Genomic DNA, 1153433 nt, shown 5'->3' with positions numbered 1-1153433 from the left:
CATCCTGAACAAAATACATGTTGAAGTGTGTGCATAAGTCCTTTGGTTTAGGCGTGACACTCAATTTGAGTTTTTATTGCTTTAAATGCATTTTCAGCCCGAGCTGAGCACGTTTTGTGAGTTTGAATGTATCTTCATAGGAATGAGTTGTGTGGTCAAATTAATGCTCATTTAGGCGTCAGGTGGTCATCCTGAACAAAATACATGTTGAAGTGTGTGCATAAGTCCTTTGGTTTAGGCGTGACACTCAATTTGAGTTTTTATTGCTTTAAATGCATTTTCAGCCCGAGTTGAGCACGTTTTGTGAGTTTGAATGTATCTTCATAGGAATGAGTTGTGTAGTCAAATTAATGCTCATATGGGCTTCAGGATGTCATCCTGAACTAAATACATGTTGAAGTGTGTGCATAAGTCCTTTGGTTTAGGTGTGACACTAAATTTGAGTTTTTATTGCTTTAAATGCATTTTCAGCCCGAGCTGAGCGCGTTTTGTGAGTTTGAATGTATCTTCATAGGAATGAGTTGTGTGGTCAAATTAATGCTTATTTAGGCTTCAGGAGGACATCCTGAACAAAATACATGTTGAAGTGTGTGCATAAGTCCTTTGGTTTAGGCGTGACACTCAATTTGAGTTTTTATTGCTTTAAATGCATTTTCAGCCCGAGCTGAGCACGTTTTGTGAGTTTGAATGTATCTTCATAGGAATGAGTTGTGTAGTCAAATTAATGCTCATATGGGCTTCAGGAGGTCATCCTGAACAAAATACATGTTGAAGTGTGTGCATAAGTCATTTGGTTTAGGCGTGACACTCAATTTGAGTTTTTATTGCTTTAAATTAAATGCATTTTCAGCCCGAGCTGAGCGCGCTTTCTGACTTTGAATGTATCTTCATAGGAATGAGTTGTGTGGTCAAATTATTGCTGTTTTAGGCTTCAGGAGGTCATCCTGAACAAAATACATGTTGAAGTGTGTGCATAAGTCCTTTGGTTTAGGCGTGACACTCAATTTGAGTTTTTATTGCTTTAAATGCATTTTCAGCCCGAGCTGAGCACGTTTTGTGAGTTTGAATGTATCTTCATAGGAATGAGTTGTGTGGTCAAATTAATGCTCATTTAGGCGTCAGGTGGTCATCCTGAACAAAATACATGTTGAAATGTGTGCATAAGTCCTTTGGTTTAGGCGTGACACTCAATTTGAGTTTTTATTGCTTTAAATGCATTTTCAGGCCGAGCTGAGCACGTTTTGTGAGTTTGAATGTATCTTCATAGGAATGAGTTGTGTGGTCAAATTAATGCTCATTTAGGCTTCAGGTGGTCATCCTGAACAAAATACATGTTGAAGTGTGTGCATAAGTCCTTTGGTTTAGGCGTGACACTCAATTTGAGTTTTTATTGCTTTAAATTAAATGCATTTTCAGCCCGAGCTGAGCACGTTTTGTGAGTTTGAATGTATCTTCATAGGAATGAGTTGTGTGGTCAAATTAATGCTCATTTAGGCTTCAGGTGGTCATCCTGAACTAAATACATGTTGAAGTGTGTGCATAATTCCTTGGGTTTAGGCGTGACACTCAATTTGAGTTTTTATTGCTTTAAATGCATTTTCAGCCCGAGCTGAGCACGTTTTGTGAGTTTGAATGTATCTTCATAGGAATGAGTCGTGTAGTCAAATTAATGCTCATATGGGCTTCAGGAGGTCATCCTGAACAAAATACATGTTGAAGTGTGTGCATAAGTCCTTTGGTTTAGGCGTGACACTCAATTTGAGTTTTTATTGCTTTAAATGCATTTTCAGCCCGAGCTGAGCACGTTTTGTGAGTTTGAATGTATCTTCATAGGAATGAGTTGTGTGGTCAAATTAATGCTCATTTAGGCTTCAGGTGGTCATCCTGAACTAAGTACATGTTGAAGTGTGTGCATAAGTCCTTTGGTTTAGGTGTGACACTAAATTTGAGTTTTTATTGCTTTAAATGCATTTTCAGCCCGAGCTGAGCGCGTTTTGTGAGTTTGAATGTATCTTCATAGGAATGAGTTGTGTGGTCAAATTAAAGCTTATTTAGGCTTCAGGAGGTCATCCTGAACAAAATACATGTTGAAGTGTGTGCATAAGTCCTTTGGTTTAGGTGTGACACTAAATTTGAGTTTTTATTGCTTTAAATGCATTTTCAGCCCGAGCTGAGCGCGTTTTGTGAGTTTGAATGTATCTTCATAGGAATGAGTTGTGTGGTCAAATTAATGCTTATTTAGGCTTCAGGAGGTCATCCTGAACAAAATACATGTTGAAGTGTGTGCATAAGTCCTTTGGTTTAGGCGTGACACTCAATTTGAGTTTTTATTGCTTTAAATGCATTTTCAGCCCGAGCTGAGCACGTTTTGTGAGTTTGAATGTATCTTCATAGGAATGAGTTGTGTAGTCAAATTAATGCTCATATGGGCTTCAGGAGGTCATCCTGAACAAAATACATGTTGAAGTGTGTGCATAAGTCCTTTGGTTTAGGTGTGACACTCAATTTGAGTTTTTATTGCTTTGAATGCATTTTCAGCCCGAGCTGAGCACGTTTTGTGAGTTTGAATGTATCTTCATAGGAATGAGTTGTGTGGTCAAATTAATGCTCATTTAGGCTTCAGGTGGTCATCCTGAACTAAATACATGTTGAAGTGTGTGCATAAGTCCTTTGGTTTAGGCGTGACACTCAATTTGAGTTTTTATTGCTTTAAATGCATTTTCAGCCCGAGCTGAGCACGTTTTGTGAGTTTGAATGTATCTTCATAGGAATGAGTTGTGTAGTCAAATTAATGCTCATATGGGCTTCAGGATGTCATCCTGAACTAAATACATGTTGAAGTGTGTGCATAAGTCCTTTGGTTTAGGCGTGACACTCAATTTGAGTTTTTATTGCTTTAAATGCATTTTCAGCCCGAGCTGAGCGCGCTTTCTGACTTTGAATGTATCTTCATAGGAATGAGTTGTGTGGTCAAATTATTGCTGATTTAGGCTTCAGGAGGTCATCCTGAACAAAATACATGTTGAAGTGTGTGCATAAGTCCTTTGGTTTAGGCGTGACACTCAATTTGAGTTTTTATTGCTTTAAATGCATTTTCAGCCCGAGCTGAGCACGTTTTGTGAGTTTGAATGTATCTTCATAGGAATGAGTTGTGTGGTCAAATTAATGCTCATTTAGGCGTCAGGTGGTCATCCTGAACAAAATACATGTTGAAGTGTGTGCATAAGTCCTTTGGTTTAGGCGTGACACTCAATTTGAGTTTTTATTGCTTTAAATGCATTTTCAGCCCGAGTTGAGCACGTTTTGTGAGTTTGAATGTATCTTCATAGGAATGAGTTGTGTAGTTAAATTAATGCTCATATGGGCTTCAGGATGTCATCCTGAACTAAATACATGTTGAAGTGTGTGCATAAGTCCTTTGGTTTAGGTGTGACACTAAATTTGAGTTTTTATTGCTTTAAATGCATTTTCAGCCCGAGCTGAGCGCGTTTTGTGAGTTTGAATGTATCTTCATAGGAATGAGTTGTGTGGTCAAATTAATGCTTATTTAGGCTTCAGGAGGTCATCCTGAACAAAATACATGTTGAAGTGTGTGCATAAGTCCTTTGGTTTAGGCGTGACACTCAATTTGAGTTTTTATTGCTTTAAATGCATTTTCAGCCCGAGCTGAGCACGTTTTGTGAGTTTGAATGTATCTTCATAGGAATGAGTTGTGTAGTCAAATTAATGCTCATATGGGCTTCAGGAGGTCATCCTGAACAAAATACATGTTGAAGTGTGTGCATAAGTCCTTTGGTTTAGGTGTGACACTCAATTTGAGTTTTTATTGCTTTAAATGCATTTTCAGCCCGAGCTGAGCACGTTTTGTGAGTTTGAATGTATCTTCATAGGAATGAGTTGTGTGGTCAAATTAATGCTCATTTAGGCTTCAGGTGGTCATCCTGAACTAAATACATGTTGAAGTGTGTGCATAAGTCATTTGGTTTAGGCGTGACACTCAATTTGAGTTTTTATTGCTTTAAATTAAATGCATTTTCAGCCCGAGCTGAGCGCGCTTTCTGACTTTGAATGTATCTTCATAGGAATGAGTTTTGTGGTCAAATTATTGCTGTTTTAGGCTTCAGGAGGTCATCCTGAACAAAATACATGTTGAAGTGTGTGCATAAGTCCTTTGGTTTAGGCGTGACACTCAATTTGAGTTTTTATTGCTTTAAATGCATTTTCAGCCCGAGTTGAGCACGTTTTGTGAGTTTGAATGTATCTTCATAGGAATGAGTTGTGTGGTCAAATTAATGCTCATTTAGGCTTCAGGTGGTCATCCTGAACAAAATACATGTTAAAGTGTGTGCATAAGTCCTTTGGTTTAGGCGTGACACTCAATTTGAGTTTTTATTGCTTTAAATTAAATGCATTTTCAGCCCGAGCTGAGCGCGCTTTCTGACTTTGAATGTATCTTCATAGGAATGAGTTGTGTGGTCAAATTAATGCTCATATGGGCTTCAGGAGGTCATCCTGAACAAAATACATGTTGAAGTGTGTGCATAAGTCCTTTGGTTTAGGCGTGACACTCAATTTGAGTTTTTATTGCTTTAAATTAAATGCATTTTCAGCCCGAGCTGAGCGCGCTTTCTGACTTTGAATGTATCTTCATAGGAATGAGTTGTGTGGTCAAATTATTGCTGTTTTAGGCTTCAGGAGGTCATCCTGAACAAAATACATGTTGAAGTGTGTGCATAAGTCCTTTGGTTTAGGTGTGACACTAAATTTGAGTTTTTATTGCTTTAAATGCATTTTCAGCCCGAGCTGAGCGCGTTTTGTGAGTTTGAATGTATCTTCATAGGAATGAGTTGTGTGGTCAAATTAATGCTTATTTAGGCTTCAGGAGGTCATCCTGAACAAAATACATGTTGAAGTGTGTGCATAAGTCCTTTGGTTTAGGCGTGACACTCAATTTGAGTTTTTATTGCTTTAAATGCATTTTCAGCCCGAGCTGAGCACGTTTTGTGAGTTTGAATGTATCTTCATAGGAATGAGTTGTGTAGTCAAATTAATGCTCATATGGGCTTCAGGAGGTCATCCTGAACAAAATACATGTTGAAGTGTGTGCATAAGTCCTTTGGTTTAGGTGTGACACTCAATTTGAGTTTTTATTGCTTTAAATGCATTTTCAGCCTGAGCTGAGCACGTTTTGTGAGTTTGAATGTATCTTCATAGGAATGAGTTGTGTGGTCAAATTAATGCTCATTTAGGCTTCAGGTGGTCATCCTGAACTAAATACATGTTGAAGTGTGTGCATAAGTCATTTGGTTTAGCCGTGACACTCAATTTGAGTTTTTATTGCTTTAAATTAAATGCATTTTCAGCCCGAGCTGAGCGCGCTTTCTGACTTTGAATGTATCTTCATAGGAATGAGTTGTGTGGTCAAATTATTGCTGTTTTAGGCTTCAGGAGGTCATCCTGAACAAAATACATGTTGAAGTGTGTGCATAAGTCCTTTGGTTTAGGCGTGACACTCAATTTGAGTTTTTATTGCTTTAAATGCATTTTCAGCCCGAGTTGAGCACGTTTTGTGAGTTTGAATGTATCTTCATAGGAATGAGTTGTGTAGTCAAATTAATGCTCATATCGGCTTCAGGATGTCATCCTGAACTAAATACATGTTGAAGTGTGTGCATAAGTCCTTTGGTTTAGGTGTGACACTAAATTTGAGTTTTTATTGCTTTAAATGCATTTTCAGCCCGAGCTGAGCACGTTTTGTGAGTTTGAATGTATCTTCATAGGAATGAGTTGTGTGGTCAAATTAATGCTCATTTAGGCTTCAGGTGGTCATCCTGAACTAAATACATGTTGAAGTGTGTGCATAAGTCATTTGGTTTAGGCGTGACACTCAATTTGAGTTTTTATTGCTTTAAATTAAATGCATTTTCAGCCCGAGCTGAGCGCGCTTTCTGACTTTGAATGTATCTTCATAGGAATGAGTTGTGTGGTCAAATTATTGCTGTTTTAGGCTTCAGGAGGTCATCCTGAACAAAATACATGTTGAAGTGTGTGCATAAGTCCTTTGGTTTAGGCGTGACACTCAATTAGAGTTTTTATTGCTTTAAATGCATTTTCAGGCCGAGCTGAGCACGTTTTGTGTGTTTGAATGTATCTTCATAGGAATGAGTTGTGTGGTGAAATTAATGCTCATATGGGCTTCAGGAGGTCATCCTGAACAAAATACATGTTGAAGTGTGTGCATAAGTCCTTTGGTTTAGGCGTGACACTCAATTTGAGTTTTTATTGCTTTAAATGCATTTTCAGCCCGAGTTGAGCACGTTTTGTGAGTTTGAATGTATCTTCATAGGAATGAGTTGTGTGGTCAAATTAATGCTCATTTAGGCTTCAGGATGTCATCCTGAACTAAATACATGTTGAAGTGTGTGCATAAGTCCTTTGGTTTAGGTGTGACACTCAATTTGAGTTTTTATTGCTTTAAATGCATTTTCAGCCCGAGCTGAGCACGTTTTGTGAGTTTGAATGTATCTTCATAGGAATGAGTTGTGTGGTCAAATTAATGCTCATTTAGGCGTCAGGTGGTCATCCTGAACAAAATACATGTTGAAATGTGTGCATAAGTCCTTTGGTTTAGGCGTGACACTCAATTTGAGTTTTTATTGCTTTAAATGCATTTTCAGGCCGAGCTGAGCACGTTTTGTGAGTTTGAATGTATCTTCATAGGAATGAGTTGTGTGGTCAAATTAATGCTCATTTAGGCTTCAGGTGGTCATCCTGAACAAAATACATGTTGAAGTGTGTGCATAAGTCCTTTGGTTTAGGCGTGACACTCAATTTGAGTTTTTATTGCTTTAAATTAAATGCATTTTCAGCCCGAGCTGAGCACGTTTTGTGAGTTTGAATGTATCTTCATAGGAATGAGTCGTGTAGTCAAATTAATGCTCATATGGGCTTCAGGAGGTCATCCTGAACAAAATACATGTTGAAGTGTGTGCATAAGTCCTTTGGTTTAGGCGTGACACTCAATTTGAGTTTTTATTGCTTTAAATGCATTTTCAGCCCGAGCTGAGCACGTTTTGTGAGTTTGAATGTATCTTCATAGGAATGAGTTGTGTGGTCAAATTAATGCTCATTTAGGCTTCAGGTGGTCATCCTGAACTAAGTACATGTTGAAGTGTGTGCATAAGTCCTTTGGTTTAGGTGTGACACTAAATTTGAGTTTTTATTGCTTTAAATGCATTTTCAGCCCGAGCTGAGCGCGTTTTGTGAGTTTGAATGTATCTTCATAGGAATGAGTTGTGTGGTCAAATTAATGCTTATTTAGGCTTCAGGAGGTCATCCTGAACAAAATACATGTTGAAGTGTGTGCATAAGTCCTTTGGTTTAGGTGTGACACTAAATTTGAGTTTTTATTGCTTTAAATGCATTTTCAGCCCGAGCTGAGCGCGTTTTGTGAGTTTGAATGTATCTTCATAGGAATGAGTTGTGAATGTATCTTCATAGGAATGAGTTGTGTGGTCAAATTAATGCTTATTTAGGCTTCAGGAGGTCATCCTGAACAAAATACATGTTGAAGTGTGTGCATAAGTCCTTTGGTTTAGGCGTGACACTCAATTTGAGTTTTTATTGCTTTAAATGCATTTTCAGCCCGAGCTGAGCACGTTTTGTGAGTTTGAATGTATCTTCATAGGAATGAGTTGTGTAGTCAAATTAATGCTCATATGGGCTTCAGGAGGTCATCCTGAACAAAATACATGTTGAAGTGTGTGCATAAGTCCTTTGGTTTAGGTGTGACACTCAATTTGAGTTTTTATTGCTTTAAATGCATTTTCAGCCCGAGCTGAGCACGTTTTGTGAGTTTGAATGTATCTTCATAGGAATGAGTTGTGTGGTCAAATTAATGCTCATTTAGGCTTCAGGTGGTCATCCTGAACTAAATACATGTTGAAGTGTGTGCATAAGTCCTTTGGTTTAGGCGTGACACTCAATTTGAGTTTTTATTGCTTTAAATTAAATGCATTTTCAGCCCGAGCTGAGCGCGCTTTCTGACTTTGAATGTATCTTCATAGGAATGAGTTGTGTGGTCAAATTATTGCTGATTTAGGCTTCAGGAGGTCATCCTGAACAAAATACATGTTGAAGTGTGTGCATAAGTCCTTTGGTTTAGGCGTGACACTCAATTTGAGTTTTTATTGCTTTAAATGCATTTTCAGCCCGAGCTGAGCACGTTTTGTGAGTTTGAATGTATCTTCATAGGAATGAGTTGTGTGGTCAAATTAATGCTCATTTAGGCGTCAGGTGGTCATCCTGAACAAAATACATGTTGAAGTGTGTGCATAAGTCCTTTGGTTTAGGCGTGACACTCAATTTAAGTTTTTATTGCTTTAAATGCATTTTCAGCCCGAGTTGAGCACGTTTTGTGAGTTTGAATGTATCTTCATAGGAATGAGTTGTGTAGTCAAATTAATGCTCATATCGGCTTCAGGATGTCATCCTGAACTAAATACATGTTGAAGTGTGTGCATAAGTCCTTTGGTTTAGGTGTGACACTAAATTTGAGTTTTTATTGCTTTAAATGCATTTTCAGCCCGAGCTGAGCACGTTTTGTGAGTTTGAATGTATCTTCATAGGAATGAGTTGTGTGGTCAAATTAATGCTCATTTAGGCTTCAGGTGGTCATCCTGAACTAAATACATGTTGAAGTGTGTGCATAAGTCATTTGGTTTAGGCGTGACACTCAATTTGAGTTTTTATTGCTTTAAATTAAATGCATTTTCAGCCCGAGCTGAGCGCGCTTTCTGACTTTGAATGTATCTTCATAGGAATGAGTTGTGTGGTCAAATTATTGCTGTTTTAGGCTTCAGGAGGTCATCCTGAACAAAATACATGTTGAAGTGTGTGCATAAGTCCTTTGGTTTAGGCGTGACACTCAATTAGAGTTTTTATTGCTTTAAATGCATTTTCAGGCCGAGCTGAGCACGTTTTGTGTGTTTGAATGTATCTTCATAGGAATGAGTTGTGTGGTGAAATTAATGCTCATATGGGCTTCAGGAGGTCATCCTGAACAAAATACATGTTGAAGTGTGTGCATAAGTCCTTTGGTTTAGGCGTGACACTCAATTTGAGTTTTTATTGCTTTAAATGCATTTTCAGCCCGAGTTGAGCACGTTTTGTGAGTTTGAATGTATCTTCATAGGAATGAGTTGTGTGGTCAAATTAATGCTCATTTAGGCTTCAGGATGTCATCCTGAACTAAATACATGTTGAAGTGTGTGCATAAGTCCTTTGGTTTAGGTGTGACACTAAATTTGAGTTTTTATTGCTTTAAATGCATTTTCAGCCCGAGCTGAGCGCGTTTTGTGAGTTTGAATGTATCTTCATAGGAATGAGTTGTGTGGTCAAATTAATGCTTATTTAGGCTTCAGGAGGTCATCCTGAACAAAATACATGTTGAAGTGTGTGCATAAGTCCTTTGGTTTAGGCGTGACACTCAATTTGAATTTTTATTGCTTTAAATGCATTTTCAGCCCGAGCTGAGCACGTTTTGTGAGTTTGAATGTATCTTCATAGGAATGAGTTGTGTAGTCAAATTAATGCTCATATGGGCTTCAGGAGGTCATCCTGAACAAAATACATGTTGAAGTGTGTGCATAAGTCCTTTGGTTTAGGTGTGACACTCAATTTGAGTTTTTATTGCTTTAAATGCATTTTCAGCCTGAGCTGAGCACGTTTTGTGAGTTTGAATGTATCTTCATAGGAATGAGTTGTGTGGTCAAATTAATGCTCATTTAGGCTTCAGGTGGTCATCCTGAACTAAATACATGTTGAAGTGTGTGCATAAGTCATTTGGTTTAGGCGTGACACTCAATTTGAGTTTTTATTGCTTTAAATTAAATGCATTTTCAGCCCGAGCTGAGCGCGCTTTCTGACTTTGAATGTATCTTCATAGGAATGAGTTGTGTGGTCAAATTATTGCTGTTTTAGGCTTCAGGAGGTCATCCTGAACAAAATACATGTTGAAGTGTGTGCATAAGTCCTTTGGTTTAGGCGTGACACTCAATTTGAGTTTTTATTGCTTTAAATGCATTTTCAGCCCGAGCTGAGCACGTTTTGTGAGTTTGAATGTATCTTCATAGGAATGAGTTGTGTGGTCAAATTAATGCTCATTTAGGCGTCAGGTGGTCATCCTGAACAAAATACATGTTGAAATGTGTGCATAAGTCCTTTGGTTTAGGCGTGACACTCAATTTGAGTTTTTATTGCTTTAAATGCATTTTCAGGCCGAGCTGAGCACGTTTTGTGAGTTTGAATGTATCTTCATAGGAATGAGTTGTGTGGTCAAATTAATGCTCATTTAGGCTTCAGGTGGTCATCCTGAACAAAATACATGTTGAAGTGTGTGCATAAGTCCTTTGGTTTAGGCGTGACACTCAATTTGAGTTTTTATTGCTTTAAATAACTAGATAAGTTTTTTACTTCTTCCTACTCCCTTGAACATAATAACTGTGTTGAATGAAGATTGATTTCTTTCTTTTTACTTTTTTTATCTACCTTATTTTCTGTCAAATTATTACTGTATATATGTTTTATGTTCAATAAACAAACAAACAAACAAACAAACAATAAATTAAATGCATTTTCAGCCCGAGCTGAGCACGTTTTGTGAGTTTGAATGTATCTTCATAGGAATGAGTTGTGTGGTCAAATTAATGCTCATTTAGGCTTCAGGTGGTCATCCTGAACTAAATACATGTTGAAGTGTGTGCATAATTCCTTGGGTTTAGGCGTGACACTCAATTTGAGTTTTTATTGCTTTAAATGCATTTTCAGCCCGAGCTGAGCACGTTTTGTGAGTTTGAATGTATCTTCATAGGAATGAGTCGTGTAGTCAAATTAATGCTCATATGGGCTTCAGGAGGTCATCCTGAACAAAATACATGTTGAAGTGTGTGCATAAGTCCTTTGGTTTAGGCGTGACACTCAATTTGAGTTTTTATTGCTTTAAATGCATTTTCAGCCCGAGCTGAGCACGTTTTGTGAGTTTGAATGTATCTTCATAGGAATGAGTTGTGTGGTCAAATTAATGCTCATTTAGGCTTCAGGTGGTCATCCTGAACTAAGTACACGTTGAAGTGTGTGCATTAGTCCTTTGGTTTGGGCGTGACACTCAATTTGAGTTTTTATTGCTTTAAATGTATTTTCAGCCCGAGCTGAGCACGTTTTGTGAGTTTGAATGTATCTTCATAGGAATGAGTTGTGTGGTCAAATTAATGCTCATTTAGGCTTCAGGTGGTCATCCTGAAGTAAATACATGTTGAAGTGTGTGCATAAGTCCTTTGGTTTAGGCGTGACACTCAATTTGAGTTTTTATTGCTTTAAATGCATTTTCAGCCTGAGCTGAGCGCGCTTTCTGACTTTGAATGTATCTTCATAGGAATGAGTTGTTTGGTCAAATTATTGCTCATTTAGGCTTCAGGAGGTCATCCTGAACAAAATACATGTTGAAGTGTGTGCATAAGTCCTTTGGTTTAGGCGTGACACTCAATTTGAGTTTTTATTGCTTTAAATGCATTTTCAGCCCGAGCTGAGCGCGCTTTCTGACTTTGAATGTATCTTCATAGGAATGAGTTGTGTGGTCAAATTATTGCTGTTTTAGGCTTCAGGAGGTCATCCTGAACAAAATACATGTTGAAGTGTGTGCATAAGTCCTTTGGTTTAGGCGTGACACTCAATTTGAGTTTTTATTGCTTTAAATGCATTTTCAGCCCGAGCTGAGCACGTTTTGTGAGTTTGAATGTATCTTCATAGGAATGAGTTGTGTGGTCAAATTAATGCTCATTTAGGCGTCAGGTGGTCATCCTGAACAAAATACATGTTGAAATGTGTGCATAAGTCCTTTGGTTTAGGCGTGACACTCAATTTGAGTTTTTATTGCTTTAAATGCATTTTCAGGCCGAGCTGAGCACGTTTTGTGAGTTTGAATGTATCTTCATAGGAATGAGTTGTGTGGTCAAATTAATGCTCATTTAGGCTTCAGGTGGTCATCCTGAACAAAATACATGTTGAAGTGTGTGCATAAGTCCTTTGGTTTAGGCGTGACACTCAATTTGAGTTTTTATTGCTTTAAATTAAATGCATTTTCAGCCCGAGCTGAGCACGTTTTGTGAGTTTGAATGTATCTTCATAGGAATGAGTTGTGTGGTCAAATTAATGCTCATTTAGGCTTCAGGTGGTCATCCTGAACTAAATACATGTTGAAGTGTGTGCATAATTCCTTGGGTTTAGGCGTGACACTCAATTTGAGTTTTTATTGCTTTAAATGCATTTTCAGCCCGAGCTGAGCACGTTTTGTGAGTTTGAATGTATCTTCATAGGAATGAGTCGTGTAGTCAAATTAATGCTCATATGGGCTTCAGGAGGTCATCCTGAACAAAATACATGTTGAAGTGTGTGCATAAGTCCTTTGGTTTAGGCGTGACACTCAATTTGAGTTTTTATTGCTTTAAATGCATTTTCAGCCCGAGCTGAGCACGTTTTGTGAGTTTGAATGTATCTTCATAGGAATGAGTTGTGTGGTCAAATTAATGCTCATTTAGGCTTCAGGTGGTCATCCTGAACTAAGTACATGTTGAAGTGTGTGCATTAGTCCTTTGGTTTGGGTGTGACACTCAATTTGAGTTTTTATTGCTTTAAATGTATTTTCAGCCCGAGCTGAGCACGTTTTGTGAGTTTGAATGTATCTTCATAGGAATGAGTTGTGTGGTCAAATTAATGCTCATTTAGGCTTCAGGTGGTCATCCTGAAGTAAATACATGTTGAAGTGTGTGCATAAGTCCTTTGGTTTAGGCGTGACACTCAATTTGAGTTTTTATTGCTTTAAATGCATTTTCAGCCTGAGCTGAGTGCGCTTTCTGACTTTGAATGTATCTTCATAGGAATGAGTTGTTTGGTCAAATTATTGCTCATTTAGGCTTCAGGAGGTCATCCTGAACAAAATACATGTTGAAGTGTGTGCATAAGTCCTTTGGTTTAGGCGTGACACTCAATTTGAGTTTTTATTGCTTTAAATGCATTTTCAGCCCGAGCTGAGCACGTTTTGTGAGTTTGAATGTATCTTCATAGGAATGAGTTGTGTAGTCAAATTAATGCTCATATGGGCTTCAGGGGGTCATCCTGAACAAAATACATGTTGAAGTGTGTGCATAAGTCCTTTGGTTTAGGTGTGACACTCAATTTGAGTTTTTATTGCTTTAAATGCATTTTCAGCCCGAGCTGAGCACGTTTTGTGAGTTTGAATGTATCTTCATAGGAATGAGTTGTGTGGTCAAATTAATGCTCATTTAGGCTTCAGGTGGTCATCCTGAACTAAATACATGTTGAAGTGTGTGCATAAGTCCTTTGGTTTAGGCGTGACACTCAATTTGAGTTTTTATTGCTTTAAATTAAATTTCAGCCCGAGCTGAGCGCGCTTTCTGACTTTGAATGTATCTTCATAGGAATGAGTTGTGTGGTCAAATTAATGCTCATTTAGGCTTCAGGTGGTCATCCTGAACTAAGTACATGTTGAAGTGTGTGCATTAGTCCTTTGGTTTGGGTGTGACACTCAATTTGAGTTTTTATTGCTTTAAATGTATTTTCAGCCCGAGCTGAGCACGTTTTGTGAGTTTGAATGTATCTTCATAGGAATGAGTTGTGTGGTCAAATTAATGCTCATTTAGGCTTCAGGTGGTCATCCTGAAGTAAATACATGTTGAAGTGTGTGCATAAGTCCTTTGGTTTAGGCGTGACACTCAATTTGAGTTTTTATTGCTTTAAATGCATTTTCAGCCTGAGCTGAGCGCGCTTTCTGACTTTGAATGTATCTTCATAGGAATGAGTTGTTTGGTCAAATTATTGCTCATTTAGGCTTCAGGAGGTCATCCTGAACAAAATACATGTTGAAGTGTGTGCATAAGTCCTTTGGTTTAGGCGTGACACTCAATTTGAGTTTTTATTGCTTTAAATGCATTTTCAGCCCGAGCTGAGCACGTTTTGTGAGTTTGAATGTATCTTCATAGGAATGAGTTGTGTAGTCAAATTAATGCTCATATGGGCTTCAGGGGGTCATCCTGAACAAAATACATGTTGAAGTGTGTGCATAAGTCCTTTGGTTTAGGTGTGACACTCAATTTGAGTTTTTATTGCTTTAAATGCATTTTCAGCCCGAGCTGAGCACGTTTTGTGAGTTTGAATGTATCTTCATAGGAATGAGTTGTGTGGTCAAATTAATGCTCATTTAGGCTTCAGGTGGTCATCCTGAACTAAATACATGTTGAAGTGTGTGCATAAGTCCTTTGGTTTAGGCGTGACACTCAATTTGAGTTTTTATTGCTTTAAATTAAATTTCAGCCCGAGCTGAGCGCGCTTTCTGACTTTGAATGTATCTTCATAGGAATGAGTTGTGTGGTCAAATTATTGCTGATTTAGGCTTCAGGAGGTCATCCTGAACAAAATACATGTTGAAGTGTGTGCATAAGTCCTTTGGTTTAGGCGTGACACTCAATTTGAGGTTTTATTCCTTTAAATGCATTTTCAGCCCGAGCTGAGCACGTTTTGTGAGTTTGAATGTATCTTCATAGGAATGAGTTGTGTGGTCAAATTAATGCTTATTTAGGCGTCAGGTGGTCATCCTGAACAAAATACATGTTGAAGTGTGTGCATAAGTCCTTTTGTTTAGGCGTGACACTCAATTTGAGTTTTTATTGCTTTAAATGCATTTTCAGGCCGAGCTGAGCACGTTTTGTGTGTTTGAATGTATCTTCATAGGAATGAGTTGTGTGGTGAAATTAATGCTCATATGGGCTTCAGGAGGTCATCCTGAACAAAATACATGTTGAAGTGTGTGCATAAGTCCTTTGGTTTAGGCGTGACACTCAATTTGAGTTTTTATTGCTTTAAATGCATTTTCAGCCCGAGTTGAGCAAGTTTTGTGAGTTTGAATGTATCTTCATAGGAATGAGTTGTGTGGTCAAATTAATGCTCATTTAGGCTTCAGGTGGTCATCCTGAACAAATTACATGTTGAAGTGTGTGCATAAGTCCTTTGGTTTAGGCGTGACACTCAATTTGAGTTTTTATTGCTTTAAATTAAATGCATTTTCAGCCCGAGCTGAGCGCGCTTTCTGACTTTGAATGTATCTTCATAGGAATGAGTTGTGTGGTCAAATTAATGCTCATTTAGGCGTCAGGTGGTCATCCTGAACAAAATACATGTTGAAGTGTGTGCATAAGTCCTTTGGTTTAGGCGTGACACTCAATTTGAGTTTTTATTGCTTTAAATGCATTTTCAGCCCGAGCTGAGCCCGTTTTGTGAGTTTGAATGTATCTTCATAGGAATGAGTTGTGTAGTCAAATTAATGCTCATATGGGCTTCAGGAGGTCATCCTGAACAAAATACATGTTGAAGTGTGTGCATAAGTCCTTTGGTTTAGGCGTGACACTCAATTTGAGTTTTTATTGCTTTAAATGCATTTTCAGCCCGAGTTGAGCACGTTTTGTGAGTTTGAATGTATCTTCATAGGAATGAGTTGTGTAGTCAAATTAATGCTCATATGGGCTTCAGGATGTCATCCTGAACTAAATACATGTTGAAGTGTGTGCATAAGTCCTTTGGTTTAGGTGTGACACTAAATTTGAGTTTTTATTGCTTTAAATGCATTTTCAGCCCGAGCTGAGCGCGTTTTGTGAGTTTGAATGTATCTTCATAGGAATGAGTTGTGTGGTCAAATTAATGCTTATTTAGGCTTCAGGAGGTCATCCTGAACAAAATACATGTTGAAGTGTGTGCATAAGTCCTTTGGTTTAGGCGTGACACTCAATTTGAGTTTTTATTGCTTTAAATGCATTTTCAGCCCGAGCTGAGCACGTTTTGTGAGTTTGAATGTATCTTCATAGGAATGAGTTGTGTAGTCAAATTAATGCTCATATGGGCTTCAGGAGGTCATCCTGAACAAAATACATGTTGAAGTGTGTGCATAAGTCATTTGGTTTAGGCGTGACACTCAATTTGAGTTTTTATTGCTTTAAATTAAATGCATTTTCAGCCCGAGCTGAGCGCGCTTTCTGACTTTGAATGTATCTTCATAGGAATGAGTTGTGTGGTCAAATTATTGCTGTTTTAGGCTTCAGGAGGTCATCCTGAACAAAATACATGTTGAAGTGTGTGCATAAGTCCTTTGGTTTAGGCGTGACACTCAATTTGAGTTTTTATTGCTTTAAATGCATTTTCAGCCCGAGCTGAGCACGTTTTGTGAGTTTGAATGTATCTTCATAGGAATGAGTTGTGTGGTCAAATTAATGCTCATTTAGGCGTCAGGTGGTCATCCTGAACAAAATACATGTTGAAATGTGTGCATAAGTCCTTTGGTTTAGGTGTGACACTCAATTTGAGTTTTTATTGCTTTAAATGCATTTTCAGCCCGAGCTGAGCCCGTTTTGTGAGTTTGAATGTATCTTCATAGGAATGAGTTGTGTAGTCAAATTAATGCTCATATGGGCTTCAGGAGGTCATCCTGAACAAAATACATGTTGAAGTGTGTGCATAAGTCCTTTGGTTTAGGCCTTACACTCAATTTGAGTTTTTATTGCTTTAAATGCATTTTCAGCCCGAGTTGAGCACGTTTTGTGAGTTTGAATGTATCTTCATAGGAATGAGTTGTGTAGTCAAATTAATGCTCATATGGGCTTCAGGATGTCATCCTGAACTAAATACATGTTGAAGTGTGTGCATAAGTCCTTTGGTTTAGGTGTGACACTAAATTTGAGTTTTTATTGCTTTAAATGCATTTTCAGCCCGAGCTGAGCGCGTTTTGTGAGTTTGAATGTATCTTCATAGGAATGAGTTGTGTGGTCAAATTAATGCTTATTTAGGCTTCAGGAGGTCATCCTGAACAAAATACATGTTGAAGTGTGTGCATAAGTCCTTTGGTTTAGGCGTGACACTCAATTTGAGTTTTTATTGCTTTAAATGCATTTTCAGCCCGAGCTGAGCACGTTTTGTGAGTTTGAATGTATCTTCATAGGAATGAGTTGTGTAGTCAAATTAATGCTCATATGGGCTTCAGGAGGTCATCCTGAACAAAATACATGTTGAAGTGTGTGCATAAGTCCTTTGGTTTAGGTGTGACACTCAATTTGAGTTTTTATTGCTTTAAATGCATTTTCAGCCCGAGCTGAGCACGTTTTGTGAGTTTGAATGTATCTTCATAGGAATGAGTTGTGTGGTCAAATTAATGCTCATTTAGGCTTCAGGTGGTCATCCTGAACTAAATACATGTTGAAGTGTGTGCATAAGTCATTTGGTTTAGGCGTGACACTCAATTTGAGTTTTTATTGCTTTAAATTAAATGCATTTTCAGCCCGAGCTGAGCGCGCTTTCTGACTTTGAATGTATCTTCATAGGAATGAGTTGTGTGGTCAAATTATTGCTGTTTTAGGCTTCAGGAGGTCATCCTGAACAAAATACATGTTGAAGTGTGTGCATAAGTCCTTTGGTTTAGGCGTGACACTCAATTTGAGTTTTTATTGCTTTAAATGCATTTTCAGCCCGAGCTGAGCACGTTTTGTGAGTTTGAATGTATCTTCATAGGAATGAGTTGTGTGGTCAAATTAATGCTCATTTAGGCGTCAGGTGGTCATCCTGAACAAAATACATGTTGAAATGTGTGCATAAGTCCTTTGGTTTAGGTGTGACACTCAATTTGAGTTTTTATTGCTTTAAATGCATTTTCAGGCCGAGCTGAGCACGTTTTGTGAGTTTGAATGTATCTTCATAGGAATGAGTTGTGTGGTCAAATTAATGCTCATTTAGGCTTCAGGTGGTCATCCTGAACAAAATACATGTTGAAGTGTGTGCATAAGTCCTTTGGTTTAGGCGTGACACTCAATTTGAGTTTTTATTACTTTAAATGCATTTTCAGCCCGAGCTGAGCACGTTTTGTGAGTTTGAATGTATCTTCATAGGAATGAGTTGTGTGGTCAAATTAATGCTCATTTAGGCTTCAGGTGGTCATCCTGAACTAAATACATGTTGAAGTGTGTGCATAATTCCTTGGGTTTAGGCGTGACACTCAATTTGAGTTTTTATTGCTTTAAATGCATTTTCAGCCCGAGCTGAGCACGTTTTGTGAGTTTGAATGTATCTTCATAGGAATGAGTTGTGTAGTCAAATTAATGCTCATATGGGCTTCAGGAGGTCATCCTGAACAAAATACATGTTGAAGTGTGTGCATAAGTCCTTTGGTTTAGGCGTGACACTCAATTTGAGTTTTTATTGCTTTAAATGCATTTTCAGCCCGAGCTGAGCACGTTTTGTCAGTTTGAATGTATCTTCATAGGAATGAGTTGTGTGGTCAAATGAATGCTCATTTAGGCTTCAGGTGGTCATCCTGAACTAAGTACATGTTGAAGTGTGTGCATTAGTCCTTTGGTTTGGGCGTGACACTCAATTTGAGTTTTTATTGCTTTAAATGCATTTTCAGCCTGAGCTGAGCGCGCTTTCTGACTTTGAATGTATCTTCATGGGCGGCCCGGTAGTCCAGTGGTTAGCACGTCGGCTTCACAGTGCAGAGGTACCGGGTTCGATTCCAGCTCCGGCCTCCCTGTGTGGAGTTTGCATGTTCTCCCCGGGCCTGCGTGGGTTTTCTCCGGGTGCTCCGGTTTCCTCCCACATTCCAAAAAAAAAAAAAAAAAACATGCATGTCAGGCTGATTGGACGCTCAAAAATTGTCCCTAGGTGTGAGTGTGGGCGTGGATGGTTGTTCGTCTCTGTGTGCCCTGCGATTGGCTGGCAACTGATTCAGGGTGTCCCCCGCCTACTGCCCGAAGACGGCTGGGATAGGCTCCAGCACCCCCCGCGACCCTAGTGAGGATCAAGCGGTTCGGAAAATGGATGGATGTATCTTCATAGGAATGAGTTGTGTGGTCAAATTATTGCTCATTTAGGCTTCAGGAGGTCATCCTGAACAAAATACATGTTGAAGTGTGTGCATAAGTCCTTTGGTTTAGGCGTGACACTCAATTTGAGTTTTTATTGCTTTAAATTAAATGCATTTTCAGCCCGAGCTGAGCGCGCTTTCTGACTTTGAATGTATCTTCATAGAAATGAGTTGTGTGGTCAAATTATTGCTGATTTAGGCTTCAGGAGGTCATCCTGAACAAAATACATGTTGAAGTCTGTGCATAAGTCCTTTGGTTTAGGCGTGACACTCAATTTGAGTTTTTATTGCTTTAAATGCATTTTCAGCCCGAGCTGAGCACGTTTTGTGAGTTTGAATGTATCTTCATAGGAATGAGTTGTGTGGTCAAATTAATGCTCATTTAGGCTTCAGGAGGTCATCCTGAACAAAATACATGTTGAAGTGTGTGCATAAGTCCTTTGGTTTAGGCGTGACACTCAATTTGAGTTTTTATTGCTTTAAATGCATTTTCAGCCCGAGCTGAGCACGTTTTGTGAGTTTGAATGTATCTTCATAGGAATGAGTTGTGTAGTCAAATTAATGCTCATATGGGCTTCAGGAGGTCATCCTGAACAAAATACATGTTGAAGTGTGTGCATAAGTCCTTTGGTTTAGGTGTGACACTCAATTTGAGTTTTTATTGCTTTAAATGCATTTTCAGCCCGAGCTGAGCACGTTTTGTGAGTTTGAATGTATCTTCATAGGAATGAGTTGTGTGGTCAAATTAATGCTCATTTAGGCTTCAGGTGGTCATCCTGAACTAAATACATGTTGAAGTGTGTGCATAAGTCATTTGGTTTAGGCGTGACACTCAATTTGAGTTTTTATTGCTTTAAATTAAATGCATTTTCAGCCCGAGCTGAGCGCGCTTTCTGACTTTGAATGTATCTTCATAGGAATGAGTTGTGTGGTCAAATTATTACTGTTTTAGGCTTCAGGAGGTCATCCTGAACAAAATACATGTTGAAGTGTGTGCATAAGTCCTTTGGTTTAGGCGTGACACTCAATTTGAGTTTTTATTGCTTTAAATGCATTTTCAGCCCGAGCTGAGCACGTTTTGTGAGTTTGAATGTATCTTCATAGGAATGAGTTGTGTGGTCAAATTAATGCTCATTTAGGCGTCAGGTAGTCATCCTGAACAAAATACATGTTGAAGTGTGTGCATAAGTCCTTTGGTTTAGGCGTGACACTCAATTTGAGTTTTTATTGCTTTAAATGCATTTTCAGGCCGAGCTGAGCACGTTTTGTGAGTTTGAATGTATCTTCATAGGAATGAGTTGTGTGGTCAAATTAATGCTCATTTAGGCTTCAGGTGGTCATCCTGAACAAAATACATGTTGAAGTGTGTGCATAAGTCCTTTGGTTTAGGCGTGACACTCAATTTGAGTTTTTATTGCTTTAAATGCATTTTCAGCCCGAGCTGAGCACGTTTTGTGAGTTTGAATGTATCTTCATAGGAATGAGTTGTGTGGTCAAATTAATGCTCATTTAGGCTTCAGGTGGTCATCCTGAACTAAATACATGTTGAAGTGTGTGCATAATTCCTTGGGTTTAGGCGTGACACTCAATTTGAGTTTTTATTGCTTTAAATGCATTTTCAGCCCGAGCTGAGCACGTTTTGTGAGTTTGAATGTATCTTCATAGGAATGAGTTGTGTAGTCAAATTAATGCTCATATGGGCTTCAGGAGGTCATCCTGAACAAAATACATGTTGAAGTGTGTGCATAAGTCCTTTGGTTTAGGCGTGACACTCAATTTGAGTTTTTATTGCTTTAAATGCATTTTCAGCCCGAGCTGAGCACGTTTTGTGAGTTTGAATGTATCTTCATAGGAATGAGTTGTGTGGTCAAATTAATGCTCATTTAGGCTTCAGGTGGTCATCCTGAACTAAGTACATGTTGAAAAGTGTGTGCATTAGTCCTTTGGTTTGGGCGTGACACTCAATTTGAGTTTTTATTGCTTTAAATGTATTTTCAGCCCGACCTGAGCACGTTTTGTGAGTTTGAATGTATCTTCATAGGAATGAGTTGTGTGGTCAAATTAATGCTCATTTAGGCTTCAGGTGGTCATCCTGAACTAAATACATGTTGAAGTGTGTGCATAAGACCTTTGGTTTAGGCGTGACACTCAATTTGAGTTTTTATTGCTTTAAATGCATTTTCAGCCTGAGCTGAGCGCGCTTTCTGACTTTGAATGTATCTTCATAGGAATGAGTTGTGTGGTCAAATTATTGCTCATTTAGGCTTCAGGAGGTCATCCTGAACAAAATACATGTTGAAATGTGTGCATAAGTCCTTTGGTTTAGGCGTGACACTCAATTTGAGTTTTTATTGCTTTAAATGCATTTTCAGCCCGAGCTGAGCACGTTTTGTGAGTTTGAATGTATCTTCATAGGAATGAGTTGTGTGGTCAAATTAATGCTCATTTAGGCTTCGGGTGGTCATCCTGAACAAAATACATGTTGAAGTGTGTGCATAAGTCCTTTGGTTTAGGTGTGACACTCAATTTGAGTTTTTATTGCTTTAAATGCATTTTCAGCCCGAGCTGAGCACGTTTTTTGAGTTTGAATGTATCTTCATAGCAATGAGTTGTGTGGTCAAATTATTGCTCATTTAGGCTTCAGGAGGTCATCCTGAACAAAATACATGTTGAAGTGTGTGCATAAGTCCTTTGGTTTAGGCGTGACACTCAATTTGAGTTTTTATTGCTTTAAATGCATTTTCAGCCCGAGCTGAGCACGTTTTGTGAGTTTGAATGTATCTTCATAGAATGAGTTGTGTGGTCAAATTAATGCTCATTTAGGCTTCAGGTGGTCATCCTGAACAAAATACATGTTGAAGTGTGTGCATAAGTCCTTTGGTTTAGGCGTGACATTCAATTTGAGTTTTTATTGCATTAAATGCATTTTCAGCCCGAGCTGAGCATGTTTTGTGAGTTTGAATGTATCTTCATAGGAATGAGTTGTGTGGTCAAATTAATGCTCATTTAGGCTTCAGGTGGTCATCCTGAACAAAATACATGTTGAAGTGTGTGCATAAGTCCTTTGGTTTAGGTGTGACACTCAATTTGAGTTTTTATTGCTTTAAATGCATTTTCAGCCCGAGCTGAGCGCGTTTTGTGAGTTTGAATGTATCTTCATAGGAATGAGTTGTGTGGTCAAATTAATGCTCATTTAGGCTTCAGGAGGTCATCCTGAACAAAATACATGTTGAAGTGTGTGCATAAGTCCTTTGGTTTAGGCGTGACACTCAATTTGAGTTTTTATTGCTTTAAATGCATTTTCAGCCCGAGTTGAGCACGTTTTGTGAGTTTGAATGTATCTTCATAGGAATGAGTTGTGTAGACAAATTAATGCTCATATGGGCTTCAGGATGTCATCCTGAACTAAATACATGTTGAAGTGTGTGCATAAGTCCTTTGGTTTAGGTGTGACACTAAATTTGAGTTTTTATTGCTTTAAATGCATTTTCAGCCCGAGCTGAGCACGTTTTGTGAGTTTGAATGTATCTTCATAGGAATGAGTTGTGTAGTCAAATTAATGCTCATATGGGCTTCAGGAGGTCATCCTGAACAAAATACATGTTGAAGTGTGTGCATAAGTCCTTTGGTTTAGGCGTGACACTCAATTTGAGTTTTTATTGCTTTAAATGCATTTTCAGCCCGAGCTGAGCACGTTTTGTGAGTTTGAATGTATCTTCATAGGAATGAGTTGTGTGGTCAAATTAATGCTTATTTAGGCTTCAGGAGGTCATCCTGAACAAAATACATGTTGAAGTGTGTGCATAAGTCCTTTGGTTTAGGCGTGACACTCAATTTGAGTTTTTATTGCTTTAAATGCATTTTCAGCCCGAGCTGAGCACGTTTTGTGAGTTTGAATGTATCTTCATAGGAATGAGTTGTGTGGTCAAATTAATGCTCATTTAGGCTTCAGGTGGTCATCGTGAACAAAATACATGTTGAAGTGTGTGCATGAGTCCTTTGGTTTAGGCGTGACACTCAATTTGAGTTTTTATTGCTTTAAATTAAATGCATTTTCAGCCCGAGCTGAGCGCGCTTCCTGACTTTGAATGTATCTTCATAGGAATGAGTTGTGTGGTCAAATTATTGCTGATTTAGGCTTCAGGAGGTCATCCTGAACAAAATACATGTTGAAGTGTGTGCATAAGTCCTTTGGTTTAGGTGTGACACTCAATTTGAGTTTTTATTGCTTTAAATGCATTTTCAGCCCGAGCTGAGCACGTTTTTTGAGTTTGAATGTATCTTCATAGGAATGAGTTGTGTGGTCAAATTATTGCTCATTTAGGCTTCAGGAGGTCATCCTGAACAAAATACATGTTGAAGTGTTTGTATAAGTCCTTTGGTTTAGGCGTGACACTCAATTTGAGTTTTTATTGCTTTAAATGCATTTTCAGCCCGAGCTGAGCACGTTTTGTGAGTTTGAATGTATCTTCATAGGAATGAGTTGTGTAGTCAAATTAATGCTCATATGGGCTTCAGGAGGTCATCCTGAACAAAATACATGTTGAAGTGTGTGCATAAGTCCTTTGGTTTAGGCGTGAGACTCAATTTGAGTTTTTATTGCTTTAAATGCATTTTCAGCCCGAGCTGAGCACGTTTTGTGTGTTTGAATGTATCTTCATAGGAATTAGTTGTGTGGTCAAATTAATGCTCATATGGGCTTCGGGAGGTCATCCTGAACAAAATACATGTTGAAGTGTGTGCATAAGTCCTTTGGTTTAGGTGTGACACTCAATTTGAGTTTTTATTGCTTTAAATGCATTTTCAGCCCGAGCTGAGCACGTTTTTTGAGTTTGAATGTATCTTCATAGGAATGAGTTGTGTGGTCAAATTATTGCTCATTTAGGCTTCAGGAGGTCATCCTGAACAAAATACATGTTGAAGTGTTTGTATAAGTCCTTTGGTTTAGGCGTGACACTCAATTTGAGTTTTTATTGCTTTAAATGCATTTTCAGCCCGAGCTGAGCACGTTTTGTGAGTTTAAATGTATCTTCATAGGAATGAGTTGTGTAGTCAAATTAATGCTCATATGGGCTTCAGGAGGTCATCCTGAAGAAAATACATGTTGAAGTGTGTGCATAAGTCCTTTGGTTTAGGCGTGAGACTCAATTTGAGTTTTTATTGCTTTAAATGCATTTTCAGCCCGAGCTGAGCACGTTTTGTGAGTTTGAATGTATCTTCATAGGAATGAGTTGTGTGGTCAAATTAATGCTCATTTAGGCTTCAGGTGGTCATCCTGAACTAAATACATGTTGAAGTGTGTGCATAAGTCCTTTGGTTTAGGCGTGACACTCAATTTGAGTTTTTATTGCTTTAAATTAAATGCATTTTCAACCTGAGCTGAGCGCACTTTCTGACTTTGAATGTATCTTCATAGGAATGAGTTGTGTGGTCTAATTATTGCTGATTTAGGCTTCAGGAGGTCATCCTGAACAAAATACATGTTGAAGTGTGTGCATAAGTCCTTTGGTTTAGGCGTGACACTCAATTTGAGTTTTTATTGCTTTAAATGCATTTTCAGCCCGAGCTGAGCACGTTTTGTGAGTTTGAATGTATCTTCATAGGAATGAGTTGTGTGGTCAAATTATTGCTCATTTAGGCTTCAGGAGGTCATCCTGAACAAAACACATGTTGAAGTGTGTGCATAAGTCCTTTGGTTTAGGCGTGACACTCAATTTGAGTTTTTATTGCTTTAAATGCATTTTCAGCCCGAGCTGAGCACGTTTTGTGAGTTTGAATGTATCTTCATAGAATGAGTTGTGTGGTCAAATTAATGCTCATTTAGGCTTCAGGTGGTCATCCTGAACAAAATACATGTTGAAGTGTATGCATAAGTCCTTTGGTTTAGGCGTGACATACAATTTGAGTTTTTATTGCTTTAAATGCATTTTCAGCCCGAGCTGAGCATGTTTTGTGAGTTTGAATGTATCTTCATAGGAATGAGTTGTGTGGTCAAATTAATGCTCATTTAGGCTTCAGGTGGTCATCCTGAACTAAATACATGTTGAAGTGTGTGCATAAGTCCTTTGGTTTAGGTGTGACACTCAATTTGAGTTTTTATTGCTTTAAATGCATTTTCAGCCCGAGCTGAGCGCTTTTTGTGAGTTTGAATGTATCTTCATAGGAATGAGTTGTGTGGTCAAATTAATGCTTATTTAGGCTTCAGGAGGTCATCCTGAACAAAATACATGTTGAAGTGTGTGCATAAGTCCTTTGGTTTAGGCGTGACACTCAATTTGAGTTTTTATTGCTTTAAATGCTTTTTCAGCCCGAGCTGAGCGCTTTTTGTGAGTTTGAATGTATCTTCATAGGAATGAGTTGTGTGGTCAAATTAATGCTCATTTAGGCTTCAGGTGGTCATCCTGAACTAAATACATGTTGAAGTGTGTGCATAAGTCCTTTGGTTTAGGCGTGACACTCAATTTGAGTTTTTATTGCTTTAAATTAAATGCATTTTCAGCCCGAGCTGAGCGCACTTTCTGACTTTGAATGTATCTTCATAGGAATGAGTTGTGTGGTCAAATTATTGCTGATTTAGGCTTCAGGAGGTCATCCTGAACAAAATACATGTTGAAGTGTGTGCATAAGTCCTTTGGTTTAGGCGTGACACTCAATTTGAGTTTTTATTGCTTTAAATGCATTTTCAGGCCGAGCTGAGCACGTTTTGTGAGTTTGAATGTATCTTCAGAGGAATGAGTTGTGTAGTCAAATTAATGCTCATATGGGCTTCAGAAGGTCATCCTGAACAAAATACATGTTGAAGTGTGTGCATAAGTCCTTTGGTTTAGGCGTGACACTCAATTTGAGTTTTTATTGCTTTAAATGCATTTTCAGCCCGAGCTGAGCACGTTTTGTGAGTTTGAATGTATCTTCATAGGAATGAGTTGTGTGGTCAAATTAATGCTCATTTAGGCTTCAGGTGGTCATCGTGAACAAAATACATGTTGAAGTGTGTGCATGAGTCCTTTGGTTTAGGCGTGACACTCAATTTGAGTTTTTATTGCTTTAAATGCATTTTCAGCCCGAGCTGAGCGCGCTTCCTGACTTTGAATGTATCTTCATAGGAATGAGTTGTGTGGTCAAATTATTGCTGATTTAGGCTTCAGGAGGTCATCCTGAACAAAATACATGTTGAAGTGTGTGCATAAGTCCTTTGGTTTAGGTGTGACACTCAATTTGAGTTTTTATTGCTTTAAATCCATTTTCAGCCCGAGCTGAGCACGTTTTTTGAGTTTGAATGTATCTTCATAGGAATGAGTTGTGTGGTCAAATTATTGCTCATTTAGGCTTCAGGAGGTCATCCTGAACAAAATACATGTTGAAGTGTTTGTATAAGTCCTTTGGTTTAGGCGTGACACTCAATTTGAGTTTTTATTGCTTTAAATGCATTTTCAGCCCGAGCTGAGCACGTTTTGTGAGTTTGAATGTATCTTCATAGGAATGAGTTGTGTAGTCAAATTAATGCTCATATGGGCTTCAGGAGGTCATCCTGAACAAAATACATGTTGAAGTGTGTGCATAAGTCCTTTGGTTTAGGCGTGAGACTCAATTTGAGTTTTTATTGCTTTAAATGCATTTTCAGCCCGAGCTGAGCACGTTTTTTGAGTTTGAATGTATCTTCATAGGAATGAGTTGTGTGGTCAAATTATTGCTCATTTAGGCTTCAGGAGGTCATCCTGAACAAAATACATGTTGAAGTGTTTGTATAAGTCCTTTGGTTTAGGCGTGACACTCAATTTGAGTTTTTATTGCTTTAAATGCATTTTCAGCCCGAGCTGAGCACGTTTTGTGAGTTTAAATGTATCTTCATAGGAATGAGTTGTGTAGTCAAATTAATGCTCATATGGGCTTCAGGAGGTCATCCTGAACAAAATACATGTTGAAGTGTGTGCATAAGTCCTTTGGTTTAGGCGTGAGACTCAATTTGAGTTTTTATTGCTTTAAATGCATTTTCAGCCCGAGCTGAGCACGTTTTGTGAGTTTGAATGTATCTTCATAGGAATGAGTTGTGTAGTCAAATTAATGCTCATATGGGCTTCAGGAGGTCATCCTGAACAAAATACATGTTGAAGTGTGTGCATAAGTCCTTTGGTTTAGGCGTGAGACTCAATTTGAGTTTTTATTGCTTTAAATGCATTTTCAGCCCGAGCTGAGCACGTTTTGTGTGTTTGAATGTATCTTCATAGGAATTAGTTGTGTGGTCAAATTAATGCTCATATGGGCTTCGGGAGGTCATCCTGAACAAAATACATGTTGAAGTGTGTGCATCAGTCCTTTGGTTTAGGTGTGACACTCAATTTGAGTTTTTATTGCTTTAAATTAAATGCATTTTCAACCTGAGCTGAGCGCACTTTCTGACTTTGAATGTATCTTCATAGGAATGAGTTGTGTGGTCTAATTATTGCTGATTTAGGCTTCAGGAGGTCATCCTGAACAAAATACATGTTGAAGTGTGTGCATAAGTCCTTTGGTTTAGGCGTGACACTCAATTTGAGTTTTTATTGCTTTAAATGCATTTTCAGCCCGAGCTGAGCACGTTTTGTGAGTTTGAATGTATCTTCATAGGAATGAGTTGTGTGGTCAAATTATTGCTCATTTAGGCTTCAGGAGGTCATCCTGAACAAAACACATGTTGAAGTGTGTGCATAAGTCCTTTGGTTTAGGCGTGACACTCAATTTGAGTTTTTATTGCTTTAAATGCATTTTCAGCCCGAGCTGAGCACGTTTTGTGAGTTTGAATGTATCTTCATAGAATGAGTTGTGTGGTCAAATTAATGCTCATGTAGGCTTCAGGTGGTCATCCTGAACAAAATACATGTTGAAGTGTATGCATAAGTCCTTTGGTTTAGGCGTGACATACAATTTGAGTTTTTATTGCTTTAAATGCATTTTCAGCCCGAGCTGAGCATGTTTTGTGAGTTTGAATGTATCTTCATAGGAATGAGTTGTGTGGTCAAATTAATGCTCATTTAGGCTTCAGGTGGTCATCCTGAACTAAATACATGTTGAAGTGTGTGCATAAGTCCTTTGGTTTAGGTGTGACACTCAATTTGAGTTTTTATTGCTTTAAATGCATTTTCAGCCCGAGCTGAGCGCTTTTTGTGAGTTTGAATGTATCTTCATAGGAATGAGTTGTGTGGTCAAATTAATGCTTATTTAGGCTTCAGGAGGTCATCCTGAACAAAATACATGTTGAAGTGTGTGCATAAGTCCTTTGGTTTAGGCGTGACACTCAATTTGAGTTTTTATTGCTTTAAATGCATTTTCAGCCCGAGCTGAGCACGTTTTGTGAGTTTGAATGTATCTTCATAGGAATGAGTTGTGTGGTCAAATTAATGCTCATTTAGGCTTCAGGTGGTCATCCTGAACTAAATACATGTTGAAGTGTGTGCATAAGTCCTTTGGTTTAGGCGTGACACTCAATTTGAGTTTTTATTGCTTTAAATTAAATGCATTTTCAGCCCGAGCTGAGCGCGCTTTCTGACTTTGAATGTATCTTCATAGGAATGAGTTGTGTGGTCAAATTATTGCTGATTTAGGCTTCAGGAGGTCATCCTGAACAAAATACATGTTGAAGTGTGTGCATAAGTCCTTTGGTTTAGGCGTGACACTCAATTTGAGTTTTTATTGCTTTAAATGCATTTTCAGGCCGAGCTGAGCACGTTTTGTGAGTTTGAATGTATCTTCATAGGAATGAGTTGTGTAGTCAAATTAATGCTCATATGGGCTTCAGAAGGTCATCCTGAACAAAATACATGTTGAAGTGTGTGCATAAGTCCTTTGGTTTAGGCGTGACACTCAATTTGAGTTTTTATTGCTTTAAATGCATTTTCAGCCCGAGTTGAGCACGTTTTGTGAGTTTGAATGTATCTTCATAGGAATGAGTTGTGTAGTCAAATTAATGCTCATATGGGCTTCAGGATGTCATCCTGAACTAAATACATGTTGAAGTGTGTGCATAAGTCCTTTGGTTTAGGTGTGACACTAAATTTGAGTTTTTATTGCTTTAAATGCATTTTCAGCCCGAGCTGAGCGCGTTTTGTGAGTTTGAATGTATCTTCATAGGAATGAGTTGTGTGGTCAAATTAATGCTCATTTAGGCTTCAGGTGGTCATCCTGAACTAAATACATGTTGAAGTGTGTGCATAAGTCCTTTGGTTTAGGCATGACACTCAATTTGAGTTTTTATTGCTTTAAATGCATTTTCAGCCCGAGTTGAGCACGTTTTGTGAGTTTGAATGTATCTTCATAGGAATGAGTTGTGTAGTCAAATTAATGCTCATATGGGCTTCAGGAGGTCATCCTGAACAAAATACATGTTGAAGTGTGTGCATAAGTCCTTTGGTTTAGGCGTGACACTCAATTTGAGTTTTTATTGCTTTAAATGCATTTTCAGCCCGAGTTGAGCACGTTTTGTGAGTTTGAATGTATCTTCATAGGAATGAGTTGTGTGGTCAAATTAATGCTCATTTAGGCGTCAGGTGGTCATCCTGAACAAAATACATGTTGAAGTGTGTGCATAAGTCCTTTGGTTTAGGCGTGACACTCAATTTGAGTTTTTATTGCTTTAAATGCATTTTCAGCCCGAGCTGAGCACGTTTTGTGAGTTTGAATGTATCTTCATAGGAATGAGTTGTGTAGTCAAATTAATGCTCATATGGGCTTCAGGAGGTCATCCTGAACAAAATACATGTTGAAGTGTGTGCATAAGTCCTTTGGTTTAGGCGTGACACTCAATTTGAGTTTTTATTGCTTTAAATGCATTTTCAGCCCGAGTTGAGCACGTTTTGTGAGTTTGAATGTATCTTCATAGGACTGAGTTGTGTGGTCAAATTAATGCTCATTTAGGCTTCAGGTGGTCATCCTGAACTAAATACATGTTGAAATGTGTGCATAAGTCCTTTGGTTTAGGCGTGACACTCAATTTGAGTTTTTATTGCTTTAAATGCATTTTCAGCCCGAGCTGAGCACGTTTTGTGAGTTTGAATGTATCTTTATAGGAATGAGTTGTGTAGTCAAATTAATGCTCATATGGGCTTCAGGAGGTCATCCTGAACAAAATACATGTTGAAGTGTGTGCATAAGTCCTTTGGTTTAGGTGTGACACTCAATTTGAGTTTTTATTGCTTTAAATGCATTTTCAGCCCGAGCTGAGCACGTTTTGTGAGTTTGAATGTATCTTCATAGGAATGAGTTGTGTGGTCAAATTAATTCTCATTTAGGCTTCAGGATGTCATCCTGAACAAAATACATGTTGAAGTGTGTGCATAAGTCCTTTGGTTTGGGCGTGACACTCAATTTGAGTTTTTATTGCTTTAAATGCATTTTCAGCCCGAGCTGAGCACGTTTTGTGAGTTTAAATGTATCTTCATAGGAATGAGTTGTGTAGTCAAATTAATGCTCATATGGGCTTCAGGAGGTCATCCTGAACAAAATACATGTTGAAGTGTGTGCATAAGTCCTTTGGTTTAGGCGTGAGACTCAATTTGAGTTTTTATTGCTTTAAATGCATTTTCAGCCCGAGCTGAGCACGTTTTGTGAGTTTGAATGTATCTTCATAGGAATGAGTTGTGTGGTCAAATTAATGCTCATTTAGGCTTCAGGTGGTCATCCTGAACTAAATACATGTTGAAGTGTGTGCATAAGTCCTTTGGTTTAGGCGTGACACTCAATTTGAGTTTTTATTGCTTTAAATTAAATGCATTTTCAACCTGAGCTGAGCGCACTTTCTGACTTTGAATGTATCTTCATAGGAATGAGTTGTGTGGTCTAATTATTGCTGATTTAGGCTTCAGGAGGTCATCCTGAACAAAATACATGTTGAAGTGTGTGCATAAGTCCTTTGGTTTAGGCGTGACACTCAATTTGAGTTTTTATTGCTTTAAATGCATTTTCAGCCCGAGCTGAGCACGTTTTGTGAGTTTGAATGTATCTTCATAGGAATGAGTTGTGTGGTCAAATTATTGCTCATTTAGGCTTCAGGAGGTCATCCTGAACAAAACACATGTTGAAGTGTGTGCATAAGTCCTTTGGTTTAGGCGTGACACTCAATTTGAGTTTTTATTGCTTTAAATGCATTTTCAGCCCGAGCTGAGCACGTTTTGTGAGTTTGAATGTATCTTCATAGAATGAGTTGTGTGGTCAAATTAATGCTCATTTAGGCTTCAGGTGGTCATCCTGAACAAAATACATGTTGAAGTGTATGCATAAGTCCTTTGGTTTAGGCGTGACATACAATTTGAGTTTTTATTGCTTTAAATGCATTTTCAGCCCGAGCTGAGCATGTTTTGTGAGTTTGAATGTATCTTCATAGGAATGAGTTGTGTGGTCAAATTAATGCTCATTTAGGCTTCAGGTGGTCATCCTGAACTAAATACATGTTGAAGTGTGTGCATAAGTCCTTTGGTTTAGGTGTGACACTCAATTTGAGTTTTTATTGCTTTAAATGCATTTTCAGCCCGAGCTGAGCGCTTTTTGTGAGTTTGAATGTATCTTCATAGGAATGAGTTGTGTGGTCAAATTAATGCTTATTTAGGCTTCAGGAGGTCATCCTGAACAAAATACATGTTGAAGTGTGTGCATAAGTCCTTTGGTTTAGGCGTGACACTCAATTTGAGTTTTTATTGCTTTAAATGCATTTTCAGCCCGAGCTGAGCGCTTTTTGTGAGTTTGAATGTATCTTCATAGGAATGAGTTGTGTGGTCAAATTAATGCTCATTTAGGCTTCAGGTGGTCATCCTGAACTAAATACATGTTGAAGTGTGTGCATAAGTCCTTTGGTTTAGGCGTGACACTCAATTTGAGTTTTTATTGCTTTAAATTAAATGCATTTTCAGCCCGAGCTGAGCGCGCTTTCTGACTTTGAATGTATCTTCATAGGAATGAGTTGTGTGGTCAAATTATTGCTGATTTAGGCTTCAGGAGGTCATCCTGAACAAAATACATGTTGAAGTGTGTGCATAAGTCCTTTGGTTTAGGCGTGACACTCAATTTGAGTTTTTATTGCTTTAAATGCATTTTCAGGCCGAGCTGAGCACGTTTTGTGAGTTTGAATGTATCTTCAGAGGAATGAGTTGTGTAGTCAAATTAATGCTCATATGGGCTTCAGAAGGTCATCCTGAACAAAATACATGTTGAAGTGTGTGCATAAGTCCTTTGGTTTAGGCGTGACACTCAATTTGAGTTTTTATTGCTTTAAATGCATTTTCAGCCCGAGCTGAGCACGTTTTGTGAGTTTGAATGTATCTTCATAGGAATGAGTTGTGTGGTCAAATTAATGCTCATTTAGGCTTCAGGTGGTCATCGTGAACAAAATACATGTTGAAGTGTGTGCATGAGTCCTTTGGTTTAGGCGTGACACTCAATTTGAGTTTTTATTGCTTTAAATTAAATGCATTTTCAGCCCGAGGTGAGCGCGCTTCCTGACTTTGAATGTATCTTCATAGGAATGAGTTGTGTGGTCAAATTATTGCTGATTTAGGCTTCAGGAGGTCATCCTGAACAAAATACATGTTGAAGTGTGTGCATAAGTCCTTTGGTTTAGGTGTGACACTCAATTTGAGTTTTTATTGCTTTAAATCCATTTTCAGCCCGAGCTGAGCACGTTTTTTGAGTTTGAATGTATCTTCATAGGAATGAGTTGTGTGGTCAAATTATTGCTCATTTAGGCTTCAGGAGGTCATCCTGAACAAAATACATGTTGAAGTGTTTGTATAAGTCCTTTGGTTTAGGCGTGACACTCAATTTGAGTTTTTATTGCTTTAAATGCATTTTCAGGCCGAGCTGAGCACGTTTTGTGAGTTTGAATGTATCTTCAGAGGAATGAGTTGTGTAGTCAAATTAATGCTCATATGGGCTTCAGAAGGTCATCCTGAACAAAATACATGTTGAAGTGTGTGCATAAGTCCTTTGGTTTAGGCGTGACACTCAATTTGAGTTTTTATTGCTTTAAATGCATTTTCAGCCCGAGCTGAGCACGTTTTGTGAGTTTGAATGTATCTTCATAGGAATGAGTTGTGTGGTCAAATTAATGCTCATTTAGGCTTCAGGTGGTCATCGTGAACAAAATACATGTTGAAGTGTGTGCATGAGTCCTTTGGTTTAGGCGTGACACTCAATTTGAGTTTTTATTGCTTTAAATTAAATGCATTTTCAGCCCGAGGTGAGCGCGCTTCCTGACTTTGAATGTATCTTCATAGGAATGAGTTGTGTGGTCAAATTATTGCTGATTTAGGCTTCAGGAGGTCATCCTGAACAAAATACATGTTGAAGTGTGTGCATAAGTCCTTTGGTTTAGGTGTGACACTCAATTTGAGTTTTTATTGCTTTAAATCCATTTTCAGCCCGAGCTGAGCACGTTTTTTGAGTTTGAATGTATCTTCATAGGAATGAGTTGTGTGGTCAAATTATTGCTCATTTAGGCTTCAGGAGGTCATCCTGAACAAAATACATGTTGAAGTGTTTGTATAAGTCCTTTGGTTTAGGCGTGACACTCAATTTGAGTTTTTATTGCTTTAAATGCATTTTCAGCCCGAGCTGAGCACGTTTTGTGAGTTTGAATGTATCTTCATAGGAATGAGTTGTGTAGTCAAATTAATGCTCATATGGGCTTCAGGAGGTCATCCTGAACAAAATACATGTTGAAGTGTGTGCATAAGTCCTTTGGTTTAGGCGTGAGACTCAATTTGAGTTTTTATTGCTTTAAATGCATTTTCAGCCCGAGCTGAGCACGTTTTGTGTGTTTGAATGTATCTTCATAGGAATTAGTTGTGTGGTCAAATTAATGCTCATATGGGCTTCGGGAGGTCATCCTGAACAAAATACATGTTGAAGTGTGTGCATCAGTCCTTTGGTTTAGGTGTGACACTCAATTTGAGTTTTTATTGCTTTAAATGCATTTTCAGCCCGAGCTGAGCACGTTTTTTGAGTTTGAATGTATCTTCATAGGAATGAGTTGTGTGGTCAAATTATTGCTCATTTAGGCTTCAGGAGGTCATCCTGAACAAAATACATGTTGAAGTGTTTGTATAAGTCCTTTGGTTTAGGCGTGACACTCAATTTGAGTTTTTATTGCTTTAAATGCATTTTCAGCCCGAGCTGAGCACGTTTTGTGAGTTTAAATGTATCTTCATAGGAATGAGTTGTGTAGTCAAATTAATGCTCATATGGGCTTCAGGAGGTCATCCTGAACAAAATACATGTTGAAGTGTGTGCATAAGTCCTTTGGTTTAGGCGTGAGACTCAATTTGAGTTTTTATTGCTTTAAATGCATTTTCAGCCCGAGCTGAGCACGTTTTGTGAGTTTGAATGTATCTTCATAGGAATGAGTTGTGTAGTCAAATTAATGCTCATATGGGCTTCAGGAGGTCATCCTGAACAAAATACATGTTGAAGTGTGTGCATAAGTCCTTTGGTTTAGGCGTGAGACTCAATTTGAGTTTTTATTGCTTTAAATGCATTTTCAGCCCGAGCTGAGCACGTTTTGTGTGTTTGAATGTATCTTCATAGGAATTAGTTGTGTGTTCAAATTAATGCTCATATGGGCTTCGGGAGGTCATCCTGAACAAAATACATGTTGAAGTGTGTGCATCAGTCCTTTGGTTTAGGTGTGACACTCAATTTGAGTTTTTATTGCTTTAAATTAAATGCATTTTCAACCTGAGCTGAGCGCACTTTCTGACTTTGAATGTATCTTCATAGGAATGAGTTGTGTGGTCTAATTATTGCTGATTTAGGCTTCAGGAGGTCATCCTGAACAAAATACATGTTGAAGTGTGTGCATAAGTCCTTTGGTTTAGGCGTGACACTCAATTTGAGTTTTTATTGCTTTAAATGCATTTTCAGCCCGAGCTGAGCACGTTTTGTGAGTTTGAATGTATCTTCATAGGAATGAGTTGTGTGGTCAAATTATTGCTCATTTAGGCTTCAGGAGGTCATCCTGAACAAAACACATGTTGAAGTGTGTGCATAAGTCCTTTGGTTTAGGCGTGACACTCAATTTGAGTTTTTATTGCTTTAAATGCATTTTCAGCCCGAGCTGAGCACGTTTTGTGAGTTTGAATGTATCTTCATAGAATGAGTTGTGTGGTCAAATTAATGCTCATGTAGGCTTCAGGTGGTCATCCTGAACAAAATACATGTTGAAGTGTATGCATAAGTCCTTTGGTTTAGGCGTGACATACAATTTGAGTTTTTATTGCTTTAAATGCATTTTCAGCCCGAGCTGAGCATGTTTTGTGAGTTTGAATGTATCTTCATAGGAATGAGTTGTGTGGTCAAATTAATGCTCATTTAGGCTTCAGGTGGTCATCCTGAACTAAATACATGTTGAAGTGTGTGCATAAGTCCTTTGGTTTAGGTGTGACACTCAATTTGAGTTTTTATTGCTTTAAATGCATTTTCAGCCCGAGCTGAGCGCTTTTTGTGAGTTTGAATGTATCTTCATAGGAATGAGTTGTGTGGTCAAATTAATGCTTATTTAGGCTTCAGGAGGTCATCCTGAACAAAATACATGTTGAAGTGTGTGCATAAGTCCTTTGGTTTAGGCGTGACACTCAATTTGAGTTTTTATTGCTTTAAATGCATTTTCAGCCCGAGCTGAGCACGTTTTGTGAGTTTGAATGTATCTTCATAGGAATGAGTTGTGTGGTCAAATTAATGCTCATTTAGGCTTCAGGTGGTCATCCTGAACTAAATACATGTTGAAGTGTGTGCATAAGTCCTTTGGTTTAGGCGTGACACTCAATTTGAGTTTTTATTGCTTTAAATTAAATGCATTTTCAGCCCGAGCTGAGCGCGCTTTCTGACTTTGAATGTATCTTCATAGGAATGAGTTGTGTGGTCAAATTATTGCTGATTTAGGCTTCAGGAGGTCATCCTGAACAAAATACATGTTGAAGTGTGTGCATAAGTCCTTTGGTTTAGGCGTGACACTCAATTTGAGTTTTTATTGCTTTAAATGCATTTTCAGGCCGAGCTGAGCACGTTTTGTGAGTTTGAATGTATCTTCATAGGAATGAGTTGTGTAGTCAAATTAATGCTCATATGGGCTTCAGAAGGTCATCCTGAACAAAATACATGTTGAAGTGTGTGCATAAGTCCTTTGGTTTAGGCGTGACACTCAATTTGAGTTTTTATTGCTTTAAATGCATTTTCAGCCCGAGTTGAGCACGTTTTGTGAGTTTGAATGTATCTTCATAGGAATGAGTTGTGTAGTCAAATTAATGCTCATATGGGCTTCAGGATGTCATCCTGAACTAAATACATGTTGAAGTGTGTGCATAAGTCCTTTGGTTTAGGTGTGACACTAAATTTGAGTTTTTATTGCTTTAAATGCATTTTCAGCCCGAGCTGAGCGCGTTTTGTGAGTTTGAATGTATCTTCATAGGAATGAGTTGTGTGGTCAAATTAATGCTCATTTAGGCTTCAGGTGGTCATCCTGAACTAAATACATGTTGAAGTGTGTGCATAAGTCCTTTGGTTTAGGCATGACACTCAATTTGAGTTTTTATTGCTTTAAATGCATTTTCAGCCCGAGTTGAGCACGTTTTGTGAGTTTGAATGTATCTTCATAGGAATGAGTTGTGTAGTCAAATTAATGCTCATATGGGCTTCAGGAGGTCATCCTGAACAAAATACATGTTGAAGTGTGTGCATAAGTCCTTTGGTTTAGGCGTGACACTCAATTTGAGTTTTTATTGCTTTAAATGCATTTTCAGCCCGAGTTGAGCACGTTTTGTGAGTTTGAATGTATCTTCATAGGAATGAGTTGTGTGGTCAAATTAATGCTCATTTAGGCGTCAGGTGGTCATCCTGAACAAAATACATGTTGAAGTGTGTGCATAAGTCCTTTGGTTTAGGCGTGACACTCAATTTGAGTTTTTATTGCTTTAAATGCATTTTCAGCCCGAGCTGAGCACGTTTTGTGAGTTTGAATGTATCTTCATAGGAATGAGTTGTGTAGTCAAATTAATGCTCATATGGGCTTCAGGAGGTCATCCTGAACAAAATACATGTTGAAGTGTGTGCATAAGTCCTTTGGTTTAGGCGTGACACTCAATTTGAGTTTTTATTGCTTTAAATGCATTTTCAGCCCGAGTTGAGCACGTTTTGTGAGTTTGAATGTATCTTCATAGGACTGAGTTGTGTGGTCAAATTAATGCTCATTTAGGCTTCAGGTGGTCATCCTGAACTAAATACATGTTGAAATGTGTGCATAAGTCCTTTGGTTTAGGCGTGACACTCAATTTGAGTTTTTATTGCTTTAAATGCATTTTCAGCCCGAGCTGAGCACGTTTTGTGAGTTTGAATGTATCTTTATAGGAATGAGTTGTGTAGTCAAATTAATGCTCATATGGGCTTCAGGAGGTCATCCTGAACAAAATACATGTTGAAGTGTGTGCATAAGTCCTTTGGTTTAGGTGTGACACTCAATTTGAGTTTTTATTGCTTTAAATGCATTTTCAGCCCGAGCTGAGCACGTTTTGTGAGTTTGAATGTATCTTCATAGGAATGAGATGTGTAGTCAAATTAATGCTCATTTAGGCTTCAGGTGGTCATCCTGAACTAAATACATGTTAAAGTGTGAGCATAAGTCCTTTGGTTTAGGCGTGACACTCAATTTGAGTTTTTATTGCTTTAAATGCATTTTCAGCCCGAGTTGAGCACGTTTTGTGAGTTTGAATGTATCTTCATAGGAATGAGTTGTGTGGTCAAATTAATGCTCATTTAGGCTTCAGGTGGTCATCCTGAACTAAATACATGTTGAAATGTGTGCATAAGTCCTTTGGTTTAGGCGTGACACTCAATTTGAGTTTTTATTGCTTTAAATGCATTTTCAGCCCGAGCTGAGCACGTTTTGTGAGTTTGAATGTATCTTTATAGGAATGAGTTGTGTAGTCAAATTAATGCTCATATGGGCTTCAGGAGGTCATCCTGAACAAAATACATGTTGAAGTGTGTGCATAAGTCCTTTGGTTTAGGTGTGACACTCAATTTGAGTTTTTATTGCTTTAAATGCATTTTCAGCCCGAGCTGAGCACGTTTTGTGAGTTTGAATGTATCTTCATAGGAATGAGATGTGTAGTCAAATTAATGCTCATTTAGGCTTCAGGTGGTCATCCTGAACTAAATACATGTTAAAGTGTGAGCATAAGTCCTTTGGTTTAGGCGTGACACTCAATTTGAGTTTTTATTGCTTTAAATGCATTTTCAGCCCGAGTTGAGCACGTTTTGTGAGTTTGAATGTATCTTCATAGGAATGAGTTGTGTGGTCAAATTAATGCTCATTTAGGCGTCAGGTGGTCATCCTGAACAAAATACATGTTGAAGTGTGCGCATAAGTCCTTTGGTTTAGGCGTGACACTCAATTTGAGTTTTTATTAATTTAAATGCATTTTCAGCCCGAGCTGAGCACGTTTTGTGAGTTTGAATGTATCTTCATAGGAATGAGTTGTGTAGTCAAATTAATGCTCATATGGGCTTCAGGAGGTCATCCTGAACAAAATACATGTTGAAGTGTGTGCATAAGTCCTTTGGTTTAGGCGTGACACTCAATTTGAGTTTTTATTGCTTTAAATGCATTTTCAGCCCGAGTTGAGCACGTTTTGTGAGTTTGAATGTATCTTCATAGGAATGAGTTGTGTAGTCAAATTAATGCTCATATGGGCTTCAGGAGGTCATCCTGAACAAAATACATGTTGAAGTGTGTGAATAAGTCCTTTGGTTTAGGTGTGACACTCAATTTGAGTTTTATTGCTTTAAATGCATTTTCAGCCCGAGCTGAGCACGTTTTGTGAGTTTGAATGTATCTTTATAGGAATGAGTTGTGTGGTAAAAATTAATGCTCATTTAGGGTTCAGGTGGTCATCCGGAACTAAATACATGTTGAAGTGTGTGCATAAGTCGTTTGGTTTAGGTGTGACACTCAATTTGAGTTTTTATTGCTTTAAATGCATTTTCAGCCCGAGCTGAGCGCGCTTTCTGACTTTGAATGTATCTTCATAGGAATGAGTTGTGTGGTCAAATTATTGCTGATTTAGGCTTCAGGAGGTTATCCTGAACAAAATACATGTTGAAGTGTGTGCATAAGTCCTTTGGTTTAGGCGTGACACTCAATTTGATTTTTTTATTGCTTTAAATGCATTTTCAGCCCGAGCTGAGCGCGTTTTGTGAGTTTGAATGTATCTTCATAGGAATGAGTTGTGTGGTCAAATTAATGCTTATTTAGGCTTCAGGAGGTCATCCTGAACAAAATACATGTTGAAGTGTGTGCATAAGTCCTTTTGTTTAGGCGTGACACTCAATTTGAGTTTGTATTGCTTTAAATGCATTTTCAGCCCGAGCTGAGCACGTTTTGAGAGTTTGAATGTATCTTCATAGGAATGAGTTGTGTGGTCAAATTAATGCTCATTTAGGCTTCAGGTGGTCATCCTGAACTAAATACATGTTGAAGTGTGTGCATAAGTCCTTTGGTTTAGGCATGACACTCAATTTGAGTTTTTATTGCTTTAAATGCATTTTCAGCCCGAGTTGAGCACGTTTTGTGAGTTTGAATGTATCTTCATAGGAATGAGTTGTGTAGTCAAATTAATGCTCATATGGGCTTCAGGATGTCATCCTGAACTAAATACATGTTGAAGTGTGTGCATAAGTCCTTTGGTTTAGGTGTGACACTAAATTTGAGTTTTTATTGCTTTAAATGCATTTTCAGCCCGAGCTGAGCGCGTTTTGTGAGTTTGAATGTATCTTCATAGGAATGAGTTGTGTGGTCAAATTAATGCTCATTTAGGCTTCAGGTGGTCATCCTGAACTAAATACATGTTGAAGTGTGTGCATAAGTCCTTTGGTTTAGGCATGACACTCAATTTGAGTTTTTATTGCTTTAAATGCATTTTCAGCCCGAGTTGAGCACGTTTTGTGAGTTTGAATGTATCTTCATAGGAATGAGTTGTGTAGTCAAATTAATGCTCATATGGGCTTCAGGAGGTCATCCTGAACAAAATACATGTTGAAGTGTGTGCATAAGTCCTTTGGTTTAGGCGTGACACTCAATTTGAGTTTTTATTGCTTTAAATGCATTTTCAGCCCGAGTTGAGCACGTTTTGTGAGTTTGAATGTATCTTCATAGGAATGAGTTGTGTGGTCAAATTAATGCTCATTTAGGCGTCAGGTGGTCATCCTGAACAAAATACATGTTGAAGTGTGTGCATAAGTCCTTTGGTTTAGGCGTGACACTCAATTTGAGTTTTTATTGCTTTAAATGCATTTTCAGCCCGAGCTGAGCACGTTTTGTGAGTTTGAATGTATCTTCATAGGAATGAGTTGTGTAGTCAAATTAATGCTCATATGGGCTTCAGGAGGTCATCCTGAACAAAATACATGTTGAAGTGTGTGCATAAGTCCTTTGGTTTAGGCGTGACACTCAATTTGAGTTTTTATTGCTTTAAATGCATTTTCAGCCCGAGTTGAGCACGTTTTGTGAGTTTGAATGTATCTTCATAGGACTGAGTTGTGTGGTCAAATTAATGCTCATTTAGGCTTCAGGTGGTCATCCTGAACTAAATACATGTTGAAATGTGTGCATAAGTCCTTTGGTTTAGGCGTGACACTCAATTTGAGTTTTTATTGCTTTAAATGCATTTTCAGCCCGAGCTGAGCACGTTTTGTGAGTTTGAATGTATCTTTATAGGAATGAGTTGTGTAGTCAAATTAATGCTCATATGGGCTTCAGGAGGTCATCCTGAACAAAATACATGTTGAAGTGTGTGCATAAGTCCTTTGGTTTAGGTGTGACACTCAATTTGAGTTTTTATTGCTTTAAATGCATTTTCAGCCCGAGCTGAGCACGTTTTGTGAGTTTGAATGTATCTTCATAGGAATGAGATGTGTAGTCAAATTAATGCTCATTTAGGCTTCAGGTGGTCATCCTGAACTAAATACATGTTAAAGTGTGAGCATAAGTCCTTTGGTTTAGGCGTGACACTCAATTTGAGTTTTTATTGCTTTAAATGCATTTTCAGCCCGAGTTGAGCACGTTTTGTGAGTTTGAATGTATCTTCATAGGAATGAGTTGTGTGGTCAAATTAATGCTCATTTAGGCGTCAGGTGGTCATCCTGAACAAAATACATGTTGAAGTGTGCGCATAAGTCCTTTGGTTTAGGCGTGACACTCAATTTGAGTTTTTATTGCTTTAAATGCATTTTCAGCCCGAGCTGAGCACGTTTTGTGAGTTTGAATGTATCTTCATAGGAATGAGTTGTGTAGTCAAATTAATGCTCATATGGGCTTCAGGAGGTCATCCTGAACAAAATACATGTTGAAGTGTGTGCATAAGTCCTTTGGTTTAGGCGTGACACTCAATTTGAGTTTTTATTGCTTTAAATGCATTTTCAGCCCGAGTTGAGCACGTTTTGTGAGTTTGAATGTATCTTCATAGGAATGAGTTGTGTAGTCAAATTAATGCTCATATGGGCTTCAGGAGGTCATCCTGAACAAAATACATGTTGAAGTGTGTGAATAAGTCCTTTGGTTTAGGTGTGACACTCAATTTGAGTTTTATTGCTTTAAATGCATTTTCAGCCCGAGCTGAGCACGTTTTGTGAGTTTGAATGTATCTTTATAGGAATGAGTTGTGTGGTAAAAATTAATGCTCATTTAGGGTTCAGGTGGTCATCCGGAACTAAATACATGTTGAAGTGTGTGCATAAGTCGTTTGGTTTAGGTGTGACACTCAATTGGAGTTTTTATTGCTTTAAATGCATTTTCAGCCCGAGCTGAGCGCGCTTTCTGACTTTGAATGTATCTTCATAGGAATGAGTTGTGTGGTCAAATTATTGCTGATTTAGGCTTCAGGAGGTTATCCTGAACAAAATACATGTTGAAGTGTGTGCATAAGTCCTTTGGTTTAGGCGTGACACTCAATTTGATTTTTTTATTGCTTTAAATGCATTTTCAGCCCGAGCTGAGCGCGTTTTGTGAGTTTGAATGTATCTTCATAGGAATGAGTTGTGTGGTCAAATTAATGCTTATTTAGGCTTCAGGAGGTCATCCTGAACAAAATACATGTTGAAGTGTGTGCATAAGTCCTTTTGTTTAGGCGTGACACTCAATTTGAGTTTGTATTGCTTTAAATGCATTTTCAGCCCGAGCTGAGCACGTTTTGAGAGTTTGAATGTATCTTCATAGGAATGAGTTGTGTGGTCAAATTAATGCTCATATGGGCTTCAGGAGGTCATCCTGAACTAAATACATGTTGAAGTGTGTGCATAAGTCCTTTGGTTTAGGCGTGACACTCAATTTGAGTTTTTATTGCTTTAAATGCATTTTCACCCCGAGCTGAGCGCGCTTTCTGACTTTGAATGTATCTTCATAGGAATGAGTTGTGTGGTCAAATTATTGCTGATTTAGGCTTCAGGAGGTTATCCTGAACAAAATACATGTTGAAGTGTGTGCATAAGTCCTTTGGTTTAGGCGTGACACTCAATTTGATTTTTTTATTGCTTTAAATGCATTTTCAGCCCGAGCTGAGCGCGTTTTGTGAGTTTGAATGTATCTTCATAGGAATGAGTTGTGTGGTCAAATTAATGCTTATTTAGGCTTCAGGAGGTCATCCTGAACAAAATACATGTTGAAGTGTGTGCATAAGTCCTTTTGTTTAGGCGTGACACTCAATTTGAGTTTGTATTGCTTTAAATGCATTTTCAGCCCGAGCTGAGCGCGCTTTCTGACTTTGAATGTATCTTCATAGGAATGAGTTGTGTGGTCAAATTATTGCTGATTTAGGCTTCAGGAGGTCATCCTGAACAAAATACATGTTGAAGTGTGTGCATAAGTCCTTTGGTTTAGGCGTGACACTCAATTTGAGTTTTTATTGCTTTAAATGCATTTTCACCCCGAGCTGAGCGCGCTTTCTGACTTTGAATGTATCTTAATAGGAATGAGATGTGTGGTCAAATTAATGCTTATTTAGGCTTCAGGAGGTCATCCTGAACAAAATACATGTTGAAGTGTGTGCATAAGTCCTTTTGTTTAGGCGTGACACTCAATTTGCGTTTTTTTTTTTGCTTTAAATGCATTTTCAGCCCGAACTGAGCACGTTTTGTGAGTTTGAATGTATCTTCATAGGAATGAGTTGTATGGTCAAATTAATGCTCATTTAGGCTTCAGGTGGTCATCCTGAACTAAATACATGTTGAAGTGTGTGCATAAGTCCTTTGGTTTAGGCGTGACACTCAATTTGAGTTTTTATTGCTTTAAATGCATTTTCAGCCCGAGCTGAGCGCGCTTTCTGACTTTGAATGTATCTTCATAGGAATGAGTTGTGTATTCAAATTAATGCTCATTTAGGCTTCAGGAGGACATCCTGAACTAAATATATGTTGAAGTGTGTGCATAAGCCCTTTGGTTTAGGCGTGACACTCAATTTGAGTTTTTATTGCGAAATGCATTTTCAGGCCGAACTGAGGGCGTTTTCTGAGTTTGAATGTATCTTCATAGGAATGAGTGTGTGGTCAAATTAATGCTCATTTAGGCTTCAGAAGGTCATCCTGAACAAAATACATGTTGAAGTGTGTGCATAAGTCCTTTGGTTTAGGCGTGACACTCAATTTGAGTTTTTATTGCTTTTAATGCATTTTCAGCCCGAGCTGAGCGCGTTTTGTGAGTTTGAATGTATCTTCATAGGAATGAGTTGTGTGGTCAAATTAATGCTCATTTAGGCTTCAAGGAGGTCATCCTGAACAAAATACATGTTGAAGTGTGTGCATAAGTCCTTTTCTTTAGGCGTGACACTCAATTTGCGTTTTTTTTTTTGCTTTAAATGCATTTTCAGCCCGAACTGAGCACGTTTTGTGAGTTTGAATGTATCTTCATAGGAATGAGTTGTGTGGTCAAATTAATGCTCATATGGGCTTCAGGAGGTCATCCTGAACTAAATACATGTTGAAGTGTGTGCATAAGTCCTTTGGTTTAGGCGTGACACTCAATTTGAGTTTTTATTGCTTTAAATGCATTTTCACCCCGAGCTGAGCGCGCTTTCTGACTTTGAATGTATCTTAATAGGAATGAGATGTGTGGTCAAATTAATGCTTATTTAGGCTTCAGGAGGTCATCCTGAACAAAATACATGTTGAAGTGTGTGCATAAGTCCTTTTGTTTAGGCGTGACACTCAATTTGCGTTTTTTTTTTTGCTTTAAATGCATTTTCAGCCCGAACTGAGCACGTTTTGTGAGTTTGAATGTATCTTCATAGGAATGAGTTGTATGGTCAAATTAATGCTCATTTAGGCTTCAGGTGGTCATCCTGAACTAAATACATGTTGAAGTGTGTGCATAAGTCCTTTGGTTTAGGCGTGACACTCAATTTGAGTTTTTATTGTTTTAAATGCATTTTCAGCCCGAGCTGAGCGCGCTTTCTGACTTTGAATGTATCTTCATAGGAATGAGTTGTGTAGTCAAATTAATGCTCATTTAGGCTTCAGGAGGACATCCTGAACTAAATATATGTTGAAGTGTGTGCATAAGCCCTTTGGTTTAGGCGTGACACTCAATTTGAGTTTTTATTGCGAAATGCATTTTCAGGCCGAACTGAGGGCGTTTTCTGAGTTTGAATGTATCTTCATAGGAATGAGTGTGTGGTCAAATTAATGCTCATTTAGGCTTCAGAAGGTCATCCTGAACAAAATACATGTTGAAGTGTGTGCATAAGTCCTTTGGTTTAGGCGTGACACTCAATTTGAGTTTTTATTGCTTTTAATGCATTTTCAGCCCGAGCTGAGCGCGTTTTGTGAGTTTGAATGTATCTTCATAGGAATGAGTTGTGTAGACAAATTAATGCTCATATGGGCTTCAGGATGTCATCCTGAACTAAATACATGTTGAAGTGTGTGCATAAGTCCTTTGGTTTAGGTGTGACACTCAATTTGAGTTTTTATTTCTTTAAATGCATTTTCAGCCCGAGCTGAGCACGTTTTGTGAGTTTGAATGTATCTTCATAGGAATGAGTTGTGTGGTCAAATTAATGCTTATTTAGGCTTCAGGATGTCATCCTGAACAAAATACATGTTGAAGTGTGTGCATAAGTCCTTTGGTTTAGGCGTGACACTCAATTTGAGTTTTTATTTCTTTAAATGCATTCTCAGCCCGAGCTGAGCACGTTTTGTGAGTTTGAATGTAACTTCATAGGAATGAGTTGTGTGGTCAAAGTAATGCTCATTTAGGCTTCAGGTGGTCATCCTGAACAAAACACACGTTGAAGTGTGTGCATAAGTCCTTTGGTTTAGGCGTGACACTCAATTTGAGTTTTTATTGCTTTAAATGCATTTTCAGCCCGAGCTGAGCACGTTTTGTGAGTTTGAATGTATCTTCATAGGAATGAGTTGTGTAGTCAAATTAATGCTCATATGGGCTTCAGGAGGTCATCCTGAACAAAATACATGTTGAAGTGTGTGCATAAGTCCTTTGGTTTAGGCGTGACACTCAATTTGAGTTTTTATTGCTTTAAATGCATTTTCAGCCCGAGCTGAGCACGTTTTGTGAGTTTGAATGTATCTTCATAGGAATGAGTTGTGTGGTCAAATTAATGCTCATATAGGCTTCAGGAGGTCATCCTGAACAAAATACATGTTGAAGTGTGTGCATAATCCTTTGGTTTAGGTGTGACACTCAATTTGAGTTTTTATCGCTTTAAATGCATTTTCAGCCCGAGCTGAGCACGTTTTGTGAGTTTGAATGTATCTTCATAGGAATGAGTTGTGTGGTCAAATTAATGCTCATTTAGGCTTCAGGTGGTCATCCCGAACAAAATACATGTTGAAGTGTGTGCATAAGTCCTTTGGTTTAGGCGTGACACTCAATTTGAGTTTTTATTGCTTTAAATGCATTCTCAGCCCGAGCTGAGCACGTTTTGTGAGTTTGAATGTATCTTCATAGGAATGAGTTGTGTGGTCAAAGTAATGCTCATTTAGGCTTCAGGTGGTCATCCTGAACAAAACACACGTTGAAGTGTGTGCATAAGTCCTTTGGTTTAGGCGTGACACTTAAATGCATTTTAAGCCCGAGCTGAGCACGTTTTGTGAGTTTGAATGTATCTTCATAGGAATGAGTTGTGTAGTCAAATTAATGCTCATTTAGGCTTCAGGTGGTCATCCTGAACTAAATACATGTTGAAGTGTGTGCATAAGTCCTTTGGTTTAGGCGTGACACTCAATTTGAGTTTTTATTGCTTTAAATGCATTTTCAGCCCGAGCTGAGCGCGCTTTCTGACTTTGAATGTATCTTCATAGGAATGAGTTGTGTGGTCAAATTATTGCTCATTTAGGCTTCAGGAGGTCATCCTGAACAAAATACATGTTCAAGTGTGTGCATAAGTCCTTTGGTTTAGGCGTGACACTCAATTTGAGTTTTTATTGCTTTAAATGCATTTTCAGCCCGAGCTGAGCACGTTTTGTGTGTTTGAATGTATCTTCATAGGAATGAGTTGTGTGGTCAAATTAATGCTCATATGGGCTTCAGGAGGTCATCCTGAACAAAATACATGTTGAAGTGTGTGTATAAGTCCTTTGGTTTAGGCGTGACACTCAATTTGAGTTTTTATTGCTTTAAATGCATTTTCAGCCCGAGCTGAGCACGTTTTGTGAGTTTGAATGTATCTTCATAGGAATGAGTTGTGTGGTCAAATTAATGCTCATTTAGGCTTCAAGGAGGTCATCCTGAACAAAATACATGTTGAAGTGTGTGCATAAGTCCTTTTGTTTAGGCGTGACACTCAATTTGCGTTTTTTTTTTTGCTTTAAATGCATTTTCAGCCCGAACTGAGCACGTTTTGTGAGTTTGAATGTATCTTCATAGGAATGAGTTGTATGGTCAAATTAATGCTCATTTAGGCTTCAGGTGGTCATCCTGAACTAAATACATGTTGAAGTGTGTGCATAAGTCCTTTGGTTTAGGCGTGACACTCAATTTGAGTTTTTATTGCTTTAAATGCATTTTCAGCCCGAGCTGAGCGCGCTTTCTGACTTTGAATGTATCTTCATAGGAATGAGTTGTGTGGTCAAATTAATGCTCATTTAGGCTTCAGGTGGTCATCCTGAACTAAATACATGTTGAAGTGTGTGCATAAGTCCTTTGGTTTAGGCGTGACACTCAATTTAAGTTTTCATTGCTTTAAATGCATTTTAAGCCCGAGCTGAGCACGTTTTGTGAGTTTGAATGTATCTTCATAGGAATGAGTTGTGTGGTCAAATTAATTCTCATTTAGGCTTCAGGATGTCATCCTGAACAAAATACATGTTGAAGTGTGTGCATAAGTCCTTTGGTTTGGGCGCGACACTCAATTTGAGTTTTTATTGCTTTAAATACATTTTCAGGCCGAGCTGAGCACGTTTTGTGACTTTGAATGTATCTTCATTGGAATGAGTTGTGTAGTCAAATTAATGCTCATTTATGCTTCAGGAGGCCATCCTGAACAAAAGACATGTTGAAGTGTGTGCATAAGTCCTTTGGTTTAGGTGTGACACTCAATTTGAGTTTTTATTGCTTTAAATGCATTTTCAGCCCGAGCTGAGCTCGTTTTCTGAGTTTGAATGTATCTTCATAGGAATGAGTTGTGTGGTCAAATTAATGCTTATTTAGGCTTCAGGAGGACATCCTGAACTAAATACATGTTCAAGTGTGTGCATAAGTCCTTTGGTTTAGGCGTGACACTCAATTTGAGTTTTTATTGCTTTAAATGCATTTTCAGCCCGAGCTGAGCACGTTTTGTGTGTTTGAATGTATCTTCATAGGAATGAGTTGTGTGGTCAAATTAATGCTCATATGGGCTTCAGGAGGTCATCCTGAACAAAATACATGTTGAAGTGTGTGTATAAGTCCTTTGGTTTAGGCGTGACACTCAATTTGAGTTTTTATTGCTTTAAATGCATTTTCAGCCCGAGCTGAGCACGTTTTGTGAGTTTGAATGTATCTTCATAGGAATGAGTTGTGTGGTCAAATTAATGCTCATTTAGGCTTCAAGGAGGTCATCCTGAACAAAATACATGTTGAAGTGTGTGCATAAGTCCTTTGGTTTAGGCGTGACACTCAATTTGAGTTTTTATTGCTTTAAATGCATTTTCAGCCCGAGCTGAGCACGTTTTGTGAGTTTGAATGTATCTTGATAGGAATGAGTTGTGTGGTCAAATTAATGCTCATTTAGGCTTCAGGTGGTCATCCTGAACTAAATACATGTTGAAGTGTGTGCATAAGTCCTTTGGTTTAGGCGTGACACTCAATTTAAGTTTTCATTGCTTTAAATGCATTTTAAGCCCGAGCTGAGCACGTTTTGTGAGTTTGAATGTATCTTCATAGGAATGAGTTGTGTGGTCAAATTAATTCTCATTTAGGCTTCAGGATGTCATCCTGAACAAAATACATGTTGAAGTGTGTGCATAAGTCCTTTGGTTTGGGCGCGACACTCAATTTGAGTTTTTATTGCTTTAAATACATTTTCAGGCCGAGCTGAGCACGTTTTGTGACTTTGAATGTATCTTCATTGGAATGAGTTGTGTAGTCAAATTAATGCTCATTTATGCTTCAGGAGGCCATCCTGAACAAAAGACATGTTGAAGTGTGTGCATAAGTCCTTTGGTTTAGGTGTGACACTCAATTTGAGTTTTTATTGCTTTAAATGCATTTTCAGCCCGAGCTGAGCTCGTTTTCTGAGTTTGAATGTATCTTCATAGGAATGAGTTGTGTGGTCAAATTAATGCTTATTTAGGCTTCAGGAGGACATCCTGAACTAAATACATGTTCAAGTGTGTGCATAAGTCCTTTGGTTTGGGCGCGACACTCAATTTGAGTTTTTATTGCTTTAAATGCATTTTCAGGCCGAGCTGAGCACGTTTTGTGACTTTGAATGTATCTTCATTGGAATGAGTTGTGTAGTCAAATTAATGCTCATTTAGGCTTCAGGAGGACATCCTGAACTAAATACATGTTGAAGTGTGTGCATAAGTCCTTTGGTTTAGGCGTGACACTCAATTTGAGTTTTTATTGCTTTAAATGCATTTTCAGCCCGAGCTGAGCACGTTTTGTGAGTTTGAATGTATCTTCATAGGAATATAGGCTTCAGGAGGTCATCCTGAACAAAATACATGTTGAAGTGTGTGCATAAGTCCTTTGGTTTAGGTGTGACACTAAATTTGAGTTTTTATTGCTTTAAATGCATTTTCAGCCCGAGCTGAGCACGTTTTGTGAGTTTGAATGTATCTTCATAGGAATGAGTTGTGTGATCAAAACAATGCTCATTTAGGCTTCAGGAGGACATCCTGAACTCAGTACATGTTGAAGTGTGTGCATAAGTCCTATGGTTTAGGTGTGACACTAAATTTGAGTTTTTATTGCTTTAAATGCATTTTCAGCCCGAGCTGAGCTCGTTTTCTGAGTTTGAATGTATCTTCATAGGAATGAGTTGTGTGGTCAAATTAATGCTTATTTAGGCTTCAGGAGGACATCCTGAACTAAATACATGTTCAAGTGTGTGCATAAGTCCTTTGGTTTGGGCGCGACACTCAATTTGAGTTTTTATTGCTTTAAATGCATTTTCAGGCCGAGCTGAGCACGTTTTGTGACTTTGAATGTATCTTCATTGGAATGAGTTGTGTAGTCAAATTAATGCTCATTTAGGCTTCAGGAGGACATCCTGAACTAAATACATGTTGAAGTGTGTGCATAAGTCCTTTGGTTTAGGCGTGACACTCAATTTGAGTTTTTATTGCTTTAAATGCATTTTCAGCCCGAGCTGAGCACGTTTTGTGAGTTTGAATGTATCTTCATAGGAATATAGGCTTCAGGAGGTCATCCTGAACAAAATACATGTTGAAGTGTGTGCATAAGTCCTTTGGTTTAGGTGTGACACTAAATTTGAGTTTTTATTGCTTTAAATGCATTTTCAGCCCGAGCTGAGCACGTTTTGTGAGTTTGAATGTATCTTCATAGGAATGAGTTGTGTGATCAAAACAATGCTCATTTAGGCTTCAGGAGGACATCCTGAACTCAGTACATGTTGAAGTGTGTGCATAAGTCCTATGGTTTAGGCGTGACACTCAATTTGAGTTTTTATTGCTTTAAATGCATTTTCAGCCCGAGCTGAGCACGTTTTGTGAGTTTGAATGTATCTTCATAGGAACATAGGCTTCAGGAGGTCATCCTGAACAAAATACATGTTGAAGTGTGTGCAGAAGTCCTTTGGTTTAGGTGTGACACTAAATTTGAGTTTTTATTGCTTTGAATGCATTTTCAGCCCGAGCTGAGCGCGCTTTCTGACTTTGAATGTATCTTCATAGGAATGAGTTGTGTGGTCAAATTAATGCTTATTTAGGCTTCAGCAGGACATCCTGAACAAAATACATGTTCAAGTGTGTGCATAAGTCCTTTGGTTTAGGCGTGACACTCAATTTGATTTTTTTTTGCTTTAAATATATTTTCTGCCCAAGCTGAGCACGTTTTTTGAGTTAAATGTATCTTCATAGGAATGAGTTGTGTGGTCAAATTACTGCTCATTTAGGCTTCAGGAGGACATCCTGAACTAAATACATGTTGAAGTGTGTGCATTAGTCCTTTGGTTTAGGCGTGACACTCAATTTGAGTTTTTATTGCTTTAAATGCATTTTCAGCCCGAGCTGAGCACGTTTTGTGAGTTTGAATGTATCTTCATAGGAATGAGTTGTGTGGTCAAATTACTGCTCATTTAGGCTTCAGGAGGACATCCTGAACTAAATACATGTTGAAGTGTGTGCATAAGTCCTTTGGTTTAGGCGTGACACTCAATTTGAGTTTTTATTGCTTTAAATGCATTTTCAGCCCGAGCTGAGCACGTTTTGTGAGTTTGAATGTATCTTCATAGGAATGAGTTGTGTGATCAAAACAATGCTCATTTAGGCTTCAGGAGGACATCCTGAACTCAGTACATGTTGAAGTGTGTGCATAAGTCCTTTGGTTTGGGCGTGACAGTCAATTTGAGTTTTCATTGCTTTAAATGCATTTTCAGGCCGAGCTGAGCACGTTTTGTGAGTTTGAATGTATCTTCATAGGAATGAGTTGTATGGTCAAATTAATGCTCATTTAGGCTTCAGGAGGTCATCCTGAACAAAATCCATGTTGAAGTGTGTGCAGAAGTCCTTTGGTTTAGGTGTGACACTAAATTTGAGTTTTTATTGCTTTGAATGCATTTTCAGCCCGACCTGAGCGCGCTTTCTGACTTTGAATGTATCTTCATAGGAATGAGTTGTGTAGTCAAATTAATGCTCATTTAGGCTTCAGGAGGCCATCCTGAACAAAATACATGTTGAAGTGTGTGCATCAGTCCTTTGGTTTAGGCGTGACACTCAATTTGAGTTTTTATTGCTTTCAATGCATTTTTTGCCGAGCTGAGCACGTTTTTTGAGTTTGAATGTATCTTTATAGGAATGAGTTGTGTAGTCAAATTAATGCTCATTTAGGCTTCAGGAGGACATCCTGAACTAAATACATGTTGAAGTGTGTGCAAACGTCCTTTGTTTTGGGCGTGACACTCAATTTGAGTTTTTATTGCTTTAAATGCATTTTCAGGCCGAGCTGAGCACGTTTTGTGACTTTGAATGTATCTTCATTGGAATGAGTTGTGTAGTCAAATTAATGCTCATTTATGCTTCAGGAGGCCATCCTGAACAAAAGACATGTTGAAGTGTGTGCATAAGTCCTTTGGTTTAGGTGTGACACTCAATTTGAGTTTTTATTGCTTTAAATGCATTTTCAGCCCGAGCTGAGCTCGTTTTCTGAGATTGAATGTATCTTCATAGCAATGAGTTGTGTGGTCAAATTAATGCTTATTTAGGCTTCAGGAGGACATCCTGAACTAAATACATGTTCAAGTGTGTGCATAAGTCCTTTGGTTTAGGCGTGACACTCAATTTGAGTTTTTTTTGCTTTAAATGCATTTTCAGCCCGAGCTGAGCACGTTTTGTGAGTTTGAATGTATCTTTATAGGAATGAGTTGTGTGGTAAAAATTAATGCTCATTTAGGGTTCAGGTGGTCATCCGGAACTAAATACATGTTGAAGTGTGTGCATAAGTCGTTTGGTTTAGGTGTGACACTCAATTTGAGTTTTTATTGCTTTAAATGCATTTTCAGCCCGAGCTGAGCGCGCTTTCTGACTTTGAATGTATCTTCATAGGAATGAGTTGTGTGGTCAAATTATTGCTGATTTAGGCTTCAGGAGGTTATCCTGAACAAAATACATGTTGAAGTGTGTGATTAAGTCCTTTGGTTTAGGCGTGACACTCAATTTGATTTTTTTATTGCTTTAAATGCATTTTCAGCCCGAGCTGAGCGCGTTTTGTGAGTTTGAATGTATCTTCATAGGAATGAGTTGTGTGGTCAAATTAATGCTTATTTAGGCTTCAGGAGGTCATCCTGAACAAAATACATGTTGAAGTGTGTGCATAAGTCCTTTTGTTTAGGCGTGACACTCAATTTGAGTTTGTATTGCTTTAAATGCATTTTCAGCCCGAGCTGAGCACGTTTTGAGAGTTTGAATGTATCTTCATAGGAATGAGTTGTGTGGTCAAATTAATGCTCATATGGGCTTCAGGAGGTCATCCTGAACTAAATACATGTTGAAGTGTGTGCATAAGTCCTTTGGTTTAGGCGTGACACTCAATTTGAGTTTTTATTGCTTTAAATGCATTTTCACCCCGAGCTGAGCGCGCTTTCTGACTTTGAATGTATCTTCATAGGAATGAGTTGTGTGGTCAAATTATTGCTGATTTAGGCTTCAGGAGGTTATCCTGAACAAAATACATGTTGAAGTGTGTGCATAAGTCCTTTGGTTTAGGCGTGACACTCAATTTGATTTTTTTATTGCTTTAAATGCATTTTCAGCCCGAGCTGAGCGCGTTTTGTGAGTTTGAATGTATCTTCATAGGAATGAGTTGTGTGGTCAAATTAATGCTTATTTAGGCTTCAGGAGGTCATCCTGAACAAAATACATGTTGAAGTGTGTGCATAAGTCCTTTTGTTTAGGCGTGACACTCAATTTGAGTTTGTATTGCTTTAAATGCATTTTCAGCCCGAGCTGAGCACGTTTTGAGAGTTTGAATGTATCTTCATAGGAATGAGTTGTGTGGTCAAATTAATGCTCATATGGGCTTCAGGAGGTCATCCTGAACTAAATACATGTTGAAGTGTGTGCATAAGTCCTTTGGTTTAGGCGTGACACTCAATTTGAGTTTTTATTGCTTTAAATGCATTTTCACCCCGAGCTGAGCGCGCTTTCTGACTTTGAATGTATCTTCATAGGAATGAGTTGTGTGGTCAAATTATTGCTGATTTAGGCTTCAGGAGGTTATCCTGAACAAAATACATGTTGAAGTGTGTGCATAAGTCCTTTGGTTTAGGCGTGACACTCAATTTGATTTTTTTATTGCTTTAAATGCATTTTCAGCCCGAGCTGAGCGCGTTTTGTGAGTTTGAATGTATCTTCATAGGAATGAGTTGTGTGGTCAAATTAATGCTTATTTAGGCTTCAGGAGGTCATCCTGAACAAAATACATGTTGAAGTGTGTGCATAAGTCCTTTTGTTTAGGCGTGACACTCAATTTGAGTTTGTATTGCTTTAAATGCATTTTCAGCCCGAGCTGAGCACGTTTTGTGAGTTTGAATGTATCTTCATAGGAATGAGTTGTGTGGTCAAATTAATGCTCATTTAGGCTTCAGGTGGTCATCCTGAACTAAATACATGTTGAAGTGTGTGCATAAGTCCTTTGGTTTAGGCGTGACACTCAATTTGAGTTTTTATTGCTTTAAATGCATTTTCAGCCCGAGCTGAGCGCGCTTTCTGACTTTGAATGTATCTTCATAGGAATGAGTTGTGTAGTCAAATTAATGCTCATTTAGGCTTCAGGAGGACATCCTGAACTAAATATATGTTGAAGTGTGTGCATAAGCCCTTTGGTTTAGGCGTGACACTCAATTTGAGTTTTTATTGCGAAATGCATTTTCAGGCCGAACTGAGGGCGTTTTTTGAGTTTGAATGTATCTTCATAGGAATGAGTGTGTGGTCAAATTAATGCTCATTTAGGCTTCAGAAGGTCATCCTGAACAAAATACATGTTGAAGTGTGTGCATAAGTCCTTTGGTTTAGGCGTGACACTCAATTTGAGTTTTTATTGCTTTTAATGCATTTTCAGCCCGAGCTGAGCGCGTTTTGTGAGTTTGAATGTATCTTCATAGGAATGAGTTGTGTAGACAAATTAATGCTCATATGGGCTTCAGGATGTCATCCTGAACTAAATACATGTTGAAGTGTGTGCATAAGTCCTTTGGTTTAGGTGTGACACTCAATTTGAGTTTTTATTTCTTTAAATGCATTTTCAGCCCGAGCTGAGCACGTTTTGTGAGTTTGAATGTATCTTCATAGGAATGAGTTGTGTGGTCAAATTAATGCTTATTTAGGCTTCAGGATGTCATCCTGAACAAAATACATGTTGAAGTGTGTGCATAAGTCCTTTGGTTTAGGCGTGACACTCAATTTGAGTTTTTATTTCTTTAAATGCATTCTCAGCCCGAGCTGAGCACGTTTTGTGAGTTTGAATGTATCTTCATAGGAATGAGTTGTGTGGTCAAAGTAATGCTCATTTAGGCTTCAGGTGGTCATCCTGAACAAAACACACGTTGAAGTGTGTGCATTAGTCCTTTGGTTTAGGCGTGACACTCAATTTGAGTTTTTATTGCTTTAAATGCATTTTCAGCCCGAGCTGAGCACGTTTTGTGAGTTTGAATGTATCTTCATAGGAATGAGTTGTGTGGTCAAATTAATGCTCATATAGGCTTCAGGAGGTCATCCTGAACAAAATACATGTTGAAGTGTGTGCATAATCCTTTGGTTTAGGTGTGACACTCAATTTGAGTTTTTATCGCTTTAAATGCATTTTCAGCCCGAGCTGAGCACGTTTTGTGAGTTTGAATGTATCTTCATAGGAATGAGTTGTGTGGTCAAATTAATGCTCATTTAGGCTTCAGGTGGTCATCCCGAACAAAATACATGTTGAAGTGTGTGCATAAGTCCTTTGGTTTAGGCGTGACACTCAATTTGAGTTTTTATTGCTTTAAATGCATTCTCAGCCCGAGCTGAGCACGTTTTGTGAGTTTGAATGTATCTTCATAGGAATGAGTTGTGTGGTCAAAGTAATGCTCATTTAGGCTTCAGGTGGTCATCCTGAACAAAACACACGTTGAAGTGTGTGCATAAGTCCTTTGGTTTAGGCGTGACACTCAATTTGAGTTTTTATTGCTTTAAATGCATTTTCAGCCCGAGCTGAGCACGTTTTGTGAGTTTGAATGTATCTTCATAGGAATGAGTTGTGTAGTCAAATTAATGCTCATATGGGCTTCAGGAGGTCATCCTGAACAAAATACATGTTGAAGTGTGTGCATAAGTCCTTTGGTTTAGGCGTGACACTCAATTTGAGTTTTTATTGCTTTAAATGCATTTTCAGCCCGAGCTGAGCACGTTTTGTGAGTTTGAATGTATCTTCATAGGAATGAGTTGTGTGGTCAAATTAATGCTCATATAGGCTTCAGGAGGTCATCCTGAACAAAATACATGTTGAAGTGTGTGCATAATCCTTTGGTTTAGGTGTGACACTCAATTTGAGTTTTTATCGCTTTAAATGCATTTTCAGCCCGAGCTGAGCACGTTTTGTGAGTTTGAATGTATCTTCATAGGAATGAGTTGTGTGGTCAAATTAATGCTCATTTAGGCTTCAGGTGGTCATCCCGAACAAAATACATGTTGAAGTGTGTGCATAAGTCCTTTGGTTTAGGTGTGACACTCAATTTGAGTTTTTATTGCTTTAAATGCATTTTCAGCCCGAGCTGAGCGCGCTTTCTGACTTTGAATGTATCTTCATAGGAATGAGTTGTGTGGTCAAATTATCTCTCATTTAGGCTTCAAGGAGGTCATCCTGAACAAAATACATGTTGAAGTGTGTGCATAAGTCCTTTGGTTTAGGCGTGACACTCAATTTGAGTTTTTATTGCTTTAAATGCATTTTTAGCCCGAGCTGAGCACGTTTTGTGAGTTTGAATGTATCTTCATAGGAATGAGTTGTGTGGTCAAATTAATGCTCATTTAGGCTTCAGGTGGTCATCCTGAACTAAATACATGTTGAAGTGTGTGCATAAGTCCTTTGGTTTAGGCGTGACACTCAATTTAAGTTTTCATTGCTTTAAATGCATTTTGAGCCCAAGCTGAGCACATTTTGTGAGTTTGAATGTATCTTCATAGGAATGAGTTGTGTGGTCAAATTAATGCTCATTTAGGCTTCAGGTGGTCATCCTGAACAAAACACACGTTGAAGTGTGTGCATAAGTCCTTTGGTTTAGGCGTGACACTCAATTTGAGTTTGTATTGCTTTAAATGCATTTTCAGCCCGAGCTGAGCACGTTTTGTGAGTTTGAATGTATCTTCATAGGAATGAGTTGTGTAGTCAAATTAATGCTCATTTAGGCTTCAGGATGTCATCCTGAACAAAATACATGTTGAAGTGTGTGCATAAGTCCTTTGGTTTGGGCGCGACACTCAATTTGAGTTTTTATTGCTTTAAATGCATTTTCAGGCCGAGCTGAGCACGTTTTGTGACTTTGAATGTATCTTCATTGGAATGAGTTGTGTAGTCAAATTAATGCTCATTTATGCTTCAGGAGGCCATCCTGAACAAAAGACATGTTGAAGTGTGTGCATAAGTCCTTTGGTTTAGGCGTGACACTCAATTTGAGTTTTTATTGCTTTAAATGCATTTTCAGCCCGAGCTGAGCACGTTTTGTGAGTTTGAATGTATCTTCATAGGAATGAGTTGTGTGGTCAAATTAATGCTCATTTAGGCTTCAGGTGGTCATCCCGAACAAAATACATGTTGAAGTGTGTGCATAAGTCCTTTGGTTTAGGTCTGACACTCAATTTGAGTTTTTATTGCTTTAAATGCATTTTCAGCCCGAGCTGAGCGCGCTTTCTGACTTTGAATGTATCTTCATAGGAATGAGTTGTGTGGTCAAATTATCGCTCATTTAGGCTTCAAGGAGGTCATCCTGAACAAAATACATGTTGAAGTGTGTGCATAAGTCCTTTGGTTTAGGCGTGACACTCAATTTGAGTTTTTATTGCTTTAAATGCATTTTTAGCCCGAGCTGAGCACGTTTTGTGAGTTTGAATGTATCTTCATAGGAATGAGTTGTGTGGTCAAATTAATGCTCATTTAGGCTTCAGGTGGTCATCCTGAACTAAATACATGTTGAAGTGTGTGCATAAGTCCTTTGGTTTAGGCGTGACACTCAATTTGAGTTTTTATTGCTTTAAATGCATTTTTAGCCCGAGCTGAGCACGTTTTGTGAGTTTGAATGTATCTTCATAGGAATGAGTTGTGTGGTCAAATTAATGCTCATTTAGGCTTCAGGATGTCATCCTGAACAAAATACATGTTGAAGTGTGTGCATAAGTCCTTTGGTTTGGGCGCGACACTCAATTTGAGTTTTTATTGCTTTAAATGCATTTTCAGCCCGAGCTGAGCACGTTTTGTGACTTTGAATGTATCTTCATTGGAATGAGTTGTGTAGTCAAATTAATGCTCATTTATGCTTCAGGAGGCCATCCTGAACAAAAGACATGTTGAAGTGTGTGCATAAGTCCTTTGGTTTAGGCGTGACACTCAATTTGAGTTTTTATTGCTTTCAATGCATTTTCAGCCCGAGCTGAGCACGTTTTGTGAGTTTGGATGTATCTTCATAGGAATGAGTTGTGTGGTCATATTAATGCTCATATGGGCTTCAGGAGGTCATCCTGAACAAAATACATGTTGAAGTGTGCGCATAAGTCCTTTGGTTTAGGTGTGACACTCAATTTGAGTTTTTATTGCTTTAAATGCATTTTCAGCCCGAGCTGAGCACGTTTTGTGAGTTTGAATGTATCTTCATAGGAATGAGTTGTGTGGTCAAATTAATGCTCATTTAGGCTTCAGAGGTCATCCTGAACAAAATACATGTTGAAGTGTGTGCATAAGTCCTTTGGTTTAGGCGTGACACTCAATTTGAGTTTTTATTGCTTTAAATGCATTCTCAGCCCGAGCTGAGCACATTTTGTGAGTTTGAATGTATCTTCATAGGAATGAGTTGTGTGGTCAAATTAATGCTCATTTAGGCTTCAGGTGGTCATCCTGAACAAAATACATGTTGAAGTGTGTGCATAAGTCCTTTGGTTTAGGCGTGACACTCAATTTGAGTTTTTATTGCTTTAAATGCATTTTCAGCCCGAGCTGAGCACGTTTTGTGAGTTTGAATGTATCTTCATAGGAATGAGTTGTGTGGTCAAATTAATGCTCATATGGGTTTCAGGAGGTCATCCTGAACAAAATACATGTTGAAGTGTGTGCATAAGTCCTTTGGTTTAGGTGTGACACTCAATTTGAGTTTTTATTGCTTTAAATGCATTTTCAGCCCGAGCTGAGCACGTTTTGTGAGTTTGAATGTATCTTCATAGGAATGAGTTGTGTGGTCAAATTAATGCTCATTTAGGCTTCAGGTGGTCATCCTGAACCAAATACATGTTGAAGTGTGTGCATACGTCCTTTGTTTTAGGCGTGACACTCAATTTGAGTTTTTATTGCTTTAAATGCTTTTTCAGCCCGAGCTGAGCGCGCTTTCTGACTTTGAATGTATCTTCATAGGAATGAGTTGTGTGGTCAAATTATTGCTCATTTAGGCTTCAGGAGGTCATCCTGAACAAAATACATGTTGAAGTGTGTGTATAAGTCCTTTGGTTTAGGCGTGACACTCAATTTGAGTTTTTATTGCTTTAAATGCATTTTCAGCCCGAGCTGAGCACGTTTTGTGAGTTTGAATGTATCTTCATAGGAATGAGTTGTGTGGTCAAATTAATGCTTATTTAGGCGTCAGGTGGTCATCCTGAACAAAATACATGTTGAAGTGTGTGCATAAGTCCTTTGGTTTAGGCGTGACACTCAATTTGAGTTTTTATTGCTTTAAATGCATTTTAAGCCCGAGCTGAGCACGTTTTGTGAGTTTGAATGTATCTTCATAGGAATGAGTTGTGTAGTCAAATTAATGCTCATTTAGGCTTCAGGTGGTCATCCTGAACTAAATACATGTTGAAGTGTGTGCATAAGTCCTTTGGTTTAGGCGTGACACTCAATTTGAGTTTTTATTGCTTTAAATGCATTTTCAGCCCGAGCTGAGCGCGCTTTCTCACTTTGAATGTATCTTCATAGGAATGAGTTGTGTGGTCAAATTATTGCTCATTTAGGCTTCAGGAGGTCATCCTGAACAAAATACATGTTCAAGTGTGTGCATAAGTCCTTTGGTTTAGGCGTGACACTCAATTTGAGTTTTTATTGCTTTAAATGCATTTTCAGCCCGAGCTGAGCACGTTTTGTGAGTTTGAATGTATCTTCATAGGAATGAGTTGTGTGGTCAAATTAATGCTCTTTTAGGCGTCAGTCGGTCATCCTGAACTAAATACATGTTGAAGTGTGTGCATAAGTCCTTTGGTTTAGGCGTGACACTCAATTTAAGTTTTCATTGCTTTAAATGCATTTTAAGCCCGAGCTGAGCACGTTTTGTGACTTTGAATGTATCTTCATTGGAATGAGTTGTGTAGTCAAATTAATGCTCATTTATGCTTCAGGAGGCCATCCTGAACAAAAGACATGTTGAAGTGTGTGCATAAGTCCTTTGGTTTAGGTGTGACACTCAATTTGAGTTTTTATTGCTTTAAATGCATTTTCAGCCCGAGCTGAGCTCGTTTTCTGAGATTGAATGTATCTTCATAGGAATGAGTTGTGTGGTCAAATTAATGCTTATTTAGGCTTCAGGAGGACATCCTGAACTAAATACATGTTCAAGTGTGTGCATAAGTCCTTTGGTTTGGGCGCGACACTCAATTTGAGTTTTTATTGCTTTAAATGCATTTTCAGGCCGAGCTGAGCACGTTTTGTGACTTTGAATGTGTCTTCATTGGAATGAGTTGTGTAGTCAAATTAATGCTCATTTAGGCTTCAGGAGGACATCCTGAACTAAATACATGTTGAAGTGTGTGCATAAGTCCTTTGGTTTAGGCGTGACACTCAATTTGAGTTTTTATTGCTTTAAATGCATTTTCAGCCCGAGCTGAGCACGTTTTGTGAGTTTGAATGTATCTTCATAGGAATATAGGCTTCAGGAGGTCATCCTGAACAAAATACATGTTGAAGTGTGTGCATAAGTCCTTTGGTTTAGGTGTGACACTAAATTTGAGTTTTTATTGCTTTAAATGCATTTTCAGCCCGAGCTGAGCACGTTTTGTGAGTTTGAATGTATCTTCATAGGAATATAGGCTTCAGGAGGTCATCCTGAACAAAATACATGTTGAAGTGTGTGCAGAAGTCCTTTGGTTTAGGTGTGACACTAAATTTGAGTTTTTATTGCTTTGAATGCATTTTCAGCCCGAGCTGAGCGCGCTTTCTGACTTTGAATGTATCTTCATAGGAATGAGTTGTGTGATCAAAACAATGCTCATTTAGGCTTCAGGAGGACATCCTGAACTCAGTACATGTTGAAGTGTGTGCATAAGTCCTATGGTTTAGGCGTGACACTCAATTTGAGTTTTTATTGCTTTAAATGCATTTTCAGCCCAAGCTGAGCACGTTTTGTGAGTTTGAATGTATCTTCATAGGAATATAGGCTTCAGGAGGTCATCCTGAACAAAATACATGTTGAAGTGTGTGCAGAAGTCCTTTGGTTTAGGTGTGACACTAAATTTGAGTTTTTATTGCTTTGAATGCATTTTCAGCCCGAGCTGAGCGCGATTTCTGACTTTGAATGTATCTTCATAGGAATGAGTTGTGTGGTCAAATTAATGCTTATTTAGGCTTCAGCAGGACATCCTGAACAAAATACATGTTCAAGTGTGTGCATAAGTCCTTTGGTTTAGGCGTGACACTCAATTTGATTTTTTTTTGCTTTAAATACATTTTCTGCCCAAGCTGAGCACGTTTTTTGAGTTAAATGTATCTTCATAGGAATGAGTTGTGTGGTCAAATTACTGCTCATTTAGGCTTCAGGAGGACATCCTGAACTAAATACATGTTGAAGTGTGTGCATTAGTCCTTTGGTTTAGGCGTGACACTCAATTTGAGTTTTTATTGCTTTAAATGCATTTTCAGCCCGAGCTGAGCACGTTTTGTGAGTTTGAATGTATCTTCATAGGAATGAGTTGTGTGGTCAAATTACTGCTCATTTAGGCTTCAGGAGGACATCCTGAACTAAATACATGTTGAAGTGTGTGCATAAGTCCTTTGGTTTAGGCGTGACAGTCAATTTGAGTTTTTATTGCTTTAAATGCATTTTCAGCCCGAGCTGAGCACGTTCTGTGAGTTTGAATGTATCTTCATAGGAATGAGTTGTGTGATCAAAACAATGCTCATTTAGGCTTCAGGAGGACATCCTGAACTCAGTACATGTTGAAGTGTGTGCATAAGTCCTTTGGTTTGGGCGTGACAGTCAATTTGAGTTTTCATTGCTTTAAATGCATTTTCAGCCCGAGCTGAGCACATTTTGTGAGTTTGAATGTATCTTCATAGGAATGAGTTGTGTGGTCAAATTAATGCTCATTTAGGCTTCAGGTGGTCATCCTGAACAAAATACATGTTGAAGTGTGTGCATAAGTCCTTTGGTTTAGGCGTGACACTCAATTTGAGTTTTTATTGCTTTAAATGCATTTTCAGCCCGAGCTGAGCACGTTTTGTGAGTTTGAATGTATCTTCATAGGAATGAGTTGTGTGGTCAAATTAATGCTCATATGGGTTTCAGGAGGTCATCCTGAACAAAATACATGTTGAAGTGTGTGCATAAGTCCTTTGGTTTAGGTGTGACACTCAATTTGAGTTTTTATTGCTTTAAATGCATTTTCAGCCCGAGCTGAGCACGTTTTGTGAGTTTGAATGTATCTTCATAGGAATGAGTTGTGTGGTCAAATTAATGCTCATTTAGGCTTCAGGTGGTCATCCTGAACTAAATACATGTTGAAGTGTGTGCATACGTCCTTTGTTTTAGGCGTGACACTCAATTTGAGTTTTTATTGCTTTAAATGCTTTTTCAGCCCGAGCTGAGCGCGCTTTCTGACTTTGAATGTATCTTCATAGGAATGAGTTGTGTGGTCAAATTATTGCTCATTTAGGCTTCAGGAGGTCATCCTGAACAAAATACATGTTGAAGTGTGTGTATAAGTCCTTTGGTTTAGGCGTGACACTCAATTTGAGTTTTTATTGCTTTAAATGCATTTTCAGCCCGAGCTGAGCACGTTTTGTGAGTTTGAATGTATCTTCATAGGAATGAGTTGTGTGGTCAAATTAATGCTTATTTAGGCGTCAGGTGGTCATCCTGAACAAAATACATGTTGAAGTGTGTGCATAAGTCCTTTGGTTTAGGCGTGACACTCAATTTGAGTTTTTATTGCTTTAAATGCATTTTAAGCCCGAGCTGAGCACGTTTTGTGAGTTTGAATGTATCTTCATAGGAATGAGTTGTGTGGTCAAATTACTGCTCATTTAGGCTTCAGGAGGACATCCTGAACTAAATACATGTTGAAGTGTGTGCATAAGTCCTTTGGTTTAGGCGTGACAGTCAATTTGAGTTTTTATTGCTTTAAATGCATTGTCAGCCCGAGCTGAGCACGTTTTGTGAGTTTGAATGTATCTTCATAGGAATGAGTTGTGTGATCAAAACAATGCTCATTTAGGCTTCAGGAGGACATCCTGAACTCAGTACATGTTGAAGTGTGTGCATAAGTCCTTTGGTTTGGGCGTGACAGTCAATTTGAGTTTTCATTGCTTTAAATGCATTTTCAGCCCGAGCTGAGCACATTTTGTGAGTTTGAATGTATCTTCATAGGAATGAGTTGTGTGGTCAAATTAATGCTCATTTAGGCTTCAGGTGGTCATCCTGAACAAAATACATGTTGAAGTGTGTGCATAAGTCCTTTGGTTTAGGCGTGACACTCAATTTGAGTTTTTATTGCTTTAAATGCATTTTCAGCCCGAGCTGAGCACGTTTTGTGAGTTTGAATGTATCTTCATAGGAATGAGTTGTGTGGTCAAATTAATGCTCATATGGGTTTCAGGAGGTCATCCTGAACAAAATACATGTTGAAGTGTGTGCATAAGTCCTTTGGTTTAGGTGTGACACTCAATTTGAGTTTTTATTGCTTTAAATGCATTTTCAGCCCGAGCTGAGCACGTTTTGTGAGTTTGAATGTATCTTCATAGGAATGAGTTGTGTGGTCAAATTATTGCTCATTTAGGCTTCAGGAGGTCATCCTGAACAAAATACATGTTGAAGTGTGTGTATAAGTCCTTTGGTTTAGGCGTGACACTCAATTTGAGTTTTTATTGCTTTAAATGCATTTTCAGCCCGAGCTGAGCACGTTTTGTGAGTTTGAATGTATCTTCATAGGAATGAGTTGTGTGGTCAAATTAATGCTTATTTAGGCGTCAGGTGGTCATCCTGAACAAAATACATGTTGAAGTGTGTGCATAAGTCCTTTGGTTTAGGCGTGACACTCAATTTGAGTTTTTATTGCTTTAAATGCATTTTAAGCCCGAGCTGAGCACGTTTTGTGAGTTTGAATGTATCTTCATAGGAATGAGTTGTGTAGTCAAATTAATGCACATTTAGGCTTCAGGTGGTCATCCTGAACTAAATACATGTTGAAGTGTGTGCATAAGTGCTTTGGTTTAGGCGTGACACTCAATTTGAGTTTTTATTGCTTTAAATGCATTTTCAGCCCGAGCTGAGCGCGCTTTCTGACTTTGAATGTATCTTCATAGGAATGAGTTGTGTGGTCAAATTATTGCTCATTTAGGCTTCAGGAGGTCATCCTGAACAAAATACATGTTCAAGTGTGTGCATAAGTCCTTTGGTTTAGGTGTGACACTCAATTTGAGTTTTTATTGCTTTAAATGCATTTTCAGCCCGAGCTGAGCACGTTTTGTGAGTTTGAATGTATCTTCATAGGAATGAGTTGTGTGGTCAAATTATTGCTCATTTAGGCTTCAGGAGGTCATCCTGAACAAAATACATGTTGAAGTGTGTGTATAAGTCCTTTGGTTTAGGCGTGACACTCAATTTGAGTTTTTATTGCTTTAAATGCATTTTCAGCCCGAGCTGAGCACGTTTTGTGAGTTTGAATGTATCTTCATAGGAATGAGTTGTGTGGTCAAATTAATGCTCTTTTAGGCGTCAGTTGGTCATCCTGAACAAAATACATGTTGAAGTGTGTGCATAAGTCCTTTGGTTTAGTCGTGACACTCAATTTGAGTTTTTATTGCTTTAAATGCATTTTCAGCCCGAGCTGAGCACGTTTTGTGTGTTTGAATGTATCTTCATAGGAATGAGTTGTGTGGTCAAATTAATGCTCATATGGGCTTCAGGAGGTCATCCTGAACAAAATACATGTTGAAGTGTGTGTATAAGTCCTTTGGTTTAGGCGTGACACTCAATTTGAGTTTTTATTGCTTTAAATGCATTTTCAGCCCGAGCTGAGCACGTTTTGTGAGTTTGAATGTATCTTCATAGGAATGAGTTGTGTGGTCAAATTAATGCTCATTTAGGCTTCAAGGAGGTCATCCTGAACAAAATACATGTTGAACTGTGTGCATAAGTCCTTTGGTTTAGGCGTGACACTCAATTTGAGTTTTTATTGCTTTAAATTAAATGCATTTTCAGCCCGAGCTGAGCGCGCTTTCTGACTTTGAATGTATCTTCATAGGAATGAGTTGTGTGGTCAAATTATTGCTGATTTAGACTTGAGGAGGTCATCCTGAACAAAATACATGTTGAAGTGTGTGCATAAGTCCTTTGGTTTAGGCGTGACACTCAATTTAAGTTTTCATTGCTTTAAATGCATTTTAAGCCCGAGCTGAGCACGTTTTGTGAGTTTGAATGTATCTTCATAGGAATGAGTTGTGTGGTCAAATTAATTCTCATTTAGGCTTCAGGATGTCATCCTGAACAAAATACATGTTGAAGTGTGTGCATAAGTCCTTTGGTTTGGGCGCGACACTCAATTTGAGTTTTTATTGCTTTAAATACATTTTCAGGCCGAGCTGAGCACGTTTTGTGACTTTGAATGTATCTTCATTGGAATGAGTTGTGTAGTCAAATTAATGCTCATTTATGCTTCAGGAGGCCATCCTGAACAAAAGACATGTTGAAGTGTGTGCATAAGTCCTTTGGTTTAGGTGTGACACTCAATTTGAGTTTTTATTGCTTTAAATGCATTTTCAGCCCGAGCTGAGCTCGTTTTCTGAGTTTGAATGTATCTTCATAGGAATGAGTTGTGTGGTCAAATTAATGCTTATTTAGGCTTCAGGAGGACATCCTGAACTAAATACATGTTCAAGTGTGTGCATAAGTCCTTTGGTTTGGGCGCGACACTCAATTTGAGTTTTTATTGCTTTAAATGCATTTTCAGGCCGAGCTGAGCACGTTTTGTGACTTTGAATGTATCTTCATTGGAATGAGTTGTGTAGTCAAATTAATGCTCATTTAGGCTTCAGGAGGACATCCTGAACTAAATACATGTTGAAGTGTGTGCATAAGTCCTTTGGTTTAGGCGTGACACTCAATTTGAGTTTTTATTGCTTTAAATGCATTTTCAGCCCGAGCTGAGCACGTTTTGTGAGTTTGAATGTATCTTCATAGGAATATAGGCTTCAGGAGGTCATCCTGAACAAAATACATGTTGAAGTGTGTGCATAAGTCCTTTGGTTTAGGTGTGACACTAAATTTGAGTTTTTATTGCTTTAAATGCATTTTCAGCCCGAGCTGAGCACGTTTTGTGAGTTTGAATGTATCTTCATAGGAATGAGTTGTGTGATCAAAACAATGCTCATTTAGGCTTCAGGAGGACATCCTGAACTCAGTACATGTTGAAGTGTGTGCATAAGTCCTATGGTTTAGGCGTGACACTCAATTTGAGTTTTTATTGCTTTAAATGCATTTTCAGCCCGAGCTGAGCACGTTTTGTGAGTTTGAATGTATCTTCATAGGAATATAGGCTTCAGGAGGTCATCCTGAACAAAATACATGTTGAAGTGTGTGCAGAAGTCCTTTGGTTTAGGTGTGACACTAAATTTGAGTTTTTATTGCTTTGAATGCATTTTCAGCCCGAGCTGAGCGCGCTTTCTGACTTTGAATGTATCTTCATAGGAATGAGTTGTGTGGTCAAATTAATGCTTATTTAGGCTTCAGCAGGACATCCTGAACAAAATACATGTTGAAGTGTGTGCATAAGTCCTTTGGTTTAGGCGTGACACTCAATTTGATTTTTTTTTGCTTTAAATACATTTTCTGCCCAAGCTGAGCACGTTTTTTGAGTTAAATGTATCTTCATAGGAATGAGTTGTGTGGTCAAATTACTGCTCATTTAGGCTTCAGGAGGACATCCTGAACTAAATACATGTTGAAGTGTGTGCATTAGTCCTTTGGTTTAGGCGTGACACTCAATTTGAGTTTTTATTGCTTTAAATGCATTTTCAGCCCGAGCTGAGCACGTTTTGTGAGTTTGAATGTATCTTCATAGGAATGAGTTGTGTGGTCAAATTACTGCTCATTTAGGCTTCAGGAGGACATCCTGAACTAAATACATGTTGAAGTGTGTGCATAAGTCCTTTGGTTTAGGCGTGACAGTCAATTTGAGTTTTTATTGCTTTAAATGCATTTTCAGCCCGAGCTGAGCACGTTTTGTGAGTTTGAATGTATCTTCATAGGAATGAGTTGTGTGATCAAAACAATGCTCATTTAGGCTTCAGGAGGACATCCTGAACTCAGTACATGTTGAAGTGTGTGCATAAGTCCTTTGGTTTGGGCGTGACAGTCAATTTGAGTTTTCATTGCTTTAAATGCATTTTCAGGCCGAGCTGAGCACGTTTTGTGAGTTTGAATGTATCTTCATAGGAATGAGTTGTATGGTCAAATTAATGCTCATTTAGGCTTCAGGAGGTCATCCTGAACAAAATCCATGTTGAAGTGTGTGCAGAAGTCCTTTGGTTTAGGTGTGACACTAAATTTGAGTTTTTATTGCTTTGAATGCATTTTCAGCCCGACCTGAGCGCGCTTTCTGACTTTGAATGTATCTTCATAGGAATGAGTTGTGTAGTCAAATTAATGCTCATTTAGGCTTCAGGAGGCCATCCTGAACAAAATACATGTTGAAGTGTGTGCATCAGTCCTTTGGTTTAGGCGTGACACTCAATTTGAGTTTTTATTGCTTTAAATGCATTTTTTGCCGAGCTGAGCATGTTTTTTGAGTTTGAATGTATCTTTATAGGAATGAGTTGTGTAGTCAAATTAATGCTCATTTAGGCTTCAGGAGGACATCCTGAACTAAATACATGTTGAAGTGTGTGCAAACGTCCTTTGTTTTGGGCGTGACACTCAATTTGAGTTTTTATTGCTTTAAATGCATTTTCAGGCCGAGCTGAGCACGTTTTGTGACTTTGAATGTATCTTCATTGGAATGAGTTGTGTAGTCAAATTAATGCTCATTTATGCTTCAGGAGGCCATCCTGAACAAAAGACATGTTGAAGTGTGTGCATAAGTCCTTTGGTTTAGGTGTGACACTCAATTTGAGTTTTTATTGCTTTAAATGCATTTTCAGCCCGAGCTGAGCTCGTTTTCTGAGTTTGAATGTATCTTCATAGCAATGAGTTGTGTGGTCAAATTAATGCTTATTTAGGCTTCAGGAGGACATCCTGAACTAAATACATGTTCAAGTGTGTGCATAAGTCCTTTGGTTTAGGCGTGACACTCAATTTGAGTTTTTATTGCTTTAAATGCATTTTCAGCCCGAGCTGAGCACGTTTTGTGAGTTTGAATGTATCTTCATAGGAATGAGTTGTGTGGTCAAATTACTGCTCATTTAGGCTTCAGGAGGACATCCTGAACTAAATACATGTTGAAGTGTGTGCATAAGTCCTTTGGTTTAGGCGTGACAGTCAATTTGAGTTTTTATTGCTTTAAATGCATTTTCAGCCCGAGCTGAGCACGTTTTGTGAGTTTGAATGTATCTTCATAGGAATGAGTTGTGTGATCAAAACAATGCTCATTTAGGCTTCAGGAGGACATCCTGAACTCAGTACATGTTGAAGTGTGTGCATAAGTCCTTTGGTTTGGGCGTGACACTCAATTTGAGTTTTTATTGCTTTAAATGCATTTTAAGCCCGAGCTGAGCACGTTTTGTGAGTTTGAATGTATCTTCATAGGAATGAGTTGTGTAGTCAAATTAATGCTCATTTAGGCTTCAGGTGGTCATCCTGAACTAAATACATGTTGAAGTGTGTGCATAAGTCCTTTGGTTTAGGCGTGACACTCAATTTGAGTTTTTATTGCTTTAAATGCATTTTCAGCCCGAGCTGAGCGCTCTTTCTGACTTTGAATGTATCTTCATAGGAATGAGTTGTGTGGTCAAATTATTGCTCATTTAGGCTTCAGGAGGTCATCCTGAACAAAATACATGTTCAAGTGTGTGCATAAGTCCTTTGGTTTAGGCGTGACACTCAATTTGAGTTTTTATTGCTTTAAATGCATTTTCAGCCCGAGCTGAGCACGTTTTGTGAGTTTGAATGTATCTTCATAGGAATGAGTTGTGTGGTCAAATTAATGCTCTTTTAGGCGTCAGTCGGTCATCCTGAACAAAATACATGTTGAAGTGTGTGCATAAGTCCTTTGGTTTAGGCGTGACACTCAATTTGAGTTTTTATTGCTTTAAATGCATTTTCAGCCCGAGCTGAGCACGTTTTGTGTGTTTGAATGTATCTTCATAGGAATGAGTTGTGTGGTCAAATTAATGCTCATATGGGCTTCAGGAGGTCATCCTGAACAAAATACATGTTGAAGTGTGTGTATAAGTCCTTTGGTTTAGGCGTGACACTCAATTTGAGTTTGTATTGCTTTAAATGCATTTTCAGCCCGAGCTGAGCACGTTTTGTGAGTTTGAATGTATCTTCATAGGAATGAGTTGTGTGGTCAAATTAATGCTCATTTAGGCTTCAAGGAGGTCATCCTGAACAAAATACATGTTGAAGTGTGTGCATAAGTCCTTTGGTTTAGGCGTGACACTCAATTTGAGTTTTTATTGCTTTAAATTAAATGCATTTTCAGCCCGAGCTGAGCGCGCTTTCTGACTTTGAATGTATCTTCATAGGAATGAGTTGTGTGGTCAAATTATTGCTGATTTAGACTTGAGGAGGTCATCCTGAACAAAATACATGTTGAAGTGTGTGCATAAGTCCTTTGGTTTAGGCGTGACACTCAATTTAAGTTTTCATTGCTTTAAATGCATTTTAAGCCCGAGCTGAGCACGTTTTGTGAGTTTGAATGTATCTTCATAGGAATGAGTTGTGTGGTCAAATTAATTCTCATTTAGGCTTCAGGATGTCATCCTGAACAAAATACATGTTGAAGTGTGTGCATAAGTCCTTTGGTTTGGGCGCGACACTCAATTTGAGTTTTTATTGCTTTAAATACATTTTCAGGCCGAGCTGAGCACGTTTTGTGACTTTGAATGTATCTTCATTGGAATGAGTTGTGTAGTCAAATTAATGCTCATTTATGCTTCAGGAGGCCATCCTGAACAAAAGACATGTTGAAGTGTGTGCATAAGTCCTTTGGTTTAGGTGTGGCACTCAATTTGAGTTTTTATTGCTTTAAATGCATTTTCAGCCCGAGCTGAGCTCGTTTTCTGAGTTTGAATGTATCTTCATAGGAATGAGTTGTGTGGTCAAATTAATGCTTATTTAGGCTTCAGGAGGACATCCTGAACTAAATACATGTTCAAGTGTGTGCATAAGTCCTTTGGTTTGGGCGCGACACTCAATTTGAGTTTTTATTGCTTTAAATGCATTTTCAGGCCGAGCTGAGCACGTTTTGTGACTTTGAATGTATCTTCATTGGAATGAGTTGTGTAGTCAAATTAATGCTCATTTAGGCTTCAGGAGGACATCCTGAACTAAATACATGTTGAAGTGTGTGCATAAGTCCTTTGGTTTAGGCGTGACACTCAATTTGAGTTTTTATTGCTTTAAATGCATTTTCAGCCCGAGCTGAGCACGTTTTGTGAGTTTGAATGTATCTTCATAGGAATATAGGCTTCAGGAGGTCATCCTGAACAAAATACATGTTGAAGTGTGTGCATAAGTCCTTTGGTTTAGGTGTGACACTAAATTTGAGTTTTTATTGCTTTAAATGCATTTTCAGCCCGAGCTGAGCACGTTTTGTGAGTTTGAATGTATCTTCATAGGAATGAGTTGTGTGATCAAAACAATGCTCATTTAGGCTTCAGGAGGACATCCTGAACTCAGTACATGTTGAAGTGTGTGCATAAGTCCTATGGTTTAGGCGTGACACTCAATTTGAGTTTTTATTGCTTTAAATGCATTTTCAGCCCGAGCTGAGCACGTTTTGTGAGTTTGAATGTATCTTCATAGGAATATAGGCTTCAGGAGGTCATCCTGAACAAAATACATGTTGAAGTGTGTGCAGAAGTCCTTTGGTTTAGGTGTGACACTAAATTTGAGTTTTTAATGCTTTGAATGCATTTTCAGCCCGAGCTGAGCGCGCTTTCTGACTTTGAATGTATCTTCATAGGAATGAGTTGTGTGGTCAAATTAATGCTTATTTAGGCTTCAGGAGGTCATCCTGAACAAAATACATGTTGAAGTGTGTGCATAAGTCCTTTTGTTTAGGCGTGACACTCAATTTGAGTTTGTATTGCTTTAAATGCATTTTCAGCCCGAGCTGAGCACGTTTTGAGAGTTTGAATGTATCTTCATAGGAATGAGTTGTGTGGTCAAATTAATGCTCATATGGGCTTCAGGAGGTCATCCTGAACTAAATACATGTTGAAGTGTGTGCATAAGTCCTTTGGTTTAGGCGTGACACTCAATTTGAGTTTTTATTGCTTTAAATGCATTTTCACCCCGAGCTGAGCGCGCTTTCTGACTTTGAATGTATCTTCATAGGAATGAGTTGTGTGGTCAAATTATTGCTGATTTAGGCTTCAGGAGGTTATCCTGAACAAAATACATGTTGAAGTGTGTGCATAAGTCCTTTGGTTTAGGCGTGACACTCAATTTGATTTTTTTATTGCTTTAAATGCATTTTCAGCCCGAGCTGAGCGCGTTTTGTGAGTTTGAATGTATCTTCATAGGAATGAGTTGTGTGGTCAAATTAATGCTTATTTAGGCTTCAGGAGGTCATCCTGAACAAAATACATGTTGAAGTGTGTGCATAAGTCCTTTTGTTTAGGCGTGACACTCAATTTGAGTTTGTATTGCTTTAAATGCATTTTCAGCCCGAGCTGAGCACGTTTTGAGAGTTTGAATGTATCTTCATAGGAATGAGTTGTGTGGTCAAATTAATGCTCATATGGGCTTCAGGAGGTCATCCTGAACTAAATACATGTTGAAGTGTGTGCATAAGTCCTTTGGTTTAGGCGTGACACTCAATTTGAGTTTTTATTGCTTTAAATGCATTTTCACCCCGAGCTGAGCGCGCTTTCTGACTTTGAATGTATCTTCATAGGAATGAGTTGTGTGGTCAAATTATTGCTGATTTAGGCTTCAGGAGGTTATCCTGAACAAAATACATGTTGAAGTGTGTGCATAAGTCCTTTGGTTTAGGCGTGACACTCAATTTGATTTTTTTATTGCTTTAAATGCATTTTCAGCCCGAGCTGAGCGCGTTTTGTGAGTTTGAATGTATCTTCATAGGAATGAGTTGTGTGGTCAAATTAATGCTTATTTAGGCTTCAGGAGGTCATCCTGAACAAAATACATGTTGAAGTGTGTGCATAAGTCCTTTTGTTTAGGCGTGACACTCAATTTGAGTTTGTATTGCTTTAAATGCATTTTCAGCCCGAGCTGAGCACGTTTTGTGAGTTTGAATGTATCTTCATAGGAATGAGTTGTGTGGTCAAATTAATGCTCATATGGGCTTCAGGAGGTCATCCTGAACTAAATACATGTTGAAGTGTGTGCATAAGTCCTTTGGTTTAGGCGTGACACTCAATTTGAGTTTTTATTGCTTTAAATGCATTTTCACCCCGAGCTGAGCGCGCTTTCTGACTTTGAATGTATCTTAATAGGAATGAGATGTGTGGTCAAATTAATGCTTATTTAGGCTTCAGGAGGTCATCCTGAACAAAATACATGTTGAAGTGTGTGCATAAGTCCTTTTGTTTAGGCGTGACACTCAATTTGCGTTTTTTTTTTTTGCTTTAAATGCATTTTCAGCCCGAACTGAGCACGTTTTGTGAGTTTGAATGTATCTTCATAGGAATGAGTTGTATGGTCAAATTAATGCTCATTTAGGCTTCAGGTGGTCATCCTGAACTAAATACATGTTGAAGTGTGTGCATAAGTCCTTTGGTTTAGGCGTGACACTCAATTTGAGTTTTTATTGCTTTAAATGCATTTTCAGCCCGAGCTGAGCGCGCTTTCTGACTTTGAATGTATCTTCATAGGAATGAGTTGTGTAGTCAAATTAATGCTCATTTAGGCTTCAGGAGGACATCCTGAACTAAATATATGTTGAAGTGTGTGCATAAGCCCTTTGGTTTAGGCGTGACACTCAATTTGAGTTTTTATTGCGAAATGCATTTTCAGGCCGAACTGAGGGCGTTTTTTGAGTTTGAATGTATCTTCATAGGAATGAGTGTGTGGTCAAATTAATGCTCATTTAGGCTTCAGAAGGTCATCCTGAACAAAATACATGTTGAAGTGTGTGCATAAGTCCTTTGGTTTAGGCGTGACACTCAATTTGAGTTTTTATTGCTTTTAATGCATTTTCAGCCCGAGCTGAGCGCGTTTTGTGAGTTTGAATGTATCTTCATAGGAATGAGTTGTGTAGACAAATTAATGCTCATATGGGCTTCAGGATGTCATCCTGAACTAAATACATGTTGAAGTGTGTGCATAAGTCCTTTGGTTTAGGTGTGACACTCAATTTGAGTTTTTATTTCTTTAAATGCATTTTCAGCCCGAGCTGAGCACGTTTTGTGAGTTTGAATGTATCTTCATAGGAATGAGTTGTGTGGTCAAATTAATGCTTATTTAGGCTTCAGGATGTCATCCTGAACAAAATACATGTTGAAGTGTGTGCATAAGTCCTTTGGTTTAGGCGTGACACTCAATTTGAGTTTTTATTTCTTTAAATGCATTCTCAGCCCGAGCTGAGCACGTTTTGTGAGTTTGAATGTATCTTCATAGGAATGAGTTGTGTGGTCAAAGTAATGCTCATTTAGGCTTCAGGTGGTCATCCTGAACAAAACACACGTTGAAGTGTGTGCATTAGTCCTTTGGTTTAGGCGTGACACTCAATTTGAGTTTTTATTGCTTTAAATGCATTTTCAGCCCGAGCTGAGCACGTTTTGTGAGTTTGAATGTATCTTCATAGGAATGAGTTGTGTGGTCAAATTAATGCTCATATAGGCTTCAGGAGGTCATCCTGAACAAAATACATGTTGAAGTGTGTGCATAATCCTTTGGTTTAGGTGTGACACTCAATTTGAGTTTTTATCGCTTTAAATGCATTTTCAGCCCGAGCTGAGCACGTTTTGTGAGTTTGAATGTATCTTCATAGGAATGAGTTGTGTGGTCAAATTAATGCTCATTTAGGCTTCAGGTGGTCATCCCGAACAAAATACATGTTGAAGTGTGTGCATAAGTCCTTTGGTTTAGGCGTGACACTCAATTTGAGTTTTTATTGCTTTAAATGCATTCTCAGCCCGAGCTGAGCACGTTTTGTGAGTTTGAATGTATCTTCATAGGAATGAGTTGTGTGGTCAAAGTAATGCTCATTTAGGCTTCAGGTGGTCATCCTGAACAAAACACACGTTGAAGTGTGTGCATAAGTCCTTTGGTTTAGGCGTGACACTCAATTTGAGTTTTTATTGCTTTAAATGCATTTTCAGCCCGAGCTGAGCACGTTTTGTGAGTTTGAATGTATCTTCATAGGAATGAGTTGTGTAGTCAAATTAATGCTCATATGGGCTTCAGGAGGTCATCCTGAACAAAATACATGTTGAAGTGTGTGCATAAGTCCTTTGGTTTAGGCGTGACACTCAATTTGAGTTTTTATTGCTTTAAATGCATTTTCAGCCCGAGCTGAGCACGTTTTGTGAGTTTGAATGTATCTTCATAGGAATGAGTTGTGTGGTCAAATTAATGCTCATATAGGCTTCAGGAGGTCATCCTGAACAAAATACATGTTGAAGTGTGTGCATAATCCTTTGGTTTAGGTGTGACACTCAATTTGAGTTTTTATCGCTTTAAATGCATTTTCAGCCCGAGCTGAGCACGTTTTGTGAGTTTGAATGTATCTTCATAGGAATGAGTTGTGTGGTCAAATTAATGCTCATTTAGGCTTCAGGTGGTCATCCCGAACAAAATACATGTTGAAGTGTGTGCATAAGTCCTTTGGTTTAGGTGTGACACTCAATTTGAGTTTTTATTGCTTTAAATGCATTTTCAGCCCGAGCTGAGCGCGCTTTCTGACTTTGAATGTATCTTCATAGGAATGAGTTGTGTGGTCAAATTATCTCTCATTTAGGCTTCAAGGAGGTCATCCTGAACAAAATACATGTTGAAGTGTGTGCATAAGTCCTTTGGTTTAGGCGTGACACTCAATTTGAGTTTTTATTGCTTTAAATGCATTTTTAGCCCGAGCTGAGCACGTTTTGTGAGTTTGAATGTATCTTCATAGGAATGAGTTGTGTGGTCAAATTAATGCTCATTTAGGCTTCAGGTGGTCATCCTGAACTAAATACATGTTGAAGTGTGTGCATAAGTCCTTTGGTTTAGGCGTGACACTCAATTTAAGTTTTCATTGCTTTAAATGCATTTTGAGCCCAAGCTGAGCACATTTTGTGAGTTTGAATGTATCTTCATAGGAATGAGTTGTGTGGTCAAATTAATGCTCATTTAGGCTTCAGGTGGTCATCCTGAACAAAACACACGTTGAAGTGTGTGCATAAGTCCTTTGGTTTAGGCGTGACACTCAATTTGAGTTTGTATTGCTTTAAATGCATTTTCAGCCCGAGCTGAGCACGTTTTGTGAGTTTGAATGTATCTTCATAGGAATGAGTTGTGTAGTCAAATTAATGCTCATTTAGGCTTCAGGATGTCATCCTGAACAAAATACATGTTGAAGTGTGTGCATAAGTCCTTTGGTTTGGGCGCGACACTCAATTTGAGTTTTTATTGCTTTAAATGCATTTTCAGGCCGAGCTGAGCACGTTTTGTGACTTTGAATGTATCTTCATTGGAATGAGTTGTGTAGTCAAATTAATGCTCATTTATGCTTCAGGAGGCCATCCTGAACAAAAGACATGTTGAAGTGTGTGCATAAGTCCTTTGGTTTAGGCGTGACACTCAATTTGAGTTTTTATTGCTTTAAATGCATTTTCAGCCCGAGCTGAGCACGTTTTGTGAGTTTGAATGTATCTTCATAGGAATGAGTTGTGTGGTCAAATTAATGCTCATTTAGGCTTCAGGTGGTCATCCCGAACAAAATACATGTTGAAGTGTGTGCATAAGTCCTTTGGTTTAGGTCTGACACTCAATTTGAGTTTTTATTGCTTTAAATGCATTTTCAGCCCGAGCTGAGCGCGCTTTCTGACTTTGAATGTATCTTCATAGGAATGAGTTGTGTGGTCAAATTATCGCTCATTTAGGCTTCAAGGAGGTCATCCTGAACAAAATACATGTTGAAGTGTGTGCATAAGTCCTTTGGTTTAGGCGTGACACTCAATTTGAGTTTTTATTGCTTTAAATGCATTTTTAGCCCGAGCTGAGCACGTTTTGTGAGTTTGAATGTATCTTCATAGGAATGAGTTGTGTGGTCAAATTAATGCTCATTTAGGCTTCAGGTGGTCATCCTGAACTAAATACATGTTGAAGTGTGTGCATAAGTCCTTTGGTTTAGGCGTGACACTCAATTTGAGTTTTTATTGCTTTAAATGCATTTTTAGCCCGAGCTGAGCACGTTTTGTGAGTTTGAATGTATCTTCATAGGAATGAGTTGTGTGGTCAAATTAATGCTCATTTAGGCTTCAGGATGTCATCCTGAACAAAATACATGTTGAAGTGTGTGCATAAGTCCTTTGGTTTGGGCGCGACACTCAATTTGAGTTTTTATTGCTTTAAATGCATTTTCAGCCCGAGCTGAGCACGTTTTGTGACTTTGAATGTATCTTCATTGGAATGAGTTGTGTAGTCAAATTAATGCTCATTTATGCTTCAGGAGGCCATCCTGAACAAAAGACATGTTGAAGTGTGTGCATAAGTCCTTTGGTTTAGGCGTGACACTCAATTTGAGTTTTTATTGCTTTCAATGCATTTTCAGCCCGAGCTGAGCACGTTTTGTGAGTTTGGATGTATCTTCATAGGAATGAGTTGTGTGGTCATATTAATGCTCATATGGGCTTCAGGAGGTCATCCTGAACAAAATACATGTTGAAGTGTGCGCATAAGTCCTTTGGTTTAGGTGTGACACTCAATTTGAGTTTTTATTGCTTTAAATGCATTTTCAGCCCGAGCTGAGCACGTTTTGTGAGTTTGAATGTATCTTCATAGGAATGAGTTGTGTGGTCAAATTAATGCTCATTTAGGCTTCAGAGGTCATCCTGAACAAAATACATGTTGAAGTGTGTGCATAAGTCCTTTGGTTTAGGCGTGACACTCAATTTGAGTTTTTATTGCTTTAAATGCATTCTCAGCCCGAGCTGAGCACATTTTGTGAGTTTGAATGTATCTTCATAGGAATGAGTTGTGTGGTCAAATTAATGCTCATTTAGGCTTCAGGTGGTCATCCTGAACAAAATACATGTTGAAGTGTGTGCATAAGTCCTTTGGTTTAGGCGTGACACTCAATTTGAGTTTTTATTGCTTTAAATGCATTTTCAGCCCGAGCTGAGCACGTTTTGTGAGTTTGAATGTATCTTCATAGGAATGAGTTGTGTGGTCAAATTAATGCTCATATGGGTTTCAGGAGGTCATCCTGAACAAAATACATGTTGAAGTGTGTGCATAAGTCCTTTGGTTTAGGTGTGACACTCAATTTGAGTTTTTATTGCTTTAAATGCATTTTCAGCCCGAGCTGAGCACGTTTTGTGAGTTTGAATGTATCTTCATAGGAATGAGTTGTGTGGTCAAATTAATGCTCATTTAGGCTTCAGGTGGTCATCTTGAACCAAATACATGTTGAAGTGTGTGCATACGTCCTTTGTTTTAGGCGTGACACTCAATTTGAGTTTTTATTGCTTTAAATGCTTTTTCAGCCCGAGCTGAGCGCGCTTTCTGACTTTGAATGTATCTTCATAGGAATGAGTTGTGTGGTCAAATTATTGCTCATTTAGGCTTCAGGAGGTCATCCTGAACAAAATACATGTTGAAGTGTGTGTATAAGTCCTTTGGTTTAGGCGTGACACTCAATTTGAGTTTTTATTGCTTTAAATGCATTTTCAGCCCGAGCTGAGCACGTTTTGTGAGTTTGAATGTATCTTCATAGGAATGAGTTGTGTGGTCAAATTAATGCTTATTTAGGCGTCAGGTGGTCATCCTGAACAAAATACATGTTGAAGTGTGTGCATAAGTCCTTTGGTTTAGGCGTGACACTCAATTTGAGTTTTTATTGCTTTAAATGCATTTTAAGCCCGAGCTGAGCACGTTTTGTGAGTTTGAATGTATCTTCATAGGAATGAGTTGTGTAGTCAAATTAATGCTCATTTAGGCTTCAGGTGGTCATCCTGAACTAAATACATGTTGAAGTGTGTGCATAAGTCCTTTGGTTTAGGCGTGACACTCAATTTGAGTTTTTATTGCTTTAAATGCATTTTCAGCCCGAGCTGAGCGCGCTTTCTCACTTTGAATGTATCTTCATAGGAATGAGTTGTGTGGTCAAATTATTGCTCATTTAGGCTTCAGGAGGTCATCCTGAACAAAATACATGTTCAAGTGTGTGCATAAGTCCTTTGGTTTAGGCGTGACACTCAATTTGAGTTTTTATTGCTTTAAATGCATTTTCAGCCCGAGCTGAGCACGTTTTGTGAGTTTGAATGTATCTTCATAGGAATGAGTTGTGTGGTCAAATTAATGCTCTTTTAGGCGTCAGTCGGTCATCCTGAACTAAATACATGTTGAAGTGTGTGCATAAGTCCTTTGGTTTAGGCGTGACACTCAATTTAAGTTTTCATTGCTTTAAATGCATTTTAAGCCCGAGCTGAGCACGTTTTGTGACTTTGAATGTATCTTCATTGGAATGAGTTGTGTAGTCAAATTAATGCTCATTTATGCTTCAGGAGGCCATCCTGAACAAAAGACATGTTGAAGTGTGTGCATAAGTCCTTTGGTTTAGGTGTGACACTCAATTTGAGTTTTTATTGCTTTAAATGCATTTTCAGCCCGAGCTGAGCTCGTTTTCTGAGATTGAATGTATCTTCATAGGAATGAGTTGTGTGGTCAAATTAATGCTTATTTAGGCTTCAGGAGGACATCCTGAACTAAATACATGTTCAAGTGTGTGCATAAGTCCTTTGGTTTGGGCGCGACACTCAATTTGAGTTTTTATTGCTTTAAATGCATTTTCAGGCCGAGCTGAGCACGTTTTGTGACTTTGAATGTGTCTTCATTGGAATGAGTTGTGTAGTCAAATTAATGCTCATTTAGGCTTCAGGAGGACATCCTGAACTAAATACATGTTGAAGTGTGTGCATAAGTCCTTTGGTTTAGGCGTGACACTCAATTTGAGTTTTTATTGCTTTAAATGCATTTTCAGCCCGAGCTGAGCACGTTTTGTGAGTTTGAATGTATCTTCATAGGAATATAGGCTTCAGGAGGTCATCCTGAACAAAATACATGTTGAAGTGTGTGCATAAGTCCTTTGGTTTAGGTGTGACACTAAATTTGAGTTTTTATTGCTTTAAATGCATTTTCAGCCCGAGCTGAGCACGTTTTGTGAGTTTGAATGTATCTTCATAGGAATATAGGCTTCAGGAGGTCATCCTGAACAAAATACATGTTGAAGTGTGTGCAGAAGTCCTTTGGTTTAGGTGTGACACTAAATTTGAGTTTTTATTGCTTTGAATGCATTTTCAGCCCGAGCTGAGCGCGCTTTCTGACTTTGAATGTATCTTCATAGGAATGAGTTGTGTGATCAAAACAATGCTCATTTAGGCTTCAGGAGGACATCCTGAACTCAGTACATGTTGAAGTGTGTGCATAAGTCCTATGGTTTAGGCGTGACACTCAATTTGAGTTTTTATTGCTTTAAATGCATTTTCAGCCCAAGCTGAGCACGTTTTGTGAGTTTGAATGTATCTTCATAGGAATATAGGCTTCAGGAGGTCATCCTGAACAAAATACATGTTGAAGTGTGTGCAGAAGTCCTTTGGTTTAGGTGTGACACTAAATTTGAGTTTTTATTGCTTTGAATGCATTTTCAGCCCGAGCTGAGCGCGCTTTCTGACTTTGAATGTATCTTCATAGGAATGAGTTGTGTGGTCAAATTAATGCTTATTTAGGCTTCAGCAGGACATCCTGAACAAAATACATGTTCAAGTGTGTGCATAAGTCCTTTGGTTTAGGCGTGACACTCAATTTGATTTTTTTTTGCTTTAAATACATTTTCTGCCCAAGCTGAGCACGTTTTTTGAGTTAAATGTATCTTCATAGGAATGAGTTGTGTGGTCAAATTACTGCTCATTTAGGCTTCAGGAGGACATCCTGAACTAAATACATGTTGAAGTGTGTGCATTAGTCCTTTGGTTTAGGCGTGACACTCAATTTGAGTTTTTATTGCTTTAAATTTATTTTCAGCCCGAGCTGAGCACGTTTTGTGAGTTTGAATGTATCTTCATAGGAATGAGTTGTGTGGTCAAATTACTGCTCATTTAGGCTTCAGGAGGACATCCTGAACTAAATACGTGTTGAAGTGTGTGCATAAGTCCTTTGGTTTAGGCGTGACAGTCAATTTGAGTTTTTATTGCTTTAAATGCATTTTCAGCCCGAGCTGAGCACGTTCTGTGAGTTTGAATGTATCTTCATAGGAATGAGTTGTGTGATCAAAACAATGCTCATTTAGGCTTCAGGAGGACATCCTGAACTCAGTACATGTTGAAGTGTGTGCATAAGTCCTTTGGTTTGGGCGTGACAGTCAATTTGAGTTTTCATTGCTTTAAATGCATTTTCAGCCCGAGCTGAGCACATTTTGTGAGTTTGAATGTATCTTCATAGGAATGAGTTGTGTGGTCAAATTAATGCTCATTTAGGCTTCAGGTGGTCATCCTGAACAAAATACATGTTGAAGTGTGTGCATAAGTCCTTTGGTTTAGGCGTGACACTCAATTTGAGTTTTTATTGCTTTAAATGCATTTTCAGCCCGAGCTGAGCACGTTTTGTGAGTTTGAATGTATCTTCATAGGAATGAGTTGTGTGGTCAAATTAATGCTCATATGGGTTTCAGGAGGTCATCCTGAACAAAATACATGTTGAAGTGTGTGCATAAGTCCTTTGGTTTAGGTGTGACACTCAATTTGAGTTTTTATTGCTTTAAATGCATTTTCAGCCCGAGCTGAGCACGTTTTGTGAGTTTGAATGTATCTTCATAGGAATGAGTTGTGTGGTCAAATTAATGCTCATTTAGGCTTCAGGTGGTCATCCTGAACTAAATACATGTTGAAGTGTGTGCATACGTCCTTTGTTTTAGGCGTGACACTCAATTTGAGTTTTTATTGCTTTAAATGCTTTTTCAGCCCGAGCTGAGCGCGCTTTCTGACTTTGAATGTATCTTCATAGGAATGAGTTGTGTGGTCAAATTATTGCTCATTTAGGCTTCAGGAGGTCATCCTGAACAAAATACATGTTGAAGTGTGTGTATAAGTCCTTTGGTTTAGGCGTGACACTCAATTTGAGTTTTTATTGCTTTAAATGCATTTTCAGCCCGAGCTGAGCACGTTTTGTGAGTTTGAATGTATCTTCATAGGAATGAGTTGTGTGGTCAAATTAATGCTTATTTAGGCGTCAGGTGGTCATCCTGAACAAAATACATGTTGAAGTGTGTGCATAAGTCCTTTGGTTTAGGCGTGACACTCAATTTGAGTTTTTATTGCTTTAAATGCATTTTAAGCCCGAGCTGAGCACGTTTTGTGAGTTTGAATGTATCTTCATAGGAATGAGTTGTGTGGTCAAATTACTGCTCATTTAGGCTTCAGGAGGACATCCTGAACTAAATACATGTTGAAGTGTGTGCATAAGTCCTTTGGTTTAGGCGTGACAGTCAATTTGAGTTTTTATTGCTTTAAATGCATTGTCAGCCCGAGCTGAGCACGTTTTGTGAGTTTGAATGTATCTTCATAGGAATGAGTTGTGTGATCAAAACAATGCTCATTTAGGCTTCAGGAGGACATCCTGAACTCAGTACATGTTGAAGTGTGTGCATAAGTCCTTTGGTTTGGGCGTGACAGTCAATTTGAGTTTTCATTGCTTTAAATGCATTTTCAGCCCGAGCTGAGCACATTTTGTGAGTTTGAATGTATCTTCATAGGAATGAGTTGTGTGGTCAAATTAATGCTCATTTAGGCTTCAGGTGGTCATCCTGAACAAAATACATGTTGAAGTGTGTGCATAAGTCCTTTGGTTTAGGCGTGACACTCAATTTGAGTTTTTATTGCTTTAAATGCATTTTCAGCCCGAGCTGAGCACGTTTTGTGAGTTTGAATGTATCTTCATAGGAATGAGTTGTGTGGTCAAATTAATGCTCATATGGGTTTCAGGAGGTCATCCTGAACAAAATACATGTTGAAGTGTGTGCATAAGTCCTTTGGTTTAGGTGTGACACTCAATTTGAGTTTTTATTGCTTTAAATGCATTTTCAGCCCGAGCTGAGCACGTTTTGTGAGTTTGAATGTATCTTCATAGGAATGAGTTGTGTGGTCAAATTATTGCTCATTTAGGCTTCAGGAGGTCATCCTGAACAAAATACATGTTGAAGTGTGTGTATAAGTCCTTTGGTTTAGGCGTGACACTCAATTTGAGTTTTTATTGCTTTAAATGCATTTTCAGCCCGAGCTGAGCACGTTTTGTGAGTTTGAATGTATCTTCATAGGAATGAGTTGTGTGGTCAAATTAATGCTTATTTAGGCGTCAGGTGGTCATCCTGAACAAAATACATGTTGAAGTGTGTGCATAAGTCCTTTGGTTTAGGCGTGACACTCAATTTGAGTTTTTATTGCTTTAAATGCATTTTAAGCCCGAGCTGAGCACGTTTTGTGAGTTTGAATGTATCTTCATAGGAATGAGTTGTGTAGTCAAATTAATGCACATTTAGGCTTCAGGTGGTCATCCTGAACTAAATACATGTTGAAGTGTGTGCATAAGTGCTTTGGTTTAGGCGTGACACTCAATTTGAGTTTTTATTGCTTTAAATGCATTTTCAGCCCGAGCTGAGCGCGCTTTCTGACTTTGAATGTATCTTCATAGGAATGAGTTGTGTGGTCAAATTATTGCTCATTTAGGCTTCAGGAGGTCATCCTGAACAAAATACATGTTCAAGTGTGTGCATAAGTCCTTTGGTTTAGGCGTGACACTCAATTTGAGTTTTTATTGCTTTAAATGCATTTTCAGCCCGAGCTGAGCACGTTTTGTGAGTTTGAATGTATCTTCATAGGAATGAGTTGTGTGGTCAAATTAATGCTCTTTTAGGCGTCAGTTGGTCATCCTGAACAAAATACATGTTGAAGTGTGTGCATAAGTCCTTTGGTTTAGTCGTGACACTCAATTTGAGTTTTTATTGCTTTAAATGCATTTTCAGCCCGAGCTGAGCACGTTTTGTGTGTTTGAATGTATCTTCATAGGAATGAGTTGTGTGGTCAAATTAATGCTCATATGGGCTTCAGGAGGTCATCCTGAACAAAATACATGTTGAAGTGTGTGTATAAGTCCTTTGGTTTAGGCGTGACACTCAATTTGAGTTTTTATTGCTTTAAATGCATTTTCAGCCCGAGCTGAGCACGTTTTGTGAGTTTGAATGTATCTTCATAGGAATGAGTTGTGTGGTCAAATTAATGCTCATTTAGGCTTCAAGGAGGTCATCCTGAACAAAATACATGTTGAACTGTGTGCATAAGTCCTTTGGTTTAGGCGTGACACTCAATTTGAGTTTTTATTGCTTTAAATTAAATGCATTTTCAGCCCGAGCTGAGCGCGCTTTCTGACTTTGAATGTATCTTCATAGGAATGAGTTGTGTGGTCAAATTATTGCTGATTTAGACTTGAGGAGGTCATCCTGAACAAAATACATGTTGAAGTGTGTGCATAAGTCCTTTGGTTTAGGCGTGACACTCAATTTAAGTTTTCATTGCTTTAAATGCATTTTAAGCCCGAGCTGAGCACGTTTTGTGAGTTTGAATGTATCTTCATAGGAATGAGTTGTGTGGTCAAATTAATTCTCATTTAGGCTTCAGGATGTCATCCTGAACAAAATACATGTTGAAGTGTGTGCATAAGTCCTTTGGTTTGGGCGCGACACTCAATTTGAGTTTTTATTGCTTTAAATACATTTTCAGGCCGAGCTGAGCACGTTTTGTGACTTTGAATGTATCTTCATTGGAATGAGTTGTGTAGTCAAATTAATGCTCATTTATGCTTCAGGAGGCCATCCTGAACAAAAGACATGTTGAAGTGTGTGCATAAGTCCTTTGGTTTAGGTGTGACACTCAATTTGAGTTTTTATTGCTTTAAATGCATTTTCAGCCCGAGCTGAGCTCGTTTTCTGAGTTTGAATGTATCTTCATAGGAATGAGTTGTGTGGTCAAATTAATGCTTATTTAGGCTTCAGGAGGACATCCTGAACTAAATACATGTTCAAGTGTGTGCATAAGTCCTTTGGTTTGGGCGCGACACTCAATTTGAGTTTTTATTGCTTTAAATGCATTTTCAGGCCGAGCTGAGCACGTTTTGTGACTTTGAATGTATCTTCATTGGAATGAGTTGTGTAGTCAAATTAATGCTCATTTAGGCTTCAGGAGGACATCCTGAACTAAATACATGTTGAAGTGTGTGCATAAGTCCTTTGGTTTAGGCGTGACACTCAATTTGAGTTTTTATTGCTTTAAATGCATTTTCAGCCCGAGCTGAGCACGTTTTGTGAGTTTGAATGTATCTTCATAGGAATATAGGCTTCAGGAGGTCATCCTGAACAAAATACATGTTGAAGTGTGTGCATAAGTCCTTTGGTTTAGGTGTGACACTAAATTTGAGTTTTTATTGCTTTAAATGCATTTTCAGCCCGAGCTGAGCACGTTTTGTGAGTTTGAATGTATCTTCATAGGAATGAGTTGTGTGATCAAAACAATGCTCATTTAGGCTTCAGGAGGACATCCTGAACTCAGTACATGTTGAAGTGTGTGCATAAGTCCTATGGTTTAGGCGTGACACTCAATTTGAGTTTTTATTGCTTTAAATGCATTTTCAGCCCGAGCTGAGCACGTTTTGTGAGTTTGAATGTATCTTCATAGGAATATAGGCTTCAGGAGGTCATCCTGAACAAAATACATGTTGAAGTGTGTGCAGAAGTCCTTTGGTTTAGGTGTGACACTAAATTTGAGTTTTTATTGCTTTGAATGCATTTTCAGCCCGAGCTGAGCGCGCTTTCTGACTTTGAATGTATCTTCATAGGAATGAGTTGTGTGGTCAAATTAATGCTTATTTAGGCTTCAGCAGGACATCCTGAACAAAATACATGTTGAAGTGTGTGCATAAGTCCTTTGGTTTAGGCGTGACACTCAATTTGATTTTTTTTTGCTTTAAATACATTTTCTGCCCAAGCTGAGCACGTTTTTTGAGTTAAATGTATCTTCATAGGAATGAGTTGTGTGGTCAAATTACTGCTCATTTAGGCTTCAGGAGGACATCCTGAACTAAATACATGTTGAAGTGTGTGCATTAGTCCTTTGGTTTAGGCGTGACACTCAATTTGAGTTTTTATTGCTTTAAATGCATTTTCAGCCCGAGCTGAGCACGTTTTGTGAGTTTGAATGTATCTTCATAGGAATGAGTTGTGTGGTCAAATTACTGCTCATTTAGGCTTCAGGAGGACATCCTGAACTAAATACATGTTGAAGTGTGTGCATAAGTCCTTTGGTTTAGGCGTGACAGTCAATTTGAGTTTTTATTGCTTTAAATGCATTTTCAGCCCGAGCTGAGCACGTTTTGTGAGTTTGAATGTATCTTCATAGGAATGAGTTGTGTGATCAAAACAATGCTCATTTAGGCTTCAGGAGGACATCCTGAACTCAGTACATGTTGAAGTGTGTGCATAAGTCCTTTGGTTTGGGCGTGACAGTCAATTTGAGTTTTCATTGCTTTAAATGCATTTTCAGGCCGAGCTGAGCACGTTTTGTGAGTTTGAATGTATCTTCATAGGAATGAGTTGTATGGTCAAATTAATGCTCATTTAGGCTTCAGGAGGTCATCCTGAACAAAATCCATGTTGAAGTGTGTGCAGAAGTCCTTTGGTTTAGGTGTGACACTAAATTTGAGTTTTTATTGCTTTGAATGCATTTTCAGCCCGACCTGAGCGCGCTTTCTGACTTTGAATGTATCTTCATAGGAATGAGTTGTGTAGTCAAATTAATGCTCATTTAGGCTTCAGGAGGCCATCCTGAACAAAATACATGTTGAAGTGTGTGCATCAGTCCTTTGGTTTAGGCGTGACACTCAATTTGAGTTTTTATTGCTTTAAATGCATTTTTTGCCGAGCTGAGCATGTTTTTTGAGTTTGAATGTATCTTTATAGGAATGAGTTGTGTAGTCAAATTAATGCTCATTTAGGCTTCAGGAGGACATCCTGAACTAAATACATGTTGAAGTGTGTGCAAACGTCCTTTGTTTTGGGCGTGACACTCAATTTGAGTTTTTATTGCTTTAAATGCATTTTCAGGCCGAGCTGAGCACGTTTTGTGACTTTGAATGTATCTTCATTGGAATGAGTTGTGTAGTCAAATTAATGCTCATTTATGCTTCAGGAGGCCATCCTGAACAAAAGACATGTTGAAGTGTGTGCATAAGTCCTTTGGTTTAGGTGTGACACTCAATTTGAGTTTTTATTGCTTTAAATGCATTTTCAGCCCGAGCTGAGCTCGTTTTCTGAGTTTGAATGTATCTTCATAGCAATGAGTTGTGTGGTCAAATTAATGCTTATTTAGGCTTCAGGAGGACATCCTGAACTAAATACATGTTCAAGTGTGTGCATAAGTCCTTTGGTTTAGGCGTGACACTCAATTTGAGTTTTTATTGCTTTAAATGCATTTTCAGCCCGAGCTGAGCACGTTTTGTGAGTTTGAATGTATCTTCATAGGAATGAGTTGTGTGGTCAAATTACTGCTCATTTAGGCTTCAGGAGGACATCCTGAACTAAATACATGTTGAAGTGTGTGCATAAGTCCTTTGGTTTAGGCGTGACAGTCAATTTGAGTTTTTATTGCTTTAAATGCATTTTCAGCCCGAGCTGAGCACGTTTTGTGAGTTTGAATGTATCTTCATAGGAATGAGTTGTGTGATCAAAACAATGCTCATTTAGGCTTCAGGAGGACATCCTGAACTCAGTACATGTTGAAGTGTGTGCATAAGTCCTTTGGTTTGGGCGTGACACTCAATTTGAGTTTTTATTGCTTTAAATGCATTTTAAGCCCGAGCTGAGCACGTTTTGTGAGTTTGAATGTATCTTCATAGGAATGAGTTGTGTAGTCAAATTAATGCTCATTTAGGCTTCAGGTGGTCATCCTGAACTAAATACATGTTGAAGTGTGTGCATAAGTCCTTTGGTTTAGGCGTGACACTCAATTTGAGTTTTTATTGCTTTAAATGCATTTTCAGCCCGAGCTGAGCGCTCTTTCTGACTTTGAATGTATCTTCATAGGAATGAGTTGTGTGGTCAAATTATTGCTCATTTAGGCTTCAGGAGGTCATCCTGAACAAAATACATGTTCAAGTGTGTGCATAAGTCCTTTGGTTTAGGCGTGACACTCAATTTGAGTTTTTATTGCTTTAAATGCATTTTCAGCCCGAGCTGAGCACGTTTTGTGAGTTTGAATGTATCTTCATAGGAATGAGTTGTGTGGTCAAATTAATGCTCTTTTAGGCGTCAGTCGGTCATCCTGAACAAAATACATGTTGAAGTGTGTGCATAAGTCCTTTGGTTTAGGCGTGACACTCAATTTGAGTTTTTATTGCTTTAAATGCATTTTCAGCCCGAGCTGAGCACGTTTTGTGTGTTTGAATGTATCTTCATAGGAATGAGTTGTGTGGTCAAATTAATGCTCATATGGGCTTCAGGAGGTCATCCTGAACAAAATACATGTTGAAGTGTGTGTATAAGTCCTTTGGTTTAGGCGTGACACTCAATTTGAGTTTGTATTGCTTTAAATGCATTTTCAGCCCGAGCTGAGCACGTTTTGTGAGTTTGAATGTATCTTCATAGGAATGAGTTGTGTGGTCAAATTAATGCTCATTTAGGCTTCAAGGAGGTCATCCTGAACAAAATACATGTTGAAGTGTGTGCATAAGTCCTTTGGTTTAGGCGTGACACTCAATTTGAGTTTTTATTGCTTTAAATTAAATGCATTTTCAGCCCGAGCTGAGCGCGCTTTCTGACTTTGAATGTATCTTCATAGGAATGAGTTGTGTGGTCAAATTATTGCTGATTTAGACTTGAGGAGGTCATCCTGAACAAAATACATGTTGAAGTGTGTGCATAAGTCCTTTGGTTTAGGCGTGACACTCAATTTAAGTTTTCATTGCTTTAAATGCATTTTAAGCCCGAGCTGAGCACGTTTTGTGAGTTTGAATGTATCTTCATAGGAATGAGTTGTGTGGTCAAATTAATTCTCATTTAGGCTTCAGGATGTCATCCTGAACAAAATACATGTTGAAGTGTGTGCATAAGTCCTTTGGTTTGGGCGCGACACTCAATTTGAGTTTTTATTGCTTTAAATACATTTTCAGGCCGAGCTGAGCACGTTTTGTGACTTTGAATGTATCTTCATTGGAATGAGTTGTGTAGTCAAATTAATGCTCATTTATGCTTCAGGAGGCCATCCTGAACAAAAGACATGTTGAAGTGTGTGCATAAGTCCTTTGGTTTAGGTGTGGCACTCAATTTGAGTTTTTATTGCTTTAAATGCATTTTCAGCCCGAGCTGAGCTCGTTTTCTGAGTTTGAATGTATCTTCATAGGAATGAGTTGTGTGGTCAAATTAATGCTTATTTAGGCTTCAGGAGGACATCCTGAACTAAATACATGTTCAAGTGTGTGCATAAGTCCTTTGGTTTGGGCGCGACACTCAATTTGAGTTTTTATTGCTTTAAATGCATTTTCAGGCCGAGCTGAGCACGTTTTGTGACTTTGAATGTATCTTCATTGGAATGAGTTGTGTAGTCAAATTAATGCTCATTTAGGCTTCAGGAGGACATCCTGAACTAAATACATGTTGAAGTGTGTGCATAAGTCCTTTGGTTTAGGCGTGACACTCAATTTGAGTTTTTATTGCTTTAAATGCATTTTCAGCCCGAGCTGAGCACGTTTTGTGAGTTTGAATGTATCTTCATAGGAATATAGGCTTCAGGAGGTCATCCTGAACAAAATACATGTTGAAGTGTGTGCATAAGTCCTTTGGTTTAGGTGTGACACTAAATTTGAGTTTTTATTGCTTTAAATGCATTTTCAGCCCGAGCTGAGCACGTTTTGTGAGTTTGAATGTATCTTCATAGGAATGAGTTGTGTGATCAAAACAATGCTCATTTAGGCTTCAGGAGGACATCCTGAACTCAGTACATGTTGAAGTGTGTGCATAAGTCCTATGGTTTAGGCGTGACACTCAATTTGAGTTTTTATTGCTTTAAATGCATTTTCAGCCCGAGCTGAGCACGTTTTGTGAGTTTGAATGTATCTTCATAGGAATATAGGCTTCAGGAGGTCATCCTGAACAAAATACATGTTGAAGTGTGTGCAGAAGTCCTTTGGTTTAGGTGTGACACTAAATTTGAGTTTTTAATGCTTTGAATGCATTTTCAGCCCGAGCTGAGCGCGCTTTCTGACTTTGAATGTATCTTCATAGGAATGAGTTGTGTGGTCAAATTAATGCTTATTTAGGCTTCAGCAGGACATCCTGAACAAAATACATGTTCAAGTGTGTGCATAAGTCCTTTGGTTTAGGCGTGACACTCAATTTGATTTTTTTTTGCTTTAAATACATTTTCTGCCCAAGCTGAGCACGTTTTTTGAGTTAAATGTATCTTCATAGGAATGAGTTGTGTGGTCAAATTACTGCTCATTTAGGCTTCAGGAGGACATCCTGAACTAAATACATGTTGAAGTGTGTGCATTAGTCCTTTGGTTTAGGCGTGACACTCAATTTGAGTTTTTATTGCTTTAAATGCATTTTCAGCCCGAGCTGAGCACGTTTTGTGAGTTTGAATGTATCTTCATAGGAATGAGTTGTGTGGTCAAATTACTGCTCATTTAGGCTTCAGGAGGACATCCTGAACTAAATACATGTTGAAGTGTGTGCATAAGTCCTTTGGTTTAGGCGTGACAGTCAATTTGAGTTTTTATTGCTTTAAATGCATTTTCAGCCCGAGCTGAGCACGTTTTGTGAGTTTGAATGTATCTTCATAGGAATGAGTTGTGTGATCAAAACAATGCTCATTTAGGCTTCAGGAGGACATCCTGAACTCAGTACATGTTGAAGTGTGTGCATAAGTCCTTTGGTTTGGGCGTGACAGTCAATTTGAGTTTTCATTGCTTTAAATGCATTTTCAGGCCGAGCTGAGCACGTTTTGTGAGTTTGAATGTATCTTCATAGGAATGAGTTGTATGGTCAAATTAATGCTCATTTAGGCTTCAGGAGGTCATCCTGAACAAAATCCATGTTGAAGTGTGTGCAGAAGTCCTTTGGTTTAGGTGTGACACTAAATTTGAGTTTTTATTGCTTTGAATGCATTTTCAGCCCGACCTGAGCGCGCTTTCTGACTTTGAATGTATCTTCATAGGAATGAGTTGTGTAGTCAAATTAATGCTCATTTAGGCTTCAGGAGGCCATCCTGAACAAAATACATGTTGAAGTGTGTGCATCAGTCCTTTGGTTTAGGCGTGACACTCAATTTGAGTTTTTATTGCTTTAAATGCATTTTTTGCCGAGCTGAGCACGTTTTTTGAGTTTGAATGTATCTTTATAGGAATGAGTTGTGTAGTCAAATTAATGCTCATTTAGGCTTCAGGAGGACATCCTGAACTAAATACATGTTGAAGTGTGTGCAAACGTCCTTTGTTTTGGGCGTGACACTCAATTTGAGTTTTTATTGCTTTAAATGCATTTTCAGGCCGAGCTGAGCACGTTTTGTGACTTTGAATGTATCTTCATTGGAATGAGTTGTGTAGTCAAATTAATGCTCATTTATGCTTCAGGAGGCCATCCTGAACAAAAGACATGTTGAAGTGTGTGCATAAGTCCTTTGGTTTAGGTGTGACACTCAATTTGAGTTTTTATTGCTTTAAATGCATTTTCAGCCCGAGCTGAGCTCGTTTTCTGAGTTTGAATGTATCTTCATAGCAATGAGTTGTGTGGTCAAATTAATGCTTATTTAGGCTTCAGGAGGACATCCTGAACTAAATACATGTTCAAGTGTGTGCATAAGTCCTTTGGTTTAGGCGTGACACTCAATTTGAGTTTTTTTTTGCTTTAAATACATTTTCTGCCCAAGCTGAGCACGTTTTTTGAGTTAAATGTATCTTCATAGGAATGAGTTGTGTGGTCAAATTACTGCTCATTTAGGCTTCAGGAGGACATCCTGAACTAAATACATGTTGAAGTGTGTGCATAAGTCCTTTGGTTTAGGCGTGACACTCAATTTGAGTTTTTATTGCTTTAAATGCATTTTCAGCCCGAGCTGAGCACGTTTTGTGAGTTTGAATGTATCTTCATAGGAATGAGTTGTGTGGTCAAATTACTGCTCATTTAGGCTTCAGGAGGACATCCTGAACTAAATACATGTTGAAGTGTGTGCATAAGTCCTTTGGTTTAGGCGTGACAGTCAATTTGAGTTTTTATTGCTTTAAATGCATTTTCAGCCCGAGCTGAGCACGTTTTGTGAGTTTGAATGTATCTTCATAGGAATGAGTTGTGTGATCAAAACAATGCTCATTTAGGCTTCAGGAGGACATCCTGAACTCAGTACATGTTGAAGTGTGTGCATAAGTCCTTTGGTTTGGGCGTGACAGTCAATTTGAGTTTTTATTGCTTTAAATGCATTTTCAGGCTGAGCTGAGCACGTTTTGTGAGTTTGAATGTATCTTCATAGGAATGAGTTGTATGGTCAAATTAATGCTCATTTGGGCTTCAGGAGGTCATCCTGAACAAAATCCATGTTGAAGTGTGTGCAGAAGTCCTTTGGTTTAAGTGTGACACTAAATTTGAGTTTTTATTGCTTTGAATGCATTTTCAGCCCGACCTGAGCGCGCTTTCTGACTTTGAATGTATCTTCATAGGAATGAGTTGTGTAGTCAAATTAATGCTCATTTAGGCTTCAGGAGGCCATCCTGAACAAAATACATGTTGAAGTGTGTGCATCAGTCCTTTGGTTTAGGCGTGACACTCAATTTGAGTTTTTATTGCTTTAAATGGATTTTTTGCCGAGCTGAGCACGTTTTTTGAGTTTGAATGTATCTTTATAGGAATGAGTTGTGTAGTCAAATTAATGCTCATTTAGGCTTCAGGAGGACATCCTGAACTAAATACATGTTGAAGTGTGTGCAAACGTCCTTTGTTTTGGGCGTGACACTCAATTTGAGTTTTTATTGCTTTAAATGCATTTTCAGGCCGAGCTGAGCACGTTTTGTGACTTTGAATGTATCTTCATTGGAATGAGTTGTGTAGTCAAATTAATGCTCATTTATGCTTCAGGAGGCCATCCTGAACAAAAGACATGTTGAAGTGTGTGCATAAGTCCTTTGGTTTAGGTGTGACACTCAATTTGAATTTTTATTGCTTTAAATGCATTTTCAGCCCGAGCTGAGCTCGTTTTCTGAGTTTGAATGTATCTTCATAGCAATGAGTTGTGTGGTCAAATTAATGCTTATTTAGGCTTCAGGAGGACATCCTGAACTAAATACATGTTCAAGTGTGTGCATAAGTCCTTTGGTTTAGGCGTGACACTCAATTTGAGTTTTCTTTGCTTTAAATACATTTTCTGCCCAAGCTGAGCACGTTTTTTGAGTTAAATGTATCTTCATAGGAATGAGTTGTGTGGTCAAATTACTGCTCATTTAGGCTTCAGGAGGACATCCTGAACTAAATACATGTTGAAGTGTGTGCATAAGTCCTTTGGTTTAGGCGTGACACTCAATTTGAGTTTTTATTGCTTTAAATGCATTTTCAGCCCGAGCTGAGCACGTTTTGTGAGTTTGAATGTATCTTCATAGGAATATAGGCTTCAGGAGGTCATCCTGAACAAAATACATGTTGAAGTGTGTGCATAAGTCCTTTGGTTTAGGCGTGACACTCAATTTGAGTTTTTATTGCTTTAAATGCATTTTCAGCCCGAACTGAGCGCGTTTTCTGAGTTTGAATGTATCTTCATAGGAATGAGTTGTGTGGTCAAATTAATGCTCATTTAGGCTTCAGGAGGTCATCCTGAACAAAATACATGTTGAAGTGTGTGCATAAGTCCTTTGGTTTAGGCGTGACACTCAATTTGAGTTTTTATTGCTTTTAATGCATTTTCAGCCCGAGCTGAGCGTGCTTTCTGACTTTGAATGTATCTTCATAGGAATGAGTTGTGTGGTCAAATTATTGCTCATTTAGGCTTCAGAGGTCATCCTGAACAAAATACATGTTGAAGTGTGTGCATAAGTCCTTTGGTTTAGGCGTGACACTCAATTTGAGTTTTTATTGCTTTAAATGCATTTTCAGCCTGAGCTGAGCACGTTTTTTGTGTTTGAATGTATCTTCATAGGAATGAGTTGTGTGGTCAAATTAATGCTCATATGGGCTTCAGGAGGTCATCCTGAACAAAATACATGTTGAAGTGTGTGCATAAGTCCTTTGGTTTAGGCGTGACACTCAATTTGAGTTTTTATTGCTTTAAATGCATTTTCAGCCCGAGCTGAGCACGTTTTGTGAGTTTGAATGTATCTTCATAGGAATGAGTTGTGTGGTCAAATTAATGCTCATATGGGCTTCAGGAGGTCATCCTGAACAAAATACATGTTGAAGTGTGTATAAGTCCTTTGGTTTAGGCGTTACACTCAATTTGAGTTTTTATTGCTTTAAATGCATTTTCAGCCCGAGCTGAGCACGTTTTGTGAGTTTGAATGTATCTTCATAGAATGAGTTGTGTGGTCAAATTAATGCTCATTTAGGCTTCAGGTGGTCATCCTGAACTAAATACATGTTGAAGTGTGTGCATAAGTCCTTTGGTTTAGGCGTGACACTCAATTTGAGTTTTTATTGCTTTAAATGCTTTTTCAGCCCGAGCTGAGCGCGCTTTCTGACTTTGAATGTATCTTCATAGGAATGAGTTGTATGGTCAAATTAATGCTCATATGGGCTTCAGGAGGTCATCCTGAACAAAATACATGTTGAAGTGTGTATAAGTCCTTTGGTTTAGGCGTTACACTCAATTTGAGTTTTTATTGCTTTAAATGCATTTTCAGCCCGAGCTGAGCACGTTTTGTGAGTTTGAATGTATCTTCATAGAATGAGTTGTGTGGTCAAATTAATGCTCATTTAGGCTTCAGGTGGTCATCCTGAACAAAATACATGTTGAAGTGTGTGCATAAGCCCTTTGGTTTAGGCGTGACACCCAATTTGAGTTTTTATTGCGAAATGCATTTTCAGGCCGAACTGAGCGCGTTTTCTGAGTTTGAATGTATCTTCATAGGAATGAGTTGTGTAGTCAAATTAATGCTCATTTAGGCTTCAGGAGGACATCCTGAACTAAATACATGTTGAAGTGTGTGCATAAGCCCTTTGGTTTAGGCGTGACACTCAATTTGAGTTTTTATTGCGAAATGCATTTTCAGGCCGAACTGAGCGCGTTTTCTGAGTTTGAATGTATCTTCATAGGAATGAGTTGTGTGGTCAAATTAATGCTCATTTAGGCTTCAGGAGGTCATCCTGAACAAAATACATGTTGAAGTGTGTGCATAAGTCCTTTGGTTTAGGCGTGACACTCAATTTGAGTTTTTATTGCTTTTAATGCATTTTCAGCCTGAGCTGAGCGCGCTTTCTGACCTTGAATGTATCTTCATAGGAATGAGTTGTGTGGTCAAATTATTGCTCATTTAGGCTTCAGAGGTCATCCTGAACAAAATACATGTTGAAGTGTGTGCATAAGTCCTTTGGTTTAGGCGTGACACTCAATTTGAGTTTTTATTGCTTTAAATGCATTTTCAGCCCGAGCTGAGCACGTTTTGTGTGTTTGAATGTATCTTCATAGGAATGAGTTGTGTGGTCAAATTAATGCTCATATGGGCTTCAGGAGGTCATCCTGAACAAAATACATGTTGAAGTGTGTGCATAAGTCCTTTGGTTTAGGCGTGACACTCAATTTGAGTTTTTATTGCTTTAAATGCATTTTCAGCCCGAGCTGAGCACGTTTTGTGAGTTTGAATGTATCTTCATAGGAATGAGTTGTGTAGTCAAATTAATGCTCATATGGGCTTCAGGAGGTCATCCTGAACAAAATACATGTTGAAGTGTGTGCATAAGTCCTTTGGTTTAGGCGTGACACTCAATTTGAGTTTTTATTGCTTTAAATGCATTTTCAGCCCGAGCTGAGCACGTTTTGTGAGTTTGAATGTATCTTCATAGGAATGAGTTGTGTAGTCAAATTAATGCTCATATGGGCTTCAGGAGGTCATCCTGAACAAAATACATGTTGAAGTGTGTGCATAAGTCCTTTGGTTTAGGTGTGACACTCAATTTGAGTTTTTATTGCTTTAAATGCATTTTCAGCCCGAGCTGAGCGCGCTTTCTGACTTTGAATGTATCTTCATAGGAATGAGTTGTGTGGTCAAATTAATGCTCATATGGGCTTCAGGAGGTCATCCTGAACAAAATACATGTTGAAGTGTGTATAAGTCCTTTGGTTTAGGCGTTACACTCAATTTGAGTTTTTATTGCTTTAAATGCATTTTCAGCCCGAGCTGAGCACGTTTTGTGAGTTTGAATGTATCTTCATAGAATGAGTTGTGTGGTCAAATTAATGCTCATTTAGGCTTCAGGTGGTCATCCTGAACTAAATACATGTTGAAGTGTGTGCATAAGTCCTTTGGTTTAGGCGTGACACTCAATTTGAGTTTTTATTGCTTTAAATGCTTTTTCAGCCCGAGCTGAGCGCGCTTTCTGACTTTGAATGTATCTTCATAGGAATGAGTTGTGTGGTCAAATTAATGCTCATATGGGCTTCAGGAGGTCATCCTGAACAAAATACATGTTGAAGTGTGTATAAGTCCTTTGGTTTAGGCGTTACACTCAATTTGAGTTTTTATTGCTTTAAATGCATTTTCAGCCCGAGCTGAGCACGTTTTGTGAGTTTGAATGTATCTTCATAGAATGAGTTGTGTGGTCAAATTAATGCTCATTTAGGCTTCAGGTGGTCATCCTGAACAAAATACATGTTGAAGTGTGTGCATAAGTCCTTTGGTTTAGGCGTGACACTCAATTTGAGTTTTTATTGCTTTAAATGCATTTTCAGCCCGAGCTGAGCACGTTTTGTGAGTTTGAATGTATCTTCATAGGAATGAGTTGTGTGGTCAAATTAATGCTCATTTAGGCTTCAGGTGGTCATCCTGAACTAAATACATGTTGAAGTGTGTGCATAAGTCCTTTGGTTTAGGCGTGACACTCAATTTGAGTTTTTATTGCTTTAAATGCATTTTCAGCCCGAGCTGAGCACGTTTTGTGAGTTTGAATGTATCTTCATAGGAATGAGTTGTGTAGTCAAATTAATGCTCATATGGGTTTCAGGAGGTCATCCTGAACAAAATACATGTTGAAGTGTGTGCATAAGTCCTTTGGTTTAGGCGTGACACTCAATTTGAGTTTTTATTGCTTTAAATGCATTTTCAGCCCGAGCTGAGCACGTTTTGTGAGTTTGAATGTATCTTCATAGGAATGAGTTGTGTGGTCAAATTAATGCTCATTTAGGCTTCAGGTGGTCATCCTGAACTAAATACATGTTGAAGTGTGTGCATATGTCCTTTGGTTTAGGCGTGACACTCAATTTGAGTTTTTATTGCTTTAAATGCATTTTCAGCCCGAACTGAGCGCGTTTTCTGAGTTTGAATGTATCTTCATAGGAATGAGTTGTGTGGTCAAATTAATGCTCATTTAGGCTTCAGGAGGTCATCCTGAACAAAATACATGTTGAAGTGTGTGCATAAGTCCTTTGGTTTAGGCGTGACACTCAATTTGAGTTTTTATTGCTTTTAATGCATTTTCAGCCCGAGCTGAGCGTGCTTTCTGACTTTGAATGTATCTTCATAGGAATGAGTTGTGTGGTCAAATTAATGCTCATATGGGCTTCAGGAGGTCATCCTGAACAAAATACATGTTGAAGTGTGTATAAGTCCTTTGGTTTAGGCGTTACACTCAATTTGAGTTTTTATTGCTTTAAATGCATTTTCAGCCCGAGCTGAGCACGTTTTGTGAGTTTGAATGTATCTTCATAGAATGAGTTGTGTGGTCAAATTAATGCTCATTTAGGCTTCAGGTGGTCATCCTGAACTAAATACATGTTGAAGTGTGTGCATAAGTCCTTTGGTTTAGGCGTGACACTCAATTTGAGTTTTTATTGCTTTAAATGCTTTTTCAGCCCGAGCTGAGCGCGCTTTCTGACTTTGAATGTATCTTCATAGGAATGAGTTGTGTGGTCAAATTAATGCTCATATGGGCTTCAGGAGGTCATCCTGAACAAAATACATGTTGAAGTGTGTATAAGTCCTTTGGTTTAGGCGTTACACTCAATTTGAGTTTTTATTGCTTTAAATGCATTTTCAGCCCGAGCTGAGCACGTTTTGTGAGTTTGAATGTATCTTCATAGAATGAGTTGTGTGGTCAAATTAATGCTCATTTAGGCTTCAGGTGGTCATCCTGAACAAAATACATGTTGAAGTGTGTGCATAAGTCCTTTGGTTTAGGCGTGACACTCAATTTGAGTTTTTATTGCTTTAAATACATTTTCAGCCCGAGCTGAGCACGTTTTGTGAGTTTGAATGTATCTTCATAGGAATGAGTTGTGTGGTCAAATTAATGCTCATTTAGGCTTCAGGTGGTCATCCTGAACTAAATACATGTTGAAGTGTGTGCATAAGTCCTTTGGTTTAGGCGTGACACTCAATTTGAGTTTTTATTGCTTTAAATGCATTTTCAGCCCGAGCTGAGCACGTGTTCTGAGTTTGAATGTATCTTCATAGGAATGAGATGTGTGATCATATTAATGCTCATTTAGGCTTCAGGAGGACATCTTGAACAAAATACATGTTGAAGTGTTCGCATAAGTCCTTTGGTTTGGGCGTGACACTCATTTTGAGTTTTTATTGCTTTAAATGCATTTTCAGGCCAAGCTGAGCACGTTTTGTGAGTTAGAATGTATCTTCATAGGAATGAGTTGTGTGGTCAAATTAATGGTCATTTAGGCTTCAGGTGGTCATCCTGAACTAAATACATGTTGAAGTGTGTGCATAAGTCCTTTGGTTTAGGCGTGACACTCAATTTGAGTTTTTATTGCTTTAAATGCATTTTCAGCCCGAGCTGAGCGCGCTTTCTGACTTTGAATGTATCTTCATAGGAATGAGTTGTGTGGTCATATTATTGCTCATTTAGGCTTCAGGAGGTCATCCTGAACAGAATACATTATGAAGTGTGTACATAAGTCCTTTGGTTTAGGCGTGACACTCAATTTGAGTTTTTATTGCTTTAAATGCATTTTCAGCCCGAGCTGAGCACGCTTTCTGACTTTGAATGTATCTTCATAGAAATGAGTTGTGTGGTCAAATTTTTGCTCATTTAGGCTTCAGGAGGTCATCCTGAACAAAATACATGTTGAAGTGTTCGCATAAGTCCTTTGGTTTAGGCGTGACACTCAATTTGAGTTTTTATTGCTTTAAATGCATTTTCAGCCCGAGCTGAGCATGTTTTTTTGAGTTTGAACATATCTTCATAGGAATGAGTTGTGTGGTCAAATTAATGCTCATTTGGGCTTCAGGTGGTCATCCTGAACTAAATACATGTTGAAGTGTGTGCATAAGTCCTTTGGTTTAGGCGTGACACTCAATTTGAGTTTTTATTGCTTTAAATGCATTTTCAGCCCGAGCTGAGCGCGCTTTCTGACTTTGAATGTATCTTCATAGGAATGAGTTGTGTGGTCAAATTAATGCTTATATGGGCTTCAGGAGGTCATCCTGAACAAAATACATGTTGAAGTGTCTGCATAAGTCCTTTGGTTTAGGTGTGACACTCAATTTGAGTTTTTATTGCTTTAAATGCATTTTCAGGCCGAGCTGAGCACGTTTTGTGAGTTTGAATGTATCTTCATAGGAATGAGTTGTGTGGTCAAATTAATGCTCATTTAGGCTTTAGGTGGTCATCCTGAACTAAATACATGTTGAAGTGTGTGCATAAGTCCTTTGGTTTAGGCGTGACACTCAATTTGAGTTTTTATTGCTTTAAATGCATTTTCAGCCCGAGCTGAGCACGTTTTGTGAGTTTGAATGTATCTTCATAGGAATCAGTTGTGTGGTCAAATTAATGCTCATTTAGGCTTCAGGTGGTCATCCTGAACAAAATACGTGTTGAAGTGTGTGCATAAGTCCTTTGGTTTAGGCGTGACACTCAATTTGAGTTTTTATTGCTTTAAATGCATTTTCAGCCCGAGCTGAGCACGTTTTGTGAGTTTGAATGTAGCTTCATAGGAATTAGTTGTGTGGTCAAATTAATGCTCATTTAGGCTCCAGGTGGTCATCCTGAACTAAATAAATGTTGAAGTGTGTGCATAAGTCCTTTGGTTTGGGCGTGACACTCAATTTGAGTTTTTATTGCTTTAAATGCATTTTCAGCCCGAGCTGAGCACTTTTTGTGAGTTTGAATGTATCTTCATAGTAATGAGTTGTGTGGTCAAATTAATGCTCATTTAGGCTTCAGGAGGACATCCTGAACTAAATACATGTTGAAGTGTGTGCATAAGTCCTTTGGTTTAGGCGTGACACTCAATTTGAGTTTTTATTGCTTTAAATGCATTTTCAGCCCGAGTTGAGCACGTTTTGTGAGTTTGAATGTATCTTCATAGGAATGAGTTGTGTGGTCAAATTAATGCTCATTTAGGCTTCAGGTGGTCATCCTGAACAAAATACATGTTGAAGTGTGTGCATAAGTCCTTTGGTTTAGGCGTGACACTCAATTTGAGTTTTTATTGCTTTAAATGCATTTTCACCCGAGCTGAGCACGTTTTGTGAGTTTGAATGTAGCTTCATAGGAATTAGTTGTGTGGTCAAATTAATGCTCATTTAGGCTTCAGGTGGTCATCCTGAACTAAATAAATGTTGAAGTGTGTGCATAAGTCCTTTGGTTTGGGCGTGACACTCGATTTGAGTTTTTATTGCTTTAAATGCATTTCAGCCCGAGCTGAGCGCTTTTTGTGAGTTTGAATGTATCTTCATAGGAATGAGTTGTGTGGTCAAATTAATGCTCATTTAGGCTTCAGGAGGACATCCTGAACTAAATACATGTTGAAGTGTGTGCATAAGTCCTTTGGTTTAGGCGTGACACTCAATTTGAGTTTTTATTGCTTTAAATGCATTTTCAGCCCGAGTTGAGCACGTTTTGTGAGTTTGAATGTATCTTCATAGGAATGAGTTGTGTGGTCAAATTAATGCTCATTTAGGCTTCAGGTGGTCATCCTGAACAAAATACATGTTGAAGTGTGTGCATAAGTCCTTTGGTTGAGGCGTGACACTCAATTTGAATTTTTATTGCTTTAAATGCATTTTCAGCCCGAGCTGAGCATGTTTTGTGAGTTTGAATGTATCTTCATAAGAATGAGTTGTGTGGTCAAATTAATGCTCATTTAGGCTTCAGGTGGTCATCCTGAACTAAATACATGTTGAAGTGTGTGCATAAGTCCTTTGGTTTAGGCGTGACACTCCATTTGAGTTTTTATTGCTTTAAATGCATTTTCAGTCCGAGCTGAGCGCGCTTTCTGACTTTGAATGTATCTTCATAGGAATGAGTTGTGTGGTCAAATTATTGCTCATTTAGGCTTCAGGAGGTCATCCTGAACAAAATACATCTTGAAGTGTGTGCATAAGTCCTTCGGTTTAGGCGTGACACTCAATTTGAGTTTTTATTGCTTTAAATGCATTTACAGCCCGAGCTGAGCACGTTTTGTGAGTTTGAATGAATCTTCATAGGAATGAGTTGTGTGGTCAAATTAATGCTCATTTAGGCTTCAGGTGGTCATCCTGAACAAAATACATGTTAAAGTGTGTGCATAAGTCCTTTGGTTTAGGCGTGACACTCAATTTGAGTTTTTATTGCTTTAAATGCATTTTCAGCCCGAGCTGAGCACGTTTTGTGAGTTTGAATGTAGCTTCATAGGAATTAGTTGTGTGGTCAAATTAATGCTCATTTAGGCTTCAGGTGGTCATCCTGAACTAAATACATGTTGAAGTGTGTGCATAAGTCCTTTGGTTTAGGCGTGACACTCAATTTGCGTTTTTATTGCTTTAAATGCATTTTCAGCCCGAGCTGAGCACGTTTTGTGAGTTTGACTGTATCTTCATAGGAATGAGTTGTGAATTCAAATTACTGCTCATTTAGGCTTCAGGAGGCCATCCTGAACAAAATAAATACATGAAGTGTGTGCATCAGTCCTTTGGTGTAGGCGTGACACTCAATTTGAGTTTTTATTGCTTTAAATGCATTTCCAGCCCGAGCTGAGCACGTTTTGTGAGTTTGAATGTATCTTCATAGGAATGAGTTGTGTGGTCAAATTAATGCTCATATGGGCTTCAGGAGGTCATCCTGAACAAAATACATGTTGAAGTGTGTGCATAAGTCCTTTGGTTTAGGCGTGACACTCCATCCATCCATCCATCCATCTTCTACCGCTTATCCGGGGCCGGGTCGCGGGGGCAACAGCTTTAGCAGGGAAGCCCAGACTTCCCTCTCCCTAGCTACTTCTTCCAGCTCTCCCCGGGGGATCCCGAGGCGTTCCCAGGCCAGCTGGGTGACATAGTCACTCCAGCGTGTCCTGGGTCTTCCTCGGGGTCTCCTCCCGGTGGGACATGCCCGGAACACCTCACCAGGGAGGCGTTCAGGAGGCATCCGAATCAGATGCCCAAGCCACCTCATCTGGCTCCTCTCGATGTGGAGGAGAAGCGGCTCGACTCTGAGCCCCTCCCGGATGACCGAGCTTCTCACCTTATCTCTAAGGGAGAGCCCGGACACCCTGCGGAGAAAACTCATTTCGGCCGCTTGTATCCGGGATCTCGTTCTTTCGGTCACGACCCATAGCTCGTGACCATAGATGAGGGTTGGAACGTAGATCGACCGGTAAATTGAGAGCTTCGCCCTTTGGCTCAGCTCCTTCTTCACCACGACAGACCGATACAACGTCCGCATCACAGCAGACGCTGCACCGATCCGCCTGTCGATCTCTCGCTCCCTCCTGCCCTCACTCGTGAACAAGACCCCAAGATACTTAAACTCCTCCACTTGGGGCAAGATCTCTCCCCCGACCCGGAGGGGGCACTCCACCCTTTTCCGACTGAGGACCATGGTTTCAGATTTGGAGGTGCTGATTTTCATCCCAACCGCTTCACACTCAGCTGCGAAACGCTCCAGTGAGAGTTGGAGAGCCCCGTTTGAAGGAGCCAACAGCACCACATCATCTGCAAAAAGCAGGGATGCAATACTGAGGCCACCAAAACGGACGCCCTCAACGCTTCGGCTGCGCCTAGAAATTCTGTCCATAAAGATTATGAACAGAATCGGCGACAAAGGGCAGCCTTGGCGGAGTCCTACCCTCACTGGAAACGATTCCGACTTACTGCCGGCAATGCGAACCAAACTCTGACATCGGTGGTATAGTGACCGAATAGCCCGTATCAGGGGGTTCGGTACCCCATACCCACGAAGCACCCCCCACAGAACTCCCCGAGGGACACGGTCAAACGCCTTCTCCAAGTCCACAAAACACATGTAGACTGGTTGGGCGAATTCCCACATACCCTCGAGGACCCTGCTAAGGGTGTAGAGCTGGTCCACTGTTCCACGGCCGGGACGAAAACCACACTGCTCCTCCTCAATCTGAGGCTCGACTTCCTGACGGACCCTCCTCTCCAGCACCCCTGAATAGACCTTACCAGGGAGGCTGAGGAGTGTGATCCCTCTGTAGTTGGAACACACCCTCCGGTCCCCCTTTTTAAAAAGAGGGACTACCACCCCGGTCTGCCAATCCAGAGGCACTCTCCCCGTTGACCACGCGATGTTGCAGAGGCGTGTCAACCAGGACAGCCCCACAACATCCAGAGCCTTGAGGAACTCCGGGCGGATCTCATCCACCCCTGGGGCCCTGCCACCGAGGAGCTTTTTAACCACATCGGTGACTTCAACCACAGAGATAGGAGAGCCCACCTCAGGGTCCTCAGACTCTGCTTCCTCCAAGGAAGACGTGTTGGTGGAGTTGAGGAGGTCTTCGAAGTACTCTGCCCACCGGTTCACAACGTCCCGAGTCGAAGTCAGCAGTGCCCCATCCCCACTGTACACAGTGTTAGTGGTGCACTGCTTCCCCCTCCTGAGACGTCGGATGGTGGACCAGAATTTCCTCGAAGCCGTCCGGAAGTCGGCTTCCATGGCCTCACCGAACTCTTCCCACGCTCGGGTTTTTGCCTCGGCGACCACCGAAGCTGCGTTCCGCTTGGCCAGTCGATACCCGTCAGCTGCCTCTGGGGTCCCACAGGCCATAAAGGCTCGATAGGACTCCTTCTTCAGCTTGACGGCATCCCTTACTGCTGGTGTCCACCAGCGAGTACGAGGGTTGCCGCCACGACAGGCACCAACCACCTTACGGCCACAACTCAGATTGGCCGCCTCAACAATAGAGGCACGGAACATGGTCCACTCGGACTCAATGTCCCCCGTCTCCCCCGGAACATGGGAAAAGCTCTGTCGGAGGTGGGAGTTGAAACTCCTTCTGACAGGGGATTCTGCCAGACGCTCCCAACAAACCCTCACAATACGTTTGGGTCTGCCAGGACGGACCGGCATCTTCCCCCACCATCGGAGCCTACTCACCACCAGGTGGTGATCAGTTGACAGCTCCGCCCCTCTCTTCACCCGAGTGTCCAAAACATGCGGCCGCAAATCCGATGATACAACCACAAGGTCGATCATCGAACTACGGCCTAGGGTGTCCTGGTGCCAAGTGCACATATGGACACCCTTATGTTTGAACAAGGTGTTCGTTATGGACAATCCGTGGCGAGCACAGAAGTCCAATAACAAAACACCACTCGAGTTCTGATCGGGGGGGCCGTTCCTCCCAATCACGCCCCTCCAGGTCTCACTGTCATTGCCCACGTGAGCATTGAAGTCCCCCAGCAGAACAAGGGAGTCCCCAGCAGGAGTACTCTCCAGCACACCCTCCAAGGACTCCAAAAAGGGTGGGTATGCTGAGCTGCCGTTTGGTGCATATGCACAAACAACAGTCAGGACCCGTCCCCCCACCCGAAGGCGGAGGGAAGCAACCCTCTCGTCTACCGGTGTGAACCCCAATGTACAGGCACTGAGCCGGGGGGCAATGAGTATGCCCACACCTGCTCTGCGCCTCTCACCATGAGCAACTCCAGAGTGGAAGAGAGTCCAACCCCTCTCGAGAGAACTAGTACCAGAACCCAGGCTGTGTGTGGAGGCAAGTCCGACTATATCCAGTCGGAGCTTCTCTACCTCACACACCAGCTCGGGCTCCTTCCCTGCCAGAGAGGTGACATTCCATGTCCCAAGAGCTAGATTCTGCAGCCGAGGATCGGACCGCCAGGGTCCCCGCCTTTGGCTGCCGCCCAGCTCGCATTGCACCCGACCCCTTTGACCCCTCCCACGGGTGGTGAGACCATGAGAAGGGGGACCCACGTTGCCTCTTCGGGCTGAGCCCGGCCGGGCCCCATGGGTGTAGGCCCGGCCACCAGGCGCTCGCCAACGAGCCCCACCTCCAGGCCTGGCTCCAGAGGGGGGCCCCGGTGACCCGCGTCCGGGCAAGGGAAACTGAGATCCTTTAATTTTTTTTATCATAAGGGGTCTTGGAGCCGTGCTTTGTCTGGTCCCTCACCTAGAACCTGTTTGCCATGGGTGACCCTGCCAGGGGCATAAAGCCCCAGACAACTTAGCTCCTAGGATCATTGGGACACACAAACCCCTCCACCACGGTAAGGTGACGGCTCACGGAGAGGGGCGTGACACTCAATTTGAGTTTTTATTGCTTTAAATGCATTTTCAGCCCAAGCTGAGCGCGCTTTCTGACTTTGAATGTATCTTCATAGGAATGAGTTGTGTGGTCAAATTATTGCTCATTTAGGCTTCAGGAGGTCATCCTGAACAGAATACATGAAGTGTGTGCATCAGTCCTTTGGTTTAGGCGTGACACTCAATTTGAGTTTTTATTGCTTAAAATGCATTTTCAGCCCGAGCTGAGCACGTTTTGTGAGTTTGAATGTATCTTCATAGGAATGAGTTGTGTGGTCAAATTAATGCTCATTTAGGCTTCAGGTGGTCATCCTGAACTAAATACATGTTGAAGTGTGTGCATAAGTCCTTTGGTTTGGGCGTAACACTCAATTTGGGTTTTTATTGCTTTAAATGCATTTTCAGCCCGAGCTGAGCACGTTTTGTGAGTTTGAATGTATCTTCATAGAAATGAGTTGTGTGGTCAAATTAATGCTCATTTAGGCTTCAGGTGGTCATCCTGAACAAAATACATGTTGAAGTGTGTGCATAAGTCCTTTGGTTTAGGCGTGACACTCAATTTGGGTTTTTATTGCTTTAAATGCATTTTCAGCCCGAGCTGAGCGCGCTTTCTGACTTTGAATGTATCTTCATAGGAATGAGTTGTGTGGTCAATTTATTGCTCATTTAGGCTTCAGGAGGACATCCTGAACTAAGTACATGTTGAAGTGTGTGCATAAGTCCTTTGGTTTGGGCGTGACACTCAATTTGAGTTTTTATTGCTTTAAATGCATTTTCAGCCCGAGCTGAGCACGTTTTGTGAGTTTGAATGTATCTTCATAGGAATGAGTTGTGTGGTCAAATTAATTCTCATATGGGCTTCAGGAGGTCATCCTGAACAAAATACATGTCGAAGTGTGTGCATAAGTCCTTTGGTTTAGGTGTGACACTCAATTTGAGTTTTATTGCTTTAAATGCATTTTCAGCCCGAGCTGAGCACGTTTTGTGAGTTTGAATGTATCTTCATAGGAATGAGTTGTGTGGTCAAATTAATGCTCATTTAGGCTTCAGGTGGTCATCCTGAACTAAATACATGTTGAAGTGTGTGCATAAGTCCTTTGGTTTTAGGCGTGACACTCAATTTGAGTTTTTATTGCTTTAAATGCATTTTCAGCCCGAGCAGAGCGCGCTTTCTGACTTTGAATGTATCTTCATAGGAATGAGTTGTGTGGTCAAATTATTGCTCATTTAGGCTTCAGGAGGTCATCCTGAACAAAATACATGTTGAAGTGTGTGCATAGGTCCTTTGGTTTAGGCGTGACACTCAATTTGAGTTTTTATTGCTTTAAATGCATTTTCAGCCCGAGCTGAGCACGTTTTGTGAGTTTGAATGTATCCTCATAGGAATGAGTTGTGTGGTCAAATTAATGCTCATTTAGGCTTCAGGTGGTCATCCTGAACAAAATACATGTTGAAGTGTGTGCATAAGTCCTTTGGTTTAGGCGTGACACTCAATTTGAGTTTTTATTGCTTTAAATGCATTTTCAGCCCGAGCTGAGCATGTTTTGTGAGTTTGAATGTATCTTCATAGGAATGAGTTGTGTGGTCAAATTAATGCTCATATGGGCTTCAGGAGGTCATCCTGAACAAAATACATGTTGAAGTGTGTGAATAAGTCCTTTGGTTTAGGTGTGACACTCAATTTGAGTTTTATTGCTTTAAATGCATTTTCAGCCCGAGCTGAGCACGTTTTGTGAGTTTGAATGTATCTTCATAGGAATGAGTTGTGTGGTCAAATTAATGCTCATTTAGGCTTCAGGTGGTCATCCGGAACTAAATACATGTAGAAGTGTTTGCATAAATCCTTTGGTTTAGGCGTGACACTCAATTTGAGTTTTTATTGCTTTAAATGCCTTTTCAGCCCGAGCTGAGCGCACTTTCTGACTTTGAATGTATCTTCATAGGAATGAGTTGTGTGGTCAAAATATTGCTGATTTAGGCTTCAGGAGGTCATCCTGAACAAAATAGATGTTGAAGTGTGTGCATAAGTCCTTTGGTTTAGGCGTGACACTCAATTTGAGTTTTTATTGCTTTAAATGCATTTTCAGCCCGAGCTGAGCACGTTTTGTGAGTTTGAATGTATCTTCATAGGAATGAGTTGTGTATTCAAATTAATGCTCATATGGGCTTCAGGAGGTCATCCTGAACAAAATACATGTTGAAGTGTGTGCATAAGTCCTTTGGTTTAGGTGTGACACTCAATTTGAGTTTTTATTGCTTTAAATGCATTTTCAGCCCGAGCTGAGCACGTTTTCAGAGTTTGAATGTATCTTCATAAGAATGAGTTGTGTGGTCAAATTAATGCTCATTTAGGCATCAGGAGGACATCCTGAACTAAATACATGTTGAAGAGTGTGCATAAGCCCTTTGGTTTAGGCGTGACACTCAATTTGAGTTTTTATTGCGAAATGCATTTTCAGGCCGAGCTGAGCACGTTTTGTGAGTTTGAATGTATCTTCATAGGAATGAGTTGTGTGGTCAAATTAATGCTTATTTAGGCTTCAGGAGGTCATCCTGAACAAAATACATGTTGAAGTGTGTGCATAAGTCCTTGGGTTTAGGCGTGACACTCAATTTGAGTTTTTATTGCTTTAAATGCATTTTCAGCCCGAGCTGAGCACGTTTTGTGAGTTTGAATGTATCTTCATAGGAATGAGTTGGGTTGTCAAATTAAAGCTCATTTAGGCTTCAGGTGGTCATCCTGAACAAAATACATGTTGAAGTGTGTTCATAAGTCCTTTGGTTTAGGTGTGACACTCAATTTGAGTTTTTATTGCTTTAAATGCATTTTCAGCCCGAGCAGAGCGCGCTTTCTGACTTTGAATGTATCGTCATAGGAATGAGTTGTGTGGTCAAATTATTGCTCATTTAGGCTTCAGGTGGTCATCCTGAACAAAATACATGTTGAAGTGTGTGCATAAGTTCTTTGGTTTAGGCGTGACACTCAATTTGAATTTTTATTGCTTTAAATGCATTTTCAGCCCGAGCTGAGCGCGCTTTCTGACTTTGAATGTATCTTCATAGGAATGAGTTGTGTGGTCAAATTATTGCTCATTTAGGCTTCAGGAGGTCATCCTGAACAAAATACATGTTGAAGTGTGTGCATAAGTCCTTTGGTTTAGGCGTGACACTCAATTTGAGTTTTTATTGTTTTAAATGCATTTTCAGCCCGAGCCGAGCACGTTTTGTGAGTTTGAATGTATCTTCATAGGAATGAGTTGTGTAGTCAAATTAATGCTCATATGGGCTTCAGGAGGTCATCCTGAACAAAATACATGTTGAAGTGTGTGCATAAGTCCTTTGGTTAAGTCGTGACACTCAATTTGAGTTTTTATTGCTTTAAATGCATTTTCAGCCCGAGCTGAGCACGTTTCGTGAGTTTGAATGTATCTTCATAGGAATGAGTTGTGTGGTCAAATTAATGCTCATTTAGGCTTCAGGTGGTCATCCTGAACTAAATACATGTTGAAGTGTGTGCATAAGTCCTTTGGTTTAGGCGTGACACTCAATTTGAGTTTTTATTGCTTTAAATGCATTTTCAGCCCGAGCTGAACACGTTTTGTGAGTTTGAATGTATCTTCAGAGGAATGAGTTGTGTAGTCAAATTAATGCTCATTTAGGCTTCAGGAGGACATCCTGAACTAAATACATTGAAGTGTGTGCAAAAGTCCTTTGGTTTGCGAGTGACACTCAATTTGAGTTATTATTGCTTTAAATGCATTTTCAGGCCGAGTGGAACAAGTTTTCAAAATGTGTCTTGAATCATGTTATGGTCTATGTTGCCCTCTACTGACCAAAGTCCGTTATTGTCTCCGAGGCCTGAAACCATTTTACATTTATATGACTGTATAACTGTACTCTTGAGCCAATTATTCAATTTTTCTTTGTTCTTGAACTAATTATAACTCAACGCGGGTACCATGACTATACTCAATTTCAGTTTTTATTGCTTTAAGTGCAGTTTCGGGCCGAGCTGAGCACGTGTTCTGAGTTTGAATGTATCTTCATAGGAATGAGATGTGTGATCATATTAATGCTCATTTAGGCTTCAGGAGGACATCTTGAACAAAATACATGTTGAAGTGTGTGCATAAGTCCTTTGGTTTGGGCGTGACACTCAATTTGAGTTTTTATTGCTTTCAATGCATTTTCAGGCCGAGCTGAGCATTTTTTGTGAGTTAGAATGTATCTTCATAGGAATGAGTTGTGTCGTCAAATGAATGCTCATTTAGGCTTCAGGAGGTCATCTTGAACAAAATACATGTTGAAGTGTGTGCATAAGTCCTTTGGTTTAGGCGTGACACTCAATTTGAGTTTTTATTGCTTTAAATGCATTTTCAGCCCGAGCTGAGCGCGCTTTCTGACTTTGAATGTATCTTCATAGGAATGAGTTGTGTAGTCAAATTAATGCTCATTTGGGCTTCAGGGTGTCATCCTGAACAAAATACATGTTGAAGTGTGTGCATAATCCTTTGGTTTAGGTGTGACACTCAATTTGAGTTTTTATTGCTTTAAATGCATTTTCAGCCCGAGCTGAGCGCGCTTTCTGACTTTGAATGTATCTTCATAGGAATGAGTTGTGTGGTCAAATTATTGTTCATTTAGGCTTCAGGAGGTCATCCTGAACAAAATACATGTTGAAGTGTGTGCATAAGTCCTTTGGTTTAGGTGTGGCACTCAATTTGAGTTTTTATTGCCTTAAATGCATTTTCAGCCCGAGCTGAGCGCGCTTTCTAACTTTGAATGTATCTTCATAGGAATGAGTTGTGTAGTCAAATTAATGCTCATTTAGGCTTCAGGAGGTCATCCTGAACAAAATACATGTTGAAGTGTGTGCATAAGTCCTTTGGTTTAGGCGTGACACTCAATTTGAGTTTTTATTGCTTTAAATGCATTTTCAGCCCAAGCTAAACACGTTTTGTGAGTTTGAATGTATCTTCATAGGAATGAGTTGTGTGGTCAAATTAATGCTCATTTAGGCTTCAGGTGGTCATCCTGAACAAAATACATGTTGAAGTGTGTGCATAAGTCCTTTGGTTTAGGCGTGACACTCAATTTGAGTTTTTATTACTTTAAATGCATTTTCAGCCCGAGTTGAGCACGTTTTGTGAGTTTGAATGTATCTTCATAGGAATGAGTTGTGTGGTCAAATTAATGCTCATTTAGGCTTCAGGTGGTCATCCTGAACAAAATACATGTTGAAGTGTGTGCATAAGTCCTTTGGTTTAGGCGTGACACTCAATTTGAATTTTTATTGCTTTAAATGCATTTTCAGCCCGAGCTGAGCATGTTTTGTGAGTTTGAATGTATCTTCATAAGAATGAGTTGTGTGGTCAAATTAATGCTCATTTAGGCTTCAGGTGGTCATCCTGAACTAAATACATGTTGAAGTGTGTGCATAAGTCCTTTGGTTTAGGCGTGACACTCCATTTGAGTTTTTATTGCTTTAAATGCATTTTCAGTCCGAGCTGAGCGCGCTTTCTGACTTTGAATGTATCTTCATAGGAATGAGTTGTGTGGTCAAATTATTGCTCATTTAGGCTTCAGGAGGTCATCCTGAACAAAATACATCTTGAAGTGTGTGCATAAGTCCTTCGGTTTAGGCGTGACACTCAATTTGAGTTTTTATTGCTTTAAATGCATTTTCAGCCCGAGCTGAGCACGTTTTGTGAGTTTGAATGTATCTTCATAGGAATGAGTTGTGTGGTCAAATTAAAGCTCATATAGGCTTCAGGAGGTCATCCTGAACAAAATACATGTTGAATGTGTGCATAAGTCCTTTGGTTTAGGTGTGACACTCAATTTGAGTTTTTATTGCTTTAAATGCATTTTCAGCCCGAGCTTGAGCGCGCTTTCTGACTTTGAATGTATCTTAATAGGAATGAGTTGTGTAGTCAAATTAATGCTCATTTAGGCTTCAGGAGGACATCCTGAACAAAATACATGTTGAAGTGTGTGCATAAATCCTCTGGTTTAGGCGTGACACTCAATTTGAGTTTTTATTGCTTTAAATGCATTTTCAGCCCGAGCTGAGCGTGCTTTCTGACTTTGAATGTATCTTCATAGGAATGAGTTGTGTAGTCAAATTAATGCTCTTTTAGGCTTCAGGAGGCCATCCTGAACAAAATACATGTTGAAGTGTGTGCATAAGTCCTTTGGTTTAGGTGTGACACTCAATTTGAGTTTTTATTGCTTTAAATGCATTTTCAGCCCGAGCTGAGCACGTTTTGTGAGTTTGAATGCATCTTCATAGGCATGAATTTTGTGATCAAATTAATGCTCATTTAGGCTTCAGGTGGTCCTTCTGAACAAAATACATGTTGAAGTGTGTGCATAAGTCCTTTGGTTTAGGTGTGACACTCAATTTGAGTTTAATTGCTTTCAATGCATTTTCAGCCCGAGCTTGAGCGCGCTTTCTGACTTTGAATGTATCTTCATAGGAATGAGTTGTGTAGTCAAATTAATGCTCTTTTAGGCTTCAGGAGGCCATCCTGAACAAAATACATGTTGAAGTGTGTGCATAAGTCCTTTGGTTTAGGTGTGACACTCAACTTGAGTTTTTATTGCTTTAAATGCATTTTCAGCCCGAGCTGAGCACGTTTTGTGAGTTTGAATGCATCTTCATAGGCATGAATTGTGTGATCAAATTAATGCTCATTTAGGCTTCAGGTGGTCCTTCTGAACAAAATAAATGTTAAAGTGTGTGCATAAATCCTTTGGTTTAGGCGTGACACTCAATTTGAGTTTTTATTGCTTTAAATGCATTTTCAGCCCGAGCTGAGCACGTTTTGTGAGTTTGAATGTATCTTCATAGGAATGAGTTGTGTGGTCAAATTAAAGCTCATATAGGCTTCAGGAGGTCATCCTGAACAAAATACATGTTGAAAGTGTGCATAAGTCCTTTGGTTTAGGTGTGACACTCAATTTGAGTTTTTATTGCTTTAAATGCATTTTCAGCCGGAGCTTGAGCGCGCTTTCTGACTTTGAATGTATCTTCATAGGAATGAGTTGTGTAGTCAAATTAATGCTCATTTAGGCTTCAGGAGGACATCCTGAACAAAATACATGTTGAAGTGTGTGCATAAATCCTCTGGTTTAGGCGTGACACTCAATTTGAGTTTTTATTGCTTTAAATGCATTTGTAGCCTGAGCTGAGCACGCTTTCTGACTTTGAATGTATCTTCATAGGAATGAGTTGTGTGGTCAAATGAATGCTCATTTAGGCTTCAGGTGGTCATCCTGAACAAAATACATGTTGAAGTGTGTGCATAAGTCCTTTGGTTTAGGTGTGACACTCAATTTGAGTTTTTATTGCTTTAAATGCATTTTCAGCCCGAGCTGAGCACGTTTTGTGAGTTTGAATGTATCTTCATAGGCATGAGTTGTGTGATCAAATTAATGCTCATTTAGGCTTCAGGAGGTCATCCTGAACAAAATACACGTTGAAGTGTGTGCATAAGTCCTTTGGTTTAGGCGTGACACTCAATTTGAGTTTTTATTGCTTTAAATGCATTTTCAGCCCGAGCTGAGCACGTTTTGTGAGTTTGAATGCATCTTCATGGGCATGAATTGTGTGATCAAATTAATGCTCATTTAGGCTTCAGGTGGTCCTTCTGAACAAAATACATGTTAAAGTGTGTGCATAAATCCTTTGGTTTAGGCGTGACACTCAATTTGAGTTTTTATTGCTTTAAATGCATTTTCAGCCCGAGCTGAGCACGTTTTGTGAGTTTGAATGTATCTTCATAGGAATCAGTTGTGTGGTCAAATTAATGCTCATTTAGGCTTCAGGTGGTCATCCTGAACAAAATACATGTTGAAGTGTGTGCATAAGTCCTTTGGTTTAGGCGTGACACTCAATTTGAGTTTTTATTGCTTTAAATGCATTTTCAGCCCGAGCTGAGCACGTTTTGTGAGTTTGAATGTAGCTTCATAGGAATTAGTTGTGTGGTCAAATTAATGCTCATTTAGGCTTCAGGTGGTCATCCTGAACAAAATACATGTTGAAGTGTGTGCATAAGTCCTTTGGTTTAGGCCTTACACTCAATTTGAGTTTTGATTGCTTTAAATGCATTTTCAGCCCGAGCTGAGCACGTTTTGTGAGTTTGAATGTATCTTCATAGGAATGAGTTGTGTGGTCAAATTAATGCTCATTTAGGCTTCAGGTGGTCATCCTGAACAAAATACATGTTGAAGTGTGTTCATAAGTCCTTTGGTTTAGGTGTGACACTCAATTTGAGTTTTTATTGCTTTAAATGCATTTTCAGCCCGAGCTGAGCACGTTTTGTGAGTTTGAATGTATCTTCATAGGAATGAGTTGTGTGGTCAAATTAATGCTCATTTAGGCTTCAGGTGGTCATCCTGAACAAAATACATGTTGAAGTGTGTGCATAAGTCCTTTGGTTTAGGCGTGACACTCAATTTGAGTTTTTATTGCTTTAAATGCATTTTCAGCCCGAGCTGAGCACGTTTTGTGAGTTTGAATGTATCTTCATAGGAATCAGTTGTGTGGTCAAATTAATGCTCATTTAGGCTTCAGGTGGTCATCCTGAACAAAATACATGTTGAAGTGTGTGCATAAGTCCTTTGGTTTAGGCGTGACACTCAATTTGAGTTTTTATTGCTTTAAATGCATTTTCAGCCCGAGCTGAGCACGTTTTGTGAGTTTGAATGTATCTTCATAGGAATGAGTTGTGTGGTCAAATTAATTCTCATATGGGCTTCAGGAGGTCATCCTGAACAAAATACATGTTGAAGTGTGTGCATAAGTCCTTTGGTTTAGGCCTTACACTCAATTTGAGTTTTGATTGCTTTAAATGCATTTTCAGCCCGAGCTGAGCACGTTTTGTGAGTTTGAATGTATCTTCATAGGAATGAGTTGTGTGGTCAAATTAATGCTCATTTAGGCTTCAGGTGGTCATCCTGAACAAAATACATGTTGAAGTGTGTGCATAAGTCCTTTGGTTTAGGCGTGACACTCAATTTGAGTTTTTATTGCTTTAAATGCATTTTCAGCCCGAGCTGAGCACGTTTTGTGAGTTTGAATGTAGCTTCATAGGAATTAGTTGTGTGGTCAAACTATTGCTCATTTAGGCTTCAGGAGGTCATCCTGAACAAAATACATGTTGAAGTGTGTGCATAAGTCCTTTGGTTGAGGCGTGACACTCAATTTGAGTTTTTATTGCTTTAAATGCATTTTCAGCCCGAGTTGAGCACGTTTTGTGAGTTTGAATGTAGCTTCATAGGAATTAGTTGTGTGGTCAAATTAAAGCTCATATAGGCTTCAGGAGGTCATCCTGAACAAAATACATGTTGAATGTGTGCATAAGTCCTTTGGTTTAGGTGTGACACTCAATTTGAGTTTTTATTGCTTTAAATGCATTTTCAGCCCGAGCTTGAGCGCGCTTTCTGACTTTGAATGTATCTTCATAGGAATGAGTTGTGTAGTCAAATTAATGCTCATTTAGGCTTCAGGAGGACATCCTGAACAAAATACATGTTGAAGTGTGTGCATAAGTCCTTTGGTTTAGGCGTGACACTCAATTTGAGTTTTTATTGCTTTAAATGCATTTTCAGCCCGAGCTGAGCACGTTTTGTGAGTTTGAATGTATCTTCATAGGAATGAGTTGTGTGGTCAAATTAATTCTCATATGGGCTTCAGGAGGTCATCCTGAACAAAATACATGTTGAAGTGTGTGCATAAGTCCTTTGGTTTAGGCCTTACACTCAATTTGAGTTTTGATTGCTTTAAATGCATTTTCAGCCCGAGCTGAGCACGTTTTGTGAGTTTGAATGTATCTTCATAGGAATGAGTTGTGTGGTCAAATTAATGCTCATTTAGGCTTCAGGTGGTCATCCTGAACAAAATACATGTTGAAGTGTATGCATAAGTCCTTTGGTTTAGGCGTGACACTCAATTTGAGTTTTTATTGCTTTAAATGCATTTTCATTCCGAGCTGAGCGCGCTTTCTGACTTTGAATGTATCTTCATAGGAATGATTTGTTTAGTCAAATTAATGCTCTTTTAGGCTTCAGGAGGCCATCCTGAACAAAATACATGATGAAGTGTGTGCATAAGTCCTTTGGTTTAGGTGTGACACTCAATTTGAGTTTTAATTGCTTTAAATGCATTTTCAGCCCGAGCTGAGCACGTTTTGTGAGTTTGAATGCATCTTCATAGGCATGAATTGTGTGATCAAATTAATGCTCATTTAGGCTTCAGGTGGTCCTTCTGAACAAAATACATGTTAAAGTGTGTGCATAAATCCTTTGGTTTAGGCGTGACACTCAATTTGAGTTTTTATTGCTTTAAATGCATTTTCAGCCCGAGCTGAGCACGTTTTGTGAGTTTGAATGTATCTTCATAGGAATGAGTTGTGTGGTCAAATTAATTCTCATATGGGCTTCAGGAGGTCATCCTGAACAAAATACATGTTGAAGTGTGTGCATAAGTCCTTTGGTTTAGGCGTGACACTCAATTTGAGTTTTTATTGCTTTAAATGCATTTTCAGCCCGAGCTGAGCACGTTTTGTGAGTTTGAATTTAGCTTCATAGGAATTAGTTGTGTGGTCAAACTATTGCTCATTTAGGCTTCAGGAGGTCATCCTGAACAAAATACATGTTGAAGTGTGTGCATAAGTCCTTTGGTTGAGGCGTGACACTCAATTTGAGTTTTTATTGCTTTAAATGCATTTTCAGCCCGAGTTGAGCACGTTTTGTGAGTTTGAATGTAGCTTCATAGGAATTAGTTGTGTGGTCAAATTAAAGCTCATATAGGCTTCAGGAGGTCATCCTGAACAAAATACATGTTGAATGTGTGCATAAGTCCTTTGGTTTAGGTGTGACACTCAATTTGAGTTTTTATTGCTTTAAATGCATTTTCAGCCCGAGCTTGAGCGCGCTTTCTGACTTTGAATGTATCTTCATAGGAATGAGTTGTGTAGTCAAATTAATGCTCATTTAGGCTTCAGGAGGACATCCTGAACAAAATACATGTTGAAGTGTGTGCATAAGTCCTTTGGTTTAGGCGTGACACTCAATTTGAGTTTTTATTGCTTTAAATGCATTTTCAGCCCGAGCTGAGCACGTTTTGTGAGTTTGAATGTATCTTCATAGGAATGAGTTGTGTGGTCAAATTAATTCTCATATGGGCTTCAGGAGGTCATCCTGAACAAAATACATGTTGAAGTGTGTGCATAAGTCCTTTGGTTTAGGCCTTACACTCAATTTGAGTTTTGATTGCTTTAAATGCATTTTCAGCCCGAGCTGAGCACGTTTTGTGAGTTTGAATGTATCTTCATAGGAATGAGTTGTGTGGTCAAATTAATGCTCATTTAGGCTTCAGGTGGTCATCCTGAACAAAATACATGTTGAAGTGTATGCATAAGTCCTTTGGTTTAGGCGTGACACTCAATTTGAGTTTTTATTGCTTTAAATGCATTTTCAGCCCGAGTTGAGCACGTTTTGTGAGTTTGAATGTATCTTCATAGGAATGAGTTGTGTGGTCAAATTAATGCTCATTTAGGCTTCAGGTGGTCATCCTGAACAAAATACATGTTGAAGTGTGTGCATAAGTCCTTTGGTTTAGGCGTGACACTCAATTTGAGTTTTTATTGCTTTAAATGCATTTTTTCAGCCCGAGCTGAGCATGTTTTGTGAGTTTGAATGTATCTTCATAAGAATGAGTTGTGTGGTCAAATTAATGCTCATTTCGGCTTCAGGTGGTCATCCTGAACTAAATACATGTTGAAGTGTGTGCATAAGTCCTTTGGTTTAGGCGTGACACTCCATTTGAGTTTTTATTGCTTTAAATGCATTTTCAGCCCGAGCTGAGCACGTTTTGTGAGTTTGAATGCATCTTCATAGGCATGAATTGTGTGATCAAATTAATGCTCATTTAGGCTTCAGGTGGTCCTTCTGAACAAAATACATGTTAAAGTGTGTGCATAAATCCTTTGGTTTAGGCGTGACACTCAATTTGAGTTTTTATTGCTTTAAATGCATTTTCAGCCCGAGCTGAGCACGTTTTGTGAGTTTGAATGTATCTTCATAGGAATGAGTTGTGTGGTCAAATTAAAGCTCATATAGGCTTCAGGAGGTCATCCTGAACAAAATACATGTTGAATGTGTGCATAAGTCCTTTGGTTTAGGTGTGACACTCAATTTGAGTTTTTATTGCTTTAAATGCATTTTCAGCCCGAGCTTGAGCGCGCTTTCTGACTTTGAATGTATCTTCATAGGAATGAGTTGTGTAGTCAAATTAATGCTCATTTAGGCTTCAGGAGGACATCCTGAACAAAATACATGTTGAAGTGTGTGCATAAATCCTCTGGTTTAGGCGTGACACTCAATTTGAGTTTTTATTGCTTTAAATGCATTTGTAGCCTGAGCTGAGCGCGCTTTCTGACTTTGAATGTATCTTCATAGGAATGAGTTGTGTGGTCAAATGAATGCTCATTTAGGCTTCAGGTGGTCATCCTGAACAAAATACATGTTGAAGTGTGTCCATAAGTCCTTTGGTTTAGGTGTGACACTCAATTTGAGTTTTTATTGCTTTAAATGCATTTTCAGCCCGAGCTGAGCACGTTTTGTGAGTTTGAATGTATCTTCATAGGCATGAGTTGTGTGATCAAATTAATGCTCATTTAGGCTTCAGGAGGTCATCCTGAACAAAATACAAGTTGAAGTGTGTGCATAAGTCCTTTGGTAATCAAACAGCACGAAGGTCCGGGACCGAACGGATGCCACCCGCTTGGCCCCGCCGGAGCAGAAGTAAGATCGGGCGGCCCGAGCCCGAGCCCGAGCCCTACCCCTACCCGAACCCGACCGCCCTAAAATGTCCCTCATTGCTTCGGGTTCGGGGCGCACGGCACCCGTACGGCGGAGAGTATCCAGGGTTACCAGTGAAGCGGAGGAACATCTCACGCCCACCCGCGCGAAATGTCGTACCGAGTTGTTTATGCCCACGGCACCGCCGATGCTGCACCGTTTCGGCGCGAGGGACGCTCCAAACGAGGAGTTTGGGTCGAATGTGAATTAAAGTGTTAGGTTTCGTGAGAGATCAATACAAGAACCACACACAGACACCAAAAACGAAGAGGGGTTTTATTGCCAGAAAGTTGGTCAGGTCGAGGTGTAAACAACTGAAAGCTAGTCAAAATGATCACGTTGAGGAGTGCAGAAATGCTGGAGCGTAACGGCGTGGCAGCAGCTAGCTCGGCAGGAAGGATCGCTGACGAACTGGCAACGGGTGGCTGTTCACGCTGTCTTTTATGGTGCAAGTGGCAGATGAGATGAAGACTCGCACGTGTGTAGGGGAGGCAGGTGCACTGATTCGAGAGGCGCCCAGCCCACACTGAAAAAGAGACAAAAAAAGGGAGGGGCGGCACCGTGGACACACAATGGTTTCGAACGCAAAGGGCAGAAAACGTCGGCTTCCAGCCGCGTGACGTTCCGCGAACGAATACTGAATCGTATTGAGACACGTTATCCGTGGCATCATAAACTCCGCGAATTTAAGTCAACATCTCTCTGCTCCCAAATAAAACAATCATCCCTATTCAGTCAACTGTAAACGAAGAAGTCAAGTCTGGGATTTTTTTTATGACCCTCTAAAAATAAGCAACAACATAAAATGTCCGCCCTGTGAACATGAGCTGAAATCGAATCTCAAACCAAATACATGTGAAAGCAAAAAAAATCGAAATATATCAATTTAGAATTCAAAGAACGTCGTGTCCCCATCACACTTTTTAATTGTCTTTTTTCTTTTTTCTTTTTTTTTTGCATCGACACGCCTCAAAATCCTTCTGATGTGAGCGTTTTTAAAAAATCTTGGCTCTTTTGACTTTTTTGGGGGGTTCTTGGGACGGAAAAAATTGACGATGAATTGACAATATTTGCTGCTCAGAGCTGATGCCACGTTGTGTCACTCTTGTGCTTTCTGAAATGCGAGAGCCCTATTTGTCCATGCACGGCCAGCACTTTACGATAGCCTCTGCTGGTGAGAGTTGGCCATTGCAGCCTTCCATATGATTTCCTGTGACCCTCTAAAAATAATGAGATAAAATGTGCGTTGTGTGGACATGAGCTGCGCTTGAAACTACACCCAAATACAAGGAAAAGCAAAAAACAAAAATCTAAACGCACCAATTCAAAAGATAAATGAATGCCACGCCACCATCACACTTTTTCATGATTATTATTACAATTATTATTAATATCACTGCATAGGCAAGGCTCAAAATCCGCCTCATGTGAGCGTTTTTTCAAAAGATTTACTTAATCTTGCTACTTCGGACTGGGCTTTTTTTTTTGGATATTGGGACAGAGAAACTTTATTATGTATTGACAGTGTTTGCTCTTCATCTCTTTTTCAACCTGGTGGACGCCCTCTCTTTGGCCGAGCATGACCTGATTTGTAGTCAGACGCCTCATGCATTGCGCCACGAACTCCACGAAATCAAACCACTATTTCTCTGTTCTCCTGTGGGGGAATTTGCCGCTCCCAAAAAGTTATTGTTACCTTTTTCAGTGTGGGATGGGCGCTTCTCTAATCAGTGCACCTGCCTCCCCGACACACCTGCGAGTCATTATCTCATCTGCCACTTGCAGCATAAAAGCCAGCCTGAAGAGCCACCCATTGTCACTTCGTCAGAGATCCTTCCTGCCGTGTCGACGACGCCGTACCGCTCCAGGATTCCTGCACTCCTCGAATTGATCATTTTGACTACCTTTCAGTTGTGACCACCTCGGCCTGTCTCGCTTACTGGCAATAAAACCCTTCTGTGCTTTTTGTGTCTGCGCGTGGTTCCTCTCTTCATCTCTCACGAAGCCGAACACTTTGCTTAACACCCGCGGTTCTCCCAGCGCTCCGCCCCAACATCCTCGTCGGAACAGCCTGAGCGCCGCAGCGGAGCAACTCCGGCTCGGCCGTGGGCAAAAACGGCTCTGTCCGAAATTTCTCACGGGCGGGCGCGAGCTGTTCCTCCGCTTCGCTTATCACACACACCACTCTCGGCCCTACCTGCCCCGCGCAACTCCGGCAGGGCCAAGCGGGTGGCATCGGTTCGGTCCCGGACCTTCGCGCGGTTTGATTCCCAAGTTTTTCTTCCCTTTGATTGCACACCGCGCCCCCTGTCCCTCAAAGCGAGGTGCATCTCTGGCGGAGCCGAGCGGGCAGCAGCTTTGCTCCCGGCAGGTCGTGTTGGTGTGCGCGAGGTCTTCCACCTCTTCGCTTGCAACACTCGCCTTTGCCGGCCCGCCAGGCACGGCGCAGCTCTGGCGGGGCCAAGCGACAGCGTCGGTTAGGTCCCGGGCGCAAAATCAAAAGGGAGGGTCGACACTGTGGACAAACAATGGACCCTAACACAAAGGGCAGAAAACTTCGACGCACACCCGCGCGACATTCTGTGAAGGAAAATACGCCACCCGCCTGACCTCGCCGGAGTTTCGCCGCGCCCGTCGGTCCAACGTGGCCCGGGTTGCAAGCGAAGTGGGTGAAAAGCTCACGGCCATCCTCGCGAAATATCGTACAATGCCGCTGCAAAACACGGCCCGGGCGCGGCTGCTCCTAGCGGATCGCAATGCAGCTCTGATCAGGGGGATCTTGCGGGAAGCCGGGAGGGGCGCGGGTGTCAAGCAACGGGCTAATAAACCTCGTCGAATACGCCCGCGACGGGCCGGTATAGAAGCGATGCCGCCAGTTTGTCCCCGCCGGAGCTCCTCCAAGCCAGGCAGGCCGAAAGTGGCGCGGGTTGACAACACAGGGTCCAAAACTTCAACGCACAACCAAGCGATCGTCCAGCTTTATGCAGCCTTGTACAAATTGTGTTTTCAAATTGTTCGCCCGAAACAGTTTTGTCACTCCCACAAGACAAACAAGCTATTTTTTTTCAGATGGCAGTGGAACTGATGAAGGCCTTCCCCAGACATTCCGTGCATCAATTTTAGAACATTATGTGGCGATGGAAAATAAGAGAACAAGACAATCGTCAGAAATACTGACCACAGCAGGTTTATTGGATGATGATCACCCATGCAAAAAATGTTTAATTGTGGCATCCAGAAATGATGCCAAAGATATATTTTGTTTCAAACTACTTCATGAAGAGGAAGTGTTGATACCAGGGATGAATTCTGAAAGCTTATGAGAAAGTCATTTTTTATGACTTGTACCACAACGAAAAATCTCGTGTTATTCACTGCTCCGATGAAAATAAAATGTCAAGATAAAATTTCAATCCCATATTTACACACTGTGAATTTTAAGTTTAATGTTCACTGATATTCCGTCATGTTGTCGTATTTGTTCTCGCCATGCACTGTGGCATGCTCTAAATGGCAAAACCACCTGGAAAAGGTCCTCTGACAAAACGAGTGATTTTTACAATGGAAGAACACACAATTTATCTTGCATCGACATTGTCTTCATGATGCTTTGCATGCATCATTGAAATTGGGTTGGTTCAAGTAAAAGAAAAAATTTGAATTTTAAAAGCAACTTAGAGTTATCCTGATTGAAATTTCCGAACATATAATCTTGCGATGTTAGGGTTCTCTCCCCCCGGCCCCCTTTTGACGAGACCCAGTGCGAAAGGTGGTACCATGAGCAGTGTCTTGAGAAGAATTTGCATGAATTGAGCGGCCGAAGACTGGTATTGCTGCTGTGAGTGCACATCACAATGTTGGAAGTCATGTAGACCTATATCTAATTTTGTGAGTGTTGTTCTGGAAAAAAATTAATTCTCACAAGAAAATGACAGACATGTCAGCTGCTCAACCCGTATTGTTTTGTGTTTTTTGTTATTGTAAAGTGTCCTTGGGTGTCTTGAAAGGCGCTTATCAATAAAATGTATTATTAGTATTATTATTATTATTAAGTTGCCTACACTGGTAAAGTTTTTTAAAATTTGAGTTTTTATTGCTTTAAATGCATTTTCAGCCCGAGTTGAGCACGTTTTGTGAGTTTGAATGTATCTTCATAGGAATGAGTTGTGTGGTCAAATTAATGCTCATTTAGGCTTCAGGTAGTCATCCTGAACAAAATACATGTTGAAGTGTGTGCATAAGTTCTTTGGTTTGGGCGTGACACTCAATTTGAGTTTTTATTGCTTTAAATGCATTTTCAGCCCGAGCTGAGCACGTTTTGTGAGTTTGAATGTATCTTCATAGGAATGAGTTGTGTGGTCAAATTAATTCTCATATGGGCTTCAGGAGGTCATCCTGAACAAAATACATGTTGAAGTGTGTGCATAAGTCCTTTGGTTTAGGCCTTACACTCAATTTGAGTTTTTATTGCTTTAAATGCATTTTCAGCCCGAGCTGAGCACTTTTTGTGAGTTTGAATGTAGCTTCATAGGAATTAGTTGTGTGGTCAAATTAATGCTCATTTAGGCTTCAGGTGGTCATCCTGAACTAAATAAATATTGAAGTGTGTGCATAAGTTCTTTGGTTTGGGCGTGACACTCAATTTGAGTTTTTATTGCTTTAAATGCATTTTCAGCCCGAGCTGAGCACTTTTTGTGAGTTTGAATGTATCTTCATAGGAATGAGTTGTGTGGTCAAATTAATGCTCATTTAGGCTTCAGGAGGACATCCTGAACTAAATACATGTTGAAGTGTGTGCATAAGTCCTTTGGTTTAGGCGTGACACTCAATTTGAGTTTTTATTGCTTTAAATGCATTTTCAGCCCGAGTTGAGCACGTTTTGTGAGTTTGAATGTATCTTCATAGGAATGAGTTGTGTGGTCAAATTAATGCTCATTTAGGCTTCAGGTGGTCATCCTGAACAAAATACATGTTGAAGTGTGTGCATAAGTCCTTTGGTTTAGGCGTGACACTCAATTTGAGTTTTTATTGCTTTAAATGCATTTTCAGCCCGAGCTGAGCATGTTTTGTGAGTTTGAATGTATCTTCATAAGAATGAATTGTGTGGTCAAATTAATGCTCATTTCGGCTTCAGGTGGTCATCCTGAACTAAATACATGTTGAAGTGTGTGCATAAGTCCTTTGGTTTAGGCGTGACACTCCATTTGAGTTTTTATTGCTTTAAATGCATTTTCAGTCCGAGCTGAGCGCGCTTTCTGACTTTGAATGTATCTTCATAGGAATGAGTTGTGTGGTCAAATTATTGCTCATTTAGGCTTCAGGAGGTCATCCTGAACAAAATACATCTTGAAGTGTGTGCATAAGTCCTTCGGTTTAGGCGTGACACTCAATTTGAGTTTTTATTGCTTTAAATGCATTTTCAGCCCGAGCTGAGCACGTTTTGTGAGTTTGAATGTATCTTCATAGGAATGAGTTGTGTGGTCAAATTAATGCTCATTTAGGCTTCAGGTGGTCATCCTGAACAAAATACATGTTGAAGTGTGTGCATAAGTCCTTTGGTTTAGGCGTGACACTCAATTTGAGTTTTTATTGCTTTAAATGCATTTTCAGCCCGAGCTGAGCACGTTTTGTGAGTTTGAATGTAGCTTCATAGGAATTAGTTGTGTGGTCAAACTATTGCTCATTTAGGCTTCAGGAGGTCATCCTGAACAAAATACACGTTGAAGTGTGTGCATAAGTCCTTTGGTTGAGGCGTGACACTCAATTTGAGTTTTTATTGCTTTAAATGCATTTTCAGCCCGAGTTGAGCACGTTTTGTGAGTTTGAATGTATCTTCATAGGAATGAGTTGTGTGGTCAAATTAATTCTCATATGGGCTTCAGGAGGTCATCCTGAACAAAATACATGTTGAAGTGTGTGCATAAGTCCTTTGGTTTAGGCCTTACACTCAATTTGAGTTTTGATTGCTTTAAATGCATTTTCAGCCCGAGCTGAGCACGTTTTGTGAGTTTGAATATATCTTCATAGGAATGAGTTGTGTGGTCAAATTAATGCTCATTTAGGCTTCAGGTGGTCATCCTGAACAAAATACATGTTGAAGTGTATGCATAAGTCCTTTGGTTTAGGCGTGACACTCAATTTGAGTTTTTATTGCTTTAAATGCATTTTCAGCCCGAGTTGAGCACGTTTTGTGAGTTTGAATGTATCTTCATAGGAATGAGTTGTGTGGTCAAATTAATGCTCATTTAGGCTTCAGGTGGTCATCCTGAACAAAATACATGTTGAAGTGTGTGCATAAGTCCTTTGGTTTAGGCGTGACACTCAATTTGAGTTTTTATTGCTTTAAATGCATTTTCAGCCCGAGCTGAGCACGTTTTGTGAGTTTGAATGTATCTTCATAGGAATGAGTTGTGTGGTCAAATTAATTCTCATATGGGCTTCAGGAGGTCATCCTGAACAAAATACATGTTGAAGTGTGTGCATAAGTCCTTTGGTTTAGGCCTTACACTCAATTTGAGTTTTGATTGCTTTAAATGCATTTTCAGCCCGAGCTGAGCACGTTTTGTGAGTTTGAATGTATCTTCATAGGAATGAGTTGTGTGGTCAAATTAATGCTCATTTAGGCTTCAGGTGGTCATCCTGAACAAAATACATGTTGAAGTGTATGCATAAGTCCTTTGGTTTAGGCGTGACACTCAATTTGAGTTTTTATTGCTTTAAATGCATTTTCAGCCCGAGTTGAGCACGTTTTGTGAGTTTGAATGTATCTTCATAGGAATGAGTTGTGTGGTCAAATTAATGCTCATATAGGCTTCAGGAGGCCATCCTGAACAAAATACATGTTGAAGTGTGTGCATAATCCTTTGGTTTAGGCGTGACACTCAATTTGAGTTTTTATTGCTTTAAATGCATTTTCAGCCCGAGCTGAGCATGTTTTGTGAGTTTGAATGTATCTTCATAGGAATGATTTGTTTAGTCAAATTAATGCTCTTTTAGGCTTCAGGAGGCCATCCTGAACAAAATACATGATGAAGTGTGTGCATAAGTCCTTTGGTTTAGGTGTGACACTCAATTTGAGTTTTTATTGCTTTAAATGCATTTTCAGCCCGAGCTGAGCACGTTTTGTGAGTTTGAATGCATCTTCATAGGCATGAATTGTGTGATCAAATTAATGCTCATTTAGGCTTCAGGTGGTCCTTCTGAACAAAATACATGTTAAAGTGTGTGCATAAATCCTTTGGTTTAGGCGTGACACTCAATTTGAGTTTTTATTGCTTTAAATGCATTTTCAGCCCGAGCTGAGCACGTTTTGTGAGTTTGAATGTATCTTCATAGGAATGAGTTGTGTGGTCAAATTAAAGCTCATATAGGCTTCAGGAGGTCATCCTGAACAAAATACATGTTGAATGTGTGCATAAGTCCTTTGGTTTAGGTGTGACACTCAATTTGAGTTTTTATTGCTTTAAATGCATTTTCAGCCCGAGCTTGAGCGCGCTTTCTGACTTTGAATGTATCTTCATAGGAATGAGTTGTGTAGTCAAATTAATGCTCATTTAGGCTTCAGGAGGACATCCTGAACAAAATACATGTTGAAGTGTGTGCATAAATCCTCTGGTTTAGGCGTGACACTCAATTTGAGTTTTTATTGCTTTAAATGCATTTGTAGCCTGAGCTGAGCGCGCTTTCTGACTTTGAATGTATCTTCATAGGAATGAGTTGTGTGGTCAAATGAATGCTCATTTAGGCTTCCGGTGGTCATCCTGAACAAAATACATGTTGAAGTGTGTGCATAAGTCCTTTGGTTTAGGTGTGACACTCAATTTGAGTTTTTATTGCTTTAAATGCATTTTCAGCCCGAGCTGAGCACGTTTTGTGAGTTTGAATGTATCTTCATAGGCATGAGTTGTGTGATCAAATTAATGCTCATTTAGGCTTCAGGAGGTCATCCTGAACAAAATACAAGTTGAAGTGTGTGCATAAGTCCTTTGGTAATCAAACAGCACGAAGGTCCGGGACCGAACGGATGCCACCCGCTTGGCCCCGCCGGAGCAGAAGTAAGATCGGGCGGCCCGAGCCCGAGCCCGAGCCCTACCCCTACCCGAACCCGACCGCCCTAAAATGTCCCTCATTGCTTCGGGTTCGGGGCGCACGGCACCCGTACGGCGGAGAGTATCCAGGGTTACCAGTGAAGCGGAGGAACATCTCACGCCCACCCGCGCGAAATGTCTTACCGAGTTGTTTATGCCCACGGCACCGCCGATGCTGCACCGTTTCGGCGCGAGGGACGCTCCAAACGAGGAGTTTGGGTCGAATGTGAATTAAAGTGTTAGGTTTCGTGAGAGATCAATACAAGAACCACACACAGACACCAAAAACGAAGAGGGGTTTTATTGCCAGAAAGTTGGTCAGGTCGAGGTGTAAACAACTGAAAGCTAGTCAAAATGATCACGTTGAGGAGTGCAGAAATGCTGGAGCGTAACGGCGTGGCAGCAGCTAGCTCGGCAGGAAGGATCGCTGACGAACTGGCAACGGGTGGCTGTTCACGCTGTCTTTTATGGTGCAAGTGGCAGATGAGATGAAGACTCGCACGTGTGTAGGGGAGGCAGGTGCACTGATTCGAGAGGCGCCCAGCCCACACTGAAAAAGAGACAAAAAAAGGGAGGGGCGGCACCGTGGACACACAATGGTTTCGAACGCAAAGGGCAGAAAACGTCGGCTTCCAGCCGCGCGACGTTCCGCGAACGAATACTGAATCGTATTGAGACACGTTATCCGTGGCATCATAAACTCCGCGAATTTAAGTCAACATCTCTCTGCTCCCAAATAAAACAATCATCCCTATTCAGTCAACTGTAAACGAAGAAGTCAAGTCTGGGATTTTTTTTATGACCCTCTAAAAATAAGCAACAACATAAAATGTCCGCCCTGTGAACATGAGCTGAAATCGAATCTCAAACCAAATACATGTGAAAGCAAAAAAAATCGAAATATATCAATTTAGAATTCAAAGAACGTCGTGTCCCCATCACACTTTTTAATTGTCTTTTTTCTTTTTTCTTTTTTTTTTGCATCGACACGCCTCAAAATCCTTCTGATGTGAGCGTTTTTAAAAAATCTTGGCTCTTTTGACTTTTTTGGGGGGTTCTTGGGACGGAAAAAATTGACGATGAATTGACAATATTTGCTGCTCAGAGCTGATGCCACGTTGTGTCACTCTTGTGCTTTCTGAAATGCGAGAGCCCTATTTGTCCATGCACGGCCAGCACTTTACGATAGCCTCTGCTGGTGAGAGTTGGCCATTGCAGCCTTCCATATGATTTCCTGTGACCCTCTAAAAATAATGAGATAAAATGTGCGTTGTGTGGACATGAGCTGCGCTTGAAACTACACCCAAATACAAGGAAAAGCAAAAAACAAAAATCTAAACGCACCAATTCAAAAGATAAATGAATGCCACGCCACCATCACACTTTTTCATGATTATTATTACAATTATTATTAATATCACTGCATAGGCAAGGCTCAAAATCCGCCTCATGTGAGCGTTTTTTCAAAAGATTTTCTTAATCTTGCTACTTCGGACTGGGCTTTTTTTTTTGGATATTGGGACAGAGAAACTTTATTATGTATTGACAGTGTTTGCTCTTCATCTCTTTTTCAACCTGGTGGACGCCCTCTCTTTGGCCGAGCATGACCTGATTTGTAGTCAGACGCCTCATGCATTGCGCCACGAACTCCACGAAATCAAACCACTATTTCTCTGTTCTCCTGTGGGGGAATTTGCCGCTCCCAAAAAGTTATTGTTACCTTTTTCAGTGTGGGATGGGCGCTTCTCTAATCAGTGCACCTGCCTCCCCGACACACCTGCGAGTCATTATCTCATCTGCCACTTGCAGCATAAAAGCCAGCCTGAAGAGCCACCCATTGTCACTTCGTCAGAGATCCTTCCTGCCGTGTCGACGACGCCGTACCGCTCCAGGATTCCTGCACTCCTCGAATTGATCATTTTGACTACCTTTCAGTTGTGACCACCTCGGCCTGTCTCGCTTACTGGCAATAAAACCCTTCTGTGCTTTTTGTGTCTGCGCGTGGTTCCTCTCTTCATCTCTCACGAAGCCGAACACTTTGCTTAACACCCGCGGTTCTCCCAGCGCTCCGCCCCAACATCCTCGTCGGAACAGCCTGAGCGCCGCAGCGGAGCAACTCCGGCTCGGCCGTGGGCAAAAACGGCTCTGTCCGAAATTTCTCACGGGCGGGCGCGAGCTGTTCCTCCGCTTCGCTTATCACACACACCACTCTCGGCCCTACCTGCCCCGCGCAACTCCGGCAGGGCCAAGCGGGTGGCATCGGTTCGGTCCCGGACCTTCGCGCGGTTTGATTCCCAAGTTTTTCTTCCCTTTGATTGCACACCGCGCCCCCTGTCCCTCAAAGCGAGGTGCATCTCTGGCGGAGCCGAGCGGGCAGCAGCTTTGCTCCCGGCAGGTCGTGTTGGTGTGCGCGAGGTCTTCCACCTCTTCGCTTGCAACACTCGCCTTTGCCGGCCCGCCAGGCACGGCGCAGCTCTGGCGGGGCCAAGCGACAGCGTCGGTTAGGTCCCGGGCGCAAAATCAAAAGGGAGGGTCGACACTGTGGACAAACAATGGACCCTAACACAAAGGGCAGAAAACTTCGACGCACACCCGCGCGACATTCTGTGAAGGAAAATACGCCACCCGCCTGACCTCGCCGGAGTTTCGCCGCGCCCGTCGGTCCAACGTGGCCCGGGTTGCAAGCGAAGTGGGTGAAAAGCTCACGGCCATCCTCGCGAAATATCGTACAATGCCGCTGCAAAACACGGCCCGGGCGCGGCTGCTCCTAGCGGATCGCAATGCAGCTCTGATCAGGGGGATCTTGCGGGAAGCCGGGAGGGGCGCGGGTGTCAAGCAACGGGCTAATAAACCTCGTCGAATACGCCCGCGACGGGCCGGTATAGAAGCGATGCCGCCAGTTTGTCCCCGCCGGAGCTCCTCCAAGCCAGGCAGGCCGAAAGTGGCGCGGGTTGACAACACAGGGTCCAAAACTTCAACGCACAACCAAGCGATCGTCCAGCTTTATGCAGCCTTGTACAAATTGTGTTTTCAAATTGTTCGCCCGAAACAGTTTTGTCACTCCCACAAGACAAACAAGCTATTTTTTTTCAGATGGCAGTGGAACTGATGAAGGCCTTCCCCAGACATTCCGTGCATCAATTTTAGAACATTATGTGGCGATGGAAAATAAGAGAACAAGACAATCGTCAGAAATACTGACCACAGCAGGTTTATTGGATGATGATCACCCATGCAAAAAATGTTTAATTGTGGCATCCAGAAATGATGCCAAAGATATATTTTGTTTCAAACTACTTCATGAAGAGGAAGTGTTGATACCAGGGATGAATTCTGAAAGCTTATGAGAAAGTCATTTTTTATGACTTGTACCACAACGAAAAATCTCGTGTTATTCACTGCTCCGATGAAAATAAAATGTCAAGATAAAATTTCAATCCCATATTTACACACTGTGAATTTTAAGTTTAATGTTCACTGATATTCCGTCATGTTGTCGTATTTGTTCTCGCCATGCACTGTGGCATGCTCTAAATGGCAAAACCACCTGGAAAAGGTCCTCTGACAAAACGAGTGATTTTTACAATGGAAGAACACACAATTTATCTTGCATCGACATTGTCTTCATGATGCTTTGCATGCATCATTGAAATTGGGTTGGTTCAAGTAAAAGAAAAAATTTGAATTTTAAAAGCAACTTAGAGTTATCCTGATTGAAATTTCCGAACATATAATCTTGCGATGTTAGGGTTCTCTCCCCCCGGCCCCCTTTTGACGAGACCCAGTGCGAAAGGTGGTACCATGAGCAGTGTCTTGAGAAGAATTTGCATGAATTGAGCGGCCGAAGACTGGTATTGCTGCTGTGAGTGCACATCACAATGTTGGAAGTCATGTAGACCTATATCTAATTTTGTGAGTGTTGTTCTGGAAAAAAATTAATTCTCACAAGAAAATGACAGACATGTCAGCTGCTCAACCCGTATTGTTTTGTGTTTTTTGTTATTGTAAAGTGTCCTTGGGTGTCTTGAAAGGCGCTTATCAATAAAATGTATTATTAGTATTATTATTATTATTAAGTTGCCTACACTGGTAAAGTTTTTTAAAATTTGAGTTTTTATTGCTTTAAATGCATTTTCAGCCCGAGTTGAGCACGTTTTGTGAGTTTGAATGTATCTTCATAGGAATGAGTTGTGTGGTCAAATTAATGCTCATTTAGGCTTCAGGTGGTCATCCTGAACAAAATACATGTTGAAGTGTGTGCATAAGTCCTTTGGTTTAGGCGTGACACTCAATTTGAGTTTTTATTGCTTTAAATGCATTTTCAGCCCGAGCTGAGCACGTTTTGTGAGTTTGAATGTAGCTTCATAGGAATTAGTTGTGTGGTCAAATTAATGCTCATTTAGGCTTCAGGTGGTCATCCTGAACTAAATAAATATTGAAGGTTGTGCATAAGTTCTTTGGTTTGGGCGTGACACTCAATTTGAGTTTTTATTGCTTTAAATGCATTTTCAGCCCGAGCTGAGCACTTTTTGTGAGTTTGAATGTATCTTCAGAGGAATGAGTTGTGTGGTCAAATTAATGCTCATTTAGGCTTCAGGAGGACATCCTGAACTAAATACATGTTGAAGTGTGTGCATAAGTCCTTTGGTTTAGGCGTGACACTCAATTTGAGTTTTTATTGCTTTAAATGCATTTTCAGCCCGAGCTGAGCACGTTTTGTGAGTTTGAATGTATCTTCATAGGAATCAGTTGTGTGGTCAAATTAATGCTCATTTAGGCTTCAGGTGGTCATCCTGAACAAAATACATGTTGAAGTGTGTGCATAAGTCCTTTGGTTTAGGCGTGACACTCAATTTGAGTTTTTATTGCTTTAAATGCATTTTCAGCCCGAGCTGAGCACGTTTTGTGAGTTTGAATGTAGCTTCATAGGAATTAGTTGTGTGGTCAAATTAATGCTCATTTAGGCTTCAGGTGGTCATCCTGAACAAAATACATGTTGAAGTGTGTGCATAAGTCCTTTGGTTTAGGCGTGACACTCAATTTGAGTTTTTATTGCTTTAAATGCATTTTCAGCCCGAGCTGAGCATGTTTTGTGAGTTTGAATGTATCTTCATAAGAATGAGTTGTGTGGTCAAATTAATGCTCATTTCGGCTTCAGGTGGTCATCCTGAACTAAATACATGTTGAAGTGTGTGCATAAGTCCTTTGGTTTAGGCGTGACACTCCATTTGAGTTTTTATTGCTTTAAATGCATTTTCAGTCCGAGCTGAGCGCGCTTTCTGACTTTGAATGTATCTTCATAGGAATGAGTTGTGTGGTCAAATTATTGCTCATTTAGGCTTCAGGAGGTCATCCTGAACAAAATACATCTTGAAGTGTGTGCATAAGTCCTTCGGTTTAGGCGTGACACTCAATTTGAGTTTTTATTGCTTTAAATGCATTTTCAGCCCGAGCTGAGCACGTTTTGTGAGTTTGAATGTATCTTCATAGGAATGAGTTGTGTGGTCAAATTAATGCTCATTTAGGCTTCAGGAGATCATCCTGAACAAAATACATGTTGAAGTGTGTGCATAAGTCCTTTGGTTGAGGCGTGACACTCAATTTGAGTTTTTATTGCTTTAAATGCATTTTCAGCCCGAGCTGAGCACGTTTTGTGAGTTTGAATGTATCTTCATAGGAATGAGTTGTGTGGTCAAATTAATGCTCATTTAGGCTTCAGGAGGTCATCCTGAACAAAATACATGTTGAAGTGTGTGCATAAGTCCTTTGGTTTAGGCCTTACACTCAATTTGAGTTTTGATTGCTTTAAATGCATTTTCAGCCCGAGCTGAGCACGTTTTGTGAGTTTGAATGTATCTTCATAGGAATGAGTTGTGTGGTCAAATTAATGCTCATTTAGGCTTCAGGTGGTCATCCTGAACAAAATACATGTTGAAGTGTGTTCATAAGTCCTTTGGTTTAGGTGTGACACTCAATTTGAGTTTTTATTGCTTTAAATGCATTTTCAGCCCGAGCTGAGCACGTTTTGTGAGTTTGAATGTATCTTCATAGGAATGAGTTGTGTGGTCAAATTAATGCTCATTTAGGCTTCAGGTGGTCATCCTGAACAAAATACATGTTGAAGTGTGTGCATAAGTCCTTTGGTTTAGGCGTGACACTCAATTTGAGTTTTTATTGCTTTAAATGCATTTTCAGCCCGAGCTGAGCACGTTTTGTGAGTTTGAATGTAGCTTCATAGGAATTAGTTGTGTGGTCAAATTAATGCTCATTTAGGCTTCAGGTGGTCATCCTGAACTAAATAAATATTGAAGTGTGTGCATAAGTTCTTTGGTTTGGGCGTGACACTCAATTTGAGTTTTTATTGCTTTAAATGCATTTTCAGCCCGAGCTGAGCACTTTTTGTGAGTTTGAATGTATCTTCATAGGAATGAGTTGTGTGGTCAAATTAATGCTCATTTAGGCTTCAGGTGGTCATCCTGAACAAAATACATGTTGAAGTGTGTGCATAAGTCCTATGGTTTAGGCGTGACACTCAATTTGAGTTTTTATTGCTTTAAATGCATTTTCAGCCCGAGCTGAGCACGTTTTGTGAGTTTGAATGTAGCTTCATAGGAATTAGTTGTGTGGTCAAATTAATGCTCATTTAGGCTTCAGGTGGTCATCCTGAACTAAATAAATATTGAAGGTTGTGCATAAGTTCTTTGGTTTGGGCGTGACACTCAATTTGAGTTTTTATTGCTTTAAATGCATTTTCAGCCCGAGCTGAGCACTTTTTGTGAGTTTGAATGTATCTTCAGAGGAATGAGTTGTGTGGTCAAATTAATGCTCATTTAGGCTTCAGGAGGACATCCTGAACTAAATACATGTTGAAGTGTGTGCATAAGTCCTTTGGTTTAGGCGTGACACTCAATTTGAGTTTTTATTGCTTTAAATGCATTTTCAGCCCGAGCTGAGCACGTTTTGTGAGTTTGAATGTATCTTCATAGGAATCAGTTGTGTGGTCAAATTAATGCTCATTTAGGCTTCAGGTGGTCATCCTGAACAAAATACATGTTGAAGTGTGTGCATAAGTCCTTTGGTTTAGGCGTGACACTCAATTTGAGTTTTTATTGCTTTAAATGCATTTTCAGCCCGAGCTGAGCACGTTTTGTGAGTTTGAATGTAGCTTCATAGGAATTAGTTGTGTGGTCAAATTAATGCTCATTTAGGCTTCAGGTGGTCATCCTGAACAAAATACATGTTGAAGTGTGTGCATAAGTCCTTTGGTTTAGGCGTGACACTCAATTTGAGTTTTTATTGCTTTAAATGCATTTTCAGCCCGAGCTGAGCATGTTTTGTGAGTTTGAATGTATCTTCATAAGAATGAGTTGTGTGGTCAAATTAATGCTCATTTCGGCTTCAGGTGGTCATCCTGAACTAAATACATGTTGAAGTGTGTGCATAAGTCCTTTGGTTTAGGCGTGACACTCCATTTGAGTTTTTATTGCTTTAAATGCATTTTCAGTCCGAGCTGAGCGCGCTTTCTGACTTTGAATGTATCTTCATAGGAATGAGTTGTGTGGTCAAATTATTGCTCATTTAGGCTTCAGGAGGTCATCCTGAACAAAATACATCTTGAAGTGTGTGCATAAGTCCTTCGGTTTAGGCGTGACACTCAATTTGAGTTTTTATTGCTTTAAATGCATTTTCAGCCCGAGCTGAGCACGTTTTGTGAGTTTGAATGTATCTTCATAGGAATGAGTTGTGTGGTCAAATTAATGCTCATTTAGGCTTCAGGAGATCATCCTGAACAAAATACATGTTGAAGTGTGTGCATAAGTCCTTTGGTTGAGGCGTGACACTCAATTTGAGTTTTTATTGCTTTAAATGCATTTTCAGCCCGAGCTGAGCACGTTTTGTGAGTTTGAATGTATCTTCATAGGAATGAGTTGTGTGGTCAAATTAATGCTCATTTAGGCTTCAGGAGGTCATCCTGAACAAAATACATGTTGAAGTGTGTGCATAAGTCCTTTGGTTTAGGCCTTACACTCAATTTGAGTTTTGATTGCTTTAAATGCATTTTCAGCCCGAGCTGAGCACGTTTTGTGAGTTTGAATGTATCTTCATAGGAATGAGTTGTGTGGTCAAATTAATGCTCATTTAGGCTTCAGGTGGTCATCCTGAACAAAATACATGTTGAAGTGTGTTCATAAGTCCTTTGGTTTAGGTGTGACACTCAATTTGAGTTTTTATTGCTTTAAATGCATTTTCAGCCCGAGCTGAGCACGTTTTGTGAGTTTGAATGTATCTTCATAGGAATGAGTTGTCTGGTCAAATTAATGCTCATTTAGGCTTCAGGTGGTCATCCTGAACAAAATACATGTTGAAGTGTGTGCATAAGTCCTTTGGTTTAGGCGTGACACTCAATTTGAGTTTTTATTGCTTTAAATGCATTTTCAGCCCGAGCTGAGCACGTTTTGTGAGTTTGAATGTAGCTTCATAGGAATTAGTTGTGTGGTCAAATTAATGCTCATTTAGGCTTCAGGTGGTCATCCTGAACTAAATAAATATTGAAGTGTGTGCATAAGTTCTTTGGTTTGGGCGTGACACTCAATTTGAGTTTTTATTGCTTTAAATGCATTTTCAGCCCGAGCTGAGCACGTTTTGTGAGTTTGAATGTAGCTTCATAGGAATTAGTTGTGTGGTCAAATTAATGCTCATTTAGGCTTCAGGTGGTCATCCTGAACAAAATACATGTTGAAGTGTGTGCATAAGTCCTTTGGTTTAGGCGTGACACTCAATTTGAGTTTTTATTGCTTTAAATGCATTTTCAGCCCGAGCTGAGCACGTTTTGTGAGTTTGAATGTAGCTTCATAGGAATTAGTTGTGTGGTCAAATTAATGCTCATTTAGGCTTCAGGTGGTCATCCTGAACAAAATACATGTTGAAGTGTGTGCATAAGTCCTTTGGTTTAGGCGTGACACTCAATTTGAGTTTTTATTGCTTTAAATGCATTTTCAGCCCGAGCTGAGCATGTTTTGTGAGTTTGAATGTATCTTCATAAGAATGAGTTGTGTGGTCAAATTAATGCTCATTTCGGCTTCAGGTGGTCATCCTGAACTAAATACATGTTGAAGTGTGTGCATAAGTCCTTTGGTTTAGGCGTGACACTCCATTTGAGTTTTTATTGCTTTAAATGCATTTTCAGTCCGAGCTGAGCGCGCTTTCTGACTTTGAATGTATCTTCATAGGAATGAGTTGTGTGGTCAAATTATTGCTCATTTAGGCTTCAGGAGGTCATCCTGAACAAAATACATCTTGAAGTGTGTGCATAAGTCCTTCGGTTTAGGCGTGACACTCAATTTGAGTTTTTATTGCTTTAAATGCATTTTCAGCCCGAGCTGAGCACGTTTTGTGAGTTTGAATGTATCTTCATAGGAATGAGTTGTGTGGTCAAATTAATGCTCATTTAGGCTTCAGGAGATCATCCTGAACAAAATACATGTTGAAGTGTGTGCATAAGTCCTTTGGTTGAGGCGTGACACTCAATTTGAGTTTTTATTGCTTTAAATGCATTTTCAGCCCGAGCTGAGCACGTTTTGTGAGTTTGAATGTATCTTCATAGGAATGAGTTGTGTGGTCAAATTAATGCTCATTTAGGCTTCAGGAGGTCATCCTGAACAAAATACATGTTGAAGTGTGTGCATAAGTCCTTTGGTTTAGGCCTTACACTCAATTTGAGTTTTGATTGCTTTAAATGCATTTTCAGCCCGAGCTGAGCACGTTTTGTGAGTTTGAATGTATCTTCATAGGAATGAGTTGTGTGGTCAAATTAATGCTCATTTAGGCTTCAGGTGGTCATCCTGAACAAAATACATGTTGAAGTGTGTTCATAAGTCCTTTGGTTTAGGTGTGACACTCAATTTGAGTTTTTATTGCTTTAAATGCATTTTCAGCCCGAGCTGAGCACGTTTTGTGAGTTTGAATGTATCTTCATAGGAATGAGTTGTGTGGTCAAATTAATGCTCATTTAGGCTTCAGGTGGTCATCCTGAACAAAATACATGTTGAAGTGTGTGCATAAGTCCTTTGGTTTAGGCGTGACACTCAATTTGAGTTTTTATTGCTTTAAATGCATTTTCAGCCCGAGCTGAGCACGTTTTGTGAGTTTGAATGTAGCTTCATAGGAATTAGTTGTGTGGTCAAATTAATGCTCATTTAGGCTTCAGGTGGTCATCCTGAACTAAATAAATATTGAAGTGTGTGCATAAGTTCTTTGGTTTGGGCGTGACACTCAATTTGAGTTTTTATTGCTTTAAATGCATTTTCAGCCCGAGCTGAGCACGTTTTGTGAGTTTGAATGTAGCTTCATAGGAATTAGTTGTGTGGTCAAATTAATGCTCATTTAGGCTTCAGGTGGTCATCCTGAACAAAATACATGTTGAAGTGTGTGCATAAGTCCTTTGGTTTAGGCGTGACACTCAATTTGAGTTTTTATTGCTTTAAATGCATTTTCAGCCCGAGCTGAGCACGTTTTGTGAGTTTGAATGTAGCTTCATAGGAATTAGTTGTGTGGTCAAATTAATGCTCATTTAGGCTTCAGGTGGTCATCCTGAACAAAATACATGTTGAAGTGTGTGCATAAGTCCTTTGGTTTAGGCGTGACACTCAATTTGAGTTTTTATTGCTTTAAATGCATTTTCAGCCCGAGCTGAGCATGTTTTGTGAGTTTGAATGTATCTTCATAAGAATGAGTTGTGTGGTCAAATTAATGCTCATTTCGGCTTCAGGTGGTCATCCTGAACTAAATACATGTTGAAGTGTGTGCATAAGTCCTTTGGTTTAGGCGTGACACTCCATTTGAGTTTTTATTGCTTTAAATGCATTTTCAGTCCGAGCTGAGCGCGCTTTCTGACTTTGAATGTATCTTCATAGGAATGAGTTGTGTGGTCAAATTATTGCTCATTTAGGCTTCAGGAGGTCATCCTGAACAAAATACATCTTGAAGTGTGTGCATAAGTCCTTCGGTTTAGGCGTGACACTCAATTTGAGTTTTTATTGCTTTAAATGCATTTTCAGCCCGAGCTGAGCACGTTTTGTGAGTTTGAATGTATCTTCATAGGAATGAGTTGTGTGGTCAAATTAATGCTCATTTAGGCTTCAGGAGATCATCCTGAACAAAATACATGTTGAAGTGTGTGCATAAGTCCTTTGGTTGAGGCGTGACACTCAATTTGAGTTTTTATTGCTTTAAATGCATTTTCAGCCCGAGCTGAGCACGTTTTGTGAGTTTGAATGTATCTTCATAGGAATGAGTTGTGTGGTCAAATTAATGCTCATTTAGGCTTCAGGAGGTCATCCTGAACAAAATACATGTTGAAGTGTGTGCGTAAGTCCTTTGGTTTAGGCCTTACACTCAATTTGAGTTTTGATTGCTTTAAATGCATTTTCAGCCCGAGCTGAGCACGTTTTGTGAGTTTGAATGTATCTTCATAGGAATGAGTTGTGTGGTCAAATTAATGCTCATTTAGGCTTCAGGTGGTCATCCTGAACAAAATACATGTTGAAGTGTGTTCATAAGTCCTTTGGTTTAGGTGTGACACTCAATTTGAGTTTTTATTGCTTTAAATGCATTTTCAGCCCGAGCTGAGCACGTTTTGTGAGTTTGAATGTATCTTCATAGGAATGAGTTGTGTGGTCAAATTAATGCTCATTTAGGCTTCAGGAGGTCATCCTGAACAAAATACATGTTGAAGTGTGTGCATAAGTCCTTTGGTTTAGGCCTTACACTCAATTTGAGTTTTGATTGCTTTAAATGCATTTTCAGCCCGAGCTGAGCACGTTTTGTGAGTTTGAATGTATCTTCATAGGAATGAGTTGTGTGGTCAAATTAATGCTCATTTAGGCTTCAGGTGGTCATCCTGAACAAAATACATGTTGAAGTGTGTTCATAAGTCCTTTGGTTTAGGTGTGACACTCAATTTGAGTTTTTATTGCTTTAAATGCATTTTCAGCCCGAGCTGAGCACGTTTTGTGAGTTTGAATGTATCTTCATAGGAATGAGTTGTGTGGTCAAATTAATGCTCATTTAGGCTTCAGGTGGTCATCCTGAACAAAATACATGTTAAAGTGTGTGCATAAATCCTTTGGTTTAGGCGTGACACTCAATTTGAGTTTTTATTGCTTTAAATGCATTTTCAGCCCGAGCTGAGCACGTTTTGTGAGTTTGAATGTATCTTCATAGGAATGAGTTGTGTGGTCAAATTAAAGCTCATATAGGCTTCAGGAGGTCATCCTGAACAAAATACATGTTGAATGTGTGCATAAGTCCTTTGGTTTAGGTGTGACACTCAATTTGCGTTTTTATTGCTTTAAATGCATTTTCAGCCCGAGCTTGAGCGCGCTTTCTGACTTTGAATGTATCTTCATAGGAATGAGTTGTGTAGTCAAATTAATGCTCATTTAGGCTTCAGGAGGACATCCTGAACAAAATACATGTTGAAGTGTGTGCATAAATCCTCTGGTTTAGGCGTGACACTCAATTTGAGTTTTTATTGCTTTAAATGCTTTTGTAGCCTGAGCTGAGCGCGCTTTCTGACTTTGAATGTATCTTCATAGGAATGAGTTGTGTGGTCAAATGAATGCTCATTTAGGCTTTAGGTGGTCATCCTGAAAAAAATACATGTTGAAGTGTGTCCATAAGTCCTTTGGTTTAGGTGTGACACTCAATTTGAGTTTTTATTGCTTTAAATGCATTTTCAGCCCGAGCTGAGCACGTTTTGTGAGTTTGAATGTATCTTCATAGGCATGAGTTGTGTGATCAAATTAATGCTCATTTAGGCTTCAGGAGGTCATCCTGAACAAAATACAAGTTGAAGTGTGTGCATAAGTCCTTTGGTAATCAAACAGCACGAAGGTCCGGGACCGAACGGATGCCACCCGCTTGGCCCCGCCGGAGCAGAAGTAAGATCGGGCGGCCCGAGCCCGAGCCCGAGCCCTACCCCTACCCGAACCCGACCGCCCTAAAATGTCCCTCATTGCTTCGGGTTCGGGGCGCACGGCACCCGTACGGCGGAGAGTATCCAGGGTTACCAGTGAAGCGGAGGAACATCTCACGCCCACCCGCGCGAAATGTCGTACCGAGTTGTTTATGCCCACGGCACCGCCGATGCTGCACCGTTTCGGCGCGAGGGACGCTCCAAACGAGGAGTTTGGGTCGAATGTGAATTAAAGTGTTAGGTTTCGTGAGAGATCAATACAAGAACCACACACAGACACCAAAAACGAAGAGGGGTTTTATTGCCAGAAAGTTGGTCAGGTCGAGGTGTAAACAACTGAAAGCTAGTCAAAATGATCACGTTGAGGAGTGCAGAAATGCTGGAGCGTAACGGCGTGGCAGCAGCTAGCTCGGCAGGAAGGATCGCTGACGAACTGGCAACGGGTGGCTGTTCACGCTGTCTTTTATGGTGCAAGTGGCAGATGAGATGAAGACTCGCACGTGTGTAGGGGAGGCAGGTGCACTGATTCGAGAGGCGCCCAGCCCACACTGAAAAAGAGACAAAAAAAGGGAGGGGCGGCACCGTGGACACACAATGGTTTCGAACGCAAAGGGCAGAAAACGTCGGCTTCCAGCCGCGCGACGTTCCGCGAACGAATACTGAATCGTATTGAGACACGTTATCCGTGGCATCATAAACTCCGCGAATTTAAGTCAACATCTCTCTGCTCCCAAATAAAACAATCATCCCTATTCAGTCAACTGTAAACGAAGAAGTCAAGTCTGGGATTTTTTTTATGACCCTCTAAAAATAAGCAACAACATAAAATGTCCGCCCTGTGAACATGAGCTGAAATCGAATCTCAAACCAAATACATGTGAAAGCAAAAAAAATCGAAATATATCAATTTAGAATTCAAAGAACGTCGTGTCCCCATCACACTTTTTAATTGTCTTTTTTCTTTTTTCTTTTTTTTTTGCATCGACACGCCTCAAAATCCTTCTGATGTGAGCGTTTTTAAAAAATCTTGGCTCTTTTGACTTTTTTGGGGGGTTCTTGGGACGGAAAAAATTGACGATGAATTGACAATATTTGCTGCTCAGAGCTGATGCCACGTTGTGTCACTCTTGTGCTTTCTGAAATGCGAGAGCCCTATTTGTCCATGCACGGCCAGCACTTTACGATAGCCTCTGCTGGTGAGAGTTGGCCATTGCAGCCTTCCATATGATTTCCTGTGACCCTCTAAAAATAATGAGATAAAATGTGCGTTGTGTGAACATGAGCTGCGCTTGAAACTACACCCAAATACAAGGAAAAGCAAAAAACAAAAATCTAAACGCACCAATTCAAAAGATAAATGAATGCCACGCCACCATCACACTTTTTCATGATTATTATTACAATTATTATTAATATCACTGCATAGGCAAGGCTCAAAATCCGCCTCATGTGAGCGTTTTTTCAAAAGATTTTCTTAATCTTGCTACTTCGGACTGGGCTTTTTTTTTGGGATATTGGGACAGAGAAACTTTATTATGTATTGACAGTGTTTGCTCTTCATCTCTTTTTCAACCTGGTGGACGCCCTCTCTTTGGCCGAGCATGACCTGATTTGTAGTCAGACGCCTCATGCATTGCGCCACGAACTCCACGAAATCAAACCACTATTTCTCTGTTCTCCTGTGGGGGAATTTGCCGCTCCCAAAAAGTTATTGTTACCTTTTTCAGTGTGGGATGGGCGCTTCTCTAATCAGTGCACCTGCCTCCCCGACACACCTGCGAGTCATTATCTCATCTGCCACTTGCAGCATAAAAGCCAGCCTGAAGAGCCACCCATTGTCACTTCGTCAGAGATCCTTCCTGCCGTGTCGACGACGCCGTACCGCTCCAGGATTCCTGCACTCCTCGAATTGATCATTTTGACTACCTTTCAGTTGTGACCACCTCGGCCTGTCTCGCTTACTGGCAATAAAACCCTTCTGTGCTTTTTGTGTCTGCGCGTGGTTCCTCTCTTCATCTCTCACGAAGCCGAACACTTTGCTTAACACCCGCGGTTCTCCCAGCGCTCCGCCCCAACATCCTCGTCGGAACAGCCTGAGCGCCGCAGCGGAGCAACTCCGGCTCGGCCGTGGGCAAAAACGGCTCTGTCCGAAATTTCTCACGGGCGGGCGTGAGCTGTTCCTCCGCTTCGCTTATCACACACACCACTCTCGGCCCTACCTGCCCCGCGCAACTCCGGCAGGGCCAAGCGGGTGGCATCGGTTCGGTCCCGGACCTTCGCGCGGTTTGATTCCCAAGTTTTTCTTCCCTTTGATTGCACACCGCGCCCCCTGTCCCTCAAAGCGAGGTGCATCTCTGGCGGAGCCGAGCGGGCAGCAGCTTTGCTCCCGGCAGGTCGTGTTGGTGTGCGCGAGGTCTTCCACCTCTTCGCTTGCAACACTTGCCTTTGCCGGCCCGCCAGGCACGGCGCAGCTCTGGCGGGGCCAAGCGACAGCGTCGGTTAGGTCCCGGGCGCAAAATCAAAAGGGAGGGTCGACACTGTGGACAAACAATGGACCCTAACACAAAGGGCAGAAAACTTCGACGCACACCCGCGCGACATTCTGTGAAGGAAAATACGCCACCCGCCTGACCTCGCCGGAGTTCCGCCGCGCCCGTCGGTCCAACGTGGCCCGGGTTGCAAGCGAAGTGGGTGAAAAGCTCACGGCCATCCTCGCGAAATATCGTACAATGCCGCTGCAAAACACGGCCCGGGCGCGGCTGCTCCTAGCGGATCGCAATGCAGCTCTGATCAGGGGGATCTTGCGGGAAGCCGGGAGGGGCGCGGGTGTCAAGCAACGGGCTAATAAACCTCGTCGAATACGCCCGCGACGGGCCGGTATAGAAGCGATGCCGCCAGTTTGTCCCCGCCGGAGCTCCTCCAAGCCAGGCAGGCCGAAAGTGGCGCGGGTTGACAACACAGGGTCCAAAACTTCAACGCACAACCAAGCGATCGTCCAGCTTTATGCAGCCTTGTACAAATTGTGTTTTCAAATTGTTCGCCCGAAACAGTTTTGTCACTCCCACAAGACAAACAAGCTATTTTTTTTCAGATGGCAGTGGAACTGATGAAGGCCTTCCCCAGACATTCCGTGCATCAATTTTAGAACATTATGTGGCGATGGAAAATAAGAGAACAAGACAATCGTCAGAAATACTGACCAGAGCAGGTTTATTGGATGATGATCACCCATGCAAAAAATGTTTAATTGTGGCATCCAGAAATGATGCCAAAGATATATTTTGTTTCAAACTACTTCATGAAGAGGAAGTGTTGATACCAGGGATGAATTCTGAAAGCTTATGAGAAAGTCATTTTTTATGACTTGTACCACAACGAAAAATCTCGTGTTATTCACTGCTCCGATGAAAATAAAATGTCAAGATAAAATTTCAATCCCATATTTACACACTGTGAATTTTAAGTTTAATGTTCACTGATATTCCGTCATGTTGTCGTATTTGTTCTCGCCATGCACTGTGGCATGCTCTAAATGGCAAAACCACCTGGAAAAGGTCCTCTGACAAAACGAGTGATTTTTACAATGGAAGAACACACAATTTATCTTGCATCGACATTGTCTTCATGATGCTTTGCATGCATCATTGAAATTGGGTTGGTTCAAGTAAAAGAAAAAATTTGAATTTTAAAAGCAACTTAGAGTTATCCTGATTGAAATTTCCGAACATATAATCTTGCGATGTTAGGGTTCTCTCCCCCCGGCCCCCTTTTGACGAGACCCAGTGCGAAAGGTGGTACCATGAGCAGTGTCTTGAGAAGAATTTGCATGAATTGAGCGGCCGAAGACTGGTATTGCTGCTGTGAGTGCACATCACAATGTTGGAAGTCATGTAGACCTATATCTAATTTTGTGAGTGTTGTTCTGGAAAAAAATTAATTCTCACAAGAAAATGACAGACATGTCAGCTGCTCAACCCGTATTGTTTTGTGTTTTTTGTTATTGTAAAGTGTCCTTGGGTGTCTTGAAAGGCGCTTATCAATAAAATGTATTATTAGTATTATTATTATTATTATTAAGTTGCCTACACTGGTAAAGTTTTTTAAAATTTGAGTTTTTATTGCTTTAAATGCATTTTCAGCCCGAGTTGAGCACGTTTTGTGAGTTTGAATGTATCTTCATAGGAATGAGTTGTGTGGTCAAATTAATGCACATTTAGGCTTCAGGTGGTCATCCTGAACAAAATACATGTTGAAGTGTGTGCATAAGTCCTTTGGTTTGGGCGTGACACTCAATTTGAGTTTTTATTGCTTTAAATGCATTTTCAGCCCGAGCTGAGCACTTTTTGTGAGTTTGAATGTATCTTCAGAGGAATGAGTTGTGTGGTCAAATTAATGCTCATTTAGGCTTCAGGAGGACATCCTGAACTAAATACATGTTGAAGTGTGTGCATAAGTCCTTTGGTTTAGGCGTGACACTCAATTTGAGTTTTTATTGCTTTAAATGCATTTTCAGCCCGAGCTGAGCACGTTTTGTGAGTTTGAATGTAGCTTCATAGGAATTAGTTGTGTGGTCAAATTAATGCTCATTTAGGCTTCAGGTGGTCATCCTGAACAAAATACATGTTGAAGTGTGTGCATAAGTCCTTTGGTTTAGGCGTGACACTCAATTTGAGTTTTTATTGCTTTAAATGCATTTTCAGCCCGAGCTGAGCATGTTTTGTGAGTTTGAATGTATCTTCATAAGAATGAGTTGTGTGGTCAAATTAATGCTCATTTCGGCTTCAGGTGGTCATCCTGAACTAAATACATGTTGAAGTGTGTGCATAAGTCCTTTGGTTTAGGCGTGACACTCCATTTGAGTTTTTATTGCTTTAAATGCATTTTCAGTCCGAGCTGAGCGCGCTTTCTGACTTTGAATGTATCTTCATAGGAATGAGTTGTGTGGTCAAATTATTGCTCATTTAGGCTTCAGGAGGTCATCCTGAACAAAATACATCTTGAAGTGTGTGCATAAGTCCTTCGGTTTAGGCGTGACACTCAATTTGAGTTTTTATTGCTTTAAATGCATTTTCAGCCCGAGCTGAGCACGTTTTGTGAGTTTGAATGTATCTTCATAGGAATGAGTTGTGTGGTCAAATTAATGCTCATTTAGGCTTCAGGAGATCATCCTGAACAAAATACATGTTGAAGTGTGTGCATAAGTCCTTTGGTTGAGGCGTGACACTCAATTTGAGTTTTTATTGCTTTAAATGCATTTTCAGCCCGAGCTGAGCACGTTTTGTGAGTTTGAATGTATCTTCATAGGAATGAGTTGTGTGGTCAAATTAATGCTCATTTAGGCTTCAGGAGGTCATCCTGAACAAAATACATGTTGAAGTGTGTGCATAAGTCCTTTGGTTTAGGCCTTACACTCAATTTGAGTTTTGATTGCTTTAAATGCATTTTCAGCCCGAGCTGAGCACGTTTTGTGAGTTTGAATGTATCTTCATAGGAATGAGTTGTGTGGTCAAATTAATGCTCATTTAGGCTTCAGGTGGTCATCCTGAACAAAATACATGTTGAAGTGTGTTCATAAGTCCTTTGGTTTAGGTGTGACACTCAATTTGAGTTTTTATTGCTTTAAATGCATTTTCAGCCCGAGCTGAGCACGTTTTGTGAGTTTGAATGTATCTTCATAGGAATGAGTTGTGTGGTCAAATTAATGCTCATTTAGGCTTCAGGTGGTCATCCTGAACAAAATACATGTTGAAGTGTGTGCATAAGTCCTTTGGTTTAGGCGTGACACTCAATTTGAGTTTTTATTGCTTTAAATGCATTTTCAGCCCGAGCTGAGCACGTTTTGTGAGTTTGAATGTAGCTTCATAGGAATTAGTTGTGTGGTCAAATTAATGCTCATTTAGGCTTCAGGTGGTCATCCTGAACTAAATAAATATTGAAGTGTGTGCATAAGTTCTTTGGTTTGGGCGTGACACTCAATTTGAGTTTTTATTGCTTTAAATGCATTTTCAGCCCGAGCTGAGCACTTTTTGTGAGTTTGAATGTATCTTCATAGGAATGAGTTGTGTGGTCAAATTAATGCTCATTTAGGCTTCAGGTGGTCATCCTGAACAAAATACATGTTGAAGTGTGTGCATAAGTCCTTTGGTTTAGGCGTGACACTCAATTCTAGTTTTTATTGCTTTAAATGCATTTTCAGCCCGAGCTGAGCATGTTTTGTGAGTTTGAATGTATCTTCATAAGAATGAGTTGTGTGGTCAAATTAATGCTCATTTCGGCTTCAGGTGGTCATCCTGAACTAAATACATGTTGAAGTGTGTGCATAAGTCCTTTGGTTTAGGCGTGACACTCCATTTGAGTTTTTATTGCTTTAAATGCATTTTCAGCCCGAGCTGAGCACGTTTTGTGAGTTTGAATGCATCTTCATAGGCATGAATTGTGTGATCAAATTAATGCTCATTTAGGCTTCAGGTGGTCCTTCTGAACAAAATACATGTTAAAGTGTGTGCATAAATCCTTTGGTTTAGGCGTGACACTCAATTTGAGTTTTTATTGCTTTAAATGCATTTTCAGCCCGAGCTGAGCACGTTTTGTGAGTTTGAATGTATCTTCATAGGAATGAGTTGTGTGGTCAAATTAAAGCTCATATAGGCTTCAGGAGGTCATCCTGAACAAAATACATGTTGAATGTGTGCATAAGTCCTTTGGTTTAGGTGTGACACTCAATTTGAGTTTTTATTGCTTTAAATGCATTTTCAGCCCGAGCTTGAGCGCGCTTTCTGACTTTGAATGTATCTTCATAGGAATGAGTTGTGTAGTCAAATTAATGCTCATTTAGGCTTCAGGAGGACATCCTGAACAAAATACATGTTGAAGTGTGTGCATAAATCCTCTGGTTTAGGCGTGACACTCAATTTGAGTTTTTATTGCTTTAAATGCTTTTGTAGCCTGAGCTGAGCGCGCTTTCTGACTTTGAATGTATCTTCATAGGAATGAGTTGTGTGGTCAAATGAATGCTCATTTAGGCTTTAGGTGGTCATCCTGAAAAAAAATACATGTTGAAGTGTGTCCATAAGTCCTTTGGTTTAGGTGTGACACTCAATTTGAGTTTTTATTGCTTTAAATGCATTTTCAGCCCGAGCTGAGCACGTTTTGTGAGTTTGAATGTATCTTCATAGGCATGAGTTGTGTGATCAAATTAATGCTCATTTAGGCTTCAGGAGGTCATCCTGAACAAAATACAAGTTGAAGTGTGTGCATAAGTCCTTTGGTAATCAAACAGCACGAAGGTCCGGGACCGAACGGATGCCACCCGCTTGGCCCCGCCGGAGCAGAAGTAAGATCGGGCGGCCCGAGCCCGAGCCCGAGCCCTACCCCTACCCCTACCCGACCGCCCTAAAATGTCCCTCATTGCTTCGGGTTCGGGGCGCACGGCACCCGTACGGCGGAGAGTATCCAGGGTTACCAGTGAAGCGGAGGAACATCTCACGCCCACCCGCGCGAAATGTCGTACCGAGTTGTTTATGCCCACGGCACCGCCGATGCTGCACCGTTTCGGCGCGAGGGACGCTCCAAACGAGGAGTTTGGGTCGAATGTGAATTAAAGTGTTAGGTTTCGTGAGAGATCAATACAAGAACCACACACAGACACCAAAAACGAAGAGGGGTTTTATTGCCAGAAAGTTGGTCAGGTCGAGGTGTAAACAACTGAAAGCTAGTCAAAATGATCACGTTGAGGAGTGCAGAAATGCTGGAGCGTAACGGCGTGGCAGCAGCTAGCTCGGCAGGAAGGATCGCTGACGAACTGGCAACGGGTGGCTGTTCACGCTGTCTTTTATGGTGCAAGTGGCAGATGAGATGAAGACTCGCACGTGTGTAGGGGAGGCAGGTGCACTGATTCGAGAGGCGCCCAGCCCACACTGAAAAAGAGACAAAAAAAGGGAGGGGCGGCACCGTGGACACACAATGGTTTCGAACGCAAAGGGCAGAAAACGTCGGCTTCCAGCCGCGCGACGTTCCGCGAACGAATACTGAATCGTATTGAGACACGTTATCCGTGGCATCATAAACTCCGCGAATTTAAGTCAACATCTCTCTGCTCCCAAATAAAACAATCATCCCTATTCAGTCAACTGTAAACGAAGAAGTCAAGTCTGGGATTTTTTTTATGACCCTCTAAAAATAAGCAACAACATAAAATGTCCGCCCTGTGAACATGAGCTGAAATCGAATCTCAAACCAAATACATGTGAAAGCAAAAAAAATCGAAATATATCAATTTAGAATTCAAAGAACGTCGTGTCCCCATCACACTTTTTAATTGTCTTTTTTCTTTTTTCTTTTTTTTTTGCATCGACACGCCTCAAAATCCTTCTGATGTGAGCGTTTTTAAAAAATCTTGGCTCTTTTGACTTTTTTGGGGGGTTCTTGGGACGGAAAAAATTGACGATGAATTGACAATATTTGCTGCTCAGAGCTGATGCCACGTTGTGTCACTCTTGTGCTTTCTGAAATGCGAGAGCCCTATTTGTCCATGCACGGCCAGCACTTTACGATAGCCTCTGCTGGTGAGAGTTGGCCATTGCAGCCTTCCATATGATTTCCTGTGACCCTCTAAAAATAATGAGATAAAATGTGCGTTGTGTGAACATGAGCTGCGCTTGAAACTACACCCAAATACAAGGAAAAGCAAAAAACAAAAATCTAAACGCACCAATTCAAAAGATAAATGAATGCCACGCCACCATCACACTTTTTCATGATTATTATTACAATTATTATTAATATCACTGCATAGGCAAGGCTCAAAATCCGCCTCATGTGAGCGTTTTTTCAAAAGATTTTCTTAATCTTGCTACTTCGGACTGGGCTTTTTTTTTGGGATATTGGGACAGAGAAACTTTATTATGTATTGACAGTGTTTGCTCTTCATCTCTTTTTCAACCTGGTGGACGCCCTCTCTTTGGCCGAGCATGACCTGATTTGTAGTCAGACGCCTCATGCATTGCGCCACGAACTCCACGAAATCAAACCACTATTTCTCTGTTCTCCTGTGGGGGAATTTGCCGCTCCCAAAAAGTTATTGTTACCTTTTTCAGTGTGGGATGGGCGCTTCTCTAATCAGTGCACCTGCCTCCCCGACACACCTGCGAGTCATTATCTCATCTGCCACTTGCAGCATAAAAGCCAGCCTGAAGAGCCACCCATTGTCACTTCGTCAGAGATCCTTCCTGCCGTGTCGACGACGCCGTACCGCTCCAGGATTCCTGCACTCCTCGAATTGATCATTTTGACTACCTTTCAGTTGTGACCACCTCGGCCTGTCTCGCTTACTGGCAATAAAACCCTTCTGTGCTTTTTGTGTCTGCGCGTGGTTCCTCTCTTCATCTCTCACGAAGCCGAACACTTTGCTTAACACCCGCGGTTCTCCCAGCGCTCCGCCCCAACATCCTCGTCGGAACAGCCTGAGCGCCGCAGCGGAGCAACTCCGGCTCGGCCGTGGGCAAAAACGGCTCTGTCCGAAATTTCTCACGGGCGGGCGTGAGCTGTTCCTCTGCTTCGCTTATCACACACACCACTCTCGGCCCTACCTGCCCCGCGCAACTCCGGCAGGGCCAAGCGGGTGGCATCGGTTCGGTCCCGGACCTTCGCGCGGTTTGATTCCCAAGTTTTTCTTCCCTTTGATTGCACACCGCGCCCCCTGTCCCTCAAAGCGAGGTGCATCTCTGGCGGAGCCGAGCGGGCAGCAGCTTTGCTCCCGGCAGGTCGTGTTGGTGTGCGCGAGGTCTTCCACCTCTTCGCTTGCAACACTCGCCTTTGCCGGCCCGCCAGGCACGGCGCAGCTCTGGCGGGGCCAAGCGACAGCGTCGGTTAGGTCCCGGGCGCAAAATCAAAAGGGAGGGTCGACACTGTGGACAAACAATGGACCCTAACACAAAGGGCAGAAAACTTCGACGCACACCCGCGCGACATTCTGTGAAGGAAAATACGCCACCCGCCTGACCTCGCCGGAGTTCCGCCGCGCCCGTCGGTCCAACGTGGCCCGGGTTGCAAGCGAAGTGGGTGAAAAGCTCACGGCCATCCTCGCGAAATATCGTACAATGCCGCTGCAAAACACGGCCCGGGCGCGGCTGCTCCTAGCGGATCGCAATGCAGCTCTGATCAGGGGGATCTTGCGGGAAGCCGGGAGGGGCGCGGGTGTCAAGCAACGGGCTAATAAACCTCGTCGAATACGCCCGCGACGGGCCGGTATAGAAGCGATGCCGCCAGTTTGTCCCCGCCGGAGCTCCTCCAAGCCAGGCAGGCCGAAAGTGGCGCGGGTTGACAACACAGGGTCCAAAACTTCAACGCACAACCAAGCGATCGTCCAGCTTTATGCAGCCTTGTACAAATTGTGTTTTCAAATTGTTCGCCCGAAACAGTTTTGTCACTCCCACAAGACAAACAAGCTATTTTTTTTCAGATGGCAGTGGAACTGATGAAGGCCTTCCCCAGACATTCCGTGCATCAATTTTAGAACATTATGTGGCGATGGAAAATAAGAGAACAAGACAATCGTCAGAAATACTGACCACAGCAGGTTTATTGGATGATGATCACCCATGCAAAAAATGTTTAATTGTGGCATCCAGAAATGATGCCAAAGATATATTTTGTTTCAAACTACTTCATGAAGAGGAAGTGTTGATACCAGGGATGAATTCTGAAAGCTTATGAGAAAGTCATTTTTTATGACTTGTACCACAACGAAAAATCTCGTGTTATTCACTGCTCCGATGAAAATAAAATGTCAAGATAAAATTTCAATCCCATATTTACACACTGTGAATTTTAAGTTTAATGTTCACTGATATTCCGTCATGTTGTCGTATTTGTTCTCGCCATGCACTGTGGCATGCTCTAAATGGCAAAACCACCTGGAAAAGGTCCTCTGACAAAACGAGTGATTTTTACAATGGAAGAACACACAATTTATCTTGCATCGACATTGTCTTCATGATGCTTTGCATGCATCATTGAAATTGGGTTGGTTCAAGTAAAAGAAAAAATTTGAATTTTAAAAGCAACTTAGAGTTATCCTGATTGAAATTTCCGAACATATAATCTTGCGATGTTAGGGTTCTCTCCCCCCGGCCCCCTTTTGACGAGACCCAGTGCGAAAGGTGGTACCATGAGCAGTGTCTTGAGAAGAATTTGCATGAATTGAGCGGCCGAAGACTGGTATTGCTGCTGTGAGTGCACATCACAATGTTGGAAGTCATGTAGACCTATATCTAATTTTGTGAGTGTTGTTCTGGAAAAAAATTAATTCTCACAAGAAAATGACAGACATGTCAGCTGCTCAACCCGTATTGTTTTGTGTTTTTTGTTATTGTAAAGTGTCCTTGGGTGTCTTGAAAGGCGCTTATCAATAAAATGTATTATTAGTATTATTATTATTATTAAGTTGCCTACACTGGTAAAGTTTTTTAAAATTTGAGTTTTTATTGCTTTAAATGCATTTTCAGCCCGAGTTGAGCACGTTTTGTGAGTTTGAATGTATCTTCATAGGAATGAGTTGTGTGGTCAAATTAATGCTCATTTAGGCTTCAGGTGGTCATCCTGAACAAAATACATGTTGAAGTGTGTGCATAAGTCCTTTGGTTTAGGCGTGACACTCAATTTGAGTTTTTATTGCTTTAAATGCATTTTCAGCCCGAGCTGAGCACGTTTTGTGAGTTTGAATGTAGCTTCATAGGAATTAGTTGTGTGGTCAAATTAATGCTCATTTAGGCTTCAGGTGGTCATCCTGAACTAAATAAATATTGAAGGTTGTGCATAAGTTCTTTGGTTTGGGCGTGACACTCAATTTGAGTTTTTATTGCTTTAAATGCATTTTCAGCCCGAGCTGAGCACTTTTTGTGAGTTTGAATGTATCTTCAGAGGAATGAGTTGTGTGGTCAAATTAATGCTCATTTAGGCTTCAGGAGGACATCCTGAACTAAATACATGTTGAAGTGTGTGCATAAGTCCTTTGGTTTAGGCGTGACACTCAATTTGAGTTTTTATTGCTTTAAATGCATTTTCAGCCCGAGCTGAGCACGTTTTGTGAGTTTGAATGTATCTTCATAGGAATCAGTTGTGTGGTCAAATTAATGCTCATTTAGGCTTCAGGTGGTCATCCTGAACAAAATACATGTTGAAGTGTGTGCATAAGTCCTTTGGTTTAGGCGTGACAGTCAATTTGAGTTTTTATTGCTTTAAATGCATTTTCAGCCCGAGCTGAGCACGTTTTGTGAGTTTGAATGTAGCTTCATAGGAATTAGTTGTGTGGTCAAATTAATGCTCATTTAGGCTTCAGGTGGTCATCCTGAACAAAATACATGTTGAAGTGTGTGCATAAGTCCTTTGGTTTAGGCGTGACACTCAATTTGAGTTTTTATTGCTTTAAATGCATTTTCAGCCCGAGCTGAGCATGTTTTGTGAGTTTGAATGTATCTTCATAAGAATGAGTTGTGTGGTCAAATTAATGCTCATTTCGGCTTCAGGTGGTCATCCTGAACTAAATACATGTTGAAGTGTGTGCATAAGTCCTTTGGTTTAGGCGTGACACTCCATTTGAGTTTTTATTGCTTTAAATGCATTTTCAGTCCGAGCTGAGCGCGCTTTCTGACTTTGAATGTATCTTCATAGGAATGAGTTGTGTGGTCAAATTATTGCTCATTTAGGCTTCAGGAGGTCATCCTGAACAAAATACATCTTGAAGTGTGTGCATAAGTCCTTCGGTTTAGGCGTGACACTCAATTTGAGTTTTTATTGCTTTAAATGCATTTTCAGCCCGAGCTGAGCACGTTTTGTGAGTTTGAATGTATCTTCATAGGAATGAGTTGTGTGGTCAAATTAATGCTCATTTAGGCTTCAGGAGATCATCCTGAACAAAATACATGTTGAAGTGTGTGCATAAGTCCTTTGGTTGAGGCGTGACACTCAATTTGAGTTTTTATTGCTTTAAATGCATTTTCAGCCCGAGCTGAGCACGTTTTGTGAGTTTGAATGTATCTTCATAGGAATGAGTTGTGTGGTCAAATTAATGCTCATTTAGGCTTCAGGAGGTCATCCTGAACAAAATACATGTTGAAGTGTGTGCATAAGTCCTTTGGTTTAGGCCTTACACTCAATTTGAGTTTTGATTGCTTTAAATGCATTTTCAGCCCGAGCTGAGCACGTTTTGTGAGTTTGAATGTATCTTCATAGGAATGAGTTGTGTGGTCAAATTAATGCTCATTTAGGCTTCAGGTGGTCATCCTGAACAAAATACATGTTGAAGTGTGTTCATAAGTCCTTTGGTTTAGGTGTGACACTCAATTTGAGTTTTTATTGCTTTAAATGCATTTTCAGCCCGAGCTGAGCACGTTTTGTGAGTTTGAATGTATCTTCATAGGAATGAGTTGTGTGGTCAAATTAATGCTCATTTAGGCTTCAGGTGGTCATCCTGAACAAAATACATGTTGAAGTGTGTGCATAAGTCCTATGGTTTAGGCGTGACACTCAATTTGAGTTTTTATTGCTTTAAATGCATTTTCAGCCCGAGCTGAGCACGTTTTGTGAGTTTGAATGTAGCTTCATAGGAATTAGTTGTGTGGTCAAATTAATGCTCATTTAGGCTTCAGGTGGTCATCCTGAACTAAATAAATATTGAAGGTTGTGCATAAGTTCTTTGGTTTGGGCGTGACACTCAATTTGAGTTTTTATTTCTTTAAATGCATTTTCAGCCCGAGCTGAGCACTTTTTGTGAGTTTGAATGTATCTTCAGAGGAATGAGTTGTGTGGTCAAATTAATGCTCATTTAGGCTTCAGGAGGACATCCTGAACTAAATACATGTTGAAGTGTGTGCATAAGTCCTTTGGTTTAGGCGTGACACTCAATTTGAGTTTTTATTGCTTTAAATGCATTTTCAGCCCGAGCTGAGCACGTTTTGTGAGTTTGAATGTATCTTCATAGGAATCAGTTGTGTGGTCAAATTAATGCTCATTTAGGCTTCAGGTGGTCATCCTGAACAAAATACATGTTGAAGTGTGTGCATAAGTCCTTTGGTTTAGGCGTGACACTCAATTTGAGTTTTTATTGCTTTAAATGCATTTTCAGCCCGAGCTGAGCACGTTTTGTGAGTTTGAATGTAGCTTCATAGGAATTAGTTGTGTGGTCAAATTAATGCTCATTTAGGCTTCAGGTGGTCATCCTGAACAAAATACATGTTGAAGTGTGTGCATAAGTCCTTTGGTTTAGGCGTGACACTCAATTTGAGTTTTTATTGCTTTAAATGCATTTTCAGCCCGAGCTGAGCATGTTTTGTGAGTTTGAATGTATCTTCATAAGAATGAGTTGTGTGGTCATATTAATGCTCATTTCGGCTTCAGGTGGTCATCCTGAACTAAATACATGTTGAAGTGTGTGCATAAGTCCTTTGGTTTAGGCGTGACACTCCATTTGAGTTTTTATTGCTTTAAATGCATTTTCAGTCCGAGCTGAGCGCGCTTTCTGACTTTGAATGTATCTTCACAGGAATGAGTTGTGTGGTCAAATTATTGCTCATTTAGGCTTCAGGAGGTCATCCTGAAATAAATACATCTTGAAGTGTGTGCATAAGTCCTTCGGTTTAGGCGTGACACTCAATTTGAGTTTTTATTGCTTTAAATGCATTTTCAGCCCGAGCTGAGCACGTTTTGTGAGTTTGAATGTATCTTCATAGGAATGAGTTGTGTGGTCAAATTAATGCTCATTTAGGCTTCAGGAGATCATCCTGAACAAAATACATGTTGAAGTGTGTGCATAAGTCCTTTGGTTGAGGCGTGACACTCAATTTGAGTTTTTATTGCTTTAAATGCATTTTCAGCCCGAGCTGAGCACGTTTTGTGAGTTTGAATGTATCTTCATAGGAATGAGTTGTGTGGTCAAATTAATGCTCATTTAGGCTTCAGGAGGTCATCCTGAACAAAATACATGTTGAAGTGTGTGCATAAGTCCTTTGGTTTAGGCCTTACACTCAATTTGAGTTTTGATTGCTTTAAATGCATTTTCAGCCCGAGCTGAGCACGTTTTGTGAGTTTGAATGTATCTTCATAGGAATGAGTTGTGTGGTCAAATTAATGCTCATTTAGGCTTCAGGTGGTCATCCTGAACAAAATACATGTTGAAGTGTGTTCATAAGTCCTTTGGTTTAGGTGTGACACTCAATTTGAGTTTTTATTGCTTTAAATGCATTTTCAGCCCGAGCTGAGCAGGTTTTGTGAGTTTGAATGTATCTTCATAGGAATGAGTTGTGTGGTCAAATTAATGCTCATTTAGGCTTCAGGTGGTCATCCTGAACAAAATACATGTTGAAGTGTGTGCATAAGTCCTTTGGTTTAGGCGTGACACTCAATTTGAGTTTTTATTGCTTTAAATGCATTTTCAGCCCGAGCTGAGCACGTTTTGTGAGTTTGAATGTAGCTTCATAGGAATTAGTTGTGTGGTCAAATTAATGCTCATTTAGGCTTCAGGTGGTCATCCTGAACTAAATAAATATTGAAGTGTGTGCATAAGTTCTTTGGTTTGGGCGTGACACTCAATTTGAGTTTTTATTGCTTTAAATGCATTTTCAGCCCGAGCTGAGCACTTTTTGTGAGTTTGAATGTATCTTCATAGGAATGAGTTGTGTGGTCAAATTAATGCTCATTTAGGCTTCAGGTGGTCATCCTGAACAAAATACATGTTGAAGTGTGTGCATAAGTCCTTTGGTTTAGGCGTGACACTCAATTCTAGTTTTTATTGCTTTAAATGCATTTTCAGCCCGAGCTGAGCATGTTTTGTGAGTTTGAATGTATCTTCATAAGAATGAGTTGTGTGGTCAAATTAATGCTCATTTCGGCTTCAGGTGGTCATCCTGAACTAAATACATGTTGAAGTGTGTGCATAAGTCCTTTGGTTTAGGCGTGACACTCCATTTGAGTTTTTATTGCTTTAAATGCATTTTCAGCCCGAGCTGAGCACGTTTTGTGAGTTTGAATGCATCTTCATAGGCATGAATTGTGTGATCAAATTAATGCTCATTTAGGCTTCAGGTGGTCCTTCTGAACAAAATACATGTTAAAGTGTGTGCATAAATCCTTTGGTTTAGGCGTGACACTCAATTTGAGTTTTTATTGCTTTAAATGCATTTTCAGCCCGAGCTGAGCACGTTTTGTGAGTTTGAATGTATCTTCATAGGAATGAGTTGTGTGGTCAAATTAAAGCTCATATAGGCTTCAGGAGGTCATCCTGAACAAAATACATGTTGAATGTGTGCATAAGTCCTTTGGTTTAGGTGTGACACTCAATTTGAGTTTTTATTGCTTTAAATGCATTTTCAGCCCGAGCTTGAGCGCGCTTTCTGACTTTGAATGTATCTTCATAGGAATGAGTTGTGTAGTCAAATTAATGCTCATTTAGGCTTCAGGAGGACATCCTGAACAAAATACATGTTGAAGTGTGTGCATAAATCCTCTGGTTTAGGCGTGACACTCAATTTGAGTTTTTATTGCTTTAAATGCTTTTGTAGCCTGAGCTGAGCGCGCTTTCTGACTTTGAATGTATCTTCATAGGAATGAGTTGTGTGGTCAAATGAATGCTCATTTAGGCTTTAGGTGGTCATCCTGAAAAAAATACATGTTGAAGTGTGTCCATAAGTCCTTTGGTTTAGGTGTGACACTCAATTTGAGTTTTTATTGCTTTAAATGCATTTTCAGCCCGAGCTGAGCACGTTTTGTGAGTTTGAATGTATCTTCATAGGCATGAGTTGTGTGATCAAATTAATGCTCATTTAGGCTTCAGGAGGTCATCCTGAACAAAATACAAGTTGAAGTGTGTGCATAAGTCCTTTGGTAATCAAACAGCACGAAGGTCCGGGACCGAACGGATGCCACCCGCTTGGCCCCGCCGGAGCAGAAGTAAGATCGGGCGGCCCGAGCCCGAGCCCGAGCCCTACCCCTACCCGACCGCCCTAAAATGTCCCTCATTGCTTCGGGTTCGGGGCGCACGGCACCCGTACGGCGGAGAGTATCCAGGGTTACCAGTGAAGCGGAGGAACATCTCACGCCCACCCGCGCGAAATGTCGTACCGAGTTGTTTATGCCCACGGCACCGCCGATGCTGCACCGTTTCGGCGCGAGGGACGCTCCAAACGAGGAGTTTGGGTCGAATGTGAATTAAAGTGTTAGGTTTCGTGAGAGATCAATACAAGAACCACACACAGACACCAAAAACGAAGAGGGGTTTTATTGCCAGAAAGTTGGTCAGGTCGAGGTGTAAACAACTGAAAGCTAGTCAAAATGATCACGTTGAGGAGTGCAGAAATGCTGGAGCGTAACGGCGTGGCAGCAGCTAGCTCGGCAGGAAGGATCGCTGACGAACTGGCAACGGGTGGCTGTTCACGCTGTCTTTTATGGTGCAAGTGGCAGATGAGATGAAGACTCGCACGTGTGTAGGGGAGGCAGGTGCACTGATTCGAGAGGCGCCCAGCCCACACTGAAAAAGAGACAAAAAAAGGGAGGGGCGGCACCGTGGACACACAATGGTTTCGAACGCAAAGGGCAGAAAACGTCGGCTTCCAGCCGCGCGACGTTCCGCGAACGAATACTGAATCGTATTGAGACACGTTATCCGTGGCATCATAAACTCCGCGAATTTAAGTCAACATCTCTCTGCTCCCAAATAAAACAATCATCCCTATTCAGTCAACTGTAAACGAAGAAGTCAAGTCTGGGATTTTTTTTATGACCCTCTAAAAATAAGCAACAACATAAAATGTCCGCCCTGTGAACATGAGCTGAAATCGAATCTCAAACCAAATACATGTGAAAGCAAAAAAAATCGAAATATATCAATTTAGAATTCAAAGAACGTCGTGTCCCCATCACACTTTTTAATTGTCTTTTTTCTTTTTTCTTTTTTTTTTGCATCGACACGCCTCAAAATCCTTCTGATGTGAGCGTTTTTAAAAAATCTTGGCTCTTTTGACTTTTTTGGGGGGTTCTTGGGATGGAAAAAATTGACGATGAATTGACAATATTTGCTGCTCAGAGCTGATGCCACGTTGTGTCACTCTTGTGCTTTCTGAAATGCGAGAGCCCTATTTGTCCATGCACGGCCAGCACTTTACGATAGCCTCTGCTGGTGAGAGTTGGCCATTGCAGCCTTCCATATGATTTCCTGTGACCCTCTAAAAATAATGAGATAAAATGTGCGTTGTGTGAACATGAGCTGCGCTTGAAACTACACCCAAATACAAGGAAAAGCAAAAAACAAAAATCTAAACGCACCAATTCAAAAGATAAATGAATGCCACGCCACCATCACACTTTTTCATGATTATTATTACAATTATTATTAATATCACTGCATAGGCAAGGCTCAAAATCCGCCTCATGTGAGCGTTTTTTCAAAAGATTTTCTTAATCTTGCTACTTCGGACTGGGCTTTTTTTTTGGGATATTGGGACAGAGAAACTTTATTATGTATTGACAGTGTTTGCTCTTCATCTCTTTTTCAACCTGGTGGACGCCCTCTCTTTGGCCGAGCATGACCTGATTTGTAGTCAGACGCCTCATGCATTGCGCCACGAACTCCACGAAATCAAACCACTATTTCTCTGTTCTCCTGTGGGGGAATTTGCCGCTCCCAAAAAGTTATTGTTACCTTTTTCAGTGTGGGATGGGCGCTTCTCTAATCAGTGCACCTGCCTCCCCGACACACCTGCGAGTCATTATCTCATCTGCCACTTGCAGCATAAAAGCCAGCCTGAAGAGCCACCCATTGTCACTTCGTCAGAGATCCTTCCTGCCGTGTCGACGACGCCGTACCGCTCCAGGATTCCTGCACTCCTCGAATTGATCATTTTGACTACCTTTCAGTTGTGACCACCTCGGCCTGTCTCGCTTACTGGCAATAAAACCCTTCTGTGCTTTTTGTGTCTGCGCGTGGTTCCTCTCTTCATCTCTCACGAAGCCGAACACTTTGCTTAACACCCGCGGTTCTCCCAGCGCTCCGCCCCAACATCCTCGTCGGAACAGCCTGAGCGCCGCAGCGGAGCAACTCCGGCTCGGCCGTGGGCAAAAACGGCTCTGTCCGAAATTTCTCACGGGCGGGCGTGAGCTGTTCCTCCGCTTCGCTTATCACACACACCACTCTCGGCCCTACCTGCCCCGCGCAACTCCGGCAGGGCCAAGCGGGTGGCATCGGTTCGGTCCCGGACCTTCGCGCGGTTTGATTCCCAAGTTTTTCTTCCCTTTGATTGCACACCGCGCCCCCTGTCCCTCAAAGCGAGGTGCATCTCTGGCGGAGCCGAGCGGGCAGCAGCTTTGCTCCCGGCAGGTCGTGTTGGTGTGCGCGAGGTCTTCCACCTCTTCGCTTGCAACACTCGCCTTTGCCGGCCCGCCAGGCACGGCGCAGCTCTGGCGGGGCCAAGCGACAGCGTCGGTTAGGTCCCGGGCACAAAATCAAAAGGGAGGGTCGACACTGTGGACAAACAATGGACCCTAACACAAAGGGCAGAAAACTTCGACGCACACCCGCGCGACATTCTGTGAAGGAAAATACGCCACCCGCCTGACCTCGCCGGAGTTTCGCCGCGCCCGTCGGTCCAACGTGGCCCGGGTTGCAAGCGAAGTGGGTGAAAAGCTCACGGCCATCCTCGCGAAATATCGTACAATGCCGCTGCAAAACACGGCCCGGGCGCGGCTGCTCCTAGCGGATCGCAATGCAGCTCTGATCAGGGGGATCTTGCGGGAAGCCGGGAGGGGCGCGGGTGTCAAGCAACGGGCTAATAAACCTCGTCGAATACGCCCGCGACGGGCCGGTATAGAAGCGATGCCGCCAGTTTGTCCCCGCCGGAGCTCCTCCAAGCCAGGCAGGCCGAAAGTGGCGCGGGTTGACAACACAGGGTCCAAAACTTCAACGCACAACCAAGCGATCGTCCAGCTTTATGCAGCCTTGTACAAATTGTGTTTTCAAATTGTTCGCCCGAAACAGTTTTGTCACTCCCACAAGACAAACAAGCTATTTTTTTTCAGATGGCAGTGGAACTGATGAAGGCCTTCCCCAGACATTCCGTGCATCAATTTTAGAACATTATGTGGCGATGGAAAATAAGAGAACAAGACAATCGTCAGAAATACTGACCACAGCAGGTTTATTGGATGATGATCACCCATGCAAAAAATGTTTAATTGTGGCATCCAGAAATGATGCCAAAGATATATTTTGTTTCAAACTACTTCATGAAGAGGAAGTGTTGATACCAGGGATGAATTCTGAAAGCTTATGAGAAAGTCATTTTTTATGACTTGTACCACAACGAAAAATCTCGTGTTATTCACTGCTCCGATGAAAATAAAATGTCAAGATAAAATTTCAATCCCATATTTACACACTGTGAATTTTAAGTTTAATGTTCACTGATATTCCGTCATGTTGTCGTATTTGTTCTCGCCATGCACTGTGGCATGCTCTAAATGGCAAAACCACCTGGAAAAGGTCCTCTGACAAAACGAGTGATTTTTACAATGGAAGAACACACAATTTATCTTGCATCGACATTGTCTTCATGATGCTTTGCATGCATCATTGAAATTGGGTTGGTTCAAGTAAAAGAAAAAATTTGAATTTTAAAAGCAACTTAGAGTTATCCTGATTGAAATTTCCGAACATATAATCTTGCGATGTTAGGGTTCTCTCCCCCCGGCCCCCTTTTGACGAGACCCAGTGCGAAAGGTGGTACCATGAGCAGTGTCTTGAGAAGAATTTGCATGAATTGAGCGGCCGAAGACTGGTATTGCTGCTGTGAGTGCACATCACAATGTTGGAAGTCATGTAGACCTATATCTAATTTTGTGAGTGTTGTTCTGGAAAAAAATTAATTCTCACAAGAAAATGACAGACATGTCAGCTGCTCAACCCGTATTGTTTTGTGTTTTTTGTTATTGTAAAGTGTCCTTGGGTGTCTTGAAAGGCGCTTATCAATAAAATGTATTATTAGTATTATTATTATTATTAAGTTGCCTACACTGGTAAAGTTTTTTAAAATTTGAGTTTTTATTGCTTTAAATGCATTTTCAGCCCGAGTTGAGCACGTTTTGTGAGTTTGAATGTATCTTCATAGGAATGAGTTGTGTGGTCAAATTAATGCTCATTTAGGCTTCAGGTAGTCATCCTGAACAAAATACATGTTGAAGTGTGTGCATAAGTTCTTTGGTTTGGGCGTGACACTCAATTTGAGTTTTTATTGCTTTAAATGCATTTTCAGCCCGAGCTGAGCACGTTTTGTGAGTTTGAATGTATCTTCATAGGAATGAGTTGTGTGGTCAAATTAATTCTCATATGGGCTTCAGGAGGTCATCCTGAACAAAATACATGTTGAAGTGTGTGCATAAGTCCTTTGGTTTAGGCCTTACACTCAATTTGAGTTTTTATTGCTTTAAATGCATTTTCAGCCCGAGCTGAGCACTTTTTGTGAGTTTGAATGTAGCTTCATAGGAATTAGTTGTGTGGTCAAATTAATGCTCATTTAGGCTTCAGGTGGTCATCCTGAACTAAATAAATATTGAAGTGTGTGCATAAGTTCTTTGGTTTGGGCGTGACACTCAATTTGAGTTTTTATTGCTTTAAATGCATTTTCAGCCCGAGCTGAGCACTTTTTGTGAGTTTGAATGTATCTTCATAGGAATGAGTTGTGTGGTCAAATTAATGCTCATTTAGGCTTCAGGAGGACATCCTGAACTAAATACATGTTGAAGTGTGTGCATAAGTCCTTTGGTTTAGGCGTGACACTCAATTTGAGTTTTTATTGCTTTAAATGCATTTTCAGCCCGAGTTGAGCACGTTTTGTGAGTTTGAATGTATCTTCATAGGAATGAGTTGTGTGGTCAAATTAATGCTCATTTAGGCTTCAGGTGGTCATCCTGAACAAAATACATGTTGAAGTGTGTGCATAAGTCCTTTGGTTTAGGCGTGACACTCAATTTGAGTTTTTATTGCTTTAAATGCATTTTCAGCCCGAGCTGAGCATGTTTTGTGAGTTTGAATGTATCTTCATAAGAATGAATTGTGTGGTCAAATTAATGCTCATTTCGGCTTCAGGTGGTCATCCTGAACTAAATACATGTTGAAGTGTGTGCATAAGTCCTTTGGTTTAGGCGTGACACTCCATTTGAGTTTTTATTGCTTTAAATGCATTTTCAGTCCGAGCTGAGCGCGCTTTCTGACTTTGAATGTATCTTCATAGGAATGAGTTGTGTGGTCAAATTATTGCTCATTTAGGCTTCAGGAGGTCATCCTGAACAAAATACATCTTGAAGTGTGTGCATAAGTCCTTCGGTTTAGGCGTGACACTCAATTTGAGTTTTTATTGCTTTAAATGCATTTTCAGCCCGAGCTGAGCACGTTTTGTGAGTTTGAATGTATCTTCATAGGAATGAGTTGTGTGGTCAAATTAATGCTCATTTAGGCTTCAGGTGGTCATCCTGAACAAAATACATGTTGAAGTGTGTGCATAAGTCCTTTGGTTTAGGCGTGACACTCAATTTGAGTTTTTATTGCTTTAAATGCATTTTCAGCCCGAGCTGAGCACGTTTTGTGAGTTTGAATGTAGCTTCATAGGAATTAGTTGTGTGGTCAAACTATTGCTCATTTAGGCTTCAGGAGGTCATCCTGAACAAAATACACGTTGAAGTGTGTGCATAAGTCCTTTGGTTGAGGCGTGACACTCAATTTGAGTTTTTATTGCTTTAAATGCATTTTCAGCCCGAGTTGAGCACGTTTTGTGAGTTTGAATGTATCTTCATAGGAATGAGTTGTGTGGTCAAATTAATTCTCATATGGGCTTCAGGAGGTCATCCTGAACAAAATACATGTTGAAGTGTGTGCATAAGTCCTTTGGTTTAGGCCTTACACTCAATTTGAGTTTTGATTGCTTTAAATGCATTTTCAGCCCGAGCTGAGCACGTTTTGTGAGTTTGAATATATCTTCATAGGAATGAGTTGTGTGGTCAAATTAATGCTCATTTAGGCTTCAGGTGGTCATCCTGAACAAAATACATGTTGAAGTGTATGCATAAGTCCTTTGGTTTAGGCGTGACACTCAATTTGAGTTTTTATTGCTTTAAATGCATTTTCAGCCCGAGTTGAGCACGTTTTGTGAGTTTGAATGTATCTTCATAGGAATGAGTTGTGTGGTCAAATTAATGCTCATTTAGGCTTCAGGTGGTCATCCTGAACAAAATACATGTTGAAGTGTGTGCATAAGTCCTTTGGTTTAGGCGTGACACTCAATTTGAGTTTTTATTGCTTTAAATGCATTTTCAGCCCGAGCTGAGCACGTTTTGTGAGTTTGAATGTATCTTCATAGGAATGAGTTGTGTGGTCAAATTAATTCTCATATGGGCTTCAGGAGGTCATCCTGAACAAAATACATGTTGAAGTGTGTGCATAAGTCCTTTGGTTTAGGCCTTACACTCAATTTGAGTTTTGATTGCTTTAAATGCATTTTCAGCCCGAGCTGAGCACGTTTTGTGAGTTTGAATGTATCTTCATAGGAATGAGTTGTGTGGTCAAATTAATGCTCATTTAGGCTTCAGGTGGTCATCCTGAACTAAATACATGTTGAAGTGTGTGCATAAGTCCTTTGGTTTAGGCGTGAGACTCAATTTGAGTTTTTATTGCTTTAAATGCATTTTCAGCCCGAGCTGAGCACGTTTTGTGAGTTTGAATGTATCTTCATAGGAATGAGTTGTGTGGTCAAATTAATGCTCATTTAGGCTTCAGGTGGTCATCCTGAACAAAATACATGTTGAAGTGTGTGCATAAGTCCTTTGGTTTAGGCGTGACACTCAATTTGAGTTTTTATTGCTTTAAATGCATTTTCAGCCCGAGCTGAGCACGTTTTGTGAGTTTGAATGTAGCTTCATAGGAATTAGTTGTGTGGTCAAATTAATGCTCATTTAGGCTTCAGGTGGTCATCCTGAACTAAATAAATATTGAAGGTTGTGCATAAGTTCTTTGGTTTGGGCGTGACACTCAATTTGAGTTTTTATTGCTTTAAATGCATTTTCAGCCCGAGCTGAGCACTTTTTGTGAGTTTTAATGTATCTTCAGAGGAATGAGTTGTGTGGTCAAATTAATGCTCATTTAGGCTTCAGGAGGACATCCTGAACTAAATACATGTTGAAGTGTGTGCATAAGTCCTTTGGTTTAGGCGTGACACTCAATTTGAGTTTTTATTGCTTTAAATGCATTTTCAGCCCGAGCTGAGCACGTTTTGTGAGTTTGAATGTATCTTCATAGGAATCAGTTGTGTGGTCAAATTAATGCTCATTTAGGCTTCAGGTGGTCATCCTGAACAAAATACATGTTGAAGTGTGTGCATAAGTCCTTTGGTTTAGGCGTGACACTCAATTTGAGTTTTTATTGCTTTAAATGCATTTTCAGCCCGAGCTGAGCATGTTTTGTGAGTTTGAATGTATCTTCATAAGAATGAGTTGTGTGGTCAAATTAATGCTCATTTCGGCTTCAGGTGGTCATCCTGAACTAAATACATGTTGAAGTGTGTGCATAAGTCCTTTGGTTTAGGCGTGACACTCCATTTGAGTTTTTATTGCTTTAAATGCATTTTCAGTCCGAGCTGAGCGCGCTTTCTGACTTTGAATGTATCTTCATAGGAATGAGTTGTGTGGTCAAATTATTGCTCATTTAGGCTTCAGGAGGTCATCCTGAACAAAATACATCTTGAAGTGTGTGCATAAGTCCTTCGGTTTAGGCGTGACACTCAATTTGAGTTTTTATTGCTTTAAATGCATTTTCAGCCCGAGCTGAGCACGTTTTGTGAGTTTGAATGTATCTTCATAGGAATGAGTTGTGTGGTCAAATTAATGCTCATTTAGGCTTCAGGAGATCATCCTGAACAAAATACATGTTGAAGTGTGTGCATAAGTCCTTTGGTTGAGGCGTGACACTCAATTTGAGTTTTTATTGCTTTAAATGCATTTTCAGCCCGAGCTGAGCACGTTTTGTGAGTTTGAATGTATCTTCATAGGAATGAGTTGTGTGGTCAAATTAATGCTCATTTAGGCTTCAGGAGGTCATCCTGAACAAAATACATGTTGAAGTGTGTGCATAAGTCCTTTGGTTTAGGCCTTACACTCAATTTGAGTTTTGATTGCTTTAAATGCATTTTCAGCCCGAGCTGAGCACGTTTTGTGAGTTTGAATGTATCTTCATAGGAATGAGTTGTGTGGTCAAATTAATGCTCATTTAGGCTTCAGGTGGTCATCCTGAACAAAATACATGTTGAAGTGTGTTCATAAGTCCTTTGGTTTAGGTGTGACACTCAATTTGAGTTTTTATTGCTTTAAATGCATTTTCAGCCCGAGCTGAGCACGTTTTGTGAGTTTGAATGTATCTTCATAGGAATGAGTTGTGTGGTCAAATTAATGCTCATTTAGGCTTCAGGTGGTCATCCTGAACAAAATACATGTTGAAGTGTGTGCATAAGTCCTTTGGTTTAGGCGTGACACTCAATTTGAGTTTTTATTGCTTTAAATGCATTTTCAGCCCGAGCTGAGCACGTTTTGTGAGTTTGAATGTAGCTTCATAGGAATTAGTTGTGTGGTCAAATTAATGCTCATTTAGGCTTCAGGTGGTCATCCTGAACTAAATAAATATTGAAGTGTGTGCATAAGTTCTTTGGTTTGGGCGTGACACTCAATTTGAGTTTTTATTGCTTTAAATGCATTTTCAGCCCGAGCTGAGCACTTTTTGTGAGTTTGAATGTATCTTCATAGGAATGAGTTGTGTGGTCAAATTAATGCTCATTTAGGCTTCAGGTGGTCATCCTGAACAAAATACATGTTGAAGTGTGTGCATAAGTCCTATGGTTTAGGCGTGACACTCAATTTGAGTTTTTATTGCTTTAAATGCATTTTCAGCCCGAGCTGAGCACGTTTTGTGAGTTTGAATGTAGCTTCATAGGAATTAGTTGTGTGGTCAAATTAATGCTCATTTAGGCTTCAGGTGGTCATCCTGAACTAAATAAATATTGAAGGTTGTGCATAAGTTCTTTGGTTTGGGCGTGACACTCAATTTGAGTTTTTATTGCTTTAAATGCATTTTCAGCCCGAGCTGAGCACTTTTTGTGAGTTTGAATGTATCTTCAGAGGAATGAGTTGTGTGGTCAAATTAATGCTCATTTAGGCTTCAGGAGGACATCCTGAACTAAATACATGTTGAAGTGTGTGCATAAGTCCTTTGGTTTAGGCGTGACACTCAATTTGAGTTTTTATTGCTTTAAATGCATTTTCAGCCCGAGCTGAGCACGTTTTGTGAGTTTGAATGTATCTTCATAGGAATCAGTTGTGTGGTCAAATTAATGCTCATTTAGGCTTCAGGTGGTCATCCTGAACAAAATACATGTTGAAGTGTGTGCATAAGTCCTTTGGTTTAGGCGTGACACTCAATTTGAGTTTTTATTGCTTTAAATGCATTTTCAGCCCGAGCTGAGCATGTTTTGTGAGTTTGAATGTATCTTCATAAGAATGAGTTGTGTGGTCAAATTAATGCTCATTTCGGCTTCAGGTGGTCATCCTGAACTAAATACATGTTGAAGTGTGTGCATAAGTCCTTTGGTTTAGGCGTGACACTCCATTTGAGTTTTTATTGCTTTAAATGCATTTTCAGTCCGAGCTGAGCGCGCTTTCTGACTTTGAATGTATCTTCATAGGAATGAGTTGTGTGGTCAAATTATTGCTCATTTAGGCTTCAGGAGGTCATCCTGAACAAAATACATCTTGAAGTGTGTGCATAAGTCCTTCGGTTTAGGCGTGACACTCAATTTGAGTTTTTATTGCTTTAAATGCATTTTCAGCCCGAGCTGAGCACGTTTTGTGAGTTTGAATGTATCTTCATAGGAATGAGTTGTGTGGTCAAATTAATGCTCATTTAGGCTTCAGGAGATCATCCTGAACAAAATACATGTTGAAGTGTGTGCATAAGTCCTTTGGTTGAGGCGTGACACTCAATTTGAGTTTTTATTGCTTTAAATGCATTTTCAGCCCGAGCTGAGCACGTTTTGTGAGTTTGAATGTATCTTCATAGGAATGAGTTGTGTGGTCAAATTAATGCTCATTTAGGCTTCAGGAGGTCATCCTGAACAAAATACATGTTGAAGTGTGTGCATAAGTCCTTTGGTTTAGGCCTTACACTCAATTTGAGTTTTGATTGCTTTAAATGCATTTTCAGCCCGAGCTGAGCACGTTTTGTGAGTTTGAATGTATCTTCATAGGAATGAGTTGTGTGGTCAAATTAATGCTCATTTAGGCTTCAGGTGGTCATCCTGAACAAAATACATGTTGAAGTGTGTTCATAAGTCCTTTGGTTTAGGTGTGACACTCAATTTGAGTTTTTATTGCTTTAAATGCATTTTCAGCCCGAGCTGAGCAGGTTTTGTGAGTTTGAATGTATCTTCATAGGAATGAGTTGTGTGGTCAAATTAATGCTCATTTAGGCTTCAGGTGGTCATCCTGAACAAAATACATGTTGAAGTGTGTGCATAAGTCCTTTGGTTTAGGCGTGACACTCAATTTGAGTTTTTATTGCTTTAAATGCATTTTCAGCCCGAGCTGAGCACGTTTTGTGAGTTTGAATGTAGCTTAATAGGAATTAGTTGTGTGGTCAAATTAATGCTCATTTAGGCTTCAGGTGGTCATCCTGAACTAAATAAATATTGAAGTGTGTGCATAAGTTCTTTGGTTTGGGCGTGACACTCAATTTGAGTTTTTATTGCTTTAAATGCATTTTCAGCCCGAGCTGAGCACTTTTTGTGAGTTTGAATGTATCTTCATAGGAATGAGTTGTGTGGTCAAATTAATGCTCATTTAGGCTTCAGGTGGTCATCCTGAACAAAATACATGTTGAAGTGTGTGCATAAGTCCTTTGGTTTAGGCGTGACACTCAATTCTAGTTTTTATTGCTTTAAATGCATTTTCAGCCCGAGCTGAGCATGTTTTGTGAGTTTGAATGTATCTTCATAAGAATGAGTTGTGTGGTCAAATTAATGCTCATTTCGGCTTCAGGTGGTCATCCTGAACTAAATACATGTTGAAGTGTGTGCATAAGTCCTTTGGTTTAGGCGTGACACTCCATTTGAGTTTTTATTGCTTTAAATGCATTTTCAGCCCGAGCTGAGCACGTTTTGTGAGTTTGAATGCATCTTCATAGGCATGAATTGTGTGATCAAATTAATGCTCATTTAGGCTTCAGGTGGTCCTTCTGAACAAAATACATGTTAAAGTGTGTGCATAAATCCTTTGGTTTAGGCGTGACACTCAATTTGAGTTTTTATTGCTTTAAATGCATTTTCAGCCCAAGCTGAGCACGTTTTGTGAGTTTGAATGTATCTTCATAGGAATGAGTTGTGTGGTCAAATTAAAGCTCATATAGGCTTCAGGAGGTCATCCTGAACAAAATACATGTTGAATGTGTGCATAAGTCCTTTGGTTTAGGTGTGACACTCAATTTGAGTTTTTATTGCTTTAAATGCATTTTCAGCCCGAGCTTGAGCGCGCTTTCTGACTTTGAATGTATCTTCATAGGAATGAGTTGTGTAGTCAAATTAATGCTCATTTAGGCTTCAGGAGGACATCCTGAACAAAATACATGTTGAAGTGTGTGCATAAATCCTCTGGTTTAGGCGTGACACTCAATTTGAGTTTTTATTGCTTTAAATGCTTTTGTAGCCTGAGCTGAGCGCGCTTTCTGACTTTGAATGTATCTTCATAGGAATGAGTTGTGTGGTCAAATGAATGCTCATTTAGGCTTTAGGTGGTCATCCTGAAAAAAATACATGTTGAAGTGTGTCCATAAGTCCTTTGGTTTAGGTGTGACACTCAATTTGAGTTTTTATTGCTTTAAATGCATTTTCAGCCCGAGCTGAGCACGTTTTGTGAGTTTGAATGTATCTTCATAGGCATGAGTTGTGTGATCAAATTAATGCTCATTTAGGCTTCAGGAGGTCATCCTGAACAAAATACAAGTTGAAGTGTGTGCATAAGTCCTTTGGTAATCAAACAGCACGAAGGTCCGGGACCGAACGGATGCCACCCGCTTGGCCCCGCCGGAGCAGAAGTAAGATCGGGCGGCCCGAGCCCGAGCCCGAGCCCTACCCCTACCCGACCGCCCTAAAATGTCCCTCATTGCTTCGGGTTCGGGGCGCACGGCACCCGTACGGCGGAGAGTATCCAGGGTTACCAGTGAAGCGGAGGAACATCTCACGCCCACCCGCGCGAAATGTCGTACCGAGTTGTTTATGCCCACGGCACCGCCGATGCTGCACCGTTTCGGCGCGAGGGACGCTCCAAACGAGGAGTTTGGGTCGAATGTGAATTAAAGTGTTAGGTTTCGTGAGAGATCAATACAAGAACCACACACAGACACCAAAAACGAAGAGGGGTTTTATTGCCAGAAAGTTGGTCAGGTCGAGGTGTAAACAACTGAAAGCTAGTCAAAATGATCACGTTGAGGAGTGCAGAAATGCTGGAGCGTAACGGCGTGGCAGCAGCTAGCTCGGCAGGAAGGATCGCTGACGAACTGGCAACGGGTGGCTGTTCACGCTGTCTTTTATGGTGCAAGTGGCAGATGAGATGAAGACTCGCACGTGTGTAGGGGAGGCAGGTGCACTGATTCGAGAGGCGCCCACACTGAAAAAGAGACAAAAAAAGGGAGGGGCGGCACCGTGGACACACAATGGTTTCGAACGCAAAGGGCAGAAAACGTCGGCTTCCAGCCGCGCGACGTTCCGCGAACGAATACTGAATCGTATTGAGACACGTTATCCGTGGCATCATAAACTCCGCGAATTTAAGTCAACATCTCTCTGCTCCCAAATAAAACAATCATCCCTATTCAGTCAACTGTAAACGAAGAAGTCAAGTCTGGGATTTTTTTTATGACCCTCTAAAAATAAGCAACAACATAAAATGTCCGCCGTGTGAACATGAGCTGAAATCGAATCTCAAACCAAATACATGTGAAAGCAAAAAAAATCGAAATATATCAATTTAGAATTCAAAGAACGTCGTGTCCCCATCACACTTTTTAATTGTCTTTTTTCTTTTTTCTTTTTTTTTTGCATCGACACGCCTCAAAATCCTTCTGATGTGAGCGTTTTTAAAAAATCTTGGCTCTTTTGACTTTTTTGGGGGGTTCTTGGGACGGAAAAAATTGACGATGAATTGACAATATTTGCTGCTCAGAGCTGATGCCACGTTGTGTCACTCTTGTGCTTTCTGAAATGCGAGAGCCCTATTTGTCCATGCACGGCCAGCACTTTACGATAGCCTCTGCTGGTGAGAGTTGGCCATTGCAGCCTTCCATATGATTTCCTGTGACCCTCTAAAAATAATGAGATAAAATGTGCGTTGTGTGAACATGAGCTGCGCTTGAAACTACACCCAAATACAAGGAAAAGCAAAAAACAAAAATCTAAACGCACCAATTCAAAAGATAAATGAATGCCACGCCACCATCACACTTTTTCATGATTATTATTACAATTATTATTAATATCACTGCATAGGCAAGGCTCAAAATCCGCCTCATGTGAGCGTTTTTTCAAAAGATTTTCTTAATCTTGCTACTTCGGACTGGGCTTTTTTTTTTGGGATATTGGGACAGAGAAACTTTATTATGTATTGACAGTGTTTGCTCTTCATCTCTTTTTCAACCTGGTGGACGCCCTCTCTTTGGCCGAGCATGACCTGATTTGTAGTCAGACGCCTCATGCATTGCGCCACGAACTCCACGAAATCAAACCACTATTTCTCTGTTCTCCTGTGGGGGAATTTGCCGCTCCCAAAAAGTTATTGTTACCTTTTTCAGTGTGGGATGGGCGCTTCTCTAATCAGTGCACCTGCCTCCCCGACACACCTGCGAGTCATTATCTCATCTGCCACTTGCAGCATAAAAGCCAGCCTGAAGAGCCACCCATTGTCACTTCGTCAGAGATCCTTCCTGCCGTGTCGACGACGCCGTACCGCTCCAGGATTCCTGCACTCCTCGAATTGATCATTTTGACTACCTTTCAGTTGTGACCACCTCGGCCTGTCTCGCTTACTGGCAATAAAACCCTTCTGTGCTTTTTGTGTCTGCGCGTGGTTCCTCTCTTCATCTCTCACGAAGCCGAACACTTTGCTTAACACCCGCGGTTCTCCCAGCGCTCCGCCCCAACATCCTCGTCGGAACAGCCTGAGCGCCGCAGCGGAGCAACTCCGGCTCGGCCGTGGGCAAAAACGGCTCTGTCCGAAATTTCTCACGGGCGGGCGTGAGCTGTTCCTCCGCTTCGCTTATCACACACACCACTCTCGGCCCTACCTGCCCCGCGCAACTCCGGCAGGGCCAAGCGGGTGGCATCGGTTCGGTCCCGGACCTTCGCGCGGTTTGATTCCCAAGTTTTTCTTCCCTTTGATTGCACACCGCGCCCCCTGTCCCTCAAAGCGAGGTGCATCTCTGGCGGAGCCGAGCGGGCAGCAGCTTTGCTCCCGGCAGGTCGTGTTGGTGTGCGCGAGGTCTTCCACCTCTTCGCTTGCAACACTCGCCTTTGCCGGCCCGCCAGGCACGGCGCAGCTCTGGCGGGGCCAAGCGACAGCGTCGGTTAGGTCCCGGGCGCAAAATCAAAAGGGAGGGTCGACACTGTGGACAAACAATGGACCCTAACACAAAGGGCAGAAAACTTCGACGCACACCAGCGCGACATTCTGTGAAGGAAAATACGCCACCCGCCTGACCTCGCCGGAGTTCCGCCGCGCCCGTCGGTCCAACGTGGCCCGGGTTGCAAGCGAAGTGGGTGAAAAGCTCACGGCCATCCTCGCGAAATATCGTACAATGCCGCTGCAAAACACGGCCCGGGCGCGGCTGCTCCTAGCGGATCGCAATGCAGCTCTGATCAGGGGGATCTTGCGGGAAGCCGGGAGGGGCGCGGGTGTCAAGCAACGGGCTAATAAACCTCGTCGAATACGCCCGCGACGGGCCGGTATAGAAGCGATGCCGCCAGTTTGTCCCCGCCGGAGCTCCTCCAAGCCAGGCAGGCCGAAAGTGGCGCGGGTTGACAACACAGGGTCCAAAACTTCAACGCACAACCAAGCGATCGTCCAGCTTTATGCAGCCTTGTACAAATTGTGTTTTCAAATTGTTCGCCCGAAACAGTTTTGTCACTCCCACAAGACAAACAAGCTATTTTTTTTCAGATGGCAGTGGAACTGATGAAGGCCTTCCCCAGACATTCCGTGCATCAATTTTAGAACATTATGTGGCGATGGAAAATAAGAGAACAAGACAATCGTCAGAAATACTGACCACAGCAGGTTTATTGGATGATGATCACCCATGCAAAAAATGTTTAATTGTGGCGTCCAGAAATGATGCCAAAGATATATTTTGTTTCAAACTACTTCATGAAGAGGAAGTGTTGATACCAGGGATGAATTCTGAAAGCTTATGAGAAAGTCATTTTTTATGACTTGTACCACAACGAAAAATCTCGTGTTATTCACTGCTCCGATGAAAATAAAATGTCAAAATAAAATTTCAATCCCATATTTACACACTGTGAATTTTAAGTTTAATGTTCACTGATATTCCGTCATGTTGTCGTATTTGTTCTCGCCATGCACTGTGGCATGCTCTAAATGGCAAAACCACCTGGAAAAGGTCCTCTGACAAAACGAGTGATTTTTACAATGGAAGAACACACAATTTATCTTGCATCGACATTGTCTTCATGATGCTTTGCATGCATCATTGAAATTGGGTTGGTTCAAGTAAAAGAAAAAATTTGAATTTTAAAAGCAACTTAGAGTTATCCTGATTGAAATTTCCGAACATATAATCTTGCGATGTTAGGGTTCTCTCCCCCCGGCCCCCTTTTGACGAGACCCAGTGCGAAAGGTGGTACCATGAGCAGTGTCTTGAGAAGAATTTGCATGAATTGAGCGGCCGAAGACTGGTATTGCTGCTGTGAGTGCACATCACAATGTTGGAAGTCATGTAGACCTATATCTAATTTTGTGAGTGTTGTTCTGGAAAAAAATTAATTCTCACAAGAAAATGACAGACATGTCAGCTGCTCAACCCGTATTGTTTTGTGTTTTTTGTTATTGTAAAGTGTCCTTGGGTGTCTTGAAAGGCGCTTATCAATAAAATGTATTATTAGTATTATTATTATTATTATTAAGTTGCCTACACTGGTAAAGTTTTTTAAAATTTGAGTTTTTATTGCTTTAAATGCATTTTCAGCCCGAGTTGAGCACGTTTTGTGAGTTTGAATGTATCTTCATAGGAATGAGTTGTGTGGTCAAATTAATGCTCATTTAGGCTTCAGGTGGTCATCCTGAACAAAATACATGTTGAAGTGTGTGCATAAGTCCTTTGGTTTAGGCGTGACACTCAATTTGAGTTTTTATTGCTTTAAATGCATTTTCAGCCCGAGCTGAGCACGTTTTGTGAGTTTGAATGTATCTTCATAGGAATCAGTTGTGTGGTCAAATTAATGCTCATTTAGGCTTCAGGTGGTCATCCTGAACAAAATACATGTTGAAGTGTGTGCATAAGTCCTTTGGTTTAGGCGTGACACTCAATTTGAGTTTTTATTGCTTTAAATGCATTTTCAGCCCGAGCTGAGCACGTTTTGTGAGTTTGAATGTAGCTTCATAGGAATTAGTTGTGTGGTCAAATTAATGCTCATTTAGGCTTCAGGTGGTCATCCTGAACTAAATAAATATTGAAGTGTGTGCATAAGTTCTTTGGTTTGGGCGTGACACTCAATTTGAGTTTTTATTGCTTTAAATGCATTTTCAGCCCGAGCTGAGCACTTTTTGTGAGTTTGAATGTATCTTCATAGGAATGAGTTGTGTGGTCAAATTAATGCTCATTTAGGCTTCAGGAGGACATCCTGAACTAAATACATGTTGAAGTGTGTGCATAAGTCCTTTGGTTTAGGCGTGACACTCAATTTGAGTTTTTATTGCTTTAAATGCATTTTCAGCCCGAGTTGAGCACGTTTTGTGAGTTTGAATGTATCTTCATAGGAATGAGTTGTGTGGTCAAATTAATGCTCATTTAGGCTTCAGGTGGTCATCCTGAACAAAATACATGTTGAAGTGTGTGCATAAGTCCTTTGGTTTAGGCGTGACACTCAATTTGAGTTTTTATTGCTTTAAATGCATTTTCAGCCCGAGCTGAGCATGTTTTGTGAGTTTGAATGTATCTTCATAAGAATGAATTGTGTGGTCAAATTAATGCTCATTTCGGCTTCAGGTGGTCATCCTGAACTAAATACATGTTGAAGTGTGTGCATAAGTCCTTTGGTTTAGGCGTGACACTCCATTTGAGTTTTTATTGCTTTAAATGCATTTTCAGTCCGAGCTGAGCGCGCTTTCTGACTTTGAATGTATCTTCATAGGAATGAGTTGTGTGGTCAAATTAATGCTCATTTAGGCTTCAGGTGGTCATCCTGAACAAAATACATGTTGAAGTGTGTGCATAAGTCCTTTGGTTTAGGCGTGACACTCAATTTGAGTTTTTATTGCTTTAAATGCATTTTCAGCCCGAGCTGAGCATGTTTTGTGAGTTTGAATGTATCTTCATAGGAATGAGTTGTGTGGTCAAATTAATTCTCATATGGGCTTCAGGTGGTCATCCTGAACAAAATACATGTTGAAGTGTGTGCATAAGTCCTTTGGTTTAGGCGTGACACTCAATTTGAGTTTTTATTGCTTTAAATGCATTTTCAGCCCGAGTTGAGCACGTTTTGTGAGTTTGAATGTATCTTCATAGGAATGAGTTGTGTGGTCAAATTAATGCTCATTTAGGCTTCAGGTGGTCATCCTGAACAAAATACATGTTGAAGTGTGTGCATAAGTCCTTTGGTTTAGGCGTGACACTCAATTTGAGTTTTATTGCTTTAAATGCATTTTCAGCCCGAGCTGAGCATGTTTTGTGAGTTTGAATGTATCTTCATAGGAATGAGTTGTGTGGTCAAATTAATTCTCATATGGGCTTCAGGTGGTCATCCTGAACAAAATACATGTTGAAGTGTGTGCATAATCCTTTGGTTTAGGTGTGACACTCAATTTGAGTTTTTATTGCTTTAAATGCATTTTCATTCCGAGCTGAGCGCGCTTTCTGACTTTGAATGTATCTTCATAGGAATGATTTGTTTAGTCAAATTAATGCTCTTTTAGGCTTCAGGAGGCCATCCTGAACAAAATACATGATGAAGTGTGTGCATAAGTCCTTTGGTTTAGGTGTGACACTCAATTTGAGTTTTTATTGCTTTAAATGCATTTTCAGCCCGAGCTGAGCACGTTTTGTGAGTTTGAATGCATCTTCATAGGCATGAATTGTGTGATCAAATTAATGCTCATTTAGGCTTCAGGTGGTCCTTCTGAACAAAATACATGTTAAAGTGTGTGCATAAATCCTTTGGTTTAGGCGTGACACTCAATTTGAGTTTTTATTGCTTTAAATGCATTTTCAGCCCGAGCTGAGCACGTTTTGTGAGTTTGAATGTATCTTCATAGGAATGAGTTGTGTGGTCAAATTAAAGCTCATACAGGCTTCAGGAGGTCATCCTGAACAAAATACATGTTGAATGTGTGCATAAGTCCTTTGGTTTAGGTGTGACACTCAATTTGAGTTTTTATTGCTTTAAATGCATTTTCAGCCCGAGCTTGAGCGCGCTTTCTGACTTTGAATGTATCTTCATAGGAATGAGTTGTGTAGTCAAATTAATGCTCATTTAGGCTTCAGGAGGACATCCTGAACAAAATACATGTTGAAGTGTGTGCATAAATCCTCTGGTTTAGGCGTGACACTCAATTTGAGTTTTTATTGCTTTAAATGCATTTGTAGCCTGAGCTGAGCGCGCTTTCTGACTTTGAATGTATCTTCATAGGAATGAGTTGTGTGGTCAAATGAATGCTCATTTAGGCTTCAGGTGGTCATCCTGAACAAAATACATGTTGAAGTGTGTCCATAAGTCCTTTGGTTTAGGTGTGACACTCAATTTGAGTTTTTATTGCTTTAAATGCATTTTCAGCCCGAGCTGAGCACGTTTTGTGAGTTTGAATGTATCTTCATAGGCATGAGTTGTGTGATCAAATTAATGCTCATTTAGGCTTCAGGAGGTCATCCTGAACAAAATACAAGTTGAAGTGTGTGCATAAGTCCTTTGGTAATCAAACAGCACGAAGGTCCGGGACCGAACGGATGCCACCCGCTTGGCCCCGCCGGAGCAGAAGTAAGATCGGGCGGCCCGAGCCCGAGCCCGAGCCCTACCCCTACCCGAACCCGACCGCCCTAAAATGTCCCTCATTGCTTCGGGTTCGGGGCGCACGGCACCCGTACGGCGGAGAGTATCCAGGGTTACCAGTGAAGCGGAGGAACATCTCACGCCCACCCGCGCGAAATGTCGTACCGAGTTGTTTATGCCCACGGCACCGCCGATGCTGCACCGTTTCGGCGCGAGGGACGCTCCAAACGAGGAGTTTGGGTCGAATGTGAATTAAAGTGTTAGGTTTCGTGAGAGATCAATACAAGAACCACACACAGACACCAAAAACGAAGAGGGGTTTTATTGCCAGAAAGTTGGTCAGGTCGAGGTGTAAACAACTGAAAGCTAGTCAAAATGATCACGTTGAGGAGTGCAGAAATGCTGGAGCGTAACGGCGTGGCAGCAGCTAGCTCGGCAGGAAGGATCGCTGACGAACTGGCAACGGGTGGCTGTTCACGCTGTCTTTTATGGTGCAAGTGGCAGATGAGATGAAGACTCGCACGTGTGTAGGGGAGGCAGGTGCACTGATTCGAGAGGCGCCCAGCCCACACTGAAAAAGAGACAAAAAAAGGGAGGGGCGGCACCGTGGACACACAATGGTTTCGAACGCAAAGGGCAGAAAACGTCGGCTTCCAGCCGCGCGACGTTCCGCGAACGAATACTGAATCGTATTGAGACACGTTATCCGTGGCATCATAAACTCCGCGAATTTAAGTCAACATCTCTCTGCTCCCAAATAAAACAATCATCCCTATTCAGTCAACTGTAAACGAAGAAGTCAAGTCTGGGATTTTTTTTATGACCCTCTAAAAATAAGCAACAACATAAAATGTCCGCCCTGTGAACATGAGCTGAAATCGAATCTCAAACCAAATACATGTGAAAGCAAAAAAAATCGAAATATATCAATTTAGAATTCAAAGAACGTCGTGTCCCCATCACACTTTTTAATTGTCTTTTTTCTTTTTTCTTTTTTTTTTGCATCGACACGCCTCAAAATCCTTCTGATGTGAGCGTTTTTAAAAAATCTTGGCTCTTTTGACTTTTTTGGGGGGTTCTTGGGACGGAAAAAATTGACGATGAATTGACAATATTTGCTGCTCAGAGCTGATGCCACGTTGTGTCACTCTTGTGCTTTCTGAAATGCGAGAGCCCTATTTGTCCATGCACGGCCAGCACTTTACGATAGCCTCTGCTGGTGAGAGTTGGCCATTGCAGCCTTCCATATGATTTCCTGTGACCCTCTAAAAATAATGAGATAAAATGTGCGTTGTGTGAACATGAGCTGCGCTTGAAACTACACCCAAATACAAGGAAAAGCAAAAAACAAAAATCTAAACGCACCAATTCAAAAGATAAATGAATGCCACGCCACCATCACACTTTTTCATGATTATTATTACAATTATTATTAATATCACTGCATAGGCAAGGCTCAAAATCCGCCTCATGTGAGCGTTTTTTCAAAAGATTTTCTTAATCTTGCTACTTCGGACTGGGCTTTTTTTTTGGGATATTGGGACAGAGTAACTTTATTATGTATTGACAGTGTTTGCTCTTCATCTCTTTTTCAACCTGGTGGACGCCCTCTCTTTGGCCGAGCATGACCTGATTTGTAGTCAGACGCCTCATGCATTGCGCCACGAACTCCACGAAATCAAACCACTATTTCTCTGTTCTCCTGTGGGGGAATTTGCCGCTCCCAAAAAGTTATTGTTACCTTTTTCAGTGTGGGATGGGCGCTTCTCTAATCAGTGCACCTGCCTCCCCGACACACCTGCGAGTCATTATCTCATCTGCCACTTGCAGCATAAAAGCCAGCCTGAAGAGCCACCCATTGTCACTTCGTCAGAGATCCTTCCTGCCGTGTCGACGACGCCGTACCGCTCCAGGATTCCTGCACTCCTCGAATTGATCATTTTGACTACCTTTCAGTTGTGACCACCTCGGCCTGTCTCGCTTACTGGCAATAAAACCCTTCTGTGCTTTTTGTGTCTGCGCGTGGTTCCTCTCTTCATCTCTCACGAAGCCGAACACTTTGCTTAACACCCGCGGTTCTCCCAGCGCTCCGCCCCAAAATCCTCGTCGGAACAGCCTGAGCGCCGCAGCGGAGCAACTCCGGCTCGGCCGTGGGCAAAAACGGCTCTGTCCGAAATTTCTCACGGGCGGGCGTGAGCTGTTCCTCCGCTTCGCTTATCACACACACCACTCTCGGCCCTACCTGCCCCGCGCAACTCCGGCAGGGCCAAGCGGGTGGCATCGGTTCGGTCCCGGACCTTCGCGCGGTTTGATTCCCAAGTTTTTCTTCCCTTTGATTGCACACCGCGCCCCCTGTCCCTCAAAGCGAGGTGCATCTCTGGCGGAGCCGAGCGGGCAGCAGCTTTGCTCCCGGCAGGTCGTGTTGGTGTGCGCGAGGTCTTCCACCTCTTCGCTTGCAACACTCGCCTTTGCCGGCCCGCCAGGCACGGCGCAGCTCTGGCGGGGCCAAGCGACAGCGTCGGTTAGGTCCCGGGCGCAAAATCAAAAGGGAGGGTCGACACTGTGGACAAACAATGGACCCTAACACAAAGGGCAGAAAACTTCGACGCACACCCGCGCGACATTCTGTGAAGGAAAATACGCCACCCGCCTGACCTCGCCGGAGTTTCGCCGCGCCCGTCGGTCCAACGTGGCCCGGGTTGCAAGCGAAGTGGGTGAAAAGCTCACGGCCATCCTCGCGAAATATCGTACAATGCCGCTGCAAAACACGGCCCGGGCGCGGCTGCTCCTAGCGGATCGCAATGCAGCTCTGATCAGGGGGATCTTGCGGGAAGCCGGGAGGGGCGCGGGTGTCAAGCAACGGGCTAATAAACCTCGTCGAATACGCCCGCGACGGGCCGGTATAGAAGCGATGCCGCCAGTTTGTCCCCGCCGGAGCTCCTCCAAGCCAGGCAGGCCGAAAGTGGCGCGGGTTGACAACACAGGGTCCAAAACTTCAACGCACAACCAAGCGATCGTCCAGCTTTATGCAGCCTTGTACAAATTGTGTTTTCAAATTGTTCGCCCGAAACAGTTTTGTCACTCCCACAAGACAAACAAGCTATTTTTTTTCAGATGGCAGTGGAACTGATGAAGGCCTTCCCCAGACATTCCGTGCATCAATTTTAGAACATTATGTGGCGATGGAAAATAAGAGAACAAGACAATCGTCAGAAATACTGACCACAGCAGGTTTATTGGATGATGATCACCCATGCAAAAAATGTTTAATTGTGGCATCCAGAAATGATGCCAAAGATATATTTTGTTTCAAACTACTTCATGAAGAGGAAGTGTTGATACCAGGGATGAATTCTGAAAGCTTATGAGAAAGTCATTTTTTATGACTTGTACCACAACGAAAAATCTCGTGTTATTCACTGCTCCGATGAAAATAAAATGTCAAGATAAAATTTCAATCCCATATTTACACACTGTGAATTTTAAGTTTAATGTTCACTGATATTCCGTCATGTTGTCGTATTTGTTCTCGCCATGCACTGTGGCATGCTCTAAATGGCAAAACCACCTGGAAAAGGTCCTCTGACAAAACGAGTGATTTTTACAATGGAAGAACACACAATTTATCTTGCATCGACATTGTCTTCATGATGCTTTGCATGCATCATTGAAATTGGGTTGGTTCAAGTAAAAGAAAAAATTTGAATTTTAAAAGCAACTTAGAGTTATCCTGATTGAAATTTCCGAACATATAATCTTGCGATGTTAGGGTTCTCTCCCCCCGGCCCCCTTTTGACGAGACCCAGTGCGAAAGGTGGTACCATGAGCAGTGTCTTGAGAAGAATTTGCATGAATTGAGCGGCCGAAGACTGGTATTGCTGCTGTGAGTGCACATCACAATGTTGGAAGTCATGTAGACCTATATCTAATTTTGTGAGTGTTGTTCTGGAAAAAAATTAATTCTCACAAGAAAATGACAGACATGTCAGCTGCTCAACCCGTATTGTTTTGTGTTTTTTGTTATTGTAAAATGTCCTTGGGTGTCTTGAAAGGCGCTTATCAATAAAATGTATTATTAGTATTATTATTATTATTAAGTTGCCTACACTGGTAAAGTTTTTTAAAATTTGAGTTTTTATTGCTTTAAATGCATTTTCAGCCCGAGTTGAGCACGTTTTGTGAGTTTGAATGTATCTTCATAGGAATGAGTTGTGTGGTCAAATTAATGCTCATTTAGGCTTCAGGTGGTCATCCTGAACAAAATACATGTTGAAGTGTGTGCATAAGTCCTTTGGTTTAGGCGTGAACATCTATTTGAGTTTTTATTGCTTTAAATGCATTTTCAGCCCGAGCTGAGCACGTTTTGTGAGTTTGAATGTAGCTTCATAGGAATTAGTTGTGTGGTCAAATTAATGCTCATTTAGGCTTCAGGTGGTCATCCTGAACTAAATAAATATTGAAGGTTGTGCATAAGTTCTTTGGTTTGGGCGTGACACTCAATTTGAGTTTTTATTGCTTTAAATGCATTTTCAGCCCGAGCTGAGCACTTTTTGTGAGTTTGAATGTATCTTCAGAGGAATGAGTTGTGTGGTCAAATTAATGCTCATTTAGGCTTCAGGAGGACATCCTGAACTAAATACATGTTGAAGTGTGTGCATAAGTCCTTTGGTTTAGGCGTGACACTCAATTTGAGTTTTTATTGCTTTAAATGCATTTTCAGCCCGAGCTGAGCACGTTTTGTGAGTTTGAATGTATCTTCATAGGAATCAGTTGTGTGGTCAAATTAATGCTCATTTAGGCTTCAGGTGGTCATCCTGAACAAAATACATGTTGAAGTGTGTGCATAAGTCCTTTGGTTTAGGCGTGACACTCAATTTGAGTTTTTATTGCTTTAAATGCATTTTCAGCCCGAGCTGAGCATGTTTTGTGAGTTTGAATGTATCTTCATAAGAATGAGTTGTGTGGTCAAATTAATGCTCATTTCGGCTTCAGGTGGTCATCCTGAACTAAATACATGTTGAAGTGTGTGCATAAGTCCTTTGGTTTAGGCGTGACACTCCATTTGAGTTTTTATTGCTTTAAATGCATTTTCAGTCCGAGCTGAGCGCGCTTTCTGACTTTGAATGTATCTTCATAGGAATGAGTTGTGTGGTCAAATTATTGCTCATTTAGGCTTCAGGAGGTCATCCTGAACAAAATACATCTTGAAGTGTGTGCATAAGTCCTTCGGTTTAGGCGTGACACTCAATTTGAGTTTTTATTGCTTTAAATGCATTTTCAGCCCGAGCTGAGCACGTTTTGTGAGTTTGAATGTATCTTCATAGGAATGAGTTGTGTGGTCAAATTAATGCTCATTTAGGCTTCAGGAGATCATCCTGAACAAAATACATGTTGAAGTGTGTGCATAAGTCCTTTGGTTGAGGCGTGACACTCAATTTGAGTTTTTATTGCTTTAAATGCATTTTCAGCCCGAGCTGAGCACGTTTTGTGAGTTTGAATGTATCTTCATAGGAATGAGTTGTGTGGTCAAATTAATGCTCATTTAGGCTTCAGGAGGTCATCCTGAACAAAATACATGTTGAAGTGTGTGCATAAGTCCTTTGGTTTAGGCCTTACACTCAATTTGAGTTTTGATTGCTTTAAATGCATTTTCAGCCCAAGCTGAGCACGTTTTGTGAGTTTGAATGTATCTTCATAGGAATGAGTTGTGTGGTCAAATTAATGCTCATTTAGGCTTCAGGTGGTCATCCTGAACAAAATACATGTTGAAGTGTGTTCATAAGTCCTTTGGTTTAGGTGTGACACTCAATTTGAGTTTTTATTGCTTTAAATGCATTTTCAGCCCGAGCTGAGCACGTTTTGTGAGTTTGAATGTATCTTCATAGGAATGAGTTGTGTGGTCAAATTAATGCTCATTTAGGCTTCAGGTGGTCATCCTGAACAAAATACATGTTGAAGTGTGTGCATAAGTCCTTTGGTTTAGGCGTGACACTCAATTTGAGTTTTTATTGCTTTAAATGCATTTTCAGCCCGAGCTGAGCACGTTTTGTGAGTTTGAATGTAGCTTCATAGGAATTAGTTGTGTGGTCAAATTAATGCTCATTTAGGCTTCAGGTGGTCATCCTGAACTAAATAAATATTGAAGTGTGTGCATAAGTTCTTTGGTTTGGGCGTGACACTCAATTTGAGTTTTTATTGCTTTAAATGCATTTTCAGCCCGAGCTGAGCACTTTTTGTGAGTTTGAATGTATCTTCATAGGAATGAGTTGTGTGGTCAAATTAATGCTCATTTAGGCTTCAGGTGGTCATCCTGAACAAAATACATGTTGAAGTGTGTGCATAAGTCCTATGGTTTAGGCGTGACACTCAATTTGAGTTTTTATTGCTTTAAATGCATTTTCAGCCCGAGCTGAGCACGTTTTGTGAGTTTGAATGTAGCTTCATAGGAATTAGTTGTGTGGTCAAATTAATGCTCATTTAGGCTTCAGGTGGTCATCCTGAACTAAATAAATATTGAAGGTTGTGCATAAGTTCTTTGGTTTGGGCGTGACACTCAATTTGAGTTTTTATTGCTTTAAATGCATTTTCAGCCCGAGCTGAGCACTTTTTGTGAGTTTGAATGTATCTTCAGAGGAATGAGTTGTGTGGTCAAATTAATGCTCATTTAGGCTTCAGGAGGACATCCTGAACTAAATACATGTTGAAGTGTGTGCATAAGTCCTTTGGTTTAGGCGTGACACTCAATTTGAGTTTTTATTGCTTTAAATGCATTTTCAGCCCGAGCTGAGCACGTTTTGTGAGTTTGAATGTATCTTCATAGGAATCAGTTGTGTGGTCAAATTAATGCTCATTTAGGCTTCAGGTGGTCATCCTGAACAAAATACATGTTGAAGTGTGTGCATAAGTCCTTTGGTTTAGGCGTGACACTCAATTTGAGTTTTTATTGCTTTAAATGCATTTTCAGCCCGAGCTGAGCACGTTTTGTGAGTTTGAATGTAGCTTCATAGGAATTAGTTGTGTGGTCAAATTAATGCTCATTTAGGCTTCAGGTGGTCATCCTGAACAAAATACATGTTGAAGTGTGTGCATAAGTCCTTTGGTTTAGGCGTGACACTCAATTTGAGTTTTTATTGCTTTAAATGCATTTTCAGCCCGAGCTGAGCATGTTTTGTGAGTTTGAATGTATCTTCATAAGAATGAGTTGTGTGGTCAAATTAATGCTCATTTCGGCTTCAGGTGGTCATCCTGAACTAAATACATGTTGAAGTGTGTGCATAAGTCCTTTGGTTTAGGCGTGACACTCCATTTGAGTTTTTATTGCTTTAAATGCATTTTCAGTCCGAGCTGAGCGCGCTTTCTGACTTTGAATGTATCTTCATAGGAATGAGTTGTGTGGTCAAATTATTGCTCATTTAGGCTTCAGGAGGTCATCCTGAACAAAATACATCTTGAAGTGTGTGCATAAGTCCTTCGGTTTAGGCGTGACACTCAATTTGAGTTTTTATTGCTTTAAATGCATTTTCAGCCCGAGCTGAGCACGTTTTGTGAGTTTGAATGTATCTTCATAGGAATGAGTTGTGTGGTCAAATTAATGCTCATTTAGGCTTCAGGAGATCATCCTGAACAAAATACATGTTGAAGTGTGTGCATAAGTCCTTTGGTTGAGGCGTGACACTCAATTTGAGTTTTTATTGCTTTAAATGCATTTTCAGCCCGAGCTGAGCACGTTTTGTGAGTTTGAATGTATCTTCATAGGAATGAGTTGTGTGGTCAAATTAATGCTCATTTAGGCTTCAGGAGGTCATCCTGAACAAAATACATGTTGAAGTGTGTGCATAAGTCCTTTGGTTTAGGCCTTACACTCAATTTGAGTTTTGATTGCTTTAAATGCATTTTCAGCCCGAGCTGAGCACGTTTTGTGAGTTTGAATGTATCTTCATAGGAATGAGTTGTGTGGTCAAATTAATGCTCATTTAGGCTTCAGGTGGTCATCCTGAACAAAATACATGTTGAAGTGTGTTCATAAGTCCTTTGGTTTAGGTGTGACACTCAATTTGAGTTTTTATTGCTTTAAATGCATTTTCAGCCCGAGCTGAGCACGTTTTGTGAGTTTGAATGTATCTTCATAGGAATGAGTTGTGTGGTCAAATTAATGCTCATTTAGGCTTCAGGTGGTCATCCTGAACAAAATACATGTTGAAGTGTGTGCATAAGTCCTTTGGTTTAGGCGTGACACTCAATTTGAGTTTTTATTGCTTTAAATGCATTTTCAGCCCGAGCTGAGCACGTTTTGTGAGTTTGAATGTAGCTTCATAGGAATTAGTTGTGTGGTCAAATTAATGCTCATTTAGGCTTCAGGTGGTCATCCTGAACTAAATAAATATTGAAGTGTGTGCATAAGTTCTTTGGTTTGGGCGTGACACTCAATTTGAGTTTTTATTGCTTTAAATGCATTTTCAGCCCGAGCTGAGCACTTTTTGTGAGTTTGAATGTATCTTCATAGGAATGAGTTGTGTGGTCAAATTAATGCTCATTTAGGCTTCAGGTGGTCATCCTGAACAAAATACATGTTGAAGTGTGTGCATAAGTCCTTTGGTTTAGGCGTGACACTCAATTCTAGTTTTTATTGCTTTAAATGCATTTTCAGCCCGAGCTGAGCATGTTTTGTGAGTTTGAATGTATCTTCATAAGAATGAGTTGTGTGGTCAAATTAATGCTCATTTCGGCTTCAGGTGGTCATCCTGAACTAAATACATGTTGAAGTGTGTGCATAAGTCCTTTGGTTTAGGCGTGACACTCCATTTGAGTTTTTATTGCTTTAAATGCATTTTCAGCCCGAGCTGAGCACGTTTTGTGAGTTTGAATGCATCTTCATAGGCATGAATTGTGTGATCAAATTAATGCTCATTTAGGCTTCAGGTGGTCCTTCTGAACAAAATACATGTTAAAGTGTGTGCATAAATCCTTTGGTTTAGGCGTGACACTCAATTTGAGTTTTTATTGCTTTAAATGCATTTTCAGCCCGAGCTGAGCACGTTTTGTGAGTTTGAATGTATCTTCATAGGAATGAGTTGTGTGGTCAAATTAAAGCTCATATAGGCTTCAGGAGGTCATCCTGAACAAAATACATGTTGAATGTGTGCATAAGTCCTTTGGTTTAGGTGTGACACTCAATTTGAGTTTTTATTGCTTTAAATGCATTTTCAGCCCGAGCTTGAGCGCGCTTTCTGACTTTGAATGTATCTTCATAGGAATGAGTTGTGTAGTCAAATTAATGCTCATTTAGGCTTCAGGAGGACATCCTGAACAAAATACATGTTGAAGTGTGTGCATAAATCCTCTGGTTTAGGCGTGACACTCAATTTGAGTTTTTATTGCTTTAAATGCTTTTGTAGCCTGAGCTGAGCGCGCTTTCTGACTTTGAATGTATCTTCATAGGAATGAGTTGTGTGGTCAAATGAATGCTCATTTAGGCTTTAGGTGGTCATCCTGAACAAAATACATGTTGAAGTGTGTCCATAAGTCCTTTGGTTTAGGTGTGACACTCAATTTGAGTTTTTATTGCTTTAAATGCATTTTCAGCCCGAGCTGAGCACGTTTTGTGAGTTTGAATGTATCTTCATAGGCATGAGTTGTGTGATCAAATTAATGCTCATTTAGGCTTCAGGAGGTCATCCTGAACAAAATACAAGTTGAAGTGTGTGCATAAGTCCTTTGGTAATCAAACAGCACGAAGGTCCGGGACCGAACGGATGCCACCCGCTTGGCCCCGCCGGAGCAGAAGTAAGATCGGGCGGCCCGAGCCCGAGCCCGAGCCCTACCCCTACCCGAACCCGACCGCCCTAAAATGTCCCTCATTGCTTCGGGTTCGGGGCGCACGGCACCCGTACGGCGGAGAGTATCCAGGGTTACCAGTGAAGCGGAGGAACATCTCACGCCCACCCGCGCGAAATGTCGTACCGAGTTGTTTATGCCCACGGCACCGCCGATGCTGCACCGTTTCGGCGCGAGGGACGCTCCAAACGAGGAGTTTGGGTCGAATGTGAATTAAAGTGTTAGGTTTCGTGAGTTTTGAACCACACACAGACACCAAAAACGAAGAGGGGTTTTATTGCCAGAAAGTTGGTCAGGTCGAGGTGTAAACAACTGAAAGCTAGTCAAAATGATCACGTTGAGGAGTGCAGAAATGCTGGAGCGTAACGGCGTGGCAGCAGCTAGCTCGGCAGGAAGGATCGCTGACGAACTGGCAACGGGTGGCTGTTCACGCTGTCTTTTATGGTGCAAGTGGCAGATGAGATGAAGACTCGCACGTGTGTAGGGGAGGCAGGTGCACTGATTCGAGAGGCGCCCAGCCCACACTGAAAAAGAGACAAAAAAAGGGAGGGGCGGCACCGTGGACACACAATGGTTTCGAACGCAAAGGGCAGAAAACGTCGGCTTCCAGCCGCGCGACGTTCCGCGAACGAATACTGAATCGTATTGAGACACGTTATCCGTGGCATCATAAACTCCGCGAATTTAAGTCAACATCTCTCTGCTCCCAAATAAAACAATCATCCCTATTCAGTCAACTGTAAACGAAGAAGTCAAGTCTGGGATTTTTTTTATGACCCTCTAAAAATAAGCAACAACATAAAATGTCCGCCCTGTGAACATGAGCTGAAATCGAATCTCAAACCAAATACATGTGAAAGCAAAAAAAATCGAAATATATCAATTTAGAATTCAAAGAACGTCGTGTCCCCATCACACTTTTTAATTGTCTTTTTTCTTTTTTCTTTTTTTTTTGCATCGACACGCCTCAAAATCCTTCTGATGTGAGCGTTTTTAAAAAATCTTGGCTCTTTTGACTTTTTTGGGGGGTTCTTGGGACGGAAAAAATTGACGATGAATTGACAATATTTGCTGCTCAGAGCTGATGCCACGTTGTGTCACTCTTGTGCTTTCTGAAATGCGAGAGCCCTATTTGTCCATGCACGGCCAGCACTTTACGATAGCCTCTGCTGGTGAGAGTTGGCCATTGCAGCCTTCCATATGATTTCCTGTGACCCTCTAAAAATAATGAGATAAAATGTGCGTTGTGTGAACATGAGCTGCGCTTGAAACTACACCCAAATACAAGGAAAAGCAAAAAACAAAAATCTAAACGCACCAATTCAAAAGATAAATGAATGCCACGCCACCATCACACTTTTTCATGATTATTATTACAATTATTATTAATATCACTGCATAGGCAAGGCTCAAAATCCGCCTCATGTGAGCGTTTTTTCAAAAGATTTTCTTAATCTTGCTACTTCGGACTGGGCTTTTTTTTTGGGACATTGGGACAGAGAAACTTTATTATGTATTGACAGTGTTTGCTCTTCATCTCTTTTTCAACCTGGTGGACGCCCTCTCTTTGGCCGAGCATGACCTGATTTGTAGTCAGACGCCTCATGCATTGCGCCACGAACTCCACGAAATCAAACCACTATTTCTCTGTTCTCCTGTGGGGGAATTTGCCGCTCCCAAAAAGTTATTGTTACCTTTTTCAGTGTGGGATGGGCGCTTCTCTAATCAGTGCACCTGCCTCCCCGACACACCTGCGAGTCATTATCTCATCTGCCACTTGCAGCATAAAAGCCAGCCTGAAGAGCCACCCATTGTCACTTCGTCAGAGATCCTTCCTGCCGTGTCGACGACGCCGTACCGCTCCAGGATTCCTGCACTCCTCGAATTGATCATTTTGACTACCTTTCAGTTGTGACCACCTCGGCCTGTCTCGCTTACTGGCAATAAAACCCTTCTGTGCTTTTTGTGTCTGCGCGTGGTTCCTCTCTTCATCTCTCACGAAGCCGAACACTTTGCTTAACACCCGCGGTTCTCCCAGCGCTCCGCCCCAACATCCTCGTCGGAACAGCCTGAGCGCCGCAGCGGAGCAACTCCGGCTCGGCCGTGGGCAAAAACGGCTCTGTCCGAAATTTCTCACGGGCGGGCGTGAGCTGTTCCTCCGCTTCGCTTATCACACACACCACTCTCGGCCCTACCTGCCCCGCGCAACTCCGGCAGGGCCAAGCGGGTGGCATCGGTTCGGTCCCGGACCTTCGCGCGGTTTGATTCCCAAGTTTTTCTTCCCTTTGATTGCACACCGCGCCCCCTGTCCCTCAAAGCGAGGTGCATCTCTGGCGGAGCCGAGCGGGCAGCAGCTTTGCTCCCGGCAGGTCGTGTTGGTGTGCGCGAGGTCTTCCACCTCTTCGCTTGCAACACTCGCCTTTGCCGGCCCGCCAGGCACGGCGCAGCTCTGGCGGGGCCAAGCGACAGCGTCGGTTAGGTCCCGGGCGCAAAATCAAAAGGGAGGGTCGACACTGTGGACAAACAATGGACCCTAACACAAAGGGCAGAAAACTTCGACGCACACCCGCGCGACATTCTGTGAAGGAAAATACGCCACCCGCCTGACCTCGCCGGAGTTTCGCCGCGCCCGTCGGTCCAACGTGGCCCGGGTTGCAAGCGAAGTGGGTGAAAAGCTCACGGCCATCCTCGCGAAATATCGTACAATGCCGCTGCAAAACACGGCCCGGGCGCGGCTGCTCCTAGCGGATCGCAATGCAGCTCTGATCAGGGGGATCTTGCGGGAAGCCGGGAGGGGCGCGGGTGTCAAGCAACGGGCTAATAAACCTCGTCGAATACGCCCGCGACGGGCCGGTATAGAAGCGATGCCGCCAGTTTGTCCCCGCCGGAGCTCCTCCAAGCCAGGCAGGCCGAAAGTGGCGCGGGTTGACAACACAGGGTCCAAAACTTCAACGCACAACCAAGCGATCGTCCAGCTTTATGCAGCCTTGTACAAATTGTGTTTTCAAATTGTTCGCCCGAAACAGTTTTGTCACTCCCACAAGACAAACAAGCTATTTTTTTTCAGATGGCAGTGGAACTGATGAAGGCCTTCCCCAGACATTCCGTGCATCAATTTTAGAACATTATGTGGCGATGGAAAATAAGAGAACAAGACAATCGTCAGAAATACTGACCACAGCAGGTTTATTGGATGATGATCACCCATGCAAAAAATGTTTAATTGTGGCATCCAGAAATGATGCCAAAGATATATTTTGTTTCAAACTACTTCATGAAGAGGAAGTGTTGATACCAGGGATGAATTCTGAAAGCTTATGAGAAAGTCATTTTTTATGACTTGTACCACAACGAAAAATCTCGTGTTATTCACTGCTCCGATGAAAATAAAATGTCAAGATAAAATTTCAATCCCATATTTACACACTGTGAATTTTAAGTTTAATGTTCACTGATATTCCGTCATGTTGTCGTATTTGTTCTCACTGTGGCATGCTCTAAATGGCAAAACCACCTGGAAAAGGTCCTCTGACAAAACGAGTGATTTTTACAATGGAAGAACACACAATTTATCTTGCATCGACATTGTCTTCATGATGCTTTGCATGCATCATTGAAATTGGGTTGGTTCAAGTAAAAGAAAAAATTTGAATTTTAAAAGCAACTTAGAGTTATCCTGATTGAAATTTCCGAACATATAATCTTGCGATGTTAGGGTTCTCTCCCCCCGGCCCCCTTTTGACGAGACCCAGTGCGAAAGGTGGTACCATGAGCAGTGTCTTGAGAAGAATTTGCATGAATTGAGCGGCCGAAGACTGGTATTGCTGCTGTGAGTGCACATCACAATGTTGGAAGTCATGTAGACCTATATCTAATTTTGTGAGTGTTGTTCTGGAAAAAAATTAATTCTCACAAGAAAATGACAGACATGTCAGCTGCTCAACCCGTATTGTTTTGTGTTTTTTGTTATTGTAAAGTGTCCTTGGGTGTCTTGAAAGGCGCTTATCAATAAAATGTATTATTAGTATTATTATTATTATTTAGTTGCCTACACTGGTAAAGTTTTTTAAAATTTGAGTTTTTATTGCTTTAAATGCATTTTCAGCCCGAGTTGAGCACATTTTGTGAGTTTGAATGTATCTTCATAGGAATGAGTTGTGTGGTCAAATTAATGCTCATTTAGGCTTCAGGTGGTCATCCTGAACAAAATACATGTTGAAGTGTGTGCATAAGTCCTTTGGTTTAGGCGTGACACTCAATTTGAGTTTTTATTGCTTTAAATGCATTTTCAGCCCGAGCTGAGCACGTTTTGTGAGTTTGAATGTAGCTTCATAGGAATTAGTTGTGTGGTCAAATTAATGTTCATTTAGGCTTCAGGTGGTCATCCTGAACAAAGTACATGTTGAAGTGTGTGCATAAGTCCTTTGAAACGCGTGACACTCAATTTGAGTTTTTATTGCTTTAAATGCATTTTCAGCCCGAGCTGAGCACTTTTTGTGAGTTTGAATGTATCTTCAGAGGAATGAGTTGTGTGGTCAAATTAATGCTCATTTAGGCTTCAGGAGGACATCCTGAACTAAATACATGTTGAAGTGTGTGCATAAGTCCTTTGGTTTAGGCGTGACACTCAATTTGAGTTTTTATTGCTTTAAATGCATTTTCAGCCCGAGTTGAGCACGTTTTGTGAGTTTGAATGTATCTTCATAGGCATGAATTGTGTGATCAAATTAATGCTCATTTAGGCTTCAGGTGGTCCTTCTGAACAAAATACATGTTAAAGTGTGTGCATAAATCCTTTGGTTTAGGCGTGACACTCAATTTGAGTTTTTATTGCTTTAAATGCATTTTCAGCCCGAGCTGAGCACGTTTTGTGAGTTTGAATGTATCTTCATAGGAATGAGTTGTGTGGTCAAATGAATGCTCATTTAGGCTTCAGGTGGTCATCCTGAACAAAATACATGTTGAAGTGTGTCCATAAGTCCTTTGGTTTAGGTGTGACACTCAATTTGAGTTTTTATTGCTTTAAATGCATTTTCAGCCCGAGCTGAGCACGTTTTGTGAGTTTGAATGTATCTTCATAGGCATGAGTTGTGTGATCAAATTAATGCTCATTTAGGCTTCAGGAGGTCATCCTGAACAAAATACAAGTTGAAGTGTGTGCATAAGTCCTTTGGTAATCAAACAGCACGAAGGTCCGGGACCGAACGGATGCCACCCGCTTGGCCCCGCCGGAGCAGAAGTAAGATCGGGCGGCCCGAGCCCGAGCCCGAGCCCTACCCCTACCCGAACCCGACCGCCCTAAAATGTCCCTCATTGCTTCGGGTTCGGGGCGCACGGCACCCGTACGGCGGAGAGTATCCAGGGTTACCAGTGAAGCGGAGGAACATCTCACGCCCACCCGCGCGAAATGTCGTACCGAGTTGTTTATGCCCACGGCACCGCCGATGCTGCACCGTTTCGGCGCGAGGGACGCTCCAAACGAGGAGTTTGGGTCGAATGTGAATTAAAGTGTTAGGTTTCGTGAGAGATCAATACAAGAACCACACACAGACACCAAAAACGAAGAGGGGTTTTATTGCCAGAAAGTTGGTCAGGTCGAGGTGTAAACAACTGAAAGCTAGTCAAAATGATCACGTTGAGGAGTGCAGAAATGCTGGAGCGTAACGGCGTGGCAGCAGCTAGCTCGGCAGGAAGGATCGCTGACGAACTGGCAACGGGTGGCTGTTCACGCTGTCTTTTATGGTGCAAGTGGCAGATGAGATGAAGACTCGCACGTGTGTAGGGGAGGCAGGTGCACTGATTCGAGAGGCGCCCAGCCCACACTGAAAAAGAGACAAAAAAAGGGAGGGGCGGCACCGTGGACACACAATGGTTTCGAACGCAAAGGGCAGAAAACGTCGGCTTCCAGCCGCGCGACGTTCCGCGAACGAATACTGAATCGTATTGAGACACGTTATCCGTGGCATCATAAACTCCGCGAATTTAAGTCAACATCTCTCTGCTCCCAAATAAAACAATCATCCCTATTCAGTCAACTGTAAACGAAGAAGTCAAGTCTGGGATTTTTTTTATGACCCTCTAAAAATAAGCAACAACATAAAATGTCCGCCCTGTGAACATGAGCTGAAATCGAATCTCAAACCAAATACATGTGAAAGCAAAAAAAATCGAAATATATCAATTTAGAATTCAAAGAACGTCGTGTCCCCATCACACTTTTTAATTGTCTTTTTTCTTTTTTCTTTTTTTTTTGCATCGACACGCCTCAAAATCCTTCTGATGTGAGCGTTTTTAAAAAATCTTGGCTCTTTTGACTTTTTTGGGGGGTTCTTGGGACGGAAAAAATTGACGATGAATTGACAATATTTGCTGCTCAGAGCTGATGCCACGTTGTGTCACTCTTGTGCTTTCTGAAATGCGAGAGCCCTATTTGTCCATGCACGGCCAGCACTTTACGATAGCCTCTGCTGGTGAGAGTTGGCCATTGCAGCCTTCCATATGATTTCCTGTGACCCTCTAAAAATAATGAGATAAAATGTGCGTTGTGTGAACATGAGCTGCGCTTGAAACTACACCCAAATACAAGGAAAAGCAAAAAACAAAAATCTAAACGCACCAATTCAAAAGATAAATGAATGCCACGCCACCATCACACTTTTTCATGATTATTATTACAATTATTATTAATATCACTGCATAGGCAAGGCTCAAAATCCGCCTCATGTGAGCGTTTTTTCAAAAGATTTTCTTAATCTTGCTACTTCGGACTGGGCTTTTTTTTTGGGATATTGGGACAGAGTAACTTTATTATGTATTGACAGTGTTTGCTCTTCATCTCTTTTTCAACCTGGTGGACGCCCTCTCTTTGGCCGAGCATGACCTGATTTGTAGTCAGACGCCTCATGCATTGCGCCACGAACTCCACGAAATCAAACCACTATTTCTCTGTTCTCCTGTGGGGGAATTTGCCGCTCCCAAAAAGTTATTGTTACCTTTTTCAGTGTGGGATGGGCGCTTCTCTAATCAGTGCACCTGCCTCCCCGACACACCTGCGAGTCATTATCTCATCTGCCACTTGCAGCATAAAAGCCAGCCTGAAGAGCCACCCATTGTCACTTCGTCAGAGATCCTTCCTGCCGTGTCGACGACGCCGTACCGCTCCAGGATTCCTGCACTCCTCGAATTGATCATTTTGACTACCTTTCAGTTGTGACCACCTCGGCCTGTCTCGCTTACTGGCAATAAAACCCTTCTGTGCTTTTTGTGTCTGCGCGTGGTTCCTCTCTTCATCTCTCACGAAGCCGAACACTTTGCTTAACACCCGCGGTTCTCCCAGCGCTCCGCCCCAAAATCCTCGTCGGAACAGCCTGAGCGCCGCAGCGGAGCAACTCCGGCTCGGCCGTGGGCAAAAACGGCTCTGTCCGAAATTTCTCACGGGCGGGCGTGAGCTGTTCCTCCGCTTCGCTTATCACACACACCACTCTCGGCCCTACCTGCCCCGCGCAACTCCGGCAGGGCCAAGCGGGTGGCATCGGTTCGGTCCCGGACCTTCGCGCGGTTTGATTCCCAAGTTTTTCTTCCCTTTGATTGCACACCGCGCCCCCTGTCCCTCAAAGCGAGGTGCATCTCTGGCGGAGCCGAGCGGGCAGCAGCTTTGCTCCCGGCAGGTCGTGTTGGTGTGCGCGAGGTCTTCCACCTCTTCGCTTGCAACACTCGCCTTTGCCGGCCCGCCAGGCACGGCGCAGCTCTGGCGGGGCCAAGCGACAGCGTCGGTTAGGTCCCGGGCGCAAAATCAAAAGGGAGGGTCGACACTGTGGACAAACAATGGACCCTAACACAAAGGGCAGAAAACTTCGACGCACACCCGCGCGACATTCTGTGAAGGAAAATACGCCACCCGCCTGACCTCGCCGGAGTTTCGCCGCGCCCGTCGGTCCAACGTGGCCCGGGTTGCAAGCGAAGTGGGTGAAAAGCTCACGGCCATCCTCGCGAAATATCGTACAATGCCGCTGCAAAACACGGCCCGGGCGCGGCTGCTCCTAGCGGATCGCAATGCAGCTCTGATCAGGGGGATCTTGCGGGAAGCCGGGAGGGGCGCGGGTGTCAAGCAACGGGCTAATAAACCTCGTCGAATACGCCCGCGACGGGCCGGTATAGAAGCGATGCCGCCAGTTTGTCCCCGCCGGAGCTCCTCCAAGCCAGGCAGGCCGAAAGTGGCGCGGGTTGACAACACAGGGTCCAAAACTTCAACGCACAACCAAGCGATCGTCCAGCTTTATGCAGCCTTGTACAAATTGTGTTTTCAAATTGTTCGCCCGAAACAGTTTTGTCACTCCCACAAGACAAACAAGCTATTTTTTTTCAGATGGCAGTGGAACTGATGAAGGCCTTCCCCAGACATTCCGTGCATCAATTTTAGAACATTATGTGGCGATGGAAAATAAGAGAACAAGACAATCGTCAGAAATACTGACCACAGCAGGTTTATTGGATGATGATCACCCATGCAAAAAATGTTTAATTGTGGCATCCAGAAATGATGCCAAAGATATATTTTGTTTCAAACTACTTCATGAAGAGGAAGTGTTGATACCAGGGATGAATTCTGAAAGCTTATGAGAAAGTCATTTTTTATGACTTGTACCACAACGAAAAATCTCGTGTTATTCACTGCTCCGATGAAAATAAAATGTCAAGATAAAATTTCAATCCCATATTTACACACTGTGAATTTTAAGTTTAATGTTCACTGATATTCCGTCATGTTGTCGTATTTGTTCTCACTGTGGCATGCTCTAAATGGCAAAACCACCTGGAAAAGGTCCTCTGACAAAACGAGTGATTTTTACAATGGAAGAACACACAATTTATCTTGCATCGACATTGTCTTCATGATGCTTTGCATGCATCATTGAAATTGGGTTGGTTCAAGTAAAAGAAAAAATTTGAATTTTAAAAGCAACTTAGAGTTATCCTGATTGAAATTTCCGAACATATAATCTTGCGATGTTAGGGTTCTCTCCCCCCGGCCCCCTTTTGACGAGACCCAGTGCGAAAGGTGGTACCATGAGCAGTGTCTTGAGAAGAATTTGCATGAATTGAGCGGCCGAAGACTGGTATTGCTGCTGTGAGTGCACATCACAATGTTGGAAGTCATGTAGACCTATATCTAATTTTGTGAGTGTTGTTCTGGAAAAAAATTAATTCTCACAAGAAAATGACAGACATGTCAGCTGCTCAACCCGTATTGTTTTGTGTTTTTTGTTATTGTAAAGTGTCCTTGGGTGTCTTGAAAGGCGCTTATCAATAAAATGTATTATTAGTATTATTATTATTATTAAGTTGCCTACACTGGTAAAGTTTTTTAAAATTTGAGTTTTTATTGCTTTAAATGCATTTTCAGCCCGAGTTGAGCACGTTTTGTGAGTTTGAATGTATCTTCATAGGAATGAGTTGTGTGGTCAAATTAATGCTCATTTAGGCTTCAGGTGGTCATCCTGAACAAAATACATGTTGAAGTGTGTGCATAAGTCCTTTGGTTTAGGCGTGACACTCAATTTGAGTTTTTATTGCTTTAAATGCATTTTCAGCCCGAGCTGAGCACGTTTTGTGAGTTTGAATGTATCTTCATAGGAATCAGTTGTGTGGTCAAATTAATGCTCATTTAGGCTTCAGGTGGTCATCCTGAACAAAATACATGTTGAAGTGTGTGCATAAGTCCTTTGGTTTAGGCGTGACACTCAATTTGAGTTTTTATTGCTTTAAATGCATTTTCAGCCCGAGCTGAGCACGTTTTGTGAGTTTGAATGTAGCTTCATAGGAATTAGTTGTGTGGTCAAATTAATGCTCATTTAGGCTTCAGGTGGTCATCCTGAACTAAATAAATATTGAAGGTTGTGCATAAGTTCTTTGGTTTGGGCGTGACACTCAATTTGAGTTTTTATTGCTTTAAATGCATTTTCAGCCCGAGCTGACCACTTTTTGTGAGTTTGAATGTATCTTCAGAGGAATGAGTTGTGTGGTCAAATTAATGCTCATTTAGGCTTCAGGAGGACATCCTGAACTAAATACATGTTGAAGTGTGTGCATAAGTCCTTTGGTTTAGGCGTGACACTCAATTTGAGTTTTTATTGCTTTAAATGCATTTTCAGCCCGAGTTGAGCACATTTTGTGAGTTTGAATGTATCTTCATAGGAATGAGTTGTGTGGTCAAATTAATGCTCATTTAGGCTTCAGGTGGTCATCCTGAACAAAATACATGTTGAAGTGTGTGCATAAGTCCTTTGGTTTAGGCGTGACACTCAATTTGAGTTTTTATTGCTTTAAATGCATTTTCAGCCCGAGCTGAGCACGTTTTGTGAGTTTGAATGTAGCTTCATAGGAATTAGTTGTGTGGTCAAATTAATGTTCATTTAGGCTTCAGGTGGTCATCCTGAACAAAGTACATGTTGAAGTGTGTGCATAAGTCCTTTGAAACGCGTGACACTCAATTTGAGTTTTTATTGCTTTAAATGCATTTTCAGCCCGAGCTGAGCACTTTTTGTGAGTTTGAATGTATCTTCAGAGGAATGAGTTGTGTGGTCAAATTAATGCTCATTTAGGCTTCAGGAGGACATCCTGAACTAAATACATGTTGAAGTGTGTGCATAAGTCCTTTGGTTTAGGCGTGACACTCAATTTGAGTTTTTATTGCTTTAAATGCATTTTCAGCCCGAGTTGAGCACGTTTTGTGAGTTTGAATGTATCTTCATAGGCATGAATTGTGTGATCAAATTAATGCTCATTTAGGCTTCAGGTGGTCCTTCTGAACAAAATACATGTTAAAGTGTGTGCATAAATCCTTTGGTTTAGGCGTGACACTCAATTTGAGTTTTTATTGCTTTAAATGCATTTTCAGCCCGAGCTGAGCACGTTTTGTGAGTTTGAATGTATCTTCATAGGAATGAGTTGTGTGGTCAAATTATTGCTCATATAGGCTTCAGGAGGTCATCCTGAACAAAATACATGTTGAATGTGTGCATAAGTCCTTTGGTTTAGGTGTGACACTCAATTTGAGTTTTTATTGCTTTAAATGCATTTTCAGCCCGAGCTTGAGCGCGCTTTCTGACTTTGAATGTATCTTCATAGGAATGAGTTGTGTAGTCAAATTAATGCTCATTTAGGCTTCAGGAGGACATCCTGAACAAAATACATGTTGAAGTGTGTGCATAAATCCTCTGGTTTAGGCGTGACACTCAATTTGAGTTTTTATTGCTTTAAATGCATTTGTAGCCTGAGCTGAGCGCGCTTTCTGACTTTGAATGTATCTTCATAGGAATGAGTTGTGTGGTCAAATGAATGCTCATTTAGGCTTCAGGTGGTCATCCTCAACAAAATACATGTTGAAGTGTGTGCATAAGTCCTTTGGTTGAGGCGTGACACTCAATTTGAGTTTTTATTGCTTTAAATGCATTTTCAGCCCGAGTTGAGCACGTTTTGTGAGTTTGAATGTATCTTCATAGGAATGAGTTGTGTGGTCAAATTAATGCTCATTTAGGCTTCAGGAGGACATCCTGAACTAAATACATGTTGAAGTGTATGCATAAGTCCTTTGGTTTAGGCGTGACACTCAATTTGAGTTTTTATTGCTTTAAATGCATTTTCAGCCCGAGCTGAGCATGTTTTGTGAGTTTGAATGTATCTTCATAGGAATGAGTTGTGTGGTCAAATTAATGCTCATTTAGGCTTCAGGAGGACATCCTGAACTAAATACATGTTGAAGTGTATGCATAAGTCCTTTGGTTTAGGCGTGACACTCAATTTGAGTTTTTATTGCTTTAAATGCATTTTCAGCCCGAGCTGAGCATGTTTTGTGAGTTTGAATGTATCTTCATAAGAATGAGTTGTGTGGTCAAATTAATGCTCATTTCGGCTTCAGGTGGTCATCCTGAACTAAATACATGTTGAAGTGTGTGCATAAGTCCTTTGGTTTAGGCGTGACACTCCATTTGAGTTTTTATTGCTTTAAATGCATTTTCAGTCCGAGCTGAGCGCGCTTTCTGACTTTGAATGTATCTTCATAGGAATGAGTTGTGTGGTCAAATTATTGCTCATTTAGGCTTCAGGAGGTCATCCTGAACAAAATACATCTTGAAGTGTGTGCATAAGTCCTTCGGTTTAGGCGTGACACTCAATTTGAGTTTTTATTGCTTTAAATGCATTTTCAGCCCGAGCTGAGCGCGCTTTCTGACTTTGAATGTATCTTCATAGGAATGATTTGTTTAGTCAAATTAATGCTCTTTTAGGCTTCAGGAGGCCATCCTGAACAAAATACATGATGAAGTGTGTGCATAAGTCCTTTGGTTTAGGTGTGACACTCAATTTGAGTTTTTATTGCTTTAAATGCATTTTCAGCCCGAGCTGAGCACGTTTTGTGAGTTTGAATGCATCTTCATAGGCATGAATTGTGTGATCAAATTAATGCTCATTTAGGCTTCAGGTGGTCCTTCTGAACAAAATACATGTTAAAGTGTGTGCATAAATCCTTTGGTTTAGGCGTGACACTCAATTTGAGTTTTTATTGCTTTAAATGCATTTTCAGCCCGAGCTGAGCACGTTTTGTGAGTTTGAATGTATCTTCATAGGCATGAGTTGTGTGATCAAATTAATGCTCATTTAGGCTTCAGGAGGTCATCCTGAACAAAATACAAGTTGAAGTGTGTGCATAAGTCCTTTGGTAATCAAACAGCACGAAGGTCCGGGACCGAACGGATGCCACCCGCTTGGCCCCGCCGGAGCAGAAGTAAGATCGGGCGGCCCGAGCCCGAGCCCTACCCCTACCCGAACCCGACCGCCCTAAAATGTCCCTCATTGCTTCGGGTTCGGGGCGCACGGCACCCGTACGGCGGAGAGTATCCAGGGTTACCAGTGAAGCGGAGGAACATCTCACGCCCACCCGCGCGAAATGTCGTACCGAGTTGTTTATGCCCACGGCACCGCCGATGCTGCACCGTTTCGGCGCGAGGGACGCTCCAAACGAGGAGTTTGGGTCGAATGTGAATTAAAGTGTTAGGTTTCGTGAGAGATCAATACAAGAACCACACACAGACACCAAAAACGAAGAGGGGTTTTATTGCCAGAAAGTTGGTCAGGTCGAGGTGTAAACAACTGAAAGCTAGTCAAAATGATCACGTTGAGGAGTGCAGAAATGCTGGAGCGTAACGGCGTGGCAGCAGCTAGCTCGGCAGGAAGGATCGCTGACGAACTGGCAACGGGTGGCTGTTCACGCTGTCTTTTATGGTGCAAGTGGCAGATGAGATGAAGACTCGCACGTGTGTAGGGGAGGCAGGTGCACTGATTCGAGAGGCGCCCAGCCCACACTGAAAAAGAGACAAAAAAAGGGAGGGGCGGCACCGTGGACACACAATGGTTTCGAACGCAAAGGGCAGAAAACGTCGGCTTCCAGCCGCGCGACGTTCCGCGAACGAATACTGAATCGTATTGAGACACGTTATCCGTGGCATCATAAACTCCGCGAATTTAAGTCAACATCTCTCTGCTCCCAAATAAAACAATCATCCCTATTCAGTCAACTGTAAACGAAGAAGTCAAGTCTGGGATTTTTTTTATGACCCTCTAAAAATAAGCAACAACATAAAATGTCCGCCCTGTGAACATGAGCTGAAATCGAATCTCAAACCAAATACATGTGAAAGCAAAAAAAATCGAAATATATCAATTTAGAATTCAAAGAACGTCGTGTCCCCATCACACTTTTTAATTGTCTTTTTTCTTTTTTCTTTTTTTTTTGCATCGACACGCCTCAAAATCCTTCTGATGTGAGCGTTTTTAAAAAATCTTGGCTCTTTTGACTTTTTTGGGGGGTTCTTGGGACGGAAAAAATTGACGATGAATTGACAATATTTGCTGCTCAGAGCTGATGCCACGTTGTGTCACTCTTGTGCTTTCTGAAATGCGAGAGCCCTATTTGTCCATGCACGGCCAGCACTTTACGATAGCCTCTGCTGGTGAGAGTTGGCCATTGCAGCCTTCCATATGATTTCCTGTGACCCTCTAAAAATAATGAGATAAAATGTGCGTTGTGTGAACATGAGCTGCGCTTGAAACTACACCCAAATACAAGGAAAAGCAAAAAACAAAAATCTAAACGCACCAATTCAAAAGATAAATGAATGCCACGCCACCATCACACTTTTTCATGATTATTATTACAATTATTATTAATATCACTGCATAGGCAAGGCTCAAAATCCGCCTCATGTGAGCGTTTTTTCAAAAGATTTTCTTAATCTTGCTACTTCGGACTGGGCTTTTTTTTGGGATATTGGGACAGAGAAACTTTATTATGTATTGACAGTGTTTGCTCTTCATCTCTTTTTCAACCTGGTGGACGCCCTCTCTTTGGCCGAGCATGACCTGATTTGTAGTCAGACGCCTCATGCATTGCGCCACGAACTCCACGAAATCAAACCACTATTTCTCTGTTCTCCTGTGGGGGAATTTGCCGCTCCCAAAAAGTTATTGTTACCTTTTTCAGTGTGGGATGGGCGCTTCTCTAATCAGTGCACCTGCCTCCCCGACACACCTGCGAGTCATTATCTCATCTGCCACTTGCAGCATAAAAGCCAGCCTGAAGAGCCACCCATTGTCACTTCGTCAGAGATCCTTCCTGCCGTGTCGACGACGCCGTACCGCTCCAGGATTCCTGCACTCCTCGAATTGATCATTTTGACTACCTTTCAGTTGTGACCACCTCGGCCTGTCTCGCTTACTGGCAATAAAACCCTTCTGTGCTTTTTGTGTCTGCGCGTGGTTCCTCTCTTCATCTCTCACGAAGCCGAACACTTTGCTTAACACCCGCGGTTCTCCCAGCGCTCCGCCCCAACATCCTCGTCGGAACAGCCTGAGCGCCGCAGCGGAGCAACTCCGGCTCGGCCGTGGGCAAAAACGGCTCTGTCCGAAATTTCTCACGGGCGGGCGTGAGCTGTTCCTCCGCTTCGCTTATCACACACACCACTCTCGGCCCTACCTGCCCCGCGCAACTCCGGCAGGGCCAAGCGGGTGGCATCGGTTCGGTCCCGGACCTTCGCGCGGTTTGATTCCCAAGTTTTTCTTCCCTTTGATTGCACACCGCGCCCCCTGTCCCTCAAAGCGAGGTGCATCTCTGGCGGAGCCGAGCGGGCAGCAGCTTTGCTCCCGGCAGGTCGTGTTGGTGTGCGCGAGGTCTTCCACCTCTTCGCTTGCAACACTCGCCTTTGCCGGCCCGCCAGGCACGGCGCAGCTCTGGCGGGGCCAAGCGACAGCGTCGGTTAGGTCCCGGGCGCAAAATCAAAAGGGAGGGTCGACACTGTGGACAAACAATGGACCCTAACACAAAGGGCAGAAAACTTCGACGCACACCCGCGCGACATTCTGTGAAGGAAAATACGCCACCCGCCTGACCTCGCCGGAGTTCCGCCGCGCCCGTCGGTCCAACGTGGCCCGGGTTGCAAGCGAAGTGGGTGAAAAGCTCACGGCCATCCTCGCGAAATATCGTACAATGCCGCTGCAAAACACGGCCCGGGCGCGGCTGCTCCTAGCGGATCGCAATGCAGCTCTGATCAGGGGGATCTTGCGGGAAGCCGGGAGGGGCGCGGGTGTCAAGCAACGGGCTAATAAACCTCGTCGAATACGCCCGCGACGGGCCGGTATAGAAGCGATGCCGCCAGTTTGTCCCCGCCGGAGCTCCTCCAAGCCAGGCAGGCCGAAAGTGGCGCGGGTTGACAACACAGGGTCCAAAACTTCAACGCACAACCAAGCGATCGTCCAGCTTTATGCAGCCTTGTACAAATTGTGTTTTCAAATTGTTCGCCCGAAACAGTTTTGTCACTCCCACAAGACAAACAAGCTATTTTTTTTCAGATGGCAGTGGAACTGATGAAGGCCTTCCCCAGACATTCCGTGCATCAATTTTAGAACATTATGTGGCGATGGAAAATAAGAGAACAAGACAATCGTCAGAAATACTGACCACAGCAGGTTTATTGGATGATGATCACCCATGCAAAAAATGTTTAATTGTGGCGTCCAGAAATGATGCCAAAGATATATTTTGTTTCAAACTACTTCATGAAGAGGAAGTGTTGATACCAGGGATGAATTCTGAAAGCTTATGAGAAAGTCATTTTTTATGACTTGTACCACAACGAAAAATCTCGTGTTATTCACTGCTCCGATGAAAATAAAATGTCAAAATAAAATTTCAATCCCATATTTACACACTGTGAATTTTAAGTTTAATGTTCACTGATATTCCGTCATGTTGTCGTATTTGTTCTCGCCATGCACTGTGGCATGCTCTAAATGGCAAAACCACCTGGAAAAGGTCCTCTGACAAAACGAGTGATTTTTACAATGGAAGAACACACAATTTATCTTGCATCGACATTGTCTTCATGATGCTTTGCATGCATCATTGAAATTGGGTTGGTTCAAGTAAAAGAAAAAATTTGAATTTTAAAAGCAACTTAGAGTTATCCTGATTGAAATTTCCGAACATATAATCTTGCGATGTTAGGGTTCTCTCCCCCCGGCCCCCTTTTGACGAGACCCAGTGCGAAAGGTGGTACCATGAGCAGTGTCTTGAGAAGAATTTGCATGAATTGAGCGGCCGAAGACTGGTATTGCTGCTGTGAGTGCACATCACAATGTTGGAAGTCATGTAGACCTATATCTAATTTTGTGAGTGTTGTTCTGGAAAAAAATTAATTCTCACAAGAAAATGACAGACATGTCAGCTGCTCAACCCGTATTGTTTTGTGTTTTTTGTTATTGTAAAGTGTCCTTGGGTGTCTTGAAAGGCGCTTATCAATAAAATGTATTATTAGTATTATTATTATTATTAAGTTGCCTACACTGGTAAAGTTTTTTAAAATTTGAGTTTTTATTGCTTTAAATGCATTTTCAGCCCGAGTTGAGCACGTTTTGTGAGTTTGAATGTATCTTCATAGGAATGAGTTGTGTGGTCAAATTAATGCTCATTTAGGCTTCAGGTGGTCATCCTGAACAAAATACATGTTGAAGTGTGTGCATAAGTCCTTTGGTTTAGGCGTGACACTCAATTTGAGTTTTTATTGCTTTAAATGCATTTTCAGCCCGAGCTGAGCACGTTTTGTGAGTTTGAATGTATCTTCATAGGAATCAGTTGTGTGGTCAAATTAATGCTCATTTAGGCTTCAGGTGGTCATCCTGAACAAAATACATGTTGAAGTGTGTGCATAAGTCCTTTGGTTTAGGCGTGACACTCAATTTGAGTTTTTATTGCTTTAAATGCATTTTCAGCCCGAGCTGAGCACGTTTTGTGAGTTTGAATGTAGCTTCATAGGAATTAGTTGTGTGGTCAAATTAATGCTCATTTAGGCTTCAGGTGGTCATCCTGAACTAAATAAATATTGAAGTGTGTGCATAAGTTCTTTGGTTTGGGCGTGACACTCAATTTGAGTTTTTATTGCTTTAAATGCATTTTCAGCCCGAGCTGAGCACTTTTTGTGAGTTTGAATGTATCTTCATAGGAATGAGTTGTGTGGTCAAATTAATGCTCATTTAGGCTTCAGGAGGACATCCTGAACTAAATACATGTTGAAGTGTGTGCATAAGTCCTTTGGTTTAGGCGTGACACTCAATTTGAGTTTTTATTGCTTTAAATGCATTTTCAGCCCGAGTTGAGCACGTTTTGTGAGTTTGAATGTATCTTCATAGGAATGAGTTGTGTGGTCAAATTAATGCTCATTTAGGCTTCAGGTGGTCATCCTGAACAAAATACATGTTGAAGTGTGTGCATAAGTCCTTTGGTTTAGGCGTGACACTCAATTTGAGTTTTTATTGCTTTAAATGCATTTTCAGCCCGAGCTGAGCATGTTTTGTGAGTTTGAATGTATCTTCATAAGAATGAATTGTGTGGTCAAATTAATGCTCATTTCGGCTTCAGGTGGTCATCCTGAACTAAATACATGTTGAAGTGTGTGCATAAGTCCTTTGGTTTAGGCGTGACACTCCATTTGAGTTTTTATTGCTTTAAATGCATTTTCAGTCCGAGCTGAGCGCGCTTTCTGACTTTGAATGTATCTTCATAGGAATGAGTTGTGTGGTCAAATTAATGCTCATTTAGGCTTCAGGTGGTCATCCTGAACAAAATACATGTTGAAGTGTGTGCATAAGTCCTTTGGTTTAGGCGTGACACTCAATTTGAGTTTTTATTGCTTTAAATGCATTTTCAGCCCGAGCTGAGCATGTTTTGTGAGTTTGAATGTATCTTCATAGGAATGAGTTGTGTGGTCAAATTAATTCTCATATGGGCTTCAGGTGGTCATCCTGAACAAAATACATGTTGAAGTGTGTGCATAAGTCCTTTGGTTTAGGCGTGACACTCAATTTGAGTTTTTATTGCTTTAAATGCATTTTCAGCCCGAGTTGAGCACGTTTTGTGAGTTTGAATGTATCTTCATAGGAATGAGTTGTGTGGTCAAATTAATGCTCATTTAGGCTTCAGGTGGTCATCCTGAACAAAATACATGTTGAAGTGTGTGCATAAGTCCTTTGGTTTAGGCGTGACACTCAATTTGAGTTTTATTGCTTTAAATGCATTTTCAGCCCGAGCTGAGCATGTTTTGTGAGTTTGAATGTATCTTCATAGGAATGAGTTGTGTGGTCAAATTAATTCTCATATGGGCTTCAGGTGGTCATCCTGAACAAAATACATGTTGAAGTGTGTGCATAATCCTTTGGTTTAGGTGTGACACTCAATTTGAGTTTTTATTGCTTTAAATGCATTTTCATTCCGAGCTGAGCGCGCTTTCTGACTTTGAATGTATCTTCATAGGAATGATTTGTTTAGTCAAATTAATGCTCTTTTAGGCTTCAGGAGGCCATCCTGAACAAAATACATGATGAAGTGTGTGCATAAGTCCTTTGGTTTAGGTGTGACACTCAATTTGAGTTTTTATTGCTTTAAATGCATTTTCAGCCCGAGCTGAGCACGTTTTGTGAGTTTGAATGCATCTTCATAGGCATGAATTGTGTGATCAAATTAATGCTCATTTAGGCTTCAGGTGGTCCTTCTGAACAAAATACATGTTAAAGTGTGTGCATAAATCCTTTGGTTTAGGCGTGACACTCAATTTGAGTTTTTATTGCTTTAAATGCATTTTCAGCCCGAGCTGAGCACGTTTTGTGAGTTTGAATGTATCTTCATAGGAATGAGTTGTGTGGTCAAATTAAAGCTCATACAGGCTTCAGGAGGTCATCCTGAACAAAATACATGTTGAATGTGTGCATAAGTCCTTTGGTTTAGGTGTGACACTCAATTTGAGTTTTTATTGCTTTAAATGCATTTTCAGCCCGAGCTTGAGCGCGCTTTCTGACTTTGAATGTATCTTCATAGGAATGAGTTGTGTAGTCAAATTAATGCTCATTTAGGCTTCAGGAGGACATCCTGAACAAAATACATGTTGAAGTGTGTGCATAAATCCTCTGGTTTAGGCGTGACACTCAATTTGAGTTTTTATTGCTTTAAATGCATTTGTAGCCTGAGCTGAGCGCGCTTTCTGACTTTGAATGTATCTTCATAGGAATGAGTTGTGTGGTCAAATGAATGCTCATTTAGGCTTCAGGTGGTCATCCTGAACAAAATACATGTTGAAGTGTGTCCATAAGTCCTTTGGTTTAGGTGTGACACTCAATTTGAGTTTTTATTGCTTTAAATGCATTTTCAGCCCGAGCTGAGCACGTTTTGTGAGTTTGAATGTATCTTCATAGGCATGAGTTGTGTGATCAAATTAATGCTCATTTAGGCTTCAGGAGGTCATCCTGAACAAAATACAAGTTGAAGTGTGTGCATAAGTCCTTTGGTAATCAAACAGCACGAAGGTCCGGGACCGAACGGATGCCACCCGCTTGGCCCCGCCGGAGCAGAAGTAAGATCGGGCGGCCCGAGCCCGAGCCCGAGCCCTACCCCTACCCGAACCCGACCGCCCTAAAATGTCCCTCATTGCTTCGGGTTCGGGGCGCACGGCACCCGTACGGCGGAGAGTATCCAGGGTTACCAGTGAAGCGGAGGAACATCTCACGCCCACCCGCGCGAAATGTCGTACCGAGTTGTTTATGCCCACGGCACCGCCGATGCTGCACCGTTTCGGCGCGAGGGACGCTCCAAACGAGGAGTTTGGGTCGAATGTGAATTAAAGTGTTAGGTTTCGTGAGAGATCAATACAAGAACCACACACAGACACCAAAAACGAAGAGGGGTTTTATTGCCAGAAAGTTGGTCAGGTCGAGGTGTAAACAACTGAAAGCTAGTCAAAATGATCACGTTGAGGAGTGCAGAAATGCTGGAGCGTAACGGCGTGGCAGCAGCTAGCTCGGCAGGAAGGATCGCTGACGAACTGGCAACGGGTGGCTGTTCACGCTGTCTTTTATGGTGCAAGTGGCAGATGAGATGAAGACTCGCACGTGTGTAGGGGAGGCAGGTGCACTGATTCGAGAGGCGCCCAGCCCACACTGAAAAAGAGACAAAAAAAGGGAGGGGCGGCACCGTGGACACACAATGGTTTCGAACGCAAAGGGCAGAAAACGTCGGCTTCCAGCCGCGCGACGTTCCGCGAACGAATACTGAATCGTATTGAGACACGTTATCCGTGGCATCATAAACTCCGCGAATTTAAGTCAACATCTCTCTGCTCCCAAATAAAACAATCATCCCTATTCAGTCAACTGTAAACGAAGAAGTCAAGTCTGGGATTTTTTTTATGACCCTCTAAAAATAAGCAACAACATAAAATGTCCGCCCTGTGAACATGAGCTGAAATCGAATCTCAAACCAAATACATGTGAAAGCAAAAAAAATCGAAATATATCAATTTAGAATTCAAAGAACGTCGTGTCCCCATCACACTTTTTAATTGTCTTTTTTCTTTTTTCTTTTTTTTTTGCATCGACACGCCTCAAAATCCTTCTGATGTGAGCGTTTTTAAAAAATCTTGGCTCTTTTGACTTTTTTGGGGGGTTCTTGGGACGGAAAAAATTGACGATGAATTGACAATATTTGCTGCTCAGAGCTGATGCCACGTTGTGTCACTCTTGTGCTTTCTGAAATGCGAGAGCCCTATTTGTCCATGCACGGCCAGCACTTTACGATAGCCTCTGCTGGTGAGAGTTGGCCATTGCAGCCTTCCATATGATTTCCTGTGACCCTCTAAAAATAATGAGATAAAATGTGCGTTGTGTGAACATGAGCTGCGCTTGAAACTACACCCAAATACAAGGAAAAGCAAAAAACAAAAATCTAAACGCACCAATTCAAAAGATAAATGAATGCCACGCCACCATCACACTTTTTCATGATTATTATTACAATTATTATTAATATCACTGCATAGGCAAGGCTCAAAATCCGCCTCATGTGAGCGTTTTTTCAAAAGATTTTCTTAATCTTGCTACCTCGGACTGGGCTTTTTTTTTGGGATATTGGGACAGAGAAACTTTATTATGTATTGACAGTGTTTGCTCTTCATCTCTTTTTCAACCTGGTGGACGCCCTCTCTTTGGCCGAGCATGACCTGATTTGTAGTCAGACGCCTCATGCATTGCGCCACGAACTCCACGAAATCAAACCACTATTTCTCTGTTCTCCTGTGGGGGAATTTGCCGCTCCCAAAAAGTTATTGTTACCTTTTTCAGTGTGGGATGGGCGCTTCTCTAATCAGTGCACCTGCCTCCCCGACACACCTGCGAGTCATTATCTCATCTGCCACTTGCAGCATAAAAGCCAGCCTGAAGAGCCACCCATTGTCACTTCGTCAGAGATCCTTCCTGCCGTGTCGACGACGCCGTACCGCTCCAGGATTCCTGCACTCCTCGAATTGATCATTTTGACTACCTTTCAGTTGTGACCACCTCGGCCTGTCTCGCTTACTGGCAATAAAACCCTTCTGTGCTTTTTGTGTCTGCGCGTGGTTCCTCTCTTCATCTCTCACGAAGCCGAACACTTTGCTTAACACCCGCGGTTCTCCCAGCGCTCCGCCCCAACATCCTCGTCGGAACAGCCTGAGCGCCGCAGCGGAGCAACTCCGGCTCGGCCGTGGGCAAAAACGGCTCTGTCCGAAATTTCTCACGGGCGGGCGTGAGCTGTTCCTCCGCTTCGCTTATCACACACACCACTCTCGGCCCTACCTGCCCCGCGCAACTCCGGCAGGGCCAAGCGGGTGGCATCGGTTCGGTCCCGGACCTTCGCGCGGTTTGATTCCCAAGTTTTTCTTCCCTTTGATTGCACACCGCGCCCCCTGTCCCTCAAAGCGAGGTGCATCTCTGGCGGAGCCGAGCGGGCAGCAGCTTTGCTCCCGGCAGGTCGTGTTGGTGTGCGCGAGGTCTTCCACCTCTTCGCTTGCAACACTCGCCTTTGCCGGCCCGCCAGGCACGGCGCAGCTCTGGCGGGGCCAAGCGACAGCGTCGGTTAGGTCCCGGGCGCAAAATCAAAAGGGAGGGTCGACACTGTGGACAAACAATGGACCCTAACACAAAGGGCAGAAAACTTCGACGCACACCCGCGCGACATTCTGTGAAGGAAAATACGCCACCCGCCTGACCTCGCCGGAGTTTCGCCGCGCCCGTCGGTCCAACGTGGCCCGGGTTGCAAGCGAAGTGGGTGAAAAGCTCACGGCCATCCTCGCGAAATATCGTACAATGCCGCTGCAAAACACGGCCCGGGCGCGGCTGCTCCTAGCGGATCGCAATGCAGCTCTGATCAGGGGGATCTTGCGGGAAGCCGGGAGGGGCGCGGGTGTCAAGCAACGGGCTAATAAACCTCGTCGAATACGCCCGCGACGGGCCGGTATAGAAGCGATGCCGCCAGTTTGTCCCCGCCGGAGCTCCTCCAAGCCAGGCAGGCCGAAAGTGGCGCGGGTTGACAACACAGGGTCCAAAACTTCAACGCACAACCAAGCGATCGTCCAGCTTTATGCAGCCTTGTACAAATTGTGTTTTCAAATTGTTCGCCCGAAACAGTTTTGTCACTCCCACAAGACAAACAAGCTATTTTTTTTCAGATGGCAGTGGAACTGATGAAGGCCTTCCCCAGACATTCCGTGCATCAATTTTAGAACATTATGTGGCGATGGAAAATAAGAGAACAAGACAATCGTCAGAAATACTGACCACAGCAGGTTTATTGGATGATGATCACCCATGCAAAAAATGTTTAATTGTGGCGTCCAGAAATGATGCCAAAGATATATTTTGTTTCAAACTACTTCATGAAGAGGAAGTGTTGATACCAGGGATGAATTCTGAAAGCTTATGAGAAAGTCATTTTTTATGACTTGTACCACAACGAAAAATCTCGTGTTATTCACTGCTCCGATGAAAATAAAATGTCAAAATAAAATTTCAATCCCATATTTACACACTGTGAATTTTAAGTTTAATGTTCACTGATATTCCGTCATGTTGTCGTATTTGTTCTCGCCATGCACTGTGGCATGCTCTAAATGGCAAAACCACCTGGAAAAGGTCCTCTGACAAAACGAGTGATTTTTACAATGGAAGAACACACAATTTATCTTGCATCGACATTGTCTTCATGATGCTTTGCATGCATCATTGAAATTGGGTTGGTTCAAGTAAAAGAAAAAATTTGAATTTTAAAAGCAACTTAGAGTTATCCTGATTGAAATTTCCGAACATATAATCTTGCGATGTTAGGGTTCTCTCCCCCCGGCCCCCTTTTGACGAGACCCAGTGCGAAAGGTGGTACCATGAGCAGTGTCTTGAGAAGAATTTGCATGAATTGAGCGGCCGAAGACTGGTATTGCTGCTGTGAGTGCACATCACAATGTTGGAAGTCATGTAGACCTATATCTAATTTTGTGAGTGTTGTTCTGGAAAAAAATTAATTCTCACAAGAAAATGACAGACATGTCAGCTGCTCAACCCGTATTGTTTTGTGTTTTTTGTTATTGTAAAGTGTCCTTGGGTGTCTTGAAAGGCGCTTATCAATAAAATGTATTATTAGTATTATTATTATTATTAAGTTGCCTACACTGGTAAAGTTTTTTAAAATTTGAGTTTTTATTGCTTTAAATGCATTTTCAGCCCGAGTTGAGCACGTTTTGTGAGTTTGAATGTATCTTCATAGGAATGAGTTGTGTGGTCAAATTAATGCTCATTTAGGCTTCAGGTGGTCATCCTGAACAAAATACATGTTGAAGTGTGTGCATAAGTCCTTTGGTTTAGGCGTGACACTCAATTTGAGTTTTTATTGCTTTAAATGCATTTTCAGCCCGAGCTGAGCACGTTTTGTGAGTTTGAATGTATCTTCATAGGAATCAGTTGTGTGGTCAAATTAATGCTCATTTAGGCTTCAGGTGGTCATCCTGAACAAAATACATGTTGAAGTGTGTGCATAAGTCCTTTGGTTTAGGCGTGACACTCAATTTGAGTTTTTATTGCTTTAAATGCATTTTCAGCCCGAGCTGAGCACGTTTTGTGAGTTTGAATGTAGCTTCATAGGAATTAGTTGTGTGGTCAAATTAATGCTCATTTAGGCTTCAGGTGGTCATCCTGAACTAAATAAATATTGAAGTGTGTGCATAAGTTCTTTGGTTTGGGCGTGACACTCAATTTGAGTTTTTATTGCTTTAAATGCATTTTCAGCCCGAGCTGAGCACTTTTTGTGAGTTTGAATGTATCTTCATAGGAATGAGTTGTGTGGTCAAATTAATGCTCATTTAGGCTTCAGGAGGACATCCTGAACTAAATACATGTTGAAGTGTGTGCATAAGTCCTTTGGTTTAGGCGTGACACTCAATTTGAGTTTTTATTGCTTTAAATGCATTTTCAGCCCGAGTTGAGCACGTTTTGTGAGTTTGAATGTATCTTCATAGGAATGAGTTGTGTGGTCAAATTAATGCTCATTTAGGCTTCAGGTGGTCATCCTGAACAAAATACATGTTGAAGTGTGTGCATAAGTCCTTTGGTTTAGGCGTGACACTCAATTTGAGTTTTTATTGCTTTAAATGCATTTTCAGCCCGAGCTGAGCATGTTTTGTGAGTTTGAATGTATCTTCATAAGAATGAATTGTGTGGTCAAATTAATGCTCATTTCGGCTTCAGGTGGTCATCCTGAACTAAATACATGTTGAAGTGTGTGCATAAGTCCTTTGGTTTAGGCGTGACACTCCATTTGAGTTTTTATTGCTTTAAATGCATTTTCAGTCCGAGCTGAGCGCGCTTTCTGACTTTGAATGTATCTTCATAGGAATGAGTTGTGTGGTCAAATTAATGCTCATTTAGGCTTCAGGTGGTCATCCTGAACAAAATACATGTTGAAGTGTGTGCATAAGTCCTTTGGTTTAGGCGTGACACTCAATTTGAGTTTTTATTGCTTTAAATGCATTTTCAGCCCGAGCTGAGCATGTTTTGTGAGTTTGAATGTATCTTCATAGGAATGAGTTGTGTGGTCAAATTAATTCTCATATGGGCTTCAGGTGGTCATCCTGAACAAAATACATGTTGAAGTGTGTGCATAAGTCCTTTGGTTTAGGCGTGACACTCAATTTGAGTTTTTATTGCTTTAAATGCATTTTCAGCCCGAGTTGAGCACGTTTTGTGAGTTTGAATGTATCTTCATAGGAATGAGTTGTGTGGTCAAATTAATGCTCATTTAGGCTTCAGGTGGTCATCCTGAACAAAATACATGTTGAAGTGTGTGCATAAGTCCTTTGGTTTAGGCGTGACACTCAATTTGAGTTTTATTGCTTTAAATGCATTTTCAGCCCGAGCTGAGCATGTTTTGTGAGTTTGAATGTATCTTCATAGGAATGAGTTGTGTGGTCAAATTAATTCTCATATGGGCTTCAGGTGGTCATCCTGAACAAAATACATGTTGAAGTGTGTGCATAATCCTTTGGTTTAGGTGTGACACTCAATTTGAGTTTTTATTGCTTTAAATGCATTTTCATTCCGAGCTGAGCGCGCTTTCTGACTTTGAATGTATCTTCATAGGAATGATTTGTTTAGTCAAATTAATGCTCTTTTAGGCTTCAGGAGGCCATCCTGAACAAAATACATGATGAAGTGTGTGCATAAGTCCTTTGGTTTAGGTGTGACACTCAATTTGAGTTTTTATTGCTTTAAATGCATTTTCAGCCCGAGCTGAGCACGTTTTGTGAGTTTGAATGCATCTTCATAGGCATGAATTGTGTGATCAAATTAATGCTCATTTAGGCTTCAGGTGGTCCTTCTGAACAAAATACATGTTAAAGTGTGTGCATAAATCCTTTGGTTTAGGCGTGACACTCAATTTGAGTTTTTATTGCTTTAAATGCATTTTCAGCCCGAGCTGAGCACGTTTTGTGAGTTTGAATGTATCTTCATAGGAATGAGTTGTGTGGTCAAATTAAAGCTCATATAGGCTTCAGGAGGTCATCCTGAACAAAATACATGTTGAATGTGTGCATAAGTCCTTTGGTTTAGGTGTGACACTCAATTTGAGTTTTTATTGCTTTAAATGCATTTTCAGCCCGAGCTTGAGCGCGCTTTCTGACTTTGAATGTATCTTCATAGGAATGAGTTGTGTAGTCAAATTAATGCTCATTTAGGCTTCAGGAGGACATCCTGAACAAAATACATGTTGAAGTGTGTGCATAAATCCTCTGGTTTAGGCGTGACACTCAATTTGAGTTTTTATTGCTTTAAATGCATTTGTAGCCTGAGCTGAGCGCGCTTTCTGACTTTGAATGTATCTTCATAGGAATGAGTTGTGTGGTCAAATGAATGCTCATTTAGGCTTCAGGTGGTCATCCTGAACAAAATACATGTTGAAGTGTGTCCATAAGTCCTTTGGTTTAGGTGTGACACTCAATTTGAGTTTTTATTGCTTTAAATGCATTTTCAGCCCGAGCTGAGCACGTTTTGTGAGTTTGAATGTATCTTCATAGGCATGAGTTGTGTGATCAAATTAATGCTCATTTAGGCTTCAGGAGGTCATCCTGAACAAAATACAAGTTGAAGTGTGTGCATAAGTCCTTTGGTAATCAAACAGCACGAAGGTCCGGGACCGAACGGATGCCACCCGCTTGGCCCCGCCGGAGCAGAAGTAAGATCGGGCGGCCCCAGCCCGAGCCCGAGCCCTACCCCTACCCCTACCCGACCGCCCTAAAATGTCCCTCATTGCTTCGGGTTCGGGGCGCACGGCACCCGTACGGCGGAGAGTATCCAGGGTTACCAGTGAAGCGGAGGAACATCTCACGCCCACCCGCGCGAAATGTCGTACCGAGTTGTTTATGCCCACGGCACCGCCGATGCTGCACCGTTTCGGCGCGAGGGACGCTCCAAACGAGGAGTTTGGGTCGAATGTGAATTAAAGTGTTAGGTTTCGTGAGAGATCAATACAAGAACCACACACAGACACCAAAAACGAAGAGGGGTTTTATTGCCAGAAAGTTGGTCAGGTCGAGGTGTAAACAACTGAAACCTAGTCAAAATGATCACGTTGAGGAGTGCAGAAATGCTGGAGCGTAACGGCGTGGCAGCAGCTAGCTCGGCAGGAAGGATCGCTGACGAACTGGCAACGGGTGGCTGTTCACGCTGTCTTTTATGGTGCAAGTGGCAGATGAGATGAAGACTCGCACGTGTGTAGGGGAGGCAGGTGCACTGATTCGAGAGGCGCCCAGCCCACACTGAAAAAGAGACAAAAAAAGGGAGGGGCGGCACCGTGGACACACAATGGTTTCGAACGCAAAGGGCAGAAAACGTCGGCTTCCAGCCGCGCGACGTTCCGCGAACGAATACTGAATCGTATTGAGACACGTTATCCGTGGCATCATAAACTCCGCGAATTTAAGTCAACATCTCTCTGCTCCCAAATAAAACAATCATCCCTATTCAGTCAACTGTAAACGAAGAAGTCAAGTCTGGGATTTTTTTTATGACCCTCTAAAAATAAGCAACAACATAAAATGTCCGCCCTGTGAACATGAGCTGAAATCGAATCTCAAACCAAATACATGTGAAAGCAAAAAAAATCGAAATATATCAATTTAGAATTCAAAGAACGTCGTGTCCCCATCACACTTTTTAATTGTCTTTTTTCTTTTTTCTTTTTTCTTTTTTTTTTGCATCGACACGCCTCAAAATCCTTCTGATGTGAGCGTTTTTAAAAAATCTTGGCTCTTTTGACTTTTTTGGGGGGTTCTTGGGACGGAAAAAATTGACGATGAATTGACAATATTTGCTGCTCAGAGCTGATGCCACGTTGTGTCACTCTTGTGCTTTCTGAAATGCGAGAGCCCTATTTGTCCATGCACGGCCAGCACTTTACGATAGCCTCTGCTGGTGAGAGTTGGCCATTGTGACCCTCTAAAAATAATGAGATAAAATGTGCGTTGTGTGAACATGAGCTGCGCTTGAAACTACACCCAAATACAAGGAAAAGCAAAAAACAAAAATCTAAACGCACCAATTCAAAAGATAAATGAATGCCACGCCACCATCACACTTTTTCATGATTATTATTACAATTATTATTAATATCACTGCATAGGCAAGGCTCAAAATCCGCCTCATGTGAGCGTTTTTTCAAAAGATTTTCTTAATCTTGCTACTTCGGACTGGGCTTTTTTTTTGGGATATTGGGACAGAGAAACTTTATTATGTATTGACAGTGTTTGCTCTTCATCTCTTTTTCAACCTGGTGGACGCCCTCTCTTTGGCCGAGCATGACCTGATTTGTAGTCAGACGCCTCATGCATTGCGCCACGAACTCCACGAAATCAAACCACTATTTCTCTGTTCTCCTGTGGGGGAATTTGCCGCTCCCAAAAAGTTATTGTTACCTTTTTCAGTGTGGGATGGGCGCTTCTCTAATCAGTGCACCTGCCTCCCCGACACACCTGCGAGTCATTATCTCATCTGCCACTTGCAGCATAAAAGCCAGCCTGAAGAGCCACCCATTGTCACTTCGTCAGAGATCCTTCCTGCCGTGTCGACGACGCCGTACCGCTCCAGGATTCCTGCACTCCTCGAATTGATCATTTTGACTACCTTTCAGTTGTGACCACCTCGGCCTGTCTCGCTTACTGGCAATAAAACCCTTCTGTGCTTTTTGTGTCTGCGCGTGGTTCCTCTCTTCATCTCTCACGAAGCCGAACACTTTGCTTAACACCCGCGGTTCTCCCAGCGCTCCGCCCCAACATCCTCGTCGGAACAGCCTGAGCGCCGCAGCGGAGCAACTCCGGCTCGGCCGTGGGCAAAAACGGCTCTGTCCGAAATTTCTCACGGGCGGGCGTGAGCTGTTCCTCCGCTTCGCTTATCACACACACCACTCTCGGCCCTACCTGCCCCGCGCAACTCCGGCAGGGCCAAGCGGGTGGCATCGGTTCGGTCCCGGACCTTCGCGCGGTTTGATTCCCAAGTTTTTCTTCCCTTTGATTGCACACCGCGCCCCCTGTCCCTCAAAGCGAGGTGCATCTCTGGCGGAGCCGAGCGGGCAGCAGCTTTGCTCCCGGCAGGTCGTGTTGGTGTGCGCGAGGTCTTCCACCTCTTCGCTTGCAACACTCGCCTTTGCCGGCCCGCCAGGCACGGCGCAGCTCTGGCGGGGCCAAGCGACAGCGTCGGTTAGGTCCCGGGCGCAAAATCAAAAGGGAGGGTCGACACTGTGGACAAACAATGGACCCTAACACAAAGGGCAGAAAACTTCGACGCACACCCGCGCGACATTCTGTGAAGGAAAATACGCCACCCGCCTGACCTCGCCGGAGTTTCGCCGCGCCCGTCGGTCCAACGTGGCCCGGGTTGCAAGCGAAGTGGGTGAAAAGCTCACGGCCATCCTCGCGAAATATCGTACAATGCCGCTGCAAAACACGGCCCGGGCGCGGCTGCTCCTAGCGGATCGCAATGCAGCTCTGATCAGGGGGATCTTGCGGGAAGCCGGGAGGGGCGCGGGTGTCAAGCAACGGGCTAATAAACCTCGTCGAATACGCCCGCGACGGGCCGGTATAGAAGCGATGCCGCCAGTTTGTCCCCGCCGGAGCTCCTCCAAGCCAGGCAGGCCGAAAGTGGCGCGGGTTGACAACACAGGGTCCAAAACTTCAACGCACAACCAAGCGATCGTCCAGCTTTATGCAGCCTTGTACAAATTGTGTTTTCAAATTGTTCGCCCGAAACAGTTTTGTCACTCCCACAAGACAAACAAGCTATTTTTTTTCAGATGGCAGTGGAACTGATGAAGGCCTTCCCCAGACATTCCGTGCATCAATTTTAGAACATTATGTGGCGATGGAAAATAAGAGAACAAGACAATCGTCAGAAATACTGACCACAGCAGGTTTATTGGATGATGATCACCCATGCAAAAAATGTTTAATTGTGGCATCCAGAAATGATGCCAAAGATATATTTTGTTTCAAACTACTTCATGAAGAGGAAGTGTTGATACCAGGGATGAATTCTGAAAGCTTATGAGAAAGTCATTTTTTATGACTTGTACCACAACGAAAAATCTCGTGTTATTCACTGCTCCGATGAAAATAAAATGTCAAGATAAAATTTCAATCCCATATTTACACACTGTGAATTTTAAGTTTAATGTTCACTGATATTCCGTCATGTTGTCGTATTTGTTCTCGCCATGCACTGTGGCATGCTCTAAATGGCAAAACCACCTGGAAAAGGTCCTCTGACAAAACGAGTGATTTTTACAATGGAAGAACACACAATTTATCTTGCATCGACATTGTCTTCATGATGCTTTGCATGCATCATTGAAATTGGGTTGGTTCAAGTAAAAGAAAAAATTTGAATTTTAAAAGCAACTTAGAGTTATCCTGATTGAAATTTCCGAACATATAATCTTGCGATGTTAGGGTTCTCTCCCCCCGGCCCCCTTTTGACGAGACCCAGTGCGAAAGGTGGTACCATGAGCAGTGTCTTGAGAAGAATTTGCATGAATTGAGCGGCCGAAGACTGGTATTGCTGCTGTGAGTGCACATCACAATGTTGGAAGTCATGTAGACCTATATCTAATTTTGTGAGTGTTGTTCTGGAAAAAAATTAATTCTCACAAGAAAATGACAGACATGTCAGCTGCTCAACCCGTATTGTTTTGTGTTTTTTGTTATTGTAAAGTGTCCTTGGGTGTCTTGAAAGGCGCTTATCAATAAAATGTATTATTAGTATTATTATTATTATTAAGTTGCCTACACTGGTAAAGTTTTTTAAAATTTGAGTTTTTATTGCTTTAAATGCATTTTCAGCCCGAGTTGAGCACGTTTTGTGAGTTTGAATGTATCTTCATAGGAATGAGTTGTGTGGTCAAATTAATGCTCATTTAGGCTTCAGGTGGTCATCCTGAACAAAATACATGTTGAAGTGTGTGCATAAGTCCTTTGGTTTAGGCGTGACACTCAATTTGAGTTTTTATTGCTTTAAATGCATTTTCAGCCCGAGCTGAGCACGTTTTGTGAGTTTGAATGTAGCTTCATAGGAATTAGTTGTGTGGTCAAATTAATGCTCATTTAGGCTTCAGGTGGTCATCCTGAACTAAATAAATATTGAAGGTTGTGCATAAGTTCTTTGGTTTGGGCGTGACACTCAATTTGAGTTTTTATTGCTTTAAATGCATTTTCAGCCCGAGCTGAGCACTTTTTGTGAGTTTGAATGTATCTTCAGAGGAATGAGTTGTGTGGTCAAATTAATGCTCATTTAGGCTTCAGGAGGACATCCTGAACTAAATACATGTTGAAGTGTGTGCATAAGTCCTTTGGTTTAGGCGTGACACTCAATTTGAGTTTTTATTGCTTTAAATGCATTTTCAGCCCGAGCTGAGCACGTTTTGTGAGTTTGAATGTATCTTCATAGGAATCAGTTGTGTGGTCAAATTAATGCTCATTTAGGCTTCAGGTGGTCATCCTGAACAAAATACATGTTGAAGTGTGTGCATAAGTCCTTTGGTTTAGGCGTGACACTCAATTTGAGTTTTTATTGCTTTAAATGCATTTTCAGCCCGAGCTGAGCACGTTTTGTGAGTTTGAATGTAGCTTCATAGGAATTAGTTGTGTGGTCAAATTAATGCTCATTTAGGCTTCAGGTGGTCATCCTGAACAAAATACATGTTGAAGTGTGTGCATAAGTCCTTTGGTTTAGGCGTGACACTCAATTTGAGTTTTTATTGCTTTAAATGCATTTTCAGCCCGAGCTGAGCATGTTTTGTGAGTTTGAATGTATCTTCATAAGAATGAGTTGTGTGGTCAAATTAATGCTCATTTCGGCTTCAGGTGGTCATCCTGAACTAAATACATGTTGAAGTGTGTGCATAAGTCCTTTGGTTTAGGCGTGACACTCCATTTGAGTTTTTATTGCTTTAAATGCATTTTCAGTCCGAGCTGAGCGCGCTTTCTGACTTTGAATGTATCTTCATAGGAATGAGTTGTGTGGTCAAATTATTGCTCATTTAGGCTTCAGGAGGTCATCCTGAACAAAATACATCTTGAAGTGTGTGCATAAGTCCTTCGGTTTAGGCGTGACACTCAATTTGAGTTTTTATTGCTTTAAATGCATTTTCAGCCCGAGCTGAGCACGTTTTGTGAGTTTGAATGTATCTTCATAGGAATGAGTTGTGTGGTCAAATTAATGCTCATTTAGGCTTCAGGAGATCATCCTGAACAAAATACATGTTGAAGTGTGTGCATAAGTCCTTTGGTTGAGGCGTGACACTCAATTTGAGTTTTTATTGCTTTAAATGCATTTTCAGCCCGAGCTGAGCACGTTTTGTGAGTTTGAATGTATCTTCATAGGAATGAGTTGTGTGGTCAAATTAATGCTCATTTAGGCTTCAGGAGGTCATCCTGAACAAAATACATGTTGAAGTGTGTGCATAAGTCCTTTGGTTTAGGCCTTACACTCAATTTGAGTTTTTATTGCTTTAAATGCATTTTCAGCCCGAGCTGAGCACGTTTTGTGAGTTTGAATGTATCTTCATAGGAATCAGTTGTGTGGTCAAATTAATGCTCATTTAGGCTTCAGGTGGTCATCCTGAACAAAATACATGTTGAAGTGTGTGCATAAGTCCTTTGGTTTAGGCGTGACACTCAATTTGAGTTTTTATTGCTTTAAATGCATTTTCAGCCCGAGCTGAGCACGTTTTGTGAGTTTGAATGTAGCTTCATAGGAATTAGTTGTGTGGTCAAATTAATGCTCATTTAGGCTTCAGGTGGTCATCCTGAACAAAATACATGTTGAAGTGTGTGCATAAGTCCTTTGGTTTAGGCGTGACACTCAATTTGAGTTTTTATTGCTTTAAATGCATTTTCAGCCCGAGCTGAGCATGTTTTGTGAGTTTGAATGTATCTTCATAAGAATGAGTTGTGTGGTCAAATTAATGCTCATTTCGGCTTCAGGTGGTCATCCTGAACTAAATACATGTTGAAGTGTGTGCATAAGTCCTTTGGTTTAGGCGTGACACTCCATTTGAGTTTTTATTGCTTTAAATGCATTTTCAGTCCGAGCTGAGCGCGCTTTCTGACTTTGAATGTATCTTCATAGGAATGAGTTGTGTGGTCAAATTATTGCTCATTTAGGCTTCAGGAGGTCATCCTGAACAAAATACATCTTGAAGTGTGTGCATAAGTCCTTCGGTTTAGGCGTGACACTCAATTTGAGTTTTTATTGCTTTAAATGCATTTTCAGCCCGAGCTGAGCACGTTTTGTGAGTTTGAATGTATCTTCATAGGAATGAGTTGTGTGGTCAAATTAATGCTCATTTAGGCTTCAGGAGATCATCCTGAACAAAATACATGTTGAAGTGTGTGCATAAGTCCTTTGGTTGAGGCGTGACACTCAATTTGAGTTTTTATTGCTTTAAATGCATTTTCAGCCCGAGCTGAGCACGTTTTGTGAGTTTGAATGTATCTTCATAGGAATGAGTTGTGTGGTCAAATTAATGCTCATTTAGGCTTCAGGAGGTCATCCTGAACAAAATACATGTTGAAGTGTGTGCATAAGTCCTTTGGTTTAGGCCTTACACTCAATTTGAGTTTTGATTGCTTTAAATGCATTTTCAGCCCGAGCTGAGCACGTTTTGTGAGTTTGAATGTATCTTCATAGGAATGAGTTGTGTGGTCAAATTAATGCTCATTTAGGCTTCAGGTGGTCATCCTGAACAAAATACATGTTGAAGTGTGTTCATAAGTCCTTTGGTTTAGGTGTGACACTCAATTTGAGTTTTTATTGCTTTAAATGCATTTTCAGCCCGAGCTGAGCACGTTTTGTGAGTTTGAATGTATCTTCATAGGAATGAGTTGTGTGGTCAAATTAATGCTCATTTAGGCTTCAGGTGGTCATCCTGAACAAAATACATGTTGAAGTGTGTGCATAAGTCCTTTGGTTTAGGCGTGACACTCAATTTGAGTTTTTATTGCTTTAAATGCATTTTCAGCCCGAGCTGAGCACGTTTTGTGAGTTTGAATGTAGCTTCATAGGAATTAGTTGTGTGGTCAAATTAATGCTCATTTAGGCTTCAGGTGGTCATCCTGAACTAAATAAATATTGAAGTGTGTGCATAAGTTCTTTGGTTTGGGCGTGACACTCAATTTGAGTTTTTATTGCTTTAAATGCATTTTCAGCCCGAGCTGAGCACTTTTTGTGAGTTTGAATGTATCTTCATAGGAATGAGTTGTGTGGTCAAATTAATGCTCATTTAGGCTTCAGGTGGTCATCCTGAACAAAATACATGTTGAAGTGTGTGCATAAGTCCTTTGGTTTAGGCGTGACACTCAATTCTAGTTTTTATTGCTTTAAATGCATTTTCAGCCCGAGCTGAGCATGTTTTGTGAGTTTGAATGTATCTTCATAAGAATGAGTTGTGTGGTCAAATTAATGCTCATTTCGGCTTCAGGTGGTCATCCTGAACTAAATACATGTTGAAGTGTGTGCATAAGTCCTTTGGTTTAGGCGTGACACTCCATTTGAGTTTTTATTGCTTTAAATGCATTTTCAGCCCGAGCTGAGCACGTTTTGTGAGTTTGAATGCATCTTCATAGGCATGAATTGTGTGATCAAATTAATGCTCATTTAGGCTTCAGGTGGTCCTTCTGAACAAAATACATGTTAAAGTGTGTGCATAAATCCTTTGGTTTAGGCGTGACACTCAATTTGAGTTTTTATTGCTTTAAATGCATTTTCAGCCCGAGCTGAGCACGTTTTGTGAGTTTGAATGTAGCTTCATAGGAATTAGTTGTGTGGTCAAATTAATGCTCATTTAGGCTTCAGGTGGTCATCCTGAACTAAATAAATATTGAAGGTTGTGCATAAGTTCTTTGGTTTGGGCGTGACACTCAATTTGAGTTTTTATTGCTTTAAATGCATTTTCAGCCCGAGCTGAGCACTTTTTGTGAGTTTGAATGTATCTTCATAGGAATTAGTTGTGTGGTCAAATTAATGCTCATTTAGGCTTCAGGTGGTCATCCTGAACTAAATACATGTTGAATGTGTGCATAAGTCCTTTGGTTTAGGTGTGACACTCAATTTGAGTTTTTATTGCTTTAAATGCTTTTGTAGCCTGAGCTGAGCGCGCTTTCTGACTTTGAATGTATCTTCATAGGAATGAGTTGTGTGGTCAAATGAATGCTCATTTAGGCTTTAGGTGGTCATCCTGAAAAAAATACATGTTGAAGTGTGTCCATAAGTCCTTTGGTTTAGGTGTGACACTCAATTTGAGTTTTTATTGCTTTAAATGCATTTTCAGCCCGAGCTGAGCACGTTTTGTGAGTTTGAATGTATCTTCATAGGCATGAGTTGTGTGATCAAATTAATGCTCATTTAGGCTTCAGGAGGTCATCCTGAACAAAATACAAGTTGAAGTGTGTGCATAAGTCCTTTGGTAATCAAACAGCACGAAGGTCCGGGACCGAACGGATGCCACCCGCTTGGCCCCGCCGGAGCAGAAGTAAGATCGGGCGGCCCGAGCCCGAGCCCGAGCCCTACCCCTACCCCTACCCGACCGCCCTAAAATGTCCCTCATTGCTTCGGGTTCGGGGCGCACGGCACCCGTACGGCGGAGAGTATCCAGGGTTACCAGTGAAGCGGAGGAACATCTCACGCCCACCCGCGCGAAATGTCGTACCGAGTTGTTTATGCCCACGGCACCGCCGATGCTGCACCGTTTCGGCGCGAGGGACGCTCCAAACGAGGAGTTTGGGTCGAATGTGAATTAAAGTGTTAGGTTTCGTGAGAGATCAATACAAGAACCACACACAGACACCAAAAACGAAGAGGGGTTTTATTGCCAGAAAGTTGGTCAGGTCGAGGTGTAAACAACTGAAACCTAGTCAAAATGATCACGTTGAGGAGTGCAGAAATGCTGGAGCGTAACGGCGTGGCAGCAGCTAGCTCGGCAGGAAGGATCGCTGACGAACTGGCAACGGGTGGCTGTTCACGCTGTCTTTTATGGTGCAAGTGGCAGATGAGATGAAGACTCGCACGTGTGTAGGGGAGGCAGGTGCACTGATTCGAGAGGCGCCCAGCCCACACTGAAAAAGAGACAAAAAAAGGGAGGGGCGGCACCGTGGACACACAATGGTTTCGAACGCAAAGGGCAGAAAACGTCGGCTTCCAGCCGCGCGACGTTCCGCGAACGAATACTGAATCGTATTGAGACACGTTATCCGTGGCATCATAAACTCCGCGAATTTAAGTCAACATCTCTCTGCTCCCAAATAAAACAATCATCCCTATTCAGTCAACTGTAAACGAAGAAGTCAAGTCTGGGATTTTTTTTATGACCCTCTAAAAATAAGCAACAACATAAAATGTCCGCCCTGTGAACATGAGCTGAAATCGAATCTCAAACCAAATACATGTGAAAGCAAAAAAAATCGAAATATATCAATTTAGAATTCAAAGAACGTCGTGTCCCCATCACACTTTTTAATTGTCTTTTTTCTTTTTTCTTTTTTTTTTGCATCGACACGCCTCAAAATCCTTCTGATGTGAGCGTTTTTAAAAAATCTTGGCTCTTTTGACTTTTTTGGGGGGTTCTTGGGACGGAAAAAATTGACGATGAATTGACAATATTTGCTGCTCAGAGCTGATGCCACGTTGTGTCACTCTTGTGCTTTCTGAAATGCGAGAGCCCTATTTGTCCATGCACGGCCAGCACTTTACGATAGCCTCTGCTGGTGAGAGTTGGCCATTGCAGCCTTCCATATGATTTCCTGTGACCCTCTAAAAATAATGAGATAAAATGTGCGTTGTGTGAACATGAGCTGCGCTTGAAACTACACCCAAATACAAGGAAAAGCAAAAAACAAAAATCTAAACGCACCAATTCAAAAGATAAATGAATGCCACGCCACCATCACACTTTTTCATGATTATTATTACAATTATTATTAATATCACTGCATAGGCAAGGCTCAAAATCCGCCTCATGTGAGCGTTTTTTCAAAAGATTTTCTTAATCTTGCTACTTCGGACTGGGCTTTTTTTTTGGGATATTGGGACAGAGTAACTTTATTATGTATTGACAGTGTTTGCTCTTCATCTCTTTTTCAACCTGGTGGACGCCCTCTCTTTGGCCGAGCATGACCTGATTTGTAGTCAGACGCCTCATGCATTGCGCCACGAACTCCACGAAATCAAACCACTATTTCTCTGTTCTCCTGTGGGGGAATTTGCCGCTCCCAAAAAGTTATTGTTACCTTTTTCAGTGTGGGATGGGCGCTTCTCTAATCAGTGCACCTGCCTCCCCGACACACCTGCGAGTCATTATCTCATCTGCCACTTGCAGCATAAAAGCCAGCCTGAAGAGCCACCCATTGTCACTTCGTCAGAGATCCTTCCTGCCGTGTCGACGACGCCGTACCGCTCCAGGATTCCTGCACTCCTCGAATTGATCATTTTGACTACCTTTCAGTTGTGACCACCTCGGCCTGTCTCGCTTACTGGCAATAAAACCCTTCTGTGCTTTTTGTGTCTGCGCGTGGTTCCTCTCTTCATCTCTCACGAAGCCGAACACTTTGCTTAACACCCGCGGTTCTCCCAGCGCTCCGCCCCAACATCCTCGTCGGAACAGCCTGAGCGCCGCAGCGGAGCAACTCCGGCTCGGCCGTGGGCAAAAACGGCTCTGTCCGAAATTTCTCACGGGCGGGCGTGAGCTGTTCCTCCGCTTCGCTTATCACACACACCACTCTCGGCCCTACCTGCCCCGCGCAACTCCGGCAGGGCCAAGCGGGTGGCATCGGTTCGGTCCCGGACCTTCGCGCGGTTTGATTCCCAAGTTTTTCTTCCCTTTGATTGCACACCGCGCCCCCTGTCCCTCAAAGCGAGGTGCATCTCTGGCGGAGCCGAGCGGGCAGCAGCTTTGCTCCCGGCAGGTCGTGTTGGTGTGCGCGAGGTCTTCCACCTCTTCGCTTGCAACACTCGCCTTTGCCGGCCCGCCAGGCACGGCGCAGCTCTGGCGGGGCCAAGCGACAGCGTCGGTTAGGTCCCGGGCGCAAAATCAAAAGGGAGGGTCGACACTGTGGACAAACAATGGACCCTAACACAAAGGGCAGAAAACTTCGACGCACACCCGCGCGACATTCTGTGAAGGAAAATACGCCACCCGCCTGACCTCGCCGGAGTTTCGCCGCGCCCGTCGGTCCAACGTGGCCCGGGTTGCAAGCGAAGTGGGTGAAAAGCTCACGGCCATCCTCGCGAAATATCGTACAATGCCGCTGCAAAACACGGCCCGGGCGCGGCTGCTCCTAGCGGATCGCAATGCAGCTCTGATCAGGGGGATCTTGCGGGAAGCCGGGAGGGGCGCGGGTGTCAAGCAACGGGCTAATAAACCTCGTCGAATACGCCCGCGACGGGCCGGTATAGAAGCGATGCCGCCAGTTTGTCCCCGCCGGAGCTCCTCCAAGCCAGGCAGGCCGAAAGTGGCGCGGGTTGACAACACAGGGTCCAAAACTTCAACGCACAACCAAGCGATCGTCCAGCTTTATGCAGCCTTGTACAAATTGTGTTTTCAAATTGTTCGCCCGAAACAGTTTTGTCACTCCCACAAGACAAACAAGCTATTTTTTTTCAGATGGCAGTGGAACTGATGAAGGCCTTCCCCAGACATTCCGTGCATCAATTTTAGAACATTATGTGGCGATGGAAAATAAGAGAACAAGACAATCGTCAGAAATACTGACCACAGCAGGTTTATTGGATGATGATCACCCATGCAAAAAATGTTTAATTGTGGCATCCAGAAATGATGCCAAAGATATATTTTGTTTCAAACTACTTCATGAAGAGGAAGTGTTGATACCAGGGATGAATTCTGAAAGCTTATGAGAAAGTCATTTTTTATGACTTGTACCACAACGAAAAATCTCGTGTTATTCACTGCTCCGATGAAAATAAAATGTCAAGATAAAATTTCAATCCCATATTTACACACTGTGAATTTTAAGTTTAATGTTCACTGATATTCCGTCATGTTGTCGTATTTGTTCTCGCCATGCACTGTGGCATGCTCTAAATGGCAAAACCACCTGGAAAAGGTCCTCTGACAAAACGAGTGATTTTTACAATGGAAGAACACACAATTTATCTTGCATCGACATTGTCTTCATGATGCTTTGCATGCATCATTGAAATTGGGTTGGTTCAAGTAAAAGAAAAAATTTGAATTTTAAAAGCAACTTAGAGTTATCCTGATTGAAATTTCCGAACATATAATCTTGCGATGTTAGGGTTCTCTCCCCCCGGCCCCCTTTTGACGAGACCCAGTGCGAAAGGTGGTACCATGAGCAGTGTCTTGAGAAGAATTTGCATGAATTGAGCGGCCGAAGACTGGTATTGCTGCTGTGAGTGCACATCACAATGTTGGAAGTCATGTAGACCTATATCTAATTTTGTGAGTGTTGTTCTGGAAAAAAATTAATTCTCACAAGAAAATGACAGACATGTCAGCTGCTCAACCCGTATTGTTTTGTGTTTTTTGTTATTGTAAAGTGTCCTTGGGTGTCTTGAAAGGCGCTTATCAATAAAATGTATTATTAGTATTATTATTATTATTAAGTTGCCTACACTGGTAAAGTTTTTTAAAATTTGAGTTTTTATTGCTTTAAATGCATTTTCAGCCCGAGTTGAGCACGTTTTGTGAGTTTGAATGTATCTTCATAGGAATGAGTTGTGTGGTCAAATTAATGCTCATTTAGGCTTCAGGTGGTCATCCTGAACAAAATACATGTTGAAGTGTGTGCATAAGTCCTTTGGTTTAGGCGTGACACTCAATTTGAGTTTTTATTGCTTTAAATGCATTTTCAGCCCGAGCTGAGCACGTTTTGTGAGTTTGAATGTATCTTCATAGGAATCAGTTGTGTGGTCAAATTAATGCTCATTTAGGCTTCAGGTGGTCATCCTGAACAAAATACATGTTGAAGTGTGTGCATAAGTCCTTTGGTTTAGGCGTGACACTCAATTTGAGTTTTTATTGCTTTAAATGCATTTTCAGCCCGAGCTGAGCACGTTTTGTGAGTTTGAATGTAGCTTCATAGGAATTAGTTGTGTGGTCAAATTAATGCTCATTTAGGCTTCAGGTGGTCATCCTGAACAAAATACATGTTGAAGTGTGTGCATAAGTCCTTTGGTTTAGGCGTGACACTCAATTTGAGTTTTTATTGCTTTAAATGCATTTTCAGCCCGAGCTGAGCATGTTTTGTGAGTTTGAATGTATCTTCATAAGAATGAGTTGTGTGGTCAAATTAATGCTCATTTCGGCTTCAGGTGGTCATCCTGAACTAAATACATGTTGAAGTGTGTGCATAAGTCCTTTGGTTTAGGCGTGACACTCCATTTGAGTTTTTATTGCTTTAAATGCATTTTCAGCCCGAGCTGAGCACGTTTTGTGAGTTTGAATGCATCTTCATAGGCATGAATTGTGTGATCAAATTAATGCTCATTTAGGCTTCAGGTGGTCCTTCTGAACAAAATACATGTTAAAGTGTGTGCATAAATCCTTTGGTTTAGGCGTGACACTCAATTTGAGTTTTTATTGCTTTAAATGCATTTTCAGCCCGAGCTTGAGCGCGCTTTCTGACTTTGAATGTATCTTCATAGGAATGAGTTGTGTAGTCAAATTAATGCTCATTTAGGCTTCAGGAGGACATCCTGAACAAAATACATGTTGAAGTGTGTGCATAAATCCTCTGGTTTAGGCGTGACACTCAATTTGAGTTTTTATTGCTTTAAATGCTTTTGTAGCCTGAGCTGAGCGCGCTTTCTGACTTTGAATGTATCTTCATAGGAATGAGTTGTGTGGTCAAATGAATGCTCATTTAGGCTTCAGGTGGTCATCCTGAACAAAATACATGTTGAAGTGTGTCCATAAGTCCTTTGGTTTAGGTGTGACACTCAATTTGAGTTTTTATTGCTTTAAATGCATTTTCAGCCCGAGCTGAGCACGTTTTGTGAGTTTGAATGTATCTTCATAGGCATGAGTTGTGTGATCAAATTAATGCTCATTTAGGCTTCAGGAGGTCATCCTGAACAAAATACAAGTTGAAGTGTGTGCATAAGTCCTTTGGTAATCAAACAGCACGAAGGTCCGGGACCGAACGGATGCCACCCGCTTGGCCCCGCCGGAGCAGAAGTAAGATCGGGCGGCCCGAGCCCGAGCCCGAGCCCTACCCCTACCCGAACCCGACCGCCCTAAAATGTCCCTCATTGCTTCGGGTTCGGGGCGCACGGCACCCGTACGGCGGAGAGTATCCAGGGTTACCAGTGAAGCGGAGGAACATCTCACGCCCACCCGCGCGAAATGTCGTACCGAGTTGTTTATGCCCACGGCACCGCCGATGCTGCACCGTTTCGGCGCGAGGGACGCTCCAAACGAGGAGTTTGGGTCGAATGTGAATTAAAGTGTTAGGTTTCGTGAGAGATCAATACAAGAACCACACACAGACACCAAAAACGAAGAGGGGTTTTATTGCCAGAAAGTTGGTCAGGTCGAGGTGTAAACAACTGAAAGCTAGTCAAAATGATCACGTTGAGGAGTGCAGAAATCCTGGAGCGTAACGGCGTGGCAGCAGCTAGCTCGGCAGGAAGGATCGCTGACGAACTGGCAACGGGTGGCTGTTCACGCTGTCTTTTATGGTGCAAGTGGCAGATGAGATGAAGACTCGCACGTGTGTAGGGGAGGCAGGTGCACTGATTCGAGAGGCGCCCAGCCCACACTGAAAAAGAGACAAAAAAAGGGAGGGGCGGCACCGTGGACACACAATGGTTTCGAACGCAAAGGGCAGAAAACGTCGGCTTCCAGCCGCGCGACGTTCCGCGAACGAATACTGAATCGTATTGAGACACGTTATCCGTGGCATCATAAACTCCGCGAATTTAAGTCAACATCTCTCTGCTCCCAAATAAAACAATCATCCCTATTCAGTCAACTGTAAACGAAGAAGTCAAGTCTGGGATTTTTTTTATGACCCTCTAAAAATAAGCAACAACATAAAATGTCCGCCCTGTGAACATGAGCTGAAATCGAATCTCAAACCAAATACATGTGAAAGCAAAAAAAATCGAAATATATCAATTTAGAATTCAAAGAACGTCGTGTCCCCATCACACTTTTTAATTGTCTTTTTTTCTTTTTTCTTTTTTTTTTTGCATCGACACGCCTCAAAATCCTTCTGATGTGAGCGTTTTTAAAAAATCTTGGCTCTTTTGACTTTTTTGGGGGGTTCTTGGGACGGAAAAAATTGACGATGAATTGACAATATTTGCTGCTCAGAGCTGATGCCACGTTGTGTCACTCTTGTGCTTTCTGAAATGCGAGAGCCCTATTTGTCCATGCACGGCCAGCACTTTACGATAGCCTCTGCTGGTGAGAGTTGGCCATTGCAGCCTTCCATATGATTTCCTGTGACCCTCTAAAAATAATGAGATAAAATGTGCGTTGTGTGAACATGAGCTGCGCTTGAAACTACACCCAAATACAAGGAAAAGCAAAAAACAAAAATCTAAACGCACCAATTCAAAAGATAAATGAATGCCACGCCACCATCACACTTTTTCATGATTATTATTACAATTATTATTAATATCACTGCATAGGCAAGGCTCAAAATCCGCCTCATGTGAGCGTTTTTTCAAAAGATTTTCTTAATCTTGCTACTTCGGACTGGGCTTTTTTTTTGGGATATTGGGACAGAGAAACTTTATTATGTATTGACAGTGTTTGCTCTTCATCTCTTTTTCAACCTGGTGGACGCCCTCTCTTTGGCCGAGCATGACCTGATTTGTAGTCAGACGCCTCATGCATTGCGCCACGAACTCCACGAAATCAAACCACTATTTCTCTGTTCTCCTGTGGGGGAATTTGCCGCTCCCAAAAAGTTATTGTTACCTTTTTCAGTGTGGGATGGGCGCTTCTCTAATCAGTGCACCTGCCTCCCCGACACACCTGCGAGTCATTATCTCATCTGCCACTTGCAGCATAAAAGCCAGCCTGAAGAGCCACCCATTGTCACTTCGTCAGAGATCCTTCCTGCCGTGTCGACGACGCCGTACCGCTCCAGGATTCCTGCACTCCTCGAATTGATCATTTTGACTACCTTTCAGTTGTGACCACCTCGGCCTGTCTCGCTTACTGGCAATAAAACCCTTCTGTGCTTTTTGTGTCTGCGCGTGGTTCCTCTCTTCATCTCTCACGAAGCCGAACACTTTGCTTAACACCCGCGGTTCTCCCAGCGCTCCGCCCCAACATCCTCGTCGGAACAGCCTGAGCGCCGCAGCGGAGCAACTCCGGCTCGGCCGTGGGCAAAAACGGCTCTGTCCGAAATTTCTCACGGGCGGGCGTGAGCTGTTCCTCCGCTTCGCTTATCACACACACCACTCTCGGCCCTACCTGCCCCGCGCAACTCCGGCAGGGCCAAGCGGGTGGCATCGGTTCGGTCCCGGACCTTCGCGCGGTTTGATTCCCAAGTTTTTCTTCCCTTTGATTGCACACCGCGCCCCCTGTCCCTCAAAGCGAGGTGCATCTCTGGCGGAGCCGAGCGGGCAGCAGCTTTGCTCCCGGCAGGTCGTGTTGGTGTGCGCGAGGTCTTCCACCTCTTCGCTTGCAACACTCGCCTTTGCCGGCCCGCCAGGCACGGCGCAGCTCTGGCGGGGCCAAGCGACAGCGTCGGTTAGGTCCCGGGCGCAAAATCAAAAGGGAGGGTCGACACTGTGGACAAACAATGGACCCTAACACAAAGGGCAGAAAACTTCGACGCACACCCGCGCGACATTCTGTGAAGGAAAATACGCCACCCGCCTGACCTCGCCGGAGTTTCGCCGCGCCCGTCGGTCCAACGTGGCCCGGGTTGCAAGCGAAGTGGGTGAAAAGCTCACGGCCATCCTCGCGAAATATCGTACAATGCCGCTGCAAAACACGGCCCGGGCGCGGCTGCTCCTAGCGGATCGCAATGCAGCTCTGATCAGGGGGATCTTGCGGGAAGCCGGGAGGGGCGCGGGTGTCAAGCAACGGGCTAATAAACCTCGTCGAATACGCCCGCGACGGGCCGGTATAGAAGCGATGCCGCCAGTTTGTCCCCGCCGGAGCTCCTCCAAGCCAGGCAGGCCGAAAGTGGCGCGGGTTGACAACACAGGGTCCAAAACTTCAACGCACAACCAAGCGATCGTCCAGCTTTATGCAGCCTTGTACAAATTGTGTTTTCAAATTGTTCGCCCGAAACAGTTTTGTCACTCCCACAAGACAAACAAGCTATTTTTTTTCAGATGGCAGTGGAACTGATGAAGGCCTTCCCCAGACATTCCGTGCATCAATTTTAGAACATTATGTGGCGATGGAAAATAAGAGAACAAGACAATCGTCAGAAATACTGACCACAGCAGGTTTATTGGATGATGATCACCCATGCAAAAAATGTTTAATTGTGGCATCCAGAAATGATGCCAAAGATATATTTTGTTTCAAACTACTTCATGAAGAGGAAGTGTTGATACCAGGGATGAATTCTGAAAGCTTATGAGAAAGTCATTTTTTATGACTTGTACCACAACGAAAAATCTCGTGTTATTCACTGCTCCGATGAAAATAAAATGTCAAGATAAAATTTCAATCCCATATTTACACACTGTGAATTTTAAGTTTAATGTTCACTGATATTCCGTCATGTTGTCGTATTTGTTCTCGCCATGCACTGTGGCATGCTCTAAATGGCAAAACCACCTGGAAAAGGTCCTCTGACAAAACGAGTGATTTTTACAATGGAAGAACACACAATTTATCTTGCATCGACATTGTCTTCATGATGCTTTGCATGCATCATTGAAATTGGGTTGGTTCAAGTAAAAGAAAAAATTTGAATTTTAAAAGCAACTTAGAGTTATCCTGATTGAAATTTCCGAACATATAATCTTGCGATGTTAGGGTTCTCTCCCCCCGGCCCCCTTTTGACGAGACCCAGTGCGAAAGGTGGTACCATGAGCAGTGTCTTGAGAAGAATTTGCATGAATTGAGCGGCCGAAGACTGGTATTGCTGCTGTGAGTGCACATCACAATGTTGGAAGTCATGTAGACCTATATCTAATTTTGTGAGTGTTGTTCTGGAAAAAAATTAATTCTCACAAGAAAATGACAGACATGTCAGCTGCTCAACCCGTATTGTTTTGTGTTTTTTGTTATTGTAAAGTGTCCTTGGGTGTCTTGAAAGGCGCTTATCAATAAAATGTATTATTAGTATTATTATTATTATTAAGTTGCCTACACTGGTAAAGTTTTTTAAAATTTGAGTTTTTATTGCTTTAAATGCATTTTCAGCCCGAGTTGAGCACGTTTTGTGAGTTTGAATGTATCTTCATAGGAATGAGTTGTGTGGTCAAATTAATGCTCATTTAGGCTTCAGGTGGTCATCCTGAACAAAATACATGTTGAAGTGTGTGCATAAGTCCTTTGGTTTAGGCGTGACACTCAATTTGAGTTTTTATTGCTTTAAATGCATTTTCAGCCCGAGCTGAGCACGTTTTGTGAGTTTGAATGTATCTTCATAGGAATCAGTTGTGTGGTCAAATTAATGCTCATTTAGGCTTCAGGTGGTCATCCTGAACAAAATACATGTTGAAGTGTGTGCATAAGTCCTTTGGTTTAGGCGTGACACTCAATTTGAGTTTTTATTGCTTTAAATGCATTTTCAGCCCGAGCTGAGCACGTTTTGTGAGTTTGAATGTAGCTTCATAGGAATTAGTTGTGTGGTCAAATTAATGCTCATTTAGGCTTCAGGTGGTCATCCTGAACTAAATAAATATTGAAGTGTGTGCATAAGTTCTTTGGTTTGGGCGTGACACTCAATTTGAGTTTTTATTGCTTTAAATGCATTTTCAGCCCGAGCTGAGCACTTTTTGTGAGTTTGAATGTATCTTCATAGGAATGAGTTGTGTGGTCAAATTAATGCTCATTTAGGCTTCAGGAGGACATCCTGAACTAAATACATGTTGAAGTGTGTGCATAAGTCCTTTGGTTTAGGCGTGACACTCAATTTGAGTTTTTATTGCTTTAAATGCATTTTCAGCCCGAGTTGAGCACGTTTTGTGAGTTTGAATGTATCTTCATAGGAATGAGTTGTGTGGTCAAATTAATGCTCATTTAGGCTTCAGGTGGTCATCCTGAACAAAATACATGTTGAAGTGTGTGCATAAGTCCTTTGGTTTAGGCGTGACACTCAATTTGAGTTTTTATTGCTTTAAATGCATTTTCAGCCCGAGCTGAGCATGTTTTGTGAGTTTGAATGTATCTTCATAAGAATGAATTGTGTGGTCAAATTAATGCTCATTTCGGCTTCAGGTGGTCATCCTGAACTAAATACATGTTGAAGTGTGTGCATAAGTCCTTTGGTTTAGGCGTGACACTCCATTTGAGTTTTTATTGCTTTAAATGCATTTTCAGTCCGAGCTGAGCGCGCTTTCTGACTTTGAATGTATCTTCATAGGAATGAGTTGTGTGGTCAAATTAATGCTCATTTAGGCTTCAGGTGGTCATCCTGAACAAAATACATGTTGAAGTGTGTGCATAAGTCCTTTGGTTTAGGCGTGACACTCAATTTGAGTTTTTATTGCTTTAAATGCATTTTCAGCCCGAGCTGAGCATGTTTTGTGAGTTTGAATGTATCTTCATAGGAATGAGTTGTGTGGTCAAATTAATTCTCATATGGGCTTCAGGTGGTCATCCTGAACAAAATACATGTTGAAGTGTGTGCATAAGTCCTTTGGTTTAGGCGTGACACTCAATTTGAGTTTTTATTGCTTTAAATGCATTTTCAGCCCGAGTTGAGCACGTTTTGTGAGTTTGAATGTATCTTCATAGGAATGAGTTGTGTGGTCAAATTAATGCTCATTTAGGCTTCAGGTGGTCATCCTGAACAAAATACATGTTGAAGTGTGTGCATAAGTCCTTTGGTTTAGGCGTGACACTCAATTTGAGTTTTATTGCTTTAAATGCATTTTCAGCCCGAGCTGAGCATGTTTTGTGAGTTTGAATGTATCTTCATAGGAATGAGTTGTGTGGTCAAATTAATTCTCATATGGGCTTCAGGTGGTCATCCTGAACAAAATACATGTTGAAGTGTGTGCATAATCCTTTGGTTTAGGTGTGACACTCAATTTGAGTTTTTATTGCTTTAAATGCATTTTCATTCCGAGCTGAGCGCGCTTTCTGACTTTGAATGTATCTTCATAGGAATGATTTGTTTAGTCAAATTAATGCTCTTTTAGGCTTCAGGAGGCCATCCTGAACAAAATACATGATGAAGTGTGTGCATAAGTCCTTTGGTTTAGGTGTGACACTCAATTTGAGTTTTTATTGCTTTAAATGCATTTTCAGCCCGAGCTGAGCACGTTTTGTGAGTTTGAATGCATCTTCATAGGCATGAATTGTGTGATCAAATTAATGCTCATTTAGGCTTCAGGTGGTCCTTCTGAACAAAATACATGTTAAAGTGTGTGCATAAATCCTTTGGTTTAGGCGTGACACTCAATTTGAGTTTTTATTGCTTTAAATGCATTTTCAGCCCGAGCTGAGCACGTTTTGTGAGTTTGAATGTATCTTCATAGGAATGAGTTGTGTGGTCAAATTAAAGCTCATATAGGCTTCAGGAGGTCATCCTGAACAAAATACATGTTGAATGTGTGCATAAGTCCTTTGGTTTAGGTGTGACACTCAATTTGAGTTTTTATTGCTTTAAATGCATTTTCAGCCCGAGCTTGAGCGCGCTTTCTGACTTTGAATGTATCTTCATAGGAATGAGTTGTGTAGTCAAATTAATGCTCATTTAGGCTTCAGGAGGACATCCTGAACAAAATACATGTTGAAGTGTGTGCATAAATCCTCTGGTTTAGGCGTGACACTCAATTTGAGTTTTTATTGCTTTAAATGCATTTGTAGCCTGAGCTGAGCGCGCTTTCTGACTTTGAATGTATCTTCATAGGAATGAGTTGTGTGGTCAAATGAATGCTCATTTAGGCTTCAGGTGGTCATCCTGAACAAAATACATGTTGAAGTGTGTCCATAAGTCCTTTGGTTTAGGTGTGACACTCAATTTGAGTTTTTATTGCTTTAAATGCATTTTCAGCCCGAGCTGAGCACGTTTTGTGAGTTTGAATGTATCTTCATAGGCATGAGTTGTGTGATCAAATTAATGCTCATTTAGGCTTCAGGAGGTCATCCTGAACAAAATACAAGTTGAAGTGTGTGCATAAGTCCTTTGGTAATCAAACAGCACGAAGGTCCGGGACCGAACGGATGCCACCCGCTTGGCCCCGCCGGAGCAGAAGTAAGATCGGGCGGCCCGAGCCCGAGCCCGAGCCCTACCCCTACCCGAACCCGACCGCCCTAAAATGTCCCTCATTGCTTCGGGTTCGGGGCGCACGGCACCCGTACGGCGGAGAGTATCCAGGGTTACCAGTGAAGCGGAGGAACATCTCACGCCCACCCGCGCGAAATGTCGTACCGAGTTGTTTATGCCCACGGCACCGCCGATGCTGCACCGTTTCGGCGCGAGGGACGCTCCAAACGAGGAGTTTGGGTCGAATGTGAATTAAAGTGTTAGGTTTCGTGAGAGATCAATACAAGAACCACACACAGACACCAAAAACGAAGAGGGGTTTTATTGCCAGAAAGTTGGTCAGGTCGAGGTGTAAACAACTGAAAGCTAGTCAAAATGATCACGTTGAGGAGTGCAGAAATGCTGGAGCGTAACGGCGTGGCAGCAGCTAGCTCGGCAGGAAGGATCGCTGACGAACTGGCAACGGGTGGCTGTTCACGCTGTCTTTTATGGTGCAAGTGGCAGATGAGATGAAGACTCGCACGTGTGTAGGGGAGGCAGGTGCACTGATTCGAGAGGCGCCCAGCCCACACTGAAAAAGAGACAAAAAAAGGGAGGGGCGGCACCGTGGACACACAATGGTTTCGAACGCAAAGGGCAGAAAACGTCGGCTTCCAGCCGCGCGACGTTCCGCGAACGAATACTGAATCGTATTGAGACACGTTATCCGTGGCATCATAAACTCCGCGAATTTAAGTCAACATCTCTCTGCTCCCAAATAAAACAATCATCCCTATTCAGTCAACTGTAAACGAAGAAGTCAAGTCTGGGATTTTTTTTATGACCCTCTAAAAATAAGCAACAACATAAAATGTCCGCCCTGTGAACATGAGCTGAAATCGAATCTCAAACCAAATACATGTGAAAGCAAAAAAAATCGAAATATATCAATTTAGAATTCAAAGAACGTCGTGTCCCCATCACACTTTTTAATTGTCTTTTTTCTTTTTTCTTTTTTTTTTGCATCGACACGCCTCAAAATCCTTCTGATGTGAGCGTTTTTAAAAAATCTTGGCTCTTTTGACTTTTTTGGGGGGTTCTTGGGACGGAAAAAATTGACGATGAATTGACAATATTTGCTGCTCAGAGCTGATGCCACGTTGTGTCACTCTTGTGCTTTCTGAAATGCGAGAGCCCTATTTGTCCATGCACGGCCAGCACTTTACGATAGCCTCTGCTGGTGAGAGTTGGCCATTGCAGCCTTCCATATGATTTCCTGTGACCCTCTAAAAATAATGAGATAAAATGTGCGTTGTGTGAACATGAGCTGCGCTTGAAACTACACCCAAATACAAGGAAAAGCAAAAAACAAAAATCTAAACGCACCAATTCAAAAGATAAATGAATGCCACGCCACCATCACACTTTTTCATGATTATTATTACAATTATTATTAATATCACTGCATAGGCAAGGCTCAAAATCCGCCTCATGTGAGCGTTTTTTCAAAAGATTTTCTTAATCTTGCTACTTCGGACTGGGCTTTTTTTTTGGGATATTGGGACAGAGAAACTTTATTATGTATTGACAGTGTTTGCTCTTCATCTCTTTTTCAACCTGGTGGACGCCCTCTCTTTGGCCGAGCATGACCTGATTTGTAGTCAGACGCCTCATGCATTGCGCCACGAACTCCACGAAATCAAACCACTATTTCTCTGTTCTCCTGTGGGGGAATTTGCCGCTCCCAAAAAGTTATTGTTACCTTTTTCAGTGTGGGATGGGCGCTTCTCTAATCAGTGCACCTGCCTCCCCGACACACCTGCGAGTCATTATCTCATCTGCCACTTGCAGCATAAAAGCCAGCCTGAAGAGCCACCCATTGTCACTTCGTCAGAGATCCTTCCTGCCGTGTCGACGACGCCGTACCGCTCCAGGATTCCTGCACTCCTCGAATTGATCATTTTGACTACCTTTCAGTTGTGACCACCTCGGCCTGTCTCGCTTACTGGCAATAAAACCCTTCTGTGCTTTTTGTGTCTGCGCGTGGTTCCTCTCTTCATCTCTCACGAAGCCGAACACTTTGCTTAACACCCGCGGTTCTCCCAGCGCTCCGCCCCAACATCCTCGTCGGAACAGCCTGAGCGCCGCAGCGGAGCAACTCCGGCTCGGCCGTGGGCAAAAACGGCTCTGTCCGAAATTTCTCACGGGCGGGCGTGAGCTGTTCCTCCGCTTCGCTTATCACACACACCACTCTCGGCCCTACCTGCCCCGCGCAACTCCGGCAGGGCCAAGCGGGTGGCATCGGTTCGGTCCCGGACCTTCGCGCGGTTTGATTCCCAAGTTTTTCTTCCCTTTGATTGCACACCGCGCCCCCTGTCCCTCAAAGCGAGGTGCATCTCTGGCGGAGCCGAGCGGGCAGCAGCTTTGCTCCCGGCAGGTCGTGTTGGTGTGCGCGAGGTCTTCCACCTCTTCGCTTGCAACACTCGCCTTTGCCGGCCCGCCAGGCACGGCGCAGCTCTGGCGGGGCCAAGCGACAGCGTCGGTTAGGTCCCGGGCGCAAAATCAAAAGGGAGGGTCGACACTGTGGACAAACAATGGACCCTAACACAAAGGGCAGAAAACTTCGACGCACACCCGCGCGACATTCTGTGAAGGAAAATACGCCACCCGCCTGACCTCGCCGGAGTTTCGCCGCGCCCGTCGGTCCAACGTGGCCCGGGTTGCAAGCGAAGTGGGTGAAAAGCTCACGGCCATCCTCGCGAAATATCGTACAATGCCGCTGCAAAACACGGCCCGGGCGCGGCTGCTCCTAGCGGATCGCAATGCAGCTCTGATCAGGGGGATCTTGCGGGAAGCCGGGAGGGGCGCGGGTGTCAAGCAACGGGCTAATAAACCTCGTCGAATACGCCCGCGACGGGCCGGTATAGAAGCGATGCCGCCAGTTTGTCCCCGCCGGAGCTCCTCCAAGCCAGGCAGGCCGAAAGTGGCGCGGGTTGACAACACAGGGTCCAAAACTTCAACGCACAACCAAGCGATCGTCCAGCTTTATGCAGCCTTGTACAAATTGTGTTTTCAAATTGTTCGCCCGAAACAGTTTTGTCACTCCCACAAGACAAACAAGCTATTTTTTTTCAGATGGCAGTGGAACTGATGAAGGCCTTCCCCAGACATTCCGTGCATCAATTTTAGAACATTATGTGGCGATGGAAAATAAGAGAACAAGACAATCGTCAGAAATACTGACCACAGCAGGTTTATTGGATGATGATCACCCATGCAAAAAATGTTTAATTGTGGCATCCAGAAATGATGCCAAAGATATATTTTGTTTCAAACTACTTCATGAAGAGGAAGTGTTGATACCAGGGATGAATTCTGAAAGCTTATGAGAAAGTCATTTTTTATGACTTGTACCACAACGAAAAATCTCGTGTTATTCACTGCTCCGATGAAAATAAAATGTCAAGATAAAATTTCAATCCCATATTTACACACTGTGAATTTTAAGTTTAATGTTCACTGATATTCCGTCATGTTGTCGTATTTGTTCTCGCCATGCACTGTGGCATGCTCTAAATGGCAAAACCACCTGGAAAAGGTCCTCTGACAAAACGAGTGATTTTTACAATGGAAGAACACACAATTTATCTTGCATCGACATTGTCTTCATGATGCTTTGCATGCATCATTGAAATTGGGTTGGTTCAAGTAAAAGAAAAAATTTGAATTTTAAAAGCAACTTAGAGTTATCCTGATTGAAATTTCCGAACATATAATCTTGCGATGTTAGGGTTCTCTCCCCCCGGCCCCCTTTTGACGAGACCCAGTGCGAAAGGTGGTACCATGAGCAGTGTCTTGAGAAGAATTTGCATGAATTGAGCGGCCGAAGACTGGTATTGCTGCTGTGAGTGCACATCACAATGTTGGAAGTCATGTAGACCTATATCTAATTTTGTGAGTGTTGTTCTGGAAAAAAATTAATTCTCACAAGAAAATGACAGACATGTCAGCTGCTCAACCCGTATTGTTTTGTGTTTTTTGTTATTGTAAAGTGTCCTTGGGTGTCTTGAAAGGCGCTTATCAATAAAATGTATTATTAGTATTATTATTATTATTAAGTTGCCTACACTGGTAAAGTTTTTTAAAATTTGAGTTTTTATTGCTTTAAATGCATTTTCAGCCCGAGTTGAGCACGTTTTGTGAGTTTGAATGTATCTTCATAGGAATGAGTTGTGTGGTCAAATTAATGCTCATTTAGGCTTCAGGTGGTCATCCTGAACAAAATACATGTTGAAGTGTGTGCATAAGTCCTTTGGTTTAGGCGTGACACTCAATTTGAGTTTTTATTGCTTTAAATGCATTTTCAGCCCGAGCTGAGCACGTTTTGTGAGTTTGAATGTAGCTTCATAGGAATTAGTTGTGTGGTCAAATTAATGCTCATTTAGGCTTCAGGTGGTCATCCTGAACTAAATAAATATTGTAGGTTGTGCATAAGTTCTTTGGTTTGGGCGTGACACTCAATTTGAGTTTTTATTGCTTTAAATGCATTTTCAGCCCGAGCTGAGCACTTTTTGTGAGTTTGAATGTATCTTCAGAGGAATGAGTTGTGTGGTCAAATTAATGCTCATTTAGGCTTCAGGAGGACATCCTGAACTAAATACATGTTGAAGTGTGTGCATAAGTCCTTTGGTTTAGGCGTGACACTCAATTTGAGTTTTTATTGCTTTAAATGCATTTTCAGCCCGAGCTGAGCACGTTTTGTGAGTTTGAATGTATCTTCATAGGAATCAGTTGTGTGGTCAAATTAATGCTCATTTAGGCTTCAGGTGGTCATCCTGAACAAAATACATGTTGAAGTGTGTGCATAAGTCCTTTGGTTTAGGCGTGACACTCAATTTGAGTTTTTATTGCTTTAAATGCATTTTCAGCCCGAGCTGAGCACGTTTTGTGAGTTTGAATGTAGCTTCATAGGAATTAGTTGTGTGGTCAAATTAATGCTCATTTAGGCTTCAGGTGGTCATCCTGAACAAAATACATGTTGAAGTGTGTGCATAAGTCCTTTGGTTTAGGCGTGACACTCAATTTGAGTTTTTATTGCTTTAAATGCATTTTCAGCCCGAGCTGAGCACGTTTTGTGAGTTTGAATGTAGCTTCATAGGAATTAGTTGTGTGGTCAAATTAATGCTCATTTAGGCTTCAGGTGGTCATCCTGAACAAAATACATGTTGAAGTGTGTCCATAAGTCCTTTGGTTTAGGCGTGACACTCAATTTGAGTTTTTATTGCTTTAAATGCATTTTCAGCCCGAGCTGAGCATGTTTTGTGAGTTTGAATGTATCTTCATAAGAATGAGTTGTGTGGTCAAATTAATGCTCATTTCGGCTTCAGGTGGTCATCCTGAACTAAATACATGTTGAAGTGTGTGCATAAGTCCTTTGGTTTAGGCGTGACACTCCATTTGAGTTTTTATTGCTTTAAATGCATTTTCAGTCCGAGCTGAGCGCGCTTTCTGACTTTGAATGTATCTTCATAGGAATGAGTTGTGTGGTCAAATTATTGCTCATTTAGGCTTCAGGAGGTCATCCTGAACAAAATACATCTTGAAGTGTGTGCATAAGTCCTTTGGTTTAGGCCTTACACTCAATTTGAGTTTTGATTGCTTTAAATGCATTTTCAGCCCGAGCTGAGCACGTTTTGTGAGTTTGAATGTATCTTCATAGGAATGAGTTGTGTGGTCAAATTAATGCTCATTTAGGCTTCAGGTGGTCATCCTGAAAAAAATACATGTTGAAGTGTGTTCATAAGTCCTTTGGTTTAGGTGTGACACTCAATTTGAGTTTTTATTGCTTTAAATGCATTTTCAGCCCGAGCTGAGCACGTTTTGTGAGTTTGAATGTATCTTCATAGGAATCAGTTGTGTGGTCAAATTAATGCTCATTTAGGCTTCAGGTGGTCATCCTGAACAAAATACATGTTGAAGTGTGTGCATAAGTCCTTTGGTTTAGGCGTGACACTCAATTTGAGTTTTTATTGCTTTAAATGCATTTTCAGCCCGAGCTGAGCACGTTTTGTGAGTTTGAATGTAGCTTCATAGGAATTAGTTGTGTGGTCAAATTAATGCTCATTTAGGCTTCAGGTGGTCATCCTGAACTAAATAAATATTGAAGTGTGTGCATAAGTTCTTTGGTTTGGGCGTGACACTCAATTTGAGTTTTTATTGCTTTAAATGCATTTTCAGCCCGAGCTGAGCACTTTTTGTGAGTTTGAATGTATCTTCATAGGAATGAGTTGTGCGGTCAAATTAATGCTCATTTAGGCTTCAGGAGGACATCCTGAACTAAATACATGTTGAAGTGTGTGCATAAGTCCTTTGGTTTAGGCGTGACACTCAATTTGAGTTTTTATTGCTTTAAATGCATTTTCAGCCCGAGTTGAGCACGTTTTGTGAGTTTGAATGTATCTTCATAGGAATGAGTTGTGTGGTCAAATTAATGCTCATTTAGGCTTCAGGTGGTCATCCTGAACAAAATACATGTTGAAGTGTGTGCATAAGTCCTTTGGTTTAGGCGTGACACTCAATTTGAGTTTTTATTGCTTTAAATGCATTTTCAGCCCGAGCTGAGCATGTTTTGTGAGTTTGAATGTATCTTCATAAGAATGAGTTGTGTGGTCAAATTAATGCTCATTTCGGCTTCAGGTGGTCATCCTGAACTAAATACATGTTGAAGTGTGTGCATAAGTCCTTTGGTTTAGGCGTGACACTCCATTTGAGTTTTTATTGCTTTAAATGCATTTTCAGCCCGAGCTGAGCACGTTTTGTGAGTTTGAATGCATCTTCATAGGCATGAATTGTGTGATCAAATTAATGCTCATTTAGGCTTCAGGTGGTCCTTCTGAACAAAATACATGTTAAAGTGTGTGCATAAATCCTTTGGTTTAGGCGTGACACTCAATTTGAGTTTTTATTGCTTTAAATGCATTTTCAGCCCGAGCTGAGCACGTTTTGTGAGTTTGAATGTATCTTCATAGGAATGAGTTGTGTGGTCAAATTAAAGCTCATATAGGCTTCAGGAGGTCATCCTGAACAAAATACATGTTGAATGTGTGCATAAGTCCTTTGGTTTAGGTGTGACACTCAATTTGAGTTTTTATTGCTTTAAATGCATTTTCAGCCCGAGCTTGAGCGCGCTTTCTGACTTTGAATGTATCTTCATAGGAATGAGTTGTGTAGTCAAATTAATGCTCATTTAGGCTTCAGGAGGACATCCTGAACAAAATACATGTTGAAGTGTGTGCATAAATCCTCTGGTTTAGGCGTGACACTCAATTTGAGTTTTTATTGCTTTAAATGCTTTTGTAGCCTGAGCTGAGCGCGCTTTCTGACTTTGAATGTATCTTCATAGGAATGAGTTGTGTGGTCAAATGAATGCTCATTTAGGCTTCAGGTGGTCATCCTGAACAAAATACATGTTGAAGTGTGTCCATAAGTCCTTTGGTTTAGGTGTGACACTCAATTTGAGTTTTTATTGCTTTAAATGCATTTTCAGCCCGAGCTGAGCACGTTTTGTGAGTTTGAATGTATCTTCATAGGCATGAGTTGTGTGATCAAATTAATGCTCATTTAGGCTTCAGGAGGTCATCCTGAACAAAATACAAGTTGAAGTGTGTGCATAAGTCCTTTGGTAATCAAACAGCACGAAGGTCCGGGACCGAACGGATGCCACCCGCTTGGCCCCGCCGGAGCAGAAGTAAGATCGGGCGGCCCGAGCCCGAGCCCGAGCCCTACCCCTACCCGAACCCGACCGCCCTAAAATGTCCCTCATTGCTTCGGGTTCGGGGCGCACGGCACCCGTACGGCGGAGAGTATCCAGGGTTACCAGTGAAGCGGAGGAACATCTCACGCCCACCCGCGCGAAATGTCGTACCGAGTTGTTTATGCCCACGGCACCGCCGATGCTGCACCGTTTCGGCGCGAGGGACGCTCCAAACGAGGAGTTTGGGTCGAATGTGAATTAAAGTGTTAGGTTTCGTGAGAGATCAATACAAGAACCACACACAGACACCAAAAACGAAGAGGGGTTTTATTGCCAGAAAGTTGGTCAGGTCGAGGTGTAAACAACTGAAAGCTAGTCAAAATGATCACGTTGAGGAGTGCAGAAATGCTGGAGCGTAACGGCGTGGCAGCAGCTAGCTCGGCAGGAAGGATCGCTGACGAACTGGCAACGGGTGGCTGTTCACGCTGTCTTTTATGGTGCAAGTGGCAGATGAGATGAAGACTCGCACGTGTGTAGGGGAGGCAGGTGCACTGATTCGAGAGGCGCCCAGCCCACACTGAAAAAGAGACAAAAAAAGGGAGGGGCGGCACCGTGGACACACAATGGTTTCGAACGCAAAGGGCAGAAAACGTCGGCTTCCAGCCGCGCGACGTTCCGCGAACGAATACTGAATCGTATTGAGACACGTTATCCGTGGCATCATAAACTCCGCGAATTTAAGTCAACATCTCTCTGCTCCCAAATAAAACAATCATCCCTATTCAGTCAACTGTAAACGAAGAAGTCAAGTCTGGGATTTTTTTTATGACCCTCTAAAAATAAGCAACAACATAAAATGTCCGCCCTGTGAACATGAGCTGAAATCGAATCTCAAACCAAATACATGTGAAAGCAAAAAAAATCGAAATATATCAATTTAGAATTCAAAGAACGTCGTGTCCCCATCACACTTTTTAATTGTCTTTTTTTCTTTTTTCTTTTTTTTTTGCATCGACACGCCTCAAAATCCTTCTGATGTGAGCGTTTTTAAAAAATCTTGGCTCTTTTGACTTTTTTGGGGGGTTCTTGGGACGGAAAAAATTGACGATGAATTGACAATATTTGCTGCTCAGAGCTGATGCCACGTTGTGTCACTCTTGTGCTTTCTGAAATGCGAGAGCCCTATTTGTCCATGCACGGCCAGCACTTTACGATAGCCTCTGCTGGTGAGAGTTGGCCATTGCAGCCTTCCATATGATTTCCTGTGACCCTCTAAAAATAATGAGATAAAATGTGCGTTGTGTGAACATGAGCTGCGCTTGAAACTACACCCAAATACAAGGAAAAGCAAAAAACAAAAATCTAAACGCACCAATTCAAAAGATAAATGAATGCCACGCCACCATCACACTTTTTCATGATTATTATTACAATTATTATTAATATCACTGCATAGGCAAGGCTCAAAATCCGCCTCATGTGAGCGTTTTTTCAAAAGATTTTCTTAATCTTGCTACTTCGGACTGGGCTTTTTTTTTGGGATATTGGGACAGAGTAACTTTATTATGTATTGACAGTGTTTGCTCTTCATCTCTTTTTCAACCTGGTGGACGCCCTCTCTTTGGCCGAGCATGACCTGATTTGTAGTCAGACGCCTCATGCATTGCGCCACGAACTCCACGAAATCAAACCACTATTTCTCTGTTCTCCTGTGGGGGAATTTGCCGCTCCCAAAAAGTTATTGTTACCTTTTTCAGTGTGGGATGGGCGCTTCTCTAATCAGTGCACCTGCCTCCCCGACACACCTGCGAGTCATTATCTCATCTGCCACTTGCAGCATAAAAGCCAGCCTGAAGAGCCACCCATTGTCACTTCGTCAGAGATCCTTCCTGCCGTGTCGACGACGCCGTACCGCTCCAGGATTCCTGCACTCCTCGAATTGATCATTTTGACTACCTTTCAGTTGTGACCACCTCGGCCTGTCTCGCTTACTGGCAATAAAACCCTTCTGTGCTTTTTGTGTCTGCGCGTGGTTCCTCTCTTCATCTCTCACGAAGCCGAACACTTTGCTTAACACCCGCGGTTCTCCCAGCGCTCCGCCCCAACATCCTCGTCGGAACAGCCTGAGCGCCGCAGCGGAGCAACTCCGGCTCGTCCGTGGGCAAAAACGGCTCTGTCCGAAATTTCTCACGGGCGGGCGTGAGCTGTTCCTCCGCTTCGCTTATCACACACACCACTCTCGGCCCTACCTGCCCCGCGCAACTCCGGCAGGGCCAAGCGGGTGGCATCGGTTCGGTCCCGGACCTTCGCGCGGTTTGATTCCCAAGTTTTTCTTCCCTTTGATTGCACACCGCGCCCCCTGTCCCTCAAAGCGAGGTGCATCTCTGGCGGAGCCGAGCGGGCAGCAGCTTTGCTCCCGGCAGGTCGTGTTGGTGTGCGCGAGGTCTTCCACCTCTTCGCTTGCAACACTCGCCTTTGCCGGCCCGCCAGGCACGGCGCAGCTCTGGCGGGGCCAAGCGACAGCGTCGGTTAGGTCCCGGGCGCAAAATCAAAAGGGAGGGTCGACACTGTGGACAAACAATGGACCCTAACACAAAGGGCAGAAAACTTCGACGCACACCCGCGCGACATTCTGTGAAGGAAAATACGCCACCCGCCTGACCTCGCCGGAGTTTCGCCGCGCCCGTCGGTCCAACGTGGCCCGGGTTGCAAGCGAAGTGGGTGAAAAGCTCACGGCCATCCTCGCGAAATATCGTACAATGCCGCTGCAAAACACGGCCCGGGCGCGGCTGCTCCTAGCGGATCGCAATGCAGCTCTGATCAGGGGGATCTTGCGGGAAGCCGGGAGGGGCGCGGGTGTCAAGCAACGGGCTAATAAACCTCGTCGAATACGCCCGCGACGGGCCGGTATAGAAGCGATGCCGCCAGTTTGTCCCCGCCGGAGCTCCTCCAAGCCAGGCAGGCCGAAAGTGGCGCGGGTTGACAACACAGGGTCCAAAACTTCAACGCACAACCAAGCGATCGTCCAGCTTTATGCAGCCTTGTACAAATTGTGTTTTCAAATTGTTCGCCCGAAACAGTTTTGTCACTCCCACAAGACAAACAAGCTATTTTTTTTCAGATGGCAGTGGAACTGATGAAGGCCTTCCCCAGACATTCCGTGCATCAATTTTAGAACATTATGTGGCGATGGAAAATAAGAGAACAAGACAATCGTCAGAAATACTGACCACAGCAGGTTTATTGGATGATGATCACCCATGCAAAAAATGTTTAATTGTGGCATCCAGAAATGATGCCAAAGATATATTTTGTTTCAAACTACTTCATGAAGAGGAAGTGTTGATACCAGGGATGAATTCTGAAAGCTTATGAGAAAGTCATTTTTTATGACTTGTACCACAACGAAAAATCTCGTGTTATTCACTGCTCCGATGAAAATAAAATGTCAAGATAAAATTTCAATCCCATATTTACACACTGTGAATTTTAAGTTTAATGTTCACTGATATTCCGTCATGTTGTCGTATTTGTTCTCGCCATGCACTGTGGCATGCTCTAAATGGCAAAACCACCTGGAAAAGGTCCTCTGACAAAACGAGTGATATTTACAATGGAAGAACACACAATTTATCTTGCATCGACATTGTCTTCATGATGCTTTGCATGCATCATTGAAATTGGGTTGGTTCAAGTAAAAGAAAAAATTTGAATTTTAAAAGCAACTTAGAGTTATCCTGATTGAAATTTCCGAACATATAATCTTGCGATGTTAGGGTTCTCTCCCCCCGGCCCCCTTTTGACGAGACCCAGTGCGAAAGGTGGTACCATGAGCAGTGTCTTGAGAAGAATTTGCATGAATTGAGCGGCCGAAGACTGGTATTGCTGCTGTGAGTGCACATCACAATGTTGGAAGTCATGTAGACCTATATCTAATTTTGTGAGTGTTGTTCTGGAAAAAAATTAATTCTCACAAGAAAATGACAGACATGTCAGCTGCTCAACCCGTATTGTTTTGTGTTTTTTGTTATTGTAAAGTGTCCTTGGGTGTCTTGAAAGGCGCTTATCAATAAAATGTATTATTAGTATTATTATTATTATTAAGTTGCCTACACTGGTAAAGTTTTTTAAAATTTGAGTTTTTATTGCTTTAAATGCATTTTCAGCCCGAGTTGAGCACGTTTTGTGAGTTTGAATGTATCTTCATAGGAATGAGTTGTGTGGTCAAATTAATGCTCATTTAGGCTTCAGGTGGTCATCCTGAACAAAATACATGTTGAAGTGTGTGCATAAGTCCTTTGGTTTAGGCGTGACACTCAATTTGAGTTTTTATTGCTTTAAATGCATTTTCAGCCCGAGCTGAGCACGTTTTGTGAGTTTGAATGTATCTTCATAGGAATCAGTTGTGTGGTCAAATTAATGCTCATTTAGGCTTCAGGTGGTCATCCTGAACAAAATACATGTTGAAGTGTGTGCATAAGTCCTTTGGTTTAGGCGTGACACTCAATTTGAGTTTTTATTGCTTTAAATGCATTTTCAGCCCGAGCTGAGCACGTTTTGTGAGTTTGAATGTAGCTTCATAGGAATTAGTTGTGTGGTCAAATTAATGCTCATTTAGGCTTCAGGTGGTCATCCTGAACTAAATAAATATTGAAGTGTGTGCATAAGTTCTTTGGTTTGGGCGTGACACTCAATTTGAGTTTTTATTGCTTTAAATGCATTTTCAGCCCGAGCTGAGCACTTTTTGTGAGTTTGAATGTATCTTCATAGGAATGAGTTGTGTGGTCAAATTAATGCTCATTTAGGCTTCAGGAGGACATCCTGAACTAAATACATGTTGAAGTGTGTGCATAAGTCCTTTGGTTTAGGCGTGACACTCAATTTGAGTTTTTATTGCTTTAAATGCATTTTCAGCCCGAGTTGAGCACGTTTTGTGAGTTTGAATGTATCTTCATAGGAATGAGTTGTGTGGTCAAATTAATGCTCATTTAGGCTTCAGGTGGTCATCCTGAACAAAATACATGTTGAAGTGTGTGCATAAGTCCTTTGGTTTAGGCGTGACACTCAATTTGAGTTTTTATTGCTTTAAATGCATTTTCAGCCCGAGCTGAGCATGTTTTGTGAGTTTGAATGTATCTTCATAAGAATGAATTGTGTGGTCAAATTAATGCTCATTTCGGCTTCAGGTGGTCATCCTGAACTAAATACATGTTGAAGTGTGTGCATAAGTCCTTTGGTTTAGGCGTGACACTCCATTTGAGTTTTTATTGCTTTAAATGCATTTTCAGTCCGAGCTGAGCGCGCTTTCTGACTTTGAATGTATCTTCATAGGAATGAGTTGTGTGGTCAAATTAATGCTCATTTAGGCTTCAGGTGGTCATCCTGAACAAAATACATGTTGAAGTGTGTGCATAAGTCCTTTGGTTTAGGCGTGACACTCAATTTGAGTTTTTATTGCTTTAAATGCATTTTCAGCCCGAGCTGAGCATGTTTTGTGAGTTTGAATGTATCTTCATAGGAATGAGTTGTGTGGTCAAATTAATTCTCATATGGGCTTCAGGTGGTCATCCTGAACAAAATACATGTTGAAGTGTGTGCATAAGTCCTTTGGTTTAGGCGTGACACTCAATTTGAGTTTTTATTGCTTTAAATGCATTTTCAGCCCGAGTTGAGCACGTTTTGTGAGTTTGAATGTATCTTCATAGGAATGAGTTGTGTGGTCAAATTAATGCTCATTTAGGCTTCAGGTGGTCATCCTGAACAAAATACATGTTGAAGTGTGTGCATAAGTCCTTTGGTTTAGGCGTGACACTCAATTTGAGTTTTATTGCTTTAAATGCATTTTCAGCCCGAGCTGAGCATGTTTTGTGAGTTTGAATGTATCTTCATAGGAATGAGTTGTGTGGTCAAATTAATTCTCATATGGGCTTCAGGTGGTCATCCTGAACAAAATACATGTTGAAGTGTGTGCATAATCCTTTGGTTTAGGTGTGACACTCAATTTGAGTTTTTATTGCTTTAAATGCATTTTCATTCCGAGCTGAGCGCGCTTTCTGACTTTGAATGTATCTTCATAGGAATGATTTGTTTAGTCAAATTAATGCTCTTTTAGGCTTCAGGAGGCCATCCTGAACAAAATACATGATGAAGTGTGTGCATAAGTCCTTTGGTTTAGGTGTGACACTCAATTTGAGTTTTTATTGCTTTAAATGCATTTTCAGCCCGAGCTGAGCACGTTTTGTGAGTTTGAATGCATCTTCATAGGCATGAATTGTGTGATCAAATTAATGCTCATTTAGGCTTCAGGTGGTCCTTCTGAACAAAATACATGTTAAAGTGTGTGCATAAATCCTTTGGTTTAGGCGTGACACTCAATTTGAGTTTTTATTGCTTTAAATGCATTTTCAGCCCGAGCTGAGCACGTTTTGTGAGTTTGAATGTATCTTCATAGGAATGAGTTGTGTGGTCAAATTAAAGCTCATATAGGCTTCAGGAGGTCATCCTGAACAAAATACATGTTGAATGTGTGCATAAGTCCTTTGGTTTAGGTGTGACACTCAATTTGAGTTTTTATTGCTTTAAATGCATTTTCAGCCCGAGCTTGAGCGCGCTTTCTGACTTTGAATGTATCTTCATAGGAATGAGTTGTGTAGTCAAATTAATGCTCATTTAGGCTTCAGGAGGACATCCTGAACAAAATACATGTTGAAGTGTGTGCATAAATCCTCTGGTTTAGGCGTGACACTCAATTTGAGTTTTTATTGCTTTAAATGCATTTGTAGCCTGAGCTGAGCGCGCTTTCTGACTTTGAATGTATCTTCATAGGAATGAGTTGTGTGGTCAAATGAATGCTCATTTAGGCTTCAGGTGGTCATCCTGAACAAAATACATGTTGAAGTGTGTCCATAAGTCCTTTGGTTTAGGTGTGACACTCAATTTGAGTTTTTATTGCTTTAAATGCATTTTCAGCCCGAGCTGAGCACGTTTTGTGAGTTTGAATGTATCTTCATAGGCATGAGTTGTGTGATCAAATTAATGCTCATTTAGGCTTCAGGAGGTCATCCTGAACAAAATACAAGTTGAAGTGTGTGCATAAGTCCTTTGGTAATCAAACAGCACGAAGGTCCGGGACCGAACGGATGCCACCCGCTTGGCCCCGCCGGAGCAGAAGTAAGATCGGGCGGCCCGAGCCCGAGCCCGAGCCCTACCCCTACCCGAACCCGACCGCCCTAAAATGTCCCTCATTGCTTCGGGTTCGGGGCGCACGGCACCCGTACGGCGGAGAGTATCCAGGGTTACCAGTGAAGCGGAGGAACATCTCACGCCCACCCGCGCGAAATGTCGTACCGAGTTGTTTATGCCCACGGCACCGCCGATGCTGCACCGTTTCGGCGCGAGGGACGCTCCAAACGAGGAGTTTGGGTCGAATGTGAATTAAAGTGTTAGGTTTCGTGAGAGATCAATACAAGAACCACACACAGACACCAAAAACGAAGAGGGGTTTTATTGCCAGAAAGTTGGTCAGGTCGAGGTGTAAACAACTGAAAGCTAGTCAAAATGATCACGTTGAGGAGTGCAGAAATGCTGGAGCGTAACGGCGTGGCAGCAGCTAGCTCGGCAGGAAGGATCGCTGACGAACTGGCAACGGGTGGCTGTTCACGCTGTCTTTTATGGTGCAAGTGGCAGATGAGATGAAGACTCGCACGTGTGTAGGGGAGGCAGGTGCACTGATTCGAGAGGCGCCCAGCCCACACTGAAAAAGAGACAAAAAAAGGGAGGGGCGGCACCGTGGACACACAATGGTTTCGAACGCAAAGGGCAGAAAACGTCGGCTTCCAGCCGCGCGACGTTCCGCGAACGAATACTGAATCGTATTGAGACACGTTATCCGTGGCATCATAAACTCCGCGAATTTAAGTCAACATCTCTCTGCTCCCAAATAAAACAATCATCCCTATTCAGTCAACTGTAAACGAAGAAGTCAAGTCTGGGATTTTTTTTATGACCCTCTAAAAATAAGCAACAACATAAAATGTCCGCCCTGTGAACATGAGCTGAAATCGAATCTCAAACCAAATACATGTGAAAGCAAAAAAAATCGAAATATATCAATTTAGAATTCAAAGAACGTCGTGTCCCCATCACACTTTTTAATTGTCTTTTTTCTTTTTTCTTTTTTTTTTGCATCGACACGCCTCAAAATCCTTCTGATGTGAGCGTTTTTAAAAAATCTTGGCTCTTTTGACTTTTTTGGGGGGTTCTTGGGACGGAAAAAATTGACGATGAATTGACAATATTTGCTGCTCAGAGCTGATGCCACGTTGTGTCACTCTTGTGCTTTCTGAAATGCGAGAGCCCTATTTGTCCATGCACGGCCAGCACTTTACGATAGCCTCTGCTGGTGAGAGTTGGCCATTGCAGCCTTCCATATGATTTCCTGTGACCCTCTAAAAATAATGAGATAAAATGTGCGTTGTGTGAACATGAGCTGCGCTTGAAACTACACCCAAATACAAGGAAAAGCAAAAAACAAAAATCTAAACGCACCAATTCAAAAGATAAATGAATGCCACGCCACCATCACACTTTTTCATGATTATTATTACAATTATTATTAATATCACTGCATAGGCAAGGCTCAAAATCCGCCTCATGTGAGCGTTTTTTCAAAAGATTTTCTTAATCTTGCTACTTCGGACTGGGCTTTTTTTTTGGGATATTGGGACAGAGAAACTTTATTATGTATTGACAGTGTTTGCTCTTCATCTCTTTTTCAACCTGGTGGACGCCCTCTCTTTGGCCGAGCATGACCTGATTTGTAGTCAGACGCCTCATGCATTGCGCCACGAACTCCACGAAATCAAACCACTATTTCTCTGTTCTCCTGTGGGGGAATTTGCCGCTCCCAAAAAGTTATTGTTACCTTTTTCAGTGTGGGATGGGCGCTTCTCTAATCAGTGCACCTGCCTCCCCGACACACCTGCGAGTCATTATCTCATCTGCCACTTGCAGCATAAAAGCCAGCCTGAAGAGCCACCCATTGTCACTTCGTCAGAGATCCTTCCTGCCGTGTCGACGACGCCGTACCGCTCCAGGATTCCTGCACTCCTCGAATTGATCATTTTGACTACCTTTCAGTTGTGACCACCTCGGCCTGTCTCGCTTACTGGCAATAAAACCCTTCTGTGCTTTTTGTGTCTGCGCGTGGTTCCTCTCTTCATCTCTCACGAAGCCGAACACTTTGCTTAACACCCGCGGTTCTCCCAGCGCTCCGCCCCAACATCCTCGTCGGAACAGCCTGAGCGCCGCAGCGGAGCAACTCCGGCTCGGCCGTGGGCAAAAACGGCTCTGTCCGAAATTTCTCACGGGCGGGCGTGAGCTGTTCCTCCGCTTCGCTTATCACACACACCACTCTCGGCCCTACCTGCCCCGCGCAACTCCGGCAGGGCCAAGCGGGTGGCATCGGTTCGGTCCCGGACCTTCGCGCGGTTTGATTCCCAAGTTTTTCTTCCCTTTGATTGCACACCGCGCCCCCTGTCCCTCAAAGCGAGGTGCATCTCTGGCGGAGCCGAGCGGGCAGCAGCTTTGCTCCCGGCAGGTCGTGTTGGTGTGCGCGAGGTCTTCCACCTCTTCGCTTGCAACACTCGCCTTTGCCGGCCCGCCAGGCACGGCGCAGCTCTGGCGGGGCCAAGCGACAGCGTCGGTTAGGTCCCGGGCGCAAAATCAAAAGGGAGGGTCGACACTGTGGACAAACAATGGACCCTAACACAAAGGGCAGAAAACTTCGACGCACACCCGCGCGACATTCTGTGAAGGAAAATACGCCACCCGCCTGACCTCGCCGGAGTTCCGCCGCGCCCGTCGGTCCAACGTGGCCCGGGTTGCAAGCGAAGTGGGTGAAAAGCTCACGGCCATCCTCGCGAAATATCGTACAATGCCGCTGCAAAACACGGCCCGGGCGCGGCTGCTCCTAGCGGATCGCAATGCAGCTCTGATCAGGGGGATCTTGCGGGAAGCCGGGAGGGGCGCGGGTGTCAAGCAACGGGCTAATAAACCTCGTCGAATACGCCCGCGACGGGCCGGTATAGAAGCGATGCCGCCAGTTTGTCCCCGCCGGAGCTCCTCCAAGCCAGGCAGGCCGAAAGTGGCGCGGGTTGACAACACAGGGTCCAAAACTTCAACGCACAACCAAGCGATCGTCCAGCTTTATGCAGCCTTGTACAAATTGTGTTTTCAAATTGTTCGCCCGAAACAGTTTTGTCACTCCCACAAGACAAACAAGCTATTTTTTTTCAGATGGCAGTGGAACTGATGAAGGCCTTCCCCAGACATTCCGTGCATCAATTTTAGAACATTATGTGGCGATGGAAAATAAGAGAACAAGACAATCGTCAGAAATACTGACCACAGCAGGTTTATTGGATGATGATCACCCATGCAAAAAATGTTTAATTGTGGCATCCAGAAATGATGCCAAAGATATATTTTGTTTCAAACTACTTCATGAAGAGGAAGTGTTGATACCAGGGATGAATTCTGAAAGCTTATGAGAAAGTCATTTTTTATGACTTGTACCACAACGAAAAATCTCGTGTTATTCACTGCTCCGATGAAAATAAAATGTCAAGATAAAATTTCAATCCCATATTTACACACTGTGAATTTTAAGTTTAATGTTCACTGATATTCCGTCATGTTGTCGTATTTGTTCTCGCCATGCACTGTGGCATGCTCTAAATGGCAAAACCACCTGGAAAAGGTCCTCTGACAAAACGAGTGATTTTTACAATGGAAGAACACACAATTTATCTTGCATCGACATTGTCTTCATGATGCTTTGCATGCATCATTGAAATTGGGTTGGTTCAAGTAAAAGAAAAAATTTGAATTTTAAAAGCAACTTAGAGTTATCCTGATTGAAATTTCCGAACATATAATCTTGCGATGTTAGGGTTCTCTCCCCCCGGCCCCCTTTTGACGAGACCCAGTGCGAAAGGTGGTACCATGAGCAGTGTCTTGAGAAGAATTTGCATGAATTGAGCGGCCGAAGACTGGTATTGCTGCTGTGAGTGCACATCACAATGTTGGAAGTCATGTAGACCTATATCTAATTTTGTGAGTGTTGTTCTGGAAAAAAATTAATTCTCACAAGAAAATGACAGACATGTCAGCTGCTCAACCCGTATTGTTTTGTGTTTTTTGTTATTGTAAAGTGTCCTTGGGTGTCTTGAAAGGCGCTTATCAATAAAATGTATTATTAGTATTATTATTATTAAGTTGCCTACACTGGTAAAGTTTTTTAAAATTTGAGTTTTTATTGCTTTAAATGCATTTTCAGCCCGAGTTGAGCACGTTTTGTGAGTTTGAATGTATCTTCATAGGAATGAGTTGTGTGGTCAAATGAATGCTCATTTAGGCTTCAGGTGGTCATCCTGAACTAAATAAATATTGAAGTGTGTGCAAAAGTTCTTTGGTTTGGGCGTGACACTCAATTTGAGTTTTTATTGCTTTAAATGCATTTTCAGCCCGAGCTGAGCACTTTTTGTGAGTTTGAATGTATCTTCATAGGAATGAGTTGTGTGGTCAAATTAATGCTCATTTAGGCTTCAGGAGGACATCCTGAACTAAATACATGTTGAAGTGTGTGCATAAGTCCTTTGGTTTAGGCGTGACACTCAATTTGAGTTTTTATTGCTTTAAATGCATTTTCAGCCCGAGCTGAGCATGTTTTGTGAGTTTGAATGTATCTTCATAAGAATGAGTTGTGTGGTCAAATTAATGCTCATTTCGGCTTCAGGTGGTCATCCTGAACTAAATACATGTTGAAGTGTGTGCATAAGTCTTTTGGTTTAGGCGTGACACTCAATTTGAGTTTTTATTGCTTTAAATGCATTTTCAGCCCGAGCTGAGCACGTTTTGTGAGTTTGAATGTATCTTCATAGGAATGAGTTGTGTGGTCAAATTAATGCTCATTTAGGCTTCAGGTGGTCATCCTGAACAAAATACATGTTGAAGTGTGTGCATAAGTCCTTTGGTTTAGGCGTGACACTCAATTTGAGTTTTTATTGCTTTAAATGCATTTTCAGCCCGAGCTGAGCACGTTTTGTGAGTTTGAATGTATCTTCATAGGAATCAGTTGTGTGGTCAAATTAATGCTCATTTAGGCTTCAGGTGGTCATCCTGAACAAAATACATGTTGAAGTGTGTGCATAAGTCCTTTGGTTTAGGCGTGACACTCAATTTGAGTTTTTATTGCTTTAAATGCATTTTCAGCCCGAGCTGAGCATGTTTTGTGAGTTTGAATGTATCTTCATAAGAATGAGTTGTGTGGTCAAATTAATGCTCATTTCGGCTTCAGGTGGTCATCCTGAACTAAATACATGTTGAAGTGTGTGCATAAGTCCTTTGGTTTAGGCGTGACACTCCATTTGAGTTTTTATTGCTTTAAATGCATTTTCAGCCCGAGCTGAGCACGTTTTGTGAGTTTGAATGTATCTTCATAGGAATGAGTTGTGTGGTCAAATTAATGCTCATTTAGGCTTCAGGAGGTCATCCTGAACAAAATACATGTTGAAGTGTGTGCATAAGTCCTTTGGTTGAGGCGTGACACTCAATTTGAGTTTTTATTGCTTTAAATGCATTTTCAGCCCGAGTTGAGCACGTTTTGTGAGTTTGAATGTATCTTCATAGGAATGAGTTGTGTGGTCAAATTAATGCTCATTTAGGCTTCAGGTGGTCATCCTGAACAAAATACATGTTGAAGTGTGTGCATAAGTCCTTTGGTTTAGGCGTGACACTCAATTTGAGTTTTTATTGCTTTAAATGCATTTTCAGCCCGAGCTGAGCACGTTTTGTGAGTTTGAATGTATCTTCATAGGAATGAGTTGTGTGGTCAAATTAATTCTCATATGGGCTTCAGGAGGTCATCCTGAACAAAATACATGTTGAAGTGTGTGCATAAGTCCTTTGGTTTAGGCCTTACACTCAATTTGAGTTTTGATTGCTTTAAATGCATTTTCAGCCCGAGCTGAGCTCGTTTTGTGAGTTTGAATGTATCTTCATAGGAATGAGTTGTGTGGTCAAATTAATGCTCATTTAGGCTTCAGGTGGTCATCCTGAACAAAATACATGTTGAAGTGTGTTCATAAGTCCTTTGGTTTAGGTGTGACACTCAATTTGAGTTTTTATTGCTTTAAATGCATTTTCAGCCCGAGCTGAGCACGTTTTGTGAGTTTGAATGTATCTTCATAGGAATGAGTTGTGTAGTCAAATTAATGCTCATTTAGGCTTCAGGAGATCATCCTGAACAAAATACATGTTGAAGTGTGTGCATAAGTCCTTTGGTTGAGGCGTGACACTCAATTTGAGTTTTTATTGCTTTAAATGCATTTTCAGCCCGAGTTGAGCACGTTTTGTGAGTTTGAATGTATCTTCATAGGAATGAGTTGTGTCGTCAAATTAATGCTCATTTAGGCTTCAGGAGATCATCCTGAACAAAATACATGTTGAAGTGTGTGCATAAGTCCTTTGGTTGAGGCGTGACACTCAATTTGAGTTTTTATTGCTTTAAATGCATTTTCAGCCCGAGTTGAGCACGTTTTGTGAGTTTGAATGTATCTTCATAGGAATGAGTTGTGTGGTCAAATTAATGCTCATTTAGGCTTCAGGTGGTCATCCTGAACAAAATACATGTTGAAGTGTGTGCATAAGTCCTTTGGTTTAGGCGTGACACTCAATTTGAGTTTTTATTGCTTTAAATGCATTTTCAGCCCGAGCTGAGCACGTTTTGTGAGTTTGAATGTATCTTCATAGGAATGAGTTGTGTGGTCAAATTAATTCTCATATGGGCTTCAGGAGGTCATCCTGAACAAAATACATGTTGAAGTGTGTGCATAAGTCCTTTGGTTTAGGCCTTACACTCAATTTGAGTTTTGATTGCTTTAAATGCATTTTCAGCCCGAGCTGAGCACGTTTTGTGAGTTTGAATGTATCTTCATAGGAATGAGTTGTGTGGTCAAATTAATGCTCATTTAGGCTTCAGGTGGTCATCCTGAACAAAATACATGTTGAAGTGTGTTCATAAGTCCTTTGGTTTAGGTGTGACACTCAATTTGAGTTTTTATTGCTTTAAATGCATTTTCAGCCCGAGCTGAGCACGTTTTGTGAGTTTGAATGTATCTTCATAGGAATGAGTTGTGTGGTCAAATTAATGCTCATTTAGGCTTCAGGTGGTCATCCTGAACTAAATAAATATTGAAGTGTGTGCATAAGTTCTTTGGTTTGGGCGTGACACTCAATTTGAGTTTTTATTGCTTTAAATGCATTTTCAGCCCGAGCTGAGCACTTTTTGTGAGTTTGAATGTATCTTCATAGGAATGAGTTGTGTGGTCAAATTAATGCTCATTTAGGCTTCAGGTGGTCATCCTGAACAAAATACATGTTGAAGTGTGTGCATAAGTCCTTTGGTTTAGGCGTGACACTCAATTTGAGTTTTTATTGCTTTAAATGCATTTTCAGCCCGAGCTGAGCATGTTTTGTGAGTTTGAATGTATCTTCATAAGAATGAGTTGTGTGGTCAAATTAATGCTCATTTCGGCTTCAGGTGGTCATCCTGAACTAAATACATGTTGAAGTGTGTGCATAAGTCCTTTGGTTTAGGCGTGACACTCCATTTGAGTTTTTATTGCTTTAAATGCATTTTCAGCCCGAGCTGAGCACGTTTTGTGAGTTTGAATGCATCTTCATAGGCATGAATTGTGTGATCAAATTAATGCTCATTTAGGCTTCAGGTGGTCCTTCTGAACAAAATACATGTTAAAGTGTGTGCATAAATCCTTTGGTTTAGGCGTGACACTCAATTTGAGTTTTTATTGCTTTAAATGCATTTTCAGCCCGAGCTTGAGCGCGCTTTCTGACTTTGAATGTATCTTCATAGGAATGAGTTGTGTAGTCAAATTAATGCTCATTTAGGCTTCAGGAGGACATCCTGAACAAAATACATGTTGAAGTGTGTGCATAAATCCTCTGGTTTAGGCGTGACACTCAATTTGAGTTTTTATTGCTTTAAATGCATTTGTATCCTGAGCTGAGCGCGCTTTCTGACTTTGAATGTATCTTCATAGGAATGAGTTGTGTGGTCAAATGAATGCTCATTTAGGCTTCAGGTGGTCATCCTGAACAAAATACATGTTGAAGTGTGTCCATAAGTCCTTTGGTTTAGGTGTGACACTCAATTTGAGTTTTTATTGCTTTAAATGCATTTTCAGCCCGAGCTGAGCACGTTTTGTGAGTTTGAATGTATCTTCATAGGCATGAGTTGTGTGATCAAATTAATGCTCATTTAGGCTTCAGGTGGTCATCCTGAACAAAATACATGTTGAAGTGTGTGCATAAGTCCTTTGGTTTAGGCGTGACACTCAATTTGAGTTTTTATTGCTTTAAATGAATTTTCAGCCCGAGCTGAGCACGTTTTGTGAGTTTGAATGTATCTTCATAGGAATGAGTTGTGTGGTCAAATTAATGCTCATTTAGGCTTCAGGTGGTCATCCTGAACAAAATACATGTTGAAGTGTGTGCATAAGTCCTTTGGTTTAGGCGTGACACTCAATTTGAGTTTTTATTGCTTTAAATGCATTTTCAGCCCGAGCTGAGCACGTTTTGTGAGTTTGAATGTATCTTCATAGGAATGAGTTGTGTGGTCAAATTAATTCTCATATGGGCTTCAGGAGGTCATCCTGAACAAAATACATGTTGAAGTGTGTGCATAAGTCCTTTGGTTTAGGCCTTACACTCAATTTGAGTTTTGATTGCTTTAAATGCATTTTCAGCCCGAGCTGAGCACGTTTTGTGAGTTTGAATGTATCTTCATAGGAATGAGTTGTGTGGTCAAATTAATGCTCATTTAGGCTTCAGGTGGTCATCCTGAACAAAATACATGTTGAAGTGTGTTCATAAGTCCTTTGGTTTAGGTGTGACACTCAATTTGAGTTTTTATTGCTTTAAATGCATTTTCAGCCCGAGCTGAGCACGTTTTGTGAGTTTGAATGTATCTTCATAGGAATGAGTTGTGTGGTCAAATTAATGCTCATTTAGGCTTCAGGTGGTCATCCTGAACAAAATACATGTTGAATTGTGTGCATAAGTCCTTTGGTTTAGGCGTGACACTCAATTTGAGTTTTTATTGCTTTAAATGCATTTTCAGCCCGAGCTGAGCACGTTTTGTGAGTTTGAATGTAGCTTCATAGGAATTAGTTGTGTGGTCAAATTAATGCTCATTTAGGCTTCAGGTGGTCATCCTGAACTAAATAAATATTGAAGTGTGTGCATAAGTTCTTTGGTTTGGGCGTGACACTCAATTTGAGTTTTTATTGCTTTAAATGCATTTTCAGCCCGAGCTGAGCACTTTTTGTGAGTTTGAATGTATCTTCATAGGAATGAGTTGTGTGGTCAAATTAATGCTCATTTAGGCTTCAGGTGGTCATCCTGAACAAAATACATGTTGAAGTGTGTGCATAAGTCCTTTGGTTTAGGCGTGACACTCAATTTGAGTTTTTATTGCTTTAAATGCATTTTCAGCCCGAGCTGAGCATGTTTTGTGAGTTTGAATGTATCTTCATAAGAATGAGTTGTGTGGTCAAATTAATGCTCATTTCGGCTTCAGGTGGTCATCCTGAACTAAATACATGTTGAAGTGTGTGCATAAGTCCTTTGGTTTAGGCGTGACACTCCATTTGAGTTTTTATTGCTTTAAATGCATTTTCAGCCCGAGCTGAGCACGTTTTGTGAGTTTGAATGCATCTTCATAGGCATGAATTGTGTGATCAAATTAATGCTCATTTAGGCTTCAGGTGGTCCTTCTGAACAAAATACATGTTAAAGTGTGTGCATAAATCCTTTGGTTTAGGCGTGACACTCAATTTGAGTTTTTATTGCTTTAAATGCATTTTCAGCCCGAGCTTGAGCGCGCTTTCTGACTTTGAATGTATCTTCATAGGAATGAGTTGTGTAGTCAAATTAATGCTCATTTAGGCTTCAGGAGGACATCCTGAACAAAATACATGTTGAAGTGTGTGCATAAATCCTCTGGTTTAGGCGTGACACTCAATTTGAGTTTTTATTGCTTTAAATGCATTTGTAGCCTGAGCTGAGCGCGCTTTCTGACTTTGAATGTATCTTCATAGGAATGAGTTGTGTGGTCAAATGAATGCTCATTTAGGCTTCAGGTGGTCATCCTGAACAAAATACATGTTGAAGTGTGTCCATAAGTCCTTTGGTTTAGGTGTGACACTCAATTTGAGTTTTTATTGCTTTAAATGCATTTTCAGCCCGAGCTGAGCACGTTTTGTGAGTTTGAATGTATCTTCATAGGCATGAGTTGTGTGATCAAATTAATGCTCATTTAGGCTTCAGGTGGTCATCCTGAACAAAATACATGTTGAAGTGTGTGCATAAGTCCTTTGGTTTAGGCGTGACACTCAATTTGAGTTTTTATTGCTTTAAATGAATTTTCAGCCCGAGCTGAGCACGTTTTGTGAGTTTGAATGTATCTTCATAGGAATGAGTTGTGTGGTCAAATTAATTCTCATATGGGCTTCAGGAGGTCATCCTGAACAAAATACATGTTGAAGTGTGTGCATAAGTCCTTTGGTTTAGGCCTTACACTCAATTTGAGTTTTGATTGCTTTAAATGCATTTTCAGCCCGAGCTGAGCACGTTTTGTGAGTTTGAATGTATCTTCATAGGAATGAGTTGTGTGGTCAAATTAATGCTCATTTAGGCTTCAGGTGGTCATCCTGAACAAAATACATGTTGAAGTGTATGCATAAGTCCTTTGGTTTAGGCGTGACACTCAATTTGAGTTTTTATTGCTTTAAATGCATTTTCAGCCCGAGTTGAGCACGTTTTGTGAGTTTGAATGTATCTTCATAGGAATGAGTTGTGTGGTCAAATTAATGCTCATTTAGGCTTCAGGTGGTCATCCTGAACAAAATACATGTTGAAGTGTGTGCATAAGTCCTTTGGTTTAGGCGTGACACTCAATTTGAGTTTTTATTGCTTTAAATGCATTTTCAGCCCGAGCTGAGCACGTTTTGTGAGTTTGAATGTATCTTCATAGGAATGAGTTGTGTGGTCAAATTAATTCTCATATGGGCTTCAGGAGGTCATCCTGAACAAAATACATGTTGAAGTGTGTGCATAAGTCCTTTGGTTTAGGCCTTACACTCAATTTGAGTTTTGATTGCTTTAAATGCATTTTCAGCCCGAGCTGAGCACGTTTTGTGAGTTTGAATGTATCTTCATAGGAATGAGTTGTGTGGTCAAATTAATGCTCATTTAGGCTTCAGGTGGTCATCCTGAACAAAATACATGTTGAAGTGTATGCATAAGTCCTTTGGTTTAGGCGTGACACTCAATTTGAGTTTTTATTGCTTTAAATGCATTTTCAGCCCGAGTTGAGCACGTTTTGTGAGTTTGAATGTATCTTCATAGGAATGAGTTGTGTGGTCAAATTAATGCTCATTTAGGCTTCAGGTGGTCATCCTGAACAAAATACATGTTGAAGTGTGTGCATAAGTCCTTTGGTTTAGGCGTGACACTCAATTTGAGTTTTTATTGCTTTAAATGCATTTTCAGCCCGAGCTGAGCATGTTTTGTGAGTTTGAATGTATCTTCATAGGAATGAGTTGTGTGGTCAAATTAATGCTCATATAGGCTTCAGGAGGCCATCCTGAACAAAATACATGTTGAAGTGTGTGCATAATCCTTTGGTTTAGGTGTGACACTCAATTTGAGTTTTTATTGCTTTAAATGCATTTTCATTCCGAGCTGAGCGCGCTTTCTGACTTTGAATGTATCTTCATAGGAATGATTTGTTTAGTCAAATTAATGCTCTTTTAGGCTTCAGGAGGCCATCCTGAACAAAATACATGATGAAGTGTGTGCATAAATCCTTTGGTTTAGGTGTGACACTCAATTTGAGTTTTTATTGCTTTAAATGCATTTTCAGCCCGAGCTGAGCACGTTTTGTGAGTTTGAATGCATCTTCATAGGCATGAATTGTGTGATCAAATTAATGCTCATTTAGGCTTCAGGTGGTCCTTCTGAACAAAATACATGTTAAAGTGTGTGCATAAATCCTTTGGTTTAGGCGTGACACTCAATTTGAGTTTTTATTGCTTTAAATGCATTTTCAGCCCGAGCTGAGCACGTTTTGTGAGTTTGAATGTATCTTCATAGGAATGAGTTGTGTGGTCAAATTAAAGCTCATATAGGCTTCAGGAGGTCATCCTGAACAAAATACATGTTGAATGTGTGCATAAGTCCTTTGGTTTAGGTGTGACACTCAATTTGAGTTTTTATTGCTTTAAATGCATTTTCAGCCCGAGCTTGAGCGCGCTTTCTGACTTTGAATGTATCTTCATAGGAATGAGTTGTGTAGTCAAATTAATGCTCATTTAGGCTTCAGGAGGACATCCTGAACAAAATACATGTTGAAGTGTGTGCATAAATCCTCTGGTTTAGGTGTGACACTCAATTTGAGTTTTTATTGCTTTAAATGCATTTGTAGCCTGAGCTGAGCGCGCTTTCTGACTTTGAATGTATCTTCATAGGAATGAGTTGTGTGGTCAAATGAATGCTCATTTAGGCTTCAGGTGGTCATCCTGAACAAAATACATGTTGAAGTGTGTCCATAAGTCCTTTGGTTTAGGTGTGACACTCAATTTGAGTTTTTATTGCTTTAAATGCATTTTCAGCCCGAGCTGAGCACGTTTTGTGAGTTTGAATGTATCTTCATAGGCATGAGTTGTGTGATCAAATTAATGCTCATTTAGGCTTCAGGAGGTCATCCTGAACAAAATACAAGTTGAAGTGTGTGCATAAGTCCTTTGGTAATCAAACAGCACGAAGGTCCGGGACCGAACGGATGCCACCCGCTTGGCCCCGCCGGAGCAGAAGTAAGATCGGGCGGCCCGAGCCCGAGCCCGAGCCCTACCCCTACCCGAACCCGACCGCCCTAAAATGTCCCTCATTGCTTCGGGTTCGGGGCGCACGGCACCCGTACGGCGGAGAGTATCCAGGGTTACCAGTGAAGCGGAGGAACATCTCACGCCCACCCGCGCGAAATGTCGTACCGAGTTGTTTATGCCCACGGCACCGCCGATGCTGCACCGTTTCGGCGCGAGGGACGCTCCAAACGAGGAGTTTGGGTCGAATGTGAATTAAAGTGTTAGGTTTCGTGAGAGATCAATACAAGAACCACACACAGACACCAAAAACGAAGAGGGGTTTTATTGCCAGAAAGTTGGTCAGGTCGAGGTGTAAACAACTGAAAGCTAGTCAAAATGATCACGTTGAGGAGTGCAGAAATGCTGGAGCGTAACGGCGTGGCAGCAGCTAGCTCGGCAGGAAGGATCGCTGACGAACTGGCAACGGGTGGCTGTTCACGCTGTCTTTTATGGTGCAAGTGGCAGATGAGATGAAGACTCGCACGTGTGTAGGGGAGGCAGGTGCACTGATTCGAGAGGCGCCCAGCCCACACTGAAAAAGAGACAAAAAAAGGGAGGGGCGGCACCGTGGACACACAATGGTTTCGAACGCAAAGGGCAGAAAACGTCGGCTTCCAGCCGCGCGACGTTCCGCGAACGAATACTGAATCGTATTGAGACACGTTATCCGTGGCATCATAAACTCCGCGAATTTAAGTCAACATCTCTCTGCTCCCAAATAAAACAATCATCCCTATTCAGTCAACTGTAAACGAAGAAGTCAAGTCTGGGATTTTTTTTATGACCCTCTAAAAATAAGCAACAACATAAAATGTCCGCCCTGTGAACATGAGCTGAAATCGAATCTCAAACCAAATACATGTGAAAGCAAAAAAAATCGAAATATATCAATTTAGAATTCAAAGAACGTCGTGTCCCCATCACACTTTTTAATTGTCTTTTTTCTTTTTTCTTTTTTTTTTTGCATCGACACGCCTCAAAATCCTTCTGATGTGAGCGTTTTTAAAAAAATCTTGGCTCTTTTGACTTTTTTGGGGGGTTCTTGGGACGGAAAAAATTGACGATGAATTGACAATATTTGCTGCTCAGAGCTGATGCCACGTTGTGTCACTCTTGTGCTTTCTGAAATGCGAGAGCCCTATTTGTCCATGCACGGCCAGCACTTTACGATAGCCTCTGCTGGTGAGAGTTGGCCATTGCAGCCTTCCATATGATTTCCTGTGACCCTCTAAAAATAATGAGATAAAATGTGCGTTGTGTGAACATGAGCTGCGCTTGAAACTACACCCAAATACAAGGAAAAGCAAAAAACAAAAATCTAAACGCACCAATTCAAAAGATAAATGAATGCCACGCCACCATCACACTTTTTCATGATTATTATTACAATTATTATTAATATCACTGCATAGGCAAGGCTCAAAATCCGCCTCATGTGAGCGTTTTTTCAAAAGATTTTCTTAATCTTGCTACTTCGGACTGGGCTTTTTTTTGGGGATATTGGGACAGAGAAACTTTATTATGTATTGACAGTGTTTGCTCTTCATCTCTTTTTCAACCTGGTGGACGCCCTCTCTTTGGCCGAGCATGACCTGATTTGTAGTCAGACGCCTCATGCATTGCGCCACGAACTCCACGAAATCAAACCACTATTTCTCTGTTCTCCTGTGGGGGAATTTGCCGCTCCCAAAAAGTTATTGTTACCTTTTTCAGTGTGGGATGGGCGCTTCTCTAATCAGTGCACCTGCCTCCCCGACACACCTGCGAGTCATTATCTCATCTGCCACTTGCAGCATAAAAGCCAGCCTGAAGAGCCACCCGTTGTCACTTCGTCAGAGATCCTTCCTGCCGTGTCGACGACGCCGTACCGCTCCAGGATTCCTGCACTCCTCGAATTGATCATTTTGACTACCTTTCAGTTGTGACCACCTCGGCCTGTCTCGCTTACTGGCAATAAAACCCTTCTGTGCTTTTTGTGTCTGCGCGTGGTTCCTCTCTTCATCTCTCACGAAGCCGAACACTTTGCTTAACACCCGCGGTTCTCCCAGCGCTCCGCCCCAAAATCCTCGTCGGAACAGCCTGAGCGCCGCAGCGGAGCAACTCCGGCTCGGCCGTGGGCAAAAACGGCTCTGTCCGAAATTTCTCACGGGCGGGCGTGAGCTGTTCCTCCGCTTCGCTTATCACACACACCACTCTCGGCCCTACCTGCCCCGCGCAACTCCGGCAGGGCCAAGCGGGTGGCATCGGTTCGGTCCCGGACCTTCGCGCGGTTTGATTCCCAAGTTTTTCTTCCCTTTGATTGCACACCGCGCCCCCTGTCCCTCAAAGCGAGGTGCATCTCTGGCGGAGCCGAGCGGGCAGCAGCTTTGCTCCCGGCAGGTCGTGTTGGTGTGCGCGAGGTCTTCCACCTCTTCGCTTGCAACACTCGCCTTTGCCGGCCCGCCAGGCACGGCGCAGCTCTGGCGGGGCCAAGCGACAGCGTCGGTTAGGTCCCGGGCGCAAAATCAAAAGGGAGGGTCGACACTGTGGACAAACAATGGACCCTAACACAAAGGGCAGAAAACTTCGACGCACACCCGCGCGACATTCTGTGAAGGAAAATACGCCACCCGCCTGACCTCGCCGGAGTTCCGCCGCGCCCGTCGGTCCAACGTGGCCCGGGTTGCAAGCGAAGTGGGTGAAAAGCTCACGGCCATCCTCGCGAAATATCGTACAATGCCGCTGCAAAACACGGCCCGGGCGCGGCTGCTCCTAGCGGATCGCAATGCAGCTCTGATCAGGGGGATCTTGCGGGAAGCCGGGAGGGGCGCGGGTGTCAAGCAACGGGCTAATAAACCTCGTCGAATACGCCCGCGACGGGCCGGTATAGAAGCGATGCCGCCAGTTTGTCCCCGCCGGAGCTCCTCCAAGCCAGGCAGGCCGAAAGTGGCGCGGGTTGACAACACAGGGTCCAAAACTTCAACGCACAACCAAGCGATCGTCCAGCTTTATGCAGCCTTGTACAAATTGTGTTTTCAAATTGTTCGCCCGAAACAGTTTTGTCACTCCCACAAGACAAACGAGCTATTTTTTTTCAGATGGCAGTGGAACTGATGAAGGCCTTCCCCAGACATTCCGTGCATCAATTTTAGAACATTATGTGGCGATGGAAAATAAGAGAACAAGACAATCGTCAGAAATACTGACCACAGCAGGTTTATTGGATGATGATCACCCATGCAAAAAATGTTTAATTGTGGCATCCAGAAATGATGCCAAAGATATATTTTGTTTCAAACTACTTCATGAAGAGGAAGTGTTGATACCAGGGATGAATTCTGAAAGCTTATGAGAAAGTCATTTTTTATGACTTGTACCACAACGAAAAATCTCGTGTTATTCACTGCTCCGATGAAAATAAAATGTCAAGATAAAATTTCAATCCCATATTTACACACTGTGAATTTTAAGTTTAATGTTCACTGATATTCCGTCATGTTGTCGTATTTGTTCTCGCCATGCACTGTGGCATGCTCTAAATGGCAAAACCACCTGGAAAAGGTCCTCTGACAAAACGAGTGATTTTTACAATGGAAGAACACACAATTTATCTTGCATCGACATTGTCTTCATGATGCTTTGCATGCATCATTGAAATTGGGTTGGTTCAAGTAAAAGAAAAAATTTGAATTTTAAAAGCAACTTAGAGTTATCCTGATTGAAATTTCCGAACATATAATCTTGCGATGTTAGGGTTCTCTCCCCCCGGCCCCCTTTTGACGAGACCCAGTGCGAAAGGTGGTACCATGAGCAGTGTCTTGAGAAGAATTTGCATGAATTGAGCGGCCGAAGACTGGTATTGCTGCTGTGAGTGCACATCACAATGTTGGAAGTCATGTAGACCTATATCTAATTTTGTGAGTGTTGTTCTGGAAAAAAATTAATTCTCACAAGAAAATGACAGACATGTCAGCTGCTCAACCCGTATTGTTTTGTGTTTTTTGTTATTGTAAAGTGTCCTTGGGTGTCTTGAAAGGCGCTTATCAATAAAATGTATTATTAGTATTATTATTATTATTAAGTTGCCTACACTGGTAAAGTTTTTTAAAATTTGAGTTTTTATTGCTTTAAATGCATTTTCAGCCCGAGTTGAGCACGTTTTGTGAGTTTGAATGTATCTTCATAGGAATGAGTTGTGTGGTCAAATGAATGCTCATTTAGGCTTCAGGTGGTCATCCTGAACAAAATACATGTTGAAGTGTGTGCATAAGTCCTTTGGTTTAGGCGTGACACTCAATTTGAGTTTTTATTGCTTTAAATGCATTTTCAGCCCGAGCTGAGCACGTTTTGTGAGTTTGAATGTAGCTTCATAGGAATTAGTTGTGTGGTCAAATTAATGCTCATTTAGGCTTCAGGTGGTCATCCTGAACTAAATAAATATTGAAGTGTGTGCATAAGTTCTTTGGTTTGGGTGTGACACTCAATTTGAGTTTTTATTGCTTTAAATGCATTTTCAGCCCGAGCTGAGCACTTTTTGTGAGTTTGAATGTATCTTCATAGGAATGAGTTGTGTGGTCAAATTAATGCTCATTTAGGCTTCAGGAGGACATCCTGAACTAAATACATGTTGAAGTGTGTGCATAAGTCCTTTGGTTTAGGCGTGACACTCAATTTGAGTTTTTATTGCTTTAAATGCATTTTCAGCCCGAGCTGAGCACGTTTTGTGAGTTTGAATGTAGCTTCATAGGAATTAGTTGTGTGGTCAAATTAATGCTCATTTAGGCTTCAGGTGGTCATCCTGAACTAAATAAATATTGAAGGTTGTGCATAAGTTCTTTGGTTTGGGCGTGACACTCAATTTGAGTTTTTATTGCTTTAAATGCATTTTCAGCCCGAGCTGAGCACTTTTTGTGAGTTTGAATGTATCTTCAGAGGAATGAGTTGTGTGGTCAAATTAATGCTCATTTAGGCTTCAGGAGGACATCCTGAACTAAATACATGTTGAAGTGTGTGCATAAGTCCTTTGGTTTAGGCGTGACACTCAATTTGAGTTTTTATTGCTTTAAATGCATTTTCAGCCCGAGCTGAGCACGTTTTGTGAGTTTGAATGTATCTTCATAGGAATCAGTTGTGTGGTCAAATTAATGCTCATTTAGGCTTCAGGTGGTCATCCTGAACAAAATACATGTTGAAGTGTGTGCATAAGTCCTTTGGTTTAGGCGTGACACTCAATTTGAGTTTTTATTGCTTTAAATGCATTTTCAGCCCGAGCTGAGCACGTTTTGTGAGTTTGAATGTAGCTTCATAGGAATTAGTTGTGTGGTCAAATTAATGCTCATTTAGGCTTCAGGTGGTCATCCTGAACAAAATACATGTTGAAGTGTGTGCATAAGTCCTTTGGTTTAGGCGTGACACTCAATTTGAGTTTTTATTGCTTTAAATGCATTTTCAGCCCGAGCTGAGCATGTTTTGTGAGTTTAAATGTATCTTCATAAGAATGAGTTGTGTGGTCAAATTAATGCTGATTTCGGCTTCAGGTGGTCATCCTGAACTAAATACATGTTGAAGTGTGTGCATAAGTCCTTTGGTTTAGGCGTGACACTCCATTTGAGTTTTTATTGCTTTAAATGCATTTTCAGTCCGAGCTGAGCGCGCTTTCTGACTTTGAATGTATCTTCATAGGAATGAGTTGTGTGGTCAAATTATTGCTCATTTAGGCTTCAGGAGGTCATCCTGAACAAAATACATCTTGAAGTGTGTGCATAAGTCCTTCGGTTTAGGCGTGACACTCAATTTGAGTTTTTATTGCTTTAAATGCATTTTCAGCCCGAGCTGAGCACGTTTTGTGAGTTTGAATGTATCTTCATAGGAATGAGTTGTGTGGTCAAATTAATGCTCATTTAGGCTTCAGGAGATCATCCTGAACAAAATACATGTTGAAGTGTGTGCATAAGTCCTTTGGTTGAGGCGTGACACTCAATTTGAGTTTTTATTGCTTTAAATGCATTTTCAGCCCGAGCTGAGCACGTTTTGTGAGTTTGAATGTATCTTCATAGGAATGAGTTGTGTGGTCAAATTAATGCTCATTTAGGCTTCAGGAGGTCATCCTGAACAAAATACATGTTGAAGTGTGTGCATAAGTCCTTTGGTTTAGGCCTTACACTCAATTTGAGTTTTGATTGCTTTAAATGCATTTTCAGCCCGAGCTGAGCACGTTTTGTGAGTTTGAATGTATCTTCATAGGAATGAGTTGTGTGGTCAAATTAATGCTCATTTAGGCTTCAGGTGGTCATCCTGAACTAAATAAATATTGAAGTGTGTGCATAAGTTCTTTGGTTTGGGCGTGACACTCAATTTGAGTTTTTATTGCTTTAAATGCATTTTCAGCCCGAGCTGAGCACTTTTTGTGAGTTTGAATGTATCTTCATAGGAATGAGTTGTGTGGTCAAATTAATGCTCATTTAGGCTTCAGGTGGTCATCCTGAACAAAATACATGTTGAAGTGTGTGCATAAGTCCTTTGGTTTAGGCGTGACACTCAATTTGAGTTTTTATTGCTTTAAATGCATTTTCAGCCCGAGCTGAGCATGTTTTGTGAGTTTGAATGTATCTTCATAAGAATGAGTTGTGTGGTCAAATTAATGCTCATTTCGGCTTCAGGTGGTCATCCTGAACTAAATACATGTTGAAGTGTGTGCATAAGTCCTTTGGTTTAGGCGTGACACTCCATTTGAGTTTTTATTGCTTTAAATGCATTTTCAGCCCGAGCTGAGCACGTTTTGTGAGTTTGAATGCATCTTCATAGGCATGAATTGTGTGATCAAATTAATGCTCATTTAGGCTTCAGGTGGTCCTTCTGAACAAAATACATGTTAAAGTGTGTGCATAAATCCTTTGGTTTAGGCGTGACACTCAATTTGAGTTTTTATTGCTTTAAATGCATTTTCAGCCCGAGCTGAGCACGTTTTGTGAGTTTGAATGTATCTTCATAGGAATGAGTTGTGTGGTCAAATTAAAGCTCATATAGGCTTCAGGAGGTCATCCTGAACAAAATACATGTTGAAGTGTGTGCATAAATCCTCTGGTTTAGGCGTGACACTCAATTTGAGTTTTTATTGCTTTAAATGCTTTTGTAGCCTGAGCTGAGCGCGCTTTCTGACTTTGAATGTATCTTCATAGGAATGAGTTGTGTAGTCAAATTAATGCTCATTTAGGCTTCAGGAGGACATCCTGAACAAAATACATGTTGAAGTGTGTGCATAAATCCTCTGGTTTAGGCGTGACACTCAATTTGAGTTTTTATTGCTTTAAATGCTTTTGTAGCCTGAGCTGAGCGCGCTTTCTGACTTTGAATGTATCTTCATAGGAATGAGTTGTGTGGTCAAATGAATGCTCATTTAGGCTTTAGGTGGTCATCCTGAACAAAATACATGTTGAAGTGTGTCCATAAGTCCTTTGGTTTAGGTGTGACACTCAATTTGAGTTTTTATTGCTTTAAATGCATTTTCAGCCCGAGCTGAGCACGTTTTGTGAGTTTGAATGTATCTTCATAGGCATGAGTTGTGTGATCAAATTAATGCTCATTTAGGCTTCAGGAGGTCATCCTGAACAAAATACAAGTTGAAGTGTGTGCATAAGTCCTTTGGTAATCAAACAGCACGAAGGTCCGGGACCGAACGGATGCCACCCGCTTGGCCCCGCCGGAGCAGAAGTAAGATCGGGCGGCCCGAGCCCGAGCCCGAGCCCTACCCCTACCCGACCGCCCTAAAATGTCCCTCATTGCTTCGGGTTCGGGGCGCACGGCACCCGTACGGCGGAGAGTATCCAGGGTTACCAGTGAAGCGGAGGAACATCTCACGCCCACCCGCGCGAAATGTCGTACCGAGTTGTTTATGCCCACGGCACCGCCGATGCTGCACCGTTTCGGCGCGAGGGACGCTCCAAACGAGGAGTTTGGGTCGAATGTGAATTAAAGTGTTAGGTTTCGTGAGAGATCAATACAAGAACCACACACAGACACCAAAAACGAAGAGGGGTTTTATTGCCAGAAAGTTGGTCAGGTCGAGGTGTAAACAACTGAAAGCTAGTCAAAATGATCACGTTGAGGAGTGCAGAAATGCTGGAGCGTAACGGCGTGGCAGCAGCTAGCTCGGCAGGAAGGATCGCTGACGAACTGGCAACGGGTGGCTGTTCACGCTGTCTTTTATGGTGCAAGTGGCAGATGAGATGAAGACTCGCACGTGTGTAGGGGAGGCAGGTGCACTGATTCGAGAGGCGCCCAGCCCACACTGAAAAAGAGACAAAAAAAGGGAGGGGCGGCACCGTGGACACACAATGGTTTCGAACGCAAAGGGCAGAAAACGTCGGCTTCCAGCCGCGCGACGTTCCGCGAACGAATACTGAATCGTATTGAGACACGTTATCCGTGGCATCATAAACTCCGCGAATTTAAGTCAACATCTCTCTGCTCCCAAATAAAACAATCATCCCTATTCAGTCAACTGTAAACGAAGAAGTCAAGTCTGGGATTTTTTTTATGACCCTCTAAAAATAAGCAACAACATAAAATGTCCGCCCTGTGAACATGAGCTGAAATCGAATCTCAAACCAAATACATGTGAAAGCAAAAAAAATCGAAATATATCAATTTAGAATTCAAAGAACGTCGTGTCCCCATCACACTTTTTAATTGTCTTTTTTCTTTTTTCTTTTTTTTTTTGCATCGACACGCCTCAAAATCCTTCTGATGTGAGCGTTTTTAAAAAATCTTGGCTCTTTTGACTTTTTTGGGGGGTTCTTGGGACGGAAAAAATTGACGATGAATTGACAATATTTGCTGCTCAGAGCTGATGCCACGTTGTGTCACTCTTGTGCTTTCTGAAATGCGAGAGCCCTATTTGTCCATGCACGGCCAGCACTTTACGATAGCCTCTGCTGGTGAGAGTTGGCCATTGCAGCCTTCCATATGATTTCCTGTGACCCTCTAAAAATAATGAGATAAAATGTGCGTTGTGTGAACATGAGCTGCGCTTGAAACTACACCCAAATACAAGGAAAAGCAAAAAACAAAAATCTAAACGCACCAATTCAAAAGATAAATGAATGCCACGCCACCATCACACTTTTTCATGATTATTATTACAATTATTATTAATATCACTGCATAGGCAAGGCTCAAAATCCGCCTCATGTGAGCGTTTTTTCAAAAGATTTTCTTAATCTTGCTACTTCGGACTGGGCTTTTTTTTTGGGATATTGGGACAGAGAAACTTTATTATGTATTGACAGTGTTTGCTCTTCATCTCTTTTTCAACCTGGTGGACGCCCTCTCTTTGGCCGAGCATGACCTGATTTGTAGTCAGACGCCTCATGCATTGCGCCACGAACTCCACGAAATCAAACCACTATTTCTCTGTTCTCCTGTGGGGGAATTTGCCGCTCCCAAAAAGTTATTGTTACCTTTTTCAGTGTGGGATGGGCGCTTCTCTAATCAGTGCACCTGCCTCCCCGACACACCTGCGAGTCATTATCTCATCTGCCACTTGCAGCATAAAAGCCAGCCTGAAGAGCCACCCGTTGTCACTTCGTCAGAGATCCTTCCTGCCGTGTCGACGACGCCGTACCGCTCCAGGATTCCTGCACTCCTCGAATTGATCATTTTGACTACCTTTCAGTTGTGACCACCTCGGCCTGTCTCGCTTACTGGCAATAAAACCCTTCTGTGCTTTTTGTGTCTGCGCGTGGTTCCTCTCTTCATCTCTCACGAAGCCGAACACTTTGCTTAACACCCGCGGTTCTCCCAGCGCTCCGCCCCAAAATCCTCGTCGGAACAGCCTGAGCGCCGCAGCGGAGCAACTCCGGCTCGGCCGTGGGCAAAAACGGCTCTGTCCGAAATTTCTCACGGGCGGGCGTGAGCTGTTCCTCCGCTTCGCTTATCACACACACCACTCTCGGCCCTACCTGCCCCGCGCAACTCCGGCAGGGCCAAGCGGGTGGCATCGGTTCGGTCCCGGACCTTCGCGCGGTTTGATTCCCAAGTTTTTCTTCCCTTTGATTGCACACCGCGCCCCCTGTCCCTCAAAGCGAGGTGCATCTCTGGCGGAGCCGAGCGGGCAGCAGCTTTGCTCCCGGCAGGTCGTGTTGGTGTGCGCGAGGTCTTCCACCTCTTCGCTTGCAACACTCGCCTTTGCCGGCCCGCCAGGCACGGCGCAGCTCTGGCGGGGCCAAGCGACAGCGTCGGTTAGGTCCCGGGCGCAAAATCAAAAGGGAGGGTCGACACTGTGGACAAACAATGGACCCTAACACAAAGGGCAGAAAACTTCGACGCACACCCGCGCGACATTCTGTGAAGGAAAATACGCCACCCGCCTGACCTCGCCGGAGTTTCGCCGCGCCCGTCGGTCCAACGTGGCCCGGGTTGCAAGCGAAGTGGGTGAAAAGCTCACGGCCATCCTCGCGAAATATCGTACAATGCCGCTGCAAAACACGGCCCGGGCGCGGCTGCTCCTAGCGGATCGCAATGCAGCTCTGATCAGGGGGATCTTGCGGGAAGCCGGGAGGGGCGCGGGTGTCAAGCAACGGGCTAATAAACCTCGTCGAATACGCCCGCGACGGGCCGGTATAGAAGCGATGCCGCCAGTTTGTCCCCGCCGGAGCTCCTCCAAGCCAGGCAGGCCGAAAGTGGCGCGGGTTGACAACACAGGGTCCAAAACTTCAACGCACAACCAAGCGATCGTCCAGCTTTATGCAGCCTTGTACAAATTGTGTTTTCAAATTGTTCGCCCGAAACAGTTTTGTCACTCCCACAAGACAAACAAGCTATTTTTTTTCAGATGGCAGTGGAACTGATGAAGGCCTTCCCCAGACATTCCGTGCATCAATTTTAGAACATTATGTGGCGATGGAAAATAAGAGAACAAGACAATCGTCAGAAATACTGACCACAGCAGGTTTATTGGATGATGATCACCCATGCAAAAAATGTTTAATTGTGGCATCCAGAAATGATGCCAAAGATATATTTTGTTTCAAACTACTTCATGAAGAGGAAGTGTTGATACCAGGGATGAATTCTGAAAGCTTATGAGAAAGTCATTTTTTATGACTTGTACCACAACGAAAAATCTCGTGTTATTCACTGCTCCGATGAAAATAAAATGTCAAGATAAAATTTCAATCCCATATTTACACACTGTGAATTTTAAGTTTAATGTTCACTGATATTCCGTCATGTTGTCGTATTTGTTCTCGCCATGCACTGTGGCATGCTCTAAATGGCAAAACCACCTGGAAAAGGTCCTCTGACAAAACGAGTGATTTTTACAATGGAAGAACACACAATTTATCTTGCATCGACATTGTCTTCATGATGCTTTGCATGCATCATTGAAATTGGGTTGGTTCAAGTAAAAGAAAAAATTTGAATTTTAAAAGCAACTTAGAGTTATCCTGATTGAAATTTCCGAACATATAATCTTGCGATGTTAGGGTTCTCTCCCCCCGGCCCCCTTTTGACGAGACCCAGTGCGAAAGGTGGTACCATGAGCAGTGTCTTGAGAAGAATTTGCATGAATTGAGCGGCCGAAGACTGGTATTGCTGCTGTGAGTGCACATCACAATGTTGGAAGTCATGTAGACCTATATCTAATTTTGTGAGTGTTGTTCTGGAAAAAAATTAATTCTCACAAGAAAATGACAGACATGTCAGCTGCTCAACCCGTATTGTTTTGTGTTTTTTGTTATTGTAAAGTGTCCTTGGGTGTCTTGAAAGGCGCTTATCAATAAAATGTATTATTAGTATTATTATTATTATTAAGTTGCCTACACTGGTAAAGTTTTTTAAAATTTGAGTTTTTATTGCTTTAAATGCATTTTCAGCCCGAGTTGAGCACGTTTTGTGAGTTTGAATGTATCTTCAGAGGAATGAGTTGTGTGGTCAAATTAATGCTCATTTAGGCTTCAGGAGGACATCCTGAACTAAATACATGTTGAAGTGTGTGCATAAGTCCTTTGGTTTAGGCGTGACACTCAATTTGAGTTTTTATTGCTTTAAATGCATTTTCAGCCCGAGTTGAGCACGTATTGTGAGTTTGAATGTATCTTCATAGGAATGAGTTGTGTGGTCAAATTAATGCTCATTTAGGCTTCAGGTGGTCATCCTGAACAAAATACATGTTGAAGTGTGTGCATAAGTCCTTTGGTTTAGGCGTGACACTCAATTTGAGTTTTTATTGCTTTAAATGCATTTTCAGCCCGAGCTGAGCACGTATTGTGAGTTTGAATGTATCTTCATAGGAATGAGTTGTGTGGTCAAATTAAAGCTCATATAGGCTTCAGGAGGACATCCTGAACTAAATACATGTTGAAGTGTGTGCTAAAGTCCTTTGGTTTAGGCGTGACACTCAATTTGAGTTTTTATTGCTTTAAATGCATTTTCAGCCCGAGCTGAGCATGTTTTGTGAGTTTGAATGTATCTTCATAAGAATGAGTTGTGTGGTCAAATTAATGCTCATTTCGGCTTCAGGTGGTCATCCTGAACTAAATACATGTTGAAGTGTGTCCATAAGTCCTTTGGTTTAGGTGTGACACTCCATTTGAGTTTTTATTGCTTTAAATGCATTTTCAGTCCGAGCTGAGCGCGCTTTCTGACTTTGAATGTATCTTCATAGGAATGAGTTGTGTGGTCAAATTATTGCTCATTTAGGCTTCAGGAGGTCATCCTGAACAAAATACATCTTGAAGTGTGTGCATAAGTCCTTCGGTTTAGGCGTGACACTCAATTTGAGTTTTTATTGCTTTAAATGCATTTTCAGCCCGAGCTGAGCACCTTTTGTGAGTTTGAATGTATCTTCATAGGAATGAGTTGTGTGGTCAAATTAATGCTCATATAGGCTTCAGGAGGCCATCCTGAACAAAATACATGTTGAAGTGTGTGCATAATCCTTTGGTTTAGGTGTGACACTCAATTTGAGTTTTTATTGCTTTAAATGCATTTTCAGCCCGAGCTGAGCGCGCTTTCTGACTTTGAATGTATCTTCATAGGAATGATTTGTTTAGTCAAATTAATGCTCTTTTAGGCTTCAGGAGGCCATCCTGAACAAAATACATGATGAAGTGTGTGCATAAGTCCTTTGGTTTAGGTGTGACACTCAATTTGAGTTTTTATTGCTTTAAATGCATTTTCAGCCCGAGCTGAGCACGTTTTGTGAGTTTGAATGCATCTTCATAGGCATGAATTGTGTGATCAAATTAATGCTCATTTAGGCTTCAGGTGGTCCTTCTGAACAAAATACATGTTAAAGTGTGTGCATAAATCCTTTGGTTTAGGCGTGACACTCAATTTGAGTTTTTATTGCTTTAAATGCATTTTCAGCCCGAGCTGAGCACGTTTTGTGAGTTTGAATGTATCTTCATAGGAATGAGTTGTGTGGTCAAATTAAAGCTCATATAGGCTTCAGGAGGTCATCCTGAACAAAATACATGTTGAATGTGTGCATAAGTCCTTTGGTTTAGGTGTGACACTCAATTTGAGTTTTTATTGCTTTAAATGCATTTTCAGCCCGAGCTTGAGCGCGCTTTCTGACTTTGAATGTATCTTCATAGGAATGAGTTGTGTAGTCAAATTAATGCTCATTTAGGCTTCAGGAGGACATCCTGAACAAAATACATGTTGAAGTGTGTGCATAAATCCTCTGGTTTAGGCGTGACACTCAATTTGAGTTTTTATTGCTTTAAATGCATTTGTAGCCTGAGCTGAGCGCGCTTTCTGACTTTGAATGTATCTTCATAGGAATGAGTTGTGTGGTCAAATGAATGCTCATTTAGGCTTCAGGTGGTCATCCTGAACAAAATACATGTTGAAGTGTGTGCATAAGTCCTTTGGTTTAGGTGTGACACTCAATTTGAGTTTTTATTGCTTTAAATGCATTTTCAGCCCGAGCTGAGCACGTTTTGTGAGTTTGAATGTATCTTCATAGGCATGAGTTGTGTGATCAAATTAATGCTCATTTAGGCTTCAGGAGGTCATCCTGAACAAAATACAAGTTGAAGTGTGTGCATAAGTCCTTTGGTAATCAAACAGCACGAAGGTCCGGGACCGAACGGATGCCACCCGCTTGGCCCCGCCGGAGCAGAAGTAAGATCGGGCGGCCCGAGCCCGAGCCCTACCCCTACCCGACCGCCCTAAAATGTCCCTCATTGCTTCGGGTTCGGGGCGCACGGCACCCGTACGGCGGAGAGTATCCAGGGTTACCAGTGAAGCGGAGGAACATCTCACGCCCACCCGCGCGAAATGTCGTACCGAGTTGTTTATGCCCACGGCACCGCCGATGCTGCACCGTTTCGGCGCGAGGGACGCTCCAAACGAGGAGTTTGGGTCGAATGTGAATTAAAGTGTTAGGTTTCGTGAGAGATCAATACAAGAACCACACACAGACACCAAAAACGAAGAGGGGTTTTATTGCCAGAAAGTTGGTCAGGTCGAGGTGTAAACAACTGAAAGCTAGTCAAAATGATCACGTTGAGGAGTGCAGAAATGCTGGAGCGTAACGGCGTGGCAGCAGCTAGCTCGGCAGGAAGGATCGCTGACGAACTGGCAACGGGTGGCTGTTCACGCTGTCTTTTATGGTGCAAGTGGCAGATGAGATGAAGACTCGCACGTGTGTAGGGGAGGCAGGTGCACTGATTCGAGAGGCGCCCAGCCCACACTGAAAAAGAGACAAAAAAAGGGAGGGGCGGCACCGTGGACACACAATGGTTTCGAACGCAAAGGGCAGAAAACGTCGGCTTCCAGCCGCGCGACGTTCCGCGAACGAATACTGAATCGTATTGAGACACGTTATCCGTGGCATCATAAACTCCGCGAATTTAAGTCAACATCTCTCTGCTCCCAAATAAAACAATCATCCCTATTCAGTCAACTGTAAACGAAGAAGTCAAGTCTGGGATTTTTTTTATGACCCTCTAAAAATAAGCAACAACATAAAATGTCCGCCCTGTGAACATGAGCTGAAATCGAATCTCAAACCAAATACATGTGAAAGCAAAACAAATCGAAATATATCAATTTAGAATTCAAAGAACGTCGTGTCCCCATCACACTTTTTAATTGTCTTTTTTCTTTTTTCTTTTTTTTTTGCATCGACACGCCTCAAAATCCTTCTGATGTGAGCGTTTTTAAAAAATCTTGGCTCTTTTGACTTTTTTGGGGGGTTCTTGGGACGGAAAAAATTGACGATGAATTGACAATATTTGCTGCTCAGAGCTGATGCCACGTTGTGTCACTCTTGTGCTTTCTGAAATGCGAGAGCCCTATTTGTCCATGCACGGCCAGCACTTTACGATAGCCTCTGCTGGTGAGAGTTGGCCATTGCAGCCTTCCATATGATTTCCTGTGACCCTCTAAAAATAATGAGATAAAATGTGCGTTGTGTGAACATGAGCTGCGCTTGAAACTACACCCAAATACAAGGAAAAGCAAAAAACAAAAATCTAAACGCACCAATTCAAAAGATAAATGAATGCCACGCCACCATCACACTTTTTCATGATTATTATTACAATTATTATTAATATCACTGCATAGGCAAGGCTCAAAATCCGCCTCATGTGAGCGTTTTTTCAAAAGATTTTCTTAATCTTGCTACTTCGGACTGGGCTTTTTTTTTTGGGATATTGGGACAGAGAAACTTTATTATGTATTGACAGTGTTTGCTCTTCATCTCTTTTTCAACCTGGTGGACGCCCTCTCTTTGGCCGAGCATGACCTGATTTGTAGTCAGACGCCTCATGCATTGCGCCACGAACTCCACGAAATCAAACCACTATTTCTCTGTTCTCCTGTGGGGGAATTTGCCGCTCCCAAAAAGTTATTGTTACCTTTTTCAGTGTGGGATGGGCGCTTCTCTAATCAGTGCACCTGCCTCCCCGACACACCTGCGAGTCATTATCTCATCTGCCACTTGCAGCATAAAAGCCAGCCTGAAGAGCCACCCATTGTCACTTCGTCAGAGATCCTTCCTGCCGTGTCGACGACGCCGTACCGCTCCAGGATTCCTGCACTCCTCGAATTGATCATTTTGACTACCTTTCAGTTGTGACCACCTCGGCCTGTCTCGCTTACTGGCAATAAAACCCTTCTGTGCTTTTTGTGTCTGCGCGTGGTTCCTCTCTTCATCTCTCACGAAGCCGAACACTTTGCTTAACACCCGCGGTTCTCCCAGCGCTCCGCCCCAACATCCTCGTCGGAACAGCCTGAGCGCCGCAGCGGAGCAACTCCGGCTCGGCCGTGGGCAAAAACGGCTCTGTCCGAAATTTCTCACGGGCGGGCGTGAGCTGTTCCTCCGCTTCGCTTATCACACACACCACTCTCGGCCCTACCTGCCCCGCGCAACTCCGGCAGGGCCAAGCGGGTGGCATCGGTTCGGTCCCGGACCTTCGCGCGGTTTGATTCCCAAGTTTTTCTTCCCTTTGATTGCACACCGCGCCCCCTGTCCCTCAAAGCGAGGTGCATCTCTGGCGGAGCCGAGCGGGCAGCAGCTTTGCTCCCGGCAGGTCGTGTTGGTGTGCGCGAGGTCTTCCACCTCTTCGCTTGCAACACTCGCCTTTGCCGGCCCGCCAGGCACGGCGCAGCTCTGGCGGGGCCAAGCGACAGCGTCGGTTAGGTCCCGGGCGCAAAATCAAAAGGGAGGGTCGACACTGTGGACAAACAATGGACCCTAACACAAAGGGCAGAAAACTTCGACGCACACCCGCGCGACATTCTGTGAAGGAAAATACGCCACCCGCCTGACCTCGCCGGAGTTTCGCCGCGCCCGTCGGTCCAACGTGGCCCGGGTTGCAAGCGAAGTGGGTGAAAAGCTCACGGCCATCCTCGCGAAATATCGTACAATGCCGCTGCAAAACACGGCCCGGGCGCGGCTGCTCCTAGCGGATCGCAATGCAGCTCTGATCAGGGGGATCTTGCGGGAAGCCGGGAGGGGCGCGGGTGTCAAGCAACGGGCTAATAAACCTCGTCGAATACGCCCGCGACGGGCCGGTATAGAAGCGATGCCGCCAGTTTGTCCCCGCCGGAGCTCCTCCAAGCCAGGCAGGCCGAAAGTGGCGCGGGTTGACAACACAGGGTCCAAAACTTCAACGCACAACCAAGCGATCGTCCAGCTTTATGCAGCCTTGTACAAATTGTGTTTTCAAATTGTTCGCCCGAAACAGTTTTGTCACTCCCACAAGACAAACAAGCTATTTTTTTTCAGATGGCAGTGGAACTGATGAAGGCCTTCCCCAGACATTCCGTGCATCAATTTTAGAACATTATGTGGCGATGGAAAATAAGAGAACAAGACAATCGTCAGAAATACTGACCACAGCAGGTTTATTGGATGATGATCACCCATGCAAAAAATGTTTAATTGTGGCATCCAGAAATGATGCCAAAGATATATTTTGTTTCAAACTACTTCATGAAGAGGAAGTGTTGATACCAGGGATGAATTCTGAAAGCTTATGAGAAAGTCATTTTTTATGACTTGTACCACAACGAAAAATCTCGTGTTATTCACTGCTCCGATGAAAATAAAATGTCAAGATAAAATTTCAATCCCATATTTACACACTGTGAATTTTAAGTTTAATGTTCACTGATATTCCGTCATGTTGTCGTATTTGTTCTCGCCATGCACTGTGGCATGCTCTAAATGGCAAAACCACCTGGAAAAGGTCCTCTGACAAAACGAGTGATTTTTACAATGGAAGAACACACAATTTATCTTGCATCGACATTGTCTTCATGATGCTTTGCATGCATCATTGAAATTGGGTTGGTTCAAGTAAAAGAAAAAATTTGAATTTTAAAAGCAACTTAGAGTTATCCTGATTGAAATTTCCGAACATATAATCTTGCGATGTTAGGGTTCTCTCCCCCCGGCCCCCTTTTGACGAGACCCAGTGCGAAAGGTGGTACCATGAGCAGTGTCTTGAGAAGAATTTGCATGAATTGAGCGGCCGAAGACTGGTATTGCTGCTGTGAGTGCACATCACAATGTTGGAAGTCATGTAGACCTATATCTAATTTTGTGAGTGTTGTTCTGGAAAAAAATTAATTCTCACAAGAAAATGACAGACATGTCAGCTGCTCAACCCGTATTGTTTTGTGTTTTTTGTTATTGTAAAGTGTCCTTGGGTGTCTTGAAAGGCGCTTATCAATAAAATGTATTATTAGTATTATTATTATTATTAAGTTGCCTACACTGGTAAAGTTTTTTAAAACTTGAGTTTTTATTGCTTTAAATGCATTTTCAGCCCGAGTTGAGCACGTTTTGTGAGTTTGAATGTATCTTCAGAGGAATGAGTTGTGTGGTCAAATTAATGCTCATTTAGGCTTCAGGAGGACATCCTGAACTAAATACATGTTGAAGTGTGTGCATAAGTCCTTTGGTTTAGGCGTGACACTCAATTTGAGTTTTTATTGCTTTAAATGCATTTTCAGCCCGAGTTGAGCACGTATTGTGAGTTTGAATGTATCTTCATAGGAATGAGTTGTGTGGTCAAATTAATGCTCATTTAGGCTTCAGGTGGTCATCCTGAACAAAATACATGTTGAAGTGTGTGCATAAGTCCTTTGGTTTAGGCGTGACACTCAATTTGAGTTTTTATTGCTTTAAATGCATTTTCAGCCCGAGCTGAGCACGTATTGTGAGTTTGAATGTATCTTCATAGGAATGAGTTGTGTGGTCAAATTAATGCTCATATAGGCTTCAGGAGGCCATCCTGAACAAAATACATGTTGAAGTGTGTGCATAAGTCCTTTGGTTTAGGCGTGACACTCAATTTGAGTTTTTATTGCTTTAAATGCATTTTCAGCCCGAGCTGAGCATGTTTTGTGAGTTTGAATGTATCTTCATAAGAATGAGTTGTGTGGTCAAATTAATGCTCATTTCGGCTTCAGGTGGTCATCCTGAACTAAATACATGTTGAAGTGTGTCCATAAGTCCTTTGGTTTAGGTGTGACACTCCATTTGAGTTTTTATTGCTTTAAATGCATTTTCAGTCCGAGCTGAGCGCGCTTTCTGACTTTGAATGTATCTTCATAGGAATGAGTTGTGTGGTCAAATTATTGCTCATTTAGGCTTCAGGAGGTCATCCTGAACAAAATACATCTTGAAGTGTGTGCATAAGTCCTTCGGTTTAGGCGTGACACTCAATTTGAGTTTTTATTGCTTTAAATGCATTTTCAGCCCGAGCTGAGCACCTTTTGTGAGTTTGATTGTATCTTCATAGGAATGAGTTGTGTGGTCAAATTAATGCTCATATAGGCTTCAGGAGGCCATCCTGAACAAAATACATGTTGAAGTGTGTGCATAATCCTTTGGTTTAGGTGTGACACTCAATTTGAGTTTTTATTGCTTTAAATGCATTTTCAGCCCGAGCTGAGCGCGCTTTCTGACTTTGAATGTATCTTCATAGGAATGATTTGTTTAGTCAAATTAATGCTCTTTTAGGCTTCAGGAGGCCATCCTGAACAAAATACATGATGAAGTGTGTGCATAAGTCCTTTGGTTTAGGTGTGACACTCAATTTGAGTTTTTATTGCTTTAAATGCATTTTCAGCCCGAGCTGAGCACGTTTTGTGAGTTTGAATGCATCTTCATAGGCATGAATTGTGTGATCAAATTAATGCTCATTTAGGCTTCAGGTGGTCCTTCTGAACAAAATACATGTTGAAGTGTGTGCATAAATCCTTTGGTTTAGGCGTGACACTCAATTTGAGTTTTTATTGCTTTAAATGCATTTTCAGCCCGAGCTGAGCACGTTTTGTGAGTTTGAATGTATCTTCATAGGAATGAGTTGTGTGGTCAAATTAAAGCTCATATAGGCTTCAGGAGGTCATCCTGAACAAAATACATGTTGAATGTGTGCATAAGTCCTTTGGTTTAGGTGTGACACTCAATTTGAGTTTTTATTGCTTTAAATGCATTTTCAGCCCGAGCTTGAGCGCGCTTTCTGACTTTGAATGTATCTTCATAGGAATGAGTTGTGTAGTCAAATTAATGCTCATTTAGGCTTCAGGAGGACATCCTGAACAAAATACATGTTGAAGTGTGTGCATAAATCCTCTGGTTTAGGCGTGACACTCAATTTGAGTTTTTATTGCTTTAAATGCATTTGTAGCCTGAGCTGAGCGCGCTTTCTGACTTTGAATGTATCTTCATAGGAATGAGTTGTGTGGTCAAATGAATGCTCATTTAGGCTTCAGGTGGTCATCCTGAACAAAATACATGTTGAAGTGTGTCCATAAGTCCTTTGGTTTAGGTGTGACACTCAATTTGAGTTTTTATTGCTTTAAATGCATTTTCAGCCCGAGCTGAGCACGTTTTGTGAGTTTGAATGTATCTTCATAGGCATGAGTTGTGTGATCAAATTAATGCTCATTTAGGCTTCAGGAGGTCATCCTGAACAAAATACAAGTTGAAGTGTGTGCATAAGTCCTTTGGTAATCAAACAGCACGAAGGTCCGGGACCGAACGGATGCCACCCGCTTGGCCCCGCCGGAGCAGAAGTAAGATCGGGCGGCCCGAGCCCGAGCCCGAGCCCTACCCCTACCCGAACCCGACCGCCTTAAAATGTCCCTCATTGTTTCGGGTTCGGGGCGCACGGCACCCGTACGGCGGAGAGTATCCAGGGTTACCAGTGAAGCGGAGGAACATCTCACGCCCACCCGCGCGAAATGTCGTACCGAGTTGTTTATGCCCACGGCACCGCCGATGCTGCACCGTTTCGGCGCGAGGGACGCTCCAAACGAGGAGTTTGGGTCGAATGTGAATTAAAGTGTTAGGTTTCGTGAGAGATCAATACAAGAACCACACACAGACACCAAAAACGAAGAGGGGTTTTATTGCCAGAAAGTTGGTCAGGTCGAGGTGTAAACAACTGAAAGCTAGTCAAAATGATCACGTTGAGGAGTGCAGAAATGCTGGAGCGTAACGGCGTGGCAGCAGCTAGCTCGGCAGGAAGGATCGCTGACGAACTGGCAACGGGTGGCTGTTCACGCTGTCTTTTATGGTGCAAGTGGCAGATGAGATGAAGACTCGCACGTGTGTAGGGGAGGCAGGTGCACTGATTCGAGAGGCGCCCAGCCCACACTGAAAAAGAGACAAAAAAAGGGAGGGGCGGCACCGTGGACACACAATGGTTTCGAACGCAAAGGGCAGAAAACGTCGGCTTCCAGCCGCGCGACGTTCCGCGAACGAATACTGAATCGTATTGAGACACGTTATCCGTGGCATCATAAACTCCGCGAATTTAAGTCAACATCTCTCTGCTCCCAAATAAAACAATCATCCCTATTCAGTCAACTGTAAACGAAGAAGTCAAGTCTGGGATTTTTTTTATGACCCTCTAAAAATAAGCAACAACATAAAATGTCCGCCCTGTGAACATGAGCTGAAATCGAATCTCAAACCAAATACATGTGAAAGCAAAAAAAATCGAAATATATCAATTTAGAATTCAAAGAACGTCGTGTCCCCATCACACTTTTTAATTGTCTTTTTTCTTTTTTCTTTTTTTTTTGCATCGACACGCCTCAAAATCCTTCTGATGTGAGCGTTTTTAAAAAATCTTGGCTCTTTTGACTTTTTTGGGGGGTTCTTGGGACGGAAAAAATTGACGATGAATTGACAATATTTGCTGCTCAGAGCTGATGCCACGTTGTGTCACTCTTGTGCTTTCTGAAATGCGAGAGCCCTATTTGTCCATGCACGGCCAGCACTTTACGATAGCCTCTGCTGGTGAGAGTTGGCCATTGCAGCCTTCCATATGATTTCCTGTGACCCTCTAAAAATAATGAGATAAAATGTGCGTTGTGTGAACATGAGCTGCGCTTGAAACTACACCCAAATACAAGGAAAAGCAAAAAACAAAAATCTAAACGCACCAATTCAAAAGATAAATGAATGCCACGCCACCATCACACTTTTTCATGATTATTATTACAATTATTATTAATATCACTGCATAGGCAAGGCTCAAAATCCGCCTCATGTGAGCGTTTTTTCAAAAGATTTTCTTAATCTTGCTACTTCGGACTGGGCTTTTTTTTTGGGATATTGGGACAGAGAAACTTTATTATGTATTGACAGTGTTTGCTCTTCATCTCTTTTTCAACCTGGTGGACGCCCTCTCTTTGGCCGAGCATGACCTGATTTGTAGTCAGACGCCTCATGCATTGCGCCACGAACTCCACGAAATCAAACCACTATTTCTCTGTTCTCCTGTGGGGGAATTTGCCGCTCCCAAAAAGTTATTGTTACCTTTTTCAGTGTGGGATGGGCGCTTCTCTAATCAGTGCACCTGCCTCCCCGACACACCTGCGAGTCATTATCTCATCTGCCACTTGCAGCATAAAAGCCAGCCTGAAGAGCCACCCATTGTCACTTCGTCAGAGATCCTTCCTGCCGTGTCGACGACGCCGTACCGCTCCAGGATTCCTGCACTCCTCGAATTGATCATTTTGACTACCTTTCAGTTGTGACCACCTCGGCCTGTCTCGCTTACTGGCAATAAAACCCTTCTGTGCTTTTTGTGTCTGCGCGTGGTTCCTCTCTTCATCTCTCACGAAGCCGAACACTTTGCTTAACACCCGCGGTTCTCCCAGCGCTCCGCCCCAACATCCTCGTCGGAACAGCCTGAGCGCCGCAGCGGAGCAACTCCGGCTCGGCCGTGGGCAAAAACGGCTCTGTCCGAAATTTCTCACGGGCGGGCGTGAGCTGTTCCTCCGCTTCGCTTATCACACACACCACTCTCGGCCCTACCTGCCCCGCGCAACTCCGGCAGGGCCAAGCGGGTGGCATCGGTTCGGTCCCGGACCATCGCGCGGTTTGATTCCCAAGTTTTTCTTCCCTTTGATTGCACACCGCGCCCCCTGTCCCTCAAAGCGAGGTGCATCTCTGGCGGAGCCGAGCGGGCAGCAGCTTTGCTCCCGGCAGGTCGTGTTGGTGTGCGCGAGGTCTTCCACCTCTTCGCTTGCAACACTCGCCTTTGCCGGCCCGCCAGGCACGGCGCAGCTCTGGCGGGGCCAAGCGACAGCGTCGGTTAGGTCCCGGGCGCAAAATCAAAAGGGAGGGTCGACACTGTGGACAAACAATGGACCCTAACACAAAGGGCAGAAAACTTCGACGCACACCCGCGCGACATTCTGTGAAGGAAAATACGCCACCCGCCTGACCTCGCCGGAGTTTCGCCGCGCCCGTCGGTCCAACGTGGCCCGGGTTGCAAGCGAAGTGGGTGAAAAGCTCACGGCCATCCTCGCGAAATATCGTACAATGCCGCTGCAAAACACGGCCCGGGCGCGGCTGCTCCTAGCGGATCGCAATGCAGCTCTGATCAGGGGGATCTTGCGGGAAGCCGGGAGGGGCGCGGGTGTCAAGCAACGGGCTAATAAACCTCGTCGAATACGCCCGCGACGGGCCGGTATAGAAGCGATGCCGCCAGTTTGTCCCCGCCGGAGCTCCTCCAAGCCAGGCAGGCCGAAAGTGGCGCGGGTTGACAACACAGGGTCCAAAACTTCAACGCACAACCAAGCGATCGTCCAGCTTTATGCAGCCTTGTACAAATTGTGTTTTCAAATTGTTCGCCCGAAACAGTTTTGTCACTCCCACAAGACAAACAAGCTATTTTTTTTCAGATGGCAGTGGAACTGATGAAGGCCTTCCCCAGACATTCCGTGCATCAATTTTAGAACATTATGTGGCGATGGAAAATAAGAGAACAAGACAATCGTCAGAAATACTGACTTTAAGTTTAATGTTCACTGATATTCCGTCATGTTGTCGTATTTGTTCTCGCCATGCACTGTGGCATGCTCTAAATGGCAAAACCACCTGGAAAAGGTCCTCTGACAAAACGAGTGATTTTTACAATGGAAGAACACACAATTTATCTTGCATCGACATTGTCTTCATGATGCTTTGCATGCATCATTGAAATTGGGTTGGTTCAAGTAAAAGAAAAAATTTGAATTTTAAAAGCAACTTAGAGTTATCCTGATTGAAATTTCCGAACATATAATCTTGCGATGTTAGGGTTCTCTCCCCCCGGCCCCCTTTTGACGAGACCCAGTGCGAAAGGTGGTACCATGAGCAGTGTCTTGAGAAGAATTTGCATGAATTGAGCGGCCGAAGACTGGTATTGCTGCTGTGAGTGCACATCACAATGTTGGAAGTCATGTAGACCTATATCTAATTTTGTGAGTGTTGTTCTGGAAAAAAATTAATTCTCACAAGAAAATGACAGACATGTCAGCTGCTCAACCCGTATTGTTTTGTGTTTTTTGTTATTGTAAAGTGTCCTTGGGTGTCTTGAAAGGCGCTTATCAATAAAATGTATTATTAGTATTATTATTATTATTAAGTTGCCTACACTGGTAAAGTTTTTTAAAATTTGAGTTTTTATTGCTTTAAATGCATTTTCAGCCCGAGTTGAGCACGTTTTGTGAGTTTGAATGTATCTTCAGAGGAATGAGTTGTGTGGTCAAATTAATGCTCATTTAGGCTTCAGGAGGACATCCTGAACTAAATACATGTTGAAGTGTGTGCATAAGTCCTTTGGTTTAGGCGTGACACTCAATTTGAGTTTTTATTGCTTTAAATGCATTTTCAGCCCGAGTTGAGCACGTATTGTGAGTTTGAATGTATCTTCATAGGAATGAGTTGTGTGGTCAAATTAAAGCTCATATAGGCTTCAGGAGGACATCCTGAACTAAATACATGTTGAAGTGTGTGCTAAAGTCCTTTGGTTTAGGCGTGACACTCAATTTGAGTTTTTATTGCTTTAAATGCATTTTCAGCCCGAGCTGAGCATGTTTTGTGAGTTTGAATGTATCTTCATAAGAATGAGTTGTGTGGTCAAATTAATGCTCATTTCGGCTTCAGGTGGTCATCCTGAACTAAATACATGTTGAAGTGTGTCCATAAGTCCTTTGGTTTAGGTGTGACACTCCATTTGAGTTTTTATTGCTTTAAATGCATTTTCAGTCCGAGCTGAGCGCGCTTTCTGACTTTGAATGTATCTTCATAGGAATGAGTTGTGTGGTCAAATTATTGCTCATTTAGGCTTCAGGAGGTCATCCTGAACAAAATACATCTTGAAGTGTGTGCATAAGTCCTTCGGTTTAGGCGTGACACTCAATTTGAGTTTTTATTGCTTTAAATGCATTTTCAGCCCGAGCTGAGCACCTTTTGTGAGTTTGAATGTATCTTCATAGGAATGAGTTGTGTGGTCAAATTAATGCTCATATAGGCTTCAGGAGGCCATCCTGAACAAAATACATGTTGAAGTGTGTGCATAATCCTTTGGTTTAGGTGTGACACTCAATTTGAGTTTTTATTGCTTTAAATGCATTTTCAGCCCGAGCTGAGCGCGCTTTCTGACTTTGAATGTATCTTCATAGGAATGATTTGTTTAGTCAAATTAATGCTCTTTTAGGCTTCAGGAGGCCATCCTGAACAAAATACATGATGAAGTGTGTGCATAAGTCCTTTGGTTTAGGTGTGACACTCAATTTGAGTTTTTATTGCTTTAAATGCATTTTCAGCCCGAGCTGAGCACGTTTTGTGAGTTTGAATGCATCTTCATAGGCATGAATTGTGTGATCAAATTAATGCTCATTTAGGCTTCAGGTGGTCCTTCTGAACAAAATACATGTTAAAGTGTGTGCATAAATCCTTTGGTTTAGGCGTGACACTCAATTTGAGTTTTTATTGCTTTAAATGCATTTTCAGCCCGAGCTGAGCACGTTTTGTGAGTTTGAATGTAGCTTCATAGGAATTAGTTGTGTGGTCAAATTAATGCTCATTTAGGCTTCAGGTGGTCATCCTGAACTAAATAAATATTGAAGTGTGTGCATAAGTTCTTTGGTTTGGGCGTGACACTCAATTTGAGTTTTTATTGCTTTAAATGCATTTTCAGCCCGAGCTGAGCACTTTTTGTGAGTTTGAATGTATCTTCATAGGAATGAGTTGTGTGGTCAAATTAATGCTCATTTAGGCTTCAGGAGGACATCCTGAACTAAATACATGTTGAAGTGTGTGCATAAGTCCTTTGGTTTAGGCGTGACACTCAATTTGAGTTTTTATTGCTTTAAATGCATTTTCAGCCCGAGTTGAGCACGTTTTGTGAGTTTGAATGTATCTTCATAGGAATGAGTTGTGTGGTCAAATTAATGCTCATTTAGGCTTCAGGTGGTCATCCTGAACAAAATACATGTTGAAGTGTGTGCATAAGTCCTTTGGTTTAGGCGTGACACTCAATTTGAGTTTTTATTGCTTTAAATGCATTTTCAGCCCGAGCTGAGCATGTTTTGTGAGTTTGAATGTATCTTCATAAGAATGAATTGTGTGGTCAAATTAATGCTCATTTCGGCTTCAGGTGGTCATCCTGAACTAAATACATGTTGAAGTGTGTGCATAAGTCCTTTGGTTTAGGCGTGACACTCCATTTGAGTTTTTATTGCTTTAAATGCATTTTCAGTCCGAGCTGAGCGCGCTTTCTGACTTTGAATGTATCTTCATAGGAATGAGTTGTGTGGTCAAATTAATGCTCATTTAGGCTTCAGGTGGTCATCCTGAACAAAATACATGTTGAAGTGTGTGCATAAGTCCTTTGGTTTAGGCGTGACACTCAATTTGAGTTTTTATTGCTTTAAATGCATTTTCAGCCCGAGCTGAGCATGTTTTGTGAGTTTGAATGTATCTTCATAGGAATGAGTTGTGTGGTCAAATTAATTCTCATATGGGCTTCAGGTGGTCATCCTGAACAAAATACATGTTGAAGTGTGTGCATAAGTCCTTTGGTTTAGGCGTGACACTCAATTTGAGTTTTTATTGCTTTAAATGCATTTTCAGCCCGAGTTGAGCACGTTTTGTGAGTTTGAATGTATCTTCATAGGAATGAGTTGTGTGGTCAAATTAATGCTCATTTAGGCTTCAGGTGGTCATCCTGAACAAAATACATGTTGAAGTGTGTGCATAAGTCCTTTGGTTTAGGCGTGACACTCAATTTGAGTTTTATTGCTTTAAATGCATTTTCAGCCCGAGCTGAGCATGTTTTGTGAGTTTGAATGTATCTTCATAGGAATGAGTTGTGTGGTCAAATTAATTCTCATATGGGCTTCAGGTGGTCATCCTGAACAAAATACATGTTGAAGTGTGTGCATAATCCTTTGGTTTAGGTGTGACACTCAATTTGAGTTTTTATTGCTTTAAATGCATTTGTAGCCTGAGCTGAGCGCGCTTTCTGACTTTGAATGTATCTTCATAGGAATGAGTTGTGTGGTCAAATGAATGCTCATTTAGGCTTCAGGTGGTCATCCTGAACAAAATACATGTTGAAGTGTGTCCATAAGTCCTTTGGTTTAGGTGTGACACTCAATTTGAGTTTTTATTGCTTTAAATGCATTTTCAGCCCGAGCTGAGCACGTTTTGTGAGTTTGAATGTATCTTCATAGGCATGAGTTGTGTGATCAAATTAATGCTCATTTAGGCTTCAGGAGGTCATCCTGAACAAAATACAAGTTGAAGTGTGTGCATAAGTCCTTTGGTAATCAAACAGCACGAAGGTCCGGGACCGAACGGATGCCACCCGCTTGGCCCCGCCGGAGCAGAAGTAAGATCGGGCGGCCCGAGCCCGAGCCCGAGCCCTACCCCTACCCGAACCCGACCGCCCTAAAATGTCCCTCATTGCTTCGGGTTCGGGGCGCACGGCACCCGTACGGCGGAGAGTATCCAGGGTTACCAGTGAAGCGGAGGAACATCTCACGCCCACCCGCGCGAAATGTCGTACCGAGTTGTTTATGCCCACGGCACCGCCGATGCTGCACCGTTTCGGCGCGAGGGACGCTCCAAACGAGGAGTTTGGGTCGAATGTGAATTAAAGTGTTAGGTTTCGTGAGAGATCAATACAAGAACCACACACAGACACCAAAAACGAAGAGGGGTTTTATTGCCAGAAAGTTGGTCAGGTCGAGGTGTAAACAACTGAAAGCTAGTCAAAATGATCACGTTGAGGAGTGCAGAAATGCTGGAGCGTAACGGCGTGGCAGCAGCTAGCTCGGCAGGAAGGATCGCTGACGAACTGGCAACGGGTGGCTGTTCACGCTGTCTTTTATGGTGCAAGTGGCAGATGAGATGAAGACTCGCACGTGTGTAGGGGAGGCAGGTGCACTGATTCGAGAGGCGCCCAGCCCACACTGAAAAAGAGACAAAAAAAGGGAGGGGCGGCACCGTGGACACACAATGGTTTCGAACGCAAAGGGCAGAAAACGTCGGCTTCCAGCCGCGCGACGTTCCGCGAACGAATACTGAATCGTATTGAGACACGTTATCCGTGGCATCATAAACTCCGCGAATTTAAGTCAACATCTCTCTGCTCCCAAATAAAACAATCATCCCTATTCAGTCAACTGTAAACGAAGAAGTCAAGTCTGGGATTTTTTTTATGACCCTCTAAAAATAAGCAACAACATAAAATGTCCGCCCTGTGAACATGAGCTGAAATCGAATCTCAAACCAAATACATGTGAAAGCAAAAAAAATCGAAATATATCAATTTAGAATTCAAAGAACGTCGTGTCCCCATCACACTTTTTAATTGTCTTTTTTCTTTTTTCTTTTTTTTTTGCATCGACACGCCTCAAAATCCTTCTGATGTGAGCGTTTTTAAAAAATCTTGGCTCTTTTGACTTTTTTGGGGGGTTCTTGGGACGGAAAAAATTGACGATGAATTGACAATATTTGCTGCTCAGAGCTGATGCCACGTTGTGTCACTCTTGTGCTTTCTGAAATGCGAGAGCCCTATTTGTCCATGCACGGCCAGCACTTTACGATAGCCTCTGCTGGTGAGAGTTGGCCATTGCAGCCTTCCATATGATTTCCTGTGACCCTCTAAAAATAATGAGATAAAATGTGCGTTGTGTGAACATGAGCTGCGCTTGAAACTACACCCAAATACAAGGAAAAGCAAAAAACAAAAATCTAAACGCACCAATTCAAAAGATAAATGAATGCCACGCCACCATCACACTTTTTCATGATTATTATTACAATTATTATTAATATCACTGCATAGGCAAGGCTCAAAATCCGCCTCATGTGAGCGTTTTTTCAAAAGATTTTCTTAATCTTGCTACTTCGGACTGGGCTTTTTTTTTGGGATATTGGGACAGAGTAACTTTATTATGTATTGACAGTGTTTGCTCTTCATCTCTTTTTCAACCTGGTGGACGCCCTCTCTTTGGCCGAGCATGACCTGATTTGTAGTCAGACGCCTCATGCATTGCGCCACGAACTCCACGAAATCAAACCACTATTTCTCTGTTCTCCTGTGGGGGAATTTGCCGCTCCCAAAAAGTTATTGTTACCTTTTTCAGTGTGGGATGGGCGCTTCTCTAATCAGTGCACCTGCCTCCCCGACACACCTGCGAGTCATTATCTCATCTGCCACTTGCAGCATAAAAGCCAGCCTGAAGAGCCACCCATTGTCACTTCGTCAGAGATCCTTCCTGCCGTGTCGACGACGCCGTACCGCTCCAGGATTCCTGCACTCCTCGAATTGATCATTTTGACTACCTTTCAGTTGTGACCACCTCGGCCTGTCTCGCTTACTGGCAATAAAACCCTTCTGTGCTTTTTGTGTCTGCGCGTGGTTCCTCTCTTCATCTCTCACGAAGCCGAACACTTTGCTTAACACCCGCGGTTCTCCCAGCGCTCCGCCCCAACATCCTCGTCGGAACAGCCTGAGCGCCGCAGCGGAGCAACTCCGGCTCGGCCGTGGGCAAAAACGGCTCTGTCCGAAATTTCTCACGGGCGGGCGTGAGCTGTTCCTCCGCTTCGCTTATCACACACACCACTCTCGGCCCTACCTGCCCCGCGCAACTCCGGCAGGGCCAAGCGGGTGGCATCGGTTCGGTCCCGGACCTTCGCGCGGTTTGATTCCCAAGTTTTTCTTCCCTTTGATTGCACACCGCGCCCCCTGTCCCTCAAAGCGAGGTGCATCTCTGGCGGAGCCGAGCGGGCAGCAGCTTTGCTCCCGGCAGGTCGTGTTGGTGTGCGCGAGGTCTTCCACCTCTTCGCTTGCAACACTCGCCTTTGCCGGCCCGCCAGGCACGGCGCAGCTCTGGCGGGGCCAAGCGACAGCGTCGGTTAGGTCCCGGGCGCAAAATCAAAAGGGAGGGTCGACACTGTGGACAAACAATGGACCCTAACACAAAGGGCAGAAAACTTCGACGCACACCCGCGCGACATTCTGTGAAGGAAAATACGCCACCCGCCTGACCTCGCCGGAGTTCCGCCGCGCCCGTCGGTCCAACGTGGCCCGGGTTGCAAGCGAAGTGGGTGAAAAGCTCACGGCCATCCTCGCGAAATATCGTACAATGCCGCTGCAAAACACGGCCCGGGCGCGGCTGCTCCTAGCGGATCGCAATGCAGCTCTGATCAGGGGGATCTTGCGGGAAGCCGGGAGGGGCGCGGGTGTCAAGCAACGGGCTAATAAACCTCGTCGAATACGCCCGCGACGGGCCGGTATAGAAGCGATGCCGCCAGTTTGTCCCCGCCGGAGCTCCTCCAAGCCAGGCAGGCCGAAAGTGGCGCGGGTTGACAACACAGGGTCCAAAACTTCAACGCACAACCAAGCGATCGTCCAGCTTTATGCAGCCTTGTACAAATTGTGTTTTCAAATTGTTCGCCCGAAACAGTTTTGTCACTCCCACAAGACAAACAAGCTATTTTTTTTCAGATGGCAGTGGAACTGATGAAGGCCTTCCCCAGACATTCCGTGCATCAATTTTAGAACATTATGTGGCGATGGAAAATAAGAGAACAAGACAATCGTCAGAAATACTGACCACAGCAGGTTTATTGGATGATGATCACCCATGCAAAAAATGTTTAATTGTGGCATCCAGAAATGATGCCAAAGATATATTTTGTTTCAAACTACTTCATGAAGAGGAAGTGTTGATACCAGGGATGAATTCTGAAAGCTTATGAGAAAGTCATTTTTTATGACTTGTACCACAACGAAAAATCTCGTGTTATTCACTGCTCCGATGAAAATAAAATGTCAAGATAAAATTTCAATCCCATATTTACACACTGTGAATTTTAAGTTTAATGTTCACTGATATTCCGTCATGTTGTCGTATTTGTTCTCGCCATGCACTGTGGCATGCTCTAAATGGCAAAACCACCTGGAAAAGGTCCTCTGACAAAACGAGTGATTTTTACAATGGAAGAACACACAATTTATCTTGCATCGACATTGTCTTCATGATGCTTTGCATGCATCATTGAAATTGGGTTGGTTCAAGTAAAAGAAAAAATTTGAATTTTAAAAGCAACTTAGAGTTATCCTGATTGAAATTTCCGAACATATAATCTTGCGATGTTAGGGTTCTCTCCCCCCGGCCCCCTTTTGACGAGACCCAGTGCGAAAGGTGGTACCATGAGCAGTGTCTTGAGAAGAATTTGCATGAATTGAGCGGCCGAAGACTGGTATTGCTGCTGTGAGTGCACATCACAATGTTGGAAGTCATGTAGACCTATATCTAATTTTGTGAGTGTTGTTCTGGAAAAAAATTAATTCTCACAAGAAAATGACAGACATGTCAGCTGCTCAACCCGTATTGTTTTGTGTTTTTTGTTATTGTAAAGTGTCCTTGGGTGTCTTGAAAGGCGCTTATCAATAAAATGTATTATTAGTATTATTATTATTATTAAGTTGCCTACACTGGTAAAGTTTTTTAAAATTTGAGTTTTTATTGCTTTAAATGCATTTTCAGCCCGAGTTGAGCACGTTTTGTGAGTTTGAATGTAGCTTCATAGGAATTAGTTGTGTGGTCAAATTAATGCTCATTTAGGCTTCAGGTGGTCATCCTGAACTAAATAAATATTGTAGGTTGTGCATAAGTTCTTTGGTTTGGGCGTGACACTCAATTTGAGTTTTTATTGCTTTAAATGCATTTTCAGCCCGAGCTGAGCACTTTTTGTGAGTTTGAATGTATCTTCAGAGGAATGAGTTGTGTGGTCAAATTAATGCTCATTTAGGCTTCAGGAGGACATCCTGAACTAAATACATGTTGAAGTGTGTGCATAAGTCCTTTGGTTTAGGCGTGACACTCAATTTGAGTTTTTATTGCTTTAAATGCATTTTCAGCCCGAGCTGAGCACGTTTTGTGAGTTTGAATGTATCTTCATAGGAATCAGTTGTGTGGTCAAATTAATGCTCATTTAGGCTTCAGGTGGTCATCCTGAACAAAATACATGTTGAAGTGTGTGCATAAGTCCTTTGGTTTAGGCGTGACACTCAATTTGAGTTTTTATTGCTTTAAATGCATTTTCAGCCCGAGCTGAGCACGTTTTGTGAGTTTGAATGTAGCTTCATAGGAATTAGTTGTGTGGTCAAATTAATGCTCATTTAGGCTTCAGGTGGTCATCCTGAACAAAATACATGTTGAAGTGTGTGCATAAGTCCTTTGGTTTAGGCGTGACACTCAATTTGAGTTTTTATTGCTTTAAATGCATTTTCAGCCCGAGCTGAGCACGTTTTGTGAGTTTGAATGTAGCTTCATAGGAATTAGTTGTGTGGTCAAATTAATGCTCATTTAGGCTTCAGGTGGTCATCCTGAACAAAATACATGTTGAAGTGTGTGCATAAGTCCTTTGGTTTAGGCGTGACACTCAATTTGAGTTTTTATTGCTTTAAATGCATTTTCAGCCCGAGCTGAGCATGTTTTGTGAGTTTGAATGTATCTTCATAAGAATGAGTTGTGTGGTCAAATTAATGCTCATTTCGGCTTCAGGTGGTCATCCTGAACTAAATACATGTTGAAGTGTGTGCATAAGTCCTTTGGTTTAGGCGTGACACTCCATTTGAGTTTTTATTGCTTTAAATGCATTTTCAGTCCGAGCTGAGCGCGCTTTCTGACTTTGAATGTATCTTCATAGGAATGAGTTGTGTGGTCAAATTATTGCTCATTTAGGCTTCAGGAGGTCATCCTGAACAAAATACATCTTGAAGTGTGTGCATAAGTCCTTTGGTTTAGGCCTTACACTCAATTTGAGTTTTGATTGCTTTAAATGCATTTTCAGCCCGAGCTGAGCACGTTTTGTGAGTTTGAATGTATCTTCATAGGAATGAGTTGTGTGGTCAAATTAATGCTCATTTAGGCTTCAGGTGGTCATCCTGAAAAAAATACATGTTGAAGTGTGTTCATAAGTCCTTTGGTTTAGGTGTGACACTCAATTTGAGTTTTTATTGCTTTAAATGCATTTTCAGCCCGAGCTGAGCACGTTTTGTGAGTTTGAATGTATCTTCATAGGAATCAGTTGTGTGGTCAAATTAATGCTCATTTAGGCTTCAGGTGGTCATCCTGAACAAAATACATGTTGAAGTGTGTGCATAAGTCCTTTGGTTTAGGCGTGACACTCAATTTGAGTTTTTATTGCTTTAAATGCATTTTCAGCCCGAGCTGAGCACGTTTTGTGAGTTTGAATGTAGCTTCATAGGAATTAGTTGTGTGGTCAAATTAATGCTCATTTAGGCTTCAGGTGGTCATCCTGAACTAAATAAATATTGAAGTGTGTGCATAAGTTCTTTGGTTTGGGCGTGACACTCAATTTGAGTTTTTATTGCTTTAAATGCATTTTCAGCCCGAGCTGAGCACTTTTTGTGAGTTTGAATGTATCTTCATAGGAATGAGTTGTGCGGTCAAATTAATGCTCATTTAGGCTTCAGGAGGACATCCTGAACTAAATACATGTTGAAGTGTGTGCATAAGTCCTTTGGTTTAGGCGTGACACTCAATTTGAGTTTTTATTGCTTTAAATGCATTTTCAGCCCGAGTTGAGCACGTTTTGTGAGTTTGAATGTATCTTCATAGGAATGAGTTGTGTGGTCAAATTAATGCTCATTTAGGCTTCAGGTGGTCATCCTGAACAAAATACATGTTGAAGTGTGTGCATAAGTCCTTTGGTTTAGGCGTGACACTCAATTTGAGTTTTTATTGCTTTAAATGCATTTTCAGCCCGAGCTGAGCATGTTTTGTGAGTTTGAATGTATCTTCATAAGAATGAGTTGTGTGGTCAAATTAATGCTCATTTCGGCTTCAGGTGGTCATCCTGAACTAAATACATGTTGAAGTGTGTGCATAAGTCCTTTGGTTTAGGCGTGACACTCCATTTGAGTTTTTATTGCTTTAAATGCATTTTCAGCCCGAGCTGAGCACGTTTTGTGAGTTTGAATGCATCTTCATAGGCATGAATTGTGTGATCAAATTAATGCTCATTTAGGCTTCAGGTGGTCCTTCTGAACAAAATACATGTTAAAGTGTGTGCATAAATCCTTTGGTTTAGGCGTGACACTCAATTTGAGTTTTTATTGCTTTAAATGCATTTTCAGCCCGAGCTGAGCACGTTTTGTGAGTTTGAATGTATCTTCATAGGAATGAGTTGTGTGGTCAAATTAAAGCTCATATAGGCTTCAGGAGGTCATCCTGAACAAAATACATGTTGAATGTGTGCATAAGTCCTTTGGTTTAGGTGTGACACTCAATTTGAGTTTTTATTGCTTTAAATGCATTTTCAGCCCGAGCTTGAGCGCGCTTTCTGACTTTGAATGTATCTTCATAGGAATGAGTTGTGTAGTCAAATTAATGCTCATTTAGGCTTCAGGAGGACATCCTGAACAAAATACATGTTGAAGTGTGTGCATAAATCCTCTGGTTTAGGCGTGACACTCAATTTGAGTTTTTATTGCTTTAAATGCTTTTGTAGCCTGAGCTGAGCGCGCTTTCTGACTTTGAATGTATCTTCATAGGAATGAGTTGTGTGGTCAAATGAATGCTCATTTAGGCTTCAGGTGGTCATCCTGAACAAAATACATGTTGAAGTGTGTCCATAAGTCCTTTGGTTTAGGTGTGACACTCAATTTGAGTTTTTATTGCTTTAAATGCATTTTCAGCCCGAGCTGAGCACGTTTTGTGAGTTTGAATGTATCTTCATAGGCATGAGTTGTGTGATCAAATTAATGCTCATTTAGGCTTCAGGAGGTCATCCTGAACAAAATACAAGTTGAAGTGTGTGCATAAGTCCTTTGGTAATCAAACAGCACGAAGGTCCGGGACCGAACGGATGCCACCCGCTTGGCCCCGCCGGAGCAGAAGTAAGATCGGGCGGCCCGAGCCCGAGCCCGAGCCCTACCCCTACCCGACCGCCCTAAAATGTCCCTCATTGCTTCGGGTTCGGGGCGCACGGCACCCGTACGGCGGAGAGTATCCAGGGTTACCAGTGAAGCGGAGGAACATCTCACGCCCACCCGCGCGAAATGTCGTACCGAGTTGTTTATGCCCACGGCACCGCCGATGCTGCACCGTTTCGGCGCGAGGGACGCTCCAAACGAGGAGTTTGGGTCGAATGTGAATTAAAGTGTTAGGTTTCGTGAGAGATCAATACAAGAACCACACACAGACACCAAAAACGAAGAGGGGTTTTATTGCCAGAAAGTTGGTCAGGTCGAGGTGTAAACAACTGAAAGCTAGTCAAAATGATCACGTTGAGGAGTGCAGAAATGCTGGAGCGTAACGGCGTGGCAGCAGCTAGCTCGGCAGGAAGGATCGCTGACGAACTGGCAACGGGTGGCTGTTCACGCTGTCTTTTATGGTGCAAGTGGCAGATGAGATGAAGACTCGCACGTGTGTAGGGGAGGCAGGTGCACTGATTCGAGAGGCGCCCAGCCCACACTGAAAAAGAGACAAAAAAAGGGAGGGGCGGCACCGTGGACACACAATGGTTTCGAACGCAAAGGGCAGAAAACGTCGGCTTCCAGCCGCGCGACGTTCCGCGAACGAATACTGAATCGTATTGAGACACGTTATCCGTGGCATCATAAACTCCGCGAATTTAAGTCAACATCTCTCTGCTCCCAAATAAAACAATCATCCCTATTCAGTCAACTGTAAACGAAGAAGTCAAGTCTGGGATTTTTTTTATGACCCTCTAAAAATAAGCAACAACATAAAATGTCCGCCCTGTGAACATGAGCTGAAATCGAATCTCAAACCAAATACATGTGAAAGCAAAAAAAATCGAAATATATCAATTTAGAATTCAAAGAACGTCGTGTCCCCATCACACTTTTTAATTGTCTTTTTTTCTTTTTTCTTTTTTTTTTGCATCGACACGCCTCAAAATCCTTCTGATGTGAGCGTTTTTAAAAAATCTTGGCTCTTTTGACTTTTTTGGGGGGTTCTTGGGACGGAAAAAATTGACGATGAATTGACAATATTTGCTGCTCAGAGCTGATGCCACGTTGTGTCACTCTTGTGCTTTCTGAAATGCGAGAGCCCTATTTGTCCATGCACGGCCAGCACTTTACGATAGCCTCTGCTGGTGAGAGTTGGCCATTGCAGCCTTCCATATGATTTCCTGTGACCCTCTAAAAATAATGAGATAAAATGTGCGTTGTGTGAACATGAGCTGCGCTTGAAACTACACCCAAATACAAGGAAAAGCAAAAAACAAAAATCTAAACGCACCAATTCAAAAGATAAATGAATGCCACGCCACCATCACACTTTTTCATGATTATTATTACAATTATTATTAATATCACTGCATAGGCAAGGCTCAAAATCCGCCTCATGTGAGCGTTTTTTCAAAAGATTTTCTTAATCTTGCTACTTCGGACTGGGCTTTTTTTTTGGGATATTGGGACAGAGAAACTTTATTATGTATTGACAGTGTTTGCTCTTCATCTCTTTTTCAACCTGGTGGACGCCCTCTCTTTGGCCGAGCATGACCTGATTTGTAGTCAGACGCCTCATGCATTGCGCCACGAACTCCACGAAATCAAACCACTATTTCTCTGTTCTCCTGTGGGGGAATTTGCCGCTCCCAAAAAGTTATTGTTACCTTTTTCAGTGTGGGATGGGCGCTTCTCTAATCAGTGCACCTGCCTCCCCGACACACCTGCGAGTCATTATCTCATCTGCCACTTGCAGCATAAAAGCCAGCCTGAAGAGCCACCCATTGTCACTTCGTCAGAGATCCTTCCTGCCGTGTCGACGACGCCGTACCGCTCCAGGATTCCTGCACTCCTCGAATTGATCATTTTGACTACCTTTCAGTTGTGACCACCTCGGCCTGTCTCGCTTACTGGCAATAAAACCCTTCTGTGCTTTTTGTGTCTGCGCGTGGTTCCTCTCTTCATCTCTCACGAAGCCGAACACTTTGCTTAACACCCGCGGTTCTCCCAGCGCTCCGCCCCAACATCCTCGTCGGAACAGCCTGAGCGCCGCAGCGGAGCAACTCCGGCTCGGCCGTGGGCAAAAACGGCTCTGTCCGAAATTTCTCACGGGCGGGCGTGAGCTGTTCCTCCGCTTCGCTTATCACACACACCACTCTCGGCCCTACCTGCCCCGCGCAACTCCGGCAGGGCCAAGCGGGTGGCATCGGTTCGGTCCCGGACCTTCGCGCGGTTTGATTCCCAAGTTTTTCTTCCCTTTGATTGCACACCGCGCCCCCTGTCCCTCAAAGCGAGGTGCATCTCTGGCGGAGCCGAGCGGGCAGCAGCTTTGCTCCCGGCAGGTCGTGTTGGTGTGCGCGAGGTCTTCCACCTCTTCGCTTGCAACACTCGCCTTTGCCGGCCCGCCAGGCACGGCGCAGCTCTGGCGGGGCCAAGCGACAGCGTCGGTTAGGTCCCGGGCGCAAAATCAAAAGGGAGGGTCGACACTGTGGACAAACAATGGACCCTAACACAAAGGGCAGAAAACTTCGACGCACACCCGCGCGACATTCTGTGAAGGAAAATACGCCACCCGCCTGACCTCGCCGGAGTTTCGCCGCGCCCGTCGGTCCAACGTGGCCCGGGTTGCAAGCGAAGTGGGTGAAAAGCTCACGGCCATCCTCGCGAAATATCGTACAATGCCGCTGCAAAACACGGCCCGGGCGCGGCTGCTCCTAGCGGATCGCAATGCAGCTCTGATCAGGGGGATCTTGCGGGAAGCCGGGAGGGGCGCGGGTGTCAAGCAACGGGCTAATAAACCTCGTCGAATACGCCCGCGACGGGCCGGTATAGAAGCGATGCCGCCAGTTTGTCCCCGCCGGAGCTCCTCCAAGCCAGGCAGGCCGAAAGTGGCGCGGGTTGACAACACAGGGTCCAAAACTTCAACGCACAACCAAGCGATCGTCCAGCTTTATGCAGCCTTGTACAAATTGTGTTTTCAAATTGTTCGCCCGAAACAGTTTTGTCACTCCCACAAGACAAACAAGCTATTTTTTTTCAGATGGCAGTGGAACTGATGAAGGCCTTCCCCAGACATTCCGTGCATCAATTTTAGAACATTATGTGGCGATGGAAAATAAGAGAACAAGACAATCGTCAGAAATACTGACCACAGCAGGTTTATTGGATGATGATCACCCATGCAAAAAATGTTTAATTGTGGCATCCAGAAATGATGCCAAAGATATATTTTGTTTCAAACTACTTCATGAAGAGGAAGTGTTGATACCAGGGATGAATTCTGAAAGCTTATGAGAAAGTCATTTTTTATGACTTGTACCACAACGAAAAATCTCGTGTTATTCACTGCTCCGATGAAAATAAAATGTCAAGATAAAATTTCAATCCCATATTTACACACTGTGAATTTTAAGTTTAATGTTCACTGATATTCCGTCATGTTGTCGTATTTGTTCTCGCCATGCACTGTGGCATGCTCTAAATGGCAAAACCACCTGGAAAAGGTCCTCTGACAAAACGAGTGATTTTTACAATGGAAGAACACACAATTTATCTTGCATCGACATTGTCTTCATGATGCTTTGCATGCATCATTGAAATTGGGTTGGTTCAAGTAAAAGAAAAAATTTGAATTTTAAAAGCAACTTAGAGTTATCCTGATTGAAATTTCCGAACATATAATCTTGCGATGTTAGGGTTCTCTCCCCCCGGCCCCCTTTTGACGAGACCCAGTGCGAAAGGTGGTACCATGAGCAGTGTCTTGAGAAGAATTTGCATGAATTGAGCGGCCGAAGACTGGTATTGCTGCTGTGAGTGCACATCACAATGTTGGAAGTCATGTAGACCTATATCTAATTTTGTGAGTGTTGTTCTGGAAAAAAATTAATTCTCACAAGAAAATGACAGACATGTCAGCTGCTCAACCCGTATTGTTTTGTGTTTTTTGTTATTGTAAAGTGTCCTTGGGTGTCTTGAAAGGCGCTTATCAATAAAATGTATTATTAGTATTATTATTATTATTAAGTTGCCTACACTGGTAAAGTTTTTTAAAATTTGAGTTTTTATTGCTTTAAATGCATTTTCAGCCCGAGTTGAGCACGTTTTGTGAGTTTGAATGTATCTTCATAGGAATGAGTTGTGTGGTCAAATTAATGCTCATTTAGGCTTCAGGTGGTCATCCTGAACAAAATACATGTTGAAGTGTGTGCATAAGTCCTTTGGTTTAGGCGTGACACTCAATTTGAGTTTTTATTGCTTTAAATGCATTTTCAGCCCGAGCTGAGCATGTTTTGTGAGTTTGAATGTATCTTCATAAGAATGAATTGTGTGGTCAAATTAATGCTCATTTCGGCTTCAGGTGGTCATCCTGAACTAAATACATGTTGAAGTGTGTGCATAAGTCCTTTGGTTTAGGCGTGACACTCCATTTGAGTTTTTATTGCTTTAAATGCATTTTCAGTCCGAGCTGAGCGCGCTTTCTGACTTTGAATGTATCTTCATAGGAATGAGTTGTGTGGTCAAATTAATGCTCATTTAGGCTTCAGGTGGTCATCCTGAACAAAATACATGTTGAAGTGTGTGCATAAGTCCTTTGGTTTAGGCGTGACACTCAATTTGAGTTTTTATTGCTTTAAATGCATTTTCAGCCCGAGCTGAGCATGTTTTGTGAGTTTGAATGTATCTTCATAAGAATGAATTGTGTGGTCAAATTAATGCTCATTTCGGCTTCAGGTGGTCATCCTGAACTAAATACATGTTGAAGTGTGTGCATAAGTCCTTTGGTTTAGGCGTGACACTCCATTTGAGTTTTTATTGCTTTAAATGCATTTTCAGTCCGAGCTGAGCGCGCTTTCTGACTTTGAATGTATCTTCATAGGAATGAGTTGTGTGGTCAAATTAATGCTCATTTAGGCTTCAGGTGGTCATCCTGAACAAAATACATGTTGAAGTTTGTGCATAAGTCCTTTGGTTTAGGCGTGACACTCAATTTGAGTTTTTATTGCTTTAAATGCATTTTCAGCCCGAGTTGAGCACGTTTTGTGAGTTTGAATGTATCTTCATAGGAATGAGTTGTGTGGTCAAATTAATGCTCATTTAGGCTTCAGGTGGTCATCCTGAACAAAATACATGTTGAAGTGTGTGCATAAGTCCTTTGGTTTAGGCGTGACACTCAATTTGAGTTTTATTGCTTTAAATGCATTTTCAGCCCGAGCTGAGCATGTTTTGTGAGTTTGAATGTATCTTCATAGGAATGAGTTGTGTGGTCAAATTAATTCTCATATGGGCTTCAGGTGGTCATCCTGAACAAAATACATGTTGAAGTGTGTGCATAATCCTTTGGTTTAGGTGTGACACTCAATTTGAGTTTTTATTGCTTTAAATGCATTTTCATTCCGAGCTGAGCGCGCTTTCTGACTTTGAATGTATCTTCATAGGAATGATTTGTTTAGTCAAATTAATGCTCTTTTAGGCTTCAGGAGGCCATCCTGAACAAAATACATGATGAAGTGTGTGCATAAGTCCTTTGGTTTAGGTGTGACACTCAATTTGAGTTTTTATTGCTTTAAATGCATTTTCAGCCCGAGCTGAGCACGTTTTGTGAGTTTGAATGCATCTTCATAGGCATGAATTGTGTGATCAAATTAATGCTCATTTAGGCTTCAGGTGGTCCTTCTGAACAAAATACATGTTAAAGTGTGTGCATAAATCCTTTGGTTTAGGCGTGACACTCAATTTGAGTTTTTATTGCTTTAAATGCATTTTCAGCCCGAGCTGAGCACGTTTTGTGAGTTTGAATGTATCTTCATAGGAATGAGTTGTGTGGTCAAATTAAAGCTCATACAGGCTTCAGGAGGTCATCCTGAACAAAATACATGTTGAATGTGTGCATAAGTCCTTTGGTTTAGGTGTGACACTCAATTTGAGTTTTTATTGCTTTAAATGCATTTTCAGCCCGAGCTTGAGCGCGCTTTCTGACTTTGAATGTATCTTCATAGGAATGAGTTGTGTAGTCAAATTAATGCTCATTTAGGCTTCAGGAGGACATCCTGAACAAAATACATGTTGAAGTGTGTGCATAAATCCTCTGGTTTAGGCGTGACACTCAATTTGAGTTTTTATTGCTTTAAATGCATTTGTAGCCTGAGCTGAGCGCGCTTTCTGACTTTGAATGTATCTTCATAGGAATGAGTTGTGTGGTCAAATGAATGCTCATTTAGGCTTCAGGTGGTCATCCTGAACAAAATACATGTTGAAGTGTGTCCATAAGTCCTTTGGTTTAGGTGTGACACTCAATTTGAGTTTTTATTGCTTTAAATGCATTTTCAGCCCGAGCTGAGCACGTTTTGTGAGTTTGAATGTATCTTCATAGGCATGAGTTGTGTGATCAAATTAATGCTCATTTAGGCTTCAGGAGGTCATCCTGAACAAAATACAAGTTGAAGTGTGTGCATAAGTCCTTTGGTAATCAAACAGCACGAAGGTCCGGGACCGAACGGATGCCACCCGCTTGGCCCCGCCGGAGCAGAAGTAAGATCGGGCGGCCCGAGCCCGAGCCCGAGCCCTACCCCTACCCGAACCCGACCGCCCTAAAATGTCCCTCATTGCTTCGGGTTCGGGGCGCACGGCACCCGTACGGCGGAGAGTATCCAGGGTTACCAGTGAAGCGGAGGAACATCTCACGCCCACCCGCGCGAAATGTCGTACCGAGTTGTTTATGCCCACGGCACCGCCGATGCTGCACCGTTTCGGCGCGAGGGACGCTAGAAACGAGGAGTTTGGGTCGAATGTGAATTAAAGTGTTAGGTTTCGTGAGAGATCAATACAAGAACCACACACAGACACCAAAAACGAAGAGGGGTTTTATTGCCAGAAAGTTGGTCAGGTCGAGGTGTAAACAACTGAAAGCTAGTCAAAATGATCACGTTGAGGAGTGCAGAAATGCTGGAGCGTAACGGCGTGGCAGCAGCTAGCTCGGCAGGAAGGATCGCTGACGAACTGGCAACGGGTGGCTGTTCACGCTGTCTTTTATGGTGCAAGTGGCAGATGAGATGAAGACTCGCACGTGTGTAGGGGAGGCAGGTGCACTGATTCGAGAGGCGCCCAGCCCACACTGAAAAAGAGACAAAAAAAGGGAGGGGCGGCACCGTGGACACACAATGGTTTCGAACGCAAAGGGCAGAAAACGTCGGCTTCCAGCCGCGCGACGTTCCGCGAACGAATACTGAATCGTATTGAGACACGTTATCCGTGGCATCATAAACTCCGCGAATTTAAGTCAACATCTCTCTGCTCCCAAATAAAACAATCATCCCTATTCAGTCAACTGTAAACGAAGAAGTCAAGTCTGGGATTTTTTTTATGACCCTCTAAAAATAAGCAACAACATAAAATGTCCGCCCTGTGAACATGAGCTGAAATCGAATCTCAAACCAAATACATGTGAAAGCAAAAAAAATCGAAATATATCAATTTAGAATTCAAAGAACGTCGTGTCCCCATCACACTTTTTAATTGTCTTTTTTCTTTTTTCTTTTTTTTTTTCATCGACACGCCTCAAAATCCTTCTGATGTGAGCGTTTTTAAAAAATCTTGGCTCTTTTGACTTTTTTGGGGGGTTCTTGGGACGGAAAAAATTGACGATGAATTGACAATATTTGCTGCTCAGAGCTGATGCCACGTTGTGTCACTCTTGTGCTTTCTGAAATGCGAGAGCCCTATTTGTCCATGCACGGCCAGCACTTTACGATAGCCTCTGCTGGTGAGAGTTGGCCATTGCAGCCTTCCATATGATTTCCTGTGACCCTCTAAAAATAATGAGATAAAATGTGCGTTGTGTGAACATGAGCTGCGCTTGAAACTACACCCAAATACAAGGAAAAGCAAAAAACAAAAATCTAAACGCACCAATTCAAAAGATAAATGAATGCCACGCCACCATCACACTTTTTCATGATTATTATTACAATTATTATTAATATCACTGCATAGGCAAGGCTCAAAATCCGCCTCATGTGAGCGTTTTTTCAAAAGATTTTCTTAATCTTGCTACTTCGGACTGGGCTTTTTTTTTGGGATATTGGGACAGAGTAACTTTATTATGTATTGACAGTGTTTGCTCTTCATCTCTTTTTCAACCTGGTGGACGCCCTCTCTTTGGCCGAGCATGACCTGATTTGTAGTCAGACGCCTCATGCATTGCGCCACGAACTCCACGAAATCAAACCACTATTTCTCTGTTCTCCTGTGGGGGAATTTGCCGCTCCCAAAAAGTTATTGTTACCTTTTTCAGTGTGGGATGGGCGCTTCTCTAATCAGTGCACCTGCCTCCCCGACACACCTGCGAGTCATTATCTCATCTGCCACTTGCAGCATAAAAGCCAGCCTGAAGAGCCACCCATTGTCACTTCGTCAGAGATCCTTCCTGCCGTGTCGACGACGCCGTACCGCTCCAGGATTCCTGCACTCCTCGAATTGATCATTTTGACTACCTTTCAGTTGTGACCACCTCGGCCTGTCTCGCTTACTGGCAATAAAACCCTTCTGTGCTTTTTGTGTCTGCGCGTGGTTCCTCTCTTCATCTCTCACGAAGCCGAACACTTTGCTTAACACCCGCGGTTCTCCCAGCGCTCCGCCCCAACATCCTCGTCGGAACAGCCTGAGCGCCGCAGCGGAGCAACTCCGGCTCGGCCGTGGGCAAAAACGGCTCTGTCCGAAATTTCTCACGGGCGGGCGTGAGCTGTTCCTCCGCTTCGCTTATCACACACACCACTCTCGGCCCTACCTGCCCCGCGCAACTCCGGCAGGGCCAAGCGGGTGGCATCGGTTCGGTCCCGGACCTTCGCGCGGTTTGATTCCCAAGTTTTTCTTCCCTTTGATTGCACACCGCGCCCCCTGTCCCTCAAAGCGAGGTGCATCTCTGGCGGAGCCGAGCGGGCAGCAGCTTTGCTCCCGGCAGGTCGTGTTGGTGTGCGCGAGGTCTTCCACCTCTTCGCTTGCAACACTCGCCTTTGCCGGCCCGCCAGGCACGGCGCAGCTCTGGCGGGGCCAAGCGACAGCGTCGGTTAGGTCCCGGGCGCAAAATCAAAAGGGAGGGTCGACACTGTGGACAAACAATGGACCCTAACACAAAGGGCAGAAAACTTCGACGCACACCCGCGCGACATTCTGTGAAGGAAAATACGCCACCCGCCTGACCTCGCCGGAGTTTCGCCGCGCCCGTCGGTCCAACGTGGCCCGGGTTGCAAGCGAAGTGGGTGAAAAGCTCACGGCCATCCTCGCGAAATATCGTACAATGCCGCTGCAAAACACGGCCCGGGCGCGGCTGCTCCTAGCGGATCGCAATGCAGCTCTGATCAGGGGGATCTTGCGGGAAGCCGGGAGGGGCGCGGGTGTCAAGCAACGGGCTAATAAACCTCGTCGAATACGCCCGCGACGGGCCGGTATAGAAGCGATGCCGCCAGTTTGTCCCCGCCGGAGCTCCTCCAAGCCAGGCAGGCCGAAAGTGGCGCGGGTTGACAACACAGGGTCCAAAACTTCAACGCACAACCAAGCGATCGTCCAGCTTTATGCAGCCTTGTACAAATTGTGTTTTCAAATTGTTCGCCCGAAACAGTTTTGTCACTCCCACAAGACAAACAAGCTATTTTTTTTCAGATGGCAGTGGAACTGATGAAGGCCTTCCCCAGACATTCCGTGCATCAATTTTAGAACATTATGTGGCGATGGAAAATAAGAGAACAAGACAATCGTCAGAAATACTGACCACAGCAGGTTTATTGGATGATGATCACCCATGCAAAAAATGTTTAATTGTGGCATCCAGAAATGATGCCAAAGATATATTTTGTTTCAAACTACTTCATGAAGAGGAAGTGTTGATACCAGGGATGAATTCTGAAAGCTTATGAGAAAGTCATTTTTTATGACTTGTACCACAACGAAAAATCTCGTGTTATTCACTGCTCCGATGAAAATAAAATGTCAAGATAAAATTTCAATCCCATATTTACACACTGTGAATTTTAAGTTTAATGTTCACTGATATTCCGTCATGTTGTCGTATTTGTTCTCGCCATGCACTGTGGCATGCTCTAAATGGCAAAACCACCTGGAAAAGGTCCTCTGACAAAACGAGTGATTTTTACAATGGAAGAACACACAATTTATCTTGCATCGACATTGTCTTCATGATGCTTTGCATGCATCATTGAAATTGGGTTGGTTCAAGTAAAAGAAAAAATTTGAATTTTAAAAGCAACTTAGAGTTATCCTGATTGAAATTTCCGAACATATAATCTTGCGATGTTAGGGTTCTCTCCCCCCGGCCCCCTTTTGACGAGACCCAGTGCGAAAGGTGGTACCATGAGCAGTGTCTTGAGAAGAATTTGCATGAATTGAGCGGCCGAAGACTGGTATTGCTGCTGTGAGTGCACATCACAATGTTGGAAGTCATGTAGACCTATATCTAATTTTGTGAGTGTTGTTCTGGAAAAAAATTAATTCTCACAAGAAAATGACAGACATGTCAGCTGCTCAACCCGTATTGTTTTGTGTTTTTTGTTATTGTAAAGTGTCCTTGGGTGTCTTGAAAGGCGCTTATCAATAAAATGTATTATTAGTATTATTATTATTATTAAGTTGCCTACACTGGTAAAGTTTTTTAAAATTTGAGTTTTTATTGCTTTAAATGCATTTTCAGCCCGAGTTGAGCACGTTTTGTGAGTTTGAATGTATCTTCATAGGAATGAGTTGTGTGGTCAAATTAATGCTCATTTAGGCTTCAGGTGGTCATCCTGAACAAAATACATGTTGAAGTGTGTGCATTAGTCCTTTGGTTTAGGCGTGACACTCAATTTGAGTTTTTATTGCTTTAAATGCATTTTCAGCCCGAGCTGAGCACGTTTTGTGAGTTTGAATGTAGCTTCATAGGAATTAGTTGTGTGGTCAAATTAATGCTCATTTAGGCTTCAGGTGGTCATCCTGAACTAAATAAATATTGTAGGTTGTGCATAAGTTCTTTGGTTTGGGCGTGACACTCAATTTGAGTTTTTATTGCTTTAAATGCATTTTCAGCCCGAGCTGAGCACGTTTTGTGAGTTTGAATGTAGCTTCATAGGAATTAGTTGTGTGGTCAAATTAATGCTCATTTAGGCTTCAGGTGGTCATCCTGAACAAAATACATGTTGAAGTGTGTGCATAAGTCCTTTGGTTTAGGCGTGACACTCAATTTGAGTTTTTATTGCTTTAAATGCATTTTCAGCCCGAGCTGAGCATGTTTTGTGAGTTTGAATGTATCTTCATAAGAATGAGTTGTGTGGTCAAATTAATGCTCATTTCGGCTTCAGGTGGTCATCCTGAACTAAATACATGTTGAAGTGTGTGCATAAGTCCTTTGGTTTAGGCGTGACACTCCATTTGAGTTTTTATTGCTTTAAATGCATTTTCAGTCCGAGCTGAGCGCGCTTTCTGACTTTGAATGTATCTTCATAGGAATGAGTTGTGTGGTCAAATTATTGCTCATTTAGGCTTCAGGAGGTCATCCTGAACAAAATACATCTTGAAGTGTGTGCATAAGTCCTTTGGTTTAGGCCTTACACTCAATTTGAGTTTTGATTGCTTTAAATGCATTTTCAGCCCGAGCTGAGCACGTTTTGTGAGTTTGAATGTATCTTCATAGGAATGAGTTGTGTGGTCAAATTAATGCTCATTTAGGCTTCAGGTGGTCATCCTGAAAAAAATACATGTTGAAGTGTGTTCATAAGTCCTTTGGTTTAGGTGTGACACTCAATTTGAGTTTTTATTGCTTTAAATGCATTTTCAGCCCGAGCTGAGCACGTTTTGTGAGTTTGAATGTATCTTCATAGGAATCAGTTGTGTGGTCAAATTAATGCTCATTTAGGCTTCAGGTGGTCATCCTGAACAAAATACATGTTGAAGTGTGTGCATAAGTCCTTTGGTTTAGGCGTGACACTCAATTTGAGTTTTTATTGCTTTAAATGCATTTTCAGCCCGAGCTGAGCACGTTTTGTGAGTTTGAATGTAGCTTCATAGGAATTAGTTGTGTGGTCAAATTAATGCTCATTTAGGCTTCAGGTGGTCATCCTGAACTAAATAAATATTGAAGTGTGTGCATAAGTTCTTTGGTTTGGGCGTGACACTCAATTTGAGTTTTTATTGCTTTAAATGCATTTTCAGCCCGAGCTGAGCACTTTTTGTGAGTTTGAATGTATCTTCATAGGAATGAGTTGTGCGGTCAAATTAATGCTCATTTAGGCTTCAGGAGGACATCCTGAACTAAATACATGTTGAAGTGTGTGCATAAGTCCTTTGGTTTAGGCGTGACACTCAATTTGAGTTTTTATTGCTTTAAATGCATTTTCAGCCCGAGCTGAGCATGTTTTGTGAGTTTGAATGTATCTTCATAAGAATGAGTTGTGTGGTCAAATTAATGCTCATTTCGGCTTCAGGTGGTCATCCTGAACTAAATACATGTTGAAGTGTGTGCATAAGTCCTTTGGTTTAGGCGTGACACTCAATTTGAGTTTTTATTGCTTTAAATGCATTTTCAGCCCGAGCTGAGCACGTTTTGTGAGTTTGAATGTAGCTTCATAGGAATTAGTTGTGTGGTCAAATTAATGCTCATTTAGGCTTCAGGTGGTCCTTCTGAACAAAATACATGTTAAAGTGTGTGCATAAATCCTTTGGTTTAGGCGTGACACTCAATTTGAGTTTTTATTGCTTTAAATGCATTTTCAGCCCGAGCTGAGCACGTTTTGTGAGTTTGAATGTATCTTCATAGGAATGAGTTGTGTGGTCAAATTAAAGCTCATATAGGCTTCAGGAGGTCATCCTGAACAAAATACATGTTGAATGTGTGCATAAGTCCTTTGGTTTAGGTGTGACACTCAATTTGAGTTTTTATTGCTTTAAATGCATTTTCAGCCCGAGCTTGAGCGCGCTTTCTGACTTTGAATGTATCTTCATAGGAATGAGTTGTGTAGTCAAATTAATGCTCATTTAGGCTTCAGGAGGACATCCTGAACAAAATACATGTTGAAGTGTGTGCATAAATCCTCTGGTTTAGGCGTGACACTCAATTTGAGTTTTTATTGCTTTAAATGCTTTTGTAGCCTGAGCTGAGCGCGCTTTCTGACTTTGAATGTATCTTCATAGGAATGAGTTGTGTGGTCAAATTAATGCTCATATAGGCTTCAGGAGGCCATCCTGAACAAAATACATGTTGAAGTGTGTGCATAATCCTTTGGTTTAGGTGTGACACTCAATTTGAGTTTTTATTGCTTTAAATGCATTTTCAGCCCGAGCTGAGCGCGCTTTCTGACTTTGAATGTATCTTCATAGGAATGATTTGTTTAGTCAAATTAATGCTCTTTTAGGCTTCAGGAGGCCATCCTGAACAAAATACATGATGAAGTGTGTGCATAAGTCCTTTGGTTTAGGTGTGACACTCAATTTGAGTTTTTATTGCTTTAAATGCATTTTCAGCCCGAGCTGAGCACGTTTTGTGAGTTTGAATGCATCTTCATAGGCATGAATTGTGTGATCAAATTAATGCTCATTTAGGCTTCAGGTGGTCCTTCTGAACAAAATACATGTTAAAGTGTGTGCATAAATCCTTTGGTTTAGGCGTGACACTCAATTTGAGTTTTTATTGCTTTAAATGCATTTTCAGCCCGAGCTGAGCACGTTTTGTGAGTTTGAATGTATCTTCATAGGCATGAGTTGTGTGATCAAATTAATGCTCATTTAGGCTTCAGGAGGTCATCCTGAACAAAATACAAGTTGAAGTGTGTGCATAAGTCCTTTGGTAATCAAACAGCACGAAGGTCCGGGACCGAACGGATGCCACCCGCTTGGCCCCGCCGGAGCAGAAGTAAGATCGGGCGGCCCGAGCCCGAGCCCTACCCCTACCCGAACCCGACCGCCCTAAAATGTCCCTCATTGCTTCGGGTTCGGGGCGCACGGCACCCGTACGGCGGAGAGTATCCAGGGTTACCAGTGAAGCGGAGGAACATCTCACGCCCACCCGCGCGAAATGTCGTACCGAGTTGTTTATGCCCACGGCACCGCCGATGCTGCACCGTTTCGGCGCGAGGGACGCTCCAAACGAGGAGTTTGGGTCGAATGTGAATTAAAGTGTTAGGTTTCGTGAGAGATCAATACAAGAACCACACACAGACACCAAAAACGAAGAGGGGTTTTATTGCCAGAAAGTTGGTCAGGTCGAGGTGTAAACAACTGAAACCTAGTCAAAATGATCACGTTGAGGAGTGCAGAAATGCTGGAGCGTAACGGCGTGGCAGCAGCTAGCTCGGCAGGAAGGATCGCTGACGAACTGGCAACGGGTGGCTGTTCACGCTGTCTTTTATGGTGCAAGTGGCAGATGAGATGAAGACTCGCACGTGTGTAGGGGAGGCAGGTGCACTGATTCGAGAGGCGCCCAGCCCACACTGAAAAAGAGACAAAAAAAGGGAGGGGCGGCACCGTGGACACACAATGGTTTCGAACGCAAAGGGCAGAAAACGTCGGCTTCCAGCCGCGCGACGTTCCGCGAACGAATACTGAATCGTATTGAGACACGTTATCCGTGGCATCATAAACTCCGCGAATTTAAGTCAACATCTCTCTGCTCCCAAATAAAACAATCATCCCTATTCAGTCAACTGTAAACGAAGAAGTCAAGTCTGGGATTTTTTTTATGACCCTCTAAAAATAAGCAACAACATAAAATGTCCGCCCTGTGAACATGAGCTGAAATCGAATCTCAAACCAAATACATGTGAAAGCAAAAAAAATCGAAATATATCAATTTAGAATTCAAAGAACGTCGTGTCCCCATCACACTTTTTAATTGTCTTTTTTCTTTTTTCTTTTTTTTTTGCATCGACACGCCTCAAAATCCTTCTGATGTGAGCGTTTTTAAAAAATCTTGGCTCTTTTGACTTTTTTGGGGGGTTCTTGGGACGGAAAAAATTGACGATGAATTGACAATATTTGCTGCTCAGAGCTGATGCCACGTTGTGTCACTCTTGTGCTTTCTGAAATGCGAGAGCCCTATTTGTCCATGCACGGCCAGCACTTTACGATAGCCTCTGCTGGTGAGAGTTGGCCATTGCAGCCTTCCATATGATTTCCTGTGACCCTCTAAAAATAATGAGATAAAATGTGCGTTGTGTGAACATGAGCTGCGCTTGAAACTACACCCAAATACAAGGAAAAGCAAAAAACAAAAATCTAAACGCACCAATTCAAAAGATAAATGAATGCCACGCCACCATCACACTTTTTCATGATTATTATTACAATTATTATTAATATCACTGCATAGGCAAGGCTCAAAATCCGCCTCATGTGAGCGTTTTTTCAAAAGATTTTCTTAATCTTGCTACTTCGGACTGGGCTTTTTTTTTGGGATATTGGGACAGAGTAACTTTATTATGTATTGACAGTGTTTGCTCTTCATCTCTTTTTCAACCTGGTGGACGCCCTCTCTTTGGCCGAGCATGACCTGATTTGTAGTCAGACGCCTCATGCATTGCGCCACGAACTCCACGAAATCAAACCACTATTTCTCTGTTCTCCTGTGGGGGAATTTGCCGCTCCCAAAAAGTTATTGTTACCTTTTTCAGTGTGGGATGGGCGCTTCTCTAATCAGTGCACCTGCCTCCCCGACACACCTGCGAGTCATTATCTCATCTGCCACTTGCAGCATAAAAGCCAGCCTGAAGAGCCACCCATTGTCACTTCGTCAGAGATCCTTCCTGCCGTGTCGACGACGCCGTACCGCTCCAGGATTCCTGCACTCCTCGAATTGATCATTTTGACTACCTTTCAGTTGTGACCACCTCGGCCTGTCTCGCTTACTGGCAATAAAACCCTTCTGTGCTTTTTGTGTCTGCGCGTGGTTCCTCTCTTCATCTCTCACGAAGCCGAACACTTTGCTTAACACCCGCGGTTCTCCCAGCGCTCCGCCCCAACATCCTCGTCGGAACAGCCTGAGCGCCGCAGCGGAGCAACTCCGGCTCGGCCGTGGGCAAAAACGGCTCTGTCCGAAATTTCTCACGGGCGGGCGTGAGCTGTTCCTCCGCTTCGCTTATCACACACACCACTCTCGGCCCTACCTGCCCCGCGCAACTCCGGCAGGGCCAAGCGGGTGGCATCGGTTCGGTCCCGGACCTTCGCGCGGTTTGATTCCCAAGTTTTTCTTCCCTTTGATTGCACACCGCGCCCCCTGTCCCTCAAAGCGAGGTGCATCTCTGGCGGAGCCGAGCGGGCAGCAGCTTTGCTCCCGGCAGGTCGTGTTGGTGTGCGCGAGGTCTTCCACCTCTTCGCTTGCAACACTCGCCTTTGCCGGCCCGCCAGGCACGGCGCAGCTCTGGCGGGGCCAAGCGACAGCGTCGGTTAGGTCCCGGGCGCAAAATCAAAAGGGAGGGTCGACACTGTGGACAAACAATGGACCCTAACACAAAGGGCAGAAAACTTCGACGCACACCCGCGCGACATTCTGTGAAGGAAAATACGCCACCCGCCTGACCTCGCCGGAGTTTCGCCGCGCCCGTCGGTCCAACGTGGCCCGGGTTGCAAGCGAAGTGGGTGAAAAGCTCACGGCCATCCTCGCGAAATATCGTACAATGCCGCTGCAAAACACGGCCCGGGCGCGGCTGCTCCTAGCGGATCGCAATGCAGCTCTGATCAGGGGGATCTTGCGGGAAGCCGGGAGGGGCGCGGGTGTCAAGCAACGGGCTAATAAACCTCGTCGAATACGCCCGCGACGGGCCGGTATAGAAGCGATGCCGCCAGTTTGTCCCCGCCGGAGCTCCTCCAAGCCAGGCAGGCCGAAAGTGGCGCGGGTTGACAACACAGGGTCCAAAACTTCAACGCACAACCAAGCGATCGTCCAGCTTTATGCAGCCTTGTACAAATTGTGTTTTCAAATTGTTCGCCCGAAACAGTTTTGTCACTCCCACAAGACAAACAAGCTATTTTTTTTCAGATGGCAGTGGAACTGATGAAGGCCTTCCCCAGACATTCCGTGCATCAATTTTAGAACATTATGTGGCGATGGAAAATAAGAGAACAAGACAATCGTCAGAAATACTGACCACAGCAGGTTTATTGGATGATGATCACCCATGCAAAAAATGTTTAATTGTGGCATCCAGAAATGATGCCAAAGATATATTTTGTTTCAAACTACTTCATGAAGAGGAAGTGTTGATACCAGGGATGAATTCTGAAAGCTTATGAGAAAGTCATTTTTTATGACTTGTACCACAACGAAAAATCTCGTGTTATTCACTGCTCCGATGAAAATAAAATGTCAAGATAAAATTTCAATCCCATATTTACACACTGTGAATTTTAAGTTTAATGTTCACTGATATTCCGTCATGTTGTCGTATTTGTTCTCGCCATGCACTGTGGCATGCTCTAAATGGCAAAACCACCTGGAAAAGGTCCTCTGACAAAACGAGTGATTTTTACAATGGAAGAACACACAATTTATCTTGCATCGACATTGTCTTCATGATGCTTTGCATGCATCATTGAAATTGGGTTGGTTCAAGTAAAAGAAAAAATTTGAATTTTAAAAGCAACTTAGAGTTATCCTGATTGAAATTTCCGAACATATAATCTTGCGATGTTAGGGTTCTCTCCCCCCGGCCCCCTTTTGACGAGACCCAGTGCGAAAGGTGGTACCATGAGCAGTGTCTTGAGAAGAATTTGCATGAATTGAGCGGCCGAAGACTGGTATTGCTGCTGTGAGTGCACATCACAATGTTGGAAGTCATGTAGACCTATATCTAATTTTGTGAGTGTTGTTCTGGAAAAAAATTAATTCTCACAAGAAAATGACAGACATGTCAGCTGCTCAACCCGTATTGTTTTGTGTTTTTTGTTATTGTAAAGTGTCCTTGGGTGTCTTGAAAGGCGCTTATCAATAAAATGTATTATTAGTATTATTATTATTATTAAGTTGCCTACACTGGTAAAGTTTTTTAAAATTTGAGTTTTTATTGCTTTAAATGCATTTTCAGCCCGAGTTGAGCACGTTTTGTGAGTTTGAATGTATCTTCATAGGAATGAGTTGTGTGGTCAAATTAATGCTCATTTAGGCTTCAGGTGGTCATCCTGAACAAAATACATGTTGAAGTGTGTGCATAAGTCCTTTGGTTTAGGCGTGACACTCAATTTGAGTTTTTATTGCTTTAAATGCATTTTCAGCCCGAGCTGAGCACGTTTTGTGAGTTTGAATGTAGCTTCATAGGAATTAGTTGTGTGGTCAAATTAATGCTCATTTAGGCTTCAGGTGGTCATCCTGAACTAAATAAATATTGTAGGTTGTGCATAAGTTCTTTGGTTTGGGCGTGACACTCAATTTGAGTTTTTATTGCTTTAAATGCATTTTCAGCCCGAGCTGAGCACGTTTTGTGAGTTTGAATGTAGCTTCATAGGAATTAGTTGTGTGGTCAAATTAATGCTCATTTAGGCTTCAGGTGGTCATCCTGAACAAAATACATGTTGAAGTGTGTGCATAAGTCCTTTGGTTTAGGCGTGACACTCAATTTGAGTTTTTATTGCTTTAAATGCATTTTCAGCCCGAGCTGAGCACGTTTTGTGAGTTTGAATGTAGCTTCATAGGAATTAGTTGTGTGGTCAAATTAATGCTCATTTAGGCTTCAGGTGGTCATCCTGAACAAAATACATGTTGAAGTGTGTGCATAAGTCCTTTGGTTTAGGCGTGACACTCAATTTGAGTTTTTATTGCTTTAAATGCATTTTCAGCCCGAGCTGAGCACGTTTTGTGAGTTTGAATGTAGCTTCATAGGAATTAGTTGTGTGGTCAAATTAATGCTCATTTAGGCTTCAGGTGGTCATCCTGAACAAAATACATGTTGAAGTGTGTGCATAAGTCCTTTGGTTTAGGCGTGACACTCAATTTGAGTTTTTATTGCTTTAAATGCATTTTCAGCCCGAGCTGAGCATGTTTTGTGAGTTTGAATGTATCTTCATAAGAATGAGTTGTGTGGTCAAATTAATGCTCATTTCGGCTTCAGGTGGTCATCCTGAACTAAATACATGTTGAAGTGTGTGCATAAGTCCTTTGGTTTAGGCGTGACACTCCATTTGAGTTTTTATTGCTTTAAATGCATTTTCAGTCCGAGCTGAGCGCGCTTTCTGACTTTGAATGTATCTTCATAGGAATGAGTTGTGTGGTCAAATTATTGCTCATTTAGGCTTCAGGAGGTCATCCTGAACAAAATACATCTTGAAGTGTGTGCATAAGTCCTTTGGTTTAGGCCTTACACTCAATTTGAGTTTTGATTGCTTTAAATGCATTTTCAGCCCGAGCTGAGCACGTTTTGTGAGTTTGAATGTATCTTCATAGGAATGAGTTGTGTGGTCAAATTAATGCTCATTTAGGCTTCAGGTGGTCATCCTGAAAAAAATACATGTTGAAGTGTGTTCATAAGTCCTTTGGTTTAGGTGTGACACTCAATTTGAGTTTTTATTGCTTTAAATGCATTTTCAGCCCGAGCTGAGCACGTTTTGTGAGTTTGAATGTATCTTCATAGGAATCAGTTGTGTGGTCAAATTAATGCTCATTTAGGCTTCAGGTGGTCATCCTGAACAAAATACATGTTGAAGTGTGTGCATAAGTCCTTTGGTTTAGGCGTGACACTCAATTTGAGTTTTTATTGCTTTAAATGCATTTTCAGCCCGAGCTGAGCACGTTTTGTGAGTTTGAATGTAGCTTCATAGGAATTAGTTGTGTGGTCAAATTAATGCTCATTTAGGCTTCAGGTGGTCATCCTGAACTAAATAAATATTGAAGTGTGTGCATAAGTTCTTTGGTTTGGGCGTGACACTCAATTTGAGTTTTTATTGCTTTAAATGCATTTTCAGCCCGAGCTGAGCACTTTTTGTGAGTTTGAATGTATCTTCATAGGAATGAGTTGTGCGGTCAAATTAATGCTCATTTAGGCTTCAGGAGGACATCCTGAACTAAATACATGTTGAAGTGTGTGCATAAGTCCTTTGGTTTAGGCGTGACACTCAATTTGAGTTTTTATTGCTTTAAATGCATTTTCAGCCCGAGTTGAGCACGTTTTGTGAGTTTGAATGTATCTTCATAGGAATGAGTTGTGTGGTCAAATTAATGCTCATTTAGGCTTCAGGTGGTCATCCTGAACAAAATAAATATTGTAGGTTGTGCATAAGTTCTTTGGTTTGGGCGTGACACTCAATTTGAGTTTTTATTGCTTTAAATGCATTTTCAGCCCGAGCTGAGCACGTTTTGTGAGTTTGAATGTAGCTTCATAGGAATTAGTTGTGTGGTCAAATTAATGCTCATTTAGGCTTCAGGTGGTCATCCTGAACAAAATACATGTTGAAGTGTGTGCATAAGTCCTTTGGTTTAGGCGTGACACTCAATTTGAGTTTTTATTGCTTTAAATGCATTTTCAGCCCGAGCTGAGCACGTTTTGTGAGTTTGAATGTAGCTTCATAGGAATTAGTTGTGTGGTCAAATTAATGCTCATTTAGGCTTCAGGTGGTCATCCTGAACTAAATAAATATTGAAGTGTGTGCATAAGTTCTTTGGTTTGGGCGTGACACTCAATTTGAGTTTTTATTGCTTTAAATGCATTTTCAGCCCGAGCTGAGCACTTTTTGTGAGTTTGAATGTATCTTCATAGGAATGAGTTGTGCGGTCAAATTAATGCTCATTTAGGCTTCAGGAGGACATCCTGAACTAAATACATGTTGAAGTGTGTGCATAAGTCCTTTGGTTTAGGCGTGACACTCAATTTGAGTTTTTATTGCTTTAAATGCATTTTCAGCCCGAGTTGAGCACGTTTTGTGAGTTTGAATGTATCTTCATAGGAATGAGTTGTGTGGTCAAATTAATGCTCATTTAGGCTTCAGGTGGTCATCCTGAACTAAATAAATATTGTAGGTTGTGCATAAGTTCTTTGGTTTGGGCGTGACACTCAATTTGAGTTTTTATTGCTTTAAATGCATTTTCAGCCCGAGCTGAGCACGTTTTGTGAGTTTGAATGTAGCTTCATAGGAATTAGTTGTGTGGTCAAATTAATGCTCATTTAGGCTTCAGGTGGTCATCCTGAACAAAATACATGTTGAAGTGTGTGCATAAGTCCTTTGGTTTAGGCGTGACACTCAATTTGAGTTTTTATTGCTTTAAATGCATTTTCAGCCCGAGCTGAGCATGTTTTGTGAGTTTGAATGTATCTTCATAAGAATGAGTTGTGTGGTCAAATTAATGCTCATTTCGGCTTCAGGTGGTCATCCTGAACTAAATACATGTTGAAGTGTGTGCATAAGTCCTTTGGTTTAGGCGTGACACTCCATTTGAGTTTTTATTGCTTTAAATGCATTTTCAGTCCGAGCTGAGCGCGCTTTCTGACTTTGAATGTATCTTCATAGGAATGAGTTGTGTGGTCAAATTATTGCTCATTTAGGCTTCAGGAGGTCATCCTGAACAAAATACATCTTGAAGTGTGTGCATAAGTCTTTTGGTTTAGGCCTTACACTCAATTTGAGTTTTTATTGCTTTAAATGCATTTTCAGCCCGAGCTGAGCACGTTTTGTGAGTTTGAATGTAGCTTCATAGGAATTAGTTGTGTGGTCAAATTAATGCTCATTTAGGCTTCAGGTGGTCATCCTGAACAAAATACATGTTGAAGTGTGTGCATAAGTCCTTTGGTTTAGGCGTGACACTCAATTTGAGTTTTTATTGCTTTAAATGCATTTTCAGCCCGAGCTGAGCATGTTTTGTGAGTTTGAATGTATCTTCATAAGAATGAGTTGTGTGGTCAAATTAATGCTCATTTCGGCTTCAGGTGGTCATCCTGAACTAAATACATGTTGAAGTGTGTGCATAAGTCCTTTGGTTTAGGCGTGACACTCCATTTGAGTTTTTATTGCTTTAAATGCATTTTCAGTCCGAGCTGAGCGCGCTTTCTGACTTTGAATGTATCTTCATAGGAATGAGTTGTGTGGTCAAATTATTGCTCATTTAGGCTTCAGGAGGTCATCCTGAACAAAATACATCTTGAAGTGTGTGCATAAGTCCTTTGGTTTAGGCCTTACACTCAATTTGAGTTTTGATTGCTTTAAATGCATTTTCAGCCCGAGCTGAGCACGTTTTGTGAGTTTGAATGTATCTTCATAGGAATGAGTTGTGTGGTCAAATTAATGCTCATTTAGGCTTCAGGTGGTCATCCTGAAAAAAATACATGTTGAAGTGTGTTCATAAGTCCTTTGGTTTAGGTGTGACACTCAATTTGAGTTTTTATTGCTTTAAATGCATTTTCAGCCCGAGCTGAGCACGTTTTGTGAGTTTGAATGTATCTTCATAGGAATCAGTTGTGTGGTCAAATTAATGCTCATTTAGGCTTCAGGTGGTCATCCTGAACAAAATACATGTTGAAGTGTGTGCATAAGTCCTTTGGTTTAGGCGTGACACTCAATTTGAGTTTTTATTGCTTTAAATGCATTTTCAGCCCGAGCTGAGCACGTTTTGTGAGTTTGAATGTAGCTTCATAGGAATTAGTTGTGTGGTCAAATTAATGCTCATTTAGGCTTCAGGTGGTCATCCTGAACTAAATAAATATTGAAGTGTGTGCATAAGTTCTTTGGTTTGGGCGTGACACTCAATTTGAGTTTTTATTGCTTTAAATGCATTTTCAGCCCGAGCTGAGCACTTTTTGTGAGTTTGAATGTATCTTCATAGGAATGAGTTGTGCGGTCAAATTAATGCTCATTTAGGCTTCAGGAGGACATCCTGAACTAAATACATGTTGAAGTGTGTGCATAAGTCCTTTGGTTTAGGCGTGACACTCAATTTGAGTTTTTATTGCTTTAAATGCATTTTCAGCCCGAGTTGAGCACGTTTTGTGAGTTTGAATGTATCTTCATAGGAATGAGTTGTGTGGTCAAATTAATGCTCATTTAGGCTTCAGGTGGTCATCCTGAACAAAATACATGTTGAAGTGTGTGCATAAGTCCTTTGGTTTAGGCGTGACACTCAATTTGAGTTTTTATTGCTTTAAATGCATTTTCAGCCCGAGCTGAGCATGTTTTGTGAGTTTGAATGTATCTTCATAAGAATGAGTTGTGTGGTCAAATTAATGCTCATTTCGGCTTCAGGTGGTCATCCTGAACTAAATACATGTTGAAGTGTGTGCATAAGTCCTTTGGTTTAGGCGTGACACTCAATTTGAGTTTTTATTGCTTTAAATGCATTTTCAGCCCGAGCTGAGCACGTTTTGTGAGTTTGAATGTAGCTTCATAGGAATTAGTTGTGTGGTCAAATTAATGCTCATTTAGGCTTCAGGTGGTCCTTCTGAACAAAATACATGTTAAAGTGTGTGCATAAATCCTTTGGTTTAGGCGTGACACTCAATTTGAGTTTTTATTGCTTTAAATGCATTTTCAGCCCGAGCTGAGCACGTTTTGTGAGTTTGAATGTATCTTCATAGGAATGAGTTGTGTGGTCAAATTAAAGCTCATATAGGCTTCAGGAGGTCATCCTGAACAAAATACATGTTGAATGTGTGCATAAGTCCTTTGGTTTAGGTGTGACACTCAATTTGAGTTTTTATTGCTTTAAATGCATTTTCAGCCCGAGCTTGAGCGCGCTTTCTGACTTTGAATGTATCTTCATAGGAATGAGTTGTGTAGTCAAATTAATGCTCATTTAGGCTTCAGGAGGACATCCTGAACAAAATACATGTTGAAGTGTGTGCATAAATCCTCTGGTTTAGGCGTGACACTCAATTTGAGTTTTTATTGCTTTAAATGCTTTTGTAGCCTGAGCTGAGCGCGCTTTCTGACTTTGAATGTATCTTCATAGGAATGAGTTGTGTGGTCAAATTAATGCTCATATAGGCTTCAGGAGGCCATCCTGAACAAAATACATGTTGAAGTGTGTGCATAATCCTTTGGTTTAGGTGTGACACTCAATTTGAGTTTTTATTGCTTTAAATGCATTTTCAGCCCGAGCTGAGCGCGCTTTCTGACTTTGAATGTATCTTCATAGGAATGATTTGTTTAGTCAAATTAATGCTCTTTTAGGCTTCAGGAGGCCATCCTGAACAAAATACATGATGAAGTGTGTGCATAAGTCCTTTGGTTTAGGTGTGACACTCAATTTGAGTTTTTATTGCTTTAAATGCATTTTCAGCCCGAGCTGAGCGCGCTTTCTGACTTTGAATGTATCTTCATAGGAATGAGTTGTGTGGTCAAATGAATGCTCATTTAGGCTTCAGGTGGTCATCCTGAACAAAATACATGTTGAAGTGTGTCCATAAGTCCTTTGGTTTAGGTGTGACACTCAATTTGAGTTTTTATTGCTTTAAATGCATTTTCAGCCCGAGCTGAGCACGTTTTGTGAGTTTGAATGTATCTTCATAGGCATGAGTTGTGTGATCAAATTAATGCTCATTTAGGCTTCAGGAGGTCATCCTGAACAAAATACAAGTTGAAGTGTGTGCATAAGTCCTTTGGTAATCAAACAGCACGAAGGTCCGGGACCGAACGGATGCCACCCGCTTGGCCCCGCCGGAGCAGAAGTAAGATCGGGCGGCCCGAGCCCGAGCCCGAGCCCTACCCCTACCCGAACCCGACCGCCCTAAAATGTCCCTCATTGCTTCGGGTTCGGGGCGCACGGCACCCGTACGGCGGAGAGTATCCAGGGTTACCAGTGAAGCGGAGGAACATCTCACGCCCACCCGCGCGAAATGTCGTACCGAGTTGTTTATGCCCACGGCACCGCCGATGCTGCACCGTTTCGGCGCGAGGGACGCTCCAAACGAGGAGTTTGGGTCGAATGTGAATTAAAGTGTTAGGTTTCGTGAGAGATCAATACAAGAACCACACACAGACACCAAAAACGAAGAGGGGTTTTATTGCCAGAAAGTTGGTCAGGTCGAGGTGTAAACAACTGAAAGCTAGTCAAAATGATCACGTTGAGGAGTGCAGAAATGCTGGAGCGTAACGGCGTGGCAGCAGCTAGCTCGGCAGGAAGGATCGCTGACGAACTGGCAACGGGTGGCTGTTCACGCTGTCTTTTATGGTGCAAGTGGCAGATGAGATGAAGACTCGCACGTGTGTAGGGGAGGCAGGTGCACTGATTCGAGAGGCGCCCAGCCCACACTGAAAAAGAGACAAAAAAAGGGAGGGGCGGCACCGTGGACACACAATGGTTTCGAACGCAAAGGGCAGAAAACGTCGGCTTCCAGCCGCGCGACGTTCCGCGAACGAATACTGAATCGTATTGAGACACGTTATCCGTGGCATCATAAACTCCGCGAATTTAAGTCAACATCTCTCTGCTCCCAAATAAAACAATCATCCCTATTCAGTCAACTGTAAACGAAGAAGTCAAGTCTGGGATTTTTTTTATGACCCTCTAAAAATAAGCAACAACATAAAATGTCCGCCCTGTGAACATGAGCTGAAATCGAATCTCAAACCAAATACATGTGAAAGCAAAAAAAATCGAAATATATCAATTTAGAATTCAAAGAACGTCGTGTCCCCATCACACTTTTTAATTGTCTTTTTTCTTTTTTCTTTTTTTTTTGCATCGACACGCCTCAAAATCCTTCTGATGTGAGCGTTTTTAAAAAATCTTGGCTCTTTTGACTTTTTTGGGGGGTTCTTGGGACGGAAAAAATTGACGATGAATTGACAATATTTGCTGCTCAGAGCTGATGCCACGTTGTGTCACTCTTGTGCTTTCTGAAATGCGAGAGCCCTATTTGTCCATGCACGGCCAGCACTTTACGATAGCCTCTGCTGGTGAGAGTTGGCCATTGCAGCCTTCCATATGATTTCCTGTGACCCTCTAAAAATAATGAGATAAAATGTGCGTTGTGTGAACATGAGCTGCGCTTGAAACTACACCCAAATACAAGGAAAAGCAAAAAACAAAAATCTAAACGCACCAATTCAAAAGATAAATGAATGCCACGCCACCATCACACTTTTTCATGATTATTATTACAATTATTATTAATATCACTGCATAGGCAAGGCTCAAAATCCGCCTCATGTGAGCGTTTTTTCAAAAGATTTTCTTAATCTTGCTACTTCGGACTGGGCTTTTTTTTTGGGATATTGGGACAGAGTAACTTTATTATGTATTGACAGTGTTTGCTCTTCATCTCTTTTTCAACCTGGTGGACGCCCTCTCTTTGGCCGAGCATGACCTGATTTGTAGTCAGACGCCTCATGCATTGCGCCACGAACTCCACGAAATCAAACCACTATTTCTCTGTTCTCCTGTGGGGGAATTTGCCGCTCCCAAAAAGTTATTGTTACCTTTTTCAGTGTGGGATGGGCGCTTCTCTAATCAGTGCACCTGCCTCCCCGACACACCTGCGAGTCATTATCTCATCTGCCACTTGCAGCATAAAAGCCAGCCTGAAGAGCCACCCATTGTCACTTCGTCAGAGATCCTTCCTGCCGTGTCGACGACGCCGTACCGCTCCAGGATTCCTGCACTCCTCGAATTGATCATTTTGACTACCTTTCAGTTGTGACCACCTCGGCCTGTCTCGCTTACTGGCAATAAAACCCTTCTGTGCTTTTTGTGTCTGCGCGTGGTTCCTCTCTTCATCTCTCACGAAGCCGAACACTTTGCTTAACACCCGCGGTTCTCCCAGCGCTCCGCCCCAACATCCTCGTCGGAACAGCCTGAGCGCCGCAGCGGAGCAACTCCGGCTCGGCCGTGGGCAAAAACGGCTCTGTCCGAAATTTCTCACGGGCGGGCGTGAGCTGTTCCTCCGCTTCGCTTATCACACACACCACTCTCGGCCCTACCTGCCCCGCGCAACTCCGGCAGGGCCAAGCGGGTGGCATCGGTTCGGTCCCGGACCTTCGCGCGGTTTGATTCCCAAGTTTTTCTTCCCTTTGATTGCACACCGCGCCCCCTGTCCCTCAAAGCGAGGTGCATCTCTGGCGGAGCCGAGCGGGCAGCAGCTTTGCTCCCGGCAGGTCGTGTTGGTGTGCGCGAGGTCTTCCACCTCTTCGCTTGCAACACTCGCCTTTGCCGGCCCGCCAGGCACGGCGCAGCTCTGGCGGGGCCAAGCGACAGCGTCGGTTAGGTCCCGGGCGCAAAATCAAAAGGGAGGGTCGACACTGTGGACAAACAATGGACCCTAACACAAAGGGCAGAAAACTTCGACGCACACCCGCGCGACATTCTGTGAAGGAAAATACGCCACCCGCCTGACCTCGCCGGAGTTTCGCCGCGCCCGTCGGTCCAACGTGGCCCGGGTTGCAAGCGAAGTGGGTGAAAAGCTCACGGCCATCCTCGCGAAATATCGTACAATGCCGCTGCAAAACACGGCCCGGGCGCGGCTGCTCCTAGCGGATCGCAATGCAGCTCTGATCAGGGGGATCTTGCGGGAAGCCGGGAGGGGCGCGGGTGTCAAGCAACGGGCTAATAAACCTCGTCGAATACGCCCGCGACGGGCCGGTATAGAAGCGATGCCGCCAGTTTGTCCCTGCCGGAGCTCCTCCAAGCCAGGCAGGCCGAAAGTGGCGCGGGTTGACAACACAGGGTCCAAAACTTCAACGCACAACCAAGCGATCGTCCAGCTTTATGCAGCCTTGTACAAATTGTGTTTTCAAATTGTTCGCCCGAAACAGTTTTGTCACTCCCACAAGACAAACAAGCTATTTTTTTTCAGATGGCAGTGGAACTGATGAAGGCCTTCCCCAGACATTCCGTGCATCAATTTTAGAACATTATGTGGCGATGGAAAATAAGAGAACAAGACAATCGTCAGAAATACTGACCACAGCAGGTTTATTGGATGATGATCACCCATGCAAAAAATGTTTAATTGTGGCATCCAGAAATGATGCCAAAGATATATTTTGTTTCAAACTACTTCATGAAGAGGAAGTGTTGATACCAGGGATGAATTCTGAAAGCTTATGAGAAAGTCATTTTTTATGACTTGTACCACAACGAAAAATCTCGTGTTATTCACTGCTCCGATGAAAATAAAATGTCAAGATAAAATTTCAATCCCATATTTACACACTGTGAATTTTAAGTTTAATGTTCACTGATATTCCGTCATGTTGTCGTATTTGTTCTCGCCATGCACTGTGGCATGCTCTAAATGGCAAAACCACCTGGAAAAGGTCCTCTGACAAAACGAGTGATTTTTACAATGGAAGAACACACAATTTATCTTGCATCGACATTGTCTTCATGATGCTTTGCATGCATCATTGAAATTGGGTTGGTTCAAGTAAAAGAAAAAATTTGAATTTTAAAAGCAACTTAGAGTTATCCTGATTGAAATTTCCGAACATATAATCTTGCGATGTTAGGGTTCTCTCCCCCCGGCCCCCTTTTGACGAGACCCAGTGCGAAAGGTGGTACCATGAGCAGTGTCTTGAGAAGAATTTGCATGAATTGAGCGGCCGAAGACTGGTATTGCTGCTGTGAGTGCACATCACAATGTTGGAAGTCATGTAGACCTATATCTAATTTTGTGAGTGTTGTTCTGGAAAAAAATTAATTCTCACAAGAAAATGACAGACATGTCAGCTGCTCAACCCGTATTGTTTTGTGTTTTTTGTTATTGTAAAGTGTCCTTGGGTGTCTTGAAAGGCGCTTATCAATAAAATGTATTATTAGTATTATTATTATTATTAAGTTGCCTACACTGGTAAAGTTTTTTAAAATTTGAGTTTTTATTGCTTTAAATGCATTTTCAGCCCGAGTTGAGCACGTTTTGTGAGTTTGAATGTATCTTCATAGGAATGAGTTGTGTGGTCAAATGAATGCTCATTTAGGCTTCAGGTGGTCATCCTGAACAAAATACATGTTGAAGTGTGTGCATAAGTCCTTTGGTTTAGGCGTGACACTCAATTTGAGTTTTTATTGCTTTAAATGCATTTTCAGCCCGAGCTGAGCACGTTTTGTGAGTTTGAATGTAGCTTCATAGGAATTAGTTGTGTGGTCAAATTAATGCTCATTTAGGCTTCAGGTGGTCATCCTGAACTAAATAAATATTGAAGTGTGTGCATAAGTTCTTTGGTTTGGGTGTGACACTCAATTTGAGTTTTTATTGCTTTAAATGCATTTTCAGCCCGAGCTGAGCACTTTTTGTGAGTTTGAATGTATCTTCATAGGAATGAGTTGTGTGGTCAAATTAATGCTCATTTAGGCTTCAGGAGGACATCCTGAACTAAATACATGTTGAAGTGTGTGCATAAGTCCTTTGGTTTAGGCGTGACACTCAATTTGAGTTTTTATTGCTTTAAATGCATTTTCAGCCCGAGCTGAGCACCTTTTGTGAGTTTGAATGTATCTTCATAGGAATGAGTTGTGTGGTCAAATTAATGCTCATTTAGGCTTCAGGAGGACATCCTGAACAAAATACATGTTGAAGTGTGTGCATAAGTCCTTTGGTTTAGGCGTGACACTCAATTTGAGTTTTTATTGCTTTAAATGCATTTTCAGCCCGAGCTGAGCACGTTTTGTGAGTTTGAATGTAGCTTCATAGGAATTAGTTGTGTGGTCAAATTAATGCTCATTTAGGCTTCAGGTGGTCATCCTGAACTAAATAAATATTGAAGGTTGTGCATAAGTTCTTTGGTTTGGGCGTGACACTCAATTTGAGTTTTTATTGCTTTAAATGCATTTTCAGCCCGAGCTGAGCACTTTTTGTGAGTTTGAATGTATCTTCATAGGAATGAGTTGTGTGGTCAAATTATTGCTCATTTAGGCTTCAGGAGGTCATCCTGAACAAAATACATCTTGAAGTGTGTGCATAAGTCCTTCGGTTTAGGCGTGACACTCAATTTGAGTTTTTATTGCTTTAAATGCATTTTCAGCCCGAGTTGAGCACGTTTTGTGAGTTTGAATGTATCTTCATAGGAATGAGTTGTGTGGTCAAATTAATTCTCATATGGGCTTCAGGAGGTCATCCTGAACAAAATACATGTTGAAGTGTGTGCATAAGTCCTTTGGTTTAGGCCTTACACTCAATTTGAGTTTTGATTGCTTTAAATGCATTTTCAGCCCGAGCTGAGCACGTTTTGTGAGTTTGAATGTATCTTCATAGGAATGAGTTGTGTGGTCAAATGAATGCTCATTTAGGCTTTAGGTGGTCATCCTGAACAAAATACATGTTGAAGTGTGTCCATAAGTCCTTTGGTTTAGGCGTGACACTCAATTTGAGTTTTTATTGCTTTAAATGCATTTTCAGCCCGAGCTGAGCATGTTTTGTGAGTTTGAATGTATCTTCATAAGAATGAATTGTGTGGTCAAATTAATGCTCATTTCGGCTTCAGGTGGTCATCCTGAACTAAATACATGTTGAAGTGTGTGCATAAGTCCTTTGGTTTAGGCGTGACACTCCATTTGAGTTTTTATTGCTTTAAATGCATTTTCAGTCCGAGCTGAGCGCGCTTTCTGACTTTGAATGTATCTTCATAGGAATGAGTTGTGTGGTCAAATTATTGCTCATTTAGGCTTCAGGAGGTCATCCTGAACAAAATACATCTTGAAGTGTGTGCATAAGTCCTTCGGTTTAGGCGTGACACTCAATTTGAGTTTTTATTGCTTTAAATGCATTTTCAGCCCGAGCTGAGCACGTTTTGTGAGTTTGAATGTATCTTCATAGGAATGAGTTGTGTGGTCAAATTAATGCTCATTTAGGCTTCAGGTGGTCATCCTGAACAAAATACATGTTGAAGTGTGTGCATAAGTCCTTTGGTTTAGGCGTGACACTCAATTTGAGTTTTTATTGCTTTAAATGCATTTTCAGCCCGAGCTGAGCACGTTTTGTGAGTTTGAATGTAGCTTCATAGGAATTAGTTGTGTGGTCAAACTATTGCTCATTTAGGCTTCAGGAGGTCATCCTGAACAAAATACACGTTGAAGTGTGTGCATAAGTCCTTTGGTTGAGGCGTGACACTCAATTTGAGTTTTTATTGCTTTAAATGCATTTTCAGCCCGAGTTGAGCACGTTTTGTGAGTTTGAATGTATCTTCATAGGAATGAGTTGTGTGGTCAAATTAATTCTCATATGGGCTTCAGGAGGTCATCCTGAACAAAATACATGTTGAAGTGTGTGCATAAGTCCTTTGGTTTAGGCCTTACACTCAATTTGAGTTTTGATTGCTTTAAATGCATTTTCAGCCCGAGCTGAGCACGTTTTGTGAGTTTGAATATATCTTCATAGGAATGAGTTGTGTGGTCAAATTAATGCTCATTTAGGCTTCAGGTGGTCATCCTGAACAAAATACATGTTGAAGTGTATGCATAAGTCCTTTGGTTTAGGCGTGACACTCAATTTGAGTTTTTATTGCTTTAAATGCATTTTCAGCCCGAGTTGAGCACGTTTTGTGAGTTTGAATGTATCTTCATAGGAATGAGTTGTGTGGTCAAATTAATGCTCATTTAGGCTTCAGGTGGTCATCCTGAACAAAATACATGTTGAAGTGTGTGCATAAGTCCTTTGGTTTAGGCGTGACACTCAATTTGAGTTTTTATTGCTTTAAATGCATTTTCAGCCCGAGCTGAGCACGTTTTGTGAGTTTGAATGTAGCTTCATAGGAATTAGTTGTGTGGTCAAACTATTGCTCATTTAGGCTTCAGGAGGTCATCCTGAACAAAATACACGTTGAAGTGTGTGCATAAGTCCTTTGGTTGAGGCGTGACACTCAATTTGAGTTTTTATTGCTTTAAATGCATTTTCAGCCCGAGTTGAGCACGTTTTGTGAGTTTGAATGTATCTTCATAGGAATGAGTTGTGTGGTCAAATTATTGCTCATTTAGGCTTCAGGTGGTCATCCTGAACAAAATACATGTTGAAGTGTGTGCATAAGTCCTTTGGTTTAGGCGTGACACTCAATTTGAGTTTTTATTGCTTTAAATGAATTTTCAGCCCGAGCTGAGCACGTTTTGTGAGTTTGAATGTATCTTCATAGGAATGAGTTGTGTGGTCAAATTAATTCTCATATGGGCTTCAGGAGGTCATCCTGAACAAAATACATGAAGTGTGTGCATAAGTCCTTTGGTTTAGGCCTTACACTCAATTTGAGTTTTGATTGCTTTAAATGCATTTTCAGCCCGAGCTGAGCACGTTTTGTGAGTTTGAATGTATCTTCATAGGAATGAGTTGTGTGGTCAAATTAATGCTCATTTAGGCTTCAGGTGGTCATCCTGAACAAAATACATGTTGAAGTGCATGCATAAGTCCTTTGGTTTAGGCGTGACACTCAATTTGAGTTTTTATTGCTTTAAATGCATTTTCAGCCCGAGTTGAGCACGTTTTGTGAGTTTGAATGTATCTTCATAGGAATGAGTTGTGTGGTCAAATTAATGCTCATTTAGGCTTCAGGTGGTCATCCTGAACAAAATACATGTTGAAGTGTGTGCATAAGTCCTTTGGTTTTGGCGTGACACTCAATTTGAGTTTTTATTGCTTTAAATGCATTTTCAGCCCGAGCTGAGCACGTTTTGTGAGTTTGAATGTATCTTCATAGGAATGAGTTGTGTGGTCAAATTAATGCTCATTTAGGCTTCAGGTGGTCATCCTGAACAAAATACATGTTGAGGTGTATGCATAAGTCCTTTGGTTTAGGCGTGACACTCAATTTGAGTTTTTATTGCTTTAAATGCATTTTCAGCCCGAGCTGAGCACGTTTTGTGAGTTTGAATGTATCTTCATAGGAATGAGTTGTGTGGTCAAATTAATGCTCATTTAGGCTTCAGGTGGTCATCCTGAACAAAATACATGTTGAAGTGCATGCATAAGTCCTTTGGTTTAGGCGTGACACTCAATTTGAGTTTTTATTGCTTTAAATGCATTTTCAGCCCGAGTTGAGCACGTTTTGTGAGTTTGAATGTATCTTCATAGGAATGAGTTGTGTGGTCAAATTAATGCTCATTTAGGCTTCAGGTGGTCATCCTGAACAAAATACATGTTGAAGTGTGTGCATAAGTCCTTTGGTTTTGGCGTGACACTCAATTTGAGTTTTTATTGCTTTAAATGCATTTTCAGCCCGAGCTGAGCACGTTTTGTGAGTTTGAATGTATCTTCATAGGAATGAGTTGTGTGGTCAAATTAATGCTCATTTAGGCTTCAGGTGGTCATCCTGAACAAAATACATGTTGAGGTGTATGCATAAGTCCTTTGGTTTAGGCGTGACACTCAATTTGAGTTTTTATTGCTTTAAATGCATTTTCAGCCCGAGTTGAGCACGTTTTGTGAGTTTGAATGTATCTTCATAGGAATGAGTTGTGTGGTCAAATTAATGCTCATTTAGGCTTCAGGTGGTCATCCTGAACAAAATACATGTTGAAGTGTGTGCATAAGTCCTTTGGTTTAGGCGTGACACTCCATTTGAGTTTTTATTGCTTTAAATGCATTTTCAGCCCGAGTTGAGCACGTTTTGTGAGTTTGAATGTATCTTCATAGGAATGAGTTGTGTGGTCAAATTAATGCTCATTTAGGCTTCAGGTGGTCATCCTGAACAAAATACATGTTGAAGTGTGTGCATAAGTCCTTTGGTTTAGGCGTGACACTCAATTTGAGTTTTATTGCTTTAAATGCATTTTCAGCCCGAGCTGAGCATGTTTTGTGAGTTTGAATGTATCTTCATAGGAATGAGTTGTGTGTTCAAATTAATGCTCATATAGGCTTCAGGAGGCCATCCTGAACAAAATACATGTTGAAGTGTGTGCATAATCCTTTGGTTTAGGTGTGACACTCAATTTGAGTTTTTATTGCTTTAAATGCATTTTCATTCCGAGCTGAGCGCGCTTTCTGACTTTGAATGTATCTTCATAGGAATGATTTGTTTAGTCAAATTAATGCTCATTTAGGCTTCAGGTGGTCATCCTGAACAAAATACATGTTGAAGTGTGTGCATAAGTCCTTTGGTTTAGGCGTGACACTCCATTTGAGTTTTTATTGCTTTAAATGAATTTTCAGCCCGAGCTGAGCACGTTTTGTGAGTTTGAATGTATCTTCATAGGAATGAGTTGTGTGGTCAAATTAATTCTCATATGGGCTTCAGGAGGTCATCCTGAACAAAATACATGTTGAAGTGTGTGCATAAGTCCTTTGGTTTAGGCCTTACACTCAATTTGAGTTTTGATTGCTTTAAATGCATTTTCAGCCCGAGCTGAGCATGTTTTGTGAGTTTGAATGTATCTTCATAAGACTGAATTGTGTGGTCAAATTAATGCTCATTTCGGCTTCAGGTGGTCATCCTGAACTAAATACATCTTGAAGTGTGTGCATAAGTCCTTTGGTTGAGGCGTGACACTCAATTTGAGTTTTTATTGCTTTAAATGCATTTTCAGCCCGAGTTGAGCACGTTTTGTGAGTTTGAATGTATCTTCATAGGAATGAGTTGTGTGGTCAAATTAATGCTCATTTAGGCTTCAGGTGGTCATCCTGAACAAAATACATGTTGAAGTGTGTGCATAAGTCCTTTGGTTTAGGCGTGACACTCAATTTGAGTTTTTATTGCTTTAAATGCATTTTCAGCCCGAGTTGAGCACGTTTTGTGAGTTTGAATGTATCTTCATAGGAATGAGTTGTGTGGTCAAATTAATGCTCATTTAGGCTTCAGGTGGTCATCCTGAACAAAATACATGTTGAAGTGTGTGCATAAGTCCTTTGGTTTTGGCGTGACACTCAATTTGAGTTTTTATTGCTTTAAATGCATTTTCAGCCCGAGCTGAGCACGTTTTGTGAGTTTGAATGTATCTTCATAGGAATGAGTTGTGTGGTCAAATTAATTCTCATATGGGCTTCAGGAGGTCATCCTGAACAAAATACATGTTGAAGTGTGTGCATAAGTCCTTTGGTTTAGGCGTGACACTCAATTTGAGTTTTTATTGCTTTAAATGCATTTTCAGCCCGAGCTGAGCACGTTTTGTGAGTTTGAATGTATCTTCATAGGAATGAGTTGTGTGGTCAAATTAATGCTCATTTAGGCTTCAGGTGGTCATCCTGAACAAAATACATGTTGAAGTGTGTGCATAAGTCCTTTGGTTTAGGCGTGACACTCAATTTGAGTTTTATTGCTTTAAATGCATTTTCAGCCCGAGCTGAGCATGTTTTGTGAGTTTGAATGTATCTTCATAGGAATGAGTTGTGTGGTCAAATTAATGCTCATATAGGCTTCAGGAGGCCATCCTGAACAAAATACATGTTGAAGTGGGTGCATAATCCTTTGGTTTAGGTGTGACACTCAATTTGAGTTTTTATTGCTTTAAATGCATTTTCATTCCGAGCTGAGCGCGCTTTCTGACTTTGAATGTATCTTCATAGGAATGATTTGTTTAGTCAAATTAATGCTCTTTTAGGCTTCAGGAGGCCATCCTGAACAAAATACATGATGAAGTGTGTGCATAAGTCCTTTGGTTTAGGTGTGACACTCAATTTGAGTTTTTATTGCTTTAAATGCATTTTCAGCCCGAGCTGAGCACGTTTTGTGAGTTTGAATGCATCTTTATAGGCATGAATTGTGTGATCAAATTAATGCTCATTTAGGCTTCAGGTGGTCCTTCTGAACAAAATACATGTTAAAGTGTGTGCATAAATCCTTTGGTTTAGGCGTGACACTCAATTTGAGTTTTTATTGCTTTAAATGCATTTTCAGCCCGAGCTGAGCACGTTTTGTGAGTTTGAATGTATCTTCATAGGAATGAGTTGTGTGGTCAAATTAATGCTCATTTAGGCTTCAGGTGGTCATCCTGAACAAAATACATGTTGAAGTGCATGCATAAGTCCTTTGGTTTAGGCGTGACACTCAATTTGAGTTTTTATTGCTTTAAATGCATTTTCAGCCCGAGTTGAGCACGTTTTGTGAGTTTGAATGTATCTTCATAGGAATGAGTTGTGTGGTCAAATTAATGCTCATTTAGGCTTCAGGTGGTCATCCTGAACAAAATACATGTTGAAGTGTGTGCATAAGTCCTTTGGTTTTGGCGTGACACTCAATTTGAGTTTTTATTGCTTTAAATGCATTTTCAGCCCGAGCTGAGCACGTTTTGTGAGTTTGAATGTATCTTCATAGGAATGAGTTGTGTGGTCAAATTAATTCTCATATGGGCTTCAGGAGGTCATCCTGAACAAAATACATGTTGAAGTGTGTGCATAAGTCCTTTGGTTTAGGCCTTACACTCAATTTGAGTTTTGATCGCTTTAAATGCATTTTCAGCCCGAGCTGAGCACGTTTTGTGAGTTTGAATGTATCTTCATAGGAATGAGTTGTGTGGTCAAATTAATGCTCATTTAGGCTTCAGGTGGTCATCCTGAACAAAATACATGTTGAAGTGTATGCATAAGTCCTTTGGTTTAGGCGTGACACTCAATTTGAGTTTTTATTGCTTTAAATGCATTTTCAGCCCGAGTTGAGCACGTTTTGTGAGTTTGAATGTATCTTCATAGGAATGAGTTGTGTGGTCAAATTAATGCTCATTTAGGCTTCAGGTGGTCATCCTGAACAAAATACATGTTGAAGTGTGTGCATAAGTCCTTTGGTTTAGGCGTGACACTCAATTTGAGTTTTATTGCTTTAAATGCATTTTCAGCCCGAGCTGAGCATGTTTTGTGAGTTTGAATGTATCTTCATAGGAATGAGTTGTGTGGTCAAATTAATGCTCATATAGGCTTCAGGAGGCCATCCTGAACAAAATACATGTTGAAGTGTGTGCATAATCCTTTGGTTTAGGTGTGACACTCAATTTGAGTTTTTATTGCTTTAAATGCATTTTCATTCCGAGCTGAGCGCGCTTTCTGACTTTGAATGTATCTTCATAGGAATGATTTGTTTACTCAAATTAATGCTCTTTTAGGCTTCAGGAGGCCATCCTGAACAAAATACATGATGAAGTGTGTGCATAAGTCCTTTGGTTTAGGTGTGACACTCAATTTGAGTTTTTATTGCTTTAAATGCATTTTCAGCCCGAGTTGAGCACGTTTTGTGAGTTTGAATGTATCTTCATAGGAATGAGTTGTGTGGTCAAATTAATGCTCATTTAGGCTTCAGGTGGTCATCCTGAACAAAATACATGTTGAAGTGTGTGCATAAGTCCTTTGGTTTAGGCGTGACACTCAATTTGAGTTTTTATTGCTTTAAATGCATTTTCAGCCCGAGCTGAGCATGTTTTGTGAGTTTGAATGTATCTTCATAAGAATGAGTTGTGTGGTCAAATTAATGCTCATTTCGGCTTCAGGTGGTCATCCTGAACTAAATACATGTTGAAGTGTGTGCATAAGTCCTTTGGTTTAGGCGTGACACTCCATTTGAGTTTTTATTGCTTTAAATGCATTTTCAGCCCGAGCTGAGCACGTTTTGTGAGTTTGAATGCATCTTCATAGGCATGAATTGTGTGATCAAATTAATGCTCATTTAGGCTTCAGGTGGTCCTTCTGAACAAAATACATGTTGAAGTGTGTGCATAAGTCCTTTGGTTTAGGCGTGACACTCAATTTGAGTTTTATTGCTTTAAATGCATTTTCAGCCCGAGCTGAGCATGTTTTGTGAGTTTGAATGTATCTTCATAGGAATGAGTTGTGTGGTCAAATTAATTCTCATATGGGCTTCAGGTGGTCATCCTGAACAAAATACATGTTGAAGTGTGTGCATAATCCTTTGGTTTAGGTGTGACACTCAATTTGAGTTTTTATTGCTTTAAATGCATTTTCATTCCGAGCTGAGCGCGCTTTCTGACTTTGAATGTATCTTCATAGGAATGATTTGTTTAGTCAAATTAATGCTCTTTTAGGCTTCAGGAGGCCATCCTGAACAAAATACATGATGAAGTGTGTGCATAAGTCCTTTGGTTTAGGTGTGACACTCAATTTGAGTTTTTATTGCTTTAAATGCATTTTCAGCCCGAGCTGAGCACGTTTTGTGAGTTTGAATGCATCTTCATAGGCATGAATTGTGTGATCAAATTAATGCTCATTTAGGCTTCAGGTGGTCCTTCTGAACAAAATACATGTTAAAGTGTGTGCATAAATCCTTTGGTTTAGGCGTGACACTCAATTTGAGTTTTTATTGCTTTAAATGCATTTTCAGCCCGAGCTGAGCACGTTTTGTGAGTTTGAATGTATCTTCATAGGAATGAGTTGTGTGGTCAAATTAAAGCTCATACAGGCTTCAGGAGGTCATCCTGAACAAAATACATGTTGAATGTGTGCATAAGTCCTTTGGTTTAGGTGTGACACTCAATTTGAGTTTTTATTGCTTTAAATGCATTTTCAGCCCGAGCTTGAGCGCGCTTTCTGACTTTGAATGTATCTTCATAGGAATGAGTTGTGTAGTCAAATTAATGCTCATTTAGGCTTCAGGAGGACATCCTGAACAAAATACATGTTGAAGTGTGTGCATAAATCCTCTGGTTTAGGCGTGACACTCAATTTGAGTTTTTATTGCTTTAAATGCATTTGTAGCCTGAGCTGAGCGCGCTTTCTGACTTTGAATGTATCTTCATAGGAATGAGTTGTGTGGTCAAATGAATGCTCATTTAGGCTTCAGGTGGTCATCCTGAACAAAATACATGTTGAAGTGTGTGCATAAGTCCTTTGGTTTAGGTGTGACACTCAATTTGAGTTTTTATTGCTTTAAATGCATTTTCAGCCCGAGCTGAGCACGTTTTGTGAGTTTGAATGTATCTTCATAGGCATGAGTTGTGTGATCAAATTAATGCTCATTTAGGCTTCAGGAGGTCATCCTGAACAAAATACAAGTTGAAGTGTGTGCATAAGTCCTTTGGTAATCAAACAGCACGAAGGTCCGGGACCGAACGGATGCCACCCGCTTGGCCCCGCCGGAGCAGAAGTAAGATCGGGCGGCCCGAGCCCGAGCCCGAGCCCTACCCCTACCCGAACCCGACCGCCCTAAAATGTCCCTCATTGCTTCGGGTTCGGGGCGCACGGCACCCGTACGGCGGAGAGTATCCAGGGTTACCAGTGAAGCGGAGGAACATCTCACGCCCACCCGCGCGAAATGTCGTACCGAGTTGTTTATGCCCACGGCACCGCCGATGCTGCACCGTTTCGGCGCGAGGGACGCTCCAAACGAGGAGTTTGGGTCGAATGTGAATTAAAGTGTTAGGTTTCGTGAGTTTTGAACCACACACAGACACCAAAAACGAAGAGGGGTTTTATTGCCAGAAAGTTGGTCAGGTCGAGGTGTAAACAACTGAAAGCTAGTCAAAATGATCACGTTGAGGAGTGCAGAAATGCTGGAGCGTAACGGCGTGGCAGCAGCTAGCTCGGCAGGAAGGATCGCTGACGAACTGGCAACGGGTGGCTGTTCACGCTGTCTTTTATGGTGCAAGTGGCAGATGAGATGAAGACTCGCACGTGTGTAGGGGAGGCAGGTGCACTGATTCGAGAGGCGCCCAGCCCACACTGAAAAAGAGACAAAAAAAGGGAGGGGCGGCACCGTGGACACACAATGGTTTCGAACGCAAAGGGCAGAAAACGTCGGCTTCCAGCCGCGCGACGTTCCGCGAACGAATACTGAATCGTATTGAGACACGTTATCCGTGGCATCATAAACTCCGCGAATTTAAGTCAACATCTCTCTGCTCCCAAATAAAACAATCATCCCTATTCAGTCAACTGTAAACGAAGAAGTCAAGTCTGGGATTTTTTTTATGACCCTCTAAAAATAAGCAACAACATAAAATGTCCGCCCTGTGAACATGAGCTGAAATCGAATCTCAAACCAAATACATGTGAAAGCAAAAAAAATCGAAATATATCAATTTAGAATTCAAAGAACGTCGTGTCCCCATCACACTTTTTAATTGTCTTTTTTCTTTTTTCTTTTTTTTTTTGCATCGACACGCCTCAAAATCCTTCTGATGTGAGCGTTTTTAAAAAATCTTGGCTCTTTTGACTTTTTTGGGGGGTTCTTGGGACGGAAAAACTTGACGATGAATTGACAATATTTGCTGCTCAGAGCTGATGCCACGTTGTGTCACTCTTGTGCTTTCTGAAATGCGAGAGCCCTATTTGTCCATGCACGGCCAGCACTTTACGATAGCCTCTGCTGGTGAGAGTTGGCCATTGCAGCCTTCCATATGATTTCCTGTGACCCTCTAAAAATAATGAGATAAAATGTGCGTTGTGTGAACATGAGCTGCGCTTGAAACTACACCCAAATACAAGGAAAAGCAAAAAACAAAAATCTAAACGCACCAATTCAAAAGATAAATGAATGCCACGCCACCATCACACTTTTTCATGATTATTATTACAATTATTATTAATATCACTGCATAGGCAAGGCTCAAAATCCGCCTCATGTGAGCGTTTTTTCAAAAGATTTTCTTAATCTTGCTACTTCGGACTGGGCTTTTTTTTTGGGATATTGGGACAGAGAAACTTTATTATGTATTGACAGTGTTTGCTCTTCATCTCTTTTTCAACCTGGTGGACGCCCTCTCTTTGGCCGAGCATGACCTGATTTGTAGTCAGACGCCTCATGCATTGCGCCACGAACTCCACGAAATCAAACCACTATTTCTCTGTTCTCCTGTGGGGGAATTTGCCGCTCCCAAAAAGTTATTGTTACCTTTTTCAGTGTGGGATGGGCGCTTCTCTAATCAGTGCACCTGCCTCCCCGACACACCTGCGAGTCATTATCTCATCTGCCACTTGCAGCATAAAAGCCAGCCTGAAGAGCCACCCATTGTCACTTCGTCAGAGATCCTTCCTGCCGTGTCGACGACGCCGTACCGCTCCAGGATTCCTGCACTCCTCGAATTGATCATTTTGACTACCTTTCAGTTGTGACCACCTCGGCCTGTCTCGCTTACTGGCAATAAAACCCTTCTGTGCTTTTTGTGTCTGCGCGTGGTTCCTCTCTTCATCTCTCACGAAGCCGAACACTTTGCTTAACACCCGCGGTTCTCCCAGCGCTCCGCCCCAACATCCTCGTCGGAACAGCCTGAGCGCCGCAGCGGAGCAACTCCGGCTCGGCCGTGGGCAAAAACGGCTCTGTCCGAAATTTCTCACGGGCGGGCGTGAGCTGTTCCTCCGCTTCGCTTATCACACACACCACTCTCGGCCCTACCTGCCCCGCGCAACTCCGGCAGGGCCAAGCGGGTGGCATCGGTTCGGTCCCGGACCTTCGCGCGGTTTGATTCCCAAGTTTTTCTTCCCTTTGATTGCACACCGCGCCCCCTGTCCCTCAAAGCGAGGTGCATCTCTGGCGGAGCCGAGCGGGCAGCAGCTTTGCTCCCGGCAGGTCGTGTTGGTGTGCGCGAGGTCTTCCACCTCTTCGCTTGCAACACTCGCCTTTGCCGGCCCGCCAGGCACGGCGCAGCTCTGGCGGGGCCAAGCGACAGCGTCGGTTAGGTCCCGGGCGCAAAATCAAAAGGGAGGGTCGACACTGTGGACAAACAATGGACCCTAACACAAAGGGCAGAAAACTTCGACGCACACCCGCGCGACATTCTGTGAAGGAAAATACGCCACCCGCCTGACCTCGCCGGAGTTTCGCCGCGCCCGTCGGTCCAACGTGGCCCGGGTTGCAAGCGAAGTGGGTGAAAAGCTCACGGCCATCCTCGCGAAATATCGTACAATGCCGCTGCAAAACACGGCCCGGGCGCGGCTGCTCCTAGCGGATCGCAATGCAGCTCTGATCAGGGGGATCTTGCGGGAAGCCGGGAGGGGCGCGGGTGTCAAGCAACGGGCTAATAAACCTCGTCGAATACGCCCGCGACGATGCCGCCAGTTTGTCCCCGCCGGAGCTCCTCCAAGCCAGGCAGGCCGAAAGTGGCGCGGGTTGACAACACAGGGTCCAAAACTTCAACGCACAACCAAGCGATCGTCCAGCTTTATGCAGCCTTGTACAAATTGTGTTTTCAAATTGTTCGCCCGAAACAGTTTTGTCACTCCCACAAGACAAACAAGCTATTTTTTTTCAGATGGCAGTGGAACTGATGAAGGCCTTCCCCAGACATTCCGTGCATCAATTTTAGAACATTATGTGGCGATGGAAAATAAGAGAACAAGACAATCGTCAGAAATACTGACCACAGCAGGTTTATTGGATGATGATCACCCATGCAAAAAATGTTTAATTGTGGCATCCAGAAATGATGCCAAAGATATATTTTGTTTCAAACTACTTCATGAAGAGGAAGTGTTGATACCAGGGATGAATTCTGAAAGCTTATGAGAAAGTCATTTTTTATGACTTGTACCACAACGAAAAATCTCGTGTTATTCACTGCTCCGATGAAAATAAAATGTCAAGATAAAATTTCAATCCCATATTTACACACTGTGAATTTTAAGTTTAATGTTCACTGATATTCCGTCATGTTGTCGTATTTGTTCTCGCCATGCACTGTGGCATGCTCTAAATGGCAAAACCACCTGGAAAAGGTCCTCTGACAAAACGAGTGATTTTTACAATGGAAGAACACACAATTTATCTTGCATCGACATTGTCTTCATGATGCTTTGCATGCATCATTGAAATTGGGTTGGTTCAAGTAAAAGAAAAAATTTGAATTTTAAAAGCAACTTAGAGTTATCCTGATTGAAATTTCCGAACATATAATCTTGCGATGTTAGGGTTCTCTCCCCCCGGCCCCCTTTTGACGAGACCCAGTGCGAAAGGTGGTACCATGAGCAGTGTCTTGAGAAGAATTTGCATGAATTGAGCGGCCGAAGACTGGTATTGCTGCTGTGAGTGCACATCACAATGTTGGAAGTCATGTAGACCTATATCTAATTTTGTGAGTGTTGTTCTGGAAAAAAATTAATTCTCACAAGAAAATGACAGACATGTCAGCTGCTCAACCCGTATTGTTTTGTGTTTTTTGTTATTGTAAAGTGTCCTTGGGTGTCTTGAAAGGCGCTTATCAATAAAATGTATTATTAGTATTATTATTATTATTAAGTTGCCTACACTGGTAAAGTTTTTTAAAATTTGAGTTTTTATTGCTTTAAATGCATTTTCAGCCCGAGTTGAGCACGTTTTGTGAGTTTGAATGTATCTTCATAGGAATGAGTTGTGTGGTCAAATGAATGCTCATTTAGGCTTCAGGTGGTCATCCTGAACAAAATACATGTTGAAGTGTGTGCATAAGTCCTTTGGTTTAGGCGTGACACTCAATTTGAGTTTTTATTGCTTTAAATGCATTTTCAGCCCGAGCTGAGCACGTTTTGTGAGTTTGAATGTATCTTCATAGGAATCAGTTGTGTGGTCAAATTAATTCTCATATGGGCTTCAGGAGGTCATCCTGAACAAAATACATGTTGAAGTGTGTGCATAAGTCCTTTGGTTTAGGCCTTACACTCAATTTGAGTTTTGATTGCTTTAAATGCATTTTCAGCCCGAGCTGAGCACGTTTTGTGAGTTTGAATGTATCTTCATAGGAATGAGTTGTGTGGTCAAATTAATGCTCATTTAGGCTTCAGGTGGTCATCCTGAACAAAATACATGTTGAGGTGTATGCATAAGTCCTTTGGTTTAGGCGTGACACTCAATTTGAGTTTTTATTGCTTTAAATGCATTTTCAGCCCGAGTTGAGCACGTTTTGTGAGTTTGAATGTATCTTCATAGGAATGAGTTGTGTGGTCAAATTAATGCTCATATAGGCTTCAGGAGGCCATCCTGAACAAAATACATGTTGAAGTGTGTGCATAATCCTTTGGTTTAGGCGTGACACTCAATTTGAGTTTTTATTGCTTTAAATGCATTTTCAGCCCGAGCTGAGCACGTTTTGTGAGTTTGAATGTATCTTCATAGGAATGAGTTGTGTGGTCAAATTAAAGCTCATATAGGCTTCAGGAGGTCATCCTGAACAAAATACATGTTGAATGTGTGCATAAGTCCTTTGGTTTAGGTGTGACACTCAATTTGAGTTTTTATTGCTTTAAATGCATTTTCAGCCCGAGCTGAGCACGTTTTGTGAGTTTGAATGTATCTTCATAGGAATGAGTTGTGTGGTCAAATTAATGCTCATTTAGGCTTCAGGAGGACATCCTGAACTAAATACATGTTGAAGTGTGTGCATAAGTCCTTTGGTTTAGGCGTGACACTCAATTTGAGTTTTTATTGCTTTAAATGCATTTTCAGCCCGAGTTGAGCACGTTTTGTGAGTTTGAATGTATCTTCATAGGAATGAGTTGTGTGGTCAAATTAATGCTCATTTAGGCTTCAGGTGGTCATCCTGAACAAAATACATGTTGAAGTGTGTGCATAAGTCCTTTGGTTTAGGCGTGACACTCAATTTGAGTTTTTATTGCTTTAAATGCATTTTCAGCCCGAGCTGAGCATGTTTTGTGAGTTTGAATGTATCTTCATAAGAATGAATTGTGTGGTCAAATTAATGCTCATTTCGGCTTCAGGTGGTCATCCTGAACTAAATACATGTTGAAGTGTGTGCATAAGTCCTTTGGTTTAGGCCTTACACTCAATTTGAGTTTTGATCGCTTTAAATGCATTTTCAGCCCGAGCTGAGCACGTTTTGTGAGTTTGAATGTATCTTCATAGGAATGAGTTGTGTGGTCAAATTAATGCTCATTTAGGCTTCAGGTGGTCATCCTGAACAAAATACATGTTGAAGTGTATGCATAAGTCCTTTGGTTTCGGCGTGACACTCAATTTGAGTTTTTATTGCTTTAAATGCATTTTCAGCCCGAGTTGAGCACGTTTTGTGAGTTTGAATGTATCTTCATCGGAATGAGTTGTGTGGTCAAATTAATGCTCATTTAGGCTTCAGGTGGTCATCCTGAACAAAATACATGTTGAAGTGTGTGCATAAGTCCTTTGGTTTAGGCGTGACACTCAATTTGAGTTTTATTGCTTTAAATGCATTTTCAGCCCGAGCTGAGCATGTTTTGTGAGTTTGAATGTATCTTCATAGGAATGAGTTGTGTGGTCAAATTAATGCTCATTTAGGCTTCAGGAGGACATCCTGAACTAAATACATGTTGAAGTGTGTGCATAAGTCCTTTGGTTTAGGCGTGACACTCAATTTGAGTTTTTATTGCTTTAAATGCATTTTCAGCCCGAGTTGAGCACGTTTTGTGAGTTTGAATGTATCTTCATAGGAATGAGTTGTGTGGTCAAATTAATGCTCATTTAGGCTTCAGGTGGTCATCCTGAACAAAATACATGTTGAAGTGTGTGCATAAGTCCTTTGGTTTAGGCGTGACACTCAATTTGAGTTTTTATTGCTTTAAATGCATTTTCAGCCCGAGCTGAGCATGTTTTGTGAGTTTGAATGTATCTTCATAAGAATGAATTGTGTGGTCAAATTAATGCTCATTTCGGCTTCAGGTGGTCATCCTGAACTAAATACATGTTGAAGTGTGTGCATAAGTCCTTTGGTTTAGGCGTGACACTCCATTTGAGTTTTTATTGCTTTAAATGCATTTTCAGTCCGAGCTGAGCGCGCTTTCTGACTTTGAATGTATCTTCATAGGAATGAGTTGTGTGGTCAAATTATTGCTCATTTAGGCTTCAGGAGGTCATCCTGAACAAAATACATCTTGAAGTGTGTGCATAAGTCCTTCGGTTTAGGCGTGACACTCAATTTGAGTTTTTATTGCTTTAAATGCATTTTCAGCCCGAGCTGAGCACGTTTTGTGAGTTTGAATGTATCTTCATAGGAATGAGTTGTGTGGTCAAATTAATGCTCATTTAGGCTTCAGGTGGTCATCCTGAACAAAATACATGTTGAAGTGTGTGCATAAGTCCTTTGGTTTAGGCGTGACACTCAATTTGAGTTTTTATTGCTTTAAATGAATTTTCAGCCCGAGCTGAGCACGTTTTGTGAGTTTGAATGTATCTTCATAGGAATGAGTTGTGTGGTCAAATTAATTCTCATATGGGCTTCAGGAGGTCATCCTGAACAAAATACATGTTGAAGTGTGTGCATAAGTCCTTTGGTTTAGGCCTTACACTCAATTTGAGTTTTGATTGCTTTAAATGCATTTTCAGCCCGAGCTGAGCACGTTTTGTGAGTTTGAATGTATCTTCATAGGAATGAGTTGTGTGGTCAAATTAATGCTCATTTAGGCTTCAGGTGGTCATCCTGAACAAAATACATGTTGAAGTGCATGCATAAGTCCTTTGGTTTAGGCGTGACACTCAATTTGAGTTTTTATTGCTTTAAATGCATTTTCAGCCCGAGTTGAGCACGTTTTGTGAGTTTGAATGTATCTTCATAGGAATGAGTTGTGTGGTCAAATTAATGCTCATTTAGGCTTCAGGTGGTCATCCTGAACAAAATACATGTTGAAGTGTGTGCATAAGTCCTTTGGTTTTGGCGTGACACTCAATTTGAGTTTTTATTGCTTTAAATGCATTTTCAGCCCGAGCTGAGCACGTTTTGTGAGTTTGAATGTATCTTCATAGGAATGAGTTGTGTGGTCAAATTAATTCTCATATGGGCTTCAGGAGGTCATCCTGAACAAAATACATGTTGAAGTGTGTGCATAAGTCCTTTGGTTTAGGCCTTACACTCAATTTGAGTTTTGATCGCTTTAAATGCATTTTCAGCCCGAGCTGAGCACGTTTTGTGAGTTTGAATGTATCTTCATAGGAATGAGTTGTGTGGTCAAATTAATGCTCATTTAGGCTTCAGGTGGTCATCCTGAACAAAATACATGTTGAGGTGTATGCATAAGTCCTTTGGTTTCGGCGTGACACTCAATTTGAGTTTTTATTGCTTTAAATGCATTTTCAGCCCGAGTTGAGCACGTTTTGTGAGTTTGAATGTATCTTCATCGGAATGAGTTGTGTGGTCAAATTAATGCTCATTTAGGCTTCAGGTGGTCATCCTGAACAAAATACATGTTGAAGTGTGTGCATAAGTCCTTTGGTTTAGGCGTGACACTCAATTTGAGTTTTATTGCTTTAAATGCATTTTCAGCCCGAGCTGAGCATGTTTTGTGAGTTTGAATGTATCTTCATAGGAATGAGTTGTGTGGTCAAATTAATGCTCATATAGGCTTCAGGAGGCCATCCTGAACAAAATACATGTTGAAGTGTGTGCATAATCCTTTGGTTTAGGTGTGACACTCAATTTGAGTTTTTATTGCTTTAAATGCATTTTCATTCCGAGCTGAGCGCGCTTTCTGACTTTGAATGTATCTTCATAGGAATGATTTGTTTAGTCAAATTAATGCTCTTTTAGGCTTCAGGAGGCCATCCTGAACAAAATACATGATGAAGTGTGTGCATAAGTCCTTTGGTTTAGGTGTGACACTCAATTTGAGTTTTTATTGCTTTAAATGCATTTTCAGCCCGAGCTGAGCACGTTTTGTGAGTTTGAATGCATCTTTATAGGCATGAATTGTGTGATCAAATTAATGCTCATTTAGGCTTCAGGTGGTCCTTCTGAACAAAATACATGTTAAAGTGTGTGCATAAATCCTTTGGTTTAGGCGTGACACTCAATTTGAGTTTTTATTGCTTTAAATGCATTTTCAGCCCGAGCTGAGCACGTTTTGTGAGTTTGAATGTATCTTCATAGGAATGAGTTGTGTGGTCAAATTAAAGCTCATATAGGCTTCAGGAGGTCATCCTGAACAAAATACATGTTGAATGTGTGCATAAGTCCATTGGTTTAGGTGTGACACTCAATTTGAGTTTTTATTGCTTTAAATGCATTTTCAGCCCGAGCTGAGCACGTTTTGTGAGTTTGAATGTATCTTCATAGGAATGAGTTGTGTGGTCAAATTAATGCTCATTTAGGCTTCAGGAGGACATCCTGAACTAAATACATGTTGAAGTGTGTGCATAAGTCCTTTGGTTTAGGCGTGACACTCCATTTGAGTTTTTATTGCTTTAAATGCATTTTCAGCCCGAGTTGAGCACGTTTTGTGAGTTTGAATGTATCTTCATAGGAATGAGTTGTGTGGTCAAATTAATGCTCATTTAGGCTTCAGGTGGTCATCCTGAACAAAATACATGTTGAAGTGTGTGCATAAGTCCTTTGGTTTAGGCGTGACACTCAATTTGAGTTTTATTGCTTTAAATGCATTTTCAGCCCGAGCTGAGCATGTTTTGTGAGTTTGAATGTATCTTCATAGGAATGAGTTGTGTGGTCAAATTAATGCTCATATAGGCTTCAGGAGGCCATCCTGAACAAAATACATGTTGAAGTGTGTGCATAATCCTTTGGTTTAGGTGTGACACTCAATTTGAGTTTTTATTGCTTTAAATGCATTTTCATTCCGAGCTGAGCGCGCTTTCTGACTTTGAATGTATCTTCATAGGAATGATTTGTTTAGTCAAATTAATGCTCTTTTAGGCTTCAGGAGGCCATCCTGAACAAAATACATGATGAAGTGTGTGCATAAGTCCTTTGGTTTAGGTGTGACACTCAATTTGAGTTTTTATTGCTTTAAATGCATTTTCAGCCCGAGCTGAGCACGTTTTGTGAGTTTGAATGCATCTTTATAGGCATGAATTGTGTGATCAAATTAATGCTCATTTAGGCTTCAGGTGGTCCTTCTGAACAAAATACATGTTAAAGTGTGTGCATAAATCCTTTGGTTTAGGCGTGACACTCAATTTGAGTTTTTATTGCTTTAAATGCATTTTCAGCCCGAGCTGAGCATGTTTTGTGAGTTTGAATGTATCTTCATAAGAATGAATTGTGTGGTCAAATTAATGCTCATTTCGGCTTCAGGTGGTCATCCTGAACTAAATACATGTTGAAGTGTGTGCATAAGTCCTTTGGTTTAGGCGTGACACTCCATTTGAGTTTTTATTGCTTTAAATGCATTTTCAGTCCGAGCTGAGCGCGCTTTCTGACTTTGAATGTATCTTCATAGGAATGAGTTGTGTGGTCAAATTATTGCTCATTTAGGCTTCAGGAGGTCATCCTGAACAAAATACATCTTGAAGTGTGTGCATAAGTCCTTTGGTTTAGGCGTGACACTCAATTTGAGTTTTTATTGCTTTAAATGCATTTTCAGCCCGAGCTGAGCACGTTTTGTGAGTTTGAATGTATCTTCATAGGAATGAGTTGTGTGGTCAAATTAATGCTCATTTAGGCTTCAGGTGGTCATCCTGAACAAAATACATGTTGAAGTGTGTGCATAAGTCCTTTGGTTTAGGCGTGACACTCAATTTGAGTTTTTATTGCTTTAAATGCATTTTCAGCCCGAGCTGAGCACGTTTTGTGAGTTTGAATGTAGCTTCATAGGAATTAGTTGTGTGGTCAAACTATTGCTCATTTAGGCTTCAGGAGGTCCTCCTGAACAAAATACACGTTGAAGTGTGTGCATAAGTCCTTTGGTTGAGGCGTGACACTCAATTTGAGTTTTTATTGCTTTAAATGCATTTTCAGCCCGAGTTGAGCACGTTTTGTGAGTTTGAATGTATCTTCATAGGAATGAGTTGTGTGGTCAAATTAATGCTCATTTAGGCTTCAGGTGGTCATCCTGAACAAAATACATGTTGAAGTGTGTGCATAAGTCCTTTGGTTTAGGCGTGACACTCAATTTGAGTTTTTATTGCTTTAAATGAATTTTCAGCCCGAGCTGAGCACGTTTTGTGAGTTTGAATGTATCTTCATAGGAATGAGTTGTGTGGTCAAATTAATTCTCATATGGGCTTCAGGAGGTCATCCTGAACAAAATACATGTTGAAGTGTGTGCATAAGTCCTTTGGTTTAGGCCTTACACTCAATTTGAGTTTTGATTGCTTTAAATGCATTTTCAGCCCGAGCTGAGCACGTTTTGTGAGTTTGAATGTATCTTCATAGGAATGAGTTGTGTGGTCAAATTAATGCTCATTTAGGCTTCAGGTGGTCATCCTGAACAAAATACATGTTGAAGTGCATGCATAAGTCCTTTGGTTTAGGCGTGACACTCAATTTGAGTTTTTATTGCTTTAAATGCATTTTCAGCCCGAGTTGAGCACGTTTTGTGAGTTTGAATGTATCTTCATAGGAATGAGTTGTGTGGTCAAATTAATGCTCATTTAGGCTTCAGGTGGTCATCCTGAACAAAATACATGTTGAAGTGTGTGCATAAGTCCTTTGGTTTTGGCGTGACACTCAATTTGAGTTTTTATTGCTTTAAATGCATTTTCAGCCCGAGCTGAGCACGTTTTGTGAGTTTGAATGTATCTTCATAGGAATGAGTTGTGTGGTCAAATTAATTCTCATATGGGCTTCAGGAGGTCATCCTGAACAAAATACATGTTGAAGTGTGTGCATAAGTCCTTTGGTTTAGGCCTTACACTCAATTTGAGTTTTGATCGCTTTAAATGCATTTTCAGCCCGAGCTGAGCACGTTTTGTGAGTTTGAATGTATCTTCATAGGAATGAGTTGTGTGGTCAAATTAATGCTCATTTAGGCTTCAGGTGGTCATCCTGAACAAAATACATGTTGAAGTGTATGCATAAGTCCTTTGGTTTAGGCGTGACACTCAATTTGAGTTTTTATTGCTTTAAATGCATTTTCAGCCCGAGTTGAGCACGTTTTGTGAGTTTGAATGTATCTTCATAGGAATGAGTTGTGTGGTCAAATTAATGCTCATTTAGGCTTCAGGTGGTCATCCTGAACAAAATACATGTTGAAGTGTATGCATAAGTCCTTTGGTTTAGGCGTGACACTCAATTTGAGTTTTTATTGCTTTAAATGCATTTTCAGCCCGAGTTGAGCACGTTTTGTGAGTTTGAATGTATCTTCATAGGAATGAGTTGTGTGGTCAAATTAATGCTCATATAGGCTTCAGGAGGCCATCCTGAACAAAATACATGTTGAAGTGTGTGCATAATCCTTTGGTTTAGGTGTGGCACTCAATTTGAGTTTTTATTGCTTTAAATGCATTTTCATTCCGAGCTGAGCGCGCTTTCTGACTTTGAATGTATCTTCATAGGAATGATTTGTTTAGTCAAATTAATGCTCTTTTAGGCTTCAGGAGGCCATCCTGAACAAAATACATGATGAAGTGTGTGCATAAGTCCTTTGGTTTAGGTGTGACACTCAATTTGAGTTTTTATTGCTTTAAATGCATTTTCAGCCCGAGTTGAGCACGTTTTGTGAGTTTGAATGTATCTTCATAGGAATGAGTTGTGTGGTCAAATTAATGCTCATTTAGGCTTCAGGTGGTCATCCTGAACAAAATACATGTTGAAGTGTGTGCATAAGTCCTTTGGTTTAGGCGTGACACTCAATTTGAGTTTTTATTGCTTTAAATGCATTTTCAGCCCGAGCTGAGCATGTTTTGTGAGTTTGAATGTATCTTCATAAGAATGAGTTGTGTGGTCAAATTAATGCTCATTTCGGCTTCAGGTGGTCATCCTGAACTAAATACATGTTGAAGTGTGTGCATAAGTCCTTTGGTTTAGGCGTGACACTCCATTTGAGTTTTTATTGCTTTAAATGCATTTTCAGCCCGAGCTGAGCACGTTTTGTGAGTTTGAATGCATCTTCATAGGCATGAATTGTGTGATCAAATTAATGCTCATTTAGGCTTCAGGTGGTCCTTCTGAACAAAATACATGTTAAAGTGTGTGCATAAATCCTTTGGTTTAGGCGTGACACTCAATTTGAGTTTTTATTGCTTTAAATGCATTTTCAGCCCGAGCTGAGCACGTTTTGTGAGTTTGAATGTATCTTCATAGGAATGAGTTGTGTGGTCAAATTAAAGCTCATATAGGCTTCAGGAGGTCATCCTGAACAAAATACATGTTGAATGTGTGCATAAGTCCTTTGGTTTAGGTGTGACACTCAATTTGAGTTTTTATTGCTTTAAATGCATTTTCAGCCCGAGCTTGAGCGCGCTTTCTGACTTTGAATGTATCTTCATAGGAATGAGTTGTGTAGTCAAATTAATGCTCATTTAGGCTTCAGGAGGACATCCTGAACAAAATACATGTTGAAGTGTGTGCATAAATCCTCTGGTTTAGGCGTGACACTCAATTTGAGTTTTTATTGCTTTAAATGCATTTGTAGCCTGAGCTGAGCGCGCTTTCTGACTTTGAATGTATCTTCATAGGAATGAGTTGTGTGGTCAAATGAATGCTCATTTAGGCTTCAGGTGGTCATCCTGAACAAAATACATGTTGAAGTGTGTGCATAAGTCCTTTGGTTTAGGTGTGACACTCAATTTGAGTTTTTATTGCTTTAAATGCATTTTCAGCCCGAGCTGAGCACGTTTTGTGAGTTTGAATGTATCTTCATAGGCATGAGTTGTGTGATCAAATTAATGCTCATTTAGGCTTCAGGTGGTCATCCTGAACAAAATACATGTTGAAGTGTGTGCATAAGTCCTTTGGTTTAGGTGTGACACTCAATTTGAGTTTTTATTGCTTTAAATGCATTTTCAGCCCGAGCTGAGCACGTTTTGTGAGTTTGAATGTATCTTCATAGGAATGAGTTGTGTGGTCAAATTAATGCTCATATAGGCTTCAGGAGGCCATCCTGAACAAAATACATGTTGAAGTGTGTGCATAATCCTTTGGTTTAGGTGTGACACTCAATTTGAGTTTTTATTGCTTTAAATGCATTTTCATTCCGAGCTGAGCGCGCTTTCTGACTTTGAATGTATCTTCATAGGAATGATTTGTTTAGTCAAATTAATGCTCTTTTAGGCTTCAGGAGGCCATCCTGAACAAAATACATGATGAAGTGTGTGCATAAGTCCTTTGGTTTAGGTGTGACACTCAATTTGAGTTTTTATTGCTTTAAATGCATTTTCAGCCCGAGTTGAGCACGTTTTGTGAGTTTGAATGTATCTTCATAGGAATGAGTTGTGTGGTCAAATTAATGCTCATTTAGGCTTCAGGTGGTCATCCTGAACAAAATACATGTTGAAGTGTGTGCATAAGTCCTTTGGTTTAGGCGTGACACTCAATTTGAGTTTTTATTGCTTTAAATGCATTTTCAGCCCGAGCTGAGCATGTTTTGTGAGTTTGAATGTATCTTCATAAGAATGAGTTGTGTGGTCAAATTAATGCTCATTTCGGCTTCAGGTGGTCATCCTGAACTAAATACATGTTGAAGTGTGTGCATAAGTCCTTTGGTTTAGGCGTGACACTCCATTTGAGTTTTTATTGCTTTAAATGCATTTTCAGCCCGAGCTGAGCACGTTTTGTGAGTTTGAATGCATCTTCATAGGCATGAATTGTGTGATCAAATTAATGCTCATTTAGGCTTCAGGTGGTCCTTCTGAACAAAATACATGTTAAAGTGTGTGCATAAATCCTTTGGTTTAGGCGTGACACTCAATTTGAGTTTTTATTGCTTTAAATGCATTTTCAGCCCGAGCTGAGCACGTTTTGTGAGTTTGAATGTATCTTCATAGGAATGAGTTGTGTGGTCAAATTAAAGCTCATATAGGCTTCAGGAGGTCATCCTGAACAAAATACATGTTGAATGTGTGCATAAGTCCTTTGGTTTAGGTGTGACACTCAATTTGAGTTTTTATTGCTTTAAATGCATTTTCAGCCCGAGCTTGAGCGCGCTTTCTGACTTTGAATGTATCTTCATAGGAATGAGTTGTGTAGTCAAATTAATGCTCATTTAGGCTTCAGGAGGACATCCTGAACAAAATACATGTTGAAGTGTGTGCATAAATCCTCTGGTTTAGGCGTGACACTCAATTTGAGTTTTTATTGCTTTAAATGCATTTGTAGCCTGAGCTGAGCGCGCTTTCTGACTTTGAATGTATCTTCATAGGAATGAGTTGTGTGGTCAAATGAATGCTCATTTAGGCTTCAGGTGGTCATCCTGAACAAAATACATGTTGAAGTGTGTGCATAAGTCCTTTGGTTTAGGTGTGACACTCAATTTGAGTTTTTATTGCTTTAAATGCATTTTCAGCCCGAGCTGAGCACGTTTTGTGAGTTTGAATGTATCTTCATAGGCATGAGTTGTGTGATCAAATTAATGCTCATTTAGGCTTCAGGAGGTCATCCTGAACAAAATACAAGTTGAAGTGTGTGCATAAGTCCTTTGGTAATCAAACAGCACGAAGGTCCGGGACCGAACGGATGCCACCCGCTTGGCCCCGCCGGAGCAGAAGTAAGATCGGGCGGCCCGAGCCCGAGCCCGAGCCCTACCCCTACCCGAACCCGACCGCCCTAAAATGTCCCTCATTGCTTCGGGTTCGGGGCGCACGGCACCCGTACGGCGGAGAGTATCCAGGGTTACCAGTGAAGCGGAGGAACATCTCACGCCCACCCGCGCGAAATGTCTTACCGAGTTGTTTATGCCCACGGCACCGCCGATGCTGCACCGTTTCGGCGCGAGGGACGCTCCAAACGAGGAGTTTGGGTCGAATGTGAATTAAAGTGTTAGGTTTCGTGAGTTTTGAACCACACACAGACACCAAAAACGAAGAGGGGTTTTATTGCCAGAAAGTTGGTCAGGTCGAGGTGTAAACAACTGAAAGCTAGTCAAAATGATCACGTTGAGGAGTGCAGAAATGCTGGAGCGTAACGGCGTGGCAGCAGCTAGCTCGGCAGGAAGGATCGCTGACGAACTGGCAACGGGTGGCTGTTCACGCTGTCTTTTATGGTGCAAGTGGCAGATGAGATGAAGACTCGCACGTGTGTAGGGGAGGCAGGTGCACTGATTCGAGAGGCGCCCAGCCCACACTGAAAAAGAGACAAAAAAAGGGAGGGGCGGCACCGTGGACACACAATGGTTTCGAACGCAAAGGGCAGAAAACGTCGGCTTCCAGCCGCGCGACGTTCCGCGAACGAATACTGAATCGTATTGAGACACGTTATCCGTGGCATCATAAACTCCGCGAATTTAAGTCAACATCTCTCTGCTCCCAAATAAAACAATCATCCCTATTCAGTCAACTGTAAACGAAGAAGTCAAGTCTGGGATTTTTTTTATGACCCTCTAAAAATAAGCAACAACATAAAATGTCCGCCCTGTGAACATGAGCTGAAATCGAATCTCAAACCAAATACATGTGAAAGCAAAAAAAATCGAAATATATCAATTTAGAATTCAAAGAACGTCGTGTCCCCATCACACTTTTTAATTGTCTTTTTTCTTTTTTCTTTTTTTTTTTGCATCGACACGCCTCAAAATCCTTCTGATGTGAGCGTTTTTAAAAAATCTTGGCTCTTTTGACTTTTTTGGGGGGTTCTTGGGACGGAAAAAATTGACGATGAATTGACAATATTTGCTGCTCAGAGCTGATGCCACGTTGTGTCACTCTTGTGCTTTCTGAAATGCGAGAGCCCTATTTGTCCATGCACGGCCAGCACTTTACGATAGCCTCTGCTGGTGAGAGTTGGCCATTGCAGCCTTCCATATGATTTCCTGTGACCCTCTAAAAATAATGAGATAAAATGTGCGTTGTGTGAACATGAGCTGCGCTTGAAACTACACCCAAATACAAGGAAAAGCAAAAAACAAAAATCTAAACGCACCAATTCAAAAGATAAATGAATGCCACGCCACCATCACACTTTTTCATGATTATTATTACAATTATTATTAATATCACTGCATAGGCAAGGCTCAAAATCCGCCTCATGTGAGCGTTTTTTCAAAAGATTTTCTTAATCTTGCTACTTCGGACTGGGCTTTTTTTTTGGGATATTGGGACAGAGAAACTTTATTATGTATTGACAGTGTTTGCTCTTCATCTCTTTTTCAACCTGGTGGACGCCCTCTCTTTGGCCGAGCATGACCTGATTTGTAGTCAGACGCCTCATGCATTGCGCCACGAACTCCACGAAATCAAACCACTATTTCTCTGTTCTCCTGTGGGGGAATTTGCCGCTCCCAAAAAGTTATTGTTACCTTTTTCAGTGTGGGATGGGCGCTTCTCTAATCAGTGCACCTGCCTCCCCGACACACCTGCGAGTCATTATCTCATCTGCCACTTGCAGCATAAAAGCCAGCCTGAAGAGCCACCCATTGTCACTTCGTCAGAGATCCTTCCTGCCGTGTCGACGACGCCGTACCGCTCCAGGATTCCTGCACTCCTCGAATTGATCATTTTGACTACCTTTCAGTTGTGACCACCTCGGCCTGTCTCGCTTACTGGCAATAAAACCCTTCTGTGCCTTTTGTGTCTGCGCGTGGTTCCTCTCTTCATCTCTCACGAAGCCGAACACTTTGCTTAACACCCGCGGTTCTCCCAGCGCTCCGCCCCAACATCCTCGTCGGAACAGCCTGAGCGCCGCAGCGGAGCAACTCCGGCTCGGCCGTGGGCAAAAACGGCTCTGTCCGAAATTTCTCACGGGCGGGCGTGAGCTGTTCCTCCGCTTCGCTTATCACACACACCACTCTCGGCCCTACCTGCCCCGCGCAACTCCGGCAGGGCCAAGCGGGTGGCATCGGTTCGGTCCCGGACCTTCGCGCGGTTTGATTCCCAAGTTTTTCTTCCCTTTGATTGCACACCGCGCCCCCTGTCCCTCAAAGCGAGGTGCATCTCTGGCGGAGCCGAGCGGGCAGCAGCTTTGCTCCCGGCAGGTCGTGTTGGTGTGCGCGAGGTCTTCCACCTCTTCGCTTGCAACACTCGCCTTTGCCGGCCCGCCAGGCACGGCGCAGCTCTGGCGGGGCCAAGCGACAGCGTCGGTTAGGTCCCGGGCGCAAAATCAAAAGGGAGGGTCGACACTGTGGACAAACAATGGACCCTAACACAAAGGGCAGAAAACTTCGACGCACACCCGCGCGACATTCTGTGAAGGAAAATACGCCACCCGCCTGACCTCGCCGGAGTTCCGCCGCGCCCGTCGGTCCAACGTGGCCCGGGTTGCAAGCGAAGTGGGTGAAAAGCTCACGGCCATCCTCGCGAAATATCGTACAATGCCGCTGCAAAACACGGCCCGGGCGCGGCTGCTCCTAGCGGATCGCAATGCAGCTCTGATCAGGGGGATCTTGCGGGAAGCCGGGAGGGGCGCGGGTGTCAAGCAACGGGCTAATAAACCTCGTCGAATACGCCCGCGACGGGCCGGTATAGAAGCGATGCCGCCAGTTTGTCCCCGCCGGAGCTCCTCCAAGCCAGGCAGGCCGAAAGTGGCGCGGGTTGACAACACAGGGTCCAAAACTTCAACGCACAACCAAGCGATCGTCCAGCTTTATGCAGCCTTGTACAAATTGTGTTTTCAAATTGTTCGCCCGAAACAGTTTTGTCACTCCCACAAGACAAACAAGCTATTTTTTTTCAGATGGCAGTGGAACTGATGAAGGCCTTCCCCAGACATTCCGTGCATCAATTTTAGAACATTATGTGGCGATGGAAAATAAGAGAACAAGACAATCGTCAGAAATACTGACCACAGCAGGTTTATTGGATGATGATCACCCATGCAAAAAATGTTTAATTGTGGCATCCAGAAATGATGCCAAAGATATATTTTGTTTCAAACTACTTCATGAAGAGGAAGTGTTGATACCAGGGATGAATTCTGAAAGCTTATGAGAAAGTCATTTTTTATGACTTGTACCACAACGAAAAATCTCGTGTTATTCACTGCTCCGATGAAAATAAAATGTCAAGATAAAATTTCAATCCCATATTTACACACTGTGAATTTTAAGTTTAATGTTCACTGATATTCCGTCATGTTGTCGTATTTGTTCTCGCCATGCACTGTGGCATGCTCTAAATGGCAAAACCACCTGGAAAAGGTCCTCTGACAAAACGAGTGATTTTTACAATGGAAGAACACACAATTTATCTTGCATCGACATTGTCTTCATGATGCTTTGCATGCATCATTGAAATTGGGTTGGTTCAAGTAAAAGAAAAAATTTGAATTTTAAAAGCAACTTAGAGTTATCCTGATTGAAATTTCCGAACATATAATCTTGCGATGTTAGGGTTCTCTCCCCCCGGCCCCCTTTTGACGAGACCCAGTGCGAAAGGTGGTACCATGAGCAGTGTCTTGAGAAGAATTTGCATGAATTGAGCGGCCGAAGACTGGTATTGCTGCTGTGAGTGCACATCACAATGTTGGAAGTCATGTAGACCTATATCTAATTTTGTGAGTGTTGTTCTGGAAAAAAATTAATTCTCACAAGAAAATGACAGACATGTCAGCTGCTCAACCCGTATTGTTTTGTGTTTTTTGTTATTGTAAAGTGTCCTTGGGTGTCTTGAAAGGCGCTTATCAATAAAATGTATTATTAGTATTATTATTATTATTAAGTTGCCTACACTGGTAAAGTTTTTTAAAATTTGAGTTTTTATTGCTTTAAATGCATTTTCAGCCCGAGTTGAGCACGTTTTGTGAGTTTGAATGTATCTTCATAGGAATGAGTTGTGTGGTCAAATTAATGCTCATTTAGGCTTCAGGTGGTCATCCTGAACAAAATACATGTTGAAGTGTGTGCATAAGTCCTTTGGTTTAGGCGTGACACTCAATTTGAGTTTTTATTGCTTTAAATGCATTTTCAGCCCGAGCTGAGCACGTTTTGTGAGTTTGAATGTAGCTTCATAGGAATTAGTTGTGTGGTCAAATTAATGCTCATTTAGGCTTCAGGTGGTCATCCTGAACTAAATAAATATTGAAGGTTGTGCATAAGTTCTTTGGTTTGGGCGTGACACTCAATTTGAGTTTTTATTGCTTTAAATGCATTTTCAGCCCGAGCTGAGCACTTTTTGTGAGTTTGAATGTATCTTCAGAGGAATGAGTTGTGTGGTCAAATTAATGCTCATTTAGGCTTCAGGAGGACATCCTGAACTAAATACATGTTGAAGTGTGTGCATAAGTCCTTTGGTTTAGGCGTGACACTCAATTTGAGTTTTTATTGCTTTAAATGCATTTTCAGCCCGAGCTGAGCACGTTTTGTGAGTTTGAATGTATCTTCATAGGAATCAGTTGTGTGGTCAAATTAATGCTCATTTAGGCTTCAGGTGGTCATCCTGAACAAAATACATGTTGAAGTGTGTGCATAAGTCCTTTGGTTTAGGCGTGACACTCAATTTGAGTTTTTATTGCTTTAAATGCATTTTCAGCCCGAGCTGAGCACGTTTTGTGAGTTTGAATGTAGCTTCATAGGAATTAGTTGTGTGGTCAAATTAATGCTCATTTAGGCTTCAGGTGGTCATCCTGAACAAAATACATGTTGAAGTGTGTGCATAAGTCCTTTGGTTTAGGCGTGACACTCAATTTGAGTTTTTATTGCTTTAAATGCATTTTCAGCCCGAGCTGAGCATGTTTTGTGAGTTTGAATGTATCTTCATAAGAATGAGTTGTGTGGTCAAATTAATGCTCATTTCGGCTTCAGGTGGTCATCCTGAACTAAATACATGTTGAAGTGTGTGCATAAGTCCTTTGGTTTAGGCGTGACACTCCATTTGAGTTTTTATTGCTTTAAATGCATTTTCAGTCCGAGCTGAGCACGTTTTGTAAGTTTGAATGTATCTTCATAGAAATGAGTTGTGTAGTCAAATTAATGCTCATATGGGCTTCAGGAGGTCATCCTGAACAAAATACATGTTGAAGTGTGTGCATAAGTCCTTTGGTTTAGGCGTGACACTCCATTTGAGTTTTTATTGCTTTAAATGCATTTTCAGTCCGAGCTGAGCGCGCTTTGTGAGTTTGAATGTATCTTCATAGGAATGAGTTGTGTGGTCAAATTAATGCTCATTTAGGCTTCAGGAGGACATCCTGAACTAAATACATGTTGAAGTGTGTGCATAAGTCCTTTGGTTTAGGCGTGACACTCAATTTGAGTTTTTATTGCTTTAAATGCATTTTCAGCCCGAGTTGAGCACGTTTTGTGAGTTTGAATGTATCTTCATAGGAATGAGTTGTGTGGTCAAATTAATGCTCATTTAGGCTTCAGGAGGACATCCTGAACTAAATACATGTTGAAGTGTGTGCATAAGTCCTTTGGTTTAGGCGTGACACTCAATTTGAGTTTTTATTGCTTTAAATGCATTTTCAGCCCGAGTTGAGCACGTTTTGTGAGTTTGAATGTATCTTCATAGGAATGAGTTGTGTGGTCAAATTAATGCTCATTTAGGCTTCAGGTGGTCATCCTGAACAAAATACATGTTGAAGTGTGTGCATAAGTCCTTTGGTTTAGGCGTGACACTCAATTTGAGTTTTTATTGCTTTAAATGCATTTTCAGCCCGAGCTGAGCATGTTTTGTGAGTTTGAATGTATCTTCATAAGAATGAATTGTGTGGTCAAATTAATGCTCATTTCGGCTTCAGGTGGTCATCCTGAACTAAATACATGTTGAAGTGTGTGCATAAGTCCTTTGGTTTAGGCGTGACACTCCATTTGAGTTTTTATTGCTTTAAATGCATTTTCAGTCCGAGCTGAGCGCGCTTTCTGACTTTGAATGTATCTTCATAGGAATGAGTTGTGTGGTCAAATTAATGCTCATTTAGGCTTCAGGTGGTCATCCTGAACAAAATACATGTTGAAGTGTGTGCATAAGTCCTTTGGTTTAGGCGTGACACTCAATTTGAGTTTTTATTGCTTTAAATGCATTTTCAGCCCGAGCTGAGCATGTTTTGTGAGTTTGAATGTATCTTCATAGGAATGAGTTGTGTGGTCAAATTAATTCTCATATGGGCTTCAGGTGGTCATCCTGAACAAAATACATGTTGAAGTGTGTGCATAAGTCCTTTGGTTTAGGCGTGACACTCAATTTGAGTTTTTATTGCTTTAAATGCATTTTCAGCCCGAGTTGAGCACGTTTTGTGAGTTTGAATGTATCTTCATAGGAATGAGTTGTGTGGTCAAATTAATGCTCATTTAGGCTTCAGGTGGTCATCCTGAACAAAATACATGTTGAAGTGTGTGCATAAGTCCTTTGGTTTAGGCGTGACACTCAATTTGAGTTTTATTGCTTTAAATGCATTTTCAGCCCGAGCTGAGCATGTTTTGTGAGTTTGAATGTATCTTCATAGGAATGAGTTGTGTGGTCAAATTAATTCTCATATGGGCTTCAGGTGGTCATCCTGAACAAAATACATGTTGAAGTGTGTGCATAATCCTTTGGTTTAGGTGTGACACTCAATTTGAGTTTTTATTGCTTTAAATGCATTTTCATTCCGAGCTGAGCGCGCTTTCTGACTTTGAATGTATCTTCATAGGAATGATTTGTTTAGTCAAATTAATGCTCTTTTAGGCTTCAGGAGGCCATCCTGAACAAAATACATGATGAAGTGTGTGCATAAGTCCTTTGGTTTAGGTGTGACACTCAATTTGAGTTTTTATTGCTTTAAATGCATTTTCAGCCCGAGCTGAGCACGTTTTGTGAGTTTGAATGCATCTTCATAGGCATGAATTGTGTGATCAAATTAATGCTCATTTAGGCTTCAGGTGGTCCTTCTGAACAAAATACATGTTAAAGTGTGTGCATAAATCCTTTGGTTTAGGCGTGACACTCAATTTGAGTTTTTATTGCTTTAAATGCATTTTCAGCCCGAGCTGAGCACGTTTTGTGAGTTTGAATGTATCTTCATAGGAATGAGTTGTGTGGTCAAATTAAAGCTCATACAGGCTTCAGGAGGTCATCCTGAACAAAATACATGTTGAATGTGTGCATAAGTCCTTTGGTTTAGGTGTGACACTCAATTTGAGTTTTTATTGCTTTAAATGCATTTTCAGCCCGAGCTTGAGCGCGCTTTCTGACTTTGAATGTATCTTCATAGGAATGAGTTGTGTAGTCAAATTAATGCTCATTTAGGCTTCAGGAGGACATCCTGAACAAAATACATGTTGAAGTGTGTGCATAAATCCTCTGGTTTAGGCGTGACACTCAATTTGAGTTTTTATTGCTTTAAATGCATTTGTAGCCTGAGCTGAGCGCGCTTTCTGACTTTGAATGTATCTTCATAGGAATGAGTTGTGTGGTCAAATGAATGCTCATTTAGGCTTCAGGTGGTCATCCTGAACAAAATACATGTTGAAGTGTGTCCATAAGTCCTTTGGTTTAGGTGTGACACTCAATTTGAGTTTTTATTGCTTTAAATGCATTTTCAGCCCGAGCTGAGCACGTTTTGTGAGTTTGAATGTATCTTCATAGGCATGAGTTGTGTGATCAAATTAATGCTCATTTAGGCTTCAGGAGGTCATCCTGAACAAAATACAAGTTGAAGTGTGTGCATAAGTCCTTTGGTAATCAAACAGCACGAAGGTCCGGGACCGAACGGATGCCACCCGCTTGGCCCCGCCGGAGCAGAAGTAAGATCGGGCGGCCCGAGCCCGAGCCCGAGCCCTACCCCTACCCGAACCCGACCGCCCTAAAATGTCCCTCATTGCTTCGGGTTCGGGGCGCACGGCACCCGTACGGCGGAGAGTATCCAGGGTTACCAGTGAAGCGGAGGAACATCTCACGCCCACCCGCGCGAAATGTCGTACCGAGTTGTTTATGCCCACGGCACCGCCGATGCTGCACCGTTTCGGCGCGAGGGACGCTCCAAACGAGGAGTTTGGGTCGAATGTGAATTAAAGTGTTAGGTTTCGTGAGAGATCAATACAAGAACCACACACAGACACCAAAAACGAAGAGGGGTTTTATTGCCAGAAAGTTGGTCAGGTCGAGGTGTAAACAACTGAAAGCTAGTCAAAATGATCACGTTGAGGAGTGCAGAAATGCTGGAGCGTAACGGCGTGGCAGCAGCTAGCTCGGCAGGAAGGATCGCTGACGAACTGGCAACGGGTGGCTGTTCACGCTGTCTTTTATGGTGCAAGTGGCAGATGAGATGAAGACTCGCACGTGTGTAGGGGAGGCAGGTGCACTGATTCGAGAGGCGCCCAGCCCACACTGAAAAAGAGACAAAAAAAGGGAGGGGCGGCACCGTGGACACACAATGGTTTCGAACGCAAAGGGCAGAAAACGTCGGCTTCCAGCCGCGCGACGTTCCGCGAACGAATACTGAATCGTATTGAGACACGTTATCCGTGGCATCATAAACTCCGCGAATTTAAGTCAACATCTCTCTGCTCCCAAATAAAACAATCATCCCTATTCAGTCAACTGTAAACGAAGAAGTCAAGTCTGGGATTTTTTTTATGACCCTCTAAAAATAAGCAACAACATAAAATGTCCGCCCTGTGAACATGAGCTGAAATCGAATCTCAAACCAAATACATGTGAAAGCAAAAAAAATCGAAATATATCAATTTAGAATTCAAAGAACGTCGTGTCCCCATCACACTTTTTAATTGTCTTTTTTCTTTTTTCTTTTTTTTTTGCATCGACACGCCTCAAAATCCTTCTGATGTGAGCGTTTTTAAAAAATCTTGGCTCTTTTGACTTTTTTGGGGGGTTCTTGGGACGGAAAAAATTGACGATGAATTGACAATATTTGCTGCTCAGAGCTGATGCCACGTTGTGTCACTCTTGTGCTTTCTGAAATGCGAGAGCCCTATTTGTCCATGCACGGCCAGCACTTTACGATAGCCTCTGCTGGTGAGAGTTGGCCATTGCAGCCTTCCATATGATTTCCTGTGACCCTCTAAAAATAATGAGATAAAATGTGCGTTGTGTGAACATGAGCTGCGCTTGAAACTACACCCAAATACAAGGAAAAGCAAAAAACAAAAATCTAAACGCACCAATTCAAAAGATAAATGAATGCCACGCCACCATCACACTTTTTCATGATTATTATTACAATTATTATTAATATCACTGCATAGGCAAGGCTCAAAATCCGCCTCATGTGAGCGTTTTTTCAAAAGATTTTCTTAATCTTGCTACTTCGGACTGGGCTTTTTTTTTGGGATATTGGGACAGAGAAACTTTATTATGTATTGACAGTGTTTGCTCTTCATCTCTTTTTCAACCTGGTGGACGCCCTCTCTTTGGCCGAGCATGACCTGATTTGTAGTCAGACGCCTCATGCATTGCGCCACGAACTCCACGAAATCAAACCACTATTTCTCTGTTCTCCTGTGGGGGAATTTGCCGCTCCCAAAAAGTTATTGTTACCTTTTTCAGTGTGGGATGGGCGCTTCTCTAATCAGTGCACCTGCCTCCCCGACACACCTGCGAGTCATTATCTCATCTGCCACTTGCAGCATAAAAGCCAGCCTGAAGAGCCACCCATTGTCACTTCGTCAGAGATCCTTCCTGCCGTGTCGACGACGCCGTACCGCTCCAGGATTCCTGCACTCCTCGAATTGATCATTTTGACTACCTTTCAGTTGTGACCACCTCGGCGTGTCTCGCTTACTGGCAATAAAACCCTTCTGTGCTTTTTGTGTCTGCGCGTGGTTCCTCTCTTCATCTCTCACGAAGCCGAACACTTTGCTTAACACCCGCGGTTCTCCCAGCGCTCCGCCCCAACATCCTCGTCGGAACAGCCTGAGCGCCGCAGCGGAGCAACTCCGGCTCGGCCGTGGGCAAAAACGGCTCTGTCCGAAATTTCTCACGGGCGGGCGTGAGCTGTTCCTCCGCTTCGCTTATCACACACACCACTCTCGGCCCTACCTGCCCCGCGCAACTCCGGCAGGGCCAAGCGGGTGGCATCGGTTCGGTCCCGGACCTTCGCGCGGTTTGATTCCCAAGTTTTTCTTCCCTTTGATTGCACACCGCGCCCCCTGTCCCTCAAAGCGAGGTGCATCTCTGGCGGAGCCGAGCGGGCAGCAGCTTTGCTCCCGGCAGGTCGTGTTGGTGTGCGCGAGGTCTTCCACCTCTTCGCTTGCAACACTCGCCTTTGCCGGCCCGCCAGGCACGGCGCAGCTCTGGCGGGGCCAAGCGACAGCGTCGGTTAGGTCCCGGGCGCAAAATCAAAAGGGAGGGTCGACACTGTGGACAAACAATGGACCCTAACACAAAGGGCAGAAAACTTCGACGCACACCCGCGCGACATTCTGTGAAGGAAAATACGCCACCCGCCTGACCTCGCCGGAGTTTCGCCGCGCCCGTCGGTCCAACGTGGCCCGGGTTGCAAGCGAAGTGGGTGAAAAGCTCACGGCCATCCTCGCGAAATATCGTACAATGCCGCTGCAAAACACGGCCCGGGCGCGGCTGCTCCTAGCGGATCGCAATGCAGCTCTGATCAGGGGGATCTTGCGGGAAGCCGGGAGGGGCGCGGGTGTCAAGCAACGGGCTAATAAACCTCGTCGAATACGCCCGCGACGGGCCGGTATAGAAGCGATGCCGCCAGTTTGTCCCCGCCGGAGCTCCTCCAAGCCAGGCAGGCCGAAAGTGGCGCGGGTTGACAACACAGGGTCCAAAACTTCAACGCACAACCAAGCGATCGTCCAGCTTTATGCAGCCTTGTACAAATTGTGTTTTCAAATTGTTCGCCCGAAACAGTTTTGTCACTCCCACAAGACAAACAAGCTATTTTTTTTCAGATGGCAGTGGAACTGATGAAGGCCTTCCCCAGACATTCCGTGCATCAATTTTAGAACATTATGTGGCGATGGAAAATAAGAGAACAAGACAATCGTCAGAAATACTGACCACAGCAGGTTTATTGGATGATGATCACCCATGCAAAAAATGTTTAATTGTGGCATCCAGAAATGATGCCAAAGATATATTTTGTTTCAAACTACTTCATGAAGAGGAAGTGTTGATACCAGGGATGAATTCTGAAAGCTTATGAGAAAGTCATTTTTTATGACTTGTACCACAACGAAAAATCTCGTGTTATTCACTGCTCCGATGAAAATAAAATGTCAAGATAAAATTTCAATCCCATATTTACACACTGTGAATTTTAAGTTTAATGTTCACTGATATTCCGTCATGTTGTCGTATTTGTTCTCGCCATGCACTGTGGCATGCTCTAAATGGCAAAACCACCTGGAAAAGGTCCTCTGACAAAACGAGTGATTTTTACAATGGAAGAACACACAATTTATCTTGCATCGACATTGTCTTCATGATGCTTTGCATGCATCATTGAAATTGGGTTGGTTCAAGTAAAAGAAAAAATTTGAATTTTAAAAGCAACTTAGAGTTATCCTGATTGAAATTTCCGAACATATAATCTTGCGATGTTAGGGTTCTCTCCCCCCGGCCCCCTTTTGACGAGACCCAGTGCGAAAGGTGGTACCATGAGCAGTGTCTTGAGAAGAATTTGCATGAATTGAGCGGCCGAAGACTGGTATTGCTGCTGTGAGTGCACATCACAATGTTGGAAGTCATGTAGACCTATATCTAATTTTGTGAGTGTTGTTCTGGAAAAAAATTAATTCTCACAAGAAAATGACAGACATGTCAGCTGCTCAACCCGTATTGTTTTGTGTTTTTTGTTATTGTAAAGTGTCCTTGGGTGTCTTGAAAGGCGCTTATCAATAAAATGTATTATTAGTATTATTATTATTATTAAGTTGCCTACACTGGTAAAGTTTTTTAAAATTTGAGTTTTTATTGCTTTAAATGCATTTTCAGCCCGAGTTGAGCACGTTTTGTGAGTTTGAATGTATCTTCATAGGAATGAGTTGTGTGGTCAAATTAATGCTCATTTAGGCTTCAGGTGGTCATCCTGAACAAAATACATGTTGAAGTGTGTGCATAAGTCCTTTGGTTTAGGCGTGACACTCAATTTGAGTTTTTATTGCTTTAAATGCATTTTCAGCCCGAGCTGAGCACGTTTTGTGAGTTTGAATGTATCTTCATAGGAATCAGTTGTGTGGTCAAATTAATGCTCATTTAGGCTTCAGGTGGTCATCCTGAACAAAATACATGTTGAAGTGTGTGCATAAGTCCTTTGGTTTAGGCGTGACACTCAATTTGAGTTTTTATTGCTTTAAATGCATTTTCAGCCCGAGCTGAGCACGTTTTGTGAGTTTGAATGTAGCTTCATAGGAATTAGTTGTGTGGTCAAATTAATGCTCATTTAGGCTTCAGGTGGTCATCCTGAACTAAATAAATATTGAAGGTTGTGCATAAGTTCTTTGGTTTGGGCGTGACACTCAATTTGAGTTTTTATTGCTTTAAATGCATTTTCAGCCCGAGCTGAGCACTTTTTGTGAGTTTGAATGTATCTTCAGAGGAATGAGTTGTGTGGTCAAATTAATGCTCATTTAGGCTTCAGGAGGACATCCTGAACTAAATACATGTTGAAGTGTGTGCATAAGTCCTTTGGTTTAGGCGTGACACTCAATTTGAGTTTTTATTGCTTTAAATGCATTTTCAGCCCGAGTTGAGCACATTTTGTGAGTTTGAATGTATCTTCATAGGAATGAGTTGTGTGGTCAAATTAATGCTCATTTAGGCTTCAGGTGGTCATCCTGAACAAAATACATGTTGAAGTGTGTGCATAAGTCCTTTGGTTTAGGCGTGACACTCAATTTGAGTTTTTATTGCTTAAAATCATTTTCAGCCCGAGCTGAGCACGTTTTGTGAGTTTGAATGTAGCTTCATAGGAATTAGTTGTGTGGTCAAATTAATGCTCATTTAGGCTTCAGGTGGTCATCCTGAACAAAATACATGTTGAAGTGTGTGCATAAGTCCTTTGGTTTAGGCGTGACACTCAATTTGAGTTTTTATTGCTTAAAATCATTTTCAGCCCGAGCTGAGCACGTTTTGTGAGTTTGAATGTAGCTTCATAGGCATGAATTGTGTGATCAAATTAATGCTCATTTAGGCTTCAGGTGGTCCTTCTGAACAAAATACATGTTAAAGTGTGTGCATAAATCCTTTGGTTTAGGCGTGACACTCAATTTGAGTTTTTATTGCTTTAAATGCATTTTCAGCCCGAGCTGAGCACGTTTTGTGAGTTTGAATGTATCTTCATAGGAATGAGTTGTGTGGTCAAATTATTGCTCATTTAGGCTTCAGGAGGTCATCCTGAACAAAATACATCTTGAAGTGTGTGCATAAGTCCTTCGGTTTAGGCGTGACACTCAATTTGAGTTTTTATTGCTTTAAATGCATTTTCAGCCCGAGCTGAGCACCTTTTGTGAGTTTGAATGTATCTTCATAGGAATGAGTTGTGTGGTCAAATTAATGCTCATATAGGCTTCAGGAGGCCATCCTGAACAAAATACATGTTGAAGTGTGTGCATAATCCTTTGGTTTAGGTGTGACACTCAATTTGAGTTTTTATTGCTTTAAATGCATTTTCAGCCCGAGCTGAGCGCGCTTTCTGACTTTGAATGTATCTTCATAGGAATGATTTGTTTAGTCAAATTAATGCTCTTTTAGGCTTCAGGAGGCCATCCTGAACAAAATACATGATGAAGTGTGTGCATAAGTCCTTTGGTTTAGGTGTGACACTCAATTTGAGTTTTTATTGCTTTAAATGCATTTTCAGCCCGAGCTGAGCACGTTTTGTGAGTTTGAATGCATCTTCATAGGCATGAATTGTGTGATCAAATTAATGCTCATTTAGGCTTCAGGTGGTCCTTCTGAACAAAATACATGTTAAAGTGTGTGCATAAATCCTTTGGTTTAGGCGTGACACTCAATTTGAGTTTTTATTGCTTTAAATGCATTTTCAGCCCGAGCTGAGCACGTTTTGTGAGTTTGAATGTATCTTCATAGGAATGAGTTGTGTGGTCAAATTAAAGCTCATATAGGCTTCAGGAGGTCATCCTGAACAAAATACATGTTGAATGTGTGCATAAGTCCTTTGGTTTAGGTGTGACACTCAATTTGAGTTTTTATTGCTTTAAATGCATTTTCAGCCCGAGCTTGAGCGCGCTTTCTGACTTTGAATGTATCTTCATAGGAATGAGTTGTGTAGTCAAATTAATGCTCATTTAGGCTTCAGGAGGACATCCTGAACAAAATACATGTTGAAGTGTGTGCATAAATCCTCTGGTTTAGGCGTGACACTCAATTTGAGTTTTTATTGCTTTAAATACATTTGTAGCCTGAGCTGAGCGCGCTTTCTGACTTTGAATGTATCTTCATAGGAATGATTTGTTTAGTCAAATTAATGCTCTTTTAGGCTTCAGGTGGTCATCCTGAACAAAATACATGTTGAAGTGTGTCCATAAGTCCTTTGGTTTAGGTGTGACACTCAATTTGAGTTTTTATTGCTTTAAATGCATTTTCAGCCCGAGCTGAGCACGTTTTGTGAGTTTGAATGTATCTTCATAGGCATGAGTTGTGTGATCAAATTAATGCTCATTTAGGCTTCAGGAGGTCATCCTGAACAAAATACAAGTTGAAGTGTGTGCATAAGTCCTTTGGTAATCAAACAGCACGAAGGTCCGGGACCGAACGGATGCCACCCGCTTGGCCCCGCCGGAGCAGAAGTAAGATCGGGCGGCCCGAGCCCGAGCCCGAGCCCTACCCCTACCCGAACCCGACCGCCCTAAAATGTCCCTCATTGCTTCGGGTTCGGGGCGCACGGCACCCGTACGGCGGAGAGTATCCAGGGTTACCAGTGAAGCGGAGGAACATCTCACGCCCACCCGCGCGAAATGTCGTACCGAGTTGTTTATGCCCACGGCACCGCCGATGCTGCACCGTTTCGGCGCGAGGGACGCTCCAAACGAGGAGTTTGGGTCGAATGTGAATTAAAGTGTTAGGTTTCGTGAGAGATCAATACAAGAACCACACACAGACACCAAAAACGAAGAGGGGTTTTATTGCCAGAAAGTTGGTCAGGTCGAGGTGTAAACAACTGAAAGCTAGTCAAAATGATCACGTTGAGGAGTGCAGAAATGCTGGAGCGTAACGGCGTGGCAGCAGCTAGCTCGGCAGGAAGGATCGCTGACGAACTGGCAACGGGTGGCTGTTCACGCTGTCTTTTATGGTGCAAGTGGCAGATGAGATGAAGACTCGCACGTGTGTAGGGGAGGCAGGTGCACTGATTCGAGAGGCGCCCAGCCCACACTGAAAAAGAGACAAAAAAAGGGAGGGGCGGCACCGTGGACACACAATGGTTTCGAACGCAAAGGGCAGAAAACGTCGGCTTCCAGCCGCGCGACGTTCCGCGAACGAATACTGAATCGTATTGAGACACGTTATCCGTGGCATCATAAACTCCGCGAATTTAAGTCAACATCTCTCTGCTCCCAAATAAAACAATCATCCCTATTCAGTCAACTGTAAACGAAGAAGTCAAGTCTGGGATTTTTTTTATGACCCTCTAAAAATAAGCAACAACATAAAATGTCCGCCCTGTGAACATGAGCTGAAATCGAATCTCAAACCAAATACATGTGAAAGCAAAAAAAATCGAAATATATCAATTTAGAATTCAAAGAACGTCGTGTCCCCATCACACTTTTTAATTGTCTTTTTTCTTTTTTCTTTTTTTTTTTGCATCGACACGCCTCGAAATCCTTCTGATGTGAGCGTTTTTAAAAAATCTTGGCTCTTTTGACTTTTTTGGGGGGTTCTTGGGACGGAAAAAATTGACGATGAATTGACAATATTTGCTGCTCAGAGCTGATGCCACGTTGTGTCACTCTTGTGCTTTCTGAAATGCGAGAGCCCTATTTGTCCATGCACGGCCAGCACTTTACGATAGCCTCTGCTGGTGAGAGTTGGCCATTGCAGCCTTCCATATGATTTCCTGTGACCCTCTAAAAATAATGAGATAAAATGTGCGTTGTGTGAACATGAGCTGCGCTTGAAACTACACCCAAATACAAGGAAAAGCAAAAAACAAAAATCTAAACGCACCAATTCAAAAGATAAATGAATGCCACGCCACCATCACACTTTTTCATGATTATTATTACAATTATTATTAATATCACTGCATAGGCAAGGCTCAAAATCCGCCTCATGTGAGCGTTTTTTCAAAAGATTTTCTTAATCTTGCTACTTCGGACTGGGCTTTTTTTTTGGGATATTGGGACAGAGTAACTTTATTATGTATTGACAGTGTTTGCTCTTCATCTCTTTTTCAACCTGGTGGACGCCCTCTCTTTGGCCGAGCATGACCTGATTTGTAGTCAGACGCCTCATGCATTGCGCCACGAACTCCACGAAATCAAACCACTATTTCTCTGTTCTCCTGTGGGGGAATTTGCCGCTCCCAAAAAGTTATTGTTACCTTTTTCAGTGTGGGATGGGCGCTTCTCTAATCAGTGCACCTGCCTCCCCGACACACCTGCGAGTCATTATCTCATCTGCCACTTGCAGCATAAAAGCCAGCCTGAAGAGCCACCCATTGTCACTTCGTCAGAGATCCTTCCTGCCGTGTCGACGACGCCGTACCGCTCCAGGATTCCTGCACTCCTCGAATTGATCATTTTGACTACCTTTCAGTTGTGACCACCTCGGCGTGTCTCGCTTACTGGCAATAAAACCCTTCTGTGCTTTTTGTGTCTGCGCGTGGTTCCTCTCTTCATCTCTCACGAAGCCGAACACTTTGCTTAACACCCGCGGTTCTCCCAGCGCTCCGCCCCAACATCCTCGTCGGAACAGCCTGAGCGCCGCAGCGGAGCAACTCCGGCTCGGCCGTGGGCAAAAACGGCTCTGTCCGAAATTTCTCACGGGCGGGCGTGAGCTGTTCCTCCGCTTCGCTTATCACACACACCACTCTCGGCCCTACCTGCCCCGCGCAACTCCGGCAGGGCCAAGCGGGTGGCATCGGTTCGTTCCCGGACCTTCGCGCGGTTTGATTCCCAAGTTTTTCTTCCCTTTGATTGCACACCGCGCCCCCTGTCCCTCAAAGCGAGGTGCATCTCTGGCGGAGCCGAGCGGGCAGCAGCTTTGCTCCCGGCAGGTCGTGTTGGTGTGCGCGAGGTCTTCCACCTCTTCGCTTGCAACACTCGCCTTTGCCGGCCCGCCAGGCACGGCGCAGCTCTGGCGGGGCCAAGCGACAGCGTCGGTTAGGTCCCGGGCGCAAAATCAAAAGGGAGGGTCGACACTGTGGACAAACAATGGACCCTAACACAAAGGGCAGAAAACTTCGACGCACACCCGCGCGACATTCTGTGAAGGAAAATACGCCACCCGCCTGACCTCGCCGGAGTTTCGCCGCGCCCGTCGGTCCAACGTGGCCCGGGTTGCAAGCGAAGTGGGTGAAAAGCTCACGGCCATCCTCGCGAAATATCGTACAATGCCGCTGCAAAACACGGCCCGGGCGCGGCTGCTCCTAGCGGATCGCAATGCAGCTCTGATCAGGGGGATCTTGCGGGAAGCCGGGAGGGGCGCGGGTGTCAAGCAACGGGCTAATAAACCTCGTCGAATACGCCCGCGACGGGCCGGTATAGAAGCGATGCCGCCAGTTTGTCCCCGCCGGAGCTCCTCCAAGCCAGGCAGGCCGAAAGTGGCGCGGGTTGACAACACAGGGTCCAAAACTTCAACGCACAACCAAGCGATCGTCCAGCTTTATGCAGCCTTGTACAAATTGTGTTTTCAAATTGTTCGCCCGAAACAGTTTTGTCACTCCCACAAGACAAACAAGCTATTTTTTTTCAGATGGCAGTGGAACTGATGAAGGCCTTCCCCAGACATTCCGTGCATCAATTTTAGAACATTATGTGGCGATGGAAAATAAGAGAACAAGACAATCGTCAGAAATACTGACCACAGCAGGTTTATTGGATGATGATCACCCATGCAAAAAATGTTTAATTGTGGCATCCAGAAATGATGCCAAAGATATATTTTGTTTCAAACTACTTCATGAAGAGGAAGTGTTGATACCAGGGATGAATTCTGAAAGCTTATGAGAAAGTCATTTTTTATGACTTGTACCACAACGAAAAATCTCGTGTTATTCACTGCTCCGATGAAAATAAAATGTCAAGATAAAATTTCAATCCCATATTTACACACTGTGAATTTTAAGTTTAATGTTCACTGATATTCCGTCATGTTGTCGTATTTGTTCTCGCCATGCACTGTGGCATGCTCTAAATGGCAAAACCACCTGGAAAAGGTCCTCTGACAAAACGAGTGATTTTTACAATGGAAGAACACACAATTTATCTTGCATCGACATTGTCTTCATGATGCTTTGCATGCATCATTGAAATTGGGTTGGTTCAAGTAAAAGAAAAAATTTGAATTTTAAAAGCAACTTAGAGTTATCCTGATTGAAATTTCCGAACATATAATCTTGCGATGTTAGGGTTCTCTCCCCCCGGCCCCCTTTTGACGAGACCCAGTGCGAAAGGTGGTACCATGAGCAGTGTCTTGAGAAGAATTTGCATGAATTGAGCGGCCGAAGACTGGTATTGCTGCTGTGAGTGCACATCACAATGTTGGAAGTCATGTAGACCTATATCTAATTTTGTGAGTGTTGTTCTGGAAAAAAATTAATTCTCACAAGAAAATGACAGACATGTCAGCTGCTCAACCCGTATTGTTTTGTGTTTTTTGTTATTGTAAAGTGTCCTTGGGTGTCTTGAAAGGCGCTTATCAATAAAATGTATTATTAGTATTATTATTATTATTAAGTTGCCTACACTGGTAAAGTTTTTTAAAATTTGAGTTTTTATTGCTTTAAATGCATTTTCAGCCCGAGTTGAGCACGTTTTGTGAGTTTGAATGTATCTTCATAGGAATGAGTTGTGTGGTCAAATGAATGCTCATTTAGGCTTCAGGTGGTCATCCTGAACAAAATACATGTTGAAGTGTGTGCATAAGTCCTTTGGTTTAGGCGTGACACTCAATTTGAGTTTTTATTGCTTTAAATGCATTTTCAGCCCGAGCTGAGCACGTTTTGTGAGTTTGAATGTAGCTTCATAGGAATTAGTTGTGTGGTCAAATTAATGCTCATTTAGGCTTCAGGTGGTCATCCTGAACTAAATAAATATTGAAGGTTGTGCATAAGTTCTTTGGTTTGGGCGTGACACTCAATTTGAGTTTTTATTGCTTTAAATGCATTTTCAGCCCGAGCTGAGCACTTTTTGTGAGTTTGAATGTAGCTTCATAGGAATTAGTTGTGTGGTCAAATTAATGCTCATTTAGGCTTCAGGAGGACATCCTGAACTAAATACATGTTGAAGTGTGTGCATAAGTCCTTTGGTTTAGGCGTGACACTCAATTTGAGTTTTTATTGCTTTAAATGCATTTTCAGCCCGAGCTGAGCACGTTTTGTGAGTTTGAATGTATCTTCATAGGAATCAGTTGTGTGGTCAAATTAATGCTCATTTAGGCTTCAGGTGGTCATCCTGAACAAAATACATGTTGAAGTGTGTGCATAAGTCCTTTGGTTTAGGCGTGACACTCAATTTGAGTTTTTATTGCTTTAAATGCATTTTCAGCCCGAGCTGAGCACGTTTTGTGAGTTTGAATGTAGCTTCATAGGAATTAGTTGTGTGGTCAAATTAATGCTCATTTAGGCTTCAGGTGGTCATCCTGAACAAAATACATGTTGAAGTGTGTGCATAAGTCCTTTGGTTTAGGCGTGACACTCAATTTGAGTTTTTATTGCTTTAAATGCATTTTCAGCCCGAGCTGAGCATGTTTTGTGAGTTTGAATGTATCTTCATAAGAATGAGTTGTGTGGTCAAATTAATGCTCATTTCGGCTTCAGGTGGTCATCCTGAACTAAATACATGTTGAAGTGTGTGCATAAGTCCTTTGGTTTAGGCGTGACACTCCATTTGAGTTTTTATTGCTTTAAATGCATTTTCAGTCCGAGCTGAGCGCGCTTTCTGACTTTGAATGTATCTTCATAGGAATGAGTTGTGTGGTCAAATTATTGCTCATTTAGGCTTCAGGAGGTCATCCTGAACAAAATACATCTTGAAGTGTGTGCATAAGTCCTTCGGTTTAGGCGTGACACTCAATTTGAGTTTTTATTGCTTTAAATGCATTTTCAGCCCGAGCTGAGCACGTTTTGTGAGTTTGAATGTAGCTTCATAGGAATTAGTTGTGTGGTCAAATTAATGCTCATTTAGGCTTCAGGTGGTCATCCTGAACAAAATACATGTTGAAGTGTGTGCATAAGTCCTTTGGTTTAGGCGTGACACTCAATTTGAGTTTTTATTGCTTTAAATGCATTTTCAGCCCGAGCTGAGCATGTTTTGTGAGTTTGAATGTATCTTCATAGGAATGAGTTGTGTGGTCAAATTAATGCTCATTTAGGCTTCAGGAGGACATCCTGAACAAAATACATGTTGAAGTGTGTGCATAAATCCTCTGGTTTAGGCGTGACACTCAATTTGAGTTTTTATTGCTTTAAATGCATTTGTAGCCTGAGCTGAGCGCGCTTTCTGACTTTGAATGTATCTTCATAGGAATGAGTTGTGTGGTCAAATGAATGCTCATTTAGGCTTCAGGTGGTCATCCTGAACAAAATACATGTTGAAGTGTGTCCATAAGTCCTTTGGTTTAGGTGTGACACTCAATTTGAGTTTTTATTGCTTTAAATGCATTTTCAGCCCGAGCTGAGCACGTTTTGTGAGTTTGAATGTATCTTCATAGGCATGAGTTGTGTGATCAAATTAATGCTCATTTAGGCTTCAGGAGGTCATCCTGAACAAAATACAAGTTGAAGTGTGTGCATAAGTCCTTTGGTAATCAAACAGCACGAAGGTCCGGGACCGAACGGATGCCACCCGCTTGGCCCCGCCGGAGCAGAAGTAAGATCGGGCGGCCCGAGCCCGAGCCCTACCCCTACCCGAACCCGACCGCCCTAAAATGTCCCTCATTGCTTCGGGTTCGGGGCGCACGGCACCCGTACGGCGGAGAGTATCCAGGGTTACCAGTGAAGCGGAGGAACATCTCACGCCCACCCGCGCGAAATGTCGTACCGAGTTGTTTATGCCCACGGCACCGCCGATGCTGCACCGTTTCGGCGCGAGGGACGCTCCAAACGAGGAGTTTGGGTCGAATGTGAATTAAAGTGTTAGGTTTCGTGAGAGATCAATACAAGAACCACACACAGACACCAAAAACGAAGAGGGGTTTTATTGCCAGAAAGTTGGTCAGGTCGAGGTGTAAACAACTGAAAGCTAGTCAAAATGATCACGTTGAGGAGTGCAGAAATGCTGGAGCGTAACGGCGTGGCAGCAGCTAGCTCGGCAGGAAGGATCGCTGACGAACTGGCAACGGGTGGCTGTTCACGCTGTCTTTTATGGTGCAAGTGGCAGATGAGATGAAGACTCGCACGTGTGTAGGGGAGGCAGGTGCACTGATTCGAGAGGCGCCCAGCCCACACTGAAAAAGAGACAAAAAAAGGGAGGGGCGGCACCGTGGACACACAATGGTTTCGAACGCAAAGGGCAGAAAACGTCGGCTTCCAGCCGCGCGACGTTCCGCGAACGAATACTGAATCGTATTGAGACACGTTATCCGTGGCATCATAAACTCCGCGAATTTAAGTCAACATCTCTCTGCTCCCAAATAAAACAATCATCCCTATTCAGTCAACTGTAAACGAAGAAGTCAAGTCTGGGATTTTTTTTATGACCCTCTAAAAATAAGCAACAACATAAAATGTCCGCCCTGTGAACATGAGCTGAAATCGAATCTCAAACCAAATACATGTGAAAGCAAAAAAAATCGAAATATATCAATTTAGAATTCAAAGAACGTCGTGTCCCCATCACACTTTTTAATTGTCTTTTTTCTTTTTTCTTTTTTTTTTTGCATCGACACGCCTCAAAATCCTTCTGATGTGAGCGTTTTTAAAAAATCTTGGCTCTTTTGACTTTTTTGGGGGGTTCTTGGGACGGAAAAAATTGACGATGAATTGACAATATTTGCTGCTCAGAGCTGATGCCACGTTGTGTCACTCTTGTGCTTTCTGAAATGCGAGAGCCCTATTTGTCCATGCACGGCCAGCACTTTACGATAGCCTCTGCTGGTGAGAGTTGGCCATTGCAGCCTTCCATATGATTTCCTGTGACCCTCTAAAAATAATGAGATAAAATGTGCGTTGTGTGAACATGAGCTGCGCTTGAAACTACACCCAAATACAAGGAAAAGCAAAAAACAAAAATCTAAACGCACCAATTCAAAAGATAAATGAATGCCACGCCACCATCACACTTTTTCATGATTATTATTACAATTATTATTAATATCACTGCATAGGCAAGGCTCAAAATCCGCCTCATGTGAGCGTTTTTTCAAAAGATTTTCTTAATCTTGCTACTTCGGACTGGGCTTTTTTTTTGGGATATTGGGACAGAGAAACTTTATTATGTATTGACAGTGTTTGCTCTTCATCTCTTTTTCAACCTGGTGGACGCCCTCTCTTTGGCCGAGCATGACCTGATTTGTAGTCAGACGCCTCATGCATTGCGCCACGAACTCCACGAAATCAAACCACTATTTCTCTGTTCTCCTGTGGGGGAATTTGCCGCTCCCAAAAAGTTATTGTTACCTTTTTCAGTGTGGGATGGGCGCTTCTCTAATCAGTGCACCTGCCTCCCCGACACACCTGCGAGTCATTATCTCATCTGCCACTTGCAGCATAAAAGCCAGCCTGAAGAGCCACCCATTGTCACTTCGTCAGAGATCCTTCCTGCCGTGTCGACGACGCCGTACCGCTCCAGGATTCCTGCACTCCTCGAATTGATCATTTTGACTACCTTTCAGTTGTGACCACCTCGGCCTGTCTCGCTTACTGGCAATAAAACCCTTCTGTGCTTTTTGTGTCTGCGCGTGGTTCCTCTCTTCATCTCTCACGAAGCCGAACACTTTGCTTAACACCCGCGGTTCTCCCAGCGCTCCGCCCCAACATCCTCGTCGGAACAGCCTGAGCGCCGCAGCGGAGCAACTCCGGCTCGGCCGTGGGCAAAAACGGCTCTGTCCGAAATTTCTCACGGGCGGGCGTGAGCTGTTCCTCCGCTTCGCTTATCACACACACCACTCTCGGCCCTACCTGCCCCGCGCAACTCCGGCAGGGCCAAGCGGGTGGCATCGGTTCGGTCCCGGACCTTCGCGCGGTTTGATTCCCAAGTTTTTCTTCCCTTTGATTGCACACCGCGCCCCCTGTCCCTCAAAGCGAGGTGCATCTCTGGCGGAGCCGAGCGGGCAGCAGCTTTGCTCCCGGCAGGTCGTGTTGGTGTGCGCGAGGTCTTCCACCTCTTCGCTTGCAACACTCGCCTTTGCCGGCCCGCCAGGCACGGCGCAGCTCTGGCGGGGCCAAGCGACAGCGTCGGTTAGGTCCCGGGCGCAAAATCAAAAGGGAGGGTCGACACTGTGGACAAACAATGGACCCTAACACAAAGGGCAGAAAACTTCGACGCACACCCGCGCGACATTCTGTGAAGGAAAATACGCCACCCGCCTGACCTCGCCGGAGTTTCGCCGCGCCCGTCGGTCCAACGTGGCCCGGGTTGCAAGCGAAGTGGGTGAAAAGCTCACGGCCATCCTCGCGAAATATCGTACAATGCCGCTGCAAAACACGGCCCGGGCGCGGCTGCTCCTAGCGGATCGCAATGCAGCTCTGATCAGGGGGATCTTGCGGGAAGCCGGGAGGGGCGCGGGTGTCAAGCAACGGGCTAATAAACCTCGTCGAATACGCCCGCGACGGGCCGGTATAGAAGCGATGCCGCCAGTTTGTCCCCGCCGGAGCTCCTCCAAGCCAGGCAGGCCGAAAGTGGCGCGGGTTGACAACACAGGGTCCAAAACTTCAACGCACAACCAAGCGATCGTCCAGCTTTATGCAGCCTTGTACAAATTGTGTTTTCAAATTGTTCGCCCGAAACAGTTTTGTCACTCCCACAAGACAAACAAGCTATTTTTTTTCAGATGGCAGTGGAACTGATGAAGGCCTTCCCCAGACATTCCGTGCATCAATTTTAGAACATTATGTGGCGATGGAAAATAAGAGAACAAGACAATCGTCAGAAATACTGACCACAGCAGGTTTATTGGATGATGATCAGCCATGCAAAAAATGTTTAATTGTGGCATCCAGAAATGATGCCAAAGATATATTTTGTTTCAAACTACTTCATGAAGAGGAAGTGTTGATACCAGGGATGAATTCTGAAAGCTTATGAGAAAGTCATTTTTTATGACTTGTACCACAACGAAAAATCTCGTGTTATTCACTGCTCCGATGAAAATAAAATGTCAAGATAAAATTTCAATCCCATATTTACACACTGTGAATTTTAAGTTTAATGTTCACTGATATTCCGTCATGTTGTCGTATTTGTTCTCGCCATGCACTGTGGCATGCTCTAAATGGCAAAACCACCTGGAAAAGGTCCTCTGACAAAACGAGTGATTTTTACAATGGAAGAACACACAATTTATCTTGCATCGACATTGTCTTCATGATGCTTTGCATGCATCATTGAAATTGGGTTGGTTCAAGTAAAAGAAAAAATTTGAATTTTAAAAGCAACTTAGAGTTATCCTGATTGAAATTTCCGAACATATAATCTTGCGATGTTAGGGTTCTCTCCCCCCGGCCCCCTTTTGACGAGACCCAGTGCGAAAGGTGGTACCATGAGCAGTGTCTTGAGAAGAATTTGCATGAATTGAGCGGCCGAAGACTGGTATTGCTGCTGTGAGTGCACATCACAATGTTGGAAGTCATGTAGACCTATATCTAATTTTGTGAGTGTTGTTCTGGAAAAAAATTAATTCTCACAAGAAAATGACAGACATGTCAGCTGCTCAACCCGTATTGTTTTGTGTTTTTTGTTATTGTAAAGTGTCCTTGGGTGTCTTGAAAGGCGCTTATCAATAAAATGTATTATTAGTATTATTATTATTATTAAGTTGCCTACACTGGTAAAGTTTTTTAAAATTTGAGTTTTTATTGCTTTAAATGCATTTTCAGCCCGAGTTGAGCACGTTTTGTGAGTTTGAATGTATCTTCATAGGAATGAGTTGTGTGGTCAAATTAATGCTCATTTAGGCTTCAGGAGGACATCCTGAACTAAATACATGTTGAAGTGTGTGCATAAGTCCTTTGGTTTAGGCGTGACACTCAATTTGAGTTTTTATTGCTTTAAATGCATTTTCAGCCCGAGCTGAGCACCTTTTGTGAGTTTGAATGTATCTTCATAGGAATGAGTTGTGTGGTCAAATTAATGCTCATTTAGGCTTCAGGAGGACATCCTGAACAAAATACATGTTGAAGTGTGTGCATAAGTCCTTTGGTTTAGGCGTGACACTCAATTTGAGTTTTTATTGCTTTAAATGCATTTTCAGCCCGAGCTGAGCACGTTTTGTGAGTTTGAATGTAGCTTCATAGGAATTAGTTGTGTGGTCAAATTAATGCTCATTTAGGCTTCAGGTGGTCATCCTGAACTAAATAAATATTGAAGGTTGTGCATAAGTTCTTTGGTTTGGGCGTGACACTCAATTTGAGTTTTTATTGCTTTAAATGCATTTTCAGCCCGAGCTGAGCACTTTTTGTGAGTTTGAATGTATCTTCAGAGGAATGAGTTGTGTGGTCAAATTAATGCTCATTTAGGCTTCAGGAGGACATCCTGAACTAAATACATGTTGAAGTGTGTGCATAAGTCCTTTGGTTTAGGCGTGACACTCAATTTGAGTTTTTATTGCTTTAAATGCATTTTCAGCCCGAGCTGAGCACGTTTTGTGAGTTTGAATGTATCTTCATAGGAATCAGTTGTGTGGTCAAATTAATGCTCATTTAGGCTTCAGGTGGTCATCCTGAACAAAATACATGTTGAAGTGTGTGCATAAGTCCTTTGGTTTAGGCGTGACACTCAATTTGAGTTTTTATTGCTTTAAATGCATTTTCAGCCCGAGCTGAGCACGTTTTGTGAGTTTGAATGTATCTTCATAAGAATGAGTTGTGTGGTCAAATTAATGCTCATTTCGGCTTCAGGTGGTCATCCTGAACTAAATACATGTTGAAGTGTGTGCATAAGTCCTTTGGTTTAGGCGTGACACTCCATTTGAGTTTTTATTGCTTTAAATGCATTTTCAGTCCGAGCTGAGCGCGCTTTCTGACTTTGAATGTATCTTCATAGGAATGAGTTGTGTGGTCAAATTATTGCTCATTTAGGCTTCAGGAGGTCATCCTGAACAAAATACATCTTGAAGTGTGTGCATAAGTCCTTCGGTTTAGGCGTGACACTCAATTTGAGTTTTTATTGCTTTAAATGCATTTTCAGCCCGAGCTGAGCACGTTTTGTGAGTTTGAATGTATCTTCATAGGAATGAGTTGTGTGGTCAAATTAATGCTCATTTAGGCTTCAGGAGATCATCCTGAACAAAATACATGTTGAAGTGTGTGCATAAGTCCTTTGGTTTAGGCCTTACACTCAATTTGAGTTTTGATTGCTTTAAATGCATTTTCAGCCCGAGCTGAGCACGTTTTGTGAGTTTGAATGTATCTTCATAGGAATGAGTTGTGTGGTCAAATTAATGCTCATTTAGGCTTCAGGAGGTCATCCTGAACAAAATACATGTTGAAGTGTGTGCATAAGTCCTTTGGTTTAGGCCTTACACTCAATTTGAGTTTTGATTGCTTTAAATGCATTTTCAGCCCGAGCTGAGCACGTTTTGTGAGTTTGAATGTATCTTCATAGGAATGAGTTGTGTGGTCAAATTAATGCTCATTTAGGCTTCAGGTGGTCATCCTGAACAAAATACATGTTGAAGTGTGTGCATAAGTCCTTTGGTTTAGGCGTGACACTCAATTTGAGTTTTTATTGCTTTAAATGCATTTTCAGCCCGAGCTGAGCACGTTTTGTGAGTTTGAATGTAGCTTCATAGGAATTAGTTGTGTGGTCAAATTAATGCTCATTTAGGCTTCAGGTGGTCATCCTGAACTAAATAAATATTGAAGTGTGTGCATAAGTTCTTTGGTTTGGGCGTGACACTCAATTTGAGTTTTTATTGCTTTAAATGCATTTTCAGCCCGAGCTGAGCACTTTTTGTGAGTTTGAATGTATCTTCATAGGAATGAGTTGTGTGGTCAAATTAATGCTCATTTAGGCTTCAGGTGGTCATCCTGAACAAAATACATGTTGAAGTGTGTGCATAAGTCCTTTGGTTTAGGCGTGACACTCAATTTGAGTTTTTATTGCTTTAAATGCATTTTCAGCCCGAGCTGAGCATGTTTTGTGAGTTTGAATGTATCTTCATAAGAATGAGTTGTGTGGTCAAATTAATGCTCATTTCGGCTTCAGGTGGTCATCCTGAACTAAATACATGTTGAAGTGTGTGCATAAGTCCTTTGGTTTAGGCGTGACACTCCATTTGAGTTTTTATTGCTTTAAATGCATTTTCAGCCCGAGCTGAGCACGTTTTGTGAGTTTGAATGCATCTTCATAGGCATGAATTGTGTGATCAAATTAATGCTCATTTAGGCTTCAGGTGGTCCTTCTGAACAAAATACATGTTAAAGTGTGTGCATAAATCCTTTGGTTTAGGCGTGACACTCAATTTGAGTTTTTATTGCTTTAAATGCATTTTCAGCCCGAGCTGAGCACGTTTTGTGAGTTTGAATGTATCTTCATAGGAATGAGTTGTGTGGTCAAATTAAAGCTCATATAGGCTTCAGGAGGTCATCCTGAACAAAATACATGTTGAATGTGTGCATAAGTCCTTTGGTTTAGGTGTGACACTCAATTTGAGTTTTTATTGCTTTAAATGCATTTTCAGCCCGAGCTTGAGCGCGCTTTCTGACTTTGAATGTATCTTCATAGGAATGAGTTGTGTAGTCAAATTAATGCTCATTTAGGCTTCAGGAGGACATCCTGAACAAAATACATGTTGAAGTGTGTGCATAAATCCTCTGGTTTAGGCGTGACACTCAATTTGAGTTTTTATTGCTTTAAATGCATTTGTAGCCTGAGCTGAGCGCGCTTTCTGACTTTGAATGTATCTTCATAGGAATGAGTTGTGTGGTCAAATGAATGCTCATTTAGGCTTCAGGTGGTCATCCTGAACAAAATACATGTTGAAGTGTGTCCATAAGTCCTTTGGTTTAGGTGTGACACTCAATTTGAGTTTTTATTGCTTTAAATGCATTTTCAGCCCGAGCTGAGCACGTTTTGTGAGTTTGAATGTATCTTCATAGGCATGAGTTGTGTGATCAAATTAATGCTCATTTAGGCTTCAGGAGGTCATCCTGAACAAAATACAAGTTGAAGTGTGTGCATAAGTCCTTTGGTAATCAAACAGCACGAAGGTCCGGGACCGAACGGATGCCACCCGCTTGGCCCCGCCGGAGCAGAAGTAAGATCGGGCGGCCCGAGCCCGAGCCCTACCCCTACCCGAACCCGACCGCCCTAAAATGTCCCTCATTGCTTCGGGTTCGGGGCGCACGGCACCCGTACGGCGGAGAGTATCCAGGGTTACCAGTGAAGCGGAGGAACATCTCACGCCCACCCGCGCGAAATGTCGTACCGAGTTGTTTATGCCCACGGCACCGCCGATGCTGCACCGTTTCGGCGCGAGGGACGCTCCAAACGAGGAGTTTGGGTCGAATGTGAATTAAAGTGTTAGGTTTCGTGAGAGATCAATACAAGAACCACACACAGACACCAAAAACGAAGAGGGGTTTTATTGCCAGAAAGTTGGTCAGGTCGAGGTGTAAACAACTGAAAGCTAGTCAAAATGATCACGTTGAGGAGTGCAGAAATGCTGGAGCGTAACGGCGTGGCAGCAGCTAGCTCGGCAGGAAGGATCGCTGACGAACTGGCAACGGGTGGCTGTTCACGCTGTCTTTTATGGTGCAAGTGGCAGATGAGATGAAGACTCGCACGTGTGTAGGGGAGGCAGGTGCACTGATTCGAGAGGCGCCCAGCCCACACTGAAAAAGAGACAAAAAAAGGGAGGGGCGGCACCGTGGACACACAATGGTTTCGAACGCAAAGGGCAGAAAACGTCGGCTTCCAGCCGCGCGACGTTCCGCGAACGAATACTGAATCGTATTGAGACACGTTATCCGTGGCATCATAAACTCCGCGAATTTAAGTCAACATCTCTCTGCTCCCAAATAAAACAATCATCCCTATTCAGTCAACTGTAAACGAAGAAGTCAAGTCTGGGATTTTTTTTATGACCCTCTAAAAATAAGCAACAACATAAAATGTCCGCCCTGTGAACATGAGCTGAAATCGAATCTCAAACCAAATACATGTGAAAGCAAAAAAAATCGAAATATATCAATTTAGAATTCAAAGAACGTCGTGTCCCCATCACACTTTTTAATTGTCTTTTTTCTTTTTTCTTTTTTTTTTGCATCGACACGCCTCAAAATCCTTCTGATGTGAGCGTTTTTAAAAAATCTTGGCTCTTTTGACTTTTTTGGGGGGTTCTTGGGACGGAAAAAATTGACGATGAATTGACAATATTTGCTGCTCAGAGCTGATGCCACGTTGTGTCACTCTTGTGCTTTCTGAAATGCGAGAGCCCTATTTGTCCATGCACGGCCAGCACTTTACGATAGCCTCTGCTGGTGAGAGTTGGCCATTGCAGCCTTCCATATGATTTCCTGTGACCCTCTAAAAATAATGAGATAAAATGTGCGTTGTGTGAACATGAGCTGCGCTTGAAACTACACCCAAATACAAGGAAAAGCAAAAAACAAAAATCTAAACGCACCAATTCAAAAGATAAATGAATGCCACGCCACCATCACACTTTTTCATGATTATTATTACAATTATTATTAATATCACTGCATAGGCAAGGCTCAAAATCCGCCTCATGTGAGCGTTTTTTCAAAAGATTTTCTTAATCTTGCTACTTCGGACTGGGCTTTTTTTTTTGGATATTGGGACAGAGAAACTTTATTATGTATTGACAGTGTTTGCTCTTCATCTCTTTTTCAACCTGGTGGACGCCCTCTCTTTGGCCGAGCATGACCTGATTTGTAGTCAGACGCCTCATGCATTGCGCCACGAACTCCACGAAATCAAACCACTATTTCTCTGTTCTCCTGTGGGGGAATTTGCCGCTCCCAAAAAGTTATTGTTACCTTTTTCAGTGTGGGATGGGCGCTTCTCTAATCAGTGCACCTGCCTCCCCGACACACCTGCGAGTCATTATCTCATCTGCCACTTGCAGCATAAAAGCCAGCCTGAAGAGCCACCCATTGTCACTTGGTCAGAGATCCTTCCTGCCGTGTCGACGACGCCGTACCGCTCCAGGATTCCTGCACTCCTCGAATTGATCATTTTGACTACCTTTCAGTTGTGACCACCTCGGCCTGTCTCGCTTACTGGCAATAAAACCCTTCTGTGCTTTTTGTGTCTGCGCGTGGTTCCTCTCTTCATCTCTCACGAAGCCGAACACTTTGCTTAACACCCGCGGTTCTCCCAGCGCTCCGCCCCAACATCCTCGTCGGAACAGCCTGAGCGCCGCAGCGGAGCAACGTCGTGGGCAAAAACGGCTCGGTCCGAAATTTCTCACGGGCGGGCGTGAGCTGTTCCTCCGCTTCGCTTGTCACACACACCACTCTCGGCCCTACCTGCCCCGCGCAACTCCGGCAGGGCCAAGCGGGTGGCATCTGTTCGGTCCCGGACCTTCGCGCGATTTGATTCCGAAGTTTTTCTTCCCTTTGATTGCACACCGCGCCCCCTGTCCCTCAAAGCGAGGTGCATCTCTGGCGGAGCCGAGCGGGCAGGAGCTTTGGTCCCGGCAGGTCGTGTTGGTGTTCGCGAGGTCCTCCACCTCTTCGCTTGCAACACTCGCCTTTGCCGGCCCGCCAGGCAGGGCGCAGCTCTGGCCGGGCAAGCGCGCAGCTCCGGTTCGAAACCAATTTTTTGGGGTGTAATTTTTTCACATCATAGGGCCACTGAGACCAATACACAACCAGTGGCCAAAAAAAACTCTTTACCAGTGTCGGTAACTTAATCTGACATGTCAGTTATTTTTTAGTGAGACTTTATTTTTTTCCAGCACAACACTCACAAAATTAGATGTAGGTCTCCATGACTTCCAACATTCTGATGTGCACTCACAGCAGCAATACCAGTTTTGGGCCTCTCATTTCATGCAAATTCTTCTCAAGACACTGCTCATGGTACCACCTTTCGCACTGGGTCCCGTCACAAGGGGGGCGGGGGGAGAGAACCCTAACATCGCAAGATTATATGTTAGGAAATTTCAATCAGGATAACTCTAAGTTGCTTTTAAAATTCAATTTTTTTTTCTTACTTGAACCAACCCAATTTCAATGATGCATGCAAAGCATCATGTAGATAATCTCGATGCAAGATACATTGTGTGTTCTTCCATTGTAAAAATCACTCGTTTTGTCAGAGGACCTTTTCCAGGTGGTTTTGCCATTGAGCACATGCCACAGTGCATGGCGAGAACAAATACTACAACATAACGGAATATCAGTGAACATTAAACTTAAAATTCACAGTGTGTAAATATGGGATTGAAATTTTATATTGATATTTTCTTTCATCAGAGCAGTGAATAAGAGAGAGAGATTTTTACGTTGTGCTACAATGCATAAAAATGAATTTTAAACGCTTTCAGAATTCATCCCTGGTATCAACACTTCATTTTCATGAAGTATTTTGAAACAAAATATTTTGTGTCATCATTTCTGGATGCCACAATTTAACATTTTTTGCATGGGTGATCATCATCCAATAAACCTGCTGTGGTCAGTATTTCTGAAGATTGTCTTGTTCTCTTATTTTCCATCGCCACATAATGTTCAAAAATTGATGCACGGAATGTCTGGGGAAGGCCTTCATCAGTTCCACTGCCATCTGAAAAAAATTGCTTGTTTGTCTTGTGGGAGTGACAAAACTGTTTCGGGCGAACAATTTGAAAACACAGTTTGTACAAAGCTACATAAAGCCGGACGATCGCTTGGTTGTGCGTTGAAGTTTTGGACCCTGTGTTGTCAACCCGCGCCACTTTGGGCCTGCCTGGCTTGGAGGAGCTCCGGCGGGGACAAACTGGCCGCATCGCTTCCGTACCGGCCCGTCGCGGGTGTATTCGACGAGGTTTATTAGCCCGTTGCTTGACACCCGCGCCCCTCCCGACTTCCCGCAAGATCCCCCTGATCAGAGCTGCATTGCGATCCGCGCGGAGCAGCCGCGCCCGGGCCGTGTTTTGCAGCGGGATTGTACAACATTTCGCGAGGATGGGCGTGAGCTTTTCACCCACTTCGCTTGCAACCCGGGCCACGTTCGACCGACGGGAGCGGCGAAACTGCGGCGAGGTCAGGCGGGTGGCATATTTTCGTTCACAGAATGTCGCGCGGGTGTGCGTCGACGTTTTCTGCCCTTTGTGTTAGGGTCCATTGTTTGTCCACAGTGTCGACCCTCCCTTTTAATTTTGCGCCCAGGACCTAACCGATGCTGTCGCTTGGCCCCGCCAGAGCTGCGCCGTGCCTGGCGGGCCGGCAAAGGCGAGTGTTGCAAGCGAAGAGGTGGAAGACCTCGCGCACACCAACACGACCTGCCGGGACCAAAGCTGCTGCCCGCTCGGCTCCGCCAGAGATGCACCTCGCTTTGAGGGACAGGGGGCACGGTGTGCAATCAAAGGGAAGAAAAACTTCGGAATCGAACCGCGCGAAGGTCCGGGACCGAACCGATGTCTCCCGCTTGGCCGTGCCGGAGTTGCGCGGGGCAGGTAGGGCCGAGAGTGGTGTGTGTGACAAGCGAAGCGGAGGAACAGCTCACTCCCGCCCGTGAGAAATTTCGGACCGAGCCGTTTTTGCCCACGACGAGCCGGAGTTGCTCCGCTGCTGTTCCGACGAGGATGTTGGGGCGGAGCGCTGGGAGAACCGCGGGTGTTAAGCAAAGTGTTCGGCTTCGTGAGAGATGAAGAGAGGAACCACGCGCAGACACAAAAAGCACAGAAGGGTTTTATTGCCAGTAAGCGAGACAGGCCGAGGTGGTCACAACTGAAAGGTAGTCAAAATGATCAATTCGAGGAGTGCAGGAATCCTGGAGCGGTACGGCGTCGTCGACACGGCAGGAAGGATCTCTGACGAAGTGACAATGGGTGGCTCTTCAGGCTGGCTTTTATGCTGCAAGTGGCAGATGAGATAACGACTCGCAGGTGTGTCGGGGAGGCAGGTGCACTGATTAGAGAAGCGCCCATCCCACACTGAAAAAGGTAACAATAACTTTTTGGGAGCGGCAAATTCCCCCACAGGAGAACAGAGAAATAGTGGTTTGATTTCATGGAGTTCGTGGCGCAATGCATGAGGCGTCTGACTACAAATCAGGTCATGCTCGGCCAAAGAGAGGGCGCCCACCAGGTTCAAAAAGAGATGAAGAGCAAACAATGTCAGTACATAATAAAGTTTCTCTGTCCCAATAACCAAAAAAAAAACAGTCAAAAGTATTTCGTGCTGTTTGATTACCAAGTTTTTCTTCCCTTTGATCGCACACCGCGACCCCCTGGTCCTCAAAGCGATTTCCATCTCTGGTGGGGACGTCGGCACGGCGCAGCTCCGGCGGGGCCAAGCGGGCAGCATCGGTTCAAAACCAATTTTTTGGGGTGTGATTTTTGTACATCATTTAGCCACTGAGACCAATACACAACCAGTGGCCAAAAAAACCCCCCTCTTTACCAGTGTAGGTAACTTAATCTGACATGTCTGTCATTTTTTAGTGAGACTTTATTTTTTTCCAGAACAACACTCACAAAAGTAGATATAGGTCTCCAGACTTCCAACATTCTGATGTGCACTCACAGCAGCAATACCAGTTTTCGGCCTCTCAATTCATGCAAATTCTTCTCTAGACACTGCTCATGGTCCCACCATTCGCACTGGGTCTCGTCAAAAGAGGGAAGGGGGGAGAGAACCCTAACACTGCAAGCTTATATGTTGGGAAATTTCAATCAGGATAACTCTTAAGTTGCGTAAAAAATTCAAATTTTTTTTCTTACTTGAACCAACCCAATTTCAATGATGCATGCAAAATATCATGAAAACAATGTCGATGCAAGATAAATTGTGTGTTCTTCCATTGTAAAAATCACTCGTTTTGTCAGAGCACCTGTTCCAGGTGGTTTTGCCAATGAGCACATGCCACAGTGCATGGCAAGAACAAATAATACAACATAACGATATTAAACATGATTTAATATCAGTGAACATTAAACTTAAAATTCACAGTGTGTACATATGGGATTGAAATTTTATCTTGACATTTTCTTTCATCAGAGCAGTCCTCCATTAAGCCCCTTCAGCTGTTCCAGAATGCCGCTGCTCGCCTTTTGATTGGTACTTGTAAGAGGGAGCACATAACTCCTACTCTGGCATCCCTTCACTGGCTCACCATACATTTTAGAGTTACTTTCAAGATCCTCTTATTTGTTTTCAAATCTCTGAATAATCTCGCGCCACTTTACCTCTCTGAGCTCATTGGCCCTACACACCTGCCCGGCGCCTCAGGTCTGCTGACCAGACATTATTAGAAGTACCAAGAACTAAACTGAGGCTCAGAGGGGATCAAGCCTTTTCTGTTGCTGGTCCCTCTCTCTGGAATGACCTCCCACTGACCACTCAGCAAGCCTCCTCGCTGCCCATCTTCAAAATCCTCCTCAAAACTCACTTGTATTCTTTGGCCGTCTTTATTACCGATTAGTTTTACTGTTTATTGTATATGTTAAATTGCTCCATGTACAGCACTTTGTATGCAACGATAGATGTTTGAAACTGCTCTATAAATACAGTTGAGTTGAGTGTTTTTAAATTGTTCACTCCAAACAATTGTGTTACTTCCACAAGACAAGAAAAACTCTTTGTGTTTCAGATTGCCTCAGAGCTCATGAAAACTTTTCCAAAGATTCCACATGTTAAATTTGATTTGTCAACGAAAGAAATGGCCAATGAGAGAACAAGACTTGGATTGGAAATACTGGCAGCATCAGGTTTGTTATTTTATACTGATCATCATGTTGGAGTATTTGATACCACCATGCCATGTGCTCGTTGGCCAAACCACCTGGAACAGGTCCTCCTTTGATTAACTGGGTGAGTTTTACATTGCAAGAACACACAATTAATTTATCTTCATATTTTGTTATCCCCATTAAAGGAACCTAGAAGTAAATTTGCCGGATTAAACTACTGGTTCCTTTGCATGTTTGTTTATTTTTAAGGATTGTTCACCAACAACAACAACATAAAGTCACCAAGTTTAATTTTCTGACAGCACACACAGGCAGAGCAAAGAGGCAGAGAAGGAAGACCCAGATAATCTTGTTATGAGCTCTCCTATACAGGTCTGGTGTGAAGCAACAGGGTGTTATCGGTATGGTTTTGACTGTCATAGGTGTCGAGCAGGGGGCTCAAACTCATTTCACATTGTGGGCCACATACGGCCTCGGTAGATGTTAAGTGGGCCGGACCATTAAAATTATACCATTTATTTAAAAAAAATAATAATAATCCTCGTCTCACCCCTCGGGTGGTGTCCGTCCCCCATTCAGCTTGGGTCCTCTACCAGAGGCCAGGAAGCTTGAGGGTTCTGTGCAGTATCCTTGCTGTTCCCAGCACTGCGCTTTTCTCGACTGAGATGTCCGATGTTATTCCCGGGATCTGTTGCAACCACTCATCTAGTTTGGGGGTCACTGCCCCGAGTGCTCCGATCACCACAGGCACGACTGTCACCTTTACCTTCCAGGCTCTCTCCTGCTCCTCTCTGAGCCCTTGGTATTTCTATAGTTTCTCGTGTTCCTTCTTTCTGATGTTTCCATCACTTGGGACCGCTACATCCACTGCAACGGCTTTCTTCTGCCCTTTATCTATGATCACGATATCCGGTTGGTTTACCATTACCATCTTGTCAGTCTGTATCTGGAAGTCCCACAGGATCTTGGCTCTGTCATTCTCCACCACCTTCGGAGGGGTTTCCCATTTTGACCTTGGGGTTTCCAGTCCATACTCCGCACAGATGTTTCGGTAGACTATGCCAGCCACCTGGTTATGGCGTTCCATGTAGGCTTTCCTTGCCACCCTGCAGTTATGTGTTGGATCGTCTCAGGTGCCTCTTTGCACAACCTACACCTTGGGTCTTGTCTGGTGTGGTATACCTGGGCCTCAATGGCTCTGGTGCTCAGGGCCTGCTCCTGAGCAGCCAGGATGAGTGCCTCTGTGCTGTCCTTCAGGCCAGCCCTCTCTAGCCACTGATAGGACCTCTTGAGATCAGCAACTTCAGTTATGATCCGTTGGTACATCCCATGTAGGGGCTTGTCCTCCCATGATGGTCCCTCTTCCAGCGCCTCATTCTCTGTTCCCCATTGTCTGAGACATTCTCTGAGTACGTCATCCGTTGGAGCTTTCTCCTTGATGTATTCATGGAGCTTGGATGTTTCATCCTGGACAGTGGCTCTCACACTCACTCGTCCCCGGCCTCCTTCCTTTCGGCTTGCGTACAGTCTCAGGGTGCTGGATTTGGGATGGAACCCTCCATGCATGGTTAGGAGCTTTCGGGTCTTAACGTCCGTGGTCTTAATCTCTTCCTTTGGCCACCTTATTATTCCTGCAGGGTATCCGATCACTGGCAGGGCATAGCTGTTTATTGCCCGGGTCTTATTCTTGCCATTGAGCTGGCTTCTTAGGACTTGCCTAACTCGCTGGAGGTATTTGGCTGTAGCCGCTTTCCTTGTTGCCAGTTTGAGGTTGCCATTGGCTTGTAGTATACCGAGGTACTTGTAGCTTTCCTCAATGTCTGCTATTGTTCCTTCAGGGAGTGAGACCCCTTCAGTGCGGACTACCTTTCCTCTCTTAGTCACCATCCGACTACATTTCTCAAGCCCAAATGACATCCCGATGTCACTGCTGTACATCCTGGTTGTGTGGATCAGGGAGTCTATGTCCCTTTCGCTCTTAGCATACAGCTTTATGTCATCCATGTAGAGGAGGTGACTGATCGTAGCTCCATTTCTGAGGCGGTATCCATAGCCTGTCTTGGTGATTACTTGGCTTAGGGGGTTCAGTCCTATGCAGAACAGCAGTGGGGAGAGTGCATCACCTTGGTATATGCCACATTTGATGGACACTTGGGTAAGTGGCTTGCCATTGGCTTCAAGTATGGTTTTCCACATCCTCATCGAGTTTGCAACGAAGGCTCTTAGGGTCCTGTTCACCTTATACAACTCCAAGCATTCAGTGATCCATGTATGTGGCATCGAGTCATAGGCTTTCTTGTAATCAATCCAGGCTGTGCACTGGTTGGTATGTCGGGACCTGCAGTCTTGTGCGACTGTTCTGTCAACCAAGAGCTGATGTTTGGCTCCTCTGGTATCTCTACCAATGCCCTTCGGTGCTTCGCTCATGTATTGATCCATGTGTCCACTTATCTTAGCCACAATGATGCCTGACATGAGCTTCCATGTTGTGGAGAGACAGGTTATTGGCCGATAGTTGGATGGGATTGCACCCTTTGAGGGATCCTTCATGATCAGGATCGTTCGCCCTTCGGTTAGCCATCCTGGGTGAGTCCCATCCCTCAGCAGCTGGTTCATTTGTGCTGCTAGGCACTCATGGAGTGCTGTGAGTTTCTTTAGCCAGTCGGTGTGGACCATGTCCGGGCCTGGTGCTGTCCAGTTCTTCATATCTGAGACTCTTTCCTGTATGTCTGCCACTGTTATGGTAACTGGCTTCTGTTCAGGGAGGTTGCTGTGCTCCTCTCTCAGGGTCACCAGCCATTGTGCACTGCTGTTATGTGCAACCTCCTTCTCCCATATGCCTTTCCAGTACCTTTCAGTTTCCAGTCTTGGCGGGTCAGCTCTGTTGTTAGGACCCTGCCACTGAGCGTACACTTTCACAGGTTGTGTTGCGAACAGCCTGTTTATTCGTCTGGCCTCATTCTCTTTCGTGTACCGCTTTAGGCGCTGGACAAGGCTTGGAGCCTTTGTTTGGCAGTTTCGAGTGCTTCAGGTATGGTCATCTGGATGTACCTCTTGGGTATCGGCCATTTCATCACACCTCTCTGGGCCTCTATCAATTGACTCACATCTTTCCGAGCCGCCTTGATCTTAGCCTCCAACAGTCTTTTCCATGGTGGGTAACGTATCTCATGGCTTCCATGGTTGCTCTTATAGCCAAGCATCTCTCGGATCACTGATGCTGAAGCGTATATCAGCTCATTGGTTTCCGTGATCGTTACGGTAGGGATCGCCCTCAGTGCTGCATTCACACTTTCCATAAGACTTTCAGGTGGTACTTCACATAGTCGTTGTAATCGGTTTCTAGGTTGCCCAGCTTTCATTCTCGCCATGATCTTAGCTTTCAGGTCAGTTGCTGCCTCGCTCAGCATTTCATTCATTGGGGCTTGCCTCCCAATCTCTGGTATGACCTCCTCCTCTGATCTGGCAGCCTGGGGCCCTTCACCATGGAACCTGCGTTGTACCTAATCAATCTCAAATTGTGACAGCAGTTGCCGTTTGTGGATGTTGGAACACTGAGCTACTAGTTGTTTCGTGGTCAACCGTGACTGTGGGTTTCGAAGTAACCATTTAGCCCACATTCTCTGCATGTAACCCCTCTGACTAGGGTTGCTTGAGTAGTAGCATTCCAACAGAGCCATGTTATCGCATCTCGCTCATCTCCGCTTTGTTCCAGTAGCCCATTTTTCATCAAGGTGCTCTGGTTCCCCAGCACCTGACGCAGTCCTTGTTTGGCCGGGCGACGTCTGATGTCATTCTTTTTATTGTCTCTCATCATTGTATGAGGTAGGCATTAGCGTGAAGGATCCACACTGCCCAAGGACCCACACTGTGATTCTTAATCTGAGACTTCCACGAGAATCAATCACAAACTGAGCAGGAAAAATGTTTCTCACCAGTGTGGGTTCCTGTGTGTCCTCTTAGGTGTGTCTTCTGACGGAATCTTTTGCCACGATCTGAACAGGCAAGATGTTTCTCACCAGTGTGGGTTTCTGGTGCGTCTTTTTAAGGTTCTCTTCTCAGAGAATCTTCGGCCACAATTTGCACAGGCAAAAGGTTTCTCACCAGTGTGTGTTCTGGTGTGTATTTTTAAGGTTCCCTTCTCAGAGAATCTTTGACAACAAATGAAGCAGGCAAAAGGTTTCTCACCAGTGTGGGTTCTCCCGTGTATTTTTAAGCTTGTCTTCCAAGAGAATCTTTGGCCACAAACCAAGCAGGCAAACGGTTTCTCACCAGTGTGTGTTCTTATGTGATCATGTAAATTTTCTTTACGAGAGAGTCTTTGGCCACAAACTAAGCAGGCAAAAGGTTTCTCACCAGTGTGGGTTCTCCCGTGTATTTTTAAGCTTGTCTTACAAGAGAATCTTTGGCCACAAACTAAGCAGGAAAAAGGTTTCTCACCAGTGTGGGTTCTTTTGTGATCATGTAAATTTGCTTTACGAAAGAATCTTTGGCTACAAACTAAGCAGGAAAAAGGTTTCTCACCAGTGTGTGTTCGGGTGTTCCTTTTCAAGGTTCTCTTATCAGAGAATCTGGCCACAACTAAGCAGGCAAAAGGCTTCTCACCAGTGTGGGTTCTTGTGTGACGCTTTAAGTTTCCCTTCTGAGAGAATCTTTGGCCACAAACTAAGCAGGCAAAAGGCTTCTCACCAGTGTGGATTCTCACGTCTTTTCAAAGCACTCTGATAAGTAAACATCTTCCCACACTGAGAACATTTCCAGGGTTTGTTGTCAGTGTGACATGTCAGCTCACCATCAGACTCTTCATCCTCATCATTTGATGATGCGTTATCACCGTTATCACCATCTTTTGTGCAAGGGTAATTTGGCTCCTCTCTTTTTAAGTATCGGACCTGCTGTTCTTCCTATTTGTTCTCCTCTTCCTCTTTAATGTGAAAAGGTTCTGCATCCAGCCGCTCAGGACAAGCATCTTCCCTGATATCTGCAAGACACAAGAAGACAAAAACACCCATGAAATTCTGGTTTATAATTACAATAAAGGTTACTCAGAGAGTTAGATTAGTTCAGATTACAACTCAAAATGTGACATGACCAGCATCACATATTCGTGGTGGATTTTTCTTTGATTATTTTTATCCATGGTGGTGGTTTGTTAATTTTTTTTTAATCCTTGGGTATTTGTGAAAAAGACTTGCACAGAGCGTGATGATTAGTTTCCGGTGCGATGTCGACCAATGACAGCACGAGTGGATTTATCATGTGACCTGATTGGCTGCGTATCTTTGCAGCCCCGCCCAGCGTGACGAGACACTTGGGAAGTTTTGTGTGCGTCACATCATGCTGTTGATTCTCTGGCATACTGTCTCTTATTTGCTTCGTGCGCGGCGGGCAGAGAAAGAGAGTGAGAGAGCGCGAGAAAGAGGGGTGAGAGAGAGAGAGAGAGAGAGTGTGCGACCAGTGCGCTTAGAGGGAACATTGGTGCTGTTGCATCTCCGGTAAACATAAATCTAAATGAAAGATAGCTTTCATTGTATTGTCTCACATCGGAAATTTCGCTTGTCTCGAAGCGTAAGGCAATTTCCTAGCTGCTGCTGCTCCCTACCTGTATGGAAGAGTACTACATGGTTACTCTTCCAGGCGATCGACCGCACAGGCATACATATTGCATGGCACAGGGTTTGAAAAACACTGAATTAGACAATAAAGACCCAATGAGGAGAGGACACACTGGATTCTGGTAACAATCACTCAAAGGGGGAAACGAGGAGAAGCGTGAGGTTTCAGTTCTCTGTACGTCACCCCAAGGATCTCCCCGTTCGCCCTCTAATTTACTTCTCAATGGGAATCTAATACAGGGGTGTATCCAACCTAAAGGGTGAGGACTGTTGAAGACACACTGAACTTGTTAGACTATGGGTGTGTATGTGAGTGAAAATTACGAACACGTGTGCAATCATGACAAAAACACCAAGTTGCAGCTGGCCTTGGCAGCTCCATCCACGTCCGACCTTGCTCTTGTTTTGTCGAAACACTTATCTCTTTCCAACCACTTTCTCAGAAAGGTGGTTGCGTCACTCAACTATCACAAAGTGAATTTATAATTCTTTATTGTAAATATGAACATATCCATATTCAAAGCATAATTATGTCTTTATTAAAAGCATGTGTTCTTCATTGCAGGCATAATCAATTTATGATTGCAGGCATCAGCGTTCTTCATTGCAAGCATAATCGATTTATTATTAATAATATGTAAATGTATGATAACAAAAAACAATCAACCAAACACCGAGCAAACCCTACGTGGGTTTTCACTTATCGCGGCAAGGGCCCAAATCCCCATTAAGATATCATTTATTTGTCCCACACTGGGGAAATTTACAGTCTACAACAGCAAAATTGGGGGGTAGAAAGAAGAGAAACAAAGTGTTTGCATGCACAAAAATAAATGTTTCAGTATAAGTGCAATATAAATATAGATATATACATAGCCAACATAAATATAGATGCAGTAAACATTCCCATCCCTGGAATTCTATGAAAAGGAATTTCCTTCACCCGGAATAAAACCTATACATTAACATTTTGACTACGATATTACATGTTATCGGAACTTACGTAAGCGGAAATTCAACCAGCCGTAACCCGGATGGCCGCGGCAGCTTAAATACATGCAACGCCCACCCGATGCGACAGAAGACACATTTTCACTTCGCCTTTTTCGATCATGAGGTCCGAAATGACGACTTGTAAGAGACTTTTTATTGGCGTGCGTTTTACTCTAATTGCTAAAGATTTTAACTTAATTCACTTATGTCCCGTAAATCGCGGCACGAGCTGAAAAAGCAGTACCCACTCGACACGACGGAAGAAACGGGTTCGCTTCGCCGTTTTCATTCATCAGATCCAAAATGACGAAGTGTAAGTGAGTTTTTATTGGCGTGCGTTTTCTTGTAATTGTGAATGATTTTAACTTTATTCACTTACGTCCCTGTAGATCGCAGCACTAGATTAAAAAGCATCACCCACTCGACACGACAGAAGAAACGTGTTTGCGTCGCCATTTTCATTCATCAGATTCGAAACAAAGACGTGTAATGTGATTTTTTATTGCCGTGCGTTTTACTGTAATTGCGAAAGATTTTAACTTTATTCATTTACGTCGTGTAGATCATTGCATCGAAACGTAGAAGAACTGTAATGACTGGAGCGGAGCGAGTGAAATGCATCCGTTTGAGCGAGGCTGCACACAAAGTTAAAAACATCCAGCAGACACTTGGAGTCGGAAAGACGCAAATCTACGAAACTTTAAAAAACAAGGCATCGATTCAACTCCTGATGACAACCCACCATCCAGCAAGGAAGCAATGCAAATGGCAACAAAAATCCTTCAGTATGCACAAGAATTACCAGACATTGGTGATCAACGGGACAGTTACTTGCAACTCGCAAGAAAACTGTATGACACGCAGGCAAACATTGTCATAAACCAAAGAATGCATCCAACAAAACAATCCAAAATAGACACATTTTTTTCCCAAGACAGAAAAAAATAAACATTAAAATACCGTATTTTCACGACCATTCGACGCACCGTATGGTTGGGCGCAGTCTCATTAATGGGTGCTATTTCTGTATTTTACACATAGACAAAACGCACTGTATTATTGGGCGCAATTTTAAAGTGGTAAAACATACGCCAGCTTAAACATACGGCATGCATGCGCGCACGCTAAAAACACGTTAGCTTGAAGCATACGGTAGCATGCCAAGACATACAGATACAAGCTAAAAACACGTTTTTAAAAAGGCAGCGGAAGCAAAACTGAGTTCCGTTGTATTTTATTTAGCCATCGTACAATGTACTCACGTTTATCGATCAATCATCACCCAGAAATCCATCAAAGTCCTCATCCTCTGTATCAGAATTGAACAATTGTGCAAGTACCGGTAATCCATCAAAAACGCCGTGTTCCCTCTCGTTGTCAGTCACTCTCATTGCCATGTGGCTCCACAGAAATGATGCCGGCTTTGCCAAAAACTCGAACAACAGTGCAAGCAGACACGTTCGTCCAAGCAGCCACAATCCATTTGCAAATTGTGGCGTAACTCACCCGGCGCTGCCTCTCACTCTTTGTAAAGTTGTGTTTGCCATCGATCATTCATTGTTCCCATGCCGTTCGCAACTTTACTTTGAACGCCCGGTTGATGCCGATGTCCAGCGGTTGGAGTTCTTTAGTCAAGGCTCCGGGAATAACGGCAAGCTCAGAGTTCATTTGCTTGACTTGGTTTTTCACCGCTGCTGTGAGATGGGCACGCATGCCAAAAGCATAACCGATGGCTTGAAGTTTGAACTGCGCTTCGTAGGCGTGTCTCTTTGTAGAATTTATTTTCGGGGGTTCTTAGAAACCAAAACCGAAGTTGTTTTGCAACAATGCACATAGCCACACTCTATACAGGTGTTGGTACCTGTTTGTAGCATACCTTTAGCGTCCACTTACACGCCCACCCTTCACTCATTGGCGGACTGCTTCCCTGCATGCCTGTCACTCACGTCTGCCTTTTCGCTCTCTTTCTCTCCATATATGTATATATACACGCCCACCCTTCACTGATTGGCCGACCTCTTTGCCGCATGCCTGTCCACAGTCACTTCCGCCTTTTCTCTATATAAACAGCGTGTCGGCTGTCAGTCAGGTTTTGGAACTCAGCACATAGACAAGACGCTCTGCATCATAAGGCGTCCTGTCCATTTTGGAGAAAATTTAAGACTTTTAATGGCGCCTTATAGTCGTGAAAATACGGTACTGTACTTATTTTACTGTTGTGATTTTTTTGGATATACTGTACCTGTATTGCAGTTTTTGTTATATAAACAGTTTTTGGACAGTATATTTGTTTATTTTGTTGATTGTGGCGTTACACGTGCATTTTGTCAACATACTTGCAGGTTCATAAAGGACATGTACAATGCTCATTTCTCAAATGAGGAATTTCTGTTATCAGGACAAATTGGACAGCGCAAACACGAGTCTGTAATAGAGAATATTTACTGTACACAGCGTTTGTTAATAGAGGGGCACTCTAATCACTGTGTGAGCTCGGCAGGGACCCTCCATGCAGGTCGTAAACCACATGCAAAGGGCAGGGGGTAACACATTCAAGCAATTGCGCAGCCACCACCCAATTCCACTGTGTGTTGAGCTCCCTCAGTATGCCCAAGACAAGTTATCAACAATTGATAATATTCGGAAAAATGCAAAGGAAAGAATGACGAATAAATAAAAATAGTATTTTGGAACTGATGACTGCTACACTACTGTGGGATCAGGGACTGGGGCTTTATGAACTTGATTGGAGGGGATGTGGGCCAGTGCGGAGGTCATTGGGGACCAAGCTGACTCCTCCACTGTGGTGAGATCAGACGGACATTGGAATGCCTGCGCTGCCTGCATCTGCCTGTCTGGCAATCACACTCTGATTTACAAGCTCCGACTCCTCCACAAAGACTGTCCACTGACAAGCCACACCGCCCACACATGGATGAGGCCCAACTGCCACATGGGTACTCTGACGCCCCAACAACGGGGGTCACCACTGGCTTCACTGAAAGACTGTCCGCTGAACTGAACGTGCTGGATCACAACTTGCTCATCAAAGCCAAAAGTCTCCAGACTTGCTGCTCAGATGACTGAAAGTCACACTGCCGAATGAACAATTCTCACCGCCACCACAAAGCTGACTGTTCCTAACGTCAGTAGATGATCCACCACCGAACTCTGTGACCTCCATGGTTCTTCCCGTACTGCCCTACAGTCCCGAATGACCCCATCCCACTGCACAATGCTTTTGACAGACGAGAGAACAAAATTTATCGCACGGCCTGGTTGGTTGAAACACAAGGCAATTTATTTAATGTTCCCTATTCCTCAATTGTCATAGATTCAGAGGAGGGTGTGCCAGCCGGAGTGGACCTGTCAGAGGATCTCATTGACTGGTATCGTGTAGCACGACCCCGACACACATTTTTCTCGCATTGAGTCCTACTCATCTAGCTAAGGAATTGGAACCAATGGTAAAGAGGGTAGGCGCGCTCTCAATTGGAAATTGTTTGAAATTCCTAACGTAATGTGTTTGCCATCTACCGTATTTTCACGACCATTCGGCGCACCGTGTTGTTGGGCGCAGTCTCAGTCGGGGTGCTATTTCTGTATTTGACACATACACAAAACACACTGTATTATTGGGCGCAGCCAGGCATGGTAAAACATGCGCCAGCTTAAACATACGGCATGTATGCACGCACGCTAAAAACACGTTTTCAAAAAGGCAACGGAAGCAAAACGGAGTTCGGTTGTACTTTATTTCGCCATTTTACAATGTACTCACGCGACTGGTACCTGCTAGGTGTGTGCCTTTAGCGTCCTCTTACACGCTCACCCTTCACTCATTGGCGACTGGTACCTGCGAGGGGCGTGCCTTTAGCGTCCTCTTACACGCCCACCCTTCACTCTTTGGCGACTGGTACCTGCTAGGGACGTGCCTTTAGCGTCCTCTTACACGCCCACCCTTCACTCATTGGCGGACTTCCGCATGCCTGTCGTCACTCACTCCGCTTTTTCTCTATATAAACAGCGTGTTGGCCAGAGGTGCTCTCAGTCAGGCTTTGGAACTCGGCGCATACACTAGACGCTCCGCATTATAAGGCGTCCTGTCCATTTTGGAGAAAATTTTAGACTTTTAATGGCGCCTTATAGTCGTGAAAATACGGTACTCAAATGAATGAAAATTGTTTTTCGCATACATTTTTTGAAAATCGTTTTTTGCATACATTTTCCCGTGGTGAATTTGACCAACACATTTTTCCACCTTATGCTTTTTGAATCATATAGGGGTATTTCTCATTCACCCGTGTTGGTGGTCAAACGCTTAATGTGTAAATGGTTAATGTATTTCCTAAAAAAATGTTTTTAGTCAAGTAGCTGCACATCTCTTTCCAACCTCCAAATGGCGTTTTACTCATTCGGTACACTGATGAGCTTCTTGCGACACCTTCGAGGTTTGCTCTTCGGAGGCCACTCGGCGGCTCGTTTGACTTATTTTTGCGGTTTCAAACAGAAAGGTAAAATTACAATGTGCTCGCCGTTATATTTTTGGGAGATTTGCACAGCGATGTCGGCTTTTCTCCTGCGGCCTGATTGCTGCTTTGTTTGGTTATTTTTGATGAAGAAAACTCTATTTCTACTGTTATTTCTCAGGAAAGAGAGGGATGACGGATTTTGACCTACGTCAGCATGCAATTGGACCCATATCAAACACCAGAGATTCAGCATGCGTCAGACGTATGGCAGCATGAGACAAATTTTTACAAAAAGTTGATCACATTGTTTTAGACGGTCCCTTAAATGGTCCCTACTTGTCACAGTGGCTGCATTTGTCTGTTCGAAATTGTTTACAATGTCAGTAGAACGAACTGAGAAATAGATAATAGAATAGAATAAGACCACACATGAACCCGATCTGACATATCAATCAGAAGGGTTCAGTGCGGCAGATGGAATGGTTGAAGGCTAACCTCAACACCTCGCTGCTGAGCTGCCCTTTTCCCCTTTAAAAAACAAACAAAAAAAAAACGGGGGGAATAATCTCAGAGATGGCTAATATGCCACGCGAATATTTAAACCAGATTAAGATATCATTAAGATATCCTTTATTTGTCCCACACTGGGGAAATTTACAGCCTACAGCAGCAAGAATGTGGGTAGAAAGAAGAAAGAAGAAAAAACAAACAAACATCGTTCAATTAAGTGCAATATAAATACAAAATGGATAAATCGCAGTGCTATTTACAATTGTTTTTCACATCATTTAATTATTATTATTATTATTATTGTTATTCAGCGGCCTGACAGCAGTCGGTAGGAACGAGCGTCGGTATCTCTCCTTCTTGCAGCGCGGGTGTAACAGTCTCTGGCTGAAGGAGCTACCTAGTGCTGTCAGGGCGGGCTGGAGGGGGTGGGAGGGACTGTCCATCATAGCTTTTAGCTTAGTTAGCATCCTTCTGTTGCCCACCTCCTCCAGAGTGTCAAGGGAGCAGCCCAGGACAGAACTGGCCTTCCTGACCAGTCGTTCCAGTCTCTTTCTGTCCCGGGCTGAGATGCTGCCTGACCAGCAGACAATGCCATAATGGATGGCCGAGGCCACCACCGAGTTATAGAAAGTCTTAAGGAGCGACCCCTGAACCCCAAAAGACCTCAGTTTCCTGAGTAGGAAGAGTCGGCTCTGTCCTTTCCTAATCAGGGTGTCCGTGTTTGTAGACCAGTCCAGTTTGTTGTTCAGAAGAACACCTAGGTACTTGTAGGAGGTCACCCTCTCTATGTCCATACTCTGGATGTTCATCAGTGCTGGTGAGGACTGTTTCCTGCAGAAATCCACAACTAACTCCTTAGTTTTCCTAGGGTTGATCTGGAGGAGATTCTGCTGGCACCAGTCCACAAAGTCCTTCGTCAGTCCCTTGTACTCCCGATCGTCCCCCTCTGTAATGAGGCCAACAATCGCAGAGTCATCGGAGAACTTCTGAAGGTGGCAGTTTGGAGTGGCGTGCCTGAAGTCCGAGGTGTAGAGGATGAACAGGAATGGAGCCAGAACAGTCCCCTGCGGCGCTCCAGTGCTGCAGAGAAGCCTGTCCGACTCACAGCTCTGCAACCTCACGTACTGCGGCCGATTTGTGAGGTAGTCTATGATCCATGCTGTGAGATGGTGGTCCACTCCGGCGTTCTGCAGTTTGCCTCCCAGTAAGTTGGGCTGGATGGTGTTGAAGGCACTGGAGAAATCAAAGAACATGATTCTCACAGTGCTCCCAGCCTTCTCCAAGTGTGACAGCACATTATAGCGAATTCACAGACAGTTGTCGTTTTAGACATCCAACAGAATCAGAACCATCAGAATCATCTTTATTGGCCAAGTATGTAGAACACACAAGGAATTTGTCTCCGGTATAACACGCTGCATTAGTATCATCGTAAACAACAAATCACTGAACCATTTTAGAGTAACCAGGAGCAGTATTTGTAGTACAAGAAGAGTGACTACGTCAGTGACTGTTTAAGGAGTTAATGGCTAGAGGGAAGAAGCTGTTTAAGTGTCTACTGGATTTGGTGCGCATGGATCTGTAGCGTCTGCCTGAGGGGAGTAGCTGGAAAAGGTGGTGGGCTGGGTGCGGGGGATCCAGGAGGATTTTCCGTGCCCTTGTCTTGATTCTTGCAGTGTGCAAGTCCTCAAGAGTGGGTAGAGCGGTGCCAATGATTTTTTCCGCCGTCCTAACTGTCCGTTGAAGTCGGATTTTGTCCTTTTTTGTGGCGGCCCCAAACCAAACCGTGATGGAAGAACACAGGATTGATTTGATGACTGCCGTGTAGAACTGTCGTAGCACCTCCTGTGGCAGGCCATGCTTCCTCAGCAGCCTCAGGAAGTACATCCTCTGCCGGGCCCTTTTCAGGATGGAGATGGTGTTGACTTCCCACTTCATGTCCTGGGAGACTGTGATTCCCAGGAACTTGAAGGTCTCGACGGTTGACACAGGGCAGTTGGATAGTGTGAGGGGCAACTGTGGAGAAGAATGTTTCCTGAAGTCCACGATCATCTCTACAGTCTTGAGCGTGTTCAGCCCGAGGTTGTGTCGGCTGCACCAGAGCTCCAGCTGCTCCACTTGTTGGCGGTACGCAGACTCGTCGCCGTCTTTGATGAGACCGATGACCGTGGTGTCGTCTGCGAACTTTATGAGTTTGACAGCTGGATCTGTTGAGGTGCAATCGTTTGTGTAGAGAGAGAAGAGCAGTGGAGAGAGGACACATCCCTGTGGGGCTCCAGTGCTGGTGGTGCGTATTGATGATGTTGTTGCTCCCAGTCTCACCTGTTGTGTCCGTCCCGTCAGGAAGCTGAGGATCCACTGGCAGATCGTAGGGGACACACCGAGGTGGAGAAGGTTGGGGGTGAGGAGTTCCGGGATGATGATGTTGAATGCAGAGCTGAAATCCACAAACAGAATCCTTGCGTAGGTCCCTGTGCTGTCAAGGTGCTCGAGGATGTAGTGCAGACCTATGTTGACTGCGTCTTCCACAGACCTGTTTGCCCAGTAGGCAAACTGGAGAGGGTCCAGCAGGGGTCCGGTGACGTTCTTTAGGTGGTTCAGCACAAGGCGTTCAAAGGACTTTATGACCACAGACGTCAGGGCGACAGGCCTATAGTTGTTCAGTTCCGATGTTGACGATTTCTTGGGAACTGGGATGATGGTAGACTGTTTGAAGCAGGATGGGACCTCACACAGCTCCAGGGATCTGTTGAAGATTTGTGTGAAGCCCGGAGCCAGCTGATCAGCGCAGACTTTCAGGCTGGAGGGGGACACTTTGTCGGGCCCCGCAGCTTTCTTGATCTGCTGCTTGAAGAGCCGTCTCACGTCCTGTTCGTGGTGTTCTCCTGTTAGTGGAGAAAAAGAGGGTGGGGGGTTGGTAGAGTGGTTTCTGGTAGAGGTGGGTGTGTGTGGGAAATGGGGGTGACCTTTTCAAATCGGCAGAAAAACATGTTTAGTTCATTAGCAAGACCCTTATTGTTCACTGTTTGGGGGGGGGGGTGGCATTCTATAGTTAGTGATTGCTTTCAGGCCATTCCATACAGATGCAGAGTCGTTAGCAGAGAACTGGTTTTTCAGCCTCTCTGCATAGCTTCTCTTATCGATGTTAATTTCCTTTGTCAATTGGTTTCGGGCGTGTTTGTACAGTGCCCGATCTCCACTACTAAATGCGGCCTCTTTCCCTTTCCTGAGTTGCCTGAGTTTGGGAGTAAACCATGGCTTGTTATTGTTGAAGGAGCGGAAGGACTTCGTTGGTACACACATGTCCTCACAGAAACTGATGTATGATGTTACAGTGTCTGTGTATTCATCCAGTGTGCCCGTTGAAGTTTCAAAGACGCCCCAATCAGTGCAGTCTAAGCATTCTTGTAGAGCTAGCTTTGCTTCATCTGTCCATTTTTTCACAGTCTTAACAACCGGTTTAACACATTTGAGTTTCTGTCTGTATGTAGGTATCAAGTGGATTAAATTGTGGTCAGAAAGACCCAATGCTGCACGGGCGACCGATCGGTATGAATTTTTGATTGTTGTATAGCAGTGGTCTAGAATGTTGCCTTCTCTGGTGAAACAGTCGATGTGCTGCTTATATCTGGGAAGTTCACGGTTAAGATGTGCTCTATTAAAATCGCCCAAAATTATCAGGGGTGACTCTGGGTATTTTAGTTCAAGTTTGTTTACTTGTTCGGCTAGCGTTTGTATCGCCGTGTTAGCGTTAGCTTGTGGCGCAATGTAAATACCGACTAGTAAAAAGGAGGTGAACTCACGTGGCGAGTAGAATGGCTTGCAGTTTAAAGACAGCGACTCCAGGTCCGGGCTGCAGTGTGCGTCGAGCTTCGTGACATCAGTGCACCATTCTTCGTTGATATAGAAGCAAATCCCGCCACCTTTCGATTTCCCTGATAGCTCCGTGTCGCGGTCGGCTCGGAGAAGGCGGAAGCCAGGTAGATGTAGCGCGGAATCCGGGTGGCGGTCACTGAGCCAGGTTTCAGTGAAGCAGAGCGCAGCAGAACGTGCAAAGGTTTTGTTGGTCTTTGTGAGGAGAAGAAGTTCATCCATCTTGTTTGGCAGAGATCGTAGATTAGCAAGATGGATCGGTGGGAGCGGGGTTCGAAATCCGCGCTGCCGGAGCTTGACGAGCACGCCGGCTCTCTTCCCCCTCCTCCAGGGGCGTTTCCATGCTCCGTACAGCGCAGCCGGTCCGCTCGCGATTAGCTCCGGAAAACCTTGTGGATTTTCGTGTGCTGGTGAAAAAAGACCGAGCGTAGACTCCCCAATGCGCAGCAACCTTTCCCTCGTGTAAGTAAGCCGCTCAGGGTCGCCAAAAACTAACGAAAATGACAAAAACAGGGATAATACTAGGGAGCGTGTGACCGAGGCTGCCATACCTGTCGGCGCCCGATGATGAGTTGTGTGGTCAAATTATTGCTCATTTAGGCTTTATGAAAGACTGATTTCAACTCATTTGGAAGTAGTTGACGATGGCCATCCATCTAAACAATTACAGGTCCAAATAACTCGAAAATTAGGAGAAAACAGATAGCCCAGAGCGCTGGTAGCAGTTCTGAGGCATTTGAGAGGGCATAGTGGTTGGAGGTTAACACCTACAATGATTCAGCTGATGTGGTTAGGACATTTTTTTTACGGATTTACAATTTTTAGAGGAAATATGGGAGAATGCATGTTTTCCACCCTAACCACTTTCTTGCAGACCAGGAGAGGGCATATCCTAAGGAGGAGAACTCCTGACGGAGTGGCTAGAAATGAGACTGGTTTGTATCGACTACTAAATTGAACACTCCAATTTGGGAAGCATGGGTTTTTCATCTGCAATTCAAGGTAAGCTCGAACCAACGAATTAGGCTGAGGCTTGAATCGAAATTTTTCTGTTGGTGACCTTGGAAAAATTTAATTTGGATGAGGTGCTGCCAATTGCGCCTCTAACTATGAGGCCCACCGTTAATTCCGCCACGGGTTTCACACCTTTTAAGATGGAACGTGACCAAGAGTTCCCCGCTCCATGACAATCCATGGGCGCTCTTCAACAAATGATTCCCCATTAAGCAGACATAGACTCATTGAATGTTCTCATCCTTCATTTTCAGGAGCAGACTAGACCCTGGTGTGAGCATCCCTGGTGTGCCGGTCATGAAGCCATAGACGTATCCAGAGCAGGCGTATGTGAGGGTCCTAAAGCGGGAGTGGCACCAGCCGAGATGGATGGGACCCAACAAAGTGCCGGAAGGGACCGGTCATGCTGTCCGTCTGAGAGGGAAGCACAGCCCCAGGAGCATCTCCAACTTCAAAGTGAAATTCGGAAAGACGACTGGACGTGAAACCAAGACAACGTTATCAGGGGGCCCAGAACTAATGACATCTTTCTGATTAAACCGGTCATTTTGGTCTCCATTCCTTCACTGATGTAGGGATTGGCGTCAAGCTCGACTGAAACTTTTATCTCCGGTTGTAGTTTGTTAGATAGGTTACACCGAAGACTTTGCAATCACGTAGGAAAATTGAGTATCACTGTAAGAACTATTGGCACCACACTCCGACAGGAACATCTATTTAAACTCGTAAAACATAGACTGAAGTGTGTTGTTTGTAATCGCCCGCTCCCTTGAGTGATTAACAGCGCCCAAGTATGTTCTTTTGCGACCCCCATCATGTCCCCCGAGGAAGGAATTTCTGTCTGGACTTTGCCATCATGCGAAGATCGAATTGCATCAACCTTCCTTTGTTTCAGATTTTTACGTAAGGGGTTGAATTGCCCGCCTTTCGTGGTCGTATTATTCCTATATTAACATGAGATGGTAGTGTTTCTTTCCCCTGACGAAAAAAGAAAAAAAAGGAGGGCGGGGGTGAAATAGGATGTTTTCTGTTCTACTTGTTTGTGAGCAAAGGTTAATAATGTTATGTCTAACCATTATGACTGTCCTAATAGTTGCTCCAGTCCCATGATGAGAATTCAACACTTAAAGATGAGCAGAGCACACATGTGGATTTACATATTTTTCAGAAAAAAAGTTTTTATAGTATGTTATTATTGACGTGTCTTCAAAATGAGTTGAACTGTTCCCAAGTGCCGGTGATGTTTCGGAAACAGTCGTGAAAGCATTATGTGTACGCATAACTCCAACGTTAGGTATTCCGTAATTAGAAGTGACAATGGGAACACATTTTGTGAATGTTTGATGTTTCCGGGTTTATTTTTATTTTTTATTCTTATACATGTATTGGACCGAAAAAATTAGACGATGTATCTTCGTTTCCTATTTTATGCATGGCTATTGCGGGAGAAAGGGTTTCTGTCCTGCATTTTATCCCTATATACACAATATATACTATTATACTACTATATGCTATGCACTCCCTTGGGTTTTCCAGGACAGTTTTCCTTCCTACTCGCGCAATCGCTGTCGTATTGATGTTTGATGTTACTTTAAAACTTGTCAAGAGGACGGAATGTTAGAATAGAAAATACAATGGTGTCATGTTTTAAAGTTTCATCTTGTTACATGCTTGATTGACCTTGAAGTGCTTGTGTTCAGAACATTTTGCACACATTAGAAGCACAGAGAATCAGGGGTCAATTTGAGGTCAAAGGACCTGAGCGCATGGTACATGACCATGCGCTCCTCATCTCAGAGAGAAAGATTTAACCCTCACTTGTAGACACGCCGGCGCCTGTTAACCGACAACTTGGAAAGGAAGATTTGGACGGAAGGGAGTGCTTGTACGCTCCATCATGAGAAAGGGGCACGAGCCAGGTTACGACATATCAATTCAGGCAGACACCGCTCGTTAAAATGTCTATGTTGCTGTTGGTTTATGTATGTTGGTTCTGGTACCAAGAGAATACTTTGTCTGAGGGGCGACCCAATGGGGCCGTCCAGGGGTGCGGCATGTTAATGAAGACGGGAGTGTTTTTCTGATATGTTCCTTGTAATTTGCATATACAGTCAATAAAAGGGCCGGCAGAGGTCGGGTGTCAGTGGGAACCGCACACGGAGTGGCTTCGTAGAAAACTGCACCTCCTGCCGGCAGTGAAAGTCGATCTGTTCCTGCGTCGAGCCTTTGTCAACTGTCCGAGTGAAAATCTCTGACAGATAGTTTGGACATGTCCAGAGGAGAGAGAGTGAATACATTGGGAGAAGGATGCTCAGTCTTGAACTGCCAGGCAGGAGGCAGAGAGGAAGACCAAAGAGGAGGTTTATGGATGTTGTGAAAGAGGACATGAAGGTAGCTGGTGTGAGAGAAGAGGATGCACAAAACAGGGTTAGATGGAGGCAACTGATTCGCTGTGGTGACCCCTGAAGGGAAAAGCCGAAAGGAAAAAAGAATAAGAGTTGACGTTGACTTACACGGTCCGCTTTTATTCCACAAAGGTCCTCCTTGTACTCTGCTGTCCTTCTTGCGCACATTTTCACACAAAAATAAGATAAGAAAACCTTTATTAGTCTCGCAAAGTAGAAATTCCCAATTCACAGCAGCAAAGTTATGAAATTATAACAACACTTTGCGCTTACGATCTCTGCGGAGCGATGTGTTGAGCACAAGCGCCTCTATGTTAGCGGCAAGCCGGCTCAGTTCAGCACTGCGGTCAGACCAGCCTCCACTCGCAAAGTTGACGTTAAGACAGCCGCCACAGCTATTTTTAATACTGAGCATTACGGTCATCTGCTGCCAGCGAGCGGTGTTAGCCACCTTCAAAATCAAAGCTCTCCAACGAATGCATGCACGTCAGTAGTTTGGATTTAAAATAATGTAACAAAATAATTTCTTAGCTGTCAGACAACCATGAGTTCAGCCAGGGAGTATGAAAACTCTCACAATAGCACAAAAGCGTTCTGAAGTTTAGATGAAAAAAGGTCAATGTTAACATTACATCAATGACAAAAATGTCACCTGATTTATAAAAAATAAATCATTAAAATTATACATTTTAGTTATCCAGCAACCAGATCAAGTCTAAGTCATACTGGGCCACCCGAGGTATCCAACCAGACTACTGTCATTAAGATTTGATGTTCCGTTTCAACTCAACTCAACTCAACTGTATTTACAGAGCACTTTCAAAAAGCCATCGGTGCATACAAAGTGCTGTACATGGAGCAATTAACATATACAACAAACAGTAAAGCAAATCGGAAACAAAGATGGTCGAAAGCAATCGAGCCGGGATGTGACAAATGCATGAATTACTGTCTCAAAGTGTTCATGAGAGAGGAGAAGTTTTACTTTGGCCAGCTGTCTAAGGTGAAAGAAGCTGGATTTAACAACGGCACCAATTTGCCGGTCAAGTTTGAAATCACTGTACAGTTTTAAGGCCCAAGTTTGAGACTGTTGACTTAAGATTAGGAGACAGGAGGCCCAAGTCTACAGGATGGGATGTACAAGGGCCACTGGGACCAAAAGGTATCACTTCTGTCTTCTTTTCATTGAAATTCAAGAAGTTTTGTGCCATCCAGGTTTTGATTTCTTCCAGGCAGGATAGAAGTGGCCTTAATGAGAAGGCGTCTTTTCTGCTCAGTGGGACATACTGTAGATCTGACAGTCATCTGCATAGCAGTGGTAGGAAATACCATGTTTCCTGAAGATGGAACCCAATGGGAGCAGATACAGCGAGAACAGCAGAGGCCCCAGAATTGAGCCCTGTGAAACACCACATGACAGGGGAGCAGTACGTAACTCAGAGCAGCCAAGGCTGACACAAAAGGTTATGTCAGCTAAATAGGACATAAACCACTCAAGAGCGCTATCGCCAATGCCCACCAAGTGCTGCAAACGAGTCAGCAGAATACTGTGATCCAATGTATCAAATGCTGCATTAAATCCAGTAAAACTAGACACGTAGTCTCCAGTGTCATTTGCCAGGAAGATGTCATGAGAAACGCGTAACAAGGCTGACTCCGTGCTATGCATCGTCTTGAAACCTGACTGGAAGACCTCCAGGATGTTATGTTCATCCAAGAAAGATTTCAACTGCATGTGCACCACTTTTTCCAGAAATTTTGAAATGAAAGGCAGTTTGGAAATAGGCCTGAAATTTGACAGCACATCTGGATCAAGACCAGGTTTCTTGATCAAGGGTTGGACCACAGCATGTTTAAACTGTTGGGGAACTATACCAGAAGAAGGCTGCTGTTGATGATGTCCAAGACCGATGCACCAACACTCGGGAGAACCTCCTGAATGAAATGCGGGGGAAAAGAGTCACAGGGGGAGCCAGATGGCTTCGTCTGGTGAACTACATTCTCCAAAAGCGTCAAGGAAACAGTTTCAAAATAAAAGACTTCTAAAACAGTGGTTCTTAACCTTGTTAGAGGTACCGAACCCAACCAGTTCATATGCCACAGACATAAGCCACGGACTCAAGGCTGTCTTAAATTCTTGGGCAGCCTGCTACCAAAACAACATCTGCTATCTCGACCTTCCCCTGATGAAAGTATGCACGGAAGCTAGTCCCCCACCATTACCCCCTCCTTCATACACTCCCTTGTATCACCGTCTTCATTGTTTATGTCTTGTGACCTCTTGTAACTGTCATATGCTTGTGCAGGAGTTTTTTGCCTAACTCAAATTACCGTATTTTCACGACCATTCGGCGCACCGTGTTGTTGGGCGCAGTCTCAGTAAGGGGTGCTATTTCTGTATTTGACACATACACAAAACGCACTGTATTATTGGGCGCAGCCAGGCATGGTAAAACATACGGCATGCATGCACGCACGCTAAAAACATGTTTTTAAAAAGGCAACGGAAGCAAAACTGAGTTCGGTTGTACTTTATTTAGCCATTTTACAATGTACTCACGTTTTTCTCTTCACCTCCTACAGTGTCGCCAATAAGTGAAGGGTGAGCGTGTAGGACCTACACGCTCGCCCTTCACTCATTGGCGACAGGTACCTGCTAGGGGCGTGCCTTTAGCGTCCTCTTACACGCCCACCCTTCACTCATTGGCGACTGGTACCTGCTAGGGGCGTGCCTTTAGCGTCCTCTTACACGCCCACCCTTCACTCATTGGTGACTGGTACCTGCTAGGGGCGTGCCTTTAGCGTCCTCTTACACGCCCACCCTTCACTCATTGGCGACTGGTACTTGCTAGGGACGTGCCTTTCGCATCCTTCACTCATTGGCGGACTTCCGCATGCCTGTCGTCACTCACTCTGCCTTTTCTCTATATAAACAGCGTGTCGGCCAGAAGCGCTGTCAGTCATGCTTTGGAACTCGGCTCATACACTAGACACTTCGCATTATAAGGCGTCCTGTCCATTTTGGAGAATTAGACAGGACGCAATTCAAGACTTTTAATGGCGCCTTATAGTCGTGAAAATACGGTATCCTCAAAATGAGGATAGTTCGAGCGTGTTTTTTTTCTCCCCCTCTCCCTCCCTTGTGGTTTCTTTCTGACTTCCAGGTTGAGTGAACGCTGTCGCGTTTGGCTGCCGCTGCTCAAACCGTATTGTTTTGTGTTTTTTGTTATTGTAAAGCGTCCTTGGGTGTCTTGAAAGGCGCTTATAAATAAACTGTATTATTATTATATGCACATTCACCGAACCCTTCATTGGTGAAAATTAAAAAGATATATATTTCTTTTTTTACAAATTCAAGACATAAAAAAACACATTAAAAAGAGAACAAACACCTCCATAAAATTTCAATACATAAGTATAAGCTTTTTAAAATTTGTGCACTAAATTTCTCCATTGTGAGACAATTAAAGTTTTTTTGTCTTATCTTAAACCCTGGAGAACCCACGGGATCAAATTTGGCCCCTATAAAGTCTGCTACTCAAATGCAACCCTTAAATCCCAAAGGGTCAAATTTGGCCCTAATCCTAAATTAGGATTAAAACATTGAATATGTTGGTGTTCAGTGAACATATAGCAGTCATTTAATGGTTAATTCATAATTTTCCAAAAAAGAAAGGGGTTCTTGGGTTCTCCAGGGTTAAAATGAACCAGCCAGTGATGGCCAAGTGGGTGTGTCATAACTAAGTGACACGTTGAGTTGGGTGTGCCTTAAAGCACAGTGAAGCTGCGGGAATGAATGAGAAGAGAGTCACACGCTCAACAAAAGTTGAGCGCGTTGTAGTGCATATTTAGTCAATGACATGTCCACACAATTGTACGTGCACACATATTAGATCACTTAATTTTTGACATTTTCGGGGAAGCTGAGCTTCCCTTGCAGTCTTAGAGCAATCGCCTCTGCATTGCATACATAGTTCAGTATTGTACAATAACTGTAAAAAATAAAGCTGACTACCAAGTACAACTTGATTGTCAAATTTGCTGTATGTTTCAACACATTTGAAATGTCGTCCCTCTCACATTTTTTTGCTTTTTTTTTTTTTTTTTATAAATCCAACTTGACGGATTTCACTTCTCCCTGGTTCTTACGTAACCCCCACGATAAACGAGGGATTACTGGATACTTAAATTATGATATGTAGTGAAGTGATAAGCGCATTTCGATTCAAAATTTCAGGTTGTATTGCCAACATTGGAAGGAAACTCTGTCCAAAATTGAGGCCACCCTGTACAGAGAGTTATGTAATGCACATTTCAGGTTGGATGTGTCTTTTACACGAAGAAAAAACATGAGACAATCATGCATCACAAACATTGTTATTGAGGCATGGGACATCCATCCATTTTCTGATCCGCTTATCCTCACAAGGGTCTTCTTTGGGTTGTTTGTTTATTGAACATCGAAACGGATAACAGAAATTTGGCAGCAAGTCAAGGGAAGTTAAAAAAATAATGAAGAAAGTAATTGGACAATTAGTCATCATTCAACACAATTTACATGTTCAAAGGAAGTAAGAAGTAAAAAAAAAAAAAAAAACCTAAGCAAGTCCCACCCCTTGTTTTTTGTGAGTTTTAACTTGATTTTTATTAAAATAGTCATACATTGTTCATTTAGCATTTCGTCATCTGAAAAGAAAAACTCAATCTACTCTTATACTCAAAATCAATATTCCCTCACATGAGAGCACATATGTCAACGTCAAGGCCCAGGGGCCAGATCTGGCCCGCCAAATTATTTTATGTGGCCCGCGAAAGCAAATCAAGCATGTCAAACTCCATGATGCTTGCTAAAGTCTGAACCAAAATTTCAAATTGTCATTTGTAATCCACAATAACAGTCATGATTCTTGACTTCTAATTTTAAAACGAGTTATTCATCAATTTGTTGTGCGCTGTGTATGCAATATATGGAGGGGATTATTAAACATTTGTTTGTGTTTTCCCAAAATTCATAACGGCCCTCCAAGGGAAACCGTAACGGCAATGCGGCCCGCAACAAAAATGAGTTTGACATCCCTGCATTAGAGCATTTACCGTATTTTCCCGACCATTCGCGCACAGTATTGTTGGGCGCAGTCTCAGTAACGGGTGCTATTTCTGTATTTGACACATACACAAAACGCACTGTATTAGTGGGCGCAGCCAGGCATGGTAAAACAGACGCCATCTTAAACATATGGCATGTTAGGGGTGTGCCTTTAGCGTCCTCTTACACGCTCACCCTTCACTCATTGGCGGCTGGTACCTGCGAGGGGCGTGCCTTTAGTGTCCTCTTTACACGCCCACCCTTCACTCATTGGCGACTGGTACCTGCTAGGGACGTGCCTTTAGCGTCCCCGTACACGCCCACCCTTCACTCATTGGCGACTGGTACCTGCTAGGGACGTGCCTTTAGCGTCCTCGTACACGCCCACCCTTCACTCATTGGCGGACTTCCGCATGCCTGTCGCCTTTTCTCTGTATAAACAGCGTGTCGGCCAGAAGTGCTCTCAGTCAGGCTTTGGAACTCCGCGTCCTGTCCATTATGGAGAAAATTTAAGACTTTTAATGGTGCCTTATAGTCATGAAAATACGGTAAGCAATTTAAATCAGATTTTTATTGTTTAGTTTTTTTCTTGACTTTTATACCTGTTTTTGAACACAACAAGCGATTCAGACAATCTCTGCTGAGCGATGTGTTGGTGAGAAAGGCTTCTCTTTGTTTGAGGCGAGGAAGCTAAGATCAGACTAAACTCGGCCAAGAAGGCCTGACGAGTACCGAGACAACTGTAACTGGACAGTAAGATTGAACACAAACTGTTTTAATTTGGAAACGTAGTCCTGGATGTCCCATATTCGTGCATTTAATACAAATTCAGGGGAATGTAGTGCTGCGGGTGGTTGGGAAAATTAAGTACGACTTGGACACCTATGCTCTAAATCAGGGGTCAAGAACCAATGGCTCTTTTGATGATTGCATCTGGCTCGCAGATAAAACAAAATATTCTCAATTTTTTAATCCAACCATTGATTTTTCACTGCTTATGTCCTGTTCAGGGCTGCACTTGGCAGCAGGAGCCATTTTAATTGGATGATACTGGCCTACTTTGGCCGTTGCTGGGTAAACAGGTAAACGCCCACTTTTGAATCACTCTACTCGGTCATGAGCTCAAAGCTAAACCTTCGACAAAGCAGATGGTGAAAATAAAATAAAAGATGAGTGTGGCACATTTTAGAATGAAGGATTCACCTTCGTGGAGAGAACAGGTTCTGCGGTGTGTCTAATTTGAAATGAAAAAATTCCATTGATGAAACGGTCAAATGTAAAGCGGCACTTTGACACGCGCCGTGTTATGTTCGGATCAAAACACCCTGAAGGAGACAACAGGATGCGTGCAATCTACTGAGCAGGGTGCAAGCTAGCTAGCAGCAACTGCGCATCTGGACCCAGCAAACTGATTATAATCCCACTAGCTTTGCCAGCAATCGTGAGGCACGGAAAAACATTCACATTAATGGTGAAATATTATAAAGCCAAAAAAAAAAGAGTGTGTTTCAGGTAACATGAAATTTAAGCATCGGGTCAGTAGGTAGGTATGTTATGCAAAGTCAACCACCATCTGTCCTTCTGCGTTACTCGTCTGGAGTCCCTATTTTTCCAAGATGGTGCCGCGAGAGTGGCTTCCTACACAGCAGTGCCTATCCCTGTTTCAGTTTTTTTTCGTCATTTTATGTTGATGGTATGTTTATGTTCATCCTTAAGTCCAAGGACGAGGTGTCGTTATAATGGGTAGAGCGCCACGTCAGGCAAAGTGTTGGTACAAAATTAGAAGGTCAGATTGAAATTGGACTAAACCCTGGGAACCATTTCTTGATTTAGACACAAGAGGGTGACGGAGTTCCCCAATTAAAATATAACCGTCAGATTTGCAAATTATTGTTTTTGCATTTTTATTTTTGTTGTATACATATCAGAGTCAATGCCTCTAAAAAGCCTTAATGACAATAATGACAAGAGAGCATGACATGCTCAGGATAAATTTTGTCAATATTACTTTCATTTTCTTTCTTTCTTTCTTGTTATAATGTCGTGATGAAATAACATTATGGTTTTACTCAGTTATGTTGGGATTCTTTTGGAACTGCTCTGTGTAATGAAAACCCTGTTATTTTTAGAGGTGTAAATTTATCGTGTTAATTGCAAATGATTAATTACAGTCATTGTACCGTCTCGGCCAGATTTGGACAGAGCTAAACTCATCTTCTACACCACGACTCTGAAGACATTACTCTTAGTCCACAGGTTTAATCATGTAGAAAAAGGTGAAACTGTAACATACAATGAGGTGAAATTACCTTCAATTCACACCATACACAGATGTTACAATAATGAGTGAATTTGCAGTGTATATAAATTGCTTTTCATTCACAACCAACTAAATTAGCTAACATTACTTCGACCATGAAACTAGCAAGATGTCATCGTGCTAACGCAATTAGCGAGTGCTAGCTCAAATCCTAACATGTTTTATACACATCGCCGAACAGCATTTTTCACATAAAGCATCACAGAACTGTTCACCGATAAAAATACAAACTTGTACATACCCACGATGCTACCAAAGGCGTGATATGTATAGCTGGATTACACTCGACTACCATCACGTTTCTCTCTTGGTAACGATCTATCGCTGTACTTCCTGCTTCCGCACACGCGTCCTCTGCTTTCATGACGCCACGTCCGGTTGTGAACTACGCTGTTTACAATGAAATCAATAAAGTTACGTTGCATAAAGAAATACTCTCAACTATGCATAGAAATATAGACGTTACTTTAGTGTAACTTAAATGCAACATTCAAACTTAGATTAACTGTAAATTGGGGTCATAGTAGTCATAGTTCGCGTGTTATGTTTTTAATCGTGTTCATCTAAATTTTAATCTCTAACTTTATTGTTTCTGTAGGTGGGTTGCCTTTTTATAATATCCCTTTTCATAGTAACAATAATAATAATACATTTTATTTGTAAGCGCCTTACACACCACTCAAGGACACTTTCCAACCAAGAGCAAACAATAAAACCACAGATAAAATTATAAATAAAAGAAGAGATAGATTTAAATTGAATATGCAAGTCTCAATCGGTGGGTTTTGAATATGGGAAGAGAGTCAATATTACGAATATTGGGTGGAAGTGAGTTCCAGATTTTGGGGGCAGAGTGGCTGAAGGCTCTGCACCCCATTGTGCTGAGACAGGTAGGGGGGTACAGAGAGGTGGAGGGAGGATGAGGTGAGTGAGCGAGAGGGAATGGAAATTTGAAGATCTGACAGATGGGGGGGGGCAAGATTATGGATGGCTTTGAATGTATAGAGAAGTATTTTGAAGTTGATTCTAAGTTTGACAGGGAGCCAGTGTAGCTGTCGGAGGATGGGGGTGATGTGATGGAAGGAGGGGGTTCTCGTGATGATCCGGGCTACTGAATTCTGAACAAGTTGAAGTTTATGGAGGAATTTGTGATGGACACCGAAAAGAAGTGAATTGCAATAGTCGATACGGGAGGTGACGAGACTGTGAACAAGGATGGCAGTGGTGTGAGGCGTGAGAGAGAGACGGAGACGGTTGATATTACGGAGGTGGAAATATACAGGGAGGTGGAAATAGAAGAATTCATTGTTAATATGATGTTGGTGAGTTCAGCTATATAGACAGGTGTGAATTCGGAGAGAGGTGGAGTAGTTGGAGTGACGGATGCTGGTAGGAATGGAGGGGGGATAGGTGAGGTGGTGAGTGAACTGTAGATGATGTCGATTTTGGATTGAAAGTCGGATTGGAATGAATTGCATTTGTCGTCGGTAAAAGAGATTGAAATATTGTCACTGGGTTTGAGGAGTTTGTTGACTGTAGAGAAGAGAGCCTTTTGGTTGTTGGAATCGGTGTGGATAAGGCTGGAGTAGTAGCCGGAACGGCTGGAGTTGAGTGCGGTCTTGTATAACTGAAGGTGATCGGTGTAGGCGAGGAGATGAACAGTTAAACCGGAGTTTTTCGAGCTGGCGTTTTTGGGTTATAAGTTTACGGAGTTCTGGGGTGCACCAGGGGGCTGAGCGAGTGAAGGAGACAGATTTGGTTTTGATGGGGGCAACTTGATTGAGACAGGCGGAGAGAGTGCTGTTGTCGTAGTTGGTGAGAACAGTGGGGTCATGGGACAGTGGAGGAGGTAGAAAAGTCAGTTGGGGAAATTGATTTGAGGTTTATGAATGATATGGTGCACTTTACTTTGGGAAGGGGGGTAGGGAGGTGGATGTCCAGAGTTATAGCCAGGTAATCGGAGATTGTTGGATTCACCTGGCACTTTGAGAGGGCCGGGGCTGACACTGACAGGTGACCGTTCGCGCGACGTATAAAAAGCGGCATTGCAGTTTGTTTCATTAGTTAAAACACTCACTTCATCGTGGGCATGGCCCAATGGTGAGTTCCATTTGTGTCCGCTTTTCTTTATCAGACCTGTAAAGTTGTCTTTTAGATTCGATCATGATTGGTTGCTTTGTTTGTCTGCTTGGCGTTGTGTCCGTTGTGCTTTATGTTTGCCGCATCGCAATCAGTCAGTTTCTGTTCGCGATCGTCACTTTACAAAGCGTGGGCAAAAGTCTGCAATCACAGTGGTCTCTCTTTAGTTCTTTTTTGCATAGTTGACATGTTTGTCCGGCTGCACTGTGACGTGTACACGAAGTAAATTGCGTTGCAGCTGGGGTTAATCATGCTTTACTTCCGGGTTTGACCATTGGGACTTGTAGTTGTCACGGTTCTGTTTTCGGCCTGGCCAGCAGGTGGCAGCCTGAGCGGACTTTCTGGTTGCACACCTGCTGCCAATCTATTATCAAGGGACTCTGTATTTAAGGACCCTTCTGCTGTCTCCTGGTTGTCGGAGTATTGCTTTTGCCTTGCTGCTTCCTTGCTCATAGACTATTTTTGCTATAAACCTTGTCGTTGTTTCGCTTTGAACTCTCGGTACGATTGGTTTTGTCAGTATGGTTTTTGTTTGGTGATTTGGCTTTCACTTGCGTGTATTCTATACGTTGGTTTTTGTTTGTCTTCTCGGTTCTTGTTTTCCTCCCTTGCCTTTTGTGCAAGCACCTTTTGTTATTTGTTTTTGTGCTCTCTGGTCCTTGTTTTGACCAGCACTTTATATGTTACTTCTTTGTCGGTGCGATCTTTGTACATTAAAACTTTTTTTTTTTTTTTTTGCTACGGACACCTTGTCTGGTGTCTGCACTTTTGGGATCCAAACTTTATTCGATTCGTCCGAAACGTGGCGGTAGTTGTTTTGTTCGATTCCACTTGATATGTTTGTGTTGTATGGTTTCCTACGTTTAGAAAAATGAATAATGTTGACCTAATAATACATAGTGTGAAATCATTGCCGATTGAATTATTTAGTAAAAGTATTGTTAAAATTAAGGTCTTAAAGTTGATTATATACGTTTACATTTTGATGTATAAAGAGACATTAATTCATATGTATTTTAGGTTATTACCTGCTTCTGCTACTGCTACCTGCTGCTGATTCTGCTTCTGATATTGCTTCTACAACTGCTTCTACTACTTCTGCTTCAATAAGTGATCAAAAAAGTACAGAGCGAGTAATCCTTCCATGCTGACTGACGATCCCTATTCAGAGGGCCGTGAAAAACTGAATTAACTGAACAGAGATGTTGAGGTTGATGCTTGAGAGTTTTTCGACCGTGAGACCAGTAGAACAGACCAAGTCCAGAGTGTGGCCGTGGGTGTGGGTGCGGAAGTTGACATGTTGAGTGAAGTTAAGGCAGTCCAAAAGATCAAGGAATTCAAAGGCATGTTTGCAGTTGGTGTTGTCGTTTTGGAAGTTAAAGTCGCCAAGGAGCAGAGTGAAAGGTGAGATAGGTGAGAGCTGTGTGACAAAATTGGAGAAGTCTGAGAAAAATGATGGGTTGAACTTCGGGGGATGGTAAATGACAGCAATGACCAGGGTGGAGGGACCAGGGAATTTGAAGGTGATATGTTCAAAGGACTCAGTGGGTGAGGTGGATATAGTGCTGATTTTAAACTCTGTTTTATGGACTGAGGCCACCCCACACCTCAGCTGAGGTGGGGCGGCTTGGTTGAATGAGAAGTAGTCCAAGTGTTTGTGCCAGGTGTTGGTGATAAAGAGGAAGTCCAGGTTACTGTCAGTTATGAATTCGTATCAAACGAGTGCTTTGTTGTTGAGTAGTGGGTGTTAAATAGATCCAGGTTGAGGATTTTGTGATGTGTGTGAGACAGTGAGGATTGGGGGAGTGGGCGGAGATTTGGATTAGACATTTTAAAATATTTTCTCGTTTTTGTAGTAGTGAAGGTTTCTAGCTGTGATGATGGATTGAATGGGGTACATGGCAGCAGTACGAGACAGTGACAGCTGGGGCCTGTAGGGGGGACTTTGGCAGGCGGAAGTGCTGTGTGTTGGAAAAGTGGAGGAAGGGGAAGGTGCAGGTGTGCGATTTGTGACGAGTCAACTTGTGGAGTGGTGAACAGCATGCTGGACATTTGCTGCCAGTATTCTGCTGCCTAGCTTGTTGTCGTGAAAACCGTCTCCTTTAAAAGGGATGGACGGCGCCAAAATGTTAAAATTGTCAATGAAGCCTACATTGTGGGTCCTGCAGGCAGTTTGGAGCCAGGTGTGAAGGCTGAGAATGTGGCAGAAAATGCCCATGCCACGGTGCGGAGAGAGTGGGCTGCTCATGAACATTGATTTCCCGGTAGAGTTGAGGAACTGAAGAAGTTTGTTGAAGTGATCTTTGATGATTTCTGACTGCCGGTGGGATGCATCAACGCAGCCAACATGTACAATAATTCTATGGACAGATGGTGGGAGTGGATGTAGCAGGCTGGGGAGTTTTGTGAGCATGATGAGAACAGTGGCTCCGGGAAGCAGTGCGTTGTTGCGTTAAAGAACCGGAGGTTTCCGGTTATGGAGTCACCAACAATCAGGGTCATCGGAGGACACCGGCTTCCATGAATTCCCATCTCCTTACGTCACTGCGTTACCGCAGGTAAGGGTAAAGGGGAATTTCTACCCGTTGAACGGAGAGCCAGTCACGAATTTTTCCGTATTGATACTGCGGGTAAGTGGAATCTGACAACGGGGAATGTAAGATCGCTCCCCAACAAGATGGACGAGCTAGCGGCATTGACCTGGCATCAGAGGGAATACTGCGAGGCTAGCCTGCTGCTATTCACAGAGTCATGGCTAACAGCGGTTACCCCTGACACACACGCCGAGTTGGAAGGTATTCCAACTCGTACGATCAGATAGGGCGACAGAGAGCGGTAAGATGAAAGGAGGGGGACTGGCTGTATTTGTGAATGACAGATGGTGTAACCAATGACATAGCACTATCAGGGACATTGAGCTGCTAGCCATTCACCTCAGGCCACACTACCTCCCGAGGGAATTTTCGCATGTTATCGCAGTGACTGTTTACTGTTTACGTTCCCTCGTCGGCTAATGGCGATCCAGCGTGTGACTGTAGTGAACAGGCTGCAAACACAGAGCCCCAACGCCCTGCTGATTATCTCCGGTGACTTCAACCACATCTCTCTGTCTTCCTCCCTACCAACCTTCACCCAGTATGTAACCTGTGCTACCAGAGACAATAAAATTGTAGACTGCAAATAAAACCTTCGAAGGTACTGTTCATCGTCTCCAGCCTGTATTTGAATAACCAACATCCTCACCATCCGAAATTCAGGGAACATGCAGAGGAAAGAAAGCCACTCTCCTCCAACAGGGACAAAGTCACTGCAGCACGCCGGAGTGGACCACCACCACATATCATGGATTACAGATTACCTCACAAACCGGCCACAGTACGTGAAGGCACAGAGCTTTGAGTCAGACAGGCTTCTCTGCAGCATCGGTGCGCCGCAGGGGAGTTCTCCTGGCTCCATTCCTGTTCACGCTCTACACCTCGGACTTCAGCTGCATCACTCCAACCTGCCACCTTCAAACGTTCTCTGATGACTCCGCGATCATCGGCCTCATTACAGAAGGAGATGTTCAGCAGTATAGGGGACTGATGGAGGACTTCATGAACTGGTGCTTGCAGAATTACCTCCATATCAACCCCGGGAAACAGTCCTCACCTGCACCGATGAACATCCAGGGTACGGACATAGAGAGGGTGACATCCTACAAGTACCTAGGTGTTCTTCTCAACAACAAACTAGACTGGTCTACCAACATGGACACTCTGATCAGAAAGGGACAGAGCAGTTTCTTCCTAGTCAGAAAACTGAGGTCTTTTGGGGTTCAGGGGTCACTACTTAAGACCTTCTCTGACTCTGTGGTGGCTTCAGCCAGCCATTATGGCTTAGTCTGCTGGTCAGGCAACATCTCAGCCCGGGACAGAGAGAGACTGGACCAACTGGTCAGCAGGGCCAGTTTCGTCTTGGGCTGCTCCCTGGACACTCTGTAGGAGGTGGGCAACAGGAGGATGCTAGCTAAGCTAACAGCTATGATGGACAGACCCTCCCACACCCTCCAGGCCACCCTGACAGCACTGGGCAGCTCCGTCATACACCCGCACAGCAAAAAGGAGAGATACTGCCGCTCGTTCCTGCCAACTGCTGTCAGGCTACTGAATAAACACACCTGAAAACCTGGACTCTCCCGCACTCACTCATTGTAAACAGCACAGCCGCCTTATGCAGCATATACACAATTGCATATATGCTTATGTGTTGTATTTTGTATTTTACATGGCATTCTGTACTGTGGACAGTTCACTTTTTATAAAAAAAAAAAAATTGTGCATGTAAATGCTTGTTTTCTACTTTTCCTACTTTCTTCCCTCTGAACTTTGATGCTGTAAATTGTGAATTTCTCCATTGTGAGACAATAAAGGTGTTCTTATCTTATCTTAAACATGTCCATTGAAGTCTGCACCAATTACAACTCTCTCACTTCTATGGATGTTCTGGATGACTTCATCAAGGTCCAACCAAAAATTCTCCTTCTTCTCCAACACAGATCCTACCTGTGGGGCAGACAACATTGAACATCACACCTTCAATTTCTATCTTCAGACTCACAACTCTATCTGACACTCTTCTTACTTCCAGGACATTCCTAACAAACTCATCCTTGAAGATAACTCCGACCCTTCCCATCTACACCATGATAGAACATCTTGAACACCGATCCTAAGCTTCTAACCTTGCTACCTTTCCACCTGGTCTCCCGGACACACAGTATGTCAACCAACTCTCTACCCTTTCCTGTCATATTTCGAACATTCAAAATCCCTACTCTCAGTCTTATACTCTTGGCGTTGTTCTTCTCTCTCTTCCTACGGTCACACCTTCCTCCTCTCCTTCAACCAACATAAGTCCATTTTCCACGGGCATCCGGTAGGTCAACAGCACCGATGGCGGTCATTGTTAACCTGGGCCTCAACCGATCCGGTATGGAATCCAAAGGTTTGATTTGCATGTTTGTTTTGGCCAAAATTTTTACGTCGGACGCCCTTCCTGACACAACCCTCTGTATTTATCTGGACTTGGGACCGAACAATAAGACACTGGCTTGTGCCCCTTGTGACTAGATTCCCTCACCTTCATTATTTGTAGTGTAGTTAAACACCTTCTTCCTGACCACATTCTTCCTCACACTTAATTCCACTGTGTGACCCAAGCATATGATTTCAGAACATCTGGAATCCTTATGGATTTAATTGACAACACCACAGACAAAATATTTTAGAGCTTACATGGCTTCTAGATGGCATTTCTGTGAAGCACAAAGCCATTTAAAAATCTTAGGGAAGTTCACCATTGTGGAAAAACTAAATTTTTGACCTATAATGTATGAGTCAAATGAGACAATCAATAATTTCATTTATTTGTCTGGTAAAGAAATATGTCCTGTCTTAAGTAACATTTTCAAGAGAACAATAAAACACAGTGGTAAAATATCCACGTCCTCAGTTGTGGGTGTTGATCCATTTGTCACTTTTGACAGAAAATAGAATTCGGAACAAGTTTTGTTTTTAAGGCAGAAAAACAAATAGAAAAATAATTTCAGGGCTAACAAAGTAACTGATTTTCAGTACATTTTGTTTAGAATAAAAAAAAAAAATCACCCTAGAAAATAGTCATTGAATCTAAAGTCCAGTCTCAGTCTAGTGAGATAATATCAGTTTTATTGTTGTCAGTTCCTCCTCGACTAGTGCTTCCTCCTCCTGCAGAAACCCGGGATTCATGGATGGAGCCAGCCTTTTTGGAGTTGGTTTCGTAGCGGCTACTGGACGATGAAACCAGGGCGGAGCTCGTGCTTGCAGAAGTGACACTCTGCATGGTACTTGTCAGGTTTTCCAGGAACATCTCAGGCCTGTAATGCTGAGCAAGTATAAGAATAAGAATAAGAAAACCTTTATTCGTCTCACAAAAGAGAAATTCCCAATTTACAGCAGCCGTTATGAAAGGAAGAAAGTAGAACAACAAAAAGTATAGGAGCTGCTGTGAAGGCAGCCAATCTCGCGGCACCATCTTGAAATCATAATAACATAATAAAAAAATAATACAACACAACATGTAAGACACAGACAGTCATTCAATCTTAACAACTTTTCTGCATACTCTTTGTTGTTTGAAGCAGTTATAGATGAAAGAGGACAGGATCAAAGTGTCCTTTCAAGAAGAACAACTTGGAAGTAAAATCTGCAAGCAGCAAAAACAGCCCAAGCAAGAACATGAAACGTTGGGATATGGACGGAGGACTCAATGCGAAAAAATACTTTTTATAATGTTTGTCAACAATGAGCCGCAGGGTACTTCCACGTGCCAAAACTGAGTAAAGCTGACCTGAACTGAAAATAATGACAATAATTTGCGTTTGGCGTTACGACAACAAATAAAAAGGTGGGAACCAAGTTTCCATTATCCGATCCGCGGAGGGAATTTTCTCAAATACGCATATGTACAAGCAAATGTTGAAATGTTTCTTTGGGTAACTGAGCAAACACATCAGATTTAGTTTATGTAGTACTGTCATGATTCAGTTTAGGGACCAACAGGTGCACTGTAGGGCTCCCCCGGCAGCTGCACACCTGTTGGCCATTTGCTAATTAAGGCTTTAAAAGGACTCCCAGCCCGAACACTCAGTGTCGGGTCATTGTTGCTTTTTGCTACTGTCATGTGTGTTGCTTTTGCTACTGTTTGCTCTTAGTTTCTGTCATGTTTAGTTCATTGTTATGTTTTAGCTTTAGTCATGGTTTTTCGTTTGATACTTTGGACTTTGTGTGTTTGGGATTTAGTTTTCTTTGTTTTAATACAATTCTTCAAATACACCCTGCTCCTCCCTCCTGCCTGCTTTTTGGGGTCCACCACCACCTCGCATACATGACAAGTACAAATGCGAGCTAGCATTTCATCTAGGTTATTGGTGTCGTCGTGACCGCCCACTTATCCTTTACGGAGGAACTCAGTCCATATATAATAGACAGACCTGAAAACCTGGACTTACCCCCACTCACCTATTTTTAATATGCTTATATTTATATTTATTTGTATACTTTTGGTTCTTCTACTTCTCCCTTTCATAATTCTGCTGCTGTAAATTGGGAATTTCTCCATTGTTAGACAAATAACTATGACCCTCCCCTCATCATCCGACATCTGCATTTTGCACAATTGCACAATGCACTACCTGACTTTACCCACAATTTTTCTTTTCTGCTTGGCTCTCGACGAAGGCGGACGCTATTCTGCTCAGCTCCTGTCCTTCCCCACCCTCCCTTTGCTCGCCACTCAGTCTACATGCTGTCTGTGTCTAACTTTCCCAGCCTCCTATCGTATTTTCATCCTAAGAAAAAAACATGGAATTGGTTGGCTGGTCTCTCGATGCAATCGACAACATTTTTTCAACGAAAAGAGCAGGCAGTGGGGAGCCCACTTGCCCTTCGGGGACATTTGCTGCCGGATACGCCCTTGATCCATGGAGAAAGTGGAGAATGGTGTGCGTGTCAATACTGTCCGTTGAGGATGTGGAAGACATCTAGATTATCAGCCTTCTGATAACAGGTATGCTGCTTTTTGGTGTTAGCAGTTTCTTGTTCTATCGCAAAATTCAACCGATGGGAGCAGCTTTATTGGAAGTGAAGAAGCTGCCGGTCATTCTCGTTGGTCTAGCGCGAATGTCCAACACTCAAGCGATGACTGAGCTCAACCGCAATATGGATGCAGTTTTGGAGCGTCTCCGTACGATTGGTGAAGTTGGAATTCTCGCTTCGAAAAGGAATTGAGGATTTGGCTGATCGGCGCCAGTGAAGGAATACAGCCACGGACTCAAGGCCACCTGAAATTGTTGGCGGCCGTCCCAAGACAAAACAACGCTATCTGGACCCTTTCCCCTGAAAAGTACGCATGGAAGCTAGTGCCCCCGCCATCACCCCCTCCTTCTCGGCCACGGACTGATAAGCCGGGACTGTCTCCATGAGCAGACCTTGACGAAGCAGCTCCGGCCTCTCCTTATCATCAACGCCTTCATCGTTCCTCCTGGCTTTTCCCCGTGATGTGACTTGATCTGCTGTGCACTAAATGGACTGGCAGCACGCTGGTCGGGCCGCGTCGCCCCCCCCTCCCCCCATCCATCCACCCCCTCATTACATGTTGTGTCTTGTGACTTGTCGTAACTGTCATATGCTTGATGTGCAGGGTATTTTTTTTTCTCCTAGACTTAAATTATCCTGAGAAGAGGATAGTTCGAGCATGTTATTTTTTTTCCCCTCCTTCCCTAGGGTTTACTTTTCTCAACTAAGATCTCGGGGGCGCTGTACATACAGCGAGTACCGACAGGCCCTTCGCACTGTATCCCATGTTCGTCATTGTTTTTCATGTTTCTTGTGCAGAGCGTGCCTGTTAAATCCAAATTACCCCATGGGGATAAATAAAGTTTCCTGAATCTGAATAGCCACAAGTGCCATTGTTTATGCTGTTTACATTGTTTATATTGTCTATACTGTTTATACTGCTCAGATTACATATGTCTTTTATACAGTGTAGCTGCTATTTTGTCTTAGCCGTGTGTGTTTAATGCACAGCATGTTTGCACTGAGGATGGAGAGGAAGAAATTTCATCTATGCTGCATGTCATACATAAGCATATTTGACAATAAAGATGACCTTGACCTTGATAAAGTTTTTCTTATCTTGACATGAAGTACTTGTACCGTCGGGATTTCTGTGATCTTTACATATTTATAACACAAAAGTTTCAGTTCATCAAATCAATTTTAATATCACAACGCAAGGAAATATAAAACACAGTTTCTAAATGTTGATTTCATTTACCAAGGGTGAAAAAAATCAAACCTATCTTTCTCTTTGTGAAAAAGTAATTTCCCCCTTGTTAAATCACAAAATAACTGTGACGAGCAACGGTTTTTGGCAAGCTGAGGTCAATTTCACCGGCCACACCATTACCTGATTACCATCACATTTTTGAAATCACATAAATGTAGTGCTGTGAAAAAGTATCTGCCCACTTCCTGATTCCTGTGTTCTTTGTATATTTATATGCGTGGGTTTTCTCTGGGTACTCCGGTTTCCTCCCACATTACAAAAACATGCATAGCAGGCTGATTGAACACTCAAAATTGTCCCTCGGTGTAAGTGTCAGCACGGATGGTTGTTTGTCTCTCTGTGCCCTGCGGTTGGCTGGCAACTGTTTCATGGTGTTCCCCCGGCTCCTGCCCAAAGAGAGCTGGGATAGGCTTACAGTACTCTCCGCGACCCTTGTGAGCATAGAGCGGATCGGAAAATGGATGGAAGGACAAAGGCCAAATTTGTTTCTTGCTTAACCGGTGGCTGGCGAGATTTTGTAGCGATTTTAGGCACTCCAGTTTGTGGATAATTGGTCCTCTTTTTGGGGCTAAAACAACCTGCTGATGTTGGATGGCCTTTACCCTAACTGGGAAGGTGCCATCACTCTTTCGAGAGACATAGATTAGTGTTTGAGCCTTCCTCCACACTTAGGAAGTTCACACGCAAAGGATACTAAACGTGCCTGGTCCCTGATGAAAAACCTCAACGGCAAGTCCGCCAATGAATCAGGAAAGACCCTCAAACACAAAGGCCGTGAATATGCCAGCAACAAAGCGAAGTCCAATGCCTTCAATGCTGAGTATGCCGCAGTGAGCGGAAGGAAAAGTGACCGGTCGAGCAGGAAGGCTGTACGAGAGCTCTGCAAGGATGTTCGAAGACTACGTATCTCCTCTCGGCTGGCTCAGAGCATGGTGCCCACAGCTGTGGAGAAGTGCTGTCATCCTCCCATTCCACAAAAAGGGTAAAGATCCACAGGTGATCGGCTCATACCGCCCGATAGCCGTCACTTCGACCCTTGGCAAGACCCTAGAAAGAATGATTGCAAACCGCCTGTCACGCTGGCTGGAGGACAACGCCCTCCTCAGCCCCTAGCAGGCGGGATTCAGGAAAGGTCGCTGTACGACGGATCAATGTCTCCGTCTCTCCCAGTTCGTCATAGACGGGTTCCAGTCTAGGCAACGTCAACTCTCAATTGCTACCTTCTTTGACGTATGACTGTGTGTGGCGGACAAGACTGCTCCAAAGAATGATTGATCTAGCCCCCTTGCGGTTCGTGCAATGGGTAAAATCCTGGCTGACCAATAGAATTGCCAGAGTCAAGATCAACTCCACGACTGTCCGGTCCCGCACCTTCAAATAGGGGCTCCCACAAGGCTCAGCCCTTTCCCCGCTCGTCTTCATTATTTACATCAACGATCTCCTTAGCTCAATCGAACCCACTAAGCTTGTCTCTGCCTATGCAGATGATCTGGCACTCGTTTGCAGCGATCAAAATAAGGAGGAAGCAGCGAAGAGACTGCAGTCTGAAGTAGACAAAGTTACAAATTGGAGTGATGATGCCCGTCTCACTGTCAACTCATCTAAGTCGGAGGTAGCCTTCTTCACCATGGATGCAGCAGAATCCTCATGGAAGCCAAAGACCTATCTTGGGGACACCCTTCTCTCTCCAAACCCCTCCCCTACCTTCCTCGGGCTGAAATATGATAGACAGCTTACCTTCAACAAGACTGTACGCTATGTCTCACAGACTATCCAACATCGGACCAACCTCCTCTACAGTTTGTTTTTTTCCAAGATGGCGCCCGAGTAGGCAGCCTTTGGCAAGTGCTCTTCAAGAGCCTTGCTTTTTTGTTCTTTTTTGGTATTTTTGTCTTTTGTTTTGTCACATGTTGTTTGTTGTTTCATCATGTGGACTGTTTTCAGCGCTTTTTGGCCACGACATTCGTCAAAGGAGAAGTATCTGTGCTTGGTGGCTGCACCTTCTCGGCAGCACGCCTGTACCAGCACAAAGATGTTAATTTGGAGGAATGTCGCCGCCATTGACTGTCGGTGCTGGACAGACCTGGGGTGCTTGTGTTTTTTGCGCCTGCAATGGGCAGCATTTTTCACAAACCCGTTTTGTTCAGTGGCTATGTCGGCGCTGTTGGACAGTCGGCGTTGGTGCGGCTGGATGGATGGCTGCTGACGTTGAGGATGAGGAGAGAGGAGCGTTGGCGCAGAGCGCCGGTGCGTATTTGGAACTGAGAGTCGCCGCTTGGAATTGAAATGGATTTCCATGGGACAGGAGAAGTGAACCAATCTCTTTTTTCGTCAATGGATGCTACAGCTTCTTGTTGACTTTGAAACTTAGCTTGTAGCCGACGTGTGCACATTTTGAGCATGACGTCTCTGATTAAAGGACACTTTGATTCTCTCCTCTTTCATCTCAAACTGCTTCAAACAACAAAGCATGTGACGGAAAAGTGGTTAGGACTGCACAACTGTCCGTGTTTTATGTTATGTGTTGTGTTTATTATTTTACTTTGTGTTAACTGTTTTGTGAAGCGCTTTGTTACAGCTGTCGCTGTTGTGAAAGCGCTATATAAATCAGCATGTATTGTATTGTATTGTATTGTACATGCTCTCAGGCTCCTCCTGGGGCTGGCACCCGTCCCATCTCAGGTCTGTGTACATAGCAACCATGAGGAGTGTCGCCGAACATGCTGCCCCAGCATGAACAACCTGGCTCTTGGCAACCAACACCAACAAGCTTGAACGCTGCCAACTGCAAGCAGCCAGAGCCATTACAGGGCAGGTCCGCTCAACTCCGGCTGAAGCTGTCCTCTTCGAAGCCAATCTCCCCCTTCTTACTTCCCGTTTTAAAAACCTATCGCTCCGTAAGGCAGATGACTGGGCCGATCTCGCTACTACCGACGATAGGAGAATTTTATTCCACAAACCCGCCCAAAAGCGCCTGAAACGTTCAGAGTGGCGCAGTCTTACCACCCCCATCTTATCCCAACTCAACCTCTTACCAGGGCCAGACACACAGTGTCCCGCACCGAATTTAAGATAGCCATTCCCCACTCTTCCAACAGTCCTTTTTACTCCTGTCCTGAAATCTGCCCCTCCGCAAGTCCAGTTGGCAGCTGCCCTCAACACCATTCATCTAAATGGCCAATCAGATCTGCACATCTATACAGATGGCTCAAAAGTGTCTGGAACCCGTAACGGGGGTGCCGGAATGGTGATTCGCCGTGACAACACCACACTCCACTGCTGGAATGCGGCAACGGGGACCTTTAGCAGCTCCTTCCACTCGGAGAAAGCTGCCTTTCTCCATGCCATCAGCTGGCTGCAGCAGAATGACGACAGGTCCTCGGCTTCCATCATGACAGAGTGCAGATCCTTGGTGGAGGGCATCTCAAACCTTAGTCCCATGGACCCTGAGATCACCGCAATTCAATCCTCCCTCGCAGAGTCATCGGAGAACTTCTGAAGGTGAAAGCCTACATGGAACGCCATAACCAGGTGGCTGGCATAGTCTACCGAAACATCTGTGCGGAGTATGGACTGGAAACCCCAAGGTCAAAATGGGAAACACCTCCGAAGGTGGTGGAGAATGACAGAGCGAAGATCCTGTGGGACTTCCAGATCCAGACTGACAAGATGGTAATGGCGAACCAACCAGATATCGTGATCATAGATAAAGGGCAGAGGAAAGCCGTTGTAGTGGATGTAGCGGTCCCAAGTGATGGGAACATCAGAAAGAAGGAACACGAGAAACTCGAGAAATACCAAGGGCTCAGAGAGGAGCTGGAGAGAGCCTGGAAGGTAAAGGTGACAGTCGTGCCTGTGGTGGTCGGAGCACTCGGGGCAGTGACCCCCAAACTAGATGAGTGGTTGCAACAGATCCCGGGAACAACATCGGACATCTCAGTCCAGAAATGTGCAGTGCTGGGAACAGCAAGGATACTGCGCAGAACCCTCAAGCTTCCTGGCCTCTGACCCGAGCTGAATGCGGGACAGACACCACCCGAGGGGGGGTGAGACGAGGATTTTTTTTTTAATACTGTATATATATCTATATACATCTATATATATGATATTTGCTCCATGTACAGCACATTTTGTATACAACGATGGGTGTTTTAAAGTGCTCTATAAATCCAGTTGAGTTGAGTACAGTAAATATTTCCATTTATCCATCCATCCATTTTCCGAACCGCTTGATCCTCACTAGGGTCGCGGGGGGTGTTGGAGCCTATCCCAGCCGTCTCCGGGCAGTAGGTGGGGGACACCCTGAATCAGTTGCCAGCCAATCGCAGGGCACACAGAGACGAACAACCATCCACGCCCACACTCACACCTAGGGACAATTTAGAGCGTCCAATCAGCCTGCCATGCATGTTTTTGGAATGTGGGAGGAAACCGGAGCACCCGGAGAAAACCCACGCAGGCCCGGGGAGAACATGCAAACTCCACACAGGGAGGCCGGAGCTGGAATCGAACCCGGTACCTCTGCACTGTGAAGCCGACGTGCTAACCACTGGACTACCGGGCCGCCCATTTCCATCTACGGACTTCTTTCAAATGGAGATTCCCTCACCCGGAATAAAAACATATGCAAAATTTCGACTACGATGTTACATGAACAATTAATTCACAACAACTGAATTTCCACTTCCCGGAACCCGGAAGCCATACAGAAGCACGCATGCAAGTCCCATTCGATACTACGGAATAACTCTGTCCGCGCCGCTATTTACTCTCATTCGAGACAAAACGGCAACATGTAAGTGACTTTATTAGCATGAGTTTTACTGGAAAAGTGAACAATTTTTATTTCGTTCACAGCTCTGAGTTTCTTGAATGCAACATACACATAGCTGCTCTGCCATTGGCTTACCGAGCATCATCCTGGCCTCCCATTGGCCAAGAGGGACCTCACTATCTATGTGTGTAGATAGCTAGATCTGTGGAAGATAGAGTGGAATGCATCCGATTCGCTGCTCAGAGTAAATTGCTTCTGGCTCGACGGACAGTCGAATAAATGAACGTTTCCGGGAATGCTTTACTTGTTATCATGCTAAAAACCTTACGCTAACTGGACTGCAAATTAGAGAGAAGGCGAGTTCCATCGCACTAACTATGGCCATCGAGGACTTCGAAGCGTCCCATGGCTGGCTTTAAAAGTTCATTGCATGACATAGCACTGCGATTTATCCATTTTGTATTTATATTGCACTTAATTCAACGGTGTTTGTTTTTTTCTTCTTTCTTCTTTCTACCCACATTCTTGCTGCTGTAGGCTGTAAATTTCCCCAGTGTGGGACAAATAAAGGATATCTTAATCTTAATTACCTGAGCAACGCTGTCTTGGGTGGCGATCGAGGGGAGGTTGTGTTAGAGACAGTGAGATCGTGGAAAGAAAAGCCACCGGGTCTCTTACTCATTTTAGAGCAAATAGACCTAAGTTTGTTTCCTATTTTTTGTTCATATACCTGTACAGTGTACTGAACTGCAGCTCTTGTGTTATAAACAGTGTTAGGAGCATATATTTTTGCATTTCATTGCTTGTGTTGTTACCAGAGATGTGTTCCTCAAGCCGGTCCTTGGCCTCGAGGACCGGCTCGAGGACCGAGGAGCGGTCCTTGGTCCTCGGCCTTGGCCTCGGAGTCAAGTCCTTGGTCCTTGGCCTTGGCCTTGGCCTCGGATTGCCGGTCCTCGGACACAATGAGGGATTAGAGCCTCGAATCCCTTGTCAAAAGACCGCTAAAATTACGAATGAATCTAATAAATTCCATCGAAGGAAACCCATATTAATGGATTAACTCCGTCGCTTTAAGAGGAGCAGGTCTGCCACTGACGGGTGACAGTTAGCGCAATGTGTAAAGAGCGGCATCACAGTTAGTTTCAATCACGGTTCGTTCCGTTCGCGATCGGTAGTTTAAATAGCGTGTAAAGCCTTTCTGTAACAGTGGTGTCTTTTATTTAGTTATTTTTGCACAGTCGTCACGTTTGTGCGGTCGCACTACAATGTTTGTTTGAATCAAGTAATTTGCGTTACAGCTGGAGTCAATAATGTCGGCACTTCACTTCCGGGTTTGGCCGTTGGGATTTGGAGTCCTTTTGCTCGATTCCAATTATGTTTGCTGAATGCTTTCTCATGTTTGGAATAATGAATATTGATAATACATAGTTGAAAATCATGGTTTATTTAATTAATTTTTATGATTATTGTGAATTTGAAGGTATTAAATTAATTAATGTAGTGTTAGTGTTAGTGGTAATAATAGTAGTACAGTACTCAGAGAATGGTTAGAGATTCAGCCATCTCGTTACCTCTGCATCCCGCGTCCGAGACGCATAATTTTCCCACGGGACGCACAGTTCCAAACAATGTGCGTTTTGGGGACGCAAGGAAATTTCTCAGTCAAAACAAACAAACGAACAAAAAAACTACGGCAAGCCTGAGGATTTCACAGGAACAATCGTTACCGGTAGCGTGTCGTTTCCGTGGCGTCATTTTCACGGTACCGAAAAATAGTTTAATTATAAAAGTCACCGCACTTGAATTGACTTTGTGATCCACGCGATTTCACTGCGCCTGTATGTGTGTTTGTGATGTGGTGTGGTGTGGTGTGTGAGTGTGTTTCTTCTAATTTACTTTCGTTTTGTTTTGTTTTCAGTGTTGGGGGGGGGGCACAACAGATGACGTTATGTGCGCATGCGGGTTGTTATATTAGTTCGCAAACTGAGGAATGGCGCGGATGAAAGTTTGAGATGGTGGCGAAAAAAACTCACCAAGGTCTACTAATTACGATATTTAAGAAATGGGAATGCTTGTCTGATTTTTTGTATGAATCGTCCAAAGGGCGTATCACTAAACTCACCTGTGACGTATGCACAGAACGCGAGAGCGAAATACGACGCGAGGCACGATTACGAGGCAAATTGGTCATTAGATTTGTAGGCTAATCACTGTGAAAAATATTATGAAACAGTAATGGTTATTCTCTAATTTACTGGTTGTAGCATGGTAACTTTATGAATAAAACATTCGTCACAAAGTGTAGTAATGCTAATGTTATGTTGGTAGAAACTAATGATGATGTGTGTTAAATTCTTTCGTCAAATTGATCGTAGATTACACATGCATCGTCTTGGGAAGAGGATGTCAAGCCACATCAATACTTACCTGTATTAATGATTACCAGTCAATTAATCTTTGCAGTGTGAGATTGGAAAAAATACTCTGATGATGCCACATGAGTACACCAGTTTTTGATCCATTTATTTTTTGGAATAAACCTGGAGTACACAGCTGCTGATGTAATGTTCATTGTTAATGCATAGTTTTCAAACATTGACCCTTGAAACATTATACTTTTGAGTTTCGGAATTCTTGATTATCAATATCAGTCAAAATAGAAAAATGGGTTCCCATGATGAACGTTTATGGAACCCAACATTTGTTATTGTGGTCTCCCATTGGGTAATCCGACGGAACCGAAAAACGGTTACCATGAATTTCCGAAATCCTCAGGCCTGCTCCTGAATTATTTAAATTTTTGCAGCATTTGTTTATCATTGTATGTATATGTTGTTGTTTGTGTTATTATCATATGCAATCGAATAAGTAGACCCTTTCAGAATTCGAAAATTGGGACTCTCTCAATCCATAATGGCACTCATACTTTTCTGATCAGCGAGTCCCTGGGACTTTTTACATTTCTTTCATTTTTTGGAAGGTCAGCATCTCACCCTTTTCTATCATCGTACTTATCGCTGTGATACGTTTTCTTTCCCATCTTTCGAAACCATAATCTTTCCCTGGTTGAAAGTCCTCATCGTGTGATAGCCACCTTCGGATTTTCACCTGCTTTTCTAATTTATTTTCTTTTACTATGGTGAACCACGTATTTAAAGTGAATTTTGTTATTTGATCTATCAAGCCCTCCTTTTCCCGAAATAATCTTCTGTCCCCCAGCAGTGTTTGAGTCAGGTATCCCTCGGCCATCACTTCAATTTCGTTCCATTTTGCTCTATACTCTCCGTTACACCAACATGCTACTGCTCTGAGTTGTGCTGCACGGTAGTAATCCTTAAAATTCGGTACCGCCAATCCTCCCTTCTCCTTGGGCAACTGTAGTGTCGTCAGTCTGATCCTCGGTCGCTTACCACCCCCAGATAAATCTTGAGGTCAGTTTATCCCATTCTATAAATTGTTTCTGTGGTATGGGTATAGGTAGCGACTGATAGAGGTATAGCAACCTCGGCAGAATGTTCATTTTGACCATTTCTATTCTAGAGCTTAATTCTAGGACATGTGTTGACCATCTCCCAAGGTCTGCTTTGATGGCTTGATTAATCTTTGTGTAGTTCGTTTCAAACAGTTTGTCCATACTTTTCGTGACGTACACACCTAGGTATTTTACCGTCTCACTGTCCCATTTTACTTTGTATTTTCCCTTCATCAACTTTGATGGTGTGTAGTTAATGTGACAAAAACGCAGTTCCTAGCACTTAAGTCTATATCCTGAGTAACATTCATATTCTTCCAGTTGTTCCATCAGTTTCGGGAAGCTCTCTTCCAGTTGTGTTACGTATGCTATCAGATCATCGGCAAACAGGCTCAATTTGTGTTCTGAGCCTCTCAGCTCCACGCCTTTGATGTTGTGATTCTGTCTGATTGCCTGGGCTAGGGGTTCGATGAAGATATTGAATAGTGTTGGTGAGAGGCAACATCCTTGTCTAGTCGATCTTTCAAGTGTTATTCGGTCCGGTATGCTGCCATTCACTTTCACTCTCGCAGTCGGCCCATTATACAGTGTCTGTACAACTCTAATCGAATCTCTATTGAAGCCAAATTTTTCCATGACTTTATATAGATAGACCCACCGCACACTATCGAATGCCTTTTCTGCATCCATGCTCACCAACACTGCACTCGTTCCTGTCTTCCGAATCGCCTCCACTATGTGTAAAGTTTTCCTTCTATTATCCTGGGGCTGTCTACCTTTGACAAAACCCGTTTGGTCTCTATCTATAATTTCAGGCATGAACGTCTCGAATCTTTTGGATATGATTGAGGTATAGATCTTATAATCGACGTTAAGTATGGATATTGGTCTGTAGCTACAACATAACTCTTTATTTTTGCCCTCTTTGGGGATTATAGAGACGATTGCCTCTTTCCATGATGGTGGAATCTTGCCCTCCTTCATGGTATATCTTAGTGAAGATAGCAAAAGGGGACGTAGTTCCTGTCTAAATATCTTGTAAAACTCTGAGGGGAAGCCATCACTACCCGAAGCTTTACAATTTTTCGTTCCGCTGATTGCGATCTCCAATTCTTCTGCAGTAATTTCAGAGTTCAGGGATTCATTATCTTCTTCCCCTACTGATGGTAATTCCAGACCCTCTAAAAATGTTGTGATACTCTCTTCATCTGCTGCATCCGGTTGTGTATATAAAGTCTTATAATACTGCTGAAATGTTTCCTCTATTTCCTTTGGTTCTTTTAATAATTCATTAGTTCTGGGGCACCTAATCTTATAAATTGTGTTTAACGCTTGTTGTACCCTTAACCTTCGTGCAAGTAATTTACTTGCCCTGGACCCACCTTCATAGTAAACCTGTTTCACAAACCATGCTCTTTTTTCCACCTCCGTTAATAATATTCGATCTACTTCCTTTTTAGTGTCTGTGACCTTCATAAGTATCTCTGTGTTATTTGTTCTTTTATGCTGATCTTCAAGTTCTTTCAGTTGTCTTGTTAAGTTTTTATATGATTCTTGTCTTGTCCTTTTAAGCCATATTGCATGTGCTATAAGTTTTCCTCTTATTACTGTTTTCAGAGCATCCCACACAACATTTGGGTTAACTTCTCCATTGTCATTTTCTTCCCTATATTTGACTCCCTTTATTTCTTGTACCAATTCCTTATTATTCAATAAACCTACATTCAACCTCCAAATTGAAGATTTCCTTTTACTGGTCAATTTCACTGTCATATACACAGCGCTGTGGTCTGACAAATCTGTGACACCAATTCTGCATTCTTCCACCCTGTGTCCATCCTCCATCTTCATGAAAAAGTAGTCTATTCTGCATAGGTTGCATGTGGATGAGAGTAATGTGTGTAGTCTCTATGTAACGTGTGTACATCCCTCCATACATCGATTATCCGTAGTTGTTTTATTTGTGTGTTGATGTACTTGGTTATATGTATCCTAGAGTTCCTTGTGCTTATTGTATCTAAGTAAGGGGTGCCCAAACTTATTGGACCGAAGATCTACTTTTCGATCAACTAACCTCCCGGGATCTACCCCTACCGGCGCGCGCGCGCGCACACGCACACGCACACGCACACACACACACACGATGAGAAACAGCCTGAAACTGAGGCATGCGATGCACTTTTGCAACATGGTAACTATCGGAGCTCACACGCACCATTTTAAAGCGCTTCCCTGGGCCCTCCGAGATTCTTATTCTTTGCCCGTGCCCTCGGTGAATTGTACACGAAGCAAACTGAATGAGAATAATGACGATAAAAGATAGAGCGCAATAGCTCTGATCACCAGCTGCAATTGCAGACTGCTGAGCACTAACAACTTCCGGTGACGTAATCACGCGTTTTTTTTTTTGGTGAAAATGAGACTGATAGGATGATTAGAGTGCAGTGTACATTAACACAAAAAATATATTACGAACATGTACAAAGACACACAAATGGTTGTTTTTTTTTCTCCTTGACACTCCTCGGATCTACTTGGGACCTGTCTTAGATCTACCGGTAGATCAGGATCGACGTAATGGGCACCCCTGATCTAAGTCATGGTTAAGCACCACATTGAAGTCCCCTCCACATATCAAGATCCCATCCATTTCCACAGCCATGACATTGAAAAGGTCTTCAAAAAAGTTCCTTTCACTCTCTGGTGGAGCATATACATTGATTAATGTGACCTTCTTGGCTTCCATCGTCCCCTTGACCACTACATACCGCCTTTCTCTATTTTTTATCTCTTTGTCAATTTCAAATTTCACTGAGTTATTCATTAATACAGCCACCTCTCTCCTATGGCATTCTTTAAATGAACTATAGTATGTATTAGTGTACCCATACCTTTTCAATTTTTCATGTTCTTGTGGCGTCAGGTGTGTTTCTTGTAAAAAAAAAAAAGAAGACCTGTATCTCCTCCTTTCTTAATTTTGTCAACACCTTCCCCCTCTTTACTGGGTTGTTCATGCCATTCACATTTAATGACACCACCTTAATGTCTCTATGTTGAACCATCATTCTTCTAGGAATATCCTGTATTTACCCACATGTCACAGATCACAACATACAGTATACTAAACACTGTAACCGTAAAACATAAAAAAATGTCATCATCAATCAAAAATTGAACTTCCAAAGCATTAAGGGATTCCCTTTTCATATCCCCTTTCCCCTGTTGGTGGGTGGGGTAAAGCCTCTCCTAGTGAGAGGGCCCCCCTAGTGGCAGAGATCATCTCCAGTGCTGATCTCCCAAGCTCACTGCAAAAGTCCAACAATTCAGTTCAAGAGCTCCCGGCCGGAGCTTCGTAAATTTCTAAACATTCTTTAACCTTCTTCAGTGGATTGTTTTGGGAAAAGAAACCCCGCCTATCAATCAAATTACATTGCTCTATATATCCTTCGTTTACACCCGAACATTCAGAACCTGTCAATAGATTTCTAATTATTTCGACTCAGAGTTAATCCCCCCTTCAAAAACTTTTAACAGCATCCCCACATAGAATTTGTTCTTTACTGACCAACCGTAGAACTAGGAAAATTAAAGAAAGTTATGTGGATTCCAAAAGTCCTTTGAGAACAACTGCATTCCTGTCCGAGTTCTTTGTTCCACTGCTTTTGTCCTTCATTCTCCTCGTGTCATCCAAATGTTCTCACATTTATCTCTTGGTCTTCATCCACTTGCGCGCTGCCTCCAGTCTCTGTTGTGTCGTCGGGTTCTCTTATCCAAGGCTCGGCACCTGCCACCCTCTCATCCGCATCGCCTCCGCCGCCTCCTAAGCGCTGCTGTATATTTTCACTCCTTCAGTCCAGTGGACCCTCAGTGTGTCCATCGGGGATTGGAACCTAATTCCCTTCTCCTTTAGAATATTTTTAAGTCCGGCATACTCTCGACGTTTAGCCGTCACTTCTGTCGCGTAGTCGTGGTCAAAGGTCACTCTGTTTCCCTCCACTTGAAGCGGCGTTCGCCAGGCCGTCTTGAGTACGTTTTCTTTGATGTTGAATCTCAGGAAGTCGCTCGTGGTGGTTTGTTCAATAATGGTTTTGGAGCGAGCGCTCTGTGCGCCCTTTGTATCTCCAGTTGAATATCTTCGGAGATTCCCAGCTCTTTATGGATAAGCTTATCAACATAGTCGGTTGTGGAGTCTCCCTCGACCCCCTCTTTCAGTCCCCAAATTCGGATGTTGTTCCTCCTCGACCTTCCTTCCAAGTCGGCCACTTTCTGTTGGAACTTCCTTTGTTATTCGAGTGAGACAGTGAGAATTTCCTGTACCTTTGTACTCCATTCCTCCACTTCACCTGCTCTTTTTTCCAGCATCTCAATATCCTTCCTTTGTACCCGGATGTCAGCGTTCACGGATTCAAGCTTTTTATTAGTTTCCTCCCGCAAGTTTTCAAGTCCTTGTTTCATCTCCTCCATTTGTTTGACGATTCTGTCCAACTTGACGTCTAAATGGTGTTGTCCTGTGTCCACTTTGGCTCTTATTTCTCCGAGTCCGCTCTGTAGATTAGCCTGCAATGCCGACGCCCAGCCAGGTTGATTGTCGATGTCGCGAGCTAATGCTATGTTAGCATTAGCCGCTAACGCCGATCCCCCTTCATCTTCGTTGTGTGTGTTTTCAGTCTGTTTCTCGCTCTTCTTCTTCTTCTCCTTTCCCTTTCCAGACAGAGCTTTGTTCATATCCATCTTATCCTATGTTTGGGTCGCAGCCTCCGTTCTTTTGTTGTTTTTTTTCTCCGTTTTTTGCTCGAATGGTCGGGAGCTCCACGCGTTTGCAGCTTACCCTCTCGCTGTCATACCGGAAGTCTCTCGAGATTCTTTTGCAACATCCTGGATGAGTCGTCGTCACACTCATGCAGTAATTTTCGCTGGTGGACACTCCAGTTTTATTCATTTGGGATAATGGCTCTGACAGTGGTTTGCTATAGTCCCAGAGTCTTGGAAATGGCTTCGTAACCTTTTCCGGGCTGATAGATTTAAATCACTTTTTTTTTCTAATTTCTTCTCAAATTTCTTTGGATCATGGCATGATGCGTTTGTTTCCTGAGGTCTTGTACCCGACTTAACTTTTATTGACAGATTCTGTTCACATGATTTCTTGAGTCAGCAAATGTGGTGTTAGGGCGTTGCCTGTGAAATTGAACTCAGTTTTCCCAAAACTGTTGTTAATCACAGCTACTTTGTGATTTAACAAGGCGGGCCAATTACTTTTTCCACAGACGGCCAGATATTTTTAAATTTATTTTTTTTGTGCGTTAATTATATTGGCATGAAGAAACTGCATTTTATATTTCTTTGGGTCGTCTATTTGTGTTATTAAAATTAGTTTGAGGAATTGAAATCTTTGTATGTGATAAAAATGCTTATTGCAATATAAATCAGTGACGCACGTAATGGTCTCATCCAAAATATACTGGGTTTTGTGTGTTGATTTTGAAACAAAAGTTCTGTAATTTATTTGTGACTATTGCAGTAGACATGTGCCATTAACATACCTGGGGATTCGCTTGAATTAAAGAAAACAAATCCAGGCCTACACAAAAGAGACAAAATAATGAGATTATTTTCGGTTTCACACCACGGACAATGCAAACACCCCAGAAATCATACACTCACTCTGCATTTCTGTGGGGATGGTGGTAAAGGTGGAAGGGTGGAAGGGGACTGCATAATCAGCGAGTGTAGAGGTCAGATATGATGGGTCCAAGGTCTGAACAGGTGACATGTGTCTATTGGAAGGCTGATAGGTCAATACTCTGAGAGGATAGAGACAGAATTTCTTATTTAGTATCAAGAATAAAGAAGGGAATTGAAAAAAGATGAAAATTACAATTACATCGAAATATCATAATTAATATATTTAGAGGTAATATTTCGTGTTGTAACAAACCTCTTTGCATGCATGTCCTCATTTTTTGCAATGTACACACAGTGTTTCTTAAGAGGAGGATCTGTGCTCTCTTTTTCATCATCGTCGGAGGAGGAGCTCTCCAGAGTCAAATCAATAACATCTGCCTTCTTGGATGGGCAAGGCTCAGCAGAATGTGGAACCAGCAAAGATTGTCGCAAAGGAGCTGAACCTAAAAACAACAGCAACCCACGTCAGAATTTTTCTTTCTTCTATGTGCGTCTTTAAAACTTTGACATAGGTGGGACCCAAAAGTGGGGTGGAGTCCCATCTTGGCTGGATTATCAACAGCTCGTTGTAAAAATAAAATACTGTGGCTCCTAGTTCTACAACGGTGCTAAACAGTGCAGAATGAACTCGTCTTTGCAGCAATGTGCAAATATGTTGTCATGCAACACAAGTCAATGACCTGCATACCTAATGTTATTTATTTGTCAGTCAGGAACAGCCATTTACAGTGAAGATACAAAGTCTACATACTTCTGTTTAAATGTCAGCGTGTTTGTGATAGAAACAAAATGTGGACAATTTTATGACTTTTTAACTCATTGAATACCACCCCTTTTCACTGGAGCAACCCCCTCAATCCCTCACATTTTACTGAATTTTGACTGATTTGCAAGGCCCACAGAATTTTCTGTTCTATGGCTAAATATACATGCAACCTGTCAAAGGAAAGGTGAGACTCTCTTGTTTCAACAGAAAAAAAAGTTTGTTTCTAGCTTTCTCCGTTCGTTGGCAATCAGCATTAGAAAACTGCTAAGTTTGATGGAAAAGGCCGATTTTCTGCAGAAATCCAGAGAAAATGAGCTTTTTGTAAAAGCATGCATTTCAAGCATCATTTCAAGTTTTACACTATTATTTGCTTTTGTGGCAGCTCAAATACCTCAATAATGTGTTCCTCCTACAAAAGAACATTACAAATAATGTTTTTGTAGCAAAATAATTTATTTGCACACAACAAAACTATGAACAAAAGTGCAGCTGTGGAGAAGATGGTTTTTGGCTTCCATCCAGTTTGTCACCATCGATTCATCCCACCATGTCCAGATGCACGACCTATAAATTATAGAAACATAAAAAGTTGCAAATATATCTTGCTGCAGAGTGAGGTACAATAATTTTATTTACCTTTCTTTCCACCACCAAAGCGAGGAGTCGTCATCTTTTGCTTCTGGTTGGACAATCTGTAATTTATAGAAGTATGTACAATTACCACTTTTATTTTTCTATTTTTTTATGGTTGCTTTCCACTTAATTTCAACATCTCTCACACACACACATACATGCTCACACACTGCTATTTACACCATCCATTCCACGTTGCTCAGCATCCAATTTGAAATGAAATGGAATATGAATTTAACACTAGTGGTTTTAGGAGAGCTGAGCGGACCAAATGTGTCCTGTTTTTTTTTGTTTTGTTTTTTTAAAACCTATGGCGACATGCAAGTCAGCACATTTACGGCACATATTTTCATCCACATCTACGAGACGCATCAACCGTAACCATAAATGATTAGTGTTACTGGCAACTTCATAGTATAGCGGGGAATGTAGCGGTACATAAAAGTGACTGATGAGGCATAAGAAGTGATGAAGTTTTGAATGGGAACTTGCAAGCTAGTCAGCAGTTACCTCCTCGTTCCAGCGGCTCTGGCGAGGACTCTCAGCTGCTTTCCGTTATGTCCGAAGGCACGTATTCGTCCGACATATCGGGATCCAAATCGCTCTCCAATTCATCGTTTTCGCCGTCGTCATTACGAGACGATTCCAACGAATCGCTGACGTGTGCCCGGTGTCGGCCATGCGAAGCAATGCAGCCTCTTTGCCGTCATCGCTGGAAGTCGCCGGGGAGACGATTTGTGGGCGATGTGGGGCATCGGGAGGCACAAAATGCTCTGCCAAGCGATGATCGCTGACGTGGAGCAAGTTCATCTTCATCAGATGAACTCGAAACTCGGCATGAGCTATGCGGGCTGCGTGTAGCACGCCATGTTTGTGCAGGCCGACGTTCGTTTGACGGGTGCCGCTTTCGATAAATGACCGAAGCATCATTTTCTCTTCCACACAAACACCATCTCCTTTGTTGTTTTGTTTCGAGGACGCTTTTATACCGAAAAAAAATCATTTTTCGTTAGTTATTTCCTTTTCTCCATCGTTGCTAGTTGCTAATGTTCCAATCCACTATCGACATACGCCCCTCCTTCACTGTACGCCCTTTATACTACTTCTGCGGCGTGATCCTGGTTGATTTTTGCACCACTGCCACCCGATGGCCATTTTTTTGCTATTTAACATTGCCGTCAAGCCTAATCCTGTGGTGAGAAGTTGCATCGGACTCTCTTGCACCCTCCCCCATGAAAACACGTGATTGACGTATTAATACGTCATGGGGAGGGAACGGCTATGCGCTAATTGACGTATTTATACGTCAAAGAGTGTAAATGAGTTAATTTAATACACTTGAAATTTTATAGCACAACTGTTACAGTTTTCTTATAATACCACTGATCACTTTAGCTCTGCTTGATACTTTGCACATTGTCTCACGGTTATCACTGGGTGGTGCCACTGCACAACGGTTCACTTACATTACGGAATGTCCTTCCATACTTATTTGTCATGTCCTTGTTTATGATGATACTAGTGCAGCGTGTTCTACCAGAGACAAATTCCTTGTGTGTTCTACATATTTGGCCAATAAAGATGATTCTGATTCTGACTGAGTACAGATGGACCATCTGTGTTGTTTTAGAGCAGGGGTGCCCAACCAGTCGACCGCGGACTGATCCCAGCCGACCTACTATTTTCACCCTGAGTGGGAGCAATATTATTTTTTGTTTATTCTCATTCTAAGCCTGTTTGTTGGATTTGAAATGCAACAGTGGCATTGGTGAAGGAAACGAATCTGGAGCGGCATTTCAAAATGGTACACAGGAGCAATGAGAAGGATTTCCCTGCAAAAACACTTTTATGTGACACAAAAGTGCAGGATTTGAAAGCCCAGCTTGCAGCATGGCAGTCTATCTTCACAAAAACAAAGACGCAGAGTAACTAACTACGAAAAGCTAGCCTCCTCCTCCGAGTGCCAGGTCTCTCACGAAGGTAGGAAGTGATTTCCTTTTTTCAAACAGAGATCTACCTGTTTTGTATCTTGTTTATTTTTCTGTTTGGTTTATTAAGGTGAATTATGGCTGTTTCTCATCCTGCAGATTAGTGTGTGTGTGTGTGGGGGGGGGGGGGGCATGTTGACACTGGACTGTTCAATCTCCGAAAGTCGGCTCCTTGAAAAATAGCCCTTGGGACAAAAAAGGTTGGGCAGGGGATTTCAGAGCATCCCCTCCCAAATATAACTTCTCATTCACAAACAAACCAGACAGAAGAGGAGGGAGTGTGGCAGTTATTTTATCCATTCGTCCATCCATGTTTTAATCCACTTCATCCTTTCAAGGGTCGCGGGCATGCTGGGGCCTATCCCAGCTGTCTTTGGGCAGGAGGTAGGAGACACAATGAACTGGTTACCAGCCGATCACAGGGCTCACATAGACAAACAACCATTCACACTCACAATCACACTTAATGACAATTTTGAGTGTTGCGTTAAGATAAGATAAGATATCCTTTATTAGTCCCACACTGGGGAAATTTACAGCCTCCAGCAGCAAGAATGTAGGCAGAAAGAAGAAGAAAAAACAAACAAACACCGTCCAATTAAGTGCAATATAAATACAAAATGGATAAATCGCAGTGCTATTTACAGTTGTTTTCCACATCATTCAATTATTAAATATTATTGTTGCTATTTTTTATTCAGCAGCCTGACAGCAGTTGGTAGGAACGAGCGTCTGTATCTCTCCTTCTTGCAGCGCGGGTGTAACAGTCTCTGGCTGAAGGAGCTACCTAGTGCTGTCAGGGCGGGCTGGAGAGGGTGGGAGGGACTGTCCATCATAGCTTTTAGCTTAGTTAGCATCCTTCTGTTGCCCACCTCCTCCAGAGTGTCAAGGGAGCAACCCAGGACAGAACTGGCCTTCCTGACCAGTCGCTCCAGTCTCTTTCTGTCCCGGGCTGAGATGCTGCCTGACCAGCAGACAATGCCATAATGGATGGCCGAGGCCACCACCGAGTTATAGAAAGTCTTAAGGAGCGACCCCTGAACCCCAAAAGACCTCAGCCATGTTAACCAGCCATGCATGTTTTTGGAATGTGGGAGGACACCGGAGTACCCGGAGAAAACCAACACAGGCACGGGGATAACATGCAAATTCCACAGAGGAAGGCCGGAGCCAGAATCGAACCCAGCACCTCTACACTGTGAGGCGGACATGCGAACCAGTCGACCACTGTGCAGCCTAGCTATTTTATCATCTATGAATTTTAAAGAAACCCTTTTTGGTTTTTACCCAACATTTGAGTATCACTCTCTTCTTAACAGTTCAATATTTTCCATGTGTTTATATACCTCCCAAATTTAAGTCAGAATCTATCAGATTTTAACAGCTTCCCGCCATCATTCATCGTAAATATAATCAAACAATAACAATTGTATGTGATTTAAACTTACGTGTTGACAATAAATCAGAGTTCTTGAAATCAGATTTTATAAACGGTCTTTTTAAATGAATTTTACCCAACATATTTCACAATTGATCTACTTGAAAGGGCAAACCCTCAACTTAGTTATCACCTCAGGCCTGCCAATTGAAGTTCTTTACAATTACAGACCGGTGACCAATGGGCTATTTTTCAGTTAGACTTTTGTGACAGTCGTTTTAAATCAGTTAAATTATTTTATGACAGGTCATGATATACAATATGTGAAAAATCTATCTGATTTTCGTATAAATCACAGATAAGATAAGATATCCTTTATTTGTCCCGCAATGGGGAAATTAAGATCAGAATTCAGAAAGGAAAAACGCTGGGTAGGGAGAGGGGAAAAAAAACCACACCTCGAACTATCCTCTTCCGAGGATAATTTAAGTCCAGGATAATGGCCCTGATTAAGGTTTTACATTATATCAGAATTAATATGGATAAGAGCGTGCTCCTGATCTTACTGGATCCAAGCATACTATTTGACACAGCAGACCACAAGTAGTTTAAACAGACTGCACAATACGATCGGTCTCTCAGGAACTGTTTTAAGTCCTACTTGACCGGCAAAGAATTTGATGCCACCCTGTGTGAACCCTGCTCTCGGGAAGGACACGGCATGGACCGTGGTGTTGTGCAGGGTTCAACGTGGTGTTGTGTAGGTGTTGTAACCCTAACCCTAACCCTAACCCTAACCCTAAGGATCCTGTTTGTGGATTTCAGCTCTGCATTCAACACCATTATCCCGGAACTCCTCACCCCCAAACTTCTCCACCTCGGTGTGTCCCCTACGATCTACCAGTGGATCCTCAGCTTCCTGACAGGACGGACACAACAGGTGAGATTGTGAGCAACGACATCATCAACACGCACCACAAGCACTGGAGCCCCACAGGGATGTGTCCTCTCTCCACTCCTCTTCTCCCTCTACACAAACGATTGCACCTCAACAAGTCCAGCTGTCAAACTCATAAAGTTCGCAGTCGACACCACGGTCATCGGTCTCATCAAAGACGGCGACGAGTCTGTGTACCGACAACAAGTGGAGCAGCTGGAGCTCTGGTGCAGCGATGGCTGTATGAAAGTGCTCCATAAATACAGTTGAGTTGAATTGAGATGTGTTTTTTTCTTTTTTTGGGGTTGGGGGGGCGGGGAACAGTGCATGGTAACTTGGGTTGATCTTTGTTGTTCAGTTTTATGTATTTTAAGATTACTTTCACGGTCAAGAACTTTGGGTTGCATGCTGCATGATGAAATGATTTGATTTGTGGAATATGGATTAAGCAGCAAAATTCAACCATTTTAAAACAATTTTCCCTCTTGATAAATCATCAACTTACTGTGCCTCATAAAAGTTCAATTGATTTTCACTGACCCCATCTAAGGCCGATTACTTCCAGATCTGTTCAATCAAGAAATCACAAAATTACAGCTGGACTTGTTGAGGTCCAAAAGAATTAAAAAAGATGCAACAAAATGCCTTATTAATCCAAAGAAATTCAAGGCCAGATGAGCAATAAAGTAATCTAGCAGTCTGGAAAAGCTCACAAAATAATTCCTAAAGCCTTATGAGAACAGCAAGTCTCAGTGAGAACCATGAAGCACAAATAGAAAAAGCATGGAACGGTTGGGCATCCGTCCAGGAGCAGGAGCGGCCAGCCTCCAGAAAATTAACTCAACAGCACAGCAAGGACTCATCCAGGAAGTCACAAAGGAACCAGGATGATGTCTGAAGAACTGTTCATATCTCTCAGATCAGTTAAGGTCAAAGTTCAAGACTCAATAACGAGGGAGAGACTGGACAAAAATTACATTCTTTGTGAGGAAATATGGTGATCACTGTGTTTGTTTTTAACCGTTTTTGAAGCCAGACACACGAGAGCACAGCCGCGCTTCCTCCCAATGTTTTCTGAACTTTGTTTACTGCAGGCTTACCTCACTTTGTTTATTTTTGAATGAAAGGTTGGTCACCCCTGCTCTAAATTGCCTCTCGGTGTGATTGTGAGTGCAAATGCTTACGAAATTTATTGGTTCTAGAAGACATTTCTGAACTACAAAATTTTGTAAGAAGGGACGCATTTTCCATGTAAATGCCCTAATTCGTTCCAAGCCCCCCTCCCCACCAAATTGAGACAAATGTTTCCTAAAGCAGAAAAATGCATCAAAATATGGAACAAATATGTGTTACAATTAGATTATTGCACAATAAAAGAGAGTTGTGCATAATATAAAAAACAAAGAATAAAGAATAAAAATTATGGTCGTTTAACTTTTAACTGCGTCGTCATCATGTTTTGCCCTCTTTTGACCATGTTCTCTCTCAGAATGGTGTTCTTGATTATGAATATCAGTCAAAATAGAAAAATGGATTCCCATGATGAACGTTTACGGAACCCAACATTAGTTCCCGTGGTTTCCTATTGGGTAATCCGACGGAACCGAAAAACGGTTACCATGAATTTCCGAAATCCTCAGGCCTGCTACTGAATTATTTAAATTTTTGCAGCATTTGTTTATAATTGTATGTATATGTTGTTGTTTGTGTTATTATCATATGCAATTGAATAAGTAGACCATTTCAGAATTCGAAATTTGGGACTCTCTCAATGCATAATGGGACTCATACTTTTCTGATCAGCGAGTCCCTGCGACTCGCTGCCGGTAAACTGTAAAATTATCACTGCAGAGATTACCGCTTTTTCTGCACTCAGTGATTGACTTCTATGCAAAGTCATTTCTCAACTTGTCTTCCGTGCCACGTCATGCCTATTGAGTGTTGATTTACTTCATATTAAGAAACTACTGCACTAAAACATTCATTCATAAATGTATATCATATGCTTTTATTTTTGTTTTTCTCAGTATAAATAACACGTACCCTGACTGTTCTACTCTTTGAATAAAAACACTTCATTCAATCGTTAGGGAATGCAAGGGGTTATGATGGAGGGTTGTTGCAAATCATGAAGACCTGCCAAGTGGTATCATAGCTTTGTTTTATACATGTCCTCGGCTAGGCCTCAGCTTCAAAATCAGTCCTTGGTCCTTTGCCTTGGCCTCGGAGGCAAGTCCTTGGCCTTGGCCTTGCCTCGGAAAATTTCCAAGTCCTTGGCCTTGGCCTCGGGTTGCCGGTCCTTGGACACAACACTGCTCTGCGTCCCGCGTCCTAGATGCATAATTTTCCCGCGGAACACACAGTTCCAAATAATGTGCGTTTTTGGGATGCAAGGAAATTTCTCAGTCAAAACAAAAAAAAAAAACCTACGACAGGCCAGAGCATTTCACGGTAACGATCGTTACCGGTCGCGTGTCGTTTCCGTGGCGTCATTTTGACGGTACCGAAATATGGTTTCCCATAAAGGTCACCGCACACGAGTTGACTGTACGCGATCGAATCTCTCCTGTGTGATCAACGCGATTTCACTGTGCCTGTATGTGTGTTTGTGTGAGTGTGTTTCTTCTAATTTACTTTTATTTTGTTTTGTTTTCAGTGTTGCGGCGGCGAAACAGAAATTTGTGTGCTGTTTTAGTCCACAAACTGAGAAATCGTGCGGATGACAGTTTGAGATGGCGGCGAAAAAAACCCCAAAGGTCTACTCATAACGACATTTAAGAAATGGGAAAGCCCGTCTGATTTTTCGTATGAATCGTCCGACAGGCGTATCACTAAACTCACCTGTGATGTATGCACAGAACACGAGAGTGAGATACGACGGGAGGCACGATTCCGAGGCAAGTTGGTCATTAGATCTACAGTGTAGGCTAATCGCTATGAACAATATTATGAAACAGTCTTGGTTATTCTATAATTTACTGGTTGTAGCATGGTAACATTATGAATAAAACATTGGTCACAAGGTGTAGTAATGCTAATGTTAACTGTCGGTAAACTAATGATGACGTGTGGTAGATGCTTTCGTCAAATTCATAGTAGATGACACATGCATCGTCATGGGAAGAGAATGTTAAGCCACATCAAAATTTACTTGTATTAGTAATTACCAGTAAATTAATCTTTGCAGTGTGAGATTGGAAAAAATACTCAGACTCAGTGATAACCTTACAGTTTACCCCCAGCGAGTCCCTGGGACTCGCTGATCAGAAAAGTATGAGTCCAATGATGCATTTAGAGAGTCCCAAATTTTGAATTCTGAAGTGGTCTACTTATTCAGTTGCATATGATAATAACACAAACAACAACATATACATACAATTATAAACAAATGATGCAAAATTTTAAATAATTCAGTCGCGGGTCTGAGGATTTCGGAAATTCATGGTAACTGCTTTTCCGTTCCGTCGGATTACCCAATGGGAAACAACGGTAACTAATTTTGGGTTCCATAAACATTCATCATGGGAACCCATTTTTTTATTTTGACTGATATTCATAATCAAGAATTCTGAAACTCCAAAGTATAATGTTTCAAGGGTAAATGTTTGAAAACGATGCATTAACAATGAACATTACATTACATTTTTCACCGCTATCTCAACCTTTTTTTCCTGCAACGATCGCAGTTTGACAATCACCGCCAATGTTGTTTTGATCTAGCGTTAAGTAACCTTGCGTGACAAGATTTCCGTTCTCGCGAGATGAGATTGGAGACGGTTGCCAAGTTGTGTAACGTTAAAACAAGTGTTGCGAACAGGTGTTGTGAAAGTTTATTGCGAAGACATCACAGAGGAAGCAGCTAAAGTTGGATAGTTTTTTTGCGATAAGTTGACTTTGAGAAAGCCTTACATCATTGGAAGCAGAGTAAAGAAAGGAGAATTTATGAACTCAAAAGACTGAACCATGGGATGAAATAAGAACCTATTCCTCAGCAAATCTTGTATGCCTGAATTATTTAATTTTTTGGAGCATTTGTTTATAAGAAATAAACCTATTATCAATGTACAGTATATTGTTGTTGATTGTGTTGTTATCATATGCAATTGAATAAGTAGACCATTTCAGAATTCGAAATTTGGGTTTCTAAATGCATAACAAGATAAGATAAGATATCCTTTATTTGTCCCACACTGGGGAAATTTACAGTCTACAGCAGCAAGCTTGTGGGTCGAAAGAAGAAAGTGTTTGCATTCATAAAATAAAATAAATGGGACTCACACTTTTCTGATCAGCGAGTCCCTGGGACTCGCTAGGGTTAAAGTGTAAAATTATCACTGTTCCTGACCCCTGGGTTCAAGCAACGTTTTTCATGGTGAATCATCAGATTTTGGGGCACTGTAATGCCACGCCCTTTGCCGAAAAGTCAAAATATTTGGCAGGGAGCGTGATCAATGTCTTGATGCTTTTCTGATACATTTTCAGATGGATTAATTTGATGGCATCCGTGTGTACAATAAACGTAAAGAATTTTACATATATGTCTTCAGGATGCGACTATTCATTTACATGCAAGTTTGGGATTTTTTTGAGCAATTGCAGGGGAGTTATTGACCATTTCCTCCTTTACGGCAAAAAATAATAATAAATCGCAAAAGTTGAAGCTCCACCCCATCATATAGTATTTCGAAAACTCAATGTTGTCGTCTCCGGTCTTAAGATGGTAAAGTCAAAGGTTGAAGTCAATTGGACAAATCTTGTAGGACAAGTTTGCAAAAGTATAGCCCCTGTAAATGTGCAAAACGGGTCAAAATTGGACATTTCAAAATTCAGAGCTCACTTCCTGATGTTACACATTTTTCAATTTTCAAACGCCTCGGTCAAATGTACCGGTATTGGATTTTGTTTTTCCACTCTAGTCGGTGCTACAGAGCCATTTGGTTTGCAAAATTTATGATAACTTTGAAAGATCAACTTTGAAAGTGTTCAAAAATTTGGTGAGTTTTGGTGAATGATTTTCTCCGAAAAAATGCAATTTGGCAGAATAATCATTATCATCATCATCATAATAAAAAGAAGAATTCCTACAAAAAAAATTGTGACCTTGCAGGGGTCGCTGCCCGGGCCCTAATAATACAGTGATCCCTCACTTATCATGGTTAGACCCTGGCGCGAAGTAAAAAAAAAACAAAAAAAAAAACGCTAAGTAGAGTTAACCCCACCTCCCTGACCCCTCTAGGAATTTTTGTGGAAGGGGTTGTGGGTACCAGCATGTTTAAAACATGTAAACAGTATTTATACTTTACATATTTGAGACAAAGACTGTAGCGGTACACGTATTTACCGTATTTTCACGACTATAAGGCGCCATTAAAAGTGTTAAATTTTCTCCAAAATGGACAGGACGCCTTATAATGCGGAGCGTCTAGTGTATGTGCCGAGTTCCAAAGCCTGACTGAGAGCACCTCTGGCCGACACGCTGTTTATATAGAAAAAGGCGGAGTGAGTGACGACAGGCATGCGGAAGTCCGCCAATGAGTGAAGGGTGGGCATGTAAGAGGACGCTAAAGGCACGTCCCTAGCAGGTACCAGTCGCCAATGAGGTGAAGGGTGGGCGTGTAAGAGGACGCTAAAGGCACGTCCCTAGCAGGTGCCAGTCGCCAATGAGGTGAAGGGTGGGCGTGTAAGAGGACGCTAAAGGCACGCCCCTAGCAGGTACCAGTCACCAATGAGGTGAAGGGTGGGCGTGTAAGAGGACGCTAAGGCACGCCCCTAGCAGGTACCTGTCGCCAATGAGTGAAGGGTGAGCGTGTAGGAGGTGAAGAGAAAAACGTGAGTACATTGTAAAATGGCTAAATAAAGTACAACCGAACTCAGTTTTGCTTCCGTTGCCTTTTTAAAAACGTGTTTTTAGCGTGCGTGCATGCATGCCATATGTTTAAGCTGGCGTATGTTTTACCATGCCTGGCTGCGCCCAATAATACAGTGCGTTTTGTGTATGTGTCAAATACAGAAATAGCACCCCTGACTGAAACTGCGCCCAACAACACGGTGCGCCGAATGGTCGTGAAAATGCGGTACTTAAATCTTTAATTATAAAACCTTATTCAGTAATTAACAGACTTGTGCTGGTGGCGTAGAAGGCGGCCCTCATTTGACGCTCTGACGATGTAGCCACCGTTAGCCTCCAGCTAGCTCCTGGCCAGCTATCCCCGCGCAGCCGATGAGTTAATGATAAGACAATTAATCGGTATTGATGAGAAGGAGGCAAAGAGAGACGTGCTGCTGCTTTGGGACAGGCCCACACCCGCCCCCTCTCTCTCTCACTCTCTCACTCTGCCGCGCACGTAGAAATAACAGAAGAGACAGTATGCCAGAGAGTCACCAGCGTGGTGAGACTCAAGGTGCTGGGCGGGGCTGCGAAGATGCGCAGCCAATCAGCTGATGAGATTAATCCACTCAGTGCTGTCATTGGTCAATGTCGCAGCAGGAACCAATCATGTACCTTGAATGAGTGCCCGCTGCATATACAGTACAGTCATTCAGCCTTTTTTTTTTTAAATACAGTACTTTGGAAAAATCTACGATGCACTGAAGCCGCAATAACTGAATCGCTAAGTAGCGAGGAATCACTGTAGTTTCTTCAAAATCATTCGGGACCTTGCAGCGTTCACTGCTCGGGCCTAACTAGAGCTGCAAGTAGGTATGAGGGACCCTCTCAACACGGGCCACTTTGGGATACTTGCAGGTTGCTGTACTGGCACATTGGAATTGGAATTTTATGAAAATGGCCTTCTTCGAAAATGTGTTTCGTTTTTGACAAATCTGATGTTTTTGTGCATTTTTGACATTTAAATACAAATATTTGCTTTTTCAAACAGCGCGTAGCGACGGCAGTACCGTTCGATCAAACATCACAAACTGCATTGTTTCAACACAATGAAAGCCTAAATACTCTTCCACAAAAATATCAGGCATATCTGGTTCACCCTAGAACAAAAATACATCAGATTAAAAAGGGATATACAGTTAAATTCAGAATGCTCCAATTGAGTTTTTTAGGTCTTGGGCTGTTACCGCTGCTTCCCAATTTTCATAAACTTTTGCGGAACACAGAACCGAGGTTTCCAACTTTTCGTAGCTCTTGGTGAAAAATACAGATGGGACTCCTACTGATGCATTTTTGGAAATTAATAATTCATAGAATGTTTTAAGGGGAGACAATCACCTTCTTTGGGCATGTTTGGGCTGACAGCCTGGCATGGATTTTGTCCTCATTTAAAATGGCATTTTTCTCATATTTATGGTACGGGTGCTTGATGCCTGTCTGGCCCTCCAGTTGTGCTGATGAAAATTGATGGCAACCTGAATAATTTAAATTGTGAATCCCCTGTGGTTAAATGTTTCTTTAAAACTACATTTTTCTAAATTTTCCTTTTTGGACATGAGAAAAATTCCACACAATCTATTCACATTTAATTGTCTTAGTTATGTAGAAAATGTACTCACACTCAATTTTTGTAATCAACTGAGATGAGACCTTGAACGACTCTTTCTTTGGTCTCATTGGACACCAGGTACCATCCTCCTGGAACTTGATTTCATCCACGTCAGAACAGTCATTCAGGATCTCCAAGAATAAACTACACAAAGAGAAAACATACATTTAAAAGGCCAATAATCTATCCAAACTAAAACTCAATTAAAACGGGGTTTGAAATCCCAGTCACGATTTTCAGTGGGCAGTCCCCACCATGAGCACTTTCATGGTATGTGCAGATGAAAGGCATGTTCAGTGTTTCCATATATCGTCAATGCAGTTCGCACGGTCAAGTGTGGTTGCGTGACCAGCGGTTTGAAGCGTTCAAAGTGGGAATTTTATTTCTTTGCTCATTCCACCCACATAGGATGAAGTGAACTTTGGATCGCGTCACGCCAGCGACAGCCATTGAGTTTGAAAAAATACTACATTACACACACGTGCATGAATAAGCAGGCACACGGCCAAATAAAAACATGCACGCACGCGCACACATGCACACACACACAAACACACGTCAAAACCCATGTGTACTATTTAAAACTATTGAGTTTGTACTTAAACCCCCTGAGCCTACTGGCTCAGAATCTTCACCGGAAATCTGCAAGACTACTCAGGGATGAGAGTGGCTAGTGATGAAAAAAGGGGAAAGGGGCGTGGCCGGGCGTGGCCAAAAAGTGGCTTTAAACATGCTGAAGATTAAGTGTATTCAATTTACATACTATTTGAAACTTTGACAGAAAAAAAATTCCAAGATTGTTCACTATTCTTTCAAGTGAAATTTTGTGCAATTTTGCTTATGCATTCCTGGTGAGCACCAACATGTAACTTCAAATTTGCTGCTCAAAATCAAAACTAAAAAAGGAAACACATTCCCTGCCATATTTAAGATTTGTTCATTACTTGTATTCATAAAGTGTTGTGTAAATGTGATAAAAAAGCTGTTGATTCTTACCTCATACAGTGATAGTGAAGTCCCACACTGTTTACTATACTGTATATGGGTTATGAATGTATTTTATCATATAAAGTGGATGTCTATTTTCAGTATATACAACAATATACAGTTTCATACTAGAATACTGTATTTTCTCTTCCTTTTAAGCTTTTTAGCAAGCGCTAAATGCTTATTGGTCCTCTCCGTCTTTTTCCACTCTCTTTTTAGCCAACTCCTCTTGCGCTTGAGATCGAGTAGTTACTTTTCAGTAGAAATGTCTGTTTTCGGTGTTTCACCGAGGTTGCGTGACTCTGTAAAGCTTTCCATCCTCTCGATCCGTATAGAATGACATCGTCACACACTGTACACAGAGCTTTACCGGCGACATCGAGCTTTTTCACGAAATCCGACACAAGCACAATGGTTCATCTTTACCGTTTCCTACTGGGGACACCGTCAGCTTTCTATCCAACCAGTCCCATCGAAACGTGTTTTTCAGATCCGCATCTATTTGACGCACTTTAGCTTCGTCGCGAGTCTCGATAACATTCGGCATTCGCGAGAAAGGGGTTTAGGAAGGCGAACACGGATTGGTTGTGATTTGCATTTGCAGATATAGCGACCAATCACAACAAATAAGACATTGGTTTTAGCCCATATAGGAAGTAACGACAAACTAACGCTTAGCGATAAAAATGGGATTCAAATGGATGCTTGCAAACGTTACTTGTAAACATTACGAGGTCCATTTTGACTGGAAAAAAAGCGGAATTCCGCCAAAACGCGGAAAAATCTCATCCCTGACTACTTCAGTTTTTCATAGACAAGGTTTCTACAGCTAGGAATCTTGTTTCAAATACTACATTTGACCACACTGTCCATGCTCCATGTTCAGCTATGTTGAATTCTTTTGAAGCTATGTACCTTGACGTAGTGACTCTCTTCCTCCGCATTTCTTGAAGGAGGTTCTCCCAAGTATTGATACATCAGTCTTGGCCATTATCAACAGCAGTCTCTCTTCTGGTATAGTTCCCCAACAACTGAAACATGCTATGGTGCAACCCATCATCAAGAAACCTGGCATTGATCAAGATGTACTGTGCAGTTAAAATCGTTCTTGGAAGAACATAGCATCTTGGAGGTCTTCCAGTCGAGTTTCAAGATGATGATAGCTCTGAGTCAGCCATGTTACGTGTTTCTAATGACATTGTCCTGGCATATTACACTGGAGACTGTGTGTGTCTGGTTTTATTGGATTTAACTGCAGCGTTTGATACAGTGGATCACAGTATTCTGTTGACTCGTTTGCAGCACTTGGTGGGCATTGGCAATATAATCAATAAATAGCAAACAGCAATATAAAACCATAAATAAATGGTTTAGGTCCTATTAACTAAGCTAAAAGCTATGATGGACAGTCCCTCCCACCCTCTCCAGCCCGCCCTGACAGCAATAGGTAGCTCCTTCAGCCAGAGACTGTTACACACGTGCCGCAAGAAGGAGAGATACCGATGCTCGTTCCTACCGACTGCTGTCAGGCTGCTGAATAAAAATAGCAACAATAATATTAATAATAATTAAATGATGTGGAAAACAACTGTAAATAGCACTGTGATTTATCCATTTTGTATTTATATTGCACTTAATTGAACGGTGTTTGTTTGTTTTTTTCTTCTTCTTTCTGCCTACATTCTTGCTGCTGGAGGCTGTAAATTTCCCCAGTGTGGGACAAATAAAGGATACCTTATCTTATCTTATTTAGCTGACAGAACCTTTTGTGCCCGCCTTGGTTGCTCTAAGTCAGGTACTGCTCCACTGCCGTGTGGTGTTCCACAAGACTCAATTCTGAGGCCTCTGCTGTTCTCACTGTGTCTGCTCCCATTGGGTTCCATCTTAAGGAAAAAAAAAAATTCCTTCCATTGCGGACGACTGCCAGATATACAGTATGTCCCACTGGGCAAAAAAGATGCTTTCTCAGGCTATTTTTATCCTGCCTGGAGGATATCAAGACCTGAATGGCACTATTTTTTTTAAATTTCAATGAAAAGAAGACAGATGTAATGGTGTTTGGTCCCAGTGGCCTTTGTACATTCCAATCTGTAGACCTGGGCCCCCTGGCTCCTTATCTTAAGACAGCAGCCTCAGACTTAGGTCTTAAACTGGACAGTGATTTTAAATTGGACCGGCAAATTGGAGCTGTTGATAAATCCAGCTTCTTTCATCTCAGGCAGCTGGCTGAATGAAGTCAAACCTCTTCTTTCTCATGAGCACTTTGAAACAGTAATTCATGCACTCGTTACATCCCGGCTGGATTACTAATGCATTTTACTTTGGAGTCAGCCAATCCTACATTAAATGTCTCCAGTTGGTCCGTAATGCGGCTGCTTGCCCCTTGACTGGTACTCGTAAGAGGGAGCACATCACTCCTACTCTGGCATCCCTTTATATTGTTTAGATTTTTCATATTATGTCTTTTTCTACAGTGTAGTTGCTATCTATATCTTTGGCTGTGTGTGTTTTAATACACAGCATGTTTGCACTGAGGATTGACAGGAAAGAAATTTAATCTGTGCTGCATGTCATATATAAAGCATATTGGACGATAAAGATGACATTGACCTTCACTGGCTCCCTTTACATTTTAAAGTTATTTTTCATATCCTATTATTTGTTTTCAAGTCTTCAAATTGCCTCAGTCCACCTTACTTCTCTGAGCTCTTCCACCCTGACTGCTGACCAGACATTATTAGAGGTACCAAAAACTAAGCAGAGATTCAGAGGGGATCAAACCTTCTCCGTTGCTGGTCCCTCTCTTTGGAATGACCTCCCACTGAACATTCGGGAAGCCCCCCTCGCTGCCCATCTTTAAACTAATTTCTATTCTTTGGCTTTTGACGCAGACATGATTTTTATTTTTACAGTTTTTGTGTTTTCTACTGTCTTTGTTATTAATTTATTGTTTGTAATTGTATATATGATCTTTGCTCCATGTACAACATTTTAATGTAGCCACAAGGGGGCGCAAGCCAGTGTCTTATTGTCCCGGTCCCAAGCCTGGATAAATATAGTATTGGATAATATATAATATTTCACATACAGTACATTTGACAATAAAGTTGAATCCAATCCAATCCAATCCAATTTTCAATGTTGTTAGTGGGTATGCCCCACAGGTCGGATGTGAGTTGGAGGAGAAGGAGAAATTTTGGTTGGACCTTGATGAAGTGATACAGAATAACCCTAGAAGTGAGAGAGTTTTGATTAGTGCAGATTTCAATGTACATGTTGGCGAAACAGGAATGAGGAGGTCATGGGCAGGTCTGGACTCCAGAGGAGGAAGGCAGAACGACAGATGGTGGTTGACTTTGCTAAGAGGATGGAAATGGCTGTACAGTGAAACTCCTTTTCAACAAACCTACATGGGCGAAAATACCCCCAACTGTGAAAAAAATTCATGCATGAAAGCCATTCCCACTTTTCTGCTTCCCCTACAACGAAAAGTCCCCCTGTTCCGTTATACGAAATGTTTTTCTCTGCTCTACAACAAAAACAAGCCTTCCGCAAAAGTCTAATCCAACGTCAGTATGCCACAGCGACCTCTACTGCTTCATTCGGAAATGGCAACAGCAACCACCACACTGGAATACACATGCGCAGTAGTACAGGAAGTAGTAGTAGTAGTAGTAGTAGTAGTAGATTTTATTTATAAGCATTTGTTTCAGACGCAGCACGAACGTTGCATTGCTAAAATGGTGACAAAACAGACCTTTGCATACCAAGGAGTGAAGAAAAGAAAAGCTTTAACGGTTGAAGACAGGATAAAGGTAAAAAAAAAAAGAAAGATGGAGGAATCAAAATAAAACACATGCAAGAAATTGATGCAAGTTAAAGTAAATGCTGATCGTAAATTTCACAATTTATTTCCCTTTTTTTCTTTCTACACTGGCTATATGAAATGTGAAATAAGTGTATGCTTACTTACATACTTATGCACTAATGGAATAAAAATAAAAAGTACACATACCTGTATACATTTTTGTGTATGTTCATGTTTACGTTTTTAAATGACGTGACAGGAAGTCAGTGTTGCCAATTTACCGACTTTGACGCTATATTTAGTGAGTATTGAGACTCTCTCGGGTGACTTTTTTTTCCAAAAAAGTGACAATCTAGTGACTTTTTTCTGGTGTTACTGGAGACTTTTGGAGTCTGTGTGGTGAATGCACATCATTCTCAATGAGCAGCGCCGGGTGCTGTTGTGCCCCCCCCCCTTCCCCCCCCCCCCCTTCCCCCCCAAATGAAGCTGCTGCTGGCTGATCACGCCAGGTTTACAATCTGGGCTGGATGTACAGTACTTTAAGGTATATGTAAAACTTTTCTTTGTCTAAAATAAACTAAAAACACATCAACAAATAAAAATTACAAAAGAAAAAAAGATAAGAGAAAAAAACATCACCCCAAGTAAATCACATGCTGTGATGACATAATTTTGCGACATTTAGGACAGCCAATAGCTAACTTCCTTGCTGATGAGTTGGGAACGCTGCTGGAAGTTGACCACTATTAACAGTAGCGAGCAGCAAGCGATTACAGTGGTTATCACCCCGAAACGTCAACATGGCTGAGAGGAAATGCGCCAAGAACTACCATTTTCACCCTGAGTGGGAGCAAGATTATTATTTTTGTTTATTCTCATTCATAGCCTGTTTGTTTGATTTGCAATGCAACAGAGGCTTTGGTGAAGAAAGCGAATCTGGAGTGGCACTTCACAACAGTACACAGGAGCTATAAGAATTTCGAATTTCCCTGCAAAAGCACTTTTACGTGACACAAAAGTGTGGGATTTGAAAGCACAGCTTGCAGCACGGCAGTCAATCTTCACCAAACCGAAGACCAGGGATGGCAATGGCTAGTGATGAAAAAAGCGGAAAGGGGCATGGCCTGGACGGGGCGACCAATCACGACAAGTAAGACATCATACACGTCCAATCGCGTGTACTGTTGGCCCTTCACAACAGTACACAGGAGCTATAAGATGAATTTCCCTGCAAAAGCACTTTTACGTGACACAAAAGTGTGGGATTTGAAAGCACAGCTTGCAGCACGGCAGTCAATCTTCACCAAACCGAAGACCAGGGATGGCAATGGCTAGTGATGAAAAAAGCGGAAAGGGGCGTGGCCTGGACGGGGTGACCAATCACAACAAGTAAGACATCATACACGTCCAATCGCAGGGCTTTTTACAATTGGAAGATGGAAAGACTGATCGGGAGAGCTCGTGAAAACTCGACGATAAGGTACCTGACCCCCCCCTAAAATGTTCTCAACGGATTTAGACGATTCACAAAAATGATCAATTTAAGAAATAAAATGGTGGATTTCCGCGTATCCGCGGAAAATTGCCATCCCTGAAAGACAGAGTAAGGCTGCAAGTTTTGCTTCCTATCGGGTCAGTCACGTGCTTGCAAAATGTAACAAGCCATTCAAAGACGGCGATATTGTGAAGGAAGCCTTTCTCGAGGCAGCGATAGCCTTTTTGATCACTTTTAAAAATAAAACAGAGAACGTGGACGCCATTAAAGGAGTTCAACTCTCTTGCAATACTGCTACAAGGCGATGTGAGGGAATGACTGTGGATGTGGAGGAACAACTCAAGAAGGATATTGATGCATGTGAGTGCTGTTCCCTCTTATTTGATGAGTCGACTGATATGGTGGATGTGTGTTTTCATCAGGATGGTTTTTCAAGACACAAGCACCAATGAAGAGCTGTCGCGACGCCACTCGAGCAAAGCGCGACTCAGCAGGCAATAGTCCGCTGCTCTCTGTTGTGCGTGCGTCAGCGCGGACATGTACGCACGGGCGCGTCTTTTGGCTTCAACCAATCAGCGGTGACGCAACGGACGTTACACATCAAAGAGTTTTGATCTACGAGAACAGCGAAGCTAGCCTAGCCATGACAAGAGCTAAGTTAGTACAGTAGACCGACGCTCGAGGTCGGACGGACACGTTTTTCTGTCATCTGTATGTTTTTCTCTCTTTTCTGTCCAAATATATATTTTTCTTCAAACAATAGCTGTCTTTTCCACAATGTCTTTTTTCGTTCCACCGGGGTTTAGCTAGTGTATTTATAAAGAGACCAAAATCTCTTTAGTGGCAACCCAGCCCTTTTCCGAGCCATGGACACTCTCTCTCAATTGGCTACCCCTTTGTATTTATTCGCTCATTTCACTCCCCTCCATCTGCAACATGGACAACTTCCAGCAGCTCCTTGTGAAGCAGCACCTCGTGAAGGCCAAACAAGATGCCTACGATGACTTGTATGCTTGGTTGGACAGTTAGGAGGGAGAGACTGATCTATACAGGTTGGCAAAACAGAGAGACAGAGATGGTAAGGACGTGCAGGAGGTTAGGGTGATTTAGGATAGAGATGGAAATGTATTGACAGGTGCCAGTAGTGTGATGGGAAGATGGAAAGAGTACTTTGAAGAGTTGATGAATGTGGAAAATGAGAAAGAACAAAGAGTAGAAGAGGTGACTGTTGTGGACCAGGAAGTAGCAGAGATTAACAAGGATGGAGTGAGGAGGGCATTGACGAGGATGAAGAGTGGAGAGGCACTCGGGCCTGATGATTTACCGATAGAGTTATGGAAGAGTTTTGGAGAGGTAGCAGTGGCGTTTCTGACTGGGCTGTTCAACAAGATCTTAGATGGTGAGAATATGCCTGAGGAATGGAGGAGAATTGTGCTGGTGCCCATTTTTAAGAACAAGGGAGATGTGCAGAGTTGTAGTGACTACAGAGGAATAAAGTTGATGAGCCATACAATGAAACCCTGGGAATGAGTAGTTGAAGATAGACGAAGAGCAGAATTGAGCATTTGTGAGCAACAGTATGGTTTCATACCAAAAAAAAGAGTACGACAGATGTGGTATTTGCTCTAAGGATGTTGATGGAGAAGTACAGAGAAGGTCAGAGGGAACTGTATTGTGTCTTTATAGATCTGGAGAAAGCGTATGATAGGGTGCCCAGAGAAGAACTGTGGTATTGTATGAGGAAGTTTGGGGTGACGGAGAAGTACGTTCCGTTCGAACGTACTTCTCTGTCACCCCAAACTGCAGGACATGTATGATTACTGTAAGACAGGGGTGAGGTGTGCTGTAGGTGTGCCGGAGGAATCAAGGTGGAGGTGGGACTTCACCAGGGGTCAGCTCTGAGCCCCTTCTTATTCGCTATGGTGATGGACAGGCTACACAGACGAGGTTAGACAGGAATCTCCCTGGACTATGATGCTTGCAGATGACATTGTCATCTGTAGTGAGAGCAGGGAACAGGTGGAGAAACTAGGGAGGTGGAGGTTTGCCCTGGAAAGGAGAGGAATGAAGGTCAGTCGCAGCAAGACGGAATACGTGTGTGTGAATGACAAGTCAAGAGTGAGATTCCAGGGAGAAGAGATAAAGAAGGAGGGGGGTTTTAAGTACTTGGGGTCAACTGTCCAGAGCAATGGAGTGTGTGGAAAAGAGGTGAAGAAGCATGTAAAGGCAGGTTGGAACGGCTGGAGAAAAGTGTAAGGTGTGATGTGTGATAGAAGAGTTTCAGCTAAGATGAAAGGAAAGGTATATAAAACTGCGGTGAGACGAGGCATGCTGTTTGGACTAGAGTGCCGCTGAAGAAAAGACAGAAGGCAGAGCTGGTGGTAGCGGAGATGAAGATGTTGAGGTTCTCTTTGGGAGTGACCAGTTTGGATAGGATCAGGAATGAGTACATCAGAGGGACAACTCAGGTTTGAGGTTTTGGAGAGAAAGTCAGAGGGGCCAGACTAAGATGGTTTGGACATGTCCAGAGCAGAGAGGGTGAATATATTGGGAGAAGGATGCTGAGCCTTGAACTGCCAGGCAGCAGTCTGAGACGAAGACCAAAGAGGAGGTTTATTGATGGAATGAAAGAGGACATGAAGATAGCTGGTGTGAGAGAAGAGGATGCACAAAACAGGGTTAGATGGAGGCAACTGATTCGCTGTGGCGACCCCTTGAAGGGAAAAGCCGAAAGGAAAAGAAGAAGCTCCATGAATAGCACTTTGTATACAGCGATGGTTGTTTTAAAGTGCACGGTAGTCTCTTGTGAGTCAAGTGAATTGTTAACAACTGTTTAGCTGTCAACCAAGATAATTTAGTTGCAATTAAGCAGCCAACACAACCACCACCAGTCACCAGATTGACTAGCATTGTGTGATATTTTTTTCCCCCTACTGTCGGAGGAGGCGTGCCCTCCTCTTGTCAAAGCAACCTGCATTGTGTACTCACCCTGGCATACAAACACGCACGACACAAGTGACGTTTAGCGGTAATTCACAATCAGTCTGGATATATTATACAACTATTGATGCATACAAAGTGGAGGAAAAATAGGTCATACAACAAAAAAAGACAGTTGAAACAAATTAATAACAAAGACAGGAAACAATGCTGAGACTCATGCTGAGTCAAAGGCTGTTGAAGAATAATGTGTTTGAAGTTGAGTAATAAAAATAGACAGGGAGCTTGTAATGTATAGTGAAAGCTCATTCCAAAGACAGGGTCTGGCCACGGAAAAAGTTTGATCGAAGCCCTGCCCAACTGCTCCGACTGCGTTGTCTCATGGATCTATTGTGAAGGTGATGAGGGGAGTGGGAGATGGGCGCACGTGCAAAGCTGCAATGGCCAAAGCAACCTTCACAAAGTCGAAAGCTTTATCCATCTTCAGGGACCAGTCCAATGCATTCTTTGGGCCTTTTCCCCAAAAAGCATAGTACGGGGGTCGACAACACGCGGCTCCAGAGCCGCATGAGGCTCTTTAGCGCCATCTAGTGGCTCTCTGGAGCTATTTTTTTGTTTTAAATATAGTTTCTGTCGGAGTAAAAACATAACACAAACATTCTTGATGTCTCCCAATCCTGTAAAAATGTGTACTCAACTCAACAGTATTTATAGAGCACTTTCAAACAGCCATCGCTGAATACAAAGTGCTGTACATGGAGCAATTAAACATACAGTATACAACAAACAATAAAACAAATCGGTAATAAAGACGGTAGAAAGCACCAAACAGTAAAACCAAGAACAAATCTAAGTCATGCTGAGTCGAATGCCACAGAATACAAGTGAATTTTGAGGAGGGTTTTGAAGATGGGTAGCGAGGAGGCTTGCCGAATGTTCAGTGGGAGGTCATTCCAGAGAGAGGGACCAGCAACAGAAAAGACTCGATATCCCCTCTGAGCTTCAGTTTAGTTCTTGGTACTCCTAATAATGTCTGGTCCGCAGACCTGAGGCGCCGGGCAGGTGTGTCGGGGCGGATGAGCTCAGAGAGGTATGGTGGCACGAGATAATTTAGAGCAAACCTGGGCAAATTACGGCCCGCTGGTCTTTTTAATCCAGCCCGCCGATGGTTGGCACAGTACACAATTAAGGTTCGATGTAAATGATTGTATTCATTTCATTTGGACTTGTAATGACAGGCATTTCAACGCCAGGTGGCGCAGTTACTTGAAATTGCAGAGCACAGGGAGGGAGGGGGAGACGATACGGAAGCCCGCAGTAGTAGCGCTAAATCAAGTAACTCCGCTCGATACGACGGAATAAGTGTGTCCGCGCCGCTATTTTCAATCATTGATTCCAAAACGACGACATGCAAGTGACTCTTTATTGCAGTGAGTTTTACTGGAATTGCGAACATTTTTATGTCCTGCAGATCATGGCATCCAAATGAAGAGGAACAGTAAGTGAAGTGCATCTGATTAAACGAAGCGGGTTACAAAGTACGAAACATTCAAGAGACGCTTGGAGTCTGAAAGACTCAAATCTACGAGAATTTGAAAAACAAGGAAGCGATTCTTGCTCAGTCCGATTCTGGGTGTTTCCATGCTCAGGGTGAATTGTATGCGGCTCGACGGACAGTCAAGTTAATAAACATTTCCTGAAATGGTTTGACTGCTATCGTGCTAAAAACTTTCTCAAAACTCGTGAAAGCAAAACAACGAACTCAAACGTGTGTTCGTTCAATGTTGTCAACTAATATCCGAATTAATTTTAGGCAATTCTCCGGAGAAATTTTCATTAAAACTTGAAAATCCGCAATTCCGGGAAAATCCGGAGGACTTCCATCTCTGTGAGTGTGAGATGATTGTCTGCGGACCATTGGTTAACTTTGGCAGCCTCTGACTCTAGTCAAACCGCCACTTCTTCCTAATTACGGCCGCTACAGACCAGCGCCAAGTCGTCAGCGTAGGCAGAGACAAGGGTGGAGGACTCAAAGGAGTTAAGCAGGTCGTTATTGTAAATTGTAAAGAGGAGTGGAGATAAAACCTAGCCTTGGGGGAGGCCTTCTTTGTCAGTTCGGCAGCGTTCAGTGGTCCCGTTCACCCTCACGCGTGCCGTACGGTTAGTGAACCAGGCTATTATCCACTCAACAAACCGAAGAGGTACGATAATCGCCAGCATCTTCTGGAGGAGAGTGGCATGCAACACTTGATCGTACGCCTTGCTGAAGTCGAAGAAATCAGCAATGGAGTGCAGATGTTTGCACTCGAACCCATCCATGATGAATTGGGACAGCCGTAAACATTGATTGGCGGTGCAGCAGCCTTTGCGGAACCCACCTGCCATGGGCTGAGTATTGAGTGCTCCTCTAGGCACCTGGACAAGCGGTTCATGATGAGTCTCTCCAGAGTTTTGCTCATGGTGGAAGTTAGGGCAATTGGGCGGTAGCGCCCGATGAGTTGAGGGTCCTTGCCCTTTTTATGGTACGGGATGATGTCTGCCATGCGCCAGGCTTGGGGGCACCATTGTGTGGTCCAGCTGGTGTTAAGGATCTGGAGGAGGACGGGAAGTGCAGCAGGGGGCAGGTATTTCAGCATCCCTGGGGCAATTCCGTCTGGAACAGCAGCTTTGCCTGGCTTGAGTTGATGGAGGGCTCAGCGGAGTTCGTCAGGTGTGAATGGGCATTCAAGCGATTGCCGAGGGGAACCCTGTAGTCTACAGGTATCTATTCAAAGCCCTCGTGCGATCCACCTGCTCGACTTATCGCTTCTGCGCCCACTCACCCTCACATACTTGATGACAAAGGCCGTCACCTTAGCCATGTCTGAGGCGTACTCGCGGTTATACATGATCGTTTTGCTTGTTTTATGTGATGGTGGTCTGATACAGATTTGACCACGGCCCACGCTTGTTTTGTGTCTTTGGTCTCCAAGATATTTTGGAGATGGAGGTGCCAAGCTGCGCTTTTTGCCTCTGCCGTCTTCTCAGCTACCTCTTGGCATTTTTGCAGGTAACTCTGTCTGGTAGTGCCGTTCAGGTTTCTTTGGAGCCGATTCCTCTCCTTGATGAGTTTCTTCAAGTCTCCGTTCATCCACTGGACGTTGTTTGGGCGGAAGACTTGAGAAGTGGTGTTGGTTCTGCAGACAGACCGATGTTGGGGTGTTCTCAAAAGACAGCTTTTTTGTATTTGTCCCAATCACCTTTCTTGAAGTTTAGGGTGACTCTTCGCCTCTCCGCCTCGATCTTTTGAGGAGAATTTGACTGTCGGGCCACTTGAAGTTAACGAATGGTAACACGGGCCACTGGTACCAATTTCTTGGGACCGACTAATTAATTATCCCATTTTTATTACTTTCACTTTACTTTTACAATATGTTTCATCTGTGCACTTTTAATAGCTGCTCTCATTGGGAACTTAATGGAAAGTACAAACAAAAATGATTTTTCTAGTATTTTTTAGGGGACAGTAGTAATGGGAATTTGACATTTAAAAGTGTTAAAATGTATCTTATAACTAACTGTTTGTACCATTACGTGTGCTGACCATGTTATACAAGACAATTGCCATTTGTTCCAATTGATGTCTTCCTTCTACTGTTATTTTCTGAACTTTCTCCCTTTCTCATCATCTCAACCATGCTGAGTCTTTCTCCTCTGCTTTTATTGTCTCTGTGTGGTCTTTTGCACTCCATTGAGCGATAACCGCCTGAAATGCAGACCTGATTGAGCAAATAATGTCACATGGTGAAGGAATAATTATATTTTGGTTGTCATACATTCGAATATGAATGATGAAGTATGTTTTTGCTTGCTATGTGCAAAGAAGAATACTTGCTCGCGAGGATATACACGCTTGAGATTCACTCCTTTGCACCAGAGTTATATATTATGTGCTCATGAAAAGAGGAACGATGTCTCACAATCTGAACCGAAAATAGTTGCTTGATGATTTAACTGTTGCATATGGTTTCACACATGTAATTAGTAACCTTGCACCCACATACACACATATAGTCAAACAAGTTCAAGTGCTTTCTGACCACAGTTAAACCCCGACTCCTTACATTGGAAACCCCCATGTGATTTCGGGACTTCTGATTAAATAAATAGAGCAGGGGTGGCCAACCCGCGGCTCGAGACCCGCATGCGGCTCTTTGGCTGGTTCAATGCGGCTCCCGGGCTTTCACATGACAAGCATCGAAAATGCCTTGGCGGTGGTGCTGCCATTCAAACAACGGCGCTAAATACACAGAACTAACTATGTCAGCCTATCATCAATCCCATTACTTGATTGACATACAGGTCAACCAATCAGATGACAACTGAATCACCGCTCATGCGCAAACACCGGTGCTCAGCGCTAAGTGCTAATTTAGTCAGCTTTAAAGGTAGGGGTGCCTAATATGTCAATCGCGATCGACCCAGAGCCAGCGGACTGGTCCCAAGTCAAGCGCGAGCGTTGGGAGGAGGCTGTTAATCTCTGAGTGGTTGTCCACCCCGGAAATAGAGGGTGTTCATAGAGATTTGGTGGGTGACGCTGCAAGAGAACCTAACACTTCTCTTCGTTCCCCCTGGCTAGATTGGTACCGGAATCCAGTGTCTCCTCTCCTCATTGTGTCGTTCTTATGAATGTCTAATTGTTGACTATGACATATGGGATGGGTTACCGTGCATGTAATTGATCTCTATGTTCCGTTTTGGCAAGCGACATGGGTCCGAATATAAAACTCAACCTGTCAAAGTGTCAGGTGGGAGTGGCGGAGTCACCCGCCAATCATGACACTTGTGCATGAGTGGCGTGCAAGCCGCTGTTAATTTCAAGCCCTGTACTCTTATCATTAATCGATGACTGTTGATGGGGAGGCAGGTTTGCCTTGTTGAAGAAAGTGAACCAACCCATCAATGATGAGACTTCCATATGTAGCCTTCTTGTCACAGACAGGACATATCCAGGTAGGTTTTTTCTCATTCATCTGTAAGTAGAGGGCAGCATCGAAGCACTGAAGGTGAGAGCAGGTCACCGCTCTGCATGGAACCGTAAGTCGCATCTTACCCAACTGGAGGAAAAATGATTCAAGGTCAGTCAAACTGAAAAATGTAAAATGACTGCATTTTTGGTAAAAGCAGCAAGTGGCTCATATTATTTGACTATAATTATTGTATTTCAACACATTTAGCATACTATATTCATGATAGAAAATCAATAAAAATTAAGATTGGTTTTGAGAGACCCCACAATTTTATTTCACTGATTTTGCACAATCTGGCGTGAACAGTGCCTTGCATAAGTATTAGCTCCCTTGAAGTTTTTGACCTGTTGCCACATTTCAGGTTTCAAATGGTTTCATGTTAAATAGAGTCCACCTGTGTGTAATCTCGTCTCAGTTTGAATGCACCTGCTCTGTCTCAGAGGTCTGTTAAAGGAATATTAGGGAACAAACGGCATCATGCAGACCGAGGAAGACACCAGGCAGCTCTGGGATATTGTGGAGAAGTTAAAAGCAGGATTAGGATATAAAAATCTTTCAAAAGCTTTAAACATCACACAGAGCAGTGTTTGATCAAGCATATTCAAATGGAGAGCGTATCAGACCATTGCAAACCGACCAATATCATCCCTCTAAACCAGTGGTCCCCAAACTTTTTCCTGTGAGGGCCACATAACTTTTCGCTTCTCTTATGGGGGGCCGGGGTCAGTTTGTAACAGCAAAAGTGTGACTGCAAGAGTACCTAGACGTAAAAATGAATCTTTTCCCAGAAACCCACACAAAATCAAATAACTTTTTTTGTTACACTCGCGGTATTAAAGACGTCTTTCTTCTCGGGACACACCACCTCCGCAGCAGCATTCATGCATTTCTTGATAAACTCTCCTTACCGCTGCTTGCTATCAGTTGAGCAAACCGAAAGCTAGCCCGAACAGATGGCTGGTTCAGCTGAGCTTGGCGTACAAATGTATTTTGCTGAGCTAACGTTCCTCTTTTTAGCGTTGACAGTTTGTCTGCTCTCATTTGCCCATGCAAAAAATCGTACTTGTTGTTGTGATGGGATTCATAGTGTCTCCGCAGATTGTATTCTTTGAATACCGCCACCGACAGATGAGACAGACAATCTTTTCTTTGCATTGAAAAAAAAATCGTTTCTCCATTTTGGGTTAAATTCCCTGTATTCTGAATAATTTTTTTTCTCTCACCTCAGCTTTTCGCCATGATTACGTTCTTTTTGAGAGGGACGGGTTTAGGATTTTTTTTTCCTAGGGTTGCCAGATAACGGCACAGACCGCAGAAGGATGGAACAAATGTCACGTTATACTGTATGTGTTTATGAAATTGTTACTAGCTAATAGTTAATCATGAAAATAGTTCATAACTAAGGAATATTTTATTGCAAAAACCAAATTTTATGATAAAATACAAATATACATAGATGAAAAATAAATCAAAAGACTCTCTGGTATTGTTCAGGGGGGCCGGACCAAATGTGGAGGCGGGCCGGCTACGGCCCGCGGGCCGTAGTTTGGTGAACACTGCTCTAAACCTTTTGTCCAAAAAAGGAGAATACTGATCAGAGATGCAGCCAAGATACCTATGATCACTCTGAACTGCAGAGATCCATAGCTAAGGGTGGGTAATTCGCCCATAGGACTATTCGTCACACATTGCTCAAATCTAGCATTTAGGGAAGAGTGGCAAGAAGAAAGACATTTCTCAAAAAGCTACCTGGGAGATGCAACAAACATGGAAGAAGGTGCTCTGGTCAGATGAGATCAAAATGTAACTTTTTGGGCTAAATGCAAAACAAACTGTTTGGCGTAAAATTAACACTGCACATCACACTGAAAATACAAACCCACTGCCAAACGTGGTGGCAGCATCATGGTCTGAGGCTGATTAGAAGAATAGGCATGTCACACGTCACACGTATGCGTTCTTCACCGCCCCCCCCCCCCCAAAAATGCAGTGAATTGCGTTCTGCATCCTGATTGAGTAAGGCACTGACCAATGTGAACAGTCTCCGCACCTGGTCTTTGTACATACTGTACATACCCCACAATGTCGATGAAACATTCTGCACCGGCAAAGGCACCTGAGGTCGCGCTCAAGCAACATTATTTTACAGTACAGTATTTCCAAAAAATATTTTAGTTATTTGTTGAAAATGTTTGGTTTATTGTGCTTGGGCCTGAAAACAGGTTTTTTGGTCTTTGGTTTCATTGTATACATAGTTCAGTTCTGTATAATTACTAAAAAATAAAGCTCACTACTTCACGGATTTCACCCATCACTGGTTCTTTTTGGACCGTAACCCCCACCATAAACGAGGGATTACTGTAGATAAATATATAAGTTTGAAGCCTGAAATGTAGAAAAAGGTCAAAAAGTTCAAGTGGAACAAAACATTTCACAAGGCACTGTATATACAATGCTTTAAGCATTGGGGACATCTCAGGGCACAATAAAAAAAAAAAGCACGAAACAAAACTCCATTGCCAAGATCTTGAGTAATTGTTTTGATTTCCTTCTTTAAAAAGATGTGAGCATTCCATACTGACGTATTTACCGGACACATGAGGGAGACTCGAAGGCTTGTTGTGGCAACTTCGCTGTCAGGATCTGCAGTGAGCTTCTCTTTTACTTGATGAGAGATAATGGAGAAAAAGAATATTTTTTATTTTTTAAAATTGCATATAGAATACTTTGTTTACAACAACTAAGCCAAACTAAGCCAACAAATAACAGACAACAGACCGGGTTTGAGGGTGACCTGGCTCAGTTCAATTAGCTCAGTTCAGTATGAAGTGCCCCACATAGGCTGGTGTGAGCCATTGGATTACTTTTCAAAGGCAGTTTAAAAGATGAAAAAAACTCTGCATCCTTGGATGCTGACAGCATGACACAGTTGCTGATCCTGCTCATCACCTTTTAACAAATCAGGTGCTCATGTGTGCTGTTTAAGCAGGAAAAATGACTACTGTGGTTCTGACGTGAAAATAATATGCTGTTAAGCACTTTTGAAATTTAAGTGTAAAATAAATAAATAAAGTGATTAAAAATATACCCCTCCGTGAGTCGTCACCTTACCGTGGTGGAGGGGTTTGTGTGTCCCAATGATCCTAGGAGCTAAGTTGTCTGGGGCTTTATGCCCCTGGCAGGGTCACCCATGGCAAACAGGTTCTAGGTGAGGGGCCAGACAAAGCACGGCTCAAAGACCCTTATGATGAGAAAAATATATGGACCAAGGTTTCCCCTGCCCGGACGCGGGTCACCGGGGCCCCCCTCTGGAGCCAGGCCTGGATGTGGGGCTCGTTGGCAAGCGCCTGGTGGCCGGGCCTACACCCATGGGGCCCGGCCAGGCACAGCCCGAAGAGGCAACGTGGGTCCCCCTTCCCATGGGCTCACCACCCATGAGAGGGGCCAAAGGGGTCGGGTGCAATGTGAGCTGGGCGGCAGCCAAAGGCGGGGACCCAGGCGGTCCGATCCTCGGCTGCAGAAGCTAGCTCTTGGGACATGGAATGTCACCTCTCTGGCAGGGAAGGAGCCCGAGCTGGTGTGTGAGGCAGAGAATTTCCGACTGGATATAGTCGGACTTGCCTCCACACACAGCCTGGGTTCTGGTACCAGTTCTCTCGAGAGGGGTTGGACTCTCTTCCACTCTGGAGTTGCTCACGGTGAGAGGCGCAGAGCAGGTGTGGGCATACTCATTGCCCCCCGGCTCAGTGCCTGTACATTGGGGTTCACACTGGGAGACGAGAGGGTTGCCTCCCTCCGCCTTCGGGTGGGTGGACGGGTCCTGACTGTTGTTTGTGCATATGCACCAAACAGCAGCTCAGCATACCCACCCTTTTTGGAGTCCTTGGAGGGTGTGCTGGAGAGCACTCCTGCTGGGGACTCCCTTGTTCTGCTGGGGGACTTCAATGCTCACGTGGGCAATGACAGTGAGACCTGGAGGAGCGTGATTGGGAGGAACGGCCGCCCCGATCAGAACTCGAGTGGTGTTTTGTTATTGGACTTCTGTGCTCGCCACGGATTGTCCATAACGAACACCTTGTTCAAACATAAGGGTGTCCATATGTGCACTTGGCACCAGGACACCCTAGGCCGCAGTTCGATGATCGACTTTGTAGTTGTATCATCGGATTTGCGGCCGCATGTTCTGGACACTCGGGTGAAGAGAGTGGCGGAGCTGTCAACTGATCACCACCTGGTGGTGAGTAGGCTCCGATGGTGGGGGAAGATGCCGGTCCGTCCTGGCAGACCCAAACGTATTGTGAGGGTTTGTTGGGAGCGCCTGGCGGAATCCCCTGTCAGAAGGAGTTTCAACTCCCACCTCCGACAGAGCTTTTCCCATGTTCCGGGGGAGGCGGGGGACATTGAGCCCGAGTGGACCATGTTCCGTGCCTCTATTGTTGAGGCGGCCAATCTGAGTTCTGGCCGTAAGGTGGTTGGTGCCTGTCGTGGCGGCAACCCCCGTACTCGCTGGTGGACACCAGCAGTAAGGGATGCCGTCAAGCTGAAGAAGGAGTCCTATCGAGCCTTTATGGCCTGTGGGACCCCAGAGGCAGCTGACGGGTATCGACTGGCCAAGCGGAACGCAGCTTCGGTGGTCGCCGAGGCAAAAACCAGAGCGTCGGAGGAGTTCGGTGAGGCCATGGAAGCCGACTTCCGGACGGCTTCGAGGAAATTCTGGTCCACCATCCGACGTCTCAGGAGGGGGAAGCAGTGCACCACTAACACTGTGTACAGTGGGGATGGGGCGCTGCTGACTTCGACTCGGGACGTTGTGAACCGGTGGGCAGAGTACTTCGAAGACCTCCTCAACTCCACCAACACGCCTTCCTTGGAGGAAGCAGAGCCTGGGGACTCTGAGGTGGGCTCTCCTATCTCTGTGGTTGAAGTCACCGATGTGGTTAAAAAGCTCCTCGGTGGCAAGGCCCCAGGGGTGGATGAGATCCGCCCGGAGTTCCTCAAGGCTCTGGATGTTGTGGGGCTGTCCTGGTTGACACGCCTCTGCAACATCGCGTGGTCAACAGGGAGAGTGCCTCTGGATTGGCAGACCAGGGTGGTAGTCCCTCTTTTTAAAAAGGGGGACCGGAGGGTGTGTTTCAACTACAGAGGGATCACACTCCTCAGCCTCCCTGGTAAGGTCTATTCAGGGGTGCTGGAGAGGAGGGTCCGTCAGGAAGTCGAGCGTCAGATTGAGGACGAGCAGTGTGGTTTTCGTCCCGGCCGTGGAACAGTGGACCAGCTCTACACCCTTAGCAGGGTCCTCGAGGGTATGTGGGAATTCGCCCAACCAGTCTACATGTGTTTTGTGGACTTGGAGAAGGCGTTTGACCGTGTCCCTCGGGGAGTTCTGTGGGGGGTGCTTCGTGGGTATGGGGTACCGAACCCCCTGATACGGGCGGTTCGGTCACTATACCACCGATGTCAGAGTTTGGTTCGCATTGCCGGCAGTAAGTCGGAATCGTTTCCAGTGGGGGTAGGACTCCGCCAATGCTGCCCTTTGTCGCCGATTCTGTTCATAACCTTTATGGACAGAATTTCTAGGCGCAGCCGAAGCGTTGAGGGGGTCCGTTTTGGGGGCCTCAGTATTGCATCCCTGCTTTTTGCGGATGATGTGGTGCTGTTGGCTCCTTCAAACAGGGCTCTCCAACTCTCACTGGAGCGTTTCGCAGCCGAGTGCGAAGCGGTTTGGATGAAGATCAGCACCTCCAAATCTGAAACCATGGTCCTCAGTCGGAAAAGGGTGGAGTGCCCCCTCCGGGTCGGGGAGGAGATGTTGCCCCAAGTGGAGGAGTTCAAGTACCTTGGGGTCTTGTTCACGAGTGGGGGCAGGAGGGAGCTAGAGATCGACAGGCGGATCGGTGCGGCGTCTGCTGTGATGCGGACGTTGTATCGGTCTGTCGTGGTGAAGAAGTAGCTGAGCCAAAGGGCGAAGCTCTCAATTTACCGGTCGATCTATGTTCCAACCCTCACCTATGGTCACGAGCTATGGGTCGTGACCGAAAGAACGAGATCCCGGTTACAAGCGGCCGAAATGAGTTTTTTCCGCAGGGTGTCCGGGCTCTCCCTTAGAGATAAGGTGAGAAGCTCGGTCATCCGGGAGGGGCTCAGAGTCGAGCCGCTTCTCCTCCACATCGAGAGGAGCCAGATGAGGTGGCTTGGGCATCTGATTCGGATGCCTCCTGAGCGCCTCCCTGGTGAGGTGTTCCGGGCATGTCCCATCGGGAGGAGACCCCGAGGAAGACCCAGGACACGCTGGAGAGACTATGTCACCCAGCTGGCCTGGGAACGTCTCGGGATCCCCCGGGGAGAGCTGGAAGAAGTAGCTAGGGAGAGGGAAGTCTGGGCTTCCCTGCTAAAGCTGTTGCCCCCGCGACCCGGCCCTGGATAAGCGGTAGATGATGGATGGATGGATGGATTAAAAATATAATATTAATATAATATTACAATCTGCGATTGGCTGGCAACTGATTCAGGGTGTCCCCCGCCTACTGCCCGAAGACGGCTGGGATACGCTCCAGCACCCCCCGCGACCCTAGTGAGGATCAAGCGGTTCGGAAAATGGATGGATGGATGAATATTACAATGTTTTTTCTTGTGGGGCTGATATTGTGATATTATAATGGCATTTGGATAATGTTATATCCCTCCTTGCTTAGAGGGCTAGCGGGTAGCAGGGAAACTGCTCACACTGAAGCCGCTAACAATGTAGCCGCTGTGTTGGAGCCACTGCTGAACCACTGTCAGGCACCGCATTACACAATGTCAAAGTAATGAAGTCGTTTATCTGCATCTTTAGTCAGCAAATTAACTTCATTTCAGGACAACGTTGTGTTGTTGATTTCTGTGGCTGAAGTTTGTGAAACACCGCAACTACAGTAACTCTAAAAATGGCTCAAGTCAGTCATTATGACAATTTCATTTCATTGTGGTATTAAAGAGACTGTTATAATAGGCAGCGCAGTTACTTAGTGCTCTGGAGTGGTCTGGGTTTCTGGTGCCCTTCATCTTCAGCCTCTGCAGCAGCAGTGGTGATGTTAGCTGCCTCACTAGGTACACAGACATGGAGTAGGTCTGCAAAGATCAGAGGTTTTATCCCAACATCAGGTCCCTGACAATATAAATAAGGAAAATTGCAAATTGAGTACGATTGTTACCTTTCCAATTTCAGGTGCCCATGTCACTGAAATCTGATTGGGTACTGCTGAGGACAGTCGCACCAATGAGGTAATGTTCAGGGGTTTTCCTGGTCTCTTTTGTTCCACGCCATTTTTGGGGGGAGGTGTGTAACCCTAACAAAAACAAATGTTTTGCAAATCAATTCAGACTCTCTGAATATTGCCTTTCAAACAATGCAGCACAAAGTACTTTAGCATATTTGTTCCCTAAAGCAAAACAAAATTCCCTTTTCAATGTCTCTTTCAATTACTCCCATCCACCATACCACATTCACGCACACATTCATTAAAAAACAAAACAAAACCGAGGGACAAAAGAATGGGGGTTTTTTTTCGATAAAAATTGCGATTGCGATGTCACACGTGATTACTTTTTTCAACATCCTTTTCAATTATTTTAAACAAAAAGGCAAGATTAAAATGAATTAAGTATTAACATGAAAGACAGTTTATTTCTGAACTACAGGTACAGGTTTAAACTTACTCAATACTTAAATATGTCATTTTGTAAGGATTCACTGTGGCAATATAATTCTGCCAAACAAGTGTGGCAGAAACAAATGCACTGTATGCACTATACTACTGTGAATCAGTAAGAAAACTAAAGCACACATTCTCACAATAATGCCAACAAATCTGTGGCTTTGTCACTTCAACATATCCACCTTCTCATGTTGCATGAAACGTATGTTAAACAAGTGGACTGCAAACAAATACATTTTACATATCCTGTGTAAAAATAAAACTTAGCCATTACACATGCTTTTGTGTAGGTAAAGTAAGATTGCACCTGCATATATGACCTAAAATGTTCCAATTACAAAAACCAGCAGCACATATTACAAGTAGAGGTAAGATCGAGCGGCCCGAGCCCGAGATAGACCCTAGTCGGGTCGGGCCGAAAATGTCAATCATTGCTTCGGGTTCGGGTCGGACCAGGCTTCTCGCTCGCTGACTTTTTTTTTTTTTCTTAGTTTCTTTTTTCTTAGTTTCGAGGCCGTGAATAGTTTTGGCCACGAGAGACCGTGGTTCGCAAAAACAACAAGTCGCCTCATCACAACACGTACTGTACTAAACTCTTCCAATGACGATTCAAAGAACTCCTTCGTGTCTGTCTACTATCCACCCGTCATTGTTCTTCTTTGTCTCTCTCCTTCTCTCTCTTAAAGTGCCGCGTTAGATTCTTAAGGACGTACTGCTGCTGTGGTTTATGGCCCAGTTTTCAACCCGTCAAAATGACAGACGTCCTTAAACTTTTCCAGTCAACTCTGAAAAAAAAATCCGTCAATGATTAAAATTGTCGGTTAATGTACCCTGTGCAGAAACAGAAATATAAAAGGTGTAAATGTTTATACAGTCTTGTTTAACTTAGATTTCGTGACAAAAGACAGGCTTTACTTTGTTATCAAAAATCACCCCTCCTCCTCCTGAGTCCTCACAAATGAAATATGAAATTTCTGGTTTGCTTCAGGCTCGGGCCTGCAAATCAAGTTAATTGGTCGGGCTCAAGCTGGGTTGGGCTTTAATACCCGTGGGTTGGATCGGGCTGGATTTTTTAGGCCCGATCTTACCTCTAATTACAAGCCCAGACAGCGGCACCACATTAATTAAATGGCAACTACTGACAAGCAATAAACATTTTGCCTGTCTTTATTTTCATTAACGAGATCTTATAACCCAACAACATATGACCACATACAGATGCAATTATCTTCAAAATATATGACATCTGAGCAGGATATTTCCATCTTCAAATCATCTGATGGGAAGATGGGTTTCGATTCGGTCACTGCTCAGTAGCGCCCTGTGCCCAAACATCGTTGAGAGTTCAATCAAAGTCAACATTTATTTTATTTTTTTATCTGTGGCAAACAACAGAATGCATGACAAATCATCTATTCAAACAGAAATTTTATCAGCCACACACTCGCACACGCAGACAGTGCGTGACACAGATAGTTTTTGTTTTTAAAATGAGGTGAAAAATCTCAAACATGTCTCAAACACTTTGAGATCATGCTGATGAAAAGTGGATGACAAATTAAATCTATTATTGTTATGATAATTATGACTTGCCTTAACGTCTCATGAGACAGAAAACAGACCAAAAATTATGTGCATGTATAGCGGCATGCATGAGTTACAGGGATGACATCTCTGCCTGCTTGGCAACCCTCACCCTTTTCTTTCGGTCCTTTTAAATCACAGCTTTTACAATTAGTCATCATGTTTCATCAAATTGGGATTAAATTGCAAATGCAATAAATCATTCAGCCTTTAAAATAATGTACATGCAAGTATACACTCCCAACAACAAGGATGAGCAATGAAAGCACCAGCAAGAATATAATGCACAGTAAATGAAAGAAAACTACATAGGTATACGTTTTTGTTAAATGAATTAGAACATTACAAAAGTTTTTTAATCAATTTCATATTTGGTTAGGCCCCTCCCCCAACACATCCAAAAAAAAAAAAACAACAACACTATTGTCACTAATAAAGCAACCACAACGATATGAGTATCCCTCTCTTAATCAAAGAAAAATAACAACACAAGAAACACACTACAACTAGTAGTAGAACGACAATGACGAATAATAATTGAAAATCAGACAGTGCTTCATTGTGGTTAGAGAATTCTTTTTAGGGATGTACATGGGCATACATCGGGGCATGTTCAACCAAGGTGTGTCCTCTAATTAGCATTGCGGTTGTCTTCAATGTGGTTAGCAGTCAGTCAGCCTATATAAATGGTGCCAAGTAGTCAACGTGCTGCTCAATGGCATGGCGTGTAAACACAATGAATATGGACCAGAGGGAGTGAAGGAGAGAATTGTCTTAGGCCGTTACAAAGAAAACTAGGGCTCAACTATTGGGAAAAGACCATTTGTATTTTGAAATGCAAGTTTCGATATTGTTCATTTTTCTTTTGGACCGATTTTTTTTTGTGTGGATTTATGTTTTGTCTTGTTTTGTTTTTATCTGCATAACAAAAAACAAACTTTGTCAACCGTGAACCACTCAAGCCCTTTCTGTTTTTCTTTTTTGGAAGGGTTATTTAATTAATTGTTAGGATGATGATTATGAGGATTATAAGGATGATGACGATAATGATAACAATATGAATGTTTGTCTGAATGAAAGGATTATTGTTGTGTGTGGAAGTCTGTTGATGTGTGTTTGGGGATGTGTATGTTTTTCTCTTCATGTGATCCGAAGTAGTTTTTAAAAAATGGTACATTGCCATGAGGCCGGAAAAATTTATTAAATATATCTACAGTATCTATATATATATATTACAGCTGTCAGTTTAGCGCGTTATTATCGACATTAATTTAAATGAATTTTAATGTGATTACATTTTTTTCTCGCGAGATTAACGAGGCACACGTCACATATTACTCTATAAATAAACCAGAAACAAAACAACAAGCGCGCTGCACAGGTCCACGCCCATGTCTGTTTTGCCAGCCACAGCAGCGCGAGACACCGAAAACGGATACTTAAAGAGTTTATGAATGGAAAGTTTACGATTAAAAAGTTGCCATATAGTTCCACTGACAAGACCAAGGTTACCTGGATGTTTTGCAGTCGTAAACTGAGCTATCATCAGAGCACGTCGAGTCTGAAATACCACTTAATGACCAAGCACACAGCTGATGTGAGTACTCCGCCCCCTCGTCTAAGACAGACAGCTATGGATAATTTCAAAGAGAAGAAAATGGATAACACGACGAAGAGCAAATTTGCTGAAGCCATAGCTAAATGTATGGCGACTACATGCAAGCCTGTGAACATTGTCCACAGCTTGACTCAAGCTGAAATCATTCGCATTGCATCTAATGACTCCACTACGGATTGCCAGCGAGAGCCTCCATGACAAGCTATGAACAGAAATTGTACGTAGCGGAGAAGGCTAAGGTACACCAAGCGGGAGAAGACACTATTTCGGGAGAGAAATAAGAGACTAGGTTGATGAGCCTCTGGTGAATAAAGAACATTCTGTTGAGTACGATGTATGCCACTGACACGATTGTTACTTGTTTGAAAATATTTTGTGTGGAAGGTTACGGTGTTCCGTGTCCATATAAATAATAGGGGTGGAGCTTCTCTGTGTTCGTCTGACAGCGAAGCACGTCGAGAGTTTAGCAGTGCAGTGGTAGCGACCTCGCGACCACACTGAAAATAAAACGTCTCCAGTGTTGTTATCGAACCAAGTGTAGTCATCTGAAATGATGTCTTCACAAAACCAGAGAGAGACTTCCGCGCAAAAAGGACCAACAGAATCAACATAGACTGACTGCTGTGTTCAAAGCAAACTTGAGAAAAACGAAGTATGCAACCATGGCTTAAATCCACGATAGGTTGAGTACTAGTTTACCTTTGATGTGCCCTTTATAATTTTATATTGCTCTGTTTTGATTCCATAAAAAGAGCTGTTAAAGCAGCTGTTGTGTGACAAAATATTGTGTTCACTGTTGTTGATGGACAGTAATATTGTGTGAGAGATTATAAGATAAGATAAGATAAGATATCCTTTATTTGTCCCGCAATCGGGAAATTACAATCAGAATTCAGAAAGGAAAAAACACTGGGTCGGGAGAGGGAAAAAAACCCACGCTCGAACTATCCTCTTCCGAGGATAATTTAAGTCCAGGATAAAAAAAGACCCTAGCACAGAAATAAGCATATGACAGTTACAACAAGTCACAGGACATAACATGTAATAAGGGGGAGGATGAATGGGAAGGGGGTTGGGGGGGGCGACCGCGACGCGGCCGAGAATGACCAGCTGCACGGATTCACACGAGCGCTCTGCATGTCGAACCACGTCACGGGGGAAAAAGAATCGGAGCGATGAAGACGGTGATAACAAGGATGTGTATGCGCGTGTGGTTGTCCAGTTATGTATGTGTATGCGTGTGCAGGTCATAGCTGCATCGTCGAGGTCTGCTCATCGTGAAGACAGTCCCGGCTTATCAGTCCATGGCCGAGAAGGAGGGGGCGGTGGGGGGCCCTAGACTCCGTGCGTATTTCCATCCAGGGGAAAGGCCAGATAGCGTTGTTTGTTTTGGAGAGACGGCCGCTAACAATTCCAGACAGCCTTGAGTCCTTGGTCTGTATCTCCTCAGTGGCGCCGATCAGTCTGATCCAGAAATTCTTTCCGCAGCGTGGATTCCAACGTCTCCATGGTATTATCGATCGCGCGGAGTCGCTCCAAAATCACAACAATATTGCGATTGAGCTCAGTCACCGCTTGAGTCTGAGTGTTGGACATTCGCGCCAAACCATCCAGAGTGACCGGCAGCTTCTTAACTTCCAATAGAGCCGCTCCCGTCGGTTGAATCTTGCGATAGAACAGCAAGCTGCCAACACCAAACAGCAGCATACCTGTTATCAAAAGGCCAATAATGTAGATGTCTTCCACATCCTCCACGGACAGTACTGTCAGGCACACCGGTCTCCACTTTCTCCATGGATCCAGGGCGTATCCGGCAGCAAGTGTCCCCGGAGGGCAAGCCGGCTCCCCACTGCCCGCTCTTTTCGTCGAAAAAATTTTGTCAATTACATCGAGAGACCAGCCAACTAATTCCATGGTTAGTTCTTCGGATGAAAACACGGTAGGAGGCTAGGGAAAAAAAAAAGTTAGACAAAAGACAGCACAAAAGACTAAGTGGCGAGCAGGGAAAAGAAAAAAGGGGGGGGGGGGGGGCAGGGAGCTGTGCAGAAAGCGTCCGCCTTTGTCGAGAGCCAAGCAGAAAGAGTGTGTGTGAATAACTGCTCCAAGTGAAAAATGTTCATGTAAAATTGAAAATCTAAATTATTTCAGTAAATATTTGCATTTTGCACATAGAAAACTGATTCATGATTCCATGTTGATGAGAGCATTGAAACGGGAAAAAATAGGACAAAAAATATAAAAGGAAACTCAGAAACAATAAAAAAATGTGTGAGTAATCACGATTGAGTTAATTTGGGTTAATTACAACAGTTGAGTTTTTAATTAGATTAAATATTTTAATCGTTTGACAGCTCTATAATATATATATATATACATATATATATATATATATATATATATAAAAGCGGCTGGATAGCTCAGTTGGTAAGGGAGACTGTGGTTCGAATCCCGCTTGGGGCAAAAAATGAGCACATAACACCATCCAGTGTGGGTCCTTGGGCAAGATCCTTCACGCTAATGCCTACCTCATACAATGATGAGAGACAGTAAAATGAATGACATGCCGGCTCAGACGTCGCCCGGCCAAACAAGGTCTGCGTCAGGTGCTGGGGAACCAGAGCACCTTGATGAAAAATGGGCTACTGGAACAAAGCGGAGATGGGCGAGATGCGATAACATGGCGGTTGACCACGGTTGACCACGAAACAACTAGTAGCTCAGTGTTCCAACATCCACAAACGGCAACTGCTGTCACAACTTGAGATTGATGAGGTACAACGCAGGTTCCATGGTGAAGGGCCCCAGGCTGCCAGATTAGAGGAGGAGGTCATACCAGAGATTGGGAGGCAAGCCCCAATGAATGCAGATGATGAGATTGGGAGGCCAGCCCCAATGAATGAAATGCTGAGCGAGCCAGTAACTGACCTGAAAGCTAAAATCATGGCGAGAATGAAAGCTGGGCAACCTAGAAACCGATTACAACGGCTATGTGAAATACCACCTGAAAGTCTCATGGAAAGTGTGAATGCAGCACTGAGGGCGATCCCTACCGTAACGATCACGGAAACCAATGAGCTGATATACGCTTCAGCATCAGTGATCATTGAGATGCTTGGCTATAAGAGCAACCATGGAAGCCATGAGATACGTTACCCACCATGGAGAAGACGGCTGGAGGCTAAGATCAAGGCGGCTCGGAAAGATGTGAGTCAATTGACGGAGGCCCAGAGAGGTGTGATGAAAAGGCCGATACCCGAGAGGTACATCCAGATGTCCATACCTGAAGCACTCGAAACTGCCAAACAAAGGCTCCAAGCCTTGTCCAGCCGCCTAAAGCGGTACACGAAAGAGAATGAGGCCAGACGAATAAACAGGCTGTTCGCAATACAACCTGCAAAAGTGTACGCTTAGTGGCAGGGTCCTAACAACAGAGCTGACCCACCAAGACTGGAAACTGAAAGGTACTGGAAAGGCATATGGGAGAAGGAGGTTGCACATAACAGCAGTGCACAATGGCTGGTGACCCTGAGAGAGGAGCACAGCAACCTCCCTGAACAGAAGCCAGTTACCATAACAGTGGCAGACATACAGGAAAGAGTCTCAGATATGAAGAACTGGACAGCACCAGGCCCGGACATGGTCCACACCTACTGGCTAAAGAAACTCACAGCACTCCATGAGCGCCTAGCAGCACAAATGAACCAGCTGCTGAGGGATGGGACTTACCCAGGATGGCTAACCGAAGGGCGGACGATCCTGATCATGAAGGATCCCTCAAAGGGTGCAGTCCCATCCAACTATCGGCCAATAACCTGTCTCTCCACAACATGGAAGCTCATGTCAGGCATCATTGCGGCTAAGATAAGTGGACACATGGATCAATACATGAGCAAAGCACAGAAGGGCATTGGTAGATATACCAGAGGAGCCAAACATCAGCTCCTGGTTGACAGAACAGTCGCACAAGACTGCAGGTCCCGGCGTACCAACCTGTGCACAGCCTGGATTGATTACAAGAAAGCCTATGACTCGATGCCACATACATGGATCACTGAATGCTTGGAGTTGTATAAGGTGAACAGGACCCTAAGAGCCTTCGTTGCGAACTCGATGAGGATGTGGAAAACCACACTTGAAGCCAATGGCAAGCCACTTACCCAAGTGTCCATCAAATGTGGCATATACCAAGGTGATGCACTCTCCCCACTGCTGTTCTGCATAGGACTGAACCCCCTAAGCCAAGTAATCACCAAGACAGGCTATGGATACAGCCTCAGAAATGGAGCTACAATCAGTCACCTCCTCTACATGGATGACATAAAGCTGTATGCTAAGAGCGAAAGGGACATAGACTCCCTGATCCACACAACCAGGATCTACAGCAGCGACATCGGGATGTCATTCGGGCTTGAGAAATGTAGTCGGATGGTGACTAAGAGAGGAAAGGTCGTCCGCACTGAAGGGGTCTCACTCCCTGAAGGAACAATAGCAGACATTGAGGACAGCTACAAGTACCTCGGTATACCACAAGCCAATGGCAACCTCGAACTGGCAACAAGGAAAGCGGCTATGGCCAAATACCTCGAGCGAGTGAGGCAAGTCCTAAGAAGCCAGCTCAATGGCAAGAATAAGACCCGGGCAATAAACAGCTCTGCCCTGCCAGTGATCAGATACCCTGCAGGAATAATAAGGTGGCCAAAGGAAGAGATTCAGACCACGGACGTTAAAACCCGAAAGCTCCTAACCATGCACGGAAGGTTCCATCCCAAATCCAGCACCCTGAGACTGTACGCAAGCCGAAAGGAAGGAGGCCGGGGACTAGTGAGTGTGAGAGCCACTGTCCAGGATGAAACATCCAAGCTCCATGAATTCATCAAGGAGAAGGCTCCAACGGATGACGTACTCAGAGAATGTCTCAGACAATGGGGAACAGAGAATGAGATGCTGGAAGAGGGACCATCATGGGAGGACAAGCCACTACACGGGATGTACCACCGGACCATAACAGAAGTGGCCGATCACAAGAAGTCCTATCAATGGCGAGAGAGGGCTGGCCTGAAGGACAGCACAGAGGCACTCATCCTGGCTGCTCAGGAGCAGGCCCTGAGCACCAGAGCCATTGAGGCCCAGATATACCACACCAGACAAGACCCAAGGTGTAGGTTGTGCAAAGAGGCACCTGAGACGATCCAACACATAACTGCAGGGTGTAAGATGCTGGCAGGGAAAGCCTACATGGAACGCCATAACCAGGTGGCTGGCATAGTCTACCGAAACATCTGTGCGGAGTATGGACTGGAAACCCCAAGGTCAAAATGGGAAACACCTCCGAAGGTGGTGGAGAATGACAGAGCGAAGATCCTGTGGGACTTCCAGATCCAGACTGACAAGATGGTAATGGCGAACCAACCAGATATCGTGATCATAGATAAAGGGCAGAGGAAAGCCGTTGTAGTGGATGTAGCAGTCCCAAGTGATGGGAACATCAGAAAGAAGGAACACGAGAAACTCGAGAAATACCAAGGGCTCAGAGAGGAGCTGGAGAGAGCCTGGAAGGTAAAGGTGACAGTCGTGCCTGTGGTGGTCGGAGCACTCGGGGCAGTGACCCCCAAACTAGATGAGTGGTTGCAACAGATCCCGGGAACAACATCGGACATCTCAGTCCAGAAATGTGCAGTGCTGGGAACAGCAAGGATACTGCGCAGAACCCTCAAGCTTCCTGGCCTCTGGTAGAGGACCCGAGCTGAATGAGGGACGGACACCCCCCGAGGGGGGGTGAGACGAGGATTTATATCTTTTCTAAATCTTTTCTGCTTGGCTCTCAACGAAGGTGGACGCTTTCTGCACAGCTCCCTGCCCTCCCACCTTTTTTTTTTCCCTGCTCGCCACTTAGTCTTTTGTGCTGTCTTTTGTCTAACTTTTTTTTTCCCCCTAGCCTCCTACCATGTTTTCATCCGAAGAACTAACCATGGAATTAGTTGGCTGGTCTCTGGATGTAATCGACCAAATGTTTTCGACGAAAAGAGCGGGCAGTGGGGAGCCTGCTTGCCCTCCGGGGACACTTGCTGCCGGATACGCCCTGGATCCATGGAGAAAGTGTAGACCGGTGTGCCTGACAGTACTGTCCGTGGAGGATGTGGAAGACATCTACATTATTGGCCTTTTGATAACAGGTATGCTGCTGTTTGGTGTTGGCAGCTTGCTGTTCTATTGCAAAATTCAACCGACGTGAGCGGCTCTATTGGAAGTGAAGAAGCTGCCGGTCACTCTGGATGGCTTGGCGCGAATGTCCAACACTCAGACTCAAGCGGTGACTGAGCTCAATCGCAATATTGTTGTGATTTTGGAGCGACTCCGCACGATCGATAATACCATGGAGACGTTGGAATCCACGCTGCGGAAAGAATTTCTGGATCAGACTGATCGGCGCCACTGAGGAGATACAGACCAAGGACTCAAGGCTGTCTGGAATTGTTAGCGGCCGTCTCTCCAAAACAAACAACGCTATCTGGCCTTTCCCCTGGATGGAAATACGCATGGAGTCTAGGGGCCCCCACCACCAGCCCCCCTCCTTCTCGGCCATGGACTGATAAGCCGGGACTGTCTTCATGATGAGCAGACCTCGACGAAGCAGCTATGACCTGTACACGCATACACATACACAACTGGACAACCACACGCGCATACACATCCTTGTTATCACCGTCTTCATCGCTCCGATTCTTTTTCCCCCGTGACGTGGTTCGACATGCAGAGCGCTCGTGTGAATCCGTGCAGCTGGTCATTCTCGGCCGCGTCACGGTTACCCCTCTCAACCCCCCCCCCCCCCCCTTCCCATTCATCCTCCCCCTTATTACATGTTATGTCTTGTGACTTGTTGTAACTGTCACATGCTTATTTATGTGCTAGGGTCTTTTTTATCCTGGACTTAAATTATCCTCGGAAGAGGATAGTTCGAGCGCGTTTTTTTTTCCCTCTCCCTACCCAGCGTTTTTCCTTTCTGAATTCTGATTGTAATTTCCCCATTGCGGGACAAATAAAGGATATCTTAATCTTAATATATAAATCTATATTACAATACATATATATATATATATATACACACACACACACACACACACACACACACACATTCCTCTCTATCGACTGCATCACTTCACCATTTCTTCCTTGCTTTCTTTCAGTCCGATCATTCTGACATTGTTCCTCAACAAGTGACCACAGTGTCTCCAGACACATTTGTCCCATTTTGTTCTCCTTGCCAGCACTGCCGTCATCCGTGACATGGTAATCGACAGAAAATGTATGGACAAAATACATACTATAATGTAAATTGTTTTCACAATACAGTCCCGAGTTTCGATTTTGACCTTTGAGATTTGCAAAATAAATGGTATCCAAATTACATTGCAGTGGAGCTCAACATTCTTTCATCAATTTCTGTCAGATTTTTTATGCCTCTTTTTTTATATTAATATCTACATTTGTGCACAAATATGTTGACTACTATGCTTCTATTTACATTTCATCATGTTATATACCTGCACTACTGGATTCATTTCTCATTTAATACAGGTCTGTTTCATGTCTTTTTCAAATAAAAAGATAAAACATAAGGTGTCAGTGTGCTGTATACATGTATTTTTTTTATCGAATAATTGAGAATATGTCATGGAATATCAATATTGTTATATAAATTGGCCAATATCATGATAGATTTTTGTTTCCTTTATGTGCAGCTCACAGAGTTATTATATTTCTCCATCTTCCAATCGAATCAGTCTAGGAGTATCGCTTTTTTATCGCTTTTTTCAAACTTGCTGATCAAACCCAAAAGCCTGATCGTGTAAAATCTACTGCAGTGAAACTCCTCTACAACGAAATCATGTTTGCAGCAAGAAATCTTTCACCAAAGGGATTTTTCACTGTTGCAAATTTGATCTCAGATGTAAGCACATACACACCCACACACACACAAACATTTTTACACGCACACATAAACATATGTGTACTCTATTTTTATTCCAATAGTGCATAAGTATGAGCACACACTTATTTGACACTTCATATTGTTCGTGTAGAAAGAAAAAAAGGGAAAGAAATTGCGAACTTTACGATCAGCATTCACTTTCACTTACATCAATTTCTTGGACAATGTCTTTTATTTTGCCTGCTCCGTCTTTCCTTTTGATCACTTTTACCCTCTCTTCCAGCATCAGAGCTCTTCTTGTCTTAGCTGTTTGACATCCAAAGATCCGTTTTGTAGCCATTTTAGCAATGCAACGTCCATCCTCGTCTGAATCTAACAATAACAAATACTTCCTGGCATGCAATGAACTTTTAAGCCAGCCACGGGACGCTTCGTAGTCCTCGATGGCCATAGTTAGCTCTCGAAGGCTAAAAACCTTACGCTAACTGGAGCGCTTCTCTCTCATTAGCACTCTCATTCGCGTAAGGTTTTTAGCCTTTGTTCGGGTGGTCAATTTTCTTGTTGCCCTGCGGCAGTCATAAGGAGCACACACGATTGACTGTAAACACGTCTTTATTCCATGACTGCCAACAAGTGGATCTGAACAATTACAAATTTGCGCCCAAGACATTCACATAAACACGCCCTCTACTGTCTGCCTGCTGGGTGAGAAGCATGGTCCTAGTGTCCGCCACAGCCCGAGCTTTAAATGATCGCCAGTTTAAAACACTGCTGGATGAAGTTGGGAATAATTATCCTGGTCTGCTTCTGCACAGCAACGTGCGTTGGTTGTCAAGGGGGAAGGTGCTCAGCCGTTTTGCGGCTTGTCTGAGCGAAATCTGGACTTTTCTTGGAATGAAAAATGTCGAGCATCCCGAGTTAGCTGACACTGAGTGGCTCCTGAAATTCTACTATCTCGTGGATATGACTGAACATCTAAACCAGCTCAATGTGAAAATGCAAGGCGACATACAATTTTGTCCCTGCAACAAGCAGTGTTTGCATTTGAAAACAAGCTACAACTTTTCATCGCCGACATTGAAACAGGTCGTTTACTACACTTTGAAAAACTGGGAGAGTTTAAAGAGGCATGCACAGCAAGTGACCCTGCTCAACATTTTGATCTTCAGCAACTAGCAGGATTCACATCTAATCTGCAGTCATTCAAATCGCGCTTTGGAGAATTTTGCGAGCGCAGTCGTCTTTTTAAGTTTATCACCCATCCGCACGAGTGTACAGTGGACAGCGCTGACCTGAGTTCCATTCCCGGTGTCTCAGTCAGAGATTTTGAGCTACAAGCTGCTGACCTGAAGGCCTCAGACATGTGGGTGAATAGGTTCAAGTCACTGAATGAAGATTTGGAAAGACTTGAACGACAGCAAGCAGAGTTGGAAAGACAACACAAGTGGGCAGAAATGAAAAAACTTCAACCCGCAGACCAGCTGATTGTCAAAACTTGGAACGCGCTTCCCGTCACATACCACACACTGCAGCGTGTGAGTATTGCTGTACTGACAATATTTGGCTCTACCTATACATGTGAGCAGTCTTTCTCACATCTAAAGAACATTAAAGGCCAAGTGTGAAGTAATTTCATGAAATGCCAAATAGGGTCACAATGAAAGTACTTAAAACATTGTCCACCAAATAAAGCATGAAAAAAATCATTTATATGTTATATTTATATTTATTTGACAAAATAATATATTTTCCGAAGTTCCAGCCTGAAAGGGGCGGAACCCGGAATTGATACGTCACATGGAGAACAGCGATGGCAGAGCTCCATACGGCCACATGCAAAGCATTTGAAACAATGATTCAAACAGCAATACAAGCGGTCGATCAAGCGCTAGTGAGGATATCCACGTTTTTGAGGAGTTGGAGGAAGAAGAGGAGGTTGGAATTTTACATGTTGGACCTTACATGTACGAGCCAGACGCTAATCAGGAGGCAAACAATGTGCCCTGACGACCTGACATGGAATGGAGACAAGACCCATCAAGATTGGTAAGTTATAGGCTGGTATTATTTTTATTATTTGAAGATGCAGGCATGTGCACATAATTTTATGTTTTTGTCTATCTGATGACATTGTTTAAATTTTTTTGATCAGACTTCATGTTCAAGCAGTTAGCCTACTCGGTACTTGAGTATTCTTTTTAGCAAATCATTTTTTGACTTGTACTTGAGAGATTTTTGTAATTACCTTTTTTTAAAACTCAGTATGAAATGCATCTGCCTGGAATTACTTTTTATTTCATAACTTACCATAAGTTGCATCCACGTATCTTTCTCAGAGAATACCCACCACTCTTATATTTGGGATAAACGATACAATAGGAGATTGGCTGGCAACCGATTCAGGGTGTCCCCCGCCTACTGCCCGAGGACTGCTGGGATAGGCTCCAGCACCCTTCGCGACCCTGGTGAGGATGAACCGGTTCGGAAGATGAATGAATGAATGAATGATACAGTAGGAGTGTATTCCTTCCTTTGTCACTTTCTGTGGTCTGCCAGCATTTTCATTATAATGCATAGCAGCAAGAATTATTCTGGAATAGAACAAAAAATGCCTTATTTTTAAAAAAATTGTCAAATTGTGATGAAATAACTTTATATCTCAAAGTTCTACATTTCACTATCGTCTACATTTCATGCATATCAGCTTTCTTCAACACACCTGTGTTTCATTCCTTTGTACGAGAAGTGGTACATCTTTGGGGCAAAGTGATTCACCACACTGTGAAAAGCTTCCACGCCGAGGTGAGACATCTTCATGACATCGTTGACAAACATGGTCTTTGTCAGGAGTTCCACCACTGTGACATTTGACTTCAGGACCTTTAAATGAATTTACAAGGTATGACAATATTTCGATTTTTTAGGGTTAACTAGCAGGCAACATCTCACAAAAAATAAAAAATAAAAATACCTGGTACGCTTTTTCTCTAGTAATTGGAGGATGTAAACAACTATCGTGCACGTTCTGCAGGTGGTCCACACATGCCAGCCACTTCTGCTTCTTTTCCTCCGGTGTCTGGGAGGAAAGTGCAGACCAGTACAAATGGCACTTCAAACTTTGTACCCAATCCTTCAGGATCGTCATGCTCTTCTTTTTGGCCAAGGAGTCCGGTTTCTTGCACATACCTGTATATTTAATATGAGATGAAAACTTGTGAAGTGACGTGCATGATACATAAGACATAATCCCAAAACTAGCGTATTTATAAACATTGAAATGCACTAACCTTTAACAATGTGCCAAAAATCATAATAATGGATGACTTGGGACCAATTCTCCCTGATCCATTTCCCCACCTGGCGATGCCCGTCAGTGACGACAACTTTTACATTGAAGCCTTCCAACTCTGAACGGCATCTTTTCAGGCTCTCCAGTTCCATTCCATAGCTTCCCCCAGTCTCGTTACTCTAAAGGATAAGTTTAATACGCGTCATGAGACTAAAATAATTGGCATGTAATTATGCCGCATATAATCTACAAAGCAGTTCACTGCCTATGGGCTAGTCGCACAGTTTTCCAAGAGGCCGTGTCATGTTCATTCGTCAACAAAGCAGCGCTGCCAGCCAATTGAAATTGAAATGGCTGAGAAATGTACTTCCAGAACAATTTGTCTGACTGCCATTATTACTCATCGCTGATATGAATAGCATCGATCGGGGTTTGCCTCGAGCCGAAAACTAACGTCGCTATCGCTAGCTTCTCCTGTTCAACGTTGCTAGCTTCTCGAGTTAGCTTTGGGCCAACGTTGCTACCTTCTCCTGTTCATTCCACAAGACAGGGATGGCAATGGCTAGTGATGAAAAAAGCAGAAAGAGGCGTGGCCTGGACGGGGCGACCAATCACAACAAGTAAGACATCATACACGTCCAATCGCAGGGCTTTTTACAATTGGAAGATGGAGAGACTGATCGGGAGAGCTCGTGAAAACTCGACGATAAGGTACCTGACCCCCCCCTAAAATTTTCTCAACGGATTTAGACGATTCACAAAAATGATCAATTTAAGAAATAAAACAGCGGATTTCCGCGTATCCCCGGAAAATTGCCATCCCTGACAAGAGTTGGCTCGTTTTCCTCAAGCCGAAAACTAACGTCGCTAGCTTCTGTTCAACGTTGCTAGCTTCTCGAGTTAGCTTTCGGCTAACGTCGCTACCTTCTAATGTTCATTCCACAAGAGTTGGCAGCTATGCAACTGTTCATTCCACAAGAGTTGGCAGCCATGCTTTGACAAAATCATCATCATCTATCCAAAAATCACACTTACTTTTTTGCAAATCCTTGATCATAAGCAGACCGGTTGAGAAAGCAGTCATCTTTGAAGTGGAGATGGCAGAGAACACTCGTCAATGATGGCGTGAAATTCATTCGCTTCGTGCGAATAAAAGATGTCCATTTAAGTGCCCTGCTATCCTTCGGCCACTGGCACAACTTTTTTCTCAATTGCGAACAATACATCGCCACACACCGCCGTGGCATCTTGCCAACAAGCAATGCAACAATGCTGTTCAATGGAAGGACTTCCCTCGCATCTCTCCATGTGACGTAATTTCCGACGATTTCCGAAGATTGCCGAAGAAAAGCATTTTCGTTGTCAAGGGCGTTGCTAAGGGTTAAACAAAGAATCTGGAAGGGTTGCGTTAAAAAAAAAAAAACGGAAATATGCTTATAATTGTTCAGCCATTGATATTACTCAAAAACATGGTTGGCCAACTTTACTTCACACTTGGTCTTTAAGACCAACCTACGGTCACGTTTAATGGATGGAAGTCTCAATGCATGCATGAAGCTTAACCTCACCAAGTATCAACCAGACTACAAAGCCATCAGCAAAACCATGCAGCACCAGAAGTCACATTAATGGTAAGAAATACTCATCATTGATTAGCATCAGCATAACAATGTTGTTCAAAATCATTCAGAGTCCTATTGTACTTTAAAAGTGTTGAAATTACATAAAATGCACACATTACTTGTATTTTTAGTTTTAAACATATTGTATGGCTCTCACAGAATTACTTTTAAAAATATGTGGTGTTTATGGCTCTCTCAGCCAAAAAGGTTCCCGACCCCTGCAATAGATCATAGTATATTATTGAATAAATTAGAGAGATATGGTATCAGAGGCATATAAATGGATTGAAAGTTATTTAGAAAACAGATATCGGTATGTGCAGTTCAACAAAAAATCTAACCTACTGAAGATTACCCATGGAGTTCCTCAGGGATCAGTGCTTGGACCAAAACTATTCATCTTATATATAAATGATATCTGTAGTGTCTCAAAACAATTCAAATGTGTCCTATTCGCCGATGATACAACCTTTTACTGCTCTGGAGAAAATATGAAACAACTCCTGAAAACTGTGGAAAATGAATTAAACAAAATAAAAAACTGGTTCGACAGAAATAAACTATCTCTAAATTTGACAAAATCTTAGTTAATTCTTTTTGGCATGAGACCAATGAAACACCAAGTTAAAATAAAGATAAACTCAATTGAAATAGAACGAGTTTATGAAAATAAGTTTCTTGGACTAGTAATAGATACTAAACTATCCTGGAAGCCACACATAGATAACGTTAAAAGAAAAATATCCAAAACTATAGGGATCCTCCACAAACTAAGGATGTGTTGAATAAGAGTTCTTTGTACACATTATATTACTCATTATTACTCCCGTATATGACCTACTGTGTGGAAATATGGGGGAACGCCGGTAAAACACACACACTCCCTGTCTTAAAACTACAAAAAAAAGCAATCAGAATAATCAATAGGTCTAAATATATAGAACCCACAAATCCAATATTCATCAAATCAAACACAATGAAATTCTATGCCCTGGTTGACTTCAAAATCGCCCAATTAATGTATAAAGCACATAATAATCTCCTTTGCCAAAATATCCAGAAGCTTTTTGAAATTAGAGATAGTTGTTATAATCTAAGGGGAACTAATCAATACAAAAAAATCAAAACAAGAACAAACAAAGGTGTGTATCAGTAATAGGTGTCAATCTGTGGAATAAGTTTGAAACTGACCTGAAAATGAGTAAATCGCTGGATGAGTTCAAAAACAAATTCAAAAGATGAGTACAAAAAAAACTAAACAAATCAGAGTTAAGAAGATAAATTTGATATACTTATAAAATATAGTAATAAAAACAGAATTACATTGATCAACTAATTAAATGTATTGTTTTTATTTTTTTCCTTTTTCTAATTTTTACTTGCCTTTACTTTTGTCAATCTGTTATTGTATTGTATGTTCAATAAAACAATAAACAAACAAACAAAAGTGGCAAAAGTGATAAACCTCGCCTCATCCTTGCTTGTGAGAAAATGAACCTTTCGGGGGTGATTCTTTGATATCCATACCCACCTCTTTCCAATTAGCATGCTGATCTTTGGAAACAAGAGTTGGATATTTGCAAAATAAATAAATAAATAAAAATAAATAAAGGTATTTGAGTGGGAAAATTTTTGTCTTTTTAGCCTATTTGAATGAATGAAAACAACTTGCAAATCATTGTTTTTAATTTCAATGTTTCAACTTCATTGAAATTGCGGTTTGCACTTCTCTCAGTCTCATGTTTGAGAAAATTGGCCTTATTCATTTGTCAAGTCATCACCTAAAATCACAAAATGTAACTTCATTATTATTACCATGTACAGTGTATGACCTATTGTGTGTAAATATGGGGAAATGCCTGCAAAACAAATACACTCCCTATTCTAAAACTACAAAAAAAAAAGCAATTCGAATTATTAATAGATCAAAATATACGGAACCCACAAATCCACTATTTATTAAATTAAATACGATGAAATTTTATGACCTGGTTGACTTTAAAATTGCCCAATTAATGTACAAAGCACACAATAACCTGCTCTGCCAAAACATTCTGAAGTTTTTCGAATTTGGGGAAAGCAGCTATGATTTAAGAGGTACCAACTTATTCAAAAAACTCAAAACAAGAACAAACATCAAGCAAAGAAGTGTATCTGCCAAAGGTGTTAATCTGTGGAATAATTTCGAAACGGACCTGAAAATGAGTAAATCGCTTGCTGGGTTCAAAAACAAATTTTAAAAAATAGTACAAACAACCTACATCAATCAGAGTTAAGGTGATAAATTCTAAACATTAATTAAATATAATAATAAATCAGAACTAAGTTGATAAATAGAGAAAGGTACTGCAATATCCATTATGAATACAAGAGAAAATTGACACAAGAGTGCCAGGGTGTGTATGTATAAAAATCCCGATACAAACTAAAAGTTGTAAAAAATGTCATGGTTAAGGGTAAAGCAAGAGCCTTAATGGAGACTTCTTTCTTCTTACTTTCTTTCTTTTCTGATTGATATAAAAATGATCTATTTATATAAAAACACATAACACGGGGTAGGACTAGATACGTTTTTTACTTCTTCCTACTCCCTTGAACATAATAATTGTGTTGAATGATGACTTATTTCTCATTAGAGAGCGCATATTGTGTCAAGATTTAATGTGAAATTCAAATTATTAAGAATCTTTTGAAATTAAATCAGTCACTCATGGTTTAGTGGTACATTTGCGTGACTTCCATGCAGGCTGTATGGGTTGTGAATTTCAGTGTGAGTATGTGTCTGTCTGCATGTGTCTTGTGATTGACTAACCACCAATCCAATCTACCTTTCACCTGAAATTCGCTTGATACGCTCTAGCTCCCCTCAATCCTGAGCAGGATAAGTAGTAAAGAAAATGTAAGAAATTAAAAGATGTGGATGTCAGAATCACTCCTAGTGTGCCACCATCTTGCTTAATGGTCCAGTAATCCAATTTTATATAATGTACTGTATTTTTAAAACAAATAGCATAAAAGCATTGGGTTGAAAGATTTCCCAGTTACAAGCCTTAGTAAGAACAACAGAAAATAGGTTCAAATAAAATGAAAGAAGTCAACATGACGCTCAAGATAGTGACTCAACTTACTGGTAAAGGAAAAAGTTTTCCATTGACCTTTATACAGAGACTGTTTGGATAATTGTCTTCTTGTGGGCAACTTGTCTCTGACAAGCAAAACCTGAAAAAAGACAAAATCAAATGAACATTATTTGTCATTTTAGTCAAATAAGTTTGATTGAGCCATAAACCAAACAAAAAAAAGCACTTGAAAGCAGAAAAAGCACTGTTGAAGAACCAGTTATGTCAGTTTCATGTTTTTTTTTCAAATGAAATATGAAGATAAGTCCTGAAATTGTGCAAAGAAAGAATATTTGAACTGATTTGCTGAGATATAGCATGACTATGGCTGTGCGATATGGCTACAATTCAATAAATATTTTGGCCTGATATCCTAATAAGTATACCATAATATTATTCTGAGTGCAGTGAAAAAAAAACTACATCAAAAAGGATGTGGAAAGTGTAGGTACTTTTTTAACCAGCTATCAAAAAAAAAGATAAATATACAGTAATTCAGTTCACATTGTATGGCAACTGTGATTTAATGCTAATTTTCATGCTGCAACAAAAGTGTTTGTTTGCATGCATGTGTTAACTGCACGAACGTGTGACTTATGTAATAATATTTTTATATTACCGTAGTAAGGATAAGTGGTTCAGAATATGGATGGACGCATGTTTGCACAGACGATTTAGAGGAAAGAAATTTCATCTGTGCTGTATGTTGTACATAGAGCATATTTGACAATAAAGATGACCTTGACCTTTACATTGATGTCCCAACGATGTGCCTAGATCGTGTTTTGAAGGTCTACATATGATGTTATATTGTATGACTTTTTATGGATCCATAAAAAGATGGAAATACAGGCAGTCAATGAAGATGCGAGTTGCGACCGAAACATGATGCAGCCCACACCTCACTGCTCCATTCGGACATTCTTAGAATTAGCTCGGCTATTTTATCCACTGGTAATTTTGAAATTATAAATATGGTCATGGAATGTTCTCAAAGACAATATATGTGTACCCTCCGGATACAACACAGAAATGTATTTCATCTCTGTGTGCGATGTCAGCAGCATCTGTGTGCGTCCCTCGCTCACTTCATATGTCACTCTTCCCTCTCCTCCAGCCTTCCTGTGTGGGGGTCACTTGCCTGTGTGGGTTTTCTCCGGGCACTCCAGTTTCCTCCCACATTCCCAAAAAAACATGCATGATAGGTTAATGGAACAGTCTAAATTGTCCCGAGGTGTGATTGTGAGCGTGAGTGGTTGTGTGCCCTGTAGCTGGCAACCTACTCCGGATGCACCCCACCTATTGCCCGATGACAGCTGGCATAGGTTGCGACCCTTGTGAGGATAAGCAGATTAGAAAATAGATGGATGAATGGAAAAAATAGGCAGTAGATTTTGTGAAAATTAATACAGGTGTCTACAGCTACACAGACATAGTAGATATCACTGTTGAACAGCTGAGTTTGTGCATCACACAAACATGGGAAAGAATTCAACCTAAAAAGCTTCAACAATAAGGGTCATCAATTCTCAAATGAATGTTGTTAAAAGAAAAGGTAAATTAACATATGAACATGTGAAATAATAATAATAAAAATAATACATTTCATTTATAAGCGCCTTTCAAAACACTCAAGGACACTTTACAATCAAATAAGACCCTGTCCAAGTTTTTCTGCAACATTTCGCAGCCATAAATTACTAAGTTAGCGATTGTTCTAGTTGAGATGGTATAACCCAAAAGGTGCTTTGCTACTGTTACCAGCCATGTCTTGTGTCGTTATTAAACAAACACATGACGGAAGTCCGACAGAGCACGAAAGCAACGCATTCTCGCTGTACGTAATCAACTCTTCTCGAGCATTTGCTCCAGAGCAAATTGTAGAGTTCACACGTGCAAATTTACATCGGTGCTGCTCCGCAAACAAGCATTTGCTCTGGAGCACCTGAGGTGGATCAAATTTGCTCCGGTGTAAGCTGTTTTCCGGGGCTAGGCAGTGGGGAGCAAATTTGCACATGTGACCGCTCCACTGGCGCAGCACCGGAGCAAATGTTGCCGTGTGAACACCCCTTATGTCATTTCGTTAGTTGAATTGTAAATCATTGCATTCTGTTTTTGTTTTGTTTTACACAATGTACCAAATTAATTTGAATTGGGTTCCTACCTACCTACCTTACATTATATATTTATATATATACAGTATATATATATATTATACACACACACACCGTATTTTCCGCACTAAAAGACACACTGGATTATGAGGCGCAGCTACAATGAATTTTATAATTTTTTTTCATACATTCGCATTATAAGGCGCAATCTACAATGTGTCCATTAGAAGGTGCTACGCTGCTTCCATTCAACTCGAGAGGTGTCCGTTCAACTTGAGAGTCGTTCATGACCGCCTCTGAAAAACATAAATTAACTATTACTGTACTTAAATGACACTACGAAAATTGAAAATAAAGCATCAAAGCAGAAAATCAAGCGAGGAAATCACAAAATAAATTCTATATCCCCCATACAGAATTTATTTTGTGATTTCCTCGCTTGATTTTCTTCGTGGCTTCATTGAAGGAATAATCAATTTACGTTTTTCGGAGGCGGCCATGAACGCCTCTCGAGTGGAACGGAAGAGAAGAGACGTACAGTACCTGTGTTTGTTGAGACTGTGAAAACCATTAACTCATTGAATACCACCCCTTTTCACTGGAGCAACCCTCTCAATCCCTCACATTTTACTGAATTTTGACTGATTTGCAAGGCCCAACAGAATTTTCTGTCTATGGCTATATAAACATGCAACCTGTCAAAAGAAAGGTGAGACTCTATTCTTTCAGCAGAAAAAAAGTTTGTTTATATCTTTCTCCGTTCGTTGGCAATCTGCATGAGAAAACTGCTAAGTTTGATGAAAAAGGCCGCTTTTCTGCAGAAATCCAGAGAAAATGAGCTTTTTGTAAAAGCATGCATTTCAAGCATCATTTCAAGTTTTACACTATTTTTTGCTTTTGTGACAGCTCAAATACCTCAATATACATTACAAAATTATTTTATTTATTTATTTTATTTTTTTCTGCTTGGCTCTCGACGAAGGCGGACGCTTTTTTGCCCTGCTCCTGCTCCTGTCCCCCCCCCCCCCCCCTTGCTTGCCACTCAGTCTATGTGCTGTCCTTGTGCTGTCTTTTCCTAGCCTCCGCCGTTTTCATCCTAAAAACAAACCATGGAATTGGTTGGCTGGTCTCTTGATGCAAACGACAAAATTTTCTTGACGACAAGAGCAGGCAGTGGGGAGCCTGCTTGCCCCTCGGGACACTTGCTGCCGGGTACACCCTAGATCCATGGAGGAAGCGGAGAATGGTGCGCCTGTCAATACTGTCCGTTGAGGAGGAGGAAGACATCTACATTATCGGCCTTCTGATAGCAGGTATGCTGCAGTTTGGTGTTAGCAGTTTCCTGTTCTATCGCAAAATCCAACCGATGGGAGCAGCTTTATTGGAAGTGAAGAAGCTGCCGGTCATTCTCGATGGTCTAGCGCGAATGTCCAACACACAGCCATGGACTCAAGGCCACCTGAAATTGTTGGCGGCCGTCCCTCCAAAACAAACAACGCTATTTGGACCCCTTTCCCCTGGATGGAAGGTATGCACGGAAGCTAGTGCCCCCACCATCACAGCCATGGACTGATAAGCCAGGACTGTTGGACCTTGACGAAGCAGCTGCGGCCTGTTCACGCATACACATACACAACCAGACAATCACACGCGCATACACATCCTTATCATCACCGTCTTCATCGCTCCATTCTTTTCCCTCTGCGACGTGGAATGATCTGTAGAGTGACCGTGCAGCTGGTCGGATGAGCCGCGTCGCGGTCGCCCCCCCCAACCCCCTTCCCATTCATCCGCCCTCTCATTACATGTTATGTCTTGTGACTTGTTGTAACTGTCATATGCTTATCTATGTGCTAGGGTCTTTTTTTTTTATCCTGGACTTAAATTATCCTCAGAAGAGGATAGTTCGAGCGGGGGTTTTTTTCCCTCTCCCTACCCAGTGTTTTCCTTTCTGAACTCTGACTGTAAATTTCCCCATTGCGGGACAAATAAAGGATATCGTAAAATCCGGGAAATAGCGACCAATTAACATCCATCCATCCATCCATTTACCAAACCGCTTGATCCTCACTAGGGTCGCGGGGGGTGCTGGAGCCTATCCCAGCCGTCTTCGGGCAGTAGGCGGGGACACCCTGAATCAGTTGCCAGCCAATCGCAGGGCACACAGAGACGAACAACCATTCACGCCCACAATCACACCTAGGGACAATGTAGAGCGTCCAATCAGCCTGCCATGCATGTTTTTGGAATGTGGGAGGAGACCGGAGCACCCGGAGAAAACCCACGCAGGCCCGGGGAGAACATGCAAACTCCACACAGGGAGGCCGGAGCTGGAATTGAACCCGGTACCTCTGCACTGTGAAGCCGACGTGCTAACCACTGGACTACCGGGCCGCCCACCAATTAACATATACAAGTATATTAAAAATAAATTGCCCCACGTGGGCCTTTGCGCTTGAGCAGAGCGCACACACACACACACGCACACACACGCACGCACACACACGCACACAGGCCAGCGATCCCGTGCGCAGCAGGCGTGTTTATGATTGGTCAATTAAGGTTGTTTAGACAATTCAGGATGAAGAGACCTACTTTTGTTCTGATAAGTCTCTCTCTCTATCTCTTTCTCTCAGCAACACACATACACTCACCTGCGAGCCCATGCGTGCAGGCACACACACGTGCCCCACGTGGACCTTCCGCGCTTGAGCAGAGTGCCACACACTAGCACGCATAGTAAACAACACTTAGACACTGATTTTTGCGGACTTCAAAAAAATAATAATAATAAATAACAAACATTTTATGATTGTTTGAAAAAATCTGCGATGCATCAAAGCCGAGATAAAGGAACTGCGAAATAGCGAGGGATCACTGTATCCAGAGAAAACCCACGCAGACAAGGCAAGAACATGCCAATTTCCACACAGGAAGGACAGAGCTGGAATCGAACCGAGCACCTCTGCACTTTGAGGTCGACACACTAACCACTCATCTGACACACACACACACACACACACACACACACACACACACACACACACACACAATAATAAATTTTATTCATAAGCACCTTTCAAAACACTCAAGGACACCTTACAATCAAAAACATATACATACATACATACAGTACATACAGTACATATATACATACATTTTATATATAAATATATACTGTATATGTAAAAAAACAACCTTACCTTAATTGGATTTGAACCATATAGTCCCTTCTGCCACCAGGAAGAAAATCCCTGTAAACAAATACAATTATTTTACTTTTTCAATTACAGAGGGATTTTTTTTCCACTAAGGTCTTGAAAAAAGGTTCACCTGGATATGCATACTTCTCGAACTTGCTGTGGCGTCAAGGCAAAGATAAAATACTTTTCTTGATGGTATCTTTGTGCAGTACTTGCTCCTGAAAACAAATGATGCTTGTCAAGTAAAACTGTGTATTTGAGGAATTCCATTGTCATACTATATACAGCCTCTATTTCTTAACATTAGGCACACGTCTCGGCCAAATGTGACAAAGATCCACATTATCTGACCTGAGATTAAGTACGTATGCCCTCGTATATAAGAAGGCAAACTGTGACCAATGTTCCATGAAACCATTTATGGCAAAACTTCAATTATTTTTGCACTTTAACAAGAATACAACTGAATGCAATGATAAAATATAAAGGGGACCAAAATCTCCATAAATGAAACAATATCAAAACAAATTGGTCGAGTTTATGTGGGAGGCACAACGCTGTCAGCCACAAACAGTGTGAAATTTAACATGCAAGACTGTCTACACACGTTTCTGTTGAAAGCAATTTTGGCTGATGCACAGATGTTACCCGACATTCTATTATCTTAATGAGTCCTAGCCCAAGTGATATGTGCATGGGTAATTCAGACACAGCCATGTCCTGCCACGATTTTTGCCATGCATGATGACGGTTGGACCTCTCGTGGTTTGTTGTTGAACAATTTTCTGCATAGTTTTGACCAACAATTGTTTTCCCTAAAAAAAAAAAAAAAAAACTCACTAAGTACGCGCATTGTGTCTTTTGTGAGGTTATGCCTGCCATCCTAAATTGGAGTGGTTACCCGCAGCGGCTTCTCTCTTTCCCCCTGCAAATAAGTGTTCTTCGTGTTCTTTATGTTCCTTGTTTTCACTGTGTTGCACACAAAGGCGCGCATACCCTCGTGAGTTTCTGCTCGCCATCGGCAGAACTACAAAAACGGACAATAATCCAACAAAGGCGAACAAACTGCTTGACTGCGATCTGCTGCATGACTGCGGTCTGCTGCGGAGGCCAGCTCAATCACCAACCCCCACTTCTGCAACCAGCCCGCAGTGGAAGCACCACGGACGGAATCTAAGGAAGCAGAAGAGGGGGAAGCGCGGAGGTATCCGGGCTAGGCTAGCAGCTAGCCCTCATCGACCGGCTATCCCGACCATCACGCTAGCCAACATAAACTCGCTGGACAACAAACTGGACGATACCAGCTTACTTCGGACATCTTGCAAAACCGTGAGTGGCTGCTGCGTTTTTTGTTTTCGTGGAGACATGGCTCAACGACAGTGTCCCGAACCGGGCTGTTCGGCTAGCCGGGTTAACGTGCTGCCGAGCAGACAGAGAGCTCGTCGAAGGGGGGGGACTCGCGGTGGGGGACTCTGTGTTTACATCAATGTTGCCTGGTGCCGAGATGCCGTTGTGGTTTGCAAGCACTGCTCACCAACCTTGGAGTTTACGATCATCAAATGCCGGCCATTCTACCTGCCGAGGGAATTTAGTGCCATATTGCTGGTAGCAATATACATTCCCCCTGGCTCAACCAACAGCAGGAGTATGGCCCTGTCTGAACTCCATCAGCACATCAGTGAGCAGCAGACAGCCCACCCCGATGCCTTTCTCATCTTGGCTGGAGATTTCAATCATGCAAACCCCAAGAGCGTGCTTCTACACTACAGTCAGAGGATCCTACAAAGCCCTCCCCCTCCCCCACCTTGGTGCCTCAGATCACACCACTGTGATGCTAATGCCAGCAAACAGTGAGGAAGCAAGTACAAGTGTGGCCTAGGGTTCCATAGAAGCACTCCAAGACTGTTTCTTCACCACAGACTGGAGTGTGTTCAAACAGCAACCACTCACCTCAACGAGTACGCGGAGACCGTCACGTCCTACATAAGGAAGTGCACGGATGATGTCACGGTCACCAGAACCATCACCATCGGGGCCAATCAGAAGCCATGGCTGACAGGTGAGGTCCACAGGCTCCTGAGGGCCAGGAACACTGCCAGGGCAGGACTGCCAGGGCCAACCTGTCACGAGGCATCAGACTGGCCAAGAGACAATATTCAAGGAGGATTGCAGACCAGTTCAAGGACAGCAGAGACTCCAGGAACCTGTGGCCGGGGCTATAGACCATCACGGACGACAAGCCCCCTCCGCACACCTGCGACAGCTCCATCTCTCTGCTGAACAACCTGAACGACTTATTCGCCCGTTTTCAGACAGACAACAACACCCAAGCACAGAACACCCCACCCCTTCCTGGCGACCAGGTGCCGCCGCTTTCCCATGATAGTGTGAGGCGTTCCCTCAGGAGAACAAACGTAAGGAAAGCGGCAGGTCCTGACAATATTCCTGGTCGCGTCCTGAGAGACTGTGCTGAGGAGCTCAAAGATGTATTCACAGACATCTTTAACACCTCACTGAGCCAGGCTGTTGTCCCCACTTGTCTCAAGGCCACCACCATCATCCCGGTCCCGAAGAAGTTGTCCCCCTCCAGCTACAATGACTACCGCCCGGTCACACTCACCCCCATCCTCATGAAGTGCTTTGAGTGGTTAGTCATGCAGCACATAAAGTCTGCCCTCCCCCCCCCACCCTGGACCCCTACCAGTTTGCATATCGGCAGAACAGACCGACTGCAGACGCCATCTCCACCACCCTCCACTCAGCCCTCACCCACCTGGAGACCAAGAACTCACACGTCAGAATGCCGTTCATCGACTTCAGCTCAGCATTCAACACCATCATCCCGCAGCAGCTCATCCACAAACTGGACCACCTGGGGCTCAACACCTCCCTGTGCAACTGGCTGTTGGACTTCCTGACAGAGAGACCACAGGCAGTTCGGGTCAGCAGGAACACCTCCAGCACCATCATGATGAACACAGGTGCCCCACAAGGATGTGTGCTGAGCTCCCTCCTCTTCACACTGCTGACCCACAACTGCACTCCTTCATCCAGCTCCAATCTCTTCGTTAAGTTTGCGGATGAAACGACCGTAGTGGGTCTCATCAACAACGACGATGAGACAATCTACAGGAGTGAGGTGAGCAGGCTAGCCTTGTGGTGTAAAGACAACAATCTCCACCTGAATGTGGAGAAGACAAAGGAGATTGTTGTGGACTTCAGAAAGACGCACCCCCAGCTTGCTCCACTGACCATTAATGGTGCCACAGTGGAGAGTGTGAGCAACACCAAGTTCCTGGGAGTGCACATCTCTGAAGACCTGTCCTGGAGCCACAATAACTCATCACTGGCCAAAAAAGCCAACCAGCGCCTGTACTTCCTTCACAAACTGAGGAGAGTAAGAGCCCTGCCCCCCATCATGCAGACATTTTATACAGGCACCATTGAGAGCATCCTGTCCAGCTGCATCACTGTGTGGTATGGTGCTTGCGCTGTGTCCTGCCAAAAGACTCTGCAGCGCACCATGAGAGCAGCTGAGAAGATCATTGGTCTCTCTCCCCCCCACTCGTGGACATTTACTACCATCTGACCCGCCAAGCCATCCGGATCGCAGGTGACCCCACCCACCCATCCAACAGCCTCTTCGGCCTGCTGCCATCGGGAAGGTGATTACCAAAGTCTCCGTGCCAGAACCAGCAGGCTCAAAAACAGTTTCTTCCACCAGGCGGTCAGGAGACTCAACTCCCTCCCTGCTCTGCCCGCACTCCCCGCCCTCTGCCTCTGCCCGATCCCTGCCTCCTGTCACAGACTATGACCCTCCCCTCATTATCTGACATCTGCGTCTTGCACAATGCACTGTCTCACTTTACCCACAAGTGCCATTGTTTATACTGTTTATATTGTTTATATCATCTATACTGTTTGTACTGTTCAGATGACATGTCTTTTTTATACAGTGTAGCTGCAATTTTTTCTTTAGCTGTGTGTGTTTAATGTACAGCATGTTTGCATGCATGTTTGCACAGAGGATTGAGAGGAAGAAATTTCATCTATGCTGCATGTCATACATAAAGCATATTTGACAATAAAGATGACCTTGACCGTGAGTGGGTGTGTGGGGAAGTGTCTGTCTGATGGCTGTCGGATATGTGCAAACAATGAACAAGAAATATGTGGACTTCTATATACCGGTTTCTAATGTTGGACTTATTGACACAAACCAGTGTGTGCGCCGACTTGAGCCATGAGAAATTAAAACGAATTCATGCCATGTAGTCACGAGTTCATATACCATAATTTTCGGCCGATAAACCGCTACTTTAGTGACACGCTTTCAACCCTGCGGCTTATTGAATGATGCGGCCTGTTTAAACATTTTTCCAACGGCCGCCAGGGAGAACTCAAGCAGAAAAGGTCACAGTGAGCAACTGTCATGTTTCACAGTAAAAATAACCAGCCAGGAGAGGGCGCATTTACCTGTGTTTTTTGCTGGACTGCAGTCTGAAAGCTGTGTGGCTGGGTCTATGACAGACTTGACCGAACACAAAATAATTTTTATGAAGGTTTTATTTACAACTGAACTTTGAAAATGTAGAGCATTAATAAAAGACTGAGATATGTAAAATGGGACTGACAAATAGAAAAGTATACAAAAATAGACAACAGTAGCAGCTTGTGACCACTTTCAGGCATGTTGTATGTGCCTGAAACATGTGGAAAACAACTCATCTCCCCTGCGACATGGCTGTCCACAGGACCCACGATGTGACACCTTTCAAATTCCCAAACGACAATATTTTACTCTTAATATCAGCCGGGTTGCAATGGTGATTGCAGACACATCAGGTATGAAAAAGCACAGCTTAACGTTCGTCTCACTTCACTTCGTGGTCCAAGTCTTATGAGATTTCCCACGACATTATCCAGCGCCCTTTTTAAAGTGACAGTGCTCCATTTATTAAATGAGGCAGCATTCACGACAAGAGTCATCTTATTGTTCACCTGGTTACATATGCTAAAAGTAAACCTTCCAAAAGACGTTGTAAAAGTTGACACAAAAGTGTAGATAGTAGAAAGAAAAGAAGGAATGGTTGACTGAGTGTTACGGCAAGCGAGGATTGTTTCATTTTAAAACAAAGCATTACTCGACACGGAACAGTGCCTTTTTTTTCCTTTTTCTTTTTTTTTTTAAACCGGCCATGTGAGTGTTGTTTTACTGCCGCCGTGCTGCTGCGTTATGAGGCACGACAGTCGAACCTCGGTTTTCGTCCATAATCCGTTCCAGAAGACTGTTCGAAAACTGAAATTGTTCGAAAACTGAAACCACGCTCTTTTAAAAAAGAAATGTTTATTGAACACGTCTGCTCACAATGGAAAGCGACACGAGGAAGCGTCACTTCCTCGTCTACCCGAGGAAGCGTCATTTCCTCGTGTAAGGAAGGCGAGAGGAGTCAAATGGTGCACTCAAGTGCGCTCAGTTTGATCGAGAACCGAAATTTGTTTGTCATCTGAGGCATAAAAAACTCGAAATTTTTGGTCGAAAACCGAATTGGTCGAGAACCGAGACGTTCGAAAACCGAGGTTTGACTGTACTTGGAAAGAAAAGTTAAGGTTAAGTTATTAAGCGTTGAAACCTCTTTCTGTGTACCGTCTTTCTTTGTAAATATCTCATGTTAGTTACAATATGGACACCTGTGACTTATAGACAGGTGTGGTTTTTATGTGTTCAAGATGTTTTCTTCCTTTAAAAATGTAGTGGATTCGCCTTCTAATTAGGTGCGCTCTATAGTCCGGAAATTACGGGACTAAGAAAACAATTTTTGACGTATGTTGCATGAATGGACCCAAAGACTATTGAACAGATGTTACTCCACATTTAATGGATGAGATGCCCAAAAATTGGAATGCCTGCTGGTAGTTAGATGTTCTTAGAAGATGTTGCATGATAAGCAAACTTTATCTTACCTTTCCTACTTGTCAGCAAATGAGATGATATTAACTGGAGATTGGTGAGTTTTAATTATTATACATGTATGTTTTATTTACTTCTCATGGGCTCACCACCCATGGGAGGGGCCAAAGGAGTCGGGTGCAGTGTGAGGTGGGCGGCACCCAAAGGCGGGGACCCTGGCGGTCCGATCCTCGGCTGCAGAAGCTAGCTCTAGGGACATGGAATGTCACCTCTCTTGCAGGGAAGGAGCCCGAGCTGGTGTGCGAGGTAGAAAAGTTCAGACTGGATATAGTCTAACTTACCTCCACACACAGCCTGGGTTCTGGTACCAGTTCTCTCGAGAGGGGTTGGACTCGATTCCACTCTGAAGTTGCCCACGGTGAGAGGCGCAGAGCAGGTGTGAGCATACTCATTGCCCCCCGGCTCAGTGCCTGCACATTGGGGTTCACATCGGTAGACGAGAGGGTTGCCTCCCTCCGCCTTCAGGTGGGTGGACGGGTCCTGACTGTTGTTTCTGCATATGCACCCAACAGCAGCTCAGCATACCCACCCTTTTTGGAGTCCTTGGAGGGTGTGCTGGAGACTCCCTTGTTCTGCTGGGCGACTTCAATGCTCACGTGGGCAATGACAGTGAGACCTGGAGGGGCGTGATTGGGAGGAACAGCCCCCCCGATTAGAACTCGAGTGGTGTTTCGTTATTGGACTTCTGTGCTCGTCACAGATTGTCCAAAACGAACACCTTGTTCAAACATAAGGGTGTCCATATGTGCACTTGGCACCAGGACACCCTTGGCCGCAGTTCGATGATTGACTTTGTGGTTGTATCATCGGATTTGCGGCCGTATGTTTTGAACACTCGGGTGAAGAGAGGGGCGGAGCTGTCAACTGATCACTACCTGGTGGTGAGTAGGCTCCGATGGTGGGGGAAGATGCCGGTCCGTCCTGGCAGACCCAAACGTATTGTGAGGGTTTGTTGGGAGCGTCTGGCGGAATCCCCTGTCAGAAGGAGTTTCAACTCCCACCTTTTCCCATGTCCCGGGGGAGGCGGGGGACATTGAGTCCGAGTGGACCATGTTCCGTGTCTCTTTTGTTGAGGCGGCCAATCTGAGTTATGGCCGTAAGGTGGTTGGTGCCTGTCGTGGCGGCAACCCCCGTACTCGCCGGTGGACACCAGCAGGAAGGGATGCCGTCAAGCTGAAGAAGGAGTCCTATCGGGCCTTTATGGCCTGTGGGACCCCAGAGGCAGCTGACGGGTATCGACTGGCCAAGCGGAATGCAGCTTTGGTGGTCACCGAGGCAAAATCTCGGGCGTGGGAGGAGTTCGGTGAGGCCATATCAGACGACTTCCGGACGGCTTCGAGGAAATTCTGGTCCACCATCCAACGTCTCAGGAGGGGGAAACAGTGCACCACTAACACTGTGTACAGTGGGGATGGGACGCGGTTGACCTCGACTCGGGACGTTGTGAGCCGGTGGGCAGAGTACTTCAAAGACTTCCTCAACTCCACCAGCACACCTTCCTTGGAGGAAGCAGAGTCTGGGGACTCTGAGGTGGGCTCTCGTATCTCTGTGGTCGAAGTCACCGATCTGTCAAGTCAAGTCAACAGTATTTATAGAGCACTTTCAAACAGCCATCGCTGCATACAAAGTGCTGTACATGGAGCAATTTAACATGCACAATAAAAAGTAAGACAAATCAGTAATAAAGGCGGTAGAAACCACCAAACAGTAAAACCAAGAACAAATCTAAGTCATGCTGAGTCGAATGCCAAAGAATACAAGTGAGTTTTGAGGAGGGTTTTGAAGATGGGCAGCGAGGAGGCTTGCCGAATGTTCAGTGGGAGGTCATTCCAGAGAGAGGGACCAGCAACAGAAAAGGCTCGATCCCCTCTGAGCCTCAGTTTAGTTCTTGGTACTTCTAATAAAGTCTGGTCCACAGACCTGAGGCGCCGGGCAGGTGTGTAGGGGCGGATGAGCTCAGAGAGGTAAGGTGGCGCTAGATTATTCAGAGATTTGAAAACAAATAAGAGGATCTTGAAAATAACTCTAAAATGAATGGGGAGCCAGTGAAGGGATGCCAGAGTAGGAGTTATGTGCTCCCTCTTATGAGTACCAGTCAAGAGGCGAGCAGCGGCATTCTGGACCAGCTGAAGGTGCTTAATGGAGGACTGGCTGACTCCAAAGTAAAGGGCATTGCAGTAATCGAGCCGGGATGTGACAAAGGCATGAATTACTGTCTCAAAGTGTTCATGTGAGAGGAGAGGTTTTATTTTGGCCAGCTGTCTAAGGTGAAAGAAGCAGGATTTAACAACGGCACCAATTTGCCGATCGAGTTTGAAATCACTGTCCAGTTTAAGGCCCAAGTTTGAGACTGTTGATTTAAGATAAGGAGACAGGGGGCCCAAGTCTACAGGATGGAATGTACAAGGGCCACTGGGACCAAACAATATCACCTCTGTCTTCTTTTCATTGAATCTCAAGAAATTTTGTGCCATGCAGGTTTTGATTTCTTCCAGACAGGATAGGAGTGGCCTTAATGAGAAGGCGTCTTTCTTGCTCAGTGGGACATAGATCTGGCAGTCATCTGCATAGCAGTGGAAGGGAATACCATGTTTCCTTAAGATGGAACCCAATGGGAGCAGATACAGCGAGAACAGCAGAGGCCCCAGAATTGAGCCCTGTGGAACACCACATGACAGGGGAGCAGTGCGTGACTCAGAGCAGCCAAGGCTGACACAAAAGGTTCTGTCAGCTAAATAGGACCTAAACCACTCAAGAGCACTGCCGCCAATGACCACCAAGTGCTGCAAACGAGACAGCAGAATACTGCAGTTAAGTCCAATAAATGCTGCAGTTAAGTCCAATAAAACTAGACACACGTGGTCTCCAGAGTCATTTGCCAGGAGGATGTCATTAGAAACGCGTAACAGGGCTGACTCCGTGCTATGCATCATCTTGAAACCTGACTAGAAGACCTCCAAGATGTTGTATCTCAGATGTGGTTAAAAAGCTCCTAGGTGGCAAGGCCCCAGGGGTGGATGAGATCCGCCCGGAGTTCCTCAAGGCTCTGGATGTTGTGGGGCTGTCCTGGTTGACACGCCTCTGCAACATGGTCAGCGGGGAGAGTGCCTCTGGATTGGCAGACCGGGGTGGTGGTCCCTCTTTTTAAAAAGGGTGACCGGAGGGTGTGTTTCAACAACAGAGGGATCACACTCCTCAGCCTCCCTGGTAAGGTCTATTCAGGGGTGCTGGAGAGGAGGGTCCGTCAGGAAGTCGAGCCTCAGATTGAGGAGGAGCAGTGTGGTTTTCGTCCCGGCCGTGGAACAGTGGACCAGCTCTACACCCTTAGCAGGGTCCTCGAGGGTACGTGGGAATTCGCCCAACCAGTCTACATGTGTTTTGTGGACTTGGAGAAGGCATTTGACCATGTCCCTCGGGGAGTTCTGTGGGGGGTGCTTCGTGAGTATGGGGTACCGAACCCCCTGATACGGGCTGTTCGGTCACTATACCACCGATGTCAGAGTTTGGTTCGCATTGCCGGCAGTAAGTCGGAATCGTTTCCAGGGAGGGTAGGACTCTGCCAAGGCTGCCCTTTGTCGCTGATTCTGTTCATAACCTTTATGGACAGAATTTCTTGGTGCATCCGAAGCGTTGAGGGGGTCCGTTTTGGTGGCCTCAGTATTGCATCCCTGCTTTTTGCAGATGATGTGGTGCTGTTGGCTCCTTCAAACAGGGCTCTCCAACTCTCACTGGAGCGTTTCGCAGCCGAGTGCGAAGCGGTTTGGATGAAAATCAGCACCTCCAAATCTGAAACCATGGTCCTCAGTCGGAAAAGGGTGGAGTGCCCCCTCCGGGTCGGGGGGGAGATCTTGCCCCAAGTGGAGGAGTTTAAGTATCTTGGGGTCTTGTTCACGAGTGAGGGCAGGAGGGAGCGAGAGATTGACAGGCGGATCGGTGCAGCATCTGCTGTGATGCGGACGTTGTATTGGTCTGTCTTGGTGAAGAAGGAGCTGAGCCAAAGCGCGAAGCTCTCAATTTACCGGTCGATCTACGTTCCAACCCTCATCTATGGTCACGAGCTATGGGTCGTGACCGAAAGAACGAGATCCCGGATACAAGCGGCCGAAATGAGTTTTCTCCGCAGGGTGTCCGGGCTCTCCCTTAGAGATAAGGTGAGAAGCTCGGTCATCCGGGAAAGGCTCAGAGTCGAGCCGCTTCTCCTCCACATCGAGGAGCCAGATGAGGTGGCTTGGGCATCTGATTCGGATGCCTCCTGAACGCCTCCCTGGTGATGGCATGTCCCACTGGGAAGAGACCCCGAGGAAGACCCAGGACACGCTGGAGAGACTATGTCACAGCTGGCCTGGGAACGCCTCGGGATCCCCCGGGGAGAGCTGGAAGAAGTAGCTAGGGAGAGGGAAGTCTGGGCTTCCCTGCTAAAGCTGTTGCCCCCGCGACCCAGGCCCGGATAAGCGGTAGAAGATGGATGGATGGATGGATGAATCTAACACATGTCATCATTAGTTCTACCAACAGTTAACATTAGCATTATTACACCTTGTGACGAATGTTTTATTCCTAAAATTACCATGCTACAACCAGTAAATTGTAGAATAACCAAAACTGTTTCATAATATATTTCATAGCGAATAGCCTATAGATCTAATGACCAACTTGCCTCGTAATCGTGCCTCCCACCATATCTTGCTCTCGTGTTCTGTGCATACATCACAGGTGAATTTAGTGATACGCCCTTTGGACGATTCATACGAAAAATCAGACTGGCATTCCCATTTCTTAAATGTCGTAATTAGTAGACCTTTGTGAGTTTTTTTAGCCGCCATCGAAAAAGTTCATCCGCGCGATTCATCAGTTTGCGGACTAAAATAGCAAGCCGCATGCGCAAATAACGTTATCTGTTCGGCCCCCCCCCCCCCGCCCCCAACACTGAAAACAAAACAAAACGAAAGTAAATTAGAAGAAACACACTCACACACCACACCACAAACACACATACAGGCACAGTGAAATCGCGTTGATCACACAGGAGAGATTTGATCGCGTACAGTCAACTAATGTAGGGTAACTTTTATGGTTTAACAATTTTTCGGTCCCGTCAAAATGACGCCATGGAAATGACACGCTAACGGTAACGATAGTTACTGTGAAATCCTCAGGCCTGCAGTAGTTTTTTTTTTGTTTTTCCTTGTGTCCCAAAAACGCACATTATTTGGAACTGTGCGTCCCGCGGGAAAATTATGGGTCTAGGACGCGGGACGCAGAGGTAACGAGATGGCTGCTAGTCTCACAATGGAGAAATTCCCAATTCACAGCAGCAAAGTTATGAAAGGAATAAGTAGAACAAAATATCGGAGCTGCTGGAAAGACAGACACTCTCGCGGCGCCAGCTTGAAGTCAAAATAAGAAAATAATACAACACAACACAAGACAGACCGTCGTGCATTCTAACCACTTTTCTTTGTTGTATGAAGCAGTTATAGATGAAAGAGGAGAGGATCAAACGGTCCTTTCACCAGTGGATCAGGGACGTCATGCTGAAAATGTGCACACGTCTGCTCCAAGCAAAGTTTTGAAAGTACACACGAAGCTGTAGCATCCATTGACGAAAAGAGATTTGCTCACATCGCCTGTCTCACGTAATCCGCTTCAATTCCAAGCTGCGACTCCCAGTTCCACATATGCATTGGCGCTCTGCGCTGACGCTTCTTTCTTCTCATCGTAGGCTCCTCAAGCCATGCATCCATCTTGCCACAGACTGTCCAATAGCACTGACTTCTCTGCTAAACAAAGCGGGGCTGTGAAAAATGGTGCCCATTCCAGGCGCAAAAAAAAAACACAAGCGTCGCGGAGCTGTGCAGCAATGACAGTCAAATGGCACCGACATTCCTCCCAATCAAAGAACAGTGCTGGTGTACCCGTGCTGCCGAGAAGGCGCAACCACCAAGCACCGAGTCTCGTCCTTGATGAATGTCATGGCCAAAAAATGCTGAAAAACAATCCATCTCGTCAAAGTTTGAGAGGCGTTTTACTGACTTTGCATCCATCAAGCCTAAAGTCAGCTACAGTGATCCCTCATTATTTCGCGGTTCATTTATCGGTGCATTGTGGATTTTTTCAAACATTCATAAAAATAAAAAAAGTGAAAACGCAGCGAAAAGTCCGCAAAAGCTCAGTGAGATGCAGTGAAAGTCAGCAAAACAACAGCAAGTCACATAGAGCAACATATACAGTACTGTATGTGTTTACTGTATTTCGTTATTAATACACTAACTTCACCTAACTTATACACATTTAAATATATGAGTATATAGCATTAAGTAATGTTAATTACTACAAACATGCATGTATATCATTAAATTTGGCCTTATAAATTTTATTTATACTCATACAGATCTATTTTCGTTTATCGCAGGTGGTTTCTGTCCCCATTAACCATGATAAACGAGGTGTTACTGTAAATGTGTTCTCCATTTGGTGCAAGTATTGACGGTGACATTGCCGCCAAAGTCAAATTACCTTTCAACTTTGAAAGCTCCACTCTTCAGGATGAGATTATTAAATTGCAAAATGACATTGAGATCAAAGCCAGATCAACATCCGCTCAACCTGGAGAGCATGTAGTGTTCTGGAAACTACTGGTGGCAGAGAAGTATCCCAATATCAGACGATGTGCTTTGCAAGTGACAGCTCTCTTTGGATCAACCTATCTGTGTGAGTCTGCTTTCTCACACATGAACATCATCAAGTCCAAGTACAGATCAACACTGACTGATGGTCACCTTGCAGCCTGCCTACATCTTGAAACCAGCTCCTACACTCCTTGTGCACATTTTGAGCATGACGTCTCTTATCCACTGGTGAAAGGACACTGATTCTCTCCAGTTTCATCTCAAATTGCTTTAAAGAACAAAGCGCATGAGGGAAAAGTGGTTAGGATTGCATGACTGTCTGTGTTTTATGTTATGTGTTGTGTTTATTATTTTACTTTGTGTTAACTGTTTTGTTAAGCGCTTTGTTACAGCTGCAGCTGTTGTGAAAGTGCTATATAAATCAGCATGTATTGTATTGTATTGTACTCCTAACTATAAAAAGCTAGCCTCCTCCTCTGAGTGCCAGGTCTCCCACTAAGGTAAGAAGTGATATCTTTTTTTTCAAAAAGAGATCTACCTGTTTCATAGCTGGGATTTTTTTTTTGGTTTGGTTCACATTAAGGTTATTGCTCATCATGCAGATTAGTGTGTGTGTGTGTGTGTGTGTAAGTGGTGGTGGGGGGTCCGATGTTGACACTGGACCGGTAGATCTCCGGAGGTTGGCTCCTTGAAAAGTAGCCCTTGGGACAAAAAAGGTTGGGCAACCCCTGATTGAGAGTGTTACATTAACCTGCCATGCAGTATAACATGCACACTCCACACAGGAAGGCCGGAGCCAGAATCTATTCCTGCACCTCTGCACTGTGGAGTGGATGTGCTTACCGCCCATCAAGGAGTGTTTATGAATGCCCCACACACACAAGACAACCTACATTTGTGGAGGAAATGGGATTTATGCCTTGCATTTTAAATAATGCCCCCTTTTTTTTCCCCATCTACTCAGGAACCCTCTTTTGGAGTAAACTGCTGGCCTTTTGGATTCTGACAGTGTGATGTAGTATAAAAAAAAAACCAATAGCAAAAAAAAAAAAAAAACCCACAAACAACGGAATGAAATTCTTCGGCTTTGGGAGATTTTAGTGCACAGGACGAGGAATATGAAGACAGCTATCATACGCACACACTTAGACACGGATGTCATGATGAGCAACAGCCTGACGCGGATGCATATGACACACTTTTGCAGCCTGTTAACCCAGAGCTCAGACATACCGTTTTAAAGTGCTTCCCTCGGCCCTCTAGATTCCTATTCTTTGCCCCTGCCTTCGGTGAATTATACACGAAACAAACTCTGAATGAGAATAATGATAATGATAAAAGATACAGCGCAACAGCTCTGATCACAAGCTGCGAATGCAAACTGCTGAGCGCTAACAACGAACGGTGATGCAGGTCACGCACCACTGTAGGTTAAAGATTTACCTGCTTTATTTTTTTTTATACTTTTTGTGACAATCTCTCATGTCAAATACTTAATGTTCCCAGGTTCAACAAAGTTGTTTTCCAACTCATCAGAATCAGAATCATCTTTATTGGCCAAGTATGTAGGACACACAAGGAATTTGTCTCCGGTATAACACGCTGCATTAGTATCATCATGAACAAGGACATGACAAATAGGTATGGAAGGACATTTCGTAATGTAAGTGAACCGTAGTGCGGCGGTACCACCCAGTGACAACTGTGAGACAATGTGCAAAGTATCAAGCAGAGCTTAAGTGATCAGTGGTAGAATACAATACTATGACAGTTTGTACAGTTGGTGCAGAAAATCATTGAACCATTTTAGAGTGACCAGTAGCAGGATTTGTTGTACAAGATGAGTGACTACATCAGTGACTGTTTAGGGAGTTAATGGCTAGAGGGAAGAAGCTGTTTAAGTGTCTGCTGGATTTGGTGCGCATGGATCTGTAGCGCCTGCCTGAGGGGAGTAGCTGGGAAAGGTGGTGGGCAGGGTGCGGGGGATCCAGGAGGATTTTCCGTGCCCTTGTCTTGATTCTTGCAGTGTGCAAGTCCTCAAGAGTGGGTAGGGCAGTGCCAATGATTTTTTCCGCCGTCCTAACTGTCCGTTGAAGTCGGATTTTGTCCTTTTTTGTGGCGGCCCCAAACCAAACCGTGATGGAAGAACACAGGATTGATTCGATGACTGCCGTGTAGAACTGACGTAGCACCTCCTGCTCCATGCTTCCTCAGCAGCCTCTGGAAGTACATCCTCTGCTGGGCCCTTTTCAGGATGGAGATGGTGTTGACTTCCCACTTCATGTCCTGCGAGACTGTGATTCCCAGGAACTTGAAGGTCTCGACGGTTGACACAGGGCAGTTAGATAATGTGAGGAAGGGCAACTGTGGAGAAGGATGTTTCCTGAAGTCCACAATCATCTCTACAGTCTTGAGCGTGTTCAGCCTAAGGTTGTGTCGGCTGCACCAGAGCTCCAGCTGCTCCACTTGTTGTCGGTACGCAGACTCGTCGCCGTCTTTGATGAGACCGATGACCGTGGTGTCGTCTGCGAACTTTATGAGTTTGACAGCTGGACTTGTTGAGGTGCAATCGTTTGTGTAGAGGGAGAAGAGCAGTGGAGAGAGGACATATCCCTGTGGGGCTCCAGTGCTAGTGGTGCGTGTTGATGATGTTGTTGCTCCCAGCCTTACCGGTTGTGTCCATCCCGTCAGGAAGCTGAGGATCCACTGGCAGATCGTAGGGGACACACCGAGGTGGAGAAGTTTGGGGGTGAGGAGTTCTGGGATGATGGTGTTGAACGCAGAGCTGAAATCCACAAACAGGATCCTTGCGTAGGTCCCTGTGCTGTCGAGGTGCTCGAGGATGTAGTGCAGACCTATGTTGACTGCGTCCTCCACAGACCTGTGCCCGGTAGGCAAACTGAAGAGGGTCCAGCAGGGGTCCGGTGACGTTCTTTAGGTGGTTCAGCAGAAGGCGTTCAAAGGACTTCATGACCACAGACGTCAGAGCGACAGGCCTATAGTCGTTCAGTTCGGATGTTGCCGATTTCTTGGGAACTGGGATGACCTCAAACAGCTCCAGGGATCTGTTGAAGATTTGTGTGAAGACCGGAGCCAGCTGGTCAGCGCAGACTTTCAGGCAGGAGGGGGACACTTTGTCGGGCCCCGCAGCTTTCTTGATCTTGTGTTGCTTGAAGAGCCGTCTCACGTCCTGTTCGTGGAGAAAAAGAGGGTGGGGGGGTAGATAGAGTAGTTTCTGGTAGAGGTGTGTGTGTGTGGGAAATGGGGGTGTCCTTTTCAAATCGGCAGAAAAACATGTTGAGTTCATCAGCAAGACCCTTATTGTTCACTGTTTGGGGGCATTCTATAGTTTGAGATTGCTTTCAGGCCATTCCATACAGATGCAGAGTTGTTAGCAGAGAACTGGTTTTTCAGCCTCTCTGATTAGCTTCTCTTCGCGATGTTAATTTCCTATGTCAATTGGTTTCGGGCGTGTTTGTACAGTGCCCGATCTCCACTTCTAAATGCGGCCTCTTTCTCTTTCCTGAGTTGCCTGAGTTTGGGAGTAAACCATGGCTTGTTATTGTTGAAGGAGCGGAAGGACTTCATTGGTACACACATGTCCTCACAGAAACTGATGTATGATGTTGCAGTGTCTGTGTATTCATCCAGTGTGCCCGTTGAAGTTTCAAAGACGCCCCAATCAGTGCAGTCGAAGCATTCTTGTAGAGCTAGCTTTGCGTCATCTGTACATTTTTTCACAGTCTTAACAACCGGTTTAACACATTTGAGTTTCTGTCTGTTTGTAGGTATCAAGTGGATTAAATTGTGGTCAGAAAGATCCAATGCTGCACGGGCAATCGATCGGTATGAATTTTTGATTGTTGTATCGTAGTGGTCTCGAATGTTGCCTTCTCTAGTGAAACAGTCGATGTGCTGCTTATATCTGGGAAGTTCACGGATAAGATGTGCTCTATTAAAATCGCCCAAAATGATCAGGGGTGACTCTAGGTATTTTGGTTCGAGTTTGTTTACTTGTTCAGCTAGCGTTTGTATTGCCGTGTTAGCGTTAGCTTGTGGCGCAATGTAAACACCGACTCGTAAAAAGGAGTTGAACTTACGTGGCGAGTAGAATGGCTTGCAGTTTAAAGACAGCGACTCCAGGTCCGGGCTGCAGTGTGCGTCGAGCTTCGTGACATCAGTGCACCATTCTTCGTTGATATAGAAGCAAATCCCACCACCTTTCGATTTCCCTGATAGCTCCGTGTCGCGGTCGGCTCGGAGAAGGCGGAAGCCGGGTAGATGTAGCGCGGAATCCGGGTGGCGGGCACTGAGCCAGGTTTCAGTGAAGCAGAGCGCAGCAGAACGTGCAAAGGTTTTTTTGGTCTTTGTGAGGAGAAGAAGTTCATCCATCTTGTTTGGCAGAGATCGTAGATTAGCAAGATGGATCGATGAGAGCGGGGTTCGAAATCCACACTGCCGGAGCTCGACGAGCACGCCGGCTCGCTTCCCCCTCCTCCAGCGGCGTTTCCATGCTCCGTACAGCGCAGCTGCTCTGCTCGCGATTAGCTCCGAAAAACCTTGTGGATTTTCGTGTGCTGGTAAAAAAAGACCGAGCGTAGACTCCCCAATGCTAAGCAACTTTTCCCTCGTGTAAGTAAGCCGCTCAGGGTCGCCAAAAACTAACGAAAATGACAAAAACAGGAATAATACTAGGGAGCGTGTAACCGAGGCTGCCAGACCTGTCGGCGCCTGATGACATCTCGATCGAATCAATACTCTCCAAAATAAAAGTCTAAGTTATGAAATAAGCCCCATTCAATGTACATAGAATGATATGTTTGATGCATTACGATTTTAAGTGATATGTAAACTCCCTCGATGCACCAGCATTGAAAAGATAGTCTTGCTGCTACTTGGCTATTGTTAGCGGTGAGAAAAATCATTGCATATGCCTTTGAAGAGACGGGACACATGCGAACCGTTGAAGCAACTCTTTGAAATGGAATTCAAACGCCGTTACAACCGTACGGTATATGTAGGTGTAGAAAGAGGTAACCTAGCAGTTCAAGTGGATGTTGATGACTTGTGCAAACAAACACACAATTTATGGAGTCCCAAAAGAACGACCATGTCCATATTTGCTCATCAAGAAATTAGTAAATAATGATCATAACAGCCCTACAGAAAGAGCATAGAATTTAAGACCCAGATATTAAAACTCAAGACTTTTTTACATATTATTTCCAAATTCATAATTAAAATGCTTTTAAGACTTTTTAAGAACCTGTGGGAATCGTGTTAAAAGTGCAGCTGGCTTTGTGGGTGTCTCAGCCCTGCTGCACATTGTCTATGACCGTCCATCCAGTGGTGCAAAAAAGATTGTGGGCTGCAGCAGTAAAGACCTACGTCAAATCAGCTGATTGTGCAGTCCCATAGGTTATGTGTTTAAGTTAATTCAGCATGGTCGGTGGATTGGCAGAAAAAAAACTGAGCACTAAGCAGCAACCATTCAACTCCCTTTTGACTCCTTTCGGACCAAAATTGCTATGTGCACCCCTGTCTATAATCTGATTTCATGAAAGATTTATGTCTGACACTTTATATTTCACTCGACTAACTTTAGACTAAAACAGAGGTTCTTAACCTTGTTAGAGGTACCGACCCCAACCATTCATATGCATGTTCACCGAACTCTTCATTAGTGAAAAATAAAATTTTGATTTTTTTAGAAACTCAAGAAATTTAAAAAAAGAAAAAAAACAATTTATTAAAAACTGAAAAAAGTCAATAAAATTACATGCCCTAAGTATAGTTTTTTTTTTTAAATTGTATGACTTACTATCACGACAGTCACATGGTGACTACTAAATTTCCTGCAGCACTGATTGGACAAGCAATGTAATGTGATCATCTGCAGCCAGTGATGGCCAAGCAGGCGTGTCGTAACTAATTGACATGTTGAGTCGGGTGTGTCTTAACCTCCATGGTAGAGGTGCCGTCGAACCCCCCCGAGACCGATTAACCAACCCCAAGCGTTCGATCAAACCCAGGTTAATTACCACTGGACTAAAAAAGAAAATCTGACTTTTTTAAATTAAAAAGCAAATAAAACAATTTAGGCAAAAAGCAATGAATAAACTTTTAAAAATGTTAAAATTAACTGTTTACCCCAAAGTTTTTGTGCAAGTTTCTCATGAAGAATTTTGGTTAATCTGCAAACTGTTTCAACAGAATTTGACTTGGGTGGGTTCACATAACACTAAAGAACTTGGTTTGGTGAATTAGGTACAGTAATAGCAAATTCTCTCATCAAGAAACCCTAAATTGATTATTATCCAACAGAGAATAGCAAACATGTTTAATAAACACACAAAGAGACAGACCTAAGCTGGAGGGCTTGATGAGTATATCCAGTACATCATAGAAGGCCAGAGATTTCATCTGCACGTCAGGGTGAACAGGTGGTATTTGGGGTGCAGGGTGCGGGAGATTCATGTTGGTTCTTGTTGAAGGGTTTCTTTATCCGTCAGCAGCTGAAGTCTGTTACAGCAATGATTCCTGCAGAAATATCAGTGGTCATACATCGCTCAAACAAGAGGAACAGTAAAAAGGTTGTCAATTGCTATGATTAAATTGGCAGTAATATTTTACAAATAAACTTGTAAAAAAAAAAAAGGCCAAATTTCCATCAAGTACAGTCACAAAGTTATGTGGAAACGGTGATAGTAATGGAAGCAGGTTTAAAGGTTTGTGTACATGTCTATGATACCGTGGCTAAAATAATGCCTGATTTTGGTTACTGCTTCCAAATACAATGACAGGTCAAGTTACAAACTTGACCCCTTTGATAAATGAAAAAGTTGGTAGATCAAGGTTTACCCATTGAAATGAAAAGAAATGCAATTAATCCGCTCCAGCCCGCAAAATGGATTCACCTTTTATGATTTAATTTGTTTATCTTTTATTTATTTTTGTAACTTGTGTGTGGTTGAAAATAAATATAGTACAATCGACATCGGCACTAATCAAACAAAAGCAGGGCTCAAAAAGATTTTCCGCAGAGCACTTTTGCGAATTAATTACTTAATTTAAGTAGCAATTTTAACTTTGTGGACCATTTCTTTTTTTATTCAAACGCAGGGAACAGGAGGAAGGGGATTTATTAAACCATAAAAAGATGCAAATACAATAATCCCTTGTTTTTCTTGGGTAATGGGAACAAGAACCCCCCCCCGCGAAACCCCTCCGAAATGTGAAAACAAGAATTTTTCCCCTGAAGGAATTTTCGTGTATGCGTATGTGGGAAACCAGCATGTTTAAATTTTTAAATGTTTAAATATTTGAGACAAAGATTACAACAGTACACGGATTTACTTCAATATTTAATTATAAAAGCTGATACAGTAGTTAATATTCATCAACATTGCCTTCCGAGAGAGGCAAAGAGGCCTGGGTTGGTGGCGAAGAAGACGGCTCTCCCTTCACTCGTACAGGCTGTAGGTTCATGCTGAGACTCTTCTGCTGGAGGCGCTGACGGTGTAGCTGGTTATTTTAAATCAGAGAAAAACATGGTGATGGGTCGTGCTGTGGCATTCATTTTTTGATCAGATGATGGTCCTTTTTTTCATGAAGAAATAAACCTCTTACCAAGCTGACAGTTTCAGCTGTCACTTCAGCCTCCGTCTGTGCTGTCACTGCTTTCTTGTGACGTGTCTAAAAAACACCTGATTGGGTTGGGAAACCTTCAAAATAAGGCTCCCTGAACCGATCGAGGCTGCGAACTTTACAACCACACCTCCGAATGGAGTATGTCCACACCTGCTCTCCGGCTCTCACCTGACTAAAAACACCTTTGTAGATTCACAGATGATTATCTGTATCATCTCCTTTCTAAGTATTCTCTTTTCTGAAAAAAATTGAAACCTCTCTTGTACTTGAAAATAACATCAATACGCAAACTTTAAATAAATAGATAACATACTCCCTCCATCCATGAGCCGTCACCTTACCGTGGTGACAGGGTTTGCATATCCCAATGATGCTAAGAACGAAGTTGTCTGGGGCTCGAGGGCCCTGGCAGGGTCACCCATGGAAAACAGGTCCTTGGGGGGGGACCCTTATGACGATTAAGAAAGTTGGATCTTGTTTTCTCTTGCCCGGACATGGGTCATCGAAGCCCCCCTCTGAGCCAGGCCTGGAGTTGGGACTCGCTGGCGAGCACCTATTAGCCAAGCCTACACCCACGGGGCTCGGCCGGGTTCAGCCTGAAAAGGCAACGTGGATCCCATTTTCCATGGGCTCATCATCACCTGTGGGAGGAGCAAAAGGGGTCAGGTGACCTGTGAGCTGGACGGTGGAAAAAGTCAGAGACCTTGGCAGTCCCATCTACAGAAACTAGCGGAAGGAAAATGGGATGCCACCACTTGACAGGGAAGGAGCCTGTGCTGGTGTGCAAGGCAGAGAATATCCAACATAGGAGGATAGTAGGATACATAGGATAGTAGGATGGCTCGCCGCCAGTTCTCTCAAGAGAGAGGTTGGACACATTGAATCTGAGTTTACCATATTTCGTGCTTCCATTGTTATAGGTGCCATAGGTGTCAAACTCAGGTCCTGGAGGGCCGCTGTCCTGCATGTTTTCCAAGTCTCCCTATTGCAACACACCTGATTCAAATGATCAGCTCATCAGCAAGCTCTGTGGAAGCCTGACATTGACCCTGTTCAAGGTGGTCGGTGCCTGCCTTGGCGGCAATTCCCGAACCCACTGGTGGACACTGGCAGAAAGGGATGCTGTCAAACTGAAGAAAGAGTCCTGTCAGGCCTTTTTTCACCAGTAGGATTCTGGAGGCCCATTGACAGGCACTGGCTGGCCAAGCGGAATGCAGTCCCTTAGGCAAAAACTGGGAGGCGTAGGAGGAGTTTGGAGAGGCCATGGAAAACAACTACAGGCTCAACTCAGGACATTATGAGTCGTGGGGAGAATACTTCAAAGACCTCAATTCCACTGGAACACTTTCCATTGAAGAAACAGAGCCTGGAGACTGAGGTAGCTCTCTTATCTCTTGCGCGGAAGTAACCAAGGTGGTCAATAAGCTCCTTGGTGACAAAGCCCTTTTAAACAACTCCCCCAACTCGGGAGGTAGACGAGCGCTGCTTCCTCTTCTACGTCGCTTACGTCAGACTCATCGGCGATTTATCAACACAGGCCAAGAGCGCCCTCTTGTGGTTTAATGTGAAAATAACATGTGAAATGACATAATCATGTGTTAATAATTTCACACATAAATCGCTCCAGAGTATAAATTGCACCCCCGGCCAAACTATGAAAAAAACTGATTTATAGTCCGGAAAATATGGTAATGCATTTTAAGATGAAACAAAATTTATAAAGAACGGAAATTTTAAACCACTTACACGTGCACATCAAATCTAAATGTAATCCCTGCCTACACTTTACAAACTAAAGGGAAAACAGTGATCCCCTAGCGGATAATCCATGAATTGCATCTTCATTTAAAAAATATTCATTCTGTGTCTTTTATGCATTTTTTCACTTTTTTCACGCCGTATATTTGACACCACTGTATGATTAACACACCAAAGCATTGTTTTGTTTTGTATTTTAAATCTAGAGCATTGAAATTTAAAGATCTGGTGGAATATAAAATGGCTCCCATTGTGAAGAAGGCAAACCATATTTTGCTTCAAGTAAGAATTACCGTATTTTCTGCACTAAAGGGCGCACTGGACTATGAGACGCACGTTCAATGAATGGCCTATTTTGTATTGTGTTTCGTATATTGCACGCACTGGACTATAAGGCACAATCTACAATGCATCCACTAGATGGAGCTACAGGTACGTCTTTGTCCGTCTCCGTGCCTTCTCTTCTTCAGTGAGACTCGAGAGGCGTTCATGACCGCCTTCAAAAAACGTAAATTAACGATAAAATTTAAAATACAGTACAATAAATATTCCCATCTATGGAGTTCTTTCAAAAGGAAATTCCTTCACCTGGACAAAAAACCTTTGCATTAAAATTTCGACTATGATGTTACATTCACGATCAATTCACAACAACGGAATTTCCATTCCCCGGAAGCCATACAGAAGCATGCAGTGGCGCAAACACAAGCAAGTCCCACCCAATACGACTGAATAACTCTGTCCGCACCACTATTTACTCTCATTGGAAACAAAACGGTGACATGTAAGTGACTCTATTAGCATGAGTTTTACTGGAATAGTGAACAATTTCTATTTCGTTCACAGCTCCGAGTTTCGTGAATGCACCATTCTAATAGCTGCTCTGCCATTTGCTTACCGAGCATCATCCTGGCCTCTGATTGGCCAAGAGGGACCTCTATGTGTGTAGATACTGCAGCTAGATACGTGGAAGATAGAGTGGAATGCATCCGATTAGCTGCTCAGAATAAATTGCTTGTGGCTCGATGGACAGCTTTACTTGTTATCACGCTAAAAAACGTACGCTAACTGGAGCGCTAATTAGAGAGAAGGCGAGTTCCATCGCGCTAACTATGGCCATCGAGAACTACGAAGCGTCCCGTGGCTGGCTTTAAAAGTTCATTGCATGACATCAGCAACGCTGTCTTGGGTGGCGATCGAGGGGAGGTCGAATTAGAGACAGCGAGATAGTGGAAAGAAAAGCTGTCTGTTACTCGTGTCATTTTTTGAGCAAATAGTCCTGAGTTTGTTACACTGTATTTTGTTCATATGCAAATGTTTGCAGCTTTTGTGTTATAAACAGTGTTGAGAACATAAATTTTTGCATTTCATTGCTTGTGTTTTTACACATGTATTTTGTTCATACTTGCATGTTCATAAAGGACAATGTACCATGCTCATTTCCCACAAAAGGAAATAATTTTAAAAGGAAGGATTGGACAGCGCAAACATGAGTCTGTAATGGAGAATATTTACTGTAATGCATCAAAACAGAAAATCACAAAATAAGTTCTGTAGCCCCCCCCCGACAGAATTTATTTTGGCATTTCCTTGAGCGTAAAAAAAAAACTGAACGATCAGATGTCAGTAAATTCGGGGATACTTGACTGTCTCAGAAGTGTTTATTTATTCCTTTGTTGTGTACTGTATTCACAAACGAAGAATTCACAAAATAAATTCTGTAGTGGCGCTATAGAATTTATTTTGTGATTGCCTCGCTTGATTTTCTATTTTGATGCATTATTTTCAATTTTCGTAGTTTCATTGAAGGAATTGTTAATTTACGTTTTTCCGAGGTGGTCATGAATCAGCCTCTTGAGTCGAACGGAAGCAGAGAAGGCACTGAGACGGACAGACGTACATGTATTTGTTGAGACTGTGAAAACCATTAATCAGAGATGAAAGTGGACTTTGCCGAATATCCCTGGATTTTTTTAAAAAGAATTATATACTGTGTGTATATATATATATATATATATATATATACAATATACTGTATATATTTATATACAGTATATGTATGTATATATATATATATATATATATATGTAACGGAGTGATATATTGCGTTTATTAAATTATGACGGAAGTGACGCAACAGCGCACAGTATGGCACCAGCTTCCCGCCGTAGTTCAGGCAGAGCTACCAGGGAAGTCACAGGGTAAGTCAGGTTTCATTGATGGTCCGGATTCATTTGTAGTTTAATTACAATATGTCACTTTGTTTTTCCTTTTTCTACGGTGCTGTGTATTTAATTAGTTCCCCTGATTTGTTCGGAGTCCACATTGCTTTTTGTGTCGTCATTTAATTTAAGTTTTGTCGAATGAAAGTTTTTATTCATTGAGTTAACAGGTGTTTTTTTTTGTTGCGCAGTTATTTTTGAGACTGAAAAGCCCCGTGACTTCACCTATCCCTCCCACCATACTGTGTTGCAGGCAATAAAAAAAGAGAGAAAAGCCACATCCTAGTGTCTGGTGTTCTTGAGGCGGCAGCGACGGGGAGCTCGAGACCATCATAGTTGTGACCTCGTCACATATATATATATATATATATATATATATATATATAATTTCCTGCAGGGTATCTGATCTAAGGTGGCCAAAGGAAGAGATTCAGACCACGGACGTGAAGACCCGAAAGCTCCTAACCATGCATGGAGGGTTCCATCCCAAATCCAGCACCCTGAGACTGTATGCAAGCCGAAAGAAATGAGGCCGGGGACTAGTGAGTGTGAGAGCCACTGTCCAGGATGAAACATCCAAGCTCCATGAATACATCAAGGAGAAGGCTCCAACGGATGACGTACTCAGAGAATGTCTAGGACAATGGGGAACAGAGGATGAGATGCTGGAAGAGGGACCATCATGGGAGGACAAGCCACTACACGGGATGTACCACCGGACCATAACTGAAGTGGCTGATCTCAAGAAGTCCTATCAGTGGCTAGAGAGGGCTGGCCTGAAGGACAGCACAGAGGCACTCATTCTGGCTGCTCAGGAGCAGGCCCAGATATACCACACCAGACAAGACCCAAGGTGTCGGTTGTGCAAAGAGGCACCTGAGACAATCCAACACATAACTGCAGGGTGTAAGATGCTGGCAGGGAAAGCCTACATGGAACGCCATAACCAGGTGGCTGGCATAGTCTACCGAAACATCTGTGCGGAGTATGGACTGGAAACCCCAAGGTCAAAATGGGAAACACCTCCGAAGGTGGTGGAGAATGACAGAGCCAAGATCCTGTGGGACTTCCAGATCCAGACTGACAAGATGGTAATGGCGAACCAACCAGATATCGTGATCATAGATAAAGGGCAGAGGAAAGCCGTTGTAGTGGATGTAGCGGTCCCAAGTGATGGAAACATCAGAAAGAAGGAACACGAGAAACTCGAGAAATACCAAGGGCTCAGAGAAGAGCTGGAGAGAGCCTGGAAGGTAAAGGTGACAGTCGTGCCTGTGGTGGTCGGAGCACTCGGGGCAGTGGCCCCCAAACTAGATGAGTGGTTGCAACAGATCCCGGGAACAACATCGGACATCTCAGTCCAGAAATGTGCAGTGCTGGGAACAGCAAGGATACTGCGCAGAACCCTCAAGCTTCCTGGCCTCTGGTAGAGGACGAGAGCTGAATGAGGGACGGACACCACCCGAGGGGTGAGACGAGGATTTTTTATTTTTTTTAATTTAATTTCTGGATGGCTGTGGTGCATTCTGGTGATATCTGAACAAAATTCACACAAAAATTGAAAGTAGATTTTCCACCTTTTATTTCTTACTCCTGATAAGAATGGAAACTAATACCTAAAAAATAAATCACTTCTTTCAGTTCTGTGATTTAAACATGTTCTGATTTTTTTGCATTTTTCTTTGAAGATCCACTGCAGTCAGACTCGGCTGTGGTCCTTTCCGTTTGTATTCCTTTGCCTGCTTTGGTATCTCTACCAAACTCCTGTGCAAAATCAATGGGTCGAGGTGTTAAACTCAGTGGCAGTGAGTGTTCTGCGATGAATGACAGTGTCATCGCTTCTAAGTGAGCTTTTCTGTCCAGCATACTGACGTAGGGGCGTGGTGGCTGAACCAGCTCAGAGCAGCTGCTACTGTCAAGTATATTAGGTGCAGCTCCGTATGGCAGACTGGATGAAGCCTTGGAAGTTGTTCCTTCATTCAGGGCTTTGGCTGCACTGAACATTGCAGGAAGGGACTGGTTTGTTTGCATGGATTTCCTCACAGCATTGTGCTTCGCTTTCTTTGAGTGGGTTTTTAAATCCTTCTTCCCTGATGATCCGTACCTAAGGGTATCGTTGCACCAAATGCAGATAGCAAGCCCTGAAAGAATATGATAAGAAGGAATGAAAAATTAATGCATGTTTTATTTCGGAAATGAAAGCACACAGACACATAAAATTAAATATAACTACAATAAGTTTTAAGACTACAGTAAGATAGAGATACGTCTGCACCATGTCATTCATTGTAACTTGTTAGATCTAGAAATACGAATAGTATAATGAGTTGCCTTTAATATATACAGTATATATATACACACACATATAAATGACATGGGCAAAAGCAGTGGCACGGCATCCAATTCTCTGGCAAGAAAGAGCCATAAAAACAGTCCTAATAAACCAGGTGCATAATCAAGACAGATTGGCAGCAGGTGTGCAGTCAGCAGAGATGTGTTCCTCGAGCCGGTCCTTGGCCTCGAGGCCATAGTTTGGGACGCAAGGAAATTTCTCAGTCAAAACAAACAAACAAACAAAAAAACTAGGGTAGCCTGATGATTTCACAGGAAAAAATCGTTACCGGTAGCGTGTCGTTTCCATGGCATCATTTTCACGGTGCCGAAAAATAGTTTAACTATAAAAGTCACCGCACTTGAGTTGACTGTGTGATCAACGCGATTTCACTGCGCCTGTATGTGTGTTTGTGATGTGGTGTGGTGTGTGAGTGTGTTTCTTCTAATTTACTTTCGTTTTGTTTTGTTTTCAGTGTTGGGGGGACACAACAGATAACGTTATGTGCGCATGCGGGTTGTTATTTTAGTCCGCAAACTGAGAAATCGCGCGGATGAAAGTTTGAGATGGCGGCGAAAAAAACTCACCAAGATCTACTGATTACGATATTTAAGAAATGGGAATGCTAGTCTGATTTTTCGTATGAATCGTCCAAAGGGCGTATCACTAAACTCACCTGTGACGTATGCACAGAACGCGAGAGTGAGATACGACGCGAGGCACGATTACGAGGCAAATTGGTCATTAGATTTGTAGGCTAATCGCTGTGAAAAATATTATGAAACAGTATTGGTTATTCTATAATTTACTGGTTGTAGCATGGTAACTTTATGAATAAAACATTCGTCACAACGTGTAGTAATGCTAATGTTCACTGTTGGTAGAACTCATGATGACGTGTGTTAAATTCTTTCGTCAAATTGGTCATAGATTATACATGCATCGTCTTGGGAAGAGGATGTCAAGCCACATCAATACTTACCTGTATTAATGATTACCAGTCAATTAATCTTTGCAGTGTGAGATTGGAAAAAATACTCTGATGATGCCACATGAGTACACCAGTTTTTGATCCATTTATTTTTTGGAATAAACCTGGAGTACACAGCTGCTAATGTAATGTTCATTGTTAATGCATAGTTTTCAAACATTGACCCTTGAAACATTATACTTTTGAGTTTCGGAATTCTTGATTATCAATATCAGTCAAAATAGAAAAATGGGTTCCCATGATGAACGTTTACAGAACCCAACATTTGTTATCGTGGTTTCCCATTGGGTAATCCGACGGAACCGAAAAACAGTTACCATGAATTTCCGAAATCCTCAGGCCTGCTCCTGAATTATTTAAATTTTTGCAGCATTTGTTTATTATTGTATGTATATGTTGTTGTTTGTGTTATTATCATATGCAATTGAATAAGTAGACCCTTTCAGAATTCGAAAATTGGGACTCTCTCAAACCATAATGGCACTCATACTTTTCTGATCAGCGAGTCCCTGGGACTCGCTGCCGGTAAACTGTAAAATTATCATTGAGAGATTACCGCTTTTTCTGCAGTCAGTGATTGACTTCTATGCAGTCATTTCTCAACTTGTCTTCCTTGCCATGTCATGCCTGTTGAGTGTTGATTTACTTCATATTAAGAAACTACTGCACTAAAACATTAATTCATAAATGTATACCATATGATTTTTTTTTCTCAGTATAAATAACACGTACCCTGACTGTTCTACTCTTTGAATAAAAACACTTCATTCAAGCGTTAGGGAGTGCAAAGGGTTATGATGGAGGGGTGTTGCAAATCATGAAGACCTGCCAAGTGGTATGATAGCATTGTTTTATACATGTCCTCGGCTAGGCCTCAGTTTCAAAATCAGTCCTTGGTCCTTGGCCTTGGCCTCGGAAAATTTCTCAAGTCTTGGCCTTGGCCTTGCCCTGGAAAATTTTCCAAGTCCTTGGCCTTGGCCTCGGGTTGCCGGTCCTTGGACACAACACTGGCAGTCAGCAAGAATGCTCAGCCCGCCACCTGCTGCCGAAACCGGAACATGACAACAGAGTAAAATAATGAACACAGCACATTACAAAACACGGACAGTCTTCTCCCTCGTACACTTTGTTGTTTAAAGCCTTTTGAGGTGAAAAGGGGAGAGAATCAAAATGACTTACCGGGTTTGTCGACCTTCCGAATGTAGTCAGGCAAAAAATCTCCGTTCACGTCCTTTTCTTCGAGCCATGACCACTTGAACGTGTTCCTCACACTCGCATCTATCGCACGTAAGTCTGCTTGTCTGTCTACCTGCTTGAACATTACGCACGAATAACTTTACATATCGTGCTCAAATACTCAATATTCAATTATTTATCTGGACTTTGAGGCTTCCGCTGTCGCCAAAATTTCGAAAGTCCAAGGTAGGGGAATGGTAGTCGTCGTCGCTTGCGTTTGCTGTTGTCGGAGCTTCTTCGATATCTGACGTCAGTTGCGTCGGCGCCGATTGGTTGAAACCAAAATGACGCTCGCATGCGTAAATGTTGGCGCGGACGCACGTCAATGTTGTCAACGAATACCCGGATTAATTTTAGGCAATTTAATTTCCCGGAGGAAAATTGCGGACAATTTTAAAAACCCGGAATTCCGGGAAAATCCAGAGGACTTTCATCTCTGATTTACTCATTGAATACCACCCCTTTTCACTGGAGCAACCCCCTCAATCCCTCACATTTTACTGAATTTCGACTGATTTGCAAGGCCCACAGAATTTTCTGATCTATGGCTATATATATCTGTCAAAAGAAAGGTGAGACTCTCTTCTTTCAGCAGAAAAAAAGTTTGTTTCTATCTTTCTCCGTTCGTTGACAATCAGCATTAGAAAACTGCTAAGTTTGATGGAAAAGGCCGATTTTCTGCAGAAATCCAGAGAAAATGAGCTTTTTGTAAAAGCATGCATTTCAAGCATCATTTCAAGTTTTACACTATTTTTTGCTTTTGTGACAGCTCAAATATCTCAATAATGTGTTCCTCCTACAAAAGAACATTACAAATAATGTTTTTGTAGCAAAATAATTTATTTGCACACAACAAAACTATTGAACTATGAACAAAAGTGCAGCTGTGGAGAAGATGGTTTTTGGATTCCATCCAGTTTGTCACCACATCGATTCATCCCACCACGTCCAGATGCACGACCTATAAATTATAGAAACATAAAAAGTTGCAAATATATCTTGCTGCAGAGTGAGGTACAATACTTTTATTTACCTTTCTTTCCACCACCAAAGCAAGGAGTCGTCATCTTTTGCTTCTGGTTGGACAATCTGTAATTTATAGAAGTATATACAATTACCACACTTTAATTTTTCTAGTTTTCTTATTGTTGCTTTCCACTTACATTTCAACATCTCACACACACACACACACACATACATGCTCACACACTGCTATTTACACCATCCATTCCACATTGCTCAGCATCCAATTTGAAATGAAATGGAATATGAATTTAACACTAGTGGTTTTAGCAGAGCTGAGCGGACCAAATGTGTCCTGTTTTTTTTGTTTTGTTTTTTTAAAACCTAGTCAGCACATTTACGGCACATATTTTCATCCACATCTACGAGACGCATCAACCGTAACCATAAATGATTAGTGTTACTGGCAACTTCATAGTATAGCGGGGAATGTAGCGGTACATAAAAGTGACTGATGAGGCATAAGAAGTGATGAAGTTTTGAATGGGAACTTGCAAGCTAGTTAGCAGTTACCTCCTCGTTCCAGCGGCTCTGGCGAGGACTCTCAGCTGCTTTCCGTTATGTCCGAAGGCACGTATTCGTCCGACATATCGGGATCCAAATCGCTCTCCAATTCATCGTTTTCGCCGTCGTCATTACGAGACGATTCCAACGAATCGCTGACGTGTGCCCGGCGTCGGCCATGCGAAGCAATGCAGCCTCTTTGCCGTTATCGCTGGAAGTCGCCGGGGAGACGATTTGTGGGCGATGTGGGGCATCGGGAGGCACAAAATGCTCTGCCAAGCGATGATCGCTGACGTGGAGCAAGTTCATCTTCATCAGATGAACTCAAAACTCGGCGTGAGCTATGCGGGCCGAAGCAACCGAAGCGTCATTTTCTCTTCCACACAAACACCATCTCCTTTGTTGTTTTGTTTCGAGGACTCTTTTATACCGAAAAAAAAATCATTTTTAGTTAGTTATTTCCTTTTCTCCATCGTTGCTCGTTGCTAATGTTCCAATCCACTGTCCACATACGCCCCTCCTCCACTGTACGCCCTTTCTACTACTTCTGCGGCGTGATCCTGGTTGATTTTTGCACCACTGCCACCCAATGGCCATTTTTTTGCTATTTAACATTGCCGTCAAGCCTAATCCTGTGGTGAGAAGTTGCATCGGACTCTCTTGCACCCTTCCCCATGAAAACACGTGATTGACGTATTAATACGTCATGGGGAGGGAACGGCTATGCGCTAATTGACGTATTTATACGTCAAAGGGTGTAAATGAGTTAATAAAGTATGCATTAAATAAATAAATAAATAAAACACCAAAGCTCTCCTTTTTTAGGAGGTGCAACAAAAACGTCTTTAACCCATTTAATCCCACCGGTCACATTTGTGAAGAAGAACAACAATGATTTCATTTACAAGGCTTAAATTTTTTTTACTACTGATTACTTAAAAGGGCGACAAATGACACCTGATTTTGACTTGATGTCTGGGGAAAATTTGGGATTAAATGGGTGAATAAAGCAGCGACACAGTTCACTGAACCAACAGCAAGTTATAACATTGTAAGCATGTCTCTAGCAAGGAGCCATTTTGGGTCGCCATATTACCGTAATGACCATACACAAGGCAGATCGGATTTTAAGGCGCGCTGTGAGCTTTTAGGAAAATAGAAGACTTTGGTGTGCCTTGTAGTGTGCTACGCCGGCGCTGCGCCAGTGGAGTGGTCACACGTGCAAATTTACTCCGGGGTAGCCCTGGAAAACACCTTACACCAGAGCAAATTTGATCCACCTCAGCGAGGTGGTTTAAAAATTTGGTCTGGAGCAAATGCTCGAGAAGAGTTGATTACGTACGGCGAGAATGTGTTGCTTTCGTGCTCTGTCGGACTTCCGTCATGTGTTTGTTTAATAACGACACAAGACTTTGCTGGTAACAGTAGCAAAGCACCTCTTCGGTTATACAGAGATGAAAGTGGACTTTTCTGAAAATCCCGGAAAAATAAATACATGAATAAATACACACACACACACACCTGGCCAATCACGCATGAATCAGTTTACACAAAACGCCATTCAAATTCAAATTTTGTGTGCACACGTGCACCCTTTGTGGCTTCCGTTCTCGACGAAATTTCGAAATCTCTGACAAATGGCGAGGCCATGAGAATGCGAGGCGAGGGTATTACTGTTGTGGCGACGCCACTCAAGCTCAGCGAGCCTCTGGGGTAGATAGTCCGCTGCTCCCTGCTGTGCATGCTTCAGCGTGAACATGTACGCAAGCGCGTCTTTTGATTTCAACCAATCAGCGCCGACGCAACGACGTCACACACAACAACAGCTAAGCTAAACGAGCCGAGACGACACTCCAAGTTGGACGGACACGTTTTTCTGCCAATCTTTCCCTTTTTGTCCAAATATATTTTTTACGACAACTGTCTTGTCCACGGTGTCTTTTATTCGTTTCACTGGGGTTGAGCAAGTGTGTTTATAAAGAGACGAAAATCTCTTTACCGTTACTAGTGTTCGTGTCTCAACATGGCTACACTCGTGAAAGCAAAACAACGAACTCAAACGCGTCTTCGTTCAATGTTGTCAACTCATATCCGGATTAATTTTAGGCAAATTTTGCTCAATTCTCCGGAGAGATTTTCATCAAAATTTGAAAAACCCGGAATTCCGGGAAAATCCGGAGGACTTTCATCTCTGGTTATACCATCTCAACTAGAACAGGGAGGAATAGTCCCCAAACGTCATATTTCCATTTGTAGGAGACTGGACCGTCTCGGAGTTGTTTGTGTAGTTTGTTCCTTTGTTGCGTGTTCACAACCCCCCGCCCCACATAGAATGTATTTTGTGATTTCCTCTCTTGATTTTCTGTTTGGCGCATTCCATTTTTGCTTTTCTGAGTGTCACTGAAGTCATCGTTGATTTACATTTTCGGGGGCGGTCACTCTCGAGCTGAAGGCACGGAGACCGAGAAGGAGAAGGACATGCCTGGAAAGTAGTTGCTTAAGTTGTGTAAAAGTTTTAAAAAGAACCAACACGACAGCTCACACGACTGAAGGCTCTGCACCCAACTGTACAGTACAGAGACAGGCAGAGGGTAGAGAAAGGTGGAGGGAGAATGAGGACCTGAGTGAGCGAGAGGGAATGGAAATTTGAAGAAGATCTGACAGATAGGGGGGCGCAAGGTTATGTATGGCTTTGAATGTATAGAGAAGTAATTTGAAGTTAATTCTAAATTTGACAGGAAGCCATTGGAGCTGTCGGAGGATGGGGGTGATATGATGAAAGGAGGGGGTTCTCATGATGATCCGGGCTGCTGAATTCTGAACAAGTTGAAGTTTATGGAGGAATTTTTGATGGACACCGAAGAGAAGTGAGTTGCGTCGATACAGGAAGTGACGAGACTGTGAACAAGGATAGCAGTGGTGTGAGGAGTGAGTGAGGGACGGAGACGGTTGATATTGCGAAGGTGGAAATGAGCAAAGAACATACACGTAGATGACTGCTGTCTGTTTTGCTTCAACCAGCAAGAATGTCAATCATTAAACTAGCAAAATGCATGTGCGGGGCAAAGTACATACACATGTGGACTGCTGTCTGCTTTGCAATAATTATCATCAGGTTAAAACTACACTCACATGCAATCACACAAAGGCCCAGTAGAGGCCTCTATTATATTTTAAAAATAAAGCCCATTGTGATACCATTATAAATCAGACCCAAGATATGAAGCCGTTTATAGATACCATTAAAATCTAGCTGACAAAGAACGTCACAGCCAATCAGGATTACACAACGCATCATGATACCATTAGAATTGATAAAGAGCGAAGGGCGTCCCTTGGTATCAGCCAATGAAATGAAATGGGTTGGCCCCACCAAGCTCTATAAAACCTGTCTTATCTCTGGAGACTTCAGAGCTCTGATGTGCACATCTGTACCTCTCCGGGTTTTGATTGAATAAAATTCGCTTGTGACCAACCTGCACCTTGGACTCTTGACTAAGTTTATACTTAGTTTTTGATCAACTCCGGCCTCAAACTCAGAGAAACATCTGGTGCGTCCCCTGGTCTGCGGCTCAACGAAGGAACTTCAGTGTCGGCCCTCCTGCACTCTGCTGACCCCCGGGAGAAGGCGAGACGCCTTCGCGCGCCCCTTGTCTCCGGGAGGAGGCGTGGGTCTGGCTAGGGGCCGACACTCAGTTGCCTTGTTTTTGATGGCATTCCCTGCACAACAGCTTCCTCCTCCACATCGCTCTGGATATGTCAAAATTGCATCATCTTCCCAAATCATGGTTGGGTGCCCATCAGCTGCACATTTTGCTGTACGTTTGGTCAATTAATTACAATGACTTTCTGTTTACTGCTTCTTGTTTCATTTATTGGTGGATTCTGTTTATTTCGACTTGCAAACCAATGTTGGAATTAGGGGTCCGTTTGGTGAGAATCACACATATTTCCGCCACGCCTGATGAAGTAAATATGCTCACAGCTCGCAGGTCTGTCTCTGTGCGGCCCAATGATTGAGGACCACTGGTCTTGTGCATTTTGCCTCGTCGGAAGTCATAAATGTCAGAATTCCCACCTTCCCCAAATGCAGCATATGTATGTGGCATTTCAGACTGCACAGCAAGGCAAACACTGGAGATGTGCAATTGTTTTGAAAGGGACCTGTCCTCCACCAGACACACAGAATGTAGCAGATGACCAATCACAGCCACACAAGGCCCAAACTTGCCCTCCCCTTGCAAGCCCAATGGTCCACCAGGCAATACGGGGGGGGGGGGGGGGGTTAGTAACCATTTATTATGCCTATTATCGTATTTGTGGTGACAACTATGTATGCGACTTGATACAGAATGAGAGTTGTAGAAGCAGCAAGCAGAGGTGGGCATTCCATCAATATTGACGGAAGGACTCCATCGCTGACGATTGAAGTTTGGTTTATGCTTGATGAGTCTGCAAGGTCAGCAAGGCTCCATGCGGTGAAATACATCATCATTTCAAAAAATAGGCACGCTCTACATTGATAAGCCCACACGTTACAGACCGTACACCTACAAGAATTTGCAAACTATGGGGATGGTCTGCGTCGGACAAGCAAAGTCTGTTGTAAGGTGTTTTGTACTGTTTTCTTTTACATCATTAACCCATTTAATCCCACCGGTCACATTTGTGAAGGACAACAATGATTTGATTTACAGGGCTCTAAAAAATGTTATTACTCATTACTTAAAAGGGCTAAGAATGACACCTGATTTTGACTTTTTGATGTCTGGGAGAAATTTGGGATTAAATGGGTTAAAAGTCTGCAGACTGTTCAATCTAAATTGAAAAAGAAGAAGGAGAAGAAGAAAAAGAAGAAGTAAAAGTGGTGGACACCCGCATTAGGTCAATACCACACCCTTTTTGAACTTGATCATGGTTATCAGATAAATGGAGCAAGAGAGACACACATTTGTACCTGAGTAGAAGGCAGCTAGACTTCGGAAAATCGGATGAAGCGTTGCGAAGAAAATTCCATTTTTGTGCGTGTGTGTGTGTGGGGGGGGGGGGGGGGGGTTCTTTATGAGGAATGTTTTTGTTTGATATCGCCTTTAGAAAGTTTGGTTTTTTAAAATAAACCTTCAAATTTCAGGAAATTGGTCTAACTTCATTATTTCTCAGCGTTCTCCTCGCTTCTTTCGTTTCAACTTCTACTCAGGGAAACCCCTTTTCGGTCAAATTCACACAATTATTAGTGAGAAAAGCAGTGTGGGTAGTAAAAGACGTCATGTACATATTTCGTCAAATATTTTATTATTATTTGTGTGTGTGTGTGTGTGTGTGTGTGTGTGTGTGTGTGTGTGTAATTTTCTATGGTATGAGAGGTTTCAGTTGAATTTAAAGAGTGCATTTATTCAAAACGGGCCTGATGGAAGGCAATGCATGTATAATTGAGGTATGTACCACAAATACATATCTACACAGACAATGAATACTGTAGTTCAATTATTCGATTTAATGTTACCCCTGCGTTGGCTTCCAACAAGTTCAATGTGCCCCTTGCTGGAATACGCTCGAGCATCAGATGATGGATGGATGGATGGATGGATGGGTGTTTTCAAAATAGAGCGCCCAAGTGTTACATATTGTTTAGCTTGGTACACTTAGATCATAGGCTGGGATCTGTGACATGTTATGGCCAAGCCAATACTGTACTGTTGAAAATCTTCCATAACGACTAAGCATCAGGGCAATGTGAACCAGTACGATGAGACAATCAAGAGACGGCTTGCTAATCATAAACTGTAAGCAGTCAGACTGACAACAAAACGCTTGCCTACATGGAGTAAAAGGCTTATTTCATTATGGTATCCAACTAAAATAGTACGAACTGAGAGAGAATTAAATTCGTTTTTGGAACAGTTGAAAGGTAAACATAATGGAGTCAACGTAAACATTTTTCTTTTCTCCTACCGGATACTCCTCGTCGTACGCCATCTTGCTCACGTTCATCCCTCGAGTGATTACTTCCAGGTCGACAGCAGTGTGCGTGTGCGTGAAATACACGCCCCCCCCCCCCCAAACACACACACACACACACGTACGTCGTCAATTTCTACTTCTTCTTTCTTTTTTTCCTCTCTTCTTCGTCGTCTTCTTCTTCTTCTTCTTCTTCTTCTTCTTCTTCTTCTTCTTCATCTTCTTCTTCTTCTTCTTCTTCTTCTTCTTCTTTTTCTTCGGTAGTTATTCGGCAATTGGCACGCGTTTAGGTACATTTACACCACCTACCGGACCAGAGGGTAGAACAGTAGCAAAGAAAATGGTTTCTCCAGGGGGCACGGTGGCCATTGAGAAACTCTGGAATGAAACACGCCAGCGTTTTTTGTTCTCTTTTACTCAGTCATATGGCGTCAAACAGGGGCAAGCGCGCTGCAAATGACCAAAAGATGAAAACACATGAATGATGCAAACAAAAAAACGAAGACATACACTTAAATTTGTACGGAGCCATTTTTTTGAAAGCCGCACAAAAAAATATTGGCGGGGTGGGGGGAGGTTCTGCTGTGTCTGTCGCCCAGGTTTACAGCCTGAAAAACAGCATTATTTTTCTTTATATAAGTAAAAAGAAAAATGCATCGACACTGCAATTGCGTTCTATGAAGAAAACAGTTTTCACTAACTTTTCATCTTAATGGGACAGCATGTAGAAATTTGGGGATTTTTAAATATTCATTAATTTAAAAAACATGATTAATTTCAATAATATCCCAAAACAAATATGCTCTATCTGATAGAGTCTATCACATCAATGTACATTTTGGAAATATAAACGTAGGTCGAGTAGTCGCGAATATTACATATTAGGTCACCTTACAGGAGGCAAACATGTTTCGCCACCATCCTTCTGCTGTGGATACCGGGGAACAAATAGATGACAAAATTTTTGGATGAATGACCACAGCATATGTGGAACAATTGTAATGGGCTTACTTCATCACTTAAGGAAATACTAAGTCTTATTTTTAATGACAATTTGCTAAAACCTCTGCTGAAGAAATGTGTGTACGCTTGCATGTGGTCTTTCTGTAGCACCGCCGTGCGAATGCTTCAAAATGCAAAATGTCTCAAACTTAGGTCGTTGCATTCTATTTGTTCACCACTAGATAACAGTGAAAAATCCAAAAATTCTACACACCCACTTATTCTCACAAGGGTTGCAGGGCGCGCTGGAGCCTATCCCAGCTATCCCAGCTGCCTTCGGGCAGTAGGCAGTGAACTGAACTGGTTGCCATCCAATCACAGGGCAATTCTACACATAGTCCCATTAAGCAAGTTCAGAGGAAACACCCAAAGTTTGAAGACAATCAGTAAACAAAGGAGAAGTCAGTTAATAATAAAATATGCTTGCTATAAAAGGCCAAAAATGACACCCAATTCCAAAATAAAGTCAAAATCACTTCCTATTGAGTTTAGCATACGACTCCATAAGACTTTTTTTGGGATCAATGGAATTAAAGGGAAGAAAAACCTGACAATGCGAAAACCATTTCACAACCCTACACAAACAAAACATGACATCATCATTTCATGAAAATTACAAAGCGCATGCCAAAACATCCATGTAAACATCCTATACAAATAAATCTACAATTTTCAACATCCAGCTTTGATGAATACATTACTTACCTTATGTGGAAACTTATATATATATAATAGTATAATAGTAATAATAATGCTTTTTTCAATACATTATCGAAAAGGTTTCCAAATATTATCATATTCATCCAGTTTCTTCTGAAGAAAATAAGTGATTCTCTCCGCTGCTATGCAATGTTCCAAAGATTGGATTCATGCACGAGTCGTGGATGGTTTAAATGTGTTCCTATTTTGAGCTATATTCATTTTAGTCGATAAATTTACGACCCGGATACTGTTTGGGTGGAAAGTGGACTTCTTTCCCCCGCATGTTCATTGAATTATAGATGAGGAGAGTGTTGATTCTTCAAATAAAGGCTGGAATCGATGAAGAGTTTCTTCAAAGCTTTTAATAACAAAATATTCCGGGGACACGCAGTTTACAGACAATGGCTGCGTGTCATGAGTGCGAAGCAGGAAGAGATCCATCCATCCATCCATCCATCTTCTACCGCTTATCCGGGGCTGGGTCGCGGGGGCAACAGCTTTAGCAGGGAAGCCCAGACTTCCCTCTCCCTAGCTACTTCTTCCAGCTCTCCCCGGGGGATCCCGAGGCGTTCCCAGGCCAGCTGGGTGACATAGTCTCTCCAGCGTGTCCTGGGTCTTCCTCGGGGTCTCCTCCCGGTGGGAGATGCCCGGAACACCTCACCAGGGAGGCGTTCAGGAGGCATCCGAATCAGATGCCCAAGCCACCTCATCTGGCTCCTCTCGAAGTGGAGGAAAAGCGGCTTGACTCTGAGCCCCTCCCGGATGACCGAGCTTCTCACCTTATCTCTAAGGGAGAACCCGGACACCCTGCGGAGAAAACTCATTTCGGCCGCTTGTATCCGGGATCTCGTTCTTTCGGTCATGATCCATAGCTCGTGACCATAGATGAGGGTTGGAACGTAGATTGACCGGTAAATTGAGAGCTCTGCCCTTTGGCTCAGCTCCTTCTTCACCACGACAGACCGATACAACGTCCGCATCACAGCAGACGCTGCACAGATCCGCCTGTCGATCTCTCGCTCCCTCCTGCCCTCACTCGTGAACAAGACCCCAAGATACTTAAACTCCTCCACTTGGGGCAAGATCCCCCCCCCCCAACCCCCCCCCCCCCCCCCCCCCCCCCCCGCCCCGACCTGGAGGAGGCACTCCACCCTATTCCGACTGAGGACCATGGTTTCAGATTTGGAGGTGCTGATTTTCATCCCAACCGCTTCACACTCTGCTGCGAAACGCTCCAGTGAGAGTTGGAGAGCCCTGCTTGAAGGAGCCAACAGTACCACATCATCTGCAAAAAGCAGGGATGCAATACTGAGGCCACCAAAACGGACCCCCTCAACGCTTCGGCTGCGCCTAGAAATTCTGTCCATAAAGGTTATGAACAGAATCGGCGACAAAGGGCAGCCTTGGCAGAGTCCTACCCTCACTGGAAACGATTCCGACTTACTGCCGGCAATGCGAACCAAAGTCTGACATCGGTGGTATAGTGACCGAACAGCCCGTATCAGGGGGTTCGGTACCCCATACCCACGAAGCACCCCCCACAGAACTCCCCGAGGGACACGGTCAAACGCCTTCTCCAAGTCCACAAAACACATGTAGACTGGTTGGGCGAATTCCCACATACCCTCGAGGACCCTGCTAAGGGTGTAGAGCTGGTCCACTGTTCCACGGCCGAGACGAAAACCACACTGCTCCTCCTCAATCTGAGGCTTGACTTCCTGACGGACCCTCCTCTCCAGCACCCCTGAATAGACCTTACCAAGGAGGCTGAGGAGTGTGATCCCTCTGTAGTTGGAACACACCCTCCGGTCCCCCTTTTTAAAAAGAGGGACTACCACCCCGGTCTGCCAATCCAGAGGCACTCTCCCCATTGACCAGGCGATGTTGCAGAGGCGTGTCAACCAGGACAGCCCCACAACATCCAGAGCCTTGAGGAACTCCGGGCGGATCTCATCCACCCCTGGGGCCTTCCCACCGAGGAGCTTTTTAACCACATCGGTGACTTCAACCACAGAGATAGGAGAGCCCACCTCAGGGTTCTCAGACTCTGCTTCCTCCAAGGAAGACGTGTTGGTGGAGTTGAGGAGGTCTTCGAAGTACTCTGCCCACCGGTTCACAATGTCCCGAGTCGAAGTCAGCAGCGCCCCATCCCCACTGTACACAGTGTTAGTGGTGCACTGCTTCCCCCTCCTGAGACGTCGGATGGTGGACCAGAATTTCCTCAAAGCCGTCCGGAAGTCGGCTTCCATGGCCTCACCAAACTCTTCCCATGCTCGGATTTTTGCCTCGGTGACCACCGAAGCTGCGTTCCGCTTGGCCAGTCGATACCCGTCAGCTGCCTTGGGGTCCCACAGGCCATAAAGGCTCGATAGTACTCCTTCTTCAGCTTGACGACATCCCTTACTGCTGGTGTTCACCAGCGAGTACGGGGGTTGCCGCCACGACAGGCACCAACCACCTTACGGCCACAACTCAGATTGGCCGCCTCAACAATAGAGGCACGGAACATGGTCCACTCGGACTCAATGTCCCCCGCCTCCCCCGGAACATTGGAAAAGCTCTGTCGGAGGTGGGAGTTGAAACTCCTTCTGACAGGGGATTCCGCCAGACGCTCCCAACAAACTCACACAATACGTTTGGGTCTGCCAGGACGGATCGGCATCTTCCCCCACCATCGGAGCCTACTCACCACCAGGTGGTGATCAGTTGACAGCTCCGCCCCTCTCTTCACCCGAGTGTCCAAAACATGCGGCCGCAAATCCGATGATACAACCACAAAGTCGATCATCGAACTACGGCCTAGGGTGTCCTGGTGCCAATATGGACACCCTTCTGTTTGAACAAGGTGTTCGTTATAGACAATCCGTGACGAGCACAGAAGTCCAATAACAAAACACCACTCGAGTTCTGATCAGGGGGGCCGTTACTCCCAATCACGCCCCTCCAGGTCTCACTGTCATTGCCCACGTGAGCATTGAAGTCCCCCAGCAGAACAAGGGAGTCCCCAGCAGGAGTACTCTCCAGAACACCCTCCAAGGACTCCAAAAAGGGTGGGTATGCTGAGCTGCTGTTTGGTGCACATGCACAAACAACAGTCAGGACCCGTCCCCCCACCCGAAGGCGGAGGGAGGCAACCCTCTCGTCTACCGGTGTGAACCCCAATGTACAGGCACTGAGCCGGGGGGCAATGAGCATGCCCACACCTGCTCTGCGCCTCTCACCGTGAGCAACTCCAGAGTGGAAGAGAGTCCAACCCCTCTCGAGAGAACTGGTACCAGAACCCAGGCTGTGTGTGGAGGCAAGTCCGATTAGATCCAGTCGGAACCTCTCTGCCTCACACACCAGCTCGGGCTCCTTCCCTGCCAGAGAGGTGACATTCCATGTCCCAAGAGCTAGCTTCTGCAGCCGAGGATCGGACCGCCAGGGTCCGATCCTGGCGGTCCGATGCGAGGGTCCAATGCGAGCCTTTGGCTGTCGCCCAGCTCGCATTGCACCCGACCCCTTTGACCCCTCCCACGGGTGGTGAGACCATGAGAAGGGGGACCCACGTTGCCTCTTCGGGCTGAGCCCGGCCGGGCCCCATGGGTGTAGGCCATCGTTGGCGACCATTTGCTCGCCAACGAGCCCCACCTCCAGGCCTGGCTCCAGAGCGGGGCCCCAGTGACCCGCGTCCGGGCAAGGGAAACTGAGTGCCATTGATTTTATTTATCATAAGGGCTTTTGAGCCATGTTTTGTCTGGTCCCTCACCTAGGACCTGTTTGCCATGGGTGACCCTGCCAGGGGCATAAAGCCCCAGACAACTTAGCTCCAGGATCATTGGGACACACAAACCCCTCCACCACGGTAAGGTGACGGCTCACGGAGGGGAGGAAGAGATTCACATCATTTTTATATCATCAGAAGGGCGGTACCGAGACATAGGGTGTGACATCATAACTTTCGGTTCTCCTGAACCAGGGGTGTCCAAAGTCTGTCCTGGAGGGCCGCTGTCCTGTCTGTTTTCCAGCTCTCCCAGCTGTAACACACCTGATTCAAATGATCAGCTCATCAACCAGCTCTGGAGCAACCATTAGAACAATCCTGATGATGTGAATCAGGTGTGTTGCTCCTGGGAGAGCTGGAAAACAGGCAGGACAGCGGCCCTCCAGGACCGACTTTGGACACCCCTGTCCTAAACCGATTCTCAGCTTGTACCAACTACCGCATTCCAAAGTTTTTGCATCTCCAGCAGGAAGTATTCCAATTCTAGGTGATGATTGTTACAAGGACGTCAAGGTAGGCTGCGGGCATGGGAAAGTTATACAGCATGACTAAATATGAGCAGAATACACAGACTTCATTACCTTGGTGTAAAAGTTTTGGGATATAAAAGCATTATTTCCAACTTTACATTCAGACGGACTGTCATGAAGAAAAAAGAAATACTCAGTTCATCCTGACAGAATGTCTTCAACATAGCACATTGCCATGCACAGTTCCAAAGGTCCTTTGGGCTTGCCTACATTTGAAGCAAGTATGGAGTATCATTTTACGTATTGAGTTTCAGTGGAGTTTCTTAGGTCTGCAATAAACAATTGTATTGAAATAATTTTGAACTGGCATTTGCTGGCTGTCTCTGGGCATTTAACAGCTTACACTAATCATCAGAAATATCCATCCATCCATCAATTTCTGAAATTATTAAATAAAAAGTTAGTTTGAAAAGTTCGGCTAGTGGTTAGCATGGAGCTAACGCCAACACGGACACATACACATAAAACTTTGTGTATATAATACTGCTAGCTCCGTGTTAGTGTCTTAGCACTCATTTTATCCATTCTTGCACATGTGTAACGAAAGGTCTCATGCTTCTAATACCCGGCTCGATTGACAGCCACACTGGCGTGTCGTTTATCTGTTTAAATGTGTATTCAGCATCAGCAGTGGGTTGTGAAGTCTGTATTCTGCTCATATTCAGTCATGCTGTATAACTTTCCCATGCCTGCAGTGTAGCTTGGCGTTCTTGTAACAATCATCACCTAGAATTGCAATACTCCCTCCTGAAGACACACAAAGTTTGGAATGCGCCAAGCTGAGAATCGGTTTAGGAGAAACGAAAGTTATGATATCACACTTTGCGCCGCCCTTACCTTACCTTACCGCCCTTCTGATGGTATAAAAATGATGTGAGTCTTTTCCTGCTTCGCACTCGTGACGCGCAGCCATTGTATGTAATTCGCGGGTGCCCAGAATATTCCGTTATTAAAAGCGTCGAAGGAACTGTTCATCGACTCCAGCCTTTATTTGGATTACCAACATTCTCCTCGTCCGAAATTCAACGAACACGCGGGAAAGAGGAGGCCGCTCTTCCCCCAACAGTTGTTTACATCCGTGGTTTACACATGTATTCAAGCTGGTGCGGGGCACCATGGGCATGGTCACGTTGCCGCTATCGTGGGGATACTCTGAAGCTGTCGGGCTTCAAATGAGACAGACCTAATTATTTACCATTGAGGTAGTGCTAACACATACAGCATCTACTGTATATCAAACTCTCACGGGCCACACTAACATTAAACTTGCATATCAAGGTGGGGGCCTCAAACTAGCGTCCTACTGGCCGCATTTGGTCCGCGGCCGCAAGTTTGAGAACCCTGGGTTGGAGTATAATATTTTAATTCATTGCAAGAAAAATTTGCCAAATTGAAATCTACTAATAACATCAAGAGATAGCCCCATTGTACCTGATCAAAGGCCTTCTCAGCAAGTGAATGGAGGCCTGTGTCAAGGATGAGATTGATCCTCCAATGTGGCTTTACTTTGAGACCGATACAATTTAGCATCATAATCTCTGAATGCTTCATTTATATCCACGGGATCCACAGCTGTAATGCCACGAATCAACTTCTTCTTTTCCTTTCCGCTTTTCCCTTCAGAGGTCACCACAGAGAATTAGTTAACTCCATCTAACCCTGTTTTGTGCATCCTCCTCTCTCACACCAGCTACCTTCATGTCCTCATTCATTACATCTAAAGAGATTTTCGTCTCTTTATAAACACTTTAGCTAAACCCTGGTGGAATGAAAAAAAGACGCCGTGGACCAGAGAGCTAATGAAGGAGAAAAATATATACTTGGACAGAAAAAATAGGAAAAACACAGATTACCAATGAGAGCGTGTCTGTCCGATCTCGAGCACCGTGTTGTCTGTACTAGCTTAGCTGTCGTCTCGACTAGGCTAGTTTAGCTGTTGTCTGTAGATCAAAGCTCTTTGATCTGTAATGTCCGTTGCGTCAGCGCTGATTGGTTGAAGCCAAAAGACGCGTGTGTGCGTACGTGTTCGCGCTGACACACGCACGTACTGCAGAGAACAGCGGACTATCGACTGCCGAGTCGCTCTTCGCTCGAGTGGCGTCGCTACACATCCATAAACCTCCTTTGGTCTTCCTCCTGTCCTTCTGCCTGGCAGTTCAAGACACAGCATCCTTCTCCCAATATATTCACTCTCTCCCCTCCAAACCATCTCAATCTGGCCTCTCTGACTTTCTCTCCAAAACCTTTGAAAATGAGTTGTCCCTCTGATATACTCATTCCTGACCCGATCCAACCTGGTCACTCCCAAAGAGAACCTCAACATCTTCATCTCTGCTACCTCCATCTCTGCCTCCTGTCTTTACTTCAGTGGCACTGTCTCCAGTCCAACAGCATGGCTGGTCTCACCGCAGTTTTAGACACCTTTCCTTACATCTTAGCTGAAACTCTTCTACAGGGTGACCCAAAAAAAACGGGCCCCAACTCTAATTAGGCCCCGTTTCTTAGTGTTTTGTCCGAATGAAATGAAACTTTGGCCATAACTAGTTTATTATATTCAAAACATCACATCAAAACATTCGGGTCTTTGGCCTTTTTTTCTCCGTTCTACAGCATCTTGACTGCCATAGCCCTCCTCTGCTTCTTGTCTGAGGCTGTAAGGGTCTGCAGCATCTGTATTCTGTATGGGTAAACCCTGATATCATTCACCAGCACTCTCCTGCAAGTCTCACGGGACATACCGAGGGACTGACATCGCTTGTGCACAGAGCGTTTCGGACTCTGCTGGAGAGACTCTCTCACTCTTTCAACCAGCTCGGCTGTTCGCTTCTTGGGACGTCCTGAGTGGCTTGGACGGTTCTCACTGGCAGCGTTGAGGTTCTCCACGGTCCCATACTTCTCGAAGTGGTCCACCCAGTTCTGAATTCTGTTTTTGGATGGAGCCTTTTCACATTTGAACTGACACATGAAACTGTCCTGGGTTTTCTTAAACGAGCCTGTCTTGTAGTAAAATTTAACGCAGTGTATTCTTTGTCCCAGCTCCCACTGGGGTCTTGGTGTACTCACGGTCATTGATTCTGCCATGTCCTGTAAAATAAGGGCAATCGGTGAATAAATAAAGGAGATATCACATAAAGTGTACACGGGGCCCGTTTTTTTTGGGTCACCCTGTATGACACATCACACATTACACTTTTCTACAGCTGTTCCAACCTGCCTTTACACGCTTCTTTGATAAGATAAGATAAGATATCTTTTATTTGTCCCAAACTGGGAAATTTACAGTCTACAGCAGCAAGATTGTGGGTAGTGTTGGAGGCGATCAAGCAGTGGAGGGGTGGGGGAGAGTGTGCTGCTGTGGACACGGCGGGATCCCTTCACTGTCCTCCGCTTCCCCCAGGTCCTCCACGTGTTCGTTTGATTCGGGCTGAGTTGATGTGCGAAAATCAGAGGCTGGAAATGGAGAAGTTCTTGCAAGAGGTTTTATTGAACGGTCAGGGCACAAGTGTGAAACAAACAAAGTGTTATGGTCAAGACACAAATGTGCTAAAAAACAAAGTCCATATATGAGCCGTATATATATATATATATATATATATATATATATATGTGCTACTGGAACAAAGCGGAGATGGGTGAGATGCGATAACATGGCTCTGTTGGAATGCTACTACTCAAGCAACCCTAGTCAGAGGGGTTACATGCAGAGAATGTGGGCTAAATGGTTACTTCGAAACCCACAGTCACAGTTGACCACGAAACAACTACTAGCTCAGTGTTCCAACATCCACAAACGGCAACTGCTGTCACAACTTGAGATTGATGAGGTACAACGCAGGTTCCATGGTGAAGGGCCCCAGGCTGCCAGATCAGAGGAGGAGGTCATACCAGAGATTGGGAGGCAAGCCCCAATGAATGCAGATGATGAGATTGGGAGGCCAGCCCCAATGAATGAAATGCTGAGCGAGGCAGCAACTGACCTGAAAGCTAAGATCATGGCGAGAATGAAAGCTGGGCAACCTAGAAACCGATTACAACGGCTATGTGAAGTACCACCTGAAAGTCTCAATGAAAGTGTGAATGCAGCACTGAGGGCGATCCCTACCGTAACGATCACGGAAACCAATGAGCTGATATACGCTTCAGCATCAGTGATCCTTGAGATGCTTGGCTATAAGAGCAACCATGGAAGCCATGAGATACGTTACCCACCATGGAAAAGACGGTTGGAGGCTAAGATCAAGGCGGCTCGGAAAGATGTGAGTCAATTGACGGAGGCCCAGAGAGGTGTGATGAAAAGGCCGATACCCGAGAGGTGCATCCAGATGACCATACCTGAAGCACTCGAAACTGCCAAACAAAGGCTCCAAGCCTTGTCCAGCCGCCTAAAGCGGTACACGAAAGAGAATGAGGCCAGACGAATAAACAGGCTGTTCGCAACACAACCTGCGAAAGTGTACGCTCAGTGGCAGGGTCCTAACAACAGAGCTGGCCCACCAAGACTGGAAACTGAAAGGTACTGGAAAGGCATATGGGAGAAGGAGGTTGCACATAACAGCAGTACACAATGGCTGGTGACCCTGAGAGAGGAGCACATCAACCTCCCTGAACAGAAGCCAGTTACCATAACAGTGGCAGACCTACAGGAAAGAGTCTCAGATATGAAGAACTGGACAGCACCAGGCCCGGACATGGTCCACACCTACTGGCTAAAGAAACTCACAGCACTCCATGAGCGCCTAGCAGCACAAATGAACCAGCTGCTGAGGGATGGGACTCACCCAGGATGGCTAACCGAAGGGCGGACGATCCTGATCATGAAGGATCCCTCAAAGGGTGCAGTCCCATCCAACTATCGGCCAATAACCTGTCTCTCCACAACATGGAAGCTCATGTCAGGCATCATTGCGGCTAAGATAAGTGTACACATGGATCAATACAGGAGCGAAGCACAGAAGTTGTGTTGATACATGTGACTTTCCATTTGTCAATTGTACATCACCTTTGTACAAGCTTTCAGGTAGTATAGGTTTGCCTACTGGTCATAGATAAATGTTGTTTGTGAGCTTAGCTGCGCTGTTGTTCCAATTTTTTTTTTCCTCAGCGTCTGCAGCTTGCTTGTGCATTATTTTAAGGTGTCGTAAGTGTATTCTTCATTTTGTGCTGCAGCTTTGACTCTTTTGTCTGCAAAGGCATTTCCTTTTAAAATGCCACCTGATTTCCTCGTAAGTGCTGCACGAATAGCTATTTGTTTTGGTAGTTGTAAAAGTTGGAGAGGTTGAGACAGAGCAGTCCCCTTTGCTGTTTTCAGCCTGACTTTTTATGTGGTGCCAATAACATAAATACTCGAGATAACAGTTCCTTTTTGATGTTAAATGAGTTCTCTGGTCCTATTATCTCCAAGAGTCCTTACAAAGGAGGGTGTGATAATAGTGTCACCATACATGTTAAATGTCTTGCTGGTGACGAACTATAACCGCTCTGACCCTGTGTGGCATTGAAGCTGCCACACTGTCTAATTTTGAGGAGTAATAAACTATTGGTTTTAGTTTATTCTCATGTTCTTGTATGACTACCGAAGTCATCTTGTTATATTTGCAATCTACCATTTCGATGAATGGCTTATTATCATCGGGTAATGCCAATGTAGAAGAACAAATTCGCACATTTTTCATTTACAAAACGCATCTTCTAACTCATTTGTCCACTGTAGCAAGATATTGATGTTAATTTGTTCTTGGTACATTAAATCCATTAACGGCTGCATAATTTCTGCATAATTAGGTACCGATGCTCTACAAAAGGATATCATTTGTTTCTTTGTAATTGGTTGGTGTTGAGGAATGGGAGCTGTCAATTTGCTTTCTGCTTTTTGGCCCTCCTTGGACACAGGTTCTTTTATCTCTCTATAATGTGGAAGAAGACCCAACACCACGTCGTCTTTTCTTCAGTTTATCACAATGCAACACGAATCGATTCGGGCTCCTGTGAGTCTCAGATTTCATCAGGAAGCCCCGAACAACCACAGTCACACGTACATATAGGCATAGTATGTTAATTATGCTAATTAGGGGTGGGCAGTCCTTCCCCTTATGTAAAAATCAGAAACAAAGAAAGTCAAGCAAAGTTCGATCTTGACATGATGACAAAGTACAGGCCATATCTGCTGGCCACAAATTTTGAGATTAGGGTTCCTCTTCGAGGGCACTCGACAGCCTTCAGAGACTTTTACGAGGTGGTGGAGGCAAGATAACCCCCGGGGGGCTGTTAATTAACCAAGGGGAAATAGGATCTAAACTTCACACTACATTCTTTGTTTTAAGTACTTCAGCAGATGTTCAGGACAGAGACTAGTATCAATAGTTCTCATAGCAAGGTGAAATTCCTCAACAATGTTCTACTACTATTTCTAGCGGAATAATTCCTTAACATTGGGGTCCCTGTAGAATGGCTTCTTTTCTGTTGGATAAAATTGTTCTTTCCCCTTGATTTAGAGTTGTCTTGAAGATCTTGCCTGTTTTGCAAAACTGTCATTTGTCTTTGTTGACTCGGTGGCCCTCTTCAGCTAAATGCATCAACAGAGCTATTGTGCCTTCTCTGGAGTCTGACTGTTTTTTTTGGGGGGGGGGGGCAATCAATATTTCATCAACATGTAGAAAATTACAGATTGTGAGACCGAGACACCAGTCAGGTGCTATGATGACGATCTGATAACATCTTTCTGACTACTTTTCTTTTACATCAGGTAAATCTTCTCTCATGGTCGTTCTGCATTTGCCCCTGTCACATAAGAATGCCACTGGTGTCATTTACCAAAAATGTGATCATTGGCCTCTTTTTTTCTGTATACAATTTCTTTCAAATTTAACTTAACTTCACCATCTAAATCAACCTTCTCATCTCTTTCTAGACAACCTTGTTCCGTCTCTTTATCGGTGAGTCATGTTGTCTTTTTATTCCTGCAATCGCTTGTAAAATGCCCTTTCTTTTCACATGACCAACATTCATCATCTGCCATTGCCTTCATATTTTTTCTCCTTCCATTGTCTGTCAGCATTTCCTTGAATCTACATATTCCTTGACCTAAGTCCTCACTATAATTTCTACCTTAAAATTAAAATAATTACGAAAAAATAGTTTAAAAAATGATGAAAAAAAACATGGAGGGACACCGTTCACAGATCTGTCAAGGGAACCTCTCCCTCTTCGCATCAAATGAGAGCATTTATCTTTTATCTTGTTGGGAGGTGGTGAAGGTCAGCATTTTGGGCAGCAACACAGAGTGCAGACTTGTGCATGAGCAGGCATCTTTGCTTCCCCACAGAATAACTGGTTAGCATTCAAAGGTATGAACAGTTACTTCCATTTAGCGCTGTTATATGTCAATTTCCCATTACAGTTCCAAGCCAGATGGGCGAAGTGTAGTCAGTCAAGCCATCCTCCAAAGATGCTGATGCTTGAACTTCTGCAATGGAAAAAAATATCCAGACACACTGTGGTGATGTCATCTCTCCCAACTTGTTACAAAATTTACAAACCTTCACCATCAAGAAGGTAGTCTGCCCAGTAGGCCAAAGGTTTGACTCTTTTCAGTTCCGTTACTCCATGTTGGACTGAGGTCAGATTTGAAGAGTCACTCAAGTTCAAAGCTGGTGAATTTCTTTTCAGACTGGCACAGGGCAGAGACCAGTAAAGTTGGAGGTTGTTGTTGTGCACTCAAAAACTGAAGACCTGAAAGACCATCTGTGAATCTTTCAAAGGTCACAAACAATTTGTCACTGCTATTTAGGCTCGGTTGCTGTTGAGTGACGATGTATGCCACTGGCAATATGACTAAATGTTTGGTACTATTTTGTGTGGAGGGATACCGTATTATGGGGTGTATATAAATAAAGGGGGTGGAGCTTCCCTGCAGTTCGCTTCTGGCAGTGACGATGCACTGAGGCACGTCGGGTGTTCAGCGACTCAGTGGTAGCGACCACAGAAAAATAAGAAACGTCTCCAGTCTTGTGCCTCGAACCGAGTGTAGTCACCAGCAATGATGCCTACACATGAACAGCGAGAGACTTCCGCAGCAGAAGGTTCAACAGTTGCATTTAATTGTATTAAAAATAAAAAATTGCTTCTTTCCGACCAAAATCCACCTTTGGGTTAAATGGGCTGTGTCTTGATTGATAAGCACAAAGGTAAGAGTGAAGAGACATCACATCACTTGTATTACACTTACGTCACCTGCAACTCAATAATGGATATTTTTGCATGTCTTGAAGATCTGGTTCATGAGGCTCATTTTTTAAAATGCAATACAAGAAAACACTTCAACGATATATTACCTGTCAATTACAGATGAGTTGCGATCAATAATGTACCATTGGAGGTAGTCTTTGTTTGTTTGTTTTGTTTTGTTTGCTTATTTATTGAACATATAAAACACAATACAACAACAAATTGACAAAAGTGAAGATAAGCAAATATTATAAAAAGGAAAAGAAAAAAAACAGACATCATCACAATTCTATGTTCAAAGGAGTTCAAAGGAAGAAGTAAGAAACTTATCTCGTCCTACCCCTTATTATGTAGCACCATATGAGTTGATCCATTTTCAAACCAAAAATAAAGGAAAAATCAACATATCATCAATGCTTTTATCCTTTTGTGTACTGTACTTATCTATCTATACAGCTCTCGGATTGTATATACATACTCACTCTTGCATATTTTTTTTTCATCAATTTTCTCATATTCAGAATAAATACTACATTTCATTAATACATTTAATAAGTTGATCAATGTAATTCGGATGTATTACTGTATGTTAATGATATATCAAATTTATCAGCTTAACTAATTTGTGTAGTTTTTTTTGTACTAATCTTTTGAATTTGTTTTTGAACTCGACAAGCGATTTACTCATTTTCAGGTCCGTTTCGAAATTATTCCACAGATTGACACCTATTACTGATACACTCCTTTGCTTGACGTTTGTTCTTGTTTTGGATTTTTTGTATTGGTTAGTACTGAAGATATCACCTATATATGTTATATGTTTAGCTTAAAACTTTGTATCATAGACAGGTCGACTTTGACACTAGTCTCTGTCCTGAACATCTGCTGAAGTACTTAAAACAAAGAATGTAGTGTGAAGTTGGGGCCCTATTTCCCCTTGAGTGATTAACAGCCCCAAGTGTTTTCTTTTGCGTCTCCCACCTCGGGAAAGTTCCTGAAGGCTGTCAAGCTCCCTTGAGGAGGAACTCTTATCTCGAGATTTGTGCACAGCAGATGTGGTCTGTACTTTGTCAAAATGCCAAGATCGAACTTTCTTTGTTTCGGATTTTTACATAAGGGGAAGGCTGCCCGCCCCTAATTAATATAATTAACATACTATGCCTATATACACCTTTGACTGTAGTTGCTCGGGGCTTCCTGATGAAATCTGAGATTCACAGGAGCCCGAATCGATTCGTGTTGTGCCCTGAACGTTCAGTAAAACATCTTGCAAGAACTTCTCCATTACCAGCCTCTGACTTTCGCACATCAACTCAGCCCGAATCAAACGAACACGCGGAGGACCTGGGGAAGTGGAGAACGGTGAAGGGATCCCGCCGTGTCGACAACAACATGCTTCCCCTGCTTGATCTCCTCCAACAGTACCCCTTAAATTATAACAACTTTCTCTAATTTCAAAAAACTTCTGGACGTTTTGGCAAAGGAGGTTATTATGTACTTTGTACATTAATTGGGCGATTTTAAAGTCAACCAGGTCATAGAATTTGTCACGTTTCGGTTTTGCGGTCTGGCCAGCAGGTGGCATGAGCGGACTTTCTGCACACCTGCTGCCAATCTGTAATCATTAGACTCAGCATTTAAGGACTCCTCCGCCATTCACCTGTTGTGGGAGTATTGTTCTATGGCATTGCTGTCTTCGCTGTTCTTTGACTTATTGGCTTTTGACCTCGTCGTGATTTCGCGTTATAGTTCTCAGTACCCATTTTTGAGTAAGTACTGTTTTTGTTTAGATGATCTGGCTTTTGTGCGTGTACTGGTGTTACATTGTTTTTCGTTCGTATTTTGCGATCTTTATTTTTCGTCCTTGCTTTTTTGTGCAAGCGCTTTTTGTTACTCGTTTGGATTTGCCTCCTGGTCCTTATTGGGGACCAGCGCTTTATGTTCTCGCCTTATTTTCGGTGCGATTGAGACATTAAATTGTCTTTTTCCCTACGGAGACCTTGTCTTTGTCTACACTTTTTGGATCCTCCCAAACTCGGTTTATCCTAGGCGTAACAGAATACTCCCACCATATGGATCCTGTAGACATAAACAAGATCATGACCGCCTTGACCAGCCAAGGGCAATTAGTGGGCCAGCAGAGACAAGAGCTCACGGAGCTCCGAGAGGTAGTCGCCGTCTTGGCCCAGCGGCTTGAAATGTTGTGTTCCCGAATGGAACCCACAAACCCCCAAGAATCGCCACCCCCAAGGGTCCCTGCGGTTACGACCGAGACTCCCTCTTCCCCGATCGTAGGGCGAGAGCCCAATCTCCCCCACCCCCCTCGTTACGGAGGGGAGCAGGCACTCTGCAAACAGTTTTTACACCAGTGTGCTCTTATATTCGACCAGCAACCTGCTACGTGACAGAATGACCCGACCACCTGGACCCTGCAGGTACTAAGGACTGGTCCCTGTTCCACCATGTGCCTGGCGGAGCGCGTCTGCGGCCGACACCCCTTTCCCCTTTCAGGCAGCGCTGGGGATGCGGCTGTCCTGTTTTCGTCTCGTCAAGCCGCGTCTACGGTGGGCCGAGCCCCATCCGCGTCTACGTTGAGCCGAGGCTCGTCACGTGTCTCTTGGAGCTCAGTCGCATTCACGTCGACGACGAGCCGTGCCACGTCCACGCCCACGTCAGGCCGAGCCCCTGTTCACGTCCGGCTGTTCCATGTCCCCCGTTACGTCGAGCTCCGTCCACGTCAGGCCACGCCCAGCCAAAAGGATTGCCGTCGCTTTTGTTCCTGTTCCCTGGCGAGGTGAAGGTCACCGTCGCTTATAGTTCCTGTATTTCGGTGAGGCGAAGGTCGCCGTCGCGTGTGTTCCTGTTTTGCGGCGAGGCAAGGATTGCCGTCGCTTTTAGTTCCTGTTCCCCGGCGAGGCAAGCTTTTGGACAACTTTGGGACGTCTGGGATCCGTCCCTTGAGGGAGGGGTACTGTCATGATTCGGTTTAGGGACCAACAGGTGGCACTGTAGGGCTCGCCCGGCAGCTGCACACCTGTTGGCCATTTGGTAATTAGTCGTATAAAAGGACTCCTGCCCGAACACTCGGTGTCGGGTCATTGTTGCTTCTTGCTACTGTCATGTTTGTGTGTTGCTGTTTGCTCTTAGTTTCTGTCATGTTTAGTTCATTGTTATGTTTTAGCTTTAGTCATGGTTTTTGTTTGATACTTTGGACTTTGTGTGTTTGGGATTTAGTTTTCTTTGTTTTAAATACAATTCTTCAAATACACCCTGCTCCTCCCTCCTGCCTGCTTTTTGGGGTGCACCATCACCTCGCTACGTGACAGAATTTCATTGTTTGATTTGATGAATAGTGGGTTCTGTATATTTACATCTATTGATTATTCTGATTGGTTTTTTTTTTGTAGTTTTAAAACGGGGAGTGTGTTTGTTTTGCAAGCATTTCCACACAGTAGGTCATATATGGAAGTAATAATGAGTAGTATAATGTGTACAAAGATCTTTTATTTAACACATCCTTAGTTTTGTGGAGGATCCCTATCGTTTTGGATGTTTTTCTTTTAACGTTGTCTGTGTGGCTTCCAGGATAGTTTAGTATCTATTACTAATCCAATAAACTTATTTTCATAAACTCGTTCTATTTCAATTGAGTTTACCTTTATTTTAGCTTGGTGTTTGATTGGTCTCGTGCCAAAAACAATGAACTTAGATTTTTTCAAATTTAGTGATAATTTATTCCTGTCGAACCAGTTTTTAAATTTTTTTAAATTCATTTTCTACAGTTTTCAGAAGTTGTTTCATATTTTCTCCAGAGCAGTAGAAAGTTGTATCATCAGCAAATAGGACACATTTGAATTGTTTTGAGACACTACAGATATCATTTATATATAAGATGAATAGTTTTGGTCCAAGCACAGATCCCTGAGGAACTCCATGGGTAGTCTTCAGTAGGTTCGATTTTTTATTGTTGAACTGCACATACGGATATCTGTTCGAAATAACTTTCAATCCATTTATATGCTATGCCTCTAAGACCATATTTCTCTAATTTCTTCAATAATATACTATGATCTATTGTATCAAAAGCTTTTTTTAGATCTAGAAAAATCCCAACAGTAAATTCTTTATCTATATTAGTGGCTATTGCTTCCACAAGCTCCATTACCGCCATTGAGGGAGTCCGTTTTTCTCTGAAGCCATCTTGATTTGCACTTAATAACACATATTTTTGTATAGTTATCAAATCTGCAACAAAATATTTTTTCCTAATATTTTTGAGAATTGTGTTAGCAGTGATATTGGTATATAATTTGTATATAAAGTGTCTTTCTCCACTTTTAAAAATTGGAATGAGTTTTGCTGTTTTCATTTTTGATGGAAAAATACCAGCTTTAAATGAGAGGTTGCAAATGTATCTAAAAGGTCGCACTACGAGTTCTATAATCTGTTTTAATATTGTCATATCAACATTAAAGCAATCAGTTGACTTTTTATTTTAAAATTTTTTCCATGTATTTATCTATTTCAAAAGAATTTATTGGATCAGGAATTTGTTTTGCTAGGTTACTACCGATATTAACAAAATACTCATTAAATTCATTTGCTATTTCTGCAGTTCTCTCAAAAATTATATTTTCATCTTTCATAAAGTATTCTGCATAATCTGCTTTTTAGAGCTATTTTTAATTACATAATTTAATATTTTCCATTTTTCTTGAGTATTGCTTTTTCTTCTGCTCTGGGTTCTGAGTCTTATTTCTGATATGTGAGTTAGTGATTTAGTTTTTCTTTCAAAATAATTATAAAAGACTGCAAAGACCGGTAGATGGTCACTTATATCAGTTATAAGAAGTCCACTTTCCATTTTATGGTCAATCTTATTTGTAAATATATTATCTATGAATGTGGCCGTATCCACTGTTATTCTACTGGGTTTCAGGATTACTGGGAAAAGACTGTTGCTATACATAGTATTTATGAAGTCTATTGTTTTTTTTTATGTCTATTTGGGTTTAATAAGTCGATGTTAAAGTCGCCACATCTTATTCGTGTTTTCTTATCATTGGAATAACTTAGCATATCTGTCAGTTTTTTATTAAATGTGTCTAGCCAAGATCCTGGGTACGACGTTAAACTGCATCCAACTGGTCCTCCAGGTTGGGGGTTGGGCGTGAGGTTAACAACCTCACCCTGTAAAACAAAAACCTGTTACAGAAACGACGAGAGGAAGCCATTCCGGAAAACCACGGCGAAGAAGAGACGGCACATCCTTGGATGTATCTATGACGGGGCCGGGTGAAATCCAGCAGGAAGCCCGACCCCTGATGACCCCGATCTTTGGAACCAAAACCAACACCAACACCAGACCTGGAATGTGCGCACAATGTTCCAGTCTGGTCGCATGGACCAGGTGCTGAAGAATATGAGGGACTATCGCCTAGACCTCTAAGGCGTTTGTGAAATGAGGTGGACGGGGCAAGGGCCCCTCATGGTTGATGGAGCAACTTTTCTGTACTTTGGGAAGCAAGACCACCATTCCCATGAATTCGGTATCATCCTCTCCAGCAGTGCAGCAAAAGCATTGATTGGATGGAAGCCGGTGAATGAACGGATCATTACAGCAAGGCTCTACACCAGATATGCCAAAGTAACCATCGTACAAGTCTATGCCCCAACCGAAGCTGCCTAAGAGGACGATAAAGACACCTACAACCAGCTCCAGACCGTGCTTGAGGAGATCCCCAGTCATGACATCAAGATACTGATTGGAGACTTCAACGCAAAACTGGATAATGACAGAAGGGGCCTGAATACCACAGTTGGACCACATGGGTCTGCAAGCTCCACTAACGACAATGGGGAGAGACTGTTGATGCTAACCAGTACCAATGGCCTCAGCATTGGCAACATCTTTTTTGAGCACAAACGGATCCACAAAGTAACCTGGGTTTCACCTGGTGGCGGGACCTGGAACGAACTGGACTACATCTGCATCAACACAAGGTGGCGCTCGTCATTGCTCGACGTTCGCTCCCACAGAGGTGCAGATGTGGGTTCAGACCACTTCCTTGTGGTGAATAAAATCAAGCTGAAGGTGAAAAAGGTGCAGCCCAAGAGACCTTACGCAGTGGACAAGCTAACGAATAACATCTCAGAAAGCTTCTGCGAGGAGGTGAGTAGAAAGCTCAAGGTACCACAACACCTTGCAAACATTGAGGAGCAGTGGAGTATGTTCTCTTGTGCCATTGCTAAAACTGCAGAAGCAGTTATAGGCAGAAAGAGGGGTACCAACAAAGAGAGATGGATAACAGACAACACCTGGAAGTTGATTGATGAAAGGAAAGTGGCCAAGATAAAAAGAGAACAAAAGAGGAGGCTCCGGAGCTGGAGGATGGAAGACGAGGAGTACAGGCGCTTGGACAAGGCAGTGAAGAAGAGTTGCAGGAAGGACAAAAGACAGTGGCTAGAAGAGAAAGCAAGAGAGGCACAGGAAGCAGCAGAGAACAACAACATAACGACCCTATACAAGATCGTGCAGGAGCTAACCAACTCCAGGAGCAGCTCTAGCATGCCAATCAGGAACAAGGATTGCAGGACACTCCTACGCGACGAGGAGCAAAAAGCAACCAACCAATGCCTCCCGTGCTCTTCAATTTCGATCAAGAGACACCACCTCCAGCTCTAAACATTACATAGGAAGAGATATCCGAGACTGAGGTTGCCAGAGCAATCAAGGGCCTTAAGAACAACAAGGCACCGGGACTCGATGAGGTAGCTGCCGAGCTTTTGAAACATGGCCATGTTGTGGAGAACCGTACCCACCTGTTCAACCTGATTTGCCATGCTGAAGAGGTTCCTGCCGACTGGAGACGTGGGGTCATTGTCACGCTGTCTAAGAAGGGAAACCTCGCAAACTGCAATAACTGGCGGCGCATTATAATAATACATTACATTTGCAAGCGCCTTTCACAACACTGAAGGGCACTTTACAACCAAGAGCAATTATAAAACCACAGATAAAATAAACAAAGAAAGATTTAAGGTGGATAAGCAAGTCTGAATAGGTGGGTTTTGAGCTGGGTTTTGAATATGGAAAGAGAGTCAATATTACGAATGTTGGAAGGAAGTGAGTTCCAGAGTTTGGGGGCAGAGCGACTGAAGGCTCTGCACCCCATTGTACTGAGATGGGCAGAGGGTAGAAAAAGGTGGAGGGAGGATGAGGACCTGAGTGAGCGAGAGGGAATGGAAATTTGAAGAAGATCTGACAGATAGGGGGGATCCCTATCTGTCAGATCAAGGTTATGGATGGCTTTGAATGTATAGAGAAGTAATTTGAAGTTGATTCTAAATTTGACAGGAAGCCAGTGGAGCTGTCGGAGGATGGGGGTGATATGATGGAAGGAGGGGGTTCTCGTGATGATCCGGGCTGCTGAATTCTGAACAAGTTGAAGTTTATGGAGGAATTTTTGATGGACACCGAAGAGAAGTGAGTTGCAGTAGTTGATACGGGAAGTGACGAGACTGTGAACAAGGATAGCAGTGGTGTGAGGAGTGAGTGAGGGACTGAGGCGGTTTATATTGCAAAGGTGGAAATGAGCGGACCGGGTAATGTTATTGATGTGGGAGTGAAAGGATAGTGAACTGTCAAGGATGACACCCTGGGGGGAAGGAGATATAATGGCATTATCAATTTTGCGGGAAAAACTGTCGGCTTTGTTTAGAGTAGATTTGGTACAGACGAATAGGAGTTCTGTTTTATTGCTGTTTAGCTTGAGGAAATTATGGGTGAACCAAGATTTGATTTCTGAGAGACAGTGAGAGAGGGATGAGGGTGGGAGAGAAGCGTCGGGTTTGCTGGAGAGGTAGAGCTGGGTGTCATCCGCAAAGCAGTGAAAGTGTAAGCCAAATTTGCGAAAAATGTTTCAGAGCGGAAGGAGGTAGATAATGAAAAGGAGCGGACCTAGGACAGAACCCTGGGAAACACCAGAAGAGACGGGGAGGGATTGTGAAATAAAAGAATTAAGTTGAATGAACTGAGAGCGGCCAGTGAGATATGAGTGGAACCAACGTAGAGGGGTGTTGGTGATGCCTATGGTAGAAAGTCTGTTGAGGAGGATGGGGTGAGAGATTGTGTCGAAGGCTGCACTCAGGTCAAGGAGGATGAGGATGGGGATTAGGCCAGAGTCTGCTGCCATGAGAAGATCGTTTGTGATTTTTATGAGGGCTGTTTCAGTACTGTGACGGGGACGGAAGCCGGACTGGAATTGTTCATAAAGATATTGTCGGTGAGGTGGGAATGGAGCTGAGAGGCCACAGTTTTCTCAAGAATTTTAGAAATGTAGGGAAGATGGGAAATGGGGAATAGGTTATTGAAATCATTGGGATCTGAACAGGGTTTTTTCAGGATTGGGGTGACAGCTGCAGTTTTGAAGAGCATAGGAACAATTCCAGTTGACAGAGAGGAATGGATAATGGCTGAGATGAAGGGAAGCAGAGAGGGTAGGCAGGATTTGACCAGAACTGTGGGGAGGGGATCAAGCTGACAGGAGGAAGTCTTGGATTTAATGATGAGGTCTGAAATTAATGAGAGATGGGGGAGTTCAAAAGAAGAGAACAGTTTGCAAGGGGTGAGAAGGTCAGAGGAGGGGAAAGGTACAGAGGAGCCCAGATGCTGGTGGATTTTGTTGATTTTTTCGTTGAAAAAGAGGAGAAGTGCGTTGCAGGTGTCAAGAGAATAAAAGTGAGGTGGTAGGGAGTGAGGGGGTTGAGTGATTCTGTTCCAAAGGGAAAAGAGAGTCTTTGTATTTCCAGCATTGGAGCAGATGAGTCCAGAGTAGTAATGTGATTTTGCTTGAGAGATGGAATCCTTGTAGAAGGATAGTTGAGCTGCATAGATGTCCTTGTGAGCAGTGAGACCGGTTTTCCTATAAAGTCTCTCAAGCTGTTTGGGATTTCAAGGAACGGAGATGAGGGGTGAACTAAGGGGCAGACCGAGTAAAAAGGACAGAGCGGGACTTGACAGGGGTGAGCGTATTGAGGATGCTGATGAGACCAGAGTTAACCAAATCATCAGGAGTGGAATCAATGTCCGGAGTCAGGGTGGTCAGCCATGCAGTGAGAGACTCAATGTTAATATCTTTAATACTACGGTAAACGATGGTCCGGGGTGATTTGGCAATTGAGAGCTGGAGCGTAATGTTGAATGAGATAAGGAAGTGGTCCGTTATTGGAAAGTCGTCAGCAGTACAGTTGGAGGGGGAAAGACCAGAGCAGCAGATCAGATCCAGGGTGTGACCTTTGATGTGTGTGGGAAAATCTACAAATTGATCAAAACCAAAACTGTTAAGTGAAGAAGTGAAGTCAATGGTGAGAGGAAGAGCAGTGTTGTCCATATGTATATTAAAATCTCCCAGAATTATTATATTTGGTGACAGAGAGGAGAGATGGGTGAGGACAGCAGACAGTTCATTTAAGAAGTCACGGTGGGGTTTGGGGGAGCGGTACACTGTGGCAATAATTGTCACGTTGCGGGGTGGTGGTGGACCCCAAAAAGCAGGCAGGAGGGAGGAGCAGGGTGTATTTGAAGAATTGTATTTAAAACAAAGAAAACTAAATCCAAAACAAACAAAGTCCAAAGTATCAAACAAAACCCATGACTAAAGCTAAAATATAACAATGAACTAAACATAACAGAAGCCAAGAGCAAACAGCAACACACATGACAGTAGTAAAAAGCAAACAATGACCCGACACTGAGTGTTCGGGCTGGGAGTCCTTTTAAAGCCTTAATTAGTTATGACCAACATGTGTGCAGCTGCCAGGGGAGCCCTACAGTGCCACCTGTTGGTCCCTAAACCGAATCATGACAGTACCCCTCCCTCAAGGGACGGATCCCAGACGTCCCAAAGTTGCCCAAAAGCTTGCCTCGCCGGGGAACAGGAACTAAAAGCGACGGCAATCCTTGCCTCGCCGCAAAACAGGAACAAACGCGACGGCGACCTTCGCCTCGCCGAAATACAGGAACGATAAGCGACGGTGACCTTCACCTCGCCAGGGAACAGGAACAAAAGCGACGGCAATCCTTTTGGCTGGGCGTGGCCAGACATGGACGGAGCTCGACGTAACGGGGGACATGGAACAGCCGGACGTGAACAGGGGCGTGGACGTGGCACGGCTCGTCGTCGACGTGAATGTGACTCAACTCCATCAGACACGTGACGAGCCTCGGCTCAACGTAGACGCGGCTTGACGAGACGAAACAGGACAGCCGCATCACCAGCGCTGCCTGAAAGGGGAAAGGGGTGTCGGCCGCAGACGTGCTCCGCCAGGCACATGGTGGAACAGGGACCAATCCTTAGTACCTGCGGGGTCCAGGTGGTCGGGTCATTCTGTCACGTTGCGGGGTGGTGGTGGACCCCAAAAAGCAGGCAGGAGGGAGGAGCAGGGTGTATTTGAAGAATTGTATTTAAAACAAAGAAAACTAAATCCAAAACAAACAAAGTCCAAAGTATCAAACAAAACCCATGACTAAAGCTAAAATATAACAATGAACTAAACATAACAGAAGCCAAGAGCAAACAGCAACACACATGACAGTAGCAAAAAGCAAACAATGACCCGACACTGAGTGTTCGGGCTGGGAGTCCTTTTAAAGCCTTAATTAGTTATGACCAACAGGTGTGCAGCTGCCAGGGGAGCCCTACAGTGCCACCTGTTGGTCCCTAAACCGAATCATGACAATAATCATGACCGGAATCGCGGGGCTTGGAAATGTAAACAAATCCCGGGGGAGTGGCATCGTTCAGCTGTGAGAAGTCCCCGGGAGTTTGCCAGGTTTAATTTAAACAGAGAATGTCAAGCTTACGGTCAGTGAGGATATCTTGAATGAGATTACCCTTCCCAGTAAGCGAACGGATGTTAAGTAGCATGTAGTAGTAAGTAAGTAAGTAGTATGTAAGTTGACGGCGGCAGTCTCGCTGCTGCGGGGACCGTTAGCCGACCTAGCCAAGCCGGCTAACGCATGATGGTCGATGGACCGGCCGGCGTTTCTGGATGGCCAACGGGAGGATGACCAGAAGGAGGTGACGCTGTTGGATCGGTTGAGGCAGAAGCCCCGACGAGACCCATGGTAAATGTATTTCCGGGAAGGAAAGCGAACGATGTCCGGGAGCAGGTGTAGAGCAGGAGTAGGGCCCAGCCATTGGAAGCGGAGCCTGAGGAGCTCAGCCACCGAGTACTGGAGCAGACCCTCGACAGGTCGATGGAGGAGCGACAGGATGATCCACAACAGTAGAACCCAGACACAGGCCCTGCCGACCCCCATCACGGGGAACAACAGAGCAGAGATGGCACGGGGCCTGGTCCAAGAGCCGAGCAGGTAGGACGCTGAGACGCCGGGACGAAAACAGTCGAAGATGGTTGAGAGTGTGAAGCAGGCGTGGATGGGGGCTGTAGTGGAATGACTGTGAGATGATGATAGTGATTCCGTGCGAAAACAGTAAAACAATCGAGCGTAAAAACACCGTAAAAACACCGTAAAACACAAAAGTTTGTGGGAGAGCAGCGGCAGCCAAAATGCGCCAGCGTTCACTCAACCCGGAAGCGGCACCTGTCCAATACAAATCAATTAAGATTTACACTGCGGTCAATCCCCAGCAAGGTATTCTGCAGTGTTCTGCTACAGCGCCTTAAAGACGAAGTGGATACAATCTTGAGGGAAGAGCAAGGCGACGTTCTTGTGCCGAACAGATCTTTACTCTTCGAAACATCATAGAGCAGTGCCAAGAACTTCAGATACCACTCATGATCAACTATATCGATTTCAAGCATCCACCAGGAATCACTGTGGCAGATCGTCCAGCTGTATGGTGTACCCCTCAAGTACATTAACATCTTCAGGTCATTGTACCACAACTCAACTTGTCGTGTCAAACCCAACAGTGGCACAACTGATGATTTTGACATTGTCACTGGTGTAAGACAGGGTTGCATTCTGTCACCTCTACTCTTCATCATCATAATTGACTTTGTGATGAGGAAGTCCATCACAGGGGCAAAAGTTGGTATCAAGTGGGGAGGGAGCAGACTCGCTGACCTGGAATTTGCGGATGATTTGGCTCTGTTAAGTCACACCCAGCCCGCACTCCAGGAGTTGACCAACAATCTGCATGAGCACGGAGTTAAGGTCTGTTTACGAATAAACCAACACCTTCAACCACTCACTACACCAACATGACATAGAGTACATTGACAGCTTCACATATCTTGGGAGTAACATCTCAAATACAGGTGGTGTGGAGAAAGACGTCAACAGTAGACTTGGTAAAGTCTACTGGAGTGTTCCAACGCCTCCGCAACATCTCGTCATCGAAAGCCATCACTACGACCACCAAGCTATGCCTCTATATGTCAGTGGTCATCCCAACAGCGATTTACCCCTGCGAGACATGGATGAAGACAGCCAATATTACCAACAAGTTAGATGTCTTCCATCGGCGTTGCCTGAGATCCATCCTGAGGATCTCATGGAGAGACCACATCACCAACGAGGAGGTGATGAGGAGGGCAGGAGTAGCTGAACTGTCAGACATTGTCTCTGAAAGGAGAAGGAGAGAGACCGGCAAGTGTGGCCATGGACTGGATGCCAGAGGGTGGAAAGAGGAAGAGAGGTAGGCCAAAGAAGACGTGGAGACAGACTGCCAAAGAAGACCTCAGTGAGATGGGTGTCAGCTGGCATAGAGCAAGAAGGGTCACCAGTGACCGGAACAAATGGAGGAGACTCGTCGCCCAATGTTCCAAATAGGAACGGGTGGAACTAACTAACTAAGACAAGATCCTGGTGTCCTATAAATGCAGCTTATGATGACATTTGATGCATTTTTAATATGTATTTCAATTGTTAGGCATTCCATTAAATTCTCTGTTGTGTTTGTGAGGCTCTCGATTTTAGTGCATCGTAGAGCGTTGTCTACATATATTGCGACCCCTCCCCTCCTTTTTTGTTTTCCCATTTAGTTGCAAACATTTCATATCCTTCAATTTTCATTTCACTTGTTTTTTCATCGTCAAGCCAAGTTTCTGATATGGCAATTATTTTAAATTTATTGAATTTAGTCAAGTATTCTTGGATTTTTGTGAAGTTTTTAAAGAGACTTCTACTGTTTAAGTGAATCACTGAAAGTGTATTTTTCAGTTCTACATTTGTGTTGAATTCTTCATCTGTATAATACTTGGAGTTTATGATGCTGTGATTATGATTGAAGAAATTATTGTCCGGGTCCAAGTTTTTCTCAGGGTTGAATGTCTTGTGGTCAGCATAATCAAAGGTTTTGAAGTCCAAGTTTTTGTTGTGTATTTCCTATATCAGTAGAGTCAAAGTTTTTTGTTTGGTGGTGATCAGTTCTCAGCATGTGTGTTGAACTCGAGCCTGTTGTATTGGAGTCCTGGTGCGGTGTTGGACAATGAGTTTGTTGTGCCTCACGTAGGCAATTTCCCCTCTTTCACGTGAAGCTTTTAGTTTTGGGAGCAGTTCTTTTGTGATGCACGACATCTGTACAGTCTTCATTAATGTCGATTTTCGTGCCTTTTAAATATTTTGCTCTCTGTAGAATCATTGTTTTGTTCTCATATTTTTCAAATTTTACCACCACTGGCCTCGGTCGAGGTCTTCCCGATTCATGCCTTCCTGTTCGGTGAGCTCTTTCCACCTCGATTGTCTCCTTTATCTGCTGTTGAACCTTGAGGATTTTTTGCACTTTCTGCTCTGTTTCGGTCCACGTTTCTCCTTGTGTTTCCTCAATTACATCAATTATTAAGTTGTTTCTTTTTGATTGTCCCTCTAAGTGGTCCATTTTATCAGTTAATATTAACAGACTGTCACATATTTTATATATTTCAGTCTGCATGTTTTTACCGTGGTCAGTTTCATTCATTTGCTGTTTTTTAATGTCATCTATGTCCTTTTGGGTGAAGTTGATCCTGGTTTTAAGTTCTTGTACTTCCCTAGAAAAACTATCAAGTCGTGTGTTTGTTGTGTCAAATATCATCTTGGCAAATCCTTTAAAGTGATCCTGTTGTTGCTCCATGAGCGCTGTAAAAAGCTCTTTTTGTTGCAGGAGTAATTCATTGACTTGCGTGAGGGTCATCAATTCTTCGTCCTGCTTTGCATCTTGTTTCTGTTTGGGAGGCATCTTACGGACTTTGTTGCTAGCCGGCTGTCAGCTAGTTGTTGACGTGTACAGTGAGCTTGCTGCCAATCAGGATGTTGATGACGTGGCAGTGGGTTTTTTAGCTTCCCTGGGCCGCAGTAGTCGAGTGAATTCTTTGGCTGCTGCTGCCGGGTTCACTGTTCGGCTAGTTGGCTTCAAGTGGTGGCTCCAGATGCTTGTGCCGGGCACGAAAGGGTCGACCGCCGCCGGAGTTCGGAACAAATCCTTTCACTCGCCCACGCTGGTTGGCTCTCGCTCGCTTACGCCGCCTCGGTGGTCGAGCTAGTTCTGCCGCCGCTGCTGCTGCCGTGCTCGCTGATCAGCCGGTTGGCCTTCCAGGGGTGGACTCAGCTGCTCGTGCCGGATCAATGGATCGACCGCCGCCGGTTCCCCAGGGGTAGATTCAGCCGCATGTGCCGGACCAATGGGTCGACCGTCGCTGGAGCTCGCTCGCTCTCGCTGCTCACTCTTTCTTTTCCTCTTCAGTAGCATGTGGTACCATGAGTCCAACTTTTATATTGTAACTGGTTGTTGCTTGATGGATCAATTGTTGCACAGTTGCTTTGCAGTTGCTGTGCGACTTTATAATGTTACCGTGATAATGGCATACAGGCCTGATGTCTTCCAGTCTATACTAACTTGGATTGATATGTTGTCAGTGCATCAAGCTTTCGACCAGTGTCAGCTATTTTCCATGTCTTCTGCATCCAGCTCTGCTCTCTGTAGTTACTTGGTATTATCAGAGGTAAACACTTTTACTTTTCAAGTTCCGTGTCAATTCTGCTTCTGGGTCCTTATTCCGCTACTACTTACTTAAGTATAGTTATTTCTGCTCTGGCTCTCGGCAAAGGTGGACACTTTTTGCAGTTTCCTGATCCATCACAAAAATTCAACTGGTTGCTTCAGCTTCATTGGAAGATCACAACATGGAAGGTGTGGGGCGGGCGATCAACACTCAGACTCGTGCGTTGACGGAACTCAACCGCAAAGTGGATGTGGTGTTGGAGTCCTTTTGCAAAATGGAAAAGATCGGGAGCAGTTGGACCGTCCTGGAAAATTGATTGACTGATTGATCAAGAATTCGGCAGATTGACACCATGGAGAGTCACATGCTAAAAGATATTCAAGGCTGTCTGAAATTGCTGAGGCCTGTATCCAAAACAATTGTTATCTGGACTTCCTTTGGATGGGAAAAACATACGGACGTGAGTCCTATATCCCTATTGTCGTCTCACTCCCCCGAGCCTGTGACTGAAAAGGTCTTGGCTTTACAGCTGCAGGTGCAATGTCAAAATCTTCGCTGTATTCATGTTATGTCTTGAGAATTGTACTGTTTATAAATGTACGCTACATGTGCTGAGGTTATTTTTCCTCTGGCTCAAACCATCCTCCCATTAAGAGGACTCGATTGCATTCCCAATTGTTCTTTTTTTTTTTTGTTTTGTTTTTTTTTGTTTATTGAACATAAAACATATATACAGTAATAATTTGACAGAAAATAAGGTAGATAAAAAAAGTAAAAGGAAAGAAATCAATCTTCATTCAACACAGTTATTATGTTCAAGGGAGTAGGAAGAAGTAAACAACTTATCTAGTCCTACCCCGTTATGTGATTGTATCTAATAAATCATTTTTATATCAATCAGAAAAGAAAAAAGTAAGAAGAAAGAAGTCTCCATTAAGGCTCATACTTTACCCTTAACCGTGATATTTTTACAACTTTTGGTTTGTATCGGGATTATATACTTCCACACCCTGACACTCTTGTGTCAATTTTCTCTTGTATTCATAATGGATATTTAGATACCTTTCTCTATTTATCAACTTAGTTCTGATTTATCATTATATTTAATGTTTTGAATTTATCATTTTAACTCTGATTGATGTAGGTTATTTGTACTATTTTTTTGAATTTGTTTTTGAACTCAGCAAGCGATTTACTCATTTTCAGGTCCGTTTTGAGATTATTCCACAGATTAACACCTTTGATAGATACACTTCTTTGCTTGATGTTTGTTCTTGTTTTGAGTTTTTTGAATAAATTGGTACCTCTTAAATCATAGCTGCTTTCTCGAATTTCGAAAAACTTCTGAATGTTTTGGCAGAGCAGGTTATTGTGTGCTTTGTACATTAATTGGGCGATTTTAAAGTCAACCAGGTCATAAAATTTCATCGTATTTAATTTGATAATTAGTGGATTTGTGGGTTCCGTATATTTTGATCTATTAATAATTCGAATTGCTTTTTTTTGTAGGTTGAGAATAGGGAGTGTGTTTGTTTTGCAGGCATTTCCCCATATTTCCACACAGTAGGTCATATATGGTAATAATAATGAAGTGTATAATGTGTACAAAGATCTCTTATTTAGCACTTCCTTGGTTTTGTAGAGGATCCCTACGTTTTTGGCTATTTTTCTTTTTACGTTATCGATATGTGGCTTCCAACATAGTTTTGAGTCTATTACTAATCCGAGAAACTTGGTTTCATACGCTCTTTCTATCTCAATTGAGTTTACCATAATTTTAGCTTGGTGTTTGATTGGTCTTGTGCCAAAAACAATGAACTTCGATTTTTTCAGGTTAAGTGACAATTTATTTCTGTCGAACCGGTTTTTTAATTTGTTTAATTCGTTTTCTACGGTTGTCAGGAGCTGTTTCAGATTTGTTCCAGAACAGTAGAAAGTTGTATCATCAGCAAATAGGACACATTTAAATTGTTTTGAGACCTTGCAGATATCATTTATATATAAGATGAATAGTTTTGGACCAAGCACTGACCCCTGAGGAACTCCGTGAGTGATTTTCAGTTGATTCGTTTTTTTATTGTTGAGTTGCACGTACTGATATCTGTTTTCTAAATAACTTTTTATCCATTTATAAGCTACACCTCTAATGCCATATCTTTCTAGTTTTTTCAATAATATACTGTGATCTATTGTGTCAAAACCTTTTTTTAGATCTAGGAAAACCCCAACAGTGAATTCTTTGTTGTCTATATTAGTGGCTATTGCTTCCACAAACTCCATAACTGCCATTGAGGTGGTCCGTTTTTCCCTGAAGCCATATTGATTCTCCATTAACAGCGCATGCTTTTGTATAAAGCTATCAAGTCTGCGAGAAAATAGTTTTTCTAATATTTTTGAAAATTGTGGTAGTAGTGATATTGGTCTATAATTTGTAAACCGATGTCTTTCTCCACTTTTATATATATTTCTCTTTCCTTATATAGGATATCGTGGTGCTTAACAGCGACCTGCCAGGTTCCTTGTTCTGTCTCACTCATGTTAGTCTTGTCTATGTTCCTCTGAACGGCTTGAAAGCGGGAACTGAATTCCTTGTGTGTTTCTTGCATACATGGCGAATAAATCTGATTCTGATTCTTCACGTCTTTCATTGACTGTAGAAATGATGTCATTCTGCGTCATGACTTTGACTACCGTATTTTCATGACTATAAGGCGCCATTAAAGTCTTAAATTTTCTCCAAAATGGACAGGGCGCCTTATAATGCGGAGCGTCTAGTGTATGCGCCGAGTTCTAAAGCCTGACTGAGAGCACCTCTGGCCGACACGCTGTTTATATAGAGAAAAGGCGGAGTGAGTGACGACAGGCATGCGGAAGTCCGCCAATGAGTGAAGGGTGGGCGTGTAAGACAGCGTGCATGCATGCCGTATGTTTAAGCTGGCATATGTTTTACCATGCCTGGCTGCGCCCAATAATACAGTGCGTTTTGTGTATGTGTCAAATACAGAAATAGCACCCCTTACTGAGACTGCGCCCGACAACACGGTGCGCCGAATGGTCGTGAAAATACGGTAATCATCTCAGTTTAGATAGGGATATTCCAATGGATCACAATACCCATGTACACAAGAGTAACTGTCTGCTCACGCATGTAAATGGCTTATTCCGAATGTTTCAAAAACCGGAATTTTGAAATTTTTGAAACCTTGATCTGAATATTGCTTGCATGTCAACATAGTCAGAGCGTTTATTCTAAAAGTGAGCAAGGATGCACAATTTGTTCTGCTACAGATCGGGTCGCGGGGGCAACAGCTTTAGCAGGGAAGCCGAGACTCCCTCTCCCCAGCCACTTGTTCCAGCTCTTACCGGGGTATCCCGAGGCATTCCCAGGCCAGCTGGGAGACACAGTCTCTCCAGCGTGTCCTGGGTAGTCCCTGGGGTCTCCTGCCAGTGGGACATGCCCGGAATACCTCACAAGAGAGGCGTCCAGGAGGCATCCTAATCAGATGCCCGAGCCGCCTCATCTGGCTCCTCTTGACGTGAAGGAGAAGCGGCTCGACTCTGAGCCCCTCCCGGATGGCTGAGGTTCTCACCTTATCTCTAAGAGAGAGCTCGGACACCCTGCGGAGAGAACTCATTTCGGGAGCTTGTATCCGGGATCTCGTTCTTTCGGTCACGACCCATAGCTCCTGACCATGGGTGAGGGATGGAACGTAGACCCACTGGTAAAGGTCAGCGCAATCAGCATTTTCAGCAGCTGCACAGAGTACAGATTCGTGCATGTGCAGGCAACTTTGCTTATCCGCAAAATAATTGGTCAGCATTCAGTCGTACGAACAGTTATTTCCGTTTAGCGCTGTTATATGTCAAATTCCCATAACAATGTCAACCAGGACGGCCCCACAACATCCAGAGCCTTGAGGAACTTCGGGCGGATCACATCCACCCCCGGAGCTTTGCAGTGTTGATGATGCACTGCCTCATCCTCCTGAGACGTCAGATGGTGGACCAGAATTTCTTTGAAGCTGTCCAGAAGTCAGCTTCAATGGCCTCCCCGAACTCTTCCCACGCCCGAGTTTTTGCCTCGGCGACCGCTGAAGCTGCCTTCTGCTTCGCCAGGTGATACCCATCAGCTGCCTTTGGAGTCCCACAGGATCTAAAGGCCCGATCGGACTCCTTCTTCACCTTGACGGCATTCCTTACTGCTGGTGTCCACCAGCGAGTTCGGGGGTTGCCACCACGACAGGCACTGACCACCTTTCCGGCCACAACTCAGATTGGCCACCTCAACAATAGAGGCGCGGAACATGGTCCCCTCGGACTCAATGTCCGCCGCCTCCCCCGGGACATTCTGTACAGTGTTAAAGGTAAATCAAAAACAAATTAAAAGAAAAAAAATCACATCAAAAGATTGCAATTTTATTTATTTATCTACTTTTTTTGCATTTGAAAAGATATTGAACATGACATGAATGAATTCAACCTTTTATTCTTTTTTAATTGTTGCACCCTTCATGTTAGGATGGTGACAACAAAGAGGATTGCATGGACACATTAAAATTTCTTCACCACACTTCACAACTTAATAAATTATGCTAAACCTGCAGCTTTGTGTCTTACAGAAAAAAGTACAGATTCACAAAATTTGAACAATTGTGTAGGTTTGAGCAACCTGTTTCCACACTGAGCTCATGTTTGCATTTTAGAAGATGTGCTACACCTGGACTTGATCCCTCAACACCAGCAAAACAGACTGGAGAAAAAAAAATTACCTACATATTGGAGTTATAATTTACGACAGCTTCCACCTTCAACGATTAAATGACAGTTAGAGCAGGGGTCGGGAACCTTTTTGGCTGAGAGAGCCATAAACACCACATATTTTATTAATTCTGTGAGAGCCATACAATATGTTGAAAAACTAAAAACTACAAGTAATGTGTGCATTTTATGTAATTTCAACACTTTTAAAGTACAATAAGACTGAATGATTTTTAACAACGTTGTTATGCTGATGCTCATCAATGATGAGTATTTCTTACCATTAATGTGACTTCTGGTGCTGCATGGTTTTGCTGATGGCTTTGTAGTCTGGTTGATACTTGGTGAGGTTAAGCTTCATGCAGGCATTGAGACTTCCATCCGTTAAACGTGATCGTAGGTTGGTCTTAATGTTCTTTAGATGTGAGAAAGACTGCTCACATGTATAGGTAGAGCCAAACATTGTCAGTACAGCAATACTCACACGCTGCAGTGTGTGGTATGTGACGGGAAGCGCGTTCCAAGATTTGACAATCAGCTGGTCTGCGGATTGAAGTTTTTTCATTTCTGCCCACTTGTGTTGGCTTGCCAACTCTGCTTGCTGTCGTTCAAGTCTTTCCAAATCTTCATTCAATGACTTGAACTTATTCACCCACATGTCTGAGGCCTTCAGGTAAGCAGCTTGTAGCTCAAAATCTTTGACTGAGACACCGCGAATGTAACTCAGGTCAGCGCTGTCCACTGTACACTCCTGCGGATGGGTGATGAACTTAAAAAGATGACTGCGCTCGAGAAATTCTCCAAAGCGCGATTTGAATGACTGCAGGAGATTAGATGTGAATCCTGCTAGCTGCTGAAGATCAAAATGTTGAGCAGGGTCACTTGCTGTGCATGCCTCTTTAAACTCTCCCAGTTTTTCAAAGTGTAGTAAACGACCTGTTTCAATGTCGGCGATGAAAAGTTGTAGCTTGTTTTCAAATGCAAACACTGCTTGTTGCAGGGACAAAATTATATGTCGCCTTGCATTTTCACATTGAGCTGGTTTAGATGTTCAGTCATATCCACGCGGTAGTAGAATTTCAGGAGCCACTCAGTGTCAGCTAACTCGCTTTTCATTCCAAGAAAAGTCCGGATTTCGCTCAGACAAGCCGCAAAACATCTGAGCACCTTCCCCCTTGACAACCAACGCACGTTGCTGTGCAGAAGCAGACCAGGATAATTATTCCCAACTTCATCCAGCAGTGCTTTAAACTGGCGATCATTTAAAGCTCGGGCAACAATAAAATTGACCACCCAAACGACCAGCAACATCACCTCTCCAAGCTGCTCGCCACACATCTGAGCACAAAGCGCCTCCTGATGTAGGATGCAGTGAAAACTTAGGATGTGTCTCTTTTCATGCTCACGAAGAAGTGCCACGAATCCTCTGTGTTTCCCCACCATGCACGGAGCACCGTCAGTGCACACCGAGACAAGTTTATCCATCGGTAGATTTTTTTTTCTTTAGCGAACTCAGTGAAAGACTTGAATAAATCCTTCCGTTTTGTTCCTTTCATCGTCAAAGCTGCAAGACTTTCCTCATATAGTGTGTCACCGATGACATACCTTGCAATCACGCTGAACTGGGATAAATTGCTTACGTCCGTTGATTCATCCAAGGCGAGAGAAAAAACAGGTGCTGCATTTATGTCCTTCACTTGCCTTGCCTCGATTTGATTTGACATCATGACGGTGCGGTCGTGAACAGTTCTTGCCGACAGAGGCATGTCTTTTATCTGTTTGATTATCTTGTCCTTATCCGAAAAGTCATCAAACAGTTCATTGGCAACATCAGGCATGAATGCTTTGGCGTACTCCCCATCCGTGAAGGGCTTTCTGTTTCTCACAATTGCGAACGTGGCAGCAAAGCTAGTCGAATTCCAGTCACCTTGTTGGGTCCAAACACGGAGTTGCTGCTGACTAGCTTGCACTCTTGATAGAAGCTCTTGACATGCTTTCTTCCTGCTGTCCCCCGCAGTATATTTCGATGCAAATGTCGTGTGGCGGGTGTCGAAGTGCCGCTTTATATTGGACCTTTTCATCGATGCAATTTTATCGCCGCATATTAGGCACACTGCGGAAGCTGCTCTCTCCATAAAGGCAAATTCCTCTGTCCATTCCTGCTGAAAAGTGTGATACTCCTCGATCTCACGCACATGCGCACATCGGCCACTATTTTCGACAGCAAATTAGGCAACCCCACTTGAACAGTGTCTCTGCCTCATCTGCTTTGCCAAGGCGATTGATAGATGAATAATTAGACACAATGACATGTACGTTTGCCACTTTCCCGCGAAAATCGGCCCAAACCGGCTTTCTAGACGCCGGTTCGCGCATGCGCAAAGGACTCTCACGATTTTTTTTTTTTCAAAATTAAAGATTTTTCTGCGAGCCATATGCTGCCATCAAAGAGAGCCATATATGGCTCGCGAGCCATAGGTTCCCGATCCCTGGTTTAGAGGCGGAAGATTGTCCCCTGCAGCACTGATTCTCTTTATATAATTTGTATACTAACAAAGCAACATACGGTGTCATTTAACTTTATAACCACTGATCACACCATTACACTACAATATAACAGAAGACAATCACAGGATTTTGCTAAACCACGACAGTACAATCAAATATAAGTATGAGGACATCTTCCTAGTTCATTGTGCTAGTTTTTTTATGTCTATTGACAAGAACATATTTGATTTCAGAGGTCACGAATGTTAGATACAAAAGCCTGGCTTACACTGGCGAGGTTTATCCCAAATGAGTCTTAATGACCTTCTCATGGGCTCACCACCCATGGAAGGGGCCAAAGGGGTCGGGTGCAATGTGAGCTGGGCAGCAGCCAAAGGCGGGGGCCCTGGCGGTCCAATCCTCGGCTGCAGAAGCGAGCTCTAGGGACGTGGAATGTCACCTCTCTTGCAGGGAAGGAGCCCGAGTTGGTGTGCAAGGTAGAGAGGTTCCGACTGGATATAGTCGGACTTGCCTCCACACACAGCCTGGGTTCTGGTACCAGTTCTCTCGAGAGGGGTGGACTCTCTTCCACTCTGGAGTTGCTCACGGTGAGAGGCGCAGAGCAGGTGTGGGCATACTCATTGCCCCCCGGCTTAGTGCCTGTACATTGGGGTTCACACCGGTAGACGAAAGGGTTGCCTCCCTCCGCCTTTGGGTGGGGGGATGGGTCCTGACCGTTGTTTGTGCATATGCACCAAATAGCAGCTCAGCGTACCCACCGTTTTTGGAGTCCTTGGATGGTGTGCTGGAGAGTACTCCTGCTGGGGACTCTCTTGTTCTGCTGGGGGACTTCAATGCCCACGTGGGCAATGACAGTGAGACCTGGAGGGGCGTGATTGGGAGGAACAGCCCCCCTGATCAGAACTCGAGTGCTGTTTTGTTATTGGACTTCTGTGCTTGTCACGGATTGTCCATAACGAACACCTTAGGCCACAGAAGCCGACTTCCGGACGGCTTCGAGGAAATTCTGGTCCACCATCCGACGTCTCGGTAGGGGGAAGCAGTGCACCACTAACACTGTGTACAGTGAGGATGGGGCGCTGCTGACTTCGACTCGGGACATTGTGAACCGGTGGGCAGAATACTTTGAAGACCTCCTCAACTCCAACAACATGGCTTCCTTGGAGGAAGCAGAGTCTGAGGACCCTGAGGTGGGCTCTCCTATCTCTGTGGTTGAAGTCACCAATGTGGCTAAAAAGCTCCTCGGTGTCAAGGCACGAGGGGTGGATGAGATCAAGGCTCTGGATGTTGTGGGGCTATCCTGGTTGACACGCCTCTGCAACATCGCGTGGTCAGCAGGGAGAGTGCCTCTGGATTGGCAGACCGGGGTGGTGGTCCCTCTTTTTAAAAAGGGGGACCGGGGGGTGTGTTCCAACTACAGAGGGATCACACTCCACAGCCTCCCTGGTCAGGTCTATTCAGGGTTGCTGGAGAGGAGGGTCCGTCAGGAAGTCGAGCCTCAGATTGAGGAGGAGCAGTGTGGTTTTCGTCCCGGCCCTGGAACTGTGGACCAGCTCTACGCCCTTAGCAGGGTCCTCGAGCGTACGTGGGAATTCGTCCAACCAGTCTCCATGTGTTTTGTGGACTTGGAGAAGGCGTTTGACCGTGTCCCTCGGGGAGTTCTGTGGGGGGCACTTCGGGAGTATGGGGTACTGAGCCCCCTGATACGGGCTGTTCGGTCCCTATACTGCCAATGTCATAGTTTGGTTCGCATTCCCGGCAATAAGTCGGAATCGTTTCCAGTGCGGGTTGGACTCCGCCAAGGCTGCCCTTTGTCGCCGATTCTGTTCATCACCTTTATGGACAGAATTTCTAGGTGCAGCCAAAGCATTGAGGGGGTCCGTTTTGGTGGCCTCAGTGTTGCATCTCAGCTTTTTGCAGATGATGTGGTACTGTTGGTTCCTTCAAGCAGGGCTCTCCAACTCTCACTGGAGCGTTTCGCAGCTGAGTGTGAAGCGGTTGGGATGAAGATCAGCACCTCCAAATTTGAAACCATGGTCCTCAGTCGGAAAAGGGTGGAGTGCCCTCTCCGGGTCGGGGAGGAGATCTTGCCCCAAGTGGAGGAGTTTAAGTATCTTGGGGTCTTGTTCACAAGTGAGGGCAGGAGGGAACGAGAGATTGACAGGCGGATCGGTGCAGTGTCTGCTGTGATGCAGACGTTGTATCGGTCTGTCGTAAACTTTCAATTTACCGGTCGATCTACGTCCCAACCCTCACCTATGGTCACGAGCTATGGGTCGTGACCGAAAGAATGAGATCCCAGATACAAGCAGCCGAAATAAGTTTTCTGCGCAGGGTGACCGGGCTCTCCCTTAGAGATAAGATGAGAAGCTTGGTCATCCGGGAAGGGCTCAGAGTCGAGCCGCTTCTCTTCCACATCGAGAGGAGCCAGATGAGGTGGCTCGGGCATCTAATTAGGATGCCTCCTGGATGCCTCCCTGGTGAGGTGTTCCGGGCATGTCTCACTGGCAGGAGACCCCGGGGACGACCCAGGACACGCTGGAAAGACTATGTCACCCAGCTGGCCTGGGAACGCCTCGGGATCCACCAGGAAGAGCTCGAAGAAGTGGCTGGGGAGAGAGAAGTCTGGGCTTTCCTCCTAAAGCTGCTGCCCCCGCGTCCCGACCCCGGATTAGCGGTGGAAAATGGATGGTGGAGTCTTAATGACATGTTGTATGACGCACCCCCAAATGAAAGTTTAGAAATCACTAGAGGATTATAACTATTCTGGAAGCCTATGAATACAGACTGTAAACTTAAAAATCGTATCCGAAGAAGCCGTTACATGGACAAGTAAACAGACAAGTGTTGTTAATGTTGTACATCTACCGGTAATGGTATGCTCTTCTGCACATACAGTCATCACACAGTGCAGCGAGCATTTGTTATTCTCCATTATATAAAGTTGTCATCAGCACTTCATCTGTGCATTATTGAACATAATAATGTGGCAATGATGCTTCACGTTTGTTATGTTTATCAGGTGTTGTCAACATCCATCCATCCATTTTCAACACTGTTCATCCTGAAGCGTTGAAGAGGGTTGCAGGAAATGCTGTAGCCTATCCCAGCTGACTTCGGGTGAAAGGCAGAGTAACCCTTCAACTGGTCGCCAGTCAGTCACAGAGCACACACACAGACGAACAACCATACACACCCACATTCACACCATCACAGTGGGAACCGATCCCATGCTACCCGCACACAAGTCAGCTAAGTTTACCATTACACCATCAGTGACTTGTTGTCAACATGACTGCTGAATTTGGCTCAGTCATTGTGCCTGTAATGCACCCCTCGCTCCAGTGATTTAACAGTGACAGCGAGAGACAGATGAATCAACAGATGTCGGAGTGCTTATTCAACTCGTGCCTTATTTCATTCTTCTTCATTCATTTTCTGAAACGCTTTATCCTCACTAGGGTCGTGGGGGGTGCTGGAGCCCATCCCAGTTGTCTCCGGGCAGTAGGCGAGGGACACCCTGAACCGGTTGGCAGCCAATCTCAGGGCACACAGAAACAAACAACCATTTCCGCTCACACTCACACCTAGGGACAATCTGGAGTGTTCAATTAGCCTGCCATGCATGTTTTTGGAACGTGGGAGGAAACCGGAGCACCCAGAGAAAACCCATGCAGACCCGGGGAGAACATGCAAACTCCACACAGGGAGGCCGGAGCTGGAATTGAACCCGGTACCTCTGCACTGTGAGGTCGACGCGCTAAACACTGGACCACCGGGCCACCCTATTCTTCTTCAGTAGAAAACAATTAGCTGTTATGCACTGATATGTATAGCAGCGATCTGGGTTTGCCTCAAGACATTTGTTTTCGCTAATGTTGGAATCATCCATTGGCTAAGTTGTACTCCCTCGCTCGCTTTTGCATGAATTCAAAACATAAGTGACTTGGAGTTGAGTGTGATTTAATAGGCCATTTTGTCCATCCATCCATACCTCCATTTGCTAATCGGCTTATCCTCATGAGGGTCGCGGGTGTGCTGGAGCCTGTCCCAGCTGTTTTCGGGCAGTAAGTAGGGAACACCCTGAACTGGTTGCCAGCCAATTGCAGGGTAGACAGAGACAAACAACCATTCACGCTCACAATCACATCTCGGGAGAATTCAGAGTTTTCAATCAACCTACCATGCATGTTTTTGGAATGTGGGAAGAAACCAGAGTACCTGGAGAAAACCCACGCAGGTACGGGGAGAACATGCAAACTCCACACAGCATGGCTGGAGCCGGAATTGAACGCTGCACCTCTGCACTGTGAGGCCGATGTGCTAACCAGCCGCTCACTGTGCCAGGCCTTTTTTTGGGGGTTGGGGGGGGGGGGGGGGTAAAAAAAAAAAAAACATCCCTAATATCACTACGATTATAAAGGTAAACAGACTTAGTCTGCTGACAAACTGACCGCTGCACACACAAGCCCAAACGATGGATTGGCCATGGGGGGCTTCACAGGAGATGTTCACTTTCCATGTTGATACATTTCTTCTCTCTGTGGGCCCTGCTGCATAATTTTCTTTGAAATGCAAATAAATACATTGATCTTCATCTCTCTTGAAATTGCTATCACACCCAATGATGAAGCAGAAGTGCACCACTTTAAGAGCGCTGAGAAGTGTGTTATGCATTCAAATGGACAGCCGAACACGATCCTACACACCCAAGATAATGAGTGAATAAAATACAAAGCAGAGGTGACGAAAAGTGCAGGTGAACTCCTGAAGCATGAGGTAACAGTGCTTGAATTGTCAGGCTGAATAAGTCGTTGCATGTGCCCATTTCCAGCCAGCTTGGTTTGAGAATACTTACACAAAGTAATCAGCTAAAGGCATTGCTGACTCAACTCACAGATTTGCATATTTATGTTCTCACAATTGCATTTGGTACACAAAAGCAAATATCAAATATATCACATTCGTGACAGTTTAAGTATAATTTCTGGTAAGAGTGATATAAAGCCTTTTTCAGTGCTTCAAACATGGTCTATCTTCAGGACAGGATACAAATATCTGGATAGTTTGCTTTCATGTACATTAATGAGGACTTGTCCTGATTGCATTGACAAATTACACTCTGCTGTGCGTCCCAATGCAAAAAAACAAAAACAAACAAAAAAAAACCTTCGACTCACTATTGTTACATTCAACTCTCAATGAAATGCTTTGTCAGTTCACACAAATACATAGTTATGAAACACCAAGTAAGCTGGTGTACTGTATGTGGGCAGTCTATAGCAAATGAGGTAGATGTGTCAGAAAGTATTTCCGTCTTTGGCATAATCATACAAAATTGAATGAAATGGAATCCAGTGACCAGTCCAAGAAAAAAACAAAACATTTTTCAAACAAGTGTAAATGTGTTAACAATGCAGACTACTATGATTTACACGTATGGATTTACACAAACTGTATATCACTGAGGTAAGATAAGAAAACCTTTACTTGTCTCACAATGGAGAAATTCGCATTCTACAGCAGCAAAATTTGGAGGGAAGAAAGTAGAAAAAAAAATTCAAGATTTTTTTTGTCCTCAAATATTGGAGCTGAGTGCGTCATTTGCGGAATCAAATGTCTACCAATGTGAATTTACCCGTTTTAGTTGCTTGTTGCTGTAATACAAGAGTGGCTCAAAACTGCCAGCAGTCCAAGCCTGTGTCCTGTTAAAAATGTGTATCGAATGATGAAGGGCAAAATATGGCAACGGGGACCCAGGACTGTTCAGCAACTCAAGTTATACATTGAGAACGAATGCGGAAGAATTGCACCGCCAAAACTTCAGTGAATATTTTGTTCAGTTTCCAAACGCTGACCGAAGGTTATTAAAAATTTAAGTAACACTGTGGTTCACAAAAGTTGTCTTTCAGGCATCATATTCAAGCTGAGTGAATATTTGCAAAAGAAAAAGAATCTCAATCAGTTTGAACAATAAGTATCCTGTCCTTATAAGGCATTGAATATATTACGCAGTTGTTTGAAAATGATTTGTGCTGAGTGATTTGCAGATTAAAGTACCTTGATTTCCCCTCACAGGATTAGTTTTGTTGACCTATCTATTTTTATGATTATTTTAAATAAAATGCCCCCTAGTGAGGAATAGTGGTTTGTGACATTAATTAGGGTCTGTAATTAATTGATCTAATGAATCTATGTTTTAATCTCATCGAAAAATGACTGAGAAAACCCTATTTTCATGTTAAATTCATTACATTATTGAAGCAGATCAAAAGATAAAAGAAAATGTGGCATATATCAATCATCCAAACCGCGATTTCTCATATATACTGTATATATCCTCGTCTCACCCCTCGGGTGGGGTCCGTCCCTCATTCAGCTCGGGTCCTCTACCAGAGGCCAGGAAGCTTGAGGGTTCTGCGCAGTATCCTTGTGTGTTGGATCGTCTCAGGTGCCTCTTTGCAGAACCTACACCTTGGGCCTTGTCTGGTGTGGTATATCTGGGCCTCAATGGCTCTGGTGCTCAGGGCCTGCTCCTGAGCAGCCAGGATGAGTGCCTCTGTGCTGTCCTTCAGGCCAGCCCTCTCTAGCCACTGATAGGACTTCTTGAGATCAGCCACTTCAGTTATGGTCCGGTGGTACATCCCATGTAGGGGCTTGTCTTCCCATGATGGTCCCTCTTCCAGCACCTCATCCTCTGTTCCCCATTGTCTGAGACATTCTCTGAGTACGTCATCTGTTGGAGCCTTCTCCTTGATGTATTCATGGATGTTTCATCCTGGACAGTGGCTCTCACACTCACTAGTCCCCGGCCTCCTTCCTTTATTCTCAGGGTGCTGGATTTGGGATGGAACCCTCCATGCATGGTTAGGAGCTTTCGGGCCTTAACGTCCGTGGTCTGAATCTCTTACTTTGGCCACCTGATTTTTCCTGCAGGGTATCTGATCACTGGCAGGGCATGTTTATTGCCCGGGTTTTATTCTTGCCATTGAGCTGGCTTCTTAGGACTTGCCTCACTCGCTGGAGGTATTTGGCCATAGCCGCTTTCCTTGTTGCCAGTTCGAGGTTGCCATTGGCTTGTGGTATACCGAGGTACTTGTAGCTGTCCTCAATGTCTGCTATTGTTCCTTCAGGGAGTGAGACCCCTTCAGTGCGGACTACCTTTCCTCTCTTAGTCACCATCCGACTACATTTCTCAAGCCCGAATGACATCCCGATGTCGCTGCTGTAGATCCTGGTTGTGTGGATCAGGGAGTCTATGTCCCTTTCAGCTTTATGTCATCCATGTAGAGTAGGTGACTGATTGTAGCTCCATTTCTGAGGCGGTATCCATAGCCTGTCTTGGTGATTACATGGCTTACGGGGTTCAGTCCTATGCAGAACAGCAGTGGGGAGAGTGCATACCTTGGTATATGCCACATTTGATGGACACTTGGGTAAGTGGCTTGCCATTGGCTTCAAGTGTGGTTTTCCACATCCTCATCGAGTTCGCAACGAAGGCTCTTAGGGTCCTGTTCACCTTATACAACTCCAAGCATTCAGTGATCCATGTATGTGGCATCGAGTCATATGCTTTCTTGTAATCAATCCAGGCTGTGCACAGGTTGGTATGTCGGGACCTGCAGTCTTGTGCGACTGTTCTGTCAACCAGGAGCGGATGTTTGGCTCCTCTGGTATCTCTACCAATGCCCTTCTGTGCTTCGCTCATGTTACTAAATGGTTACTTCGAAACCCACAGTCACGGTTGTCCACTTATTTTAGTCGCAATGATGACATGAGCTTCCATGTTGTGAAGAGACAGGTTATTGGCCGATAGTTGGATGGGACTGCACCCTTTGAGGGATCCTTCATGATCAGGATCGTTCGCCCTTCGGTTAGCCATCCTGGGTGAATCCGATCCCTCAACAGCTGGTTCATTTGTGCTGCTAGGCGCTCATGGAGTGCTGTGACCATGTCCGGCCTGGTGCTGGCCAGTTCTTCATATCTGAGACTCTTTCCTGTATGTCTGCCACTGTTATGGTAACTGGCTTCTGTTCAGGGAGGTGTCTACACTTTCGCAGGTTGTGTTGTGAACAGCCTGTTTATTCATCTGGCCTCATTCTCTTTCGTGTACCGCTTTAGGCGGCTTGGAGCCTTTGTTTGGCAGTTTCGAGTGCTTCAGGTATAGTCATCTGGATGTACCTCTCGGGTGTCGGCCTTTTCATCACACCTCTCTGGGCCTCCGTCAATTGACTCACATATTTCCGAGCCGCCTTGATCTTAGCCTCCAACCGTCTTTTCCATGGTGGATAACATATCTCATGTTATCTCTCTTATAGCCTGGCATGACTACTGATGCTGAAGCGTATATCAGCTCATTGGTTTCCGTGATCGTTACGGTCGAGATCGTCCTCAGTGCTGCATTCACACTTTCCATGAGACTTTCAGGTGGTACTTCACATAGCCGTTGTAATCGGTTTCTAGGTTGCCCAGCTTTTCATTCTTAGCTCAGTTGCTGCAGAGGTCAGTTGCTGCCTCGCTCAGCATTTCATTCATTGGGGCTGGCCTCCCAATCTCATCATCTGCATTCATTGGGGCTTGCCTCCCAATCTCTGGTATGACCTCCTCCTCTGATCTGGCAGCCTGGGGCCCTTCACCATGGAACCTGCGTTGTACCTCATCAATCTCAAGTTGTGACAGCAGTTGCCGTTTGTGGATGTTGGAACACTGAGCTACTAGTTGTTTCGTGGTCAACCGTGACTGTGGGTTTCGAAGTAACCATTTAGCCCACATTCTCTGCATGTAACCCCTCTGACTAGGGTTGCTTGAGTAGTAGCATTCCAACAGAGCCATGTTATCGCATCTCGCCCATCTCCGCTTTGTTCCAGTAGCCCATTTTTCATCAAGATGCTCTGGTTCCCCAGCACCTTGTTTGGCCGGGCGACGTCTGAGCCGGCATGTCATTCCTTGTATTGTCTCTCATCATTGTATGAGGTAGGCATTCGCGTCAAGGATCTTGCCCAAGGACCCACACTGTGTTATGTGCTCATTTTTTTTTGCCCCAGGCGGGATTCGAACCACCGTCTCCCGTACGCCAAACCGATGTCCTACCAACTGAGCTATCCAGCCGCTCATATATATATGAGCGACATATATATATACTGTATATATACTGTATATATATATAGCGGGCGGCCCGGTAGTCCAGTGGTTAGCACATCGACTTCACAGTGCAGAGATTCCAGCTCCGGCCTCCCTGTGTGGAGTTTGCATGTTCTCCCCGGGCCTGCGTGGGTTTTCTCCGGGTGCTCCGGTTTCCTCCCACGTTCCAAAAACATGCATGGCAGGCTTATTGAACACACTAAATTGTCCCTAGGTGTGATTGTGAGCGCGCATGGTTGTTCGTCTCTGTGTGCCCTGCGTTTGGCTGGCAACCGGTTCAGGGTGTCCCCCGCCTACTGCCCGACGACGGCTGGGATAGGCTCCGGCACTCCCCGCGACCCTAGTGAGGATTCAGCGGTTCGGAAAATGGATGGATGGATGGATGTATATATATATATATATATATATATATTTTTTTTTTTTTTTTAAGTCCGCAAAAAGTCCGCAAACGGTCCGCGAGAAGCAGTGGACATCAGCAAAACAACAGCGAGTCACATCGAGCAACATACAGTACATGTGGGGTGAGGGGGGGGGGTGAGAAGATGGAAAGCCATGTTGAGTGGCTGTATATCTTCTTTCTGTCTTATCACTGGGTTACTCTTTGATCTTTAATCAGTGTCTAAGTGTTGTTTATGGGTGTGCCCGCGTGTCTGTGTGTGTGCGTGTATGTGTGTGTGTGTATGGCTGAGAGAGAGAGAGAGAGAGAGAGGAGGCTTATATGAACAAAAGCACGTCTCTTCCATCCTTAATTGTCCAATCATCCTTATTTAACTCATCATAAACACGTCTGCTGCACGCAGTGGGATCGCTGGTCTTTGTGTGTGTGTGTGTGTGTGTGTGTGTGTGTGTGTGTGTGTGTATGTGCGCGCGTGTTACTGCGCTCTGGTGAAGCGCAAAGCCCCACGTGGGGCATTTTTTTTAAATGTCTATGGTAATTGATCGCTACTTAGCGGATTTTCGTTTACCGTGGGTGGCTTTGGTCCCCATTAACCGCGATAAATGAGGGATTACTGTACATCTATAAAAAGGAAATAAATCCAGATACGCATTAATGAGGGAACATCCTACTACTCACTAAATAACTGATTGCTGACGCAACAACTCTCATCACTTGAAAATGATGTGTCCTCACTGAGTGTAAAGATCATCTTGCAGTGCAAAATTATTCAATCCTCAGAAATAACTGAATGAAACTATTTACCTCATTGTGACAGTCTGTTGCATGTACAGATCATCTCGAAAGAGTGGGAAGAATAGAATAGAGAACAACAGGAAACTTAAGGCAAGGACATCGAATTCCTGTGCTTATAAACTGCAGAAGCAAATGGTGAAGAAGAGGAAGAGCAAGACGGCTGGAACTTTTGCTGAGTTGTACATTGGCTTTGTCTCCCATGATGTCCTATGATCCCTGGTATAGATGCCTGCCTAGCAAATAGGACCCCTAGAAAGCAAACCAAATTAAAATCAGCATTTTATTTGTCATAATCTTTTTTTAGAGACAATAACAGGAATTATTGTTTCTGAAGAGATCATCTTAAAAGATAAAATGAATATGTAACTGGTTTTAGTTTGTCGTTGGGAAATTACATTCTTTGGGCGACCAGATAGCATCATAAAATTTGAAGACAGCCAAATTAAAATCATAACAACAAACAAACAAAAAATGTGAAAACAGATTTTAAAAAACAACAAATAACGGAACAGAGTAAATAAAAAAACACTACAGCAACAAATGAATCGCAGCAACAAATAACTGAACACAACAGCATAACAAAAACACGACAATTTACTCCCGTGTTTAGTAATTTGATGTTGCAGTTTTTGATATGCTGTAACATGTTTAGTTATTTGTTGTTGTGATTAAGACCACATAGTTACTAGTTTTCAGGCCAATGTTTTTCTATGGAAAATTGTTTGACCCCAATCTATTTTTGCATTCACGTGTCATTCAGGGCCAGACGGCAAATAATGTTGAATCTTTTAAAAGGACAGTAGTCATAGTACAGTGAATTATATCAGACTACCTGTGATTTTCGAGTCTGGTAGGTCTACCTTATTACCTTGTCCACCTCCACCAAATGCCTTGCCCCCTCAGTTAACCACTCTTACTGCTGGCAATGAATTTATCAACATCAAATTCAACATTTTATGATAATTGTTCCTTATATTGTATCCATAGTGAGTGGCAAGTTTTAATCAGCAGTTTTGAATTGACTCAGTCACCGACTCTCCCTTTTGAAGAAAATGATTGTTTCCTACGACACCACAAATTTAAGGAAAAATAGTAAAGGGCATTTTATCGTTCCCATCCCAGGCTGATCGCTGCCAGTTGCATATGATATTATTTACAGTCCTCTCCAAAAGTAAATGTGAAATAAAAAAGCTTCGGTAACTTCATGTCACAAAACTGCAATCAGCTGTCACCAAATAGATGTATTCATCTCTACTTGTGCCCACTTCAACCTCTGAAAATATCAGAGCAATTATTTCAAATTTTATGGATGAAGAGTTGTCTATATCAAGTGACAAAAGCTTATTTAGTGAGCAGCTCTATTGAGAGGAAAATGCTTATTGTCCAAAAAAATCAGAAGTACTGGGGAATGTTCTGCTTTCAGAGATAGAAGTGACCATGAACAAACAGTTTTTGAACAGTCAGCCATCTTAAGCTTTTCTACAATGACACATTTAGGACTTTCCCTGACACAGTCTCACTATGTTAAGTGAAGGGGGGACATATTAAGTTGGAATCAGCAACTGAAGAGCCATTTGAACCTGTTTCAAAAAAGAAACAACGGGAGCCACAAATCTTTTTGACATCTAAGATGAAGATTGATTTTCTTTTCTTTTCTTTCTTTCTGTTTCTGCTGCAGACAGCGCCTTCAGCCGGTAGGCCAATGCGAGGCATATGTCAGTGTGTCGGCTATGTTCAAAACAGCCGTTGTATTAGCCATAAAATTGGAAGATTGGATTTGTAAAATCGGGTAAGAATAACCTCACACAATTAGAGGCAATTATTTTGTATTAATTCTGTGGTTTCTTACTTAATGATGTATTTTAAAGGTGCAAGTGAACTAGGCATATTCACAATTTGTTTCACTCTGCTGCATCCAATCCAGCTGTGGCGTCTATGGACTCATATATATATATATATGAACAACATGCATATGTACTGTAAATTTTGTCTATGGTAATACTTGCCAGTGGCGCTAAGGGCGCATTCAAGACTACTGACTAGGGAGCGGCAGTGCTGTGTGAATTAAGTACAGTAGCATCAGAAATATGGAGCAAAGTATGTACTCTCTGTCAGGTATTAATACCAATGACCGGGCCAATTACACCCGACCTCTCACTGTGCATTTATTGTGACACCCGTAAGAATCAGGTCTTGGGATGGGTCTGGGCTGAATCTTTTACATGCCACATTTTTCATTTTTTCGTCAAGGACGTCTGGGGTGGCAGAGAAGTATTAGAGTAGTGCAGGTAGAAGAGATAAAGAAGGTGGAGGATTTTAAGAACTTGGGGGCAACTGTCCACAGAAATGGAGAGTGTGGAAAAGAGGTGAAGAAGTGTGAACGGATGAAGAAAAGTGTCAGGTGTGATGTGTAATAGAAGAATTTCAGCTAAGATGAAAGGAAAGGTGTATAAAACTGCGGTGAGACCAGCCACACTGTTGGACTGGAGACAGTGCCACTGAAGAAAAGGCAGGAGGCAGAGCTGGAGGTAGCAGAGATGAAGATGTTGAGGTTCTCTTTGGGAATGACCAGGTTGGATAGGAATGAGTACATCAGAGGGACAATTCATGTCAGAGGTTTTGGAGAGAAAGTCAGAAAGGCCAGACTGAAATGGTTTGGACATGTCCAGAGGTGAGAGAGTGAATATATTGGGAGATGGATGCTGAGTTTTGAACTGCCAATTAGGAGGCTGAGAGGAAGACCAAAGAGGAGGTTTATGGATGTAGTGAAAGAGGACATGAAGGTAGCTGGTGTGAGAGAAGAAGATGCACAAAACAGGGTTAGATGGAGGTAACTGATTCACTGTGGCGACCCCTGAAGCGAAAAGCTGAAAGGAAAATATGTTTTTCATTTTTTTATTTATAAAAATATTTCAATTAATTGTCCGATCAGGTCATTATGCACAACTCTGTCAGTCAAGCCCACAAAATCCTAGTAAAATATATTGATGTTTGTGGTTATATTATGACACCATTAGAAAACTTCAAGTGGTATAAATGCTTGCAAGCCATTGTAGAGAATTGCAGTGGCGTCACAGTACACGATATCTTCACATAGTACACAGTACAAGGCATGTTTTCTCTTGTGCATTCTAGGATTTTGGATGACATTTGCCTCTTTACATCACATTTCTGCATGTTCACCACTACACTTCTATATTGGGGACAATTACCATAAAAGAGTGTCTGCCTGCCTGCTGTAGCACTCTGAACTGGATGAATTCAATCTATTGCTGCTGAACATTGGCTTCCCAAGAGTGAGCTCATTTATGAAGTGACAACCATCAGGCATATAGTACGTTATCTTTTTCAAAGCAGAGAGGCGATAATTACACCAAGTTGTCTTAGACCCGCACGTGCGCGCGCGCACACACACACACACACACACACACACACACACACATTCATGAACACATTTGTAGATGCACGATAACACACACGTGGATGAACAATAACACACACACACACACACACACATGCAAGCAGGCAAACACACTAAACACACACTTTGACAATAAGTCCCATCGACCTTGAATCTACAGGCAAAGTTTTGAGATATTTAACCTTTTTAATTCTATTGGACTGCCACTTCATTACGCTTGGATTTTATCGCAAAGACATCAAATTGTGCTGAGAACTAAGCACCAGGATGCTGCTATAACTTATTGAATTTCCTGCCTGCAATTACATCAGCAAACGGCCCCTCTATTTACCTGTGTAGACAACTCCATTTATTTCTATTGACATGTTGATGCTGCTAATGCCATTGGTAGACAGGTTCAATGCAGTCTCTTGTCTATCATCTGTCAAGAGAGGAGGCAGAGGAAAACTCAATATAAAGATTTAGAAAGAGCACAGAAGAAGCGAGAGGAGCACTGTAGCGTAGATAATAAAAGAGTGACAGTAGGGGGAGAACTTTAGTAATGACTTCTGGAGGGAAACAATGGGAATGAAAATTTACTGACATTTGAAAAGCTATTTTCTTCAACATTAGAAATAATTTTTTATTGGCATTGTAAAAAACATGCATCCATCCATTCATTTTCTAATCCGCTTACCATCAAGAGGGTCGCGGGCGTGCTGGAGTCTATGCCAGCTATCTTCGGGCAGTAGTTAGGGTACACCCTGAACTGTTTGCCAGCACACATAGACAACCATTCACGCTCACACTCTCACCTAGGGACAATTTAGTGTTCCATGAACCTGCCATGCATGTTTTTGGAATGTGGGAGGAGAAAACTCACGCAGGCACGGAGAGAACATGCAAACTCCACACAGGAAGGCCAGAGCCGGGATCGAACCCATGACCTCTGCACTGTGAGGTCGATGCGCTAACTAGTTGACCGACGTGCTAACCAGTCGACCACCGTGCCGCCGATCGTGAAAGCAATTCTTTAAAATTTTGATTTTAGGAAAGGCGCTTTTCATTCATGTCAGATAAAGATGCAACCTAGCTGAAGCCAATAACGACACACATTTGGAAGACCTTGAATAATTTGGTTCTTCTGAGAAAACAGAGTTGTCCTCAGAAAACTAATTCATGTGCAGATATGATTTTTTTACGAATATTGTAGCAGGTCATGGATTAACAATTGTGGGCGGCCTGAGATTGGTAGTTCTTTGCAGTTTTTTTGTTGTTGTTGTTATTTACATTTTTGTATTAGAAAGTGGCAAAATATTTTCATTCACTCTTTACCTTTGTCATGTCGCTCTAGTTTGCATGTGCAAATACTTTTACTGGAAGTGTTTTGAACATGTCATATTTAACTTCCGGGTTGAGTGAACGCTGGCACGTCTGCCTGCCGCGTCTGCCTGCCGCGTCTGCCTGCCGCTGCTCACCTGCAATTATTCTTTTTTTTAGCGTTTTTTTACGGTTTACTGTCGTTTCTACAGTTTACTCTCGTCATGGGAGAAACCCTACACTCCTGTCGCAATTCGTTGTGGTTTTGGACCGTCGGTCGTCGCACAGTTGTCCTCGGTCGCGCTGTCCCGGCGTCCTGCCTGTTCGGCTGTCAGACGGGGCCCTGTGCCTTCTCCACTCCTCTGCGCTCCGTGATGAGGGCCGACGGGACCTGTGTCTGGGCTATGCTGCTGTGGACCGTCCTGTCGCATATTCATAAAATTGCATATTCAGTTTAAATTAATCTCTCCTTTTATTATTTATAATTTTATCTGTGGTTTTATTGTTCTTGTTTTGATTGTAAAGTGTCCTTGAGTGAAAGGCGCTTATAAATTAAATGTATTATTTTTATTATTTATATTTTTAGAAGACAGGTTGTCATACAATCATCAGCAATTTCCATTTCTGTCACAAATGCCTTGTATGTCAGGAGAACAGCTATTGGCGTACCAACACACTTTCTATTTCTTGCCAAACGGCATTGTAATTCATTGAGCAGAGGCAAAGTAAAAGGTTTAAGATGGCAATCTTAATTGTAATCTTGCATGCATTGGAGTTCCATTCCATGCTTTTCTTTACTTAAATGCAATGTTTTACATTTAATTCTGGCCCCTATGACCCTGCCATAAATACCTTGTCCCATTCGCTAAATTGTTTATGTGGTATTTAGACTTTGAAATGGAGACAATGAAAAGGATAGAGCAACCACAAACTCATCCCAATTGACCATATCTGGGTGCTCAAACTCAAGAGGGGAATGATATTCCATCTCTGTAGATCTGATTTCAAGTTCAATCAGCCAAACTTAAGATCAAACAATTCAGTATTTCGGCAAAGAAACACCGAGGTACTTAACCAACTCCACCTCCGATTTCCAGTTGTACACCTCCTAACCGTGGAGTGTAGACCATAGGTAAACTCAACTCAACTGTATTTATAGTTCACTTTAAAACAACCACCACTGTATACAAAGTGTTGTACATGGAGCATAATTAATACAAACAACAACAAACAATAAAACAAATGTATAAGACAGGGGTGGCCAACCAGTCAGAGACTAAGAGCCAATTTTTTTACTGTGTTACTGCAAAGAGCCACACACACACACACACACATGCGCACACAGATGCACGCACTCACACACACACACACACACACACTTTTCCCCAAAGATCAACTTTTGGAGCGACCAACCTCCCACGATCGACCCGATCCCGCATGTGCAAGCATATGAACACACACACACACACACACACACACACACACACGACCATGCACCCGCGCACATATACTGGACATGCACGCTACGATGAGCAACAGCCTGAGCACCCGAACATAAATGAAACCTAAAGACACAAACACACAAATCTTTTTTTCCCCCCCCATTTCCTCCTCCCACCGCTCGCGGTCGACCTGGGACCCGTCTGCTGGTTCTTGGTCGATTGCGATCGACGTATTGGGCACCCCTGCCTTAAAACCGAGGTAATTCGCTTACTAGCTTAGCACTTAGCGCCGTTGTCTGTACATGGGCAGTGATTCAGTCATCTGATTGGTTGCCCTCTATGTCAATCAAGTAACGGGATTGGTGATAGGCTGACGTCGTACATTCTATGTATTAAGCACCGTTGTTTGAATGGCAGTGCCATCGCAGAGGCGTTTTCGTGTTAAAGCCCGGGAGCCGCATTGAACCAGCCAAAGAGCCTCATGCGGCTCGTGAGCCGTGGGTTGGCCACCCTTGGTATAAGACTTTAGAAAACACAAAAACGGTAATACTAAAACTCAAGCCTCATGCTGAGTCAAATGCTAAAGAACAAAAATTAAGATTAAGATATTCTTTATTTGTCTCACACTGGGGAAATTTAAAGTCAGAGTTCAGAAAGGAAACCACTAGGGAGGGAGAGGGGGGAAAAAAACACGCTCTAACTATACTCATATTAGGATAATTTGAGTACGGGATAAAAAAAAAAGCCCTGCACATTAGAAGCATATGACAGTTAAAACAAATCACAAGACATAACATGTAATGAGGGGGTGGATGGATGGGAAGGGAGCGGGGGGGGGGGGGGGGGGGGGGGAGAACACGCGACGCGGCCCATCCGACCAGCTGCACGGTCCCCGTGCGCTCCGCAGATCGGATCACATCACGGGGGGAAAAAAAACAGGAACAATAAAGGCGGTGATTTCAAGGGTGTGTATGTGCGTGTGATTGTCTGGTTGTGTGTGCGTAGTGATGGGTCCAGCGACACCGATGCGTTGACGCATGCGTCGGGCTCACAGAGCAATCCACGTGTCGGTGCATGTGCTGCTTCATTACATCACGTGATTGACACGTGAACTGCACCGGCGCAATCTAGACTGCATCGGCTGCGTCGACACAGTCCAGGCTGCTTGGCACATTCCAGGCTGCGCCACTCAGTCCAGGGGGCGTCGACTCAGTGCAGGGGGCGTTGACGCAGCAAAAGCCCGCACAGTGTTTATAAGGAAGTGTGTCTGGCGACACGATGCCGACTGCCGAAACATGCCAGACCTCACCCTCGCTCGAATAAAAATATATGTTTGGGCAATACGGAAAACACACTGATTATCAGAAAAAATTTGTCTGTCTGACTTCGAGCGTCGTGTCGGCTGTCATATAATAGGCTATTATTATATGAGAAGTGCTTTATGAACGTTTGTACTGTACGTCATACTCCAGTTGATTGAGAGGTCCCGCCTATAAGGGGGAGTTCCAGAAAGTGACTGCGAGTGAGCACACCGCATGTTTGATGACTCTGCCACGCTGCTTTTAAAAGTCACATAAAAGGTAAACCTTGTCTGCTGACCATCATTACATCGGCTAGGCTAGCTTAGCTGTTGTCGTAGTTCAAAGCTTAATATGTGGCGTGGGTTGGGTCGGTGCCGCGAGTACGTGCTCGCGCTCACATGCGCACAGCATAAAGCAGCGGACTATCGACTGTTGAGACGCGCTTCACTCGAGTGACATTGTTACAGTATGTGCATATTATGGAGCAGCTTCCGGACAAACACAAATTGTCCGCCGTGTAGAGCCATTTTGATCTCCTTTTGGAGAATAAGGTATTTATTAAAATCTCCTTGTCTCACCAAGTGCCTCTCTGATTTTTGACATGTCTTATTCCATTGTGTGTGTGTTCTCCACAACAGGGGAAATAGCATGCATTAAACGCAGCAGACTAAAATTTAAAACACTGGAGCATCTTATTTTTCTAAATCAAAATTTGTGAAGACAAAGCCCACAAGCATCCTCATTCACATGATTTTCACATTATTGAAACACATTGAATGATACAATATGAATGCATGGATGTGAATGATATTGTCAAGGGTCAAGGTCATCTTTATTGTCAAATATGCTTTATGTGTGACATGCAGCATAGATGAAATTTCTTCCTCTCAATCCTCAGTGCATATATGCATTAACACACACAGCTAAGAAAGGATAGCACCTACACTGTATAAAAAAAGGCATGTAATCTGAACAGTATAGACAATATAAACAGCATAAACAACAACATAAAAATGGCGCTTGTGGCTATTGTGGGTAGAGTGAGGTAGTGCATTGGATACACTTCATCATCAAATCAGTCTGTTCAGTCTGTCAAGTGGGTTGGCTGCAGGGATTTTGAAGGTCCAGCAGGTGGCAGTGGTCAGCGACACAGTATCATCACAGTATCAACACAGTGTGTCATTGTGTCGACACGCCTCATGAGGCCTCATGGACCCATCACTATGTGTGCGTATCTGGCCGCAGCTGCTTTGTCAAGGTCTGCTCATGGAGACAGTCCTGGCTTATCAATCCATGGCTGAGAGGAGGGGGTGATGGTGGGGCACTAGCTTCCATGCGTACTTCCTTCCAGGGATAAGGGGTCCAATAGCGCTGTTTTGGGGACGGCCGCCAACAATTCCAGACAGCCTTGAGTCCGTGGCCTGGATCTCTTCACTGGCGCCGATCAGCCAAATCCACAATTTCTTTTTCGAAGCGCGGATTCCAACTTCTCCAAGTTGTTCTCCATCTTGCAAAGACGCCCCAAAACCGCATCCATTTTGCGGTTGAGCTCAGTCACTGCTTGAGTCTGAGTGTTGGACATCTGCGCTGTGCCGTCCAAAAAGAGACCGGCAGCTTCTTCACTTCCAATAAAGCCGCTCCCATCGGTTGAATTTTACGATAGATCAGGAAACTGCTAACACCAAACAGCAGCATACCTGCTATCAGAGGGCCGATAATGTAGATGTCTTCCACATCCTAAACGGACAGTATTGACAGGCATACCATTCTCCACTTCCTCCAGGGATCTAGGGTGTACCCGGCAGCAAATGTCCCTGAGGGGCAAGCAGGCTCCCCGCTGCCTGCTCTTCTCGTCGAGAAAATTTTGTCGATTGCGTCGAGAGACCAGCCAACCAATTCCATGGTTTGTTTTTTAGGATAAAAATACGGCAGGAAACAGCACAAAGACAGCACATAGACTGAGTGGCGAGCAAGGGGGTCGGGGGGGGGGGGCACAGGAGCAGAGCAAAAAAGCATCCACCTTCGTCGAGAGCCAAGCAGAAAAAAAAAGAGTTTTAAGATGAGTCGTGGACTTCAGGAAACATCCTTCTCCACAGTTGCCCCTCACAGTATCCAACTGCCCTGTGTCAACCGTCGAGACCTTCAAGTTCCTGGGAATCACAGTCTCCCAGGACATGAAGTGGGAAGTCAACACCATCTCCATCCTGAAAAGGACCCAGCAGAGGATGTACTTCCTGAGGCTGCTGAGGACGCATGGCCTGCCACAGGAGGTGCTACATCTGTTCTACACGGCAGTCATCGAATCAATCCTGTGTTCTTCCATCACGGTTTGGTTTGGGGCCGACACAAAAAAGGACAAAATCCGACTTCAACGGACAGTTAGGACGGCGGAAAAAATTATTGGCACCGCCCTACCCACTCTTGAGGACGTGCACACTGCAATAATCAAGACAAGGGCACGGAAAATCCTCCTGGATCCCCCGCAAGCTGCCCACCACCTTTTCCAGCTACTCCCCTCAGGCAGGCACTAGAGATCCATGCGCACCAAATCCAGCAGACACTTAAACAGCTTCTTTCCTCTAGCCATTAACTCCCTCAACAGTCACTGTTCTTGTACAACAAATACTGCTACTGGTCACTCTAAAATGGTTCAATGATTTTCTGCACCAACTGTACAAACTCTGCTTGATACTTTGCACATTGTCTCACAGTTGTCACTGAGTGGTACCACCGCACTACGGTTCACTTACATTACGAAATGTCCTTCCATACCTATTTGTCATGTCCTTGTTTATGATGATACTAATGCAGCGTGTTATACCGGAGACAAATTCCTTGTGTGTTCTACATACTTGGCCAATAAAGATGATTCTGATTCTGATTCTGATTTTAGGGATGGGCAGTGAGGGGGCTTGCCAAACGTTCAATGGAAGGTCAGCAGTGGAAAAGGCTCGATCCACTCTGAGCCTACGCTTAGTTCTTGGTACCTCTAATAATGTCTGGTTCGCATACCTGAGGCAACTGGCAGCTGCGTTGGGGCAGAGGGGTAAGGTGGGGCGAGGCCATTTAAGGATTTGAAAGCAAATAATAGAACTCTAAAATGTCTTGGGAGTCAGTGAAGGGATGCCAGAGTAGGAGTTATGTGCTTCCTCTTACAAATACCAGTCAAGAGCCGAGCAGCAGCACTCTGGACCAACTGAAAACATGTAATGGAGGATTGGCTTATTCGAAAGTAAACTGCATGACAGCAATCCAGCCAAGATGTGACGAAGGCATTAATGACTGTTTCAGAGTGTTCTTGAGAAAGGAGAGCCTTGACTTCAGCCAGCTGGCTAAGATGAGCGAAGCTGTATTTCACAATGGCACAAATTTGCCGGTCCAATTTAAAAGCACTGTCAAGTTTAAGACCCAAGTTTGAGACTGTTGGCTTAAGAGAAGGAGCTAGGGGGCCCAGGTCCGCATGATGGGATGTATAAAGGCTACTGGATTCAAAGAACATCACTTCTGTCTTCTTTTCATTGAAATTCAAGACATATAGTGCCATTCAGGTCTTGATATCCTCCAGACAGGTTTAAAGTGGCCTCAATGAGACAGCATCTTTTTTGCTCAGTGGGACTTAGATCTGACCGTCATCTGCATAGCAGTGGAAGGAAATGCCATGTTTCATTGCGATGGAAAACAAGGGGAACAGATACAGAGAGAACGGCAGAGGCCCCAGAATTGAGCCCTGTGGAACACCACACAATAGTGGGGAAGTATGTGACTCAGAGTAGCCAAGGCTAACACAAAAGGTTCTGTCAGCTAAATAGAACCTAAACCACTTATGTGCACTACCAACAATGCCCAGCAGGTGCTGCAAATGAGCTAAACGAGTTATGTGATCCACTCTATCAAATGCTGCAGTCATATTAAAAAAATAAAAATAATAAATAAAATTTAAAAAATTGTGCACATAGTCTGCAGTTTACCAGAGGATGTCACCAAGAACTCATAAGTGTGCTAACTCTGTGCTATGCATCATCTTGAAACCGGACTGGAAGAACTCCCAAGACTTTATGTTCATCCAAGAATGATTTTAACTGCATGTGTACCACTTTTCCCAGATTTTTTTTAAATGAAAGGCAGCTTGGAAATGGGTCTAAAATTTGACAGTACATCTTGATCAAGGCCAGAGTTCTTGAGCCAGGGTTGCACCACAGCATATTTAAACTGCTGGGGAACCACACCAGAAGACAGAATGCTGTTGATAATGACCAAGACCGATGTACCAATACTCGGGAGAACCTCCTTAAAGAAATGCAGAGGAACAGAGTCACAAGGGGCGCCAGATGGCTATGTCTGGAAAACCACATCCTCTAAAAACGTCAAGGACACAGCTTCAAAAGAATTTAACACAGCTGAATATGGAACATGGCACAGGGGTGAAATGTGGTACTGTACTGTATTTGAAACAAGAGTCTTGCTGTAGAAACCTTATAAATGAAAAAGTGAAGGAATTTGTTGCACATTTCGGGTGAAGAGTCTGAGCAAATAGGCTGAGGGGGTACAGAATCAATAGTTTTAAATAGTACACGTTGGTTTTGACGATTAGCCTGAATTAGGTTTGATAAATGTTCTCTTTTGGCTTCTTTGACTGTGATCTGGTAGTTACATCAGCAGTCTTTCCAGATTTAATAAGAGACCTGCAGCTTATCTTTTTTCCACTTAAGTTCGGCTTTACGGCACTCCTGCTTATCTGTGCGAGTTCTGTTATTAAACCAAGCCTCAGGTCTAGGTTTTGACACCACAGCTTTTAAAGGAGCCACGGAATCCAGGAAGTCAGGGCAGGATGAGTTGAACCAAGAGGTGAAGAGTTCCTCTGTTTGAAGAGGACACGCAAAGGTTTGAAGAGGCTGTGCGATATGGCTAAAATTTAATATCTTGATATTTTTCCAGATATTTCAATAACGAAACGCTCACGATAGTAGTATGGGTTCAGTGAAAACTGCATTTTTTCAAATAAAAAACTAACTATCAACCCAAAGGGATGTGGATAGTGTTGTTTTTGGAAATTACTTAGCATCAACATTAACAAAGTCAGCAATCAATTAAAAATAATCAAATTCACATTGTACTGCAACTGTGTACGCACAAGTGGATTTCTTGTGCGTGTGCTCTCTAGGCAGCAGCAGCTGCGTGTGTCGCTTGCTCACTGTGCTGATGTCCATCCCCCTTCTAAGCCTCCGCAATATGATTGCCATCTGCTGGTTTTAACTCTCTATCAACGCCGAACTTAGAGGGCAAACAGTACTTGCTCAATGAGCCAAACTTGATCACTTGAAAAGTGAATAGAAAAGAGAAATACTGTACGGGCATTGGAATAATTAACATAGAAGGTGGATGAAGTGGAATTAGTTAAATTGGAAAAGAAATAAATCAAACTACAAGAGCCATGAGCAGATAATGAAGTTAGCCTAGTAAAGGCTCAGGTTAAAGTTTATAAAAGTTTTCATGTATCTGCGGTTTGTAAAGAAACATCTGAAAATTAGCACATGGACACAGAATATAAAGCTTGACTAAAAACCCACAAGGCACCCCATTTCTGCCAACTAAAACGGCACAAAAACAATTTAACTACATGCTCAGAGAAGCAAGGAAGGGACATAAGGATACAATCGAACAAAACTGTCATACTATGAACTCTAAGAAGCTGTTTGGATACTGAAGATATCACCTATATATGTTATATGTTTAGCTTAAAACTTTGTATCATAGACAGGTCGACTTTGACACTAGTCTCTGTCCTGAACATCTGCTGAAGTACTTAAAACAAAGAATGTAGTGTGAAGTTTAGATTCTATTTTCACTTGATTAATTAATTAACTTCTCCATTTTCAGCCTCTGACTTTCGCACATCAACTCAGCCCGAATCAAACGAACACGCGGAGGACCTGGGGAAGTGGAGAACGGTGAAGGGATCCCGCCGTGTCGACAACAACACGCTTCCCCCTGCTTGATCATCCTCCAACAATTGGTGACCCCGACGTGATTCGAGCTGATTGTCGGTCAACAGGCAGAATTTCGGCGCGCCATAATTGATAAGGTAAGAGGACATTTATCCTCTCGATTGATTTTCTGCCCTGTTGACTGATATGATGTGATGCTTCACGTTTGATTTGAGACCAAATTAGTTTGGGGCTGGTAATGGAGAAAACCTGTTTAAACATATTACTGTGTATTTCGCTCTAATTCTGAGTTCTAGAAATAATAATTCCTCGTTTTACGGTTTAAACCCGTTTAAACGTATTACTGGGTGTACTCTGCTCGAATTATCGAGTTATAGGAGTAATAATTCCTCGTTTTGCGGCTTAAACCAAAGGCCTAAAATAACCGGTAAAGAAGAGAAGTACAAGAGAATAAGAGAATAAGAGAAATACAAGTGAAGTACAAGAGAATAAGAGAATAAGGAAATACAAGTGAATAAGAGGAATGCGCACACAGTGAACTCGTTTTCAGGGAGGTTGTCTCGTTCTGTTAAGAATCCTAGAGACTAGAATTCCTCGAGGAAGATGAGTTCATTTTAAGAGAAAATAGGAACAAGGAACAAGAGATGCGCATACTATGATCTTATTTTAGGAGGGGTTGTTTCGTTCTGTCAAGAATCTTAGAAACAGGAATTCCTCAAATTTAATAAGATCATATAGAGAATACAGGAGAATTCACAAGTATAAAGATTTGCAAATACAGAGGTTCGCGAATAAAGAGGTTCGTGAGTCAGAAGTTTGTGGACAACGAAGTTCACGGATATTAAATACTGCAGTTCGCGAATAAAAGGGGTTCCCGGGAAAAAGAATAAAGGGAGTCACACATTTCAAGTTACAGAAAAAGGAAGGGCGAGATTGATAGGGAAAGAATTGACCTCCATTTGTGTGACGTTAATTAAATAAATAAGGCCGCTAAGAAAATAAAAAGAGGAGGGGAGAAGAGGAGTTTGTAATCTGTGTGTCGTGTCTTTATTTGTAATCTGTGTGTCGTGTCCTTGTTTGTAATTTGTTTTGTGTTGTTAAAGTATAAAGATGGATGGGGAATTCGATAGGGAGTTGGAGTGGTTCGATACCCGTGTTATTCCAAACTATGGCCGTAATGTGCTGCTAAGTGATCAAGTGAGAAGTGCATGTAGTGTGTGTGTGGGCGCTTTGCCAGAGAAAAGTAGAGAAGAAGAAAGGGATGAACTGAGAGAGTGGGTGAGAGAATGTTGTGACAAGGGCTGGTTCCCGCCGATGTCTTCGGCTGCGTGCTTGGTGACTCTGATGAAAGAAGTAGAAAAAGCATGTTTGAATAAAAAGGAAAAATTGGAGGAAGATGTGAAAAGAACAAACAAGTTGTCTCCGAGAGGCAGGAAGGTGAGAGGAAGTCTAAAGAAAGTTGAAAATGGACGAAAAATGCCAGACTGTTGGCAATGGGCTATGCTGTAAAACAGTCAAGAAAAGAAGCTCAGACAGAAAGTGTGGAAGTCAAGCAGCTGCCCTCTGCGCCGCCACCCTATTGTGAGTCTGCCATGGGGCGACAGAGCGTGCCTATTAACCCTTTCACCGACTCACCTTATGCAAACGTGAAACAAATGCTTAACGATACATCTGTACCAGTTTGTCCTATTTTGTCAGTTTATGGAGGCAGCCTACAAGTGCACTGGGATGGAGTTGGCGCTGCGGGTCGACCACCTTCTGATGCCAAGAGACAGACAGCTGCGGACTCGCTGGCTGCAGGAGTCACTGCTTCAATCGACATGATACAAAAAGAATTTGACGAACTAATGAAATACAATTGCTAGACAGAGCTATAAAATTTAAAAGTTTGTTGACAAGACATCAGGAAGTGCCGAGGAATGTTAGTGACAAGCTACTCACACTCTTAAAAGAAGCAGAGGAGAAAGCACATAGACAGGAAGAGGAAGAGATGAAACGCAGCCGTGAGGCTAGAGATGTTATTTTTGAAGAGAGACAGAAGGAGATAGAGGAGGGGGAACGACGAAAGGATATGGCGACTGTGAATACACACCTATACATGTCCCAGCTGCAGAAGGAGATGACTGACATGAAAAGCGAGTTACAGAGCCTTAAAGATACACATCCAGACTCACCACTGAGTACATCGCGACACACTGAAATCGACACCTCGTTACATGCGGATGCTTCACAGAGCCCGCGAGGCATGTACACTCGTTCTATGGGAGGGATTGCTTTCCAAGCTCCCATGATATCCAAGGTGGACCCTGTGTCGGGATGTCAAGCAATGTATTATAAACCATTCACCCCCTCTGACCTCAGTCTGATGTTGCAGAAACTTGCAGAATGGTGGAGAGAGCTGGCTGAAAGCCGTCCAGCGCGCCACAACAGGTTAAATTCTCACAGCAGGTGACGTAAGAGCATTGATGACGCAATCGTGCCCGCTGTCTCAGTTAGAGACTCTTTTGAAACAATCGGGACTTACAGACATTATGGACAACATCGCACTTACTAGCACACAGTTTATGAAAATACTGACAGCATTAGACGCTTTGTTCCCCATACCCGAGGTCGTTATCTCTGACTTGGTGTTTGCTCCAAAGTCCGATGAGAATGCAGCAGTATTTATTGATCGCGCTCAAGTTGATTTTGCGCTAAAAACGGGTCATCAACCCACTGACTCCTCTCTTTATTCCTAAGTATTATATAGAGTGTTGGGATCTGCTATGCAACATATTTTATAATCGATTAAGTTTGCATTACATTGTTTTTTGAATTTTTATATCACTGCCATTTTTGCATGCTGGAATTACACATTAGTATTTTTGACGTTTGCGTTTATAATAATAATAATAATACATTTTATTTGTGGGTGCCTTTCTAGAAACTCAAGGACACCTTACAACAAGCAGTTAAAATCACAAACACAATGTTAAAAACAGCATCAAATAAAATAAGAAAAAATACAACAAAAAAATAAATAAATAAAAATAATGGCTTTATGGTCCGAGTGAGTAGGCTTGTCTAAACAGATGTGTTTTGAGGCTGGATTTGAAATGTGTTAATGAGTCCGTATTACGAAGGTCAGCGGGGAGTGTGTTCCAGAGTTGGGGAGCAGAGCGACTGAAGGCTCTGTTTCCCATGGTGACGAGGCGAGCAGGGGGGACAGAGAGGAGGAGAGAGGAGGAAGAACGAAGAGAGCGGACAGGTGTAGGAATATGGATGAGGTCAGATAGGTATGGAGGGGCTAGGTTATGGATGGATTTGAATGTGAGGAGCAGGATTTTATATTGAATGCGGTGTAAAATGGGGAGCCAGTGGAGATGTTGGAGGACAGGTGTAATATGGTTTATGTATGGTGTGAGTGTGATAATGCGGGCGGCTGAATTTTGGACCAGCTGAAGCTTATGGAGGGTTTTTTGAGGGAGACCGAGCAGGAGGGAATTACAGTAATCGAGTCGCGACGTGACGAGGGTATGAACAAGTATAGCAGTGGACTGAGGAGTGAGAGAAGAGCGGAGCCGGTGGATGTTTCTAAGATGATAATATGCAGAACGAGTGATGTGGTTGATATGTGAGGTGAAGGAGAGGGTGCTATCAAGGATGACACCCAGACTCTTGACCTGAGGAGAGGGGGAGATGGAAGAGCTGTCAAAGGGAATGGAGAAATTGTTTATTTTGTTTAGGGTGGATTTGGTGCCAATGAGGAGGAGTTCAGTTTTATTGCTATTCAATTTGAGGAAGTTTGAGGTGAACCAAGATTTTAATTCCTGCAGGCAGTTGGTTAGGGAGGATGGTGGGAGTATGGTATTAGGTTTGGTAGAGATGTAGAGCTGGGTGTCATCCGCGTAGCAGTGAAAGTGAATGTGATGTTTCCTGAAGATATTACCAAGGGGGAGAAGATAGATTAGAAACAGCAAGGGGCCAAGGACAGAACCCTGAGGAACACCTGAAGTGAGGGGAAAGGGGTGAGATCTAAAACATTTGAGCTGGATAAACTGGGTGCGGTCAGAAAGATAGGAGCAGAACCAGGAGAGGGGGATGCTGGTGATGCCAATGGAGGAGAGTCTGTCGAGGAGGATGGAGTGAGAGATGGTGTCAAAGGCTGCACTGAGGTCAAGCAGGAGGAGGATGGCGAGTGAACCAGAGTCGACAGAGAGAAGAAGGTCATTGCATATTTTGAGGAGGGCAGTTTCGGTACTATGGAGGGGACGGAAGCCAGATTGAAATTGTTCGTAGAGGTTATTGGAGGAAAGATGGGTGTGAAGTTGAGCAGCTACTGTTTTTTCTAGAGGTTTGGAGATGAACGGGAGGTTTGATATGGGACGAAAGTTATTCAAGTCGGAGGGATCAGAGCCAGGTTTCTTCAGTATGGGAGTGACAGCAGCAGTTTTGAGATGGGAGGGTACAATGCCAGTAGAGAGGGAAGTTTGAATAATGTTAGTGATGAGAGGGGAGAGGGCCGGGATAGAAGCTTTGACTAGAACAGTAGGGAGAGGGTCAAGTTGACAAGTAGAGGATTTGGACTTCTGGATTAAGATGGAGATTTGGTGGACAGATGGGGAGGTGAATGCAGAGAACAGGTGTGTAGGAACCGGGGAGAATGGAGAAGGAGGGTTGGGAGCAGATGAAGGGGTGAGCTGCTGGTGGATAAATTGGATTTTGGATGTAAAAAATGAGGCCAGAGTATTACAAAAATCAGTGGAATAGAGATGTGAGGGAAGAGTGTCAGCAGGTTTGGTGAGTTTAGAAATGAGTGAAAAGAGTGATCTGGGGTTACCTTCATTGGAACTGATTAAACCAGAGTAGAAGATTGATTTGGCTTTGGATATTGAGTCCTTGTAATGGAGGAAGTGGGTAGTGTACATTTCTTTATGAATAGTGAGACCAGTTTTTCTGTATAATCTTTCAAGTTGACGGCCTTTTGATTTAAGTTGTCTGAGGGTAGGGGTAAACCAGGGTGCTGTTTGGTTGAAGGAGACAGTTCGGGTTTTGAGTGGGGCCAGGGTATTGAGAATGTTATGGAGGTTTGTATTGTAGTGTGTCAAAAACTCATCTGTTGTAGAAAGACAATCAGTACTGGGGAGGTTGTTGATAAGTGATTCTAAATTGTCCGGGTTAATGTCCTTGATTTTACGGAAATGTATAATGCGTTGTGGGTTGGATTTGACAAAGGACAGGTTAACATTGAATGAAAGCAATAGATGATCTGTGTATGGGAGGAGATCGGTTTTACAGTTTGTTGGTGATAATCCTAGACAGCAGATCAAGTCCAGAATATGTCCTTTACTGTGTGTGGGAACCGCGACCCTAATGAGGATCAAGCGGTTCGGAAAATGGATGGATGGATGGATGTGTGTGGGAAAGTTGACAAACTGTTGAAAACCAAAACTGTCCAGACAGGAGGTAAGGTCTTTGGTGAGTGAGTTATTGATATTGTCCATGTGTATATTAAAATCTCCTAAGAGAATCACATTTGGTGATAGTGTATACAGATGAGTGAGGAGTGTAGTAATGTCAGTGATAAAATGCTTGTTTGGTTTTGGTGGACGGTAAATAGTGGCAATCAGTGTGGGAGTTGATCCAGAGAACTGTATAACTGTAGCTTCAAAAGATAAAAAAGCAGGCACATTTACGGGTGAAAATTTCCACTCCTCGCGCAGAATCATCGCGAGGCCACCTCCCCTCCCAGTCGTGCGAGGCACAGTGTGATAAACAAAGCCCGGTGGAGTAGCTTCATTAAGAGTACCATAATCATATGGTTGCTGCCAGGTCTCAGTCAGACACAGAATGTCAAACTCACGATCTGTCAGGAGGTCGTGGACGAACTGGCCCTTGCTCGTAAGGGAACGGATGTTCAGTAGGCCGACGTTGACAGCAGTGCAGCTGCGAGCGACCGCGATGCTATCCGACCTCGGGACGCGTGTTAACACAGAGGCATCCGCACGGCGTCCGGTGTTCTTCCGTGGGCGGCGAGCGGTGGACCAGAACGACCTGATGGAGCTGGAGTTGTCGTATTGATAGTTTCGACGTGAGCCCCGGTGAGTGCACCTTCGCCGGGGCACGTAAAGGATGTCCGGGTGTTGGAGCAGAGCAGGCGGTGGTGGACCGTGTGGATTAAAATAGGGTTTGAGCTCAGTGGCAGCATACTGGTGAAGCGCTTCCAATGGGTGGTGGAGAACAGACAGGACGAACCAGCAGAAAGCAAGCCACTCACAGCTGATCGACATAGCTGGACTGGAGTAATAAAGTCGGGAAGCAGCGACAGGTAGCAGGTAAGTTAGCCGCTAGCCGCAACTCGACGGCAACTCAACACTCGATGACAGGCAATGACAGTTCGACCGATCGAGTGTGGATTGATCGTTGTTCACTCAGTGACCATAAAAGCAGGTCGACAAAAATATGTCGACTTTAAAAGATCAAAAAATTGACTTAAAAATTGACTTTAAAATCAAAAAAATCACGGGGAGTAGCGGCGTCCAAAAATTCGCCAGCGTTCACTCTGTTCCTTTTGTGACACCAGTTACTAGTTATGTTATTATTATCACATTTCATATCGTTTTGAATTTATCTCACCGATGTATTTGCTGTTGAAACATCGTCTTTACATATTGTTTTCAGATGCATTTAAGGGTTTCGGACTCTTTCGAGTCCGAGAGAGGGATTGAAGATATCACCTATATATGTTATATGTTTAGCTTAAAACTTTGTATCATAGACAGGTCGACTTTGACACTAGTCTCTGTCCTGAACATCTGCTGAAGTACTTAAAACAAAGAATGTAGTGTGAAGTTTAGATTCTATTTTCACTTGATTAATTAACAGCCCCCCGAGGGTTTTCTTGCCTCCTCCACCTCGTAAAAGTCCCTGAAGGCTGTCAAGTGCCTTCGAAGAGGAACCCTAATCTCAAGATTTGTGGACCAGCAGACATGGTCTGTACTTTGTCAAAATGCCAAGATCGAACTACATTGACCTTTCTTTGTTTCTGATTTTTACATAAGGGGAAGGACTGCCCGCCCCTAATTAATATAATTAACATACTATGCCTAAGTATACGTGTGACTGTAGTTGCTCGGGGCTTCCTGATGAAATCTGAGACTCACAGGAGCCCGAATCGATTCGTGTTGTTTCACACTTGTGCCCTGAATGTTCAGTAAAACATCTTGCAAGAACTTCTCCATTTCCAGCCTCTGACTTGCGCACATCAACTCAGCCCGAATCAAACGAACACGCGGAGGACCTGGGGAAGTGGAGAACGGTGAAGGGATCCCACCGTGTCGACAACAACACGCTTCCCCCTGCTTGATCATCCTCCAACAATACTATGAAGGTCATCACCAAAATGACCACAGCCAAGAAATGTCTTCGTACTTCTGACTAGAAAAAAGCTAATAAATTAAATGACTGAGTTCTGAGATTTAAGACCCACGATTTTTCTTCTGAATGTGATAATAGCTTGAAATCTACAGTATATGTGTCAGGACCCAGAGTGCTGAATTGACTCTGATGAGGGCCAGTCATTTTTCAAACATAAATGTCCTAAGAAAGCCACAAGGCCAGATGGCATTTCTGCCTTCTTTGTGCAGAGGAGTTGACACCTGCATTGTGTCCTGTTTTCAAAATTCTGTAGATCAGCACACCCATCCCCACTTGCTGGAAGAAATCAGTTATAATACCGGTACCAAAAAGGAATTGTCCAGAGGAAAATAATGATTGCAGCCACATTTACTGATTGAGAAACTGAAGAATATGTACACTGGTACATGAACTTTCGAAATTAATTGGTTCTGGAATAAATTTCTTAACGAGAATATCTTGTAAGTACAGACGCGTTTTGCACATAAATGCCCTAATCCGTGCCAAGCCCCCACAACCCCCCCCCACCAAAATTCTGACATAAATGTTTTATAAAGCATAAAAATGCATCAATATATGTAACAAATACATGTTAGAATTTGATTATTGCACAATATATGAGAGTTGTGCATAATGTAAAATTCAAAGAATAAAAAATGAAAAAACAACTTTTCATCTTTGTTTTGCCCTTTTTAGTTCATGTTCTCTCTCAGAAGTGGTTTTTGCCTGACCTTTTGCAAATAATTGATCCAAGAACATTTGCTCTTGTTGGCTTTGAATAATCTTTTGAAAATGTCCAAGGCAAACAACAGTATAATGAGCGATCGCCGGACTGGTGAACACTTTTTCTGTGCGATTCACATTTACGTAAAACTATCGACACATATCTACATTTCTACACACAGAGACACATACGGTAGAGGTCCCTCTTAGCCAATGGGATGCCAGGAAGATGCCTGGCAATAGCCAATGGCAGAGCAGCTATAAATATGTTGCATTTAGGAAACTTGGAGCTGCGACTAACAGCCCATACTGAATTTTTACCTTTCGTATTTTTAAATTTCTTTGGTAACAAGAGGCAATATTTTCCTGTTTAGGCGTTTATATCCATAACTTGAAAATTTCGTATGAACAGACGTTCGCAAGTTGAGGTACCACTGTATGTTAAAGCCTTTATTCTGAAATGGTTCATGTCAACCATGTCAACACTATTTATGAGCAATCCAAATGAGACAGGCTCAAAAAATACTGTCTGAACAGTCTCCCATTCTTTACCCAGAGTCCCAGCTTCTTCCTTCTGGCAGGAGATTTGGAGTTCCTTTGAGCAGGCTGAACTGTTCCGGTCATTTTTTTATCTATTATGATCATGAATGCAAATATGTAGGTTAGTGTGTGCTGTACTGAAATTGTTTATTTATTCCAGGACTGGGATTTTTGATCACCCTTGACGTGGGTGTAACCTGTTTCTTGTGTGGTGTGTGTCACCTGGTGTGTATATGATGCTGCCAACTGAAAACGACAGAACTAGCTGAGTGTCCATGACACATTTGTCTTTGGGGACAATATCCATTCATTCATCTATTTTCTACTGCTTATCCGGGGTCGGGTCGGAGGAGCAATAGCTTTAGCAAGGAAGCCCAGACTTCCCTTTCCCCAGCCACTTGTTCCAGCTCTTCCCGGGGTATCCCGAGGCGTTCCCAGGCCAGCTGAGAGACATAGTCTCTCCAGCGTTTCCTGGGTTGTCCCCGGCCGGGGCCTCCTGCCAGTGAGACATGCCCGTAACGCCTCATCAAGGTGGCGTCCTAGAGGGACCTAATCAGATGCCTGAGCCACCTCATCTGGCTCCTCTCGACATGGAGGAGAAGTGGCTCGACTCTGAGTCCCTCCTGGAAGACTAAGCTTCTCACCTTATCTCTAAGGGAGACCCCAGACACCCTGCATAGGAAAGTAATTTTGGCTGCTTGTCTCCGGGATCTCATTCATAGCTCGTGAACGAAAGATTGACCGGTAAATTCTTCACCACGACATACTCGAGATGCTTCCTATGGAGCCACTCCTGAGTTGCCTTGGCTGTGCGTTTCGGGTTGTTGCCATGCGGGAACGCCGCGACCCATCTTCATTGCTCTTTCTGAGGGAAGGAGGTTGTTGGCCAAGATCTCATGATACATGACCCCATCCGTCCTCCCCTCAACACGGTGCAGTAGTCCCGTCCTCTTTGCAGAAAAGTATCCCCAAAGAATGATGTTTCTATGTCCATGCTTCACAGTTAGGATGATGTTGTTGGGGTTTTCTCATCCTTCCTCTTCCTCCAAACACGGTGAGTGGAATTTGGACCAAAAAGTCCCACTTTTGTCTCATCAGACCACATGACCTTCTCCCATTCCTCCTCTGGATCATCCATATGGTCATTGGCAAACTTCAGACGGGCCTTGACATGCGTTGGCTTGGGCAGGAGGACCTTGTGTGCACTGCAGGATTTTAATCCATGACGGCGGAGTGTGTTACTGATGGTTTTCTTTGACACTGTGGTCTCAGCTCTATGTAGGTCATTCACCAGGTCCTGCCCCGTAGTTCTGGGCTCAGTCCTCCCTGTCCTCTGGATCATTGATGCCCCACGAGGAGATCTTGCATGGCACTGCAGACCGAGGGAGATTGATCGTCGTCTTGAACTTCTTCCGTTTTCTGATAATTGCACGAACAGTTGTTGCCTTCACACCAAGCTGCTTGCCTATTGTCCTGTAGTCCATCCCAGCCTTTTGCAGGTCTACAATTTTATCCCTGATATCCTTGCATCGCTCTCTGGTCTTGGCCATTGTGGAGATGTTGGAGTTTGTTTGATTGTGTGGGGACAGGTGTCTTTTACACAGTTATAAGAGTTCAAAGAGATTAAGTTAATACCGGTAATGCATGGAGAACTGGAGGGCTTCTTAAAGAAGAACTTACAGGTCTGTGGGAGCCTAAATTTTGAATGCTTGATTGGGGATCAAATACTTATTTCCTGCAATAAAATGCAAATGAATTATTTAAAAATCATGGACTGTGATTTTCTGGATTTTTGTGTTAGATTCTGTTCCTCATAGTTGAAGAGTATCTTTGATACAAATTACAGACCTCTTCCTGCTTTGGAAGTGGGGAAATTAAAAAATCTGCAGTGTTTCAAAAAGTTGTCCTCCCCACTGTATTTCCAGCTCAATTAAGTGAGAAAAGCAGGCGGGCCGTAACACACACGGCAACTCTTATCAAGCATGGCTCGATAGGCCCAGCTCCGAGGAGTGACATCATCTGGTAGTGTCGCAGGGACAACAACTTTAGCAGGGAAGCTCAGACTTCCCTCTCCCAAGCCTCTTGTTCCAGAGTCTGGGGTCTCTGAGGCAGGCTTTTTTTGTTCGATCTCTGCAGTTGAGGACATTGATGTGGTTAAAATGCAACTCGGTGATGAGGTGGATAAGATTTCCTCAGGCTCTTGATACCGTGGAGCCGCATGGACATCGGGGACAGTGCCTCTAGACTGCCAGACAGGGATGGTTCTCCTTTTTAAGAAGTAGACCAGAGGGTCTGATCCAACTTCAATGGGGTCAAACTACTGAGCCTTCCTGATAAGATCTATTTGGAGGCGCTGGAGAAGAGGGTCCATCAGAGAGTTGAATCTCAGATTCAAGAAGAGCAGTGCGGTTTTTGTCCTTGCCGTGGAACAGTGGACCAGCTCAACACCCTCTTGCAGGGTGCTCCAGGCGAGGTACATGGTAGTTCGCCAAACCAGTCAAGATGTGCCTTGTGGATTTGAAGAAAGTATTTGACTGAGTACACCAGGGGATCTTGTCAGGGTTTTCTGGAAATATGGGCTACCGGACATAGCATGGGCTGCTCGATCTCTGTATTACCGGTGTCAGAGTTTGGTCCGCATTGCTGGCCGTATGTCTCGTGGCTGATTCTGTTCAAAACCTTTACGGAGAGAATTTGTAGGACCAGTCAAGGCATTGAGGGAATCAGATTTGGTAACCACAGTATGACACCTCTTGGTTTTGCAGATGATGTGGTTCTGTTGGCCTCATCGATCTGCCATCCTCAACTCTCACTGGAGCGGTTCACAGCCGAGTGTAAAGTGGTTATGATGAGAATCAGCACCTCCAATTCTGAGACCATGCTACTCGGTCGGAAAAAGGTGGAGTGCCTTCTCCAGGTCGTAGATGAGACCCTGACTCAAGTGGAGGAGTTCAAGTATCTTCGAGGCTTGTTCATGAGTGGGAGAAGGATTGAGCGGGAGATCTACAGGCAGATTGCTGTAGTGTCTGCAGTGATGCCGACTTTGTATCGGTCTGTTGTGGTAAAGAAGGAGCTGAGCCAAAAGGCAAAATTCCTGATTTACTGTTCAATCTACGTTGCTACCCTCACCCATGGTCACGAGCTGTGGGTCGTGACCAAAATAATAAGATCTGGATAGAAGCGGCTGGCATGAATTTCCTCCGCAGGGTGTTTGGGCTCTCCATTAGAAATGAGGTGAGAAGCTTCTCAAAGTTGAGCCGCTGCTCAAGGCATCTTGTGAGGATGCGACCTAGATGCCTCCCTGGAGAAGTGTTCCGGGCATGCCTCACTGAGAGGAGGCCAAGGACAGGCTGGAGAGACGACTCTCCTAGCTCACTTCGGAATGCCTCGGGATCACCCATGAGGAGATGAACAATGGGAAGGGAGAGGGAAGTCTGAGCTCCTCATGAACATGTGTCGACTCGAAATTTCACTGCGCCTACAATAGTTCAACGAAACACAAAATATTACCCTGTTTTAATGGTCGTTTGTGGTTCTGCTTTCTCTCTCTCTCTCACTCTCTCTCTCTCTCTGTAGGATAGCGGCTGGATAGCTCAGTTGGTAAGGCATCGGTTTGGCGTACGGGAGACGGTGGTTCGAATCCCGCTTGGGGCAAAAAATGAGCACATAACAGTGTGGGTCCTTGGGCAAGATCCTTCACGCGAATGCCTACCTCATACAATGATGAGAGACAATAAAATGAATGACATGCCTCAGACGTCGCCCGGCCAAACAAGGTCTGCATTAGGTGCTGGGAAACCAGAGCACCTTGATAAAAAATGGGCTACTGGAACAAAGCGGAGATGGGCGAGATGCGATAACATGGCTCTGTTGGAATGCTACTACTCAAGCAACCCTAGTCAGAGGGGTTACATGCAGAGAATGTGGGCTAAATGGTTACTTCGAAACCCACAGTCACGGTTGACCACGAAACAACTAGTAGCTCAGTGTTCCAACATCCACAAACGGCAACTGCTGTCACAACTTGAGATTGATGAGGTACAACGCAGGTTCCATGGTGAAGGGCCCCAGGCTGCCAGATCAGAGGAGGAGGTCATACCAGAGATTGGGAGGCAAGCCCCAATGAATGCAGATGATGAGATTGGGAGGCCAGCCCCAATGAATGAAATGCTGAGCGAGGCAGCAACTGACCTGAAAGCTAAGATCATGGCGAGAATGAAAGCTGGGCAACCTAGAAACCGAATACAACGGCTATGTGAAGTACCACCTGAAAGTCTCATGGAAAGTGTGAATGCAGCACTGAGGACGATCCCTACCGTAACGATCACGGAAACCAATGAGCTGATATACGCTTCAGCATCAGTGATCCTAGAGATGCTTGGCTATAAGACCAACCATGGAAGCCATGAGATACGTTTTTCACCATGGAAAATACGGTTGGAGGCTAAGATCAAGGCGCCTCGGAAAGATGTGAGTCAATTGACAGAGGCCCAGAGAGGTGTGATGAAAAGGCCGATAACCGAGAGGTACATCCAGATGACCATACCTGAAGCACTCGAAACTGCCAAACAAAGGCTCTCCAAGCCTTGTCCAGCCGCCTAAAGCGGTACACGAAAGAGAATGAGGCCAGACGAATAAACAGGCTGTTCGCAACACAACCTGCGAAAGTGTACGCTCAGTGGCAGGGTCCTAACAACAGAGCTGACCCACCAAGACTGGAAACTGAAAGGTACTGGAAAGGCATATGGGAGAAGGAGGTTGCACATAACAGCAATGCACAATGGCTGGTGACCCTGAGAGAGGAGCACAGCAACCTCCCTGAACAGAAGCCAGTTACCATAACAGTGGCAGACATACAGGAAAGAGTCTCAGATATGAAGAACTGGACAGCACCAGGCCCGGACATGGTCCACACCTACTGGCTAAAGAAACTCACAGCACTCCATGAGCGCCTAGCAGCACAAATGAACCAGCTGCTGAGGGATGGGACTCACCCAGGATGGCTAACTGATGGGCGAACGATCCTGATCATTAAGGATCCCTCAAAGGGTGCAGTCCCATCCAACTATCGGCCAATAACCTGTCTCTCCACAACATGGAAGCTCATGTCAGGCATCATTGCGGCTAAGATAAGTGTACACATGGATCAATACATGAGCGAAGCACAGAAGGGCATTGGTAGAGATACCAGAGGAGCCAAACATCAACTCCTGGTTGACAGAACAGTCGCACAAGACTGCAGGTCCCGACATACCAACCTATGCACAGCCTGGATTGATTACAAGAAACCCTATGACTCGATGCCACATAGATGGATGACTGAATGATTGGAGTTGTATAAGGTGAACAGGACCCTAAGAGCCTTCGTTGCAAACTCGATGAGGATGTGGAAAACCACACTTGAAGCCAATGGCAAGCCACTTACCCAAGTGTCCATCAAATGTGGCATATACCAAGGTGATGCACTCTCCCCACTGCTGTTCTGCATAGGACTGAACCCCCTAAGCCAAGTAATCACCAAGACAGGCTATGGATACCGCCTCAGAAATGGAGCTACGATCAGTCACCTCCTCTACATGGATGACATAAAGCTGTATGCTAAGAGCGAAGGGGACATAGACTCCCTGATCCACACACCCAGGATCTACAGCAGCGACATCGGGATGTCATTCAGGCTTGAGAAATGTAGTCGGATGGTGACTAAGAGAGGAAAGGTAGTCCGCACTGAAGGGGTCTCACTCCCTGAAGGAACAATAGCAGACATTGAGGACAGCTACAAGTACCTCGGTATACCACAAGCCAATGGCAATCTCGAACTGGCAACAAGGAAAGCGGCTACGGCCAAATACCTCCAGCGAGTGAGGCAAGTCCTAAGAAGCCAGCTCAATGGCAAGAATAAGACCCGGGCAATAAACAGCTCTGCCCTGCCAGTGATCAGATACCCTGCAGGAATAATAAGGTGGCCAAAGGAAGAGATTCATACCACGGAAGTTAAGACCCGAAAGCTCCTAACCATGCATGGAGGGTTGCATCCCAAATCCAGCACCCTGAGACTGTACGCAAGCCGAAAGTAAGGAGGCCGGGGACTAGTGAGTGTGAGAGCCACTGTCCAGGATGAAACATCCAAGCTCCATGAATACATCAAGGAGAAGGCTCCAACGGATGACGTACTCAGAGAATGTCTCAGACAATGGGGAACAGAGGATGAGGCGCTGGAAGAGGGACCATCATGGGGGGACAAGCCCCGACACGGGATGTACCATAACCGGACCATAACTGAAGTGGCTGATCTCAAGAAGTCCTATCAGTGGCTAGAGAGGGCTGGCCTGAAGGACAGCACAGAGCCACTCATCCTGGCTGCTCAGGAGCAGGCCCTGAGCACCAGAGCCATTGAGGCCCAGATATACCACACCAGACAAGACCCAAGGTGTAGGTTGTGCAAAGAGGCACCTGAGACGATCCAACACATAACTGCAGGGTGTAAGATGCTGGCAGGGAAAGCCGACATGGAACGCCATAACCAGGTGGCTGGCATGGTCTACCGAAACATCTGTGCGGAGTATGGACTGGAAACCCCAAGGTCAAAATGGGAAACACCTCCGAAGGTGGTGGAGAATGACAGAACAAAGATCCTGTGGGACTTCCAGATCCAGACTGAAAAGATGGTCATGGCGAACCAACCAGATATCGTGATCATAGATAAAGGGCAGAGGAAAGCCGTTGTAGTGGATGTAGCGGTCCCAAGTGATGGAAACATCAGAAAGAAGGAACACGAGAAACTCGAGAAATACCAAGGGCTCAGAGAGGAGCTGGAGAGAGCCTGGAAGGTAAAGGTGACAGTCGTGCCTGTGATGGTCGGAGCACTCGGGGCAGTGACCCCCAAACTCGATGAGTGGTTGCAACAGATCCCGGGAACAACATCGGACATCTCAGTCCAGAAATCTGCAATGCTGGGAACAGCAAGGATACTGAGCAGAACCGTCAAGCTTCCTGGCCTCTGGTAGAGGACCCGAGCTGAATGAGGGACGGACACCACCCGAAGGGGGGTGAGACGAGGATTTTTAAAAAAATTATATATATTTGTGCTGTCAGTTTAGTGCGTTATTTTTGTGGACCAGTTTAGCCATTTTTTAAGGACTTTTTCTCCATTCAGCGGGGGATTCACAGTGGATTTAATGCCCGCTCAGCAATACACGGACTGAACAGAAAGCCACATATCACTGAGCTGGTGTTCAAATCATTGCTGCCAAAGGAAGGGCATATCTTTACTTTTAGGGGCAATCACTTAATCCTTTATTTGACATACTGTATGTCAAATTTTCACTTTGCTACCTGTATGAAAAAAACCTTTTTAATGAATTCTCAAATAAAACACACAAAGAAAAATTTTAATTGAGAAAATATAAAACTTCAATTTATTTTCGAATAAACTTACCTCTAAGAACAGAGCTAATGGTCATATGGGTCACCTGAACAGTTTCGAAACATCTGGTTTCACTAACAGTCGTATTGATTGCCCATCTTAGCAGTATCCAGTATACCTGAACAGCTGAAATGCATGTCACAAGTCTAAATCCCAAATGGTCCAACCCTATTATTTTCCCCCATATCACCTTCAATGATCAGACATGTTTTATCATGACAAATATGAAACTGATATGACAATTAGGGAATAGCAGACAGTGACTTAGTTTTCTCCTCAATCTCTTTTGCAAGTTCTTGGCGATCAATTTTCTTCTGTTTTGCTGTGTGCCTCAATGCATTTGACTTGACCTGGAGGCTATGACAAGTTTTACCTCTCACGGAGATGCCCTTGTTGCACACTCGGCAGTAGGCCAGCAATTTTTCTGACCCAATCACGGAACTCCGGCTTCTCCAGCCACGCCACTTCAAAATAGCATTGTCCCGGAATATTTGTAGCGACGCCACTCGAGCGAAGCACTCCTCAGCAGTCGAAAGTCCGCTGCTCTCTGCTGTGTGTGCGTCCGCGCCAACATGTGCGCACGCACACGTCTTTTGGTTTCAACCAAGCAACCGACGTCACAAATCAAATACGCTTTGATCTACGACAACAAAAAGCTAGCCTAGCCGAAACAACAGCTAAGCTTAGCTGACACACACACAGCAGAGAGCAGCGGACTATCGACTGCTGAGGCGCGCTTCGCTCGAGTGGCGTCGCTACATATTTGTCTTTCACTTGTTGAGGTCGATAAATTCGATGAATAGATTTTTCCAGAAAATACGGTAATTGTTTGCCGAGCCGGCAACCAAACCATCCATTTACTGCCCCAGGATGGCCTCAATATATTGTTGTTTCCCGAAATGACCCGAAGTGATCACGAATCGGAGACGGCAAAAAAGCAGAGCGGGTACCAGGTCCTGCATGTTCCGACAAAACTATGAATTGGAAGGGTGGGGAAAATGACATACACAAAAGAAGTGAACACCACAGGTTAATTTTTATGGATTTTTATGGATTTTAGAAGATTTCCCTGAAAATTATGGACAATTAAGAACATAATTTTACAACTTCTTTTTTTAATTGATTTTTATGAACTGTATGACATACGAACCCGACACGACGAAGACTCCACTACGGATTGCCAGCGAGAGTCTCCATTCCAAGCTATGTACAGAAATTGTATGAAGCGGGAGAAGACATTGTTTCTGGAGAGAAATAAGAGACTAGGTTGGTGAGCCTCTGGTGAATAAAGAGCAGGTAGCCTGTTGAGTACGATGTATGCCACTGACACGATTGTTACTTGTTTGGAACTATTTTGTGTGGAAGGTTACCATGTTCCGTGTCCATATAAATAAAGGGGGTGGAGCTTTTCTGTGTTCGTCTGACAGTGACGGTGCTGAGGCACGTTGAGAGTTCAGCGGTGCAGTGGTAGCGACCATACTGAAAATAAAACGTCTCCAGTGTTGTGCCTCGAACCAAGTGTAGTCATCAGAAATGATGTCTACACAAAACCATAGAGAGACTTCCGCGCAAGAAGGACCAACAGAATCAACATAGCCTGACTGCTATGTTCAAAGCAAACTTGAGAAAAACGAAGTATGCAACCATGGCTTAAATCCACTATCGGCTGAGTACTAGTTTACCTTAGATGTGCACTTTATAATGTTATATTGCTCTGTTTTGATTCCCTAAAAAGAGCTGTTAAAGGAGCTGTTGTGTGACAAAATATTTTTTTCACTGTTGTTGATGGACAGTCATATTGTGTGAGAGATTATGTGTGAATAACTGCTCCAAGTGAAAAATGTTCATGTAAAATTGAAAATCGAAATTGTTGTTTCAGTAAATATTTGTATTTTGCACATAGAAAACTGATCCATGATCCATGTTGATGAGAGCATTAAAACGGGGAAAAATAGGACAAAAAAAAGGAAATTTAGAAACGATAAAAAATGTGTGACTAATCCAGATTAATTTTGAGTTAATTTTGACAGTTGCGTTTTTTTATCACGATTAAATATTTTAACAGCACCAGGCCCGGACATGGTCCACACCTACTGGCTAAAGAAACTCACAGCAATCCATGAGCGCCTAGCAGCACAGTTGCTTAGGAATGGGACTCACCCAGGATGGCTAACCGAAGGGCGAACTAACCTGATCATGAAGGATCCCTCAAAGGCTTCAGTCCCATCCAACTATCGGCCAATAACCTGTCCCTCCACAACATGGAAGCTCATGTCAGGCATCATTGTGGCTAAGCTAAGTGGACACATGGATCAATACATGAGCGAAGCACAGAAGGGCATTGGTCGAGATACCAGAGGAGCCAAACACCTCCAAAACCACCTCCAGAACAGTCGCACAATACATACCAACCTGTGCACAGGCTGGATTGATTACAAGAAAGCCTATGACTCACACATCTTGAAAAATGGTGGAAACAGCCCCGAAATACTCATCACTAATCTGTGCTGTAGAAGTTTGTCTATCAATGGTCTAATGAACACAATGACTGAGACTGAGATCGGAGACTGTCACCTCTGCTGTTGTTGAATTTGATGCTCAGGGGTAGTTGAATCATTGAAGCCAGCATATCATGTTTTGATGTTTGCTGAATGACCCTTTGCTGTTCTTCTTCTCCCATCATCTTCTTCTCTGGGGGTTCGCTGCTTTCCAGTTTGTCTCTTCGCTGCTCCAGAGTAGAAGCCTGAATAGCAGCTGCAGCTTGAGTCACTGCCATCGGCTGAGCCACAGCTGCTGCCTCGGTAGTCACAGATGTAATGTGATGGCCACTAGGAGACAAAGGGAGGACAACCCGACTGGACAGAGAGCTGGCCACCACGGAATCATCTGGAAAAGAGAAGACAGTCTATGTTTGACTTCCTGTAGATTATAATTAATGCAATTTTTATTTTTAGGGCAGCGGGTGCTGTGAGGTATCGATTGCTTCTGACGAAATTATTACAGGGGCATGAGCAGCGACTGCTCAGAGATCCCGATTATTTTTGTGCGTGTGTGCGTGTGTGTGTGGTGTTGGTGGTGGTTGGGGGCGGGGTCCGATGTTGACACTGGACTGGTGAAAAGTAGCCCTTGGGAAGTGTTCTTTTTCCAACTTGTGTGCTTGTGCTGCGCATGTGTATGAGGTGGTATGCTCTTGATGCCGATTGGCTGTCACCAACAGATGCCACCGAAGGTTCAATTCAGCTTATCACAGCGCAATGGGCGAAGGAGCAAAATCTTTGCTTCAAACCATTCTAACTAACTGCCTGGCATGCAACCACGCCTGACCACGATAACTGCATTGCCTCTCTATGGGAAACTGAGCAGCCGTTCACTCTGACTGTAGCATAAGATGCAATCACAAAAATGACAGGAGAAACTTACTCCTGAAGAAGACAAAAAGATATTTGGGGTCAATCAGAAGCACTTTATATGGTGGCAGTTGTATGATGACTCCCATTTAACCTGAGTTTGAATGTGATTGTTTAATTCTGAACACTGGCATATCCTCACTTGTAAGCGGGTGTGAACATGTGTGCAAATACATCTCAGTTTAAGATTTACTCATGCTCTACCATATTGTTTATTTATTTATTTTTACAATTGCTATTTTTTTTAAGTTAAATTTGCAATAGATCATATTCATGGTGGAGAATATTTTGAAATGATTTATGTTGGTCGAAATTTTTAAGAGTAAAAAACATAGGTTATTATGCAAAAGAACAGTATTTATATTTTTATAATATCGCTGACGAACAAGACCCATATTCTGAGGGAGTATTTCCTTTCCAATGACTTGGATTTCCTGTGTCTGACGGAGACTTGGGCAGGTACTGGTGAGTACAACGCTTTGCTTGAATTCTTGCCACCTGACTGTGGTTTCCTTGATACCCCGAGGACATCAGGCCGTGGTGGAGGAACGGTGAGTGTCTTTAAGAACAATTTCAAAGGTAAACGGTGCACATTCGCCACATCGGCCGCCAGCTTTGAAGCAACCTTCTTTGAAGTCGGTCGTGTTGTCCCGGTGCTCTGTGCTGTCATTTACCGTTTCCTTCTAAATACAACAAAGACTTTTTAAGCGACTTTTCAACCTTTCTTGCGGAGATCAGGCTGAGATATGATCATATCCTCCTAATGGGGGATTTTAACTCATTTACACCCTGTGACGTATAAATACTTCAATTAGCGCATAGCCGCTCCCTCCCCATGACGTATTAATACGTCAATCACGTGTTTTCATGGGGGAGGGTGCAAGAGAGTCTGATGCAACTTCTCACCACAGGATTAGGCTTGACGGCAATGTTAAATAGCAAAAAAATGGCCATCGGGTCGCAGTGGTGCAAAAATCAACCAGGATCACGCCATCGAAGTAGACGAAATTCGAGGCGTCCTGCGTCAGCTCAGGAATAATAAAGCCCCAGGTAAAGACGGCATCCCGGCGGAAGTTTACAAAAGCGACATTGACGTCTTCGCAGCGTGGCTTCATCGCGTCTACAACGCCGTGTGGACGTCCGAGACCATCCCGGATGACTGGAGCGAAGCAGTGTTAATACCCCTTTTCAAGAAGGGAGACAAGAAGCTGTGCGCCAACTACAGAGGCATTAGCCTTCTCGATGTGGCTGCAAAAGCATTCGTTTTCCTTCTGCTGAGACGCTTCCAGATGGCCCGTGACCACCGGACTCGCCCAACTCAGGGTGGCTTTCGCCCTGGAACGGGATGTGTAGACCAGATCTTTAGCCTGCGTCGCACCCTGGAGCAACGATGGGCCTACCAACAACCAACAGTCGTGTGCTTCATCGACTTTGCCGCAGCATTTGATTCAGTTGACCGGGGTTTGTTGTGGATGATCATGAAGGCTGACGGGATCCCTGTGAAACTGCTTCGGCTCATCCAGGGATACTACCGGTCAACCCGAGTCCGAGTGCGGGCCTACGGCAGCGAATCAGAAACCTTCGAGGTGCGGTCGGCGTCCGACAAGGCTGCGCGCTCTCGCCAACCTTATTCAACTCTGCCATCGATCACATCCTCAACACTGCTCTCCATGGCTTTGAGGGCGTGAGGGTCGGCCGAGATGTCGCAGTGTCGGACCTGGCATACGCAGATGACATCGCTCTACTTGGAAACACGTTCGAGGAAGTTGAAAACGCGCTGATGAAAATCCATCGAACGGCCCTGACCGTTGGAATGCGCATGCATCAATGCCTCGAAGACCAAGATCATGTCCTCCCTCACCAACCCAGCTGACCAACGGTCACTGTCACTGGAGGGCGTGACCCTGGAAAACGTTGATTCCTTCACATATCTCGGCTGCTCTGTGGTTCCGTCGGGGCAAGGAGAAGCAGAAGTCGTGAACCGCATCGGGGCCGCCAGATCCGCCTTTATGCGCCAACAACGCCATCTGTGGGGTCGGCGCAAGATCTCGGCGGTGACAAAGGGGCGTGTCTACCAGGCAATCGTGCGGACCATCCTGCTTTATGGCTGTGAGACCTGGCCTATGAGAGTGGCTGACCAGCGCGAGCTGGAAGTCTTTGATAACGATTGCGTCCGCCGTATTCTCCGCCGCCGCCGATCGGACCGGGTCCCCACTGCTGACCTTCGTCGCTGCCTGTACCTTCGCCCCTTACCAGCGTGTCTCCTGCAACGCCGACTCCGTTGGTTCGGGCATGCGGCATGCCACCAGGAGGGCGAGTTGATCAGGGACGTTCTCCTTCCTGCTCCTATGCCAGCCTGGCGCAAGCGGCGTGGTGGACAAGTCAAGACCTGGGCCACCACGATGAAAGAAGACCTCGCGTACCTTTCCGGCCCCCAGGTGGTGGGTCTGAGACGGTGGAACCAGGACTGGCTGAAGCTGTCGGTTGACCTGGCACAGGATCGCCGCGCTTGGGCCGCCATGATCAGAGATGTCGTGCGCGCCAAGGAAGAAGCCGTTGCAGGGTGAAGGCCGTTGCAAAGGCCGTGAAGGCCGTTGCAAACAAAAACAAACATCGAAGTAGTAGGAGGGGCGTATGTGGATAGTGGATTGGAACATTAGCAACTAGCAACGATGGAGAAAAAGAAACAACTAACTAAAAATGATTTTTTTTCGGTATAAAAGCGTCCTCGAAACAAAACAACAAAGGAGATGGTGTTTGTGTGGAAGAGAAAATGACGCTTCGGTCACTAATCGAAAGCGGCACCCGTCAAACGAACGTCGGCCTGCACAAACATGGCGTGCTACACACAGCCCGCATAGCTCACGCCGAGTTTCGAGTTCATCTGATGAAGATGAACTTGCTCCACGTCAGCGATCATCGCTTGGCAGAGCATTTTGTGACTCGCGATGCCCCACATCGCCCACAAATCGTCTCCCCGGCGACTTCCAGCGATGACGGCAAAGAGGCTGCATTGCTTCGCATGGCCGACGCCGGGCACACGTCAGCGATTCGTTGGAATCGTCTCGTAATGACGACGGCGAAAACGATGAATTGGAGAGCGATTTGGATCCCGATATGTCGGACGAATACGTGCCTTCGGACATAACGGAAAGCAGCTGAGAGTCCTCGCCAGAGCCGCTGGAACGAGGAGGTAACTGCTGACTAGCTTGCAAGTTCCCATTCAAAACTTCATCACTTCTTATGCCTCATCAGTCACTTTTATGTACTACATTCCCCGCTATACTATGAAGTTGCCAGTAACACTAATCATTTATGGTTACGGTTGATGCGTCTCGTAGATGTGGATGAAAATATGCGCCGTATATGTGCTGACTAGGTTTTAAAAAAACTAAACAAAAAAAACAGGACACATTTGGTCCGCTCAGCTATGCTAAAACCACTAGTGTTAAATTCATATTCCATTTCATTTCAAATTGGATGCTGAGCAATGTGGAATGGATGGTGTAAATAGCAGTGTGTGAGCATGTATGTGTGTGTGTGTGTGTGAGATGTTGAAATGTAAGTGGAAAGCAACAATAAGAAAAATAGAAAAATAAAAGTGTGGTAATTGTACATACTTCTATAAATTACAGATTGTCCAACCAGAAGCCAAAAGATGACGACTCCTCGCTTTGGTGGTGGAAAGAAAGGTAAATAAAAGTATTGTACCTCACTCTGCAGCAAGATATATTTGCAACTTCTTATGTTTCTATAATTTATAGGTCGTGCATCTGGACGTGGTGGGATGAATCGATGTGGTGACAAACTGGATGCAAGCCAAAAACCATCTTCTCCACAGCTGCACTTTTGTTCATAGTTCACTAGTTTTGTTGTGTGCAAATAAATTATTTTGCTACAAAAACATTATTTGTAATGTTCTTTTGTAGGAGGAACACATTATTGAGGTATTTGAGCTGTCACAAAAGCAAAAAATAGTGTAAAACTTGAAATGATGCTTGAAATGCATGCTTTTACAAAAAGCTCATTTTCTCTGGATTTCTGCAGAAAATCGGCCTTTTCCATAAAACTTAGCAGTTTTCTAATGCTGATTGCCAACGAACGGAGAAAGATAGAAACAAACTTTTTTTCTGCTGAAGGAAGAGAGTCTCACCTTTCATTTGACAGGTTGCATGTATATATAGCCATAGAACAGAAAATTCTGTGGGCCTTGCAAATCAGTCAAAATTCAGTAAAATGTGAGGGATTGAGGGGGGTTGCTCCAGTGAAAAGGGGTGGTATTCAATGAGTTAATATCCATGTGTGCTGTCCGGAGAAACCACTAGCAAAGGACTTCTTAAGACTTATCGACTCTTTTAATTTTGTGCAGTATGTGACCAGCCCGAACAATGAACAATGTCATATTTTAGACCTTGTCCTTGCTTATGGTCTACCGGTGTCAAATCTGGAAGTCCTTGAAAATGGGATTTCTGATCACATCTACGTCGGGAGCCAAGTATCTTCTTGCTTGGCTCTCGACGAAGGCGGACGCTTTTGCTTTCTGCTCCTGTCCCCCACCCCCACCCCACCCTTCCCTGCTCGCCACTCAGTCCATGTGCTGTCTTTGTCTGACTTTTCCTAGCCTCCTGTCGTATTTTCATCCTAAAAACAAACATGGAATTGGTTGGCTGGTCTCTCGATGCCATCGACAACATTTTCTCGATGAGAAGAGCAGGCAGTGGGGAGCCTACTTGCCCCTCGGGGACTTTTGCTGCTGGGTACACCCTAGATCCTTGGAGGAAGCGGAGAATGGTGTGCCTGTCAACACTGTCCGTTGAGGATGTGGATGACATCTACATTTTCGGCCTTCCGATAACAGGTATGGTGCTGTTTGGTGTTAGCAGTTTCCTGATCTATCGCAAAATTCAACCGACGGGAGCGGCTCTATTGGAAGTGAAGAGGCTGCCGGTCTAAGGATGGCATAACGCGGATGTCCAACACTCAGACTCAGACTGTGCTCAACCACAAACTGTTGCGGTTTTGGAGCGTCTCTGCAAGATGGTCAAGAACTTGGAGAAACTGGAATCCGTGCTCAAATATTGACTGAAAACACGGATTTGGCTGATCGACGCCACTAAAGAGACATAAGACACGGACTCAAGGCTGTCTTAAATTCTTGGGCAGCCTGCTACCAAAACAACATCTGCTATCTCGACCTTCCCCTGATGAAAGTACGCACGGAAGCTAGTCCCCCACCATCACCCCCTCCCTCATACATTCCCTTGTTTCACCGTCTTCATTGTTTATGTCTTGTGACCTGTTGTAACTGTCATATGCTTGTGCAGGAGTTTTTTGCCTCACTCAAATTATCCTCAAATGAGGGTAGTTCGAGCGTGGGGTTTTTTTCTCCCCCTCTCCCTCCCTTGTGGTTTCTTTCTGACTTTCGGGTTGAGTGAACGCTGGCGCGTTTTGGCTGCCGCTGCTCAACTCGTATTGTTTTGTGTCTTTGTGCCTGATGTCTTTTGTTATTGTAAAGTGTCCTTGGGTGTCTTGAAAGGCGCTTATAAATAAAATGTATTATTATTATTATTATTATTATTATTATTATTACATGGCAGTTTTATTTGACATAGTCTTATCGCATGCTGCTGTGAAATCTGCCGCTATTAGTTGTAAACGCAGAATTTTTAACCCTCGCACTGCTAGTCGTTTCTCTGATGCCTTTAATAACCTTTGCGTACCCTCGTCTAACACGGAAGAACTCACCTCTTGGTGCAACTCATCATGCCGTGCCATCCTGGATTTGGTGGCTCCTTCAAAAACTGTGCTCCCAAAACCTAAACCCGAGCCATGGTTTCACGACATTACCCGAGCAGCTAGGCAGGGGTGTCGCAAAGCCGAACGCAAGTGGAAAAAAGACAAATTGCATGTCTCTTATCAAATTTGGAAAGACTGCTGGCGTAACTACCAGCTCACAGTAAAAGAGGCCAAAAGAGAATATCTGTCGGACCTTATTCAAGCTAACCGTCACAACCCACGCGCACTATTTAAAACGATAGATTCTGTACTCAAACCCCCTCTGCCTACTTGCTCGGATTCTTCACCCGAGATGTGCAACAGATTCCTTCAGTTTTTCATTGATAAGGTCTCTACAGCGAGGACTCCGGTCTCAAATACCGCATCTGACCCCTCTGTCCATGTTCCATGTTCAGCTGTGCTAAATTCTTTTGAAACTGTGTCCTTGACGCTTTTGGAGGAGGTAGTTCGCCAGACGAAGCCATCTGGCTCCCCTTGCGACTCTCTTCCCCCGCACTTCTTTCGGGAGGTTCTCCCGAGTATTGGCGCATCGGTCTTGGATATCATTACAGCAGCCTCTCTTCTGGTATAGTTCCCCAACAGTTTAAACATGCTTTGGTCCAACCCTTGATCAAGAAACCTGGTCTTGATCCAGATGTGCTGTCAAGTTTCAGGCCCATTTCCAAACTGCCTTTCATTTCCAAAATTCTGGAAAAAGTGGTGCACATGCAGTTGAAAATTTTCTTGGATGAACATAACATCTTGGAGGTCTTCCAGTCAGGTTTCAAGACGATGCATAGCACGGAGTCAGCCCTGTTACGCGTTTCTAATGACATCCTCCTGGCAAATGACGCTGGAGACCACGTGTGTCTAGTTTTATTGGACTTAACTGCAGCATTTGATACAGTGGATCACAGTATTCTACTGACTCGTTTGCAGCACTTGGTGGGCATTGGCGGCAGTGCTCTTGAGTGGTTTAGGTCCTATTTAGCTGACAGAACCTTTTGTGTCAGCCTTGGCTGCTCTGAGTCACGCACTGCTCCCCTGTCATGTGGTGTTTCACAGGGCTCAATACTGGGGCCTCTGCTGTTTTCGTTGTATCTGCTCCCATTGGGTTCCATCTTAAGGAAACATGGTATTCCCTTCCACTGCTATGCAGATGACTGCCAGATCTATGTCCCACTGAGCAAGAAAGACGCCTTCTCATTAAGGCCACTCCTATCCTGTCTGGAAGAAATCAAAACCTGGATGGCACAAAATTTCTTGAAATTCAATGAAAAGAAGACAGAGGTGATATTGTTTGGTCCCAGTGGCCCTTGTACATCCCATCCTGTAGACTTGGGCCCCCTGTCTCCTTATCTTAAGTCTACAGTCTCAAACTTGGGCCTTAAACTGGACAGTGATTTTAAACTTGATCGGCAAATTGGTGGCGTTGTTAAATCCAGCTTCTTTCACCTTAGACAGCTGGCCAAAATAAAACCTCTCCTCTCACATGAACACTTTGAGACAGTAATTCATGCTTTTGTCACATCCCGGCTTGATTACTGCAATGCCCTTTACTTTGGAGTCCGCCAGTCCTCCATTAAGCGCCTTCAGCTGGTCCAGAATGCCGCTGCTCGCCTCTTGACTGGTACTCATAAGAGGGAGCACATAACTCCTACTCTGGCATCCCTTCACTGGCTCCCCATTCATTTTAGAGTTATTTTCAAGATCTTCTTATTTGTTTTCAAATCTCTGAATAATCTAGCCCCACCTTACCTCTCTGAGCTCATCCGCCCCTACACACCTGCCCGGCGCCTCAGGTCTGTGGACCAGACATTATTAGAAGTACCAAGAACTAAACTGAGGCTCAGAGGGGATCGAGCCTTTTCTGTTGCTGGTCCCTCTCTCTGGAATGACCTCCCACTGAACATTCGGCAAGCCTCCTCGCTGCCCATCTTCAAAACCCTCCTCAAAACTCACTTGTATTCTTTGGCATTCGACTCAGCATGACTTAGATTTGTTCTTGGTTTTTCTGTTTGGTGCTTTCTACCGCCTTTATTACTGATTTGTCTTACTCTTTATTGTGCATGTTAAATTGCTCCATGTACAGCACTTTGTATGCAGCGATGGCTGTTTGAAAGTGCTCTATAAATACAGTTGACTTGACTTGACTTTTATCAAATTCAGTACAATTGGATTATTTCCCATGGCCCAGCAGTTTATGGCGCATGGCCACAGCACAGTGGTTGGGAATTACTGAATCTTGTTAATTTGCCATCATTGGTGTTCTGTGGGAGCAAAAAAAATTTCAACACATACTGTACGTGGCATTAATCCTCTCAATTAGCGATTTTCAAACAATGTGGCATGCCATCCCCTGAAGGTACATTTGACAACATTTTTGGGTTCAATTTAATTTATAACAAAAATAGGGCCCTTTGTCTAGTTATGTTCTTTTTGAAGCAGCCTTTTTTCTAATCCTCTTATTCTCACTACAGTTGCAGGCGTGCTGGAGCCATCGCAGCAGTAGGCGCGGTACAACCTGAATTGATTGCCAGCCAATTGCAGTACACACAGAGAAAAAAATCATTTACACTCACAATCACACCTGGGGAAGATTTAGAGCGTTCAGTCAACCTAGCATGCATGTTTTTGTAATTTAGGAGGAAACCAGAGTACAGTACCCAGAGAAAACCTATGTTGGCACGGGGAGAATGCAAACCCCACATAGGAAGGCTGAGGCCGGATTCAAACTCACAACCTCTGCACTGTGAGGTGGATGTACAAACCTTGGGGTGTGTTGTCTATTGTGGCGATCTCAGAATATTCAGCCATAACATTAATCCAGTTGTCTCGAACGTCCTATTAAGGCCGCCGTCATTTGCGATCTCCAGCAGTTTTTTTACTAATTTTTTCTTCTTTTTTTTTAGCGTAATCGGTCACGTGACGCAGAAGCGTGGTTTGACGCGTGTCAAGCGTGACACAGACAGATGTGACGGAGAATCCGGTAATTTTTCAAAATAAAACATCTTTCGTATTACGAAATAAATAAAACGGAATTAAGGCAAGTTCTTTCTGTGCGGCCCGGTACCAAATGCCCTGTGGACCGGTAACGGTCCGTGGACCCGCGGTTGGGGACCCCTGTACTAACCAGTCGACCCCTCTCTCTCTCTCTCTCTCTCTCTCTCTCTGTCTCTCTCTCTCTCTCTCTCTCTCTCTCTCTCTCTATATATATATACATCCATTTTCCGAACCGCTTGATCCTCACTAGGGTCGTGGGGGGTGCTGGAGCCTATCCCAGCCGTCTTCGGGCAGTAGGCGGGGGACACCCTGAATCAGTTGCCAGCCAATCACAGGGCACACAGAGACGAACAACCATCCACGCCCACACTTACACCCAGGGACGATTTAGAACGTCCAAACAGCCTGCCATGCATGTTTTTGGAATGTGGGAGGAAACCGGAGCACCCGGAGAAAACCCACACAGGCCCGGGGAGAACATGCAAACTCCACACAGGGAGGCCGGAGCTGGAATCGACCAGCAGTGCAGTGCAGTGCACAGTGCAGACTACCTCTGCACTGTGAAGCCGACGTGCTAACCACTGGTATGTATATATATATATATATACCGCCCGGTCGCCGCCATGTATATATATACACAGTATATATTAGAGCTGTCAAACGATTAAAATATTTAATCAAATTAAAAATGCAACTGTCATAATTAACTCAAATTCGCTAAAAATTAATCGTGATTACTCACGCATTTTTTATCGTTTCTGAATTTCCTTTTATATTTTTGTCCTACTTTCCCCATTTTAATGCTCTCATCAACATAAGATATCCTTTATTTGTCCCACACTGGGGAAATTTACAACATGGAATCCTGAATCAGTTTTCTATGTGCAAAATGCAAATATTTACTGAAATAAGAATTTAGATTTTCAATTTTACATGAACATTTTTCACTTGGAGCAGTGATTCACACATAATCTCTCACACAATATTACTGTCCATCAACAACAGTGAAAAAATATTTTGTCACACAACAGCTGCTTTAACAGCTCTTTTTATGGAATCAAAACAGAGCAATATAACATTATAAAGTGCACATCTAGGGTAAACAAGTACTCAGCCGATAGTGGATTTAAGCCATGGTTGCATCCTTCGTTTTTCTCAAATTTGCTTTGAACACAGCAGTCAAGCTAAGTTGATTCTGTTGGTCCTTCTTGCGTGGAAGTCTCAGGAGAGAAATAAGAGACTAGGTTGATAAGCCCGGTTTTGTGTAGACATCATTTCGGATACTACACTTGGTTCGATGACAACACTGGAGACTTTTTATTTTCAGTGTTCGCTAGGTCACTACCACTGCACCGCTGAACTCTCGACATGCCTCAGGGAACCCGTCACTGTCGGACGAACACAGAGAAGCTCCACCCGCTTTATTTATATGAACATGGAACACTGTAACCTTCCACACAAAATCGTTGCAAACAAGTAACAATCCCATCAGTGGCATACATCGTATTCGACAGGCGACCTGCTCTTTATTCACCAGAGGCTCATCAACGTAGTCTCTTATTTCTCTCCCGAAACAATGTCTTCTCCTGCTTGGTGTACCTGAGCCTTCTCCGTGACGTACGATCTCTGTACACAGCTTGTAATGGAGGCTCTCGCTGCCAATCCGTAGTGGAGTCGTTAGACGCAATGCGAATGATTTCAGCTTGAGTCGAGCTGTGGACAATGTTGACAGGCTTGCATGCAGTAGCTATACATTTAGCTCTGGCTTCAGCAAATTTGTTCTTCATCATGTCATTCATTTTCTTCGCTTTGAAATGATCCATAGCTGTCTGTCTGAGACCAGGGGGCGGAGTACTCACGTCAGCTGTGTGCTTGGCCATTAGGTGGTATTTCAGACTCGACGTGCTATGATGATAGCTCAGTTTACTACTGCAAAACATCCAGGTAACTTTGGTCTTGTCAGTGGAACGATCTGGCAACTTTTTAAAAGTAAACTCTCCATTCATAAACTCTAAGTATCCGTTTTCGGTGTTTCGCGCTGCCGTGGCTGGCAAAACAAACGTGCGTGAACCTATGCAGCGCGCTTGTTGTTTTGTTTCTGGTTTATTTATAGAGCAACGTAACATCCGCTGTGACGTGTGCCGCGTTAATCTCGCAAGAAAAAATTGAATCACGTTAAAATTCATTTAAATTAATGCCAACAAAAACGCGCTAAACTGACAGCTCTAATACATAGAAATTGATATATATATGAATAAAAAATCCTCGTCTCACCCCTCGGGTGGTGTCCGTCCCTCATTCAGCTCGGGTCCTCTACCAGAGGCCATGAAGCTTGAGGGTTCTGCGCAGGATCCTTGCTGTTCCCAGCACTGCACATTTCTGGACTGAGATGTCCAATGTTGTTCCCGGGATCTGTTGCAACCACTCATCGAGTTTGGGGGTCACTGCCCCGAGTGCTCCGACCACCACAGGCACGACTGTCACCTTTACCTTCCAGGCTCTCTCCAGCTCCTCTCTGAGCCCTTGGTATTTCTCGAGTTTCTCGTGTTCCTTCTTTCTGATGTTACCGTCACTTGGGACCGCTACATCCACTACAACGGCTTTCCTCTGTCCTTTATCTATGATCACGATATCTGGTTGGTTCGCCATTACCATCTTGTCAGTCTGGATCTGGAAGTTCCACAGGATCTTTGCTCAGTCATTCTCCACCACCTTCGTAGCTCCATAGCCTGTCTTGGTGATTACTTGGCTTAGGGGGTTCAGTCCTATGCAGAACAGCAGTGGGGAGAGTGCATCACCTTGGTATATGCCACATTTGATTGGACACTTGGGTAAGTGGCTTGCCATTGGCTTCAAGTGTGGTTTTCCACATCCTCATCGAGTTCGCAACGAAGGCTCTTAGGGTCCTGTTCATTTTATACAACTCCAAGCATTCAGTGATCCATGTATGGGGCATCGAGTCATAGGCTTTCTTGTAATCAATCCAGGCTGTGCACAGGTTGGTATCTCGGGACCTGCAGCCTTGTTTGGATTGGATTAGATAAAACTTTATTGTCAAATGTACTGTATGTGTAACATGTAACATGCAGCACAGATGAAATTTCTTCCCTCCAACATAAAACAAGAAGAGCCACTGCGGGTGTCTGCACCGCTATCAAAAGAAAAGTTAACAAAAAATTTTAATTGGATTGGATTGGCCTTTATTGTCATTACACGTTCGTGCAACGAAAATTTCACTTAACAGGCACGCTCTGCACAAGAAACATGAAAAACAATGACGAACATGGGATTCAGTGCAAAGGTCCTGTCGGTACTCCCTATATACAGCGCCCCGAAATCTTCGTTGAGAAAGTAAAACACGAGGGAAGGAGAGGGAAACCGGAGAGCTGCCAGTCCATTTCAGCGCTCAGCAGATCAGTTCTCGTCGCGGAGAAAAAACAGGTACAATGAAGGCGGTGATGACATGGGTGTGTATGCGCGTGTGATTGTCTGGTTGTGTGTCCGTCAGGCCGCAGCTGCTACGTCAAGGTCTTCTCATGGAGACAGTCCTGGCTCACCAGTCTATGGCCGAGAAGGAGGGGGTGATGGTAGGGCACGAGCTTCCATGTGTACGTTCTTCCAGGGGAAAGGTCGAGATAGCAGATGTTTTGGGAACGGCTGTCAACAATTCCAGACAGCCTTGAATCCGTGGTCTGTGTCTCTTCAATGGCGCCGATCAGCCGAATCCACGATTTCTTTTGTGAGCGCGGATCCCAACTTCTCCAAGTTGTTCTCCATCTTGCAAAGACGCTCCAAAACTGCATCCATTTTGTGGTTGAGCTCAGACACCGCTTGGGTCTGAGTGTTGCACATCCGCGCTAAGCCATCCATAAAGACAGGCAGCTTCTTCACTTCCAATAAAGCCGCTCCCGTCGGTTGAATTTTACAATAGATCAGGAAACTGCTAACACCAAACAGCAGCATACCTGTTATCAGAATCCCAATAATGTAGATGTCTTCCACATCCTCAATGAAACAGTATTGACAGGCACACCATTCTCCACTTCCTACAGGGATCTAGGGTGTACCCGGCAGTCAATGTCCTCGAGGGGCAAGCAGGCTCCCCACTGCCTACTCTTCTCGTCGAGAAAATTTTTTCGATTGCATCGAGAGACCAGCCAACCAATTCCATGGTTTGTTTTTAGGATGAAAATACGGCAGGAGGCCCGGATAGTCAGACAAAGACAGCACATAGACTGAGTGGCGAGCAAGGGGAGGGGGGTACAGGAGCAGAGCAAAAAAGCGTCCGCCTTCGTCGAGAGCCAAGCAGAATTTATTTTTTGACAAAATAATACAAAACAACACATGAGACACAGACAATCGTGCAATCTGAACCACTTTCCTGCATACACTTTGTTGTCTGAAGCAGTTATAGATGAAAGAGGAGCGAATCAAAGTGTCCTTTTCACCAGTGGATCAAAGACGTCATGATGCAATGTGCACACGTCTGCTACAAGCTAAACTTGAAAGCAACAAGAAGCTGTAGCATCCATTTACGAAAAAGAAAGATTGGTTGTCTTCTCCTGTCCCATGTAAGTCCGCTTCAATTCCAAGCCGCGACTCCCAGCTCCATATATGCATCGGCGCTCTGCACTGACGCTCCTTTCTTCTCATCGTCGGCTCCTCAATCCATGCATCAATCCAGCCGCAGACTGTCCATCAGCACCGACCTTTTCGCTGAACAAAGAGGGGCTGTGAAAATGCTGCCTACTTCAGGCACAAGACACAAGCGCCCCGGGGATGTCCAGCAAAGACAGTCAAATGGCACCGACATTCCTCCCAATCAGAAATTAGTGCTAGTACCCGTGTGCTGCCGAGAAGGCGCAACCACCAATCACAGTTTCTTCTTCTTTGACGAATGCCATGGCCAAAAATGCTGAAAACAGTCCACATCAGGTCCACACAAAGTAACAACAACACCATGTGACAAAACAAAGACAAAAACAACAAAAAAACAACAAAAAACGCAAGGCTCTTGAAGAGCACTTGCCAATGGCTGCCTATCTTGTAAAAAAAAACAAAAAGGTCTTGTGCGACTGTTCTGTCAACCATGAGCTGATGTTTGGCTCCTCTGGTATCCCTTCCTATGCTCTTCTCTGCTTCATTCATGTTTTGATCCATGTGTCCACTTATCTTAGCCGCAATGATGCCTGACATGAGCTTCCATGTTGCGGAGAGACAGGTTATTGGCTGATAGTTGGATGGGACTGCACCCTTTGAGGGATCCTTCATGATCAGGATCGTTCGCCCTTCGGTTAGCCATCCTGGGTGAGTCCATCCCTCAGCAATGAGTTCATTTGTGCTGCTTAGGCGCTCATGGAGTGCTGTGAGTTTCTTTAGCCAGTAGGTGTGGACCATGTCCGGGCCTGGTGCTCTCTCAGGGTCACCAGCCATTGTGCACTGCTGTTATGTGCCACCTCCTTCTCCCATATGCCTTTCCAGTACCTTTCAGTTTCCAGTCTTGGTGGATCTGCTCTGCTGTTAGAACCCTGCCACTAAGGGTACTTTCGCAGGTTGTGCTGTTTATTCATCTGGCCTCATTCTCTTTCGTGTACCTCTTTAGGCGACTGGACAAGGCTTGGAGCCTTTTTTTTTTTCACAATTCCGAGTGCTTCAGGTATGGTCATCTGGATGTACCTCTCTGATATCTTTTTATATCTCTGATATCATCTGGATGTACCTTTTCATCACACCTCTCTGGGCCTCCGTCAATTGACTCACATCTTTCCGAGTTGCCTTGATCTTAGCCTCCAACCGTCTTTTCCATGGTGGGTAACGTATCTAATGGCTCCCATGGTTGCTCTTATAGCCAAGCATCTCAAGGATCACTGATGCTGGAGCGTATATCAGCTCATTGGTTTCCGTGATCGTTCGCATTCACAGTTTCCATGAGACTTTCAGGTGGGAATTCACATAGCCGTTCTAATTGGTTTCTAGTTTACCCAGCCTTCATTCTTGCCATGATCTTATCTTTCAGGTCAGTCGCTGCCTCACTCAGCATTTCATTCATTGGGGCTTGCCTCCCAATCTCTGGTATAACCTCTGCCTCTGATCTGGCAGCCTGGGGCCCTTCACCATGGAATCAGTGTTGTACCTCATCGATCTCAAGTTGTGATAGCAATTGCTGTTTGTGGATGTTGGAACAGTGAACTACTAGTTGTTTCATGGTCAACCGTGACTGTGGGTTTCGAAGTAACCATTCAGCCCACATTTTCTGCATGTAACCCCTCTGACTAGGGTTGCTTGAGTAGTAGCATTCCAACAGAGCCATGTTATCGCATCTCGCCCATCTCCGCTTTGTTCCAGTAGCCCATTTTTCATCAAGGTGCTCTGGTTCCCCAGCACCTGACGCAGACTTTGTTTGGCCGGGCGACGTCTGAGCTGGCATGTCATTCGTTTTATTGTCTCTCATCATTGCATGAGGTAGGCATTAGCGAGAAGGGTCTTGCCCAAGGACCCACACTGGATGGTGTTATCCGCTCATATTGCCACAAGCGGGATTCGAACCCCCGTCTCCCGTACGCCAAACCGGTGCGCAGCCGCTCTATGTATACTGTATGTATATATATATATATAGATAGATAGATAGATAGATAGATAGATAGATAGATAGATAGATAGATAGATAGATAGATAGATAGATAGATAGATAGATAGATAGATATCCCGCTTGGGGCAAAAAAAATGAGCACATAACACCATCCAGTGTTGGTCCTTGGGCAACACCCTTCAAGCTAATGCCTACTTCATACAATGATGAGAGACAATAAAACAAATGACATGGCTCAGACGTCGCCCGGCCAAACAAGGTCTGCGTCATGTGCTGGGGAGCCAGAGCACCTTGATGAAAAATGGAGTACTGGAACAAAGCGGAGATGGGCGAGATCCGATAACATGGCTCCGTTGAGTGCAACCCTAATCATTGGGGTTACATGCAGAGAATGTGGGCTGAATGGTTTCTTCGAAACCCACAGTGAAAAAGTATCTTAATGTTTGACTTAAAAAATCACCAGATTAAAAAAAAAGTGTATATCTCACCTTTCTTGAACACAGGAAGCTGGGACTTAGTGGATATTGGTAAGTGAGAAAGTTTGACTCTTGGCAAAGACAGCATTGTGGGGTTGCTCACAGCAGAGTAATTGAAGATGGGAGAGCTGTAGCTCTGCCGACGGCCTTCCCGCCGATTGCTGTCAATAGCTGCCTGAAGCTCACCAGGGGAGCTCAGCCCTCGCTTTTCACATTCATACGAGTAGAGGTACTTCATGTACCTGTGAGAAAGAACACATTCTGAGTCAGTGACATTTTAAAAGACCTTTTAACCCAGGGGTCCACAACCACCAGACAATGGCCTTCTATCAGGCCCTGTGGTCCTCTTGTCCACAGAGAAATGAGAAAAAATAAATTCAGTCGAAGTTTGCGCTACATGCAGATGATGGGTCATTTGCCAGCAGGGGACACGCAAGGCCAACTTTATTTCAGGCCATTCCAGTCCATCAGCCTGTGAATTTGTCACTCAGTCATAAATATTTTAGTCACTCTAACTTAATAAATTGCATTTCATAACAGCTCTTTTAGAACTGCCATTAAAAAACTTTTGCAGGGGTAACAACAGAATTTTATTCATCTAGAAACAATTTGGACACACACTCTCTATCTCTCTCTCTCTCTCTTTCTCTCTCTCTCTCTCTCTCCATATATATATAATTAATTCTCGTCTCATCCCTCGGGTGGTGTCCGTCCCTCATTCAGCTCGGGTCCTCTACCAGAGGCCAGGAAGCTTGAGGGTTCTGCGCAGTATCCTTGCTGTTCCCAGCATTGCACATTTCTGGACTGAGATGTCCGATGTTGTTCCCGATCTGTTGCAACCACTCATCTAGTTTGGGGGTCACTGCCCCGAGTGCTCTGACCACCACAGGCACGACTGTCACCTTTACCTTCCAGGCTCTCTCCAGCTCTTCTCTGAGCCCTTGGTATTTCTCGAGTTTCTCGTGTTCCTTCTTTCTGATGTTACCGTCACTTGGGACCGCTACATCCACGACAACGGCTTTCCTCTGCCCTTTATCTATGATCACGATATCTGGTTGGTTCGCCATTACCATCTTGTCAGTCTGGATCTGGAAGTCCCACAGGATCTTCGCTCGGTCATTCTCCACCACCTTCGGAGGTGTTTCCCATTTTGACCTTGGGGTTTCCAGTCCATACTCCGCACAGCTGTTTCAGTAGACTATGCCAGCCACCTGGTTATGGCGTTCCATGTAGGCTTTCCCTGCCAGCATCTTACACCCTGCAGTTATGTGTTGGATCATCTCAGGTGCCTCTTTGCACAACCTACACCTTGGGTCTTGTCTGGTGTGGTATATCTGGGCCTTAATGGCTCTGGTGCTCAGGGCCTCTGTGCTGTCCTTCAGGCCTGCCCTCTCTAGCCACTGATAGGACTTCTTGAGATCAGCTACTTCAGTTATGGTCCGGTGGTACTTCCCGTGTAGGGGCTTGTCCTCCCATGATGGTCCCCCTTCCAGCACCTCATCCTCTCTTCCCCATTGTCTGAGACATTCTCTGAGTATATATATATATATATATCCACACATATACGCGGCTGGATGGCTCAGTTGGTAAGGCATCGGTTTGGTGTACGGGAGACGATGGTTCGAATCCCGCTTGGGGAAAAAATGAGCACATAACACCATCCAGTGTGGGTCCTTGGGCAAGATCCTTCACGCTAATGCCTACCTCATACAATGATGAGAGACAATAAAACGAATGGGCTAAATGGTTACTTCAAAACCCACAGTCACGGTTGACCACGAAACAACTCGAAGCTCAGTGTTCCAACATCCACAAACGGCAACTGCTGTCACAACTTGAGATTGATGAGGTACAACGCAGGTTCCATGGTGAAGGGCCCCAGGCTGTCAGATCAGAGGAGGAGGTCATACCAGAGACTGGGAGGCAAGCCCCAATGAATGCAGATGATGAGATTGGGAGGCCAGCCCCAATGAATGAAATGCTGAGCGAGGCAGCAACTGACCTGAAAGCAAAGATCATGGCGAGAATGAAAGCTGGGCAACCTAGAAACCGATTACAACGGCTATGTGAAGTACCACCTGAAAGTCTCAATGAAAGTGTGAATGCAGCACTGAGGGCGATCCCTACCGTAACGATCACAGAAACCAATGAGGTGATATACGCTTCAGCATCAGTGATCCTAGAGATGCTTGGCTATAAGAGCAACCATGGAAGCCATGAGATACGTTACCCACCATGGAAAAGACGGTTGGAGGCTAAGATCAAGGCGGCTCGGAAAGATGTGAGTCAATTGACGGAGGCCCAGAGAGGTGTGACGAAAAGGCCGATACCCGAGAGGTACATCCAGATGACCATGCCTGAAGCACTCGAAACTGCCAAACAAAGGCTCCAAGCCTTGTCCAGCCGCCTAAAGCGATATACGAAAGAGGCCAGACGAATAAACAGGCTGTTCGCAACACAACCTGCGAAAGTGTACGCTCAATGGCAGGGTCCTAACAAAAGAGCTGAACCACCAAGACTGGAAACTGAAAGGTACTGGAAAGGCATATGGGAGAAGGAGGTTGCACATAACAGCAATGCACAATGGCTGGTGACCCTGAGAGAGGAGCACAGCAACCTCCCTGAACAGAACCCAGTTACCATAACAGTGGCACACACACAGGAAAGAGTCTCAGATATGAAAAAGTGGACAGCACCAGGCCCGGACATGGTCCACACCTACTGGCTAAAGAAACTCACAGCACTCCATGAGCGCCTCGCAGCACAAATGAACCAGCTGCTGAGGGATGGGACTCACCCAGGATGGCTAACCGAAGGGCGAACGATCCTGATCATGAAGGATCCCTCAATGGGTGCAGTCCCATCCAACTATCGGCCAATAACCTGTCTCTCCACAACATGGAAGCTCATGTCAGGCATCATTGCGGCTAAGATAAATGGACACACGGATCAATACATGAGCGAAGCACAGAAGGGCATTGGTAGAGATACCAGAGGAGCCAAACATCAGCTCCTGGTTGACAGAACAGTCGCACAAGACTGCAGATCCCGACATACCTTTGCACAGCCTGGATTGATTACAAGAAAGCCTATGACTCGATGCCACATACATGGATCACTGAATGCTTGGAGTTGTATAAGGTGAACAGGACCCTAAGAGCCTTCGTTGCGAACTCGATGAGGATGTGGAAAACCACACTTGAAGCCAATGGCAAGCCACTTACCCAAGTGTCCATCAAATGTGGCATATACCAAGGTGATGCACTCTCCCCACTGCTGTTCTGCATAGGACTGAACCCCCTAATCACCAAGACAGGCTATGGATACCGCCTCAGAAATGGAGCTACGATCAGTCACCTCCTCTCCATGGATGACAAAGCTGTATGCTAAGAGCGAAAGGGACATAGACTCCCTGATCCACACAATCAGGATCTACAGCAGCGACATAGGGATGTCATTCGGGCTTGAGAAATGTAGTCGGATGGTGACTAAGAGAGGTAAGGTCGTCCGCACTGAAGGGGTCTCACTCCCTGAAGGAACAATGGCAGACATTGAGGACAGCTAAAAGGACCTCGGTATACCACAAGACAATGGCAACCTCGAACTGGCAACAAGGAAAGCCGCTACGGCCAAATACATCCAGCGAGTGAGGCAAGTCCTAAGAAGCCAGCTCAATGGCAAGAATAAAACCCGCGCAATAAACAGCTATGCCCTGCCAGTGATCAGATACCCTGCAGGAATAATAAGATGGCCAAAGGAAGAGATTCAGACCACGGACGTTAAGACCTGAAAGCTCCTAACCATGCATGGGGGGTTCCATCCCAAATCCAGCACCCTGAGACTGTATGCAAGCCGAAAGGAAGGAGGCCGGGGACTAGTGAGTGTGAGAGCCACTGTCCAGGATGAAACATCCAAGCTCCATGAATACATCAAGGAGAAGGCTCCAATGGATGACGTACTCAGAGAATGTCTCAGACAATGGGGAACAGAGGATGAGGTGCTGGAAGAGGAACCATTATGGGAGGACAAGCCCCTACACGGGATGTACCACCATACCATAACTGAAGTGGCTGATCTCAAGAAGTCCTATCAGTGGCTAGAGAGGGCTGGCCTGAAGGATAGCACAGAGGTACTCATCCTGGCTGCTCAGGAGCAAGCCCTGAGCACCAGAGCCATTGAGGCCCAGATATACCACACCAGACAAGACCCAAGGTGGAGGTTGTGCAAAGAGGCACCTGAGACAATCCAACACATAATGCAGGGTGTAAGATGCTGGCAGGGAAAGCCTAAATGGAACGCCATGACCAGGTGGCTGGCATAGTCTACCGAAACATCTGTGCGGAGTATGGACTGGAAACCCCAAGGTCAAAATGGGAAACACCTCCGAAGGTGGTGGAGAATGACAGAACAAAGATCCTGTGGGACTTCCAGATCCAGACTGACAAGATGGTAATGGCGAACCAACCAGATATCGTGATCATAGATAAAGGGCAGAGGAAAGCCGTTGTAGTGGATGTAGCGGTCCCAAGTGATGGAAACATCAGAAAGAAGGAACACGAGAAACTCGAGAAATACCAAGGGCTCAAAGAGGAGCTGGAGAGAGCCTGGAAGGTAAAGGTGACAGTCGTGCCTGTGGTGGTCGGAGCACTCGGGGCAGTGACCCCCAAACTCGATGAGTGGTTGCAACAGATCCCGGGAACAACATCGGACATCTCAGTCCAGAAATGTGCAATGCTGGGAACAGCAAGGATACTGCGCAGAACCCTCAAGCTTCCTGGCCTCTGGTAGAGGACCCGAGCTGAATGAGGGACGGACACCCCCCGAGGGGGGGTGAGACGAGGATTTAATTTTATATATATATATATATATATATATATATATATATATATATATATATATATATATATATTCATTCTGATACAAGATAAGATAAGACAAGAAATTCTTTATTTGTCTCACAATGGAGAAATTCGCAATTTACAGCAGCAAAATTTGGAGGGAAGAAAGTAGAAAAAACGGTGTATTTGCAACAAGTATAAAACAAGTATTTGCATGCACAAACTAAATTTGAAAAATAAACTGGTCACAGGACAGAATGCAATATAAAAATACAAAATTTAAGACAGAAGCAATTATGCAATTGTGTATATGCTGCATAAGGTGGCTGTGCTATTTACAATGAGTGAGTGGGGGAGAGTCCAGGTGCGTTTATTCAGTAACCTGACAGCAGTCAGCAGGAACGAGGGGCAGTACCTCTCCTTCTTGCAGCGCGGGTGTATCAGTCTCTGGCTGAAAGAGCTGCCCAACGCTGTCAGGTTGACCTGGAGGGGTGGGAGGGTCTGTCCATCATAAACATCCTCCTGTTGCCCACCTCCTCCAGAGTGTCCAGGGAGCATCCCCGGACAGAGCTGACCTTCCTGACCAGTCAGTCCAGTCTCTCTCTGTCTCGGGTTGAGATCCTGCCTGACCAGCAGACTATATGTAAATGCCCTTCTATGAAAGTCTATTTTGAAAAATAACAACCATCTTGGATATGTTTGCTAGTGAGAGGCAATTTTGCATTGCCAAGGTGGATCAAGATGATTGTATACCCAAATTGTTGAGCCATGTAAAATGATTACCCTGCAGAGCAGGTGTGGGCATACTCATTGCCCCCTGGCTCAGTGCCTGTACATTGGGGTTCACACCGGTAGACGAGAGGGTTGCCTCCCTCCGCCTTCGGGTGGGGGGACGGGTCCTGACCGTTGTTTGTGCATATGCACCAAACAGCACCTCAGCGGACCCACCCTTTTTGGAGTCCTTGGAGGGTGTGCTGAAAGTATTCCGGCAGGGGACTCCGTTGTTCTGCTGAGGGACTTCAATGCTCACGTGGGCAATGACAGTGAGACCTGGAAGGGCGTGATTGGGAGGAACGGCCCCCCCCGATCAGAACTCGAGTGGTGTTTTGTTGTTGGACATCTGTGCTCGTCACGGATTGTCCATAACAAACACCTTGTTCAAACATAAGCGTGTCCATATGTGCACTTGTCACCAGGACACCCGAAGCTGCAGTTCGATGATTGACTTTGTGGTTGTATCATCGGATTGGCGGCCGCATGTTTTGGACACTCGGGTGAAGAGAGGGGCGGAGCTGTCAACTGATCACCACCTGGTGGTGAGTAGGCTCCGATGGTGGGGAAAATGCCGGTCTGTCCTGACAGACCCAAACGTATTGTGAGGGGTTGTTGGGAGCATCTGGCGGAATCCCCTGTCAGAATGAGTTTCAACTCCCACCTCCGGCAGAGCTTTTCCCATGTCCCGGGGATGCAGGGGACATTGAGTCCGAATGGACCATGTTCCGTGCCTCTATTGTTGAGGCGGCCAATCTGAGTTGTGGCCGTAAGGTGGTCGGTGCCTGTCGTGGCGGCAACCCCCATACTCGCTGGAGGACACCAGCAGTAAGGGATGCCGTCAAGCTGAAGAAGGAGTCATATCGGGCCTTTATGGCCTGTGGGACCCCAGAGGCAGCTGACGGGTATCGACTGACTAAGCGGAACGCAGCTTCGGTGGTCGCCGAGGCAAAAACCCGGGCGTGGGAGGAGTTCGGTGAGGCCATGGAAGCCGATTTCCGGACGGCTTCAAGGAAATTCTGGTCCACCATCTGACGTCTCAGGAGGGGGAAACAGTGCACCACTAACACTGTGTACAGTGGGGATGGGGCACTGCTAACTTCGACTCGGGACGTTGTGAACCGTTGGGCAGAGTACTTCGAAGACCTCCTCAACTCCACCAACAGGCCTTCCTCGGAGGAAGCAGAGTCTGAAGATCCTGAGGGGGGCTCTCCTATCCCTGTGGTTGAAGTCACCGATGTGGTTAAAAAGCTCCTCGGTGCTAAGGCCCCAAGGGTGGATGAGATCCGCCTGGAGTTCCTCAAGGCTCTGGATGCTGTGGGGCTGTCCTGGTTGACACGCCTCTGCAGCATCGCGTGGTCATCTGGGAGCGTGCCTCTGGATTGGCAGACCGGGCTGGTGGTCCCTCTTTTTAAAAAGGGGGACCGGAGGGTGTGTTCCAACTACAGAGGGATCACACTCCTCAGCCTCCTTGGTAAGGTCTATTCAGGGGTGCTGGAGAGGAGGATCCGTAGGGAAGTTGAGCCTCAAATTGAGGAGGAGCAGTGTGGTTTTCGTCCTGGCCGTGGAACTGTGGAACCAGCTCTACACCCTTAGCAGGGTCCTCGAGGGTACGTGGGAACTTGCCTAACCAGTCTACATGTGTTTTGTGTTCTTGGAGAAGGCATTTGACCGTGTCCCTCGGCGAGTTCTGTGGGGGGTGCTTCGGGAGTATGGGGTACCGAGCCCCCTGATACGGGCTGTTCGGTCCCAATACTGCCGATGTCAGAGTTTGGTTCGCATTGCCGGGAATAAGTCGGAATCGTTTCCAGTGAGAGTTGGACTCCGCCAAGGCTGCCCTTTGTCGCCGATTCTGTTAATCACCTTTATGGACAGAATTCCTAGGCGCAGCCGGGGGTCCATTTTGGTGGCCTCAGTATTGCATCTCTGCTTTTTGCAGATGATGTGGTACTGTTGGCTCCTTCAAGCAGGGCTCTCCAACTCTCACTGGAGCGTTTCGCAGCTGAGTGTGAAGCGGTTGGGATGAGGATCAGCACCTCCAAATCTGAAACAATGGTCCTCAGTCGGAAAAGGGTGGAGTGCCCTCTCCGGGTCGGGGAGGACATCTTGCCCCAAGTGGAGGAGTTTAAGTATCTTGGGGTCTTGTTCATGAGTGAGGGCAGGAGGGAGCGAGAGATCGACAGGCGGATCGGTGCAGCGTCTGCTGTGATGCAGACGTTGTATCGGTCTGTCGTGGTAAAGAAGGAGCTGAGCGAAAGGGCGAAGCTCTCAATTTACCGGTTGATCTATGTCCCAACCCTCATCTATGGTCACGAGCTATGGGTCGTGACCGAAAGAACAAGATCCCGGATACAAGCGGCCGAAATGAGTTTTCTCCGCATGGTGTCCGGGCTCTCCCTTAGAGATAAGGTGAGAAGCTCGGTCATCCGGGAGGGGCTCAGAGTAGAGCTGCTTCTCCTCCACATTGAGAGAAGCCAGATGAGGTGGCTCGGGCATCTAATTAGGATGCCTCCCGGACGCCTCCCTGGTGAGATGTTCCGGGCATGTCCCACTGGCAGGAGACCCCGAGGACGACCCAGGACACACTGGAGAGACTATGTCACCCAGCTGGCATGGGAACGCCTCGGGATCTGCCAGGAGGAGTTCGAAGAAGTGGCTGGGGAGAGGGAGGTCTGGGCTTCCCTCCTAAAGCTGCTGCCCCCGCGACGCGACCCCGGATAAGCGGTGGAAAATGGATGGATGGATGGATGGATGGATGGACAACGATCTTGGATATGTTTGCTCGTGAGAGGCAATTTTGCACTGCCAAGGTGGATCAAGATGATTGTCTGCCCAAATTGTTGAGCCATGTAAAATTATTACCCTGCTCCAACAGTCCAAATACCCTCTGGCATTGATGAAAAGTCTTCGTAGAAATTTCAATTGAATTTTTGTAAATGATAATTACAAACACATTATATTATCAGGGCTTCAGGTTTCAGTTCTGAAGATTGAAGTTTTTAATCTCGTAGCCTTTAGCCTTCGCGTGTGATGTTTACATCTTCTCTGATCGCTGTGAGTTTAAGCAGTTAAGAAAATACACACATGGATAATATAACTTCTTTCAATCAATTCATTTAAATTTCGAAAAATAAATAAATATATGGAGTCTTGAGGATGAAATATTTTGGGCTAATACAGCTAACTCCAATTACCATCCATGCATCCATTTTCTGATCCACTGATCATCACAAGGGTCGCGGGGGGTGCTGGAGCCTAACCCAGCTGTCTTTGGGAAGTAGGCGGGGGACACCCTGAACCAGTGCCAGCCAATCGCAGGGCACACAGAGACACACTCACACTCACACCTCGGGACTATTTAGAGTGTTCAATCAGCCTGCTATGCATGTTTTTGTAATGTGGGCGGAAACCAGAGTACCCGGGAAAAACCCACGCAGGCACGGGGACAACATGCAAACTCCACACAGGAAGGACAGAGGATCGAAACCACAACCTCTGCACTGAGAGGTTGACACGCTAACCAGTCGACCACCGGGCCGCCCATCATATACATTTAATAACTTTCAAAACAATTTTTAAATTACCTTCTAAGATGGCCGGCCACTGTGTTCATTAAACACATCAATAGGTAACTGTCATGTTCGTGTCAATGAATGGAATGTGGATCTTGTATTAATAATGGAAGTATGACACCATGGCGTTTATAACCAATGCTATGAAATTAGTCTATCAAGTGAGAATCCACTTTTTATGTGAAAAATGCAATGCCGGATGGTCTTTTGATCGCACAAAATACACTTTGGCAAATGAGTGGATCAGAGAGTGCAGCAGACATGGTGCCGAATCGCTTGCACTAAATAAAGTATGTCCTCAGACATACTTTATATGATGAACAGAGTGCTGCTTTGGACCAGTGTCTCAACACCTTAAGTGACAAGCACAGACTCCACTTGCATATTTCATGACCAGAAAGCCTCTGCCTGCGCCAGGATGGTGAAGGTTTGGAGAGTACGCCCCGTTAAGGTCATCTTCCACCCGTAGCTGGTTAAAAATGCTCGGCCTGGCATTGGTATTTATTGTTACCTTCCGTAATTTCTGGACTATAAACCGCGACTTTTGTCACACGCTTTCAACTCTGCGGTTTATTTAATGAAAGCGGCCTATTTTAAGATTTCCCTATTGGTGGCCGGGGAGCGCTTGAGCATAAAAGGAAAGAGTGAGACAAGTTGATATATACATGTAGAGGAAGATGTTATCATCCCTCACACTGAAAACAACCGGCCATAAGAGGGCGCATTTGACATGTGTTTTGGGCTGCACTGCATCCACCAAAAATTACTTTGAAAAAAGAAAAGAAAACTCCCGAAAGACACTGTCATGAAAGTTGACACGAAAGCGTAGATGGTAGAAAGCCAAATGAAGGAATGGTTGACCGAGTCTTTCAGCATGTGAGGATTTTTTTATTGGAAAAAATAAAAGCATTACTTGGCAGCGAACAGTGACTTTTATGGGGGGGTTTAACCAGCCCTGTAAGTGCTGTTTTACGGCTGTTGTGCTGCCACGTTACAGGCATTATTATAAAAGAAAAGTTAAGGTAAGGTATGTTATTAAAACTTTGAAAACGCTTTCTGTGTACCATCTTTCTTTGTAAATATCTCTCATTAAAATGTGGGCACCTGCAGCTTATAGACAGGTGCGGCTTATGTGTGTACAAAATGTTTTTTCATTTAAAACTCTAGTGGGTGCGGCTTACAATCAGGTGTGCTCTATCGTCCGGAAATTACAGTACATGGCATGTCCCTGTGGTACACGACTCCTCTTCACTGAAATGTTCACTGCACCAGGGGCAGATGCTGTTCTGTCAAAGGAGGGGAAGCTCAATTTCGGGCTACATCGGAAAATGTGTCAGTTTATTTATACGTGAATTCTACTCTCTGCTCCTTTTCAAGAAAATGATCTGTGACCCTGTCATACCAACAAGGTGTCTTTTCCAGGGTCTTAACTGGGGTGATATAAGTCAGTCTGCGAACACAAGCAGCTACAATAAAACACACCAGGTATAAAAGATTAATCTGTTGCTAGTCGTTTTTTACAAAGAGAGTGTCGCTAAGGTGATTAGAAGAAGTCTACAGTTCAACTCAGAACAGAATGAGAATTGAAAAATGCTCCCACGGATGCCGTCACCATAAGATCGGTGATTGGCTCATTTCGCTGTCCATCAAAAAGAGATTCAGCCTCAGACAGATCATCCAATCATCATGCAGAAAAGCTGAGCGTCGGGGACAGCCCATAAACGCCTACTGTCCATCAGTGTTGTGTCCAAGGACCGGCAACCCGAGGCCAAGGCCAAGGACTTGACTCCGAGGCCAAGGCCAAGGCCAAGGACTTGGAAAATTTTCCGGGGCAAGGCCAAGGCCAAGGACTTGAGAAATTTTCCGAGGCCAAGGCCAAGGACCAAGGACTGATTTTGAAACTGAGGCCTAGCCAAGGACATGTATAAAACAATGGTATCATACCACTTGGCAGGTCTTCATGATTTGCAACACCCCTCCATCATAACCCTTTGCACTCCCTAACGCTTGAATGAAGTGTTTTGATTAAGAGTAGAACAGTCAGGGTACGTGTTATTTATACTGAGAAAAATAAATAAAATAATATGGTATACATTTATGAATTAATGTTTTAGTGCAGTAGTTTCTTAAAATGAAGTAAATCAACACTCAACAGGCATGACATGGCACGGAAGACAAGTTGAGAAATGACTTTGCATAGAAGTCAATCACTGACTGCAGAAAAAGCGGTAATCTCTCAATGATAATTTTACAGTTTACCGGCAGCGAGTCCCAGGGACTCGCTGATCAGAAAAGTATGAGTGCCATTATGGATTGAGAGAGTCCCAATTTTCGAATTCTGAAAGGGTCTACTTATTCAATTGATAATAACACAAACAACAACATATACATACAATGATAAACAAATGCTGCAAAAATTTAAATAATTCAGTAGCAGGCCTGAGGATTTCGAAAATTCATGGTAACCGTTTTTCGGTTCCGTCGGATTACCCAATGGGAAACCACAATAACAAATGTTGGGTTCCATAAACGTTCATCATGGGAACCCATTTTTCTATTTTGACTGATATTGATAATCAAGAATTCCGAAACTCAAAAGTATAATGTTTCAAGGGTCAATGTTTGAAAACTATGCATTAACAATGAACATGACATCAGCAGCTGTGTACTCCAGGTTTATTCCAAAAAATAAATGGATCAAAAACTGGTGTACTCATGTGGCATCATCAGAGTATTTTTTCCAATTTCACACTGCAAAGATTAATTGACTGGTAATCATTAATACAGGTAAGTATTGATGTGCCTTGACATCCTCTTCCCAAGACGATGCATGTATAATCTATGACCAATTTGACGAAAGAATTTAACACACGTCATCATTAGTTCTACCAACAGTTAACATTAGCATTACTACACCTTGTGACGAATGTTTTATTCATGAAGTTACCATGCTACAACCAGTAAATTAGAGAATAACCAATACTGTTTCATAATATTTTTCACAGCGATTAGCCTACAAATCTAATGACCAATTTGCCTCGTAATCGTGCCTCGCGTCGTATTTCGCTCTCGCGTTCTGTGCATACATCACAGGTGAGTTTAGTGATACGCCCTTTGGACGATTCATACAAAAAATCAGACACGCATTCCCATTTCTTAAATATCGTAATTAGTAGACCTTGGTGAGTTTTTTTCGCCGCCATCTCAAACTTTCATCCGCGCCATTCCTCAGTTTGCGAACTAAAATAACAACCCGCATGCGCACATAACGTCATCTGTTGTGCCCCCCCAACACTGAAAACAAAACAAAACTAAAGTAAATTAGAAGAAACACACTCACACACCACACCACACCACAAACACACATACAGGCGCAGTGAAATCTCGTGGATCACAAAGTCAATTCAAGTGCGGTGACTTTTATAATTCAACTATTTTTCGGTACCGTGAAAATGACGCCACGGAAACGACACGCTACCGGTAACGATTGTTCCTGTGAAATCCTCAGGCTTGCCGTAGTTTTTTTGTTTGTTTGTTTGTTCTGACTGGGAAATTTCCTTGCGTCCCCAAAACGCACATTGTTTGGAACTGTGCGTCCCGTGGGAAAATTATGCGTCTCGGACGCGGGACGCAGAGGTAACGAGATGGCTGAATCTCTAACCATTCTCTGAGTACTGTACTACTATTATTACCACTACCGTGATTGAAACTAACTGTGATGCCGCTCTTTACACGTTGCGCTAACTGTCACCTGTCAGTGGCAGACCCACCCCTCTTAAAGCGACAGAATTAATCCATTAATATGGGTTTCCTTCGATGGAATTTATTAGATTCATTCGTGATTTTAGCGGTCTTTTGACAAGGGATTCGAGGCTCTAATCCCTCATTGTGTCCGAGGACCGGCAATCCGAGGCCAAGGCCAAGGCCAAGGACTTGACTTCCGAGGCCAAGGCCAAGGACCAAGGACTTGACTCCGAGGCTAAGGCCGAGGACCAAGGACCGGCTCGAGGAGCACATCTCTGCTGTCCATAGACTCCCAGAGACGCTGAGCGTCCGATGGGCGGGACAAAACCAGCATTTATCCAATGACTCGTCTCGTTTCAATGCATTGGGACAACGGGCTCTGAATTCTCAAAACCAGGGGTGGCCAACCCGCAGCTCGCGAGCTCTTTGGCTGGTTCAATGCGGCTCCCGGGCTTTTCACACAACAAGCATCGAAAAGGCACTAAATACACAGAACGTACTACGTCAGCCTATCATCAATCCCGTTACTTGATTGACATAGAGGGCAAGCAACCAATCAGATGACTGCATCACTGCTCATGCGCAGACAACGGCGCTAAATGCTAAGCTAGTCAGCGAATTACCTCTGTGTTAGGCAGGGGTTCCCAATACATCGATTGCAATCGACCCAGAGCCAGCAGACTGGTCTCAAGTGACCGCAAGAAGTGTAAGGAAGAAATGGGGGGGAGGAAAAAAAAGATTTGTGTGTTTGTGTCCTTAGGTTTCATTTATGTTCGGGCGCTCCGGCTGTTGCTCATCGTGGCGTGCATGCGTATGTGCGCGGGTGCATGGTCGTGTGTGTGTGTGTGTGTTCATATGCTTGCACGTGCGCGATCTGGTCGATCATGGGAGGTTGGTTGCTCCAAAAGTCGACCTTTGGGCAAAGAGGTGTGCGTGTGTGTGTGTGTGTGTGTGCACACGCGCGTGCGTGTGTGGCTCTTTGCAGTAACACAGTAAAAAAATTGGCTCTTAGTCTCTGACTGGTTGGCAATCCCTGACATAAAGCACCATAGCAATTGACGATATCAAGGACCCAACCAGTCGCAACGGGTCACAGCATGTTTTTAAAAAAAAAAATCATCAAAAATTTGAGTTTCTATAAATAACTATGATTGTCAGTTAAAGAATTTGAGAGTCGTTTTTAGAACATTCGAAGTTTGAGTGGGATTTATGCAAAAGAGAAGTTTATAATTAAAATGAATCCCTTGTGATTATCCCCTGACTTAAGTGCAGGTTATCAAGCATCTCAAGTGATCACTTCTGCTCATACTCACTGTGTTCGGAGTGTAAAAGCTGCACTGGTAATGGAGGTAGGAAGCTTCAAGCCTTTGGTGATCTCACGCCACATTTTCTTATTGATGACTTCAACTAAGCCGCCTTTTTCAGTGACAAGCTTGTAGAGTGTGTAGAGATCCAACACCTGCTTTGCCATGATAGGAATCCGATTCACTGGGGTCCCTGCAGAAAGCCAACACAATATCAACAATTCATCCCATTAACTTTTGTTCCTCCCATCGATAGGTGTTTGCATCCTGATAAAAACAATTTATCCTAAGCCAGTCAAAGAGCTGATAGCTTTATTCACAGAAAGAAATATGACATAGAAAAAGTTCCACTTCATTTTCTGTGAAGTGAATGGCGATGGCGGCTTTAAATGGTATGGAATGTGTGGAAACCAACAACTTCACAAATATGTTGTGATAGATGTAACTATTGTATCATACAGAAAAAAAAGAAAATGAAAAAAGATGTGATGCTTTTTCGCAAACAAAAGAAACAATAAGTTGGCTTTGCAATTAAATATCAGCCAGTAAGACAGAATTTCCACTCGTTTTAAGATTCCACTGTGATTGACCCTGAGATAATTAACCTGCATCTTGCTGCTACAGGTCCATTGTGCCTGTTAGATTTACCATAATAGGGATCAATAGCTCCAGAAAGTGCAAATGGCAGTGAGACCTATACAGTGAAGTGGAGGAGAGTTTGAAGTATCGCATCAGGTAGCAATAAAACCACATCAATTAAGTTCAGGAATGATGGGTTCATTTTGTGGTCCTGACATGGGAATGAATGAGACTCAATAAAACAGAAGATTGATGACCCCTCTCCTCTATAGACAATGTCATTTATAAGTCTCAGGCTAAAGAACTTGAAACCAGCAGAAGAGGCATGAGTTAGACCAAAAATTTGCATCAGCAGTGAACTTTCATAGATTAAGGAATTGGCCTAATTAATGGGGGTGAAAAAAATGCGTCCAGTTGAAGACAACTGATCCTGTGAAAGTTCTACTGACCCTTTGAAAATAGTAAGTAGCCTATGACTAGAGCCATCCTATAAATGTGTAAGACTATTTATTGCCTTTTAATCCTGTTTAACACGTTCATAAAATCACATGGTTTCACCTCCCTGTAAGGATATATACTATAATCCCTCATATCAAAAGCATTTAGATCAAGAACGCAAAGGACAAGCCTTACAGGACTGCAAACCAGTGGTTATTTAATGTTTAATTGTTTAAAAAAAATAAAAATATATATTCATGGAGTTCAGACAATTATGGAAAACATCCATCCCATTTCGTCCATAATGAATATATATCTCAGTAATCCTGTATTTTGGATTATAGATAGATAGATAGATAGATAGATATCAGTGATGTGTTCCTCGAGCCGGTCCTCGAGGCCAAGGACCGGCTCGAGGACCGAAGGGCGGTCCTTGGTCCTCGGCCTTGGCCTCGGAGTCAAGTCCTTGGTCCTTGGCCTTGACCTCGGAGTCAAGTCAAGGATTTGGAGTCCTTTTGCTCGATTCTAGTTATGTTTGCTGAATGCTTTCTCATGTTTGGAATAATGAATATTGATAATACATAGTTTAAAATAATGGTTGATTTAATTATTTATTATTATTATTGTGAAGTGGAAGGTATTAATTAATGTAGTATTAGTGGTAGTGGTAATAATAGTAGTACTCAGAGAATGTTTAGAGATTCAGCCATCTCGTTACCTCTGCGTCCCGCGTCCTTGACGCATAATTTTCCCACGGGACGCACAGTTCCAAATAATGTGCGTTTTTGGGACGCAAGGACATTTCTCAGTCAAAACAAATAAACAAACAAAAAAAAAACTACGGCAAGCCTGAGGATTTCACGGTAACAATCGTTACCGGTAGTGTGTCGTTTCCGTGGTGTCATTTTCACGGTACCGAAAAATAGTTTAACTATAAAAGTCACCGCACACGAGTTGACTGTGAACAACACGATTTCACTGTGCCTGTATGTGTGCTTGTGGTGTGGTGTGTGAGTGTCTTTCTTCTAATTTCCTTTCGTTTTGTTTTGTTTTCAGTGTTGGGGGTGGGGGGATACAACAGATTTATGTGCGCATGCAGGTTGCTATTTTAGTCAGTTTGAGATGGCGGCGAAAAAAAACTCACAAAGGTCTACTAATTACGACATTTAAGAAATGGGAATGCCAGTCTGATTTTTCGTATGAATCGTCCAAAGGGCGTATCACTAAACTCATCTGGAATGTATGCACAGAACACGAGAGCGAGATACGACGAGAGGCACGATTACGAGGCAAGTTGGTCATTAGATTTGTAGGCTAATCGTTATGAAAAATATTATGAAACAGTATTGGTTATTCTATAATTTAGTGGTTGTAGCATGGTAACTTTATGAATAAAACATTCGTCACAAGGTGTTGTCATGCTCATGTTAACTGTTGGTAGAACTCATGATGACGTGTGTTAAATTCTTTCGTCAAATTGATCGTAGATTACACACGCATCGTCTTGGGAAGAGGATGTCAAGCCACATCAATACTTACCTGTATTAATGATTCACAGTAAATTAATCTTTGCAGTGTGAAATTGGAAAAAATACTCTGATGATGCCACATGAGTACACCAGTTTTTGATCCATTTATTTTTTGGAATAAACCTGGAGTACACAGCTGCTGATGTCATGTTCATTGTTAATGCATAGTTTTCAAACATTTACCCTTGAAACATGATATTTTTGAGTGTCAGAATTCCTCATTATGAATTATCAGTCAAAATAGAAAAATGGGTTCCCATGATGAACGTTTACGGAACCCAAGATTAGTTACCATGGTTTCCCATTGGGTAATCCAACGGAACCGAAAAACGGTTACCATGAATTTCCGAAATCCTCAGGCCTGCTACTGAATTATTTAAAATTTTGCAGCATTTGTTTATCATTGTATGTATATGTTGTTGTTTGTGTTATTTTCACATGCAATTGAATAAGTAGACCATTTCAGAATTCGAAATTTGGGACTCTCTCAATGCATAATGGGACTCATACATTTCTGATTAGCGAGTCCCTAGGACTCGCTGCCGGTAAACTGTAAAATTATCACTGCAGAGATTACCGCTTTTTCTGCACTCAGTGATTGACTTCTATGCAAAGTCATTTCTCAACTTGTCTTCCGTGCCACATCATGCCTGTTGAGTGTTGATTTACTTCATATTAAGAAACTACTGCACTAAAACATTAATTCATGAATGTATATCATATGCTTTTATTTGAGTTTTTCTCAGTATAAATAACACGTACCCTGACTGTTCTACTCTTTGAATAAAAACACTTCATTCAAGCGTTAGGGAGTGCAAGGGGTTATGATGGAGGGGTGTTGCAAATCATCAGACCTGCCAAGTGGTATGATAGCATTGTTTTATACATGTCCTCGGCTAGGCCTCAGCTTCGGTCCTTGGCCTCGGGTTGCCGGTCCTTGGACACAACACTGATAGATAGATAGATGGATAGCTGGATAGATGGATGGATAGATAGATGGATGGATAGATGGATAGATGGATAGATAGATAGATAGATAGATAGATAGATAGATAGATAGATAGATAGATAGATAGATAGATAGATAGATAGATAGATAGATAGATAGATAGATAGATAGATAGATGGTTGGGCTGAGCAAGGTACTTATTTTACACGAGTATCAGTTAATTTGGCTGGTGATATAAAGCCAGTTGGAAAACTGCCCAGACACTGTGATTTTGAGAAAAATAAAAGGCAGACAGATTATTTCCCCGTTTGCCATCAGTTGATGTTTGAATAAATCATCCAGTTCACACAGATCATGGAAAAGAATTAAATAGTCTGAAATTTCATTTGTGCTGTATGTTTCACATACAGTACATTTGACAATAAAGTTTATCCAAATCCAAAATCTTACAGACCGCTGACGCATATACACAGTACACATATAGCACACAAAAGCCTCCCTCTCTTTTTACGAGTGACACAGAAGACAAAAAAAAAAAAAACATAATTCGAGCTGCGAGCAGCAATGAAGGGCCCTTGCAGACTGACCGATTTGTTCGAAAACCGAAACCACGCTCTTTCAAAAAAAAACATCATTATTAAAGACGTCTTCTCACAATAGAATGCTACACGAGAAAGTGTAAGGCGAGAGGAGTCAAGTGGTGAATTCATGTGCGCTCGGCTTGTTCGAGAACCGATTTTCGGTCATAATCCGAGGCGTAAAAAACTCGAAATTTTTGGTCGAAAACCGATTTGGTCGAGAACAGAGACGTTCGAAAACCGAGGTTTGACTGTATTTTCTTTTCACATCTAAGATATCGGGGTGCTTAACAGCTCACCGCAAGGCTTCCCGTTCTGTCTCCCCCTGTTGGTCATTGTTTTGTTTAGTTCCTCTGGACAGGTTGTAACTGGAAAAGTAAATTATTTGTTTGTGTTTTTTTTTACATCCTTGGCCAATGAATCTGATTCATATCCAGATTGAAACTCAGAGGTGGGCAAACTACGGCGCGCGGGTCGGATCCAGCCCGTTGGTCTTTTTAATCCGGCCCGCCGAAGGTTGGTACACAATTAAGGTTCGATGTGAATGATTGCATTCATTTCATTTGGACTTGTAATGACAGGTATTTCAACGCCAGGTGGCGCAGTTACTTGAAGTTGCAGAGCACAGGGAGGGAGGGGGAGACGAAGAGATAGGGAGAGAGATAGAGGGAGAAATCTTATACCACCTGCAGACCTCTTTTTGTTCAATTCTTCAATAAACAACGTCCCGAACCCGGTAAAAAACAAACAAAAAAAAATCGGATGCATTAAACTTTCTATGACTCTATTTATTACATTAACGATCGATTCGTAACAACGCAAGTTCCGGAAGCCATACGGAAGCCCACAGTAGCGCCAACTCCAGCAACTCCCGCTCGATACGACGGAATAAGTGTGTCCGCACCGCTGCTATTTTCTATCATTGGATCCAAAACAGTGATGTGCAAGTGACTCTTGATTGCAGTAAGTTTTACTGGAATTGCGAAAGATTTTAATTTCATTCATTTATTTACGCCCTGTAGACCATGGCATCCAAACGAAGAGGAATAGTAATGATCACGGAAGAGAAAGTGATATGCATCTGATTGTCAGGGTTCTGTTGTTCGGCCTGGCCAGCAGGTGGCAGTCCGAGCTTATTTTCTGGTTGCACACCTGCTGCCAATCTTGTAATTAAGGGACATTGTATATAGGGCCCTTCGGCTGTCAAAGGGTTGTCGGAGTATTGTGTATTGCATTGCTACTTCCACGCTCATTGACCTTTTTCTGTTATCGTTCTCGTCGTGTTTTTCGCTCTAAGCTTCTCGGTACTATCTACCCTGCTCGGCAGACCTTTATTTTATTTTTTGGATTTTTCTCACGTGTTTTTCTATACGTTGTTTTTCTTTTGCATACTCGGTCCTATTTTTGTTCCCTTGCCTTTTGGATGCAAGGGCTTTTTGTTAACCAATATTATTATATACATTAAACTATTTGTTTGTCACGGAGATCTTGTTGACGTCTGCGATTATTGGGATCCAAAACCTTATTCGGCTCGCCCGAAATTGTGACAGAAATACTCAGACCAAGATGGATCCCGTAGACGTGAATAAGATAATGACCGCCTTGACCAGCCAGGGGCAACTAGTGGGCCAGCAGGGACAAGCGCTCGCGGAGCTCCGGGAGGCAGTCACCATGCTGGCTCATCGACTTGATGATTTGAGTTCCCAGATGGAACAAGCAAGCTACTGAGAAACGCCATCCTCGGGAGCAACTAAGGCTATTCCTGCACCATTACCCCCGATTATGGTGCGGGAACCTAATTTTCCTCATCTCGCACGATATGGTGGCGAACCAGGGCTCTGCGGCCAATTTTTGGACCAATGCTCACTCATATTTGACCAGCAGCCTTCAGCGTATGAGAAAGATTCTACCAAGGTGGCATTCGTTACGAGCCTATTGAGTGGTCAGGCGTCATGGGCAGTGGAAATTAGCCATGCTCAACCCGTGATTCGGTCTTCCTTCCCGGATTTTGTCGCCGAGTTTCGTCGTGTGTTCCACCATCCTGTCATGGGAAGAGAGGCCGAAGGACGGCTATTGGCTATTCGGGAAGGGAAACAATCCGTTGCCGAATACTCAATTTCGTTTCGGATCTTGGCCGCCCAGAGTGGTTACGATGACCACGCTCTATGTGGCTTGTTTCAGCGCGGATTAAATGTTTCTTTGAAGGATGAACTGGCAATCCGTGACGACAGCACCACTTTAGAGGACCTTATTAACCTGGCCCTTGTTTTGGACAATCACTTGCCGGAACGTGGAGACGTACGGGAAAACGCTCTTTCCCAGCCCCGTCGTGAGGGTGGTCGGCCGGCTTCCCGCGAGTCCTGGTGACCGTCCAGACCAGAGCATCTCTCCAGTACCCAGACTGTCGATACCGATGAGGAGCCCATGCAGCTGGGAGGTGGACATTTGGGGCTAGAGGAGAGACGGCGCCGGATTCGGGACCAGGCCTGCTTCTCCTGCGGTCAACAGGGACATCAAGTGGCCGACTGTCCCATTACCCCGAGCTGCCTTGCGATGCGCTCTGACAAATGTGAGTTTACATCCAGCACCATCTCACGGGAGCCGAGCAGGGAGAAGTCCATTTGGGGACTTCCTAAGAGACTGGAATTAGAAGGAACTATTTACGGTTCTTCATGGGCTCTTCCGATTCGGGCACTGGTGGACTCCGGTGCGGATGATTATTTTTTAGACCCTATGTTGGCAAACGAACTGGATTGTCAGGTGGAAGAGTTAAAAGACATAAAAAGGGTTCACGATTTGGATGGCCGACTCCTGGCGGAGGTGAAACAGATCACCTGCCCATTAAAGTTAAAGGTATCAGGCAACCACATTGAATACAGGTAGTTTTATCTAATGAGGTCCCGTTCTGTACCGTTCGTTTTGGGATTGCCGTGGTTGAAGACCCATAATCCCGTCATCTCCTGGGAACGTCCCACTATCGAGCATTGGAGTCCGTTTTGTTATGCTCACTGTTTGCAGTCGGCAGCCGACAACAGAAGGCCGGCACGTAACAATCCACCTGAAGCTATATGTTTGGATAATGTCCCGAGTATTTACCATGATTTGCGTCAAGTGTTTCGCAAAGACCGCGCTCAGTCCTTGCCGCTGCACCAACCGTATGATTGTACAATCGAATTAATTAACAACGCCCCTCTTCTGAGTTCACGTCTTTATCAGGTTTCTCACGCGGAACGAGACGCGTTAAGAGAGTACATTGACAGCTCTCTCGCAGCTGGCCTTCTCAGGCCTTCTCGATCCCCTTTGAGGGGCGGGTTTTTTTCTTCATAGAAAAGAAAGACAAGTCATTTGCCCTTGTGTCGACGATCGGGGACTGAATGAGATTACCGTCAAAAGTAAATATCCCCTACCATTGTTAGATTGCCAACTATCTGCCACTATATTTTCCAAATTAGATCTACACAGTGCTTACCATCTGGTCCGTATTCGGGAGGGGGATGAATGGAAGACAACATTCAAGACACCTTTGGGGCATTTTGAATACTTAATACTTAATACCATTCGGGTTAACCAACGCACCGGCCGTATTCCAGAGTCTCATTAATGATGTGTTGAGAGACTTTCTGAATGTATTTTGTTTTGTCTATTTGGACGACATTTTGAGATTTTCGCGTACTCTTCAAGAGCACCAACACCATGTCCGACTTGTTCTACGGCGACTGTTGGAAAACCGGCTATTCGTCAAGGCTGAGAAATGCGAGTTTCATGTTGAGCCCATTTCATTGCCAGGTTTTGTTCTTGAGAAGGGGCGGCTGAGAGCTGACTCTGCCAAAGTTAAGGCGGTGGTAGAGTGGCCTACGCCTACCACTAGGAAGCAGTTGCAACGTTTCTTGGGTTTCGCTAATTTTTATCGCCGGTTTATCCAGAACTACAGCCAGAGAGCCCTACCTCTGACCCGGTTGACCTCAGTCAAGGTTCCCTTTAGGTGGGACACCGACGCCGACAATGCGTTTTTGGAACTGAAGAAGGCCTTCACGAACCCCCCGGTTTTGCAACATCCTAACCCAGGGGTCGGGAACCTTTTTGGCTGAGAGAGCCATAAACACCACATAATTTTTAATGTAATTCTGTGAGAGCCATACAATATGTTTAAAATTAAAAATACAAGTAATGTGTGCATTTGAAGTCAAGTGCTCTCATGAGCCTTGCTTTTTTTTTTTTTTTGTGTTTGTTTTGTCACTGTGTTTGTTGTGTCGTGTGGACCCAATGTGGACTTTTTTCAGCATTTTTTGGCCATGACATTCATCAAGGAGGAGACCCTGTGCTCTGTGGTTGTGCCTTCTCGGCAGCATGGGTATACCAGCACTGTTTTTGACTGGGAGGAATGTCGGCGCCATTTGACTGTCGTTGCTGGACAGTCCCGGGGCGCTTGTGTCTTGCACCTGTAATGGGCAGCATTTTTCACAGCCCCGCTTTGTTCAGCGGAGAGATCGGTGCTGTTGAACGGTCTGCGGCTGGATGGATGTAAGGCTTGAGGAGCCGACGATGAGAAGAAAGGAGCGTTAGCGCGGAGCGCCGATGCGGATTTGGAACTGGGAGTCGCGGCTTGGAATTTGAAGCGGATTAAGTGGGACAGGAGAAGTGAACTAATCTCTTTTCGTCAATGGACGCGACAGCTTCGTGTTTGCTTTCAAAACTTAGCTTGTAGCAGACGTGTGCACATTTTCAGCATGACGTCTCTGACCCACTGGTGAAAGGACACTTTGATCCTCTCCTCTTTCATCTATAACTGCTTCAGACAAGTGTATGCAGAAAAGTGGTGAAGATTGCACGACTGTCTGTGTCCTATGTGTTGTGTTGTGTTGTGTTATTTTTTACTTCAAAATGGCGCCGCGAGAGTGGCTGCCTTTCCAGCAGCTCCTATATTTTGTTGTTCTACTTCTTCCTTTCATAACTTTGCTGCTGTGAATTGGGAATTTCTCCATTGCGAGACTAATAAAGGTTTTCTTATCTTATTTTATGTAATTTCAACACTTTTAAAGTACAATAAGACTCTGAATGATTTTTAACAACATTGTTATGCTGATGCTTATCAATGATGAGTATTTCTTACCATTAATGTGACTTCTGGTGCTGCATGGTTTTGCTGATGGCTTTGTAGGCTGGTTGATACTTGGTGAGGTTAAGCTTTATGCAGGCATTGAGACTTCCATCCGTTAAACGTGATCGTAGGTTGGTCTTAATGTTCTTTAGATGTGAGAAAGACTGCTCACATGTATAGGTAGAGCCAAACATTGTCAGTACAGCATTACTCACACGCTGCAGTGTGTGGTATGTGACGGGAAGCGCGTTCCAAGTTTTGACAATCAGCTGGTCTGCGGGTTGAAGTTTTTTCATTTCTGCCCATTTGTGTTGGCTTGCCAACTCTGCTTGCTGTCGTGCAAGTCTTTCCAAATCTTCATTCAGTGACTTGAACTTATTCACCCACATGTCTGAGGCCTTCAGGTCAGCAGCTTGTAGCTCAAAATCTCTGACTGAGACACCGGGAATGTAACTCAGGTCAGCGCTGTCCACTGTACACTCGTGCAGATGGGTGATGAACTTAAAAAGACGACAGCGCTCACGAAATTCTCCAAAGTGCGATTTGAATGACTGGAGGAGATTAGATGTGAATCCTGCTAGCTGCTGAAGATCAAAATGTTGAGCAGGGTCACTTGATGTGCATGCCTCTTTAAACTCTCCCAGATTTTCAAAGTGTAGTAAACGACCTGATTCAATGTCGGCGATGAAAAGTTGTAGCTTGTTTTCAATTGCAAACACTGCTTGTTGCAGGGATAAAATTGTATTTCCAACGCCTTGCATTTTCACATTGAGCTGGTTTAGATGTTCAGTCAAATCCACGAGACAGTAGAATTTCAGGAGCCACTCAGTGTCAGCTAACTTGGGATGCTCGACATTTTTCATTCCAAGAAAAGTCCGGATTTGGCTCAGACAAGCCGCAAAACGGCTGAGCACCTTCCCCCTTGACAACCAACGCACATTGCTGTGCAGAAGCAGACCAGGATAATTATTCCCAACTTCATCCAGCAGTGTTTTAAACAGGCGATGATTTAAAGCTCGGGCAACAATAAAATTGACCACCCGAACGACCAGCGACATCACCTCTCCAAGCTGCTCGCCACACATCTGAGCACAAAGCGCCTCCTGATTTAGGATGCAGTGAAAACTTACGATGTGTCTCTTTTCATGCTCACGAAGAAGTGCCACGAATCCACTGTTTCCTCACCATGCACGGAACAAGTTTATCCATCGGTAGATTTTTTTCTTTAGCGAACTCAATGAAGGACTTGAATAAATCCTCCCCTATTGTTGTCCCTTTCATCGTCAAAACTGCAAGACTTTCCTCATATAGTGTGTCACCGACGACATACCTTGCAATCACGCTGAACTGGGATAAATTGCTTACGTCCGTTGATTCATCCAAGGCAAGAGAAAAAACAGGTGCTGCATTTATGTCCTTCACTTGCCTTGCCTCGATTTGATTTGACATCATGACGGTGTGGTCGTGAACAGTTCTTGCCGACAGAGGCATGTCTTTTATCCGTTTAATTATCTTGTCCTTATCCGAAAAGTCATCAAACAGTTCATTGGCAACATCAAGCATGAATGCTTTGGCGTACTCCCCATCCGTGAAGGGCTTTCCGTTTCTCACAAAAGCTAGCCGAATTCCAGTCACCTTGTTGGGTCCAAACACGGAGTTGCTGCTGACGAGCTTGCACTCTTGATAGAAGCTCTTGACATGCTTTTTTCCTGCTGTACCCCACAATATATTTCGATGCAAATGTATTTATATTGGACCTTTTCATCGATGCAATTTTATCGCCGCATATTAGGCACACTGCGGAACCTGCTCTCTCCATAAAGGCAAATTCCTCTGTCCATTCCTGCTGAAAAGTACGATACTCGTCTTTTTTCTTTTAGCCATCTTCTCAAAAGGGTCTCTAAAATGAACTGACAGCGCGATTAAAACGAGGGAAGTTTATTTCCTGATCTCACGCACATGCGCACATCGGCCACTATTTTCGACAGCAAATTAGGCAAACGCACTTGAACAGTGTCTCTGCCTCATCTGCGCTGCCAAGGCGATTGATCGATGGATAATTAGACACAATGACATGTATGTTTGCCACTTTCCCGCTAAAATCGCCATGAACCGGCTTTCCAGTCGTCGGTTCGCCCATGCGCAAAGGAGTCTCATGATTTTTTTTTCATAATTAAATCATTTACACCCTTTGACGTATAAATACGTCAATTAGCGCATAGCCGCTCCCTCGCCATGGCCGTATTAATACGTCAATCAAGTTTTTTCATGGGGGAGGGTGCAAGAGAGTCTGATGCAACTTCTCACCAAAGGATTAGTCTTGACGGCAATGTTAAATAGCAAAAAAATGGCCATCGGGTGGCAGTGGTGCCAAAATCCACCAGGATCACGCCGCAGAAGTAGTAGAAAGGGCGTATAGTGGAGGAGGGGCATATGTGGATCGTGGATTGGAACATTAGCAACTAGCATCGATGGAGAAAAGGAAACAACTAACTAAAAAGGATTGGTTTTTTTCGATATAAAAGCGTCCTCGAAACAAAACAACAAAGGAGATGGTGTTTGTGTGGAAGAGAAGATGACGCTTCGGTCACGTAATCGAAAGCAGCACCCGTCAAACGAACATCAGCCTGCGCAAACATGGCGTGCATAGCTCACGCCGAGTTTCGAGTTCATCTGATGAAGATGAACATGCTCCACGTCAGGGACCATCGCTTGGCAGAGCATTTTGTGCCTCCCGATGCCCCACATCGCCCACAAATCATCTCCCCGGCGACTTCCAGCGATGACGGCAAAGAGGCTGCATTGTTCGAATGGCCGACGCCGGGCACACGTCAGTGATTCGTTGGAATCGTCTCGTAATGACGACGGCGAAGACGATGAATTGGAGAGCGATTTGGATCCTGATCTGTCGGACGAATACGTGCCTTCGGACATAACGGAAAGCAGCTGAGAGTTCTCGCCAGAGCCGCTGGAACAAGGAGGTAACTGCTGACTAGCTTGCAAGTTCCCATTCAAAACTTCATCACTTCTTATGCCTCATCAGTCACTTTTATGCACCGCTACATTCCCCGCTATACTATAAAGTTGCCAGTAACACTAATTATTTATGTACGGTTGATGCGTCTCGTAGATGTGGATGAAAATATGCGCCGTAAATGTGCTGACTTGCGTGTCGCCAGAGGTTTAAAAAAAAAAAAAAAAAAAAAAAACAGGACACATTTGGTCCGCTCAGCTCTGCTAAAACCACTCGTGTTAAATTCATATTCCATTTCATTTCAAATTGGATGCTGAGCAACGTGGAATGAATGGTGTAAATAGCAGTGTGCGAGCATGTATGTGCGTGTGAGAGATGTTGAAATGTAAGTGGAAAGCAACAATAAAAAAAATAGAAAAATAAAAGTGTGGTAATTGTACATACCTCTATAAATTACAGATTGTCCAACCAGAAGCCAAAAGATGACGGCTCCTTGCTTTGGTGGTGGAAAGAAAGGTAAATAAAAGTATTCTACCTCACTCTGCAGCAATATACGTATATTTGCAACTTTTTATGTTTCCATAATTTATAGGTCGTGCAGCTGGACGTGGTGGGATGAATTAATGTGGTGACAAACTGGATGGAAGCCAAAAACCATCCTCTCCAGAGCTACACTTTCGTTCATTGTTCAATTTGCACTTTTGTTCATAGTTCAATAGTTTTGTTGTGTGCAAATAAATTATTTTGCTACAAAAACATTATTTGAAATGTTCTTTTGTAGGAGGAACACATTATTGAGGTATTTGAGCTGCCACAAAAGCAAAAAATAGTGTAAAACTTGAAATGATGCTTGAAATGTATGCTTTTACAAAAAGCTCATTTCCTCTGGATTTCTGCAGAAAAGCGGCCTTTTTCATCAAACTTAGCAGTTTTCTAATACTGATTGCCAACGAAGGGAGAAAGATAGAAACAAACTTTTTTTCTGCTGAAAGAAGAGAGTCTCACCTTTCTTTTGACAGGTTGCATGTATATATAGCCATAGAACAGAAAATTCTGTGGGCCTTGCAAATCAGTCAAAATTCAGTAAAATGTGAGGGATTAAGGGGGTTGCTCCAGTGAAAAGGGGTGGTATTCAATGACTTAAATGAAATTCCGAAAATTGAAAAGAATGCATCAAAACAGAAAATCAAGCGAGGAAATCACAAAATAAATTCTATATCCCCCCCTACAGAACTTATTTGGTGATTTCCTCGCTTGATTTCCTTCGTAGTTTCATTGAAGTAAGAATTAATTTACGTTTTTCGTAGGCGGCCATGAACGCCTCTCAAGTGGAACGGAAGAAAGCACGGAGACGGACAAAGACGTACAGTACCTGTACTTGCTGAGACTGTGAAAACCATGAATAAAATCTGCGTTTAAAAAAAATAATAAAACCACAACCACAGTTCTAATTTTTTCAACAAACTCAGGTGTGTCTTTGTCCGTCTCCTTCCCTTCTTTTCTTCCGAACAATGCTCCAGGGAAAAAGGGGTGTTATTCAATGAGTTAAAGATTTTTCTGCGAGCCATATGCAGCCATTAGAAGAGCCATATATGGCTCGCGAGCCATAGGTTCCCGACCCCTGTCCTAACCCATCGTTTCCTTTTGTTGTCGAGGTGGACGCTTCGAATTCAGGGGTGGGGGCGGTACTGTCTCAGCAATCCCCAGTTGACCAGAGACTCCACCCTTGCATCCTCTTCTCACGTCATCTAGGTCCAGCCGAAGCCAACTATGACGTGGAGAATCGAGAACTGCTAGCTGTGCAGGAATGGCGGCACTGCCTTGAGGGGACTGAACCGTTTACTGTGTACACCGACCACAAGAACCTCGCATACATTCGCTTGGCCAAGAGACTCAACTCACATCAAGCCCGGTGGGCGCTTCTTCTGACACGGTTCAACTTCACACTGACTAACTGTCCTGGTTCCAAGAACATACGACCTGATGCTCTCTCCCGGATCCATGACCCCGCGGAGAGAAGCAGCGAACCACAGAACATTCTTCCCGACCATTGTATTTTGGGGGCCCTACGATGGGAGATCGAATGGAGGGTCCAGGAGGCCCAGAGCGGAACCCCAGTCCCGGCTGGGTGTCCCGCAGGGCAACTTTTTGTACCCTTACCTTTGCGCTCTGACGTATTGCAGTGGCGGCACTTGTCTCATGTTGCGTGCCATACTGGGGTGAACTGGACCTTACAACTCGTCTCCCAGCGGTTTTGGTGGCCGGAGCTGCGGAAGGATCTACGGGATTTCGTCCAGGCCTGCCCTGACTGCGCATGCAGTAAATCATCCCGTCAACCACCGGCCGGGTTGCTGCAGCCTCTACCCGTTCCGCCTAGGCCGTGGTCCCACATCTCCATAGACTTTGTCACAGGCCTGCCTCTTTCTCGGGGCAAGTCCGTTATACTCACCATTGTGGATAGATTCTCTAAATCTGCCCATTTTGTCGCCTTGTCCAAACTGCCATCCGCATTGGAGACCGCCGACGTCCTCATCGATCACGTCTTCCGTCTTCATGGGATCCCGGTGGACATTGTGTCTGACCGGGGTCCTCAGTTCGTCTCCCAAGTATGGAAGCGGTTCTGTCGGGCCTTGGGGGCCAATGCTAGCTTGTTTTCTGGATATCACCGGCAGTCCAACGGACAAACAGAACGCGCTAATCAGGACTTGGAAGCAGCGCAGCGCTGTGCGACTCACCTGCCGTGGGTGGAATACGCCCACAACACCCTCGTCTCATCTGCCACCGGTCGGTCTCCGTTTATGTCAGCTTATGGTTATCAGCCTCCTCTGTTTCCTTCCCAGGAGGGTCAGGTGGAACTCCCGTCCATACAGCTCCACCTGAAACGGGCCCATCGCGTGTGGAGAGAGACCAGGGCTGTGCTGTCACGCATGGCCACTAGGAACCGGCAGATTGCTGACCGCCGCCGTCGCCCTGCGCCTAGCTACCAGGTGGGGCAGAAAGTGTGGCTGTCGACGAGGGATGTGCGACTGGCTGGGACATCTCGCAAGTTGGGGCCTCTAAGCTTCTCTGTACTATTTACTCTGCTCGGCAGACCTTTATTTTATTTATTGGATTTTTCTTGTGTGTTTTTCTATACGTTGTTTTACTTTTGCATACTCGGTTCTATTTTTGTTCCCTTGCCTTTTGGATGCGGGCGCTTTTTGTTAACCATTATTATTATATACATTAAACTATTTGTTTGTCACGGAGATCTTGTTGACCTCTGTGATTATTGGGATCCAAAACCTTATTTGGCTCACCCAAAATCGTGACATTGATTAAATGAAGCGGGGTACAATGTACGAAATGTTCAGGAGACGCTTGGAGTCTGACAGACTCAAATCTACGAGACTTTGAAAAACAAGGAAGAGGTTCTTTCTCAGTCCGATTCTGGCAATTTCCCTGCTCGGAGTGAATTGCTTGCGGCTCGACGGACGGTCGAGTCAATGAACGTTTCCTGGACTGGTTTGACTGTTGTCGTGTTAAAAACTTTCCACAAACTGGAGCGCTAAAAAGAGATGAGGCAAGTTCCAAAGCACTAACTATGAGCATCGAAGGCTTCAAAGCGTCCCGTGGCTGGCTTCAAAAGTTCGTTGCACGACATCAGCTGAGCAATGCTGTCATGTGTGGTGATCGGGGGGTAAAGTTCGAGGCAATTAGTGAGTGGAAAGAAAAGTACCAGGGTCTGTTACTTATCTCATTTTGTAGCAAATCGTCCTAACTTTCTTATATATATTTTTTTTATATATACATGTACTGTATGCTGCAGTTTTTGTGTTATAAAGAGTTTTTGGGCAATATATTGTTGCACTTTGTTGCTTGTGTTGTCACACATGTATGTTGTTAACATACTTGGACGTTCATACAGGACATATCCCGGAGTTGTTTCACTGTTCTCATTTTTAAAAAGTCTGTTAATACTGTAATGCTTTTGTTCTGTTGATGTTTGGTATGGGCTGTCAACATATGCCTTTTTTATGTGTACCGTATCTCGTGCTGACCCGGCCCACCTGTCAAATTTAGAAATCAATGTGGCCCCCAAGCCAAAAAGTTTGCCCACCCCTGCTCTGGACCCTCTTATCCATAACCTGGGGTGACCGCAAGATCGCCATGCTGGTGTTCACCGATGATCCACTTGTGGTGAGTGGCTCAAAGGAGGGTATTCTAGTAATGCTAGAAGAATTCTGTCAGCTCACCGGGCTTAGTATTCAGACCAGAATGTGTCAGTTTCTGGATGGACAATGCATGTGAACCCTGCACTCTGTGTGGGTTACCCATCCACATGGTCCATTCCTGGGCAGTCAGGGCATTGTCCCCCCAGACCGACCCAGTGTGATGGAACAGTGGTGAAGGAACATCGAGAACCCCCCCCCCCCCCAAAAAAAAATTGCCTTTACCATTTTGATAAATAATTTTTGGGGTGGGGAAAGTACAATAAGTAACTGATTCAAGTTCATTCTGTATTCACTTGTTGATATGAACACGAATAGTGAATGCTGATTTTGGATTAACTCGGAACGCAAGCAGATAGTTATGAAGATGAAGATGATGATGATGTCCTGCACAACAAATGAGAGCTCGCAGCTCTTCTGTCTTTTGATATCTGTGAAAAACTAGAAAATTACGAGGTAACCCCACAAAAGATAAATTCATGGGCACAAATGAAAAGCCTGCGATAGACTGAAGCTGCAATCACCAAACAGCGAAGTAGTTATGGAATGCTGTAAACAATCATTTATTCAACCATAAGTGTAGGCAAGATTTCTGTCTGACATTGTTTTGGCATCTCAACTTTTACAAAACGTTGATGATAACTTACCACGTTTCTGCATGAAACTGAAGAGATCATCCAGAAATTCTTTACGCTTTCCATCATCATCCAGTTCATACAACTAGACAAAAGGGGAAAAAGCAATCAATTAAAGTTAAATAAAATTTAACTTTTTTTTTCAAGAAAATTGGGCTTGTTATTTTAATGCAAAACTTGTGTGGGGAGATACGTCTTGCTCTCATGTTTTTTTCTCAATGAGCAATTCTATTGGGAAGCATTCATGTCTCTACACTTGGAGGAAACAACAAAGAATAAAACATTTACATTTATTTCCCTTTGCCAGTAGTCGGGATGGGTACCAAGCACTGTGACTCTTTTTTTTAACTGTAAAATAGATTAATTTTGACAATAATTTTTAATTTAATTTTAGTTAAGAGTCTTTAAACTAAAATTTAAGTTTTCGTCATAATTTAGTCATCTGACTGTATTTTAGTTTTAGTCCAATTTTAGCCAAAACAGACAAAAAAAGGACAAAAACGATATTTTTTTCAGCATACATTAAAACTTTCATACAGAAAAGTATGACACAAATTTGTAAGTGCAGTTTAGCACGTAAGACACACATTTAACACAAATGTGTCAAAATTAAAATGTTGAAATGGCAATATTATGTGACGATAAAACTTTGCGGATCTCCTCCCCGACCCGGAGGGGGCACTCCACCCTTTTCCGACTGAGGACCATGGTTTCAGATTTGGAAGTGCTGATCTTCATCCCAACCGCTTCACACTCGGCTGCGAAACGCTCCAGTGAGAGTTGGAGAGCCCTGTTTGAAGGAGCCAACAGCACCACATCATCTGCAAAAAACAGGGATGCAATACTGAGGCCCCCAAAACGGACCCCCTCAACGCTTCGGCTGCGCCTAGAAATTCTGTCCATAAAGGTTATGAACAGAATCGGCGACAAAGGGCAGCCTTGGCGGAGTCCTACCCCCACTGGAAACGATTCCGACTTACTGCCGGCAATGCGAACCAAACTCTGACATCGGTGGTATAGTGACCGAACAGCCCGTATCAGGGGGTTTGGTACCCCATACCCACGAAGCACCCCCCACAGAACTCCCCGAGGGACACGGTCAAACGCCTTCTCCAAGTCCACAAAACACATGTAGACTGGTTGGGCGAATTCCCACATACCCTCGAGGACCCTGCTAAGGGTGTAGAGCTGGTCCACTGTTCCACAGCCGGGACGAAAACCACACTGCTCCTCCTCTATCTGAGGCTCGACTTCCTGACGGACCCTCCTCTCCAGCACCCCTGAATAGACCTTACCAGGGAGGCTGAGGAGTGTGATCCCTCTGTAGTTGGAACACACCCTGCGGTCCCCCTTTTTTAAAAAGAGGGACTACCACCCCGGTCTGCCAATCCAGAGGCACTCTCCCTGTTGACCACGCGATGTTGCAGAGGCGTGTCAACCAGGACAGCCCCACAACATCCAGAGCCTTGAGGAACTCCGGGCGGATCTCATCCACCCCTGGGGCCTTGCCACCGAGGAGCTTTTTAACCACATCGGTGACTTCAACCACAGAGACAGGAGAGCCCACCTCAGGGTCCTCAGACTCTGCTTCCTCCAAGGAAGGCGTGTTGGTGGAGTTGAGGAGGTCTTCAAAGTACTCTGCCCACCGGTTCACAACGTCCAGAGTCGAAGTCAGCAGCGCCCCATCCCCACTGTACACAGTGTTAGTGGTGCACTGCTTCCCCCTCCTGAGACGTCGGATGGTGGAACAGAATTTCCTCGAAGCCGTCCGGAAGTCGGCTTCCATGGCCTCACCGAACTCTTCCCACGCTCGGGTTTTTGCCTCGGCGACCACCGAAGCTGCGATCCGCTTGGCCAGTCGATACCCGTCAGCTGCATCTGGGGTCCCACAGGCCATAAAGGCTCGATAGGACTCCTTCTTCAGCTTGACGGCATCCCTTACTGCTGGTGTCCACCAGCGAGTACGGGGGTTGCCGCCACGACAGGCACCAACCACCTTACGGCCACAACTCAGATTGGCCGCCTCAACAATAGAGGCACGGAACATGGTCCACTCGGGCTCAATGTCCCCCGCCTCTCCCGGAACATGGGAAAAGCTCTGTGGGAGGTGGGAGTTGAAACTCCTTCTGACAGGGGATTCCGCCAGACGCTCCCAACAAACCCTCACAATACGTTTGGGTCTGCCAGGACGGACTGGCATCTTCCCCCACCATCGGAGCCTACTCACCACCAGGTGGTGATCAGTTGACAGCTCCGCCCCTCTCTTCACCCGAGTGTCCAGAACATGCGGCCGCAAATCCGATGATACAACTACAAAGTCGATCATCGAACTGCGGCCTTGGGTGTCCTGGTGCCAAGTGCACATATGGACACCCTTATGCTTGAACAAGGTGTTCGATATGGACAATCCGTGACGAAAACAGAAGTCCAATAACAAGACACCACTCGAGTTCTGATCGGAGGGGCCGTTCCTCCCAATCACGCCCCTCCAGGTCTCACTGTCATTCCCCACGTGAGCATTGAAGTCCCCCAGTAGAACAAGGGAGTCCCCAGCAGGAGTACTCTCCAGAACACCCTCCAAGGACTCCAAAAAGGGTGGATATGCTGAGCTGCTGTTTGGTGCATATGCACAAACAACAGTCAGGACCCGTCCACCCACCCGAAGGCGGAGGGAGGCAACCCTCTCGTCTACCGGTGTGAACCCCAATGTACAGGCACTGAGCCGGGGGGCAATGAGTATGCCCACACCTGCTCTGCGCCTCTCACCGTGAGCAACTCCAGAGTGGAAGAGAGTCCAACCCCTCTCGAGAGAACTGGTACCAGAACCCAGGCTGTGTGTGGAGGCAAGTCCGACTATATCCAGTCGGAAATTCTCTGCCTCACACACCAGCTCGGGCTCCTTCCCTGCCAGAGAGGTGACATTCCATGTCCCAAGAGCTAGCTTCTGCAGCCGAGGATCGGACCGCCAGGGTCCCCGCCTTTGGCTGCCGCCCAGCTCACATTGCACCCGACCCCTTTGGCCCCTCTCATGGGTGGTGAGCCCATGGGAAGGGGGACCCACGTTGCCTCTTCGGGCTGTGCCCGGCCGGGCCCCATGGGTGTAGGCCCGGCCACCAGGCGCTTGCCAACGAGCCCCACCTCCAGGCCTGGCTCCAGACGGGGGCCCCAGTGACCCGCGTCCGGGCAAGGGAAACTTAGATCCATTTATTGTAATCATCATTAGGGGTCTTTGAGCCGTGCTTTGTCTGGCCCCTCACCTAGAACCTGTTTGCCATGGGTGACCCTGCCAGGGGCATAAAGCCCCAGACAACTTAGCTCCTAGGATCATTGGGACACACAAACCCCTCCACCACGGTAAGGTGACGACTCACGGAGGGGCGCTTTCTACCAGTTACGGATATTATCTTCCACTTTAACCATCACATCTTCTTCATCTATACCCCTGATTAAGGTTACATGAACACTACTGCACCTTCAACCTCTCTGATGTCGTTTATAACAACCAATAAAATTATTGTTTGTTGAAAACAAACATGTACAAAAATGGAGGGGAGCCACTTCACGTGACTCCTTCACTGTGCGCAACAGGTACCTGTGACTCCTTGCTGTGTCAGCTGTGATTATATTATGACATGATACGTAGCATTATTTAAAAATGCAATGCATCTATCATGCCATTTACCGCGAAAACTGTACCGTGAATCCCGAACCGTGATTCCCCGAACCGTGAAAACGGAACCGCGAATCCCGAACCATGAAAACTGAATCGCGAATCCCGAACCACGAAAACTTTATAGTTTGCTATTTGATCTGTGGGATTGAAATTTGTTTAACAGTGGTGGCAACTCGGCCATCCCAGACCCACCTACTCGAGATTGGAAGCCATGCCATCACCGTGTCACAGACTTAGGCAGCACAGACCGCAAGGTCAGCGGTTTTGAAGGCTCTGAGTGAGGTTTAATGAGCGTACACTCACACAGCGCAAGCTGGTGTCGTTTACATGGGGTTACTCTAAGCGTGATTAATCAATCTACACTCAATGCAAGTACCATACAAGTTTCGTTATTCTTGGTTTGAGTGGTTATGGAGATGATCTCGTAATGTTGCTGCTCAAAGCAATCAACCATTAAAATAGGGGTGTTCACACGGCAACTTTTACTCCAGGCTACCGTGATTTGTGAGTGAGTTGGACGGCCGCCAAAGGTGGCGACCTTGGTGGTCCGATCCCCGGCTACAAATGTCATGGTTCGAATGAACTGAATAAAGGTTTTGGATCCCAGAATAGTAGACGCCAGACAAAACTCTGTAACAAAATATTTATTAATACAAAAATACACCAACCAAGTAGGAACGAAAAGCGCTGGTCAAATAAGGACCAGGAAGTGACAAACAATACAATAACCAAAAGCGCTTGGTAGTGATGGGTCCAGCAACACCGATGCATCGACGCACGTGTTGAGCTCACAGAGCAACCCTTATGTCGGTGTGTGTACTGCTTCAAGACGATCACGTGACCAGTACATGAACTGCATCGACTCAGCCCAGGCTGCATCAACTCAGTCCAGGCTGCGTCGATGCCGTAAAAGCCCGCCAAACTGTGTTTATAAGGAAGTGCGTCCAGCGACGCGATGGCACCTGCCAAAACAAGCCAGACCTCACCCTTGCTCGAATAAAAATATATATTTGGGCAAAAAGGAAAACACAGATTATCAGAAAAACGTGTCCGTCTGACGTCGAGCGTCGTCTCGGCTAGGCTAGCTTAGCTGTTGTCGTAGTTCAAAGCTTCTTTTATATGTGACGTGGGATGCGTCGGCACCGTGAGTATGTGCTCGCGCTCACGCGCGCACAGCAGAGAGCAGTGGACTATCGACTGCTCAGGCTTCACTTGAGTGGCATTGTTACAGTACGTGCATATTATGGAGCAGCTCCCGGAGAAACGCAATTTGTCCACCGTGTAGCACCATTTTGATCTCCTTTTGGAGAATAAGGTATTTCTTCAAATCTCCTTGTCTCACCAAGTGCCTCTCAGATTTTTGACATGTCTTACTCCATTCTAATTCAAATTAATTTCAAGCTATCTCTTAGTTTACTTTTCACATATTTTATTGCAGGTGAAATGTCGAATTTGCCATACAGAAATATCATATACCAACAAAAGCACCCCTGCAACTACATCTGGTATGTTACTCATTAGTATTAGTTTGTTTTTCAGAAACTGTTCTAAATGACAAATTTGTCAGGTTTGGTTTTTTAGATGACCTGTGGCAACATTTGGATGATGAGGTAGGGAGACTGGGAAGAGGTGCAACAGCAAATGCGATACCTGAGGTCCAGCGATACCTGGAAGAGGGGAAAATTGCACGCAGTCAAGACCCGCTGTTATAATCGAAGGACTAACACACTACTTTTCCCAACCTCTCCCACCTCGCAAAGCAGTTTCTCTGTACGCCAGCATCACCACTGCCATGCGAGTGTGTGTTCTCCACAGCAGGGGAAATAGCATGCAAGAAACGCAACAGACTGAAATTCAAAACACTAGAGCAACTTATTTTCCTGAATAAAAATTTGTGAAGACAAAGCCCACAAGGATCCTCATTTACATAATTTTCACATTATTCAAACATATTGAATAATACAATATGAATGCATAGATGTGAATGATATTGCATACACTTCATCATCAAATCAGTCAGTTCAGTCTGTCAAGTCTGCAGGGATTTTGAAAGTCCAGCAGGTTTCAGTGGTCACCAACACAGTATCAACACAGTGTGTCATTGTGTCAACACGGTTCATGAGCCCTCATGGACCCATCACGAGCGCTTGCAAAAAAGGCAAGGAAGAAATGGCAAGAATCCAATTCACGTAAGCAAGAACAAATAACGAAAACAAAAACTATACTGACAAAAACATAGAACCCAGAGAACAAGAGCAAACACGACGAGAGCGAGAGGTCTCGAAAAATGATCACTTCAGCAACCGCAGTAGCAAGGTCAAACAATACTCCGACACCCAGCAGAAAGTTGGTCCTTTAAAACCTGGCTCACTAATGACAGAATTGGCAGCAGGTGTGCACACAGCAAGTTTGCTCAGTCTGCCACCTGCTGGTTAAACCAAAAACAGGAACATGACAACAGAAGCTAGCTCTACGGACATGGAAGGTAACCTCTCTTTTGTTAGGAAGGAACCTGAGCTGGTGTGCGAGGAAGAGAAGTTTCGACTGGACATAGGCGAACCTGCCTCCACACACAGCCTGGGCTCTGGTACCAGTTCTCTCGAGAGGGGTTGGACTCTCTTCCACTCTGGAGTTACCCACTATGAAAAGCGCAGAGTAGGTGTGGGCATACACAGCATACCCGTAGCTCAATGCCTGTACATTGGGGTCCACACCAGTGGATGAATGGGTAGCCTCCCTCTGCCTTCACGTGGGTGGAAGAGGTCCTGGCTGTTGTTTGTGCCTATGCACCAAACAGCAGCTCAGAGTACACACCCTTGTTAATAAACGTGATTTCACAAGGAAGACTGCCCTCTGAACTGGTCGCCAGTCAGTTGCAGGACACATACAGAGACAGACAATCACCAACCCTCAAATTCACACCGTCACTGAGTGGGAACTGATCCCATTCCGCCTGCAGACAAGTCAGGCGAGTGTACCACTACACCATCAGCGACTTGGGGCCTATCATAAGGGATTAAATTCCACATTATTCTGCCATTAGTTTATTTGTTAGTCATATCAATATGGCATCCGCTGACCAATCAGACACCCGTACGATATTGTGTACTATGACCATTTTCAGCCAATCCCGATGTAGAGGAAGTTCCCCTGATAGAACTTCATCATCGGACAACATCACATGACTGATCTCCGCAAACATTTGTTTACGCAGTCGTGCTTGTGAGATAGGAGCAGTGGCAGACGAAGGTTTTACAATGGACTATTAACGATAATCGCAACTGGAAATGGGGAGGATGACAATGGTGAGTCCTTGCAATCATTTGCTTTGAGTGGGGGCACAGGAGGCGCTCGCTCGCAGCCTCCCTAGCCCTGGAGAGCGACCAGCGGGCTGGAGTAGCCAAATGCTGGTGTTCTGTCTCTCTTTTTGTAGGCTGAAGAATGCTCGTCCCTTATTTCATCCACTCTACTTCTGACACTTTTTACCATAGTGTGGTGCTTTCTCAAATTAGCAGCAAGTTTTCTCCCTTGCCAAAATGGCATTTTTTGCATTTCATGCAGGGCATTATGGAATGCATGTCATCAACACCCAGAGCTCTCTCATGTTTAGTACGTTTTTATATTTTATTCATGAACTCTACTGATTTTTTTTTTTTTTGTAGACCATGATGTCCCGCACCTTTGCTCAAAAGTGAATGCGCTGCTGGTTGCTTTGGAAACCCACGGGTATCATCCCAGTGCCGCAAAAGATTTACATTGCAATGAATAGAGGGGACAGCCAGGTGTTGGACTGGTTACCGCGTCAACCTCACAGTGCAGAAGTCGCGGGTTCGATCCCGGCTCCAGCCTTCCTGTGTGTAGTTTGCATGCTCTCCCCGTGCCTGCATGGGTTTTCTCTGGGTACTCCGGATTCCTCCCACATTCCCACTTCACACTCCCACCTTCGTCTCTGTGTGCCCTGCGATTGGCTGGCAACCGGTTCAGGGTGTCACCCGCCTACTGCCCAAAGACAGGTGAGATAGGCTCCAGCACCCCCTGCGGCCCTTGTGAGCATAACGCGGATCAGAAAATGGATAAATGGATGGATGGATGAATTGAGCTGTTAAATTGATAGTCATGCTCGATGATGGAAAATTTGTCAAAATGCCAGGAATAAATGTTTGAGAACCGTCCAAATGATGGCCCTGGTAGTTCTAGTACTAAAGCCAGCTGGTGTGGTCGTCACAATGCAGCTCTAATGCATTTTATTCAAAATATTGCATGCTGTATTTCATACTTTTTCAGTAAGCTGGTGAATCAGTCAATGGCACACACTTTAATCCAATAGTAAATGCATTGCAGTGTAAACTCATTCTTTAGCATTATCTGGTACTCATTTCCTGCAATTGGCTGGCAACCAGTTTATGGTGTACCCCGCCTACTGTCTGAAGACAGCAGGGATAGGCTCCAGCACACCTGGGACCCTTGTGAGGATAAGCGGATGAGAAAATGAATGGATGGATGGACGGATGCATGGTGCTCATTTCATAACATAAAACTGTTCATTTATCCAGTTTCTCAATGGTCAACAGTGTAATTTATTGAATGTCAGGTTACGGTTGGGGACAGGGGCCAATATTTGATGGTTAGCCCAGGGGGCCGATGAGTAGGTGAAGGGGGCACTGTGTAAGTGCACGTCCGCACATTATTAAGGAGCTTGGTGATTTCAAATAGAACTTTATATGATTTTATATTTTATAAACACACACACACACACACTAGGGCTGCAAAGATTAGTCGATTAATCATGACGACATTGACGACCAAAAGCGTCAACAATTAGTCAGTATTCATTTTTCAGTTGTTTCTCTCAAAACAGCATCTGTGGCTCCGCTGCCCTGTCCTCATTTTCTGTGCTTGAGTAGTGAGAATCAATGGTTCCGAAAATGGATGGATGAATAATAAAAACTAGTTTCAAATGATCATCAATAATAATAACAATATAATACAAATATAATAATACATTTTAAAATAACATCATTTTTACATTTTATTTTTAAAAACACACTCTACATATAGCAAACATTCAGATATTTATTGAAAAAATAGATTTAAAAATACAGTATTTTACTGCAGCACTCAAAATTACAGTATTTTACAGGTGCAGTGATCCAGTACTGTAACCAGTCATCAAAAATACCATTAACTTGATAAAAATTTACCGGTACAGTACTATAGTGGAAATTATAAATGGAGCAGCATACTGTATCATCTTGGAGTATTTTACCACATTGCTGCCCCCAGTAAAATACTGTAATTTTTACTTAAACAGGTTTTGCAGTGTAGTCATTTAAGGATTTTTGTTTGTTAGTTTTTTCAAAATTTCAGCCTACAGACAAACAAATTTTTGATTTTGCACAATTTAATTTCATCAAATGGTTGCATGGAATAAAATAATCTGGATCCATACACATTCTATTAAATACCATACTCGTCTACTTCCCATCACATGCTTGCATGGAATAAAATAATCAAGATCAAAATACATTTTTTAAGTAGCACAGCCTATTTATGAAAATGCATCTGGATCCAGATAATTTTATTTATGCAAGTACTTGATGAAATGAAATTTGAGTAAAATCAACACGCTATTTTGTTTCACTGAACACGTTTTTATTTACAGTATGTAATTGTATTTGGCATTAAATATGTAATATGTAAACTTTTCTTAGTTCTATTGTTATAATATATGTTTAGACCTTTATCAAGTATTTTCAGGTCGACACGACATTGTTTTGAATTTGGTTCATGGAGCATCAAACATCGATTTGTATAAAAACCGAAGTGAAACTGAATGAACAAAGGGGAAAAGTTGTTTTATCCTGCTGTGCTCAGATGCGTAGCCTTCCGCGGATCAGTGATTTCTTACCTGCTTGAACTGCTCTTCGTAGGTCCACTCGTGGTGCTGTGGCTGCGGTGGCCGAGGGGGTGACTCAGGGTGGTATTTCTGGGTCAATGCCCCCGGGGCCCTGTTCATCAGATGCACCGCGGCGCTTTTCTCTAGCAGGCAAGTTTCCTGGAGCAAAGGCTCCCGATTTTCATCGTGCTTCGAGCAGTCTTCCACGTCTCCATCAATTAGCTCCTGCTCTTCCGCGTCTTCCTGCAAGTCTCGAATGTCTTTTTTGTCGCTCCTGTTTCGGGAGGAATTTCTGTCCTCGCCGGCTTCGCAGACCTGCGTTTGACTCAGAGACGCCCCAGGAGAGCAGCTGGCAACTCCAGCGGCCAAGGCGCTGTTCATCGTCGCCTGGTAGTGCCGGAAAGCCAAAGCTTGTTGGTGTATCTGGGATTCAACCACTGAGCGGAGGTCTCGCTCTTTCCCTGCTTGTCGGAGTTTCTCATCCAGAGCCACCCGCGCTGCCTGTTGCCGCTGCAGGTTCTCCATGACAGCCTCGAGCCTCATGCCGCCACTGCCGTGTTGGTGGGCCTTTACGCCAGAGAAGGGAGAGTGGGAGGCGGGAGGTGGTAGGTGGGGCAAGTTGCCGGTGGACGAGAAGCAGCCTTCCTATGTGGGGACAAGAGGACCAGAAGTGCTGAAATTGTCGTTCCTTTTTCACGGTCAGACTTCCAGTCTGCATTTAAAATGAGAAGCTTTGTCACACAGTAACACAACACGCCAAAGGGGAAAAAAGATCAATACGAATTTTGTAAGTGAGCAAAGTTTGTTGGAGTGTAAAACGCATAGAAATAAATCAATCATAAGTCATTGTAATTTTGAAAGTGCTTACCAGAGCAGATTTAGTTCCTAACCTTCTGTCATCAACCATGCTTGTTTTTGTTAGATGTATCACCAGAAAACAAAAAGCCTGTTTGTAAAAGTATCTCAATAAGCAGGCTACCTGACCAATAGTTGTGTTCAATGCAGGAGCCCGAGCAGCTTGTAGCAACAAGTGGCAAATGTAGTCAGAATGACCTCTCAAGCAGAGATCAGTAAATCCTCACCCCCCACTTGTCTGCCAACATCACATCAATATTCCCACAAAGAACGCCTACGCTTGACTGTACCAAATGCTTCTCCTGATACATTACGGTAAATTCATCTTTTTTGTCAGTGTGCATATTTTGGAATAATTCGTTATAAACTTCTTCAACTTTGCCAGGTCAATATTGCAGATGTGATTCTGTTCTCAATTGCCTCACCTCAGTCAGCTGGATAACGCTTAAATAAGTAAATAAATACATTACTGATCTGGTGATGGACTTACTGACCCTTGAGTATGTAGTCAAATTGCCTTTACTTTGGTAATAATTGTGATTCACAATTACCCAAATTTTTTTAGGTGTAAATTTTGAAATTCTAAGATAAAATCTCAAACGCAAAAAAGCATATAAAAATGACAAACCTAATAGGCTCACTTGAACTGAATTGAACTCGTTGGTTCCTTTATCGCAGACAGTTTTTTAAAAACGTTATTTCCCTGACATGTTCCGGCAGAAGTCTTTCGCCTTCTTCAGAGTGTCACATGATGGTGTTTGACACATCTTTATCAGCTGATGGTCAATGAAGGAGTGACTCAGCTGTCAGATCTGACAGGTGACTCACGCCCTCTGCTGTCCGTTCACCCCCCCCCCCCCCCTCTTTCCAGGATGCTGTTGATGCTCCTCGCCCCGCTCCCTTGAGCAGCATCCTGGAGATATGCTTTGCCAAAATTGAATTCCGATGATTTAATAGGGAGTTCCTTCTCTTTCTGAAATGTTTCATCAGTAATTAACTGCCTATTCGAGTTAAACAAATGTTTTAATAAAAAACAAAAATTGTCAATCAAATGTTATAAGTATAAAGACAGGTTCCTTCTAATAGCATGCTAGTTGTCCCATATAGTAGATTTGTGATGCGAGAAAATGTGAGAGAAACAGAATTTCCATACGAAAAAGGTTTGCTGATAAAAATTAGAAAGCTTAAAAGGTAACGTTCTAAAATGATAGACGCATTTTCACAGCCAATCCCAACCCAATGACCTTTCTCAAATAAAATACCATCATGATGGTGCCACTTTAAAGCATTCTCTCAGCCATTTTACTTTGAACATACGATTCAAATGCATGAAAAACAGAAATTCAAGTCCACCTTCTGCTCTTGATCTATAAAGAAGTCCTTTTTTCAAGTGATGATGCTTATTCTTCCACTCAACGTTTGTCAACATGTCATCAATATCTTTAGTCGTCGAGTCTTGCACATTAAGAGACAGCAGGACAAACAAACTGTTGACACCCCTTCAGCTTTGGTCAAAAGCGCTCTACCCAACATCGAAAGATCCTGTTGAAGCCAAAAATCCCTAATAGTCTTTAGATTTTTTTTTTCTTTTTGCGGAAACATTATTATGCGGGCATTCTTTAACATTCTTACAAATATAAATACCAAGATACCTAACTTCCTTCTTTATAGGTGTATTATTTAGACTTGTTTCCTTCGTCTGAGTTTAAGCCATAATTTCACGTCGATTTATTATTATTTTTTTGTAAGCCAGATGCGATGAAAAATGGTTGAATCAAAAACAAAGTGTCTGAGTTGAGTCATCCTCACAAGACATGCTGGAGCCCATCCCAGCCGTCGTCGGGTGGTAGGTGGGAGACACCTTGAACCGGTAAGCAGCCAATCGCAGGGCACACAGAAACAAACAACCATTCGCGCTCACACTCACACTTAGGCACAATTTGGAGTGTTCAATCAGCCTGCCATTCATATTTTTTAGAATGTGGGAGGAAACCAGAGTGCTCGGAGAAAACGCACGCCGCCCCGGGGAGAACATGCAAACTCCACACAGGGAGGCTGGTGCCGGAATCAAACCCACGACCTCTGCACTGTGAAGTTGACGTGCTAACCACTGGTTCACTGGGCCGCCCCTCATTTTAATTTCTTAAACAAAAATAGATATTATGACAAAAGTTGGATGAATCAAAAGAGATGTTTACAATTCACAACAAAAAAAGGAGAAATTGGTTATCCTTGAAAAAGTGGCAGTAAATCTTTTAGTTGTGTTAGACTATAAAATCTCACAGCTATCAATATTTGTATAAAGCATTTGAATAACTGACATGAAATTTTGACCAAAACCAAAAGGATAAAGTGCATCAAAAAACAGTGATGTTCGACAATATCAAGTGCTTTATAAAAGTCTAAAAACAGGCGCTTCTGATTCAAGACATTCAGCGTAATCCATCAGTTCAAGGATTTGATTTATATACAGTGGTAGCTCTAATTTCGAAATTAATTGGTTCTGGAAGAAATTTCTTAACTAGAAAATTTTGTAAGGCGACACGCGTTTTGAATATAAATGCCCTAATTCGTTGCAAGCCCCCCAATATTCAGACATTAATGTTTTCTAAAGCATAAAAAATCATCAAAATATGTAACAAATACATGTTACAATTACATTATTGCACAATAAATGACAGTTGTGCATACTAAAAAAAATAAAGATTAAAAAATTAAAATGATGTTCATTTAACTTTTATCTGCATCCTCATCCTTTTTTGCCCTCTTTAGTTCATGTTGTCTTTTCCGAAGTGGTTTTTGTCTGGCGTTTTGTAAAGAACTGATCCAAGGATGTTTGCTTTTGTTGGCTTTTAACAATCCTTCAAAAATGTCCAATGCAAACATCAGCATAGTGAGGGATCGCCGTACTGTTGAACACTTTTTTTGGGTGTTGCCTCATGTCCCCCAGGGGCGAATGGCGAAGGATGGTGCATCGACACTTACCTATTCGTCTATCTACACGAATCGACACATTGGTAGAGGTCCCTCTTAGCCAATGAGATGTCAGGATGATGCTCGGTAATAGCCAATGGCAGAGCAGCTATAAGTATGTTGCGTTCAGGAAACTTGGAGCTGTGAGTAGTGGGCCGTACTGTATTTTTACCTTTTGTATCTTGAAACTTCTTCGTAACAAGATTCAATATTTTCCTATTGAGGTGTTTCGTAACTTGAAATTTCGTATGTAGAGAGGTTCATAAGTAGAGGTCGCACTGTATGTCGATTAGATATAAAGCCAGTTTGAGTTTCTCCTCTGATGTCACCAAGATTTTTTTTTTAACATTTAGCAAAGCCAAAGATAATACATTTATAATCTGTGTTTGATAATGTAACGGGTCTCCAATTTTCTATTAACAAATGATCTTAATTTGGTTGGGGTATGAAAGTAAATAAACCCTGTTTCATGTTTGTGTACATTTGTCTTCCTTCTATGTATTCTTGAAACATTTCAAAAAACGGGCTTTCAATGGTTCCCCACAAAATTAACATCGTAATACACAAAAATGCCATGCATTCCTGTTGCTCTGCCTCTTCCTTTTGAGTGGACTGCTTCAAAGATCTCAGGGTTTTTTGGGGTTTTTTTTATGGACTCTTCACATCCAAGTTTGAATTGTGCTGACATAGTGAGAATTCGATCTTTAATTGACCCCATTAAATAATTAGAATCTCTTCCGCTACAGTACATACTGGAAAAGGAAACATTTTCCTTGAAATACTGAACGAGTCCAAAGTTACAATGTCATTTATTCTGAGGGAAGTAATAGTTCTTTTGTTATTCAGCTTCTCCAGGACAAAAGCATTTGGCTTTCGACCTTACAAAAGCTCCTTTTGCTAAGTCAATGTATAAATTACCTTTTACCTCTTTTAATCTATGCAATTTTCGTGCATTTCAATTATTGTCTTTGCTCATTAAGATACTCTTCAGAATATGTTGTCTTTTAATAAATTGTTATTAAATTTCCAGTAGCCTCCTAAATTATTGTGCTGTTTATTGCCTACTGTTTGGATGGAAATAAATTGATGATCAGATAAAAAGGGCATAATTGTGCAAGCAATCTGAAAATAGTACTGAGTACTATTAGTTTTCGAAGTAGTAGTTGTTGTCGTGACACTGATGGAGATATGAGACAAAGTTCAATTCTGAATTGAGCAGATCTGTTTGCGCTACACCAGGGAAACGCTTTCGAATCAGGGTACACCTACATACATCTATTGTCAACAATTGCTTATAAATAAATGCAATGTTGTTGAATTTTGAGTATTGATTTGCCCTTGCAGCTATTCTATCCACTAATTCATCAGGGGCATCATTAAAATCACTTCCAATATTTAAATTATGTGTGCTTTATTCTATGAGTTTTTATGACCAGTAAGTTTCATGCCAATACTTGCAAACAGAATTCTTGATTGGGCAATATTGTTTTGACTCCAAACATTACAGTTTATAAAGAAAGAGTTGTCCATTTTAATTACCATAATAATCCACTCACCCTCGTCAGAAAATAAAAGATTCAAGTGTCACTTCAGAATTTATGAAATAAAATACTGACCCCTGCTGTCTGAGATGAGCCATGACTGAAGTCACAATGATCTCACTATTGAGTTTTACGAAATATTAAATCACAACTTTCTGAGTGAGTCTCGAGGAAAATAAAATAAAATAAAAACAAGTGTGAACTCTTCCATCAACAAATCATAAAAAAATATGTATTTTCTTTTTGTATTACCTTGGATACCGCGAACATTGAGAGATATTATTTTCAAAGAATAAATGTTCGAGTTCGTAATTTCTGAAACATTTAAGAAAAAAAAAAGCTGTGGGTGTCTATAATAAGACCTATTACCAAGGGACTAATATAGAAATCACACCACCTTACAAGAGGTAGATACTTATTCTGATCAATCGGTCGGTGAAGGCCCTCGTTATCGAGGAATGCGGCCCCCAGGACAAGGCGACGGCTCCTGCTGCTTGTGTCTCCGATGACTGTAGAGGCCCAGTCTTCCCCGAAAGCCCCGCCCGCAGGATTGACAGAAGTGGGTTGGGGGGCCGGGCGGTTGCCGGGCCCTCTCCTTCCTCCGCGCTCGCCGGTCCTCCTCCGCAGCGACGCGTCGAGTCTCGAGGACCTGGACCCCGCCCCGCACAGCCCCACGCCAGGCCGCCCGATCCGCGGCCAGGTCAGCCCACTGTGCCGGGGGAATCCGGCACCGCTGAAGATGACCCTTTAGCTGGTCTTTGAATCGTCTTTTCGGGCCACCGCGGGGACGGGTGCCCTCCAGCAACTCTGCGTAGAGGAGCTGCTTCGGGAGACGGTCGTCGCTCATCCGCTGCACGTGGCCGGCCCACCGCAGTTGGGCCAGGGTGATTATGGCCTCGATACTCGTGAGGCCAGCCCGGGTGAGGATCTCATTATTAGTCACTCTCTCCTCCCAGGAAACGTTGAGGAGAGATCGGAGTCGTCCTTGGTGGAACCTCTCGAGCCTCTTGATGCTGCTCCGATAGAGGGTCCAACATTCGGCGCCATAGAGAAGGGTCGGGAGGACGACAGACTTATACACCATGATCTTCGTGTTGGTGGAAATGGCGTGATTCCTGAAGACCCGACGACCGAGGCGTCCAAAGGCTGTGTGGGCTGCCTGGATACGGTAAGTGAGGTCCTCCGTGAGGCCGGCGTCCTCCTGGATAATGCTGCCCAGGTAAGGGAACGCCGAGACCTGCTCGATGGGTTCGTCGTCTATGGAGATTTGGGGTGGACGATGGTTCAGGTGGAGGGTCTTTGTCTTTTTGGTGTTGACGGAGAGGCCAAAGGTCCTGTACGCCGCGGCGAAGCCGTCCGCGATGAGCTGGAGGCCCCCGGAGGAGTTGGAGACCGCAGCATTGTCATCAGCGTACTGGAGTTCGCTGACGGTCGTGACCATGGTCCCCCGCCTGCTCCTCAAACGGCTGAGGTTGAAGAGCGACCCTTCAGTTTGGTAGCGTAGAGTGATTCCGTGCTCCTGGACAGGGGTGACGTGGTGGATGAGCGCGGCGATGTAGAGGCAGAACAACGTCGGTGCCACCGTGCAGCCCTGTTTGACTCCGGTCCGAACCGGGAATGGGGGAGTCATTTCGCCCTGAGTCAGGACGCAACCCTTCATGCCGTCGTGAAACATCCGGATGAGGGATATGAATTTGGGGGGGCAGCCTTGACGTTCCAGCACTTTCCAGAGTGCTGCTCGGGGCACAGAATCAAACGCTTTGGCCAGATCATAAAAGATGGCGTGGAACTCCCTCCGCTGCTCCCGGCACTTCTCCAGGAGCTGTCTGGCGCAGAACACCATGTCCGCGGTTCCCCTTCCTGGACGGAAGCCCGCCTGGGACTCCGGAAGAACCCGCTCAGCGAGACAGGTGAGTCGGTCGGCCAGTATACGACAGATGAGTTTTCCAGCAGTTGACAGCAGCGAAATTCCACGATAGTTTCCACAGTCGAGTTTGTCGCCCTTCTTGAATATCGGAGTCCTTCAGTTCCCCAGGCACCGTCTCCTCGATCCAGCATTGAAGGATGAAGGTGTGGAGGCGGGTGAGGAGATGTGCACCCCCAGCTTGTAAAAGTTCTACGGGGATGTCGTCGACTCCAGCAGCTTTGTTCTTCTTCATCCTCCTCAGGGCTCCGGAGATCTCCCGGAGAGTCGGCAGCTCCGTCATCCAGTGTTGCACGGGGAGCTGGGGGACAGGATCGAGGAAGCCGTCTATTGCGCATGTCGGACGGTTCAGGAGCTCCATGAAATGCTCCTTCCATCGCTGGTGAGTATCCTCCTTTTCCTGCAGGATGGTGCCGTCCTTTGCCTTCACAGCCATTGGAGGACTGTGAGCCGGACCGATGATCTTCCTCGTTGCTTCGAAGAAGGAGCTGGTATCGTGACGGTCAGCGGAACTCTGCATTTGGTGGGCAAAGTTGACCCACCATTGATTTTGGATCCTCCGGATCTCTCTCTGTGCTTCACTCTTGGCTGTCCGGTAGGCTTCTTCAAGTCTCTTGGAGGAAACGCAGTTCTGCCATGCAATGCGAGCCTCTCTCTTTCTTGAAATCAGTGGCTCAATTTCTTCCAGGTTTTCGGCAAACCAGTCGGGATTTCTCCTCTTCTGGACACCGAGGACCTCTTCCGCGGATTTGGTGAGCGCAGTTTTCAAGTGCTCCCAGTCTGAGTGGACAGTGGCAGGAAGGGTCCGAGGTTGAGTGTCCAGTTTGTCCGCGAGGGACGTCTGGTACTGTTCGAGGACTTGGGGATTCCTCAGCAGCCCAACATTGAAACGTATCCTCTTGGGGATCTTCTTCCTTCTTTTCGCAGGCGCGATCTTCAGCCTAAGTCTTGAGGCTACCAGCCTGTGATCGGACCATCCGTCATCCATGGAGCGGATGGCCCTCGTGACCATGACGTCGGATCGGTCGCAGATTCGGGTAAGGACGTAATCGATCAGGTGCCAGTGGCCGGATCTTGGATGTTGCCAGGTGGTCTTGTGCTTGTTGGCCATCCGAAACAGTGTGTTGGTTATTACCATCTCCGTCTCTGCGCAGAGACCAAGGAGTAGTTCTCCATTTTCGTTGCAGTTGCCAACGCCTTCCTTCCCCAGAGTCCCTCCCCAAAGCTGATGGTCCCGGCCCACCCGCGCATTGAAATCCCCCAGAACCAAGAGCTTATCCCGGGGGTTGACGCGGAGGATCAGGCCACGCAGCGCGGCATAGAAGGACTCCTTCGCCTCCTCCGAGGCGTCCAGGGTAGGTGCGTAGGCGCTGATGATGACAAGGGATTGGGATTGACACAGAGGTAGGGTGATGGACATGAGTCTCTCAGAAGTTCTTACGGGGATGATGTTGTGATCCCTAACCAGACGTGACTTAACGCAGAACCCTACACCGTGAATTCTTCTCTCCTCCACAGCTCGGTGTACCCGTGCCGAGGCTCCTCGAGCTGCCCGGCACCAGGAAGACGGGTCTCGGAGAGGGCCACAATGTCCAGGCCGAGCTTCTGAATCTCAAGGGCGATGAGGGCAGTCCTGCGCTCCGGTCTCTTTGCTCTTGCATTGTCCATCAGGGTTCGTACATTCCAAGCGCCGATTTCCAGGAAAGCAGTCCGGTTTTTATATTTGTATTTGTTTCGCCCGCATAAAGGATGAATCTGCCGGAGGCGGGTCTCCAGCCGATCGATGGCGGTGATGGGCGTGTTTAGGCCGCCTTTTATTGGCCCTTCCTCGGATTGAGGGGAGCAGCGCTGCGACTAGAGAGTCCTGCTCCGCCACCGTGGTCGCTGCCTCTCCCCTGCACCATCACCAGTTCGCAAGGGGAGCGACCATCGTGCCACGGCCGCCGACGTGTGGTTGTGGAGCTAGGGACGTGGGCCCTCATCTGAGCCTGTCCCCGACACCCCGCGCCATCGCCGCCGGACTTCTTGAGGTTGGGGGATCGGGAGAGGGGGGAAACGGGTTGATGGGGCAGAGGGGAGGGGAAGAGGGGGGGGGGGGGAATCGCCATCCTGGGGGCTATGTAGCGTGAGGGAGGGGGACGGGTCGCAACCCCGCCCCCGCACTTCGACCCCGTGGCCAGGGTCCACGGCAGCGCGGTGGCCGACGGTGGTGGTCCAGGGGGTCTGCAGCACCCGAGGTTGGACCGTGGATGCGCCGGGCCCGGTGTTTTATTTTGAAGGGTGGGCATTCCTTCATAACCCATGGGGATGGTCGGCTTGGGGATCCGGTCCGACACCTTGCTAGGCGCTTAACGCCAGGACTGTGGTGGATTTGTAAACCGCCGGACGCGGTCCCGCGGGATTTTGCTGACCCGAAGGTCATTACCACTTCGCACCAACTCTCCAGTGATGGAAAGTCCCGTCAATTCGGCGTGGAGGCTCCCTTACGGACTTCACTGCGATCCACTAGGAATTGGCGACGGTTTGATCCGCACCTTTGAGCCTAGGGATCGCAGATCTTTTGCGAAACTCTGATCAATCAGTACCTTAATGAGTCTTAGGGCATGTCTATTAACTTGTTGCCAAAAATAAAATAACATAAATAGACTGAAGGAGTCTGCACTGGATAAATTGATGCAATTTCTGGAGAAACTGAATTGGAATTTGTGTAATGCTCTTGCATAATGTGTGATGTTTCATGGTATTGAATGACAATGCAGATATATAATGACCGGGAAAAAGCAAAACGTGTTGAAGTCGGAGTGGTTTGAATCGGTCAAAAAATGTGGAAACTGTAGGTGAATATGTAAAAATTGCTTTTGAAAATGTGACTTTTGTGGATGGGAACAATAACTGAGATGGCTTGAATTAGCAGAACATCTTGCAAATATAATGTTTGAATCAATCAAGAAATGTTGAGCAGGAGTGAAAAAAAAAAGTTCAATACAGTGTGTTTTACTTTGGGAATTTTGGGGGTGAAAAGTTGGTCATTTTTGGTACATGCAAATATGTGAAAAATGATTCACAAAGTAATTCACAAAAAATACATTTTGAATTTCAAATGGGAACATTGTCAAACCTTTTAAATATTAAGTGTCATTGAAAATGAATGGAGTTTTTGTGGGTACGAAAGGCAGAATTCAGGGAAAACCATTAATTTGTGACATAAGAAAAATCATTGGAAGTTGGAACTGTTTCAATTGGGTGAAATATGGCGAAGTGGATGTGTTCCAAAGTTTTGACTAGACTGTGTAATTTCTGGAGGAATTGGGTATGAATGCTGAAATCCTGAACGGCAACAATATTGCAACCCAATTCTCATGATATGAGATAATTAATGTCAAATGTTGGATTGGGTGACAATCAGTTCAGGGTGTCCCCGCCTACTGCCTGAAGGCAACTGGGAGAGGCTCCAGCGCGGCCGCGACCCTCATGACGATAAGTGGATTAGGAATTGATGGATGGATGTTCCATTGAAAATTAATTTTAAAAAACAAAAGTCAAATTTTAAGGGGTGAGAAAACTTAACTAGTATGTAAGCATAAATACAGGAATTTAAAAAAACAATTGTAAAATATTAAAATATGATTTAGGTATATCATAAGATCTTAAAGGATATGAAAACACTATTAAATACAATTGAATAATATTACATGAAAAAGAAGTTAAACTGTTATCTGTCTGACATGCAAATCCCTTGCACTTTTCATTCGCACTAACCACTGAGCTACACTAAGCAGGTGAGAGCTGCAATGTCAAAGCGGAAACAATGTGTTACCCTCATGTGGAATGCCAGTGGAATGGATCATTAAAAGGCACTGATATGAAATTATACCAAATGAATACTGAATTATGTTTCGTCATTGTGGTCAAACCTATCAGCATTTCAAATCCATCCACATTTGCAATAACTGACATCAGAGGTGGAATTCAAACCACCAACCCCTTGATCAATGGGTAAGCGACTCGATCAAATCAGCCAAAGCCAAAAAAACCTCAAGGGTGAAGTAATATTCACTTGTATCGAAGGGTGTTGGAAGCTGAAATTGAAAGTGTGATCCATCCATCCATTTTCTGATCTGCTTTATCCTCACAAGGGTCATGGGGCGTGCTGGAGCCTGCCCCAGCCTTTTTCTGGGTGAATCACATTTACATAAAACTATCGTAACTCCTCACGGTCCGAGGGGCGAATGACTAGGACGCTGTAAAGCAGTGCCCGCGAGCCTGATCGAACCTCCTTGGGGGCCGGTTCTGGCAGGATAATTTAAAAGTGAAACAAATGCATAAAAGACACGGAATGAATATTTTTAATAAGATGCAATTCATCGATAATACGCTAGGGGACACACTGTTTTGATCAGAGTAGAAGACAACATTGTTTTGATCAGAGAAGAAGACAACAGCAGTCTCAGTCTGTCACTGAGACTGTCTCAACACAGCAGACGGTATCAATGTGCCATCTGTTACTTGTTAGGACGTGTTTCTACCCTTGTCCTTACCCCAGTCTCTACCCCTCCCCTACACCCTCATTAGCAAAAATGTCACTATCCAAACGGAGAAAAGTAGATAGGGAGTGTAAAATTTTCAACGAAAATTGGACAACGTCTATTTATTCATAGAAATGCACGGAAAACCTTAGTGCTTGGTGTGTTGACAAAAAGTTTCGGTATGGAAGGAATTTAATATTCAATGCAACTATGAGAATCTTCACAGCAAAAAATATGATGGCTTGCAAGGACAACCCAGAAGAGATAAGATCAACGAATTGCAGGTCTGAGGAAACAGCAGTCAACTTTCATACAGAGCCAACAACTCAGGAAAGCAGCGGTAAAAGCCAGCTACCTAATTGCTAGCGAAATAGCATTGGCATCAAAGCCGTATTCTCCGACGATGTATGTGTGTTTCATGAATGAAGTTTACACATTTACAAGACGTGAATACTTTCTTATTTCCACATTTAATAGCACACTTCTTAGTTTGTAAGGTGTAGGCAGGGATTAAATTTAGATTTCATATGTGTAATGGTTTATAATTTCCTTTCTTTATAAATGTCATTAATCTTAAAGTGCATTACTATATTTTTCAGTACCAATTACTTGTTAAAGTTTGTGCCTTTGTACAATCAGTGAGATCAGTTGCAATGCATATATGTGAATGATAAAAGTACCGTATTTTCACGACGAAAGGCGCCATTAAAAGTCTAAAATTTTCTCCAAAATGGACAGGACGCCTTATGATGCGGAGCGTCTTGTCTATGCGCTGAGTTACAAAACCTGACTGACAGCCGACACGCTGTTTATATAGAGAAAAGGCGGAAGTGACTGTGGACAGGCATGCGGCAAAGAAGTCGGCCAATCAGTGAAGGGTGGGCGTGTATATATACATATATGGAGAGAAAGAGAGAGAAAAGGCAGACGTGAGTGACAGGCATGCGGGGAAGCGGTCCGCCAATGAGTGAAGGGTGGGCGTGTAAGTGGACGCTAAAGGTACGCTACAAGCAGGTACCAACACCTGTAGAGAGTGTGGCTATGTGCATTTTTGCAAAACAACTTCGGTTTTGGTTTCTAAGAACCCCCGAAAATAAATTCTACAAAGAGACACGCCTACGAAGCTCAGTTCAAACTTCAAGCCATCGGTTATGCTTTTGGTATGCGTGCCCATCTCACAGCAGCGGTGAAAAACAAAGTCAAGCAAATGAACTCTGATCTTGCCGTTATTCCCGGAGGCTTGACTAAAGAAGTCCAACCGCTGGACATCGGCATCAACCGGGCGTTCAAAGTAAAGTTGCGAGCGGCATGGGAACAATGAATGATCGATGGCAAACACAACTTTACAAAGAGTGAGAGGCAGTGTTACGCCACAATTTGCGAATGGATTGTGGCTGCTTGGACGAACGTGTCTGCTTGCACTGTTGTTCGACTTTTTGGCAAAGCCGGCATCATTTCTGTGGAGCCACATGGCAATGAGAGTGACTGACAACGAGAGGGAACACGGCGTTTTTGATGGATTACCGGTACTTGCACAATTGTTCAATTCTGGTACAGAGGATGAGGACTTTGATGGATTTCTGGGTGATGATTGATTGAAAAACGTGAGTACATTGTACGATGGCTAAATAAAATACAACGGAACTCAGTTTTGCTTCGTTGCCTTTTTAAAAACGTGTTTTTAGCTTGTATCTGTATGTCTTGGCATGCTACCGTATGCTACAAGCTAACGTGTTTTTAGCGTGCGCGCATGCATGCCGTATGTTTAAGCTGGCGTATGTTTTACCACTTTAAAATTGCGCCCAATAATACAGTGCGTTTTGTCTATGTGTAAAATACAGAAATAGCACCCATTAATGAGACTGCGCCCAACCATACGGTGCGTCGAATGGTCGTGAAAATACGGTAAATTGCACATTTGTCTCAGGAAATCTAAGGTGTTTCATGAAATGTTTTGGAAAAGATATGTTCATTAAATTTCTGCATTTTCCTCATTTTCTTTTGCTTCTTTATACCAAAACAAAGGAAAGACATGATACTGTCGTTATTTATAGCAACGTATGGTATAATTTTAATGCTCCGGCCCACTTGATATCTACCGAGGCCATATTTAGCTCACAATGTGAAATGAGATTTTTGACACCCCTGCTGTAGAAACATACACATTGATATCTATCTATACGAGACACATTCGGTAGAAGTCTTTCTTAGCCAATGGGATGCCAGGATGATACTCAGTAATAGCCAATGGCAGAGCAGCTATGAGCATGTTGCGTTCAGGAAACTCGGAGCTGAGATTTGCGGACCATACTGTATTTATACCTTCCTTGAAATGTCTTTCTTAACAACAGGCAATTGTTTCCTGTTAAGACGTTTCGTAATTTGAAAATTTCATATGAAGAGTCGTTCCTAACTAGAGGTACCACTGTACATTATTGAGGGACCAGATTAGCTAAAAGGGTTTTTCTCTTCTCATACCTTGGCATTAGAGGGCCTCCGTACATTCCGATACTGTTTATACAGTACAGTATAGAGCAAACCTGGGCAAATTACGGCCCGCGGGCCGAATTCGGCCCGCTGGTCTTTTTAATCCAGCCCGCCGATGGTTGGCACAGTACACAATTAAGGTTCGATGTAAATGATTGTATTCATTTCATTTGGACTTGTAATGACAGGCATTTCAACACCAGGTGACGCAGTTACTTGAAGTTGCAGAGCACAGGGAGGGAGGGGGAGACGATACGGAAGTAGTAGCATTAAATTAAGTAACTCCGCTCGATACGACGGAATAAGTGTGTCCGCGCCGCTATTTTCAATCATTGATTCCAAAACGACGACATGCAAGCGACTCTTTATTGCAGTGAGTTTTACTGGAATTGCGAACATTTTTACGTCCTGTAGATCATGGCATCCAAACGAAGAGGAACAGTAGGTGAAGTGCATCTGATTAAACGAAGCGGGTTATAAAGTACGAAACATTCAAGGGACGCTTGGAGTCTGAAAGACTCAAATCTACGAGACTTTGAAAAACAAGGAAGCGATTCTTGCTCAGTCCGATTCTGGGTGTTTCCATGCTCAGGGTGAATTGCATGCGGCTCGACGGACAGTCGAGTAAATAAACGTTTCCTGAAATGGTTTGACTGTTATCGTGCTAAAAACCTTCCGCAAACTGGACCGCTAATAAGCAGTGGGGATTCTGGATCAATTTCACTGAGGGGGCTGGGCTGCAGTGGCCGTTCTGGGGGGGGGCAACGGGGGCCAGTGCCCCTGTAGCACCGATTCTGGCCCCCCCTGTGGCCCCCCTCCGAGCGTAGATTACGCAGTCGTGCCGAGTCGCCGACGCGAAAGTTGGAACCAAAGTGCGTGATTTAACATACTAGTCGGACCCTTTAGTGAGCTGCGCCACTTAAAAATGAGCGGGAAAATGAGCAGCAGTCCGCAGAGAAGGAAATTACCACAACACGAGTGCTATTTGCGTGTGTGTGTGTGTGTGTGTGTATGCGCGCGCGTGTGTGTGTGCGTGTGTGTGTGCGTGTGTTTTACGTGTCTCATTTGGGAGAAAATAGTCCTAATTTTGTTATATTTTGTCATATACCTGTACTATATGATGCAGTTTATGGGCAATATATTGTTGCACTTTGTTGCTTGTGTTGTCACACATGTACTGTATGTTGTTAACATACTTGGACGTTCATCACAGTTGTTTCACTGTTCTCATTTAAAAAAAAAAAGTATGGTAATTAAGTTTGCTGAAGCAAATATGTTACCCCAATGAATACAGATTTACAAATGATGCAGTCAAATGGGGGTGTGAACACGAAGAATCTGCCAGGCAATAGTACATCAAAGATAACTGTAAAAACCACATCAATTTGAAGACACAAAACTGTGGACTGTTCCTGTCATGTTCCGTATTCGGCAGCAGGTGGCACGCGTTCACTTCTGCCGCCTGCACACCTGCTGCCTATTTGCCAGTGATTGCACCTGCTATATCTTGGCGCTCCGGCGGTCGACTCATTGCCGGAGTATTGCCTGCCGTGCCACTGCTGTTGCCCATGATCATAGATATTGTTCGATACCATTTGCTGTTAGTTATATTTTCGTTGTCCCAGGGGAATCATTATATTATCGTGTGTGAACTAGTACTTGTTTTAACTAGTGATGGGTCCATGAGGCCTCATGAGGCGTGTCGACACAATGACACACTGTGTTGATACTGTACTGATACTGTGTCGCTGACCACTGCCACCTGCTGGACCTTCAAAATCCCTGCAGCCAACCCACTTGACAGACTGAACAAACTGATTTGATGATGACGTGTATACAATGCACTACCTCACTCTACCCACAATAGCCACAAGCGCCATTTTTATGTTGTTGTTTATGCTGTTTATATTGTTTATATTGTCTATACTGTTCAGATTACATGTCTTTTTTATACAGGGTAGCTGCTATCCTTTCTTAGCTGTGTGTGTTTAATGCACAGCATGTTTGCATGCATGTATGCACTGAGGATTGAGAGGAAGAAATTTCATCTATGCTGCATGTCATACATAAAGCATATTTGACAATAAAGATGACATTGACCCTTGACAATATCATTCACATCCATGCATTCATATTGTATCATTCAATGTGTTTCAATAATGTGAAAATCATGTGAATGAGGATGCTTATGGGCTTTGTCTTCACAAATTTTGATTTAGAAAAATAAGATGCTCCAGTGTTTTAAATTTCAGTCTGTTGCGTTTAATGCATGCTATTTCCCCTGTTGTGGAGAACACACACACACAATGGAATAAGACATGTCAAAAATCCGAGAGGCACTTGGAGAGACAAGGAGATTTTAATAAATACCTGGCTCTACACGGCGGACAATTTGTATTTGTCCGGAAGCTGCTCCATAATATGCACGTACTGTAGCAACGTCACTCGAGTGAAGCGCGTCTCAGCAGTCGATAGTCTGCTGCTCTCTGCTGTGAGCGCGTGAGCGCGAGCACGTACTCGCGGCGCCGACCCAACCCACGCCACATATTAAGCTTTGAACTACGACAACAGCTAAACTAGCCCAGCCGATGTAATGATGGTCAGCAGACAAGGTTTACGTTTTATGTGACTTTTAATAGCAACGTGGCAGAGTCATCAAACATGCGGTGTGCTCACTCGCAGTCACTTTCTGGAACTCCCCTTATAGGCGGGACCTCTCAATCAACTGGAGTATGACGTACAGTACAAACGTTCATAAAGCACTTCTCATATAATAATAGCCTATTATATGACAGCCGACATGACGCTCGAAGTCAGACGGACACATTTTTTCTGATAATCAGTGTGTTTTCCGTATTGCCCAAACATATATTTTTATTCGAGCGAGGGTGAGGTCTGGCTTGTTTCGGCAATCGGCATCGTGTCGCCAGACGCACTTCCTTAGGATACACTGTGCGGGCTTTTGCTGCGTCAACGCCCCCTGCACTGAGTCGACGCCCCCTGGACTAAGTGCCGCAGCTTGGACTGTGCCAAGCAGCCGATGCAGTCTAAACTGCACAGGTGCAGTTCACGTGTCAATTAGCAGCCTGGACTGTGTCAACGCAGCCGATGTGTCAATTAGCAGCCCGGACTGTGTCAACGCAGCCAATGCAGTCTAAACTGCGCCGGTGCAGTTCACGTGTCAATCACGTGACGTAATGAAGCAGCACATGCACCGACACGTGGTTTGCTCTGTGAGCCCGGCGCATGCGTCAACGCATCGGTGTCGCTGGACCCATCACTAAGTTTTAACATATCTTCCTTGCCATTTTTTGCAAGCGTTTTCTGTTGTCGCGTTTCCTTATTTCCTGGTTCTCGTTTTTACCAGCACTTTCTGTTGTTTATTTGGCGGGGTTTTTGTTTACTAATAAATATTTTTGTTTTGACGAAGTCCTTGTCGGTGTCTGCTTTTTCGGGGATCCACTTATTCTCGTTTGCCCTGTTACGTACGAAGCAGTTCCTTTCCCTGCTTCGTGCGTAACGTGACGGTTCCTAAATCCGAAGTATCTACATTTGGGAGCTTCTCCGGACGGTTTAGTAGAATGTGACTGCTGTGGCAAAGGGTGCTTGGAAGTTAAGTGCCTATATAGTATGCGTGACAAGAAGATCGGGTCTGACAAGGGCTCATGTATGGAGGACACTGATTCAGGACTGAAATTTAAGAGGAATCATGCCTACTACTCCCAAGTACAGACTCAACTTTTCCTTTGTGATGTCAACTATTGTGACTTCATTGTTTGGACACCAAAGGACGACATGTTTGTGGAAAGGATTGAGCCCAATCCTGAGGAGTGGAAGAGGCTGCTTAATCTGTCATCCAAGTTCTTCGCTACTGTGGTCCTGCCGGAACTAGAAGGAAAGTTTTACAGTTCAAGACCAGTTCTTAACCAGACACCACAACCAGTAAAGCCACAAAGTTTGCTAAACCGTCGAAGAAAGCTAAAGAGACCAGACCATCAAAGAAGACAGCTCGGTCATCAAAGCGAGACACAAGCGGACCATCTGCATCTGACACCCCTGATGAAAGTCTTAGTCTCTACTCTATCTGCAATGGGGACAGACACAGAATAATGGTTGCTTGTGACTCAGACGACTGTCCTAACAAACTTTATGAATGGTTCACTTGTCGTGTATGAAATTACGGAAGGAACCGAGTGGCGATTGGTTTTGTCCTGACTGTCTTGAAGGTAACTTTCTTAAAAACATGAAATGCAAGCGATGAACTCTACCATAATTTGGGATTATTGATCTGTTGGGTTATGTGCTTCATAACTCTCATTGCCACCCCATCACCCCCCCCCCCCCCAAAAAAAACACGTCTGCAGTTTTCCATATTTGGAAAGCCATGCTGCACTGATGAGTCCTGGTGGGACGAAACGTGAATGTACTCATGCCTGCAAAGGTATATGATAATGTGATTGAAAAAATAAAGTAATACTTGAATATGAGATTTTGTTTTATTTGCCATTAGTACAAAATTATTTCTTCCAGAATAAATAACAAAAACATATCTGTAATGTTCTTTGTAAAATATACTTTGCCACAGTATATGTATCACAATACCACTGATAGTTACATATTACACATCAAATAGAATAATGTTTATGCCTGCTTCAATCGAAAGGTACAACAGATGGACACATGTTAGTCAAGGCACAACACACAAAGACAATCTTGTCCAGAATTGTACACTCATCACCAGGTTTTGAAGTCAGGTAATCTATTGGAGAAGTAGCACCAAGGATCATGAATTTCTGTCGCACAGTTCCTATTACACGCTCCACATGAATCCTGACATTGGCTATTTTCCTTGTCGATTCAACTTCAGTCGCACTCAGCTGTGTTTTCCCTTTCATGAAAGCTGGATATTTAACTTCTGCTCCCACAAGTACTACCACTTCCTAAATGTCAAATCCTCTGTCTGGTAGTATGAGATCTCCATTTATAAGGTTATTCAAAAATTTACAGTTAATGTCAAGTACTTGTCAGTCACTCTTCCACCCCAGCCTTCTGAGATGAAACTGACACTTCCCTGAGGAGTAATCCCTATTAAGTACTTCGCTGTATTATGATGCTTGTAGTTGGACCAGGTTTGTGCCCTTGCAGTCATGTTGGAAGGTCTGTCGGTGAAAATTTCAAAACGGTCAATAATACAGGTAACACTGCGACCAAAGTATTTACGGAAAGCCACAGGCATTGTGTCCTGAAGTTCATCTCGCTCCGGCCATCGCACTAAAGGTTGCAGCACATAATACATCAGATTCAGTGTATCCATGAATGCTTTAGACACTGTTGTTTTTGAAACTCCAAACCTGTAACTTTGTTTGTTTGTTTGTTTGTTTATTGAACATAAAACATATATACAGTAAGAATTTGACAGAAAATAAGGTAGATAAAAAAAGTAAAAAGAAAGAAATCAATCTTCATTCAACACAGTTATTATGTTCAAGGGAGTAGGAAGAAGTAAAAAACTTATCTAGTCCTACCCCGTTATGTGATTGTATCTAATAAATCATTTTTATATCAATCAGAAAAGAAAAAAGTAAGAAGAAAGAAGTCTCCATTAAGGCTCATACTTTACCCTTAACCGTGATATTTTTACAACTTTTGGTTTGTATCGGGATTATATACTTCCACACCCTGACACTCTTGTGTCAATTTTCTCTTGTATTCATAATGGATATTTATATACCTTTCTCTATTTATCAACTTAGTTCTGATTTATCATTATATTTAATGTTTTGAATTTATCATTTTAACTCTGATTGATGTAGGTTGTTTGTACTATTTTTTTTGAATTTGTTTTTGAACTCAGCAAGCGATTTACTCATTTTCAGGTCCGTTTCGAGATTATTCCACAGATTAACACCTTTGATAGATACACTTCTTTGCTTGATGTTTGTTCTTGTTTTGAGTTTTTTGAATAAGTTGGTACCTCTTAAATCATAGCTGCTTTCTCGAATTTCGAAAAACTTCTGAATGTTTTGGCAGAGCAGGTTATTGTGTGCTTTGTACATTAATTGGGCGATTTTAAAGTCAACCAGGTCATAAAATTTCATCGTATTTAATTTGATAATTAGTGGATTTGTGGGTTCCGTATATTTTGATCTATTAATAATTCGAATTGCTTTTTTTTGTAGGTTGAGAATAGGGAGTGTGTTTGTTTTGCAGGCATTTCCCCATATTTCCACACAGTAGGTCATATATGGTAATAATAATGAAGTGTATAATGTGTACAAAGATCTCTTATTTAGCACTTCCTTGGTTTTGTAGAGGATCCCTATGGTTTTGGCTATTTTTCTTTTTACGTTATCGATATGTGGCTTCCAACATAGTTTTGAGTCTATTACTAATCCGAGAAACTTGGTCTCATACGCTCTTTCTATCTCAATTGAGTTTACCATAATTTTAGCTTGGTGTTTGATTGGTCTTGTGCCAAAAACAATTAACTTTGATTTTTTCAGGTTAAGTGATAATTTATTTCTGTCGAACCAGTTTTTTAATTTGTTTAATTCGTTTTCTACGGTTGTCAGGAGCTGTTTCAGATTTATTCCAGAACAGTAGAAAGTTGTATCATCAGCAAATAGGACACATTTAAATTGTTTTGAGACCTTGCAGATATCATTTATATATAAGATGAATAGTTTTGGACCAAGCACTGACCCCTGAGGAACTCCGTGAGTGATTTTCAGTTGATTCGTTTTTTTATTGTTGAGTTGCACGTACTGATATCTGTTTTCTAAATAACTTTTTATCCATTTATAAGCTACACCTCTAATGCCATATCTTTCTATTTTTTTCAATAATATACTGTGATCTATTGTGTCAAAAGCTTTTTTTAGATCTAGGAAAACCCTAACTGAGATCTATAATTGGCATATTAAGTCTTAATCTCATCAGTGTGATCATGAGTTTTTGAAATGTTTCAAAGTTGAATTTCTATTTTCACTCATTTCAGGAGCCAAAAGATTGAACAGTGCCATTAGTGTCAACAAACTTGGTAACCCGGTGTAATATTTAACTTTATCATTGTCATTTTCAAAGTCCTCTGGCAAGTTTGCCTTCATCTTATGCACTATGCTCTTCAAACACTCATTTTGCTCTGTCAATAGTTGGTTTTCTTTCTTCAGCTGAGAAATTTCTTCATTTGCCAAATCCAGCTTCTCAGCATCAGACAATTCCTCTACCACCTCAGGTACCTCTGGTAATGATTCTTCTGTTTCCACTGGTAAATCAGCTGTACTGTCAGCTTGCAAGTATGTGCTGAGTTCCAAAAGACTCATAGCGGCTTCAGTCTTTTTCCTTGCATCTTTCCTGTTTAGAGGTCTCTCATGTCTCATAGCAGCTTTTGATGGTGATCTTGGAGTTTCATACCCTAATAGTTTGCTTGGTGCCCAATCGGGATCAGTTTTATCATCCAAGTGAGGCTTTCCTGAAATGCAAATATAAATATTAACTATTTATAGCAAGAGGGATTGCTTTAGCTTACTCACAGTGGAATAACATTTAATGAGAATGTATACCTTACACCAGGCTAGTTACATTTTTCTTCTCATGTAGTACATTATATAGTACCAGTGCTAAACTCTAAAAATCATATTAATTTATAAATACACATTTATAATATAAACATAATTTCTACTACTATTATCCATATACCAGTAGATAAGAAATAGGGAAATATGAACTATGCCATGACACGACACAAGGAGAATGACAATGTACACGGTGTACCATGTGCACATTATGCATTTCGATCGAAATACGTGCCATAGGACTCTTTGTTTTTCATGTTAACATTATCTATTATTGCCTGATACATTAACTCTATAACTATGACGAAGTTTTGTTTACATACCCGATATGAAGTGATCAGAACACACACGAAGTTGGTCGTAATTTTCCACATCAGAACGGTTGATACCAGCAAGCCACTGTCTTCTACGTCGCTCACTTTTCTTTTCTGCCGCCTCTCCTTGGCCTTTCGTAACCCTAGGAATGCGATAAAAACTCTTTTTATCCCTCCCACCTCGGTTATGACAGTTGACAATAGCACATGTCAGCGGCATATTCTTGGATGAATGGACATTCACAAGAGACTTCGTGTATGGCTTGGTTATAACAGCCCTCCAATATGGCCGCCGGTAGTGCATTGTGGGTAATTGCGAAAAGGACGGAACCCTCTATTACCACTGCTATGCAGATGACTGCCAGATCTATGTCCCACTGAGCAAAAAAGACGCCTTCTCATTAAGGCCACTTATATCCTGCCTGAAAGAAATCAAAACCTGGTTGCCACAAAATGTTTGTTTGTTTGTTTTGTTTGTTTATTGTTTATTGAGCATATATAGTATACACAGTAACAGGTTGACAAAAGTCAAACAAAAATTATGTAAGGAAAATTAGAAAGTAGATCAAAGAAGAAAACACACATCATCACGGTTGTATGCTCAAGGGAGTAGGAAGAAGTAAGTAATTTATCTGGTCCTACCCCTTATTTTAAAGCAATTTGATTAGATCATTTTTCAAAACAAAGAAGAAAAGACAAATCTACATATCATCAAATACTTTTACCCTTATGTATACTATACTTTCCTATTTATACACCTTTTGGTTTGTATATATATAGTTATTCTTTCTCCTTTTGTATTTCAATTTTCTGATATTCATTACAATTTTCATTTCTTGAATACAATTGATAAGTTGATCAAATCCAAGACAAGAACAAACGGTTGTCTTACTATATTTTATAGTATATCAAATTTATCTTTTTAATTCTGATTCATGTAGTTTTTTTGTACTAATCTTTTGAATTGGTTTTTGAACTCCTCCAACGATTTGCTCATTTTCAGGTCCGTTTCAAGCTTGTTCCACAGGTTGACACCTATTACTGATACACACCTTTGTTTGATGTTTGTTCTTGTTCTGGATTTTTTGTATTGATTTGAACCCCTTAGATGATAACAGCTCTCTCTAATTTCAAAAAGCTGCTGGATATTTTGGCAGAGGAGATTATGTACTTTATACATTAATTGGGTAATCTTGAAGTCAACCAAGTCGTAGAATTTCATTGTGTTTAATCTGATGAATATTGGATTTGTGGGTTCTATATATTTAGACCTATTGATTATTCTGATTGCCTTTTTTGTAGTTTTAAAACAGGGAGTGTGTTTGTTTTACAAGCTTTTCCCCATATTTCTACACAGTAGGTCATATATGGGAGTAATAATGAGTAATATAATGTATACAAGGAGCTCTTGCTCAACATATCCTTCGTTTTGTGGAGTATCCCGATAGTTTTGGATATTTTTTTTATTATGTTATCTATGTGTGGCTTCAGGATAGTTTTGTATCTATTACTAGTCCAAGAAACTTATTTTCATAGACTCGTTCTATTTCAATTGAATTTATCTTTATTTTAACTTGGTCTTTGATTGGTCTCGTGCCAAAGACAACTAACTTAGTTTTTGTTAAATTTAAAGATAGTTTATTTCTGTCGAGCCAGTTTTTTAATTTTGTCAATTCATTTTCCACATTTTTCAGGAGTTGTTTCATATTTTTTCCAGAGCAGTAAAAGGTTGTGTCATCAGCGAATAGGACGGATTTGAGTTGATTTGATACCCTACAGATATCGTTTATATATAAAATGAATAGTTTTGGTCCAATCACTGACCCCTGAGGCACTCCATGGATAATCTTCAGTAGATTGGATTTTTTGTTTTTGAACTGCACATACTGATATCTGTTTTCTAAATAACTTTCAATCCATTTATATGCTGTGCCTCTGATGCCATATCTCTCTAATTTATTCAATAATATAGTATGGTCTATAGTATCAAAAGCTTTTTTTAGATCAAGAAAAATCCCGATCGTGTATTCTTTATTATCTATATTAGTAGCTATTGCTTCCACAAACTCCATTGCTGCCATTAAGGTGGTCCGTTTTTCTCTGAAGCCATATTGATTTTCACTTAATAGCATGTATTTACATATGAAGTTGTCAAGTCTGCGAGAAAATAATTTTTCTAATATTTTTGAAAATTGTGATAACAGTGATCTTGGTCTATAATTTGTAAAGAATTGTCTATCCCCACTTTTAAAAATTGGAATGACTTTGGCTGTTTTCATTTTTGATGGAAAAATACCGTTTTTAAATGACAGGTTGCATATATATGTAAAGGGTCGCACTACAAATTCTATAATCTGTTTTACTATTGACATATCAATATTAAAACAGTCAGTTGACTTTTTACTTTGATATGTTTTTACAATATTTAATATTTCATTTGGAGTCACAGCAGTAAGAAACATTGTGGAAGGATTTATTTCTATGTATTTATCTATTTCAAAAGAATTTATTGGATCAGGAATTTGATTTGCTAAGTTACTGCCGATATTAACAAAATATTCATTAAATTCATTTGCTATTTCTGCAGTTTCCTCAATAATGCTATTTTTGTCTTTCATAAAATACTCCGGATAATCTACTTTATTGGAGTTATTTCTAATTACATGATTTAAGATTTACCATATTTCTTGAGTGTTGCTTTTGTTTTGTTCTAATAATGCGTGAAAATGGTCTCTCTTGCTAGTTCTTATAATGTTTACTAATTTGTTTTTATACGTCTTATATTTTGTTTCAGCTTCTTTAGTTCTGGATTTTAGAAACGATTTGTATAGATTGTTTTTCTTTTTACATGCATTTTCTATGCCTTTTGTTATCCATGGCTTACTTTGTTCATTTGACTTTCTGGTGACTTTAATTACTGGGAAATGTTTTTCGTATAGGGAGGTTATGGTTGACTGAAATGCATCAAACGCAGTATTTGGGTCATCGTTTGTGTAGACTTCAGACCAATTTTGCTTGTCTAGGTCGAGCTTGAAAGCTGAGATGGAATGTTGGGTTCTGAGTCTTATTTCTGATGTGTGGGTAGTTGGTATTGTTTTTCTATCGAAGTAATTGTATAGGACTGCAAAGACCGGTAGATGGTCACTTATATCAGTTATGAGGAGTCCACTTTCCTTTTTATGTTCAATCTTATTTATAAATATATTATCTATCAATGTGGCCGTATCAACTGTTATTCTGCTGGGTCTCAGAATGACTGGGAAAAGACCGTTGCTATACATTGTGTTTATGAATTGTAGTATCACTGTTTTGTCCTTATATTTTTCAAACTTCACCACGACTGGCCTTGGTCGAGGTCTTCCCGATTCGTGTCTCCCCGTGCGGTGGGCTCTTTCCACCTCGATTGTCTCCTTTAATTGCAATTGCTCCTTAAAGATTTTCTGCACTTTTTGCTCCGTTTCGGTCCACGTTTCTCCTTGCATTTCTTCAAACAATTCCATCTATTATCAAGTTATTTCTTTTAGATTGTCCCTCTAAGTAGTCCATCTTGTCCGTTAAAACCAGCATACTGTCACATACTTTATAGATTTCAGTTTGCATGGTTTTGCAATGGTCAGTTCCATTCGTTTGTTGTTTTTTAATGTCATTGACCTCCTTTTGGGTAAAATTAAGACTTGTTTTCAGTTCTTGTACTTCCCTGGAGAAATTGTCAAGTCGTGTGTTTGTTGAGTCCAGAATCATCTTTACAAATCCTTTGAAGTGATCCTGTTGTTGCTGAATGAGTGCTGTGAACAGTTCTTTTTGTTGCGTGAGTAGTTCATTGACTTGCGTAAGGGTCATCAAATCTTCGTCCTGTTTATTATCTTGTCCCCGTTTGGGCGGCATTTTTCGAGTTTTGTTGCTAGCCGGCTGTCAGCTGGTTGATGAGGTGTGCTGTGGTCTTTCTGCCAACCCGGAAGTTGGTGACGTGGCTGTGGGCCTGTGGCCTCCCCTGTCGGCACCGCCGCGATGTTCGAACTTTTCCGCTGCTGCTGCTAGATTAACCGTTCTGCCGGCTGGCCTCAAGTGGTGGTAGCTCCGGCTGCCGGCGCCGCCGCCACTGGAGTCCCGAAGAATCCTCTCGCCCAACCACGCCAGTTGGCTATCGCTTGCTCGCGCTGCCTCGGTGGTCGAGCGTGCCGTGCATCCGCCGCCGCCGCCGTCGCCTGGCTCACCGACCGGTCGGTTGGGTTTTTTTTGGGGTGGACCTCGCTGCCCACGTCCGTCCGATGGGTCGACGGCCGCTGGCCCCCCAGGCGTGAACCGGCGCGGAACCAATGTGTCAGCCGGAGCCCCAAACAATCGGGAGCCCCAGACGACCACTGGCTGTCGCTCGCTCGCTCGCTCCCACTGGCTGTCGCTCGCTCCCACTGGCTGTCTTGAAATTCAATGAAAAGAAGACAGAGGTGATACTGATTGGTCCCAGTGGCCCTTGTACATCCCATCCTGTAGACTTTGGCCCCCTGTCTCCTTATCTTAAGTCAACAGTCTCAAACTTGGGCCTTAAACTGGACAGTGATTTCAAACTTGACCAGCAAATTGGTGCCGTTGTTAAATCCAGCTTCTTTCACCTTAGACAGCTGGCCAAAATAAAACCTCTCCTCTCTCATGAACACTTTGAGACAGTAATTCATGCCTTTGTCACATCCCGGCTCGATTACTGCAATGCCCTTTACTTTGGAGTCAGCCAGTCCTCCATTAAGCGCCTTCAGCCGGTCCAGAATGCCGCTGCTTGCCTCTTGACTGGTACTCGTAAGAGGGAGCACATAACTCCTACTCTGGCATCCCTTCACTGGCTCCCCATATATTTTAGAGTTATTTTCAAGATCTTCTTATTTGTTTTCAAATCGCTAAATGATCTCGCGCCACCTTACCTCTCTGAGCTCATCCGCCCCTACACACCTGCCTCAGGTCTGCAGACCAGACATTATTAGAAGTACCAAGAACTAAACTGAGGCTCAGAGGGGATCGAGCCTTTTCTGTTGCTGGTCCCTCTCTCTGGAATGACCTCCCACTGAACATTCGGCAAGCCTCCTCGCTGCCCATCTTCAAAACCCTCCTCAAAACTCACTTGTATTCTTTGGCATTCGACTCAGCATGACTTAGATTTCCATCCATCCATCCATCATCTACCGCTTATCCGGGGCCGGGTCGCGGGAGCAACACCTTTAGCAGGGAAGTCCAGACTTCCCTCTCCCTAGCTACTTCTTCCAGCTCTCCCCGGGGGATCCCGAGACGTTCCCAGGCCAGCTGGGTGACATAGTCTCTCCAGCGTGTCCTGGGTCTTCCCCGGGGTCTCCTCCCGGTGGGACATGCCCGGAACACCTCACCAGGGAGGCGCTCAGGAGGCATCCGAGTCAGATGCCCAAGCCACCTCATCTGGCTCCTCTCGATGTGGAGGAGAAGCGGCTCGACTCTGAGCCCCTCCCGGATGACCGAGCTTCTCACCTTATCTCTAAGGGAGAGCCCGGACACCCTGCGGAGAAAACTCATTTCGGCCGCTTGTAACCGGGACCTCGTTCTTTCGGTCACGACCCATAGCTCGTGACCATAGATGAGGGTTGGAACGTAGATCGACCGGTAAATTGAGAGCTTCGCCCTTTGGCTCAGCTCCTTCTTCACCACGACAGACCGATACAACGTCCGCATCACAGCAGACGCTGCACCGATCCGCCTGTCGATCTCCCGCTCCCTCCTGCCCCCACTCGTGAACAAGACCCCAAGATACTTGAACTCCTCCACTTGGGGCAAGATCTCCTCCCCGACCCGGAGGGGGCACTCCACCCTTTTCCGACTGAGGACCATGGTTTCAGATTTGGAGGTGCTGATCTTCATCCCAACCGCTTCACACTCGGCTGCGAAACGCTCCAGTGAGAGTTGGAGAGCCCTGTTTGAAGGAGCCAACAGCACCACATCATCCGCAAAAAGCAGGGATGCAATACTGAGGCCCCCAAAACGGACCCCCTCAACGCTTCGGCTGCGCCTAGAAATTCTGTCCATAAAGGTGATGAACAGAATCGGCGACAAAGGGCAGCCTTGGCGGAGTCCAACCCGCACTGGAAACGATTCCGACTTATTGCCGGGAATGCGAACCAAACTATGACATTGGCAGTATAGGGACCGAACAGCCTGTATCAGGGGGTTCGGTACCCCATACCCACGAAGCACCCCCCACAGAACTCCCCGAGGGACACGGTCAAACGCCTTCTCCAAGTCCACAAAACACATGTAGACTGGTTGGGCGAATTCCCACATACCCTCGAGGACCCTGCTAAGGGTGTAGAGCTGGTCCACTGTTCCACGGCCGGGACGAAAACCACACTGCTCCTCCTCAATCTGAGGCTCGACTTCCTGACAGACCCTCCTCTCCAGCACCCCTGAATAGACCTTACCAGGGAGGCTGAGGAGTGTGATCCCTCTGTAGTTGGAACACAACCGCCGGTCCCCCCTTTTAAAAAGAGGGACTACCACCCCGGTCTGCCAATCTAATCCCTGTTGACCACGCGATGTTGCAGAGGCGTGTCAATAGGACAGCCCCACAACATCCAGAGCCTTGAGGAACTCCAGGCGGATCTCATCCACCCCTGGGGCCTTGCCACCGAGAAGCTTTTTAACCACATCGGTGACTTCAACCACAGAGATAGGAGAGCCCACCTCAGAGTCCCAAGGCTCTGCTTCCTCCAAGGAAGGCGTGTTGGTGGAGTTGAGGAGGTCTTCGAAGTACTCTGCCCACCGGTTCACAACGTCCCGAGTCGAAGTCAGCAGCGCCCCATCCCCACTGTACACAGTGTTAGTGGTGCACTGCTTCCCCCTCCTGAGACGTCGGATGGTGGAACAGAATTTCCTCGAAGCCGTCCGGAAGTCGGCTTCCATGGCCTCACCGAACTCTTCCCACGCTCGGGTTTTTGCCTCAGCGACCACCGAAGCTGCGTTCCGCTTGGCCAGTCGATACCCGTCAGCTGCCTCTGGGGTCCCACAGGCCATAAAGGCTCGATAGGACTCCTTCTTCAGCTTGATGGCATCCCTTACTGCTGGTGTCCACCAGCGAATACGGGGGTTGCCGCCACGACAGGCACCAACCACCTTACGGCCACAACTCAGATTGGCCGCCTCAACAATAGAGGCACGGAACATGGTCCACTCGGGCTCAATGTCCCCCGGCTCCCCCGGAACACGGGAAAAGCTCTGTCGGAGGTGGGAGTTGAAACTCCTTCTGACAGGGGATTCCGCGAGACGCTCCCAACAAACCCTCACAATACGTTTGGGTCTGCCAGGACGGACCGGCATCTTCCCCCACCATCGGAGCCTACTCACCACCAGGTGGTGATCAGTTGACAGCTCCGCCCCTCTCTTCACCCGAGTGTCCAGAACATGCGGCCGCAAATCCGATGATACAACTACAAAGTCGATCATCGAACTGCGGCCTAGGGTGTCCTGGTGCCAAGTGCACATATGGACACCCTTATGTTTGAACAAGGTGTTCGTTATGGACAATCCGTGGCGAGCACAGAAGTCCAATAACAAAACACCACTCGAGTTCTGATCGGGGGGGCCGTTCCTCCCAATCACTCCCCTCCAGGTCTCACTGTCATTGCCCACATGAGCATTGAAGTCCCCCAACAGAACAAGGGAGTCCCCAGCAGGAGGAGTACTCTCCAACACGCCCTCCAAGGACTCCAAAAAGGGTGGGTATGCTGAGCTGCTGTTTGGTGCATATGCACAAACCACAGTTTTTTCTTTATTACCGATTTGTTTTACTGTTTATTGTATATGTTAAATTGCTCCATGTACAGCACTTTTATGCAGCGATGGCTGTTTGAAAGTGCTCTATAAATACAGTTGAGTTGAGTTACCAAATATTCAGGTTAGAAAATGAGTAACCCATGAGAGTGTTTTTCAGATTTTTTCAAAACGGAATATGAGTTTACTCGGTATTGAAATGGTTTTTAACTGCATGTATCTACATGTTTAGCGATCTGTGCAATGATAACAATCTGAAAATAGAATAAAGATTAATAACGTTATGAGAGTTTGAAGTTCAATGTTGCATGCAAAGCAACTACTATTTGAAATTTTACGCACAAACCTAATTAAGGGGGGACCCAAGACCCACCAGTCAACTGCGATATGATCCTAAACAAGGATAGTCATTCTCGAAAATGTATGAATGGATGGATGAATAAACATGTAAACGTAATTTTATTACAATGCCATTCCGTGGCAACCAAAGTACAACTAGGTTTTGTCTAGTTGCTTCGGATGTTTACCGGTGCACTATTATAACGTGAGTCGGGTCGTATAAGGCTGATGATAAACAGATATTATTTGAATCGATACACGGTACTTGAGACACAGCCATACTTTTTTTTTTCATCTTTATTGAACAAGTCAGAATACAATTCTCAGCAAACAACAAACAAAACGAACGTGCTACCAATACATACACATTACAAACGTTTAAACAAAAAAGAAGAAAAAAAAGGAAGCCACGGGATTTTTAGACAAAAATTTCAAATAAGGAGCATATAGCCACAGCTTTTTTGTTTTTGGAATCCATAATAGAGCTCAGGTACTGCTTTGTTTCTGCTTCAAAAATTAAGAAAAGAGGTTTTGAATTATTCCATCTGGATTTGTGGATATGGAATTTAGCGAGAATGATTATTAAATTTATAATGGTTTGTTTAGTGTTTTTTTTCCCTTATTTTTGTAGAACCCAAATAGTACATTTTTCCAGTATAGCATAAAGTCAGAGTCAATATGTTCAATCATAAATCTGGATACAACTTTCCAAAATGTGTTGGTATACTGGCATTGCCACAACAAGTGAACCATTGTTTCAGGGTACATTCCACAAAATGAACAATCAACAGAGATGTCTTTCTTGAACCTAAGAAGATAATGCTTGGTGGGATAGTATTTGTGTATCATTTTAAAAGAGATTTCCCTTACTTTATTAGTCAGAGACAGCCATACTTTTTTTTAAAATCTTTATTGAACAAGTCAGAATACAATTCTCAGCAAACAGAGAACAAAACGAACGTGCTACCAATACATACACATTACAAACGTTTAAACAAAAAAGAAGAAAAAAAAGGAAGCCAGGGGATTTTTAGACAAAAATTTCAAATAAGGAGCATATAGCCAGAGTCTTAACAGCTTTTTTGTTTTTGGAATCCATAATAGAGCTCAGGTACTGCTTTGTTTCTGCTTCAAAAATTAAGAAAAGAGGTTTTGAATAATTCCATCTGGATTTGTGGATATGGAACTTAGCGAGAATGAGTATTAAATTTATAATGAAGGTTTGTTTAGTGTTTTTTTCCTTATTTTTGTAGAACCCAAATAGTACATTTTTCCTGTATAGCATAAAGTCAGAGTCAATATGTTCAATGATAAATCTGGATACAACTTTCCAAAATGTGTTGGTATACTGGCATTGCCAGAACAAGTGAACCATTGTTTCAGGGTACATTTCACAAAATGAACAATCAAAAGAGATGTCTTTCTTGAACCTAAGAAGATAATGCTTGGTGGGATAGTATTTGTGTATCATTTTAAAAGAGATTTCCCTTACTTTATTAGTCAGGAGGTATTTGTATGGGAGAGACCAGATTTTTCCCCAGTCTAGATTATCAACAAAGCCAGACCAGTAGGTAATAATGTGTGGGATTGTTGAAATATCTTTTTGGAACAGGGATCATATATTACGGTTGTTATTTCTGATTGATGTTGACGTAAAACAGGATTTGCCGATAGCAGTCATTTTGGGGTCCAGGGTTGGTGTGGAGGTTGTTCTGTCCACCCCTTTCAAGAGGGTCAAGATTCCAGAAGGAATAGCATCCATGACTGTAGCAAATTATTTTGGGGTGACCGGTAGATTAAATTTCTTTAAAAATTCAGAGTAATTTAAAAGGTAACCTTTATTATTGATTAGTTGACTGACCAGGACTATTTTATTGTTGAACCAATTATGGAGAAATAATGATCTGGCCTTTCTGCTTGGCTCTCGACGAAGGCGGACGCTTCTGCTCTGCTCCCTGCCCCCCCCCCCCACTTTTTTTTTTTTTTTCCCCCTGCTCGCCACTTAGTCTTCTTGTGCTGTCTTTTGTCCAACTTTTTTCCCTAGCCTCCTACCGTGTTTTCATCCGAAGAACTAACCATGGAATTAGTTGGCTGGTCTCTCGATGTAATTGACAAAAAAATTTCGACGGAAAGAGCGGGCAGTGGGGAGCCTGCTTGCCCTCCGGGGACACTTGCTGCCGGATACGCCCTGGATCCATGGAGAAAGTGGAGACCGGTGTGCCTGACAGTACTGTCCGTGGAGGACGTGGAAGACATCTACATTATTGGCCTTTTGATAACAGGTATGCTGCTGTTTGGTGTTGGCAGCTTTCTGTTCTATCGCAAAATTCAACCGACGGGAGCAGCTCTATTGGAAGTGAAGAAGCTGCCGGTCACTCTGGATGGCTTGGCGCGAATGTCCAACACTCAGACTCAAGCGGTGACTGAGCTCAACCGCAATATTGTTGCGGTTTGGAGCGACTCCGCGCGATCGATAATACCATGGAGACGTTGGAATTTTCGCTTCGAAAAGGAATTGAGGATTGGCTGATCGGCGCCAGTGAGAGATACAGACCAAGGACTCAAGGCTGTCTGGAATTGTTGGCAGCCGTCTCTCCAAAACAAACAACGCTATCTGGCCTTTCCCCTGGATGGAAATACGCATGGAGTCTAGGGGCCCCCACCACCAGCCCCCCTCCTTCTCGGCCATGGACTGATAAGCCGGGACTGTCTTCATGATGAGCAGACCTCGACGAAGCAGCTATGACCTGTACACGCATACACATACACAACTGGACAACCACACGCGCATACACATCCTTGTTATCACCGTCTTCATCGCTCCGATTCTTTTTCCCCCGTGACGTGGTTCGATGATGCGGAGCGCAACGGTGACCGTGCGGCTGGTCATCGTTAGCCGCGTCGCGGTTACCCTACCCTACCCCCCCCCCCCCCCCCTTCCCATTCACCCCCCCCCCCCCCCCCCCTTATACATGTTATGTCTTGTGACTTGTTGTAACTGTCTAATGCTTATTCATGTGCTAGGTTCTTTTTTATCCTGGACTTAAATTATCCTCGGAAGAGGATAGTTCGAGCGTGTTTTTTTTTCCCTCTCCCTACCCAGCGTTTTTCCTTTCTGAATTCTGATTGTAATTTCCCCATTGCGGGACAAATAAAGGATATCTTGTCTTATCTATTCTTGTATAATATGTAACGATTATTCCAGATAAAGCATTTATGAGGGGAAAAATTATGTTTATATATCAAGGACCAGGCCAAAAGTATTTGTTTGTGGAAATTGGATAAAGCCAAGGGAATTTTTTCTATTTTGTAGTCACATAAAAGTACAAAGTTAAGACCACCAAGTTGAGAAAATATATAGTTAGGTATAAAGTTCAAAATCGATGAGGGATTACCCAAAAATTGTTTGATCCATTTGATTTTAAACGTATTATTGAGGGTAGAGAAGTCCAGGAAGTTCAATCCACCAGTTTCGTAGATATTCATTACAACAGACCTTTTCACATAGCGAGTCTTGTTCCTCCACAAGAAGTCGAAAAGCATCTTATTGATATTCTTACAAATTTTCTCATTCACAGACAAAGAGATTGCTGCGTACGTAAGACGTGACAGTCCTTTGAAGTCAAGATGGCGCCCGAGTAGGCAGCCGTCAGCAAGTGCTCTCATGAGCCTTGCTTTTTTTTGTTGTTTTTGTGTTTGTTTTGTCACTTTGTGTTTGTTGTTACGTCGTGTGGACCTGGTGTGGACTTTTTTCAGCATTTTTTGGCCACGACATTCATCAAGGAGGAGACTCTGTGCTTGGTGGTTGCGCCTTCTCGGCAGCATGGGTATACCAGCACTGTTTTTGACTGGGAGGAATGTCGGCGCCATTTGACTGTCGTTGCTGGACAGTCCCGGGGCGCTTGTGTCTTGCACCTGTAATGGGCAGCATTTTTCACAGCCCCGCTTTGTTCAGCGGAGAGATCGGTGCTGTTGAACGGTCTGCGGCTGGATGGATGTAAGTCTTGAGGAGCCGACGATGAGAAGAAAGGAGCGATAGCGCGGAGCGCCGATGCGGATTTGGATCTGGGAGTCGCGGCTTGGAGTTTGAAGCGGATTACGTGGGACAGGAGAAGTGAACTCATCTCTTTTCGTCAATGGACGCTACAGCTTCGTGTTTGCTTTCAAAACTTAGCTTGTAGCAGGCGTGTGCACATTTTCAGCATGACATCTCTGATCCACTGGTGAAAGGACACTTTGATCCTCTCCTCTTTCATCTAGAACTGCTTCAGACAACAAAGTGTATGCAGAAAAGTGGTGAAGATTGCACGACTGTCTGTGTCCTATGTGTTGTGTTGTGTTATTTTTGTTATTTTGACTTCAAAATGGCGCCGGGAGAGTGGCTGCCTTTCCAGCAGCTCCTATATTTTGTTGTTCTACTTCTTCCTTTCATAACTTTGCTGCTGTGAATTGGGAATTTCTCCATTGCGAGACTAATAAAGGTTTTCTTATCTTATCTTCCGCTTTGGTTTGTAGCGTACGTCCTTTTAAAGAAAGATCTCTACCTAGCCACTGGTTAAGCTTAGCTTGGGTTTTGTTAATAATTGGGTCAAAGTTTGCTGTACATCGCATGGCTTCATTTTTCATAACGGTAATCCCCAGATAGGTAACTTTTTCTTTAATTGGGATGTTGCAGATCGAAATCTCATTCCGGTCATGGATAGGGAACAGTTCGCATTTGTTGAGATTTAGGTGGAGACCAGAGGCCGCTGAGAACTGTTGGACCGTTTTAATCGCAGCAGAGACTTGGCTGGAGTTCTTTAGGAATAAGGAAGTGTCATCCGCAAGCTGACTAATCAGGATTTCTCTGCCCGCTATAGATATCCCTTGGATGGCACTTCTTCTGATATGACAGGTGAGGAGTTGCGTACACAATAGAAAGAGAAATGGAGAGGCCGGACAGCCTTGGCACACTCCTCGATGTAGAGAGAATCTTGGAGAGGTGCCATTTCGCAGTTTGATGGAGCTATTGCCATTGGCATACATAGTCTTAACAATTTTACAAAAGAAATCACCAAATCCGAATTGCTCCATGCAGCGAAAAATGAAGTCATGTTCGACCGTGTCAAATGCCTTATAGAAGTCCAGAAATAGGAGGTAACTATTGTCAGAGCAGAGGAATGAGTAATCAATCAGATCTAGGACGAGCGTGATATTATTAGAAATGTGTCTTTTACTCATAAAACCAGATTGAACCTCATCAATAATTGGGTCGAGTACACCTTTGATTCTCCTAGCTATAATGGAAGCAAACACTTTATAGTCATTATTTAATAGAGAAATGGGTCTCCAGTTTTCAATGAAGGTATGATCTCGTTTCGGTTTTGGTTTCAAAGTAATCAATCCTTGTGTTAAAGAAGGGGGAAGACAACCTTTCTCGATGCTTTCTACAAAAACTTGAAGGAGAAATGGAAGGTTGATGGTCTTTTACGAAGGTTTTATAAAACTGCTGTGAGGCCATCAACTCCGGGTGATTTGTTCGCTTTGAGGTGTTCGATAGCAAAAACTACTTCTTCTAAATTAATATTCCTATCACAGAAGTCTGTCGCTTTGAGTTATCTGTGTGACATTGCTGATAGAATTTAGAAAAGAGGTTGCCGAGTGTTCACAGTATTTGGACTGATAAAGGTTACTATAAAATTTAAAACGGAAATTGACTGTTTTTTGGGTCGTCAGTTATGATGCCATTAACATTAAGTTGCTGTATCAAGTTGATTTTTCGATGGTGTTTTTCTAGATTAAAAAAATACGATGAATTTTGTTCACCTTCCTCGATCCAACTTTTCCTTGATCTTACAAACGCTCCCTTAGCTTTGTTAAGATATACTTCATTTAGTTTAGCCTGTTCTGAGCTTAGTAGTAGTCTGTCTTCATCTGACATGTTATCAGGGTTTTTTTAGGGATCAGAGACAGCCATACTTTGAGCGTTTTGGTTCGACTGGGTGACGTAGAAACCATCACACCGTCATTTGACCCGGAAACGGTAGTGTCTACAACCCAACGTCAATGGTGACCTAAAATGGCGGAGTCGCAGTCAGAGCTGGATATCTTGGTCCAAAGAGTAGTTAAAGATATTACTAATGCATTTAAGAGGAACCCTAACATGTAAGTGTGTCTGTGTGTGACATGTACTGACTGAAATTGCGTCTGCCATGCGCCTATAATACTCCGTCGTCGCTGTTGACCAGCAGTTTATTTGTGTGCCTGGATTTTATTCTGGAATGTGAGCGCAACAAGCAAAGTTTATTGTTTCTCTTTGGCTGCTTATTGGGTCTTCAGTAAGTGTTCTATTCAGTTTAACCATGTAAAAGCAAGAATATGGATGAGGGCATTGATGTTTTGAACGGTGTGATCGCCCGTTGATCGAGAATCGCTGTTGCGCGGACCTGTTAGATTAGTACAGTATTGTATTTTAAACTGTCGTTTTTATTACAGTGCTATTTTAAATAGAAATACGCGTTACAATTTCTAATGCCACCGGAGGTTCTACGGTATCGGTCAATAAGTATGACAGAAATAGTGATGTGCCACAACTGTATAAACTACTCCCCTATATGACAGTTTATACTTTTGTGTACCAGGATAGTGTTTCGGGGTCATAGTCACTCCAATTTTAAGAGGGCCGGCCCAGTATATTCGTGGTCCAATTTAATGTATACTGTATGTGCGTAGGTGTATGTATGTTCAGGGACTATGTAAGTACACATTCTGGCACATTCATATATCACGATACTCTCATACTCATATTAAATATATTCCGTTATATTACAGCATTTAATCAATTTACTAAATGAAATCTGATCTATAGAGGTTTTTTTGTTACTTTTGAAACTGTTTTGGAATACAACAAGTGAGTCACACATTTTCAGGTCAGTTTTAAAATTATTCCACAAATTACCACCTATTACAGAAACACAGCTTTGCTTAATGTTTGTTCTTGTTTTCGATTTTTTTGTGGTGGCTAGTGCCCTTAACTCATAGCAACTCTGTAATTTCAAACAGCTTCTGAATATTGTGGCAGAGCAGGTTATTGTGTGCTTTGTACATTAATTGTGCTATTTTGAAAGTTAACCAAGTCATAATATTTCATCGTTTTTAATTTGATAACTAGTAGATTCTTCGGTTCAGTATATTTTGATCGATTAATAATTCGAAGTGCTCTTTACTGCAGTTTTAAAACATCAATTGTGTTTGTTTTATAGGCATTTCCCCATATGTTCACACAGTAGGTCATGTATAGTAAAAATAATGAACAATATAACGTGTATGACCTCTTCTTCAGCACAACCTTGGTTTTAAACATGATCCTGATGGTTTACATCAGTGGTTCTTAACCTGGGTTCGATCGAACCCTAGTGCTTTGGTGAATCGGTCTCAGGGGTTCGATGGAGCCTCTGCCATGGAGGTTTAGACATACCCGATTCAACATGCGAATTAGTGATGACACGGCCGCTTGGCCATCGCTGGCTGCAGATGATCACATTACGTTGCTTGTCCAATCAGTGCTGTGGGAAATTTAGTTCGCTCGGTCGTCACTGTGTGACTGTTATACAATTTAAAAAAAACTAAACATATGCCATGTAATTTTATTTACTTTTTTCTGTTTTTAATAAATGGGTTTTTTTAATGTCTTGAATTTGTAAAAAAATCTTATTTTTATTTTTCACCAATGAAGGGTTCGGCGAACGTGCAATTGAACTGGTTGGGTTTGGTCCCTCTAACAAGGTTAAGAACCACTGGTTTAGATATTTTTCATTTTGACTTTGGCTTCCAACATAGTTTTGCATCCACTACTTCTCCAAGAAATTAAATTTCAAAAACTTTTTAGGTTTGTCAGGGTTCATTCAAGGTCACAAACAGGTGCCAGACATTTGTCAGATGTTCGCCTGCAATTTTCCTGTTACGAAGGGAATTTTGAAGATGTTCATAGTTTCCTTGCAACAAGAGCCCCCCCCCCCACCCCCCGCTAAAACTGTTGTCCAACGTCTAGCGAAGGAACTTTCGGCGAACATGTAGCAAACATCTGCGACCTTGATTTAACCCTGACGTGAACGCGCATTTCTTTTTCTCGATGTCAAGAGTCATAAATATTTGCTGCCCAGTAGCATAGTGGCTTAAAGGTGTACAGAACATTCACTAGGGGTTTTCACACGGTACACATTTGCTTCGGTGCTGCACCGATATATTTTGTTGCGATATATCTTAGACCTGAGCAAATTTTGTGGAGCGTTCACATGTACAAAGCCGCTGACTAAAGAGAAGCGTCTTAACCACGGTGCAGCCCCACTTGCGTTCACACGGCAGTTTCTGCAGCGGTGCGAAATGATAGAAAACAAAGCGCTGTCATGTTGGTTCTTTTTAAAATATACACAACTCAAGCAACTACTGTACAGTCATGGTCGGTCTCCGTGCCTTCTGCTCGAGAGGCGTTGAATGACCGCCCCCGAAAACGTAAATCAACGATGACTTCAATGACACTCAGAAAAGCAAACATAATGCGCCAAACAGAAAATCAAGAGAGGAAATCACAAAATAAATTCTGTGGGGTTGTGAACGCACAACAGAGGAACAAACTACCGTATTTTCACGACCATTCGGCGCACCGTATGGTTGGGCGCAGTCTCATTAATGGGTGCTATTTCTGTATTTTACACATAGACAAAACGCACTGTATTATTGGGCGCAATTTTAAAGTGGTAAAACATACGCCAGCTTAAACATACGGCATGCATGCGCGCACGCTAAAAACACGTTAGCTTGAAGCATACGGTAGCATGCCAAGACATACAGATACAAGCTAAAAACACGTTTTTAAAAAGGCAGCGGAAGCAAAACTGAGTTCCGTTGTATTTTATTTAGCCATCGTACAATGTACTCACGTTTATCGATCAATCATCACCCAGAAATCCATCAAAGTCCTCATCCTCTGTATCAGAATTGAACAATTGTGCAAGTACCGGTAATCCATCAAAAACGCCGTGTTCCCTCTCGTTGTCAGTCACTCTCATTGCCATGTGGCTCCACAGAAATGATGCCGGCTTTGCCAAAAACTCGAACAACAGTGCAAGCAGACACGTTCGTCCAAGCAGCCACAATCCATTCGCAAATTGTGGCGTAACTCGCCCGGCGCTGCCTCTCACTCTTTGTAAAGTTGTGTTTGCCATCGATCATTCATTGTTCCCATGCCGTTCGCAACTTTACTTTGAACGCCCGGTTGATGCCGATGTCCAGCGGTTGGAGTTCTTTAGTCAAGCCTCCGGGAATAACGGCAAGCTCAGAGTTCATTTGCTTGACTTGGTTTTTCACCGCTGCTGTGAGATGGGCACGCATGCTAAAAGCATAACCGATGGCTTGAAGTTTGAACTGAGCTTCGTAGGCGTGTCTCTTTGTAGAATTTATTTTGGGGGGTTCTTAGAAATCAAAACCGAAGTTGTTTTGCAACAATGCACATAGCCACACTCTATACAGGTGTTGGTACCTGCTTGTGGCGTCCCTTTAGCGTCCACTTACACGCCCACCCTTCACTCATTGGCGGACTTCTTCCCCGCATGCCTGTCCTCACTCACATCTGCCTTTTCTCTCTCTCTCTCTCTCTCTCTCTCTCTCCATATATGTATATTTACACGCCCACCCTTCACTGATTGGCCGACTTCTTTGCCGCATGCCTGTCCACAGTCACTTCCACTTCCGCCTTTTCTCTATATAAACAGCGTGTCGGCTGTCAGTCAGGTTTTGGAACTCAGCACATACACAAGACGCTCCGCATCATAAGGCGTCCTGTCCATTTTGGAGAAAATTTAAGACTTTTAATGGCGCCTTATAGTCGTGAAAATACGGTACACAAACATCTCCGAGACAGTCCGGTCTCCTACAAAAGGAAAGATGACGGAAGTACAACAGAGCACGAAAGCAACGCATTCTAGCCGCATGTAATCAACTCTTCTCATGTGTAGCGAGGCTACTCTCCCCGGAAATGAGCATTTGCTCTGGAGCAAATTTTTAACCCTGTAGCATTCACACGTACCATTTTACATCGGTGCTGCCACACAAACGAGCATTTGCTCCGGAGCAAATTTTTAAACCACCTCCTTGAGCAGGGTTGAATTTGCTCCTGTTTTTAGGGGCTACACCGGTGTAACTATGCATGTGTGAATGCTCTACTTGGGCAGCCGGAGCAAATGTTGCCGTGTGTGAACACCCCTAAAGTCTACAATTCTTACTTGTGTTGTTGTTTTAGCCCTAAATCCATTATCTGTTTCCCCAGTGATGAGATTGGTGTGATTCCATGTCCAGAGGGACGTTACAACCGCAGCCCCATCGTGGTGGTGGAGAACAAGCTGGGAGTAGAGAGCTGGTGTGTCAAGTTTCTGCTGCCATATGTACACCACAAGGTGTTACTCTACCGCCAACGGAAACATTGGCTGGATAAGGAAGGTAAATGACCCCAGTCGACATCCAGACTAGACTAGACTAGACCTTAAACTAATGAGGGGGCAAAAAAAGTCATGAAGCTGCTGCTGTACATACCGCATAAGGGTTAAAGCCAACGCTGATAAATGTTTAAGACAGACCAGTTAATTGTTCAGGACTGTCAGGGTTTGTTCACGCTCATTAGTTCTTTCGACAGTTGAATTCTGTCAAGTCTTTTCGGCCGCAAAACGATGAAATTTTTAATAATTTCCCACGGCACACCTCATGTTCTCTCAAGGCACAATAATGTACCACTGCACACTGGTTAGAATGACTGCACTACTCAACAGAGGTGTGTCTCCGTGAACCTGTGTCATTTGTCATTGCATTCAACTACATGTCCGATTGAAAAGGTCACTATAAAAAAACCTCTCTGTGTCCCCTAAGATATTCCCAATCTTTCCTGCACACACATCTTCTATTTTTAGTCGGTGGCTCAATAACGTCATTTTCTTCTCTATCCATTTATACCTTTTTTAAAAGCGTATTCTAATGTGCCAGGTGTCTGACTTGTCTATCTTTGCTGCACGTGCACACGATGTCATGACAACAACACAAAGTTATTGACAGGAGCCTCTCACCCCAGTCAGCTGTTCAACTATGGGGTGGGTACGGTTGTGCCAACCTGTCAAATAATAGTAATTTGGGTGGGAACAATTAAAACAAAATGGCTCTGTTGCGCCACCGAACAGTGGAGAAAATAAAAAATAATCCCAGTCTGTTTGACCTCAGCCGGCGATAATTAGCAGGCATGTGTAGCATCTTGAGAAAACAAGACAGTCCATTGCAGCCATTTCCAAGGGTCATACTTTTGCACCATTATGCTAGAGTATTCATCCGATTGACGTAAAGAGTTGGGCCATGCCATTTTAAGACCTTCAAAAGCAACAGGAGAAAAGTTTCTAAATAATATATAATGGGGGAGGCGCATAAAATTTTGCATTTCAACTTTCCTTTGCCGCAAAAAAGAGTAAATACCGTATTTTAACGACCATTCGGCGCACCGTATGGTTGGGCGCAGTCTCATTAATGGGTGCTATTTCTGTATTTTACACATAGACAAAACGCACTGTATTATTGGGCGCAGTTTTACAGTGGTAAAACATACGCCAGCTTAAACATACGGCATGCATGCGCGCATGCTAAAAACACGTTAGCTTGTAGCATACGGTAGCATGCTAAGACATACAGATACAAGCTAAAAACACGTTTTTAAAAAGGCAACGGAAGCAAAACTGAATTTCGTTGTATTTTATTTAGCCATCGTACAATGTACTCACGTTTTTCGACCAATCATCACCCAGAAATCCATCAAAGTCCTCATCCTCTGTATCAGAATTGAACAATTGTGCAAGTACCGGTAATCCATCAAAAACGCCATGTTCCCTCTCGTTGTCAGAGTCACTCTCATTGCCATGTGGCTCCACAGAAATGATACCGGCTTTGCCAAAAACTCGAACAAGAGTGCAAGCAGACACGTTCGTCCAAGCAGCCACAATCCATTCGCAAATTGTGGCGTAACTCGCCCAGCGCTGCCTCTCACTCTTTGTAAAGTTGTGTTTGCCATTGATCATCCATCGTTCCCATGCCGCTCGCAACTTTACTTTGAACGCCCGGTCGCAACTTAGCTTTGAACGCCCGATTGATGCCGATGTCCAGCGGTTGGAGTTCTTTAGTCAAGGCTCCGGGAATAACGGCAAGCTCAGAGTTCATTTGCTTGACTTGGTTTTTCACCGCTGCTGTGAGATGGGCACGCATGCCAAAAGCATAACCGATGGCTTGAAGTTTGAACTGAGCTTCGTAGGCGTGTCTCTTTGTAGAATTTATTTTCGGGGGTTCTTAGAAACCAAAACCGAAGTTGTTTTGCAACAATGTACATAGCCACACTCTATACAGGTGTTGGTACCTGCTTGGGGCGTCCCTTTAGCGTCCACTTACACGCCCACCCTTCACTCATTGGCGGACTTCTTCGCCGCATGCCTGTCCTCACTCACGTCTGCCTTTTCTCTCTCTCTCCATATATGTATATATACACGCCCACCCTTCACTGATTGGCCGACTTCTTTGCCGCATGCCTGTCCACAGTCACTTCCGCCTTTTCTCTATATAAACAGCGTGTCGGCTGTCAGTCAGGTTTTGGAACTCGGCGCATACACAAGACTCTCCGCATCATAAGGTGTCCTGTCCATTTTGGAGAAAATTTGAGACTTTTAATGGCGCCTTATAGTCGTGAAAATACGGTACTTTATAATTCCACTGCACATATATCCAAATAATCCCAAACTTCATGCGTGTATATATTGTCATGGCCTGAAGACATCTACATGACAATATTTGGTTATAATTATTGCACCAACTAGTGGTGCAGAGAAAAGTCCTATTTTATATTTTAATGTACTGCATTGAGCCCGTGGAACAAATCCAACTGAAAATTTGTCACTGAAGCCTCAAGACACTGTATATTGTGACTTTTCGGTAAAAGGTGTTGCCCTTACGGTGCTGCAATTTTTGGTGATTCACGATGACATTAAAAGCTGCAAGGCGGCCCGGTAGTCCAGTGGTTAGCATGTCGACTTCACAGTGCAGAGGTACCAGGTTCAATTCCAGCTCCGGCCTCCCTGTGTGGAGTTTGCATGTTCTCCCTGGGCCTGCGTGGTTTTTCTCCGGGTGCTCCGGTTTCCTCCCACATTCCAAAAACATGTATGGCAGGCTGATTGAACACTATGTCCCTAGGTGTGAGTGTGGGCGTGGATGGTTGTTCGTCTCTGTGTGCAATTGGCTGGCAACCAATTCAGGGTGTCCCCTGCCTACTGCCTAGAGACAGCTGGGATGGGCTCCAGCGACCCTGGTGAGGATGAAGCGGTTCGGAAAATGGATGGATGGATAAAAGCTGCAATAAAACTCCGAGCCTAATGAATCAGAATCTGAATCAAATACTTTTCCTAGTTACAACCCATCCAGGGGAACATAAAACAAAAGACCAACAGGGGAAACAGAAGGGAAAGCCTGGCCTGCTGTTCAGCTCCCCAATATGTTAGATGTGAAAAGAAAACAGTCGGGAAAAGAATGGGGAACAACACCCGACAGACTCCAACCATTCTCCTAGTGGGAGCATGGTTTGAGCCAGAGGGAAAAGAGAACCTCAGTACATCAAACGTATATTCAAAAGACGAGGAGCACAAATCTCAAAACTTGGCATGTAGTTAACGTGGCGGATGGAGCACGTGTCACAATCAGACCAGCGAGCAGCTCAGCATGTGAGCACTACAACCAATCAGGTTGGAGCACGTGGGGCTCGAGTGAATGGGAATCCACCGAAGACGTTGATATTGCAGGGCAATATTGTTGTCACGTGTGTGTGTGTGTGTGTGTGTGTGTGTGTCTCTCTCTCTCTCTCTCTCTCTCTCTCTCTCTCTCTCTCTCTCTCTCTCTCTCTCTCTCTCTCTCTCTCTCTCTCTCTCTCTCTCTCTCTCTCTCTCTCTCTCTCTCCATATATACTGTATATATATATAGAGAGAGAGATAGATATACACAAACACAGTCATACCTCGGTTTTCGACCATAATCCATTCCAGAAGGCTGTTCGAAAACCGAAACCACATTCTTTTTATTAAAAAAATCTTTATTGAACACGTCTGCTCACAATGGAAGGCTACACGAGGAAGCGTCACTTCCTCGTCTACCCGAGAAGCGTCACTTCCTCGTGTAAGGAAGGTGAGAGGAGTCAAGTGGCGCATTCAAGTGCGCTCATTTTATTCGAGAACCGATTTTCGGTCGTAATCCGAGGCATAAAAAAAAAGGGAAATTTTTGGTCGAAAACCGATTTCGTCGAGAACAGAGACGTTCGAAAACCGAGGTTTGACTGCATATATACAGTATATATATATATATATATATATATATATATTAGAGCTGTCAAATGATTAAAATATTTAATCTAATTAAAAACGCAACTGTCATAATCAACTCAAATTAATGAATAATTTATCGTGATTACCCACACATTTTTTACTGTTTCTAAATTTCCTTTGATATTTTTTGTCCTATTTTTTTCCCGTTTTAATGCTCTCATCAACATGGAATCATGGATCAGTTTTCTATGTGCAAAATGCAAATATTTACTGAAACAACAATTTCGATTTTCAATTTTACATGAACATTTTTCACTTGGAGCAGTTATTCACACATAATCTCTCACACAATATTACTGTCCATCAACAACAGTGAAAATATATTTTGTCACACAACAGCTCCTTTATCAGCTCTTTTTAGGGAATCAAAACAGAGCAATCTAAATTTATAAAGTGCACATCTAAGGTAAACTAGTACCGTATTTTCCGCACTATAGGGCACACCAAAAAGTCTTCCATTTTCTTAAAAGCTCACCGGGTGCCTTAAAATCCGGTGCGTCTTTTGTCTGGGTCATTACGGTAATACGTCGACTCCAAGATGGCTCCTTCCTGGAGACATGCTTCCAATGTTATAACTTGCTGTTGGTTCAGTGAACTGTGTCGCTGCTTTATGAAATAAGGCGAGCTGTGGTGTTAATTTTTGAAAACAGTCTCAACAAATACAGGTACATCTGTCTCCGTGCCTTCTTCCGTTCGACTCGAGAGGCGTTCATGGGCGCCACCGAAAAACGTAAACTAATGATTACTTAAATGAAACTACAAAAATTGAAAATAATACATCAAAACTGAAAAGCAAGCGAGGATATCACAAAATAAATTCTATTGCCCCACCCCCACAGAATTTATATTGTGATTTCATCATTTGTGAATACACAACAAAGGAATAAATAATTATGACTGACATCTTGTTGTGCTATTTTGACTTCAAGATGGCGCTGCGAGAGTGGCTGATTTTCGAGCAGCTCCTATATATTTTGTTGTTCTTCTTCTTCCTCTCATAACTTTGCTGCTGTGAAGTGGGAATTTCTCCATTGTTAGACTATGAAAGGTTTTCTCATTTTATCTTATCGGATTGTACTCTTGGAGCTACGATAAAGGAAATGCCAATGGGTTTCTCGGAGGCGGTCATGAACGCCTCTCGAGTTGACCGGAAGAATAGAAGGGAAGGAGACGGACAAAGACACACCTGAGTTTGTTGAAAAAATTTGAACTGTGGTTGTGGTTTTATTATTTTTTTTTAAACGTAGACTTTATTCATGGTTTTCACAGTCTCAGCAAGTACAGGTACTGTACGTCTTTGTCCGTCTCCGTGTTTTCTTCCGTTCCACTTGAGAGGCGTTCATGGCCGCCTGCGAAAAACGTAAATTAAATTAATTCTCAATGAAACTACGAAGAAAATCAAGCGAGGAAATCACAAAATAAGTTCTGTAGGGGGGATATAGAATTTATTTTGTGATTTCCTCGCTTGATTTTCTGTTTTGATGCATTCTTTTCAATTTTCGGAGTTTCATTTAAGTCATTGAATACCACCCCTTTTGACTGGAGCAACCCCCTTAATCCCTCACATTTTACTGAATTTTGACTGATTTGCAAGGCCCACAGAATTTTCTGTTCTATGGCTATATATACATGCAACCTGTCAAAAGAAAGGTAAGACTCTCTTCTTTCAGCAGAAAAAAAGTTTGTTTCTATCTTTCTCCGTTCGTTGGCAATCAGCATTAGAAAACTGCTAAGTTTGATGGAAAAGGCCGCTTTTCTGCAGAAATCCAGAGGAAATGAGCTTTTTGTAAAAGCATACATTTCAAGCATCATTTCAAGTTTTACACTATTTTTTGCTTTTGTGACAGCTCAAATACCTCAATAATGTGTTCCTCCTACAAAAGAACATTTCAAATAATGTTTTTGTAGCAAAATAATTTATTTGCACACAACAAAACTATTGAACTATGAACAAAAGTGCAAATTGAACAATGAACGAAAGTGTAGCTGTGGAGAGGATGGTTTTTGGCTTCCATCCAGTTTGTCACCACATCGATTCATCCCACCACGTCCAGATGCACGACCTATAAATTATAGAAACATAAAAAGTTGCAAATATATCTTGCTGCAGAGTGAGGTACAATACTTTTATTTACCTTTCCACCACCAAAGCAATGAGTCGTCATCTTTTGGCTTCTGGTTGGACAATCTGTAATTTATAGAAGTATGTTCAATTACCACACTTTTATTTCTATTATTTTATTGTTGCTTTCCACTTACGTTTCAACATCTCTCACACACACATGCTCGCACACTGCTATTTACACCATTCATTCCACGTTGCTCAGCATCCAATTTGAAATGAAATGGAATATGAATTTAACACAAGTGGTTTTAGCAGAGCTGAGCGGAACAAATGTGTCCTGTTTTTTTTTTTTTTTTTTTTGTTTTGTTTTTTTTTAAAACCTCTGGCGACACGCAAGTCAGCACATTTACGGCGCATATTTTCATCCACATCTACGAGACGCATCAACCGTACATAAATGATTAGTGTTACTGGCAACTTTAAGATATCCTTTATTTGTCCCACACTGGGGAAATTTACAGCCTACAGCAGCAAGAATGTTGGAAGAAAGAAGAAAAAACACACAAACACCGTTCAATTAAATGCAATATAAATACAAAATGGATAAATCGCAGTGCTATTTACAATTGTTTTTCACATCATTTAATTATTATTATTATTATTGTTATTATTTTTATTCAGCAGCCTGACAGCAGTCGGTAGGAACGAGCGTCGGTATCTCTCCTTCTTGCAGCGCGGGTGTAACAGTCTCTGGCTGAAGGAGCTACCAAGTGCTGTCAGGGCAGGCTGGATGGGGTGGGAGGGACTGTCCATCATAGCTTTTAGCTTAGTTAGCATCCTTCTGTTGCCCACCTCCTCCAGAGTGTCAAGGGAGCAGCCCAGGACAGAACTGGCCTTCCTGACCAGTCGCTCCAGTCTCTTTCTGTCCCGGGCCGAGATGATGCCTGACCAGCAGACAATGCCATAATGGATGGCCGAGGCCACCACCGAGTTATAGAAAGTCTTAAGGAGCGACCCCTGAACTCCAAAAGACCTCAGTTTCCTGAGTAGGAATAGTCTTCTCTATATATCCCTTTCCGTCCCTTTCCTAATCAGGGTGTCCAGTTTGTTGTTCAGAATAACACCTAGGTACTTGTAGGAGGTCACCCTCTCTATTTCCATACCCTGGATGTTCATCGGTGCTGGTGAGGACTGTTTCCTGCAGAAATCCACAACCAACTCCTTAGTTTTCCTAGGGTTGATCTGGAGGAGATTCTGCTGGCACCAGTCCATAAAGTCCTTTGTCAGTCCCTCGTACTCCCGATCGTCCCCCTCTGTAATGAGGCCAACAATCGCAGAGTCATCGGAGAACTTCTGAAGGTGGCAGTTTGGAGTGGCGTGTCTGAAGTCCGAGGTGTAGAGGATGAACAGGAATGGAGCCAGAACAGTCCCCTGCGGCGCTCCAGTGCTGCAGAAAAGCCTGTCCGACTCACAGCTCTGCAACCTCACGTACCCGGTTTGTGAGGTAGTCTATGATCCATGCTGTGAGATCATAGACTACCTTTATAGTATAGCGGGGAATGTAGCGGTGCATAAACGTGACTGATGAGGCATAAGAAGTGATGAAGCTTTGAATGGGAACTTGCAAGCTAGTCAGCAGTTAGCTCCTCGTTCCAGCGGCTCTGGCGAGAACTCTCAGCTGCTTTCCGTTATGTCCGAAGGCACGTATTCGTCCGACAGATCCGGATCCAAATCGCTCTCCAATTCATCGTCTTCGCCGTCATCATTACGAGACGATTCCAGCGAATCGCTGACGTGTGCCCGGCATGGACCATGCGAAGAAATTCAGCCTCTTTGCCGCCATCGCTGAAAGTCGCCGGGAGACGATTTGTGGGCGATGTGCGCCACAGGAGGCACAAAATGCTCTGACGTGGAGCATGTTCATTTTCATCAGATGAACTCAAAACTCGGCGTGAGCTATTCGGGCCGCGTGTAGCACGCCATGTTTGCACAGGCTGACGTTCGTTTGACGGGTACTGCTTTCGATTACGTGACCGAAGCGTCATCTTCTTTTTCACACAAACACCATCTCCTTTGTTGTTTTGTTTCGAGGACGCTTTTATACCGAAAAAAACAATCCTTTTTAGTTAGTTGTTTCCTTTTCTGCATCGTTGCTAGTTGCTAATGTTCCAATCGACTATCCACATACGCCCCTTCTCCACTACACTGCCGTCAAGCCTAATCCTTTGGTGAGAAGTTGCATCACTCTTTTGCACCCTCACCCATGAAAAAACATGATTGACGTATTAATACGTCATGGGGAGGCAGCGGCTATGCGCTAATTGACGTATTTATACGTCAAAGGGTGGAAATGAGTTAAGTACAGTAATAGTGAATTTACATTTTTCAGAGGCGGTCATGAATGCCTCTCAAGTTGAATGGACGCCTCTCGAGTTGAATGGAAGGAGCGTAGGACCATCTAGTGGACGTATTGTAGATTGCGCCTTTTCGTGCGAAGCATCAGGGGTGCCCATTACGTCGATCCTGATCTACCGGTAGATCTCAGACAGGTCCCAAGTAGATCCGAGGAGTGTCGAGGAGAAAAAAAACCCCAAATAACCATTTGTGTGTCTTTGAACATGTTAGTAATATATCTTTTTAGTGTTAATGTACGCTGCACCGTAATCATCCTATCGGTCTCGTTTTCACCAAAAAAAAAAAAAAAGCAGGTAAATCTTGAATTTACGGTGGCGTGTGATTACGTCACCGGAGGTTGTTAGCGCTCAGCAGTCTGCAATTGCAGCTCGTGATCATCGTCATGATTCTCATTCAGAGTTTGCTTCGTGTACAATTCACCGAGGGCACGGAAAAAGAATAGGAATCTAGGAGGGCACCGGGAAGCACTTTAAAATGGTAGGTGTGAGCGACGATAGTTAACAGGCTGCAAAAGTGCATCGCATGCCTCAGTTTCAGGCTGTTTCTCATCATGGCGTGCGTGTGTGTGCACGCGTGCCGGGAAGGGTAGATCCTGGGAGGTTAGTTGATCGAAAAGTAGATCTTCGGTCCAAAAAGTTTGGGCACCCCTGCCATAGAGAGACTTTTGCGCAAGAAGGACCAACAGAATCAACATAGCCTGACTGCTGTGTTCAAAGCAAACTTGAGAAAAACGAAGTATGCAACCATGGCTTAAATCCACTATAGGCTGAGTGCTAGTTTACCTCAGATGTGCACTTTAGAATGTTATATTGCTCTGTTTTGATTCCATAAAAAGAGCTGTTAAAGCAGCTGTTGTGTGACAAAATATTTTTTTCACTGTTGTTGATAGACGGTCATATTGTGTGAGAGATTATGTATGAATAACTGCTCCAAGTGAAAAATGTTCATGTTAAATTGAAAATCGAAATTGTTATTTCAGTAAATATTTGCATTTTGCACATAGAAAACTGTTTCATGATTCCATGTTTATGAGAGCATTAAAATGGGGAAAAATAGGACAAAAAATATAAAAGGAAATTCAGAAACGATACAAAATGCGTGAATAATCACAATTTTTAGTGAATTTGAGTTAATTATGACAGTTGCATTTTTAATTAGATTAAATATTTTAATCGTTTGACAGCTCTCATATATATATATGTATAAAAAAAATCCTCGTCTCACCCCCCCTCGGGTGGTGTCCGTCCCTCATTCAGCTCGGGTCCTCTACCAGAGGCCAGGAAGCTTGAGGTTTCTGCGCAGTTTCCTTGCTGTTCCCAGCACTGCACATTTCTGGACTGAGATGTCCGATGTTGTTCCCGGGATCTGTTGCAATCACTCATCTAGTTTGGGGGTCACTGCCCCGAGTGCTCCGACCACCACAGGCACGACTGTCACCTTTACCTTCCAGGCTCTCTCCAGCTCCTCTCTGAGCCCTTGGTATTTCTCGAGATTCTCGTGTTCCTTCTTTCTGATGTTTCCATCACTTGGGACCGCTACATCCACTACAACGGCTTTCCTCTGCCCTTTATCTATGATCACGATATCTGGTTGGTTCGCCATTACCATCTTGTCAGTCTGGATCTGGAAGTCCCACAGGCTCTTAGCTCTGTCATTCTCCACCACCTTCGGAGGTGTTTCCCATTTTGACCTTGGGGTTTCCAGTCCATACTCCGCACAGATGTTTCGGTAGACTATGCCAGCCACCTGGTCATGGCGTTCCATGTAGGCTTTCCCTGCCAGCATCTTACACCCTGCATTATGTGTTGGATTGTCTCAGGTGCCTCTTTGCACAACCTACACCTTGGGTCTTGTCTGGTGTGGTATATCTGGGCCTCAATGGCTCTGGTGCTCAGGGCTTGCTCCTGAGCAGCCAGGATGAGTACCTCTGTGCTATCCTTCAGGCCAGCCCTCTCTAGCCACTGATAGGACTTCTTGAGATCAGCCACTTCAGTTATGGTCCGGTGGTACATCCCGTGTCGGGGCTTGTCCCCCCATTATGGTCCCTCTTCCAGCGCCTCATCCTCTGTTCCCCATTGTCTGAGACATTCTCTGAGTACGTCATCCGTTGGAGCCTGCTCCTTGATGTATTCATGGAGCTTGGATGTTTCATCCTGGACAGTGGCTCTCACACTCACTAGTCCCCGGCCTCCTTCCTTTCGGCTTGCGTACAGTCTCAGGGTGCTGGATTTGGGATGGAACCCTCCATGCATGGTTAGGAGCTTTCGGGTCTTAACGTCCGTGGTCTGAATCTCTTCCTTTGGCCACCTTATTATTCCTGCAGGATATCTGATCACTGGCAGGGCAGAGCTGTTTATTGCCCGGGTCTTATTCTTGCCATTGAGCTGGCTTCTTAGGACTTGCCTCACTCGCTGGAGGTATTTGGCCGTAGCCGCTTTCCTTGTTGCCAGTTCGAGGTTGCCATTGGCTTGTGGTATACCGAGGTACTTGTAGCTGTCCTCAATGTCTGCTATTGTTCCTTCAGGGAGTGAGACCCCTTCAGTGCGGACTACCTTTCCTCTCTTAGTCACCATCCGACTACATTTCGCAAGCCCGAATGACATCCTGATGTCGCTGCTGTAGATCCTGGTTGTGTGGATCAGGGAGTCTATGTCCCTTTCTCTCTTAGCATACAGCTTTATGTCATCCATGTAGAGAATCAGAATCAGAATCATATTTATTGGCCAAGTATGTAGAGGAGGTGACTGATTGTAGCTCCATTTCTGAGGTGGTATCCATAGCCTGTCTTGCTGATTACTTGGCTTAGGGGGTTCAGTCCTATGCAGAACAGCAGTGGGGAGAGTGCATCACCTTGGTATATGCCACATTTGATGGACACTTGGGTAAGTGGCTTGCCATGGCTTCAAGTGTGGTTTTCCACATCCTCATCGAGTTCGCAACGAAGGCTCTTAGGGTCCTGTTCACCTTATACAACTCCAAGCATTCAGTGATCCATGTATGTGGCATCGAGTCATAGGCTTTTTTGTAATCAATGCAGGCTGTGCACAGGTTGGTATGTCGGGACCTGCAGTCTTGTGCGACTGTTCTGTCAACCAGGAGCTGATGTTTGGCTCCTCTGGTATCTCTACCAATGCCCTTCTGTGCTTCGCTCATGTATTGATCCATGTGTCCACTTATCTTAGCCGCAATGATGCCTGACATGAGCTTCCATGTTGTGGAGAGACAGGTTATTGGCCGATAGTTGGATGGGACTGCACCCTTTGAGAGATCCTTCATGATCAGGATCATTCGCCCTTCGGTTAGCCATCCTGGTTGAGTCCCATCCCTCAGCAGCTGGTTCATTTGTGCTGCGAGGCGCTCATGGAGTACTGTGAGTTTCTTTAGCCAGTATGTGTGGACCATGTCCGGGCCTGGTGCTGTTCAGTTCTTCATATCTGAGACTCTTTCCTGTATGTCTGCCACTGTTATGGTAACTGGGTTCTGTTCAGGGAGGTTGCTGTGCTCCTCTCTCAGGGTCACCAGCCATTGTGCACTGCTGTTATGTGCAACCTCCTTCTCCCATATGCCTTTCCAGTACCTTTCAGTTTCCAGTCTTGGTGGGTCAGCTCTGTTGTTAGGACCCTGCCACAGAGCGTACACTTTCGCAGGTTGTGTTGCGAACAGCCTGTTTATTCGTCTGGCCTCATTCTCTTTCGTGTACCGCTTTAGGCGGCTGGACAAGGCTTGGAGCCTTTGTTTGGCAGTTTCGAGTGCTTCAGGTATGGTCATCTGGATGTACCTCTCGGGTATCGGCCTTTTCATCACACCTCTCTGGGTGCTGCATTCACACTTTCCATGAGGCTTTCAGGTGGTACTTCACATAGCCGTTGTAATCGGTTTCTAGGTTGCACAGCTTTCATTCTTGCCATGATCTTAGCTTTCAGGTCAGTTGCTGCCTCGCTCAGCATTTCATTCATTGGGGCTGGCCTCCCAATCTCATCATCTGCATTCATTGGGGCTTGCCTCCCAATCTCATCATCTGCATTCATTGGGGCTTGCCTCCCAATTTCTGGTATGACCTCCTCCTCTGATCTGGCAGCCTGGGGCCCTTCACCATGGAACCTGCGTTGTACCTCATCAATCTCAAGTTGTGACAGCAGTTGCCGTTTGTGGATGTTGGAACACTGAGCTACTAGTTGTTTCGTGGTCAACCGTGACTGTGGGTTTCGAAGTTACCATTTAGCCCACATTCTCTGCATGTAACCCTGCATATATATATATATATATATATATATATATATATATATATCGTAATTTCCGCACGATAGGGCGCACCACAAAGTCTTACATTTTCTTAAAAGCTCACCGAGCGCCTTAAAATCCAGTGCGTCTTGTGTATGGTCATTACGGTAATATGTCAACTCCAAGATGGCTCCTTCTGGATACATGCTTCCAATGTTATAACTTGCCGTTGGTTCAGTGAACTGTGTTGCTGCTTTATTAAAGAAGTTTGTGTTGCAGCTCTGAAAAAAGGAGAGCTGTGGTGTTTTTTCTTAAAACCATCTCAACAAATACAGGTACGTCTTTGTCTGTCTCAATGCCTTCTTCCGTTCAACTCGAGGAGGCGTTCAAGACCGCCTCCGAAAAACGTAAACTAACGATTACATCAATGCAACTTCAAAAATTGAAAATAATACATCAAAACTGAAAAGCAAGCGAGGATATCACAAAATAAATTCTATAACCCCCCCCCCAACAGAATTTATATTGTGATTTCATCATTTGTGAATACACAACAAAGGAATGAATAACTACGACTGACATCTGATTGTACTGTTGGAGCTACGATCAAGGAAATGCCAATGCGTTTTTCGGAGGTGGTCATGAACGCCTCTCGAGTTGTCCGGAAGAAAAGAAGGCACAGAGACGGACAAACATGCACCCGTATTTGTTGAAAAAGGAGAGCTGTGGTTGTGGTTTTATTTATTTATTTTTTTAAAACAAGACTTTATTAATGGTTTTCACGGTCTCAACAAATACTGCACAGGTACGGTACGTCTTTGTCCGTCTCCGTGTCTTCTCTTCTGGTCCACTCGAGAGGCATCCATGGCCGCCTCTGGAAAACGTAAATTAATTCTTACTTCATCCATCCATCCATCCATTTTCCGAACCGCTTGATCCTCACTAGGGTCGCGGGGGGTGCTGGAGCCTATCCCAGCCGGCTTCGGGCAGTAGGCGGGGGACACCCTGAATCGGTTGCCAGCCAATCGCAGGGCACACAGAGACAAACAACCATCCACGCTCACATTCACACCTAGGGACAATTTTAGAGTGTTCAATCAGCTTGCCACGCAAGTTTTTGGAATGTGGGAGGAAACCGGAGTACCCGGAGAAAACCCACGCTGGCCCGGGGAGAACATGCAAACTCCACACAGGGAGGCCGGAGCTGGAATTGAACCCGGTACCTCTGCACTGTGAAGTCGACGAATTCTTACTTACTTACTTCAATGAACCACAAATAAAATCAAGCAAGGAAATCACAAAATAAATTCTGTGTGGGGGATATTGAATTTATTTTGTGATTTCCTCTCTTGATTTTCTGTTTTGATGCATTATTTTGTTTGTGTGAATGTGTGGAACAAAGCAAGTTTGTCCTCGTAATTAGGAGGGAGCTGCTGACACAACGTCGTGCGTGCCATAATAGACAGGCTTTTCCGTTTCATGAATCTATAACACCACGACGGCCCACCTTTAAAAGCTTTGGTTGTCTTTTTACACTGGCTCAGTTCTTCTTGCCGGAGCCTCCACCTTTGCACCATTGACTCGTCTATGCCAAGATTACGGGCAGCAGCTTGATTTCCTTCCTTAACTGCCGAGTGATCGCTTTTAGTTTAAAAGCTGCATCATATGCTTTTCGTCTGGTATTCTACATGTTGATCAGGGTTCGAAGAAAGACTGAAATAAGGAAGTTGTGATTACCGGTAATCATACAATTTCATTGGACCCCTGTGTACTACTCATTCATTTTATTGGTCGACTGTTGCCGGGTAACACATTTTTCCCCTGCTATGGCAAAAAGAGCGGAAGTTGTGATTAGTCATACAATCTCATTGGACCTAAGTGAAAGACTCATTCATTTTATTGGTCTATGTTTTTCCCGCGATGGAAAAAAAAAATTAAAAAGCCGCTTCATATTAGACGCCGCAGTGTTGAAAGTGTGGAAAAAAGTAGCGTCTTGTAATCCGGAATTTACGGTAATTTATGTTTTTCAGAGGCGGTCATGAACGCCTCTTAAATTGAACGGATGCCTCTCGAGTTGAATGGAAGGTGCGTAGCACCATCTAGTGGAGGCATTGTAGATTGCGCCTTGTAATGCGAAGCGTCCCATGTATGAAAAAAAATTACAAAATAGCCATTCATTGAAGGTGCGCCTCATAATCCAGTGCGTCTTTAAGTGCGGAAAATACGGTCGATAGATATGAAGATAGATATAGATGTGTGTGTGTGTGTCTGCCATTAACGTTCATGTTTGTTTTCCCTCAGCTTTAGTGGATATCACGTCCACCCTCTTGCTGCTTAATCCTGATGTCACCACTGCATGGAATGTCAGGTACAGACACAAATCCTCAATGGCAGCTCATTGTCTCTCTATAAAACAGCACACAACATTTATGTGATTGTGTCATTGTCATTAGGGATGGACTAAAAATCGAAAATGGGGAAGCCAAGGCTGAAACTGAAACAGCAAAATAAATTATAATACTTTAAGAAAATGTTTGCTGAATCATTTTCTTCACTTTGCCAAATTTGAAAGTGCAACCTCTCAGGTTCCCCCCAAGGGAATGTGCACGTTTTCACAGCCACCGTTGAGGCAGTCCTCGGTGACCGGGCAACTTTCTCGCCCTGGGCCAATGGCTGACTGCAGTGGAGATTTTTGGCTCATCTACCCGCCATACACCTCCATTCAGTTTCAGCATGCCTTCAGCACCACTGCTGGACCTAGTCTTACTCCGAACTTCAAGGCAGTACCCCGTGTCATCACCACCATTATGGCCAGTTAGCTTGGAATGCTAAACAGTGCAAAACATTGGTCTGCTTGCCTTGTTCTTTCCCTCAGTCTAATCTTACCCGAGCAGTGCCCCACGATGTCTCTGTTGCCACGGCCCCTCATCGCACCCTGTTTTGGCCATGATGTCATGGTAATGAAGATCTTTCGACTGAAAACCCAAAATGTGCTTTTGACCATTGACAGGCCACAATTGTTGATGCAAGGCAAAAGAAAAGTAAAAATACAGTACAACCTCAGTTGACAAATTTGATTCAGTCGAACACTCTCTTTGCAAAAGATATTTGTCCCATTTCCCATTCAAATGCAAGAAAATATAATGAATTCAGTCCAGATCAGAACCAAGTCACCTTCATACACAGCCGATGCCTTTGTGAAAAGATGTTCCCCTGTAATGTCAAAGGTTTTGAGTATTTATGCAGACCTTCATTTTCTCATTTCTTTTTTCTTTTTTTTTTAATCTATCCGCCTGATTATTACGCTTCATGAGCCTTGGAGTGAATTCTGTGCATGACTTCCGTTTTGAACCAAAATCGGCTTTTTATTTACAAAGAAATTGTTTGTAGAGTCCACTTCCTTTGACAGTTACAGAATTTTACAATTTAGGAACTCCAGTTGTTGTATCTTAAAAGAGAAAACAATTCATCTTGTTCTTTCAGTCACGACCCATAGCTCGTGAGCATAGATGAGGCTTAGAACTTAGATCGACGGTAAATTGAGAGCTTCACCCTTTGGCTCAGCTCCTTCTTTACCACGACAGACCGATACAACGTCCGCATCACAGCAGACGCTGCACAGATCCGCCTGTCGATCTCTCACTCCCTCCTGCCCTCCCTCGTGAACAAGACCCCATGATACTTAAACTCCTCCACTTGGGGCAAGGTCTCCTCCCCGACCCGGAGGGGGCAGTCCACCCTTTTCCGACTGAGGACCATTGTTTCAGATTTGGAGGTGCTGATTTTCATCCCAACTGCTTCACACTCTGCTGCGAAACACTCCAGTGAGAGTTGGAGAGCCCTGCTTGAAGGAGCCAACAGTACCACATCATCTGCAAAAAGCAGAGATGCAATACTGAGCCCACCAAAACGGACCCCCTCAACGCTTCGGCTGCGCCTAGAAATTCTGTCCATAAAGGTTATGAACAGAATCGGCGACAAAGGGCAGCCTTGGCGGAGTCCTACCCTCACTGGAAACGATTCCGACTTACTGCCGGCAATGCGAACCAAACTCTGACATCGGTGGTATAGTGACCGAACAGCCCGTATCAGGGGGTTCGGTACCCCATACCCACGAAGCACCCCCCACAGAACTCCCCGAGGGACACGGTCAAACGCCTTCTCCAAGTCCACAAAACATATGTAGACTGGTTGGGCAAATTCCCACATTCTCTCGAGGACCCTGCTAAGGGTGTAGAGCTGGTCCACTGTTTCAAGGCCGGGACGAAAACCACACTGCTCCTCCTCAATCTGAGGCTCGACTTCCTGACAGACCCTCCTCTCCAGCACCCCTGAATAGACCTTACCAGGGAGGCTGAGGAGTGTGATTCCTCTGTAGTTGGAACACACCCTCCGGTCCCCCTTTTTAAAAAGAGGGACCGCCACCCTGGTCTGCCAATCCAGAGGTACTCTCCCCGCTGACCACGCGATGTTTCAGAGGCGTTTCAACCAGGACAGCCCCACAACATCCAGAGTCTTGACTCAAGGCCCTTGAGGGACTCCGGGCGGATCTCATCCACCCCTGGGGCCCTGCCACCGAGGAGCTTTTTAACCACATCGGTGACTTCGACCACAGAGGTAGGAGAGCCCACCTCAGAGTCCCCGGACTCTGCTTCCTCCAAGGAAGGCATGCTGGTGGAGTTGAGGAGGTCTTCGAAGTACTCTGCCCACCGGTTCACAACGTCCCGAGTCGAGGTCAACAGCTCCCCATCCCCACTGTACACAGTGTTAGTGGTGCACTGTTTCCCCCTCCTGAGACGTCGGATGGTGGACCAGAATTTCCTCGAAGCCGTCGGCTTCCATGCCCTCACCGAACTCCTCCCACGCCCGAGTTTTTGCCTCGGCGACCACTGAAGCTGCATTCCGCTTGGCCAGTCGATACCCATCAGCTGCCTCTGGTGTCCCACAGGCCATAAAGGCCCGACAGGACTCCTTCTTCAGCTTGACGGCATCCCTTACTGCTGGTGTCCACCAGCGAGTACGGGGGTTGCCGCCACGACAGGCACCAACCACAACTCAGATTGGCCGCCTCAACGATAGAGGCACGGAACATGGTCCACTCGGACTCAATGTCCCCCGCCTGCCCCGGAACATGGGAAAAGGTGGGAGTTGAAACTCCTTCTGACAGGGGATTCCGCCAGACGCTCCCAACAAACCCTCACAATACGTTTGGGTCTGCCAGGACGGACCGGCATCTTCCCCCACCATCAGAGCCTACTCACCACCAGGTGGTGATCAGTTGACAGCTCCGCCCCTCTCTTCACCCGAGTGTTCAAAATATGCGGCCGCAAATCCGATGATACAACCACAAAGTCAATCATCGAACTGCGGCCAAGGGTGACCTGGTGCCAAGTGCACATATGGACACCCTTATGTTTGAACAAGGTGTTCGTTATGGACAATCCGTGACGAGCACAGAAGTCCAATCACAAAACACCACTCGAGTCCTGATCGGGGGGGCCGTTCCTCCCAATCACGCCCCTCCAGGTCTCACCGTCGTTGCCCACGTGAGCATTGAAGTCCCCCAGCAGAACAAGGGAGTCCCCAGCAGGCGTACTCTCCAGCACACACTCCAAGGACTCCAAAAAGAGTAGGTATGCTGAACTGCTGTTGGGTGCGTATGCACAAACAACAGTCAGGACCCGTCCCTCCACCCGAAGGCGGAGGGAGGCAACCCTCTCGTCTACCGGTGTGAACCCCAATGTGCAGGCACTGAGCGGGGGGCAATGAACACCACTCGAGTTCTGATCGGGGGGGCCGTTCCTCCCAATCACGCCCCTCCAGGTCTCACTGCTCTGCGCCTCTCACCGTGGACAACTCCAGAGTGGAATAGAGTCCAACCCCTCTCGAGAGAACTGGTACCAGAACCCAGGCTGTGTGTGGAGGTAAGTCCGACTATATCCAGTCGGAACTTTTCTACCTTGCACACGAGCTCGGGCTCCTTCCCTGCAAGAGAGGTGACATTCCATGTCCCTAGAGCTCGCTTCTGCAGCCGAGGATCGGACCGCTAGGGCCCTCGCCTTTGGCTGCCGCCCAGCTCACACTGCACTCGACCCCTTTGGCCCCTCCCATGGGTGAGAACTTACAGTTTCATGTTTAACTACTTCCAAACTCTGTTGCTTTAGACATGAGGCCATGATCTATTTCCAAACATCTGAGGCGTACAGGTATATACCTATACAGTAAGAAAGTTGGTCTTGTTTTGTTAAGAGGTTGCAAACAGTTAGCTTAAAGCAGACGTCGGAGCTAGCCAAACCCGCTATTTCCCACTGCATGGCGGTGGCAGCCTAACACCGAATGTAAACGAGTCATTCAGCCTGAAATCACCCCGACAAAAAAAAAACATTTTAACCTGACTAGAATTTGATGAAACATCCCACGTTTTACGGACACTGCCTCAGTGGGTTGGGAGATATGGTCCACTGAATTTTTTAGATTTTGTCAAAAAGGGTTGTGGAGGCAAACCTTTAAACCCCAATATCTTGGAGTTTACTGGGCCCATTTGTTAAAGAGATGTATTGTTGGGAAGTGATTTTAACAGAATTCTAAAGAGAGCATTCTCTTTAGGGTTGGGGAGTGTAGAAGTCACGAGACCTTTTGACCTCAAGTGTTGTTTTCTAGACCTCTTGATCTCATCGGCATTTTTGCTCTCTAGTCCCTCGTTTGTAAGTCTTGTTACTAATTTGTCTTTGACATTGCTCTTGTTTAGTTTCGTTGACTCTTGTCATTTCGTTTATACTTTCGGCTTAACTATTGCCTTGCCTTTCAATCATCATATTCATTCCTCAACTTGTTCGCAAAAACATTTTTTCCAGGGCTAGTTTCCTGGAAAATTGGTGTAAAAAAGGCTCTACCATGTCATTGTTGTTGTAGTGCAAGAGTCTGGCAAGGTCTGGCCGATAATTGGGATGAGGGAGCAGTTAATGCTCTGCACTGTTTTGGCTGCTGCATTTTGGGAACCCAGCGACAGAGGACCTTGGAGTAAGCAAGCTCATCATTAATTATTAGGGCCTGAGTAGAGACTGGTCAAAACGGCAAACTTCCTTGTCGGGTTAGGATATGACTTCAAGAGAGTTTTTGGCCTGTTACATAAGCCTCCAAACTTTCATAGATCTCGATGAAACATACAACAGGAGCTGGTTTCATTTCAAACTTTCCACGGGGCGCTCTGCGCCACCTTTTTAAAAAGCGGGTCCATAGACTAATAAAATATTTTGCCACGTTTGCAGTGATAATTTTACAGTTTGAGCCCTGCGAGTCCAAGTGACTCGCTGATCAGAAAAGTATGAGTCCCATTATGCTTTTAGAGATTCCCAAATTTCGAATTCTGAAATGGTCTACTTATTCAATTGCATATGATAATAACACAAACAACAACCATATTCATTGATAATAGGTTTATGTCTTATAAACAAATGCTGCAAAAATTTAAATAATTCAAGCATACAAGATTTGCTGAGAAATAGGTTCTTATCTCATCCCATGGTTCAGTCTGAGAGTTCATAAATTCTCTTCTCTTTACTCTGCTTCCAATGATGCAAGGCTTTCTCAAAGTCAACTTATTATCGCAAAAAACTATCCAACTTTAGCTGCTTCCTCTTTGATATCTCCGCAATAAACTTTCGCAACACTTGTTCGCAACATTTGTTTTAACGTTACACAACTTGGCAATTGTCTGCTTTCCACAAGGTGAAGGCCAATCTCGTCTCGCGAGAACGGAAATCTCGTCACGCGAGATTACTTTACGCGACAACAATGGCGGTGATTGTCAAACTGCAATCGTTGCTGGAAAAAAGATTTACCGTACGTTATTTTTTATTTATTTATTTATCGACTGAGAAATTTCCTTGCGTCCCAGAAACGCACATTATTTGGAACTGTGGGTCTGGCGGGAAAATTATGTGTCTGGGACGCGGGGCGCAGAGGTAACGAGATGGCTGATTTGGTGTGTGAGCAAAGTTGAATGTTTTCATGAAATTTTAGAGTAGCAAAAACCTCTGTCTTCTTGGCAAAAAGGATGTCCTTATGGTACCATCGTGCGACAAAATAAAAGCTTTGATCTTATATGTCATCTTGAACATTTTGAAACAGTTCGTCCACTAACAGAATGGTGACTGGATCCCGCAAACATAGACACAAACAAAATCCCGAACAAAAATATTTATTTTCTGAAAAAGCGCACCGACAAAATATAAACAGAAATCGATGGTCACAATGACCTAGGAAAAACAATGCAGAAACACAAAGTGCCTGCAAAAGGCAAGACAATATAGTAAAGCCGAAAATATAAACGAAATGACAAGAGTCAACGAAACTAAACAAGAGCAAGGTCAAAGACAAATTAATAACAGGACTTACAAACGAGGGACTAGAGAGCAAAAATGACAATGTGAGATCAAGAGGTCTAGAAAACAACACTTGAGCAGCAAACAAGGTCAATAATCTGACAGAGACTTGGCAATTAGTCTGGTTTGCTGATGAACGTTGACAGCAGGTGTGGACGCTGGAGGGAAGGCCCTCATGACAATTTTTGGCCTTTTTTAGAGGTTACATTTTAAAGAACTCCTAGAGATTTTAGATGAAGGAGGGAGGCAAAATGGATGGAGAGTTGTTGGTGAGGTTTGTGCCTGGGGAGTAAGCTGGATGCCAACGTTAACAAGTCTGTTCATTTGGTAATTGAACTCGGGAGGGAGAGGGAGTGAGTGAGTGAGAGAATCTACTTCCATGTTATTATACACAGCCATAAATTTGTTTGAAAGGTGTACTGTATTGTTATGTTGGTCAACTGTGATGTATGACTTGCAGGAAGGAGTTGATTCAGTCTGGAGTACTTAAAGCAGAAAAGGACCTCTACCTAGGCAAGCTGGCACTCACTAAATTCCCCAAGAGCCCAGAGACGTGGATACATCGGTAAGATCTACCTATCTTGTGTCACGTGATTATTACAAACCAAACACAACTCCAATGAAGTTGGGACATTGTGTTAAACATAAATTAGAACACAGTGATTTTCTAATCATGTTCAAACTATATTTTATTGAAGTACACTTTTATTTAAGTCTTTTTATGGTCAAATGGCTAAACACTTTTTGTTTTTAGCAAATTATAATGTAACTTAGACTTTGATGGCTGCAACATCTTCCAAAAAAGCTGGGACCTGTGAGAAAAAAGGCTGTCAAAGTTGAGGAATGCTCATCAAACACTTATTTGGAACATCCCACAGGTGAACAGGTGAACAAGGAACAGGTGGGTGCCATGACTGGATATAGAAGGAGATACCCCGAATTGCTCAGTGATTCACAGGCAAAGACAGGGCAAGGTTCATCTCGTAGTGAAGAAATGAGTGAGAAGATAGTTTAGGGACATTGTTACTCAATCTATAATTGTGAGGAATTTAATTCCAACATGTACATACCATAATATAATTAAAAGGTTTAGAGAATCTGAAGAAATTATTGCATGTAAGCCGCAAGACCGAAACCAACATTGAATGCCCGTGACCTTCCATCCCTCAGGAGGTGCTGCATCACAAACTGACATCAATGTGTGAAGAATATCACCACATAGGCTCAGCAACAGTTCAGAAAACCACTGTCAACAAATCTGTCAGAGCAACTTCGAACACAAAAGCCATTTATCTACTACATGAAATGCCGCCGGTTTCTTTGGGCCTGAGCTTATCGAAGATGGACTGAAGCAAAGTGGAAAAGTGTTCTGTGGTGTGTCCAAATTGTGGACATTGTTATAGATGCAAAGCTCAAAAAGGATCCATCATCCATTTTCCGACCGCTTTATCCTCACTAAGGTCGTGGGGGGTGCTGGAACCTATCCCAGCTGTCTTCGGGCAGTAAGTGGGGGACACCCTCAACCGGTTGCCAGCCAACTCGCAGATTTCAAAAGGGATGCACGATAAGTGCCCAATATGAGGGAAACAATGATGTCACTTTTATTGGTCCGATACTGCAAAATTAGGCCAATAATTAGGCATTATAGGAAGCCGCATTAAAATACATTAATTTAGAAGCAGCCAAAGTCTCCTCAAATCCAAAAACAATATTTTTAATATTGCCAAAGTCTCCTGAAATCCATCCATTTTCCGATCCGCTTTATACTCCTAAGGGTCGCGGGGGGGTGCTGGAGCCTTTACCAGCTGTCTTCGGGCAGTAGGCGGGTGGACACCCTGAACCGCTTGCCAGCCAATTGCAGGGCACACAGAGACGAACCATCCGCACTCACACTCACACTCACACCTAGGGACAATTTAGAGTGTTCAAGCAGCCTGCCATACATGTTTTTTGAAATGTGGGAGGAAACCCATGCAGGCCCGGGGAGAACATGCAAACTCCACACAGGAAGGCCAGAGCCGGGATCGAACCTGTGAGGTGCGTTCACCACTGGTCACCGTGCCGCCCCTCCTCAAATCCAAAAACAATGTTTTTAATATTGGAACTCGGGGTAAACATTTTCACAAGCACACCGTCCCATTCTTCTGAATGAGGAGCTGCAACCGAGGCTTCCTTCAACAGCCACGGCATCACCTCAGGGTCGGCCTGTTTTAGCGGACGCAGAGAGTGATGATGACCGAGCTGTGCCTTTTCCTTTTTAACTGTACTTTTATCTCAACATCGCGGATGAGATGGCGCACGACCAGCATGACCTCCGTGGATTGTTGTTGGGTTTGGCAGGTGCCGTAATCTGTGGAGGCAACATAAGCAAAAACCGACCAGTCGCGCTTCCCCAAACATTTCAACATTCCAGATGAAATAGCCGACCAGCCGGATCTATGTGGTTGTTGTCAGGTTTGGTCGGCGGCAGAGGCAACATAAAGAAAAGTGAGGCAGCCGAGCTGAGCCATATTGCTCAGCTCAATGCCAATATTAAGGATAAGTGGTTCAGAAAATGTCTGGATGGAAAATGCCATGGAACTGCACCGTGTCCCACTTTACTTGATGCAATACCTTCGGGCAGGGCTCGTTGAAATGCAGCCATGACAAGTGATATTTTCAGATATTTAGGCCCCAAGAATGTCTTCACATATGCATGACACTATACCAACCAATTGTCCGATGAAGAAAAAATTGACACAATCGTTCTATGGACACGATGAAATGTCATTTGCATGCCTGTTTACGATACAATACATCTTTATTCATATAGCACTTTGACAGCAGCTGCACCTGTAACAGCACTTTGGAGAACATTTAACATAAAACAACAAAAATACAACAGAACACATGATTCTGATTCTGATTCTGATTCTGAACATAAAACAATCAAAATCTTTCTTCAGTGGATCAGAGACACAATGATCACAGCATGCATGACATTACACGTCCGCAGCAAACTACGTTTGAAAGGAAACAAGAAATAGTTTAGAGATTGGAACAATTTCATGTCCCATTTAGATCTGCTTCAATTCCAAGCACTGAATCTCAGGCCCAAATACACATCCGCGGTCTGCGCTGACGCTCCTCTCTCCTCAACCTCAGCTCCACCTGCCATCCATCCAGCCGCATCAGGGCAAACTGTCCCAACAGCGCCAACATGAACAAAATGGCACTGTAAAAATGCTGCTAATTACAGGTGAAAAGAACACCACCTTCCCGAGTCTGTCGAGTGGCAACATCAGTTATCATGTCTGTATTGGCCATACGAAAGCAGAAAATCATTGTTTATCGACATAGGTTGAAATTACCGGTACTCATATTGTGCATCAGTATTCAAAATCCATCTGTGATGGTATGGGACTGTGTTAGTGCCAGTGGCATGGGTAACTTACAAATCCGTGAAGGCACCATTAATACTCAAAGGTACATAGAGTTTTGGAGAAACATACTATGCCATCCAAAGAACGTCTTTTTTTATGGACTCCCCTGCTTATTTCAGCAAGACAATGCCAAATTGCATTCTGCATGTGTTTGAACAGCTTGGCTTTGTAGTAAAGGTTTGCAGGTATCAGACTGGCCTGCCTGCAGTCCAGACCTGTCTCCCATTGAAAAAGTGTGGCTCATTATGAAGTATAAAATATGACAATGGAGACTGTTAACAGCAGAAGTTGTACATCAAGGGTGGTAAATAATTCCACCGACAAGGCTTCAACAATTTGTATCCTCAGTTCCCAAATGCTTATTTAATGTTGTTAATAGGTGATGTCGGAGAGTGGTAATCATGATCCTGTCCCAGCTTTTTTGGAACAGCCATGAAATGCTAATCAAGGTTCATGATTAATTTGCTAAAAACAAAGTTTTGTTAGTTTGAACAAAAAACATGATGTCTTTGCAGTGTATTCAATACACACAAATATAGGATTAACATGGTTTGCAAATTATTATATTCTGTTTATATTTAAAACAGCACCCCAACATCATTGGAATTGGGTTTGGACATATACTTTTCGGAATGCAGAACTAAGCAAAATACACCCCGCCGGCCACATTTTTAGCTATCACAGCTCACAATGTTCGTAAAGTCTAAAATGTAAAATACACAATGTTTTATTTTGATGTGCACGCTTGTGGACAGTATAAGCGAGCAAGTGCTCACACTTTTACACTTATGTTGGCTGTGATACCAATTTTGCGATAGATGCCGTGATATTTTGTGACTTTTCCAACTCCTCTAGTCACTGCTTTTCAAAAACAGACTAGTAAACTGAGAACAGTTGTCAAATCATTCTTATTTCCTGCATGTGGGAGGGCCAGGGATATTTTCCTGATAATCGACATCCTAGCAGTTTCACTGACAATGCATATTTGAATTGTGTTGTATCTTCATCATACGTTAACAAAACCATATTTACTTATTATGGGGATTAGATGCAAGTTTCTATGTTACAAAATGAACACGAGTCACAAGTTACCTTTTTTCCTTTACTGCGATTTGCAAACAAAAAAACCCAAATGTCATAAATCTTTCGTTTTCTTTCATCTTTATTCGTCTTCGCTCTTCTCTATACGCGATGTTATTCTTCTTGTCGTCACACATGCACAAATGCACATCAATGTCAAACATTAAACGCTAGCACCACAGTGATAATTTTACAGTTTAACCCCAGCAAGTCCCAGGGACTCGCTGATCAGAAAAGTATGAGTCCCATGATGCATTTAGAGAGTCCAAAATTTCGAATTCTGAAATGGTCTACTTATTCAATTGCACATGATAATAACACAAACAACAACAATATACACTGATAATAGGTTTATGTTTTGATAAACAAAGGCTGCAAAAATTTAATTAATTCAGGGATACAAGATTTGCTGCGAAATAGGTTCTTATTTCATCCCATGGTTCAGTCTGAGAGTTCATAAATTCTCTCTGTACTCTGCTTCCAATGATGCAAGGTTTTCTCAAAGTCAACTTATTATCGCAAAAAACTATCCAACTTTAGCTGCTTCCTCTGTGATATCTCCGCAATAAACTTTCGCAACACTTGTTCACAACACTTGTTTTCACGTTACACAACTTGGCAATCGTCTGCTTTCCGCGAGGTGAAAGCCGATCTCGGCAATCTCGTCTCGTGAGAACGAAAATCTCATCACGCGAGATCAAAACAACAACGGCGGCGATTGTCAAACTGTGATTGTTGCGGGAAAAAAAGATGTACCGTAGCAGGCCTGAGGATTTCGGAAATTCACGGGAACTGTTTTTCGATTCCGTCAGATTACCCAATGGGAAACCACGGTAACTAATTTTGGGTTCCGTAAATGTTCATCATTGGAACCCATTTTTCTATTTTGACTGATATTCATAATCAAGAATTCTGATACTCAAAAGCATAATGTTTCACGGGTAAATGGTTGAAAATTATGCATTAACAATGAACATTTACATCAACAGCTGTGTACTCCACGTTTATTCAACAAAATAAATGGATCAAAATATGGTGTACTCATATGGCATCATGAATACAGCATACCACAAAATCTGAGTACTTTTTTTAAGTCTCACACTCCAAAGATTAATTTACTGATAATCATTAATACAGGTAAGTATTGACATAATGACATCCTCTTCCCAAGACGATGCATGTGTAATCTATCAATTTGACGAAAAAATCTACCACACGTCATCGTCAGTTCTACCGACAGTTAACATAAGCATTACTACACCTTGTGACAAATGTTTTATTCCTTAAGTTACCATGCTACAACCAGTAAATTATAGAAGAACCAGGACTGTTTCAAAATATTTTTCATAGCGATTAGCCTATAGATCTAATGATCAACTTGCCTCGTAATCGTGCCTCGCGTCGTATCCCGCTCTCGTGTTCTGTGCATACGTCACAGGTGAGTTTAGTGATACGCCCTTCGGACGATTCATACTTAAAATCAGACTGGCATTCCAATTTCTTCAATGTCGGAATTAGTAGACCTTTGTGTGTGTTTTTTCGCCGCCATCTCAAACTGTCATCCGTGCGATTTCTCAGTTTGCGGACGAAAATAGCAATCCGCATGCGCACATAACGTTATCTGATCCGCCCCCCAACACTGAAAACAAAACAAAATGAAAGTAACTTACAGAGATGAAAGTTCTCTGCATTTTCCCGAAATTCCAGATTTTTCAAATTGTCCTCAATTTTCCTCCGGGAAATTGCCTAAAATTAATCCGGGTATTCGTTGACAACATTGAATGAACATGCGTTAGAGTTCGTTGTTTTGCTTGTAGCGACACCATTATAGCAAAGCACGCCACAGCACTCGGTTGGTCTCTGCTGTACGTGCGTCAGCGCGAACATGTACGCATGCGAGCGTCGTTTTAGTTTCAAACAATCAGCGCCGACGCAACTAGACGTCAGAAGAAGCTACGACAACAGCAAACAAAAGCAACAGCAACACCACTCCCCTACCTTGAACTTTTGAAATTTTGGCGACAGCGGAAGCCTCAAAGTCCAGATAAATCATTGAATATTGAGTATTTGAGCGCTATATGTAAAGTTATTCGTGCGTAATGTTCAAGCAGGTAGACAGACAAGCAGACTTACGCGCGATAGACGCGAGTGTGAGGAACACGTTCAAGTGGTCATGGCTCGAAGAAAGGGCCTTGAACGGAGATTTTTTTTGTCTGACTACATTCGGAAGGTCGAAAAACCCGGTAAGTCACTTTGATTCTCTCCTCTTTCACCTCAAAAGGCTTGAAACAACAAAGCGTACGAGGGAGAAGTGGTTACGATTGCATGACTGTCCATGTTTTGGAATGTGCTGTGTTCATTATTTTACTTTAACTGTTTTGTTAAGCGCTTTGTGTTATAGTTGCGGCTGTTGTGAAAGTGCTATATAAATCAGATTGTATTGTATATACAGTATATATCAGTGGCGGATGCTGGTCTGTCAAGGAGGGGAAGCTCAATTTCGAGCTACGTAATAAAATGTGTCCATTAATTTATACGGTACGGGAATTCTACTCTCCGTTCATTTTCAAGAAAATGATCTCTGATATGTGAACTACAATAAAACCCACCAGAAAGAAAAGATTAATTTGTCGCTAGTCATTTTCAACAAAGAGAGTGTCGCGAGCTGAGCTTCCCTTGCAGTCTTAGAGTAATCGCCTCTGATATATATACATATATATATAGATATATCTATCTATCCATCCCTCCATTTTCTCTTCTGCTTTATCCACACAAGTGTGGGGGGTGGGGGGGGGTGCTGGAGCCTATCCCAGCCGTCCTCGGGCAGACCCACAAGAGACAACAAGAAGGAAACACGTTATTTCAAAGAAAAATTTACGAAACGTGTGTGTGTGTGTGTGTGTGTGTGTAGATATATAATAATAAGTTTTAAAAAATTCCTCGTCTCACCCCCCCTCGGGCGGTGTCCGTCCCTCATTCAGCTCGGGTCCTCTACCAGAGGCCAGGAAGCTTGAGGGTTCTGCGCAGTATCCTTGCTGTTCCCAGCACTGCACATTTCTGGACTGAGATGTCCAATGTTGTTCCCGGGATCTGTTGCAACCACTCATCTAGTTTGGGGGTCACTGCCCCGAGTGCTCCGACCACCACAGGCACGACTGTCACCTTTATCTTCCAGGCTCTCTCCAGCTCCTCTCTGAGCCCTTGGTATTTCTCGAGTTTCTCGTGTTCCTTCTTTCTGATGTTCCCATCACTTGGGACCGCTACATCCACTACAACGGCTTTCCTCTGCCCTTTATCTATGATCACGATATCTGGTTGGTTCGCCATTACCATCTTGTCAATCTGGATCTGGAAGTCCCACAGGATCTTCGCTCTGTCATTCTCCACCACCTTCGGATGTGTTTCCCATTTTGACCTTGGGGTTTCCAGTCCATACTCCGCACAGATGTTTCGGTAGACCATGCCAGCCACCTGGTTATGGCGTTCCATGTAGGCTTTCCCTGCCAGCATCTTACACCCTGCAGTTATGTGTTGGATTGTCTCAGGTGCCTCTTTGCACAACCTACACCTTGGGTCTTGTCTGGTGTGGTATATCTGGGCCTCAATGGCTCTGATGCTCAGGGCCTGCTTCTGAGCAGCCAGGATGAGTGCCTCTGTGCTGTCCTTCAGGCCAGCCCTCTCTAGCGACTGATAGGACTTCTTGAGATCAGCCACTTCAGTTATGGTCCGGTGGTACATCCCGTGTCGGGGGTTGTCCCCCCATGATGGTCCCTCTTCCAGCGCCTCATCCTCTGTTCCCCATTGTCTGAGACATTCTCTGAGTACGTCATCCGTTGGAGCCTTCTCCTTGATGTATTCATGGAGCTTGGATGTTTCATCCTGGACAGTGGCTCTCACACTCACTAGTCCCCGGCCTCCTTCCTTTCGGCTTGCGTACAGTCTCAGGGTGCTGGATTTGGGATGGAACCCTCCATGCATGGTTAGGAGCTTTCAGGTCTTAACGTCCGTGGTCTGAATCTCTTCCTTTGGCCACCTTATTATTCCTGCAGGGTATCTGATCACTGGCAGGGCAGAGCTGTTTATTGCCCGGGTCTTATTCTTGCCATTAAGCTGGCTTCTTAGGACTTGCCTCACTCGCTGGAGGTATTTGGCCGTAGCCGCTTTCCTTGTTGCCAGTTCGAGGTTGCCATTGGCTTGTGGTATACCGAGGTACTTGTAGCTGTCCTCAATGTCTGCTATTGTTCCTTCAGGGAGTGAGACCCCTTCAGTGCGGACGACCTTACCTCTCTTAGTCACCATCCGACTACATTTCTCAAGCCCGAATGACATCCCTATGTCGCTCCTGTAGATCCTGGTTGTGTGGATCAGGGAGTCTATGTCCCTTTCGCTCTTAGCATACAGCTTTGTCATCCATGGAGAGGAGGTGACTGATCGTAGCTCCATTTCTGAGGCGGTATCCATAGCCTGTCTTGGTGATTAGGGGGTTCAGTCCTATGCAGAACAGCAGTGGGGAGAGTGCATCACCTTGGTATATGCCACATTTGATGGACACTTGGGTAAGTGGCTTGCCATTGGCTTCAAGTGTGGTTTTCCACATCCTCATCGAGTTCGCAACGAAGGCTCTTAGGGTCCTGTTCACCTTATCCAACTCCAAGCATTCAGTGATCCATGTATGTGGCATCGAGTCATAGGCTTTCTTGTAATCAATCCAGGCTGTGCAAAGGTATGTCGGGATCTGCAGTCTTGTGCGACTGTTCTGTCAACCAGGAGCTGATGTTTGGCTCCTCTGGTATCTCTACCAATGCCCTTCTGTGCTTCGCTCATGTATTGATCCGTGTGTCCATTTATCTTAGCCGCAATGATGCCTGACATGAGCTTCCATGTTGTGGAGAGACAGGTTATTGGCCGATAGTTGGATGGGACTGCACCCTTTGAGGGATCCTTCATGATCAGGATCGTTCGCCCTTCGGTTAGCCATCCTGGGTGAGTCCCATCCCTCAGCAGCTGGTTCATTTGTGCTGCTAGGCGCTCATGGAGTGCTGTGAAGGTCTTTAGCCAGTAGGTGTGGACCTGTCCAGTTCTTCATATCTGAGACTCTTTCCTTTATGTCTGCCACTGTTATGGTAACTGGGTTCTGTTCAGGGAGGTTGCTGTGCTCCTCTCTCAGGGTCACCAGCCATTGTGCACTGCTGTTATGTGCAACCTCCTTCTCCCATATCAGTGTTGTGTCCAAGGACCGGCAATCCGAGGCCAAGGCCAAGGACTTGACTCCGAGGCCAAGGCCAAGGACTTGGAAAATTTTCCAGGGCAAGGCCAAGGCCAAGGACTTGAGAAATTTTCCGAGGCCAAGGACCAAGGACTTGCCTCCGAGGCCAAGGCCAAGGACCAAGGACTGATTTTGAAACTGAGGCCTCGTCGAGGACATGTATAAAACAATGCTATCATACCACTTGGCAGGTCTTCATGATTTGCAACACCCCTCCATCGTAACCCTTTGCACTCCCTAACGCTTGAATGAAATGTTTTTATTCAAAGAGTAGAACAGTCAGGGTACGTGTTATTTATCCATCCATCCATCCATTTTCCGAACCGCTTGATCCTCACTAGGGTCGCGGGGGGTGCTGGAGCCTATCCCAGCCATCTCCGGGCAGTAGGCAGGGGACACCCTGAATTAGTCGCCAGCCAATCGCAGGGCACACAGAGACGAACAACCATCCACGCCCACACTCACACCTAGGGACAATTTAGAGCGTCCAATCAGCCTGACATGCATGTTTTTGGAATGTGGGAGGAAACCGGAGCACCCGGAGAAAACCCACGCAGGCCCGGGGAGAACATGCAAACTCCACACAGGGAGGCCGGAGCTGGAATCGAACCCGGTACCTCTGCACTGTGAAGCCGACGTGCTAACCACTGGACTACCGGGCCGCCCCGTGTTATTTATACTGAGAAAAAAAATCATATGGTATACATTTATGGATTAATAAACACTCAACAGGCATGACATGGCACGGAACACAAGTTGAGAAATGACTTTGCATAGAAGTCAATCACTGAGTGCAGAAAAAGCGGTTATCTCTCAGTGATAATTTTACAGTTTACCGGCAGCGAGTCCCAGGGACTCGCTGATCAGGAAAGTTTGAGTGCCATTATGGATTGAGAGAGTCCCAAATTTCGAATTCTGAAAGGGTCTACTTATTCAATTGCATATGATAATAACACAAACAACAACCTATACATTCAATGATAAACAAATGCTGCAAAAATTTAAATAATTCAGGAGCAGGCCTGAGGATTTCGGAAATTCATGGTAACTGTTTTTCGGTTCCGTCGGATTACCCAATGGGAAACCACGATAACAACTGTTGGGTTCCGTAAACGTTCATCATGGGAACCCATTTTTCTGTTTTGACTGATATTCATAATCAAGAATTCTGACACTCAAAAGTATAATGTTTCAAGGGTAAATGTTTGAAAACGATGCATGAACAATGAACATTACATCAGCAGCTGTGTACTCCAGGTTTATTCCAAAAAATAAATGGATCAAAAACTGGTGTACTCATGTGGCATCATCAGAATATTTTTTTCCAATCTCACACTGCAAAGATTAATTGACTGGTAATCATTAATGCAGGTAAATATTGATGTGGCTTGACATCCTCTTCCCAAGACGATGCATGTGTCATCTACGATCAAAAAAGAAAGAATTTAACACACGTCATCATGAGTTCTACCAACAGTTAACATTAGCATTACTACACCTTGTGACAAAGGTTTTATTCATAAAGTTACCATGCTACAACCAGTAAATTATAAAATAACGAATACTGTTTCATAATATTTTTCACAGCGATTAGCCTACTAATCTAATGACCAATTTGCCTCGTAATCGTGCCTCGCGTCGTATTTCGCTCTCGCGTTCTGTGCATACGTCACAGGTGAGTTTCGTGATACGCCCTTTGTACGATTCATACGAAAAATCAGACAAGCATTCCCATTTCTTAAATATCGTAATTAGTAGACCGTGGTGAGTTTTTTTCGCCGCCATCTCAAACTTTCATCCGCGCAATTCCTCAGTTTGCGGACTAAAATAACAACCCGCATGCGCACATAACGTCATCTGTTGTGACCCCCCCCCCCCCCCCCCCCAACACTGAAAACAAAACAAAACTAAAGTAAATTAGAAGAAACACTCTCACACACCACATCACATCACAAACACACGTACAGGCGCAGTGAAATCGCGTGGATCACACAGTCAATTCAATTGCGGTGACTTTTATAATTAAACTATTTTTCGGTACCGTGAAAATGACGCCACGGTAGCGTGTCGTTTCCGTGTCGTTTCACGATTGTTACTGTGAAATCCTCAGGCTTGCCGTAGTTTTTTTGTTTGTTTGTTTGTTTTGCCTGAGAAATTTCCTTGCGTCCCAAAAACGCACATTGTTTGGAACTGTGCGTCCCGTGGGAAAATTATGCGTCTCGGACGCGGGACGCAGAGGTACGAGATGGCTGAATCTCTAACCATTCTCTGAGTACTACTATTATTACCACTACCACTAATACTACATTAATTAATACCTTCAAATTCACAATAATAATAAGTAATTAAATCAACCATGATTTTAAACTCTGTATTTCAATATTCATTATTCCAAACATGAGAAAGCATTCAGCAAACATAACTGGAATCGAGCAAAAGGACTCCAAATCCCAACGGCCAAACCCGGAAATGAAGAGCCGACATTATTGACTCCAGCTGTAACGCAAATGACTTCAAACAAGCATTCTAGTGCGACCGCACAAACGTGACGACTGTGCAAAAATAACTAAATAAAAGACACCACTGTTACAGAAAGGCTTTACACGCTATTTAAACTGCCGATCGCGAACGCAACAAACCGTGATTGAAACTAACTGTGATGCAGCTCTTTAGACGTAGCGCTAACTGTTACCTGTCAGTGGCAGACCCGCCCCTCTTAAAGCGACAGAGTTAATCCATCAATATGGGTTTCCTTCGATGGAATTTATTAGATTCCTTCGTGATTTTTGCGGTCCTTATGCAAGGGATTCGAGGCACTAATCCCTCATTGTGTCCGAGGACCGGCAATCCGAGGCCAAGGCCAAGGACTTGACTCCCAAGGCCAAGGACCAAGGACCGCCCCTTGGTCCTCGAGCCGGTCCTCGAGGCCAAGGACCGGCTCGAGGAACACATCTCTGTACCATATGCCTTTCCAGTACCTTTCAGTTTCCAGTCTTGGTGGGTCAGCTCTTTTGTTAGTACCCTGCCACTGAGCGTACACATTTTCGCAGGTTGTGTTGCGAACAGCCTGTTTATTCGTCTGGCCTCATTCTCTTTCTTGTACCGCTTTAGGCGGCTGAACAAGGCTTGGAGCCTTTGTTTGGCAGTTTCGAGTGCTTCAGGTATGGTCATCTGGATGTACCTTCCGGGTATCGGCCTTTTCATCACACCTCTCTGGGCCTCCGTCAATTGACTCACATCTTTCAGAGCCGCCTTGATCTTAGCCTCCAACCGTCTTTTCCATGGTGGATAACGTATCTCATGGCTTCCATGGTTGCTCTTATATAAATATATATATATATATATATATACTGTATATATACAGTATATATACAGTAAATATTCCCATCCCCGGAATTCTATGGAAAGGAATATCCTTCACCCGGAATAAAAACCTATGCATTCACATTTTGACTACGATATTACGTGTTACTGGAACTTCCGTAAGCGGAAATTCCACTTCCCGTAACCCGGATGGAGGTGTAATGCCGCGGGAGCTTAAATACACGTAACGCCCACCCGATGCGACGGAAAATACACAACGCTGAAACAAGTTTTCACTTCGCGTTTTTCGATCATCAGATTCTAAACGACGACTTGTAAGTGAGTTTTTATTGCCGTGCGTTTTACTGTAATTGTGAATGATTTTAACTTTATTCAATTACGTCATGGAGAACGCGGCACTAGCTTAAAAGCAGCACCCACTCGACACGACCGAAGAAACGTGTTCGCTTCGCCGTTTTCATTCATCAGATTTGAAACGAAGACATGTAAGCGACTTTTTATTGGCGTGCGTTTTACTGTAATTGCGAAAGATTTTAACTTTATTCACTTACGTCGTGTAGATCATCGCATCGAAACCTAGAAGAACTGTAACGACTGGAGCGGAGCGAGTGAAATGCATCCATTTGAGCGAGGCTGGACACAAAGTTAAAAAGATCCAGCAGACACTTGGAGTCGGAAAGACGCAAATCTACGAAACTTTAAAAAACAAGGCATCGATTCAACTCCTGATGACAAGCCACCATCCAGCAAGGAAGCAATGCAAATGGCAACAAAAATCCTTCAGTATGCACAAGAATTACCAGACATCAGTGATCAACGGGACAGTTACTTGCAACTAGCAAGAAAACTGTATGACACGCACGCAAACATTGTCATAAACCAAAGAATACATCCAACAAAACAATCCAAAATACACATTTTTTTCCCAAGACAGAAAAAAACATTAAAATGCTGTATTTTACTGTTGTGATTCTTTTGGGATACACCTGTATTGCAGTTTTTGTTCTATAAACAGTTTTTGGACAGTATATTTTTGTATTTTATTGATTGTGTTGTTACACGTGCATTTTGTCAACAGACTTGCAGGTTCATAAAGGACATGTACCATGCTCATTTCCCAAATGAGGAATTTCTGTTATCAGGACAAATTGGACAGCGCAAGCACGAGTCCGTACTCGAGAATATTTACTGTATATTCGAGCTGTCAGTTTAGCGCGTTTTTGTTGGCATTAATTTAAATGAATTTTAACGGGATTAAATTTTTTCTTGCGAGATTAACGCGGCACACGTCACAGCGGATGTTACGTTGCTCTATAAATAAACCAGAAACAAAACAACAAGCGCGCTGCATAGGTTCACGCACGTTTGTTTTGCCAGCCACGGCAGCGCGAGACACCGAAAACGGATACTTAAAGAGTTTATGAATGGAAAGTTTACTTTTAAAAAGTTGCCAGATTGCTCCACTGACAAGACCAAAGGTACCTGTATCATACAGGTACAGTATACGATGTATGGCACTGACACGATTGTTACTTGTTTGGAACTATTTTGTGTGGAAGGTTGCAGTGTTCCGTGTCCACATAAATAGAGCGGGTGGAGCTTCTCTGTGTTCGTCTGACAGTGACGGTGCGCTGAGGCGGTTACATGACAATGAAAGTTTAGCGGTGCAGTGGTAGCGACCTAGCGAAAATAAAACGTCTCCAGTGTTGTCATCGAACCAAGTGTAGTCATCCGAAATTATGTCTACACAAAACCGTAGAGAGACTTCTGCGCAAGAAGGACCAACAGAATCAACATAGCCTGCCTGACTGCTGTGTTCAAAGCAAACTTGAGAAAAACGAAGTATGCAATCATGCCTTAAATCCACTATAGGCTGAGTACTAGTTTACCTTAGATGTGCACTTTATAATGTTATATTGCTCTGTTTTGATTCCATAAAAAGAGCTGTTAAAGCAGCTGTTCTGTGACAAAATATTTTTTTCACTGTTGTTGATGGACAGTCATATTGTGTGACAGATTATGTGTGAATAACTGCTCCAAGTGAAAAAAGTACATGTAAAATTGAAAATCGAAATTATTTCAGTAAATATTTGCATTTTGCACATAGAAAACTGATTCATGATTCCATGTTGATTAGAGCATTAAAATGGGGAAAAATAGGACAAAAAATATTAAAGGAAATTCATAAACGATCAAAAATGCGTGAGTAATCACGATAATTTTTTTAGTGAATTTGAGTTAATTATAACAGTTGCATTTTTAATTAGATTAAATATTTTAATCGTTTGACAGCTCTAATATATATACCGTATTTTCACGACCATTCGACGCACCGTATGGTTGGGCGCAGTCTCATTAATGGGTGCTATTTCTGTATTTTACACATAGACAAAACGCACTGTATTATTGGGCGCAATTTTAAAGTGGTAAAACATACGCCAGCTTAAACATACGGCATGCATGCGTGCACGCTAAAAACACGTTAGCTTGTAGCATGCCAAGACATACAAATACAAGCTAAAAACACGTTTTTAAAAAGGCAACGGAAAACTGAGTTCCTTTGTATTTTATTTAGCCATCGTACAATGTACTCGCGTTTTTCGATCAATCATCACCCAGAAATCCATCAAAGTCCTCATCCTCTGTATCAGAATTGAACAATTGTGCAAGTACCGGTAATCCATCAAAAACGCCGTGTTCCCTCTCGTTGTCAGTCACTCTCATTGCCATGTGGCTCCACAGAAATGATGCCGGCTTTGCCAAAAACTCGAACAACAGTGCAAGCAGACACGTTCGTCCAAGCAGCCACAATCCATTCGCAAATTGTGGCGTAACTCGCCCGGCGCTGCCTCTCACTCTTTGTAAAGTTGTGTTTGCCATCGATCATTCATTGTTCCCATGCCGTTCGAAACTTTACTTTGAACGCCCGGTTGATGCCGATGTCCAGCGGTTGGAGTTCTTTAGTCAAGGCTCCGGGAATAACGGCAAGCTCAGAGTTCATTTGCTTGACTTTGTTTTTCACCGCTGCTGTGAGATACGCATGCCAAAAGCATAACCGATGGCTTGAAGTTTGAACTGAGCTTCGTAGGCGTGTCTCTTTGTAGAATTTATTTTCGGGGGTTCTTAGAAACCAAAACCGAAGTTGTTTTGCAACAATGCACATAGCCACACTGTATACAGGTGTTGGTACCTGTTTGTAGCGTACCTTTAGCGTCCACTTACACGCCCACCCTTCACTCATTGGCGGACTGCTTCCCCGCATGCCTGTCACTCACGTCTGCCTTTTCGCTCTCTTTCTCTCCATATATGTATATATACACGCCCACCCTTCACTGATTGGCCGACTTCTTTGCCGCATGCCTGTCCACAGTCACTTCCGCCTTTTCTCTATATAAACAGCGTGTCGGCTGTCAGTCAGGTTTTGGAACTCAGCACATAGACAAGACGCTCCGCATCATAAGGCGTCCTGTCCATTTTGGAGAAAATTTTAGACTTTTAATGGCGCCTTATAGTCATGAAAATACGGTATATATAAAATATATGAAAGGCAACTCATTATACTATTCGTATTTCTAGATCTATCAAGTTACAATGAATGATATGGTGCAGACGTATCTCTATTTTACTGTCATCTTAAATCTTATTGTATTTATATTTAATTTTATGTGTCTGTGTGTTTTCATTTCCTAAATAAAATATGCATTAATTTTTCATTCATTCTTATCATATTCTTTCAGGGCTTGCTATCTTTATTTGGTGCAACGATACCCTTAGGTATGGATCATCAGGGAAGAAGGATATAAAAACCACTCAAAGAAAGTGAAGCACATTGCTGTGAGGAAATACATGCAAACAAACCAGTCCCTTCCTCAAAGCCCTGAATGAACAACAACCAAGGCTTTATCCAGTCTGCCATACGGAGCTGCACCTAATATACCTGACAGTAGCAGCTGCTCTGAGCTCGTTCAGCCACCACGTCCCTACGTCAGTATGCTGGACAGAAAAGCTCACTTAGAAGCAATGACACAGTCATTCATCCCAGAACACTCACTGCCAATGAGTTTAACACCTCGACTCATCATGGTTAGAATGAGAATGTATAAATAAATCTATCCCTCCATCCATTTTCCGAACCGCTTAATCCTCACGAGGGGGTGCTGGAGCCTATCCCAGCCGTCTTCGGGCAGTAGGCGGTGGACACCCTGAACCGGTTGCCAGCCAATCGCAGGGCACACAGAGACGAACAACCATGCGTGCTCACACTCACACCGAGGGACAATTTAGTGTGTTCAATCAGCCTGACATGCATGTTTGGGTGGGAGGAAACCGGAGCACCCGGAGAAAACCCACACAGGCCCAAGGAGAACATGCAAACTCCACACAGGGAGGCCGGAGCTGGAATTGAACCTCTGCACTGTAAAGTCGACTATCGGGCCGCCTAATAATAATAATTAAAAAAAATAATAATAATAAAAATAAATAAATAAATCTAAAGTTGTATAATTAGATAAGTATAGTCCACATATGGGTAAAAGCACTTGGTGATATGTATACTTTTTCCTTTTTCTGTATTGAAAAATGATTCATTCACATAGTATATAACAAGGGGTAGGACTGGATAAGTTTTTTACTTCTTCCAACTCCCTTGAACATATAATTTGTGATGACTATTTTCTTTTCCTTTTTATATCTTGCTTGCTTTCACTTTTCACTTTTTGACAACTTGTTGCAGTATTGTATATTTTATATGTTCAATAATTAATAAACGAGCAAACAAAATACATGAGCAAAGCACAGAAGGGCATTGGTAGAGATACCAGAGGAGCCAAACATCAGCTCCTGGTTGACAGAACAGTCGCACAAGACTGCAGGTCCTGACATACCAACCTGTGCACAGCCTGGATTGATTACAAGAAAGCCTATGACTCGATGCCACATACATGGATCACTGAATGCTTGGAGTTGTATAAGGTGAACAGGACCCTAAGAGCCTTCGTTGCAAACTCGATGAGGATGTGGAAAACCACACTTGAAGCCAATGGCAAGCCACTTACCCATCTGAACCCCTGAACCTAATCACCAAGACAGGCTACGGATACCGCCTCATAAATGGAGCTACGATCAGTCACCTTCTCTACATGGATGACATAAAGCTGTATGCTCAGAGCGAAAGGGACATTGACTCCCTGATCCACACAACCAGGATCTACAGCAGTGACATCGGGATGTCATTCATTCTCGAGAAATGTAGTCGGATGGTGACTAAGAGAGGCCACACTGAAGGGGTCTCACTCCCTGAAGGAACAATAGCAGACATTGAGGACAGCTACAAGTACCTCGGTATACCACAAGCCAATGGCAACCTCGAACTGGCAACAAGGAAAGCGGCTCCGGCCAAATACCTCCAGCGGGTGAGGCAAGTCCGAAGAAGCCAGCTCAATGGCAAGAATAAGACCCGGGCAATAAACAGCTATCTCCTGCCAGTGATCAGCTACCCTGCAGGAATAATAAGGTGGCCAAAGGAAGAGATTCAGACCACGGATGTTAAGACCCGAAAGCTCCTAACCATGCATGGAGGGTTCCATCCCTGAGACTGTACGCAAGCCGAAAGGAAGGAGGCCAGGGACGCTCCAAGCTCCATGAATACATCAAGGAGAAGTCTCCAACAGATGACGTACTCAGAGAATGCCTCAGACAATAGGGAACAGAGGATGAGGTGCTGGAAGAGGGACCATCATGGGAGGACAAACCCCTACACAGGATGAACCACCGGACCATAACTGAAGTGGCTGCTCAGGAGCAGGCCCTGAGCACCAGAACCATTGAGGCCCAGATATACCAGACCAGACAAGACCCAAAGTGTAGGTTGTGCAAAGAGGCATCTGAGACGATCCAACACATAACTGCAGGGTGTAAAATGCTGGCAGGGAAAGCCAACATGGAACGCCACAACCAGGTGGCTGGCATAGTCTACCGAAACATCTGTGCGGAGTATGGACTGGAAACCCCAAGGTCAAAATGGGAAACACCTCTTAAGGTGGTGGAGAATGACCGAGCGAAGATCCTGTGGGACTTCCAGATCCAGACTGACAAGATGGTAATGGCGAACCAACCAGATATCGTGATCATAGATAAAGGGCAGAGGAAAGCCGTTGTAGTGGATGTAGCGGTCACAAGTGATGAAAACATCAGAAAGAAGGAACACGAGAAACTCGAGAAATTCCAAGGGCTCAGAGAGGAGCTGGAGAGAGCCTAGAAGTTAAAGGTGACAGTCGTGCCTGTGGTGGTCAGAGCAATCGGGGCAGTGACCCCCAAACTAGATGAGTTTTTGCAACAGATCCCGTGAACAACATCGGACATCTCAGTCCAAAAAATTGCAGTGCTGGGAACAGCAAGGATACTGCGCAGAACCCTCAGGCTCCCTGGCCTCTGGTAGAGGACCCGAGCTAATGAGGGACGGACACCACCCGAGGGGTGAGACGAGGATTTTTTTTTTTAATATACAGTATGTGTATTTGTGTGTGTGTGTACATAAACACACATACACATATGCATTCAAATAACATTTCTCGAATCAACTTGTAACTCGTGGATGGCATTAAACGGTTGGATCATAAAAAAAAAAGTTAACATGAAGTGGGCATTAAATTTCCATTCATTTTGGGTGTTTTGTGTTCGGCTCATGGTCACATTGAGAGTTGAACTCGTATTTAAAGACACCACTGTTTGTGGAGACTAAGCAATTCTCGCCTGGATTTTTGTAACTCCCTCCTTGCTGGTCTGCCAATTAACTCTTGGATGAACTTAAACCGTTTCAGAACTCTGCTGCATGCTTCATGACCAGAACAGGTGAAATGAAACAACGATAATGATTTCTTGCTTTACTGTTGTCTGTTAGTTGCTCCATGTTCAGCACTTTGTGTGCGGCGATGGCTGTTTGAAAGTGCTCTATAAATGCAATTGAATTGAGTTGCGACATTGTCATCCTCCCGTCTCTCCTTAACCATAATTCTCTCCCCATATCCATCACTTTTTGTCCTATATTCTCCTATTTTTCTACAATGCTCCTCATTGTACCTGCAGCCTGTTTCCCTTCTCTTAAGTTCAAAGCATTCAACCGTGCAACCACTCACTGATGGGACCAAATGCCACAATTACACTGTGGTATTGACAGCAAACAACACATCTTTTTCGGTCCGCATTCTTCATGTGACTTGAACATATTTGGTCACTTTTATTTTTATGGGGTTCCTCATGTTGTTGCATTTTATTTGTGTGGTGGAAGGTCAACTTAACTTGTAAGGTTCCTCCTAATCAATCTACATGTTTTTTATTTTGTTAATAATGAATGAGTCAATAGTAGTGTACCAACATCATTACGAACAAATCATGACCATTAAATGATGCCTCGTTGCAGACGCTGGGTGCTGCAACAAATCCTGAGACGGCTCTCAGCTGTGGATTGTGAAGGAAAGCAGCAACAGGGTGAAGCAGAGAGGGCAGCTGTAGAAAGGAGTCAGCAGTTCAGTTACCACCTTGCTCAATTGCTCCACAAAGAACTAAATGTCTGCTCTGATGCTGCATGTAATTATCCCAGCAACTACAATGCATGGTCCCACCGCATCTGGGTGCTTCAACACATGGCCAAAGGCAATGTCAAGGTAGGTCGGGGCTTCTTATCTGTCCAAAATACTTGGAAAAAAAAAAGAGAAAAATGGCAATTACTTGAGCTGTTTTAAATTAATGCTAAGCTCGTTGATATTTGTATAACAATGTCATTCGGCACATGCCATTGCTTTGGAGCTCCAGAAAGTGAGCTCAACAAAGCATTGGGGGCGAAATTGCTTCACAACAAATTTGCAATTGAACCAGAACTGAACTGGCTCTAGAATCCAGCCCAGCAACAACACTGAGGTTGTTTGGAAAATAAATGTTTGTTCCATGGTGCTTGTAGCCACTTTGAATGACAATTTAAAAAGTATACCATCAACTCTGATCTCAAAGTAAATGTCAGTTTTTCATTACCTTGAAGGTTTTCCATGATGAGCTGTCCACAACGCGTCAGTGGGTGTCAATGCATGTGTCTGACCATAGTGGCTTTCACTACCGCCAATTCCTGCTTCGGGAGCTAATTGAGGAGTTTTCTCTGACACCAGCTCCCAGCAAAAACTGCTCACCCCTTCATCAGTCCGTGCCCAGAACCTGCTTCTTACCTTCCATCAGTGTCCTGGCTAATGAAGAGCAATCAGGAATAGAGACAATAGATGAAGATGAGAGGGAGCTTGACTTAACCAAACTGTTTGAGCTCTTCCACCAGGAAATGGAACTATGCTCAGACTTGATCCGGTCTTTCCCTGGACATGAGACCCTGTGGAGTCACAGGTGAGGATCCCAAGTGACCATTACATAAAATCAGGGCTTGACATCAACTATTGCATGTGGTTTCCCAGAGTTCCAAGCCCCTCTGCATTTTTACTTGTCTCAGTTTTGTGTAATAAATGTGCAACCAAGTAACACATTCGGTAAAACAGGTCACAGATACAAGATGAGAGAATCAACAGAATGAATAGAGAAAAACAGTGTTGTTCATTTTCATGTTGTTACATAGCTTCCAGTCAAAGTACAATACACAGATCTGATCATCAGTGAGCTGATTAGTTACAGACTATGCCTTGCATTTGGTGCATCCGCAACAATATGCAAAAATTCATTTGCCACTATGAGAAATATTTTTAGAACATGTGCGCACAATTCTGCATAAAACTAAAGGCCCAGTTGGTTCAGCTGGAATTTGAGGGACATGACACAACCCAAGTGAATAGATTGGCACCACTGTCAACATCATCACAGAAAATAGCCAGTATTCCACCTCAACTCTTGAAATCTAAGCCATGTGTTTCATTTAGCGTGGAACACTTGTTTTATAAGGTTACGGATAGAAGCAGCCAAAATGTGTTTACCCCACAGCTCAAGGCCCAGGCTCAAGTGTGTGTGTGCGCACGGGTGCGCTTGCATGTGTGTGTATACATATATATATGTATGTACTGTATATATGTGTATATGTGTGTGTGTTGTATGTGTTTGTATATAAACTATATTTTACCTTGGTGACCACCAAGGCTGCATTTCACTTGACCATCCGGTACCCATCAGCTCCACTGTCGTCCCACAGGCCCGATACCACTCCTTATTGAGCTTGCCGGCATCCGTCACCACAGGTGTCCACCAGCACAGTTCTGGTTGGCTGCCTTAAAAAATGGAGGCATGGGAACATAGTCCACTTGGACTCAATTTCCACTACCTCCTCCAGGACGTGGGTGAAGTGCTGCCGAAGGCGGGAGTTGAAACTCTTTCTGACAGGGGACATTGCCCGACGTTCCCAGCAAAGTTCACAAGACATTTGGACCTGCCAAGTCACACCGGCCTTTTCTGTCGCCATCGAAGTCAAGACACCACCAGGTGGTCATCAGTGAATAACTCGGCCCCTGTCTTCACCCGAGTGTCCAAAACATGTGGCCGCCAATCCAATGACACAGCCACAAAGTTGATCATAGAACTGTGGCCTTGGGTGTCCTCATGCCACGTGCACATATAGACACACTTATGTTTGAACATGGTGTTCATTATGGACAATTCATGACAATCACAGAGGTCCAGCAACAGAACCGCTCTGGTTCTGATCGGGGGGGGGGGGGGGGGGGGCATTCTTCCCAATCACACGCCTCCAAGTTTGACTGTGATTGCCCCCTTGAGCATTGAAGTCACAGAGGAAAACGATGAAGTCCCCAGAAGAAGCACTTTCCATCACTACTTCCAAGGACTCCAAAAAGGTTAGGCTCAATGAACTAATGTTTCATGCATAAGCACAAACAACACTCAGGACCCGTCCCCCCACCCGAAGGCGGAGTGAGGCTACCCTCTCGTCCACCGGACTGAACTCCAATATACAGGAGCCAAGCTGTTGGGGCAATAAGTATGCCCACACCTGCACTGCGTCTCTCACTGCGTGCAACTTCAGAGTGGAAGGATAGTCTAACCCCTCATCGTGAGGATTGGTGCCAGAGCCCAAGCTATGTGTGGAGGCAAGTCCGATTATACCTAGTTCGAACTTCTCTGGCTTGCATACTGCCACAGGCTCCTTCCATGCCAGAGAGGTGACATTCCACGTCCATCAAGCCAACTTCTGTTGCGGGGGATCGGACCTCCAAATTCCCCACCTTTGGCTGCCGCCCAACTCACTTCTCACCCGACTCCTGAGGCTCCTCCCATCGGTGGTGAGCCCACGTATTCACCTCAGGCTGAGCCCGGCCATACCTCATAGGTGGAGGCTCGCCACCAGATGCTCACTATTGACCACCACCTCCAAACCTGGCTCTAGATGGAGGCTCTGGTAACCAGTGTCCTGGTAAGGGTAAACTGGATCCATTTTTATTATTCATTATAAGGGGTGTCTGAGCCATCCATGGTCTGGTGTCCCACATCTAGGACCTGTTTGCCATTGGTGACCCTGCCAGGGCCATAAATCCCCTAACAATTTAGCTGCTCGGATCATTGAAACACTCAAACCCCTCAACTTCAATAAGGTGACTGCTTGTGGAATATATTTGTGTGTGTGTGTGTGTGTGTGTGTGTGTGTGTGTGTGTGTGTGTGTGTGTGTGTGTGTGCGTGTTAAGCTCGGGCATCCAGGAGGCTGCTCTTTCATATCAAAATTAGCCAGATGAAGTGGCTATGGATTCTAATCAGGGTACCATATTTTCCGCACTAAAAGACGCACTGGATTATGAGGTGCACCTTCAATGAATGGCTATTTTGTCAATTTTTTCATACATTGGACGCTTTGCATTATAATGCGCAATCCACAATGCCTCCATTAGATGGTGCTACGCTCCTTCCATTCAACTCGAGAGGCGTCCATTCAACTTGAAAGGCGTTCATGACCACCTCTGAAAAACGTAAATGACCTATTACTGTACTTAAATGAAAATTGAAAATAATGCATCAAAACAGAAAATCAAGCGAGGAAATCACAAAATAAATTCAATATCCCCCACACAGAATTTATTTTATTTCCTCGCGTGATTTTATTCATGGTTTCATTGAAGTAATAATTAATTTACGTTTTTCGGAGGCGCCCATGAACACCTCTTGAGTGGAACGGAAGAGAAGGACGACAGACAAAGACGTACAGTACCTGTATTTGTTGAGATTGTGAAAACCATTAATAAAGTCTGCGTTTCAAAAAATATATATAAAACCACAACCACAGCTCTCATTTTTTCAACAAATACAAGTGTGTCTTTGTCCGTCTCCGTGCCTTCTTTTTTTTCCGGTCAACTCGAGAGGCGTTCATGACCGCCTCCGAAAAACGCAATGGCATTTCCTTGATCGTAGCTCCAACAGTACGATCAGATGTCAGTCGTCATTATTTATTCCTTTGTTGTGTATTCACACATGATTAAATCACAATTTAAATTCTGTAGGGGGGGGCTATAGAATTTATTTTGTGATATCCTCGCTTGCTTTTCAGTTTTGATGTATTATTTTGAATTTTTGTAGTTTCTTTGAAGTAATTGTTTGTTTACATTTTTCGGAGGTGGTATTGAACGCCTCTCGAGTCGAACGGAAGAAGGCACGAAGACAGACAAACACGTACCAGTATTTGTTGAGACTGTTTTAAAAATTTTCAGCACCGCTCTCCTTTTTTCGGAGCTGCAACACAAACTTATTTAATAAAGCAGCGACACAATTCACTGAACCAACAGCAAGTTATAACATTGGAAGCATGTCTCCAGGAAGGAGCCATCTTGGAGTCGATGTATTACTGTAATGACCATACACAAGACGCAACGGATTTTAAGGCGCTCGGTGAGCTTTTAAGAAAATGGAAGACTTTTTGGTGCGCCCTATCGTGCGGAAAATACGGTACCTTCTGAACGCCTTCCTGGTGAGGCGTTCTTGGCACGTCCCACCTGGAGGAGGCCAACCAAGGAGACGACCCAGGAAATGCTAGCGACTGTTTCCTGGTTGGTATGCCTCTGGATCTCCTTAGATGTACTGGACAAAGTAGCTGAGAAAGGGAAGTCTGGGCTTCCCTGCTAAAGCTGCTGCCCCCATGAACCATCCCTTGATAAGCGGAAGAAAATAGCTAACTTGTTTTATAACACCTTGCCTGCACTGTTGTGTGGCCCATCTAAATGTGCATAAAAATCCAGTTGTCAGTCACAGCACTTCTGCCTGATGCTCTTATTTTGATACTCAAAGCTGTGCCATTTCTGGTGGCACATTGATACTAACTTGAGCATTGCTAAGTAAATTAAACTCTTCAAACAACCTTATGTCATCCATCCATCCATTTTCTCATCCGCTTATCCTCACAAGGGTCACGAGGCGTGCTGGAGCCTAACCCAGCTGACTGGACAGTAGGCGGGGAACACCCTGAACTGGTTGCCAGCCAATCACAGAACCTTATATCAATGCATCCCAAATGAATAAGTGTTTCATGCACACAAACATGCTTAATAGATGACTTGGTGACCTTTTTTGCACTCTCACTGCAGACATTAGATCAACGAAAGCAAGCGCACTGCTTGCTTCATTGCTCCGCTTTGGAGGAGACAGACGTGAGAAATCTTGTCTGGGTTTGATTTGAGGGGGCACGGTGGCTCCAGTGTATATCCGGCTCCTGACATGATGCCTTCATGTGAACACGCCATTACTTTATTTTTCACTTCAAATTTGTGGACTCCATGCATGCCAAACCCTGTGTGGAAAGTAATCGATATGGATCAATTATTCGTTGCACCCACAAAAGTGGCTAGCTAGAATTGCAATGTCACTAACAACAGCTGAAGTGCACCCGCATTTGGCGGATTGGCAGATGTTAATGTCAAGCCCTGCATTTGTTGTCAATTTAGGACTACACGTTTAACAACTATATCATTTTTTTATGGACTATTTAACTTTTAGTTTCTTAAATGTATATGATTAATTAAGCCGATGTGATAGTGAATATGTATATTTCCTTGTACTCCAGGCGGCATGTCTTCTATTTGTGGCACCAGTGGAGGTGGGAACACCAGCTCTATTTCAACTGTAATGAAAGCACTGTCCTCTGTAACATTGGTGACACGGACCAACTGAAGCAAGGTGGTCAAGGGTCTGGTGATTGGGGAGCTGGTACTATGGAAGTAGATGGCATATCCTTGCCTGATTCTCGCGACAGCAAGCGTCTTAAGAGGGGTTTCCGTCTGTCAAACCCCCCCAGCCTGTCCTCAGAGTGCACATTTCTGAGCACTATTCTGGACAGACAATGTAACCCTGAGCAAAGACACTTTGGACTGGCATACAAAAAGTGGTTAGAATCTGTCATTGGTAAGGAGCTTTGAGGAGAAAAAAAAGATTGCTGAACACATTATTTTAAAAAGTACGATTAAATTTAGCTATGACAAAATTGTATTAGTTTGATGCTGTGCTGCTATAAGGAACCAATTGACAAATTTTCTGTCAGATTGCTGTTTCCTGTGTGTGCGTGCTTGCATGCGTATGGGTGACATCATTCCGTATCATCAATTTTAAGCATCTCTCAGTATATTGTGTTTCGTTCCCTTCCTTTCTCCTTTTATTTCAGGGTTTTTATGCAACATGTAAAACACGCTTAACTAAACATATATGAACATTTTATGTTTGCTTCATTCTCTTTGACATTTAACTTCTGACCATACAACATTTAATATGTGTTACCCTATAACATTTAATTATCAGTTGAGACTGTGGAGTTTTTGTGCCGGTGTTAGTGCAGAAGTGTTCACGTTTTCCATGCCTTGCTCAGTACCACAGCTATGAGGTGGAAGGTTGGTCCAAGGTTGGGTCAGTGGTCCAATGCCACATCCTCTCTAAAGTGAACATTTTTTATGCCCATATACTCGTTGCCCCTCCCCACCATCGCTAATGTGTTGTGTGTATCAGTTTGTCGCAAAAATCACTGCTCTCATAGCTTGCAAAAATAATGTAGTTTTATCGTACGATCTTACAGGGTGCTAGCTTGTCATCAGAAATACTGTACTAAATAAACTCATAGCCATAGAATGTTATTATGACTATTTGACCTGTTTAGATGCTCTATGATTGATCAAGAGTCCCCTTCCCCTTTTCTGGTGCTACAAACAACCATTACTACACTCGCTGTTTGAGGTGTGGACTGGGCAACACATGATTTTAACGACACTTAGAAAAAAAATTTTTTTGGAGATACTGCATTTGGACAACAGTGTTGCTCTATTTGTGTGATAATTTGAATGTCCTTTTTTCAAATTAGGGGGGAGGAGAAATTGTCACATTTGTACGGTGTACTTTCATTCCAATAACAACTGGACTCAGAACTCCAGATCACGTGTAACCACACCAAGCCATGACTTCCACATCCAGCATGTTCACATGCAAGATCATCTGAGACCAGCCAGCCGGACAACTGCTGCAACAATCGGTTTACAAAACAAAAGAATTTATGCACAAACTGTCAGACGCCATCTCAGGGAACTCATCTGCACCCTAGTCATCCTCATCTCAAAGTGACTGCAGTTCGTCAATGTTCAGGACTTTAGTGGACAAATGCTCACATTTGATGGCATCTGGCACATATGAGACAGTGTGTAGCGTCATGCGGGTGAGCAGTTTGCTATTGCTCAGGTTGTGGATCAAGTGGCTCATCGTGCCAGTGAGTTTATGGTCAGGTGTATGTTATTGGCAGCGAACATGAATGGCATTTTGAATGCAGAGATATGGTGGTGAGATCCTGAGCATTATTGTGGCATTCATCCACAACTATCATCTCATTTTACAGCATGAAAATGCACAGCCCCGTTTTGCCTGGATCTGTACACAATTCCTGGAAGCTGAAAACATCCCGGTTCTTGCATGGCCAGCATACTCACCGGACATGTCACCTGTCAGTGTATACAACAGCGTGCTCCTGTTCTTTCCAATATGTAGCAACTTCACACAGCCATTGAAGAGGAAGGAGTCAACCAACATTCCATAAGCCACAATCAACAACCTGACCAACTCCATGTGTAGGACGTATTGCACTACTTGAGGCAAAATGGGGTCACACCAGATACAGACCCCCATAATAAAGCAAAACTGCACATTTCAGAGTGGCCTTTTATTGTGGCCAGCCTAAGGCACATGTGTGCAAATAAGCATGGTTTCTAACTAGCATCTTGATATGGCACACATGTAATTTGACGAAGGCCTACTCAGGCAGATTTTGACAGATTTGTGAACAATATTAGGGGTCTTCTGCGTATTTACGGTAGTCAAAGTTTTCGATCTTTGAGTCCTCACCAAAAACGGGAGTAAAAACAAAAGTGTTGCGCCTCTATTTTCGTTTGGTTTATAAATTTGGCTGTTGTCTGGTGGAATTAGTCAAGTTACCGTAAATGACATTATTCCAATTACTCCACTTATCCAAGTATCTGTGACGTGATCAAAACATCACTGTGATTTGAGCCATTCACATGTTTCACGGTGCATACAAGTCTGTGTGTACTCGACCCATGACTCCCTTTCTACGGCGCGACACAAGACTTTTTTCACTGTTCAGCAACAGCTTCACGAGTGGATGTTCATCACAAAGTCATATTGACAACACTTGGTTCCCTTTGGAACACCTCTGTTCATTTCTGGGTTTATTTTTCCCTTTTCATGTTTATGACATCACGGAAAGCTTGAGCATAAAATGAGGACTGTATACGCCGAAGCACTGCAGCAAACTGCTAACGATGTGCCTACATGGCGGTCATATGTCACAGAGGTTAGTTAACCCTGATAGGAAAAATACAGAATACAGTATAACACAATAGGATGAGTGCAACCAAAGGGTGACTTTAAGAGTGAACTCAAAGCTCATTAAAGGAGTCATAATCCCCACGGGCAGTGAGGGCGTGAAGAATTGTGTGGTTGCACTCCAGAGTGGCAGATTTAACAGCAGCACAAGAAAAAACGACCTCAAAGAAAACTGTCATGTGATGTGACCATAAGTATGAACTAGGTCGAAAGTATGTCCTTGTCCATGTGTTGGGCTGGTTACATATTGAAAAATTAAAGGTGAATATGGTGATCCCTCGCTATTTCGCGGCTTTGGTGAATCGCGGATTTTTTCAAACATTCATAAAAAAATATATATATAATATTTTTTTTGGGAAGTCCGCAAAAATCTGTGTCTAAAGGGGTGTTCACACGGCAAGATTTGGTCCGGTGCTACGCCGGGGCTGCCCCAATAGCGCGTTCACATGTGCAAATTAGCTCCGGCGTAGCCCCGGAAAACAGCTTACACCGGACCAAATTTGATCCACCTCAGGGAGGTGGTTTAAAAATTTGCTCCAGAGCAAATGCTCGTTTGCGAAGCAGCACCGATGTAAATTTGCACGTATGAACGCAACTGGGTTAAATTTGCTCCAGAGCAAATGCTTGTGAAGAGTTTACGTACGGCCAGAATGCGTTGCTTTCTCTCTCTGCTCTGTCGGACTTCCATCATGTGTTTGTTTAATAACGACACAAGACTTGGCTGGTAACATCTTTCCTTTTGTAGGAGACTGGACTGTCTCGGAGTTGTTTGTGTAGTTTGTTCCTTTGTTGTGTGTTCACAACCCCCCGCCCCCCATATAATTTATTTTGTGATTTCCTCTCTTGATTTTCTGTTTGGTGCATTACGTGTTTGCTTTTCTGAGTGTATGTGCAGTCGTCGCTTGAGTTGTGTATACGTTTTAAAAAGAACCAACACGACAGCTCATTTGTTTTCTGTCGTTTTGCTCCGCTGCAGAAACTGCCGTGTGAACGCAAGTGGGGCTGCACCGACGCTGTGACATGCTCAGCGGCATTGTATGTTTGAACGCTCCACACAATTTGCTGCGGTGCAAAATATATCGCAACAAAATACATCGGTGCAGCGCCGGAGCAAATGTGTGCCGTGTGAACACCCCTTAAGTGTTGTTTACTATGCGTGCTAGTGTGTGTGTGGCACTCTGCTCAAGCGGAAGGTCCACGTGGGGCACGTGTGTGTGTGTGTGTGTGTGTGTGTGTGTGTGTGTGTGTGTGTGTGTGTGTGTGTGTGTTAGTGCGCTCTGCTCAAGCGCAAAGGCCCACGTGGGGCAATTTGTTTTTTCATATATATGTTAATTGGTCGCTACCTCGCAGATTTTCGTTTATCGCGGGTGGTTTTGGTCCGCATTAACCGCGATAAACGAGGGATTACTGTACATCTTAAAAAGTCCTTTACCAGTTGGTTTTTAGGGCAAGAAACATGAATAATAAAATCCCCCATGAGGAGGATATGATCATACTGGAGCCTGATTTGAAAAGTCATTCAAAAAGTTGTATTTCGGAGGACGGTAAATGACAGCGTTGAGCCTGGGGACAGCATGGCCAACTTCAAAGAAAGTTGCTTCGAAGCTGGTCATTGATGTGGCGAAAATATACCATTTAAATTTTGAATTACCGTATTTTCCGCACGAAAAGACGCACTTGGATTATGAGGTGCACCTTCAATGAATGGCTATTTTGTAATTTTTTTCATACATTAGACGCCTCACACTAAAAAGCGCAATCTACAATGCGTCCACTAGATGGTGCTGCGCTCCTTTCATTCAACTCGAGAAGCGTCCGTTCAACTTGAGAGGCGTTAATACTGCCTCTGAAAAATGTAAATTAACTATTACTGTACTTAAATGAAACTACGAAAATTGAAAATAATGCATCAAATCAGGAAATCACAAAACAAATTCTATATCCCCCTACAGAATTTATTTTGTGATTTCCTCCCTTGATTTTCTTCGTGGTTTCATTAAAGTAAGAATTAATTTACGTTTTTCGTAGGCGGCCATGAACGCCTCTCGAGTGGAACAGAAGAAAGCACGGAGACAGACAAAGACGTACAGTACCTGTACTTGCTGAGACTGTGAAAACCATTAATAAAGTCTGCGTTTAAAATAATAATAAAACTACAACCACAGCTCTCATTTTTTTTCAACAAACTCAGGTGTGTCTTTGTCCGTCTCCTTCCCTTCTTTTCTTCCGGTCAACTCGAGAGGCGTTCATGACCGCCTCCGAGAAACCCATTGGCATTTCCTTTATCGTAGCTCCAAGAGTATGATCAGATAAGATAAAATAAGAAAACCTTTAATAGTCTCACAATGGAGAAATTCCCACTTCACAGCAGCAAAGTTATGAGAGGAAGAAGTAGAAGAACAAAATAAATAGGAGCTACTGGAAAGGCAGCCACTCTCGTGGCGCCATGTTGAAGTCAAAATAACACAACAAGATGTCAGTCGTAGTCAGTGGCATTCTGTCAGAGCCATCAAGGCCTTCTCTGCTGGCCTAAGCATTTGTTATTCACGTTATTCTCAGAAAAGTAAATTTATTAAATTTACTTTTCTGAGAATAACATGTTATTTTATTTTCATAAATATGTAAACAAAATCATTCTCTGTGTTCTTTACGTCATATTATTTCCACTTAGTCGAGTGGCTTTCAATGTTATATAACAATGTTATATAACATTGAAAAGCCACTTGATAAATAACTTATTTATTATGGTAGAATTTTTAACCAATCATATTTCAGCTAGCTTGTGTTGCCAGGTAAATTAAATTTGCTCGGGGCCTTGAGATTAAACAGAGCAGGCCCCTGTGCGCTGTAAGTGAACGGACACAGTCAGGTTTCAATAGCCAATCAGATCACGAGTCTGCGCACCAGGGCCAGCTAGAATGCCTTACATCGAGATTGGACGTGCGCGTTCGGTGATTGGATTAGCGCCTGCTAGAGGGAGCTATCACTGCATTTTAACCCAAAATGGCCGAAGAAGAAGACGTTGATCTGGTTGCAGAAATACTTTCCACACAATTTTCAAGACGGACCTTCCACGAAAAGCTGGATATTGTGCAAAAAGGTTGCCCAACTCCTGCGCAAGATAGCCTGTCCCAGCAAGGAAAAGGATTTGTCCATCATTTTCAGACGAGCAATTATGAATGGTACCCATGGCTCACAGCCTCTGAGAAACGCTGCAAATTGTGCTGCTCGGAATGCCTATTGCTTGCAACGGACCGATTTGGTGTTTGGAGCCACACTGGATTTACCAATTTAAGTTGTTTTACCAAGGCAGCAAGGAAACATCAGAGCACGGCTGGGCACTTACCAAGCTACGGTGCGTTTAAAAACGTTTGGGCACACTCGCGTAGATCTGCAACTCGGTGAACAGGCACGACATTGGTGAGTAAATGAATTTTATTTTCCATTTCTTCTTGTCATTTTATTTCGTTAGTATTAAATTAATGGTAATGAAATAAAATGACAAAGATACAAAAATGTATCAAATAAATCTGCTCACCTGCAATTTATAATGGTGCATTGTAGTCCCCTTCGTGCACGAAAGTTCGTTCAATCTCAGCTGCTCAACATTTTCAGTTATTTGCTGTTGTATAGCCTATTCTCAAAATGCAAATGATCTGTTAACTTGATTTTCAAAGAATAGTTTGTTTTGTTATTGTGTGGTTGGTGTCTTATATGAAACTGCGACATTGCACAATTAATTGGACAGTCTTGTTTAAGATCACATAGTGGAATTTGGGTGGCATTTTATTTTGTATTTTTAAATCATCTTTTTATTTTTGACAATATCTGTAAATTTAGTTTCCTGCTCTTAATCGTGAATGCATACTTGATGTTTTAAATGCTCCTGAAATTAAGTGCTGCTTGACGAGCCTATATTGTGTTAATGTACAGTATGTGACGTCACTGAAGGCCTAAGGTTGAAATGCACGGCCCGCCACTGGTCGTAGTTATTTATTCCTTTGTTGTGTATTCACAAATGATGAAATCACAATATAAATTCTGTAGGGTGGTGGCAATAGAATTAATTTTGTTATATCCTCGCTTGCTTTTCAGTTTTGATGTATTATTTTCAATTTTTCATTAGTTTCATTGAAGTAATCGTTAGTTTACGTTTTTCAGTGGCGGTCGACAGTTATGGCAGCCTCGGTTACATGCTCCATAGTATTATCCCTGTTTTTGTCATTTCCGTTCGTTTTTGGCGACCCTGAGCGGCTTACTTAACGAGGGAAAAGTTGCTTAGCATTGGGGAGGCTACGCTCGGTCTTTTTTCACCAGCACACGAAAATCCACATGGTTTTCCGGAGCTAATCGCGAGCGGAGCGGCTGCGCTGTACGGAGCATGGAAATGCCGCCGGAGGACGGGGAAGCGAGCCGGCATGCTCGTCAAGCTCCGGCAGCGTGGATTTTGAACCCCGCTCCCATCGATCCATCTTGCTAATCTATGATCTCTGCCAAACAAGATGGATGAACTTCTTCTCCTCACAAAGACCAACAAAACCCTTGCACGTTCTGCGCGTGCTCTGCTTCACTGAAACCTGGCTCAGTGACCGCCACCCGGATTCCGCGCTACATCTACCCGGCTTCCGCCTTCTCCGAGCCGACCGCGACACGGAGCTATCAGGGAAATCGAAAGGTGGTGGGATTTGCTTCTATATCAACGAAGAATGGTGCACTGATGTCACGAAGCTCGAGGCCGCATTTAGAAGTGGAGATCGGGCACTGTACAAACACGCCCGAAACCAATTGACAAAGGAAATTAACATCGCTAAGAGAAGCTATGCAGAAAGGCTGAAAAAACAGTTCTCTGCTCACGACTCTTCATCTGTGTGGAAAGGCCTGAAAGCAATCACAAACTATAGAATGTCATCCCCCCAAACAGTGAACAATAAGGGTCTGGCTGATGAACTAAACATGTTTTTCTGCTGATTTGAAAAGGACACCCCCATTTCCCACATACACACACCTCTACCAGAAACTACTCTATCTACCCCCCACCCCTCCACCCTCATTTTCTCCCCTACAGATCCACGAACAGAATGTGAGACGGCTCTTCAAGCAGCAGGAGATCAAGAAAGCTGCGGGGCCCGACAAAGTGTCCGCCTCCTGCCTGAAAGTCTGCGCTGACCAGCTGGCTCCGGTCTTCACACAAATCTTCAACAGATCCCTGGAGCTGTGTGAGGTCCCATTCTGCTTCAAACAGTCTACCATCATCCCAGTTCCCAAGAAATTGGCAACATCGGAACTGAACGACTATAGGCCTGTCGCTCTGACGTCTGTGGTCATGAAGTCCTTTGAACGCCTTGTGCTGAACCACCTAAAGAACGTCACCGGACCCCTGCTGGACCCTCTTCAGTTTGCCTACCGGGCAAACAGGTCTCTGGAGGACGCAGTCAACATAGGTCTGCACTACATCCTCGAGCACCTCGACAGCACAGGGACCTATGCAAGGATCCTGTTTGTGGATTTCAGCTCTGCGTTCAACACCATCCTCCTGGAACTCCTCACCCCCAAACTTCTCCACCTCGGTGTGTCCCCTACGATCTGCCAGTGGATCCTCAGCTTCCTGACGGGACGGACACAACAGGTGAGACTGGGAGCAACAACATCATCAACACGCACCACTAGCACTGGAGCCCCACAGGGATGTGTCCTCTCTCCACTGCTGTTCTCCCTCTACACAAACGATTGCACCTCAACAAGTCCAGCTGTCAAACTCATAAAGTTCGCAGACGACACCACGGTCATCGGTCTCATCAAAGACGGCGACGAGTCTGCGTACCGACAACAAGTGGAGCAGCTGGAGCTCTGGTGCAGCCGACACTACCTCGGGCTGAACACGCTCAAGACTGTAGAGATGATCGTGGACTTCAGGAAACATTCTTCTCCACAGTTGCCCCTCACACTATCCAACTGCCCTGTGTCAACCGTCGAGACCTTCAAGTTCCTGGGAATCACAGTCTCTTAGGACATGAAGTGGGAAGTCAACACCATCTCCATTCTGAAAAGGGCCCAGCAGAGGATAAGATAAGATAAGATAAGATAAGAAAGCCTTTATTAGTCTCGCAATGGAGAAATTCCCAATTCACAGCAGCAAAGTTACGAAAGGAAGAAGTAGAACAACAAAATGATGTACTTCCTAAGGCTGCTGAGGAAGCATGGCCTGCCACAGGAGGTGCTACGTCAGTTCAACACGGCAGTCATTGAATCAATCCTGTGTTCTTCCATCACGGTTTGGGGCCGCCACAAAAAAGGACAAAATCCGACTTCAACGGACAGTTAGGACAGCGGAAAAAATCATTGGCACTGCCCTACCCACTCTTGAGGACTTGCACACTGCAAGAATCAAGACAAGGGCACAGAAAATCCTCCTGGCCCCCGCACCCTGCCCACCACCTTTTCCAGCTACCCCCCTCAGGCAGGCGCTACAGATCCATGCGCACCAAATCCAGCAGACACTTAAACAGCTTCTTCCCTCTCGCCATTAACGCCCTAAACAGTCACTGACATAGTCACTCTTCTTGTACAACAAATGCTGGTACTGGTCACTCTAAAATGGTTCAATGATTTTCTGCACCAACTGTACAAACTGTCATCATATTGTATTCTACCACTGATCACTTTAGCTCTGCTTGATACTTTGCACATTGTCTAACAGTTACACTTACTACATCACTTACATTATGAAATGTCCTTCCATACCTATTTGTCATGTCCTTGTTTATGATGATACTCATGCAGCGTGCTATAGCGGAGACAAATTCCTTGTGTGGAAAGCACGGAGATAGACAAAGACGTACCTGTATTTGTTGAGACTGTTTTAAAAAATTAACACCACAGCTCTCCTTTGTTCAGAGCTGCAACACATACTTATTTAATAAAGCAGTGACACAGTTCACTGAACCAACAGCAAGATATAACATTGAAAACATGTCTCCAGGAAGGAGCCATCTTTGAGTCGACGTTCTACCATAATGACCATACAAAAGACACACCGGATTTTAAGGCGCTCGGTGAGCTTTTAAGAAAATGGAAGACTTTTCGGTGCGCCCAATAAGATTAAGATATCCTTTATTTGTCCCGCAATGGGGAAATTACAATCAGAATTCAGAAAGGAAAACGCTGGGTAGGGAGAGGGGAAAAAAAAAACACGCTCGAACTATCCTCTTCAGAGGATAATTTAAGTCCAGGATAAAAAAAAAAGACCCTAGCACATAAATAAGTATATGACAGTTACAACAAGTCACAAGACATAACATGTAAGGGGGAGGATGAATGGGAAGGGGGGGAGGGAGGAGAGGGGTGACCGCGACGCGGCCGAAATGGCCAGCTGCACGGACACACGAGGGCTCTGCATGTCGAACCACGTCACGGGGGGGAAAAAGAATCGGAGCGATGAAGACGGTGATAACAAGGATGTTTATGCACGTGTGGTTGTTCAGTTGTGTAGGTGTATGCGTGTACAGGTCATAGCTGCTTCGTCGAGGTCTGCTCATCATGAAGACAGTCCCGGCTTATTAGTCCATGGCCGAGAAGGAGGGGGGTGATGGTGGGGGGCCCTAGATTCCATGCGTACTTCCATCCAGGGGAAAGGGCCAGATAGCGTTGTTTGTTTTGGAGGGACGGCCGCCAACAATTTCAGACAGCCTTGATGCATGGTCCGTGGTCTGTATCTCTTCACTGGCGCCGATCAGCCGAATCCGAAAACTCTTTCCGCAGCGCGGATTCCAACTTCTCCATGTTGTTGTCGATCGCGCGGAGTTGCTCCAAAACCGCATCAATATTGCGGTTGAGCTCAGTCCCCGCTTGAGTCTGAGTGTTGGACATTCGCGCCAAACCATCCAGAATGACCGGCAGCTTCTTCACTTCCAATAAAGCCGCTCCCGTCGGTTGAATTTTGCGATAGAACAGAAAGCTGCCAACACCAAACAGCAGCATACCTGTTATCAAAAGGCCAATAATGTAGATGTCTTCCACATCCTCCACGGATTATTGCCAGGCACACCGGTCTCCACTTTCTCCATGGATCCAGGGCGTATCCGGCAGCAAATGTCCCCGGAGGGCAAGCAGGCTCCCCACTGCCTGCTCTTTCCGTCGAAAAAATTTTGTCGATTGCATCGAGAGACCAGCCAACTAATTCCATGGTTAGTTCTTCGGATGAAAATACGGTAGGAGGCTAGGAAAAAGTTAGACAAAGACAGCACAAAGACTAAGTGGCGAGCAAGGAGAGGGCGGGGGTGAGGGCAGGAGCTGGGCAAAAAGCGTCCGCCTTCGTCGAGAGCCAAGCAGAAAATAGTGCGGAAAATACAGTATATTAAAAAATATTCAACACTCCTCCACCACGGGGAGTCCAAGAAGGCATAGTCAGGTGACAACAATTCAATTATAGCGTTATACTCACCAGTGCCTGTCCATGTTTTTTTCAGACAGAAGAAATCCAAGTCATTGGAAAGGAAAGAACTTCGTCAGGATATAGGTTGACTTAGTCAACGACCAGGCGCGCAATCCTTGTGGGGCCAACAACAGGAGTATTTACCTCAACGGTCCCGTGAAAAATAATTAAAGCCGGACATTTTGATGAATTGTATCCTCTGACATTTGACTCGGCACAACTCAGACTTGATCTTAGTTTTACTGTTTTGTGCTTTCTACTGTCTTCATTTTTAATTTATTGTTTTATTTTGAAGATATCACCTATATATGTTATATGTTTAGCTTAAAACTTTATCATAGACAGGTCGACTTTGACACTAGTCTCTGTGCTGAACATCTGCTGAAGTACTTGAAACAAAGAATGTAGTGTGAAGTTTAGATTCTATTTTCACTTGGTTAATTAACAGCCCCCCGAGGGTTTTCTTGCCTCCTCCACCTCGTAAAAGTCCCTGAAGGCTGTCAAGTGCCTTCGAAGAGGAACCCTAATCTCAAGATTTGTGGACCAGCAGATATGGTCTGTACTTTGTCAAAATGCCAAGATCGAACTGCATTGACCTTTCTTTGTTTCAGATTTTTACATGAGGGGAAGGACTGCCCGCCCCTAATTAATATAATTAACATACTATGCCTATATGTACGTGTGACTGTAGTTGCTCGGGGCTTCCTGATGAAATCTGAGACTCACAGGAGCCCGAATCGATTCGTGTTGTGCCCTGAACGTTCAGTAAAACATCTTGCAAGAACTTCTCCATTTCCAGCCTCTGACTTTTGCACATCAACTCAGCCCGAATCAAACGAACACGCGAGGACCTGGGGAAGTGGAGAACGGTCAAGGGATCCAGCCGTGTCGACAACAACACGCTTCCCCCTGTTTGATCATCCTCCAACAATTTATGTTGTGTATATGATATTTTCTCCATGTACAGCACTTTGTGTACAGTGATGGCTGTTTTAAAGTTGAGTGAATAATTTATTCATTATAAAGTAAAAAAAAAAAGTGGACGTTTGGACATCCTACGTTGCCCTTTTGAGCTGTATGTCTACCGTAATACTCAGCTAGGAGGGTGTATAATCAGCAGCTGATTTTGTGAGGAAGACAGTAAAACCAATCTTTTATCACATGTAGAACAAGGGTTGACAAAAAGGTAAACCTCAAGAAAATTTATTCTCATAAGAGTAAGTTATGACTATTACAATGTACAGGCAGAATACTAAAAATGGCAACTAAAAGCCAGACTCAAGCCTTGGTTTAACGCAGTGCTTCTCAAATAGTGGGGCACGCTCTGCCAAGGGAGGCCGTGTGACTCTGGGGAACTTGCTTTTTTTCCCCCTCGTACTCGAATATAGTGTAATTTCACATCCACCACAGCAGATGGCAGTGGCACCCTCATTGTCAGAGAGTGCGCAGGGTGGAATGCCTCTATGCTGCAGTTTTGGGGTTTTTATTATGCACGGAGTAGTAATTGGAAAATAAAGCAAACAACCCCTCAAGCGACAACATGGAAACATTTCTAACAGGGATGAAAAGAAAGACGGAGGGAAACGACAATAACGAGACAAAAGAAAGTCACCCGAAAGCGAAGGCAAGAGGACATGACGAAGCTTGGCTTCACTGTGACGACAGTGGGAGACGAGGAGTGACCAGTATTTTTACTGTGCTTTAAAATTCGGACATCGGACAGCATGAAACTGAATAAAATAAGGAGCCACTTAAGAACATTACAACCCAACCACGCTGTTAAACCGCGGGAGTTTTTTCAACAAAAACATGCTGAATATTGCCAGCATCATCCCGCTTTGTGAATGCTAATTCAGTAAGTTAGTAAGCACTGTTAGCATCATATAAGGTAGCATCCTTTTACTGTTTCAACAAGGATGGTTTTTTTTGTTGTTTTTGTTTTTCGAGTAAATGGATGCACTTAAAATAGTTTCTGTTACAAACTAAAAAGCTGTTAATAAATGTGAATAAAGTTCTTCTTTGCTGTAAGTTGGACTATATATATTTTCTTTTCTTTAATGTTAAGGTTTAAATATAATGCAGAGGTGCATTGATTTGCATTGCAATTTTAAAGACAAATGATATTTATAGTGGCTGCAGATTGGGGGGTTGAATTCTTCTTGCTGGGGGGCTGGGGCGCAACAGAAAATAATTGAGAAGCACTCTGTTAAATCAATTGTCTTCATGGTTTTGTCTTTTATTTGTTTTGTGATGCCACTTGTTTTGTATGGTTCATGTTCGTGTGACCAGTTCTCACTGGTTGCCAGGAATTAAACCCTATATTTTCATTTGGATTTCGTGTTGTCATTCATGTCGCACCCTCGAGGGGGCTACGTTAAATATTATATTCATGTATGGCGTCTTTGAGTAAACTTTGAGTATCATTTCATTGAACTTTAAGTGTCCACTTTTCGGAAATTAAAATATGGTCACCCTCGGGCAGGGGTTGGGAACCTATGGCTTGTGAGCCAGGTGTGGCTCTTTTGATGATTGCATCTGGCTCGCAGATAAAACAAAATATTCTCGCTTGTTTAATCCATCCATCGATTTTTCACTGCTCATGTCCTATTCAGGGCTGCAGTTGCAGGAGCAATTTTAATTGGATGATACTGGCCTACGTAAGCCGTTGCTGTGGAAACAGGTAAACACCCCCTTTTGAATCAGCCTGTTCGGCCAGAGCTCAAAGCTAATCCTTCGATGAATCAGATGGTGAAAAGAAAAAAGATGACGAGTATGGTACACTTCAGGATGAATGGACCGAAGGATTCGCCTTTGTGGAAAGAACAGGTTCTGTGGTGTGTCTAATTTACAATGACAAAATACCATCGATGAAACGGTTGAATGTGAAGTGGCACTCTCCCATGCGCCATGCTATGTTCGCAAATACCCTGTGGGAAACAGCAGAAAGGAAGCATGCCAAGCTACTGATCAGGGTGCTAGCTAGCCAGCAGCAACTCCGAGTATGGACCCGGCAAGGTGACTATAATTCCACTAGCTTTGATCTCTAGCAATAGTAAGGAATGGAAAACCATTCACATTCATGATATTATAACAGAATTATTTAATAGACTAAATTCAGAGGCTTATTATGCTGACATTTTGTTGAATTCGCTTTTAAAATACAGCACAGTTACATTATATGGCTCTCACTGACATACATTTCCAATTATTTTGCTTTCATGGCTCTCTTAGGTTCCCGACCCCTGCATTAAAGCAGTCAATTGCATGTAGTAAGCATTGAACGAATGACGGAATGATTGTACTTTTAACATTTCCGCTGTTCCAAAAGTCTTGGTTGTTGCGATGCAGCAGGATAGGACGAATAAATCTGGATTTTGTCAATTCTGAATCTCAACCATCCATCCATTTTCCAGTGTTGTGTCCAAGGACCGGCAACCCAAGGCCAAGGCCAAGGACTTGACTCCGAGGCCAAGGCCAAGGCCAAGGACTTGGAAAATTTTCCGAGACAAGGCCAAGGACTTGAGAAATTTTCCGAGGCCAAGGCCAAGGACCAAGGACTTGCCTCCGAGGCCAAGGCCAAGGACCAAGGACTGATGTATAAAATAATGCTATCATACCACTTGGCAGGTCCTCATGATTTGCAACACCCCTCCATCATAACCTTTGCACTCCCTAACGCTTGAATGAAGTGTTTTTATTCAAAGAGTAGAACAGTCAGGGTACGTGTTAATTATACTGGGAAAAAAAATAAAATCACATGGTATACATTTATGAATTAATGTTTTAGTGCAGTAGTTTCTTAATATGAAGTAAATCAACACTCAACAGGCATGACATGGCACGGAAGACAAGTTGAGAAATGACTTTGCATAGAAGTCAATCACTGACTGCAGAAAAAAGCGGTAATCTCTCAGTGATAATTTTACAGTTTACCGGCAGCGAGTCCCAGGGACTCGCTGATCAGAAAAGTATGAGTCTCATTATGCATTGAGAAAGTCCCAAATTTTGAATTCTGAAAGGGTCTACTTATTCAATTGCATATGATAATAACACAAACAACAACATATACATACAATGATAAACAAATGCTGCAAAAATTTAAATAATTCAGGAGCAGGCCTGAGGATTTCGGAAATTCATGGTAACCGTTTTTCGGTTCCGTCGGATTACCCAATGGGAAACCACGATAACAAATGTTGGGTTCCGTAAACGTTCATCATGGGAACCCATTTTTTATTTTGACTGATATTGATAATCAAGAATTCCGAAACTCAAAAGTATAATGTTTCAAGGGTTAATGTTTGAAAACGATGCATTAACAATGAACATCCTCTTCCCAAGACGATGCATGTGTAATCTACGATCAATTTGACGAAAGAATTTAAAACATATCATCATTAGTTCTACCAACAGTTAAGATTAGCATGACTACACCTTGTGATGAATGTTTTATTCATAAAGTTACCATGCTACAACCAGTAAATTATAGAATAACCAATACTGTTTCATAATATTTTTCACAGCGATTAGCCTACAAATCTAATGACCAACTTGCCTCGTAATCGTGCCTCGCGTCGTATCTCGCTCTCGCGTTCTGTGAATACGTCACAGGTGAGTTTCGTGATACGCCCTTTGGACGATTCATACGAAAAATCAGACTAGCATTCCCATTTCTTAAATATCGTAATTAGTAGACCTTGGTGAGTTTTTTTTCACCGCCATCTCAAACTTTCATCCGTGCGATTCCTCAATTTGCAAACTAAAATAACAACCCGCATGCGCACATAACGTCATCTGTTGCGTCCCCCCCAACACTGAAAACAAAACAAAACGTAAGTAAGTAAATTAGAAGAAACACACTCACACACCACACCACATCACAAACACACATACAGGCGCAGTGAAATCGCGTTGATCACACAGTCAACTCAAGTGTGGTGACTTTTATAGTTAAACTATTTTTCGGTACTGTGACAATGACGCCACGGAAACGACACGCTACCGGTAACGATTGTCACTGTGAAATCCTAAGGCCTGCCGTAGTTTTGTTTGTTTGTTTTGACTGAGAAAACTTGCGTCCCAAAACCACACATTGTTTGGAACTGTGCGTCCCGTGGGTTAATTATGCATCTAGGAAGCGGGACGCAGAGGTAACGAGATGGCTGATCTCTAAACATTCTCTGAGTACTAATATTATTACCACTCCCACTAATACTACATTAATTAATTAATACCTTCAACTTCACAATAATAATAAAAAATAATTTAATCAACCATGATTTTAAACTATGTATTATCAATATTCATTATTCCAAATATGAGAAAGCATTCAGCAAACATAACTGGAATCGAGCAAAAGGACTCTAAATCCCAACGGCCAAACCCGGAAGTGAAGTGCCGGCATTATTGACTCCAGCTGTAACGCAAATTACTTGGTTCAAACAAACATTCTAGTGCGACCACACAAACGTGAAGACTGTGCAAAAATAACTAAATAAAAGACACCACTGTTACAGAAAGGCTTTACATGCTATTTAAACTACCGATCGCGAACGGAACGAACCGTAATTGAAACTAACTGTGATGCCGCTCTTTACACGTTGTACTGACAGTCAGTGGCAGCCCCGCCCCTTTTAAAGCGCCAGATAAAGTCACCGACATGGGTTTCCCTGGATGGATTTTGTTTGATTTTTTTATGATTCTTGCGGTCCTCTGGCCCACTTTATACCTGTCGACGAAGGATTAGAGGCTCTAATCCCTCGTTGTGTCCGAGGACCGGCGACCCAAGGCCAAGGACCAAGGACTTGACTCCAAGGCCAAGGCCGAGGACCAAGGACTGCGCCTTCGGTCCTCAAGCCGGTCCTCGAGGCCAAGGACCGGCTCGAGGAACACATCACTGGTGGGTAGGGGTGTCATAATGACAAAAGACATGAAAAATTCATTTTTTGTGGATTTTGGATGGAAGAAAGGTGCACATTTGTCTCCATCCAAAACAGTTATCAGAATCAGAATCATCTTTATTGGCCAAGTATGTAGAACACACAAGGAATTTGTCTCCGGTATAACACGCTGCATTAGTATCATCGTAAACAAGGACATGACAAATAGGTATGCAAGGACATTTCGTAATGTAAGTGAACCGTAGTGTGGTGGTACCACCCAGTGACAACTGTGAGACAATGTGCAAAGTATCAAGCAGAGCTAAAGTGAACAGTGGTAGAATACAATATGATGACAGTTTGTACAGTTGGTGCAGAAAATCATTGAACCATTTTAGAGTGACCAGTAGCAGTATTTGTAGTACAAGAAGAGTGACTACGTCAGTGACCGTTTAGGGAGTTAATGGCTAGAGGGAAGAAGCTGTTTAAGTGTCTACTGGATTTGGTGTGCATGGATCTGTAGCGCCTGCCTGAGGGGAGTAGCTGGAAAAGGTGGTGGGCAGGGTGCGGGGGATCTAGGAGGATTTTCCGTGCCCTTGTCTTGATTCTTGCAGTGTGCAAGTCCTCAAGAGTGGGTAGGGCGGTGCCAATGATTTTTTCCGCCGTCCTAACTGTCCGTTGAAGTCAGATTTTGTCCTTTTTTGTGGCGGCCCCAAACCAAACCGTGATGGAAGAACACAGGATTGATTCGATGACTGCCGTGTAGAACTGTCATAGCACCTCCTGTGGCAGGCCATGCTTCCTCAGCAGCCTCAGGAAGTACATCCTCTGCTGGGCCCTTTTCAGGATGGAGATGGTGTTGACTTCCCACTTCATGTCCTGGACTGTGATTCCCAGGAACCTGAAGGTCTCGACGGTTGACACAGGGCAGTTGGATAGTGTGAGGGGCAACTGTGAGAAGAATGTTTCCTGAAGTCCACGATCATCTCTACAGTCTTGAGCGTGTTCAGCCCGAGGTTGTGTCGGCTGCACCAGAGCTCCAGCTGCTCCACTTGTTGGCGGTACGCAGACTCGTCGCCGTCTTTGATGAGACCGATGACCGTGGTGTCGTCTGCGAACTTTATGAGTTTGACAGCTGGACTTGTTGAGGTGCAATCGTTTGTGTAGAGGGAGAAGAGCAGTGGAGAGAGGACACATCCCTGTGGGACTCCAGTGCTGGTGGTGGGTGTTGATGATGTTGTTGCTCCCAGTCTCACCTGTTGTGTCCGTCCCGTCAGGAAGCTGAGGATCCACTGGCAGATCGTAGGGGACACACCGAGGTGGAGAAGTTTGGGGGTGAGGAGTTCCGGGATGATGGTGTTGAACGCAGAGCTGAAATCCACAAACAGAATCCTTGCGTAGGTCCCTGTGCTGCCGAGGTGCTCGAGGATGTAGTGCAGACCTATGTTGACTGCGTCTTCCACAGACCTGTTTGCCCGGTTGGCAAACTGGAGAGGGTCCAGCAGGGGTCCGGTGATGTTCTTTAGGTGGTTCAGCACAAGGCGTTCAAAGGACTTCATGACCACAGACGTCAGGGCGACAGGCCTATAGTTATTGTGTGATACTGAATGCGCTTTGTAGAACGCTATCCAGTCAGCAAAATTGGTCTGGCCCAGATCTGGGGCAGACACGGCACATACACTCGGCCCACATACCTCAATGAATGATGGTCCTGCAGTGGCCCACGTCTGGCATCCATGATGTGGGCCGCATTAGGCCCAGATCTGAGCCGCATTGTATAACCATATCTGGCCCTACTCCGGCCCCATGCTGGGCCAGAATAGGTTACTGATATCAGCCTTAATTCAACCTTAACTCAGCCACATCTTTCATGAGCCATATTTGATCCACATTTAAAAAAAAAAAAGTCTCAAAAACGGCTGTTATAAAAATATGTTTATTGTCATAATTTGTGAAACCCACATATAACTCCACATACACTGGAAAAATGCACTTTCTTTATTTAACAGTGAACACAAACTCCAAATTGGGATGCAGCGTACTCTTGAACGGCATTTTTCTATCCATCAAATTGTTGCGCTCTCCATGCCCTTTTCTTCTCATGCTCTCCTTCCTGTCACCATCCCAATCAGGAGTCAGAGGTAGTTGAGGTAGTTCTTTTTTCTCTGAAGCCATAATGATTTTCACTTAATAACACATATTTATGTATGAAGTAATCAAGTCAGCAAGAAAATCGTTTTTTTTCTAATATTTTTAAGAATTGCAGCAGTGATATTGTTCGCACTGAGCATGCGCGCTTTGCACGCGGCACGGAGTATGAGAAGGAAGTGTTGACACGAAGTCGACAGAGAGAGAGAGAGAGAGAGAGAGAGAGAGAGAGAGAGAGAGAGAGAGAGAGAGACACGGAGAAAATAGGTCTACCGAAAGCGAAGAAGAGTAAAATATGACGAAGCGTATGTAGCGCTTGGCTTCACTGTGACTACGGTGGGAGGAAAGACAGTGGACAGCGTGAAGCCAAATGAATTAAGGCGTCACTTACAGACATTACACCCCAATTCCGTTGATAAGTTTTTTTTTTTCAGTGAAAACGTGCGGAATTTCTTTTTTCTCTGAAGCCATATTGATTTTCACTTAATAACACATATTTATGTATGAAGTAATCAAGTCTGCAAGAAAATAGTTTTTTTCTAATATTTTTGAGAATTGTAGCAGTGATACTGGTCTATAATTTGTAAATAAGTGTCTTTCTCCACTTTTAAAAATTGGAATTACTTTTCCTGTTTTCATTTTCGATGGAAAAATACCAGCTTTAAATGAGAGGTTGCATATATGTCAAAGGTCGCACTACGAGTTCTATAATCTGTTTTACTATTATCATATCAATATTAAAGCAATCAGTTGACTTTTGTTTTTTAAATGTTTTTACAATATTTAATATTTCATTATGATTCACAGCAGTAAGAAACACTGTGGAAGAGGGGTTTTTCATGTATTTATCTCTTTCAAAATAATTTATTGGATCAGGAATTTGTTTTGCTAGGTTACTGCCGATATTAACAAAATACTTTTCATTCATTTGCAATTTCTGCAGTTCTCTTAATAATGGTATTTTCGTCTTTCATAAAGTACTCTGGATAATCTCCTTTTTTTGGAGCTATTTCTAATTACATAATGTTCCTTATTTCTTGAGTGTTGCTTTTTTTCTGCTCGGGTCATGCATGAAAATAATCTCTCTTACTAGTTCTTATAATATTTACTAATTTGTTTTTATAGGTCTTATATTTTATTTCAGCATCTTTGGTTCTGAGTTTTAGAAACGATTTGGATAAATTGTTTTTCTTTTTACATGCGTTTTCTATGCCTTTTGTTTTCCATGACTTACTTTGGTCTTTGTATTTTCTGGAGACCTTAATTACTGGGTCATGTTTATCGTATAAAGAGGTTATGGTTGACTGAAATGCGTCAAACGCAGTATTTGGATCTTCGTTTGTGTAGACCTCGGACCAATTTTGTTTGTCTAAGTCAGTGGTTCTCAAATAGGGGGGGGGGCACGAGGCTCCATCGGGGGGGGCGCATTTAGCCTCGGGGAACATGCTTCTTTATTTTGCTTTTTTTTTTTACTGTCCTAGAATAACGTGCAATTGCACCTCGACTACATTAGGTGGCAGTGCCGCTCACCTTGGCAGAGTGGGCAGGGAGCATTCTGTTGGTGTTTTGTTCGCACTGAGCATGCGCGCTTTGCACACGGCACGGAGTATGAGAAGGAAGTTTTGACACGAAGTCGACAGAGAGAGAGAGAGAGAGAGAGAGAGAGAGAGAGAGAGAGCGAGAGAGAGAGAGAGACACGGAGAAAATAGGTCTACCGAAAGCGAAGACGAGTAAAATATGACGAAGCGTATGTAGCGCTTGGCTTCACTGTGACTACGGTGCAGTGGCGGTTCTGGGGGGGGGCCAACGGGGGCCAGTGCCCCTGTAGCACCGATTCTGGCCCCCCCTGTGGCCCCCCCTCCGAGCGCAGATTACGCAGTCGTGCCGAGTCGCCGACGCGAAAGGTGGAACCAAAGCGCGTGATTTAACATTCTATGAGCGGGAAAATGAGAAGCAGTCCGCAGAGAAGGAAATTACCACGACACGAGTGCTATTTGCGTGTGTGTGTGTGTGTGTCTGTGTGCGTGCGTGTGTGTCTGTGTGAGTGTGCGTGTCTGTGTGTGTATGCGCGTGTTTGTGTGTGCGTGTGTGTGTAACTTTTTTAGTCTCCCTTTTTATTTTTATTTTTATTTAACAGGATCAATATATAAGACATTGCCTTTTAAAATTTGGATAATTATATGCATGTAAAACATCAGCTTCAGTGTATTTGCAATTTTTGTCCCCGGCAGGCTGGTACCATATCATCCCCTGGCTTGAATATTCTCAACAGACGTATTGTTACGCTTGCAGACATTTTAGCCCTCCTAATAATAATAATAATAATAATACATTTTATTTATAAGCGCCTTTCAAGACACCCAAGTCTGAAGAAATAAAAAGTCAAATAAGATTTCGAATCTGTCTTTTTAGCCCTGGGTTGAATGTGCCCCCCCCCCCCCATCAAAACCCCTGGCCCCAGCCCGGCCCCCTCAGTGAAATTGATCCAGAACCGCCCCTGCTACGGTGGGAGGAAAGACAGTGGACAGTGTGAAGCCAAATGAATTAAGGCGTCACTTAAAGACATTACACCCCAATTCCGTTGATGAGGTTTTTTTCCAGCGAAAACGTGCCGAATATTGCCAAAATTTGGATAATTATATGCATGTCAAACATCAGCTTCAGTGTATTTGCAATTTTTGTCCCCGGCAGGCTGGTACCATATCATCCCCTGGCTTGAATACAGTAAATATTCCCATCCCCGGAATTCTATGGAAAGGAATATCCTTTCACCTGGAATAAAAACCTATGCATTAACATTTTGACTACGATATTACGTGTTACCGGAACTTGCGTAAGCGTAAATTCCACTACCCGTAACCCGGATGAAGGTGTAATGCCGCGGGAGCTTAAATACACGCAACGCCCACCCGATGCGACGGAAAAGACAACGCTGAAACAAGTTTTCACTCCGCGTTTTTCGATCATCAGATTCTAAACGACGACGAGTTTTTATTGCCGTGCGTTTTACTGTAATTGTGATGATTTTAACTTTATTCACTTACGTCCTGGAGAACGCGGCACTAGCTTAAAAGCAGCGCCCACTCGACACGACTGAAGAAACGTGTTCGCTTCGCCGTTTTCATTCATTTATTTTCGAAACGAAGACGTGTAAGTGACTTTTTATTGGCATGCGTTTTACTGTAATTGCGAAAGATTTTAACTTTATTCACTTACGTCGTGTAGATCATCGCATCGAAACGTAGAAGAACTGTAACGACTGGAGCGGAGCGAGTGAAATGCATCCTTTTGAGCGAGGCTGGACACAAAGTTAAAAACATCCAGCAGACACTTGGAGTCGGAAAGACGCAAATCTACGAAACTTAATTTGATTTGACTTTTTATTTGGTCTCTCATAGGAGAAACTTGTCTCGGAGGACATGCCCTCCTTGCTGCTACATGCATTGAACAATACATACACATACGCTACACCACATACATTGGACAATACATACAGTGATAAGTCCTATAGATAAGTCCTAAGAAAGGACTTATCTCTCGGGCCGCATGTGGCTCTTTGGCTGGCTCAATGCGGCTCCCGGGCTTTCAAGTAACAAACGTCGAAAATTTCTCGGCGGTGGCACTGCCATTCAAACAACGGCGCTAAATACACAGAATTTACTATGTCACCCTATCATCAATCCCGTTACTTGATTGACATACAGGGCAACCAATCAGATAACAACTGAATCACCGCTTATGCGCAAACAATGGTGCTCAGTGCTTAGCGCTAAACTAGTAAGTGAATTACCTCAGATTTTAAGGCAGGGGTGCCCAACACATCAATTGCGATTGACCGGAAGCCAACGGACTGGTCCCAAGTCGAGCGCGAGCGTTGGGAGGAGGAAATGGGGGCGAAAAAGATTTGTGCGTCTGTGTGTTTCAATTTCGTTCAGGTTTGGTGACGTTCCGGCTGTCGCTTTCTCGGCGTGTGTGCGTGCTTGCGTATGTGCACGTGTGCGTGGTTGGGCGTCCGCATGGGTGCGTGCGTGCGTGCGTGCATATGTTTATGCTTGCACGTCCGCAATCGGTCGATCGCGGGAGGTTTGTCCCTTGAAAAGTCGATCTTCGGTCAAATGTTGCAAGAATCAAGACAAAGGCACGGAAAATTCTCCTGGATCCCCCGCACCCTGCCCACCACCTTTTCCAGCTACTCCCCTCAGGCAGGCGCTACAGATCCATGCGCATCAAATCCAGCAGACACTTAAACAGCTTCTTCCCTCTAGCCATTAACTCCCTAAACCAGGGGTGGGCAAACTACGGCCCGCGGGCCGGATCCGGCCTGTTGGTCTTTTTAATCCGGCCCGCCGAAGATTGGTGCACAATTAAGGTTTGATTGCATTCATTTCGTTTGGACTTGTAATGACAGGTATTTCAACACCAGGTGGCGCAGTTACTTCAAGTTGCAGAGCACAGGGAGGGAGGGGAAGACGAAGAAAGAGGGAGAGAGTAATGACCATGGAAGGGAAAGTGATATGTATCTAATTAAACGAAGCGGGTAACAAAGTACGAAACATTCAGGAGACGCCTGGAGTCGGAAAGACTCAAATCTACGAGACTTTGAAAAACAAGGAAGCGATTCTTACTCAGTCCGATTCTGGCAATTTCCGTTGCGCGACATCAGCTGAGCAATGCTGTCATGTGTGGTGATCGAGACAAGGTAAAGTTAGAGACAGTGAGTGAGAGGAAAGAAAAGCCACAAGGTCTCTTACTCGTCTCATTTTGTAGCCTATTTCTAACTTTCGGCCCTCCACAATATTTTCTGCTTCTCATTTGGCCCCCCCGGGAAAATAATTGCCCACCGCTGCCCTAAACAGTCACTGACGTAGTCACTCAACAAATACTGCTACTGGTCACTCCAAAATGGTTCAATGATTTTCTGCACCAACTGTACAAACTGTCATCGTATTGTATTCTACCACTGATCACTTTAGCTCTGCTTGATACTTTGCACATTGTCTCACAGTTGTCACTGGGTGGTACCACCGCACTACGGTTCACTTACATTACGAAATGTCCTTCCATACCTATTTGTCGTGTCCTTATTTACGATGATACTAATGCAGTGTGTTATACAGGAGACAAATTCCTTGTGTGTTCTACATACTTGGCCAATAAAGATGATTCTGATTCTGATGTCCCAAGTAGTTCGTAACCACTGCAGCTCGTGTGTGTGTGTGTGTGTGATGTTGCTCTTTCCAGTAACACAGTAAAAAAAAATTGTATCTTAGCCTCTGACTGGTTGGCCACCCCTGAACTGTTTTGTTTCGTGCTTTGTTACAGCTGCTGCTGTTGTGAAAGCGCTATATAAATCAGGATGTATTGTATATTAAAATGTAAATGACATGTTCATATGTTTTTGATTGACATATCATAGCCTTTGATTTCAGCAAATACAACCTCCTAAGGCGGCAAGATCAACAGATAACTATTTTCCGTTCTTTACCCCAAAGCGTTCCCAAGTCACATGGGAGACATAGTCTCTCCAGCATGTCCTGAGTCGTCCCCAGGCCTCTTTCCATTGCTATGTGCCTGGAACACTTCACCAGGATGCCGTCTGGGAGGCATCCTAAACAGATGCCCGAGCCACCTCAACTGGCTCCTCTCAGTGCAGGCAAGCTTGACTCTATATCTCTCCCTGATGACCGAACTTCTCACCTTATCTCCGAGGGAGAGCCCAGACACCCTGCGGAGGAAACTCATTTAGGTCGCTTGTCTCCAGGATCTTGTTCTTTCTAAGCATGCACACACGTGCTCGGCACCTCTCACTGTGGTCAACTCCAGTGTGGAAGAGAGTCCAACCCCTCTAAAGTGGACTGGTACCAAAGTGCAAGGTGTGGGTGACCGTATCTACTTGGAACTTCTCAAGCTCACACACCAGCTTGCATTTCTTCCCTGCCACGGAGGTAACCATCCATGTCCCTAGATCCAGCTTCTGAACATGGACTAAAGAGGGCAAAAAAATGATGAGGAGACAGTTAAAAGTTAAATGACCAACATTTTTTAAAATTTACTCTATCCTGTGTTTTTAAATTATGCACAACTCTCATTTATTGTTCAATAATCTAATTGTCACGTATTTGTTACATATTTTGATGCATTTATTTATGGTTTAGGAAACATTTATGTCTTAATTTGGGGGTATGGGGGTTGGAACGAATTAGGTCATTTAGATGGAAAACACGTCCCTAGATACAAAATTTTCGGCTTAATAAAATTCTTCATGAATCCTTCTTCCACAAGCAAGTGACCAAGGACTGAAAACTCCATTACCGATTTCAACTTCACAAGCATCATTCTGTGGTAGAGTGAGTAAAAATGAATGCTTATTTGTTTTGTTTACGTGTGGCAACCGAGTTTCCGGTTTGAAAAGAGGAACTGAGAAATGCTGCTGCTGATACTTTCTGGTTATCACTTCAAAAGCATGCGCAGAAGGTACGTAGGAGTTGCCGTCGGGGCTGGCTTGTGGTGAGTACCACCGGCGCTTTTCCAGCAAGAGGTGGAATGCTGTTAGTTGTTCAAGTTCAAATCAACGTTATTGTCAAATGTGCTCTATGTGCAACATACAGCACAGATGAAATTTCTTTCCTCTCAACCACAGAAGGTGCCCGCACTGCCATCAACAGAACAGTTAACATAAAATGACAAAATAATACAACACAACATATAAGACACAGACAGTTGTGCAATCTTAACCACTTTTTCTGCATATACCTTGTTGTTTGAAGCAGAGGAGAGAATCAAAATGTCCTTTCACCAGTGAATCAAAGACATCATGCTGAAAATGTGCACACGTTTGCTACATGCTAAGTTTGAAAGCAAACAAGAAGCTGTCGCGTTCATTGACAAAAAAGAGATTGGCTCACATCTCCTGCCCCATGTAAATCCGCTTCAATTCCAAGCTGCGACTCCCAGTTCTACATACGTATCTGCGCTCTGCTTGTTGGCTGCACAAGCCATCCAACCACAGACTGTACAAAAGCACCGACATTTCCGCTGAACAGGCTGTGAAAAATGCTGCCCATTACAGGCGCAAAAACACACTGACCAGCAATGACAGCCAAATGGTGCTGGCATTCCTCCCAATCAAAATCTGTGCTGGTACATGCGTATGTTTTACTCTTTGTGTCTCTCCCAGCGGGTTAATCAGATTAACTTCGTATTTGTGCAGAATAGTGTTGATAATACTTCAATATATTTCAACACTGTTGTTTTTGTTGCAAAAAGCTGTTGCCATGGCAACATACGGTTTGGTAAGAAAACATACATTTTGAGGGTCTAAACATGCATGAAAACTCAAGACTTAGCAAACACACAAGCCCTAGCAACAGCATCAATATTTTATTAGCCCTATAATGCCATTTGTATCATATTTGATACATGCATTTTCATTATGTAACTCATTCTTGATATTACATTGAATCATCTGTATCAAATTTGATACTGCAGGTTTAAAATATGATTTTCCCCAAATTTTTATTTTCAGATCCAATCTACATAATGCTTATCAATGGAATACGACAAATATCTAAAACAACATGATATGGCAAAATATTTTTGTGGATTTTCCCAAAATCTGATTTTTCTGGCTATTCCTTAATGGGTCAGGCATAGAGGTCATGTTTTAAAAATAACTTTTCCGAGAGATTGCATCAATTTGTCTTGAAATTGTGGTGCGTCAGCTAAAGATGTTCAAGTTATGAAATAAAAGCAATGTTTGGTTTTTTTTTTCATCCAACGCTGTTGCCATGGCAGTGTGCTGCTGCAGCACCGGTATTGAGTGTTTCATCAAAATCTACTAAAGGTTGGAGGCATTTGTAACAGCCTACGACCTACAAAAAGTCTTTGTCGAAAGTCAAAAGAAAATTGGCTCCCATTTTTAATTTCCTTTCAAATTTTCCCTCATTTTTGCAGCAATTCCTCACATTGCCCTAGCTCAGTGCTTCTCCATTATTTTCTGTCATGCCCCCCCCGAGGAAGAAGAAAACATCTCACGACCCCCCCCCCCTCCATGCGACTATAAATAGTATAATTTGTCAATAAAATTGTTATCAGTACACCTCTGCATAACACTGTATTCTTATTGACCTATAAGAGAATAACATAGGAAATATGGACCAACTTACAACAAAGAATAGCTTTATTAACTGTAACAGAAAAGATTGAAAGTGCATCTGAAATTCAAAAATAAAATTTAATCCTTAATTAAACTAAAGATTTTTGACTGACCATGTCAAACCATATGGTACTGAAAAATAAAATTACATAAAATCAATAAATATTGCATTCAAACTGTTCACCAACATTAACTCAGAAGCACAATGTTAAAAATGCAAAACAAAAATATATAAAATAATTTGTGCTATTTATTTTTTTAATCAAAGATGTCTGGAATAATGGCTACAATGAGCACGTTTTGCAATGCACAGCTTTTCGTAGCGAGGTTTGAAGCAGGACACAGCAACTCTCGGCTCCTGCTTAATGTGTAGCCGGGACCTGTATTTTAGTTTGTGAAAGTAGCAGTCACAAAGCGGCATGATTGTTGGCAATATTCGGCACGTTTTCCTGAAAAACTCAAGCGGCTTATCAGCCTGATTGGGGTGTAATGTCTTTAAGTGACGCCTTAATTTATTTGGCTTCATGCTGTCCGCTACCAACATTTTTAGACACAGTACGCACACCGATCGTTCATCGTCTGCTACCGTAGTCACAGTGAAGCCAAGCGCTACACACGCCTCGTCATTTTTCCTCCCTTCGAATGCTCCCTGCGCACTCTGCCAATGAAAGTGCCATTGCCCCCTAACGTAGTGGAGGTGCAACTGCACTTCATTCTAGGACAGTAAAAAAAAAAATCTAAATTAAAAAAATTTAAAAAGCATGTTCCCCGAGGTCAAACGCACCCCCCTTGACGGAGCTTTGCGCCCCCCCCCCCCGGGGGGCCCGCCCCACTATTTGAGAAACACTGCCCTAGCTCCTCGCAGTAAGTTATTAATTATGGATGAGAGGCAGAGGAGGTCACAAGGATATAAGTTGAATTATTCAGGACAGATCTAATAACAGAATGACTGAGACTGGTCTGAGTTGTAAGAGGACATGATTCTTTGATGAAGGCGAGACCCAATTGTTGCCTCCTGTGCACACACAGTGTGTTCACGCTGCTGTTGGATATCGACAGTCATTTACCGGGGACATCTGCTAAAGTTGGCAGGGTTTGGACATTTATTAACAGCCATGGAAAACTTTTGGATGGACCAAGTTGAGAAGGTTGAAGAGGCCGAAGCCAGGCAGCAACAGACTCATCACCGAGATACAAAAGAGGTTGGGAGAGTTTCTGCTGGTACTTTCATTTTAAAGTCAATTTATGGCTCAGTTTGATGATCAAGCCATGCCTCTAAGTGTAGTGAAGCAATAGATGTGCTGTACAGAGCTCAGAAGACCATACTAATATTGTACATACTTTTGTGCCTTCGACTGAGAAAGCACTGCCATCAAATTCTACCAAGCAATTAGTAGCAGTTCTGAGGACAACTAAGAAGCCCATATTATTCATGCTTATACTTATTATCAAAAGATATGTACTGTATGTTTTTCTTTTATTCTGATGCTCCCCCCACAAAAAAATACACCCACACTATTAAATTGAGAAATCAAAAAATGAATATCGGCCGCATTACATTATATATATACAGTATATATATACTCAAGTTTGAAAAAAGACTTTTTGAACACCAAATAAATTTTTAGACAGAAAATAATTACAGTACATCTGAAACAATTATCACAATATATTTGAGAGAAAAAGCATGTTATTTTGCCTCATTCAAATCTTAATATCTGAACATTTAAATATGTAAACTAAAGTGCAATCACATTCGTAAATGAATGGCTTCTGGTTTTTGAAATGTAAATTACATCCTAACTTCTCCTCAGCTTTCTTCTCTTTTCTTTCTTACCGCTATTTTTTATTTTTCTTCTTTGTGCTACCGCTATTTTTATTTTTATTCTTCGTGATAGGGGTTCACTTTGGCCTGGGGAGTCAAGTTCAGCATTCACTTCAATATCTGGCGCCATCTAGCGTCGTGAATGGGTATAATGTCTAGACCCCAAATATAAGACGAACCCCAATTTTTCAGTCTTATTTCAATGCAAAAAACACCGTCTTATATTCGGGCCAATACGGTGTATATATATACAGTATTGCCCGGGTCTTATTCTTGCCATTGAGCTGGCTTCTTAGGATTTGCCTCACTCGCTGGAGGTATTTGGCCGTAGCCGCTTTCCTTGTTGCCATTTCGAGGTTGCCATTGTCTTGTGGTATACCGAGGTACTTGTAGCTGTCCTCAATGTCTGCTATTGTTCCTTCAGGGAGTGAGACCCCTTCAGTGCGGACGACCTTTCCTCTCTTAGTCACCATCCGACTACATTTCTCAAGCCCGAATGACATCCCGATGTCGCTGCTGTAGATCCTGGTTGTGTGGATCAGGGAGTCTATGTCCCTTTCGCTCTTAGCATACAGCTTTATGTCATCCATGTAGAGGAGGTGACTGATCGTAGCTCCATTTTTGAGGCGGTATCCATAGCCTGTCTTGGTGATTACTTGGCTTAGGGGGTTCAGTCCTATGCAGAACAGCAGTGGGGAGAGTGCATCACCTTGGTATATGCCACATTTGATGGACACTTACCATTGGCTTCAAGTGTGGTTTTCCACATCCTCATCGAGTTCGCAACGAAGGCTCTTAGGGTCCTGTTCACCTTATACAACTCCAAGCATTCAGTGATCCATGTATGTGGCATCGAGTCATAGGCTTTCTTGTAATCAATGCAGGCTGTGCACAGGTTGGTATGTCGGGACCTGCAGTCTTGTGCGACTGTTCTGTCAACCAGGAGCTGATGTTTGGCTCCTCTGGTATCTCTACCAATGCCCTTCTGTGCTTCGCTCATGTATTGATCCATGTGTTCACTTATCTTAGCCACAATGATGCCTGACATGAGCTTCCATGTTGTGGAGAGACAGGTTATTGGCCGATAGTTGGATGGGATTGCACCCTTTGAGGGATCCTTCATGATCAGGATCGTTCGCCCTTCGGTGAGCCATCCTGGGTGAGTCCCATCCCTCAGCAGCTGGTTCATTTGTGCTGCTAGGCGCTCATGGAGTGCTGTGAGTTTCTTTAGCCAGTAGGTGTGGACCATGTCCGGGCCTGGTGCTGTCCAGTTCTTCATATCTGATACTCTTTCCTGTATGTCTGCCACTGTTATGGTAACTGGGTTCTGTTCAGGGAGGTGTCTGTGCTCCTCTCTCAGGATCACCAGCCGTTGTGCACTGCTGTTATGTGCAACCTCCTTCTCCCATATGCCTTTCCAGTACCTTTCAGTTTCCAGTCTTTGTGGGTCAGCTCTGTTGTTAGGACCCTGCCACTGAGCGTACACTTTCGCAGGTTGTGTTGCGAACAGCCTGTTTATTCGTCTGGCCTCATTCTCTTTCGTGTACCGCTTTAGGCGGCTGGACAAGGTTTGGAGCCTTTGTTTGGCAGTTTCGAGTGCTTCAGGTATGGTCATCTGGATGTACCTCTCGGGTATCGGCCTTTTCATCACACCTCTCTGGGCCTCCGTCAATTGACTCACATCTTTCCGAGCCGCCTTGATCTAAGCCTCCAACCGTCTTTTCCATGGTGGGTAACGTATCTCATGGCTTCCATGGTTGCTCTTAGAGCCAAGCATCTCTAGGATCACTGATGCTGAAGCGTATATCAGCTCATTGGTTTCCGTGATCGTTACGGTAGGGATCGCCCTCAGTGCTGCATTCACACTTTCCATGAGACTTTCAGGTGGTACTTCACAGAGCCGTTGTAATCGGTTTCTAGGTTGCCCAGCTTTCATTCTCGCCATGATCTTAGCTTTCAGGTCAGTTGCTGCCTCGCTCAGCATTTCATTCATTGGGGCTGGCCTCCCAATCTCATCATCTGCATTCATTGGGGCTTGCCTCCCAATCTCTGGTATGACCTCCTCCTCTGATCTGGCAGCCTGGGGCCCTTCACCATGGAATCTGTGTTGTACCTCATCAATCTCAAGTTGTGACAGTAATTGCCGTTTCTGGTTTTGGAACACTGAGCTACTAGTTGTTTCGTGGTCAACCGTGACTGTGGGTTTCGAAGTAACCATTTAGCCCACATTCTCTGCATGTAACCCCTCTGACTAGAGTTGCTTGAGTAGTAGCATTCCAACAGAGCCATGTTATCGCATCTCGCCCATCTCCGTTTTGTTCCAGTAGCCCATTTTTCATCAAGGTGCTCTGGTTCCCCAGCACCTGACGCAGACCTTGTTTGGCCGGGCGACGTCTGAGCTGGCATGTTATTCATTTTATTGTCTCTCATCATTGTATGAGGTAGGCATTAGTGTGAAGGATCTTGCCCAAGGACCCACACCTATGTTATTTCTTGCATGAAATAACAATAAAAACCAGACAGACAACGAAGTACTGGAACTGGTCTGTTTTCAACTGTCGTCTCATACCTTCACCAACAAAGGGTGCCAATATACTGTGGAACAGCCATAAAAGCCTAGTTCACATTCAACAGTATTCACACATTATATCCACATACAAACACGAAAAATCCTGGTCCAACATCACAGTTTTTAACTTTTCGTGGTCGGTCCGGTACCAATTTACTGCAAAAAATGAGGGATTACTATATTGTCAACTTTAGAGTGGAAAAGATTAAATCATTCTTTGCATGCATGTTTTTTTTTTCAGCCTTTTCACACAAACATCAGAATTGAAATGCATTGAATGTTCACTGCTTTCTTTCTGTTCTTCCTTTGCAAGTGCCCTGATACTGGCTCTACCTCTCTCATTGGTGGTGAATCAGAGAGCAGACTTATTCCGCATGATGGCAGCTGTGAATCATCTCCCCACAGCAAAGATGTATGGTTGACATTTTCTGCAAATTATCCCCTGTATCATGTCACTTCTTGATTATCCTGTGAAACACTTAATGTTCTCTCCAATCTATGATAATAGTCCAGAAGTCTTGCATCCTTACCAACATATGTTGAAGGTGAGTCTCACCTAATATAATTTGATGCAGCATGAATGTAAACGAATAAAACAGGCACTGTTTTATTCATTTCTGTATATATGTACAATGTATTACCACGTCTGCACTGCATTATTATATATTATCAACAAACAAAGATGCCAACAGCTCTGATGTCAAATTATGCATCTTTAACTTGACATCTAACAAAATGTATTGTATTTGAATTTGACTTTGTCAAATTCAAATCTACTTGGATACGAGTTACTATTTGCCTTTTTACATTTCTGGGGATAATGGGCAAGTATGAATGAAAAAGGAGAGTGAAACACATCCTCAGTGATAACATGATTTCACATGCCAAATGCTAAAAAACCTTATTTAATGGGATTGTTAGTTGGATTGAGTGGATACCATAATGTTTAGTCTAATTGGTCGTCTATTAAAATGCTTATTTCGGTCAAGTTAGGGAAAAAAATACAAGTGGTAGCAAAAAAAAAAAAAAAAGACAAATATCACAGATATACTGTACAGCACTATGTCAAAGTCAGGGCCCGCGGGCCAAATCCGGCCCGCGAGAAGGTTTTCAGTGGCCCCTGGGATGATATTGATTTATTATTAAAACCGGCCCGCAGACTGTAGCAAGCCGTCAGCCCGCAGAGCCTTTACACGTACCAATACTACGCAACGCAATGCAACGGCAACACACCAAGCAGTTGGCCGCTTTATTCAATATTTATTCGTGCAGCAGTCGTTCGCATAACAGTGACGTTAACTTTCCGATACCCGTCAAAAATGGCAAAACGGAAGGTGGAGACTGAGAACCGAGGGTTTCACACAGGGTGGGAGTCGGAGTACATGTTCATGGACGTAGCTGGAAAACCTGTGTGTCTTCTGTGCGCAGAAGGTGTGGCAGTATTGAAAGAGTATAATCAGAGACGACATCATGAAACGAAACACGCGGACAAAAACAAGAATATGGACATGGAACAAAGGCTACAGAAAGTTGAGGAATTAAAACGAAGCCTCAAATTCCAACAGGCTCTGTTCAAAAAAGCCAAATCACAAAGCCAGGCTGCTGTCAAGGCCAGTTTTATGGTGGAAGAAGCGATCGCTCAATCAGCCCGGCCATTTAGTGAGGGAGATTTCATTAAAAACTGTATGCTGACCAAGTTTGCCCTGAAAAAAAAGCAACTCTTTCTAAACGTGAGCATGAGCAGAAACACCATTGCCGAGCGAGTAGAGCAGTTGGCCAGTGGTCAAACAGAGCAGCTTGTGAAAAGGGGAAAAGATGTCATCGCATATTCCTCGGCTGCAAATGAGAGCACTGACGTTGCCCAGTTGTCAATTTTCATCCGCGGAGTGGACTGCAGCCTAAGCGTGACAGAGGAGTTTTTTTTGGCTTCGTGCCCTATGCATGACACGGCAACAGTGCATGAAAAATGTAAGGCGGTGGGTGCTGCGCAGTCTGTCCGTTTCCTCCCCGATGCAATGGCCCAGCTGCGCATCCAGGCTGCTCAATGTTTTGGCAGCACATTCCTGCGTGAACAACTATTTTCTTTGATGAAGCTGAACAAAACAGCAAACAGAAGTCGACTTACTGCTGAACACCTTCACTCAATTTTGAGGATTTCCTCAGCTCAGAGCCTGACCCCAAATATTGATGAACTTGAAGAAAAGATGAGACACCACCAGGTATCAGCATCAGCCTCAAAGAAGTGAATATTACTGTGCAATCACATGTTCAGAGTTTTTACTCAGTTCGTTTAAAAAATTAAAATTTAATATTTGTTTTCACTGCATGTTACTTCTCCTTGAAGAAAGTGTTTTTGAAAGTTGAGAGGTTCATATATTTTGCACTTTATTTTTCTTGCTTTTCAATCAAATTATGTTTTAAAAATATTTCATTCAAGTGAATGATCGAAAATTGCTATTATTTGTTTTTCTTTACATGTCGCAGCGTGTGACATCTCGTACAACCTAGCGTTTTGAGTAACCCCAGACCTTACGGCGGTCAGTCTTCCCTCATGTCTGGCACGTTTGCGTGGCGGTGGTGGACCCCAAAAAGCAGGCAAGCGGGAGGAGCAGGGTGTACTTAACAAATTGTATTAAAACATAGAGAACTAAATCCAAAACAAAGTTCCAAGAACACAAGGAATCCAAAGTACCAAAACAAAACCATGACTGTGGCAAAAAAACTAACAGGAACAGAACCATGACAGAAACAAACATGACAGTTGCAAGCAAAGGAACAGCAACAATGACCCAACCATGAGTGGTCGGGCTGGGAGTACTTTTAAAGCACTAATTACAAAATGACCAACAGGTGTGCAGCTGCAGGGAGAGCCCTACAGTGCCACCTGTTGGTCCCAAACAGAATCATGACAATGTCAACATCAATGCCGACCGTCCCCACTTACCACAGGACAGCAACGCAGTAAGTCCTCCACGTAAAGTTGGTGACAGGCTTCCACCCAGGTCCACAGATGTCTCTGTCTATCTCTGTCTTCCATACAACCTCCAGGAAACATGGGTCACTCAAGGGACCAAATACAAGAGAAAGAAGGTTGTCCATTATCCACCATTCTCCTTCTTCGTAAACTTTGTGAACAGGTATTCAGAAATGAAGATGGATCCCAGTTTTGCCCTCCAAGGTTCCATCCAACACAGCACTCTACAAAGATGATGAAAAAACTCCCCAGTGATAATTTTATAGTTTGAGCCCTGTGAGTCCCAGGGACTCACTGATTAAAAAAAAAAAGTATGAGTCCCATTATGCATTTAGAGCAGAGGTGGGCAAACTATGGCCCGCGGGCCAGATCCGGCCTGTTGGTCTTTTTAATCCGGCCCGCCAAAGGTTGGTACAGTACGCAATTAAGGTTTGATGTAAATTATTGCATTAATTTCATTTGGACTTCTAATGACAGGCATTTCAACGCCAGGTGGTGCAGTTACTTGAAGTTGCAGAGCACAGGGAGGGAGGGGGAGAGGATACAAATGCCCGCAGTTGCGCTAACTCAAATACCTGTAACTCTGCTCAATACGATGGAATAAGTGTGTCCGTGCCGCCATTTTCAATCATTGGATCGAAAACGGCTACATGCAAGTGACTCTTTATTGCAGTGAGTTTTACTGGAATTGCGAACATTTTTACGTCCTGTAGATCATGGCATCCAAACGAAGAGGAACACTAATGGCCGTGGAAGACAAAGTGAAGTGTATCTGATTAAACGAAGCGGGTTACAAAGTACGAAACATTCAGGAGACGCTTGGAGTCTAAAAGACTCAAATCTACGAGACTTTGAAAAACGCGGAAGCGATTCTTGCTCAGTCCGACTCTGGGTGTTTCCATGCTCAGAGCGAATTGCATGCGGCTCGACGGACAGTCAAGTAAATAAATGTTTCCTGGAATCGTTTGACTGTTATTGTGCTAAAAACTTTCCGCAAACTGGACCGCTAATAAGAGAGCAATCGAGTTCCATAGCGCTATGGGCATCGAAGACTTCGAAGCGTCCCGTGACTGGGTTCATAAGTTCACTGCACGACATCAGCTGAGCAACGCTGTCTTGTGTAGTGATCGAAGGGAGGTCAAGTTCGAGACAGTGAGTGAGTGGAAAGAAAGCCACCAGGTCTTTTACTCGTCTCATTTTGTAGCAAATCGGACGAACTTTGTCATATACCTGTACTGTATGCTGCAGTTTTTGGGCAATATATTGTTGCACTTTGTTGCTTGTGTTGTCACACATGTATGTTGTTAACATACTTGGACGTTCATACAGGACATATACCACAGTTGTTTCACTGTTTTCATTTAAAAAAAAAAAGTATGGTAATACTTTAATGCTTTTGTTCTGTTGATGTTTGGTATGGACTGTCAACATATACATTTTTTTAAATGTACTGTAGTATCTTGTGCTGACCCGGTCCACCTGTCAAATTTAGAAACCAATGTGGCCTCTGAGCCAAAAAGTTTGCCCACCCCTGGGCTAGATTGATCTCTACTGAACAAGAAAAAAAAAACATTGAAACATGCTTGCTTGTATTTTTTTCCACATTGTTTGGCAGTTGGGACAAAAAATGTGAGTTATGTTACATTATTACTGGCATACAAAGACATTGTGCTATCTTCATGGGAAAGTTAAAATCAGAAAGCGTTGTAGTGTTCATCTTACTGAAAATGAGTTACAAATGTTGCACAATTAGAATTGTTTTGCATAATTTCACTGAAGAAATCATTTTTTTCGGCACTTTCATTATTTAGCAATGATAATACTCTTAACAGCTTCTGTAAACAATGTCATTAACTTATTTCAACGTAGAAATAAAATTGAAATCGGGAGTAGATTTCTAACTTTTGGCCCAGCCCTCCACAATATTTTCTGCTTCTCATTTGCCTCCCCCCCCCCCGGGAAAAGGATCAACTTTTCCACAACAGTGTTTTGGGTTGTTTTTTTTCAAGCTTGTATAACGCAATGAAAGAGAGGGCCTGGGGGGCACAAAGGTAGACCGGCGAGAGGTCCGCACAGGTGATTCATATTTTTTCGTGGAAAAAAGCCTATGTTATTTTTGTATTAAATATATTTATTAACAGACTTTACAAAACTTTATTATACATATTTTATACAGTTTTTATTATAATTCCTATTATTACGATTGTTTAATTTGTGTGTGTGCACTAGCGAGCGTGCACAAGAATTAGTACGTGCGTGTGCAAATATGCGTGTGTGCACGCCTGCGAGCATGTGTGTGTGTGTGTGTGTGTGTGTGTGTGTGTGTGTGTGTGTGTGTGTGTGTGTGTGTGTGTGTGTGTGTGTGTGTGTGATGAATGGAATTACGCATAAGTGTGCAATTGTAAAACAAGGCTGTGTGTAGAAAAAAAATCTGAAACTGCATTTAAGGGTGGCTCAATACTGGCTGGCCATATACGGGCCGGAGTTGTAAATTGATTTCTGGCCCAAATACTTCACTCCACAACTGGCCCCCATCTGGTTTGCCAGAGTCAAGCCAGTGCCTCCTTTGCCACTCCTGGGCCGTGTTCGGCCCACATGCATTATGCCAGTGCCGACACAAGGCCAGCTGTGCCAGCTTCATGCCAGATGCCTTTGCTGACTGGGTAGTTGACTAGTGAGTAGGTTGTCACCCACTAGTTCCATTTTGGAGCTCATTAGTTGAACTAGTTAAGTGAAAATGTTGCACTAGTGGAACTAATGGATATTTGGGGCATTACTGGTTAACAAATAAAATGTTTACACTCACGAGTTCGATAACAAGTGTTTAAGGAGCTGAAATTAATTAACTAATCACTCTTTTATCCACTACTCATGGATATTTCAGCTCTCACTAGTTAACTAGTGCAGGAAATCATGGGCCACGAGTTAACAATCCACATTTCACTAGTTAACACACCGATGCTTTTTTATCTTACTAGTTAACTAGTAAGACTGGACTTTTTGATGGCCAAGTGGCCCACTGGACCTCACTAGTTTGGCCCAGTGGGCCACTTGGCCATCAAAAAGCTGACTAGCTGGGAATTAGCCACGACTAGTGTGATTCCAGGTGTCACGAGTTAAGCTTCTGTGAGCACTAGTTGTACAAAAGTGGCACTAGTTGCCAAAAATGCCAAACGTTTCTGTGCAGCTAGTACAAGAAAGTGCAGAACTAGTGTGGCTGAATATCCACCTAGTGCTGACACAGACCAAACTAGTGAAATGCACTGATGATATGGAATAAGTGCTAAAATGCGGCAGTTGTTAGTCAAGTTGGTGCCTCTCACTCTCCAAGGACAGAATTCTCATGTTTTTGCACCATGGACTTGGGGTTAGTTTAGCAAGGCAAGTTTCGTCAAGATTGTCCCGTGACTCACTGATAACTCTCCCTGCGTAGAGATTCGCAGGCTGAGATTTGGCCCAGCTGGTATGCTGTGTGGATCACATTCAACAAGTAGACAAATATACTCCAATTTAATTGTGGCTTGCCTTAAACACCTCTTTATCTAGTATATTCCTCTTTTTATCAACGCTATGCCCTCAAAGACAGGGCAGGTCTGGAGCATAAGTTAGGTTTCCTTGGTAACATGACAACGCTGGAGTTCCCAAAAAGAACACTGCACGGACCGAGTAGAGACTGAACGTGTGTTTAAGCAAAAGACACAACTTAAGTTCGCCTCACATGGGGCACGCACCATTTCTATAGCACGAATGAGAAATGATTTTCTGCTTGGCTCTCGACGAAGGCGGACGCTTCTGCACTGCTCCCCCTGCCCTCCCACCTTTTTTTTCCCTGCTCGCCACTTAGTCTTGTGCAGTCTTTGTCTTTTTTTTCCCTAGCCTCCTACCGTGTTTTCATCCGAAGAACTAACCATGGAATTAGTTGGCTGGTCTCTCGATGTAATTGACAAAATTTTTTCGACGGAAAGAGCGGGCAGTGGGGAGCCTGCTTGCCCTCCGGGGACACTTGCTGCCGGATACGCCCTGGATCCATGGAGAAAGTGGAGACCGGTGTGCCTGACAGTACTGTCCGTGGAGGACGTGGAAGACATCTACATTATTGGCCTTTTGATAATAGGTATGCTGCTGTTTGGTGTTGGCAGCTTGCTCTTCTATCGCAAAATTCAACCGACGGGAGCAGCTCTATTGGAAGTGAAGGAGCTGCCGGTCACTCTGGATGGCTTGGCGCGAATGTCCAACACTCAGACTCAAGCGATGACTGAGCTCAACCGCAATATTGTTGCGGTTTGGAGCGACTCCACGCGATCGATAATACCATGGAGACGTTGGAATTTTCGCTTCGAAAAGGAATTGAGGATTGGCTGATCGGCGCCAGTGAGAGATACAGACCAAGGACTCAAGGCTGTCTGGAATTGTTGGCGACCGTCTCTCCAAAACAAACAACGCTATCTGGCCTTTCCCCTGGATGGAAATACGCATGGAGTCTAGGGCCCCCACCACCACCCCCCCTCCTTCTCGGCCATGGACTGATAAGCCGGGACTGTCTTCATGTTGAGCAGACCTCGACGAAGCAGCTATGACCTGTACACGCATACACATACACAACTGGACAACCACACGCGCATACACATCCTTGTTATCACCGTCTTCATCGCTCCGATTCTTTTTCCCCCGTGACGTGGTTCGATGATGCGGAGCGCAACGGTGACCGTGCGGCTGGTCATTGTTGGCCGCGTCGCGGTTACCCTACCCTACCCCCCCCCCTCCCCCCCTTCCCATTCACCCCCCCCCCCTTATACATGTTATGTCTTGTGACTTGTTGTAACTGTCTAATGCTTATTCATGTGCTAGGCTCTTTTTTTATCCTGGACTTAAATTATCCTCGGAAGAGGATAGTTCGAGCGTGGTTTTTTTTCCCTCTCCCTACCCAGCGTTTTTCCTTTCTGAATTCTGATTGTAATTTCCCCATTGCGGGACAAATAAAGGATATCTTATCTTATCTTATCTTATGATTTATTTAATTAATTAACGGTGGCTGAATTTTACTGCCGGCATAAAACTCAGCCACCACTCAGGGCACCATGGTTTTTTTTTCTTTATTAAATTTAGAAGGCTTAAACAGATGAAAACCCTCTGAAATCAGCCATTAATAAAAGGCTGTGACAGGAAGAGTTTTCATAGCTGGGAGGTAAATACATTTTATTTAAGCACAGACAGTGCACAATGCAGTTGAATGAGATGATAAGGTGACATGAGAATACAAAAAAAGACTAATTAGGGTGAAAAGATACAGGAGTGTCTCTTACTTTTATGTTCTTCCTATTAATTCTTTTGATTGATTCTAAAGAGCCTTAAAACTTAAAGTGTGCACACCATACTGCTATCCATGATCATGTGAATATACAGTAGATTCCATTCTTTATTTGAATCTTCTTTTTAACTGTTCAGTCCCAGGCCCATGTGACCCGGACGACCTTATTGATGGGATCATCTTTGCAGCAAACTACTTGGGCTACACTCAGATGCTATCAGTTAAGACTCCGACAAAGAACATCCGCATGATGCAAGCACAGGAGGCTGTCACCCGCATCAAGGTGAAACACACCCAGCCAAGTCAAATTCACTTCCAGTTACATGTTTATAATATGCCGAGTCCTTTCCTATGGCTCCACCACCCATGGACGAGCTGAGGGGCAATGCAGTGTTAACTGAGCAGTGACTGGTAGATGGCTCTAATTATGTGGAATATCACCTCTCTGGCAGGGAATGGCTTGTGCTGTCTAACGTGGTATGCGATGTCGAACAATGCTGGCTAGATCGAGCTTGGATTCCACAACCAACTTTCTTGAAAAGGGTTTGTCGTCTCTTCCACTCAATCCTCTTGAGTTGCTCATAATGAGAATTGGATGTGGATGTAGGCATATCCATTGCCCTCTGATATGGGCTTATCTGTACTCAGTACAGATTGTCAATAACAAATACTATGTATCGGCATAAGTTGGTCGAATTGTGCACTTGGCTCCAGGACCCACTAAGCTGCAGTGCAACGATTGGAGTTGTGGTTGTATCTTTGGCTACATGTCACATATTTGAAGGACAGAGCTGTCAACGGTTCACCACCCTGTTGTGTATTAGCTCCAATTGTGGGGAGGAAGATGATCTGGCATGGCTGTACAAAACGCATTGTGAGAGCTGCTGTTCATGTCTTAGAAATCCAAATCCAAATCCAAACATATCTTGTAGTGATGGGTCAATGAGGCATCATGAAGCATATTGACACACTGCGTTGATACAGAACACTGACACATACTGGACTTTAAAAATCCCTGCAGGCAACCCACTTGACAGACTGAACTGACACTGATTGGATGACCTAGTGCAGGGGTGGCTAACGCGCGGCTCGCAAGCAGCATGCGGCTCTTTGTCTGGTTCAATACGGTTCCCGGACTTTCACATGACAAGATTCGAAAACGCCTCGGCGGTGGCGCTGCCATTAAAACAGCGCTCGGTACAGCAGAATTTACGATGTCAGTCTATCATCATTCCCGTTACTTGATTGACATACAGGGCAACCAGTCAGATGACAACTGAATTTTCACGTTTACAGCACAGCTCATGCGCAAACAATGGCACTAAGCGCTAAGCTAGTCAGCGAATTACCTCTGATTTTAAGGCAGGGGTGCCCAATACGTCGATCGCCATCAACCGGGTGCCAGCCGACTGGTCCCAAGTCGACCGCGAGGTTTGGGAGGAGGAAATTGGGGGGACTTAATGTGTCTGTGTGTTTCAATTTTGTTCATGTTTGGTGACGCTCCGGCTGTTGTTCATCTTGGCGTGCATGCGTGCGTGTATTTACGCACGTGTGCATGATTGGGCGCCCACATGCGTGCGTGTGCATATATTTGCACATGCGTGATCCAGTCGATCGCAGGAGGTTGGTCACTTCAAAAGTCAATCTTCGGTCAAAAAAGTTTGCCAAATGTGGCATGCTGACCCAAGTAGTAAGAAACCGCTGCAGCTCGCATGTAGACAGTGCCTGCTTCGAGTTACAACAACGGAATACATGCCAGATTTGAAAAGGATTGTTCAAGAGAAGGGTTGCCAGAAGTCTCTGCACTCAGGCGCTAAGCAGCATGCATGGGAAGAGAAAAATGTGCCATGTCATGGTTAAGTGATGGTACAAATAATGTTAAATATGAATTGACCGAAGAACTAGAGCTAAATTCATCCTATGAAGGCACTTCTTAATTTGAACACTAGATGTTGATGGAACAAATTGTTCATTGAGTGCTCCCATCTCATACAAGTCCATACACAGCTTAAAGTCTCAACATGTTTCAACAAGTACATGCCAGAGCAAATGCCCTTAAAATGCCTTTACGGATGCCTAACAAAGATTAAAATGATGACAATAAAGCGTAATGCTTCAAGATGAGCTCCGTAGTTGGATTACACAGTTTTACAGGGTATACTGTTAACTGTTATTTTATGACTATCACTTTTATTTCTTTCTTGAATGTTGTAATGAAATAACAACATGGGATTCCTCAGATATGCAAGAATAGGTTTGTGTTACGATAGCCAACACTTTGGAACTGCTTTGTGTAACAATATTACCGGTGAGTGTTATTTACTTCCAAATAATGTCACCCGATGAACAAGAAGGAAAAAGATCAAGACCTGTGTGTGTGTGTGTGTGTGTGTGTGTGTGTGTGTGTGTGTGTATATATATATATATATATATATGTGTATAAAAAAAATCCTCGTCTCACCCCTCGGGTGGTGTCCGTTCCCCATTCAGCTCGGGTCCTCTACCAGAGGCCAGGAAGCTTGAAGGTTCTGCGCAGTATCCTTGCTGTTCCCAGCACTGCACTTTTCTGGACTGACATGTCCGATGTTGTTCCCGGGATCTGTTGCAACCACTCATCTAGTTTGAAGGTCACTGCCCCGAGTGCTCCGACCACCACAGGCACGACTGTCATCTTTACCTTCCAGGCTCTGGAATATATATACTGTATATATATATTAAATAAAAATAAAAATCCTCATCTCACCCCTCGGGTGGTGTCCGTCCCTCATTCGACTCGGGTCCTCTACCAGAGGCCAGGAAGCTTGAGGGTTCTGCGCAGTATCCTTGCTGTTCCCAGCACTGCACATTTCTGGACTGAGATGTCCAATGTTGTTCCCGGGATCTGTTGCAACCACTCATCTAGTTTGGGGGTCACTGCCCCGAGTGCTCCGACCACCACAGGCACGACTGTCACTTTTAACTTCCAGGCTCTCTCCAGCTCCTCTCTGAGCCCTTGGTATTTCTCGAGTTTCTCATGTTCCTTCTTTCTGATGTTTCCATCACTCTGGACCGCTACATCCACTACAACGGCTTTCCTTTGCCCTTTATCTATGATCACGATATCTGGTTGGTTCGCCATTACCATCTTGTCAGTCTGGATCTGGAAGTCCCACAGGATCTTTGCTCTGTCATTCTCCACCATCTTCGGAGGTGTTTCCCATTTTGACCTTGGGGTTTCCAGTCCATACTCCGCACAGATGTTTCTGTAGACTATGCGAGCCACCTGGTTATGACGTTCCATGTTGGCTTTCCCTGCCAGCATCTTACACCCTGCAGTTATGTGTTGGATCGTCTCAGGTGCCTCTTTGCACAACCTACACCTTGGGTCTTGTCTGGTGTGGTATATCTGGGCCTCAATGGCTCTGGTGCTCAGGGCCTGCTCCTGAGCAGCCAGGATGAGTGCCTCTGTGCTGTCCTTCAGGCCAGCCCTCTCTAGCCACTGATAGGACTTCTTGAGATCAGCCCCTTCAGTTATGGTCCGGTGGTACATCCCGTGTAGGGGCTTGTCCTCCCATGATGGTCTCTCTTCCAGCACCTCATCCTCTGTTCCCCATTGTCTGAGACATTCTCTGAGTACGTCATCCGTTGGAGCCTTCTCCTTGATGTATTCATGGATCTTGGATGTTTCATCCTGGACAGTGGCTCTCACACTCACTCGTCCCCGGCCTCCTTCCATTCGGCTTGCGTACAGTCTCAGGGTGCTGGATTTGGGATGGAACCCTCCATGCATGGTTAGGAGCTTTCGGGTCTTAACGTCCGTGGTCTGAATCTCTTCCTTTGGCCACCTTATTATTCCTGCAGGGTATCTGATCACTGGCAGGGCATAGCTGTTTATTGCCCGGGTCTTATTCTTGCCATTGAGCTGGCTTCTTAGGATTTGCCTCACTCGCTGGAGGTATTTTGTCGTAGCCGCTTTCCTTGTTGCCAGTTCGAGGTTGCCATTGGCTTGTGGTATCCCGAGGTACTTGTAGCTGTCCCATACCTGTCAACTTTTCGGAGCGCCAACCTGTATAAACTACCAAAAAAATCCTTATAAAGAGCAAAAAATCCTTATAACATACCAAAGCATTTTATATGTCAAAATAACGGCAGAAAAAAAACCACGAAATTTTCAATGATATTTATTGTAGATCTCCATAATACAATGTCTGGTTAACGTCTAATCATCATTCTACTCAGTGGCATTACTGTGTTCAGAGTTGTATTCCTGCGTTACTTTTTTCACCGACTCCAAATGCTGACCCATCGGCTCGAAGTTACAGCATCCATTTATATTTACTTTCGAAATGAAAGCATTCGAGTAGACTATCACCATTCTGGGCAAAAGCAAACGAAACTACCTGTTTGGAGGTGGGGGGGTGGGCGGAAATTTTCAGAATCCGTATGATTTGTGCGATACGGCCATATACGTAAGATTCTCCACAAAATCCGTATGAACTATGGCTGAACCGTATGAGTTGACAGGTATGCTGTCCTCAATGTCTGCTATTGTTCCTTCAGGGAGTGAGACCCCTTCAGTGCGTGTGGACGACCTTGCCTCTCTTAGTCATCATCCGACTACATTTCTCAAGCCCGAATGACATCTCGATGCCACTGCTGTAGATCCTGGTTGTGTGGATCAGGGAGTCTATGTCCCTTTCGCTCTTAGCATACAGCTTTATGTCATCCATGTAGAGGAGGTGACTGATTGTAGCTCCATTTCTGAGGCGGTATCCATAGCCTGTCTTAGCGATTACTTGGCTTAGGGGTTCAGTCCTATGCAGAACAGCAGTGGGGAGAGTGCATCACCTTGGTATATGCCACATTTGATGGACACTTGGGTAAGTGGCTTGCCATTGGCTTCAAGTGTGGTTTTCCACATTCTCATCGAGTTCGCAACGAAGGCTCTTAGGGTCCTGTTCACCTTATACAACTCCAAGCATTCAGTGATCCATGTATGTGGCATCGAGTCATAGGCTTTCTTGTAATCAATCCAGGCTGTGCACAGGTTTCTATGTCGGGACCTGCAGTCTTGTGCGACTGTTCTGTCAACCAGGAGCTGATGTTTGGCTCCTCTGGTATCTCTACCAATGCCCTTCTGTGCTTCGCTCATGTATTGATCCATGTGTCCACTTATCTTAGCCGCAATGATGCCTGACATGAGCTTCCATGTTGTGGAGAGACAGGTTATTGGCCGATAGTTGGATGGGACTGCACCCTTTGAGGCATCCTTCATGATCAGGATCGTTCGCCCTTCGGTTAGCCATCCTGGGTGAGTCCCATCCCTCAGCAGCTGGTTCATTTGTGCTGCTAGGCGCTCATGGAGTGCTGTGAGTTTCTTTAGCCAGTAGGTGTGGACCATGTCTGGGCCTGGTGCTGTCCAGTTCTTCATATCTGAGACTCTTTCCTGTATGTCTGCCACTGTTATGGTAACTGGGTTCTGTTCAGGGAGGTTGCTGTGCTCCTCTCTCAGGGTCACCAGCCATTGTGCACTGCTGTTATGTGCAACCTCCTTCTCCCATATGCCTTTCCAGTACCTTTCAGTTTCCAGTCTTGGTGGGTCAGCTCTATTGTTAGGACCCTGCCACTGAGCGTACACTTTCGCAGGTTGTGTTGCGAACAGCCTGTTTAGTCGTCTGGCCTCATTCTCTTTCGTGTACCGCTTTAGGCGACTGGACAGGGATTGGAGCCTTTGTTTGGCAGTTTCGAGTGCTTCAGGTATGGTCATCTGGATGTACCTCTCGGGTATCGGCCTTTTCATCACACCTCTCTGGGCCTCCGTCAATTGACTCACATCTTTCCGAGCCGCCTTGATCTTAGCCTCCAACCGTCTTTTCCATGGTGGGTAACGTATGTCATGGCTTCCATGGTTGCATGAGACTTTCAGGTGGTACTTCACAAAGCAGTTGTAATCGGATTCTAGGTTGCCCAGCTTTCATTCTCGCCATGATCTTAGCTTTCAGGTCAGCTGCTACCTCGCTCAGCATTTCATTCATTGGGGCTGGCCTCCCAATCTCATCATCTGCATTCATTGGGGCTTGCCTCCCAATCTCTGGTATGACCTCCTCCTCTGATCTGGCAGCCTGGGGCCCTTCACCATGGAACCTGTGTTGTACCTCATCAATCTCAAGTTGTGACAGCAGTTGCCGTTTGTGGATGTTGGAACACTGAGCTACTAGTTGTTTCGTGGTCAACCGTGACTGTGGGTTTTGAAGTAACCATTTAGCCCACATTCTCTGCATGTAACCCCTCTGACTAGGGTTGCTTGAGGAGTAGCATTCCAACAGAGCCATGTTATCGCATCTTGCCCATCTCCGCTTTGTTCCAGTAGCCCATTTTTCATCAAGGTGCTCTGACGCAGCACCTGACGCAGACCTTGTTTGGCCGGGCAACGTCTGAGCCGGCATGTCATTCGTTTTCGTGTCTCTCATCATTGTATGAGGTAGGTATTAGTGTGAAGGATCTTGCCCAAGGACCCACACTGGATGGTGTTATGTGCTATATATATATATATATATATATTAAAAATATAGCGGCCGGATCGCTCAGTTGGTCAGGCACTGGTTTGGCGTACAGGAGACGGGGGTCCAATCCCGCTTGGGGCAAAAAATGAGCACATAACACCATAACACAAAAAATGAGCACATAACACCATCCAGTGTGGGTTCTTGGGCAAGACCTTTCACGCTAATGCCTACCTCATACAATGGTGAAAGACAATAAATCAAATGACATGCAGGCTCAGACGTCGCCCTGCCAAACAAGGTCTGCGTCAGGTGCTGGGGAACCAGAGCACCTTGATGAAAAATGGGCTACTGGAAAAAGCGGAGATGGGCGAGATGCGATAACATGGCTCTGTTGGAATGCTCCTTCAGTAAATATTACCATCCCCGGAATTCTATGAAAAGGAGTATCCTTCACCCGTAATAAAAACCTATGCATTAACATTTTGACTACGATATTATGTGTTACCGGAACATGCGTAAGCGGAAATTCCACTACCCGTAACACGGATGGAGGCGTAATGCCGCGGGAGCTTAAATACACGCAACGCCCACCCGATGCGACGGAAAAGACACAACGCTGAGACAAGTTTTCACTTCGCGTTTTTCGATCATCAGATTCTAAACGATGACGTGTAAGTGAGTTTTTATTGCCGTGCGTTTTACTGTAATTGTGAATGATTTTAACTTTATTCACTTACGCCCTGTAGAACGCGGCACTAGCTTAAAAGCAGCGCCCACTCGACACGACTGAAGAAACGTGTTCGCTTCGCCGTTTTCATTCATTTATTTTCGAAACGAAGACGTGTAAGTGACTTTTTATTGGCATGCGTCTTACTGTAATTGCGAAAGATTTTAACTTTATTCACTTACGTCGTGTAGATCATCGCATCGAAACGTAGAAGAACTGTAATGACTGGAGCGGAGCGAGTGAAATGCATCCGTTTGAGCGAGGCTGGACACAAAGTTAAAAACATCCAGCAGACACTTGGAGTCGGAAAGACGCAAATCTACGAAGCTTTAAAAAACAAGGCATCGATTCAACTCCTGATGACAAGCCACCATCCAGCAAGGAAGCAATGCAAATGGCAACACAAATCCTTCAGTATGCACAAGATTACCAGACATCAGTGATCAACGGGACAGTTACTTGCAACTAGCAAGAAAACTGTATGACACGCACGCAAACATTGTCATAAACCAAAGAATGCATCGAACAAAACAATCCAAAATACACATTTTTTTCCCCAAGACAGAAAAAAATAAACATTAAAATACTGTACGTATTTTACTGTTGTGATTTTTTTGGGATACACCTGCATTAGAGTTTTTGTTATATAAACAGTTTTTGGACAGTATATTTTTGTATTTTATTGATTGTGTTGTTACACGTGCATTTTGTCAACATACTTGCAGGTTCATAAAGGGCATGTACCATGCTCATTTCCCAAATGAGGAATTTCTGTTATCAGGACAAATTGGACAGTGCAAACACGAGTCCGTACTAGAGAATATTTACTGTACTCAGGCAACCCTATTCAGAGGGGTTACATGGAGAGAATGCGGGCTGAATGGTTACTTCGAAACCCACAGTCACGGTTGACCACGAAACAACTAGTAGCTCAGTGTCCCAACATCCACAAATGGCAATTGCTGTCACAACTTGAGATTGACGAGGTACAACGCAGATTCCATGGTGAAGGGCCCCAGGCTGCCAGATCAGAGGAGGAGGTCATACCAGAGATTGGGAGGCAAGCCCCAATGAATGCAGATGATGAGATTGGGAGGCCAGCCCCAATGAATGAAATGCTGAGCGAGGTAGCAGCTGACCTGAAAGCTAAGATCATGGCGAGAATGAAAGCTGGGCAACCTAGAATCCGATTACAACGGCTGTGTGAAGTACCACCTGAAAGTCTCATGGAAAGTGTGAATGCAGCAATGAGGGCGATCCCTTCCATAATGATCACGGAAACCAATGAGCTGATGTACGCTTCAGCATCAGTAATCCTAGAGATGCATGGCTATAAGAGCAACCATGGGAGCCATGAGACACGTAACCCACCATGGAAAAGACGGTTGGAGGCTAAGATCAAGGCGGCTCGGAAAGATGTGAGTCAATTGACGGAGGCCCAGAGATGTGTGATGAAAAGGCCTATATCTGAGAGGTACATCCAGATGACCATACCTGAAGCACTTGAAACTGCCAAACAAAGGCTCCAAGCCTTGTCCAGTCGCCTAAAGAGGTACACGAAAGAGAATGAGGCCAGACGAATAAACAGGCTGTTTGCAACACAACCTGCGAAAGTGTATGCTCAATGGCAGGGTTCGAACAGCAGAGCATACCCACCAAGACTGGAAACTGAAAAGTACTGGAAAGGCATATGGGAGAAGGACGCCGTACATAACAGCAGTGCACAATGGCTGGTGACTCTGAGAGAGGAGCACAGCAACCTCCCTGAACAGAACCCAGTTACCATAACAGTGGCAGACATACAGGAAAGAGTATCAGATATGAAGAACTGGACAGCACCAGGCCCAGACATGGTCCACACCTACTGGCTAAAGAAACTCACAGCACTCCATGAGCACCTAGCAGCACAAATGAACCAGCTGCTGAGGGATGAGACTCACCCAGGATGGCTAACCAAAGGGCGAACGATCCTGATCATGAAGGATCCCTCAAAGGGTGCAGTCCCATCCAACTATCGGCCAATAACCTGTCCCTCTACAACATGGAAGCTCATGTCAGGCATCATTGCGGCTAAGATAAGTGGACACATGGATCAATACATGAGTGAAGCACAGAAGGGCATAGGTAGAGATACCAGAGGAGTCAAACATCAGCTCCTGGTTGACAGAACAGTCGCCCAAGACTGCAGGTCCTGACATACCAACCTGTGCACAGCCTGGATTGATTACAAGAAAGCCTACGACTGGATGCCACATTCATGGATCACTGAATGCTTGGAGTTGTATAAGGTGAACATGACCCTAAGAGCCTTTGTTGCAAACTCGATGAGGATGTGGAAAACCACACTTGATGCCAATGGCAAGCCACTTACCCAAGTGTCCATCAAATGTGGCATATACCAATGTGATGCACTCTCCCCACTGCTGTTCTGCATAGGACTGAGCCCCTAAGCCAAGTAATCACCAAGACAGGCTATGGATACCGCCTCAGAAATGGAGCTACGATCAGTCACCTCCTCTACATGGATGACATAAAGCTGTATGCTAAGAGCGAAAGGTACATAGACTCCCTGATCCACACAACCAGGATCTACAGCAGTGGCATCGGGATGTCATTCAGGCTTGAGAAATGTAGTCAGATGATGACTAAGAGAGGCAAGGTCGTCCACACTGAAGGGGTATCACTCCCTGAAGGAACAATAACACACATTGAGGACAGCTTCAAGTATCTCAGTATACCACAAGCCAATGGCAACCTCGAACTGGCAACAAGGAAAGCGGCTACAGCTAGTGTTTGGAGGTAAGTCCGACTGTATCCAGTCGGAACTTTTCTACCTCGCACACCAGCTCGGGCTCCTTCTCTGCAAGAGAGGTGACATTCCATGTCCCTAGAGCTAGCTTCTGCAGCCAAGGATCGGACGCCCAGCTCACACTGCTCACACTGCACCCGACCCTTTTGGCCCCTCCCATGGGTGGTGAGCCCATTAGAAGCGGGACCCACGTTGCCTCTTCGGGCTGAGCCTGGCCGGGCCCCATGGGTGCAGGCCACCAGGCGCTCGCCAACGAGCCCCACCCCCAGGACCAAAACAAACCTGCAGACAATAATGGTCTGCATCATGAATTAATGTCCTTCTGGGTTTGTTTTGCACAGTTGAGTCATTTTACTGGTGTTTGCTGTGGTGAGGATGGACTTGGAAAATATAAATACCTACTCACTATGTATTTTTTGTTCCCATATGCGTATGTTTGTAGGCCCCTGAGGATGGTGCCCAGGCAATGACAGCGGTTGATCTCTTCATCTCCACTCAGAGAATAAAAATGCTCAATGCAGATTCCCAGGTATATGCCTGCTGATTGTAGTGCACATAACCACAAGTGCCCCTTTTAACCATTACCATACCATTGATTCTATGATCAGATCATACTATATATTGGACTGTATTCTCATCATCATCTTAATAATGTTCTGCATCAGTGTCTTAGTTGAATTGTTTGAGGACGACTCAATCATTTCAAAGCTAGGTATACACTAGAAATAAAACTGAAGTTTTCCGAGTAAAGTATATGTTCAAATTGACATCAGCTTGAATTCTAGTCAAAAAAACTAAAGAGATAACCATGCTTGTACATTACATGTGTTATTTTAAACCCCAGTTCCAATAAAGTCCAAATGTCAAGAACACAATTATGTTTTTTTCCCCAAAATATTTACTTATTATGAATTTTGTCAGAGGCCAGGATTCAACAGTAAAGTTCTATCCCAATCATTCTAGCGTTATTTGACATCAACCGATTTTTGTAAGGCAAGTGTCAGGCTTTTCAAAACATCAATTGAATATAAAGGATAAAACATCTCTGGACCGAATTATTTGAGGGGGTGAGTTGTCATGACTCATTTGATGGTCTCTAGTGGGCATGATCCAATATAGACTCCTAGCTCTTGAATCCACTTTCATTTCTGTATGGCTGAATTTACTCTTCAGCCGATTATTATTAGACTCTTTATTCTTAAGATAATTATTGCTGTCTTAACGTGACGCAGGGCATACGACATTCTTGAACCAGTTACCAGCCAATCACAGGGCTACAAAAATACTTTTCAGCAAATTTGAAGTGGATTTTTACAAGAGGTGTTTGGAAAAGCAATAGATATTGCCAAATATTTATATGTATTAAAAGGAGGGGAAACATCTCTCAACAGAGCGTAACTCACACTACAGAACTGTGAATTAGTATTCGCCCACTTAATGATTTCTGTGTCTTTGCATATTTATCTCATACAAAGGTTTCAGTTCATCCAACCAATTTTAAAATCACGAGTGGATTATTCCCGTGAGCTGATTGGCTGCGCATCTTCGCAGCCCCGCCCAGCGTGACAAAACACTAGGGAAGCCTTGTGTCTTGTCGCGCTGTTGATTCTCTGGTTTACTGCGTCTTGTGTTTGCTACGTGCGCGGCGAGAGAGAGAGAGAGAGAGAGAGAGACAAAACACCTTTATTCGTCTCATAATGAAGAAATTCCCAATTTACAGCAGCAAAGTTATGAAAGGAAGAAAGTAGAAGAACAAAAAGTATAGGAGCTGCTGTAAAGGCAGCCAATCTTGCGAGCAGTTTTTCACTTATCGCGGCAGGGTCCCGGTCCCCATTAACCACCATAAGTTTAGGGATCACTGTATAAGGAAAGGTTAGATATGTAAGCTTATGTTATAATATAACACATTAACCGGGTTAATGTGGAAGTGTTGTCAGGGTTCTGTTGTTCGGCCTGGCCAGTAGGTGGCAGTCCGAGCTTATTTTCTGGTTGCACACCTGCTGCCAATCTTGTAATTAAGGGACGTTGTATACAGGACCCTTCGGCTGTCAAAGGGTTGTCTGAGTATTGTGTATTGCATTGCTACTTACACGCTCGTTGACCGTTTTCTGCTATCGTTCTCGTCGTGTTTTTTGCTCTAAGCTTCTCGGTACTATTTACTCTGCTCGACAGACTTTTATATATTGGATTTTTCTCGCGTGTTTTTCTATACGTTGTTTTTCTTTTGCATACTCGGTTCTATTTTTGTTCCCTTCCCTTGCCTTTTGGATGCAAGCGCTTTTTGTTAACCATTATTATTATATACATTAAACTATTTGTTTGTCACGGAGATATTGTTGACGTCTGCGATTATTGGGATCCAAAACCTTATTCGGCTCGCCCAAAAAGGGTAAGTGTATGTGGGTACCAGCATGTTTAAAATATGTACAGTAAACACTATTTATACTTTATATATGTGCGTGCGTGTGTGTGTGTATGCTTGCACGTGCGCGATCGGGTCGATCGTGGGAAGTTGGTCGCTTCAAAAGTCGATCTTTGGGCAAAAAAGTGTGTGTGTGTGTGGGTGTGTGGGTGCGCGAGGACGGGATGCCCATGTGTAAGATCTCTTTGCAGTAACACAGTAAAAGAATTGGCTCTTAGTCTCTGATTGGTTGGCCACCCCTGGTGTATTAAATTGAATATAGGCTCAAAAGGACTTGCAAATAATTGTATTCAATTTGGTAATAACAGGGCATCCCAACTTCATTGGAATTGTTTTTTTTTTCAAGATAAAGTGGTTCAGATAATGGATGGATGGATGGATGAAATTATTAGGTGTTTTTACATTTAAATCTCTTGGATTTTCAGCTTGGATTTCATCACTGTTGGGGCTTTTTGATTTACAGGAGACAATGATGGACTATCCTCTGCGCACCATGTCTTACATTGCAGACATAGAGAACAGTGTGGTTTTGATGGCCAGATGCAGAATGCCTCCACCTGATTCTCAAGAAACTGTCAACCCCTCAGACCCGGAAGCACACGGCCAGTACAAGATGATATGTCATGTGTTGGAATCTGAGGATGTAAGTCGATAACAAATTTATTATGAAACTAGTCACTGAGATGTTTCATAGACAATAGGCCCAGAAGCGTGTTTTTTCTTGTCCAATATAATTTTGAAAATGTTTAGGTTTTAGCCAGTTTTCCCATTGGGGGAATGCTAAAGGTGCTACGTGTTCAAGGAGGCACCACAAAATTGGCAGAAAATACACCTTTAATATTCTAAAATTACATCAAAAACTACTTGTTACTACTATTCTGAAGATGGAAACGGCAACATCAGATGTAAAGCAATGCCTAATCAGTTACTATTAATTCTAACAGATAAGCAATTTTCAAGATGCGAAAATGCGACTTTAGTGTTTGAAAGAAATACAGTACAGTGCAGGGTGCAAATCTAGTTGCCTCAACCACCAATATGATATGATGCAGAGTGCTGAGGCCACCTCATGAACCAAGTATGAGAAATTCCAAGATAGTTCATTCGGATTCGAGGATTTTCTTTTTCAATAAAATCGAGTAAAATACAATGGCGACATGAACTCATAGAGACAGTCACTCATGAGTGACTGTCAAACTCAGGTAAACTACTTTAACTTCACATCTTAGCTCATAACAAACATGTACACAAACTCATCTTCGTCAGTTACGCCCTTGATTGATAAAACAATACAGAGATTGAAACTAAAAAGTATATTAAAACCTATGACTATGATGCTTTTAGCATAGACATATACTGTACATACATAGACACGGCCTTGAGTGGGTTTACGCATTGGTATGACAGTGTCCGTTATATTTAAAGTGGCAGATCACGAATGCAATGTATTGGACTGAACTTTGAAGCGATAACATACAATCAAAACTAATTTAGAATTTAAATCTGATTATTACAATCATTTACTCATATATCGATGAAATTTCAATATTAATAACAGGACAGTGAGTGTCAATCTTCTTTAATTTAGATTTTCATCAGGCCAGCAGGGAAATCCAGACTTCCCTCTCCATAATCTGCTCTTCTGGGGGGACCAGAAGTCCTTACCAAGCCAACTAGGACAAATAGTTTTTCCAGCGTGTCCTGGGTCATGCCCGAGGCCTCCACTTTTCCATTAGCCTTGCTTGACACCGAGACGGCCATCTTAGCCCTGGATGTTCACTTTTCCATTCGACTGTTTTGGGGCCTAGCGGTTCCAATGGAACCACATTTTAGAATGATCTCGGGGGCGGTTCTGAAGCGCCAGCTGTCTTGGGCCGAGTGGAGCAATGTCATCAGTGGTATTTGATTGGCCAACAACGATGCAGCAAGGAAACTTGCTGTACATTCCCATTTTCTGGTTTTCAACAAGCCAGTTTTGACCAAAGTCATAAAATTACAGTGTATACAATAAGCATAATAGTGTTTGACAACAATGCTGAACCATATTAACAATTTTAGAAGTACTAATGGATGCCTTTTTTGATGATGAATGGTAAAAGATCTCGCAAGTGAGCACACGCAGCGGTTGTTTGCCAGGTCTCATTTACTTACATGAGGTCTCCAGCAGCAGAGCAGAGGCTTGTCGTTTCCCCCGGCCATACCGATCATGACCCCATCCATCGGGGATGGTAGCTTTAGGTAGCTGGAGGTCTTCAGACCCTGCAGAGTAAGGATGACAAGCTGCTGACTTCGAGGGGTGGCAAAACGAATAAGAATTCAGAATTAAATGAACGCTGGCGGCGAGCTTGCCACGACATTCCCGAAATTACTTTTGCACTTGCATATTTCATTTAGGCGGCTTGGTGGTCCAGTGGTTAGCATGTTGGCCTCACAGTGCGGAGGTGCAGGGTTTAATTCTGGCTCTGGCCTTCCTGTGTGGAGTATGCACATTCTCCCGTGCCTACGTGGGTTTTCTCCTGGTACTCTGATTTACTCTCACATTCCAAAAAAAAACATGCATGGCAGGCTAATGGAACACTTTAATCGTCCCTAGGTGTGAGTGTGAATGTGGATGACTGTTCGTCTGTGTGTGCCCAACGATTGGCTGGCAACGGGTTCAGGGTGTCCCCCGCCTACTGCCCGAAGATGGCTGGGATAGGCTCCAGCACCCCCCACGACCCTCGTGAGGATAGAGCGGATCGAAAAATGGATGTACTATTTCATTCATGGTACATAATACATTGTGAACATGGTTCAATATTTTTATAAGGTACAAAATATGTGAAAAATAATTTGGTTTCCTTTTTCATACAATAAACAGATTTTATTTCTTAAAGCCAAACTGTGCATAAACAGCAAACTGTATTTTATTGTCTTGAGGCATTATCAAACAAATACACATTGAAACTTCAATTTTGCATTTCTTGTGTCCAAAACATAAATACAAAAAGGCTTTAACAGCCTTTGTGCAACTTTACTTGACCAGCGAGCATTTTAGCATGCAACACAATAATACAGACAGTGCATGGTTGTGCGTTTGTGAGCTTATATCAGCTAACTAAGAATAAGAGAAATATTAACTACGACAAGTTTTAGGAGTGTGAAGGTCCCTCAAATGAAGATGCCGAAGAGGAAATGGTTGAAATGGTAAACTTTACTACCGGTAAATATTGATGAATCTTCTCAAGTAGTGGTGCAGTGGTTCCCTGGTTAGCAAGTCTGCCTCACAATACAGAGGTCATGGATTCGATTCAGGGCTCCGGTCCTCCCGTGTGGAGTTTGAATGTTCTCCCCATGCCTGCGTGGGTTTTCTCCTGGTGCTCCGGTTTCCTTCCACAAACCAAAAACATGCACGGTAAGTTAATTGAACACTCTAAATTGGCCTTAGGTGTGATTGACTGTGAATGGTTGTTTTTCTTTGTGTGCCCTGCAATTGGATGGCAACCAGTTACTCCCTCATGTGTGTTTTGGTACCACTTTCTTTCATTTAGTGAAGCAAAATAGTTCTTTGCCATAGCCATTAACCATTTATTCTTTCAGTCACTCAATTCATGTGTTTTAAAAAATTCACCATAACTATCTTTGGTTCATTTTGTTCACTTCATTGATGTACTAAGGGAGTGGCATTCAGAAATGTTGACTCCAACTATGTCGTGTAGTGTCGTGTGCCCCTGTTAAATTGTCCTACGCACCCCACCCCCTTGTTATGAGAAAGTCCAGACCTTGACAGTGCACCGCTTTTTACTCCTCTCCAACTCCCACGTTTTTGTTAGTCCCTTCCTCTATTGCCATCATGTGGAAGCGTCATAACATAATCCCGGATAAGCCCCCAATTATGTTTGGGAGTGGGTGGGATGAGAATCAGCACCTCTTAATATGAGAGTGTGGTCGTCAGCTGGCAATGGGAGTGTTCACTCCAATTCAAAGTCCTTCCCCTAATGGAGGAGATCATTGGGGTCTTGTTCACGAGTGAGAGGGGGCAATGGAGTAGGGGGTCACTAAACAGATGGGCGTAGTGTCTCCACCCATGCGGACCCTGTGTTGGTCTGTCGCAGTGAGCGTTGAGCCAAAAGGTGAAGCTCTCACATTACCACTCGATCTACATTCCTACCCTCATGGTTAAGCTTAGCTGAAGACAAGCACGGGATCCCCAGGCAGACACAATAAACTCAGTATTGGTTTCCTGTCAGGGTAGAGGGTCAGGTCAAGGAGGCAGGAACCAAAGGCAGTCAGAGAAACCAAACCAAGGTGTACTGGAGGGCTGGGCACAACAGCTGGGCAGCAGAGCGTATGGCAGGAAAGGTAGCTGATGAACTGTCAATGGGTGGCTTTTTGGAAAGGCCTTTATGCTGCAGAGGAGAGTGTCGCTGACGAGGTGAGGACTGGCGGGTGAAACGGGTGCAACGCCCAGCCCACAGTGACTTAAGGGAAAGGTAACCAAAGACAGAACAGCGGGAGGGAGCACACAGTGGAACACTGAGGACAGACGCAATGGATTCTAGCACTCACCTAGTGTCAAAAGCAGCGGGTCATGACTGAAAGAAGATCACAGATGTGAGTGGCATAAAGAGCTGGAAGTCCTGGAAGAACAAGCTGGGGAGAGGGAAGTCTGGGCTTCCCTGCTAAAGCTGCTGCATCTGCCACCCCACCCCGGAATAGCAAAAGAAAATGAATGGATGAATGCATCTTTGTAAATAGACTTCTTATGGCATGCATTTTTCAAAATAACAGTTACATATTTTACTCCAATTGCCATGGAAAGGGTCATTCTTCTGTTGTTTATTTTATTTTGTTTAACTCGAAACCCATTTGATTAGATTCAAGATCAAGGTCATCTTTATTGTCAAATATGCTTTATGTATTACATGCTGAATAGATGAAATTTCTTCCTCTCAATCCTCCTCAGTGCAAACATGCTGTGCATTAAACACACAGCTAAGACAAGATAGCAGCTAATGTAATGTAATGTGAACAGTATAAACAGTATCGACAATATAAACAATATCAACAACATAAACAATGGCACTTGTGGCTATTGTGGGTAAAGTGAGGTAGTGCATTGTGCAATACGTAGATGTCGAATGATGAGGGGTGGATCATAGTCTGTGACAGGCGGCAGGGGTCGGGCAGAGGCAGAGGGTGGGGAGTGCGAGCAGAGCAGGGAGGGAGTTGAGTCTCCTGACCGCCTGGTGGAAGAAACTGTTTTTGAGCCTGCTGGTTCTGGCACAGAGACTCCGCAATCTCCTTCCCGACGGCAGCAGGCCGAAGAGGCTGTGAGATGGGTGGGTGGCTGCGATCCGGATGGCTTGGCGGGTCAGACAGGAGTAGTAACTGTCCATGAGTGGGAAGAGAGAGACACCAATGATCTTCTCAGCTGCTCTCACATCGGTCTTTTGGCAGGACACAGTGCAAGCACCATACCACACAGTGATGCATCTGAACAGGATGCTCTCAATGGCACCTATATAAAATATCTGCATGATGGGGGGTGGGGCTCTTGCTCTCCTCAGTTTGCGGAGGATGTACAGGCGCTGGTTGGCTTTTTTGGCCAGTGATGAGGTATTGTGGCTCCAGGACAGGTCTTCAGAGATGTGCACTCCCAGGAACTTGGTGTTACTCACTCTCTCCACTGTGGCACCGTTAATGGTCAGTTGAGCATGCTGGGAGTGCGTCTTTCTGAAGTCCACAACAATCTCCTTTGTCTTCTCCACATTCAGGTGGAGATTGTTGTCTTTACACCACAGGCCAGCCTGCTCACCTCACTCCTATAGATTGTCTCATCGTCATTGTTGATGAGACCCACTACAGTCGTGTCATCCGCAAACTTAACGAAGAGATTGAAGCTGGACAAAGGACTGCAGTCGTGGGTCAGCAGTGTGAAGAGGAGGGGGCTCAGCACATATGCGTGTGGGGCACGTTTGTTCATCATGATGGTGCCGGAGGTGTTGCTGCCAACCCGAACTGAATGCGGTCTCTCCGTCAGGAAGTCCAACAGCCAGTTGCACAGGGAGGTGTTGAGCCCCAGGTGGTCCAGTTTGTGGATGAGCTGCTGCGGGATGATGGTGTTGAATGCTGAGCTGAAGTTGATGAACAGCATTCTGACGTGTGAGTTCTTGGTCTCCAGGTGGGTGAGGGCTGAGTGGAGGGCGGTGGAGATGGCGTCGGCAGTCGATCTGTTCTGCCGATATGCAAACTTGTAGGGGTCCAGGGTGGTGGGGGGGGGGGGGGGCAGACTTTATGTGCTGCATGACTAACCGCTCGAAGCACTTCATGAGGATGGGGGTGAGTGCGACCGGGCGGTAGTCATTGTAGCTGGAGGGGGATGACTTCTTCGGGACCGGGATGATGGTGGTGGCTTTGAGACAAGTGGGGACAACAGCCTGGCTCAGTGAGGTGTTAAAGATGACCGTTAAACCATCTGTGAGCTCCTCAGCACAGTCTCTCAGGACGCGACCAGGAATGTTGTCAGGACCTGCCGCTTTTCGTACGTTTGTTCTCCTGAGGGAACGCCTCACACTATCCTGGGAAAGCGTCAGCACCTGTTCGCGGGACAGGAGGGGTTGGGGTCTTCTGTGCTGGGGTGTTGTTGTCTGTCTCAAAACGGGCGAAGAAGTCATTCAGGTTGTTCAGCAGAGTGATGGAGCTGTTGCAGGTGTGCGGAGAGGGCTTGTAGTCTGTGATAGTCTGGATTCCCCTGCCACCGGTTCCTGGTGTCTCTGCTGTCCTTGAACTGGTCTGCAATCCTCCTTGAATATTGTCTCTTGGCCAGTCTGATGCCTCGTGACAGGTTGGCCCTGGCAGTCCTGAGGCCCACCACGTCTCCAGCTCTGAAGGCAGTGTTCCTGGCCCTCAGGAGCATGTGGACCTCACCTGTCAGCCATGGCTTCTGATTGGCCCGGATGGTGATGGTTCTGGTGACCGTGACATCATCCATGCACTTCCTTATGTAGGACGTAACGGTCTCCGCGTACTCGTTGAGGTTAATGGTTGCATGTTTAAACCTCACTCCAGTCTGTGCTGGAGAAACTGTCTTGGTGTGCTTCTGTGAACCCCTCAGGCCACACTCGTACTTGCTTCCTCACTGGTTTGACGACTTTCACCAGTGGCCTGTATGCTGGATTTAGCATCACAGTGGTGTGATCTGAGGCACCAAGGTGGGGGAGGGGAGGGCTTTGTAGGATCCTCTGATTGTAGTGTAGATGTTGTCCAGAATATTTGTGCCTCTTGTTGGGAAGTTGATGTGGCCATGGAGTTGTGGAAGCACACTCTTGGGGTTTGCATGATTGAAATCTCCAGCCAAGATGAGAAAGGCGTCGCGGTGGGCTGTCTGCTGCTCACTGATGTGCTGATGGAGTTCAGACAGGGCCATACTCCTGCTGTTGGTTGAGCCAGGGGGAATGTATATTGCTACCAGCAATATGGCACTAAATTCCCTCGGCAGGTAGAATGGCCGGCATTTGATAATCATAAACTCCCCCGTTGGTGAGCAGCGCTTGCAAACCACAACAGCGTCTCGGCACCAGGCATCGTTGATGTAAACACAGAGTCCCCCGCCGCGAGTCTTCCCCTCCTCGACGAGCTCTCTGTCTGCTCGGTCGTACGTTAGCCCGGCTAGCCGAATAGCCCGGTCTGGGACACTGCCGTTGAGCCATGTCTCCACGAAGTAAGCGAATATAGTCCAGTTTGTTGTCCAGCGAGCGTACGTTGGCCAGCGTGATGGTCGGGATAGCTGGTCGATGAGGGCTAGCTGCTAGCCTAGCCTGGATACCTCCATGCTTCCCCCTCTTCTGCTTCCTTAGATTCCGTCTGTGGCGCTTCCACTGCGGGCTGGTTGCAGGAGTGGGGGTCGGTGATTGAGCAGGCCTCCGCGGCGGACCGCAGTCACGCAGCAGACCGCAGTCAAGCAGCAGACCGCAGTTAAGCAGTTTTTCCGCCTTCGTTGGATTTGTTTTTGTAGTTCTGCCGATGGCGAGCAGAAACTCACAAGGGTATGCGCGTCTTGGTGCACAACACAGTGAAAACAAGGAACATTAAGAACACAAACACGAAGAACACTTTGCAAGGGGAGAGAGAGAGAGAAGCCGGTGCGGGTAGCCGCGCCGCCATCTACTGGCCATATTCAGTTACCCAAAATATGTATACTTTTGACAGCTAATTTGTCATTATTGCTACAACAGAAACAAAGACATGAGCCTCCCAACTACATTCGGTAGCCATTTTCATTTTTTTAATGTGTGAATTTTAGGTATTGGGTGTGATCTCATCATGTGTCTTAGGTTCATCGAAAGAAATGTATCCTAAGGCACTTCCATTTACAAAGGGGACCTTCATTTAAAGTTTGAAGTTGCTGTACTCTCATGATGTTATTTTGATGTGTGTGGTATTGTTCGTTACAATAGCACTTTGTGTACTTTTTAAAAATCACCAAGTACCAGCTAATTTACTATCAGACTGTCATACAATATTTACCTCATTCACACAACAATACAATTGTGTTTATATTGACCTTATGTTGTTATCTTTATTGTTTCTATGTTGGTATACTCTTTCATGTTACCCTTAATTTTTGCACTATGTTCAATTTCAGAGAGACTTTTTTACCCTGTGAGTTGATGATGGAATGAAGTGTTTCTCCTGTTTTACCCCAATATGCAGGCCCAGCTCATTGGCCAGTCTCTTGGGCAGGCCTTCAGTGTGGCTTACCAGGAGTTCTTGAGGGCCAATGGCATTAACCCTAAGGGTCTGACTCATAAAGAATACAGTGACCTGCTTAACACTCAGAGAATGTACAATGATGACCTCATCCACTTTTCTCAGTCAGAAAACTGCAAAGAAGTAAGACTACTTCTTGTTTAAACATTGATTTGGTTCTGCTGTACATAAGAAATAAAATACATTATCACAGTATCGTAACAGACTAGAATTGGAAAATTGTTCACCGGGCACTCATGATGTGAATCTCTAAGTTATCTGTTGCACAATGTCATTTCACAGCCCTCCTTATTCCTTGTCGTACAACGTGCAATGGCATAACATGGGTTGCCAGATTCTGGATGTGTCAGTCCCCTAAACTGTAGACTGTCTGAGTTGATGAAGTCCAGTATGAATGCCTTTTTAATATTTCTATGGCCACTGTAGTGAATAAAATGGGGCTGTGAAAAATGCTGCCAACCACAGGTGCAAAAAACAAGCACCCCCTGGCTGTCAAGCATCAACAGTCAAATAGCGCTGACAGCCGCCCCATCAAAATCAGAGCTGGTCAATACATGCTGCCGAGGAGGTATAACCATCAAGCACAAGACACTGCTCCTTCTATGAATGCCACGGCCAAAATGCTGAGAACAGTCCACAAGAGGTCCACACGAAGGACAACAAACACCATATGACCAAAAAAAAACCCAACAAAAAACAGCAGACCTCTTGAAGAGCTCTGAAGCGGCATTAGAACGATCCTGGTTATTTGAATCAGGTGTGTTGCTCCTGGGAGAGCTGCAAAACAGGCAGGAAAGTAGCTCTCCAGGCCCGGAGTTGGAGACCCCTGCTGTTGGCCTTTGAATACAGGTCCAAATCCTCTCAATTGGATGCCACTCACGCTTGGCTGTGTTGCTAATGACAGCCATTTAATGAGTTCAATATCCTTCAAAAATAGTCCAGTCCAGAGTGTGGCAAACAAGTGAGCACCCAAGATAATCAAAGCATTTTTCTGGCCCATAGACATATTGCCAGAGGCAAAGAGTTTTGGACCCTAGCAGGCCCACAACTTTACAGAGCAGTCAAATGCACGTTATCTAACGCTAATCCATGAAGTCCAACTTCTTGCACCTTTTTAACCATACCCTCTCCCCCACAGACATATTTAAAGTGAGCACCCCGCAAAATCCATTTGCGTTATCACTTGTAGAAGCAGCATTTCATCACCAGGCCACCAAACTAAACTTGTCAATGAGCGTGGCGGTGAAGCGCATGACATCGCTCAACACAAATAGCCCCTACTCCCACGTCAATAACTATAAGCCTGTCAGGGAATTCACCCGAACATCTTGAACTTTGAATGAAAAGACTCAACTCAAGAACAGATTGTCTTTTGCTGATCAGCAAAGGGGGCAAAGTTCCTCGAAAGCAATGCAAGTCGTGTTTCCTCTCAGATCGAAACCCCACCTTCGCACCCCCGCTGACCACTTTTATTCACAGGATATGCAAAACACAAGTAACATATCAGAAAAACATTCCTCCTTATTTACATGTCACGCTTCCCAGCCCAGCCCACCGATATGCCCCTCAGTGGACACCTGGAGGCCAAAACATCTTCCGGTGCAAACAATGGATACCTTCTTAATACAATGGGTAGATTTTGCATGAATTGAGACACTGTAACAAACTGGAGGACATCTGGTCATGCTGCCCTCCCGAAGTTGAACCTTCCTGCCTGTCTTAACAGTTAATGAGGCCCTGGCTTCCTTCAGCTCAAGTTGGCCCTTTTTTCTGTGTGCTCCATTGTGTACAAATTGTGAGAACATAGCATTTGAGGTCAATTAAGCATATACGGAAATGAAACTTTGAAATATGATAATATTAAGTTGATCTTTCTCCATCAAAGCCAAATGTTGATTTGAACATTATCAGAAGCGAATGCAGCTTACACTCTTAGCTAATGCTAACTGCAGCTCCTCTTACCTATCAGGTGTGAAATGATACGACGTCGGCTGCCATGCCAGAGTGGTTGTTTCGCTCTGGAACTTCATCTTAAGCCATTATTGGGGAAACTCATGGTTAATTAGCCTGTTTGTTATATTTTTGGCAGATATAACGTTTACGTGGGTGTTTGAATTCACACTTGATGGGTGGGCAACGAGGCATGCACTCTCGTGACCCAACTTTTTGTATGAAAATGTTGACAGGTCACTTTTTCACATTGTATCCCCTTTGATTGTATTTCCGCGCCCCATGTATTTCAGGTGTTGCTCGAGAAAACAAAAGGGGAGATTCTTGGTGTGGTCATTGTGGAGAGTGGGTGGGGCTCCATCCTGCCAACAGCCATCATTGCCAACATGATGCATGCTGGACCAGCAGAGAGGTCTGGCAGGCTGAACGTAGGTGATCAGATCATGTCCATTAACGGTACCAGTCTGGTGGGTCTTCCATTGTCCACTTGTCAGAGTATCATCAAGGTATGTGGTGTATTATCAATCTTCATATGTGGCTTATAGGAGCCCACAAGCAACAAAATGATTTTCACCCCATTGCAGTGTGTTCAAAACCCCGTTTTGTTGATTCAATATTTCATAATAAAAGCCCTAAAGTATAAACCATAATTTTTATTTTTAGGGTCTTAAACAACAGTCAAGGATCAAGATGAACATAGTGAGATGTCCTCCAGTGACAACAGTACTCATCAGACGTCCAGACCTCCGCTACCAACTGGGTTTCAGTGTCCAGAATGGCACTGTGGGTAATCTTTCTGAACATTCATGTGTATAATATTGACATTAGGTTCAAATGATGTTCCTCCCCTGAACAGATCTGTAGTCTTATGCGTGGTGGAATTGCTGAAAGGGGTGGAGTGAGAGTCGGTCACCGCATCATTGAGATCAACAGCCAAAGTGTGGTTGCCATACCCCATGAAAAAATTGTTCGTCTGCTGTCCACTGCTGTGGGAGAGGTGAGCCGCGAGTGCTACCGAATGCTGTAAATATTGTCCAAGTACAACTGGTTTGGTTTGGTTTGTTTATTGAACATAAAACATATACACTGCTCAGTAAAACTGTCAAAATTTACAGTACTGTATACAGAGGTAAAGGCAGGAAAGGAATCGGTATTCGAATCATCTTGATTGGCCAAGTATGTAAAACACACAAGGAATTTGTCTCTGGTAGTACAGGCTAGTATTGCAATCACAAATGACTACAATAAAAGACATGCAATTTAAGTACAGAAAGAGTTTCTGTAATGTAAGGGTGCCATTGTGCAGTGATTCCACCCAATGACAGCTTTGCGACAATGTGCAGCGTCACAGAGCAGAGATACCATGGTCAGTAGTGCGATGTTTACAATACTATGATGGTTGAATGTCCCATACGGTAGAGCCTCTGAGGTCACAAAGGATCCATTCTGGAATGCTGGCTTGTTCAGACTTCCAAATGTGTTTTCCAGTAGCAAACACTGCCAAAAGCAGTGTTTCAGGGTTCAGCTGTTGTCGTAAAAAATATATTATTAAAGGGGAACTATACCAAGACATCCAAACTTTCGGTTATATTTTAGATGTGCGTATCGTCTTTATCTGTTGTGGATTACTTTAATCAAATAAGTATTTATTCCCCAAACATACTGTATGTTTGAAATATTTTTAAAAAATCACATCTACTTGCCTTTCACCAGGCCACCATTTTCACTCCATGAGAGTATGAATTTGCGAGAATGTGACATTTGTTCACCAATCCCTGTTTAATTAACAGTACTGTGAAAACAGTAAATATTCAGCAACAATAAGCTACATATTTCAATCCACACACTTACAAAAGCTACATCCTAGTCACTGTACAGTGATTCCTCACTTATTGCGGCTAATGGGGCCCGGGACCCTGCCGTGATAAACCGTGTGGAAAACCGCAAAGGAATCAATTGATATAAGGAGGCTTGGAGGTGCCACCATCAACAGGGACGATTAGACTTATGTGCTCCCTCACACCTGGGACTTGCTGCGTCAGCAGCAGCAAGGGGTTGAAGCGCAGGCTTGATTGGGTCGGGGAGAGCCTTATTTTAAAGGTTTCCCAACCCGATCAGCTGTTTTTAGATGTGTCACGAGGAAGCAGTGAGAGCTCTGCCAAAGACTTAAGTGACAGCCGAAACTGTCAGCTCTGAAAGAGATTTTCTCTTAACTAAAAAAAAAAGACCATCATCTGTAAAAAAAAAAAAGAAACCTTCAAAACTATATTAACTCAAAAAGTCCAGTTTTTCTTGAAAAGTACGCTTTGAAATCATCATCATCTGAAATCCTCCCCCATTGTAAATCAAGCCTCGGCCACCCAATCAGAAGTGATAGTAGCTGAACCAATGAAAGGACATATAAACTCTGTTCTAAAATCTGAAATATGATTGGCTGAAAGAAGAACCAGCCATGTTACTGGTGTGTGTGTGTGTATATTAATAGATCAAAATATACGGAACCCACAAATCCACTATTTATCAAATTAAATACGATGAAATTTTATGACCTGGTTGACTTTAAAATCGCCCAATTAATGTACAAAGCACACAATAACCTGCTCTGCCAAAACATTCAGAAGTTTTTCGAAATTCGAGAAAGCAGCTATGATTTAAGAGGTACCAACTTATTCAAAAAACTCAAAACAAGAACAAACATCAAGCAAAGAAGTGTATCTATCAAAGGTGTTAATCTGTGGAATAATCTCGAAACGGACCTGAAAATGAGTAAATCGCTTGCTGAGTTCAAAAACAAATTCAAAAAAATAGTACAAACAACCTACATCAATCAGAGTTAAAATGATAAATTTAAAACATTAAATATAATGATAAATCAGAACTAAGTTGATAAATAGAGAAAGGTATATAAATATCCATTATGAATACAAGAGAAAATTGACACAAGAGTGTCAGGGTGTGGAAGTATATAATCCCGATACAAACCAAAAGTTGTAAAAATATCACGGTTAAGGGTAAAGTATGAGCCTTAATGGAGACTTCTTTCTTCTTACTTTTTTCTTTTCTGATTGATATAAAAATGATTTATTAGATACAATCACATAACGGGGTAGGACTAGATAAGTTTTTTACTTCTTCCTACTCCCTTGAGCATAATAACTGTGTTGTATGAAGATTTATTTCTTTCTTTTTTTATCTACCTTATTTTCTGTCAAATTATTACTGTATATATGTTTTATGTTCAATAAACAAACAAACAAACAAACAAACATATGCATGTGTGTGTGTGTGTGCATGCGTGCGTGTGTGCATGCGTGTGTGTGTGTGTGTGTGGCCCGACTATGCGAGAAAAAGCACTGCCAGGTCTCTAGCAGCAAAAACTAGGCAAGAGAAGCCATGTTCGGAACAGTTCATGTTCAACGTTTCATTCACGCTCAGAAAGTTAAAAGTTAAACTTGAATGTCATGCTGTTAATACAGACATTTGAATCGGAATAAAAATAATTCGATTTCTCTAGTCATCAACGATATGTGGTTTCTTCAGTCGTCTCTATCTGCTGTCTTAATAATATTATAATTATTATTATTATTATTATGCATGCAGTGTCACAATGTCTTAACTACAAAACCAATTCCAATGAAGGTGAGCGGTTGTGTTGAACATAAATCAAAACAGAATACAATGATTTGAAAATCAATTTCAACTTCTATTTAATTGAGTACACGACAAAGATGAGACAATGTTCAAACTGATAAATTGCACACTTGCAATTCTCAAACAATGCTGATTTGTCAAGTGTGAGCAAACATCGCACAGATACTCAGTAAAATATTGTATGTGTGCCCTGAAAGAGAGCGTGATCCAAATGAGTCCATGTGATCCAATTTTGTCTCATCACTCAAATTGAATGAGCAGGTCCTATCCAAAAGCGTTACTCTTCTTGGTATGTAAACCATGAGTTGTAATATATGTGTGTCTCAGATCCACATGAAGACAATGCCTGCAGCCATGTACCGCCTGCTGACCGCCCAGGAGCAGCCAGTTTACATTTAAATAAATGATTACTTTCTGACCCAAGATCCTTTGAATTTCTATTGTAACTTTCCTGTCTCCCTCTCTACTCTGACGGGCATATATTCTGTAAAGTAGCGGTCCCCAGCCTTTTTTGCTCCGTTTAATGTCAGACAATATTTTCAGGGAGCGGCCTTTAAGATATATAATTAATAACTTTAACATATAACGAATAACTATAACAAAATATGATATTACCTGCATGAAAACTGTGATATTTTCTAAACATAATAATAAACACGAATCATGAAACGAGGAACGTCCTATCTGGCCACAACGCTCTCCGGTCGCTGTGGTAATGTTTAAACGTGACTTCAAAATAAGACATGCCACAAATAAAAAGTGCATGAAAAATACGACACTGCATCGCCACATATCATGCAGAGTGGGCTTGGTGCCGCTGGATGTCCCGTTGAGATAAATCCGTATATTAAGTAGGACTCCTGATCCTGTCTATTGAATGTAGCCTTCTTTTTTCTTGAAAATCATAGGCTGCTCTTCTGTCTCCTGGCTTGGCCTTTTCCCCTTCCGAAAGAAACTTTCCAAAGACGTTTGTTTTTTTACTCATTTTGCTAGCTCCTGGGTTTCATTTTAGCGGTAACCAATCACGTGATCGAGAAGCGCGCCTTGACCTGTGTCAAGAGTGACGCTATATTTTCAAAATAAAACAGCTTTCCGATTTCGAAAGAAATAAAAAGTAAATTGTTCTAATGTAAGTTATTACCGGTACCGGTCCACGGCCCGGGGGTTGGGGACCGCTGCTCTAATGTACAGTGTATCCGTCAGTGATGGACCCAAGTGAGGTTTTGACTGAAGTGTTTTCTGTTCAAGTGTAGACAACCATTAACTATTATCTCTCATCACTAAATAATTATTGATGTTATTTTTAACACGATCAATACCGAGCATTTTTTTGCCCACCCCCACCGGATCACTTTTTAAGTTGAGCATTTTCTGTGTTATTATTATTATTGTTATTATCTTAAATGTGAATCTTCAATACTTGTGTTGTTTTGCTGTGTAAGTAAATGTAATGTTTGAACAACCTAGTATGTTCTGGTTTACTTCTATTTTCTCAGCTTTTTCATTCCCAGTCTTGCTATTCCTTTTTGTGTGAAAAGCATATGAATCTTTTTGGTCGGTGGAATTTGCATGAAAATTCACAGGACCAACTTATTTCCTTCTAGTTGTATTCGACCCCCCCCCCCCCCCCCCCCGAGCGTCCATCATACCGTACATTGCAGGTGCTTGCACAACCCATTGATGATTTGAGGACTCCACATATTTCACATGCCAGCTGTACTGTTGTCAGGGTTTTACCCGGACAAAGTTAAACAAAGGACTCGACACACAGGGAAGATTGTCTTTGCAGTCGGTGGAAGCACGATTTCCCAGAGCGAACGACGACAGTTGCTACGCAAATCACACTCAAAGTCCCTCGTGCACCTCGTCGAACTTTTATTGTTTACATATGCAAAATACAAAAAAAACACTGCCCCTGATATTTGCATGCCACGCCCCCAGTCCGGCCCCTTGGCGGTGATTTGATTACTTTTGTCCAGCTTTGAACCACAGATACACTGACACCTTCATGTCTGGTCTGCCACGAATAAGCAAGTCGCAGACTTCGCAGATGACAAATGTTTGCCTGGGCGCAACACTTATTACCAGTTCCCAAACTGCCTTTTGATGTTCTAAAACACTTTGTTCCTAAACTGTTTACTCCCACTTCCAAGCCGAGTCTAGCCTCCTTACATCTGTTCACACCCTTGCTTTCATGTCAGATTCAGAATCAGAATCATCTTTATTGGCCAAGTATGTAGAACACACAAGGAATTTGTCTCCGGTATAACACGCTGCATTAGTATCATCGTAAACAAGGACATGACAAATAAGTTTGGAAAAATAAGTATGGAAGGACATTCCGTAATGTAAGTGAACCGTAGTGCGGTGGTACCACCCAGTGACTACTGCGAGACAATGTGCAAAGTATCAAGCAGAGCTGAAGTGATCAGTGGTAGAATACAATACTATAACAGTTGTACAGTTGGTGCAGAAAATCATTGAACCATTTTAAAGTGACCAGTAGCAGTATTTGTAGTACAAGAAGTGTGCCGAGAAGGAGGGGGTGAGGGTAGGGCACTAGCTTCCATGCGTACGTTCTTCCAGGGTAAAGGTCCAGATAGCAGATGTTTTGGGAAAAGGCTGCCAACAATTCCAGACAGCCTTGAGTCCGGTGCCTGTGTCTCTTCAATGGCGTCGATCAGCCAAATCCGCGATTTCTTTTCTGAGCGCGGATTCCAACTTCTCCAAGTTGTTATCCATCTTGCAATGACGCTCCAAAACCGCATCCATTTTGCGGTTGAGCACAGTCACCGCTTGGGTCTGAGTGTTGGACATCCACACCATGCCATCCATAAAGACCAGCAGCTTCTTCACTTCCAATAAAGCCGCTCCCGTCGGTTCAATTTTGCGATAGATCAGGAAACTGCTAACACCGAACAGCAGCATACCTGCTATCAGAAGGCCGATAATGTAGGTGTCTTCCACATCCTCAACGGACAGTATTGACAGGCACCCCATTCTCCATTTGCTCCAGGGATCTAGGGTGTACCCAGCAGCAGATGTCCCCGAGGGGCAAGTAGGCTCCCCACTGCCTGCTCTTCTCGTCGAGAAAATTTTGTCGATGGCATCGAGAGACCAGCCATCTAATTCCATGGTTTGTTATTTGGATGAAAGTAGGGCAGGAGGCTAGGAAAGTCAGACAAGGACAGCACACAGACTGAGTGGCAAGCAGGGAAGGGTGATGGGAGGACAGGAGCAGAGCAAAAAAGCATCCGCCTTCGTCGAGAGCCAAGCAGAAAAAATCAGAACTGATGCAGAAGCCTGATTTGATGAAAAATCAAATCTCTCTCTATAACATCGTCATTTCAGATGTCAAAAAGTGTTTGCGGCTGCCAGTGCTGTCCAGTTTTGTCTCTTCCGTGGCAAAAAAAGGCTTAAAATGGCCCTTTAGTGTTAGTGTCCCCCCGCCCCCCCGATTTAGAAGGTATTATACTGACAGGGACACTTGGTATTTTGAATACCACATTTTCACAACCACAGGGTGCACTTACCGTATTTTCACGACCATTCGGCGCACTGTGTGGTTGGGCGCAGTCTCATTAATGGGTGCTATTTCTGTATTTGACACATAGACAAAACGCACTGTATTATTGGGCGCAGTTTTACAGTGGTAAAACATACGCCAGCTTAAACATACGGCATGCATGCGCGCATGCTAAAAACACGTTAGCTTGTAGCATACGGTAGCATGCCAAGACATACAGATACAAGCTAAAAACACTTTTTTAAAAAGGCAACGGAAGCAAAACTGAATTCCGTTGTATTTTATTTAGCCATCGTACAATGTACTCATGTTTTTCGATCAATCATCACCCAGAAATCCATCAAAGTCCTCATCCTCTGTATCAGAATTGAACAATTGTGCAAGTACCGGTAATCCATCAAAAACGCCGTGTTCCCTCTCGTTGTCAGAGTCACTCTCATTGCCATGTGGCTCCACAGAAATGATGCCGGCTTTGCCAAAAACTCGAACAACAGTGCAAGCAGACACGTTCGTCCAAGCAGCCACAATCCATTCGCAAATTGTGGCGTAACTCGCCCAGCGCTGCCTCTCACTCTTTGTAAAGTTGTGTTTGCCATCGATCATCCATTGTTCCCTTGCCGCTCACAACTTTACTTTGAACGCCCGGTCGCAACTTTGCTTTGAACGCCCGATTGATGCCGATGTCCAGCGGTTGGAGTTCTTTAGTCAAGCCTCCGGGAATAACGGCAAGCTCAGAGTTCATTTGCTTGACTTGGTTTTTCACCGCTGCTGTGAGATGGGCACGCATGCCAAAAGCATAACCGATGGCTTGAAGTTTGAACTGAGCTTCGTAGGCGTGTCTCTTTGTAGAATTTATTTTCGGGGGTTCTTAGAAACCAAAACCGAAGTTGTTTTGCAACAATGCACATAGCCACACTCTATACAGGTGTTGGTACCTGCTTGGGGCGTCCCTTTAGCGTCCACTTACACGCCCACCCTTCACTCATTGGCGGACTTCTTCGCCGCATGCCTGTCCTCACTCACGTCTGCCTTTTCTCTCTCTCTCTCTCTCCATATATGTACTGTATATATACACGCCCACCCTTCACTGATTGGCCGACTTTGCCGCGTGCCTGTCCACAGTCACTTCCGCCTTTTCTCTATATAAACAGCGTGTCGGCTGTCAGTCAGGTTTTGGAACTCAGCGCATACACAAGACGCTCCCCATCATAAGGCGTCCTGTCCATTTTGGAGAAAATGTGAGACTTTTAATGGCGCCTTATAGTCGTGAAAATACGGTAAGTCTTTTTCTCCAAAATGGACGGGGCGTCTTATTATACCTTATGTGTGCGCCGAGTTCCAAAATCTGTAAATGTTGTCATGTAACTTAACTGAGCACTCCGTTTGACTGACTGGGAGCAGTTCCTGCTGACACTCAGCTTATATAGAGGAAAGGAGGATGTGACTGAGGGCACCATGCGGATGTTAAAGGGTGAAGGGTGCGCAAGAAAGAGGATGCGAAAGTCACACCCCCAGTAGGTACATAATGCCAGTATGTGCATTGTGCAAAACAACATTGGTTTGGCTCAAGACCCCCGAAAATGGCACCTATGAAGAGATGCACTTACGAAGCACAGTTTACACTGCAAGCTATCAGTTACGCGGAGGAACATGGGAATCGAGCCAACAAAACAGCAAATCGGCATACTTCAGCACAGCCCACCCCTTAAAGCATTCTGGGTCGGTACACGAAGACTCTAGTGCAGTGGTTCTTAACCTGGGTTCGATCGAACCCGAGGGGTTCGGTGAATTGGTCTCAGTGGTTTGACGAAGCCTCTTCCATGGAGCTTAAGACACGTCCGACTCAAGATGTCAGTTATGACACGCCCGCTTGTCCATTGCTGGCTGCAGATGATCACATTACATTGCTTGTCCAATCAGTACTGCGGGAAATATAGTGCGCTCAGTAGTCACTGTGTGACTGTCATGATCGTACGTAATACAATTTTAAAAACCTATACTTTTGCCATGTAATTTTATTTACTTTTTTCTGTTTTTAATAAATTAGTTTTTGTTTAATGTCTCGAATTTGTAAAAATAAATACATAAATGAAAAGCAAATTTTAGTTTTCACTAATGAAGGGTTCGGTGAACGTGCATATGAACTGGTTGGGCTTGGTACCTCAAACAAGGTTAAGAACCACTGCTCGAGTGGCTAGGACGGGGGTCGGCAACACGCGGCTCCAGAGCCGCATGCAGCTCTTTAGCGAATCTAGTGGCTCCCTGGAGCTTTATAAAAAATGTTTGAAAATGGAAAAAGATTTTGATAGTAGGCTAATATAGCTCAAATAGATATAGATACATGTTGCAGCTCTGAAAAAGGAGAGCTGTGGTGTTGGTTTTTGAAAATGTACACTTTATTTATGCTTTTAACAGTCTCGACAAACAGACATATCTGCGTCCGACTCCGTGCCTTCTCTCTTCTCGTTCGACTCAAGAGGCGTTCAAAGACAGCCTCAGAAAAACGGAAATTAATGATCACTTCACTGACACTAAGAAAAGCGAATAGAATGCACCAAAACAAAAAATCAAGCGAGGAAATCACAAAATAAATTCTATGGGACGTTTGTGAACACACAAAAAAGTAATGAATAACAAACAATTCTGAGACAGTCCAGTCTCCTACATACATGCAATGAAGGAAACACATGCTGTAAGTTTTATAGAAGGCTTTTATTTTTTTGCAGCTCCAGACATATTTGTTTTTTGTTTTGGCTCTTTCAACATTTTGGGTTCCCGACCCCTGGGCTAGGTTCCCATGGGCTCACCACCCATGAGAGGGGCCAAAGGGGTCGGGTGCGATGTGAGCTGGGCGGCAGCCAAAGGCGGGGACCCTGGCGGTCCGATCCTCGGCTGCAGAAGCTAGCTCTTGGGACATGGAATGTCACCTCTCTGGCAGGGAAGGAGCCCGAGCTGGTGTGTGAGGCAGAGAATTTCCGACTGGATATAGTCGGACTTGCCTCCACACACAGCCTGGGTTCTGGTACCAGTTCTCTTGAGAGGGGTTGGACTCTCTTCCACTCTGGAGTTGCTCAAGGTGAGAGGCGCAGAGCAGGTGTGGGCATACTCATTGCCCCCCGGCTCAGTGCCTGTACATTGGGGTTCACACCGGTAGACGAGAGGGTTGCCTCCCTCCGCCTTCGGGTGGGTGGACGGGTCCTGACTGTTGTTTGTGCATATGCACCAAACAGCAGCTCAGCATACCCACCCTTTTTGGAGTCCTTGGAGGGTGTGCTGGAGAGTACTCCTGCTGGGGACTCCCTTGTTCTGCTGGGGGACTTCAATGCTCACGTGGGCAATGACAGTGAGACCTGGAGGGGCGTGATTGGGAGGAACGGCCCCCCCGATCAGAACTCGAGTGGTGTTTTGTTATTGGACTTCTGTGCTCGCCACGGATTGTCCATAACGAACACCTTGTTCAAACATAAGGGTGTCCATATGTGCACTTGGCACCAGGACACCCTAGGCCGCAGTTCGATGATCGACTTTGTAGTTGTATCATCGGATTTGCGGCCGCATGTTCTGGACACTCGGGTGAAGAGAGGGGCGGAGCTGTCAACTGATCACCACCTGGTGGTGAGTAGGCTCCGCTGGTGGGGGAAGATGCCGGTCCGTCCTGGCAGACCCAAACGTATTGTGAGGGTTTGTTGGGAGCGTCTGGCGGAATCCCCTGCCAGAAGGAGTTTCAACTCCCACCTCCGACAGAGCTTTTCCCATGTTCCGGGGGAGGCGGGGGACATTGAGCCCGAGTGGACCATGTTCCGTGCCTCTATTGTTGAGGCGGCCAATCTGAGTTGTGGCCGTAAGGTGGTTGGTGCCTGTCGTGGCGGCAACCCCCGTACTCGCTGGTGGACACCAGCAGTAAGGGATGCCGTCAAGCTGAAGAAGGAGTCCTATCGAGCCTTTATGGCCTGTGGGACCCCAGAGGCAGCTGACGGGTATCGACTGGCCAAGCGGAACGCGGCTTCGGTGGTCGCCGAGGCAAAAACCGGAGCGTGGGAAGAGTTCGGTGAGGCCATGGAAGCCGACTTCCGGACGGCTTTGAGGAAATTCTGGTCCACCATCCGACGTCTCAGGAGGGGGAAGCGGTGCACCACTAACACTGTGTACAGTGGGGATGGGGCGCTGCTGACTTCGACTCGGGACGTTGTGAATCGGTGGGCAGAGTACTTCGAAGACCTCCTCAACTCCACCAACACGCCTTCCTTGGAGGAAGCAGAGCCTGGGGACTCTGAGATGGGCTCTCCTATCTCTGTGGTTGAAGTCACCGATGTGGTTAAAAAGCTCCTCGGTGGCAAGGCCCCGGGGGTGGATGAGATCCGCCCGGAGTTCCTCAAGGCTCTGGATGCTGTGGGGCTGTCCTGGTTGACACGCCTCTGCAACATCGCGTGGTCAACAGGGAGAGTGCCTCTGGATTGGCAGACCGGGGTGGTAGTCCCTCTTTTTAAAAAGGGGGACCGGAGGGTGTGTTCCAACTACAGAGGGATCACACTCCTCAGCCTCCCTGGTAAGGTCTATTCAGGGGTGCTGGAGAGGAGGGTCCGTCAGGAAGTCGAGCCTCAGATTGAGGAGGAGCAGTGTGGTTTTCGTCCCGGCCGTGGAACAGTGGACCAGCTCTACACCCTTAGCAGGGTCCTCGAGGGTATGTGGGAATTCGCCCAACCAGTCTACATGTGTTTTGTGGACTTGGAGAAGGCGTTTGACCGTGTCCCTCGGGGAGTTCTGTGGGGGGTGCTTCGTGGGTATGGGGTACCGAACCCCCTGATACGGGCTGTTCGGTCACTATACCACCGATGTCAGAGTTTGGTTCGCATTGCCGGCAGTAAGTCGGAATCGTTTCCAGTGGGGGTAGGACTCCGCCAAGGCTGCCCTTTGTCGCCGATTCTGTTCATAACCTTTATGGACAGAATTTCTAGGCGCAGCCGAAGCGTTGAGGGGATCCGTTTTGGGGGCCTCAGTATTGCATCCCTGCTTTTTGCAGATTATGTGGTGCTGTTGGCTCCTTCAAACGGGGCTCTCCAACTCTCACTGGAGCGTTTCGCAGCCGAGTGTGAAGCGGTTGGGATGAAGATCAGCACCTCCAAATCTGAAACCATGGTCCTCAGTCGGAAAAGGGTGGAGTGTCCCCTCCGGGTCGGGGAGGAGATCTTGCCCCAAGTGGAGGAGTTCAAGTATCTTGGGGTCTTGTTCACGAGTGGGGGCAGGAGGGAGCGGGAGATCGACAGGCGGATCGGTGCAGCGTCTGCTGTGATGCGGACGTTGTATCGGTCTGTCGTGGTGAAGAAGGAGCTGAGCCAAAGGGCGAAGCTCTCAATTTACCGGTCGATCTACGTTCCAACCCTCACCTATGGTCACGAGCTATGGGTCGTGACCGAAAGAACGAGATCCCGGCTACAAGCGGCCGAAATGAGTTTTCTCCGCAGGGTGTCCGGGCTCTCCCTTAGAGATAAGGTGAGAAGCTCGGTCATCCGGGAGGGGCTCAGAGTCGAGCCGCTTCTCCTCCACATCGAGAGGAGCCAGATGAGGTGGCTTGGGCATCTGATTCGGATGCCCCCTGAGCGCCTCCCTGGTGAGGTGTTCCGGGCATGTCCCACCGGGAGGAGACCCCGAGGAAGACCCAGGACACGCTGGAGAGACTATGTCACCCAGCTGGCCTGGGAACGTCTCGGGATCCCCCGGGGAGAGCTGGAAGAAGTAGCTAGGGAGAGGGAAGTCTGGGCTTCCCTGCTAAAGCTGTTGCCCCCGCGACCCGGCCCCGGATAAGCGGTAGATGATGGATGGATGGATGGATGGACCCCTGGGCTAGGTACCGAGTTTAGACCCTTGTGGAACCTTCCAGACCAGGAACCAGCGATCTCGTTACCTCTACCTCTTATTTTGAGAGGGAAGAAATTTCATCTGTGCTGTATGTTACACATACGTACAGCACATTTGACAATAAAGTTGTATTCAATACAATTCAATTCAATTCGTCACAAGGTGTAGTAATGCTAATGTTAACTATTGGTAGAACTAATGATGACGTGTGTTAGATTCAGTGGCGGGCCGTGCATTTCAACCTGAGGCCTTCAGTGACGTCACATACATTAACACAATACAGTATAGGCTCGTCAAGCAGCACTTAATTTCAGGAGCAGTTAAAACATCAAGTATGCATTCACAATTAAGAGCAGGAAACTAAATTATAGATATTGTCAAAAATAAAAAGATGATTTAAAAATACAAAATAAAATGCCACCCAAATTACGCTGTGTGATCTTAAACAAGTCTGTCCAATAAATTGCGCACTGTCACAGTTTCATATAAGACACCAACCAAACAATAGCAAAACAAACTATTCTTTGAAAATAAAGTAAACAGATCATTTGCATTTTGAGAATCGGCTACACAACAGGAAATAACTGACGATGTTGAGCAGCTGAGATTGAACGAACTTTACCGTTGACCTTGAAATTATGTACCGTTCATAATTGCGCGTCTGATAATGACGGACAAACCCTTTTCCTTGCTGAAACAGGCTAGCTAGCGCAGGAGTTGGGCGACCTCTTTGCACAATATCCAGCTTTTCGTGGAAGGTCCGTCTTGAAAATTGTGTGGAAAGTAGTTCAGCAACCAGATCAACGTCTTCTTCTTCGGCCGTTTTGGGTTAAAATGCAGTGATAGCTCCCTCGAGCAGGCGCTAATGATTTTTGTTAAATTATAAAGTACAAAAAATGTTACATCGTTTTTCACACCCTTAGTCCCTGTTTGGCCTCAAGTTCCAAAATACCATTTCGGAGTGTAGGACATCATTAAATTGAAATTTTTTCTTTGGTGAAAAATGTTGGCGATGATACAATACCTCAGAGCATTACATTTATGCAGGGAACGATTGATTGGTGGAAGTGGCAGAAAGCTCAAATGATTGTGCCAATTTGCTAAAAAGTTGCAGGGATTGGATTAAATTTCCATTTTATGCATAATTTGCGGGCATTGACTGATTTAGAGTGAACTGGTGCGATCATGACATTGCAAATTTCTGGAGGACTGAATATTCTACTTGAGTAAAATGGTGCACCTGGGGTTTTAATACACATACTGTAAATTATCATCAAAAATCCCATAAATAAAATATTTGACTGTGTAGCAACTCTACAGGATTTTCATGTTTAATTAAACTACTTAAATAAATTACATTCTCTATTACGTGAATTTATTGAAAAATCTAGAAATATTTTACGGTGTCGTAAATCTATAAATTTCACTTTTTGAACTGAACTACATTTTCCAGGATATTTTAATTTATTGAGATTAACCTGTAGGTCACTATAAAAATGTGTTGCGTATATCACTTGGTTGAACTCCTCCCCCAGTGTCTGGTATTCAGTCCGATTTAAGATTTCAAAAATACAAAATGCAAATGCAACTGCAAAAATGCAAGAAATGGTTGATCTCATCCTGAACTAAGGTCACAATCTTGGCATAATTCATTTTTCTATGAGGCAAATTGAAATGAATCTACAAGCAACCGCAACACAAACAAATTCAGAACATGTAAACTCCATGCAGAAATTGCCCATTTATTGATATCACAAGTCATGTGCAATGTGCCATATAATGACCATTAAATAGCATATTTACAGACCGTATTTTCCGCACGATAAAGCGCACCGAAAAGTCTTCAATTTTCTTAAAAGCTCACGGCGTGCCTTAAAATCCGGTGCGCCTTGTGTATGGTCATTACGGTAATATGGTGACCCAAAGATGGCTCCTTGCTGGAGACACGCTTACAATGTTATAACTTGCTGATGGTTCAGTGAACTGTGTCGCTGCTTTATTAAATAAGTTTTTGTTGCAGCTCTGAAAAAAGGAGAGCTGTGGTGTTTTTTTCAAACGCACACTTCATGAATGTTTTTCACAGTCTCAACAAATACAGTTAATGTCTGTCCGTCTCCGTGCCTTCTCTTCTTCCTTCGACTCGAGAGGCATTCATGACCGCCTCGGAAAAACGTAAATTATCGATTCCACAGAAACTACGAAAATTGAAAATAATGCATCAAAACAGAAAATCAAGCGAGGAAATCACAAAATAAATTCTATAGCCCCCCTACAGAATTTATTTTGTGATTACCTCGTTTGTGAATACAGTACACAACAAAGGAATAAATAACAAAAACCTCTAAGACAGTCCAGTCTCCTACAATTTACTGACATCTGATCGTTCTGTTGCAGCTACGCTCAAGGAAATGCCAAAATAAATTCTGTCGGTGGCTATAAAATTTATTTTGTGATTTTCTGTTTTGATGCATTACTCTATTTTCAATTTCCATAGTTTCATTGAAGTAATTGTGAATGTACGTTTTTTGGAGGCGGTCATAAACGCCTCTCGAGTCAAATGAAGGGCTGTAGCTCCATCTAGTGGATGCATTGTAGATTGTTCCTTATAGTCCAGTGCGTGAAATATCTGAAAAAAATTTTAAAATAGCCCATTCATTGAAGGTGCGCCTAATAATCCAATGAGCCTTTTAGTGCGGAAAATACGGTACTTAAAATACACTTGGCAGCATCTAGATAATGACAACTCTTGTGAATACTGCTGACAGATTATAAACAGATGCTCAAATAAAGGACGGCATTAAATACTCTGATTTGCTGTCCTTAGAACTTGAACAATAACAGGACAATTATCAGCCTTGTGGTCTCAGGACTTGGGCAGGCCAAAGAGGTCCATGTTCTTTTTGAAGATGGTAGAAAACTCTTCAGACAGGAGTTGGTGCAGGCTGATGCCATCATGACAATAGACCCAACCACTACCTGTCCAATCGTAGCGTTTTGGTCCACTGAAAATGCAAATAGAACCAAGTAAGGCTTGCAAAATGCAGTAATTGTGCTGAATAATGATACTGAGGCCACCAAAGCAGACTCCTTCAAGGCCTTGGCTGCGCCCTAAAAGTTAGTAACAGAATAGGTGATGACAAAGATAAGAAAACCTTTATTTGCTGTTTGAGCCAATCGTAGGGCACACATAGAGATACAATCATTCACACTTACACTCACACCTAGAGGCAATTTAGAGTGTTCAATCAACCTGCCATGCATGTTTTTTGAATGTAGGAGGAAATCGGAGTACTCGGAGAAAACCCACGCTGGCACAGGGAGAACATGCAAACTCCACATAGGAAGGCTGGAACTGGAACCGAACCCTGTACTGCTGCACTGTGAGGCCGACATGCTAACCAGTCAACCACAGGGCTGCTTACACACACACAGGCACATACACACACACATGCACACACAATAACACACACACATACGAGGTGTTTAACATTTAAGAATAGTTCACAACATCTAATGGATGGAAGGCATGCACAGAAGCTAGTGCCCCCACCATCACCCCCTCCTTCTCGGCCATGGACTAATAAGCCAGGACTGTCTTCATGAGCAGACCTTGACGAAGCAGCTGCGGCCTGTTCACGCATACACAACCAGACAATCACACGCGCATACACATCCTTATCATCACCGTTTTCATCGTTCCTATTCTTTTCCTCCGCGACGTGGAATGATCTGCAGAGCGCTCGGTGGACCGTGCAGCTGGTCGGACGGGCCACGTCGCGGTCGCCCATCCCCATTCCCATTCATCCGCCCCCTCATTACATGTTATGTCTTGTGACTTGTTGTAAATGTCATATGCTTATTTATGTGCTCGGGTCTTCTTTTTATCCTGGACTTAAATTATCCTCAGAAGAGGATAGTTCGAGCGTGGGTTTTTTCCCCCCTCTCCCTACCCAGTGTTTTCCTTTCTGAACTCTGACTGTAAATTTCCCCATCGCGGGACAAATAAAGGATATCTTAATCTTAATAGGGTATGTAAACTTGGGCAATAAAGATTAGTCTGATCGTGATTCCCCCAAGAGGTGTTTCAAATAGTAGTTTGGTTGTCTCATTCAGCAACACATGATGGTCAAAACAATGGAAACAACAATCTGTACAATACAGTTCTATGCCATAAAAATTTTCAAACCCAATCATAAACTATACTAAATAATACATGCCCCACAATGTAAATGAAAGCAGCTTGTTTTGATGGAGTTCTTCGATCACATTTTATTAGATTGTGCAGGTGGTCATATTGTTGTGGCTGATCAGTATATACCAGAATGTATTATCTGGTCTCACCTTGTTGGAGATGCCAACCAAATCTGTCTGTTTGGCGTTTGCTTGTTGATGACGTAAGTTCCATGGTGACCACCCACTTGTACAGTCAGCACACCACTCTACAGAAGAAAAGGGACATGTTACTGGAAACTAAAAAATTGGCTATTTCTACGTTCCACTGGGATGTGCTTTACACTGCTGTGAAAGTATTTGCCCCATCCTCAAGGGTATTTCAGGGGCAACTCTGATAGATAATATAGACTAGATAGATTAGACCACATATGTCAAAGTGCCGGCCCTGGGTTGATAGTGATTTATTATTAGAACCGGCCCCCAGACCGCAGCAAGCCAGCAGCCCGCAGATCTTTTACACGCACCAATACTCAGGGGCGGTTCTGGATCAATTTCACTGAGGGGGCCGGGCTGGGGCCAGGGGTTTTGATGGGGGGGCACATTCAACCCAGGGCTAAAAAGACAGATTCGAAATCTTATTTGACTTTTTATTTCTTCAGACTTGGGTGTCTTGAAAGGCGCTTATAAATAAAATGTATTATTATTATTAGGAGGGCTAAAATGTCTGCAAGCGTAACAATACGTCTGTTGAGAATATTCAAGCCAGGGGATGATATGGTACCAGCCTGCCGGGGACAAAAATTGCAAATACACTGAAGCTGATGTTTTACATGCATATAATTATCCAAATTTTAAAAGGCAATGTCTTATATATTGATCCTGTTAAATAAAAATTTAAATAAAAAGGGAGACTAAAAAAGTTACACACACACGCGCACACACAAACACGCGCATACACACACAGACACGCACACTCACACACACACACAGACACACACACACACGCGCGCGCACACATGCACACACACACACACACACGCAAATAGCACTCGTGTCGTGGTAATTTCCTTCTCTGCGGACTGCTTCTCATTTTCCCGCTCATTTTTAAATGGCGCAGCGCACTAAAGGGTCCGACTAGAATGTTAAATCACGCGCTTTGGTTCCACCTTTCGCGTCGGCGACTCGGCACGACTGCGTAATCTGCGCTCGGAGGGGGGGCAACAGGGGGGGCCAGAATCGGTGCTACAGGGGCACTGGCCCCCGTTGGCCCCCCCCCCAGAACCGCCACTGCCAATACTACATTTCCCACAATGCAACGGCGACGCACCAAGCCGTCGGTCGCTTTATTTCAATATTTATTAGTGCAGCAGTCGCTCGCATAACAGTGACATTAGCTTTCAGATACCCATCAAAAATGGCAAAATGGAAGGTGGACACGGAGAACCGGGGGTTTCAAACAAGGTGGGAGTCGGAGTACATGTTCACGAACGTAGCTGGAAAACCTGTGTGTCTTCTGTGCGGAGAAAGTGTGGCGGTATTGAAAGAGTGTAATCTGAGATGACATCATGAAACGAAACACGTGAACAAAAACAAGAATATGGACATGGAACAAAGGCTACAGAAAGTTGAGGAATTAAAACGAAGCCTCAAATTTCAACAGGCTCTGTTCAAAAAAGCCAAATCACAAACAGGCTGCTGTCACGGCCAGTTTTATTGCGGCAGAAGAGATAGCTAAATCTCCCCGGCCACTGACGGAGGAAGATTTCATTAAAAACTGTATGCTTAAAGTTTGTGACGAAGTTTGCCCCGAAAAAAAGCAACTATTTTTTAAATGTGAGCATGAGCAGAAACACCATTGCCTTGCGAGTAGAGCAGTTGTCCATTATCTAAAAGAGCAACTTGTGAAAAACGGAAAAGATGTCATCGCATATTCCTTGGCTGTGGATGAGAACGCTGAAGTTTCTGACGTTGCCCAGTTGACAATTTTCATCCGCGGAGTGGACTCCAGCCTAAGCGTGACAGAGGAGTTTTAGGCTTTCATGAAAGAGATACGGCAGTGGGTGCTGCGCATTTTGCCCGTTTCCTCCCCAACACAATGGCCCAGCTGCGCATCCAGGCTGCTCAAACGTTGTCTATGTTTGGCAGCACATACCCCTGTGAACAACTATTTTTTTTGATGAAGCTGAACAAAACATCAGACAGAAATCGACTTATTGCTGAACACCTTCACTCAATTTTGAGGATTTGCTCAGAGCCTGACCCCAAATTGATGAAGTTGTAGAAAAGACGAGACACCACCAAGTATCAGCCTCAAAGAAGTGAATACAGGATTACTGTGCAATCACATATTCAGAGTTTTTACTCAGTTCAAGTTTAAAAATTAAAGTATAATATTTGCTTTAACTGCATGTTACTTTTCCTTGAAGAAAGTGTTGTTTTTGGTTAATCCATTTTTGCACTTTATTTTAGTGTAGTTCAATCCAATTATGTTTTAAAAAAATGTATTCAAGTGAACGATCGAAAATTGCTATTATTTGTTTGTCTTTGAAGTAAATTTTGCCTACTTTTGCTCAAAGAGAAAATATGGACTATTGAATACCGGCTTCTGTCATTCATGTTATGAGTATTTTTATACAAGGGAAATTTGTTTTCTGTGCCTGTTGAAAATGAAAGTTTACTGACAGAGCCATAAGAGAATGTTGCTTTATTTATCTGATCATATTGGAATGTATTTGTTAGGTTTTCAGTCGATTAAATTTGGTTCAATAAACTATATGTGGTAATTGTTAAATTTTTCAATGAACATTCGATCAGTCCGGCCCTCGGCTTGCAGCAAAATTTTTTATTTTGCCCTCCTCCGTCCATTTGACTTTGACACCCCTGGATTAGACGGACGGACGGACGGAAAGACAGACAGTGTTCAACAAATAAAAACAGAAACAATGATTTGCAAATCATGTTCAACTAAATGTAATTGAAAGACAAGATATTTAATGTTCAAACCTTTAAACATTATTGTTTCTCGCAAATAATCATGATTTTCAAATTTTATGGTTGCAACACATTTCAAAAGGCAGGGACAGGGGAGAAAGACGAGAAAATTAAATTGAGGAATGCTCAGCAAATTCAAATTTGGACCATCCCACTATAGAGAACAGGCTAACTGGAAACAGGTGAGTGCCAGGAGGAGCTTCCTTGAATTGCTCAGTCATTTACAAGCAAAGATGGGGCAAGGTTCCCCTGTGCGGAACAGTTTTAAGGACAATGTTCCTGAATGTACAATTGCAATGAAGTTTGTGATCTCATCATTTCCAGTTCATAATATCAAAAAAAAAAAAAAGAGAATCTGGTGAAATCATTCGATGTAAGCGGCAAGGCCAAAAACAACATTAAATGCTCGTGGCCTTCAATCACCCAGGCGGCTGTGCTTCAAACACCGACATCAATGTGTAAAGGATATCACCACTTGAGCTCAGGAATACTTCAAAAAACCAGCGTCAGTAAATAAAGTGTGCCGCTACATCCATAAGTGCAATTTAAAATTGAACTATGCAAAGCAAAAGCCATTTATCAACAATACCCAGAAATTCAGCCAATTTCTCTTGGCCCGACCTCATCTAAGATGGACTGATGTAAAGCAGAAAAGTGTTCTGTAGTCTGATGAGTCCACATTTCAAATTGTTTTTGGAAATTGATGGACATCGTGTCCTCCGGACCAAAAAGGCAAAAAAAAATCATGTGGACTGTTATAGACGTGTCTAAATTGCCTTCTTTTTAAAAAAAAAAAAATCCAGTTTAGCCAAACATTCGTAACTGCACAGATCTGTTCGAGACTTATGACAGATTGGCCACTGACAGTAGAGAGACTGTTGCAGATGAACGCATTTCATACTTTTTCTGGTCTACCTGGTCTGTCACATTTTGAACAATTATTAAAATATATTAGTGTGCAGAGATTCTTTTTCCCATGTCCAATGTACATAATATGAACATAGATACTTAGGAAGAATGATCAAGACTGACTTACAGACAGCACAACATCATAGTCTGGTCCAGTGAAAGGTTCATCCATTAAGTCTTCAAAGTAATCAGCCAGTGCATCCAGCGTCTCATCAGCCAGCTTCTCATAGGCTGCCTCTGACAACTCACTGGGAAAAAGATTTACAAAATCAACAATAGCAGTGTTGACCATTGTCATAGAATATACACCAATTTGTGTGTGTGTGTGTGTTTACTTTTTGTCCTGAGAGAGGTGCTCTTCCAGTCTTGAAGCTGACAGATGGATACTTCTCCTACACCCTTCAATGTCAGATGTTAATGGAAAGCACTATGACAGAAAGGAGTAATTTCAGTTAAATGTTGCATCACAGCATATCTCCTTTTAGCATGTAAAAGCACATTATACAGTTGTAAATATATAATGAAAAGAACGGGGGTACATTGCAAAATGGGAACTAGGTAAACGCCCTGTTACTAATCTGGCTTCAGGGCTGAATTAATTAAGAGTGATGTATCGATAAACTCCATCATTAACGGTCCTTGGAGAAATTACTCAAATCTATTTTTGATTGATTTATGCTATATGAACATTATGTTGCACTTTTTACCTCTGTAGTCTTGTTTTAAACTTGCGGTAAAATTAAGATATTCGTGTAAGAAGCAATATCACAATTGGAGGCAGTCGAGCCATCTCGGCCATTCGAGCACCGAGCGCAGGAGGCTTGACTGGCTCCTTACTTTGCCCATGTAGCGCTGTGTGATTATATTATTATACGATTCATAGTATTCTATCAGAACATTCATTGTGCCACAGCTGGCAACACATAGAAATTCACTTGCACAAGAATTTATCTGAATGTTCCTATGTTTTTAATTCTGTCATGAGAATGATAGCGGGACCTTCATTGATGATGTGCCCGAGCTATGCATCAGAAGATATTTTGTGACAATTGTCAGACTGGAGAAACCAGTGACTACCAGGAATAGTTTGGTTGACAACCAAAAAGAGTTTGGAGACAGCTGGAGAGACAGATGACAGCCCGGAAAGACAGCAACTGGGGCGGCATGGGTTAGCAGCCCACACCACACTTCCTGTGAAGGAGGACCCAAATAAGCTTGGCTAAAAAGAAATTATAACCCCAGGGGAACCTGAGAGGGGAGGGGGGGGGCAGCTGGATGGATTTAATTAGTGAACAACAGCAATGGACAGACGTTGATGAGTAAAGAGTGCTATGCGGAAAGATCTGCAAGAGTGAAAAGGGCCTAAAGCTCCATCAAACAAGGATTAAATCCAAGGAGCGACTGCAGGCACCACAATACACAGGTCTAGAACCTGGTGAGACAGCAGAGGAGCTGGGCCTGGAAGCACCCCACAGTGCCCAGAGCCTCCAAGAGGTGGCAGCCTCGGTTACGCGGTGAAGCCCTGTTTTTGTCATTTTCGTTTTTGGCGACCCTATGCGGCTTACTTACACGAGGGAAGAGTTGCTTAGCATTGGGGAGTCGACGCTCGGACGTTTTTCACCAGCACACGAAAAACCACAAGGTTTTTCAGAGCTAACAGCGGGTGGAGCGGCTGCGCTCTACGGAGCATGGAAACGCCGTCAGAGAAGGGGGAAGCGAGCTGGTGTGCTAGTGTCAGAGATTTTCTCTGACAAAGTTAAAGAAATGACTCGGCACACAGGAAAATTGTCTTCAATATTGGCGGAAGCGGATCTCTGAGAGCGAACGACGGTTAGTTGCTCCGCGATCACACTCAAAGTCCCGCCTCCGCGAGTTCGACATTTTATTGTAACAAATGCAAAATACAAGTGAAACACTGCCCCCAATATTTGCATGCCGCACCCTCGGTCCGGCCACTCGGTAGTGATTGGTTACCTGTTTTTCAAAGTTGAACCACCAGTACATTGGTGCCTTTTCTGTCTGGTCTACATCAAATTAGCATGTTGTAGACTTTGCGGATGGCCAATGTCGTCTGGGCGCGACGGGTGTTCTCAACTCGTCTTTTGTTGCTCAACCGCTGTTCCTGAATTATTCATTCCCCTTTTGTGACCGAGTGTCGCCTTCTCCCCTGTGGTCGTCCACCTGTATTGACGTGCTAATCGTGGACTTCAACAGTCCCCCGGCCAGATGGCCGGCACCTTTGTGTGCAGGCATTTGGGGGTGCTGGATACGCACCCAAACGCTTCGATGTGCCCAAATAAATGAAACTTTAAACACGATACAATTTTGCTCATAGATTCCTCTAACAGCTAGTCAAGCTCCGGCAGCGTGGATTTCGAATCCCGCTCCCATCGATCTAGCTTCCTAATCTACGCTCTCTGCCAAACAAGATGGATGAATTTCTTCGCCTCACAAAGTCCAACAAAACCTTTGCACGTTCTGCTGCGCTCTGCTTCACTGAAACCTGGCTCAGTGACCGCCACCCGGATTCCGCGCTACATCTACCCGGCTTCTGCCTACTCCGAGCCGATCGCGACACGGAGCTATCAGGGAAATCGAAAGGTGGTGGAATTTGCTTCTATATCAACGAAGAATGGTGCACTGATGTCACGAAGCTCGACGCACACTGCAGCCCGGACCTGGAGTCGCTGTCTTTAAACTGCAAGCCATTCTACTCGCCACATCCACGAACAGGACGTGAGACGGCTCTTCAAGCAGCAGAAGATCAAGAAAGCTGCGGGGCCCGACAAAGTGTCCCCCTCCTGCCTGAAAAGTCTGCGCTGACCAGCTGGCTCTGGTCTTCACACAAATCTTCAACAGATCCCTGGAGCTGTGTGAGGTCCCATTCTGCTTCAAACAGTCGACCATCATCCCAGTTCCCAAGAACATCGGAACTGAACGACTATAGGTCTGACGTCTGTGGTCATGAAGTCCTTTGAACGCCTTGTGCTGAACCACCTAAAGAACGTCACCGGACCACTGCTGGACCCTCTTCAGTTTGCCTATCGGGCAAACAGGTCTGTGGAGGATGCAGCCAACATCGGCCTGCACTACATCCTCGAGCACCTCGACAGCACAGGGATCTATGCAAGGATCCTGTTCGTGGATTTCAGCTCTGCGTTCAACACCATCATCCCGGAACTCCTCAAACCCAAAATTCTCCAGCTCGGTGTGACCCCTATGATCTGCCAGTGGATCCTCAGCTTCCTGACGGGACGGACACAACAGGTGAGACTGGGAAGTACAACATCATCAACACATACCACTAGCACTGGAGCCCCACAGGGATGCGTCCTCTATCCACTGCTCTTCTCCCTCTACACGAACAATAGCACCTCAACAAACCCAGCTGTCAAACTCATAAAGTTCGCAGACGACACCACGGTCATCGGTCTCATCGAAGATGGCAACGAGTCTGCGTACCGACAACAAGTGGAGCAGCTGGAGCTCTGGTGCAGCCGACACAACCTAGGGCTGAACACGCTCAAGACTGTAGAGATGATAGTGGACTTCAGGAAACATCCTTCACCACAGCTGCCCCTCACACTATCTAACTGCCCTGTGTCAACCATCGAGACCTTCAAGTTCCTGGGAATCACAGTCTCCCAGGACATGAAGTGGGAGGTCAACACCAACTCCATCCTGAAAAGGGCCCAGCAGAGGATGTACTTCCTGAAGCTGCTGAGGAAGCATGGCCTGCCACAGGAGGTGCTACGACAGTTCTACACAGCAGTCATCAAATCAATCCTGTGTTCTTCCATCACGGTTTGGTTTGGGGCCACCACAAAAAAGTACAAAATCCGACTTCAACGGACAGTTAGGACGGCAGAAAAAATCATTGGCACCGCCATACCCACTGTTGAGGACTTGCACACTGCAAGAATCAAGACAAAGGCACGGAAAATCCTACTGGATCCCCCGCACCCTGCCCACCACCTTTTCCAGCTACTCCCCTCAGGCAGGCGCTACTGATCCATGTGCACCAAATCCAGCAGACACTCAAACAGCTTCTTCCATCAAGCCATTAACTCCCTCAACAGACACTGATGTATACTCCACCGCACCGGACAATTCAAAGTGCTCAAGGACATCTGCACAATTGCACACTTCTTGTACTACAAATACTGCTACTGGTCACTTTAAAATGGTTCAATGATTTTCTGCACCAACTGTACAACTGTTATAGTATTCTACCACTGATCACTTGCTTGATACTTTGCACATTGTCTCACAGTTGTCATGGGGTGGTACCACTGCACTATGGTTCACTTACATTCCGAAATGTCCTTCCATACTTAATTCTTCCATACTTATTTGTCATGTCCTTGTTTATGATGATACGAATGCAGCGTGTTACACTGGAGACAAATTCCTTGTGTGTTCTACATACTTGGCCAATAAAGATGATTCTGATTTTGTACAAGAAGGATCAGATGGCCCTAAGGCTCTCAAACAGCAAAGTGGCAGAGGTTTGACGAGGATGCGGACAAGGTGCTAGAAGTAACAACCAAAGGAGATGTTCAAAAGAGGCTTCAGACTATGACGATCATCATAGTGAGTGAGTATGGCCGCTGAGAGGTTTGGTGTTGAGGAAGAAAGGGCAGCGAAGCAGCCGTACTTCGAGAACCAGAGGGCAGTTAAAATCCATACATCAAGTCAGAACTGTAAGCCTTGAAGAAACTGCTCAAGGCAGCTTGTAAAGAGGAGCGTGCACCTCTGGTTAAGCTCTATCTCATGCTCAGGAAGAGGCTCCAAATCCTGGGCAGAGCAGAACAACACAAGAGCTCCTTGGACAGAAGTGCAGTGGACGCCTGGCCTGTTCTAAGGAGGAAGTCGACCCACACCTTCATGACACCTTCAAGTGACCCCACCCAAGACCAAGAGCTAGGACAATGCAAGGCTGTAATAATACTACCGGAGCCTGCTGAGGCCTTCGATTTAGGGAGCCACCCAGAAGGTACTGCGGAAAGCAAGGTCCAGGTCAGCACCAGGACCAAAACGGAACATCCTACAAGGCCTAATGCTGTCCCAAGTTGCTACACTGGCTCTGGAAGATCTTGAAGATCATATGTAGAAGGGGGAAAACAGCACAACAGTGGCAGTTTGCAGAGTGGATTCCTTAAGAGGACTCCAAGATGATCAGCCAGTTCAGAAAAATCTCGCTGTTCAGTGTTGAAGGGAAGGCATGGTAGTTAAGCGTCTGGCAGATTTCTTCCTCAAGAATAGATACCTGTACATCGACACCACCATGTCTTGGTACAAAGGGCTTCTTTGTGAACGATACAGTGCATTTTAACAGCCTTATCTCCCATCTCCTTTACCTTAGCGCTCCTCATAGATGCCATTCCTTTGTGTGCACCTGCTATCGCTGGAGCCCCATCTGTTGAAACGCCACACAGCTTGTCCCATTTAAGTCCCATTTTGTCAACTGAGTCTGACAGCTTAAAAAATATCCTTTTCGAGTCTGAGGATTGAGCAGCTCCTCTTTAACTCCAAAGTTCTTGTCCACTCCCCACAAAAAAAATTGCAGCTGTGCAGTGTCTGTTGCATCAGTGCCCTCATCACATGCAATGGAGTGAAAATCAAAAGCACACGCTTTATCAGACAGTTGCCATACTTTACGTTTCATTGTGTGCCACCTATTTTCAATGGAAGACAGGTTTGGACTGCAGGCAGGTAAGACTAGTACCTGTACTGTTTTCGTACGATGTCGTGCTGTTTTAAGGCATCCAGAATGTGGTTTGGCATTGTCTTGCTGAAATAAGCAGGAGTGTCCATGATGTTGTTTGGATGGTAGCATGTTTCTCCAAAATCTCTATGTACTGTACCTTTCAGCATTAATAGTGCCTTCACAGATGTACATTATAAATTATTTTTGTTTGTTTTGTTTGTTTGTTTCTTGAACATAAAAACATATACAGTAATAAATTGACAGAAAGTAAGGTAAGTAAAATAGTAAAAAGGAAAGAGAAATCAGTCATCATACAACACAATTATTATGTTCAAAGGAGTAGGAAGAAGTAAAAAACTTATCTGGTCCTACCCCAAGTTATGTATTTATTTCTAAATAGATCATTTTTATATCAATCAGAAAAGAAAGAAAGAAGGAAAAAGTCTCCATAAAGGCTCATGCTTTTACCCCGAACCGTGATATTTTTAACTTTTGGTTTGTATCGGTATTTTATACATACACACCCTGGCACTCGTGTCAATTTTCTCTTGTATTCATAATGGATATTGCAGTAGCTTTCTCTATTTATCAACTTAATTCTGATTTATTATTATATTTAATTAATGTTTAGAATTTATCACCTTAACTCTGATTTATGTAGGTTGTTTGTACTATTTTTTTGAATTTGTTTTTGAACTCAGCAAGCGATTTACTCATTTTCAGGTCCGTTTCGAAATTATTCCACAGATTAACACCTTTGGCAGATACACTTCTTTGCTTGATGTTTGTTCTTGTTTTGGATTTTTTGTACAGGTTGGTACCGCTTAAATCATAGCAGCTTTCTCGAATTTCGAAAAACTTCAGGATGTTTTGGCAGAGCAGGTATTGTGTGCTTTGTACATTAATTGGGCAATTTTAAAGTCAACCAGGTCAGAAAATTTCATCGTGTTTAATTTGATACGTAGTGGATTTGTGGGTTCCGTATATTTTGATTGATTAATAATTCGGATTGCTTGTCTTAGAACAGGGAGTCAAACGCGCCCCCCTTGACGGAGCCTCGCGCCCCCCGGGGGGGGGGGGGGGCGCCCTACTATTTTAGAAACACTGGTATAACCCAAGAGGCAAGATGCCGCTTGCTACTGTTATTGCCAGTTGCCATTCTACTGTTATTGCCAGCCATCATGTCTTGTGTCGTTATTAGACAAACAGATAACGGAAGTACAACAGAGCACGAAAGCAACGCATTCTAGCCGTACGTAATCAACTCCTCTCATGCGTAGCGAGGCTACTCCCCCCGCAAACGAGCATTTGCTCCGGAGCAAATTTTTAACCTTGTCGCGTTCACACGTACCATTTTACATCGGTGCTGCCACACAAACGAGCATTTGCTCCGGAGCAAATTTTTAAACCACCTCCCTAAGGTGGGTTAAATTTGCTCCGGAGTAAGCTGTTTTCAGGGGCTACACTGGTGTAACTTTGCACATGTGAACGCTCTACTAGGGTAGCCCCGGTACAGCACCGGAGCAAATGTTGCCATGTGAACACCCCTAGGAGCACCACGTTAGATGAGGTGATGGTGATGTGATGGATTAATGGCTAAATAAATGAGTAAGTTTATGGGTTAACTCCCAGGAATAGGTTGTTTCCCCAATTTGAAATTGGAATCATTTTCAATTGTAATTTCCAAATTGAATGCTAGAGTGCACCAGACCCAATTAAAATTTAGGACCCAGTCCACACAAAAGCAATGCATATGACAGATTGATGGCGTACAGTGAAACTCCTCTACAAAGAAACCTACATGGGCGAAAATACCCCCCCCCCCCCCAGTGTGAAAACATTTTCATGCATGAAAGCCATTCCCACTTTTCTGCTCCCCTTACGGCGAAAAGCCCCCCTGTTGCATTGCACGAAATCTTTTTATCTGCTCTTGCCTCGCACCGAGATTCACTACAACGAAAACAAGCCTTCCGCAAAAGTCTAATCCAACCTCAGCATGTCACAGCGACCTCTGCTGCTTCGTTCGGAAACGGCAAGAGCAACCGCCACACTGGTGTACACATGCACAGTAGTCTATTTGTTATTGTTAGTTTCAGACGCAGCACGAACGTTACATTGCTAAACGGTCCTTTGCAGACCAAGGAGTTAAGAAAAGAAAAGCATTTGCGCTTGAAGACATGATAAAAGTAATACAAATGAAAGATGGAGGAAGCAAAGTAATAGACATTATGCAAGAAATTGATGTAAGTGAAAGTGAATGCTGATCATAAATTTCACAATTTCTTTCCCGTTTTTTTCTTTCTAAACTGGCTATATGAAGTGTTAATTAAGTGTATGCTCATACAGTCAAACCTCGGTTTTCATCCATAATCCATTCCAGAAGGCTGTTCGAAAACCGAAACCACACTCTTTTTAGAAAAAAATGTTTATTGAACACGTCTGCTCACAATGGAAAGCGACACGAGGAAGTGTCACTTCCTCGTCTACCCAAGGAAGCGTCACTTCCTCGTCTACCCAAGGAAGCGTCACTTCCTCGTGTAAGGAAGGCGAGAGGGGTCAAGTGGTGCATTCAAGTGCGCTCAGTTTGTTTGAGAACCGATTTTTGGTCGTAATCCGAGGCATAAAAAACTCGAAATTTTTGGTCGAAAACCTATTTGGTCGAGAACAGACGTTCGAAAACCGAGGTTTGACAGTATTTATGCACTACATATTGGAATAAAAATAAAGAGTACACACATACGTTTTGTGTGTGTGTGTGTTTACATCTGAGATAAAATTTGCTACAGTGAAGAGCCCCCTGTTGTGAAAAATTTCTTGCTGCAAACATGATTTCGTTGTAGAGGAGTTTCACTGTATGTTGACTTGACAAAAAACAAAATGATTTATCATTTGGATTATACAAATGTAATGATGATTACACCATATTCACATAATATAATCTGTTGTGATTTGGCTTGCAGTAGAATCACCATTTAAAAAAAAAATATATATATATATATATATATATTTTTTTTTTCTGGTTTCTTTTTATGGAGGACTCTTTCATATTATTATTTTATTCAAATCATCTAAAATTATAACTTAACCAGTGGATCTATGTATTGTTTAACTACTGCAATAATTTTCACATTTTGATGATTATCAACGCAATGCCCTCCCATTTTGATTGATGATTATGGTTTGAATTATTGCATTGCTATTAAATCGTCAAACATTATAATTTAACCATTGGATCTTTGTATTATTTAATTGCTGTAATAATTTTCACATTTTGATGATTATCAACTCAACTCACTTTGAAACAACCACCGCTGTGTACAAAGTGCTGTACATGGGGCAAAAATCATTGATACAACAAACAATAAATGAATCACAAAGAAAGAAAAAAACCTGTAAAACTAAAAATCAAGTCTCATGCTGATTCAAAGCCGAAGAATAAAAATGAGTTTTTGACGAGTTTTAAAGATGGGCATGAGGGGACTTGCTAGAACGTACAGTGGGAGGTCATTCCAAAGAGAGGAAACAGCCACAGAAAAGGCTCGATCCCTTCTGAGCCTCCCCTTAGTTCATGGTATCTCTAATAATGTCTGATCAGCAGACCTGAGGCACCAGTCAGGTGCATAGGGGCGGAGAAGCTCAGGTAGGTAAGGTGGGGTGAGGCCATTTAAAGATTTAAAAATAAATAAGAGGGAGCCAGTGAAGAGATACCAGAGGAGGAGTTATGTACTCCCTCTTACCAGTCAAGAGGCAAGCAGCAGCATCCTGGACCAACTGGAGACATTTAATGGAGGATTGGCTGACTCCAAAGTAACAAGCATTACAGTCATCCAGCCGGGATGTGACGAAAGCATGAATTACTGTTTCAAAGAGCTTATCAGAAAAGAGAGGCTTTACTTTAGCCAGATGCCTAAGATGAAGGAAGCTGGATTTAACAAGAGCACCAATTTTGCGGGTCCAATTTTAAGACAAATGTCCACTTTAAGATCCAAGTTTGAGACGGTTGGTTTAAGATTAGGCTCCAGGGGGCCCAAGTCTACAGGATGGGATGTAAAAGGGCCACTGGTACCAAAGACCATCACTTCTGTCTTCTTTTCATTGGAATTCTAGAAATTTAGTGCCATCCAGGTTTTGATTTCCTCCAGGCAGGATAAAAGTGGCCTGAATGAGAAAGCGTCTTTTTTGCTCAGCGGGACATAGATCTGACAGTCATCTACATAGCAGTGGAAGGTAATACTATGTTTCCTTCAGATGGAACCCAATGGGAGCAGATACAGTGGGAACAGCAGAGGCCCCAGAATTGAGCCCGGTGGAACATCACACGATAGTGGGGCAGTTCGTGACTCAGAGCAGCCAAGGCTAACACAAAAGGTTCTGTTAGCTAAATAGGACCTGAACCACTCAAGGGCGCTACCGCCAATGCCCACCAGTTGCTGCAAATGAGCCATCAGAACACTGTGATCCACTGTATCAAATGCTGCAGTTAAATCAAATAAAACCAGACACAGTAGTCGCCACTGTTATTTGCCAGGAGGATGTCATTAGAAACGCGTAACAGGGCTGACTCTGTGCTATGCATCATCTTAACCCTCCTGTTGTCCTCATTTCCTGTACACACCCTGTGTCCTCCGGGTGAAAATGACCCATCTTCACTAAACCCCCAAATAAGCAGCTAAATTGAATTTTAAACACCAAATTACATATTACCTGAAGAAACAACTTGTCCTTCACCACATTATGTGTGATATAGTTCTCCCTCTTCACTTGGATTTCTATAGCTTAAGAAAAGGAAAAAATGTGCGAAAATGAGTTATGGATGCATTTGTATTCATTCCAATGACTAAAGTTTCTTTCTTTTTTTTCCTCCAGTAAACTATTTAGGACAATACAAGACAAAAATATGAAAAATAAGATAACCCACTCAACTAATTAGCACATATAGCGCAGTATGCAAGTGCACAGCCTTTGCAAATATATTTCTTTCACCTATAGTACACAGTATGTGTTTTACAGTCCTTCTTTTGAGGACAGAACTGGCATTTCTTCTTCTTACTTGCCCTCGCTGGGGAAGTGGCTGTGGAAGGTGGATCATCAGGTTTCTCAGGAGCTCCTGTACGTTTTGTTCTGCATGCCCTCCTTGTTGGTTGTATGCTGCTGAGGACCATGTTATTTTGCCATTTTTTGAAAGGAAAGTCTCTCTTTCAGCTTCAGGGATTTCTACTTGTTCTGAAGATGATTCATCATACTCTGGGTTATATTCCTCCCCATCTTCTTCTGATACATCATCTACTTCCTCTTCTGAATCAGTTGTCTTGCTGGACAGCAGAACAAATCAGCTCTAGAGCCTCTTCAATGTCATAACGCACACTCATGGCGTCAGCACAGAGAGAATTCAGAGTCCTGTCATCTGTAGCACCTTTATAACCCCTTGAAATCCACAAAAAATCTATGAGAACGCCACCTATCTTGTCTTGTTTATGTCTGCTACTGTCTTGTTCACGTGTTCTACTAATTGATCTGAGACACAACTAAAACATTGAAACATTCTATGGTGTGTAAATAACTTTGTGACCTTGATTTCAACCCTATTTGCCTCATGGGTCATTTTGACCCGAAGACCACCTTTGTACTTTTTTTTGTACAGCTTCCATGGAAATGTGAATAAAAACAACATTTCAATTTTTCTGCAGTTGGGGCCAATCTAGGAAAAGTCATAAAATTTCAAGTTAAAAAAATATAATTTAGGGGGGTTTTGGGGCGTTTTTAACACAATGACGGGTCTTTTTGACCCGAGGACAACAGGAGGGTTAAAACCTGACTGGAAGACCTCCAAGATGTTATGTTCATCCAAGAACGATTTTTGTGCACTACTTTTTCCAGAATAGTTTTTCATGAAAGGCAGCTTGGAAATGGGCCTAAAATTTGACAGTGCATCTCGATCAAGGCCAGGTTTCTTGAGCAAGGGTTGCACCAGAGCAAACCCAATGTGATCCATCTTATTTGATTGATGATTATGGTTTTAATGATTGTGTCGGTATTAAATCTTCTCAATTATAATTTTACCAATGGATTTTTGTATCATTTAAATTGCTGTAATAATTTTCACATTTTGATGATTATCAACTCAATACACTCCATCTTATTTAATTGATTATGGTTTGAATTACTGCTTCATTATTAAATCTTCTAAAATGAAAATTTAACCATTGGATCTTTTTATTTAAATTGCTGTAAAAATTTTAACATTTTGATAATTATCAACATCTTACTTGATTGATAATTATGGTTTGCATTTTTGCTTTGCTATTAAATCTTTAACCATTTGATACTTGTATTATTTAATTGCTGCAATAACTTTCACATTTTGATTACTATCTATTCATTTCGCTCCATCTTATTTGATTGCTGATTGTAGTTCAAATTATCCTTCGCTACTGAAGCTTTAAAAATATAAATTAAATTTACTCTTGTCAACTTTATTATTTTATGGCACACTCATACTCTCTTAATTGGAAGAACGGCTACACTCAAAGCATCGGTTGTTGCTATTCGTGAATCTAAGTAGTTTACTTTGTATCAAATTATAAACGCGTCCTTACAGTCTTGGCAAAGACAGTAAAAATCCAAGCCTTAACAAATGTACCACCAGATCTACAGAGGGAGCTACCGTAAAGAAGAAGTGGCCTGACGTTCGCCTTACTCAATAAAGGTGGATGAAAGGGCTTAAAACAGGACTGACTGAGGTTGTGAGAAACTTAGACTAGTCCCTCAAACGCTAGTTTAGGAAAATTCCCGTCTGCTCTGTTGACCGCATCAGAGCGGGCGAGGGATAAGGGAAATTTCAACCCTTTGAACAGATCACACACACATCTCCCATTTACCCTACCTGGTCAAATTTTTTTACTGATCTTTTTTCGAAAACCGGAAGCAACATTTACCTTAGTAGTTTCATTACTGACGATAGGATGCTGCGTGTGTTGAGGCAATGGGTGAATCCACGCAACACGAAAGCCGCGGAGCTACAAAAAAACACACACACACACACACACACACACACACACACACACACACACACACACACACACAAAATGATAACAATGACTACGTCTACATGCAGAAAATAATGCTTTCAAAACTAGAATATTAGCAATATTCTGACTGTGCGAGCCCATGTAAACACCTGCAAAACCCTGAATACGGTCTTATTCAGGTTTTTCTAAACCAAAATATTCTGGGGCTTTTTAAACCCGAATATGTTCATATTCCAGTTCTTTAAAACCTCGAATATGCTCAGATTGCGTTTTTTTAAAAACCCAAATAAGAGCCCTGGGTTACTCCTTTTATAATACAAACATTTTGTCAAATAAATGAGTGTCAGAACATCCTGATCGACAGAAATCATTTGTGTTCTGCGCAGGCTCAAATTTCAAGAAATCTTGGTCATTTGAAAATAGGAACTACAGTGCTGTGAAAAAGCATGTTTTTTTTCAGGGGGTTGGGGGGCACATCTATCCACACAAAGGTTTCAAATCATAAAACCCACTTTAACATCACTCAGAGACAACTCAAAGAAATACAACACGCAGTTTTCAAATGACAATTCAATTTGTCAAGGAACAAAAAAAAATCCAAGCTTTGCTGACCCTCTGTTAAAAAGTAATTATCCCCCATTGTTAAATCACAAAACAACTGCGACGAATAACAGTTTTGGGAAAGCTGAGTTCAATTTCACAGGCAACACCCGAGCACCACATTTGTTGAATCAAAAAAACACATCAATAAAATCTGTCAGACAAAATGAAGTAGGCTAAAAGATCTCAAAGAACAAACACATCATGTCACATTCCAAAGAAATTTGAAAAAAAAAGTTCTTGAAATCTATCAGTCTGGAAAAGGTTACTAAGCCATTTCCAAGACGCTGGGGGTATAGCAAACCACTGTCAGAGACATTATTCACAAATGGCGAACACTTGAAACAGTGGCAAACATTCCCAGCTGGTCGAGCAACTAAAATTACTCCAAGAGTGTGATGACAATTCCTCCAGGAGGTTGCATTACATAAAAAAAAATAAAAAGAAATCCTCGTCTTACCCCCCCTCGGGTGGTGTCCGTCCCTCATTCAGCTCGGGTCCTCTACCAGAGGCCAGGAAGCTTGAGGGTTCTGCGCAGTATCCTTGCTGATCCCAGCACTGCACATTTCCGATGTTGCAACCACTAGTTTGGGGTCACTGCCCCGAGTGCTCCGACCACCACAGGCACGACTGTCACCTTTACCTTCCAGGCTCTCTCCAGCTCCTCTCTGAGCCCTTGGTATTTCTCAAGTTTCTCGTGTTCCTTCTTTCTGATGTTTCCATCACTTGGGACCGCTACATCCACTACAACGGCTTTACTCTGCCCTTTATCTATGATCCAATGGATGACGTACTCAGAGAATGTCTCAGACAATGGGGAAGAGAGGATGAGGCGCTGGAAGAGGCACCATCATGGGAGGACAAGCCCCTACACGGGAAGTACCACCGGACCATAACTGAAGTAGCCGATCTCATGAAGTCCTATCAGTGGCTAGAGAGGGCTGGCTTGAAGGACAGCACAGAGGCACTCATCCTGGCTGCTCAGGAGCAGGCCCTGAGCACCAGAGCCATCGAGGCCCAGATATACCACACCAGACAAGACCCAAGGTGTAGGTTGTGCAAAGAGGCACCTGAGACGATCCAACACATAACTGCAGGGTGTAAGATGCTGGCAGGGAAAGCCTACATGGAACGCCATAACCAGGTGGCTGGCATAGTCTACCGAAACATCTGTGCGGAGTATGGACTGGAAACCCCAAGGTCAAAATGGGAAACACCTCCGAAGGTGGTGGAGAATGACAGAGCGAAGATCCTGTGGGACTTCCAGATCCAGACTGACAAGATGGTAATGGCGAACCAACCAGATATCGTGATCCTGGCCTCTGGTAGAGGACCCGAGTTGAATGAGGGACGGACACCACCCGAGGGGTGAGACAAGGATTTTTTTTTTTTTTTTTTTTTATATATAAGGTTAATTTTCGGGGGGAAACCTGGAGTTGTCTCGTGTGCCTTTGTACCGGCACAAAGGCACATCTGGTGTGGGATAATTCAATTTAACTTTTTAATGATTTATTTAGAAATCAGCTGTAAACGTCAAAATTTGGGACTTCAAAGGCACATTGCTTTTCAATGCAAAAATCAGATTTGTGTGGAAGTCTTTTGATTGAATATCTGGAGTTGCCTCGTGTGCATTTGAACATGTCTATATGCGGAATCATGAAATGTGAAGTTTTTTAATGGTTTTTTTTTGTTTTTAATTTGTGGATAATGGTTACAATTGCAGATTTCAGTTCAGATTTGAACTACTTTGGTTGGATTATCTAGCATACCATCCATCCATCCATCTACCGCTTATCTGGGGCCGGGTCGCGGGGGCAGCAGCTTTAGCAGGGAAGCCCAGACTTCTCTCTCCCTAGCCACTTCTTCCAGCTCTCCCCGGGGCATCCCGAGGCGTTCCCAGGCCAGCTGGGTGACATAGTCTCTCCAGCGTGTCCTGGGTCATCCTCGGGGTCTCCTCCCTGTGGGACATGCCCGGAACACCTCACCAGGGAGGCGTTCAGGAGGCATCCGAATCAGATGCCCCAGCCACCTCATCTGGCTTCTCGCGATGTGGAGGAGAAGCGGCTCGACTCTGAGCCCCTCCCGGATGACCGAGCTTCTCACCTTATCTCTAAGGGAGAGCCCGGACACCCTGGGGAGAAAACTCATTTCGGCCGCTTGTATCCGGGATCTCGTTCTTTCGGTCATGACCCATAGCTCGTGACCATAGATGAGGGTTGGGATGTAGATTGACTGGTAAATTGAGAGCTTCGCCCTTTGGCTCAGCTTCTTTACCACGACAGACCGATACAACGTCCGCATCACAGCAGACGCTGCGCCGATCCGCCTGTCGATCTCTCGCTCCCTCCTGCGCTCACTCGTGAACAAGACCCCAAGATACTTAAACTCCTCCACTTGGGGCAAGATGTCTTCCCCGACCCGGAAGGGGCACTCCACCCTTTTCCGACTGAGGACCATTGTTTCAGATTTGGAGGTGCTGATTTTCATCCCAACTGCTTCAAATCCTAATTTCAATTTGTATTTTTTTAAATCAGTTGTACTTTGAAAAGGAACATCAGATTTGTTTGAAAGTACCTTGGTTGGATACCGCATTTTCCAGACAAAAGGCAGTTATTTTTTTCCTAACTTTGAACCCTGCAGCTTTAAATGCGACTAGTCTTATTTATGGATTTTTACTGACGAATAGCAAGCCATCAATCGATTTACCGGTACCCATTCTTGTTACTGTACATCTGACCAATGAAATGACGGTAAACATCACATTGGAGATTGGACCAATGAAAGTGTCCGAGTCAGCTCTCATGCTGGCATCAGCTATTTGCGCTTGGAAAACATGATTTGCAGCTGTGGGAGGAGCCATCTGGTCGCCGAGTTGAGAGCCAGCGAGCGAGAAAGTGAAAGAGAAAGGCGAAGGGGTGTGTGCCGAGCGGTGCGCGAGGCTGTGTGAAGGACGAATTGACAGTTAAAATAAACAGATATGAATTTATTAAGAAATCCACAATAAGTGCAATAAACAGCCATCATTGCAGTGCGACCCCTGCCTCTGATCATATGCGAAATTGCAGAATTCTATTTATTTTGAAACGCAACATTAGATTTGTGTACTTTGATTCAATACACTGGGTGGTCTCGTGTGCCAAAGAACTGGTCTGGTTACAGAATAACATTTTAATTTTTCATGAATTTTGAAATCAGGTTAATGGTCAAAATTGCAGATTTCAGAGGAGTTTTATTTTGAATTACAACACCAGGTTCGTATGAAAGTTCTTTGTTTGGATACCTGGCGGGGTGTAGTGTGCCCTAAACTGGTCTGGTTGTAACATAACAAAAATGGCATTTTTAATGATATTTTTGAAATAATGTGTAATTGCATTATTTGATGCAGATTTAGCATTAACTTCTACTCAACTTCAGAACGTTTCTGGGTGCAGTATTGGGAGATCTCCCTTGGTGAACCGGTTGCCGGAAGAACTGGTTGCCTCGCTGCATTGATGTTATTTCATAACATTTCAATCCAAAATGCTGTTGTCCGTGCAATTGTTCAGCTTTATGAAGGTGGCCAACGCCACTCGCTGGCGGCGCATTACCGTAATGCATAGTATTATCAATCGCCGTGACTGCTGACGTGATTTCGTCTTTCAGGGTGGGAGCTGGCCTGACCGAAGTGAATAACTCTTAACAGTACATTTTAACAACACCCGGTTTACCGAACGGTCCTGGCCATCACCAGTACATATTGTTCGCTGCTCAAAATGTGACACCTTATGGGTTAAAGGGATTGTACTTTTTATTTATTTAATATATTTTATCGTGATGGTGTCTTGCAACTGATTGGGACTAGCAAACAAGTCAGCAAGTGTCACCTATTTCTTTAAAATTTTGGTTTTTTTTAAGAGGAAAACGATATCGATGTATCGGTGTGAAACGGTGACAGATCTACAGACAGGAAAAACAAACTTGACATTGCCCCACGGCCACATCTCGAGTAGGACGCCAGTTAAAACAGTAACAACGACATTGTTCAAACTAGTTCGCTATGAATGTATAATGTAAACAAGGCAACGAGTTTTGTCACATACCTTCTTAGAGAAATTGATGACCCTCAGAAATGTCGCCATGTCTATTTCTAATCGAACGGGTATGACAATGTATACACTTGTGAAAGGGAGCACTGTCAGGACTCGAACGGAGTAGCCTGGAGAAAGGGACGAGAAACTAGACGATCGACAGTCGCACGCTCTCATGTGCACATGCGCATAGGTCGGCCATCTTGATCGCTAAATACGGCAAATCACGAGGTTAAAATACGTTGGTAAAGAATGTGTAAAAAAACGTACACATCGGCCAAGGGCGTATTCGCACCAAAAAACTAATGTTGACCCATGACCGTTTTAATGCAGTTCGTATTCACACTACTTTAGGTACTCGTCATATACGATTTAATATTATTTATTAAATATTTTAAAGTGACACTGAAAAAAACCATACGGCCTCCAATTTAGTATAAAAAAAAGTTTACTTAAAGTACTGAATACTTGGATAAACTACTTTTTGCTAAGACCTAAGATGCAATGTAAGTATATGTAAACCATGTCAAAAGAATCAAATAAAACTCCCTCCATTTTAAACATCATTAGTCCGAAACAGGTTAGCAGGGAAGATGGTGCTATTCGGAAGCCAACTTCGGAAGGCGGACTACACTTTGAACTGGTCGCCAGTCAGCGACAGGGAACAGATAGTGACGAAACCATATTCACACCGTCACTGAGAGGGAACCGATCTCACGCTGTAAATAGAGTGTACCACTGCACCATCAGCGACCTTTAAATGAACAACTTGAAGTATATGTCAAAAAATCTTTCTACCTTTCTTGTTTACAAATTTGGTTTCGCGTGTTTCAAAAAGTAGAATAATTTAAAGTGGCCCTTAAAGTTTGGACACCCGTTTTATGCGTTGCGCCAACAGAGCGAAACACTGCTACATCCTGGCTGTGCCACGATACATACCAGACTCCACTGTGCACTTCAAGTCTCTTTTCTGTTCAGAAGAGTGATTGAATTTGTCAAGCACATTCAGGAAATATTTCACAGACTTTTGAATGTCACCATGTGTAGTACATGTGTGATAAAGCATGGTTATTGGCCATATAAATAAAGATGTATCGAAAGGACAAACAGCAATGTGTCTTGTGTGAGCGCATAAGTTAGTCAACCCCATAGTAGCTTTCTGAAACTAATCAGTCCAAATTCAGACGCATCACAAACACAGGTGCCAGACACGTTGGTGTCCCTTCAGTGTAGGCAGACCAAATATACGGCCCGCGGGCCGGAACAAGCCCCCAAGGAGGTTCGATCAGGCCTGCAGGATAATTTAAAAGTGAAAAAATGCATTAAAGACACGGAATGAATATTTTGAAAAAGGTGCTATTCATGGAGTGTCCTCTATAGGACACACTGTTTTGATCAGAGTAGAAGACAACGCTGTTTTGATCAGAGAAGAAGACAACAGCAGCCTCAGTCTGTCAATGAGGCTGACCCAACACTGCAGACACCATCAAGGACATGTGAATATTTTATTCTTTACGTATTTAATAACACTATCCTTAGTTTGTAAGGTGAAGGCAGGGATTGCATTTAGATTTTATATGCACGTGTAAAAGGTTTAAAAATTCCTTTAGTAAATCTCATTTAATCTTAAAGTGCATTACTCTATTTTTCTGTACCAATTATTTGTTAAAGTTTTGTGCCTTTGTACAATCAGTGGGATCAGTTGCAATGCATATACCTGTATGTGATTGATAAAAGTAAATTGTACATTTGTCAAAGGAAATCTAAGGTGCTTCATGAATCTTTTGTAAAGATATTTTCATTAAATTTCACCATTTTCCTAATGTTCTTGTGCTTCTTTAGACCCCCCAAAAAAGGAAAGATATATTATTTTGGTTATTTATAGGAGAGTATGGTATAATTTTAATGGTCCGGCCCACTTGACATCTACCAAGGCCGTATGTGGCCCACAATGTGAAATGAGTTTTACACCCCTGCCCTACACCCAATCTCACAGATTTCACGGGTCCATCAAGCAAGCAAGTACAGAACTATTAAATTTAGGAAGGCTTGCCTTGGGTAAAGATGATCCTGCAGCAATAGCCACCCTGAATAACACGCATCATTAACCTTCGTGTCTGATACTGCCTCGTCTTTGTCCCATGCGGTTTTATTGTTCTTTTTGTTGTCTGAAACCTCAGGCGAATCCTTGGTATCAAGTGGTCCGACTTCACCACCAAACAAAGATGTCTTGGAACGTGCCAACATCCCCAGCATGTACACCCTCCTCCGTCGGCGTCGCCTTCGGTGGCTCGGCCACATCCGCAGGATGGAGGACGGTAGGATCCCCAAAGATCTGCTCTATGGAGAACTCGCAGCTGGAAAGAGAACACAGGGCCGCCCACAGCTTCGTTTCAAAGACGTTTGCAAGAGGGACTTGAAGGCTGTTGAGTTAGATGTGAAGGGATGGGAGTCACTGGCCCAGAACCGCCCAAACTGGAAACAAGAACTGGCACGTGGTCTGTGCCGAGGGGAGGAGAAGAAGAGAGCATCGGCAGAAGACAAGAGAGCCAGGAGAAAGAACAGCCAGGACAAACAAGCGCCCCCCTCCAACTGTGTGTTCAGGTGCATCCACTGCAACAGGGACTGTCACTCCCGGATCGGCCTCTTTAGCCATACCAGACGGTGCTCCCAGTCAGGCACAAACAGATAATCACACTGTGATTGAAATGCCAATGATGCAGGATGTGCAATGGTGCCTCTCTGTAATGTATCATCGGTAAAGACAAACTCCCCATAAAGAAATCAATAAATCTAATCTAACATTAAGTGCAAGAACTTATTTGTGCTTTTTTCACAAAGGTCAACACAAAATATTAATATAATTGAGGTACTATGTCCTGCATAGCATTCCAAAATTATTAGGTCTACTCACGTTGAAGTACAGTCTAGGGCAGTATAAGACTCAATGTAAGTGCAACTAAAGTCTCACTGAGGGTCAAAGGCTTCAAAGTGTGTGCACATTTAGTGAACTTTTTTTTATTCATTAGCATTCATTCAAGGTTGCAAAGACGTTCGCCAGACATTACCAAACAGTTTTAATGTTTGCAAACCGCTTTTCTTGTCAAAATTTGTTGGCGACAATGAAAAACTGTTTGAGATAATTAAAATTGTTATCGAACGTTTTTGCGACCGTTTGTGACCTAGAAAGAACACGAATGGAAAAAAAAACATTTACTTCATGTGCACACACTTGGGAAGCCTTCAGAATAATTCAGTGAGATAGAGGATTAAGGAATGTCTGAAATCGAGTGGTGAATGGTAATACGTATTAAACTAGTCGATGCATAGTGCACCTGCAAATTTGCAGATTTTTTTTCCTCTTAATCTTTTTTTTGGGGAAAACAGTTTAAAAATATATTGACTTTATTCAAACCATTTTTATTACCGTAATATATAATCAAGGGGTCACTCGCAGTGTGGTCGCAGGCCGCCGCCAGTAGGCCGCCTGTGCCAAATTTGAGCCGTCCCAAAAATTTACATTTGCAATCCTTTGCCAAGTTTGATGCAACAATTTCAATGGGAAAAAAAAGGGTGGCCCGGTGGTTAGTACGTCAACCTCACAGTGCAGAGGTACCGGGTTCGATTCCAGCTCCGGCCTACCTGTGTGGAGTTTGCATGCTCTCCCCGGGCCTGCGTTGGTTTTCTCCAGGTACTCTGGATTCCTCCCACATTCGAAAAACATGCATGGCAGGCTGATTGAACACTCTAAATTGTCCATAGGTGTGAGTGTGAGCACGGATGGTTGTTCGTCACTGTGTGCCCTGCAATTGGCTGGCAACCAGTTCAGGGTGTCCTCCGCTTACTGCCCGAAGACGGCTGCCAGCACCGCCCCCCTCCCCCCTTGTGAGGATGAAGCAGATCGGAAAAGGGATGGATGGATGTTAAGAAAAGTCAATGCACACTACTAGTACAAAGATAATTCATGAATTCAGGCGGGGCAATCAACAGAGCTAGTGCACGTGGAAGATGCACTTTCTTGTGACATTGTTAATTCGAAGAGCATATGAGATAAAGCGCCAGTGTGTATCAGAACGTACATGTGAACACAGTACATTGTCCGACTACATATGGCAAGAACTCCTACTACTTAATGTGAAAAATAAAGTAAATGAATAAATGAAACGCGTAGGTTTGTACTAAAATGACATGCTACTCTATTAAAACATTCTAAAAAGCTTCTACTTATCAATTCAAAGTGCACACTGCTCTATTATCTAGACAAGGGATAATAAATTTGGTTTAGCGTGTGAGTACACATAATCTTAAATGTGGTTCAGCCTAATCCAAGATTTCAGATTCTTCAGTGTAATGAAGATGGGAGATTCTGACTCATTGTGGTTAACTGTTCCAGTGATTACTACTTTCATAAATCTTTGTCCGAATACAGTCCACCTAAAATGCAGTTCACAATCACCTCTGGTGATTGCTCCGGCGTTTCATACACATTTTCTGTTTTATAGTCCTTTAGTGGTGTTGGAGCTAGCCCATGTAAAACTTTGCATGTCACAGAAGGAATTTTGGATATTTTAAGTTTTCAAAACTGAGTGGGTTGTGCTTTAAAAGAATGTTGCAATTATGTTTTTGTTTTTTGAATGAAAGAATTTCAAAAATGTTTTGGGACAGATATTCTGGTTTTAAGATTTGTTCCTCCAGTAAACGACCATCAAGTAATACAATAGTAAAAGTAGCAAACAACCATGAAGTGCAGAAAAGTCGGTGCAGCGTCTTCAGCCAGAACTAATTTTTTAAATTTAAAACTATACAGGTTTGTTCATCTTAAAAGTCAAAGCTGAATCCAAGCCTACTACCAAATACTGGAATTCTTGGAAACTGCTAGGTCAGCTAGGATGGTAAGAGTAGTGTATTAGTCATGTAACTTGATACTTTCTGCATTTTCACTTGTGTGTTAACTTGATCCATTAAGGGTAAAATATTGTCAACAAATAGTCATTTCACTGGCCATTGTGATGACCTTTCTCCCCTCTTTAAAGTCTGGAACAGCTTGTCACAAGTGTTACCCATTTAGTTACAGTATCACCTGTTTAATAGGTACCAGTGCATTTGAAATTTTTGAATTAAAAAAAAAGGTCATCCCAGGACAGAAGTTACACAACTACTATACATGTTTTATAAGAAAACAATCTTTCATGTGATTTCTCACATTGTAAGTTCATTCAATCAATATTTTGAGCAAAATGTATGACTTACCTGTTAAAAGACAATGCATTGGATGTTCATGCAAGCTTTGCATCTCCATGTGTGAAAAAACAGTAAAGCATTATTGGGATTTTGATTTGATCATTCAGAATACATCATAATTTGATTCCATTGGTTTGACAAATGTAATTTAACTATCAGGCAGGCAGTGAAGCAAAATGGTTAGCCAGCTTTATTATGAAACAAGAACTGAGACCAGATCAAACAGCTGTTACATGTTGCTTTTTGGCCACTCAGTCCCTTTCTGTGTCCTGACATATCCCTAAAACGCTAGCCCCTCTCCCAGCTCACTTTAAGGTGCACTGTCTGAGCTGAACTGTGCTCCGTGTGAGGGCATCTGCCTCCAGGCTGTGACCACCACTCCCACTTTGGAGGCCATTTAGGTCCTTTTCAGCATGGGAAGATGAGCAGTCAATCTGCTACCAGAATGTGGGTAATGGGGTGTCTTAAATGAAGATGGTTACACCGCAATGACTTGCAGTGAGAAGACATGAACAATACAAAGTAAACAAGCAGGTAGTGCCTACTTGTACATTTTACGTATCAAAGCGCCAATCAAAATTATTTTAGTAATTAAAAGAATATTACAAGGCATTACATTAGTCTGGCAAAAACCTTTTCACACAGGGAACAAACATTTTGGTATCACTAATCAGACCCATGATAATAAATTTTACAATGTTTTTCTTTAAAATGGGCCGGCTGAGAATATTTGAAGGTGTTTTTCCCCTTTCTTACAAATACAGAATAACTTTTATAACAATTCAATTCACATGTGGGACAACAATGGTTTGCCTCCGCTCAGAGGGGCAAACTGGGCAGACGGAACTATGGGATTATTCCACAGAATACAGTGCAAGTCTAGAAGCAGTGGATGTCAGTCAGGGAAACAGTCTGGGGGGAAAAAACCCCACAGAGGTAACATTTCTTTTCTTTCCGTGGATGTGTCACTGCTTATGTGGCTAAGAGAATGATGAATCGACCAGTTTTTAATCCCTGCAAACAAACAAAAAACCCAAATCGGTGTGAGATCTATTTAACACAATACTTTATATAGAAGAAAAGCAAACAGAAAATTAACAAATTACTCTTGAGAATTTCTATTCTACTCTCCATGTCTTTGCCCATTTTTTTTCATGACTAAGAGTAGAAAGTTAGTGAAGTAATGGAAATCTATGGCTGGTAGGAGGGAGAGGAGAGAGGAAGCGGTCTGATCCACAGAGCAGGTGGGAAGGGAGGCTGAGGCTGCCACTGCCTGCTTCAGCTGGGCCGCTCCTGGGCTGCAAGACGGAGCAGTGGAGGGGCAAGAGAGGAACGTGACTGATACGGGTAGTAAAGGGGTGCGGAGGGGGTTGAGAAAGGGCAAATGAAGAATATTTGGTTGGGCAGGTAAGAGGTAAGGGGAGAAAGAGACAGAGGGCTAAATGCTTATCAAGTGATCAGTCCATTGGCCGCTTTTCGCCATGTTTCTTTGTAAACTCTTCGGCGTTCTTCAAGAATTTTTTACGGTCCTTTGAGTATTCTTCTGCTAGGTCTGCCCTCAGGGGATGCTCTGGCTGGGGGTCGTTCACCAGTGCAATAAGGGACTGAATTACTGCAAAACAAAACGTGACAGAAATTCATATGGATTTAGTCAATTCCTTGCTGCAAGATTTTGACTCAAACAGTAGATGGCCTTCAATTAAACGATACCTTTCCATATTGTTCTAAACTGGGATCCATGTTCAGAACACAAGGATCTCCGCCTACGGACCCAAAACAAATGAGGCTAGCTCAAGAATACTTCAACTTGTATTTTTGGATGACAAGATGATCAGATGCAAACAATACCTGTTTGAAACAAAGTGCTTTGTTTACCTCTTGTTGGAACACTCAAAGGTTCATACATATAAAAAAAAATCGCGGTCGTTCTTACTTTCAGAGATAATTGTTATGTGATGTCAATATACTTTGGCAGTATGGAAAATATGTGCATTTCCTTTAGTTTCACGAATGCCGATGTCAGATGACATGGGTGATTTTGACCAGACAGACGTGTCACAGACAAACATAGTGTGTCGTGGACGATTTTGAATTGTCTTAACGAGTCAACAGCCCATGACATACTCACCGATTGGTCGACTGACATCTGTGACTCTGAATGACCATGACACAAAAAGTCTGTACATGTCAGGAGTTTTAGCTGGTCTTGCCACTTAGTGTGGCATGTCCTACGCTATGCTTGGTTCCCCGACAATGACCAACAATAAGTAGGGAGCGAAATGCCCTTCACTCCGTGATCAGCCCACGGTTACTCCATTTTCGGATATGTGTGCGACATACAGGTGTGCAAATAAAAAAAAAAAGTATCCCTTGCCATGGGAGCATGCACACATTGAGTGAAAGCAGTACCCAAATATTTTTTATTTGATCATGAATAGCAGCTAGAGGAGCAAGAGGGATAGAAACAGGAGTGGGCCGATGAGTAGTACGGATGAAAGTGCCGAGACCAGCGTGAATGGTGACACTGGGGACAATATCGAGGCCATCAGAGAGCTAAAGTGTGCGTCCAGAACTGTGAAATGTAAGAAAATCTTTTTCTATACTTAATTTTGCATCATTTGATAACGTTTGTTTATTTGAAGAAAGACAAATTTTACCACTTAAGTTTCCCGCACGACTTATGTGCCCAAACTTTTTGGATCGAAGATCTACTTTTCGATCAACTAACCTCCCGGGATCTACCATTACCGGCACGTACGCACGCACACGCGCACACGCGCGCGCACACACGCACACACACACACACACACACACACACACACACACACACACACACACACACACACACACACACACACACACACACACACGATGATGAGAAACAGCCTGAAACTGAGGCATGTGACGCACTTTTGCAGCCTGTTAACTATCGTAGCTCACACGTACCGTTTTAAAGTGCTTCCCTGGGCCCTCCTAGATTCCTATTCTTTGCCCGTGCCCTCGGTGAATTGTACACGAAGCAAACTCTGAATGAGAATCATGACGATAAAAGATAGAGCGCAACAGTTCTGATCACAACCTGCAATTGCAGACTGTTGAGAGCTAACAACTTCCGGTGACGTAATCACGCGCCACCGTAAACTCAAGATTTACCTGCTTTATTTTATTTTTTCAATATTTTTTGGTGAAAATGAGACCGATAAGATGATTAGGGTGCAGTGTACATTAACACAAAAAAACTATATTACTAACATGTACACAAATGGTTGTTTGTTTTTTTTCTCCTCGACACTCCTCGGATCTACTTGGGACCTGTCTTAGATCTACCGGTAGATCAGGATCGACCTAATGGGCACCCCTGATGTAGACAAACCAAAGTTATCATGTTTAAAAGTTTCATTTTGTTGTATGCTTAATTGCGTGTGTTCATACAGCTTGAGAGCACAGAAAAAAGGGCCAACTTGAGCTAAGTGATTTCACCCCATCATTTTTCTTTATCAGTTTTTTTTTTTTATATTAAACAGCCACATCGTTGATATACAGTAGATATTCCCATCCCCGGAATTCTATGGAAAGGAATATCCTTCACCCGGAATAAAAACCTATGCATTAACATTTTAACTACGATATTACGTGTTACCGGAACTTGCGTAAGCGGAAATTCAACTACCCGTAACCCAGATGGAGGTGTAATGCCGCGGGAGCTTAAATATAAGCAACGCCCACCCGATGCGACGGAAAATACACAACGCTGAAACAAGTTTTCACTTCGTGTTTTTCGATCATCAGATTCTAAACGACGACGTGTAAGTGAGTTTTTATTGCCGTGCGTTTTACTGTAATTGTGAATGATTTTAACTTTATTCACTTACGTCCTGGAGAACGCGGCACTAGCTTAAAAGCAGCACCCACTCGACATGACCAAAGAAACGTGTTCGCTTCGCCGTTTTCATTCATCAGATTCGAAACGAAGACGTGTAAGCGACTTTTTATTGGTGTGCGTTTTACTGTAAATGCGAAAGATTTTAACTTTATTCACTTACATTTATGTAGATCACCGCATCGAAACGTAGAAGAACTGTAACGACTGGAGCAGAGCGAGTGAAATGCATCCGTTTGAGCGAGGCTTGACACAAAGTTAGAAAGATCCAGCAGACACTTGGAGTCGGAAAGACGCAAATCTACGAAACTTTAAAAAAAAGGCATCAATTAAACTCCTGATGACAAGCCACCATCCAGCAAACAAAAATCCTTCAGTATGCACAAGAATTACCAGACATCGGTGATCAACGGGACAGTTACTTGCAACTAGCAAGAAAACTGTATGACACGCAGGCAAACATTGTCATAAACCAAAGAATGCATCCAACAAAACATTCCAAAATACACATTTTTTTTCCCAAGACAGAAAAAAATAAACATTAAAATACTGTATGTATTTTACTGTTGTGATTTTTTTGGGATACACCTGTATTGCAGTTTTTGTTCTATAAACAGTGTTTGGACAGTATATTTTTGTATTTTATTGATTGTGATGTTACACGTGCATTTTGTCAACATACTTGCAGGTTCATAAAGGACATGTACCATGCTCATTTCCCAAATGAGGAATTTCTGTTATCAGGACAAATTGGACAGCGCAAACACGAGTCCGTACTAGAGAATATTTACTGTATTTGTACCGTATTTTCCGCACTATAGGGCACACCAAAACGTCTTCAATTTTCTTAAAAGCTCACCAAGCGCCTTAAAATCCGGTGCGTCTTTTGTATAATCATAATGGTAAGACATCGACTCCAAGATGGCTCCTTCCTGGAGACATGCTTCCAATGTTATAACTTCAAAAATGTCACAAAATAAATTCTGTAGGGGGGGATATAGAATTTGTTTTTATGATTTCCTTGCTTGACTTTCTGGTTTGATGCATTATTTTCCATTTTCATAGTTTCATTTAAATACAGTCAGTTAATTTACGTTTTTCAGAGGCGGTCATGAACGCCTCTCAAGTTGAACGGACGCCTCTCAAGTTGAATGGAAGGAGCGTACCACCATCCAGTGGAGGCATTGTAGATTGCGCCTTATAATGTGAAGCGTCCAGTGTATGAATTTTTTTTTACAAAATAGTCATTCATTGAAGGTGCGCCTCATAATCCAGTGCGTCTTTTCGTGCGGAAAATACGGTAGTTATTAACATTGAATGCATTAACCCAGCCACTAGGGAGCAGTGCCCTCTGTTCCCTAGTGCCAGTCCCAAGCCCGGATAAATGGGGAGGGTTGCGTCAGGAATGGCATCCGGCATAAAACTAAAACGCCAAAACGAACATGCGAGTTGATAATACGATTTCCATACTGCATCGGTCGGGGCCCAGGATAAAAACGACCGCCAACAGTGCTGTTCACCTACAGGGTACTGTTGGAAATTGGACTACTGTTGGTCAAAGTAGAAGAGGACAAAGAAGAGGAGGACGATTGGTGCAGATAAAAGAGGAAGGTTAGAAGTATTGTTCTGAGGTTAGGAACGCTGAATGTAGGTACAATGACAGGGAAAGGCAGAGAATTAGCTGACATGATGGAGAGGAGTAGATATTCTGTGTGTTCAGGAGACAAGGTGGAAGGGCAGCAAGGCTAGAAACATTGGAGGAGGCTACAAGCTGTTCTACCATGGTTTAGATGGGAAGAGGAATGGTGTCGGGGTGATTATAAAGGAAAAATGTGCTAGACATGTAGAAGTAAAACGAGAGTCAGACAGGTTGATGTGCGTGAAGGTAGAGATAGAACGTGTGATGATGAATGTTGAATGTGGGTATGCCCCACAGGTGGGCTGTGAGTTAGAAGAAAAGGAAAAGTTCTGGAATGAGATGGATAGAGTGGCAGAGAGCATTCCCAGGGGAGAGAGCAGTGATTGGAGCAGACTTAAATGATCATGTAGGGGGAAGGGAACAGAAGTGATGAGGAAGTGATGGGCAAGTATGGCCTTAGGGATAGGAACTTGGAAGGACAGGCAGTGGTAGACTTTGCCAAAAGAATGGAAATGGCCTTGGTAAACCCCACACAGATAGATTATATTCTATGTAGAAGAGGTAATCTGAGGGAGGTTAACGGCTGTAAAGTGGTGCCAGGAGAGAGTGTAGCCAAACAGCATAGTCGTAGTGTGCAAGCTGACAATGGAGGTGAGGGTGAAGACAGAGAAGAAAATAAAATGGTGGAAATTGAGGAAAGAGGACTGTTGTGAAGAATTTAGGAAGGAGGTAAGGGCGGTTCTCGGCAGTGTTGAGGAATTCCCAGATGATTGGTAGACTACTGCAGCAGTGATTAGGGAGGCAGGCAAGAAGGTGCTAGGTGTGGCCTCAGGACAGAGAAATGTGGACAAAGAGACCTGGTGGTGGAATGTTGAGGTTCAGGAAAGTGTACAGAGGAATAAATTAGCAAAGAAGAGATGGGATAGTGAGAGAACAGAAGAGAACAGGTTAGAGTACAAAAAGATGACAAGGGAAGTGGCCAAGGCCAAACAGAAGGCATATGAGGAGTTATACGAGAGGTTAGACACAAAGGAAGGTGAAAAAGAATTGTACAGGTTGGCGAGACAGAGAAATCAGGCTGGGAAGGATGTACAGCAGGTGAGGTTGATTAACTCATTGAATACCACCCCTTTTCACTTCCCCCTCAATCCCTCACATTTTACAGAATTGTGACTGATTTGCAAGGCCCACAGAATTTTCTGCGCTATGGCTATATATACAGGCAACCTGTCAAAAGAAAGGTGAGACTCTTTTTTCAGCAGAAAAAAAAGTTTTGTTTTTATCTTTCTCCGTTCGTTGGCAATCAGCATTAGAAAACTGCTAAATTTGATGGAAAAGGCCGATTTTCTGCTGAAATCCAGAGAAAATGAGCTTTTTGTAAAAGCATGCATTTCAAGCATCATTTCAAGTTTTACACTATTTTTTGCTTTTGTGACAGCTCAAATACCTCAATAATGTGGTCCTTCTACAAAAGAACATTACAAATAATGTTTTTGTAGCAAAATAATTTATTTGCACACAACACAACTATTGAACTATGAATAAAAGTGCAAATTGAACAATGAACGAAAGTGCAGCTGAGGAGAGGATGGTTTTTGGCTTCCATCCAGTTTGTCACCACATCAATTCATCCCACCACGTCCAGCTGCACGACCTATAAATTATGGAAACATAAAAAGTTGCAAATATACGTATATTGCTGCAGAGTGAGGTAGAATACTTTTATTTACCTTTCTTTCCACCACCAAAGCAAGGAGTCGTCATCTTTTGGCTTCTGGTTAGACAATCTGTAATGTATAGAAGTATGTACAATTACCACACTTTAATTTTTCTATTTTTTTATTGTTGCTTTCCACTTATATTTCAACATCTCTCACACACACATACATGCTCGCACACTTATTTACACCATTCATTCCACGTTGCTCAGCATCCAATTTGAAATGAAATGGAATATGAATTTAACATGAGAGGTTTTAGCAGAGCTGAGCGGACCAAATGTGTCCCGTTTTTATTTTTTTAATTTAAACCTATGGCAACACGCAAGTCAGCACATTTACGGCGCATATTTTCATCCACATCTACGAGACGCATCAACCGTACATAAATAATTAGTGTTACTGGCAACTTTATAGTATAGCGCGGAATGTAGCGGTGAATAAAAGTGACTGGTGAGGCATAAGAAGTGATGAAGTTTTGAATGGGAACTTGCAAGCTAGTCAGCAGTTACCTCCTCGTTCCAGCGGCTCTGGCGAGAACTCTCAGCTGCTTTCCGTTATGTCCGAAGGCACGTATTCGTCCGACAGATCGGCATCCAAATCGCTCTCCAATTCATCGTCTTCGCCGTCGTCATTACGAGACGATTCCAGCGAATCGCTGACGTGTGCCCGGCGTCAGCCATGCGAAGCAATGCAGCCTCTTTGCCGTCATCGCTGGCAGTCGCCGGGGAGACGATTTGTGGGCAATGTGCGCCACGGGAGGCACAAAATGCGCTTCCAAGCGATGGTCCCTGATGTGGAGCATGTTCAGCTTCATCAGATGAACTCGAAACTCGGCGTGAGCTATGCGGGCCGCGTGTAGCACGCCATGTTTGCGCAGGCTGATGTTCGTTTGACGGGTGCTGCTTTCGATTACGTGACCGAAGCGTCATCGTCTCTTCCACACAAACACCATATCCTTCGTTGTTTTGTTTCGAGGATGCTTTTATACCGAAAAAAACAATCCTTTTAGTTACCGTATTTTCACGACTATAAGGCCCCATTAAAAGTCTAAAATTTTCTCCAAAATGGACAGGACGCCTTTTGATGCGGAGCGTCTTGTCTATGCGCTGAGTTACAAAACCTGACTGACAGCCGACACGCTGTTTATATAGAGAAAAGGCGGAAGTGACTGTGGACAGGCATGCGGCAAAGAAGTCGGCCAATCAGTGAAGGGTGGGCCTGTATATATATATACACATATGGAGAGCGAGAGAGAGAAAAGGCAGATGTGAGAGGACAGGCATGCGGGGAAGAAGTCCGCCAATGAGTGAAGGGTGGGCGTGTAAGTGGACGCTAAAGGTACGCCCCAAGCAGGTACCAACACCTGTATAGAGTGTGGCTATGTGCATTGTTGCAAAACAACTTCAGTTTTGGTTTCTAAGAACCCCCGAAAATAAATTCTACAAAGAGACACGCCTACGAAGCTCAGTTCAAACTTCAAGCCATCGGTTATGCTTTTGGCATGCGTGCCCATCTCACAGCAGCGGTGAAAAACCAAGTCAAGCAAATGAACTCTGAGCTTGCCATTATTCCCGGAGGCTTGACTAAAGAACTCCAACCGCTGGACATCGGCATCAACCGGGCGTTCAAAGTAAAGTTGCGAACGGCATGGGAACAGTGAATGATCGATGGCAAACACAACTTTACAAAGAGTGAGAGGCAGCGCCGGTCGAGTTACGCCACAATTTGCGAATGGATTGTGGCTGCTTGGACGAACGTGTCTGCTTGCACTGTTGTTAGAGTTTTTGGCAAAGCCGGCATCATTTCTGTGGAGCCACATGGCAATGAGAGTGACTGACAACGAGAGGGAACACGGCGTTTTTGATGGATTACCGGTACTTGCACAATTGTTCAATTCTGATACAGAGGATGAGGACTTTGATGGATTTCTGGGTGATGATTGATCAAAAAACGTGAGTACATTGTACGATGGCTAAATAAAATACAACGGAACTCAGTTTTCCGTTGCCTTTTTAAAAACGTGTTTTTAGCTTGTATCTGTATGTCTTGGCATGCTACCGTATGCTACAAGCTAACGTGTTTTTAGCGTGCGCGCATGCATGCCGTATGTTTAAGCCAGCGTATGTTTTACCACTTTAAAATTGCGCCCAATAATACAGTGCGTTTTGTCTATGTGTAAAATACAGAAATAGCACCCATTAATGAGACTGCGCCCAACCATCCGGTGCGTCGAATGGTCGTGAAAATACAGTAGTTGTTTCCTTTTCTCCATCGTTGCTAGTTGCTAATGTTCCAATCCACTATGCATACGCCCCTCCTACACTATACGCCCTTTCTCCTACTTCTGCGGCGTGATCTTGGTGGATTTTTGCACCACTGCCACCTGATGGCCATTTTTTTGCTATTTAACATTGCCGTCAAGCCTAATCCTTTGGTGAGAAGTTGCATCAGACTCTCTTGCACCCTCCCCCATGAAAAAAACGTGATTGACGTATTAATACGTCATGGGGAGGGAGCGGCTATGAGGTAATTGACGTATTTGTACGTCAAAGCATGTAAATGAGTTAAAGACAGAGAGGGAAATGTCATTACGAGTGAGGAAAGTGTGTTGAGGAGATGGAAAGAATACTTTGAGGAGTTGTAAAATGAGGAAAACAATAGGGAACGTAGGAATGAAGAGCCAGAGAGGATTAGGAAGAAGGGCGATCAGGTTAGAAAGGATGAACTCTGGAAAGCATTAAAAAGGATGAAGAGTGGTAAGGCAGTTGGTCCAGATGACATACCAGTGGAGGTATGGAAGTGCTTAGGGGAGGTGTCGGTTGATTTTCTGACTAGGTTGTTTAATAGAATATTCGACACAAACAAGATTCCTGATGAGTGGAGGGAGAGTGTCCTGGTACCAATTTATAAGAAGGGCGGTGTACAGAGTTGTAGCAACTACAGGGGGATACAGTTGATGAGCCATACGATGAAGGTTTGGGAAAGAGTAGTTGAAGCCAGGTTGAGACAATAAGTGGAGATTTGTGAACAGCAGTATGGTTTCATGCCGAGGAAGAGCACCACAGATGCAATATTTGCCCTGAGGATGCTGATGGAGAAGTACATGGAAGGTAGGAAGGAGCTGCACTGTGTATTTGTTGTTTTAGAGAAGGCTTATGACAGGGTGCCAAGAGAGGAATTGTGGTTCTGTATGAGGAAGTCAGGGGTTGCAGAGAAGTACGTTAGGTTGGTGCAGGACGTGTATGATAATAGTACAACAGTGGTGAGGTGTGCAGTTGGACAGACAGAAGACTTCAAGGTGGAGGTAGGACTGCATCAAGGATCGGCCCTGAGCCCCTTCTTGTTTGCTTTGGTGATGGATAGATTAACAGATGAGGTCAGACAGGAGTCTCTCCCTGGACTTTGATGTTTGCAGATGACATTGTGATCTGTCATGAGAGTAGGCAGCAGCTACAAGAAAACCTAGAAAGGTGGAGGTTTGCACTAGAGAGAAGAGGAATGAAGGTCAGTCGTATAAAGACAGAGTACATGTGCATAAATGAAAGGGAGACCAGTGGAGGTTATAGGGAGCAGAGGTGGCAAAGGTACAGGAATTTAAGTACCTAGGATCAACAGTGCAGAGCAGCGGAGACTGGAAGAGAAGTGAAGAATAGAGTGCAGGCAGGATGGAACAGCTGGAGAAAAGTGTCAGGAGTGATTTGTGATAAAAGAGTGCACCGAAGGTAAAGGGAAAAGTTTACAGAACAGTTGTGAGACCAGCCATGATGTACGGTCTAGAGCAGGGGTGGGCAATCATTTTTTGCATAGGGCCACATGACAACCAGAAAATATGGAGGGCCGGATCAAAAGGGTGAACTAAATTCGACATAATATTAATTGGATTTCTTTATTTAAAAAGCAGTATTTTGAATTTTTTGGCACTTTTTTTTGGAAATTTTTTTTTTCAGACTTTAAGAGTACATTATTCCGTCATATCGAACGGGATTTGCTTGATTTGGCGCTACTGCGGGCTTCCGTATCGTCTCCCCCTTCCTCCCTATGCTCTGCAACTTCCAAGTAACTGTCCAAATGAAATGAATGCAGTTGTTAACATCGAACCGTAATTGTGTACCAACCTTCGGCGGGCCGGATTAAAAAGACCAACGGGCCGGATTTGGCCCGCGGGCCGTAGTTTGCCCCCCCCTCCCCCCTCTGGTCTAGAGACACTAGCAATAGACAAAAGACAGGAGGCAGAGTTAGAAGTAGCCGAGTTAAAGATGCTGAGATTCTCATTCGGAGTGACAATGATGGACAGGATCAGAAATGAGGTCATCAGAGGGACAACTCAGACAGGAAAGTTTGGAGAAAAAGTTAGAGAGGCCAGACTGAGATGGTTTGGACATGTACAGAGGAGGGACAGTGGATACATTGGTCAGAGAATGTTAAGAGATGGAGCTCCCAGGTAGGAGACAGAGAGGAAGGCCAAAGAAGAGATTCATGGATGCCGTGAGGGAAGACATGCAGGTAGTTGGAGTCAGAGTAGAGGATGCAGAGAACAAGGAAAGATGGAAATTAATGATTCACTGTGGCAACCCCTGAAAAGGGACAATCCGAAAGGAGAAGAAGAAGATGAACATTGAATGCATTGATGTGTGAATGTGAAATATCCTACTGTCTTTGAATTTTACTACATGTGTCATCACAAGAGCAAGTCAGTGTTTACTCATCTACATTTTATAGATGTACCACAAAGGTTGAGTGTATTTCAAAACATAAGACAACTATTCAAATAAAGGCATCGGCCTGTTCCATGGCACAAGTAATCAAGTGATCCACTCTCTTTTACACACACAAAAATGTATCTCTGTGTTTTAAGCTCGCGATCGCTTGACAGTTGGAGACCCCACCAGCCGCACGTATTGTGTTTTACAATCGTAATAAACTGTGTTTATAATTTAAAATGAGGGTGCACACGAGCCCGCAAGCACTGCAAAGTGAATAAGAGGCTCCACTTCAAGTCTGTCACAGTGTTTTTGCGTACTCCAATAATGGATGTAAGTCGGTTTGACTGCGGTCGGGCTATGCAGCCTCAATTCCAAGTCAAGTCTGCTTTCAACGATCGCTTCTGAGGGCCAACTTAAAAATAAAAGCCAAGTACTGATATCCATGTACAGCGCTACTTGTTGCAATTGACCCTCACGTTGTGTAGCGTATGAACAACCATTGTTGTGGAGGCTGGACGGAAAAAAAAATTAAAAGAAAACAAAATTATTTCATTGTATTAAAATGACATATCTACAAAATTGTAAACCTTGCCCCAATGTGCGGCACGTTTTCCATGAGGTCGGCGGATTAGGAAAAAATTCGCAATAAACATCAACTTCTCGAGCTCATTTGACCACGGCAACATTTTTACATGCACCACGTTTATAATTCATGGACCACTTTCGCAGATTATTCATTTTTTGCCACAAAGTACTTGTTATTTGGAATAATTTTTGCCGGCAGTACTATACCGGTACCGGTACTCTGTGCAACACTAGCTGTAAATGCTGTATGCAAATCATGAAAGCTAACAGGCATTAATTGTTCAAAAGAGGGCATCGTAACATACCAACCTTGGTCAGTTTTGGTTGCTGGCTTCCAGTTCTCTGCACTGATGACAGGCAAACACACCTGCCCCTTCTCATCAATGTTGGGGTGATAGATCTTTGTTTTGAAGGTGATCTTGGGAGGCTTGAAAGGGTATTCGGTGGGGAAAATGATCTCAATTCTGAAAGCGCCCTTATCATAGGGAGGGTTGTCCTACACAGAAATGGAGAGCAATATAAGTCAGGTCCCAAAGATGTGGTCACAATTAGAGAATAAATAGTTTCTTACAGGAACAATGAGCCCTTGCCATGACAACATGTTTGATTCATCAACTTGAATGTTTCTGAAATTTTTCATTCCAGATTTGCGAATCTCCTCAAGCTCCTGGGAAGAAAAACAAGTATTAGAAAAGTGATAGAAGACATAATGGACAAGAAAATACTTTCAAGTTAAATGTACAATTCTAAAAGGTGTCCAGAATTTATACATTCAAGCTCTGCATCACCAATTTCATTGTGGTTACCAAAACATGGTTCTAGCATGGATTGGTCATTTCACTTTTTTTTTTTTTACATTAAAATTACACCTGGGTGTTGGAAACTTTGCTGGACAGGTAATCAAATGTTTGAAAAAAACACGTAAGGTCTCATTTAGTCTTGCCTCCTGCACATAGAGGCTGAATACGGTGTGTTTCTACACATTAAGATCATGTGGGTCAAGCTCCAGCGGCTCGTTAAGGCAATGCCCACTTTTAAATAACTTCAAAATGGCGAACTTACTGTTAGATTTGGCATAGGGCTCGAAGAGACTTTTTAGTAGTATTACATGTATTGGTCTGAGGTTAGGAACTCTGAATGTAGGTACAATGACGGAAAGGCAGAGAATTAGCTGACATGATTGAGAGGAGTAGATATTCTGTGTGTTCAGGAGACAAGGTGGAAGGGCAGCAAGGCTAGAAACATTGGAGGAGGCTACAAGCTGTTCTACCATGGTTTAGATGGGAAGAGGAATGGTGTCGGGGTGATTATAAAGGAAAAACGTGCTAGACATGTAGAAGTAAAACGAGAGTCAGACAGGTTGATGTGCGTGAAGGTAGAGATAGAACGTGTGATGATGAATGTAGTCAGTGGGTATGCCCCACAGGTGGGCTGTGAGTTAGAAGAAAAGGAAAAGTTCTGAAATGAGATGGATAAAGTGACAGAGAGCATTCCCAGGGGAGAGAGCAGTGATTGGAGCAGACTTAAATGATCATGTAGGGGAAGGGAACAGAGGTGATGAGGAAGTGATGATCTCAATTCTGAAAGCGCCCTTATCATAGGGAGGGTTAAGTGAACATTTACAGAACCCAAAATTAGTTACCGTGGTTTCCCATTAGGTAATCCGACGGAATCGAAAAACGGTTATCGTGAATTTCCGAAATCCTCAGGCCTGCTACGGTACATCTTTTTTTTCCCGCAACGATCGCAGTTTGACAATCGCCACCATTGTTGTTTTGATCTTGAGTTAAGTAATCTCGCGTGACGAGATTTCCCTTCTCGTGAGACAAGATTGGCGAGATCGGCCTTCACCTCGCAGAGACCAGACGATTGCCAAGTTGTGTAACGTTAAAACAAGTGTTGCGAACGTATGTGTTATGAACAAGTGTTGCGAGAGTTTATTGCAGAGATATCACAGAGGAAGCAGCTGAAGTTGGATAGTTTTTTGCGATGATAAGGTGACTTTGAGAAAGCCTTGCATCATTGGAAGCAGAGTAAAGAGAGATTTGGGACTCTCTAAATGCATAATTAAAATGTGTGTAAAATTATCACTGTGTAGGTGTCTTCAGGTTGAGACTTCCTATACATGTCAAGTTTGGTGGGAGCACATGCAAGCATTTCCTACCTTTCTGGAGAAACACAAATTTTGATGCCCAACCCCCATCAAATCGTATATTTCAAAAAACGCCCCCCCCCCCCTGTTGTTGTGCCCCATCAAATCGTATATTTCAAAAAACGCCCCCCCCCCTGTTGTTGTGCCAGGTTTTAAAGATGGTATAGCCAAAGCTTGAAGTAGAAGAGTGCAAAAGCATGACCCCTGTAAATGTGCAAAAATGGGTCAAAATTGAACTTTTGAAAAATTCATCGCTCACTTGCTCTTTATTTTAAACAATTGCTTCAATGGACTTTTTTGGATATCTCAGGGCGGTCAACACAATTTTGGTGAGGTTTCGTGGGGGGGGGGGGGGGTGCAATCACGTCTTGTGAAGTTAGCTATAAAGTTAGTCGAAAAGTTCCAATGTTCGGCGAATATGAAAATCAACGTCTTGAAGCTTTTCTTACAGATTTTCAGTTGGATTCATTCAACAGGCTCCATGCAGTACATTTAAACAAAAAATGACATTTTTAGTCGTCACTTGGTGACGCTATATCCATAAGACTATTATCATACAAGACAGTGACCTGTCTTGTATGATAATAACTGCTGATATACTGGTATACTAAGTTTGGGATATTTTGCTCTGTTTTTGTCCCAGGTCTTGAGATGGTTGAGCAGAAGTTTTAAGGCTGTCAGATAAAAAGACTCTACGACAGGAGTGCCGAACCTTTTATCACCGAAGATCTATTTTTCGATCAACCAACCTCCCGCGATCGACCCGTTACCGTACACGAGCACGACACACGCTTGCCATAATGAGCAACAGCCATAACTGCCCCTAAGATGAAAGAAGCAGAAAAATAAAGTAGACACGAAAACCTCTCCAACGTTAATGACCATTGCTCACGTAGACCAGATCTGCATTCTTTGCCAGTGGCCTCGGTGAACTGTACATGAAACAAACTCTGAATGAGAATAACAATAAAAGACAGAGCGCAACAGCTAATCGCAAGATGTAATTCCAGACTGCTGACCGGAAACAACGTCTGGTGATGCAGGTCACGCCCCACCATTGGTTTAAGGCAGGGGTGCCCAAACTTTTTTGACCGAAGATCTACTTTTTGATCAACCAACCTTCCGTAATCGAACCGTTAATGCACACGCGCGCATACGCTCGCACGTACGTACACACGCATGCCATGATGAGCAAAAGCCTGACGCTGAGGCATGCGACGCACTTTGGCAGCCTGTTCACGATCGTAGATCATGCGTACCGTTTTAAAATGCTTCTCTTGGCCCTCCAGATTTCCCATTCTTTGCGCGTCCCCTCGGTGAATTGTACAAAACAAACTCTGAATGAGAATAATGATAACGATAAAAGATATAGTGCAACAACTCTGATGACAAGCTGCAACTGTAGACTGCTGAGCGCGAACAACTTCCGGTGACGCCGTCACGTCACCTAAAGATGACCTGCTTTATTTATTTATTCATTTTGAAATACTTGAAATGTGAAAGTGACACTGATGGAATGATTAGGGTGCAGTGTGCATTCACACGAAAAATATTTTACGAACATGCACAGAGATACAAATGTTTTGTTTTTTTCCTCTCCACTCCTCTGATTGCCTTGTGACCAGTCCGTGATCAACTGGTCGATCGCGATCGACGTAATGGGCACCCCTGGTTTAAGGTGACCTGCTTTTGGTACAGGGGTCGCTCCTTAAGACTTTCTATAACTCGGTGGTGGCCTCGGCCATCCATTATGGCATTGTCTGCTGGTCAGGCAGCATCTCAGCCCGGGACAGAAAGAGACTGGAACGACTGGTCAGGAAGGCCAGTTCTGTCCTGGGCTGCTCCCTTGACACTCTGGAGGAGGTGGGCAACAGAAGGATGCTAACTAAACTAAAGGCTATGATGGGCAGTCCCTCCCACCCTCTCCAGCCCGCCCTGACGGCACTAGGTAGCTCCTTCAGCCAGAGACTGTTACACCCGCGCTGCAAGAAGGAGAGATACCGAAGCTCGTTCCTACCGACTGCTGTCAGGCTGCTGAATAAAAATAACAACAATAATAATAATAATAATTACATGATGTGAAAAACAATTGTAAATAGAACTGCGATTTATCCCTTTTATATTTATATTGCACTTAATTGAACGGTGTCTGTTTGTTTTTCTTCTTTCTTCCCACATTCTTGCTGCTTATCTTATCTTTTTTATTTAATTCTATTTTTTAAATACTTGTTGTGAAAGTGAGACTGATAGGATGCTATGGGTGCGGTGTGCACAAACACAAAAAATATATTAATAACACACACACAGGCACACAAATGTTTTGGGTTTGGGAGGCCCTACACCCTTCGCGATCAACTCAGGGATGAGAGTGCCTAGTGATGAGAAAAGCGGAAAGGGGCGTGGCCGGGACGGGGCGTGGCCGGGACGGGGCGTGGCCGGGACGGGGCGTGGCCGGGCCACTTACAAAAGTGGCACTAAACATGCTGAAGATGAAGTGTATTCAATTTACACACTATTTGAAACTTTAACAGAAAAAAATCCCAAGATTGTTCACTATTCTTTCAAGTGAAAATTTGTGCAATTTTGCTTATGCATTCTGGTGAGCACCAACATGTAACTTCAAATTTGCTGCTCAAAATCAAAACTAAAAAAGGAAACACATTACCTGCCATATTTAAGATTTGTTCATTACTTGTATTCATAAAGTGTTGTGGAAATGTGATAAAAAAGCTGTTGATTCTTACCTCACAGTGATAGTGAAGTCCCACACTGTTTACTATACAGTATATGGGTTATGAATGTATTTTATTATATAAAGTGGATGTCTATTTACAGTATATACAACAATATACAGTTTCATGAGGTAGAATACTTTATTTTCTCTTCATTTTAAGCTTTTTAGCAAGCGCTAAAAGCTTATTGGTACTCTCCGTCTTTTTCCACTCTCTTTTTAGCCAACTCCTCTTGTTTTTACACATGCTCCAGGCTGTTGAAAAGCGCTTGAGATCGAGTAGCTACTTTTCAGTAGAAATGTCTGTTTTCGGTGTTTCACCGAGGTTGCGTGACTCTGTAAAGCTTTCCATCCTCTCGATCCGTATAGAATGACATTGTCACACACTGTACACAGAGCTTTACCGGCGACATCGAGCTTTTTCACGAAATCCGACACAAGCACAATGGTTCCTCTTTACTGTTTCCTACTGGGGACACCGTCAGCTTTCTATCCAACCAGTCCCATCGAAACGTGTTTTTCAGATCCGCATCTATCTGACGCACTTTCGCTTCGTCACGAGTCTCGATAACATTCGGCATTCGCGAGAAGGGGGTTTAGGAGAGCGAACACGGATTGGTTGTGATTTGCATTTGCCGATATAGCGACCAATCACAACAAGTAAGACATTGGTTTTAGAGCTAAGATCGGCCCTAAAAAAAATCGAGCCCGACCCGAACCGGCCCGAGGGTATTTAAGCCCGACCCGGCCCGAGCCCGATCACTTAGCTTGATTTGCAGGCCCGAGCCCGAAGCAAACCCGACATTTCATATTTTATTTTTGAGGACTCGAGAGGAGGAGGGGTGATTTCTGATAACAAAGCCTTTCTTTTGGAACAAAATCTAAGTTAAACAAGACTGTATAAACATTTACATCTTTTATATTTCTGTTTCTGAAGAGGTTACATTAACCGACAATTTTCAATCATTGCCGAATTTTTTTTTAAGAGTGGACGGGGAAATTTTAAGGCCGTCCGTAATTTTGACGGGTTGAAAATTGGGCCGTAAACCACCGCAGCAGTACGTCCTTAAGAATCTAACGCGGCACTATATGAGAGAGAAGCAGAGAGACAAAAAAGAATAATGATGGGTGGATCATTATTTTTATTTTTATTTTTTTTATGATGGCGCCCCGAGTGGCTGCCTCTCCAGCAGCGCATATCCCTGTTTGAGTTTATTTTCGTCTTTTTACTTTATTTATTTCTTCTTCCCATTTTGTTTTGCGTGGTTTTGTACCCCAAACCTACGGGGGGAGAGGGGCAGCTTCATTTCTGCTCATCTCCTTTATTTGCTTTAATCTTTTTACGTATCCTGTGAACGGAGATCCCGATGGCACACGCAACTCCATTGTTTACAGTAAGGACCAGCTGTTAGCATGGCGGGCTAACAGCGGGCTACTGGCCGGTGACAGACCGGATATCCCACGCGAGTTGAAGAGGAGGAGACGTGGGTGTCGAGCCGGGAAGGACCACCGCACAAGGAGGAGAAAGTACAGACATGTCCTCCCGTCCGTCATCATGGGGAATGTAAGATCGCTCCCTAACAAGATGGATGAGCTGGCGGCGCTAACGCGACATCAAAGGGAGTACCGCGAGGCTAGCCTGATGCTACTCACGGAGTCGTGGCTGACAGCGATCACTCCGGACACACATGCCGAGTTGGACGGCTTCCAACTCATACGTGCGGACAGGAATGAAGGGAGTGGAAAGAGAAAAGGTGGGGGACTGGCTGTTTTTGTGAATGACAAATGGTGCAATCCGGGGCATATCACGATCAAAGACAAACTCTGCAGCCGGGACATTGAACTGCTAGCCATTAGCCTCAGGCCCCATTATCTCCCGAGGGAATTCTCACACGTCATAGCTGTGACAGTGTACGTCCCCCCGTCGGCTAATGGTGATGCAGCGCGTGATGCCCTGATGACTGTCATGAGCAGGCTGCAAACACAGTCCCCCAATGCCCTGCTGATCATCTCTGGGGACTTCAACCATGTCTCTCTGTCGTCCTCCCTTTCAACCTTCACGCAATATGTAACCTGTGCCACTAGAGACAATAAAATTTTGGACTTGTTTTATGCCAATACCAAGGAGGCATATAAACCCCTCCCCCTCCCCCCTCTTGGAAGAGCAGACCACAACTTGGTATTTCTCGAGCCTGTGTACAAACCACTGGTGCACAGGCAGCCAACTGTGACCAGAATGGTCAGGAAATGGTCCACGGAAGCTGAAGATGCTCTGCGGGACTGCTTCGACACGACCAGGTGGGAACTCTTCAGCGAGGTTCACGGGGAGGACATTGATGCACTCACTGACACCATCACAGACTACATAAACTTCTGTGAGGAGAACACCGTACCCACCAGAACTGTGCGGTGTTTTTCCAACAGCAAACCATGGATTAATCCCGACATAAAGGCCCTCCTGAAGGAGAAGAAGAGAGCTTTTATGTCGAGAGACGGAGAGGAGCTGAAGGCCGTGCAGATTCGGCTGAGAAGAAAGATCAGGGAGGGGAAGAAGATATACAGGATGAAATTGGAGGACCAGTTGCAGGCCAACAATGTCGCTGGTGTCTGGAGGGGCCTGAAAACCATCTCAGGCCATGACAGCCCAAAGACTGACTGAGAAGGACAAGAACTGGGCAGATGGACTGAACCGTTTTTTCAACCGTTTCGACCAGTCGTCTGTCCCTTCCCCCAACCACCAACTGCAACCACTCTCACTGAGGACTTCTTCTCCTCCCCCTCCTCTTTCGACCAGCTCTCATCAACCCAGTCTGTCACCTGGTTCCTGCCTGTCCGTCACAACAGAGCAGGTGAGGAACCAACTGAGGAAGATGAATGTGAGGAAGGCAGCAGGTCCAGACAAGATCAGTTCCCGGCTCCTCAGGACCTGCTCTGACCAGCTGTGTGACATTGTCCAGCACATGTTCAACCTGAGCCTGAAGCTGGGCAGAACTCCACAGCTGTGGAAAACTTCGTGCCTGGTCCCAGTGCCCAAGACCCCCCACCCTAAGGAGCTGAACAGCTACAGACCGGTGGCGCTGACGTCTCACCTGATGAAGACGCTGGAGAGACTCGTCCTCGCCCACCTTCGACCGCTGGTGAGCCCGGCACTGGACCCGCTGCAGTTTGCCTATCAGCCTGGCATCGGCGTGGAAGACGCCATTATCTACCTCCTCCACTCAGTGCTGTCACACTTGGAGAAGGCTGGGAGCACTGTGAGAATCATGTTCTTTGATTTCTCCAGTGCCTTCAACACCATCCAGCCCAACTTGCTGGGAGGCAAACTGCAGGACGCCGGAGTGGACCACCATCTCACAGCATGGATCACTGACTACCTCACAAATCGGCCGCAGTACGTGAGGTTGCAGAGCTGCGAGTCGGACAGGCTTCTCTGCAGCACTGGAGCGCCGCAGGGGACTGTTCTGGCTCCATTCCTGTTCATCCTCTACACCTCGGACTTCAGACACGCCACTCCAACCTGCCACCTTCAGAAGTTCTCAGATGACTCTGCGATTGTTGGCCTCATTACAGAGGGGGACGATCGGGAGTACAGGGGAATGACGAAGGACTTTGTGGACTGGTGCCAGCAGAATCTCCTCCAGATCAACCCTAGGAAAACTAAGGAGTTGGTTGTGGATTTCTGCAGGAAACAGTCCTCACCGGCACCGATGAACATCCAGGGTATGGACATAGAGAGGGTGACCTCCTACAAGTACCTAGGTGTTCTTCTGAACAACAAACTGGACTGGTCTACAAACACGGACAACCTGATTAGGAAAGGACAGGGGTCGCTCCTTAAGACTTTCTATAACTCGGTGGTGGCCTCGGCCATCCATTATGGCATTGTCTGCTGGTCAGGCAGCATCTCAGCCCGGGACAGAAAGAGACTGGAGCGACTGGTCAGGAAGGCCAGTTCTGTCCTGGGTTGCTCCCTTGACACTCTGGAGGAGGTGGGCAACAGAAGGATGCTAACTAAGCTAAAAGCTATGATGGACAGTCCCTCCCACCCTCTCCAGCCCGCCCTGACAGCACTAGGTAGCTCCTTCAGCCAGAGACTGTTACACCTGCGCTGCAAGAAGGAGAGTTACAGACGCTCGTTCCTACCAACTGCTGTCAGGCTGCTGAATAAAAAATAGCAACAATAATATTTAATAATTGAATGATGTGGAAAACAACTGTAAATAGCACTGCGATTTATCCATTTTGTATTTATATTGTACTTAATTGGACGGTGTTTGTTTGTTTTTTCTTCTTCTTTCTGCCTACATTCTTGCTGCTGGAGGCTGTAAATTTCCCCAGTGTGGGACTAATAAAGGATATCTTATCTTATCTTATCATAGACAGAGACAGGAAGGAGTTCTTTGAATTGTCATTGCAAGAGTTTAGTACAGTACGTGTTGTGATGAGGCGACTTGTTTTTTTTGCGAACCACGGTCTCTCGTGGCCAAAACGATTGACGGTCTCGAAAAAGAGAAAAGCCCAACCCGACCTGAACCCGAACCAATGATTGACATTCGGGTCGGGTCGGGCTCGGGCGGCCCGATCTTACCTCTAATTGGTTTTAGCCCATATAGGAAGTAACCACAAACTAACGCTTCGCGATAAAAAACGGGATTCAAAATGGATGATTGCAAACGTTACTTGTAAACATTACGAGCCCCGAATCTGCCGAAGACAAGTCCGGACCCCCTCCACCCCAGAATTTTTTTCGGATTTGGAACAATATAAAATAGGTCCATTTTGACTGGAAAAAAAGCTGAATTCCGCCACAAAGCGGAAAAATCTCATCCCTGTCAACTTGGGACCAGTCCGCAAGCTACCAGTCGATTACGATCGACGTATTGGGCACCCCTGCTCTATGACAAAGGTGCAAAAGTATAATCCCTGTAAATGTGCAAAATTGGTCAAATTGGACATTCAAAAATGTATCGCATACTTCCTGTTCATTTTAGCATATGGCTGCAATTGCCAATCCAATCCAATCGACTTTGTTGTACATCTCCGAGTGCTACACATGCCTGCCAATTGTTGTGGGCTTAGGTAATAATAGGGGTGTTCACACGGCAACATTTGCTCCGGTGCTACGCCGGCGCTGCACCAGTGGAGCGGTCACACATGCAAATTTGCTCCAGGGTAGCCCGGAAAACAGCTTACACCGGAGCAAATTTGATCCACCTCAGGGAGGTGGTTTTAAAGTTTGCTCCAGAGCAAATGCTTGTTTGCGGAGCAGCACCGATGTAAATTTGCACGTGTGAACTCTCCAATTTGCTCGAGAAGAGGTGATTACGTACAGCGATAATGCGTTGCTTTCGTGCTCTGTCGGACTTCCGTCATGTGTTTGTTTAATAACGACACAAGACTTGGCTGGTAACAGTAGCAAGCACCTCTTGGGTTATACCATCTCCACTAGAACGGGGGGGGGGGGGGGGTAATTGTCCCCAAACGTCATCTTTCCTTTTGTAGAAGACTGGACTGTCTCGGAGTTGTTTGTGTAGTTTGTTCCTTCGTTGTGTGTTCACCGGAGCAAATGTGTGCCGTGTGAACACCCCTAATTTCAACGTCAGACTATATGAATTAAACCCGATTTTGAGTTGACAGAAATACTTTGAAATATCAAAATTTTCACCAGGCCCATTTGGTGAGTTTTTGAGCACATTTAGTTCCCCCAAAATGTGATTCGGCATTAAATAAGAAGAATTTCTACAAAAAAAAAGGGGACTTTGCAGCAGTTGCAGCTTGGACACGAATAATAAGAGGAATAATAGCAAATGGGCTGTGACTTGTATAGCCGTTCTCTACCTCAGGTACTCATCATTCATCTACTGATGACGCAGCATCAAGAGCAATTGGGGGGGTTCCGTATCTTGCTCAAGGACACTTCGACGTGGTTGTGATGGCCGGGAATGGAACCACCAACCTCTAGGTTGGGAAATGTCCACTCTACCACTGAGCCATGCCGCCCCAAGAAGAAAAGGAGGAAGGAGAGAAAGAAAAAGTAGAGGAAGAGGAGGAGGAAGAGGAAAGAGATGAAGAAGAGGCGGAAGGAGAGAATAAAAGGAAGACAAAGATGAAGGAGAAAAACATTTAGGACCTCGGATCAGTCGCCTGCTCGTGCCCGAATAAATTAGAAGAAAGAGAAGACGATGGGCTCAGACCCTAATTACAATTAATAATGACAGTAAAATAATGATCCAGCCAATACATTAACATTTTTTAAACAGTGCCTGTACAAAGTTATCACTCATTTCAAGAAATTATTTTGCAGCACCGATTTTGAAAATGAATTTTATTGGCGGCATAATAACTTAATAGGTATAAAATACATAGGCGACATTCACTTGGGGCCAGTGGTGAACAAATGATGAACAAATGATAAAAGAAACTTATTCCTTCACACCACGAGCTTTTGCATGAGTTAGGTGTGCGACTTCTGCTATGAATCGAAACCGGGGACTTGTTGACATGACTGTTTGTGTGGGTCCACTTTCTATCACAGTTACAGACTTATCAAACAAGGTGAGAACGCCAGTTGTTGCATCATAGAAGAGAAAACATTTCAATCCCGCTTCCATGTAGCATGGTAGGAAGATGACATTTAAAAAAAAAAGGCCAGGTACATGGTACAGGAACATGTTTAACTACTTTCCAAACTTTTGTCACTCTGTATGTGAGACAATGAGCAAACATACTACCTGCAGTCATACAGTTGGTCATGTTTTGTTAAAAAAGAAGTTGGATATAATCATATTCATCTTAAAGCAGACATAAGAGCCAGTCAAACCTATTTCCCACTGCATTGTAACCACATGACCCGGACACTTTATGGAAACAAGCTTCAAGTCGCACAATGTCATAAAACGGTGAGCAATCGTCAACATATATGTGATCTTGGTGACAAACAAATAGCTTTGGAATCAATTATCCTATGGATTATTCTATCAATCACCCAGAGAATTGCCCCCATCATTTCCGTAACTTAAGTTTTTTTTTTAAACCAGGGTAAATGTCCTTGAGATAAAGATGCATCTACACATCACACTTGAGTTTGCCAAACTTCACACTTGAAGACAACCAATTTCAAAGTAATGAGCAGTTTAATATTGCTTTTCAACCGTCCTTTGTCATTCACAAGTGCATTTCGTTCCCGTTAATTGCCGCTCCAGTGGACATGTGGACATATTTTTTAAAAATGATCCAGCAGCGACTGCCACGCTTGCCTTGTACTTATTCATTATCATACCCATTTCCCACAATAACATCACATTACATTGCACCAGTGATTCTTAACCTGGGTTCAATCGAACCCAAAGGGTTCAATGAGTCCGTCTCAGGGGTTCGACGGAGCCTCTCCCATGGAGAGTAAGAAACACGCGACTCATCATGTTAATTAGTTATGACATGCCCTCTTGGCCATCACTGGCTGCAGTTGATCACGTGACATTGCTTGTCCAATCAGTGCTGTGGGAAATTTAGTTCGCTTTGTACGGTCGTACAATTTTTCTTTTAAAGTATAGTTATGCTTTGAAATGTTATTTACTTTTTTCGGGTTCTAATAAATGTGTTTTATTTCTAGAATTGTATATATATATTATTTATTTTTTTCACTCATGAAGGGTTCGGTGAATGTGCATGTACTGGTTGGGTTCGGACCCGCGAAAAAGGTTAAGAACCACTGCATAACACACAGTCGATCACTGTAAAGATACGTAGATCTTCATGGACCAAGCTATGCAAAGCTAACTTCCAGAGAGGAGCTTGAAGATGCAAGAGACAAGTTTAGCCATGCACAATTTAGTTTCAAATCATGCCTTGCTCACCGTTTAAACAGAGTTCGAACTATCTGTGTGACAAGGCTTTTTTCACCTGTTCAACATGAGCTGCACTACTTTATCAGAGCCACAGAGGCATTTCAGAAAACAGCCACTCAACATAAGTGTCCTCTGCCAGATGAATACAACATAGAAATGCCACCGACTGTTATTAACTATTGATGATAGGGTATATTCTATTGGCTCGTGAGTTAACAAAAAAAAAAGATTATCCTACCAAACTCCTTGTTGTGCAGTGGTGGCCGATCTGACCTACTCGTAGTTGCGCATGTACAACCTCATGCAACCCCCATCTCCAACTGGTGTCACTTGGAGATGGGGGTTGCACGAGGCTCCACTTTGCAGTCATGACATAAAGCTTTACCCGTGACCATTTAACGCTTGGATTGATCATCTGTTGCCGCAAGAGTGTTAGCGTCCGCCATATGGAACATTGGTTCCTCAATATAAAGAAATAAATGCATAAAATTAATTCATATTTTATAACCAAATTTTCAACCAATTTTTGTGGTTGAACTTTTTACCGGCTAAATTAACACGAACCGCCCATAAAATCCGAAATAAGGCTGCGATCCTTCTAATAATTCCAGGGGTTGACTGATACTTATGTGTCGTGTCTCCCGCACATAAAACCATAGCTGATGTTCTTCAGCAAATCTTCTCTGGTGGTTTGTCGCAATGCAAGTACATGAGCACAAAGTTCAATTATGTGTGTTGCGCCGTGGTTTTTGTCCACAAAATGAAAAGGAACACAGGTACAACGATGAGGTGGGTTTTTTTCCCAAACCACTCATACTAATTGTTCTGTGTTCCTCATCTCTTGGGTGCGAGTTCTAAACATTGCTCATGTCACAGATTCAACTTCCTATGCTTTTTCGTACAGCCGCCAAACACACAACAAGTTCCAAAGCCGTGCAAGACATTATTCAATGCAATGGGGGCTTATGATTATTTGGAAAGTGAAGAGGCTGGGGGGCTACATTACAATAAACCACTATCTTAAAAAAGCCACGGCAACAAATACCAAATTTTTCTACTTCTGGTATCTTACAGGAAGTCTCACACAAAATGATTTAAATGTCTTTACACATGCCAGAGAATGTTAGGTATTACAAAGCTCATTTTCCGAAATGTCCAATATCGGATTCTGACAGGCTGTGAACCAATTTACTGCAGGGCAATAACATCTGCTTTTACCACACCCCACAATGGTAAGTGCCATTTCTTCTGCCTCATCCTATGGTCAAGATAGGAAGATTTCAATTTGTGTAAATGATTAACTTGCATGTAGTTCAGTGTTGGTCGAGAAAACAGTCAAGTTGCCCCCCCCCCCACTGGCCCCACCCTTTTGGACTTAAGACAGACAGTACAGCAGGAAATACAGGAGTGATTAAATTGAACTTTTTTTTGGGCTACATTACATAACAAAGATAATGTGATTTTTTCTGGTATGTACTGATATTGTGTATTCTGTTTATGTCTGAAAACAGAATGTGTGTTTATTTATGTAAAAATACGAACTCAAGTCATGAATCTGCATTTCCGTTCTACATTTGGTTAAAAAACAAACAAACAGAGGGCCGAAAAATCGCGGTAATTTCCAATTCTCATTACCTTGCATTGAGCCGGTAGGTGTTGGGCCTAACAAAAGCCAACACAATCGAGACTAGTTGAATTAAGTCAAATGCAATTATGACTATGTGTATTGAACTCTCTTAACAACAGGAGTCGGGTGATATATGCGCACATCAACTATGTTGGCAAAAAAAAAAAAAGGAAACAGAAAGAACCCGTTATAAGTGCTCATTGGGTAAAGGCAATAGTGATGTATCATTTGCGAATGAACCGGCTCTTAGAAGTGAACGACGGGAGCCGGCTCCTAATAGGGAGCCGACTATTTTTTTCTCCTGGTTTTTTTCCCTCCTTCGGTTAAAGCCGCACGTGATTGGTCAAGATCCGTGGTAGAAGAGGGAAGGGAGGGTTACACACACACACACGCACACACACACGCTGCAGTGAAGAGAAGGGGGAGGAGTTAGAGACACACAACAGCAGCACACGAACAGGAGAGACAGGGAGACGAGAGAGCTCGATAGCGCTACAGAGAAAAAAACAACAAGGTGGAAAGTGGAAAGGTGAGAAATGGATAGGAAACGCAGGAAAATTTGGACTCATTTCAACTTAATTGATCGTTCAAAGGCAGCGTGTAGAGTGTGCAAGGTTAAAATATCCAATATCAAATTTTAATTCATAATTTGTTGTGTGGCAATCTTAGTGGGAAGCTTACTTATGTTGTTTTACTGTAAATAGTTAAAAGCTTATAAATATACACAATCAGAAATTGGAACTTTTTGTTGACCTTTTTTGACATGGGTCTTTGTTCTTCTACTTTGTAATTTATTTTTTGTAGCACTCCATGTTGTACTCCATGATGAGTATGTTCAGAAGAATATTAAATAAGCCATATAAATAATAAATATTTGCTATACTGTATATTTTTTACATTGGTAATTCATTTTACACATACTTTTACATTATATTTGGGAGTAAATTAATTTAAGCAACAAAAAAACTGAGGAGCCATTTGGGAGCCGAAAGAGCTTTGGGAGCTCTTTTTAGTGAGCCGAGCCAAAAGAACCGGCTCTCTAAAAAGATCCGGAATTCCCATCACTAAAAGGCAACGAACTCTTAAAACACTTGTCTTTCCAATCCATTACAATGGCAATAGCAATACATTACACGTAAGACCTTAAATTATCCCCTATTACAGGTGAACGCGAACTTCTAATTTCAGTAGACATTAGGCGACGGGCTAGCTTGAACGCAGCTCACATCCGAGGACAGCAAGTTAGCTGATTAGCAAACGCGACGCATTGTGTCTTACAATTTCACCGTTTTATGTGACCATCATCGAACATCAACGCCTTCCTCATCCACACAAAACAATCCAAAAGACTACGTTCTCACATGTGAAATTGTTACATTTCTTAGTTCAACTACTCTTGCTGGTCATCAATGCTGGCCTAATTTGCCGGGTACTTTATTCCAAATACCAAATCAGCTAGGTAGCAACCTCGTTGATAGACATACCATTGAAACGAAGTGTTGTCATATCAAGGTCGACTAGTGTGTTTGTTTCAAAAGATTCGCGTAACTTAGAACCTCCAAAGCACCGAAACGCAATACAGGTAATGGGACAACAACGAAGTCGGATGATTTACCTTGGTCAGCCTCCTGCTCGCCGCCATCTTGAAACTTCTGTATGAGTTCCCAGAATTCACAGCGCAGAGAATATGGGTCTCGGGGATAGGGGAGGGGGCAGCGGGTTGACGATGACGTGACGCAGAACCTCGGATCTCGAGCGTGTGAATGGAAATAATAAGACAGGCGTACAAACATCAAAAAGCACAAATACAACAGTAAAGCATCAGTATTTGGACCCAAAAATAAAAGAATACAGGTTGTTAACTAAAAATAAATAGCTGCATCAGAAACGTCGAAACACAACATAAAAACACGATCATTTTAAATATTAAATCTCATTACTCTTAAAGGGTATTTGCGAGTAGTTACCAGTATTTACACGAATTACTTGAGGTGATGTAATTTTGTGAAACGTAATATTTTACTTTGTGCCTCTCCACAATAATGTGTACAGTGAGTGCATTGTTTGTACGACTGCAGTGCCAAATGTTAATCCTTTTTTTTTTATAGAATAACTTCGGTTCTTAATCAAAGAATACATAGTAATTTATAACATACATAATCCTTTATGATGTCGTACTTACTGTACGTTCTGTAGTTTATTTAGCACTTTTATCAGTTATCTCCACATTGAGATTACATCTTTATCGAATTCCGTACGTATCACGTGATATTAATTTGTATTATGAATTTAGAAATGGAGACACTTGTGGATTCGTCTCAAAGATTTTTCATTCACCTGCCGACCCTTGAAACACGGTTATAAGGGGTCACGTTGGAAAACTTCCCACCCTCCGACGAGGGACGATACTTCAAGAAGTCCGACGTCATCATTTGTGTTCCGCAACATTGAACGTAATATCACGCGATAGCTCAAATATTTATTAATAGACCAGCCAGAACAGTTTTTTTTATCCGTGTGGGCTCTCTGATAACAAATCAGAGAAATGTCAGCGAAGGGAGACACCTTTAATTTATGCATTTAATAACTTTGTATATGTACGATGCAAAGAAAATGAAATGCGTTACAATTGACACGCCAGTGACTTGCGTTAAAGCAGTCTCCCAACAATACCCCAAGGTGTCCAGGGCTGCTCAAGCCCTGCTTGCAGCTCAAGTTATTTTTATTATTATTATTATTATTATTATTCATTCATTCATTTTCTGAACCGCTTTATTCTCACGAGGGTTGCGGGGGGGGGGGGGGGGGGGGTTATGCTGGAGCCTATCCCAGCTGTCTTCAGGGCAGTAGGCGGGGGACACCTTGAACCAGTTGCCAGCCAATCACAGGGCACACAGAAACGAACAACCATTCGCGCTCACACTCACGCCTAGGGACAATTTGGAGCGTTCAAACAGCCTGCCATGCATGTTTTTGGAATGTGGGAGGAAACCGGAGGACCCGGAGAAATCCCACGCAAGCACGGGGAGAACATGCAAACTCCACACAGGAAGGCCGGAGCTGGAATGAACCCCGGTACCTCTGCACTGTGAAGTTGACGTGATAACCACTCGACTATCGGGCCGCCTATTATTATCCATCCATCCATTTTCCGAACCGCTTGATCCTCACTAGGGTCGCGGGGGGTGCTGGAGCCTATCCCGGCTGTCTTCGGGCAGTAGGCGGGGGACACCCTGAATCGGTTGCCAGCCAATCGCAGGGCACACAGAGACGAACAACCATCCACGCTCACATTCACACCTAGGGACAATTTAGAGCATTCAATCAGCCTGCCATGCATGTTTTTGGAATGTGGGAGGAAACCGGAGTACCCGGAGAAAACCCACGCAGGCCCGGGGATAACATGCAAACTCCACACAGGGAGGCCGGAGCCGGAATTGAACCCGGTACCTCTGCACTGTGAAGTCGACGTGCTAACCACTGGACTACCGGGCCGCCCGCCTATTATTATTATTATTATTATTATTCATTCCTTCATTCCTGGGCAGTCGGCCACCGTCAGGGACTTGCCCCCCCTCCCGGGTCCCACACCCACCACGAGTCCCGCTGGTGCCTCGCGAGATTCCCCGCCAACAATTCCTTCCCACACCTCCGGCAAGTCACCCTTCAACCTCCACAACCCCCATCCCGATTGCTCTTCATCCTCCCCCGACTCCCCCTCCACGCCCCACGCCCGCTTCATCCCTTCTCCCTCCTCATTCTCTCTTTCCACTCTTTCACACCCTCTCACGTGTCTGGCATAGTTTGCTTTTGTCATCCACCTTTCACACCCTCCACACTGTCTCTCTCTCCCCTCTTCTCATACGCTCCTCCCGTGCAACTCCTTTCATGACTTATCTTATTCCCTTTCGACCCAAACATCCTCCCGCATTTCCCACACTCAAACTTCACCTGTTCATCATTCCTACGGTGCATCCGCTTTTCGTGCATAGTTAGACCAGCTCTACTCCTGCACACTTTCCGCACCCCTCATACCAACATTCCAACCCATCATTCACCCTCCTAGCATTCCTCTCCAGTTTTTCCTCGTTCCTTCCCACCTCATATCTGTGACCCTTCTGATTTTCCCATTTATACAGATGATCCATACGCTCACTCACACTCTGCTTCCATCCTTCTCTGTCACTCGTTAATCTCTCCACCTGCGTCCAGTCCATTCCTGCGTTCCTCATTTCTCTCTTCCAATCCAACACCATCTTCCTTTTGCGTCCCATCATCTTCCCTCTTCCTTCCAGTTCCTCCCACCACCCTAATACCATCGCTTTTGTTAGTCTTTCATTTCCCATACGCATCACATGTCCGATTCTTTGCAACACTCGCCTCTCGATTTTCCACTCAATAGATTTTACTCCCAGCATTTTCCTCACGTCATACATATTCACTCCCTTTTCTTGCATTTGTCTCAGCGGTTCTCCATTCCGATCACTCCACACATACCTATAGCATTTATCCATCCACTTTTGTAGTTTTCCCACATCCTTATTAAACCATGTTCTCACCTGACAGTCATACAGCGGGCTGCTCTCCACACACGGCTCTAATACTCTCCCTTGCCACCTCTTTGAAAGTCGTGTCCCTTTCAGCCACCGTTCACACTCCCCCATAGCTTTTCTGCCCTTTTGATCCTGTTTTTCACATCTGCTTGCATACCAATCCAACTTCCTAACTGTCACGTTGGGCCCGAAGCGACAGAATAATCGCTTCGTGCGCAACTACTAGAGATAAGTGGATCCCCGAAATAGCAGACACAGAAAAGTATTTTGTCACAAAAAATGAGATTTAATATAACACAAAATCACCGTCTAAACGGACAACAGAAAACGCTGGTCAAAAAGAGGACCAGGAAATAATAACGAGGAAACAGAAAACGCTTGCGAAACAAAAACGGCAAGGAGAAAGTTCTTTAGGCAAAATATTAAATCAAACACGAGAGGAATATCAAAGCACGCAATAATAGTCAATAGTCATCAAATCTGTGTTTTAACCGAGAAGGAATAGGCGATAGCAAATGGCACGGCGTGGAATACTCCGGCAGTGAGTTGACTGTCGGAGTGCCTAGATATAGCAGGTGCAATCGTCAACTAATGGGTGGCAGGTGTGCAGGCGGCAAGCAAGAACGCCTGCCCCCTGCTGTCAAATACGGAACGTGACACTAACACTCTGATCTCCTCACCCTCTTTTATTCCAAACTCCAATACCTCCTTCTTCTCCTCATTGTTCCTCTCTTCCCACTGATTGATCACTCTTTTCACTCTCCTTACACTCTCATTTATCTCTCCTTTCGTTCCCACTATTGTAGTGTCGTCTGCAAACAGAGCACTCGACACTCTCACTTCTATCGTTTCGGAGCTCCTTTTCTCCCAGCCATGTTCACCTGCGAACGACCCTCCTGGTATCCACCTCCACACCAACATTTTCTCTTCTCTCTTATCTTGGTTCCTCGCCGCCAATGCCTGCCTCATCACCGCCTGGTGGTAGATGTTTAAGAGGATCGGTGATGTGTTCCTATCCCCCTTCTTGTGTAACGGTACCATCAGTCCCACTTTTACGCTTCCATCCCACTGGTCCGCTCATCTTCCTCACTATCTTGATCACTCTTTCTATCACTTACTCACACGCACTCCGTATATATCCAATTCTCACCCCATCTTCTCCCGGTGCCGACTTTCGTATCTCACTCATAGCCTCCATTATTTCCTCCCTCTCAGGCACCTCATTCATAATCTTATTTGCTTCGCTCGCTCTTCTGTCTTCCCTTAGATCTACAGCTCCTTGAACCGCCTCCCCGATCACTCTCGGTTCTTCCTCGTACCTCTCCCTCCACACGCTTTCAAAATGCTCCTTAAACTCATTTGCTGTCACCGTCGTGCTCCGAGCAGCCGGTCTGTCTCTCTTTCCTAACTTTCTCAAACATTTGTACATTTCGCCCATTCTCCCTCTAGAACACGCTTCCTGACATTCCTCAATCATCCCTTCCCACCAGTCTCTTTCCAACCTTCTCAGCAACTTCTTCAATTCCTTCCGCGTTTTCTTCACTTCCGCTTTTAGTCTGGTGAGCTCTTCTTCCATCTCCCCCATTCCTCTTCCTCCTCTCCTCACGCTCAACCTTCTCCTCGCATTCAGCGTCTCCATTCTCTTGTTCCTTCTGTCTACCCTCTCCCATATCCTCTTCTTCATCTCTTCTATCTCCTCTCTCCCTAACGCCCATGGGTTAGATATCTCTTTTCTCTCCCTTCCACATACATCCACTGCTGTCTCCACCATGATGTTCGCAAACTCTGTCCACCCACTCTCCTTTACCCGTCCTTCCTTGCTCAACTCCTCCAGTTTCTCTCTTGTCTTCTCCTCATATTCTCTTTTCTTCTCCTCCTCTTTCAACATCTCCCAGTTCGCCTGCAGTACTCTCCACTGGTTCCTCTCTTCTTTCCTCCATCTCTTCCACTTCCCATTCACCTTCATGCACACTGGCCTATGATCTGACAGTTCGTACTCATTCATCGTCCACATCCTCTTCACCATGCGGTGCCTCTCATTCCCTTTCACCAGAAATCCATCCAACTCATACCATTTTCCACTTGCCATGTGCTTCCACGTCCCCCTCCTTCTAAACCTCCTATAGCTATTAACGTATGCCAGACCATGCTCCTGACACCACTCTTTTAAGTCCCTTCCAGCGTCATTCATCCTCCCCAATCAATGCCTCCCACACACACCTCCTCTCTTTGCATTCGTTCCCATGCTTGCATTGAAGTCTCCTCCAATCACCAGTCTTTCACTCCCTCCCATCGCCACCTAACTCCCCGTATCTCGTCGGCATTTCTCCATTTCTCGCTCATCCGTTCCCCAGCTTGGTTGGTAGACTGATACCAGCCTGAGCCCTCCCAACACCACCGCCACCACTCTCTCTCCCAACCACTTCTGTTGTCCTTCCTCTATCCACGTCCTCAACGCCGCTCCCCTCAACATCACTCCAGCTTTCCTCCCATGAACAAGTGCTACCTGCTCCTCCTCCTCACCCAACCACACCACTCCGTCTTCTTCTGCTTTTAGCTCCGTCATCAACACCACTTCCCATTTTTCTTTGTTAATTCTCTCTGCGACTCTCCTCAACCTCTTTCAGTACGTTTCGCTCACACTCAATCTCCTCACATTCCATGGGACTATCACTCGTTCTCCAGTCTTACCCCAGTCTTACCCCGGACGTCTTTTGTCCATCCCGACTTGCTTGCGCTTCCTTCTCACCATCCCCACCCCACCTCCTGGGGAACCTTCTCGGTCCCACCTCGTCGCGCCACGTGCGGGTCCTGAAAGGGCCCTCGCCTGACTTTTGTTTAAGGAGGGTTGTGGGGCGGCTACTCCCACGTCCCTCCGTTCCGGCGGGGCGAGCGTCGGGTGTCTCTCCTTCCGGTGAGGTCCCTCCTCCTTCCCCGTCGGCTGGTGGGCACTCAGCCGCAGCAGGGGCTCGGGAGCCCCAGCATCCCCCCTCGCGCCACTTGGAGGCATTTCACCGTGCGAGGTATTATTATTATTATTATTATTATTATTATTATTATCATCATCATCATCATCATCATCATCATCCATCCATCCATTTTCAAATCTGATTATCCCAGCTGTCTACGGGCAATATAAAGGATGCACACTGAACTGGATGCCAGCCAGTCGCAGGGCACACACAGATGAACAACCATTTGCGCTTACACTCACAATTTAGAGTGTTGGTTTTGGAATGGAGTACCCGTAGAAAATCCACGCAGGCACAGGAAGAAAATGCAAACCACACACAGGACGGCTAGAATCGAACCCTGCACCTCTGCACTGCGCTAACCCGGGGATCAGCAACACGCGGCTCCAGAGCCGCATGTGGCTCTCTAGCAACATCTAGTGGCTCCCTGGAGCTTTACAAAGAATGTTTGAAATTGGAAAAATATTTTGATAGTGTCATGATTCGGTTTAGGGACCAACAGGTGGCACTGTAGGGCTCCCCCGGCAGCTGCACACCTGTTGGTCATAACTAATTAGGGCTTTAAAAGGACTCCCAGACCGAACACTCAGTGTCGGGTCATTGTTGCTTCTTGCTACTGTCATGTGTGTTGCTGTTGCTCTTGCTACTGTCATGTTTGTTTGTTTGGTGTTCCTTTGCTGCTGTCATCTTTGTTCTAGTAGTGTTTTGGTTATTGATAGTTTTTGTTTAAGTCATGGTTTTTGTTTATTACTTTGGACTTTGTTTTGGATATAGTTTTCTGTGTTTTATCAATACACTTCTTCAAATGCACCCTGCTCCTCCCTCCTGTCTGCTTTTTGGGGTCCACCACCACCACGCAACGTGACAGATAGTCGGCTAATATAGCTCAAATAGATATAGATACATGTTGCAGCTCTGAAAAAGGAGAGCTGTGGCGTTGGCTTTTTAAAACATACACTTTATTTATGCTTTTAACAGTCTTGACAAACACAGACACGTCTGCATCCGACTCCGTACCTTCTCTCTTCTCGTTCAACTCGAGAGGCGTTCAAAGACAGCCTCCGAAAAACGGACACTAAGAAAAGCGAAAATAATGCACCAAAACAAAAAAAATCAAGCGAGGAAATCACAAAATAAATTCTATGGGGGCGTTTGTGAACACACAACAGAGGAATAAAAAACAAACAATTCTGAGACGGTCCAGTCTCCTACATACAAACAGCATGTGTTTCCTTCATTGTAAGTTTTATAGAAGGCTTTTATTTTTTTGCGGCTCCAGACATATTTGTTTTTAGTTAGGTTTTTTTTTCCTCCTATATGGCTCTTTCAACATTTTGGGTTGCCGACCCCTGCGCTAACCCATTGCTTTGTGAAAAATTTGATATATTAAATCGTCACAAACAATCAAAACAGAATCTGTAACTCTGCAGCACCACATCGAGTGGAAAAGACCCATTCCTGGTATGTTAAATCTGGGCCTAGAAAAATTGGCAAGCACTTGTAGCATGCTATGAATTTTTCCCAATTTGGCCCATTTTTGCACATTTACAGGGTCATACTTTCGCACCCTTGTCCTTCAGGATTTGTTCAATTGACTTTGAACTTCTGCTCTAGCACCTTAAGACTTGAGTTTTTTAAATACGATATGAAGATATGACTGGCTCCATTCCTGTTCACCCTCTACACCTTGGACTTCAGGCACATCACTCCAACCTGCCACCTTCAGAAGTTCTCTGATGACTCTGCGATTGTAGGGCTCATTACAGAAGGAGACGATCGGGAGTACAAGAGACTGACGAAGGATTTTGTGGACTGGTGCCAGCAGAATCACCTCCAGATCAACCCCGGGAAAACTAAGGAGTTGGTTTTGGATTTCTGCAGGAAACAGTCCTCACCTGCACTGATGAACATCCAGGGTATGGACACAGAGAGGGTGACCTCCTACAATTACCTAGGTGTTCTTCTCAACAATAAACTGGACTGGTCAACCAACACGGACACCTGATTAGGAAGGGACAGCACCGACTCTTCCTACTCAGGAACATGAGGTCTTTTGGGGTTCAGGGGTCACGCCTTAAGACCTTGTATAACTTGGTGGTGGCTTCGGCCATCCATTACGGCATTGTCTGCTCGTCAGGCAGCATCTTGGCCAGGGACAGAAAGAGACTGGAGACTGGAGCGACTGGTCAGGAGGGCCAGTTCTGTCCTGGGCTGCTCCCTGGACACTCTGGAGGAGATGGGCAACAGGAGGATTCTCGCTAAACTAAAAGTTATGATGGACAGTCCCTCCCACCCCTTCCAGCCCGCCCTGACAGCACTGGGTAGCTCCTTCAGCCAGAGACTGTTACACCTGCGCTACAAGAAGGAGAGATACAGTCACTCATTCCTACCGACTGCTGTCAGGCTGCTGAATAAACATATGTGAAAACCTGTAACCATTGTAAATAGCACAGTCACCTTACGCTGTGTTTTCTATGCTATTGCTAATTTATTATATTTATTCTACAAATATATTGCTAATGCTTCATTTTATATTGCACTTATATTGAACTGTGTACAGTTCTTTTCTGAAACATTTATTTTGTGCAATGAAACACTTTATCCCCCCAATTTTGCTGCTGTAGACTGCAAATTTCCCCAGTGTGGGACAAATAAAGGTTATCTTACTTTTGACCTCAAAAATTGTGTTTCATAATTCTTTCTCCACAAAGGACCAAATCCTTCATCACCCCCATGCATATGCTCCAAAAATCCCAAACTTCAAATGTATATAAATAGTTGCGACCTGAAGAGATGCATATGATAATATTTTGTTTTACATGTAGCGAAAAGCGCCACATCGTGACGATTACAAACGCCATCTATTCAGTTATTTTTCAATGTAGGGCTACTGCCACCTACTGGCTACAGGAGATAAATGTTTTATTCTTTGACGTTTTTGTTCTCAGAGCTTTAGGCCTTTATGATAGTGAAAATTTGAGTTTTCGTGAAACACTGTTCCCGTGGCAACGCGCAGCTCTCCAAGAAAACGAAGCAAATTTTAAGCCAACCATGCACGACAACTCATGAAAGTTTGCACACAAATCAGGCCTTTCAAAATCACCAATAATATGTGAGAGTAAGTCAAAAATGATCCACAATTAATGCGACAGCGAGCGTTTGTATAAATTCAATGTGATTTACCCTACATGTGTGTGTAACTCGTGTGTCATGTGATTGCAATCAGGTGATATATTTGATTGTGACACGTGTTTGTTTCAGTCAAGAAAAATGGCCGCTCCACTTGCAGAACGCACCAGTGATCCAATTTTTATGTTCAGAAGGTGTATCAGGGGCTGAAATTTACCAGGGTTTCTGAACACAGTCTGGAAAAGAAGTAACTCATGGATTGAAAAGTTTAAAAGTGGTTGGTCAAATGTGGACCACGCAGAAGGAGCAGGACGTCCATCAACCTATTGATGGAACACTATTAAAAACAATGAACAAGCTCAGTCCATATCACGTGATCGTGATCTTGGTGACACATACAATCAGGGCTGCTTCACTAAAAAATTGTAAGGGGCGTTGTTGAGCCATTCAGCCATGCATTATCTGATCCACTTGTCCTCACGATTGTCGCGGGGTGTCTATCCCAGCTGTCTTCAGGCAGTAGGCAGGGTCCACCCTGAACTGGTTGCCAGCCAATCACAGGCCTTGATTACCGATTTTATAAATTGCGAAATAACCTAATACAATGATGTTGAAAGGCCTGATGTGTTTGCAACGTTTTAATGGTCTAAACAATTTTCGTACCAAAAATTCCAACAAAAACAATAGGGACCTTGCAGCTGTCATTACTTGGGCCCTAATCATAAACATCTTTCCATTACTTATTAGGGGAATGGGCAATTCAATGAAATACATCATTAGTGCTCCTTCACAAAAAAAATAAATTGTATCTCTGTCATTTTCATTTCATTATTAAGCTAATATTTTGCCGTAAAGTCCGCTAGCTAGAGACATGTGTCAGCCGTTGCACGATGATGTCAGGAAAAGCGGAGTCGACTCATTTGAAAAAGTGCTGTCCTCCAGGACTGGTCTCATATTACGACAGTGAAAAGAATATTTTTAATTATTTTTTAAAATCAGGGGTGTTGACAGTGAAATGCATATATCAGGGGCCTTATATTTTCATCAAATTTGGGACGGCACGATGGACAACTGGTTAACATATCGCCTCAGAGAACAGAGGTGCAGCGTTCGAATCAGGGCTCAAGCCTTCCTGTATGGAGTTTGCATCTTCTCCCCGTGCCTGTGTGGGTTGCCTCTAGATTCTCCGGTTTACTTCTTCATTCCACAAACATGCATGGTTGATTAATTGGACACTCTACTATATATTGTCCCTCGGTGTGATTGGTTGTTGTTTGTCTGTGTATTTCCTGCAATAGGCTGGCAACCAGTTCAGCGTGTCCCCTGCTCACTGCCTGAAGACAGCTAGCATACTCTCCAGCACACCTGTGACACTTTTGAGAATAAGCGTTCCAGATATTGGATGGATGAATGGAACATCAGAATTGGATGTGACTTCTATTGATAGAGACCTGCTGTGGCCCAACGTTCTCCAAGACCGGTCTGGTATTACTGTAGCTAAAGAAATATTTTCAATAATTTTTTAAAAATCAGGTCTTGACAGGCAAATATGCATATTTCAGGGAACTTTTAGTTTTACAGGCCAAATCAGATTTGGATGGGACCTCTTTTGCTGTAGAGCTGGGGTGGGATAGTGTCCTTTAGGACTATTGTGGTGTTATGATCGCTAAAGGTTTTTTTTTTAAAATCAGGGTTGATTACAGTGAAAGATGAATATTTTTTTAACTTTAACTTTGACATGCAACATCAAAATTGACTGGGATGTTTTTTGGTGAAAAGTTGGAGCGGTTTTATTCTAGCTAAAGGAATATTTTTAATGATTAAAAACAAATCAGGGTTCATGACAGTGAAAAATGCATATTTCAGTCGACTTTTATTTTGCCATGTAACATTGGAATAGATGGGGTCTGTACTGATGGAGACCTGAGGTGGTCAAGTGTCCTCCAAGACTGATCTGGTATTATGATATCAAAAGGTACATCAGGGTTGTTGAAAGTGAAATATAAATTTTTCAGGGGATTTTTATTTTGACATGCAATATCAAAATAGATGGGACGCCTATTGATAGAGACCTGGGGTGGTCCAGTGTTCTCCAGGACTGGTCTAGTGTCACCATAGCTAAAGGAATATTTTTAATAATAAAAAAAGAAAAAGTGGTCCAGTGGTCCGCGCGTCAACCTCACAGTGCAGAGGTACCCAGGTTCAATCTCAGCTCTGCCCTGTGTGAAGTTTGCATGTTCTCCCCGGGCCTGCGCGTGTTTTCTCCGGGTACTCCGGTTTCCTCCCACATTCGAAAAACATGTATGACAGGCTAATTGAACACTCTAAATTGTCACTAGATGTGAGTGTGAGTGCAGATGGTTGTTCGTCTCTGTGTGCCCTGCGACTGGTTGGCAACCAGTTCAGGGTGTCCCCCACCTTCTGCCTGAAGACAGGCGTTAGACAGGGGAGACTTGCATTATAACAGAGAGGCCATTTACCGAAGCACTGACATCCAGGTAAGTCTTGTGGGATGACTTTCTTCTGAAGCTGGCAATCGCCGGTCATCTGTGTCTGATTAACGTAGTGCCGAGAGCAGGGGTCACCAACATGGTGCCTGCGGGTACCAGGGAGCCTTCAAGGACTACATGAGTAGCCCGGAGGCCTATTCCAAAAATAGCTCTCTAGTGATTAGTCACTGTGATTCTCCAGGAATATTGTAGAAGGGATCATTTCAAGGCAGCCCGGTGGACCAGTGTATAGCGTGCTGGCCTCACAGTGGAGAGGTGCAGGGTCTGATTCCGGCTCCGGCCTTCCTGTATGGAGCCTGCGTTTTCTCCTCGTGCCTGTGTGGGTTTTCTCTGGGTACCCTGGTTTACTCCCTCATTCCAGAATCATGCTTGGCAGGTTAACGGAACACTCTAAATTGTCCCTCGGTGTGATTGTGAGCGCGGATGGTTGTTCGTCTTTGTGTGCCCTGCGATTCGCTGACAACCGGTTCATGGTGTCCCCCGCCTACTGCCCGAAGACAGCTGGGATAGGCTCCAGCACGCCCTGCAACCCTTGTGAGGATAAAAAGCATTAGAAAATGGATGGATGGATCATTTCAAAATGTGAACATTAGCAGATATTTAAAGTAAAATGTGGCCAATTGATATTAAACTGTTTCATAATTATTGTAAGAAATATTTAATATGATCAGTATCTTCTCAGAAATTAATACCATCAATTATAACATATGAGGGTAGTTTGAGCAAATTCATTTCAAAAGTGCATACTATCAAAGTGGAAGCCCTTCGCATTAATCAGTAGCCAAGAAGGAGCTTTTTAAAAAATTAGGGGCAGCTGGATGAATTTTGTCTCTTCGAGTGAAGGCTGTCTTAACCGCAGTGTCCTTGCCTGTGTTCGAAAAGAAGCAACTTTTCATCTCTTTGACCTGATGACGGCATCCAAAAAAGGGGTAAGGAGAGGTGGTATAAAGGTTAGGAATTTTGACTTTTCCGAAGAAGCCCCGAGTGTTTTTTTAAGAGGCCCCGTGTGTTTTTTAAGAGACTCGGGGCCTCTTCGGAAAAGTCAAAACTCCTAACCTTTATGGTCCATGAGTTCCCTTGCACGAGCAGTGTAGTGACATTCTCCCGTTCGAAGAACGAAAAAACACGTGATTTTGACCTAGCCAATCAGCGATGATACGTTGCGTCATGCAGGCAGCATTGCAACATTTGACCAATCAGCGGTGTTTTAAATACGTGCCGCACTTCCTCGTTTGTTCAAAGCCCAGAAGCCGACATCCAGTTGGAAATGTCATCCAGATTTACGCTTCTAAATTTGAAAACAGTCATGGTAAGACAACAGCTGTCACATATTTTATGTCAGAATAGTTACGTTAATCGAATATGTCAGTGTTGTTGGAGTTGTTTTAGGTTTTTATTTGTTTTTTAGGTTTTTATTTGCCAGTTCACAACCTACACTGTACATGCAGTACCTATCTGTAGCAGTCTGCGGTGGAAAGTTTCGAATTTACTTACTTCCGTGAGCCCGTTCATAACCGAAATGTTTATAAATTAATCTGTTTGAGCCCCCAAAATATTATACTTACCTGTTTTAAATTAGCATTAACGTGTATAATGTGTCTAATAAATATAGTGTAATATGAAAATAAATGAAACACATAATTACGAAGAAATAAAACTCTTAAATTAACAATTTATCATGACCTTTGTGAGGATGAAGCGTTTCAGATAACGGATGAATGTTTCTTAAATGTAAGCATTATGAAAAGGGAAGGAGGACTAAAACTCCTGCAATGATACAGAGCCTTCTTCCATAAGTCTTTTTTTAAACGTCTGTTTGTTTTGGGGCTATGAATCCAGGGAAACTTGTCTTTTTCTGTCCCAAAAAATTATAAAGTGGGATGACACATTGGGTGAATGTACTGTACGCAGGTGAAACTTCTAGCTCGTGACAACATGCGTGAATGGGTATTTTGCCATGATTACACAGGCATAAACCGTCCATTAACAAATGAAAGAGATGCTACAATTCAAAATGACACACCCAGCATTGATAGTATTTTCCAATCAAGGATATCTCCACTTCTTTCTCTTTTCTAAATTGCTTCAGTTTGGCAGTGAACCATGGCTTGTTATTGTTGAAGGAGCGCAAGGACTTTGTTGGTCCAACCATGTCCTCACAGAAACTGATGTATGATATTACAGTGTGTGTATTCGTCAAGGTTGACAGTTGAAGTTTCAAAGACGCCCTAATCAGTGCAGTCCAAGCATTCTTGTTGTGCCAGCTTGGTCCACCTCTTGAGTCTTGACAACCGGTTTTACACATTGGAGTCTGTGACTGTATGTAGGGATTCAGTGTATTAAACAGTGATCAGATTTATGCTGTTACAGTATGCATGAAGCCGCTAATTAAGTTTTCTCATAATAATAATAATAATAATAATACATTTTATTTATATCTTAATATTAATTAAAAGCTTAATAATAACTACCGGTAATAAACTTCTCTTTCTGTCACTCCTTTTCAGGCTAGGTCTTAAGTTTTGATTGGAGAATTTTGTTATATACAGTATATTATGATATATAACAATTATTCATTAATTCATTCATTTTCCGAACCGCTTCATCCTCACCAGGGTCGCGGGGGGTGCTGGAGCCTATCCCAGCCATCTTCGGGCAGTAGGGACACCCTGAACCGGTTGCCAGCCAATCACAGAAACGAACAACCATTCGCGCTCACACTCACACCTAGGGACAATTGCAGTGTTCAGTCAGCCTGCCATGCATGTTTTTGGAATGTGGGAGGACCCGGAGAAAACCCATACAAGCACGGGGAGAGCATGCAAACTCCACACAAAGGCCGGAGCTGGAATTGAACCTCTACCTCTGCACTGTGAAGTTCAAGTGCGCACCCAGGGGCTGGCAACCCAAAATGTTGAAAGAGCCACATGGGACAAAAAAAACAAATATGTCTGGAGCCGCAAAAAAATAAAAGCCTTCTATATAACTTACAATGAAGGTAAACACATGCTGTATGTATGTAGGAGACTGGACTGTTTCAGAATTGTTTGTTATTCATTCCTTTGTTATGTGTTTGAACGCCTTTTGAGTCGAACGAGAAGAGAGAAGGCATGGAGTCAGACGCAGATGTGCCCCTCAAGGGCCGCTGTCCTGCCTGTTTTCCAGCTCTCCCCGGAGCAACACACCTGATTCAAATCATCAGGATCGTTCTAATGCTGCTTCAGAGCTGGCTGATGAGCTGTTCATCTGAATCAGGTGTGTTGCAACCAGAGAGATGAAAAACAGGCAGGACAGTGGCCCTCCAGGCCCGGAGCTGGACATGCCTGGTCGAGACTGTTAAAAGCATCAATAAAGTGTATGTTTTAAAAAGCCAACACCACAGCTCCCTTTTTCGGAGCTGCAACATGTATCTATAACTATTTGAGCGATATTAGCCGACTATCAAAATATTTTTCCATTTTCAAACATTCTTTATAAAGCTCCAGGGAGCCACTAGATGTCACTAAAGAGCCGCATGCGGCTCTGGAGCCGCGTGTTGCCAACCCCCATGCTAACCACTCGAATACCAGGCCGCCCTATAACATAATTAATGTTATAATAATATAGTAATTTTTGTCCTTTTATTCATTTGCATCCATCCGTTGTCTTCCACAGTAACAAGCAACAATGCCACAGCCCAGGATTTTGCTGGTGGTGACAGGAGATGATTTTGGTTACTGTCCCAAGAGGAATCAAGGGATTGTCGACTGCTTCAAGGTTGGAGGCATATCCTCTGTGTCACTGCTGGTGAATGCATCTGCTGCCAAAGATGCCGCAGATCTGGCTAAAAGGTAATGTGGGACTGCTGTCGCAGATTGGGTTTTGCTTTGTCGCGAGAGTATTTTTTCTCCTTCACTTAAAAATATTCACTGCAATTAATAACGGTTATCGTGAGACCTGTTACAAATCACATAAAATTGTTTGATCAAGTATACTTCTTATCAAGGTTTCACGCTTGAAGTCAGCTAATTGCACATCATGTGTTTTTGGCATCTTTCAATTGGCCAATTTACAGAGAACCTATGAGACCTGCTATCTTCGGACTATAATGTTATGGAGAGCACCAAAAAGGCAACCCAATCTTACATGAGTGCATGGGTTTGAGAGTCCAAAATTAAGATGGTGGGAGATGAGAATAGAGTTTTGCCTTGATAGCTTTGGCTGATCTGTTTGCCGAAAGACCGAAAAGATTCATACCAGCGGTACCTCGGGCCTGCTGGTGAGAAACGAGGAGAGTGGCACAAAGGAGACTCTGTCTTTGTTGACAAAACGTCCATCCATCCAACCATTTTCTCCCACTTATCCGGGGTCTGGTCGCGGGGGCAATAGCTTTAGCAGGGAAGCCCAGACTTCCCTCTCGTCAGCTACTTCTTCCAGCTCTTCCCCAGGGATCCTATGGCGTTCCCAGGCTAGATGGGAGACATCGTCTCTCCAGTGTGTCCTGGATCGTCCTCGGGGCCTCCTGCCAGTGGGACATGCCCGGAACACCTCACCAGGGAGGCATCCAGGAGCCACCTCATCTGGCTCCTCTTGACGTGGAGGAGAAGCAGCTTGACTCTGAGCCCCTCTTGGATGACTGAGCTTGTTATCTTATCTCGAAAGGAGAGTTCAGACACCCTGCGGAGGAAACTCATTAAGGCCACTTGTACCCGGGATCTCGTTCTTTCTGTCACGACCTATAGCTTGTGACCATCGATAAGATCAACCCGAAAATCTTCACCATGACAGACCGATACAAAGTCCGCAAAACACTGTCCTCACACCAATGGCCTCACCCAACTCTTCCCATGCCCGACTTTTTGCCTCGTCAACCGCTGAAGCTATGTTTCGCTTGACCAGCTGGTACCCATCAGCTGCCTCTGGAGTCCCACATGCTCTAAAGACCTAATAGGACTCCTTCTTCAGCTTGACCAAGTCCCTAACTGCTGGTGTCCACCAGCGAGTTCGGGGTTTGCCGCCATGACAGGCACCACCTTGTGGCCACAACTCTGATTGGCTGCCTCAACAACAGAGGTGTGGAACACGGTCCACTCGGACTCAGTGTCCCCGCCTCTTCCAGGACGTGGGAAAAGCTCTGCCAGAGGTAAGAGTTAAACTCCTTCTGACGAGATTCTGCCAGATGCTCCCAACAAACCCTCACAATATGTTTGGGTCTGCCAGGTCTGACTGGCAACTTCCCCCACTATCGGAGCAAATTCACCACCAGGTGGTGATCAGTTGACTGCTCCACCCCTCTCTTCACCCGAGTATCCAAAACATGGGCCGCAAAGCCGATATGACGTGAAGTCCACATATGGACACCCTTATGTTTGAAGATGGTGTTTGTTATGGATAATCTGTGATGAGCTCTGAAGTCCAATAACATGACACCACTCGAGTTCTGATCGGGGGGGTCCATTCCTCCCAATCACGCCCTTCCATTTCGCACTGTCTTTGCCCACGTGAAGTCCCCCAGCAGAACGAGGGAGTCCACAGCGGGAACGCTCTCCAGCACAACCTCCAAGGACTCCAAATAGGGTGGGTACTTTGAACTGCTGTTTGGTGCATAGGCACAAACAACATTCAGTATGGATGTAGGCCCGGCCACCAGGCGCTCACGAGTGAGCCCCACCTCCAGGCCTGGCTCCTGAGTGGGGCGCCGGTGAATGAAACAAGTGAAACAAAGGTGCATATATTTTCTTCATCATGAAGGGTCCTTTAAATCGTGCTTTGTCCGGTCCCTCACCTTGAACCTGTTTGCCATGGGTGACCATGTCAGTGGCATAAAGCCCCAACTTAGCTCTGAGGATCTTTGGGACACACAAACCCCTCCACAACGAAAATGTGACGGCTCACAGAGGGGTGACAAAATGTTACGTCAAATAATCCACAGACATCAACTGTGTGCCGTCAAGAATTATATTCATCATCAAACTTGTTTGCTACAACACACACGAAAACCCCTATCCCACTGAAGGGCCAACAATTGCGACTGTTGGCGAAGGTAGAAAAAGTTCGTCACAAGTTCGCAAATGTTTGCAAAATGTTCAGCTAACATTTGCCAGATGTTAGTCAACTGTTTTTTTTTTTTTGTCTGTTGCAAGGAAATTTTGAACATGACAAGAAAAGGATAGTGAGCCTGCTGGTAACCAACCGTTGAATCAGGATTGTACTTGGAGCCGGCGGCATCTGTCCTCCGGTCCCAAGCGTCCTCTTCCGCGCTGCATTGGTTCTTCTCTAGATGCTGCAGTCCCAGGAATGGGGTAATGCTCTGGCTTGGGGGGTTCAGAGTCTTATGGGCAGCAGGTGTGTGACCGCATGACGGAGCTCTGACTGGGCACGGAACTGCGCCACTCCGCGTTCCCGATTTCTCTCTCTCTCTCTCTCTCTGTCTCATAGATAATATACATACATATATGTATATATATATATATATATATATATATATTAGAGCTGTCAGCTTAGCGCATTTTTATTGGCATTAATTTGAAACAATTTTAACGGGATTAAATTTTTCTCGCGAGATTAACGCGGCACACGTCACAGCGGATGTAGCGTTGCTCTATAAATAAACCAGAAACAAAACAAGCGCGCTGCACAGGTCCACGCCCATGTCTGTTTTGCCAGCCGCGGCAGCGCGAGACACCGAAAATGGATACTTAGAGTTTATGAATGGAAAGTTTACTTTTAAAACGTTGCCAGATAGTTCCACTGACGAGACCAAAGTTACCTGGATGTTTTGCAGTCATAAACTGAGCTATCATCATCGCACGTCGAGTCTGAAATACCACTTAATGGCCAAGCACACAGCTGATGTGAGTACAGTAATCCCTCGTTTATCGCGGTTAATGGGGACCAAAACCACCTGCGATAAAGGAAAATCCGGGAAGTAGTGTCCAATTAACATAAACAGGTTAAAATAAAAAATATTATTATCCCTATTTTTTTAAGTCCGCAAACGGTCCGCGAGAAGCTGCAAAACAACAGCGAGTCACATAGAGCAACATATACAGTACTGTACTCCATGTATATGTAAAAAAAAAAAAAATATATATATATATATATATATTTTTTTAATATGTTTGAAAAAATCCACGATGCACTGAACCTGCGATAAACGAACCGCGAAGTAGCGAGGGATCACTCTACTCCGCCCCCTCGTCTAAGACAGACAGCTGTGGATAATTTCAAAGCGAAGAAAATGGATAACACAACGAAGAGCAAATTTGCTGAAGCCATAGCTAAATGTATGGCTACTGCATGCAAGCCTGCCAACATTGTCCACAGCCAGACTCAAGCTGAAATCATTCGCATTGCTTCTAATGACTCCACTACGGATTGCCAGCGAGAGCCTCCATTACAAGCTATGAACAGAAATTGTATGTATAGGAGAAGGCTAAGGTACACCAAGCGGGAGAAGACACTGTTTCAGGAGAGAAATAAAGAGACTAGGTTGATGAGCCTCTGGTGAATAAAGAGCAGGCATTCTGTTGAGTACGATGTATGCCACTGACACGATTGTTACTTGTTTGGAACTATTTTGTGTGGAAGGTTACCGTGTTCCGTGTCCATATAAATAATGGGGGTGGAGCTTCTCTGTGTTCGTCTGACAGCGACGGTGCGCTGAGGCAGGTCTCATAATAATTCTAATATTATGGGTGATAGTCAACTACAACTTAAGTGTGGGAGCTAGTAGACAGAGGTGGAATGGGACTGCTCTGCATCTTAACAGACTTTCCACGATTAGTCACCTGCTAAGGGTTAATACGAACCAGACTCGCAGGATGCATACAATTCAAGATCAGTGTTGTGTCCGCCATGTCTACGGTGACCACATTATCAGAATCAGAATCATCTTTATTGACCAAGTATGTAGAACACACAAGGAATTTGTCTCCGGTATAACACGCTGCATTCGTATCATCATAAACAAGGACATGACAAATAAGTATGGAAAAATAAGTATGGAAGGACATTTCGTAATGTAAGTGAACCGTAGTGCGGTGGTACCACCCAGTGACAACTGTGAGACAATGTGCAAAGTATCAAGCAGAGCTAAAGAGATCAGTGGTAGAATACAATTCTATAACAGTTGTATAGTTGGTGCAGAAAATCATCCATCCATCCATCCATTTTCCGAACCGCTTGATCCTCACTAGGGTCGCGGGGGGTGCTGGAGCCTATCCCAGCCGTCTTCGGGCAGTAGGCGGGGACACCCTGAATCAGTTGCCAGCCAATCGCAGGGCACACAGAGACGAACAACCATTCACGCCCACACTCACACCTAGGGACAATTTAGAGCGTCCAATCAGCCTGCCATGCATGTTTTTGGAATGTGGGAGGAAACCGGAGCACCCGGAGAAAACCCACGCAGGCCCGGGGAGAACATGCAAACTCCACACAGGGAGGCCGGAGCTGGAATTGAACCCGGTACCTCTGCACTGTGAAGCCGACGTGCTAACCACTGGACTACCGGGCCGCCCCAGAAAATCATTGAACCATTTTAAAGTTACCAGTAGCAGTATTTGCACGACAAGAAGTGTGCAATTGTGCAGATGTCCTTGAGCGCTTTAAAGTTTCTGGTGCGGTGGAGTATACATCAGTGACAGTGGTTCAAGTACCGTATTTTCACGACCATTCGACGCACCGTATGGTTGGGTGCAGTCTCATTAATGGGTGCTATTTCTGTATTTTACACATCGACAAAACGCACTGTATTATTGGGCGCAATTTTAAAGTGGTAAAACATACGCCAGCTTAAACATACGGCATGCATGCGCGCACGCTAAAAACACGTTAGCTTGTAGCATACGGTAGCATGCCAAGACATACAGATACAAGCTAAAACCACGTTTTTAAAAAGGCAACGAAGCAAAACGGAGTTCCGTTGTATTTTATTTAGCAATCGTACAATGTACTCACGTTTTTCGATCCATCATCACCCAGAAATCCATCAAAGTCCTCATCCTCTGTATCAGAATTGAACAATTGTGCAAGTACCGGTAATCCATCAAAAACGCCGTGTTCCCTCTCGTTGTCAGTCACTCTCATTGCCATGTGGCTCCACAGAAATGATGCCGGCTTTGCCAAAAACTCGAACAACAGTTCAAGCAGACACGTTCGTCCAAGCAGCCACAATCCATTCGCAAATTGTGGCGTAACTCGCCCGGCGCTGCCTCTCACTCTTTGTAAAGTTGTGTTTGCCATCGATCATTCATTGTTCCCATGCCGCTCGCAACTTTACTTTGAACGCGCCGGTTGATGCCGATGTCCAGCGGTTGGAGTTCTTTAGTCAAGCCTCCAGGAATAACGGCAAGCTCAGAGTTCATTTGCTTGACTTGGTTTTTCACCGCTGCTGTGAGATGGGCACGCATGCATAGACAAGACGCTCTGCATCATAAGGCGTCCTGTCCATTTTGGAGAAAATTTTAGACTTTTAATGGCGCCTTATAGTCGTGAAAATACGGTAAGTACAGAGCTGGAGCTACAATGATTATAGCGGTAATGCTGTTCCATAGGGTTGTGCAAAATTGCAAAGAGCCACTATACAGGTAGATTTGGGTTACTGTTTAGGGAGTTAATAGCAAGAGAGAAGAAGCTGTTTAAGTGTCTGCTGGATTTGGTGCGCATGGATCAGTAGCGCCTGCCTGAGGGGAGTAGCTGGAAAAGGTGGTGGGTAGGGCGCGGGGGATCCAGTAGGATTTTACGTGCCCTTGTCTTGATTCTTGCAGTGTGCAAGTCCTCAAGAGTGGGTAGGGCGGTGCCAATGATTTTTTCCGCCGTCCTAACTGTCCGTTGAAGTCGGATTTTGTCCTTTTTTGTGGCGGCCCCAGACCAAACCGTGATGGTTGAACACAGGATTGATTCGATGACTGCCATGTTGAACTGTCGTAGCATCTCCTGTGGCAGGTCATGCTTCCTCAACAGCCTCAGTACAGTACATCCTCTGCTCGGCCCTCTGCTGGGCCCTTTTCAGGATGGAGTTGGTGTTGACCTCCCACTTCATGTCCTGGGAGACTGTGATTCCCAGGAACTTGAAGGTCTCGACGGTTGACAGAGGGCAGTTGGATAGTGTGAGAGGCAGCTGTGGTGAAGGATGTTTCCTGAAGTCCATGATCATCTCTACAGTCTTGAGCGTGTTCAGCCCTAGGTTGTGTCGGCTGCGCCAGAGCTCTAGCTGCTCCACTTGTTGTCGGTACGCAGACTCGTCGCCGTCTTTGATGAGAACGATGACCGTGGTGTCGTCTGCGAACTTTGAGTTTAATAGCTGGGTTTGCTGAGGTGCAATCGTTCGTGTAGAGGGAGAAGAGCAGTGGAGAGAGGACGCATCCCTGTGGGGCTCCAGTGCTAGTGGTGCGTGTTGATGATGTTGTTCTTTCCAGTCTCACCTGTTGTGTCCGTCCCGTCAGGAAGCTGAGGATCCACTGACAGATCGTAGGGGACACACCGAGCGGGAGAAGTTTGGGGGTGAGGAGTCCCGGGATGATGGTGTTGAACGCAGAGCTGAAATCCACAAACAGGATCCTTGCGTAGGTTCCTGTGCTATCGAGGTGCTCAAGGATGTAGTGCAGGCCGATGTTGACTGCGTCCTCCAGAGACCTGTTTGCCCGGTAGGCAAACTGAAGAGGGTCCAGCAGGGGTCCGGTGACGTTCTTTAGGTGGTGCAGCACAAGGCGTTCAAAGGACTTCATGACCACAGACGTCAGAGCGACAGGCCTATAGTCGTTCAGTTCCGATGTTGCCGGTTTCTTGGGAACTGGGATGATGGTAGACTGAAGCAGGATGAGACCTCACACAGCTCCAGGGATCTGTTGAAGATTTGTGTGAAGACCGGAGCCAGCTGGTCAGCGCAGACTTTCAGGCAGGAGGGGGACACTTTGTCGGGCCCCTCAGCTTTCTTGATCTTCTGCTGCTTGAAGAGCCGTCTCACGTCCTGTTCGTGGATCTGTAGGGGAGAGAATGAGGGTGGGGGCATGGATAGAGTAGTTTCTGGTCGAGGTGGTTGTATGTGGGAAATGGGGGTGTCCTTTTCAAATCAGCCGAAAAATGTTTAGTTCATCAGCCAGACCCTTATTGTTCACTGTTTGGGGCGATGGCATTCTATAGTTTGTGATTGCTTTCAGGCCATTCCATACAGATGCAGAGTCGTTAGCAGAGAACTGTTTTTTCAGCCTCTCTACATAGCTTCTCTTTGCGATGTTAATTTCCTTTGTCAATTGGTTTCGGGCGTGTTTGTACAGTGCCCGATCTCCACTTCTAAAAGCGGCCTCTTTCTCTTTTCTAAGCTGCCGGAGTTTGGGAGTGAACCATGGCTAGTTATTGTTGAAGGAGCAGAAGGACTTTGTTGGTACACGCATGTCCTCACAGAAACTGATGTATGATGGTACAGTGTCTGTGTATTCATCCAGTGTGCCCGTTGAAGTTTCAAAGACGCCCCAATCAGTGAAGTCTAAGCATTCTTGTAGAGCGAGCTTTGCTTCTTCTGTCCATTTCTTCAGTCTTAACAACCGGTTTAACACATTTGAGTTTCTGTCTGTATGTGGGTATTAAGTGTATTAAATTGTGGTCAGAAAGACCCAATGCTGCGCTGGCGATCATTGGTATGAACTTTTGAGTGTTGTATAGCAGTGGTCTCAGTGATAATTTTACAGTTTACCACCAGCGAGTCCCAGGGACTCGCTGATCAGAAAAGTACGAGTCCCATTATGCATTTCGAGAGTCCCAAATTTCGAATTCTGAAATGGTCTACTTATTCAATTCATATCATATGATAATAACACAAACAACAACATATACATACAATTATAAAAATATGCATACATTTAAATAATTCAGTGGCAGGCCTGAGGATTTCGGAAATTCACGGTAACCGTTTTTCGGTTCCGTTGGATTACATAATGGGAAACCACGGTAACTAATTTTGGGTTCCGTAAACGTTCATTATGGGAACCCATTTTTCTATTTTGACTGATATTCATAATCAAGAATTCTGAAACTCAAAAGTATAATGTTTCAAGGTTAAATGTTTGAAAACTATGCATTAACAATAAATATTCCATCAGTCGCTGTGTCCTCCAGGTTTATTCAATAAAATAAATGGATCAAAATATGTTGTACTCATATGGCATCATGAATACAACATACCACAAAATCAGAGTATTTTTTTCCCAATCTCACACTGCAGATTAATTTACTGGTAATCATTAATACAGGAAAGTATTGATGTGGCTTGACATCCTCTTCCCAAAACGATGCATTTGTATATTTTCACGACCATTCGGCGCACCGTGTTGTTGGGCGCAGTCTCAGTAAGGGGTGCCATTTCTGTATTTGACACATACACAAAAAGCACTGTATTATTGGGCGCAGCCAGGCATGGTAAAACATACGCCAGCTTAAACATACGGCATGCATGCACGCATGCTAAAAACACGTTTTTAAAAAGGCAACGGAAGCAAAACTGAGTTTGGTTGTACTTTATTTAGCCATTTTACGATGTACTCACGTTTTTCTCTTCACCTCTCACCACCCTTCACTCATTGGCGACTGGTACCTGCGAGGGGCGTGCCTTTAGCGTCCTCTTACACGCCCACCCTTCACTCATTGGCGACTGGTAGCTGCTAGGGACGTGCCTCTTACACGCCCACCCTTCACTCATTGGCGGACTTCCGCATGCCTGTCGTCACTCACTCCGCCTTTTCTCTATATAAATAGTGTGTCGGCCAGAGGTGCTCTCAGTCAGGCTTTGGAACTCGGCACATACACTAGACGCTCCGCATTATAAGGCGTCCTGTCCATTTTGGAGAAAATTTGAGACTTTTAATGGCGCCTTATAGTCGTGAAAATACGGTAATCTACTATCAATTTGACGAAAGAATCTAACACACGTCATCATTAGTTCTACCAACAGTTAACATTGGCATTACTACACGTTGTGATAGTCGTGAAAATACGGTAATCTACTATCAATTTGACGAAAGAATCTAACACACGTCATCATTAGTTCTACCAACAGTTAACATTGGCATTACTACACGTTGTGATGAATGTTTTATTCCTAAAGTTATCATGCTACAACCAATAAATTATACAACAACCAATACTCCACTGAGCAGGGAAAGCCTCTCAGTGAGGATGTGTAAGTGGAACTGAAGCCATAGTTTTTTTTAATCGCCTGGTAAATGAAGACAGGTCAAGGAAAGGAGCAGACAATGACCCCGGCAATGTCTGTTTTCATGTCATAAGCTATTTTTAGTACATGCCGCGCGCGGGGTGCAAAAAAGTAGACAGGGGGCTGCAAATTATGTCTGGGCTGTATTTTGGACACCACTGTTCTACCTGCTCCTGCTGGGCAGTATCAGCAAGCATGAGCCATATGACCAGTTTCATGCTGATGACACATACTGGAGCTCCACCAATGGAAGTAACTTTTCGTCAAATGTTATGTTTTGCCCTGGGTTGTAACAACAGTAGACAGTTCTGAAAAAAGCACCCCCAAATGTTTGAAATAGCAGTAAATTTGTCCGTCTGCAAAGCGTAAATAGCGCATCAACTCTTGATATCGGTCATGGGACGTTTTAGACATGATTTCAGGAATGCCGAAGCATTTTGATCAGCAGTCGCCTATGGCACCAATTCTGTCAAACTGCCATCAGCTCAGAGACACTGCTCCAGTCTGGGTTTTTCTGCGGGTCTTGTGTACTCTACAGTCTCTCATGGTCATCAGGATGCAGAGAAAGCTTTCTTTCGTTGTCTCACAGGAGCAGGTCTACACATAACAAAAGATAAATAAGTCCCATGTATGTGGTCGGTGTAGTGTCAAATACTGGGCCATAAGCTACTTGATGATGGCCCAAAACTTTGGGACTTATTAATGGCACACATTGAAGGTACATGTTTTGCTTCATGTTCGTGATTCCACATGTAGCAATTCAAGAGTAGGAAAGCCTTTAAATTTGGTAGCAGCAGAATTCCAGGAGAGTAATGTTTTTACATTTGGTAAACACAATACCAAACAAGTCAGTCTGAATTGACACTGAGATTTTTTTTTTAAAATGGACATTTCTTGTTAGGCACAACATTCCAATTGGGCTCCATGCCAACCTATCAGAAGGCATCCCTGTGTGTCAGAGCCTCCGTCAGGCCTCGACACTCGTCAATGAGCGTGGCTTTTTCCATGGAAAGATGGGCTTCCGTCAGGCACTGGGACGACATCAGATAAGCATGGAACAGGTACTATGAGAAGCGTCACATAATTATTTTCTTATTCATTCAGATAGTATTTTAATCACATTACTATCCCTCTTAACAAAATAAAATTTTCAGAATAGCTCATTAAAGTTACTCCCTTGCATTGTCTCTAAGTCTTCCAGTTCATTCTTGTCACTACCAAATAGAAACTCAGGATCTTAAACTCTGCCACCCCAGCTCTTTCTCCCATCTTCTGGGACCGTCGAATTTCATCGTTTCCACCAAAAAGATTTACCTAATTCCAGAGACGTGGGGGGTTTCTAAGTACCTCCTACCCACTAGGATCTTTCTGGGCCAAACTGGAACTTTGTGGGGGGCAGGCAGGCTGCACTGACCAACACTGATTGGTTTGTTGAACATGGGGATGTGTTGTTTGTGCAACCATTAGCTAACCGCTAACTTCAAGTGTGTTGTATTTACCAGCCATCCTCACTAGTTGCAATATTTAAGAATGGAGTAAAAGCAAATCGATAAATGTATAGAAGAAGAGGTCCAGGCTCTTATGAGCATTTTCAGGGATGAAGACATCCAGCGCAACTTTGAATGACCAGGTTTTACCAGCTTATTCCTGCCGAGCTTGGCGAGCGAAACACTGCTCACTATTAAAACAAATCTGTGGAAGCTACAAAGTTAAAACAAGACATAAAAAGTTCACGGGTCACAACATCCATTGTGGAAATGCCCGCTGAGTGAACAAATGGTAAGACCAACAAGACCCCATGGGTCATTCATGGACACCGGAGATATGGACTCTGCTATGGGGCTGCTTTGAAGGTACCGGTAAACACAAAACACGCATTGTTATATGGTGGTACCTCTACTTACGAAATTAATTGGTTCTGGAAGAAATTTCTTAACTCGAACATTTTGGAAGTAGAATGCGTTTTCCATGTACCGGTAAATGCCCTAATTCATTCCAGCCCCCCCCCCCCCCCCCCCCCAAATTCAGACATAAATGTTTCCTAAAGCATAAAAATGCATTATAATACGTAACAAATACATGTTACAATTAGATTATAGCACAAGAAATGATAGTTGTGCATAATGTAAAAAAAAACAAAGAATACAGTAAAGAATAAAAATGATGGTTATTTAACTTTTAACTGTGTCCTCGTCGTTTTTTGCCCTTTTTATTCCATGTTCTCCCACGGAAGTTGTTTTTGCCTGGCATTTTGTAAAGAACAGAATTTATTTACAGTGGTGTGAAAAAGTGTTTGCCCCCTTCCTGATTTCTTTTTTTTTTTTCGTGTTTGTCACACGTAAATGTTTCATCAAACAAATTTAAATATGAGTCTAAGATAACACAAGTAAACACAAAATGAAGTTTTTAAATGAAAGTTTTTATTATTAAAGGGAAAACAAATTCCAAACCTACATGGCCCTGTGTAGAAAAAGTATTTTTTTCATGACAGGCTACACACGAAACTACTGTGTATATTATGGAAAACCCTTTTTCTAACAAAATATACCTATCTGCTTCATATATCTCTATCTATTGCTCTCTCTCTCTCTCTCTCTAGGATGGCAGTGTAAACGAGAATCAGTTTTCACCTGCCTTAACCGAGATAAAGAATGACTATATAAAACCGATAATATCGACTTAACTTTTGCCAAGTGGCAGTCATTGCGTTCCATCAAGTATCTTCCAACTGCCCTTTAGTCTTCAAATGCATGCTCCACTGTGATCTGGCTCTGGTTGTCCTTTTTGTTACTGCCACTTGCTAGATAAGAGGGCTACTGCGGTTTGCCTTCCCCCTAGTCATAACTCATCAGTGTCATCTTCATAAATTACCCTGAACTATGAGGCACTCTTTAAAAGCAAACTAAATGGGCCACACATAGTTCTTCTTACTTACTCTTAAACAGTCTTCAAGCTTTATCCCTCTGCCTGGCTAATCTGCACAACTCATTTTCTCCTTCCTTTGGATACAAATTCTCATGCATCATACACTTAGTGCTTAACATGTGCCACCTTGTACTTTAGGTGGCCATTATTGGTGTTTTCGTCCCAAATCTGTAAACAAAAATCCTCACTGTTGTAATAATCTTCACATGAAGAGTGTTTCAAAACCTTCTAAATTATTAGCACTGTGACGTTCATCTTGTCTATTATATTCACACACACACACAAAAAAAAGACCAACGTTGGGAACTTCCCCCCGCCCCCCAACCTATTTAAAATTATTAGTTTGCCCTGGTCACTTGCCACGGCATCTCTCAGTCTCACAGTCCCTGACAGCCTCAATGTTTAGTTTTTGCCCTGCTACTTCAACAAACAAGCACTTCTTGCTACTCCAGCAACTGTATCATCTGTGTGATTAACCCAAGTGTATTTTTGTTTCGCACTTCAGTCTTCTTTTTTCTATGTTGAGGTGGAGCTAGAGCTGAGAGACCAGATCAGGCTTTTCAGAGAACTTACGGGTCACCTGCCTCATCATATGGATGGACATCAACATGTCCATATACTGCAAGGTAAGTCAAACATTAACATTGTTCGTATCCATCTCTTCATCCCTTTTTGTCCTTTTTGCAATTACAATTAAAATTGCTTCTGCCACTTAATATTTGGAGAGGATTCATCCAATTTACTATTTTATAGCTGTAGGTGTCTCACGACCAACATCAGGTCCCTCGCGCAGACACAAAAATGTACTGGTAGCAGACAGTACGTTTTATTCTAACACGTGCTTCACAACAAAATAAAAATAACAAATGGCAGAACATAAAAAGACAAGATACATCAACCTTAGTACATACAATTATATCCACCCCACAGGTGTGGCATATCAGAATGTTGATTACTAGTCAACATGTTTACTGCACAGGTGTGCTTTAGGGTGCTCACGATAACAGGGCACTCTAAAATGTGCAGTTTTATCACACAGCACAATGCCAGGGAGTTTTGAGGGACCGAATAATTGTCATGCTCCAACTAAGAACATTGACCAGAGGTGTTGCCCAAGGATTGAATGTTGAAATCCCGACCATAATTCATCTCCATAGGCATTTTACAAAAGCTAATGCTAATTCTCAACTGCAGTCCCCAGTCGGGCTCTTCCACAACATTGCAGTCCAATATTGGCTACAAAATATACATAAATTTAAAAAAACCTAAAGAAACTAGACAACTCAATAATCCAATATTACAATTACAATACATGACATAAAATCTTTGCATTAAATGCCCAAGATGGCCGCTTGTGCGCCAGTGTGTTCGGCGACGCTCCTGCCATTTCGGGTTTTTTTACTTTTCGCAATGCTTGTTACCTCCCTAACAGCCTCTCGGTTGGTTTATGATCGCCGATCGTTGTTATTGATTCAACAACACGTTGGAGATTCGGCCGCGTTTTGGCAAGACGGTGGTGAAAAGACGCTACCTCCGTTCTTGGCTAACCTGCCGGCTAATCTCTTCCGCGTTCGCTCGCCCCCTTCACAGAAGCGCCGCCGCCGCCGTCGCCGCCGCCGCCGCAGTGGCGGCGGCGGCAAACGTAGCGGTCAGCTTGTGAAGCTAAAACGGGATCTGAGACACACTTCGATCGCTCCGGCGTGGTGTGCCCTCGACCCCGTCGCCTCGTGCTTGCTAACAGTCGTTGGCTCTCCCATCGCGCCACGGCATTTCTACCCCCCACGCCTTTCTCGGGGAGGAATCCAGCGAAAGCTTTTGAGGGAATTCCCCCGGGCTCGGCGATCGGAAGAGGCAATCCCTCCCGTTGCTACTCCCACAAGGATCGCGTTGTTAAACGCCCGGTCGCTGACGAACAAGACCCATATTCTGAGGGAGTATTTCCTTTCCAATGACTTGGATTTCTTGTGTCTGACGGAGACTTGGGCAGGTACTGGTGAGTACAACGCTTTGCTTGAATTGTTGCCACCTGACTGTGGTTTCCTCGATACCCTGAGGACATCAGGCCGCGGTGGAGGAACGGTGAGCATCTTTAAGAACAATTTTAAATGTAAACGGTACACATTCACCACATCGGCCACCAGCTTTGAAGCAACCTTCTTTGAAGTCGGTCGTGTTTTCCCGGTGCTCTGTGCTGTCATTTACCGTCCTCCTAAATACAACAAAGACTTTTTAAGCGACTTTTCAACCTTTCTTGCGGAAATCAGGCTGAGATATGATCATATCCTCCTAATGGGGGATTTTAATATCCATGTGTGCTGTCCGGAAAAAACGCTAGCAAAGGACCTCTTAAGACTTATCGACTCTTTTAATTTCGTGCAGTATGTGACCAGCCCGACACATGAACAAGGTCATATTTTAGACCTTGTCCTTGCTTATGGTCTACCGGTGTCAAATCTGGAAGTCCTTGAAAATGGGATTTCTGATCACATGGCAGTTTTATTTGACGTAGTCTTATCGCATGCTGCTGTGAAATCTGCCGCTCCTAGTTTTAAACGCCGAATTTTTAACCCTCGCACTGCTAGTCGTTTCTCTGGTGCCTTTAATAACCTTTGCGTACCCTCGTCTAACACAGAGGAACTCACCTCTTGGTTCAACTCATCATGCTGTGCCATCCTGGATTTGGTGGCTCCTTCAAAAACTGTGCTCCCAAAACCTAAACCCGAGCCATGGTTTAACGACATTACCCGCGTTTTTGTCGCAAAGCCGAACGCAAGTGGAAAAATGACAAATTGCATGTCTCTTATCAAATTTGGAAAGACTGCTGGCGTAACTACCAGCTCACAGTAAAAGAGGCCAAAAGAGCATATCTGTCGGACCTTATTCAAGCTAACCGTCACAACCCACGCGCACTATTTAAAACGATAGATTCTGTACTCAAACCCCCTCTGCCTACTTGCTCGGATTCTTCACCCGAGATGTGCAACAGATTCCTTCAGTTTTTCATTGATAAGGTCTCTACAGCTAGGACTCCGGTCTCAAATACCGCATCTGACCCCTCTGTCCATGTTCCATGTTCAGCTGTGCTAAATTCTTTTGAAACTGTGTCCTTGGCGCTTTTGGAGGATGTAGTTCGCCAGACGAAGCCATCTGGCTCCCCTTGCGACTCTCTTCCCCCGCACTTCTTTCGGGAGGTTCTCCCGAGTGTTGGCGCATCAGTCTTGGATATCATCAACAGCAGCCTCTCTTCTGGTGTAGTTCCCCAACAGTTTAAACATGCTGTGGTCCAACCCTTGATCAAGAAACCTGGTCTTGATCCAGATGTGCTGTCAAGTTTCAGGCCCATTTCCAAACTGCCTTTCATTTCCAAAATTCTGGAAAAAGTGGTGCACATGCAGTTGAAATTTTTCTTGGATGAACATAACATCTTGGAGGTCTTCCAGTCAGGTTTCAAGACGATGCATAGCACGGAGTCAACCCTGTTACGCGTTTCTAATGACATCCTCCTGGCAAATGACTCTGGAGACCACGTGTGTCTAGTTTTATTGGACTTAACTGCAGCATTTGATACAGTGGATCACAGTATTCTGCTGACTCGTTTGCAGCACTTGGTGGGCATTGGTGGCAGTGCTCTTGAGTGGTTTAGGTCCTATTTAGCTGACAGAACCTTCTGTGTCAGCCTTGGCTGCTCTGAGTCACGCACTGCTCCCCTGTCATGTGGTGTTCCACAGGGCTCAATTCTGGGGCCTCTGCTGTTCTCGCTGTATCTGCTCCCATTGGGTTCCATCTTAAGGAAATATGGTATTCCCTTCCACTGCTATGCAGATGACTGCCAGATCTATGTCCCACTGAGCAAGAAAGACGCCTTCTCATTAAGACCACTCCTATCCTGTTTGGAAGAAATCAAAACCTGGATGGCACAAAATTTCTTGAGATTCAATGAAAAGAAGACAGAGGTGATATTGTTTGGTCCCAGTGGCCCTTGTACATTCCATCCTGTAGACTTGGGCCCCCTGTCTCCTTATCTTAAGTCAACAGTCTCAAACTTGGGCCTTAAACTGGACAGTGATTTCAAACTCGATCGGCAAATTGGTGTCGTTGTTAAATCCAGCTTCTTTCACCTTAGACAGCTGGCCAAAATAAAACCTCTCCTCTCACATGAACACTTTGAGACAGTAATTCATGCCTTTGTCACATCCCGGCTCGATTACTGCAATGCCCTTTACTTTGGAGTCAGCCAGTCCTCCATTAAGCGCCTTCAGCTGGTCCAGAATGCCGCTGCTCGCCTCTTGACTGGTACTCGTAAGAGGGAGCACATAACTCCTACTCTGGCATCCCTTCACTGGCTCCCCATTCATTTTAGAGTTATTTTCAAGATCCTCTTATTTGTTTTCAAATCTCTGAATAATCTCGCGCCACCTTACCTCTCTGAGCTCATCCGCCCCTACACACCTGCCCGGCGCCTCAGGTCTGTGGACCAGACCTTATTAGAAGTACCAAGAACTAAACTGAGGCTCAGAGGGGATCGAGCCTTTTCTGTTGCTGGTCCCTCTCTCTGGAATGACCTCCCACTGAACATTCGGCAAGCCTCCTCGCTGCCCATCTTCAAAACCCTCCTCAAAACTCACTTGTATTCTTTGGCATTCGACTCAGCATGACTTAGATTTGTTCTTGGTTTTACTGTTTGGTGCTTTCTACCGCCTTTATTACCGATTTGTCTTACTGTTTATTGTGCATGTTAAATTGCTCCATGTACAGCACTTTGTATGCAGCGATGGCTGTTTGAAAGTGCTCTATAAATACTGTTGACTTGACTTGACTTAAATAAAATGTCTTTTTGTTTATATTTATTTACAGGTGAGTAGAGATTAAAAAAAACCCAAAAACCTCCTCACCTGTAAATAAAATATCTTTTTGTTTATATTTATTTAATGCAGTCAAGTTTGGATTTTATTTCTGCTGGCAGTGTGATCCACACTTTATCAGAGAAGGCTGACTGTCCAAAAGCTGTCCTGCAGAAAGGTATTTTGCAGTTTGGGTTAGCAGGGCTTCTAGTTTGGCTGTTTTGTCTCTCAACAAATTGCCTGAGTGGCTCAGGTGCTAAATTATAAATACACTTGTAAATTAATTTAAGAGAGCCTAAATAACTAAAGCTGTCAAAGCTTAAGAGGTTATATTTGTTGAGTATATGACATTGGTAGTACGTTACTGTTTTGTTCATCCATTACTTTTATAGTTTGATTATACTGGGAACCAATGGATTTGGTGGCAGTGGGAGCAGCTTGAGCCCAAATTGTCCTGCAGTATGAGATAATAGAAAAAAAAATCATATCATTCATGTATGTAATGTGTAATTAATTTTAAGCAGTTTTGATTCCTTCATATTGTTTTTAAGATTTCCTGCATATGTGTATTGATTTAAGTTGGGGATCGAGTACTAATCCAAGATATTTAAATGTAAATATAGTTCATAGTTTTTCAGTTTCTAAATCTAAAAATAATTTGGTGCCAGCACATGTGACTGCCTCGGTTACGCTATTATTGTTTTTGTCATTTTCATTCATTTTTAGCGACCCCACGCCGCTTACTTACTCCAGAGAAGAGTTGCTTAGCATTAGGGAGTCTACGCTCTGACTTTTTTCACCAGCACATAAAAACCCACACGGTTTTTCGGAGTTAATAGCGAGCGGCTGCGCTGTACGAAGCATGGAAGCGAGCCGGTGTCCTAGTCAAACTACGTCAGCGTGGATTTCGAAAACAGCTCCTATCGATCCATCTTGCTAATCTATGTTCTCTGCCAAACAAGATGAATGAATTTATTCTCACAAGGACCAACAAAAGCTTTGCACGTGCTGCGTTGCTCTGCTTCACCAAAACCTGGCACAGCGACTGCCACCCGGACACTACGTTTCACCTACATCGAGCGAACGGTGACACGAAGCTATCAGGGAAATCAAAAGGTGGTGGAATATGCTTCTATATCAACGAGGAATGGTGCAATGATGTCACAAAGCTCAACACACACTGCAGCGGACTTTGGAGTCTCTGTTTCTAAACTTTATTCTACTATTCTCCCATTCTACTCACCACGGGAGTTCTCTTCCTTCATGCTTGCGGGTGTTTACATCCCACCGCAAGCTAACACGAACACAGCGTGACAAATGCTAGCTGAACAAGTAATCAAACTCGAGCTATAGCATCCAGAGTCAACCCTTATCATTCTAGGTTATTTTAATAGAGCACAACTTAACCATGAACTTCCCAGATATAAGCAGCACATCGATTCTTTCAACAGAGAAAGCAACCTTCTAGATCAGGGGTACCCAAACATTTTGGACCGAAGTTCTACTTTTCGATCATCCAACCTTTCACAATCGACCCGTTCCCCTTGCATGCGCGCATACGCACACAATTACACACGCATGCCATGAGCAACAGCCATAACGGCCCTTAAGATGAACGTAACAGAAAAATAAAGTGAATACAATAGTTTATGAGTTTGTGAAATGGATTTCCTGCCGACCTTAGTGGGAGACCTGACACGGAGGCATGCAATGCACTTTTGCAGCCTGTTAACTGTTGTAGCTCACGCATACCGTTTTCAATTGCTTCTCTCGGCCCTCCAAATTGCCATTCTTTGCGAGGGCCATCGGTGAATTGTTCACGAAATGAACTTTGACTGTTAATAAACAGGAGAAGTCTCTATAAAAATATCACAAAAATCAAAGAATACCTGACTAAATTCAATAAATTTAAAATAATTGCCATATCAGAAACTTGGCTTGAGGATGATAACACAAGTGAAATGGAAATAGAAGGATATGAAATGTTTGCAACTAATAGGGAAAACAAAAATGGAGGGGGGGTTGCAATATATGTAGACAAAGCACTTAAATGCAGTAAAATCGAGAGATTGACAAGCACAATAGAAAACCTAATGGAATGTCTAACTATTGAAATACATAATAAAAAGGCATCAAATATCATCATAAGTTTCATCTATAGGACACCAGGATCATGTATTGACACATTCAATAAAAAACTAACAGATATGCTCAGCTACGACAACAATAAGAAAACACGAATAATGTGTGGTGACTTTAACATTGACTTATTAAACACAAATGGACACAAAAAACAACAGACTTTATAAATATTATGTACAGCAACAGCCTTCTCCCAGTAATCCTGAAACCTAGTAGAATAACAGTTGACACGGCCACATTAATAAATAACATATTTATAAATAAGATTGATCATAAAATGGAAAGTGGACTTCTCATTAATGTTATTAGTGACCATCTACCTGTCTTTGCAGTTTTTCATAATTATTTTGATAGAAAAACCATCAACAACTCGCATACCAGAAATAAGAACCCAACGCTCCATCGATGCTTTTAAGCAAGACCCAGAAAAACAAAATTGGACCGAGGTGGACTCAAACGAAGACTCAAATACAGCGTTTGATGTATTTCAGTCTACCATAATCTTCCTATATAGTGGGGCAAATAAGTATTTAGTCAACCACCAATTGTGCAAGTTCTCCTACTTGAAAAGATTACAGAGGCCTGTAATTGTCAACATGGATAAAGCTCAACCATGAGAGACGGAATGTGGGGAAAAAACTCAGAAAATTACATTGTTTGATTTTTAAAGAATTTATTTGCAAATTAGAGTGGAAAATAAGTATTTGGTCAGCTACAAAGAAGCAAGATTTCTGGCTGTCAAAGAGGTCTAACTTCTTCTAATGAGGCTCCACTCCTTCCCTGTATTAATCAGGGATGAGATTTTTCCGCGTTTTGGCGGAATTCCGCTTTTTTTCCAGTCAAAATGGACCTATTTTACATTGTTCCAAATTCGTAAAAAGATTCTGGAGTGTGTGTGTGTGTGTGTGGGTCCGGACTTGTCTTCAACAGTTTCGGGGCTCGTAATGTTTACAAGTAACGTTTGCAAGCATCCATTTTGAATCCCGTTTTTTATCGCGAAGCGTTAGTTTGTCGTTACTTCCTATATGGGCTAAAACAAATGTCTGACGAATGTTGTGATTGGTTGCGATATCGGCAAATGCAAATCACAACCAATCCGTGTTCGCCTTCCTAAACCCCTTTCTCGCGAATGCCGAATGTTATCGAGACTCGCGACGAAGCTAAAGTGCGTCAGATAGATGCGGATCTGAAAAACACGTTTCGATGGGACTGGTTGGATAGAAAGCTGACAGTGTCCCCAGTAGGAAACGGGAAAGAGGAACCATTGTGCTTGTGTCGGATTTCGTGAAAAAGCTCGATGTCGCCGGTAAAGCTCTGTGTACAGTGTGTGACAATGTCACGCAACCTCGGTGAAACACCGAAAAAAGACATTTCTACTGAAAAGTAACTACTCGATCTCAAGCGCTTTTAGACAGCCTGGAGCATGTGTAAAAACAAGAGGAGTTGGCTAAAAAGAGACTGAGAGGACCAATAAGCGTTTAGCGCTTGCTAAAAAGCTTAAAAGGAAGAGAAAATACAGTATTCTAGTATGAAACTGTATATTGTTGTATATATTGAAAATAGAAATCCACTTTATATGATAAAATACATTCATAACCCATATACAGTACAGTAAACAGTGTGGGACTTCACTATCACTGCATGAGGTAAGAATCAACAGGTTTTTTTATCACATTTCCACAACACCTTATGAATACAAGTAATAAACAAATCTTAAATATGGCAGGGAATGTGTTTCCTTTTTTAGTTTTGATTTTGAGCAGCAAATTTGAAGTTACATATTGGTGCTCACCAGGAATGCATAAGCAAAATTGCACACATTTTCACTTGAAAGAATAGTGAACAATCTTGGGATTTTTTTTCTGTTAAAGTTTCAAATAGTGTGTAAATTGAATACACTTCATCTTCGGCATGTTAAGAGCCACTTTTGTAAGTGGCCCCGCCCCCATCCCGGCCACGCCCCGTCCCGGCCACGCCCCTTTCCGCTTTTTTCATCACTAGCCACTCTCATCCCTGATTAATGGCGCCTGTTTTAACTCATTATTGGTGTAAAAGACACCTGTCTACAACCTCAGTCAGTCACACTCCAAACTCCACTATGGCCAAGACCAAAGAGCTGTCGAAGGACACCAGAGACAAAATTGTAGACCTGCACCAGGCTGGGAAGACTGAATCTGCAATCGGTGAAATGCTTGGTGTAAATAAATCAACTGTGGGAGCAATTATTAGAAAATCGAAGACATACAAGACCACTGATAATCTCCCTCGATCTGGGGCTCCATGCAAGATCTCACCCCGTGGCGTCAAAATGATAAGAACGGTGAGCAAAAATCCCAGAGCCACACGGAGGGACCTAGTGAATGACCTACAGAGAGCTGGGACCACAGTCACAAAGGCTATAATCAGTAATACAATGCGCCGCCAGGGACTCAAATCTTGCACTGCCAGACGTGTCCCCCTGCTGAAGCCAGTCCACATCCAGGCCCGTCTGCGGTTCGCTAGAGAACATATGGATGCTCTAGAAGAGGACTGGGAGAATGTGTTATGGTCAGATGAAACCAAAATAGATCTTTTTGGTAGAAACACAAGTTCTCGTGTTTGGAGGAGAAAGAATACTGAATTGCATCCGAATAACACCATACCCACTGTGAAGCATGGGGGTGGAAACATAATGCTTTGGGGCTGTTTTTCTGCAAAGGGACCAGGACGACTGATCTGTGTAAAGGAAAGAATGAATGGGGCCATGTATCGAGAGATTTTTAGTGAAAATCTCCTTCCATCAGCAAGGGCATTGAAGATGAGACGTGGCTGGGTCTCTCAGCATGACAATGATCCCAAACACACAGCCAGGGCAACAAAGGAGTGGCTTCCTAAGAAGCATTTCAAGGTCCTAGAGCGGCCTAGCCAGTTTCCAGATCTCAACCCCATAGAAAATCTGTGGAGGGAGTTGAAAGTCTGTGTTGCCCAACGGCAGCCCCAAAACATCACTGCTCTAGAGGAGATCTGCATGGAGGAATGGGCCAAAATACCAGCAACAGTGTGTGAAAAGCTTGTGAAGAGTTACAGAAAACATTTGGCCTCCGTTATTGCCAACAAAGGGTACATAACAAAGTATTGAGATCAACTTTTGGTATTGACCAAATACTTATTTTCCCTCTAATTTGCAAATAAATTCAAACAATGTAATTGTTCTGTCCCCAATTTACAGTTAATCTAAGTTTGAATGTTTTATTTAAGTTACACTAAAGTAACGTTACTATTCCTATGCATAGTTAAGAGTATTTCTTTATGCAACGTAACTTTATTGATTCCATTGCAAACAGCATCATTCACAACCGGACGTGACGTCGTCAAAGCGGAAGACGCGTATGCGGAAGCAGGAAGTAGAGCGATAGATGGTCACCAAGAGAGAAACGTATGGTAGTCAAGTTTATTAATCCAGCACAATTCAGAGATTGAGAGAATTAGGATGCCTCCCGGACGCCTCCCTGGTGAGGTGTTCCGGGCATGTCCCGCTGGCAGGAGACCCCGCGGACGACCCAGGACACGCTGGAGAGACTATGTCACCCAGCTGGCCTGGGAACGCCTAGGGATCCGCCAGGAAGAGCTCTAAGAAGTGGCTGGGGAGAGGGAAGTCTGGGCTTCCCTCCTGAAGCTGCTGCCCCCGCGACCCGACCCTGGATAAGCGGTGGAAAATGGATGGATGGATGGACAATCCAGAGACAACATTTCACGCCTTTGGTAGCATCGTGGGTATGTACAAGTTCATGTCTTTATCGATGAGCAGTTCTGTCATGCTTTCTGATAGAAAATGCTGTTCCGCAACATGCATAAAAAGACATGTTAGGATTTGAGCTAGCGCTCGCTAATTGCATTAGCACGATGACGTCTTGCTCGTTTCGCGGTCAAGGCAATGTTAGCTAATTGGTTGTGAACGAAAAGCGTTTTTATATACACTGCGAATTCAGTTTGTTTTTTATTGTAACATCTGTGCATGGTGTGAATTGAGGTAATTTCGCCTCACATTGTATGTTACAGTTTCACCTTTTTCTCCATCATTAAACCTGTGGACTAAGAATAACGTCTTCAGAGTCGTGGTGTAGAAGATGAGTTTAGCTGACTGTCCAAATCTGGCCAAGCCAGTACAGTAATTTTCTGAGTTTTTTCCCCACATTCTGTCTCTCATGGTTGAGCTTTACCCATGTTGACAATTACAGGCCTCTCTAATCTTTTCAAGTAGGAGAACTTGCACAATTGGTGGTTGACTAAATACTTATTTGCCCCACTGTATGATAAACATTTTCCATTAACTAAAGTCTTCAAAAAGTATAAAGACCCAAGTAAGCCATGGATAACAAAAGGCATAGAAAATGCATGTAAAAATAAAAACAATTTATATAAATTGTTTATAAAATTGAGAACTAAAGAGGCAGAAAAAAATATAAGACCTTTAAAAATAAACTAGTAAATATTATAAGAACCAGTAAGAGAGACCATTATCATGCACTCTTAGAGCAGAATCAAAGTAACAAAAAATCAATATGGAAAATACTTAAGTAATCAAAAAGAGTCCTAAAAAAGTGGATTATCCAAAGTATTTTATAAAAGGCAAAAATACTATTATTGAAAAAACTGCAGAAATAGCAATTGAATTTAATGAGTACTTTGTCAATATCGGCAGTAACCTAACAAAACAAATTCCTGATCCAACAAACTTGTTTGAAATAGATCCGTAGAAAAAAACTCCTCCACGATGTTTTTTACTGCTGTAAAACAAGAAGTATCAAATATTGTAAGAACTTTTAAAAATAAAAAGTTAACTGATTGCTTTAATATTGATATGACAATAATAAAACAGATTATAGAATTTGTCATGCGACCTTTCACACACATATGCAACCTGTCATTCAAAGCTGGTATCTTTCCATCAAAAATGAAAATTGCTAAAAAGTGGAGAAAGACATTTGTTTACAAATTATAGACCAATATCACTACTACCACAATTCTCAAAAATATTCTCTAGCAGACTTGATAGCTTTATACAAAAACATGCGCTGAATCAATATGGCTTCAGGGAAAAACGGACCACCTCAATGGCAGTTATGGAGTTTGTGGAAGCAATCGCCACTAATATAGACAACAAAGAATTTACTGTTGGGATTTTCCTAGATCTAAAAAAAGCTTTTGACACAATAGATCATAGTATATTATTGAATAAACTAGAAATATATGGCATTAGAGGTGTAGCTTATAAATGGATAAAAAGTTATTTAGATAACAGATATCAGTACGTGCAGTTCAACAATAAAAAAATGAATCAACTGAATATCACTCATGGAGTTCCTCAGGGGTCAGTGCTTGGTCCAAAACTATTCATCTTATATATAAATGATATCTGCAAGGTCTCAAAACAATTTAAATGTGTCCTATTTGCTGATGATACAACTTTCTACTGTTCTGGAATAAATCTGAAACGGCTCCTGACAACCGTAGAAAATGAATTAAAAAACTGGTTGAACAGAAATAAATTGTCACTTAACCCTAAAAAAATCGAAGTTCATTGTTTTTGGCACAAGACCAATCAAACACCAAGCTAAAATTATGGTCAACTCAATTGAGATAGAAAGAGCGTATGAAACCAAGTTTCTCGGTTAGTAATAGACTCAAAACTATGTTGGAAGCCACATATCGATAACGTAAAAAGAAAAATAGCCAAAACCATAGGGATCCTCTACAAAACCAAGGAAGTGCTAAATAAGAGATCTTTGTACACATTATACTCTTCATTATTATTACCATATATGACCTACTGTGTGGAAATATGGGGAAATGTCTGTAAAACAAACACACTCCCTATTCTAAAACTACAAAAAAAGCAATACGAATTATTAATAGATCAAAATATACGGAACCCACAAATCCACTATTTATCAAATTAAACACGATGAAATGTTATGACCTGGTTGACTTTAAAATCGCCCAATTAATGTACAAAGCACACAATAACCTGCTCTGCCAAAACATTCTGAAGTTTTTCGATATTCGGGAAAGCTGCTATGATTTAAGAGGTACCAACTTATTCAAAAAACCCAAAACAAGAACAAACATCAAGCAAAGAAGTGTATCTATCAAAGGTGTTAATCTGTGGAATAATTTCGAAACGGGCGGATTTACGCCTGTTTCGCATTTCGAAAATGAGTAAATCGAAAATGAGTAAATCGCTAGCTGAGTTCAAAAACAAATTCAAGAAAATAGTACAAACAACCTACATCAATCAGAGTTAGGGTGATAAATTCTAAACATTAATTAAATACAATAATAAATCAGAATTAAGTTGATAAATAGAGAAAGGTAGTGCAAGATCCATTATGAATACAAGAGAAAATTGACACAAGAGTGCCAGGGTGTGTATGTATAAAATCCCGATACAAACCAAAAGTTGTAAAAATATCACGGTTAAGGGTAAAAGCATGAGCCTTTATGGAGACTTCTTCCTTCTTTCTTTTTCTTTTCAGATTGATAATAAAAATGATCTATTTACATATAAACACATAACACGGAGTAGGACTAGATACATTCTTTACTTCTTCCTACTCCCTTGAACATAATAATTGTGTTGAATGATGAGTGATTTCTCTTTCCTTTTACTATTTTACTTACCTTACTTTCTGTCAATTTATTACTGTATATGTTTTTATGTTCAATAAACAAACAACCAATAATAATAATAAAAGCATCAGTTCAGATCGCAAGCTGTAATTGCACAGATACACACAAATGTTTGTTTGTGTTTTTTACTCTACACCTCTCGCGATCCACTTGGGACTAGTCTGCGAGCTCCCGGTCGATCGCGATCGGCGTAATGGGCACTAGATCGTTGCTACACGATGCTGAAAGACTTCGACCAATCAGTTATACACGCAGCACTGGGCTTTTCTGATCATTCCCCAACCGCCGGTCCGCGGACCGGTCCCGGTCCACGGGGTCTTTGGTACCGGGCCGCACAATAAGAACTTAGATCAATTCCGTTGTATTTATTTTGGAATATGAAAGATATTTTACCTAGAAAAATTACCCGATTCTCCGTTACATACGTCTGTGTCACGCTTGACGCACGTCAAACCACGCTTCTCCGTCATGGGACTCATTACGCTAAAAACAAAACGCCGGAGCTTGCTAAATGAGTAAAATAAACTGCTGGAGATCGCAAATGATGGCGGCCTTAAAAGTACGTTCGAGACAACAACTCTGCCGGTGTTCTGGATTCAAGTTATGGCTTAATACTCTGAAATCGCCACAATAGCACTGTAGCTATTTCCGACATGCTACCTGTGTGAGGCGGGGGTTTTGTGCAGCAACGGCGACTAAAACAAAATTACGAAGTCGACTCGACATAAAGCACACACTTGAGGTGTCATTGTCTCCTCTTACCCCGAGATGGGACCGCCCGGTTGCAGAAAATAAAGTTCGGGGCTCACACTGATTCAGCATTGTGGTGAGTTGACATTTTCATGCACTTTGAATTTGCGTTGTATCGTATTTTGAAGGCATTAAACATTACAATAGCAATCAGAGTGTTGCGGCCAGATTAGATGCTCCTCGTGTTTATTATTCTCTCTCGAAAACACCACCGTGTTCATGCAGCTCTTACCATATTATTTTGTAGTATTTATCCGCCACACCTTAAATGCCGGTCCGTGAAAATATTGTCTGACATAAACTGGTCCGTGGGGCAAAAAAGGTTGGAGACCCCTGCTTTAATACACTTAATCACGACACACTGGCACAGACTCAAATGTGTAAAACCGGTTTTCAAGACTGTGAAGGGGTGGACCGATGAACCACAAAGCTGGTACGACAAGAATGCTTGGACTGCACTGACTGGGCATCTTTGGAACTTCAACTGGCAGCCTGGACTAATACACAGACACTGTAACATCTTATATCCGTTTCTGTGAGGACATGTGTGTACCAACAAAGTCCTTCTTCTCCTTCAACAATAACAAGCCATGGTTCACTGCCAAACTCAGGCAAGAAAGAGGCCACCTTTAGAAATGGAGATACGGCACTGTACAAACACACCCGAAACTAATTACACAGGAAATTAACATCGCAAAGAGAAGCTATGCAGAGAGGCTGCAAAAAACTGTTTTCTGCTCACGACTCTTCATCTGTGTGAAATGGCCTGACAGCAGTTACAAACTACAGGACACCATCTCCCCAAGCAGTGAACAATAAGGGACTGGCTGAAGATCTAAACATGTTTTTCTGCAGATTCGAAAAGGACCCCTCCACTTCCCACACCTGCCCACCCCACCAGAAACTACTTTATTTACACCCCAGACCCCATTCCCTACCCTGGAGCTCCACGAACAGGACATGACACAGTTCTTCAAGCAGGAGAAGATCAGAAGGCTGCCGGGCCGGATAAGATGACACCCTCCTGCATGAAAGTCTGCGGTGACCAGCTGATTTAAATCTTCACACAGATCCCTAGAGCTGTGTGAGGTCCCATCCTGCTTCCAACAGTCCACCATCATCCCCATCCCCAAGAAACCAGCAACATCGGAACGACAATAGGCCTGTTGCTCTGACGTCTGTGTTCATGAAGTCATTTGCCATGTACTGAACCAACTAACGAACATCACCCGGCCCCTGCTGGACCACTTGCAGTTTGCCTACGGCCGAACAGGTCTGTGGGTGACGCAGTCAGCATAGGGCTGCACTATATACTGGAGCACCTCAACAGCACAGGGACCAAAGCAAGTATCCGGTTTGTGGACTTAAGCTCTGCGTTCAAAACCATCGTCCCGGAACTCCAAGTTCAAGCTTCTCCAGTTCAGTGTTTCCCCTATGAACTGCCAGTGGATCCTCAGCTTACTCACAGGTAGGACACCACAGGTGAGGCTGGGAAGGACATCATCAACACGCACTGCGGGCCCCCCAAGGATACATCATCCTCTCTACGCTTCTCTTCTCTCTCTACTGCACTTCAGCACACCCAGCCGTCAAACTCACATATATAATAAAATTCCTTGTCTCACCCCTTGGTGGTTGTCCCCCATTCAGCTCGGGTCCTCTACCAGAGGCCAGGAAGCTGGAGGGTTCTGCGCAGTATCCTTGCTGTTCCCAGCACTGTGCTTTTCTGGACTGAGATGTCCGATGTTGTTCCCGGGATCTGTTGCAACCACTCATCCAGTTTGAGGGTCACTGCCCCGAGTGCTCCGACCACCACAGGCACGACTGTCACCTTTACCTTCCAGGCTCTCTCCAGCTCCTCTCTGAGCCCTTGGTATTTCTCGAGTTTCTCGTGTTCCTTCTTTCTGATGTTTCCATCACTTGGGATCGCTACATCCACAACAACAGCTTTCCTCTGCCCTTTATATATGATCACAATATCTGGTTGGTTCGCCATTACCATCTTGTCAGTCTGTATCTGGAAGTCCCACAGGATCTTTGCTCGGTCATTCTCCACCACTTTTGGAGATGTTTCCCATTTTGACCTTGGGGTTTCCAGTCCATACTTCGCATGTATGTTTCAGTAGACTATGCCAGCCATCTGGTTATGGTGTTCCATGTAAGCTTTCCCTGCCAGCATCTGACACCCTGCAGTTATGTGTTGGATCGTCTCAGGTACCTCTTTGCACAACCTTCACCTTTAGGTGTGGCATATTTGGGCATCTATGGCTCTGGTGCTCAGGGTATGCTCCTGAGCAGCCAGGATGAGTACCTCTGTGCTGTCCTTGAGGCCAGCCCTCTCTAGCCACTCATTGGACTTCTTGAGAGCAGCCACTTCAGTTATGGTCCGGTGGTACATCCCTTGTAGGGGCTTGTCCTCCCATGATGGTCCCTCTTCCAGCACCTCATCCTCTGTTCCCCATTGTCTGAGACATTCTCTGAGTATGTCATCCATTGGAGCCTTCTCCTTGATGTAATCATGGAGCTTGAATGTTTCATCCTGGACAGTGGCTCTCACGCTCACTTGTCCCAAGCCTCCTTCCTTACGGCTTGCGTACAGTCTCAGGGTGCTGGATTTGGGATGGAACCCTCCATGCATAGTAAGGAGCTTTTGGGTCTTAGCATCCGTGGTCTGAATCTCTTCCTTTGCCCACCTTATTATTCCTGCAGGTTATCTGATCACTGGCAGGGCATAGCTGTTTACTGCCCGGCTCTTGTTCTTGCCATTGAGCTGCCTTCTTTGGACTTGCCTAACCCGCTGGTGGTATTTGGCCATAGCCGCTTTCCTTGTTGCCAGTTCGAGGTTGCCATTGGCTTGTGGTAGACCAAGGTACGTGTAGCTTTCCTCAATCTTTGCTATTATTCTTTCAGGGAGTGAGACCCCTTCGGTGTGGACTACCATGCCTCTCTTAGTGACCATCCGACTACATTTCTCAAGCCCGAATGACATCCCGATGCCACTGCTGTAGACCCTGGTTGTGTGGATCAGGGAGTCTATGTCCCGTTCGCTCTTAGCATACAGCGGTGACTGATCGTAGATCCATTTCTGAGGCAGTATCCATAGCCTGTCTTGGCGATTCCTTGGCTTAGGGGGTTCAGTGTTGAGAGGGAAGAAATTTCATCTGTGCTGTATGTTTCACAAACAGTACATTTGACAATAAAGTTCATCCAATCCAATCAGTCCTATGCAGAACAGCAGTGGGGAGAGTGCATCACCTTGGTATATGCCACATTTGATAGACACTTGGGTAAGTGGCTTGCCATTGGCTTCAAGGGTGGTTTTCCACATCCTCATCGAGTTCCACAACGAAGGCTCTTAGGGTCCTGTTCACCTAATACAACTCCAAGCAGTCGGTGATCCATGTATGTGGCATCGAGTCATAGGCTTTCTTGTAATCAATCCAGGCTGTGCACAGGTTGGTATGTCGGGACCTGCAGTCTTGTGCGACTGTTCTGTCAACCAGGAGCTGATGTTTGGCTCATCTGGTATCTCTACCAATGCCCTTCTGTGCTTCGCTCATGTACTGATCCATGTGTCTACTTATCCATGTGTGATGAGGTCACAACTATGATGGTCTCGAGCTCCACGTCGCTGCCGCCTCAAGAACACCAGACACTAGGATGTGGCTTTTCTCTCTTTTTTTTATTGCCTGCAACACAGTATGGCGGGAGGGATAGGTGAAGTCACGGGGCTTTTCAGTCTCAAAAATAACCTGTGACTTCCCTGGTAGCTCTGCCTGAACTAAACATCATCCATAAGAAAACTAAATGCACAACAAAACAAAATATACAACATAGGTGATCGTATATTAACTATTTACCATAAAAGGGGAAAAAAACACACTTCCACTGGTATTTACGTGATGCCGCTGAACGCATCACATGCAGCAGAACGGCTGCGCAATGTACAATAATGGCGGCCGCGACAAACCGCGCGGGTACACGCCAGCCACACTGATAGCCAAATGAAAAATGACACGAAAGACTATATACAGTACAACCAAAAGGAAAGAAGCATTACCTGCAACACAGTATGGCGGGAGGGATAGGTGAAGTCACGGGGCTTTTCAGTCTCAAAAATAACTGCGCAACAAAAAAAAAACCCACCTGTTAACTCAATGGATAAAAACTTTCATTCGACAAAACTTAAATTAAATGACGACACAAAAAGCAATGTGGACTCGGAACAAATCAGGGAACTAATTAAATACACAGCACCGTAGAAAAAGGAAAAACAAAGTGACATATTGTAATTAAACTAGAAATGAATCCGGACCATCAATGAAACCTGACTTACCCTGTGACTTCCCTGGTAGCTCTGCCTGAACTACGGCGGGAAGCTGGTGCCATACTGTGCGCTGTTGCGTCACTTCCGTCATAATTTAATAAAAGCAATATATCACTCCGTTACACATGTGTCTACTTATCTTCGCTGCAATGATGCCTGACATGAGCTTCAGTGTTGTGGAGAGACAGGTTATTGGCCTATAGTTGGATGGGATTGCACCCTTTGAGGGATCCTTCATGATCAGGACTGTTCACCCTTCGGTTAGCCATCTTGGGTGAGTCCCATCCCTCAGAAACTGGTCATTTGTGCTGCTAGGCGCTCATGGAGTGCTGTGAGTTTCTTTAGCCAGTAGGTGTGGACCATGTGCTCTCTGGTGCTCTCCAGGTTTTCGTATCTGAGACTCTTTCCTGTATGTCTGCCACTGTTATGGTAACTGGGTTCTGTTTAGGGAGGTTGCTGTGCGCCTCTCTCAGTCATCAGCCATTGTGCACTGCTGTTATGTGCGACCTCCTTCTCCCATATGCCTTTCCAGTATCTTTCCGTTTCCAGTCTTGGTGGGTCTGCTCTGCTGTTAGAACCCTGCCACTGAGCGTACACTTTCGCAGGTTGTGTTGCAAACAGCCTGTTTATTTGTCTGGCCTCATTCTCTTTCGTGGACCTCTTCAGGCGACTGGACAAGGCTTGAAGCCTTTGTTTGGCAGTTTCGAGTGCTTCAGGTATGGTCATCTGGATGTACCTCTCAGGTATCGGCCTTTTCATCACACCTCTCTGGGCCTCCGCCAATTGACTCACATTTTTCCGTGCCGCCTTGATCTTAGCCTACAACAGTCTTTTCCATGGTGGGTAACGTATCTCATGGCTCCCATGGTTGCTCTTATAGCCAAGCATCTCTAGGATCACTGATGCTGAAGCGTATATCAGCTCATTGGTTTCCGTGATCGTTACGGTAGGGATCACCCTCAGTGCTGCATTCACACTTTCCATGAGACTTTCAGGTGGTTCTTCACATAGCCGTTGTAATCGGTTTCTAGGTTGTCCTGCTTTCATTCTCGCCATGATCTTAGCTTTCATATCAGTTGCTGCCTCGCTCAGCATTGCATTCATTGCCTTACCAAAGCTATCCAGCTGCTATATATATATATATATATAATATATACACACACACACCTGTATATATAATGCAGAAATTGATCAAATAAAAAGTCAGGACTGGATTGTGAAAAGAAACCCCAGCAACACAATCAATAAACTGTACACATCCATTTTCTGGATCACTGACCATCAGTATACTTGGCCTGTTGTCATACATTGTTATCATTGCTCCTTGCAAATGTGACCGATCAAATGATTGATTGCTGCTTTCATCTGGTGGGTAGTGGCTAGTTAACAGGGACTAAACTGCTAATGTTTTACGTGGGCAGGTTCTGCAAACTGTGCTCGCATTTTCATGCTTTCCACTTGATCACTACTTTTTCTAAGGGTTCAACAGGTTTCTTGTATTGACTTGACAACATACCCTGCACAATAGATTTCTCCTTCATGTTGCACTGGAGATACTACGAGGGGAGAAACTTCTCTTGTCAAAATAGCTTCATCTTCAGAAGTCATGGCTGCCCATCAGCCGCGCGTTTAGCAGTATGTTTGGTCAATTAATTACTATGACTTTCTATTCATTGCTTCTTCTTTCATCTATTGGCGATTCTGTTTATTTGAACTTGCCTTGTTAATCATGCTGCAGGTGACATAAACAGCCCAATGAATCTTTTTGGGATCTTCCTCGCCATTGAATTAAAGGAAAATCTGTGATCCTCAGTTCTGTTATCCTTTGTGTTTTCCTGAGGCTCAGAAAGCAAACTGGTTTGCCACTGTAGTTTAAAGCATTGAGGTATTCATAATTCCACATTTGTTATTTTATTCTTTGCCAAAGCAGTAGTATTAGTTATTTGCATTCAACCATTTCATTATTAATTTTCATTGACTCTTAATTGTGCACCGAACGTCTGTAATGCATGATTCACTTCCTCACATTGTTGGTCCGTCTGCTGCCTGTTGGCAACTGTGGTGCATAAGATTGTGCAATTGTATGTCAAATCAACCGACGTACCCAGAGAAAACCGACAGACATGGTGAAGTGAGTGTGAATGGTTTTGTCTTTGTGCCCTACGATTGGCTGGCAACCAGTTCAGGGTGTAGTCCGCCTATTGCCTGAAGTCGGCTGGGTGAGTCGGCCTCGTGAGGATAAGGCAGTTCAGACACTGGATGGATGGATGGAATAGCCACATATTGTAATTGTAAGCAAGGAAAACCATAATTCGTGGCCCTTCTGCTCACTGATGGTGACACAGTTTGGGAACGAACTGAATGGCAATCAGATTCCTCAAATGGAGACAAAACAAAATACGTACTAAAAATATTTGTTTTCTAACAAAAGTGCACTGACAAAGTATTAACAGAAATCGCTGGTCAAAAAGAACTAGGAAAGGCAAGACATGAACAAAAAGCGCCTGCAAAGGCTAGGAAATAGAAAATCCAAGATTATAAACAAAATGACTGGAGTCGTATTTCTTAAAACAAAAACATGAGCAGACTCAAAGACTAAATAACACATTTTACAAGGCGAGAGGCTCGAGAGCAAAAATGACAATGATGAGATCAAGATGTCTAGAAAACAACACTTGAGTGAGAGCAGCAACAAGGTCAATAATCCGACAGAGACTTGGCGCTTGGGAAGTCCTTAAATACATGGCTAACCTGATGACCAAATTAGCAGCAGGTGTGCATGCTGGAGTGAAGACCCTCCCCTGCCACCTGCTAGAGACATACAAGAACAGGACCATGACAAGCGGTTTTAGGAGCGACCTTCCAACTTTTTTATCGAGCTCCCACTGTTGATGTACAATGGCAATCAAACATGACACACAGCAAATACAGTTTTGCTCAGATAACCGTTTAAATCATGTCAGAGCTTTTGGAACCGAAGGCAACCCAAAATTAGGTGGCTATCTCCAAAACCCCCCCCCCCCAGAATGCTGTATAGCGTAACCTTTGAGTCACCACAGCTGAGTCACCACAGCCAGAATATTTTCAATGCCCCTTTGATGTCTCTATAGAGGCTTGTCTATTAAACAATACTGCCTCGTGAAATTAATTTATGATCTTGTGTTGCAGAGGTACGTGAGGTGTTTGCACAGGTCCTGTCAGATCACAGAATTCCATATACTCGTGTTCCAGTGGAGCCAGGTTTACACAGCTGCCAGTGGCTGCCGGCCCATCTCAAAAGATTCTACGCTCAGGTGGAGAAAGACGCTCTGGATTCTGTCCCTGTGTTCAGGCGTTATGGACTTAGGTGTGTAGGTATTAGGATTTCATTTAGGTGGTCCATGACTCCCGTAGACCACCCTCAAGTCAAGAAACTCCAGTTACGTGTGTGTGTGTGTCCTTTGCTTCACCATATTTTTATCATCTTACATGATCCACAGTTTGAATAACTACATTGTAATTCCCCCCAAAAATCGATCCATTTTCTGGATTGCTTATCCTGTTAGTATTTTGTGACATGGTCAATGAGTGGGTATTCCTACCTTTCACATTTTAACCGGTCCACTATTGATTCCCAGTACCTGGGAATTGATACCGGGAATCAACTGTACCACTTTTCAGTACTTTTGTGTGTATTTACTGTAGGTAATGACAAGTTTTGGATAAATTATGAAAGAATATCTCATATTTGTTTTCATTTAACAGACAATATTACACAGTGAAAACAGTTGGGTTGAAAGAAACCCAAATTAGTTTATTTTAAACCCAGCCGCTGGGTTCTAATAGCACCAATTGTAGGCAATTTGAACCAGCGGGATGGGTTGGTTGATTTAACCCAACAACAGGTGAGTTAAATGTTTTACCCAAATGGTTCGCTCAAATTTACTACAGTTCTGGGTTGTTTGTATGACTGATACATGTTTTTGTTATTTACTGTCCCAAAACGCTGTGTCAAATCAACTAGAATTTTGGGTAGTTTCAACTACCACACATTTTTTGGCCGGTAATCCATCCTAATGCATGGTCACATTAACCAATGTGCAAATTAAATTCATATACATTACATTACAATCCCTTAAAGTATTGACTAGATTACGTATAAAACTGTTCAATTTCACACGTGAAACAAAATACATGCTAGGCACGGTCCCTCATAGCATGTATTATGCAACAGACACAGAAATCTGCCATAAATTTGAAGATGAAAGAAATTAAAATCTGTGACAGACAAAGCAGTTAACAGTACAAAACATCTAACAAGTAATAGCATCAGTGCAAAATAAGTAACAGTTAACAGTTACATGAAGTTGATCTGACGGCCTGCAAATGCTGCAAGCTGATACCTCAATTTACAAGCACATATTTGACTTTCAAGAAAAAGTACTAAGTTGGATTTTACTCATGTACTCATTTGTTTCGACAACTACAGTATTTGTATGAAGTCCCTCACGTTGACACTGATTTGGGTATCGGACATATGGGTTATGCCTTGATTTGTTGGCCTCAACAAGATTCTCCACCGTGTTTGTCCTAGACGGAAAAAGAAAGGTTACATATAGTGACGATATGGCATTGTTAAGAGCTGCATTCGATCACAAAATACCAACTGAAGGCCCAGGTCCAAAACACACTCTCTCTATCTACAGTATCTATCACACACACACGCACACGCACACACAAACAGCTAAACTTATGGAGCACTTCAAAAAAACACTGCTGTATACAAAATGCTGTACATGGAGGAAAAAATAATTCATACAACAAAAACATAAATGAATGATGAAGACATTATAAAGCACAAACACAAAACAACTAAAAGTCAAGTCTCATGCTGAGTCAAAACCTAAAGATTAAAAATGAGTTTTAAGACCAGTTTTAAAGATGGGCAACGAGGGGGCTCGCCAGACGTTGAGTGCAAGGTCATTCCAAAGAGGGGGGCCAGCAACAGAAAAAGCTCAATCCACTCGGAGCTGCCGCTTAGTTCTTGATCCCTCCAATAATGTCTGGTCCGCATACCTGAGGCATCTTGCAGCTGCGTAGGGGCGGAGGACCTCAGAAAGGTAAGTGGAGTGAGGCCATTTAAAGATTTGAAAACAAATAATAGAATCTTAAAAAGAACTCTAAGCCAGTGAAGGGATGCCACAGTCGGGGTTATTTGCTCCCTCTTACGAGTGCCTGTCTAGAAGTGAACAGCAGCATTTTGGACCAACTGGAGATACATAATGGAGGATTGGCTGACTCCAAAGTAAAGTGCATCACAGTAATCTAGCCGAGATGTGACAAAGGCAGTACTGTTGAGAAAGTAGAGGCTTCCCAGCATTCAGGGCAATTTTCCCCGGTCCCCCACACCAAGGGCCGAGAGGGAGCTAGCACAGAACCAAAGAATGCTGAGAAGTGTAAAACTTCAGAATTGTTACAATATACTCTATATAGTGTATTTGTGTGGCTCGGCTGCAGGCGGCTGCATTAAGTCTCGCTTGCTCAAAACCCGGAAATGTAATTGTGTGTGAACGCGTGCGTGAGTAAAGTCATTTACTCTAGTACGGTTTTTAACTCTTTCACTTTTTTAGTTCCAACTTAAAAAGATCTGCTTAGGCAATGAAACATGGAATCGTTTGAGTTCATATGAAGTGATGCTAGGTAGTACCAACCCACTTCGGTTGGAATGAAAAAAAAAGCACAGACTTTGCTATCCATCCCTGTCAAGAGAGTAATCCACATAGCCCATCTTTGAATGTCACCAATTGTTTTAAAATGTGAAGTCTGTACACATGACAAACAAAAATTCAGATAGTATATAATTTTCTCGAGATGACCAATACAGCAGGGCACACCCAAAAAAGATTAGTGCCGAGACTGACCTGTGAGAGGCAACATGCTGCCACATGGCATCCACACTTTGGAAGTAGTAATAGAAGAAATAGAATTATTGTCCTATCTGGTTTAAAAACAACAACAACAGAAAAACAGTACAATGCGGTTGCAAATGCTTTATATTCGTGTCCTGCCTCATTGCAAGCTTCAGGTCAGTTTCCTGATTGTCTATCATTCCCTTCAGAATCAGAATCAGAATCATCTTTATTGGCCAAGTATGTAGAACACACAAGGAATTTGTCTCCGGTACAACACGCTGCATTAGTATCATCGTAAACAAGGACATGACAAATAGGTATGCAAGGACATTTCGTAATGTAAGTGAACCGTAGTGCGGTGGTACCACCCAGTGACAACTGTGAGACAATGTGCAAAGTATCAAGCAGAGCTAAAGTTCACATCATAATCACGGCATCTGTGTCAGATGTATTGACCAAACTCTGTTTTGACTGCATAGATTATCAATCAGCTGTAACATTTATGTTGTTGGGCCCTCACCGTTGTCTCGAGCAGATTGGGACGAAAAGCCATCCTGAACACACCCCACACCACAGGTTAATTGCTCAGGATAATCCGAGATCAGACCACTTTGACCATAAGAGAGGGAAATGTTCAAATCTGGCCCGATTGTTGGTATGCGAGTAGCCTGCTTTAGGAAACGTTTAAATCCACAGGTTTTGAAGGACTCTGGAGACTTTTTAAGCATTTTTTGTCGGCCTTGTTCAACAGACGTTTTTACATGAATATACACAGGCTGGGATCAGACCGGTAACAGGTTTGAGTTAAATCGGGAGGTATTGGCAATGCAGTAACTACTTCTAAACAGTATGATCAATGAAAAAGTGAACCCCTTTCCATCTTCACAGGTGGCCAGATGTGTACCTTGGACTGACCACAGTAGGCCAGAACATGTCTGTCTCCAACCTTCAGAGGACCCTCAGCCATGCCTTGAGTATGTCCTCCTGTGCCGCGTCCAATCCTGAAGAGCGAGTGGTCACAGCAGAACTCATGGTCCACCCAGGTTACCCCAGTCATCCACAAAAAGGTGGCTGTGGAGAAGGACCGGATGACTTCTCCCAGTCAGCTGACCGGCAACATGAACTCAGTGTGCTCACTGACTTGTCGCTACTTGCTATGTATCGCAAGGAAAGAGTGCAGCTCTGTGCTTTTAAAGACCTTTGAGAATATGTCTTCACTATATGAATTAGAGAGCTTCACCAGATTAATTTGTTGGGAAGATAACTTTTGTTTCATTAAGAATCACATTGACTATCCTTACTCTTGACACTAGACGAAAATTTCAGAACTACCTTAAAACCATGTTATATTTGGGGGCAATTTTGAAACGTTTTACTGTTATTAAACTTGACCTACAATGTGATGCTATTTATTAAGAAATCACAGGACCCTTGGATGAGTACAGAAAAGTATAGGCCAAGGGGCAATTACTAAACAACGAACCAACAAAACAAGACAACAAAAGACTGGTAGTGGTAGATTTTGTTTCATTCAAGTTGACTAAATTGGGCTTTGGGTGGCGCCATCTATTGGCCAGCCACCGCTGACACATATATGGGAGTTGAAACATTTACATACGCTGTTAAAAAAACATTTTTTTCTCACTGTCATGAAATCAGACAATTTTTTTTTCTTGTCTTAGGTCAATTCAAATTACCAAAATAATTTATATATTGTAATAAATGCCAGAATGACGAGAGAAGAATTTTGCAGGGGACAAATTTTCATTACTTTATTCAAAATCAGAAGTTTACATGTAATAAGATTACTGTGCCTTTAAACAATTTGAGAAAACCCAGATGATGATGTATTTTCTTTGGATGCTTCTGGTAGGTTTATTGACAACATTGAGTTAATTAGAGGCACATCTGTGGGGATATTTGAGGGTATACTTGAAACGTACTGCTTCTTTGTAATATAATGGGGAAGTCAAAAGAAATGTGGACCTCCACAAGTCTGATTCATCGTTGGGTAAATTTTTCAAATGCTTGAAGGAGACACGTTCATTTGTTCAAACAATTATATGACAATATAAACATCATGAGCGTGTCCAGTCATCATACCATTCAGGAAAGAGACTGATTCTGTGTCCCAGAGATGACTGTGCTTTGGTCTGAAATGTGTATATCAACCCAAGAACAAAACTAAAAGACTGTAAATATTCTGGCTGAAGCTAGTAAGAGTGCTGCAAAGTGGCCTGGGCTGCGAGGTCCCACCATAGCTTCTTGCAGCTTTTTATGGCCCGAGCAGCGACCGCTGCACGGTCACTATTGTTTTTGTATACATTATTATTCTTCCAGCCGTCCATTTTCTAATTCGCTTATCGTTACACAGGTCACGGGCGTGCCAACTCTACCTCTCCAGCAAACCCGATGCCTCCCTCCCACTCTCCTCCCTCTTTCACTGTCTCTCAGAAATCAAATCTTGGTTCACCCATAACTTCCTCAAGCTAAACAGCAATAAAACAGAACTCCTCCTCGTCTGTACCAAATCTACTCTACACAAAGCCGACCGTTTTTCCCTCACAATTGATAATTCCACTGTATCTCCTTCCCCCCAGGTTAAGAGCCTGGGTGTCATCCTCGACAGCTCACGATCCTTCCACTCCCACATCAATAACATTACCCGGTCCAGATATTTCCACCTCCGTAATATCAACCGTCTCCGTCCCTCACTCACTCCTCACACCACTGCTATCCTTGTTCACAGTCTCGTCACCTCCCGTATTGACTATTGCAATTCACTTCTCTTCGGTATCCATCACAAATTCCTCCTTAAACTTCAACTTGTTCAGAATTCAGCAGCCCGGATCATCACGAGAACCGCCTCCTTCCATTATATCAGCCCCATCCTCCGACAGCTCCACTGGCTCCCTGTCAAACTTAGAATCAATTTCAAGATACTTCTCGATACATTCAAAGCCATCCATAACCTTGCCCCCCCTACCTGTCAGATTTTCAAATTTCCATTTCCTCTCCCTCACTCAGGTCCTCATCCTCTCTCTACCCTCTGCCGTCTCAGTACAATGGGGTGCAGAGTCTTCAGACGCTCAGCCTCCAAACTCTGGAACTCACTTCCACCCAATATTCGTAATATTGACTCTCTTCCCACATTCAAAACCCAGCTCAAAACCCTCCGATTCAGACTTGCATATTAACCTTAAATCTTTCTCTTCTTTTATTTATAATTTTATCTGTGGTTTTATTATTTGCGCTTGGTTGTAAAGTGTCCTTGAGTGCTGTGAAAGGCACTTACAAATAAAATGTATTATTATTATTATTACTTGATTGCCAAAAAAATTCTGATTCCACTGTGCCAGTATCCCGATGTGCCAGTACGACAACATAGGTCTCAACTGTCACTTGTGGCATCTCAAAATGGGTATCTGGTGCCAGTCGCCAGTGTCTTCAAGTTCCTGGCAGGCATTGTGCTTGAAAAAAAAAAAAAAAAGCAATGAAAAGAATATCGTACGGAGTTAGCCAAATGCATGGTTGTATCGGATAGCATTAGCGCTACTTGGCTTATGTTAGCGATTCTGTACACATCGCAGGGGCTCAATTATAAATGAGAAAAAGCATTGCGTGTGACTGTGACGCAAAGAGACATTCAAACAGCCGAAGCGATTTCAATGGGTTTCAAAACATGTTTCTGCCCAAGTGTGTATGTAAGCGTGTGAGTAAGTCACCACCACTCAACACGACTTGAAAAGGGTCACGGGTGGTTGCTGGAGCCTATGCCAGCTGATTTCGGGCGGAAGGCGAACACCATCAAAAACTGATCGCTAGTCATTCGCAAGGCACATACAGAGACAAACAACCATTCACACCAACATGCATACACTGAGTGGGAAACGATGTCACGCTCTCTGCACACAAGTCAGGTGAAAAGCTCCTCGGTGGCATCCTTGGTGAGGTGTTTCCGGGCGTATCCCACCGGCAGGAGGCCACAAGACACGCTGGAGAAACTCTGAAGACATGGGTTTGGAGAGGGAAGTTTGGGCTTCCCAGCTGAAGTTGCTACCTCCACGAACCGAAAAAAATACACACACACACACACACACACACACACACACACACACACACACACACACACACACACACACACACAGTGATGTGAAAAAGTATTGCCCCATGACCCCTTCTGTTTTTGTTTTTTGGGGGCATAAGTATCCACACAAAGGTTTCAAATCATCAAACCCATTTTAATACAGAAATACAACATGGAGTTTTCAAATGACAATTCAATTTATCAAGGCACAAAATTTCTTTTGCCAAAGTAATTAAATGCCCAAACACTTTTTAAATCACAGAATAACTGCGATATATACATATATATATATATATATATATATATATACATATATATATATATATATATATATATAGAGGGAGAGAGAGAGACACACACACACCCATCCATTTTCCGATCCGCTTTCTTCTCACAAGGGTTGCAGGGGGTGCTGGAGCCTATCCCAATTGACTTTGGGCAGGAGGCGGGGTACACCCTGAACCGGTTGCCAGCCAATCGCAGGGCACACAGAGACAAACAACCATCTGCGCTCACACCGAGGGACAATTTAGAGTGTTCAATCAGCCTGCCATGCATCTATTTGGAATGTGGGAGGAAACCGGAGTACCCGGAGAAAACCCACACAGGCCAATTGGGAGACATATACCCCTTTCCCATTGCCGCAAAATCACGGGTAAACACACTTTTTTGGGCAGTGGGAAAGGAGTGTTGATCTGTGTCCACCGGCACGATATCGGAGGCGGGTTGTGATCGCCTCCGCTTGCAGTTTGAAAGCCTAACACGACTTCCTGGCAATTATGTGATGACATAGGGTGGTACATGATGAGTCATAACATCGCGCGTCATCGGCCTCGTATATAGCACGCTCCCACAATGAAGCTAGAAGATCGCCCCTTAAGCTGTTGTCTCAGTAGCAGCAAAGAGTTGATCCTCCGCTGCTTTTCGAACATTTTGAGGACGGTAAAAAGCATGATAAAAGAAAGAACACTCGCTTCCATGTTGCTTTGTTTACCACCAAGAAATCTGTCGCACTATGATCTACGCAATCACAGCGTGGTGACGTAACCAGACGCAAAGTGGTGGAAGGGGAGCGTGGGGGTGGCGCAGAATCCCCCTCTGTTGGTCAATGAGAAAGGGACAATATGCCAATTGGTTGCGTGTCACCACGGATCACTACTACCCACTAATTTCAGTGGAAAAGGGGTAATAGTCTCTCCAGCGTGTCCTGGGTTGTCCCCGGGGCCTCCTGCCAGTGGAACATGCCCAAAACACCTCACCAGGGAGGCGTCTCGGAGGCATCCTCCGAAACGCCTCATCTGGCTCCCTCGACGTAGAGGATACTGTAATCATCTAAACTAAAATTCAATCTGTGTGGAATGAATGTATGCATGACACCCGTTTCATGTTTTGAATAGTATTCCTGAAGTAAATTTTTTCATGATATAATTTTTTTTTGACAAGCACCTATCAATGGATTTGCCACTATAATTTGTTGCTCCATCATAATTGGCCCCACCCCTTTGAGCCACCACCCGTTGCACGTCACTGGTTGCTGAGCTCTTATAAGTGTTTTCTGACGTGTTGCTTCCACAAATGGCAAATACAATTGATTGATTCGGATTCCTGTGATGTAGAGATAATAGTGTAGGTGAATAGTTTTCACAATGGCAGGACTGATTTTAAAAAAAAAAGAAAAAGAAAAAAAAAGGGTACAGGTTGAAAACGGGCACAAATTATTTTGTTCAAACATATTTTATCTGACAGTTAGTTATCCAAGGTGGCACTTTTCCACTCTAATTGTGGTCTTTTATCCACTGTTTAGTCCACTGCACGATCTGCTCCAAGTTGCTTTCCAGGTCCTCGGGAGTGTTGCTGGGTAGCTGGTGGACAAGCTCCTCTTTGTAGGCTTCAATTGCCTCCTCATAGATGGTCTGAAAGATTTCACACTGCACATTGTCCTGCAGCTTCTTTCCTGTGTAGCCCCTGTCAAGTATCATATTTAAAAGGTTATGTTCCAGAATTAGACATCCAGTTTAAGACCCTGTTTTCCTGCACATTTGTGCATGCCAAAACGGGCCCAAATTAGATTTCGCATGCAAACGGATGTGGAAGCTGATCGACCAACTGGACACCATCAGGATTGGGAATGCAAAACAAGGGATGATGTGATTCATCAAGCCTGCAATAGTAATTATAATAAGCAGTGGTGTGGTGGCCATCGCGATGTTCATGAGAACTCCCGTATGGGAGTTAATCCATCGCCATTTCAGGTTGAAGCATTTTTGCACAACGGGGTCGTTGCATTTTTTTGGGCGGACTGTCACAAGTTTTCAACGCAATCTTACGCACATAACTGGACATTCCAACAATATTCTACTTTGTGCTTGCTGCGCTTTACCAGATGTTCTGTGATAACCAAAACCTTTTAAACACTAGATACAAAATGTCGCTAATTTGCTGATGACCAAAACCTTCTTTTAAACACTAGATACAACATATCGGTAATTTGCCACTATTTATTTTATTTCAGAGCATTAGAAATTGGATATTGCAGACAAACAGAGACTCTTTTGCTTGAGTCCAAAAATTTAACAAGTCAGAAACAGGAACACTCTTTAAAAGGCAACGCAAGTATAGATACTGCCACATTAAAAAGAAATAAAAAGTCAACGTACCTCGTTAGTTTCTTTCCTATGCTTACTGATATGGTTACATTTGGTGGGCCGGCTTGTCTTATGATAATGTGATGTTCAGACCGAATGCGCGAATGAGCTATTCTAATCAGTTCAACTTAAAGTCAGTCCAGTTTACACCAGATAGTAGGTGCAAATCTGTGCCATGGGACGATTGACACGTGAGTGGGGGTGAGCACATTTGGTAAATTGACCCCACCCTGAGTCATGTGTGTGTGTGTTATGTATCAAATCACTTTAATCTCAACGACGATTTACGCGAATAATGATAATGTGCGTCGCGGGTTGAAGATGATTATTAGATTTCTGTTAACGGCAAGCCCCATCTCCAGGTCTGGAGGTGTATGGGCAAGAGCAGGGGTCAGGAACCTATGGCTCGCGAGCCAGATGTGGCTCTTTTGATGATTGCATCTGGCTCACAGATAAAACAAAATATTCTTGCTTGTTTAATCCATCCATCGATTTTTCACTGCTTGTGTCCTATTCAGGGCTGCAGTTGCAGGAGCAATTTTAATTGGATGATACTGGCCTACTACATAGGCCGTTGCTGTGGAAACAGGTAAACGCCCCCTTTTGAATTAGCCCGCTCGGTCATTAGCTCAAAGCTAACCTTTCCACAAAGCAGTTGGTGAAAAGAAAAAAAAATAGATGACGAGTATGATACACTTCAGGACGAATGGACCGAAGGATTCGCCTTTGTGGAAAGAACATGTTCTGCGGTGTGTCTAATTTGCAATGACAAAATATCATCGATGAAACTGTCGAATGTAAAGCGGCACTTTGACGCGCCATGCTACATTCGCATCAATACACGTTGCGAGAGACAGCAGAAAGGAAGCGTGCAAGCGACTGAGCAGGGTGCAAGCTACTCCACATATGGACCAAGCAAGCTGACTATAATTCCGCTCGTTTGGCTGGATTTTTAGCAATTGTGAGGAATGGAAAACCATTCACATTAATGGTGAGTATTATGACAAAATTATTTAAAAGAATACATTTAGAGGCTTATCATACTGACATTTTGTTGAATTCACATATACATACAGTATATATATATATACACACACACACCGTATTTTCCGCACTGAAAGACACACTGGATTATGAGGCGCACCTTCAATGAATGGCTATTTTGTAAAATTTTTTTCATCCCTCTCCCTACCTTGTGGTTTCCTTTCTGAACTCTGACTGTAAATTTCCCCATTGCGGGACAAATAAAGGATATCTTAAATAGGACGCTTCGCATTAAAAGGCGCTATCTATAATGCCTCCACTAGATGGTGGTACGCTCCTTCCATTCAACTCGAGCGGCATCCGTTCAACTTGAGAGGCATTCATGACCGCCTCTGAAAAATGTAAATTAACTATTACTGTACTTAAATGTAACTATGAAAATGGAAAATAATGCATCAAAACAGAAAATCAAGCGAGGAAATCACAAAGTAAATTCTATATCGCCCCCTACAGAATTTATTTTGCGATTTCCTCGCTTGATTTTCTTTGTGGTTTCATTGAAGTAATAATTAATTTACGTTTTTCGGAGGTGGCCATGAACGCCTCTCGAGTGGAACGGAAAAGAAGGCACAAAGACGTACAGTACCAGTATTTGTTGAGACTGTGAAAATCATTAATAAAGTCTGTGTTTAAAAAAAAAAAAAACGACAGCTCTCCTTTTTTCAACAAATACAGGTGCGTCTTTGTCCGTCTCCGTGCCTTCTTTTCTTCCGGTCAACTCGAGAGGCGTTCATGTTGAGACTGTTTTAAAAAATTAACACCACAGCTCTCCTTTTTTCGGAGCTGCGACACAAACTTATTTAATAAAGCAGCGACACAGTTCACTGAACCAACAGCAAGTTATAACATTGGAAGCATGTCTCCAGGAAGGAGCCATCTTGGAGTCGATGTATTACCGTAATGACCATACACAAGATGCACCGGATTTTAAGGCGCTTGGTGAGCTTTTAAGAAAATGGAAGACTTTTTGGTGCGCCCTATAGTGCGGAAAATACGGTGTATAAATATATATGGTTCTCTCTGAAATACATTTCCAAATATTTTGCTTTCATGGCTCTCTTAGTCCATACATAAGGCGGATAATAAGGCACACTGTCAGCTTTTAGGTGCGCCTTGTAGTGCGGAAAAATACGCTAATTTACAAAGAACATCAGTTAAAGGCTTCACAGTGCAGAGGTACCGGGTTCGATTCCAGCTCCGGCCTCCCTGTGTGGAGTTTGCATGTTCTCCCCGGGCCTGTGTGGGTTTTCTCCGGGTACTCCGGTTTCCTCCCACATTCCAAAAACATGCGTGGCAGGCTGATTGAACACTCTAAATTGTCCCTAGGTGTGAGTGTGAGCGTGGATGGTTGTTCGTCTCTGTGTGCCCTGCGATTGGCTGGCAACCGATTCAGGGTGTCCCCCGCCTACTGCCCGGAGAAAAGCTGGGATAGGCTCCAGCACCCCCTGCGACCCGAGTGAGGATCAAGCGGTTCGGAAGATGAATGAATGAATGAGTTAAAGGTACCTGCTTTCTAGCCGTGTGTAGAGCTGAGTATTGTCTGTTCTGAGGACAAAGACAATGTGAAACCAGCGTTCGGGGAAGAGGTCACAGCCATGATAGTCTACAATCACACCTCCATGCGTCATCTTCTCATCTAGCTCATCCACTACCTGCAGGATCACAGAATTGTCACACTGAACCTTTTAAATAAATACATAAAGGAGTGCAGCAGCTGTTACATTTGAATACGAATAATTGTTTGAAGTCAGTGATACCTTCAAAGTGAATGCCTCAAAAGTTGTGCCATTTTAAGTTGAAATAAAATGTGGGTGAATCGCATGCATCCAAACAACAGCATTTTTTGGCGTTATAACAGTCTTCGAATGTGATGTCGTAATCTCACTCAAGCTCTCGGTGGAACTTGTAGAACTGGGGTCAAAAAGTGCACTTCAATTAACAACACATTTATTGCTTGCTTGCCATCCTGGTGAGGATAAGTGGTTTAGAAAATGAATGAAGGGATTGCAAACATTGCACTGGATCATTAGCGTCATAATAATTAAAACTTATTGCAATACAAAGGGCCATGACTCATTGAGGTGAATCGATGGTGAGTGATATTTTTAAACATTAGTTTTTATTTTGGTCCTTGAAAACGTGTTCACATGAAAATGACCACGAACACTAAAATGTTTGGGGTCCTGGATGTATTTTAAAAAATGTGTGTGCACATGTATGGGGCCAATGTGCATTGTTGAAAGGTCACTGTTTCGTCAATAAAGCTGTGAGTGATTTATTGTTTGCAGCAGTAATATAAAATACAGATTATAGTGGTACCTCTACTTACGAAATTCATTTGTTCTGGAAGAAATTTCTTTAACTAGAACATTTTGTAAGTAAAGACGCCTTTTCCATGAAAATGCCCTAATCCGTTCCAAGCCCCCCTCCCCCCAATTCAGACATAAATATTTTCTAAAGCATCAAAATGCATCAAAATATGTAAACAATACATGTTAAAATTATATTATTGCACAATACATGATTGTTGTGCAGAATGTAAAAAAAAACTGAATAAAGAATAAAAATGATGGTCATATAACTTTTCACTGCGTCTTCATCGTTTTTTTGCCCTCGTTAGTTCATGTTCTCTCTCAGAAGTGGTTTTTGTCCAGCGTTTTGGAAAGAACTGATCCAAGGACGCTTGCTTTTGTCAGTTTTTAACAATCCTTCGAAAATGTCCAAGGCAAACATCAGCATAGTGAGCGATCGCCCGACTGGTTAACACTTTTTCTGGGTGATTCACATTTACGTAAAACTATCAGAACGCCTCATGGCCCGAGGGGCGAAGATGGAGGACGCTGCAGAGACACATATCTATCTATCTACACAAATAGACACATACGGTTGAGCAGTGATCCCCAACCCCCGGGCCGCCGACCGGTACCGGTCCGTGGGTCATTTGTTACCGGGCCGCGCAGGAAGAATAAAGAACTTACATTACTTCCGTTTTATTTATTTTTGGAATCTGGAAATGTTTTATTTTGAAAATTAACCCCGCGTCAAGGCGCGCTTTTTGGTCATGTGATAGGTTACTGATAAAATGAAACCCAGGGGCTAGCAAAATGAGTAAAAAACAAACGTCTTTGGAAAGGGGAAAAGGCCCAGCCAGAGACAGAAGAGGAGCCTATGACTTCCAAGAAAAACAAGGCTACATTTAATAGACAGTATCAGGATTTCCTACTTAAAATACGAATTTATCTCAACGGGAGATTCCCACGCACCAAGCCCACTCTGCATAATATGCGGAGATGGTGAGTCTTATTTCTCATACACTTTATATTTGCGGTGTATCTTATTTTGAAGGCACGTTTAACCATTACCATGGCGACCAGAGAGTGTTACGGCCAGATAGGACGTTCCTCGTGTCATTATTCGTGTTTATTATTATGTTTCGAAAATACCACCCTTTTCATGCAGTTCATATTATTTTGTTGTATTTATCCGTAACACCTTAAAGGCCAGTCCCTGAAAATATTGTCTGACATTAAACTGGTCTGTGGGGCAAAAAAGGTTGGGGACCGCTGCGGTAGAGGACCCTCTTTGCCAATGGGAGGCCAGGGCGATGCTTGGTAATAGCCAATGGCAGAGCAGCTATAAGTATGCTGCATTCAGGAAACTCGGAGCTGCGAGGAGCAGCCCATACTGTATTTTTACCTTTCGGATCTTTCTTTTGTAACAAGAGGCAATATTTTCCTGTTGAAATGTTTTGTAACTTGAAAATTTCGTATGAAGACACTTTCGTATCGTACGTAGAGGTACCACTGTATACAGTAAAATACTCCCAGGCGGAGTCCTGCTCGAATGTTCCTGACAGAATTTCAAAAATAGGAAAATTCAGATAAATTGTTCAGGAAGGGAGGGGCAAAGTAAGGAAATAAAAGACAAGATATTTTATGGTCATTCATTTCAATGCAAATGTTCCATAACCTTGAGAAATACAAGATAATTGCACTTGTACCTGATATGCCTGAATTATTTTGGCTTAAGAATCATCACTAAAATTTGTTTCATCGGCAATTCACCAATAGCACTGGAAAACAATGGCAATCTGGAGCACCAGAGAGCAGTTTAAAATGGTACACGTACGTACGATAGTGATGTTCCTGCACTTGACACGCTGCATAAGTTTGTCCCATGCCTCCTCCGCGTCAAGTCTCCACTAAGGTAGGCAGTGATTTCCTTTTCGCAAACTCACAAGCTCTTGTATCAGCTTTATTTTTCTGTTTCGTTGTGTGTGTCGCATACATTGCATTTCATCAAGGGAAAAGAGTTGGTGATCATCTTTAAGTTAAAGAGAATTCAAACATGGCTCACCCTGTCTTCATCCAATATAGGGCACTGGTACTCTTCATCATAGCCATCATAAAGATCTCCTGTGGAAAAATGAATGGAATAAAAAATAGAGCCTCTTATCAATAGACGATATACAATTGATATCAATGTGTTAAACAAACGTGACGAAAAGAAAAATCAAGAATACTGCCTTATTCAAAGTCACCAAACACATCAAATCATCCTCTCTGAAGTGTCATAGCATGTCGAAGTAAGTTCTTTTTACCTTCCTGAGCCAGCTCACCTATATTAACATAGGTGAGCCCGGTCCGCTGAGCTAGCTCCTTCCCCAGGGTTGTTTTTCCAACACCAGGGGTCCCTATAGAAAAAAAAGAGTGCACCAATTTAAGTGCAAGATGCACAACACAACATGTTCCAAGTACTGAACAAACGTTTTAGTTTTCGCTTCCAAACAGAAACCGCATGTTGTGCCCTCACAGGAACATGAATGTTCTAGGGTGGCCTTGTGATGTACTGCATAAACTCGGGGTCACCAACCTTTTTGAAACCAAGAGCTGCCTCTTGGCTACTAAAACGGAGGGCTACCAATTTGAGAGTATGCACTTTTGAAATCAATTTGCTCAAACAACCTTCATGTTATATCCATCCATTTTCTAATCTGCTTATCCCAACAAGGGCCACGGAGGGTGCTGGAGCCTATCCCACCTGTCTTCGGGCAGGAGGCTAGGTACACCCTGAACTGGTTGCCAGCCAATCGCATGGCAGACATAGACGAACAACTGGGCTCACACTCACACCTCGGGACCATTAGAGCAAGGGTGTCAAAGTCAAATGGACGGAGGGCCAAATAAAAAAATTTGCTGCAAGCCGAGGGCCGGACTGATCGAATGTTCATTGAAAATGTTAACAATTACCACATACAGTTTATTGAACCAAATTTAATCGACTGAAAACCTAACAAATACATTCCAATATGATCAGATAAATAAAGCAACATTTTCTTATGGCTCTGTCAGTAAACTTTCATTTTCAACAGGCACAAAAAACAAATTTCCCTTTTATAAAAATACCCATAACATGAATGACAGAAATTCAATAGTCCATATTTTCTCTTTTAGCAAAAGTAGGCTAAATTTACTTCAAAGACAAACAAATAATAGCAATTTTCGATCATTCACTCGAATAAAATATTTTCAAAACATAATTGGATTGAAATACACTAAAGTGCAAAATTTTATTAACCAAAAACAACACTTTCTTCAAGGAAAAGTAACATGCAGTTAAAGCAAATATTATACTTAAATTTTTAAACTTGAACTGAGTAAAAACTCTTAATTTGTGATTGCACAGTAATTTTTTTTTTGTGTTTGTTTTGTCACTTTGTGTTTGTTGTTACGTCGTGTGGACCTGATGTCGACTTTTTTCAGCATTTTTTGGCCACGACATTCATCAAGGAGGAGACTCTGTGCTTGGCGGTTGCGCCTTCTCGGCAGCATGGGTATACCAGCACTGTTTTTGCCTGGGAGGAATGTCGGCGCCATTTGACTGTCGTTGCTGGACAGTCCCGGGGCACTTGTGTCTTGCGCCTGTAATGGGCAGCATTTTTCACAGCCCCGCTTTGTTCAGCGGAGAGATCGGTGCTGTTGAACGGTCTGCGGCTGGATGGATGTAAGTCTTGAGGAGCCGACGATGAGAAGGAGCGTTAGCGCGGAGCGCCGATGCGGATTTGGAACTGGGAGTCGCGGCTTGGAGTTTGAAGCGGATTACGTGGGACAGGAGAAGTGAACTAATCTCTTTATGTCAATGGACGCTACAGCTTCGTGTTTGCTTTCAAAACTTAGCTTGTAGCAGACGTGTGCACATTTTCAGCATGACGTCTCTGATCCACTGGTGAAAGGACACTTTGATCCTCTCCTCTTTCATCTATAACTGCTTCAGACAACAAAGTGTATGCAGAAAAGTGGTGAAGATTGCATGACTGTCTGTGTCCTATGTGTTGTGTTGTATTATTTTGACTTCAAAATGGCGCCGCGAGAGTGGCTGCCTTTCCAGCAGCTCCTATATTTTGTTGTTCTACTTCTTTCTTTCATAACTTTGCTGCTGTGAATTGGGAATTTCTCCATTGCGAGACTAATAAAGGTTTTCTTATCTTCTTATCTTAATCCCGTATTCACTTCTTTGAGGCTGAGGCTGATACTTGGTGGTGTTTCATCTTTTCTACAAGTTCATCAATATTTGGGGTCAGGCTCTGAGCTGAGCAAATCCTCAAAACTGAGTGAAGGTGTTCAGCAGTAAATTGACTTCTGTGTGATGTTTTGTTCATCTTCATCAAAAAAAATAGTTGTTCACCCAGGTATGTGCTGCAAACCATCGACAACGTTTGAGCAGCCTGGATGCGCAGCTGGGCCATTGTGTCAGGGAGGAAACGGGCAAACTGCGCAGCACCCACTGCCGTATCTTTTTCATGCACTATAGTTGTGTCCTGCATAGGATGTAAAGCCAAAAACTCCTGTCACGCTTAAGCTGGAGTCCACTCCGCGGACGGAAATTGACAACTGGGCAACATCAGAAACTTCAGCGTTCTCATCCACAGCCAAGGAATATGCGATGACATCTTTTCCGTTTTTCACAAGCTGCTCTTTTTGATAAATGGACAACTGCTCTACTCGCTAGGCAATGGTGTTTCTGCTCATGCTCACGTTTAAAAAGAGTTGTTTTTTTTTCGGGGCAAACTTCGTCACAAACTTTAAGCATAAAGTTTTTAATGAAATCCCCCTACGTAAGTGGCCAGGCTGATTTAGCGATCTCTTCTGCCGCAATAAAACTGGCCGTGACAGCAGCCTGGCTTTGTGATTTGGCTTTTTTGAACAGAGCCTGTTGAGATTCAAGGCTTCGTTTTAATATTGTTGTTTTTGTTCGCGTGTTTCATTTCATGATGTCATCTCAGATTACACTCTTTCAATACCGCCACACTTTCTCCGCACAGAAGACACACAGGTTTTCCAGCTATGTTCGTGAACATGTACTCCGACTCCTACCTTGTTTGAAAACCCCAGTTCTCAGTGTCCACCTTCCATTTTGCCATTTTTGATGGGTATCTGAAAGCTAATGTCACTGTTATGCGAGCGACTGCTGCACTAATAAATATTGAAATAAAGTGGCCGTCTGCTTGGCGCGACACCGTTGCATTGTGGGAAATGTAGTATTGGTCCGTGTAAAAGATCTGTGGGCTGCCGGCTTGCTGCGGTCTGCGGGCCGGTTCTAATAATAAATCAATATCATCCCAGGGGACACTGATAACCTTCTCGCGGGCCGGATCTGGCCTGCGGGCCGGCACTTTGACATATGTGATTTAGAGCGTTCAATCAGCCTGCCATGCATGTTTTTTTTCAGAATGTGGGAGGAAACCGGAGTACCCGGAGAAAACCCACCCAGGCACGGGGACAACATGCAAACTCCACACAGGAAGGCTGAAGCCAAAATCAAACCCTGCACCTCTGCATTGTGAGGCTGGCGTGCTAACCAGTCGACCACGGGAACACCTCATAAGTTATAATTAATGAGTAATGATATAAATTTGAGATTTCTCACAATATTTATGAAACAGATAAATATCAATTGGCCACACTTTATTATTAACATCTGCCAGTGTTCACATTTTGAAAAGATCACTCCCGCAATATTCCTGGAGAGTCACAGTGGCTGTCTAATCACTGGTGAGCTATTTTTGGAATAGGCCCGCGGGCCGCTTATGTAGTCCTTGGGGAGTCCCTGGTGCCCACGGGCACCATGTTGGTGACCTCTGGTATAAAACAGTACTATTTGCGTCCGCTTTAAGCTGGGTGGATGGAGAGTTCGGCTGACTATAACACATTTTCATGCCTTTAGATCAGAGGTGGGCCGACTACGGGCCGGACTTGGTCTTTTTAATCCGGCCCGCCGAAGGTTGGTACACAGTTACGGTTCAATGTGAATGATTGCATTCATTTCATTTGGTTGACCACAGACAAAACCCATGGGAAATAATCCCTCAAACACAATATCCGTGGCAACGTGTACAGTGCAGTGGAAAAAGTGTCTGCCTTCCTCCTGTTTTTTTTTTTTTTTGCATATCTATCACACACACAGGCTTCAAATCATCAAACCAATTTTAATACCACCCGGAGACAACCCAAGGAAATACAAAAAGCAGTTTTCAAATGACAATTCAATTTAATAAGGAAAAATAAATCTAAACCTTTCTGAGCCTCTGTGAAAAACGTAATTGCACCCTGAACCATTTTCAACAATGAATATTGTTTGCACTGTTTCACACACAAACTCTGTGTTCAAACAAGTCCACAAACAAAAATATAATAACATTTTTCTTTTACTATGCATGTTGCTTTGCACCTTAGTGTAGGGACTTCTGGCATTCCTTCTCTTGAACAATCCTCGTCAAATCTGGCTTGTATTCCATTGTTGCCACTCGAAGCAGGCACTGTCTGCATGCTAGCTGCAGCGGTTACTTACTACTTGGGTCAGCTTGCCACGAAGGGCAAACTTTTTTGACCGAGGATCGACTTTTGAAGCGAACAACTCCCGCGATTGACCTCGTGCATGTGCAAGCAAATATCCACGCACGCACGTGGGCGCCCAACCATGCACACGCGCATATGCACGCACGCATGCCTCGATGAGCAAGAGCTGGAACGTCACCGAACATGAACGAAATCGAAACACATGGACATACGGAGGACCCCCATTTCCTCCTCCCACCCCTCGCGGTCGGCTTGGGACGAGTCCGCTGGCTCCCGGTCGATCGCGATCGACGCATTAGGAAGCCCTGCCTTCAAATCAAAGGTAATGCACTAACTATCTTAGCGCCATTGCTTGTGCATGTTCGGTGACTTAAAGGTGAAAATTCAGTTGCCATGTGAGTGGTTGCCCTGTATGTCAATCAAGTAATGGGATTGATGATAGTTTGACATCATAAATTCTGCTGTACTTAGCGCCGTTGTTTGCAAGGCAGCGCCACCATGAGGCGTTTTCGGCGCTTGTCATGTGAACGCCCGGGAGCCGCATTGAACCAGCCAAAGAGCCGCGGGTTGGCCACCCCTGTTCTACAATGTCCTCATAAGCAGTGACTGTGACTTTCCGCTCCTTACAGCATGATGTGAGCAGAAAGCTGACCTATTCTGGTATTGAACTAACTCTATGTAGTTATAGCTAGTTTGTTGGAGTCTTGGAAATAAAACGTCCTTTTCAAAACCTTGCAAAAGCTGTTCATCAAAATGACAGACCTCATTTTGTTCCACTTGTATCAGTTGATGCTTCCATCTGTTGAGAGCTGCACCTTTCCATTAGTGCCTACACCACTGGTGGCCAACCCACGGCTCGCGAGCCACATGCAGCTCTTTGGCAGGTTCAATGCGGCTCACAGGCTTTCACATGACAAGCATTGAAAACACTTTGGCAGTAGCGATGTGATTCAAACAAAGGCACAAAAATACACAGAACATACAACATCAGCCTATCATCAGTCCCGTTACTTGATTGACATTGAGGGCAACCAATCAGATGACTGCATCATCGCTCATGCACAAACAACGGTGTGAAGCGCTAAGCTAGTCAGCAAATTACCTCTGATTTTAAGGCTGGGGTTCCCAATACGTCGATCGCAATCGACCGGGAGCCAGCGAACTGGTCCCAAGTCGACCGCAAGGGGTGGGAGGAGGAAATGGGTGGGAAAAAAAATACTTGTTTGTGTCTTTAGCTTTCGTTCATTTTTAGCCCGTTCCAACTGTTGCCCATTGTGGCGTGCACGCATATGTGCGCGAGTGCACGGGTGGGCACCCGTGTGTGTGTGTGTGTGTGTGTGTGCTTGCACGTGCGCGAACGGATCGATCGTGGGAAGTTGGTCGCTTCAAAAATCGATCTTTGGACAAAAAAAGTGTGTGCGTGTGTGTGTGTGTGTGTGAGTGCGCGCGAGGAAGGATATGATGTGGCTCTTTGCAGTAACACAGTAAAAAATTGGCTCTTAGTCTCTGACTAGTTGGCCACCCCTGGCCTACGCGCTGAATTAAAAAAAAAAATCCTGTTAATACATGACACTGATAATGAGGATATAATACACTTTATCAAAATTCCAAACGGCCCCATTAAAATATACAAGCTCTTTCATACTTAAAACCCTACCTTTGAATGTCTTTATTTTTAATTCATGCTTAATTTACACTATTCAGGATTATCGTACTAGCACACATACAGTATTGCATGTCATCCTATCCAAATCTAACAAATAGCAGTAAATCATAGAACCGCTTCCAGCAGTTGTAGCTTCAGTACTACAATTGTATGGCAGGCATCAGTGAGTTGACAGCATTTACTTAGCTGTAATGTTTATATCTATAAAACTGCTTCTTCCAGTGCCACAGACAGTAAACCTCTTGTGCTAAAAACACCCACACCCACACATAACTTTGTAAATTATTATTTTTTTACACCAATGAATCGTATTTTGGGGGACCTAACCATGCACAAAATCTCACCAAACTTTGCACATTCACAGGCCCTGTTGAAAAATGTGACATTTTAAAGTTGTCCTAAATCATGAAAACAAAATGGCTCTTCATTGCCAACTAGAGTGGGAAAACAAAAACCAATCCCAACATTTTTGACCGAGGCCTACGAAAATTGGCATGCACGTGTAGCACCCCATGACGTACAAAAACATAATTTGCAGACATCTTCTAAAACGAACAGGAAGTGAGCGATTGATTTTTTTCAAATGTCCAATTTCGGTCCATTTTACAGGGCTCATACTTTTACACCCTTGTCAGAGAGTATTCATTCCGATTGACCTAAAACTTTGACAATACCATCTTAAGAGCTGGGACAACAACAGTGAAAAAGATTTGAATTTTCAAAATTCTATAAGACGGGCGGGGCATTAAAATTTACATTTTATATTTCTTTCACCACAAAAGAGGAAAAACTTATTTCATTCCCCATTCCCACAGTAAGAGCTGCAAGTAGCAGCCCAGAGTTTCCTGAACACAACAACAAAAAAAAAATGTACGGGAATTTACATATTTCTACAAATTACAGATTGTGCATCCAGCAGACCAAGAGATCCCCCGCGTTGGTGTGGGGGGCACGAGATACTCCGATAGTTTTACGTAAATGTGAATCACCCAGAAAAGTGTTCACCAGTCGTGCGATCGCTCACTATGCTGATGTTTGCCGTGGACATTTTCGAAGGATTGTTAAAAGACGACAAAAGCAAACGTCCTTGGATCAGTTCTTGACAAAATACCAGGCAAAAACCACTTCTGAGAGAGAACATGAACTATAGAGGGCAAAAACGATGAGGACGCAGTTAAAAGTTCAAATGACCATCATTTTTATTCTTGACTCGATTCTTTGTTTTTTACATGATGCACAACTCTCATTTCCTGTGCTATAATCTAATTGTAATGTATTTGTTATACAGTATATTTTGATGCATTTTTATGCTTTGGAAAACATTTGTCAGATTTTTTTTGGGGGGGGGGAAGCTGGAACGAATTAGGGCATTTACATGGAAAACGCGTTTCAATTTACAAAATGTTCTAGTTAAGAAATTTCTTCCAGGAACAATTAACTTCATAAGTAGAGGTACCACTGTAAATTTAAGCAGCATGCTTGTGCGTGAGAGAGAAGAAGAGATGGAGAAATGTCACTCTGTACCAACGATAACAAAAAAACGGTATGGTAATTTACATATTTCTACAAATTACAGATTGTGCATCCAGCAGCCCAAGAGATCCCCCTTGTGTTGGTGTGGACATGTGAACAGTGCTGCATGGCTGGACTCTAACCAGCCAGCTGACCTCCTGCTGCTCCTCAGAGCCGACAAACTTCCACCACTAAAAAGGCCAGATCACCCAAAATAAATGTTGGGTCTCCTTGCGACGAGACAAGCGCAGTGAATCTATGAAGTAGAATGTGCGCGTACACACACAAGCACACCCCTGCACACATGCGCAGTCACACACTCAACTCACAAATGTCTGTAGTTCAGTTCAACCTTTGTATATGAAAATGAATGGTTATTTTGCAAAAGCCGTTTTGTGTGTCGTTTGTGATGCTTTGTAGAAGGAATGTATTGTTTGGATATTGTAACTGATAAAAGATAAAAAGCTGTGTTCAAGTCAAAGTATGCTTGAAATATGTTTTTACAAAAAGATTGTTTTCTCAGTTTTTTGCCAGAAATTGGAATATTGATGACATTTAGCTAGATTCAAATGCTGATTGGTAAAAACTGGAAAAACATTCCCTGATGAAAGAAGAGGGTCTAAACATTCTTTTGGCAGGTTCCGTGTTCATGTAGCCATAGAGCACAATCATTTATGGGCCTTTCAAAATCAGACAAAATCCAGTAAAATGGCTGAGATTGAAGGTATTGCTCCAGTGAGTTTTTGGAAAGTGGGGGGAAACCGGAGTACCCGGAGAAAACCGACACAGGCACAGGGAAAACATGCAAAGTCCCACACAGGAAGGTCGGGGCCGGAATCGAACCATTGACCTCTGTATTGTGAGGTGGACGTGCTAATCAGTCGACCACCTTGCTGCCCCCCGGAAGACATCTGAATGATAATATTTTGTTAGACATATACCGCTACCTGGTGACGACTAGATTTTATTATTATTATTTTTTTACATTTAATGTATTGCATAGAATTAATTCAATTGAAAACATGTCAGAAAAGCCTCAACACATAATCCATGCTCCATGCCGAATATTGTGACATTTGGGTGAACAGTGTGACCATTATGGTGTCGCAAAATCTGATGATTCACTGACAATAAAAGAGCCTGCAATTTGACTCACATGATCCTATCTACTAAAAGCTCTTGCATTTGCTGAGGACATATACAAACTTATTTTTCATAATAGTGGCCACGCCACTTACTGGTTACAGGAAAAAAAACAATGTTTGAATATTTTGATTCTTCTGTTTGGCTGTGGGCAAAGGTGGATGCTTTCTTCTCTGCTCCTGCCCCCCTTGTTATGTCCCTACTTGCTGACTTTTGTATTTTGCTGTCCTCTGTCTCAACTTATTCCTAACCTACTGCTGGATTTTTCGTCTGAAAAACAAATCATGGTTTATGGTGATTGACTGACTTTGGATGCAGATGACTCGTCAATCAATTGCTTCGGCTTGGCTTTTCCTGGTGACCTAAAAGTGACATGCATTTGCATCTTAAAGTTGATATTGCAGCTGTATGTTGAATTCAATGTTTAATTTGCAGCGGCAAGTGGAATTAGCAGCTTGATGAACTGACTTTTTTAAAATGAGTACATAATTAATATTTTTATAGTACTGGAATCAAATTTTGCATCAAGAATTCTGACTTAGAATCTGATGGCAATTAATGGCCATTTCCATTCTGCTACGGATTTCACGGAATACCAACAATGCCCCTACCTTCAATGGCTACAGAAAATAGATCGAGCGAATGAATTTGTTTTATTTTGAATCTTTTTTGTCATACTTTTGTTTAAAGTATTACGACATACGGCAGTTCGGGCTAAAACAGTGTGCAAAGTACGTAGCTATTGTTGCTGTATGATTTTGAACAGCGTAAATGCGATTCACAAAGCCACACAAGATAACAAAACTAACTATTAGAGAGGCTTTGATACCTGTTAACAGGATGTTTGGTTGTCTCGTATTCATATCGAGCGAGCACCCAACACGTGCCATAACCTGAAAATAAATAAATAAAACAAATGTTTGAAATATTGTCTTAAATATTTGCGTTTAATATCCATCACACTGACCTGAAAAGATGACACCAGGGATTGCCTTGCGGTAATTTACTTTGTCAGAAGTCTCGGATGAATTTTTCTTTGGCATTTGCACCTAAAACATTGCCGTAAATTGAGATGTCACCTCAGTTTACGTCAACCGTCGTGCAATTTACGGCATCGCATCAGCAGAGTTTAAACAGACAGAAATACAGTACTCCGCTGCTTTATTGCTGTCGTTAGTTCTGTCCAAAATGACCTCTTTTCTTCATTGACGAATTGGATTACATCATTTTCCCGAAAACAGATGGGATTGACTCCAGCACACCCCGACACTGATGCGTAGGTTTGGCTAAAGGTAGTTGAATTTGGTGAGTTTATTCTGAAATTATTTTAAATAGGGTATACTGTTACTAGCTCATCGCGTGCCAAGTTACTCCACCGGTTGGCTTGTAAATGTAACCTGTGGAAGACAAATGCTGAAAAATGTTTATGGTCAGTCAGCCGACTACTCGCTGTCATGCAGGACTTGGTTCCCTCAATATTCAGAACCACTGTCAAGAATGAAAAGCTGTCACTGAAAGAGAAAGCTGCTTCAAGCAGATTGAGTTTAAAAAGTCCTTTCCGGCAGTTTTTGTAGTCCAATCGAATACAATACGCTATTAATGGATATTGTGATAACTTCTATTCCTAGATTGGGCAGGTGACTAATTACTTTTCTTGAAACCAAGCTCAACTCAGTTGAGTTATTGACCCCAGCACGCCTGGTTTAGCCATTTATTACGGTACTTCTGTTTTACTTGGTGATAGTGTTCAAAATAACAGGTAAAGGTACAATGTGTGATAAATAAATACAAATGATGAGGGCTCGTTATTATTAGCATTTGAAAGAAAAAACAAATACTTGAAATACACAATACTGATAGATTTACACCTTTGTGTCTCTTTTATTGTCATTGTTTTTGTTGTAACTAATTGGAATATGTGTAAAACTTATAGAAATGCCCTGATGAATAGTTCATTTAAATGTGATCTTTCTTGACAAACTGTTCCGTGGATCAATCTTTCATTGATTTGACAGGACAGAATTTATTTGATTGTAGAGAGAAGAGGGGTCAGATTTTGGCCTCCCAAATTTAACCAATGAGGCCTCGCAAGAGGAAAGGAGAGATCTGCAGCTCAGACCTAGGCCGCAGGAAACAGGATGAACCCTGGGTGGACAGATACATGCCATGCTCAAAGGTAAGTCTTCATCCATCTGTTCTCTATGCTGCATATTTTCACTTTCAACATGAATACTCACTCATCCTGGTCTCTATGCTTCCACCCAAGCATTGTATTATAAATTGTATTGTAAATTAAAAATATGAATCAAATGCCTTTGAATTTACTCTTTACTCAAAGGTCCCAAATTTCACTTAATTTTCATTTCACAGTGAAACTCCTCTACAACAAAATCATGTTTGCAGCAAGAAATTTTTCACAACAGGGGGTTTTTCACTGTAGCAAATTTGATTTCCTGGCCTTCCTGTGTGGAGTTTGCATGTTCTCCTTGTGCCTATGTGAGTTTTCTCTCGGTACTCCGGTTTCCTCACACATTCCAAAAGCATGCATGTTAGGTTAATTGAACACTATATATTGTCCCAAGGTGTGATTCTAAGTGTGAATGATTGTTTGCCTTTATGTGCCCTGTGTTTGTAAAATTTTTACTAGCCCAATTGGGCCAACTTCAGTAAACACCAAGAGTCATGAAGTAGCCCCGAACCATCGAACTACTTTTATTGTTGAATGCTAATGAAGGTAATTCAGCTGACCATATGAGATAGCTGATACCCATCCATCCATTATCTGAACCGCTTATCCTCACGAGGGTCGCGGGCATGCAGGAGCCGATCCAAGCTGTAAGGAAACTGGAGTACCTGGAGAAAACCCACGCAGGCATGAGGAGAACATACACATTTCACACAGGAAAATGAGGACAGGATTCAAAACCACAACTTTTGCACAGTGAAGCGGACGTTGCAACCATCCTTCTACCGTGCCACCCTATAATAATTATTATTAATGATATTTAAAGAAAAGCCAAAGTTTGTCAATCTGAGAATTATTTTATGGAGTAGACATGATCTGCAACTAAAGCAGCTGTTAGCTTTTTAATGTTTACTGTGTTTTTTTTACATAGGTTGATTTAGCTGTTCACAAGAAGAAGGTAGAAGAAGTGGAGAATTGGCTGAAAGTCCATACAGACGGATCACAGGTATAGTTTAAAGTTCTCATTTTCAAGTTATAGAGTTAGGAAGGAGCCTTGTTTCATACAGGACCCTTGCTCTATATCAGATAATGAGACAAAACTAAGTCACGCGAAAGCTAAGACAATGAAATATGACGAACCATATGCAGCACTTGGTTTCACTGTGACTACAGTGGGAGACGAGGAAAGACCGGTGTGTTAACTGTGTCTAAAAATGCTGGCAGCAGACAGCACAAAGCCAAATAAACCAAGGCACCACTTGACAATATTACATCTTAATCACGCAGATAAGCCGCTGGAAAAGTTGCCTACTGCAAAACGTGCTCATCGTAGCTATTAATTCTTACTTCCTCATTTTGATTAAAAAAAAAAGCCAAAAAAATCAGCACAAATTGTTTTATTCATTTTTGTTTTGTGGACTAAAGTGTTTTATATATTCTGTTCCTCGGTTAATGTTGCTTTGAATTTTAATTTATTATTTATTGTTTTATTTAATTTTAGTTTTCAGAATGGTGCAATGGATCAAATGGTGCAATAAGCTGGTCATAAATGTTTTAACAAGGATTTTTTTTTTAATTTCAGGAAAATTGATCCATTTAAAATCTTTCCTGTTACAGACTAAAAACCAATGTTAAGTTATTCTTTGCTGTGAGTTGAGCTATATTTCTTTTTTTTTCTTTCTTTAATTTTAACAAAGATACTATATCCTGCAGAAGTGGACGTTTAACCATTTTATAGACAAATGATGATTATCATGGCAGCAGAGAGTGGGGTGGTGCGAATTGTTTTCTTCTTGTTGAGGGGGCGGAACAGAAAACAATTGAGAAGCACTGTTCTATATGTACATTTATATAGTACTGTATATCTAGCTCAAATGAATGTATGCATATGATTATACAAGTGTGCATTTGTGTGTGTGTGTGTGTGTGTGTGTGTTTACACACAGTACCAATGTACATGTAGACATTGTCACACATTGCCTGTTCTTCCTCACAGGGTGGGCTATTGCTGCTAACAGGACCATCGGGGTGTGGAAAGACTGCTACAATCCAGGTTTTGTCTCTGGAACTGGGCCTAAGAATTCAAGAGTGGACCAACCCACCGAAACTGGACTCGTACACCAACAGTCAGCAAGGTGAGGATAATGGTATATAACCTAGACAAGTTCTCTGTCACTGCTATTCTCAATTTTATTTTAAGATTCTGTGGGTATCAAAAGTCAACATGCTTTCGTACAAGTGCCAGGATTTTGTGATATAAAAATAAAAACCAAAATGAATAACTAAAAAAAAAAGAAATCCACCAATAATGTGAAACATATGCTGGGCATCTCAATTAAAATAAAATACAATATTTTCCGCACGAAAAGGCGCACTGGATTATGAGGCGCACCTTCAATGAATGGTTTATTTTGCATTTTTTTAAATATATTGCACGCACTGGATTATGAATCGCAATCTACAATGCATCCACTAGATAGAGCTATGGTCAAGGAAATGCAAACAGAAGGATCAGATGTCAGGAAAGTGTAGGAGACTGGACTGCCTCAGAAGTGTTTGTTATTTATTCTTTTGTTGTGTACTGTATTCACAAACGAGGAAATCACAAAATAAATTCTGTAGAGGGACTGTAGAATTTATTTTGTGATTTCCTCGCTTGACTTTCTGTTTGGATGCATTATTTTCAATTTTCGTAGTTTCATTGAAGGAATCGTTAATTTATGTTTTTCGGAGGCGGTCATGAACGCCTCTCGAGTCGAACAGAAGAAGAGAAGGCACGGAGACGGACAAAGACGTACCTGTATTTGTTGAGACTGTGAAAACCATTAATAGAGTGTACGTTTTAAAAAAAACAACACCACAGCTCTCCTTTTTTCGGAGCTGCACAAAATCTTATTTAATGAATCAGCGACACAGTTCACTGAACCAACAGCAAGTTATAACATTGACTCGTTAACGTTGAACTCTCTTGTCGCTATTCTATTTCCGTGTTATATTGCATGTCTCCAGCAAGGAGCTATTTTGGGGTTGACATATTACCGTAATGACCATACATAAGGCACAACAGATTTTAAGGCGCACTGTGAGCTTTTAAGAAAATAGAAGACTTTTAAGTGCGCCTTTTAGTGCGGAAAATATGGTATTATATTTTCGAAAGGAGAAGTAAAAATAATGGAGTGTTTGAACAAGTAAGCACACATTTAGTCATGAACTCAATCACATTCAGGCCATGTCGACACGGAAACGGAGCCACTTTATCGCAAAAAATAAAATAAATCTTGTGAACATGGAAACATTTCAAGAAATGTGTGTGTCCACAAGAAGCCGCTGAAAGGTTGTAAAGTACATGCCAGTAAATTGATGCTGTAGAGCAGCCACTGGAAGTTGCCAAAAACAAAACAATACAATGCAAAACAATACCTCCTGATTTATATAGCGCTTTAACAACAGCTGCAGCTGTAACAAAGCGCTTAACAAAACAGTTAACTTAAAGTAAAATAATAAACACAACACATAACATAAAACTGCTTCAAACAACAAAGTGTATGCAGAAAAGTGGTTAAGATTGCACGACTGTCTGGGACTTACGTGTTGGGTTGTATTATTTGTCATTTAATGTGAACTGTTCTTTTGATGGCGGCGCGGGCACCCGCAGCGGCTCCTCTTTCCCCTGAGGAAAGAAATTTCATCTGTGCTGTATGTTGCACATGTCGCACATTTGACAATAAAGTTGACATGAACATGAACATGAAAACACGGACAGTCATGCAATCCTAACCGCTTTTCCCTCATACCCTTTGTTGTTTAAAGCAGTTTGACATGAAAGAGGAGAGAATGAAAGTGTCCTTTCACCAGTGGATCAGAGACGTCATGCTCAAAATGTACTACAAGCTAAGTTTCAAAGTCAACAAGAAGCTGTAGCATCCATTGACGAAAAAAAGAGATTGGTTCACTTCTCCTGTCCCATGTAAATCCATTTCAATTCCAAGCGGCGACTCTCAGTTTCAAATGCGCATCTACGCTCCGCACCAACGCTCCTCTCTCCTCATCCTCAACTTCAGCAGCCATCCATCCAGCCGCACCAACGCCGACTGTCCAACAGTGCCGACCTCTCCACTGAACAAAACGGGTCTGTGAAAAATACTGCCCATTACATGCGCAAAAAACACAAGCGCCCGGGGCTGTCCAGCACTGACAGTCAAATGGCGCCGACATTCTTCCAAATCAAAATCTGTGCTGGTACAGGCGTGCTGCCAAGAAGGCGCAACCACCAAGCACAGATCCTTCTCCTTTGATGTATGTCGGGGCTAAAAAACACTGTAAACAGTCCGCATCAGGTCCACACGATGAAAAAAAAAACACCATGTGACAAAACAAAAGATAAAAGCAAGGCTCTTGAAGAACACTTGCCGACGGCTGCCTACTCGGGCGCCATCTTGGACACAAGCTAGGAGGCTTTGGGTTTATTGGGTCCTCTAGTTATCCGGTTGTTGTCAATGATGGTGCTGACCGCAGTCACAGAAGAATTGGGGTGACGCGTTATCTAAGTGAGAACTGCTCTCTTTTTTGGGGACGGCATCATTCCAGGAAACAATGTGTATGTGTTGCCCATATTGAAACACAAGGGGCGGCGTTCTGTGATCCATTCACTCTGGGCCCCGGTTGTAAAAGGGAACATTTTCAGGCTCCGAAATGCCGCCTTAGTGTGGACATAATGCCCAAACGGTAAATGAGTTTGCAGATTGGGTCTGAAACTATTGTTAAATACGAGTCGGCCCACTTCTGCCCCCATTTTCCACATACCTCTGATTAACTCCAAATAAAGTATTTACAGAGCACTTACAAACAACTAGCGCTGTATAATGAAGGCAGTAGAAAGCACAAAAGCAGTCAAACTAAAAATCAAGTCTCATGCAGAGTCAAAAGTCAAAGAATAAAAATAGTTTTAAAGATGGGCAGTGGGGGGGGGGGGGGGGGGACATACCTGACGTTGAGTGGGAGGTCATTCCAAAGAGAGGGACCAGAAACGGAAAACACTCAATCCTCTCTGAGCCTCCACCACTTAGTCCTCAGTACCTGAAGCATGTCTGGTCCGCAGACCTGAGGCACCGGACAGGTTAAGATGGGGCGAGGCAATTGAAAGAATTGAAAACAAATAATAGAATCTTAAAAAGAAGTCTAAAATATATCTGGAGCCAGTGAAAGGATGCCAGAGTGGGAGTTATGTGCTCCTGTTTATTTATGTGTTCATTAATTTATTTCTTTTTGTTTTCAAATAGAAGCTTGGAAGCCATGGCTGTTTTGTGCTGACACTAACTGGTATTTTGAACCAATAAATGAAGCCCTCCACCTTGACTAGGGCACCAGTTTCAGCTGCACAAAACCACCCCCAAAGCATAATTCTGCACCGGTGTTCTTTTGGTCGTGTTGTTTTTGCACCAAACCAAAAAGGTTCACCCTTGGTTTCATCAACACATTTTCCCAAAACGGTTTGGGTGATTTGCATATGGCTTTTCAAAATGTGGTTTTAAAAAATGCTATTTATTTATTTATTTATTTTAATAGAATAATGTTCCGTCTTGCCAGCCCATACATATTTAGAAGATGGAAGATTGTTGTCACATGTACTAAACAGCTAGTACTTGCCATAAATTTCTGTGGCTCCCTCAGTTTTGCTGTTTACCTTTTGGCAGCCTCCCTGACCCCTTCTTGTCTTTTCATCTATTTTGGAGTGATGAGTTATTGGTAATGTGGCTGTTGTGTCATGATTTCCGTACTTGATGATGACAATCCTCAAAAAAAACAAATTCTGAAACATTTTTTTTTTGGTGCATACAACACTTTTTTTCTTTTCTACCCCCCCCCCCCCCCCCCCATTTTGCTGCTGTAGACTGCAAATTTCCCCAGTGTGGGACAAATAAAGGTTATCTTATCTTATCGTATCTTATCCTCACTGTCTTCAGTGCTATATTTAATGCATTTAAATCTCTTTTTGACTGTTCTCCCAACTGACAGTTTTGAACCATAGCTCCTGGTCATTATAATGAGGGCTGCGAGGTCCGTATTGATCTTCTTCCACTTCTTCCTCATCTTTCTTCTTCTTCTTGAGGTTCCACTGTATATAAATACAGTGGAACCTCAAGTTATTAACAACCATTTTTATGAACATTTCAAGTTACGCACTAATTTTTTGTAGAAAATCTGCCTCTAGTTACGTACATAAATTAAGTACATGTACGCTCCATGCACAGTGCTTTGTATACAGCAGTGGGTGTATTAAAGTGCTCGATAAATACTGTTGAGTTGAGTAGCAACACGCAGTTCACCAAGAAAACAATGCTAATTTTGAGGGTCTGAACATGCATGAAAACTCAGGAAACTTTGCACATCTATCAGGCCTGGCAAAGTCATTCATATTTTTAGTTGATTGTACAATTTTTGAAAAATGGCTCACCACTGCTCCTTAGAATTTTTTAACAAAGCAGCCCCAATTTTATGTTTCACCAAGATCTCTGAAAATTTGGTGCAGTGTGAAACCGCCCAATACCTGTGAAAAAATATTTTGGAGCCATATGCTAAACCTAACAGGAAGTCATTTTGAATGTACTTTACATTTCCGCATCATGGGGATGGGGCGCTGCTGACTTCGACTTGGGACGTTGTGAACCGGTGGGCAGAGTACTTCGAAGACCTCCTCAGCTCCACCAACACGCCTTCCTTGGAGGAAGCAGAGTCTGAGGACCCTGAAGTGGGCTCTCCTATATCTGTGGTTGAAGTCACCGATGTGGTTAAAAAGCTCCTCGGTGGCAAGGCCCCAGGGGTGAATGAGATCCGCCCAGAGTTCCTCAAGGCTCTGGATGTTGTGGGGCTGTCCTGGTTGACACACCTCTGTAACATCGCGTGGTCAACGGGGAGAGTGCCTCTGGATTGGCAGACCGGGGTGGTAGTCCCTCTTTTTAAAAAGGGGGACCAGAGGGTGTGTTACAACTACAGAGGGATCACACTCCTCAGCCTCCCTGGTAAGGTCTATTCAGGGGTGCTGGAGAGGAGGGTCCGTCAGGACGTCTGCCTCAGATTGAGGAGGAGCAGTGTGGTTTTCGTCCCGGCCGTGGAATAGTGGACCAGCTCTACACCCTTAGCAGGGTCCTCGAGGGTATGTGGGAATTTGCCCAAGCAGTCTACATGTGTTTTGTGGACTTGGAGAAGGCGTTTGACCATGTCCCTCGGGGAGTTCTGTGGGGGGTGCTTCGTGGGTATGGGGTACCGGACCCCATGATACGGGCTGTTCGGTCACTATACCACCGATGTCAGAGTTTGGTTCGCATTGCCGGCAGTAAGTCGGAATCGTTTCCAGTGAGGGTAGGACTCACCCCAAGGCTGCCCTTTGTCGCCGATTCTGTTCATAACCTTTATGGACAGAATTTCTTGCCGCAGCCAAAGTGTTGGGGGGGTCCGTTTTGGTGTCCTCAGTATTGCATCTCTGCTTTTTGCAGATGATGTGGTACTGTTGGCTCCTTCAAGCAGGGCTCTCCAACTCTCACTGGAGCGTTTCGCAGCCGAGTGTGAAGCGGTTGGGATGAAAATCAGCACCTCCAAATTTGAAACAATGGTCCTCAGTCGGAAAAGGGTGGAGTGCCCCCTACGGGTCGGGGAGGAGATCTTACCCCAAGTGGAGGAGTTGAAGTATCTTGGGGTCTTGTTCACGAATGAGGGCAGAAGGGAGCAAGAGATCGACAGGCAGATCGGTGCAGCATCTGCTGTGATGCGGACCTTGTATTGGTCTGTCGTGGTAAAGAAGGAGCTGAGCCAAAGGGCGAAGCTCTCAATTTACCAATCGATCTACGTTCCAACCCTCATCTATGGTCACGAGCTATGGGTCGTGACCGAAAGAACAAGATCCCGGATACAAGCGGCCGAAATGAGTTTTCTCCGCAGGGTGTCCGGGCTCTCCCTTAGAGATAAGGTGAGAAGCTCGGTCATCCGGGAGGGGCCCGAGCTGGCCTGGGAACGCCTCGGGATCCCCCAGGGAGAGCTGGAAGAAGTAGCTAGGGAGAGGGAAGTCTGGGCTTCCCTGCTAAAGCTGTTGCCCCCGCGACCCGGCCCCGGATAAGCGGTGGAAGATGGATGGATGGATGGATTTCCGCATCACCTGACTAAAAGCTCCCTACAACTTGACCCACATGATCAAATGGCTGTAGGAAACATTTTTTACTCTTGGTGTTTTTCTCACAGTTGGTTAACCAGATTTACCTCATATCTGCTCTAAACAGTGCTCAGGCCCTCATGATGTTGCAAAACGAAATTTATTTTTGCGAAAAGCTGTTGCCATGGCAACACAGTTTTCCAAGAAGACAGCACTATTTTTGAGATTCTTAACATGTTCGAAAACTGATGAAACTTTGCAAACACATGAGGCAGAGCAACAGAATTAATATAGGTTAGTGCGCAATTTTTAAAAAATGGCTCAACAACACCCTCGACAAATTTTTAGTGAAACAACGTGTCCCCACAAGCAATGACATTTGGGATGTATTTGTAGGTATATGACAGCCCAAGACCTATGAAAAAGTCTCTTGGAGCCATTTGCTAAAGGTATCAGGATGTCAGCCATTTTTCATTTCCTTTCAATTTTTGCCAAATTTCATATTTCATCCAAATAACTTTAAATCTGATGTCTAATTTCCATTGTGTCAGTATCCCAAAGTGACAGCACCTCAACTTTGCCAGGGCTGCGAAGGCCCTTTGTAGCTGCTCGCAGCTTGAATTATTATTGTTATTGTTTTTGTATAAATTATTATTCATAATAATAAGGTATTATTTATTTCACAAGAACGAATCACATTTTTGGGTACTGAAACATGCACGAAAGCTCACCAACCTTTGTACACTCATTGGCCATTGTGAAAATTGTGCTATTCCAAAGAACGATAAAACAAAATGGCTCTGTAGCACCACCTACAGTGGAAAAATAAAACAATTTTCAGTAATTTTGACCTAGGCCAACAAAAACTGGCAGGCACTTGTAGCACCCCGAGACATACGAAAAAAGCCGCAGCATTAATCTACAATGAACAGGATGCGAACTATGAATTTGCGAATATCCAATACAATATTGTGTTTCATCCATCATTTTACCGTCATTCGTCAACAGATATCTATCTGTCTGGCTATGTAGCTATCTGTCTGTTTGTCTATTAATGCAAAGGAATTTCCACAGGTTCGCAGCTCTGAAATGCTTATTGAATAAAAATAGTATATTAATGGGCATATGAGAGGACTGATCAGGATTCACTTTAAAATACTTTGTCAACTATGCTGGAATTGAATTAGCAAATAAATGTGTTCATTTTCGTAGCAACACATGAATAATGAGCTCTCGACATCAACTTATCAAAATGGGATCTTAATGGGATATATGACAGCATCGGTAAGAAAAATGTTCTCTCAACATTGCATTCACTTCATGTTCATAGTATGGCCACCAGAGGGCTCTTTAAGTATGAGTAACTGGTGTCTGCAGCCTCGAGGGGTCTTGACGAGAGGTAAGACCGGGCCAAAAAATTTCGGGTCGGGCTCAGGCTCGGGCCACCCGATCTTACCTCTAGTCTTGACACATTGAAATAAGGCTCGTATTGGTCCCATATCAATATGTGGAATTGGTACTTGGCCATCCCTGATTAATTGGAAACAAATGCTGCCAGGCTAAATTTTTATTTGGAAATTTTTTTATTTTATGTCAGTTCAATCCAAATTCCACCTCGTTTCTCTCAATGCTGATTTCTCTGTTTGTCTGTGTCTATTATGTGTTAGACAGGACAACAAACAGTTTATCCAGTACCTCACAGTCAGCCCAATTCCAAGAATTTCTTCTAAGGGCCAACAAGTACAACTGCCTAAAGATGGTGGGAGATGCAAGATCTACAGGCATGAACCTTATATTGGTTGAGGTACGTGCAGAAATAATCCCTCCATGATGTTTCTGGTCAACTTCACTTCTCATTTCCGCACCTCCCACCTCCCACCATCTATCCAAATGTGTGTGGTGTTGCCTTCGCAGACATTTCAAAAACAGCCATTGCCTCACATTATCTTCAGTCCGTCTATCCATGCATCCATCCATGAATCCATACTGTGTGTGTGTGTGTGTGTGTGTGTGTGTGTGTGTGTGTGTGTGTGTGTGTGTGTGTGCGTGTGTGCGTGTGCGTGTGTGTGTATGTAATCGTTGAACTTATGTACTGGTCTAGTCGAACTATTAAAATTCCAGTGAGGACGGAGTCGAAGAAAAAATCAACAGCGAGCATAAAACCACAGGGTTTCTGCACAAGTTGAAAAGTTCTGAGAGAACTTTGCCCTTATCTTGAATGCTTTCAATGCTAGTAGTAACTACCAGAAGACTGCATATTCTCAGTTGAACCAATTAATGGATTCCAGAAAAATCAAGACACGGCCATGGAGACTTTTCTGTGAAACTGCGGAAGAAGGGCTATTCTTGCTTCTTGCTTGGCTCTCGGCGAAGGCGGACGCTTTTGCTTTCTGCTCCATTGAATACCACCCTTTTTCACTGGAGCAACCCCCTCAATCACTCACATTTGACTGAATTTTGACTGATTTGCAAGGCCCACAGAATTTTCTGTTCTGCGGCTATATAAACATGCAACCTGTCAAAAGAAAGGTGAGACTCTCTTCTTTCAGCAGAAAAAAGTTTGTTTCTATCTTTCTCCGTTTGTTGGCAATCAGCATTAGAAAATTACTAAATTTTATGGAAAAGGCAGATTTTCTTCAGAAATCCAGAGAAAATTAGCTTTTTGCATCATTTCAAGTTTTACACTATTTTTTTGCTTTTGTGACAGCACAAATACCTCAATAATGTGTTCCTCTGACAAAACAACATTGCAAATTTTTTTATACCAAAATAATTTATTTGCACATAAAAAACTATTGAACTATGAACAAAAGTGCAAATTGAATGAACGAAAGTGCAGCTGTGAAGAAGATGGTTTTTGGCTTCCATCCAGTTTGTCGCCACATCGATTCTTCCGCACCACATCCAGATGCACGACCTATAAATTATAGAAACATAAAAAGTTGCAAATATGTATTGCTGCAGAGTGAGGTAGAATACTTTTATTTACCTTTCTTTCCACCACCAAAGCAAGGAGGCATCATCTTTTGGCTTCTGGTTGGACAATCTGTAATTTATAGAAGTATGTACAATTACCACACTTTTATTTTTCTATTTTTTTATTGTTGCTATACACTTACATTTCAACATCTCTCACACGCATACATGCTCGTACACTGCTATTTACACCATTCATTCCACATTGCTCAGCATCCAATTTGAAATGAAATGGAATATAAATTGAACACCAGTGGTTTTAGCAGAGCTGAGCGGACCAAATGTGTTCCGTTTTTTTTTTAAACCTACGGCGACACGCAAGTCAGCACATTTACGGCACATATTTTCATTCACATCTACGAGACGCATCAACCGTACATAAATGATTAGTGTTACTGGCAACTTTATATTACAGAGGGGAATGTAGCGGTGCATAAAAGTGACTGATGAGGCATAAGAAGTGATGAAGTTTTGAATGGGAACTTGCAAGCTAGTCAGCAGTTACCTCCTCGTTCCAGCGGCTCTGGCGAGGACTCTCAGCTTCCGTTATGTCCGAAGGCACGTATTTGTCCGACAGATCCGGATCCAAATTGCTCTCCAATTCATCGTCTTCGCAGTCGTCATTACGAGACGATTCCAGCGAATCGCTGACTTGTGCCCGGCGTCGGCCATGCGAAGGCACATGCAGCCTCTTTGTCGTCATTGCTGGGCGATGTGCGCCATGAGGGGCACAAAATTCTCTGCCAAGCGATGGTCCGGGACGTGGAGCATGTTCATCTTCATCAGATGAACTCGAAACTCGGCGTGAGCTATGCGGGCCGCGTATAGCACGCGATGTTTGCGCAGGCCGTCGTTTGACGGGTGCTGCTTTCGATTATGTGACCGAAGCGTCATCTTCTCTTCCACACAAACACCATCTCCTTTGTTGTGTTGTTTCAAGGACGCTTTTATACCGAAAAAAACTTCTCAAGTGTTGGTTGTTTCCTTTTCTCCATCGTTGCTAGTTGCTAATGTTCCGATCCACTATCCACATCGCCCCATCTACTACTTCTGCGGCATGATCCTGGTGGACTTTTGCACCACTGCCACCTGATGGCCATTTTTTTACTATTTAACATTGCCGTCAAGCCTAATCCTTCAGTGAGAAGTTGCATCAGACTCTCTTGCACCCTCCCCCATGAAAAAACGTGATTGACGTATTTTCACGTCATTGGGAGGCAGTGGCTATGCGCTAATTGACGTATTTATACGTCAAAGCGTGTAAATGAATTAAGAGACACAAGCCACGGACTCAAGGCTGTCTGAAATAGTTGGGCAGCCTGCTCCCAAAAACAACATCTGCTATCTCGACCTTCCCCTGATGAAAGAAGCTAGTGCCCTACCATCACCCCCTCCTTCTCGGCCATAGACTGATACAGGACCGTCTCCATGAGAAGAGCTTGACGTACCAGCTGTGGCCTGACACGCACACACAACCAGACAATCAATCGCGCATACACTCCCTTGTATCACCGCCTTTATTGTTCATGTCTTGTGACCTGTTGTAACTGTCATACGCTTGTGCAGGAGTTTTTTTTTGCCTAACTCAAATTATCCTCAAAATGAGGATAGTTCGAGCGTGGGTTTTTTCTCCCCCTCTCCCTCCCTTGTGGTTTCTTTCTGACTTCCGGGTTGAGAGAACGCTGGCGCGTTTGGCTGCCGCTGCTCAACCCGTATTGTGCTTTATTGTTTTTTATTGTAAAGTGTCTTTGGGTGTCTTGAAAGGCGCTAAAAAAATGTATTATTATTATTATTATTCTGTTTTACATTGTCTTGGCTGCTCACACACATGTGGGCGGCTTTGCCTAGCCCTTGTGACAATGCGTGACCTCACAGTCTAAACTGAAATCGATTCTGTCTGCCAAGGGTGTCATAGAGAAGGGAAACTAAGTGCGAGCAAGAGAAATGTCACAGCAAGATAACGGTCTGGCTCCAGTCACCGATAGAATCATAAACGCCAAAGAGACTTCATCTAACACTGTCTAGAGATAATTGGCAGGCCATGCTCAAGTTATTGCGAGGAGTTAAAGAAAAATGATGAAAAAATTTACCCTAGCCGACATTACATAAAAAGGGGGGGAAAAGTAAAATTCATTTTTTTTTTTTAAAGTGTCCAGAAAAAGAGAAAAGCTGTAATTCAAGCAAAAAACAAAGCAGAGAAGTGCATCTGGTGTCTACACACTACACAAGCAGGAAGCAAAGAACCCCTTGACAAGAACCTCCTATGATGAGAATGTGCCATGAAAGTTGCCGACTGGAGCTCTGGCTGTAAGGTGGTCGTCGCCTGTTGTGGCGACAATCCGAGGACCTGTTGGTCCACACCAGTGATGGGGTATGCTGTCAAACTGAAGGAGTCCTTTGTGGCCTGTGGGAGTCCAGATGCAGCTGATAGGTACTGGCTAGCCAAGAGTTTGGGAGGGAAAAATTCAGGCATACGAGGAGTTTGGTGAGATCATGGAGCATAGCTTCTGCACAGCTTTGAAGAAATTCTGGTCCAACATCCTACATCTCATGGAGGGTGGGAGGGGGAGCAGTGCACCATCAACACTATCTGTTGTGGAGATGGAGCGCTGGTGACCTTGACTCAGGAAGTTGTGAATCGGTGCAAAATACCTCCAAGACTTCTTCATTTCTACGATACCCCTTCCCGCGAGGAAGCAGAGTCTGGGAAACATGAGGTGGGTTCTCCTATCTGTGGGGTTGAGGTTACTGAGGTAGTTGAAACAGTCCTCAATAGCCAGGTCCTAGGGGTTGATGAGATCCACTCGTAGTCCCTAAAGGCTCTGGATGTTTTGGGGCTCTCCGGGTTGTCATGCCTTTGCAACATCCATTAAAGATGGAGGAGTATCACACTCCTCAACCTCCCTTGTGAGGTCTATTTCGTGGCACTGTGGGCCTGCTCTACCACCTCGGCAGGATCCTCGAGGTGGCATGGGGGTCTGCCCAACCAGTTTACATGTGCATTGTGGGCTTGGAGTAACCGTTGGACCAGGTCCCTCGGGGTTACTCAGGAAGCATACGTGCTGGACACCCTAGCATGAGCTGTTCGGCCCCTGTCCGTCCAGTGTCCGAGTTTGGTCCACATTACCGGCAGTCAGTCAGATTCATTTCCAATGAGGGTTGAACTCCGCCAAGGCTACTCTTTGTCACATATTCTGGTCATCAAATTTTTCGGCGCAGACAAAGTGTTGAGAGGCTCCAGTTTGGTGACAACACTATTATGTCTCTGCTTTTTGCAGATATGTGGCCCCAAAAACCTCGATCTGTAATTGTGGGTGAATTTAGAAATATGCTGTTGATTGTCTTGATTGTCAGTGTTATGGATTTTTGTTGTACACCATTTATTTAGCCATGCATTTTTTTCACAGGAATTCCCAAACCAGTTTTACCGCAATCCTAGTGGTCTCCATGATATTCTGAGGTAAGTGCAGATCAGCTTTCTGCTGCTTTCTTTCCATTTAGAAAAGCAGGGTGCACACCATCCTTTTGCCACATGGTCAATGGTGAGTTGAAATGAGCAGGACAGATTTCCCACCACACTGGTCTAGGGCCATTTTGTCTATCAATATTGTTTTGGGGGGAATACGCATCAAAAGCCCTGGCTATGAATCATAAATTTCTAATGCAAAATAATCCCACAATTCTTCATGCGGCCAGTAATGCATATGATTTATTACTGGTGAAGGCTCGAAATAAATCGTTTCACATTGCATTTTACGTGTCAAAATTTGCATTTGTTCCTAATTTAACGCATGGAATAGCAAAACTGTAAACCATAGATGTGTACATTCTTCCCAAAACGGAACCACAGAAACACTCCCACTGAGCTTCACTCGGCTGGAGGCACACGTGTGAATGTAGGAGGTTGAGTCAAGCTCGGTGGACGTATGCGAGGCAAGCTTGGTGGACGTATGCCACAGCAGTTAGCGAGCAACAAGCTTTGGCTGGCTAGCCAGTGCAGCTAATTCCAGAATCAGAAATCTTCGCTTCCATGGAACAATTACAACCATTTCAGAAAGTTTAAACTGAAATTTATGTTTCTGTTTTGAAATTTCCACACTGAAAAATGTTTCTCGACAAAATAATGCATCCATCCATCCATTTTCCGAACCGCTTGATCCTCACTAGGGTCGCGGGGGGTGCTGGAGCCTATCCCAGCCGTCTTCGGGCAGTAGGCGGGAGACACCCTGAATCAGTTGCCGGCCAATCGCAGGGCACACAGAGACGAACAACCATCCACGCCCACACTCACAAAAAAATGCAATTTGCTATTATTCATCATGTGCATTTAATAAATAAATGCTGCTGATTATACCAAAATGTAAATGACAGTGTTCCCTCACTTATTGCGGTTAATGGGTACTGGGACCCTGCCGACGGGGGAGCGTAAACAGTCACAGCTATGACGTGCGTAAATTCCCTCGGAAGGTAGTGCGGCCTGAGGCTAATGGCTAGCAGCTCAATGTGCCGACTGCAGAGTTCCTCTTTGATAGTGATCTGCCCAGAATTACACCATCTGTCATTCACAAGCACAGCCAGTACCCCCTCCTTTTCTCTTAACACTCCCTGTGTTCCTGTCCGCACATACGAGTTGGAAGCCTTCCAATTCGGCGTGTGTGTCTGGAGTAATTGCTGTTAGCCATGACAGCAGCAGGCTAGCCTCGCAGTACTCCTTTTGATGTCGGGTTAGCGCCGCTATCTCGTCCATCTTGTTAGGGAGCGCTCTTACATTCCCCATGATGACAGACTGGAGGACACGTCTATATCTTCTCCTCCTTTTGCGGCGCTCCTTCCCGGCCCGACACCCCGTTTCCTCCTCTTCACCTCGCGGGGAATGTCTGGTTTGTCGCCGGCCAGTAGCCCACTGTTAGCCCGCCAAGCTAACAGCTGGTCCCTACTGTAAACAATGGGGTCACGTGTCAACGTAAAAAAAATAAAATAAATTGATGGAGATGAGCAGAAATGAAGATGCCCATCTCCCCCCATAGGTTTGGGTTACAAAAACACAAAACAAAATGGGAAGAAGAAATAAATAAAATTAAAGGACGAAAATAAACTCAAACAAGGATATGCGCTGCTGGAGAAGCCCTGAGCAGCGGCATTAAAAAAAATAAAATAAAACTGCCAAGAATGGGCGTGACATGGACTTCCTGATTCACCTCATATGGACAAACAGCAAGGCATCAACCTGTCATTCGGACTAAATCAGTGTGGGCGAGGAAAGATCACAACTGAAAGGATTGAACTACCTGAAAGCAGCATAACAGATGTGCTGGACAGCTACAAATACCTTGGAATTCCACAGGCAAATAGCAACCATGAGAAGGCAGCTGCAAGGGCGGCCATGGCCCAATACCGAAGGAGGGTGAGGCAGATCCTGAATAGTCAGCTGAATGGCAAGACTGAACAGAGGTTTCCACCCCAAATCCAGCACATTGAGGCTATCCACAAACCGGAAAGAAGTGGGCTGTGGACTAGTGAGTGTCATGGGCACTATCCAGGAGGAAACAGGCCTCCAAAAGTACATAGAGATAATGGCCCCCAGGAACGACCTGCTTCTTTAATGCCTTAGACCAGGGGTGTCCAAACTCGGTCCTGCCTGTCTTCCATCTCTCCCGGCTGCAACATACCTGATTCAAATAATCACGTTCGTTCTCATGTTGCTGCAGAGCTGGCTGATGAGCTGATCATTTGAATCAGGTGTGTTGCAGCCAGGACAGATGGGAAACAGGCAGGACACTGCCCTCCAGGCCTGGAGCTGGACATGCCTGCCTTAGACAATAGAAGTCCAGTAAGGAGAAGGAGCCAGATGGACTGTCATGGAAAGACAAGTCCCTGCATGGCATGTAACTCCGACAAATGAAAGAAGTAGGTGACAAAATATCACAGTGGCTGGAAAAGGTTGGACTGAAAGACAGTACTAATCATGCCATGGTGCATCGTATCAGACGGTATAGTGCAGCATATAACGTGAAAGACACTGGCGGGCAAGGCATACATGGTGCGGCATAACCAGGTAGCACAAATAGTGTACCAAATATGGACTAGAAGTCCCAAAGTCATGATGGCAGACTCCTCCAAAGGTGCTTGAGAACACCCAGGCCAATATCCTGTCAGACTTCCAGCTCCAGACAGAGAAACTAGTGGTAGCCGACCAGCCTGACATATTGGTGATGATGGATAAACATCTGAAGACAGCAGTCTTGATAGATGTAGCAATCTCAAATGATAGCAACTAAAAGAAGCACGAAAAGATGGAGTGACACCAAGGACCGAAAGGAAGAACAAGAGAAAATGTGCAAGGTAAAGGCAACAGTAATGCCACTAGTGATTGGGACAGTGACGGCATTACCCACAAGCTAATTGGATGGGTCCAGCATAAACCGGAACAACATCTCTCTCTCTCTCTTGCCCTCGCTCACTCGCTGGCTCTCTGAGAGAGATTGGTCAATAATTTTAGTCAGCTACTTTTTTTTCTTTACTTTGTTTGAAATGTCTTTTGTTTTGTTTTTTTCAGGGATGTCCCTGCTTATTTCAGCAAGACAATACTAAACCACATTCTGAATGTAATATAACATATGAGTGTGAGTACTAGACAGGCATACCGGCAGTCCAAATCTGTCTCCCTTTGAAAATTTGTGTGACGCACTCTGTCACAAAAAATTAAGGAACAGAGAAGCCGTAGTGTTGAGATGAAGTTTTACATAAAGCAAAATGGCAAATAATTCTACTGACAAAGCTTCAACAAATAATGTCCTCAGTCCCAAATGCTTACTTGTTTAGCTAAAAGGCAAGGTGATGCAACATTGCGGTAACATGATACTGTATTTTTGGAAAACGTTGCAGGCTTCCAATTGTCAAAAATGAATATTTGCCCAAAAACAAAATTGATTAGTTTGATCTAGGGCTGTCAAACATAAAGTGTTAACTTTGGAGATTAGTTTAAATTATTTAAAGCATTTAAAAAAACATATTTAATGCAGTTTTATTTACTTCCTATGGTACTCAGCTATGTGTTTGTGTGCGTATGCGTGCGTGTGTTTGTGTGCGTATGCGTGTGGGTGTGCAGCCAAACTTAGAGTAGTCACGGGAGCGAAGATGGACTAACATGAGCTAAATTTACTTGCCTGACACTTGTTGGAGAAATCTCTTGCACACTTTAAAAATCCATATTCAAATACAATATTAGTTGTACGAATGTACATTTTTCATGTGTCATCACAGAGCAAAATACCCTACTCAAGTTACCTTACAAGGCTTTGCAAATCACTGCTGCTGGAGTGTGGTACTTGTGAGCATAACTAAACCTGAAGTTTTCTGAATTGTTTCAACTGGATGAATATATATATATATATATATATATATATATATACAGTATATATAAATAATATGCCTGTAATCATGAATCGATTTTCATTATGTTCAACATTTATATATTGCTGGAGAAGAATTGCATTCATGGATCAAAGAAAACTATTCGAACAGTCTATGAATCTAAATCTAGTTTAAATTTGGTGACCTAACGTTACTTCTAAGATTTAATTCATGTAAATATCTGTTACAAGCTTAATAGAAAAGAGGAATGGAAAAATGTGATTAATTGATTAAAATAAAAAAATACATACAGTGATCCCTCGCTATTTCGCGGTTCGTTTATCGCGGCTTCGGTGCATCGCAGATTTTTTTCAAATATATTCATAATTTTTTTTATATATATACAGTATATATATATTTTTTTTTGAAGTCCGCAAAAAGTTCGCAAACGGTCCGCGAGAAGCAGTGAAAGTCAGCAAAACAACAGTGAGTCACATAGAGCAACATATACAGTACATGTGGGTTGAGGGGGGGGGCGGCCTAAGAAGACCATGTTGATTGGTGATATATGTTAATTGGTCGCTACTTCGCGGATTTTCGTTTATCAGGTGGTTTTGGTCCCCATTAACCGCGACAAACGAGGGATTACTGTATATCAAATGGCTTGACAGCACTGGGGTTTGAACATTAAGTAGCTTGTCTTTGTACTGTGTTGAATTGAAGATAGTTTGAAAAGTATTTGCAAATCATTTGATACTTTTTGTTTTTATGTGCATTTTACCCAACGTCCCACTTTCATTGGAATTGGGGTAGGTAAATGTTGAATACAAATCCTACTTGAAAAAGTAATGTCTGGGTTTTGTTGTTGTGGTTGTTTTTTTTTTTTTTGTGTGTGGTTTACTTGGGACCAGTCCACGGACTACCAATCGACCACGATCAACTGGTTGCACACTCCTGATGTAAGAGCTCTGGTGTGATCGGAAAAAAAAAATGTCCCTCACAGGAAATATGACAACTTTTGGCAAATGTTCAAGAAATAGTTAAATTGTATTGTGGTGCAGTAAGCAAAGGAACCACATTAATGAACCTGCTCTCTATTCTGTGCATGTAATTTGTGTATACTGTATTGGAAAGTACAGTGGTAACTCTACTTACGAAGTTTCTTCATACGAAATTTTCAAGTTACGAAACGCAACAGGAAAATATTGCCTCTTGTTACGAAAGAAATTTCAAGATGCCAAAGGTAAATATACAGTATGGGCTGCTACTCGCAGCTCCGAGTTTCCTGAACGCAACATACCATATTGGCCCGAATATAAGACGGCCCTGATTATAAGACGACCCCCTCTTTCTCAAGACTCAAGTTTGAAAAAAGACTTTCTGAACACCAAATTAATTTTTTATACAGAAAATAATTACAGTACATCTGAACATCCGTGAGCCGTCACCTTACCGTGGTGGAGGGGTTTGTGTGTCCCAATGATCCTAGGAGCTAAGTTGTCTGGGGCTTTATGCCCCTTGCAGGGTCACCCATGGCAAACAGGTCCTAGGTGAGGGACCAGACATAGCACGGCTCACAAAGCCCCTTATGATAAATAAAATCGATGGCACTCAGTTTCCCTTGCCCGGACGCGGGTCACCGGAGCCCCCCTCTGGAGCCAGGGCTGGAGGTGGGGCTCGTTGGCGAGCGCCTGGTGGCCGGGCCTACACCCATGGGCCCCCTTCTCATGGTCTCACCACCCGTGGGAGGGGTCAAAGGGGTCGGGTGCAATGCGAGCTGGGCGGCAGCCAAAGGCGGGGACCCTGGCGGTCCGATCCTCGGCTGCAGAAGCTAGCTCTTGGGGCATGGAATGTCACCTCTCTGGCAGGGAAGGAGCCCGAGCTGGTGTGTGAGGCAGAGAATTTCCGACTGGATATAGTCGGACTTGCCTCCACACACAGCCTGGGTTCTGGTACCAGTTCTCTCGAGAGGGGTGGACTCTCTTCCACTCTGGAGTTGCTCACGGTGAGAGGCGCAGAGCAGTTGTGGGCATACTCATTGCCCCCCGGCTCAGTGCCTGTACATTGGGGTTCACACCGGTAGACGAGAGGGTTGCCTCCCTCCGCCTTCAGGTGGGTGGACGGGTCCTGACTGTTGTTTGTGCATATGCACCAAGCATACCCACCCTTTTTGGAGTCCTTGGAGGGTGTGCTGGAGAGTACTCCTGCTGGGGACTCCCTTGTTCTACTGGGGGACTTCAATGCTCACGTGGGCAATGACGGTGAGACCTGGAGGCGCGTGATTGGGAGGAACGGCCCCCCCCGATCAGAACTCGAGTAGTGTTTTGTTATTGGACTTCTGTGCTCATCACGGACTGTCCATAACAGACACCTTGTTCAAACATAAGGGTGTCCATATGTGCACTTGGCACCAGGACACCCTAGGCCATAGTTCGATGATCGACCTTGTGGTTGTATCATCGGATTTGCGGCCGCATATTCTCACTCCAAACTTTTCCAAAACTTTTCAGATATTTCTTCTGATTTTTCTTTTGCCCTTCTGTTTTTGGACTGTTTGGACTGTGATTGATGTAACAAATCATAGCTTCACCCGATCAATCAAACCCCAAATCGTAACTTAGTCCACGGGCTAACGCCGGTAGCTTAAACTTACCGGCTGTCACCGCACCGGCCTTTCTCCCTCGTCATGGGGCGGCACAACTTCGCCGCCTTTGGGTTATTTCTGATACTTCTGACGTTCTGCCATCATCCAGTGACAGGACTACTCCACTATTCTGTCGCGGATCTTCTCCGGATCCGGAGGATTGCACCGGAGCCTCCACCGCCGGAACTGCACCATCATCCTGACATCGCTCGCCTGCCTCGACGTCGCTACATTCACCGCGGGTCGCGTAGACATGTTGACTACAAAAATCCTGGCTCAATCAACTCGACCTGGTCCACTTCTCGACGTCCTCCCAGAAACCGCGGCCGCAACACCAACTACTATGCAGTAGCCCGCCTGGCTAGGTCGGCTAACAGCACTGCCGCCATCAAACATGACACCTCCGCTGTCAACTTTGGACTGCTGAACATCCGCTCACTTACGAACAAGGGTCACCTCATTCAAGACGTCCTCGCCGAACGCAAACTTGACTTCCTCGTTTTAACAGAAACCTGGCAACAAACAAACGACTTCGCTGCTCTGAATGACTCCACTCCTCCCGGCTTTGTTTACATCTGCCGTCCCCGTGGCAACGGCCGTGGAGGAGGCCTCGCGGTAATCCACCGCGAGAAGTGGAAAGTCTTACCAGTCTCCGTTCCTGCATCAAGCTCTTTTGAATGCATGGTGTTTAAACTCCCTGGACCCACGCCAACCATCATTGCCACAGTTTATCGCCCCCCGAAGCCACATAGCGATTTCATCAATGAATTTTCCAGTTTAATCACACACTTATCCACTCTCTCGCCAAATTTAATTTTGCTGGGAGATTTTAATATTCACATGGACAACCCCGACCTGCCACTCACAAGAGACTTCACATCCTACCTGGAGAGCCTCGCGATACACTGTCTTACTGACTTCCCCACCCACATCAAAGGCCACACATTGGACTTGGTTTGCTGCTCTGGCTTCTCCCCCTCCAAGCCCACTGCTGATGTTTTTCCTGAAACCGATCATTTCCTCCTCACTTTTAACATCGTACTCCGTCTCTCTACAATCAAAACCTCCCGCCTCATTTCTTTTCGTAATACCAAAAATATCAACATTGACACCTTCTGCTCCATTATCGACCGTTCCCCGCCCCCAGACGCCCTTTCAAACCCGGATGACCTCACCGCTCACTACAATGCCTGCCTCACAAATATTCTAAATTCTCTCGCCCCCCTGAAGACCAGGACTGCTTCATTCTCTACATCTGCCCCCTGGTTTACACCCGCTCTTAGATCATTGAAATCAAAAAACCGCCAACTTGAGCGACTCTATAAGAAAACCGGTCTCACCATCCATAAGGACATGTACACTACCCATATCACTAAATACAAGGACCAAATTGCACAAACCAAATCCAGCTACTACTCCGGCCTCATCCTCTCCAACGAAGGAAATTCAAGAACTCTCTTCTCCGTCATGAACAAAATCCTCCGGCCACCAAACTCTCTCCCCCTCCACCTGTACTCCACAGCAACCTGCAACTCCATAATGGAACACTTCAATCACAAAATCCTTAAGATCCATCACCAACTTCATCAAAACCTGCCTGCTCCCCCCCCATCTGAACCTTCTTCTCCTTGTCATCTCTTCTCCAGTTTTGTTCCACCAACGACTGCTGAATTATCCAACCTCATACTCAAATCCAAGCCCACCACTTGCCAGCTTGATCCCCTCCCTTCATCCCTTGTTAAATCCTGCCTTCCTTCTGTGCTTCCTCTCATATCTGCTATTATCCACTCCTCACTCTCTTCTGGTATTGTCCCATCACTCCTCAAAACTGCTGCTATCACCCCCACACTGAAAAAACATGGCTCTGACCCCAACAACTTTGATAACCTCCGCCCCATCTCCAAACTTCCATTTATCTCGAAAATCCTTGAAAAAACTGTTGCTGCTCAACTCCACTCCCACCTGTCCCTTCACTCTCTCTATGAACCCTTTCAGTCCGGTTTCCGCCCCCGCCACAGCACAGAGACTGCCCTAATCCGTATTGTGAATGATCTCCTCATAGCATCTGATTCCGGTTTAGTATCCATCCTCATCCTCTTAGACTTGAGCGCTGCCTTTGACACAATCTCTCACCCTATCCTCCTCAATAGACTCTCCTCCATTGGTCTCTCCCACACTCCCCTCAGTTGGTTCCACTCCTACCTCACTGGCCGCACTCAGTTTGTCCAGCTCAAATCCTTCACCTCAAAGCCCTCCCCAGTCACCACAGGTGTACCACAGGGATCTGTCCTAGGTCCCCTTCTCTTCATCATCTACCTCCTGCCTCTTGGCCATATCCTCCGCAAATTTAATATCCACTTTCACTGCTTTGCTGATGACACCCAGCTCTACCTCTCCTGCAAGCCAAACTCCATACTCCCACCCCCCTCCCTCACCTCTTGCCTCTCCGAACTCAAAACATGGTTCACAACAAACTTTCTTAAATTAAATACTAATAAAACTGAAGTCCTCCTTCTTGGCACCAAATCCACTTTATCCAAAGTAAACAGTTTTTCCTTCAACATTGACAGCTCCCTAGTGTCCCCCTCCCCCCAGGTTAAGAGTCTGGGTGTCATCCTGGATAGCATGCTCACCTTCCACTCGCATATCAACACCATCACCCGCACTGCTTATTTCCACCTCCGCAATATTACCAGACTTCGCCCTTCCCTCACCCCCCGCACCACTGCTATTCTTGTCCACAGTCTTGTCACATCCCGCCTTGATTACTGCAACGCTCTCCTCTTCGGCCTACCTCAAAAGTCCCTTCATAAAATCCAGCTGGTCCAAAACGCCTCTGCTCGCATCATCACAAAAACATCTTCCCAGCAGCACATCACCCCCGTTCTCCAACAGCTTCACTGGCTCCCTGTTCAACATCGCATCAATTACAAACTGCTTCTATATACATATATGGCCATCCACAACCTGGCCCCTCCTTACCTATCCGACCTTCTCCAGGTGCATATCCCCTCTCGCTCCCTCAGATCCTCGTCCTCCCTCCGCCTGTCAGTGCCCCCTGCCCGACTGAGCACCATGGGAGCCAGAGCCTTCAGTCACGCTGCTCCAAAGCTCTGGAACAACCTACCTCCGGACCTCCAAAACTGCACACCTCTTTCCACTTTCAAGTCCCGTCTAAAAACACACCTGTTCAGGATTGCCTACAACACATAGCTCTTCCATTTCCTATGTTTTTATGATTTTATGTCCTGTTTTTATATAATATCTCGTTTACTAATTTTTACATTGTATTTTCTTATTGTCTGTACAGTGTCCTTGGGTGGCATGAAAGGCGCTTTTAAATAAAATGCATTATTATTATTATATTATTATTATATTTTGGACACTCGGGTGAAGAGAGGGGCGGAGCTGTCAACTGATCACCACCTGGTGGTGAGTAGGCTCCGATGGTGGGGGAAGATGCCGGTCCGTCCTGGCAGACCCAAACGTATTGTGAGAGTTTGTTGGGAGCGTCTGGCGGAATCCCCTGTCAGAAGGAGTTTCAACTCCCACCTACGACAGAGCTTTTCCCATGTTCCGGGGGAGACGGGGGGCATTGAGTCCGAGTGGACCATGTTCCGTGCCTCTATTGTTGAGGCGGCCAATCTGAGTTGTGGCCGTAAGGTGGTTGGTGCCTGTCTTGGCGGCAACCCTCGTACTCGCTGGTAGACACCAGCAGTAAGGGATGCCGTCAAGCTGAAGAAGGAGTCCTATCGAGCCTTTATGGCCTGTGGGACCCCAGAGGCAGCTGACGGGTATCGACTGGCCAAGCGGAACGCAGCTTCGGTGGTCGCCGAGGCAAAAACTGGGAAGAGTTCGGTGAGGCCATGGAAGCCGATTCCGGACGGCTTCGAGGAAATTCTGGTCCACCATCCGACGTCTCAGGAGGGGGAAGCAGTGCACCACTAACACTGTGTACAGTGGGGATGGGGCACTGCTGACTTCGACTCGGGACGTTGTGAACCGGTGGGCAGAGTACTTCGAAGACCTCCTCAACTCCACCAACACGTCTTTCTTGGAGGAAGCAGAGTCTGAGGACCCTGAGGTGGGCTCTCCTATCTCTGTGGTTGAAGTCACCGATGTGGTTAAAAAGCTCCTCGGTGGCAAGGCCCCAGGGGTGGATGAGATCCGCCCGGAGTTCCTCAAGGCTCTGGATGTTGTGGGGCTGTCCTGGTTGACACGCCTCTGCAACATCGCGTGGTCAACGGGGAGAGTGCCTCTGGATTGGCAGACCGGGGTGGTAGTCCCTCTTTTTAAAAAGGGGGACCGGAGGGTGTGTTCCAACTACAGAGGGATCACACTCCTCAGCCTCCCTGGTAAGGTCTATTCAGGGGTGCTGGAGAGGAGGGTCCGTCAGGAAGTCGAGCCTCAGATTGAGGAGGAGCAGTGTGGTTTTCGTCCCGGCCGTGGACCAGCTCTACACCCTTAGCAGGGTCCTCGAGGGTATGTGGGAATTCGCCCAAGCAGTCTACATGTGTTTTGTGGACTTGGAGAAGGCGTTTGACCGTGTCCCTCGGGGAGTTCTGTGGGGGGTGCTTCGTGGGTATGGGGTACCGAACCCCCTGATACGGGCTGTTCGGTCACTATACCACCGATGTCAGAGTTTGGTTCGCATTGCCGGCAGTAAGTCGGAATCATTTCCAGTGGGGGTAGGACTCCGCCATGGCTGCCCTTTGTCGCCGATTCTGTTCATAACCTTTATGGACAGTATTTCTAGGTGCAGCCGAAGCGTTGAGGGGGTCCGTTTTGGGGGCCTCAGTATTGCATCCCTGCTTTTTGCAGATGATGTGGTGCTGTTGGCTCCTTCAAACAGGGCTCTCCAACTCTCACTGGAGCGTTTCGCAGCCGAGTGTGAAGCGGCTGGGATGAAGATCCGCACCTCCAAATCTGAAACCATGGTCCTCAGTCGGAAAAGGGTGGAGTGCCCCCTCCGGGTCGGGGAGGAGATCTTGCCCCAAGTGGAGGAGTTCAAGTATCTTGGGGTCGAGAGATCGACAGGCAGATCGGTGCAGCGTCTGCTGTGATGCGGACGTTGTATCGGTCTGTCGTGGTGAAGAAGGAGCTGAGCCCAAGGGCGAAGCTCTCAATTTACCGGTCGATCTACGTTCCAACCCTCATCTATGGTCACGAGCTATGGGTCGTGACCGAAAGAACGAGATACAAGCGGCCGAAATGAGTTTTCTCCGCAGGGTGTCCGGGCTCTCCCTTAGAGATAAGGTGAGAAGCTCGGTCATCCGGGAGGGGCTCAGAGTCGAGCCGCTTCTCCTCCACATCGAGAGGAGCCAGATGAGGTGGCTTGGGCATCTGATTCGGATGCCTCCTGAACGCCTCCCTGGTGAGGTGTTCCGGGCATGTCCCACCGGGAGGAGACCCAGAGGAAGACCCAGGACACGCTCGAGAGACTGTCACCCAGCTGGCCTGGGAACACCTTGGGATCCCCTGGGGAGAGCTGGAAGAAGTAGCTAGGGAGAGGGAAGTCTGGGCTTCCCTGCTAAAGCTGTTGCCCCCGCGACCCGGCCCTGGATAAGCGGTAGAAGATGGATGGATGGATGGACATCTGAAACAAATGATTATACCAATATATTTGAGAGAATAAGCATGCTATTTTGCCTCATTCAAATCTTAATATCTGCCCATTTAAATATGTAAACTAAAGTGCAATCACATTCGTAAATGAATGGCTTCTGGTTTTTGAAATGTAAATTACATCATAACTTCTCCTCAGCTGCGGGTTAACCTGGCCGATCTTCGACCCACTTTTCTCCAGATTGTCGCTATGTTTCTATGTTATCTCTTCTATTATTTTCTTCTCTTTTCTTTCTTACCGCTATTTTAAATTTTTCTTCTTTGTGCTACCGCTATTTTTATTTTTATTCTTCGTGACAGGGGTTCACTTTGGCATGGGGAATCAAGTTCAGCATTCGCTTCAATTATATCTGGCACCATCTGAGGAAGATGAATGTGAGGAAGGCAGCAGGTCCGGACAAGATCAGTTCCCGGCTCCTCAGGACCTGCTCTGACCAGCTGTGTGACATTGTCCAGCACATGTTCAACCTGAGCCTGAAGCTGGGCAGAGCTCCACAGCTGTTACACCTGGAGAAGGCTATGAGCACTGTGAGAATCATGTTCTTTGATTTCTCCAGGACCTTCAACACCATCCAGCCCAACTTACTGGGAGACAAACTGCAGAACGCCGGAGTGGACCACCACCTCACAGCATGGATTACAGACCTCACAAACCGGCCGCAGTACGTGAGGGTACAGAGCTGTCAGTCGGACAGGCTTCTCTGCAGCACTGGAGCGCTGCAGGGGACTGTTCTGGCTCCATTCCTGTTCATCCTCTACACCTCGGACTTCAGACACACCACTCCAAACTGCCACCATCAGAAGTTCTCCGATGACTCTGCGATTGTAGGCCTCATTACAGAGGGAGACGATCGGGAGTACAAGGGACTGACGAAGGACTTTGTGGACTGGTGCCAGCAGAATCACCTCCAGATCAACCATAGGAAAACTAAGGGGTTGGTTGTGGATTTCTGCAGGAAACAGTCCTCACCTGCACTGATGAACATCCAGGGTATGGACATAGAGAGGGTGACCTCCTACAAGTACCTAGGTGTTCTTCTAAACAATAAACTGGGCTGGTCTACGAACACAGACGCCCTGATTAGGAAAGGACAAAGCTGACTCTTCCTTCTCAGGAAACTGAGGTCTTTTGGGGTTCAGGGGTAAGACTTTCTATAACTCTGTGGTGGCTTCGGCCATCCATAATGGCATTGTCTGCTGGTCAGGCAGCATCTCGGCCCGGGACAGAAAGAGACTGGAGCGACTGGTCAGGAGGGCCAGTTCTGTCCTGGGATGCTCCCTGGACACTCTGGAGGAGGTGGGCAACAGGAGGATGCTAGCTAAGCTAAAATCTATGATGGACAGTCCCTCCCACCCCCTCCAGCCCGCCCTGACAGCTCTAGGTAGCTCCTTCAGCCAGAGACTGTTACACCCGCGCTGCAAGAAGGAGAGATACCGCTGCTCGTTCCTACCGACTGCTGTCAGGCTGCTGAATATAAAATAAAATAATGTGAAAAGCAATTGTAAATAGCACCTTATCTATATCTATATTTATATTGCACTTAATTGAACGGTGTACATTGAAACTGTAACATTTATTTTGTGAATGCAAACACTTTGTTTTTCTTCTTTCTTCTTTCTACCCACAATCTTGCTGCTGCAGACTGTAAATTTCCCCAGTGTGGGACAAATAAAGGATATCTTCTCTTATCCAGCGTCGTGAATGCAGCCATCTCGTTACCTCTGCTTCCCGCGTCCGAGATGCACAATTTTCCCCTGGGACGCACAGTTCCAAATAATGTGCGTTTTTGGGACGCAAGGAAATTTCTCAGTCAAAACAAACAAACGAACAAAAAAACTATGGCAGGTCTGAGGATTTCATGGTAACGATCGTTACCGGTAGCGTGTCGTTTTGACGGTACTGAAAAATCGTTTAACCTTAAAAGTCACCGCACACGACTTGACGGTTCGCGATCAAATCTCTCCTGTGTGATCAACGCGATTTCACTGTGCCTGTATGTGTGTTTGTGGTGTGGTGTGGTGTGTGAGTGTCTTTCTTCTAATTTACTTTCGTTTTTTTTTATTTTCTGTGTTGGGGGGGGGGGCGGAACAGATAACATTATGTGGGTTGCTATTTTAGTCTGCAAACTGAGGAATCACGCGGATGAAAGTTTGAGATGGCGGCGAAAAAAAAACTCGCAAAGGTCTACTAATTACGACATTTAAGAAATGGGAATGCCAGTCTGATTTTTCGTATGAATCGTCCGAAGGGCGTCTCACTAAACTCACCTGGGATGTATGCACAGAACACGAGAGCGAGAGACGGGGGAGGCACGATTACGAGGCAAGTTGGTCATTAGATATACAGTATAGGCTAATTGCTATGAAAAATATTAATTTAAAATAAAATGATCACTGTGAATGGGTATAATGTCTAGACCCCGAATATAAGACGACCCCCACCTTTTCAGTCTTATTTCAATGCAAAAAACACCATCTTACAGTGATAATTTTACAGTTTACCCCCAGCGAGTCCCAGGGACTCGCTGATCAGAAAAGTATGAGTCCCATTATGCATTTAGAGAGTCCCAAATTTCGAATTCTGAAATGGTCTACTTATTCAATTGAATATGATAATAACACAAACAACAATGTATACATACAATTATAAACAAGTGCTGCAAAAATTTAAGTAATTCAGTAGCAGGCCTGAGGATTTCGGAAATTCACGGTAACCATTTTTCGGTTCCGTCGGATTACCCAATGGGAAACCACGGTAACAAATTTTGGGTTCCGTAAACGTTCATCTGGGAACTCATTTTTCTATTTTGACTGATATTCATAATCAAGAATTCTGAAACTCAAAAGTATAATGTCTCAAGGGTAAATGTTTGAAAACTGCATTAACAATGAACATTACATCAGCAGCTGTGTACTCCAGGTTTATTCAACTAAATAAATGGATCAAAATATGATGGACTGTACTCATATGGCATGATGAATACAGCATACCACAAAATCAGAGTATTTTTTCCAATCTCACACTGCAAAGATTAATTTACTGGTAATCATTAATACAGGTAAGTATTGATTTGGCTTGCCATCCTCTTCCCAAGATGATGCATGTGTAATCTACTATCAATTTGACGAAAGAATCTAACACGTTTTTTTTTTGTTTGTTTTGTTTTGACTGAGAAATTTCCTTGCGTCCCAAAAACGCACATTATTTGGAACTCTGCGTCCCGCGGGAAAATTGTGCGTCTAGGACGCGGGACGCAGAGGTAACGAGATGGCTGGTCTTATATTCGGGCCAATACGGTACTAATAGCTGCTTTGCCATTGTGTCAATGTGTGTGAATAGAAATGTGTTCACCAGTCGGGCGATCGCTCACAATACTAATGTTTGCCTTAGACATTTTCGAAGGATTGTTAAAAATTGACAAAAACAAATGTCTTTGGATAAGTTTTTTACAAAACGCCAGGCAAAAAACACTTGAGAGAGAACGTGAACTAAAGAGGGCAAAAAAACGATGAAGATGCAGTCAAAAGTTAAATGACCATCATTTTTATTCTTTATTCTTTGTTTTTTACATTATGCACAACTATCATTTATTGTGCAATATTCTAATTGTAACGTGTATTTGTTACATATTTTGATGCAGTTTTATGCTTTAGAAAACATTCATATCTGAATTTTGGGGGGAGCGTGGAACAGATTAGGGCATTTACATGAAAAAATGTGTTTCTACTGACAATGTGTTCTAGTTAAGAGGTTTCTTCCAGAACCAATTAATTTCGTAAGTAGAGGTACCACTGTACAAGAGTATTGCACATTGCCCAACTCCAAGTTGCTAAGAACTACTGTGAATTAATATAAAGCAAAATGCAATTGCACGTACATTTTGCAAAAATATTTCAATATTTTCATGTTGCCCTATTAAAAACACTATAAACAGTTATTACTTATAAATGAGAAAAATTGCACAAATTGCACGTAGTGTAAAAAAACACTTTCACTTTCAGTTTTTCAATACCTCTCAGTTGTCCGGAATTTTTGGGTGGCTCGAAAATGCGAACGAGGTAGGGCTAAAACATGGAACATTATGAGTCACCTCTATCCCGCTGTATAAGTCCTCAGCACCCTCATTCCAACTGTGGCCATTCGAGGTTGCCACTTCCTTATTGATAACGATTTTGCCCTTTTCTACCAAGACAACTTGAAGTTAGCTCTCAAGCTTTGCCTACATCCTGAAGAAATACACCTTCCCATGGTGTGTGATGGCGTGCATGATGCACGTAGCAAGACAGCAGCAAAACATAAACATGTGACTAAGTAGCTCAAGTGTGCCGAGGAGCTTTTTTTATGGTTTAGTCACGTTTACGAAGGGGTTTCATGATCCAGTACAAACTCTGGAATAGAAACGAGCAAGTTCACATCTTTGAAAAAAATGTATTGAAAACCTATATTGACATTAAGACTTGAAGGTCTTTTTTTCCCAATGAGCATTCAGGTCTTTGATAAATATACTGTATTTTCATGTTTAGGTTGCGCTCATTCATGTTGTGCTGTTTCTTCAAGGTGCTTTGTGAAGACCAGTCGATGTCCCCTGGTGTTCATTGTGTCCAACAGCCCAAGTGCGGACAGCAGCTCAAGATTCCTTTTTCCCAGAGAACTCATGGAGGAGCTGCACATCAGTAACATCAGGTTAAATACACTTTGCTATCGATCAGGAATATATACAGTGCTGTGAAAAAGTATTTGCGCCCTTCTTGTTCTTCTTGTTCTTTGCATATTTATCACACACAAAGGTCTCAGTTTATCAAACTAATATTAATATCACAGAGACAACCCGAGCAAATATGAAATGCAGTTTCTACATGACAGTTTCATTTGCTAGGGGTAAAAAATTCAAAACTATCTTGCTCTTTGTGAAAAAGTCACTGCCCACCGCCCTTGTTAAATCACAAATTAACTTGGACTAACGACAGATTTGGGAACGCTGAGGTCATTTTTACAGGTCACACGCAAACCTAATTACACCACATTTGTTGAATTGGGAAATCACAAAAATTGAATATATCAGACAATGCGAAGTAGGCTCGAAGATCTCAAGGAATAAACGCATCATGTCACCAGCCACAGAAATCCAAGAAGAAATTAGAAAAAAAGGTATTGAAATGTATCAGTTTGGAAAAGGTTACAAAGCCATTTTCAAGACTCTGGGGCTTCAGCAAACCACTGTCAGAGCCATTATCCCCAAATGGAGAAAACTGTGTCAAAAATTACCGGGTGTGGTCGACCAGCTAAAATTACTCTGAGAGTGTGACGACGACTCATCCAGGAGGTTGCAAGAGAACCGAGATCAACATCCAAAGAACTCCAGACCTTACTGACCTCACTTCATATCAGTGTTCACCACTCTTCCATAAGAAAGACCCTGGCCAAAAATGGATATCCATTGGAGAGTTCCCAGGCTAAAAAAATTCCCTTCCAAAAAGAACACAAAGGCTCATCTCACATTCACCAAAAGACATCTTGATGATCCTCAAGACTTTTGGAAAATTATTCTGTGGAATGATGAGTCAAAAATTGAACTTTTTGGAAGATGTGCGGCCCGTTATGTCTGGGGTAAAAATAACACAGCATTTGATAAAAAGAACATTCTGCCAACAGTGAAGCATGGTGATGGTCTGTGGCTGCTTTGCTAGCTCAGGACCAGGACAACTTGCTTTGATTGATGGGAAAATTAATTCTGTGAGGTGGGTGAGTGGAGTGAGATTTTAAGCTACCGCTGCAAATGTTGCCTTGATGAGCTAAATTTGTCCTCTTTTCCTTCTTTCTTACTTTCCTACTTTTTTATCAATACACACACTGCCTACAGTATATAAGCACATATATTCCCCCAATCAGCACCTGCATATTTACATACATGTGTAAAGAGGCTATGCAGTACATGACTACACATATTGACGAACAAATTAATGAACAAACTCACAACCACCATGTATTAGAATGTATAATTTAATGCATCTGCTTTCACATGCATAGACATTCCGACACATATACAGCACATGCATACACATACAGCCACAAACATTTTACTAGGGTTGAAACGAGTCCTTAAATATTTTTTCCTGTCTGGGGTACCTGTTTATTTGGTGTGCACAGTCGGGAAGATAATGAAGCTAGACGCAGCAGCACTTGTTTATGCTATGCATGATGGTAATACGCCGACAACACATAGAGAGGCCAACTTCAAAATAACATCTTCACAAATAATACAAAAACACAGACACCTTGGTACACTTTCCTGGGATTGCCTGATGGCGTGACACCTGATTTGACTCATCTTCCGGACAGAAAAGGCTCAATAGTCTGTTGCCACCAACATCAATAAGGTCATCCTGAAATCATGTTCAATCGCGAATTAAGGGCACACAAAAAATCTCTTATTATGCAGACATTGTATAGTGCAGTGCCTTTTACCATAATTCACAGCTAATAGCTTGCAGGGAGTCGCTAAGTGAGCGCTCGATATTGTGCTGTTTTAGCCGGCAAAATTGCGACTGTTCTGATGCCCCATACTCACTGTTTCTAGAGAAGACAAATTTGAGTCCAAAAATGTTGATGATCTAAATATAAAAAAACTATTCATTGTTTGTTATGAACTGAAATCTGTTCTATAATCTAATGTGAAATAGCACAGTCAGCCCTGTTTGAGTTTTTAATGACATCCTCCTGGCTAATACGCTGTAGACTGGGGGTGCCCATTATGTCGATCAAGATCGGCCGGTAGCTCACGGGCTGGTCCCAAGTTGATCGCGAAGGAGTGTAGAGGAAAAAAAAAAACCATTTGTGTGTGTCTGTGCATGTTAGTAATATATTTTTTGTGTTAAAGCACACTGCAACCTAATCATTCTATAAGTCTCACTTTCTCAAAAAGTATTTAAAAAATAAAATAAAGTAGGTCACCTTTAACAGACAGTGGTGCGTGACTTTTGCCACTGGAAATTGTTAGCCATGAGCAGTCTGCAATTGCAGGTTGCGATCAGAGTTGTTGCAATATAGCTTTTATTATTATAATTATTAGTATCAGTCAAAGTTCGTTGAGTGTACAATTTTCCGATGGCACTTGCAAAGACTGGATGGCCAAGAGAAGCATTTTAAAACGGTACACGTGAGCTGTGATAGTTAACAGGCTGCAAAAGTGCGTCGCATGCCTCCGCGTCAGGTCTCTTACAAAGGTAGGCAGGAAATCGTTTTCACAAACTCATAAACTCTCGTGCCTACTTTATTTTTCAGTTTTGTTCATCTTAGGGGCCTATATGGCTTTTGCTCATCATGGTATGCGTGTGCCAGTGCATGCGTATCCGCGCGAGCGCTGTAAGCGTACAATCGTGGGGGGTTGGTTGATTGAAAAGTAGATCTTCGGTCAAAAAAGTTTGGGCACCCCTGCTGTAGACTGTGTTTCCGGTTATTCAATACATCTTATTTATCTCGCGCTTTCACAATAGCTGCAGCTGTACCAAAGCGCTTTCCAGAAGAGTTAACATAAAATAACGAAATATATAACACAACATATGACATAAACACAGGCATGCAGTCTTCCACTTTTCCTGGATACACTTTGTAGTTTGAAGCAGTTGTTGATGAAAGAGGAGAGAATCAAAGTGTCCTTTCACCAGTGGATCAGAGACGTCATGTTCAAAATGTGCACGTTAGGTTAGATCTAACTGCAGCATTTGATACGGTGCACCAGATTATTCTGTTGGCTCATTTGCAGCACGAGATGGACATTAGTGGTAGCGTCGCACCCTTGAGTGGTTTAGTGGCTGACAGAACGTTTTGTTAGTCTTAGTTGCTCTGAGTTCCGCACTGCCCCTCTGTTGTATGGTGTTCCACAGTGTTCAGGTCCTGTGCTCTTTTGATTATATCTGCTGCCCTAAGGTTCCATCTGAAGAAAACATGGTATTTTTTTCCACTGCTCTGCGGATGACAATGTCCCGCTGAGCAAAAAAATACACTTTCTGATTCAGGCCATTTTTCTCCTGTCAGGAGTATATCAAGGTCTGGATGACACTGAATTTCTTAAACCTAAATGAAAAGAAAACTGAAGTTATGGTGTTTGGTCTCAGTACCTTTTGTAAATCCCATACTGCTGACTTGTGGGCCCCCTGGCTCCTTATCTCAAGCCAGCAGTCTTGAACTTGAGTCTTAAGCTGGGCAGTGATTTTAAATTGCATCGGGAAATTGGTGCTGTTGTTAAATCCAGCTTTTTTTCATTTTAGGCTGCTGGGTAAAGTCATTTTAGCCTTTCCTTTCTAAAAAGATTGACATACATCTCCTTAACTAACGTAACCCTTTCTAAACCCAATTTAAAGCCCCAATTTTGTACACAAGTAATTTGCACTCACTGATAAATAGCACAGCCACCTTACGCTGTTTTCTATGCTATTGCTAATTTATTATATTTATTCTACAAATATATTGTTTATGCTATATTTTATATTGTACTTATATTGAACTGTGTACAGTTCAATACAAGAAACACTGTAGACTGCAAATTTCCCCAGTGTGGGACAAATAAAGGTTATTTTATCTTATCTGATTGCCTTCTAAATGGATGACCTGTGAAGAGTGGGTCCTGATTCAAGCCTCGCAGTCAAGTTGGTAAAATTATGGAGACAGGAAGTGGCAGGAAAAAGTTGGAGGAAAAAAAATGGAAAAAGTAAAGGGGAGAAAGAGATGGTCTCGCTTTACACGCGTAAAGCAGTGCAGGTGCTGTTGAAATCTCAGGCAATCTTTGGAGGTGCACTGGAAGGAATTCTGGGCATTTCTCATCAAAAGGCTTTCCTTGCTGGAGGGACGTGTCTGTCAGCTAGAGCAGAGTAATTTGATAACCATAGAAATGGCAGACACAATAGATTTATTGGGTTTTAGCCATCCTACTAGCCCGGAAAACTAGAAAAACAGAATACGACAGGACCAGGAACGAGAGAGAGAGTGACGAATATCTAGAAATAAGCACTTGAACGTGAGATAAGAGCAAGGCGAATTATCAGACAACTGGTGACGGCTTGACAGTCTCTTAAAACGTGACAGATACAGTAATGACATGATGAGGCACAGGTGTGGAACGAGAGGAAGAGCCCTTCACTGCCACCAGCTGGAGACAAAATAAAACAGAACTATGACAGAATCACGGGATGGTCCCTTCTTATTAATGATTCAATAACCATAAAAAATATTTTTAAAATATATTTTTTAAGTCCTTTAGTAGGTGTTGTGTGGATTTAAGTAAAAAGTAAATTGCCATTTTTTTAACGTGCCTTTGATGGGGAATATATATTTTTTGATCAGTCCAGCAGCAACAGTTGTATATTATGTTCAAATGTCTTGCCACTGTTGCTCCTCAAATTCATAGTCTGGTTTAAATTTAACTCCTCTTTTCTGAAAAAGTAAAATATGCCTGCATAATTCCAATTCTTGAAAAGTTTACATTGTGAAACATTTGCAGAAAGGAACATTCCTTTAAAAAATATATATGTTCAGAGTCTTACTGCACAATATAAGAATTGTATTTTAATGAATAGTTTTTAGTTAAAATTTAATGATCTTTATTTGTGTTTCCAGTTTTAATCCAGTGGCTCCAACTACTATGATGAAGGTTCTGACTCGTATTTTAACCACTGAGGATGGAAAGGTGACAAACAACTGTATCTGGTTCGAATTTATTTTGAATCCACTTTTTGACTTCTCTTTGGCTGTACACAGAGCATTGGAAGGGTCATTGTCCCAGATCAGACAGTGTTGGAGATGGTGTGCTCAGGAAGTTCAGGAGACATTCGCAGTGCGATTAACAACCTACAATTTGCCTCCGTTCCAGGTCTGGAGAAAATCTTCACGAACAATCATAATGCTGATGTGCCTTTCATGCCAATTCACTGCAAGGAACTTTGATATTTTTTCAGACTATCCACAGCAAAAGGAGGTGTTGAGAGGGAACCATCCTTTGAAATCAAAGGTTAAGGCTGTATCCAGATCAACTTTAAGCAAGACATCCAAGCCTAAAAATGGACAAGAAGGGCAGCCACCTGTTGGAATGAAAGATACATGTTTGTTCCTATTTAGAGCACTGGGAAAGATACTGCATTGTAAAAGTGAGTTTGCTGTTATTTTTTTTATACTGTATTTTGTCCTTTATCTTCCACATAAGAAACTGTATGGGCAAAGCAAACACGCAATTACAGTATCTGCGTTACTGTCAAACATACTCAGCTTTTCTTGTGATTTTCAATACAGAAAATTCAGAAATGCTTGAAAATAGAACAGTACCAAAATGGCACGCACACAATGTTCTCATGAAGTCGATGCATGACTGCGAAGTACACGCATTCCTGGCTAGCACTACAAAAGATACAAGAGCCACTGCAACCTTCAGTGATTTTACAACAGGTTTATTTGAGTGCAAATCCAGCAGGTTAATGATAACAGTCCGGGATTTCTATTGTCATATTTTGCGCTTCATAATGTGGCATAATGTCTGGCACAGTGTCTCTCTCTCTCTCTCTCTCTCTCTCTCTCTCTCTCTCTCTCTCTCTCTCTCTCTCTCTCGCTCCTTCATGTACATAGGGTGCACGCAATTGTGACATCTTGAAACTGACACTGGTATGTGGGAAGAAGGGTGTAGAGACTCATTTCATGACTTTCCTAACAACTAATTATCTAGAAATCTAAAAGCTACTTTTCTGTGACGTCACGTGATTACTGATGCGGAGCTGGAAACGTAAATGTCATGCTCTCATGCTGCCGGCAAGAGTCCAGTTGTACGGGAGGCGGAACAAAAGATAAAAGGCAGCACAGAAACTGTCCACAGCTAAACGCGAATTTGGAGATGTCCACAGATTTCATTTTTCACTGCAGTTTTCAAAAACTTTAGTTTTTACTGAAAAAAATATTTCGGGAATGTGTGGCTGACATGGCAATATGGACATGGCAACATGGCAAACTTGAAGAAAAACATCTCCCGTTCGCAAAATACCTGGCTACATGTAGACAAGGACTAAGTCATTAAGTGGAAACTCCATCTATTATCTTATCCATGCTAGGGCCGTGGAGGCAACAGTTTTAGCTGGGAAGCCCAGACTTCCCTCTCCCCAGCCACTTCTTTCAGCTTTTCAGGGCATCCCTAGGTGTTCCCAGGCCAGACAGGAGATATAGTCTCTCCAGCATGTCTTGGGTCGTCCCCGGGGCCTCCTGGCAGGTGTACATGCCCGGAACACCTCATCAGGGAGGCATTCAGAAAGCATCCTAACCAGATACATGAACCAACTCATCTGGCTCCTGTCGACGTGGAGGAGAAGAGGCTCGACTTTGAGCCCCTCCTGGATGACCAAGCTTCTCACCTTATCTCTCAGGGAGAGCCCAGATACCTTGCTGAGGAAACTAATTTTGGTCGCTTGTGCCCGGGATCTTGTTTTTTTTCTGTAACGACCTACAGCTCGTGACCATGGTAGGAAAGTAGATCGACCAGTAAATCGAGAGTGAGCCTTTTGGCTCAGCTTCATCTTCACCACGACAGACCGACACAAAGTCCGCATCATAGCAGACGTTGCACTGATCCGTCTGTTGGTTTCCCCACTCCATCCTGCCCTCCCTCATGCACAAGCCCCGTCCACTTGGAGCAAGATCTCGTCCCCGCATCCAAGAGGGCATTCCACTCGTTTCTGATTTAGGGCCATTGTTTCAGATTTGGAGGTGCTGATTTTCAACCCAACCACTTCACACTCGGCTGCGAACCGCTCCAGTGAGACTTGGAGATCTCAGTTTGAAGGAGCCAACATTACAACATTACCTGCAAAAATCTGAGATGCAGTATAGACACCATTAACCTCTGTCCAGAAAGGGTATGAACACATTAGTGACAAAAGGTAGCTTTTGACAAAGGGAACCCAAACCTCACTGGAAACGAATCTGACTTACTGCCGGCAATGCAAACCAAACTCTCACATTAGTGGTATATGGACCAAACAGCCCGTATCAGGGGGTTCAATACCCCATACTTACATACATACCACATGTAGATTGGTTGGGCGAACTCCCATCCACCCTCAAAGACCCTGCCAATGTCTGGAACAAAAACACACACTGCTCCTCCAGAATCTGAAACTTTCCGATGGACCATCCTATGCATCACCTCTGAATAGACCTCCCGGGTCCTTTTAAACACCTTGGTGACTGCAACCCCAGAGAAAGGAAACCTCAGAGTCCACAGCAGCAAGGCCGAGCCCGAATTCGAATCCTCGGCCTCTGCACTGTACGGCAGACGTGCTAATCAGTTTATCACCGTGCCAACCTATTCTTTGAAACATTAATATTACATGATTCAATGTAGTTAATTTATTTTAGTGATATTAGCTCACAGTCACAGCCATTGATGTAATGGTACTAATAATGAATAATTACGAAAAATTATATTTATCGTGATGTTGCATTTTTCTATTTTTTATATTCCCTGGTAAACAACAAATGAACTTGCTCATCATGAAAACAAAAAGACACTTTTTCTGTATAACAACCCTAATGAGGCAATGTGGTTCAAAAGATGGATGGGTGGATGGATGTACTGCTACGGGAGCACAATAAATTTAATATCAAGGCAAAATAATGATATATTTAATTTTATATGACTACATTCTCATCTTTTCATGGTTGTGGCAATAAATAAACAAATCATGAATATAGAGGAATGCATATGTTCTGTAATTGAACGGTTAATGTTTTTTTTTTGTTTGTTTTGGTTTTCTATCAGATTACAAAATATCTTGAGGTAATGGGGTCCTGGAGTTATGTTATGCTATGTATGGAAATGCTGACAGATGATCCTAGAAGTGAATTTTGAAAGTTTGTCAGCTTTGCTCAAGGCTGGTTTAGCTTAGGCCACGATTAGTGGTTGTCTGCTCATAATAAAATAAGATAAGAAAACCTTTAATAGTCTCACAATGGAGAAATCCCATGAATGGTAACTGGTGCCGTATTAAAAAATGTCAGTGTAATATATTGGAAGTATTTTAGCATCCCAAATCAGTGATTGAACATGAGTCCAGGATGAGTTGTTGATGTTGGTGGTAACAGTTTGTGATACAAATATTTGCAATGCCATATACTCTTAAACTGTGCTCAGACTCTCTCCAGTCGGGAACACTATTCAAGTCAGCCGCCACAACATTATACGCTGCCACGAACGAATTCAACCCTGGAGAACCCATGGGGTCCAATTTGGCCCCTATAAATTCTGCTACTCAAATGCTACCCTGAAATCCCAAAGGGTCAAATTTGGCCCTAATCCTGAATTAGGATTAAAGCATTAAATATTTGAAAAACACATATGTTGATGTTCAGTGAACATATAGCAGTCATTTAATGTATAATTCATCATTTTCTAAAGAAGAAAAGGGTTCTCCAGGGTTAAGGCACTGATCTCAGTATATGCAGGCTGGGAGGCTGGGCCGTCAGTTCCATATTCCACTGCAGAAATTGCATCCAAGGATCCATATTTAATGGGGGTCCATTTATATTCTTTAATGCACCTTCCGGGGCCCTACTGACGATGTGGATCTTGTCCACTAGTCCTGTCAGATTCTGCAAGTTGCTTAATTTACCAAACATAATTAGCTGGCTCCTTTGGATTGGGACATAAAATAGAACATTTCCTTTTAATTCCTCAAAGACAAACAGTTAGACCTGTGATGTTCCTGTGATTGTCAAAGTAATAGAAGCTGTCTCGAATTGTGATCGATAAGTAAAATTTATTAAATGTGTACACCTTGTTTCTCTTGCGTTTGTTTGAAACAAACCGAAGGTGAGCAATCGGAAAATGGCCCTTCGAAATGTAAATGAGAAATGTTATCTAACCCAAACACAAGACAAATAATTTGTCTTGCATAAATCCAGGGGGGACTCCTGAATGTGTTCAAGAAGCTGAATGCGCCTTTGCACTTCAGTTACCATCACACCTTTCGCAACACCATCGAGAGTCATTACAAGTGGACCCTGAGGTACGAATGCACACTGTTTGAACCTAAACATTCACATAGCATAAACTTGGTCTTTATTATCACTTTGCAATTATCTCTCCTGTTGAATGTCTCATAGTGGGTTATAGAACATTCGTATGTGTCCGGGGAGTTCTTCAACCTGTACCTGCACCAGAATTACCTGGACTTCTTCTCTGAGATGGAAGACGTTGAGAAAGCGAGCGAGTATATGTCAGACGCTGACCTCCTCACATCTGATTGGATGGTTAGCTTAACTATGCATGAACATTTTGAAAACAAAACAAAAAAATACAGTGAATGTCCTCTACAACGAAATCATGTTTGCAGCAAGAATTTTTTTCACCACAGGGGTTTTTTCACTGTAGCAAATTTGATCTCAGATGTTAGCACACACACAAACGTATGTGTGCACGCACACACAAACGTATGTGTACTCTATTTTTATTCCAACAGTGCATAAGTATGAGCACACACTTATTTGACACTTCGTATTGTCAGTGTAGAAAGAAAAAAAGGGAAAGAAATTGCGAAATTTACGACCAGCATTCACTTTCACTTACATCAATTTCTTGGATAATGTCTTTTATTTTGCTTGCTCCGTCTTTCATTTTGATCACTTTTACCCTCTCTTCCAGCATCAGAGCTCTTCTTGTCTTAGCTGCTTGACATCCAAGGCCCGTTTTGTAGCCATTATAGCAATGCAACGTCCATCATCGTCTGAATCCAACAATAACAAATACTTCCTGGCATGCAATGAACTTTTAAGCCAGCCACGGCACGCTTCGTAGTCCTCGATGGCCGTAGTTAGCTCTCGAAGGCTAAAAACCTTACGCTAACTGGAGCGCTTCTCTCTCATTAGCGCGAATACTTTACTTGTTATCATGCTAAAAACAGCCACGGGACGCATCGTAGTCCTCAATGGCCATAGTTAGCTCTCGAAGGCTAAAAACCTTACGCTAACTGGAGCGCTAATGAGAGAGAAGCGCTCCAGTTAGCGTAAGGTTTTTAGCCTTCGAGAGCTAACTATGGCCATCGAGGACTACGAAGCGTCCAGTGCAGGGGTGCCCATTACGTCGATCCTGATCTACCGGTAGATCTAAGACAGGTCCCAAGTAGATCCGAGGAGTGTCGAGGAGAAAAAAAACTAACAACCATTTGTGTGTCTTTGTACATGTCACTAATATATATTTTTGTGTTAATGTACGCTGCACCCTAATCATCCTATCAGTCTCATTTTTACAAAAAAATATTTAAAAAATAAAATAAAGCATGTAAATCTTGAATTTACGATGGTGCGTGATTACGTCACCGGAAGTTGTTAGCGCTCAGCAGTCTGCAATTGCAGCTTTTGATCAGAGCTGTTGCGCTCTATCTTTTATCGTCATTATTCTCATTCAGAGTTTGCTTCGTGTACAATTCACCGAGAGCACGGGCAAAGAATAGGAATCTAGGAGGGTCCAGGGAAGCACTTTAAAACGGTACGTGTGAGCTACGATACTTAACTGGCTGCAAAAGTGCATTGCATGCCTCAGTTTCAGGCTGTTTCTCATCATGGCGTGCGTGTGTGTGTGTGTGTGTGTGTGTGTGTGTGTGTGTGTTTGTTTGTGCGCACGCGCGCGTGCCGGTAAGGGTAGATCCCGGGAGGTTAATTGATCAAAAAGTACAGTAGATCTACGGTCCAAAAAGTGTGGGCACCCCTGGTCCAGTGGGTGTTTTTAGCATGATAACAAGTAAAGCATTCGAGGAAATGTATGTTTATTTGAATGTCCGTCGAGCCATAAGCAATTTACTCTAAGCAGCTAATCGGATGCTACGGATCTAGCTTCAGTATCTACACACATAGACAGTGAGGTCCCTCTTGGCCAATCGGAGGCCAGGATGATGCTCGGTAAGCCAATGGCAGAGCAGCTATGAGTACGTTGAGTCCAGGAAACTCGCAGCTGTGACCGAAATAAACATTGTTCAGTATGTAAACCAGTGTGGTGGTTGCTGTTGCCTTTTTTCGAACGAAGCAGTAGAGGTCGCTGTTGGATAAGACTTCATTGTAGTGAATGTCTTCGCGAGGTTGGAGCAGAGAAAATGATTTCGTATAATGCAACAGGGGGGTTTTCGTCGTATGGGGGGCAGGAGAATGGGAATTGTGTTAATGCATGAAGATGTTTTCACATAAGGGGGTATTTTCGCCCATGTATGTTTCGTTCTAGAGGAGTTTCACTGTAGACTCGCAATCTAATCATAATGCATCGCCCCCCCAGCCCCAAAAAAGATCTGTAAATTAAAATTATTGCTGATTTACATGATGTCAAATAGCCAGCAAGGGCTGGGTCTGCACTTTGCATGCAAAATAACAAGATTGATTGTGGATTTAAGTTCACAGACCTTTTACATGGATCTGCTTCACTGTTGCACTGTTCTGTTTTCAGAGTAGTAATACCATGAGGGAATATGCGTCTTCAGTGGCCACCAGAGGGCTTCTTCACTCCAACTCTCAACAAGTAGCTGTTGGCTTCAGACCACTGCACAAACCCAACTGGTTGCTGGTCAATAAGAAGGTAGGACTTCAGTAGCTTTTATTCTGTCAATTGTGGTTTACCATACTGTCGACAAGGTGTGTCAAATATGTGGCCCGCGGGGCGGAACCGGCCCCCAAGGAGGTTCAATCAGGCCCGCAGGATAATTCAAAAGTGAAAAAAATGCATCAAAGACACGGAATGAATATTTTAAGAAGGTGCAATTCATAGATTATCCGCTCGGGGGCACACTGTTTTGATCAGAGAAGAAGACAACAGCAGTATCAGTCTGTCAGTACTTTATTCTTTACACATTTAATAGCACTCTCCTTAGTTTGTAAGGTGTAGGCAGGGATTAAATTTAGATTTTATATGCACATGTGTAAATGGTTTAAACATTCCTTTCTTTATAAATCTCGTTTAATCTTAACGTGCATTACTATATTTTTCTGTACCAATTATTTGTTAAAATTTTGTGCCTTTGTACAATCAGTGGGATCAGTTGCAATGCATATATGTGATTGATAAAAGTAAATTGTACATTTGTCAAAGGAAATCTAAAGTGTTTCATGAAATGTTTTGTAAAAGATATGTTAAATTTCATTAAATTTCAACATTTTCCAATTGTTCATGTGCTTCTTTAGACGAAAACAAAGAAAAGACATATTTTGGTAATTATAGCAGAGTATGGTATAATTTTAGTGGTCCGGCCCACTTGACATCTACCGAGGACTTATGTGGCCCACAATGTGGAATGAGTTTGACACCCCTGCGACTGATGTAAATTATTATTGGTGAACACATGACTGAAGACATGGTGAAACTATGATGATGCTTTACAGAACTTTCATAAGGCACAAAGTTGCAAACTGGTGGAATTTCTTACATTTAAAAAAAAAAAAAATCTAGAAAAATATTGACATTATGTTGATGATGATACTGTCATAGGATGGTGACCGGTTCAGGGTTTGCCTTGCCTCTCTCCCAAAGATAGCTGAGATAGACTCCGTCTGACCTGGAACTCTCATGAGGACAAGTTGCATGGAAAATGTTTTGATCAATTAATTGAAATCTTTAATTGTATTTTGTTACAATGCCAATACCAAAAGATGTTCTTTAGGTTATTCATTTATTTATTTATTTATTTATTTATTTTGCTTGTTGAATTACATTTTGGGCGACCCAGTGTTCCCGTGGTTAGCGCATCGGCCTCACGGTGCAGGGGTTGATTTCGGCTTCGGCCTCCCTGTGTGGAGTATGCATGTTCTCCTCGTGCCTATGTGGGTTTTCTCCGGGTACTCCGGATTCCTCCCACATTCCAAAAACATGCATGGCAGGTTAATGGAACACTCTAAATTGTCCCTCGGTGTGAATGTGAACGTGGATGGTTGTTTGTCTCTGTGTGCCCTGCGATTGGCTCGCAACCGGTTCAGTGTGTCCCCCGACTACTGCCCGAAGACAGCTGGGATTGGCTCCAGCACACCCCGCAACCCTTGTGAGGATAAAGCATTTTGGAAAATGGATGGATGAAATGGAATTACAGTAATCCCTCGTTTATCGTGGTTAATGGGGACCAAAACCACACGCGATAAACGAAAATCCGCGAAGTAGCGTCCAATTAACATAAACAGGTAAAACTTTTTTTTTTTTTGTCCGCAAACGTTCCGCGAGAAGCTGCAAAACAACAGCGAGTCACATAGAGCAACATATACAGTACTGTACTCCATGTATATGTATTATTATTATTTCTTTTAATGTTTGAAAAAATCCGCGATGCACTGAACCCGCGATAAACAAACCACAAAGTAGCAAGGGATCACTGTTTATTTTGCTGTTATTTTACATAATTAGCCTGATGTTATTCTTTTTAGCATCGGGAAAACTGCTTGGCTGCTCAGTTCCTGTTTCGCCATTTCTGTATGACACCTGTCAGCCTCCAGACGGAGTTGCTACCATATCTGGCTAAATTCACCAACCCCTTCAAGAACCAAGGTGACACACACACACACACACACACACACACACACACACACGCACACACGCTCGTGACTGCTGGATTTTAGATTTTTTTTCATTTATTTGTGTCTTTATTTTACTTTAACCTTTTCATGCCCCCTGTAACCTGATAACATGATAAGCTGTCCACTGTAGTAACCACTGTCCCTGAAAGGGTTAAAATCAATGCAATTGTGATGTCTAGCACTGGAGCTGAGACTGGCAAAATGTTCCCCAAAAACTGGGGAGGAGGCAACAAAAGACTGGGAAAATTGAAGAACGCTCAAAAAAACTTTTTGGGAACATTCCAATGGTGAACAGGTTAATTGGGCCGAGCTATCATAATTGGGTATAAAAGGAGCATCCCGCCAAAGGCTCAGTCGTTTAGAATGGAGGATGGGGCGAGCTTCACCACTTTATGAATAATTAAATGAACAAATATTTCAACAGTCTTAGAGCAACATTTCTCACCGTACAATTACAAGTAATTGAGGGATTTCCATCTATGATCCATAATAACAAAAGATTTCAAGAATCCCTACACAGTAAGGTGCCAGGCCGAAAACCACAATTGAATGCCTGTGATCATTAATCCCTCAGGTGGCACTGAATCAAAAAAAAAAAAAAAAAAGTCATGGTCTATGTTTTACATGCAATCAATAACCCTTTAAAAACCCGGATATTGGCAGTATTTGGAATTTTAAAGGTCATATAAACACACGCAACAACTGGAATAAGACCCGTGGGTTACTCCTTTTCTACTGTAACCTGAATATTGGATTATATAAACCGCAATCTGGTTATGAGGTTCTGGTTTGTGTTCTGCGCATGGCCTTGCTCTATGCGCAAGGAATCTTGGTCTTTGTAGTTCAGGAAGTTCTTGTATGCACCCTCCACACTGCACCCTCACCATTGTGAGCCTAAGTTGAATACATTAATTTCTACACAGTGTTTTCATGTTTTTATCTGCCCCTGACATTTGGTGCGCATCTTGCCGGAAATACACAAGCAGAGGTAAACAATCATGGCGTAGTTCGGAGGCATGCTCAAAAGCACACTCTAGGACAGGGGCGGGCAAACTTTTTGGCTCGGGGGCCACATTGATTTCTAAATTTGACAGGTGGGCCGGGTCAGCACAAGATACGGTACATATAAAAAAAATGTATATGTTGACAGTCCATACATAACATCAACAGAACAAAAGCATTAAAGTATTCCCATACTTTTTTTTTAAAAATGAGAACAGTGAAACAACTATGGTATATGTCCTGTATGAACGTCCAAGTATGTTAACAACATACATGTGACAACACAAGCAACAAAGTGTTTGACCAATTTTGACCTTAAGCTTAACCAGCTTTGAAGATGGCTACACCCCTGTCATGTGGTATTCCACGGGGCTAAATTCTGGGGCCTCTGCTGTTCTCACTGTATCTGCTCTCATTGGATTCCACCTTAAGATAAGATGTCCTTTATTTGTCCCACACTGGAGAAATTTACAAAAAACAAAGGAAACGTGGTATTTCCTTCCACTGCTATGCGAATGATGCCAGAGCTACAGGGTGTCCATAAAGTCTCTTTACCATTTCAAAAATTTACTAGAAATGCAATTGATTAAATCATGTGCAATCGAATATGCAATCCATTTTTCTTCAACGAGACATCCATTTCTGCAAATGTTTACCTTGACCTTTGAACTGAATATGTGGCACCACAAGTGAATGACCTTCAACCAACCATCATTTTTCAACAAGGTAGTGCACCACCACATTGGGGGCTGCGTGTTCGTGGGTTCCCTCAATCAAACATTTCCAGACCGCTGGATTGGAAGGGATGGGCCAATTCCTTGGCCGCCACGTTCACCAGATATCACTCCCCTGGACTTCTTTCTATGGGGCTATGTTAAAGATATCGTGTATCGAACAAAGATAAGGGACATTACTGACCTAAAGCAAAGGATTACTGATGCCATTGCCACAATTGATGAGGCTATGCTACAGCGAAAATGGCAAGAAATCAAGGACCGTCTGTCTTGATGTGCTTTGTGCAACTAATGGTGCCGATGTAGAAGTATATTAAAAGAGGCTAAAAAAAAAACTTTAATAAATGCTGAATACAATAGAACAAATCTGAATATAATATCTAATCAAATGCATTTTTAATACATTTTTGAAATGGTAAAGAGACTTTATGGACACCCTGTATGTCCCACTGAGCAAAAAAGAGGCTTTCTCATTGAGGCCACTTTATATCCTGCCTGGAGGAAATCAAGACCTGGATGGCACTACATTTCTTGAATTTCTGTGAAAAGAAGACACAAGTGATGGTGTTTGGTCCCAGTGGTCCTTGTACATCCCATCATGTAGACTTGGGCCCCCTGGCTGCTTATCTTAAATCAGCAGTCTCAAACTTGGGTCTTAAAATGGACAGTGATTTTAAATTAGACCGGCAAATTGGTGCTGTTGTTCAATCCAGCTTCTTTTATCTTAGAGAGCTGGCTAAAGTGAAACCTCCCCTTTCTCATGAGCACTTTGAAACAGTAATCCATGCCTTCGACACATCACGCTTGGATTACTGAAATGCACTTTTCTTTGGAGTCAGCCAATCCTCCATTAAGTGTCTCCACTTCGTCCAGAATGCCGTTGCTCGTCTCTTGACTGATACTCGTAAGAGGGAGCACATCTCTCCTACTCTGTCATCCCATCACTGGCTCCCTTTACATTTTAGAGTTCTTTTTAAGATCCTATTATTTGTTTTCAAATCTTTAAATGACCTCACTCCACCTTACCTCTCTGAGCTCCTCCACAAAAACACACCTGCTCGGGCCTCAGGTATGCGCACCAGACATTATTAAAGGTATCAAGAACTCAGCGGAGCCTCAAAGGGGATCGAGCCTTTTCCATTGCTTTTCCATCTCTTTGGAATGACCTGCCACTGAACGTTTGGCAAGCCCCCTCGCTGCCCATCTTTAAAACTCATCGCAAAACAATTTTTTATTCTTTGGCTTTTGACTGCATGAGACTTGGTTTTTAGTTTTACTGTTTTTGTGCGTTCTTCTGTCTTTGTTACTAATTTATTGTTTCATTTTTTTGTTGTGTATATGATCTTTGCTCCATGTACAGCACTTTGTGTACAGCAGTGGTTGTTTTAAAGGAAATATTCAACAGTTGAGTTGAATATTGATTGCATGTAAACGTAGCCCCTGGGTAAAGGATATTGCCACATGGGCTCAGGAACACTGCAGAAAACCATTGTCACTTTGATGCTACAGCTATAAATGGAAGTTATAACACACTATCATGCAAAGCCGAAACCAAACATCGCCATCTTCTCGAATTATCTGAGATAAAGTAAGGCCCAGGATAAAGTAAACTAAGATTTTTTTTTTTTTTTACACAAAGTGTAAAACTGTCATCAGGGTGCGCACTCGCCATTCTCCACATCGCCAACAGCAAGTTCTAACAGGAATTCACAAGCAGCCAATTTGCAGAAATTACCCTGGGCAAACCCACATCTAAATCTCTGGCTATAAAACATAAAGGTCCTTATGAAAAAAAAAATTCAAATCAAATAATCCCAGAATTCTTCACATGGCCAGTCACACACTTTTTTTTATCAGTATCATCACAACATTGGTTGTCAGGCCAATAATGCATTGTTCTGATACGCCAGTTGTGGCGTGCTAGCCAGGTTTGGTGTCATAGCATTTCTGTTGTGAAACCAAGAATGGAAGAACATGCAAATATTGCACTGGTTGCACAAAACAATTTTGAGTTACCCCCAACCGTGTCAAAAAAATAAAAGGAAGCAGGGTGACATTGCGGACGAACCCTCAAATCAAATGGTTTGGTGAATTCCTTTGGCTGGCTGCTGGAGTTATCATTGAGCAACAAAAGAGAGAAAAAGAGGATGAAGAAAGAAGGCAAAGGAAGAAGAAAAGAAAGGGTCAGAGATTGGTTGTTGCGGAGGAAAGACCTTGGTCAATATGACAACTTCTTGCAGCAATTATATGACGGGGATGTCAAGAGCTTCACAAAAATTCTCAGAGTGCAACCTGACCTGTTTCACGAGCTTGTTCAGAGGTTCACCCCCTGCATGCAGAAGAAGGACACCAATCTAAGACGAGCGCTGAGCCCGATCTCAAGATCTCAAGCTGACTGCTGCATTGAGATACATGGCCTGTGGTGATGTTTACAAGTCCCTGTCTGAGGTGTTGCCTTTGTGTTTGTGAGCAGGATAGTCCAAAGATGGGTCAATGACAAACTTCAGTTAGGCTTTTGAATGTTGGCTCGAGCAGAGTTGTTAATGAAGAATCTATCAGTCTTGGGGAAATTAACCTGGACATTAAACCTGCCCTATTTCAGTCATTTTTTACCAATTTGGAAAAAATCTACACCTTCTCCAAACCCGTGCCGTTTTTACAAGTCCATGGAATTTGTGTCTCCAGCCATTTACCTGTGAGTCATGAGACCAATTTGTTTGAACTGCGTGCTCTGCCCTTGAGCTCAGTTTAAAACCATTGTGACACAGGTGTAGTTATTTAACAGCTGCCTGTCATATGAGATAACCCTCACCCCCTGTCACTTTCACCCAGCAACCACTTCAGCCAATCAGGTAGGGCTGGCAAGTCAATTTTTTTTTTCAGGGAATTTCAGGTTTTGGCTGAGCAGACCACAACTCCCAACCAAGCAACATAACCATTAAGCACTGCCTTTCACCCATCCCTCAATTTGAAATGTTCAGCTCATTCCTGTTTTTTGTTTATTTAGTTTTGGGTACGTACTTCTCATTTTCATATCTCTTGACCCATTCTAACTTTAAGCTGTTCAGTTCATTCATATCATGATTTTTTTTTATTTACAAAATGAAAGCCTGGGGCCCTTTACCTCTAATTTCCATATTTTTTTTGACTGAATCAATTTCAAATTTAAACTGTTCCGCTCATTCCTCCATCCATTTTCTAACAGTTATCTGGGGTCAGGTTGCGGGTGGCAGCAACTTCAGCAAGGTAGCCCAGACTAAGCCCTCCCCAGCCACTTCTTGCAATTCTTCCAGAGCGATCCCAAGGCATTCCCAGGCCAGCCGGGAGACATTCTCATTGTGTCCTGGATCGTCCCTGGGGCCGCTTGCTGGTGGAGCATACCCAGAACAACTCACCAGGGAGGCATCCAGAAGGCATTCTAATCAGATGCCCTAGCCACTTAATTTAGTCTCACTGACTCCGAGTCTTTCCTGGATGACAGAGCTTCTCACCCTATCTCTAAGGAGAGCCTGGACAGCCTGTTTACATGTATCATATTATATTTGTACAGTATAAATGACAGTTGTATTTAACGTTGGTCCAAAGACACTAGCCATAGTTTTTTGTTTTTAATGTTGTTTTGCGCGAGTTTGGCTTCAAACAATCAAGGTCAAAGTCATCTTTATTGTCAAATATGCTTACGTATGACATGCAGCATCGATAAAACTTCTTCCTCTCAATCCTCAGTGCAAATATGCATGTAAACATGCTGTGCATTAAACACACACAGCTAAGAAGATAGCAGCTACACTGTATAAAAAGACATAATATGTAATCTGAACAGTGTAAACAATATAGACGATATAGACAATACAAACAGCATAAACAATGGCACTTGTGGGTAAAGTGAGGTAGTGCATTGTGCAATACGCAATATGCAGATGTCGGATAATGAGGGGAGGGTCATAGTCTGTGACAGGAGGCAGGGGTCGGGCAGAGGCAGAGGGTGGGGAGTGCGGGCAGAGCAGGGAAGGAGTTGAGTCTCTTGACCGCCTGGTGGAAGAAACTGTTTTTGAGCCTGCTGGTTCTGGCACGGAGACAAGCCATTGTTCTGCTTGTTATTGTGGGTGGCAAAAGCAGGAAGTTAAGGAGCTCGTATTCCAGGTTTGGTCACGTGATGTTCCGCAAAAAGCGGATTTGTTGTTTCAAATAGATTGTGATAAGGGGGCGGGGGGCTGCTGTCCAGTTTACCCAGTTCTGATGTGAGTTTCTGCTGAAACAAAATACAAAATTAATACAAAAGCTTAATTTTTTTCTTTGTTATTGTGTGAGAACCTTGTCAGTGTAACATCACATATTTTATATTTTTCAGCTGAAATAACATTTATTCAGGATGTGGGGCACTTGCCACTGAAGAGGTTCTCTCTGAGGTACAGTATTCTATACCATTCTATACCATTTATAGCCTGTTTGAGGCGTACCCGTTGAATCACCATGATGTATTCATTGAGCCTTTGCAAAACAGCCTGCTCAGTCTTTGAAGCAAAGGACAGCACAAAGTTTTTTCAACATACAAAGAGACAATTTTAACATTCATTACTTTTAGCAAGTAGTTTTCATTTCAGTGAATTTCTTTATGTCCAACATTATTTTTAAATTATCAATCTAGATTTTTTTTAAAATCATGTTTAGATCTTAATCATGAAATATATACAGTATACAGTGGTACCTCTACTTACGAACGTCTCTTCATGCGAAATGTTCAAGTTATGAAACGTCTCAACAAGGAAATATTGCCTCTTGTTACGAAATAAATTTCAAGATACGAAAGGTAAAAATACAGTATGGCCTGCTACTCGGAGCTCCAAGTTTCATGAATGGAACATACTTGCCATTGCCTATTGCCGAGCATCATCCTGGCATCCCATTGGCTAAGAGGGACTCCTACCGTATGTGTCTATGTGTTTAGATAGAGAGATATGTGTCTATGGAGCGTCCTCGTCATTCGCCCCTCGGCTCATGAGGTGTTCCGATAGTTTTACGTAAATGTGAATAACCCAGAAAAAGTGTTCACCAGTCGGGCAATCGCTCACAATAGTTTGCCTTGGACATTTCTGAAAGATTGTTAAAAGCCGACAAAAGCAAACGTCCTTGGATCAGTTCTTTTCAAAACACCAGGCAAAAACCACTTCTGAGAGAGAACATGAACTTAAGAGGGCAAAAAGACGACGAGGACGCAGTTCAAAGTTAAATCACCATCATTTTTATTCTTGACTCTCTTCTTTGTTTTTTACATTGTGCACAACTCTCATTTATTGTGCAATAATCTCATTGTAACATGTATTTGTTACATATTTTGATGCATTTTTATGCTTTAGGAAACATTTATGTCTGAATTTTGGGTGGGCTTGGAATGAATTAGGGCAGGCATGTCCAGCTCCGGGCCTGGAGGGCCACTGTCCTGCCTGTTTTCCAGCTCTCCCAGCTGCAACACACCTGATTCAGATGATCAGCACATCAGCCAGCTCTGAAGCAGCATTAGAACGTTCCTGATTATTTGAATCAGGTGTGCTGCTCTTGGGAGAGCTGGAAAACAGGCAGGACAGCGGCCCTTGAGGACCGACGTTGGACACCCCTGAATTAGGGCATTTACATGAAAAACGCGTCTCTACTTACAAAATTTTCTAGTTAAGAAATTTCTTTCACAATTAATTAGTTACATAAGTAGAGGTACCACTGTGTGTGTGTGTGTGTGTGTGTGTGGGTGTGGGTGTGTGTGTGTAAATATATATATATATATACAGTATATAACATATAATATACAACTAGTAGCTCAGTGTTCCAACATCCACAAACGGCAACTGCTGTCACAACTTGAGATTGATGAGGTACAACGCAGGTTCCATGGTGAATGGCCCCAGGCTGCCAGATCAGAGGAGGAGGTCATACCAGAGATTGGGAGGCAAACCCCAATGAATGCAGATGATGAGATTGGGAGGCCAGCCCCATTGAATGAAATGCTGAGCGAGGCAGCAACTGACCTGAAAGCTAAGATCATGGCGAGAATGAAAGCCGGGCAACCTAGAAACCGATTACAACGGCTATGTGAAGTACCACCTGAAAGTCTCATGGAAAGTGTGAATGCAGCACTGAGGGCGATCCCTACCGTAACGATTACGGGAACCAATGAGCTGATATACGCTTCAGCATCAGTGATCCTAGAGATGCTTGGATATAAGAGCAACCATGGAAGCCATGAGATACGTTACCCACCATGGAAAAGACGGTTAGAGGCTAAGATCAAGGCGGCAAGGAAAGATGTGAGTCAATTGACGGAGGCCCAGAGAGGTGTGATGAAAAGGCCGATACCCGAGAGGTACATCCAGATGACCATACCTGAAGCGCTCGAAACTGCCAAACAAAGGCTCCAGCCTTGTCCAGCCGCCTAAAGCGGTACACGAAAGAGAATGAGGCCAGACGAATAAACAGGCTGTTCGCAACACAACCTGCGAAAGTGTACGCTCAGTGGCAGGGTCCAAACAACAGAGCAGACCCACCAAGACTGGAAACTGAAAGGTACTGGAAAGGCATATGGGAGAAGGAGGTTGCACATAACAGCAGTGCACAATGGCTGGTGACCCTGAGAGAGGAGCACAGCAACCTCCCTGAACAGAAGCCAGTTACCAGTGGCAGACATACAGGAAAGAGTCTCAGATATGAAGAACTGGACAGCACCAGGCCCGGACATGGTCCACACCTACTGGCTAAAGAAACTCACAGCACTCCATGAGCGCCTAGCAGCACAAATGAACCAGCTGCTGAGGGATGGGACTCACCCAGGATGGCTAACCGAAGGGCAAACGATCCTGATCATGAAGGATCCCTCAAAGGGTGCAGTCCCATCCAACTATCGGCCAATAACCTGTCTCTCCACAACATGGAAGCTCATGTCAGGCATCATTGCGGCTAAGATAAGTGGACACATGGATCAATACATGAGCGAAGCACAGAAGGGCATTGGTAGAGATACCAGAGGAGCCAAACATCAGCTCCTGGTTGACAGAACAGTCGCACAAGACTGCAGGTCCCGACGCACCAAACTGTGCACAGCCTGGATTGATTACAAGAAAGCCTATGACTCGATGCCACATACTTGGATCACTGAATGCTTGGAGTTGCATAAGGTGAACAGGACCCTAAGAGCCTTCGTTGCGAACTCGATGAGGATGTGGAAAACCACACTTGAAGCCAATGGCAAGCCACTTACCCAAGTGTCCATCAAATGTGGCATATACCAAGGTGATGCACTCTCCCCACTGCTGTTCTGCATAGGACTGAACCCCCTAAGCCAAGTAATCACCAAGACAGGCTATGGATACCGCCTCAGAAATGGAGCTACAATCAGTCACCTCCTCTACATGGATGACATAAAGCTGTATGCTAAGAGCGAAAGGGACATAGACTCCCTGATCCACACAACCAGGATCTACAGCAGCGACATCGGGATGTCATTCGGGCTTGAGAAATGTAGTCGGATGGTGACTAAGAGAGGAAAGGTAGTCCGCACTGAAGGGGTCTCACTCCCTGAAGGAACAATAGCAGACATTGAGGACAGCTACAAGTACCTCGGTATACCACACGCCAACGGCAACCTCGAACTGGCAACAAGGAAAGCGGCTACGGCCAAATACCTCCAGCGAGTGAGGCAAGTCCTAAGAAGAATGGCAAGAATAAGACCCGGGCAATAAACAGCTAAGCCCTGCCAGTGATCAGATACCCTGCAGGAATAATAAGGTGGCCAAAGGAAGAGATTCAGACCACGGACGTTAAGACCCGAAAGCTCCTAACCATGCACGGAGGGTTCCATCCCAAATCCAGCACCCTGAGACTGTACGCAAGCCGAAAGGAAGGAGGCCGGGGACTAGTGAGTGTGAGAGCCACTGTCCAGGATGAAACATCCAAGCTCCATGAATACATCAAGGAGAAGGCTCCAACGGATGACGTACTCAGAGAATGTCTCAGACAATGGGGAACAGAAGATGAGGCGCTGGAAGAGGGACCATCATGGGAGGACAAGCCCCTACACGGGATGTACCACCGGACCATAACTGAAGTGGCCGATCTCAAGAAGTCCTATCAGTGGCTAGAGAGGGCTGGCCTGAAGGACAGCACAGAGGCACTCATCCTGGCTGCTCAGGAGCAGGCCCTGAGCACCAGAGCCATTGAGGCCCAGATATACCACACCAGACAAGACCCAAGGTGTAGGTTGTGCAGAGAGGCACCTGAGACGATCCAACACATAACTGCAGGGTGTAAGATGCTGGCAGGGAAAGCCTACATGGAACGCCATAACCAGGTGGCTGGCATAGTCTACCGAAACATCTGTGCGGAGTATGGACTGGAAACCCCAAGGTCAAAATGGGAAACACCTCCGAAGGTGGTGGAGGATGACAGAGCGAAGATCCTGTGGGACTTCCAGATCCAGACTGACAAGATGGTAATGGCGAACCAACCAGATATCGTGATCATAGATAAAGGGCAGAGGAAAGCCGTTGTAGTGGATGTAGCGGTCCCAAGTGATGGAAACATCAGAAAGAAGGAACACGAGAAACTCGAGAAATACCAAGGGCTCAGAGAGGAGCTGGAGAGAGCCTGGAAGGTAAAGGTGACAGTCGTGCCTGTGGTGGTCGGAGCACTCGGGGCAGTGACCCCCAAACTAGATGAGTGGTTGCAACAGATCCCGGGAACAACATCGGACATCTCAGTCCAGAAATGTGCAGTGCTGGGAACAGCAAGGATACTGCGCAGAACCCTCAAGCTTCCTGGCCTCTGGTAGAGGACCCAAGCTGAATGGGGGACAACCACCCGAGGGGGGGTGAGACGAGGAATTTTATATACAGTATGTACACACACAGCGTATTTTTCGGATTTTATGTCGCTCCGGATTATAAATCGCACCAGCCAAAAAATGCATAATTAAGAAGGAAAAAACATATAAATCTGATTTTTGGGAAATGTATTTGATAAAAGAACACTAGGCTGAATAAGTGTACGATATGCTCACGTTACATGACGCTTAAACAACGAACTGTGAATGTGCCTGGTATGTTCGCGTAACATACTAGGAGTTATTTAGACAACTATAGCACAAAGAATATGCTAACAAATTTACCAAACCATCAGCGTCACTCCAAATCACGAAATACAATGAAATCTTCATGCTTGGTGTCACTTTTAAACAACTCCGCCAACTCCGGAGGTAGAAGAAGCAGCGCTTCCTCTTCTACGCGGCTTATGTCAGAGTCATCGTCAGTTGTTTTTCTCAGTTACCGCCAACGTGGAAAGTATCAACACAGGCAGAGAGCACCCTCTTGCGGTTTAATGTGAAAATAACATGTGATGTGTACAATGTGTTAACCATTTCACACATCAGTCGCTCCAGAGTATAAATCGCACCCCCGGCCAAACTATGAAAAAAAGTGTGAATTATACTCCGGAAAATACGGTGTATATACTGTATATCATATATGTATATATATATATATATATATATATATATATATATATATATATATATATATATATATATATATATGTGTGTATGTGTGCGTGTGTGTGAATAATTGTATTATGTGTGTACTCCAATGACCAATCAACGAACATCATTTAGCTCCACCCGTCCTACACAAATATGTCTGCAGATAAACGCCTCCTCCGAAAGGCCTGGTACTCTCTGTAGTTGAGTAAATAAACTTTTCCTGGCCATTGTTTAAGGAAATATGGTATCTCACCTTTTAATGTCTATTGTGGCTCCATGTGATTGTTTTTCCATAAGTTTCTTGTCTGTGTGCATGATCAGGTTCAAACTAGAGGCCCTGACAGAACATGAAGGTCAGCTGAAAAGTGATAAGGTGGAGGACATTGAGGATGTGCAGGAAAGATATGAGGAGTGCCTACCAGCCAGTAACCTGCAGCATCCAACAACTTGTGTCAAGGAAGAGGAGGAGGACATGATGATTGAAGAATACAACAGTGATTAACGTGCAATTTACAAATCCACACTGATGGTAAATGTGAGATTCGGTTTTTGGATTTTTTTGTTTTTGAGCTGAGCTATGCGTTTCGGAGGTTTAAGGACAACATTTCTTCGAGGTCTTACCTTAATACCAAGGAACTACTATTTCATACTTCCAGTTGAAATATTGCCATTATTTGATGCCAGTTCAAGAGAAGCAACTTGTTTTTCATGTTATATTATGTTAAACTATTGTAGCAAGAGTTTTCATTCCACTTGTCATAAACTTTTGAAAATACACATTGTCTTAATTGTGCTTGAACTCATTGTATGAATTTAAAAATAAAAAAACCTTTGTGCTGTTCATTGTTGACATGTTGTTCCTCATTTCTCTCGTGCTCATGGTCACGCCCACACCCTTTGAGTCAATATTTGCTCATGAGGCTGAAACTGTTAAACAAACATTTGAATATTCCCTCTGGTCCATAATGATCTCAACTTTAAAGTCAAACATTTGCCGTAGATACTCTCTTTACAATGTTACCAGAGTTGTCACAGCCACACCAAATGTGAAGATGTTGAGGAAATTCATTGGTGAGAATTGCTATGATCGGAGTTGATGAAAACAGTGGCCTTCGACTTTTTTCTTGGAGTTAAAGACAACAGGATTCTTAGTCTTTGTGGTACTGTTAGGCAGTGGTGCTGATCAAGACTTGGGCTGTGATTACGTTATTTATTCAAAGCAACAGGTAAGATGAAGAAGTTGTACTTCTGAATTTGCAGATCATTTTTGGCCACCATAGCGAACACTCTTCTGGAAAGACTTGCATTGAAAATGTTTGTGTCTGGGGAAATTTCATCTAACCATGTCTTAAATGGACTATCCATGTACTTGTACGGGGTCACTCCATACTGGAATTGAAAAATGCCTTAAATGCCACAATGTTGGATTGAGAAATATTAAAATTGCCTCGTTTATCTTCTGGAAAAGAGTGGAATAGACCTTTTCTTTTCCATACAATGGGGTAAATTGTATCTTCTTGTGGATAGAATTAATTGTTGGTAACATTCTGTCAAAGAAAATAAAACCGTAAGTTTAAACTGGCAATTGAGTAAAACAAACCGTAAACGAGAGCTGCGAGCAGCTTGGAGCCCGGACTACTTTGGGGAAATGGCATGTGATACTGGAAAGTTAGGGTACTGCGACAATGGAATTCAAATTTTCTGAAAATCGCACAGTAAACCTCTCTGGGTTCAGTTTTTTTTTTTTTTTGGTTTGTTTTGGTTTTTGTTTAATAAATGCCAGGCCTGATGTGTGTGAGACTTTCATGAGTTTAGACCCTTCAGGTTACTTTTCCTCCAAATGTGATTTTGAGTTTTATCTTGCCCAGTTTGGTGTTTGAATCATGGGATGTTGCCAGCCATTGTCAACGTCCGGTCTATGAAGCTCTTTGAGACTCCGTTATGCATTATGGCTGTGCATATAAAATAACTTGACCCAACTTCACTCTTGTATTTGCTGTCACTCATATATCCTGTTTAAATTTGATTGATAATGTGAAATAATTGTTTTTTGTTTTTTGGGGGGTTTGGGCGGCCCGGTAGTCCAGTGGTTAGCACGTCGGCTTCACAGTGCCGAGGTGCCGGGTTCAATTCCAGCTCCGGCCTCCCTGTGTGGAGTTTGCATGTTCTCCCCGGGCCTGCGTGGGTTTTCTCCGGGTACTCTGGTTTCCTCCCACATTCCAAAAACATGCATGGCTGGCTGATTGAGCACTCTAAATTGTCCCTAGGTATGAGTGTGGACGTGGATGGTTGTTCGTCTCTGTGTGCCCGAAGACAGCTAGGATAGGCTCCAGCACACCCCGCGACCATAGTGAGGATAAAGCGGTTCGGAAAATGAATGAATGGGGGTTTTTTTGTCTTTCTTTTTCTTATGTTTTCTGTGCTGTATGTACACATACAGCACATTTTACAATAAAGTTGTATCCAATTCAATCCAAATACCTCACGCATGATATCTGCAGCTACGCATATCCATATATTATCTGTGCACGAAAATAGTGATTGGATACGCTTTATTGTCAAATGTACTGTATGTGTAACATACTGAACAGATGAAATTTCTTCCCTCTCAACATAAAACAAGAGAAGCCGCTGCGGGTGTCCGCACCGCCATCAAAAGAAAAGTTAACAAAAAAAAAAAGACAAAATAATGCAAAACAACACGACACACAGACACTAGTGCACTCTTAACCACTTTCCTGCATACACTTTGTTGTCTGAAGCAGTTATAGATGAAAGAGGAGCAAATCAAAGTGTCCTTTTCACCAGTGGATCAAAGACGTCATGCTGAAATGTGCACACGTCTGCTGCAAGCTAAGCTTGAAAGCAACAAGAAGCTGTAGCATCCATTAATGAAAAAGAGAGATTGGCTCTCTTCTCCTGTCTCATGTAAGTCCGCTTCAATTCCAAGCCGCGACTCCCAGTTCCACATACGCATCGGCGCTCTGCGCTGGCGCTCCTTTCTTCTCATAGTCGGCTCCTCAACCATGCATCCATCCAGCCGCAGACTGTCCATCAGCACCGACCCTTTCGCTGAACAAAGCGGGGCTGTGAAAATGCTGCCTACTTCAGGCACAAGACACAAGCAACCCGGGGATGTCCAGCAACGATAGTCAAATGGCGCCGACATTCCTCCCAATCAAGAAATCAGTGCTGGTATGCATGTGCTGCCGCGAAGGCGCAACCACCAAGCACACCATGCTTTTCAACATTTTCTGAAGATAAAACATCTTGGGATTTTTTGTATATTTTAGCCCTTCAAAAACAACTGTGTTTTCTTATCAAACAGTGTGTTGCAAAGTCAGCAGCATTTAACGAAATGAAATGCTTAATTTTCAATATCCTTAGGTGAACTAGCCAAAGGTTTGAAGTACTTCAGATACAAATTTCTCTTTCAATAAAGTATGGCCTCTTAAAGGTGGAAATTTTGAAAGGAAATGGTGGACTTCCTGTGAGGATTAGGGTATGTCTCCAAAAGGGTTTTTTTTAAGTTCATGGGCTCTTACCTATACCTCCCAATTTTCAGAGACCTAGGTGAAAAATAGAACCAGCGTTGTTTTGTTAAATATTTGCAAGAGCAGAATTGAACGAAATAAAAAGCTGTACTTTTCATCTTGAACATCTTGATATGATACAGCCACAATGTCAAGATACAGGTTTTTAAAAAATATGACCATTATACTTGTAAAAGGCCAAAAAGAGGGCAGATTATAAAGATAACAGTGGTTCTTAACCTTCTTCACTTTCTCAGAGGTACTGAACCCAACCAGTTAATGTGCACATTCACCGAAACCTCATTCGTGATTTTTTTTTTACAAATTCAAGATATTTAAAAAAAACACATTTATTAAAACAGAAAAAAGTAAATAGAATTTCAAAAGATAAGTATACTTTTTTTTTTAACTGCATGAAGTATGATCACGACAGGCACATGTAGACTACTGAGTGAACTAAATTTCCCCCAGCACTGATTGGACTAGCAATGTAAAGTGATCATCTGCAGCCAGTGATGGCCAAGCGGGTGTGGCATAACTCATTGACATATTGAGTCAGGTGTGTCTTACGCTGCATGGCAGAGGCTCAGTCGAACCCCTGAGACCGATTCACCGAACCCCTAGGGTTTGATCGAACCAAGGTTAAGAACCACTGGATTAGCATATCACTGCATGAGACTTTTATGTAGGTCTTGCGCTCATACATACAGGTATGCCTCTGACTTCTCATAAATCTTGGTTAAGCATATAACTGGACCCCTCCATGAGCAGTCATCTTACAGTGGGGGAGGGTTTGTGTTTCCCAATTATCCTAGGAGCTAAATTGTCTGGGGATTGAGGCCCCTGGCAGGGCTATCCATGCCAAACAGGTCATCGGTGAGGGAAAACACGGTTCAGAGACCCCTTTTGACAACTCTGAAATTTGGACTTGTTTTCCCTTGCTCGAACGCAGGTCACCGGGGCCCCCCTCTGAAGCCAGGCCTGAAGGTGGGGCTTACTGGCAAGTACCTGGTGCCTGGGCCTGCACCCATGGGGCCCAGCTGGGATCAGACCGAAAAGGCAACGTGGGTTCCTCTTCCCATGGGCTCACAATCTGTAGGAGGGGCCAAGGTGGTTGGGTGTCTTGTTAGCTCGGTGGTGGCAAAACGCAGGGACCTTGGTCCGATCTCCAGCTACATAAACTACCTTTAGGGACATGGAATGTCACCTCTCTGGCAGAGGAGTCAGAGCTATTGTGTGAGGCAGAGAAGTTCTGACTAGATATAGTCGGGCTTGCCTCCACACACAGCTTAGGCTCTGGTACCAGTCCTAAGGTACAAAATGGGTTGTACACTCTTCTACTCTGGAGTTGCCCAAGGAGAGAGGTGCTGAGCCGGTGTGGGCATACATATTGCCCCTGGTTCAGCCCAGTGGACGAGAGAGTAGCCTCTTTCCGCCTTTGGGTAGGGGGATCTGAATGTTGTTTGTGCCTATGAATCAAACAGCAGTTCAGAGTACCCACCATTTTTAAAGTCCTTGGTAGGAGTGCTGGAGTGTGCTCTTTCTGGGGACTCCATCGTTCTGCTGGGGGAGTTCAATGCTTACGTGGGCAATGACAGGATGACTTGGAAGGTCATGATTGTCAGGAACGTGAGCAGGGATGAGATTTTTCCGCTTTTTGGCAGAATTCCACTTTTTTCCAGTCAAAATGGACCTATTTTATATTGTTCCAAATCCGTATAAAAATCTGGGGGGGGGGTCCGGACTTGTCTTCGGCAGATTCGGGGCTCGTAATGTTTACAAGTAACGTTTGCAAGCATCCATTTTTAATCCAGTTTTTATCGCGAAGCGTTAGTTTGTCGTTACTTCCTATATGGGCTAAAACCAATGTCTTACTTGTTGTGATTGGTCGCTATTTCGGCAAATGCAAATCACAACCAATCCGTGTTCGCCCTCTTAAACCCCTTTCTTGCGAATGCCGAATGTTATCGAGACTCGTGACGAAGCTAAAGTGCGTCAGATAGATGCGGATCTGAAAAACACGTTTCGATGGGACTGGTTGGATAGAAAGCTGACGGTGTCCCCAGTAGGAAACAGTAAAGAGGAACCATTGTGCTTGTGTCGGATTTCGTGAAAAAGCTCGATGTCACCGGTAAAGCTCTGTGTACAGTGTGTGATGATGTCATTCTATACGGATCGAGAGGATGGAAAGCTTTACAGAGTCACGCAACCTCGGTATAACACCGAAAACAGACATTTCTACTGAAAAGTAGCTACTCGATCTCGAGCGTTTTTCAACAGCCTGGAGCATGTGTAAAAACAAGAGGAGTTGGCTAAAAAGAGAGTGGAAAAAGACGGAGAGGACCAATAAGCTTTTCGCGCTTGCTAAAATGCTTAAAATGAAGAGAAAATAAAGTATTCTACCTCATGAAACTGTATATTATATATACTGTAAATAGACATCCACTTTATATAATAAAATACATTCATAACCCATATATAGTAAACAGTGTGGGACTTTGTTTGGTTTATTAATAACACAAGTCATGATGGCGTTTGACGAATGCTTTAATAGCATGAATCGCAACACACGGTAACGATGGCAAGCCGCACCTTGCCTCTTGGGTTATACCATTTTAACTAGACTAGAGTCCAGAACGTCGTCATGAAGCTGCTCTCTCTGTCCAGTTTACACTGAAGAAAAGCATCCTGTGCATCCACGAGCATAAAGACACGAGCTTTCGAGAGTGTGTACAGCACGTCGTCAAGTGTGGGCATTTGGTAGTGCGAGCGTTTTAATGCTTTGTTGAGGTACTTGGGGTCTATGCAGATCCTCATTTTCTTTGGCTGCTTAACGATAACCATATTGCTGATCCACTCTGTTGGCTCAGACACAGGGGTAATATGACCATCACGTTCATGTTTATCCAGTCGGGCTTTTACCGCTGTTCTGAGGGCCACTGGGACTTTTCGTGGTGAAGTTTGTACCGGGGTCACAGAACTGTCAAGCTCAAAGCGTACCTCTCCCGGGAGCGCCTGGACTGGGTCCGTGAACACATCTGAGAAAGACTCAACCAGTTGTTGCTTGGTAAGTGGCCCAGTGCTGCTCTGCCCTATCAGATTCAGTTCTTCTGGGATGGTGAAATGCATTAGCCTCAACTCCACACTTGTTGAGCCCGACAGGAGGGGGTGCTGTTTGCACCTCACAACCTCAAAGTCTAAGATATGTCTTTTGCCGTGTACAACACATTCAGTTCTAAAAACCCCAATTGAGTTGGGGTTTTTAGAATACAAAACTAGCTTGGTCTTGCTTGACAGTAGAGGAACGTTGGGCGCAAGCTTCCTCTTGTCTCTGATGCTCATTACATTGCACGTGGCCCCCGAATCCAACTGACACCTCTGGGGTGCTCCGTTTAATGAGAGGGTAGCGAACCATTTTCTTCCATGACCATGTACAGCACCAATGCTCTCCGCAGCATAGATATCATCCTGTTCTTCGTCAAACTGTGCGTCCTCTGTGATATTAACTCTCTGGTTGGATTGAACTTTTCTCATGCACACTTTTGCGAAGTGATTCAAAGTCCCACATTTGCGACATGTTTTTCCAAATGCTGGGCACGCATCCGCTCCCCGTTTGTGTGAGCCACCACAATATTTGCACTCGACAATGTCCCTTCTTCTCTCTCCATCTTTGGGTTTATACATGCCTCACGTGCCCCGTTGCTGTTGCTTGTCTGATATGTGAACACTCTCTGAAATGTCGTTTCAGCCTCTCTGCACATATCAATGGCCGATCTTAGTGTCAGGTCTTTCTCCCTAAGTAGGCGTCTTCTCACATTTTCGTCAGTGATTCCAAGGACCAGCCGGTCGCGTAGCAGCTCTTCTTTTAGCTCTCCGTATTCACATGAAGCGGCCCTCTCGCGCAGTCTCGTAACAAACGAATCAATTGGCTCACCGTCATCTTGCTTGCAGTTTACAAACACGTATCTCTCGAATATTACATTCCGTTTTGGTTTGAAATAATTCTCCAACGCGTCCAATATCTCTTTCACGTCCTCCTGTTGTGCCGCAGACAGGTTCAGGTTGTGTTTGTACACATGGCGGCAATCGCCCCCCATAAGTCTTCTCAGAGCAGCGGCCTGCACTCTAATGTCTTTATCTCCCAAACCGGATGCCAAAGAATAGTCTTCAAATTCAGCACGAAAGTTATCCCAGTTGTTTGCAACATCTCCCGTCAGCTTCATCTCCTCCGGGGCTGGGATGCTAACATTAGCCGCCATGTCGTCAGCCTCGTTGCTATCACGGTCGCGATACTGGACTCCCAACTGCGCGTTCCGCACACAATAAACTCACAGCTGCGACGGCACTAATAGAAAACAGCAGTGGGTAGGATCACTTCTGACACCATGTTTGGTTTACTAATAACACAAGTCATGATGGCGTTTGACGAATGCTTTAATAGCATGAATCGCAACTCACGGTAACAATGGCAAGCCGCACCTTGCCTCTTGGGTTATACTTGCGATCTTGCTTATATACAGCGCAGGATTCACCTCTGTTGCTTAGCAATGTTACTGATCAACTCGTATATTGTAGTTCCGAACACAGCGCGGTCCTGAGCACATGTCTGAAAACATCTGTTAAATGGAAGCAAATTTCACTGTCAGTGAATGCTGAAATTGTCTCTCACTTTCGAAAAGGAGTCGCCCAGATGAAGCTCAGCCGAGACTACGAAAAATCAGCAATTTCGATAATCATTCGTAATAGCAGAAAAATTATGGCAACGTCCGAGGCCAACAGATTAAAAGATGATCTGAAACGGCTTTGGGGCGCAGCACATTCTGAACTGGAGATGGCACTTTTCATTTGTTTTCTGAATGTTTTCAGAAATGAAGTAGGAACACAACAGTTGTTTGTTTTATATCTTATAAAAGCATTTTTACTTAAAACTGTATTAACATAATTGACATGTTTATACTTACGTGTGACAACTAATGACACAATAACCAACAACTGTGCAGCTGCAGGCTGAGCCCTACAGTGCCACCTGTTGGTCACAAACAGATCCATGACAGTTTGTGCCAGAAGCACTTCATGAGAGACAACCAAGAAGGACACCACTGTTGAAAATAAATCAGAAAAAAGCGAGATTTGAATTTGCAAGGATGAATGTTGACACAAGCCACAAAGTTTCTGGGAGAATGACCAATGGATAGATGAGACATAAGAATTACCTTTTGCAAAGGCAACCATCTACTGTGCACAGATACAAAAAAGAAGCATCCCAACCAAAGAACACTGCCCCTACTGTCAAACATGGAGGAGGTGCTGTTATGTTCTAGGGCTGCTGTGCTTCATCTGGCACAGGGTCTCTTGAATCTGTTCATGGTACAATGAAATCGCAAGACTATCAAGGACAAAACAATTAATGGCTAAAACATCATTTGACTCTTCTGAAGTAGTGAGCCCTGATAAAAATCCTATTGAACATCTATGGAAGGACCTGGAACATGTCATCTGGAGAAATCCCCCTTCAAACTTGAGAAAATCAGAGCATGTTGCTCATGAAGAGTGGGTCAAAATACCCAGTGAGGGACAGAAATAACTCAACATTCCAAACATTGATTGGAGTGATTGTCTCAAAAGGCTGTGCAACAAAATATTAAGTTCATCACATCAACATCATTTTTTGACAGGCCTTTTTCATTAGTTTGTTTTGTAAAAATAATTTTGTTTGAAATCAGGATGTATCGTATTGTATTGTATTGTATTAATCACAATTCAAAAGCAATGTCTGATTTTCACTGGTTTATTTTCATTGTACAGTGAAACTCCTCTACAACGAAATCATGTTGGCAGCAAGAGATTTTTCACAACAGGGTTTCTCACTGTAGCAAATTTGATCTCAGATGTAAACACACACACAAACGTATGTGTACTCTATTTTTATTCCAATAGTGCATAAGTATGAGCATACACTTATTTGACACTTCATATAGTCAGTGTAGAAAGAAAAAAAGGGAAAGAAATTTACGATCAGCATTCACACTTTCACTTACATCAATTTCTTGGATAAGGTCTTTTATTTTGTTTCCTCCGTCTTTCATTTTGATCACTTTTCCCTTCTCTTCCAGCGTCAGAGCTCTTGTCTTTGCTGCTTGACATCCAAAGGTCCGTTTTGTAGCAATTTTAGCAATGCAACGTTCTTGCTGCGTCTGAAACTAACAATAACATATACTTCCTGGACTACTGCACTTGTGTAAACCAGTGTGGTGGTTGCTGTTGCCGTTTCAGAACGAAGCAGTAGAGGTCGCTGTTGGATTAGACTTCATTGTAGTGAATCTCTTCGCGAGGCAAGAGCAGAGAAAAAGGTTTCTTATAATGCAACAGGGTTTTTTTTCGTTGTATGGGGGGCAGGAAAGTGGGTATGGCGTTAATGCATGAAGATTTTTTCACACTAGGGGGTGTTTTCGCCCATGCAGGTTTCGTTGTAGAAGAGTTTCACTGTATGTTGTAACTTGTGTCACATTAAAGTAATTTCTGTGACCACTGGATTACAGGGGGTAGCAACAATTTTGTCAATGTGTGTACATCAGGAATGTGACACTAAATAAATAAACAAATCAAAGACTATTTTTAATAATTGTTTTAGTTAAAATCTATGACACTGTTTAAAAGTGGTAACTCTGTCAGTAGTTTGTTTACATCTTGAAATGAACCAGAGATTAATTATAATTTATTACAACATGAGATTTGAGCTTCATACTGTTATCCATGTAATTTAGAGTTTCGCCTGATGCTGATGCCAGACCTCCATCAGGCCATCAGCCTGGACGATGACCTGATGACTGGAGACCTGGGTGATGGAATGACAGTCAGGACAACATCCCTCTCAACCAGGAAAAAGAGCCAAAGCTCCACCGAACTTCGAGGGCAGATATCACCTGATGGAGATGTGTACAGACGAAGCCATGCGAGGGAAGCAGTCTGTATACCCAGATTAATGACTGAAGGTTGGGAGAAAATGTCCACCTGGAAGATGCCACTCATTGGTAATGGTAATTCAAGAATAGTTTTTACTGCAGTTTTTAAGTCTTCAACATGACATGCTCGAATTAAATAAAAAAACAGCCAATATACTGTATATTTAGATATTTGAATGCTAAAATGTCTTCATTTTGATTGGGAAATACATATATCAACCTCAAACCTTTAATTTTGTGTTTGCATGTTACAAACAGCACATGAACTTTGGTGGAAACATGCTACAAAAAGGCCCCCTTAGTTATATCAACTTACTTTGTTTTATTTTCAGTGTTTTATATATCTTTTGCCGAGTAAAGGGGTATCAAATTAATTTTCATCATGGTCTATGTTGTCGTTATGCTTGCACTCAGAAGGCCAGTTCCATCAATTTCCTAATCCGCTTATTGTCACAAGGGTTCCAGCCATGCTGGACCCTATCCCAGCTGTCTTCGGGCAGTAAGCGGGGTGCCCCCTGAACCGGTTGCCAGCCTGGTGTTTAGTTGCCTCCAGTTGCCTGTCGTGGCGGCGATCCCCGAACACGGTAATGGGCACGAGTGGTAAAGGATACCCATAAGGCTGAAGAAGAAGTCCTATCGACCCTTTTTAGCCTTTGGAACTGGCTGACCAAGTGGTCGCCGAGGCAAAAATTCGGTCATGGGAGGTTATTCGGCGAGTCTATGGAAATCGACTTCCGGACGGGTTGGAGTACTCTGGTCCATCATCCCACATCTCAGAAGGGGGAAGCAGTGCACTGTTAACGTTTTGTATAGTGGATATGTGTCGCTGCTGACCTCAACTCAAGATGTGGGTGAGAATACATCCAAGACCTCCTCAATTCCAATGACACACCTTCCTTAGAGGAAGCAGAGTCTGGAGACTTGGCGTTGGGCCCTTCTTTCTCTGAGGTTGAGGTCACCGAGGTGGTTAAAAAGCTTCTCGGTGGCAAAACCCCCAGGGGTGGATGAGATCCACCCAGCATTCCTAAAGGCTCTGGATGTGGTGAGGCTGTCCTGATCACCGCATTGACAACGGACAGTACCTCTGCAATGGTAGACCGGAGTCGTACTCCCTCTTTTTAAGAAGGGGATCAAGAGGGTGTGTTCCACCAACATATGAATCACACTCCTCAGCCTTCCTGGCAAGGCCTATTTAGTTGTCCTGGAGAGGAGGATCTGTTGGGGTCAACAACTGGGTTAAATTTGCTCCAGAGCAAATGCTCGTGAAGAGTTGATTACGTGCGGCGAGAATGCGTTGCTTTCGTGCTCTGTCAGACTTCCGTCATGTGTTTGTTTAATAACGACACAAGACTTGGCTGGTAACAGTAGCAAGCACCTCTTGGGTTATACCATCTCAACTAGAACGGGGGGGGGGGGGGGGGGGGATAATCCCCAAACGTCATCATAGGAGACTGGACTGTCTCGGAGTTGTTTGTGGAGTTTGTTCCTTTGTTGTGTGTTCACAACCCCCCGCGCCCCATATAATTTGTTTTGTGATTTCCTCTCTTGATTTTCTGTTTGGCACATTACATGTTTGCTTTTCTGAGTGTCATTGAAGTCATCGTTGATTTACGTTTTCGGGGGCGGTCACTCTCGAGCAGAAGGCACGGAGACCGAGAAGGAGAAGGACGTGCCTGTACAGTAGTCGCTGGAGTTGTGTAAAAGTTTTAAAAAGAACCAACACGACAGCTCATTTGTTTTCTGTCGTTTTGCTGCGCTGCAGAAACTGCCGTTGTGCACGCAAGTGGAGCTGCACCGACACTGTGCCGTTGCTGACACGCTCAGCGGCTTTGTACGTGTGAATGCTCCACAAAATTTGCTCCGGTGTAAAATATATCGCAACAAAATACATCGTGCAGCGCCGGAGCAAATGTGTGCCGTGTGAACACCCCTTATATGTGTTTTGTGGACTTTTTGAAGGCGTTTGACTGTGTCTCTCCGGGAGTTCTGTGACTGTGGTCAAGCCAGCCTCCACTTGCAAAATTGAAGTCAAGTCTACCGTCACAGCGATTGTTAATACTGTGCATTACAGTAATCTGCCGCCAGCAAGCGGCGTTGATCACCTTCAAAATTAAAGCGCCCCAACTAATACATGCAGGTCAATGGTATGGATTTTTAAAAAAATGTTTCAAAGTAATTTCTTGGCTGTCGGCAACGATAAGTTCACCCAAGGAGAATAAAAAGTCTCAGAACAGCGCCAAGGAGTTGAGATAGAAAATAAAGTCAAAGGTAATTCTACATCAATTTCATCTGATATTTAAAAAATAATTTAAAAAATGAATCTTAGTTGTGCCGGCCCGGTAGTCCAGTAGTTAGCACGTCGACTTCACAGTGCAGAGGTACTGGGTTCAATACCAGCTCCGGCCTCCCTGTGTGGAGTTTGCCTGTTCTCCCCGGGCCTGCGTGGGTTTTCTCCGGGTACTCCGGTCTCCTCCAACATTCCAAAAACATGCATGGCTGGCTGATTGAACACTCTAAATTGTCCCTAGGTGTGAGTGTGGCCGTGGATGGTTGTTCGTCTCTGTGTGCCCTGCGATTGGCTGGCAACCAATTCAGGTTACTGCCTGCCTCCACCTACTGCCCGAAGACAGCTGGGATAGGCTACAGCACCCCCCGCGACCCGAATGAGGATAAAGCTGTTCGTAAAATGAATGAATGAATCTTAGTTGTCCCGCAACCACACCTGGTTTTTGACACAGTAGGGCAGGGGTGGCCAACCCGCGGCTCGTGAGCCTCATGCGTCTCTTTGGCTGGTTCAATGCAGCTCCTGGGCTTTCACATGACAAGCGTTGCAAACACCTTGGCGGTGGCAATGCCATTCAAACAACAACGCCAAATACACAGAACATACTACGTCAGCCTATCATCAATCCCGTTACTTGATTGACATAGAGGGCAAACAATCAGATGACTGAATCATCACTCATGCGCAAACAACGGCACTAAGCGCTAAGCTAGTCAGCGAATTACCTCTGATGTCAAGGCAGGGGTGCCCAATACGTCGATCACAATCAACCGGGAGCCAGCGGACTGGTCCCAAGTCGACTGCAAGGGGTGGCAGGAGGAAATAGGAGGGAAAAAAAGATTTGTGTGTTTGTGTCTTTAGCTTTCATTCATGTTCAGGTCGTTATGGCTGTTGCTCATCGTGTCGTGCATGCATATGTGTGCGAGTGCATGGTTGGGCACCCACGTGCGTGCGTGCGTGTGTGTGTGAGGACGGGATGCCCATGTGTATGTGGCTCTTGTGCAGTAACACAGTAAAAAAAAAAAAAAGGCTCTTTGTCCCTGACTGGTTGGCCACCCCTGCACAGGTATCCAACTAGGGTACTGGCATTCAGATCTGATGTTCCATTTGTTCTGATGTTCCAATGCCTCTGCAATATGACATTTTGACCTTCTCAGCGTGTTGTAGATGAATGGCTTTTGCTTTGCAGAGTAGTTTTGAGTAGCACTTATAGATGTAGCATCCAACTGTAGTGACTGACATTGGTCCAGTTAGTGATGCTTACACTTTCGGACAAAACCCCACTTCTGTCAATGCTTAGTCCGGCATTTTTTTTTCTTCATCAGCATTTTTTTTACCATTAAGTTTTCCAAACGGTGTCAATTCTCATCAAAATGGGCATGTATACGAATGGAATGCCCATGTATGTGTGGGAAAATGTCAAATACTCTAACTCACAATACAGTGATCCTTGCTACTTCGTGATTTACTTATTACGGATTCCGTGCATCGCGGATTTTTGAAAAATATTCATTAAAAAATAAATAAATAAATAAAATAAAGCAAAAATGCCGCAAAAGGCCCGCGAGAGGCAGCGAAAGTCAGCAAAACAACAGCGAGTCACATAGAGCAACATATACAGTACTACATGTATATTTCATGTTTGTTTACTGTATTTTGTTATTTATACATGAACCTAACCTAACTTATACATCTTATACATGTGTGTGTATATATATACATATATATATATATATATATATATAGCATTAAGTAATGTTAATTACTACAAATATTTACTTCTACATGCATGTATACCATGAAATTTGGTCTTATAAATATTATATATACTCATACACATGTCCATATACAGTGATCCCTTGCCATTTCGCGCTTTGATTATCGCGACCTCAGTGCATCACGTTTTTTTTTCCCAAAGTACTGTATTCAGAAAAAAATGCCGAATGACTCAGAGGTTTTGTGCATGGCTGTAATTTGATTGATTCCCAGCGCCGGCATGGACAAATGACAGCACGGGTGGATCTATGCCATGATGCGCAGCCTTGTTGATTGGCAGTGCATCTTCTCAGCCCCGCCCAGCACCCGCCCTTCTGTCTTATCATGTGGGTTATTCTTAGATCAGTGTGTAATCAAGTGGTTGCCGAGATCAGTGTTGTATTTACTACACGTATTAGTGTGTGCGTGCGTGTGTGTGTGTGTGTGTGTGTGTGTGTGTGTGTGTGTGTGTGAGAGAGAGAGAGGAGGGGTGATTGGGCTTGTATGAAAAAAGCAGCAGTGTCTCTTCACCTCCTTAGTTGTCTAATCATAAACACATCGGCTGCGCGCCGCGGGATAGCTGGTCAGCAGCTTGCTGGAGGCTAATGTAGGCTACACTGTCACAGCTGCATAAAGACAATGCTGATGAATATTAGATTAGATATCCTTTATTAGTCCCACACTGGGGAAATTACAGCCTCCAGCAGCAAGAATGTAGGCAGAAAGAAGAAGAAAAATAAATAAATAAATAAAGTAAAAAGACGAAAAGAAACTCAAACAGGGATATGCGCTGCTGGAGAGGCAGCCACTCAGGGGGCGCCAATTTTGCATATAGCGCTTTCACAACAGCGACAGCTGTTATTATTACTGGGTAAGGTTTTATTATTAAAGATTTAAGTAAATATGTGTACTGCTGTCGTCTTTGTCTCAAATATGTAAAGTATAAATACTGTTTACATATTTTTAACATGCTGGTACCCACAAACCCTTACACAAAGATTCTTAGGGGGGGGGGGGGGCAACCCCTACTTCGTGGATTTTCGTCTATCGCGGGTGGTCCCGGTCCCCATTAACAGCCATTAGCGAGAGATCACTGTACCTTTACATCCATTGGGTTACCTACGTCGCGGATTTTCCTCTTTCCCGGGGGGTTCTGGTCCCCATTAACCGTGATAAGCGAGAGGTCACTGTATAACTTTTGATGCAAGATTACATCTTTCGACTATCCAGCTGGCTCCTTTGCTGACATGCCCAAAGAAGAGTTACGAGACAAACTACTGGAGTCTATTGAGGTAAGAAGGAAGAATAACTGATAACCATGTGCCTTTTCGACTGACAGTTCACTTGTGTTTGACAGGTAATCGATGTATTAATATGTGAGCTGGAGGTGGCACATCGTTACCTAGAAGGCAAATTTGAAGCATTGAAGATCCTACAGGGAAAGGTAGTGCAATTCTTACATACATTGTGCTCCAAATTACAATGTAAATCACATTTTCTTTGATTTATTGAAATTTTTAATGTAAATGACAGTCATAGAAATGTTCTGGTCATCACCAATTTTTTGTTAAACCTTCTAATCCACTCCCTGTGCTGTCATTTTATTGTGGTGGAGGGGTTTGTGTGTCCCAGCGAACTGAGAAGGTAAGTTGTCTCTGGCTTTATTCAGATTCTGATTCAGAAAACTTTATTTATCCCCATGGGGCAATTAGGACTTAACAGGCACGCTCTGCACAAGAAACATGAAAAACAATGACAAACATGGGATACAGTGCAGAGGGACTGTCGGTACTCGCCGTATGAACAGCACCGTGAGATCTTAGTTGAGAAAGTAAAACACTCGGGAAGGAGAGGGAATAAAAACTATGCTCGAACTATCCTCTACAGAGGATAATTTAAGTATAGGAAAAAAAGACCCAGCACGTAAAAAGCATATGACAGTTACAACAAGTCACAAGACATAACATGTAATGAGGGGGCGGATGGATGGGGGTGGGGGAGCGCGACGCGGCCTGACCGGCGAGCTGCCAGTCCATTCCAGCGCTCAGCAGATCAGTTCACGTCGCGGGGAAAAAACAGGAACAATGAAGGCGGTGATGACAAGGGTGTGTATGCGCGTGTGATTGTCTGGTTGTGTGTGCGTGTCAGGCCGCAGCTGCTATGTCAAGGTCTTCTCATGGAGACAGTCCTGGCTTATCAGTCTATGGCCGAGAAGGAGGGGGTGATGGTAGGGCACTAGCTTCCATGTGTGCGTTCTTCCAGGGGAAACGTAGAGAGAAAACAGATGTTTTGGGAACGGCTGCCAACAATTACAGACAGCCTTGAAGGCTGAAGGAGGGGGACCTTGGTGGTCCGATCCTCAGCTCCAGAACCTGGCTCGAGGGACTTGGAATGTCCCCTCTCTAGCAGGGAAGGAGCCCGTGCTGGTGCGCAAATTCAAAAAGTTCCAACTAGACATAGTAAGGCTCACCTCGACACACGCATCTTGGGCTCTGGAACCAGTTCTTTTAAATGGGTTGGGCTCTCTTCCACTCTGAAGTTACCCACGGAAAGAGGTACTGAGCAAGTGTAGGCATACCTAATGCCCCCTTGCTCAATGCCTGTACAGTGGAATCCACGCTGATGGATGAGACGGTAGCCTCCTTCCATTTTCAAGTCGGGGAGCAGGTCCTGAGGGTTGTTTGTGCTTATGTGCCAAACAGCAGTTCCAGGTACCCACACATTTTGAAGTCCTGGGAGAGGGTGCTGAAGAGTGCTTTTCATTCTCTCTTTGATAATTTTTCTGGGGGACTGAAATGCTCACATGGGTAATGCCAGTGAGACCTTTAAATGTGTGAATGGATTGTACATAATGAGCAGCACATTCAAACATAAGGCTGTTCATAGTTACATTTGATACTATAAACACCCTTGGCTGCAGTTTGATCAACTTTTTGTTCATGTCATTGAATCAGTGGACAGATGCCTTGGAAAACCGGGTGATGAGAGGGGCGAAGCAGTCAACCAATTACCATCTGGTGGTGTGTTGCCGCCGCTGGTGGGAGATGGTAGTCCAAACTGGCAGACCTAAACTTCGTGTGAGGGTCTATTGGGAAAGTCTAGCACAAACCTGGGCAAATTACGGCCCGCGGGCCGTATCCGGCCCGCTGGTCTTTTTAATCCAGCCCGCCGATGGTTGGCACAGTACACAATTAAGGTTCGATGTAAATGATTATATTCATTTCATTTGGACTTGTAATGACAGGCATTTCAACGCCAGGTGGCGCAGTTGCTTGAAGTTGCAGAGCACAGTTAGGGAGGGGGAGACGATACGGAAGCCCGCAGTAGTAGCGCTAAATTAAGTAACTCCGCTCGATACGACGGAATAAGTGTGTCCGCGCCGCTATTTTCAATCATTGATTCCAAAACGACGACATGCAAGTGACTCTTTATTGCAGTGAGTTTTACTGGAATTATGAAAATTTTTACGTCCTGTAGATCATGGCATCCAAACGAAGAGGAACAGTAAGTGAAGTGCATCTGATTAAACGAAGCGGGTTACAAAGTACGAAACATTCAAGAGACGCTTGGAGTCTGAAAGACTCAAATCTACGAGACTTTGAAAAACAAGGAAGCGATTCTTGCTCAGTCCGATTCTGGGTGTTTCCATGCTCAGGGTGAATTGTATGCGGCTCGACGGACAGTCGAGTAAATAAACATTTCCTGAAATGGTTTGACTGTTATCGTGCTAAAAACTTTCCGCAAACTGGACCGCTAATAAGAGAGCAATCGATTTCCATAGCGGTATGGGCATCGAAGACTTCGAAGCGTCCCGTGGCTGGCTTCAAAAGTTCGATGCACGACATCAGCTGAGCAACGCTGTCTTGTGTGGTGATCGAGGGGAGGTCAAGTCCGAGACAGTGAGTGGAAAGAAAGCCACCAGGTCTTTTACGTGTTTCATTTGGGAGAAAATAGTCCTAATTTTGTTATATTTTGTCATATACCTGTACTGTATCCTGCAGTTTATGGGCAATATATTGTTGCACTTTGTTGCTTGTGTTGTCACACGTTATTAACATTATTAACATTAACATACTTGGACGTTCATCACAGTTGTTTCACTGTTCTCATTTAAAAAAAAAAGTATGGTAATACTTTAATACTTTTGTTCTGTTGATGTTTGGTATGGACTGTCAACATATACATTTTTTTTATATGTACCGTATCTTGTGCTGACCCGGTCCACCTGTCAAATTTAGAAATCAATGTGACACCCGAGCCAAAAGTTTTGCCCACCCCTGGGCTAGACTGATCTCTCCTGAACAAGAAAAAAAAATCAAAACACTGAAACATGCTTGCTTATATTTTTTCTACATTGTTTGGCAGTTAGGACAAAAAAATGTGAGTTCTGTTACATTATTACTGGCATACAAAGACATTGTGCTATCTTCATGGGAAATTTAAAATCAGAAAGCATTGTAGTGTTCATCTTACTGAAAAAGAGTTACAAGTGTTGCACAATTAGAATTGTTTTGCATAATTTCACTGAAGAAATCATTTTTCTGTAGAATAACTGCACTTTGATTATCTAGAAATAATACATACTCTTATCAGCTTCTGTAAACAATGTCATTAACTTATTTCAACGTAGAAATAAAATCGAAATCAGGAGTAGATTTCTAACTTTTGGCCCGGCCCTCCACAATATTTTCTGCTTCTCATTTGGCCCCCCCGGGAAAATAATTGCCCACCCCTGGTCTAGCAGAAACCCCTGTCTGGCAGAATCTTCCCCAATACCTGGGGGCAGCAGGGGACATTAAGTCCAAGTGGACCGTTGTCGAGGCAGCTGACTTCAGCTGTGGACATAAGCTGCATGGCCGGTGCCTTTCGTGGCAACATTGCCAGAACACAGGTGGAACACAATGGTAAGAGATTCTGTCAAGCTGAAGAGCCAATACCGTCAATTGTTTTTGGCCTTTGGGACTCTGGAGGCTGCTGATGGGTATTGGCGGGGCAAGCAAGATGTAGCATGGGCATGGGAGGAGTTTGGTGACACAATAGAAAACAACTTCTGGATGGCTTCGAGGAAATTCTGGTCCAGCATGCGGTGTTTCAGGAGGTGGAGATGTGTTTCTACTTTGGTTTTTTGTGATTTTCAGGACTTTGTTCAAGTACTTCAGTTAGTTTTTTCCAGTGCACTCCTGTTTGTATTTTTGTTGAATACATCTTGCTCAGTCCACCCTGCTACTCACTGCCGCCCTGCTTTTTGGGGTCCTCCACCTACCATCATGCAAAACACGACAACTAGTCACGACTACGGAGATGATCAAAATCACCAACACTATAATAGTCGATGCATCATTTACCCATTCATTCCTTCATTGTCTTCTGCTTTTCCGAAGTCGATTTCATTAGGGGCAGCCACTTCGCAGGGAAGCCCAGACCTTTCTCTGCCTAGCCACTTCGTTCAGCTCCCTCCTCCTGGGGGATCCCGTGGCCTACCCAAGCCAGCCCGGTGACATCATCGCTCCAGCGTGTCCTTGGTCATCCTCTGGGCCTCCTCCCAGTGGGACCTGCCAAGAACACATCACCAGGCAGGCATCCAGGTAGCAACCAAACATTGTGCCCGAGTCACTTCATCTGGCTCCTCTCAATGCGGCTCTGAACCTCTCCCAGATGACCAAGCTTTTCATTTGAATCCCTAAGGGAGAGTCCGGACACCCAACGGAGGAAACTTATTTCCTCCGCTTGTATCCGGGATTTTAACCTTTCGGTCATGAGCTATGGGTTGTGACCAAAAGCAGTAAGAGCAGGACAATGGATTGACCTGTAAATCAAGAGCTTCAATTTATGGACGATTTGCCTGTCAATCTCACATTCCATCCTCCCTTCAGTCATCAACAAGACCCCAAGATTATTGAACTCTTCCACTTGGAGCAGGATCTAGTCCCTGACTGAGGTCCATGGTCTCAGATTTCTCCAGTGAGAGTTGAAGATCGTGGCTTGAAAAAGCCAACAGTCCCACTGTCACGTTTGTGAGGTGGTGGTGGACCCCAAAAAGCAGGCAAGAGGGAGGAGCAGGGGGAACTTGACAGATTGTATTAAAACAGAGAAAACGAAATCCTAAACAAAGTCCTGAAAACAAAAATAATCCAAAGTATCAAACAAAACCCAGGCTGTAGCTAAAACTAACAGTCAACAAAACATGATCGAGAACATGACAGCTACAGCAAACAAACAGACATGACAGCAACAAAGCAAAAATGACCCGACACTGAGTGGTTGTGCCAAGTCCTTTTAAAGCAATAATTAGATAACGACCAACAGCTGTGCAGCTGCAGGGAGAGCCCTGCAGTGCCACCTGTTGGTCATAAACAGAATCATGACACCCACATCCGCAAAAAGCAAAGACGTAATACTGAGACCACCTACCTGCACACCCTAAACACCTCATCAGTGCCTAAAAATTCTGAACATAATCAGTGACAAATAACAGCCTTAGCGGAGTTCAACCCTCATGGAAATGAATCCAACTTTCTGCCGGCAATGCGGACATAACTCTGTCACCGGTCAGACAGGGATTGCACAGCCTGTCCTTGGGCATCCGATACCCCATACTTCCAGAGCATCCTCCACAATATCTCACATGGGACACAGTCGAGTTCTGCTTGGCTCTGGACGAAGGTGGATGCTTTTTGTTTTGCTCCTGCTCCCCTCGTCCTTTATGCCCCTGCTTGCTGACTTGGTCTATGTGCTGTACTCTGTCTCAAATTATTCTAGCCTCCTGATGTACAAAAAGGTTATTGACAAAAAGAGCAGGCAGTGAGGAGCCTTCTTACCCTTTTGGGACATTGGTCTTCTGATACCAGGTATGCTGCTGTTTGAAGGTGGCACTTTCCTGACCTATCACAAAATTCTGCCGACAAGGGCAGCTTCATTGAAAGGGAACAAGCTGCCAGTCTTTCTGGATCGTATAAGGCGGGTGAGCAACACTCAGACGCATGCGTTGACCGAATTCAATCACAAAGTGGATGCGGTTTTAGTGCTTCTTCACAAAATGGAAAAAAACGAGGAGCAGTTGGTGTCTGGTCTTAGAAAATTGATCAAGGATTCAGCTAATTTACAGCATTGAAAGTAAAGGCTAAAAGACTTTCAAGGCTGGCTGAAATTGTTGCTGGTCTGCTCCCAAAACATCTGTTATCTGGACTTTCCCCTGGATGAAAAGTACACTTGGACACAAGCATTCCTATCAGTCCCTTACCCCTCCTTCTTGGGTCTGAGACTGGTATGCCGAGGACGTCTCCACAGAGATGATAAGCTTCGCTATACCGCTGCGGACTTCACACACAGACATATTCATAATAATCACGCGCGTACATTCCTTCGTTGGATTCTTATTTTTCCTCAGTGATGAAACCTGCGCTGAGGAGTGCTCAAATGGACTGTGCAACTAGGCAGACTGGTTTTGTCACGTCTACCACTCCCTTCCATCCTTCCCATTCACCCCATGTCAAGTCTTGAGATATGTGGGACAGATATGTGGTCTTTTATATTGACGCTGCACATGCTGAGGCTTTTTCTCAGGCTCAAGCTAATGTGGAGAATAGCTAGAGCCTGTCTTTTTTCCCCCTCCCCTCATTTTTCCTTTTGCATCTAAGGTCTTGGGGTGCTTAACAGCGAACCGCCAGGTTTCCTGTTCTGTCTTCCTCTGTTGGTCATTGTTTTTGTTTATGGACGGGTTGGAACTGGGAAGGCTAATTTCTTGTGTGTTTTACAGACTTGGCCAATAAATCTGATTCTGATTCTAACACCTTGGTGGTCCATAGCATTAGTACTCTGTGGTCTGAGAAACAGCCACTCCATAGTCATTCACACTGCAGGGCATAATTTCCAATTCAGCTTTTTTTTGTGTGTTTTTGTTAAATCCTACAGTTGTTCTATTATAGACACAAATGTGACTTCTAATGTGAACTGTTTACCAGTAAGTGACACGCATACACACAAAACACATCATCGTGTAATGCACATTCGCATAAAAGAGTGGTGCAGTGTTTATGGAAGTAAATTTGACTCTACATATTGGTTTCAGTCGTGAGGCATTTATGGCAATTTCAAGTATTTTGTGCTTCAACTTAATTCTTTTTGAAAAAAATGAGGCAGAAATAATGTGAAGAATAAGGTGGGGAAGCAGGATTTTGGTGTATTTGGTGTATCAAGGTGCAGGCAGATTCGGCATTTTGCAGACGTATGTGGTGGTTGTATATGACAACAGCGTGGGACCTCTGAATCATTGTCGAAATAAATTCATTGAGCGATTCATTGATCATTATCATCTTAAAAATATTATAATAGCACCCCCTTGACTGCAAGACACAACTGCTGGGGGGCAGGAGGTCTCACACAGTTGCATGTTCATGGGTGCAATGCGCTCTCTAATTGTCCACATCACATGCACAGCCGACTGCATCATCCGCAAGGGGAGATCTTGCAGTTCACCTGTATACTGTAAACCCACTTTGCGCATGCCATTGTCATGCAAGGATCCCAGTGAGTCTATTTCTTTTTCCAAGATGTCAAGCATGTGAGCGCTTTGACCGCCCTGATCTTAAAGAATTGGCTGGCAGTCGGCTGTGCTCCATCCCACAACCGTTCAAATGCCCCCTGACACCCAATTCTACCTATGCAAAGTCTGGAAGAATACCATTAGAAAAAAAAAATCCATCCATGTGCACAATTAGACTGTGTTTTGCGATAGACTTGAAAATAGGGTCAACTGTGTTAGCAAAGAAATTGGAATGTCATGTTAGCCAACTGCTCAAGGATTTTTTGACCCAAAATTAATTTTTTATTCATTTTCAATCTGGATTCAGGAATTGTTTTGGGACTACCAAAATGCTGAATGACATTTGTTGGGTCTTGGATGACAAATAGCACTGTGCCGCATCGCACATAGATTTGTCAAAGGCCTTTGATGGGGTTGATCATTCAGGACTAAAACAAAGTTTTGTCAATCGGCCTGTCTGTGCGTGAAGTCAACTGGTTTTCAAATTATTTATCAGATCTGACTCGGTGTGTGTAGAAGGGTGGTTTGTCCTCTCCCCCACTCATTGTACTGCAGTGGGTGCCATCGGTGTCAGTCCTAGACCCCTTGTTTTTCATAATATATATTAACAATATAGACGATAAAATTAAAAATGCTAATTGCACTTCCATACATGTGCTACTGTGTTATACAATGAAATCATAGACATTATTGATTTGCAACAAATAAATAAATTAAAAAATATGTACAGTATATATATATATATATGTGATGAATGAACCAATGAAACACAATGAAAAATAGTGCAGGTGAGGCTCTTCTTCATCTGCTTCAACTGGCCACTTGTCCTTGGTCTTGCCATTGCTGATCTGTTTACCATAAACACTTTTTTTTTCTCCTTAGGCCATCCTTGAGCAAGCCACAAGTCACACGAAAAGCCTGCTGCAGAAAAGTGAAGAGCGCGCCAAAGCTCTGGAGAAGGTTCTGTGTTTTCTATTACCCACCGATTAGTGCTCAAATAAGGGTTTGATCTGTTTTACATTGTTCAGCATGTGAAGCATGGGAGAAGATGGAACTAGACACTTTTAGGGCCATGTCCCTCTCGATTTAATTCAGTTCATGACCCGTTCCATCCACTTTCCCCATGTAAGGCGGCAAAAATCTCCTGTGAAACACAGGACTGTTTCTCTTCCATTGGAGCCTGAATAGTGTATGATGTGCTCCAAACACTGAAGCATTCAAGTCACACAAGAAAGGTAAAACTTGTACAGCTGAATCAGAATTTTAATCAAACCCCTTCGTGAAGTTGGCTTTCCAATTTCGTGAGGCAGATGAATCTTCCAAGCCTGAGATAAAATTGATGCAATCTGCTACTCATGTAAACACAAAAATTACAAGTTTTGTCATACCTTTATGAGGCCTTGAAGCACTGGGATTAGGCCATTCTGCGATGACAGTGGATGTTTTTAACTTGGGTGGCGTGGTGACCAAGGAGTTAGCACATCCATCACACAGTTCAGAGGTCCGAGGTACAAATCTGGGCTTTGGCCTTCTGATGTGGAGTTTGCATGTTTTCCTCATTCCTGAAATATACTTTTTAATTTTTTTTTTAATTTTAGGGGGACAATGATAAACAAAAAATATAAAAAATCTGTGGGAGGAAACCCGAGTACCCAGAGAAAACCCACACTGTACTACCAGGCGGATGTGCTAACCAGTCGACCACCACGCTGCCCTTAAAAAAAAACAAAAAAAAAACATATCGTCCCTTTGCAAAGCCAAAAAACAATAAATTAAACAAACAAACAAAAAATTATATATACATAAATATATATTATATATATTCTGTGAATGCAGCACTGAGGGTGATCCCTACCGTAACGATCACGGAAACCAATGAGCTGATGTACTGTATGCTTCAGCATCAGTGATCCTAGAGATGCTTGGCTACAAGAGCAACCATGGGAGCCATGAGATACGTTACCCACCATGGAAAAGACAGTTGGAGGCTCAGATCAAGGCGGCTTGGAAAGATGTGAGTCAATTGACGGAGACTCAGAGAGGTGTGATGAAATGGTCGATACCCAAGAGGTACATCCAGATGACCATACCTGAAGCACTCGAAACTGCCAAACAAAGGCTCCAAGCCTTGTCCAGTCGCCTAAAGAGGTACACTAAAGAGAATAAGGCCAGACGAATAAACAGGCTGTTCGCAACACAACCTGCAAAAGTGTATGCTTGGTGGCAGGGTTCTAACAGCAGAGCAGACCCATCAAGACTGAACAGAACCCAGAACCAGTTGCTGAGGGATGGGACTCACCCAGGATGGTTAAACGAAGGGCGAACGATCCTGATCATGAAGGATCCCTCAAAGGGTGCAGTCCCATCCAACTATCGGCCAATAACCTGTCTCTCCACAACATGGAAGCTCATGTCAGGCATCATTGCGGCTAAGATAAGTGGACACATGGATCAATACATGAGCGAAGCACAGAAGGGCATTGGTAGAGATACCAGAGGAGCCAAACATCAGCTCCTGGTTGACAGAACAGTCGCACAAGACTGCAGGTCCCGACGTACCAAACTGTGCACAGCCTGGATTGATTACAAGAAAGCCTATGACTCGATGCCACATACTTGGATCACTGAATGCTTGGAGTTGTATAAGGTGAACAGGACCCTAAGAGCCTTCGTTGCGAACTCGATGAGGATGTGGAAAACCACACTTGAAGGCAAGCCACTTACCCAAGTGTCCATCAAATGTGGCATATACCAAGGTGATGCACTCTCCCCACTGCTGTTCTGCATAGGACTGAACCCCCTAAGCCAAGTAATCACCAAGACAGGCTATGGATACCGCCTCAGAAATGGAGCTACAATCAGTCACCTCCTCTACATGGATGACATAAAGCTGTATGCTAAGAGCGAAAGGGACATAGACTCCCTGATCCACACAACCAGGATCTACAGCAGCGACATCGGGATGTCATTCGGGCTTGAGAAATGTAGTCGGATGGTGACTAAGAGAGGAAAGGTAGTCCGCACTGAAGGGGTCTCACTCCCTGAAGGAAAAATAGCAGACATTGAGGACAGCTACAAGTACCTCGGTATACCACAAGCCAACGGCAACCTCGAACTGGCAACAAGGAAAGCGGCTATGGCCAAATACCTTCAGCGAGTGAGGCAAGTCCTAAGAAGCCAGCTCAATGGCAAGAATAAGACCCGGGTAATAAACAGCTATGGCCTGCCAGTGATCAGATACCCTGCAGGAACAATAAGGTGGCCAAAGGAAGAGATTCAGACCACGGACGTTAAGACCCGAAAGCTCCTAACCATGCACGGAGGGTTCCATCCCAAATCCAGCACCCTGAGACTGTACGCAAGCCGAAAGGAAGGAGGCCGGGGACTAGTGAGTGTGAGAGCCACTGTCCAGGACGAAACATCCAAGCTCCGTGAATACATCAAGGAGAAGGCTCCAACGGATGACGTACTCAGAGAATGTCTCAGACAATGGGGAACAGAAGATGAGGCGCTGGAAGAGGGACCATCATGGGAGGACAAGCCCCTACACGGGATGTACCACCGGACCATAACTGAAGTGGCTGATCTCAAGAAGTCCTATCAGGGGCTAGAGAGGGCTGGCCTGAAGGACAGCACAGAGGCACTCATCCTGGCTGCTCAGGAGCAGGCCCTGAGCACCAGAGCCATTGAGGCCCAGATATACCACACCAGACAAGACCCAAGGTGTAGGTTGTGCAAAGAGGCACCTGAGACGATCCAACACATAACTGCAGGGTGTAAGATGCTGGCAGGGAAAGCCTACATGGAACGCCATAACCAGGTGGCTGGCATAGTCTACTGAAACATCTGTGCGGAGTATGGACTGGAAACCCCAAGGTCAAAATGGGAAACACCTCCGAAGGTGGTGGAGGATGACAGAGCGAAGATCCTGTGGGACTTCCAGATCCAGACTGACAAGATGGTAATGGCGAACCAACCAGATATCGTGATCATAGATAAAGGGCAGAGGAAAGCCGTTGTAGTGGATGTAGCGGTCCCAAGTGATGGAAACATCAGAAAGAAGGAACACGAGAAACTCGAGAAATACCAAGGGCTCAGAGAGGAGCTGGAGAGAGCCTGGAAGGTAAAGGTGACAGTCGTGCCTGTGGTGGTCGGAGCACTCGGGGCAGTGACCCTCAAACTAGATGAGTGGTTGCAACAGATCCCGGGAACAACATCGGACATCTCAGTCCAGAAATGTGCAGCGCTGGGAACAGCAAGGATTTATATATATATATATATATATATATATAGCTATCCAGCCGCCCATCTATATATATATATATATATATATATATATAAACTCCAACCTTAGGTTCAACTGCACCCTCTGATCCATTTATAAGAGCTGTATCAACAATTCTGCATTTACAGGGATAATTTTCTGTGACAATGTCAGACAGATATTATTTCACTATAATATTAAGGTTCCAGTTGACCAACTGGTTAGCACGTCCGCTCCACAGTGCAGATATATAAATATATATATATATATATAGCTATCCAGCCGCCCATCTCTCTCTCTCTCTCTCTCTCTATATATATATATATATATATATGTAGACGAGGATATATACATATAAACTGTTTATTACTCTTACAAACTTGTTCCCCATCCTCCCCCAAGTTACAAAATTCTATATGCGCCTCTGATGTGAAGAAATAAGTCATAAACCACTGTTCATAAGAAATAAGTCATAAAGTACTGTTCATGATATTTTACTGCGGAATTTTTCCTTTATTAACACTCAATAATTTCTGGTTAAAATGAAATATGTATGCATCATATGCTCAAGGAAGTGAACAGCTTGCAGTGGGAGCTTAGTTTGAACAAATTGCAGATGAAGACGTCTGAGCAGTTATGGGAGCAGAGATTCAGCAGGTCAGATCAGTGTCATTTAATTTGTCTATCATTTTATTTATTGCCCCTTTTTCTAACTTTACTGTCATTGTGATTTGAATAAGAATCTTGACTGAGAACAAGATGCTGACACAGAAACTTGAAGACAGAGAAAAAGAACCACTGTGCCTCCAAGCAGAAAACTCAGGTCACTGTTGAAGGACACTTTTTTTCTCCACACCAATCACAATTGAGTTTCGAAATGAAAAAAATGGAATGCAACGCTGTGTGTTTAGTGCTTCGTCGACAATGTTTGGAGTTGTTTTCCATGCTGAATACAAAGGAGCAGAGGACTCATTCGCAATACAGAGATGCAGGTGTACTGGAGGTAAGAAAATTCCACCTAAATGTGATGCCCCATCTTTTTTTTTTTTTTTTTTGCCACGAAACACAACTGTGACACTACAAATACAGGATCAGAATGAAGATGCAATACACTTTTCAGTCACAGTTTGTAGTACATGCCTCATTTCTTTCACAACATGCATTTAATGACTCCAACCTTAGGTTCAACTGCACCCTCTGATCCATTTATAAGAGCTGTATCAACAATTCTGCATTTACAGGGATAATTTTCTGTGACAATGTCAGACAGATATTATTTCACTATAATATTAAGGTTCCAGTTGACCAACTGGTTAGCACGTCCGCTCCACAGTGCAGATGTCCGGGGTTTGATTCCGGGATCCGATCGTGCACGTGCAAGCACATAGGCACGCATGTGGGCGCCCGACCATGCACACGCGCGCATATGCACGCACACATGCGTGCCACGATGAGCAACAGCCGGAACGGCCCCAAACATGAACAAAACCGAAACACGCAGACACACAAAGCTTTTTCCCCCCCATTTCCTCCTCCCACCCCTCGCACTTGCGCATCAGTCAGTTGTCATCTGACTGGTTGCCCTGTATGTCAATCAAGTAACAGGAATGATAATGGACTGACATCATAAGTTTTGCTGTACTTAGCGCCATTTGAATGGCAGCGCCACCCCCGAAGCGTTTTCTACGCTTGTCATGTAAAAGCCCGGGAGCTGCATGGAACCAGCCAAAGAGCTGGATGAGGCTCGTGAGTTGTGGGTTGGCCACCCCTGCTCTCATGTAATAATAGCCCACAATGTAATAATTGTGCCGTGTTTCAAATGCAATAGGCCAATCATGTAATAACTGATCAATAATATAATAAAAGCCCCGAACCTATAATGCTCAGGTGGTTTTACAGGGTGGCAGCTGTCTTGACCCATCATTTGCCACCCCAGGCAGTTGGCAATGAATCACTCAAATGTTCCTTATGTTTTCTACATAGTGTGAATAAAATGAGTTATTTTTAATATTTAATTACTTTCGACTGCCACCCCCTCGGCACCCAGGTAAAATTGTCTCACGTATTAACCTTTGGGCAACAACGTTAATAACTTTTTATTTTAATAACTAACTGAAATTTATTAGGTCATTGGTTGAATGTTACATCATAGGCCTGGTAAACAAAAAACACTTTGCAAATGTACTAACCAAGCTGATAATGTCATAATATACTAATATCACAAATGCTAATTTATTTTTTATTTTTGGATATACTAAAACTGTTAAAAAGCAATATTCTTTCTGTCGGACTCTCCCTCTCCATGTGTTTGTTTGCTTTCACGACCTTGATAGTTTGCATGAGCTCGAGTCCTGTCTGCTGCTCCTCTCAGGGTATCACAAAATGAGGTGGAAGTACATTTAAAGGTCAAGTGTGCAGTAATTTTTGAAAATCCCAAAGAAAATATTTTTATATCAAAGGTTTAGTAATTAAACAGAATACATTAAATGAACTATGAAAAAAAGAATTTACAGTATATTTCGTAAATTTGACAAAGTAATCATTTTCCCGAAGTGAGATCCTGACGAGCGTCAAACCCGGAAGTGTGACGTCACTTCAAGACAACAATAAGCGGGGCTCATAATGGAAAGTGTACAAAACCAGTCAGAAATTGATTTGGAAAGCGATGTTTCAAACTTATCTGAGGGGATCCAAGTGTTTGAAGAGTTGGAGGAAGAGGAAGTTGTTGGCAAGATGTATTTTGGACCATCCATGTCCTCGCGTGGTGGGATGCCTCCAAGTGGCGCGAGGGGGGAACGCCGGGGCTCTTGGGCCCCAGTTGCGGCTAAATGCCCACCAGCCGGCGGGGGAGGAGGTGGGGCCTCACCGGAAGGTGAGGCGCCCAGGGCTCACCCCGCTGGAACGGAGGGAAGTGGGAGTAGCCGCCCCACAACCCTCCTTAAACAAAAATCAGGCGAGGGCCCTTCCGGGGCCCGCACTGAGTGTGAACCTCGCGGGGCACCAGCGAGAGTCGTACCGGGTGTGGGACCCGGGAGGGGGGGCAAGTCCCTGACGGGGGCCGATTGCCCAGGAAGGAAGGACCATCCATGTACGAGCCAGATGCTCAGGATGCAGAAAATGTTGTGCCTGAATAGCTGGACATGGACTGGAAGATGAGACCCATCGTGACTGGAAGAACGGGAAGATGTATAGGCTGTTGTTAGCCTAGCGTTATTGTTTGTAAATCGATGCTGTGCCATGCAGTAAATTGCGCACGATGGGATTACCTACTTGGTCCATGTATTTCCGCGATCACTGAGAACACAAGTCATAGTGTGTTGGTGTCCTACACTGTCATTGCTAAGATATCACCGCATGGGCTCAGGTACACTTCAGAAAACCAATGTCAGTAAATACACTGTGCTCCATCCGTAAGTGCGACTTGAAACGCTCCTCTGCCAAGCAAAAGCCATTTATCAACAACATTGAAAAATGACGCTGGCTTTTCAATGCCCTGGCCTAAATCATCTAAGATGGGCTGATGCAAACTGGAAAAGTGCTCTCGCAGGGTATTTTGATGCAAACGTAGCATGGCCATCTTATTCATCGAAGGGTTAGCTTTGAGCTAATGACCGAGCGGGCAGATTCAAAAGGGGACATATACCTGTTTCCACAGCAATGCCCTACGTAGGCCAGTATCATCCAATTAAAATTGCTCCTGCAACTGCAGCCCTGAATAGGACATGAGCAGTGAAAAATCGATGGATGGATTAAACAAGCGAGAATATTTTGTTTTATCTGTGAGCCAGATGCAATCATCTAAAGAGCCACACCTGGCTCGCGAGCCATAGGTTCCCGACCGCTGGTATAGACCCTTCTCATGCGACGCTGAGAGTGTGCATCATTTTATATGGTGCTCTTCTCCTGAGCCTCCTTGACGCATCGGGGGCGAGTGGCGTGGAGGTAGACACATCATCGATCGAGTGGGGCACGCGGCAATTGTGCGACAACCTCAACCGTATTTTTGAACTGAGGCTACATCAGACAGGGACTCGGATTGTTTTTAGTGATGCTGATCCTGACTCTAATGAGGAATGTTTCCCCTTTTGGCTTAGCTCAGAGCAGCGGAGACTCATTTCCTGAGCCCCCACAAAAAGACAAAAGAGGTAAGAGAAAACCTGTGCCCATGCTAAATTTTGTAACTCCTTTCACACTCCCATCAGCCCATGTCACATGCAGATGCTACACTGCATATAGCATCTATTGCCACTACTTGTGTGTACTGTACATATGAATTATGTACCGTACCGTGGAGTTATAGATAGCAGTCCACACTAAAGCTGAATAAAAGGAATTATCAGTGATAGATCAGATGCAACATTGGATGCCGTGCAAAAAGGAAAGAATGGTCAGTGTAAACTTGTCTAAATGCAAGTGTGAAGTGCAGAAAATGTCCTGTATGTATTTCCATTCATTAGGTTGTGGATCCAGCAGGAGGATCACTCCCATTACTCCTGTTGGCAGGGCAAGGAAAGGTGAAAGTATTTTTTTCTTTACTTCACTTTCAAAGAAGCAAATGTATTTTTATGGCCATTTTTATGTATGTATAGTGCAGGTCATGCAGGGAGCAGATGGATGATTTTCGCTGGCATCGTGCTGACCGGGACAATCCTACATCTCAGTGGATGAACTCGAAACATTTTTGGAACTGACTTTTATCATTGGCTTTGTTCAAAAAAGAACTATCACCATGTCGCGGTGTGTTCAACAATATGGTGTGTATCCTGTCGTGTGCCCTTGAAAGCCCCTAGGGGTGGAATTTCTCACACACACACACACACACACATTCACACACATACACACGGGTACACACACACACGCACATTCTCACATTCGAATACACACTCCTGTATGCACACGATGCTCATCGATTTTTGGTAAATTTAAAAAATGTAAATTAGTACTCGAAAGAACATTTTTTTCCCCAATCATTCAATAGCTTTTTCATTTGTTTTCTGAAAAATACTCTTCATGTTTGAGTTGTCATAAAAGCAAAAAAAAAAAAAAAAAAGTCTTTTGACAAAACAAATGTTTTGCCTATGTTCTACTGCAGATGACTAAAGAAATGGTAGAAATGAACTTTTTTGTGTGGTGAAAAAAGAGTCTTCTTACCTTTGTTTTGGTAGGTTCGATGTTTATATAGCCATAGACAGGATTGAGACAATTACCTTTAAAATGTATGAATGTACTTTTGGATTAATCCAATTCCAAATATGCTAATGAAGACAAAATCTAAATAAATATTGCTACAATATATATTTGCATGCAGTGGACCCCACTATTTGCGGGATATAGAGACAGGGTCTGGCAAATAGATAGGTAGTCAATTGATCAGTGATTCTCAACCAGTGCTCAGGTATATTTAGTGTAAGAACACTTGTGTGCCACGAGAAATTATCAAATTTTACTTAATTGGCCCAAAAATGTTTTTTTTTTATAATAAATCATGTTTTTGTTCATCTATCTATCTCTATCAGTGTTTTATAGAGGCTGACAGAAAATGAAAAATCATTTGTATTGGATAGCAGAAAGTATATAATTGACTTTTTGTGACATTTTTGTTTGGTTGTGTGCTGTGAGATTTTTTTTTCTCCCAAACTTAAAATGTGTACCGTTACTCAGTTAAGATGGGAAATCACTGAGATAGATAGATACATAGATAGATAGATAGATGTAGAGTGTGCCAATCTACCTCCTGAGAGGTGCAGGGTTTGATTGCCTCAAAATGAATTTTTGTCGAGGCCTGTATTTAGTTTTTTGGTCTTTTAAATAATTTGGTTGAACCACAATTCATAAGTAGTGACTGTCATGGGTTAATGTTTGAAAACATGTATTTTTCTTTTTATTACTCGTAGTAGCAGTAGTAGTAGCAGCAGCCACAACTCGAGAACGACCTCCCAGGGGTGTTGGGTGTGCCAGAAGGCTACGAACAGTTCTCAACTAACAACTTCCATCTGGGTTTTTTAACTACCTGGGACCTTATGGCTCCAATATCCTGGGTGCCTACCAAAGGAGCCAATTTCCATTTGCTGCTCTATCTACCAAGCCTCCGCATCATTAGAGATGGAGACGTAGAATCCAAGCCGGGACCCGAGATACAATGTGCAGAATGCAAGATGGTGTCACGGAAAGGGGGATTGAAATGTCAAGCTTGCGATTGAGTGTTCCGCCAAAAGTGTGTACGAGCGTCAAGAACGGAGATCGAGAGGATGAAGAAGGTGGATTTGAGTGTCACTTTTGCTACAACACCGTGGTGAATGAACATTGTTACAAATGTGATGATATTATCCATATGACTCATGCAAAAACATTGTGCCAAGAATGTGGAAATGTCTGGCTAGTTCGTGTGAGCTTTTTATTTTATTTTTTGCACGTTGTGGCCACAGACACTCTCTTTCAAATACAACATGTATTGTACAAAGCATTCACAGTCGCCTCTCCATTCATAGTCAAGAGCAATAGAAACTTTTGCCTGCCAGATCTCATCTCAGGCCGTGGTTTATCGTGGTTAATACCTGAGGTAATCCGGAGCAACTGTGGTTCATATGTGGGTCCCGGCATGTGCAAAGAGCATCCTGGAATTCTTCATTGTCAGTTGACTGAATAGGGATTATTTCTTGATTTGGGGCCGGAATATTCCTCCATACGGGAGCACAGAGAGATGTTATCCTCAATTTGTGGAGCAAGTGACGCAGTAGATAGCACGTCAGACTGCAAAACAGCAGGTGATGGATTCGACTCCTGGCTAGCTTGTGTGATTAAAAAAAAAATTTTTTTTGCACGTGGTGGTGCATCCATTGGCCGCAGCATAGCCTAGAGCAGTGTTTTTCGAACTTTTTTGAGCCAAGGCACACTTCTTTCATTGAAAAAAATCTCGCGGCACACCACTAGCTGAAAATATGAACACCCCCCCGCCGCCGCTTATTTTAACAATTAACGTGTTATATTGTTGCTATAACCGTTTTTAACATTGAAGAATGACGTTATAACAGCTTGAATTGGAATCAAATGAACACAAAGAAAACAGTATTTTATCATCTTTCATATTTATTGTTTCACCGTCGTCCTGCATTCATGCGTCACAAATTCGCTTGTCTCTCGTCAACACACAAGGCAATTGGCTAGCTGTTGCTGCTCCCTAGCGGTATGGGAGGGTACTACATGATTAGTTTCTGGGTGAACGACCGCACAGGCATACGAATTGGATATTTTCCCGCGGCACACCTGACAATGTCTCGCGGCACCAGTGTGCCGCGGCACACGGGTTGAAAAACACTGGCCTAGAGAAATAGAAACGTGCCTGCCACGTCTTACCTCAGGTCGCGGTAGGAAGGTGGTTAGTACTTGTACTAGTAGTTGTGACTCCAGCAACCCTGGTTCAAATCCTAGTCACGGCTACATGCAAAGAGCTTGCTTGACGTCTTCATTTGCAGTTCACTGAATAGGGATTATAACTTTTTGGACTGGAATATTTCTCGAATATAGCACAGAGAGATGTTGACTTAAATTCGTGGAGCTAGTGGTGCAATGGCTAACGCATCTGACTACAGATCGGAAGACGCCAGGTTCAACTCCTGGCTAGCTCGTTTATTTTTTTAACTTTTTTTTTTTTTTTTGCACGTGGGGGTAAACCCATTGTGGCCGCAGCATAGCACAGAGCAATAGAAACGTGTGCCTGCCAGATGATGTATCAGGTCGTGATTGTATAGTGGTTACTAATCATGCCTTGTGGCCACGACAATCCTGGTTCCAAATACTGGTCAAGGATTTGTGCGAAGTGCACACTTGAATTATTCCTTTGCAGGTGACTGAATACGGATTATTACTTTGGGACCGGAATTTTCCGCCACACGGGAGTGCAGAGAGATGTTGACTTAGATTCGTGGAGCTAGTGGTGGAATGGATAATGCATCTGACTACGGATCAGAAGACACTAGGTTCGACTCCTGGCCAGCTCGTGTGACTTTTCTTTTTGCATGTGGTGGTAAACCCGTTGTGCCCGCAGCATAGCCCAGAGCAATAGAAACTTGTGCCTGCTCGATCTTCTGTGAAGCCATGATCATATAGTGATTAGTCCCCTGCGTTTTGGCTGCAGCAATCCTGGTTCAAATCCTGGTCTCAGCATGTGCAAAAAGCATACTTGACTTATTCATTTACAGTGACCGTTCTGATTCAAACACTATGTTTTCTTTGTGTTCCAGAAACCAAATGAAACCCTGTCAAATGTCACAAGCTCATTTGGGGGGAATTCTTAGGCAACAGAGCAAGGCTGGGTTTGAACAGGGCACCCAAGGTTTACAAATCCTCGACTCTACCCTCACAGTTAGCAATGACCAGTTACACAATCGTTTTTTACAGCATTTAAGGTGAAGGAGGAGTGCGCTGCAGACTGCAAAAGGATATCATTATCATCAAGTTTCATATTTAGACTTGGTGTTTTTAAGACAAAAATTATGCACTTGATTTCGACATTTATTTATCTTCACACAAACTGTTTTATTCTGAATTTTATTGCTTCCATTGGTATTTGGTTTTGGTTTCTTGTGCAGCTTGTGTTCCCACGTTGGTCATTTTATATTATTGCTGATTTTTAGAGCGTAGTAAGAAATAAGGGAGTCTTTCTGAAAGTTGCAAAGGCCAACTCTGATGAGCAGAGTGTGTTGTGGCCGCAGCAATACTGGTTCAAATACAGCATGTACAGAGCCTTCATGGTGGCTGCTCAGTGCATAGCCCAGAGCAATAGAAATTTGATCCCGCCAAAACTTCTCTCAGTCCTCAATTGTATAGTGGTTAGTATTCTGCGAGGTGGGCGCAGCAACTGTGGTTCAAATGCGGGGGAATGTGCAAAAGAGCGTATTTCTTCACTTGCTGTTGATTAAAAACGGATGCTGACTTTATTTGCGACTGGAATTTTCCTTGACACCGCAGCACCTGTGGCGGTTCTGGGGAGGGGCCATGCTACAGAGGCAATGGCCCCTGTAGCACTGATTCTGGACCCCCCTGTATCCACCCAACGTTGATTATACAGTAGCGCCGAGTTGCCGGCGCCAAGGTGGAACTAAAGAGCGTTGTCACGTTGCAAGGTGGTGGTGGACCCCAAAAAGCAGGCAGGAGGGAGGAGCAGGGTGTATTTGAAGTATTGTATTTAAAACAAAGATAACTAAATCCAAAACAAAGCCCAAAGTAACCAACAAAAACAATGACATAAACAAAAACTATCAATAACCAAAACACTACTAGAACAAACCTAACAGCAGCAAAGGAACAGCAAACAAACAAACATGACAGTAGCAAGAGCAAACAATGACCCGACACTGGGTGTTCGGGCTGGGAGTCCTTTTAAAGCCCTAATTACCTATGACCAACAGGTGTGCAGCTGCCGGGGGAGCCCTACAGTGCCACCTGTTGGTCCCTAAACCGAATCATGACAGTACCCCTCCCTCAAGGGACGGATCCCAGACGTCCCAAAGTTGTCCAAAAGGCTTGCCTCGCCGGGGAACAGGAACCAAAAGCGACGGCAACCCTTGCCTCGCCGGAGAACAGGAACAAAAGTGACGGCGACCTTCGCCTCGCCGAAATACAAGAACAAGAAGCGATGGCAACCCTTGCCTCGCCGGAGAACAGGAACAAAAGCGACGTGACCTTCACCTCGCCAGGGAACAGGAACTAAACCGACGGCAATCCTTTGGCTGGGCGTGGCCTGATGTGGACGGAGCTCGACGTAACGGGGGATGTGGAACAGCCGGACGTGAACAGGGGCTCGGCCTGACGTGGGCGTGGACGTGGCACGGCTTGTCGTCGACGTGAATGTGACTCAGCTCGAACAGACACGTGACGAGCCTCGGCTCAACATGGACGCGGACGGGGCTTGGCCCACCGTAAACGCGGCATGATGAGACGAAAACAGGACAGCCGCATCACCAGTGCTGCCTGAAAGGGAAAGGGGTGTCGGCCGCAGACGCGCTCCGCCAGGCACATGGTGGAATAGGGACCAGTCCTTAGTACCTGCGGGGTCCTGGTGGTCGGGTCATTCTGTCACGTTGCAAGGTGGTGGTGGACCCCAAAAAGCAGGCAGGAGGGAGGAGCAGGGTGTATTTGAAGTATTGTATTTAAAACAAAGATAACTAAATCCAAAACAAAGTCCAAAGTAACAAACAAAAACCGTGACATAAACAAAAACTAGTGATGGGTCCAGCGACACCGATGCGTTGACGCATGCGCCGGGCTCACAGAGCAAACCACGTGTCGGTGCATGTGCTGCTTCATTACGTCACGTGATTGACACGTGAACTGCACCGGCGCAGTTTAGACTGCATCGGCTGCGTTGACACAGTCCAGGCTGCTAATTGACACGTGAACTGCATCGGTGCAGTTTAGACTGCATCGGCTGCTTGGCACAGTCCAAGCTGCGCCACTTAGTCCAGGGGGCGTTGACTCAGTGCAGGGGGCGTTGACGCAGCAAAAGCCCGCACAGTGTATCCTAAGGAAGTGCCTCTGGCGACACGATGCCGATTGCCGAAACAAGCCAGACCTCACCCTCGCTCGAATAAAAATATGTTTGGGCAGTACGAAAAACACACTGATTATCAGAAAAAATGTGTCCGCCTGACTTCGAGCGTCATGTCGGCTGTCATATAATAAATGTGAAGACAAAGCCCACAAGCATCCTCATTCACATGATTTTCACATTATTGAAACACATTGAATGATGCAATATGAATGCATGGATGTGAATTATATTGTCAAGGGTCAATGTCATCTTTATTGTCAAATATGCTTTATGTATGACATGCAGCATAGATGACATTTCTTCCTCTCAATCCTCAGTGCATACATGCATGCAAACATGCTGTGCATTAAACACACAGCTAAGAAAGGATAGCAGCTACACTGTATAAAAAAGACATGTAATCTGAACAGTATAGACAATATAAACAATATAAACAGCATAAACAACAACATAAACAATGGCGCTTGTGGCTATTGTGGGTAGAGTGAGGTAGTGCATTGTATACACGTCATCAAATCAGTTTGTTCAGTCTGTCAAGTCGGTTGGCTGCAGGGATTTTGAAGGTCCAGCAGGTGGCAGTGGTCAGCGACACAGTATCAGTACAGTATCAACACAGTGTGTCATTGTGTCGACACGCCTCATGAGGCCTCATGGACCCATCACTAAAAAACTATCAATAACCAAAACACTACTAGAACAAACATGACAGCAGCAAAGGAACAGCAAACAAACAAACATGACAGAAGCCAAGAGCAAACAATGACCCGACACTGAGTGTTCGGGCTGGGAGTCCTTTTAAAGCCCTAATTACCTATGACCAACAGGTGTGCAGCTGCTGGGGGAGCCCTACAGTGCCACCTGTTGGTCCCTAAACCGAATCATGACAAGCGTGGCTTAACATTTAGTCCAGGGGTGTCAAACTCATTTCATAGTATGGGCCACATACAGCCTCGGTCAATGTCAAGTGGCCGGACCATTAAAAATTATACCATACTCTGCTATAAATAACCAAAATATCATGTCTTTCCTTTGTTTTTGGTATAGTGAAGCACAAGAACATTAGGAAAATGTTGAAATTTAATGAACATGAAGCATTTGATGAAGCATCTAAGATTTCCTTAGACAAATGTGCAATTTACTTTTATCATTCACATATATGCATTGCAACTGATCCCACTGACTGTACAAAGGCACAAAACCTTAACAAGTAATTGGTATTGAAAAATATAGTAATGCAATTTTAAGATTAAACGATATTTATAAAGAAAGGAATTTTTAAACCATTTACACGAGCATATAAAATCAAAATGTAATCCCTGCCCACACCTTACAAATTATGGAGAGTGCTATAATATGTGTAAAGAATAACGGATTCACATGTCCTTGATAACGTCTGCTGTGTTGGGTCTGTCTCAGTGACAGACTGAGGCTGCTGTTGTCTTCTTCTCTAGTCAAAACAATGTTGTCTTTTCCTCTGATCAAAACAGTGTGTCCGTAGCGGATATCACATGAATTGCACCTTATTAAAAATATTCATTATGCATTTTTTCACTTTTAAATTATTCTGCGGGCCTGATCAAACCTCCTTGCGGGTCGGTTCCGCCCCGCAGGCCGTATGTTTGATATCACTGATCTAGTTGGACCCTTAGCTGCACCACTGAAAAAAGACGAGAGCGAAGATGAGAAATAGCCCGCAGAGAAGCAAGATTACCATGACGACGAGTGATATTATACAGTGTGTGACGATGTCATTCTATACGGAAAATGCATTCATAACCCATATATAATTAACAGTTCGGGACTTTACTATCACTGTATGAGGTAAGAATCAACAGCTTTTTATCACATTTACACAACGTTTTATGAATACAAGTAATGAACAAATCTTAAATATGGCAGGGAATGTGTTTCCCTTTTTAGTTTTTATTTTGAAAAGATTTTTGAAGTTACCCCTCCGTGAGTCGTCACCTTACCGTGGTGGAGGGGTTTGTGTGTCCCAATGATCCTAGGAGCGAAGTTGTCTGGGGCTTTATGCCCCTGGCAGGGTCACCCATGGCAAACAGGTTCTAGGTGAGGGGCCAGACAAAGCACGGCTCAAAACCCCTGATGATGATTACAATAAATGGATCTAAGTTTCCCTTGCCCGGACGCGGGTCACCGGGGCCCCCCTCTGGAGCCAGGCCTGGAGGTGGGGCTCGTTGGCAAGCGCCTGGTGGCCGGGCCTACACCCATGGGGCCCGGCCGGGCACAGCCCGAAGAGGCAACGTGGGTCCCCCTTCCCATGGGCTCACCACCCATGAGAGGGGCCAAAGGGTCGGGTGCAATGTGAGCTGGGCGGCAGCCAAAGGCGGGGACCCTGGCGGTCCGATCCTCGGCTGCAGAAGCTAGCTCTAGGGACATGGAATGTCACCTCTCTTGCAGGGAAGGAGCCCGAGCTGGTGTGTGAGGCAGAGAATTTCCGACTGGATATCGTCCAGTACCAGTTCTCTCGAGAGGTGTTGGACTCTCTTCCACTCTGGAGTTGCTCACGGTGAGAGGCGCAGAGCAGGTGTGGGAATACTCATTGCCCCCCGGCTCAGTGCCTGTACATTGGGGTTCACACCGGTAGACGAGAGGGTTGCCTCCCTCCGCCTTTGGGTGGGTGGACGGGTCCTGACTGTTGTTTGTGCATATGCACCAAACAGCAGCTCAGCATACCCACCCTTTTTGGAGTCCTTGGAGGGTGTGCTGGAGAGTACTCCTGCTGGGGACTCCCTTGTTCTGCTGGGGGACTTCAATGCTCACGTGGGCAATGACAGCGAGACCTGGAGGGGCGTGATTGGGAGGAACGGCCCCCCCCCGATCAGAAATCGAGTGGTGTTTTGTTATTGGACTTCTGTGCTCGCCACGGATTGTCCATAACGAACACATTGTTCAAACATAAGGGTGTCCATATGTGCACTTGGCACCAGGACACCCTAGGCCGCAGTTCGATGATCGACTTTGTAGTTGTATCATCGGATTTGCGGCCGCATGTTCTGGACACTCGGGTGAAGAGAGGGGCGGAGCTGTCAACTGATCACCACCTGGTGGTGAGTAGGCTCCGATGGTGGGGGAAGATGCCGGTCCGTCCTGGCAGACCCAAACGTATTGTGAGAGTTTGTTGGGAGCGTCTGGCGGAATCCCCTGTCAGAAGGAGTTTGAACTCCCACCTCTGACAGAGCTTTTCCCATGTTCCGGGGGAGGTGGGGGACATTGAGCCCGAGTGGACCATGTTCCGTGCCTCTATTGTTGAGGTGGCCAATCTGAGTTGTGGCTGTAAGGTGGTTGGTCCCTGTCGTGGCGGCAACCCTAGTACTCGCTGGTGGACACCAGCAGTAAGGGATGCCGTCAAGCTGAAGAAGGAGTCCTATCGAGCCTTTATGGCCTGTGGAACCCCAGAGGCAGCTGACGGGTATCGACTGGCCAAGCGGAACGCAGCTTCGGTGGTCGCCGAGGAAAAAACCCGAGCGTGGGAAGAGTTCGGTGAGGCCATGGAAGCCGATTCCGGACGGCTTCGAGGAAATTCTGGTCCACCATCCGACGTCTCGGGAGAGGGAAGCAGTGCACCACTAACGCTGTGTACAGTGGGGATATGGCGCTGCTGACTTCGACTCGGGACGTTGTGAACCGGTGGGCAGAGTACTTCGAAGACCTCCTCAACTCCACCAACACGCCTTCCTTGGAGGAAGCAGAGCCTGGGGTGGGCTCTCCTATCTCTGTGGTTGAAGTCACCGATGTGGTTAAAAAGCTCCTCGGTGGCAGGGCCCCAGGGGTGGATGAGATCCGCCCGGAGTTCCTCAAGGCTCTGGATGTTGTGGGGCTGTCCTGGTTGACACGCCTCTGTAACATCGCGTGGTCAACAGGTTGAGTGCCTCTGGATTGGCAGACCGGGGTGGTAGTCCATCTTTTTAAAAAGGGGGACCAGAGGGTGTGTTCCAACTACAGAGGGATCACACTCCTCAGCCTCCCTGGTAAGGTCTATTCAGGGGTGCTGGAGAGGAGGGTCCGTCAGGAAGTCGAGCCTCAGATTGAGGAGGAGCAGTGTGGTTTTCGTCCCGGCCGTGGAACAGTGGACCAGCTCTACACCCTTAGCAGGGTCCTCGAGGGTATGTGGGAATTCGCCCAACCAGTCTACATGTGTTTTGTGGACTTGGAGAAGGCGTTTGACCGTGTCCCTCAGGGAGTTCTGTGGGGGGTGCTTCGTGGGTATGGGGTACCGAACCCCCTGATACGGGCTGTTCGGTCACTATACCACCGATGTCAGAGTTTGGTTCGCATTGCCGGCAGTAAGTCGGAATCGTTTCCAGTGGGGGTAGGACTCCGCCAAGGCTGCCCTTTGTCGCAGATTCTGTTCATAACCTTTATGGACAGAATTTCTAGGCGTCCGTTTTGGGGGCCTCAGTATTGCATCCCTGCTTTTTGCAGATGATGTGGTGCTGTTGGCTCCTTCAAACAGGGCTCTCCAACTCTCACTGGAGCGTTTCGCAGCTGAGTGTGAAGCGGTTGGGATGAAAATCAGCACCTCCAAATTTGAAACCATGGTCCTCAGTCGGAAAAGGGTGGAGTGCCCCCTCCGGGTCGGGGAGGAGATCTTGCCCCAAGTGGAGGAGTTCAAGTATCTTGGGGTCTTGTTCACAAGTGGGGGCAGGAGAGAGCGGGAGATCGACAGGCGGATCGGTGCAGCGTCTGCTGTGATGCGGACGCTGTATCGGTCTGTCGTGGTGAAGGAGCTGAGCCAAAGGGCGAAGCTCTCAATTTACCGGTCGATCTACGTTCCAACCCTCATCTATGGGTCGTGACCGAAAGAACGAGATCCCGGATACAAGCGGCCGAAATGAGTTTTCTCCGCAGGGTGTCCGGACTCTCCCTTAGCGATAAGGTGAGAAGCTCGGTCATCCGGGAGGGGCTCAGAGTCGAGCCGCTTCTCCTCCACATTGAGAGGAGCCAGATGAGGTGGCTTGGGCATCTGATTCGGATGCCTCCTGAGCGCCTCCCTGGTGAGGTGTTCCGGGCATGTCCCACCGGGAGGAGACCCCGGGGAAGACCCAGGACACGCTGGAGAGACTATGTCACCCAGCTGGCCTGGGAACGTCTCGGGATCCCCCGGGGAGAGCTGGAAGAAGTAGCTAGGGAGAGGGAAGTCTGGGCTTCCCTGCTAAAGCTGTTGCCCCCGCGACCCGGCCCCGGATAAGCGGTGGAAGATGGATGGATGGAATTTGAAGTTACATGTTGGTGCTCACCAGGAATGCATAAGCAAAATTGCACAAAGGCCTATGTCAAATTTTCACTTGAAAGAATAGTGAACAATCTTGGGATTGTTTTCTGTGAAAGTTTCAAGTAGTGTGTACATTGAATACACTTCATCTTTAGCATATTTAGTATAAAGCTCATGTTCGGGGCCATTCTGGCTGGTCCGAATCATGGCACCTGTGTATCCAGACACGGCGCTTGGCATATGCTGATCACGCACTAGCACGTAGGGCACCACCAGCCTGGTGGGACACCCCCCCCAAAAAATCAAGATTGTTTAACACCCTCGTGCGGTGATTAATCACAGTTCGGGTCTCGGTATTTTTCCCAAATATGACACTTTTCCAAAATATGACAACTTTTTTCACTTTTGAATTTTTTTTCACTTTCAACTTTCAAAATGTTCAGTGGCTGAGGCCAAGACATACATATGTTTATTTATTTATTTATATATATATTTGGCACCCTCTATGAGCCACAGCAGCAGGAGTGTCTCAAAAACACAGTAACTATGCTGCATTTGTAAATAAAAAAAAAACACCCAGTCCAAATATTGCATATGACATAAATAGAGCCTTGAATATGTCACCAAACCGCAGGAACAGAATTTTATTTCATGCCTGCTTTTTTTCTGCAATGGCCATTTCAAAATAATGTGACATAATGGATATTTTTCCCATATTTGACTGCGCTTTGAGGTGTGATAACTAAGTCATTTTTGATTTTTTTTTTTCACTTTCAACCTCCAAAGTAGCATCAGACCTAGCCATACATATATAGTTTGTATTGCTTTTTCCTTCTGTATGAATAACAAAATGATTATGTGTTATCACTCGATAGAAGTCACTCTAACTCTATATGTCCAATATTGTGTATTGCGTGTATATAGATATCGGAGTGAAAAAATGTTGTACATGGTAATTAGAACCTTGAAAAAGTAAGAGTCACAAAAACCATGAAAAATGTTGAAGTAACATACTTTATAACAAACAACCAAAACAAAACAACCAGCAACTAATATACAAACTTCATAACAAAAATAAAGAACAAACACAACACTTAACTTTTTTTTAACACTCTTTACAAATGGTTGTAGTGTGTTTGTGGCAGATGGCCTTTCCACATCTGCCACAATAATTTGAAGCGCGAAGTGGTTTCTCACAAAAGCTGCATTGCTTTCTCCTTCTTGAATCTCTTCCCTTAGCTGCTGCCCCGACCTGCTGCGCAGCTGCACCAGGAGCCCTCTTTGCCCTCCTCAGGCATTCGGGCTCGGTGAGGGCGACTCCCACCTCGCTCAGGAAAAGCCTCCTTTTGAATAGTTTTTTTTCATTCCATTTCGGATTGATAGAAACAAACAAAACAAAAGCATTGAACAACGAAACGTCCAGCATGTGATAAAAGAGGCACATGGGCCACCTTTGGGTTCGCCTCCGGGTAGTGTAGGTGGCGCAGGCCTGCAAAACAAAGCAAAACATCAGATGACAAGACAGCTTGATTAGAACACATGCTGGAGACTATCCTAGACAAAACTTGTGCTTACTTGGTCCAGGTGATCCACTGCGCCTTTGCCCTTTTGTACGCCAGGATGATGTGCGGTTTCTTTTGTGGACCCTCCTCCAGCTGTGGTTCCCGGTGTTTTGTTCTGAGGAGCACAACATTCTTCCCCTTCTTGGGGACGTAGGAGACCAGTGCCATGGTTTTGGTGAAGGCAAACACGCTGGACTTCACTTGTCGGTGACGAAACTGGAGGACTTGTGGGGGGAGCTCTGGCTTGTTTTTTCTTACTGTCCCAACTAGTGCCTTTTTTTTCAGCAGCTCAAGAGCTAGTGGGACTGAACAAAAAAATTTGTCCATAGTGATGGTGTGCCCCTCCAGAGAGTCGCACAGTCTGAGGACGGTGTGCATGCCAACATTTTTTGTGCGCTCTCCTCCTGGAGGCTTTCCAACATACACCTCCAGCTTCCAGGCGTACGACGTGTCAACATCGCACAGGGCACTGGGCATGCGTGTGCACAAATGCACAATGTGCCTGCGCGTTCTACTGGCATGCAGACGAGAAAAAAGACTGACGAGCACATCATTTCAAATGGCCGTATGTACACTCCGAAAGCGTGGCTGTTTTTCGCCTGTGCTCAGCGCGCGTACCCGCGCGTCATGTTCATGACGAGACCACACGGCTTGGGCATGCATTGCATAACAGCTTGACCAATTCAAAACTCGATTTTCAAAACGTAATACCTGATTTTCCAAAAAACACCCAGCTAGCAATGCTCTGCAAACTGCATTACATTGTTTTGCACGTGCGCGCGAGCGTGCACGTGCAAACCAATGTAATTTATGTGCAACACACGCGGATCGGACTTCTTAAGAGGTGACACCAGAAAGTTGAGTCTGTCTGGCTGACGTCTCCGCAAAAGACGCGTACGACCTGACAATCAAATGTGCACAAAATGGCGGAAAAGTACTGCTTCGATGTCTTTGCTCTTTGCTGCTCTATGTGACGTGCACATACGATCATATCCATACACACAGATGCAAATAGACCTCTCTCAACAAACTAGACCGTTTATTCGAATGAAAATGACGAACTGGATGTTTTTGAAATGACGGCACGAGAATCATATTTTAGGCTCTACCGCCATCTTGTGGAAAGTGAGGTAAAAAACTAGTACCACAATTCTCACGCTTTGATCGTGTTGGTGAGCCGCCAATTGTGCAAAAATTGAGAAAAATGCACGATAAAACATCAGGTTTACAGTCTATTGAAAATTGGCATTTGTAATGGGCGTCAATGTGTCATTTTTGGGAGTTTTACTGAGTCCAAAGGCCAAATATGTCACGATGTCATATGTATCCCACTGTAATGTTCAAAATTGTCCAGCAAGGTGTCATTTTGAACCAAAGAACACCTGTGCTCTGCAGTCACATCATAACACAACGTATTAAATAAGATGCAGAACAGAAAGTGAAGAACAGGGGGCAGTGTTGTATCATACTGTACGAATGCAGATCTTATGCATGCCCCCCCTCAAGCTCTGTGATTTATCTGTTCCAACCAGAGTGTCCACAGCCTCTTTGTCAAAGTCAGCTAGGATAAGCACCAACTGACCCACGGTCAGGGGTGCCAAAAGGGGGCGAACAGTGGTCATGATTTTCATGACCCATGACCTAAAGGGGCTTCAGAAAAAAAGTACACTGGACTTCCTACTCATTGGGGTCGGCATTTGCGAATTTACTTATTTGAAAGTTGCTTTTTTTTTTTTTTTGAGAACCATGTGATTTGCCAAAAATAAACTCTTGAGGTTCCGCTTTATTTTGCCTACCTCGTTTAGTTATTGGACATGGGAGTCAGCTTGATCCAGACAGAGGGGGCCTCTTTGAATTTCTGCTTTTGCCTCGGAATTTACCTTGCCTGAGTGAGATGAACCAGAAGTACTGGAAGGATAGGGCCGAATTCTACAAATGTTTTGGAAAGGTGCCTGGGTACAATGTGTTTTGGCAAAGGTTACTCCTGACCAACCTTAAAAATGGATCCATCATCCATGATCCGAGCCGCTCATCCTCATGAGGGTTGCGGGCGTGCTGGAGACGATCACATCTGTCATTGGGCAATAGGCGGGTAAAACCTGAACACACAGACAAACAACCAATCACATTCACAGTCACACCTAGGTACAATTTAGAGTTTTCCATTAAACCCATGCATGTTTTTGGAGCATGGGAATAAACTGGAGTACCTAGAGAAAACCCACGCAGGCACAGGGAGAACATGCAAACCCCACACAGGAAGGCCGGGACCGGATTCGAACCCATGACCTCTGCACTGTGAGGTGGACGTGCTTACAAGATGATCACCGTGCCGCCGCTGAGAATCCTATTATTTAAAAATGTTTCCTTTAAAGGGACACTTGGGCCTGGATGGTCCAATTTTCACCGTCAAGCTCAATTTGTTTTTTTTTATTAAAATCAGGACTATATTTCTTTGCCTTTTCAATTATATTCATATGTTTGGGAGAAATCAAGAACACAAAGAACATCAAAACCGAGAGGCCACAACGGATTAGGCAACCCAGGCAATTGCCTCTAGCCCTGAGTTGAAGAGCGGATGCAAAGAAAGGATATGATATGATTGTATATCCATCCATTTTCCGAACCGCTTGATCCTCACTAGGGTCGCGGGGGGTGCTGGAGCCTATCCCAGCCGTCTCCGGGCAGTAGGCGGGGGACACCCTGAATCAGTTGCCAGCCAATCGCAGGGCACACGGAGACGAACAACCATCCACGCCCACACCCACACCTAGGGACAATTTAGAGCATCCAATCAGCCTGCCATGCATGTTTTTGGAATGTGGGAGGAAACCGGAGCACCCGGAGAAAACCCACGCAGGCCCGGGGAGAACATGCAAACTCCACACAGGGAGGCCGGAGCTGGAATCGAACCCGGTACCTCTGCACTGTGAAGCCGACGTGCTAACCACTGGACTACCGGGCCGCCCATGATATGATTGTATAAATGATAAAACAAAGAAATTGTACTGCTTCAGATACAAACTGTCAGGAATCCCCTGTACAGGCCTCTTACCAGCTGTTGCAGGCTAGTAGGGAACCTGAGGGGCATTTAACATTATCCATATCAATGACACAACCGGAAAACTCTAAAGACAGTGCAATAACACACCGGGACTTGAGAAGCTCCTTAATGGGGCCCCCTACTATCAGGCTTGTCGTCAAACACACTGACAACAAAATAAAAATCATATCAATCTTTTTTTTTTTTTATGAGGGTAGAGGGGAGGACAGTTATGCTTCTTGTCTGAGAGGCACCGGGGGGTCTAAGAACTCCCCTGGCGGGCACAATGGGTCACCCACCCTCTACCCCTCAGAAGCCAGCTCGCAGGAACAAAGGACTATCAAAGCATGGAATAGGCACAGGCTTTTTGGGCCGCCTGCACCCTACAGGCATTTTATTTGGGACAGCATGAGCTTCCAGGATTCTTGTTTACACTATGGAAAATATTGGCAGTGGCTGAGCTCAGACCTCGTGCCATTGATTGGTGCTTTAACTGCATGACCGAACTCTGACCAAAGCTGTTTCATGTATTGACAGGAATGGCGTGATTAATTAAAAAGAAAATAGTTTTTAGTATGGCTGGCTGCATTTAGCTCTGATGTGGAGAGTTGCAGTAGCAGTGGCAGAAAAGGGGGAGGGAGAAGTACACACAGACTTCACAATGACTGCAAATTGAGGGAGGGGTCTGAGAGACATTAACCCACAATACACTGCTGAGTTTTGACAGATTCCTCCTCCAGGGCTGTTGAATTTATGAGCCATTACTACTGTCGGCCCAAAATCTAGTTGGTGCATTATGCTCCATGTCTTTCTCAATTGGTGGGGCAGTGACTGACATCTATTGAATAAACCTGTATTCTAGACACAGGCCAGTTGATAGCGTCTGCGTGCCATGCTTGGAGTGAGAGGAGGCCACGTTGTTGTGATCTTTCCAGTAGCCCCGATACTCCCTATTTTTCTTGTGCTTTCACTTGTGTTCATAATTGCAAAGATCAGTGGACAATGCTGGAGCCTCCGAGTCCTTAAAGCAGCTATTGTACATTAAGATCCAGCTGGCCTGTTTCCGTGTCATTCAATGGAACATTATTCCTTAGTGGCACTGCAGTTTCCTTCATAGATGGAGACTGGATCGTAAACTAGAGGCAGGTAGTTTCATAAGTTGTGAAGAAAAAAAATGCAATTTTCTAATTAAGATGTCTTGCACGCTCAAGTAAGCCTGGTAATTATGAGTGCAAACATTTTACTTGAAAAAAAAAACACATTAGTAAAAAAATCCTGGATGTTCACAAACATCTTGTATGGCTCTCGCCACAAAATGTTTTGGAATCCTGAGTAGTTTTTTATGTAAATAAACCAAAAAATGTGGGAATTTTTAAAGCACATTATCAATGCATTGTAACCTCTGCAACAATTTTCAGCATATATCAAACAAGTCACAACAGACCACTGATGCTCCTCACAAAACTGTCCTGATTTAGCCTACAGTCTAAATAGCTTGTAAATGGGATGATGGAGGTTAATGAGGAAATGCAGTCCTGTCCACTTGTCTATCCACTTCAAAGGGAAGGTCAATTTATTGACCTCTCCGGATATGCATGCATGCATGACAAAATGCTGACAAATAATCTGTGAGGCCTTGATGTTCCATTAAATGATCGATTCAGCCCGTTTAGAGTGGGGCCTGGTCAGGGACCACGAAAAGGTCAGTGTTTGTTAGTTCATTGATGTAGTGATAAATAAATCAATAAAGGCGAGGGAAAGGTTCAGTAAATCAAACAATTCCAGAGAGACTTTTAACTTATCTTATACAGCTGAAGAGGGAGTCACTCCTGCTACTTCCTCTATGTTTATGGACACTGCTATTTACGGCTTTGCGACTGCTGTGGAGTTGGAAATACAGTAATATCACTGTAACCGTCCAAAAAACAATGTTACTCAATCAGAGTCAAATACTAATCAAAGATGCATGTGTCCCATCTACTGTCTGATTGTTGATAGTTTTCTTCTTATTTCCATTCGGAATAAAACACATTCATTTTTGAAGTCCAATTTCAGAAATCACAATGTTACTGTCTTGGAGTGAGGGGTGTGAGTGCACGTTGACTTCGTTCATATGCACTTCATGCTGATACAAGTGTTGGATGCCAAGTTTCACGGCAGGTTTATAATGAAATATTCTATCACAGTTGCAGTGGCTTAACTGAGGTTCAACCCGATCGGCAGCAGCAGTCATTGCACAACCACCAAAACTAAACTGATTTGCAGATGTAAGTTGGACATACATTCATCTTGTAACTTCTAATATTCAACAGGGCAAAACATGTAAAATAAATTCTAATAATAACAAAATCATTATTTTAGCACAAAGCAAAAAGTTAAAAGGCAATGTTACTTTTAAAATAACAGATTTTAAAATTAATGTGACATTGTGCTCAATATGTGGTAAATTAACATCCACAGATTATATCCAGTCAATGGTTCACGAGTTAATAAGGAGCATGGCCCATCACATACATCAAAAGTTGTTTGTTTTTAATATTGGTGATTATGTTGACAAACTGGTGATGACATATTGTAATGGTGAAGACGCTTTCAGACGAGGTAAAGTGCAAGAAAACGCGAATCAACAGTTATTGAGGAAAATAATGTACTGTAATATCAATACCAGCCAGAGGGCGGCAGTAGCACCTTACGACTCAAAAATATTCTCTCTTAACTCATTGAATACCACCCCTTTTCACTGGAGCAAGCCCCTCAATCCCTCACATTTTACTGAATTTTGACTGATTTGCAAGGCCCACAGAATTTTCTGTTCTATGGCTATATATACATGCAACCTGTCAAAAGAAAGGTGAGACTCTCTTCTTTCAGCAGAAAAAAAGGTTGTTTCTATCTTTCTCCGTTCGTTGGCAATCAGCATTAGAAAACTGCTAAGTTTTATGGGAAAGGCCGATTTTCTGCAGAAATCCAGAGAAAATGAGCTTTTTGTAAAAGCATGCATTTCAAGCATCATTTCAAGTTTGACACTATTTTTTGCTTTTGTGGCAGCTCAAATACCTCAATAATGTGTTCCTCCTACAAAAGAACATTACAAATAATGTTTTTATAGCAAAATAATTTATTTGCACACAACAAAACTATTGAACTATGAACAAAAGTGCAGCTGTGGAGAAGATGGTTTTTGGCTTCCATCCAGTTTGTCACCACATCGATTCATCCCACCACGTCCAGATGCACGACCTATAAATTATAGAAACATAAAAAGTTGCAAATATATCTTGCTGCAGAGTGAGGTACAATAATTTTATTTACCTTTCTTTCCACCACCAAAGCGAGGAGTCGTCATCTTTTGGCTTCTGGTTGGACAATCTGTAATGTATATGTATATGTAAGTATGTACAATTACCACACTTTTATTTTTCTATTTTTTTTTATTGTTGCTTTCCACTTACATTTCAACATCTCTCACACATACATGCTCGCACACTGCTATTTACACCATTCATTCCACGTTGCTCAGCATCCAATTTGAAATGAAATGGAATATGAATTTAACACGAGTGGTTTTAGCAGAGCTGAGCGGACCAAATGTGTCCTGTTTTTTTTTGTTTAAACCTATGGCGACATGCAAGTCAGCGCATATTTTCATCCACATCTACGAGACGCATCAACCGTACATAAATGATTAGTGTTACTGGCAACTTCATAGTATAGCGGGGAATGTAGCGGTACATAAAAGTGACTGAGGAGGCATAAGAAGTGATCAAGTTTTGAATGGGAACTTGCAAGCGAGTCAGCAGTTACCTCCTCGTTCCAGCGGCTCTGGCGAGGACTCTCAGCTGCTTTCCGTTATGTCCGAAGGCACATATTCGTCCGACATATCGGGATCCAAATCGCTCTGCAATTCATCGTTTTCGCCGTCGTCTTACGAGACGATTCCAAAGAATCGCTGACGTGTGCCCGGCGTCGGCCATGCGAAGCAATGCATCCTCTTTGCCGTCATCGCTGGAAGTCGCCGGGGAGACGATTTGTGGGTGATGTGGGGCATCGGGAGGCACGAAATGCTCTGCCAAGCGATGATCGCTGACGTGGAGCAAGTTCATCTTCATCAGATGAACTCGAAACTCGGCGTGAGCAATGCGGGCCGCGTGTAGCACGCCATGTTTGTGCAGGCCGACGTTCGTTTGACGGGTGCCGCTTTCGATTAGTGACCGAAGCGTCATTTTCTCTTCCACACAAACACCATCTCCTTTGTTGTTTTGTTTCGAGGACGCTTTTATACCGAAAAAAAATCATTTTTAGTTAGTTATTTCCTTTTATCCATCGTTGCTAGTTGCCACCCGATGGCCATTTTTTTGCTATTTAACATTGCCGTTAAGCCTAATCCTGTAGTGAGAAGTTGCATCGGACTCTCTTGCACCCTCCCCCATGAAAACACGTGATTGACGTATTAATACGTCATGGGGAGGGAACGGCTATGCGCTAATTGACGTATTTATACGTCAAAGGGTGTAAATGAGTTAAAAACGTGAGTGCTGAGCACTCGTGTTCATTTTTCAGTGTATTTCAGGTGCATAACTCTGTAAGTTATATTTTTATTGCCTTTCCAAAACAATGGAATAGTAACACATACACACAGATTCCATGTAATGCATGAACGGGCAATTAGTTTTTGGACATGCATCCTGCAATTTACCCATTGCTTGCTTCCTGCAAGAACCTCTGCAGAACATACCGTACGTACCACATAGGAAGTACGCAGTAGTTTGAAACACTTTTTTTCAGGACCAAGAGGAGAAGGTGTTTAACATTTCTGGGGCAAACTAATATAGGAATATCTATATACTGTATATTAGGATGATTATCACTCCACCTACAAACAAGCAGATTTTATGTTAAATTGTTGATACAGCATGTCCTGAAAACGTTATCTTCAGTAAGCTGTGCAAAGGATAGGGGTAAATTGAGCCATCTCCCTTTCTTTCCTCCCTATTTCCACAATCCTTCCCTCCTCCCCAACGCCCCCATTCACCCTATTCTTTACCTTTCCCCATACCTCCACCTCTCACCTTCCTACCCTTGCTTCCTGGATTAAGCTATTGCAAAGTAATCAGGGATGTAGTGCGACTAAATTCAGTACAGAAATATTAATTGACCAGGTGAGTGTGGCAGGTGTAGTTGGGTGCCAAAGATATTTGGCCCACATTCAGCATGAAGCTGTCACAGGTGGCATTGCGCAGGGACTCACTGGCATAAGGCATGTGGGCCGAACATGGCCCAAGAGTGGAAAAGGAGGCACTGGCTTGACTCTGGCAAACAAGATGTGGGCCGGTAGTTGAGTGAAGTATGTGGCCCAGAAATTAATTTACAACTCCGGACAGCCAGTATTGTGCTAATTAAATGCAGTTTCAGATTTTTTTTTCCGACACACAGCCTTGTTTTACATCGCAGACGTATGTGGAATTCTATTCATCACACAAACGCGCACACACGCATTGGCACACGCACGCACTCATGCTTGTGCACGCTCGCTCGTGCGCACACACAAATTAAACGTGGTCAAGTAATATTATGTTGAAGTTGAGTGACGTCAGCGAAAGAAGTTACAAGAATTGAATATTAGGGTTTTTTCGTACGTACTTTAGTACACTTTACTATACAACAGTGTACATGTACACTGTACACATGTTAAATATTTAATTTAACATGAAAAAAACCCCCAATCATACAAACATGTACAGTGTATTGCTACACTCCGACACAGTAGGTGGTGATGCACCGTGAACGTTAGCTGCCACCCGCCAATTGAGAAGATTTATTTTATGCTGAGGTTAACATTTGTCTTTTGTGACAGTACACTGGCAGTTACAATACGAAGACAATTCTGTCTAGAATTTAGCCTGAATTTTGAAGAGTGTGAATAATGACCATTAGGATTAGCCCAAAATGGGGGGAAATTATGTGCTGCAAGCACAGATATGATTTCTCTATGGTGGCATAGGGAAATATTAAAAATATATTGGGCTACAACTTAAGAGTTATTTTCATGTATTTTTTTTCCTAAAATTATCTCTTGCTATATCTAAATCGAGAGACTGAAGCGTGCAAATTTTTAAATAAACCGCTCAGTATGTCACAGGCGGGTTGGAGTTTGAGTTTGAGGATATGAGTTTAGTGAAAATGTAGGCAATTGTGTCAGAGGTGCTGCCAGGGATTTCGGGCAAGCATACCTGTCAACTCATACGTTTAGCCATAGTTCATACGGATTTGGTGAATCTTACGTATATGGCCGTATCGCACAAATCATACGGATTCTGAAAATTTCCGGGGGGTTTTCCCCCTAACAGGTAGTTCCGTTTGCTTTTGCCCAGAATGGTGCTAGTCTACTCAAATACTTTCATTTCCGGTAACTTTCTCTTCACACAGATTTCCGAACATCGCTTGCACCAGAAACACTGACAGCATTATTGCAGTGCAAAGTAAATATGAATGGATGCTGTAACTTCGAGCCGATGGGTCAGCATTTGGAGTTGGTGAAAAAAGTAACGCAGGAATCCAACTCTGAACACAGTCATGCCACTAAGTAGAATGATGATTACACATTAACCAGACACTGTATTATGGAGATCTACAATAAATATCATTGAGAATTTCGTGGGTTTTTTTCTGCCGTTATTTTGACATATAAAATGCTTTGGTATGTTATAAGGATTTTTTGCTCTTTATAAGGATTTTTTTGGTAATTTATACAGGTTGGCGCTCCGAAAAGTTGACAGGTATGGGCAAGATAAAAAAATAACCCTTTCTGCACTGAAGTACAATGAAATTCATTTTGATTCAGTTTGCTGCGATACAAAACCAGATACATCATACTTGGCCATAAAATTAATTTTAAAATTCTTACCTGAATTTAAAAAAAATCTGACGTTGAAATGACAAGTTTTGTATTTGTAACACAGTTGAAAGTCCTCCGGATTTTCAAATTTTTATGAAAATTTCTCCGGAGAATTTAGGAAAATCTGCCTAAAATTAATCCGGATATTAGTTGACAACATTGAACGAACATGCGTTTGAGTTCGTTGTTTTGCTTTCACGAGCGTAGCCATGTTGAGGCACTAACACTAGTAACAGTAAAGAGATTTTGGTCTCTTAATAAACACACTTGCTAAACCCCAGTGGGATGAATAAAAGACGCCGTGGACAAGACAGTTGTTGTCGTAAAAAATATATTTGGACAAAAACGGAAACACACAGATTGGCAGAACGTGTCCGTCCGACTTCGAGTGTCGTCTCGGCTAGCTTAGCTTAGCTGTTGTCGTGTGTGGCGTCGGCGCTGATTGGTTGAAATCAAAAGACGCGCTTGCGTACGTGTTCGCGCTGACGCACGCACAGCAGAGAGCAGTGGACGATCTACTGCTGAGGCGCGCTTAGCTCCAGTGGCGTCGCCACAACAGTAATACCCTCGACTCGCATTCTCATGGCCTCACCATATCTCGGAGATTTCGAAATTTCGGCGAGAACGGAAGCCACAAAGGTTGCACGTTGATAGGGGGAGTGAAACCCCCCTCTTCCAGAATGGTTTGCCCCAGCAGCACCGGGGAAGTGCGTGCGTTTGTTGTACGGCCGGCAGTTTTCAATACAGCGGCACATAATGAACACTCTGGTGTCCGGTGTCTCATTATTATGCAATAATCATACAGAAACACACACAAAAGGAAGATTAATCATTGAATGTCGAGTATTTGAAAAGCGTTTTGTGTAAACTAATTCATGCGTGATCGGCCAGGTACACACACACACACACACACACACACACCCACACACGCATTTTTATATATATTCCCCCTGCCCCCGGAATTTTCAGGAAAGTCCACTTTCATCTCTGTTGTAAGACTGAATATGAAAATAAACAGAATTTAATTTTCAGTAAGGATCAAATACAGTTTGAAGAAAAAAAAATCGATCATTTTCAAATTCAAATTGTACAATTCAGATTCACTTATTCAATATGATTCAGATTGAAATATACAAATCCATCCATTATCCGAGCCACTAACCTTCAATTTATGTCATTCAAATTCAGTACAAGCTATTTAAATCTAAGATATTCACATTTAGTTATTGGTGGCAAATATTCCCTACCCACAGTGTCATACCTCGTTTAAGAAACTTCGAGGGTTATTTTTCCTGACCATTTATTGGAAATGACATGTAAAAATGTTAGTTTTCCTAACACACTGTCCATCCTTGTTGTCTTACAGTTCTTACAGCCATTGTGAGACCTGACCACCTACATCTTGGGCCACAGAGCAGGAAATCGATGTCACAATCAAAAGATGTCTACATCTGGCTCCTGATAGGGATGGTGACAGGAAGGAGAGGATGAGAAGAAAAGAGGGCATGCAGAGCACAACACCTCGCTTGGTGGGATGCCTCCACGTGGCGCGAGGGGGAACGCCGGGGGTCTCGAGCCCCTGCTGCGGCTAAAGACCTACCAGCTGACGGGGAAGGAGAAGGGACCTCACCGGAAGGAGAGACACCCGATGCTCGCCCCGCCGGAACAGAGGGAAGTGGGAGTAGCCGCCCCACAACCCTCCTTAAACAAAAGTCAGGCGAGGGCCCTTTCAGGACCCGCACGTGGCGCGACGAGGGGGGAAAAAGGTTCCCCAGGGGGTGAGAAGGGGATGGTGAGAAGGAAGTGTAAGCAGGGCGGGATGGACGAAAGACATGTGGGAGGATGGGTGAAAGACAGATTGGTGGGGATTCACCCCCATCCAGGCCCTGGCGGGAAGAGGGGAACGAGGAGCAGGGACGATAAAAGAAGGGAGAGGAATGAAAGGAGGGGAGACAGGAGGAAAGGAAGGGTGGGACGGGAAAGGGGCAACAGACTTGAAGTTCGGGGTAAGAATGAAGAACGAGTGATAGTCACATGGAATGTGAGGCGACTGAGTGTGAGAGAGACATTTAGAAAGAGGTTGAGGAGAGTGGCAGAAAGAGTCAACAAGGAAAAATGGGAAGTGGTACTGATGACGGAACTAAAGGCAGAAGAAGCCGGGGTGGTGTGGTTGGGTGAGGAGGAGGAACAGGTAGCGCTTGTTCATGGGAGGAAAGCCGGAGTGATGTTGAGGGGAACGGCATTGAGGATGTGGATAGAGGAAGGACAACAGAAGTGGTTGGGAGAGAGAGTGGTGGCGGTGGTGCTGGGAGGGCTCAGGCTGGTATCAGTCTATCAACCGAGCTGGGGAACGGATGAACGAGAAATGGAGAGATGCCGACGAGATATGGGGAGTCAGGTGGCGATGGGAGGGAGTGAAAGACTGGTGATTGGAGGAGACTTCAATGCAAGTGTGGGAACGAATGTGAAGATAGGAGGAGTGTGTGGGGGGCATGGGTTGGGGAGGATGAATGAAGCCGGAAGGGGCCTAATAGAATGGTGTCAGGAGCACGATCTGGCATATGTGAATAGCTATAGGAGGTTTAGAAGGAGGGGGACGTGGCGACACATGGCGAGTGGGAAATGGTATGAGTTGGATGGATTTCTGGTGAAAGGGAATGAGAGACACCGCATGGTGAAAAGGATGTTGACTATGAGTGAGTATGAATTGTCAGATCATAGGCCGGTGTGTATGCAGGTGAATGGGAAGTGGAAGAGATGGAGGACAGAAGAGAGGATCCAGAGGAGAGTGGTGCAAGCGAAGTGGGAGGGGTTGAAAGTGGAGGAGAAGAAAAGAGAATATGAGGAGAGGACAAGAGAGAAATTGGGGGAGTTGAACAAGGAAGGACTGGTAAAGGAGGGCGGGTGGACGGAGCTGGCGAAAATAATGGTGGAAACAGCAGTGGAGGTATGTGGAAGGGAGAGAAGAGAAATATCCAACCCTTGGACGGTAGGGAGAGAGGAGGAGGTAGAAGAGATAAAGAAGAGGGTATGGGAGAGGGTAGACAGAAGGAATAAGAAAATGGAGACACTGAATGCGAGGAGAAGGCTAAGAGTGAGGGGAGGAGGGAGAGGAGTGGGGGAGATGGAAGAAGAGCTCACCAGACTAAAAGCGGAAGTGAAGGAAGCGCGAAAGGAATTGAAGAAGTTGCTGAGGAGGCTGGAAAGAGACTGGTGGGAAGGAGTGATTGAGGACTGTCAGGAAGCATGTTCTAGAGGGAGGATTGGCGAAATGTACAAATGTTTGAGGAAGATAGGAAAGAGGGATAAACCGGCCGCTCGGAGCACGACTGTGACAGCAAGTGAGTTTAGGGAGCATTTTGAAAGTGTGTCGAGAGAGAGGTACGAGGAAGAACCAAGAGTGATTGAGGAGGCGGTTCGAGGAGCCGTAGATCTCAGGGACGATAGTAGGGCGAGCGAAGCAAATAAGATCATGAATGAGGTACCAGAGAGGGAGGAAATCATGGAGGCTGTGTGGGAGATACGAGAGTCGGCACCGGGAGAGGATGGGGTGAGAATAGGATATTTACGGAATGCCTGTGAGGAAGTGTTAGAAAGAGGGATTAAGATAGTGAGGGAGATGTTTGAGCAGAGGGCGGACCAGTGGGATAGAAGTGTAAAAGTGGGACTGATGGTACCGTTACATAAGAAGAGGGACAGGAATGACAGAAACAACTACAGGGGAGTGTGCCTGCTGAGTATGTGCAGCAGGGTGTTAGGAAGAGTGTTAGCGAAGCGACTGAGTTGGTGGGCCTAACACCTGAGGCTCCTTGACGAAAACCAAGCGGGCTTTAGGAAAGGGAGGTCCACAGCGGATGTAACGCAGATGATGGTACGCATACAGGAGGATGTAAAAGATTGTAAGAGAAGAGTGACTCAGGAAGGGGTGAAGGATATGAAGGATGACGACTGGCCATGTGCAAGACTGTTAGATTTGAAAAAGGCGTATCCGAGAGTGAGTAAACCAGCGTTGTGGATGTTGCTGGAACGGTATGGGCTAAAGGGCAAATGTCTGGATACCATTATGGACCTGCATGAGACGACAGAGTACAAGGTGAGGGGAAGGGAGGGAGTGAGTGGAGGATGGATGCCAGCAAGAGGGCTGCGAGAAGGATGCTCTACATCGCCGATCCTCTTTAATATCTACCATCAGGCGGTGATGAGGCAGGCACTGGCGGCGAGGAACCGAGATGGCAGGGAGGAGAAAATGGTGGTGTGGAGGTGGATACCAGGAGGGTCGTTCGCAGGGGAACATGGCTGGGAGAGGGGGAGCTCGGAAACAAAAGAAGTGTGGGTATCGAGCGCCTTGTTTGCAGATGACACTACTATAGTGGGAACGAAAGGAGAGATACATGAGAGTGTAAGGAGGGTGAAAAGTGTGATGACGCAGTGGGAAGAGACGAACAATGAGGAGAAGGAGGAGGTGCTGGAGTTTGGAACGCAAGAGGGGGAGGAGATTAGAGTGTTAGGAAGCTGGATTGGTACTCAGGCAGACGTGAAGAACAGGATCAAAAGGGCAGGACAGCTATGGGGGAGTGTGAAAGGGTGGCTGAAAGGGACACGACTATCAAAGCGGTGGCAAGGGAGAGTAGTAGAGGCGTGTGTGGAGAGCAGCTTGTTCTATGACTGTCAGGTAAGAACGTGGTTGAAGAGGGATGTGGGGAAACTACAGAAGTGGATGGATAGGTGCTATAGGTATGTGTGGAGTGATAGAAATGGAGAACCACTGAGGCAAATGCAAGAAAGGGGAGTGAATATGTATGACGTGAGGAAAATGTTGGGAGTAAAATCCGTTGAATGGAAAATTGAGAGGAGAGTGTTGCAGAGAATCGGACATGTGATGCGTATGGGGAATGAAAGACTAACAAAAGCTATGGTATTGGGATGGTGGGAGGAATTGGAAGGAAGAGGGAAGAAGATGGGACACAAAAGGAAGACGGTGTTGTACTGGAAGAGAGTGATGAGGAATGCAGGAATGGACTGGACGGAGGTGGAAAGATTGACGAGTGATAGGGAAGGATGGAAGCGGAGAGTGAGCGAGCGAATGGATCACCTGTATAAATGGGAAAATCAGAAGGGTCACAGATATGAGGTGGGTAGGAACGAGGAGAGACTGGGAAGGAATGTTAGGAGAGTGAATGACGGGTTGGTATGTAGGTATGAGGGGTGCGGAAAAGTATGCAGGAGTAGAGCTGGTCTAACCATGCACGAAAAACGCATACGCCGCAGGAACGAGGAACAGGTGGAGTTTGAGTGTGGGAAGTGTGGGAGGAGGTTTGGGTCGAAAGGGAATAAAATAAGTCACGAAAGGAGTTGCACGGGAGGAGCGTATGAGGAGAAGGGAGAAAGGAGACAGTGCGGAGGGTGTGAAAGGTGGGTGACGAAAGCAAACTATGCCAGACACGTGAGAGGCTGTGAAAGAGTGGACGGAGAGAATGAGGGGGAGAAGGGAGGAGGGAGAAGGGAGGGAGTGGGTGGGGCGCGTGGAGGGGGGGCTGGGGGGAAACGAAGGGCGAATGGGGAGGGGGGTCGCGGAGGGAGAAGGGTGGCTTGCGGGAGGTGTGGGAAGGAAATGTTGGCGGGGAACCTTGCAAGACACCAACGGGATTCGTGCCGGGTGTGGGACCCGGGAGGGGGGGCAAGTCCCTGACGGGGGCCGATTGCCCAGGATCGGATCGGCAGAGCACAACAATTTGATGGATGGAAAAATCCCGTTCAAGAGCAAGCTGCATCCCAGTTTGGACTCCGTGTTCACTGTTAAATAAAGAAAAGTGATTTTTTCCAGTATATGTGAGGTTCACAAATTATGACAATAAACATTTTTATATCAGTCGTTTTATAAAAATATGTTTTTGATGTGGGTATGTTATGTTTTTGATGTGGGTCAAATATTTCTCATGAATGAAGTGGCTTAGTTAATGTTGGAGGAGAGTGGCCTTTTTTCCTCCACATGTTCGTTGATTTCGGATGATGAGGATATTGGTTATCCAAATACAGGCTGGAGTCGAGAACAGTACTTTTGAAGGGTTTATTTGCAGAATATTCTGGACACCAATGATTTACAGAGAATGGCTGCTGGATCACGAGTGTGTTCACACCAGTGTGGACACACCCTGGGGGGGGGGTGCGAGGCTCCGTCAAGGGGGGCACGTTTGACCTCGGGAAACATGCTTTTTTTATTTTTATTTTTAACTGTCCTAGAATAAAGTGCAGTGGCACCTCCACTGCATTATGGGGCAGTGACACTCTCATTGGCAGAGTTTGCGCAGGGTGCATTCGAAGGGAGGAAATATGATGAGGCATGTAGCGCTTGGCTTCACTTTGACTACGTCTGGCAGACGAGGAAAAGTCAGTGTGCTTACTGTGTCTAAAAATGTTGGCAGCGGACAGCATGAAGCCAAATAAATTAAGGCGTTGTCAAAAGGAGCACACACGATTGACTGTAAACACGTCTTTATTCCACGACTGCCAACAAGTGGATCTGAACAATTACAAATTTGCGCCAAAGACATTCACATAAACACACCCCCTACTGTATGCCTGCTGGGTGAGAAGCATGGTCCTAGTGTCCGCTATACAGCCCCTCCCCCCCCCCCCCCCCTGAACACCCAGAAGGACAATCAAAATGACAACTTCACAGGGGGTTTTATTAGCCTGCCACAACGACTACGCAGTCCATCTCTTGGTGGCGCAGGCGAAACCAGTCAGGCAGGAGGTCCAGCCGCCTCCAGGTCCTGGTTCATGCGCTCTGTCTGTCCGTTGGACTGCGGGTGGTAACCCGACGATAGACTTGCCGTGGCTCCCAGGGCCCGACAAAACCGCTTCCACACCCTGGAGACGAATTGGGGACCCCGGTCCGACACAATGTCCGGAAGACATGGCGAACGAGAAGGTCAGCGGTCTCCAGCGCAGACGGTAACTTGGACAAAGGAACAAAATGAGCAGATTTAGAGAAGCGGTCCACAATGGTAAGAATAACGGACTTTCCCCGGGAAGGAGGGAGGCCAGTGACAAAGTCCATGGAGATGTGGGACCAGGGTCGAGGTGGAACGGGAAGGGGTTGGAGCAACCCTGCCGGAGGCTGGTGAGAGGCCTTACTACAGGCGCAGGTGGAGCAGGCCTTGACGAAATCTAGAACGTCCTTCCGCAGCTCCGGCCACCAAAACCGCTGAGAGACGAGATGCCGGGTCCGGTTCATCCCAGGATGGCAAGCCATCTTTGACGAGTGCCCCCACTGCAACACCTCCGAACGCAGAGGTGGGGGTACAAAGAGTTTCCCAGCAGGACAGCCAGCCGGGACTTGGGTTCCGTCTTGGGCCTCCTGGATCTTACGCTCGATTTCCCACCTCAGCGCCCCCAAGATGCAGTGGTCCGGAAGAATGCTCCCTGGTTCGCTGCTCCTCTCAGCGGGGTCATGGATACGTGATAGGGCATCTGGTCTTATGTTCTTGGAACCTGGACAATAGGTGAGTGTAAAGTTGTAGCGCGTAAGTAGTAGAGCCCACCGGGCTTGACGTGAGTTCAGTCTCTTGGCAGAGCGAATGTATGCGAGGTTCTTGTGGTCGGTGTACACGGTGAAGGGCTCCTTAGTCCCCTCGAGCCAGTGCCTCCATTCTTGTAGAGCTGAAACGACTGCCAGCAGTTCACGATTTCCCACATCATAGTTGGTTTCCGCGGGACTGAGACGACGAGAGAAGAAGGCGCAAGGGTGGAGTCTCTGGTCGACTGGGGAACGCTGTGACAATCCACTCCAGTCTCTGAAGCGTCCACCTCTACCACAAAAGGAACCTCGGGGTTTGGATGTTGCAAAACAGGGGGGTTAGTGAAAGCCTTCTTTAATTCAGAAAACGCATTGTCGGCATCAGAGTCCCACCTAAAGGGGACCTTGACGGATGTCAACCGGGTTAACGGAAGGGCTCTCTGGCTATAGTTCTTGATGAATCGTCTGTAGAAGTTGGCGAAACCCAAGAAACGTTGTAGCTGTTTCCTAGTGGTGGGTGTAGGCCACTCCACCACCGCCTTAGTCTTGGCGGAATCAGCTCTCAGCTGACCCTTCTCAATAATAAAACCAAGAAACGTAACTGACTCCACATGAAACTCGCATTTCTCTGCTTTAACGAAAAGTCGATTCTCCAAGAGACGCTGCAAAACGAGCCTGACGTGGTGTTGGTGCTCTTGAAGCGTACGAGAAAAAAATCAATATGTCGTCCAGGTACACAAAGCAAAACACGTTCAATAAATCTCTCAAAACGTCATTAATAAGACTCTGAAAAACGGCGGGTGCGTTGGTCAACCCAAAAGGCATGACTAAATACTCAAAATGTCCCAGTGGGGTCTTGAATGCAGTTTTCCATTCATCCCCCTCCCGTATGCGGACCAAATGGTAGGCACTACGCAGATCAAGTTTAGTGAAGATGGTTGCAGATTGGAGAGGGGCAAACGCGGAATCTAATAGAGGAAGTGGATATTTATTCTTGATGGTTATCTCATTAAGTCCCCGATAGTCTACACAAGGACGTAGTGACTTGTCTTTCTTTTCTATGAAAAAGAACCCGGCCCCCAAAGGAGATCTAGATGGCCTAATAAGGCCAGCAGAGTGTGAACTGTCGATGTACTCCCTCAAGGCTTCTTGTTCCTTTAGGGAAACTTGATACAAGCGAGAACTCGGAAGAGGGGTGTTAGCGAGCAAGTCGATGGCACAATCGTACGGCCGGTGTGGCGGCAAGGACTGAGCGCTGTCCTTACTAAACACTTGTCGCGAATCATGGTAGATGCTCGGGACTTTATCTAAACAAATAGACTCAGGCGGGTCGTTACGAGGAAGCCCTCTACCCCCCGCAGCAGACTGCAAACAGTGAGCATAGCAAAACGGACTCCAATTCTCAATCGCGGGGCGTTCCCATGAGATAACTGGATTATGTGTCTTTAGCCAGGGCGACCCCAGGATTAACGGTACGGATCGGGACCGCATCAGATAAAACCTCCTATATTCGACGTATTGCCCGATAACCTCAACATTAAAGGGCCTGTGATCTGTTTCACCTCCGCCAGGAGTCGCCCATCAAGATCGTGAACCCTCTTGATCTCATGTAACTCCACTATCGGACAACCCAGTTCGTTAGCTATTTCAGTGTCAATGAAGCAATCGTCCGCCCCCGAATCCACCAATGCCCGAACCGGAAGAGCCAATGATAGACCATAAAGTGTACCGTCTAGCTCGAGTCTCCTGGGAAGTCCTGACCTGGACTCCTCGGGACCCAAACGTCCTCCTACCAGCTGCATAGGCTCCCCTTCTGCGACGACTGCCCCGGTTCCAGTGTGATGCTCTGATCCGGACGACCGCGATGACTCATCAGAAGCAGACTGGCCTTCAGCATGTCGGGGCTGGAAACGAACAGGACCCCCTTCGCTCCCGCATTCCCGCTGTCTTTCCCGCATACGATGGTCCAGTACGATGGCCAGGTGGATGAGTTCCTCCAAGGTAGTGCTGTCATCGCGGGTTGCCAGTTCATCTTTCAAGCAAGAATTTAAACCGCGACGAAACAATCCACGAAGGGCGCGGTCCCCGTAACCACTTCGGGCAGCCAAAATACGAAAGGAAAGAGAGTATTCGGCCACTGATTGCTTTCCTTGCCGATAATCTAATAACCGACCTTCGGCCTCTCTTCCCATAACTGGATGGTAGAAGACCCGTCGAAACTCTGCCACGAAATCAGGGAAGGAAGACCGAAGCCCGGGTTTAGCATTGCTCACTTCCAATGCCCATGACGCCGCCTGACCAGTCAACAGACTCATTATGAACGCCACCTTGGTTTTATCCTTTGCATAGCTGTATGGTTGTTGGTCGAACACCAACGAGCATTGGTGAAGAAATTGTTCACCGAGCCCAGGTTCACCACCATAACGCGGGCGGTGTGGAATATTTGGTTCCCGCTCCCCGGTCAGGGGGAATGGTGTTCCTGTGGTAGCGTCTTGCTCCACTCGTGAACCCAAATTCTCGAGCCGATGAGCCAGCAGGGAGATCGTTCCCCTGAGTTCCGCGAGATCTTTTTCCTGCTGACACACTAGTTGTCCTTGGCTGGTCAAGGCGGTCATAATCTTGTTGGTGTCTACGGGATCCATGTGGTCGGAGTATTCTGTCACGTTTCGGGCAAATCGAATAAAGTTGGGATCCCAAAAGTGTAGACACCAGGCAAGGTCTCCGTAAAAAAAAGGTTTTAATATACAAAAATCGCACCGCCAAAGAAGTAACATAAAGCGCTGGTCAAAACAAGGACCAGAGGGCAACAAAAACGAATAACAAAAAGCGCTTGACAAAAGGCAAGGGAGGAAAATAAGAACCGCGAAGACAAACATAAAACTATGTATCAAATACACGCAAGCGAAAGCCAAATCACAAAATAAAAACCATACTTACAAAACCATTGGTACCGAGAGTTCAAAAAGCGAAACACGACGAGGTCTATAGCAAAACAGTCTATGAGCAAGGAAGTAGCAAGGCAAAGGCAATAATCCGACAACAGGTGCACAGCCGAGGGGTCCTTAAATACAGAGTTGACTAATCATAGATTGGCAGCAAGTGTGCACCGAAGTCCGCTCATGCCACCTGCTGGCCAGACCGAAAACAGAACCGTGACAGCTGGAGGGGCGAGCAGTCGGCATCATGGCGCACAAAGACAAAACGGGCTGACATAAGCGCAGATGGCACAAACACTTTGGGAACAAAATGGTGAACCGGTGTCGGAGTTAGGGGTCCCTCCGACAAAAAGGGGAAGGAAGGCGCGCCGGAACCTTCTGGCAGAAATTCACCGGGAACACGAAGTGACTGACCGAGCACCAACTCAGCAGGGGCGGCATTAAGATCTTCTTTCGGAGCCGAACGTAACCTGAGCAAAACCCACGGAAGGCGGTCAACCCAGTTACCGTCCGAAAGCGCAGCCCGCAGCGCAGCTTTTAGCTGCGATTTTCAGTCAAGTCAAATAAGATTTCGAATCTGTCTTTTTAGCCCTGGGTTGAATGTGCCCCTCCATCAAAACCCCTGGCCCCAGCCTGGCCCCCTCAGTGAAACTGATCTAGAACCGCCACTGCTGGCCGGAATTGGAAAAGGTTCAAGGTTCGCCCTGGTGTGCCGGTGGACTTTGGCGCGCTGACACGCCACGCATGCAGCCGGCCACCTCCTGACGCCCTTGCGTAATCCAGGATAAACTTGGCCCCAACCAGTTTGACAGACGCACGAACGCCAGGGTGTGAGAGGGAATGGATTGAATCAAAGATTCGGCGACGCCAATCCAACGGAACCATAGGGCGAGTACGACCCCTAGACACATCGCAGAGGAGAGCGCGACCGCCTACACGCATTATTACCTCCTGAAGTTCAAGAGCCGTACTGGCTGCCTTGAGGTTGCGGATGTCAGGATCCTCGTATTGGTTGGCGGCCATTTCCGAAAAATCAACCCCGAGCTGGACCGGACATATGATTGCGCGCGACAAACAATCAGCCACAGGGTTACACTTACTGGCCACATGCTGAACGTCAGTTGTGAACTCAGAAATGCCCGCTAAGTGCCGTTGCTGCCGAGCCGACCACGGTTCCGTAACCTTTGACATTGCAAATGTAAGTGGCCTGTGATCCACAAAAGCGGTGAAAGGGCGTCCTTCAAGAAGGAAACGAAAATGGCGCATCGCAAGATAGAGTGCAAGCAACTCTCTGTCCAAAACGCTATATGTTCGTTATCTCGCGGCTTACGACTGAAAAACACAAGGGACTGCCATACGTTCTCCACCAGCTGCTCAACCACCGACCGCCCCAACAGCAATATCAGACGCATCTGTAGTTAAAGCCACTTGCGCGGTTGCAATCGGGTGTACCAGGAGGCGTGCAATTGCGAGAGCGTCCTTAGTTTGTTGAAACGCCTGTGCCCGTTATGGAGACCACTCGATAGGATCATTAGCCTTCTTCTTTCTCAAGGCGCCGTAAAGTGGCTGCAGGAGGTGGGCTGCGCGAGGAAGGAACCGGTTATAAAAATTAACCATGCCCGAAAACTCTTGCAGCGCCTTAACTGAAGCGGGGCGGGGGAAATCAACCACCGCCTGCACTTTGGCGGGCATGGGGATAGCGCCCCGTGCTGAAATGCTGAAAAGGTGCCGAATATTGCCAACAATCATCGCGCTTTGTGACTGCTACTTCAGTGAACTAAAATACAGGTCCCGGCTACACATTGAGCAGGAGCGGAGAGATGCTGTCTTGTTTCAAATCTCTCTTCGAAAAGCTGTGCATTGCTAAACGTGCTCATTTTAGTCATTCATCCAGACATCATCTTTGATTTAAAAAAAAAAAAACTGCACAAATTCGGCGGCCCGGTAATCCAGTGGTTAGCACGTCGACTTCACAGTGCAGAGGTACCGGGTTCAATTCCAGCTCCGGCCTCCCTGTGTGGAGTTTGCATGTTCTCCCCGGGCCTGCGTGGGTTTTCTCCGGGTGCTCCGGTTTCCTCCCACGTTCCAAAAACATGCATGGGAGGCTGATTGAACACACTAAATTGTCCCTAGGTGTGTGTGGGAGCGCGCATGATCGTTCGTCTCTGTGTGCCCTGCGATTGGCTGGCAACCAGTTCAGGGTGTCACCCGCCTACTGCCCGATGACGGCTGGGATAGGCTCCAGCTCCCCCCGCGACCCTCGTGAGGATTAAGCGGTTCGGAAAATGGATGAATGGATGGAAACTGCACAAATTCTTTTATATATTCTTGTTTTGCAAGTTAAAGTTTTTGTTTAATATTGTGCTCCTGAGTTCATGTTGGTGATCAGTTTGAATGCATTATTATTTATTGATTTGATGTAATTTTATTTTTCAGGATTGTATGGTTTGACATGGTCAGTCAAAAACTGTTAACAGTTTAATTAAGGACTTAATTTTATTTTTGAATTTCAGATGCACTTTAAATATTTTCTGTTCCAGTTAATAAAGCTATTCTTTGTTGGAAGTTGGTCCAGATTTCTTTTTTATTGTCTTATAGGTTAATAAGAATGCAGTGTTACGTAGAGGTGTACTTATCACAATTTTATAGACAAATGATACTATTTATAGTCACGTGGGGGGTGGGGGGTTGCGAGATGTTTTCTTCTTCCTAGGGGGTGCATGACAGAAAATAATTGAGAAGCACTGGTCCACACCAAGGACACACAACATATTTATTTCATCAGAAGGTGGGTACCGAGACTATGGTGCGACCTCGAGACTTCAGTGTCTCCTAAACCGATTCTTAGCTTGTATCAACCCGTCTCCACAAAGTAACCTGTCTCCACAAAGTCTCCAGTAAGCCGTGTATCAAGTCTAACAGATGGCTTGAAGGATGCACCTGGTTTACTGCGGGGATGAAAATGTTAAATAGGCTACCCCATCGGTGTCAAACATACGGCCCGCAGGCCGGAACCGGCCCCCAAGGAGGTTCGATCAGGCCCGCAGGATAATTTAAAAGTGAAAAAATGCACAAAAGACACGGAATGAATATTTTTAATAAGGTGTAATTCACGGAGTATCCGCTTTGGGCTTCCCTGCTGAAGCTGCTGCCTCTGCGACCTGAACTTGGATAGGCCGTAGAAAATGGATAAATTGATGGATGGATATAGAAACAAAGACATTGCATGTACATATAAAACCCGTTAAAGGTCCTAAGCTGTAATAACGTTTTTTCTTTTTTGTTACTTGAGGTGGGCAGTGCAGGATTCAATTCCGGCTTCGGCCTTCCTGTGTGGAGTTTGCATGTTCTCTATGTGGCTGTGTGGGTTTTCTCCGGGTACTCCGGTTTCCTTCCACATTCCAAAAACATGTGTAGCAGGTTAATGGAACACTCTAAATTGTCTCTAGGTTTGAGTGTGAGTGTGGAACCTTTCCGGTTCCGGGTCGCTGCGCTGTGGTCGACCGGTCTACGTCCGGAGCGGTTTTTCTTACTTTTTTTATTTTATTCCACATTTCTCACCTACACTCCCTGCTTTATCCTAGCTCCACAGGCCCGTGTTACCTCAGCGTGACTGTTTGAGCTATTAATTCCACACTTTCTCCCTTCGATTATCTTTTTTCATTTGTTCGTTAGCCCCGGTGCTAACAGCTACAGCTAGCGCCTTCAGCTCGCCCGGTGCTAATGGCGAATTCTCCAAGTCAATGCTAACGACAACAACACTGCACCTCCACATTAATATTGGCTCACCACAACTTGAGACTCACGCCAAATATGACCATCTACACGAGGGAACAGCTGCTGCTTCTCAGAGATGTCCCGCTGCCGGTCCCCCCGCTCATTGTCAGGCTCCCCGACGCGATGTGCGTCCGCGGTGCGCAACTCAACTCGGCGGCCATTAGGTCCCAGAAGAAAAAAAAACAGACGGAGCAAAAAAAAAGAAGGGAGGACTCCGGGCAAGGCTGCAGCGCGAGGGCTGGAAACAGTAGTCACTACCAGCGATCATTCCTCCTAACGTCCGCACGCTACGGAATAAGACTGACAAGCTCCAGTTTAAGGTCAACAGCTGCTACCAATACAGGCGCGCTTGCATTCTCGCGTTCACTGAGACCTGGCTCAGCAAGGATGACACGACAGAGCCATGCACATTGATGGATTCAGGTCTCCCATCAGGCTGGACCATGACGGAGACGCCACCGGTAAACAACATGGCAGGGGCGTGTGCCTCTCTTTCAACACTCGCTGGTGCTCCACTGTCCACGTGAGGGAGAAACTGTGCACCCCAGACATCGAGCTCCTCGCTGTGTCCTGCCGTCCTTTCTACCTGCCCCAACTCTTCTTCATCATCGTTTATATCCACCCCAGAGCCAAGCCCACCACGGCGACCGAACACATAAGATGCACCCTCAACAGACTGGAGCACCTTTCCCCCGACTCTCCCAAATTCATCATGGGAGATTTCAACCACTGCAACCCAGAGAAATCCCTCAAAGGCTTCAACCAGTACATCACATGCACCACCCGCCAGCGGAAGACGCTGGACAAATGCTACGGCTCCATCCTTGATGCATACAAGCCCCCTCCCCGTCTCTGTTGATCACCACACCATCCTGCTCCTCCCTGCCTACAGACCGGCCATAAGGAGAGTAGAGAAGGTAACCAAAACCATCAAACAGTGGACGCAGGAGAGCATCACCGCCCTCCAGGGTTGCCTAGAGTCCACGGATTGGTGCAACTTTCTCTCCCCCTCCGACGACATCAATGTCCAGGTGGATATAGTCTCCTCATACATCCGCTTCTGTGAGGAAACCATCATCCCCTCCAAGACTGTCACCATCTTCCCCAACAACAAACCCTGGATCACCAAGGAGCTGAAGGAGATCATCAACAGGAAGAAGCGCATCTTCTTCTCAGGCACCGAGGTGGAGAAAAAGGAGATCAACAGGGAGGTCAAGAGAGCCATCAAGATCACCAAGCTGCAATACAAGCGCAAGGTGGAGGAGAAACTTAATGGCGGTAACCTCCGTGCAGCCTGGCAGGGTGTATCTACCCCGGTCAAGGATGACGCCTCGTACTGATGTCCAAAAAAATGTTTACTCGTGGAACACCGTGAAAACTAAAACACATTTCAAACAACATCAAAATTATGATTTGATGATATGAGACATTATTTAATGTCTTTAACAAGACATTAAATAAATAAACACAAAATGACATACCGTGGGCACCTTGGTAAACCGAAAGTAGATCAAATTAAATCACGGAGACCACACGGTATCGTAGCTCTGTCTCAGTCTCTCTCTCAAGTTGTCTTCTCGATCTTTCTCTCTCATTCCTCGGCACGTGACCCGGAAGTGATTCTTAACAAAACATTCCAAATAACGTATTAAGAGGATTTAAAGAAAAAACAAATATGAAAGTTCACAAAGAAATATAAAGTACTTTTACAAAACAACAAGCCTAAATAAATTGTATTTTCGTTGTCATGGCAACCAACGACTCAATATTGGCGCCAGTTACACAGGGCCTGAAGAAAATGGCAGCTGTGAACACCACCACCACCACCGCCCCCATCCTCATGCCTGGGAACAGCCCAGCCTCCCTCGCCAATGACCTCAACTCCTTCTACACCAGGTTCGAGACTGATAACTCCACGCAGCTCACCAACATCAGGTCCCACCTCCGGCCCAGCAACTCCTCAATCACACACACACAGAGGACGTTGTGAGGGCTCTCAAGAGGACCAACATCAACAGTGCACCAGGAGCCGACAACGTCAGTGGCCGGGTCCTCAAGTACTGCGCTGACCAGCTCGGGTGCGTTTTCCAGTTCTTATTCCAGTCCTCCATGAACACCGCCACCGTCCCTAAACTGTAGAAGCACTCCACCATTACCCCCATTCCCAAGAACAATAACCCCAAGACCCTGAACGACCTACGCCCTGTGGCCCTCACCTCCCACGTGATGAAAGCCATGGAGAGGATCGTCAAGCAGCACATCCTTACAAAGACCAGCTCACGCCTTGACCCCCTCCAATTTGCATACCAGGCAGGCAAAGGTGTCAACGATGCCAAAGCCTTCATCATCGACACCATCCACAAACATCTGGAATTCCCAACACCCTGGCCAGGCTTCTGTTTGCTGACTTCTCCTCTGCCTTCAATACCCTGCAGCCTCACATCCTGGCACAGAGGCTCAAGCAGAACTTCTCCCTGAACAACCAACTCATCCTCTGGATCCTGGACTCCCTCACACACAGAACACAGAGAGACAGGGTCAACAACAACCTGTCTGACCTCCTTGCCACCCCCACAGGCTCCCCACAGGCTCCCCACAGGGCTACGTGCTCTCGCCACTGCTCTTCATCCTCTACACGGATGAATGCAGGTCCTCACACCCCAACAGCCACCTGGTGAAGTTCGCATACGACACTGTCCGAGTGTCTCTGCTCTCCGGCTCAACGCAACACCATGGTTCCGCCCTGCAGCAGTTCGTTGAGTGGTGCGACGCCTCCGGGCTGGAACTGAACGTCAGCAAGGACATGTAGTGACCTTCTCCAGAAAACAGAGAGAGCTGGCCTCGACAATCCCCACCATCATCCAGGGGACTCCAGTGGAAACTGTATCCGAATACAAGTACCTGGGGACCATCCTGGACAATAACCTGAGGTTCTTCTCCAACACCCAGGTGGTCCTGAAAAAATGCCACCAGAGGATGTACCTGCTCAGGAAACTGAACTTCTTCTCTGTCAGCAGGAAAATCCTCCTGATTTTCTACCAGGCATTCATAGAGTCCGTACTCTTGTTCTCTATGGCCTGCTGGTTCCACTCCCAAAGTCTGCAGGAGAAGAACCGCCTGGACAGCATCAGCAGAGTGTGCTCCAAGATCATCGGACTTCCCACTCGTCCTCTGACTACAGTGTGTGAGCAGCAGATTCATGGTCTGGCTGCTCAGATCATGAAGGACTCCTCACATGCTCTCTTCCCCGCGTTCGAATGGCTGTCTTCCGGCTGCAGGCTGCGGTTCCCAGCTTGCAGGACAGCGAGGAGGAGATCCACCTTCATCCCCCGGCTGTTCTCCTCTTAAACTCTTATTCCAAGGAACCCTGACACCCCCTACAGACTCACACACCCCATTGTGCAATAACCGTTGACAGTGCAATACTTTGACGTGCAATACAGTTTTCACGGTGCAATACAGTTTTCATTGTGCAATACTGTCTTTACTGTGTCCTTACTGTGCAATACTGCTCGATGTGCAATACTATTTTGTTGCTGGAACCACTACCTCAAGACCTCAAGTGCCAAGCTACAGCCCCACTCTCATCCTATGTTTTTCCTTTGCTCTGACTGTCTCTATAATAAGCCACTCTCGCACAACTCTAATTGCCCCACAGGGATAAATAAAGTTTTCTGAATCTGAATCTGATGGTTGTTTGTCTATGTGTGCCCTGTGATTGGCTGGCAACCAGTTTGGGGTGTACCCCGCCAATCTGTAATAATGAGATGACTCAGGTTGTGCCACAGGAGCCCTCTGGGTGTCTGAACCAAGTAAGACCGAGGTGTATCTGGTGGAAACTGTCCCATGTTTTTTCAAGTCGGTGATCCAAACCTGCTCTCCTGAGTGTCGTCCACAAAGATCATGTGCTCTGTGTCTTCTGTTGAACCATTTCCACTGATTATCTCTCTCCTTTCTTTCCGCATCGCAAGAGCATTTATTATTTTCTTTCCCTCTCTTTCAAAGTCGTGATGTTGGTCCACCCTGGTTTTGTCATGGCTTGCTTTGTCTTTGTTTTGTTTGAGTGTTTCAGCTCCAGCTGGAGTGTGGGGCGTCACCTTCCAGCGGTGCACCTGTGCTTGATCAGGCAATCTGTGCTGCCTACTTAAGACACCGACCACCTGTCTCCTTCGTCGGACTATTGCTCTTGTTCACTGCTTTTGCCCATGTGCTTTATGTATCGTTCATGCTTCTAGTCGCCCTCCTCGTCGTAGTCGTTCGGGTTTGTGAGTATTTGTTTTGTCTTGGTATCGCACCTGGTTTCGTTTATTGTACGAACCTCTATTGTTTTATGTTCTCGAAAATCATTCTCTCCTTGTAATTGGCAAGCGCTTTGTGTTCTCGTTCTACTTTCTCTGGCTCCCTGTTGTGCCAGCACCTTTTGTTGAATAATAAAATTTTGTTGAAGCGGTCCCTCGCTTTTCTGTAATAAACCCTTTTTTTGTCATCGCCATTTGTCTGACTGCATTTGTGGGATCCAAACTCCATTCGGTCTGCTATCAGACCACGACCTGACAGGTTTTAGGCAGGAAGGCCTGTGGCCATTTGCAAGTGGTGTGGCATGGTATGCCATGAGAGCAAGGTTGAGGTCACGCCTTCTGAAGAAATGTTTTTAACTCACAGCCGCTTCAGCCTCGCCGTTACTTTGAGGAAATCTTGGACTTGAGGCGGTGTGAAGAAAGCACCATTTGGGAGAACTTTTGGAAGTGCTCTGATGAGAACGGTGGACCATTGTCAGTTCGAATCCCCAGAGGATTGTCGTGCCTTGCAAATATGGACATCATGTGTTCCATCACTGCAGCAGAAGTATTCTGGGTGTGTTTTGCTACTTCTATGAATCTGCTGAAGTAGTCCACTAATAACAGTTATTGGCTGTTGTTCCAATCAAAAGGATCCACGATAATTAGCTCCCAGGGAGATGTTTGGAACTCTCACCAGTGTTTCTCTGTGTTGTAGTTTCTCTGTAGCGCATGGGACACATTCAGACACTCACTTCTGCAGCTGTGTGTTGAGTCAAGGCCACCACACCGACTGCTTTACTTGCTTTCTGGACCTTGCGATGCCTTGATGACCAGTGTGCAGATGATCCAAAATGTCTTTTTGCAATGATTTGGGAATGACTATCCATGCCCCTTTTAACAGCAAGCCATTTTGCACTGCAAGGTCACAAGCATGTTTATGATAGTTTTGGAAAGCATAGCCCTGATATTTTGTATATATCTGGCCAACAATTACAGCAGTATTGATTCATTTGCATTCACCCATTCAGGGACAGCAGTTACTACAGTGGACAGCTTATCATGCCATCAGGTTACAAGGTGCATGACAGGGTTAATACATAATCCTTGTCTTGTTGTTTGCTGATTGCTGTATTCTTTTCTCTGCTGTAAGAAAATTTGAGTTGAGGTACTTGTCAGAGCAAAAAATGTGGCATCTTCTTTTGGCTCTACTTTATATTCCCCTTCCAGTTTGCCTGTCCAAGGAATATTTTTGGGAACTGTTGCTTCACTGCCTCTATTGATGAGAGTGACACAGCCTCCACTCTTACCACCAGGCCAAGAGCTACACTTGCTGGGCAGCTGAGTAGTCCTTTTATTAGATCTGCTGCCACGTACACATCTTGTACTGTAGACTTGCTGGCTTTGGTAAGATTAGCTATGAACTTCCTTTTAACTACTTGAGTTGACATGCATGCCCCATATAGATTCAGTTTAGTAGGCGTGGTCTCTGTGCTAGGGCATGATACACTTAACATCTGTTCCTGCCTGTGTCTATCTTGAGCACACAATCTCAATTGTTTAGTTTTACTTTAGTAAGCCATGCATCATGTGAGTTATGTAAAGCCACTGAACCTTCAAATATAACTTCAAACCCACCATGACCTACACACCCATCCATAGTATCTTTTTTTTTTCTTGCACTGGTTGCAAAAACACATCACTGGCTGGTAAATGTGTTTGCAGTGAGAGATTACTTTACCACATATGATGCATTGTTGAGTGCCACATTTTGTGTTTCTCTCTTGGACTTGTTTCAGTCGCTTCAGTGGTTTGTTGAACAGTTTTGCAAAAGCTTTTGATTTGACTCTGACACTGTCTCCATTGCAAGAGTTTTCCTGTTTAAACTTATTTTTCAATAGGTCCTGCTCTTTTTTTACAAGCTCACTCTGGCTTCATCACTGCTTTGTCCAGCATGCGGTCAGCATCAATCTACAGAGACTCTCAGAGGCGCCTGGTAAGTATCCCCACAAAAAGTCTGTTGATGATCATTTCACTGTGCAACGCAGAATAGCCTCAGTGCTCTGTCAGGACGTACAACATTGTAATAAAACTGTCTGCAGTCTTTCCAAGTTCTTGGTGTCTGATTAACATTGGCACATTCAAAAATGACATTTCTTTTTACAACGAAATGCTCCTCCAATTTAGTAATCACAGTAGTGAACTCACTCCCCTCTTCTTCTGTCATGTTTATTGAAATAAGCACATCTTCTGCTTCTTCTCCCATTGTCGATCAATGTGTTCACCTGGTTTTCTTCTGGCTGTTTCTCAAGGCCAAAAATTATCCTGGATCTCTCGAAATGTTTGAATCTTATTTGGCCATTCTTCTGGCTTTTTGAAGTCAAATTTGGGTGGTGGCGCGATTGGAAATGCCGTTGGTGTTGTTCTTGTTGTTGTTGAGCAATGTGGCACAGATCTGGATTAGTGAGATAGATTTCTGGGTTGGAAGACGTCAAGCAGGTCGGACTTCTCGTCCACTCATGCCACAATGAGAGTATTAGCTGGGGTGTGCTGCTGCATACCTCGGAGTTAGGAATTGGTCCGACAGGGGCCGGTGGATGCGGGGACATTTTATATCGTATGTGCACTAGGGTTTCTTCTCCAAAACCACAGTTCCTGCACATCTAATCCACTGCCATCTCTATTTTGTGGAGCCAGCATTTTAGTGATGGGTGTTGGTCAGAGCAGAGTCTGCCTTACCTGCTCTTCTCTCATGAGTTCTCTTTCATCATGCCTATTTAGGTTTTCTCCTCTGTCACCATAGACTTTTCATAATATTGGGTGTACGATCAGCTGACTTCAATTAAGCCTTCTGATTGTCGCCTTTCCCGTGGCATCGTGCTACTAAACCTCTTGGTGTTTCACCAGAGCATCAGTCCATTTATTCTCTTTGATTCTACAATGACAAGGACACCAAGTGAAAGTAACTGGACATTTCTTCTTTGCAAGGGCATGGAGGTGTTGCATGATTTCTGCTTCCTCAATATTCTCTGTCAGATTCGCAGGGTGCACTTTCTGTAGTCGTTGGAGTTACTGAGAGCCTATCCATCGCAATTTTCACTTGCCTTTCTTTTCACAAGTTAATATTAGGGCCTCACACACTGCTTCCATTTCCGCCTGATACAAAGAGCACCAGCTATCAGTCAGGATGGCGATTGTTGCAGCTCCAAAGCAAACAGAGCTGTCGCGGTGGTTTTTTAGAATATTCATAATTCGTTTCACACGGAAGCGAATACAGACACGTCGATGTCGGACATGCGCCTTCTTAACTCTCGTTCGACTCGAGAGGCGTTCGAAGACCGCCTAAAAAAAAAAAGTATATTAACGATTCCGGTAGTTCAAAGACACTCAGAAAAGCAAAAATAATGCAACAAAACAGAAAATCAAGTGAATAATAAACAGTCTCCTACACTCTCCCCCACTTAAAAAGTGTCGTCTCGACATAACAATATGGAACAGCTTGCGGACAGAACAGCATGGTATTGACAGTTGAACAGGTAACACTTTTTTTTTGTGTGTGTGCACTGTAGAGTCCTCTTTTAAGTGAAATCATTCAACAGTCCCACATTCGTAATAATACCAAAACATTTGGCCTCACATTCCAATGTTACATTTGTCAACCTACTTCAATATACAAAAAGGCACATATAGGACAATGTGGAAATCAGTTGCAACAAGCATGAAAATAACATTTCAAACATCCTTCACCAAGGTCGCCAGTAACCCCTAAAGTCTAAACACTGAGTGGCTACTGTCCTCTCTGTGAAGGTCGGTTGACCTAATGTATCGTAAGTCAAACACCGCGGCTTTCTTCTCTCTCTCTGTGGGTGTGCTCTGCCCTGTTTCCATTGAATCTCCTGAATAAGAATAATAATTTCAAAAATATTAGAAAAACTATTTTCTCGCAGACTTGATAGCTTTATACAAAAGCATGCGCTGTTAAGTGAGAATCAATATGGCTTCAGGGAAAAACGGACCACCTCAATGGCAGTTATGGAGTTTGTGGAAGCAATAGCCACTAATATAGACAACAAAGAATTTACTGTTGGGGTTTTCCTAGATCTAAAAAAAGCTTTTGACACAATAGATCACAGTATATTATTGAAAAAACTAGAAAGATATGGCATTAGAGGTGTAGCTTATAAATGGATAAAAAGTTATTTAGAAAACAGATATCAGTACGTGCAACTCAACAATAAAAAAACGAATCAACTGAAAATCACTCACGGAGTTCCTCAGGGGTCAGTGCTTGGTCCAAAACTATTCATCTTATATATAAATGATATCTGCAAGGTCTCAAAACAACACTATTTGCTGATGATACAACTTTCTACTGTTCTGGAATAAATCTGAAACAGCTCCTGACAACCGTAGAAAACGAATTAAACAAATTAAAAAACTGGTTCGACAGAAATAAATTGTCACTTAACCTGAAAAAATCGAAGTTAATTGTTTTTGGCACAAGACCAATCAAACACCAAGCTAAAATTATGGTAAACTCAATTGAGACAGAAAGAGCGTATGAGACCAAGTTTCTCGGATTAGTAATAGACTCAAAACTATGTTGGAAGCCACATATCGATAACGTAAAAAGAAAAATAGCCAAAACCGTAGGGATCCTCTACAAAACCAAGGAAGTGCTAAATAAGAGATCTTTGTACACATCATACACTTCATTATTATTACCATATATGACCTACTGTGTGGAAATATGGGGAAATGCCTGCAAAACAAACACACTCCCTATTCTCAACCTACAAAAAAAAGCAATTCGAATCAATAATAGATCAAAATATACGGAACCCACAAATCCACTATTTATCAAATTAAATACGATGAAATTTTATGACCTGGTTGACTTTAAAACCGCCCAATTAATGTACAAAGCACACAATAACCTGCTCTGCCAAAACATTCAGAAGTTTTTCGAAATTCGAGAAAGCAGCTATGATTTAAGAGGTACCAACTTATTCAAAAAACTCAAAACAAGAACAAACATCAAGCAAAGAAGTGTATCTATCAAAGGTGTTAATCTGTGGAATAATCTCGAAACAAACCTGAAAATGAGTAAATCGCTTGCTGAGTTCAAAAACAAATTCAAAAAAATAGTACAAACAACCTACATCAATCAGAGTTAAAATGATAAATTCAAAACATTAAATATAATGATAAATCAGAACTAAGTTGATAAATAGAGAAAGGTATATAAATATCCATTATGAATACAAGAGAAAATTGACACAAGAGTGCCAGGGTGTGGAAGTATATAATCCCGATACAAACCAAAAGTTGTAAAAATATCACGGTTAAGGGTAAAGTATGAGCCTTAATGGAGACTTCTTTCTTCTTACTTTTTTCTTTTCTGATTGATATAAAAATTATTTATTAGATATAATCACATAACGGGGTAGGACTAGATAAGTTTTTTACTTCTTCCTACTCCCTTGAACATAATAAATGTGTTGAATGAAGATTGATTTCTTTCTTTTTACTTTTTTTTATCTACCTTATTTTCTGTCAAATTATTACTGTATATATGTTTTATGTTCAATAAACAAACAAACAACAAACAAACAAACAAACAATAATACATTTGATTTATAAGCGCCTTTCAAGACACCCAAGGACACTTTACAATAACAAAAAACACAAAACAATACGGGTTGAGCAGCGGCAGCCAAAACGCGCCAGCGTTCACTCAACCCGGAAGTCAGAAAGAAACCACAAGGGAGGGAGAGGGGGAGAAAAAAACCCCACGCTTGAACTACCCTCATTTTGAGGATAATCTGAGTTAGGCAAAAAACTCCTGCACAAGCATATGACAGTTACAACTGGTCACAAGACATAAACAATGAAGACGGTGAAACAAGGGAATGTATGGAGGGGGTGATGGTGGGGGACTAGCTTCCGTGCATACTTTCATCAGGGGAAGGTCGAGATAGCAGATGTTGTTTTGGTAGCAGGCTGCCCAAGAATTTAAGACAGCCTTGAGTCCGTGGCTTATGTCTCTTGAGTGGCGTCGATCAGCCAAATCCGTGATTTCAGTCAATATTTGAGCACGGATTCCAGTTTCTCCAAGTTTTTGACCATCTTGCAGAGACGCTCCAAAACCGCAACAGTTTGTGGTTGAACACAGTCTGAGTCTGAGTGTTGGACATCCGCACTATGCCATCCTTAGACCTGCAGCCTCTTCACTTCCAATTGAGCCGCTCCCGTCGGTTGAATTTTGCGATAGATCAGGAAACTGCTAACACCAAACAGCAGCATACCTGTTATCGGAAGGCCGATAATGTAGATGTCATCCACATCCTCAACGGACAGTGTTGACAGGCACACCATTCTCCGCTTCCTCCAAGGATCTAGGGTGTACCCAGCAGCAAAAGTCCCTGAGGGGCAAGTAGGCTCCCCACTGCCTGCTCTTCTCATCGTGAAAATTTTGTCGATGGCATCGAGAGACCAGCCAATCAATTCCATGTTTGTTTTAGGATGAAAATACGACAGGAGGCTTGGAAAAGTCAGACAAAGACAGCACATGGACTGAGTGGCGAGCAGGGAAGGGTGGGGGTGGGGGGACAGGAACAGAAAGCAAAAGCGTCCGCCTTCGTCGAGAGCCAAGCAAGAATCTGACCCACTGGCTATATGCCCTGCATCTACAGCGTCACCAACCTCCCTCACTGTTGAAAAAGGGGCTAATTCCATCCCTTCATCAACTGCTTGCTCGAGAGGCTCGTTCTGTCCATCTCTAACAAACTGGGGGACAAACTCTGCAGCAGTGGGGTCCAGGGAGGCTGAGCTGTGTTGCTCCGGTACAGACCATGAGATGACAGCATCGGATAAATCCTCATCCGAATCTTCCTCATCTCCCACCTGATGCATCTCCTGCAGATTCTCTCCGGTTTTCACGAGAGTGTCTTTTTGTTCTTGTCTCGGTTGTAGTCTTGTCTCGATCGGGTGTCCAGGGGAGAAAGTCACAAGGCAATAACAAATTCCTGTGTAAAATCCTTGTCCTGCCCTTGCCATTTTCTGGCTCCAGCTCAAACACAGGACTGTTTTTTGACGTTTTATGACATAATGACATAAATACCATCTTCCCAATATGAGCGGATTTTACCTGGGCCTCCTTTTTCAACATTTCTTACAAGAACACGGCTGCCTACTTGAAGGACTCTCTTATATGTCCATGTCTTACATGGACTCTCTTATTATATTCTATCTTGCCCCTATCAGCTGACTTAGCCATATTCCTGGAGGCGATATTGTAAGCCTCGCTCATCCTCTTTCTCCATTTATCAACATAATCCTGGTAGGAGCCCGGGTTTTCATCCTGCTTAGTGCCAAACAGAAGATCGACAGGAAGCCTTAGGAACCTACCAAAAAGTAGAAAGAATGGAGAGTAGCCCGTGGCCTCATTGGCAGTGCAATTGTAGGCATGTACTACTTTGGGAAGGTTATTTTTTTTCCAGTCTAATTTTTGTTCTTCAGTGATGTTCTCAACCTAGAGAGAAGGGTTCTATTGAATCGTTCTGTTTGCCCATTACCCTGAGGGTGATATGGGGTTGCTGTTGTCAGCGACGGGAATTCGAACCGGGAATTAGTCGAGGGAAGGGGGAAATGGGGGGAAAAGACTTCATCGAGTCTTTTTTCCCTCATCTTCTCCCCCTTCTAATATGATTTTTTATCCCGTAGATCGGCTCTCCCGGTAACGGGCTAACATAACAAGGGAACTCGACGGTACGTCAGAGCGGACCGGGGGTCCCCGGGGGCGCGGAGTAAAGAAGGAGCGGCGATCACTGATCCCGACGCTCTCTTCCACCGGTCCGCACCGCCCTAGGCCCCGTCCGATCCTCCTCACCGCTCTTCCCCTTTTTTATTTCACGCGAGCCGACCAATGAGAGAGATTCGCCTAGGTTCTAACTGCCTCCGTTTTATACAAAACTGATTTTGCGCAGTCTACCCGATCTTCCTTCGTTCCGTCTTTTCGTCCCCGACGAGCAACCGTCTTTTCCGAGTCGGAGAACTAAACGGAGCGAATACTGCGCTTTTACGGCAGCTCACTCTCATATAAACTTTTTTATGCTGTTGCAATTGGTATCACACCTAGGTAAGGTTTAATCCCCGTTGTTACAGTCATTCGGGTTTGTTTTCTATATCATCTATAGGTTTAGGCATAACCTATTAAGCCGCAGTAAAAGATACATAATTTAATTCGATGGAAGTTTATAAGGAAGTCCTTAGACATCGATCTTCGGAGCTCCCTCTTGCCGCTCACACTTTTTTATTCATAGGAGGGTGTGATGGTAAGGTTTTTCGATTATTGTGAGAGGATTGAGACAAGGACTCGTATATGCAATCAACAGGTTTTTAATGAAACGCTCTTCTTCTCTCACATAACGCGGACCGGCCAGCCGGCGGGTTTATTACACACAGTCATGATGATAAAAAGAACATCTTCAAACCTTTTAATGTTGATTACAATGTTTTTCGTTCCACGTCACTCTGAAATAATGAAAAACTAATAGGATCATGATGAAAAGTAAAAAGGATAGAAAATCGAAAGATATAAAAAGGGTATATGAGAAAGTCTCAATAAAACAAAAAAGGGTATATCATTTTCACGCTATGACATTTTCCCGTAAGCGCATTTATGAAGCCGTTCTCTTTTTTAGTGCCTATCATCGGATCGCCTTCCGCAGAATGATCAGGTCCCGAAATGCTCCCGAGGTTAGGCTTGCCTGATTAATAATCAATTTTTCTCCTTTTTAAGGTTTATCTGTACTTCATCGCCTATATTTTTATTCTTTTTGGTTTTAAACAATTATTAGGAAGAACACTATGCGTCTAGTGGATTAGGATTTCTTACCACTCCAGTTCGGCCTCGGTCGAGCCCGTTCCGGTAAAAGTAATTTTTACATACAAAATCCAACTTAGACAGGTCTCCACCGCGAAATGTCCGAGTTTGGGTCATCGTGGTATATCCAATTCAGGTCAAATTCAGGTTTAGGTGGTGTCAGAGATTTTCTCGGACAAAGTTAAAGAAATGACTCGGCACACAGGAAAATTGTCTTCAATATCGGCGGGAGCGGATCTCTGAGAGCGAACGACGGTTAGTTGCTCCGCGATCACACTCTTCCCTCCCTCTCCGCCGGTTCGAACTTTTATTGCAAAATACAAGAAAGACACTGCCCCCGAGATTTGCACCCCGCGCCCCCCGGTAATGATTTGATTTACCCGAATACACAAGTCACAGACTTTGCTGATGACTAATGTCCACCTGGGCGCGACAGCTGTTCCCAAACTGTCATTTGGTATTCAACGACTCTTTGTTCCCAATTTGTTTATTCCCACTCTGTGATTGAATTTAGCCTTCGCCCCCCTTGCTTTAACGTGATTACTCAGGAAAGGCCCTCCGCCTAAACGGCCGACACCTCTGCGCTGAGTATGTCTAGACGTGCCCAAATTAACCGAAACTTTAAACATGATACAATTTTGTTCGTAGATTTCTCTATCAGGTGGAAAAAGGGAGAAAAATCGCCTTTTACAGCGACACTGAGGGGACTTAAAACAGGAAGCTCAAAAGGGGAACCAAAAGGGATAAGAAAGATGACCGGGTGGAGAGAGCCTCCCGCGCGTGGGGAAGCTCCTCCGGGGAAAGAGGTATGTGCCGTTGGGCTCATCTCGCCCGCTAGCTCTCAATTCCTCGATCCCCGTGTTTTCCCCGAATCCTTTTCTCCGGAGATTGAGATCTGTGCTGATGCCGTTGGGCTTCGTCTCGCCCGCCGGCTCTCAGATCCTCAATTCACTCCGTTCTCCCATTCCCCCTCGAGTTCCTCTAAGTCTTAGAAAAAGGGAGTGAGACGATCCGTCACGCAGGACCACTCGGTCCGGAGTGCCTACGGAGGACCGCACCCTATTTTGCAATGCATCTCTTTTTAAAGCCTCGGTCCCCGCAAGGGGAGTTTCTTAACCAAGTTGTTTGTTCTCGAATGTTCTATCTCCTCCCAGTCACAAGGCGGTGGGAGGTTCTGAGCCCTCCCAGGCGAGGAGGAGGGAACTTCTGTCTTCTCCCATGCAAGTGAGAGAGAGCACAGTTCAAGCAAGGCTGAGGGAGTTCATTCCGGGCCATTTTCATCTGGTTTGAACATGTCGAGGGGACCTCAGGTCCTAGGCGAGGTTGAGTCAGGACAGGTTGCGCAATCCTTTCTGGTTTGAGCCGGTTGATGTTCTGCTTGCGTCAACCGGAGACAGCTCCTGTGTACTGGTTCAGCCACCCAATGATAGACAGTCTCTTTTCGCAGCATTTTGCAGCTTGGTTATCATATATGTACATTTACACAATGCTTACTTTTTCTCCCGTAAGCACTAGGTTTTTAAATCTTAACATCTGTTGCACATCATATGATATTACTTGGAGATAAAGTAATAGTCACAAGGTCAATTTCTTCACTCAAAGCAGTTTCCTAAGCATTGCTTTAGCATTTGATTAATATCTTTGGTCCTCTAAATAATGTCACTTTAGTAATGACTGAAAAGTCAAGAAAAGAAAAAGGAATGTTATATTCCCTTTAAGCATTCTATTTGCTTTACTAAATCTTCATCATTTGCTGATGGCATAATCATCTCATAAGGTTTTTTAAGGAGCATTGACTCTGGTATGTATCTTTAACCAATACTTATTCTATTAATTTATTTAAACTCATGGTTCAGGATTTGCAGGGCTGGCTCTTATGGCTTTTATGGTTACTCTGCTGTCATCTAGTGTCCAATTTAGGAATTGTACCAGGACTTTAAACCATCCAATTCCATTTCCTTATTTTTAATGCTTAATTCTCTGCGTGGCGAGGCGCGTTACCTTGACACTGTGAACTAAATTGTCATTGAGGTAAGGTAGGCAAATGTCATCCCGCAAACCCCACAAACACTCTTCCATGCTTCTCTGAAATTCAGCCGGGGCAGAACTCAGGCCAAATGGGATCCGTACCCACTGGTACAAACCCCAGGGCGTAATGAACGCTGTGAGTGGCTGACTTTCTTCATCCAAAAACCCTTGGTGATATGCTTTCCCTTGATCAAGCACAGTAAACCACGAACTACCAGTAAGACTATCTAGCATGTCTTGTATCCTAGGAATAGGGTGTCTATCTGGTACCGATTTGCGATTAAGCCCACGATAGTCTACACAAAGTCTGAGCTCCCCCGATTTCTTTCTTACACACACCATCGATAAGGAATATGGTGACTTTGATTTTGTGACCCATCTCCTGTTGATTAAGTCCTGCAGGTATGCTTTCACTTCCTGGTGTAGTGGTTTGGTCACGCTCATGTAAGTCTTTTGGACTGGTGAATGATCATGAAGAGAAATGTGCATGTGGAGGGTCGGGATGCTGCCGACATCCTTTTCATCCCGGGCGAATGCGTTACACTCCTCCCTGAGCATTTCCCTCACTGCATTTTGTTAAGTGTTCCAACAGTACTGGAGGATCCCATTTCTCACTTGTGTAACTGCGGGGAGTTGACGAGCTTTTAAAGTCTGCATCATTTTCATCAGTTTTTGGTAGGTTCAGAGCTGCTGGGTATATTGCTTTGATCCCTTCAACATGTCCCAAAACAACACGTGGATCCAGAGGTATTTTATGACTACTGGTATTAGTGATTGGTACTGGGACAGTGGTTGTGTTGCCTCTCTGTGCCTTGAACAGTACTTCTTGTGTACGCAATCCTCCAGGCAAACTCTGGCTCAAGTTTGGGCAAAACAACAAAGCAGTGCCTCCATCCACCTGTATACGTGTGCGACAGCGAATGGTGGTGGCTTCTGTTGGGGTCAGAGCGGCCTCCTCTTCCCCACGTATTCGTTGAATTTCGGACGAGGAGAATGTTGGTAATCCAAATAAAGGCTGGAGGCGATGAACAGTTCCTTCGAAGGGTTTTACTTTATTTTCTGCAGTTTACGAATCGATTCGGGCTCCGAAGGGGTCCAGATTTCAATCAGGAAGCATAGAAGAAACACATTCATGAGATTATATAGAGACAATATGATTATGAGAGGCAGGGAGGTATGCCTCTCATGCAAATCCCAGAAACAAAGAAAGTAACATGTCATCTGACCCCGGTGTGGCTGGAAGTTGGAAGTGGTGAGGTGAGACCAAACCACCACCACCCACCATTTGGTGTGATGGCAAGTTCCAGAACCCCCGCTCTGCATACATCCTGAGATAAGAGGTTTTCCCAGGGGGGCTTAACAGCAATCAGTGACCGACCCAAGGTGCGGGGGAACAGCAGAAGACACTTAGGGGGCCGTTAATCAACCAAGGAGGAAGAAGATAAAATTTAACACTACATACGTTGTTTTAAGCGTGCAAACAGATGTTCAGGAAATTAAGATTAAGATATCCTTTATTTGTCCCGCAATGGGGAAATTACAATCAGAATTCAGAAAGGAAAACGCTGGGTAGGGAGAGGGAAAAAAAACCACGCTCGAACTATCCTCTTCTGAGGATAGTTTAAGTCCAGGATAAAAAAGACCCTAGCACATAAATAAGCATAAGACAGTTACAACAAGTCACAAGACATAACATTTAATAAGGGGGAGTATGAATGGGAAGGGGGGGGGGGGTGACCGCGACGCGTCCGTTCTGACCAGCTGCACGGACCCACGTGCGCTCTGCAGATCGAACCACGTCACGGGGGAAAAAGAATCGGAGCGATGAAGACGGTGATAACAAGGATGTGTATGCGCGTGTGGTTGTCCAGTTATGTATGTGTATGCGTGTGCAGGTCATAGCTGCATCGTCGAGGTCTGCTCATCGTGAAGACAGTCCCGGCTTATCAGTCCATGGCCGAGAAGGAGGGAGCGGTGGGGGGCCCTAGACTCCGTGCGTATTTCCATCCAGGGGAAAGGCCAGATAGCGTTGTTTGTTTTGGAGGGACGGCCGCCAACGATTCCAGACAGCCTTGAGTCCGTGGCCTGTATCTCTTCACTGGCGCCGATAAGCCGAATTCGAAAACTCTTTCCGCAGCGCGGATTCCAACTTCTCCATGGTGTTGTCGATCGCGCGGAGTCGCTCCAAAACCGCATCAATATTGCGGTTGAGCTCAGTCACCGCTTGAGTCTGAGTGTTGGACATTCGCGTCAAACCATCCAGAATGACCGGCAGCTTCTTCACTTCCAAAAAAGCCGCTCCCGTCGGTTGAATTTTGCGATAGAACAGAAAGCTGCCAACACCAAACAGCAGCATACCTGTTATCAAAAGGCCAATAATGTAGATGTCTTCCACATCCTCTACGGACAGTATTGCCAGGCACACCGGTCTCCACTTTCTCCATGGATCCAGGGCGTATCCGGCAGCAAATGATCCCGGAGGGCAAGCAGGCTCCCCACTGCCTGCTCTTTTTGTCGAAAAAATTTTGTCGATTGCATTGAGAGACCAGCCAACTAATTCCATGGTTAGTTCTTCGGATGAAAAATACGGTCAGAGGCTAGGAAAAAGTTAGACAAAGACAGCACAAAGACCAAGTGGCGAGCAGAGAGAGGGTGCGGGGGAGGGCAGGAGCTGTGCAAAAAGCGTCCGCCTTCGTCGAGAGCCAAGCAGAAAGACTGGGATCAATAGTTCTCATAGTAAGGTGCAGTCCCTCAATAGCTGCAACACAGAAACTAGAGATATCAGTTCCTCTTTTGATGTTGACATGTCCTCTGGAGGAGTCCTAAAAGTGGTGAGGGTGAGGGGGTACCAAAGGTGATTGTAATCACAGTAGGCAGGAAATACCTTCAACACCATTCTACATTGTTTCTTTCAAATCCGACTAACAGAGAGGAATCATATCTTAACAATTCCCTTGGACCTAGGACAATTTTACCCCTTCCTGTTTTCACCTGAATCGCTTCATTTACCGTTTGGTGGGTCTGCAACAAATGGATCAAGGTCTTAGCGGACACCACATCCATGTCAAAAGCACTGCTCACAATGTTGGCTGCACAATCACTTTTGGTTGAACCCTGTTTCAGTTGGTAATTAATCACTTCTTCTATCATATTAAATCCTATAATAGGGTCCTGAGCTACATTGCAGTCGCTTGAGATGAGTACGGGCACTAATAGACTCGGGCTTAAGTCTTCCACACCAGTAAGTTGAAACTCAACCGGAACCCATCCAATAAATGGTATTCTTGTCTGGTTAGCAGCCAGCCCATTTAGAGGTTCTGGTCCCAAGAGTTCATCTATCCCTCGAATTGTGGTATGAGGTACAGGTGTGTAGGTGGGGTTTTTTTTCTCCATTTGTCATTTATCACTGTCGCTTGTGCGCCGGTATCCCACAACGCTGTAATTGGTACATCATCAAAAGTGCACCTCATCATTCTATGTCTACCGATTAGTTTAATCAGTTTTCGCCCTTGCTTATTTGATAAGGTATCAAGACTACCAATGTGCGATGACCACCTCTTTTCTTCCTTCTCACTCAAATGGCGTTCAATCAGTCTTACCACTGTGCAGGTGAGTTTGTGTTCCGGCCAGTGTCGTGTCTGGCAGGCTTTGGAACAGTACGTGGCAGATGAGCAGCCTGCACAAGTCTGGAGTGGCGCATCTCCTTGTTCTTTTAGTCAACAGTGATGGTAGTAGCGGGACTCGTGCTGAGGTAACCGGGGTCACTGCTGGTCCCGTGGCAGTGGCCCTCTGTCATTTCCCTGCAGCAGACGTGGAGCTCAGCATCCTCGAGAGAAGTGACCCGACTGCCCACACTTGAAGCAGTGGGTACAGCTGTCTCCTTCGCCGCTGTCCTGGCAGGTCCTGCATCCTCTCCTCCTCCGGGTGATGTCGTTGCCCGCTGGTTTCCCGGGAAGCTGGAACTTCCTGGTGTTCAGGAGGCAAGCACCATCTGCTTTATCGCCGCAACTACAGTTTTTAGTTCTGCTACCAGGGCATAGACTTCAGGAGGAGCTGGAGCCGTCTTGAGTTTCTCCTTGGCTACGGCAGTACTCTGGGATGGGGTCTGCGTTCCACCGTGTGGCCAAGTAATCACCAAGACAGGCTATGGATACCGCCTCAGAAATGGAGCTACAATCAGTCACCTCCTCTACATGGATGACATAAAGCTGTATGCTAAGAGCGAAAGGGACTCCCTGATCCACACAACCAGGATCTACAGCAGCGACATCGGGATGTCATTCGGGCTTGAGAAATGTAGTCGGATGGTGACTAAGAGAGGAAAGGTAGTCCGCACTGAAGGGGTCTCACTCCCTGAAGGAACAATAGCAGACATTGAGGACAGCTACAAGTACCTCGGTATACCACAAGCCAATGGCAACCTCGAACTGGCAACAAGGAAAGCGGCTATGGCCAAATACCTCCAGCGAGTGAGGCAAGTCCTAAGAAGCCAGCTCAATGGCAAGAATAAGACCCGGGCAATAAACAGCTATGCCCTGCCAGTGATCAGATACCCTGCAGGAATAATAAGGTGGCCAAAGGAAGCGATTCAGACCACAGACGTTAAGACCCGAAAGCTCCTAACCATGCATGGGGGGTTCCATCCCAAATCCAGCACCCTGAGACTGTACGCAAGCTGAAAGGAAGGAGGCCGGGGACGAGTGAGTGTGAGAGCAACTGTCCAGGATGAAACAACCAAGCTCCATGAATACATCAAGGAGAAGGCTCCAACGGATGACGTACTCAGAGAATGTCTCAGACAATGGGGAACAGAAGATGAGGCGCTGGAAGAGGGACCATCATGGGAGGACAAGCCCCTACACGGGATGTACCACCGGACCATAACTGAAGTGGCCGATCTCAAGAAGTCCTATCAATGGCTAGAGAGGGCTGGCCTGAAGGACAGCACAGAGGCACTCATCCTGGCTGCTCAGGAGCAGGCCCTGAGCACCAGAGCCATTGAGGCCCAGATATACCACACCAGACAAGACCCAAGGTGTAGGTTGTGCAGAGAGGCACCTGAGACGATCCAACACATAACTGCAGGGTGTAAGATGCTGGCAGGGAAAGCCTACATGGAACGCCATAACCAGGTGGCTGGCATAGTCTACCGAAACATCTGTGCGGAGTATGGACTGGAAACCCCAAGGTCAAAATGGGAAACACCTCCGAAGGTGGTGGAGAATGACAGAGCGAAGATCCTGTGGGACTTCCAGATCCAGACTGACAAGATGGTAATGGCGAACCAACCAGATATCGTGATCATAGATAAAGGGCAGAGGAAAGCCGTTGTAGTGGATGTAGCGGTCCCAAGTGATGGAAACATCAGAAAGAAGGAACACGAGAAACTCGAGAAATACCAAGGGCTCAGAGAGGAGCTGGAGAGAGCCTGGAAGGTAAAGGTGACAGTCGTGCCTGTGGTGGTCGGAGCACTCGGGGCAGTGACCCCCAAACTAGATGAGTGGTTGCAACAGATCCCGGGAACAACATCGGACATCTCAGTACAGAAATGTGCAGTGCTGGGAACAGCAAGGATACTGCGCAGAACCCTCAAGCTTCCTGGCCTCTGGTAGAGGACCCGAGCTGAATGAGGGACGGACACCTCCCGAGGGAGGGTGAGACGAGGAATATATATATATATATACCTGTATATATATAACTAACACAAGGCTTTAAAATCATTAACAAAAAAGCACGTGTTAGAGGAATCTATGAGCAAAATTGTATCATGTTTTAAATTTCATTTAATCTGGGCACATCTAAACGTTTGGGTGCGTATCCAGCACCCCCAAATGCCTGTGCACAAAGCCGGAGGGCTGTTGAAGTCCACAATTAGCACATTAATACAGGTGGGCGACCAGGGACGGACACCACCCGAGGGGGGGTGAGACGAGGAATTTATATATATATATATTATAATATGGTGTGGCGCATATAATTACAAATTTGATTTTTCTTCATAAATTTGAGCATGCGGCTCTTAATCAGGTGCGGTCTGTAGCCCGGAATTTACAGTAGGCTGTTCACCTGTGGGATTTCCCAAATAGGTGTTCAATAAGCATTCCTCAACTTTCTCAGTCTTTTTTTTTTCAGGTAGGGGGTGGGGGACTGATGAAATGTAAGGATGAAAGTGCTTTAAAAGGACAGGGACGGAATACGATTATTATATGAATAAGGATGGTGACAAAGGGTGTTGAGGACATACCGATAAAAGTCAAGTGCTCATCTCTGGATTGCAGGTTGACTGAATATTTTTGTTTTGCTTCTTGAAATCTTGGATTGTGCAGTATATCTCGTATGTTTGGTGTCCAGAAAATTTTGTTGGCTATCATTACCCCAAGCAATGTAATTATATGTATTCTCTATATTCATGCCCTCTATTGATCCATTATCCTGTATTGGTTTGATCCCTTGTTTTAACATTTCCAAATACCATGAATTTTGTCATCCTTAAATTTATTGCTAACTTATTTTCATCAAACCGTATTTTTACCTTTCTTAATTCTGAGGCGAACACAATCTTCTCAACAGAAACTAGAATGATTGTGTCATCTGCAAACAGCACAAACTTGAATAGTTGGGACAATTTACATAAATCATAAATATACAGGAGGAATCATTTTGGCACCAACACTGACTACTGGAGGACATCGCAAAATTTTCCAAGCATTTGAATTATATTCACCTAGCTTCACAAATTGCTGCCTTTTTGTTGATAACTCCTAAACCAATTCAAGGCCACACCCGTTATCCCTGACTGTTCCAGTTTACTGACCAATCTGTCATGATTTATATAACCAAATACCTTTTGTAGATTAATAGCCTACTGTAATTTTCTTTTTGTCTAAGGCAGGGGTCGGCAACCCAAAATGTTGAAAGAGCCATATAGGACAAAAAAACAAAACAAAACAAAACAAAACAAACAAATATGTCTGGAGCCGCAAAAAAATAAAAGTCTTCTATAAAACTTACAATGAAGGAAACACATGCTGTATGTATGTAGGAGACAGGACTGTCTCACAATTGTTTATGTTATTCATTCCTTTGTTGTGTTCACAAACACCCCCATATAATTTATTTTGTGATTTCCTTGCTTGATTTTTTTGTTTTGGTGCATTATTTTCGCTTTTCTTAGTGTCATTGAAGTGATCATTAATTTCCGTTTTTCGGAGGCTTTCTTTGAACGGCTCTCGAGTCGAACGAGGACGCAGACGTGTCTTAGTTTGTCGAGACTGTTAAAAGCAGAAATAAAGTGTACGTTTTAAAAAAACCAACACCACAGCTCTCCTTTTTCGGAGCTGCAACATGTATCTATATCTATCTGAGCTATATTAGCCTACTATCAAAATCTTTTCCCATTTTCAAACATTTTTTATAAAGCGACTAGATGTCGCTAAAGAGCCGCATGCGGCTCTGGAGCCACGTGTTGCCGACCCCCGGTTTAAGGAGTACAGTAATGCTTTTGATGAGCTCTGTCAAAGCGAGTCAAGTTGACCAGTTTGTTATAAATCCATATTGTCTGATGGAGAGTAATTCATGTTTTTTCTGTTAATTGATCGAATCTATCATTGAATCGTTATTTCTAAAATTTTAGAGAATTGAGGTAGCAGAGAAACAGGCCTATCCCTTTCATTATTTTATTTATATTTCTGTATTGTTAAGGACCATGCAGTGACCACTGCGAGGTCCCTATTGTTTCTGTAGAAATTAGAATAATTAGTTATTTTATGATTATTATGCTCTAAAAGTGATCATAATTCTTTTCTTTAGAAAAATGTAATGCCACATCCTGCGGGAGACAGAAAAAAATGGGGAGAAAAAGTACTCTTACATGCACGATAACACAAACAATGTGGTATTTATCCTTTGGGGACTGTACGGCCGAGGCAGATCAGTAGGTACCAACTGTGACCCTTGTTGAAGTTTTGTCATCTGGCCCCATGCCATATGGGGAGTAATGTGTGTGTGTGTGCGTGCGTGAGTGTGTGTGTGCGTGTGTGTGTGTGTGTGACTGTATATGCACACGAGGAGTCCTGTTCCAAAAGCAGCTGTTCAACTATTACCACCCCCCCTCCTCCTCCAAACCCAGTGTGGACTCACAGCATGCTGGCTTTTCAGATTTCCAGGTCCTGTGCTGCTGCTAAACGGCTGAGCTACTGATGGATTAGCAGCCTGAGATAGAAAGTGTGAATGTATTTATCCCCTGCTCATAGCAAGCCGTAAGAAAAGCTCCTCAAACGTAACCCCAATCCACCAGCTATCAGATGGCTGAGGATTTGGGGTGAAATCATAATTCTGTTTTCAACCGTAGATTTGCCATGATCATAAAGACCTCATTGGTTGATATCTGGAGGTGATGTTTGAACTCGGAATTATGCTATGTTGGAAATGAACAGTTTACAGTACCAGTGTAACCATAAACAATGTATATTCTTTCACCATGTTAAAGAATATACATTGTTCCTTGCCAACAGATGCAGGCCTTATTGGGCTGTAGAGATAAAAATGTGCCCGAAGACCTGCGATCATGGCAGAATACAGTACAAAACGGCATCAATTCCACCTCTGGCCTTCCTGTGTGGAGTTTGCATTTTATCCCTTTGATTGCGTGGGGTTTCTCCGGGTCCTCTGGATTCCTCCCACATTCAAAAAACATGCATGGCAGGCTGATTAAAGACTCTAAATTGTCCTTAGGTGTGAGTGTGAGCGCGGGTGGTTGTCTCTGTGTGCCCTGCGATTGGCTGGCAACCGGTTCAGGGTGTCCCCCTCCTACTGCCTGAAGACAGCTGAGATAGGCTCCACCCCCCCCCCCCCCCCCCCCCCGGCGACCCTAGTGAGGATAAAGCGGATTGGAAAATGGATGGATGGATGGAGTTTCAGAAATATCTTCACACTTGACCTTTAAAATACTGTATGTTATTAATTTTATATTTCCTCACAGATCCTGTGGATGTCCACTTGAGAATAAAAGTGATACTGACAGCCCTCAAGAGGCAAAGAAAACAGTTTCCTAAAGGCATAGCTTCACTTGGTTATGGGCAGTGCATGAGCTTTTACAGAAATATAGCACAAAAAAACTTTATTATGCTGTAAACAAACATATAAATCATCATAAAAACAGACAGATTTAGCCAATGAAGATGCACTGTTAAGGTAAAAATAAAAAAATTCTGTGAATTTAATATGAAACCTAGTTAGCCTGAAAAGAAAACCTTAAACACTGACAATATTCAAAAAGAAGACAGAATGTCCAAAGAGAATGATATTATGAAAAGAAACATGCACATAAATTCAAGATGGCATCTGCTGGGAGGGCTGATGCTCACTGGGAGTGAAAGGAGATTATGTAAAGCTTGAGTGACGGTTTTACATTTAGTCAAATCCGGCCAACATAATCTAATCTTGTCTGTCTCAATCCAATTTTTAATGCTGGCGACACACAGGATTAAAGTAGGGCAGTTTGCTTTGTAGGCCATTTCGCAGCCCAGCAACATCTGTTGCTGAGGGTTGGAAGATGTGCAGGTTAAGAGAGATCAAAGGCAGAGAACAGGTTAAGATTGTTCTGATGTTCCAGTAGCAGAGGGTATCTTCATACCACAAGGATAAATCAGAATATTCCTGTGATGTACATGTATATTAGGCCGATGCTTTGAGTAAAGTGATAACTAAGCATCAGGTTTTTTGGTCTCTCTCTCTCTCTTTCTCCCTCTCTTTCTCTCTCACTCTGTCTCTCTCTCCCTCTCTCTGTCATTCACACTCTCTTTTCTCTCTCTCTCCCTCTTTCTGATCTGTCTCTGCCTCTTTCTCTCTTTGGCCCTCCTTCTCTTCCTCTGTCTCTCCGTCTCTCTCTCTCCCTCTTTGTCCTTCTCTCTCCCTCTCTGTCATTCTCAATCTCTTTTCTCCCTCTCTCTCTTTACTTTTTTCCCTCTCTCTCTCTCCTCCTGCCCCCTCCTCTCTCTTTCTCTCTCTCTCTCTCTCTCTCTCACTGGTTGCCAGCCAATCGCAGGACACACATAGACAAAAACCAATCGCGCTCACAATCACACCAAGGGACAATTTAGAGTGTTCCATTAACCTGCCTTGCATGTTTTTGGAATCTAGGGGGAAACCGGAGTACCCGGAGAAAACCCACATACTGTAGGTGCAGGGAGAACACACAAACTCCAAACAGGAAGTCCAAATCCCAGATTTGAACCCACGACCTCTGCACTGTGAAGTGGCTGTGCTAACCAGTCGACCAGTCTATCGATCTATCTAGATCGATAGATTATTGTAGAAATGATTTTTATGGGTAGATAGAAAGATCTAGATAGATAGATACTAATTTTTTTTGTGAGGGATCCGCTGAAGATAATTTTAATTTGATTTTGGAATTTCCCATCTCTAACAAATTATGGAAGGATGATTATAACATTTTTTTTCTGAATCACATAATCACAATTCTCTCATTTGCATTAAAACCTTGGATCCATGTGCTCTATGTATTTTTGTAAAATGATAGTCTGTCTTTTTGCCACAGATTTGTCACCCACATGGCGATTGTGTTTGGAGGTTTTGTTTTCTAAATAAATATTGACATCAATTCTCTGGTGTTCCTTCTTTTTTCTTTCTGTACTATGTTGATGCCCTCTTGTTTTAAATGGCTGCTGCAAAGAATTTTGCGTAACATCCTTTCATAAAGTTTGGCCAGGAGTAACCTTTGTTAAACATGGATTAAAGGTTGCACCAAGGCACATTTCCGAAACATTCGTAGAATTCGAATGATCCTATCCTCCAAAGACTTACATGTCAACTTGCTCGGATAGGAGAGGAGAGGAAATTTCTTATCGAAAAACAACTATTCCGAGAGGCCCCCTGAGTTATGGATTTGAATTATACTCCTTGTATTGTTCTCAATACAACAAACCAGCCATAAATGGTATTAAAAGTTTGGAAAATATTTATTATGTTTTGTTCTATTTTTTAAAATCACGAAGACATGACATTTGAACGAGGCTCGAGAGACTATTTATATTCACTGTATAATTCTTGATCACTGGGTTATTTTGGTTGAAGCATGTCGGACATGTTAAGACACCATGGCAATATTTGGAATTGCAAATTCTTCTTTACAAATTTAAAAGACTTCAGTCATATTCTTGTTGTAGTTTAGAGTGGTACTGTCAAGTAAAATTAAATATCACAAGATTGGCAGCATTAAAAGCCTCAGAGAATCACCCAAATGCTCATCTTGTGCAGGTCAGATTTCTCTTCACCAGATGGCCTTGGTCTTTAGAGACATTGTACCATTACCAGAGTTGTCAAGTCAAGGCTAGTTAGGGTCCAAGCAGCGACTGCTACAATGCCTCTATTGCTTTTTTGTTATTTTTTGTTATTATTATTATGATGAGTGTCGAAGCAGTGACAGTTGTTTTGTTTTTGTCGAAATTATTATTATGATTCCAGCATGGTGGTCGATTGGTTTGCACGTCCCCCTCACAGTGCAGAGCTTCCGGGGTTCAATTCCGGCCCTGGCCTTCTCCTGTGGAGTTTGCATGTTCGTCCTGTGCCTGGGTAGATTTTCTCGAGGTACTCCGGTTTCTTCCCACATTCCAAAAACATGCACGGCAGGTAAATGGAACACTCGAAAGTGTTGGTCTGTGTGTGCCCTGCAATTGGCTGACAACCAGTTCAGGCTGCCTAGTCCGCCTACTGCTCGAAGACTGCTGGGAAAGTTTCCAGCACACCCATGACCTTCGTGAGGATAAAGCAGTTCAAAAAATGGATGGATTATTATTATCATCATAAGACTGACATTATTCTCATGTTTTCTGGTGTCCACGTGTGTTAGTAGTAATTTGGGTTTTACTTGAGTGTTTTTACTTTCTTTTGTTGTTGTACTATTATTATTTCATGTTATGTGTAAAGTGCTTTGTAACAGCTGCCACTGCTGCGAAATGCGCTACATAAATGAAGTTGTGCACAACGGGGTTGAAAGATATGTACGCAACATCCTGTGCAAAATCAGTGATAATTTTACAGTTTACCACCAGCGAGTCCCAGGGACTCGCTAATCAGAAAAGTACGAGTCCCATTATGCATTTCGAGAGTCCCAAATTTCGAATTCTGAAATGGTGTACTCATTCAATTCATATCATATGATAATAACACAAACAACATATGCATACAATTATAAATAAATGCTGCAAAAATGTAAATAATTCAGTAGCACGCCTGAGGATTTGAGCGATTAGCCTATACAGTGATCCCTCGCTATTTCGCGGTTTGTTTATCGCTGCTTTAGACTTTCAAACATATTCATAAAAAAATTATTATTATCATTATTCTTTTTTGAAGTCCGCAAAAAGTCCGCAAACAGTCCGCGAGGAGCAGCGAAAGTCAGCAAAACAACAGTGAGTCAGATAGAGCAACATATACAGTACATGTGGTGTGGGGGGGGGGGGGGGGGGCTGGCAAGAGGCAAAGCCATGTTGATTGGCTGTGCATCTTCTTTCTGTCTTATCAGTGGGTTCCTCTTTGATCTTTAATCGGTGTCTAAGTGTTGTTTAGATGCGTGCTCGTGTGTGTGTGTCTGTGTGCGCGTGTGTGCGCGTGTGAATGCGCGTGTGCGTGTGGCTGAGAGAGACGGAGAGAGAGAGAGAGAAAGAGAGAGAGAGAGAGAGAGAGGAGGCTTATAAGAACAAAAGCAGGTCTCTTCCATCTTTAATTGTCTAATATTCCTTAATTGAGGAATCATAAACATGTCTGCTGCACTGCCGCGGGATCGCTGGACAGTGTGTGTGTGTGTGTGTGTGTGTGTGTGTGTGTCTCGTAGTTTTTTTTTTGTTTGTTTTGACTGAGAAATTTCCTTGCGTCCAAAAAACACACATTATTAGGAACTGTGCGTCCCGCGGAAAAATTGTGCGTTGGACGCTGGACGCAGGGGTAACGAGATGGCTGCAAAATTTGCAACCCATCAGAAAAAAACTTGAACTTAAATATCATGACTTATTGAAGGAAAATGTCCAACAGGTGTGTGTTGTTTGAGAAATCAGATTTTTTGTTGTTGTTTCCATTTGTTCATATTTATTTTTTTAATGTGTCTTTTGTTCCTAGTTTTTGAAATGATTTTAAATGTACTTTCAACCATGTAAAGAAACTACATTGAGCTAGCTTGTGTATGAAATATATAAATAAAGCTGTCTTTCCTGGCCTATCATTCATTTCATATCTTTTCATTTGTTTTCATGCCGGTCCATCAAAATATGTGGACAGGTGAAGCCAGTCCGTGTTGTAAAAAAGGTCGGGGACTGCTGATGTGAGAGTTCCCTCCTGCCCTGTGTGTTCTTGTAATCCTCCATATACCCATCTGACTCCATGTGCTGTATTAAATAGTATTCTCCATAAAGCATTACAACCTGAAAAAGCTCATTCCCCGTCATACAATCAGCTTGTGGGGCAAACTCAGTTGTTTATACAAGCTGTTTGAACAGCCATAAGGAAGCATGATGGAAGACAGTGAAAGTGAGCAAAGTGATGACCGGACAAGGCTTTTGTTTGCCAGGATGCCATTAAGTTGCAGGTTGCATAGCGCTGTCACCTAAATACTCTGGTTGCTGAAGCGTGGCAATCTTTTGTTCAAATATGGCACAGATGTTCATGAAGTGTTTTTAAAAATGGGGGGGGGGGGCCCTGAAGAAACGTGTGTAAAAACTATCAAAACATAGCGGTCAGAACATATTTGATATGACTTCAATCTTTTCAAAGCTATTTAACACTATTTAATATATAACTGTATAACTGTAATCATCTAATGCATATCTCATTGACCAGGCCTCATCCCACCCGCCCACAGTCTCTGACCGGCCCTCAAAGTGTCCATGAAGTCAAAGTTAAAATGCCAAATATGTGGTTCTTTTCATTTCATTATTTTATGTGCATGTGTGGACGCAAGTACAAGCGAGGTAGCAAGCAAGGGCTTCAACTTTGTCGGCGGTGTTGCCAACTTAACAGCGGTTTCGCTATTATTTATTAACTTTTGCAATCCTTCAAACAACAAATTTTCCAAAAAAGAGACAAGCAAGAGTTACAACAGTGGGAATATTTGATATCAGCAACATTCTGGGTAGAGAGCCAACAGGATTTAGCCCGATAATAATAGACATAAATTGATCGCTTCAGATATTTACTTTCTATAGTGGGTGTATTCGAAATGATCACTGTCGTATATTACTGACAATCTTATACTTCCCACTTACTTCCATATCTGGGATTCCTAACTACACTGTACTTGTCTCTGGGGCAGTACTTGTATTGTCACCCTTAAACGGGGTCCTCTGTGTGTATATAACATGGACCCTACGAAAAGAAAGATTAGACCGTCTTCTTCGATCAGAATATATATATTAAAAAAAAAATCCTCGTCTCACCCCTCGGGTGGTGTCCGTCCCTCATTCAGCTCGGGTCCTCTACCAGAGGCCAGGAAGCTTGAGGGTTCTGCGCAGTATCCTTGCTGTTCCCAGCAGTGCACATTTCTGGACTGAGATGTCCGATGTTGTTCCCGGGATCTGTTGCAACCACTCATCTAGTTTGGGGGTCACTGCCCCGAGTGCTCCGACCACCACAGGCACGACTGTCACCTTTACCTAGGTAATTCATGCCTTTGTCACATCCCGGCTCGATTACTGCAATGCCCTTTACTTTGGAGTCAGCCAGTCCTCCATTAAGCGCCTTCAGCTGGTCCAGAATGCCGCCGCTCGCCTCTTGACTGGTACTCGTAAGAGGGAGCACATAACTCCTACTCTGGCATCCCTTCACTGGCTCCCCATTCATTTTAGAGTTATTTTCAAGATCCTCTTATTTGTTTTCAAATCTCTGAATAATCTCGCGCCACCTTACCTCTCTGAGCTCATCCGCCCCTACACACCTGCCCGGCGCCTCAGGTCTGTGGACCAGACTTTATTAGAAGTACCAAGAACTAAACTGAGGCTCAGAGGGGATCGAGCCTTTTCTGTTGCTGGTCCCTCTCTCTGGAATGACCTCCCACTAAACATTCGGCAAGCCTCCTCGCTGCCCATCTTCAAAACCCTCCTCAAAACTCACTTGTATTCTTTGGCATTCGACTCAGCATGACTTAGATTTGTTCTTGGTTTTACTGTTTGGTGCTTTCTACCGCCTTTATTACCGATTTGTCTTACTGATTATTGTGCATGTTAAATTGCTCCATGTACAGCACTTTGTATGCAGCGATGGCTGTTTGAAAGTGCTCTATAAATACTGTTGACTTGACTTGACTTGACTTGACTTTACCTTCCAGGCTCTCTCCAGCTCCTCTCTGAGCCCTTGGTATTTCTCGAGTTTCTCGTGTTCCTTCTTTCTGATGTTTCCATCACTTGGGACCGCTACATCCACTATAACGGCTTTCCTCTGCCCTTTATCTATGATCACGATATCTGGTTGGTTCGCCATTACCATCTTGTCAGTCTGGATCTGGAAATCCCACAGGATCTTCGCTCTGTCATTCTCCACCACGTTCGGAGGTGTTTCCCATTTTGACCTTGGGGTTTCCAGTCCATACTCCGCACAGATGTTTCGGTAGACTATGCCAGCCACCTGGTTATGGCGTTCCATGTAGGCTTTCCCTGCCAGCATCTTACACCCTGCAGTTATGTGTTGGATCGTCTCAGGTGCCTCTCTGCACAACCTACACCTTGGGTCTTGTCTGGTGTGGTATATCTGGGCCTCAATGGCTCTGGTGCTCAGGGCCTGCTCCTGAGCAGCCAGGATGAGTGCCTCTGTGCTGTCCTTCAGGCCAGCCCTCTATAGCCACTGATAGGACTTCATGAGATCAGCCACTTCAGTTATGGTCCGGTGGTACATCCCGTGTTGGGGCTTGTCCTCCCATGATGGTCCCTCTTCCAGCACCTCATCCTCTGTTCCACATTGTCTGAGACATTCTCTGAGTACGTCACCCGTTGGAGCCTTCTCCTTGATGTATTCATGGAGCTTGGATGTTTCATCCTGGACAGTGGCTCTCACACTCACTAGTCCCCAGCCTCCTTCCTTTCGGCTTGCATACAGTCTCAGGGTGCTGGATTTGGGATGGAACCCCCATGCATGGTTAGGAGCTTTCGGGTCTTAACGTCCGTGGTCTGAATCTCTTCCTTTGGCCACCTTATTATTCCTGCAGAGCATCTGATCACTGGCAGGGCATAGCTCTTTTAAATGAGCTCTCTTATTCTTTCAAATGAGCTGGCTTCTTAGGACTTGCCTCACTCGCTGGAGGTATTTGGCTGTAGCCGCTTTCCTTGTTGCCAGTTCGAGGTTGCCATTGGCTTGTGGTATACCGAGGTACTTGTAGCTGTCCTCAATGTCTGCTATTGTCCCTTCAGGGAGTGAGACCCCTTCAGTGCGGACTACCTTTCCTCTCTTAGTCACCATCCGACTACATTTCTCAAGCCCGAATGACATCCCGATGTCGCTGCTGTAGATCCTGGTTGTGTGGATCAGGGAGTCTATGTCCCTTTCGCTCTTAGCATACAGCTTTATGTCATCCATGTAGATGAGGTGACTGATCATAGCTCCATTTCTGAGGCGGTATCCATAGCCTGTCTTGGTGATTACTTGGCTTAGGGGGTTCAGTCCTATGCAGAACAGCAGTGGGGAGAGTGCATCACCTTGGTATATGCCACATTTGATGGACACTTGGTTAAGTGGCTTGCCATTGTTTTCAAGTGTGGTTTTCCACATCCTCATCGAGTTCGCAACAAAGGCTCTTAGGGTCCTATTCACCTTATACAACTCCAAGCATTCAGTGATCCATGTATGTGGCATCGAGTCATAGGCTTTCTTGTAATCAATCCAGGCTGTGCACAGGTTGGTATGTCGGGACCTGCAGTCTTGTGCGACTGTTCTGTCAACCAGGAGCTGATGTTTGGCTCCTCTGGTATCTCTACCAATGCCCTTCTGTGCTTCGCTCATGTATTGATCCATGTGTCCACTTATCTTAGCCGCAATGATGCCTGACATGAGCTTCCATGTTGTGGAGAGACAGGTTATTGTCCGATAGTTGGATGGGACTGCACCCTTTGAGGGATCCTTCATGATCAGGATCGTTCGCCCTTCGGTTAGCCATTCTGGGTGAATCCCATCCCTCAGCAGCTGGTTCATTTGTGCTGCTAGGCGCTCATGGAGTGCTGTGAGTTTCTTTAGCCACGAGGTGTGGACCATGTCCGGGTCTGGTGCTGTCCAGTTCTTCATATCTGAGACTCTTTCCTGTATGTCTGCCACTGTTATGGTAACTGGGTTCTGTTCAGGGAGGTTGCTGTGCTCCTCTCTCAGAGTCACCAGCCATTGTGCACTGCTGTTATGTACGGCGTCCTTCTCCCATATGCCTTTCCAGTACTTTTCAGTTTCCAGTCTTGGTGGGTATGCTCTGCTGTTCGAACCCTGCCATTGAGCATACACTTTCGCAGGTTGTGTTGCAAACAGCCTGTTTATTCGTCTGGCCTCATTCTCTTTCGTGTACCTCTTTAGGCGACTGGACAAGGCTTGGAGCCTTTGTTTGGCAGTTTCGAGTGCTTCAGGTTTGGTCATCTGGATGTACCTCTCGGGTATCGGCCTTTTCATCACACCTCTCTGGGCCTCCGTCAATTGACTCACATCTTTCCGAGCCGCCTTGATCTTAGCCTCCAACCGTCTTTTCCATGGTGGATAACGTATCTCATGGCTTCCATGGTTGCTCTTATAGCCAAGCATCTCTAGGATCACTGATGCTGAAGCGTATATCAACTCATTGGTTTCCGTGATCGTTACGGTCGGGATCGCCCTCAGTGCTGCATTCACACTTTCCATGAGACTTTCAGGTGGTACTTCACATAGCCATTGTAATCGGTTTCTAAGATATCCTTTATTTGTCCCGCAATGGGGAAATTACAATCAGAATTCAGAAAGGAAAACGCTGGGTAGGGAGAGGGAAAAAACCCCCACGCTCTAACTATCCTCTTCTGAGGATCATTTAAGTCCAGGATAAAAAAAAGACCCTAGCACATAAATAAGCATATGACAGTTACAACAAGTCACAAGACATAACATGTAATAAGGGGGAGGATGAATGGGAAGGGGGGGAGGAGGGGGGTGACTGCGACGCGGCCGTCCTGACCAGCTGCACGGACACACGTGCGCTCTGCAGATCGAACCACGTCACGGGGGAAAAAGAATCGGAGCGATGAAGACGGTGATAACAAGGATGTGTATGCGCGTGTGGTTGTCCAGTTATGTATGTGTATGCGTGTGCAGGTCATAGCTGCATCGTCGAGGTCTGCTCATCGTGAAGACAGTCCCGGCTTATCAGTCCATGGCGGAGAAGGAGGGGGCGGTGGGGGGGCCTAGACTCCGTGCGTATTTCCATCCAGGGGAAAGGCCAGATAGCGTTGTTTTGGAGGGACGGCCGCCAACGATTCCAGACAGGCTTGAGTCCGTGGCCTGTATCTCTTCACTGGCGCCGATAAGCCGAATTCGAGAACTCTTTCCGCAGCGCGGATTCCAACTTCTCCATGGTGTTGTCGATCGCGCGGAGTCGCTCCAAAACCGCATCAATATTGCGGTTGAGCTCAGTCACCGCTTGAGTCTGAGTGTTGGACATTCGCGCCAAACCATCCAGAATGACCGGCAGCTTCTTCACTTCCAAAAAAGCCGCTCCCGTCGGTTGAATTTTGCGATAGAACAGAAAGCTGCCAACACCAAACAGCAGCATACCTGTTATCAAAAGGCCAATAATGTAGATGTCTTCCACATCCTCTACGGACAGTATTGCCAGGCACACCGGTCTCCACTTTCTCCATGGATCGAGGGCGTATCCGGCAGCAAATGTTCCTGGAGGGCAAGCAGGCTCCCCACTGCCTGCTCTTTTCGTCGAAAAAATTTTGTCGATTGTATCGAGAGACCAGCCAACTAATTCCATGGTTAGTTCTTCGGATGAAAATACGGTAGGAGGCTAGGAAAAGTTAGACAAAGACAGCACAAAGACTAAGTGGCGAGCAGAGAGAGGGTGCGGGGGAGGGCAGGAGCTGTGCAAAAAGCGTCGGCCTTCGTCGAGAGCCAAGCAGAAAAAAAAAAAAAAGGTCTAGGTTGCCCAGCTGTCATTCTCGCCATGATCTTAGCTTTCAGGTCAGTTGCTGCCTCGCTCATTTCATTCATTGGGGCTGGCCTCCCAATCTCATCATCTGCATTCATTGGGGCTTGCCTCCCAATCTCTGGTATGACCTCCTCCTCTGATCTGGCAGCCTGGGGCCCTTCACCATGGAACCTGTGTTGTACCTCATCAATCTCAAGTTGTGACAGCAGTTGCCGTTTGTGGATGTTGGAACACTGAGCTACTAGTTGTTTCGTGGTCAACCGTGACTGTGGGTTTCGAAGTAACCATTTAGCCCACATTCTCTGCATGTAACCCCTCTGACTAGGGTTGCTTGAGTAGTAGCATTCCAACAGAGCCATCTCACCCATCTCCGCTTTGTTCCAGTAGCCCATTTACAGTGTATATATATATACACACGCGCACACACACACACACACACACACACACACACACATACACACCATTGTGAATGGTTTTGCTTCAATAATGGTCCCATGTATCAAGATATGAATGGATACTCTTTGTAAAGCTCACCATCATTCAGAAATTATAGATAGTTTGTATGAAAGTAATTTATAATCTTTATGTTTTTACCAACGAGCTACATTCCCTTCTGCCTCCAAATAGCTGACCTTTGAAAATTGCCGTATTTAAGTCTTTGCTTTTTAGCCTTCTCTAAATGTCACATCGTGTTATGGGCTTTGGTCACACACGATCATTAATCTTACCTGTGGCTGTTGGCCATGAGAAAAAAAAAAGAATAGCAGTTTGAGAAACCGTATCACTAAGAAGGGGCATCAGAGCAGAAGTCTGAACATCATTTGTACACTGACAGTTTCCTGCTCAAATAGGTTTGATGTTGATGAGGAAGATCTGAATTCCAAAGTGCAATGATGTGCACAGTGCTTGCATCATCAATGCTTGCTCGGGAGTTGTTCCCACAGGACAAGTATTTAATTTACAGTTTTGTTCTTTCACATGAAAACTTTTTCAACTAAAAACAGCTGCTGTACTAATTGTAGTTGCTTTGGCTATTAAGTTATAAATCAAAGGTAAAATAACAACATTTGAAAGCAGGTATGACCGTGGGATTTTTGGAGAACCTTTTTCAAGCAGAAGTTTGTGATTGAACGCAATAAATGACCGTAGGACAAATTACATACTACACGCTACATGTTATGGTACATTCATAGTTGTAGTAGTCGTAGTAGTAGTAGTAGTAGTACTAGTAGTCGTCGTAGTAGTCCAAATAACAATCAACTAATCTTTATTTAAAAAGCATTCAAAAACACACAGCTGAAAATAAAATCAAACAAAACCGATTAAAATAAACATTTAAAACAATAAAAAACAACGACAGAATGCAATTTCTGAAGGAATTGGATTTGAAGGTTGAGCGGCTGAATGAAAAACTGTGGAATGATTTGGAATAATATCAAATGATACTAAATGAGAGGAGTTTTGGCGCTATTTGATTTGGGGGACTTGTGAGCTCGTCGACCACAGCAAAGCGGGTGCATGTATTGGTTAGGTTCTCACTAATGATTTCAGAAATGTGTTGTTTACTAACTGCTGAAATTACAAAGACATTGTCTGTAAAGGTCCAAATGAACTTGGGAGTTCGTTTTTCAACTTTCGCTTCACTTTAATTTCAAACTCATTACGCTCATAGTGCACCTCCAAGGGATCGACATGAAATGGTCTTTGTTTTAAGTCGGAGCAACAGCATCGAGGACATTTGGGATTTTCCAGATGAATAATCAAAAAGTTCATGAACAGTCTCTGCATTCACAGTTGGTGACACAGCCATGATTTTCATAAACCTATTGTTCTCATTTACTGGATATTGTGGAAATTGTAGAACCTCAAAGAAAGCGACAATTTCTCACGTTCGCACTCCGAGAGAGTGTGTCGTTTTTTTATTAGCACACCAAAAAACTTCCCGCGCAACACGAGACCCGCCGAAAGTCAGTTTCCATAGAAACAAGCAGACTAACATGGCGGTCCTTAGAGGGACTGCAATTATTTCTACCCCGTTACCAAATGATCGTGAACTCTCTGACAAGCATATGAAACATTGCATTCACACGTTTGCAGTTGGTGGTGAATTATGTACATAGAAGTCACTACACACGTCCCCCCAGAATTCAACCCAACAAAAATAGACACTCTAAAGTACAAGTCGTGGGGGGCGAATCCGGCGGCCGTAACGGCTACGCAGCACCGGGGAGTGAGGAAGCGCATCCTCAGGGGCCGGTCGCGGAGGAACAGGAGAAACTGGAGACGGGGAAGTCACGGGGAAGGGGTCAGAGGGGAGAAGGCTAGGAGACAAGCGTCCGGTAGGAGGATGACCCCGCCTCGGCGGGCGAGCCACTTCAACCGGCCCGGCCAAGTCCAAGTGAGCTGGCTTAAGGCGGTCCACCGAGACCCGCTCGGGTTTACCCCCCATGTCAATGACAAAATGTTTCTGTCCTGCCTCCAAAACCCGGAAGGGGCCCTCATAAGGAGGGCGCAAGGGCCCTCTGTGCCCATCAACGCGAATGAACACTTAACCAGCTGACAGGAGGTCCTTGGGCACGTGAGAACCTGGTACACCGTGGCAGGAAGTGGGCAGCGGGGCAAAGAGCCTGGCATTGTCCAAGAGGGTGGAGCGTTGTACCGTGGCCGACCAAGGAGTCGAAGCAGTCGGCACAAAATCCCCAGGCACCCGCAGAGGCTGGCCATAAACGAGCTCCGCAGAGGAAGACCGGAGATCCTCCTTAGGCGCCGTCCTGATGCCCAGCATGACCCACGGGAGTCTGTCAATCCAGTTGCCATCCTTCAAAGTGGCATGAAGAGCAGCCTTCATCGACCGGTGGAAACGTTCGCAGGCACGAGCCCAATCTCTGACATCCTTCCTCAGGCCGTGCCACACGAACTTGGCTGCCACCAGTCTTTGAGAGGCCTTGGTCCCCGGGTGAGAGAGTCCATGGACAGCATCGAAAACCGGGCGTCGCCAGCTCAAGGGAACCACAGGCCGAGGGGTGCCTGTGGAGACGTCACAGAGCAAAGTGATGCCGGAGCTGCCAAAGACCATGTCCCTCAGCTGCAAACCTGTAGTGGACGACCGGCACTGCTGCACTGTCGTGTCGGAAGCCTGGTCCTTCGCCATACTGCAGTAGTTGAGACCCAGGTGGACCGCTCCAGCCCTGGCTCTGGAGAGGCAGTCAGCAACACAGTTGTCTTTCCCCGCCACGTGTTGAATGTCTGTGGTAAACTCGGAGACATAGGACAGCTGGCGTTGCTGTCGGGCGGACCATGGTTCTGCGGCCTTGGACATGGCGAAGGTCAACGGTTTGTGGTCGACGTAAACTGTAAACCGGCGGCCTTCCAGCATGTGTCGAAAATGGTGGACGGCGAGGTACATCCCAAGCAGTTCACGGTCGAAAGTACTGTACTTCCGCTCAGGGAGGCGTAACTGCCTACTGAAAAAGGGGAGAGGCTGCCAGGTACCGTCCACCAACTGTTCAAACACCGCCCCCACCGCATAGTCCGAAGCATCCGTGGTCAGTGCCACAGGGGCAGAAAAGGAGGGATGGGGCCAGCATCGTAGCTCGTGCCAAAGCTGCTTTAGTGTCCATAAAAGCCCTGACCCTGCTTTCAGTCCAGTCAACAGTGTGTTTGGGCTTCTTGCCTTTAACTTATTTACACCCTTTGACGTATAAATACGTCAATTAGCGCATAGCCGTTCCCTCCCCATGACGTATTAATACGTCAATCACGTGTTTTCATGGGGGAGGGTGCAAGAGAGTCCGATGCAACTTCTCACCACAGGATTAGGCTTGACGGCAATGTTAAATAGCAAATAAATGGCCATCGGGTGGCAGTGGTGCAAAAATCAACCAGGATCACGCCGCAGAAGTAGTAGAAAGGGCGTACAGTGAAGGAGGGGCGTATGTGGATAGTGGATTGGAACATTAGCAACTAGCAACGATGGATAAAAGGAAATAACTAACTAAAAATGATTTTTTTTCGGTATAAAAGCGTCCTCGAAACAAAACAACAAAGGAGATGGTGTTTGTGTGGAAGAGAAAATGACGCTTCGGTTACTAATCGAAAGCGGCACCCGTCAAACGAACGTCGGCCTGCACAAACATGGCGTGCTACACGCGGCCCGCATCGCTCACGCCGAGTTTCGAGTTCATCTGATGAAGATGAACTTGCTCCACGTCAGCGATCATCGCTTGGCAGAGCATTTTGTGCCTCCCGATGCCCCACATCGCCCACAAATCATCTCCCCGGCGACTTCCAGCGATGACGGCAAAGAGGCTGCATTGCTTCGCAGGGCCGACGCCGGGCACACGTCAGCGATTCTTTGGAATCGTCTCATAATGACGACGGCGAAAACGATGAATTGGAGAGCGATTTGGATCCCGATATGTCGGACGAATATGTGCCTTCGGACATAATGGAAAGCAGCTGAGAGTCCTCGCCAGAGCCGCTGGAACGAGGAGGTAACTGCTGACTAGCTTGCAAGTTCCCATTCAAAACTTGATCACTTCTTATGCCTCCTCAGTCACTTTTATGTACCGCTACATTCCCCGCTGTACTATGAAGTTGCCAGTAACACTAATCATTTATGTACGGTTGATGCGTCTTGTAGATGTGGATGAAAATATGCGCTGACTTGCATGTCGCCATAGGTTTTAAAAAAACAAAACAAAAAAAAACAGCCCTCCATGAGTCGTCACCTTACCGGGGTGGAGGGGTTTGTGTGTCCCAATGATCCTAGGAGCTAAGTTGTCTGGGGCTTTATGCCCCTGGCAGGGTCACCCATGGCAAACAGGTTCTAGGTGAGGGGCCAGACAAAGCACGGCTCAAAGACCCTTATGATGAAAAATATATGGACCAAGTTTTCCCTTGCCCGGATGCGGGTCACCGGGGCCCCCCTCTGGAGCCAGGCCTGGAGGTGGGGCTCGTTGGCAAGCGCCTGGTGGCCGGGCCTACACCCATGGGGCCCGGCCGGGCACAGCCCGAAGAGGTAACGTGGGTCCCCCTTCCCATGGGCTCACCACCCATGAGAGGGGCCAAAGGGGTCGGGTGCAATGTGAGCTGGGCGGCAGCCAAAGGTGGGGACCCTGGCGGTCCGATCCTCGGCTGCAGAAGCTAGCTCTTGGGACATGGAATGTCACCTCTCTGGCAGGGAAGGAGCCCGAGCTGGTGTGTGAGGCAGAGAATTTCCGACTGGATATAGTCGGACTTGCCTCCACACACAGCCTGGGTTCTGGTACCAGTTCTCTCGAGAGGGGTTGGACTCTCTTCCACTCTGGAGTTGCTCACGGTGAGAGGCGCAGAGCAGGTGTGGGCATACTCATTGCCCCCCGGCTCAGTGCCTGTACATTGGGGTTCACACCGGTAGACGAGAGGGTTGCCTCCCTCCGCCTTCGGGTGGGTGGACGAGTCCTGACTGTTGTTTGTGCATATGCACCAAACAGCAGCTCAGCATACCCACCCTTTTTGGAGTCCTTGAAGGGTGTGCTGGAGAGTACTCCTGCTGGGGACTCCCTTGTTCTGCTGGGGGACTTCAATGCTCACGTGGGCAATGACAGTGAGACCTGGAGGGGCGTGATTGGGAGGAACGGCCCCCCCGATCAGAACTCGAGTGGTGTTTTGTTATTGGACTTCTGTGCTCGCCACGGCTTGTCCATAACGAACACCTTGTTCAAACATAAGGGTGTCCATATGTGCACTTGGCACCAGGACACCCTAGAACGCAGTTCGATGATCGACTTTGTAGTTGTATCATCGGATTTGCGGCCGCATGTTCTGGACACTCGGGTGAAGAGAGGGGCGGAGCTGTCAACTGATCACCACCTGGTGGTGAGTAGGCTCCGATGGTGGGGGAAGATGCCGGTCCGTCCTGGCAGACCCAAACGTATTGTGAGGGTTTGTTGGGAGCGTCTGGCGGAATCCTCTGTCAGAAGGAGTTTCAACTCCCACCTCCGACAGAGCTTTTCCCATGTTCCGGGGGAGGCGGGGGACATTGAGCCCGAGTGGACCATGTTCCGTGCCTCTATTGTTGAGGCGGCCAATCTGAGTTCTGGCCGTAAGGTGGTTGGTGCCTGTCGTGGCGGCAACCCCCGTACTCGCTGGTGGACACCAGCAGTAAGGGATGCCGTCAAGCTGAAGAAGGAGTCCTATCGAGCCTTTATGGCCTGTGGGACCCCAGAGGCAGCTGATGGGTATCGACTGGCCAAGCGGAACGCAGCTTCGGTGGTCGCCGAGGCAAAAACCACAGCGTGGGAAGAGTTCGGTGAGGCCATGGAAGCCGACGGCTTCGAGGAAATTCTGGTCCACCATCCGACGTCTCAGGAGGGGGAAGCAGTGCACCACTAACACTGTGTACAGTGGAGATGGGGCGCTGCTGACTTCGACTCGGGACGTTGTGAACCGGTGGCAGAGTACTTCGAAGACCTCCTCAACTCCACCAACACGCCTTCCTTGGAGGAAGCAGAGCCTGGGGACTCTGAGGTGGGCTCTCCTATCTCTGTGGTTGAAGTCACCGATGTGGTTAAAAAGCTCCTCGGTGGCAAGGCCCCAGGGGTGGATGAGATCCGCCCAGAGTTCCTCAAGGCTCTGGATGTTGTGGGGCTGTCCTGGTTGACACGCCTCTGCAACATCGCGTGGTCAACAGGGAGAGTGCCTCTGGATTGGCAGACCGGGGTGGTAGTCCCTCTTTTTAAAAAGGGGGACCGGAGGGTGTGTTTCAACTACAGAGGGATCACACTCCTCAGCCTCCCTGGTAAGGTCTATTCAGGGGTGCTGGAGAGGAGGGTCCATCAGGAAGTCGAGCCTCAGATTGAGGAGGAGCAGTGTGGTTTTCGTCCCGGCCGTGGAACAGTGGACCAGCTCTACACCCTTAGCAGGGTCCTCGAGGGTATGTGGGAATTCGCCAACCAGTCTACATGTGTTTTGTGGACTTGGAGAAGGCGTTTGACCGTGTCCCTCGGGGAGTTCTGTGGGGGGTGCTTCGTGGGTATGGCGTACCGAACCCCCTGATACGGGCGGTTCGGTCACTATACCACCGATGTCAGAGTTTGGTTCGCATTGCCGGCAGTAAGTCGGAATCGTTTCCAGTGAGGGTAGGACTCCGCCAAGGCTGCCCTTTGTCGCCGATTCTGTTCATAACCTTTATGGACAGAATTTCTAGGCGCAGCCGAAGCGTTGAGGGGGTCCGTTTTGGTGGCCTCAGTATTGCATCTCTGCTTTTTGCAGATGGTGTGGTACTGTTGGCTCCTTCAAGCAGGGCTCTCCAACTCTCACTGGAGCGTTTCGCAGCCGAGTGTGAAGCGGTTGGGATGAAAATCCGCACCTCCAAATCTGAAACCATGGTCCGCAGTCGGAAAAGGGTGGAGTGCTCCCTCCGGGTCGGGGAGGAGATCTTGCCCCAAGTGGAGGAGTTCAAGTATCTTGGGGTCTTGTTCACGAGTGGGGGCAGGAGGGAGCGAGAGATCGACAGGCGGATCGGTGCAGCGTCTGCTGTGATGCGGACGTTGTATCGGTCTGTCGTGGTGAAGAAGGAGCTGAGCCCAAGGGCGAAGCTCTCAATTTACCGGTCGATCTATGTTCCAACCCTCATCTATGGTCACGAGCTATGGGTCGTGACCGAAAGAACGAGATCCCGGTTACAAGCGGCCGAAATGAGTTTTCTCCGCAGGGTGTCCGGGCTCTCCCTTAGAGATAAGGTGAGAAGCTCGGTCATCCGGGAGGGGCTCAGAGTCGAGCCGCTTCTCCTCCACATCGAGAGGAGCCAGATGAGGTGGCTTGGGCATCTGATTCGGATGCCTCCTGAGCGCCTCCCTGGTGAGGTGTTCCGGGCATGTCCCACCGGGAGGAGACCCCGAGGAAGACCCAGGACACGCTGGAGAGACTATGTCACCCAGCTGGCCTGGGAACGTCTCGGGATCCCCCGGGGAGAGCTGGAAGAAGTAGCTAGGGAGAGGGAAGTCTGGGCTTCCCTGCTAAAGCTGTTGCCCCCGCGACCCGGCCCCGGATAAGCGGTAGATGATGGATGGATGGATGGAAAAAAAACCAGGACACATTTGGTCCGCTCAGCTCTGTTAAAACCACTAGTGTTAAATTCATATATCATTTCATTTCAAATTGGATGCTGAGCAATGTGGAATGAATGGTGTAAATAGCAGTGTGCGAGCATGTATATGTGTGTGTGTGTGAGAGATGTTGAAATGTAAGTGGAAAGCAACAATAAAAAAAATAGAAAAATAAAAGTGTGGTAATTGTACATACTTCTATCCATTACAGATTGTCCAACCAGAAGCCGAAAGATGACGACTCCTCGCTTTGGTGGTGGAAAGAAAGGTAAATAAAATTATTCTACCTCACTCTGCAGCAAGATATATTTGCAACTTTTTATGTTTCTATAATTTATAGGTCGTGCATCTGGACGTGGTGGGATGAATCGATGGTGACAAACTGGATGGAAGCCAAAAACCATCTTCTCCACAGCTGCACTTTTGTTCATAGTTCAATAGTTTTGTTGTGTGCAAATAAATTATTTTGCTACAAAAACATTATTTGGAATGTTCTTTTGTAGGAGGAACACATTATTGAGGTATTTGAGCTGCCACAAAAGCAAAAAATTGTGTAAAACTTCAAATGATGCTTGAAATGCATGCTTTTACAAAAAGCTCATTTTCTCTGGATTTCTGCAGAAAATCGGCCTTTTCCATAAAACTTAGCAGTTTTCTAATGCTGATTGCCAACGAACGGAGAAAGATAGAAACAAACTTTTTTTCTGCTGAAAGAAGAGAGTCTCACCTTTCGTTTCATAGAACAGAAAATTCTGTGGGCCTTGCAAATCAGTCAAAATTCTGTAAAATGTGAGGGATTTAGGGGCTTGCTCCAGTGAAAAGGGGTGGTATTCAATGAGTTAAGGGCGTCATAAAGAGTGCGAGCCAATAATTGATGGATAATGAATACAGTATTTTGGAAAAACCTGTGACCTGGAAAAACCTACTGTATTTACCACAACACATGTTAATGTATCAAGTCAATATTTTGAACCCTGACCTCAGTGAGTTCATTCCAATTAGCTCTTCTCTACATGGACAACCCAAACCACCTCACAAGTCAGAGGTGAGTGTCGTCATAAATTGACAATGCATCTTTCGTCTAGTCAAAGGTAGTACATTTTTTAGACTCAATGGTTCAGAGACACTATCCAAGGGGAGGGGGGGAGGGATGTCTCAGAAAATCATGACAAACACATGTAATCCACGAAAATAATGTCATGACACAATAAGTAAGAACTCCAAAAGAATAAAGTTCCATTTTATGGGAAGCCAAACCTCTGAAATCCAAAACAACGTGTGGTTATAACACCACAAGACAGTCATATGCCTACCAAAAGTTCAAACTGTACATCCAAGGCACTAACAGCGAGTGATCTTTTCTCGTTTGTTTGCTCATGCTAGTGTTATCACTAGAATACCAATTTCAGGTTCACTCTGATCATTTTTCCCTATCCATCTGTGGGAACCCGAAGAAGGTCATTGCGACCTAAACACATTTAGCTAATTCTTGATGAAGCGGTTCGGAAGATGAATGAATCTATCCACAGGTAAGAACAGATGCTGTTGTTATGTAAATCAGGCCATTACTGGTGCACGACAGCTGAGTCACTTGAAGGAAACCTGTTGTTTGATCACTTCACAAAGATCAACAATGCTTTTTATTTTGAGTTTAAAAATTATATTTTTAAAAATCATAAAAATAATAGAATTATGTAACAAAACAAAATCCAAACATATTTACAATTACCAGTGAGTGAGTGAGTGAGTGTCTGGCTTCGCTCGGCTCAGAATGGGACTGTTGGTCGAGGGGGTATGAGAAATAATAATGAAGAAGGGCTGCTTCACCTGCTCGCTGGCCGAGCAAGGTGCCCTCCAACAGCTTTGCATTTTCAACAGCCTTCTTGCTCACAATAGTACTGTCAGCTACACATTGGCAAGATATTTAATTCGTGCTGATTGGACAGCATTTGACTAACTTCCACAGAATGCTAGTAAATGTGCTGAAAAATGCACCTCTGCAGTTCAGTGTCAACATTTTTTTTAAACAAACGAGGCAGTGTGGATGGACATTTTTCCTCCACAAAGCCTTTCCCATTTATTTATTTGACATCACATTGTATTTATGTTCTTGTTTTGTGCCTGAATAACTGGAAGAATCCTTTCATCCATCCCTACAATGTGACTCTTTGTTTTTTGATCCTGAGGTAAGGGTCACATTTACAACTGAACATGCCTTATCCCTCCATTCCCCACTGCCCACCGCCACTATTCATCAAGCAATGGCTACATTTACATATGAAGTGGTGCGCTTTGTAGCCAACAGTGAACATTTGTAAATTCAGGTCTTTTTATTGGGGCCCAGGACATCGTCAAAAAGTTTCTAGGTCACCACCAGCTGGCAAATATGTACTGTGTACAAGATTTTATTTTGATGGCCGTGCAGGCACCCGCAGCGGCTCCTCTCTCTCCTGTGGTTGAGAGGAAATAAATTTCATCTGTGCTGTATGTTGCAGATAGAGCACATTTGACAATAAAGTTGCCTTGAACTTGAACTTAAAGATGTAACACAGTGGTAAGCATGACCCTTGTCCCAGCTTTGTGTATCAGCCATAAAATTCTAAATTAATGATTTTTTTTGCAACAACAAAATAAAACAAAAACCCAATAGATTATCAGTTGGAGCATTCAATATCTTGGCTTTGAAGTGTATTTAATTAAATATAGGTTGAACATGATTTGCAAATCACTATATTCGGTTTTTGTTCATGTTTGACTCAATGTTCCAACTTCATTGTAATTTAGTTTATAAAAGGATATCACTTTTTTTTTAACATTCAAGAAACATTTGGAAACAAAGACACTAATTGTTGAAGCTTTCTCGGTGGAATTATTTCCCATTATTACCTGATGTATACCTTTAAACTGTTCAAGAGAAGGGGGTTTTCATGTTTTATGCTTGTTAATGCGCCATACATTTTCAATGAGAGACAGGCCTGGATTGAAGGCTGGTCAAACTAGTACCCACATTGTTTTACTACAAAGCGACGACACATGTCCACAATTTTCGTGAACAATTTGAAAATGTGGACTCATCAGACCACAGAAAACGTGTGCTGTTTGAACTATGTTGATACAAACAGCCATAAGCAAGGGAAACATGGGTCGTTTTCCCCACAACTTTGGGGAATGCATATTTATGAAAAAACAAAAGGAGAATTTCATGTCGGTGACACTTTAACATAATGTCCCGACTTAATTGGAATTGAGTTTGTATGATGCTGTCACAATTGACAGGATGAAACAAGCATTTATAAATATTTTTTACATTTATGCTGAATTTTCCCCCCAAAAAATTTCAGTTGCCTTCAAATTGGATCAGCACAGATGCAGAATAATTCATTACTAAGGGAGCTGCAGTGACAGAAAGCGACCACAAAATTGGCCAGCCCAAAATTTATCTTCAGCTGTTTTCATAGGAAACGAAATTATTCATCCTTTATTATATTTGACCTGCTCAGACACTAGAGGATAGAGATGATGAGCTGCTTGAATGACCTTGTTTCCCAAACTCTTAAGATGCATTCAAAGACGATCCAAGGGATGCACCTGCATTTTATATCTGGGTCTGCAATTGCCCTCAATGGCTGTATTCTCAACGAGGCTGTGGGTCTCCCTTGATTGAATGAAAACAACCTGGACCAAACACTGGGTCACTTTGAAAAGCTTGAGTACTCTCAATTCGGTTCGCCATGTTTGATATCAAACAGCAAGCTAAAAATTGCCATCAATCACTCAGGAGCAATCTTGAAATTAAATGGCAGGATTGGATATCTGATTAAAGAGTGATCTCAATATCTAGTCTGCAGACAAAAAGTCTGCAGACTAGATCAAGATGCATTGTATAATCCAGACAATATCTGCTCACCAAATTTACAGAGCAAAGAAAAACATCAAACTGACTAGCTCATCGCTTAGCACTGTAATGAGGGGGCAGATGGATGGGAAGGGGGCGGGGGGGGAGCGCGATGCGGCCCGTCCGACCAGCTGCACGGTCCCTGTGCGCTCCGCAGATCAGATCACGTCGCGGGGGGAAAAAAATTTGTCAAATTTTATGAAAATTGTATGCTTACAACAATGTTTTTCAGTTGCTGGACAGCACTTTGTGATGATGTGGGACATTTTGTCTACTGTTTATGTTCCTTAAATTGCAGTTGTTAACCTTTGTCTACTACTATTTAACAAAGGATAACAAATACATGTACAACCAATATTTTGTGATTGTAGGTGTACTTTGAAAAAAGACAAATCTCTTTCAACCAATCTATTGATGGAATGTGTTTAGCGACCCTATGTCGAAAGAATTTTAACATTGACTTGAGTACATCTATGTCAACATTTTATACAAGGAGGACTGCAGGTTTAAAGAGGAGTGAAAGAGGTTTTTTTTTTGTGGTCAAATTAGAAAGGCCTTCTCTAATCAGAGGAGAGGTTTTGCAGCATCACCTATCATCTGCTTTCACCCAAAGATTGTACCACTCCATCGGAACAGTCACTACGAATGAGATGTTTTTAGCAGGCAGGTGAACGACCAGTTTGCAAGGCAGATGAAGCCACACCAGACAACAACAACCTGACTGTGACCACCCCCAGGTGAGAGTTGCCACGATTCAGTTATGCGGATACTATGACCTTGATGTCTAAGAAACTACACAAATGTGAAATAAAGATACTAACAATTTCCGGTATTTTTCATATTACAACCTGGTTAACAGTATGCCTTAGTGTGGATTAAAATCAAAGCAAAAATATTCATATTAGACAGCTGGGATAGGCTCCAGCATGCCCGCGACCCTTGTGAAGATAAGTGGATAAAAAATGAATGGATGTATGGATGATCTGCCCTAATGAATGATTGCAAAACAAGGCTGTCTCAGCAAGCACTTTTGATCTTCTGGACAGTGGCGGGCCCTCAGGGCCAGCAAGGCCTTCTCTGCTGGCCTAAACATTCATACAATAACATAAATTTAATTCATGTTATTTTATTTTCATAAATATGTAAACAAAATTATTCTCTGTATTCTTTACGTCATATTATTTCCACTTAGTTGAGTGGCTTTCAATGTTATTTTAAATAACATTGAAAGCCACTCGATAAATAATTTATTAATTATGGTAGAGAGTTTAACCAATCATATTTCAGCCAGTTTGTGTTGCCAGGTAAATTAAACTTGCTCTGGGCCTTCAGATTAAACAGACCAGGCCCCTGTGCGCTGTGAATGAACGGGCACAGTCAGATTGCAATAGCCAATCAGATCACGAGTCTGCGCACCAGGGCCAGCTAGAATGCCTTACATTGAGACTGGACGTGCGCGTTCGGTGATTGGATTAGCGCCTGCTAAAGGGAGCTATCACTGCATTTTAACCCAAAATGGCCGAAGAAGAAGACCTTGATCTGGTAGCAGAACTACTTTTCACACAATTTTCAAGACGGACCTTCCACGAAAAGCTGGATATTGTGCGTAGAGGTCGCCCAACTCCTGCGCTAGCTAGCCTGTCCCAGCAAGGAAAAGGGTTTGTCCGTCATTTTCAGACGAGCAATTATGAACGGTACCCGTGGCGCACAGCCTCTGAGAAACGCTGCAAATTGTACTGCTGGGAATGCCGATTGCTTGCAACGGACTGATTTGGTGTTTGGAGCCACACTGGATTTACCCATTTAAGTTGTTTTACCAAGGCAGCAAGGAAACATCAGAGCACGGCTGGGCACTTACAAACTACAGTGCGTTTAAAAATGTTTGGGGACACTCGCGTAGATGTGCAGCTCAGTGAACAGGCACTACATTGGTGAGTAAATGAATTTTATTTTACATTTCTTCTTGTCATTTTATTTCATTAGTATTAAACTAATGGTAACGAAATAAAATGTCAAAGATACAAAAATGTATCAAATAAAACTGCTCACCTGCAATTTATAATGGCGCATTGTAGTCACCTTCGTGCACTAAAGTTCGTTCAATCTCAGCTGCTCAACATCGTCAGTTATTTGCTGTTGTATAGCCGATTCTCAAAATGCAAATCATCTGTTGACTTTATTTTCAAAGAATAGTTTGTTTTGTTATTGTTTAGTTGGTGTCTTATATGAAACTGCGACATTGCGCAATGTATTGGACAGACTTGTTTAAGATCACACAGCGTAATTTGGGTGGCGTTTTATTGAGTATTTTTAAATCATCTTTTTATTTTTGACAATATCTATAAATTTAGTTTCCTGCTCTTAATTGTGAATGCACACTTGATGGTTTTAAATGCTCCTGAAATTAAGTGCTGCTTGACGAGCCTATACTGTATTGTGTTCATGTATGTGACGTCACTGAAGGCCTAAGGTTGAAATGCACGGCCCGCCACTGACCTCTGCACTGTGAAGTCAACGTGCTAACCAGTAATTAAAAATAAATAAATAAATAATAATAATCATGGGAATAATAATAATGAAAATTGCCTCTTCTTTACATTTGAGTGTACTGTATATATACAGTGTAAACACAAATTACACATTATATCCATCTTTAATGAGGTGTAACATAACAGTTGTATCAAACATTTCTCTCTTTAAAAGATTATAACAGAATAGAGTGTTATGCTTATTATTTTGGAACAACAGCCCATGCTGCGCACGGAGTGGTGTTTGATCAGACGCAGGGAGGTCTGAGACAGACTTATCGCTCAGCCATTCTGGAGTCAGAGGAGCGGCGCCCCAGGGAAGGCTGCAGTCTTTCTCTTGACGTTGTGGTGGCATGTTTTGTAACAAGATCACGATGCAGGTCGTGCTAAAAGGCTTTACAGTCTGGATTCAGGAAGCGTTTGTGGTCAACAGTTTCTCCACTTCTCTTATTTCCTGAATATCACTCTCTCTCTCTCTCTCTCTCTCTCTCTCTCTCTCTCTCTCTCTCTAACTATACTTTTTTTAGGTTGTAAGTATACAATATCTAGAACTCAAGTCAACTGTATTTATAGAGCACTTTCAAACAGCCATCGCTGCATACAAAGTGCTGTACATGGAACAACTAACATATACAACAGTAAAGCAATAAATCAGTAATAATGATGGTAGAAAGCACCAAACGGTAAAACTAAGATCAAATCTGAGTCATGCTGAGTCAAATGCCAAAGAATACAAGTGAGTTTTGAGGTGGGTTTTAAAGATGGGCAGCGAGGGGGCTTGCCGAATGTTCAGTGGGAGGTCATTCCAGAGAGAGGGACCAGCAATGGAAAAGGTTTGATCCCCTCTGAGCCTCCGCTTAGTTCTTGGTACTTCTAATAATGTCTGGTCCGCAGACCTGAGGCGCCGGGCAGGTGTGTAGGGGCGGATGAGCTCAGAGAGGTAAGGTGGCGCGAGATTATTCAGAGATTTGAAAACAAATAAGAGGATCTTGAAAATAACTCTAAAATGTATGGGGAGCCAGTGAAGGGATGCCAGAGTAGGAGTTATGTGCTCCCTCTTTCGAGTACCAGTCAAGAGGCGAGCAGCAAATTCTGGACCAGCTGGAGATGCTTAATGGAGGATTGGCTGACTCCAAAGCAAAGTGCATTGCAGTAATCAAGCGGGGATGTGACGAAGGCATGAATACTGTCTCAAGGTGCTCATGGGAAAGGAGAGGTTTTACTTTAGCCAGCTGTCTAAGATGAAAGAAGCTGGATTTAACAATGGCACCAATATGCCGGTCTACTTTAAATTCACTGTCCAGTTTAAGACCCAAGTTTGAGACTGTTGACTTAAGGAGACAGGGGGCCCAAGTCTACAGGATGCGATGTACACGGGCCACTGTGACCAAACAGTATCAGCTCTGTCTTCCTTTCATTGAAATTCAAGAAATTTTGTGCCATCCAGGTTTTGATATCATCCAGGCAGGATAAAAGTGGCCGAAACGAGAATGTGTCTTTTTTGCTCAGTGGGACATAGATCTGACAGTCATCTGCATAACAGTTGAAGGAAATACAAAAGCACAACGAATCGCAACAGGAGTGCAGGGACTCCCCTATGACGAGAGCAAACCGCAGAAACGACAGCAAACTGCCAGCAAAAAAAAAAAAAACGCTCAAAAAAAGAATAATTGCGGGTGAGCAGCGGCAGCCAGACGCGCTAGCGTTCACTCAACCCGGAAGTGTGTGTTACCCATGTTAGATGCCATGTCAGACTTTTTTTTTCCCCCAAATCTTTTTTTCCCCCACGCATTTCCTCCTCCCACCCCTTGCGGTCGACTTGGGACCAGTTCGCTGGCTCCCGGTCGATTCTGATCGACGTATTGGGCACCGCTACCTTAAAATCAGAGGTAATTCGCTGACTAGCTTAGCACTTAGCGCCGTTGTTTGCGCATGAGCGGTGATGCACTCATCTGATTGGTTGCTCTCTATGTCAATCAAGTAACGGGATTGATGATAGGCTGACAGAGTACGTTCAGTGAAGTTGGCGCCTTGTTTGAATGGCATCGCCGCTGCCGAGGCGTTTTCGACGCTTGTCGTGTGAGAGCCCGGGAGCCGCATTGAACCAGCCAAAGAGCCGCATGCGGCTCGCGAGCCGCGGGTTGGCCACCCCTGATTTAGAGCATTCAATCATGCTACCTTGCATGTTTTTGAAATGTGGGAGGAAACCAGGGATCCTGGCGATAACCCATGCAGGCACGGGGAACACATGCAAACTCTCAACAGGGAGGGCAAGGCCGGATTCACACCTATAACCTCTGCACTGTCATGTGGGCGTGCTAACCAGTTTACCGCTATGCTACGTTAATGTTTTTGTGAAAAAATAAATACATTTTGAAAGTTTCCACCTAAAAAGTAATTGTCTAAATACTTCTAAATACTTCATTTCTACCCTCTGCGTCTTTTTCTGCGAGGGGTCCAGCCAAAGCTTTTGAGGGATTTCCCCCAAGCTCGGCGATCGGAAGAGGCACCCACTCCCGCCACTACACCCACAAGGATTGCGTTGTTAAACGCCCGGCCGTTGACGAACAAGACCCATATTCTGAGGGAGTTTTTCGCTTTCCAATGACTTGGATTTCCTGTGTCTGACAGAGACTTGGACAGCTACTGGTAAGTACAATGCTTTAATTGAATTGCTGCCACCTGACTGCTGCATTCCTGGACACCCCGAGGACCTCAGGCCGTGGCGGAGGAACGGTGAGTGTTTTTAAGAACAATTTCAAATGTAAACTATGCATTTTCACCACATCAACCACCAGCTTTGAAGCAACCTTCTTTGAAGTCGGTCGTGTTTTTCCAGTGCTCTGCGCTGTCATTTACTGTCCTCCTAAATACAATAAAGACTTTTTCAGCGATTTTTCAACCCTTCTTGGGGAAATCAGGCTCAGATATGATATCCTCCTAATGGAGGATTTTAATATCCATGTGTGCAGTCCGGAAAAAGAACTAGCAAAGGACTTCTTAAGACTTATCGACTCTTTTAATTTTGTCCAACATGTGACCAGCCCGACACATGAACAAGGACATATTTTAGACCTTTTCCTTGCTTATGGTCTACCGGTGTCAAACCTGGAAGTCCTTGAAAATGGGATTTCTGATCACATGGCAGTTTTATTTGATGTAGTCTTATCGCATGCTGCTGTAAAATCTGCCACTCCTAGTTGCAACCACCAAATTTTTAACCCTCTCACTGCTAGTCGGTTCTCTGATGCCTTTAATAACCTTGGCGTACCCTCATCTAACACAGAGGAACTCACCTCTTGGTTCAACTCATCATGCCGTGCCATCCTGGATTCGGTGGCGCCCTCTAAAACTGTGCTCCCAAAACCTAAACCTGAGCCTTGGTTTAACGACAACTCGCACAGCTAGGCAGGGGTGTCGCTAAGCCGAACGCAAGTGGAAAAAAAGACAAATTGCAGGGCTCTTATCAAATCTGTAAAGACTGCTGGCGTAACTACCAGATCACAGGAATAGAGACCAAAAGAGAATATCTGTCAGACCTTATTCAAGCTAACCGTCACAACCAATGCGTTCTATTTAAAACCATCGATTCTGTACTCAAACCCCCTGTGCCTACTTGCTTGGATTCTTCACCCGAGATATGCAACAGATTCCTTCAGTTTGCAGCACTTGGTGAGCATTGGCGGTCGCGCTCTTGAGTGGTTTAGGTCCTATTTAGCTGACAGAGCCTTTTATGTCAGCCTTGGCTGCTCTGAGTCACGTACTGCTCCTCTGTCATGTGGTGTTCCACAGGGCTCAATTCTGGGGCCTCTGCCTCTGCTCCCATTGGGTTCCATCTTAAGGAAACATGGTATTTCCTTCAACTGTTATGCAGATGACTGTCAGATCTATGTCCCACTGAGCAAAAAAGGCAGCTAAATAGGCCCTAAACCACTCAAGAGCGAGAAGAAGTCCTTTGCTAGTTCTTTTTCCGGACTGCACACATGGATATTAAAATCCTCCATTAGGAGGATATCATATCTGAGCCTGATTTCCCCAAGAAGGGTTGAAAAATCGCTGAAAAAGTCTTTATTGTATTTAGGAGGACAGTAAATGACAGCGCAGAGCACCGGAAAAACACGACCGACTTCAAAGAAGGTTGCTTCAAAGCTGGTGGTTGATGTGGTGAAAATGCATAGTTTACATTTGAAATTGTTCTTAAAAACACTCACCGTTCCTCCGCCACGACCTGAGGTCCTCGGGGTGTCCAGGAATGCAGCAGTCAGGTGGCAGCAATTCAATTAAAGCATTGTACTTACCAGTAGCTGTCCAAGTCTCTGTCAGACACAGGAAATCCAAGTCATTGGAAAGCGAAAAACTCCCTCAGAATATGGGTCTTGTTCGTCAACGGCCGGGCGTTTAACAACACAATCCTTGTGGGTGTAGTGGCGGGAGTGGGTGCCTCTTCCGATCGCCGAGCTTGGGGGAAATCCCTCAAAAGCTTTGGCTGGACCCCTCGCAGAAAAAGACGCAGAGGGTAGAAATGAAGTATTTAGAAGTATTTAGACAATTACTTTTTAGGTGGAAACTTTCAAAATTTATTTATTTTTTCACAAAAACATTAACGTAGCATAGCGGTAAACTGGTTAGCACGCCCACCTGACAGTGCAGAGGTTATAGGTGTGAATCCGGCCTTGCCCTCCCTGTTGAGAGTTTGCATGTGTTCCCCGTGCCTGCATGGGTTATCGCCAGGATCCCTGGTTTCCTCCCACATTTCAAAAACATGCAAGGTAGCATGATTGAATGCTCTAAATCAGGGGTGGCCAACCCGCGGCTCGCGAGCCGCATGCGGCTCTTTGGCTGGTTCAATGCGGCTCCCGGGCTCTCACACGACAAGCGTCGAAAACGCCTCGGCAGCGGCGATGCCATTCAAACAAGGCGCCAACTTCACTGAACGTACTCTGTCAGCCTATCATCAATCCCGTTACTTGATTGACATAGAGAGCAACCAATCAGATGAGTGCATCACCGCTCATGCGCAAACAACGGCGCTAAGTGCTAAGCTAGTCAACGAATTACCTCTGATTTTAAGGTAGCGGTGCCCAATACGTCGATCAGAATCGACCGGGAGCCAGCGAACTGGTCCCAAGTCGACCGCAAGGGGTGGGAGGAGGAAATGCGTGGGGGAAAAAAAGATTTGGGAAAAAAAAAAAGTCTGACATGGCATCTAACATGGGTAACACACACTTCCGGGTTGAGTGAACGCTGGCGTGTCTGGCTGCCGCTGCTCACCTGCAATTATTCTTTTTTTTGAGCGTTTTTTTTTTTTTGCTGGCAGTTTGCTGTCGTTTCTGCGGTTTGCTCTCGTCATAGGGGAGTCCCTGCACTCCTGTCGCGATTCGTTGTGCTTTTGGACCGTCGGTCGTTGCACAGTTGTCCTCGGTCGCGCTGTCGCGGCGTCCTGCCTGTTCGGCTGTCGGACAGGGCCCCGTGCCTTCTCCACCCCTCTGCGCCCCGTGGTGGGGGTCGACGGGGCCTGTGTCTGGGCTACGCTGCTGTCGCTCCTCCGTCTGCCCATTGGGGAACTGCTGCGGTGCTCGGTGGCGGGGCTTATTGGGCTCCGCTTCCCGGGCGTCGCTCCAGTCCTTCCCGGGGGTGCATCCACCACGGATCTCATCGGGGATTCCACCTCGATGGCTCCAGGGGCATCACCTCCTTTTGGTCGTCCTCCCGCCGGCCACGCAGAGACAACGGCAGAAACGGCGGCCAATCCGCAGACCTCGGCGTGTTGGCGAGGCTGGCTGGGTCGGCTAGTGCTTCTCGTGACGGCGATGTTGCCGGTGTCAACTATTAAAAATGCTATTTAAAATCGCATGTTCAGTTTAAATTCATCTCATCTTTTATTATTTATAATTTAATCTGTGGTTTTATTGTAAAGTGTCCTTGAGTGTTTTGAAAGGCACTTATAAATGAAATGTATTATTATTATTATTAGTTTGTTTGTTTATTTGTTTGTATCTTGAGCTTTCATTCATTTTCGGCCCGTTCCAACTGTTGCTCATTGTGGTGTGCGTGCATATGTGCACGAGTGCACTAGTGGGCACCCGCGTGAGTGCGTAGCGCGCGCGCGCGTGTGTGTGTGTGTGTGTGTGTGTGTGTGTGTGTGTGTGTGCGCGTGTGTGTGTATGCTTACACGTGCGCGATCGGGTCGTTCGTGAGAAGTTGGTCGCTTCAAAAGTCGATCTTTGGCCAAAAAAGTGTGTGAGTGTGAGTGTGTGTGTGCACGCGTGTGCGCGAGGAAGGGTATGATGTGGCTCTTTGCAGTAACTCAGTAAAAAAATTGGCTTTTCTTCTCTGACTGGTTGGCCACCCCTGCTCTAAATTATCCCTAGGTGTGACTGTGAGCGCGAATGGTTGTATGTGTGCCCTGCAATTGGTTGGCAACCAGTTAAGGGTATACTGTGCCTACTGTCCGAAGACAGCTGTGATATGTGCCAGAACCCCTGCGACCCTCGTGAGGATAAGTGGATTCGATAATGGATGGATGGACAAAAACATTATTTTCCATTTAGGAAATTTTGTTTTTGGGTATTTTGTGCACTTGTGGAGCTGCTGTCCCTCTCGTGTTGTGTGTATTTGGGTGGTTTCCAAATGGTTGGCATGTACTATTTGGAGTGTATTTCTGAACGTGCCCTTGTGTCAAATTTATCTGAATGGTACTCGCTAATGTCAGACATTTGTGAATGTGAGAAAAATATGTTCTTTAGAATTTTATCAAACGCTATCACTCACCCCAAATGTGGCCATGGAACTGAAAAACGGAAGCCTTATTTAGCCCGTTGCCTAATAGTTTACACTTGCGAGACAACTAATCATACTGAGACAAAGACTCAGACTCAAATTTATTGTCATTCAATAAAAACATTGCAGATAAAGACACAGAACAAAATGTGAATTGCACAGCACAAACTAAAAACAGAATACATTTCAAAAACACACGAAAAACAATCCTTTGTTCAGCGGAGAGATCGGTGCTGTTGAACGGTCTGCGGCCGGATGGATGTAAGTCTTGAGGAGCTGACAATGAGTAGAAAGGAGCGTTAGTGCGGAGCGCCGATGCGGATTTGGAACTGGGAGTCGCGGCTTGGAGTTTGAAGCGGATTACGTGGGACAGGAGAAGTGAACTAATCTCTTTTCGTCAATGGACGCTACAGCTTCGTGTTTGCTTTCAAAACTTAGCTTGTAGCAGACGTGTGCACATTTTCAGCATGACGTCTCTGATCCACTGGTGAAAGGACACTTTGATCCTCTCCTCTTTCATCTATAACTGATTCAGACAACAAAGTGTATGCAGAAAATTGGTGAAGATTGCACGACTGTCTGTGTCCTATATGTTGTGTTGTGTTATTTTTGTTATTTTGACTTCAAAATGGTGCCGCGAGAGTGGCTGCCTTTCCAGCAGCTCCTATATTTTGTTGTTCTACTTCTTCCTTTCATAACTTTGCTGCTGTGAATTGGGAATTTCTCCATTGCGAGACTAATAAAGGTTTTCTTATCTTTTTCTTAATAAATACAAACAGTAAATTAAACTCTTCATAGAATATTGCGCTTACAGGGGTGTCAGCACACATTCTGTATTGCACATTTTGTATTGTACTTGTCCCTTTCATTTTATGTTTCAGTCGAATAAAAACTGTCCAAAATCTGCCAATTTTGTACCTCAGGCTCAGCGTGTGCACTGAAGATTTGGTGGCTGGAAATAGACAAAACTTTACACCTGCATAAACCAGGTCTAAGGTTTGACGCAGTTGGTGTAACACTGCAGATATGTGTGGTGCATGTCATCGTACTTCAATCATAAATATGCTAAAAGTGTGAATCAAACTCTCTGAGTCATTGACATCAATTAATTGAATGCATTATAGTCATTACTGTCTGTGTGATACAGTTTCATAAAGATGTTTTGTATTGTTTTGAACAAACACTTTTGCAATGTTAGGACTTCAATTGAAGCACAGAAACAAAAGTACACATGCTGTTACAGTGAAACTCCTCTAGAAAGAAACCTACATGGGTGAAAATACCCCCTTATGTGAAAAAATCTTGCATTAACACAATTCCCATGCTCCTGCCCCCATACGACGAAAACCCCCCTGTTGCGTGATACGCAATCATTTTCTCTGCTCCAGCCTCGCGAAGACATTCACTACAACGAAGTCTTATCCAACAGCGACCTCAACTGGTTCGTTCGGAAACGGCAACAGCAACCACCACACTGGTTTACATAGTGAACGATGTTTATTTCGGTCACAGCTGCGAGTTTCCTGGACTCAACATACTCATAGCTGCTCTGCCATTGGCTTACCGAACATCATCCTGGCCTCCAATTGGCCAAGAGGGACCTCACTGTCTATGTGTGTAGATACTGAAGCTAGATCCGGAGCATCAGATTAGCTGCTCAGAGTAAATTGCTTATGGCTCGACGGACATTCAAATAAACGAACGTTTCCTCAAATGATTTACTTGTTATCATGCTAAAAACACCCACGGTATGCTTCGTAGTCCTTGATGGCCATAGTTAGCTCTCGAAGGCTAAAAACCTTACGCGAACTGGAGCGCTTCTCTCTCATTAGCGCTCAATTTAGCGTAAGGTTTTTATACCTTTGTGTGTGTGTGTGTGTGTGTGTGCTTACATCTGAGATCAAATTTGCTACAGTGAAACGCCCCTGCTGCAAACATGATTTCATTGTAGAGGAGTTTCACTGTAATTGGATTGGCCTTTATTGTCATTACACGTTCGTGCAACAAAAAATTCACTTAACAGGCACGCTCTGCACAAGAAACATGAAAAATAATGACGAACATGGGATACAGTGCAAAGGGCCTGTCGGTACTTGCCGCATGTACAGCGCCCCGAGATCTTAGTTGAGAAAGTAAAACACTAGGGAAGGAGAGGGGAAAAAAACATGCTTGAACTATCCTCTTCTGAGGATAATTTAAGTAGAGGAAAAAAAAGACCCAACACGTAAAAAAGCATATGACAGTTACAAGTCACAAGACATGACTTGTAATGAGGGGGCGGATGGATGAGGGTGGGGGGGTGGAGCGCGACGCGGCCCGATCGGCGAGCTGCCAGTCCATTTCAGCACTCAGCAGATCAGTTCTCGTCGCGGGGAAAAACCAGGAACAATGAAGGCGTTGATGACAGGGGTGTGTATGCGCGTGTGATTGTCTGGTTGTGTGTGCGTGTCAGGCCGCAGCTGCAACGTCAAGGTCTTCTCATGGAGACAGTCCTGGCTTATCAGTCGATGGCCGAGAAGGAGGGGGTGATGGTAGGGCACGAGCTTCCATGCGTACGTTCTTCCAGGGGAAAGGTCGAGATAGCAGATGTTTTGGGAACGGCTGCCAACAATTTCAGACAGCCTTGAGTCCGTGGTCTGTGTCTCTTCAATGGCGCCGATCAGCCGAATCCACGATTTCTTTTGTGAGCGCGGATCCCAACTCCTCCAAGTTGTTCTCTACCTTGCAAAGACGCTCCAAAACCGCATCCATTTTGCGGTTGAGCTTAGACACCGCTTGGGTCTGAGTGTTGGACATCCGCGCTAAGCCATCCATAAAGACAGGCAGCTTCTTCACTTCCAATAAAGCCGCTCCCGTTGGTTGAACTTTACGATAGATCAGGAAACTGTGAACACCAAACAGCAGCAAACCTGTTATCAGAAGGCCGATAATGTAGATGTCTTCCACATCCTCAACGGACAGTATTGACAGGCACACCATTCTCCACTTACTCCAGGGATCTAGGGTGTACGCGGCAGCAAATGTCCCTGAGGGGCAAGCAGGCTCCCCACTGCCTGCTCTTCTCGTCGAGAAAATTTTGTCGATTGCATCGAGACACCAGCCAACCAATTCCATCGTTTGTTTTTAGAATGAAAATACGGCAGGAGGCAAGGAGGCTTTGAAGTCAAGATGGCGCCTGAGTAGGCAGCCGTCAGCAAGTGCTCTCATGAGCCTTGCTTTTTTGTTGTTGTTGTTTTTGTGTTTGTTTTGTCACTTTGTGTTGTTTACGTCGTGTGGACCTGATGTGGACTTTTTTCAGCATTTTTTGGCCACGACATTCATCAAGGAGGAGACTCTGTGCTCGGTGGTTGCGCCTTCTCGGCAGCATGGGTATACCAGCACTGTTTTTGACTGGGAGGAATATCGGCGCCATTTGACTGTCGTTGCTGGACAGTCCGGGGCGCTTGTGTCTTGCGCCTGTAATGGGCAGCATTTTTCACAGCCCCGCTTTGTTCAGCGGAGAGATCGGTGCTGTTGAACGGTCTGCGGCTGGATGGATGTAAGTCTTGAGGAGCCGACGATGAGAAGAAAGGAGCGTTAGCGCGTAGCGCCGATGCGGATTTGGAACTGGGAGTCGCGGCTTGGAGTTTGAAGCGGATTACGTGGGACAGGAGAAGTGAACTAATCTCTTTTCGTCAATGGACGCTACAGCTTCGTGTTTGCTTTCAAAACTTAGCTTGTAGCAGACGTGTGCACATTTTCAGCATGCCGTCTCTGATCCACTGGTGAAAGGACACTTTGATCCTCTCCTCTTTCATCTATAACTACTTCAGACAACAAAGTGTATGCAGAAAAGTGGTGAAGATTGCACGACTGTCTGTGCCCTATGTGTTGTGTTGTGTTATTTTTGTTATTTTGACTTCAAAATGGCGCCGCGAGAGTGGCTGCCTTTCCAGCAGCTCCTATATTTTGTTGTTCTACTTCTTC

The 1153433-nt window shown here is 43.6% G+C and overlaps 11 protein-coding genes, 6 long non-coding RNA genes and 3 pseudogenes across 36 annotated transcripts; 6 read left to right on the top strand and 14 right to left on the bottom strand.

Annotated features, from left to right (window-relative positions):
* Positions 1-419959: 419959 nt before the first annotated feature.
* pias2 (protein inhibitor of activated STAT, 2) lies at positions 419960-533374 on the bottom strand. 3 transcript variants are annotated; one of them, XM_086111692.1, is made up of 14 exons: positions 533248-533374; positions 515945-516119; positions 497110-497197; positions 496980-497030; positions 491672-491762; positions 471997-472131; positions 471808-471913; positions 467397-467470; positions 464733-464893; positions 450578-450711; positions 437623-437812; positions 437349-437488; positions 437228-437265; positions 419960-420477 (listed from the first exon to the last, which is right to left on the bottom strand). In XM_086111692.1, the coding sequence occupies exons 2-14, from the start codon at positions 516054-516056 to the stop codon at positions 420256-420258; spliced, it is 1542 nt and encodes a 513-aa protein (XP_085967818.1). In that variant the 5' UTR covers positions 516057-516119; positions 533248-533374; the 3' UTR covers positions 419960-420255. The 3 variants fall into 3 exon arrangements, with proteins under 3 accessions (XP_085967818.1, XP_085967819.1, XP_085967820.1); XM_086111693.1 differs by lacking the exons at positions 515945-516119; positions 533248-533374 and adding an exon at positions 492751-494072; XM_086111694.1 differs by lacking the exons at positions 491672-491762; positions 533248-533374 and having other exon boundaries at positions 515945-516092.
* Positions 484192-487993, bottom strand: LOC147205582 (uncharacterized). Its single transcript, XR_015100952.1, has 4 exons — positions 486920-487993; positions 486604-486818; positions 486352-486512; positions 484192-486094 (listed from the first exon to the last, which is right to left on the bottom strand). It is a non-coding gene; the product is annotated as an uncharacterized LOC147205582 (long non-coding RNA).
* LOC147205581 (uncharacterized) lies at positions 522808-531574 on the bottom strand. The gene is made up of 3 exons (XM_086111695.1): positions 526802-531574; positions 525712-526729; positions 522808-523350 (listed from the first exon to the last, which is right to left on the bottom strand). The coding sequence occupies exons 2-3, from the start codon at positions 525851-525853 to the stop codon at positions 522860-522862; spliced, it is 633 nt and encodes a 210-aa protein (XP_085967821.1). The 5' UTR covers positions 525854-526729; positions 526802-531574; the 3' UTR covers positions 522808-522859.
* Positions 533375-579140: 45766 nt separating the features above from the next.
* arid3c (AT rich interactive domain 3C (BRIGHT-like)) lies at positions 579141-670231 on the bottom strand. 3 transcript variants are annotated; one of them, XM_086111709.1, is made up of 7 exons: positions 669565-670231; positions 659996-660068; positions 643002-643185; positions 628776-629005; positions 612088-612399; positions 583777-583866; positions 579141-580273 (listed from the first exon to the last, which is right to left on the bottom strand). In XM_086111709.1, the coding sequence occupies exons 1-7, from the start codon at positions 670093-670095 to the stop codon at positions 580110-580112; spliced, it is 1584 nt and encodes a 527-aa protein (XP_085967835.1). In that variant the 5' UTR covers positions 670096-670231; the 3' UTR covers positions 579141-580109. The 3 variants fall into 3 exon arrangements, with proteins under 3 accessions (XP_085967835.1, XP_085967836.1, XP_085967837.1); XM_086111710.1 differs by lacking the exon at positions 583777-583866; XM_086111711.1 differs by lacking the exons at positions 579141-580273; positions 583777-583866 and having other exon boundaries at positions 610288-612399.
* On the bottom strand, positions 627057-628152 carry LOC147205579 (uncharacterized; annotated as a pseudogene).
* Positions 670232-676682: 6451 nt separating the features above from the next.
* LOC147205577 (uncharacterized) lies at positions 676683-678329 on the top strand. Of its 3 annotated transcripts, none has more exons than XM_086112316.1 (6): positions 676683-676831; positions 676949-677003; positions 677090-677440; positions 677534-677597; positions 677773-677882; positions 678056-678329. In XM_086112316.1, the coding sequence occupies exons 2-5, from the start codon at positions 676986-676988 to the stop codon at positions 677811-677813; spliced, it is 474 nt and encodes a 157-aa protein (XP_085968442.1). In that variant the 5' UTR covers positions 676683-676831; positions 676949-676985; the 3' UTR covers positions 677814-677882; positions 678056-678329. The 3 variants fall into 3 exon arrangements, with proteins under 3 accessions (XP_085968442.1, XP_085968443.1, XP_085968441.1); XM_086112317.1 differs by having other exon boundaries at positions 676949-676991; positions 678033-678318; XM_086112315.1 differs by having other exon boundaries at positions 678033-678317.
* Positions 678330-692157: 13828 nt separating this feature from the next.
* Positions 692158-695027, bottom strand: LOC147205576 (uncharacterized; annotated as a pseudogene).
* A 10858-nt stretch (positions 695028-705885) lies between these two features.
* On the top strand, positions 705886-758552 carry ptar1 (protein prenyltransferase alpha subunit repeat containing 1). 5 transcript variants are annotated; one of them, XM_086110525.1, is made up of 8 exons: positions 710280-710337; positions 725287-725353; positions 725439-728614; positions 728734-729098; positions 731830-731934; positions 751879-752122; positions 752494-752843; positions 757496-758552. In XM_086110525.1, the coding sequence occupies exons 4-8, from the start codon at positions 728992-728994 to the stop codon at positions 757845-757847; spliced, it is 1158 nt and encodes a 385-aa protein (XP_085966651.1). In that variant the 5' UTR covers positions 710280-710337; positions 725287-725353; positions 725439-728614; positions 728734-728991; the 3' UTR covers positions 757848-758552. The 5 variants fall into 5 exon arrangements, with proteins under 5 accessions (XP_085966649.1, XP_085966652.1, XP_085966653.1 ...); XM_086110523.1 differs by lacking the exons at positions 725439-728614; positions 728734-729098 and adding an exon at positions 705886-706008 and having other exon boundaries at positions 710168-710337; XM_086110526.1 differs by lacking the exon at positions 710280-710337 and adding an exon at positions 705925-706008 and having other exon boundaries at positions 725439-729098.
* Positions 758553-785808: 27256 nt separating this feature from the next.
* LOC147205573 (amyloid-beta A4 precursor protein-binding family A member 1-like) lies at positions 785809-825855 on the top strand. Its single transcript, XM_086111804.1, has 11 exons — positions 785809-786120; positions 789626-789724; positions 789821-789857; positions 797732-797877; positions 808058-808144; positions 810501-810680; positions 818732-818911; positions 821032-821244; positions 821402-821521; positions 821595-821735; positions 824717-825855. Exons 1-11 carry the CDS (start codon positions 786034-786036, stop codon positions 824786-824788), a joined length of 1362 nt encoding a protein of 453 aa, XP_085967930.1. The 5' UTR covers positions 785809-786033; the 3' UTR covers positions 824789-825855.
* LOC147205574 (uncharacterized) lies at positions 810854-814733 on the bottom strand. The gene is made up of 3 exons (XR_015100969.1): positions 814586-814733; positions 813238-813406; positions 810854-812296 (listed from the first exon to the last, which is right to left on the bottom strand). It is a non-coding gene; the product is annotated as an uncharacterized LOC147205574 (long non-coding RNA).
* Positions 825856-835488: 9633 nt separating the features above from the next.
* fxn (frataxin) lies at positions 835489-859448 on the bottom strand. 2 transcript variants are annotated; one of them, XM_086111802.1, is made up of 6 exons: positions 859262-859448; positions 854490-854570; positions 842180-842271; positions 841972-842092; positions 838113-838210; positions 835489-836773 (listed from the first exon to the last, which is right to left on the bottom strand). In XM_086111802.1, exons 1-6 carry the CDS (start codon positions 859424-859426, stop codon positions 836635-836637), a joined length of 696 nt encoding a protein of 231 aa, XP_085967928.1. In that variant the 5' UTR covers positions 859427-859448; the 3' UTR covers positions 835489-836634. The 2 variants fall into 2 exon arrangements, with proteins under 2 accessions (XP_085967928.1, XP_085967929.1); XM_086111803.1 differs by lacking the exon at positions 854490-854570.
* Positions 859449-864657: 5209 nt separating this feature from the next.
* On the bottom strand, positions 864658-893054 carry ube2l3b (ubiquitin-conjugating enzyme E2L 3b). 3 transcript variants are annotated; one of them, XM_086111058.1, is made up of 5 exons: positions 892991-893054; positions 877590-877685; positions 877328-877514; positions 866201-866253; positions 865974-866102 (listed from the first exon to the last, which is right to left on the bottom strand). In XM_086111058.1, the coding sequence occupies exons 1-5, from the start codon at positions 893015-893017 to the stop codon at positions 866100-866102; spliced, it is 366 nt and encodes a 121-aa protein (XP_085967184.1). In that variant the 5' UTR covers positions 893018-893054; the 3' UTR covers positions 865974-866099. The 3 variants fall into 3 exon arrangements, with proteins under 3 accessions (XP_085967182.1, XP_085967184.1, XP_085967183.1); XM_086111056.1 differs by lacking the exon at positions 866201-866253 and having other exon boundaries at positions 864658-866102; XM_086111057.1 differs by lacking the exon at positions 865974-866102 and having other exon boundaries at positions 866186-866253.
* Positions 893055-905758: 12704 nt separating this feature from the next.
* ydjc (YdjC chitooligosaccharide deacetylase homolog) lies at positions 905759-948595 on the top strand. 3 transcript variants are annotated; one of them, XM_086110418.1, is made up of 6 exons: positions 905759-905848; positions 908194-908369; positions 918630-918789; positions 921180-921279; positions 942551-942728; positions 946162-948595. In XM_086110418.1, exons 2-6 carry the CDS (start codon positions 908206-908208, stop codon positions 946475-946477), a joined length of 918 nt encoding a protein of 305 aa, XP_085966544.1. In that variant the 5' UTR covers positions 905759-905848; positions 908194-908205; the 3' UTR covers positions 946478-948595. The 3 variants fall into 3 exon arrangements, with proteins under 3 accessions (XP_085966544.1, XP_085966545.1, XP_085966546.1); XM_086110419.1 differs by lacking the exon at positions 905759-905848 and adding an exon at positions 907160-907794; XM_086110420.1 differs by lacking the exon at positions 905759-905848 and adding an exon at positions 910662-910820 and having other exon boundaries at positions 908231-908369.
* On the bottom strand, positions 937175-938044 carry LOC147205570 (uncharacterized; annotated as a pseudogene).
* A 905-nt stretch (positions 948596-949500) lies between the features above and the next one.
* ak6 (adenylate kinase 6) lies at positions 949501-967297 on the bottom strand. The gene is made up of 6 exons (XM_086110421.1): positions 967193-967297; positions 967055-967118; positions 957650-957742; positions 957406-957464; positions 954556-954701; positions 949501-951325 (listed from the first exon to the last, which is right to left on the bottom strand). Exons 2-6 carry the CDS (start codon positions 967113-967115, stop codon positions 951136-951138), a joined length of 549 nt encoding a protein of 182 aa, XP_085966547.1. The 5' UTR covers positions 967116-967118; positions 967193-967297; the 3' UTR covers positions 949501-951135.
* Positions 967298-967332: 35 nt separating this feature from the next.
* On the top strand, positions 967333-1061248 carry rad17 (RAD17 checkpoint clamp loader component). 5 transcript variants are annotated; one of them, XM_086110632.1, is made up of 24 exons: positions 967333-967530; positions 968263-968401; positions 969342-969416; positions 970407-970545; positions 978221-978357; positions 982937-982989; positions 999710-999835; positions 1004765-1004834; positions 1004906-1005017; positions 1005103-1005291; positions 1009085-1009188; positions 1009286-1009432; positions 1011612-1011740; positions 1013570-1013690; positions 1035270-1035536; positions 1040737-1040798; positions 1040864-1040950; positions 1048931-1049008; positions 1052884-1052969; positions 1053053-1053135; positions 1053224-1053315; positions 1056407-1056457; positions 1056770-1056826; positions 1056907-1061248. In XM_086110632.1, exons 2-24 carry the CDS (start codon positions 968303-968305, stop codon positions 1056928-1056930), a joined length of 2388 nt encoding a protein of 795 aa, XP_085966758.1. In that variant the 5' UTR covers positions 967333-967530; positions 968263-968302; the 3' UTR covers positions 1056931-1061248. The 5 variants fall into 5 exon arrangements, with proteins under 5 accessions (XP_085966758.1, XP_085966756.1, XP_085966757.1 ...); XM_086110630.1 differs by having other exon boundaries at positions 1056902-1061248; XM_086110631.1 differs by having other exon boundaries at positions 968241-968401; positions 1056902-1061248.
* Positions 979332-984411, bottom strand: LOC147205567 (uncharacterized). Its single transcript, XR_015100878.1, has 3 exons — positions 980035-984411; positions 979543-979599; positions 979332-979470 (listed from the first exon to the last, which is right to left on the bottom strand). It is a non-coding gene; the product is annotated as an uncharacterized LOC147205567 (long non-coding RNA).
* Positions 1061249-1069095: 7847 nt separating the features above from the next.
* LOC147205565 (uncharacterized) lies at positions 1069096-1070559 on the bottom strand. The gene is made up of 2 exons (XR_015100954.1): positions 1069673-1070559; positions 1069096-1069586 (listed from the first exon to the last, which is right to left on the bottom strand). It is a non-coding gene; the product is annotated as an uncharacterized LOC147205565 (long non-coding RNA).
* A 5251-nt stretch (positions 1070560-1075810) lies between these two features.
* On the bottom strand, positions 1075811-1076595 carry LOC147205564 (uncharacterized). The gene is made up of 3 exons (XR_015101043.1): positions 1076507-1076595; positions 1076015-1076071; positions 1075811-1075942 (listed from the first exon to the last, which is right to left on the bottom strand). It is a non-coding gene; the product is annotated as an uncharacterized LOC147205564 (long non-coding RNA).
* A 59899-nt stretch (positions 1076596-1136494) lies between these two features.
* Positions 1136495-1136744, top strand: LOC147205563 (uncharacterized). Its single transcript, XR_015100869.1, has 2 exons — positions 1136495-1136532; positions 1136605-1136744. It is a non-coding gene; the product is annotated as an uncharacterized LOC147205563 (long non-coding RNA).
* The last annotated feature ends 16689 nt before the right edge of the window (positions 1136745-1153433 follow it).

This window comes from Hippocampus guttulatus, chromosome 5 (assembly GCF_054856545.1).
Source record: "Hippocampus guttulatus isolate MCC_2025c chromosome 5, RoL_Hgut_1.0, whole genome shotgun sequence".
Classification (NCBI taxonomy): Eukaryota; Metazoa; Chordata; class Actinopteri; order Syngnathiformes; family Syngnathidae; genus Hippocampus; species Hippocampus guttulatus.
The sequence above is the reverse complement of the archived record's forward strand: the minus strand, read 5'-3'. Positions and strand labels throughout refer to the sequence as shown.

Bases quoted from the DNA above. Each gene is read 5' to 3' on its own strand.
- rad17 (XM_086110630.1), top strand. From the start codon at position 968,303: ATGAGGCCTCGCAAGAGGAAAGGAGAGATCTGCAGCTCAGACCTAGGC. The intron at 1,009,433-1,011,611 runs GTTAGCTTAACT...TTCTGTTTTCAG, and splicing joins TCCTCACATCTGATTGGATG to AGTAGTAATACCATGAGGGA. The intron at 1,040,799-1,040,863 runs GTAAGAAGGAAG...TGTGTTTGACAG, and splicing joins AACTACTGGAGTCTATTGAG to GTAATCGATGTATTAATATG.
- LOC147205581 (XM_086111695.1), bottom strand. From the start codon at position 525,853: ATGTTCAAGCAGGTAGACAGACAAGCAGACTTACGTGCGATAGATGCG. The intron at 523,351-525,711 runs GTAAGTCATTTT...ATATTCTTTCAG, and splicing joins TCGGAAGGTCGACAAACCCG to GGCTTGCTATCTGCATTTGG.
- ydjc (XM_086110418.1), top strand. From the start codon at position 908,206: ATGCCACAGCCCAGGATTTTGCTGGTGGTGACAGGAGATGATTTTGGT. The intron at 908,370-918,629 runs GTAATGTGGGAC...ATTTCTTGTTAG, and splicing joins GCCGCAGATCTGGCTAAAAG to GCACAACATTCCAATTGGGC. The intron at 942,729-946,161 runs GTGTGTAGGTAT...CCATCTTCACAG, and splicing joins TTCAGGCGTTATGGACTTAG to GTGGCCAGATGTGTACCTTG.
- fxn (XM_086111802.1), bottom strand. From the start codon at position 859,426: ATGAGAGCGTGCGACTGTCGATCGTCTAGTTTCTCGTCCCTTTCTCCA. The intron at 854,571-859,261 runs GTATGTGACAAA...GTTTTTTTGTAG, and splicing joins TCATCAATTTCTCTAAGAAG to CTCCGCGGCTTTCGTGTTGC. The intron at 836,774-838,112 runs GTGAGACCAGAT...TTGCATTTTCAG, and splicing joins TGGTTGGCATCTCCAACAAG to TGGACCAAAACGCTACGATT.
- arid3c (XM_086111709.1), bottom strand. From the start codon at position 670,095: ATGAGGCTCGAGGCTGTCATGGAGAACCTGCAGCGGCAACAGGCAGCG. The intron at 660,069-669,564 runs GTAAGAAATCAC...CCTTTTGTCTAG, and splicing joins ACGAAGAGCAGTTCAAGCAG to TTGTATGAACTGGATGATGA. The intron at 583,867-612,087 runs GTGACAGTCTCC...CTCTCTTGACAG, and splicing joins CAAATTCAACAACAGCAGAG to ATGATAGACAAGAGACTGCA.
- LOC147205577 (XM_086112316.1), top strand. The intron at 677,441-677,533 runs GTAGGCTTCTTC...AATTTCTTCCAG, and splicing joins GCTTCACTCTTGGCTGTCCG to GTTTTCGGCAAACCAGTCGG. The intron at 677,598-677,772 runs GTGAGCGCAGTT...TTCTTTTCGCAG, and splicing joins GGACCTCTTCCGCGGATTTG to GCGCGATCTTCAGCCTAAGT.
- ak6 (XM_086110421.1), bottom strand. From the start codon at position 967,115: ATGGCACGTGTTGGGTGCTCGCTCGATATGAATACGAGACAACCAAAC. The intron at 957,465-957,649 runs GTAAAAAGAACT...ATTTTTCCACAG, and splicing joins AGGTGAGCTGGCTCAGGAAG to GAGATCTTTATGATGGCTAT. The intron at 954,702-957,405 runs GTGAGCCATGTT...GTGATCCTGCAG, and splicing joins CTATATTGGATGAAGACAGG to GTAGTGGATGAGCTAGATGA.
- pias2 (XM_086111692.1), bottom strand. From the start codon at position 516,056: ATGAATCTCCCGCACCCTGCACCCCAAATACCACCTGTTCACCCTGAC. The intron at 472,132-491,671 runs GTAAGTTGAGTC...TGTTTTTGTTAG, and splicing joins GAAAACTTTTTCCTTTACCA to GGTTACACACCTCCCCCCAA. The intron at 471,914-471,996 runs GTAACAATCGTA...TGATCTTTGCAG, and splicing joins GGGCACCTGAAATTGGAAAG to ACCTACTCCATGTCTGTGTA.
- ube2l3b (XM_086111056.1), bottom strand. From the start codon at position 893,017: ATGGCGGCGAGCAGGAGGCTGACCAAG. The intron at 877,515-877,589 runs GTAAGAAACTAT...ATTTCTGTGTAG, and splicing joins GGCAAGGGCTCATTGTTCCT to GACAACCCTCCCTATGATAA. The intron at 866,103-877,327 runs GTTGGTATGTTA...TTTGTTTTGCAG, and splicing joins AGCAACCAAAACTGACCAAG to TAATTCAGTCCCTTATTGCA.
- ptar1 (XM_086110523.1), top strand. From the start codon at position 705,923: ATGGCGGAGTCGCAGTCAGAGCTGGATATCTTGGTCCAAAGAGTAGTT. The intron at 706,009-710,167 runs GTAAGTGTGTCT...CTGTTTCCCCAG, and splicing joins TTTAAGAGGAACCCTAACAT to TGATGAGATTGGTGTGATTC. The intron at 731,935-751,878 runs GTAAGATCTACC...GCCTCGTTGCAG, and splicing joins CCAGAGACGTGGATACATCG to ACGCTGGGTGCTGCAACAAA.
- LOC147205573 (XM_086111804.1), top strand. From the start codon at position 786,034: ATGGAAAACTTTTGGATGGACCAAGTTGAGAAGGTTGAAGAGGCCGAA. The intron at 810,681-818,731 runs GTAAGTCGATAA...CCCAATATGCAG, and splicing joins ATGTGTTGGAATCTGAGGAT to GCCCAGCTCATTGGCCAGTC. The intron at 821,736-824,716 runs GTGAGCCGCGAG...TGTGTGTCTCAG, and splicing joins TGTCCACTGCTGTGGGAGAG to ATCCACATGAAGACAATGCC.